Below are 1,153,433 nucleotides of genomic sequence, written 5' to 3'. Positions count from 1 at the left end.
TGCTGTTGTGTTTGGTGGAGTATTCTATAGATGTCATGTTTGTTGATATTGTAAAGGAGGCACAACTTTACTCTGTTAGGGTCTCTGTCCAGGCCTGAGAATTAAATTGATTTCAGATTAACAGGAGAAAAACATACAGAATTTAACATGTACATGGGGGTCCCCATAGGAAAATGAAGGTCTCCAAAACAGATAGGCCCAAATGCTTACATACTAGGTTGAACAAATAGTAGCAAATGTAGAAAAGTGTATGGGAATACTAAAGGAAGTTAAGAATTATCTTAACAAGGTATGTTTATACAGATTTCTCTTGGCCTCTACTTCCAGACTCTAGCGGTAAGAATGTTGTTTTCCTCCTGATGTATGAAGGCCATCTTTTACATAGAAGTTTTATCTTTTACTTTCAGAGAGAAAAGAGGAGGACAGAGTATCCTGCTTGCACTTGCTGTTTTTCAAGTGTCTTTAGCTTAAAATAATTCTTATGCCCAAGTGACTGAGGGTGCCACATTCTACCACTCTTCATTGCTATTTTTCAAATCTATGTTCTTGCTGAATTTCTGTGTAGTTTTTCTATCAATTATTAATAATGAGATATTCAAATATCCAGCTATTGTTGAATCATCTATTTCTTCTTTAAGTTGTATCAGTTTTTGCATCATGTATTTTGGGAGTCATTAAGTGTGTATAAAGTTGTAACTGTTTGTCTTTCTGATAAATTGACCCCTTTTCATTATAAAATGTTTCTCTCTAGTACTATTTCCCTGTTTTAAAATCTATTTTGTCCAATATTAAAATTGCTATTCCAGCTTTCTTTTGGTTGCTGTTTGCGTGGTATACCTTTTACCTCCCTTTACTCTGAAATTTTTCTTGGGTCATTTGAACGTAAAGTATGTTTTTGTGCATTGTATGTTTTTGGGTCTTGTTTTATTTATTCGAACTGGAAAACTCTGTCTTTTGCTAAAAGAAGTCAAGAAGGTTCAGTGGTGGAGAAACTTCAGACAGGAGGGTTTCAGACAGGATATTCAGGGTAAGCCTCTTTGTGAAGGTGATAAATAATTGAGACCTGAAGATTGGAAGGAATCAGAGTGTGAAGAAAGGAGGAGAAAAAGCACTGTGGGTAAGAACAGACCGAGCTGTAAGAGAGCTCGACATTTTGAAGAACTGAAAAAGAAAGCTGGTACATGGGAAGCAAGGGGACTGTGGGAACAGATGAGGTTAGAGGGCTAAAAAAGGCCAAGGTCATGAAGAGTCTTGAAGACTATGATCAGGAGTTTGTATTTTATCCAAAATATTCTAATATCTGAATAAGAGGAGAAATTTTATCCACATTGTGTGTATTAAGGCTGAAACTAAATCTTGGTAAGTAAGAAATGGCATATTTTGAAAATTTTCATTAATTCAAATTAAATATGACTTAGAGTTTCTTTCCTGCTGATCTGTCAGTCACTGTGGGGGGTGGGCCTCTGTACTTTGTAAAGTTTCTGTCCAAATATAGGAGGCTAACAAGGTCCACAGAAAATAGAAGGAAAACTTTTAACTTTGACTTTGTCCTGGTCTTTGCTGATGGTATATGGATATTTGTTCCCATCCACAGTGTTTCCTTAAAAGATGACAGTTTTCTGCTTTTGCACCACATTGTGGTTCAGGAGTCTGTGGAGGCTGAGAATCCTTATACCCTTTGTGGTGTATCATAGAACCATCATTTCTGAGTCCTAATTCCTTCGTAGGGATGGCACATGTAAGTGTAGTACTCAGTTCTCTTAACTAGACTTTTATCTCTTTCCTCTTTACTGGCCTTTATTTCTCTTTTGAGAAATTACTCAGTTTCTCTTATTCTCATTAAAAGCTCTGGGCATGATGTTACTTAGATTTTTACATGACAAGAACAAAAGTTATTTCTGATTATTTTCTTTTATGAAGAAAAGCAAAATAGCCTAAGAGAACAGAGAGGGGTGGAGTCTGGTATTTTGTAGAGATTAAGAGAGTCCTCTCTTAGTAGGTGATTTTTTGAATAGAGTCCTGAATGCCATAAATAAGGAGAGCATTTTAATCAGAAGGAGTAATATGAATTACCTGGAGATGGACAGCAGTCGGTGTTTTTTGAGGAACAGTGAAGGTCAGGCCAGTGTGGCTGGAATGGACAGGCAAGGGTGAGGACGTTTAGCAGATGAAAGAGCCAAATGCCAGAACCGGAGGACCTTGCTGGTTGGGATGAGTACTTCAGGATTTTACTGTGAGTGAGACATAGAGGATCAATCACTTCTGGTTGCTCTATGAAGAAGAGAGCAAGGTAGACGAAAGCCCTGCTTAGACACTACTGATTCATTCAGGAAGGAGGGTATAGTAGCTTGGATGAGAGTGGTTGTAATGAAAGTAATGAGAAATGATTGCGTTTGGTATACACTTTGAAGATAGAGATGACAAGTTATAGTAATGGATCACATGTTTGTAGGAAAGGAAAAAATTAATAAAAGATGACTCCATGGCTTTTTCTTGAGCAATTTGAATGTGTGCCACTTGCTGAAATGGGGATTGAATGAAATGACATTTATAAAGCGTATATTCTGATACCAGGTACAAAGTGCTCAGTAAATCATGAACTTTAATAAACATCTGACCTGTGCTCCATATTCTGAACTCTTTGTTACCTCGATGAGGTAATTATCTTTTCCAAGACTCAATTTCAAGCAGTGGTAACTCTTCGATAAATGTTAGCTATCCACCAGAGAATGGGAACAGGGCTAAGCAGGTGTAGAAAATGTCTTCTGCCATGGAAGGATTGTATGTCATTGGTGTTTGAACCTGTGCCATCAGTATGTTGTAGGATTTTTCTTTGAGTACTGCTCTATCACTGTCAACAGATTTTATAAATACAGTATTTTAAAAGTTGTCATTGCACCTTTGACCATAGGGACCCAACCCTCAGGACCCAATCCACAGGGACAGAAATTCCATTTGCTAGTTCCAACACCCTCCTGGCTTCAGCCTTTTTTAAAAATTTTAGACTAAAGTACTGGATACTAGATTTGGGGATTATCTGCTTAGGTATGTTATTTGAGGTAGCTAAGGCATAGTGGTTAAGAAAATGAACTTTAAAGCCTGAATGCTTGATGTTGACACTTTATTAACTGTGTGACCTTAGGCAGGTTACTTAATCTCCCTATGCTCAATTTCCACATTTATCAAATGGGGAAAATAAGAGTTCCTACCCTCATAGGATTTTTGTGAGGATTTAATGAGTTTACACATGGTTGGTATGAAGAAGAGTGGTAACCACTCAATACATATTTGCTACTATTATTATTAAAAGGATAGAGAAGGAGAAGTAGATGAAGGGCACAATTGGGGCAAACATAGCAACATAAAAAAGCAGACACTTTTTACAGTTTGTATTTATGAAACAATAGTGGTATAGTTATCTTTAATGGAATGATGGCTGTGTGCCAGTCACATTAAATATGTTATTTAATTCTCATTACACTAACCACATGCAGAGTGAAAAACAGAACCTAGAAATTTCTAGGTAAATTAACTTGTCCAAGACATCACAGCTAATAAATGGAAAAATTATCTTACTCAAGAGTTACCACAATATATACCTCTATTGTATTTCTTCTTTAAGGTAGGATTTGATAAATATCATAGACCCTCTTTGGTACTAGAAGTAGCTTTAAAGATCATGATATCCCTGGAGTTCCCATTGTGGCTCAGTGGTAATGAACCCAACTAGTATCCATGAAGATACAAGTTCAATCCCTGGTAACTTCCATATGCTGCAGGTTCAGCCCCCCCCCCCAAAAAAAAGGAAAGGAAAAAATCATGATATACAGACATATCATTGTACTGATGAAGAAATTTGTCCTTTGAAAAGTGAGTAATTGATCTATGTATCCTGAGCCTAAATGTTCAGTTTTTTTGTTACGTGCTCACTTAGGTTTTTGCTTATTTTCTCAATGCAATGTTTAACTTTCTAGGACGTGTTCCTCTCCTTTTGAGCTGTGGACCAAATTTGTATAAAGACAGCTGAATAATCTGTGAAGTCTAGGATTATACCTTGTCTGTTCTAGCTTATTTTTCTTATTGAACTCTGCCATTTGTGAAGGTCATAGACTTTTGGCCAGCTAACAGTTTGAACTTGGCTTTTTAATGAATTTTGTGCTTAGCTTTGATCATTTTATTTCTAGACTGAACTCTTTAGTTTCTAGTATCATAGCATGATTAATTTATAGTTCCAGCAGCTAGCGTAGGTTGATGATCCTGATGTTAAGAAATTCCTTGACCTACATATGGTTTCTTCCCAACTGGCTGCTCCCCTCTAGTGCTTGGTTTCCTGAAGAATGTATAATCAGATGGTTTCCTTTAAGCTTTCACAGTGTTAAGTCAGCTACTTTGATTTGTATTGTGTGTGTTTGCACATGTGCATGCATTTGTATTAGTATCCTCACATTAGTCACTCTTTTTTTCTAACTCTCATGGTCTAACGACTGCTATTAAATGCCTTGTAGATACTGACCTCTGGAATTACAACACTCCAGACATCCGTGCTGGTGATAGGCTTGTTTGATTTTCTGGGCAGCACGTGGGCTGAGATCTTCACATCTGTTGGTATGGGCCAGGGTAAGCAGTATTCTCTAGAAGTGATTCTTAATTCCCAGGTTCTAGTGTGGCCCACTTGTTCTCTATCAGGGTGGAAAAGTCACCTATAACTAGGGGACAGTGAGAAAGGAGTTTCCAGACATTAGTACTTTTCCTTTTGGAGGCCATTAAGGGACTGGACCTCAATAACCCAGAGGTTCCCCCCCCCCGGGAAACAGGTGTTTATGGTATGTATCCTTTTTGAGAGGTTGAGATATTCTTTAGGGCCTTTAGGAATATTCAGATAGTTTTTGTGGAATGTCAGTGATTGTAGGTAGAATACACTATACGGCCTGAGAATCTAGTCTGCCCTTGTCTTCCTCACTTGATGCTTCAGAGTTCATTCCTATGTGTTGAAGCAATTTTATCCCCCAGGGTTTCTGTGCACAATATAAAGTTACCTATGTGGTGAAAGGATGAGATAAAGATCCCTCCTTGATGACAGCGTTCACTGTATGGACAAAGTCTTGAACGTCTCTCTGGGAGTGCCTTTCTTTCTTTTTTTCTTGAAGCCAAAGATCAGAACAATATGATGATCAGACCTCCTTAGACTCCTAGACACAGTGATGGAGAAAGAGCTGACTGTCTCCTGGCTTAGGGGACCAACCTTTCATTGGAGCTTTTATCCCAGTGAATAAAGCCGGAAGCTACCTGTCCAGTTCTGATGGGCCCTTCCTTCTCTTCCCTCATAGGGCACATGACTAGCTTGAATTCTGTGGAAAAGCAATTGGTCCAGGCTCTAAGAGAATATATCATTTTGAATGAAGCCAGACTCTCTGTGATGAAAAGGTGAAGATAATCCTTTATTCCTGCAGTCAGTCTAGGGCCTTGCCCTTCTCTCACTCTCCAGAAGTAGAATTTGACATGAGTATGGTCCTATGAGCATTTATAGCCGATGTAAATGCAGATCTTCTCTGAAGGGACACACTTTAAATCCAGGCCACACAGGCCCTGCTGAACATGAGTTTACAATTCCAAATTCTAAAAGCCATTCACTATAAGTGCCAGCAGCAACAATAGAAAGCAAAATTAAAATTAAACCCCCAAAGGAGTTTCCATCATGGCTCACCGGTAACAAATCCAACTAGTATCCATGAGGACACACAGGTTCAATCTCTGGCCTCACTCAGTGGGTTAAGAATCCAGCATTGCTATGAGCTGTGGTGTAGATCGCAGACAAGGTTTGGATCTGGCGTTGCTGTGGCTGTGGCCTAGGCTGGTAGCTACAGCTCTGATTCGACCTTAGCCTGGGAACTTCTGTGTGCCTTGGGTGTGGCCTTAAAAAGACGAAAAAAAAAAAAAATTAGACCCCCCCCCAAGAACTTGAGATGATAGAGGGTTATAAGAGAAGTATATTTAAAATCATTAAATATATAAAAGATGAAATAGACAACATAAGAAAGAAACATGATTCATCAAAAGGCTATGCAGATTTGGAAAGAACCAAATATGCATTCTAAAAGTTAAAAGCAGTTCTTGAAATCGAAAACAACATTTACTGGTTGTTAAACTATCCAAGCGACATCTTGGATCCAAACTTACTTTTCTGTATTCTGCTTTGGTGCTGGAGATAGACCTTTGCAAACTACATTTCTCCTTTATTTGTTGGCTTCCTGTCAGTTTTTGCCAACTGGAGGGCATTAAAGATAGAGTAAAATGCAGCGGGAAGAAAAAATGACCTGCATTCTTCCTGTTTTGCTTGCTGTTCCTGTGAATATCAATCCCTCGATAGTTGTAAACTTTAGCATTGGTAGATGTTTCCATTTTTTCCCCAGTTTCCTGAAAGCAGCTTCATTGTGTTTGTTCATAGTAGTTTCATCAAGTCACTGCTCTTTCTTCAAAGGCTTGAGTCCCAGACCTTTGGTGCCTGCCTTTCCAGCTCCAGAACAGTCACACACCATCATGTTCTTCAGAAGTCTATGGTATAGCTGTCCCTAGGTTTAAATCATGTTCTACTAAGACCTCTTCCCTTGTTCCTCTAGCTGTAGAGGTCGGAGTTGCTTTCTGCAGTTACTATCAAAGTTTTTTTTTTTTTTTTTAATGTCCCCCTCACTCCCGTTGGTAAGCATAAGTTTGTTTTCTATGTCCATGAGTATTTCTGTTTTTGTAAATAAGTTCATTTGTATCATTTCTTTAGATTCCACCCGTAAGTGATATCACATATTTGTCTTTCTCTGTTTGATATGCTTTACTTAATATGATAATCTCTGGGTCCATCCATGTTGCTGCAGATGGCATTATTTCATTCTTTTTTTATGACTTAGTAATACTTCAGTCTGTGTGTGTATACACACACAAAGACACACACACACAAATACACACATCGTCTTTATCCATTCATCTGCCAGTGGACATTTGGATTGCTTCCATATCTTGGCTTTTGTAAATAGTGCAGTTTTTTGAATTAGACTTTTCTCTAGATGTATGCTCAGGACTTGAATTGTAGGATCACATGGTAACTCTATTTTTATATTTTAAGTTTTTTAAGGACCCTCCATACTGTTCTCCATAGTGGTTTTACCAATTTACATTCCTACCAACAGTGTAGGAAGTTTCCTTTTCCCTCTCCAGCATTTATTATTTATAGACTTTTTGATGATGGCCATTTGCCTTGGTGTGAGATGATACCTCATGTAGTTTTGATTTGTATTTCTCTAATAATTAGCTTTGTTTAGCATCTTTTCATGTGCCTATTGGCCACCTGTATGTCTTTGGAAAAAAACGTCTGTTTAGGTCTTCTGCCCATTTTTTGATTGCCTTGGTTTTGTTGTTGTTTTCGTTGTTGAGTTGTATGAGCTGTTTGTATATTTTGGAGATTAATCCCTTGTTGGTTACATTGTTTGCAAATATTTTCTCTCATTCTGTGAGCTGTCTTTTCATTTTGTATATGGTTTCCTTTGCTGTGTGAAACTTTTAAGCTTACTTAGGTCCCTTATAAAAGTGTTTAGTTTTGCTTTTATTGTTTTACTTGTTTTTGCTTTTATTTTGCTTTTTAAATTTTTTTATTATTTTATTTTGCTCTTACTTGTTTATTTTTCCTTTTATTTCCATTACTTCAGGAGATGGAGCCAAAAAATATTGCTATGATTTTGGTCAATGCTTTCTAGAGTTTTATACTATCTGGTCTTATATTTAAATCATTAATCCATTTTGAGTTTAATTTTCTGCATGGTATTAGAGAATGTTCTGATTTCATTCTTTTACATGTAGTTGTCCACTGGTTCCCATCACTACTTATTGAAGAGACTATCTTTTCTCCATTGTATATTCTTGCCTCATTTGTCATAGATTAATTCATCATAAGTGTGTGGGTTTATTTCTAGCCTCTCTTTCCTTTTCTATTGAGCTGTATGTCTGTTTTCATTGCCAGTACCATACTGTTTTGATCACTGTAGCTTTGTAGTATAGTCTTAAGCTGGGGAACATGATTTCTCCAGCTCCATTCTTCTTTCTCAAGATAGCTTTGGCTCTTTGGGGTCTTTTTTGTTTCCATACAAATTTTAAAATGTTTGGTTCTAGTTCTATGAAAAATGCTGTTGGTAATTTGATAGGGATTGCCTGGAATCTGTAGATTACCTTGGTTAGTATGGTCAAAGCAGATCAAATTGGAGTTACAGGTGCTGGCCATAGCCATAGCAACATGGGATCTGAGCCGCATCTGCAATCTATATCATAGCTTATGGCAATGCTGGATCCTTAACCCACTGAGTGAGGCCAGGATGGAGCCTGCAATCTCATGGGTACTAGTTGGGTTCGTAATCTTCTGAGCCACAACGGAAACTCTGCTCTACTGTTTTTAATAGGCATTTAAAATAATATTGTAGAAATAAATCTGAATACAATAGTAATCACAAGAAATGTAAATGCATTAAACTTAGCAGTTAAAAGAGAAACATTCAGGTAATATTCAACAGTACCCACAGATTGTGTATTTTATGCCAAGCTCTATTGTAAACACTTGGGACATTAGTGAGGAAAGCAGATAAGAATTCCCATTCTTAGGGACTCATGTTCTAGCTGTGGGAAAGAGACAATACAAGATACTGCGTAAGTATGTGATTATAGTATATTAAAATATAATAAGTGCATTTAAAAAAGAAAAGAAGCAATAGTAGAGGAAGTAAGACTGGAGATGCTGGGAAGCTGCAATTTAGCTAGTATATTTTCAGATTCAATAAAAAATTTTAGCTATATTATGTTTATAAAAGAGAAAACCCAAGAATACAGAAAAGTTGAAAGTAAAAGAACTGCAAATTAATGTCAGAATGATCTTTAAGGCAAATAATGATATTAGGGATAAACTTCTTTGGGTGCATTATAATATAGCATAGAAATACTTTAAAAATTTGTAAAATTTCTACGAAGAATTGGTAATTGTTATGAGATACTATAACATACATACATAGCCCTTGATATATCAAGCCAATCAAAACACATGAAAGTAGTAGATGATTTGATTAACACAGTCAATAAGCTTGGTATAATGACTGCATATAGAATATGAAATAAAATTTCTCACAGTAAATCATAAGACAAACTTCACCTTTAAAAATAGGTGTCAGATGGACCATGTTCTCCAATCACCATTATTAGAAAATAACTTTTATAATTAAATAACTTTTAAAAGTTCATGCTTAAAAATTATATATAGATATAAAATGAATAGTATCATCATAGAAATTAGAAAATATTTAGAATAAAATGAATATAAAAATATTTTATATCATATCTTGAGGGATGCATCTAGCTTGCCTTGGAGGGCTATTTATAGCCTTAAATGCCTAAATTACAAAGGGAGAAAGGCTGGAATTAATGAGGTAAAGCTTTGTTAAGCTTTGTTGAGCTTTGTTGAGGTAAGCTTTGTTAAAATCACTGTATTTTAATTTTTTGTGTGTGTGTGTTTTCTAGGGCCGCACCCACTGCATATGGAGGTTCCCAGGCTAGGGGTCTAATCAGAGCTATAGACGCCAGCCTACTCAGAGCCACAGCAATGCTGGATCCGAGCCATGTATGCGATCTACACCACAGCTCATGGCAACGCTGGATCCTTAACCCACTGAGCAAGCAGGGATCGAACCCGCAATCTCATGGTTGCTAGTCAGATTTGTTAACCGCTGAGCCATGACAGGAACTCCTTCACTGTATTTTAAGGCTCAGATGCTGCACTAACTTTATTTTTTAATTGTAAAATTGGTTTTACATGAGGAATGTCTTATCTCCCTGTCTATACTCTGAATCTTAAGAGAATCTTTACAGTTCTCTTAAACAGTTTTGTCGATTAGCACATGAAGACAGTACCTTATTGGGAAGATAACTGGTGTCTGACAAAGAGAGTTTACATCTTTATTGAATATATACCCTTTCTACAGCAATTGTTTTTAAAGTCTTCCTTTCCTCAAGCAAACCTGTATAATCTCAAAGTTATAAATTAAACATACTTTGGAATTATTAAAACAAACATGATTCAGAGACTTGATTACCTGTTGTTACAAAATAAAAAATAAGTATACATATAAGTAAAACTTTGTATGAATAGACATTAAAGATTTGGTAACCTTTTCCTTATCGATCTAACTAGTTATAATTGTCATATGCTTTGTCTTTTCAGAATACGTTAAGAGTCTCTTATGTGTGCAGAGTTCTTTCGGGTTGTTCACTGAGGCTTGCCAACCCCTGACTTTACTACACAAATAGAGTTAGCAACTATGCGGCTTTACAGTTTTCTATTTCCACAGTGTGCAAGTCAAAAAGTTAGAAAAATAACAGAGAAGACCCCCAAAAAAGTAGAAGACAGGAAGCAGTTCAGATAAAGCAAAAATTAGTGAAGCTGAAAAAAAAAGATGGCAGTTTAGAGAATCATCAAGACCAGAAGCTGGTAAAGTCTGTAAATATTAACAAGATAATCAATACTCCAGCTGAGATGGTCAAGAAAAAAGAAAGAAAAAATACAAATAATACTATAAGTAAAAATTAGGACATAAATATACATACATTGAGGTTAAAAATGAATATACAGCATGATTCAAAAATGGGCAAAGGACTTAAATAGACATTTCTCGAAAAAGATCCTCAAATGGCAGAGCTCCTGCTGGTGTACAACAGGATTGCCAACATCTTGGGAGCACTGGGATGCAGTTTCCATCTCTGGCTGGCACAGTGAGTTAAGGATCTGGTGTCACAGTTGCAGCTTAGGTTGAGACTGTAGCTTAGATCTGATCCCTGGTCTGGTAGCTCCATATGCCACATGGCAGCCAAAAATGGAAGAAAAAAAAAAAAAAGATACTCAAATAGCTAATAAGCATCTGAAAATATGCTCAACCCCACAAGTCATTAGGGGAATGTTGATAAAAACATCACACCTGTTAGGATGGTTATTATAAAAAAAACACCACCAGAAAATAACAAGGGTTGGCAAAGGTGAAGAAATTGGAACCCTTGTGCACTATTGATGGGAATGTAAAATGGTGGTGTCCCTGTGGAAAACATCTGGTGATACCTCAAAAAATTTAAACTAGAAATTACCATATGGTCTAGCAGTTCCACTTGTGGTTATACCCAAAAGAATTGAAGGCAGAGTCTCCAGGACTTATTTGTATATCTATGTTCACAGTGGTCAAAAAGTGGAAGAAATCCAGATGTCCATCTACAGATGAATGGATAAGCACGATATGGTATATACATACAATGGAATGTTACTCAGTCTTGAAGAGGAAGGACATCCTGGTATATGCTATAATGTGGATGAACCTTAAGGACAGTGTGCTAAGTGAAGTTCACCAGTCATAAAAAGACTAATAATGTATGATTCCACTAACATGAAGCATTTAGAGTAGTCGAATTCATAGAAACAAAGTGGGATGCTGGTTGATGGAGGTTGCAGGGTGGTGGAAAATGGTGGATTGTTGGTCGATGGGTATAGAGTTTAAGTTTTGCAAGATGTGAGAGATCTGGAGATTGGTAGTACAGCAGCATGTATACATTTAACACTGCTAAACTGTCCACTTAAAAATGGTTAAGATAGTAAATTTTATATTTAGCACAGTTAACATTTTAGTTAATAAATATTAATTAAGAATTATGAACAACTAATAATTTTGAAAAGTTAAATGATGTGGACAGTATCTTAGAAAAATATAAATTATCAAAACTGAAAACATGCATAGATCTGTAATTATTAAAGACAGTAATTCAAAATGTTATTACTGCTCCAAAAAGATAGTAACCGTTTTACTTTGGTTCCCACATTCTTCTCTGGCTGGCCTCAGCCCTTCTCTTATCTGCTAGTGAGAGCAGTGAAGGAAGAATTCATGGGCTGAGCATTTTGGAGCCTATGTCCCTTCTCTCTGTGGTCCCTAACCACTTGGAACTTTAAATCTTGTTGCTTCCCTATCCCTACCCTCTGCTTTCATCAATCTAATTTATTCAGTCTTTCCTCAAACTCTGTTTTGAAACTGTATGGCTTCTGCTTGGAAACCTTCCTTTTATTTATTTTTCCAATTGTTGTCCTTGGGGGTCCATTTAAAATCTCAGCTGATTAAAGGGATTGATAAATTCTAGGAGGCTGTCCCACTAGCCTAGCCCTTGTTGGTTCATGCTCAGAAAGTGTGGATTTCACATGTTTACTTTGAAATTGCTCATTTTGCCCTGTCCTGTTTTGGACTTGCCATTGTCAGCTGTTAGATATGTTCCCCCTAGTATCCTGGGTGGTACCTGAATAGTTAGGGTGTGAGTCCAGGATTGTTGAGGTTGAGGGAGAAGTAGACAGTAACTCTGCTAAGAATGCTCGCCTCTTCACCTAAGCAGCTGGTGACCAGATGCCCCTGCAGGCTCTGTCTACTTATTGCTTCCCTGGGGTTCTGATCACACTCTGGATGCCCAGTTCACAGCACTTTTCCTTTACTGTATACTCAGCTGCTTGACCTACTAAGATATATGGGTAGTTTCTTGGCTATCTTAAGTTTCTCGTTTCTCAGATAAGGTTGATTAAGAAGTATTTTTGGAACAGTGACAGCGATTTCACCATTTATTTGTGTATTCAACATGCAGCGAGTATTTAATGAGTAATTATGTGTCAGACACTGCTTTTTTTGGAGCTAGACTATAGCAGTAAAAAACAAAAAAGCTGAAACTAACACAGCCTTCTAAGTCAACTATGCTCCAATGACATTTATTTTTAAAAAAGTTATGTTTACACTATAGTGTAGTCTATTAAGTGTTCAATGGCATTTTATCTAAAAAATATACATACTTTAATTAAAAAATGCTTTTTGATGAAAAGTGCTAACCATCATGACACTGCAGAGTTGCCAGTCTTCCAGTTTGCAAAAACGCAGTATCTATGAATGCACGAACGCAAAGTACAATAAAACAGGGTATGCCTATATTTTTTTTAACCAAATTTAGTTAAGTTTTAACCAAAATTGGATCATAATATTTACTATAACATGGCTTGCTTTCTAATACCTTTTTGTTAGTAAATATGGATTCCATCATCATTTTAATGGTGCCATATTCTATTTTTTAAAAGTATCATAATTTAATTAATTTCCTCTTATTGAACAGTTTAAGTATTTGAAAAAATGCTTCAGTGGACAGTGTTTGTTATACTTTTATCTTTACACACTTCCTGTTTGTTGTTTTTTTTCTGAAGGTAAAGGCATACAAATGAAATTACTGGATCTTATCTTCAGAAAGATTTTATCTCGTTGACTGTTTTCTTAACCTGTTCAACCAGATATTGCTGATATGTTTGTTGATTTATGAGGCAGTTATAGATTAGTGATTAAAAGCACTGGTTTGGGAGTTACACCTACCTGGCTTATCCTGACTTCATTAATTATTTGTTGTATGACTTTGGGATGTCATATGTTATAACCATATTCTGAGCCGGTTAGCTGTGTAGTTGGGAGGAGGGGGGGGGTGTTTAATACTCAATTTATGGGATAGTTGGGAAGATTAATGGAGATAATTTTTAATTCTTATTCTAGGGCCATTTTAAAATTTGTTAAAATCTCTTAATTTTCATTAATTATTCTTTTTTTTTTTTTTTTTTTTTTTTTTTTGGCTTTTTGGCTTTTCTAGGGCCGCTCCCATGGCATATGGAGACTCCCAGGCTAGGGGTCTAATCAGAGCTGTAGCCACTGGCCTACACCACAGCCACAGCAACGAGGGATCCAAGCTGAGTCTGCAACCTACACCACAGCTCAGGGCAACGCCAGATCCTTAACCCACTGAGCAAGGCCAGAGATCACACCTGCAACCTCATGGTTCCTAGTCGGATTTGTTAACCACTTTGCCACTATGGGAACTCCTCATTAATTGTTCTTATCTTCTCATTCAATAGCTGGGCTGAGAAAAGAGAAGCACTGAACCTTGTAATCCCTGAAGATAAGGAAGACATGAGGAAATTAATGGATGTGTACAAGGTGCCGAAACATCTAAGTGAGGATTGGTCCTTCATGGAGAGCTTTGTCCTTTAGGACCCATCCATTGGTCAGCTGATTTTGTGTGAGGACATGTGCATGTGCACATGTGTACATGAGCTTTCTCTCGCTGAATCTCTTTCTGAGCTTGTGAGGCTACTTGAGAATGTGTTTTGTGAAAACTTGATAGATCTCACAAATACAACTTTTAAAACCTAGGGAATTTTTTAGAGACAGGTATTTTATGCATTTTTTATTTCTTTAATGTTTGTTTGTCTATTTAAGCTTTCTATTTATTCTTGTACCTACTTTTGTCATTTTGTTTTTTCCAGGTTTTAAAATTTATTGGCCTATAGTTGTTCATATTTATTCCTTAATGAATATTATTATTGTTGCATTGTTATTTTTATTATCTCACTATTTTAATTTTATCTTTTATTCTTGACTATTTTGACTATTTAAAAATATTTTTGTTTGCTTGTTTTTTTGTCTTTTTAGAGCTGCACCCACAGCGTATGGAAGTTCCCCAGCCTAGGAGTCGAATTGGAGCTGCAGCTGCTGGCCTACATCACATCCACAGCAACACCAGATACTTAACCCATTGAGCAAGGCCAGGGATCGAACCCACATCCTCATGTATCCTTAAACCCACTGAGACACAATGGGAACTCCCTAAAAAATATTTTTAAAGAATCAGCTCTTTGTTTTATTTTTTCTGTTTTTTAATTTTATTTTGGTGAAATATGCATAACGTAATGTTTTTCACTTTAACCACTTGTGAGTGTACAATTCAGTGGCATTAAACATATTCACAAGATAGTGTTGTAACCATCAGCACCATCTATCCCAATACATTTTCTTTTGTCATCTCCAGCATAAACTATGTAGCCATTAAATAGTAACTCTCCTTTTTCCTCTTCTACTAGCCCCTGGTAACTACTCTTCTACTTTCTACTTCTGTGAATTTGCATGTTCTGGGTACCTCATATAAGTGGAATAATACAGTATTTGACCTTTGTATTTGGTGTATGTCAATAAGCATGTTTTTGAGGTTCATCCATGTTGTGGCATATATCAAAATTTCATTATTGTTTATGCCTGAGTAGTATTTTAGTGTGTGTGTAAGCCATATTTTTTTATCCTTTCATCTATTGATAGACACTTGGGCTGTTGTGAATAATGCTGCTCTGAACATTGGTCTACAGGTATCTGTTTGAGTGAGTCACTTCTTCCAGCTCCTCTGCGTATATACCTAGGAGTTGTATTACTGAGTCATATGGTAGTTATTTGTTTAACTTCTTGAGAAACCAGAAACTGTTTTCCACAGTGACTACACCATTTTACTTGCCCACCAGCAATGTTTGACAGTTTGGGTTTCTCCACATCTTTGCCTACACTTCTTATTTTCCATTTTTTAAAATTATAGCCATCCTATTGTGTGCTTATTTGTGAAGCTTTTGATTTCTCCTTCAAATCTGAATGAGATCCTTGCTGAGTAGAGTAATCATGGTTGGAGTTTTTTTTCCATTCATCACTCTAAGTATATTGTGCCCCTCCCTTCAGACCTGCAGAGTTTCTTCTGAAAAATTAGCTGATAATGTTATCCGGGTTCCCTTGTATGTTATTTGATTATTTTCTCTAGCTGCTTTCAATATTTTCTCTTTGTCTAATTTTTGTCAGTTTGATTAATATGTATCTTGGGGTGTTCCTCCTTGGGTTTGTTTTATATGGTATTCTTTGTGCTTCCTGGGTTTGAGTGAGTGATTCCTTTCACATATTAGGGAAGCTTTTGGATATTATCTCTTCAAATATTTTCTCTGGCCCTTTATCTCTCTCTCTTCTCCTTCTGACACCCTATAATACAGATGTTGGTGCATTTAACATTGTCCCCAGGGTTTTCTTACACTGTCTTCATTTCTTTTCAGTCTTTTTTTCTCTTTTCTGTACCATGTCAGTGATTTCCACCAGTCTGTCTTCCACCTGCTTATCCATTCTGCTTCCTCCTATATTCTGCTGTTGGTTCCTTCTAGTGAATTTTTTATTTCATTTATTGTATTTTGTACCTCTACTTGCTTAATCCTTAAATATTCAATTTCTTTATTCAGTGTTTCTTGTAATTTATCAATCTTTGCCTCCAGTTTGTTTCCAAGATCTTGAATCATCTTTACTGTCATTGAAGTCTTTTCCATGGAGGTTTGTAATCTCTAGACCATTTAGCTGTTTTTCTGGGGTTTTTCCTTGTTCCTTTATCTGAATTGTAATTCTCTGCCTTTTCATTTTGTATAGATATTTTTTGTCTTTTGTCTTTTTAGGACCGCATCTGTGACATATGGAGGTTCCCATGCTAGGGGTCTAATTGGAGCTACAGCTGCCAGCTTACACCACAGCCACAGCCATGCCAGATTCTAGCTGCATCTGTGACCTACACCACAGCTCACAGCAATGCTGGATCCTTAACCCACTGAGTGAGGCCAGGGATCAAACCCACACCCTCATGGTTCCTAGTCAGATTCATTTCTACTGCACCACAGTGGGAACTCCAATTTTGTATAGATTTTTGTGTAATTATTTTTTTGCAGGCAGTAGGGTGATAGCCTCTCTTGTTTTTGTTGTCTGTACCTTTTTGCTGAAGTTGATAGGGCGCTTGCTGCAGGCTTACTGATGGGAGGGACTGGTGCCTGCCCACTGGAAGGTAGAGCTGATTCTTATTCCTTTGGTGGGGGGCTTTGTCTCTGGGTGTGATTAGAGGCTGCTCTGTGCCTGGGAGGTCTTTAGGCAGCCTGTTTGCTGATGGGTGGGGCTGTGTTCCCCCTGTTTATTGTTTGGTCTGGGGCTTCTCAGCCCTGGTGAGTGGGGCCAGATTTTTCCAAAATGGCCCCCTCCTGGGTAGTTCATGCTGATGATTATTCCTGAGAACTTTGCCTCCAATTTCCTTCCCCCACAATGAGCCATAGTCTCCCCTGTTTTCCCAGGAGATCCTCCAAGTCCACAGGCAGGTTTGATCCATATTCCTATGGAATTTCTCTGCTTCGCCCTGGGACCCAGTACACATGGAAGCCTGTATAAACCTTTCAAGAGTGGAGTCTTCATTTCCCCCAGTCCCATGGAGCTCCTGTGCACAAGCCCCACTGGCCTTCAGTGCCAAATACCCCAGGGGCTCCTCCCAATGCCAGACCCCCAGGCATGGGAACCTGATGTTGGCTTGGAACTCTCACTCCCTTGGTTGAGCCTCTACTAGATAGTTACTTTCCAGTGTGTGGGCCACCTACCTGGTGGCTGTGCAGTTGCTTATATGGCATAATTGCCCCTCCTACCTTCTTGATGTGGCCTCCTCTTTGTCTTTTTGTGCAGGATATATCTTTTCATAGTTTCCAGTCTATTTGTTGATGATTGTTCTGTAGTTGGTTGTAATTTTGTTGTTTTCATGAAAGAAGGTGACCTGCAGTCCATCTACCCTGCCATCTTAATCCCCTCCTTTGCCCATTTTTAAAAATATGTTTTTTTTGATATTGTTCTTTCATAAGCTTTTAATTACTGTAGTAGCTTTGCAGTAAATTTTGAAATCAGGAAGTGTGAGTTCTCCAACTTTTTTCTTCTGTTCAAGATTGTTTTGGCTATTTTGGATTCCTTACAGTTCTAGATAAATCTGAAAATCAGCTTTTCTATTTTTGCAAAAAAGGCTGTAGGAATTTTGGAAGGCAGCTATGCTCACCACTATACAACCAACACTGCACAAAGCTGTAGGAATTTTTATGGGGATTGCATTGAACCTATAGCTTGCTTTTGGTAGTATTGACATGAACAATGACTTAAGTCTTGCCATGCTTTCTATTTATTTATGTCTTAAAATTTCTTTCAGTAATTCTTTGTAGTTTTTCATATACAAGTCTTTCACCTCCTTGGTTAGATTTATTCCTAAGTATTTAATTCTTTTAGATGCTGTTATAAAAGGAATTGCTTTCTTTGTTTCTTTTTCTTTTCTTTTCTTTTTTTTGTTTTGTTTTTTTTTGTTTGTTTGTTTTTGGCTCTACCTGTGGCATATGGAAGTTCTTGGGCCAGAGATCAAATTCAAGCCCAGCTGTGACCTGTGCCACAACTGTGACAATTCCAGATCCTTAACTCACTGCACCAGGCCAGGGATTGAACTCCAAGAATTGCTTTCTTAATATTCTTTGCAGATTATTAATTTATGGTGTGTAGAAACATAGTAATTTTTGTGTCTTTATCTTGAATCCAGCAACTTTGGGGTTAGGTTATTAGCATGAGTAGCTTTCTCAGGGATTTTTTGAGATTTTTCTATATATAGGATCATATCATCTGTGAATAGAGATTGATTTACTTCTTCCTTTCCAATACTAATGCCTCTTCTTTTTTTGCTGTCTCTTGGCGCTAGCTAGAACTTCCAGTACAGTATTGAATATTAGTTGTGAAAGTGACCATCTTTGTCTTGTCTTGGATCTTAGGGGGAAAGCTTTTGTCTTTTTCCAGTGAGTATATATTAGCTGTGGGCTTTTCATGAATACCCTTTACTGTGGAGGAATTTTCCCTGTGTTCCTACTGTTATGAGTTTTATCATAAACGGGTGTTGGATTATGTCTAATGAGAATCCTCCATCAATTGAGATGATCATGTGATTTTTTTTCCCCTTTGTTCTATTAATGTGGTATGTTGCATTGATCAACTTGCTTATGTTGAAATACCCTTGAATTCGGGATAAATTCTGCTTAGTCATGGTGAATAATCTTTTAAATATGCTGTTGGATTTTATTTGGTAATATCATGTTGAGATGTTTTTCTTACACCTATATTTATTTATTCATTTTTAAAATTTTATATAGCATATTTATTTGTACCCCCCAAGTAATGAAACATTAAACAAAGACTTAGGATGCAGATAATATGTGATTCCTATTGTATACTGGAATCACTCTGCCTGATTAACATATGCTGATGAAATATCCCTTTCTTATGATATTTTAAAAAAATTTTGGTTCAGCATATTACTTGAGACATGACATCTTTAAAGTTTTTAAAGTTAGTTTGATTTTTTTCCCATTTTTTATTACTCAAATGAATTTATCACATCTGTAGATATATAATGATCATAACAATCCAATTTCACAGGATTTCCATCCCATAACCCAAGCACATACCCCCCACCCCTAAACTGTCTCCTCCAGAGAACATAAGTTTTTCAATGTCTGTGAGTCAGCATCTGTTCTGCAAAGACATTCAGTCTGTCCTTTTTTCAAATTCCACATGTCAGTGAAAGCATTTGATGTTGGTGTCTCATTGTATGGCTGACTTTGCTTAGCATGATACTTTCTAGGTCCATCCATGTTGCTAAAAATGCCAGTATTGCATTCCTTTTAATGGCTGAGTAATAGTGCATTGTGCATATGTACCACATCTTCTTGATCCACTCCTCTGTCGATGGACATTTAGGTTGTTTCCATGTCTTGGCTATTGCAAATAGTGCTGCAATGAACATTGGAGTACCTGTGTCTTTGCGAGTTGTGGTTTTCTCTGGGTAGATGCCCAAGAGTGGGATTGCTGGATCAAATGGTAGTTCTATGTTTAGTTTTCTGAGGAATCTCCATACTGCTTTCCACAGTGGTTGCACCAATTTACAACCCCACCCACAGTGTAGTAGGGTTCCTTTGTCTTCATACCCTCTCCAGCACTTATTGTTTGTAGACTTTTGGATGATGGCCATTCTGGCTGGTGTCAGGTGGTACCTCAGAGTGGTTTTGATGTACATTTCTCTAATAATGAGTGATGTTGAACATCTTTTCATGTGTTTCTTGGCCATCTGTATGTCTTCTTTGGAGAACTGTCTGTTTAGATCTTCTGCCCACTTTTTGATGGGGTTGTTTGTTTTTTTGGTATGGAGCTGCAGAAGGTGTTATAAATTTTGGAGATGAGTCCCTTGTCAGTTGCTTCACTTGCAAATATGTTCTGCCATTCTGTGGGTTGTCTTTTCATTTTGTTTTGTTTAGGGTTTCCTTTGCTGTGCAGAAACTTTTAGGACCACTAAAATCAAACTTTTCAGTTTGATTAGGTCCCATTTGTTTATTTTTGTTTTTATTGTCAGTACCCTAAGAGGTGGATCTGAGAAGATGTTGCTGTCATTTATGTCGGAGAGCGTTTGGCCTATGTTTTCCTCTAAGAGTTTTATTGTGTCTGGTCTTATATCTAGGTCTTTAATCCATTTTTGGTTTATTTTTGTGTACGGTGTTAGGGAGTGTTCTAATTTAATTCTTTTCCATGTGGCTTTCCAATTTTCCCAGCACCACTTATTGAACAAGCTGTCCTTTCTCCATTGTATGTTCTTGCCTCCTTTGTCATAGATGAGTTGGCTGTAGGTGTGTGGGTTGAATTCTGGGCTTTCTGTCCTGTTCCACTGATCTGTATTTCTGTCTTTGGTGCCAGTACCATGCGGTTTTGGTGACTGTTGCTTTGTAGTGTAGTCTGAAGTCCGGGAGCCTGATTCCTCCAGCTCCATTTTTCTTTTTCAGGATGTCTTTGGCTGTCCTGGGTCTTTTGTGCTTTCAAACAAACTTAGAAATATTTTGTTCGAGTTCTGTGAAAAATGTCCTTGGTAATTTGATAGGGGTTGCATTGAATCTGTAGATTGCCTTAGGTAGTATAGTCATTTTGATAATATTAACTCTTCCAATCCAGGAGCATGGTATATCTTTCCATCTATTGGTGTCATCTTTGATTTCTTTCATCAGTGTCTTATAGTTTTCAGAGTACAGGTCTTTTGTCTCTTTAGGTAGGTTTACTCCTAGGTATTTTATTCTTTTGGATGTGATGGTAAACGAATTGCTTCCCTAATTTCCTTTTCTGCTCTTTCATTGTTAGTGTATAGAAATGCTGTCGATTTCTGTGTATTAATTTTGTATGCTGCCACTTTGCCAAATTCATGGATGAGCTCTAACAGTTTTCTGGTAGAGTCTTTAGGGTTCTCTAGGTATAGTATCATGTCATCTGCAAAGAGTGATAGTTTTACTTCTTCCTTTCCAATTTGGATTCCTTTTATTTCTTTTACTTCTCTGATTGCTGTGGCTAGGACTTCCAGAACTATGTTGAAGAGTAGTGGCAAGAGCGGACATCCCTGTTTTGTTCCTGATCTCAGTGGGAATTCTTTCAGCTTTTCACCATTGAGAATAATGTTAGCTGTGGGTTTGTCATATATGGCATTTATTATGTTGAGGTAGGTTCCCTCTATGGCCACTTTCTGAAGGGTTTTTATCAGAAATGGATGTTGGATTTTGTCAAAGGTTTTTTTCTGCATCTATTGAGAGGATCATATGGTTTTTATTCTTCAGTTTGTTAATGTGGTGTATCACACCAATGGATTTGTGGATATTGAAGAACCCTTGCATCCCTGGGATAAATCCCACTTGGTCATGATGTAAAATCCTTTTAATGTATCGTTGGATGAGGTTTGGTAGTATTTTGTTGAGGATTTTTGCATTGATGTTCCTCAGTGAAATTGGCCTGTAGTTTTCTTTTTTGGGGGAATCTTTGTCTGGTTTTGGTACCAGGGCGGTGGTGGCCTCATAGAATGAGTTTGGGAGTATCCTTTCCTCTGCAATTTTTTGAAATAGTTTCAGAAGAATAGGTGTTAGCTCTTTTCTAAATGTTTGATAGAATTCACCTGTGAAGCCATCTGATCCTGGACTTTTGTTTGTTAGAAGTTTTTTAATGACAGTTTCAATTTCAGTTCTTGTGATTGGCCCATTCATCTTTTCTAGTTCATCTTGGTTTTGTCTTGGAAGATTGTACTTTTCTAAGAATTTGTCCATTTCTTCTAAGTTTTCCATTTTATTGGCGTATAGTTGCCTATAGTAGTCTCTTATGATCCTTTGTACTTCTGTGATGTCCGTTGTTACTTCTCCTTTTTCATTTCTAATTTTATTGATTTGAGTCCTCTCTCTTTTTTGCTTGATAAGTCTGGCTAAGGGTTTATCAATTTTGTTGATCTTTTCAAAGAACCAGCTTTTTGTTTGATTGATCTTTTCTATGGTTTGCTTTGTTTCTATTTCATTGATTTCTGCTCTGATCTTTATGATTTCTTTTCTTCTACTAACTTTAGGTCTTATGTGTTCTTCTCTCTTGAGCTGCTTTAGACGTAAAGTTAGCTTGTTTATTTGAGCTTTTTCTTGTTTCCTGAGGTAGGCTTGTATTGCTATAAACTTTCCTCTTAGAACGGCTTTTGCTGCATCTCATAGGTTTTGGAGTGTTGTATGTTCATTGTCATTTGCTTCTAGTTTTTTTAAAATTTCCCCTTTGATTTCTTCAGTGATCCATTGGTTGTTTAGTAGCATGTTGTTTAGTCTCCACGTGTTTGTGTTTTTTTGCAGTTTTTTTCTTGTTGTTGATTTCCAGTCGTATAGTGTTGTGGTCAGAAAAGATGCTTGATATGGTTTCAATTTTCTTAAAGTTACTGAGGTTGAATTTGTAGCCCAGGATATGATCAATCTTAGACCATGTTCCATGTGCACTTGAGAAGAATGTGTATTTTGTTGCTTTTGGATGGAATGTCCTATAAATATCTATTACGTCCATCTGGTTTAATGCATAATTCAGGGCCTGTGTTTCCTTATTGATTTTTCTGTCTGGTTGATCTGTCCATTGTTGTACGTGGGGTGTTAAAGTCCCCCACTATTATTGTGTTACTGTTGATTTGTCCTTTTAAGGTTGTTAGCAGTTGCCTTATATACTGTGGTGAACCTCTGTTGGGTGTGTAGGTATTTAAAATTGTTATATCTTCTTCTTGGATTGATCCTGTGATCATTGTATAATGTCCTTCTTTGTCCTTTAAAATATCCTTCATTTTAAAGTCTATTTTGTCTGATATGACTACTGCTACTCCAGCTTTCTTTTGATCCCCATTTGCATGAAATATTTTCTTCCATCCTCTCACTTTCAATTTGTATGTGTCTGTAGAAGTGAAGTGGGTCTCTTGAAAACAGCATATATATAGGTCTTGTTTTTGTATCCATTCCGCCAGTCTGTGTCTTTTGATTGGGGCGTTTAGTCCATTAACATTTAAGGTAATTATCGATATATATGTTCTTATTGCCATTTTATTAATTACTTTGGATTTGCTTTTGCTGTTCTTTTTTCTTTCCTTCTTCTCCTGTTCTTTTCTGCCTAGAGAAGTTCCTTTAGTATTTGTTGTAAGGCTGGTTTAGTGTTGCTGAATTCTCTTAGCTTTTGCTTATCTGTGAAGGTTTTGCTTTCTTCTTCAAAACTGAATGAGAAACTTGCTGGATAGAGTAATCTTGGTTGAAGGTTTTTTTCCTTTCATCACGTTAAGTATATCATGCCACTCCCTTCTGGCCTGCAGAGTTTCTGCTGAAAAATCTGCTGATAACCTTATTGGGGTTCCCTTGCATGTTATTTATTTCTTTTCCCTAGCTGCTTTCAAGATTTTCTTTTTGTCTTTAATTTTGGTTAGTTTGATTAATATGTGTCTCAGTGTATTCTTCCTTGGGTGTATTTTGTATGGTACTCGTTGTGCTTCCTGGATTTGAATGAGTGGTTCCTTTCTCATGTGAGGGAATTTTTTGGCTGTTATCTCTTGGACTATTTTTTCTGTCCCCTTCTCTCTCTCTTCTCCTTCTGGCATCCCTATAATACGGATGTTGGTGCGTTTCACATTGTCCCAGAATTCTCTGAGACTCTCTTCATTTGTTTTCAATCTTTTTTCTCTTTTCTGTTCTGCATCTGTAATTTCCACTAGCCTGTCCTCCACCTCGCTTATTTGTTCTTCTGCCTCCTGTATTCTGCTGTTGGCTGCTTCTAGGGAATTTTTTATTTCAGTTATTGTATTTTGCATCTCTTCTTGTTTAAGTTTTATATCTCGTATGTCTTTGGTCAGTGTTTCCTGTAAGTTATCCATCTTTGCCTCCAGTTGATTTCCAATGTCTTGCATCATCCTCAGCATCAACAATCTAAATAAAGTCCTTTCCTGGAGGCTGAGAATCTCCTCAGTGCTTAGCTGATTTTCTGGGGTTTTTCCTTTCTCCCTTGTCTGAGTTATAGTTCTCTGTCTTTTCATTTTTATAGGTTTTTGGTGTGGTGACCTTTTTACAGATACTAGAGTTGTAGCCTCTCTTACTTCTGGTGTCTGCCCCCTTGTGGCTGAAGTCAGTATGGGGGCTTGCTGTAGGCTTCCTGATGGGAGGGGCTGATGCCTGCCCACTGGTAGGTGGAGCTGATTCTAATCCCTCTGGTGGGTGGGGCTTAGTCTCTGGATGGGATTAGAGGCATCTGTGTGCCTGAGGGGTCTTTAGGTAGCCTGTCTACTGAGAGGCAGGGCTGTGATCCCACCTGGGTTGTTGTTTGCCCTGGGGCTTCTGAGCTGCTGACTGATGGGTGGGGCCACATTTTCCCAAAATGGCCACCTCCAGAGAAAGGCAGCTGCTGAATATTCCCAAGAGCTTTGCCTTCAATGTCCCTCCCTCACAACAAGCCCCATTCACCCCTGTTTTCCCAGGATGTCCTCCAAGAACTGTAGTCAGGTTTGACCTAGATTCCTATGGAGACCTCACTCTGCCCTGGGATCCAGTGCATGAAAAAGTCCGTGTGTGCCTTTTAAGAATGGGGTCTCCATTTCCCCCAGTCCCGTGGAGCTCCTGTGCACAAGCCCCCCTGGCCTTCAATGCCAGATGCTCCAGGGGCTCTTTCTCCCAGTGCCGGATCCCCACACGCGAGGGTTTGATGTAGGGCTCAGAGCTCTCACTCTTGTAGGTGAGTATCTGAACCAATTAGTTTCCAGTCTGTGGAGCTTCCCACCTGGGAGGTATGGGGTTATTTATATTATGAAATCGCCCCCCCTACCTCTTGATGTGGCCTCCTCTTTTTCTACTGGAGTAGGGTATATCTTTTTTAAGTTTCTGGTCCATTTGGGTGGAGATTGCTCAGCTTTTAGTTGTGAATTTTGTTGTTTTTAGGAGAGAAGTTGAGCTCCAGTCCTTCTGTTCCACCATCTTAATTCCCTCTTCCCAGAAATCATAATTCTGTAGTTTTGACATCAGGCATGGTGTGACTGGCTCCTCTAGTCATCGTATCATGAGGTAGAAATGAAGATGTCAGCTTAGCTGAGTTTTCATCTGGAGACTCATCAGAAAAAGCAAAAGCCCCTGAAATCTGGAAATTGGCCTGTACACACCTATGCCACAGTGTTCTCCTGGTATATTATAGGCTCTCAATGAATAATCTTGAATGAATGAATGAACAAATACTCAGATTTCAGTAGGCATTAGAGATGCAAACATGAATCAGCAAGTCCTCGAAATATTCATAGTGGCGCAGTTTCAACAGTACTGGTTCAGTAAGTTTGCCTCACAAACAGCCACAGGCTACTTCGCATTTTATGGATCCAGATGTAGGGCCAGAGAAGGTGCTCATGGGCCTCACCCCGCCATCGTGCCTGAGCCTCGACAAAGCTTTGAGCAACCCCAAACTGGAGTGTGCTGGTATCTGGCCTCCTCCCTTACACCTATATTTATAAGGGATACTCTTTTTTAATTTTCTTCTTGTAATGCTTTTATCTGCCTTTGGTATCAGGATTACACTGGCTTCATAGAATGAGATAGGAAGTGTTTTCTTCAATTTGGGAGAGGAATTTGAAAAGGATTCATATTAATTCCTCTTTAAATGTTTGTTGAAATTCACCAGGGAAGCTGTCGCCAAAACTTGACCCCTGTTCACCAATGCCAAATAGACGCACAGAGACAGCTTTGGGTGAAGTGCAAAGAGCTTCATTCCTTTGACAAGCAAAGGAGGCCACAACAGGCTAGTGCCCTCAAGACTGTGCCCTCCCTTGAGATAGAGTAGAAAGGGGTCTTCTAGTCTAGGAGTGGAAAACAGGGCCACAGATAAGGATGCAAGTCTTCATTCTTCTTAGGGAAGAATTTCAAAATCATCAAAGTTGGCATCAGATGGTCTTGGGCCTGGTTTTGGTGTTCCTTGGTGGTCCTAGGGAGTGCTTTCTTGGAGAAGTAAACACCAGGTGACATTGTACAATTTTAAAACTACAGTAAAGTTAGTAACTTGCTAATCATTTCTAACTGCAATTAAGCAAGATAGAAAAAGAAAAAAAAAGATGTGAAAGAGTGGCTGAGTGGCCTAAAAACAAAGTTTAACATGTTGGAGCCACTTTCAACTAGTTTCTGCTGTGACGAGTTCCCCACTGCTAATTTGTTCCTTTCATTTCAATGGAAAATAAAAAGTGGGTTAGGTATGGTTTTCATTTGGCTACTTGCAGCGGAACAGGGGTGACAAAAAGGCGTTCTTCTTATGGAAGGAATGAACATTTTTATGTCAGGTAGCAGAAGGTTTGGTAAGGGGTTTGGTGGTTTTTCTATAGATAAAGGATAAAGAACATGTGGAAATTTTGACTAAAACATATGTAATTGTTACTAGGAGTAAGATGGATAGTACAAATTGAGAAATTCCTGACAAAGCAGACTGGATGCCTTGAGGGATTCAGCTCAGTATGTTGGAAAACCAATCAGAAACCCTAGAAGCAGCTTTGGAGACATAAATATCTGAATTATCAACCGTTGGATCCAGGACTGCATGTTGTTGAGGAGTGTGGATATATTTCCTGATTTGTCTGGTATAAGGGTGCAAGACTCAGTACAGATGATGGCCCAAGTTCCCCCTTGTGAGGCAGTCTGGATGTCTAGGGCCATCCAGTTCTGTAATACAGCCTTTCTCATTAGTGTTTAATAATATTAGACTTTGCTAGTTACCATTAACAGCTTGTTTGATAAATTTAGCTAAGGCTTCTTGTTTGGAGGGATATATTTTCAAGGCCTGTTTTTGGAACAAAGACATTAAGCAAATGGCTATGCCCTTTGAAATCCAACGTAGTCAGTGTAGTGTGAAGATAAGAAAGATAAGCTGTTTTCAGTTTTTTTGTACAGTTTTTCAGTGGTGCCTTTGGGCCCAAGGGAGTCCCAGAATGCCTCTGCCAATCTATACAAGCAGGAGCCATGGCCATAGGCTCAATGAGACCCAGTGAGTTCTGTTTGGGGCCCTTCCAGTAAATAACCTGGTCTTCTAACCCAGTCAGTAGCAAACAAGCCACTATTTTTTTTAATATTGTAAGGTTATTGCACTCTTTGATGGGACTCCGTCTCATATATCGAGTTGAATCATTCAGTGATGAAGGGAATGATTTCTTTCTTCCCAACGTAGAGGCTCTCTATCACTCAATTGTCCATATTCTGGGGTCAGCCAGAATAGCCCATTCCAAATTTGATTAAAACTTTCTATTATTAGCTTTGGATTTTGTGTATATATATTTGACTCCACCCATGGCATGTGGAAGTTCCCACGCCAGGGATCAAACCCACACCACAGTAGCAACCCAAGCCATTATGGTGATCCCAGATCCTTAACAAGATCCCAGATCTTGTTACAGTGCTGTGTAACAAGAAAACTCCGAGACCCATTTTTTTTGTTGCCTAATTTTGAGCAGGCATTATGTTTGTTTTTATAGTGACATAAAGGGAAAAGAAAAAATTATGGCCTGGTTGTTGAAGTGTAATTTTTTTTATGGCAACACTCACAGCGTGTGGAAGTTCCTGGGCTAGGGATTGAACCTGCGCCTCCACAGTGGCCCGAGCTGCTGCAGTCAGATTCTTAGCCTGCTGTGCTACATTGGGAACTCGTGAAGTGTATTCTTAATTGGCACTCAGCTGGTTCAAAGGTAGTGACTTCAATGCTAAGGGTTATGGACTCATTTCTACCTTCAAGAATGAATTCAGTCAAGCATTCCCAGTAAATATAAAGATAGAAAAAGTAAGTATTACATTTTTCCTGTTGAAACAGGTACTTAAGGTTTCTTATTGGGTGTGATGTCCACTTTTCAGGGGCCTGCTTGTCAGCCGGGGGCAGCTCCAGTTAGTCATCAGAAGGCCTCTCTATTCTGGTTTGATGTACTCACGGCTTGACTCCATCTAGCTTCAAGGAAGTATGGGTAATAAGAAGGATATCATATGGTCCCTTCCATTTCTCTTCAAGTTATTGTTTGGATCCTTGTTCTTTTCCCACCTTTAGTAACACCTGGTCTCCCACTGGGAAGAATGTAGGGAAGCTTCCAAGTGAGGAGACCTGCAGGACATAAACTCATGCATAGTAGTTAGCAAATGATTAATTTATTGGACATATTGTTTGACCTTAGACTCTTGAGACAATAGCATGTTTTCATCCCCCTCTTTTAGAGCCAGGAATATTCTCCTATAAAGAATTTCAGAAGCGGGGTTCCCGTAGTGGCTCAGTGCAGTTAATGAACCTGACTAGTATCCATGAGGACGTGTGTTCAATCCCTGGCCTCGCTCAGTGGGTTAAGGATCTGGCATCGACATGAGCTGTGGTGTAGGCCACAGATGCAGCTTGGATTGGACCCCTAGCCTGGGAACCTCCATATGCTGCTGGTGTGGCCCTAGAAAGACAAAAAAAAAAAAAAAAAAATCTCAAAATTTCCAAAGGGATTAACCTAAGCCTCTTTCTAGGAGCTATTCTTTTAGAAAGGAGAGCAATTAGCAAAACTTTATCCCATTTTAAATGAGTCTCCAGCATAATTTGGCAAGGGTCTTCTTCAAAGTATGATTCATCTTCTCTGTCTTCTCTATTGATTGAGATCTCCATGCTGAATGAAGTTTCTATTTTTTCCCTAAAGCTTTACTTATGGCTTGAATTACCTCCATAACAAAAGCTGATTCATTGTCTTTTTGGATAGAAGAGGGAAGGCCATCCTGTGAAATTGGATTGTTATGATCATAACATAACTACAGGTGTGATAAATTCATTTGCGTAATAAAAAAATAAAATTAAATTAAAAAAAAGAAGAGAGAAAGCCAAACCTTGGAATAATATCTTTTAAAAGAGTGTTTGTTTCTTCCAGTGCCCTTTCTGTTGTGGTTGGGGAAGCTTCACCCCATTCTGAAAAGGTATCAACAAAAACCAACAAATATTTAATGCAGCCAGTGGTCTTTGGAATCTGTATGATGTCAACCTGCCAGTCAGCACGAGGGTGTTCACCAGCATATTAAGTTCCTTAAGGCAGCCCTCATTTTCCAGGTTTAGGATTATTTTTTACGCCTATAGGACAACTCTGTGTCATCCCCTTAATAGTTTGTTGTAGATTGGGCCCCTGGAGATGAGGTTTGATAAAGTCCTTTAGGGCATCTTGGCTGTAATGGGGGCTGTCATGTAATAGTTTTATTATTGCCCACATGAGGGCAGCAAGTAATAAGACTAGTCCATTTGGATTCATTTTCCATTGCTTAGTTGAATCTAAGGCATTAAAACCCAGTCCTTTGCCCTCTGATCATCCTCAGGTGTATAGTGAAGTTTGTGTTGAGGTAAGCCCAATTGAGGTAGCAGGGCACCAACGAACGATTCATTTAAGGCCACTTGTCAAAATCCTTGTGGCAGTACTGTCCGGCAGTATTAGCTTATGGCCTTAGATCCTGAATCCTGCCATTTGGAAGTAAACAGTAATTGTGACCATTTTTTTTTCCTACTGGTATACAAAAGAAGGCATCCTTTAAATCTAGGACTGTAAGTATCCATAATTTCCAGGTATTGTAGTGAGCAAAGTGTATGGATTTGGAACCTGGGATGGATCTGTACTATTTCATAAATGGCCCATAAGTCTTGAACAAATTGATCAATATTCAGTAGTGTGGGACTCCAGTACAGCAGGATGAGAGTGTTGTAGGGACATCTGCAGGGTCTAATTAGGCTGTATTTTAGGAAGCGATTTAATGACAGCTGGATTCCTTCTGTGGCCTCTCTCTTAGGAGGATATTGTTTTTTTCCTCAGGTATAGAGCCTTTGGATTAAGAACAGTTGAAATTGGGGAGGCAGATATGGCTCATCTGGGTCGCACTCGTGTCATATGGAAATTCTCAGGCTAGGGGTTGAATCAGAGCTATAGCTGCCAGCCTATGCCACAACAACTTGAGATCCAAGCTGCATCTGTGACCCACACCACAGCTTGCAGCAACACTGGGTCCCCGACCCACTGAGTGAGGTCAGAGATCGAATCCACTTCTTCATGGATACTATTCAGAATCATTTCCCCTGAGCCACAACAGGAACTCCCTTTATTCATTTTTTCCTTCAGTCTCTTCTGGAATTGGCTCTGTCTCCTTTTTCGTCAATTCAAGTTACTGGTGAAATCTTAAGGTGTTTTCTGGAGGTACTTCTAAACATAAAAGTTGTCTTCCCAGCAAAAAGATTACTTGAGCATTCATTTTACACAAGAGGGGGACTGGGCAATCAGGCATGCATAGAAAACTGGGTTTCAATTTCTTCTTTCCAGTTTGGCATTCTAGAGGTTGAAGTAAAGGACACTGCCGAGCTTGTCCTGTAATTTCTACCACTGATATTATAGATTTGTTTAATGATGCCAGTTTGTAATTTAAAAATGAGTTGGTTGTGCCAGTATTCACTAAAAAATCTACTAATTGGTTTCACCCTGCTATTTGACCCCGGGGCTCCCATGGGGCCATATTTATTGGAGCCATCAACATGGAGAGAAGCCCTCGGCTTCTTCAGTCACTGTCACTGTACTCTTCAGAACTTCCCTTCTCACAGCCATAACCTCAGCCAGAAATTTTCTTGGTTTTCTTGTTAAGTTTAGGACAATACCTTTTCCAGGGCTCTCCTTCCTTGCGTTAGGCTCATTGGCCCCTTTCTAGCTTAGATTTCTCTCCTTTTCCTTCCTTACCAAGTTTTTGCTTTGTGGGATTGTTCCTAGTTGGGGCCTCATAGAAAATTTTAACCGCCTTAGCTGTGTTCTTCTCTAGCATTATATGCTTTGAAAGCAATCTCTATTAGATGCCCTGAATTCATTGACATTGCTCCATCAATTTTCTTTAGTTTCTTTCGGATGTCTGGAGCACTCTGATTAATGAAAGTCATACTTATCATTTTCATATTTTGGGGGGGGCCTCAGGATTCAAATTGGTGTATTTTTGATAGGCTTGGTAGGTACACTTCAGAAAGGCAGAAAGGTTCTCCTTTAATTTATGCCTGAGCTCTTGTATTTTTAGATTCTTTTGTTTTTGAAATCTTTTTCCAAGTCTGTCCAGTACACACTGGTTAACATAAGTGCATCCTGGGCTCTGTTTGGATCCCAGTTCTGCTCGGACTTGGGAACTGCATCATTGGGAGGGGAAACTTGGTGTGGATTCACATCATGTAGGCTCTGTGATTCCCTTTCTGATTTTGTTTGCCACTGATTGGCATTTATTGCTTGTGAGCTGCATGTTCAATAATGATTGAACATCTCCCCAAGTAGGACGATGGGTGACAAAGATGGAATAGAATAGATCAGCCATCTTTTGGGGATCATCCCTATAAGAGACATTTTGACTTCCATTTCATCAAATCTGAGGTGGATTTGGACTGTAAGCCCAGTAATATTCAGCCAATGACCCCTTTCCATTTGTTCCATTTGATGCAAAAGAAATTGTCCTGCCAGTGCTTTTCTCTTTCTCTAGTAATGGGGTGTCCCTGGCCAAAATGGGTGCCCTGTCAGGTCCTCAAAGGGGAGACCATTCCTGCCTCTGGCTTGTACTCTGAGAATGTCAAAGGGAGGGTCTGTTCCTTCCTCAGTCCTTTCTATCTTTGCTGGTAAAGGGAATAAATTAGCAGAGGTGGCACCCAAGGTGGTAGTGGTGCTGCTGGAGGTGGAGCCTGAGGCACTTGAAAATTAGGGTTAAGTGGACTCATTATACTTAAGATTGTCAAATCATCATCTAACTTCTTATATGGAGTTTTAGAATCCTCTACCACCTTAAAAAGGGAAACAGGTTTCTTCTTTTCCCTCTGTACTGTCAATTTACTACCTGGCTATTCACTGTCTTTATTGTGAAGTTTCATAAATGCCTGAACATAGGAGATCATGCCCATCTTCCCATTCCTATGACCAAAACACTTGTAGCTGCAGGATGGTATAATAATTCAGGCTACCATGCAGTGGTCATCTTTCCTCTCTGTCAAGAATGTACATTGTCCACACAGAATTACAATAGAATACCATCCTTTTCTTAGTCATGGATTGACAACTATAGGTCGACCAGTTTTTCAAAATCTTCTTTAGGGGAACTATCAGCTGAAACCAAAGAAGTGCTTCCCATGTTGAGTCAGATTACACACTCCTATGCAGAGCCAAAGACAAACCAAATCCTTGCCAGCCAAATGGAAACCACAAACCAAACAAAAACCAAACAGCCCAAACACAATTTGGCTTCTAGGTCTCATTAAGCTCATGACTTTAGTCCAAGCAGTGCCTTACAAATGAGAGCTTCTAAACAGAAATCCCCAAATGGGGACAGAAGTTTCCCCAGATGGGCAAGGTCAACGGGCCTCAGAGTGCATGCTAGGGGACTTACCAAAATGTTGGCAGAGGCGTTGTGACATCCCAAACGTTACTTTTCTCCTTCCCCAAAAGATGATTTCTCAGAGTAGGAAGTTTGGGTGGGTGTGAGTAGAAGGGGAGGGGAATGCCCTCAAGGCAAAGATGGCCTTGGGAGCTGCTAGGGCAATCTCTCTCTCCCATCTTCCACTCCTGCCCTGGAGCTCCAGCTACCAAGATAGCAGTCCTGGTATGATTGGGGCAAGGCCCTATCGTAGGAGATACCTGGTAATCTGACCTCTAGAGGATCTAACCTCTAGAGGATCCCATCTTCTGCTTTCCTGAAGGAGTCTAGTGTGGAGAGTAACCTCAGAATGTTCCATCAAGCTGAGGGGTCCCACAGGGCCACCTGCCCAGAAGTCAGTCCCTTGAGTCCCCAAATTTGTTGCCATAATTGGACCTCTGTTCACCAGTGACAAATAGAAACACAGAGACAGAGTTTTGGGTGAAGTTGAAGAGAATAGCTTTATTGTTTTGCCAGGCAGAGGAGGCCATGGCAGGCTAGTGCCCTCAAGACCGTGCTCTTCCTTGAAAGAGAAAGGTGTCCTATAGTCTAGGAGTGGAAAATAGGGCCACAGATAAGGGTGCAACTCTTCATTCTTCTTTACTAGGGGAAAATTTCAAAATCATTAAAGTTGGCGTCAGACAGTCCTGGGACTGGCCTTGGTGGTCCTTGAGGTTATTGCACCATGTCCTTATTTCCAGAATGGAGAATGCTCAAAGAGGAAGGGAGTGGTAGGGATTGCTTTCTTGGAGAAGGAAACACCAGGTGCATTGTACAATTTTAACTAGAAAGTAATCATTTCTAACTGCAATTAAGCAAGAGAGAAAAAGAAAAAATATATATGAGAGAGTGGCTGAGTAGATTAAAATAAAGTTTAACGTGATGGAGACTGTCTCAACTAGTTTCTGTTGCAACAAAGCTATCTGGTCCAGGACCTTAGTTCTTTGGGAGGTTTTCATTACTCCTTCAGTCTTTTGGCTTATTATAGGTTTGTTGAGATTTTCCACTTCTTGAATCAGCTTAGCTAATTTGTGTGTTTCAAGGAATTTGTCCTTTTCTTCTAAGCTATCTAATTTGTTAGTATACAGTTGTTCATAAAATTCTTTTTTGTTCCATTTTATCACCAATGGTTGGTAGTGATGTCGCCACATTCATTTCTGATTTTGGTTATTTGTGTCCTGTCTTTTATTTTCTCAGTCACCTAGTTGCAAATTTCTCATTTATGTTGATCTTTTCAAAGATCTGACTTTGATTTTATTGATTTTTCTCTATTGTTTTTCTGTTCTCTATTTTATCTCTGGTGTATCTTTTTTAGTTCCTTCTTTCTGCTATCTTTGGGTTTAGTTTGTTCTTCTTTTTCTAGTTCATTAAGTAGTAAAGTTAGGTTGTAAGGATTTACAGTTCTAAATTTTCCTCTTCTGCTTTCACTGCATCCTATAGGTTTTGGTATGTTCTGTCTTTGTTTTCATTCATCATTAAGTTTTTTCTAATTTCTCCCTTCACCAATTGGTTGGTTAAGGCTTTGTTGTTAATTTATCCATATTTGTGAATTACCCATTTTTTTTTTTTTTTTTTTTTTTTTTTTTTTTTTTTTTTTTTTTTTTTTTTTTTTTTTTTTTTTTTTTTTTATCCCATTTTGTACATTCTGCCTATTTTATTTCTAACTGTTATTTATTTTCTAACTTATTCTCTTCTAGTCAGAGAAGATGCTTTGTATTATATCTACCTTTTATAATGTACTGTGACTTGTTTTGTGCCTAACATACAAGACAGCTTGGAGAATGTCCAATATATACTTGAGATGAATGTGCACTAAAGAATGTTCTGCTGTTGTTGGGTGGATTATTCTTTATATGTCTCCTAGGTCTAGTTGATTTATTGTGTTGTTCAAGTCCACTGTTTCTTTACTCATACATCATTTCTTATTTTTGTTCTTGTCTTCCTTTAGTTCTTTAAGCAGATTAAAGATAGTTGGAGTCTCATGTATCTGACATCTGGCTTTCCTCAGGTACATTTTCTCTTGATTTATTTTTTCTTTTGAGTGGGCCATAGTTTCCTATTTCTTTGTTCAAAACTGGATATTTGAATTTTATAATTTGATAATTCTGGAAATAGAATTCTCTTCTTTCCTTAAGCTTAGTAGATTTTTGTTGTTAACTACTGTATAGTGTCTCTTGCTGCCAAAGATTAAAGCTTCAGTTCTTCTCGTAGTCTTTTCTGAGCCTACATCCTTACCTGGACATTCACAGTGGATTTCTGAATTCCTTCATGATGTGATTATTTTTGAATATCAAAAAAATAGGTGTGGTTTCTTCAAATCTCCTGGGAGCTGATTTAGCTGGTAGATATTGGAACAATGCCAGCCAGCCTCTGTTCCTCCACAATCAAACAACAATCTTAATCATAATGAGAACCTTGACATTTTGGAGGTTAAGATTTTTATTATCCAATCTGGCTTCAGCCATGCTAGAAATATGAATAGACCAATTACAAGTACTGAAATTAAAACTGTGATTTAAAAAACTTCCAACAAAAAAAAAATCCAGGATCAGATGGCAAATTCTATTAAAAATTTATAGACGAGATAACACCTATCCTTCTGAAACTCTTCCAAAAAGTTGTAGAAGAAGAAACATTTCCAAGATCATTCTCTGAGGCCACCATCACCCTGATACCAAAACCAAATGAAGATACCACTTAAAAAGAAAATTATAGGCCAGTATTGCTGTTGAACATAGCCACAAAAGTCCTTAACAAAATAATAGCAAATTGAATCCAAGTATATGCTAAAAGGATCATACATCATGATCAAGTGGGATTTATCCTTGGAATGCAAGGATTCTTCAGTATCTGCAAGTTGATCAATGTGATACACCACATTAACAAACTGAAGAATAAAAACCAAGTGGTCATCTTAGTAGATGCAGAAAAACTTTTTTTTTTTTTTTGTCTTTTTGCCTTTTCTAGGGCTGCTCTCGCGGCATATGGAGATTCCCAGGCTAGGGGTCCAATCGAGCCATAGCCACTGGCCTATGCCAGAGCCACAGCAATGCAGTATCCAAGCCGTGTCTGCAACCTACACCGCAGCTCACAGCAATGCTGGATCCTCAACCCACTGAGCAAGGCCAGGGATCGAACCCGCAACCTCATGGTTCCTAGTTGGATTTGTTAACCACTGTGCAATGACGGGAACTCCCCAGAAAAACTTTTGACAAAAATCCAACACCCATTTATGATTAAAAAAAACTCCAGAAAGCAGGCATAGAGGAAACCTACCTCAACATAATAAAGGCCATATATGACAAACCCAGAACTAACACCATTTTCAATGGTGAAAAGCTAAAAGCATTTCCTCTAGGATCAGGAACAAGACAAGGATGTCCACTCTCACCACTTTTATTCAACATAGTTTTGGAAGTCCTAGCTACTGTAGTCATGTCCTAGCCACTGTAGTCAGAGAAGAAAAATTGGGCAAAAAGAAGTAAAATTGTCACTGTTTATAGGTGATGTGATACTGTACATAGAAAGTCCTAAATGTGCTACCAGAAAACTACCAGAGCTCATCAGTGAATTTGGGAAAGTTGCAGGATACAAAATTAATACAGAGAAATCTTTGCATCCCTATAAATTAACAGTGAAATCTGAGAAAGGGAAATAAAGGAAATAATCCTATTTACCACTGCATCAAAATGAAGAAGACACCTAGGAATAAACCTACCTGTATAGGGAAAAGACCTGTACTCAGAAAACTATAAGACACTGTTGAAAGAAATTAAGGATGACACAAACAGATGGAAAGATATGCCATGCTTTTGGATTAGAAGAATCAATTTCTCAAAATGGCTGTATGACCCAAAGCAGTCTACAGATTCAGTGAAATCCCTATTAAATTACCAATGGCATTTTTCACAGAACTGGAACAAACATTTTTAAATTTATGTGGAAACACAAAAGACCATAAATAGCTATGGTAGTCCTGAGAAAGAAAAATGGAGTTGGAGGAATCAGGCATTCTGACCTCAAACTATACTACAAAGCTATAGTCACCAAAACAGTATGGTATTTGCACACAAACGGAGATATAGATCAATGGAACAGGATAAGAAGTCCAGAAATAAACCCACATACTTATGGTTAATTAATCTTTTTTTTTTTTTTTGGCTTCTTAGGGCCACACCAGTGGCATATGGAGGTTCCCAGGCTAAGGGGTCTAATCAGAGCTGTAGCTGCCAGCCTACACAACAGCCATAGCAATGAGGGATCTGCGCTGCATCTGCACCCTACACCACAGCTCATGGCAATGCCAGATGCTTTACCCACCGAGCAAGGCCAGGGATCCCAAACTGTGTCCTCATGGATGCTAGTCAGATTTGTTTCCACTTAGCCACAACGGGAACTCCTATTCTTTTTTAAATGGCCACATCTGAGGCATATGGAAGTTCCTGGCCAAGGATTGAAACCAGCCACAGCTGCAAACTGCATCATAGCTGCAGCAATGCTGGATCCTTTTACCTACTGCACCAGGCCTCCTCAGCTACCTGAGCTGCTGTAGTCAGGTTCTTACCCCACTGCACCACAATGGAAACTCCCTATGGTAATCTTTGACAATGAGCCAAAAATATACAATGGAGAAAAGATAATCTCTTCAATAAGTGGTGCTGAGAACACTGGATAGCTATATGTAAAAGAATGAAATTATAATACTAACGCCATACACACAAACTCAAAATGGATTAAAAACTTAAATATAAGACCAGATACTACAAAACTCTTAGAGAAAAACTGGGCAGAACACTCTTTGACATAAATAACAGCAATATATTTTCAGATCCACCTCCTAGAGTAATGGAAATAAAAACAAAAATAAACAAATGGGTCCTAATTAAACTTAAAAGCTTTTGCACAGCAAAGGGAACCTTAAAAAAAAAAAAAGAACACCCACAGAATGGGAGAAAATATTTTCAAATGAAGTGACTGACAAGGGATTAATCTCCAAAATATACAAACAACTCATGAAGCTCAGTATCAGAAAAACAAACAACCCAATCAGAAAATGGATAGAAGATCTCAACAGACATTTCTCCAAAGATATACGGATAACCAAAAAACATATGAAAAGATGCTCAACATTGCTAATTTTCAGAGAAATGCAAATCAGAACTACCATAGGTATCACCTCACACCAATCAGAATGGCCAGCATCAAAAAGTCTACAAACAAAAATACTGGAGAGGGTGTGGAGAAAAGGGAGCCCTCCCACACTGTTGGTGGGAATGTAAATTGATACAGCCACTATGGAAAATAGTATGAATATTCTTTAAAAAACTAAAAATAGAACTATCATATGATCCAGCAATCACACTCCTGGGCATATATCTGGAAAAACCATACTTTGAAAAGATACATGCACCCAGTGTTCATTGCAGCACTATTTACAATAGCCAAGACATGGAAGCAACCTAAATGTCCATCGAGTGATGAATGGATGAATGAGAGGTATTACATATATACTATGGAATACTACTCAGCCATAAAAAGAACAAAGTAATAGCATTTGCAGCAACATGGATGGACCTAGAGATTGTCATATTAAGTGAAATAAGTCAAAGACAAATGTCATACGATATCACTTACATATGAAATCTAAAGAAATGATACAAATGAATTTATTTAGAAAACAGACTCACAGACTTTGAAAACAAACTTACAGTTATCAAAGGGGAAGGGTGGGTGGGACGCATGAGTTGGGCATTTGGGATTGGCAAATGCACTCTTGTATATGGAGTAGATGGTTAATGGGAACCTGCTGTACAGCACAGGGAAATTTAGTCAGTGTTCTGTGATAGCCTATATGGGAATGGATATGTATATGTATAGGTAAATCAGTTTACAGCAGAAATTAACACAACATTGTAAATCAACTATCAATAAAATTAAATAAAAAACAAAAAATAATGTAATCCATTACATCAATAGGCTAGGAAGAAAAATATCAACAGATGCAGAAGAAATATTTGAGAAAATTCAACATTTATGTTTAAAAACTCATGAAACAGGAATATGGAGAAACGTTCTCAATTTGATAAAGAATATCTACAAAAAATCTACACTACAGCTTGGAGTTCCCGTCATGGCGCAGTGGAAATGAATCCGACTAGGAACCATGAGGTTGCAGGTTTGATCCCTGACCTTGCTCTGTGGGTTGGAGATCTGGTGTTGCCATGAGCTGTGGTGTAGGTTGAAGACGCGGCTTGGATCCGGCGTTGCTGTGGCTGGGGTGTAGGCTGGCAGCTGTAGCTCCAACTCAACCCCAGCCTGGGAACCTCCATATGCTGCAGGTGTGGCCCTAAAAAGCAAAAAAAAAAATAATAATAAAAAAAAATATATATACACTACAGGTAATATCATGTTGGTGAGGAAATTAGAGTCTTTCCCCTTAGGACCAGGAATAAGACAAGTATGTCCTGTCAACACTCCTGTTCATCTTTGTATTGGAAGTCCTAGCTAATGCTGTGAGACAAGAAAAGACATTAAGAGTATAAATATTGGGAAGAAATAAAATGTCTATTTTCTGTAGAAAATTCCAAAGAATAAACAAAAATTCCTAAAACTAGTAATTATAGTAAGGCTGCAGGATTTAAGGCTAATATACAAAAGTCAGTTGTCTTCCTGTATACAATCAATGAACAATTGGAATTTGAAATTAAGAAACACAACACTATTTATATGAGCATACACAAAAGAAATACAAAATACACATCTGACAAAAGATGTGCAAAATTATATGAAGAAAACCATTAGACTCTGATGAAAGAAATCATAGAAGATAAAAGTCTCTGGAGAGAAGGTCATGTTCATGGATAAGGAGACTCTTTTTTTTTTTTTTTTTTTTGGTCTTTTTAAGGCCGCACCTGCGGCATATGGAGGTTTCCAGGCTAGGAGTCCATTTGGAGCTGTAGCTGCTGGCCTACGCCAGAGCCACATTTACGCAGGCTACAAGCCGCATCTGCAGCCTACATTACAGCTCGTGGCAATGCCAGATCCTTAACCCACTGAGAGGCAAGGGATTGAACTTGCATCCTCATGGATGCTAGTTGGGTTTGCTAACTGCTGAGCCACAGCAGGAACTCTAAAGACTCAATTTTTTAAGATGTCTGTTATTTCCAAAGTGATCTATAACAGGTCAAACACAATTCATATCTCAGTCTCAGCAAGTTAGTTTATGAATGTTGACAAAATGATTCTAAAGTTTATTTGGGGAGGTAAAACACCCAGAATAGCCAACTCAAAATTGAAGGAGAAAACAAAGTTGAAGACAGTATCTGACTTCAAGATGTGATTAATATAAAGCTACAATATTCAAAGCATTGTGTTACTGGTGAAAGAACAGACAGTGGAACAAAATAGAGAGCTCAGAAATAGAATAAATATAGATAACTGATCTTTGACAAAGGAACAAAGGCAATTCAATAGAGAAAGAATAGTTTTTTCAACAAATGATCAAACAGCTAGATGTCTACATGCCAAAAAAAATGAGTTAAAAGGTCTCTCTTCTGTTATTCAAAATTTGTATAGGATTGAATTATTTCTTCTTAAATATTTGATAAGTTCTATTGTATGCATGTGAAAATTTTAAATTACAAATTAAGTTCTTCAGTAAATATAGGTCTTCTCAGAATTTTCTTTAGTTTACTCAGTTTATATAATTTGCATTCTTCAAGGGATTTGCACATTTTTTCTAAACTCTCCTCTTTCTTGATATAAAGTTGTAATATTTTCATTGTATTTTTTATATAGTGGAATCTATAGTTCTATCTACTCTTACAATTACCTTCTTATGAATCCTCATACTGGCAATTTGTGTCTTCTCTCTTATTTTTGATCAGCCTAGCTAGAAGTTTATTAATTGCATTGATTCTTTTCAAGGAACTATCTTTTAGTTTTATTGCCTTTTTTGTTATTCTTTGTCAGTTTTCTATATTATCAGTTTCTGCTCCCATCTTACCATTCCTTTCCTTATATTTATTCTGGGCTTAGGTTTCTCTTCTTCCTCTAGATTCTAAAGGGGAAGATTACATTATAGATTTTTCCACATTTCTGACTTTTTAATGCAAATGTGAAAAAACTATAAAATTCCCTCTGTGTATTGCTTTAGCTACTTTCCACAAATTCACATAGATTGTTTTATCATTTAGTTCAAAGTATTTTATGATGTTCCTTGTGATTTCTTCTTTAACTCCTGGTTAGTTTAGGAATGTTATATTTTCTAAATTTGGAGGGATAACTTTTTGTTATTATTTTCTAATTTAATTCTGCTGTGATCAAAGAACATTCTCGATATATATGATTTCAATCTGTTGCTACTTATTGTGACTTGTTTTCTGTTTAAGCATATGGTTTATCTTGATTAATGTTTCATTTGCCTGTGAAAATAATTGATTCTATTCTTGTTAGATGGAGTATCTATATCAGTGGGTGAAGCTGCTAGATAGTGTTGCTCAGTTTTCTACTTTCTTAATCCTGTCTACTTATCTGCCGTTACTAAGAGAACATTTCAAAATATCCAACTGTAATTGTGGATTATCTGTTTCTTCTTTTAGTTCTGTCAGTTTGTTCATCAGGATTTGTTTTTTTTTGTTTGTTTATTTTAAAACCATGTTATTTAGTACATACACAGTTAGGATCGGTATAACTTTTGATGAACTGCTGTCTTCATACAGACATATCTCATTTTGTTGGGCTTTGCTTTATCACACTTTGAAGATATTGTTTATTTTTATTTTTTACAAATTGAAGTTTTGTGGTGATCCTGCATTGTCCGATGAGGATTAGTATTTTTAGCAATCAAGTATTTTTGAATTAGGGTATGTACATTTGTTATTTAATAACATTTGTTGTTTTTAGCAATAAAGTATTTTTGAATTAGGGTATGTACATTTATTATATCTTTTTTGTTATTTCATACTAAATACACTATAGTATAGTGTGAACATAAATTTTACTTGAAATGTGAAACCGAAAAAATCATTTGAGTTGTTTTATTTTGATGTTTACTTTATTGCAGTGGTCTGGAACCCAGCCCACAATATCTCTGAGGCATGTCTCTATTTATCCTTGGTGTTATTTCTGTTCTCATCTCTACTTTATTTGGTATTAACACAGCCACTCCAACTTTATTATGATTAGTTTTTGCATGATACATCTTTTTTCTTTTTTCATATTTGTACTTGTCACCTATTGGCATCATATTTACAGTGCTTCTCCAGTAGGACAGATGGGCAGAAAAGTATGGTCATGGCAAATCTGAGACTACCATTCTTAGAAAGGACTGCTTGCAAAGTTGACCTTGACTGGCATCTGGACCTTGGGTTTTAAGAATGTTCTTCCCACTATTCTCTAACTGATAGCAGTGGCTCATTGTGCTCTGTAGTTTTTACCAAATGCCTGCTGTCTTTGTGGGAATCTGGAATTTTTCTATATGCTAGGCAGAGCATGTGAATAACCAGCATCTAGTAAAAAATTGTCATTGAGTCTCTGAAGGAGCTTATTTGGTAGACAGCATTTCATAGTTTTGTCAGTTTATTTCTGAAGAATTAAGTGCTTCCTGTGTGACTCCACTGGGAGAGAACTCGTGGAAATTTGCCCATGGTTTCCTCCAAACTTTGCTGCATGTTCCTTTTTGCTTTGCTGATTCTGCTTTGTATCTTTCACTATAATAAGTCATATCCATGAATACAACTATATATCAAGACATGTGGATCTTCCTAGTGAGTCACTGAACATGTGGATGGTCTTGAGATCTCCAACACAACAATGGAGTTAGTTCTGCTTCTTTAAATCCAGTTTTATTATCTAGGCCAGGTTTTTTTGTTTGTTTGTTTTGTTTTTGGGGGGGGCTTATTTTTGACCTTGTCCAGACCAGAAATCACACCCCAGCCATGGCAACAATAACACAGGATACTTAATAACTAAGCCATCAGGGAACTCTTATCTCTCTTTTTAATTGCAGTGTTTAGACCATTTATATTTATTTAAGTATCTAAATGGTTTGATTTAAATGTGCCATCCTGCTATTCCTTTTCACATCTCTGGATTCATTTTGTCTTTTTGGGTTTACAGAGCATCTTGCCTCGTTTTGGATGTACAGAGTACTTTTATTATTCCATTTTATCCACACTATTGTTTTATTAGCTCTATTTTTTTTGTTTTATATTTGTAATGGTTGCTTTGGGGTTTATAATGTGCATATTTAACTTACTATGTAAAGGCCTTTACGTATTATTTTGCCTCTTTACATAAATGTAACAACTATAACACTCTGTCTCCATTTTCTCTTTATTTTCCGTTTTTTTAATTATAGTAATACATTTTTCTTGGACATATTTTAGGAACCACACAGTACTTTGCTGTTAGTTTCCTTTAAACAGTCAATTGTTTATTTTTTTTAAAGAAATTAAATAATGAGGAAGGATTTTGTTTATATTTATCTGTATAATTACCATTTCTAGTACTCTTTATTCTTCTGTGTATGCACAGATTTCCATCTGATATAATTTTCTTTCAGCCCAAAGAACTTTCATTAATTTTTCTTGTCGTGGAGATCTGATGATGAGTACTTAACTTTGTCTTAAAACTTTTCATTTAATTAAAAAAATTTTTATTATAGTTGATTTATGATGTTCTGTCAATTTCTGCTGGATTGTTTGTTCTACTTCTGTGAAAAATGTCATGGGTAATTTGATAGGGATCGTATTAAATTTCTTGACTGCTTTGGGTAGTATGGCCATTTTAACAGTATTAATTCTTTCAATCCAGGAACATGGGATATCTTTCCATTTCTTTGAATCCTCTTTAATTTCCTTGATTAATGTTTTATAGTTCTCAAAATATGTCTTTCACCTCCTTGGTCAGGTTTATTCCTAGGTATTTAATTTTTTGGGGTGCAATTTGAAAAGTTATTGGTTTTTAATATTGCTTTTCTAATATTTCATTGTCAGTATACAGAAATGCAACTGATTTCTTTTTTTTATTCCTCAGTGAATTTTATTACATTTATAGTTGTACAAAATCATCGCAACCAATTTTACAGTGAAATGCAACTGATTTCTGAATGTTAATCTTGTATCCTCCTCCTTTGCTGAATTTGCTGATCAGTTCAAGTAGTTTTTGTGTGGAGTCCTCAGGGTTTTTTTATATATAATATCATGTCATCTGCATAAAGTGACAGTTTTACCTCTTCTTTTCCAATTTAGATACCTTTTATTTCTTTTTTTGTATGGTTGCTGTGGCTAGGACTTCCAACACTATGTTGAATAAAAGTGGTGAGAGTGGGCATCCTTGTCTTGTTCCAGATTTTAGCAGGAAGGCTTTCAGCTTTTCATAGTTGAGTATTAAATTGGCTGTGTGTTTGTCATAAAAGGCTTTTATTATGTTAAGTATGTTCCCTCTAACCACTTTGGTTAGAGTTTTTATCATGAATGGATGTTGGATTTTGTCAAATGCCTTTTTCTGAATCTATTCAGATGATCATGTGGTTTTTGACTTTTCTTTTGTTAATGTCATGTATGATCTTGATTGATTTGTGTATGTTGAACCATCCTTGTGAATTTGAGATGAATCCCACTTGGTCATGGTGTATGATCTTTTTTATGTGTTGTTAGATTCAGTTAGTTAAAATTTTGTTGAGAATTTTTGCATCTATATTCATGAAAGATATTGGTTATAATTTTCTCTTTTGGTAGTATCTTTGTCTGGATTTGGTATTAGGATGATGGTGGCCTCATAGGATGCCTTTGGGATTATTCCTTCTTGAACCTTTTGGAAGAGTTTAAGAAGGATGGTTTTTTTGTATGTTTTTGGTAGAATTTGCCTGTGAAGCCATCTGGTCCTGGGCTTTTGTTTGTAGAGAGTGTTTTTATTATGTATTCAGTTTCATTTCTAGTGATGGGTTTGTTCAAATGATCTATTTCTTCTTGACTCAGTTTTGGTGGGCTGTATGTCTCTAAAGAATTGTCCATTTCTTCTAGGTTTTCAAATTTGTTGGCATGTATTTTGTATTTATGCAGGATCCATTGAGATTTCTCCTTTTTCATTTCTTATTTTGCTTATTTGGGTCTCTGTCTCTTCTTCTTGCTGAGCCTGACCAGAGATTTTTTCAATTTTGTTTACCCTTTCAAAGAACAAGATCTTGGTTTTACTGATTTTTTTGATTGTTTTTTTTGAATCTCTATTTTATTGAATCCATCTCTGATCTTTATGATTTCCTTCCTTCTGCTGACTTTGTGGGGTTTTTTGTTCTTTTTCTAATTGTTTGAGGTAGTAGATTAAGTTGTTGATTTGAGATTTTACTTCTTTTTTGAGGAAGGCCTCTATTTCTATAAACTCCCCTCTAAGAACTGCTTTTGTGGCATCCTAGATTTTTTTTTATTATCCTCCATCATGTTCCATCACAAGTGACTAGATATAGTTCCCTGTGCCATACGGCAGGATTTCATTGCTTATCCACTCTGAATGAAATAGTTTGTATCTGTTAACCCCCAACTCCCAGTCCATCTCATTCCCTCCCCCTCTCCTTTGGCAACCACAAATCTGTTCTCCAAGTCCATGAGTTTCTTTTCTGTGGAAAGGTTCATTTTTGCTATATTTTAGCTTCCAGATATAAGTGATACGATATGGTATTTGTATTTCTCTTTCTGACTTACTTCACTTAGTATGAGAGTCTCTAGTTCCTTTCATGTTGCTGTAGACGGCATTATTTTGTTATTTTTTATGGCTAAGTAGTATTCCCTTGTGTATATGTACCACATCTTCTTAATTCATTCATCTGTTGATGGAAATTTATGTTGTTTCTATGTCTTGGCTATTGTGAATAATAGTGCTGCTATGAACATAGGGATGCATGTATCTTTTCGAATTGTAGTTTTGTCCAGATGTATGCCCAGGACTGGGATTGCTGGATCATATGGTAGGTATATATTTAGTTTTCTGAGGTACTTCCATACTGTTTTCCATAGTGGTTCTACCAGTTTACATTCCCACCTACAGTGGAAGAGATAAGGGTGTACCCTTATCTCCACACCCTCTCCAGCATTTGTTATTTGTGGACTTGTTAATGATGGCCATTATGACTAGTGTGAAGTGGTACCTCATTGTAGTTTTGATTTGCATGTCTTTCATAATTAGTGATGATGAGCATTTTTTTTATTGGCCCATTGGCCATCTGTATATTTTTTTTGGATAAATGTCTATTCTGGTCTTTTGCCCATTTTTCAATTGGGTTTTTGGTTTCTTTGATGTCGAGTTGTGTAAGTTGTTTGTGTATTTTAGAGATTAAGCCCTTGTCAGTTGTACTATTTTCTCCCATTCTGTAGGTTGTCTTTTTTTTTTTTTTTTTGTCTTTTTGCCTTTTCCAGGGCTGCTCCCGCAGCATATGGAGATTCCCAGGCTAGGAGTCTAATCAGAGCTGTAGCTGCCAGCCTACACCACAGCCACAGCAATGCGGGATCCAAGCCGCATCTGCAGCCTACACCACTGCTCACTGCAATGCCAAATCCTTTAACCCACTGAGCAAGGCCAGGGACTAAACCCGCAATCTCATGGTTCCTAGTCGGATTCATTAACCACTGTGCCACGACAGGAACTCCATGTCTTTTTTTTTTTTTTTAATGGTTTCCTTTGTTGTGCAAAAGCTTGTCAGTTTTGATTAGGTCTTATTGGTTTATTTTTGTTTTTATTTCTGTTGCCTTGGGAGACTGACCTAAGAAAAAAATTGTACAGTCGATGTCATAGGATGTTTTGCCTATGTTCTCTTGTAGGAATTTGATGGTGTCTTGTCTTTTGTTTAATTCTTTAAGCCATTTTGAGTTTATTTTTGTTCATGGTGTGAGGGTGTGTTCCAGTTTCACTGATTTACACGCAGCTGTCCAGTTTTCCCAGCAACATTTGCTGAAGAGACCATCTTTTCACCATTGTATATTCTTACCTCCTTTGATGAACATTAATTGACCATAGTTGTCTGGGTTTATTTCTGGGTTCTCTCTTCTGTTCCATTGATCTGTATGTCTGTTTTGGTTCCAGTACCACACTGTCTTGATTCCTGTAGCTTTGTAATATTGTCTGGAGTTTGGGAGAGTTATGCCTCCTGCTTGTTTTTTTCCTCTTAGGATTGCATTAGCTGTTCTGAGTCTTTTATGATTCCAAATAAAATTTTGGATTATTTGTTCTAGTTCTGTGAAAAATGTCATGAGTAATTTGATAGGGATTGTATTGAATCTGTATATTGCTTTTGGTAGTAGGGCCATTTTTACATTAATTCTTCCAATCTAGGACCATGGGCTATCTTTCCATTTCTTTGAATCCTCTTTGGTTTCCTTGATTAATGTTTTATAGTTTTCAGCATATGTTTTTCACCTCCTTGGTCAGGTTTATGCCTAGGTATTTAAATTTTTTAGTTGCAATTTTATTTTTATATTCCTTTTTTAATATTCCATTGTGTACAGACATGCAACCAATTTCTGAATGTTAATCTTGTATCCTGCTACTTTTCTGTATTCTTCGATCAGTTCAAGTAGTTTTTGTGTGGAGTCCTTACGGTTTTTTATATATATAGCCTCATGTCATCTGCATAGAGTGACAATTTTACCTCTTCTCTTCAAATTTGAATACCTTCTATTTTCTTTGTCTGATTGCTATGGCTAGAACTTCCAAAACTATGTTGAATAAAAATGGTGAGAGTGAGGATCCTTATCTTGCTCCAGATTTTGGTGGGAAGGCTTTCAGCTTTTCTCCATTGAGAATTATATTGGCTGTGGGTTTGTCATAAATGGCTTTTATTATGTTAAGGTGTGTTTCCTCTATACCCACTTTGGTAAGAGTTTTTATCATGACTGGATGTTGGATTTTGTCAAATGATTTTTCTGCCGCTATTAGATGTTTTGACTTTTCTTTGTTAATGTGTGTATAATGTTGATTGATTTGGGTATGTTGAACCATCCTTGTGAATCTGCGATGAATCCCACTTAGTCGTGGTGTATGATTTTTTTTATGTGTTACTGAATTCAGTTGGCTAAACTTTTGTTGGGAATTTTTGTGTCCATATTCATCAAAGATATTGGCCTATGATTTTCTTTTATGGTAGTATCTCTGTCTGGTTTTGGTATTAGGGTGATGGTGGCTTCATAGAATGTCTTTGGGAGTGTTCCTTCTTCTTGAACCTTTTAGAAGAGATTAAGAAGGATGGGTGTAAGTTCTTCTTTGTATGTTTTTGGTAGAATTCACATGTGAAGCCATCTGGTCCTGGACTTTTGTTTGTAGGGAGTGTTTTTAATTGCATATTCAATTTCATTTCCAGTGATTGGTCTGTTCAGTTGATTTCTTTCTTCTTGATTTATTTTTGATGAGTTTTATGTCTCTATATAGTTGTCCATTTCTTTTAGGTTGTCCACCTCATTGGTATATAACTGTTCATAGTATTCTCTTATGGTTTTTTAATTTATGTAGTGTCTGTTGAGATTTCTCCTTTTTCATTTCTTATTTTGTTTATTTGAGTTCTTTCTCTCTTCTTCTTGGTGAGTCTGGCCAGAGGTTTGTCAATTTTGTTTAACCTTTCAAAGAACCAGCTCTTGGTTTTATTGGGGGTTTTTTGTATCTCTGTTTTATTGATTTCCTCTCTGATCTTTATGATTTCCTTCCTTTTGCTGACTTTGGGTTTTGTTTGTTCTTTTTCTAATTCTTTTAGGTAGTAGGTTAAGTTGTAGATTTGAGATTTTTCTTCTTTTCTGAGGAAGGCCTGTATCACTGTGAACTTCCCTCTAAGAACTGCTTTTGCGGCATCCCATAGATTTTGAATTGTTGTGTTTTCGTTATTATTTATCTCGAGGTATTTTTTAATTTCCCTTTTGATTTCCTCATTGACCCATTGTTTTTTTTAGTAGCATGTTGTTTAGTCTCCATGTAATAAGTTTTTTCTCATTTCTTTTCCTGTGGTTGATTTCTAGTTTTATGCCATTGTGGTCAGTGAAGATGCTTGAAATAATTTATATATTCTTAAATTTGTTGAGGTTATTTTTGTGCCCAGTATGTGGTCAATACTTGAGAATGTTCCAAGTGCCCTTGAAAAGAATCTATACTCTGATTTTTTGGATGTAACATCCTGAAAATATTTTCATATCTCCTTTTTGAACTCAGTGTCTGTTAGACTGTAGAGGTCTGTTTCATTGTTTGCTCCTTTAGGGAAATTCTCCTGTTGTTTTAACTGTGAATGGTTCCTATCCTCTTCATTTTGCTTATATTTTTCTTATTGTGTGAGTTTAGAGAAAACAACTCTCTACTCTAGTCTTGGAGGGCTATTTATATGCAGGAATGCCCCTGGATAGCTTGTGGGGGCTTAGGTTTTTTGTTTGTTTGTTTGTTTGTTTGTTGGCATGAGGACTCTTTTTGGTTTGGATGATTGCTGTCTCTTTCCTCAGTATGTTCAGGCTGTTACCCCCTCAATAGGGGGTGTGCTGGTGTACGGCCTTTCCATGCTTCCAAGGAAATGGGGGCAATGGACAGGGCCTGTAGCCAGTGACTGGTTGCTGGGCCCTTGACAGTGGCACAGTCTGCTCCTGATTGCAGGGCCCTGGGATGTGGCAGTGTCTCTCAGAGAGGTGTAGGCCACACCCAGAGCCTTTGGTAGTGGGAATAGCAGGGCTTGTGCATTCCCAGAGGAGTGAGTGCAACAGGTGGCACTTGGTTACAGTTCTCTTCTCTGTGATGACCCCTGGGGTGACTGGGGCTGCAAGTAGTGGACTCATGTGATGGCGGGCCACACCCACCTCTGGAGTCTGAGTTGGCTGTGGCAGTTTGTTCCCAGTGCCCACTGCCCACTCAAGAGGTTCCCTGCTGCCCAAGAGCCCTGGGACAGGCACAGAAAGATATTCCTATGATGATCCTGCCCCTCCTCCTCTCGCCCACCCCACAATGGCACCTGGCTTGTCCTGCAGGCCCAGGTTCCTCTCGCACTCCCTTGGTTGTAGCACTCTGCCCCCCAGCCCGTGGCACACTACTCCCTATCCCCTCAGGTTGTATCCACACAGCCAACTCTAATCTTCTCCCTGGAACCGAGCACTGAAGCCTGAGTCTCATTGCCCAGCCTCTGCCCAAGTATCTCAGGCTGTGGTGTTCCAGACAGGGGTACTGATGGTCTATATGGCTCTGTCTCTTCTTTGCCCCCCTCAGTCTGGCTGCTGTGCTTTTCTCTGAGGCTTTGAGGGTCCCCTTCAGTCCTGACTGATCTCCCCATCAGTTAGGTGACCTCCCACAGTGTGCATTCCTTTATTCTTTCACAGCTCCCTCCCAGGAGTGCTGGTGTTCTGATTTTTCTTCCCCCTCTTCTCTGTCATTCTCTTTTTTTCCCCTTTTGTTCTACCCAGTTATGTGGAGGATTTCTTACCCTTTTGGGGGGCCTAAGGTCTTCTGCTGGAGTTCAGTTGGATGTTTTGTGCCAACCGTTCTACATGTAGATGGTTGCTTTTTTTTTTTTTTAAGTACATTTGTGGGAGAATGTGAGAGCATGTTTACTCCTCCTCCATCTTGATCCTGTTCTCACCTTTTTGTTGTTGTTGTTTTTTGGAAGATATTTTCATCAAGCATGAAATTCTCTATTGGCTTTTTTTCTTTCAACATTTTAAATATGTCATTTCATTTCTTCTGGCTACACTATAGTTTTAGTAAGATATCTGATGTCGTTTTATCTTTGTTCCCCTGGACGTAGTTATTTCATCTTCATGTCTTTTAAAAAAAACAGTTTGATTATGATGTGACTTAGTGTGGTTTTGTTTATGAATGTGTATGTTTATCATACTTGTGTTCCTTAATCTTCTTGAATCTGTCCATTTTTAGTTTTTACCATTTTGAAAAATTTTGGCTTTCAGTTATTTAAATAACTTTTTTCTGGTTCTCTTACTCTTTCCCTTGGGACTGGTGAGCAAACCACTGTCAGATGGATTTTCTCTATTCCAGTTTTTGTTTCTCTCTTGGTTCTAGTTCTGCACAGTGTTCAAATTCCATACAGGATTATTAGAGTAGTTTGAAAAGAAGAATTACAGAGCTTCCCTGAATGATCTCCCTGATTATTAACTGTTTGTTTTCCTTTGTCCATACTCCTCTCATGAGCAAGCCCAGATGAAAATGCCATACTTTGTGAAATTGTTGAAAGAAAAGGGAGTAGAAAAACTTGGAAATAGGATATCAGAGACCAAGCAGAAGACATTGAACAACATCCTTCAGGATGTCTTGGATCATTTACAAACCCTCAAAGTCTATGAGAGACTCTGCCACCAAGAGGGTATCAAACTCGTAAGATGAGAAAGGGAGTCATTGGGTCTGTAAGGGTTGCTTAAGGTCTTTGGGAGCCCTTTAAATCATATGAGTACTGGGACTCTGGGAACATCAGGAATATCAAGATTTGGTTGAGAAGATATTCCAGTCCTTGAACCTGTCCCATGAATGCACCACTAGGTCTTTTTCAGTGTTGTAATTATATTGAACACTTATTTTAACTGATGGCCTAATTAGGAATTAAGACCATTATAAATATTTATTCAATAATTTTTTATTATATGCCTATAGAAAAAAATTAAGCAAAAAAGAATCATTTATGGCCCTGTTATAGAAACTTCCTATTAAAGGAAATTTCCTTCCTATTAAAGAAAAATTTAAAACATAAATAATTTTATTTATTTCTTTTGTTTTTTTTAAATTATAGTTGATTTACAATGTTCTGCCAGTTTCTGCTATACAGCAGTGTCCTAGTCATATATATATATATATATATACATTCTTTTTCTCACATTATCCTCCATCATGTTCCATCACAAGTGATTAAATATATTTCCCTGTGCTATGTAGCAGGATCTCCTTGCTTATCTACTCCAAATGCAATAGTTTGCATCTATTAACCCCAAACTCCCAATCCATCCTACTCTCTCCCTCTCCCCCTTGGAAACCACAAGTCTGTTCTCCAAGTCCATGATTCTTTCTTTTCTATAGGTAGGTTCATTTGTGCTATATATTAGATTCCAAATATAAGCGATATGGGGTTTGTCTTTCTCTTTCTGACTTACTTCACATAGTATGAGAGTTTCTACTTCCATCCGTGTTGCTGCAAATGGCATTATTTTGTTCTCTTTTATGGCCAAGTAGTATTCCATTGTGTATATATGCTACATCTTAATCCATTCTTCTGTGGATTGACATTTAGGTTGTTTCCATGGCTTGGCTATTGTGAATAGTGCTACAATGGCCATAGGGGTGCGTGTATCTTTTTCAAAGATAGTTTTGTCCAGATATATGCCCAGAAGTGGTATTTCTGGGTCGTATGGTAGTTCTATATTTAGTTTTCTAAGGTACCTCCATACTCTTTTCCTTAGTAGTTATTACCAATTTACATTCCCACAAAAATCATTTTAGTACAGTAGTGCTAGGTGAAAGATTTGGTGGCAACACAGAAGAAAAGGTAATTAACTCAAAGACAAAGATAGGGTTTACAAGTAAAGTACTATTCTACTACATTACCATGTGGATGATATAGTAAGAGAAGTTTTAGGCTGAGACCACACCATGAACAAATATACCGTGAGAAAAATTATACCATATTTTGGAAATGGCAAACATTTTTTTGTATTAATGGAGCATAAAATTTGAGAAAAGAAGCTATGGTATTCAGGATTTTAATATAGGCAGGCTCATATTGTGGAGGGCCAGATGGACCATGGTGTAGGTCTTGGACTTTACTTTGTTATGTAGTGTTCCTCAAAATTTAATGTGCATGGGAATCACCGGTTATGTTGTTAAAATGCAGATTCTTATTCAGTAATATTGGGGTAAAGCCTGAGATTCTATATTTCTAACCATCTTGCAACTGATGCTGGTGCTGCTGGTCCATGGACCATGGTATGAGTAGCAAAGCTACAGCAAACAGGAACCACTAAAGTGTTCAATCAGGGGGGTGAGCTGATCACCCCTGAACCTTATAGCAAGTTGGATGGAAGAAAAAACTTTTTTCCAAGCCAATGTAAGGTGTATTGCCATTGTTTTTAAAGTCCATTATAAAATTGGCTTCTCTCAAAGGGCTTGTAGACATGAAAAGTGATGTTCCTGAGAGAGAAGGTGTTGAATACTTTGTATTCCATTTATGCTGAACAGTAAAAGGGCTTTTGTTTCCTTTCCGAGTGGGCAGGTTGGAGGCATTCCTAAGGAGTGCTGCTGGTGTTGTCTCTGGCAGAGTGCCTGGGATTTAACTCAGGGCTTGTTTCTCTCTGCTTTGCAGACACCACAGAAGTGAAAGAGACTTTTCTGTATGACCACCGTGCCACAGCGGGTCATCACCCCCTTCAAAGAGGAGGATGAGTGGGACAGCCTGCACAGTGTCAGGTACTGTGATCTCATGTCTGATGAGGAAATCAGGAATATCAAGGAGATTGCAAAACCCAAAGTAAGTTCTTAGTTGGTCCTGACCACATTTCCCTCTGTAACTCTTGGGACTTACCTTGCTATTGTTATTTGGGAGATACTTAAAGGAAAAGCTGGTAGCAGATTGCCTTTTTTTTTTTAAGATTTTAATTTTTTTAGGTAAGTTTTAGGTTTACAATAAAATTGAGAGGAAGGTGCAGTGATTTCTCATTTACCCCCTGCCCTGACACATACATAGCCTCCTCCATTATCAACATCACTCACGGAATTGTTCATTTTCACTAAGGATGAACCTATATTGACACATCATAATCTCTCAAAGTCCATAGTTTATCTTAGGGTTCACTCTTGATGATGTACTTTCTATGGGTTTGGACGAATATATAGTAACATCCATTCATCATTATAATTTCATACAGGGAAGTTTCACTGTTCTAAAAATCCTCTCTATTCTGACTATACATCTCTCCCTCTGCTCCCCAAGCAACCACTGATGTTTTTATCATTTCCTTAGTTGTGCTTTTTCCAGAATGTAAGATAGTTGGAATCATACATTATGTGGCTATCTCATATTGCCTTCTTTCCCTTACTAATATCCATTTAAGCTTCCTCCATGTATTGTATGGATTGATTTTTAAATGCAGAATATTTAATTTTCTGAACATGTTACAGTTTATTCATTCACCTATTAAAGGACATCTTTGCTTCCACAGTTTGGCAGTTATGAATAAAGATTCTGTGACCATCTAGTATAGGTTTTTGTGTAGATGTTAGTTTTTAGCTCCTTTGGGTAAATACCAAGGAGTATGATTGCTGGATTATATATTAGAGTAAGTTTTGTTTTGTAAAAAAATAGCCACACTGTCTTCAAAAGTATCTATACCATTTTGCTTCCCCACCAGCAATGGATGAGAGTTCCCATTGCTCCACATCCTTGCCAGTATTTGGTGTTGCCAGTGTCTTGGATTTTGGCCATTCTAATAGGTATGTAGCAGTATCTCATTGTTTTAATTTGCAATTCCTGATAACATATGATGTGCAGCATGTTTTTATTTATTTGACATTTATATATTTCTTTGGTGAGGTGTCTGTTAAGATTTTGGTCTTTTTTAATTGGGTTATTTGTTTTTTATTGTTGAGTTTTATGAGTTCATTATATATTTTGGATAGCAGTCCTTTATTAGCTATCTTTTGCAAATATTTTCTCCCAGTTTGCAGCTTGTTTTCTCATTCTCTTTATATAGTTTTTCTCAGAGCAGAGTTTTTAATTTTGATGAAGTCTAACTTACCAAACTATGTCTTTCATGGATTATCTTTGTCGTTTTATCTAAAAAGATATTACCAGAGTTCCTATTGTGGCTCAGTGGTAACAAACCTGACTAGTATCCATGTGGATATGGGTTCAATCCTTGGACTCGCTCAGTGGATTAAGGATCTGGCATTGCTGTGAGCTGTGGTGTAGGTCGCAGATGCTGCTTGATTCCCACATTACTGTGGCTGTGCTGTAAGCCAGCAGCTGTGGCTCTGATTTGACCCCTAGCCCAGGAACTTCCACATACCTCAGGTGCAATGCTGCCCCTGACCCCCAAAAAAGGCAATTAAAATAAAATAAAAAGTTATTTCCAAACGCAAGGTCACCAAGATTTTCTCCTATGTTGTCTTCTAGTTTTACAGTTTCGTGTTTTACATTTTGGTCTGAGATCCATTTAGAGTTACATCGGGTAAAGTGTGTAAGGTCTATGTCTAGATTCTTTTTTTTTTTTTTTTTTGCATGTGGATGTATGCTTGTTTCAACACCAATTTTTGAGAGACTCTCATTGCTCCATTGTATTGCCCTCAGTCTTTTGTCAAATATCAGTGGACTGTGTTTATAGGGGTCTCTTTCTAGGCTGTCTATTCTATTTCATTGATATATTTGTCTGTTCTTTTCACTCATACTACACTGTCTTGATTACTGTGGCTTTATAGTAAGTCTTGGAGTTAGGTACTATAAGTCCTCCAGGCTTGTTCTTATCCTTTGATATTGTGTTGTCTATTCTGAGCCCTTTGCCTTAGAATCATTTGGTTGATATCCACAAAATAATTTGCTAGGATTTTGATTAGGATTACACTGAAACTCTAGATAAATTTGGAAAGAGCTGATATCTTGACAATGCTAAATCTTGTGAACATGGAAACTCTTTTTATTTAGTTCTTTGATATCTCTCATCAGAGTTTTATAATTTTCCTTATATGTATATTTTGTTTATTTTTATGCTTAAGTATTTTAGCAAAATTCTTTATGATCTGGTCTTCCAAGACCTCTCAGAAGAAATATATATTGGTATAATCTTTTAATGTCTCATGATATTTTTTAAAAATCTGTTTAAATTTTATTTACTCATTTGTTAATTTTATTTTAATTTTTTGGGGGGCCACACCCATGTCATACAGACATTCCAGTGCCAGAGATCAAACCTATGCCACAGCAATGACCCAAAGCCACAGCAGTGACAATTCCAGATCCTTAACCTGCTGCTCTACCTGGGAACTTTGAGCCTTATTTTTAAATTAATTATATGTGGCCTTTTTTCATATTTTTAAAATTAAAGTATAGTTGGTTAACAATATTGTGCCAAATATATATATGGCTTTCAAAAGCTTGTTACATGAATGAGTTATGTAATAGATTCCAAATGTTTACCTCATGCAAACTATACTAACTTGTGATGAAACAGAGGAAACCTTTTCTGCTCTTTCCATGGAAATTGTATGTCAGCTTCAGAGATTTCCCAAGAATAAAACTTATCATCTATTCATCCTTAATCAAATCTCTGGTATGTTGGTTTTTTTTTTTTTTTGGCATCTGGGAAATAATTATTTCTTCATATTCTAGATGACTGATGACAGGCTCAGTGGAGGCAGTTTTTCTTTCTAAAACAGTTTTATTAATTTCTATTAGTGCAATTATTGGTTACCTTTTGGTAATTATAATGGATTTTTTTGCTCTTTGTATTCTCATAGGAATATAATCTTTATATTCAGCAGGAGATCTTACTTGTCAATATTTTATTTGATATTTTATCTTTTCTTCATATTGGATAATATTTATTGGTATCCCTCCAACCTCAGTGATTCTGCCCCTGTCATCTCCATTTTCATGTTTAGCCCATCTAGTGAAGTTTTAAATTCAGATATTGTATTTTTTAGTTCTAAAATTTTCAATAGATTCTTTACTCTTACTATCGACTATTTCTTTTCTAAGATTTCTCTCTCTCTTTTTTTTTTTTTTTTTTTTTTTTTTTGGTCTTTTGTCTTTTCAGGGCCACACCCGTGGCAAATGTAGGTTCCCAGGCTAGGGGTCTAATCGGAGCTACAGCTGCTGTCCTACACCAGAGCCACAGCAATGCCAGATCCAAGCCACATCTGCAACCTACACATACCACAGCTCATGGCAACGCCGGATCCTTAACCCACTGAGTGAGGCCAGGGATCGAAACTGCAACCTCATGGTTCCTAGTCAGATTAGTTTCCACTGCACCACAATGGAACTCCATCTTTCTCTCATTAATTGTGTTGTTGTTGTTGTTGTTTCATTGAAATATAATTAACATATAACACTGTATTGGTTTTAGGTGTATAAGATAAGGATTTAATATATGTATACATTGTTAAATGATTACCACAATAAATTTGGTTAACATCCATCCCCTTGAATAGTTACATTTTTTTGCAATGAAAACTTTTAAGATTTATTCTCTTAGCAACTTTAAAATTTATAATACTGTATGGTTAACTGAATTCACATGCCTTATCTACATGCTTAGGACTTATTTTTTTATAACTGGAAGTCTGTGCCTTTTGACTGCCTTCACCTATTTTGCCTACCCCTATTTTCCACCTCTGGCCATCACCAATCTGTTCTTTGTATTTATGAGTTCAGCTGTTTTTTAATTTTAATTAAAATTTTAAAAATTTTATTATTTTTAGATTTCATATGTTGAGATTATATAGTGTTTGTCTTTCTCTTTCTGACTTATTTCATTTAGCATATTGCCTTTAAGATCCATCCATGTTTATACACACGGCAATATTCCCTGCTTTTTCGAGGATGGATAATAGTCCATTGTCTATTTGTATATCACATTTTCTTTATCTGTTCATCTTTCATTGGGTACTTAAGTTGTTTCCATGTCTTGGCTATTGCAAATAATGCTGAAGTGAACATGGGGATGCAGATATATTTTCAAGATCATGATTTCTTTTCTCTCAGATGAGTATGCAGAAATGTAATTGCAGGGCCATATGATAGTTCTATTTTTAGCTTTTTGAGAAAACTCCACATTGTTTTCCATAGTGGATGTGCCAATTTACATTCTCATCAGTAGTGCACAAGTTTTCCCTTTTCTCTGCATCCTTGCCAATACATGTTTTTTTCTTGTTTTAGTAATAGCCATTGTAACAGATGTGAGATGATATTTCGCTGTGGTTTTGATTTGCATTTCCCTGATGATTAATGATGTTCAGCACCTTTTCATGTATCTATTTGCCATTTTTTTGTAATCTTTGGAAAATATTCAGATCCTCTGTTCATTTTTTTTCCCTTTTCTTTTAGGGTTGCATCTGTGGCATGTGGAAGTTCCTGGGCTAGGGATTAATCAGAGCTGCAGCTGCAGGCCTACGTCATGGCCACAGCAACATGGGATCCAAGCTGCATCTGCAACCTGTACCATAGCTTGTGGCAATGCCAGATCCCTAACCCACAGAGCAAGGTCAGGGATTGAACCCACATCCTCAGATTCTTAACCCACTGAGCCACAATGGGAACTCCCCTCTGTTCATTTTATTGTTGTTGTCTTTTTAGGGCCATATCCATGGCATATGGAAGTTCCCAGGCTAGAGGTTAAATCAGAGCTGCAGCTGCTGGCCTTTGCCACAGCAATGTAGGATCCGAACTGCATCTGCAACCCACAGCAAAGCTCACTGCAAGACCAAATCCTTAACCCACTGACAGAGTCCAGGGATTGAACCCACGTCCTCATGGATACTAGTCAGGTTCATTACTACCCAGCCATGCTGGGTACTCCCTGTTCTTCTTCTTCTTCTTTTTTTTTTTTTTGCAAGCAAGCAAGGTCTTTTTTTTTTTTTTTTTTCTTTTTGCCATTTCTTGAGCCGCTTCCATGGCATATGGAGGTTCCCAGGCTAGGGGTTGAATTGGAGCTATAGCCGCCAGCCTACACCAGAGCCACAGCAATGTGGGATCCAAGCTGCATCTGCAACCTACACCCCAGCTCACAGCAACGCCAGATCCTTAACCCACTGAGCAAGGCCAGGGATCAAACCTCATGGTTCCTAGTCAGATTTGTTAACCACTGAGCCACGATGGGAACTCCTGCAAAGTCTTTATTATAGGAAAGCCAACAGCTCCCAGGACAGCTGTGAGGGGGAAGAAGAGTCCCCCGTTCATTTTTTTAGTTGGATTGTTGTTGTTGTTTTTCCTGTTGAGTTGTGTTGAGTTCTTTATATAATTTGGATATTGGCCCCTTAGCACATATGTGATTTCCATTTTTTTCCCCTGTTCTATAGGTTGCCTTTTCATTTTACTAATGTACAGGATCTTCTTAATTGTATATAGTCTCACTATTTTTTTGTTGTTGTTGCTTTCACTTTTGATGTCAAATCCAAAAAATCATTGTGAAAGCCAGTATCAAGGAGTTTACCCTTTTTATTCTTCTAGGAGTTTTATGATTTCAGGTCCTATGTTCAAGTTTAATCCATTCTGAGTTGATTTTTTTTGGTATGGTTTGAGATACTGATCTAGTTTTATTCTTTTGCATGTGGCTGTTCAGTTTTTCCAGTATAATGTATTGAAGATACTATCCTTTATGCATTGCGTAAGTTCAGCTTCATTGTTGTAAATTAGTTGACCACATATGCATAGATTTATTTCTGGGCTCTCTCATATGTTCCATTGACTTGTGCGTATGTTTTTAATGCCAATGCCACACTGTTTTGATAACTAAAGGGTTGTAATATAGTTTGAAATCAGGAAGCATGATGCCTTTAGCTTTGTTCTTTTATCAAAAGATTGTTTTGCCTATTCAAGATCTTTTGTGGTCCATGCAAATTTTAGGATTTTTTTTTCTTCTTTTTCTGTGAAAAAATGCTGTTGGATTAAGCAATCTGTAGATTGCTTTTGGTAGTGTGGGCATTTTAACAATATTACTTCTTCAAATCCATGAGCCTGAAATATCTTTCCATTTATTTGTGTCTTCAGTGTCTTTCTTCTTATAGTTTTCAGCTTGTAGTTCTTTCACTTCTTTTATTAAATTTATTCCCATATATTTTGTTATTTTTGAGGAATTTATAAATGGGATTATTCCCCTAATTTCTCTTGCTGATTGTTTGTTATTAGTGTATAGAAATATAGATGATTTTTGTGTATTGATTTTTGTGTCCTGTAACTACTGAATTTGTTTATTAGTTGACAGTTTTTGGTGGAGTTTTAGTTTTCTGTATAAGATCATGGCGAAAGTAATCCTGAGGAAAAAGAAGAAAGGTGGAGGCATAATCATCCCAGACTTCAGACAGTATCAGAAAGCTATACTAATAAAAACAATATGGTATTGGCCCAGAAACATATAGACAGATCAGTGGAACAGAATAGAGAGCCCAGAAGTAAACCCACACACTTGTAATCAATTAATATTTGACAAAGGAGGCAAGAATATACAGTAGAGAAAATACAGTCTCTTGCACAGCTGGTGTTGGGAGAGCTTGGACAGCCAAATGTAAATCAATAAAGTTAGCACACTCCCTCATAGAATACACAAAATAAATTCCAAATGGCTTAAAGACTTAAATATAAGACATGAAACCATAAAACTCCTAGAAGAGAACATAAGCAAAACATTCTCTGACATAAATCATATCTGTGTTTTTTTGGGTCAGTCTCCCAAGGCAATAGAAGTCAGAACACTGTAAACCAGCTGTAATGGGAAAAAGATAAAAATCATAAAAAAAAGAAATAAGAGCAAAAATAAACAAATGAGACCTAATCAAACTTAGAAGCTTTTGTACAGCAAAGGAAACTATCAATAAAATGAAAAGACAACCTATGGACTGAGAGAAGATATTGCAAATGATGCAATTGACAAGGGATTAATTTCCAAAATATACAAACAGCTTTTACAACTCAATAACAGAAAAACAAACAACCCAATCAAAAAATGGGCACAAGGTCTAAGTGGCCAAAAATATACATGAAAAGATGCTCAACATCAATAAATATTAGAAATGAAAATTAAAACCACAGTGAGGTATCACATTACACCAGACAGAATATCCATCATTACAAAGTCTACAAATAATAATTGCTTGAGAAGATGTGGTGAAAAAGGAACTCTCTTGTACTGTTGGTGGAAATGTAAGCTGGTATAGCCTCTATGGAACACAGTATCGAGGTTCCTCAAAAAACTAAAAGAGTTACCATATGATCCAGCAACCCCATTTCTGGGCCTATATCTAGAAAAGATGAAAACTAATTCAAAAGGTGCACACACCCCCATGTTCATAGCACTGTTTACAATAGCCCAGACATGGAAGCAACCTAAACGGCCATTGACAGATGAATAGGTAAAGATACGTTGTTTATATACAATGGAATGCTACTTAGTCACAAAAAAGAATGAAACAATGCAATTTGCAGCAACATGGATGGCTCTAGAGATTATCATTCTATGTAAATTCAGTCAAAGATCATCTGATATCAATTATATGTAGAATCTAAAATGATATAAATGGTCTTATTTCCAAAACAGAAATAGACTCAAACAGAAAACAAACTTAGGGTTACTGAAGGGGAAGGGCAGTAAATAAACTAGGAGTTTGGGATTAGCAGGTACAAACTATTGTATATAAAATAAGCAATAAGAGGAGTTCCCACTGTGATACAGCAGGTTAAGGGTCTGGTGTTGGCACAGCTGTGGCATAATTTGCAGCTGTGGCTCAGATTCGATCCCTGGTCCAGAAACTTTCCTATGCCATGAATGTGGCCCCCAAAGCCCCAACAGTGTCCTACTAAATTACATGTGGAACTATATTCAATATCTTGTAATAATATATAATGGAAAAGAATATGTTTCTTTTTTTTTCTTTTGTCTATTTAGAGCCGCACCCACAGCATATAGAGGTTCCCAGGCTAGGGATCGAAGCCACGGCCACAACAAAGCAGGATCCAAACCACGTCTGCAACCTACACCACAGCTCACGGCAATGCCACTGAGCAAGGCCAGGGATCAAACCCACATCCTCATGTATGCTAGTTGGGTTCATTAATCACTGAGCCACGGAGGAAGCTCCAATAATGGAAAAGCATATGAAAGAGAATATGTATAACTATGTGTGTGTATATGTATAACTGAGTCACGGTTCTACACCAGAAACTAACCCAGCATTGTAAATTAAGTATACTTCAGTTAAAAAAAAGAGATCATGGCATCTGAAAATTGATAATTTTACTTCTTACTTTCCAATTTGGATGCCTTTCATTTCTTTTCCTTGCCTAATTGCTCTCACTAGGACTTTCAGTGCTATGTTGAGTAAAAGTGGTTGAGTGTGCACCCTTGTCTTATTCCTGATGATAGATAATTTTTTTTTTCAGTTTTTCACCATCGAGTAGGATGTTAGTCGTGGACTTTGCATATGGTCTTTTTTATGTTGAAGTAAACTTCCTGTATCCTCACTTATGGAGAATTCTTGATCATGAATGTTTGTTGAATTTTGTCAAATAATTTTCCATTATCTATTGCAAGGATTATGTGACTTTTTCCTTTCATTTTGTTTATGTGGTATATCACATTGATTGATTTGCAAGTGTTTGATCATCTTTGAATTCCAGGGATAAATCCCACTTGATCATGATATGTGATTTTTCTGATGTATTGTAGAATTTGGTTTATTAATAGTTTGTTGAGGATTTTTGCATCTATGTTCATCAAGACGTTGGCCTGTATTTTTCTTTTACTTTAGTTTTTTTTTGGAGGGGGTCTGATTTTGGTATTAATGTAATGCTGGGCTAATAAAATGAGTTTGTATTCTCCCCTCTTACACTTTTTCAGAGTTTGAAAAGGATTGCTAGTATTTTTCTTTAGTGTGTGGTTGAATTTACCAGTGAGGCCCTGTAGTCCTGGATTTTTTTGTTGGTAGGTTTTAAATTACTGATTCAATCTTCTTACTAATTATTGATCTTTGCAAATGTTCTGTTTCTTCATGAGTCTTTCTTGCTAGGTTATATGTTTCTAGGGACATATCCATTTCTTCCAGGTGTTCCCAATTTGTTGGTGTATAACTGCTCAAAGTATTTTCTCATGGTGTTTGTATTTCTGTGGATCAGTTGAAACACTGCCTCTTTCATTTCTGATTTTATTTGAGTCTTCTCTTTTTCTTGATTAATTTTGTTAAAATATCTGTTTTTTCTCTTTCTAAAAAACCCCCCAGGAGTTCCCGTCATGGCGCAGTGGTTAACGAATCCGACTAGGAACCATGAGGTTGCGGGTTCGGTCCCTGCCCTTGCTCAGTGGGTCAAGGATCTGGCGTTGCCCTGAGCTGTGGTGTAGGTTGCAGATGCGGCTCGGATCCCGTGTTGCTGTGGCTCTGGCGTTGGCTGGCGGCTGCAGCTCCGATTCGACCCCTAGCCTGGGAACCTCCATATGCCGCGGGAGCGGCCCAAGAAATGGCAAAAACAAAAACAAAAACCCAATCTCTTGATCTTATTGACTTTTTCTGTTGCCTTTTTAATCTCAATTTCATTTGCTTCCTGTCTGATCTTTGCTATTTTTTTTCCTTCTAGTGACTTTGGGCTTCATTTGTTCCTTGAGGTGTGTGTAGTGAGGTTGTTTGAGTTCTCTCTTGTTTTTTTTTTTTTTTTTTTTTTTTTTTTTTGCTATTTCTTTGGGGCCGCTCCCACGGCATATAACCCACTGAGCAAGGGCAGGGACCGAACCCGCAGCCTCATGGTTCCTAGTCAGATTCCTTAACCACTGCGCCACGACGGGAGCTCCCTCTCTTGTTTCTTAATGTAGGCATTTATTCCTGTAAGCTTTCCTCTTAGAATTGCTTTTGCTGCATCTCTTAAGTTTTGTTGTGTTGTACTTTAATTTTTATTTCTCTCAAGACCTTTTTTATTTCTCTTGATTTCTTCTTTGACCTGTTGGTTATTCAGTAGAACATTGTTTAGTCTGCACATATTTGTGAATTTTCCAGGTTTTTTGTAATTGATTCCTAGTTTCAAATTGTTGTGGTTGGAAAAAATGCTTGATATTATTTCAGTCTTCTTAAAGAGGCCTAACATATGATGTATACTGGAGAATATTCTGTGTATACTTGAGGAGAATGTATATTCTTCTCCTTTTGAATAGAATGTTCTGTAAATGTGCTGTTAGGTCCATCTGGTCTAATGTGTCACTTAAGTCTGTTGTTTCCTTATTGATTTTCTGTCTGTATGTTCTACCCATTGATGAAATCAGAGTATCAAAGTCTCCTACTACTATTGTATTGCTATCTATTTCTCCCCTTAAATCTGTTAATATTTGCTTTGTATATTTGGGTGCTCCTATGTCGGGTGCTTAAGTATTTACAAATCTTATATCCTCTTATTAAACTGACCACTTTATCTGTTTTTGTCTCTTATTACAGTCTTTGACTTAAAGTCAATTTTATTTGGTATAAGTGTAGTTCTTCCTGCTTTATTTTGGTGTTCACTGCAGGGACTGCCTTTTTATATCCCTTTACTTTCAATCGGTATATATCCTTAAAGTTGAAATGAGTCTCTTGTAGGCAGAATATTTTGGGGACTTGGTTTTTTTCTATTCATCCATTCTGGTCTTTTGATTGGAGAATGTAGTTCATTTACATATAAAGTAATTATATTGATAGGCATGTATTTATTGCCATTTTGTTAATTGTTTTCTGGCTGTTTTGAAATTCTTTATTTTAAATTATTCTCTTGCTCTCTTTTGTAATTTGATGATTTTTGAAAAACGGTGGTATGTTTAAATTTTTTTCTGTTTACTTTTTAGCATATTTACTGCAGGTTTTTGCATTGTGATTACCATTAGGCTTACATAAACCCCATCTTGTATTTAGAACAGTCTGTTTTAAGTTGATAACTTAAGTTTGAATGCATTTTAAAGCTTTGTATTTTTACTCTCCTCTGCCCATTTTTTATCTTTTTGTTGCCACAATTTACATCTTTTTATCTTGTGTATACATTAACAAATTAAGTATATTTATTTTTACGATCTTTGAACCTTTATGCTATGGTTATGCTAATCACTGTGTGGCAGTTAAACACCATTACAACATTAGATTACTTGAATTTACCTATATATTAATTTTTTTCCAGTGAGATTTTTATTTCCGAATATTTTCTTGTTAGTAATTAGGACCTTTTCATTTCAGCTTAAAGAATTCCATTCAACATTTCTTGTAAGGCTGGTTTACCTGTGATGAACTCTTGTCAGCTTTTGCTTTTGAGGATTACTCTTTATCTCTTGTTCAGTTCTGAAAGACAGCCTTGCTGGGTGTAGTGTTCTTGGTTGTCAGTTTTTTCTGTCAGCAGTTTGAATATATTCTGACACTTTCTTCTGACCTGAAAAGTTTCTGCTGAACTTATGGGGGTTTCCTTGTTCATAATTAGTTATTTTTCTTTTATTACTTTTAAGAGTATATCTTTAACTTTGGCAATTTAATTATAATACATCTTGACCCAGGTCTCTGGTTTATCTTATTTGGAACTTTCTGGACTTTCCATATCTGGCTGTTTCCTTCCCCAGTATAAAGAAGTTTTAAGACATTATATCTTCGAATAAGTTTTCTATTCCTTTCTTTCTCTTTCTTCTCCTAGGACTTTTTATACTGCAAATATTGGTCTACTTGATATTGTCCCATAAGTCTCTTAAGCTATCTTCACCATGTTTAATTTATTTTTCTTGTTGCTTCTCTGTTTGGATGAATTGCACTGCCCTGCCTTCTGCTGATCCTTTCTTCTGCTTCATCTAGTCTGCTGTTCCAGCCCTGTGTTGAATTTTCCAGTTTAGTTCAGTTTTGTGTTCTTCACCTCTTTGACTTCTGTTTGGTACTTTGTTATGTTATTTATTTCTTTGTTATAATTCTAATTTTATTCATTCATTGTTTTTCCTGACATCAGTGAGCATCTATGTGACTATTATTTTTAACTCTTTATTACATAAACTACTTACCTCAATTTCATTAAGGTCTCTTTCTGAGGTTTTTTTTTTGTTCTTTCACTTGGAACGTATTCTTCTAGTTCTTCATTTTCCTTGAAACTCTCTGTTGGTTTCTATGCATTATATAATCAGCCCCCTCTTCCAATCTTAAAGGAGGAGTGTGTGTAGGAGATGAAACTTGTCATTAAACCCTGCCCTAGCTCTTGATTTCCTCTCAAACCTTTGTGATTGTTCAAGCAGCCTTATTTGTTCATAGTCATTTTCAGTAGTTGAGGTTATACCAAAACCTGTTAGTGTCCAAAATGAAGGATATCAGACATCATCTAGGTACAGGCTGAGCTAACTGATGCTAACTCTCTGGCATCAGCTTTTTAAAAAAGTGATTTATTGTATGTGTTTTTTCATTTTTAAAAATGTTATTGTAGTATAACTGACTTGTAATATTGTGTTAATTTTGACTGTACAATAAAGTGATTTATTTGTACATATATAAATAGCCATTCTTTTTCAGATTTTCTTATTATAAGTTATCACAGAATATTGGGTAGAGTTCCCTGTGCTATACAGCAGGTCCCCATTGGCTATCCATTCCATATGTAAAAGTGTGCATTTGCCAGTCCAAATGCCCAATCCATCCCTCTTGCCCACGCTTCACCTTTGGTAACTGTAAATTTGTTTTCAAAATCTGTGAGTCTCTTTCTGTTTTGTAAGTTCATTTGTATCCTATCTTTAGATTTCACATCTAAGTGATATCATATTATGCTTTGTTTGACTTACTTCACTTAATATAATTTCTGGGTTCATCCATGTTGCTTCAGATGACATTGTTTCATTTTTTTATGGATGAGTAATATTCCATTGTATGTATGTACCACATCTTCATCTTCTTATATTTTTTTTCGTCTTTTTGCCATTTTTAGGGCCGCTCCGGCAGCATATGGAGGTTCCCAGGCTGGGGGTCTAATCTGAGCTGTAACTGCTGGCCTACACCAGAGCCACAGCAACGTGGGATCCAAGCCATGTCTGGAACCTAGACCACAGCTCATGGCAACGCCGGATCCTTAACCCACTGAGCAAGGCCAGGGATTGAATCTGCAACCTCATGGTTCACAGTTGGATTCGTTAACCACTGCGCCACGGAGGGATCTCCTGTACCACATCTTCTTTACCCATTTATCTGTTGATGGACATTTAGGTTGTTTCTATGTCTTGGCTATTGTAAATAGTGCTGCAGTGAACACTGGGTGCATGTTTCTTTTCGAATTATGGTTTTTGCAGGATATATGCCTGCTGAGACCAGCTCAGCAGGATGGGGCTGAAGAACGGGTGCTATGGAACTGAAGGAAAAAAAGTTAACATAAAACAAGACACAGAGACATTTATCTGAAGTAAAGGTGGGAACTGGGGGACTCAAGGTCTCAGGGACCAAGAGCCCTGCCTCAAGAAACCACACTGCTTTCATTGTGCTCTTGACGATTACGTCAAATGAAAAGGGGGTTGTAGGTGCAGGATATAGGGTTTTTTAAAATTATTTTATAAGTTCTTTTATTATTTTAAAAGTCACTTAGCTGGTAGATGGTTAAACTTTTACTCTAAACTTTAGGCATTTAAGAATCATTAGCATTTGAGTTCCTCATTCAGCTGATCCCGAGAATCACCCATGCCTTTAGGTCTTTGTTTTTAAGCTTAAGTCATTTACCATCACCGTGACTGTTTCTCAAGCAGGAAGACGGGACAAAGTAAGAAAGGACAAGATGGAGTTTTCAGCAAAGAGGCTAAGAAAATATTGTAAAAACGTGTCTCGCAACATATGCCCAGGAGTGGGATTGCTGGATCATATGATAGCTCTGTTTTTAGTTTTTTGAAGAATATCCATACTGTTTTCCATAGTGGTTGTACCAATTTACATTCCCACCAACAGTGTAGGAGGGTTCTCTTTATCCACACCCTCTCCCTAAATTTATTGATTGTAGACTTTTGGTGGTGGCCATTCTGAGTGGTGTGAGGTGATACTTCATGGCCATTTTGATTTGCATTTCTCTAATTAGTGGTGTTGAGCATCTTCTCATGTGTTTTTGGCTATCTCTGTCTTCTTTGGAGAAATGTCTATTTAGATTAATGCTTTATTGGTCATTTCATTTGCAAAGGTTTTCTCCCATTTTGTGGGTTGCCTTTCATTTTGTTTATATTTCCATCTTTTCCCTCTGCACTTTGTCCTTGGGTGACAACCAGTTAAGAATTCTTTTCTTTGTTTTCTCTCCTACTCTTGAAACTATGAACACAGCCCCACTGGCCTCTAAACTAGGTGTTCAAGAGGCATGACCTGGGCTGCACCCACAAGACCTGGGTGCCAGAGGTATGCACAAACTCTTTCAGGAAGATACCAGTGACCTGGAGTGAGGCAGAAAGAGTATGTGAATATAGTGCCCACTGACCTCTCTAGTCTCTGGAAAGTATTAATGTCATCCCCATGATGTGTGTTAAATTAGAATACTGCCCCTGAAGCTGCAGCTTTTAAAATAAGCAAATAGACCTCTTTTACCAAGAGCTCTGTTTTCAGTCTGCTGCCTCTGCTAGGTTCCAGGGGCATTAGGTATGGTGAGTCCATGTGAGCCCTTAAACTATTTTAATTTGTTTTGTAGTCTTGTGGATCTGTCTCATAGATACAAGCACTGTTGGCTTTCGAAGCTAGATATTTTGGGGGCAAGTCTCTCAGGTCAGTGGTTTAAAAGTTTGGGTGCTATATTTGGGGTCCAAACCCATTGCTCCTCAGGGAGAAGCTGGGAGTTGTGAGTTCTCTCCTGGTTGTCTGCCACCTTGCCAGGGTTGAGTTTATGGCCAGATTGTGTGTAAGCCTCTCTTTACCATTTTTTAAATTGAGTTTTAGTTGATTTATTTAAAACATTATGTTAATTTCAGGTGTGCAAAATAGTGATATTATATTTAGTTAATGTTACAGTATTTTGTTATATTTTTCTTCTGTTTCTTGGCTGGGGCTTTGTTGTTTTATTGTGTTTTCAACTCCTGAAAAGTAAATTGATGTAACCACTATAGAAAACAGTATGGAAATACCTCAGAAAACTAAGTATAGAGCTACTCTATGATCCTGCAATCCCATTCTTGGGCATATATCCAGACAAAACTTTCATTGAAAAAGATACATGTACCCGTATGCTCACTGCAGCACTCTTCACAATAGCCAAGACATGAAAATAACCTAAATGTCTATCAACAGGTGAATGGATTAAGATGTGGTGCATATATACAATGAAATACTACTCAGGCATAAAAAAGAATGAGATAATGCCATTTGTAGCAACATGGATGGAACTAAAGACTCTCAAACTGATTAAAGTCATTCAGAAAGAGAAAGACAGATCCCCCTCTTGGGCATATATCCGGACAAAACTTTCCTTTCTGTACTCTTAAATTTGGTCATGTTAGTTTTCTGCCCTAGTATGTTAGACAATCCTAGAGAATGTTCCATGCACAGTTGAGACAAATGTTTTTTTTTTTTTTTTGATGTCATTTAGGATCTCTGTTGCCTTGTTGATTTTTGGTCTGGAGGATCTGTCCATTGATGTGAGTGAGGTGTTAAAAGCCTCCTACTATTGACTTCTCATTAATTTTTCCTTTTATGTCTTTTAGTATTCGCTTTATGTATTTGCATGCCCCTATATTAGGGACATATATATTAATGAGTGTAATATCCTCTTCTTGAATTGATCTTTTTGTCATTAAGAAGTGTCCTTTATCTTTCTTTTATGGTCTTTGTTTTAAGGTCTGTTTTGTCTGATAGGAGTATTGTGATGCCTGCTTTATAGTCATTTCCATTTGTATGGAATATCTTTTTCCACCAGCTCTCTTTCACTTTATATATGTCCTTTGCCCTAGGGTGGATCTCCTGTAGGTAACATATTGTAGGCGCTTGTGTTTTTAATCCAGTCTGCCACCCTGTTTCTTTTGATTGGAGCATTCAGTCCTTTGATATTTAAGGTAATTACTGATACATATGTATTTATTGCCATTTTAAACCTTGTTTTCCAGTTGGTTCTATGTTTCTCCTTTGTTCCTTTCTTTTCCTTTTTGTGGTGTGATGATTTCCTCTTATTTTATGCTCCTGTCCAATTCTTTTTGGTTTTTGTGACCTTATTGTCTGTTTTTGGTTTGTGGTTGCCCTGTTTTTCGAGTATGCTTACGCCTTCTTATATATGCTTGTTTTAGACTGGTAATCAAATAGGCTCAAACACATTCTTAAAAAAGATCTACATGTTCTTTCTCTCCTTCCCCACATTTTATGATTTTTGATGTCCTTTTTTACATTTTCATGTTTATTCTTTTGCTGTTCCTTTTGTTTATTATCACTTTCACAAGTAGTTTTTTTTTTCTTTTTGATCCATATACTGGCTTATTTAAGTGATTACGTTCCTATAGTGATGTCCTCTTAAATATATCATATCTCCTTCCTATTTGATGAGGTCTTTCAATATTTCTTTTTTTTAATTGTTATTTTTTTATTACTCAAATGAATTTATCACATCTGTAGTTGTATAATGATCATAACAATCTGATTTCATAGGATTTCCATCCAATAACCCAAGCACATACCCCCACCACCAAAACTGTCTCCTGTGGAGACCATAAGTTTTTCAATGTCTGTGAGTCAGCATCTGTTCTGCAAAAAAGTTCAGTCTGTCCTTTTTTCAAATTCCACATGTCAGTGAAAGCATTTGATGTTGGTGTCTCCTTGTATGGCTGACTTTGCTTAGCATGATACTTTCTAGGTCCATCCATGTTGCTAAAAATGCCAGTATTGTGTTCTTTTTAATGGCTGAGTAATATTCTATTGTGTATATGTACCACATCTTCTTGATCCACTCCTCTGTCGATGGACATTTAGGTTGTTTCCATGTCTTGGCTATTGCAAATAGTGCTGCAATGAACATTGGAGTACCTGTGTCTTTGCGAGTTGTGGTTTTCTCTGGGTAGATGCCCAAGAGTGGGATTGCTGGATCAAATGGTAGTTCTATGTTTAGTTTTCTGAGGAATCTCCATACTGCTTTCCACAGTGGTTGCACCAATTTACAACCCCACCCACAGTGTAGTAGGGTTCCTTTGTCTTCATACCCTCTCCAGCACTTATTGTTTGTAGACTTTTGGATGATGGCCATTCTGGCTGGTGTCAGGTGGTACCTCAGAGTGGTTTTGATGTACATTTCTCTAATAATGAGTGATGTTGAACATCTTTTCATGTGTTTCTTGGCCATCTGTATGTCTTCTTTGGAGAACTGTCTGTTTAGATCTTCTGCCCACTTTTTGATGGGGTTGTTTGTTTTTTTGGTATGGAGCTGCAGAAGGTGTTATAAATTTTGGAGATGAGTCCCTTGTCAGTTGCTTCACTTGCAAATATGTTCTGCCATTCTGTGGGTTGTCTTTTCATTTTGTTTAGGGTTTCCTTTGCTGTGCAGAAACTTTTAGGACCACTAAAATCAAACTTTTCAGTTTGATTAGGTCCCATTTGTTTATTTTTGTTTTTATTGTCAGTACCCTAAGAGGTGGATCTGAGAAGATGTTGCTGTCATTTATGTCGGAGAGCGTTTGGCCTCTGTTTTCCTCTAAGAGTTTTATTGTGTCTGGTCTTATATCTAGGTCTTTAATCCATTTTTGGTTTATTTTTGTGTACGGTGTTAGGAAGTGTTCTAATTTCATTCTTTTCCATGTGGCTTTCCAATTTTCCCAGCACCACTTATTGAACAAGCTGTCCTTTCTCCATTGTATGTTCTTGCCTCCTTTGTCATAGATGAGTTGGCTGTAGGTGTGTGGGTTGAATTCTGGGCTTTCTGTCCTGTTCCACTGATCTGTATTTCTGTCTTTGGTGCCAGTACCATGCGGTTTTGGTGACTGTTGCTTTGTAGTGTAGTCTGAAGTCCGGGAGCCTGATTCCTCCAGCTCCATTTTTCTTTTTCAGGATGTCTTTGGCTGTCCTGGGTCTTTTGTGCTTTCAAACAAACTTAGAAATATTTTGTTCGAGTTCTGTGAAAAATGTCCTTGGTAATTTGATAGGGGTTGCATTGAATCTGTAGATTGCCTTAGGTAGTATAGTCATTTTGATAATATTAACTCTTCCAATCCAGGAGCATGGTATATCTTTCCATCTATTGGTGTCATCTTTGATTTCTTTCATCAGTGTCTTATAGTTTTCAGAGTACAGGTCTTTTGTCTCTTTAGGTAGGTTTACTCCTAGGTATTTTATTCTTTTGGATGTGATGGTAAACAAATTGCTTCCCTAATTTCCTTTTCTGCTCTTTCATTGTTAGTGTATAGAAATGCCGTTGATTTCTGTGTATTAATTTTGTATGCTGCCACTTTGCCAAATTCATGGATGAGCTCTAACAGTTTTCTGGTAGAGTCTTTAGGGTTCTCTAGGTATAGTATCATGTCATCTGCAAAGAGTGATAGTTTTACTTCTTCCTTTCCAATTTGGATTCCTTTTATTCTTTTATTTCTCTGATTGCTGTGTCTGTTCTGTTTTCTTAAAATTGTCTCAGATAGCTCAATTTTTTTTCCATACAAAGAATAGAACCAGCATGTTAATTTCTATAAACAAAATTATGATGAGATATTTTGTGTGTGTTTAGTAAAATATACGTGACATTTATCATTTTAACCATTTTAAAAGTGTATAAATTCACTGACATTCAGTACTTCATAACATTGGGCATCTGCCACCGTTATCTTATTTCCAGAATATTTTTATCAAGCCAAAGGAAACTCTGTACTCATTAGGCTATTGCTGCTCATTTCCCCTTCGTCCCAGCCCCTGGGAAAGTACTAATCTGCTTTTTGTCTCTATAGATTTGCCTGTTCTAGAAAGTTCACATAAATGGAATCAGTTTTGTACAGTGTGTACATTTTATTTCTGGCTTCTTTCAGTTAGCATGATGTTTTCGGAATTCTTCCATGTTGCAGTGTGTATCAGTACTTCATTCTTTTTTTGATTAATAATATATCACTGTATGATATAGTGGGTTGAATAGTGGCTCCTTAAGAGATATGTCATGTCTGAACCCACAGAATCTATGAATGTGACCTTATTTGGAAAAATGGTCTTTGCAGATATAATTAAACTGAGGGGTCTCAACATGAGATCATCCTGTATTATCCAGTGAGTCGTAAATCCGCTGATAATTGTCCTTATAAAAGCCAGAAGAGAGTAAGACATAGAAAAGGATAAGACCATGTAACGATGGAGGCAGAGATTGGCAAAATGAAGCCAATGAAGCCCAGGGATGTCTAGAGCCACCAAAAGCTGAAAGACGCAAAAAAAGGATTCTCCCTAGAGCCTTTGGAAGTTTTATAGTCTACCAACACCTTAATTTTAGGCATTAGCCTTCCAAGATAGTGAGAGAATAAATTTCTGTTGTTTTAAGCTACCCAATTTGTGATCATTTGTTATGGCATCACTAGGAATGATGCCATCGCTACTAATACATATGGGTATGTCACAGTTTATTTATCTATTCATGAGTTGATGGACACTTGTATTATTCTCACTTTTTTACATTGTGAATAGTACTGTTATGAACATTTGTATGAAAGGTTTTGTATAATCATCTGTTTTCAATTATTTGATTATGTACCTAGGAGTAGAATTGCTGAGTCATATGGTTTATGTTTAACTTTTCAGGAACAACAAACTATTTTTTATAATAGCCGCCCCATTTTACAGTCCAGTTTCTCCACAGTCTTACTAACATCTATCGTTTTCCTTTTTTAAAAAAAATATAGAGTCTTACTAGTGGTTGTACAGTGGTATCTCATTGTGGTTTTGATTTGTATTTTAGTAATGGGTAATGGTGTTGACTTTTTTTTAATCAGTCTTTTAGCCATTTCTGTATCTTTTAGAGATACGTCTTTTCAGGTCCTTTTCCCACTTTTCAGTTGAGTTCTTTCAAGGATTGTTCACAGATTTTGTTACATTTATGCCTGAATACTTCATGTTTTTGTGCTCTTTGAAAAATTTCCATTTCCAGTTGTTCCTTGATAATATATAGAAATACAGTTGATTTTTTATTTTGAATTTTTATCCTGTGACCTTACTTAACTGCTAGTTCATTCTAGTAGCTATGCTAAAATTTCTTTGGAATTGTATATATGGACAAGCATGTCTACAAACAGGGACAATTTTGTTTCTTTATTTCCAATGTGTATGCCTTTTGTTTCATTTTCTTACCTTATTGCACTGGCTACAACATAGAGTATGACAGTGAATAGGAATGGTGAGAGCAAATCTCTTTGTCTCGCTTTTGGTCTTAAGGAGAAGCATTAAAATTTTCACCATTAAATATGATATAAACTGAAGATTTTATGCAAATGATTTTTATCAGGTTATGATTATTTCTCTTCCTAGTTTGTTGAGAATATCATGAATGGAGTTTTAATTTGTTAATATTTTTCTTTAACTACTGACTTAATTGATCATATGAGATTTTTCTTTTTTAGTATTTTGATGTCATGAATTACATTAATTGAGTTTTTTTCCCCTAAAGGTGAACAAATAGATCACCTAGGAGAACTTTGTATATTATAATAAATGTGTATTATAGTTGTAATATTCTAGAGACATCTAGTTCTACAGTTAAGAAGTGTGCTGTTTTACACCATTCTTCCTGTCTGAGATGGAGTTTCTACCTTAAACAAATGCTGTTTATAGCTGTGAATTTAATTAAGGAAATAAGCAAATGGAAGCACATTAATTTTTAAGTGTTGAACTCACTTAGCATTCCTAGGATAAACTCCACTTAGTCATGATGTTGTCCATTTGATGTAATGATAGATTATATTTGCTGATGTTTTGTTGTAGATTTTCATGTCTTAAATTCATGGGGAATGTTGGTCTGCGGTTTTCTTTTCCTCTAATGTTTTTCTCTGGTTTTGTTATCAGAGTAATTCTGACCTTATAAAATAAATTGGATAGCGTCTCTTCTATTTTATTTTCCAGAAGAGGTTATAATTGTTTCCTTTAATGTTTGATAGAATCCACAAATGAACCCATTTGTACCCACAGTTTTATTTGTTGGTATATACTTTAATAAATATAGGGTTATTGAGATTATTTATTTCTTCACAAATGAGCTTTTGATAGCTTTTGTCTTTCAAAGCCTTTTTTCACTTCATCCAAATTAAATTTGTTAATGTTAGTTGAATTTAATTAATGTTAACATTAATGTTATTAATGTTAGAGTGGTTTATAGTGATAGTCTGTCTTTCATCCTTGATATAGGGGTAATTTGTGTCTTCTTTTTTTCAATATCAGTCTGACTATAAGTTTGTTTTAAACCAAAATAATTAACTTTTGGTTTCATGAATTGTCTTTATTGTTTTTGTGTCTAGTTTTGTTGATTTCCACTGCTACCAAATAATTTATTTTCTTCTGCTTGTTTTGCATTAATTTACTCTTCATTTTCTATAATCTTACGATAGAAGATTAGGTTGTTAACGGGAAACTTCTTTTATATCTGATATAAACATTTAATGATAAACATTTCATTGTAAGCATTGCTTTGGCTGTATCATGCAAAATTTTTATTTTATTTTTTTTTATTACTCAAATGAATTTATCACATCTGTAGTTGTATAATGATCATAACAATCTGATTTCACAGGATTTCCGTCCCACAGCCCAGGCACATCCCCCACCCCCAAAACTGTCTCCTCTGGAGACCATAAGTTTTTCATTGTCTGTGAGTCAGCGACTGTTCTGCAAAAAAGTTCAGTCTGTCCTTTTTTCAGATTCCACATGTCAGTGAAAGCATTTGATGCTGGTGTCTCATTGTCATGCAAAAATTTTAATAAGACTTTTTATATTGGGATAATTTTAGACACATAGGAGAGTTGTAAAAATAGTACCCAGAGTTACCATATATATATATATATATTTCACCCATTTTCTCCTAATACTAGCAACTTACACAAGCACAGTATATTTTTCAAAACTAAGAAATTAACATTGGTATATTACTGTTAACTTAAGATCCAGACTTTATTCAGATTTTACAAACTATTCTACTGATATCCTTTTTCTATTCTAGGAACCGATCCGGGGTACCACAGTGCATCTAGTCATCATGGCCCCTTCATTTATTCTTTCTTGTTTTGTTTTGTTTTTATTCTTTGTTTTTTCTTAGTAGCATTTATTAACAGTTTCAAGGTGTACTGATCAAATATTTCATAGAAGGGCCATAAACTTCATTTTGTCTGTTTTCTTATGATTAGCCTAAAATTATAGGTTTGGCCTCTCTTGTTTTGTCATTTTAGAGGCACATGACATCAGCAGTACCTATTATTTGTGACAAATCCCAATCACTTGGTCACGGTCATCACGTAAATTTTGATATGTTGTGTTTTCATTTAAATTCAATTCAAAGTATTTTCTAATTTCCTTTGTGACTTCTACTCTGACTCATGAGTTATTTAGAGCCATATTGCTTAATTACCAAATGTTTGGGGTTTTTCCACATATATTTCTGTTTTTTACTTGTAACTCTATTCTGTCTTGGTCAGGGGACCTATGTTGTATGTTTTGGGTTATAAATTTGTTGAGAGTTGTTTTATGGCAAAGAATTATGGTATACTTGGTGAATGCTTCACATATATTTGAAAAGAATGTGTATTTTGTTGTCGTTAAGCTGAGTGCAATGTAAAAGTCAGCTAGGTTAAGTTGGTTGATAGTATTGTTTAGATCTTCTATATCCTTACTTATTTTTTTGTTTGTTCTATCAATTACTGAGGAGTATTGAAGTATAACTACTATTGTGGATCCTATTTCTACTCAGTTGTCAGTTTTTGCTTTGTGTGTTTTGAAATGCTTTGTTAGTTGTATACACAGTTACGATTGTTTCTTGGTTAATTTACACCTTTATCATCAGATAATATCCCTCTTATACCTGGTAATATTTCTCGTTCTGAAATCTATTTTATCTGATATTAATATATCCACTCCAGCTGTCTTTCAATTTGTGTTTTAATAGTATATAATTCCATATCATTTTATTTTTTAAAAAATTCATAGTTTATTTTTTAGGAAATTTTAGGTTTACAGAAAAACTAAGCAAAAAATATATTCTTCCCATTTACGTCCTTCCTCCTCAAATACACAAGTTCTTACATTATTAACATCTTGCCTTAGTGTAATACATTTGTTACAGTTCATTAGCAAATATTGATCCATTATTATTGACTAATGTCCATAGTTTACAACCAGTTCATTGTCTTATAGTTACATATTTTTCATTTTAAAAAATACGCATGTGATGTATCCATCATTACTGTATCATACTGAATAGTTTAACAGCCCTAACCTAATGTCCTAATGGAGAATAGTTGTTCTCCAACTATTCATTTAGTTCTCCCTACTCTTTGAACTCTTGGCCACCATTGAACTTTTTTACTCTCTCCATAGTTTTGCCTTTTCCAGAATGTCATGTAGTTGGAGTTATACATTATATAGCCTTTTCAGATTGACTTCTTTCACTTAACAAAATACATTTAAGATTTCTCCTTGTCTTTTTATAGCTTGATGGCTCATTTCTTTATATTGATGAACAATATTTTATTGTATAGATTACTATGGCTTGTTTATTCACCTGTGACGTCTTGGTTGCTTCCAGGTTTCAGCAATTATGGATAAAGCTGCTTTAAACATTTACATGAAGTTTTTTGTGTGAACATAAGTGTTCAGCTCATTTGAGGATACTGAGGATCATAATTTCTGGGTAATAAGGGAAAACCGTATTTAGCTTTACAAGAAACAGCCAAACTATCTTTCCAAGTGACTGTTCCATTTTTCATTCCCACCAGCAATAAACGAAGAATTCCTGTTGTTCTGTGTTCTCACTAGCATTTAATGTTGGTAAATTGATTTTTCAGCATTCTAGTGGGTATGTGGTAGTATGTCATTGTCTTATTTTGCAAATACCCAATGATGTGTTGAGCATTTTTTTTTACAGTTACTTGGCCTCCTGTATATCTTCTTTGATGATGTGTCTTTTCAGATACTCTTTTTTAATTGGGTTGTTTCTTTACTTACTGTTGAGTTTTAATGGTTCAGTGTATATTTTGGATAACAGTTCTTTATCACATGCATTTTGCAAATATGTTTTCCCAGTCTGAGATTGTCTTTCATTCTCTTGACATTGTTTTACTTTTAACCTATATTTAATTTTAAAGTAGGTTTATTGTACACAGTATATAATTGTCTTGCTTTTTGATCTGATTTGACAATCTGTATCTTTTAATTTGTGTGTTTAGATAGTTTATGTTTAATATAATCGTTATAGAGTTGCATTAAAATCTACCATTTTTTAGTTGATTCCTATTTATTCTGTCTTCTTTTTGTTCCTTTTTGCCTCTTTTCTGCCTACTTTTGGATTGACTTATTTTTTATCGGTCTCTATTATTGCCATTATTGGCTTATTATTTGTACTACTTTTAACAAATTTTAGTGGTCCTATAGTTTATAATATACTCCTTTATTTAACTAAAATCATTGTTTAAATGATACTATACTACTTCATATATACTTTAAGGATTATTGTAGTATTTCAAGTTTCTTTCTCCAAGTTTTGTGCTATAGTTGTCATATATTTTACTTTATCATATGCTATACTTGGCAATTCTTTTATATTTTTAAAAGTTTTATGGCCACACCCACAGCATATGGAAGTTCCTGGGCCAGGGATTGAATCTGAGCTACAGCTGCAAACTGTACTGTAGCTGTGGCAATGCTGGATCATTTTAACACATTGCACTGGGCTAGGAATTGAACCCACATATCCACAGTGATCCAAACCCCTGCAGTTGGATTCTTAAGCTACTGTGCCACAGTGGGAACTCCAGTGCATTCCCACTTTTATTTCTTTGTGTATATCTGTTTTCATAGGGCAATACTGTGGATAGTAAATTACCAACTTTTTTTTAATCTGAAAAGATATTTCATACTTCTTACTTCCAGTCCAGCATATGAGGAGCTTAGAAGTTGCCATTTCATCCTAACGACAACAACAACAAAGCTGAACACACTAAAAAAATCAACACCTCTACTTAGATCCATCAGAGAAGTGAGATCCCAGGGTAAACCTCTGCTCCATAAATTGGAGAAACATACAGGTATGTAGAATTATAACTTACTAGAGCAGAAATACACCTCCATGAGAATGTGTACTGGGACAAAAAAATCTGAACTGTGATTAACAAATTGCTAGAGGTGTAGTGTGGACAAGCTTGAGAGATTAAAAAAAAAAACAACTCTGGGAGGATCTTAGTCATCAGAAGGCTCTTATATTTCTATGAACTTTACCTCCAGAAGCCCTACTAGGTTTTCACAGTGAAGTTCACAGAAAAATCTTCTCATGCTTCTAGTAAGGTAGAGAAGAAAGAACCATTTTGAATTATGCCAAAGTATTGTTTTCTTCTTAACAAGGGCTGCTATCAAAAGAAACTATTTTACCAGAGATGGGGTTTTATCATAGCCTAACCAGTCTGGGGAAGGGAAATACCTAACTCCAGCTCATTCTAGCCTTCCATGTGGGGGAAGAGAAATACCAACTCCAGCCCCCTCTAGCCATCTTCTCCCACCTGAGGGGGAATAAAACTGAGAACCATTGGTGAAAGTGACAGTCCACAGGCATAGAGTCACCAAAAGACTGAGACCTAATCATGGGATCACAACATGCCTGCCCCCTCTGCACACCTTAATCCACTGCATTACAAAAGGCCTACTCACCACAGCTCTTTATAACCAATACATTATGCCCTCCTTTCAACAGAAGGCTATAAACCAGAGTATAAGGGAAAAAAGTTTGAAGAGACAGAGCAAACATCAAAACCAGATGCAAATATAGCAAAGATGTTGGAATTATTAGATCATAAATTCAAAACCACTATGATTAATATGTGAAGAGCTCTTATGAAAGTAGATATAGAGGGAACATATTTCAACATAATAAAAGCTATCTATGACAAGCCCACAGCCAGTATAATACTCAATGGTGAAAAGCTGAAAACATTCCTGCTTAAATCTGGAACGAGTCAAGGATGTCCACTCTCATATCTTCTATTCAACACAATATTTTAAGTCCTAAACACAATAATCAGACAAGAAAAAGAAAGAGTATTCATATTGATAAGTAAGAGGTAAAATTGTCATTATATGTAGATGACGTGATATAGAAAACACTAAAGACTTCAAAAATACTATGAGTTAATAAATGGATTCAACAAGGTAGCAGGATACAAAATTGACATATAGAAATTAGTTGCATTTCTTTATACTAACAATGAAATATCAGAAAGAAAATGTAAACAAACAATGCTTTTTAAAATTGCATCAAAAAATAAAATATTTAGGAATAAACCTCACTAAGGAGGTGAAAGGACCTCAAAACATTAATAAAGAAAATTAAATATGATTCAAAGAAATGGAAAGATATCCCATGTACTTGGATTGTAAGAATTAATATTGTTAAAATGGCCATCCTACCCGAAGCAACCTGTAGATTTAATGCAATCCCTATCAAATTACCCATGATGTTTTTCACAGAACTAGAGCAAATAACCCTAAAATTTATATGGATCCATAAAAGACCTAGAATTTCCAAAGCAATCCTGAAGAAAATGAACAAAGCAGGGAGTTCCCATCATGGCGCAGTGGTTAACGAATCTGACTAGGAACCATGAGGTTGCAGGTTCGGTCCCTGCCCTTGCTCAGTGGGTTAAGGATCCGGCGTTGCCGTGAGCTGTGGTGTAGGTTGCAGACGCAGCTCGGATCCTGTGTTGCTGTGGCTCTGGCATAGGCTGGTGGCTACGGGTCCGATTGGACCCCTAGCTTGGGAATCTCCATATGCCGTGGGAGCAGCCCAAGAAATAGCAAAAAGGACAAAAAAAAAAAAAAAAAAAAGAAAGAAAATGAACAAAGCAGGATACATAACTGTCCCAGACTTCAGGCAATACCTAAAAGCTACAGTAATCCAAACAGCATGGTATTTGGTGCAAAAGCAGACATATAGATCAATGGAACAGAACAGAGAACCTATAAATAAACCCAGACACTTACAATTGATTAATCTTCAACAGAGAAGGCAAAAATACACAATGGGGAAAAGACAGCCTCTTCAGCAAGTGGTGTTGGGAAAGTTGGACAGCCATATGCAAAACAGTGAAGAACATATCCTCACACAAAAGTAAACTCAAAATGGTTTAAAGACTTAAATGTAAGTCGTGATACCATAAAACTTCTAAAAAGCAACTTAGGCAAAACATTTTCTGACATAAATGGCACCAATGTTTTCTTAGGTCAGTCTCACATGGCAATAGAAATAAAAGCAAAAATAAACAAATGGGACCTAATCAAACTTGGAAGCTTTCTCACAGCAAAGGAAACCATCAACAAGATGAAGAGACAGCCTATGAACTGGGAGAAAATATTGCAAATTATGCAACTGTATAATTTCTAAATTATACAAATAGCTCATACAGTTCAATAACAAAAACCCCCAAACAAGTCAACTGAAAAATGGGCAGAAGACCTAAATAGACATCTCCAAAGAAGACATACAGGTGCCCAATAGGCACATGGAAAGACGCTCAACATCACTAATTATTAGAGAAATGCAAATCAAACTACAGTGAGATATCACCTCACATTGGTCAGAATGGCCATCATCAAAAAGTCTTCAAATAATAAATGCAGAGAGGATGTGGAGAAAAGGGAACCCTCTTGTACTGTTAATGGGAATGTAAATTGGTACAGCTACTGTGGAGAACAATATGGAGGTTCCTCAAAAAACTAAAAATAGAGTTGCTACTATGATCCAGCAGTCCCACTCCTGGATGCATAACCAGACAAAACTACAATTCAAAAATATGCATGCACCCCTCTGTTCATAGTAGCACTGTTAATATCCAAGGCATAGAAACAACCTAAATGCCCATCGACAGATGATAAAGATGTGGTTCAAATATACAATGGAATATTACTCAGCCATAAAAAGAATGAAATAATGTCATTTACAGCAACGTGGATGGACCTTCACTTACCATACCAAGTGAAGTCAGACAGTGAAAGACAAACATCACATAATATCACTTACATGTGGAATCTAAAGAAAGAATACAACAAACTTATTTGCAGAATAGATACAGACTCACAGACTTTGACCACAAACTTATTTACCAAAGGGGACATGTTGGGGGTGGGAGGGATGGACTGGAGGTTTGGATTGGCATATGTGCAGTGAGGTATATGTAATGATTGGCCAACAGGGACCTGCTGTATAGCACAGAGGACTCTACCCAGTTGTCTGTGATAGTTTCTGTGGGAAAATAATTTGAAAGAATGGATATGTGTATATGTATGACTGAATCTCTTTGTTGCACAGCATAAATTTTCCCAACCTTATGAATATACTTCAATAAAACTTCAAAAAACAAAATTAGTGAAATTTTGAGCCAAAAAAAAGATGGAATTCCCTTGTGATGCAGTGGGTTAAGGGTCTGATGTTGTCACTGTAGCAACTCAGGTCGCTCCTGTGGCGTGGGTTCAGTTCCTGGCCCATGAAATTCCATATGCCACAGGTGCAGTCAAAAAGCATGTTACGGAGTTCCCATCATGGTGCAATGGAAACGAATCCGACTAGTAACTATGAGGCTCCAGGTTTGATCTCTGGCCTTGCTTAATGGGTTAAGGATTCAGCATTGTTGTGAGCTGTGGTGTAGGTCGCAGACGTGGCTCAGATCTGGCATTGCTGTGGTGTAAGCTGGCAGCAACAACTCCAATTAGACCCCTAGCCTGGGAACCTACATATGCCGCAGGTGCAGCCCTCAAAAGATTAAAAAAAAAAAAAGTGAAAAAGTGAAGAATAATAAAATCTATTTGGGGGTCAAAAAATGAAACAATGCAATTTGCAGCAACATGGACAGATCTAGAGATTATCATACTAGGTGAAGTAAGTTGGAAAGAGAAAGACAAGTATGACGTGATATCACTTATATATGGAATCCAAAATACCACACAAATGGATATATCTATGAAAGAGAATCAGACTCACAGACATAGAGAACAGACTTGTGTTCACCAAGGGGAAAAGAGGTAGAGGAGGGAGGGATTAGGAGTTTGGGGATAGCAGATGCAAATTTTAAAATTTAGGATGGATAAACAACAAGGTCCTGCTGTATAGCACTAGGAACTATTTGAATATCCTGTGACAAACCGTAATGGAGAAGAATATTCTTCATATGAATCACTTCGCCATAGAGTAGAAATTGACACAACACTGTAAATCAACTAGTACTTCAATAAAGTTTAGAAAAATATATGTGAAGGGGTCTAATGGAAAAAGTGCAAAATTCAAAAGACCAGACAGGTAGTATAAATGGAGAGATGGAAACGCTAGAAGAATTTTAAAAAGTACTATAAATAAAAAATACTGCAAGGAAAATGAAGAATACCTTTGGTAAGCTCATTAGGATATTGGACATAGACAAGGAAAGAAACAGTGAGCTTGAAGATATGTCAGTAGAAATTTCCAAAATGAAAAGTAGAAAGAAAAAAAGACTTGAAAAATAATAGAATATTAAGAACTGTGGGATAAATACAAAAGGTATAAAAGTTCCAAATGAAGAGAGAAAGGAGGACAGAACTGTATGACGCTTTAATGAGTAAAAACATCCTCAAATTAATGTCAGACACCAAAGCACAGATCCAGGAAATTCCGAGAATGATATGCATGATAAATACCAAAAAACCAACACCTGAGCATATCATATTCAAACTGTAGAAAATCAAAGACAAAGAAAGACATCTTGAAAGAAGCCAGAGGAAAAAAAAACTTACCAGGAAGTGATAGAGTTATTTGAAAGTGGGCTTGGGTTAGTTGTAAATATATGTTGCAAACTCTAGGGTAACCACTAAAAAAATTTTTTTAAGTAGTATATCAGTTATACCTCAATAAAGCTGTAAAAAAAAAAGCCTAATTGATATTCTAAGAAAAAGAAATGCAATTGTATAAAATGCTCAATTGAAACTGCAAAAGGCAGAAAAGAGAGGAAAACAAAAACAGGAACAAAGAAAAAGGGCAACAAATGGAAAACTGTAACAAATATAGTAGATATTAATCATACTATGTCAATAATGACTTTATAGCCAGCTTGGGAGACAGTTTGGCAGTTTCTTACACAAATAAACATAGCCTTACCATATTGTATTATCCAGCAGTCACAACTTCTTGGCATTTATCCAAATGTGTTGAAACTTACACCCACACACAGACCTGCTCAGAAACATTTATAGCAGCTATATTCATAACTGCCAAAACTTGGCAGCAACCAAGATGTTCTTCAGTAGGTGAATTGATAAAATATGGCACATGCAGACAATGGCCTATTACTCAAGGTCAGAAAGAAATCAACTATCAAGTCTTGAAAAAACATGGAGGAATCTTTAAATGTATATCACTAAGTGAAGTCAGTTTGAAAAGGCTACCTACTGTATGACTGCAACTATGTACAATTATGGAAAAGTCAAAACTTATGTAGATAGTAAGAAGATCGGTAATCACCAGGGATTGGGGTGAAGGAGAGAGTTGATTAGGCAGAGAACAGTGGAGTTTTGGGGCACTGTTCAGTATGATACTGTAACGGTGGACACCTGTCATTATATATCTATCCGAACCAATAGAATGTACAACATTAAGTGTGAACCCTAATATAAACTATAGGCATTGGGTGATAACGATGTGTCAGTTTAGGTTCATGTTTTTGAACATGTATCACTGTGGTGAAAGATGTCAATGTGAGTTCGTACATGTGTAAGAGCAAGGAATGTCTAAGAACTCTGTACTTTCTGGTCAGTTTTACTGTGAAACTGAAAGTGCCCTTCAAAAAAAGTCTATTTTCTGGAAAGCTGCTTATTTTTCCTTCAGTTCAAAATATTGTCAAAGTATTGTTTCATTGGGTATTGAATTCTGGTTGATAGCTTTTTTCCCAACACTTTAAAGATCTCACTCCATTGTATTCTAGATTACATAGTTTATGAATATGCCTGCTATAATTTTTATCTTTGTTTCTCCAAGTGTAATTTTTCTTTTTTGTCTTGCTCCCTTCAAGATTCTTCTCTTTGTCTTTGGTTTTCAACAGTTTGAATAAGTGCCTAAGTGTGGTTTTTAGGGGGAGTGATAGTTGTCCTATTTGTGATTTCTGAGCTTCTTGTATCTCTAGTTTATATTCATTATTTTCTGAAAATTCTTGGCTAACATATATTTAAATGTTTATTTTATTTATATTTCTTCCTTCTGAGATTCTTTTTTTATTTTTGGCTATGCCCGTGGCATGTAAAAGTTCCAGGGACAGGGATGTAAATAAGGTTTTTTTTCTGGAAATGTGCACAATTTTTTCCCTAAGTCATTAGTGTAGAGAGTTGAATCAATTCAGTTAGTATGTGACCTAGGCTTGACATTATTTTTGGTTATTATATTTGCCTCCGGTGTACCTTCAGCTTAAAAACATTTCACTTAGGAGAAGCTACATTTCCAGAAGTCTTGTGTTATTTTTTAAAATATCCCTGCTTTACCTGCAGCATCTCAGTGGACTTGCACCTCAGATTTTCTTGATGCTCTTACCCCTCCCCAGCCGTAATCTTCTGATTGGTACTGATGCTTGCTAGCCTAGTGGTGGAGACCGGTGGGGATCCTATGTTGTCCTGGTCCATCCTCAATTAATAGACAGTATGCAAATTCTCTTGCCCTATGGAAGGGTCAGGAAATAATCTGGCCCCAGATCTTGAGAAGTGTTCTACCATTGTTGGAGGGGCATTTTACTATCTCCTGCCCAAGACCCACCAAAGATACAAGGAAGACTTTGAATGTCATGGAGAGGAGGGTCAGGGCCACTGAGAAAGCCCCAGGGTCAGGGGTAGTCATTTTTGTGAGTATCAGTCAAGGTCTGTAGAGAAGAGATGTGAGAGATGTGAATTTCCCTTATGTCTATTACTCCCAGGCATCCTGTACTTTCACATAGCTCATACTTTGCCTTTAGCAATTTCTGTATAAGTGTTTGTTTTTTTCTTAGTTTTTTTTTTTTTAGGGCTGCACCCATGGCATAAGGAAGTTCCAAGGCTAGAGGTCAAATAGTAGCTGTAGCTGCTATACCACAGCCGCAGCAATGCCAGATGTGAACTCCATCTGTGACCTACGCCACAGCTCACAGCAACACCAGATCCTTAACCCACTGAGCAAGACCAGAGATCAAAGCTGCATCCTCATGGCTACTTGTCAGATTTCATTACCAATGAGCCATGACGGGAACTCCTATGTAAAACTTTTATGCGAATTCTCTTACCTACTTTTGTAGTGTCCACTTCTTTTGTGTTCTGCCACAGGTGAGTGCTCATGTTCCATCTCTAAGTGTTGGCACCTGTCTTTCCTTAGATATTAGGTTTTTTGATCACCCTGTGGCCTCAGATTCCTGATGAGTTCAGGAAAAGTTACGGTTTTGTAGTTTATCCGGCTATTGTTGTTAGGGTGTGAGCAATACTCTTCCCAGCTTTCTACATCCTGGAATTCTTTGTGTTTTAAGGACTTTTCTTCCCCTAATCCATACCACATATATTTAATATGCATTATTGTAATTATGCATTATGATATTTCCTTTAGTTTGTTTGTAATTTTGTATCCGTCTTTGTCTTTTAGTTATGTAAATAGTGACTAATTTAAAAATTCCAAGGTAGTTGAGATTTGTATTTAACTTTTTGATCTTTATTATTTTAACATTATGGTTGAAGACTATGGGCAATTAAATTTCCACTTTGGTTGAAGTCATTTTTATGACTTTTTGACCAGAATGCATATTCTGCACCTGCAGCATATGGAGTTTCCCAGACTAGGGGTCGAATCGGAGCTACAGCTGCTGGCCTACGCCCCAGCCACAGCAACACAAGATCTGAGCCGCATCTGCGATCTACGCCACAGCCCATGGCAACACCGGATCCCCACCCACTGAGCGAGGCCAGGGATCGAACCCGGATCCCCTTGGACACTAGTTGGGTTCCTTTACACTATGCCACAACTCCATATTAATGATTAGTAATAGCCAAATTCTCTATGTCTTTGTCTGCTTGATCTGTTAAAGCTTGAAAGAAGTATATTAAGGTATCTATTATGATAATGGTGTTACACATTTTTTTGAAATACCTTTCTTTTTTCCTGGCTGTTTTAATTATCCTGTAAGCTGTTTTTCAGCCCAGAAATATTTATGAATGTCTTCATTTTGGAATATCACAGCAAGATAACCCTCTTATTTCATTTAGTTATTTTTTTTTTCTGTTAACAACTGCTGATTACTTCTTGTTTCATGTGTATTTGCCCCTCTCTCTTTTTTTTAATCTACTGCTTGTGTGTATAGCCACTGTGAAAACATAAGTTTCCTATCTTCTCTTCCCTAGACTACTGAAATAGTTTTCTCATTGATCTCCTTGCTTCTACTTTTACCTTATTACAGTCCATTCTCCACTCAACAGCCAGAGTAATCATTTTCCAGTTGAAAGCTCTCCTGTGGCTTCTCTCATACTCAGACTTCTTATCAAGGCTTATTTTATATAATCAACCCCAGCCTACCTCTCTAACTTCTCATCCCACTCTCCCGTTTGCTCCCTGTGCTCTAGCCATACTGGCTTTCTTTTCCTAAAGCCTGCCGTTCTTTTACTTCAAGGTTTTGCTCTAGGTAGTTCCTCTAATTAGAAGGCTTCTTATCATGACTAATGAATGCCTTGTTTTCTTTTAGGACTAAGTGCATTTGTCACCTCAGAGAATTCTTCCCTGACTACTCAATATAAAGTAGACATTCTATCACCAAGGCACTCTATTGTTTTATTTTTCCTTTTAGGTATTTACTAATATCTAAAATATTCCAGATCATTTATTTGTGTACTCGGTATGAATTGTTTTCTTTTGTATCTCTGGCACCTGAAACTCTGTACATCTCAGGGAATTTTTCTTCACCTATTTCTTCAGGTCCTCATCTAATCAGTTTTCTCCTAAAAATTTCTTTCGCAGTCACTTTGTCTGATGTTTTCTTCCACACCTCCTAATTTTCTTATTTTTATGTTTTTCCTTGAATTTTTCAGAAATCTTTTTTAAGTTTGCTCACAAATGCACTGATTATTTTCTGTAGTACGTAGTTCTTCAGTTCACTGCTTCCATTAGGATTTTAAATCTGCAATTCTGTAATCACATTATTTTGTCTCTCTACACTCTTTTTTTCTGCTTATATTGTTCCTCTTGGCACAGTGTCCTTTTGGAATTATGTTGGAAAATTATGTTTGGAATTACTCCTCAGGTTGGGTCACTTTTTTTTTTTTGAACTGCTAATTTTTTTTTTTTTTTGCCTCACATTTTAATTTTTTTGTTTGCTTTTCATTAGGGAGGGAGACTGAGTTTGCCTAGTCCTAGGTGTTGAGGTGACTTGCCATAGATTATACATTATTTTCCTTGAATGCTTCCAGGCTTCTGAGTTGAGAAAGAGTGTTATTGGATGTGAAGTTGTGGTGAACAGAAGGAGTTGGGTCTGTTATGGGGAATAGTCTCTTTCATCAAAGAGAGACTCTCCAGCCTTGGAGAATCAGAGGAACTGGGGAATGATTCAGCTGTATGTGAAGATGGAATAAATGTACTAATAAAATCGAACCAACTCAGTTAGTTATCTGTATCAACTCCAGCAGGAAAAGCTAATACAGTTTCTGGCATGGAGTTTAATATTCAGAGTATGTTTGTTGAAGTGAACCAAAGCACACTGAGTGATTGTGGTATGCCTAGCTCTGTGCTGGGTGCTGTGGGAAATTCAGAGACAATAATCCCTTTCCTGAAGTGGGCTCCCTGGTAGGGAATATTAGCAATTTAAAGAGTTAAATAACACATGAATAAATTTCTCGGTGAATCTGGCTGTGCTAAAAGGAGGAAAAGCTCCCTTTGAACTGGTTAGGTGGATAAGTCTTCCAGAAGGGGACAATGTTAGCTGGGTCTTAAAGAAGTTGGTTGGAAAAAGGAAGGATGTGGTTAGGGTGGACTAGGCTGTGGGAGTAACTTATATAAAGATGATGTAGAGGCTTTAATCAGCATAATGTGTGTGGGAGAAGTAAAACGATCAGTTTGTCAGGAACAGACAAGACATGGGGGATATAGAGGAGGTAAGCCCTGGTCCAGTGAAGCTGAGTCTTGATTGCTAAGCATAGGGTTTTAGCCTTTGCCTTGTGGCTGCAGAAAGGTGTTAGAGGCCTTTGAGCCAGGAAGAAAGAACTAAGGTTAAAACTGTTTGAGGATGCTCCATCAGTACATTTCCATTGGTATGAAATAGTATGTATGACATCTATCTCCTCATTTGTGTTCTTCCTCCTTTCACCCCATTTGTCTCTTCTGTTTCTTCTCTTCCTCCGACCTGGTCAGACTCCTGAGATATCCCCTAGAGTGACTTATGATTCCTGCCATCTTCAAAGCAGTAAAAAAGTCAACAGCACACTCTTTACCTGCTAGTAGCTACTGCAGCCTGGTCCCTGGGTAGTATGACAAATACAGTGAAGCAAGCATTCTCCAAAGGGAAGATCTGCATTCTGGACTCTGACTTGAGAGCATACAAGATGATGTCATATTCTTGTTTCATGCTTTGTGAAAATTGACCTTTAAAAAAAATAAGAAATGGAAGGAAGTTATTTTTACTCCATGCCTTGAGGTTAGATGGAGAAGAGAGAATGTTGGGTTTGCTGACTCTCAAGGCTTGTAAGATTTTTTGCACCTTGCCTTAAGGGCCCAAGAAATCTTCATATATCCTAATGGTCAGAAAGTTGAAGCTTCTCTCAACCCCTTATTCTGCCTCCTGAGTCACTGCCTATGGAAGCCAGGGCAGTGTCCAACCTGGTGCTTCCTTTGGCCATTTTCCAAAGTGGGCTTCTCACTAATGGAAGTGGAGATGAAGATTTCACCCAGATATCATTAGGATTGCACCGTTGTACCATTCTGAGTTTGTCATACTTGTGCCACATCTCCACATTTCACTGATATACCCTCTTTCCTTGGACTTTGATGAAAACATCATTTGGTAAAGGTTTTTGTGTGTGCAGCAGATACTTGAGAAGATTTGAGGTACTGCAGCTGTTCTGTGCTACCATGGCACTTACTCCCAAGTCACCATAAGGGCTTAGTTTCTGTTTTGTGGTGTTTTCTACCACCAACCTCCACTGTGCATACCTTTTGGCAAACTGTGCCCCAAACAAACAGGACAGATTCAACCTAGAACTGTGCTGTCCAGTACGATAGCTACCAGCCAAATATAATTAATTAATTAAAATTTAAAAAATTCTTAGTTGCCTTAACCATATTTCAGATGCTTATGGCTCCTATACTGGACAGTGCAGATAATTCTCATCATCACAGAAAGTTCTTTTGGGATACAGTAACACAGATCTAGAATAATATAGACAAATTCCAGCAGGGATGTCCAGGTAGATGTAGGTACTTCAAGGCAAATTAAAGTTCTTCATTGCCACTATGTGAAGGAGATGTACCTCTTCGTTATTCTCGTTGTCCATCTGGTAACTGTTAGATTAGACATGCTTACAAAGTTGGTCGTTAATTCTTAAAGGCTGGATATTCTAACCCATAAAAAGAGAAGCATTTTCCTAATTGCTCCATAATTTTTCTTACCCATGATGCAGTTATTACCTCATGTTATTGTATGAGAAGTCCTTATTTTTCACAGTGTACCCCTTTGGGCTGGTCATAAAGAAGAAAATAAATCCTTTGCTGAATGTCTCTCCTTTAATGTCAGGTCACTCAGCTCTAAAAGGATGTGAGACAAGCTTTCTTATCCACTCATTTTAAGAACCTGATGAGATGCTTACCTTATCCTCAGTCTCTGCTGAGACTCTGGATGTAGAGACTGGAGTTTCAGCATTGGGAAGGCCTTCTTCGGTGCTGTAGTCTTTGTCATTTCACACCTTAACCTCAGAGGAAGCCCTTTTCCTGGGATGGAGCACTTTAGTTCCCACATCTCTTCTCTGAAGTCACTGTAGAGTGGGTGGAGGGAGGTGAGGGTGATACTTTGGTCTGAACTTTAGGGGTAACTTTAGGAGTGGATCTGCTAAAACCAGAGGGTTTTTTCCTTCACCACACCACCCCCAGGATTCCATTTCCTGTATGTGGGGCATCAGCACCTCTAGCCATCTAGGCCCAGTCCTTTGGACCATGCCTTTGGAGGGCTTTGTCATCTGCCTTGAGCTCCATTTGTACCTCTCTGGTGGAAACAGTGACTTTCTTTGCCCTGACCTGGTGTGAAGGCTCTTTCCTCTCTACTTGGTTAACCAAAGTGGAAATTAGGATTACTACCCCTGTGGACAAAAGGTAGTTTTCTCCATATTGGATAAAGAGGTAGATAGTGGTTTCATCTACCACCACTACCCGTGGATGTGAACAGAACCTCCTCCTGTTACAGACCTCTGCCTTTGCCCCTGGCATTTTCCCAACTCCTGTACTAGTTTGACTTCTATTCACCCCCTTTTCTGACCATGTTGCCATCCCAGACCATTTTTTTTTCTGTCCATTCTCTTTCCCCTGTTCTAGCCATTGTTCTGGAATCAAGGTGAGCAGAGGGGGACAGTTTCTGAAAATCTGGGCAAAGATCCTTGGGAGTAGGATGCTGCTGGGATGCAAGGTGAGAGTATAGGGAGAGGCACACATACTCTGAATATAGTACCTGCCTGTCAGAGCTGGATCTTCCATGGTTTTCTCTCCTTTCTGTCTTTAAACTTCTTTCACAAGAGAAGCCTTTATTGTCTGACCCCCTGGGTATCCACTATTGTATGCCTGCGCCTATTCCCTATCTGGGGATATTCAGCTGTGCTACAGGAGAGAGCCTGGTCCATGCCCCCACCTTCAGGGGCCAAGGAGGTCCATGAGCATGGCATTGAGGCCTAGGTAGAGACATGGTAGATGAGCAGAGACTTCTGGGGTCCAGTCACTCATGGTCCACAGGGCCCTCTGCTGAAGGATCAGGCTCCAAACTAGCTTTTGCTTAGCCAACTGCTAATGATTTTATAAAAAATAGTTTTATCTTTTAATTACCCAAGTGATGCAGGACTACATTCTCTTCTTGTAACATCTTACAAGAGGAGAATAGTCTCTTCCTATGAAAAGAAAGAAGGAAGGAAGCAAAGAAAGAAAGAAAGAAAGGAAATTCAGCTTGACATTTATAAAATCATAAAGCTAAATAAAGTGCCCTTTTGACTGCCTCATCTGATCCTAATCCCTCTCTCAGTCCCCCAAGTAACCAGAATTCTCTGCTAGGTGTATATCCTTCCAGATCTTCTTCTTCTTTTTTTTAATACCTTTACTTACTGACCCTGTATATCTATATATATAAAAAAATAGATAGGGTTCTTTTGTGTTTTTTTGCTTTTTTCCTTCCTTCTCTAGTTTCCTTTCTTTTTTTTCTTTGCTTTCTTTTTCATAGATTGTGTACTATACCTGTCACTCTGCCATTATCAGTTAATGATATCTTAGAGACCTCTCCATGTTGGTGCAAAGAAATCGTGTATATTTTAGAATTGCTGTGCAAAAATTTCTAGCATGAACATTATTTATTCACCTCTGGTTGGGAGAAATTTTGTGTGTCTCCTGAATTTTGCTATTACGCGTGGGCTGCAAGGAATATTCTCACCTATGCTTCATTAAGTACATGAGCAGGCATCTTTCCTGGTAGATACAGCATAAGAAATTACAGACACATTGGGAGTTCCCGTCGTGGCACAGTGGTTAATGAATCTGACTAGGAACCATGAGGTTGCAGGTTCGAACCCTGCCCTTGCTCAGTGGGTTAAGGATCTGGCGTGGCCGTGAGCTGTGGTGTAGGTCGCAGACGCAGCTCGGATCCTGCGTTGCTGTGGCTCTGGCGTAGGCTGGCAGCTACAGTTCTGATTAGACCCCTAGCCTGGGAACCTCCATATGCCGCGGGAGCGGCCCAAGAAATGGCAAAAAGACAAAAATAAATAAATAAATAAATAATAAAAAATAAAGGTTTAAAAAAAAAGAAATTACAGACACATGTGTGTATATGTTTACATTTAATAGAGTCTGTCAGCTTCTTCTCTAGAGAAAAGTTTGATCCACTAACATACATTAACATTACGTACCTGCTAAGAGCCTGCTGAAACCATTGTCTTCATATTATCAAATGTCACATACAGAATTTCTGACCATTGATTTCTGAAAGTTTCTTAGTGGCATTAAACATCTCTTTATGTATTTATTGGTCATTTTTGTTTCTTCTTCTGTTACATGTTCATATACTTTTTCTATTAAGTTGTTAAGATTTTACTTGTTAACTTTTTGATACTCTTTTTATACTCTGGATAGTAATTCTTTGTCATTGTAATGGTTACAAATGTCTCCTCCAAGTGTTTCACTTGTTTTTTATTTTACAGTTTCTTTTATTAAACTTAAGTGTTTAATTTTGATGGAGTGAAATGATCACTTTTTAAATTGACTTGATTTTGTGTTTGGTATTATTTAAAAAGACTTCCTCTCCCGTCAAGATCATAAACATATTATTCAATATTTTACTCCTGTGTTTATATTTAGGGCTTTGATATCTCTGAGTTTTGTGAATGCTGTGAAGAGCAGTCTAGCTTTGTTTTCCCTCAAGTGATAACTTTGTAGAAGCTTTGTTAATTGTCTTCCCAGTACTTATTCTTCCCTCCTCCCTTGCTAACAGCATTCTGAATTTCCCAGATGTGTAGTTTGTGTGGAATTGCTCTCACCCTCACCTCTTAAAGTGGTTCTTACTTGGCTTAAGCCAATTAATACTTCCCATTCCTCTGGCTGTAGGTTTCGGTGGGTAAATGACCCTTTGGGGCCAAGATACATGAAATAATGTCTGTTGTGAGCTTCTGAGAAAGAGGCTTTATTTTTAGAATTGGCTCCATTGACTATCACCTTAGTCCCACAAGGAAAACTAGTTTTAGGATGAACCAGTACAGTAGAAGACAAAAAAGAGAAATCAGGTCTTTGATGGCATCATTGATCTGCTGGACACACAATCTCATTCTGAAATCCAACCTACCTCTGGACATTTCTTTTATATTAGCCAGTGTATTTTCTTTATTATTTAAGCCAATTTTAATTGAACTTACTATAAACCAGAAGTATTTCTAACCCATTTAATCACAATCATCTCAGTATTTTTCATTGAAAAATTATCTATTTCACACTTAAATGAAAGACCACTTGTGGCAGTCTCAGGCTTGCTTACTGAAAGATCCATGAACAGAAAACTTCAAGACTCAATAGCCAAGTGAGGATAGATTGTCTAAAAAAATGGCAACAAGAATTTTCAAGGTCTAGAATATACATATTAGGACTCTGATGTGGCTTATTGGAGAGCAGAAGTATAACTTTATTTGATCGTGTGAGATAGTCCTGGTACTGACATAAGAGAGACTGTAAAAGATGGTTAGTGATCTTCTGAATTCTTCTGACCTGGTGAACACGTCATTCTTTGCAGGCTGCCAAGACCATGAACTTGAGGGATACCTTTGCGAGAAAGCAAGAAACCCTCACATGCATCCTCATCTCACTAATATCATTTATACTCCTAATTATTGACTACTTCAGGAGTAAACCAAAATAAAACTAACCCTAAAAAGCATCCAGGTCAGCATTCTCACTCACCCCTGAATCTAGACTTTATCTTGTCCCCATAAATATGTGAGTCTGTTTCTGGACTCTTCATCCTGAGTTATTGGTGTGTTTATTTGTTTATGTACCATTACTACACAGTCTTAATTCCTGTTGCTTTATAACATATTTTTAAATCATATAGGGTAAATCTTCCACCATAGTTCTTCAAAATGATCTCAAATAGTCTTCCTTATGCATTTTAGAATCAGTCTATTAGGGTACATGAGACTTTCTGTAGGGATTTTAATTTTAATAGAGTTAAGATAGAATTTATAGACTACTTGGAGAACTGACTTTTGCAGTATTTGGGGAAAGCTGCTAATTTTTTGTTTGTTGATTCACATCACTCAGCTCCTGAGCTTATTGTGTAAAGTTTCACATCATGAAGAGGTAACATAGTACAGTGATTACGGGCACAGAGTCTAATTCCAGACTGCCTAGGTTTAAATTTTGAGTCTGCCCTTTACTATTCCAACTACATTAGTATCTCTGTTAAGTTTCCTCACTTGTAAAAATGGGTTTGATATTATTATCTACCTCATAAGGTGGTGGTTAGGATTAAACGATTTAAATGAGATACATAAAACATTTAATACAGTATTGCATAGTAGCATGGGTATCAGGTATTGTTGTCTTGTTCCTCACTTTTATGGAATTTCTTTTAATGTTTTACTATTAAAATATATTTGCTATAGATTTCTAGTATAATCCTTGGTCTTATTAAGGATGCGTCCTGGTCGTCCTGGTATGCCAAGAACTGGTTGAAGCAGTGAGCAAAGGCCAAGCTCTGAGCCCTAGGCCAGTCTTGCTTATAGCCTGTTAAGTACAAAGTACTCAGAGTTACAGGTAAAAAAGAGACAGGGCTGCAGGTGCTCCCAGTGGGCCAGACAGCCACCCTCCTCTGTTGGAGAGTCCCATGCAGAAGGGACATGGTGGAGATGTGCTTGGGCTGTGCCTGTGGCAGCCTATGTGCAGCAGTGGCAAAGGCTATTGTCTGCATGTACAAGGCCATGTGGGGGATATGGATGTGTGTGCATGGGTGCACACGTGTGCTTATGCTGGTTCTGATTCCTGTAGTAGCAGCCTTATGGGCCCTGTTTAGCCATCCTTTCTTTGTGGGGGGAGAGGGGCTCCTGACTATCTCTTTTGGATTGTCATATTTTTCTGTGTGCAGCACCCCTATTTCACCTGCTCCACCCCCTAGGGGCAGTCAGGGTGATGACTGAAGCATCAAACCTGTGGTTTCTGTAACAGGAAGTGATTTAAATGCTGAAAGCTAATTTTAGATGAGTTGATACTGGGTTTTCAAAGAATGTTTGAGGCTTAAGGCTTAGCCCCCAGCTCCTCTCATCTACAAGGGGCTGGCAGTTTCCTACTGTCAGTGTCATTGTTTAGTTGCATGAGCTCATGCCCAGCTGGTCAGCGCTCTCGGGTGGAAAGCCAGGGCTGGTTTTCCCTAGATTCCAGCCTGCCTGAATCATTATTTTTGGCCTTGTGACTCAGCATAGGCTGGCTCTAGGCCAGGCTGACATAGGGCCTCGTATTCCTCGTGAGGTGCCTAGAGGCTCTGAGGGTCTTGTTAGGACAGGACCATCCACCCCCTTCCAGGCTGAGGGATGGACCAGTGGTGAGAGGAGGCTTCTGGGCCAAAAGAAGTGTCATCTTGGATGGCAGGCATTTAGGTAGGGGGATCTTCTGCATGTCAGTCCTTTCCCAAACCTCTTAGAAGGGAAGACAGTCAGACCCATGATGGCTACAGACATTCCATCACTGCTTCAGCCCTGGAGATTGGAACTCTTGCTAGTAGCAGCAGACACAAAAGCAGAGGAATAGGTACAGAGCTTTCAGAGAGTCCTGTCCTCTTAGACCTGAAATCCCACTGATTGGCACCCTCAGAACTGAATGGCTTCTGTCTCTGCCAAGGCCTGAACACAGGAAATGGAAGACAGGGGCTCTATGCTCACCTCCACAAGGGTCTACAAATCCCATTTTGACCTACCATCATGTGCTCTAGGGCTTCCACAGCAAGCCCTGCCACAGAGAATGCTGCCCCCATTCTCAGAGAAGATGGGCCTCACAGTGCTAAGGGAGATCGCTCAGGGTTACACAGTTAGTGTGGGTGGCATCAGAGCCAGGTTGTACCATACTGCAAGGTGATGCCCAACATTCAGGGAAGGAGTTCTGCATGTCTCATCCAGGTGGCAGCCAGCCATTAGCTACTGCCATAAACCTACAGCCTCTTGAAAGCTGAGGAAAGCACAGTTGAAGTCTCTGCCAGTGCCTTATCTATCCCTTGCCCTGCTTTTGTGTGAGCTGTAGCCTGGGAGATACAGCTAGGCCTCTAGGTCTTGGTTGGTACACAGGAGGAGACGTTCTTGCCCCAGAAAAGCTGTAGACAGACTTTCCAGGGCAGAGAGCAGGTAGCCTTCTTTTTGGCCTCTCTACTCCATACCCCTTCAGTCCCCTGAGGAGGAGCAAGGAGGGCAGGACTGATGACCAGCCCAGAGTCAGGGCTGGGTTTAGACCCAGAGAAGAGAGCATTCTTGCAAAAGCTCTGGCGTTTGCAGCCTGCTGACATAGAGTTTGATGGTATGAGCTAAGCTCTGCTTTGAGAGTTCCATAGAAGGTGTCTTTGACCTATTTTCAAGGGCTGTGGTAGCAGGAGGAATTTTTGGCCACATCATAAAGAGTTTTGTGGCCACCTCTGATAGACCCAGCTCAGGAAGTTGTAATTTTCCACGATTAGGTTATTAGTCACGTAGATGATCCCTGCCCCCAGCTCTTGGCTCCTGCCCTGCGGCAGCTGACAGAGGTGGTGCTCCAGGACGGCAGCCCTGCCTCCCCAGGTTAGCCCATGGCAGAGACCGGGAGCCCCAGAGGCCCTGAGCGCGGAAGTTGGGTCCTCTGTGTGTCTGCCTTGTTTGTGAAGTTCACAGCCCCATACTAAGATTTACCAACTTCTTGAGCACTTTGTCTTCTTCAGGAGATTTAGTTTGGGCAAGAACTCTCAATGAAGGGATGTGGGTAGAGAGTAGCTCCCAGAAAATTCACCCAACGGAAGACTCATGTACTCTGTGGTATCAGTAACTTTGAGCGCCCAATGTACGAGCTTTCGGGGGCATTTTCATTTTAAGAGAAGGGAAAGTCTTAAGCCAAAGGAGTACATTAATGGAGCTTTTTCATAAAGCACTTTCAGAAAACCATACAGCATTCAGAACTCCTTGCCCATTAGAAAGATGGAGCTGTGTGGTGATCATACTTGGATCCCCAGGGTGGACTTCACTCAGGGAGGGACAATTAGCTACAGCCTAGCTCTCTGTGGGAGATTTGCTTACTTCTTCCAAACTCCTGGGTTGTCACATCCAGCTGCTGAGTTCCACTAGATGCCTCTGAGGGACATTCCTGCTCCTGGAGTTTGTGGAGCACTGCCAGGCTGAGAGCTGAGGAGAACTGGCCCCCAACCTTCCCCCAGAAGCCACGGGCATAGTCATGCAACTTGATTGCCATCTGGTGGCATTTTCCTCAGTGGAAAGGGCTGGAGTAGGGGTCCCCACTGGCCTCTAGGCAGACTTCTCCCCCAGCTTGCAGCTGGCCTCAGCTTGACCTCTGTGATGATATCTCAGTCGGGGCAGGGCTGTGGTGGACAGGAACAGAGGGAAGCCAGGAGTTGCTGCCTTTGAGGCAGGCATAGTGGGTTGCGACTGGAGGAACTGGGCTTTTCCTGATCTTATTTCTATCAGAAATAGTCTTAATATGGCAAAAGGAATTTGTTTATTGGTTTATTTATTTGTTTGTTTGCTTGTTTAAAAGAAGTCTTCTTTTTCTGAAATCCTGGATGTTGCCTTGTTTCTGAAGGGGCCGAATATTGGCCCAATGTCCCAGATGTTTGGGAACCTCCAAAGGCCCTTTTTATGCCTAGGACGTGTCACAACACACCCACCCAGGTTTCTGGTGCTGATGTGGGTCAGAGGAGGGAACTGAGAAATAACTTAGCCTCCAAGCTTTGGATTGACTACTCAGAGTGTACAGTCTTCTCAGGAGGGAGAATTCGGGAAGAAGATGGCTTGCTACACGTGGAAGTGCAAGCAGCAAAGGAGTAGGCACTGCATTCAGGGCAGGTTGAGGGGGAGGCTTGTCACACGAATGGTGGTTCAAGTACAAACTACAGACAACAAATGGAGAAGACAACTGGGTAGATGTGAGATGGCCCCTCTGCCCTCAGAAAAACAAGAGTCTGAGTTCATAAGGAAGTGACTCTTTCAAATAACACAGGTGGACCAGCCCCAGACATTACTCTGACCTTTCACAGACATCCTTTTCACGGTGTTTCTCACACTTCTCCACCTTAATCAACAGTGCTGACCACAACTGATGCCTTTTCGGGTGACTCAGGGCCACTGCTCAAGGTGGCCATTGTGCATTGAATCTAGGTGAGGGTGTGGGTGCAGCTGTAGAGGGACCCAGCTCTGAATGGGAACCAACCCCTAAAAAAACTCCAGATTTTACCTCCTTTAGGTAAAACTCCCACAGTCAGTTTGCCTTTGGATCCTTTGCCTTCTTTCTGAGACATTTTGCAGAAATAGTCTGATTTTTGGAGTCCAGGACACGTGGCTCCAACTCCTAACCCAGCCACCTACTGGTTGCCAGACCCTAGACAGTTTACTAACATCTAATTTTGCCCCTGTTATTACTCATTCATTCACTCAACATACATTGCTTGAGCATGTTCTGTGTACCAGGTGCTAGTTTAGGTACTTGGGATTCATCAGGAGAGGAAACAGAGACGTATACCTGCCTTCAGAAATGTGTATCCTGGCATGGGAGGCACAAAATGAACAACAAGCTTAATAACATTTTAGAAGGTGATAAGTGCTTCTTAACACCTTCGAAAATAGAGCAGGATAGGGGCGGGTTGGGGTGCTGGGGAGTACTGGTAGAGGAGGCTGCATCTCAAGCAGGGTGGGAAGGGCAGATCTCTTTGAGAAAATAACATCTGAGCAAAGACCTGAAAGTAGCATAGGACTTTGGCTATTCCAGACAGAGGGAAGAAGCAGTGCAAAGGCCCTGAGGCTGTTGTGTTAAGGAACGACATGGGAACCGGCGGGGCTGGAGCAGTATGAGTAAGGGAGGGGAGGGGCACAGGGGAAAAGTCAGAGAGGTAACGGAAAGATGGAGGGGAAAATGACGCTGAGCCTTGTAGCCCTTGTGGGAACTTTGGCTTTTGCTCTGATAAAACACAGAGCCACTGAGGAGTTTTGAAAAGTCTCATAAACTAGATCTAGATTGTCATTGGATCACTCTGGCTCCTGAGTTGAGAATAGACTATAAAGCAGAGCAGAAGTAGAAGCAGGAAAATTAGCTAAGCATCCACTGAGATATATTTCAGGCAGAAGATAATGGTGGCTTGAACCACCCTGGGTGCAGTGGAGGTAATAAGAAATGTTGGGTTCTTGATCTTTTTCGAAAGGAGAGCCATCAGGATTTGCTGATGGATTGGATAGGGAACATAAGAAAGAGAAGAGTCAGTGTTGACTAGAAGGGGTTTGCTCCAGGCAGCTGGAAAGGACTTGCCATTGCCTGAGATAAGGAAGGCTTACAGTGGGGCATGTTTGAAGAGGAAGATCAGGAATTCACTTTTCCATATTTAAAACTGGATAATAATATCCACTTCACAGGGCTGTGGTGAGGATTAAATAATATATGAAAGTTCTTAACACTTGCACATAGTTACCTCTCAGCAAATGTCACTTTCCCTTTTCCTCTTTCATATAGGTGGATGAAGTGTGAGCAATTAGGGGTCCTCTAAAGCCAATTTGACCGATTGCCTTTCTATAGAAATAAGGAGCTAGTCAGATGCCAAAACAGTCTCCTCCCCCAGTGGTTTTCTCACCCTTCAGAAAACTTTCACTGTTGTTAGCAGGGTCTTTCAATTTGTCAAACGTCTCTTGGCAATGCTGACACACTGGCATGATGATGAGTTTCTATATCGTTGGCACCTCAGGGCCCAGGCAGCCAGCCTCTCCTCTGCTCTCACCCTTTCCATGTCAGTCAACTTGCAGGTGTCAGCGGAGCAAGAGCAAGACTTTCAGATTAAGGGAAGGAGTTTCTCCAAAAGCCACACTGCTTATTATTAAATACAGCTAATATAACATTAGGTCACAACTTTCTCTTAGCTCTTTGAATCACTTGTCTGAATGAAGTGACTGGCATGTGGCACAATACAGTTGCTGAATGAACAAAATGAAAAGTTCATAACATACATGGTAAGGCTTTTTTTTTTCACAAAGTGTACAAATACATACTTGACTCTATGAATAAGGAAAGGGAGGTTGAAGGATGCTAGCCAAAGAGCCATCTCAGGATATGGGATGCTTTTTGCTTTACTTGTTTGGATTTTTAACAATAAACTTATGTCATTATTAAGACCATAGAGTAATTTTTAAGAAGTCGGTGAAATGTTCAGGTAAGGTTTGTATGGCATCCATGTGATGGATAGGCTTTCTTGTGGTATGTTTTCAGTTGGGACATTGCTTCACTGAGGGATAGCCTGACTCTCTTAGGCCAAGCAGGGGCATGTGAGATGGTGACAGCTTAGGAAGGAGATAATCTTCCTCGGAAGTGCCCAAACTTCCCTCTTTCACTAAGGTTGGTGACTGCCCAGACTGAGAACTGTGCTCACTCTCACTTAGCCTGCACACTCCTCAAGAGAGCCTTTGCTTCAGGCAGAAATATATGAACAACTATACACTGGTTAGTGGTGTGATGGCTCCAGGTACCCATAGAGCATCTTTGACATCTCCAGGATAATAAAAGCTTTGTGTCCAGGAGTTCTATTTGAGGGCTGCTGATAGGACTGTAATGTATGAGAACAGTGATCTTATCTTTATTCTGGAGATTTGATTTGTGGACAGGTGCTAGTGTGGGCATTAGAAAGTGAATCCCCAATATGCAAGCTTGTTTGGCCTGTCAGATAGTTCAAGAGACAGGCTAAGTTTCCACATGGTTTCTCAAGAAAGCTATCAAATTGTGCAGAAGCAGAGTGAGTACCCGCCTTGGTGCCTTGGGCTCCTCTGATGGGAAGCTTTAGTACTGTCCTGATCCAAAAATGTTTCCCTAGGCTCATACTTAGAGTCCAGAGTAGTCCAGGTCTGGAAAAATGACTCAATTCTCATACTCTCTGACCTCTGGGGTCCTACTGCAGAGTGGCAAAATGGCAAGAGGGAATGTCACTGAACAGGCCTCAGATACCCAGCTTCCCCTCACCCCTGATCCCACCTGCACCACTAAGCCCCTGAAGTGTGCTGATGGGAGTGACTTCAGTGACCACTTTTGCCTCAACACCGAATTCCCCAGTAGGGCCTCTGCCTCATCCCTGATATTGCCATGTATGTTGCAACTGTCCTGGCCTCTGTTTCTGTCCCTTTTATCTCGACACCCCAGCCTCTAGCTTTGGGATTTTGGGGGCTTGGATGCTGAGTAGATAGCATCTCCTTAGTGGTGAGCAGTGGTGTGAGCAGGTGGTTAGCAGCAAGCCTCTGTGGCTGCTGACTATCCCTTCTCTGGCAGCCGTCCTCCCCTGGCCCTGTGTTGCTAAGCTCTGCCTCACACTCCTCTTTGCTTGTCCATGGCCAGAAGGTCAGAAGCTGCTCCAGAGAGGGAGAGTGCCAGTTTGGGCATGTGATGACCAATGTGCTAGAGCTTTAGTGGGGCTCACTTTCTAGGTGTTGGCCTGAATTGTGGTCAGAGTGCTGAGTGGCAGGGAGTCGATGGGCAGCAGCTATGGTAGCCACTCTTCAAAGTTCCAGGAGTTGGAGGTACAGGAGCACTGGGCAGAAGGGTACTTGCTACATCTCAAGTCCAGTTTCTCATATGACCAGAATCACAGTGCCCTGGAAGTGCACTGGATCATGCTCCAGGGTGCTCTCAGTATCTTTCCCCACCTCCTTCTAGATACTTCTGGCTCTGTCCAAGGGCATTAAAAAGAAGACTTCAAGGGTCTAGGCCATTTGAGGAGCAGAGGGTGGGAAAGTTGAGGCAAGGAGTATCCACCTGCCAGGCCATTGAGCACTGCACCCTGCTTTTCTCCTATGGGACATCCTCTGTTCTCTGTTCATGGTGACGCCTTTTCCCCCTTCTTACCCCCAGTGTCCCAATCAAGTCATCATCTCCGACAACCTCCTCACTGATCCCCCTTACGATGCTTTTGGCTAGCACAGTAGCACCAGTAATCCTTTAAAAATGTAAATCCATACAACCACTGTGGAAAACAGTATGGAGGTATGGAGGTTCCTCAGAAAACTAGATGTAGAACTGCCTTATGATCCAGCAATCCCACTCCTGGGCATATAGTCAGACAAAACTATAATTCAAAAATATACATGCACCCCTATGTCCATAGCAGCACTATTCACAATAGCCAAAACATGATAGCAACCTAAATGTCCATCAACAGATGAATAGATTAAGAAGACATGATATGTATACACAATGGAATACTACTCAGCCAGAAAAAAGAACAAAATAATGTCATGTGGAACAACATGGATGCAACTAAGTTAAGTCATTCAGAAAGAGAAAGACAAATACCATATGATATCACTTATATGTAGCACAATATGAACCTATCTACAAAACAGAAACAGACTCACATACCTAGAGAACAAACTTATGGTTGCCAAGGAAGAGGCAGGAGGGAGTGGGAATGACTGGGAGTTTGGGGTTGGTAGATGCAAACTTTTACATTTAGAATGGATAAGCAATGAGGTCCTGCTGTATAGCACAGGGAACTATATCAAGTCTCTTGGGATAGAACATGAGGGAAGATAATATAAGAAAGGGAATGTATATATGTGTATGACTAGCCACATCACTGTGAAGCAGAAATTGACAGAACATTGTAAATCAACTATACTTTAAGAAATTTTTTTAAACTTTAAAAATGTAAATCCAGCTCATCTTTGTCAAGTCTCAGTCACATGTCTCCTCAGAAAGGCTCCATTGCTCACTCCAAAGATTTTATGTCATCATCTGTTTTATTATCTTCTTTGCTCTTATCTCCGACATTATCTGAAGAATTCTTTCACTTACTGCCCTACTATCTATGTCCCCCCCACACTAGAACGTAAGTGCCCAGAGAGCAGAGCACCTGTCTTACTTCCTTCCTGTCCCCAGTGCCCAGGACAGTGCCTGATATGCAGCAAGTAGGTGCTCAATAAGTATTTGTTGAATGAATTAATCAGTTCATTCATCCATCTGTCCACCCTTCAGAAGAGCTCACATTCCAGTCCCAGGGCTGTTTGGTCATCCTTAGAGTTACCTGGGTGCCAAGTGAAGAGGAGAGAGCCTCTCTTTGGTGGTGAGCAGTGCACAAGTCTACATGACCACAGGAGATAGGGCTAGGACCCTATCTTGACACCATGTGTCTCTTTAAAAGCAGCAGGAAGCCAGGCTCTGAGATAAGAAGCGTGACTGCCAGTGCAATAAAGATGGGGATCGGGCCAGAGGGTGGAGAGGTGAGACTCCTCCGTGGGGATGCCCAGGGCTCTGTGGCTGACCGGCCAGCCCCACATACTTCCTGTGGGAGCAAGGAGAGGAGATCCCCTCTGAAGGCCCTGGAGCTGGGGCTGCCCCAGGTGTCTCACCCTTGTCCTCACTGAGGTGGCTGAGACACAGGACTGCTGCCCCTCAAATCTGCCATTGCTGGACATTTAGGGACCTGCCGTTCATGTGTTGTACTCCTGTATCCTCGACTGCACTTGTTTTCTGGGCTCCTTTGTGTTTCAGTCTCTCTGTTGGTATAATGGTTCCACTACACCAGTGGTTGTGAAGGATCTGGGATGTCTGGGAGGAAGGTCTCGGTGGGCACTGGAGGCTAGAGGCTCAAGGAGGAGCGGGGCTGACAAAGGCTGAGATATGAGGTCTGAGTGACAGCCGGGGGTGCTGGGTGAGCAGTGAGACACTTAGAGGGCCCAAGGTCTAGCTGGCATCCTGGTGCTACATAGCCAAAGCCTGCCATCCCTCTCAGTATCTTGTCCTGGCTCATTCATGCTGGGTGGCAGGGAGGGTAATGGAAGAGCACCCAATAGGGAGTCTCAGAGACTAGGATCCAAGACTCATCTCTGCTATTCTTCGGTTTTATAACTTCGGACAAATAATTTCTCTGCTTGCAGCTTCAGTTACACCATCTGTGAAAGGGGAGGGGGTCATGGTCTCACATGACTGGTGAGCATTATAAAGAAATGATGTAAGTCATTCCAGGGACTCTCTGGGCTTCAGCTCCCCACTCCCATAGGGTCATCTTCTGGGGTGCAGATAATAGAGGAATCTGTGGACAGAAAACCGCTGTCCTGACTCAGTGTGTTGCCCCACCCTGGCCTCTGGCCCAGATTCTGGAGGCCTTAGTCAAGGGGTGGGGGCCAGAGTTGGGGTTTCCCTGTAGGTTCCATGGGACGAAGCCCTATAGCTCATTGGAAAGCCCTCAAGATGGCTGGATACAGCCCTACCTGAGGAGAGCTCAGAACTGCCAGAATGGATGGGTGGACCAGTTGGACCCACATGCTGGGGAAACCCAGGCATGAGCTGTCACCTTGGCCTGAGTACAGATCCTGTCCATCCTGCTGTAGCAAGGCTCTTAATACAGCTTACAAAAGGAGAGGGGCTGAGGGCTGTTCTCACCAGAGTCCTGCTCAACATCTAGCCCTTCCAGAGGTCCTAGCCCCTAGTGCTGGAACTGTCCAGGCCTCTTCCGTTCACCATCTTGTTCCCCATCGCCCTCTTATCCCACCTGCTGCAAGGGCCCTGCCAACAGATGCTGCCTTACCCTGCGCTGACCTGCTCTGGCCAAGATCAGGAGAGTTCTCTCTCCTCTTGGTCTTCTCTGCCTCCATGATGCCACCACTCTCAGCTCCCTGGGGGTTTGATCCCTCTCTCTCCTTGGCTACACCAGGTACCTCAAACTTTGGTCTAAGGGCCAAATGAGGGCCTGTACCCTCCAACCACTATCCCATGAACAGCACCTCAGACTCTTGGTATTCCCCAGACATGCTTCTGCATGACCTTCTTTTGGGAGAAAGTCTACCATTTTGGAGACCACCCCAACTGTGAGAATTCTCCTTTCTGACTTCATCCTCCACCCTAGTATCAGCTCATCCCTGCCATGCCACTCACTGGGACTCCTACCATGAATGAAGAGCTCTCTCTTAGGCATCCTGTCACAAGCGTGTTTTCCCTACCCCTTTGCCATGTGGCAAATGACTCCTCCTCCCTCAGAGACTGCCCTGGTACGACTTGCCCAAGGAACTACACCTGACTCCCCTACCTCCTGACCCAGATGGCGCCGAATCTACTCATTGCCTGATGAGTGTTCCTGGTACCTGGTGGCTGCAGCAGAGTGAATGTTCAATATTGGGGAGGGAAGGAGACCCTGAAGTAATTTCTCTTGAGGAGTTGGGTACCTGAGAACAGCAGAATGATGCCCTTTCCTGGGCTTATCTATTTCAATATAGACATATAACCTAAAGCAGTAGAAACTTAACGGGGGACTTCTAAGCATCAGGCTTCTGACCCATTTGCCAGGAGCTGGTTTTGCACATGGCATTTTGAAAGCGGTGTGGTAAATGCTGTGAAATGCAACCTAGATGCCCATTTATGAATGAAGGATTCATTCCACTAGCTGCTGGGATCACTACCAGAAGACAGCCTCAGCTGTCAGCTCTCTTTGGGACTTGGCTCTGCTAAGGAAAATTGCTTGGTGCAAGATCACACTTGCTTCCAGGGGGAGCTCACATCTGGTGACTGACAAACGTGAGGGCATAAAAGCATGGGAAAACTTAGAATGGCCCTCCCAGCAGAGCCCCTGGGCTCAGCTGGTACCTTCATTGGAACAGCAATGCACCTCAACCGCCCTCTGCCTGATCATGATTCTGGCCTACGTTTTCCAAAGATGGTGATCCCAAGTTACAGTCCTGCATTCTTACCTCTGACTCAGAGTCTGCTTCCCACAGCACCTAATTGATGGTATTTGGCTCCAGGAGTGATTAAAAAAAATAAAGGAGGTGGCGAGATGGAATTTTGAAACTGGATCACCTACCATCTGGCTGCCAGTAAGGACCCACCTCTTCACAGTTGATAGGTAAAGCACAGACAGCCTCGGGCACAAGGTAGTAGTGCATGGTTAAAACTTCTACTCTTGTCAGAAGAAAATACATTAGCCGATGCAGTTTATTGACTGTTTGGGAAATATGGGAGAATTAGTTACTCCTAGGACAACAAAATTGGGTTAATATGGCTAAGCCTGATTGATTCTCAGAAAAAGATAATGACAAGCTTAGAGCAAATAATTGGTGATTAAAAACTAAGTGTAGGAGTTCCCGTCGTGGTGCAGTGGTTAACGAATCCGACTAGGAACCATGAGGTTGCGGGTTCGGTCCTGCCCTTGCTCAGTGGATTAACGATCCGGCGTTGCCGTGAGCTGTGGTGTAGGTTGCAGATGCGGCTCGGATCCCGCGTTGCTGTGGCTCTGGCGTAGGCCGGTGGCTGCAGCTCCGATTCAACCCCTAGTCTGGGAACCACCATATGCCGCGGGAGCGGCCCAAGAAACAACAACAACAACAACAACAACAACAAAAAAGACAAAAAGACAAAAAAAAAAAAAAAAAAAAAACTAAGTGTAGGAGTTCCTATTGTGGGTCAGCAGGTTAAGAACCTGACGTAGTGTCCATCATAGAATTCAGGTTTGATCCCTGACCTTGCTCAGTAGGTTAAGGACCCAACGTTGCCATGAGCTGTGGCATAGGAGTCAGATGCGGCTGGGATCTGGCATTGCTGTGGCTGTGGCGTAAGCTGGCAGCTGTAGCTCCGTTTTGACACATAGCCCAGGAACTTCCATATGCTGCAAGTGTGGTCATTAAAAAAAAAATGGAGTTCCCATTGCGGCTCAGTGGTAATTAACCTGACTAGAATCCATGAGGACGAAGGTTCAATCTTTGGCCTCACCCAGTGAGTTAAGGATCTAGCGTTGCTCTGAGCTGTGGTACAGTTCACAGACGTGGCTTGGATCTGGTGTTGCTGTGGCTGTGGTGTAGGCTGGCAGCTGTAGCTCCGATTTGACCCCTGGCCTGGGAACTTCCATGTGCCAAGATCAAGATCAGAGCCCTGAGTGGGAAAGAAAGGGACTCTGACACATGGAATGGGGACATCTGTTGCACCTGAATATCTTAATCCTCTGATTCTCCTGAACCTTCTGAGCTTATATAAGTGGCTCATTCATCCCTATTAAGAGTTACAGACCCTAACTGTTGCCTAACTAAAGATGTTTCAGAAGCCTCTGTCCTGCAAGACATGTTCTCATCCTCCCAAGACCCACTCCCACTCCAGCTTTTGGCCACTAGGCCAATAACTTGGGTTAAGTTACAGTATAACCTTAACTCTTAATAGGGATGGATGAGCCACTTATGTAAGCTCAGATGTGTTGGATCCTTAAGGGAAAAAGGGTCTACACTCAAAGAAAATGTAGGAGCTAGCCAGTAAGAACATGCAGGAGTTGGAAGACTGTATATGAAATGGATTCTGGATCAAGAGAGTAGAACAGATATTTGAGATAAAAGACTTTATGGATTTGAGATTAGTGTCCAAGGATCGAGTATTTAAAACTGTGGCAAGGGCCTTAGATAGTGCAAATACACCATTACAGTGCTATCTAGAAGCATGGAAAAATAAGTGAGATAGATATGCCAGAATTTCTGGGTGTGCGGGAGTGGAGGTACAAAGTAAGGTTGGAAAACCCACCCAAGGCCCCCAGAATACCAAAATAGTAAAGAATGTCCTGGAAAGAAGGGCACCGACATCACTAAGAAGTAAAGCATTGGCTGTCCTCTAGGTCAGGACTGACAGTAGGAGATCCTGTTCCAGAACTGAGCTCATTGAGAACAGTGATGCTTATTCTGTGCAATCAAAAGAAACCAACCACAATATTGTAAATCAACCATATACTTTAACAAAAAGAAAAAGGAATCAGGATGACAAGCCTACCCATGTCATCACAAGTTCCTTGCTAAGTTTCCAGATCGGAACCAGTTTTTGGACTCAGAATACATTGAAGAAGAGGCCAGATCTCCAGAAGGAAGGATCCCATAATACCACAGCAGGTATGCATGATAATGACTTCTCCAGCCCTTCCCCAAGGGAATCTGTGGCCATTTATTTGGGTAACTATAGATTCTGGGAAAAGGAGACTACACAAGCATTTCAAAGACTATTAAACACAGAGTTTGAGTAGAAATTATTCTCTGGTGACCTGAAATTGCACCAAGACCCTCCTGTTAGAGTTGAGGGCATATGCAATCCAGATAATAAGTAGATTCTTGGCCTGAGCAGGCTCTCTAGGTCCACAGACCCACTCGGTGATATAATCAGATAAATACATTTCATAACTAGCATAATCCCCTGTACTGGGTCCCTGGCCTATGTGGTAAGAGCTAGCTAGCATAGTGAGGAAAACCAAGTGGAAGCCTTCAAAACTTCTCTCCATTGTAGACAAAATAGTAAATCAAAAACACTATCACATTCCAGAGGTGATGGCAGAATTTAGTGCCACCATTGATGACCTAAAGGAAGTCTACTGTGTCTTCTTGAATTTACCAGTAAAACCCAGATAAACTCTAAAAGATGATAGTGGGCTGCTACTACCAATTCAACAAGTAGTAGCCGCAGTTGCAGCCACTTTGTCTGCTAGATGTATTATCTTTGTTATGGTAGATTAGCATGGCCTCAGTCACACCGTGGGTGGCCACTGCTGTGGTGACTCCATTCTTTTCCACCCCTATCAGAAATAATCTGTGTTTATTTGGAACAAACCACAGTATAAATTTCCAGGCTAGGTTATCTCTCCTTCCCTCTTTGGTACTATAGTCCTAAAGGGCCTGGATCATCGAGACACCCTGCAGAAGTCACACTGGTCTACTCTATAAATAACGTTATGCCTATCAAACAGGGTGATCAAGGAGTGACTAACATACTGATGGCCCTGACAAGATACATGTATTCCAGAAGATAAGCCCTGTGAAGATTCAGAGCCTGCCAGTCAGTAAAGATTTTAGGGATGCAGTGGTCTAGAGCATGTCAGGAAATTTCCTCTGCAGTATAGGACAAATTACTACATGGTGTACTTCTCACCATGAAGAAGGAAGCACCATGTTTGGTAGGCCTCCTAGGGTGATGGATGCAAACTGTTGCACACCCGGGAATATTACTCTGACCCATATAACTGTCAGAAACACAAAACCTGCCACCTTTGAGTGGGGCCTTGGGCAGGAAAGGGCTCTGATACATTTTCAGGCCATAGTGCAAGTAACCCTGTAATTTGGACCCGATGAATCACCAGATCCTGTGGTTTTTAAAGCTATCAGTAGAGGGCAAATACATGGTGTCCGTAGGGTTCTGGAACAAGGCCATAGCATTTGCCTTGGAGAATTATATACTTTTTGAAAAATGGCTCCCGTTATTGCTACTGAGCCCTGGTGGATCTGGAGCACCTGACTGAAAAGGTCATGTGGGTCTGGCAATAACTGGATAGCAAAGAAAGCTGCACCAACAGGTAAGCCAGAACACCATACATCTGCCTACATGGCCCCAGAGTCTCTCCCCCAGCTCCCACCTGTGGATACACCTGGGGATCCCCAGGGCCAGATGGTGAAGGAAGTAAAAGCCCAAACTTAGTTTGCAAATAGGTCAGATCAGTATATGGGTCATGCCAAAAATGGTTAGTTACTCCACTTATAGCTCCACTCAGGTGACCTTGAAAGACAATAGTGAGGAAAAATCGAATGGACTAGAGTTTCAAGTGGTACACCTGGCCTTTACCTTTATGTAGAGGGCTTCTCTAAAATTAAAATATATATGAATTCAAAGGCAGTGGCAAATGGCTTTTTGGCTGGCTGGTCACGGACATGGAAGGAGAAAGACTAGAAGACCTAGGACAAGGAAGTCTATCAGAGAGGCATGCAGTGGACAAAAGTTAGTGGTGTGAAGAATGAAGAGCTTCGTGTTGCATATTAATGCCCATGAGGAAGCATACCACACTCGAAGAGGTACAATGATGAGGTAAACGTAGTAACTCTCCCAGTGGCTCTCATCCAGCTTCTGTCTTGTGCTGCAATGCTGGCTCAGTGGGTATGTGATGAAGTAGCCATGGGAAGCAGGGATGCAGGCTATGCATATACCCAGTACCGTGAGCTCTTACCACAGTTGAACTACCCACTGCCTCCATCAATGCCTAGCTTCCGGGAACAAAGACCAACCTTGAGCTCCAGATATAGTATGTGAGTCAAGGAAATCAGGGAGCCCCCGCTGTGGCGAAGCAGAAACAAATCCAGCTGGTCTGGATGAGGATGCAGGTTCGATCCCTGGCCTCACTCAGTGGGTAGCGGATTTGGTATTGCTGTGAGCTGTGGTGTGGGTTACAGATGTGGCTTGGATCTGTTGTGGCTGTGACTGCGGCTGTGGTCAGCAACTGTAGCTGTAATGTGACCCCTAGCCTGGGAACTTTCAATTGCCATGACTGTGGCCCTAAAAAGCAGAAAAAGAAGGGAAGGAAGGAAGGAAGAAAAGGAAGGAAGGAAGGAAGGAAGAAAGAAAAAGAAAGGAAAGAGAGAAAAAGAGAAAGAAAGAAAAGGAAGTAAGTAAGGAAGGAAGGAAGGAGGGAGAAAAAAAATCAACAGGCCACTTGGTTGCCAGTTGACTACATTTGCACTTTTACATCTGAAAGGGCCGGTGATTCATTTTGACAAAAATAAATGCACGCTCCAGGACTGGGTTTGCCTTTCCTGTCTACAGGACCTCAGTCAAATTACTATCCAAGAGTTTTCAGAGTTTTTCACCCAACAGGATGGGATCTCATTTAAGATGTCAAATCAAGGGATCTACTTTATAGCAAAGGAGGAGTAAGTCCATGACCATAGGCTCCACTGATCACATCACATTCTGCAGCATTCTAGGAGCTGCTGACCTGATAAAGTGTTGTGCCACAGCTTCTTGGAGGCATAGTTGAGGCTCCAGTTTTGGAGGAGTATTTTACAAGGATAATGAGGCATCCTCCAGGATACAGTTCTCACTGTAAGCCAGAGACTCTTATAAGAAGCCATGTTGCAATAGCCATGTCCTAATACAAAGGTCTGAGAACCAAGAGACAAAAGCAGGAATGGCTCCTTTTACCATCACCCAGTAACCCACTTGGGAAATTTCTGCTTCCCATCCCTGAAGCTCTGGACTCTATGGGTTTAGAGATCCTGGTTCCCCAGGAAGTGACACTTCCACCAGAGACCCATAGCTTAAGTCCTATTAAACTATAAGCCAAGGCTGCTGCCAGGACAGTTGGACCTCCTCGTGTCCAGGGATCAGCAGAAAAGAAGAGTAGTCCCCATATTAGCAGGGGCACCGGAGCCTGGTCATCAGGAGGAGGAAAGGACATTGCTACACAGGGCAACACAGTGGGATCCACTTGAGTGCCTCTCTGGTAGTCCTTCCCCCAATTTCGATCGTAAAGGGACAAGTGCAGCAACCCCAGGCTGAAATCGAATCAGATCAGGGATCGGATTCCCTCAGGGATGCAAGACTGAGTTATGCCACCTGGGAAGCCACTAGGATGAGTATATACTCAATGCTAAGTGAGGGTTAGGAAGAGTGGGATAGATAGAAGGGGGCAGGTGAGTGCCAACAGTGGCTGCTCTGAGAACAGCTGCAACAGCAAGGACCATAATTGGTCTCACTAACCTTCCTCTTTTCAGCTTTTTCCAAGAGCACATCAGAATCATCAGTGTGCTGGAGCTGACTCAGCCTGGCTTGAGAGAGCCCATTGATAAGTTTTTTGCCAGCCAGTCCATTCCAAACTTCAAATCAGCTCTAGTGGGAGTATTTACACCATGGCAGTTTACAAATGTTCAGATCAAGGTTTGGAATTTGTTTCTTTTCCTGAGAGCCATACATTAAACATGTAACAGAACACACTGGAATCCTGAAGGAGCTGCTCCCAGAACCTATGGGAAGTAGTTGTATGAAGAAGTCACCCAAACAGCTCAAGGGCTGGCCTGTGGTGGCCTGTGATGATGTGCTCCCCCCCCCCCCCCGCAAACACCCTTCAGGAGTCGAGGGCCTGTTCCCCCAGCTCAGAAGTGCTGCTGGAAGGCAGCTCTCAGCAAGAATTTCCCCCACCCCCACCCTGCCATGGGGGATTTCCTTGGCTAAAAAATATTGCCACGCCTAAAGTCATGCCTCTTTCTAGGGATAGCCTACATCTAATTTTTGATCAACATCAAGGAGTAAGGCTTAATCTCCTCCTTGCCCCAAATTAGGAAAATTCTGAAAGATCATCCCAGCTCTAGAACTCTCTTTTGGGTGAGCTGAGACTTGTGACTGCATTGAATCCAGCTACTCCCTGTGTTCAATTCTGCTTCCTTCCCTTCCACAGGAAAACTTACAGGCCAGTCTCTTTCTCAGAGTCTTCATCCCAGAGACCTAACCTGAGGCAGGCAGTCTAGTCATGGTTTCAACACAATAGTTCCTTCAAGGTAAGAAAGCCTTACCCCTTCCCAGGGTTCTTGAATTCTCTGGGCACAGAGGTCAGTGTGCCCAAGGCAGCCTCAATCTCTACTTATTACTGGGGCTAATCCTCCTATCCCTGTCTGGCATGGAGTCTCTCCCTTTGGCCAGGACCTTTTAGGCCCTCAGGTCATGGAAATGAAGAAAGAAGTTGGCTAATTGGAACTAAGCATCCTCTGATAACCATGAAAGCAGTGGACGACAGCCTCTACCTGGCACTATCCACTATGCCCACAGAGTTTGGACTCACAGTGATCCCCAAGAAGACGTTTCCCAGAACCAGCAGATCCACTGGCCCCAGGAGGGAGATGGGGGAGCCATTCCTGCCCCACAAGATTGGGAATGGGAGATGGTGATGGGGGTATGAGTTGATTCTTGAGTTTGGCTCCAGGGACATTGAGGGCCCAGTCTGCTCCCTTCCTGAGGATCGTGAGACCTGGGGAGTTGTGGCTCTGGAAAGAGTCCCTCAAAGTCTCTGGTTGCAGTGCTAAGGGGGAGAAATTCCAAGAGCCTCTAGGGCTGAGCTCAGGACAGAACTGCTGCCTCCAACAGCAGTAGCTATGTCTTTGCCCATCCCTGCCAAGGACTTAGCTGTCTTTTTATCTACCTCTGTGTCTGTCAGTCTGTCATTACCACCATCCCCCGCTGGTCTCTCCATCTGTCCCTTCCATGCTTTGGCTGAGTCTGTCAGTGCCAGTGATTCTGTCAATGTCTGTCCATTTCTTACTGTTGGCACCCCAGCCTGTTCCCCTGTCTGTCACTGTAATGGGCCTCTTCTATCTGTCTGTCTGCCTGGGACTCCTGGACATTATGGCTGGCTAACACTAAGGAAAGAGCTCCTTCACCATGGGGCTCATGATAATTAGGGGACCCAGGCCCACAGCTATGCCTGGTGATTTTCTTTGGTCTGGAGCCCAAGACTGTGTCTCTCTGTCCCTGAGTGTCAAAAGCACAGGAGCTTTTGGTGTGACTGTGCCTGAGGACATGGCCTAAGGCTCTTGTAGCTTCCTCTGATTTCTACCTGGGTTCCAAAACTGGTTGATGTGCATTTCCAGGGATTGGACCTGTGAGAGGAGGTGTTGGGTCTAACCGAGTCAGAGGCGTTCTGTGAATCTAGGCCAGCTGTTTCTCTGGCCTTAGGGAGGGCTAAAGTTTCTGTTTTAGCTGAAAATCTGGGAGGGCCTATAGCAACTTCCCTAGAGAGACCTCAGTGGGATAAAGGGCCTAAATGTTGTGGGGGTCAGTCAGGGAGACCTTCCTGGGTGTGGAAGGACCAGGGAGACTGTGAGCTACATAGTTTCTGACTCCAAGCTGGAGCTGGAGCAATCGTTGTTGTTTCCCTGGCCTCCACTCTCAGCACATGAAATGACCCCACCCTTTTCCAGCCCTGTTTGCACAAGAGGCCTGGGCAGGAGCCAGGGCCTCCACCAGGACAACTCGGGGCTGCCCCAGGCTCTGGGCAAGAGGAAGTATGACACATTGCCAGAGAACTGGGCTTCCCTCCCTTCTCCTGCTTCCTTTGACATGGTTTCCAAATCCATTTAGTGGGAGAAGGAGCAGGCAGCTTTGCTGACCTTGGCTTCTCAGCTCCCCTGGCTCCTGGGTGACCCAAGGTCATCCTCTTGGCTCACCTCTCACATGCCGTTGTTGATAAGGATCATGATAACAGCATCTCTAGTTGTGTAGAGTACCTTGTAGCCTGGTGCTGATCTTTGCCCCATGGAGCATTTTCTAAACTTTGGGAAAATCATGCTGCTTTTCCATCCTGAGTTCCATAAAACCTGTGAGTATTTCTATTAATCAGAGTGAGAAGAGGCTCACTTTCATTAAACCCTGGAACACAGCCACTACCAGCACCTATGTAGTGAGTGGTCCTCCCCAGACCTGGAAGATGGAGCTTACTTCAGAGCAGAGACCTCACAGTCTCCTAACAGATGATCATGTACCCCTAAGGCCCAGAGGGTGGCTAGGCAAGCCTCGGGATCATTGTTGAGGAGACGGTCCCAGGAGAGTACATATCAACTTCCCGCTGGACACTAGTCTTTGCTACTGGTAGAAAAATATCCGAGGTGCATTCCAGGCACAGGAACCTTGGAGATGGCAGGAGAGCTGCAGCTGGTTCTTGTTCCTAGGGCCCAGGGCTGCTGTGGGGGAGACAGAGGGCTATGCACAGTGAGGCTGGAGGACTCTCAGGGTTGTGGAGCCAGAATGGCAGAGCAGGGTCGCAGTGAGCTTGGAGCTCACACTGAGCCAGTAGGCAACCCGTATAGGACACAGCCAGACTAATGCACTAAAATGTAAGAATGGAAGCACCTCAAGTGCTGGATTCTTTGCAGAGCCTGGCATAGTTCCTGATATTTCATAGGCCTCAGTAAATATGTACTGAATGAATTAGTAGGCGCATGAATCCATCTGGCTACCTGGGGAGAGAAGCAAGAGGGGTCTGTCTTAGAAACAAGTGCCCATGGGGCAGTCGTGGTGGTCATCTGCCTGGGGACAGGTAGTGTAGGGTGGAAAGAAGTAGAGTTGAAAGGATCCGGGAAGGTGAAAGCACCAGGATGTGCTAGGGGACTGACTAGGGACCCAGACCCCAGGAGGACCTCTGGCCTGTTCTCTCCCCTAGGACAGGGGCACATCACAGCTTCCTCAGGCCTCCCAGAGGCTCTGGGGCCAGAGACTTGTGGACGAGGCCTGCGCTCCACAATGTACTGGCAAGAGACTATTCACATCCAAGTCAGACTGGGCCCTTCTCGGGCTAACTCCTCCAAGGAGACCCTGGAGACACTGGAAGTGGAGGCAGCAGCCCCACAGCCATAACAGCATGGGGAATTGGATTGGGGACTGATAAAGTGGTTGATTTCTGCCCCTCTCAACGTACATGCTTCATTGCAGCTGCCCAAGCCAAGCCCCCCAAGGGCAGGCCTCACGGGCCTGAGCTTGGACCTGGCTTAGTCGGATTTGGGTTTGTTTCCCAACAATTAGCTTGTCAGAATGTTGACAGTTGGGCAAGACTGAGCAATGCAGAGAAGAATTTCCAATAATGACAAGAACGTTTGGGAAACAACTTGAGATCACGTGAAGGGAAAGGAGAGGTCAGGTGTCTAATGGACAAAGCAGTTATCTGCAAAAGGCAGGAAGACCAACAACAATGTTGTTTATAAAAGACTTCCTTGAAAAAAAGTTTGGCAGAACCGACTAAAGCTAAAATATGTCTATCCTGTGACCCAATAATTCTACACTATCCCCAGTATTTCCAATAGAAATGCAGGCATACACTCACCAAAATATGTTTATAAGAATGTTCATAGAGTTCCTGTTACGGCTCAGTAGGTTAAGCATCTGACGTCTCTGTGAGGATGCAGGTTGTATCTCTGGCCTCACTTAGTGGGTTAAGGATCTGGTGTTGCTATAAGCTACAGCAAAGGTTACAGATGTAGCTCAGATCTGGTATTGCTGTGGCTATGGCATAGGCTGCAGTTGCAGCTCCAATTTGATCCCTAGTCCTGGAACTTCCATGTGCTGCAGGTGCAGCTATAAAAAGAAAAATAAAAAGAATGTCCATAGTAGTTTTTTTTTTAAGGCTGTGCCCATGGCATACAGAAGTACCCCAGGCTAGGGATCAAACCTCTGCCACAGCAGTGACCTGAGTCCCAACGGTGATGCTAGATCCTTAACCCACTGAGCCACCAGGGAACTCCATGGTAGTTTTATTAATATTAGCCTGGATTTCCTGTTATGGTTCAGCATGTTAGGGACCCAGTGTTGTCTCTCTGAGGATATGGGTTCAATTCCAGGCCTCGCTCAGTGGGTTAAGGGTCCAGTGTTCTCATAAGTTGGGATGTAGGTTGCAGATGCAGCTCAGATCCAGTGTTGCCATGGCTGTGGTTGTGTCATAGGCCATAGCTGCAGCTCTGATTCAACCCCCGACCTGGGAATTTCCATATACTGTAGGTGTTGCCATAAAAACAAACAAACAACATATTAGCTAGAAAGCAGAAACAAGTGAAATATCCATCAGCTGTAGAATGAAAAAATACATTTGGGGTGCAGTAGAACACTGCACAGAAACAGAAAGGAACAGACGATAGCTACGAAGTTGTAACAACCAGAAAGAATTGCGCAGATATAATCTTTTTTCTTTTTATGTCCACACTGTGGTGTATGGAAGTTCCCTGGCCAGGGATTGAATCCAGACTGCAACTGTGACCTATACCACAGCTGTGGCAATGCCACATCCTTTTACCCACCGTACCAGGTTGAGGATCAAACTCACGCCTCCGCAGTGACTCAAGCTGCTTCAGTCAGATTCTTAATCCACTGAACCACAGCGGGAGCTCAACACAGATACAATATTGATCAAAAGAAGTCAAACGTAGAAGAGAACATAGTGATTCCGCTTAAATGAAGTTCAGAAATGAGCAGATCATCTTAATGGGGATAGAGGTTGGAAAGGTGTCCATACTTAGGGAACTGGATACTGACTAGGAGGGTGACAGTACAGGAAGCCTTTGGGGTGCCGGAAAATCTTCCACACCTTGCTCTGGGTGCTGGTTTTATCAGAATGAACATATCTAAAAATTCACTGAACTGTACATTTAAGTTTTACACAAACTCATTATATAATAACTCATTTTTTAAAAAAATAATTCTTTAAAGATATTTTCCTGCCTCCGGAAGAATTGCAGGATCTTGAAGAAAATGACAACCCTCACCTTAGGTGAGGGCCCAGGAGATGTGTTTGAAGGCAGAACCTTGGGAGTTCGTGCTCCCCTTTCCTTGAAGTTGAGAAAAAGAAAAAGGAGAAAAGTTTTTGATTAATCATCTCTCAGGTTGAAAGAGCAGGTCTGGGCCAGAGATAACATCAGTGGCAGCAACATGAAACTGTTTCACTGTTCTTATCTCAAACCACAGTGAAAAATAACTTGTGAAGCTGCATCTTTACTGGCAGCCATAACTCTGGGTCACCCCACTGGAGGGAAATTGGTCAGTTATTTCCAAGGGCAAGGCCTATGCCCAGCAGCCCTTCTGAGGGCCTGGAAAGAGGACTTCTGAGAGACCAGGTATGAGGATTCCATCTGGCTCACCTCCTGTGTGGTCCTGAGGATGTCCCGGGCCTCTCTGGGCCTGGGCCTGGGGGCAGAGAGCTGCCAGAACTAACAGTAGGTGAGATGGCTATTCTTCCTTCCCAGCTCCTGTCTTACGGGATGGCTCTGCTCGAACCTGCTCTGAAGACCTTGATGCCATGATCGCTCTGGCCTCCCCGCTCCTCAGAGGAAAAGGGCAAGTATCAGGACACTCTCAGCAGACCTTGACCTAGGCTTGGGCGATGGCCCCTGTATCTGTCTAGGCTGACCTGGGGCTGGGGCCTCTCTGTCCCTGCCACAACCCCACTTCACAGAAAAGAAGACTGAGACCCAAGAGTCCTACATGCCATGTCTCTTACTTGTGTAGTCCATGTAACGATGTGGGTGGGTCCAGATAAGGAGCTTCTCAATCTAGAACAATCGGCTTTATGCATTCAACACAAATAGAAGCTTGTTCAAAAGCCCAGGCTGGCACACAGTACAGTATATGCTTGGTCCATGCAGCCCCTGCCCTCTACTTCCAATCGTGCAGACCTTGAATTTCCAAGCTTATATGTGTATAGACAACCAGGAAGTAACCCGGGAGTGAGAGGAGTATGGGCTTGGGCCCGGATTCCAGGGCCAGTCTTGCTCATTTCGGGCTGGGTGGCAGGCCAGATGGGTGGTTCCAATCTGAGACTCCACAGACAGGACAGTTGTGAGGTTCATCGAGAATGCCTGGACAGCACCTTACAACCTCCAGGCCCAAACGGAGCTGCCCTGACTGCCAAGGACAAGCCAACAGGCCTCTTCTACTCCCCAGGCTGCCTCAGAAAGAAGGTACCAGTGCTCTGGGCTTTGCAGTATGCAGTCCCCGTGGGAAGCTAATCACCAGCAGGTTGGATGAATTTGGGGAATCAGTCAATGCCACGTGAGCCACCACCCAGGATCCCATTTAGCTGAGGACACTGAGGATGCACATTTCCTGTAAGCAGAGGCACCACATGATGCCCCCTGATGTGGGGACTCAGCCTCTAGCCTCATCCCCAGCCATGGCCACATTTTCAGTCATCACAGGGTAGAAAACCAAGGAGAAAATTCACCTGCCGTCCCACCACCCAAATCATCATCCCGGTTCCCTTCCAGCTCTTGGCTCATAGGGAGTCATCCCAGCATTGATGCCATTCTGAATCTTTCGAAGGTGGTTTGCCATGTTGCCATCACTTCATATCCATCGTTTCATATCATGGACTGACATACTGGCTATTTGTATGGATGATGCTTCTCTCCTTCTATCCCAGGGGGTGCCCAAGGCCAGGCCCAGTCAGCCAGGAGTCTGAGCTATGCCTCTGTGCCTAGGTGTCCAGCCCAGAGCTCTGACTTTCCATCATGCCAGCCTCTCCTTAGGCCCTCATGTGGAAGTGCTAGTAAGCTCCCAGGGAACTGTGGGCTCAGGCCTGCCTCGGTCTCCAGAGCAGAGTCTACATGGCCCTCTCACCTGGTTCCAGGCCAGCAGCCTCCCCAATACCACTGTGCGCATCCGAGCCTAACTGGAAGGAAAAGTAGAGCACATGGAAAATCTAAATGGCACTTACTGCAGGTCATGACTTCATGGGCCAGGGCTGAAGGCCGTCAGGGGGATGAGAGCAGTTCCTCTTTGTGGTATGGGTGCCTTCCCACCTGTATTTATTTCTAACTTTGTTTCCCAGGAGAGGCACAGGAGCTCCTCTGTCAACCTCAGTTTCCCTAGAGTTGAGCCAGCTGCTCTGAAGTCCCTTGCTTGATAAAGACCCTAAACCGAGGCTGTGGTCTGGCCTGTGGGGACTGGACTGTGCACTTTCTCTGGGCTGAAATGTGCCTCGTCCCCTGGTCTTGAACAAGCTGAACCTGAGTCACCAGGCCACCCTCCATGTTCTGAGATAATTTGGCAACTTCACTCAGTCGTACTTGTTGACTTCCAGCTTAAAGTAACCCTTGTGGTGGAGATGAGCAGGGAGTGGCCTGGGAGTCCTGGGGTGAGGGTTGAAGGTGGGTGGGGCTGTGATGGATCTGCATGCCAGCTCTGGGCACAATCTGAAGCTTTTCAGCTGAACCAGGTCTGTCAGTGTGTAGGTGTTGCAGAGCTATGCAGATCTGGCCTGGGCCTAGTTTTGGTCACAGCTTGACGCCTAATTATAATCCAGAAAAATAAGTCTTTATCTTTTCCTGGTTTGGTGAAGGAGGTCATGGTCTGTGAGGTGCGATTGCAGGAAGCTGTTTGGCTTGTATGGTAATCCCAGTTGCCTCCAACAAACTGTTCAAATAATTAGCGTTAGGGTGAGAATTGAGGGAGCAGTGTCAGAGCTGGGTAGCCCAGTCTGGCAGCACTGGAGGACCTGAGTGACTGGCAGATTCCCTGCATGCAGGGCCTCAAGATTTGGGGGTGTAAAAGAGTTGGTAGTCAGGCAGGGGGCTCTTATGCCAGGGAGACCCCGGAGGGTGTTTTTGAGGGGCAGCCCAGGAGAGGGGCTTTACAGATAGCTCTTTGCTGGCTTAGAAGAAGCTGCGGTTTTAGAAATATCTCTGGGCCCTGTGGGCCCCCCACCTGGCCCAAGTTCCCCACTGTGTCCAGTCCTCTGTGAGTAGCCTGAAATCCCCCAATCCCCTGAGCCATTTACTAGGGCGGACCCCTCTCTGGCCTCACTGAGCCCTTGGGAGATAACAGTCAGGATGCATTAGACTAAGAGCTTTCCAGGAGCTGTAGTAGAAACCAAAGGATGGAGGGCCTTGGGCCTTTGCATAGGGGGTGGGTGGGTCCTGAGTGACGCTGGAAAGGGATTCTGGAAAAGGAACTGCTTTGAGTTCTGAAGGACACAGGGAGTAACAAGCTGCACTGACACTGACGGAGCCCCTACTGTGTGTCCACTGGCACTAGAGGTACAGCAGAGGGGCAGATGAGGAGCAGGTCCCACTTGTCCTCCTGGGCTTTTCTCCCAAGAGACCCCTATCCCTCTCGGTCAGGAGCCCCTGTTGTGGGGCCATCAACCCCAACCCCATGCCCCTTCCAGTCTGTCAAGGCCCCAGAGAGACTGAACTCAGTCACGACTCTTAGCATCATTTCCATACCCCAGCTTTATTGAAGCAACAGCTGCTGATGTATCGGTTACAAAAATATCTGCTCAAGCACCCCCCCCATCCACCCGCAGCCACGTGTGCTTGCCCAGGGCCCTACCCCAGCTGTGGATTGTTTCCGAAGCTCCTCCAATCCCATTTTCTGCGGCTCTAACTGTGGGCCCCAGGATGTGAGAGGTCGAGGTCTCAGAGGATGCCCTTGATCCTTTTACAAGATTTCCATCCTTCTATGGATATGACAACTCTCTGTAAGGCTTCCTTGAACTTTAAGAAATTACTTGTCTCAGTAGTACATTTCTTGTGTGATTTTGTTTCCTAAATAAGAAATACATGTTTAAGTTATCTTCTTAGCAGAAAAAAATGAAAGCAAAGTCTGTTCTCCCAGCCCCAAGGGTCCTGTAAGACTCCCACCCCATAGGAGGTAATAACTTGGGCAGGCCCTCCCCATCTGTCCTAGGAAGGGCACTGGGGACTATCTGGTGATAGTGGAGCCCCAGGTCTGAAGCACCTGGGGAGAGACCCAGCAGAGTGTGGGGCCATCCCACGGCTGCCCAGGACAGGGACATGAGGATAAGCAGGGTGAGAGGACACAGGGGACAAAGAGTGAGATAGATAGAAAGGGGGCACATCCGTCATTTCCCCACATGTCCCCCTAAGCCATAGCCTGTCCCCACCTTGTGGGCTCCCAGTGGAGCTCATTAGCTCAGAAGGGCCCCAAGGGCAGGGCAAGCTAGAGCCAGCTTAACCTGCCTGCTCGACCAGGATTGGCACTAAGCAGTCCTTCCCTCTGCCCAGACTGAGTCCACAGCCAGCCCTGCTCTGACCTGCTCCACATTGATACCCGTGTGTAGGGGCTTTGCAGAAAGCAGCACAGAAACCTGGGGACCCATGAGTCCCCACTCCCCTAAGCCTCAGCCCCTGTCAGTGAGTGGACTTCTTTTTTAGGTCAGAAATGACCTAAAAAATGACCTCACAGGTGGCAAGTGGGGGCTATAAGAACCCTTTGCCCCACTGGGCCTCTGGCTGCAGTGGCAAGAGAAATAACATCTCGGGTTTCCTTAAGAGTAAGCAGCAACTTACATTCAGCTTTGGGCAGATCCTGGTGAGATGGGTCATGTCCTTATAAACCTTTTCTATGTGGCAGTCTTTGTTATAGTTCGTAGAGATGTTCTTCAGGGTGGAGATGAAGTCCTTTATAAACTCCCCATAGCACAGCTCCTGAAACCGGGTTAGGGCCATTGAGTTGGTGCACAGCGGAGCACCCGCAGCCCCAGCCTCACCTCCATGGTTACCGAGGTCGGATGGAGCCCTGGGCTCAAATTCAGGCCCTACCCTGGTTTTCCATGGGTATGTGGTCTTTCCCCAGGCACAGGGCTGCTCTGGAACAGTGATCAGAGAACCTGGCAGAGCCCAGGACCTGGCCATTGAGTCTTCTGCTGGCTGAGCTGGAGACTTCATCTGCAGATTCCCAGCCTTCTCCCCAGATCTCTTGACCCGTCATCTTTTGTTCTTGTCTCTACCCAGGGTGATCCCTTTCAAATACAGTCAGAAATGATCTTGGGGTGACTTCTCCTTACCTCACTGGTGTTCTGGGGCCTTTTGAAGGAACCCTGGAAGCAAGAAAAGCTGGTCAGAAATACAAAAGGCCGTTGAGAGCAAAGTGATGTTTGATGAAGACCCAGACTTACATTGTATGTGATGTCGTCAGCCATGAGTTCTCTCTGAATCTCCGCGCAGACCGCCGTGTGGTTGTCTCGGGAAGCCACCGTGGCTATCTTCATGGGGGCAGAATGGCTCTCCAGACCCCAGAGCACACAAGCCAGGAGCACGTACAGATACATGGTGTGACTTGAGGATGGCTCCAAGCTGATCCGAGCCCTGGGTCTGTGGGGAGAGGTACCCATATATATATGTATGAGTCTAAGGAAATGCTAAATCTCTTATCAGTTATCACTGGTTTACGTGGAAGACAGAGAGGACCTACCTTATCTCTGGGCAAGATGTGTTTCTCATGTAATCTATGACTACAGCACACTAAATGGATTCTTGTCTTTGCTGAAATTCAGGCTTGGTCTGAGAATTTTTATTCATAGTCATATCTCAAGTCATGTCCTTTCTACCTGTGTGTGGAGCAGGTCTTTGGCCAGAATGGGTGCTGTTTGCAGGTGATAGCCAGAGCAGAGAGCAGGCATGGTGAAAAAAGAGCCAGGCGGGAGCTAAAGCTACACCAAATGAGCTTCCCCAGGCCCACCTGTCCAGGAGAAGGCTGGCCCTGCTGCCCACTTGACATCTGGGGACATACCCACTTCCTCTCAGACCCCAGGAGGGACACAGGAGAACAGGTCGGGAACAGGCAAAGCAAGGGGAGGAAGGAGCACTGCTGTTTTCTCAGCCTGAAGGCTATGGGGACAAGTGCCTGATTGCATGCAAAACTTCATGTAAAAATTAAAAAAATAGCTCAGAAAAATGCCACACTGGAGCCATGTACCAACAAATTATGAACTTACATTCTGATTCTCAAAGATTAAGATCACCCATTTGGGGGAAAGTATGGTAAAAATGCTGAGCTCTGACCCCTGTGGTTTGGTTTCTTTTTCCCTGAACAGCTAGTCTATCTGCTGGTTCACCTTGGGAGTAGTTGAAGCCCTGGCTGTGAGGGACAGGGCATGGCCACAGGATCTGGGCCTCGGAGGGGCACAGGTGTCTTGCCCATTCAGCCCGTGAGCAGCCAAGCCCAGGAATGCCCCACCTGCCCAGGAAGGGTGATGCCCCTTTTCTGGAGCAAGACTCCTGCTGTCTGGGTTACTTAGATTTCCAGTGTACCTAGAAACCTCTCTCTGGGGTGTGAGGCTTTGAGCATCCAGGGAAGCATGTGTGGATGTGCAGAATGATATACCCAGGCTTCCCTCACTTCCTCTGGGCGCTGATGGCACGCCTTCTCCAGCTGTGCCTGACTCACTGCAGGCCCCTGTCACCTCCCCTGGCTCCTAGCTTCCTCCTCTGCCTGCCCTGGCGGGGAGGATAACATCTCTAGCATTTGCTCACGGTCAAAAACAAACTGAGAAATGGAACAAATGAGAACAGATTTTAAATAATTTATTATTATGGTAAAACATCTTGAATAAATATGAAGTTCAAGCTTAAATAAATAAATAGATAAATAAATAAATAAATATTAAAATACATAAATAGGTTAATAAATATTGCTAATCCCTGCCGGTATAAAACATCTGCCATTTCCCCTGCCAGGCCTGTATCAGGGTCAACATGGCCCAGGGCAAGTCTGTGCCCCATTACAGCCTTGGCCAGCCAGTGGTCCCTCCACGGTGAAGATCCTGAGTTTGGTTTGGCTCTGTCAGTGGGAGCAATCCGTGCGGCAAGGCTGGCTTCTGGCTGCTGCAGGCTGCTTTACTTTTTGACTGGCCCCCAGCAGTCAAAGGGGATGGTAAAAAGAAATTTGTTCAGACTGTCTTTGAAACTTTTGAAGGTGATAGACTGGGTTTCACAGGAAGTTTCCTTAAAAGAAAGAAAAGAAAAAAGAAAACTTGAGTCGAGGCATGAGTGGGTAACATGGGGAAGGCAGCACCTGGTTTTCACGCTGTCCCTTAGAACTCAAGGGCCAGAAGGCCTATCTGGGGCCCACCTGCTGACTTGGGTCAGGTGATACATTGGTTGCCACCCGTGTGTCACCCAAAGGGTGCACAGCTCTAATTCTGGCAGCCAGGGCTGGGGGCATGATAAGGTGCCAGCCAGAGGCTAGTTGCTGGGCAGCTGGGCCACCACCATTTTGGTCCCTGGTCAGGGTATAGCAGCTGGGCTTGGGCCATCTCCAGGATCCCAGAAAGGGCAGGAGTCAAGGCCACAGACCTGTCTTTCCCCGCAGGAATGTGTGGGGCCATTTTCTATTCCAGGTAAGCCTGCTTCCTTGCTCCCATGCAATCCAGGCATGCTCGGAGGGCCAGGGGAAAGTCCTTTTAGGAGGTGGCACTTAGGCCCTGGAACTTCCTCAGGGCCTTAGGCAGGTCTTGAGTTTCCTTGTATTTGCCTCACCTCTGACCTCATTAATGATTAAGACAATGATAATAAGCAAAGTAGCAACTCCCGCTAGGTAGCACTGTGGGCTCTCAAGCTCCCGGGTGTTAACTCCTAGGGTTGAAAATGGGCTGGGCTGGTCCCTCTCTGAAGGGGCTAATCATTACAAATGTGCTGCCACAGAAACCTTTTGGGGTCCTGAGTACCCACAGCCAAAGGTCTCTCCCTCCCCAGGTCTCTATCTTCCTGGAATGAGAACGTCCCCCTTAGGGACCTGATGTGGACACTCACCTCGGTGAGGGGGCAGTGCTGCTCATAGTGCTTGGCCAACAGAGTCAAGGGGCTCTTGAGCCTAGTGAGGCTGCCCCGCAGGCCCTGCTTGTACAGGTTCAGGCGAGTCTGCACGCATGTCGGCTCCTGTGGGAAATGCCCATTCCTTGGTAAGCAGCGGCCACGTGCACTCTGGTGGGCACACAGCAACCTCCGCATCATTTCTTCCTGTTCTCATCCCTATTTCCCAAGAGCAGAGCTTGGGAGGGGCCCAGGATTATTCCTGACTAATCTCAGGCTGGGCCCAGTCATACGCATTGCCCTGTGCCCCTTCCCACTGCAGGCACAAGTCTGACTTGTCCTCAGCACTCAGCTCAGGCCACCCTCAGCCAGCGCAGCCACATTCCCTTGGCCTGGCATCTCGAGAGGGTCCCAGGAAAGGCAGTTACTCTCCTTCCACTCTTTAAGGAAAAGGGGAGGGTGGCCCTCACCCAGTTCTGCTGTGTGAGCGAGGTTTGTTCCTGAACCCTTCTGTGCCCCTCAGTAGCCAGCACCCTGTGTCCACAGGGCTTGGTGTCGGGACACAGCGAGGGCTCCAAGCCCACATCCCCTGTGTCATGACATAACCCCCGCTTGCTCCTCCATCCCCTGGTGACTCCTGGCCCCTTGAATGCTAGGACTGCCCATGGCTACTCAGCTAATTAAAAAGCTCACGTGACTGCCACAGGGAGCAAGGCCCGTGGCCTTCCGAGCAACCCCCCATGGCAGCCAGGTTACTGGAGAGAAAGTGGACAACCCTGTGAGGTCCATTTAAAATGGAGCCACTCCCAAGGCAGGGGCCTTTGGGAAGGTGTGTCAGAGAAAAGCATCTTACCTGGGGGTCAAACATTTCACAGACGATGTCTACGGTTTCATTCTGTAGAAAAGGAAGATGGTGTGTTACCAAGCTGACGGGCAGGGCAAGTCCAGGCCAGCAAGGTGCACCAGGCGTGGCCTGTGCTCCTTTCCTCACTCACCATCACAGCCGCTGTGTCATTACTGTTGTTTAGAAGGCTCAGGGCTTCTTTGATGGCATCCACATGCTGCCAGGGCCGGGTGACAGGGCTGGGTGGGCGGGTGGGAGCGGAGATGCTGCAGACCACAGTGCCCAGGAGAAGCAGGTTCTGCAGCCACATCCTTCTGAGGACTTTAGCCTTTCTCTCTGAGCACTGGGCTCACTAGCAAAAGAGCTCTTATATACACAGTTAGAGGAAATGATTAATGGTGACCACAAAACGCCAGGAGGCGGGGGAACTACCTGAACTGTGGAATCTCCTGTCCCTTATCAGCTACACATGGAACGGTGAGCCTTTCCCCCAGGTGGTCAGGCTTGGGGGTTTTCATTCGTGAACCCTAATTCCAAGAATTAGCAGCCCACCCGCCTGCCCCCCTGAGTGTTCTCTAGCCCTCCCCAGGCTGTCTGACCTGCTGAGGCTTCCCGCTCCCTCTGAGAGGCCTCCAGGCAGAGCCTGGACTTCCTGGCCTGGAGTGGCCAGGGGCGGGGCCTGGGAGACACGGGATCAAGCTTCCACCCCCGGCCCCTGGCTCTCCATTCTGCCTGTTTAATCCCAAGAGGCCTTTGAGCTGAATGTGCCACCCTGGGACCCATTCTGACCCCAGCCTTCCCCTCTCCTCCTAGAGCCTGCAGCTCTGGCCACAGTGAGAGATTGGAACATGGGGAGGACTCTCACAAGCCTGCTCCACTGTCCAACTTGGCAGACTCTAGCTGAATGGCATAGCCCTGTGACAGCCCACCTCAGCTCCCACCAAGGACCCAGAGCAGTTGGCCAGCTGTGCCCAGCTGGGGACCTCTGCCCCACGGTCCCTGTGAGCAGAAGGAATGACAACCATGTGCTCAGGCAGCCAGTAAGATTCCAGAGCGTTCCTTCATGGTGCGATCTCATCTGACAGCAACAATCCTGGTTTACACAGCCATATTCAGCTTCCCTGCTGCTCAGGTGGGTTGGGGTGCTCAGCTGGGGTGGATCTGGATTCTGATTTCAAATCGTGCCCCCAGCACCACCTTGCTGAGTGACTCTTCCTTCTGCAGGACAGGCTGTTCCCTCTGAAGTGGGTACTGCTCTCCTTCCTACAGTCTCTGGCAGGCACCAGGCACCAGGCACCAGCAGGGTCATGGCTCTATCCACCATTGGTACAGGGGACAGTGGCTTTTCAACCAAGGTCTTCCAGGCTTGACTTCCCATGTGGCCCCTGCCCCAGCCTACTTCCAGCTCCAGAGGCCTCCCTGTGGAACAGGAACTGCTTCTGGAAAAGCCATCGGCTCTTGAGGGGCTGACAAGTGTTTGATTTTCACAATGGAGTTTGGAGAGGACAGCACGAGTTTGCATGTACTTCCGCATGCCCTGAGTTTCATGATCAAAGGGGTGTGGGTGTCTCTGTGCCAGTGTGGTTGATGTCTATACTTACAGGTGTCTCAGGAGGGGAAGGTGTTCTACGTGAGGTACATCTGCGTGAGCCCCCATGCCTCTGCAGGTGTCCCTCTGATATGGGAGAAGCTCCCCACGCTGAATGTGATGTTTCTGGGCCTCAGAGGCTGATTTAACCCAGATATATGGGGAACAGATAGAACTCGTGGTCTGAGGACTGCAGCCCAAGGCTGCAGCCCTGGGAAGTTTCACTGCTTAACAGGAAACTTAAAAACTTCACTGTTGCCCTTGACCAAGAAGCCAGGCCTTAGGCCTCCAGACCTCCATGGGGTCCCTTCCAGGATCTGGGGCACACTGTGAGACCAGCCCTACCCTTCTAAACCTTGTGGAACATTCCTAGGTGGCCAGGCTGGGGGTGAGAATGTGTCATATCCAGGCCCTGGTCCATCCTCTATCTTTTCCATGAGACCTCTGCTCAGCCCTCTTCTGGGAGCTCTTGGGGAGGATCAAGGGTCAAGGACACTAGGTGAAGATGCCACACAGAGTGGAGGTCTCTGTCAGACAGTGTCCTGGAGGCTGGATAGTGGGGAATGAGAGCCCGAGTCTATGGCTAGGCTTGTGGTCAAGGAGGCAGAGAGTTGGTGTGGCCTCTCTGAGATGGAATGTCACTTTCCTCCTGGAAATGAGTCGTCACGGCTCAGACAGTTAGTCAACACACTTTTCCAATCTTCACTAGGCCCTGTACGGGGGAGGAGGTGAATAGGACCCTCCCCTTAGCCCTTATATCTGTCCCTGGAGGCTCTCAGTCTGGTGGGGGAGACAGCACTACGCCCTCCTATTGTGTGGTCCAGGCTGGGTTGGGGGATATTCAGAGCTGAGGAATCCCAAGGAATCACTTCTCTCAGCCTGGTGATCCATGGGGTGATCCAGGAAGACCTTTCCTGGAAGCTGCTGCCTCCCTGGGCAAGTAGAGTCAGGTGGGCAAGTCAGGTTGTGGGAGGGGGCGAGGATAAGATAGGACAGGGGCACAGACAGGCAGGGGGGGTTAGGAATAGGTATGGTAAGAGGAGGCAGGCTGCAAAGTGTGCTGTGGTGGGTACGCAAGAAGAATAGAACCACTGTCCTGTGTCTAAGGTGAGCACCCAGAGGACAAGGGAGCAGAGTCTGCAGGATCTCAGAGCCCATGCGAGGGCTCAATGCTTCAGAGGCTCTGTGCGCAGGAGGCAGGCCTGGGAGCAGTCCATGTCCACATGGCTAAGACCATAGGGCGTTATTCGAGAAGTGCTGAAGGCCAGGACAGCATAGGCCAGGGCATGACAGCTAAGCAAGAGACTGGCCAGGAGAAAAGGAGGCGAAGGGGTCACAAGGAGAAGTCCACACCCACAGGTTGGGCACCGAAGTCGGCACGCGAAGGACAGAAATCTTTGGGTTTGGCAATGAGGTTCGTGGGCAGCCACACATCTTCTGAAGAGATGACATCAGGGCTGAAGCCGTGACATGGGAAGGCATTCCTAGATTGCACCGCGTGGAAAGTGCCAGCGATAACATCAAGCGGGTTCGCTGACTCAGGGCCCCCGACAGAATTGTGGGAGGGTGAGGGCGGGGACGAAGATGGGCAGTATGACTCCTCTTTGGCCCCCTTCCCACAGGGTCAGAGAAAACCCTCTGGAAGGGGTTGCCTCCCAGTGTCCCTCCTACAGACTCTGGGGAAAATGAGAGCTTGTGGCTTCCCTGGATCCTTATCACAGAGAAAGTTGTCACAGGAGAAGGAAACGGGCCTCAGAGCACTGTGCATCCCACAGGAACTTTGCACAGGTGTCTCAGCTGATCTCACCCTCCCTGGGCCTGCCACCCCTTGATGGAGAGCCTTGTCCTCCCTGGGAACCTGAGGCCCAGGAGACAAGTGGCCCACACGGTCCACACAATTAATGATGACAGATTTAAACCCATATCTATTCCTGCTCGCCTGTTGTTGTCTTCTGTCTCAGGTCAGAAAGCCAGGAAATGCTGGTCACCTGGCTAGACCAGCAGAGGACTATTCCCCTCAGGGCTGTAAGGGGAGAGTCCTCCAGGTGTTGGCAGGGAAGCAGAGTGGCCTGTAACTGTCCCTAGGAAGCCCTGGGGGCTCAAGGCAGAATTTTCCTGTGCAGATGTTTCTGTATCTCAGGCTTGGCTACCCCACCACTGATCCCTGGGTAACCCAAGAAAGTTCCTCCTCCCTGAGCCTCCACTCCCTCATCTGTACAGTGGGTTCAGTTATCACTGCCTCAGAGAGGAAACTGTTGCCTGTCCCAGGAAACTTTGAGGGAGAATCCCCCCAGGGAGGAGGCAGTGCTTCGACCTTTCTTCTCCTCCCTCCATGACTTTGGGAGGTTTCAGAACCCCAACTGGGAAAAGGTCTCAGCCTTACTGGAATTTCTGGGGACAGATACCCCTTGCCCAGACCCAAATAGCATCTTTCTGGACAGATACAGTGAGATGGAGATCCAGCCTCCTCTCAGATTTGAGGCTCATGGAGTCGTGCATCACTTTTGGGGGAACCTCAGACCTGGTGGGGGACAGCACCATGCGTGGCTCATTCTTCCCCAAGAAGGTGTCCTGGTCACTCCAGGCCACACCAGACTCAGGAAGCTACCTCTTGGCCTTTGTGGTGGCAGCTCCAGGTAGAGGCCTCCTGTATCTCCAGAGGTGCACCTCAAAAAGGCCAGGCTGTTCAGGAGAGCAGGTCTGGTCCTGCTCTCTGGGTGTCCCTAGGCCCCTGGAACTGGCAAGTCCTGATTGGTCTGGGAGGACCTGAGGGTGGTTAACCCCTAACCATGTGTGTGTAAACTCTGCCTCCATACTGCCCAGCTTCCACGGGGCTGGAGGTATGGCCAGCCTCAGTCCCCTGCCCTCAGGGCTCATGGCTGGTGCTCATGTTGGGTAGGAGGACAAGGCCCAGACTCATAGGCACAGAGTGAAGGGCAGCAACCAAGACGTGCATGGGGAATGAACAGCTAGGAAGCGTCGGCCATGAAATGAGAGTGAAAAGGGTTGAGAAAGCATTGAGGGGACTTGTTAGATGTGTGAGTTTGGGGTTGGAAGTGAGTATGGGACCCCTGACACTCCGGGTTCTGGCTCAGGCAGCTGAAGGACAGAGAGACCCTTTGCTCTGATGGGAGACCCAAGGTATCCAAGAGCTTCGAGGAGTCAGTCCATAGTGGACTGGGTGTGGCAAGTCTGAGAGGCTGGGCAACTTCAGCAAGACTCAGTTATGGCCACATGGGTCCCGAGGTCAGAGAGAGGTCAGGGCCCAGGACAAGTGGTGGAAGTCGTTGGTAAAGAGGAAGTTCCCAGCGCCAGAGGGCTGTACAGAGCGAGCCAGGCCCTGAGGAGTCCCTGAAAATGCCAGCGTGAAAAAGGACACCTCAGGGATAATGAGATGTCTTTTCTCACTTCACTCCTTGGTACTTGGGGCTTCCTTGCTCTTTCCCAGAACCCAGCACCTGTTCGCTCAGGCCACGAGGCCCTATGGCTGGGTGCCCCTCACCTGCCTTCTCCCCACCTATGCTTCCCCTCAGCCCAGAGCACTCCCTCTAGAGAAATGCATCCCCCACTTCTGTGTATCTGTTTCCAAGGCTTGTCCCCAGTTAAGAATGTCATCAGACACTTAGAAGGGGCCACTGCCTCTACCTGCCTCCTTGAGAAAAAACCCACTGGGGGCTGCATTAAAAATCAAAAAGAGGATGGTGTTTCCGTCGTGGTGCAGTGGAAATGAATCGGACTAGGAACTATGAGGTGGCGGGTTCGATCCCTGGCCTCACTCAGTGGGTTAAGGATCCGTTGTTGCCTTGAGCTACAGTGTAGCTCACAGATGCGGCTTGGCTCCAGCATTGCTGTGGCTGTGGTATAGGCCGGTGGCTGTAGCTCCAATTAGACCCCTAGCCTGGGAACCTTCATATGCTTCGGGTCCAGCCCTAAAAAGCAAAAAAAAAAAAAAAAAAAAAGAATTAAAAAGAGGAGAAATCCTTAGACCAGAAGCAGATAAAACTTCTCAAAGTTGCCCTCTGTTTGGGGCTAGAGTCCAGGCCAAGAACCTGGGGATCCTGGCCCTGCTAGCTCACCTGTCCCTCTGGAGCTAGTGGGCCAGAGTCAAAGTTGCAGATGCAAGCGTTCTATTCTGGGCAGTTGGGTCGTTCTGGAATGAGTTTCTTCAGCACTTTTCTGAAATGCCAAAGTGCCCTTGGTTTCTCTCTGGGGCTGTTTGGGCAGGTGTATCTCTTGCTTCCAGGTTAGTTCTTCAGGTCTCAGAGGGCCCTGTTGTTGAGCCCTAAGCTCCCTATTATGGACCTCTGCCACTGGGCATGACCCCCTACCTCCTTCCAGCACCTCCCCCAGAAGCCCCCCAGGCTCTTGCAAGGGTGAGAACCCCCTCCACCGTGAGGCAGATTGAGGGCCTGGCAGGATGAATGATAAAGGGATCAGTCTGTTGTGGGAGGGGGGAAGGAGATGGCCCACAGAGTGTCCCTGGGATGGCTGGAGGGTCCTCGGGCATCTCTCCTCCCAGCCCTAGGGCCACCAGCTCAGTCCCTCTCCCCGAACACACTCATTTCCCAGTCCTTCAGGCCACATCCTATCCAGGGTTGTGCCAAGACTCCTGTGTAGCATTCTGGGTACACAGCAGCTGCCTTTGTGACGAATGCAAGGTTGGAGCTGACAGGCCACATCTTGCTGCATGACCTTGGGCTGTGACTTCCACCTCTGAGCCAAGGTCAGCTTCTTTCCAAAGAGGTGAGGCCCCCTTTGCAGTTGTTAGGGAGTTCTGGGCTACATGGGGGGAATGTTTTCTGTTGGTGCTGTTTGGGTGCCCTCCTTCCCATGTCTGTATCCCTGCTGGAAAGAGGTAGGGATCACTGTTCTGGGCAGGCTCCAGAGGCTTCCCTGATAGGGGTTTTCCCCGTGCAGACCTTTCCCCAGTACCCCAACACCACCCTACAGCCAGCCCCAAGAGGCAGACCCTACCGGCAGCCTGGGTATTCAAGGTCAGCTGACTGGGAAGTGACTCAGTCCCATGGATTTTCCCAGAAAAAGCCACCCGAGTGTGCCGGCACAAGACACTGTCCCTCGTCCTGCCCGCTGTCCTGGGCGGGAGGGGGTAGTCCCAGTCTGCCAGGGCCCAGGGCCCTGTCTTGTAGAAACAGGCAGCCACTGAGTCTGGCCATCAGCCTGGGGAGAGCAGATTCCTATTAATTGGATGCTCACTGATGTGGGGTGGGCCTGGCAAGAATATTCCCCCCACCCTCATTCAAGGCTCAGAGCCCCTCTGAAGAGTGGCTGTCCATTGTTTTGTTTCCATGCTTGAGAGGGCCCTGGTCCTTTTCCCCACAGGAGTCAGGGGAAATAGGAGAAGGAGCCCCCCACCACCTCACCTCTGCACCTGGGCTCACAACTCTGTGCTCACAACTCTGCGCTGGGACTGTGACCGTTGCACCTGGCCACAGCCACAGCCATGCTCTTCTCCCACCCCCTCCAGGGAGGCTCCTGACACAGCTGCCCTCAGAGATCCACGTCCTCAGCATGGCCCATGTGCCCTCCAGGGCAGGCTCAGTGAAGACACTTGCTCAGTGTCTGCAGAAGGAAGTCCCAGGGGCAGCTGGGGTTGAGGGCACCTGTCTGGAGAGGAGGCAAGAAGGCCCCAGACTAGGATTCTGTGGGTCCTGGGAGAAGGGAGGGCTGTGGAGAGGAAAAGGAGGGTGCCCCACACGAGCCAAGGCAGGAGGTGGAAGTTGAGTCTGGCATCCTGGAGAAGCCAGGTGGGAGAGAGGAGACCTTGACTATCAGCCAAGGCAGGGGGTGGCTGTGAGCTCCCTGAGGCATGGGGATGGGGACACGTGTGGATCGAAGCCTAGTGTATGCATACGTGGGGGGCACAGAGTAGGAGAAGGGACAGATGGGCATGCAGAGGATTTTGGTGATAAATGCGTGGTGCTTCTATGAATGGAGGCTGGAACTGAAGCATGCGGCCGTGCTCTGCGCCCCTGGATCTGAAACCAGGAGGCTCTGGAGCCAGTAGGTCCCTCTGGAGGCCTGGGTCCCATCAAGGGGGAGACCTCAGGTGGACCCTGGACCAGACTTAAAGGGCTCCTGGCCAAAGCCCATGGTTAGAACTCGCTCAGCGCTCTCGTCTGGCCCACACAACTTCTGCCTTTCCCCTCTCCTTCCCACCACGGGCTCAGGGATCCCTCTTTGCTTGGCTGGCCCCTTCCCTCGGGCATGGCTCTCCCTCTGCCCTGGCTCCTTCCTGTTGTCATTACATGTAGTGATGTGGCCCATCCTATCCCTCCCGCTCCGTATCCCTCACCTCCTCATTACAGTTGTCTAGTCCTGCAGTCTCCACAGTGGCTAGGTCCACCTGGGCTGGACTGACCAAAGAGAGAGAACAGTGGAGCAGGGACCAGGCCCGAGACCCAGAGATGCCTGGGGCCCAAGGTGGCCAGACTTTGGGGGCAAAGGCAGTGACTGAGTGAGCTCTGGAGGCCCTGTCTCCACCTGGCCACCTGTGACCCTAGCTCACCCTGTATTCTTTCCTTTTTTTTTAGCTGTGCCCATGGCATGCAGAAGTTCCTGGGCCAGGGATCCAGCCTGTTCCACAGCAGTGGCAGTGCCAGATTCTTAACCCCTGGGCCACCAGGGAACTCCCTCACCCTGTACTCTTAGACCTCCACACCCTTGCTTCCCGGCACCATCTGCCTGACATCCTCTCCTGCACCTCTGGCAGCCTGATGAACTCCTACTCCTTTCTCAAGCTCTCTGAGCATCACCTCCTGAGGGAGGCACCTCTGACAGGATCCACACCCACCCATCCATCGCTCAGTGTGTAATAACTCCCACCACACCATACTGGGCCACCTGGACATGGCCAAGAGGCCCCCAGAAGCCTGACGCAGTGTTTTCCCAACCCACTGCCCCAGCTTGGGTAAGCTGTGGAAGGTCTGCAGGGTCTTTGCTGAGCTGAGTCAAATGCAGACTCAGCATTTGACATTTGAGGCCAAGGTGGGAGGAGCTGAGCCTCTTTCTGGAGCAGGAGATTCACACCATTCAGGGAAGTAGGCAGTGCCTCTCTGAGTCCTCTTCTCAGGCATTTGCCTTCCTGGCAGTTTCTCTCTGCTCTATTTTTCTGTATTTCCAAGTTTTTCAGTAAAGAGCATGTATGCTTTCTCATTTTACCTTCCCAGTAAAAAATGAGTAGTTTTTAAAAATTTGAAGTATAGTTGATTTTCGATGTTTCAAGTCTACAGCAAAATGATTTATAGTTTCCTATATATATAATTACATAGATATAATTTCACACATATAATTATATATATAGTTTTTAAGATTCTTATCCATAATATGTTAGAAATTGAAATAGTAAAATTTCTGGTTGGATATCTGGTTTCCTGCTGAAAAGGCACCTTGGATTTGGCCATTGTGGGACTTATAATGGGGCTTTGGTGCCCCCTAGTGGCAACTGGACCCATTGAACTGGCACCAAGAATAGCCTAGGCACGCTCTAAGGAGGAACGGGCTGGAAAGGTGTGAGCACCCCAGGGCTTCCCACTGGGTTATGAAGTCATCAGCCCTCTACCTGCAGGCAGCTGGACATGACATGGAAATACCTGGACTTGACTTGGAACTGAGCACCACTTGGTTCTGGGCCCCAGCCTAGGGCTGTGCTTGCTCCTGGTTGTGCTGGACCCAGGTAAGGTCTGGGGTTTGGGGTCAAGGATGTGCCTGAGTGGGCAGGGCTTATGTCCATCCCACTTCAGCCTGGAGCAGACTGGATAATCTACAAGAAGGGCAATGAAGATCCCCCAGAAAACCCGAAAAAGCCCACCCCTTTTCTCAAGCATGTCACCTCCACCCACCCTCCCCCTTTCCTGCTCTAGGTCCCACCTCTGCTGACCTCCCGCCCCATACCGTCTGATCTTTCTGCATGGAGTCTGGGCTGTGACCTGACCTCTAACCTCCACCTCCCACGGTCATTGGTCACTAACACAGGGCTTGGAACCAAGGAGGAGGAAAGGGAAAAAAACTGAGGGAGGGTGGTGGGCTCTTCTGTGCTCTGAGTGCTATCAGACCATTTCAGTCTCCAGGCACTGGCTGTTGTTCCCTCTCTCCCTCTCTTCCTCCATGATTGCTGCAGGGGTGGGGAAGGAGTTGCGGCTGTCTTGTCATTCAGGTTTCAACCTATATGTCACCTCTGCAGAAAAGCCTTCCCAGACCATTCAGCCTAAAGCATCCTCCCTGGATACCTGCCATCTGTCTAGTCACTGCCATATCCACAGCGTCCAGTAGAGGGCCCGACACAGTGCTCCCTGAATGTCTCATCTACAAGGCACCAAAGGAATGTAGCGCCATCTAGCCTGGAGCGAGAATAGTGCAGCGCCAGGACAAAGGGCCAGGAGCTTCAAAAAGGGACCCTGGAGGGGACAGCCAGGTAAGAGCAAAATGGTGGATGCGGCTACCTCCTTACAGCTCAAGAGAAGAAAGCTCCAGTACCTGACAAACGTTTAACAACAGACTCTCACAGGAAAGAGTCTGATTTCTAGCATTTGCTGATATCAGTAGTTTAAATTCTCTCACCATAGCCAGTTTCAAGTTACAGATGGTTTGATATCTGGCTGGCAACTTTATAAAAATTTTTTTTAGTTTTTGTTAAAGTGTAGTTGATTTACAGTGTTGTATCAGTTTCACCGTTCAGCAAAATGACTCAGTCATGTATATATATATGTACACACACACACGCATTCCCTTTCTTATATTGTCTTCCATCACAATCTATCCCAGAAGACTGGATATGGTTCCCTGTGCTATACAGCAGGACCTTATTGCTTATCCATTCTAAATGTAATAGTTCGCATCTACCAACCCCAAACTCCCAGTCCATCCCACTCCCTCCCCCTCCCCCTTGGCAATCACAAGTCTGTTCTCTATGAATTTTTCTGTTTTGTAGATAGGTTCATCTGTATCATATTTTAGATTCCACATATAAATAATGTCATATGGTATTTGTCTTTTTCTGACTTACTTCACTTAGTATGAGAATCTCTAGTTGCATCCATGTTGCTGCAAATGACATTATTTTGTTCTTTTTTATGGCTGAGTAGTATTCCGTTGTATATATGCACCACATCTTCTTTATCCATTCTCCTGTCAGTGGACATTTAGGTTGCTTGCCTGTCTTAGCTATTGTGAATAGTGCTGCTATGAACATAAGAGGTGCACGTATCTTTTTGAATTGTAGTTTTGTTTGGACATGTTCCCAGGAGTAGGATTGCTAGATCATATGGTACTTCTTTTTTTTTTTTTTTAATTTTTTTTTTTATTATTTTCCCACTGTACAGCAAGGGGGTCAGGTCATCCTTAGATGTATACATTGCAGTTACAGTTTTTTCCCCCACCCTTTCTTCTGTTGCGACATGAGTATCTAGACATAGTTCTCAATGCTATTCAGCAGGATTTCCTTATAAATCTATTCTAGGTTCATATGGTACTTCTTTATTTGGTCTTCTGAAGAGCCTCCATACTGTTTTCCATAGTGGTTGTACAAACTTACATTCCCACCAGCAGTCTAGGAGGGTTCCCTTTTCTCCACACCCTCTCCAGCATTTGTTATTTGTAGACTTAGTAATAATGGACATTCTGACCAGTGTGAGATGGTAGTCTTGATTTGCCTTGTAGTTTTGATTTGCATTTTTCTAATAGTGATGCTGAGCATTTTTTTCATGTGCCATCTGTATGTCTTATTTGGAGAAAAGTCTATTCAGGTTTTCTGCCCATTTTCTGATTGGGTTATTTCGGTTTTTGGCGGTTGAGTTGTATGAGTTATTTGTATATTTTGGAGACTAAGCCCTTGATAGTTCCATGGTTTGCAACTCTTTTCTGCCATTCCATAGGTTGTCTTTTCAGTTTTTTTTATGGTTTCCTTTGCTGTGCAAGAGATTTGATTGTCACGTTTATTTATTTATTTGTTTTATTTTGTCTTTTTGCCTTTTCTAGGGCCTCTCCTGCGGCATATGGAGTTTCCAAGGCTAGGGGTCTAATCAGAGCTGTAGCTGCCAGGCTACTCCAGAGCCACAGCAACGCGGGATCCGAGCTGAGTCTGCAACCTACACCACAGCTCACGGCAACGCCGGATCCTTAACCCACTGAGCAAGGCCAGGCATCGAACCTGAAACCTCCTGGTTCCTAGTCGGATTCGTTAACCACTGAGCCGTAATGGGAAACTTCTATTTATTTTTGTTTTTATTTCTATTTCTGTGGTATATTGACCTAAAAAAACATTTTTTTGGTTTATGTCAAAGAATGTTTTGCCTGTGTCTTTTCCAGGAGTTTTATGGTGTTTTGTCTTATGTTTAAGTTTTTAAGTCATTTTGAGTTTATTTCTGTGCATGATGTGAGGTTGTGTTCTGGTTTCATTGATTTACATGCAGCTGTCCAGTTTAACCAGAACCACTTGCTGAAGAGACTTTTTCCCATTTCCGATTTTACATTCTTGCCTCCTTTTTCTTTCTTTCTTTTTCTTTTTTTTTTCTTTTTTTTTTTTTTTTTTTTGGTCTTTTGTCTTTTGAGGGCTGCACCTGTGGCATATGGAGGTTCCCAGGCAAGGGGTCGAATCAGAGCTGTTGCTGGCGGCCTACCCCAGAGCCACAGCAATGCCAAATTCAAGCCGTGTCTGCAACCTACACCACAGCTCAAGGCAACGCTGGATCCTTAACCCACTGAGTAAGGCCAGAGATCAAACCCACAAGCTCCTGGTCCCTAGTCGGTTTCATTTCCACTGTGCCAAGACAAGAACTCCTTCTTTTTCAAAGATTAATTGACCATAGGTATCTGGGCTTATTTATGGGTTCTCTATTCTGTTCCATTTACCTGTATGTCTATTTTTGTACCAGTATCACACTGTCTTGATTACTGAAGCTTTGTAATATTGTCTGAATTCTGGGAGGGTTATGCCTCCTTCTTTTTTTTCGTTTGTTTTGTTTTACTTTGTTTTCTCTCAGGATTGCTTCTGGGTCTTTTATGGTTCCATATAAATTTTTGGATTATTTGTTCTAGTTCTAACTGCTTCATTGTGTCATCTAGGATATCTGTTGCCTTACTGATTTTCTGTCTAGAAGATCTGTCCGTTGATGCAAGTGGGATGTTTAGGTCTCCTACTGTTAATGTATTCTCATCATTTTCTCCTTTTATGTCTGTAAGTATTTGGATGCTCCTATATTATGGTCATATATATTGACAAGCGTAATACCCTGTTCTTAATCCTTTTAACATTAAACAGTGTCCTTCTCTATCTTTCTTGATGGCCTTTGTTTTAAAGTCTATTTTGTCTGATATGAGCATTGCAACTCCCACTTTCCTGTCACTTCCATTTGTATGAAATATCTTTTTCCATCCCCTCCCTTTCAATTTATATGTGTCCTTTGCCCTAAGGTGGGTCTCTTGTAGGCAGCAGGTTGTAGGCTCTTGTTTTTTTTAATCTAGTCTGCCACTGTATGTCTTTTTGGAGCATTCAGTCCATTGACATTTAAGGTAATTATTGATACATATGTATTTATTTCCCATTTAAAACTTGTTTTCCAGTTGGTTCTTTATTTCTCCTTTGTTTCTTTTTTATTTTTGTGGTTGATTTCCATTTATTTTATGCTTGTGTCCTCTTCTTTTTAGTTTCTGTGATGTATTGTTTGTTTCTGGTTTGTGGTTGCCGTTTTTCAAGAATGTTAGCCCTTCCTATATCTGCTTGCTTTAGATTGGTAGTTATATAGGTTCAAAGGCATTCTTTTAAAAAAAAGAAAGAAAGAAAGAAAGAAAGAGTCTAGATTTTCTTACTCTCCTTCCCCACATTTTATAATTTTGGTGTCCTTTTTTAACATTTTCATGTTTATCCTTTTGCTGTTCTTTGTGTTTATCACCATCCTCACAAATGGGTTGTTTTTTACTTTTTAATCTGTATACTGGCTTATTTAAGTGATTACTCTCCAATTGTGATTTCCTCCAGACCATATCTCCTTTTTTTTTTTTTTTTAATTTTTTGAGTACCCCATGGCATCTGGAGTTCCCAGGCCAAGGATCAGATCTGAGCCTCTGTTTCAACCTACTTCACAGCTGTAGCAATGCTGGATCCTTAACCCACTCTGCCAGGCTGGGATTCAACCTATATCTCAGCACTGCAGATATGCTACCAATCGTGTTGTGCCACAGGGGGGATCTTCCTATATCTTCTTACTTCTTTCCTGTTTAGAGGGGACCTTCCATTATTTCTTTGAAGATAGGTTTAGTATTACTGTATTCTTTTAGATTTGTTTGTCTAAGAAATTCTTTATTCATCCTTCTTTTTTTTTTTTTTTTTTTTTTTTTTTTTTTTTTTTTTTTGTCTTTTTACCATTTCTTGGGCCGCTCCTGCAGCATATGGCGGTTCCCAGGCTAGGGGTTGAATCGGAGCTGTAGCCACCGGCCTATGCCAGAGCCACAGCAACGTGGGATCCGAGCCGCATCTGTGACCTACACCACAGCTCACGGCAACGCCAGATCGTTAACCCACTGAGCAAGGCCATGGATCGAACCCGCAACCTCATGGTTCCTAGCCGGATTCGTTAACCATCTTGCCATGATGGGAACTCCCCATCCTTCTTTTTAAAAGGATAATCTTGCTGGGTTTGGTATTCTAGGTTGCAGATTTTTCCCTTTTAGTACTTTCAATATGTCTTGCCAATCTCTTCCAGTCTGCAGCATTTCTGTAAAGTAATCAGCTGATAGCCTTATTGGGGTTCCCTTATAATTAACCCTTTGTTTTTCTCTTGCTGCCTTTAGAATCCTCTCCTCATCTTTAACTTTTGCCATTTTTATTATAATATGTCTTGGTGTAGGTCTGTTTGGGTTCAACTTGTTTGGTGCCCTCTGTGCTTCCTCTATCTAGACATCTGTTTTATTTTTAGATTTGGAAAGTTTTCAGCTGTAATTTCATTAAATATATTTACAATCCCCTTTTCTTTTTCTTCTCCTTCTGGAATCCCTATTAATGTGTAGATTGGCAGGATTTGTATTATCCCATGGACCTCTTGTATTGCTTTCTTTCTCTCTCTCTTTTTTTTAATTTAGCTTTTTGTCTTCAGTCCTCCTTGGGTGATTTCCATTATTCTGTCTTTGAAGTCACTTTACTCATTCCTCTGCATTATTCATTCTGCTCTTCAATGCCTTCAACTCAGCTTTTGTCTCTGCAAATGAATTTTCCAATTTTTCTTGTCTCATTCTTTTTTTTTTATTTTTTTTATTTTTTTCATTGTTGTTGTTGTTGTTGCTATTTCTTGGGCCGCTCCCTCGGCATATGGAGGTTCCCAGGCCAGGGGTTGGATTGGAGCTGTAGCCACCGGCCTATGCCAGAGCCACAGCAACGCAGGATCCGAGCCGCGTCTGCAACCTACACCACAGCTCACGGCAACGCTGGATCGTTAACCCACTGAGCAAGGGCAGGGACCGAACCTGCAACCTCATGGTTCCTAGTCGGATTCGTTAACCACTGCGCCACAACAGGAACTCCCTCTTGTCTCATTCTTATAGTTTCTAGCTCCTTTCTAAAATAATCTGCATTATTGTTCATATCTGTTCTTAATTCTTTCAGTATTTTCATTACCTCTTTTTTTTTTTTTTAATTCAGTGTCTGTTATACTACATAGATCAGTTTCATTGTTTGCTCCTTCAGGGAAATTCTCCTGTTCTTTTAACTGGGAATGGTTCCTATGCTTCTTCATTTTGTTTGTATTTTTCTGACTCTGTAGGTTTAGGGAAAACAATTGTCTACTGTCATTTTAGAGGGCTATTTATATATGGGAACGTCCCTGAGTAGCTTGTGAGGGCTTCTGTTTTTTTGGTGTGAGGGCTGCTTTTGATTTGGATGTTTGCTGTCTCTTTTGTCAGTTTGTGTAAGCCATTATCTCCTTGATAAGGGGTGTGAAGGTGTATAGCCTGCCTGTGCTGCCAGGGAGGTAAAGGCAATGGGCAGAGCTTGGATGCAGGGCCCTCCACAGCAGCAACCCCTGAGGTGACTGGGGCTGCAAGCGGTGCCTGGGCGTGGGACCCTCAGTGGTGGTGGGCCACACCAACCTCTGGGGTCTGAGATGACTGCGGCAGTTTGCACCAGTCCCTGTAGTCCAGTCCACGCTAGAGGTGCCCCACCACCTGAGAGCCCATGAGTGTTCAGGGACCCTGTACCCCTCCTCCTCTCTCACTCCCCAACAATGGTGCCTTGCTTCTCCAGTGGGCCTAGGCCTCTTCTCACACCCTCATCACGGCACAACACTCCCTAGCCCCCTCAGGCTGTTTCTACACAGCCAACTGTAGCCTTTCCCCGAACTGCTCTTCAAAGCCTGAGTCTCAGTGCCCAGCCCCCACCTGAGTGTCTCAAGGTGCGGTATGTGGGGCAGTGGTATCAGTGGTCTCTGCAGCTCTTTCTGTTTTGCCCTCCTCAGACTGGCTGCTCTGCTTTTCTCTAAGGCTTTGAGGCTCCCCCTCTGTCCCATCAGTTAGGTAGCCTCCCAGGGTGTGAATTCCTTTCCTCTTTCACAGCTCCCTCTCAGGAGTGCTGGTCCTATCCTGATTCCTCTTCTCACTCTCTCTCTCTTCTTTTTGTTTTCCTTTTGTTCTACCCAGTTGTGTGGAGGGTTTCTTGCCCTTTTTAAAAGTCTGAGGTCCTCTGCCAGTGTTCAGTAGATGTTTTGTGCAAATTGTTGTGCACTTAGATTTAAAAAAAAAAAATGGGCTTGCGGGAAAAGATGAACACCACATCCTACTCCTCCTCCATGTCAATCCTGCCTTCAAGGCTGGCACCTTTTCAAAAGACTGAACAACTGGCTCTGTGAGCCAGTATGTGATGGTCCAGCCATCACTGGTGCTGGCCCGCTGAAGAGAAGGTGTGGAAGCATGACCGGAAAGACCAGAGGGCCTGTCTTCTCCCCACCAGGGCAGAGGGTGGCGGGCCTGGCATAGGTGGAATGGTGCTGACCCACTTTCCAGGGAGTGAAGAGGTGACAAGCAATGATTTTTCCTGGGAACTAGGGGGTGGGACATAATGCTTGCCTCAGACCAGGGTGAAAATAGGACTAGCCACCAGGTATAGGTGGGAGGGTGAGTGGGGGGAGGGGAGCAGAAGAGTTGGGAAGCCCAGTCTAGAGTCAAGTCTTCCAGCTCCCAGGGTCCTCCCAGACTCACCTCCGCTCTGGGCCCGGGAGCACTCTAACCTTGTGCCATGCTTCCCCCTTGTGGCTCCTCCAGAAACTGCAGCAGCATCTCCAACTCCTCCCAGGGCCAAACCCACAAATTTTTCCTGAGCACCCACAGTACTTTTAGCATCAGGCTGGAGGCAGGTAGAGCAGGGTGAGAAAAAAATTATTTATGTGGAACATAAAAATTTATTGAGGAATGTGAAAGAAACTATTTCTGAGCTAGTAGCCGATGACTCTTTCCCTTCCTCCTGTCCTATTTAAGCCCCTATCTGGGCTTAACCTCAGGGGATCAGGGTGGAAAACAGAAAAAAAGGAGGGGGTGGCACCTCAGCATCCAGAGTCAGCACCCAAAGCCTTTATGAGACTTGTGAGGAGTCAGAGTGACATTGCTCCTTAGCAGGGGGACAGATAAAAGTTGACTTGGCCCTTCCTCCTCTGAACCTCCAGACCTGAGCATGTGCACCTGGGCAGGGTGCAGAGGAGCCAGAGAGGGAGGCACTCAGGGCTAAAGGGTCAGTGTGACCAAGGGGTCAGGGGGCAGACTGAAGCCACAGTCAGTGATGCCCCAGCCTCCGTCATTCGGGTCAGTCCATGCCACCTCTGGGTCACACTGGCTGTTCTTCCAGTGGGTCCCTGCCTGCCCTGCATTTCAGAGAAGTGCTCTGTCCTCAGGAGTATGGGAAACCCAGAGGCAGGCAACATTGGAGCTGGTCTTTTTTTTTTTTTTTTCTTCTTCATTTATTCATCTTTTCTTTTTGAAACAAGATTCCGAATCCCTCCAGACTTTATAGTAAATCAGAGAGACAGAGAGTAGAAAGAAAGAAAAGAAAAAAGAATCCCTGCATACGTTTTCACACCCTTCATAAGATACATGAGACTGTTTCTTTGTGACTTGGTTTGGTTTTTTTTACGTTATTCCTGGTCTACTTTAATAAGAGAGATTTCAGTCTGATCTAATTCAAAAGCTGCATTGCACCTTCTCTTTCTCTCCCTTCACTTATCACATTAATGACTAGGAGTTAGAAAACATCCTGGGAAAGGGCTCTTTAAATAATTCGGTGTTTCTTGTTACTTCAGGTAGTTAACAGCTTCTTTAAACGAACCCGGGCCTGTTGAGCTGGGATCAGGGCATGTGAGGCTGAGGTAAGAGTGTGGGTAAAAGTTCAGAGGCTCAAAAAAGGTGTGTGGGAGTTCCCGTTGAGGCTCAGTGGTTAATGAATCCAGTTAGCATCCATGAGGACTTGGGTTCGATCCCTGGCCTCACTCAGTGGGTTAAGGATCCGGCATTGCCGTGAGATGTGGTGTAGGTCATGGACACAGCTCGGATCTCACATTGCTGTGGCTGTGGCGTAGGACAGCAGCAACAACTCCAATTCGACCCTAGCCTGGGAACCTCCATATGCCGCCATTGCGGCCCTAAAAAGACAAAAAGGCCAGAGTGGGGGAAAAAAGGTGTGTGGTTCATCTAGGAAGCCACAAAGCTTCTGTTAGCTAGAGCATCAAGGAGGGGGGTAGCTGTGGCAGAAAGGAAATAGAAATGCAGGGTACTTTGAAATAGACCTTCTGTGCTACCCTAAGGATCTGGACAAAAGTCCAGAAGATCCTGAGGACTGGGAAATTAAGTATAAAACACCCTGATCATATTTGCTTTTCCTGAAACTCAATCTGACTCCCCAGTGAACCACAGATCGCCAGAGTGGGGGTTCTAGGATCCATCCAGTAGCAGGGAGGACCTGATAAATCATCAGGCAAGAGAGTCACTAAGACCTGAGTCAAATTGAGACACTAGCAACAAAGCATTTGTTCAGAGAGTGCGGTTTATTTTCACAGATGTGTAGAAACCATTAAAACCTGAGGTACAAATGAATGTGCCTCAAGTCCCTCTATTGAGTCTCATTCAGAAGGAGCAGGACATGGCTTCTCTGTTAAGTAAATACATTTCACATTGCACAAGATAATAAATAAATACATACATAAATAAATAGCCTCAATACAATAAAAATGAGAACCTAATCGCAAAAGGACAAATGGGGCTGCACATTTCAGGGATTAGATAGTTAACAATTCAACAGACTCCACAGGAGAAAACGTCAGTCCTGGGTGGTGTGAGAGACGGTCCACGCATCTTAGGACGATCTGCTGTTCCTGACGTTCCAGGGCTCCAGAGAGAGAGCTGGAGTTCACACTTCAGATTTTAGGGCTCTGTGATCATGGGTTTCAGAGAGTCTCTAAGGACAACCAGATACTCCATCAGTTTCGCCCGGAAATCACCAAGGTCGCCCTCCTCAATAGAGATTGGCTCTTCCTGTGAAGAAACCAAGATGGCGGCATGAGATAAAGGCAGGTTGGAAGGTGGGTGGCAGGCTGGGGGCAGGTCATGGCTGAGGGCATCACCTGCAGGGGCATCTGGGGGGCAGCTTACCGTGGACATAGACGTGGGCAGGATTGGCCGGAATTTCTGTGGGAAGAGACCGAAGCAGACAGTGAGAAACTGGTGTGGAAAAGGAGCAGGACCTGCTACCCTCCCTCCAGAGACAGGGCAGGTTTCCCCAGGCCTGGGGTAGCTTCACATACCTCAAGGTTTTTCTTGATTCCTGAAATATTTTTTAAGTGGTTTTCAGCAAATGTCACGAATGCTTCCAGGTTTGGTCTCAGAAGAGTGTTATTCTGAGGGGACGAGGAGGGCATGTAAGAAGGAAAGATGAGAGAGTGGCCTTCCCACTGCTGGGCTCAAGCCATTCCCATGGTTTTCCAAGCCTGCTTTCAGACACCTCCCTGGACAAGCCCCTTCTAGTCCCCTTCTTGCCTCAGGTGGGTCCCAAAGCTGCCCCTAAGGGCACAGGCCTAGAGGCGAGTACACAGGCTGGCCAGCCTTTCATTACCCACATCCTGAGCCCCTGGCTGCTGTTAACTGCTTAAAGGGCCTGAGTGGATCTTTCTGCACTTGAAGAAAAAAATATTTCCCAAAACAGGCTCTAAAAAGGCAAAGAGATGGCCAAGGGAAATATTTGCTGCTAAGAGGCCTTGACTGAATTAAGGGTTCCTAGCAATCAGGAAGAAAATCACAGAAACCCCAGCATGGAAATGGGTGCAGCATGTGACCTGAGTGTCTAAGAGGGGAAATACGAGTGGCCGATAAACCAGCAGAGAGTCTACCTCTTCTGTGGCCAAGAAATGCCATGCACACAAAAGTTTCTAAGCACTGTAGAAAAAGTGACTATTAATGATAACGACTAGGGCCGGTCAGAGTGGAAAATAGGACTCAATTATTTAGGGAAAAGGAGAAGCAGGTGCAATCCTGGGGCAGAATTTAAGTCTGTCAGTCCACAGGCTGCTCCCCTGGAAACTGAGCTTAAGGCCTTTGATATTACTCACCTAGAACTTCCTTTTCATTTTGTAATTTTTTAAAAAATCATTTCCATTATTACAACCATGGCTGGGGAAATATATTGAGCACCCATTAAACACTAGACACTGGTCTGGGAATTTGACAACACAGGGTGCATTTGATTCTCACAACAACCCCACTGAGAGAGGCCTCTTAACCCTATTTACAGATGAAAACCCTGAGGCTTGTCAAGGTTGAGTGACATGCCCAAGGTCACCCAAGCAGGAGATGGATGGGGACCCACCCAAGGGCACCCACTTGTGGGGCCGAACTCTTACCACCAGGGTTTCGAGCTCATTCAACGTCAAGGATTTCTGTGGGGGTTGAAGGAGAGAGAGCCCATGAGTCCTGTTGGCCTGAGGCACGTGCCAGCCCTTCCCTGCCCCTTGCCACCCCTATCCCAGCTACTCACATTTGAAGTCACAGTTAGGTTCTCTAGGCTTCTTGTAATTTCCTGGATCATGGCAAGGTAGTTTTTAGGTTGGAGTGTTGTGGTAGGCATCCCCTGTGCCTGAGGAGCATGGAGTGTGAGCAGCAGCAGGAGCAGATGCATAAGGGGGAGGCTGCTCATGTTTGGGCCGGTACGATGGATCCTGTCTTGTCTGGGACCTTCGTGGCGTTCTGAAGTATCCGAGACAAGCTCCGTCTTTTATGCAGTATGTGCCCACACCCCAGGCAAGGGGGGCGGGCTTCGGAAGAATCTTTATCTGACATGGAACCTCCATAGCAAACCACAGACTTATTCATCACTTTCTAGTACTCGAGATCAGTGAAACTTGGAAAAAAAATATTACTCAGAGGGTATCTCCTCATCTTGCCAAGAGGGCTCAGACACAGGTGGGCCACTGGGCAGAGTTGGGACAGGTAAGAGGACCACTCTGACAGGCGAGCTTCCTCGAGCCTCCTGCCCAGTGAGACTCAGTTCTGCCATCCCCTGGACAGCCCTGACCCTCTGCTACCCACCCTGCCTGGTTCTCTGTGGGGGGGTCAAGTGAAAGCCCAATGGAACAGGCAAGAGTTTGGCAGCTGGTCACATGGCTGACTGTCCACTGTGGGCTCACCCCTGAGGAGCACATCTCTTGATAACCACCACCCCCCACCCCCCGCCAGCACTGAGTTACTGAGGTTAAAGCCCCTAGTGGTTTTCATTACGGGCTTTGGACAGCTTCTCTTCTCCACTCTCTGTTCCTGCTGGTGGCAGATGGAGCTCAGATGTGACTCTGCCCTGTGGTGTGGGATCTTAGCCCCTGGTGGAGGCCCCACTGCAGGCCCTGGGCAGTTCCTCCAATGCACAGAGGAACTGGGCTTGGGAACCTGGGGAGGAGGGCCCTTAAGGAAGCTGTCATTGGAAAGTAAGAGGAGGGGTCTGGCCTGGGGAGGTTTAGGTGGTGGGATTGGCAATGTCCGAGGGGCACGGGGAAGGAAACGTAGGAGAGGGATTCCTTGATTTCATTCTGGGCCTCTGTTGATGGGGTCTGGTAACTGAAGGAGGGAGTTAAGTTGCAGGGTCTGGTTCTCAGTATGTGCTGGAGTATGATTCGGCAGGTACAGGCCAGCAGTAAGGGCCTGCTGAACAGGACAGAGGGCGAGGAGGGCATCACAAAGGACCAGAGAAGCAGCTGCCAGATCGGAAGCTGGCAAACCAGTAGAGTGGGAGGCTCAGAGGGCAGCGCCTGAAGGAAGAGGTGGACCCCTGTCCCCTGTGGCCTGTGAGGCCCTGACACAGGCCCAGGGTGGGGGGTTTTGGTAAAGGGGTGAGAGTCTCAGGGGGGTGGGGAAGATTTGTTTGAGATGACTGGGCCTAGGGTGGGGGAAGCAGAGAGGCAGGATGGAAAAGCCAGGGGCTGGGGTGCGGTGTGATGTGATCAGTGTGGGGAGATGAAGAATCGGAAGTTATGCTGAGGCAGGGGAATTTGGGTGTTTCGGGCTTATGAGCAGGAGCAGATCTGGTGAAGACAAGGACCAGGATGTGGCCGCCGAGAAGGCAGGTGAAGAGGCTGTGATCCAAGGCAATATCATGAGAATAATGCCCAAGGCATTTTTATATTTTTACATTATACAAATATATTTTATATTATAAATATATGTTTATGTTTATTTACATTTATGTGTTTATATTTATTTACATTTACTATTATAAATTATGACATATTTATATTTTTAAAATAAATATATTTTTATATTATACACATGGCTCCTGGCTCAGCCCTGGGATCTGAGCCCAGAGCACCCTCAAAAAAGCAGGTCGGGTGTCTCAAAGGAATGAGTGAAATGAGGCAACAAAAGCACGTGGGGAGCCTTAGGACTGGGTACCTACTGACACAATCCATTTAGCAAATTTTTATGAAGCACTTACTGTGTACGGGCACTGCGAATAAAGCAGACATGGTCCCTCTCCTTGAGAGACACATCATCTTGTGAGAAGAGACAGATATAAAGCCTTCCTACCCAGCTTGGCCCTCAGACCTTCAGCTTCAGCATCATCTGGGGGCTTGTGTGAAATACAGACCCTCAGGACTCACCCCAGATTTTCTGAATCAAAAATTGCATTTTCACCAGGCCCTCAGACGAATCATATGACATTTAAGAAATTCTGATCTGGAAGCCACCTAAGTGTCTATCAACAGATGAATGGAAAAAAGAGAATGTGGTGTATGTAGATAGATAGATAGATAGATAGATAGATAGATAGATAGATAGATAGATAGATACAAACAATAGAATACTACTCAGCCATAAAAATGAATGAAATTTTGCCTATGCAATAACATGGAGGGATTTGGAGGGCATTATGCTAAGTGAAATGAGTCAGACAAAGACAGTACTGTATATTACTTATACATCGATTCTAAAAAATACAACAAACTAGTGAATATAACAAAAAAGAAGCAGACTCAACATATACAGAAAACTAGTGATTTCTCCTAGGGAAGAGGGGAGGGGCAAGAAGACGTCGGGGATTAAGAGGTGCAGAGTACTAGGTATAAAAGAAGCTACAAGGATATATTATACAACACTAGGAACATAGCCAGTACTTTATAATAACTATAAAGGGAGTATAACCTTTAAAATTTGTGAATCACTATATTGTATGCCTATGGTATTGTGTATTAACTATATTTCATCTAAAAATATGGAAGAAAAATGTGATTTCTTACAGAGAAAAACCTACTCATTTTTTTGTTGTTGTTTTTTGTTTTTGTTTTTTGGCCACAGTTGTGACATGTGGAAGTTCCCAGGCCAAAGACTGAACCTGTGGCACAGCAGTGACCCAAGCCACAAAAGAACTCCCATAAAAACCTCTCTTTTATGTAAATGGGCTTTTTGAGGGAATTTTAAAGCTATGGAGGCTGAACATTTCTGCAAATACTTCTTTAAACGTCCTGACTGCGCTGTAGAAAGATTCAGAGTTCTGCTAACGTAAATCTTGACCTTTGCGGTATTTGTCTCTTGTTTTAAAAAAAGTTATAAAGCTGAGATTTCCCTTCAAGGCTCAGCCGTTAATGAACCCAACTAAGATCTTTGAGGATGCGAGATCTTTGACCTCGCTCAGTGGGTTAAGGATCCGGTGTTGCCGTGGGCTGTGGTGTAGGTTGCAGGCGCAGTTCAGATCCCATGTTTCTGTGGCTGTGGTCTAGGCTGGCAGCTATAGCTCCGATTCAACCCCTTCAGGTTTCAGCCTGAAACCTCCATATGCCGTCGGTGTAGCCCCTAATTTAAAAAAAAAAAAAAAAGTCTACTATAGAAGAAGGAGATTTAGGCTTCATGCTAGGAACACTGGAAGTATTTTGGGGTTTTCAGCCAGGGACAGTGTGGTCCCTGGAAGGTTTAGGTCCCAAGAAGCCTGGTCTAGCTACTGTGGAGGGAATGGCTGGAAAGAAGCAGACCAGCAGGTTGGCCAGTGAGAAGTGGGAAAGTTCTCTGGACCCACAGATGATGGGGCGGTTAGAATAGGTGGCTTCTGCTGGGGATGTAGTAAACCAGATGCAGATGAAGACTTTAAGGGCTAACTTCCACTGAGCGGCACATACTAAATGTCAGGCGCGAAGTTCTTTTTATGGGTTACTTCATTTGCTTCTCATAAGGAGCCTGAAGAAGGGACTCTTCTTATCACCATTTTACAGAAGAGGAAACTGAGGCTTAGAGAGGCTGAGTTCATGTGGCAAGGCCGTAGCATCACCAGGACTGAAGGCCAGCAGGTCTGTCTGACCCCAAAGGCTAAGCACCCACCACAACAGCACTGGAAAGTGACACGTTAGGGGGTGATGCTGGGTGGCAGGAGGGGGGCAACAGGGTAAGGAGAAGATGTGGCTACTGGGATTATTGACATGGAGGCCAATAGAGCCTCTGGGGGAGCAGCTTTAATGTGCAGTGGGGGCAGAAGCCAGTGGCAGTGGCTGAGGAGTGAGTGAGGGTTAGACAGAGAAGGTAGGAGGCACTCCAAAGATTTAGTCTAAAAAAAAAGGGTGAGAGACAGAGTCAGCTAGAGGAGTCAAGGGGTCAGAGAAGTGTCTTTCCGGGTAGGGATCTCAAGTAGCTCTTTCTCTGCTGGAAGTGAGCTGGGCTGGGTGAGAGTGCTGGGTGGCGGGACTTGCAGGGAGGGCCTGAGGGGGATGGTCCCAACATCAGTTCTGACAGGGTCACGGCCTCCTGAGCAGAGAGCTCAGGGGAAGGCTGCCTGGGTGGGGCCAGGAAGGTGCAATGGATTAGGCCCCCAGGTTTGGTGGCAGGAGGGGACAACAGCTTCTATGTTCCCTGGGAAATAGGAGGCAACGTCGGCCCTTGAGGGTTTGGGGAGGTGAGTTAGAGGTGTGGGGGATGTCATGGTTGAGGAATGTGAGCTACCTGCTAGGATTGACCTTGAGGGGCTGGCAGCCAGAGGTCAGAGGGTGAGGAGATTGGGAGAATCCAGGGCTTTGCCGGGCCAGAGTGAGGAAGGGCAAATCCCTGAGGCAGGGTGATGGGGCCATGGGAGGAGACCCTGGTGGGCAGGGAAGGGAGCAAAGATGGCCCATTGTGTGCAAGGAGCGAGGAACAGAGTCACATTCCTCCAAGCAAACGTGTTTCAGAGCGGCTGCCCGGTGGTCCCGGCTGTGGAGGACGGGATGGTACCCTCCACAGAGCTTCTGCAACCTCTTGGGGGAGCCAGGCAGAGCCTGGGCCTCCTCTGAGAGTCCCCTTTGACATTTGCCTTGTCTCTGAAAAAGCCGCTTCAGGTGAAACCACAAGAACCCCCTTAACTCCCCCACGGGCCACAGTCCTGCCCAACTCTTTGGGAGAGGCCTGGCCACCTGTTAGAAAGTGATTCCACCCCAGGCATTTGCGTCAGCTCAGCCCAGGGAAAGCCTCCTCCGCAGGCTGGCTGATTGTGATCACGAAGGGAAATGAGCTGAGGGGGGCCCAACCCTGGGCGGACATGAGGGAGGCCCTGCCAGGGCTGGGGCAGGAGAACCAGCCCAGAACTGCTTCCTGGGGTCTGCAGGAAAGAGGCCTTGTGGGTCTCAGGGTGGGTCCTTGGGCCCCGTCTGACAGACCCCTGAAGGCTTGACTTGGTCCCACAAGTGGCCCAGATACTCTCAGAATTGAGCACAGTGTCCAAAGTCCTGGCCCCAGGGGCCCATTCAACCAGAGGTTCACTCCTGCTCTTTCCTGTCATTCACCCCACAGACCTGGTGGAAATTTCTGGGTGCCCACCACTGGCAGGGACCCAGGCCGCAATCATCATGACAAGCTCCTCTGCCACCCTCTCCATGGCATCATGTGTCAGATTGAGTGTCTCTGTGACCTCAGTTGCACTTCCACTGGTGGCCGTGATTTACCACCTGGTTTTGCCAACACAGAAGGGAGCGTAGGGCTCCTGGCCAGCCAAGCAGTGCCATCAGGTTTCACGTGCCCAGCTGAGCAGAGATCACAGGAAGGAGCCACCAGTGGAGAGGGGAAGGGGCCAAGATGGAAAGGCCTAGCTTCCCAGCCCACCCAGCTCTGTACTCCTTCCCTGGATTTGAACTGTTGTGTAACCTCAACCTGTGCGCCCGCAGCTGTCTCTCCCTTGCTGCAGGGATGCAGCCTCCTTGGGGCACATTTGCACAGAGTGGACCTCCTCCCCAAGCCCATTCCAGTAGAGAAGACAGATGGAGAAGCAAGGTTGAGATGACGGACCTGGTGCGGCCAGCGGTGGGATGGGAATAGGACGGCTGGAAATGGGCAGCCTCTCCCAGCCTGGACTGTGGGCGAGGACTGGAGGAAGGGGCAGCTAAGACCCGAAGGATGGGCTGGAGCCAGGCACGTCACAGAGGAAGTGGTCCCAAGCAGAGCTTCTTTGGGCTTGTAGATGTTCTGCCTGTGGACCTCAAGCCTACCAGCCAGCGCTCCAGTATCCAGCCAGGAACTGGGGTTGCCATGTCCCTCTTGTTATTAATAATTTGTAGGCATTCAGGGCCCCTCACTCTTGTTGCTCACCTGGAACACAAAGATTTGGGACGTGCTTTCCTCTTGTGTTCATCATATTTATTCAAATAAAACCAAGGGCCAGGGGATAAACCCTTGGCCTCACACTCCCCATTCTCAAAGAAACTGCCCCCAAACTATGAGGTGGCAATACTAGGATTTAAATGATAGTAATACAGTGTTCCAGGCTCTTAAAGCCATAGAGTTGACAACATGGATTTGAACTGTGTGGGTCCACTTATATACATAGATTTTTTTTTGATAAATATATTGGAAAATATTTTGGAGATTTGCAACCATTTGAGAAAGCTGACAGATAAGCTATGGAGCCTAGAAGTACTGAAAAATTAAGAAAAAGGTATGTCATGAATGCATAAAATACATGTACATGCTAGACTATCATTATGTAGGCATAAGGTGAGTGATATTTAATATAAAATTATCATGTTTTAGTTTTCTTACTGTTTTCTAACTGCTTTCAAAGAATTATATTATGCTAAAGTATGCCTCTCTCAGATAAGTGGAAAAATTTCCTATCAACCTGTCATCCCAGATGGGTTTTTTTTAATGTAACGGTGTTATAATATTGTATTATGAATATGACTGTAATACTGTATGCCATCCCCATTGTCTTAACAATTCATTCATTGGTGTATAGGTTAGGCTACCATGAAGCTGTCCTGTCGGTTATACTGGGCTACCATAAAGCAATCAGTGCTGCTGCTTCATTATCAAGGCATGAATCATGATACCTGTAAATAAATATGAATTTCTTTTTCATATTATATTTTCACTTTTGATGTCTAGTGTTAGTAATACATCTAACATCTACAGTGTTTAGTATCATATTAGACAAGACTGTTGTAGATACTAACAAACCATCTTATAAACAGACAACCTAAACCTGGTTATCAGTAGATACAGTACAGTACTATAAATTTATTTTCTCTTCCTTATGGTTTTCTTAATAACATTTTTTTCTCTAGGTTACTTTACTGTAAGAATATAGTATATAATACATATAACATACAAAATATTTGTTAATCGACTGTTTATATTATCAGTAAGGCTTCTGGTCAATGATAGGCTATTGGTTGTTGTTTTTGAGGAGTCAAAATTTACATGTGAATTTTAGACCATGTGGGGATTGGTGTCCCCACATCTCTGTGCTGGTCATGGATCAAGTATACTCTTCTCAGTGTTTGAGGCTTCACACAAGTCATTAGCCAAGTAGAGGGTGTTCCCAGGCAAAATCTTGTGTGCTTTTCAGGCAGAGAGCGGGAGGCCAGTGAGGGTGTGTGGCAGAGTCGGAGCTGTCAGAGGGCAGCAGGACCAGATCCCAGCTGGGTAAAGACACACACAGGCCTGACTGAACTCAGAACCGGCTGCTCGCTCACCTGCACCCACTGTGTTGGTGGGCAGTGGCTCTTATCTTCCTTGGTAAGGTGAGCTGAAATTTTACTGATGTTGAGTTCCAGAAAATGATAAGTTGACTTGTTTGTCATGGGGAGGTTCTATATCAGGAAAGGGTATTGGCCTGCGTGGGGCTTCTCCACATGCCTCACCATCACCCCATTTCCCAACCCCCCCTCCCCACCGCCACTAGGCCATTAGGAGAGGCCAGGCCAGTTCAAATCTCCATAGTGTCAGAGAGGAGCATGGTAGCTCCCAGCAGCTCAGAAATGTGCAGATCCCTCTGCCTCCCACTTCCTCATCTTCCTTCCCTTCAGCATCTTAAACTTATGTAACCAGCCTCAGGCCTGTTGCTAATAGCACATCCTCTTTGAAATCCAGTTTAACCTGAGCATCACCTCTGTGAGTAGCCAGGGCCATGCTGGGTGTAGCAGAGAGACAGCCCAATTCAACCTCAGGCCAGGCACTCGGGAGTTCTCTGTTCTCCCCTGCAGGAATCTAAACATTTTACTTATTTGTTTATTCATTCATTTGCTTTTTACGGCCACATGTATGGCATATAGAAGTTCCCAGGCTAGGGGTCAAATCAGAGCTGTAGCTACTGGCCAACACCACAGCCATAGCAACGCGGGATCTGAGACATGTCTGCAACCTACACTACACCATAGCTCACCACAACACCAGATCATTAACCAACTGAGCAAGGCCAGGGATTGAACCCGCATCCTTGTGGTTACTAGTCAGGTTCCTTACTGCTGAGCCACAATGGGAACTCCAGGAATCTAATCAGTGGCATGTGCTGACAGCGAGAGCTGAAGCCAAGAACCCACTTCTTCCCTGCTGGTCACTGCTCTGATCTTGGTTACATTTGGGTCAGGCCCACCTTGATGGTCTCATCAGAGTCTTAACTCTTTCCCTGCCATCTTAATGGGATCTGAATCTTAACTCTTTTCCTGGCATCTTAACGGCATCCATCAGCCTGTTCTTTGCCTCATGTGGGGGAGTGTAGTAGATGTTTTATCCCAGATGTGGGAGTTCTCAGATTTTGTGCTAGCAAAGCTGACCTCCCTCCCTTTGGGTTCTTCTTTGGTAGCTCTTTCCAGAGAGCTCTTCTGGGAGTTCCCGTTGTGGTGCAGCAGAGATAAATCTGACTATTATCTATGAGGACGCACGTTTAATCCCTGGCCTTCTCAGTGGGTCGGGGCTCTGGCGTTGCTGTGAACTGTGGTGTAGGCCACAGACACAGCTCAGATCCCATGTTGCTGTGGCTGTGGCTGGCAACTGTAGCTCTGATCGATGCCTAGCCTAGGAACCTTCATGTGCTGTGGGTGATGCCCTAAAAAGACCAAAAAAAAGAGCTCTCCTTTCACTCAAGCCACTTTCCTAGCCCACCTGGAGCCGGAAGGTGGAATGGGCCCTGCCTTGACTGGGCTTTGCCAGAATGTGCTATGACCACCTCGGGCGTGTGCCCTTAGGGTAACTGGGTTCTTCCTGGGGCTGGGGACAGCTGGGGCTGGTGAGGTGGAGGGCTGGGGGAGATGGTGGAGGGCTCCACTAAAGACCTCTCTAGAAAGGAAGCAGGAGGGATGACAGACACATGCCCTGCCGCCGCAGCCCTACCTCACACACTTTGTCCTTGCAGGGAAAGATCCACCTGAAGTCTAGCCTGGCTGCCCTCCGGAACACCTTAGAGAAGCTTGGCAGTATCTCTAATGCGTCTTTAGCCATCAATAGAAATCTGAAGAAGCTTGAGGTATGTGAGTCTAGGGAGGGTCCCTCTGGCACTGGGGTCCCCAGATGAGCCCACTGCAGGTCGGAGTGCATGACTTTGTCCTTTCCCAAACAGGAGCAGCATTTCCACCCCTATTTCCCATTCCTACCCCCTCTCCTGCCACCAACCCCTCCAGGGCTAGGGGCAGCGCTGCCACCCAGCACCTGCTTAGTCACAGAGGCCCGTGTTGCCTTCCGGGCTCCGCCCAAAGTCTGACTGGGCCTCTCTTGTCTCTGGTCCACAGGAATGCCTGCAAACCTGGACCGTCCCCGTGACCACATCCCAGCTGAGCTGCCAGCCAGGCTGGGACAGCCACAGCCCGTAATGAGCAGAGCACCGACCCTGCACCTTCCACCTTCTCCACAGTTGACCCGAATTTCTGATTTCTTCAAAGGGAGCAGAGCACAGCCTAGGAAGAGAGTTTGAGTTCTCACAGAAGTTGAGTATCTTCCTGAAACCCTAGGGTTCTTACTGAGCTGCCCACACACTCTCATCCTTGTGTGGAGCCCCTGAGTCTAGGCCTTTGCACTCCCAGGGCTCAGAGCTGGGTTCAGGTCCCTGGTCTCAGGCCCCCTCCTTGATATTCTAATTACTACTCTGCTCTGGCATGGATCTCGGCTGTTGAATGTCTGGCTTCTGAGCCAGACCGCTTAAGTTTGGTCTCAGGGTTAGCAACCATCCTGTCTGTTTATATAGCAGTTTATTTTTTTATCCACCCTATTGCAGAGTTATTTGTTTTAATAATGGAGGCCTCTCGGGTGCCTCTGAGCAGAGCTCAGGGTGTGACAACATTTCCATTTGTTTCTCAGATTGCAGAGGGATTCCGTCTCCTCTGGGAAAAATAACCACTTTATGAAGAGGCGCTGTGTGCAGTGTAGCATTTGTAGAGGATTTCTCCATCTGACTTGGGTCTGGGTCATGATTCCCACACTCTGCAGTTAATTTCTTGGAGTTCCCGTCTTGGCTCAGTGGTTAACGAACCCACCCAGCATCCGTGGGTTTGATCCCTGGTCTCGCTCACTGGGTTAAAGATCCGGCATTGCCATGAGCTGTGGTGTAGGCTGCAGACGCAGCTCAGATCCCCACATTGCTGTGGCTGTGGCATAGGCCGGCAGCTACAGCTCCGATTCGACCCCTAGCCCGGGAACCTCCATATGCCACAGGTGCAGCCTTAAAAAGACCAAAAAAAAAAAAAAAAAAAAAAAAAAAAAAAAAAAAAAAACTTTAATGCCATGGTTTTTGATTTCTCTTGGGCTTCTGTCTTTGAGTGTTTCCCTGGCCAGACCTACTCCTTCTCCATGGCTTGGTCACCACCGTCAGCCTTACATTCCCTCTCATCTCTCTCCCTGCTGCCCACATCTGCTTCCTAGCACTGCTTTGCTCTGCCCACTTCTCATCATCCCTAAGGGCACCCACATCCTGACCCAGGCCTGGCTGCCTGTGTTCCCCCACAGCTCCCACCCGAAGCTGTCAGAGTGGCTTTTCTGGACACCTGTCTGCTCATGTCACCCTTGCTATTGTCCCTCCAGTGGTCAGCCTACTTGGACCAGGCTCCAGGAAAAAGAGCCTAGTCTTGCTCCTAAAGAAGTCCCCGTGGGGATCCATAGGACTCCTTCCAGTCCAGAAAACAGTGATCCTTGTTAGTTTGGGATCCTGGTCCCCAAAATTCCCTTCTCCCGTGTTTAAATAGGCCCCAGATTCTCTCTCATCTCTCCTGTCCTTCTCCACCTCCTGGGAGCCATACCCGGGGGACTACGGGGTAAGAAGAGTGTAACCCATACCACACAATATGAAATGTGCTCAGGGAGTTCCTGTCATACCTCAGCGGAAACGAATCCGACCAGAAACCATGAGGTTGCGGGTTCAATCCCTGGCCTCACTCAGTGGGTTAAGGATCCAGCGTTGCCGTGAGCTGTGGTGTAGGTCGCAGATGCAGCTCAGATCCCATGTTGCTGTGGCTGTGGCATAGGCCAGCAACTGCAGCTCTTATTTGAACCCTCGCCTGGGAACTTCCCTATGCCACAGGTGTGGCCCTAAAAAGAGTAAAAAAAGAAAAAGAGAAAGAAAAAAAAAAAAAGAAAACAACTCTAGTGGCCAGACACTAAGCAGCTGCAGTGTGGCCTTCCTAGTTAGCTGTCAATTAGATGCCATTTACTTGTGCTAAACTCTCCCCTCAAGACTGAATGATGGTTTAATAGGGTGCTGGGTAGGATTTGACCTTATTGCCCTGGAAAAGAGGACACGCATCTAACTCTGTACCTCTCTGAGCCAAGAAATTACTGTTGGGACAGTAATTACTGTCTTGACCCTTCTGTCTTCCCACTGTTTGGTAGGGCAAGAATATATGGTTTCTTAGGGCCTAAGTGGAGACTCACAAGTTAGAAGGACTGGAACCCCAGTGAGGAAGGCCACCCGCCGGGCAAGGGGACCTCTGAGGAAGAGGTTGTAGGGTAACCACAGGGACTGGAGCAGGACTCAGAAGAGGTCAAGGAAAGTGTTCTCCGCTGATGAAGAGCTGTGACATAGGGAGGTCTTCCCGTTCCTGGGGGAATCCTGAAGGATGCATGCACATCCCCAGGGGGAACCCACTGGCCACAGAGAGCCTCACATCCAGACAGACCCAGGCTGAAAAGCCCCAGCAGAGAAGAGGATAGCAGCAGTGCCTTCCATGTAAGGGGCCAGGGTCTCATTCCTTCCTCCTCAGCCCAGGACACCCAGCCCTGGGGAGGGGAAGAAATGTGTGTCAGGTTGACTCTAAGCAGCACTGATTTTCTCTTATATCCCAAAGGAGCAGGGAGCCCTCCTCCAGGAAGGTGACCAGCATCAGGAAGGGGCACAGTTGAAGGAGGTGATCAGAAAAAAACACAAGTGGTGTTTTCTGTGCGTGCCCTGCCTTGTGGCGGTCTTTCCATAGCCGCTCGCAGTTACTGAGCATCCTAAGCCCAGCTGCTGAGGCCCCCCCTTCACTCAAAGCCAGTCATTTCCCCACATTCGCCTCCCCCATTCAAGCGCCCCAGCCAAGTCCTTCTGCACAAGAGCTGTTAGAGGTCTGTATGGTTCCACTGCTGCAAACGTGGGAAGTAGTTCACCGCGAGGCTGAGAGAGGAAGGTATGGATACATTTTCACGGCACATTTTCTGTCCCTGATTCACTAGTATCTTCTTCTCTGGCTTTTTGGGAGCTTAAGCTTTTTAGGTCCGTGGACAGTTGCCCTCGCTATGCTGTGCTTGCCTGGTGGGTCCTATACCTCCCCCCTCTGCTCTGTACATAGGACTCTGCATTTGGTTTCTTACCTTTAGGGTGAAACGCTTGCTCAATTCTTATGTCTCCCTTGTGACCTGGGTCTCACAGGTTTGCAGAAGACTTTTTTCAACTTTTTCAAATTTAACTACTGAGTCACATTCCTGTCATTCCACTGAATGTGCCTACCACTCCCTGAGGCTGGCGTGAGTTTAGAAGGCTTCTGGCTGGGAGCACCACACTTCGTTTCTGCCCAGATGGACATGTCAACAGGGCCATGGGGTCAAGGACAACAGGTGGGAAGCAGATCTCTCTGGCCTTGGTGAGTTGTAATTGTACTGGCTTCTCTAACGGTTGTTTTTTTAACTGAAATTGCCTTCAAAACATCTTGTCTTCGTACACCAATGCTCATGCATGTGTCTTAGTCTGTATGGGCTGCTTTAACAAAATACCATAGACAGGGCAGCTAAGAAACAACAGAAATGTATTTTTCACAGTTCTGGAGGCCGGAAAGTCCAAGATCAACATGCTGGCAGATTTGTTGTCTAATGAGGGGCTCTCTCTTGCTTCATAGCTGGCTGTCTTTTCACTCTAACCTCACATGGAAGAAGAGGCAAGGGAGTTCTCCAGGGTCTCTTTTGTAAGCTCACTAATCCCATTCATGTAGTCTATGTCCTCACAACCTAACTACCTCCCAGAGGCTCAGATAGCATCCCTTTGGGGATTAGATTTCAACATAATAATTTTAGAAGGAAAAAAACATTCAGTCTATAGTAGCAGCATTATTCAACATAGCCAAAAGGTGGAAACAACTCAAATGTCTATCAACAGATGAAAGGATATAAACATAATATGATAAATACATACAGTGGAATATTATTCAGCCCTAAACAGGGAGCAAATTCTGACACATGTTACATGAATGAAGCTTGAAGACGTGTGCTAAGTGAAATAAACCAGACACAAAAGGACAAATATTGCAGTCTGCTTATGTGAAGTACTTCAAGTAATGAAATTCACAGAGACAGAATGTAGAATGATGATTGCCAGGGCCTGGAGTGGGTGGAGTATGAGGAGTTATCCTTTAATAGGTACAGAGTTTCAGTTTGGAAAGACGGAAAAAGTTCTGGAGATGGGTGGTGGTGATGGTTGCACAACAATATGAATGCGCCTAGTATCACTGAACTGTACACTTAAAATGGTAAATTTTATGTCATCCATATTTCACTACCTAAAAATCTATCCTGGATGTTTTCTCAATTAACATGGGGCTCTTCTTGAGGTTTCCCATTGCCCAGATCTCTCAGTGTAGTGACAGGGCCCTCAGAGCACCAGTCTCAGGGTTCTGTCCATCCTGATCACTGATGGAGATCAGCCTGGGCATCCTTGATGCCTCACTGCCTGGTGAATGACTCTTCATCTTGACACTTAGTTCATGGTCACCTTTGCATGGCCCTCCAGGCTTCTCACTCACCCAGAGGCAGTTCCTGCCCTCCTATATGGTTTGGTTACACCTGCCGTTTTCTCTGTTTGTGAGAGCTTGTAAACCCGGCCCAGAGGTTTCTGTGGTAAGCCATGTCAGCTTCCTCCCTGTGCCCAGGAGGCCTAGGTGGGGGAGAGGGGACTAGACTTCGAGTTCTGGGAGAATAAACATCCTGGGCTCAGACACCAGGCAGTCAGGGTAGCAAGCAGGTGGAGGCACCACGTGAAGATGGCTCAAGTGATTAGAGACCTATTGCTCTCGGCAGAATCTGCCACACCCCCGGCTACGTGCTTTTGACCTTTTGGGAAGGTCAGCTGAGTACATTTAGATGTGCCATGGAGTTCGCTCAAGGTGGAAGGAAAAGAGGCTGGTGGAAAAGGAAATGAATGGTTCTACCATCTTGCCAAATTCTCTTCATTCTATAAGTTTTTCTAATTCTCTTTGGTTTTCCAGTCTTATAAAAATTTAACCAATCTGATAGACATAAATAATATTTTACTTATTATTTAAATTTGGTTTAAATTTGCCTTGTGCTGGTTACCAATGAAGTTGAGGACTTTTTCATATGTTTAGCAACTATTTGGATTTCCTGTAATGTAAAGCGTCAACCTTTTACTCTGGGATTGTCTGCAACTTTATTTGTGGGATTTCTTCAAACATTCTGTAAACTAGTCCTCTATGGATTATATATGGTGCATATATCTTCTCCCACTCAATTTTGTTATCTTGTCACTCCATGGTATCTTTTGAAGAACCACAGTTCTTCATTTTAATGTAGTCAGATCTTGTCTTTATTAGTAGTGCATTCTGAATCTTATTTAGCAGTTCCTTCCTTCCGTACCTCAAGGCCATTAGGTTTTCTCATAAGCTACATAAAATCTTTATAGTTTTGCTTTTCACATTGATATGTTTAGTTGACCTGAGATTATATGAGGTAGGGCTCTGATTTGTTTCCATACTAATATTCATTTGTCCCAGCGACAGAGTTTGAGAAGGCTGTCCTTTCCCTCTTAAATTGTGTTATTATCACTATTGTATTTCAAGATTCATTTATACGTGGGTTTGGGTCTCTTACTTCGCTCTCTGGTCTATTCCATTGGTCTCTTTATCTCTTTTTGAACCAATATTATACTATCTTAAATTCTATAACTCATCTTTATTATAACATGCAGTACATCTGGTAGAGCAAATTCTCCTACCTTGCCCTTTTTCTTCAAGAATGTCTTGGCTATTTTTTACCCACATCAATTTTAAATCAGCTTGTCAATTTCTCCCCCAACCCACTCCACCTCCTCAAAATGTTGGGAGTTCGGGATTGCATTACTTCTCTAAATCAATTCAAGCAAAATTGTATCCTTTAAAATATTAAAACATAATCCATGAACATAATGAATCCATTATTTATTTATTTATTTTTGTCTTTTTTTTTTAGGGCTGCACCCATGGCATTTGGAGGTTCCCAGGCTAGGGGTCTAATGAAGCTATTGCTGCCGGCCTGTGCCAGAGCCACAGCAACGCCAGATCCGAGCCACATCTGCGACCTACACCACAGCTCACAGCAATGCCAGATCCTTAACCCAATGAGCAAGGCCAGAACCCATAACCTCATGGTTCCTAATCGGATTTGTTTCCGCTGTGCCACAACGGGAACTCCCTTTTTTTATTTTAGTGTCTCAATGAAGTTTAAAATTTTCTCAGTGGAGAACTTTTACATCTTTTCTTAGATTTATTTCTAGGAAGTTGTATTTCAGTGTAATATTAATAATGGTATCTTTTTAAAAAATTCATATTGTTTTCTAGTATGGAGAATTATAATTGATTTTATAGATTGATTTTATATCTAGCAAATTGATAAACTCTGTTATCAATGTTAAAACTTTACTTATAGATCTTTTTGGAATATATATATATATACACACACACACACACAAGTATACCATCTGTGAATAATGACATTTTGCTTCTACTTTTCTTATTTTTATATCTTTTCTTTCCTTTTCTTTCTTTACTATTCAGGCTATGACATCCAGTACAGTGTTTTTTTGTTTGTTTGTTTTTTATTTTATTTTCTCACTGTACAGCAAGGGGATCAAGTTATCCTTACATGTATACATTACAATTACATTTTTTCCCCCACCCTTTCTTCTGTTGCAACATGAGTATCTAGACAAAGTTCTCAATGCTACTCAGCAGGATCTCCTTGTAAATCTATTCTAAGTTGTGTCTGATAACCCCAAGCTCCCAATCCCTCCCACTCCCACCCTCTCCCATCAGGCATCCACAAGTCTTTTCTCTAAATCCATGATTTTCTTTTCTGAGGAGATGTTCATCTGTGCTGGATATTAGATTCCAGTTATAAGTGATATCATATGGTATTTGTCTTTGTCTTTCTGGCTCATTTCACTCAGTATGAGATTCTATAGTTCCATCCATGTTGCTGCACATGGCATTATGTTGTTCTTTTTTATGGCTGAGTAGTATTCCATTGTATATATATACCACATCTTCCTCATCCAATCATCTGTTGATGGACATTTGGGTTGTTTCCATGTCCTGGCTATTGTGAATAGTGCTGCAATGAACATGTGGGTGCATGTGTCTCTTTTAAGTAGAGTTTTGTCCGGATAGATGCCCAAGAGTGGGATTGTGGGGTCATATGGAAGTTCTATGTATAGATTTCTAAGGTATCTCCAAACTGTTCTCCATAGTGGCTGTACCAGTTGACATTCCCACCAACAGTGCAGGAGGGTTCACTTTTCTCCACAGCCCCTCCAGCACTTGTTATTTGTGGATTTATTAATGATGGCCATTCTGACTGGTGTGAGGTCGGTACAGTGTTAAATAGCAATAGCGATATCATGCATCCTTGTCTTGTTACAGATCTCAAATGGAAATATTTAATCGTTTTACGATTAAGTATGTTGTTTCCTCTAAGTATATTGCCCATATCCTTTATCAGATTAAGAAGTGCCCCTCTATTCCTAGGTTTACTGAGAGTTTTTAAAATAATGAGTGGATGTTGATTGTATGCAGATGACATGATACTATACCTAGAGAATCCTAAAGAGTCTATCAGAAAACTGTTAGAGCTCATCAATGAGTTTGGCAAAGTCGCAGGATACAAAATTAATACCCAGAAATCAACTGCATTTCTATATACTAACAATGAAAGAGCAGAAAGAGAAATTAGGGAAGCAATCCCGTTTACCATCACATCAAAACAATAAAATACTTAGCAATAAACCTACCTAAAGAGACAAAAGACCTGTACTCTGAAAACTCTAAGACCCTGATAAAAGAAATCAGAGATGACACAAACAGATGGAAAGACATACTATGCTCTTGGATCGAAAGAGTCAGTATTATCAAAATGACTGTACTATGCAAGGCAATCTACAGATTCAATACAATCCCTATCAAATTACCAAGGACATTTTTCACAGAACTCGAACAAAATATTTTAAAGTTTGTTTGGAGGCACAAAAGACCCACAATAGCCAAAGACATCCTGAAAAAGAAAAATAGAGCTGGAGGAATCAGGCTCCCTGACTTCAGACTACACTAAAAAGCTACAGTCCTCAAAACCATATGGTACTGGCACCAAAGACAGAAATACAGATCAGTGGAACAGGATAGAAAGCCCAGAACTAAACCCATGTACCTACAGTCAACTAATCTGTGACAAAGAAGGCCAGAATATACAATGGAGAAAAGACAGCCTGTTCAATAAGTGGTGCTTGGAAAACTGGACAGCCACATGTAAAAGAATTAAATTAGAACACTCCCTAACACCATACACAAAAATAAACTCAAAATGGATTAAAGACCTAGATATAAGACCAGACACAATAAAGCTCTTAGAGGAAAACATAGGCCAAATGCTCTCCGACATAAACAACAGCAACATCTTCTCAGATCCACCTCTTAGAGTAATAACAATAAAAACAAAAATAAACAAATGGGACTTCATTAAACTTAAAAGTTTCTGCACAGCAAGGGAAACCCTAAACAAAATGAAAAGACAACCCACAGAATGGGAGAACATATTTGCAAGTGAAGCAACTGACAAGGGATTCATCTCCAAAATTTATAAACACCTTCTGTAGCTCACTACCGAAAAAACGACCAACCCCTTCAAAAAATGGGCAGAAGATTCTAAATAGACAATTCTCCAAAGAAGACATACAGATGGCCAAAAAACACATGAAAGAATGTTCAACATCACTCATCATTAGAGAAATGCAAATCAAAACCACTATGGGGTACCACCTTACACCAGCCAGAATGGCCATCATCAAAAAGTCTACAAACAGTTAAGTGCTGGAGAAGGTGGGGAGAAAAGGGAACTCTATTATGCTGTTGGTGGGAGTGTAAATTGGTGCAACCATTGTGGAAAGCAGTATGGAGATTCCTCAGAAAACTAAACATAGAACTACCATTTGATCCACAGTCCCACTGCTGGGCATATATCCAGAGAAAACCATGACTTGAAAAGACACATGTTCTCCATTGTTCATTGTAGCACTATATGCAATAACCAAGACATGGAAACAACCTAAATGCCCATCGACAGAGGAGTGGATCCAGAAGATGTGGTACATATACACAATAGAATATTACTCAGCCATTAAAACGAATGAAATACCAGCACTTTTAGCAACATGGATGGACCTAGAAATTATCATGCCAAGTGAAGTCAGTCAGATGGTGAGACACCAACATCGAATGCTATCCCTTACATGTGGAATCTAAAAAAAGGACACAATGAGCTTCTTCGCAGAACAGATACTGACTCACAGACTTTGAAAAACTTATGGTTTCCAAATGAGACAGGTTGCGGGTGTGGGAGAATGCGCTGAGGGTTTGGGATAGAAATGCTCTAAAATTTGGTTGTGATGATCATTGTACAACAATAAATGTAATAAAATTCACTGAGTAATAAAAAATAATGAATGGATATTGATTGTATCAAATTTTTTCATACATATTGAGATGATCATATGCGTTTTCTTCTTTAATCTCTTAATGTGGTGAATCACATTAATTTATGTTTAGAGTTAAAATAATCTGTATTCCAGATAAACCAAACATGAAGCTACTCTTACTATTTTTATATATTGCTAATTTGTGTGTCCTAATATTTTTAGGATTTTTGCATCTGTGTTTACGAGTGAAATTTAGGAAACGTGTATCCTGATTTGCCTGTGACAACCCCAGTTAACACTTATTATCTAATATCATCATTAATAGCATTTCTTTCACTCTCAAAAGTGCTCTGATTTCAATGATAAAGCATATGATCATTCTAGTGAGAATAGCTGTGATCTTACCATCATACTCTCTGTCGTTTTGATATCACGCAGTGTTTCCTCATTTTATATTTTCTGAAAGAGTTTGTATAAGGTTGGAATTACATCTTCCTTGAATACCTGAAAGAATTCCCTGTTGAGCTCATTTGGGGGGTTAAAATTTTCTTACTGAATCCATCATTTTATAGGATATAGGCTTATTCATGTTTTCTATTTCCCCTTGCGTCAATTTTGAGGTTTTAATTTTATACTAATTTGTTGATTTTTAGATTTTTAACAGATGGCTTTTCAAATTATGCTATCTTTTTAATGTATGCAACGTCAGTAGCACAGGTCCTAAAGTTGGTTATTAATTCTTCTCTCTACTTTTAATATTATTTTACTAGAGGTTTGTTCGTTGTTTCAGACTTAAAAAAAAAAAAACCAGCTTTGAGCTTTTTGAACCTTTCTAGCATATGTTCATTCCTATTTCATTACTGTTCACGCTGTATTTTTTCATTTTATACAGTTTTTTGGGTTTATTTTGCTATTCTTTGTCAAATTTCTTGACATGGATGCTTAATTTGTTACTTTCCACTCTTTTCTCTTTTCTAATATACGTACTTAAGGCTCTAAACCAAATAATTTTTCTGTAAAAGACCAAATAGTAAATATATTTGGCTTGACAGATCCCTCTCAAAACTACTCACTTCTGCCACTGTAGCACAAAATTATCAACAAGCAATAAATAACAAATGGAAGTAATAGGGTTCCAATAAAAAACTTTGTTTACAAAATAAGGCTGTGGCCTGGATTTGTCCTGTGGGCTGGATTTTGCCCACCCCTGTTCTAAACTTTGTTCTAAGTACTACTTAACCAGCATCTCACAAATTTTGATAAGATATTGTTTTGTATTTTGCTATTCAGTTCAGGTATTTTCTCTTGCTCGCTCTCTCTCTCTCTCTCTTTTAAAGGCTGTACCCATGGCATATGGAGATTCCCAGGCTAGGGGTCAAATCAGAGCTGTGGCCACTGGGTACACCACAGCCACAGCAATTTGGGATCCAAGTCTCGTCTGCAATCTATACCACAGCTCACAGCAATGCCGGATCCTTAACCCCCTGAGGGAGGCCAGGGATTGAGCCTGCATTCTCATGGATGCTAGACAGATTCTTTTCTGCTGAGCCATGATGAGAACTCCTTCAAATATTTTCTTATTTCCATTTTGACTTCTTTGGTGTGTGGGCTATTTTTGAAGTACACTTCTTAATATCCAAGCATTTGGGGATTTCTGGTTTTCTTTTTTTTTTCCTACTAATTTTTTCTTAATTATTTTGTGGTCAGAGAATATGCTGTAAATCATTGCTGCTCAATAGAAATGTAATGCAAGCCACATATATAATGGAAAATTATCTTATAGCCACATTAAAAAAAATAAAAAGAGAAGTTCCCGTTGTGGCTCAGTGGTTAACGAATCCCACTAGGAACCATGAGGTTGTGGGTTCAATCCCTGGCCTCACTCAGTGGGTTAAGAATCCGGCATTGCCGTGAGCTGTGGTGTAGGCTGCAGACGTGGCTCAGACCTGGTGTTGCTGTGGCTCTGGCATAGGTGGGGCTACAGCTCCCATTATACCCCTAGCCTGCGAACCTCCATGTGCGACAGGAGCGGCCCTAGAAAAGGCAAAAAGACAAAAAAAAAAAAAAGCAGAAATTAATTTTAATAATGTGTTATATCTAACTTCATATATCCAAAATAGTATCTTTTCAACATGTAGTCAGTATAAAAATAATGCCAGAGTTCCAGTTGTGGTTCAGAGGTAACGAACCCGACTAATATCCATGAGGACGCAGGTTTGATCCCTGGCCTCGCTCAGTGGGTTAAGGATCAGCATTGCCACGAGCTGTGGTGTGGTCACAGACACAGCTCAGATCCGGTGTTGCTGTGGCTGTCACAAAGGCCAGCAGCTGCAGCTTCAATTCAACCCCTAGCCTGGGAACTTCCATATGCCACAAGCACGACCCTAAAAAAGCAAAAAATAAATAAATAAATAAAAGTGTTTATTTTACACATGCAGCACATCATAATTGACTAGCCATATTTCAAGTCCTCAGCATGTGCCTAGTGGTTATCATATTGGATAGTGTAGCTCTAGATGATGTTACCTTTGGAAATCTGTTGACTGACTTTATGATAGTAAATTTTTATATATTTTCCATGTATATTTGAAAAGATTCTGTACTCCTTAGTTATTGGATAAAGTATTTTATACAAAATGCATTCATCAAAATTTGGTCAGGACATTTTCTCACTGTGTTGTTCAAATCTCTGTATCCTTACACAATTTTTGAAATTTTTGTAATGTTATTCTGTCACAGAGTGGTGTGTGAAAATATTCCACTATGATTATGAATTTGTCTAATTATCCTGATAGTTCTGTCGCTTTTTCTTTGTATATTTTGAAGTTATGCATGTAATATTTATTGTATCTTCTTGAATTGCACAGTTCATTGCTATAAAGTGACAATGAATTTTACAGATCCTGTTGTTTCTAAAAGGATGTTTGTCTTATAGTCAATTTTGTCTTACCTCACACTTCACTTTTTCTTTTTTTCGTCTCTCTGTCTTTTTAGGGTCACACCTGCGGCATATGCTAGGTTCCCAGGCTAGGGGTCTAATCAGAGCTTTTGCTGCCGGCCACAGCCACAGCCAAAGCCACGCCATGTTTTGGACAGTTCTGATTTCATACCTTAATATTTTGTGGTGTTGCTTAGAAAATTGCAGAATTTGGGAATCCACAGGTGAAAATTTGTGGGTGATACCCTAAAAATAGTTCATGGGCCCAGGAACTCTGTGGCATTTATATTTAGGAGATAATATGGGCCTGGGATTGAAGAAAGATGCTGGGATGAAAGGCCAAAGAGGGGGAAAACAGATTTCATGGATCATCATCTCAAAAGGAAAAATTTTAGCAGCTACCTACTAGGAAATGCATGGTATATCTTTCTCCAGTCTTTTGCTTTCACCTTCTCTTACACTTTATATTTATTATTTATTCATTTATTTATTTTGTCTTTTTGCCCTTTCTAGGCCAGCTTCCCACGGCATATGGAGGTTCCCAGGCTAGAGGTCTAATCGAAGCTGTAGCCGCCAGCCTACACCAGAGCCACAGCAACTCGGGATCCGAGCCACGTCTGCGACCTATACCACAGCTCACAGCAACAGTGGATCCTTAACCCACTGAGCAAGGCCAGGGATTGAACCCGCAAATTCATGGTTCCTAGTCGAATTTGTTAACCACTGTGCCAGGATGGGAACTCCAATTTATTTATTTATCTTTTTAGGGCCACACCCATGGCATATGGAAGTTCCCAGGCTAGGGGTTGAATTGGAGATGTAGCCTCTGGCCTATGCCACAGCCAACATGGTTTCCAAGCCGCATCTATCACCTAAACCACAGTTCACCACAATGCCAAATCTTTAACCCACTGAGTGAGGCCAGGGATTGAACCTGCATCCTTGTGGATACTCTTCTGTTTCATTAACCTCTGAGCCATGAGGGGAATTCCTCACCTTCTCTTATGTTTTATATATGACTCTCCTTTTGCTTTTTAATCCCATCAAACAGTGTTTAACTTTTACTGGAATGTTTTGTTTTTAATTTGAATGTAATTATCATATTTTGGATGAATTTTATCATCTTATATGTGACTTTCATTTTTCCTGCCTATTCTACTTTATTTTTTTTTCACTTTTGTTCTTTTAGATTAGTCCTTTTTTTAAAAAAAAAATGTTTTTTTCTCTTCTAGTAGTTTGAAGACCTCTAGCCAAACCAAACAAAGGAGTAGGAGTTCCCATCATGGTTCAGTGGTAATGAGCCCAACTAGTATCCATGAGGATGCAGGTTTGATCTCAGGCCCTGCTCAATGGTTAGGGGATCTGGCATTGCCATGAGCTGTGGTGTAGATCAGAAGCATGCCCCCGATCCCACACAGCTATGGCTGTGGCGTAGGCCTGGCAGCTGCAGCTCTGATTCCACCCGTAGCCCGAGAACTTCCATATGCTGTGGGGGCCACCGCAAAAGCAAAAAAAAAAAAAAAAAGAGAGAGAGAGAGAGTACCCTTCTACACTGAGATCCCTTAAACCCCTTTGTCCAAACCTAAGGAGAGGACAGAACATTTGTTCCCTGAACCCCAAACACTCCCTCCCACCAGGCAAGGAAACCTTGGTTGAGTTGGCACTCCCAACTCAGTATTTATTGAGTCACCTCTCCCACCAGGCAAGAGGCCTGGCCCTAAAGCATCTTGCATTTGTTCCCTCTGTCCTGCATCCCTAAAGAGCCTGAGCTTTTACAAGTCAAAAGCCTTTTTTCTATTTCTGAGATAACGTCTCCCATGGAAGTCCTGTGTACTTCATATTCTGCTGTGAGAATTGGAACATTGAAGAAGGCTTGTAAGCCCAGAGAGTTTAACGGGGAACTGCAGCTGGCTTAATATTTCCCATTGTTCTCCTTTTATGTAATTGCCATCAGGTCTTCTTTCCTTGGCTTCTTGGAAAATAAGGAAGTTAATAAGGAAAACAAGGTTCCAGGGACCACAAGTGACAAGGAAGGGGACTGAGGTCTGAGGGACAGTTCTGTTTGCTGCCTAGACTTCTCTCCTTTTTTTCTTCTCCAGTGTCTTCTGTGAGCCCACTCCCCAAGAAAGTTGCCCTAGAAAGGGCATTCCTAAAGGCTGTGTTCCAGGTGAAGAACATAGGCATTCAGTTTTAGGGGGCACCTGCCCCAGGATCTCACTGTTTCAGAATCCTTAGCCTGTTATAGCAGCCACACTGCAGCTCATAACTTCCTAGGGCCAGGCCTCCCTGTTATCTGCCTTACAGCCCCTTGTAGTCTTTATAACATGTACCTCTGCCTCCACCTGCCCCCAAAATAAGCCTTCCTTGGGCTTAGTCTTGAAACTCTACCACTTGGACCAGGACCGCACCATCACCCAGCTCCCTTGGAACAGAGGCCGTCTCCCCTTAGATGCTCCGTAAGGAGATCAAACTCACCCCATTATGAACCAGATCATTGTCTAACAGCTTAGCCTTCTCTTCTCACAGTGTTTCTCATCCCTGTGACTGTCACTACCTTCCACTCAGACACCCAAGCCTGGTGGTCTTCCTCACCTCCACATTGCCCACTCACCTCACCTCTCCCTTCAAGCAGCCCTCAATCCTGAAAGGGAGACTCTTCCCGGCTCTGTCCCCCGTCCCCACCCCCATGGCCTCTCTCCTGATGTCCCCTACAGCCTCTTTTTTTGCCTTTTTTTTTTTTTTTTTTTTTTTTAGGACCACACCTGCGGCATATGGAGGTTCCCAGGCTAGGGATCAAATCGGAGCTGCAGCTGCCAGGCTACACCACAGCCACAGCAACGCAAGATCCGACCTGCATCTGCAACCTACACCACAGCTCACCACAGCAATGGATCCTTAACCCACTGAGCAAGGCCAGGGATCAAACCTGTGTCCTCATGGATACTAGTTGGGTTTATTAACCACCGAGCCACGATGGGAACTTCAAATTTGTTTTCTATGTCTGTGAGTCTATTTCAGTTTTGTAAATAAATTCACTTGTATCATTTTTTAAAATTTTATTTTAGGCCACACCCATGGCATATGGAAGCTCCTGGACCAGGTATGGAATCCAAGCCACAGCTGAAACAATGCTAGATCCTGTAACCCACTGTGCCAGGCCAGGGATCATTCTCATGCCTCCATGGCCACCGGAACTGCTGCAGTCAGATTCTTAGCCTACTGTGCTATGGTGGGAACTCCTGTAGCATTTTTTTAGATTCCACATATAAATGATATCATGTAATGTTTGTCTTTCTCTGACCAACTTATTTCATTTAATATGATAATCTTTCAGTCCATCCATGTTTCTGCAAATGAATGCTTTCCATTTTATTGCTGCATAGTGCTCCATTGTGTTCACAATTTGTTTAATGATTTAGCTAGCAATGAAATGTGAGATGTTTTCAGTTTAGGAGCTACTCCACCTAAAGCTGCTACCGCTGAAGCACAAGCCCTTATACTTTGATTTCTCTTAGGTAAATTCCTTCAGTGATTTTTATTTTTAGAAAATTCTCTCCCATTGAATGAGAAGATATGTATTTTTTCTTCTGGTTTCTTTTTGTTTTATTTTTTAATATTTCATTTTAATCAGCTTTGTTGTGTAGCATGGGGTAGGGATTTTAAATGGCTTTTTTTCCCCCAAAAGTGGCCATTTTCCCCATCACCATTTAATAAAGACTTGGTTCCTTTCTCCTTGATTTATAATGTGTAATTCCCCTTCCCACTGTAGTTCCAGGAATTGGGACAATTGCAGGAAATGCCCTTTTCCCCACACATCCAGGCCCCGACAGTATCCCTCAATTATTTCTGCATATCCCCATAGCATATCCTGTGGTCACATGCAACTCATGCTCACGATGCCCACAAACTTGCTCGGATTGTTAGAATCACTCACACCCAAGTTCAGCTCCCCCCTGATGATTGGCAGCCTATTTGGGCAGTATCTGTTCTATTCATGCAGTGATCTGGACATGACAGAGTGGGCAGACAAGAGTGACCCACAGTGAGGATGGCAAAGTCACCTCATGTGACCTCCCTGTTAGCCCTAACCACTTCCTTCCTGCTCTGCTTTGGCAGAATGAGGCTGGAAAGTATCTTAGTTATAGACAATGGGAGCCTTGAATGCCAGGCCAAGGCTTTTATTTGTTTTTGTCTTTTTGTTTTTACTTTTAAGGGCCTCACCCGTGGCATATGGAGGTTCCCAGGCTAGGGGTCAAACAGGAACTACAGCTGCTGGCCTACACCCCAGCCACAGCAACACCAGATCCGAGCCACATCTGAGACCTACACCACAGCTCATGGCAATGCCAGATCCCCAATACCCTGAGCTAGGCCAGGGATTGAACCTGCATCTTCATGGATGCTAGTTGGATTTGTTCCCCTGCACCACAACGGCAACCCCTGGCCAAGATTTTTAATTTACTGATGTCTACTCTGTGTACAATCCTATGCTGAGTGCTGGGGATATAGAGATTTCTTATCTTTAGGCCTTGCCTTCAAGGAGCTCATGAACAAGTATAAACACTACTATGGTTCATTTTTCTTTTTTTTTTGGTCTTTTTGTCTTTGTTGTTGTTGTTGTTGTTGCTATTTCTTGGGCCGCTCCCGCAGCATATGGAGGTTCCCAGGCTAGGGGTCGAATCGGAGCTGTAGCCACCGGCCTACGCCAGAGCCACAGCAACGAGGGATCCAAGCCGCGTCTGCAACCTACACCACAGCTCACGGCAACGCCGGATCGTTAACCCCTGAGCAAGGGCAGGGACCAAACCCGCAACCTCATGGTTCCTAGTCAGATTCGTTAACCACTGCGCCACGACGGGAACTCCTATGGTTCATTTTTCATTCACTCATTCCACTCATATGGATTGATCACCCTTTAAATGTCAGACACTGTTCTAAGGGCTTAGAATACATAAGTAAACAAAAGAGCCAAAGATCCCTGGGCTTAGGAAGCTTGTCAGGGAGAAAGACAATATAACCATAGGTCCTAATAAAAGTATATGGTATATTAGAAGGTGATAAATGCTTTGGAAAAAGTAGATCAGAGTAAGGGATTTGTAATGGTGAGAATAGGAGGGAAGGATAACCATTTTAAACATGGCGGCCAAGGTGGCCTTTGGGGAGCGTGGTGGCAGCCTCCTGGAGAGCACGGTGTGGTGCTGGGGCTCTGAGAGCAGAGAGAGGTGCCTCCACCCAGCCAGGGGCTTGATGGAGGACTTCTAGGAAGATGGTCCTCTGACCAGACTCTGTGAAGGATAAGATGGGAAGTCGGCCGACAGTAGGGAAGATAGCTGGAAAAAGTGTTCCAAGCAGAGAAAGCAGGCTGGACAGCATCCCAGAAGTGACAGAGAAAGTGGCTCTGTGGAGCATCACAGACCAGTCACTCTGGCTGGAGGGCAGAGGGGTGTGAGGGGAAGGTGTCCATCCCGGGGCCAGTGAGAGCTTGAGTGAAGATCAGAGCCCAGGGATGGCAGATGGGAGGTGGCTTCCCAGTACCTGCCTCTGTGCCTCTTGCTTAGCAGAGCACAGATTTTTTTTTTTTTTCCAGAGCATGGAGCTGGAGTGGCGCAGAGCTCTGCTCCAGCTGTGCTGAGCACAGGTCTGCCCAGCGCTATCTGGCCCCTCAGAGCCAGAGATACGCCTCCCCAAGAAATCAAGCAGGCTTCCATTAAGCATGCCCTGCTCATAGCTCACCCACCTTGGGAAAGGTGGGGGTGGTGGCAGTGTTCCTAGCCCTGGGTCTCTGGCAGGGGAGCCGCTGAGACTGTAACTGTGGCTTCTGATCTCAGAAGGAGGCAGGAAGCTGTGGCCAAGGCCCCATCGACATTTGCACATTGAAAAGGAGAAAGGAAGTGTGTGCCAGGAAACGTGAGCATCAGCCCCTCCCTGGCCTGAGCCTGTGTGGCCTCAGTCCAGCAGAGTCTGGATCTGACCTGAGACCTTGCGATGGCAGCAGTGCCGACTGTGTTCCCGATGTCACTGCCTGCCCTTGGAGCAACGGTGGTCAAAGTGGTCAGTGATGACAGCGACTCTGGGCCCCAGAGGATGTGGAATCTGTGACCAGAGACCTCAGGGTGACAGGAGACCTCCCCCCACACACCCCACCTCAAGGTCTCTCCAGCCTGGGGCTTCCCATGACTGCAGCCGCAAAGGTTTCTCAGGCCCCTTTTCTCTGACGCTTTTTCCATAGAACAGCTAGGAAGTGTGAACCACTGTCTGGAGCCCTGGTCTCTGAAAGCCTCGTAGATTCTCCCTTCACAGGCCTTCTCGTCTGCTACCACACCCCCGCTCTGCCCAGAAGAAGCCTGACAAAGGACCCAGGGCTTCCATTGCACTCGGGTACCGCATCCCACATTAGTAAGACCTCATCCGCCTTCTGCTCCTATGATGGCCACAAGCATTGCAGAAATTCACACCCTCTCTAATGCGGCGAATGTTAGGTCTTAGGATACAACAGTGAACCAGACCAGGCCTGCCGTCATGGAGAGGGAAAGAAACAGACCGAGAAGTGAACACATACAAACAAGGTAATTTCAGACAATGATAAGCATTATTAATAAGATAAAACAAGAGTTCCCATTGTGGCACAGTGGAAACGAATCTGACTAGGAACCATAAGGTTGCGGGTTTGATCTCTGGTTTCGTTCAGTGGGTTAAGGATCTGGCATGGCTGTGGCTGTGGCATAGGCTGGCAGCTACAGCTCTGATTCGACCCCTAGCCTGGGAACCTCCATATGCTGTGGGTACAGCCCTAAAAAGCAAAAAAAATAAAAAATAAGAAAATAAGATAAAACAAGGCAACTCTGATGGAATTTGACTGGGCAAACACCGTGCCATTGGGTCCTCAGGCAAGACCTCCTGAGGAGGGGATATCTGAGTTCAGACCTGAGTGACAAGACAGAACCGGCCATAAGAAGAAGAGGGGTACAGAAGAGCAGAGCCGAGGGCCCCCATGGGAGCGCAGGGAGCCTCTGAGGAGAGGAGACCAGTGTGGTTGGGGAGGGGACCGTGGAAGGGGATGAGTCAGAGACGGAGGCAGGGCCGGATTCTGTGTAGCTTGAAAGGACTGAGTAAGGACTCTTTATTCTCTTCCAAGTTGGAGGATTTAAAAGCAAGCTAGTGGGGAGTTCCTGTTGTGGCTCAGTGGTTAATGAATCCGACAAAGAACGATGAGGTTGTGGGTTCGATCCCTGGCATTGCTCAGTAGGTTAAGGATCCAGCATTGCTGTGAGCTGTGGTGTAGTTTGCAGGTGCGGCTTAGATCCCGTGTTGCTGTGGCTCTGGTGTAGGCCAGCGGCTACAGCTCCGATTCGACCCCTAGCCTGGGAACCTCCATATGCCACGGGAGCGGTCCTAGAAATGGCAAAAAGACAAAAAAATAAAATAAAAAAAAAATAAAAGCAAGCTAGTGGGAGTTTCCTTCTTGGGTCAGTGGTTAACAAACTTGACTAGGACCCATGAGGATTCAGGTTCGATCCCTGGCTTCACTCAGTGGGTTAAGGATCCTGTGTTGCCATGAGTTGTGATGTAAGTCACAGATGTGGCTTGGATCCCATGTTGCAGTGGCTCTGGCATAGGCCTGCAGCTGTAGCTCTGATTCGACCCCTAGCCTGGGAACTTCCATATACCAAGAGTGCGACCCTAAAAAAAGCAAAATAAATAGATAAATAAATAAAAGCAGGCAAATGAGGTGATCTAACTTAGGTTTTTCAAAGATTTGCCTGGCTTCTGTGCAAGAGCAAATAGCAAAAGAAAATGAGCAGGAGAGGATGGACCCTCCCTATGTTTTGAAAGCAGAACAGAAAGAGTTGCTGCTGGGATGTGGGGTGTGAGAGCATGAAAGGAATAAGGGATGAGTCAGAGGCTTTTGGCCAAGCCACTCAATAGACTGGGATGCCATGAGCAGAAATGGGGAAAACCACAGGAAATCTGGTGGACAAGGTAGTAGGAATATTAAAATTCTACCTTTGGTCTCATACGGATCATGATGCTCCCATTGGCAAGGAACAGAAAGTGCAAGGAAAACTGGCCTAAATATCAAAGGAAATGTATTGACTCTGATAACTGAAAAGTCCAGAATTCAGGTATGGTTTGATCCATGGATCCTCAGCCTGGCTTCCCTCAGCCAGGCAGAATGCCTGTATTGTTTCAGTCCCAACACCCACCGGAAGGAGAAGCTTCTACTGCCCACCATTCAACAAAATTTCCAAACTTCTGTTCAATTCAATTGGACCAATTTAGATCACCAGTCACTGTGGCAAATGGGAATAGGGTTAAACTAATTGTCTTCACCAATCAGAGACCATCCCTGGAGCTGTGGGCAGAAGTGTCTGCTCACCAAGAGGGGGAGGAATAGAATGGATGCTGGGAAGGCAGCCCTAAGGTCCACAGAGCATGATTCATTAGAGATGCCACCAGATGTACAATGGGAGATGCCATGGGAGAGCTGCATGTAGCATTCCAAAGCTCAGGAGGGAGGTCAAACTGGGTAGTAAACACTTAGCTGTCGTTGCTATTCTTACAGCACGAGGCTCAGAAGAGGGTGTCCGAGGGGTAAAATGGAGATCCAAGGACTCATTCCTGGGGCATGCCAACATTGCCAGGAAGAACTACTCCTGAAGAGCAGCCAGCAAAGGGGAGAACAAAGGAGTAGCCAGTGAGGTGAAGGAAAGCCTGGAGAGTATGTAGTCATGGACTTAAGAGAGGAAAATGTTTTCTTTCACCTGAGTTGAAAGCTGATGAGCAAAAAAGCAAAATGAGAACAAAGTCATGGCTCCTGGATTTGGTCACATGGTGCTCATCAGTGAACTTGACAAGTGATGCCTTCGTGGACAGATTATGAGATGGGCAAGTGAAAGCGTGAGTACAGATGACTCTTGCAAGGAGTTTGGCTGCCAATGAGGGAGGAAAAAAGTATGACATCTGGAAGGGATATGGAATCAGGTAAACCTTACACCCTTGTGGCTGGATCCAGTGCCTGTGTGATCCACAGTTGTAGTCCAAGGGGAACAGCCAGACCATAGAGTTTTTTCTTTGTTCTGGGGTGAACTTTGACCTGGAGCAGCTCTGGGCTAGGAGCCCATCTTGCCCACTTGGTGCCAGAGCATGCAGCTTACCGTGATGTAACTGCCCGCATCTGCCTCTCCTCAGCAGCCCAGGCGGGCCCAAGGATGAGCAGAGCAGAACAGAGGACTGAACTTCATTTGCTGTGGCACTGGCACAGAGGGAAGGACCTGGGCACTGAAAAAAGAGATAAGGAGTTGGGAGGGCTGCACCGCAGTGGATTTGAGGCTGGACAGGAATGAAAGTGAAGGATGAGGGATAGTAGAGTACCAGCAGCCAGCATGGTGGGAAGAAGAGCATGCGTGCTGGACAGTCGTAAGGCCATGTTTGTGGAGGATGTGAAAGAGTAAGGGCAATGGAAGGGAAGAACCAGGTCACAGAAGTGATTGACTTGAAGCGGAGGGCAGGAACAGGGTCCCAAAGGACCAGGTCATCCTGGAAACTGCCCCAGGATGATGCTGGTACCTGGACTGGGAGAAGCCCTATAAGCTGGTCTGTGCCATCGCATGTGTCATGATAATGTTTTGAAATACTAACCTCCGTCTGAGCTGTGTTGTTTCTTAGCTCATGCTACAAAGAGAAAATCCCAAACTCCAGCCCAAAGCTCTTTCCAGACCCGTGAAAGAAGCCACGTGAGGGATGGTCAACATTCACCGACCATCATGGGCAAGATCTATCCATGGCTGACTCTGGGACCTCTAGCTGGGCTGACTCTTGGGAAAAGAGACTTGGCTTGGATTTGGCTGGACTTATGTCATGGAGGTGGCAGGGGGATGTCTATAACAGCTCAGGGGGTGGAAAGGATCTTGGCCATCCATTCCCTGGACACTAGAAGGGAGCCCCAAAATGACAACACGTGATAAGTAAAAGTGAACGAGTGATCAGCTAATGAGTGATCAATACTGAAACCCAATTTCCAAAAATGCAGCAGCAGAGGTTCGAGGAAAAGAAAAAAAAGAAAGAAAGAAAGCCAGATTAGGAAGGATTGAGTCAAATCAGCGAGTAACCTCTCTATCGCTTCAGGGGAGGCCTGGCCATGAGAGCACCTTGACTCATGGGAAAAACACTGTAATCAGGATCAATATGATTTTGCGGGGGAGGGATTAGAGAAAGACCTATAAGATGTTCCTTTGCCTGGACTTTTCTTTCCTCCCACTGCTCATCCTGTGTTATCTGGATTCACACCCACTTTTGCTCTCATGGCCCTTTCCCAGCGTCCCCTCACCTCCATCCTCAGAGCAGCCAGCCCACCGCTACCCAGCCTGTCTTCATCTACCGCCACCTCCTACGCACGTCCCGCTCCCATTCTTTGAAAAAAGATCACTTTTTTTTTTCATTCTAGCTACAAATGTAATATATGTTCCTTACCAAAAATTTGGAAAAGTACCAAAAAGAATCTAAAAACCATCCTCGGTCTCAAACTCAGAGGCAGTCACCTTCTCTTGACAAATCAGTTTGTGTCCTTTCTGATTCCCTTCCAACCACATCTTTTTTTTTTTTTTTTTTAGTTTGCACCATGCTTACGTCGCAATTTATAAATTTTGTAATGGAATGTAGATTTTTACAAGAATAAGAGTGTTATCTATTTTGTTCACTGTTGTTCAGTAGCATGTGGTAACCACAATAAATATTTGTTGGAAGAATGGATTTTATAACTTGTTTTCACTTAATGAGGTGTAACCATTTTCTTACATTATTATATATTTTCTTATGCCGTTATTTCTATTTTTTGGCTATGCCCACAGCACATGGAAGTTCCTGGACCAGGGATTGAACCCAAGCCGCAGCAGAGACAATGCCAAATCCTTAACTGCTAGGCCACCAGGGAACTCCCTTATGCCATTATTTTTAATGGCTGCATGGTATTTTATCCTATGTGTATACTATATATATATTTTAAATGTATATATATATTTTTTTAGCCCTGCACCTGCGAACATGGAAGATTCCAGGATAGGAATCAAATCAGAGCTGTAGCTGCCAGCCTACACCACAGCCACAGCAACACCAGATCTGAGATGCATCTGCAGCCTACACTGTAGCTTACGGCAGTGTCAGATCCTTAGCCCACTGAGACAGGCCAGGGATTGAACCTGCGTCCCCACAGATACTAGTTGGGTTCGTTACTGCTGAGCCATAACGGCAACTTCTACAATAAATTTTTAATCTAAACCACTATTGTTAGATACTGAGGTTGCCTTGAATTTTTTTATACTGTAGGTAATATTATGTTGAACATCTTTGAATATTCATTTGTAGCTATTTCAGCACATTTTTTCCAGAAAATAAATTCCTAGAAGTGGAATTGCTAGATTGAACGTGCTTACTTAAAATTTATATACATTTGCATGTTTGCCCTCCCACCTCAAAAGACTGATCTAAACCCATGGCCTCAACCCTTTTCAATGGGTTATTATCATGTTTTAAACTTTGTTAATTGATAGAAAACATGTACCTTATTTTTACTGTTTTTCTTTGATTACTTAGAAGATTAGCTAATTTTTATGTTTACAAGTCATTTGTATTTTTTTCTCTTCTGTATTGATTAGTCATCTTCTTGCCCCTTATATCTTTTGGAATGTATTTTTTTCTAATTGATTTGTAGGAGTGCCTCATATAATTAAAATTTTTGAGTTCCAAAATTTAAAGGATTTCAGAGCATATTTTTGTTTAGTGCTTGAGTTTTCTAATCAATTTATGTACTTCTGTGCCATGTATTTATTTCTCCTATTATTCATTATATTTTTTATTGTGGCATTTTAATTTTTAGTATTATTTTACTCTCAAGAATGTCTCTTTGCCAGTATTTAAATTTAAACCCATTTTGTTAAGTTTATAAATAAGACTTCATTAAATATAAATGTGATTTTTGGGAGAATTGACATCTTTGTAATATTTACTATTTTATTTTATTTTTTAGGCTTTACCCGTGGCATACAGAAATTCCTGGCAGGGATAGAACCCACACCACAGCAATGACCCAAGCCGTAACAGTGACAACACTGGATGCTGAACCCACTGAGTCACAGGGAACTTAATATTTAGTATTTTAATCATCTCTTCATTCACCGGAGTCTATAAAATTTTATAGTGTTCTTTATCTACGTCCTGAACATATCTTATTTCTAGTTATTTTCTTTTTTGTTGTTGCTTTTGTGAATGAATTTTTTTTTTTTTTGTCTTTTTAGGGCTGCACCTGTGGCATATGGAGGTTCCCAGGCTAGGGGTCGAATTGGAGCTGTAGCTGTCAGCCTACACCAGAGCCACAGCAACGTGAGATCCAAGCCAAGTCTGCAACCTATACCACAGCTCATGGCAATGCCAGATCCTTAACCCACTGAGCGAGGCCAGGGATCGAACCCACGTCCTCATGGATACTCATCAGGTTTGTTAACTGCTGAGCCACGATGGGAACTCCTAAAATATTTTTCCTGTATGTTTTCTTTTACATTAATTGTCATATTTAGTAAATATTCAACCACCTACAGACACCCTGTTTAGTATAAAAGTTTTTAGTTGCTTTTCTTGGAGTTTCTACCATCCAGGTGCTCACTGGGGTCTTTTCTCTTTCTTCCATCTATGGGCAGAGGCAGAGCTGCATTTGAGTGCAGATCAGCATGGACTCCTGTCCTCAGAGGAATTCGAGTCGTCTTCCCCCACTGGGATTGTTGGTGCTTGTCTTGTGCAGATGAGATGAGTCTGATCTGGATGCCTTGATGTCCAGGGGGAGACAGGAGAATCCTCCCAGCCAGGGAATCACTGAGGAGCAAAAACCAGGTGGAGCAGAGAGCACGTGGAGCGAGCTGTGGTTAGTAATGACTGGAGGTTCCGCAGAACCTGGCCTTGCGCCTTTGGAACTCGCTGGAGGCCCTGAATTCCTGCTCTGGCAGGAGGATCTGCTCTTGAGGAACAAGATGATGGGGCTAGAAGGGCCCAGGGAGGAAGAGGAGCTGCAAGTTTATGTGTTGTGGGGCAGGGTCTGCGGAAGGGGGGCCAGAGGGAGCAGAGGACCTGTCTGAAATGAAGACCTGTCTGTCAAACTGCTTCTTCCTTCAGGTGCCACTGTCTGCCCTCAGGCTAAGGACGTCCTTCCCAGCCTTGCTAAGGGCCTGGTTTAGAGGTCCGTCCTCCCCACACCCAAAAAGCCCATGCTGACTCGGCACAAAGAATGCTGTCCCAGGGGGCAAATTGTTTCCAATGCTCCACCTAAACAGGTTCTGTTGGTTCTTACAACTGCTTCATGATGTCCCTTTCATTCGAAAATCCTCCAGCACCCGTCTTGTATTGATTGTCTCCTGAATGCTGGTGACGGTGACGGAGCACATACACTGTGTCCCTCACGAGTGGAGGAGGTGGTGGGTGTTGCGAGTCTCCTGGATGGAAAGGGCAGCCCTGAGGGTTTCAGTCTGGTGCCCCCCGCCCCCGCCCCCAAATCGCCTCCCTCACATCTTACCCCGCCTTCTCCTGGAATTCACCCTATGAAACGGTCCTCTCTTCACTGTTCATTTGGCCCAGCATGTCCATTCTAGGTGTTTTGGCATTCTATTACCTTTTCCTTGTTTGAGAACATTTATTCTATAGATTAAAAATATTTTCTTGGAGTTCCAGTCATGGCTCAGCAGTTAACCTACCCCACTAGTATCAACGAGGATGTGGGTTCAATCCCTGGCCTCATTCAGTGGGTTAAGGATCTGGCGTTACTATGAGCTGTGGTGTAGTTGCAGACGCAGCTCGGATCTGGTGTTGCTGTGGCCGTGGTATAGGCTCATAGCTGTAGCTCTGATTTGACCCCTAGCCTGGGAACTTCCAATATGCTGCCGGTAGAGCCCTAAAAAGACACACACACAAAAAAAATTTTTTTTTTTATTTTGAGTAGGTTGGAGTTGCACAGCACACATCTGGAGGATGCAGTGGTATTTTGGGTGGATTCCCTGCTATGTGTCATCATTGAGATTCGTGGCTGGCCTGGGTGTTTCCCCTAGGTACAGGGGATATTCTCTTTCCTTCTCTTCAGGGTTTGCCTCCACACAAACCACAGTGAGGCTTTAATAGCTTCAGGGATGACAGTTAAGACCTTCGGTTACTGGGGTTACTGGGTTATACTTCTCACCCCACCTTTTCCCACTAAAAAGTAGATTAGGGAGTTCCTGTCATGGCTCAGTGGTTAACAAACCTGCCTAGTATCCATGAGGACACAGGTTCGATTCCTGGCCTCAATCAGTGGGTCGGTGACCCGGCATTGCCGTGCACTGTGGTATAGGTGGAAGACCCAGCTCAGATCCTGAGTTGCTCTGCCTGTGGCATAAGCTGGCAGCTGTAGCTCCGCTTCAACCCCTAGGCTGGGAACTTCCATGTGCCATGGGTGTGGCCCTAAAAAGCCAAAGCCAAAAAAAAAAAAAAAAAAAAAAAAAAGATTAGTAGGCCTGTCCCTACACTATTTAAGGGGTCTTGTTCTTTGCTGTCCTGGACTTCAGAGATCTTCCTCCTCCTCTGCACTACAGGGTAGAATATGAACTCATCATGTAATTGCACCTGGATGAGGCTCAACAAAATTTTAGGTGCTGCCCTGACTGTTCCATACCAGCCTGGCCCCCTGGAGACAGACTATTTTATTTTAGAGGAAATTGAAGTTACACATTTAGCCATTGGTTAAGATATTATTTAGAATTCTTGTGTCTATATTTACATGGGATATTGGCCTATTTTTAGGTATTTAAAAACCTTGTATCATATCAAGTTTTGGGATTCTGTCTATATTTACCTCATAAATTGAGTTGGATGACAAATAATGTTTATATATGGTTTCAAATACTTTGCATAATACAGGGATTATGTCTTCAAATTTAAAACACAAACTTCTCCTTCAGGGGTAACGGATGCACATTAGACAGGGAATCAGAATGTCCATGTTTTGGTTTGGGCTTGGTTTTCATTTTCTGTGTGACCTCCAGCAAGTCCTTGCCCCTCCATGGGCCTCTCTGGGGTTAGGGAGGATGGGACAGATACGTTGAGCTCCACTTAGCTGGTCTTTCTGGGTAGTCAGCCACTGGCCCTTGGGTTGTTTCTTTTGGCAGGCCTCTTCTGCACCTTTCTGGCACCTTTTAGCAGATTTCTAGCCAGTAGTCCCCCCCTCTGCTCCCCCCTTCAAGTGCTTTGTGTTGGGCTCTTGTTTCTCTCTGGCCCTGAGGGTGCCCTTCCAAAACACTGTTTTTGTTATCTGTGAATCCAAGCTCATGTGAGCAGTATCTTGGGCATTGATTTTTTTTTTTTTTTTTTGATTCCCTGAAATAAGGTCTGAGCCTGGGAAGCAGCCCAATTGCCTCCACGGAATGTTCCATCCTTTTCTGAAAATTTACTTCTCCTTTGACATCCCAGCTTCCCAGCACCAGCCTCTCCCGGAGAGCTCCTCCTCCCATCACCCCTAAAAAGGTCTGCCTCTGCCCTCCTCCTCCTCCTTCTCTGTAACGTCTTCCTGGGCTAATGTGAGCGACTCTTAAGGTTCCTCGTGGCCACCTCCAGCCCTGACCTCTCTCCCCAGTCAGCTCCATGTGGATTCCTACTGGTCGCCAGAGAAGGGGAGGACTGGGCAGATGCCAAGAGACCGTAGGGAAGGAGGTGAGGAGTCCAGTAGCAATGACCCTCTGCTCACACCTTGCAGTTCATGCCATGTGGGAGGTGACATCATCTGATTTCTGCCATGATCTTCCTATGGCATGCTTCTCCCTCTCCAGCACCCCAACCCTTTCTGAACCTACATCACAGCCACAGAGAGAGCTCCGGAAATGCTTCTTCTTAGAATAGATTTTCCTTGTTACAAAAGTGTCTATTCATTGTGGAAAATTTGGAAAATACAGGTAAATTCAAAGAAGGAAAAAAAAAAAACCCACTCAGTGATAACCACTATTAACCATTGTTTCATTTTTTCCATGAATATATAAATGATTTTAAACATAATTGGAATCATACTGAATATACTCTTTTATAAGCTGCATTTTTCAACTGGCCACAAGCCACAGACATCTCTCTGTGTCATTGTGCAGTCTTCTGCATCATCGTTTTTAATGGGCAGTGGAGCATATGCCAGCCTATAGATGTACAAAAATGAATTCTGCTTTATGATTAGACTTTTGAGTAGTTTCCAACCTAGCACTATTGTAAATAATGTTGCAAGATAGTCTCCGTGGACAAATAATTCCTGTTTTCTTTTTTCTTTTTTTCCTTTGTGTTAATTCCTAAGCTAACCCTGCTGGTGGTAGTCAAAGACTGAGAATTTTTTGAGGTGTGTGCTGTGCCTTGCCAAGCTGCCTTTCAAAAGGGGTTTGCAGGAGTCAGACTCTTAGATGACCACACTTTCTGCTGATCTTTATCCTGCTTTTATGGTTGAGATCATCTTGCTTGGCCAATCAGCTAAGCTGTCTAGGTGGGAGGAGCTTCCAGATGAGTTAGGTGGGGCTTATGGAAGGCTGACCCTCTCTCCTCTCAAAGGGATCAGCACCCCAGTGACCTGGCTGGGAGAGGGGACCCCATCTTAGTCTTTGGAAGAAGGAGATAGAAAAACAGGTGGTGACATTTAGGCAGTAGCTTTACATTTCACCTGAGTGGGCAGAGAGGCAGAAAAGTGCAGCATTTCTTTCTGGAATTGCCTGCCTGTGTCCTTTGCTTTTTTGTCTTCTTCTTGATTTAAGTTACATGTCAAACTCTTTTTCTATTGCCTGTGTTATAAATAGTTTTTGCAAGTTTTCTATTTCTCTTTTAGATTTTTTAAATTGTGGTTTTTAACATGCAGACATTTAAAATTTACATGTAGTCAGAACTTGACATCTACCAGTCTTTTTCTTTTGTGGTTTCTTCCTTCTTTGATGTGCTGAAAAAGATTTTCCCTAGATGGTAAAAATGTTCATCTATATTTTCTTCAAAATGTTTTGTTTGCTTCTCTTTCAAAGTCTTAAAAGTATGGTTTGTTTTCCATCAGTCCTGATCTGATGGACACATGCATAGGTGTCTCATCAAAAATCAGTGCTGGTGGGCTTGATCAGCCATGTGAACTCAGGACATATTCCAAGGGCTTCATCTTTGTCTTTCTGGAGCCCTCTTGTTTAAGTGAACTTTTTATTTTTTTTTAATTTTTTTTAAGGCTGCACCCATGGAAGTTCCCAGGCTAGGGCTCAAATTGGAGCTACAACTGCCAACCTACACCACAGACACGGCAATGCCAAATCCTTAACCCACTGATCGTGGCCGGGGATTGAACCCACATCCTCATGGAAACTAGTCAGATTCGTTTCTGCTCAGCCACAGATGAGATCTCCCAGTTGACCTTTTTTTTTTTTTAAGGGCCGCACTTGTGGCATATGGAGGTTCCCAGGCTAGGGGTCAAATCAGAGCTGTAGCCACTGGCCTACATCACAGCCACAGTAAAGCGGGATCCGACCTACACTGCAGCTCATGGCAACGCCAGATCCTTAACCTGCTGAGCGAGGCCAGGAATCAACCCGAGTCCTCATGGATGCTAGTCGGGTTCCTTAACCACTGGAACTCCCCAGTTGACCTTTTTAAGAGAAAAAGAATTTGGTTGCTTTTATCTGTCTGGTTGGTTCATCAGAGAACTGTCAATCAAAAGAAACCTTGACAAGGAAGTTCCCATTGTGGCTCAGTGGTAATGAATCTGACTAGTACCTAAGAGGACGCGGGTTCGATCCCTGACATCATTCAGTGGGTTAAGAATCCAGCTTTGCCATGAGCTGTGGTGTAGTTGGCCGAGGAGGCTCAGATGTGGCATTACTATGATTGTGGTGTAGGTCAGGAGCTGCAGCTCCAATTTGAACCCCAGCCTGGAAACTTCCACATGCTCTAGGTGCAGGCCCTAAAAAGACAAAAAAAGAAAAAAGAAACCTTGCCAAATAAGTGGATTAATTGATATTTGACAGTTTGGTAATGGCACTTCCATAGAGCAAGTGTGGTCCATGTGGGATGGGACTTTTTATTTGTTCACTGCCACATTTCCAGCACCCACACAATGCCTTGTACATAGTGGGGCCTCATCATGTACTTGTTAACTGAATGAATGCATGAATGACTATCATATATCCTTTTTTTTTAATTTAAAGAGGTAATAACATAGGGAAATTACTCACGTGGTCAGGTTTTAAAAAGTAGCATATGGTACCAAATAAATTGCATCCGTAATTCATTCACTTAACGAATATTTACTGAACTGTTTTCTGCGTGGGGAAGAGACAGGGTGATGTAAGGATTAAGTGAGTTAACATATCCTATTAGACTTGCAGCCCTTCCATAACAAAACACCACAGACTGAGTGGCTTAAACAATGAAAACTTAATTTCCCATGGCTCTGTAGGCTGGAAGTCCAAGATCAAGGTGTTGGCAGGGTTGGTTTTTGGTAAGGTATCTTTCCTTGGCTTGCTTTCTTGCTGGCTCCTCACATGACCTTTTCTTTGTGTATACTCCTGAGGTTTCTTCCTTTTTTTTTTTTTTTTTTAAGGCCACCCCTCAGCATATGGAGTTCCCAGGCCAGGGATTAGATCTGAGCTGTAGTTATGATCCAAGCCACAGCTGAAGCAATGCTGGATCCTTAACCCACTGTGTGGGGCTGGGGATGGAACCTGCATCCCAGCTCTCCCAAGACACTGCCGATCCCATTGTGCCACAGTGAGTACTCCCTTCCTTTTCTAATATTTGGACACCAGTTCTATTGGATTAGGATTCTAGCCTTTTAACTTCATTTAACCTTAATTACCCCTTAGGAGACCGTATCTCTAAATACAGTCATATTATAAGGCTTCAACGTATGAATTTTGGAGAGATGCAATTCAATCCATAACCCATATGTGAAATATGTATTAGAAGTGCTTAGAAATATGCTTCAAAATAATACCTGACACATACTAAGCATTATAAAATGTTTGATATTATTATTATTATTATTAAGAAATACACAAAATCGCACTGGTCATTACCCTTGGGGATAATTTTCCAACACTTCTGTTTTGAACAATTTTATTAATCAGGGAGAGAAGCACTGCTATTTAATAAAAACCTGGGTTGCACATGTTTTGCAGCTCTTTAATCATTTCATCGTATATTGAAAACCTCTGCTCTGGATAGGGTTTCAAGTTCTTGGCTCAGCCCGTCAGATTTGTGGTTGTCAGAGTGAAAAGAAAGCAAGGTGTGGCCCAGCTCCACCAGGCCCAGCAGCCAGTGCTTCCGTCTCTAGTGTATGTGATGATAGGCATGCTGTGCCTCATTCTCTGCCTCCTGCTGTGTGCCCAGTCCCATATCCATACTCTCTAGGGGCTGGAAAGACCTTTAACAGTGGGACAGTGAGGAGTTCCCATTGTGGCTCAGTGGTTAACCAATCCGACTAGGAACCATGAGGTTGGGGGTTCGATCCCTGGCCTTGCTCAGTGGGTTAAGGATCCAGCATTGCCATGAGCTGTGGTGTAGGTTGCAGATGCAGCTTGGATCCAGCATTGTTGCTGTGACTCTAGCGTAGGCCAGCGGCTACAGCTCCGATTTGACCCCTAGCCTGGGAACCTCCATATGCTGCAGGAGCAGCTCAAGAAAAGGCAAAAAAAAAAAAAAAAAAATGTGGGACTGTGAGAGGGTCAGTCTGAGTTCTCGGCTACAAACAACAAAATCTGTACTCACTATTTGAAGCAGAAAAAGAGTATATGAATGAATCTTAGGAAACTTACAGTATTGTTGGTAGGGTTCAAGAAAGACAGTTAAATCTCAGCTTCCAGGAACAATTCCCAAGTCCATCCACACTATTCATTGCTTCTGCTATCAGCCTTGTATCAGTAACATGATGGAGCCCAGAGGTAGGACTTTGTCCTGCTCATTGCTGGCTTTTGAATCAGAAGCTCATGAGGGTTCATTTCACTGGTTCGGTCTAAGTCACTTTTTTACCCTTTCCCGCAAGAGAGGCTGGAAAAGAGAGTTTTCTGGTTTCTACCTTAGGAAGGAGGTACTTACAATGGGGGAAGCTATCAAAATACAGGAGAGTGTTCAAAAATGTTGGAGAGTTCAAATAACAGAGGGTCCACCACTGTCAGAGAAGCATGGCCCAGATGTCCTACCTGCAAGAAAACCTGAGCCCAAAGTGGCTGAATCCATCCTTGACTGACTCTTAGAATCACTAGCAGACTGGACATAGGGTAGACACAGGGCCTTACAGAACAGAGGGTGGACACTTGGGATGATAAAGAGGCAGCAGGGTTCTTGCTAGTTATCCCTGATGCCCACAAGCTTCTAGATCTGCCCTTCCTGTACCAGTGAGTATAGAGAGGTGCAGACTTGCTCAGGACTGCTCAGTATGGCAGAATCAGAGCCATGCCTGGCAGTGCTATCTTCTGCCCTACTTTGATGCCTGGCAAGATTTAGAGTCCAAATCAAGTATTTCCTCCCCAGGAGGTCTCCCCTGAGCTGAATGTGTGTTATGGCATTCACCATCCTGGACTGCTATTACTTCTACTTCCTATTGGTTTCTCCTGCCCCTGCAGTGCTCAGCAGGGGCCAAGCACACGCTAGTAAGTGTGAGCTGAATGAATGAACGAATGGGTCTGGAGGCCAGAACTTTTGTGTGACCTGAGGCAGAGGTTTTCATCTCCGGACTTCAGTCTTCTCCTGTTGAATGGCATAATTTTCTCTGCATTCTTTGACTCAGGCCCTTTGCCAAGGCCAAAAACAGGATCAGGATCCTGCCTGCCTGCCCTCTCAGAGATGCTGATCTGGGAGGAGATGCTGTGAACAGAGCTGACCACTACTGTGGCTGACCTTGCTAACAGAGAAGTCCAAGGGTCCTCCAGACTGGCCTAGGAGTTGCTGGGTTCCCTCTTGCTGGGTTCCATAGCTGCCATACCTATGCAGAGTCACAACTGCCCAGGCTCACAGATGGTCTATAAATGGAAACCCACAGAGCAAGAAGATCTCTGAAGTCCAGGACAGAAAAGAAGACCCTTAACTAGTGATAGGAACAGGCCTACCTGATCATCTTTTTTTTTTTTTTGTCTTTTGTCTTTTTAGGGCCACACCCGCTGTACAGGGAGGTTCCCAGGCTAGGGGTCAAATTGGAGCTATAGCCACTGGCCTACACCACAGCCACAGCAACGCCAGATCCGAGCCATATCTGTGACCTACACCATAGCTCACGGCAATGCCAGAGCCTTAACCCAGTGACTGAGGCCAGGAATCAAACCTGTGTCCTCATGGATCCTAGTCAGATTCGTTTTCACTGCACCATGACAGGAACTCCCTACCTGGTCTTATCTTCATTCCTCAGGGAAGAGCAAGCCATGGTCGATGGAAAAAGAAAAATATTCAGTTAAGCTGTAATATGTCACAGCTTCAGCATAAGTTTTTGCATTAAAATATTCACAAGTAGCAGAGATTTTTGTAGAAAGAATAACTGGATGCAACATCTTGCAGGAGACCAGACTAAATGTGTCTCACGGCATCACTCTGGAGGGGAGGCTGCCAGGAGCTGCACAAGGACCAGGACCACAGCTAAATGCCTCAGAGGAGGGCTGGGCCTGTGGCTTGAGGCATGGCTCCTGGGCCCTTTGCTCTGAGAAGGAAGGCTTTGTTGGCTTCCTGGCCTATGGAAAAATTATCTCTGAGGGCAGTCTGGTCTGGGGAGATTCCTTCTTTCTGCCCATCCTTCTGGTTTCCCCTGAGTGTCCTCCTGAGCACCAGCAGATCTTTAATTAATCTGCTTCCAGTGGGAGTGGAGGGAAGGGATCCTGACAGCCACATGACACCTTCTTGGATGATCCCTGCCAAGCCTGGAACATGAGAGATTCCAAAGTCCCTGTTGTAAAATTCCAGATTCTACCACAGGGAAGAAGGCAGAAGTGCCCAGTATAAGCACAGAAAGTGTTTCAGAAGTATAGACCTGCACACTTTGTACACAAACAGGCCTGAGCCCACATACAGTACTATAGACACAAGCCCCTAAACAAACGGACACCCCATCTGCTGAGCTGTGAGTGTGCATGCACACAGGATGGGGGCCTCTGGTAGGTCTGAAGATGCCGCGGGCTCTTCCACCCTCTGTTGCCTGACTTCTGCTCTCTGACTTCCTTCACTTTTCTTCCTGGGTCAGCTAGTGCCTGGCCTGGGATGGCTGCCTTTAGACAGAGTTGGGCTGCCTGAGCGCTGTCCTCGGTGCTGGAGGCCTGGTGGTACAGGCGTGTTTGAGAAAAGCTGGTGTTGGAGGAGGTCACCTTGAAATCCATGTGTAGATGTACACTGGGTCCCACCAGAATAACTACACATATTCGCTCAGAAAAATGTGCAATTGGGCTTCCTCTTTTCAATTCCAGACACTGAATCAGAAGGTGTTCTCCTGAAATCAAATTCCCTTATCAGGTTTGTGATTAATCTCTCCATCCAAAACTTCATTCCTTTTCTTGTTCCCTCTAACCTCAATCTTGTGCTAACTGAACAGTAATCAACCAGAGTCAGACAACTAAAAGTTCCGATGTCCATAACATCATTAATGTACAAAAAACTCTTACAGGTATTATTAATGTACAAACTCAGGTTGTTTCTCCAAGACAAGATAAGCTAACAGACCCCCAAGGCATGGATCATCTGGCCAGAGAATCATAAACCAGAGACCTCCTGACTCTGTCACAAGATAATGATTAATTCCAACTTCTTTGTTCTTCCTCTTAAAACAAAACTCCTAATTCAGAGACCAGGTTGGAATGGACCTGAGGCTTATCTCCCTTGCTTGGCACCTTGCAATAAATGCTGTGCCTTCCTTCACCGTAACCTGGAGTCAGCAGATTGGTTTTGGTGCATGTTGTGGCAAATCAGTAGCAGTTTTGGCAGCCACAAGGGGACCACCATCGTGTGTGGGCATTTCACCCATGGCACATCAGGCCCTGGCCGGTGGTGGCCTTCAGATCCCATCCAGCAGTGCCTGAGCACTTCTGTTTCACGAAAGCCCCAAGAGCTTGCTGCTGACCAGATGTGGTTGGTCCATGGAGCTCTCAATTTTGTGATGAGAGAAACAAGACATTAGCTTGCTGAGATGTCTCTAGCAAGTAGTGGAGGTCATATGTGACAGTAGCAGGGTATTTTTCCCTCTTGCATTTGGCTTTGTCTTTTGCAGGGCATTGGTTGGGGAAGTGTGACCCTGAGAGACCGTTTTGCATTAGTTTGTTGGTTTGCTTGATATATGACAACATTGACCATGAAAAATTAATAATGGAATCAGAGTTCTTTTTCGTCTTGTAGCCCCTTAGGGTGTATTTTGCTGAACTGGGAAATTTCTAGTTATGCACCTATGAAACATTAAAAATTCTATTTTATTGTAACACTGCCTTGACTTCAGTACTCCTTAAAATCAGGAGTACAGTGGCCCTTAATGGCTCTCTAAATTGTAATACTCTCTATCAACTGAACTGTTTCGTAAAAGGGAAGGAAAATGTGATGAAATTCCTTATGTATAGGCTTTTATGCAATTGTGTTGCAGTGAGCCTTTGGAACTGGCTTGGGTTTGGGCCTTTTGAAATTGGTTTGGTTTTTGTCTTGTGTATGTATGTAGTATGTATTCATGTTAAAGAAAGTACACTATTATAATCAGCAGATACAGGCAACAAAAGTTCAGTTCCTAAAAATAGCCCTTTATGATGCATCCTAAAAAAAATTAGACCATCTCTAGTTATGATTCTGTGACTAAAGCCAAAAATACGTACATAATACACACATATATACATATACCCATATTATAAACATATGTGACATTGCATGATCACAATATTCTTCAGACTCTGGAGGAAAATGGCCAAGATTAGGCTCTTTTGACAATCCCAAACTGGTTTTGCTGGTTTGATAAAACATCTTTTCAAAATTTTTACCCTAAGCGAACAAGTTCTTCTAGGAGGAACTTGCTTTTCTATCCCTGTGCCTTTGAGCTGTAAATGTTCTAATGGGGTCTCAGGAACTCATTTCTGTCTCACATAGGCCATCTTCAATTCCTGAAACTGAAGGGAAAAAAAGATCGTTTGAAACTTGACTTATTCCAACTGTTTTTTATTTATAATAAATAAAACTCTTGTAATATCTGATTCGTGACTAAGTTTTTGGTTTTATTTATTTATTTATTTATTTATTTATCTTTTTAGGGCCACATCCATGGCGTATGGAGGTTCCCAGTCTAGAGATCCAATTGGAGCTACAGTTGTTGGGCTACACCACAACCACAGCAACCTCGGGATCCAAGCCTCATCTTCGATCTACACCACAGCTCACGGCAACACCAGATCCTTAACCCACTGAGTGAGGCGAGGGATTGAACCTGCAACCTCATGGTTCCTAGTTGGATTCGTTTCTGCTGTACTGTTGATGGGAATGACTAAGTTTTAAAATGAAGCTTTCAAATCTTTTATCTGTCTATATGTCTATGTGTCAGTTATAAATATATGTCTATATATTTGAATGATCTTCCCAAAATTAATTTCTAAATAAGCTCTATGCAATTGGCTTAAAGAAATTGAGTGCTTATGGAATTCCCACAAATACAAAAATAATTAACCCCAATGAATTTCAGGTTGACATGAACTGGGAAATATTCCGTGTTAACATTTGTATTAAAGTTAAAATATATTGGCTTAATTAATATATACCTATCTTTAGAGCTATCAACATTATAATACTTTCATTGAGAGTTCCCACTGTGGCCTAATAGGATTTGGGCCATCTCTGTAGCACTAGGACACAGGTTTGATCCCTGGCCTGGCACAGTGCAATAAGGGTCTGGTGTTGCCACAGCTACAACTCAGATCTGATACCTGGCTTGGGAACTCCATATGCTGTGGGGTAATCAAAAATGAAAATGACAAACAAACAAAAAAAACTTTTATTGTACCTAGGTTTACTAGGAGTCAAATAAGATCTTATACCAGTTACAAAATTCATCAGCAAGTAAGTAACTTGGTATGATGAAAGTTTTATAAGTAAATTAAATCTAAATGAGATAAAAATTTGGGGTAAACACTCAGGAATAATTATGTTTTAGGAATGTCTACTTAAAAATAATCTCTCTAGGAGTTCCTGTTGTGGCACAGCGGAAACGAATCCGGCTAGGAACCATGAGGTTGTGTGTTTGCTACCTGGCCTTGCTCAGTGGGTTAAGGATCCAGCGTTGCTGTGGCTGTGGTGTAGGCTGGCAGCTGTAGCTCCAATTTGACCTCTAGCCTGGGAACCTCCATATGCCTTGGGTGTGGCCATAAAACAAAACAAAACAAAACAAAACAAGCAAAAAAAATCTCTCCAAGGAGTTCCCATTGTAGCTCAGTGGGTTAAGAACCTGACATAATATCTGTTAGGATGCCAGTTCAGTGCCTGGCCTCCCTCAGTGGGTTTGGGATCCAGCATTGCAGCAAGCTGCAGTGTAGGCCGAAGATGGGGCTTGGATCCAGTGGGCAACTGCAGCTCCAATTCAACCCCTGGCCTGGGAATTTCCTTGTGCTGCAGGTGTGGGCTTAAAAAGAAAACAAACAAAAAATAGTCTCTCCAGATTTTGGTAATTTGAAACTTTATTTATTTAAATTTATCTCTTTATTTTCAGATGTAATTTAAAAAAATTTTTCTTTATAGTTGATTTGCAGTGTTCTGTCAATTTCTGCTGTACAGCAAATTGACCTAGTTATACATACATATATATATACATTTTTCTTCTCACATTGTCTTCCATATGTTCCATCACAAGTGATTAGATATAATTTCCTGTGCTACACAGCAGTTGAAACTTTAAAATTTTGCTAAATTAAGTGATGAAAGTTTTTAAAATATTTAGGTCATTCCCAAATAAAATAAGATGCTGAAACATTAATTGCTGAACATAGGCTTCCTTTCACAGAGACACTAAAGCTATTTAGAACTATTAATAAATATATTTGTGTCACATGAAGAAATTTTGATAAGTAAGCAATGTCTTTAGAAAATACAAATAATATTTATAAATTTACCAATCTACAGAATGCTAAGATAAGACAGTTCATTATTGCTCGCTTTTTAAAATTTTCTCTCATTTTTTTTCTACTGTACACCATGGTGACCCAGTTACACATACATGTATACATTCTTTTTTCTCACATTATCATTTTCCATCATAAGTGACTAGACATAGTTCCTAGCAGGATCTCATTGCTAATCCATTCTGAAGGCAATTGTCTGCATCTATTAACCTCAAGCTCCCAGTCCATCCCCCGCCCCTTGGCAATCACAAGTCTGTTATCCAAGTAAATGATTTTCTTTTCTGTGGAAAGGTTCCTTTGTGCCGTATATTAGATTCCAGATATAAGTGATATCATATGGTATTTGTCTTTCTCTTTCTGACTTACTTCACTCAGTATGAGAGTCTCTAGTTCCATCCATGTTGCTACAAATGGCATTATATCGTTCTTTTTTATGGCTGAGTAGTATTCCATTGTGTATATATAGCACATCTTCCTAATCCAATCATCTGTTGATGGACATTTGGGTTGCTTCCATGTCTTGGCTATTGTGAATAGTGCTGTAATGAACATGCGGGTGCGTGTGTCTTTTTTAAGGAAAGTTTTGTCTGGATATATGACCAAGAATGGGATTGCTTGGTCACATGGTAGTTCTATGTCTAGACTTTTAAGGTCCTTCCATACTGTTCTCCATAGTGGTTGTACCAGCTTACATTCCCACCAACAGTGCAGGTGGATTCCCTTTTCTCCATACCCCCTCCAGCACTTGTTATTTGTGGACTTATTAATGATGGCCATTCTGACTGGTGTGAGGTGGTACCTCATGGTAGTTTTGATTTGCATTTCTCTAACAATCAGTGATGTTGAGCATTTTTTCATGTGCTTGTTGGCCATCTGTACATCTTTCTTGGAAAAATGTCTATTCAGGTCTTTTGCCCATTTTTCAATTGTGTTGTTGGCTTTTTTGCTGTTGAGTTGTGTAAGTTGCTTGCATGTTTTAGAGATTAGGCCCTTATCAGTGCATCATTTGAAAATTTCTCCCATTCTGTAAGTTGTCTTTTTGTTTTGTTTTTGGTTTCCTTTGTTGTGCAAAAGCTTGTCAGTTTGATTAGGTCCCATTGGTTTATATTTCCTTGTATTTCTGTTGTTTTGGGAGATTGACCTGAGAAAACATTTGTAAGGTTGATGTCAGAGAATGTTTTGCCTATGGTCTCTTCCAGGAGTTTGATGATGTCTTGTCTTATATTTAGGTCTTTCAGCCATTTTGAATTTATTTTCGTGCATGGTGCTCACATGGTGTGTTCTAGTTTCACTGATTTGCATGCAGACATCCAGGTTTCCCAGCAATTCTTGCTGAAAAGACTCTTTTTCCCATTTTATGTTCTTGCCTCCTTTGTCAAGGATTAATTGACCATAGGTATCTGGGTTTATTTCTGGGTTCTCTATTCTGTTCCATTTGTCTGTTTTGGTACCAGTACCACACTGTCTTATTTTTAACCAGGAGTTAGGTTTTCTCCATGACTCAAAAAGACACATGTACTCTAATGTTCATTGCAGCACTATATACAATAGCCAAGATACGGAAACAGCCTAAATGCCCATTGACAGAGGAGTGGATAAAGAAGATGTACATACACACAATGGAATATTACTCAGCCATTAAAAGAAAAGAAATAATGGCATGTGCAGCAACATGGATGGACCTAGAAATTATCATGCTAAGTGAGGTCAGTCAGACAATGAGATACCAACATCAAATGCTATCACTTACATGTGAAATATAAAAAAGGACACAATGAACTTCTTTGCAGAATAGATACTAACTCAGACTTTGAAAAATGTATGGTTTCCAAATGAGACAGTTGGGATGTGTGGAGATGCACTGAGGGTTTGGGATGGAAATGCTATAAAATTTGATTGTGATGAACGTTGTTGAACTATAATAGAATTCACTGAGTAATAAAAAGTTAGAGTTTTTAAGAGTTGAGATTTATAATTAATATATGTAATTAAAACTAAAAATTAATAAGGAAAAAATGTATGCAAGGGAAAAAAAGGTATGAGGAGTGGAAATGTATCTTGCTAAGGGAAAATAAAGTAATTTTGTCTGAAAGCTGGTTATTTCTAAATAGAAGCGAAAGTAAGGGACAAATTAATACGAATATAGAAAGTTGTAGAAAGTTTGTGAGCCATAACAAAAGCCTAGACATCAGACATCCCTGGTTTGGTTTAGGGACCCTAGCTTAGGGTATTTTGCTTAGACTTTTGGAATGATGTCTCTCCCCATGGTAGTAAGACAACTCTGGCATTTTCAAGTGGTGTACCCACAAACAACAAATAACAAAAGCAAGAAGAAAGGCTAAATTTTTCTTTCTTTCTTTTTTTTTTGGGGGGGGTGTTCTTTTTGTCTTTTTAGGGCTGCACCTGCAGCGGCATATGGAGGTTCCCAGGCTAGGAGTCAAATCGGAGCTGTAGCTGCTGGCCTACGCCACAGCCAAACCCTTCACCCACTGAGTGAGGCCAGGGATGGAACTTGCATCCTCATAGATACTAGTCAGGTTCATTAACTCCTGAGTCACGACAGGAACTCCAAGGCTAAATTTTTCTTTATGCTGCTCTCCTTTTATACCAAGAACATTTTTTTTTCAATAGTAGGTAGTTGCCCACTCCAGATTCAAGAAGGCTGAGGAAGCAAGGGTCTGTTTTTATAAAGAGAGGAAACTTAGTGCTATAGATTGAACTGTTTCCTAAAGATAAACATTGAGTCTTAACTCTCAATGTACTATGGGGAAATAGCATTGTTACAGATATAATTTGTAGGGTAAGATGAGGTCATACTCAAATAGGGTGAGCTCCTAACCCAATATGACTATTGTCCTTATTTTAAAACACACAAACAAACACCGTATGAAGATTGAACAGAGGTTGCCTCAGTCCAGGGCACAACAGGAGTAGCTAGGAGGAGACCTGAGACAGATCCCTCCTTGCTACCTTGAGAGGGAGAATGTGTAGCCCTCCTCACACCTTGATTTCAGACTTTTGATCTAGAACTCAGACAATAAATACCTGTTTTGTTTTTTTTAAAAAGTTTGTAAGAGAAAAATATCTCTAGAAACTAATTCTATGTGTGGTTACGACTAAGATTAGAGTGAATGTAATTGAGCAAATCAATTTTTCTTTGTCTTTATGCTATTTATTGGGCCGCTCCCAGGGCATATGGAGGTTCCCAGGCTAGGGGTCGAATCAGAGCTGTAGCCACTGGCCTACACCAGAGCCACAGCAACGCGGGATCCGAGCCGCGTCTGCAACCTACACAGCTCACGGCAACGCCGGATCGTTAACCCACTGAGCAAGGGCAGGGACCTCATGGTTCCTAGTCGGATTCATTAACCACTACGCCACGACAGGAACTCCGAGCAAATCAATTTTAATATTAAAGGTAAGATGGTGAAAAACCTGAATTTGGTTTCTCTCTCTGTTAAGAGAACAAATTTCTTTCAAGGAATGTTAAGCTGCTTTTAATAACAGATTGTAAGTTTCTTTACAAGCTTTTAAGAAATTTGTTGTAATTTTTGTTGATATCTTTTACTGTCAGTTTGGTCAACTGAATAACTACTACTTCACAGTGACCTGTGATGCTATTTGACCAGGTATTTTTTATTTTTTGATATTTTTGACAAAGTTACGAAAGATCAAATTCATTTTTTCCTATTTTTTATGAAAGTATAGTTGATTTACAATGTTGGTGCCAATTTCTGTTATACAACAAGGTGTCCCAGTCATACATACATATCCATTCTTCTTCTCATATTTAATCTTTGATCATGGTCTATCCCAAGAGATTGGATATAGTTTCATGTGCTATATAGTAGGAACTTATTGCTTATCATTTCTAAATGTAATAGTTTGCATCTACCAACCCCAAACTCCTCATCCATCCCACCTCCTCCCCCTCCCCCCTGGCAATCACAATCCGTGTCTGTGCGTCTGTTTCTGTTTTGCAGATAGGTTCATTTGTGCCATGTTTTAGATTCCACATAGAAGAGATATAGTAGTTGCCTTTCTCTTTTAGAGTTACTTCACTTAGAATGAGAATCTCAAGTTGCATCCATGTTGCTACAAATGGCATCATTTCATTGCCTGTTATACCTGAGTAGTATTCCATTATATATATGTACCACATTTTCTTAATCCATTCATTAGTTGTTGGACATTTAGGTTGTTTTCACATCTTGGCTATTGTGAATACCGCTGCTGTGACATACAGGTGCATGTATCTTTTTGAATTATAGGTTTGTCCAGATATACGCCCAGGAGTGGGATTGCTGGATCGTATGGTAATTCTATTTTTAGTTTTCTGAGGAATGTCCATGCCGTTTTCCATAGTGGTTGTGCACTTTACATCCCACAAACAGTGTTAGAAGGGCTCTCTTTTCTCCACACCCTCTCCAACATTTGTTATTTGTAGACTTATTTATGATGGCCATTCTGACTAGTGTAACATGGTAGCTCATTGTTGTTTTGACTTGCATTTCTCTAATAATTAGTGACGTTAAGCATCTTTTCTTGTGCCTACTTGCCATCTGTATGTCCTCTTTGGGGAGATGTGTTCTGCCCATTTCTTAATTGGATTTTTTTTTTTTTTTAGTTGTACGAGTTTTTTGTGTATTTTGAAGATTAAGCCCTTGTCAGTTGCATCATTTGCAAAGATTTTCTTCTGTTCTGTGGGTTGCCATTTCATTCTTTTTTAATGGTTTCCTTTGCTGTGCAAAAGCTTTTTGAGTTTAATTAGGTCCCATTGGTTAATTTTGTTTTTATTGTCATTGCTCTAGGAGGTGAATCAAATAAGATATTGCTGTGATTTATGTCAAAGACCATTCTGCCTATGTTTTCCTCTAGGAGTTTTAATAGTATCTGTCCTTATATTTAGGTCTTTAATCCATTTTGAATTTATTTTTTGTATGGTATCAGAGAATGTTCTGATTTTATCCTTTTACAAGTTCCTGTCCAGTTTTCCCAGCATGACTTATTAAAGAGACTGTCTTTCCTCCACTGTATGTTCTTTCTTCTTTTGTCATAGATTAGTTGACCGTAGGTTCTTGGGTTTATTTCTGGGCTTTGTCTCCTGTTGCACTCAAAGATCAAATTCTAACTAAAGTTCATCTGAGCCCTCACTAACGTTGAGTTTTCCAAAGGGCTCCTGAAGCGTCTCAGAGAGAGATATTAAACTAACTAGGATTATTTGGTGTGTTAAATTACATGGGAAGCATTGTCGAATGAGTGATAAACCATCTCAGGTTATAATGTATGCATAAATAGTATTAATATAGATGTTTTAGAAATTATATGGAATTTCTAAAAAAATCTAACATGTCCTGATAAAATGTTATCAGTCAGACATAAAACTGCTAACAGAAAGTTTGGTACATAGGACTTAGTGAACTAGTGATTATGCTTATATTTTTTAATATTTTTTCTGAAATATGACTGAGTTTTAATATGTATTTTCTAGATTTAAGGAAACCTTTCCTCTTAAGCTAATTATGATTATAAGTTCAATTCAATTCAATTTTGAAGCAAAATTTATCTTTCCTTTCTACCTGATCCTCCAGAAATTGTAAACTCCTACGTTTTCAAGCAGTCTTATCTATCAATCTATCTGTCTGTCTATCTATATACACACAAAAGGAGGTTTAGCACTGAAGAACATGATAGATTCAGGCCAGGCAGTATCACTCTGACATCAAGGGACAAATATTTTAATCTATCAAAAGATTTTCAAACAAAAGAGTCAAGGATCAGAGAAATTTTCACATATTGAGATCTGGGGAAATCTCTCTGGCTTATATATGATTTACCTTTAACTGGCACAACCTGTTCTGTGGCTTATTGAACATGCATTGCACATCTGCTTTAACCATTAAGGGAAAAAAATGCATTTAGAAGTCAAAATAAAGTAATTATTGTTCAGGCATCCAAAATAGAGCTGGATGGCTGTTATGGACATGGTTTCAGACCTGAATGACTGAGGACTTGAATTTTCTGTTTTGTATCAGATTCAAGGACACCACCAGCTGTTCTCAAAAGAGTATCTGCTGGCAGCTGGCAGCTGCCAACTGCAACCTTATGATCTCAAGGTAACTATGAAATCTTCCTCTTACTTTAGGAATATTAGTAAAAAATGAGACAGTTCAAGCCATAGCCTCCCAGTAGAAGGCATTAGATTCTTTAGCCAGAATAGCAGTAGACAATAAAATTACTTTAGATTTGATTTTAGCAGAAAATGGAGATATATGTGTAATGGCTAATAACTCTTGTTATGTATAGATTAATACTACATCAGAAGTTAAAACCTACTTACATAAAACTAGGAAACTGGGGAGTTCCCATCATGGCTTATCGGAAATGAATCTGACTAGGATCCATGAGGATGCAGGTTTCGATCCCTGGCCTCACTCAGTAGGTTAAGGATCCAGTGTTGCCGTGAGCTGTGGTGTAGGCCAGCAGCCATAGCTCTCATTCCAGCGCTAGCCTGGGAACCTCCATATGCCACCGGTGTGGCCCTAAAACAAAAACAAAAATGAAAAAAATTAGGAGACTGGCTACCTGGCTACAAGTTGCCGTAGAAGTACTAGGTCCGGGCTGGTTTTCCGGCTTATTCTCCCAAATTTCTCAGAATGAGCTATAATTTCCAAGGTTTATTAAAGGTCAAATTGTCACTCCTCCTTCTCCTTCTAATTGGGTACCTGACTATACAATCTTCTATAAACTATTGCACCAAAACAGTGGAGAAATGGAAATATTTCCAGCTTCGTTGGTAACATTTCCATTCTGCACAACGAGGCAGGATTATGCCCCATTTCAGCAGGAAATAGCCAGAGTGGTCATCGCCCTGTTCCCTCAAAGATTTGGGGGAAAGTTAAAACAGCACTGGGGATTGAAACCAAGTCCCCCTAAAACCAAGTTCCCTTATCCAGTTTATGATTTACTCCTCCATCCAAAACTTAATTCCTTTTCTTGTCCCCTCTGACCTCCGTCTTGTGCTAACTGAACAGTAATCAACCAGAGTCAGATGACTAAAAGTTCTATTGCCGATAACATCATTAATGTACGAAGAGCTCTTACACATATTATTATTAATGTACAAACTCAGGTTGTTTCTCCAGGGCGAGATGAGCTAACAGACCCCGAGCCGTGGGCCACCTGGCCTGACTGTCATAAACTGGAGACATCCTGACACCCGAAACAATGAAGAAATGTTATAGAAATGTCACTAGACATTCATTCCAGCCTGTTTGTTCTTATCCTTAAAAAAAAAAAATTCAGAGACCAAGTTGGAATGGATCTGAGGCTTATCTTCACTCCCTTGCTTGGAGCACCACAAGATAAGTGCTGTATTTTCCTTCACCACAACCTGGTGTCAGTAGATTAGCTTTGCTGTGCCTCAGGAGCGGTGAGTTCAGTTTGTTAACACAACCCCTCAGCTAGCAGTGTGGCCATCTGTGACTGTGGGTGGCTATGTGTCCCTTCACTGTAGCTACGAGGGGCCTCTTCAGACCTCATGTGCCACATATGATAGTGTATGAAGACAAGGATTGCCTGTGTTCTGGTGAAACACCTGTGATTCCATGTGGTTTCCTGTGACCTCCTGTGACCCTAGGTGGCTGCCTGTGACCACATGGAGCCTCCTGTGACCTTGGGTAGCCTCAGATCCCGGTGTCTCAGAGAGAGTGATCTGAGGTCTGGAGTCCCCAGAGAATACGGGCACTCTCTGGCATGGCTGCCCCTCTACCAGATCCGAGCTAGACCTTCACCGCCCTCTCTCCTCTTTGGCCTGCAGACTTGACACCCAGAAGCTTCTGGTGCCTGCAAACTGGGGTCCTAGGGGGCGTTAGCGTCAGCGGGAACTGGCCCACCTGCGCCTGTGCATTCTAGAACAGGTGACAGCGACCCCTCTGCCACCGGAGGCTGCCGCGCCATCAAAGCCAGGGTCGCGCAGGGTAAGGTCGCGCATCCGTGGGGCGCACGAGGCGTCACGCTCCCGCAGTGCGTGCGCCCCCACTCCTGCCCGTTTCCCCAGAACGCCGGGTCCTGACGTTGGGCTGGGGCGAGAGGTCGGTCGGAGCTGCAGCCCGACCCCACCCCCACCCCACCCGGGGCCGGGGCGGTTCCGACGCGGCTCTGAGCGACGCGGGCGTCGGGACCTTGCCCGCGGCGGGGCTGTCAGGGGCTTCAGGCTAGAGCACGCGCAGCGCCCTCCCCCTCCCGCCGAGACTCCGCAGCCGCGGAGGGAGGCGGGGCGCTGCGGAGCCGGGGGGCGGGGGCTAAAAATACCCGGCGGCGGCGCAGCGGCTGCTGGGGCTGCGGGGCTGCGAGGCTGCGGGGCTGCGGGCCGGGGAGGCCGTGTCGGGCCGGGCTGGGCCACGTTGGCCGACATGCTGACCTTCTTCCTCGTGTCGGGGGGCTCCCTCTGGCTCTTCACGGGTAAGTCCCCGCCCTGTCCTCGTCTGTGACCGCCATCTCCCGCATCCTGCGGGGTCTTGATCCTGGGCGGGGGTGAGCTTCCAGCACAGGCTGCCGACCTGTCCTTTCCGGGCTCCTTTGGGCCGCCCAGGTGCTCCCCCCGAAACCGCGCTCCGAATTCCGGCGGGCTCTGGACCGGGTTTGGGAAGCCGCTCTGTCGGTGAAAATGAGGGGCCTTGCTCTCTGCGACCCCACAGCAGCCAGCTCTTTGCGACCCTACAACAACCTCTCTCTCGTTCTGGCACCCCCTCCCATTGTGGGTGAGAACAATCCGCCAAGCAGAGTAGGCCCTGAGCCCACTCATCCCCCAAGGCCAAGGCCAGGGACAGACGGTGCAACCTTGCTCATCTCCAGGGTCCAGAAACTGAGGATGCTGGTCCTGGAGGTCCCACAGCAGGTCAAGGACGTGGCCAGGCCTCGCCTAGGGCTTCCTATTCCGGCGTGAGGGGGTCTCACAAACCCTCCCTGCCCACCCTTCAGCTGGACTACATGGTTTCTGTAAAGCAAGGTTCGTCTGGCTCCTCAGCTATGCCCAGGGTTTGTGTCCCCGCTCTTCCCCTCACAGGCGTCAGCCCCTCCCCCCACATCCTCTCAAGAAGCTTTGAGGACCCCTCTGAATCACCCTGCCCAGCACTTGCCCGTCCTCCCCACACAGAGCCTGGACTCTCACCCAAGACCCATTCATCCACCAGTTTTGCTGCCTCCACCAGCCACTCCCCTCTGTGAGCCTTGGGTTCCTCTAGGCTAAGATACTGCTAAAGGGTCTCCACCCAGCCCCACCGCCTTGGGCATAGTCAGCCTGATAATGTCTGTGAAGTATTGGAACCTGAAACTGGCTTGAAGCTGGACTTAAAATGCTCCAGAGCAAATGCTCTGTAAATATTAGCATTTATTGTTATTTCAGGTTCAGAAAGCCGCATCAGATGAGGTGGTAAGATTCTGAGCGGAAGAAGAGGAAGCTGACCTTTTTGAAATCCTTAACTGAAACTTTGCGTGTGTTACTTAATATTCTCAGCAAATCCTAGGAGGTTGGTGGTGCTGTTTTTTAACTGAGGTTCAGAGGTTAATTGACTTGCCCAATTCCATGGCTCTCTGACAGATTAGGGTTTGATCTGAGGTTTTAATTGATCTGTCACTGCTTAGTGCTTGGTAGTATCAGGCTTGAACCTGTAGGGCTGGTGGGCCAAGTAAATGGCAGGCGTCCCCCACCACCATTGCCTTGAGTCAGGCCACGGGGATCCCTCCCTTGAGCTGGGCAGAGAGTGAGGCCTCCCTAATCCCCTCAGCTCCCTAAGCTCCTTCTGTCTGCTGTGTCCGAGAGGACAAGCCATGCAGGGCCACTGTGGGCCTGATGGGTTCATCCAACAGGCAAGGTCAGGGCTAGAGCTGGAGTAAGGGGCCAAAGTTATCAAAATAATGATGATGATGAGAGTAACAGCCACCATATATTGCCTAGGTGATGATCTCAGAGCCTCTGCCTATGCCAGCACCCCTTTGGAGGCCCCTGCCCGGCCACGGATCCAAGCTCTCAGGAGCGTTGGTCTTCTGTGGTTACAGGGAGGTGTCTGGGAGCATCAGTGGCCTCTGAGAAAAAAAATAAATAAAACTGCTCACACTATGGGATCCTTGTATGGGAGTGGGATTCAGCAGGCACTTACTCAAACTGGTATGTCCTGCTTCTGTGTGGAGTGTTTCCCAAAGCAGTGCTGTGCCTCCCAGAATGGGGAAACTGCCTCACTGAAGGACTGGACTGTACAGGGGCCTCGGAGTAGTTAAGTGGGGTGACTCTTGGTCTCCACCAAAGGACTGTACAGGGGCCTCGGAATGGTCAAGCGGGGTGACCCTTGGTGTCCACTGAAGGGCTGTACAGGATGCAGCTGCTTCCATAGAGGCCAAGCTTCTTCATGGCTATAGGAAATTCCTCGAAGATGTCCACCCTTGGTGTAAGAGTGAGACACTGAGGCTGGTGTGTGGTGCTTACTCCAGACACATGTTGTGGCATTTCAGATCGTGTGTCCCACCCTGCTTGGGACTTTGCCTGGACCCCAGTCTTTCTTTCAGGGAAGAGGGGACACCTAGGCTAAGACCAAGAGCACATTCTGCCTTGTAATCTCCAGGGTCCCGTGGCAGCAGCCAGAATAGGAGAGGACCTCTGAGGTGATATTACTCTTTGTAGAATTATGTGCTCTTTGCCACCCAGTCTGGCCACAGGGAGACAAGGGAAGGTAAAGGGGTGTCACCTGGAGAAGGAACTGACTCTCTGGGGAAGTGACCATGGACTCTGAGTCTTAGGAGAGCGTGGGCTGTAACTGTTCTATTCTTCACTGCGGACATCAACCCTGATTCCTGGGCCAGCCCATACCCCACATGTGTTAAGTAGTAAACAAGGAAACAGATAAAATAGATCCGGTGTGCTGAGTTGGGTGCTGTGCTTGGCCCCGGAAAACATGGTCTCAGTGCTGTGAGCACTCATAGGACTATGGGAGCAATGGACTAGCACCTCTGCCTGCCTAGATGGCACTCTTGTACAAAGTTGAAAGAGGCACCCCTGTTGGTGGATGAATTGCTAGGCTGGCACCCCTACCTCTAGACTGATGCAGCCCTGTGTCCTACAGGGTTCAGTCTGTGCAACCATATACTTGACGTCTGAGTGGGCTTCTGCTGCATACGGGATTGTTTGTCGGAGGCAGGTGGGCTGCATTCCAGGTAGGGAAAGTCAGGCCAGCAAAGGTGTGCAGGAAGAACTATGGTGGGGAAGGGTCTTTAGGGTCTTTAGGGCTTAAAGAGTCTAGGTTGTGGGAGAGAGTGGAGTCTGGATGGCAGGGCATTCTAGAGAAGAGGGTTTTATTTCTCTGCAGTGGCCAGGCTGAGCCAGTAGGAGGAGAGTGGAGGCTAGGGGAGCAGTGGGAGGTTGTTGTGATGTTATAGATGTGGATAACTGTGGCCCAAGCATGGCCCAGATGAGGCTGGGTTCCAGAAAAGGGAAGTTGGGAGGCCCTAGCTGTGATCCTTGAGGGGATGGGGGCTAGCCCCGGTGGCGGAGACTTGTGTGACCACAGTCTGGCTATAGGTGTCCAGGGCAGGCACAGATTTGCACGGCCTGGCTAGTGTAGCCCCATCAGATTCTGTCCCCATCTCACTCCCATTACGGTGGAGAACTAGACCCATTTCAGGGGACTCTAGAAGGCAGCCAGGGCCCTGACGGATGGTGGGGCTCCAGGCAGAACCAATGAGGGCATGCCTCAAAAGAAAGCCCAGATTTGCACATGGTACACCACTGTGTGGGAGAATTCTGGTCACGGGGATTTCTCTCCCCACCTGGCCCATGTAGGATATCGGGGCGCTTCTGGTGAGGGTACACTGACACCAGGGGGTGGCAGAACCTGGCCATTCAGCTCTCTGACTGGTTTTCTGTCCCTTGTGATTCAAGGGCTCTTGGGTTGACCTTCAGAAGGCCAAATTTGGCTCAGCTACAGCCCCAGATGGGACCCAGGCTGTGCCACACACTTAGCATGCAGGTAAGTGAGCACAAGGCTCTGACTTGTTTGCAAAACGAGGCAGAAGTTACAGGCATTTGTATAACAGAAGCTGCCGTGTGTAACAAGCCAGTGCCTGGCTGGCACATAGTAGGCACTCAGATATGCAATGAATGTAGTACTGTGTGTGTATCGGGAAGGCAGTGTTTTCTTGGGGGAGGTATTGTTGCAAACATGCTGACTTGACTGCTGTTTTCCTGAGTACCTGCTGTGCGTCCAGCACCGTGTTCTACAGTCCCCCAAGCTTTCCCAAAACAGTGTGGTGCCGTGATCCCCATTTCATAGATGAGGTGCCAGGATATAAGGAGGCTCAATGGTGAAGCAGCTCCTGAGAGCTGAGTCAGACTGCGTTTTCAGGTTCGGGCCAGCTAAGGGACCTGGAGGATCAGGTAGTGTCTGAGCCCCTCCAGCAGGCTGGTCAGTGGGCCATCCTTGGACCAGGAGGGTTTAAAGAGAAGACAGGTGTAATGAGTGAGGAGCAGGGGCTGACACACAGGAAAGGGCTCCCTTAAGTGTCGGCTGAAGTTATAACAACTTGAATGAGGCCTTCGTCAAAAGAGGTGCAGGCTTCTGACATGCAAACAGGGAGTAGGGAAAGAAAAGTCATTCTAGGCAGAAAGATCCGTTCCAGGCAGAGGGAAAAAAATGGGAGGGTGGATGAATGGGATCTAGGGACAGACTCTACTCAGCCATTGAGGTCTCTAGGGCTGGCCTCTGCAGGCATTGGAAGGCCAGGCCAGGCAGCATGGGCTTCATTCTGTGTGGTAGCTGCATCAAGGACATATGACCAAAACTGGGCATGTGGATGGCCAAGGCGACACTGCCCCTGCAATCCTCGAGCCACATGCATCTCCTGGGGGCACTGAACTTCCACCTAACTACAGCCTTTGGCCTCCTCTGTGCTCTGTGCTCTCCTTAAGGGCAGAGCCTGGTGTCTCCTCTCTGTGCCCCAAGCCAGGGCTGGCACACAGTGTCGATTTCCTAAGTGAATAATATGAAAAATTCCTTGAGAATAATTTACCCTTAATAATGATGCATTTTATAATCTGTTTTCTCACTGCAAGTCCATTGGCTGACAAGAGACCTCGAAGGTGCTCCTCCTGGGTGCCAAGCCAGCTGGGGGTGTCACCGGTAGGGAGAAGCCATAGGGGAAAGCAGGCATGACCTCCTTGTAGGCAGAGACAGATCAGCTTTCACTGGAGGACCTGGAACAGAAGCAGGTGCTCCAGAAGTGTTTGCCGAGTTAATGAATGAGTGACTGGTTTTGTGAAGGATAATCTCTGAGGACACTTAGAGCTCCAAGTTTCACTCTCCTGATGGGCTGGGAGCTCTGGCCAAGCAGAGCCGAAAGGACCCAGTTAGGGTCTGCAGCTCACTGGGTGGTCTGGCGTGATGGCCCTGTACCCCGTGTTGGCCTGGCCAGAGCCCCTGCTAAACACCCATCGGGCCCCAGGAGGGGAGCGCTGTGGGCAGATTGCTACTTTGAACCCTTGGGTTGTCCTTCGTGTCAGGCCCAGGGTGGTCCCACATAATTAATTGCTCAGCTGCTCTGGGAACCCATGTTTGGTGTGGTCCAGGTTCTCAGACCTAGTTACTCTGTGTGGCTCCTGATTCGTGTGAGGCTTGGGCTCTGTAACGGGCAGAAGCAGGAAGATGGGAAATGGGTGGGACAGATTCTGAGCCCAGCTGGGCTGTCTGTTCAGAAGCCCGATCTGTCATCTCAGAGCCTAAAAGATTTCAAATCCCGAGAAGTCCCATCTGTGCCCGTTCACCAGCTCTTCCTGTAGATGTGTTTTTCTCTCTCCACAGCTACTCCCAGGGAGTAGGGGTGCTCGGGGGTGTCCATGAAGAGTTGGGAGTGGCTAGCATCTGATTTGTCATCTGTCCTTTCAGGCCTGCATTCTGAGATAAGTGTCTCCTAGGGCTTTAGGGCAGGAAGCCAGGCCAGGATGGTGCCCGTGAGGAAACCATTGGCATCCTTTGCAGACCCTGGGTAAGCAGATCTGGGTGGGCACCTCTTGGGGCCAGGAGCAGACCTAGGGATGGGAGGCTCTTGGAGGCCTGGAGAGAGAAGACAGGCAGGCCCAGGTTGAATGGGCAGCTCTGGGACAGAGCCCACGAATCAACCCTGGGAGCCCGGCCCCTCTGCCAGCCTTCCAGAGCATGGTCCCAGCACCGGAAGTGGATACTGAGGGACAAAGCAGGACTCAGCTTGCTACAAAGCACTGTGTTCCCGTCTAGTAGGTTTTCCTTGCTCCCCTGATTTCTTTTTTCTTCCAGGTTGTTCTGGGGCTGAAAATCCTCGGTGGGCTTCCTCCTGACCACTAACCCTCTCCCCAACCTTGGCTCTAAACCGTTCTGGGCACTGACAGCAGGTCCTGCCGCACGCACAGGAGGGCTACTGGGAGGGACGGTAAGGTCAACCAGAGAGTAGACAGCAAGGCCAGCTGGAGGCCACACAGCGAGGACAGTCAGAGATGGGGCAGGAAGGTAGAACTGGGACGGAAGGAGCAGCCGGTGGGACTGGACAGGGAGATTGGCCAGAGGCTGGATGGTGAGGCCTAGAGGCCAGTGAGAGGAAAGCAGGTATTAGCATGGAAGAGGGGGCTTCAGGGGGACCCATCCAGGCCTGCAGTGACCCCCTTGACTTTGGAAGGGGCAGTCTTTTGGCCCTTCTGCTGTGTCCCCTAGCAGCACAAAGCCAGCTAGACCCCAGGACCCTGCTTAATGTCTAGAGAATGTAAGTGCTCCTGTGCCAGTACCTGCCAGCAGATGGGTTGGGTGTGCTTTGGGGGACCCCTTGGACTTGCTCACCATCAACCCCCACCCTGCCTGCCAGCTGCCTTTCCCCAGCCTGGCTCTGCGGGGCGTGGTGGGAGACTGGGGTACATGTGTCCCCGATCTCCTTGCCACAGGTCAGACGGCAGGGAGGGCTGTGATCTATGAAGCACCCCCTTTTCCATCTGCCCTGACGTTTCTTTTCTCCTCTGCCTTCTGCTTCTCCCTGGGGCAGCCCCGTGACCTCTCACAGGGACATGCCTGGCCTCTGAGGTTCATGGGCATACTCTGTGGCCCCACCTGATAGTAGGAGGACCCCAGGAGGGAGGCAGCAGTGGACAGTCATTAAAGATGGGCGTTTTCTCTGGGCTGAGAGGCCGACAAGACCTGTTTCCCTTGGATTGCAGGAGGTCTGCGGAGCATCAACAAACCCTTCTTTTGGTTCAGAATCAGCTCCCAGATGGTTTTGTCCTAGATTTCCTCCCAGGCTTAGTGATCATATGTGTGTTTGAAATCTTGCTGTGTCATTGTGTCCTGTTAATGAGAGTCTGAGTTGCATCCATGCTCCATAGGCTGCAGGCTTTGTGCCCAGGGATTAGCCTCGCTTGTGATCGTCCCGTCTCTGCACACGGAGAGTGTGCACGGTTTCGTACCTGCTTTCTTCACTCAGGATCATCCATGGTGCTGTGCGTAATGAGGAAATTTGCAACAAACATTCCAAAAATGTGGAAAATGAAGGCAGTGCCATGAGTTTTTCAAGTTAAATGTGTTTAAGTGATTATTCTTTATTCTGATATAATGTTCTTCTGTCTGTCTTGTGATAAAATGTCCTAGGAGTTTGCCTGGGGTTTGGTTTTGTTTTGTCGTTGATACATTTGTTTAAGATAGGTATGTAGGTAGGTGGGTGTGTAGTCAGATGGATAGGTAGATATTTATGTATTTGTGTGGTGGTTAACAGACAACTCCTGGTCACCAGCATTTCTGGCCTCTGAAAGTCTGAACCGGTTTGGAGTTTGGGGAGTTCCCATCGTGGCTCAGTGGTTAACGAACCAGATTAGGATCCATGAGGACGCTGGTTTGAACCCTGGCCTCGCCAGTGGGTTAAGGATCCAGCGTTGCTGTGAGCTGTGGTATAGGTTGCAGTGTGGCTGTGGTGTAGCCGGCAGCTACAGCTCTCATTTCCTTATGCCTTGGGTGCAGCCCTCAAAAGACAAAAGACAAAAAAAAAAAAAGTTTGACCTTGTCATGGAGCCTCTGGGGAGGGTGGAGTCCAGGCTCTGGAGGGCCGTGGGTTGCAAGCCCCCACCCACAGCCCGAGGGCACTTGTGGTAGCTGCACTGTGGGTAGCCTGTGGCCTCCATTCTTAAAAGTTCTCTCTGGAAGTTTCCTTCCTGGCTCAGCGATTGGCGAACCGACTAGCATCCATGAGGACGTGGGTTCAATCCCTGGCCTTGCTCAGCAGGTTAAGGATCCACCATTGCCGTGAGCTGTGGTGTGGGTCACAGATGGGGCTTGGATCTGGTGTTGCTGTGGCTGTGGTGTAGGCTGGCAGCCACAGCTCTGATTCAACCCCTAGCCTGGGAACCTCCATAGGCCACAGGTGCGGCCCTAAAAAAAACAAAAGACAAAACAACAACAACAAAAAGTTCTCTCTGTCACTGCAGGGGCTCTTATTTACCGTCACGTCCCCCCGTTTTTTTCTGCACATTTACCGCCAACACTGTGAGAGTTCCTGAAGCTCCCTCATACCAAAAAGTTGCTACCTGAGACCAGCCTCTACTATTTCTGAAAAGGACAAAACAACTGAGGAGCCTGAGAAAGAGCCGGTCCGTTTCTTGGTCCCACCCACCCTGACCTGACACAGTGCTTTGCTCAGCGGCTGCAGAGGCCTGCAGCCCCCTCTGGAAAGGTGGTGGTGGGTTCAGGGAGAATCCAAGTGGGTCGACGTGAACAACGGCCAGTGGCCTTCCCGGGCTGGCTGAGGCCTCGTGTTGCTTTGGTCTGAAAGGGATTTTTGTTTTCCGGTGAGAACAGCCCCATCCTGGCTGGATGCCGGAGCCAGCGGCAGGAATACAAACCCTTTCATGTGACAGACCCAGGGTAGAGAGGTGCAGGCCTGCCAGCAGCAGGCCCTCCCCTGCCACTGCTCCTTGGGGAGGCAGTGATTTGCATATTCCTCATTCATCCTGGCCCTGAAAAGGAGGCCTGAGTTCTCAGTGCTCCCTGTCCAGCCTAGGGCCGGGCTGCCTGAGCCTGGCGTTAACTCTGTGGATGCCACTGGTGCGCCCTGGCCAACAATAGGTCTTGGTGGCCGGAGGCTGGTGAAAGGTGGCAGCTGCTGTGTGGCCCTAGCCTCCAGGAAGTGGCAGGGTCCCACTGGCCAGCACAGACTTCTGCTGAACCGAGTGAATTCACATTTGTCTCTTTGTGGCCTTCAGAAGAGGAACTTTGTGAAGTACCAGGAAGGCAGAAAATTAAACTGTTTATCGCATTCCTGGAAAACTTAGCTTTAATCAGAGGCAGAACTCCCTTTTCTCTGCTCACTGTCATTCCTGTGAAATAGCAATGGCCCCTGGAATGGTGGGTAAAGCTGCCTTATGGGCTCCTGGCTGTGGCAGTGGTCCCTTTGGTTGGGATCTGGAGGCACAGCTTGTCTGGGACACTTCAGCATCCTAAAGCCTCAAGGTGCTGGGTCAGGTGAGCTGGTGGGGACCATCCGCTTGTAGCTGTGACTTCAAAAGCACAAAGCTGTGTGTAGCACACCCCGCAATCTGTTTCGTTCTGCACCTGAATGCTATCGTCCCAGCCTCAGCGCAGCCCGGCCGCTGCCTCCTCCCTGGGAGCCCTGGCACATCTTACAGGCTCTTCCTGCCACTCACCAGCCCACTCTGCCCCCTGCTCAGAACCTTCCCACCCTGCTCCCCTTCTCTGACTGAGGAAGGTCCCAGATTCTGTCTTTTGTGACCCCCTTCCCCAGCAGGGTGTCCCCAGATGCTCCTGAGGGAACAAGCGGGCCAGCGAATCCCTCTTTGCTCCTCCCCCGCCTCAGTGACCCCAACCTTATCCTAATGGATCCCTCCTCCTTATGTCTAAGGCACTTCCCCGTTGCTCACGGACGTCACGTCCTGTGCCACCGATGCCCTGGCCACCTGCCCTTGAGCTCTGAGAGCATGGCCCTGCCAGGAGCAGCCCATCTTCTCTTTCTGAGCTTGAACCTGCAGGCTTTGCAGTGTGTCCTCAGTTTAGGCCAGTGATGGAGATGGATCCTTGCTCCTGGAGCCAGGACACTGGCAGCCCTAACCTAGATGGACTGGGAGGGAAGGATCATGTTGCAGCCACAGATTTGGCTTCCTGCACAGTGGGGTCTGGCCAGAGGTGTCCCTCTGCCTGTGTAGTGCTCATGGCCAGGCCCCCACCAGGATCCCTAGGGTTCTGCCTGCCGTCCCAGGGCTTGGCTTAAAGGAAGGAAGGATGATGAGGCCCACCCACACCTTTGGCCCTGGTCTTCGTCCCCTGGAAATATTTCTGATGGGAACCTTGCCATTGTGTTAGCCTCTACTGCCCCTCCTTGTTCTGATTTTGTTGGGCCTGATTCGTGGTAAGGACAGCTTTTATCTCACAGCTCGTGAAGGACACTGTGTTTCTGTTTTGCTTCTCTGCTCTCAAGGCTATTTGTATTTTTAAATCTCTGAAAGTGTTGTTTGAGCCTGGCTTCCCGGCGCTGTCCTCAGGAATGTGGGCCCATGTCCCCTGACCAGGGCTTAGGGTGAGTGACATTCTTCAGAGGTGTTGGCCTGAGGATGGAGGGGCAGAGGGCAGTGGGGGCCGCTTCCCTAACTGAGTGAATTCTGCCTGTTGAGACAGGGGTCCTGTGTGCTGGTCAGGCACAGCCAACTTTAGTTAGGCCTTTCTACATTTAAGAAGCTTAATTAAACTTCAGAGCTAAAATCAGCCTCCTCAGGGAGGTCCGGTGGGTGAGCCACATTGTAACTGAGCAACCCTGAATCCTGGGCCCATCTCTCCTGGGGGACTTGCAGTGGGTCTCACCTGGCACTTCCCAGCACGGGGAGGGCCTTGGCCCCATGTCTGCTGCAGTTGTCTGTGGTTGTATGACTCTAATTAAAACCCAGGAGGAAGGTGCAGAGAAAGCCACCTCTCTCAGCACAGGCACGAGTCCCTGTATGGGCGGGGTGGGTGCCCGGCCGAGTTTGGGCTGCTGCGTTTGTTTCTCTGCAGATCACAGTCACACAGGAGGGATGGTGAGCTGCGTGCTTTTCTTAACCTAGTGCCTGGGTGCCACGTCCTGGGGCAGCACCCATGTGCCATGACTCCATGGGGCTCACATGCTGGGTGGTTTTCCATCAGCCGGGATTTCGGTTGTGTTCACTGGATTTTCTACCTGAGAAGCATTAAGGGAGGCGTTCATCTTAAAGATGCTTGAAAAATATCCAGAGGAAAGCGAGGGCCTTGCCAAGAAGGAAGGAAGAGGGGGCTTTGGAGACTGAGGGTTGGTGCTCAGGCATTGGTACATTTTACAGCTTCCTCCAGGTGGGTTGCTGGAGGCTGGAGCCTGGGGCCCAGACAGGGTTGTGTCCAGTTCCAGGTGAGGGCTGCTGAGGCAGGAAATCCTCCAGGTGACCCTCCCCTGGTGGTGGGGTGAGCAGTGGAAGCCGTATTAGTCCCAGGGAAGGTGTTGCAAGCTCTGGAGTTTCCAGGCAGGTGGTGCCCACAGCTCTCCAGAGCTCAGAGTGCGCAGCCTGGGGCGGTCTTGCTGCAGGGCAGGTGGACGGTGTTTGGGGAGACGTGGCCCTGTCCTGGATGACTCAGAAGCACAGTTGTGAGTAGGGCCGGGGGTTGGCGAACTGGGTCTTGTGGGCGGGACCTGCCTTTTACTCTCCAGCAGTGGCCACCACGTGCCTACTGTGTGCCCAGCCACATGCTGGCCATGGACGCGGGAGTGGAAAAAGGCCATACCTAATCCCCTCCCCCATTCTTCACCCTATGGAGAGACCTTGCAAGAGTGAGGCCCCAGGCGTCCTGGGACCTCAGTGTCCTGGTCTGTCTGCCAGAGGCATTGAGGGAGTTCGGGCCTCAGCTTAGGTCCGACAAGCCAGGAAGTGGATTCTGGCTCCTCCAGGTTGAGCACCTGCCTGCAAGCCAGGCAAGCGTCTCTCAGGACAGCGTTGAAGAGGGGCTGGTATGCTTCCCTGGGGTCTGGTAGGAGAGCTAAGCCATCCTCCTGTAGCTGCTGACCCTAGTGCCACTGCCCTGAGCATCTCTGAGCAGGTGTCTGACCTGGGACTGTGCCTCATTGCCTTCTGCTCCCCAGTTAGAGTGTGGCCTTGTGGGGGTGAAGAGTGGAGTCTGTGGAGAGGGCCTCCCTCAGCACCAGAGATCTGCATCCCCCACCCCCATCTCCACTCCTTCCCACCGCCCTGCTGGTCGCACTGGCTGCATGTCCCCAGCCCGTGGCTGAGGCCCTGGCCCTTAGTCATTGCCACAGATAGATGTGTAAGACTTTGTCCTGAAGTGGCCCTTAGGACAAACTCCCCTCCAGGACTGAAGACAGGGTGGGGAGGGGAGAAGCAGAGGGGTGTGAACTGGGGCTCTGGCAACCTGGCAGGGTAGGGGTTAAGACCCGATCACTTGCCTTTGAGCCGATCTGAGCCAGCACTGCCCCGTGTGCAGATAGAGTGGTGGGGCCAAGCAGCTCCCCATAGAGCTGTTCTGCGCCCGGTCCCTGCCAGACCTGCTGCCACAGCTGCCAGGGAGCCTCCGCCACCACTGCTAGAGCCTCCACCACCGGCTGGCTTCTCAGAACCGGCGTTGGTTGCCATCGGCTGTCCCCAGGAGGGCAGACTTGGGGCAGGGCCTTTGCCGATTTGGTGCTTTGATCAAGATGTGGTAAGCTCTCTCCCTGAGCCCTGTGCACCCTTTATAAAGAGAGGCCGGTACTAGTGGGACCAGCTCAGCCGCCTCCCCAGTGCCAGGAGTCTGCTGGAAAGGTAGGGTGTGAATGTAACTTTGCAGGTTGTCTTGGAGTCCTTTTGGTTGCCGAAGAGACAGAGTAACCGCTTCAGCTAACTTCTATCTACCAAATGTTTCCCTTACTGTGTGCCTGGCACCATCCTCTGTCCATGAGAATTTTGAAATGAAGCCAAAGGGGTGAGGTGACTTGTCCAAGGTCATAGAGCTATCAATAGGGTGAGTCAGGATTTGGACCCCGGTCAGTGCAGCTCCAGAATTCCTCTTTGGGCCCTTTCCCTGGCTTGATTGCCAGGGACCCTTGGCCCTGGGAGGGTTATAATTTCAGTTTAGCGCTCTTCTTTGGGAGTCAAGGAGGTTCTTTACTCATCTGCTGGCTCGCCTTGTGCTTCCTCACTTTTCTGAAGTTTGCGGAGACCGAGAACCCCATCGCAAGGACTCCCATCCCCCTCCAAGCTGATACAGAGGGAAGCTGGTGTCACTCTAAGGGGAGGGAAGGATCTGAGGATCATGGAGAGTCTCGGTCGAGCATCAAGAGTTTGGATTTTTGTCCTAAGGTAGGAGAGAGCCAGATAAGGTTTTTGAGCAATGACATGATATGGTCATGTCAGTATGTCAGGAAAATAACTTTGGCATCCGTGCGAGCACTGCTTAGAGCAAGCAGACCCGTGAGGAGGCTGGTGTGGGCGTCTGGACTCCGCTTGGTGGGTGGCTGGACCAGACCAGGCCCGGGGGCTGGAGAGGGGTGGTCAGGTTTGGGAGATGTCTACGGCGGGTGGGGGGGGGGTCCTCATAGAGCCGTCTTGCCAGGCAGTGAAGGACTAGAGGTCTGGCACTAGGAAGCTCATCAGGTGGTGCCATGAGTGGAGCCATGAGCTCCAGGGCCACCTCCACCGAATATGGGTCCTGGAGCTCTGCTTCAGTCACCTTGAAGTCAAAATGTTTCCCGCCTGGGCCCCTGTCCTCCTGTTCTCTCCCTTCTGGGTTTTGATAGCTATGCCCCTCACTACCCACCTTCCAGGTGCTTTGAGCCAGAAGCCAGGGCGAGGTGGGGAGGCCCCAGTCCCCCAAGCTTGTGCCATCACTTGGTGTTCTCAACCGGTCTGTTCCGGAGGAGAAGGCAAAGGATGTGCCAGGGGAGAGGAGGCTCGCGGGTGCTGAGGGCTGTGTCCTCCTGCCAGGTGAATATTTACAAACACACACAGCCACTCACTTGGCAACCCCTGCACCACTGATTCCCTTGGGTGCTGTCCCCTCCCCGCTCCGTGCTTTATGCTGCTGCAATCAGGAGAGCCTCCTGGGGGCAGGGAAGGTGGCAGCCATGGCTGGGACCCCAGGGACCACAGAGCCCCACCTCAGGCTGACAGAGAGGGGGTGGAAGTCAGCAGAAGCCAAGGCCCTGTGAAATAATGAGATGACCAGACTCCCAGGCCCAGCCTTTGCCCTGCCCCAGGCCAAGGGCTGGGTGGCACAGGCTGGCTCTGATGTCCGTGTCCTCAGAGGACCCAAATTTGCGGCTCTAGCCTGCAGTGGCTCCTAGTCCGAAGGGAATCTCGGGGTAAATGTAGGCAGCCCTGACTGTCTGAGAAGGTTGTGAGCCTGGCAGAATGATGCCCTCTTGTCGTTGCCCAGCCAGGAAGGGGCACAGGCCCAGCCTCAGGGCCAGCGGAGCTGCGGTCACTTCAGACACTGTCTTAGGGGGCACCTAGGTAGGACCCTGGGGAGGGGTGCGTGGCCAAGCCCTTGTCCCATCGCCCTCCAGCATCCAGGCCAGTGGGCTGCCTCGAGGAGAACTCAGCCTCGGGAAGATGGCAAGTCCCTGACGTGAGGCCAGGAGGGGGCCCATCTGTAGCCTGTGTGTGGCGAGGAACGAGTGGCCAGCCTGACTGCTGAACTGCTGATCCCTGCTCACAGGCTCTGGTGGCCCGTGCTGCATGCTCCCCCCCCCTCCCCCCGCCCCTGCAGCCTGAGCCTGGGCTCTTCTGAGCAGATCTGGAGCTTCTTTGCTCTGGGTTCGGCACCCCTGCAGAGAAGAGGTTGTGCGTGGGGATGGTGCAGTGTGGGCTGGGGTCGGAGAAGCGGGGTACAGCCCAAGGCGGTGGTTTGGGAGACCATCGTCTGGGGCTCGAGCCCTGGCTCCCCTGCTCGCTCACTGTGCACCTGTGAACGGCTGGCACCTTCTGGAGTGGAGCCTCTGTGTCCCCACGTTGTCACGGGGCTGCTGTGAGGATTGAGCGGTTTAGTTGGCAGGCACGCGATTTCCAGGCACAAACAGTTCAGAAAGTCAGACATGTTCTGTTCTTCCCTCTCCTGGAGACTGTGACACTTTGGGGCCACTGAAAGCTGGGCACATCTGCGAAACCAGCCTCAGACTTGTGGGGCTGACCCTTGTAGATTTCATTTTCAAGACTTGATTTCCTGAGTAGAATATTCAGTCTGCTAAGGGCTCCATGGTCTCTCTCAGCTTCAGCCTTTGTGTTTTTGCTTCCCTCTGCTGGGGACACCGTTTCTTCTGACTCCTTTAGCCTTGGACTCAGAACCACTTCCGGCCAGAAGCCCACCCTGCCAGTCCATACCTGCGTCAGGTGTCTTCGCTGGCTCCCCTCGCCTAATCGCAGCCCAAATAGCATTCACAGCACTGCCCACTCCCTCCTATGTCTGCCCTTTTAGACTGTGGGCAGGCCCACGTCCGGCTCAGCCCAGTGCCCGGCCCTGCGCTAGATCAGAGCAGGGCTCATGGGTTGGCCTGCTGGGGGCATGGGCAGGTGGATGGATGGCTTGACCGTTCTAGGCTGTGCTCTGTGCAAACCTCGCCTTACAGCCACTGCCTGCTTTCCGCTGCAGCTTAGGGCCTGTGAGCAACGGCCTGGTGGTGATGAGGCCTCCTTCCAAGGTTTTCGCTAAAACTTTTAGGTCTGTATGCTTGCGTCTTGGCCCTGGACAGGGCTTTCTTGGGTCTTGGCTTCCCAGCCCATGAGGTCAATTCAGTCCCGGGAAGGAAACGTCCTTGAGCTCTCAGAGCTCCCTGCAAGAGCTGGTGGCCAGGTCTGGATTTTCCATTCTGTAGTGAGTCATTTATCGGCTGGGCCTGGCTGTGACTTAGTCTCCCATTTGCAGCTCAGGGAAATAAATGTCCCAGGAAAGCCAGCTGGCCTCCTGGCCAGGGCCCTCCCAGAGCAATTTCCTTGGTGAATGCACTGTGGTCCACAGCCCGGCCTCTGCTTTGCTGATGCAGGACCTTAATTGGATCGATATGCCAGGAGTGGCTTGTTCCTGTCCGATGGCCTTAAGACTGCCCCAGCTCAAGAGGGTCAGGGACTCGATGAGAATTGCTTTGGCTGGCTGGAGGCTCCCTTCTTTGCTCCCCAGGGAGGGAGCATCCCGAGCCTGTAGGTGGTTGATAAGTGTTCCCAGGTCTCAGACAATCTGTTGTGCCCTCTCTAGGGCATAAACTCCTGCAGCCATGGTACCTGGATTCAGCTCCTTTTGCCCGGTGTTTATACCCACCTGGGCTCGGCAGCCTCCTTGGTCTGACAGGCATACCCCTGGCCATCTCTCTCTCTCTTTTTTTTTTTTGCTTTTTCTTAGGCCTGCACCACGGCATATGGAGATTCCCAGGCTATGGGTCCAGTCAGAGCCACAGCTGCTGACCTATACCACAGCCACAACAACGTGGGATCCTTAACCCACTGAGCGAGGCCAGGAATTGAACCCACAACCTCATGGCTCCTAGTGGGATTCGTTTCCGCTGCACCACGATGGGAACTCCGCCTTGGCCATCTGTTAATCCCAGCATGCCTATAACATGCCAGATGCCGGATGAGGAGTGTACATGCCTGGGTGATACCGTCCCTGTTTTGAATACGTGGAAGCAGAGGTCCGAAGAGGTGGGGTGTGCGCCACCTCACAGGGCTAATAAGTGAAGAAGGGGCTTGAGCAGAGGAGCTTTGCTCACCCTCTCTGCAGTGACGTTGCACGTCCCTGACCTTGTCTCTGATGTGTGATGTTAGAGTTTAGCACAAATACCATTTATTGGGATTTCAGCTGATCTCTCCTCTCAGGGGTCAAGCAGTTGCCATTTGGCTCATATCCTGTGGCTGCAGAGTGGCCGTGGTTGGGCTTCTCATGGTTTCCCAGCCCTGCCTCTAGAGGTGGGGGTAGAGGGCCAGTGTGTGGCCTCCTGGAGCCCATGCAGCCTCACTGAGCTGGCAGACCTGTGGGTGTCACACAGCCCCCTTCAGGCCCCACTGGACAGGGACACTGAGGAGGCCCCGGGGGAGATAAAAGCATCCAGTGCCTGGTGCACCATTGCTCCTGTTTTCAGTCCTGGGCGAAGTGCAGACCCTGAGCCCAGCAGGCTGTATGTTAGTCCTGCCAGTGCTGCTTCACTTAGCAGGAGGATGTGGTAGCACTTGGAAACATCCCTCTTTGAACCACCATGAGTCCCCAGTGCTTCTCATGGGAAAGCACCCACTGCCCAGCACAGGGTACCCCCCCCCACGTGTCCCTGATAGGCCCACTGTGTCCACTCAGGTGGCAGTGGGTGGGCCTGGCACCCTGACTGCTAGATTCAGTGTCAGGAGGCCTGCTGATTCCCCTGGGAGTGCACACAGCACTTGCTGAGCCCTTTCTCGCTGGGCCTCCATTCCTTTCCCTTCCCACTGGTTTAATCCCTGCTTCCCTCTGGCAGTCCTTTATCCTCTGGACTTGAGCAGACGGGAATCCCGGGGGAACAGCCCAGGACCCAGATCTTCTGCTCGGGGCTTGGTCTGTGGTGGTGCAGAGCTGCAGAGCACAGTGACCCCACAATCTGGGGCACAGCAGTGCCAGGACCTCCCCCTGCCTGCCCTTGGGAGCACTGCCGTTCCTCAGAAGTTGCTGCAGCATCACCTCTGGCCCTGGCAGCCCTTTGGCTGCAACCTTTCTTTTCTTTCTTTTTTTTTTTTTTTTTTTTTGTCTTTTGTCTTTTTATGACCATGCCTGCCGCATATGGAGGTTCCCAGGCTAGGGGTTTAACTGGAGCCGTAGCTGCTGGCCTACACCATAGCCATGGCAACATAGGATCTGATCTGCATCTGCAACCTACGCCACAGCTCATGGCAATGCTGAATCCTTAACCCACTGAACAGGGCCAGGATTGAAACCCCATCCTCATGGATGCTAGTTAACTTCATTAACCACTGAGCCACGACCAGCACTCCTGGCTACAACTTTTCTTCAAGGAGACCCCATGGTGCCCCATGGTGGCTCTGAGGGGACTCTGCTGTGTGTCTTTCACTGGATCCTCATCCGATCGTTGCTGTCATATCTTGAAGGCCAGAAGTGACTGTCAGGGCTGGTCTGTGGGCTGTGCCACCTTGCCTACTCTGTGCCCCTCGGGGCCAGGGCCAGGGCCTGGCAGGGGAGCTTTGAGGGAGAGTGGAAAAGGTTCGCTCCCAGTCAGCCTGGGCACTGTGCTGGGCCCACCCGCTGCCCGTCTGTCCAGTCCGCACTCAGGAGCCAGGCTAAGATGCTCCGACCGCATAGGAGAGGCGTGCACCCCCACCCCTAGGGCTCTGGAGGCAGTAACTCCAGAGCCCCAGAGCACACCCTGCGCCTGGAAGATGTGGAAGCACTTGTCAGTGTGGCCCAGTGTCCGAGCATATGGTTCTCAGGAAAACTGGGCTGGCCAGCTGTGACTGCTCAGGCCTCTCTGGCCTGTCGCCAGGGAAGACCCTCCCAGGCACCCAGCTTCCAGGATACGCATGTTGCACCAGGAGGCTGTACACGTCACCTAGCTTAAGGCCTGGCGAAGATCAGCGGGTTGCTTGTGACTCAAGACAGGTGGGAGGACAGGCCCGAGACCCCTCACTTGTCTCCACTTGGGTCTCCTCCTCACCTGCCTCTCGTTTCTTGCAGAGTTCGTCCTCTCGCTTCTGGAGAAGATGCAGACTCAGGAGATCCTGAGGATGCTGCGGCTGCCTGAGCTGGGGGACTTGGGCCAGTTTTTCCGCAGCCTCTCAGCCACCACCCTCGTGAGTATGGGTGCGCTGGCCGCCATCCTCGCCTACTGGTTCACCCACCGGCCTAAGGCCTTGCAGCCGCCGTGCGATCTCCTGATGCAGTCAGAGGAAGTGGAGGTGAGCAGGGTGTGAGCTGGGCTGTGGGAAGAAGCCACAGGGGACAGGCATCTTGAAGGTAGAAGCCAAACTTGTGGCTTATGTGACCTCCCATGGCCAGAGAGTCTTGGTCCCCCCAGCAGCCAGCTAGGAAGCCCCAGAGTGGCCCTGGACAGGGTCTCCTGCCAGATGCTCCTGCCTCTCCCAGGAATAGAAGCCTGGGCAGAGCCAGCCCTTCCATGGCCTTGCCCTCGGCCTCTGGTTTGCCTGCTTTTGTTGGGGGCCTTGGCTCATGGTTCCCACAGCAGGAGCCTTTGGTGTGTTTTCAAGGGACTGCCAGATAAATTCCCTCCCAGACTCTGCCTGTGCCCAGCCTTTGTCTGGGGCGGGACCCAGAGCCGAGCCCACCCCAGGGCCCTGCCCTCCGAAGGCACACAGACATGAAGGCAGAGCCACTGAGGGAAGAAGGGATCGTGGCCCAGCCTGGACAATGGTGTTCTAGTCTCAGTCTAGAAGAACCAGTAAGATTTATTTTAGACTTTAGGGAACAGGGAGTTCCCGTCGTGGCTCAGCTGAAGCAAATCTGACTAGTATCCGTGATGATGAAGGTTTGATCCCTGGCCTCTCTCAGTGGGTCAGGGATCCAGCATTGCCATGAGCTGTGGTGTAGGTTGCAGACACAGCTCAGAACCCACGTTGCTGTAGCTGTGGCTGTCATAGGCCGGCAGCTGTAGCTCCGATTTGACCCTTAGCCTGGAGGGCCATATGCCATGAGTACAGCCCTAAAAACCAAAAAAAGAAAAAAGAAAAAGTATGGAATTTATTTTGCCTTTTTAGAAATTGCCTTTTTTCTAAACGTTAACTTTATTCCTTTTTTTTTTTTTTTTTTTTTTGTCCACGCCCATGGCATGCAGAAGTTCTTGTGCCAGGGATCAAAACCAAGCCACAACAGTGACAACACTAGCTCCCTTAACCACTAGGCCACCAGGGAACTCTTAGTTCTATTCATTTTAAATATATTCACGCAGTTCAGAAGCAACAAAAGGACACAGCCTGAAAGGCTGCCACCTTCTTCCCCTTGCCTCCCAGGTCTCCTCCCCTGAGAATGGTGTTAGCAGTTGTCCACAAGCAAAGGCATAGCTGTCTGCCCCCCTTTTAGGATGAGATTACACCATATACACTGTACAGCACCTTGCTTTTTGCCCCTGATGGCGCATCTTGCAGGTCCTGGCCATAAGCCTCCTTTACCTGGTGGGAGAGGGTACAGGGAGAAGGTAAGGCTGGAACCTTTGGGGCACTTCAGGGCATTTTTCCAGCAGGAGGAGTGATGTGCACAGAGGTGCCAGTGTGCGATAACACACCTGGTGGCTTTGAGAAATGGTGCTGCATGTGGTGTGGCTGGGAGGTGGAGAGGGGCTGTGGACGGACGCCTCGCCTCAGTGGCCCTGGGTTTGCAGGCTGGCCGTGGTCCTTGGCAATTTCTTAACTCTCTGAGCCTCAAGTTTCCTCATCTGTCACATGTGCGATAAAAAGTACCTGCTTCCTAAGGTTATTGTCAGGATTTGGCGAGGTGACCAGGGATCAGGCTCTCATGACTTCTCTTGGGTAATCTTATTATTCCAGCTCACCTGGAGAGGCCAGCAAGGACAAAGCCCCATGCATTGGGCAGGGGCCCTTGGGATGGCCAGCCTGGATTTATTTGGGGTTTTCAGTAGGAGAAGACACAGGACCAGTCTGTGCTGTGGCCTTGCCAGGGGCAGGCAGGAGAAGGCAGCTGGGGCGCCTGGGCTGGAGGCAGCAGTGGTGTGGAAAGGGTCAGCAGGGGCGCCGCAGACTGAGTCGCCTCACGGGTCTGGCTGGGAGCACCGGGCAGGAGGCACAGCTAGGGGCTCTGTTCCCCTGGGGATGGAGCCCCGCCTTGCCTCATCCCCCAGGCAAGCAGGAATCCAGAGCAGCTGTGGTTGAGGAGGCAAAGGAGAGAGTGGTGGGGAGTGAGATGGGAGCGGTCTGGGGGGCACAGATCATGTAGGGCCCTCGGAGCATTTACTCTGCATGCTACACAGTAGGAAATTATTCGGATCATGTCACTCACTCTGACTTGAAATCCTTCCCTGTTCCCCGCTGCCCTCAACCGAAAGCCCAGGCTCCTCGCCTCCCTGCAGCCTCTCTGGCTTCCTTCACTTCGCACTCGAAGCCCCATATCCCGCATGTGCCTTCTGCCCCTGCACTTGCTGTCACCTCTGCTGAGTCTGCCGACTCTTGTTCCTCATCCTGCCTCGTAAACCCCGTCGCATCCTTTAAAACCCAGCTCGGTGGCCACTCTTAGATGTACCTGCCCACTTCAGCCCCTTCTGTCCCTGGTACACAGTCTCTTGCTTTATCGTTTCTACACCCCCCCACCCCCCCCACCCCCGCTAACCAGGTCTGATTGAATCTGTCCCCAGTTTCCGGCTTGGGGCTTCATGGGCCTGGTGCTCAGGAAGCACTGGTCAAACAGAAAACTTTCCACTACAAAACAGCTGAGGGCCGCCTGTGGTTTGGAGTTTGGCTAGTCATTTGTGGCTGGCACATTTGTCTTCAGACCTGATGTTTCATGAGGTAGTGGACCATGGGCCAACCCATTGCAGCCGAAATAGTGCTCAGGGAAGAGGTGGAGCCATGGTGCCCCAGAGTTCCGGCTTTGGGGAGCCTGAGAAGGGGGGCATGTGGCCAAAGAGGCAGAAGAAGCCCAGGGCCTTTGCCCAGCCCCCCGCACAGTCGGCATTTGCTGCCTTCCTGCTCTGGATCCACACCTCTGAGGGCCCTGGCATTCCCTGCCCTGTTTTCTCTCTGGCTTTCTAGGCCTCTTTTCCTGGGAAGGTACCTTAAGCCAGTCCTCAAACTAATTCACAGTGTTAGGTGAATGATGGATGGCTGTCTTCTTAAAGACTGCCCCCGCCATGGTTCCAACCCTGGCATGTTGATCCCGATGCCAGGGGGGCAGCCTGATTCCACCCGGCACTGCCCACTCCATTATATGAGTGAACCATGGCTGTGTATGAACAGTGATGATTCTGGGCATTTTGTATGTGCTCACCTGGCCTGTGGGAGACCAGTGTCTACTGGGCCCGTGGGCATGAGCTGTGCTTGGGGCTGCGTACAGGAGGCGTGTGTGCAAAGCACGTGTAAATGACTGTATGTGGAGGTTGTGTGTGTCCAGCCCAGCTGTGTGCCGGCCATGTGTGAGGGGTCACACAGAGCATTGCAGCTCCAACTCCACAGCCCGGGTGTGCGTCCATGCCGAGTACAGCTTGGTGCGTGCTCGTGCCCTCTCCTGACCGCAGCCAGCTTCTCTGGCCTGTGCTTGGCTTGTAGGACAGTGGTGGGGCCCGGCGATCCGTGATCGGGGATGGCCCTCAGCTGCTCACCCACTACTATGATGATGCCAGGACCATGTACGAGGTGTTCCGTCGTGGGCTTAGCATCTCAGGTGAGGGGGTCTGGGGGTGTGGAGGGATTGACAGGGGTTGAGCGAGGGCAAGGTAGGGGCAAGCAGCCTGTGCCGGGGGCGTGGCAGGTGAGTCATGCTCAGATTCAGAGGAGAGAAGCCGTTCTTGGCCCTCCTGCCACCTAGTCAGACAAGTAGCTACGTCATGAGGCCAAAGAGCTGACCTCAGCTTTGTTCCAGCCCTTAGGACTTCTGATCTTAAGCCGTCTCTGAGTTCATGCTCTCTATCTCCCATTGGCGGCCTCTGGTGACCCTTGAACTACCAGGCTGCTGGCTGGCATGGTTCTGAACCCGAGCCTCTGAGATGACCCAGGGTACGGGGCAAAGTGAGTGGTCACAGAGAGACAACCTGCCACCTCTTCCCAGTGGCCCCCAGCTCTCCGTGTCCTCTTGGGGCCGCATCACACAGGGCATGGTGGCAACTGGCACTTTGTCGGTTCCCATTCCTGGGCCTCCCTCATCCTTGGGGAGACGCCGTGTTGCATAATTAAGGCCTTTTTGGCCTCTGCAGTAGGTCAGACAGGAAGCAGTTCACTTGGCCCAGGGACCCCCCCCACCCCCACCCCTGCCCTTCTCCCTGGCATAAGACCTGCTTATCTCTGTATAGGGAATGGACCCTGTCTTGGCTTCAGGAAGCCCAAGAAGCTTTATCAGTGGCTGTCCTACCAGGAGGTGAGTAATAGAGGCCCTAGCCTGTCCACCCACGCAGACCTGGCACTTGGGCGGGGGGCTTGTGGACACCCGGAGGGGCCCAGAGCGTCATTTTTTCCTTGCCTGACCTGTCTGCCAAAGTCCTGGCAGCACCCTCTCAGGACTTGCAGACACCCGGGTGGGGTTGGGGAGGTCCCTAAGATCGTAGAAATCCCACCTGAGGATCCCCCTCCCCACCGAAGAGTCCTGGCTCTCCTGTCCCCACCCCCGTGTCTGTCTGCAGGTGGCCGACAGGGCTGAATTTCTAGGGTCTGGACTTCTCCAGCACAATTGTAAACCATGTACAGATCAGTTTATTGGTGTTTTTGCACAAAATCGACCGGAGGTGAGCATTTGCCCTAACTGATTTTAGAGGTAGCTGAGGAGTAAAGGGCTGGGTGCAATAGAATAGCCCCGCTCCCCTATCTCCAGGGCCTGGGACAAGAGGAAAAATGGAGATTCTTGGTCCCTGCCATCCCCTGCTCCCTTGGCTTTGTCCCTACTTGAGGGTGGGCATTCCAGCCAAGCTGTATCCACCTCCCCACCCCAACCATACCAGCTGGCTCCCTGAGCCATGGGGAGGGAGGGCCTGGGGAAGAAGCCCCTGCAAACCCTCGAAGTGGGCTTGGGGTGGTTTGGTGTCCCATGTTTCTCTGGGACAAGCGTGGTCTAGAAGGCTGTGGGGAGCAGGCCTAAACAGCCAGCCAGCCTCATGGAGCCCTTGTCTTGGGCAGAGGGCCGGACTAGAGCTCTCAGCCCAGGACCCTGAGCAAAGACCCAGTTGCCTGGGCCTAAGGGCAGTGCAGCCCTATTGCGTCGTGCTCCCCCTCCCCTAACCTGCGTGTCTCCTCAGTGGATCATCGCAGAGCTGGCTTGCTACACATACTCTATGGTGGTGGTCCCTCTCTATGACACCCTGGGCCCTGGGGCAATCCGCTACATCATCAACACAGGTGAGCCCACCTGTCCCCTCCTGCCACTGCTGGCTGGCCCCCAACCCCACTGCAGCCTCTCAGGTTATGCTGATTGTCTGATGCTCATAAGTACTTTGCTTCTGCTCTCAGAGAAGGAGGCGCTGGGGGCTTCCGCTTTGGCCCTTGAGCTGGCTTTCTGAACCCTTTTGGCCCCAGGTGGACTTCACCTAAAGGCTTCTTCCACAGGGCGGGGGGAATGGGGGCTGCTGCCAAGAAGGAGCCTCTGCCCCAGCCCCGTGTGGGCTGCCCACCCTCTGAGCTCACTTCAGCTTAAGGCAGATGCTGCTGATGGAAAATATCACAAGCGGACCTGGGATGTCAGGGACTGAGCCTGGGGGAAAGAAATGCTTGGGTGGGATCCACCCCAGGAGATTTTCTGGCCTTCTGCCCTTGGCTCCATCCAGGCGCCATGCACTTTCCCTTGCACATAATTCATGGTTCACAGGCCTGTCGAACGTATTTATTTACAAGCTTCTCATGTGGCAAACACAGCCCCTGGTTCTACTGCCTGGCATGGGCTGCCCACAGTCACAGCTGGTGCCCGCACAGCCTCACTCTCTGTGATGTCCCTGCAGCCGACATCAGCACCGTGATTGTGGATAAACCTCAGAAGGCCGCGCTTCTGCTGGAGCATGTGGAGAGGAAGGAGACGCCAGGGCTCAAGCTGATCATCCTCATGGAACCATTCGAGGAAGCTCTGAAAGACAGAGGGCAGGAGTGCGGGGTGGTGGTTAAGTCCATGCAGGCCGTGGAGGTGAGAGTCTGCTTCAGGGTGGGCGGTCTCCTCGGCCGCAGCAAGTTGGCCACTGAGCCAGAGCTGCTGCATATCTGCCCGTTTTATGGCTCAGGATGGATGTCTTGGGCCATCAGGGTGTGTCAGGGTTGAGACAGGGCAGGCTTAACGAGGGCTGGTGGTGGGTGGTGGAGTTGGTACCCACAGGCACCCTCTGAGACAGGCCCCCTTGGTTGGCACGGTTAATGACACAGACACCAACAGGTGGCTGGTGATGTCAGTCAGCCCCAGAGCTCCTCCCATGGCCTCTGGGGCGCCCCACTTCCAGTCAGCCATCAGCCTGTCTGAGCCCCAGGACTGTAGACCTAGGGTCTGGGAGTCTAGGAGAGGTTCTTGCAGATGTGTCTGACCCCCATCAGCCAGGAGAACTGGTTTTTCTTTGTTTGCCCTCCCCAGAGACATCAGGTTGGTGGCAGCTTGTGGCCTGCTGGAGTGACACAGACCTCCTGGCCTCTGGGGCCTCAGGCCTTGCTCCGTGGCAGCTGGCCCCCACTGTGTCCTACCAAATGTAGGCCCCGGGGCCCTCCATTCTCTTTCTGCCTCCCTCCCTGCCTGCTCTTTTTCGCTTTTTAGGGCTGCTCCCGCGGCACATGGAAGTTCCCAGGCTAGGGGTCCAATCAGAGCTACAGCTGCTGGCCTAGCCACAGCCACAGCAACACCAGATCCAAGCCGCATCTGTGACCTACACCACAGCTCGTGGCAACACCGGATCCTTGACCCACTGAGCGGGGCCAGGGATCGAATGTGCAACCTCATGGTTCCTAGTCCGATTTGTTTCTGCTGCGCCACGATGGGAACTCCCACTCCCTGTCTGCTCTTATGTATACCCACAAGCCTGTGCCCCTTCACAGCTTTAGGGGACACACCTATGCTGGCAGCCCCCATCAGCCCCTCCGGCCCTGACCACTTACCGGGTGGCCCAAGCCACCCAGCCACTCTGTGTTGAGCATGTGTCTAGACCTACTGTGGGCCCCTCAAGCTGGCTCCCCATTGCACATGTGCACAGCATCTGGGCTCTCCCTGGGTCGCAGGCCATTGAGGTGGTGTCTTCACATGGGCCACAGAGGGGCAGGGAGCTTGCCCTCTGGGCTTGGTGCAGGAGCAAAGCATACTGTACTGAGTAGATTTAGGAGTTTTTTTTTTTTTTGATAGATTGGAACTTTTGAGCATTTAAAAACAATGTTTTCCTCTTACAGGACTGTGGCCAGCGGAATCACCACGTCCCTGTGGTAAGCGCGTCTGCCAGCAGGTCTCTGCGGAGCAAAATGGTGTCCAGGGCCCCTCCTCACAGACCCCAGCATTCTGCACAAGGGCTTGGTAGAGAGGCAGACCAGCACCCCCCCTGTGTTATAAACCCCTCAACAAATGTCCCCTCCGGGTACTGAGGACCTCTGTGAGTGTGGGTCCAGAGGGGGACCTGGAATAGGAGTCAGACATTGGAGTGGGAAGGAAAAAAGGACAGCCGGTCCAGGCCACCCTTGGATCTCCAGTAAGTGTTTCTCTGAAAGGATTTGCATTTCACACCAGCGGACAGGATGGGCAGAGCAGGGACAGAGCCGGAAGGGGACGCCTTGTGGCATCTGCTGTCCTTGTTCGTCTTTGTGAACTTTTCTGTGGGTCACCCCCTGGGCGAGCCTCCCTAGGCGCTAGTCCCCCGTGGGGGTTGCTGCCCCCTGCCCCTGGGTCGGGCCCTGTGGGGCCTTCAGCCTTCTCACCAGGCGTCTTGCCTCCAGCTGTCCCTGCCTCTCAGCCCTTCCCATTCCCTTCACCACCCTGTGAGCTTCCTCACACGCAGTCTCAGCGGGTCACATCCCTGCTTCCCAGGGCCCTTCACGGGTATCCCCTGGGGTGCGCCCACCTCCCACACACCGTGCCCCAGCCTCGGAGCACTGCTCTCCCGCCGTGTCCTGTGCCCCTGCCTGTGCCCAGGCTGCTTCCTCTCCCAGAAGGCACACCCTTGCTTCATCTGGAGGCGTCTCACTTGTTCTTCCGTCTATCTCATGTCACCTCCTCCAGGAAGCTGTCCTCTACATGCACATGGTCCTGGGGGGGCTCCTCCCAGTGACCCCAGGACTGTATGGGCAGTGCCAGGGCAAGGGCCCAATGCAGAGCAGTCTTAGGGACAGAGTGGGCAGCTCAGATGCTGGGCTACAGGTTCTGTTTCCAGACATTTGAGAGGAAGTGGGTCCCATCCCCTAGAGAGATGAGATCTTTGGGAGAGGCCTGCATGTGGCCCCTGCAGCCCAGTGCCCTGAGAATTCAGCTCAAGCAGGGAGGCAGCAGGACGAGGTGTGAGCTTAGTGGGACAGCAGCGTCCATGCCCAGGTGGGTTTCCTTGGCTTTCCTTCCCCTTTGCTGGGGACTTGCTGGCCCACCTGTCCAACGACAGCCTGCAGGGCCATGAACGCGTGCCGATGCACGGCTGCACCCGCAGATAGCATATGTGCCCAGGGAAGGGCACAGAGGGGCTGGCTGGTGGAGGGGCCTGGGGATCTTGGGCCCCGGTTGGCCACGCTTGGTATCTTTAACACACTCCTCTTCTCACTTCTGCAGCCCCCAAAACCCAGTGACCTTTCCATTGTGTGTTTCACAAGCGGCACGACAGGTAAGCAGAGGCTCCTAGCTCACCAGCCAGGGCTACCTGCGCCCTTCCCTGGCAGCCTCGGCAGCGTGGCCGACTGCAGGAGTCTCTGGTGCCCTCTCTGGGATGGGCTGAGCTTCAGACGCTGGGTCCTTCCTGCTGCTCCCAGGGGCCAGTGCTACAAACACATCATTGCTCAGAAGGGCTTCTCACCCTCTGCAGCCTCTGTGTCAGGGATTGAGGAAGGAGTGTGCAGTTTGGTGTCTGAGAACCTAGTTTTGAGTCCCACCTCCACCACTTGCTGGGGGCTACGAGCCACTCCCCTTAACCTCTATGCCACCACTGTCGCCAGCTTCTCACCTTTGATGAGGGTGGTTAAAGGTGCCCAGTAGGAGATGGGAGGGTGTGTGAAAGGGCAGCTGCTCTGGGGCTGGCATGCCGTGGGCGAGGCTCTCAGGAAGAGGACCAGCAGGAATGACGCCCTCCATGTCCGGTGCTGACAGAGGAGCGCATGCGCCAGCATCAGTGGGAACAGCCCAGGAGGGCTTCCTGGGGAAGGCAGACTGCCCCAGAGGAACACGGCCATAGGCACAGCCCTTTACAGTCTACGGTGGCCTGTTCACCCGATCACTGCACCCCTGGGCTTCAGCACAGCCTGTGAGGTAGGCAGGGGTGGGGACTGTCCCAGGGGACACCGGCCTGTGGAGGCAGAGGGCCTATGCCCTGTTTTCCTACCTCCAAGCCCAGTGCTCTTCATCTGTGAGGCGCTCTCGAGATGCCGCTCCATCTGTCTCATCCTGTGACACAGGAAGTCACTTGCCCTTGTCCTGAATGGGCAAGAAGTTTCCAGACCCAGAACTGGCCTGTCTGGAGGACAGCTCTTGATGGGCAGTGAACTGGGACTCCCATGCCTTTCTCAGACGAAGCCTCTAAGGCATTTGGCAGATCCTTGCTCAGCTCCACAGGCAGGACTATCCTTGTGAGCGGATCGTGACACACAGGATTTTACTGAATCGAAATGGATTTTTGCCATTAATTTAAGAATTTGAGAATTTCCAGCATACCACTAAGCCTTGTCAAAAGAGAATAACACAGTCCTTGCTCTCCAGGAGCTGACATCTGGAGCCATCCCGGGATTCAGAAATGCCCTTCAGGTTTATGTTGCTTTTTGTCAAGAGTTTCACAGCGTGAAATTTTGGTGATGTGTCCCCCCACCCTGGGTTTGGGAGCAGGTCACTCTAAGCTTTTAGCTTTGGACACTTGCTGTTCAAGAGTGCCCTCTGGCTTATAACGAGTCCCTAAGTCACAGATGCAGCCTCTGTATCTGGGAGAGAGCTTGATGATGCAGTGGTGCTGTTGCCTACCTGGAGGGGGCCGGCCTCATGAGGTCCAGTACTTTTTCAGACCGTGGAATCACAATTAGAAGCTGAGCATCCTGTCTGAGCTCTATGTGGTGGAAATAGGTGGTAATGAGCCTGGAAAACAGGTCATGGTTTGGTCCTCAGACCTTTCCATCCAGAGATATGGCTGGTGCCAGGGCACAGCTGGAGGAGTGAGCAGGCGTCTTGGCCGTGCACTTGGGTTTCCTCTGGCATTCGCCTAAGCCTGTGCCTCTGGTTGCATAGGCATCATCCCCTTGTCCAATACCTCACAGCCGAGAATGCAGCTCCCTTCTGCCCTAAGTGTCCTGGCTTCAGCCTCTTCAAGAGTTACATTGTTCTTTCAATGGGGAAAGTTGGGAGGTATGATCTGAACTGACATTTGAATTATGATTCTGGTGGAACCCTTCTGGAAAGGTTTTCCTCTTGGTGTGTGATGGAAACGTTTATGAAGAGTCCCGGAATAAGCCAATGCTTTGGAGCCACTAGTCAGGCCAAGAAGGCCCTGGATGAGGTGGGAGCTTGGGATGTACTATACTCAGGGATGGCTGATGGGTGCTTCATTTCTTAGCAACTATTAGCTGGTCTGAAATCTTAACCACTCTCTCCAAATAAAAGATAATGTGGGTAGTAACAGAGCCCAGTTTGGGAAAGTGGGCCTCATGAATGGTAGTTCAGATGTATCCTTATGAGTTCATGTACCCTCTCTTCCAAGAGAAGAAAATACAGTCTTGTAAAAACATATCCTTCTTAGTAGGAGTTCCCTGGTGGCTCAGTGGGTTAAGGATCAGGCATTGTCACTGCTGTAGCTGTAGTGACTGCTGTGGCGTGGGTTTGATCCCTGGCCTGGAAACTTCCGCATGCTATAAGTGTGGCCAAAGAAGAATTTTACAAAACACAGTAAAGGAGTCTCTGCGTTTATGGAGTTCCGGTTGTGGCTCAGTGGTAACGAACCCAACTGTTATCTCTCAGGATGCGGGTTCAATCCCTGGTCTCCCTCAGTGGCTTAAGCATCTGGTGTTGCTGTGATTCGACTCCTAGCCTAAGAACCTCTGTATGATGTGGGTGCAGCCCCACAAAGAAAGAGGAGAAAGGAGCCTCCGCTTTTAGAAGTCAGGATGTTGGTTGCCCTTCCAGGATAACCATGCCCTGGAATGCTGATAATGTTTTGGTTCTTTCTTTTTTTTTTTTTTTTTTTTTTTTTTTTTTTTCTGTCTATTCTAGGGCCGCACCTGCAGCATGTGGAGGTTCCCAGGTTAGGGGTTTAATCGGAGCTGTAGCCGCCAGCCTACCCCACAGCGACAGCAACGCGGGATCTGAGCTGCATCTGTGACCTACACCACGGTCACGGCAACCCCGGATCCTTAACCCATTGAGCAAGGCCAGGGACCGAACCTGCAACCTCATGGTTCCTAGTCGGATTTGTTAACTGCTGAGCCACGATGGGAACTCCTAATGTTCTGTTTCTTGATCTGGGTGTTAGTCGCCCAGGTAAGTTCACTTTGAAAAAAATCTTTTGAGCTACACACTTATTTGGGCACTTTTCCATATGTTTGTTACACTGTAAGAGTTTATTTTAAAAAAGAAAAAGATTAGCTGTGAAGAGATGATGGAGAACAAGAGTGGCAGCTGAGGAGTTCCCGTCGTGGCGCAGTGGTTAACGAATCCGACTAGGAACCATGAGGTTGCGGGTTTGATCCCTGCCCTTGCTCAGTGGGTTAAGGATCTGGCGTTGCCGTGAGCTGTGGTGTAGGTCGCAAATGGGGCTTGGATCCCGCATTGCTGTGGCTCTGACATAGGCTGGCAGCTACAACTCCGATTAGACCCCTAGCCTGGGAAACTCCATATGCCATGGGAGCAGCCCAAGAAATGGCAAAAAAAAAAAAAGAGTGGCAGCTGATGGGGGACCATGGGGTTGAGGGAGGGTGGCGTTTTTGTTATTTTCCTAGAAATATCTGAAAGGGTCGAGAGAGAGCCACTGGAGATAGAGGACTGGGGACTTCAGCTCACCAAGCAAAGCCGTCACAGCTTTGGTTCAGGTCGGGTGAGAGAGGAGGCTTCCAAGGACCCTTAAGAGATGTAGCCCCCAGCTGGGGGGAGAAGGGAGGAAGGAAGGACTCTGGGAGGCCGGGAAGATGGGGGATCCCCTCCATGGAGTAGGGGTCAGGGTCTGGGCCTGAGGGTGAGAGGTGTCATGAATGGACCAGAGTCTAAGGGGCGCCATGTGACAGTTGCTGTGACGAGAACCCTTCTGGGGTCTCATTGTGGGAGGAGAGGAAAAGGTGGGCGGCTGGATTGATTTGGGGGGGGTTATCAGAGTGGGGCGCTCCAGAGGAGGCCTGGGAGCTGAGGCGCTTGGCAGGAGAGTGGCCACAGTGAGGGACACAGGAGTCCAGCTTGAGAGGGAGGGTAGGTGAGAGGGTCCTGTGTCTGGGGTCATAGGAAAGGGCCTCAGCGTGGAGGAGCTGGCGGGGTCCCTTCTCAGTGGTGGCAGTGGGGCCGGGAGGCAGAGGAGGAGGTGGCAGCCCCTGGAACTGAAGCATCTCTTCTGTTCCATTGAGGATGCCCAGGGAAGCCCAGTGCTCGAGCTGAGCGTGGAAATGCCCATCAGCTCGACAACTGTGGCTGCTCAAAGGGCATCTCTCTGGGAAAATGCTCACCTTGACCTGTGTGTTTTGTACCAGTCCATTCAAGACCTGTGTGAGCACATGCGTAAAATTACATCGTGGCAGAGTTCCCGTCGTGGCTCAGTGGTTAACGAATCCCACTAGGAACCATGAGGTTGTAGGTTCAGTCCCTGGCCTTGCTCAGTGGGTTAAGGATCCGGCGTTGCCATGAGCTGTGGTGTAGGTTGCAGACGTGGCTCGGATCCTGCGTTGCTGTGGCTCTGGTGTAGGTTGGCAGCGGTAGCTCCAATTCACCCCTTGGCCTGGGAAACCTCCATATGCCGAGGGTGCAGCCCTAGAAAAGACAAACAAACAAACAAACAGTGCTACATTGTGGCACTCTTACTATGCAGCTTTAGGGGAAACATTTTAACATCTCTTAAGCCTTAATTTATTTGGATATTAAATGAATACATCCAATACCAGTAGCATAGGGTTGTTTAAAGAGATAACATATGAAATGCCTGGCACAGTGCCCATATTAATGTTTGGTAATTGGCTGCTATTATGGTTATTATATGTATTCCTGCTAGTCCTCAAGTCTGATTTTTTACCTTCCATTTTTTAATAATGATTTTTATTTTTTTCCATTATAGCTGGTTTATAGTGTTCTGTCAATTTTCTACTGTACAGCATGGTGACCCAGTCACACATACACACATATGTTCCTTTTTCTCACATTATCAGCATCCATCATAAGTGACTGGATATAGTTTCCAGTGCTCTATAGCTGGATCTCGCTGCTTATCCACCCCAAAGGCAATAGTTTGTATCTATTAACCCCCAATTCCCAGTCCGTCCCACTCCCTCCCCCTCCCCCTTGGCAACCACAAGTCTGATCTCCATGCCCATGTGTTTCTTTTCTGTGGAAAAGTTCATTTGTGCTGTATATTTGATTCCAGATATAAGTGATATCACATGGTATTTAGTCTTTCTCTTTCAGACTTACAGCACTTAGTATAAGAGTCTCTAGTTCCATCCATGTTGCTGCAAATCTGATTTTTTAAGAAATTGGTGGATAAGGGGGTCGATGGAAGTAAGCCTCAACTGTAAAAAAAGGAGGAACTGGTAGCAGGGAAATGAACTCTCTATCTGCACTGTACAACTTTCAGAGCGTTTCTGTCACCAAAAACCCACCTTTGTGTGAAAGCAGCAACAAGCAGCCAGAGGAGCCCCTGGCTGGAGGGCCCAGCACTGCTCCCAGCCCCCCTCCCGCCCACTCCTGCAAGAGAGACCTTGGGCTCAGCATCAGCCCACAGCTGCTCCTACTTGGAGCCAACATCCAACCAGGGCAGATCTTCACCCAGTGAAATGCCCTCTGTGTATCAGCCATGGGTGGCCCACCCAGGAACACTGGCTGAAACCAAAATGCTGTTTGCAGAATCTGAAACTAGGGGAGGTTTTTTTGTTTTTTGTTTTTTTTTTTTCTTTTAGTAGCTAGAGAGAAAATGAAGTGCAGTGCTGCTAACTTGTGAATACAAGGTGGGAAATGGACCATAGGCCTCATACTGCTGAAGCGTCGAGGCCTGGGTAGCAGGGCCTCCTATTGACGTCGCCTTAGAAAAGGAGAGAACCAGAGGTCATGGCGATTCTGCAGCTTTGATTGCCCGTCGGTCTAGCTAGTAGTGCTTAGACCTGTCCTCCATGTGAGCAACTTGGGAACATTTCCACCTCATGTTTAAAACAAGTGCTGCCAGAAGTCTGTTGTCGTCCTGAATCAGAGAAGAAAGCAGAGGCTTTCCAAAGGCTCACCTCTCACCTCCCAGTCCCCCTTTGAGACTGGGCCTCAAAGTCTTCTCCCAGAATTTGTTGTCAACTTCTCCTTTATCCTTTGGGACCACTTCTAGCGATGACTTGAGATAATAATCATCTTGTCTTTTTAGGCCTGCACCTGCAGCATATGTAAGTTCCCGGGCCAGGGTCGAATCAGAGCTGTAGCTGCCAGCCTACACCATAGCCATGCAACACCAGATCCGAGCCATATCTGCCACCTACACCACACAGTTCATGGCGACACCGGATCCTTAACCCACTGAGCAAGGACTAGTTGGGTTTGTTACCACTGAGCAATGATGCGAACGCCTAAGAAAATAATTTTAATATTTTGTGGAATATTTAAAAATTCTGTAACTCAGTAGAAGTTTATAACATGTCATTTATATCCACAAGAAAACATTGGTTTCTAAAAGGCGTAAGATTTTCTCATCATGTTGGAGAGGAAAAGGACTTGTCTAATTAAGCAGAATTGAATAACTACTACCATTGTGTGTGTTCTGGCCTGAATTGAATGGAGGCTTTAGAAATTTTTCATCCATGAAGACAAGTTTCTCTTGAGATTCTCAAACCATCCACCCTGGGGTTATACTAGGCGTGAGCATATCAGCCAGCCTAGCAGATCTAAAGCTGTATAGCATAGGACCATATTTTGGACAGTTCTGATTTCATACCTAGTATTTTGGCAGTGTTGCTTAGAAAATTCCAAAATTTGAGAATCCACAGATGAAAATTTTGGGTGATACTCTAAAAATAGTTCATGGGCCTAGGAACTCTGTGGCATTTATATTTAGGAGATAATATGGGCCTGGGATTGAAGAAAGATGCTGGGATGAAAGGCCAAAGAGGGGGAAAACAGATTTCATGGATCGTCATCTGAAAAGGAAAAATTTTAACAGCTACTTATTAGGAAACGTAATTTTTATTTACTTTTATTTTTATTATTTTTGTTTGTTTGTTTTTTTAGGGCCTCACCAGCAGCCTATGGAGGTTCCCAGGCTAGGGTTCTAATCGGAGCTACAGCTGCCAGCCTACGCTACAGCTACAACAACAAGGGATCCGAGCCGTATCTGCGACCTACACCACAGCTCACGGCAACACCAGGTCCTTAACCCACTGAGCGAAGCCAGGGATTGAACCCGCAACCTCATGGTTCCTAGTCAGATTCGTTTCTGTGGCGCCGTGATGGAAACTCCCACAGTCACAGTCTTCATTCAGAATTACGGTCGGTCCAGAATATGAACCTGTCTGCTTCCTTGTACCTCCCTTCCCAGCAGGGACTGGGTGCAGGCTTGGCTGGGGAGGCCTGGTCTTCCTTCCTTGCTGGCCTCTGGTGTTCTTCCTCCTCCCGGTCCTCAGCTCTCAGCTGGCTAGTGAGGATTTCTCCCCCGCCCACCAGATGCAAGTGGGGAAGGAGACCAAGTGGGAGAGGAAAGCGGGGAAGCAGTTTGGGCACACGTGTACTCCTGGCTCTGTTTTCAGGAGTTCTCCTGCGGCAGCAGGACCCTCCTTTGGGTGTCTGCTCCCCACTCCACTCTGGCTTCTCTCCCTGGTAGACTCTGGATTGCTACGCCCTGCTTTTGGCGGGGAAACCAGCTCATGGACAAGACTCCTTTTTAACACACCCTCCCCAGCACCACCTGATGTTCCTTCTGCAGACTCCATATCCAGCTTCTGGGGCTGATTGATTTACTGTAGCTGCAGCCTCCGTCAGCATTCTTATTGGGACTCCTGGTTGTAGGGAACATGATTGGGCTCTAATCAATCCCATTAGGGCTGAGTTAGCTTAGGTTTCAGGTTGGAGTTGCGAGGGGATCCTCACTCCTGCCTTTGTGATGGACTATAGAACTCAGCGTGGGAGTTCCCATTGGGGCGCAGCTGAAACGAATTCGACTAGGAACCATGAAGTGCAGGTTCAATCCCTGGCCTCGCTTAGTGGGTTAAGGATCTGGCATTGCCATGAGCTGTGGTGCAGGTCGCAGACGTGGCTCAGATCTGGTGTGGCGTAGGCTGTGGCGTAGGCTGGCAGAAACATCTCTGATTAGACCCCCTAACTTGGGAACCTCCATGTGTTGTGGGTGTGGCCCTAAAGGACAAAAGACAAAAAAAAAAAAAAAAAAGAACTCAGTGTGGATCTCAAGCCAAGAAATCCTTCTCACAAATTCTCCCTCATTCTTTTCATCTCTTTCTGTGTCTTTCTTATTGTGGTGAAATTCATAGTGCATAACATTAACCATTTTTTTAAAGCAAACAATTTGGTGGCATTTACTACAAACCTCTCTTGATCTCCAGCTCAGCCCTTTTATTCCATCTTTCTGGGTGAGGGTTGCAAAGTTAACATATTGGTTTATTTGCCAGTTCTTGGCTAAGTTCTGCACATGGTCTGGGTCTGGCCCCTCATTTGGGGAGTTTCACAGCTCTTGTATCTGCTGCCTCAGTGGAATGTTCTCGTTTAATATCTCCTGTACATGGCTTAGGTCCTTAGGGCTTCAGAAGCCCTATGAGGTGAGTGTCATTGTCCCAATTTTACAGATGAGGAAGCTGAGAGAGAAGAAATGTGTTTCCTGTGTTAGGCTGGCAGTGAGAGACAAGGCCAGAATTTGAGCCCAGCAGCAGTGCCAGTGTGGTGTCCATCTGGCATGAAATGTGGCTAAGCAGCCTTCCTTCCCAGCCTGCTGTGCCCTCAGTCCCCACCTGGCCTCTGTCCCCTGAGCCACCGTAGCAGCCGGGGCTTCCTCATAAGCGTTAGTGAAAGGTTGTATCAAGACAAAGCAAGAATGTCCACATCCCGTCTCTGCTGATGAGCAGGTGGGAGAGCTGCCCGGTGCTCTGGAAGGGCTGGGCTGAGCTGGGGTCTTCACAGGTGCCTGGTGCAGCAAGGAAGTCCTCTCCCAGCACAGTTGACCCCTGGATTCTGCAGACTAGACCTGCTCAGGTCCAGAGGATAGCATAGGTTACAGGTGTGTTTAAGGAGACGGGACCAAGAACCTGTGCTCCCTGAAGGTGGCAGAAAGGAAGGCACAGGCCACAAATAGCTAATTCTTCAGGCCTGGGGGCACCCCCGCCTGGGCGGCTGTGTCACCTGCCTTCTGGTCTCAAGCAGCTGGGAGCCTCCAAGTGGGATTCAAGTGTCTATAGGCTTGAACACAGCACTCATCTGCCTGAGACTGAGGATGGCTGTTGCCGGAGGCCACAGCCTTGGGTGGACAGTACTGGGTGTCTGAGACTGCTGGCTCTGGCACTATTCCCAAAGGGTGATGACCCTTGAGCTGCCAGCTAATTCTTCTTCTTGCTCTCTCCTTTCAGGGAACCCAAAAGGTGCGATGCTCACCCATGGGAACGTGGTGGCTGATTTCTCAGGCTTTCTGAAAGTGACAGAGGTGAATAACGTAGACTCTTTAATGCGGGTGTCTCTGGAGGCCACCCTCAAGCCTTGGAGGACCTCTTTTCTTTTTTTTCCCCCCGATATAACCTGAGCTGCCTTTCACAGGCAGGAGTCACTGTTCTCATTAGAACAACCTCACTTTGGCAGACACTTTGAACCCCAAGCAGTGAAATGATCCATAACCTGATAAATACGCAGTGGTTTTCTCAGAGTGCTCAGATAGCAGAAAGAAAAATGTGGAAACCTCTTTTGCATTTTTAACTTCAAAAACTGAGATGCCTATGGTTTTCGGTGTACCTTTACTTAGAGAGGAATCCTTAATAACTTGTTTTTCCAAGTAGGTCAGGGTTTAATTCAGTCATTTTGTGTTTAAGGACTACTAGAGTCTGAGAAACAACGGCAACTGCCAATTTATAAAGCTGTACTTAAAAAAAGGTAAACCTAAAAAAAGCTGGATGTGTTGGTCTGACAAAAGCATGTTAGCATTTTTAACCAACTAAGAAAGAAGGACCTTTTCCCACAAGTGGTGAGTATCTGAGTGTCCTACCGTCTCCTTAAGGAGAAAGGAATGTACCTTTTCATACAAGTTAAGCATGGTCTCTACTCTGGAGAAAATCACTACCCACATTTATGGGTGTGTCAGGTGGCATTATGAAGCCTATGCCAAATAATTACATATTTTTGTAGCAATCGCTGAGAGATTCTCGGTAGCTGAGCCCCAGCCGGGAGCCGGGAGCACAGTTCCCAGGGCTCATCCAACCTCCTCCAGAAGCCAGCCCGGGGGCGTGAAGACCTCTGAAAAAGGGCGGCGAGCAGGGAAGTCAACTGGGGAGAGCTTGTCCCTGAGGAGCAGGGCTCCGTGACCGGAACAGCCTGGTCCCTGAAGCCAGTCCCATCCCAGGGAGTGGGGTCCGTCCGGTCCATGTCTTTTAAGCCCCGTTCACAGGTCATGGCCTGGGGGCCTGGTCCCAACCACCATGCCTCTGTATGGGGCATGTACTCCAGCCCCAGTGGGCATAGGTCTAGGGTCCCCTGTGCCCCTTCCTCTGGAAGCAGAACTAGAAGTTGCCGACAAGCTGAGACCCTCCACATCCCTGGCCGAGTGGCCCCGGGGCAGGTGGTGAAATGGGGCCTGAGGCAGACCCTGCAGGCGTGGGGAGGGCGGCGCGAGTGCCAAGGACTGTGAGCGAGGAGCAGGCCTCCCCGAGCTTCCCTGCGGAGCTGACTCTGCTGGTTTATGTGTGCTTCAACTGGCTCTTTGCTTCTGCAGATAACTAGACCCACTGGCGCTTCGACCTAACACTCCGCTTCCTACGCTGCCCTGTCTCTCTTCTCTCTGCGCCTTCCCTCTTCCTCTCTCTCCTTCCCTCTCTCATTTCCCCCCCCTCTGTGCCCCCTCCCCTCCTGACTGCCCTCCCCCTCTTCCTGTTTGCCCATCCAGGTCATTTTCTCTTTATTGTTTTATGACTCTCTTGTCGTCTTCCTGTCAGTGTTTCTTTCCTTTCTGTCTCCCATGCCCGGCACCTGCAGAAAGTGATCTTTCCGAGACAGGACGATGTGCTCATCTCCTTCCTGCCTCTGGCTCACATGTTTGAGAGAGTCATCCAGGTAAGACGCCCGCCTGACTGACCGGGCCTTGCCTGGGCTCCTTCTGTTTTCTTACAGAGTCAGTGGGCTCCCACTTGTGCGGATGTGCACATTTCCTATTTGCCTTTAGCACACATGTTTGAGCGAATGGTGCAGGTAAGGCCCTGGCTCCAGGGAGGCGCAGTCTGTGCCTAGAACCCAGAACCCTAGCAGGGTGTCACTTGTCACTGGCAGCGCCTTGTCCTTGGAAGGTGTCAGAGGGGTCACCTGACCTGTCCTTCCTGGGAGCACGGCTCCAGGGAAGACCCAGGCCTGCTTTGTCTTACCTGTGGACACACCCTGGCCGAGAAAGGCCTCGGCTGATGCCATCAGATCAGAGGGCTTTTCAGCTCTGGTCATTAAGTCTCCATTTAAGGCCAGAACACCTATATCCTATAACTTCTATCACTCACAAACTCCTAAAAAAAGGAAACCAGACCGAAAAGTTGGAGAATCAGACTATCAGGGCCTTTTGGGCTGTAGATGGAGCTGGCGTTATGATTGGCCACGGGGCAGGCCTTGTGGAAATGCACAGGGAATGAGTTGTCCACCTGGGGTTTTGGGGACAAACGTTATCCACGTGTGTCACGCGGGACTAACCTGCGCATCACCTATTTCCTAAGCCTCCCCGGCTTTGCCTAGGGAGAGCTGGTATCCTGGGGCATGCTTTCCAGCTTTCCAGACCTGGGCTTGAATGCCAGCAATTGCTGTGAACTAGTTTCGTAGCTCTGGGCCGATCCCTTTACCTCTCTGACCCTTGGATTCCACTCTGTAAAATGAGGATTAGAAATTCCGGAGTTCCCTTGTGGCGCAGTAGGTTAAGTATCCAGCATTTTCCCTGCCATGGCCTGGGTCGCTGCTGTGACGTGGGTTTAATCCCTGGTCTGGGGAAGTTCCATGTGCCACAGGTGTGGCCAAAAGAAAAAAAGAAAGAAATTCTGTCTCCTTCATAGGCTTACCATGAGCATTAAAGAAAGGAGCCTGTCTTAGGCCCCTGGCATACTCCTACTCTCATTAGCAACCAGCCAGGCTCCCTCTTGGCCTCCCACAGCCAACATTAGCAGTATCTCCAGGACTCCCAGAGTTGCCAGGATGTCCCTGGGGAAGTCCCCAGGGCTACCCCTGTCCAGGGCTCGGGGATAAGCATGAAGGGGCAGGCTCCAGTGACATTGGTCTAGCATCTCCCACAGGCTCGGAATCCCACCCTTTCTCTGGCTTCTTCCATGTCTGAGTGGGACTTAGTGGGGAGGTGTGGCGGGGGGTGTGGTCCCCTCAGATGGCTTCCTCCAGAGCTGGGTTAGGGGGTCGTGGGTGCCCTCCTCGTTGGGCAGAGCTTTGGATAGCTCTGGACTGCCACCAGGAGTGACACCCTGAGGGACCCTTCCTGTGCTCTTCCTCCAGTCTGTCGTCTACTGCCACGGGGGGCGCGTGGGCTTCTTCCAGGGAGACATCCGCCTCCTGTCGGATGACATGAAGGCTCTGTGCCCCACCATCTTCCCTGTGGTCCCACGGCTGCTGAACCGGATGTATGACAAGGTGAGCCCCGCGGGCTGAGCGGCTGCAGATCTGCTTGTTGGGACAGAGGCCAGAGCCCCAGGCAGGCTTTCTACACCTCCACCCTGTGTCCTGGAACTCATCTCCTCTGTCCTTTCCTACCTTTCACCCCTCCTCCTCTTTTCTTCCTATTCTCCAGCACCCTGGTTGGGAGATTTTGGGGGGAAGCACCTTTCCCCACAGTGTGCCTGAACCTTGGTAGTGTTAAGCTTTAACTGGATGTCACATGTTCGCTGACTTCCTGCAGAGGCAAAAATAAAGTGTGGCTTCTCTCCTGGCCAGTCGGGGCCTTCTTCTGGCAGTGGGACATACATACAGACTCGACAGCTCTCTCTAACTTGTGTTCCTTAGATTTTCAGCCAGGCAAACACGCCATTAAAGCGCTGGCTCCTGGAATTCGCAGCAAAACGTAAACAGGCAGAGGTCCGGAGTGGAATCATCAGGAATGATAGTATTTGGGATGAACTCTTCTTTAACAAAATTCAGGTAAGAGGGAGTTCCTGTTGTGGTTCAGTGGTTAACGAATCCGACTAGGAACCGCGAGGTTGCAGGTTCGCTCCCTGGCCTTGCTCAGTGGGTAAAGGATCCGGTGTTGCCCTGAGCTGTGGTGTAGGTTGCAGACATGGCTCGGATCCCACGTTGCTGTGGCTCTGGTGTAGGCCAGCGGCTACAGCCCTGATTGGACCCCTAGCCTGGGAACCTCCATATGCCGCAGGTGTGGCCCTAGAAAAGACCAAAAAAAAAAAAAAAAGACAGGTAAGAAAATCAGCATGGGATGATAGTGTGACACCCAAGTGTCCACAGGGTGACCTCACAGAAGAATTAGAGAAGTTCATCCCAGTGACCTGTAATCTTATAGTAACTTATTTACTGATAAAGTCAAAGCTGAAGCAACCTTTGAAATTTTAACGGACTCATTTTTGTTCTTTGGAGATGTGTTATATTTGCCAAAGGCAGTCAGCAAGAAGGACTTCTGGAAATTAAGTTGCTTGATCTCTAAAAGCATTAGAGCAACTTAGGCAGGATTACCAAGGAGCTCCTGGGGCCTGAAGGTTCTGTTGCCCTTCCCTGTAGCCTTGACCCTGGTGGCTTTCTGGCAACACAAGGTTCTGGTCAGATGGCCAAAAATCTTCCTTTCCCTCCATTTCCCATCCCTTTAACCTCTTCCAAACCAAGCCCTTTATGAATTGCTCATTTCTATATCCCCACTAGAGTTTTGGGGGTTTTTTTGGTCTTTTTTTTTTTTCTTTTTAGGGCCACACCCATGGCACATGGAAGTTCCCAGGCTAGGGATCCAGTCGGAGCTGTAGTTACCAGCCTATGCCACAGTAACACCAGATCTGATCCAGCATCTGCAACCTACACCACAGCTCACCCACAGCTCACGGCAACGCCAGACCCTTAACCCACTGAGTGAGAAATTGCCCTAAGTAGTTGTTTTGGATGCTTGCAAATGATGAGCGAGTGAGGGAACAACTGTGTAGTTTAAGAAAGAGAAAATCAAAGTTATACCATGCTCCACAGATCAATGGCCCTCATCTCAAAAGACATCAAAGAGTTGGCCTTTTGTGGGCTGGATTGCAAAGCTGTTTGGGTTGATTGATTTGGAAGGAGAAGGGACTTCTCATGTGTGGTACAGCCTCAGGCCATCTCTCTATCCCAACCCTAGGATCCTGATAGGGTACAATGGTTGAATGTTGACTTTGGGTGAGGCACGGATGAGCTACCTGCCACCCACAGCAGCACAAGCTCTGGCAGGTTCTTCTCTCTTTCCCACAGGCCAGTCTCGGTGGGTGTGTGCGGATGATTGTCACCGGAGCAGCCCCCGCATCACCAACAGTCCTGGGATTCCTCCGGGCAGCTCTGGGGTGCCAGGTATTGCCTTTATGTGGTCTTCTCTGGAGGCAGTGGGGTGCATGTTAGGACAGGGCAGGAGACCCATTATGCCTTCTACTCTCCAGAGAAAGATCCTGGGGGCAAGATTTTTGTAGGATAAAAGCTCCCTCCTCTGAAGATATAAAAAGCCCAGTGTCACTGAGAGCCAGGATAGCCTGGTGACATTCTGGAAAGCCCAGGTGCGTGTCCACCCTGGAATCATGAGGGTAGGTCCCATGCCTGTGCCAGCACCTGTGCATTCTCCCGCCTGCAGACCATCTCCCAACCCAGAGAAGGGGCATGAGGGAAGGGGAGGGAAGTTCATTTCTGTGTTTTAATTGGACACTGTAAGTTTTGTTATTGCTAAAAAAAATTCATTCCTTCATATAGCCATTCAATTCATATTTATTACGTTCCTACATCTGCAGAGTATAGTTGTAACTAGTGGGCTTTAAGCAAAGTAGGCACATCTATTTCTTACATGTATGTGCCTCAATTATGCTTTAGGAGCCGTGGGCTTCTTACACTGATCTCTGTTTTATACCAACATGACCTGCCACTCCTGCAGGCAGGCTCTCCCACCCGGTCTGCACATGGGACTCTGAGGGGGGATATCTTACAGGGATAAAATAAAACCTTTAGAAGATTTTAAAAGGTTCAGTACACATTCAAAGGAAAAGCAATCAGTGGTTGAAAATAGCGCAGAAACCTTTCGCCCAAACCACGTCACCTTACCTACTAAGTATCTGTGGTTAAAAACAAACAAAAAAAACATTTCTTCCAAACAAAGTAGCTGTTGTCCGGGTTCAGCTTCACCTGGAGTTACCTACTTCCACAGCGCCTCCTCTCCCACTGTCCCCAGCATGGAGCAGCCAGATGCTCAGTGGGAGGTTAACTGGCTGAGAAGGACAGCCAGTCAGCCTCTGGAGGGTGTATGCCTACAGTGTGTGTAGTTTCCATGATTTTTTTTTTTTTTTTTTTTTTTTGCTTTTTTTAGGGCTGCACCTTGGCATGTGGAGGTTCCCAGGCTAGGGGTCCAATCGGAGCTATAGCTGCTGGCCTACACCACAGCCACAGCAACATGAGATCCAAGCCATGTCTGAGACCTATACCACAGCTCATGGCAACGCCAGATCCTTAACCCCCTGAGAGAGGCCAGGGATCGAACCTGTGTCCGTCCTCATGGTTACTAGTTGGGTTCGTTAACCACTGAGCCATGAGGGGAACTCCTAGTCTCCGTGTTTTGCTTGAAGGTTTATGAAGGTTACGGCCAAACCGAGTGCACAGCTGGATGTACCTTCACTACACCTGGGGACTGGACCTCAGGTAGGATGGGCTGGAGATGTGGGAGTGAGTTAGAACAGCAGGCTCTAAGGCTTCCTCTCGGCAAGTATATTTACATAGGCACTTAGGACTTAGCAAAAGAAACAGAGGAAACGTAATGATGCTGTTTATAAGTGTTATGGCATTATGGATCTGTTGTTTTGTTATATGTTTTTGTATTTTCTACCATTTTTTATTTTGCATTTTCCTGTTTCTTTTAAGGTAAATAGGAGTCACATAAAAAAAAGGTAATAGATCACAAAATACAGCTCAGGAGGAATATGTTTATAATATCAGCATATTGGATTTTATAGTTTCTAACATCCCACCGTCTTGCTTACAGTCATTTTAGAATGAATTGGATATGATTCGGAAAGGAGAGGCAAGTTCGTAGCGGCCAATGTGCTGTTTCTCAAAGAGCCATGTCACAGGCTCTTTGGAACTATGGTCTCCTGTGTCAGCAGTATCTAAAAGGCAGTGACATTCTCAGAAAGGGGCAGCTCCTATCCACACCCTCATCCTGAGGAGATTTCTCGTTCAGGACAAGGAGGAAGCAGTAGACAGCTCTTGTATTGTTCATCACCAAATTTAGACAAATTGCTGGAAGAGTCTGGAGAACATTCAGGAAAAGAACCCTTCAGGATACCAGCTTCCTTTGTGAGCCTGAGGCCACTCTTCACTGAGCTGAGCTTAAGTTTGCTCAACTACAAACTAGAAAACTTGGAACCATGTGCTCAGAAAAGAGATATCCTCAGTGATGCAATACTATTTTCAGAGCACCTTGAGGTAGTCAGCAGAAGCATGACAGGGGGATTCTAAATTGAAATCACATTTGGCCAGGTCAGGCACAGTTTTCTCTCTTTAAACTCTACCTGAATAAAGCCTTTCCTTTACATGAAGCTGTTGGCAACTCTGCCCCTGGCAAATTTACTACAAGGACTGTCTTCTGAGGTCCTGGCTCGTTCACTTTTTTCTGGTCGCTGCCATCATATGTACTCATTACTTAGAGGAATACCCTTCCTGTCAGACACTTTCTTCCCTCTTTTGAGATCCTCTACATTTTCCTATGTGAGATGTTTGAGGTTTTAAATTTTCTATGCACCCTTGCTATAAAAACTTGCAATAGTTTTGAGAGGATAGTTTTCATCATAAAATATTGTAAAAGATTTTGACAGTCTTTCATTTAAAAGAGACAAGTGTCGCAGCCTCCTTTTTGTCTACGTGACTCACTATTTCAGGACCTTGGCCAGTACCTGCTTAAAAATCCTCTGCCTCGCCAGTGAATTGTGGCAGTCCAATCTGACGGAGTAACGGCTTGAGCCAAAGCCAGTTCCTACCAGTGCATTGTGTAACAACCACAAACAGTGACTAGAAAATGACTTAGATGTAATTTTGTGGCTGGAGTATGTCAGACCAAGAAAATTTGAAGTCTTATTTTTGGTGAGGGTTGAGTTACCTCATCCTTGTTTTCTATTCCTTTGTTACTCAAAATGTAACGTGTGGACCAGAGTCAGATGTAAAACCTCTGAGGCTGGCCTCTCCTTTCCCCAGAAATTTGTTTTACCGTCAGTGCTTGCCTGTCACAATGCCTATCTAAAGATGTCTTGCTCTCCATCCCTAATTCCGCTCTTGGGCCACTGGAGGGGTTTTACGTGGCACGAAGCATCTTTGGTGCTGAAGTTCACCTTAGCACTGACATGTGCCATGTTGTTCTGGTGTTCTAGGTCACGTCGGGGCCCCTCTACCCTGCAATCATATCAAGCTTGTTGACGTCGAGGAGCTGAATTATTGGGCCAGCCAAGGAGAAGGAGAGGTAAACTAGAGCAGTAAGGCATTCATGTCTGTGCATATTGTACATGTAGTGAGTAAAAGAAAAAAAATGGAAATGTTTTCTTTTCACCCTATATGTAAAGTCATTTTATATAACTGATGAATTTGACCCAAATGAATTGGGCATTTTCTCTCTTGTTCATGAAGTAACAAACCCCCAAATCTGGAACTGAACTGGTCAAAAACAAGATTTGGGATTCCCAAGCTTTTTTTTTTTTTTTTTTTAGGGCCACACCTGCAGCATATGGAAGCTCTCGAGCTAGGGGTTGAACCGGAGCTGCAGCTGCCTGCCTACGCCACAGCCACAGCAATGCAGGATCTGAGCCACATCTGCAACCTATGCTGCAGCTTGCAGCAATGCCAGATCTTGTACCCACTGAGCAAGGCCAGGGATCGAACCCGCATTCTCATGGACACTATGTGGGGTTCTTAACTGAGCCGCAACAGGAACTCCTCCTACGCTTTTTTAAAAATCCATTTTTCGTCTTAACTGGCATGGCTTGCTGCTGTGTATCTGTCCAAGCAGAAACATGAGCATTTGCAGATAGGCCATAGGGTCGATAGAGCTGGCCTGTGCTTGTTCATTCCGTGGAAGGAGATGGGAAGGCCGAGAGCCTGTTCATGAAGCAGTGGCTCAGGAGTCTCTGGTGGAATCAGCCAGCCAAACTGGGTGTTTGTCCCTACAGATATGTGTGAGAGGACCAAATGTGTTCAAAGGTTACTTGAAAGATCCGGAGAGGACAAAGGAGGCCCTGGACAGCGAGGGCTGGCTTCACACTGGTGACATTGGGAAGTGGCTGCCGGTGCGTATGCTTGGAACCATGGCGCTCCGCGCATGGTGCTGATGGGAGGTGTGTGGTCTGATTCACTCCTGAGGCAGGACTCTCCTTCATCTCTGCCCTGACCATCAGTCATTCCAGAATTCTTCCAGGAACTGGGAGGTTCTTCTTTACCCCACCCGCAAGCCACCTCCTCCACCCTCCTGATGAAGGTGACGGGGATCTTTTGGGGAGAGTAGAGCTGGGGTTTGAGGCCCCATCCTACCTTGAAATGGCATCCAGAAAGAGATCTGACAGCGCTCTGGAATCCAGTGGGTCAAATACAAGGAGCAGGGGGTTCGTAGTTCTGGGAGATCTGAGCAAGGTGGGGCCTGGGAGCCCATGGACACTGACCACCAGCTGAGAAAAGCTTGGAGCTGGGCAGAAGGGGGCTGAGGTTCTTTTGTCTCTGCCAGCAGCTGCTCTCATGACCTTGAGCAAAGTGTCAGCCCTTTCTGGGGCTCCATATTGCCTCACCTGTAGAAAAGAAAGCAAACCTCCATGGCATTCTTTGACTGTGGCCCCCAACTTTTAGCCAAAACCAGTAAATGGTACTTCATTCTGTCATTTGTAAGATAGGGGGTGATACCATGGCTTACCTCTGTGGTTATGAGGAATAAGTGAGATTATACCTATAAAGCCATTATTAGCACAATACCTGGCACATAGGAGATGCTGAGATGAAAGCTATGACCAGAAAAAAGTTCTCACTGAAACCGAGAGCCCCCTGCCTGCTGTAGTCTATCCCAGGAAACCTTTCCTGTGTCTCTCAGAAATTGCTAAGGTTTCGAGTGGGCTTTCTGAGATGTTGAGTTTATCAGACATGTGAGTGATGTTGGTCCCTTTAGGGGCTCTCTGGGCTGGTGAGCAGATGTGCCCCTGCTTGAAACCCTCATTCCCGCAGCAGACAGGAATGTGTCCCCAGTGTGTGCCCTGAGCCAGGCACTCTGCTCGGGGGGGTGTGGGGGGCACATTAAGCCAATTCCCAACCCCATGGGATGGGCATGAGATGAGGACCACGTTCCCCTGGGGGAGAAGCAGAGCAGGACAGCGCTTACTAGGATGTGAGTCCTGTTCCAAGGGGAGAGGAGACAGCGGGAAGGACAGTCAGGCAGGAGTGATACAGCACGTGCTAAGTAGAGAGACACTGGAGGTGTGAGGCAAGCAGTTCTTTTTTTTTTTTTTTTTTTTTTTTCTTTCTTCCTTCTTTTATCTTTTTAGGGCTGTACTCGTGGCATATGGAAGTTCCCAAGCTAGGGATCCAGTTGGAGCTGTAGCCACCGGCTTATACCACAGCCACAGCAACACGGGATCTGAGCTGCAACTGCAACCTACACCGCAATGCTGGATCCTTAACCCACTGAGCAAGGCCAGGGATCGAACCCATGTCCTCATGGATGCTAGTTGGGTTCGTTAACCTCTGAGCCATGATGGGAACTCCAAGGCAAGCAGTTCTGAGGGCCCACAGTGTGGAGGAGGGAGGCTGGAGAAGCAATGGGGCTCTGGACACTGGCAGAGGCTAGACTGTCCCATCAGCTGACGAAGCCTGGGCTTCAGCCCACCCCTTCATAGGCCCCTTTTAAGGCTCTGTGCTTCCTTTTATATTATATTTTAAGGGGGTGGAACCCTCAAAATTGGAAAAAACCTGGATCTGCTGCTTATGCCCAATAACTTGGATGAAACCACCCAGTTTGCAGGGTGTTATGAGAAGCAAATAAAGTAATTCATGTGAAACAGCTAGTGTTGTGCTTGCACTCAGCGTCTAAGGCAGCAGGCAGGCAGTCTGTGGGAGCCATCTTTTAAAAAATTATTATTATTTTGAAATAGATCAAGGAAAAGGTATAAGTTCCTGATCCAGAAAGACCTGATTCAAATCCTGGATCTCTCACCCCTTGGCCGTGCGGCTCTGGAGGCGTTAACTGGCCTCTCTAATCCTCACCTTCACTGTTTGTGAAACACAGGTGATGACACCCAGATGATGAGGTGCCACGAAGACCAAAGAGGCCAGTGCAGGGAGAGTGCCCGATTATCCAGCCTGGATTTTGAGCAAAACAGGGCCTGCTCGCTTTCCTGTTCTAGCAGGATTACTCTGGTTCTGGTGACTAAACAGATGGAGCAGACCCAGAGTGTGTGCACAAGTCTGATCCGGAAGTGGTTTTGATGGAAGGAGGAGGGAGCTGCAAGAAGGGTTTAACTAAGTGAGGACGGATGAGCCTGACTGCTGACCGTGCCAAGAGAGGCCGGGGGCAAGGCCGTCTCCCCGTGTGGGGTTTGGGGACTCGGACAGGCTCGAGGAGGAGGATGTTGACCTTCCTTTGGGGGAGGTAACATCAACCAGGACAAATGGCCTGGTGTCTGTAGCGTTCTGAGAATAGTGAGGTTCTGAGTCTGGAACGTAGTGACGAGCTCTGCCTGGAAGCTCAGGCAGACACGGGAGTAGCCACTGAAGAGAGGAATGGTGGTCGCTGTCAGTGGAGGTGAGGAAATTGCAATATTCGAGGGCTGAGCCAAAGGAGAGAGACCCTCTCTTCACGTGGAAAGTGATAAAGGTCATAAGGAGTCAGGGGGGTGGGTGGGGGTCCTGCAGGCCAGGGTCACAAACACTCACTGCCCAAGTGGCTGCCACCTGCTGCAGAGGCCCTGGTGGGAGAGGGCTCCCGATGCCATCTGGGCGCCGCTGCCAGAGCTGTGTTGTGGGTGGAGGATGGTAAGGCTGCCCTCGGGGAGTGGAGGCTCATGCATGGCTCACGGGAGCAAATCTGAAGATGCTGCTGAGAAAAGGGACAGATCACTTGGAGCGAGGGCCTGGGTGAGAGGAGCCCTGATGGGAAGGAGGCTCAGAAGGTGGGCTTTCTGAGAAGGGGGACACCCATTGCTGGGCACTGGGTGGCAGGGGTGGGAGGGGGACTGGGGAGAATGCTGAGGGGGAGCTCAGGGGGGCCATCACAGCCCCACAGAGCGTGGGAGCCACCCGCTGGCGGCAGTGTCCCTCTCCATCCACACTGTGGCTCCAGGAGAGCAGAGGCGTGCCGTCAGGAGCCGGTCTGGAGGGGCTTGCAGGGTGGGACAGGACAGGGGCGAGGGGCTCTGGCTTTGGAATGCCATCTTTTTATGAAGCTGTTTGTCCAACTCCGCAGGCAGGAACTCTTAAAATTATTGATCGGAAGAAGCACATATTTAAACTCGCTCAGGGAGAGTACATTGCGCCTGAGAAGATCGAGAACATCTACATCCGGAGCGAGCCTGTGGCGCAAGTCTACGTGCACGGGGACAGCCTAAAGGTGCGTCTCCCCGCCTCAGCCCTCCCACACGTGTGGGCCTGCTGAAAAACTGGGGAATAGTTTCCTGGGTCTCTGGTATTCAATTACATTGATGAACATCGATTTCCAATCAAACATGGGTATTTTCCTGCCTCTCAGATCATGAGGGAAAATGCCTTTCTAAAGGAGCCGTCTTAATTGCTTATACTTTGATAAGTTGCAGTGAGGTCAATAAGTTACATCAAGTGGCAATAATAAACATTCCCACTCATTTTAACATTTCTCTGCGTACCCCCAAGAGGAATTTTGCGGTAAGATGCTAAAGCAAGAGTCAGGCTTTCTGCTATTTGGGTTTTGAAATATGTAAACGAAGGTTATGGATAAATAGACACAGTATTGCAAATAATGGTACTGATAATATAACTTAATATATTAAGTCAATATGCTGATACAGTTTAGGATTAAATTATTTAGAGAAGACTTATATTCTGCTTTTAATAGAAAGATCATAAAGAATATATTCCGTGCTATCATTGGATTTATATAATTAAATACTATTAAATTATTTTCCAAGAAAATGCTTTAAAAATTAAAACGGTATTCTCATGAGTTCCTTGGCTCAGCGCATTAAGGATCTGGCATCGTCACCGCTGTGGCTCTAGTTACAGCTGTGGTGTGTGTTCAGTCCCTGGCCCGGGAACTTTCATATATTGCAGGGACAGCCAAAAAAAAAAAAAAAAAAATGGTGTTCTTAATGAATGCAGATCATATTAATGAAGCAATTTCAAAATGGCCTGGAAATCCTGAGAAATACGTGTTTTGGTTCATAGAGCTGGTTGACTAGTATCCTAAAGACGTACTCATTTAAGACTGGCATGCGACATTCCTGTCGTGGCACAGCAGAAATGAATCGACTAGGAACCACGAGGTTTCGGGTTTGATCCCTGACCTCGCTCAGTGGGTTAAGGAGCCAGTGTTGCCGTGAGCTGTGGTGTAGGTTGCAGACACTGTTCAGATCTGGCATGGCTGTGGCTCTGGCGTAGGCCAGCGCCTACAGATCCAGTTAGACCCCTAGCCTGGGAACCTCCATATGTCGTGGGTGCAGCCCTAAAAAGCAAAAAAAAAGATTGGCATGAGAATCACAGGCACATATAGAACTGACCTTACTGATTCTTAATCTCCTTATCCTTTATTAATTTTCCACAAAGTTAAATATTCAAGAACTATTTAAGAATATCAGAAATATTCAAGGATATTTTTGTCAAGAATGTGTGATGCATTTGTGGAAATGTTTGGTAACATAAACATACTTATTTTTAGAAAAGAGTGGAGTCTGAGAATGCCACAAATAACCACTTTAAAAGCCTTTGTCATAACTGTGTTTTTCCTCTGGTGGGACCGCAGGCCTTTTTGGTGGGCATTGTCGTACCCGACCCGGAAGTCATGCCCTCTTGGGCCCAGAAGAGAGGAATTGAAGGGACGTACGCAGAGCTCTGCGCAAATAAGGTCTGTACCTGGGGCCCGTTCCCTGAAAGGCTGCCGGCCCTTCTGTGATAGCGCATAATGAGAGGATAGAAAGCAAGTGGCATTTGAATATGGCGGGAGATTTCTAACTTTATTTTACAAATGGTGGGAATCCTAAAGCAGAGGTTGGTCGTTTTTGTTATGGCAGAAGGAGCTCATACTTCTTAGAATGTCTGCTAAACTGTTTGATTTTCTGGCCGGGAGACAGTACAGAAAGCTTGCCTAGCCCTGTTGTTTTGCACCTTGCAGGAGGAGCCAGAGAGGGAGGTGGTTTGCCCAAGGCCACACAGCTGCTTAGCAGCAGTGTCAGATGTGAGCGGAGGCCTTCTGACTCACTGGCCCTGCTCTCACCTAATGTGAGGTAGATTTTGTATCTCCTGGGCTTAGGTAGACAATTACGGAATTGAAAACGTAACACATGGTGTTCCCGTCATGGCTCAGCTGTGAACGAACCTGACTAGCATCCATGAGGATGCCGGTTTGATCCCTGGCCTCGCTCAGTGGGTTCAGGATGCGGCATTGCCGTGAGCTGCGGTGTAGGTCACAGACACGGTTCGGATCCTGCGTTGCTGTGGCTGTGGTGGAGGCTGGTGGCTGCAGCTTCAGTTGGATCCCTGGCCTGGGAACCTCCGTATGTCACGGGTATGGCCCTGAAAAGATAAAAAGACAAAAAAGAAAAAGAAAAGGTAGCACAGGTCACCCTGCTGAGAGCATTAGCCCGTGGTGCCTTTCTTTTCACGGCACATAGAAGGTCCTGTGGAAGAGGACCTCTGGGCCCTGGCTCAGCATCGGCCCCTTGATCACATGGTCTATTTCTTAGCAACGGCCATGAGCTCCCACTGGACCCTGGGCTTTTCTGGGGGTGGCAGGGCCCTTGGGACTCACCATGTTGACCAGAGGACCACTTTAAAAAAAGACCTTCAGCCTCCACAGAGTCACCCCCTAGGCTGCCCAGCGCTTACTGGCCTGATGAGAGGTGGCAACTGGCATGCTGACCACCAGTTGGAGGTGTGAAGGGTGCGGGGAACGTTGGTACGACTGCCAGTTGCACCTTCGCTCAAAACTCATTGATGCCTCTATTTCCATTTTGAACTATGTTTTTGCCTTGTAATTTTACCTGTATGGTTCAATTCAGGAGCTGAAGAAAGCCATTTTGGAAGATATGGTGAGGTTAGGAAAAGAAAGCGGACTCCATTCTTTTGAACAGGTAACTGTTACCTTCTCCATCCTTGTTCCTGCCCTTTAGGCAGGGATGAAAATTAAAGAACCCACGATGACCCTGACCTAGATTCCCCACCCTCCTCGTTGTGGCCCGCCGGCAGGCTGTGTCCCAACAGCCCCCTGAAGGCCTCTTCCAAGCTGACTTGCGTCCTAACTGAAAATAGGTCATATGTCGGGCGAGACTGTGCTCATTGTTCTCATAATCCCAAACGTTCACCAAGCTGAAATATTTCTGTAGCTGCTGCTGGTAGAGCATGTGTTACACGGTGTGTCCCCAGGCTGCCTGCAGTCCTCAAGACCTGAGCCCTGTCTTGTTATTTTTATGGGGACTGTCTTCTTGGCTGCAGCAGGCAAATGTACTTGCTGGGACGTTGGAAAGATCGCGCCCCTGGGGCCCATGCTCAGCCAGCCCAGCCTGCCCTCTACAAAGAGGAGGAAACTGCGCTGAGAGAGGACACAGCAGATCTCTAAGATTTTTTTTGTCTGCAAGGGTGGGGTTCTTTTTGTAACTTCGCTCATACGCACACTTGGTCCTGCTTATACACATCATTTACAATCCTCTAGTCAAAACGTCAAAAGGAAAAATTCTTCAAACAAAAGTATTAAATATACCGATTTTTTAAAAATTCCCTTGTATGGATTTAATACCATTGTTTTTCATAAAATGTTTCTCCAACAGGGTCCCCAGATATAGCACTAAGAATCTGCAAGGTTTCTGAGCATTTAAAATTTTGTGTGTTCATGTTGATGATAACCTAAAAACAGTTTTAAACCAGTTTCAAATATAAAACTCTCCCAGAAATTATTTGCAATTAGAAAACCTTTCCACAGTTTAAGACATTAGTTTCTTAGGTTTCGAACTGAGGAACTCTAAACATAGACTCAGGGTTTGAGAGAATGTTTTTCTTTTTAAATAGGTCTTCACATTAATCTAACTTGAGAAACACTGCTTTACCCTCATCTGTCAGCATGTTTTAGGGCACCTAAGGCCTGGATGAATAAATCCCCATGTAAAAAATTATAAAATCTGGGGCATTCAGGCAAGTTATGTTTATCTTTCTGAATGCAAGGTCCATTCTGGCAGAATAATTATTTAGATTTCTAAATTTGCTAGAACTGACTTCATCGCTCTTCCGTTAAGGGGAGCCAGGAGACTGGATCGGACTGGTCTTGTAGAGCACGGGCTGCAGATGAGTTGTCAGAGACCTAGTTGGTCTGGGCCTCTAAGGTCACTGGGGACCCACTGGAGATCCTGCTGGTACCTTGTGATTCCCAAGGCTTGCACGCCCCCTGCTGGATATGGGCTGCATGGCTGCCTCAGGGCATGGGGAGAATTTTAACAGCTAGATTCCTCCTCTAAAAACTACTACTACTACTACTACTACTACTACTCTTTAGATTATGCTTAAGGAAATCTCTAGTTATGTTTCCATTGTTAACCGTTACTCATGTTAGAGCTTTTACTGAGACGAGACTTATTCTCGATTTTCCATATGCCTTATGCTGAGTTTCTGCTCTAATAATCTGCCCTCACCATGGTAACCTCAAATACAGAGAAGACGTGGTCATGTGGCATCCCACAGGCCTGAGTTACATTGCCAAGGCCGTTAGCTCCTCGTTTTCTCTGTTCTCATTCACCGCTTTGTTGGTCTCTTGCACCCTCCCCACCAGTTTGTGCCCTCAACTGACCACAGGCGAGTGGAAACTAGGCCTCATGCCTGAGAAGGGTGTGCTCCCGATTGTGTTCCAAAGTGTGACAAAAAAATTTTTGAGTTAGGAGTTCCTGCTATAGCACAGTGGGTTAAGAATCCTGTGGCAGCAGCTCAGGTTGCTGCAGAGGCACAGGTTTGATCGCTGGGCACAGTGGGTTAAAGGATCTGGCATTGACACATTTGTGGCGTAGGTTGCACCTATGGTTTGGATTCAATCCTTGGCCCAGGAACTTCCTGCAAATGTGGCCGGGGGGCGAGGGGGGGGGGAACCCACCAATCAAGGAGTTCTCTTCGTGGCTTAGCAGCATCCATAAGGATGTGGGTTCAGTCCCTGGCCTTTCTCAGTAGGTTAAGGATCCAGTGTTGCCGTGATCAGTGGTGTAGGTCACAGACGCGGCTCAGATCCCACGTTGCTGTTACTGTGGTGTAGGGCAGCGGCTTCAGCTCCAAATGGACCCCTAGCCTGGGAACCTCCATATGCTACCAGTGTGGCCCTAAAAAGACAAAAAAAAAAAAAAAAAAAAGACCCAGGAGTTCCCATCGTGGCGCAGTGGTTAACGAATCCGACAGAACCATGAGGTTGCGGGTTCGGTCTCTGCCTTGCTCAGTGGGTTAACGATCTGGCGTGCCGTGAGCTGTGGTGTAGGTTGCAGACGCGGCTTGGATCCGCGTTGCTGGGCTCTGCGTAGGCCGGTGGCTACAGCTCCGATTCGACCCTAGCCTGGAACCTCCATATGCCGCGGGAGCGGCCCAAAAATAGCAACAACAACAACAAAAAGACAAAAGACAAAAAAAAAAAAAAAAAAAAAAAAAAACTTAAAAAAAAAAAAAAAAAAAAAGACCCAAAAGAAAAAAAAAGGATCGATTAAGATTTAATGCTAATTTTTTAATCCCTGCCACCCCCCACAGAGATATCTAAGTGCAAGACTTATTCAGTGGGAGCTTTAAGAGTTTAGGGTTAATCTGAATTAAACTTTGAATGAAATGAAAAATTAATGCAATTTAATTTCCAGCAACAGTTCCTAGAACTAAGCCAACCATTATTAATTTATCTATGGAGATCTTTGGAAGATATTTTCCAATGAGTAGAGAGGAAGCTTTAAAATAACTGTATCAATAATTAAAATATGGAGGTATCTGAGAAATGTTTGAGCACACTTAACTATGACGTAACCATTTTATTGACATTTATATGCCTTATTAGTTTTCAAGGCATATAAATACAAAAGTGAACTTCGAAACTTGATAGAGTTTTCAAATTCTGACTGTGAAGCCCTGGCTAAATATGTCTCACTGTATTTCCTGTCATTGAAATGAATCCTTACCTATTCAATTTGTCTTTAAATCAGAAATGAATCAAGCATTTCTGTAATTAATTTAAAATTTAAAATTTCTCTTGTCCAAAATTAGTCACCCGGTGTATATTACCTATAGGAAATATTGTATGTTAAATTGTTTCACTGGGTAATACCATCGAAAGATTTTAAATACTGTTTTTTCAGAATTACAAAATGTTCTGTGCTTCAGTGTGTTGGCATGAATTGACCCTTTTGAGGCCTTCGACTCCAGTATAATATGTTACAGTATTTTTAAATTAAAAAACAAGAGCTCTAGGAGTTCCCGTCATGGCTCAGCAGTTGATGAACCCAACTAGCATCCAAGAGGACATGGGTTTGCTCCCTGGCCTCGCTCAGTGGTTTAAGGATCCAGTGTTGCCGTGAGCAGTGGTGTAGGACGCAGATGCAGCTCAGATCCAGCATTGCTGTGGCTGTGGTGTAGGCCAGTGGCTACAGCTCCGATTGGATCCCTGGCCTGGGAACTTCCATATGCCGCATGTGCAGCCTAAAAAGACAAAATAAAAACAAAAACAAAAAGAAGATCACTTTTTAGTAACAAGAGTGTAGTTTCAGAAAAGGAGCTGATATTAAGTATCTCCCTCCTAATTTCCTCAGTGAAAACTTTGCTTTTTGCAAACTGAAAGACAAGTTGTATGTTGTGTTAGACATAAAAATTCTTATTCCCCCTCCCTCACAATTCTACAGTTTGGTTTTATTAGAAAATGTGTAATTATTTATAAAAAAATTGAAAATTGACTTTATCATTGGTTTACTTCTGAAAAAAAAATATAGGCTTGGAGCCCACAGTTAAGTTCAGTAAAAAGAATCAACTAAAGAATTGACTGACCCATTTTTTTTTCTCACCTACTGACTAGACTTTCAGTCACTGGAGCAATTTGCATAGGTATTTTCATGGAAGCATTAAATAGAGCCAGGGCTGTAAGTCAGACTGGAGCAGGGACTGGCAGCAGTACCACTCTGATCTGCTCACTAAATGGCCGAAAGATGAGCTGAGTGCCATATTGCTTGGCTTCCCGAAAGGCTGTATTGAATTGTATTTCCACTCCTTGGGCAAACATTATGTTGTAGAGAGCCACATTGAACTGCATGTGCCCTGTCTATGGCCATATACCCTGAGTGCGCCCGATCTCGTCTGAACTGCAGGTGCCCTAGGCAGCCTTTTAGGCTTGCTCCAGGTAGCTGGTTTGACAGATACTCAAAAATCTACCAGCTGATGCAGTCCTTTCTTCCTGTAATCATAGCGTTTTCTTTTACATTCTTCTTATCATCTAAATAGCATATGTAAGTCGCCCTGAGAGGTTCATCTTCCTTGTACTGTATTGTTTCAAGCTTCTGCCTGTCACTCTTGGATTTTCAGAGGTGTTCACCCAACTTCCTGTACTGGACATACACTCTTGTCTCACATGCAGTTAGGAACACAGAGGCTCCAAGGATACTATAAAATTCTATCTTGGCATGTGCATCTCCTTTTAAAATTAAATTGTAATTTCTTGTACAGAAGTAGGTGGATAGATTGTTTGCACTTGCCAGAAGCCTTTATGTGATACTGTTTCAGGAAAGAACGTTAAAACATTAAGGATGTGGAGTTCCATGGTGGCGCAGTGGTTAACGAATCTGACTGGGAACCATGAGGTTGCAGGTTCGATCCCTGCCCTTGCTCAGTGGGTTAACGATCTGGCGTTGCCGTGAGCTGTGGTGTAGGTCGCACGCAGATGTGGCTCGGATCCCGCGCTGCTGTGGCTCTGGTGTAGGCCAGCGGCTATAGCTGCGATTCGACCCCTAGCCTGGGAACCTCCATATGCCGTAGGAGCGGCCCAAGAAATGGCAAAAAGACAAAAAATAAATAAATAAAATTAAAAAAAAAAGAGTTTGGTTTAAAAAAAAAAAAGTTAAGGATGTGAGCACTGTCAGTTGTTCAGGTTTTCATCTTAGGAGAGTAAACATGGGTTACTAGGTAACTCACTGAACCTAAGATTAAGTTGATTTAGATTTTGTTCATATTCTTCAAGCTAACTAGTTTTGTTTTCAAACACTGATTTCCACACTGAAGTCACAGAACTTAGAGGACATGGTGCCAGTTGAGCATGTTCAAAAAACATAAGAGCTGTGCTACTCTGGTGGGTTTGGGGCTTGAGCCAAGGCTTCCCATCCACCCTCCTTCAAGCCAGCCATCTCACTCATCCCTTGCTCACCTGCCTTCATGCACCTGTGCCTCTCCTCCACCTCATCCCACCCTTACCTATTCCACATCCCACCTTCACGCCCATCTCCTCTTCTACCCGCCCCCCGCCCAGCAGTGGCCACTGCGGAACCCCTCATCCTTAGGGCATGATGGTCTGCAGACGACTCCTTTGGGACTTGTTTCCAGTGAATCTTGGGTCCCTTAGGAAGATTTATTTGGGTGTTCTTTTGCTTTTTGCTTTCTAGGGCCGCGCCTGTGGCATATGGAAGTTCCCAGGCTAGGGGTTATATTGGAACTACGGCAGCCAGCCTACACCACAGCCATAGCCACTCCAGATCCAAGCCATGTCTGCAACCTACACTGCAGCTCATGGCAATGCTGGATCCTTAACCCACTGATCAAGGCCGGGGATCGAACCCACATCCTCATGGTTCCTAGTCAGATTCATTTCCACTGTGCCACAAGAGGAACTCAGTTTATGTTTCATAAAAACAAATTAAGGAAAAAGTATGTTGCTGAGAGTACCAAAAACAGGCCCTATTCCTTATCAAATCCATGCTGCTTTGAATATCAAGAACACCAAGAGAGTTTTCAAACAACACTTTTGCAAAAACTGTAACAAATTTTGAAACATTCGATTCAATATCATGCCCCTTTTAGCCAAGACCGTCAGATTTCCACCTATTTATATTGGATCTCCAAATAGAAATCTTTTCAATATATGAAGTCAAGTTGAGGCAGCTATCTCTAGTTTAAACCTCCTTCATGCCCTTCCTGCCACAACATGAATCCCTTAAAATGCTGGGGGGGGCGGGTAGTAGCAAAAGTGAGTCCTTCATTTGAATACATTTCAAAGAGACAAAGATGAATCTGATTTATTAATCACGTACTCATTTGAAAGTTGTCACATTTAAAATATTACAAGCTTGTGTTTTAAAAAGAGCCAATAAATGTTAGAATTTTTCTTAAAAGCTTTTAAAAAGTTGGAAGTATAGCTGTTTTAGGGTCTTCTTTGTATATTGAGTCTTTGATCTAAAAAAATCGGTGAATGTAATGGAAGCTTTTCTAAGCAAGGAATTCTTTGTCATCTCAAAATACCCACCTGCCAAGAAACTAGGCTGTTAGCCTCAGAGATTTGGAAAACAATCTTTGACATGTGGAATTTTTGCAACTATTCGCATACATTAATTTTTTTCTGAAATCTTTATTATGGTTAAATACGCGTAACGTAAAATTTAGCATTTTAACTGTTTTTAAGTGTGCAGCTCCGTGGCACTAGTACTTTCATCATGCTGTGTAACCATCACCACCATCCACCTCTATAATCGATAACTCTCTTCATCTTGTAGAATGAAACTCAGTAGGCATTAAACAGTAATTCCCCACCTCCCCGGCCTCTGTAAACCACCATTTTACTTTCTATCTCTATAAGTTTGACTAAGTACTTCATATAAGTAGAATCATTCAATTTCTGTCTTTTTGTGACTGGCTTATTTCACTTATAACGTCCTCAGAGTTCATCTGTGTTGTAGTATGTGTCAGAATTTCCTTCCTTTATCAAGTAAGTACTATTTCATTGTATGTCCGTGTCACATTTTGCTTATCCATTCATCTGTTGATGGACATTTGGGTTGCTTCCCCATTTTAGCTGTTGGGAATGATGCTGCTAGGAACGTGGATATATAGGGAGTTCCCTTCGTGGCGCAGAGGAAACAATCCAGCTAGTTTCCATGAGGATGCAGGTTCGATCCCTGGCCTTCCTCAGTGGGTTAAGGATCCAGTGTTGCTGTGAGCTGTGATGTAGGTCACAGACGTGGCTCGGATCTGGCAGTGCTGAGGCTGTGGCTGTGGCCAGCAGTGGCTCCAAATCGACCCCTAGCCCAGGAACTTCCAAATGCCATGGATGTGGCTGTAAAAAGCAAAAAAAAAAAGCAAAAAAAAAAAAAAAAGAATGTACAAATATCTCTTTGAGATCCTGCTTTCAATTCCTTGGGGGTATATGGGTATATATATACTCAGAAGTGGAATTGCTGGATCATGTGGTAGTTCTATTTTTAATTTCTGGAGGCACTGCCATACTGTTTTCCACAGCAGCTGTACTGTTTTACATTCTCACCAACAGGGCACAAGTGTTGCCAGTTCTCCGTGTCCTCCCCACTGCTTGCTATTGTCTGCTTCTTGGATAATAGTCCTCCTGATGGGTGTGAGGTAGTACATACATTGATTTTTGAAATAAGTCATTTCCCAATTGTATCCATTGATTTTAATTAGCAGTTCTTCTGTAACAGTAGCATCTGACGCAGTGACCTGTCACTCTAGTTCTCTTGACTTTTGTAACCCACACTCCAGTTGCCTTCTACTCCTCAAGACATTCCTCTGTCTCAAGCTCAGGCTGAAGCTCTGTCCTACATACTAATACTAATACATCCAGTGCCCAGCCCATACCCCCTTGGATGTCTAGAAGCATTTCACACTTAACCAAATACTTGATCTTCCCACCTCCAAAGAATCTTTCTGCCCTCCTATAGTTTTTTTGCCCAAACCAAAACCTAGAGCCATTCTCATTATCTTTCTCTGTCTCTCTCTCTCTCTGTTTTTTTTTTTTGTTTGTTTTTTTGTTTTTTTTTTGGTCTTTGTCTTTTTAGGGCTGGACCCATGGCACATGGAGGTTCCCAGGCTAGTGGTCAAATCAGAGCTATAGCTGCCGCCCTACCACCACAGCCACAGCAACACAGGATCTGAGCCGCATCTGTGACCTACACAGCTCATGGCAACACCAGATCTTTAACCCACCGAGAAAGGCCAGGGCTCAAACCCAAGTCCTCATGAATGCTAGTCGGGTACATTAACCACTGAGCCACAACGGAAACTCCTCTCTCTTTTTTTTTAACCACTTACCCAAACCAATCATAAGTCCTCTCCTTTCCACCCCCCAAATCTCCTTGCATCTCCACAGCCATCTTTATAGCCCAGATCACCATCAGTCTTGTCTCTTGGCTGCTTTTCCAGCTTCCAGGTTTACCTCATATCAGCCCCCCCCCCTCTTTTTTTTCCTTTTTGGCTTCACCCACGACATGCTGAAGTTCCTGGGCCAGTGACCGAACCCACGCCACTGCAGTGACCTGAGCCACAGCAGTGATAATGCTGGATCCCCAACCCGCTGAGCCACATAGGAATTCCTCACATCAATCCACTTGCGATCGACTATCCTTTCCAAAGAGGCGTTCTAGCACTGGCTCTCAATGATTAAAAATCGTTTAAAGAATTATGTCCAAAATATCTCCCTTGGCATATTGACCCTTTTTAGTTTCGCCCCAGCCTGTCTCTCCAGCCCCATCTCTTTCTTCTTTATTTATACTCCAGGCTTCAGTGGATCCTCGTATTCCCCCGTGTGTCTTGGCCTGTGTTGCCTCTGCCTAGAGCACTCTCCTCTCTCCAGGCCATTTAACAGCTGCTCTCCCTTCCCCTTGCTATCTTGTCTGACCAAAGCCTAGTTGCCCCTCAGAGTTCGGTTTAGGGATCCCTTTTCAATGCGTCTTGCCCCAGACTGGGTTGGGTACTCTCAGAAAGGTGTTCGGCTCTGACAGAGCTGCATGTCTTAATCACATAGGGTGGGGTGTGTGCGTGTGCATGTGCACGCGCCCCAGTGTTTTCTCACATAAAAAGTCCAGAGACAGGCATCCAAGGCAGGTACAGGTCCTCAGGCTTTACCTGTCTTTCTATTCCCCCTTCTTAGTGTGTTGGTTTATCACCTCTGGTCCCAAGGTGGCTGCTGCAGCTTTGAACATTGTCCCTATTCAGGGAAGGAACAAAAGGAGAATGGGTAGAAATAGGTATGTCTAAACCTTTTATTAGGAAAGCCAAGTCTTGTCTTTCCTCCCTAGCCAAAGCTGGATCTCATGACTACTCCTTAGCCACAACGGAGGCTGAGAAATCGGGAATAGGGTTGTAATAGTTTACCTAGACTATTTTGGCCCCCAACAGAGTCTGGGTTTGATTAGCACAGAAAAAGCAGGGAGTGGATGCTGGGAAAGCAACTGACAGCTGCTTGTCCCTATAGTGGCAGTGTCTTACTGCAGCATCTCTAATTAGATTGTGAGCTCTGTGTGGGCAGAGATTGTGTCTTCTTCTTTGTGTCCCTGGTACCTTAACATTATACCTGACACTTTGTAAGTTAAGCAAAACAACAAATGAAAGTATATGTGTAGGCGTTCCTGTTGTGGCTCAGCAGGTCAGGAGCCCGACATAATATCCGTGAGGATGCAGGTTCAATCCCTGGCCTTGCTTAGTGGGTTAAGGATCCAGTGTTGCTGCAAGCCGTGGTGTAGGTTGCAGATGTGGCTCAGATCCCATGTTGCAGTAGCTATAGTTCCGATTAGACCCCTAACCCGGGAACTTCCATGTGCCACAGGGGTGGCACAAAAAAGAAAAAGAAAGAATGTGTGTATGTAGCACATATATTTTGGGTTTTTTTTAATTACTCAATGAATTTTACTACATTTATAGTTGTACAGTGATCATCACAACCAAATTTTAGAGCATTTCCATCCTAAACCCCCAGCACCTCCCCCCACCCCCCAACCTGTCTCATTTGGAAACCACAAGTTTTTCAAAGTCTGTGAGTCAGTATCTGTTCTGCAAAGAAGTTCATTTGTGTCCTTTTTTTAGATTCCACATGTAAGTGATAATAGCATTTGGTGTTGGTGTCTCACCGTCTGACTGACCTCACTTGGCATGATAATTTCTAGGTCCATCCATGTTGCTGCAAACGCCGTTGTTTCTTTCCTTTTAATGGCTGAGTAATATTCCATTGTGTATATGTACCACATCTTATGATCCACTTCTCTGTCGATGGGCATTTAGGTTGTTTCCATGTCTTGGCTATTGTATATAGTGTTGCATGAGCATTGTAGTACATGTATCTTTTGGAGTCATGGTTTTCTCTGGATAGATGCCCAGGAGTGGATTGCTGGATCAAATGGTAATTCTATTTTTAGTTTTCTAAGGAACCTCCGTACTGTTTTCCACAGTGTTTGTACCAATTTACACTCCCACCAACAGTGTAATAGGATTCCCTTTTCTCCCCACCTTCTCCAGCATTTATTGTTTGTAGACTTTTTGATGATGGCCATTCTGGCCGGTGTAAGGTGTTACCTCATAGTGGTTTTGAGTAACACATATATTTTGAATTAATTTTTAAAGTCTGTATATAGCAATTCATTAGCTATTTAACTGTATGGATTGTGTGGATCTCTTATAACAACAAAATCATTGACTTTAGCCCAGCTGTCAGTCAGCATACAATTTCTTGAGACACTGTCACTCCAGGATTCAGCTTAAGCCCAGATCATGAAATTCTCATTGAGAAGTTTTCTCTGTGGCTCAGCGAAATGAATCTGACTAGCATCCATGAGGACGCAGGTTTGATCCCTGGCCTTGCTCCGTGGGTTAAGGATCCGGCATTGCCATGAGCTATGGTGTAGGTCGCAGACGCAGCTCGGATCCTGCGGTGCTGTGGTTGTGGTGTAGGCTGGCAGCTTACAGTTCCAATTCGACCCCCTAGCCTGGGAACCTCCATATGCTGCGGGTGCAGCCCTAAAAAGACAAACAAACAAATAAATAAAAGTCTCATTGAACTCATAGTGACCCTTTCAGCTGGAATCCCACGTGGGAGGAGCCTGCCCAGGCCTTCCCAGATTATTTCATCTATCTATCCTCTCCCCCATTCAGCCTTGCAAAGAGACTTTGCATGAGGAGGCCTGGGATCTGCCTCATGGAAATAGGCGATGTGCACACTAAATCTGATCCCACCATTCCTCCTTCCAATAAAATTCTCTGGCAGAACTTTTTTGTTTGTTTGCTCTTTAGGGCCACACCCACGGCATATGGAAGTTCCCAGGCTAGGAATGGAATCAGAGCTTCAGCTGCTGGTCTGTGCCACAGCCACAGCGATGCCAGATCCGAGCCACATCTGTGACCCACACCAGGCTCCTGGCAACGCTGGATCCACGACACACTGAGCAGGGCCAGGGATAGAACCTCCGTCGTCATGGAAACGAGTTGGGTTTGTTTCTGCTGCGCCACACCGGAAACTCCGAACTTTTTATCTTTTTAACGTAGACACATCATGTCCCTCCTAGACTTTATATTCCTCCCGTGAATGGCACCACTACCCATGCGGCCCTCCGAGTCAGAAACCGGGGAGCCGGCCATGCTGCCTCCTCCTTTACTATGTCCGGCCCCTTTGTCTCTGAATTGCCCTTAGAACTGCCCAGTTTCTCTGACTCCAGGCTCTCAGTGCAGGCCCTTATCCTCTTCTCTCCCATGGATGGGTCACGTCCTTCTCACTGGTTTCCCTGTTTCCAGCCCTCACGTTCTTAAAACCCATTTTCACATTTCTCCTGAAGAGGTCTGTAGGAAACGTGTACTCAGCCCTGTCATTGCCCTGCCTGCAAGAGCTTCAGTGCCTTCCGCCTCACTCCTCTGTAGACCCTCCCACCTCCCCCTTCAGCTTCCCCTCTCACCCTCTGGGCCTCCTGCCTTAGGGACCTGCACCGGAAACCACTTGGATCTCCTTTTTCACACCCGGCCATCTATCCCCTCCTGGACTTTTGTTCTTGGGTGGCCTCTGCCTAGGGTACCCTTCTCCCTCCTTTGCTGGCTAATTCTTATGCGTTCTCTAACACTCACCTGATTGCAGAAGGCTTCCTTGACTGCCCCTCCCTCTCCCGTGCTGTCACCGAGTCACACGCCCTTCATCCTGTGTGTACCGTGTGACCTGATAATTTGCCTGGTGGGTCCGCCCCACTGGATGGCAGTGTGACCTCCCGGAGAGCAGAGGCCTGATGGTGCCTCCTTGTGTCCTCAGCGTAAACACCCAAGTCACTTCCGTGGACGGGCCAAATGGAGGAGTCGGAAAAGGGTGACTTCCAGACATGCCAGCTAGGCTGAACTGTGATTAAGATAACTCTGACTTTCAAATAGGCACAGTGTTTTGATGTCGGTGTTTCTGTTCCCTTCTGCCTGTCTGCTTTTATCATGTATGCTACGAATGCCGTGTTATATTCCTGATAAAAGATGTGTTCTGCATTTGGTTTTTAGGTTAAAGCCATTTACATCCACTCTGACATGTTCTCAGTTCAAAATGGCTTGCTGACACCAACACTAAAGGCTAAGAGACCTGAGCTGAGAGAGTACTTCAAAAAACAAATAGAAGAGCTTTATTCAATCTCCATGTGACCTTCAAGAAAAGTTCTTTTCAGTATAATGGACAATGTAGCAATATTATAGCTATTCTTGAAAGTAATGAGTTCAGAATGACCGGGCAGAAAATGAAAAGCACGTGACCTTATGACTGAGCCTTTTCCTGTCCCAAGAGATCTTTAACCATATTTTCTCTCTCATCACCGAGTACACTTTATTTTTATTACAATGATATTGTAGCAAGCTGCTAAAAATATCACAAATGGCATTGTAAAAATCAAGACTTTTCTCAAGAACTGTGTACCACTAAAAGTAATATATTCTCAATGTTCACAGAACTTCTATTAAACATAAAGGAGAAACATAACTGATATATTGTACTTAATTATTTGTGGACTAGTAACCAGATACAGCAAATATCTAGGCAATGTGGACTACCTCATTCAGTAACTGATGGTCAAAAATCACAATTAAATCAGACTTAAAAAATTAAAACGAATACAGGAGCATGCTGAAACAAACCATAACTCACATTCTGCCTAACTCCAGATTCTTTAAACATAACAGTCCTTATTGATGTGAAGATTTTTTTCGCCAGTTTTACTTTTATTTATGAAGAATGCAAATTCAAATATTCTTAAATCGTGTTATATTTGCATAACATTTTACAAAGATCTTTCAATACATTTTCTTGTTTATTAAGCTTATTAAAATATTAAGAAACTACCTAGAAAATTTTAATGTACAATGACTTCAAGGATGTGTGTATTCATGGATGTCTTACCACATGAATTATAAAAGATGTCTGTTGACTCCACAGTGAATGGATCTTTGGGGAAGACTTGGGAGAAGAAACCCAGAATTATTTCTCAGGGTGGGCAGTAAGTACCTATGTTCCTTGCTGGGTTCTTCCAGTCTTCCCTTCTCAGCATGTCCATGCCAGGGCTGGGAAACCCAATATGCCAGTAATTCTGAACAGTTTCACTTTCTTCCAGTAAGACTGTCCAGGCAGGATGTAAAGAAGAGGGGTATTATTTCCAAATAAAATTTTCTAGCAACCTAAGTTTGAAGAACCTCTTCAAAATACTGGAAAACTTAAGTCCATCATAGACAGGTATCTCCTTAGGGAACGATTCCATTCAAAGCACCTCTAAATACCGCTAAGCTTTCCCATGAAAACCTCCTCTCTTGCGTTATATGTTGCATTTTGCACCTGGGTGCCTACAGCGACATGTCATTAAAGCCCAGCATGGACAGCAGTTAGGTTCCAAGCTATGGACTGTGCATCTGCAGAAGAAACTATCCCTAGGAAGGCAAGAGAGACAGGACTCTGAAAGCAGAGACGGGGGCAGTATTCACAGTCTAGACGCTCCTTTGCCCTAGTGCAAATCCAAACTGTAAATAATTGCTGTCAGAAACCACACAGTCTCACTAGATGAATCTGCAGCGGTGATTATCCATTTATCTTTCAGTTTTCGCAAAAGTGCGGCACAGCTTCATTTGATGTATTTATGTAATCTTTCACGTTTGCTGCATTCTCTCTGCCCTACTACTTGCACTTACAGATTTGACTTTTAGCAAATGACCTAATTCGACACATATTAAATTTTAAAGGCATTTCTAAATAAATACTAAAGTGTCCAAGGCCATATCTGTATACCATTGAATTTTATATTTAATATACATTTGACTAATTAGAAGAGAAAATCATCACCTAAATTGGATATTCATCTATTTTAAAGGCAAGTAGCTTCACATCTTGAAGAAAGTGAAGCTTTGCAAGGACAATCTTCCCATTGTCCTTCCACTCAACTAAATTTCATATTTTCTTTGTTTCCAAAGGATTTTAGACAATGTAATGGAAGCAAGTAATTTAAAGTTTATTTTGATTCTATTTTACCTCAAAATAGTTAGAGATAACTGATTATGGATTACATAAGCTTTCTTCTTTTTCTCACTTTAAAGTTGTTATGTTTCTCCTTAGCCTTCCTGATCTGCGTGAAAATTATCGCACTTGGGCATATAAAAATAGATTCCTGCTGAGAAAAGCAGCGGACCCTAAATATATTGCATGTGTGTTTTCCTCTGTTTAACTCCACCGAATTTTTTTAATAAAGGAAAAATGAAACTATGTGTTAACAGTAAAATCCTTCTTGCTTCAGATTTCCCAACTTTGAGGGGAAAAAGTTTGTATTTCTCTTTAACCAATAGCGAAAAAGTCTAAGTACTTAAGACACTTGGCATTCATAGTGGACATCAGATTGATTTAAGTTAGGAGGTATAACAGATCAGTTACTTAAGCATAAACATGTTCTTAAATGTTTGGCATTTTATCTTTCTCTTTCAGATGTGTTACTGGTTCTCACATTTTACAGACTAATCATGTTGTGTATAAAGATATAAAATAGAATATACACCATTTTTTTTTTCTTTTTGCCATAAAGGACATCTTTGTATTGCATTGCAGTTCTCCTCCAGGGGAGAGCAGAGATTGACCAGGTGTGGTGTGTAGGCCTAGCTTCATATCTTAGAAACTCAGGAACTCCGGAGTCTAAGGAATAAATATACCCACTCTCCCTCACGTGAACCAGTTAACCTTTCATTCTAAATTTAAGTAAAACTGCAAGCATGAGAAAAAATAGAATTTTTCACTGCAGTTTTTATAGTCAGGTAATGTGTTAGCAGCTGGAAGTTAACACATAATTTGGTTGTATTACCCATCAAAGAACTTTTCATCTTTTATTTTTTCTGCAGTAAGGGAAACAAATTATTCTCTATTTTCCAAATGTATAAAGCACAAACATGATATTGTTACTTAGAATACAAGATACTATGAAATGAATGTGAAGAATGGAAAAATGTATTTTTGCATGAAAACAGACCACTTATAAACTTGCTTCATATCTCAGGAAAAAAGGAGAATGATATATAAAATTGATAAACTATATGTCGAGTTAAGTTGCTGTATTTTCCTGCCTGTCTTTATTTTAAGGAAGCATATACATGAAAAGAAAAAAAGATCTTCATAGTTCCTGAATTTTCTCTCAAGTATGCTGCACAGTCCTTTCTGTGAATCTACAGTTAACCCCAGTAAGAATGGAATTAGCATTCCAGTGAGGACAAGCCCTAATGAGAAACTTTTCAGTTAAAGCACATGAATGGTTATAACCCAGAGGCAATAGATAAATACTACCTGGAACACAAGCATTTCTAAACTTGGTCCCAAACAAAAGGTTTTCATGAGGCGACCATGGCTTTTAAACATTCATTTGACTGATTATTTTTATTTTCCTTGTTAAATCATTGCAACAGTTGCATGGGGGGAAATGGATATTTTTGGAAGAATTTGCTTATTCTATTTTCAATTTTTAAAAATTGAGATTAAAAAATTACCTTTTAAATATGCATTAAAGTATATTAGCTATAATTATATTTTAGTTGCTTTGTTATAATAGCATGCATATCAAATACAAAATGCACTTATGAAAAATTTTGTAAAAAATAAAGATTTTTTTGTTTCTCAAAGTTGCTTATAATTACTATTTTATATATTTATTTAGCATAATCCCCTGATGTTAGTGTATTTGGCAATCATCAATCATGGTACTGTAGTAAATAAATATGGTATAAAGCTGTGTCACTAGTTAGCATACTCTGCATCAGGGTCCCCAAAGACGTGTGAACCCCCCAGAGAAGCTATCCTTTGCTTTACATATTTGCTGTTACCAACTGTGTCCTGGATTTAAATGTGTCCTAGATTTAATTCGTTTTTATGTTTTTAAAAGTGCAAATAACTATTCAGATTTTCCCTCATGATGGCCCTTAAACAGTATTTGCATGATGCCTTTGATTCATACACATTTAACGGGTACACTTTCTTAAAATGGCACATTCTGCCGTAAGTTATGCAGATTCTGCCTTCTCCATATATCTGCTGCCATCTGCTTCTTTCTATTTTCACAGCTTTTGGTGTAGTTGGGGCCACTCTCATCTCTTGTCTGGAATATTACAGTGCTTTTTAAATTTGTCTTCCTGTTTCCAGCCTAGCTTTCCAGTTTCACCATCCACATTTCAGTCAGGGGGATCTTTCGAAATTGAAAATCTGGTCACGCCACTCTCCTGCTTAATATTCCTTTGCTGACATCCCATAGTTTCCAGGATAAAGTTCAGACTCCCTGGTTCAGCATACAAGGCCCAGCATCTCTTTTCTGGCTCTTCTTCCGAAGAGCCTTGACTCCAGTCATACCAGCTGCTTTTTGGAGTGACCTAAAAGCACCATGCTCCAATGTGCTTCCACGCAGCATGTACAGTCAGTCCCCTGCTCCTTTAGCACCCTTTCCTCTAATCTCCCTAATTCCTGCACATGGTCACATGGTTGATTGTCCCTCTGCCTCACTCCCACTCAGACTGTGAGTTGCTTGAGGTTGTAGCCCCAGTGCAGAAAGTCTGGCCCGTAACAGGTGCTCAAGAAATGTCCATGGAGTGAATGAAAGACCATTGGCCCTTCTTCATATGTTGCACAGCATTAAGACTGCAATACCCAAAGATACTTTAATCTATCACTTTTTTCCAAGCTGATTTTTCAGTCGGACCCCAAAGCCTGTGGATGGTACCACAAATGAAGCTGCTTGGGGCTGGGGAGGGGTGGGTCACTGGATGAGAAAATAGCATTCAGAAAAATTTCCTCTGGGCTCCAGGGAATCCTAAACCCACGAACTGGCTGTTTCCCCAAAAGCTTTCTTTGGAAATCTATTTAAAATTTGGAGTTTATTTTCCCATGCAAGTTAGCATCTCCACAACTGTTCCAAATCTAGTCAAACCCATCACATGACTGAACTGAAACACAGAAAGCAGAATTCCAAGTGTAGATATGGAAGCAGTACAACAGGGAAATGGAAGATGTTCAATTCAACTCTCATGGCTGAATGCACTGGCATTTATGTATTTGGGGACAGAGTGGGAGGAAGATAGACAAATGAGTTGAGATATCTCTGCCCCACCTCACCCTTATGTAGGGGATGCATTTCCTTCCTGTTTTATAGGATGGCTAGGTGAAGCTTTAAATCAACCAAGTCTGTTTATAGTTCCTTTCCCTCCCTTTGCTATTTAAGGCTTCAAGCTTTTTTCTTTCCTCCCCCTATGCCTTTCCCAGCCATGTGTTAGGAGGAATGGGAACATGGCAAGCACGTTAACCTAATGCAGGAGATCCATTGCACCCACCTATGCCAACTACCTGTCATAGGCCTCCTGGGCTTATTAATCTCTAAGGACCTTTTTGGCTCAAGAAATCAAACCAAAGGTTATTTCCAGGTTTGAAACTCTAGACCTTCACTCCCATAAACTTTTACTCGATGGCACTTCAGTGAATGTGATTCAGTATAGAGAGACAGAGTTCTAAGGAACAGGGCCACCAAAGGGCAGATGAACTTTTGCTCTAAGCTCTTACCCTTTTCCAAGCTTCTTCCATTTCTAGGCCTAGAGCATTCCAGGACCCATACCTCTCAAAGGTTATTTAAGAATTCCAAGGGTTTTTTCACAACACTCCCCAAAGGGAGAGAGGGAGCCTGGAGACCTGGCTTGTAAATTAGGGACTGGTCAGGTCAGCATATTATGGATGTGACTAGAGAAAAGATGTTGAAATATGATTATTGCTTTGTACAGCAACAAAACTGTGAGATCCTTGACTGCAGAAATATTTCTAATTCACCTCTGTATCCCCAGGACCTACCACAATGCCTAACACAGAATAAGGTGCTCAGTAAGTATTGATTCAGTGACTCAGAGCACTATATCTAATCAGGTAAGAATGCCTATCCTCTGTTCTTTAAAAAGTTAAGTTTTAATGATTAATTAATAAGTGACTTTATATGAGTAGATTTTGAATTTAAAAACTTGTGATTTTATTAGAATATTGCAGCTATACATGTGCTTATATTTACACACAATATTGGAGCATTATGGGAAAATTCCAAGTTTTTCTGATTTCATCTCTACAAACAGCATTTTTTAAAATGTGAAATGTCTTTTTTTTTTTTTTTGGTCTTTTTAGGGCCGCACTTGTGGCATATGGAGGTTCCCAGGCTAGGGGTCAAATTGGAGCTGTAGCTGCCAACCTAAGTCACAGCCACAGGCAATGTGGGATCAGAGCCACGTGTGTGACCTACACCACAGCTCACGGGCAACACCAGATCCTTAACCCACTGAGCAAGGCCAGGGATCGAACCTGCATCCTCACGGATACTAGTCGGGTTAGTTAACCACTGAGCCACTATGGGAACTCCTGAAATGTCATTTTTAAAATAAACAGATGGTTATTACATGCACAATATGTTTATCATATGCAGCCTGATGATTCAACATGAGTGTATGGAGAGAGAGCGTGGTCATTTCCATGTCCTCCATTTGGCCAGAGCAAAGGAGCAGAGCCCCGGGAGGGGGCCTCTGTGGAACTCTCTACCTTTTAACCACAGAGCTGTGCAGAGATGTCCAGGAGGTCACTCCTGGGCAGTGGCCAAGGGATTCTGCTTGTCCCTCAGAAGAAACCTCCTGGAACCTAAGTTCTTCTAAAGCTTGGTTAGACTCTCAAGTACCATGGCCTCTAGTAAGTCAGTGGCCAGGGGTCATGAAGCTAATTGCTCAGGAGGACATTCACAGCTGAATGCACTGCCATTTGTGTATTTGGGGACAGAGCGGGGGGAAGAGAGATTAACTGAGTTGAGATATGAGTGATTTCTACGCTGAATGAGGCTGACTGCCAGCTAGTCTCCACATACTTGGAGACCTAAAACTCCATTGCCAAGGCCTTCCTGGTAACTGCTAAGGAGAGTGGCCCAAAGCATCATTAGCCGGTGTTGGGCCCATCAGACTAATTAGACAATGAAAAGCAAAGGAACAGCCTCCTGGGCTAGGAAAAGGCTTTTTACCATAATTTTGCCTTCAGCACAAGGCATGGGAGCCCACACCTGGAGCCCAGGGTCCACACCAGCCACTATCAACTTCCCCGACACGGTGCCTCCAAGGGGCGGGGCTCCGCCGTATTACTCCGTCTTCCCAGAAACCTCTGCGCGACCCCCGCCAAGATAAAAAGGCGGGAGCGAGGCGGCCGCTCCAAGCCAGTGCCTGGGTCGGCGTAGCGTTTCAGTTTTGTTTTTTTTTTTTCCCTTGCCTCTTTCCTCCCTTTTCTTATCTGTACGCCGCGCTTGGACCCAGGTTCCCTCCAGCTGTAGCTCAGCTCTCAGGAAGGCGACGAGATAGGCTGTTGAGGGCCAAGAGGCCCCAGAGGCCTGGGGGGTGGGGTGGCAATGTGGCCACGAAGGGTCTATACCCGCAAGAAACGGGCAGGCCGGGGGCTCAATCTAACGCCGACGCCAGATCTAGAAGCCCCGGCAAAGGCGGGGGCCTCCTCAGGTCTCGGCCGAAGGCTCCCTGACCACTGTAAGCCCACCAGGCTGGCGAGTGTAGAGGGCGGGGTGGCTGGGCCTGGGCCCCTGGGCTCCCGAGGCCTTGGCCCAGAAACCTGCCACCCTCTCATAGGCCCAAAGAGAAAAGGCAAGACGCATGGTTTGCAGAAAATCCCGGAGAAGGCAGAGCGGAGTGGGCAGGGGAGTAGCAGCTCTGGGCAGCCGAGGTGCGTATCCACTAGTAACAGCCCCATGCTTTGTGGCCAACCCTAAAACTTCAATCCGGATTTTCTGCTAATAGCCTCTCATTTTACAAGACAGTGAAGAAAACAATGTGTTCTAATTTCGCTCTTCTCAGAACACAGACCCAGGAATTTGACTTTGGAAAAAGGGATACTTTAAAAAAAAAAATAGATGAAGCTAGTTTGGTAATTTGCCAAGTTACCTAGAAGCAAGTGAGGTAAAATCCCTAGGAAAGCATTGGTGTCATCAGTTGGGTATTGATCCAGTTCACCCCCTGTGTTCCTCACTTGTTGTTAATGATGTCCTCAGAGTCTTTCAGATTCTAAACCATGTGAACAGTGACCAGGCGCTTGGAGAGCCAAGGCCAGACAGTGCAAACTAATTGTGTTGTTTGTTTGTTAGCACTCAGTTAAGAGGTACAGGAGAGAAAAGCCTCCAAGAAAATAGCCCTCGTGAAGAGGCCTCGGATGAGAAGATTGCACCATTGAGTGTATGTATGTTTCACGTATGGTCCTTAGATATGCTTAGTGTGGAGACCAGTGGTACCTGATGTACCTCCTGACGAATGTATAATATGGTTTTGTTTAATAGAGACTACATACCTTTCTAGCGTCTTTATAAATGTTGATGATGTGTTGTTTTTTTTTATTTTATTTTTTTGTCTTTTTGCCTTTTCTAGGGCTGCTCCCATGGCTCATGGAGGTTCCTAGGCTAGGGGTCTAATCGGAGCCTACGCCAGAGCCACAGCAACGCAGGATCCGAGCCGTGTCTACAACCACACTATTGCTCATGGCAACGCCGGATCCTTAGCCCCACTGAGCAAGGCCAGGGATCGAACCCGAAACCTCATGGTTTCTAGTTGGGTTCGTTAACCACTGGGCCACGACGGGAACTCCGATGATGTGTTTTTAGATAGGGCCTTGAATGAGGTTAGACTCAGAGCCATGCATTTTTTATTTTTCTTTACTTTAACAACAAGGCAGGAGTGAGGTGGGCCACTCCAAGCCAGCCAGTTTGAAAGATATTATTACTGGCTAGTTTTCTGTGTGTCAGATATAAAGTATTTCTTAGTAATTCTCTTATGCTTGGTAGCACTGAAGTATTTCAAGGCCATTTTCATGTTTCTCATTTGGCTTTGCATTAACAACTGAAAACAGAGGATTCTTTATCATTAGAGTATTATATAACTTCCTGATCTATTTAATATGGATTCTGTACAGTGTTTTGAAGATAGCAGTAGTTTGGAGAAACTCAGATATAAAAAATTGCTTGTGGAGTCCCAGTCGTGGCTCAGCGGAAAGAATCTGACTAGTAGCCATGAGGACGCAGGTTTGATCCCTGGCCTCGCTCAGTGCAGTAAGTATCCGGCATTGCTGTGAGCTGTGGTGTAGGTTGCAGATGCAGCTCGGATCCTGCTTTGCTGTGGCTCTGGCGTAGGTCAGCAGCTATGGCTCTTATTTGACCCCTAGCCTGGGAACCTCCATATACCATGGATGCGGCCCTAAAAAGACATAAATAAATAAATAAAAATAAAAATTGTTTGTGACTCATCTAAATTAGAATTAAATTTGATCGTCGTCTAGCATTTTAGCTTGCGTATTTCTTTATGACTTGTTTTTTGGGGGAGGGCAGTTTTCGCAGAAGACATCTTTTAAAAAAGGCTTTCACCCCAGATTTTAACCGTGTTGAGTGCTCCTAATAGATGATTCAGACTGTGCAAAAAAAAGTGTTTAAACATTTTCTTTTAGTTTTTGTATATTTCTTTCAACTCCTTTTGTTCTGTGCCTTTAAAAAACTTTATAAATTATCTTATTGTATGAATTTCTCTAACACTAAATAATCTTCAAAAATACAATTATTAGTGTCAGTATATTGCTTTGTTTTATAGATAGGTAAACTATAATTAACTGTGGTTTTTTTTTTTTTTTTTTTTGGTTGAGGATTATTTCCAAGGTTTTGCTCTTTTAGACATCAGTGGATATCCTACAACAGAAAATTTTTTATGTGCCTTAAGTTATTATCCTAAGACAAATACTTTGCAGTGGGTCAAGGGTTGAATTATGAAAGTTTTTGATTCATGTTGGCCAGTTAGCACCATTCTATCTGAAATATATATATATATTTGATAAATGAACAGTAGCATGTTGTCTTACTTTCCAGTTCTTTGAATGCTAGTAAAGTTGATACTTTTTTCTCATTTTACTGCCCATTTGTGTGGGGTCTTTTTTGAAATACCTCTTCACCGTATATTGAAGATAGTTATACTCTTACATATATAATAAATATTTCCACATTTGTTTGCCTTTAATTTTGTTTCTGGTATTTAGATTTACATATCAATCTTTTGATTTATTTTGCTTTTACATTTAAAGGGAAAAAAGCCCTTCCTACCTAGGGGGTCAGAAAAATATTCATCTTTGTCTTCTAGCTGCTGGTTTATCCCGCCGTAGGTAATTGACTCGTATATCGTTGACTTCCTAGCTATGTCCACAATATCATATTTTAAGATTTAACAGTAAAATAAGACTGTAGATGTATCATTAAGCTGAAAGTAGGTTACATATGAAACTGATATACAAACTCCACATTAGTTTTACGTTTTCAGAATAACCAAATCAATGTGTTATAATACAAAAATTTTCAATCTCATAATCTGTGCTATATCTTTAATTCTTATTTCATATAGGAGTCAGTGACAGAAGGCCTCCAGGTTGACAGTAGTTCATCAAACAGTGAAATAGTATCAGGTAAGATTATCACTGTGAATTCCCTCAGCTTGCTTTCTTACACACATAAGCATCCTTTTGTATATCTGCCTCATTTTCCCATCACAGTGGCAGAGATGTCTTTCTCCTTGTCCAGTTTGAATCCTTCCGTTTGTGCTCTGGACTTTATCCTCAAAGCCTTTAAACACACACCAGTAAATTATAATTGCCATCAGTGCTACAGAAGTGAAGTTGACTTAAGACTTAAGTATAACTGAATTTAGTTGGAGAGATTAGGGAAGGCTTCCATGAGGGAATGGCAGTTTAATTTATATCTGAAGAAAAATACAACTTAACTTTACAGAGAGATGAAGAGAGAAACCAGGCAGAAGGAACAGCATGTGCAAAGACTCTAATGTGGGACTGAACATTCTGTGTTCAGTGAACTGAAAGAAAGCCAGTGTGGCTAAAGTGGAGAGGAGGAAATGTGATAAGAAGACAAGATTGGACAAACCGAGGCCTTGCATAGCCATGTCAAAGATAACTGATGTTTAGGAGTTCCTATCATGGCACAGCACAAATGAATCCAACTAAGAACCATGAGGTTGCAGGTTCGATCCCTGGCCTCACTCAGTGGGTTAACAATCCTGCATTGCTGTGAGCTGTGGTGTAGGTCGCAGATGCATCTCATATCTGGCATGGCTGTGGCTGTGGCCGGCAGCTGTAGCTCTGATTATATCCCTAGCCTGGAAATTTCTATATGCCTCAGGAGCGGCCCTAAAAGAAAAAAACATAATAAAGAGAGAGATACTGATGTTTATCTTTGGAGCAGCAGGAAGCTGCCAAAGTCTTTTAAACAGGGACTAATATGATCGTGTTAGCTACAGTGTGGAAAGAAGCAGGAATGGATGCAAATAGACCATTAGGGTGCTGTTGCAGTGGTTTAGGGGAGGAATGATAGCACTTTGTAGTAAAGAATGACGTTGGAAATGGAAAGAAGTGGGCATGTCTTATGGCTATTGTGGGAAGAATTTGGCGAAAGAAGAAAGAAGAAGTAGAGGTATCTAAGATGACAAGTGTGGAGTTCCCATCATGGCTCAGTGGCTCAGGTTTGATTCCTGGCCTTGCTCAGTGGGTTAAAGATCTGGTGTTGCCGTGAGCTGTGGTGTAGGTTGCAGACTTGGCTCCGATCCTGCGTTTCTGTGCCTGTGGCAAAGGCTGGCAGCTGCAGCTCCAGTTTAACCCCTAGCCTGGGAACTTCTGTATGACATAGATGCGGCCCTAAATCTGACCAAAAAATATATGTATATGACAAGTATTTCTGGCTTGCATAACTGGGTATAGATTGGTGCCATTCACCGAAAAAAAAATCTTATTTGAGAGAAAGGTAACAAATTCTCTCTTTCATGTACTAAGTTATGAGTGCCTTTAAGATGACTAAGTAGCAATATCAAATAGGAAGTTGGATGTGGAGGGCTAGTGATAGAAATGTGTGAGCCATCTATATATTGATGTTATTGAAGTTATTTTTGAAAACAAGAAAGGATGCCAGTACCACACCAGAAATACTGAGAAATTCTTAAACACAGATGAGCTCAGACTGATGAATATTTGAAGAGCAGAGGAAAACCACTGCAGAGGTAGGAATAACTCTGGATATACGCTTAACTCAAAACACTTGGTTAATAAATGCAAAACACTGTAGTAGAAAAGACCCTGAAGGAAATGTCGAGGTAATGGATTAAGCACTACTTTCTGGCACTATACGACCTGGCCCCTTTCTCATCCCCTTCTTAAATTAGAAACACTGGCAGCAACCAGTGCCTGCTGACAGGATGAAACCCTGGTTCAAACAAAGTGAACCAAGGGTTTGGCTCCTAAGGAGCAATTCTGGAGCTGGAGTGAGAAGCAGAGAAGAGTCGGATTACCACAAGGATAGCAGAGGGGTGAAAAAGTGGAAAATGTAGATTACGCATATGCTTGTTAACCCCAGGAAAAGATAAATGATGGTGCTCCGAAGTGGGAATTGTGACGTAGGAGACGTCTAGTGTAGATACTACCCAGACAGTTAGGGCAGTGCCCCTTATAACCTACAATACCCACAAAACATAGGAGAGCATCCCTCCCAGAAAGTAAGTTCCCAGATTGTCTTATCACTTTTCTAAAATCTCCAGAGCTGGACTGTTGTTTCGGCATTTATCTCTGTGCCATACAAAACAGATTCTCAAATAGAGATATGAACAGTCAGGAACACTGAAACCTTTGAAGAAAATCAGTGTCATAGAAGAAAGGCCATAAATACTACAAACAGAAGAATTAATACCAGAGGGAATGGGAGAAAACTTTCACTATCTTTTTAGAGAAAAGAGGCCATTGAATCCATGATATAACAGGCTGCTATAACAAAAATTATAGCCTCTGGACACTAAAAATATCATCAAAATTTAAAACTCGATAAATGAACGTAATATTAGGATGTATTCAGCTGAAAATCAAATTAGCCTGCTAGAAAATAAAATAGAGGAGTTTTCTTAAAACATATTGCATATGACCCTCCATATGCCAGGGGTGCGGCTCTAAAAAGAAAAAATAGGTATATGAAATCAGAAATAAAACATTTTATGAAGGTTTGGGTGATGAATTTAAGGAAATATTCCAAAAGTTGGAAGACATTAAAGAGAAGATAAAAGATAGAAATACTGTAACACAAGTCTGTGAATGTACTAAAACCACCCAATTGGGCACTTTAAAATTTTTAGAGGATGGTGGAGTTCCCATTGTGGCTCAGCAGGTTAAGCACCCGACGTACTGTTCATGAGGATGCAGGTTTGATCGCTGGCCTTGCTCAGTGTGTTAAGGAACTGGCACCGCTGCAAGCTGCGGCATAGATCACAGATAAGGCTCGGGTCCAGTGTTGCCATGGCTGTGGCATAAGCCTGCAGCTCCGATTCCTCCCTAGCCAGGAACTTCCATATGTTGCAGGTACAAGCTTAAAAAGAAAAAAATTTAAAGATTGCTATCTATGGAATATAAAATTTTACATATATATATAAAAATTTTATAAATGTGTGTATGTGTATTTGCTTTTTAGCACCACATCTGCGGCATATGGAAATTCCTAGGCCAGGGGTCGAATCAGAGCTGCAGCTGTCAGCCTAGGCCACAGCCACAGCAACACAGAATCTGAGCTGCATCTGCAACTCACACCACAGCTTAGGGCAACACCAGGTCCTTTCACCCACTGAGCAAGGCCAGAGATCGAACCCGCATCCTCACTACTAGTCAGGTTCATAACCTGCTGAGCCCCAGCAGGAACTCCATGAATTATGTTTCAATAAAGCTGCTATTTTAAAAAGGAAAATAATTAGAAGCTGAGCCCAGGCATTCTCACATCTGAAAAATAGTAGTTCTAAACATTATAAAATAAACAGAAAATAAATTATTTTTTAAATAAATTTTTTTGGAGTATAAGTGACTTAAAATGTTGTTAGTTTTAGATGTACAGTGATGTGAAGCAGTCATACACGTACATATATAGCCATTCTTTTTCAGATTATTTCTCCATGTAGGCTCCACAGAGTACTGAGTAGATTTCCCCGAGCTATGGGTCCTTGTTACCAATCTGTTTTGCATATAGTAGTATGTATATGCCAGTCCCAACCTCCCAATTCATCCCTCCCCCCAGGTGTTTCCCTTTTGATAACCGTAAGTTTAATTTTAAATTTTTGAGTCTTTTTGCTTTTGTGAATCAAGTTCTTTTGTGTCATTTTTATTATATTCTACATACTAATGACCTCATATGATATTTGTCCTTGTCTGACTTACTTTACTTAGTATGATAATCTCTAGGTCCATCCATGTTGCTACAAATGGCAATATTTTATTCTTTTCATATAGCTCAGTAATATTCCATTGTATATATGGACCACATCTTCTTTATCTAGTTCTCTTTTGATGGACATTTAGGTTGCTTCCATCTCTTGGCTATTGTAAATACTGCTGCAGTGAACATTGGAGTGCATGTATCTTTTCAAATTGTAGTGTTCTTCAGATAGATGCCCAGGAGTAGGACTGCTGAATCATGCGGTAGCTCTGTTTAATTTTTTTTAGGTAACCTCCACACTGCTGTCCATAGTAGTTGTACCAACCTACATTCCCATCAGCAGTGCAGGAGTTCCAGAAAGGAAATTATTGAACACATAAAACTAGAAATTTTTTCTAGAATTAAAAATGGTCAAGAAGAGTTCCCATCATGGCGCAGTGGTTAATGAATCCGACTAGGAAGCATGAGGTTGCAGGTTTGATCCCTGGCCTTGCTCAGTGGGTTCAGGATCTCACGTTGCTGTGAGCTGTGGTGTGGGTCGCAGACATGGCTCGCATCCCGAGTTGCTATGGCTCTCATGTAGGCCGGTGGCTACAGCTCCGATTAGATCCCTAGCCTGGGAACCTCCACATGCTGTGGGAGCGGCTCAAGAAAAAGCAAAAAGACCAAATAAATAAATAAAAATAAAAATTGTCATGAGAGTACATACTGAAAGAACTCACCTTCTGCCCATCATAATTAATGAAAAAGATCCATGCCAAGGTACATGATGTAATTTAAAAAATCCTCTCCTAACCTATGCCAGAGGGAGGTCTCTGCCCCCTTCCCCTGTTCCTGGGCCACTTGGGCCCTGCTCCTCAGGTCACTCCCCCACCCCTGGCCCTGGGAAGGAGGCTGCCCATCATCCCTGAGTCATCCCACTCCCAGGGTGTACCATTCCCATGCTCTCCTCTCAGCTGCAATTGAAGGCTTTAACTTTGCACACTTTGAGGTCACAGTTGCATCATTGTATGTAAAATAATCTGAATAAATCAAGAGGTTTTAACGCCAAAAAAAAAAAAAAATCCTCAAGATAGGAGTTCCCTTGTGGCATACCAGGTTAAGGATCCAGCATTGTTATTGCACCCCGGGTTCCTGCCGTGGCACAGGTTTGATCCCTGGCCCAGGAACTTCCATGTTCTGCAGGCATGGTGAAAAAAAACAAAAACCCTTAAATCCTCAAGAAAAAGAACTCCTTTACTCTTCCAGAGCAAAAATTATTGATGGCAAATAAGCAATCATGAATATGAATGGCATTAGACTTCTAGAGCAATTCCAAAAGTTAAAACATGGTAGAAAGATGCATTTTTTTCTGATTTCAGATTTTGCACAGACAGGATAGATCCCCACCCAAAATTTGTTTCAAATTTCAAGGTTAACGATGCTACCCACATACCAAGAGTGTATGGAAAGTTTTATTACTGATATATTGAGGTCTTCTGGAGAGGAAGGTATCTCCTGAGCAGGACTGAAAGTATCTTGGGAAGCAGGGAAAGGAGAGTAGGTTGGGGTTTATAGGTGGTTAGAGAGGGCGGGCCCAGGATAAGTTTTCTTATGAATGGTTTTAACTTGCCAAAAGATGGAGCACCAGAGCTTATCGGCTTGCACAGATATCAGGCATAAGGGCAACATGGAGCAGTAAGGTTTAAATCTGTCAGACACCAAAAAATGCAATCAATGTTTTAAATACTGATCTAGAATGCTTTTTTTTTTTTTTTTTTTTTGTCTTTTTGCTATTTCTTTGGGCTGCTCCTGCGGCATATGGAGGTTCCCAGGCTAGGGGTCGAATCGGAGCTGTAGCTGCCAGCCTACGCTGGAGCCACAGCAACGCGGGATCTGAGCCGCATCTGCAACCTACACCACAGCTCACGGCAACGCCGGATCGTTAACCCACTGAGCAAGGGCAGGGACCGAACCCGCAACCTCATGGTTCCTAGTCGGATTCGTTAACCACTGCGCCACGACGGGAACTCCTGATCTAGAGTGCTTTTTTAAATTATTTTTTTTTTCTCCGTCATAGCTGGTTTACAATATTCTGTCAATTTTCTACTGTACAGCAAGGTGATCCAGTCACACACACACACACACACATACACACACACACACACACACACACACACACACATTCTTTTTCTCACATTATCATCCATCATGCTCCATCATAAGTGACTAGACAGTTTCCAGTGCTATACAGCAGGATCTCATTGCTTATCCATTCCAAAGGCAATAGTTATGCATCTGTTAACCCCAAATTCCCAATCCATCCCATTCCCTTCCCCTCCTCCTTGGCAACCACAAGTCTGTTCTCCAAGTCCATGATTTTCTTTTCTACGGAAAAGTTGATTTGGGCTGCATATTATATTACATATATAAGTGATATCATATGGCGTTTGTCTTTCTCTTTCTGACTTACTTCACTTAGTATGAGAGTCTCTAGTTCCATCCATGTTGCTGCAAATGGCATTATTTTGTTCTTTATTATGGCTGAGTAGTATTCCATTGTGTATATATACCACATCTTCTTTTGTTTGAGTTTTAGAAGGGAAGAATATTTTAATAGCCTTTTCAGATAATCTTTGATAGTAGCAGATCTCAACAAGTGTTTTGTTAAAGGTTAGTTGCCATGTGAAGTCCGAAGTTATATCACTACATTTTTCTTATTCTGGTACGTTAAAGTTTATTGGTCTGTCTTAAAATTTGGATGGATCATTTTCTCATGCATAATTTTGTAACATCATGCTCGTGGTCATTTGGGAAATATAAGTTCACTTAGTTATGCACAAATATTGATAGATTTATTATATGATACCAAAAACCATATTTGTTGAAATCAACACCAATATAATCAGAAAAGTCTCTTTAAGTAATGGGATGCTGTCAAGCTCAAGACGGTAGATATATGTTTGCCAAATTACCAATTCTTCTTGAAAAGTTGAATCTGATCATTGGCAACCAATGCTGTCATTTGTTTTCCCAGGCTCACTGGGTTCAGTTTTGAGGAAATGTCTGCCAGATACCTAAATTCGGATCAGTATAATTTGTCTAGAAATTGTTCTTTCAAGTAAAATTGGTGTTCCATGAAAGTAGTGCCTAAAATCAGCAGGCACCTCAATCACTAAGTGTTTTTATTTTACTTTGATTTGCAGCAGATATATTTATTATTTTCTCATTTTGTCACACAGAATATTTAACCGACGTGGAGAATTTAATAAATCAGTCATTTTATTGCTTCATCAGGGACATTCTTAAGTGAAAATGACTTTTCTATTTTTAACTGGTAGTCTGTTTTTTTTGTTTTTTACTTTTTGTCTTTTTGTCCTTTTAGGGCCACACCTGAGGCATATGGGGTTTCCCAGGCTAGGGGTCTAATCAGAGCTGTAGCCACCGGCCTATTCCTGAGCCACAGCAATGCCAGATCCGAGCCGTGTCTGCAGCCTACACCACAGCTCCCGGCAATGCTGGGTCCTGAACCCACTAAGCAAGGCCAGAGATCGAACCTGCAACCTCATGGTTCCTAGTGGGATTCGTTTCGGCTGAGCCAGGATAGGAACTCCTGTTTGTTTGTTTGTTTGTTTTATCACATCTTCTTAATCCATTCATCTGTCGATGGACATTTAGGTTGTTTCCATGCCTTGGCTATTGTGAATAGTGCTGCAATGAATACGGGTGCATGTATCTTTTTCAAGGGAAGTTTTGTCTGGATATATGCCCAAGAGTGGGATTGCTGGGTCATATGATAGTTCTACATTTAGTTTTCTAAGGTACCTCCATATTGTTTTCCACAGTGGTTGTACCAGTTTACATTCCCACCAACAGTGCAGGAGGGTTCCCTTTTCTCCACACCCTCTCCAGCATTTGTTATTTGTGGGCTTATTAATGATGGCCATTCTGACTGGTGTGAAGTGGTACCTCATGGTAGTTTTGATTTTCATTTCTCTAATAATTAGTGATGTTGAGCATTTTTTCATGTGCATGTTGGCCGTCTGTATATCTTCCTTGGAGAACAGTCTATTCAGATCTTTTCCCCATTTTTCCATTGGGTTGTTGGCTTTTTGCTGTTGAGTTGTATAAGTTGCTTGTATATTTTAGAGATTAAGCCCTTGTCAGTTGCATCATTTGACACTATTTTCTCCCATTCTGTAAGTTGTCTTTTTGGTTTCGTTTGTTGTGCAAAAGTTTGTCAGTTTGATTAGGTCCCATTGGTTTACTTTTGCTCTTATTTCTGTTGCTTTGGGAGATTGAGCTGAGAAAACATTTGTAAGGTTGATGTCAGAGAATGTTTTACTTATGTTCTCTTCCAGGAGTTTGATCAGCCACACTGAATCTTTAACCCACTTAGCAAGCCAGGAATTGAAACTGCATCTTCATGAACACTATGTTGGGTTCTTAATCCACTGAGCCACAATAGAAACTCCTAGAAAACTAATTTAAAATTAAGTAATCAATAACTCAAATGAAAAACAAAAACTTGCAGCAAAAAGGTGATATAATAGAGCTCATAGAACATGGATCAATTGTAAATATATTTATCTTTACATGGATCAATTTGTAAATATAAATAGAATAACAATAGAATAAATAAGATCAGTGAATACATTTAATTTATAAATATAAATCTAGATATTAAAAGAAACAGTAGAGTTAATAGAGTTGAAAATAATTGTCTCTAAGAGGGACATTATGATAGGACATTATAAGAGGAGAGGTTGCACTTTTTGGTAAAAGTCTTGTCAAACTATTTGACTTGTTAAAATGTTGATGATATGTATATATATTTTTCTTTTTTGTCTGCCCTGTGGCATATGGAGTTCCTGGGCCACGGATCAGATCTGAGCTGCAGTTGCCACAGCTGTGGCAACACCAGATTCTTAACCTGCTGTGCTGGGCTGGGGATCAAACCTGCATATCAGCACTCCCAAGACAGTGCCAATCCTGTTGCACCACAGCGGGATCTCCTGTTTACTGTAATTTGATATAAATATAATTTTAAATGCATTTCTAATTTGTGACACCAGGAACACCTTTCTTTTGATACAGTCAGGAACATTTGTTTTTTTTTTTTTTTTTTTTTTTTTTGTCTTTTTGCTATTTCTTGGTCCGCTCCCACAGCATATGGAGGTTCCCAGGCTAGGGGTCGAATCGGAGCTGTAGCCACCAGCCTACGCCAGAGCCACAGCAACGCGGGATCTGAGCCGCGTCTGCAACCTACACCACAGTTCACGGCAACGCCGGATCGTTAACCCACTGATCAAGGGCAGAGACCGAACCCGCAACCTCATGGTTCCTAGTCGGATTCGTTAACCACTGTGCCACGACGGGAACTCCAGGAACATTTGTTTATTGTTTTCTCTACCCAACTGCCCAGATGGTAATTCTGGAGCTTTCCTAATTTCTGAGCCTGGCTTGAGTTCTGGGGTTTGATGGAAGGGAATTTTGAGAGGCGGTAGGCAGGAGAGATTTAACAACTTGGGTGAAAAGGATGACAATGAAGTGAGAAAAGTAAAAAGCAGCAAGGACAAGGAAGGACGCTCTTGGGCCTTTGAAGTAGAGGAAGCATAAGATACTCAGAGGGATATCCTGCCTCTGACTTCTGAGGAGGTTAAGGATGGTGGATTGAGTCAGTCAATTTAAGTGTGGCACTGGTGGCTAAAAGAGGTGGCCAGGTAGGAAACAATTGTCAACTTTTTTTTTTTTTGCTTTTTAAGGCCCCACCCATGGCATATGGAGGTTCCCAGGCTAGGTGTCAAATCGGAGCTACAGTTGCTGGCTTACACCAGCCACATCTGTGAACTACACCACAACTCACAGCAACGCCGGATCCTTAACCCACTGAGCCTCCGTCCTCATGAATGCTAGTTGGGTTTGCTACCAGTGAGCCACAGCAGGAACTCCCAACAATTGTCAACTTTAAGGAGGGAGTTAGAGTAGAAGAGAAGAGGTATGGTGAGGTCAGAGTAGGAAGGACAAAAAGTTATTGTCTCAGGTAGATAATGGATGAGCAGAGATAGGTATGTCAACTCCAGGATGGAAGATAATGGATTTTCAGAGCAGTGCTCTCCTTTCATCCCTTACCCTCCACCTTGCCAGTTTCTATTAGCGTTCACCTATGTTTTGTTTGATAAATGCTGAATGACTATAGCAGGGTGTATCCCCCCTCCCCGGTTTTAAATGATTTTTATTTTTTTCCTTTATAGTTGATTTGCACCCCCCCACCCTTTTTAACTCAACCTTGTGGTTCTTTAAGTACTAATTTCTATCCCCGTCATTTATTGGAAAGGTCTTCATTCTAGGCTGCTGTCACAGGGATGACTTTAAGACCTCCAAGTCTGGGTCCTGTCATGGTGCAACAGAAACGAATCCAACTAGGAACCATGAGGTTGTGAGTTCGATCCCTGGCCTCGCTCGGCGGGTTAAGGATCCGGTGTTGCCATGATCAGTGGTGTAGGTTGCAGATGGGGCTCGGTTGCTGTGGCTGTGGCGTAGGCAGGCAGCTATAGCTCCAATTTGACCCCTAGCCTGGGAACCTCCATATGCCCAGGGTGTGGCCCTAAAAAGACAAAAGACAAAACAAACAAACAAACAAAACCTCTCCAAGTCTGGAAGATTTTCTGTTCAGATATTTTCCCCCATTTCCTATTAGATTGAGTTTTCAGAGTTCTTTATATTTTGGATTCCAGTCCATTTACAAATGTTTTCTCTTAGTCTATGGCTTGTTTTTTCACCTTAACTGTCTCTTTTGAATAAAAGTGTTAAAATTTGAAGTCCATTTTATCACTGCTATTGCTTTATGAATCATCCTTTTAGTTATATCTAAGAAATCTTTGCCTAATTCAATGTCATGAAGATTTTTCTCCTCTGTGTTTACTTCTAGAAGTTTTTATTTACGTTTAAAACTATGGTGCATTTATAGTTAATTTTTTATGTGATGGAAGAGAGGAGTGTTTTGCTTTTGCATGTGGATATACAGTTGTTGCAGAGTAATTTGTTTAAAAGAATATCCTTTCTCCATTGAATTACCTTTGAGTCTTAGTCAAAAATCAGTTGCTCATATATGTCTGGGCTGTCTGTCCAGTTCCTTTGAGCTATGTTCCTTTGAGTCTATGTTTTTGTTCATTGTTTTTAAAATGGAATAACTAGGAGTTCCCTTCGTGGCGCAGTGGTTAACGAATCCGACTAGGAACCATGAGGTTGCGGGTTTGATCCCTGCCCTTGCTCAGTGGGTTAACGATCTGGCGTTGCCGTGGGCTGTGGTGTAGGTTGCAGACACGGCTCGGATCCCGTGTTGCTGTGGCTCTGGTGTAGGCTGGTGGCTACAGCTCTGATTAGACCCCCTAGCCTGGGAACCTCCCTATGCCGTGGGAGCAGCCCTAGAAATGGCAAAAAAGACAAAAAATAAATATATAAATAAAATAAAATGGAATAACTAGAATCACTCTTTCTTCTCCTCAGCAAGTTAGCTTACAGTTAGTGGGTTACTTATATATAAAAATTGCATTTTTAGTCAAGAATTAAAACTGAACCAAAATATGGATGGAATAAGTTATAAAACTTTGAAAAACAACAAAGGTTTATAAAGCATTTTCTCCATATCAAAAGCAGAATTCTTTTCTTTTTTTTTTTTTTTTTTTAACCTTTTTAGGCCCTCACCACGGTATATGGAGGTTCCATATGGAACTGGAGCTATAGCTGCTGGCCTATACCACAGCCACAGCAACACAGGATCCAAGCCTATCTGCAACCTATACCACAGCTCATGGCAACGCTGGATCCTGAACCCACTGAGCGAGGCCAAGGACCAAACCCGCAGCCTCATGGCTCTTAGTCGGATTCGTTAACCACTGCGCCACGACGGGAACTCCCGATCGTGGAGTTCAGCCTATACCACAGCCACAGCAACACAGGATCTGAGTTGTATCTGCAACCTACACCACAGCTCATGGCAACGCTGGATCCTGAACCCACTGAGCAAGGCCTTGGATCAAACCTGCACCCTCATGGACGTTAGTCAGATTCATTTCCACTGAGCCATGATGGAAACTCCCAGAATTATTTTCTAAGGTTAAAATTAAAGCTGTGTACAATAGTATGCCTTTTCATTTGTATATGTCATTTTACATTATTTGTATATAACTGCATTACATTTCTATACATTTGAGTTTTTAGGATTTCGAATCTGTTTATTATTGAACCATTTTACCCTTTTTTTATTATTCCATAGGACTAAGTTTGCAGCATGATGTTTCTAGCTCTCTTCTGAGTTATTCAGTCACAGACTCTTATACGGAATACAAGAGTTCTGAAGAGAGTTTAAGTAGCTTCCCATCACCTGAACTCTTCAGAGGATCAGATTATTTAGGTGAGATGATAATTTTAAGTTGCTTCATTGTTTCTCTGTCCACAAACTCTGCAGTGAATAATACTCCTTTTGAGAAAGTGTACTTATCTTCCTCACTAAAACCTTCTTCTGCCCACTATCCATGGTGTTTCATGCCTAGTCACATAGGACTGTAGATCAGAAGACCTCAGATCAGGGAGTTCTTTGTGGCTCAGCAGATTAAGGATTCAGTGTTGTCACTGCTGTGGCTCTGGTTACAGCTGTGGCATAGATTTGATCCCTGGTCCAGGAACTTTCTCATGCCATAGGCATAGCCCAAAAAAACCCCACAAAAAAACAAACAAAAAACCCCTCAGAGCAAGGAGGAAGGAAAAAGGAATCAGCATTTACATGTAACACATATCCAGCTATTAAGCAGTTTGCATGTAACGTATGTATACTTGTAACTTTGAACTATGGACTATCTTTTTTTCCTACACTTCTCTTACTTTTCAGAAAATAACTCAAATGTTGACTAGAGCATCTCCCTGCTTGAATTTTTTCTACGAATTAACAGTTATTTGTGTGTACTATATATACTATAATTAAGAGCCTATGGTTAATGATGCAGATTGAACGCATGCCTTCCTCCACAATTTTTTACAGTGTCTTTTTTTTTAAGGCATAAATACATAAGATTAAAGAGAATTGGAAAGAATAAAGCATAAAGTCTGGAAAGCTAGAGAGAAAATGGTCTAATAAAGTAGACTTGAAAAGCTGAATCCTAAATCAACAATGAGAATTCCCGAGAAATAAGCCATTCTGTACCATGGTATCCCAGAAAAACTTCCAACCTGGCTTGTAAAATACTTGTAAAAAGATAGGTCCAAAGCATGAAAGATATGGCATGTTCTCCTTTCCTTCTCAAGTAGAGCCTAGAGATTTATTCTTTGGGATGTTTTGAAGCAGAGGGACTCTGGACTGGAGGATACTAGGCACTAATAATAGCAAGGATACCATGGCATTTTGAAATATTGGTCTCATTTACTCATTCCCCTGCCGGTAGTATTATATAGCCACACCCTTGTCATAGCCTCAGGGTGGGTAAAGTGTACTTTCTCACTATTTGGCTTTGGGATTGGCCTTGTGACTTACTTTCAGCAATAGGATACCAGTTAGTGAAACGTAAGTAAAACTTTAAAATATGCATGCATGGTTGGCCTTGTCCATATACCCTTTGCCATTCTGAGAAGAATACAGATCTTCCACTTAGGATGGAAAAAATTGTAAGTTAAACCATTCTAAGTCAGGGACTATATATGTGTATGTATGTGTGTGTGTGTGTGTGTGTGTGTGTGTGTGTGTGTGTACCTCCTAATTAGCTTCTACTCTACCTGGGACTCCAGAAGGAGAGATATAGAGCAGGATAGTCCCAGGCAGACTACACACTTCACAGAGCTGTCCTATCTGATCAGCAGACCCTGTGATCTAAAACAGAGCTGCTTGAGCTAAACAGTAGACATGGGTATAAAAAATAAATGCTTTCATATTATGCCACTGAGATTTCAGGGTTACTTATTAGATAGAAAAATCTAACTGCTTCAGATACTGTAGTGAATGCAGAAAGGGGTAATTAAACAAAAGTATATATTCCAAATTGTGTGACCTGTTCACCCAATGAATGCCTAGTCTCATCCTCACCCAGCAGCCCATTTCTCTGCTCAGCTTCCAGAATACTAGCAACCACTCTTGAACCTTCCAGTCAGCAGAAATGGAAGTATTCTCTCAGAAATCGGATCAACTTCTAAGAAAGTATCTAAAGATACTGGACTCAGTAGTCCTTCAATGAAACTAATAAGAACCCTACAGTGAACCTGCCTATGTAACAAACCCCAACTGAACCATAGAGATACCACTTAGCCTTTTAGGGCCCCCTCTCAAATATGAACAGAGAGCCAAGGACTACCAGACCTCCAAGGAAACTCTAACATAAGATATAAAGATCAATGAAGCTAAATATGGTAGCAAGTCAGTAAGATATTGAAATAGGAAGCCCTAGACTCACCTTTGCCTATGGAACCCGCCAATTCAACAACAATGCATGAACTAATTTCCTTTGTGAGAAATCTCAAAACTAATTGAGGGGCTCCTGCACCCTAAGAAAGCTTGAGACCAGTCACATCAAAGCCAGTAGGAAAATGCAAGACACCCTTTCACTGTAATTCATACCCCTAGCACAGTGCCATACAATTGGCAGGAAATCTTCAGCTTCCAGCTTCTCCCTAGGAAGAAAGGAAAAGAGCTGAACCATGTATCTTGGCAGGAAATCTTCAGCTTCCAGCTTCTCCCTAGGGAGAAAGGAAAAGAGCTGAACCATGTATCAGTCATTGTAAATTTTCTGTGAATGGCCAAAGAATTGGTTCCTGTCTTGTCTGCCTCAGGCTACTGATGGGACCTGACATACTCTAAAAGTATGATGGGTGCTAAAACAAAGCTTGCAGTTTGTTCTAGCATGAAAATATTCACTGGTCGAAGATTCTGTCTGGGAAGGGAAAGAGTTGGACTGTGCATATCATTCCAAGATTTCCAGTGCCTGCCCAAGGGAATAGCTTTTGTCTCACATGTCCTGTAGCACTCATGAGATTTGCTGTATTCTAGATGCCTCATGGCCGCTAAGATCCAAAGACCATGATTTGAATTAGAAAGATGTTTTGAGAGAGCAGACTGGTGAAGGTTTTTTCCTGTACAAGGCCTGTCTGTGAAGACTTAGAGAGGTGGCTGTATTTTCTAATGTGCAGACGCCAACACAAATACTTAAAGAAAAAGAAGAAGTTGGGTAATGAGGACCTGCTGTTCAACACAGAAAAAGCTACTCAGTACTTTTGTAATAACCTGTATTGGAAAAAAAGACGATATATTTGTGTGTATGACTGAATCACTTTGCTATTCCCCCGAAACTAATACAACATTGTAAGTCAGTTATACGCCAATCAAATTAAAAATTTTTTTAAAGAAGAAGAAACAAGGAAACATGGTCTAAAACATGAAATAACATAAAGCTTCAGAAACTGACCCTAATTAAATGGAGATATATGAGCTACCTGACAGAGAATTCAAAACAATTGTCATAAGTATGTTCAGTAAATGTTCATAAAGAGCCCAGAAGAACAGTACATGGAAAAAGCAAGAATTTTAAGAAAGCAGGAAAAAAAGAATGAAACAGAATCTTAGAGCTGAGGAAAACAATAAATGAACTTAAAAATCCAATAAAAGGGATTGGACTAGCAAACTCACAGATAAGTCATTTGAAATGATCTAGTCAGAGGAGCAAAAGAAAAAGAATATAAAAGAGTGAGGGAAGTTTGAGACTTAAGGAGCACAATAGAACAGATAAATATATGCATTGCAGGAGTCCCATAGGAGGAAAGGAGGTGAGGAGGGAGAGAGGGAAAGAGAAAGAGCCAGAAGGCTTTTTCATAGAAATAGTGGCTGAAATCTTCCCGAATCTGAAAAAGGAAATGTACATCCAGAGCCCAACTAAACCTCAAAGAGGATGAATCAAAGAAATTCACACAGGCCTCATATAATCACATTGTCATAAGACGAAGACAAAGAATTTTGAAGTCATCAATTAAAAAGTGACTTAATATGTATAAGGGGACCCTGTTAGACTATCAATGAATTTCTCAGCAGAAATCTTGCAGTCTAGAAGGGAGTGGAATGATACAGTCAGAATGCTAAGAAGAAAAAATACTATAATAAGTAAAACTGTCCTAAAGAAGTGAGGCTAAGATAAAGAATTTTCCAGACAAACAAACGCTGAAGGATTTAATCATCATTAGACTTACCTTATAAGAAATGCTAAAGGGAGTTCTTCAGGTTGAAACAGAGGACTCTAAACAGCAACATAAAAGCATGTGAAAGTGTAAAACTTGCTGGTAAGTATATAGACGAAAAACACACTACTACTAGAATAGTGATATATAAATCTCTTTTAATTCTAGTATAAAAGTTAAATGACAGAAATATCAAGTATTGCTATAGCTATAAACATATGCTAAAGGCTATACTATATAAAAAGATGTAAATTATAACATCAGTATTAACGAAGTGTGTTTGAGGTGTGAAGTAAAGGTGTAGAGTTTTTGTTGTTATCTACTTAAAGTAGAGTTAAAACTGTGGTTTTTTTTTTGTTTTGTTCTGTTTTTTGTCTTTTTAGGGCTGCCCCTCGGCATATGGAGGTTCCATATGCTAGGGGTCACATCGAATCTACAGCTGCCAGCCTATGCCACAGCCATAGCAATGGGTGATCCGAGCCACGTCTGTGACCTATACCACAACTCGCTGCAACGCCAGATCCTTAATCCACTGAGCAAGGACAAGGATTGAACCTGCATCCTCATGGATTCTAGTTGGGTTCATTAACTGCTGAGCCATGAAGGGAACTTCCTAAAGCTGTTTTATGTAATTCCCATAGTAACCCCCCAAAAATACCTATAGAAGATACATAAGAGCAAATTGGAAAGAAATCAAAACATATCGATATAAATCAATGAAAGACAAAGGAACATGGCAAGGGAGGAAAGAGGGGCAAAAAAACTACAAAACAGAAAACAAAATTGTAACAGTAAATTCTTCTCTATCAATAATACCTGTAAATAATTAATAGATTAAGCATAAATAGATTAAACCCAATCAGAAGACACAAAGCATGACTGAGTAGATTGAAAAAAATCCATCTGTATACCATCTATAAAGGATTCACTTTAGATTTAATTGCACACATAGACTGAAAGCACATAGATGGGAAAAGATACTCCATGCAAATGGTGACCAAAGGAGAACAAGAGTGGCTATACTTATATCAGATAAAATAGACTTTATTTTATTTTTTTATTTTTTTATTTTTTTTTTTGTTGTTGTTGTTATTGTTGCTATTTCTTGGGCCGCTCCCACGGCATATGGAGGTTCCCGGGCTAGGGGTTGAATCGGAGCTGTAGCAACCAGCCTACGCCAGAGCCAGAGCAACACGGGATCCGAGCCGCGTCTGCAACCTACACCACAGCTCACGGCAACGCCGGATCGTTAACCCACTGAGCAAGGGCAGGGATCGAACCCGCAACCTCATGGTTCCTAGTCGGATTCGTTAACCGCTGCACCACGATGGGAACTCCAAAATAGACTTTAAATAAGAAACTATTATAAGAGAAAAGAAGGACATTATATACTTTTAAAAGTGTCAATTAGAAACATGTAACAATTTTAAATAAATATTTACCCAACATCAGAGCACCTATTACATAAAGCAGACACTGACAGAACTGAAGGAAAGAATAGGCAGCAATACAATAGGAGACTTCAGTAACCCTACTTTTAATAATAGATAGAATATCCAGACAGAAAATTAACCCTTACTGATTTCAAGATAGATTGCAAAGCTACAGTAAATATAACAGTATAGTACTGACATAAAGACAGGCATATAGAACAGTAGGACAGAATAGCGAGCCCAGAACTAAATCCATGTCGATCTTTGACATCGCTGCCAAGAACACATGTAGTATGAGAGTCTCTTCGACAAATGATGTTGGCAGAATTGGATATTCACATACAAAATAATTAAATTGGACCTTTATATCATACACAAATCAAGCGTTAAGACTTCAACATGAGACCTGAAACTAAAACTCCTATAAGAAAACACAGGGGGAAAGCTTCATCAAAATTGTTCTTGCTAATGATTTCTTGAATGTGGTGAAAAAAGCAAAATTAGACAAGTGGGCCTAGGTAAAACTAAGAAGCTTTTGCACAGCAAAAGAAACAATCAGTAGAGTATAAAGGCAACCTATAAAAAGGGATAAAATATTGAACATCACATATCTGATAAGGGATTAATATGAAAAATATATAGGAAACTCTCACAACTCAATAGTAAAAAGAAATCCAAATTACCTGATTAAAAATTGGCACGAGTTCCCTATGTGGATCAGTGGTTAGCGAATCTGACTAGGATCCATGAGGATGTGGATTCGAACCCTGGCCTCGCTCTCTGGGTTAAGGATCTGGTGTTGTTGTGAGCTGTGGTGTAGGTTGCAGACATGGCTTGGATCCAACGTTGCTGTGGCTATAGTGTATGTAGCCCAGCAGCTGCATCTTCGATTCAACCCCTAGCCTGGTAAACTGCCATATGCTGCAGGTATTAAAAAAAAAAAAAAAAAAAAAAAAGGCAAAGGGGAGTTCCTATTGTGGCACAGTGGAAAGTAATCCAACCAGGATTCATGAGGATGCAGGTTCGGTCCCTAGCCTCACTCAGTGAGTTGGGGATCTGGCATTGCTGTGAGGTGTGGTGTAGGTCGCAGATGTGACTCAGATCCCTTGTTGCTGTGGCTGTGGCATACGCTGACAGCTGTAACTTCAATTTGACCCCTAGCCTGGGAAGTTCCTGTGCTGCAGATGCTCCCCTTAAAAAAAAAAAAAGAGACTTGAATGGACATTTCTGCCAAAGAAGACATTCTTATGGCCAACAGGTATATGCAGGGAAATGTAAGTCAAGATCGCAGTGAGGTATCACCTCACCACTGTTAGAATTGTTATTATATAAAAAAGGCTAAGTGTTGGTAAGGATGTGAGAAATTGGAATCCTCGTACACTGTTGATGGGACTATAAAATGGTGAAGTTGTATTGGAAAGCAGTATGGAAAGTTACTTGAAAAATTAAAAATATAGGGCGTTCTTGTTGTGGCTTAGTGGTTAACAAATCTGTTTAGGAACCATGAGGTTGTGGGTTTGATCCCTGGCCTCGCTCTCTGGGTTAAGGATCCGGCATTGCCGTGAGCTGTCATGTAGGTCGCAGACGCTGCTCGGATCCCGAGTTGCTGTGGCTGTGGTGTAGGCCAGCAGCTACAGCTCTGATTAGTCACTTGGCCTGGGAACCTCCATATGCCACGAGTGCAGCCCTAGAAAAAAAAATTAAAAAATAAAAATAATGGAGGAATGGATAAAGAAAATATAGTGTATACATACAATGGAATATTATTCAGCCTTAAAAAGGAAGGAAATCCTGCCATATGCAATAGCATGGATGAACTCTGAGGACATTACCCTAAGTGAAATAAGCCAGTCATAAGAAGAGAAAATGATTCCACTTTAAGTAGTCAAATTCATAGAAGTAGAGTAGAATGTTGGTTGCCAGGGCCTAGGAAGGGGGGATGTGAGGAGCTGCCATTCAACAAGCTATAGTTTCGTTTATGCAAGATGAATAGGTTCTAGTGATTTAGTGCACAACACTGTGCCTATAGTTAACAACACTATATTGTACTCTTACAAATTTGAGGATGTCTCAATGTTAAGTGTTCTAACCCCCATAAAATTAAAAAAAAAAATTACCCAAACAGAAATAGAAACAAAAGGAGAGGAAAATATGGGGAAAAAAGTCTTCATTGAGATATGTATGTATTGAATGGGAGTAAGATGCTGTAAAAAGGAATACCCAGAGAACAAATTAGATGCAGTTGCAGAATGGAAAACTCAATAAAAGGATTAGAAGATATGTTGAGACTTCCCATGGGAAAAAAGGAAGAGTGAAAAAAATCAAAAGTATAGAAAAAAAGGTAGAGAAGCAGTATATGAAATCTAATATCAAATAGGAGTTCCAGAAAAAAATAGGAAGAAAATTATCGTAGGTATTCAAGAACATTTTCTAGAGCTAAAGAATATGATTTCTGCATTTAAAGGGCTATACTCTGCCTGGTAGTAGATGAAAAACACCAACAAAGAGCATTATGGAATTTCAGAATATCGAAGGATGAAATATATGGAATGGATTTATACAATTTAATAGAGTTTATAACTAAAGAGATGAAAATACAGAGAAAAACTAAACAAAGAAAACTTTTATTGGCTCCAGGTAAAACAAAAGGTGGTCATGGTATACCACACGAGTAAATAGCATTTTATGGCAACTTATATAATCTTAATGTCTACATGGAATATTATTCTAACTACACATATGATATAATAACATGAGGATAATGGGAAGTGTGGGAAAAAGGAAATATAAGAGAGGATAGCCTCATACTTCCATAGTGGGAAGTAATGGAAAACTTAGAACTGACATCAAGTAATAGCAGTTTGTTATTGAGTAATATGATAGTTAATGGTACATAGGTATAACTTTTATGTATAAATTATACATAAAATAAGAAAGGCAAACCCCATGTGCGATACCTCTACCTTAGATCAATAATCTTTATAAGGCAAAAATCTGTGAAAGAAAGCGGGTTAGAGCACTGCAATAGCCCAGATGTCCTGATGCCATTAAGGTTTGTCATTTTTTTTTTTTTTTTTCTGTCTCACCCAAGACGTTCTTCAGTTACCATAGCTTGGTATTGGCTGGCGACCTGAGTTGGGGAGAAAAAGGTATCCTACCACATGGGTGCTGTTATTCAAAATTTTGTGCCATTTCTCCTTGCCTTTTTATTTTATTTTATTCTTTTTAGGGCCACACCTGTGGCATATGAAGTTCCCAGGCTAGGGGTTGAATCACAGCTATAGCCGCTGGCCTGCATCACAGCCACAGCCACTCCAGATCTGAGCCAAGTCTGTGACCTAAACCATAGCTCACGACAACAATGGATCCTTAACCCATTGACCCTGGCCAGGGATAGAACCCACATCCTCCTAGGTGGGTTTGTTACTGCTGAGCCACAACAAGAACTCCAAATCCTTGTCTTTTCAGATTGGGAGTGTCCCATGTTGGAAGAAAATGTAATATGTAAGAATTCTACTCTTTTGGACACCAGTAAAGCAGTAGCAATAGAGAAGGCACCTCAATTTTCAAATCTCTCAGCAATTTTAGGTAAGTTTCACATTCTTTTTCCTCATGTCTCGGGGGGAAACCCTTGTCTATATTGAAAAATCAAACTGTTTTTTCTTTTGAATGATTTCTAAGTTAAATTAATCAGTTAGGATTACCTGTGGCTACACATAATATCTAACAGTAAGTAGCTTAAGCACATATAGGTTTACTTTTTAAAAACATTTATTTTGAACTGTAGACTTGCAGAAAAACTACAGAAGTAATACAGAGGGTTCCCACATACCTCCCACCCAGCTTTCCATAATGTTATCTTTAACCCTGGTGCAATGATCAGAATCAGGAAATTAACGTTGGTGTTAAAACTATTAAGTAAACTATAGACCTTATTCATGTTTTCACCAGTTTTTCCACTAATGTCTTTTCTTCTATTTAGGATCCTATCTAGAATGCTACATTGCATTAGATTATTATTTTTCTCTTAGTCTACTGCATTCTGTGACAGATCCTTTGTCTTTCTTTGTTTTTCATAATCTTGATACTTTTGAAGACTACTGATCAGTTATCTTTATAATGTCCTTCAATTTGAATTTGTCTAGTGTTTTCTCATTATTAGAATTAGATTATGCAATTTTAATAAGAAAAATATATTTTAAAAATATATACATATAAACACTTTGTATCTGTTAATCCCATACTGCTTATTTGTCCCTCCCTGCCTCTTTTCTCTTTGGTTACTGTAATTTTGTTTTCTCTGTCTGTGAGTCTGTTTCTTATATAGATTAATTTATATTATTTTTTAGATTCCACATATAAGTGATTTCATATAATATTTGCCTTTCTCTGCTGACTTACTTCACTAAATATAATATCCTTTAGGTTTGTCCATGTTACTGCAAATGGCAATATTCCATTCTTTTTTATGACTGAATAGTATTCCATTATATATATATGATTTATATATATATATATATCACATTTTTTTTCACAGTATGGAAGCACTTATTTAAATTAAAATTTTTTGCCACAATTCAAAATATTATTTATGTAAACATCCACATACAAAATCATGCATGGATGCAGCTCAGATCTGGTGTGGCTGTGGCTGTGGTGTAGGCCAGCAGCTGTAGCTCTGATTCGACCCCTAGCCTGGGAACCTACCTACGCCATGGGTGTGGCCCTAAAAAGAAAAAAAAAATCAGTGAGGGCTTGAAATGACTTATCTAAAGAAACCATGGCTTGGTGTGGATAAGCAATGAGATCCTGCTGTAGAGCAGAGGGAATTATTTCTGGTCACTTGTGATGGAACGTGATGGAGGATAATGTGAGAAAAAGAATGTATATACATATATATGTATGATTGGGTCACTTTGCTGTACAGCAGAAACTTTGCAAATCAATTATAAATTTAAAAAAATCATGCATGAAAAACTACCTATCAATTTCTAGATATTAGCTATCCCTTTGGAGGATGGGGGAAAGGTGAGGTCATATTGTATTTATTTATTTATTTATTTATTTATTTTTTTGTCTTTTTGTTGTTGTTGTTGCTATTTCTTGGGCCGCTCCCGCGGCATATGGAGGTTCCCAGGCTAGGGGTTGAATCGGAGCTGTAGCCACCGGCCTACACCAGAGCCACAGCAACGCGGGATCCGAGCCGCGTCTGCAACCTACACCACAGCTCATGGCAACGCCGGATCGTTAACCCACTGAGCAAGGGCAGGGACCGAACCCGCAACCTCATGGTTCCTAGTCGGATTCGTTAACCACTGCGCCATGACGGGAACTCCCATATTGTATTTATTTCTTAAAAGATAATTGAAACAAATATGTCACAATGATAGCCCCTGTTTAATCTTGAGGAAAGTACCCGGGTGTCTGTTTATTGTCTGTTCCCTCTCTTGCTTGATGAGACAAAGAAGCTGTTTGGAGGAACAGTGCTGAGGAACAGTTCACACTCAGGAACAGTGTGAAGCACAGAGATGAAGAAAATTCTCAGTTTAAAAAAAAATTTAGGAGTTCCCATCATGGCTCAGAGGAAATAAATCTGACTAGTATCCATGAGGATGCAGGTTCAATCCCTGGCCTCACTCAGTGGGTTAAGGATATGGCATTGCCATGAGCTGTGGTGTAGGTCACAGAGGTGGCTCGGATCTGATGTTGCTGTGGCTGTGGCGTAGGGTGGCGGCTACAGCTCTGATTCAACCCCTTGCCTGGGAACCCCCATATGCTGCAGGTGCAGCCCTAAAAAGACAAAATAAAATAAGAAAATAAAAAAAAATTATTAGAGTATTGTCGATTTACAATGTTATGTTTCAGGTGTATAGCAAAGTGATTCGGTAATATATATACACATATACATATATCCATTCTTTTTCAGATGATTTTCCTATATAGGTTATTACAGAATACTGAGTATAGTTCCTTGTGCTAAATAGTAGATCTTGGTTGGTTATCTATTTTATATATAGTAGTGTGTTTATGTTAATCCCAAACTCCTAATTTATCCCTTTCCACCATATTTCCCCTTTGGTAACCATAAGTTTGTTTTAAGAATCTTTATGTTTTGTAAATCAATTCATTTTGTCATTTTTTTTAAATTCCACATATAAATGATATCATATGATATTTCTCTGTCTCCCTTTTTATTTATTTATTTATTTATTTGCCACACTCATGGCACATGGAAGTTCCCAGGCCAGGGATCAAACCTGCACCCCAGCAGCAACGCAAGCCACTGATGGGACAACACTGGATCCTTAACCTTCTGCAACAAAAGGGAACTCCTGATAATGTTTTTCTCTGTTCGACTTACTTCATTTGTGTGATAATCTCCAGGTCCATCCATGTTGTTGCAGATGGCGTTATTTTATGGCCGAATAATATTCCATTGTGTATGTGGGGGGGTTGGGGTTAGGGTTAGGGGTTAGGGTTAGGATTAGGTTAATATATATATATTACATCTTCTTTATTCTTGTCGTTAGACATTTAGGTTGCTTCCATGTCTTGGCTATTGTACATAGTGCTTCAGTGAACATCAGGGTGCATGTATCTTTTTGAAGTAGAGTTTTCATCTTTTCTGAATGTATACCCAGGAGTGGGATTGCAGGATTGAATGGTATCTCGATTTTAAGTTTTTACAGTTTTCTGTAGTAGCTGTACCAGTTTACATTCCTACCAACAGTATAGCAGGTTTCCTTTTCTCCACACCATCTCCAGCATTTTTGGTAGACTTTTTCATGATACCCACTCTGACAAATGTGAAGTAATATCTCACTGTGTTTTTGATTTGTATTTCTCTAATAATTTGTGATGTTGAGCATCTTTTCATGTGCTTGTTGGCCATGTGTCTTCTTTGTAAAAATGTCTATTTAGGTCTTCTGCCCATTCTTTAATTTTATTTATTTTTTTGTCTTTTTCTAGTGCCGCACTCATGGCATATGGAGGGTCCCAGGTTAGGGGTCTAATCGGAGCTGTAGTAGCCGGCCTACGCCAGAGCCACAACAACGCAGGATCCAAGCCGAGTCTGCAATCTATACCACAGCTCATGGCAATGCCAGATCCTTAACCCACTGAGTGAGGCCAGGGATGGAACCCGCAAGCTCATGGTTCCCAGTCGGATTCATTAACCTCTGAGTCACTACGAGAACTCCCTTTCTGCCCATTTTTTGATTTGAGTTTGTTTTTTGATATTAGTTCCATGACCTGTGTGTGTTTATTGGATATTAAGCTCTTGTTAGTCATGTCATTTGCAAATATTTCCCCCATTCTGTGGTTGTCTTTTCATTTTGTTTATGGTTTCCTTTGATGTTCAAAAGCTTTAAGTTTAATTAGGCTCAATTTGTTTGTTTTTGTTTTGATTTCTTTTGCCTTAGGCATCTAATCTTAGAAGATATTGCTGTGATTAATGTCCAAGAATGTTTTGCCTATGTTCTCTTCTAGGAGTTTTAATGTTGTTATGTTTTATATTTATGTCTTTAAACCATTTTGAGTTTATTTTTGTATATGGTGTGAGGAAGCGTTCTATTTACATGTAGCTATCCAGCTTTACCAGCACCACTGTTGAAGAGACTCTTTTCTTCATTACGTATTCTTGCCTCCTTTATTGTAGATTAATTGACCATGGGTGTGTGAATTTATTTCTCAGTTTTCTATTCTGTTCCATTGATCTATATGTCTCTTTTTGTGCCAGTACCAAGCTGTTTTGATTACTGTAGCTTTGTAGTATTGTCTGAAGTCTGAAAGGGTTAAGCCTCCTGCTTTGTTCTTTTTTATCAGGTTTGCTTTGGCAGTATTGGTCTTGTGGTTCCATATGAATTTTTGGATTATTTGTTCTTGTTCTGTGAAAAATGTCATGGGCATTTTGATAGGGGTTGCATTAAATCTGTAGATGGCCTTGGGTTGTATGGATATTTTAACAATATGAATTCTTCCAGTGCAAGAACATGAGGTATCTTTTCATTTTGTAAATTCATCTTCACTTTCCTTAATCAGTGTTTTATAGTTTTTAGCATATAGGTCTTTCACCTTCTCGGCTAAATTTATTCTTAGGTGTTTTTTTGATGTGATTTTTAATAAGACTTTTTACTTTCTCTTACAGGTATTTCATTACTAGTGTAAAGAAATGCAGTATATTATTATATATTAATCCTGTACCCTGCTACCTTGCTGAATTAATTAGTTCTAATAGTTTTTGTGTGGAGACTTTTGAGTTGTTTATACAGAGTATTATGTCATCTGTAGTTTTACCTCTTCCCTTCTACTTAGATACCTTTTATTTATTTTTCTTATCTGATTGATGTGCCTAGAAATTCCAATACTATGTTGAATAGAAATGCTGAGAGTGGGCACCCTTGTCTTCTTCCTGAATTTAGTGGGAAGGCATGCAGGTTTTCACTGTTCAGTATTATGTTGGCTGTGGGTTTGTCATAGATAGCTTTTATTAGGTTGGGATATGTTCCATCCATGCCCACTTGAATGAGAGGGGTTTTGTTTTTTGTTTTTTGTTTGTTCGTTTGTTTTGAATGAGAGTTTTTTAAATCATGAACGGATGTTGAATTTTGTAAAATGCCTTTTCTTTGTCTATTGAGGTGATCATGTGGTTTTTGTCTTCTCTTTTGTTAATGTGGTATATGATGTTGGTTGATTTGTATATATGGAACCATCCTTACAACCCTGGATTGAATCCAGTTTGATTGTGATGTATGATCCTTTTTTTTTTTTTTTTTTTTTTGTATTGCTGGACTTGGTTTACTAATATTTTGTTGAGTGTTTTTGCCTCCTTTATTTTTTTCTGCTTCTTAGGACTACAGGTATGGCATATGGAAGTTCCCAGGTTAGGGGTCGAATTGGAGCTGCAGCTGCTGGCCACAGCCAGAGCCACAGCAAGGCAGGATCTGAGCCATGTCTATGACCTATGCCACAGCTCACAGCAATGCCAGATTCTTAACCCACTGAGTGAGGTCAGGGATCGAACTTGCATCCTTATGGATGCTAGTTGGGTTAGTAACCTGCTGAGCCACAACAGGAACTCCCAATTTTTGGCTCTTTATTCATCAAAAATATTGGCCTATAATTTTCTTTTTTTTTTTGTAGTATCTTTATCTGGTTTTGTTATCAGGGTGATGATGGCCTCACAGCATTAATTTAGAAGTATTCCCTTCTCTTCACTTTTTTGGAATAGTTTGAGAAGGATAGATATTAGTTTTTTGTATATTTGTATAATTTGAATAATTCCTCAGGGAAGCTGTTTTGTTCTGGACTTTTTTTTTTTTTTTTTTTGTCTTTTTGTCTTTTTAGGGCTGCACCCATGGCACATGGAGTTTCCCAGGCCAGGGGTCCAATCGGAGCTGTAGCTGCTGGCCTATAGCACAGCCACAGCAACACAGAATCCAAGCCGCATCTGCAACCCACACCACAGCTCACGGCAACGCAAGATCCTTAACCTACTGAGCAATGCCAGGGATCGAATCCGTGTCCTCATGGATGCCAGTTGGGTTTGCTAACTGCTGAGCCACTACAGAAACTCCTCAATGAGTTTTTTAAATTATAGGTTCTGTCTCATTTCTAGTGATCAGTTTTTTTAAAAATATCTGTTTCTTCTTAACTCAGTTTTGGCAGGCTGTATGTTTCTAAAAACTTGTCCATTTCTCCTCAGTTGCCCAGTTTTTTGGCTTATAACTGGTCATAGTATGTTTTTATTATTTTTTGTATTTCTGTGATATCAGTTACTTTAGGTTCTCTTTTCTTTGTAAGCCTGGCTAGATATTTGTTGATTTTGTTTATCTTTTCAAAAAACCAGCTCTTGTGTTTAATTCATCTTTTCTATTATTTTTTGATCTCTATTTTACTTATTTCCTCTCTGATCTTTATAATTTCCTATCTTCTGCTGACATTGGGTTTTGTTTGTTCTTCTTCTTCTTTAATTCTTTTAAGTAGTAAGTTAGGGTGTTAACTGATATTTTTCTTGTTTCTTGAGGAAGCCTGTATGACTGTGAACCTCCTCTTTTTTTCACTTTTTTTTTTTTTGTTACCCTGGGCCAGGGATCAGTTCTGAGCCACAGTTGCAACTCATGGTGCAGCTGCGGCAGTGCTGGATTCCCCAATCCACTGTGGTTGGCCTGGGCCTGGACCCTTGTCCTGGTGCTGCAGAGACGCTGCTGATCCAATTGCACCACAGCAGGAACTCCTGAACTTCCCTCTTAGAACTGCTTTTGCTGTATATATCATAGATTTTATATGGTTATGTTTTCATTTTCATTTGTCTTGAAGTATTTTCTGATTTCTTCTTTGATTTCATCATTGACCCATTGGTTTTTTAGGGCATATTGTTTAGTCTTTGTGTGTTTTTTCTTTTCCCATTTTTCTTTCTGTGGTTGATTTCTAGTTTAATACCATTGTGGTCAGAAAAGATGCTTGAAATAATTTCTGACTTCTTAAGTTTGTTGGGGCTTGTTTTCTGACCTAATATGTGTAGTCTATACTGGAGAACATTCTATACATGCTTGAGAAGAGTGTATATTATGGTTTCTTTGGCTGTAGAGTTCTGTAGATGTCATTTAGGAAGTCTGTTGGCTCATTAATTTTCCATCTGAGTGATCTGTCCATTGATGACAGTGGGGGGCTAAAGTCTCCTACTAATATTGTATTATTATCCATTTCTCCCTTTGTGTCTGTTAGTATTTGTAATATATATTTAGGTATGCCTATATTGGGTGCATGTATGTTAATGAGTATAATTTCTTCTTCTTGTATTGATCCCTTCGTCATGACATAATGCTCTTCTTTGTCTTTCTTCATGAATTTTGTTTTAAAGTCTATTTTGTCTAAGTATTGCTGTCCCAGCTTTCTTGTCATTTGTGTTTGCATGAAGTATCTTTTTCCATTCCCTCACTTTCAGTCTGTGTGAGTATCTTTCACTCTGAAGTGAAACTCTGGTAGACAGCATATTGTAGGTTCTTGTTTTTTGTCGGTATGCCACTCTATGTCTTTTTTTTTTTTTTTTTGGTCTTTTTGCCTCCTCCAGGGCTTCTCCCGTGGCATACAGAGATTCCCATGCTAGGGGTCTAATCGGAGCTGTAGCCACCGGCCTACACCACAGCCACAGCAACACCAGATCCGAACTGCGTCTGTGACCTACACCACAGCTCACGGCAACGCCGGATCCTTAACCCACTGAGCGAGGCCAGGGATCGAACCCACAACCTCATGGTTCCTAGTCAGATTCGTTAACCACTGTGCCACGACGGGAACTCCTGCCACTCTATGTCTTTTAACAGGAACATTTAGTACATTAATGTTTAAAGTAATTATTGATAGGTGTATATTATTGCCATTTTAATTCTTGTTTTATAGTTGTTCTTGTAGTTCTTCTTTGTTCATTTTTCTTTCTCTTTTTCCTTTTGTGGTTTGATGATTTTCTTTTGCAGCATTCCTGAGTATCTTATTTTCTTGATGTTTGTGTATTATTTGTATGTTTTTGATTTGTGATTACCATGGATTACAAGTATGTTTACCCACAATTATTTCTACTTGCTTTAAACTGTCCTACAAGTTCAAACACATTCTAAAATATCTACTTTTTGTACTCCCCTCCCTTACATTGTGTGATTTTAATGTTCTATTTTGCATCTTCATGCTTATCCTTTTGTTGTTAATTGTAGTTATAATCAATTTTACACAATTTTGTATTTTTTTTACTCTATGTACTGACTTATTTAAGTGATCATCAATCTTTTTATATATTTGCCTTTCCTAGTGTGATTTTTCCCATCCCTATAGGTTCTTGATTTTTTGATATTTAGAAAAGACCTTTCAATATTTCTTTTAGACTAGGTTCAGTTGTTGAATTCTTTTATTTACTGCTTGTCTGAGAAATTCTTTCTCTCTCCTATTCTAAATGTTACTCTTGTTGGGTAGAGTATCTTAGGTTGCAGATTTTTCCCTCTCAGGACTTTGAATATAGTATCCCACCTTCTTTTGGCCTGCAGCGCTTCTGCAGATAAATCAGCTGATAGTTTATGGGGGTTCCTTTGTAACTGACTCTTTGTTTTTCTTTTGCTACCTTGAGAATCCTCTTTTTCATTAACTTTTGCCATTTTGATTATGATATGTCTTGGTGTGGGTCTCTTTGGGTCCATTTTGTTTGAACCCCTCAGTGCTTCCCGTAGCTGAATATCTGTTTTCTTCTTTAGGTTTAGGAAATTTTCAGCTGTAATGTCTTCAAATGTATTTCCAATCCACCTCTCTCTCTCTGTTCCTTCTAGAACCTCTATTATGTATAAATTGGTACATTTTATATTATCCCATGGATCCCATATGTGCTTCCTTTTTTTTTTTTTTTAATCTTTTTAGGGCTGCACCTGCAGCATATGGAAGTTCCCAGGCCAGGAGTCTAATCAGAGCTGCAGCTGCCGGCCTATACCACAGCCACAGCAATGCCAGATCCAAGCTGCATCTGCAACTTATGTCACAGCTTGTGACAATGAGGAATCCTTAACCTACTGAGCGAGGCCAAAGATTAAACCCACATCCTCATGGATACTAGTCGGATTCTTAATCCAATGAGCCACAACAGGAACTCTGCTTTCAATTTTTTCATTTGCCTTTCTGTCTGCTGTTCTGATTGGGTGATTTTCTATTATTCTCTTTTCCAGATTACTTATTTGTCCTTTTATGTCGTTAGCCTGCTATTCATTGTGTATATATTGGTTTTTATCTTGGCAATTGAATTGTCTATTTTCACTTGATTTGTTTTTTATAATTTCTAGTTCCTTGTTACAATTATTTGCATTTCTATCGATAATTTTTCTCAATTCCATTAGCCTTTTTATTACCACTTTTTAAAATGTAGGGTCCAGTAAACTGGTGAGTTCTGTTTCATTGTTTTTTCTTATAGGGTCATTCTCTGTTCTTTAAATTGGAAGAAGTTCCTATGCCTTTTCATTTTTACTTCACTTTCTCTGTCTCTGTGAATTTAAGAGAAATAGTTATCTACTGTGGTCTTTTTAAAAATAATTCAATAAATTTTATTATATTTATTGTTGTACAACCATCATCACAACCTAATTTACTGCAGTCTTGAATGCTGTTTTTATGTGGGAGCATCCTGGTCCAGACTGGGTATGTCCAGTCTTTTTGATGCAAGGGTTGGTTTTGTACCAGCCATGTCCTTCTTCAGGTGGTGCTGGCTGTTATTCCCTTAAGACAGGTTTTGGTTCTGGGGTATCTAGAGCTTATGCAGAATGCAAGATGGAACTTCCTCTCTGCTCATTGGCTGTCACCATCCTGTTGGAGTCAGGGTCTGCGTCCTAGTTTTTGGATTATAAGCTCTGAGGGTTGCGTTTTGATCAGGCCCTTGAGTGCATGCCCTGCCCCAAAGGAGATATTGCTGAACAAGTGAGGCCCATTGGGTCACAGAGAACCTGTGCACTGCCTATGTAGTTTTGCTCAGAAGAAGCTCACAATCACATCCCTTTCTCTCTTGTGTTTATCCCAGATTTAGTGCAAGACCATGGTGTGATGTAGGCTGGGCCTGGGAGTCAGGGTATTGTGACCACAGGAACTAGGAGACTTTGTTGCCACCTGATGCCTGGACTGCCTTTGTGGCAGACCTTTCCACGGACCTGTCTGCCTGGATCTGCCACAGAGGTGTGGTTTGGGGTAGATGGAGCTGGGAGAGGAAGTGCTGCCTGTTCCTGAGTGCTGATAGTGGCCTCCACGGTTCCACCTGGATTGTACCCCAGGCCTTTTGGGTTGTCTCTGCTTAGCCAGATTGAGCCTTTTCCTGGGGCCTCTGTGATCAGGGGTCAGCACGTAGCCACTGCACGCTATTTTGACCCCACCTCGTGCACTCACTAACAGTGCCCACCTCAGCTCCACCCAGATCACACCCCAGACACCCTAGTCTGTCCCTAGGTAGCTAGACCACGTCTTTGCCCAGAACTTCTGTCAGTCTGGGGCCAGAGTGCCTTCCCCTTTGGGTTGGGAAGTGTCATGAGGCTCTCTCTACCCTGATTATTGGCATGGCAGCATGTGAGTACTCCTCATAAGTAGTCTTGGCTTTTCCAACTCTTCTGTCTCTCTCAATGGATTTCCTTGCAAACAAGAGGGCTTTTCTCCTCTGCACAGGACCCCGAGACTGTGATGCCCAGGTTGTAGCTTGACCTGCTCACTCCCCAGGGTGAGGGTCCACCCAGTGTGAACCTTTTCTTCCTTACAGATCCCTCCCAAGGACATAGGTCCCAACTCAGTGCCTTTTTTTCCATCCACACTGGTTATGTGGAGATCTTTCTGGCAGCTTTGTTTATATAGGAATTTTTTCTGCCAGTTTAGAGTTAGGTTCCCATGAGAATTTTTCCATACGTAGATGTATTTTTTTTTTTGTCTTTTTGTCTTTTTGTCTTTTGTTGTTGTTGTTGTTGTTGTTGCTATTTCTTGGGCCGCTCCCGTGGCATATGGAGGTTCCCAGGCTAGGGGTTGAATCGGAGCTGTAGTCACCGGCCTACGCCAGAGGCACAGCAATGCAGGATCCGAGCCGCGTCTGCAACCTACACCACAGCTCACGGCAACGCCGGATCGTTAACCCACTGAGCAAGGGCAGGGACCGAACCCGCAACCTCATGGTTCCTAGTCGGATTCGTTAACCACTGCGCCACGACGGGAACTCCCGTAGATGTATTTTTGATATGTTTGCTAAGGGAGGGGAGCTCCATGTTCTCCTACAATCTTGATACCTCCTCCCCTGACATGTATTTCTAATAGATTTTTTTTTCCTTTCCTAGGTACCTCTTCAGAAGACTATCAAAAATGCCATAGAAATATGTAAGAACTAACATTTTTATAACATTGTTCTGCTTTTAAAAACCTTTGTGTTCTAATAGTAATGTAGCAAGTATGATTGTGAACCCACAAATTCATTTACTTTTTTACTTGGTATTGTTGAGGACTCACTGCATGCCATAACTGTTCTGATGGCTGGAGATATATTTACCTCTCTAGTTGCTGTAATGAACAAAATTGATTAAAAACAAAATCTCTGCCTTCATTGAGACCACATTCTTATTGGAGAAGATGGACAATAAATACATAAGCGAGTAAATTTATACTATGCTATATGGTAGTGAATGCTGTGGACAAAAATAAAGCAAGATAAGGAAGATAAGATAAGGAATATTGGGATAGAGGTTTGTTCTTTTAAGTAGTGTGGTTATTGAGTCACCACTGAAAAAGTAGCATTTGAGCAGAGACCTAAAGGAAGAGAGGAAGCTATGTAACTCATTGGCAAAAAGAGCATTCTTGGAGTTCCCCGGGGGCCCAGCAGTTAAGGACTTGGCATTGTCACTACAGTGGATCAGGTTACTGCTGTGGCTCAGGTTTGATCCCTGGCCTGGGAAGTTCTGCATACTGCAGATATGGCTAAAAAAAAGAGAGAGAGAGAACATTCTAAGAGTGAATAGCTGGAGCCATGCCCTGAGCCAAGAAGGCCTGGGTTCCTGGTGTGAGGTGAGAGAGGAATAAGTTAGGAGATGAAGTGGAAGAAACAAGAGGCCAGATCATACAAAGCATTTCAGGTAAATATAAGAGAACTGAAAGGCCTTTGAAGGGTTTAAAAGGATGATATGGTATGATATGATTTATGTTTTGAAAGAGTCACCCTATCTGCTCTCTTGAGAACAGACATGAAGGGGCAAGGAATTAAAGAGGTTATAGTTAGGAGAGTGCTACCCTAATGTGGGCAAGAGATACTTAAGTATGGACCAGAGTGGCAAGAGGAGAGATAGTTAGAAGTCAGATTTTGGATATTTGGGGGTGGGGGGTAGAGGAGAAAAAAATAGCTTTATTACTTTGCCAGGCAAAGAGCAACACAGTGGGATAATGTCTCCAAAAATTGTGTGTCCCCTGGATATATTTGGAAAACAGAACTAACAGGATCCATTAAAGGGCTGAGTAGTGAAGTATAAAAGTAGTCAAGGCTAACCTGACAGTTTTGGCTTAGGCATCAGGAAGGATGGAGTTGCCGTTTATGAAGATGGGAAGACTGGAGTTCCCTGGTGGCTCAATGGGTTAAGGATCCATTGTTGTTGCTGCTGCCACTCGGGTTGCTGCTGTGGCATGGGTTTGATCCCTGGCCCAGGAATTTTTGTAGGTTGCAGGTACAGCCTTAAAAAAAAAAAAAAAAAAAAAAAAAAAAAAAAAAAAAAAGATGGGGAAGACTGAGGATAAACGTATTACTTGGGGAAAATAAGTTTGGTTCAGGGCAAGTAGACTGAAGGGTAGGATATATGAGGGAGACATTCAAGGAGGTGGTTATATTCTGGATCATAAATGGTTTTAAAGGCTGGTATTTTTATTTTTTCCTGAATGTCATGAGAGCCTTTGAAAGATTTTTTGTAGGACTGTAAAATACAATGAATTCCTTTTAACACCTACTCTTTAAAGTTTAAAAGAACTTATGCAAAATTAATGTAAATTTAAAAGCAAAATCAAAAGACACCATCAAGAAAGTGAAAATACAATATACAGAATAGGAGAAAATATTTACACATCATGTATTTGATAAGGGATTTATTTCCATAATATATAAAGAACTCTTAGAATTCAAAATAAAAGGACAAAAAAAACAATTTAAAAATGGTCAAAGTATTTATTTTTTAAAATGGATACTTTCTTTGTTTATTTACTTATTTTCCTTTTTTTAGAACCATACCTGTGGCATTTAGAAGTTCCCAGGCTAAGGGTTGAATTGAGCTGCAGCTGCTGGCCTATACCACAGCCACACAGTATCCAGGCTGCATCTGCAACCTACACCATAGCTCACAGCAACGTGGGATCCTTAACCCATTGAGTGTGGCCAGGGTTTGAACCTGCATCCTCATGGATACTAGTCAGGTTTGTTACTGCTAAGCCACAATGGGAACTCCTAATTTTTAATAGGAGCTATAGATTGAAAATGGAATAGAGCAAAAATAAATAGGCTATAACAGTTGAGTCAGATGATTTAATTGAGCCATACTTTGTCTCTAAGCTTCTTGAGAAACAAGGAAAATGTCTATAACTATTTGATAAATTTTGTGTCCTTCAAATAATCATATGCAACTCTTGCTGTCTTATAACCAGATTTTTTTAACCAGAATTAAATGCTAGACAGTACAATGCTGTCTTCTTTGGTGGGGACCTATAGAATAGGTAGGTATTTTGTGCTAAGTGTGTGGGGGTTAGGATTAATATACTTTTGAGAGAAAATTTCTGTAAAACTTTTAATTACCCAACCAAAATTCTTGCCTATAATCCTACCTTTGCAGATGTATGCATTATCATATTTCTGTCTTAAAGTGATCACTCTTGCAGCAAAAAGAAGATGGATAAAGAGTGATTAGATTGAATGGATGGCTATCATGGCATGCCAAGTGAGGCATGATTAGGATCTGAAGTTTAGCAGCAAGAATAGCATAGAAGGAAAATTTGAGAACAGTTCAGGAGGGATAATCAACTTTTTAAAATCATTGATTGGTTAAGGGAGGAAGATAGAGTCCAAGTTGACCCCCAGCTCTCTGACTTAAGAAGCTGGATGATGACCCATTCACTAGCTGAAGGAACACAAATGAAAAAACAAGAGTGAGTTGTGGTAACAGGTTTGGAAAACACTGAAATACCTACAGCACTTTGAGGTGAAATATCCAGCAGGTATTCAGATATCGCAGCCTAGAAAATAAGGGAAAGAGTCTGGACTGAAAGCACAGTTGTCCCTCTGGGAAGATGTGTAGAATCAAAAAAGAATAGCATTAGGGTGACAGCCTTTTAAAAGTTATGCTTGTAGCTAAATGATGATTAATTCTTGAAGAAAAGAATATCTATTACTGTTATTCTTGGGGGAATTGGTCTTCTTTGGTGAACAACAGTGAAAATTCTAAGGATAAATTATTAAGAAAATACAGCTTTATTTACTTAGGCTGTGCCTGTTGCACACAACAGTTCCCACGCCAGGGATGATCCTCTACCACAGCAGTAACCAGAGCCACAGCACTGACAGAGCTGGATCCTTAACCTGCTGAGCCACCAGGGAACTCCTGATTTATTTTTTTAAATAACTACTCTAAACTTCTCAAGGGCTTTGATCATCTTTCTCTACCCTATTTAGCAGGGAAATGATGAGTTAAACTTTCAATGCCCTCCAGTTACTTCGAGGTAAAAGTTACTTTGGGGTAAATGTTGAGTCTTTCAGATTTTCTCCCATTCCATATTCCTGAGGATGGCATATAGATAGGTGTTCATACCTCTTGATTTGCCTGGGACAGTCCCAGTAGGTACCTGTCATTCTGACATAATCTTTAACAGAATTCTCTTCTCCTTTCAGAAAGGTTCCAGTTTGGATGAATAGTCACCCTAAATATAGATGTATAAGCATAGGGGCAGGCCAGACATGGCAGGGGGAGAGATGAAGCTGAGCTTGAGGGTGTCTGGGATCTATACATTGTCTCTGGATTTTTAATTTATGCTACAGATTTCAAGACTGGTTATATATCTGGGGTGGATTCTACTGTTTTTTTATACTTCTTTTTTATTATTATTATTTTTAATAGTTATTTCCCCAATTCAGCTTTTTTCCTACTGTACAACATGGTGACCCAGTTACACATGCATTTACACATTCTATTTTCGCACATGATCATGCTCCATCATAAGTGACTAGACATAGTTCCCAGTGCTACACAGTAGGATCTCATTGCTAATCCATTCCAAAGGCAATAGTTTGTATCTATTAACCCCAAGCTCCCCAACCACCCCACTCCTTCCCCCTCCGCTCCCCCTTGCCAACCACAAGTCTATTCTCCAAGTCTATGATTTTCTCTTCTGTGGAAAAGTTCATTTGTGCCTTACATTAGATTCCAGATATAAGTGATATCATGTGGTATTTGTCTTTCTCTTTCTGACTTACTTCACTCAGTATGAGAGTCTCTAGTTCCATCCATGTTGCTGCAAGTGGTATTATTTCATTCTTTTTTTGGCTGAGTAGTATTCCATTGTGTATATATAGCACATCTTCCTAATCCAGTCATCTGTCAATGGACATTTAGGTTGTTTCCATGTCTTGGCTATTGTGAATAGAGCTGCAGTGAACATGAGAGTGCATGTGTCTTTTTTTAAGTAGAGTTTTGTCCAGATAGATGCCCAAGCGTGGGATTGCTGGGTCATATGGTAGTTCTATGTATAGTTTCTAAGATATCTCCATACTGATCTCCATGTTGGTTATACCAGCTTATATTCCCACCAACAGTGCAGGAGGTTTCCCTTTTCTCCACACCCCCTCCAGCATTTGTTATTTGTGGACTTATTAATGATGGCCATTCTGACTGGTGTGAGGTGGTACCTCATGGTAGTTTTGATTTGCATTTCTCTAACAATCAGTGATGTTGAGCATTTTTTCATGTGTGTGTTGGCCATCTGTATATCTTCCTTGGAAAAATGTCTGTTCAGGTCTTTTGCCCATTTTTCCATTGGGTTGTTGGCTTTTTTGCTGTTGAGTTGTATAAGTTACTTGTATATTTTAGAGATTAAGCCCTTGTCAGTTGCATCATTTGACACTATTTTCTCCCATTCTGTAAGCTGTCTTTTTGTTTTCTTTTTGGTTTCGTTTGTTGTGCAAAAGTTTGTCAGTTTGATTAGGTCCCATTGGTTTACTTTTGCTCTTATTTCTGTTGCTTTGGGAGATTGACCTGAGAAAACATTTGTAAGGTTGATATTAGAGAATATTTTGCCTATGTTCTCTTCCAGGAGTTTGATGGTATCTTATCTTATATTTAGTCTTTGAGCCATTTTGAGTTTATTTTCATGCACGGTGTGAGGGTATGTTCTAGTTTCATTGATTTACTTGCAGCTGTCCAGGTTTCCCAGCAATTCTTGCTGAAAAGACTGTCTTTCCCATTTTATGCTCTTGTCTCCTTTGTCAAAGATTAATTGACCATAGGTATCTGGGTTTATTTCTGCGTTCTCTATTCTTTTCCATTGGTCTATATGTCTGTTTTAGTACCAGTACCACACTGTCTTGATGATTGTGACTTTGTAATATTGCCTAAAGTCTGGGAGAGTTATGCCTCCTGCTTGGTTTTTGTTTCTCAGGATTGTTCTGGCAATTCTGGGTCTTTTGTGGTTCCATATAAATTTTTGGATTGTTTGTTCTAGTTCTGTGAAAAATGTCATGGGTAATTTGATAGAGATTGCATTGAATCTGTAGATTGCTTTGGGTAATATAGCCATTTTTACAATATTAATTTTTCTAACCCAGGAGCATGGAATATGATTCTACTGTTATTGAGGAACTTATTTTAAGGCCTGAAGTCCTCCACTGAAGACTTTTTATCACTCTAGCTTTCATTCCCCCCCCCCCCCCCTCAAGCCTGTAGAATGTCATTGAAGTCCTCCATCCACTTGGACTCTCTTGCCTTTCTGCAACCCTTGTGGTAAAGTCACCTAGCCACAACTACCCTCTGCCAGGTATTTTGATTCTGAATTTGACCACCTTCTCTGCATTGCCTTTGGTATGTGGAAACTTGAGAACTCGTTTACAATATACAGGAATCAAGGGATTCTCAGGAGGGCTAAAAGAGACCTCTTCTCTGCCTGAGTATCCCAAGCTCCTGTTTTTAGGTTAAGTTTCCACCTTGTATAGATGTAATCTCCTGGAATTCTACATAGAGGGGTTGAAACATGCCTCCTCTACTTTGGGCTTTTTCTTTCCCTCTTTTAATGCCATCTTCCCACCTATTACCCACCCCTCCAGTTTTGGGGCTTGAGGGAGAGAATTCAGCCCCCATTGTCTTATTGCTTGTTTCCTAAGCCTCTGTCCCTTTTATCTTTCCAGTAACCCTTTATGCTTCAAGGTGTAGAGGAGGGAATCTATCTTAGGTCACATGCCAAGTTCTTTGGCTAGTAGTAAAACTCTGTGGTTCTGTCCATCAAGCCTTAATCTGCATGTGTTAATAGGAACTTGAGGAATGTAGCAGGATGTAAATGTGCTTTCATGTAGTCTTTTAGTTTGGGCAGTGACCTCAGTAGATGAGAACAAAATTAAAATGACAGTTACCCCACCCCTGTGCTGTGTAGAACCATCCATGTAGAATTTGTAAAAGATTAGTTCAAAACATAATTCTTTCAGCATTAATTCAATACCAGTCTCCAAGATATTGAAGAGATTAAGAGCACACTGAGAGGATAGAATGATCAAAAATATTTATTTCTTTGATAAGAGTTGTTGGTAACCTATAGTGAGTCATCACTTCATACCAGACATAATGGCCATCATTAAAAATCTACAAATAACAAATTCTGGAGAGAGTGTGGAGAAAAGCAAACCCTTCTATACTGTTGATGGGAATGTAAACTAGTGCAGCCATTATAGAAAACACTATGAAGTTTTCTGGGAAAAAAAAACTAAAAATACAATTGCTATAGCAATCCCATTCCTGGGCATGTATCCAGACAAAACTGTAATTCGAAAAGATACATGCACCCCTGTGTTCATAGCAACACCATTTGTAATAGCCAAGACATGGAAGCAACCTAAATGTCAATTGACAGATGAATGGATAAAGAAGATAGACACACACACACACACACACACACACACACACACACTGGAATATTACTCAGCCATAAAAAGAATAAAATAATACCATTTGCAGCAATGCGATGGGGCTGGATATTATTATATTAAGTGAAGTAAGTCAGAAAGAGAAAGATAGATACCATATGATCTAACTTATATGTGGAATCAAAAGTACAACACAAATGAACTGATCTGTGAAATAGAAACAGACTCATAGACATAAAGAACAGACTTGTGGTTGCCAAGGAGAAGAATGAGGAGGGAAGGATTGGGATTTGGGAGTAGAAGATGCACACTAGTATATATAGGATGGATAAGCAACAGAGTCTTATTATATAGCACAAGGAACTATAGTCAATATCCTGTAATAAACCATAATGGAAAAGAATGTGAAAAATAGTATGTATGTATAACTATCATTTTGCTATACAGCAGAAATTAACACATTATAAATCAACTATAATAAAACTTAAAACAAAAAACAAAATTAGCAACAGCAACAAAATAGTTGTTGGTGTCATATGCAAGGAATGGAGAAGACTTTTTCACCTCAAAACAAGAGAGGAAGCTTCAGGAGAACTATTTGGAAAGTTCAACATATGTCTCCTGGAAGTTGTTTTCTGACTCACATCTGAAAAGGCTAAAAGCAAGGTCTGTTAGATGCTTTGGAATGGCCCATAAAGAGGACACTAGATGTACTTTCAGAGTTCAGCACAGCAGAGAGTTGTGCATAATCCCCGTAGGTCAGACATAGATCTAACAGAAGGGTCATCTTAAAAGGGATCCTGCCCAGTATGACTTCCTGGAAAGGACAAAGTAAGCTCAACTGAAAGAAGCTTTAAGTTCCGTCATCAGTTGCAAAATCTGAGGACGTCATGAACAGCATCAAATGTTCAAGCACTAGGGTTAGGAACCCTTGAAAAAACTTCAGATTTGAAAGTCAGCATTTGGTTATCTGTCACACCAAAAGGGCACCAAGGTTAGGATAATAGTATCATTCAAGACCAGGAAAGACGTTTCCTAAAATTTCTTTCTGCTACTCCAATGCCAGAGGATCTTAAAAAGTAGTTCACAAATGGAGGAGAAAAAAGAACAAGAAATAGAGGAAAAAAACATGGTTGCTTTCCTCACTGCAGATTATGAGTCTAAGTAAGACCTAAGTTGTGAAAAGGAAGACATTTAAATTGGATAATAAGTGTTTAGTGCTGTGATAATATATTGGGCTTTTTATTACTTAAAAATGGCTGTTTCCAGAGAATACTATAAAAGCAATGGAATATGCCTGAAAATTCATTCAGGGGCAAGAAAGTACTATCTTGATAGGGTGAATTTAAAGGGGAAATATGAAGGAATAATCTTCTTTTTGCTCACTGAGTTTAATTAGTCAATAATCCAGAAATAGGAATTTTTAAAAAATCATCTTCTCACATTTAGTTTTTAACTCCATTGTCTTTTTTTTTTTTTTTTTTTTTTTTTTTTTTTGTCTTTTTAGGGCTGCACCTGGAACATGGTGGTTCTCACTCTAGGGATCTAATCAGAGCTGTTGCTGCTGGCCTATGCCAGAGCCACAGCAATGCCAGATCCGAGCCGTGTCTGTGACCTACACCACAGCTTACGGCAACACTGAATCCTTAACTCACTCAGCGAGGCCGGGGATCGAAACCTCATGGTTCCTAGTCGAATTCGTTTTCACTGCATCATGATGGGACCTCCTTAACTCCATTGTCTTGCTGGGGACTAAGAAATCCCATTTTGGTGGTCACAGGCTGGGCTTTGTAGCCTTTTGTCTTCCTCTTATAATAGCTAATCTTTTACACATTTGTGTGGAACTGGGGCAGTCTCATTTGTCAAAGTGTAAAAGAGAAAAGGATGTTAATTTTTTAAGTATTATTTCTCACGTTACTTAGGATACCTACCACAAGAATCCTGGGAAACGAGATTGCTATTCCTTTTGCATAAATGAGATAGTCAAGACTCAAGATAGGTTAAGTAGTTTTCCAAAGGCCATTCAAGTGTAGGTAGCAGAACTGAGCTTTAAACTGAGTTCTGTCTGATTCTAAACACTATCCCATTGTCCTCTACATTTACTGTCTCACACTGATAAGTTTATAAATATATTGCCTTTTATTAGTTTTTAACTCAAACTGGTTTTTTTTAATTTTTAAAAGTTTTTAAATTCAATGAATTTCATTATATTTATAGTTGTACAACCATCCTCACAACCTAACTTTAGAACATTTCTATCCTACATCCCCAGCCTGTCTCCTTTGGTAACCATAAGTTTTTCAAAGTCTGTGATTCTGTTTCTGTTCTGCAAATAAATTCACCGTATCCTTTTTTTAAGTTCCACATATGAGTGATAGCATATGATGTTTGTGTCTCACTGTCTAGCTTCACTTAGCATGATAATCTCTAGGTTGATCCATGTTGCTGCAAATGCCATTATTTCATTCTTCTTTATGGCTGAGTAATATTCCATTGATTATATATGTACTACATCATCTTTATCCACTCCTCTATCAGTGGACATTTATGTTGCTTCCTTGTCCTGGATATTATATATAGTGTTGCAGTGAACATTGGGGTACATGTATGTTTTCAAATCATGGTTTTCTTTGGACAGATGCCCAGGAGTGGGAATGCTGTATAATATGGTAATTCTATTTTGAGTTTTTTGAGTAATCCCCACACTGTTCTTCATAGTGGTTGCACTAATTCACATTCCCACCAATAGTGTAAGAGGGTTCCCTTTTCTCCACACCCTCTCCAGCATTTTTTTCGTAGACTTTTGATGATGGCCATTCTGGCTGCTGTAAGGTGATACCTCATATTAGTTTTGATTTGCATTTTTCTAATAATTTGCATTTCTCTAATAATGTTGGACCTCTTTTCATGTATTTTTTGGCTATCTGTATGTCTTCTTTGGTGAATTGTCTGTTTAGACCTTCTGCCCATTTTTTGATGGGGTTGTTTTTTTTATATTGAGATGCAGAAGGTGTTTATATATTATGGAGATTAATCCCTTGTTGGTGGCTTCAGTTGCAAATATTTTCTCCCATTCTGTGAGTTGTTTTTGTTTTGTTTAGAGTTTCCTTTGCTGTGCAAAAACTTTTAAGTTTAATTAGGTCCCATTTCTTTATTTTTGTTTTATTGTCATTACTCTAGGAGGTGGATCTGAGAAGATATTGCTGTGGTTTATATCAGAGAGAGTTTGGCCTATGTTTTCCTCTAAGAGTTTTATAATATCTGGTCTTATACTTATGTCTTTAATCTATTTCAAGTTTATTTTTGTGTATGGTGTTAGGGAGTGTTCTAATTTCATTCTTTTCCATGTGTCTGTCCAGTTTTCCCAGCACCACTTATTGAAGGGACTATCTCTTTTCCATTGTATTGTCTTGTCTCCTTTGTCATAGATTAATTGACCATGCTGCTTGGCTTTCTCTCCTGCTCCACTGATCCCCTATTTCTGTTTTTGTGCCAGTACCATACTTTTTTAATAACTGAAGCTTTGTAGTAGAGTCTGAAATCAGGGAGCCTGATTCCTCCAGTTCCATTTTTCCTTTTCAGTATTATATAGGCTATTTGGGTCTTTTTTGTTTCCAAGCAAATTTTAAAATATTTTGTTCTAGTTCTGTGAAAAATGCCATTGGTAATTTTATAGGGATTGCGTTGAATCTGTAGATTGCCCTGGGTAGTGTAGTCATTTTGACAATATTAATTCATCCAATCCAAGAGCTTGGTATATCTTTCCATCTGTTTGTGTCATCTTTGATTTCTTTCATCAGCATCTTATAGTTTCCAGAGTATAGGTCTTTTGTCTCTTAAGGTAGGTTTATTACTAGGTATTTTTTATGTGATTATAAATGGGATTGTTTCCCTAATTTGTCTTTCTGATCTTTCATTGTTAGTACATAGAAATTAAGTTGATTTCTGTGTGTTAATTTCATATCCTACAACTTTACCAAATTCATTGATGAGCTCTAACAGTTTTCTGATAGCACGCTTAGGATTTTCTAGGTATAGTATCATGTATCTGCAAACAGTGATAGCTTTACTTCTTCCTTTCCATTTTGGATTCTTTTTATTTCTTTTTCTTGTCTGGTTGCCATGGCTAGGACTTCCAAAACTATGTTGAATAGAAGTGGTGAGAGCAGACATCTTTGTCTTGTTCATGATCTTAGTGGGAGTTCTTTCAGTTTTTCACCATTGAGGATGATGTTCTCTGTGGATGTGTCATTTATGACCTTTATTATGTTGAAGTAGGTTCCCTCTATGCCCAGTTTCTGGAGGGTTTTTATCAGAAATGGGTGTTGAATTTTGTCAAAAGATTTTTTTCCAATGTCTTTTGAGAGGATCATATCATTTTCATTCTTCAGTTTGTTAATGTGGTATATCACAGTGATGATTTCAAGGATGTTCAAAAATCCTTGCATACCTGGGATGAATCCTTCTTGATCAGAGTGTACGATCCTTTCAATATATTGCTATATTCAGTTTGCTAGTATTTTGTTGAGAATTTTCACCACTGGTATTGGCCTGTAATTTTCTATTTTTGTGGTATCTTTGGTTTTGATATCAGGGTGGTGGTGGTGGCTTCATAGAATGAGTTTGGGAGTGTTCCTTTCTCTGCAATTTTTGGAATAGTTTCAGAAGTGTTAACTCTTCTTTAAATTTTTGATAGAATTCACACGTGAAGCCCTCTGGCCCTGGAATTGTATTTGTTGGAAGTTTTTAAATCACAGTTTCAATTTCAGTACTTGTGATTGGTCCATTTGTCTTTTCTGTTTCTTCTTGGTTTAGTCTTAGAAGATTGTAATTTTCTAAGAATTTGTCCATGTCTTCTAGGTTATCCATTTTATTGGCATATAGTTTCTTATAGTGGTTGCTGCTGATCCTTTGTATTTCTGTGATACCCGTTGTAACTTCTCCTTTTTCATTTTTAATTTTATCGATTTGAGTCATCTCTCTTTTTTACTTGATGAGTCTGGCTAAGGGTTTATCAATTTTGTTGATCTTTTCAAAGGATGAATTTTTAGTTTCATTTGTATGATTTTCTTTGTTTCTATTTCATTTGTTTCTGCTCTGATCTTTCTGATTTCTTTCCTTCTGCTAACTCTGGGTTTTATCTGTTCTGCTTTCTCTAGGTTGCTTTAGGTGTAAATTTAGGTTGTTTATTTGAGCTTTTCTTGTTTCCTGAGGTAGACTTCCCTCTTAGATCTGATTTTGCTGCATCCCATAAGTTTTGGGTTGTTGTGTCTTTGTTGTCATTTGTCTCTGGGTATTTTTTAATTTCCTCTTTGATTTATTCAGTGATCCATTGGTTGTTTAGTAGCACGTTGTTTAGTTCTACATGTTTTGGGTTTTTTTGAAGTTTTTTTATTGTTGATTTCTAGTCTCATGGCAAGGTGTTGGAAAAGATGCTTGGTATTTCAGTTTTCTGAAATTTACCAAGCTTTGATTTGTGACCCAGAATGTGATCTATCCTAGAGAATGTTCCATGGACACTTGAGAAGAATGTGTATTCTGCTCCTTTTGGATGGAATGTTCTATAAATATCTGTTAAGTCCATCTAGTATAATGCATAATTTAAGGTCTGTTTCCTTGTTGATTTTCTGTCGGGATCATATGTCCATTGCTGTAACTGGGTGTTAACCCCCCACACACTATTACTGTGTAATTGTTAATTTCTCCTTTTAAGGCTGTTAACAATTTCCTTATATATTGAGGTGAAATTATGTTGGGTGCATATATATTTCCAGTTGTTGTATCACCCTCTTGGATTGATCCGTTGATCATTATGTAATGTCCTTCTCTGTTTCTTATAACATTCTTTATTTTAAAGTCTATTTAGTCTGATATGAGTATTGCTACTCCAGCTTTCTTTTGATTTCTGTTTGCATGGGAAAATTTCTTCCATCCTCTCACTTTCAGTTTACATGTATCCCTAGAGCTGAAGTGAGTCTTTTGAAGATAGCATATGTATGGGTCTTACTTTTGTACCCATTCAGCCAGTCTGTGTCTTTTGGTTGGGGTATTTAGTCTGTTTACATTTAAGGTAATTATTGATATGTATGCCCTTATTGTCATTTTATTAATTGTTTTGGATTTTTTTTTTTTGTCTTTTGTCTTTTTGTTGTTGTTGTTGCTATTTCTTGGGCCGCTCCCGCGGCATATGGAGGTTCCCAGGCTAGGGGTTGAATCAGAGCTGTAGCCACCGGCCTACGCCAGAGCCACAGCAACGCGGGATCCGAGCCGCATCTGCAACCTACACCACAGCTCACGGCAACGCCAGATCGTTAACCCACTGAGCAAGGGCAGGGACCGAACCCGCAACCTCATGGTTCCTAGTCGGATTCGTTAACCACTGCGCCATGACGGGAACTCCCTGGATTTGTTTTTGTTGGTCTTTTTTCTTCCTTTCTTCTCATTCTCTTGTGGTTGGATGAATATCTTTAGCGTTATGTTTGGTTTGCTTTTTCTTATTTGTGTGTGTATCTAGTGTAGATTTTTGGTTTGCAGACACCATGAAGTTTTGATATATATCTATCAAAAGATTGTTTTGAGTTGCTGGTCTCTTGATTGTAAATCCATCTCAAGTATTCTGCATTTTTACCCTCCTCTTATCATTTCTTGTTTTGGTAGCTTGTTTGTGGATGATTTCCTGCCTTCACTATATGTATCCCTTTACTGGTGAGCCTTATCATTTGTAGTATTTTTGTTTCTAGTTGTGGCCTTTTCCTTTCCAGCTGGAGAATTTCCTCTAGTATTTGTTGTAAAGCTGGTTTAATGTTGCTGAATTCTCTTAGCTTTTGCTTGTCTGTAAAGCTTTTTATTTCTCCAAATCAGAATGAAAGCCTTGCTAGGTAGAGTAATCTTGATTGCAGGTTTATTCTGCCACTCCCTTCTGGCCTGCAGAGTTTCTGGTGAAAAGCCAGCTGATAACCTTGTTTGGGTTCCCTTGTATGTTGTTTCATTTCCCTAACTACTTTTGATATTTTATCTTTGTCTTTAATTTTGTTCAGTTTGATTAATATGTGTCTTGGGGTGTTCCTCCTCAAGTTTATTTTTTATGGTATTCATTGTGCTTCTGTTTTTGAGTGAGTGATTCCTTTCCCATGTTAGGGAAGTTTTTGGCTGTTGACTCTTCAGATATTTTCTCTGGCCCTTTCTCTCTCTCTTCTCCTTATGGCACCTCTATAATGTGGATTTTGGCACATTTAAAATTGTCCCAGGTTTCTCTTTGACTGTCTTAATTTCTTTTCAGTCTTTTTTCTCATTTCTGTCCTGCATCAGTGATTTCCACCAGTCTGTCTTTCACCTCACTTATTCGTTCCACTGGCTCCTGTATTCTCCTGTTGATTCCGCCTAGTAAATTTTTTTATTTCACTAATTTTTTTTTTGCATCTCTACTTGCTTAATTTTTAAATCTTCTATTTCTTTGTTCAGTGTTTCTGGTAATCTATCAATCTTTGCCTCCAATTTATTTCCAAGATCTTGAATCATCTTTACTATCATTAGTCTAAAGTCTTTTTCATGGAGGTTGGTAATCTCCAGATCACTTAGCTGTTTTTCTGTTTGTTTTTTTTTTTTTTTGTCTTTTTTGTCTTTTTTGTCTTTTTGTTGTTGTTGTTTTGTTGCTATTTCTTGGGCCGCTCCCGCGGCATATGGAGGTTCCCAGGCTAGGGGTTGAATCGGAGCTGTAGCCACCGGCCTACGCCAGAGCCACAGCAACGCGGGATCCGAGCCGCATCTGCAACCTACACCACAGCTCACGGCAACGCCGGATCGTTAACCCACTGAGCAAGGGCAGGGACCGAACCCGCAACCTCATGGTTCCTAGTCAGATTCGTCAACCACTGCGCCACGACGAGAATTCCTGTTTTTTTTTTTTTTTTTCTTCTTGTTCCTTTATCTGGGTCATAATTCTCTGCCTTTTCATTTTGTATAAATTTTTGGTGTGGTCTCATTTTTGCAGGCAATAGGGTTATAGCCTCTCTTGCTTCTGATATCTTCCCCCTTGTGGCTTAAGTTGGTACAGTCACTTGTTATAGGCTTCCTGACAGTATAGGAGATACTGGTTCCTGCCCACTGATAGGTGGAGCTGATTCTTATCCCTCTGGTTGCTGGGGCTTTGTCTCTGGATGTGATTAGAGGGTGTGTGCCTAAGAAATATTTAGGCAGCCTATTTGCTGATGGGTGGGACTGTGTTTCCAGGCTGTTTGTTGTTTGGCTTGGGGCTCTTCAGCCCTAATGGGTGGAGCCAGATTTTTCCAAAGTGGCCACCTCCAGGGGAGTTCACAGTAATGATTATTCCCAAGATCTTTGCCTCCAATGTCTCTCACCAACAAAGAGCCACAGCTGACCTTGTTTTCTCAGGAGATCCTCCAAAATCTGCAGGTACTTCTATCACAGATTCTTACGATGTCTTTGTTTTGTTCTGGGACCCAGTGTACATGAAAGCCTGTGTTCAACCTTCAGAATGGAGTCTCTGTTTCCCCCAGTCCTGTGGAGCTCCTGTGCACAATCCCTCTGGTCTTCAGTGCCCATTACTCTGGAATACTCTGGGGGCTCCTCCTTGCAATGTTAGGTTCCCAGGCATGGGAACCTGATGTGGGGCTTGGAACTCTCACTCCTGTGGGTGAGACTTTCCAGTCTTTGGATTGCCCACCTGGCAGGTATGAGGTTGCCTATATCACATAAGCACCCCTCCTACCATCTCGATGTGGTTTCTTCTTTGTGTTTTATGTAAGATATCTTTTTGGTAGTTTCTAGTCTACTTTGTTGATGGCTTTTCAGCAGTTGGTTGTAATTTTCTTGTTTTCATGAGAGAAGGTGATCTCCAGTCCTTCTACTCCACCATCTTAATCCCATCTCTTGCCTTTTATTATTAAACTATTTTTGCACATACATATGTTAACATTTTTTTCTAACCAGTTGTATTTTCTCTACAGGAAAATTGATTACATAGACATGTACTTATTTGAAGTATTATTTGAGGAATCTCAAAAGTTACTGAGAGGAGTTCCCTTCATGCCCCAGTGGTTAATGAACCCAACTGGATCCATGAGGATGCAGGTTCAATCCCTGGCTTCGCTCAGTGGGTTAAGGATCTTCCATTGACATGAACTGTGGTATAGGTCACAGACGTGGCTCAGATCCTGTATTGCTGTGGCTGTGGCATAGGCCCATGGCTGCAGTTCTGATTCAATCCCTAGCCTGGGAACCTCCATATGCTGTGGGTGCAGCCCTAAAAAGTAAAAAAACTAAAAACAAAAAAATGTTACTGAGAGACTAAGAAAATACCATCAATTTGTTCTTATTCTAGTGTGATGATAGCAGATCAAAATATTTCTCCAAAACCAAAGAGTACTTCAAATTCAAAATCAGGTAATTAATAGTGATACTAATAATTTTTATAATTCTTTTTTAATTTTTGTCACAGTGCAATATATATATATTCAGGAAACTGAGTGCTTTTTAGTATGGTTTTATTTAAGAAATGAGTATATGTGAGGTTGGAAAGTGGGTCTTAACTATCCCCACAGCATTAATTAATTTAATAAACATTTTCCGCATATGTTTTCTGTACTAGGAGTTGCTGTATATACCAATGAGGAATGATATATTTTCCCTGCCGTTGTAAATTTCAGTCATAGGAGAGGAAGATAATCAGTAAACAGATACATTGGAGTTATGTGTGATGATTGAAGCACAAAAAATCAACAAAGTTCCTTCTGTTATAGGCCCTCTGTTATTTGCTTTATCATTAGAATAAACTTAGCAAGACATTTACAACCTTATTAATCTCTGATGTATTTCAAATTTCTATTTTCTTTATTTCCTGCAACAAGTTTTATAGCATCTATTTGGGAGTAAATTTAAACAATTGCTTTTTTTGTTTCTGATGGATATAAGTTTTTGTATGAACTGAAAAAAGAGGGGTTTTTTTTGTGTGTTATCTTCACTTTAAGAAGTTGTCTTAATGAGCGTTTACAAAATGCCAGGTATTGTGTTAGGAAGTATAGATATAAAAATCATTAGGATGGTTTCCGTTTTAAGGGAAATGAATCTAGTGATAAAACCTAAACTTGTGGAGTTCCCATCGTGGCGCAGTGGTTAACGAATCCGACTAGGAACCATGAGGTTGTGGGTTCAATCCATGGCCTTGCTCAGTGGGTTAAGGATCCGGCGTTGCCGTGAGCTGTGGTGTAGGTTGCAGACGCGGCTTGGATCCCGTGTTGCTGTGGCTCTCGCATAGGCCAGCAGCTACAGCTCTTGATTCGACCCCTAGCCTGGGAACCTCCATGTGCCACAGGAGCGGTCCAAGAAATAGCAAAAAGACAAAAAAAAAAAACAAAAAAAACCAAATACCTAAACTTGTAAAAGCACACAACCTTGGAAGGAGTAGCACCTACTGCCTAGACAGTAAACATTAGAAGGAAGATTTATAGATCAAAGATGAGGGAAGTTGTGAACAAGTGAAGAAAAGTATAAAAGGGAAAGTGGTCAGGGTACCAGAAACCATCATGATTTTATCTGGGTTTTGCCCAAGAAAAAAGTTTTGATTTGACTGTGGAAAATATTCTTTATAAAGCCTGGTAGTGAGGCAGATAGTGATTCTGGATTTATGAGTGCTTTTATATTCTTGTTTTGTTGTGGTTGATTGACTGAAATTTTAAAATTAGATAAATCATCTTGCTCTAGAGGTATTTTTTTTACACATTCCTTAATTCAGCAAATCCAGCTGTGTTCTAGTTGTTTGTAAGGCTCTTTACTAAGTGTTAGAAAACCAAGAAATGGCTATATTTCTGCCCTTGAGCATTCAATAGTTTAGTAATAGAAACAAACAAATAAATAAGAAATTACTTCTCAGGCAGTTCCTACTCAGTCTTCTTTGCAATCTTATCTACTACTATTAGCTATTAAATGTGGGAATTCTTTAGGGATAATTCCTAGATTTTAATCTGTTTTCAGTCTATCCCCTAACATATATAGATGTCCTATAAAAGGCAGGGCTTCCAAATTTTCCATTCCAGACTCTGCTCTGAGATTAAGACCCTTATATGCAGCTGCCTGCCGGACATCTCCTCTTAGGTGTTTCAGAGACACATCCTCACATCATTCATTAATTCCAGTCATTCAACAAATATTTATTAAGCACCTACAGTGTAACACAAACTCTTTTGGTTGCTAGGGAACATGACAAATTCCTTGCCGTAACTGAGTTTATATGATAGTGGATAAAGAAAGATAATAAGCAGATTAACAAATAAATATATAACAATGTCAGAAATAAGAGTAATGAGGGAAAATAAAGCAGGATAAAAATGGAGACTGTTCTTAGGGATGTTATTTTAGACAGGTTAATCAGGACAGGTCTCTCTGGGGAGGTGACATTTGCATAGAGCTTAAATGAAGTGAGACAGCAGGCCATCTGAAAATCTGGGGGCAGAACATGCCAGGCAAAGGGACCAACAAGAGAAAAGGCATGTGTTTAGTGTGTTTGAAAAAAAGGAAAGAAGTTAGGGTGACTGGAGCAAGGTGATTAAATAAAATGCATGGTTGAAATTGTGGTCAGAGAGCAAATCAAATGTTATAATGTAGAATTTCATATGCCATCACAAGAAATAGAGATTTTTTTCTCCTAAATGTGTTGACAAGTGCATCTTAATGCAGATGTCTAACATGATCAGATACATATTTTAGAATTATCACTCTGGCTACTCTGGAGAATAGACTAAGGGGGCAAGAGTGGAAGTAAGGAAACTCTGTCAAATAAACTATTGCAGTGGTCAGATAATGCTGTATGAGACTAAAGTGGTCTGATTGGAATGTATTTTAAAGGCAGATGGGCAAGGATTTTCTGATTAAGCTGGATGTTTGATAAGAGAAAAGTAAAAGTCAAGAATGACTTTTAAATTATAGGTTTGAGCCACGTGATGATTGGTAGTATCATTTCTTGAGATAGGAACAATTGTAAGGCCGAGTAGGGTAGGAAAATGATTAAGATACTTTAGTTTGCACACATTAAATTTGATCTGTCAGCTCATGTACATGATGTTGCATGAAAGAATACAGACTTAAGCATGTGTATATTCATTTATTCCATTTATATGAAATTCAAGAACAGGCAAGAGTCTTCTGGATGACAGAAGTCAGAATAGTGGTAATCTTAGGAAAGGGGGTGCTGACTGATAAAAAAACATAGGAAACTTCTGGAGTGCTGGAAATATTTTATGTCTTGATCTGATGATAATTATATGGATAGTACATATACATATAAGATTTATTCCCATTACTGTATAAATGGAATACCTTAGTAAAATAGTAAAACATTAAGAGGCATATTAGCCATCAACTGGAGAGAAAAGCAGTTTGTGGCACCGGATTCTGGAGTGTGGGGCAGAGACTAGGGCTGTAGATAACTATTTAGAGTAAGATGCAGATGTTTTGAAACCATAGAGTAGACAAGTCGCTTAGGAAGAGAGAAGAAATAGAAGAGAGACATATAAAAAGAACGTAAATGGAACATTTCAACGTATAATAGCACCTATAACAAAAGCTTCCAATAAATAAATAAAACAAGGATTGTTGACTGAGAATTCTCACAACCAAGACTTAACCTGGTCCTCCTCCTCCTCTGGCCTCCATCTCAGCAAAGGCAGCTTAGTAAACGGAAAAGTGGGGCTCATCCTCAGCACCTTCCCATTTGTCATTCCGATCTCTAATCTCTTACCAAGTCTTGGTACTAATTCTGTTTTTTACAGAACTCTCAAACTTCTCTCTACATTGGGAAACAAAGATGAGAGGAGTGGTTAGCCTCAAAGGTTGCTAGATTTAGCATATGCAGATACACAATGCTTGGCAAAATTTGAATTCAGATAATTAGTAATATAATTAGGTCACAAACATTGCATAGTCTTGTACTATTACATGGAAAACACTAAAAAAATTTGTTGTTCATCTGAAATTCAGATTTAAGTGGGCATTCTGTATTTTATCTAGCTAATAAGCCTCTGCCATGAGGCTGGAAATATGTAAGTAATACAGGGTTTATAAAAACAAGAATTTGTATATCAAGGTAGGAAGCTTGAGTTTTAATTTGAGGGCAGTGGAAAGCCTTTGAAGGGTTTTAAGCAGATGATATTAGATTTGTTTTTTAGGTATACTGTGTGGACAGTGGACCCTTAAGGGGCAGATTGAAAAGCTGCTGGAAGCTATGTAGCAGGAAGGAGAATGGGGTACAGATAAATTTTCTTGTGAGATTAAAAGAGGCCTGAGTATGTTTTAAAAGTGCTGGTAGAAAACTTGCAGTAGAAAGGGAGAGAATGAAAATATAGGACAGTGGAAATGAAAGGACAATTAATGAAGAATTCTAATCACATGAATCTTTCTCTACTAAATGAAAAGTAGATTTTTTATATATAGTTGATTTACTTTTATGAAACCTGGAGCTCTTGAGATATTTTTAAGAATCCATTCTTCTTTCTGTAGCAAGTCAAATTACTCAACACATATTTTCTTCTAAAACTATTACAAAATCACAGTTATTAAAATCAGGGTTTTTTTTCAAATTTGAGTTTGCTTTTCTGTACTTAGAGTTAACAATAGGTTAAATAATGAAAACACTAAAATATATTTTAATTATAGATAATGCATCTTGTGAAGTTTTACTTGCTGAGAAAACTTATCCTTCATCCTCTGAAAAAATGAAGAAAAAAGCAAGTATTGAAGCAGAATAACCTCATAACCATAAGTTTCATTAATATAGGACATACTTTTTATAGGAATTATTTTTCAGCTATTTAAGCCAATATTGAAAACATTTTTGGAGTTTAATACTTAGATTATATTATTGTTATATGAATATATATATAAATTTAATGAAAGAAGATTAAAATTTACAGTTTTTTCCAGTTTCTTTTTGGATGATTGGATGTCTTTTAATAATTAATTTAAAGTGAAAATAACACATTTGCTTGGTAGCCAGAGCAGTGGTTTATGCTAAGGAATATTTGTAAATCAGTACATTAGGCCTAGAATCCAAAAGTCTTTGGGGAGGAATTCAGACTTTATTTTGTATATAGCACGAGCTATATTTGAGTGGCTATTCAATGTAAAGCATTATTCTAAGGACTTTTCATTAATTATATTTTTTATAGTGTTCCAGTCAGGTAAGTTTTTAATTTGTTTGTTTTATAGCTATTTCATACCTGAAAAAAATGAGGTTTACATGTTAACCAGTATGCTTAAGGAATTGTAGCAGGTCTTTCTGGATCTAAAACTTATACTTTTTCCACTATACCATACTATCGTTATATACATTGGGGAGCACATTGAAAGAGATCAAGAATGTCAGCAGGAAGATTCATTAATATGAAGTTGCGAAGATTTTTGGTGGGAGATTGTGGTGGCTTTAACTAGGATGTTTTGTAGGAGAGACAGGAAAATATGCATGGATTCAAGATAATTTTGCCTGTACAGTTTATGGATTTGAATATAGAGGATTAGAGAGTGAGAAGTATCAAGAAAGACTTCTAGGTTTGTGTCTTAAGCAGCTTTAGTGGTAAAGGTGCTGTGTAATATGATAGAAAATACAGGAGTTCTGAAGGCACGTGAAATGAAAATGTGGGAAGGGCCATTGCCATAAGACTGGAGGTCAAGAAAACATAAGAGGAGTGTACAGTATTACAGCTATGTTAAAATTCATGGTAAGGGGTTAAATCATGAAGAAAAGAGAATCTATAGAGTAAAGAAGAGAAGACGGTCCAGGATCAATTCTTGGAAAACTATACAATCAGTAGAAAAGGAAGAGTTGAGAGTAGGGTGGTAGCGGGGGTTGGGGGGGGGGGAATAAACAGAATATGGTATCATAGAAGCTAAGGGAAGAGAGCTTTTACTCCTAAAAGAGAGAATGATCAATTATGCTGAATGGTACTTGGAGATCCAGTGTTATAAAGAATTTTGAAAAACTTGAAGACTTCCAGTTTCTGGTCCAGCATGCTAGGGATTTAGAAGTCACTCCTCTGTCCTAATAATGAGTAAAACAAATTGAACAAACTGAAAAATCTCAACTCTTTATAGATCTGTCACAGAAGTAAGTAAGGTCACTTGGTTATCTGTACACCAAAGCATGAACAGACAAGACAGGCGATTATAGAGAATAATATCTTAACCACAGCAGAAACACATAAACAGAAACCTTCCTGACAATCAGTGCTGAGGTGGAAAAACCAAAGTGTGATTGAAGAGTTGCTGGAGGCTCTAATGAACAACTCTGAAAGTTAAAAATTCAAGAGTGACCAATCATCAGAGGGACCTCCATACTTTGGTCAATTTTACTTCCAGAAACTCTACTACATGCCTACAGTGAATATCAGAGAAAAATCCCCTCATGCTTTTAGTAATGAGATGAGAAAGGAACCATTTTGAGATATATCAGAGTATTCTGTTCTTCTTAACAAAGCCTGTACTCAAGAGGAAGTATTTTATGAGAGCCTAATTTTCTGGGGTTTTATCAGAGCCTGACTACCTGGTGAGGGGAAATACCTGATTCCAGCCAGCTCTCCCCTTCCAAGTGGAGAAAGGAAATTAGTCAACTGAAGTTCCTTCTAGCCTTCCTTGTGGAGGGATAGAAGTACCCAGTGACCACATCATGTCTCAACTCAGGGGGAGAAACAGCTGAGAAGAGCTGGTGATGTTCACAGTCTAGGAGCACAGGCTCAACATAAGACTAAGACCTAATTATAGGACGATAGAATCCTTCCCCTATCCCCATGACTTACCACCGCATTCCTTAAGAATGTTTAACACAGTTGCTATTACACCGGACATCATGTCCACCTTTTAGCTTTGGATTACAAGGCATATTAACAAGCAGAAATCACTGTTTGAAGAGACTGAATAAGTGGCAAAACCAGAGTCAGACATGGCAACAGTTTTAGAATTATTAGGCCAGCAATGTAAAATAAATACGACTAATATGCTAAGGAAATTATCAGAAAAAGTAGACAACATGCAAGAAAAGATGGATAGGGCATTCCCATTGGGGCTTAGTAGGTTAAGAATCCCACTAGTATCCATGAGGATGCGGGTTCGATTCCTGGCCTTGCTCAGTGGGTTAAAGGATCCATTGTTGCCATGAGTTATGGTTTAGGTTGCAGACGTGGCTCACATCCCGCATTGCTGTGGCTGTGGTATAAGCTGGTAGCTGCAGCTCTGATTTGACCCCTGATCTGGGAACTTCCATGTGCTATGGGTGCAACCCTAAAAAGAAAAAAAAAATGGAAAAGATGAATAATATAAGAGATGGAAGTTATTTTAAAAAATAACAATGAAGAAATGCTAGAGATCAAAAACACTATGGAAGGAATGAAGACTTATTAGTAGGACTCATTAGTAGACTAGGCACAGCTGAGGAAAGAATATCTTGAGTTTGAGGACATGACAATATAAACTTCTCAAACTGAAGAGCAAAGAGAAAAAGAAGACTGAAAAAAAAAGTATTCAAGAACTGTGGGACAACTACAAAAGGTATGACATATACAAAGTTGGAATTCTAGAATGAGAAGAAACAGAGAAAGAAATAGAAGCAACATTTTTAGCAATAATAACTAAGAATTTCTCCAAATTAATGTCAGAAATCAAAGCATAGTTCCAGTAATCCAAGAGAATACCATCCAGGATAAATGCTGAAAAATCTACCTATAGGGAGTTCCCGTTGTGGTGCAGCAGGATTGGTGGCATCTCTGCAATGCCAGGAGATAGGTTTAATCCCTGGCCCAGCATGGTGAGCTAAATGATCTGGCGGTGCCACAGATGTGGTGTGGGTCACAACTGTGGCTTTGATGTGCTCCCTGGCCCAGAAACCAAGAAAAATAGAGATGACTCAAATTAATAAAATTATAAATGAAAGATGAGACATTATAACTGATACCATAGACATACAAGGGATCATAACAGACTTCTATGAATAATTACACATAGCAAATTAGATAACTTAGATGATGATGGATAAATTCCTAGAAACGTACAATTTACCAAGACTGAATCACAAAGTAATAGGAAATCTGAACAGATATTTGCCAAGGAGATTAAATCAGTAATTTAAAATCTCCCAGCAAATAAAGGGGACCAGGAGTTTCCACTGTGGTGCAAAGGGATCAGCGGTGTCTTGGGAGCACTGGGACACAGGTTGGATCCCTGGACCAGCACAGGGGGTTAAGGATCTGGCATTGCTGCAGCTGCAGGTCAGATCTTATTCCTGGCCCAGGAACTGCATATTTGCTACAGGGCAGCCAAAAAAAGGGGGGAGGGACCAGATGGCTTCACTGGTGAATTCTACCAAATATTTAAAGAAGAACTAGTACTAGTCCTTCTCAAACTCTTCTAAAAAGTTGAAGAAGAACACTTCCAAATTCATTTTGTGAAGCCAGTGTTATCATAATAATAAATCCAGATTAGGACTTTGAACAAAAAGAAAATTACAGGCCAATATCCCTAATGAACATGGATGTAAAAATCCTCGACAAAATACTAAGCAGGAGTTCCCATCATGGCGCAGTGGTTAACGAATCCAACTAGGAGCCATGAGGTTGTGGGTTTGATCCCTGCCCTTGCTCAGTGGGTTAATGATCCAGCGTTGCTGTGGCATGAGCTGGCAGCTACAGCTCCGATTAGACCCCTAGCCTGGGAAATTCCATATGCTGCAGTAGCAGCCCAAGAAATGGCAAAAAAACAAACAAACAAAAAAAAAAAAACAAAAAAAAAAAACTAAGCAAATTCAAGGACTCATTAAAATGGAACTCAAGAAATCAGGCTCCCTGATTTCAGGCTAAACTACAAAGATACAGTAAAATTAACCATTGTGGCTCAGTGGTAACAAGCCCAACTAGTATCCCTGAGGATGCAGGTTCAATCCCTGGCCTTACACAGTGGGTTAAGGATCCAATGTTGTGGCGAGCTGTGGTATAGGATGCAGACATGGCTCGGATCCTGTATTGCTGTGCCCTGTGGCGTAGGCTGACAGCTGTGGCTCCAATTCGAGCCCTCTAGCCATGGAACGTCCATATGCCTCATGTGTGGCACTATAAACCAAAAAAAAGAAAAGCTACAGTAATCAAAACAGTATGGTACTGGCACAAAAACAGAAATATTGATCAGTGGAACGTAATAGAATTAAACCTAAGAACTAATGGTCAATTAATCTATGACAAAGGAGGCAAAAATATACAATGGAGGAGAGACAGTCTCTTCAATACGTGGAGCTGGGAAAACTAGACAGCTACATGTGAAAGAATGAAATCAGAGCATTCTCTAACGCCTTACACAAAAATAAGTTCAGAATGGATAAATGACCTAAATGTAAGACTAGATACTATAAAACTCCTAGAAGAAAACATAAACAGAACTCTTTGACACAAATCACAGTAACATCTTTTTTTATCCACCTACTAGGGTAATGAAAATAAAAACAAAAGTAAAAGAATAGTACCTAATTAAACTTAAAATTTTTTTGCACAAAGGAAACTTAAAAAAATGAAGAAACAACCCACTCAGTGGGAGAAGAATCTTTGCAAACAAGCAACTGATGAGGGATTAATCTCCAAATATACAAACATCTCATAGTTCCTGTCGTGACTCAGGGGTAATGAACCTGAATAATATCTATGGGGGATGTGGGTTCAATCCCTGCCCTCGATCAGTGATTTAAGGATCTGGTATTGCTGTGAGCTATGGTGTAGGTCGTAGATGAGGCTCAGATCTGGCATTTCTACGGCTGTGGTGTAGGCCAGCAGCTGTAACTCTGATTGGACTAGCCTGGGAACTTCCATATGCCATGGGTGCAGCCCTGAAAAAAAATATACACATATTTTTGATGTTTGTACATATATATATATATATGTATATGTGTGTGTGTGTATATATGCATACACACACACACACGCAAATATCTCATGCAGCCTTTTTTATGTAAAAAAAAAATCCAATCAAAAATTGGGCAGACAAAAAAAAAAAAAAAAAAAAGGAGTTCCCGTCGTGGCGCAGTGGTTAACGAATCCGACTAGGAACCATGAGGTTGTGGGTTCGGTCCCTGCCCTTGCTCAGTGGGTTAAGGATCCGGCGTTGCTGTGAGCTGTGGTGTAGGTCGCAGACGTGGCTCGGATCCCACGTTGCTGTGGCTCTGGCGTAGACCGGTGGCTACAGCTCCGATTCAACCCCTAGCCTGGGAACCTCCATATGCCGCGGGTGTGGCCCAAAGAAATAGCAAAAAGACAAAAAAAAAAAAAAAAAAAAAAACAGTTCACTGTCAAGGAGGAAAAACTCAAAAAAAAAAAAAAAAAATGGGCAGAAGATCTAAATAGACATTTCTCCAAAGAAGATATACAGATGGCCAACATACACACACACACACACACACACACACACACACACACACACGAAAATATGCTCAACATCACTAATTATTAGAGAAATGCAAATCAAAACTACCACGAGGTATCAGCTTACACCAGTCAGAATGGCTGTCATCAAAAAGTCTACAAACAGGGAGTTCCCATTATGGCTCAGCAGTAACAAAGCTGACTAGTATCCCTGAGGATGTGGGTTCGATTGCTGGCCTCGTGGAGTGGGTTAAAGGATCGGGTGTTGCTGTGAGCTATGGTGTAGGATGAAGACATGGCTTGGATCTGGGGTTGCTGTGGCTGTGGTGTCGGCTGACAGCTGCAGCTCGGACTCAACCCCTAGCCTGGGAACATCCATATGTAGCCCTAAAAAAAAAAAAAAAAAAAAAAAAAAAAAGTCTACAAACAATAAATGCAGGAGAGGGTGTGGAGAAAAGGGAACCTTCCCACACTGTTAGCGGGAATGTAAATTGGTGCGATTACTATGGAGAAAAGTATGGAAGTTCCTTTAAAAACTAAATACAGGAGTTCTTCATGCAGTTCAGTGGGTTAAAAACTGGACCTGGTGTCCATAAGGATGTGGGTTTGATCCCTGGCCTCACTCAGTGGGTGAAGGGTCTGGTGTTGCAGATTAACAGATTATCATACCACTATATTATTATAATGTTGGTGATGATATAGAAAAATGGGAACCTTCAAACATCCTGGTGAGTATAGCTGATTTGTAAAACAATTTGGCTGTTCTTCAAAATTTTATAAACATGGAATTACCACAGGACTCAGCAGTTCTCCTCTTGGGTTTATACCCAAGAGAAATAAAAGCATACATCTTCATGAAAACTTAATACATAAATGTTCTTGGCAGCATTTATTTTTTTTAAAAAATTTAATTGAAATATAGTTGATTTACAGTGTTGTGTAAATTTCTGCTGTACAGCAAAGTAATTCAGTTATACATATGTATACATTTTTAAATATTTTTTCTATTATGGTTTATCAAAGGATATTGAATGTAGTGCACTGTGCTCTACAGTAGACCTTGTTGTTTATCATATAATTGTTTGTGTCTGCTAACCCCAAACTCCCAGTCTACTTCACTCCCCACCTCCCCCTTGGCAACCACAATTATGCTCTTTATGTCTGTGACTCTGTTTCTGTTTCACAGATCGGTTTATTTGTGCTATATTTTAGATTCCACATGTAAATGAAATCATATGGTATTTGTCTTTCTTTTTCTTTTTGCTTTTTAGGGGCCACACCTGCAGCACATGGAAGTTCCCAGGCTAGGGGTCGAATCTGAGCTGCAGCTGCTGGCCTATGCCACAGCCACAGAAATGCAGGATTTGAGCCAGGTTTTTAACCTGCACCACAGCTCATGGCAATGCCAGATCCTAAACCCACTGAGCAAGGCCAGGGATCAAACCCATGTCCTCATGGATCCTAGTTGGGTTCGTTATGGGTGAGCCATGACAGGAACTCATGTCTTTCTTTTTCTGATTTACTTCACTTAGTATGATAATCTCTAGGTCCACCCATATTGCTGCAAATGGCATTATTTCATTCTTTTTTATAGCTGAGGAGTATTCCATTGTACATGCTTACCACATCTTCTTTATCCATTCATCTGTCCATGGAAATTTAGGTTGTTTCCAGGTCTTGGCTATGGTGAATATTGCTGTTATGAGCATAGGGTACATGTGTATTGTTGAATTATGGTTTTGTCCAGATGTATGTCCAGAACTAGAATTGCCGGATCGTAGGGTAATTCTATTTTTAGTTTTTTGAGGAACCTCCAACTAAGTTGCTGTACCAACTTACATTCCCACCAACAGTGTAGGAGGGTTCTCTTTTCTCCCCATCCTCTCCAGCGTTTGTTTTTGGGGGCTGTTTAATGATGGCCGTTCTGACTGGTGTGAGGTGATAGGAACCTCATTGTAGTTTTGATTTGCACTTTTGTAATAACTAGTGACTTTGAGCACCTTTTCATGTGCCTGTTGACCATCTGTATTTCTTCTTTGGAGAAATGTCTATTCAGGTCTTTGCAGAATTTTCTCTTAATAGCCAAAGATGGAAACAGCCTCAATGTCCATTTCCTGATGCATGGATAAGTATAATGCAGTATATCCATACGATAGAATACTATTGGCATTAAAAACCAATGAAGCACCGATACATGCTAGAACTTGGTTGAACCTTGAAAAATATTATGCAGTGCAAAGGAAGCCAGTCACAAAAAACCAATTATTATATGGTTCCATGATTCGTAAGAAATATTCAGGCTAGGCAAATATATAGACAGACATATATTAGTGGTTACTTAAGACTAGTGGGGACAGAATGGAAGTTGACTGCTTATGGTTTTGAGGTTTCTTTTAGGAGGGATAGAATGTTCTAAAATGGGCCACTTAGGAGGAGAAAGGGATAAGAAAGTAAGTATAATGATGGATGGTGATACATAAGGAAGGAATAATACAGGAGAAAGATCCTGGATGAAGATAGCATGAAAAAAAGATTAACATGGTAGGATTAGAAAGTTTGAGATTTCAATGATGAAGAAGTTTATTTCATGAAGGTAACTGAGCAGGGGTTGGAAGGATATCAGAAGCTATTTGAATGGCGATTCTGTACTTTCTGTTGATGGCAAGGGCTAAGTTTGATCATAGTGTGACTGAAATGGCGTTAGGGGAAAAGGTTATTGGAAATGCAGAGGTCAAGCAACTGAGAGGCCTGTTGATTGGCTGATTATCCACTTGGATGATAAAATTGCTGGGGATGACAGGAGTGAGAGAAAAGGCTGTATGCAAGGTGTGAAATTATCAGTGGAAGAAAGGAGTCAGTAGACTTCTTTGTACCTCACTCTTTGCTTCATACCATTGTTCTTTCCTTTCCTTGGAATATACCTTACTGCTTCCTTCGTCTCCCCTTTCTCTGTCATCCTTCTAATCCGCTTACCCCCAACTCAAAATCTTGTCTTTCTTTCAGGACTCAACTTGCAGATTGAATCTCATCAGTTAGGTTGATTGATTTAAACTTGGAATATTATTATAAACACATCTTGAAAGCATAAGAAAAGTCATATAACTTAGGACAAGCAGTCACTGAACAGTCTGCAGCTTTCAGTGCAGGGACTAGTTGGTAAAGCAATACACTTTTTTGTAGTTGCAGCTCCCTAATGTCTTAGAAAGGACCTTTTCTTTCTTAAATGAAGATTATTGCACAACAAAAACACCTATATAAATATATTTAATATTTTCTCTAAAATTTAGTTTTAGTTTTAAAAAGTGTTAAATAAATAGATGTTATCATTTGTTTTCTTTTCACACAACACTGGGAGATGTTACCTTGAATGCGGTAGGGCAATTTTTTGAGCTGAGTATATTTCAAACTATTTTGTCTTTTTTTTTTTTTTTGTCTTTTTTGTCTTTTTAGGACTGCACCCGAAGCATATGGAGGTTCCCAGGCCAGGGGTCTAATTGGAGCTGTAGCCACTGGCCTACGCCACAGCCACAGCAACGCCAGATCCGAGCCACGTCGGTGACCTACACCACAGCTCATGGCAACGCTGGATCCTTAACCCAATGAGTGAGGCCAGGGATTGAACCCACCATCATATGGTTCCTAGTCGGTTTCGTTTCTGCTGCACCATGATGGAAACTCCTATTTTGTCTTTTTTAAAAAATGTTTATTATAGTTGGTTTATAATGTTCTGTCAATTTCTGCTGTACAGAAAAGTGACCCAGTTATACATATATATACATAATTTTTTTTCACATCATCCTCCATCGTGTTCCATCACAAGTGATCAGATATAGTTCCCTGGGCTGTACAGCAGAATCACAATGCTTATCCATTCCAAATGCAATAGTTTGCATCTACTAACCCCAAACTCCAAGTCCATCCCAATCCCTCTTCCCTCCCTTTTGGCAACTACAGGTCTGTTCTCCATGTCCATGAGTTTATTTCTTTCCTATAGATAAATTCATTTGTGCCACATATTAGATTCCAAATGTAAGTGATATCATACGGTATTTGTCTTTCTCCTTCTGACTCTTCACTTAGTATGAGAATCTCTAATTCCATCCATGTTGCTGCAAATAGCGTTATTTTTTATGGCTGAGTAATATTCCATTGTGTATATGCACCACATCTTCTTAATCCATTCATCTGTCCTTGGACATTTAGGTTGTTTCCATGTTTTGGCTACTGTGAATAGTGCTGCAATGAACATAGGGGTGCATGTATCTTTTTTAATGAAAGCTTTGAGTATATGCTCAGGAATGGGGTTGTTGGATCATATGGTAGTTCTATATTTAGTTTTCTGAGGTACCTCCATATTGTTTTCCATAGTGGTTGTACCAATTCACATTCCCACCAACAGTCATTTTGTCTTTTAACAGAGTTTTTCCTTAAATATGTAGAAAATCTTACATTTTTAAGAATAATTTTTAGCTTTTAAGTTTAAAACTTTATTTCAAGTTGAGGGAATAATAGAAATATATATATATTCCACTTAAATTATAACAATTATAATACACATACATATTACAATATAAATAGGACATCTGAGAGGTGCTACAAATGTCTTTATAGCACTGTGAAATGTGTTTTATGATTGTAAATTTGTTTTAGCCTGAAAAAGATCCTAAAGCTAGAGATAAAAATTTTCAAACAAAGTTAAGTTCTTGTCATCTAAACATCAAGCCTCCATCATCTTTCCAGTGGAAAGATGTTGTGGAAAACAGTGCAGTTAAATCAGGTGCCAAAGTTTTGCTGCCTCAGCCCCTCAAACTTGTATTGGTAAGCACTAGCATTTTATTAACTAATTCTTGAAAAGACTATAAAAAGAAAATGTACTTACTGGAAAAATACACATAATTTCTTAACAAATCTAGGAAAAAATACAGAGAAGCTATATACTTACAGCTATATACAGGCAGGTGTTTTTTGTTTTGTATTTTTGTTTTTTGTTTTTTTGTTTTTGGCTGCCCTCATGTCCTGTGGAAGTTTCCAGACCAGAGATTGAACTTGTGCCACAGCAGTGACCTGAGCTACTGCAGTGGCAATGCCAGCTCCTTAATCCACTGTGCCACAAGAGCAGTCCCAGGCAAGAGTTTTTCAAATGGAGTGACAATTGACAGTTTTGTCATTGGGACCACTGGTAGGAGGATATTCAAGCAGAATTAAGTCAAGTGGCATATTGGAGGGGGTAATACTTGAGAAAGGAAAGCAGGAAGGAAGCGGGATTGGGCTGGAATAGCTCAACCTTCAATGCAGATCTGACAGAAGCTCTCCCAGTGGGGAGATCTGGAGCAAAGATTGTTCAGTAAAGGAATACTGTTGGGATGCTATGCTGAGATGTTGGCTGAATCTTGCCCGAGAAGATGATGGCCTCAACTTGTAGGGTGAAGCATATTATAAAAATGTTTCGGCTGGGAGCTACTTGCAGTGAAATAACATGTTTTTTGTTCAAGGACATCTGAGCAGAGCACCTCTGTGCTTGCCACAATGGTAATTATAGCTGTCATTGGGCATCTCCTACCTCCTGGCATCCTAGGTTCTCTTTACAAGTACTATTTGTAACCTTTGCCTGGAAATCCCTAGGATAGAATAACCCCCATTTTCCAGATGAAGAAATTAAAAGAGTATGTACCCTGGAGTTCCAGTTGTGGCTCAGCGGGTTAAGAACCTGACTGGTATCCATGAGGATGTGAGTTTGATCCCCGGCCTCGCTCACTGGGTTAACGATCCCATGTTGCTGTAAGCTGCAGGGCAAGTCGTAAATGTGGCTGGGATCTGGTGTTGCTGTGGCAGTGATGTAGTCCAGCAGCTACATTTCCAATTCAACCCCTAGCCTGGGAACTTTCATATGCATGGGAGCAGCCCTAAAACGACAAAAAAAAATTTTTTAAAGCTTATATACCTAATAAATAAGAGAACTAACATATTTAGTGTACTAGATAAATATATCCATAAAATTTTTTGAACAAAATTTTCCTAATGAATATTCCAGCATATATCTTGAACAAGTAGTTTAAGAAAGTTTATCCAGAAAGAAAAGAAAGCGTGCAAGAAAGAAAAGAGGAGAGAAAGAAAAAAGAACTATAACACAACTTCCCGATGATGTTCTAGTTTTGAGTTTGGGTTCCAGACTTGGCAGCATATAATGACACCATTCGAAGCGATTTATTAGTTATACCACATAGAGTTATCTTGGAAGTTGTTTGACCTAGCTCAAGGCAGAAAATTCTTTAGTTACCTGTCTAGTAGTTTAAAATTTAATTAACAGATTAAAACTTTATTACTGTTAAACATTATGATCTAGTATGCTATTTTAAATTTTTTGTTTTTACTGCATTAAAGTAATTTATATTTTCTGTATTCAATCCCCTATTTCACAAAATATACTGAAAGAATACAAATTCCAGTACTTCTGATAAGAAAAGCAGAGGCCTGTTAACAAGTACTCCATCTTCCCAAACAGCTGGTTTAGCGGTAAGTATCATCAGCATTTGGCACGTGTCGTGTCTATTTTTTGGCTCCCCGCTCTCCTCATTATTCTGTTTCTGTAAGACCAGGGGAATATGCACATAGACTATAATGTCTTTATTTTCTGTTGCATAAATATACTTTCACCTGAAGTACTCTCTATGCTGCTATATATGAAAGAGATTATAATACTACACTACCAACTAAACATGTTAGTTCTCTAAATCATTAGGTATGCAATCTTTTTTATTTTACTTTAAAAAATTTTTATACTACAGTCTAACTTAAGAACATTGTTCATAATCCCATTAGCAGTCACTTATCATTCTTCCCATCTCATCCTCCAGGTCTGGGAAATTACTAATCTACTCTCTGTCTCTTTTCATGTTTGTGGTCAGTTCATATAAGTGGTATCAGATAATATGTGCCCTTTTGTTTCTGGCTGCTTTCACTTCTAATATTTTGAAAGATTCATCCATGTTAGAGTGTCTGTCAGTACTTTGTTCCCTATTTATGGCCGAATAATACCCTGTTGTAAGGATAGACCACATTCTGTTTACTAATTCATCAGTTCATGGGCATTTGGATGAACAATAGTGCTATGAATGTTCATTTACAAGTCTTTTTGGATGTGTTCTCAGTTTTCTTGGGTATATACATAGAAGTGGAAGTAGACGTAATGGGTTACATGGTAACTGTATGTTTAACACTTTTGGTAATGGACTTTAAAAAAACTTTATTGAGGTACAATTCACCTATTTAGGGAATAAAACTCAGTGGTTTTTAGTATATTCACAAATGTGTGCCATCATCACCCGAGTCAATTTTAGAACATTTTTATGACCTTAAAAAGAAACCACATACCCTTTAACCATTACTATTATCCCCTTATTCCCACTGACTGGCCACAAGCAACCACTAATCTACATTCTGTCTCTATAGATTTCCTGGACATTTTAAATAAATAAAATCATGTAATACATAGTCTTTTGTGACTAACTTCTTTTACCTACCATAATATTTTCAAAGTTAATCCATATTTGAGAATGTATGACTACTTCTTTCCTTTTCATGGCCAAATAATCTTCTGTTATGTTTGTGGTCATTTGGGATATTTCTGCCTTTGGGCTATTATGAATAATGCTGTTTTAAACAGCATTTTGTGTGGATATATATTTTAATTTCTCTTGAGTATATACATAGCAGTAAAATTGCAAGGTTATATGGTAACTGTATGTTAATCATTAGAGAAATTGCTAGACTGTTTTCCAAAGTGGTTGAACAATTTTACATTCCTAGCAGCAGTGTGTGAATGTTCTGCTTTGTCTATATCCTCACCAACACTTAACCATCATCCATCTTTTTGGATGTGAAGTATTATCTCATTGTGATTTTGCACTTGAGCTTCTTGACCCTTTCTGTATCCTCTTTGGAGAAATGATTGCTCAGATCCTTTTTCCATTTAAAAATTAGCTTTTTATTGAGTTGTAAGTGTTCTTTATATGTTCTAGACACTAAATCCTTATCAGATAAATTATTTATTTTCTCTCATCCTGTGGCTGAATGCCAGTGTCTTTTAATAAATAAACATACTTTTGAGAACACTTAATGCTTTGACACTTTAAAGTCTATGTTTTGTTAGCAAATGAGTCTGAGACTAATTGCCCCTTGGTTCATTCTACAGCTTGCTGCCACCAAATGAGGCATATAGATTCCCCTCAATTTCAAGCTCTCTTTTCTTGACTGACGTGGCTGAAATGAGGCCAGTTGACTCAAGGACTTTGGGAGATTTTCATTTTTCCAGAGTCTTATTTTAATATGTACTTTCCTAACAGTGGTTCAAGATACACATGGTTAGGCCAGAAGTTGTTCTGTCCTCCTGTAAGGAAGAAGAGCTAGGCAAGGGCAGATACGTCCCACTCCCCACCCAGGACAGCTGATAATTCATTCTGAGCAGACATGTGTGTGTGTAGCCTAGGTTCAGGCCACATGACTCTAGTCAGATCTAGTTGTTCAGCATGACAAAGCTTGTTGGAGTCCCAACCTAAAGAGTATGAATCATGACTTCATTTTTAAGTATTTTGAATTTAATGTAGAAATATGTGGTAATTAAAGTAACTTGATAATGATATGGACATGGTGCTCAGGAAAGAGAGAGAGATTTTTAAATCTCTGGTGTTCAGTTGGTAGGCACAAAGAAAGCAAGGGCGAAACCAAAGCAGAGGCACTGGGAAAGGCCGACAGTTAAGGGAAGAGCAGGAGAAAACGTTCCATGAAGTGTAGTTGCTGCATAGATGAATTTCATTTAGTAGGCAGTTAATATATGTAAATTACATGATATTTTAACAAACAAAAATTCCTGTTTAAAAAATAATTTTAAGGTTACAGTCTTGAATTCTTCTTTATAGATACATTTGTTCCCAGTTAAACATACATCTTTTGAAGAAGATTTCTAAATATCAGTAATTGTCTTTATTCTGATAAAATTTTTCTTGTGACAAGTTCACAAGAAAATCCTTCTGTTGAGAAAGTAATTCACCTTTCTTTTAATTACTTAAAAGTAATTACTTTTGCAACATTTAACTTTTACAAAAGAGTAATATATTCTCTTATAGATTGATTTATCCTCAGTACAAAAACCATCTTTTGAAGAACTGTTTCCAAATGTCAGCAATTATGTTAATTCAAATGAAATTGTGCCTGTGTCAAGTTTGCAAGAAAATTCTTCAAATGAGGTAGTGTTTTCAAATTTTCCTTCAATTACTAAAAGAAATGATTACTATTATATTGGCTACCTTGTATATGAGGTACTTTAAGAAATCTGTAGCTTAGTTGAGGCTGATATCATCGACTTTTGGAGTCAGATACAGTTATAATTCCAAATAAAGGATACTAGGCTGACACACCCAAAACGCTTTGCATCCTCAGAACCTGGGGATATTACACAACTAGAAGAAACAGTAGTATTCTACTTTGATCCAAAACTCAGTTTTTTGTCTGTTCATATGGATCGTGGTCATCAACCTTGTTGTGTTGGAATTAATATATGGAAGGACTTTGCTCCACTAGTAAAGAACACACAAAACTCATGATTCTAAGAGGGAGGGATGGGAGTAGAGAGAGAGGATGACTGGAAAAAGAGAGAACAGAAAGAGAGAAGGAGGGGCAGGATCAAGATGGCAGAGGGGTAAAACGCAGCACTCACCTTCACCCACAAACACATTAAAAAAAACACATCTGCATGTAGAACAGTTCACACAGAACATCTACTGAACACTGGCAGAAGATCTTAAACCTCTAAAAAAGGCAAGAAACCCTCTACATAATTGGATAGAACAAAAGGGAAAAAAAAGAGAAGAAAAAAAAAAAACTAATACGGACAGAACCAGCACTCCAGAGACAGAGCTGTGAAAGAGGAAAGGAGGGAGGCCCACTAACTGATGGGGAGATCAGCCAGGACTGAGGAGGAACCCCAAAGCCTCAGAGAAAAACCACAGTAGCCCGACTGAGGAGGGCAAAGCAGAGAGAGCAGAATAGACCGTCAGTACCACAGCCCAGAACACCAGAGTCTGAGACACTTGAGCAGGGTCCAGACTCTAAGACTCAGGCTTTGGAGGTAAATTCTGGGGAGAGGGGACTAGAATTGGCTGTGTGGAGACAACTTGAGGGCTAGGGGGTGGCGGGGAGTGGAGCACCACCGCTGAGGAAGCATGGGAGGAGGCATGGGTCTGCAGGAGGAGCAAGGTGCCATTGTTGGGGAGGGTGAGAGGAGGAGGGATAGGAACACCTTAGGAATATCTTTCTGTGCCCACACTAGGGCTCTCAGGTGGCAGGGCACTTCTTACGCAGACAATGAACAGCAAGGGCAAACAGCTGTAGCCATCTCAGATTCCAGAGATGGGTGTGGCCGGCTATCACTAGGGGTCTGTGGACAGTCACCACCTGTGGCCTTGGTCACCTCAGGGTTTGCCACAACAGAGGGCACTGCAGTCGAGCACCACCCATTGCCCTCACTACCCTGGGAATTCACTCACCCCGCTGTTCCCACTGCCAAAGGCTCTGGGTGCCACCTATACCTCCTTGAGGGTTACTGCCACTTCTCAGGGCCCTGCAACCTGGCACTGGCTACAGGCCCTGCCCATTGCCTCCATCTCCCTGGAAACAAGCACAGGATGTACACTGGCATACCCCCTTTTAAGGGGATAACAGCCTGCACACCCTGAAGAAAGAGACAGCAAGCATCCAAACCAAAAGCAGCTCTCATGCCACAAAGAATAGTGAGCCCTCACAAGCTACCCAGGGGTTTTTTATGCAAGAGCATATAAATAGTCCTCTAAGACTACAGCAGATAGTTGTCTTCCCTAAATTCACTGAATAAGAAAAATATAAGCAAAATGAAGATGCTCAGGAGCCAATCCCAGTTGAAACGACAGGAGAATTCCCTTGAAGGAGCAAACAATGAAACAGACTTTTGCAGTCTAACAGACAGAGTTCAAAATGGAGGTAGTGAAAATACTGAAGGAATTCAGAGCAGATTTCTTTCCCATTTCTTCCTGGCTTAGTCTTTCTTGGAAGATTGTATCTTCTCAGAATTTGTCTATTTCTTCTAGGTTGTCCTCTTTTTTTTTTGGCTTTTTAGGGCCACACTAGTGGCATGTTGAGGTTCCCACGGTAGGGGTCTAGTCGGAGGTGATGCTGCCAGCCTACACCACAGCCACAGCAATGCCAGATCCGAGCCGCATCTGTGAACTACACCACAGCTCATGGCAATGCCGGATCCTTAATCCACTGAGTGAGGCCAGGGATCAAATCCAGAACCTCATCATTCCTAGGTTGTCCATTTTATTGGCATATAGTTGCTTGTAGTAGTCTCTTATATTCCTTTGTATTTCTGTGATGTCTGTTGTAACTTCCCTTTTTCATTTCTAATTTTATTTTATTTTTGTTTTTTAGGGCCCTCCCATGGCACATGAGAGTTCCAGGCCAGGGGTCGAATCAGAGCTGCTGCTGCTGGCCTACACCACAGCTGTAGCAATGCCAGATATGAGCCATGTTTGTGACCTACAGCACAGCTCATGGCAACAATAGATCCTTAACACACTGAGTAGGGCCAGGAATTGAACACGCATCCTCATGGATACTAGTTGGGTTCATTACTGCTGAACCACAATGGGAACTCCTTAATTTCTAATTTTATTGATTTGATTCCTGTCTCTTTTTTTTTTCTTGATCAATCTATCTTAAGGTTTATCAATTTTGTTGATCTTTTCATAGAACCAGCTCTTAGTTTCATTGATCATTTCTATTGATTTCTTCTTTTCTATTTCATTATTTCAGCTATGATCTTTATGAGTTCTTTCATTCAGTTCACTTCAGGTTTTGTTTGTTCTTCTTGTTTTAGGTGTACGTTTAAGTTTTTTATTTGAGATTTTTCTTGTTTCCTGAGGTAAGCTTGTATTGCTATAAACTTCCCTTTTAGAACTACTTTTGATGCATCCCATAGGTTTTGGATTGTGTGTTTTCATTGTCATTTGTCTCTAGGTATTTTTAATTGCCTCTTTGATTTCTTCAGTGATCCAGTGGTAGTGTAGTAGCATATTGTTTAGTCTCCACGTGTTTGTGTTTTTAGCAGTTTTTTTTTAATCATTGATTCCTAGTTTTATAGAGTTGTGTTCAGAAAAGAAGCTTGATATGATTTTAGTTTTCTAAATTTACTGAGGGTTGATTTGTGGTCCAGAATGTGATCAGTCCTGGAGAATGTTCCATGTGTGCTTGAAAAGAATGTGTATTCTGCTACTTTTCAATGGAATATTCTTTAAATATCTATTCCATCCATCTGGCCTAATGGATCATTTAAGACCTGTGTTTCCTTGTTGATTTTCTGTCTTAATCATCTGTTCCTTGATGTAACTGGGGTGCTAAAGTTCCCTGCTATTATTGTGTTATTGTCTATTTCTCTTTTTAAGTCTGTTAGCAATTACCTTGTCTATTAAGATGCTCCTATGTTGGGTGCATATATGTTTACAATTGTTATATACTTCTTGGATTGATCCTTTGATAATTATGTAATGTCCTTTATCTCTCATAACATTCTTGATTTAAGGTCTATTTTATCTAAAATACTGCTACTCCAGCTTTTTTTTTTTTTTTTTTGTCTTTTTGCCTTTTCTAGGGCCACTCCTGCAGCATATGGAGGTTCCCAGGCTAGGGGTCTAATTGGAGCTGTAGCTGCTGGCCTGCACCAAAGCCATAGCAATGCAGGATCCGAGCCATGTCTGTGACCTACATCACAGCTCACAGCAACGCTGGATCCTTAACCCACTGAGCAAGGCCAGGGATCGAACCTGCAACCTCATGGTTCCTAGTTAGATTTGTAAACCACTGAGCCACGACAGGAACTCTGTCCAACTTTTTTTGATTTCTGTTTGCTGCTCCAGCTTTCTTTTGATTTTTGTTTGCATGGAATATCTTCTTCCATCCTCTATCAGTTTGTATGTGTCCCTCAAACTGATATGGGTCTCTTGAAGACATCATATATATGGGTCTTGTTTTTGTATCCATTCAGCCAGTTTATGTCTTTTAGTTGGAACATTTAGTCCGTTTACATTAATGGTAATTATTAATGTGAATGTTCCTATTGCCATTTTGTTAATTGTTTGGGTTTTTTTTTTTTTTTTGGTCTTTTTTCTTCTTTTATTCTCTTGTGGTTTGATGAGTGTCTTTAATATTGTGTTTGGATTGCTTTTTCTTATTTGTGTGTGTGTCCAGTGTAGATTTTTGGTTTGCAGTTACCATGTGGTTTTGATATAGGAGTGTTTTAGATTGTTTTACATCGCTAGTCACTTAATTTGAAATACATTTCCAGTATGCTGCATTTTTACTCTGCTCCTCTCACGATTTTTAGTTTCAGTATCATATTTATTTGTGGATGATTTTTTGCCTGTATGTTTGCCTTTACCAGGGAGCCTTCTCCTTTGTAATTTTCTTGTTTCTAGTTGTGGGCTTTTCTTTCCCACCCGGAGTATTTTTTGTAAAGCTGGTTTAGTGTAGCTGAATTCTCTTAGCTTTTGCTTATCTGAAAAGCTTTTGATTTCTCCTTCAAGTCTGAATGAGAGCCTTTCTGGGTAGAGGATTCTTGGTTGGAGTTTTCTTCCTTTCATCACTTTAATTATAGCATGCCACTCCCTTCTGGCCTGTAGCTACTGCTGAAAAATTAGCTGATAACCTTATTGGGGTTAGCTTGTATGTTATTTATTACTTTTCCCTAGCTGCTTTCAGCATTTTATCTTTGACTTTAATTTTGGTCAGTTTGATTAATATTAGTCTTAGGTGTTCTTCAGGTTCCTTTTATATGGTATTCATTGAACTTCCTGGATTTGAGTGACCACTTCCTTTCAAATATTAGAGAAGTTTTCAGCTATTATCTCTTCAAATATTTTCTTCACTCCTTTCTCTCTCTCTTCTCCTTCTAGCACTCTTATAATGTGAATGTTGGTGTTTTTAAAGTTGTCCCAGAGTGCTCTTAAACTGTCCTCATTTCTTTTCATTCTTTTTTCTTTGTACTGTTCTGTGTTATTGTTTTCCATCAGTCTGTCTTCTGCCTTGCTTATTTGTTCTTCTGTCTCTTGTATTCTGCTATTGGCTCCTTCTAGTGAATTTTTTATTTTGGCTATTGTAATTTGAATCTCTGCTTGTTTAATCTTTAAATCTTCTATTACTTTGTTCAGAATTTCTTATAATTTATCAATCTTTGCCTCAGTTTTTTTTCCGAGATCTTAGATCATCTTTTCGATCATTACTCTAAAGTCACTGTCATGGAGGTTGTTAATCTCCAGTTCACTTAGCTGTTTCTCCGGAGTTTTGCCTTATTTCTTCACTTCACTCATATTTCCTTCTGTGTTTTCATTCTGTATGGCTTTTTGTGGGGTTTCCTTTTTGCAGGCTAGAGGGTTGTAGCCTCTTTTGCTTCTGGTATCTGCTTCCTTCTGGGTTAAGCTGATATAGGATCTTGTGGCAGGCTTCCTGATGGGAGGGACTCGTGTCTGCCCACTGGTAGGTAGAGCTGAGTCTTGTAGCTCTGATGGGCGAGGTTCAGTCTCTGGGTATGACTAGAGATGGATGTGTGCCTAGAAGGACTTTAAGCAGTCTCTTTGCTGATGGGTTGGGGCTGTGTTCCCTCACTATTGGCCTGGGGCTTCTCAGTCCTGATTGGTGGGGCTAGATTTTTTCCAAAATGGCAGCCTCCAGGGGAGTTCACACTGATCATTTTCCTGGGATGTCTGCCTCCAATGTCCTGCCCCCACAGTGAGCCACAGCTGCCACCTGCTTTCCCAGATCTTTCAAGACCCACAGGGAGGTCTCACATAGATTCTTACAGAGTTCTTGCTTTGCCCTGGGACCCAATGCATTTGAAACCTTGTGTGCACTTGCCCAGAGTGGAGTCTGTTTCCCCAGTCCTGTGGAACTCCTGCATACAAGCCCTGCTGGTCTTCAACATCACATGCTCCTGGGACTCCTCCCACTTCTAGACCCCCAGACTGGGGAACCTGATGTGGGGGTTGGATCTCTAACTCCTTTGGGAGAGCTTCTGCATTATAGTTATTTTCCAGTCTGTGGGTTACCCCCTTGGCGGATATGATTTGCTTATATTATGAGAGCTCCCTTTCTACCATCTCACTGTGGCTTCTTTGCCTTTTGTGTAGAATATCTTTTTTGGTAGTTTTCAGTCTATTTTTTTGATAGTTGTTCAGCAGTTGCTTGTAATTTTGGTGTTTTTGTGAGAGAAGTTGAGCTTAAGTCCTTCTACTCCCGCATTTTGTCCCAGTCTTGAGGAAATCCCTTTCTCCTTTAGATGACCATGTGGTGAAAGAGTTTGCTCCAGGTGACATACCCTTCCTCTGTCATATTAATTACTTACCTGTGTATTCATATTTAAGATTGTGAATCTAAAAAACTGATTGGACACTCTGGTTCCTGGGTAGAGCTTACCAACTGTGAAATTCACTGTACGATAATTTGGCCAAGCCTATTACTTGTATCAGTGACATTCGCTCTTTCCTTTTGGATGGCAGAAAGCAACATCTTTCAGTGTCTTTCCTGGAGGGTAAATGCTTCTTAGGATTGAGAGTCTCAGCATCACTTATATTTAGTACAACACCTCCCCCTTCAACTTCTGGAAATTCCTCAGAGAGGAAACCATCTGTTATACCATTTTTGTAGAAAAATCCTCTAGTCTTTTGCTTGAGTTGGGGGAAAGCAGTTACAGGAAATAAGAGAGTAGATCTGGGAATCTGGCTTCTTTCTCTTTATATAAATATAGCGTTTATAAAAAGAGAGTACACATAGTTTAAGGAAAAAAATTAATGAACACCCTTGTGCCTACTCACCATGTAGACAGTAAAATAGAACATAACAAATACTCAAATACTGTCCCCCCCAAAACCAAGGAGTCTCACTATGATTCCATTAACCCTCTCCCATAAGTAATAATTATCCTGAGGTTTATCATTCATTCCTCTTTTATAATATTTTTTTTAATTTTATTGACATATACTTGACTTACAATATTGTGTTAATTTCTCCTCTACATCAAAGTGACTCAGTTATACATATGTATTCTTTTTTAAATTCTTTTCCATTGTGATTTATCCCAGGATATTGAATATAGTTCCTTATGCTGTACAGTAGGACCCTGTTGTTTGTCCATCCTGTATGTAATAGTTTGTCTCTGCTAATCCCAAACTCCCAGTCTTTTCCTCCCCTACCCCCCACCTTGGTAACCACCATGTTCTCTATATTTGTGCATCTGTTTCTGTTTCATAAATATGTTGATTTGTGTTGTATTTTTGATTCCACATACAAGTGATATCATATGGTATTTCTTTCTCTGACTGACTTCACTTAGTATGATAATCTCTAGATCTATCTGTCTTACTGCAAATGGCATTTTTCAGTTGTTTTCGATGGTTGAGTAATATTACAACACTACATCTTCATCCATTCATCTGTTGATGGATATTTAGGTTGTTTCCATGTCGTGACTATTGTAAATAGTGCTGCTATGAATGTAGGGGAGCATGTATTTTTTTGAATTATAGTTTTTCATATGCCAAGGAGTGGGATTGCTGGGTCATGTGGAAACTCATCTATTTTTAGTTTTTTGAGGAACCTCCCTTTTGTTGTCCATAGTGGCTGCACCAATTTACATTCCCACCAATCAGGTAGGGGGGTTCTCTTTTCTCCAAATCCTCTCCAGCATTTGTTATTTGTAGGCTTTTTAATGATGGCCATGCTGACCAGTTCAAGGTGATACCTCATTATAGTTTGGATTTACATTTTTCTGATAATTAGCAGTGATTAGCATCTTTTCCTGTGCCCCTTTGGCCATCTGTATCCACTTTGGAGAAATGTTTATTTAGGTCTTCTGCCCATTTTTTGATTGGGTTGTTTATTTTTTTGTTACTGAATTGTAGGAACTGTTTGTAGATTTTGGAAGTTAAGCCTTTGTTGATCATATCATTTGCAAATACTTTCTTCCAGTCCATAGGTTGCCTTTTCATTTTGTTTATGATTTCCTTTGCTGTGCAAAAGTGTCTAAGTTCTATTAGATCCCTTCTTAAAAGTTTTGGTCTTACTTCTATTGCCTTGAGCGACTAACTTAAGAAGACATTGGTGTGATTTATGTCAGAGAATGTTTTGCCTGTGTTCTCTTCTAAGGGTTTTACAGTTGTTGTGTGGTGTAAGGGTGTGTTCTAACTTCATTGATTTACATGTGGTTGTCCAACTTTCCCAAGACCACTTGCTGAAGAGACTGTGTTTCCCCCACTGTATATTCTTGCCCTTTGTCAGAGATTAATTGTCCATAGATTTGTAGTTTCTTTTTCTTTTTAAAACCAGTATCTTTACTAAATCTTTCATTCCATGAGCATCATATATTTCCTGATTTATTTAGGTGCTCTTTAATATTTTTCAATAAACTTTTTATTTTAAGGAGAATGACTTTGCAGTTTTTTGTTAGACATATTCCTAGGTACCTTGTATTATTTGATGCTACTGTGAATTATGTATTTTTATAATTATATTTTCTAACTTTTTGTTTATGGAGTACATAAATAGAAATGATATGTATATATTTGTGCATAACCAAAACCCTGCTAAATCCTATTAATGCTAATATATGTTTGTGGATTCTTTTGGATTTTCTGTGTAGACAGTCATATCATCTGTGAATAATAATAGTTTTGATTTTTCCATGTGAATTGCCCTATATTGTTCCATATAGCTGATAAGACCTCCAGAACAATGTATTTCTTATTTGAGATCATAGGGGAAATTGTTTTAAAAGTTTCACTGTTAAGATTAAAGATTGTGCAACTGTGTTGTAGATAACTTGTACTAAGCAATATAACTTGTGGTAAGATGCAACTCAAAAAATTTTAGTAGCTAAAACAACAGAGGTTCATTTCTTGCTCATGCCGCATCTCCATTCACTTGACTTAAGGTTCTGCTCATTGTAGCTGATAGAGAAGCCTCCATCTTGAATATTGGTAGAAAGTATGCCAGTGGGCTCTGGAAAGTCTTCTCACATTGGTAATTAAATATTCTGATACTTCTGCTCAAAACTCATTGGCCACAAATAGTCACATGGCCTTCCTGAACCAGAAGAGGGCCAGGAATTTAATTTTCTCCAAGAAAAAACAAAAATCATTGAGAAACAATACTTGAAATCACTACATCTTTTACTAGGTTGAGAAATTTCCAGTATTTATAGTTTTCTAAGATGCATGAGTTTTATTAAATTTTTTCTGCATCTTTTGGGTATATGCTTGTGTGTTTTTCTCTCTGCCCATTGATGCTATCATTCCACTGCCTTCTCACTTACATGTTGCTGTTGAGACTCTTCTACTAGCCTAATTGTCATTTCCTTGTAAATTATATGTATGCAGAAAAGGGTTAAATTGGCAGGCCTGCACATTCCAAGACCTATCCTGTGATGAGGCTCCTGGCAGATGACCTCTGAGCCCTTGGAGTATCCTGCTCAATAAGAGTGTTTTTTTATGTCCTGAACTAGGCCGCATAGTTTATGCTAACAATGTGATTTATGGTAAACACCTGTTTTTGTTGCCTGAGGCTTTGGGACAACTTGTATTAGTTGACCTCTGGGGTACTGGGGTCTGAGTAGCTGAGATCAGTCATGCAGGCACTGCATGCTTATGTGACTACTCCAAATAGAAACCATGATGCCAAGGCTCACTGAGCTTCCCTGGTTGGCAGTACTTTGCACATGGGAAAATTGAATACTGTCCATGTGACTTCAACTAGGGGTAGACAACTGCAAGCCTGTCCTCCTGAATTTAGCCCTGTATGCTTTTTCTTCTGAACTCTACCCAATGTGCCTTTTCCTTTTCCTGATTTTAATATTTTAAAATTAATTTTTTTTGGTATTGAAGTAGAGTTGATTGGCCATATTATATTATTTCCTGTTGTATAGTGATTTAGTATTTTTGCAGATTGTACTCCATTATAAGTTATTGTAAGATAATGGCTAAAATTCTTGTGCTGTATAGGATATCCTTATTGCTAATCTATTTTATACGTGGTAATTTTTATCTATTAATCTAATCCCCCTAATTTGTCCCTCTCTTCTTCCCTCTTCTTTTTGATAGCCACAAGTTTGTTTTCTATACCTGTAAGTCTGTTTCTCTTTTGCAAAATATATTTATTTGTATTATGTTTTTAGATTCCACATATAAATGATATTATACACTATTTATGTTTCTCTGATGTATTTCATGAAGCATAATATACTCAAGGTCTATCCACATTGCTGCAAATGGCAGAATTTTATTCATCTGTATATATCGTCTTCTTTATCCATCCATCTATTTTGATGAGCCCTTGGCTTGCTTCCACGTCTGGCTATTGTAAATAGTGCTGTTGTGAACACTGGGGTGCATTTATCTTTTCAAATTAGTGTTTTTGTTTTTTTCTAAATCTATACCCAGGAGTGGGTTAAAATGGTAGTTCAATTCTTAGTGGTTTGAGGAACTTCCATATTGTAAATAGTGGCTTCACTAATTTACATTCCACCAACATTGTATAAGGATTCCCTTTTCTCTAGATCCCCTCCAACTTTTGTTTTTTGCAGACTTTTTGATGATAGCCATTCTGACAAGTGTGAGGTGATATCTTATTGTTTTGATTTACAGTTCTCTAATAATTAGTGATGTTGAGCATCTTTTCATGTGTCTAATAGCCATCTCTATGTCTTCTTTAGAAAAATTTCTATTCACATCTTCAGTCCATTTTTTTATTGGGTTGTTTTGGGTTTTTTTGATACTGAGTTATATGAACTCTTTTCATATTTCAGATGTTAACCCCTTTTGGTCTCATCATTTGCAAATATATTCTCCCGTTCTGTAGATTGTTTTTTTCATTTTGTTGATAGTTTCCTTTGCTGTTCAAAAGCTTTAAAGTTTAAGTAGGTCACATTTGCTTATTTTGGGTTTTATTTCCATTACTCTAGGAGATAGATCCAAAAAAATATTGCTACTATTATGTCACAGAGTGTTCTGCTTATGTTTTCCTCTAGGATTTTTATGGTTTCAAATCTTTTTTATTTTTTATTTTTTTGTCTTTTGTCTTTTTAGGGCCACACGCACAGCATATGGTGGTTCCCAGGCTAGGGGTCAAATAGGAGCTGTAACTGCCGGCCTACACCACAGCCACGGCAACACGGGCTCCCGAGCCATGTCTGCAACCTATACCATACTCAAGGCAATGTCAGATCCTTAACCCACTGAGCAAGTCCAGGGATTTAACCCACATCCTCAAGGATGCTAGTTGGGTTCATTAACCATTGAGCCACAATGGGAGCTCCCCCAAATTGTATACTTAGGTCTTTAATCTATTTTCGGTTTATTTTTGTAAATAGTTTTAGAAAATGTTCTAATTTCATTATTTTACATGTAGCTGTTCAGTTTTCTCTAGAACTGCTTGTTGAAGAGGTTGTCTTTTCTCCACTATACGTTCTTGCATCCTTTGTCATAGATTAATTGTTATAGATATGTGGATATATTTCTGGGCTCTTTCCATTGATCTTTGTGTCTGTTTTTGTGCCAAATTAATTAATTAATTAATCAAAACAGATAACTTTTTTGAGTACTGTAGCCTTTTCTGATGTCTGGAGGGGTTATACCTCCAGCTTTATTCTTTTTTTCTCAAGGTTGTTTTGGCAAGTTGGGATCTTTTGTGATTCCATATAAATTTTAGCACTATGTTTTCTAGTTATATAAAAAATGTCATGTTTATTTTTATAGGAATTGTATTTAACCTGTAGATTGCTTTGGGTGGTATGGACATTTTAATAATATCAATTCTTCTAATCCAAGAGCATGGGATATATCTCCATTTCTTTGTATCACTATTAGTGTATAGAGATGCAACAAATTTCTGTATATTAATCTTGTGTCATGCAACTTTACTAAATCCATTTATTTCCAGTAATTTGGGGGTAGAGGCTTTAGGGTTCTATACAAAGTATCTTACTATCACAAATAGCGACAGTTTTACTTCTTCAATTCCAATTTGGATACTTTTTGTTTATTTTTCTTATATTATTGCTATACCTAAGACTGCCAGGACTGTATTGAACAGAATTGGTGAGAGTGTGCATTCTTGTCTTGTTTCTAACTTTAAAGGAAAAAGCTTCCACCTTTTCACTATTGAGTATATTAGTGTGGGTTTGTCATAGATGGCTTTCATCATGTTGAATTATGTTCCCTCTATTTCCACTTTGTTGAGAGTTTTTATCATGAATGGATGTTGAATTTTGTCACATGCTTTTTCTGTGTCTGTTGAGATGGTCTTGTGATTTTTTAGCCTTCCTTCTGTTAATATGATGTATCAAATGATTGATTCACAAATGTTGAACTGCCCTTGTGACCTTGGAATAAATCCAACTTGATCATACATATGATCTTTTTTATATATTATTGGATTCAATTTTCTAATATATATTTTTTTTCTTTTGGCTATACCCATGGCACATAGAAGTTCTTGGGCCAGGAATCAATTCTGAGCCACAGCTGCCACCTACACCACAGCTGCAGCAACACTGGATCCTTAACCCACTGTGCTGGGCCAGGGATTGAATCTCTGCCACCACAGTGATACCATATCATTAACCTACTGCACCACAATGGGAACTCTAGTTTGCTAATATTTTATTGAGGTTTTTTGCATCTATATTCATCAAAGATACTGGCCTGTAATTTTCCCTTTTTATAGTATTTTGGTATCAGGTCAGTGGTGACCTTGTAGAATGAATGAATTTGGGATAATCCAATTTGGGAGTGTTTACTCTTCTTCAGTTTTCTTGGAATTATTTGAGGAGAATAGGTGTTTGTTCTTCATATGTTTCATAGAATTCCTGTTAAGCTGTCTGGTTCTGAACTTCTATTTGCAAGGAGTTTTTTATTTTTTTATTTTTTGCTTTTTTAGGGCCAAACCAGCGACATATGGAAGTTCCTGGGCCAGGGACTGAAACGAAGCTGCCTCTGCAGGCCTGCATCACAGCCACAGCAATTTGGGATTCAAGCAGTGTCTGTGACCTACACCACAGCGCTCAATAATGGCGGATCCTTAACCTACTAAGTGAGACCAGGGATTGAACCCACATCCTCATGGATACTAGTTGGGTTTGTAACCCACCGAGCCACAGTGGGAACTCCTGCAAGTTTTTTAAATTATATATTCTGGGAGTTCCTGTAATGATGTGGTGAAAACAAATCCAATGAGGAATCATGAGGCTGCAGGTCCGATCCCTGGCCTTGCTCAGTGGGTTAGGATCCAGTGTTGCCATGAGCTGTGGTGTAGCTCGAAGACATGGCTGGGAACCTGCATTGCTGTGGCTGTGCTGCAGGCCGGGAGCTGTAGATCTGATTAGACCCCTTGCCTGGGAACCTCCATATGCCGTGGGTGTGGCCTTAAAAAACAAATAAATATATATATATATTCTGTTTCACTTCTAATGCTGAATATGTTTAAATTGTCTTGTTACTTTTTGATTCAGTATTGGCAGTTTTGTATGCTTCTGTAAATTTGTCTATTACTTTTAGGTTGTTCAGTTTGTTGGCACATAACTGTTCATGGTATTAGGATTTTTTGTATTTCTGTGGAACAGTTGTTATTTCTCCTCTTTCATTACTTATTTTGTTTATCTGAGTCCTCTCTTTTTTCTTCTGGGTAAAGTTTTATCAGTTTTATCTTTTTATAAACCAGCTTTTGTTTTTATTGATCTTTTCTATTGTTTTTTTTAATCTCTATTTTTACTTATTTCCTCTCTGATACTTATTATTTCCTACCTCCTGCTGACTTTGGTCTGTGTTTGTTCTTTTTTCTAATACTTTTAGGTGGTAGAGTAGGTTGTTTATTGGAGAATTTTCTTGTTTCTTGAGGAAGGACTGTATCAGTATAAATTTCTCTCTCAGAACTATTTTTGTTGCATCTCATAGATTTTGGAAACTTTTGTTTCCATTTCATTTATCTCAAGATACTTTTTGGTTTACTCTTTGATTTTATCATTGAACTGTTGGTGTTTATTGGTATGTTGTTTGGTCTCCACATGTTTTGTTCTTTTCTCTTTTTCCCGTAGTTGATTCCTATTTACATACCATTGTGGTTGGAAGAAATATTTAATATAATTTCTGTCCTTTTAAGATTGTTTAGGCTTATTTGGTGGCCTGATATGTGGTTTATCCTAGAGAACATTTTATGTGCACTTGGAAAGAATGTGTATTCTTCTGCTTTTGGATTTAATGTCCTATCGATATCTATGAAGTATAACTGGTCTGTTGTTTCACTTAAGACCATTGTTTCCTTGTTCATTTGCTGTCTGGCTGACCTTTCCATTGATGTCAGTGCAGTGTTCAAGTCCCCTACTATTATTGTATTATTGCCAATTTCTTCTTTTATGACCGTTAGTATTTGCTTTGTATATTAAGCACTCCTTTATTGGGTGTGGATATGTTAAAGAGTTTAATGTCCTTTTCTGGTAGTGATTCCTTTATCATTATGTAATTGTTTTCTTTGTCTTTTGTTATAACTTCTGTTTTAAAGTCTATTTTGTCTGATATGAGTATTGCTACCCCCTCTTTTTTGTTGTTTTTGTTTGCATGTAATATATTTTTATCTCCCCTCACTTTCATCTGTGTGTGTCTTAGGCCCCAAAGTGAGCCTCTTCTAGGCAGCATGTTGAAGGGTCTTTTAATCTAATCATCCTCCCTATGTCTTTTGATTGCAACATTTAATCCATTAACACATAAAGTAGTTATTGATAGGTATGTACTTACTGCCATTTTATTGCTTTCTTCCAGATGTTTTTGTAGTTTTTTTTGTGTTCTTTACATTTTTTCCCCTACCATTGTGGTTTGATGAGTTTCTTTAATAATATGCTTTTGTAAATTTCTTTTTGGTTTCTGTTTATCTCTTGTAGGTTTTTTGTTTGTTTTTTTGATCAAACCATGCCACAGCAGTTGACAACATGAGATACCTAAGCCACTAGTCCACCAAGAAACTCCTATTGTAGTGTTTTGATTTGTGGTTACCATAGATATAATATTGACCCATAATTATATCTACTTGTTTAAAACTTGTAGTCATTTAAGTTCAAACATTTCTAAAAGACCTACATTTTTTGCTTTTTGCCCTCACATTTTCTGTTTGTGTCATGTTTTATATCTTCATGCTTATCCCTTAACTGTTTATTGTAATTATAGTTGCTTTTATAATTTTTTGCCTCTTAATCTGCATACTGGCTTATTTAAGTAATCTTTAATTTTTACTATGTATCTTCTTTTCCTAGTGGAACTTTCTCTTTCCTCTAGATTCTTTTCCGTTTAGAGAATGTCAGCATTTCTTTTAGGGTGTCTTTAATATTGATGAATTACTTGTAGTTTTTGCTTGAGAAACTTTTAATTTCTCTTTCTTTTCTAAATGATAATCTTGCTAGGTAAAGTATCCTCAGTTGCAGTGTTTTCTTTTCTTTTTTTTTTTTCTTTTGCTTTTGAGGGCCACACCTTTGGCATATAGAAGTTCCCAGGCTAGGGGTGAATTGAAGCTGCAGCTACTGGCCACACCCACAGCAGTGTCAGATCTGAGTCATGTCTGCAGCCTACACCACAGCTCCAAGCAACGCTGGATACTTAACTCTCTGAGCAAGGCCAGGGATCAAACCTGCTTCCTCATGGTTACTAGTCAGGTTTGTCACTGCTGAGCCACAATGGGAACTTTGGTTGCAAATTTTTCAGTTTCAGGACTTTGAATATTTCATGCTACTCTCCTCTGGCCTGCAAAGTTTCTGCACATAAATCAGCTGGTGGTTGTATGAGGATTCTCTTAAACATGGCTCTTTTTTTCCTCTTGCTGCTTTTAGAATTCTCTCTTTATCTTTGACTTTTGCCATTTTGCTTGTGATATGTCTTGGTGTGGATTTGTTTGGGTTCATCTTGTTTGGGACCCCTTGTGCTTTCTCTACCTGAATATGTGTTTTCTTCTTTAGGTTTGTGAAGTTTAATTTTTTAAACTTAATTTCTTAATTCTTTAAGCCTTAATTTCTTTAAATACAGTTTCAGTTTCCTTCTCTCTCTATTCTCCTTCTGGAACTCCTAAAATGTGAACTATTGTCACAATTAGTGTTATCCCAAAGATCTCATAGATTTCTTTTGTTTTTTTTTAAAATTAGTCTTTCTTTCTGCTGTTCTGATTAGATGATTCCCATTATTTTATCTTCCAAATCACTTATACATTCTTCTGTATCACTTGGTCTGCTATTCATTCCTTCTAATGTATTTTTTATTTCAACTATGGAATTCTTCATTTCTGATGAGGTCTTTTTTGTATATTTTATTTCCTGGTTAAAATGATCAGTTTTTAGATCAGTTGTTTTTCTTAATTCATTTAACTTTTTTATTACCAATGTTTTGAATTCTTATCTGGTAAATTCCTTATTTCTGTTTCATTATTTTTTTTCAGAGGTTTTTTCTCTTGCTCTTTTAATTGAGGGTAGTTCCTTGGCCTTTTCATTTTACTTAACTTTCACTACCTTTGTGAATTTAAGTGAAACCGTTACCAATTATGATCTTGAAGGGATGTTCTTATGTGAAAATTTCTCATTGTAAACTGTATGTGCTTGATGCCTTTGATAGCAGTGATGGATTTGACGTGGATGCCTGTCATGTCTTTTTTGGGTGTGTGCTGACAGCTATCACCTTGAAAGTCACTGGGGCTGGAGACGGAGGAGTTAAAACTTGTATAGGCTGTGAGGAAGGACTTCCTCTCTGCTGAGTGGCTGTCACCAGCCTTTCATGGGTGGGCTCTGATCTAAAGTTGCTGGAATAGAAGCAATAACGATTGAGCTCACACTGGCTCTGTTCCCTTTAACTGTGTTTTTCCTTCTCCCTGCACTAGCACCTTTGCCCTGAAGGAAGGGAGGGCTGAAGTGAGTGGGGCTTGTGTAACTACTGTGGTCCAGTGCTCTGCCTGTGTAGTTCACATCTTTTCCCTGCTCATGACTACCCCAGATCTAGTGTCATGGCATGGCATGGCATGAGGTGAGCGGGGCTGGAGTGTTCACTCATCTTGGGCTGGGGTATACAATGAGGCAATTGAGGGCAAATCCAGTAGTTGTGCTGCTGTCAAAAGTCTGGGCTGCTTCTGGGGGGTCTTTTGAGTAAGCACCAGCAATGGCCATCACTGCTCCACCTGCATTCTGCCCCAGGACTGGATTACCTTTGCATCACAAGATTGAGTCTTTTTCTCCGTCCTGGCTGCCCTAGATTCAGTGCTGCACTGTGGTGTGGAGTGAGCTGGGCCAGAGCATTCACTTAACTCAGGCTAGGGAATACAGCAAGGTGGTTGTGGGAAACCCAACAGCCATTAGGGAAGACCTCTGCCCTTCCCTGACTAGGGACAAGCCAGCACCTGTGTACTTGTCAAATGTGTGGAGTCCAGGTTTCTCCAACATTTATGTATCTCCCAGTGGTTCTCCATCCAGACAAAGGGGCTTGTTTCCTATGTGTAGAACTCCAGTACCAGGATAGCCAGTCTGCAGCTAAACCTGCTTACTCCCCAAAGTGGTGTCTACCTATAAAATCTCCTTTTTCCTGAGTCCATTCAGAGGGGCACATGTCCTGAACTGATGGCTTTTCTTTTCATCCTATTCAATTATGTGTATAATTTTCTTTCTTTCTTTCTTTCTTTTTTTTTTTTTTTTTTTTTTTTTTTTTGTCTTTTTGCCTTTTTCTAGGACCACTCCCAAGGCGTATGGAGGTTCCCAGACTAGGGGTTTAATCAGAGCTGTAGCCACCAGTGCTAGAACCACAGCAATGCGGGATCCGAGCCACATCTGTGACCTACACCACAGCTCACGGCAACGCCAGATCTTTAACTCACTGAGCAAGGCCAGGGATTGAACCCGCAACCTCATGGTTCCTAGTTGGATTCATTTACCATTGCTCCACAACGGGAACTCCAGATATGTGTATATCTTTCTTAAAGCCTTGGTTGTACAGGAGTCCTTCTGCCAATTTTCATTTGGTTTTCAGTGAGAATTTTTCCACACGTAAGTATATTTTTGATATGTTCGTGGAGGGAAGTGAGTTCCATGTACTTTCACTCCACCATCTAGACCTCTGTCTCTGATTTTAATCTATATCTTTTTCCTGTAATAAATCATAATTGTTAAGTATAACAGCTTTTCTGAATCCTATGAGTCCTTCCAGCAGATCAGTGAGCCTAAGTGTGACCTTGGAAATTGATATATCTTTTATTTCTGGCTTCTTTTAAGTTCCACTTATCTTGGGTATGCTATAATTTCATGAGAATATGTACATAAATGGATCAATATTTTTGTTTGCTGTTCTTTTAAAATTCTAATTTCACTTGGAATATGAGGCTTCCTGAATCTGTGAACTCATGTCTCTCATCAATTTGGGAAATTTCTTAGATATTATCTTCTATTCTGTCTGGAATGGCAATTAGTGTAGGCCTCCAGTAGTATATGTTTCCATCTTCAATACCTTTCAACCTCTCTTTAATATTTTTCATTTATTTACTGTATTCTGGGTAGTTAATTTTTCAGTAATTTTTTCTTTAGCTGCTATTCTGCTTAAGCCCTTCATTGCATTTTTTATCTTAAACAATTTTATTTTTCATTTTAAGAAGTTAAAATTGTTTCTTTTTCAAATTTGCTTTCATTCCGGATAGTTTCTTGCTGCTTGGTCATCTGTGAGATTTCAGTTGTTAATTTGTAAACCATTTCATACACTGTTATTTTATTATGATTTGGAAATTCTAATATCTGGTGTTTTGGGCACTTCAATCCATTATTTGATATTCCTGTACAGTTTTTCATATGGCAGCTTGGTTTCTCATAAGTTCGATACTTACTATATTGTTGTTATAATAAAATTATAGAAAGATACGAAATGTGTTTTGTCCATCATTTCTGCTTGGACTATTCTGAGCCGAATCTTGAAGAACAACTCTGATGCTGACCTTGACCCTGATCATTTATTTTGTTGCTCTTATTAGATGAGACTTCTTTGGGCCTAAATTGGGGATCGCATCCTACTAAGAGGATTTGTTTCTGTTTATCCTTCATCAAGTGTAGCTAGGATTGAGTATCAATCTGGGACCACTTTGGCCCCCTTTAATGGTTCTGGTTTTGTGCCAGAATCGTAAGTTCAGCATTCTCGTCTTCCTGTTGGCCCATTTACAGTTTCCTTGTCTGAGCCAGGCACTATACCCAAGGCATGGAATACATTGCTTGTCTAGGCTAAATCTTGTGGCCATGTTGGTGCTCAGAAGTGTTAGTGCTATCAGCCCCTTCCAATCTGTAAGGAGTAGTGTGCAAGCTAATTGAATGAGTAGCCTCTCCCAACCAGAAGGATAGAAGATGAATGCTGGGCAGGAAAACTGTACGTGTCTACCTCAGAGAATGTTATGAATTTTACATTAGAAGAGGTGTCGGTAATAATTTTATTTAAAATAGGAAGGTCCCTTCATAAGTATATATTTCTACTTCTGAGTTCTTAGAAACAAGATATGTCACGTCTGAAAGATATGGCATTTCTTTATTCTAGAGACAGTCTGGTTGGTGGGATATTATCAAAATTAACTCAGTTGGGAAATCAAGTTAATCTAGTGTTTGACTCTGCATTAAATTCACATTTATGTTTTAATTCAGTGAATTCTGTAAACTTTCTGTCCCCACTTCAGAATGCTTGAATCTCAACTCTGTCATTACTTTGTCTTTGTTGTTGTTTTTTTTTGTTTTTGTTTTTGTTTTTGTCTTTTTGCTATTTCTTTGGGCCGCTCCCGTGGCATATGGAGGTTCCCACGCTAGGGGTTGAATCAGAGCTGTAGCCACCGGCCTACGCCAGAGCACAGCAATGCAGCATCCAAGCCGCATCTGCAACCTACACCACAGCTCACGGCAACGCCGGATCGTTAACCCACTGAGCAAGGGCAGGGACCGAACCTGCAACCTCATGGTTCCTAGTCGGATTTGTTAACCACTGCGCCACGACGGGAACTCCTGTCTTTGTTTTTAAACAGTTATATGCAACCTCTCTGAACCTAAGTTTCCTTGTTTTACAACTGGGGATAATATAATCTGCTCTGCCTGGATCTTGTGAATATTAAATAAGCAGATGTTTTAAAACCAGTCACTTAGTGTCTAGAGTGGTATCTGTGAAATACACAGATATTGAAATTATTTGCCTTTGAAATAAAACAACATACAGATATAGTACCTGGAAAAATTATGCAAAATTTAATTTTTTCTTTTTTAGGTTCCTTCAAATACATCAGAAATGTGTTGTATTATTAAAGCATCACCAGGAACTAGACAAGTAGAAAGTAAAGGTATTATTTTAAAGAAGAAGAAATATTCTCTTCCTAAAGATACTCCTCAAGGTAGTGTAGTATGAATGCATAGCATACATTTTGGAATATATAAAACATTTTTTTCATTGTAAATTCCTTAGTACACAGGAAGTTCAGTTATAAATTGTATTCTGAGAGTTCTTGCACAAAGTGGAAATGTTAAAAGTATAAAAAATCTTGGTCAGTTTTCAGAACCTGAGTAAAATAATTTTTTTAAAGTCTTACACTTCATTTTTTGAAAAATTAACATATGTCATTGATTTAAAGTGTATTTATTTAGTATTCCTCCTCATAACTATTTGAAATTTAGTGTTGTTGGGTTTCTTATTTAACAGATATTTCATTTTTAAAACTAGGGAGATATTTTTGTATTTACTTATCATTGGTTGAGAACTTTCTCTGTGGAAGGCACCTAATTGTATCTTCTTTATTTCTCACTAACACTTTATGATGATGGCTATATATGCAATTCTCATTTTATATATTAAGAATCTGAGGCTTATGGAGATATAAAGATTTTGTTCAAGATCATACTGCTGCCAAGTGGTGAAGAGGAATTCCATTTTTTTTTCAAGGCTTCTGAATTCCAAGTTTAGATTCTTCTGTACTTTCCTTACTGAATATAAGTCAGAATGTGTAATAACTTGATGGAGCTGGAGAAGCTTTTACAAGTAAGCAGATAGTAAAGCAGTTGAAACTTAATAGGTTATGTATAACTTCAGTCCAGCTAAGTTGCTTACTCTTGCCGCACCTGTGACATATGGAAGTTCCTGGGCTAGGGGTCCAATCTGGGCTGCCACAGCCACAGCCAAACAGGATCTGAACTGTGTCTGCAACCTATACCACAGCTCGCCCTTTACCCATTGAATGAGGCCAGGGATCGAACCTGCATCCTCATGGATACTAGTCGTGTTCATTTCTCCTGAGCCACAACAGGAACTCCTGCTGCCTACTCTTGTTCCTTGTCCCCATTTCTTCCACAGAGCCTGCCCTGAGCACTCCCTAAGTCCACAGAGACCTTTTTCTTATTTCTAAGTTATTTTTTTCTAAGTTTTCTTTTTTCTGAGAGCCTTGACTACTTAATTAAATGACACTTGATAATATACTACTGCCTGACATAATTTACAAGGCTGTCTTTTCATATTATTTAGATTATATTTTAAGGGAGAGAAACAACATAATAGATTTCTTTCTATCTCTGTTTCTGATAGTTTCAGCACAGTGGTAGGGAATAGTAGATGATCTGTCAGTCAGGGTTCCACCAAAGAAACAGAACAAGTGGAATATGTGTATAGACACATATATCTATACATATGTAAAGATATTTATTTCAAGGAACTGACTTACGCAGTTGTAGGTCTGGCTGAAAACTGTAGAGCAGGCTGGAAACTCTTGGGCAAGAGCTAATGACACAGTCCTCGGAGGAATTTTTCTTCTTTAGAGAAAAATCTCAGTTTTGCTCTTAAGGTCTTTCATTTGATTGGATGAGGACTACTCACATTATTAAGGATAATCTCCTTTACTTAAAGTTAGTTATCATAGGAGTTCCTGTTGTGGCTCAGCTGTTAAAGAACCCAACTAGTATTCATGAGGATGTGGGTTTGATCCCTGGCCTCGCTCAGTGGGTTAAGGATCCAGTGTTGCTTCGAGCTGTGGTGTAGGACACAGATGAGGCTTGGATCCCTGTTGCTGTGGCTGTGGTGTAGGCTGGCTGTTGTAGCTCCAATTTGACTCCTAGCCTGGGAATTTTCATATGCTGCAGGTGTGGCCCTAATAGGGCCAAATTTAATTTCAGGGTCCCCCCCCCTCTTGTATTCTTCCCACTTATTAAATGCATGGACTCAGATTAAAAAGAAAACCAAACATAGTTCCCGTCGTGGCTCAGTGGTTAACAAACCTGACGAGTATCCATGAGGTTGCAGGTTTGATCCCTGGCCTCGCTCAGTGGGTTAAGGATCTGGCATTGCTGTGAGCTGTGGTGTAGGTCCCAGACACAGCTTGGATCTGGCATTGCTGCGACTGTGGCAAAGGCCGGCAGCTATAGCTCCCGTTGGACCCCTAGCCTGAGAACTTCCGTATGCCGTGGGTGCTGCTGTGAAAAGAAAAAAAAAGTTAGTTATAGATATTAGCTATATCCGCAAAAAAAAACTTTGCAGCAACACCAAGATTAGTATTTAATTTAGTTGGATAATGTTACCTAGCCAAGTTGACACATGCAATTAACCATCACAGTCCACTCCGTGTCAACTATGCATTCATGCACATCTCCTTAAACCATATTTAATCTCTAAATGAAGACAATAATGAAATTATTCTTATGCTTAACATAATAACACCGTCCCTATGTGAAACTGAACATGTGCTAACTCCTTTCCCAGAAGAGGATGCAGTCCTGGGTGATGTTTGTTCTTCTCCTTGATATATTGTAGCTTAAGCACTGTGATATAGTTAACTGTTATTAGTACAACTTAGGTACAACTTAAGTTAGACGATAGGGACATGAGAGCGGGAAGAAAACAAAGATATTTGCTTAACCAGTTGTGTGGTCATAGCAGGTATTTATAACTACCTTCCTTCATTGCCCATTCCATATTCTCTCTGCCCTCAGCAAGCACCTCGGTTGTGGTTCTTTGATCACGTGGCACGACTGTCATTTCTGAAGGGTCTCTGCCATTAAAAGTCCTGCTTAGATTGGGTTATTATAGTTTTTCACAGACCGTAATCACTGAGCATGGTAATGCTAACACTCTAAATGATCCACTGTATTCCAGACATACTCCTCCTTGCCTCCACTATGGTGCAGTAGTCTGGTTTCTCCTTGGTGGTCAGGATCAGTCACCTTAGCCAGTGCAGTGCAAAGTTCCTTCTTTGTCTGTTGACTCAGAGGCATGAGAAGCCCCAAATGGCCAGGTGGCAGTCTTGATTTCTAGTTCAGTGGAATCATTGTTGTGACTCCTAATAGAAGCATTCCTCCCTTTGAACCTAAGACCTCTAGACCTACAAGCATAAAGTCATGGCAACAGGAGGCAGAAATTTTGCCAGTGGGTCATCAGGGGTAGTAGTAAACAGAATTTCATTTCTACTGCTTGATTCTTGGGCCTGTGAATCCTGGCCATGAGAGAAACAATGCCAAATTTGGATGCTAATTCAGATCATGTACAACCTTCTGGAGAACCTTGCCTCAGCCCTGCAAGCTATTGCCATTTAGTTGGTGCTGTAACTGCATCTTCCAAAGGCTATTCCACCATTCTATCAAGCCAGCTGCTTCAGAATGGTGGGAAACATGGTAAGAGAGGGAATGCCATGAGCTTGGGCCTATTGCCAGAATACTTTTGCTATGAAGTGAATTCCATGATCAGAAACAATGTCGTGGTTTCCTGCCTTGGTGGATAAGGCATTCTCTAAGTCCTTGGATGGTGATTTTTTATCAAAAACATTATGTTCAGGGAAGGCAAATCCATATCCAGATGAAGCGTCTTTTTCAGTGAGAATAAAATGCTGCCCCAGTCATGATGGAAGTGGTCAGTGTAATCAACCTGTTGCCACTAGGTAAGCTGGCAGAGTGCTCCAGGGAATGGTGCAGTTTGGGAAACTAGGTGTTGGTCTCTGCTGCTAACAAATTCCATCCTCAGCAGTGGCTGTAACCAGACTGACTTTGGTGAAAGGAAGTCTGTTTTGCTGAGATCATACACAACCTCCATCCCTGCCACAATGGCCACTTTGTTCATTGGCTTATTGGGTGATGCTGGGGGTGGCTGGGGAAAGAAACTAACTGGTATTCACAGAACAGGTCATCTTATCCACTTGATTATTAAAGTTCTCCTCTGGTTAGATCACTGTTTGGTGACCATTCACATGGTACACAGATATTGTCATGTTTTTTCCCATTCAGAGAGTTCTGCCCACCTGCCTCTTCCCTTATTTTCTTGTTATTAATTTTCAAATAATGTTCCTTCCAAGTCTCTAGCTATCTGGCTCAACTGTTGGTCACAGCCCATGAATCAGTATATAATCACACATCCTGGCTATTTCTCCTTCCAGCAAAGTGAACAACCAGGTGCCTTGCTTGAAGTTCTGCCCACTTGAAGGATATCCCTTTACCAGTTTCCTTAAGGGATGTCCGAGAAAGAAGCTGTAGGTGCTATAGCTGTCTCCTTTCAGGTGGTGCTTGCATATCATCCAGATCCATCTGTAAACCAAGCCTGAGCTTTCTTTTCCTCAGTCGCCTTATCATAGAGAACTCCTCATGATGCTGTTAATTCAGGCAGGGAGAGAGAGGGTAATGTAGCCGGAGTCAGGACTATGGGCATCTGGGCCACTTCTTCGTGTAACTTACTTGTGCCTTAAGGGCTTGCTTGAGTCCAACCTCATATATACTGTTTCCATTTGATAACAGAATGCTGCTCTTCACAGCAAACTTTACGGCTTGGTGCATCAGACAACACACAATTCATGATGGGTAACTCATCTCTCATTATAACTTGGTGGCCAAGGTTACGTATTCAGTCTCTACTGAGACCCAGTATCAGACCAAAAGTTATTTCTCAAAAAGAGAGCAGTTACAGAGAATGGCTGTGCTTTTTTCCAAAATCCTAAGGGCCCTTACTGTGATTATTGATCTACAAGTTCCAAATAGCATGTCTTTCTGACACTGACACTTCAGGCACCATTGGATTTGCTGGCTCACATGCTACCAGTGGCAGAATATCTTGCACAGTAGTCTGTGCCTTTTGTAGAGTCTTCTCTTTGTTATGAGACCCCCTCAAAACCAGCAGCTTTTTAAAGTCGCTTAGTAAAAGGACCGGAGTATACACTCAACCGAGCAATATGTTGACTCAAAAGTCTAAAATGGCCCACTGGGAGTTCCCACAGTGGCTCAGCAGAAACAAATCTGACTGGTAACCATGAGGTTTCAGGTTCATTCCCTGGCCTTGCTCACTGGGTTGGGGATCCGGCATTGTCGTGAGCTATGGTGTAGGTCACAGACACAGCTCGGATCTGGTGTTACTGTGGTTGTGAAGTAGGCCAGCAGCTGTAGCTCCAGTTTGACCCCTAGCCTGGGAACTTCCATATGCTGCAGGTGCAACCCTAAAAAAGCAAAAAAATAAAAAATAAAATGCCCCACGAAGTATTGTGCCTCTTTTTTGGTTGTAGGAGTAGCCAGATGCAACAACTTATCCTTTATCTTACGATGCATGTCTCTCATATCACTGGATCCCTAGACATTTCACTAAGATGAAAAGAGACCCAGCAATTCCATTTCCCTGGACCCTAGAGACCCAGCAATTCCACTTCTAGGAATATATCTACTGTAATATGTACATATGTTCGTTGTAAGACATATACTAGAAGGTTCATAGCAGTACTGTTGATGATAGCTTCAAGCTGGATGATACCCATATGCTCGTCAGCAATAGAACAGATAAATAAACTGTGATATATTCATTCATGAGAGTGCTGTATGGCAGTGAGAATCTATAGTATACAGATATATGCAACAATATTGATGAGCCCCCTATAAGGAACCAAACACAGTAGAGTACATTTATTATTACTTATATTTAGTACAAAACTAGGCGAAACTTAACTACAACAGAAATCACCATAGTGGATGTCCTTGTTGGAGAGGGAGCATTAACTTGAAAGGGTTATAAGAGGGAATCCTGGGGTCCTGGTAGTGTTCCATTTCATTATCTGGATGCTGTTTACTTGTGGATGTTAAGTTTCTGAAGACCCAGCAAACCGTATGGTACACATATGTGTGCTTTTCTGCATGTATGTTATACTTCAGAAAAAAAGATAAAAATAGGACTTCCCATCATGGCTCAGTGGTTAACGAATCCAACTAGGAACCATGAGGTTGCAGGTTTGATCCCTGGCCTTGCTCAGTGGGTTAAGGATCTGGCGTTGCCGTGAGCTGTGGTGTAGGTCGCAGATGTGGCTCGGATCCTGCATTCCTGTGGCTCTGGCATAGGCTGGCAGCTGTAGCTCGATTAGACCCCTAACCTGGGAACCTCCATATGCTGTGGGAGCAGCCCTAAAAAAGGCAAAAAGACAAATAAATTAATAAATACATAAAAATAAAGAACCTTCTCTTAATTTGATCTTTTTGGCCTGTCATACTAATTTATGACATCAAGTAATGTCTGGGTTTAATTATGAAACAAATCAAAACTCATTTGTGTCTAGGAAGTTCTTTTGAGTGTTCAGACCAAAATTTTTAGTTTAATTCACAGAGAGACCCCACCACTGCCACCATGCGTGTTGAACCAATTGTGCCACCTCCTGGCTTCCTTCTAGGCTCTCACTTCATATAGCAGACTCCTCATTTAAGTAATTCACTTTAAACTTGTGGGCACTTGTCTCTGTCTTTCCTTTAGTAAAAATAGCAAAGCCTCAAGCTAACTGTGAGCCTGTTATTTTAAACACGCAGCAGCCTATTTTTAGTCCTGGCATTTAACAGTTTAGCTAGTTTGGCAGTAATCTAATCAGGACTACAGGGTGAAGCTCACTTTTGATGGTCTAGGACCCCTGTTCAGTATGCTGCTTGTTCGTTAATAGTGGACAAGTGACCCCTGGCACTATGCTGATTAAAGGGAAAAAATTGGTGAAAGTAAACCACTAGAGGAGTCCAAAGGAAATATGATAGAGGAGGTGGTGTGGGTAAGTAGAGATCTGAGAATGGTGACAGAGAGATAGAAGAGGGCTTCGAAAACATCCAGTATAAGGTTTCTTATTGTGTTGTCCTCTAACCACTTGTACCAGAATCACTGCAGACCTGGTAAATTAAAATCTCTAGAGGTAAATGGCACAAGAATCAACAATTTGATGAGCTTTCAAAGTGATCCCAGTGCACTAAAATTTGAGAACCATATAATAATCTAGTTTATTTTGTTCATTTTACATATAACAGAAATGCCCTGGCCATACTCATAAGTGACTTGCCCAAGTTCACACAGCCAATTACTGGCAGAATCAGAACTAGAACTTAGCTTTCTTGGTTTTCACTGAGTTTGACTGCCTAGCTCTCAAATAGGGAATGTGGAGTAGAGTAGATAGGGCTCTGAGTTTCCCAGCCCATCCAGACAGAGCAGTTTTACCTCTCTTCACTTTACACATTGGACTTTTCTATTTTATTTAAACAGAGACTTCAAGTATTTTTTTCCTCAAGAAGAGGCTTGGACAATCATTGCTTTGTGCTTCTTACAGTTATAGCAGTGGATGTCTAATTTATTAGTACTTCAATTCAGCCAACAATCATGCCTTAAGCACTGCATTATTAGCTTGGGTTATGAGTACAGCCTTTATCCTCTGGGGCTTACAGATTAGTGATAAGGTAGACCTCACAATCTTCTCTGTAAGTTGATAAATTAGAAGTGGAGCAAAGCACTCTAGGAGCCCCAAAGAGAATGCTTTTAACTTTGAAGTGTCAGGCAAGACTTCCAAACTAACAGTACTTTTTGGAAAATCAGACAAAACCTGTAGCTATCCTTATAGTACGATTTTGAGATTTCTTTTTTCTTTTTTCTTTATTATTATTATTATTATTTGTCTTATTAGGGCCATACCTGAGGCATATGGAGGTTCCTAGGCTAGGGGTCCAATTGGAGCTGTCGCTGCCAGCCTACACCACAGCCACAGCAACACCAGATCCGAGCTGCATCTGCGACCTACACCACAGCTCACAGCAACGCTGGATCCTTAACCCACTGAGCGAGGCCAGGGATCGAACCCGCAACCTCATGGTTCCTAGTCGGATTCGTTTCCGCTGCACCATGACGGGAACTCCGATTATGAGATTTCTGTTTTGTTTTCATCTCCAAAAGAGATGATAGTAGTGTGTTATAAGTTCACATCTCAAATTAGTAGAATAACAGCCTTTACCTGGATACAGATATACCTTTAGTGAGAGTTTGAGTTTTAGATACTGATAGCAGGTAGAAGTATCACACAGAAATGTCCCAAATGAGATGTAAAAAGATTTGAGTATCAAAGGAATGGGAATGGAAATCATGTAAGAGTAGAATATCACTAAGTTCATATCCTGTCTCTCTTAACATGAGTAACTTCCTTAAATCCTCCGAATTTCCCCCTTCTATCTGTAAAATTGGTGTAATACTAGTTCTTCACAGAGTTGTTTTAAGGGTTAGAGATAGTATATGTAAAGTATCTGACATATAATAATTACTCATTATGCAATAATTTTTACTTGCCTCTATAAGTTAATTCCTCAAGTCTAGCTCACTAGATCTTCCTTTTTTATCTTTGAAAACTGCCCCTTTGTTTTTACTAAATTGCAAAAAGCCTAGAATATATTGTGTGATTATTGTACTTAACGATAAATTTGGTTATGTCATTTCATGTACAGAAGATATGAAGTAAGTGTGTGTAGTCTTTGACACAGGTACATTGAACCAGCACAATTACAGTGATGAAGTATGCCAGCCAGTTCTTTGGGGGGAAAAGAAATCAAACTATTTTGACATAACCATAGACTTTTAAGTCTATTGGTTTGGTATTATGTAGCTATAGAATAAGAAGATGAAGTTCTGCAGTTGACTGGTTCACTCATTTGGAGTCTGACTGTCATATGCTACATGCAGTTGGTTGCTGGTAATAGTGAGATAGATAGATAGCTGTCTTTATGAAGTTAGTTATCTTATAGAGGAAGTCAGATATGTAAAACAAGTCCAGTGGAGGCATAGGCACTTTCTTTTTTTTTTTTTTTTTTTTGGTCTTTTGTCTTTTTGTTGTTGTTGTTGTTGCTATTTCTTGGGCCGCTCCCGCGGCATATGGAGGTTCCCAGGCTAGGGGTTGAATCGGAGCTGTAGCCACCAGCCTACGCCAGAGCCACAGCAACGTGGGATCCGAGCCGCGTCTGCAACCTACACCACAGCTCACGGCAACGCCGGATCGTTAACCCACTGAGCAAGGGCAGGGATCGAACCCGCAACCTCATGGTTCCTAGTCGGATTCGTTAACCACTGCGCCACGACGGGAACTCCGGCACTTTCATAGAACTAGATGTAGGATCCTGTTGGGGTGTATAGGGATGGCAGGAAATGCTCTGAAGAATAATCTGAAGCCTTGACTATAAGCCTTCTTGGCAGAGGGGCCAGAGTAAATAAAGGCACAGAAGCTTAAAGCTTCCTTGGGTAGTTGAGGAACCAAAAGTAGTTATATTCTGCTGGAGTGGAGATTGGACTCTGAAATTGATTAATGATTAGTAGTCAGGGGTCAGATCATGGAAATCCTCCTATACCAAACTGACTTTTGACTTTATCCTGGTCAAATTGCTTTTCAGTTAGATAATTCTACCTAGAAGTATGGACATGATTTGGAAAAGTTGAGCCTGGAAGCAGAAAGATCAGATGGGAGTTGTGAAAAGTTCCGATGAACAAAGCTGAGAAAATAAGGATCTCAGCTACTATATCTCAGAATGTGGTGCTCATGCTGCCTGTCTCTGGGAATTTATAAATAATGCACATTCCAGAGTCATTTCTTCAGCAATTTGATTCAGGATTTCTGGGGCTTGAAAACCAGTATAACCTTAAAATGTTTATTGGTTTAATTTCCAGGGCTTGGTACTATATAGATATTGGTATAGGATAGTGAGAGAGAAGGAGAGTAAGAGGATGACTCCTAGGTCTCTAGTGTTGCAAAGATTTTAAAATGATGCATTCTAGATATGTCAGAGGAAAATATAGAGCATGGCCCTGAATGTATATATAACAGCTGAAGAGGTGTAGGTGAAACTACAGAGTTGGATGGGTCGATTGCGTTTTGGAAAGTTGGTATGGGAGTTCCTATTGTGGCTCAATGGTAAGGAACCCAACCTTAGTATCTCTGAGGATGTAGGTTCGATCTCTGGCCCTACTCAGTGGGTTAAGGATCTGGCATTTCCACAAGCTGTGGTGTAGGTCATAGACATGGCTCGGATCTGGCATTGCTGTGGCTGAGGCAGCAGCTGCAGCTTTGATTCAACCCCTAGCCTGGGAACTTCCATATGTCACAGGTGCAGTCCTAAAAAGACAAAAAAAAAAAAAAAAAAAAAAAAAAGAAACAAAAAGATGTTGGTATGGAGAGGATGACTGTGGCACAGTTTCTGAGGTCTTTAATAAATAAGCAGACAGTCTCAGGTCATTGAAGAAATCAATAAGGAATAGAGGGTAGAATAGCCAGTACATCCCAAATTTTAATTTACTTATGAGTTGTTTAAAATGGAGATTTTGATCATGTGGAGGTTCCCAGGCCAGGGGTTGAATTAGAGCTGTAGCTGCCAGCCTACACCACAGCCACAGCCACGTGGGATCCAAGCTGCATCTGCAACACAGCCAATGCCGGATCCTTAACCCACTGAGCAAGGCCCTGTATGGAACCTGAGTCCGCATGGATGCTAGTCAGATTCCTTTCTCCTGAGCCGTGACGGGTACTCCTCTACATTTCTAATCACCTCCTAGGTGACACTGAAGTTACTAATCCATGGACCATACTTTGAATAGCAAAGATACAGGTCTTTGGTGTTCAGACGGCTGCACATCAGATCTTTAACCCACTATGGCAGGCTGGGGATCACACCCATGCTTCCACAGTGACCCAAGCTTCTGGAGTTGAATTCTTAACCCACTGTGCCACAGCAGGAGCTGCATAAGGGGCAAAAAAGTTTGAGTACCATTGACGTAGGCTAATTAAGCCAGGGGGTAAGGTATATCATAGTATGAAAGCCAGCTCCACTCTATATCTCCTGGTGTGAGATATTGGGAGGAAAAGCCCCAGAATCTTGTGCGAAAGTTCAGCTACTACGAAGTGTAGGAGAATACAAAGGAGAGATGGATAGAAAAATGTGAGGAGATTCTGCCTAGGTGGTGGCTGAGGAGGACGGGGTTGAGAAACACAACTAGATTGGTTCCACAAGGTTACAAGGCTGGAATGAGCACCCTTTGTGATGGCCACTGAGAGCCATATTTGCTGCATTTTCCACTGGAATGTTACTGAGCAGATCTCCTTGTGTCTCCAAAGAAAAGTATTATCGGCATGTCCAGGAAGGAGTGAGCCAGCTCTTCCTTTTTTTTTTCTTTTTTTTCTTTTAAATGATCTCTGGATTTGTTTCCTAAGGCTTGATGGAATGAAACTAGAGGAGTTGCCTGGATATCAAGAGTTCTCTCCTCCAGGGACTGGTTATTAATAACTATTATAAACCTGCTTGTGATGTATATGAAATAATCTGTTGTTATTTTTTCTCCAGATATTATAATAAAAACAAGTGGCAGGATGTAGCAGCTGTGGCTGAGTTTTCACTACTTTGAAGACTTGAATGTCATGAAGCAGAATATCTGCATGAAATTGCATGAAATTCAAAAATCAAATTTCTCTAATTATTTGTAATATATCCTGGTGTTGAAATTCTTTTTTGAGATTCTTATAAATTACTTTTAATGAGCTGATAAAGAATCATTCTTCTGTCTGTTTCTTAAATATGTGTATTTGTATTATAAAATAACAGCTAGCTTATATTATTAAGACTGCACACTAAGTAGGTAATTTCAGCTGCTTATAAAGACCCAACCCCAGGATAAGAGTTGACTTCTTTTGATTTTTTTTTCCCAAGTTTATCCTTTGTATGGATTAAAAGTAGTAAAATTGTTGATACTTACTTATATTACAAGCTATTTTTAACAGAACTTAATTGAAACCACATGAGTGAGAGACCTAATTCCAGGTCTGACTGAAAGAAACTCTATACTCAAGGTTTGCTGAAGTAGGGAATGTATAATAAGTACAATCAATCACACACTAATTATTTAATATATTACCTCATTCCCAAACAATCTTATTTAGCTCATACTATGTATCTGTAAGGTTTTTGTTTGTTTTTTTGTAATATACCTTGTTGTGGCATCTTGAAAATGCCCTTCCTAAAATTCAGCAGTCCTGTTGTCACTGAACACAGTACAATATGTAACTCTTAGTGATATTTTAACTCTGATGGATGGTTTTACTAATGTTATCATACATAAAAGTAAATGATGCAAATTTTCAAAGTTGCTTCAATATGAAAGAAAATTATAAAATCAAGGAATTAACTTGAGGTTACATAACTCATACAGTATTCAGTTTTAAATAGGTGTCCCATGAAGATATTCTTGTAAATGATTTGACAAGGCCTTAAGTCACTAACAAAGCTACTTGTGATTTTGGTTTCACATTTTAATCTGAAAGTGAAATATGGGGAAGTTGTGAGGAAATATAAAAGAGATCCTTAATGATGGAGGCTAGAACCAAATTTAGACCTGAATTCTAAATCAGTACTCAACTAAGTCAGCAAGTCTTGTGGTAGTTTTAAAAGCAGAAATTTGATAAGCAGTGGGGGAAGAAGAAATGACATAGAAGGCCTATTCCCTGCCCTCAAGGAGTTTATAATCCAAGGGGGAGGAGCGAGAATGAGAACAAGGTACTCATAATTTCTAATCAGGTAGTAGGATCCTGTGATAAAGAATATTTGGTTTTTTTTTCTTATCTCCCCAACACAATTTTTTTCCACTGTACAGCATGGTGACTCAGTTACACATACATGTATACATTCTTTTTTCTCCCATTATCATGGTCCATCATAGGTAACAAGACATAGTTCCCAGAGCTACACAGCAGGATCTCATTGCTAATCCACTCCAAAAGCAATAGTTTGCATCCCTTAACCCCAGGCTCCCAGTCCCTCCCGCTCCCTCCCCCTCCCGCCAGGCAGCAACAAGTCTATTCTCCAAGTCCATGATTTTCTTTTCTACAGAAAGGTTCCTTTGTGCTGTATATTAGATTCCAGATACAGGTGATATCATAAGGAATTTGTCTTTCTCTCTCTGACTTACTTCACTCATTGTGAGAGTCTCTCGTTCCATCCATGTTGCTGCAAATGGTATTATTGGGTCTGGTGTGGCTAGAGGAATTAAATATTTGATAGTTTCGTATTGCTTGTAGGAAAAAATAGAGCTCTCAGATTAAATACTTGGTTAGGATGATGTAATTTAGAAAGTGACAGAGCCAGGATTTGAAGTTAGGACTATGTGAGTCCAATTTTTTTTTTTTTTTGGCTATTTCTTGGGCCGCTCCCATGGCATATGGAGGTTCCCAGGCTAGGGGTCGAATCAGAGCTGTAGCCGCCAGCCTACACAACGCAGGATCCGAGCCGCATCTGCAACCTACACCACAGCTCACGGCAACGCCGGATCATTAACCCACTGAGCAAGGGCAGGGACCGAACCCGCAACCTCATGGTTCCTAGTCGGATTCGTTAACCACTGCGCCACGACGGGAAGTCCTGAGTCCAATATTTTTAACAGCTGGAGCACAGGGAGTGGTGGGAGGGAGGAAGGAGCTGCAGTTGGTATTCAAGGCTTAGTGGTGAAGGACGTAACTTCAGTTACGATTAAGAGGAACGGAAGTAGAATAAGCCTGCTTGCTATAGCACAGACCTGAGAAGTTCAGAAAGGATTTCTGTTGGTAAACCCTAGGAGAAGGCTACACTCTTAACCTTAGGTCTGTGAGTAGGCCTCAGACATAAGACCATCAAATAAGGAGATCATCTCTTTCTGGGGAGAGGGGCTCCATAGTTTTCATCGAATTTTCAGAGTGGTCTGAGGTCTAAAAAAATTTAACAATGGGACTGGACCCCTTTACTTTTTTTCTTTTCTTTTGGCCACCCTGCGGCATATAGAATTCCCAGGCCTGAGATTTATTCAGAGCCACAGCTGCAGCAACACTGGATCCTCTTTATCCCACTGGTGATTGAACCTGCATCCTGGAGCTGCAAAGATGCTGCCTATCCTATTGTGCCATAGCAGGAACTCCTGGACCACTTTACTCGAACATGTAAGTAATTACTCTTCACTTTTAAGCATTTAAAATATTTTCAAATTATACTTTGTAGAAAAAAAAAATCTCGTAAGGTCGTAAGTACCCAGAAAATCCAGTTTAAAAATTCGTGAAAGACCAGGTGTCATGTCATTTCCATTAAAAAAAATTTAACTGCAGTTTTTTTCTACCTCTTCAAGGTGTAATTCATCACAGTTTGTTCAGTCATGAATGTCCTCTTTATCTCATATTGTGTATATAGCATATGTATTTTTATGAAGGATGTGATGCCCAGACTTTCCAGATAGACGTTATCTTCAACTTCTCCTGCTCTACCATTGCTTTCTAACCTGCATTTTAAAATGTTGTTATCTTATATCTTAAATGTTCCCTTGATTGCTTCTGCTCTTCTACCTACCCTAATGATTCTTCATCTTGTTTATATCCCTATTTCCTAAAAAGATACTTTCTGTTTTCTCACTGATCCCTCTTCACTCCTCAACCCTTTCTCAAACTCTTCCTCCTCCTCCCCTCAACACACGTAGAATCTGGGTTCAACTCTGATTATTCACTGACATTGGTCTCCTCAAGGCTACCAGCACCTTCTTTGGTGCTAGTCTCAGGAGTATTTTTCAGTTCTCATCTTACCCACCTTCTCCCAGCTAATGATGCTGCAGACGATTATTCTTCTCCTGAAAACCTCCAATAAGGAATGAGCACTCTGAAACATCACTATCCAGGTTTTCATCTCATTTCGAGCTCTTTCTCTTCCATTTCTCTTGAAGGCTCATTTTCCTCTGTCTAATCTTTAAATGGTATCATTTCTTGGGATTCTATATTCAAGGGTTGCTTCTTAGGTTTTCACATCCTCTTTGGGTGGTCTCATCTACCACTACTCTCAGTTACTGTCTCTGTTCAGTTGACCCCAAATCTTTGTCTCTAACTGCCATGGATATTGGCAGTGGACATGTGTGGTTACTGGCCCTGCATTTATCACCCCCCCCCAAATTTACTGTCTTTCCTTATAGTCCTACCGAATCCTTTTTCTCCCTTAGACTATAAGCTTCTTTTTTTATTTTATTTTATTTTTTTGCTTTTTAGGGCATATGGAAGTTCCCAGGCTAGAGATCTAATTGGAGCTACAGCTGTAGGCCTATGCCACAGCCACAGCAAGGCCAGATCCGAGCTGGTCTGTGACCTATACTGCAGCTCACAGCACCAGATCCTTAATCCACTGAGCGAGGCCAGGGATCGGAACCCACAACCTCATGGTTCCTCATTGGATTCATTTTCACTGTGCCATGACTGGAATCCCAGACTAAGCTTCTTGAATGCAGAACTACATCTATTCACTACTGTGTTTCTGTTCCCCTCTATCTCCATCATAATTGGATTTTGAGTTCCTAAGTCACATGGTATAAGTGGGATTGATCCCACCCTTAGTTCCAGGGAGGGGCCTTTAATGGCTTAAATCAATTAACATGTCCCTCCTAATTCAGCCTCAATGGATTGATTCAGGAATGGGTGCAAGGCCTAAAATAATCCTATTGGATTAAATCTCAGAACTTTTTCTGGGAATGCTGGATACAGACATTTTCCTTTTCCTCTTGGATTTTTATCTGAAAGAATTTTACCTAAAAGAAAGCTGCTAGCATCCATCTTATGTCCACAGATGGAGGTCCTGCTTGGGAATGGAGTTCACACAAACAAATTAGAGCTAGGATGGACAATCTGGATTCTTGATATACATACAATCTGTGGATACAGCTGTGCCTGAATTGTCCTCTACTTTAGCTCCAATTAAGCAAGCTGATCACTTTCTTTTTTTGCTTAGGTTAGTTTAATTTGTGGTACCATGTACAACACAGAACATCCTGACTGATGGACTCACCTAAGACCTTTCTAGAGTTCTAGGTCTGTGTAGCCAAATGCTTGTCATCATTACAGCGATCCTCATGATGTCTCATACTCAGCATATCCCAAAGGGAGCTTGCCTCCCCCTGAAGAGTTAGGTATCATCTGTTTCAGAGTTAGGTATCTTCATCTATCCAAGTTACTTGAGCCAGAAATTTGCTGTCACCCATAACGACTCCTTTTCTCTTTTTTTCTCATGGGCAGCCATTCATAAAGTCCTGTTGATTTTAAATCCTAAATAGCCCCCATTCCTGTGGCTGTTCTCTGAGTTCATGCCAGTGCTTTCTTGCCTGGCTTAGAGTAAAAGCCTCTTCACTGATTTCTCAGTCATTACTCTTGTACCTCGTAGTCACTTTTCCACAGTGCATCCAGAAGGCACTTTCTAAAATGGTCATCTGGGAGTTCCCCTGTGGCACAGTGATTTTAGGGATCCAGTGTTACCACTGCAGTGGGTAGGGTCTGTCACAGCAGTGGGTAAGGTCGCTGATGTGGTGTAGGTTCGATCCTTTGCTGGGGAACTTGCACATGCTGTGGGCGTGGCTCATCTGATCATTTTGTTTTCTGCTTAAAATCTCTTAATAGCTCCCCAGTGTCCTCTGGATGAAGTCTGATCTTGTAAATTTCTTTTGCACAGTTTTCTTAATCCAGTTCAATTTTACCACTAGATTATACTGTAGGTCACTGAATTTTTATGTTTTCTCTTGCCTCCAAGCCCTGCATGTGCTGCTCCACCTGTCTGAAACACACTTTGCCTGCCCACATCCTCTTTTCTTTAGCCTATCCAATTTTTATTTTTAGTCCCTATTTATTTCATCCTTCAGAAAACTCTTTATTTTCCCAAAATGTTAGTTGTTTTTCCACAGCATCCTTCACTTGCCCACATCATAGCATTTGTCACAATGAATCATGATATAATTGCCTGTCAGATTCTGTTTTTTCTCTCTAGACTGTAAGCTTCTTGAGTGTATGAACTACTTCTTGTCCATCCTTGTATTTCCAGGTTCTAGCACAACTCTCAGACACATAGTAAACATATTGTTTAAAAAATATTTATTGAAAGAATGTTTGTCATAGAAATGTGCCCTTACATAAATGACCTTTTTTGGATACTTCTAATAGAATTCAAGGTGAGAATTTCTTTTTTTCTTTTTAGGGCCGCACTTGCAGCATATGGAAGTTCACGGGCCAGGAGTTTTATCAGAGCTGCAGCTGGGGCCTGCACCACAGCAACACCAGATCTGAGCCACATCTGCAACCTATGCTGCAGCTTAGAGGATTGCCAGATCCTTAATCCACTAAGCCAAGCCAGGGACTGAACTGACATCCTCACAGAGACAAGGTGGGTCCTTAACCTGCTAAGTCACAAGGGGAACTCCTTAAGCCAGTTTTATATTGAAGATAAAAGTTTGATTCCTTAATATTACTTACCACAATCTATAATAACGTGTTTACTTGTTGGTTTCTTAAAAGCGAGGGCTTTTATTTGTCTTGTACATTGTTGTATTCTTGGCTCCTGAAACATAGCAGGTGCATCATTTCACCATCTCTATTAGATTATTTCTCTTTGCATATTAAATTCTCTAATATCTTCCATCTCAAAGAAAAAGGAGGAAGACAGTTTTCCCTCTTCCCATCTCCTCTCAATACTTTTTTGTTGCTCCCTGCCTCAGCAAAACAGAATAGTGGCCCATTCTTGCTTCACCTTTCCCTCCCTACTCTTTCTTTTTTGAGTCCACTCAAAAAACTCCTCCTTTTGGAGTTATTTTCTTCTCTTGTCTCACTACTAATGTTTCTTCCCAGCCTTCTTTGCTGGATCCTTCTCTTCAAGATTTCTTTTTTTAAGTGATTTTTAATTTTTCTGTTATAGTTGGTTTATAGTGTTCTGTCAATTTTCTCCTGTACAGCAAAGTCACATGACTTCTAAGCGTTGTCCTCTTTGAGTATTAGTCCTGGACTCTCTTCTGTATATAACATTCCTTCTGGGTAAGCTCATTCATTCCATTACTTTAAATGCTGTGTATGAGCTGATGCCTACCGAATTTCTCTCTAATCCTGGCTTTCCCCCATATATCCTACTCTGAATGTCCACATGGATGTTTAATAGCCAGTTTAAACTTAATATATCTAAACTTAATACACTTGATTTTCCTCTTCAAACCTGTACTTTCTCTGGTCTTTCCATCAGGAAATGACTTCCATTTGGTTGCTCAAGGCAGACACCCAGGAGTCAGTCCTTGGTTTTTCTTTCTTTCACTTTTCTTTCAAATCCTATTAGTTTTATCTTCAAAATAGCCAACATCAGCTCTTGCCTAAAATACACAGTCAACTTCCATAGGGTTTTCTCTGCTTCCATTCTTTTGTCTTTTTGTCTTTTTAGGGCTGCACCCGCAGCATACAGAGGTTCCCAGGTTAGAGGTCTAATCGGAGCTATCACTGCTGGCCTATGCCAGAGCCATAGCAACGCCAGATCCGAGCTGCATCTGCGACCTACACCACAGCTCACGGCAATGCCAGATCCTTAACCCACTGAGCGAGGCCAGGGATCGAACCCACAACCTCATGGTTCCTAGTCGGATTCATTTCCGCTTGCCATCGTGGGAATGCCTCTGCTTCCATTCTTAATCTTTTATAATCTTTTCTCCACAGAGCAAACAGAATAATCTTCTAAAATCATAAACTTGATCATTTCCCTCTCCTGTTTTAAACTCCTGCAGTAGTTCCCATCACACTTAATCTTGCCGCCTTCTGTGATTTACGAGATTCTACAGACTTTGGCTCCCTGTATCTTTCTAACCACATCAAACATCTTCCCCCTCCCAGAGTGTACTCAGCTGTTTTGCCTCCTTTTTTTTTCTTTAAACAGGTGGAACCCTTCCCTTTTACTTTTTCTTCTCTACTTGAGTGTTCTTCATCACTATCTTCCCATGGCTGGTCCTTTTCATTCTTTTCATTCTCAGTTCAAATCTCATATCTTTGGAGAAGAGTTTCCTAACCACTCTATCTAAAATTTGGCTTCCTCCAGCTGTTTGCTTTTTTTTTTTTTTTTTCCTTTTTATGGCCGCACCTGTGGCATATGGAAGTTTCCAGGCCAGGAGTCCAATCGGGGCTGCAGCTACCAGCCTATACCACAACCACAGCAGTGCCAGATCCTTAACCCACTGAGTGAGGCCAGAGCTCGAACCCACATCCTCATGGATACTAGTCAAGTTCTTACCTCCTGAGCCATAATAGGAACCCCCCTGTTGTTTACTATTAATAATTTTCTTTCTTAGCTTTTAGCATGACTTGCAAACATCTTGTTTACTTTTCTTCTTTCCACTAAGGACTAGGTTCCTGAGACTAGGGGTAGACTGGCTGAACAGAGTTTGAGAGCTTCCAGGAACTCAAGAAATATTTTTTTAATAAATGCATATTTGTTTTCTGTTGCTTCAAACCACTGCCATTCCCTTATTATATAGCAGTAAATCATTGGTTAGCTTAAAAGTTTTTATTTGTTTATTTCTTGCTTTTTAGGGCCACACATGTGTGGCATATGGAGGTTCCCAGGCTACGAGTCCAATCAGAGCTACAGCTGCCAGCTTACACCACAGTCATAACAATGCCAGATCTGAGCCATGTCTGTGACCTATACCATAGCTCATGGCAACACCAGATCCTCAACCCACTGAGTGAGACCAGGGATCAAACTCACAACCTCATGGTTCCTAGTCGGATTCATTTCCGCTGCACCACAAAGAGAACTCCTTAAAGTTTTTAAAACTGAGGTACCCTCAGTCCATCTCAGTATCATTTGGAAAGTTTAACTTGATCATCTTGACTCTGACTGTCCTGAGAAGTTATTAATGAACATTTATTTCAGGAAAAAGTAGCATAATTGAGGTCGGGCTTATTAGCATGGTGTTTTAGGGAGAGAGATTGCAGGATTTTTTTTTTCTTTTTCTAAAATTTAATCTTATTGCCGTATAGTTGATTCACAATGTTGTATTAGTTCCAGGTGTACAGTGAAATGAATCAGTCATACATGAGTATATCCATTCTTTTTTCTCACATACAAAATGGGAATACAACACAAACAATTGAGTAGATTTTCCTGTGCTATACAGCAGGTTCTCATTTATCATCTATATATTTTACTGCCACCTTTTACTATATCTGATAACTGGGAAATGTCTATATGAGGAGTGTCCCTGTCTTTTATGTAATTGGAATCAGGTGGACAGAGACCCATAGGCTATTTCGGGGAGGCTGAATCTTCTACTCCTGAGGGAAAGTGTAGGACGCATGTCTAATTTTCTAACCCAAGAGTTCCACATTCCTATGACATTAATGAATAATTATATTCTTTCTAACATTTCCTCTTTGCTCTTAAACTTAAAAGAGGCTACTTTAAGACACCTCAGCTTCTCTGTGGGAAGAGGTGGTATTAAGTAACAGGGGGAAAAATAATATATTCTGTTATTGAACCAGAAGATATTTTCGGTTTTATCTGCAAAGGTAGGTATAGTTATATATCTTCTTTTATGACAAACTTGTATCATTTTGGTGCTGAGTCTATAATTTGAGTATTACACTGCAATATAAAGGACATGTGATGGATGATAGCAAGTGAATGTTGTTTTTTTTCCTGTACTTTTCAAGTAGATCAAATGAGATCACTGAATTGAAGCTGCTACATGATTAGAGAATACTAAAACAAAGTATCTGTTACGTAAGAAGTAATGTTCTTTCCCTTACTATTAATATCTATAATTATCCATGAACTAACTTTTTCCCAAGATGAAAGCACACAAGGTTATTGTATTTAGAACTTCCTTCTGAGGCGATGTGAACTATTCTCCTCAGGCTCTTTGGTCTTGTATAGATAGACCTGAGCCTGTTTCCACTTGTACTCATTTAATGAAACTTGGTAGTATAAAAACAAAACAAAACTTCCCCAAATGATTGCTTCATTGACTGTAAGTCCATTTTCTCACTTAAAAACTTGCATTAATTTGCATTTTTGTTAACAAAAATTTCATTCTGTATTCGCATTTTGGAAGGAAAATATACATGGCTTTTTTTTTTGCCTCATTAGAAATCTTAAGTATCTGGGCCCTGAGAATTATCTTAAGTTTATAGGAGGCACAGTCTTGCTATTTTCAACTTCAGTTACTCAGTAATTCTGGAGCTTGGGCAATATAAGGAGTTACTTTGAATCCATCTTAACTTGAGCACCTCAAATGTCACCTCCTCAGAGAGACCTTTTCCACTCATTTCATTTTTTAATTCTCATTCATAACACTAACAGTTTGAGATTATCATTTCCTTATTTACTGTCTCCTTATATGGAATGTTTGCTCCACCTTTTTTGTTTACTTTGGATCCCAGTGTCAAGACCAGGGTCACGTAAACATTTTAGAATGAATAAATTATATTGCTAGTCTTTTTAGGGCTGTACCTGCAGCATATAGAAGTTCTCTGGCTAGGGTTGCAATTGGAGCTGCAGCAGCCAGCCTACACCACAGCCACAGCAATGCCAGATCTGAGGCACATCTGCCACCTATGTTGCAGCTTGCCCCTGCCGGGATCCTTAACCCACTGAGTGAGGCCAGGGATGGAACCCAAATCCTCATGGATACTAGTCGGATTCTTAACATGCTGAGCCACAATGGCAACTCCCTTTTTTGGGGTGGGGTGGGGTGGAGAATGTGGGCATCCATCAAAATTAATTTCTTAATCACTTATAAATAGTGCTTTTAAAATTCTTGTAACATTGAAACAGCATGTTATGTTATATGACCACTGAAATTCTTTGAGATGTTCTGCCTATTATTTTCTTCATTCTATATAAGATCACCTATTTTATAGAATAAACTATAGCTGCAAATCAGTGCGAGTTAGTAGCCACTTGAAGAGACAATTTGATTTGTATGCCTAAAATGAAATTCTCAACTATTTTAAGCTAACCTTCCAAACCACATAGCAGTAGTTTCCTGACATCCCTGTCAGAGAATTGCCACCCCGCGGTACAAAATTCCTTATCCTGGAGGGGCAGCAGGTGAATGAATAGTGGTGTTGAAAACATCTAAGAGCAATATGACCCAAACCCTGATAAATTTTGGATTAACCTACTTATTAGATTGTAAGATCATCTATGAGCAATGTTTTTCTTTTGAAAGGGTTCCTCCTATTAAACTCATTTGTTCAAATTCCACAGTTGCACTCTCTCTCCATACCTAGATATTAAGATTGAGCCTAAATCCTGAGCCTCTATGGCCAGCTCTTCCAAGAGGCTAATTCCTGGTACATCAGCGTTCGAGAAGCTATTGGAAACACGGAGGGCCGATGCGGGCAGTTTCTTGCCCAGGCCGTTTCTGCGGGGAGTACTGGCTTTGGCGAGTGTCTTAGCAGGGTCCTCAAGTGGACTGCATAAGCCAGCCCGGCGCTATCGAGCTCTGAGCTCATACCTCTCGCGGCCCAGCACGGTAGGGCCTACGGCCCTGGGTTTAAAGTCCAGGCCGTGCGGGGGTGGGGGCCAAGGGTACGCTCTCGCGCCTTGTCTGCTCCGGGGGCCGCGGTACTCTGCCAGGAGCAGATGGAGGTGTGAAGCCGCAAAGGCCAAGGAGGAGATGGCGGGGGAGGGTCGAGTACTCGTGGTGCCCTAAATCTCTCTTTGTCGTGGGTGCGGAGAACCTCTGCGCTCCAAAATGCCTGGCGTCGTCCCGGCGACACCCTGCCGTAGCCTCAGGTAGCAACCGAGAGCTTCACTGAGTAGAACCGGGACCCGCGCACACACCTCCTTCACTTCCCCAACCACCCGTCCGTTCCCCGCCCCTCCCCTCCGCGCACGCCCCGCTCCACGCACGCCCCGCCTCTTGAGCTGCCACGGGAGGCTATTCGGACGCCAGCCTATGGACGCCAGCCCCGCCCCGCGCCCCCGCCTTGCACCCTGCTCTGCGCGCCGCCACGTGATGCGGCTCACTGCCAGCCAATGGGCGCAGGCCTTGCCTCTCGCCCCGCCCCGCGCGCCGTGGCCGTTTGAAGTGACTAATTTCTGTCATATGACTGAGGCGCCTATGGGGGTGGCGGGGCAGCTCTAGGAGCAGGGGCCTGGCGAGAGCCTTGAGGAGCGACCCTGGCCTGGCCGTGGCCACCATGGCTCCTACGCTGTTCCAGAAGCTCTTCAGCAAGAGGAACGGCCTGGGGGCGTCTGGTCGGGATGCAAGAGACCCGGATTGTGCGTTCAGGTAGGCACTGCAGGGCGAGGGGCGCGAGGCCGATGGCCTGGTGGCCTCGGCTTCCAGAGGTGCTGGGGCTTTCGGTGTTCACGCTCGCGCGGTAGCGCCGCGCCAGGACCGGGATCTGAGCCGGCGGTCGGGAGGGGCCGAGCAGCTTTGTGCTGGAGTGTTCGAGCGAGCTCCTTTCTCCCCAACCCCCCAACCCCATGGCTGCCCCTTCCTCTTCGTCCGGGTGGGTTTGTTTACGCCTTGCTCGTCAGCCGCTCGCGGGTCTGCCCCACAGGACCGAGCATCGCGGCTGAGCTTAGGGTCCACACGCCTTCCTGGAGGCGCGTAGAGTTGGGCGCGGGCTGGATTGGACCTCAGCCGCCGTCCTCCGGGCGGAGTAGTTCTCCCCTCCTCCCCGTGCCCAGTCGTCCTCTGGGTGCTCCATTCCAGTTTGGTTGCTGTCGTGGAGAGAGCGGCACGTTTTGGCCAACCTTCCGAGTTTAGAGTAGGCTGTTTCAGTAGACAAGCTGCCATTCTTTCGCATTTCTTGTAAACCTAAATTGAAGGTGTGTAGATACCGGACCTAGTGGCCCTAATGTTACCGAAGGAGGGAGATACGTGAAACCTCAGAGGTTGTGGTTATTACTGACCAGAATGAGGCTGCGCTAAATCAAATGAAGCACAGCCATAGAATTGACCATCCTCTTGAGACTGTTACTAAAAATGAGTCTTTAAAGATTGAGACTGATAGCGACATATTTTGTGGTATTACAGGCTTTGTTAATTTTTGGTTGCAGTACCTGTTGCTGATAGGAAAACTTTAAAATTGTAAGACTTAATAATAAGCCTGAATTCCAGGTAAAATTTAGTTTCGAAACTTCTTTTGAAGATGAGATTATGTCTTCCAAACAGCCTTCATACTTGTTGCCGTGTGAAAGCTTGTGAATGTAACTAGGCTAAATGTCAAATATCACTCAATCTTGGTAGGGTAGCAAAGAGCCCAGTTGTACAGTAGTAGTAGGAAAAAATGAACATCTGTTAAATTTTGCAACACCCACAGTCTAAAATGACTGCACCACACTGGTTTAAAAGGTTTTGATAATCCTAAAATTATTCACTCTCGGTAATACAGGTCCCATTAATACATATTCAGTAAAGTAAAATTGAGGTATTAAATGGAAAGAAGTTTGACTTTTAGAGGAAGAAAAATGTAAATGGTGAACATCTTGGAACGGTGCTTCGAAAAGACAGTTATCTAGCTTTCGGTCCTTTCTACTGGGAAATAAATGTCTTGCCCTGTTCATCTAATGACTTTCTTTAAAGATTTCTTTGGTATTTTTATTTTGAAAAATGAAAGTGCAGTGTAGATCATACTACATTGAGCCATCTAGTAAGCCAAGGGTCAGTAGAAAGTAAGTTCAGGAGGGATATTAAAATATTTGAAGAGGCATTCTATTTCTGAGCAAAGATTCACTTTGGGGTACCCAAGTTTCCAAGCATCTCAAGTCATTGTTTTGAAAACAAAACAAAACTGTTTTTTGAAAATGTAAGTATTCTGTATGGTTGTGTAATACTACTTCAGAGTTGCTCAAGTGCTTTCTCATCGGTTATCTCATGTGATGTTTCACAACAACCTTGTGAGATAGGGCAAGTAGCAGTGTAGATAAATACATGATACTTCTTCCAGTGAAATTAAGAATTATGTGTAAGCACAATAACTGCAGAATAGTATGGAAGTTATTACTTTAAAAAATGTGTGGAAGTGTACATTTGAGAAGATGAAAACTAGTAACAACACACACCTAATAACTTGCAAATTTAATCAACCCAAGTTTTTTTTTAACATCTTCATTGAGCTGTAATTTACATGCAGTGAAATTGAGCCATTTTAAGTGTATAGTTATATGAATTTTGCTATATGTATTCAGTTGTGTACCCCTCACTTCAGTGAGGTTTTAGAACATTGCAACACCCCTAGAACCCCTCATGCCCCTTTTCTGTCGTTCCTTAACCCCTCCTGCCCAGGGCAATCACTGATCCGCTTTTTGTGTAATTACAAAGGTTTTGACTTTTCTAGAATCTTTTGTGTCTGGCTTATTTTAATTCTTGATGATTTTGACATTCATCCATGTTTTGCATTTATCAGTAGTTCCTCCCATTTTATTGCTGAATAGTTTTCCATTGTATAGGTACACCACAATTTATTTATCCATTCCCTGGTTGGGAAACATTTGGGTTGTTTTCAGATTTGGGCTATAAGGAACAATGCTGCTGTGAACATTTGTGAACAATCCTTACCCAGAAATAGGTTTTCATTTCTCTAGGAGTGGGATTGCTGGGTCATATGCAAAGTATATGCTTAACTTTTTAAAAAAATTGCCAAGCTTTCCCAAAATAGTTGTACCATTTGTATTCCCACTGGCAGTGTGTGAAGGTTACAGTTGTTCCAGATCCTCTGCAATAACTGATATTGTTAGTCTGATTTTTTTTATAAGCTTTTTTTTACGTTGTAAAAAATACCTGACAAAATGTACTGTTAACCATTTTAGAGTTTTGATTATATACATTCTAATGGGCATAGAAAATCTTGTGATTTTAATTTGCATTTCCCAAACAATAAATGATGTTTAGCATCTTTTTATGTAATCAGGTTTTGGAGTAAAGTAAAATTTAAAATTTAGTGTTCCTTGCAGTATACCATGCTTTCCTTTCTAGAATCCTTTTTTGGTTTTGTTTTTAGTCAGCTTTAAGTTATTAAATTAGGCTTGGACACGGTTAGCCATTGGCAACTAACTGTAGCTCAGCCTGTAAGATTTCGTTCCTAGAATAAGCAGTATGCAAGGCCCAGTGGTGATAAGCCACAATAGGGTTCTAGGATAGAAAAGACTTTTGATAGAGAAGCCTTTCAGTGTTGTCTTTCATAGTTATCTCATTGAGAAAGTTGGTCAGGGATTACCCTCTTCCCTTCAGTCTTAAGTCCCTTAGCTTAGAGGTTTCTGGTGCTTGTCCTTTCTAAGCTTCTTGAGCTGGAGATGAGTGTGTAGGTTATCGGGGGAATATTATTTCAGTCACTTACAGAACTAAAACAGTAATTGTTTTCATATTTTAAAGATTTTGGGAAAGACTGCTTTCAAGGGGAAGATACTGCTTTATGCTTTCTTCATCAGGTCACTTTCCTGTGTAAGTAAGAATTACATGCAACTCCAGTGACTGCAGTAGATATAAAATGACTGCTTTAAAAATCTAAATACATACATTTTTTCTTAGGGCCCCACCTGCAGTATATGGAAGTTCCCAGGCTAGGGGTCGAGTTGGAGCTTTGGCTGCCAGCCTATTCCACAGCTGCAGCAACTGGGCATCCTAGCTGCATCTGCCACTTATACCACAGCTCAGGGCAACACCAGGTCCTTAACCCACTGAGTGAGGCCAGGAATCAAACCTGCATCCGAATGGATACTAGTCGAGTTCTTAACTTGTTAAGCCACAATGGGAACTCTAAAAATAAAATTCTTTAAAGAAGTCTAATTTGATGAAGAAGATTGTTTTAAATATCTGTGGAGCATAATTCATGTTTTCCTTATAAGCCAGTTTCTGTATTTTTATTTCTAATGCATGAATGTTTGCTCTTACTGTCCATAGCAGGAGTAATAACTTCTTAATTGGTCTTTCTGTTATCACTCTTGCCTTTCTCCAAACTATTCTCAACACTTCATCCTTTCAAAAAAAATACTCATTCTGGAGTTCCTTTCGTGGCTCAGTGGAAATGAATCTGACTAGGAACCATGAGGTGGCGGGTTCCATCCCTGGCCTTGCTCCGTGGGTTAAGGATCCGGCATTGCCATGAGCTGTGGTGTAGGTTGCAGACACGGCTCAGATCTGGCATTGCTGTGGGTCTAGTGTAGGCTGGAGGCTACAGCTCTGGTTAGACCCTCTAGCCTGGGAACCTCCATATCCTGCAGGTGCAGCCTTAAGAGGTCAAAAGCCAAAAAAACAAAACAAAAAAAACCACCCTCATTTTAATCATGATCAGTAGGCAAAATGGTATAGAATTTAAAATCTCCAACAGTTATTTTAAGAATTTAAAGAGATTAGTCTTGTTGAGGCTTAACACAGTGCTTAGCACATGCCTGTCACAACCAGAAGTTATTACTGTGATGATCTCATGCTTATGTATAAAACCATTCAGTTTAGGACCAGACTTCTTAATGTGGACCGTGATGGTGTGGCTTTTGTGAAGTCACTAGCTTTGACTTTTTAAATTTGTTTAATAACATCATTTAAAGAGATGATTGGATTAGGAAGATGTGGTATATATACACAATGGAATACTACTCAGCCATAAAAAAGAACAACATAGTGCCATTTCAGCAACATGGATGGAACTAGAAACTCTGTACTAAGTAAAATAAGTCAGAAAGAGAAAGACAAATACCATATGATGTCACATTATAACTGGAATCTAATATCCAGCACAAATGAACCTTTCCACAGAAAAGAAAATCATGGACTTGGAGAATAGACTTGTGGCTGCCCCGGGGGTGGGGGAGAGAGGGAGTGGGAGGGATCGGGAGCTTGGAGTTAAGGGAGGGAGCTTGGAGTTAAGGGATGCAAACTATTGCTCTTGGAATGGATTTACAATGAGATCCTGCTGTGTAGCACTGAGAACTATGTCTAGATACTTATATTGTAACACGAAAGTGAGAGTAAAAATTATGTATACATGTATGTGTAACTTGGTTCCCATGCCGTACAGTGGAAAAAAATTTTAAAAAGAATAATAAAAAGACATTCTAAAGTTCCCGTAGTGGCTCAGCAGTTAACGAACCCGACTAGCATCCATGAGGACATGGGTGCGATCCCTGGCCTCACTCAGTGGGTTAAGGATACGGCATTGCTATGAGCTGTGGTGGTGTAGGTCGCAGACACAGCTGTGAGCTGTGGTGGTGTAGGCTGCAGATGCAGCTCAGCTCCCGCATCTCCCGCATCACTATGGCTATGGTGTAGGCTGAGGCTACAGCTCCAGTTGGACCCCTAGCCTTGGAACCTCCATATTGCCATGGGTACTGCCCTAAAAAGACAATCAATCAATCAATTAGACATTCTGTTATTATACTTAACAGAGTTAAATTCCTCAATATAATCTATTTTTAGTCTATATTCAAATTTTCTCAGTTGTCTCAGGTCCCTTTATGGTAGGTTTGTTTGAATCATTTTGCATATTGAATTTGCAATTTGTTTAAGTAATTTTTATTCTGTAACAGCCCCCCTCTTTTTAAATGATTCATTGGTTGAAACTGGGTCTTTGTTTTCTAATGGTTTCTGTTAATACACTAGTTTCTAGCAATATTTGCTTTTTGTTTTGCCTACACCTGCAGCATATGGAAGTTCCCGGCCAGGGATCAAATCTGAATCACAGCTGCAGCAATGCCAGATCCTCAATCCCGTGCACCACAGTGGGAACTCCAGTGGCAATATCTGTTTTAACAAGGTGATTCCAATGCTCAGGTTTGAGAACAACCGGTATAACTTATTCTCTTGCCTGAAAACAGTTAGATTCTTTGTTATGCTTGGGTTCAATTTTTCTTCAATAAAAATATTCCACAGATTTGCAGATGCTCATAACCATACTTAATGTCTGGTTGTGCACTTTTAATGGTGCTAAGATTGATGAGTGGTTTCAGGTGTTATCAGCCTTATTCTTCCATTATAAAAATCTCTTTTCAAAGGTTTTAGCGTATTTTATTAATTATTGCCTGAATCCATTATCTTGTTAGGAAATACAAAATGGTAATATTCTGATTCTTTAATTCTTTCTGCACTTATTTCCTGGAAGAACTTTCTCTTACCACTTACTTGGTTATTCTTTGCTGTAGGAAAGGTGGCATAAAAATTTGTCATTTTTCAGAATAATTAATGAGTTCAGTGAAGGTTTTCATCTTAATTGTCATTTTTAAGTACCATCATTACCTCCTGGATTTTTATAATGTGTTTTAATCCATTGCAGTGAAATTGTCACATATTTGGCCAGTGGAAGACTTTTCAAATTGACTTTTTTGACAAGATATGATCTCATTAACCTTTGATTATTGTTGCTTTCTTCTGGCCTTGTCTTAATCTAACTCCCTCATTTCTTTGATTATATCACCTTGGATTTGTTTTAGGTTGTAGGATGTGCCTTGCTGAGCTGTTTTTTGTTTTGGGTGTAACCTTTTTCTTTTTAGGGCCTTCGCACCTGTGGCCTATGGAGGTTCCCAGGCTAGGAGTCGAATTGGAGCTACAGCTGTCAGCCTGTGCCACAGCCACAGCAATGCAGGATCCAAGGCTCGTCTGCCACCTACACCACAGCTTATGGCAACACCAGATCCCCAACCCACTGAGCAAGGCCAGGAATTGAACCCACATCCTCATGGATACTAGTCAGATTCATTTTCACTGTGCCACAGCAGGAAATCCCTGGTGTAATCTTCTGTACCTTTTTGTTTAGCTTTTTGTAGTGTTTATCTAGGCTTATCCTAATTATCTTTCCTCTAGGAAGCCTTTTCTGATTTCTCCCTGAGTTACGTTTCACTGTAATTTTTCTGCATAACTTTCTGCATTTCCTTCTCTGACTTTTATCACAGCTGTCATTGCCTGTCCACATCTCTCTTCTTTGCTTGTTTGAGAGCACTCTTCCTCTTCAAGGTGTCTTTTGAAGTTAGAACCTTGTAGAGCTATGTGATGTGTTGTTTGTGGGAAACAGATGCATAGGTTTCTGTCTAGAGCAGCTAGATAGATGCTGTTTTTTGAAGAAGAGAATATATCACTGTGGAAGCCTGTCTTGAACACCTCTTCAAAAGTAACAGCCCTTTTCCCTATTCTCTATGAAAGCACAGTGTTGTTTTTTGTTGTTGTTGTTACTTTGTTTTCTTTTTAGGGATGCACCTGCAGCATATGAAGTTCCTGCCCTAGTGGTGAAATCGGAAGTTGCATCTGTTGCTACACCACAGCCACAGGAACGTGGCTGCGACCACATTGTCTGCGACCTACACCACAGTTCACGGCAATGCCAGATCCTTGGCCCAATGACTGAGGCCAGGGATCAAACCAGCATCCTCATGGATACTGAGCCAGATGGGAACTCCCAGATCACACTGTTTTTATCTTTCATAGTTCTTTTTACAACTTACCTCTCTCCCCTCAAGTGCACATTGTTGTGCCAGTGTATACAGCACAGTGCCTGAGCATATATGCTCAATATGTATTTGTAGATTGAATATATTAAATAATGTTAAGGGCAGAAAGCATCAAAAGTTCTGTTTTGGACATTTGGTCTAGTTTTATTTGCTAATGAGATAACCTGTTTGACAGCTTAATAAAGTAAATGTGGAGTTCACAGTAGAACTTGAGGCTGGAGATGATGTACTTGGGCTTATGGTCAATGGTCAGTATTAAAACTAGGGGAATGGATGATATCATCTAGGAAAAGGCTGTATGTAGATAGAGAATTGGAAAGAATAGGGTTTTTTGTTCAGAGGAAATCTGAAATGTACACATGTGGGAGAGGAAAGTCTACTAGAACCGGCAGAGAAATAGTGTGGCATTAGGAGAGCTCAGAAAGAAAAGTGTTTAAAAAATGTTGGACTTTTTTATGCTGGTTGCTGATGGGTCTTGTGAGATGAGAAATAGAGAAGTATCTGTTGGATTTGTCAAGGTGGAGGTAACTGGTGACCTTATTTTTCTAATTTTTAAATTTAAAAAAAAATTTTATTACTCAGTGAATTTTATTGCATTTATAGTTGTACAACGATCATCACAACCAAATTTTAGAGCAGTTCCATTCCAAACCGTCAGTGCATCCCCCTTACCCTCCAGCCTGTCTGATTTGGAAACCGTAAGTTTTTCAAAGTCTGTGAGTCAGTATCTGTTCTGCAAAGAAGTTCATTGTGTCCTTTTTTTAGATTCCACATGTAAGTGATAGCATTTGATGTTGGTGTCTTACCATTTGACTTCACTTAGCATGATAGTTTCTGAGTCCATCCATGTTGTTTCAGATGTCATTATTTCTTTCCTTTTAATGGCTAATATTCCATTGTGTATATGTACCACATCTTCTTGATCCACTCTTCTGTTGATGGATATTTAGGTTGTTTCCATGTCTTGGCTATTGCAAATAGTGCTGCAGTGAACATTGATTGGAGAACATGTATCTTTTGGAGTCATGGTTTTCTCTGGATAGATGCCCAGGAGTGGGATTGCTGGATCAAATGGTAATTCTATTTTTACTTTTCTGAGGAATCTCCATACTGTTTTCTACAGTGGTTGCACCAATTTACATTCCCCTGGTGACCTTATTTTTGTCTTTCTTTTTTTTTTTTTTGACAGGGGATGTATTTGAGGGAGAATGTGAGATGTGTAATAAGTGAAAGGGGAAGAAATGGCTTTACTGCTAAAGCTTTATTTTTGTAGGGAAACAATGTGGTACTGCATTATCTTTCCATTTACAGTATTTTGATTTTTATGTCACATTTTGAGCTTCTGAAGTTCTTAAAAGTTAGCTTCTTAATGTGATTAATGTTTGGTAAGATTCATATTTTAGAGGTTTTGTGTTTTTCAGTGTAATTTTTAAAGACTTGTGTCTTCACAAGGTTTTTATTATTTAAAAAAAATGCTCTTCCATAAATTGTACCTTTTAATCTTATATTAGAAATAGAAAGTTACAGTGTTCTTTACATAAATTCCTATGGCATCATGTATTTATTAAAGTGAGAAGCTGAGAACTTTAAGTTAATTACATGTTAATGCTCTGTGGTATCAATATTTGGTTCTAAGAATTTAATTTTGCAAAAATAAATGCAAATATTTTATTGGTCTTTTGATTTGCTTTTCCGTCTCTAAGTAGTGGTTTTAGAACTGTTTTTTAGAACCATGTTTATTGAAAGAAAATAGGTTAGTTAAAAATATAATATTCAACTTATAAAACGTGGACCTCATTTCTTCCTAATATTATAATTTCAAAAACCTTGCCGAGTTTAAATTATCTTTAAGGAAAGACTTGTTAAAAAAAAAAAAACTCCCCATGTAAAACATAACAGAATCTCCTTTATTTAAAGGAGTCCTAAACTATTGTCACACAAACTTATTTCTGTTCCTGACACTACCATTCTCTTAGTCTACCAAGTTGAAAATCAGAGAATTATCTTTTACTCTTTCCTCTCTATGGTTGCCACATGTGGCCATTTTTTAAGCCCTGTTCTAATTCTGCAATGTTTTAATTCTTTTCCATTTTCCAATGCCATCATTTCATTTAGACTTTTAATGCTTTTCATAAAAATTTGCCATAACTTTCCCACTTCCTGTCTGTCCCCCTCTACACCATTCTGCTAAATTGATTTTTCCTAAGCCATAATTCTGATCAATTCGCTCAAAAATCTCCTTTAATTTCCTATTGCTCAGTAGAGGATTGCCCTGTACCAAACACTGCTTGGAGGATTTAACATATTAATTCATTTAATTCTCATGATAGCTTCATAAAGTAGGTCTGATTATCCCTGTTTCATAAATGAAGGAATAGGGGCATAGAGAAGTTAAAGACCTTGTCTCAGGTCACACAGTTAGTAAGTGATGTAACTAAGATACAAACTCAGACATTTGAGTTCCAGAGCCTTTGTTTTTAACAATATCCAAACTCCTCAGCTTGTCGTTTCACCCTCCTCTAGAGTTGTAGCTGAGTATAATGGGCCTGAATTTCGATACCTACCCCAGTGGTTCCTGTATGCCTTAATGACCTTGGGAAGGAGTATCATGTTGTCTTTAAAGGTGGGGTGTGTGTATGCATGTCAGTAGGGGAGTGAATGCTGGAGAGATAGTCTCAGAATCTGTTGTACCTAACATCTTAGAGTTGTTTTGAGGATTAAATGGCACGGTAGTCATTGAAATGTTAGAATTCCTTCCCACACTCCCTCACCCCGCAGTTTATTCGTTCCAATTTTCCTTTTCATTTTCCATTTATTTCTTCTAGCTGTGGGCTCTGAATCAGACTAATTGATGTTTCTTGAGAATATGTTGGTTTGCGTGCTTGTACAGAACATGGGATTACATGGTTACAACACATTTCTTTTTGTAAAAAAATTTATGAAAGTATAGTTAATTTACAGTATTCCTTCAATTTCTGCTATATAGCAAAGTGACCCAGCCATCCATACACACCTTTTTTTTTTTTTTTTTTTTTTTTTTTCATTTTCCATCGGGTTCTTACCCAAGAGACTAGATACAGTTCCCTGTGCTGTACAGCAGGACCCCATCACCCATCCCTTCTAACCAAAACAGTCTACATCTGCCAACCTCTAACTCCCCGTCAGCCCCCTCTTCACTCTCCCCTGGTAAACACAAGTCTGCTCTTGTCTGTGATCTGTCTCTGATTTGTAGATAGGTCATTTTTGCCATATTTTAGACTCCACATTTAAGTGATATCATGTGGTTGTCCTTCCCTTTCTGACCTACTTCACTTAGTATGAGAGTCTCTAGTTTCATCTTTGTTGCTGCAGGTGACATTATTTTGTCCTTTTTTATGACTCAATACTATTCCATTGTATTTATGTACCCTCATCTTTTTTTTTTTTTTTTTTTTTTTTGTCTTTGTTGTTGTTGTTGTTGCTATTTCTTGGGCCGCTCCCGCGGCATATGGAGGTTCCCAGGCTAGGAGTTGAATCGGAGCTGTAGCCACTGGCCTACGCCAGAGCCACAGCAACGCAGGATCCGAGCCATGTCTGCAACCTACACCACAGCTCACGGCAACGCCGGATCGTTAACCCACTGAGCAAGGGCAGGGACTGAACCCGCAACCTCATGGTTCCTAGTCGGATTCGTTAACCACTGCGCCACGACGGGAACTCCTGAGTTTATTTTTGTGTGTGGTGTTAGAGAATGTTCTAATTTCATTCTTTTACATGTGGCAGTTCAGTTTTCCCAGCACTATTTATTGAAGAGACTGTCTTTCCTCCATTGTACATTCTTCTCCCCTTTGTCATAAATTAGTTGACCATGGGTGCTTGGGTTTATTTCTGGGCTTTCCATCCCATTCCATTGATCTGTATTTCTGTTTTTGTGCCCATAACACACTGTTTTGATGATTGTAGCTTTGTAGTATAGTCTGAAGTCAGGGACCCTGATTCTCCAGTTCTGTTTTCTTTTTTTTTTTTTTTGATTTTTAATACTGCTTTGGCTCTTTGAGGTCTTTTGTGTTTCCATATAAATTTTAAAATATTTCTCTAGTTACATTGATTGTAGATTGCCTCAGGTAGTATAGTCATTTTGACAGTATTGATTCTTCCAATCCAAGAGCGTGGTATATCTTTCCATCTGTTTGTGTCTTCTTTGATTTCTTTTTTTTTTTTTTTTTTGTCTTTTTTTTATTTCTTTGGGCCACTCCCACAGCATATGGAGGTTCCCAGGCTAGGGGTCGAATTGGAGCTGTAGCCACCGGCCTACGCCAGAGCACAGCAATGCAGCATCCGAGCCGTGTCTGCAACCTACACCACAGCTCACGGCAACGCCGGATCGTTAACCCACTGAGCAAGGGCAGGGACCGAACCCACAACCTCATGGTTCCTAGTTGGATTCGTTAACCACTGTGCCATGACGGGAACTCCTCATCTTTGATTTCTTCCGTCAGTGTCTTATAGTTCTCAGAGTATTATAGGTCTTTTGTCTCTTTAGATAGGTATATTGCTAGGTATTTTATTCTTTTTTGATGTGATGGTAAATTGGTATGGTTTCCCTAATGTCTCTTTCTGCTCTTTTGTTGTTAGTATATAGAAATGCAGTGGATTTCTGTGTATTGATTTTGTATCCTGCAGCTTTACTGGATTCATTGATGAGCTCTAACAGGTTTCTGGTAGTCTCTTTAGGATTTTCTAGATATAGTATCATGTCATCTGCAAACAGTGATAGTTTTACTACTTCTTTTCCAATTTGGATTCCTTTTATTTCTTTTTCTTCTCTGATTGCCATGGCTAGGACTTCCAAAATATGTTGAATAGCATTGGTAAAAGTGGATATCCTTGTCTTGTTCCTGGTCTTAGTGGAAATACTTTCATTTTTTCACTATTAAGAATCATGTTAGCTCTGACAACACATATTTCTTTAAAGTGCCAATAGAATCCACATTTTTTCATGTTTTCCCATAATGACATTTATTTTCATGAGTTGTAAATGCTTGTTTTATTTTTTATCTTTTTATTTTTCTTTTTAATGGCCACACCTGCAGCACACAGAAGTTTCTAGACTGTGGGTCAAATCAGAGGTGCAACTGCTGGCCTGTGTCACAGCAACACCAGATCCAAGCTGTACCTGCAACCTAGGCCACAGCTTGCAGTCATGATGGATCTTTAACCCACTGAGCAGGGCCATGGACCAAACTCACATCCTCATGGATACTAGTTGGGTTTGTAACCCACTGAGCCACAACTGGAACTCTATAATTGCTTGTTCTTGTATCTCTATCCTTCACTAGACTAAAAGTTCCATAAGGGCGCAACTTTGGTCTGACATGTTTAGTGCCGTATACCTGGTGTTTGATTCACATAGGCATTCGATAAATACTTGATGAGCAAGTGAAAGAGTAAAAATAGTCACTGAATTGTGAATTTTTTGCGGGGGCGGGGGTCTTTTTGTCCTTTTAGGGTTGCACCCACGGCATATGGAAGTTCCCAGGCTAGGGGTCCAATCGGAGCTGTAGCCGCTGACCTACGCCAGAGCCACAGCAATGTGGGATACGAGCCGCGTCTGCAACCTACACCACAGCTCACGGCAACGCCAGATCCTTAACCTACTGAGCAAGGCCAGGGACCGAACCCGCAACCTCATGGTTCCTAGTCGGATTCGTTAACCACTGAGCCACGACTGAATTTTAAAAATTTTAATTCCTTTTAATTCCTTTTGAAAATGTTTTTAATTCTTTGACAAAGATGTTTCTGTTTGGGTTTTTTTGCCTAAAGTGATTGTTTACTCCGTGAGTAATTTAAACATGGTTTTTATCTGATATCAGTGTTTACCAGTTTAAAGGAAAATCTCATTGTTACTTTGCTCTTTTAAAGATGACGAATAATGGTCTAATTTTCCAGAAATAGGTTAGATTCTCCTTGTATATCCCTGACAACACCTCATCATACTTTTCCTTCCTACAATTTTTATTTATTTATTTATTTATTTATTTATTTTTGTCTTTTTGCCGTTTCTTGGGCCGCTCCCGCGGCATATGGAGGTTCCCAGGCTAGGGGTCCAGTCAGAGCTGTAGCCCCCAGCCTATGCCAGAGCCACAGCAACGCGGGATCCGAGCCGCGTCTGCAACCTACACCACAGCTCACGGCAACGCCAGATCCTTAACCCACTGAGCAAGGGCAGGGATCGAACCCGCAACCTCATGGTTCCTAGTCGGATTCGTTAACCACTGCGCCATGATGGGAACTCCCTCTACAATTTTTCAAATTCAGAGAGTGTGTGCATGTATGCACAGGGTCTTCTCTGACATACTTAGTATATGCTGAGTGGATAAAAGCATGAATAAGTGAACTAATTTACTCTTTTCGGTAGCGGGAGTTTATTTCAGGAGCACAAGAGGTTTTGAGGTACCGTGGAATATCTCCCATTTAAGTATTCTAGGTCCTTAGATCATCTAATTGTTAAGCAGACCTTAATGGGGAACTGGAACAGCAGTTTAACCTAGCTCTTTGGCGATACAGCCAGAGAGCTCTAGGGATCTGCTTCCTGTACTCATATCGCCCAATATATAGTAAAGCTTGACTCAACAGCATTTTATCCCAAGTCACCCAAGAGTAGGTTCACTGCTTTCATATGCTTTTACTTCTCCCTAGTGCAGTCCTAATAGAGTGGCAGAGTTGGTTTTAAGAGAATGTGGGCTCACCAGTGATTTCAGTTTATACTGTTACAATCCCATTTGTAGGATGCATCTCCAGGCTCTTTGCAGCTTTTTGATTTTTTTAGGGTTTTTTTTTGGTTTTTTTGATGATTTTTATTTTTACCATTATAGTTGGTGTACAGTGTCCTGTCAGTTTCTACTGTACAGCAAAGTGATCCAGTCATACGTATATATACATTCTTTTTCCCACATTATCCTTCTTCATGTTCTATCATAACTGACTCGATATAGTTCCCTCTGCTATATAGCAGGGTCTCATTGCCTCTTCACTCCAAATACAATAGTTTGCATCTCTTTGCAGCTTTTTGGCCTACTTTCCCGCCCGGTAGTGGTCTGTTGTATAATTTTTAATGTTTTCCGTTTATATCAAAAAACTATGGATTGTGAGATGGTGAATAAAATGGAGTTGTGATACGACTCCCACAAATAGGAATTTTATGTTAAGTTTTGTATTAACTTCTGTTTCTAGTTACTTTAGAGTATAAAACATATACATGATGTATTTGTAGAATATGAAATATAATAAAAATTATTTGTGAATAATTTAAATATTTTAAATTTTTACCAGGGAAATCACAGAAAATAGTTTAAACTTGAGAGAGTAAAACCCCATGTTAATGCATCTGCTGTGACATGAATGGCGCCTGGACCCTTGGAACTCCTATTGGCTAAGCTCTTCATTTGTGATGAAACTGACTCTAAATCGACATGTTTAATTTTTTACTCCCAGCCCAACAACATTATGGCAGGAATTTAGTTAGAGTAAATCCCTCCAACCCAGTGCTGCTCCTAGAGGCAGTTGCTTTTTCAATTGTTGTGTTATTTCTTTGAGTATTTACTTTTACATTTGTAAATAATATGAATGTACTATTTAAACAATTTAATTCATCTTAGACATTAATTTCCTGTATTGGTAAAGATTTAGACCTCAAACATGTGTGCATACACACACTCGTGCATACCCTTCCCTTTCTCCTTCATTCTTCTAGTATTACAGTTTTTGGTTAAATAATCAAGTTTAACGCTATTATTGTATAGTAAATGTTCATTGCTGAGCTAAATATATTTTATGTTGTCTTATACATTTTTTACCTTTCTCTTGGAGTTAATTGCCTTTTTATTCTTTTTTTGGTTCACTTTGTTTTCTTCGAAATTTTTAGTATTTCTGTATCCTTTAACAGTTCCATAAAATACTTCTCAAAACAACTTATCTCTTATAGTTAAACTTACTATTTAATTGATTAGTTAATTTTTTTCCCTCTGGATATGTCATTCTTGGAGCCCTCTGCCATCTCTGGCTAAGTTGGACTGCTTGCACTGTAGGTCTGCTTACAGAATCATTATGAGGCTGCCTTTGCCTTCCTCCTGGGAATTCCTTTAACTGTTTAAAGTTAAGATTTCTGTGGAGCGGCCATAACTTCTTCCTTTTTGGTTTGTTCCCTTGTTTTGGTGGCACATATCCCTCTAGGAGCTTCCTGAGAATGATTACCTGAGATAGGTTTTTCGAGACTTTACAAGTCTGAACATTTGTTTATTCTAATTTGGGCTTGGTGGGCAGTCTAGTAGATATGGAATTCTAAGTTGAGAATCATTTTACTCAGTAATTTGAGGACATTGTTTCCTTGTTTTCTAGGTTTCAATATTGCTCCTGAGAAGGCCAGAGCCATAACTCTCAACTCCCAGGATGCTTTTGAAATTTTGTTTTTTATTCTCTGAAATTTCACAGTGGAGTACCTGTAGCTTAGTTGTGTTTTTTTGTTTTTTTTGTTTGTTTGTTTTTGTATGTTTTGTTTTGTGTTTTTTAATTTATGTGTCGATACTTGGTGAACCTTTTAATCTGGAGAGACCTTGAGGCAGGTGCAACTTTCACAAGTTTCCCAAGAAAATCTTAAACAGAAATCTATATAAGGGATGAGTTAAGAGAGAGGATGGAGAAGGCCAGCTTCCCATCCCATGGAGGATATGCTTTTTGTTTCTGTGCCTCTGCTCTATCTTCCAAAGGCCTTGTGTTTCCAAAGCCTTTGCTTGTCAGGGTCTCTGAGGAGATGAATGCATTGGTTGCTCCTTGACACTGTCGTTTATTGACATTTAGGTTGTGGCTGCTTATGTTTTGGAAAGCTAGTTACTACTTTTCATCTTTCAAATCTTTTTGGAAGTCCCTTTATCCTTGAAAAATTTTCTATCACATTCTCACTTTAAATATATATGTGTGTATGTGTGTGTGTGTCTCTGTGTGTATGCGTGTATGTATACACACACACACATATTTAATTTACTATCGGTTAATGGGATTTGAATGTATCAGTGCACCAGTGATTAATTTGGATTCCCTTCCCACCACCAAATTTTAAACTTATAAAAAAATTCTTTGTTTTTTCTTTATTATTTTAAGATAATTTTTTAATTAAAAAATTAAACTTTTTGGCCATGCCCACAACATGCAGAAGAACTTCTTGGTACAGGGATGGAACCCATGCCACAGCAATGACAACGCTCGATCCTTAACCTGCTGGGCTACAAGTGTACTTTCTTACAAAAAAATTTCAAACAGAAAAGAGAATATAACAATATCCAGCTTTAACAGGTATCAACATTTTTTTTTTGTTTCATTCTTTATTCCCCAACTTATTTTAAATATTAATTCTATCATTTGTTGTTGCTGTTGGAATATTTTAAACTGCAAACATCCTGTCATTTCACTCATAAATACTTTATAATGAATGTCTAAAAGATTACTATCATCCCTGAAAATGAACAATGATTCCTTAATATTTAACATTCAGTCCAGGTTCAGTTTCTCCTTATTGTCGCAGGAAGGTCTTTTTAGAGTTTGAAGTAGGATTCTAATAAGGTTCATGTATTCATTTGACTGAAGAATATTCCATATTTTCAATTTGTATCTCATTTCATTTTTGCTTTGTCCTTTACCTTGTTCCTCTTTCCATCTTTTTTTTCTTTAAATTGGTAGTTAGACAGTATAAAATTGACAGAACACTGTAAACCAGCTGTAATGGAAAAAATAAAAATCATTATTAAAAAAATTTAAAAAATGCATTGGTAGTTAAATCTAGAGACTTGATTGGATTCAGTTGCAGGTTTGGTTTTTTTTTTTTTTTTCGCTTTTTGTTTATATTATGTTGTTTCCTAAGACTACTTTATTGGTGTGCTATGTAATTCTTATCACATTTTATCAGGAAGTGCATAACATCTGATTGTCCCACTTGAAGTGGTGTTAAGATTGGTCAGTGGGTTCAGGTGGTGTGAGCCTGTTTGCTCCATTTTAAAGTTGCCCATCAGTTGTTCACCTAATGGTTTTAGGATCTGTTTATGTTGATTATTAGATTATTTCAGTGATTCTCAATCACTTAAGCATGCATCACCTTCACTTGGATGGGCAGTGAAAATGTAGACTGCTGGCCTTCATTCCCAAGGATTTATATTTCTTTTTTGTTGTTGTTGTTTTGTTTTGTCTTTTTCTAGGGCAGCACCGATGGCATGTGGAGGTTCCCAGGCTAGGGGTCCAATCGGAGCAGCTGCCAGCCTATGCCAGAGCCACAGCAACTCAGGATCCGAGCCTCGTCTGCCACCTACACCATAGTTCATGGCAACGCTGGATCCTTATACTCACTGAGCGAGGCCAGGGATCAAACCCGAAACTTCATGGTTCCTATTTGGATTCATTAACCACTCTGCCATGATGGGAACTCCAAGAATTTATGTTTCTTTTTTCTTTTCTTTTTTTTTTTTTTTTTTGCCTTTTTTAGGGCCACTCCCGAGGCATATGGAGGTTCCCAGGCTAGGGGTCTAATCGGAGCTGTAGCCACCGGCCTACACCATAGCCACAGCAACGCCAGATCCAAGGCACGTCTGCGACCTAAACACAGCTCATGGCAACACTGCATCTTTAACCCACTGAGCGAGGCCAGGGATTGAACCTGAAACCTCATGGTTCCTAGTCGGATTCATTAGCCACTGCACCATGACGGGAACTCCAAGAATTTATATTTCTGACAAATTTCTAGTTGGTGATGACCTGGGGAATCATACTTTGAGAACCATTGTATTATTTTGTCATTACAAAATGATGATTTTCTAATTATCATTTCTACTGAAATTAGTTTGAAATTAGGAAAGGCAATATAAATGTTTATTTACCACTTTTCAAAATAATGCTTTGATGTTCTGCCAGCCTTCAGAGGTGACCAATGAGGTTTTTTTGGTTAATGTTTGTTTTTGTAGTTGTTTTTTTAATATTTGATTCAGTCTATTGCAGTCGTTACATTTTTTGGTGAGCCATCTTTGGCTAATGGGATCCCTTTTACATTGGCTCCTGTGTCCTGTTGACATGACCTTAGTTTTTTCTGGCAAAACAATAAACTATTATGGGCATATTTCTGCCACAGACCTAGAATCAGCCATTTTTCCTAAGGATCCCAGTTCCTTTTGGTAGGAATGGTATTTAGGGACCTCTCTGTATCCTAGTGGTCTTTATTGTCACTGATTGTCCTTATTTATAGGTCTTTTCAGAGGAAAAACCAAGAGATAATGACTTAATTACTTAAGTGGTTAATTTTACCTCACATATAATAGTTTCTAATTAACACTACCAATATTATTACTTCTAATTAACACTACCAATATTATGCAGTTCAAGGCTTCTTTGAGGTGCTTTTTGTGTTTAGGTTATATGTTAATGTTATAAATTCTCTTGGAATAATAATAATAATAATTCTTACCTAAGTAGTTGTGCCATAAAGTGGGTATAAATAAGATACATGTCTTTTTTAGATTTATGACTGCTTTTTTTTTTTTGCTTTAGCTTTTAAAACACTATGTAAAATATATATGATTCTAAAGTCAAAACGGTAAAACACAGTAATCCACATAATTCAGGACTCCATTCCTATTTGCTGTCTTCCATTTTCTTCCTTATTTTTAGTTTTTATTTTCGTTCATATTTGGAAATGTTAATAAGTATATACTTATACGTATAACCGTATCTTTCCTTGTTTTATGAAAAAGGTAATGTACTATTACACATTTCACACCTTTTTCTTTTTTTCTTTTTATTTTTTTTAGGGCTGCATCACAGCATATGGAGGCTCCCAGGCAAGGGGTCAAATCGGAGCTGTAGCTGCTGGCCTACCCCACAGCCACAGCAACTGGTGATCTGAGCTGTGTCTGCAACCTACACCACAGCTCATGCAACACCCTATCCTTAACTCATTGATCAGTGATCGAGGCCAGGAATTGAACCTGCATCCTCATGGATGCTAGTCATATTCGTTTCCACCGAGCCACAGCGGGAACTCCTCACACCTTTTTCTTTTACTGTATTATGGAGATAACATTATATTGGTATTATAGATATCTTCTTCATTCTTTTTAACAGCCGCAAAGTAATCTATTCTTGGGTATAACATTATTTACCCAGTCTCCTACTTATGACTGGCTTGTTTCCCATCCTTAACTGTTACAAGTAATACTGCAGTAACTGATCATTCACTGTTTTTCCCTCCTAAATATTTCTCCACTATTTTACACATAATTTAATGGTACTTTATGGTAGCAGTGTATACCTTTTGATAATTTATAGAATTATACTTGGTCTTTACTGTGCATTTACTTTATGACACTTAAGCTAACATAATGTAATCTGCACAACATCATAAAAAGTATTAGAAGTGCTTTGCTTTGATGTGCAGCTACAGGGTCTTTTAGGCATAGGAAGAATTCAGATGGGATATGATTAGTTGGATTCAGCTGACACTTAAGAGAAACATCAGGAGATGCTAAACATTAACATTTGAGTTTTTCTTTATTTTATCCCAATACTCTGTCATCTCATTCCTCCAATGTATTTATTTTTTTCCTTTTTTGGCTGCACCTGTGGCATGTGGAAGTTCCCAGCCCAGGGACTGAATCCCAGCCAGAGCTGTGACCTACACCACAGCTGCAGCAATGCTTGATCCTTAACTCACCATGCAGGGCCGGAATTCAGCTGGTACTTCCACACAAACTTCATTCCTCCACTTTTAAAAGTACAAATTATTGAAGTATAACTTGTATATAGAAAAGTTTTCAGATTATAAAATGTAAAATTCAGCAGTTTTGTCAAAGTGAAATCACTTATATAACTAGCACCCAGATGTAGAAACAGAGTGTTGCCAGTATCCTAGAAGCCTATCTCATTCCCTCGTCTCACCTCCTCTCTCTTCCTTCCAGGGTAATTGCTTTCCTGACTTCCAATACCATAGATTAGTCTGTTTAACTTTGTGTAAATACGGTCATACTGTAATCACATACTTTTGTGTCTGACTTGTTTTGTTCAATATATTTCAGATTTATTTATCCCTTTTGTTGCATGTAGCTGTAGTCAGTGTTAAGTAGTATTTAAGTGTGTGAATATGCACACTTATTTGTCCAATCTCATTAATGGAGAATTATTTCCAACCAAAGTGTCATTTATAATTTTTGACTATTAGGGATCATAATTCTATGAATATATTTTTTTTAATTTTTATTTTTTGTCTTTTGTCTTTTTAGGACTGCACTCGTGACATATGGAGGTTCCCAGGCTAGGGCTCCAATTGGAGCTGTAGCCGTTGGCCTATGCCACAACCATAGCAACACGGGATCTGAGCTGTGTCTGCAACCTACACCACAGCTCACAGCCATGCCGGATCCTTGACCCACTGAGCGAGGCCAAGAACCAAACCTGCGTCCTCATGGATGCTAATCAGATTCATCTCTGCTGACCACGACAGGCACTCCCATGAATATTCTTATAGTTGTCTTTTGGTGGACTTCAAATGATAATTTCTCTTCAGCATTTCCATGTTTGCAGTATACTTACATGAAAGTTTCCAGGTTAAATAGATTATATTCTTTATTTATTTATTTTTTGATCCTGTGGCGTGTGGAAGTTTCTGGGCCAGGGATCAAACTTGTGTCACAACAGTGATCTGAGTCATTGCAGTAAAATGCCTGGTCCTTAACCTGATGCACTACCAGGAAACTCCCAGATTGAATTCTTGAATATGTTACATAACACTGGTTGCACATGTGTTAGCATTGCATATATAACCCCAATGTAATTATGCAATATATTTGTCCTCTTAACATGTAGAGATTGTACATGAAACCAGGCCTTTCCATGTAAAATATTCAAAAATACACTAGTTATGTCAGTTTTGCTGCATTTGCGCTAAATACTATTATACAGATGTACTATTTTGAGAGCATTTTGTCAAACCTTATGGATACAAAGATGAATAAGACAACTGCCAAGAAACTCACAGCCTAATGTGGGGTACACTGTGAACACAACTTACTTTACATTGTGCTGCTGTCATTAAGTGCCATAAAGAATGTATGAGGGGCGTTCCCATTGTTGCTCAGCAGAAGTGAACCCAACCAATATCCATGAGGATGCAGGTTCAATCCCTGGCCTCACTCAGTGGGTTAAGGATCCAGCGTTGCTGTATGCCATGGTGTAGGTCACAGCTATACAGCTGGAATCCTGAATTGCTGTGGCAGCGGCTGGCTGCTGCAGCTCCAATTTGACCCCTAGCCTGGGAACTTCCATGTGTCACAGGTATGGCCCTAAAAAGCAAAAAACAAACAAACAAAAACAAACTAGAAGCAGGATAGATTTTCTTTAGTTAAAGGGAGGATGGTTGGGATAGTTTAGACAGATACAGACAGGGAAGGAATTCCAGGTAGTGGGAACAACATGAGCAGAGTTTCAAAGGTGGAAGATCACAAGTCTATTCAAGGAACTTTGAGAAGTACAGGTTACTTGACTGTAGGTTTTTGAAAAGTAAGTTAGGTCCAGATAATAGAGACTTCAGTATCAAGAAATTTTTGTGGGGAGTTCTCTTTTTTTAATTAATTAATTTATTTATTTTATTTTTTTTTAATTTTCCCACCGTACAGCAAGGGGGTCAGGTTATCCTTACATGTATACATTACAATTACATTTTTTCCCCCATCCTTTCTTCTGTGCAACATGAGTATCTAGACAAAGTTCTCAATGCTATTCAGCAGGATCTCCTTGTAAATCTATTCTAAGTTGTGTCTGATAAGCCCCAGTTCCCGATCCCTCCCACTCCCTCCCCCTCCCATCAGGCAGCCACAAGTCTCTTCTCCAAGTCCATGATTTTCTTTTCTGTGGAAAGGTTCATTTGTGCTGGATATTAGATTCCAGTTATAAGTGATATCATATGGTATTTGTCTTTGTCTTTCTGGCTCATTTCACTCAGTATGAGATTCTCTAGTTCCATCCATGTTGCTGCAAATGGCATTATGTCATTCCTTTTTATGGCTGGGGAGTTCTCTTTTGCAGCAGGTTAAGGACTTGGATCATTGCTGTGGCGTGGGTTTTATCCTGGCCCAGGAACTTCCATATGTGGTGGGCACAGCTAAGGAAAAAAAATTTTTTTTTGTGAAGGGTAGATGGCCCCTGGAAATTTGAGGAGTCATAATGAGTGCTAGAAGGAATCTGTGTACCACAACTGTAGCTATGATCTTTAATTTTAGAAACTTTTAATAGAACTAGTGAATATAGGCTATATCACCCTTTTTATTATGCTTGCATTCAGTAATTGTGCCTCTTTTTAAAAAATATAATTTATGTATAATTCACCTGCTTAAAATGTGTAATTTAGGTTTTTTTGGTTTTTTTTTTTTTTTTTTTTTTTTAGTTTATTCACAAAGTTGTGCCATCATTACCATAGTCAGTATTAGAACTTTTTTTCTTTTTATGGCCGCACGTGTGGCATATGGCAGTTCCTTTGCTAGGGGTTAAATCGGAGCTGCAGCCACAGCCACACCAGATCCACTTACACAGCTTGTCGCAACACCTGATCCCAACCCACTGAGCAAGACCAGGGATCGAACCCGTGTCCTCATGGATACTGGTTGGGTTCGTTACCGCTGACCCATGTTGGGAACTCCTGTAGAACATTTTTGATCACCCGAAAAGAAACCTTATTCCCAATTGCAGTAATTCTCAGTTACTCTACCCATTATGACCCACCTTCCCTCAGCCTTAAACAGTCACTAATCTACTTTCTGTCTCTGTATATTTGCTTGTTCTGGACAATTCATATAAATGGAGTCTGGTCTTTTGTGAATGGCTTGTTTTACTTAACTTTTTTGGAGTCCTTTTAGGGTTGTATCCACAGCATACAGAATTCCCAGGCTAGGGGTCCAATCGGAGTCCACAGCCTGCAGCCACAGCCACAGCAACTAGGGATCCGAGCCGCATCTGCAACCTATACCACACACAGCTCAAAGGAACGCCAGATCCTTAACGCACTGAGGGAGGCCAGGGATCGAACCCATAACCTCATGGTTCCTAGTCTGATTTTTTTCTGCTGCTCTACGACAGGAACTCCCTTCATTCCTTTTTATTGATGAAGTTCTCATTGTGCTAATATATAACATTTTATTTATCCATTTATCAGTTAATAGATATTTAGGTTGTTTTTACATTTTGACTGGCTATTATGAATAATTCTGCTGTAAACTTCAGTGTACTTTTTCGTGAATGTGATTTCATTTCTCTTGAGCACATATTGGGGATGAAATTGTTGGGTTATATGGTAACTTCATGTGTAAACTTTGCAAGAACTGCCATACTTTTTTCCAAAGAATCCACTGACATAACTTTGTGATGCTGAAGTAAAATATCAACCTAGAATTGATATCTAGCGAAGCTTGTTTGAAAGTGGAGTGTATATATATATTTTATATGAATTAGACAAAAGATGAAGGAATATCACTAAAAGAAAAATGTTTGCCATGCAAGTAAATGCTAAGGAAAAAGAAATGGACAGCAACATAAAATGTGCATAAATCTACACAGATATTGGTGTTATGAAAACAACATATATGTCAACCAGAAACTAAGTACTGGAAAGTAATACCTGTGAGGGTGTAGGCAGTTGAGGAGAGAATGAAGTAGAGTTAAAACATTCTGACGTTCCCATTGTGATGCAGTGAAAATCAATCCGACTAATATCCATGAGGATGCGAGCCAATCCCTGGCCTCACTCAATGGGTCAAGGATCTGGCATTGCTGTGAGTTATGGTGTAGGTCACAGACACAGCTCAGATCCTCTGTTCCTATGGCTGTGGCTGGCAACTTTAGCTCCAATTTGACTCCTAGCCTGGAAACTGCGATATGCCACACATGCAGCCCTAAAAAACAAACAGACAAAACATTCTGTGGTTTTTTTATCTTTTAAGGATGAAGATTATAAACAGTTAAAATTTCAGGTTACATGGTAAATGAGTAGAAGTATATATATAATTTCTAAATTAATAGAAGAAATGGATTATTGAAAAATGATTTAAAAGAATGTAAGAAGGGGTACGAAAATAAACAAGTCACAGAACAAGTAGAAAGTGAATATTGTGCCAGCAGAACTGATTTCCAAGATATTTATAAAGGTCACATTAAGTGAAAGCAGACTAAATAATGCAGATAAGATAACATTTTGTTAGGCTGGAAAACAATCAGATTACATCCTGCTTTATGCTACTGTTCAAAACATACTTACCCAAGATACACTAATACAGAGAGATTGAAAATAAAAATGTAGAAAAAGATACCTAGACAACCAAAAGACAGAATAGACTTCAAGACAGAAATTATTAACAGTAAGTATATTAATAAGAGGTTAATTTACCAGGAAGTTTTGCTGTATCTTAAAAATATATAAAGCAGAAGTTCTCAAGAAGAAGTGTACATATTTACTGTAGTCAGTGAGTTTTAACGTACTAGTTATTGTAAGCTAAGTAGAAAAAATTAATAAGAATAAAAAAGATTTTAAAAACGTAACACTTGATTTAATGGACAGGTAGAAGTTTTCAGCTGGAAGTTAGAGGTAGCACATTCTTTTCTAACATTCATAGAGCAGTTATGGAAACTGTCTATGAGTCAAAGGAGAAGAACTCCTAAATGGAGTTTTAAGATAATTAGAACTGAATTATAATAAACACCATATTATAAACCTTGGGTTGTAGCTAAAACCTTACTAGCAGTAAATTCATAATTTTTATGTAACTTGCATAAGAGGAGAGTCAATGAGTTGAATGTTCTACTTAAGGAATTAGAAATGAGAAAACAGAATAACCCCCCCGCAAAATAGAAGGAAAGAAATATTAAAGTTAAGAGCCTCAGTTAATAAAATAGTAAGCAAATGTACAATGAGAAAATAAAAAACTGAAATGCCAATTCTTTGAAATAGGCAAACCTGATAAAAAGTAATGAGGCATAGATAAATAGTACTAAGAATAAAAAAATGACACCTGTGGATAAGTGAAGAAGAAAAAGATAAGAGAATGTTACGAATTTTTTATAGCAAAATATTTTTGCGGTGCTTATGGTGTGCCAGGCACTGTTTTAAGGACTTGAGGTGTATTCATTTAATTATCGAAACACCTCTACAATGTAGGTATTATTCCTGTCTTATAGATGAGGAAGTTGAAGCACAAAGAGATTAGATAACTTGTCCAAAGCCTAGCAGGTAGATGGAACAGTAAGAACCCAGACCCTGCAACCTGATCGGTCTTAAATGCCAGCTTTGTCGTTTTTGGTGGGACTTGGGTCAAGTAATTAAGTCTCTGTTCCTTAGTTTCCATATCTGTTAAATGTAAATAATACTTCACTGGTTCATTGGAAGTGAGTCATTGGAAGCACTTTCAACGTTGTTGCATATTGAACTGTTCATGTTAACTATTTTTATTTTTTATTAAGGAGAAAAACTACATGATTAATCTGCAGATGGAGATTTATTTGATAAAATTTAGCATTCACTTAGGACAAAAACTGAGAATGGAAGGGGATTTCCTTAATCTGAGTAATGTTTGGCAGATATAGGGTGCCTACCAAAACCCACAGGCAACACATTTGTGCAAAGAGCAGTGCAAGCAGATTCACATTCGTTTGGCAAAGGCCAAAAAGTTGGACATTACCAAATATTAGCAAGAATGTGGAACATTCTTATATATTCCCACAGGGTTGTTTAAATGGTAAAATGACTTTGGAACGCAGTATGGCATTATTTAGTAAAATAGAAAATACTCTTACCTTATGACCTAGCAGTTCCATTCGATGGAATATTTATTTCTCATAAAATTTTGATATAGCCTTCCACATTTCACAGCTCTTGTAGTCAGACAGTGTGCCATGTGACTTTTGTGGCCAGTTTGCTGCAAATCCCATTTACATTTTAAAAATTATTCTTTTTTAAATTGGAGTTCCCGTTGTGGCTCAGTGGTTAATGAATCCCACTGGGAACGATGGAGTTGTGGGTTTGATCCCTGGCCTTGCTCAGTGGGTTAAGGATCCGGCGTTGCCATGAGCTGTGGTGTAGGTCGCAGACGTGGCTCGGATCCTGTGTTTCTGTGGCTCTGGCGTAGGCCAGTGGCTACAGCTCCGATTAGACCCCTAGCCTGGGAACCTCCATATGCTGCAGGAGCAGCCCTAGAAAAGGCAAAATAATAATAATAAATTAATTAATTATAGTCAATTTCCCATTTACTTTTGTCATTTCTGGGCTGAAGCTCAGAAGTGTGCGTTCTTCATACTGACATTTCCTGGTAAGGAAGCCTATATCCTTGACTCTGTTGGAAGGAAGCTACTGTAGAGGGCAGCTGAGCTTACAGTAGACCTTAAGCCAGGAAGAAGCTTATTTATATGTTCAACTTTGCCAAGTGTGGGTTCTTTCCTCTCCTTTCCTTACTTTTCGTCTCCTGTTCTTCCCCTCCTATCTCTCACTCTTCTCATCTGTCTTAGTCTATCCCAATATATATACTCCATTGTATGTATTTAGGTAGAAAAGGTCTTGTAAAGGATTCCTCAAGAAATGTGCCTTTCATGTGCAAACCAACCAATCCACCTTTGTTTGTACCACCCAGATACATTCTTTATAGAGCTCTTAGACTCTTGGGCCTCTATCTCCCTGCTCTCATCACCCCAGGGCCAGTTACCTGCCAATTTGGAAGCAATTTCTACACTGTGGAGACCCGCTGAAGTTATTCCAACTAGCTAATCCTAATCCTGTTTATTTTATTTGCACTGCCATTCTTTCCCATGAAAACCACAGTAAAGGTTGTTGACACATTTTCCTCCCTTTCTATCTGCCTCTTGAGCTACTCTGGTGCTTTCCCATGTGACCCAGTGTGGTATGGCATTCTTCCTAATTCTAGGGAAGTCAAATATAAACTTATTCCCTCATGACAGTCATTTCTGTGTCTGTGTCTTACCATACCTTGTTAAAACAAATCCTAGGAGTTCCCTTTGGGGCTCAGTGGTTAATGAATCCAACTAGGGACCATGAGGTTGCAGGTTCAATCCCTGGCCTCGCTCAGTGGGTTAAGGATCCAATGTTGCCGTGAGCTGTGGTGTAGGTCACAGACGAGGTTTGGATCTGGCGTGGCTGTGGCTGTGGCGTAGGCCGTCAGCTACAGCTCCGCTTAGATTCATAGCCTGGAAACCTCCATATGCTGCAGGTGCGGCCCTAGAAAGACAAAAAAAAAAAAAAAGAAAATTCTGGATTCATTTTTTTTTTCTTTTTTTCTTTTTTCAAGGGCTGCACGTGTGGCATGTGGAAGTTCCAATGCTAGGGGTTGAATTGGGGCTGCACTGCCGGCCTCTGCCACAGCCACAGCCATGCAAGATCCAAGCAACGTCTGTGACCTATACTACAGGTCATGGCAATGCTGGATCCTTAACCCACTGAGCAGGGCCAGGGATTGAACCCACATCCTCATGGACAGTAGTCGGCTTTGTTACTGCTGAGCCACCACGGGAACTCCCCCAATGAATCTTAATAATAAATACCATCCATCATATACTTGGAAGTAGTGTGGAATAAGATTATGTATGTTTTTGAGATGTAGAAAGAGAAATTACGAGATTTTATTCTAATAATCAGCCAAAGCACAGAGCCCTTTTATATAATATGCTTAGTAAATAAAAATGTTTGCTTTGGGACTTCTAGCTGCATATAAAAACTGGAATTTTTTTTTTTTTTTTAGTCTTTTGTCCTTTTAGGGCCACACCCGTGGCATATGGAGGTTCCCAGGCTAGCGGTCGAATTGGAGCTGTAGCTGTCAGCCTACAGCCACAGGCACAGCAACGCCAGATCCAAGCCATGTCTGCAACCTACACCACAGCTCACAGCAACGCCCAGATCCTTAACCCACTGAGCAAGACCATGGATTGAACCCAAAACCTCATGGTTCCTAGTTGGATACGTTTCTGCTGTGGCACAACGGGAGCTCCAAAACTGAAAATATTTTTATCCAGCTCATCTTAGCAGTCTAGGAAGTAAAAGGCAGTAAGAACTGATTTTGGTAGAATTTCCAACCCCTAGAAATGTAGAATCCAGTGGCAGAGATTGTATAGTTTAAAAAGATACCACATATTTGGTAATATACGAGAAAGGAAATGGCCTTTATTTTATTTGCCAGTGCTTCTCAACCTGGATGTGCATCAGAAACACTCGTGGACTTCTTTAAAAGTTCTTTAGATTGCCCTCTCTGGAATTGCTTCTCAGTCTTCCAGGGTAGAATTTTGGGCAGGTGATTTTTTAGGCTTTTTTTTGAAGCCCTGCAACATGATTTTGATGTACAGCCCAAGTTACCAATCACTGATTATGCTCTTTTCTCATTTGACCTCTCAGTCATCCTATGAGACAAATAGTGTTAACTCAGTTTGACACATGAGGAAGATGAAATTTAATGTGATTAAATGCCTGCCTTCACAAATGACATGAAGAAGAAAATTCACAGAAGACATTTTAAAAGTGACCTTTAAACATTTTGAGTTATATTTAACCTCGGTAATTAAAAAATACAAATCAAGTTATCATGTCTGTAATTTACTAACCTGTCAGTCTTAAAATGATTGAAAAGAATAATATGTTATTATGGCAAAAGAGTGATGAAGCAAGCCCTAATTTATGATTATGACAGTGTATGTGGGTACAACTATTTTGGAGAGTAACAGTTGTGCAAAAAGTGATTGTATAAGCACATTCTGATTGGTGTTCATTGAAGCATTATTTGAAGTTGTTTACACTTTAGGTTGTTAACTGTGACCATAAATAATTAGGAGATTGATTAAATAAGTTATGGTATATACATTTGAACATTGTGTAGCTATTAAATAGAATATGGTAGCTCTGTATTCCCTGGTAGAGCTTGCCACATATATTAGGTTTAAAAAAGTTATAAGGTAGTATGCAGTGTGGTTTTGCTTTTATAAATGTACGTATGCACATTTAACTCTGTCAGTGTTTATTTGTACATATATAGGAAAAAGTCTAGAAGGAAACCCGAAAGTGTTGAAAGTGCTTAAGTCTGAGGAGAAGGATTTGTAGGATGTGTTTTTCATATTTTACATTTGTTGTTTGTATTCACTTGACAATAAGGTCTATGACTCTGTAATTTTAGAAGGATACAAATACGAAAAATATAGTTTCATCAGGATCAGCACACTGAAAAGTGGCATACCTAGGATTTGGAATTACCAGACTCCAAGAGAGAAATTGTTCAAAGAAATAGTAACCAGTGTGATGATGAATTTTAACTAATTTGCATTGGAAAAGCATGTAAATTTTTTTTCTTTTTTTTAAATTTAGATACAATAAAATTCTCTTTTGTGGTGTGAAGTCCTATGATTTTTTTTTAGAAAGTAGACTTTTTGTTGAAGAATAACATACTTAAGAAAAGTGTACACATTTTAGCTATTCATCAGTGTTGGGTAACTGGTACCCAGTTGAAGAAATACATCCTTGCTTGTGTTTTTGAATTCCTCCTCATGACCCTTTTGACCCCTACTATCCTGACTTCAAATACCAAGGATTAATTTACCTGATATTGAGCTTTATATGAATATGCTCTCCTCTTTGCTGGCTTTTTTTTTTTTTTTCCTCAGTATTTTGTTTGCACTTATCCATATCGTGTGTGTTGCCTGGTTCATTCTCATTGCTGTAGGCTAGAATTTGTCAAATGCCCCTTGACATTTTGAGTGGGATAATTCTTTGTTAAGGTGTAGTGGGTCTTCTGTGCATTGAAGGATTACCAGCATCCTTAACTTATGTCAGCATAAGTTACCAGCATCCTTAACTTAACTAGATGTCAGTAGGCCCCCCGCCCCGTTATGACAACTTAAAATGTTTTCAAATGTTTGAATGTCTCCAGGGATGGAGGGTGCAGACAGAACCTGATTGGGAACTACTGCAGTATAGTATTCCTTTGTGTGAGTATCCCACAATTTCTTTACCCAGGCTGCTGTGTTGATGGGTATCTGGATCATTTCCAGTTTGAGGTTGTAAAGAATAATAACACTTTTGTATGAGTTTTTTTTGGGATTATATGTACACATTTCTGTTGAATATGTACATTGGGTTAAATTTATAGATCATAAGATATGAATATATTCAACTTTATTAGCTTTTGCCATATTATTTTTCAAAGTGTCTGTACCAGTTTTAAGTCTACTAGTTGTATGTGAGAATTCCACTTCTCCACATTGTTATGAGGCTTGAATTTGAATTACAATATTTTGAAGTTTAAGGCCTGAGTTTTATTCTTTTTAGTGTACCTACTAGTTGGCACAATAAGTGACACACAGAAGATGCCAGTTGCTAAGTGAATAAAGACATGAGTTCTGGCCCTCTGCTTTTTTTTTTTTTTTTTTGGTCTTTTTGCCATTTCTTGAACCGCTCCTGCGGCATATGGAGGTTCCCGGGCTATGGGTCGAATTGGAGCTGTAGCTGCCAGCCTACGCCAGAGCCACAGCAACGCAGGATCCGAGCCGCGTCTGCGACCTACACCACAGCTCACGGCAACGCCGCAACCTTGACCCACTGAGCAAGCGCAGGGACCGAACCCTCAACCTCATGGTTCCTAGTCGGATTCGTTAACCACTGCGCCACAACGGGAACTCCTGGCCCTCTGCTTTGATGTCCTGTGATGTTGATGACGTATGGCTCAGCTCAGGTATTTGGAAAGCAGTTAGTTATTGTCAAAGTTGCTCTTTCCTGTGCTGATGAGATGGTCTCCCTCCCCAGCATAAACAACAGCTTGTCTCTGGACAACGCCATGTTTTATTTATTTATTTATTTATTTTTGCTTTTTTTGCTTTTTAGGACCGCACCTATGACACTTGGAGGTTCCCAGGCTAGGAGTCAAATCCAAGCTACAGCTGCCAGCCTAAGCCACAGCCGCAGTAACGCCAGATATGAGCCACATCTGTGACCTACACCACAGCTCATGGCATCACTGGATCCTTAATCCACTGAGCGAGGCCAGGAATCGAACCTGCCACCTCATAGTCCCTAGATGGATTCATTTCCGCTGCGCCACAATGGGATCGCCTGTATCTTTTTTTTTTTTTTTTTTTTTCTTTATGTGGTTGCACCCGCAGCATTTGGAAGTTTCCAGGTTAGAGGTCGAATTGGAGCAGCAGCTGCTGGACTGTACTCACAGCCACAGCAACCTACGTGTCTGCAACCTACACCATAGCTTGTGGCAATGCTGGATCCTTAACCCACGGAGTGGGACCGAGGATCAAACCCTTGTCCTCATGAATACTAGTCAGGTTTGTTACATCTGAGCCACAATGGGAACTCCCTTCGGTCTCTTTTTAAATACTTCCAAAACATTTCCACAGCTCCAAAGCAAACCCTTATCCATCAGGCAGTTTCTTCTTCCCTTCCCCCTTAGCCCCTGGCAACCACCAATCTTTAGTCTGTCTCTGTGGATTTGTTTATTTTGGATATTTCATATCAGTAGAATCATAGAGTATGACTTTTAATGTCTGGCATCTTTCACTTAGCATAATGTATTCACAGTTCATCTATGTTATAGCATGTTTCTGTATTTCATTACTTTTTATGGCTGAATAATACTCCATTGTATGTGTATACTGCAGTTTGTATATCCAGTCACTTGTTTATGGACATTTAGGCTCTACCTCTTGGCTCTTGTGAATAATGCTGCTAAGAATATAAACTTGTACTTATTTTCATTCCTGATATACCACTAGATCATTACAACCACCACTGATACTGAATAGTTCCATTGCCCCAAAGAATTCCCTTGTGCCGCTCCTCTGCAGTCTTAGCCTTTTTCCCATCAAACTACTGGCAGCCACTGGTGGTGGTTTCATAGCAGTATGAAATTTTTTTTCCCACATGACTCTTTTTTTAATTATTATTTAAAATTTTTGTTACTGTTGACTTGCAATGTTCTTTCAATTTCTGCTGTACAGCAAAGTGACCCAGTTATGCATGTATATATACATTCTTTCTTTCATATTATCTTCTATCATGTTCTATCAAAAGTGACTGAAGTTCCCTGTGCTATACAGCAGGATCTCATTGCTTATCCATTCCAAATGCAGTAGTTTGCATCTACTAACTGCAAACTCCTGGTCCATTGCAGTCCCTCCCCCTCCAACTTGGCAACCACAAGTCTACAGCTGTAAGAAATTAAAGAAATTATGTAGTCTGTCTTTCCTTAAGTATGTAATGGATTCCTCAGGAGTTAAATTTTTAGAATTAGAGACAATGTTTTAGAAACCAGAGATTATAAATACTTTTTTGTATTTACTAAAGTCAGTTTCTCCAGCTTGTTACTTATGATAAGAAGGATTAAATTAAAATTAGTAGCATAAAATTCTGTACTTAGCAGAGCTAATTATCAAGAATTCTATCTTAAAATATTTTATAAATTTAACATGAAATTATTTGATCGGTATTGTTTTAATTAACTGTTTCTTATTCTTACTGGTTTGTTTAGTGCACAAAAGAGTTTTGGAATTTTACATTTTCTTCCTGCCAGATTCTTCAGTTAAATATATACTGATATGTTTTACATGTTAATTTTTAAAGCTCAGAGCAAAGATTATTCAGCTTTCTGAAAACAGCATGTACAATAAAATAACTGTTTGCCAGGGGGAAAAAAAAAGCCCTGTTGTCTTCTAGTACCAGTTGGTATTACGTAGGTTTGTTTGGTGTCTCATATCTTATTTATAGTAGTTTGGAGCTGGAAACTAGATACTAAACAAACAGCAATGTTCCTCTGTAGCCTAACTATGCATTAGAATCTTTCTTTGATCATAATTATTTTTCCTTGGGCATATACTTCTATGAAACCAGGAACTTCTGAGAAACTGGCAACTTGGTTGCGTCTACTTCATTTCTATATATCTTAATACAGAAACAATATGTAGCACATTTAAATGTATTCATTTGCTTAGATGTCATTCATAAACGTTTTGTAATTTTATTAATAAATTATGAATTAATAGAAAATATTTAATGATCCTCAGTAGTTAATTTGAGAGAGATCATGAGAGGGCATTTATCAGTATTATTTATCTGATTGTAGAAGTTTTCCAAGAAGAGAGCTTTTGTTGAGAGGAATTGCAAATTCGATGACTGTATTTCTTAAAATATTTCAGATGTATACCACATATTCTAGAGCTCTAAGAACTTGGAACTGTTTAAAAAATCATAACACTAGGTAATTTTAATTGTGCGTTTATTCCTTAATTGGTATTTATTTGCTTTCTAACTTTCCTTATATCCTTCAACATGCAGACCCATGCTTTGGGATGACTTTGTTTTATACTGAGAATGATCTTTGTTAGTTGACCTCATTATTCCTTCATAGTAAAAATGAGTGTTTGCGAATGAATTTTCCAAAATCTTTTATAACATAAAAGTATGAAATTAAAAAATAGATATCAAGTGTGTGGCTTTCTAAGTTGATATTGAAATTAGAGCTCTTAAAAATCTATCACCCAAGACTTGTTCAGTGTTAACTTTTTTTAATAGGTAAAATATGATGTATCTGATAAACTGCCTTTACACTATTTATAAAATAAGGACTGTTTCGACTTTCTTTTAAAAATGAGGAGCTAAATAAATTGACCTCAACTGTGTATTAGTTCATTCGTTTGATAAGTACATTTTGTCCACTATTCTGTTCTGTTCCTTTCTTTCTTTTTCTTTTTCTTTTTTTTTTTTTTTTTTTTCCTTTTCTTTTCTTTGTCATTGTTGTTGTTGAAATGCCAGACACTGTGCTGGGCCTATGGAAAATAATAGGATTCTCTAGGGCAGGGATTCTTAATGATTTTTCTAGCCAAGTATCCCTTTGGCAGCCTGGAATAGCTTATAGACCTCTTTTTAGAAAGATGTTTATAACACATAAAACAAAATACATAGGATTATAAGGGAAACTCATTATATTGAAGTATTTGTCAAAATGTTAAGTTTGTGATATAGCAGCATGTTCTACATGTTAACCTAGTAAATACTGAGAGCTATTAGTGGATCTAATAACTATTGTAATTTTGAAGTAATGAGCATAAACGATTTTTTCCTAAGATGTCTGCTTCAACTGTAGTGTGATGAAATACTATCTTTGATTCCTGTTGATAATCAAAATTAAAGGAACTGCTTTTAATCATTGAGGTTTGTTGTCTACATTTTAATTGAAGGAGTTGCTAAGTTGTGGTTAGAGTTAATGAAAGTACATACATCACTTTTTCCTCTACCCAAGTTTATTTTGCACACTGAACCACAGATCCCTTTTAGGTCATTGACATTAAGGACCTCTTTCTTCAGTAACTCTTAGCTTAGGCTGTGAGACTGATACATGAATAGGTAGCTATAGCTGAAATCTGAGCAGGAATTCTGTCTCATTCGTCTTTGCATTTTCATAATTCCACAGTACCCAGTAAGTCTTAATAAAGCAGATGACTGTAATATGTTATAATAAAGCTATATAAATAGTTTCAAGGGTGTATAAGGGACATTACTTTCTGTTTGTTGGTTACTTCTGTTTTTGTTAGAGGAAGTGGCATTGAGCTGCATCCTCAATTTAAGATACCCCAGATTTTCAGGTTGAATGAAGAGAGGGAGAGGTACTTATGTTTGAGGCATGCTCATAGGCATAGCCTAAGGAAAGGCTATGGCAAATTTAGTGTTTATTGAGTTTCAGGATATGCATATAAGGGAATAGCAAGAAAGGAGAAGTTGGTATAATGCTGAAACTTGGAGTATAGCAGAGTTTTATGTATACTAGGCAGCTGGGAGTGAGTGGTGGTACGATGTGATCATCTTTGTGTTTTAGGACATTATCTCAGATGGCATTGTGACAAACAGATGGGACAGAGTGGGGAAAGATGGGAAGCCAATGCCAATGAAGGCAGTCTTATATTTGTTGTTACAGGTTAGAGAGGGTAGATCATGACAGTAGCAGAAGGATGGGAAAAGGATTATATCTGGGAGAAAAAGTTTTAGTGTTTGAATATGGAATGTGAGGGAGGAGGAGTTGTGGCTGGATCTACTCTGTTGAGAGACTGGGCATGAGTAGTGGTAGTGCCATCACCCAAGGTAAGGTATACAAGAGGGAAGAACAGGAATGGTGGAGAATATAAGGAAATTTAGTTGTATTTAATAAATTGGAGCTACTTTGAGATTCAGGTAGAGGTTTCTCAGTAGACAGGGCTGGAGATAGAGATTTTGAAATCTTTAGATCAGTGCATTACAGTCATCTGCAGAGTTTTATTTTTTAAGGTTCATTTTATTGAGAAATAATTTACATGCATTAAAATTCTCTTTTTTAGGTTTGCAGTTTTTTTAGGTTTGACAAATGTACAGTCGTATAATTACCACTGCAACATTTCTATCACATCAAAAAGTTCCCTTGTACCCCTTTTGTAGTGATTCTCTCCTCCTCCACATCCTGTTCCTGACAACCCAGCATTCTTCTGATTTTTGTCCTTAGGGTCTTTTCTTTCTCAGAATGTTGTGTAAGTGAAACCATACGTAATGTAGCTTTTGTATCAGGTCCTTGCACTTAATGTAAATGCTCTTGTGATTCATTCATGTTATTACATGTATTAGTTGCTTGTTTTCCTTGCTAAGTAGTATTCCGTTATGTGCATGAAGATTTTTCAAAACACATATACTTGTGCTCCACATACTATATCTCAATTCAGAAAGATAGCTAAGAAAATTAATAAAGTGTTGGAAACTGAATGAGGTATCAGGGAATAGAGTCCAAAGTGGTGACATTATCAAATGTTGTACACAGGTTGAATGGGGGATTAAGAGGCTGTGCTTAGATCACTTTTTCATCATTGGTTTGGAAGGGAAGGAAATATGGAAGTAATGTAATAGGGAGGTTTTTCTAGATAAATGAGTGGAAGAAACAAACTAGAGTTATATAAGAAGCAGGCAAGATTGAACAGGAGACCAGAAGGGATGAAATCAACTCTGTAGACTTGGAGAGGAAGAGGAACATCTTTCCTTTTAAGGTAAAAAGGGAAGATGATAGGATTGGGCTCTGTTAAATCTAAGGGTAATAGAGGAATGGGTATCAGAAAATTTGTGAACATTAATGTGAAAGGAAATAGTCACTAATAGTTTTGTAATAATGGGATGGTCTGATGAATCATATTCCTAGAAGGTGAGTCTAGAATGAGATGGAACAGGAGAGCCTAAAGTTGAAAAAATGGACATATCTACTATGACATCTTGAGGGCCTGGACTTTTAGGGTTGTCATTAGAAATGAAAGTGATTCTTTGCTGTACAGCAGAAATTAGCACAACATTGTAAATCAACTATAGCTTTACATTTTTTTTTTTTTGGTCTTTCTGTCTTTTTTAGGGCCACACCGGCAGCATATGGAGGTTCCCAGGCTAGGGGTCTAATCAGAGCTGTAGCCGCCAGCCTACACCACAGCTGCAGCAACTCAGGATCTGAGCCGTGTCTGTGACCTACACCACATCTTACGGCAACTCCGAATCCTTAACCCACTGAGGGAGGCCAGGGATCGAACCCACAACCTCATGGTTCCTAGTTGGATTTGTTAACCACTGCGCCACAACAGGAACGCCTAAAAAAATTTTTTTAAGAGAAAATCATAAAAAAGAAAGAAAAGCGATAGATACTAGAGATATTTAAATTTGTGTGGTTTTAGAGGTTATTTTGAGAATTATTAACACTTTAAGCTACTAGCTAAAAAATTATTTGTAGGAAGATTGAATAATCTAATAGGATTGGTGTCACTGAGATGATGCTTAATTTTCCAAGCTTTTGCTTTCGTTATATGTGCCTCTAGAATCACTATGGTGATTCTAAATTATTTTAGTTCTTATTTGTGAACTCTGAGTAATCCATAGCACAGAGGCTCCTCAAAAACCTACTTCTGTATTTTAGACAACATCTCAATTTTCAGGTACTAACTTTAGTTTGATAATGACAAAATGAATCCTTCTAATTTTTCCCTTTTGGGAATTTAGAATGCTTTAAGATGATGATTGATGTTTGCTTGCTTTCACATAAACTTTCAATTATCATAAGTCTGGGACCATTTTGTGAATTAAAAGACCATTCAAAACCATGGCCTTCAGGTTGATTATTAAATGTATAAAATACTAGACGCATGGTTTTAAAACTTCTGTTTCTTATGTAACTTAGAAGTTAAACTTATTGGCAGGCTACTAGCTAAAAAAAAGGTTGCTACTAAGTTTATCTGTGTGTTTTCTTCCGGTTTTCATGTATTCAAAATGCTGAGATTTTCTCAAACCTAAAAATAGGTAAAAACTTATTAATGGTCTTTTTTTTTTTTGGTCTTTTTACGGCTGTATCCATGGCATATGGAGGTTCCCAGGCTATGGGTCAAATCGGAGCTGTAGCTACTGGCCACAGCCACACTAGATCCTTAACCCGCTGAGCGAGGGCAGGGATTGAACCTATGTCCTCATGGATGCTAGTCATATTTGTTTCCGCTGAGCCACAACGGTAACTCCTTAATGGTCATTTTAGAAGTGAAGAGACAAAGAGAAAGAAAAACTATTTAACTGTAGAAGCTGTCAGTTCTCTGCTGTTGATTTTCAAAGTTACATCTCTGTCAGACTTGCCAGCAGAAATTTGTCCAGATACACATTTTAGCTTCCTTTAGGACATCTTCATTTTGACATCCCTCTACCCTAAGGATAATTACAAGATTGTTTAGGCCTCTTATTTCTACTACTGGGTTATTTTGAGGAATAGTTAACACTTGTCCTAGTATCACATTTAATTATTCACTAAATATTTTGATTCTTGCTCTCTGAAAAACCCTTTTTTGGTCGTTGCCATTAACATCATCCTAGGAAGTTCCCCAGTCAGGAGTCAAAGCCCTACCCTAGCAGTGACCAAAGCCACTTCAGTGACAATGCTGGATCCTTAACCCACTGTGCCATAAGAGAACTCCTCTTTACTTTTTAACCAGCACTTATCTTGCTAAAGATTATGTGATGTTCCTGGTTTTTTTTTTTGGTTTTTGTTTTTTAAAGTTTTAGAATTCCTGTATTGAGAATTTCGTTGGGTGAATTTTACCTTTCATTCTTTTTTTTTTTTTTTTTTGTGGTATTTTTCTTTAGGGCCGCACCACACCCTTGGCATATGGAGGTTCCCAGGCTAGGGGTTGAATTGGAGCTATAGCCGCTGGCCTACGCCAGAGCCACAGCAACACAGGACCTGAGCCACATCTGCGACCTACACCACAGCTCACAGCAACTCCGGATACTTAACCCGCTGAGCAAGGCCAGGGATTGAACCCACATCCTCACGGATCCTAATCGAGTTAATTAACCACTGAGCCATGAAGGGAACTCCTTACCTTTCATTCTTATTTTCCAAATCTGTACATAACCTTTGGGTTTAATAAGCCAGCATATCTGCTGCTTATATTTTATTATTATCCTCTAAGTCCTAGTCAGTGCTTTGTCTGCCTCCTCCTTATCACAGCACACCCTTAAGTATAGAAATTTCTAAACAACTTAAGTATATTGTAACACTTCATCAGATAATGATATTTTAGTACATACCCTGTCTTTTTGTAGTAAGTAGGCTTCTCCAGGACTGGGATAGACATTTTTACCTCTACAAAAGCCAGTTGACTCTTATGTATAATAATAGTAAAGAAAGATACCTGCAATGTTGATATTTCTGGAAGCATAGAATAAATATATGTATTTTTAATATCTTCTCTTAAGCTTATTGTTGTGCCTGGCACAAAATAGGTCTCTAGTGTTTAGGTATGTTCAATGAGTAAAATGCAATTAATCAGTTAATAATAGTTTTTACTGTATATTTATAGTATGACAGGCATTGTGCTAAATGCTTCATGCATGTTAAGCTTCTTTAAATCCTTACAACAGCTGCATGAAATAAATATTATTATTTTCATCAATAGTTGTAATATTTCCCAGCACAGCTAATAAATGATGGAACTTGTATCTTGGGCTCTCTATTGTTGTTTTTTTTTAATTTTTTTTATTGTTATTTCCCCAATACATTTTTTTTTCTACTGTATAGCATGGTGACCCAGTTACACATACATGTATACATTCTTAGCTCTCTGTTTTTAAAACCACTTAATTACTGTGTTATACTCCCTCCCATAAAGTGTGTTTATATGAATTTATGCGTTTAAGAATTCTCAATTTATGTTAGGCATCCTAAGACACTTTCATATTTAAGTGCATGGTCATAAATATGAAGCTTATTCTGTAGATTTTACACTCCTAAAATAGAGCATAATGGTCTATCCTGTACACTGTACTGTTAGTAAAAAGTCTGATTTGACAAAAATCAGAGGGCAGCGTATACCAGTCATAACTTGAGAATTGGAGGTGATCTTCTAGGGATTCTGACCCTGGAAAGAAAAAACAGCTTGCCTGAGAAGTGAGACTCAAACCCAAACTGTATAACTGTGTATATGGGTATATGCTGAGATTTATAACAGAGACTGCAAGATGCAGTAAAATAAGATAAAATGATTTCTTTCTTACATAATGATAATAATAAAGTAGGTAGGTAATTCTTAACAGTAGGTAGGTAGATAGTGCATTTGCGAGAATTCATCTAGTGATCCAAACTGGTAGGTCTGTAGGACAGCTCTGCCTTCTTTATTATGTGACTTCCCTTTCTGACTCCAAGGAGGCTGCACTAATTATTGCAGTTTCCCAGCTATCAGGAAGGGGTAAGGAGAGAGCAAGGAATAGCAGTTTGTACTTAGGAAGATGGTGTAGAGGTTTCACAGACCAGTTCTTGTAGTCAGTTAATTTGAATTTATTAATATGTCCATGCTTAGGATGCAGGATAGCTGGGGACTGTAGTCTCTAGCTAAGTAGCCATGTGTCTCTGAAAACTCTAGTAGTTCTATTATTAAATTTTATTTATTTATTTATTTTTGCTTTTTAGGACTGCACCCGCGGCACATGGAGGTTCCCAGGCTTGGGGTTGAATCAGAGCTGTAGCTGCCAGCCTGCGCTACAGCCACAGCAACGTGGGACCTGAGCTGCATCTGTGACCTACATTACACACCACAGCTCACGGCAACGCCGGATCCTTAACCCACTGAGCGAGGCCACGGATTGAACCTGCAAACTTATGGTTCCTAGTCGGATTTGTTAACCACTGCGCCACGATGGGAACTCCCCACTGGAAAGACTTTTTAGCTGAAAAAGCAAGATTATGGTGGGGGGATGTGGTGGGAGTAGGGATTCAGAATTGGAAAAGTGGACAGGAGAATATCTAGAAGGCTTTTTAGGTGAAAAAGCAAGATTATGGTTGGCGGATATGGCAGGGATAGGGATTCAAGATTGAAAAGTGACTACGAGGATATCTAGAAGGTATGGGATCTGGGTAGGTGTAGGTGGTGATAAAAGGAGCAGTGTCCGGCTGCAGAGAGTTTATAGCTCAGCTGTAATGCATCTGCACTAGAATGAATGAGTAACTGGAGTGACAGGGTAGGATAGAAACATTTCTTTTATAACTGAACAGAAAGATTTTTTTCTGCCTTTTTTAAAAAATTAGTGTCTTTTTATTGAAGTATAGTTGATTTATAATATAATTTTAGTTTTTTGGGTAGAACATAGTGATTCAATATTTTTATAGATTACATACACTCCATTTAAAGTTGATACATAATAATTGCTGTATTTCTTTGTGTTGTATAGTATATCCACATTACTTATTTATTTTAAGCAACATCAGTAGTAGTTGGTATCTCTTATTCTCTTACCCCATCATGCCCTTACTCCCCTTCCCTCTTTCCACTTGTAACCACCAGTTTGTTCTCTATATCTGTGAGTCTGTTTCTGTTTTGTTAGATATATATATATATTTTTATGGTTGCACCTGCGGCATATGGAAATTCCCGGGCCAGGTGTTGAATCTGAGCTGCACCTGAGACTTAACACTGCAGTTGCTGCAACGCCGGATCCTTTAACCCACAGCACCAGGCCAGGGATTGAACCTGTGCCTCAGCAGTGACTGAGCTGCCAAAGTTGGATTCTTAACCCACTGAGCCACAGCAGGAACTTCATATCTCCTTTTTGAGGATGTAAAGTTAGGAGGGAATACCGAATGCAATACCCTCTGAAATGACTGTACCTCAGAGTAAGTATGAACAAGTAGATACTGAGATATTTTTATTTCATTCTCATTAAAAAAAAACACTAAATTCCTGTTTCATATTTTGTGTCTGATCTTGAGATAAAAAAAATTTCAGGAGTTCCCGTCGTGGCGCAGTGGTTAACGAATCCGACTAGGAACCATGAGGTTGCGGGTTCGGTCCCTGCCCTTGCTCAGTGGGTTAACGATCCGGCGTTGCTGTGAGCTGTGGTGTAGGTTGCAGATGCGGCTCGGATCCCGCGTTGCTGTAGCTCTGGCATAGGCCGGTGGCTACAGCTCCGATTCAACCCCTAGCCTGGGAACCTCCATATGCCGCGGGAGCGGCCCAAGAAATAGCAACAACAACAAAAGACAAAAAGACAAAAGACAAAAAAAAAAAAAAATTTCACCAGAGTTCATTCAAAATTAGTTTTTAATTTTGACCTATTGACAGGCTACTAAATGTCAACCATGGTGCTAGACCCTAAAATATAGCTATGCACAAGAGAAGTGTGGTCCCATCCTCACCGAGCTTATAGTCCATTAGAAATGGAGACAGATAGGCAGTTAGAGCAGTAGTTTGTTAAGTGCTGGAAAGGAGGATGTACAAGGTGTCAGTTTAGAGCTGGATGCTATGGAGGCGCATGGGAAGGGAACCTATTCCAGATTTAGTGTGTGGGATTAGAGCAGTGAGGAAGGCTTCTTGTGGGAAGTAACATGTAAGCTAAGATGTGACAAATGAACAAGGGTAATAGGAAGAGGACAGAAAAAAGTGTTCGAGAACAAAGAAAACTAGTGAAGAAGGTTGAATTGAAAAGTTTGCATTTGGGAGTTCCTGTCGTGGCTCAATGGTTAATGAATCTGACTAGGAACCTTGGGGTTTCAGGTTTTGATCCCTGGCCTCGCTCACTGGGTTAAGGATCCGGCATTGCCGTGAGCTGTGGTGTGTGGTGTAAGTCTCAGACAGGCTTGGATCCCAGGTTGCTGTCAGAAGTATTAAGTAGGTGAGTGACATGTCGAGATTTTTCCCACTTTGGGTATACTGTGGAGAATAAATTGGAGGAAAGCAGAAGAGGCTGGGTGACTAATTTAAGCAGTGAGATATTATGATAGCTCAGACTTGAATGTTGGCAGTGTGGTAGTGGTGGTGATCTATCTTAAGACATTTAGGAGATAGAATAAACAGGACTTGGATTTTTTGATGAGCATCTAGATGAATAGAGACTTTTGTAGGTTGATATTAGAGGAATGAAAAAAACTTTTTATTAATTTAAATACTGGCTTTCCTTTTGTTGTTCTCCTGTTTTGGAACACTTCCTTTTTCTTCCATTGTTTTGTAGTTTTAGAGCATTTTGCTGGTTTTTGAGCTAGTGGACATCAAACTTTTCTCTGGCTGTTTGTTTTCTGTCTTCCAACTTTTCAGGGGAAAAACAGTTCATGTTCTGCCACAAGATTACGAAGGTTCTCGAGCTGCTTCATATTCCTTGGAGGAAAGGGTATCCAAAGTTGGTGAATGAAAGAAATGCTTTTTGAAATGAATGTGAAGTTTTGGAACGAGGCTAGAAATGTAGAAGAGCACAATGTGAAAGTAAAGTCTTTCTTCCTTTCTCCAGTTCCCAGTTTTATTTCCTAGGGGTCATTTCTTTTAACAGTTAATTTTGTGTTTTTGTCTTGTTTCTTATTTTTCTTGAAAATGTTTAATGCATGTACAAGCATAATGATATTTTTTTCCTCCACTCTGATGGTATGCATACTGTTTTGAATCTCATTTTCTTCTTGTAATAATTACTTTGGAATTGTTTTTGTTTTTTGTTTGTTTGTTTGTTTTTGTTTTTGTTTGGTCTGTTCAGGGCTGCACCGGTGGCATATGAAGGTTCCCAGGCTAGGGGTCTAATCAGAGCTACAGCTGCTGGCCTACACCACAGCTCACGGCAACGCTGGATCCTTAACCCACTGAGTAAGTCCAGGGATCGAACCCGCAACCTCATGGTTCCCAGTCGGATTCGTTAACCCCTGTGCCACGATGGGAACTCCTTGGAGATTGTTATATACAGCTCTGTCTTATCTTTTTAAAGGCTTACACCACTAAATGAAAGTACTGCAGTATATTTATCAAGTTTTCTATTGATGGGCATTTTAGTTGTTTTTGATTTTTTTCAAACTCTTTTAATACATGTAATGCTGCAGCAAACATACTTATTTCTGCTTATATTAAACCCAGGTTTGTATCACAAGTCTGTCATGAATGAACCCTGAAACTTTAGATCTGTGAAGTTATTCAGTTTTATGTATGTATGCAGGCTCCTAACTTAATCAAAGACAGATTTTTAAAAATAGACAAGTTCCTGGACCAGGAATTGAACCCACACCACAGCAGCAATAGTGGTGACAGCACTGGATCATTAATCCACTGAAGCAACCAGGAAACTCAGAAACTTACAGTTACCTAAGAGGAAAAGGATTGGGAGAGGGGTAAATTAAGAGCATGGAATTAAAAGATATACACTACTGTAAAATAGATAAGCCACAGTTCCCATCATGGCTCAGCAGTAATGAACCCAACTAGTATCAATGAGATAGCAGGTTCGGTCCCTGGGCCTCACTCAGTGGGTTAAGGATCCTGTGTTGCTGTGGCTGTGACTGTGGCCAGCAGCTGCAGCTCTGATTTGACCCCTAGCCTGGGAACTTCAGTTGCAGCCCTAAAAAGCAAAAATAAGATAAAATAAAATAGATAAGCAACAAGCATTTACTGTATAGCACAGGGAGCTATATTAAATATCTTGTAATAATCTATAATGGAAAATAATCTGAAATATATAAGTATAAAATTTAACCTTTTTTGTTGTTGTTTGCTTTTTGCTTTTTAAGGCCACACCTGCGACATATGGAAGTTCTCAGGCTAGGAGTCAAATCTTAGGCACAGCTGCCGGCCTATCCCATAGTCTCAGCAATGCAGGATCCGAGCTGCATCTGCGACCTACAGCACAGGTTATGGCAGTGCCAGATCCTTAACCCACTGAGTGAGGCCAGGGATCAAACCTACATCCTCATGGATACTGGTTGGGTGTTGGAAGGTACAGGGATTTCCTATATCCTGTGCCTGCCACACGTGAAGAGGATTTTAGAAGTTTCTGCCTAATGAATTGTGGAGAAACTCTTGAACCATTGTGCAGATATTTATATATCTCAAATAAATACCAGGATTATTAGAGTTAATTATAAAGTATTACAATTAAAGTTATAGCTTTTATAACTAGAGCAAGAAGGCGTTGTACTTGGAAGAGACACCTAGAGTAAAATGTCCATGATTCACCAAATGTTTATTAAAATCGTGATATGTGGAGTTCCCATCATGGCACAGCATAAAATAATCCGACTAGGAACCATGAGGTTACGCATTTGACCCCTGCCCTTGCGAAGTGAGTTAAGGATCCGACGTTGCCATGAGCTGTGGTATGTGGTATAGTTCACAGACGAAGCTTGGATCCCGAGTTGCTGTAGCTGCGGCATAGGCCGGCAGCTATAGCTCTGATTGGACCCCTAGCCTGGGGACCTCCATATGCCATGGGTGCGGCCCTAAAAAGCAAAAAACAAAACAAAAAAATAAAATATTTGGACTGTGATATGTGTGATACAGTTTTTTAAGTGTTGAGATAAAACACTATCTCGGAGTTCCCGTCGTGGCGCAGTGGTTAACGAATCCGACTAGGAACCCTGAGGTTGCGGGTTCGGTCCCTGCCCTTGCTCAGTGGGTTAACGATCCGGCGTTGCCGTGAGCTGTGGTGTAGGTTGCAGACGCGGCTCGGATCCCGCGTTGCTGTGGCTCTGGCGTAGGCCGGCGGCTACAGCTCCGATTCAACCCCTAGCCTGGGAACCTCCATATGCCGCGGGAGCGGCCCAAGATATAGCAACAACAACAACAAAAAAGACAAAAAGACAAAAAAAAAAAAAAAATTAAAAAAAAAACAAAACACTATCTCTATACTAATCCTGCCTTACAGGTGAGGAATCTGAGCACTAGAGAAGTTAAGGCCCTTTTCTAAGATCACAGTCAGCATGTGGCAAAATTGGGATTAAAAAGTGCAAAAACCGGGAGTTCCCATCATGGCACAGTAGAAATGAATCCCATTAGGAACCATGAGGTTTTGGGTTCAATCCATGGCCTTGCTCAGTGGGTGAAGGATCTGGCGTTGCTGTGAGCTATGGTGTGGGTTGCAAATGCGGCTCGCATCTGGCATTGCTGTGGCTGTGGTTTAGGCCGGCCGCTGTAGCTCCAGTTAGACCCCTAGCCTGGGAACCTCCATATGCCATGGGTGCAGCCCTAAAAAGCAAAATAAATAAATAAAATAAAATAAAGTACAAAAACCCGGTAAAGGGAGTTCCCTTCGTGGCGCAGTGGTTAACGAATCCGACTAGGAACCATGAGGTTGCGGGTTAGATCCCTGCCCTTGCTCAGTGGGTTAACGATCCGGCGTTGCCATGAGCTGTGGTGTAGGTTGCAGACGCGACTCGGATCCCGCGTTGCTGTGGCTCTGGCGTAGGCCGGTGGCTATGGCTCCGATTTGACCCCTAGCCTGGGAACCTCCATATGCCGCAGGGGCGGCCCAAGAAATAGCAAAAAGACAAAAAAAACCAAAAACAAACAAAAAAAAAAAACCCGGTAAAGACAGTGTTTTTAAAGCAAGCTGAAATGTCTCTATTTCAAACTGACTAAGCAATGTAACTTGGTAGTTTCATTGAAGTTTATAAATTCACATGTGGTATTTTGTGTTACACTTGTCTGTCTGAATTCAACATAAAGTTCAGATTTGTGAGCCAGTTTTCATATTGATCTTTCTGAGTACTGTGATCTTTAGGACCTCTTTTTAGTTGCTTGTCATTTGGGTATAACCAAAGCTTATTGTGGCTTTTAAGATTGTATGTGTACTTGTTTGAAATGGCAGAGTTGGGACACAGGGAAGTTGAGAAAGGAGCTGTTCTATTTTATTGTTTTTTAGATGAGCCTGAGTTCCTTATAGATGGGGATTGTTGAAGATTTGGGTTTTAGCTAATTTTGCCTGAGTATTATGCCTAGGACCTGCCCTTCTTAAAAGAACCCTTTGAAAAAAGTGGACATTCCTAGTCTGCACCAGCTGCCAGGACAGCACTTGGTTTATAGTATAATTAGGTTGATTTTCTTTAATTATTTGTTTTTAGTAAAAGAGATAAAGGAATTGAAAAGTAGTCATAACGTGCTTCTGTAAAAATCCCAGACTGGTGAAACAAAAGAACGGGATGTCACATGTTAAATATTAGGACTGGGTAGATGGAACCTTTTGCTAAAATAGATTTTGTCATGGGCCATAGATTTCTTAAATGGTCCTGTTGCCAGGATTAAAACTTTTTGCTTTGCAGCATGGAGAGGCTTTTATTTGAGTTAAATTGAGACTTCTTGGTATGTCACCTGACAGTCTTGTGGTGTCAAATGAGTATGGTTTGTTGCTATTATTAACCTGGGTTGGCAGTTGTGCATAACTGGAGTTTTTAGGGATTTTGAAAAGTAGAATTGCTTAAGAGAAGTAGAGGTACTACTAATGGACAGCTTAAATTGGTATTTTCCAATGTTGGTAACATCAGAATCAGCCCAAATCTAGGTATAAATTTAGTGATGTAACAATTTTAATGCTGAGATTTTTAGGTATACTTATTTTATGCAAAGTTGGTTAGAATTATGGTGATAAATTTAATTGTGGACTTCTTGAGAATGTTGTGAGCAAGTGGTAATCATTAGTTTAAAATCTAATTTATAAATATTACATACTGGTCCTTGGTCTGTGTGTGTCTTAATTTTCTTTCTTCATTTACTGTTCTTTCTCATGTTTACATAGGAACACTCACCACAGCTTTTTGAAGAGCAATGTGCTTTTTTTGTAAGTGTATCTCACATGCATTATTTATAAGTAAAATTTAAATTAAAAAGCTGGACATTTTATTAGCTTATTGATCATAGTCGAACTGCTGAATAGTTGATGTTATTCTTTTTTTTTTTTTTTTTGCTTTTTTTAGGGCCATACCTGTGGCATATGGAGGTTCCCAGGCTAGGGGTCTAATCGGTGCTACAGCTGCTGGCCTACACCACAGCAATGCTGGATCTGAGCCGCATCTGCAACCTACATCACAACTCACGGCAATGCCACATCCCTAACCCACTGAGCATGGCTGGGGATTGAATGCTCAACCTCAAGGTTCCTAATCAGATTCGTTTCTGCTGCGCCATGACAGGAATTCCTGATGTTATTCTTCACTTTTACTGATATGAACCTAAATTTATTTGGTAATATTTTTGATGCTCTTGTAAACTTCTTAACTATGTGTCCCAACTTGAATTAAATAATTGGAATTAGCAGTGAATTTAGACTTAGGTACATTGTTTTTGTATTTTTAATAAAACTTGGAGTTCCCATCATGGCTCAAAGGTTAACGAATCCGACTGGGAACCATGAGGTTGTGGGTTCGATCCCTGGCCTCGCTCAGTGAGTTAAGGATCTGGTGTTGCCATGAGCTGTGGTGTAGGTCATAGACGTGGCTTGGATCTGGCATTGCTGTGGCTCTGGTGTAGGCCAGCGGCTACAGCTCCGATTAGACTCCTAGCCTGGGAATCTCCATGTGCCTAGGAAGCGGCCCTAGAAAAGGCAAAAAAAACCGAAAAACAAAAAACAATCTTACTATGAAAGTTTAAAAATGTTTTTCGATATATGCAGTCCAGTTGAAGAACTTGGCGCTTTCCATTGTTTTAGCTCATTTAACCTTCCAGTGTTTTCACTGCAGTTTAGTAAGTTCTCGGGTATCTGGAATTAATGTCAGAAAGTTAAAAACTAGGGAGTTCCAGTTGTGGCTCATCTGGTTAAGAATCTGACTAGTATCCATAAGGATGTGGGTTTGATCCCTGGCTTGCTCGGTGGGTTAAGATCTGAGGTTGCTGTGAGCTGCAGTGTGGGCTATAGATGCAGCTCAGATCTGGTGTTGCTGTGGCTCTGGCATAAGCCGGCAGTTGTAGCTCTGATTCCGCTAGCCTGGGAACTTCGATATGCTGTAGGTATGGCCCTAAAAAGAAAAAAAAAAAAGTTAAAAACCATATGCATAAGTCAGGTGTATTTCAATTAGGTGTATGTGCTGCTGAAAAATACTAAAGTTATGATAGCAGATATGATATTTGGTATCTTCTTCTGGTATAGATATTTGCTATTGCTGAGGTTAAATTTCACAAAGAATTCATGTTATAGATTGTCAGTTTTCCTTCTCTGAAATACTTTATGTAAAACTTTGTGCATATAATTTCATACATATTAGATTATGGGTAAGTATAAAATGGAATTGGGAATCTTAACTAATGCTTGTAATAATTTATATTTTTATCTTACTGTATTTTGTATTACCTACTTTGATTAAATGATGGTAGTAATCCTGTAGCCAAGTAACTGATTGTACTCGTCATTGAAATATAAATGACAGTCATTAGGACTTCATTACTATTCTGGGTGTAACTGAATTTAGTATGACTGAAAGTAAACATATTAAAGATTAACTAGTCTTAATATAATGTTTAGTTTATTAAAAAGTAGTTGGACAAAAATAATTTTATTTTTTTTAAATAAGAAAAAGGCCTAAATTGGTTAAGTTCTTTGGAACTAAGAGTAACAAGTAAATCGTGGGATTATTTTTCTGTCCGATTAGAGAATTATAATTCCTTAGGTAGAGAAATAATCACTCTGCATAAAGCCTATACATGTAGGCTTCCAGCATTGAAATGGCACCTCCTGAAATAGCCATTCATTAATGTATTTGTTCAGCAAATTAATTGAAGTTCTATTATATTCCTTATCTCTTCCATCTTCTCACTACCATATTCAAGGAGATACTGAAACATGAAAAGCCAAAACAAATAGCTAAACTAAAATTTGTGATTAACAAGTTGTCAGTCTGGGGGGAATATCTACTATTGACAAAACTAGTGAAATATTGAAAATAAAATTGGTACAGTAACAATACCTTGTCACTCATTGATGATCCTATCTGCTTAATAAAATTAATTCTTTTAAGCCCTTCTGTTGTTTAATACCACAGATATACTATATGTATATATAGTATATATATATATATTTGTGTATATATGTACTGTTGCCCTTTGGAGGCCCATCGTGATAGCTAAGTTTATTTTTGGTTTCTTTCCCCTCAAAGAACCAGATTTGCCTCTTTGGAAGCCATCTTGCTCTTAAGGAGAATGCATGCCATAGCCCTAATTTCGTAGCCATTAACATGTATTATAGAAATTGATACAGAATTGTGAGTTGCTGTGTCACTGTGTTGCTTTGTCAGTGTGTAAAGGGAGATGTCTAGGAGTTCCCGTCGTGGCACAGTGGTTAACGAATCCGACTAGGAACCATGAGGTTGCAGGTTCGATCCCTGGCCTTGTTCAGTGGGTTAAGGATCCGACGTTGCCGTGAGCTGTGGTATAGGTTGCAGACGTGGCTCAGATCCCGAGTTGCCATGGCTCTGGCGAAGGCCGGCAGCTACAGCTCCGAATGGACCCCTAGCCTGGAAACCTCCGTATGCCGCAGGAGTGGCCCTAGAAAAGGCAAAAAGACCAAAAAAAAAAAAAAAAAAAAAGCGAGATATCTATTCTGGCATGTTTATTTTCTATCAACAGTCTTTGAAGGTGTCAGATATAAAAAAAATTACAGAGCAGATAAGCTGACATAAACTATAAATAACATTTGTGTAGAGTCTTAAAATTGTGGTTCACCTCTTAGTGGTTTTCTTACTCATGTTTAAATTAATACCATGCTGAGCACAATAGCTTAATTCCGAGGAAGTTTTTTTCTGTTACATAGACAATTTTTGTGAATGGTGATAGTGTGCTTGCCCCACTGTTAATGATTCGGCATAGTTAAGTCTTCAGTTAAATTTTGATAAAAAGAAGCAAGACGGGGACATCCTGTTATGGCCTAGTGGTTAATAAATCCAACTAGCATCCATGAGGACACGGGTTCGAACCCTGGCCTTGCTCAGTAGGTTAAGGATCCAACATTGCTGTGAGCTGTGGTTTAGGTTGCGGAAGTGGCCAGGATCCCGCGTTGCTGTGGCTGTGGCTGTGGCTGTGGCGTGGGCCAGCAGCTACAGCTCTGATTCGACCCTTAGCCTGGGAACCTCCATATGCCATGGGTGCGGCACTAAAAAGACAAAAAATCAAACAAAAAAAAGAAGCAAGACGATGAAGCAGAAAATATGGTGGATTAGATATCAGAAGATTTAAGTTCTAGTATAATAAGGGATCATTCTGAAGCCTTTGACTTTCCATGTCTTAGCTATTCTAAATAGAGCTGCTGTGAACATTGGAGTGCATGTGTCTTTTCAAATTAGAGTTTTTGAGGGCTTTTTTCCTTGGATATATACCCAGGAATGGGATTGTTGGGTCATATGGTTGCTCTGTTTTTAGCTTTTTAAAGAACCTCTGTCATGTTTTCCATAGTGACTGTACCAGTTGACATTGCCACCAGCAGTATACAAGAGTTCCCTTTTCTCCACTTTTCCACACCCTCTCCAGAATTTATTTTTGTAGACTTTTTTTTTTTTTTTTTTTTTTTTTTTGAGGCACCTTTAGCATATGGAAGTTCTCTGGCTAGGAAATGAACCCATACCACAGCAGTAACAACATCGGCTCCTTAATCCATTGTGCTGCGTGGGAATTTCCTTTGTAGGGCTTTTGATGATAGATATTCTGACTGGTGTTAGGCGATACCTCACCACATCATTGTGGTGATGGTTGCACAACTCTGTGAAAGCGAAGCCAGGGGTCGAACCTGTATTCTCATGGATACTAGTTGGATTCGTTACCACTGAGCCACGATGGAACGTCCTTACCTCCTCTTTCTTTTGAAAAATAAGTAAATGTAGGGTGATTATTATCATTCAAGATTATTTGCTTATTACAGTTCCCACTGTGGTGCAGTGGGATCAGTGGCATCTCTGCAGCACCAGGATGCAGGTTCGATCCCTGGCACAGTGGGTTAAAGAATCTGGTGTTGCTGCAGTTGTGTCTTAGGTTGCAACTGTGGTTCAGATCTGATCCCTGGCCAGGGAACTCCATATGCTGTGGGGTAGCCAAAAAAAAAAAAAAAGAAAAAGAAATTATTTGCCTAATAAAGGAGTCACTTTGGAGTTACTTTGTGATGTTTAATGTCATGGTCTTCTAGTTAATTTCAAATAGAATTAATTTGTCAGGCAACTTTTTCATAATAAATCTATTTATTTGGTAATAGATCTTTGCATTCTGTAGTTCATTAGCATTGCCTAAGATGCTGTGCCCTAACTTGTTTGGGATCTTAATCTAGCATTTCTTTCTGGTTACTTTTAGATTCTCTCTGATTCCTTCTAATCAGTTTGGAAATATATACCCCTAAATATATGTTTTTTCCTTTAGATAGATAGATACACACACACACACACACACACACACACACACACACACAGTAACATACATACTATATATATATGTAAAACACATGTGCATGTGTCTTTTCAAATTTTTTTCCTTTAAGAAACAGCCTTTTTGCAGCCTTCTACTTATCTGGAATGACCATAGATCTTGGTTGCCCAAGATAATCTGTTTTCTTTTGTGTGTTTAGGGCCTACTTTTAGTTTCAAGAATTCTCAGCTTAGATGGTCATTTTTATGGTCACATTATTTCTGACCTATAAAGGGGAAACCTTTCCAAATGGTGTATATTTATCATCTTACTTACTCAGCTTGCCCGCTTCAATCAGTTGCTGTTGCTGCATAACTCCCCCCGCCCCTATCTCGCTATTGAAATGGTTCTTGGAAGAGTACCAAAGGCCACCACATTCTAAGTTCCATGGACATTTAGAGTCTTTATAAAATTTTTGGCTTTTCTGCAGCCTTTGGTACTGTGCACTGTTCTTTGCTTCATCATCTTCCTTGACTTTTGAAATACTTTACCACGGGTTTTCTTTTTTCTCTCTGGTGATCTGTCTTTACTGATTTTTCCTGACTTCTCTACTCTCTGTCTTTAAAATATTGCTTTGTCTTAAAATTCTAGTTTATTGATCCTTCACTTTCTTTTCTCTTTTTGCTTTTTAGGGCCATATCGGTGGCATATGGAGGTTCCCAGGCCAGGGATCGAACCTGCAACCTCATGGTTCCTAGTGGGATTCGTTTCCACTGCACAATGTTGGGAACTCCTCTTTTCTGTTTTCGATTAATGTGTTCTGCCTGAATAATTTCACTACCAACTATATGTCAGTAACTCCTTTGTCTCAAACTCTAGTCTAAGCCTCTCTCCTGAACTCCAGAGCATTTTTTCATAAGATTATCAGAGATCTTTTTGCAGCTGTTTCGCAGGCCCCTTGAACTTAATCAATATAAACACCCCTATTCCAAACTTACTTTCCTCCTGTGTTTTCTACCTCTCTGTTTTCATCAAATCTGAAGCCTTAGTTAGGCATCCTCCTCCCTCATTCTCCCTGTCCAGTTTCCCGGTCCTTTCTCTGTCTCCTAAAGAACTTCTAGCTCTATCCCTTTCTCCCTTCAGCACTGTTCTTATTTCAGGTTAGAACATTATTCTTAGCTCCATACCTCTCTCTCTAGTCACTTCTCTAAGTTTCTGTCAGTGTGACTGTCTAAATACACAGATGATCTTATTATCCATCATTTAACACCCCTGTTTACTCATTGCCTAAATAATTAAGTTCTTAGGTGTTTGTGTGAAATGGTTCTGAGCGTTCATCTGGCATCAGCCTGTTTTTATAGCTCTTGTTTCACAGTACACTGCAGAGCTAGGGTCACTAAGAATTATATAGCACATGCAGTTTTCCTCTTTCATGGAAGAGGGTGCCCTTCTTGCTAAATTGAAGCCAGTACAAGCTTTAAGTACTTAACCAGTAGTACAGAGCAGTGGTTGTGATCCTGAACTCCAAAGACACACTGTTTGGAATCTAAACCCGAATTTACCATTTACCATGTATTTAGCTACGTTATTTTAGGCTGGTTGTTTATCTCTCTATGCCTTAATTTTCTTACCTGTAAATTAGGAATAGAGTTGTTGTGAAAATGAATTGATGTTACGAAGAGTCAATGAATTAACATGTGTAATGCCCTTGGAACAGTACCTGACACACAGTAAATAATATGTTAGCTATTATTTATTATTCATTGTGTATCATTTATTATTTTTCCTCAGCGATTCATACCTTACCTCCCTATGCAGACCTCTTACCTACATTATAAGTTTGTCTCAGTCATAGACTGTATCACAGTGGTAAAATTATTTATCTATCTTCCTGTTAGACTGTGAGCCTTTTCATGGTGTAGTCATAATTTGATTAATTTTGAGAAAATGTATACACCTATTTAACTACAACCCCAATAAATGTATAGAACATTTCAGTCACTCCACAGAGTTCCTTCATACCTTTCTAGTCCATTCCCTTTGTCACCATGATTAGTTTTACCTGGTCTAGAACTCCACATAAATAGAATGACCAATATGTATGCTTTTATATCTGGATTTTTTTCACTCAGCATCATTTCAGAGTTCATCTGTGTTAAGACTAGTAATTCATTCCTTGTTATTTCTCGATAGTATTTCATTGGAAGAATGTATCATAGCTTGTTTATTCAGTCTCCCATTGATGGTCATTTGGGGGTGTTCCTAATTTTTTGCTATTAGGAATAAAGCTATGAAAGTTTTCTTGGGGGCATGCACCTCGCAGCATGCAGAAGTTCCTGGGCCAGGGGATGGAACCTGTCCTGCAGCAGCAGCCTTTGCCACAGCTTTGGCAATGCCAGGTCCTTAACTTGCTGCACCACAGGGGAACTTTCTCTGTGAAAGCCTTTAAACATGTATTTTCATTTCTGCTGGGTGAGTATCTATGAAAAAACTGCTGGGTCATAGCTGCCAAGTAATTTTCACTCTTACCAATAATGTATAAGAGTTCTGGAGTTCCCGTAGTGGCGCAGTAGTTAACGAATCTGACTAGGAACCCTGAGGTTGCGAGTTCGGTCCCTGCCCTTGCTCAGTGGGTTAACGATCCGGCGTTGCCGTGAGCTGTGGTGTAGGTTGCAGATGCAGCTCGGATCCCGCATTGCTGTGGCTCTGACGTAGGCCGGTGGCTACAGCTCTGATTAGACCCCTAGCCTGAGAACCTCCATATGCCGAGGGAGCAGCCCAATAAATAGCAAAAAAAGACCAAAAAAAAAAGTTCTAAGTGTTTTGTAGTTTTACCAACAATTAGTGTTATTAGTCCTTTTAATTTAGACATTTTAATGGTGTGGAAGAGTTTTAATTTGCATTTCTCTGATGATTATTACTGTTAGCATCTCTTGTATGTGCTTTCATTCATTCATCATTCATAGATCTTATGTTTCAGTATCCACATCTTTCACCCATTTTCAAAACTGGATAAGTTTTTCATCTTGTTGCTTTATAGGAGCTCCCTATATGGGCTGTTTACAAGTCCTTTGTTGTTTATATACATCGCAGATATTTCCTTCCAGATTATGACTGGCTTTTTTTTTAAAAAATTGGTTTTTTATGTGCTAGTTTTAAATTTTGATGAAGTCCAATTTATCATTTTTTCCTTTATGCTCAGTAACTTGTGTGTATTAAGAAATCTTTGTGCCCAACAATTATATAGATAACTCTATGTTTCTTTCTAGAAGCTTTATAATTTTAGCTTTTACGTATAGTCTTATTTTGAGTTAACAGAGAATACTTTACAAATATTTAGATAAGTTCAGGAGAAAAGCATTCTTTTTTTTTTTTTTTTTTTTTTGCCATTTCTAGGGCCGCTTCCATGGCATGTGGAGGTTCCCAGGCTACGGTTCTAATCGGAAGTGTAGCTGCTGGCCTGCACCACAGCCACAGCAACTCGGGATCTGAGCCGAGTCTGCAACCTACACCATAGCTCACAGCAACGCCGGATCCTTAACCCACTGAGCAAGGCCAGGGATCAAACCCACAACCTCATGGTTCCTAGTCGGATACGTTAACCACTGAGCCACGACGGGAACTCCCCGGGGAGAAAAGTATTCTAACTTGTTAGTTATTGAGATAAATTTCACATTCCATAAAATTTACCTGTTCACAGTGGGGTTATTTTTAGTATAGTCACCAAGTTATGGGACCATCACTACTATCTAATTCCAGAACATTTACCATCCCAGATGTTTATGAAGTAAGTCAAAGAAAGACAAATACTGAATGATATCACTTTTATATATGAAATCTAAAAAATAAAGCATAATAGTGAATCTAACAAAAAAGAAACAAACTCACAGATGCAGAGAACAAACTAGTGGTTTCCAGTGGGGAAAAGGAAAGGAGAAGGGGCAAGGTAGGTCGTGGGTGACTATTTTCTCTAACTAGCTTAGATTCCACTGTCTGTCATTCCAGCTATACTCCTGTCAGTCTTCTCACCTGTGTCCATGGCCATTTGTCCCATCTACCCATCAAAATCGTTACCTTGGTTCAGTCTGATCCAAATCCAACTGTGTAGATTGTGGCTGGTATTTATTCATAGCCTTTAACCGCATGTAGACTAACAGAATTTCCAAGAAACTTTGTTTCCTAGCCAGCATATTTTCTTATCCCAAGATCACTGCTCTCTTTTTACTCTCTATACTGGTCCCACATTTTACAACCTATCCTTTATTTTCTTTCACCTTCTTTACAAAGAAAATAGAGCTCTTCGGTAAGAATCCCCTCATTCTTACCTTCACATCTATGAATCTTTCTGTGCCCATGTCTGTCTTTGCTTCCTTTCTTTTTATCAAAGTACAGGGGTTATCTTTTCTTCTGAGGCTGACTCTTTTGTTGTACTCTATTTTCTTTCCTCATCCATTTTCTTAGAGACCTTACTTGACCAGTCACTATCTCCCTTCCCCTTCCCGTTCTTTTTCATCAGTTGTAAACCTGTTCAGGTGTTTGAATAACAACATAGCTGTCACACTTCTTTATGATTCCCTTTTCTTTTTCCTTGACAGTTGTCTTAAACTCACTGTGTTCTTTATTCCCATTCACCCTTAATCTGCTATCTGACCCCTATACTCTGTTCTTATAAGTGTCCTTGCCATGGTCACCAATGACTTCTTTGTATCTAAAGCTAGGGAATACTTTTTAGTAACAGCCATGGTATTTCTTCTTCCTCTCTAAAGTGCTTCTCCTTCTTGGTGTCCATAAGACCTCCTTCCTGATTTTCCTTCTCTGTCAGTCTGTATCGTATAGTTTCTTTTGCATAACATCAGAATACAATTTAGTAAAAGGAGTGCAGTGGAATGCAAATCATTGTATCTAAGGATGAATCTGGTTTAGCCTGAATCTCTGGGGTAAGTCTTTTATTAATTTGTAGGCGTTTGCTGAGGATTAGATAGAAGAAAACTAAAAATGTATTTTATGTTAAGAATATGGGGAAAAAAAAGAATTTGAGATGAAGATGTTTCATGTTGCCAGATTTTTTTTTTAAACATGCATTGGCAGGGTTATGGTTAAGGTTCTCTTAAGGAAATGAAGGTAGGCAATCAAGAGCTGTGACTGATGATTTGTGAGAAATTGACCATTCAGCCTAACTGATGACAAACAGTTCCTGGGATGACAGTTCTCCTCTTTCTTGGCAGCTATCCCATAAGTTGTATTGTGTTCAGTTCACCAGGTTAGTATCTCTATCATACAATTCATTGTTTTCGCTCTTTCTTTCTCTTCCTCATCTCACTTATTACTCCCTTAATGTTTTTAATTGAAATATAGTATATGTATAAAATTACATAAAACAAACCCAGTGGCTTCTTTCTTTCTTTCTTTCTTTCTTTCTTTCTTTTGTACTGCAAAGTGAGTATCTGTGTAAGCATTATCTAGTCAAAAAAGAGAACTTAGTACCCTAATCCTCCTGGGAAGTCTGTTCCTGGTTAATCCCCTACCATCCCTCACCTATCTCTCAGAGATAACCACTCTCAAAACTCTTTTTTTCTGTTTTGAGTTGTTTTGTTTCATTTTATTTTGTCTATTTATTTTTCTTTTGGTCAGTTTTTTTTTTCTTTTATGACCACACCTGTGGCATATGGAAGTTCCCAGACTAGGGTTCACATTTTAGCTGCAGCTGTAGGCCTATACCACAGTCACAGCAACATCAGATCCAAGTCACATCTGTGACCTGTGGTGTAGCTTGTGGCAACATTGGATCCTTAACCTGCTGAGCAAGGCCACCAATTGAACCTATATCCTCATGGACACTAGGTTGGGTTCTTAACCCATTGAGCCTCAACGGGAATTCCTCTCCAGACTTTTGAAGCCATCATTTCCTTCGTTTTCCTTATAGTTTTTAAAACTAAGTATGCATCCCTTGATAAAACTTGCTTTACCAGATTTAAACCTTTCTATAAATGGCAAAATATAGTAACTGTTTGTATATCATTGTCTGATTTCTTTTGCTCAGTGTCCATCTGTGGTTTTGCCTGTAGCTGAAGTTCATTTATTATATTTGTTGTGTAGTGTTTCATAGGGTGAATATACTGTATTTACCCATTTTGTTGGTAAATATGTGAATTGTTTCCAGTTTTCAACTACCATAAACTATGCTGCTATAAACATTCTTGTATAATGGCATACTTTTCTGGATTGGAATGCACTGGGTCAACTTCATTATTACTAGATTTTATCTAATTATAGTGTATATATTTAAAAACCCATTTTCCGGAGTTCCCGTCGTGGCGCAGTGGTTAACGAATCCGACTAGGAACCATGAGGTTGCGGTTCGGTCCCTGCCCTTGCTCAGTGGGTTAACGATCCGGCGTTGCCGTGAGCTGTGGTGTAGGTTGCAGACGCGGCTCGGATCCCGCGTAGCTGTGGCTCTGGCGTAGACTGGTGGCTACAGCTCCGATTCAACCCCTAGCCTGGGAACCTCCATATGCCGCGGGAGCGGCCCAAGAAATAGCAACAAAAGGCAAAAAAAAACAAAAAACCAAAAAAAAAAACATTTTCCACAAAAAATCCCATTCTCTAAAGAGATTATGCCAGTTTTTACTCACACCAACTATGTGTTAGGAATTTCTATCCTATTTGGTCATTCATTACTTTTTTTACTTGTTTTTATTTTATATTAATTAGCTACTGTTATTTTAAACTGAAAACTTTTTGTTTACATTTTCATATTAAAGAAACAGTAACAAAACTATTTAAAAATTGGGTTAACCTTATTCCATCTGGGTCCAAGCCATGAAATTAGTATGTATTTTTATTATATTAAATGTACTTACATATTTCTATTAGATATTTTTAGATTCATGAATATGAATATAAACGTATTTTGTGCACATTGAATGATACTTGTCACAACTTTTATTCTTCTTTATGTAAAATGTCATAGCTATGTAAATTTTCAGCCCTGAACTAAATGGTGGTATTTTATATAAAGGTCTGTGTAATCTTGAGTGGTAATACAACTCTGAGTTTTATTGTATAAGTTTTATTTCTGGGAGTTTATGTGGAATGTTTAAGTAATTCTCATGAATCTTTATTTTTCTTTAAAGTTGGCCTTTGCCAGAGTTTGATCCAAGCCAAATTCGACTGATTGTATATCAAGACTGTGAAAGACGAGGGAGAAATGTCTTGTTTGACTCCAGTGTTAAGAGAAAAAATGAGGACATATCAGTATCGGTGAGCATCATTATTGATTTGGTTCAAATTTAATATTGAATATTTTAATTTAAGAAATGAGTAAGATTTCAGTTATGGTACTTTTATTTTTTAGTATAAAACATCTTTACCATGTTTTTAAAATGTAGATCATTGATTTTGAGGACTTTTAATGGAAAAAATACTTGCCTTATTTGCATCCGGTGTAGTAACTGAGAATATTGTAGTTTGACATTTATTTGCTTATATAAGTGTATTATGAGATATGATTAGAGGTATAGGGATTTTTTTTTTTTACATTTCTGGTCTTATTGAAATTTGTTTATTTATTTCTTGCCTTTTTTTTTTTTTTTTTTTTAAAGGGCTGCATGTATAGCATATAGAAGTTTTCAGGCTAACGGTTGAATTGGAACTGCAGCTGCAGGCCTGTGCCACAGCCACACCAAATCTGAGCCGGGTCTGTGACTTACACCACAGCTCATGGCAATGGTGGATCCTTAACCCACTGAGGGAGGCCAGGGATCAAACCTGTGTTCTCACGGATGCTAGTCAGATTCGTTTCTGCTGAGCCACAATAGGACCTCTGCTACAGGGATTCTTAAAGAGGATCTGATACAAATCTCTCATCTTATAATTGTGGAAAGTGTGACCTAGAGAGGGAAATTATTTGTCTCAAGGTACAAAGCAAATTAAATTGCCAGCCCTTAGTCCATTGTGTTTTCCCCCCTACTATACAGCAGAAGCAAGAGCATCTATTTTGTTGACTTTAACAGCATGCTTTGAAATATTTTTTGGCTAATTTAACAGTAGTACAGGGCCTTTAACTTGTCCAAGAAAACCAAAGTAATTGCTGTTGTCTTTGCTGCTGCTACTTCTGTTACACTTTCAGGCCTAAATATTCTCACTCCCCTCCATCTATAATTTGGAGATGGAAGCCTGGAATTATGTTTGGCTCAGTGGCTTAAGAACCCAGCTAGGCCCTGGGAGGATGTGGGTTCAATCCCTGGCCTTGCTCAGTGGGTTGAGGGTCTTGCATTGCTGCAAGCTGTGGTGCAGGTCCCCGATATGGCTCGGATTCCACGTTGCTATGGCTGTGGCATAGGTCTTTCGCTGCAGCTCCTATTTGACCCCTAGCCTGGGAACTTCCATATGCCACAGGTGCTTCTTCAAAAATAAAAAAATAGAAAATTGATATATTGGACGTGGTCTGTTGTCTTATTTACACTAGCATCCTCATCAACTACTATAGTGTCATATAATAAGTATTTGTCTAATTTTTTAACTAATTTGATTGTCAGCTTTTATGATGTTCTTCTGATTGGTAACACATTTCTTAGTTTTTTGGAGATTGTGGCTTGTTTATAGGTTTCTTAGCCATTCTCTGGACACTTTTTTCAACCTGACAAGAAAAACATTTGCAAAATTTTCCTAACGCATTATTTATTTGTGCAAATAATTAAGTATCTATACAGCACTAGGCATTTGGAGATTCATCAGTCTCTGCCCTCTTGGTGCCTGCGGTTAGGTATTCATGGGGAGGTAGATGTTAAGCAAATAAATAAAGAATACCAGATTGTGATTGGGTACTATGAAAGAAACACAGTGTTATGAGATTTCACAGGAAGGAACTTATTTTTCAGCATTTTGGGTGAAGGGGTGTTAAGGATGTTCTCACTGAGGAAGTGATATTTCAAACTGAAATCTGCAGAAACTGAAGTATGATATGGGGATGAATTTTCCTCTTAGTAGCACTAGAAAATGCAATCTAATCTGCAGAGTGACTTTTAGGAGCTTAGTGAATTGAAGAATTTGAAAGAAGGCCAGTCTGGCTAGAATGATAGTAAGGTAGTATGTAGAGCAGCTTGAGATGAAATTGGAGAAAGAGCAGGAGGCAGATTATTTAGGGCTTTATAGGTATCTGGGTTAGAAATTTAGATTATATTCTAAATGCAAAGGGAAGCTGTTGAAGGCATCTCGTTAACATTTCAAAAAATCATGTTGATGGAGAGTCCAGAAATAAACTCACATAGGATAGGACAGTCTCTTCAATAAATGATACAGGAAAAACTGGGCAGTTACATGTAAAAGAACTGGACCACTCTTTAACATCATACACAAAAACTAACTAAAAATGGATTAAAGATTTCAGTGTAATACCTGTAACCATAAAAATCCTGGAAGAAAACAGTCAGCTCCTTGACATTGGTCTTAGCAGTGATTTTTTGGATTTGAGATCAAAACCAAAAAGCAACAAAAGCAAAAATCAACAAGTGAGACTACATCAAACTTGAAGCTTCTGTACAGCGAAAGAAACCATCAACAAAGTGAAAAGGCAGCCTACCAAATGGGAAAAAATGTGTGCAAATTGTGTATCTGATAAAGGATTAGTAGCCAAAATACATGTAAGAATAACTCATACCAATCAATAGCAAAACAAAACAAAACATTCTAATTGAAAAGTATGTAGAGGATCTGAATGGACGTTTTCCCAAGAAAACATGTAGATAGCCAACGGATACATTAAAAGATGTTCAGCAGTTCCTGCCGTACGTGGTGCACTGGGTTAAGAATCCGACTACAGTAGCTCAGGTTGCTGTGGAGGTGTGGGTTTGATCCCTAGCCCTGCACAGTGGGTTAAAGGATCCAGTGTTGTTACACCTGTGACATAGTTCTCATATGCAGCTCAGATTCAGTCCCTGGCTTGGGAACTTTAATATGTTGAGGGTGTGGGTGTTAAAGAAAGAGAGAGAGAGAGATGTTGATACTCATAAATAGAACAGATAGGTGCTTGCCAGAGGTGGGATGTGGAGAGTGGGAACGATGGGTAAAGGGGGTCAAAAGGAATAAACATTCAGTTATAAAATAAGTAAGTCATGGGATGTAATGTACATCATAATCAATATAGTTAATTTTACCGTATTGTATATTTGAAGGTTGCTGAGAAAATAGATCTGAAAAGGTCTCATAAGAAGAAAAGTTTTAAGTGTGTGTAGTGATGGATGATTGACGTACTGTGGACATCATTGTACACAAATACCAAATTATTTTGTTTTACATCTGAAACTAATATAATGCAGTATGTCAGTTACCTGTCACTTTTTTAGAATATAGTGAAAAAATTATTTTGAGTGTTACATAAAGAATGGTTGGAAATGAGGGGCTGAGGGAGGGAGAAGGAAGTGTTGGATGAATTCCTTGTTTTGGTTTGAATAGCTGAGTAGTGAAAATGCTTAAGAGTCATAGAATTATAGATGGTTAGGCAGACATGTGAAATCTCAGGCTAGCTGCATATTGTCTCAGTAGAGCTTGGCTTAGACCGACAGGTTGCTGATTATTGATTAAGCAGTGCTCTCTTGATTCCCCCCCCCCCTGCTTTTTAGGGCTGTACTGGCAGCATATGGAAGTTCCCAGGCTAGGGGTTGAATCCAAGCTGCCCGCCACAGCCACAGTAATGCCAGATCCTTAACCCACTGAGTGGGTCTAGGGATCAAACCCCTTGATTATTTTTTAGCAAATATTTAAAGAAGTTTTTTGTGCTTGATAATATTCCATTGAATTGCAATATATGACCTCTCCATTACTATTTGTCTTGATTAATCCTTTTCATTGTGTGTTTCTTTAGCATTCTTCCCTTTTGTCTTAGAGTCCTGTGAGTCTCGACTCATTCTTTCTTAAACTCTCACTGCCTACCTTCTCTGAATTGATGCTTCATTAGTCTTCTTTCCTTCTTATGTTTCCCTCTTCCTTCTCAGTTAGTTCTTTCCTTTGACTGCAAATCGGTTAGCTTTTTTTCCTTTGCCTGCAAAGGCTTCATGAAGCCTCTTTATCCAACACCAACAAAATAATTGTCCTTTTACTTTCTCCTCTATGCGTATGTCCTTCTGTTTTTTTTCTGTATGTCTCTTTTTTGTCCTCAGTTTTCTTTCTTAGTGTTTGTTGGTGTCTCTTAGTCTCTCTGCTTCACTACTCTCAGGCTTTACTCAGTGTCTCATCTCAATCTCTTCTTTCTATCTTTTGGTCTCTCCTCAATGTCTCCTCTTTGTTCTTTGTTTCTCTTAGTCTCATCTCTGTGCCCCTGTGTCTCAGTAGTAAACTGTATGCTGGCTCTGATCTCATACTATCCACTCATTCCTCAGTCTTCTGAAAGTTTTCTGTAAACCTGCTACTTTTTCAGACTCTTCTCAAGACTCTTCATTGACTAGAAATCAAACAGCCTTCCAGTTTCACTTCTTTTATGTGTCCTCATCTTTTCCCTAAATGAAGAGTTACCGTCTTTTAAGGCTTCTTTTATAACAACTTTATGAATCCTTTCTGATTTCTACTTTCCTAAAGTAGTTTAAAATCATGGGGGTTTTGTATAGGCAAAAAAGGACCGTGTGATGTAACTGATAAATTTAAACTTCTTATGTGATGTTTTCGGTCCACACAGAATGATGAGATAGTTAAGGCATTAGCAGTTTCCTGAATATTGTCTTATAGAGCTGAAATAAAATTATACTAATCGACGGATAGCTTCCTCAGAACATACATTTTCCAGGTCTAGTATATTCTGGGAAAAAATGACTTATTTATTAACTTTCAGTGATTTTAATCAAGAAATTTCTTTTAAAAGTTTATTTATTTTTTTACATTTGATATTCATACCTTATTCATTGTTTAGGTGAAATGTAAAAATTATTGAGATGTAGTTTCTCTGAACCCTAATATAGCCACATGGATCAAGTGTGATTTGTTCATATGATACTGTCTCTATCCTGGACATTGTTTTTGTGTCAGCAATAATCCAGTGCTTTGTTATGTGTTCCCAGTGAAAACACATTGTCATTCACCTGTTTCAGCCTTCATTGACTATAATACAGGGAAAAGTTGTATTTTAGCAGATTCACATAACTTTGGAAGGTGAATATAAATTTTAATATGTCAGAGTCTTGTACACTCTGAAGCATTGTACATGTGCCAGTAGTTGAATCTTTGTGTATGTGTGTGTGTGTTTGCTTTTCAGGGCCGTAGTTGTGGCATATGGAGGTTCCCAGGCTAGGGGTCCATTCAGAGCTACAGCTGCCAGCCTATAGCATAGCCACAGCAACATCACATCTGAGCCACGTCTGCAACCTACACCCCAGCTCATGGTGAGTGAGTGAGGCCAAGGATCGAACCCCCAATCTCATGGTTCCTAGTTGGATTCATTTCCACTGCACCTTGATGGGAACTCCTAGTAGTGGAATCTTAATTATGGTATCAAAATTAGAACAGGGTTTGGTTAGGTAATTAAATCTATATGAAAGTTAACATACAAAAATCAGTAAGTAAGCTCAATATTATACAGATAACTTACAGTTAAAAGTTGTGAAGGAAGCTAAGGCTCCATGTAAAATCAATTTAAAAAGTACCTGTTCAGAGGATTGGGATCAAGATAGCAGAGGAGTAGGACATGGCACTCATCTTCTTCCACAACACATCAGAAAAAACCCATCTGCATGTACCATGATTCACACAGAAGATCCACTGAATGCTGTCAGAAGACCCCAGACCTCCAAAAAGAGCAAGAAACCCTCCATATAACTGGGTAGAATGAAAGGAAAAAAGAGAAGAGAATAAAAGCAATCAGTATGGGACCAGTACTTCTGAGAGGAAGCTATGAAGGAGGAAAGGAATCTGCACCCTACAGTTTCCTTGTGGTGTTCTTCTCTGTCTTTGGAATCAGGGTGATACTGACCTTTTTAAAATGAGTTTTGGGAGTTCCCACTTTGTCACAATGGATTCAGAATAGACTATAGTGGCCCAGGTTGCTGAGGAGGTGGGGGTTTGATCCCTGGCCTGGCTTAGTGAGTTAAGGATCTGGTGTAGCTTCACCTGTGGCTTGGGTTGCAGCTCAGGCTCAGCTTCAGTCTCTGGCCTGGGAACGTCCATATAATGCAGATATGGCAAAAAGGAATTCCTAGAAATTAAGACAGGAGAACCACTCAGTAGAAAATTGGCTGCAGGATAGGAACAGAGTTCACAAACAAATGCTTTTGCACATTCTTCTCTGATTCATAATAAAGGAAATGAAAATTAAAACTATTTTGTGATTTTCAGTTCTTTCCTTTTAGATTGCCAAATACACAAATGTTGAATGACAGTACTTTGCTGTAAGGGTGAGTGAGTGAAATGATATCCATGGAGGGTAATCTGCCAGTATCTACCAAAATTATATGTATTTTCATTTTGACCCAGCAGTTCCACCAGCTAAGTCATTAACAGATGACTGACTAAATAAGCTGTAGTATATTTACACACTGGAATACTATACAGCTATATTTTAAAAAAAGAAAAAAGGAAGATTCCTAAGGATATATGAAAAGATTTGCTATGATATTAGTGGAAAATAATGCAAGGGCAGAAGTGAATCACTTTTTCTGTAAGAGAAGAGGAAAAGAAATATGCTTATATTTGTGAGGAGAAATAATGAAAGAATAATAGTAAACCAATAAAAATGATTTTACATATTGGGATTGTGTGGAGTGGGGAAAAGAGTAGTTAAAGAAGAGTGGGACCTAGATTTCTTGTGTTAATGGAAATTCAATTAATAATCAGGCTAGGAAGAAATAAAGAGAATTTTATTTGAGTCAAATTGAGGCTTATAAACTGGAAGACACATTCTTAGAAGCTCTGAGAACTGTTGTACTGGTCAGGAGCTGCAGATGCAATTTTATACATTTTTGAGCCAAAGAACATGTAGTATGTTGACAGGTTAAAATTATAAAGTTCATCTGAGATTTTTTTTAAAGGCTCATCTCGTACAGAATGAGCCTTTCGTCAGTGAGACCCCCTGTACAGGATGAGAAAGAAATATTAATCTTAAAAATTGCAATGCTGACATCAGAAGAAAGAGATCACTTCCTCAAAGATTAATCACAACTTCCTAGCTTTATGTGATCTGATTAATGTAGGCTGCATATACACATTAAACATTGGGAAAGGCGTCTTATGTGTGTTTCAGTTCTGACTTTGATTGTTCTGCTGTAGAAAAATTTTAGATCTGTAAGACTTTGTGCATAGATGTGTACATAAAAGTTCTCTCGCTCTCTCTCTCACACACACACACACACACACACACACACACACACACACGCACACTCTTATACCCAACACCCCTTCCTCCCACCAGCGCCCCAGCTGTACAGTGTCTTTTCTTTTTCCCATTCTGAAGTCATGGCTTTTTTGAAACCGAACAGCAGCAACTTCATTGGTAGATGGTCTAGTGAGGGGCCATGGCACAGCACATGAGCAGAAATTATGCTTCAATCCCGGAACTGATGTATGTTTGTTATTTTCTACCCTCTAGCAAATTGCTCCTTGATTTAGAAATTGGACCTATAGTTACCTCATTCTGGGATGTCTACTTTTTTTTCTTTTTTCTTTTCTCTCTTTTCTCTTTTTTTAGAGCTGCACCCGTGGCATATGGAGGTTCCCAGGCGAGGGATCGAATTGGAGCTACAGCTGCCAGCCTACACCACAGTTCATGGCAACGCCACTGAGTGAGGCCAGGGACCAAACCTGCAACCTCATGATTGGTTCCTAGTCAGATTTGTTGCCACTGCACCACAACGGGAACTGCCCTGGAATGTCTTCTAGCCTTCCCATCTTCTTTCACCTCAATTCCTGTGCGTTTTTGTAGTCCCAGATTAAATGTCCCTTCCTTGATCTGCCTAGACTAAGTCAGGTGCTTTCTTGGGCAGTTCACTTAAACATCATTGCTCCTTAACCTCTTCATCTGTAAAATGAGGATCATAATAGTAACCACTTCACAGAACTGTTGTGAGGAATAAAAGAGTAAATGTATGTAAAACAGAATAGTACCTGACCATATACCACATGCTGTGTGAGTTAACAGCTAACTCACATAACATGTAGTATTTACCTTTATTACGTTTGTTAGCCATATTGGCAGTGTGTGCTTAATTATACGCACTTGTCTGTTTGTTTTGTTTTGTTTTTGTCTTTTTAGGGCTGCACCCATGGCATGTGGCGGTTCCTAGGCCAGGGGTCAAGTCGGAGCTATAGCCGCCAGCCTACTCCACAGCCACAGCATCACCAGATCCGAGCCGCGTCTGCGGCCATCGCCACAGCTCAAGGCAACATCAGATCCTTAACCCACTGGGCAAGGCCAGGGGTCAAACCTGCATGCTCATGGATGCTAGTCAGATTCCTTTCCACTGAGCCACAATGGGAACTCCTGCCAATTTGTTAAGTCTCTTTTCTCTTGTTAGATTCTTAGTTCCACAAGGAAAAGACCTTTTTTTTTTCTTCTGTCTTTTTTTTCCCCTTTTTGGCTGCCCCAGGGCATATGGAGTTCCCAGACCAGGGATCAGATCTGAGCCGCCGTTTTGACCACGGTTATGACAGCGCTGGATCCTTTAACCTACCTACTGTCCTGGGCCAGAGATCAAACCTACAGCCTGGCGCTGCAGAGACAATGCTGCTGATCCTATTGCACCACAACGGGAACTCCAGGAAAAGAACTTTTATTTACTTCTGTTCTCTCATACGTGGTATACATAGTATTCAGTTACTTTTGTTGACTGATAAAATGATGATCGATCCCATTGTGCCACAATGGGAACTCCAGGAAAAGAACTTTTATTCACTTCTATTCTCCCATACTTGGTACACATAGTATTCATTTACTTTTGTTGACTGATAAAATGATGGTTTGCAGTAGAAGTTAAGTCAGGCCAACTGGGTTTTGACTCTAAGTATATTATAGACTTAATAGCTCTTGTAATCTTTGTGAAGTTACCTAACCTCTCTGGGTTTCACGTTTGTCATCAGTAAAATTGAGCTATAATATCTACCATTTTACTTATTTATATTTATAGAAAACATACTAAAAGTATTTATAAAAAACATACTTAAGGCCTAGCATTTTGTTAATGATCAGTAAGTAGTGAAGTTACTAAACATGGCCAAGAATATTGATCCTAAAAATACCAAAATTTTAGTATTTAAATGAAATAATATAAATGGAAATATCTAGTGAGAAGTTCCTGATTCCAGAGTAGGCATTTAATTATGTTGGCCCCCTACTTTAACTTTTTTCAGATATTTATAACTACAAATCAGTAAGCATATGGTAGTTGTCGACACTGTCTAGAGCACTTTTAAAATGCATTAATATGTAAATATATAATGAGAGACATACATACATACTTCTTAAGTATCTCAAATAACCTACCTATTTGGTAGGGTTCATTTTCCCTATTAACACAGGTTAGAGAGGTCAAGTAACTTGCCCAAGGAGCCAGGATTTAAATTCAGATCTATTTAGTTTTAAAGCCCTTTTCTTTTTACTTCTTCATGTCTTATCTTTATGTTTTTGGTTAGAAATAATTTTGGAATTATCAGATGTTCTCTTTTACAATGCCTTTGGTAATAGTGGCAACTATAAACAATATTCAGGAGTTCCCATCGTGGCGTGTCAGAAACAAATCTGACCAAGAACCATGAGGTTGTGGGTTTGATCCCTGGCCTCGCTCAGTGGGTTAAGGATCTGGCAGTGGTGTGCGTAGGTCGCAGACGTGGCTTGGATCTGGCTGTGGTGTGCGTAGGTCGCAGACGTGGCTTGGATCTGGCGTTGCTGTGGCTGTGGTGTAGGTCGGCGGCTGTAGCTCCGATTAGACTCCTAGCCTGGGAACCTCCATGCGCCGCAAGTGCTGCCCTAAAAAGCAAAATAAAAAATGAATTTTTTAAATTAAAAATAAAAATAAAACAGTTAATATTCAAACACTTGTGATTTCATTCATATTCTTTTCATCAGAAAACTTTCTTGAGGTTTATTAGATGGAAGAAAGAACGTACTCGTAACTCTGATAAAGCATTGCAATGCTTTTAGGAGTATCGAAGACCTTGGTGGAGTGCAGCTTTGGTAGTTGTCAGCAGTGAACACTCTAGAACCTGTTGGGGAAGGAGAGGAGAAAAAGAGGAATAAAGAAAAAAATAGATTCTTCTTCCATACTAGACAGTACAACCTTCTGGTTCTAAGTTCAGCTCTTACTAAAAATGTAACTGTTAAATATATGGATACATTCTCATTTTAAAAGATTAAATTTATACAGTGAAGTATATGTCTCATTTGCATTTCTTCTCCTATTCCTACATCTTTCCTCAGTTGTTTTCCAGAAAAAAATGTTTCTTATGTTAGCTTGTCATGGATGTAAATAAATTAGTAAATATTTTAAAATTTCTCCTTTTTAATTTCTAATATGTGAAAATATTGATACATGTAACTCACATAAACTAAAGGACTTTGGTGTCCTAAATGATTTTTAAGAGCATAAAGAAATTTTGAGATCAGATAATTTGAAAACTGCTGCAGTGTATTATTCACTCCCTGACAATGGACATTGTATAGATCATTGTAATACAGAAAAATTCCCATAATTTAATAATTTCAGTGATAGAAGTATAGTAAAAAAAAATCTCCCCACAAATATTACTGTAATTATGAGACAAGGAATAGAAAACAGTATTGGAGAAAATAGAAGAATGCAAATAGTCGTTATATTAAGGTTATATTATTTCAAATTATTTCATCCTTAGTTTTTCCAAAAATTTTTATGCTATAATTTATATGTGATGAAGCATCTGTTAAAGTGTGAATGGGAATAAATCTCTCTTTCAGAAACTCTGCAGTGATGCTCAAGTTAAAGTCTTTGGGAAATGTTGCCAACTGAAACCTGGAGGAGACAGTTCTTCCTCTTTAGATAGTTCCATGACTTCATCTTCTGATGCAAAAGACCAGTGTCCTAAGTACCAGGTAAGATCATTGATGTTATTTAATTATTCATTTGCAAGTTTGAGTACCTACAGTAGGTTATGTCCCACCTTAGAGACCGGCGATATAACAGGGACTAGCCGTTACCCTTCTGGGCCTTATAGTGTAGCTGGGGAGACAGATAATTAAACAAGTAAGTTTATGAACTTCAATAAATCTAAGAATAGGGGAAGTACAGAGAGCTTTGGGGCCAGGTAGCAGGGGTATTTTCTCTTCTTCATTGGCTACCAGAATAAATTCTTATTTTATATACTTGTAAAATATTGAAATATGAAGATAAATATAAAATAATACTCTTCAGCTGTAGTATAAAATTAAAATGTGGCTAAAGCATATGTTATCAGAAATATAATATTAACTTTTTTCAAAACTACTATGGATCTTTAAAATATAGAATTCATTGCTGCAAGCTGTGGCATAGGTTCCAGATGCGGCTTGGACCTGGAGTTGGCTGTGGCTGTGGTGTAGGCCGGCAGCTGCAGCTCTGATTCGACCCCTAGCTGGGGAACTTTCTCATGCCTAAAAATACAAAAATAAATTAAATTAAATAAAAAATTAAGCAAATCAGTAACTACATAAGAACTTCTCTGTAAACGTGTTACATTTTACATAGGATTAGTACTTGGTTTCATACTAAGCAAATGTCGCCTGATGTGAATTTGTGTAATTCATACTTGCATAATTGAATCACAGTATTTTATATTTAGCAGTACCAAAATAGAATCCAGGTCTTTTAATTTATTTATAATAAGGTAATTGTGTTTGGCTATAAGCTGACCCTTATACCGTTTCAGTGTGACAGTCTATGTGAAAGAGCTCTGAAGTTAAATGAATCCTGATATTTGGAGGTCCTGGGTCATTCCCCTCACCCTCCTCTATTTCTCATCTGTCTGAGGCATGAAGCCCTAATAAGTTCCTGATAGTACTGTCCTATGTAACATCATCATGCTTAACGCCAATTTGGAAGTTTTCTAATTCAATCAGTTGTACAAAATTGTCTTCTTAATGTTATGTGGTTAAATATGAGTATTAGCAAATGGATCCAGACTGTAGAAACCCTGAAGCAGTGAGTGATTATAACTCTCATTTTGGTTAAAATCCCTAAAGGTTTTTTAGCAAATACATATTCCTAGGTCATATATCCAGATACTCTAATAGTAGGTTAATTATGGTTTTAGAAATACTCTTTTTTAGCAAGAAGGCATTGAATTATTATAGTATATAGTTCGCTATGCTTTATAAAATGTTATTTCAGGTAACTATAACAGTATCTTTGATTTATCCAGTATTATGGATTATTGCTTCTAGCAATGAGAACTTTCAAAAAATTGACCTTTTAAATAAGGTCCTTGTAAAAAAAAAAAAAAAGGCATTAAAAATAATAGCACTTTCTTTTTTTCTTTTTTTTTTTTTCTTTTTTTTGCCATTTCTTGGGCCGCTCCGGCAGCATATGGAGGTTCCCAGGCTAGGGGTCGAATCGGAGCTGTAGCCGTCGGCCTATGCCAGAGCCACAGCAACACGGGATCCGAGCCGCGTCTGCGACCTACACCACAGCTTACGGCAACACCGGACCCTAAACCAACTGAGCAAGGCCAGGGATTGAACCCGCAGCCTCATGGTTCCTAGTCGGATTCGTTAACCACTGTGCCACGATGGGAACTCCGCACTTTCTTAATTATACCCTTCAGTATAGATTATGTCACATTAGAATATGTAACATGTCAGTGACATTCATGATAACTCTCTGGTGTTAACATATCTATTTGTAGTATTAAAATGTGTAAATGTCTTGACATTCAAGTTTGTATAGTTTGCCTAATATAATAAATAATATTTTTAGTTAAAATAAGAATGTAATTAGACACATTGTAACAAAAAGAGCCTGTAAGCAAAGATTCTCATTTCTGTCGTTATCCAGAAGCAATTTAGATTGCCAAGTAAAATTTGTATTATTGGTCATAAAAGGAAAACAAACTACTTTATGATTTAAAAATTATTCTGCTCTGGAGTTCCCGTCTGGCACAGTGGTTAACGAACCCGACTAGGAACCATGAGGTTGTGGATTCGGTCCCTACCCTTGCTCAGTGGGATAAGGATCCGGTGTTGCCGTGAGCTGTGATGTAGGTCGTAGACATGGCTGGGATCCTGAGTTTCTGTGTCTCTCGCATAGGCCAGTGGCTACAGCTCTGATTCGACCCCTAGCCTGAGAACCTCCATATGCCACGTGAGCAGCCCAAAAATAGCAAAAAGACAAAAAAAAAAAAAAAAAAAAAAATTATTCTGCTCTGTTTCTAAAATGTTTTTAATACCTGAACTTATCTGCCTAGAAATAAAAATTGTGTTTTAACCAAATTCCAAGAATAGATGAATGCTTCCTTTAGTAATCTGGGTATATGAGAAGTGATTATTTTTCTTAAAAGATAACATTGTGCCTTTATTAAAACAAAACTAAGACTACAGCACCAAGGAAGGAAAAATAATATGTAAATGAATATATAAAAAACTAATATAAAAGAGTTATGTATAATGAAAGGGATTGTTTTCTTCATATGATAAGCCTAGAGGTAGGCCATCTGGGGATGATATACATGGGTCTCAGAGATCAAAGCTTCCTTATCTTTCTACTTGGCTAGAGTTAATATGAATGTACTTGTTGCATTGTGGTCCTCATGTGGCATCTCCATCTCCAGTGACCTCCCTTTATATTCCATTAGGTCTGTGTTGAATGTGTGTAAATGGGTAGTTCTGAAAGCCGCCACTCCAACCATTGGTTTAACTGTTTGAGTATAGAGATCAACTCTAAATCTCAAGTCTGCAAGGGCATCTCTGAAATGCAGTTTTTTTTTGTTTTTTTTTTCACTTGGGCGCATTGTTTCCCTAAAACAGATTGAACTTCAAAAGATCAAGAATAAGATATTTGGTAGATTACTAATAGTATTTGCTGCAGTATATAAATAGTAACCAAGGGAGTTCCTGTGGTGGCGCAGTGGTTAACGAATCTGACTGGGAACCATGAGGTTGCAGGTTCGATCCCTGCCCTTGCTCAGTGGGTTAACGATCCAGCGTTGCCGTGAGCTGTGGTGTAGGTTGCAGACGCGGCTCGGATCCTGTGCTGCTGTGGCTCAGGTGTAGACCAGTGGCTATAGCTGCGATTCGACCCCTAGTCTGGGAACCTCCATATGCCGCAGGAGCGGCCCAAGAAAAGGCAAAAAAAGACAAAAAAAAAAAAAAAGTAACCAAGTAGATGAGTCAATTTTTAAATTTTTTGACTCCTCTGAGGACAATTACAGCATAATGGAAAGGAGTAAGTTTTAATCAGAGTTCTTTGCAAACAAGGCATTCTAATATTTAAAATAAGTTCTTTAAAAGAAAATGGTCAAGTTACTCTTTTTGCACAATAGGAGTTGTAAAATCTGTTTTGCACATTCAGTGAATTCTCTTTATTGTTATCTGCCCTGGAGAAACATTGCATATGCCTAAGATATGGTTTAGAATTTTCACTTGATGGAGTTCCTGTCGTGGCGCAGTGGTTAACGAATCCGACTAGGAACCATGAGGTTGTGGGTTCGGTCCCTGCCCTTGCTCAGTGGGTTAACGATCCGGCGTTGCCGTGAGCTGTGGTGTAGGTTGCAGACGCGGCTCGGATCCCGCGTTGCTGTGGCTCTGGTGTAGGCCGATGGCTACAGCTCCGACTGGACCCCTAGCCTGGGAATCTCCATATGCTGCGGGAGTGGCCCAAGAAATAGCAAAAAGAAAAAAAAAAAAAAAAAAAAAAAGAATGTTCACTTGAGCATTATTTGTAATAGCAAAAAAACAGGAGGTGACTTAAATGCCTGTCAGCAAGGGGAACCTGCCTTAATAAACGGTGGTATTTTCATATAGTAGAATACTACGCATCTCTTAGAAGGAATCTATATATAATAGTATGGTTAAGTCTATAAGACATCGTGAAATAAAGAAAATTAAGCTGCAGGGCAGTGTGTACAACATAGAATCTTAATAATAACTGTTATGTGGGAGAACCAAGCTAACTGGAGGACATGGCCACTTCTCGCTTATCCCCAGTGACGCTAACGCTAAAACAGTTCATGAGAAGGCAGCAAGTTCTCCTCCTCTACAGAAGGATTTTGCAAGCAATTCGGGAAGTTCCAAATGATTCTGATCGCAGATACCTGAAGGACTGGGCAAGGGAAGAATTCAAAAGAAACAAAAATGCCACCGAAGAGTATACAATCCGAATGATGATTACTCAAGGCAATATGCAGCTCAAGGAGTTAGAAAAAACACTTGCCTTAGCCAGAGCTTAACTACAACATTATTCTGAAAGATTTTGCAAGTTTCCATGTATTTAGTTGAGCTGAAGTTCAACAATGGGCAGCCCCAAACCAAGTGAAACCCGTATGTAAAGCCTCTCGGCAGGATCTCAGAACATGGAGAATGGCAGTTCACAGAGAGAGCCAAGAAAAGTACATCAGAGCAATTGCCTCAGCACTGGAAAACTTACTGTGTTTTGAAAATGGTTTTGGATGGGTCAGCAGTTTTTGTAAGAAGCAAAAATCAGTCTGATGGATGGTCAGCACATAAAAAGATGTTCAGCAGCATTAATCATCAGGGAAATGCAAATAAAAACCACCCAGAGATACTATTCACATCCATTGGAATGGCTGTAATTAAAAAGGGAAATAATTGGAAATGTTGGTGAAGAACCTGGAACCCTTACACACTGCTGCTGGGACTATAAAATTGTGCAGCCACTTTGGAAAACAGACTGAGTTGCCCAAAAGAGTAAATAGCATTATTCATGAGAGCCAAAAAGTAGACAGTCCAAGTGCTCGTCAGTTGATTTAATGGTTAAGTAAAACCTGGTATACCCATACAATAGATTATTATTTAGCAAACAAAAAGGAATGAAGTATTGATACATGCTGCACCTGGATAAATCTTGAAAACATTATTAAGAGGCCAGTCACAAAAGATCATATATTATGATTCCATTTATGTGAATGTACAACTCTGAGAATACAAAACTGACTGAATTATACATTTTACATGTATGATATATGAATTATATCTCAATAAAACTGTTTTTCCCCTGAAAATAAAAATAACTGTTATGTAGAATAACTACAGCAAAGGAATTTTTACTAAAAATCAATATTTGAAATTGATTTTAAATTCTAAAGTTTTATTAATGTTATACTTATTGTTTAGAGTTCTCGGTGCTCTTCTGATGCCAGTATGCTTGGAGAGATGATGTTTGGATCAGTAGCAATGAGCTACAAAGGATCCACCTTAAAAATTCATCAGATCCGGTAAGGATTTTCTGATTTTTCTTAACGAATCCATTTTAAAATATATAGTTTCTTAAAGATGGGAGAATTTCATGTAGTCTTCACTCAGATTGAGCATGTCAGATACTCAGTTTATGAATTTTTATGGATTTAATGCTACTTCATGCCTTATAACCATGCTGTGACATCTCTGTGACTTATAAATTTTTATCTGTAATAAATTGAAAAGGTCCTTGTGTTTTAGTTTAGCTTTTAAAATTTTTTTTATTAAACTGTAGTTGAGGAGTTCCCGTCATGGCTCAGTGGTTAACAAATCCAACTAGGAACCATGAGGTTGCGGGTTTGATCCCTGTCCTTGCTCAGTGGGCTAAGGATCCGGTGTTGCCGTGAGCTGTGGTGTAGGTCACAGACGCGGCTCGTGTTCCGCGTTGCTGTGGCTCTTGCGTAGGCCGGCAGCTACAGCTCTTGATTCAACCCCTAGCCTGGGAACCTCCATATGCCGTGGGAGAGGCCCAAGAAATGGCAAAAAAAAAAAAAAAAAAAAAAAAAAGACAAAAAAATAAATAGAAAATAAACAGTAGTTGATTTACAGCGTGCTAATTTCTGTTGTAAAGCAGAGTGATTCATTTGTATATAATATACATTTTTTAAAATATTCTTTTCCTTTGTACTTGGGTTTTGTTTTTTTTTTTTTTGGTCTTTTTGTCTTTTTTTTTTTTTTTTTTTTTAAGGGCTGCACCTGTGGCATATGGAGGTTCCCAGGCTAGGGGTCCAATTGGAGCTGTAGCTGCTGGCCTGCACCACAGCTCACGGCAACACCAAAACCCACTGAGCAAGGTCAGGGATCGAACCCCCATCCTCATGGATACTAGTTTGGTTCACTAACCGCTGAGGCATGACAGGAACTCCCCTTTGTATTTGGTTTTGATCTCTCTCTGTCTCTCTCTTTTTCTTCATAGTTCCCCTCCACAGCTTATGCTCAGCAAAGTTTTTACTGCACGGACTGGCAGCAGCATCTGTGGAAGTCTCAATACGTAAGTAGTTATAGATGGAGGGAGAAATGAATTATTTATTTAAGATTTGCAAAGGATGAAACTAACAGGCTGCTCTCAAGATTGCAGCATAAATTGGGATTTTCTACTGTCTCTTAAATTTGAAGTGTATGGAGGCCAGGTTCCACACAGCCCCCTCCCCCCGCTTTATTGAGATATGATTGACATTCACCATTGTGTGAGTTTAAAGTGTACAAAATGTTAATTTGATACATTTATATATTGCAAAATGATTACCACCATAGCTTTAGCTAACACTGCCACCCTTTCACATAATTACCATTTGTTTTTTTGTGGTGATAATTTTTAAGATTTACTGTCTTAGCAACCTTCCAGTGTATAATGCAGTATTATTACCTATAATTAGCTTGTTGTACATTAGATACCCAGAACTTGTTAATCTTTTTTTTTTTGTTTTTGTCTTTTTTTGTTGTTGTTGTTGTTGTTGCTATTTCTTGGGCCGCTCCCGGGGCATATGGAGGTTCCCAGGCTAGGGGTCAAATCGGAGCCATAGCCACCGGCCTACGCCAGAGCCACAGCAACGCGGGATCCGAGCCGCGTCTGCAACCTACACCACAGCTCACGGCAACGCCGGATCGTTAACCCACTGAGCAAGGGCAGGGACCGAACCCACAACCTCATGGTTCCTAGTCGGATTCGTTAACCACTGCGCCACGACGGGAACTCCAGAACTTGTTAATCTTAAAATGAGTTCGTACCCTTTGACCATTATGCCCCTATTTTTCTCATTCCTAGTCCCTGGTAACCATCACTCTGCTGTTTCTCTGAGTCTGGCTTCTTTAGTTTCTATGTATTAGTGATAGCATACATTTATCTTTCTTTCTCTGACTTATTTCACTTAGCATAATGCCCTGAAGGTTCATCCTTGTGGTTACAGGATAGGTGGATTTCTGGGTTTTTTTCCCCTATGGCTGAATAATACTCCATTGTCTATGTATACCGTCATTTTTATCCATTCATCTGTTGACACTTGAGTATGGCTACATTCCAGTAAAACCTTTATTTACAAAAAAAGCAGATAGTAGTCTGAATTTCTCCCTCAAGCTGTAGTTCACCACCCCCTGATTTAAACGATTAGTTGGCTTATAGTACTAATAGAGAAACTTTACACTTAAAAATAGAATGTTTTGACTTAAATTTTTATTGAATTATACAAAGAATTACAATTAAGTGCATAAAATGAACTTGTAATTTGTTTTTTTTCATTTCCCCCTTAGGCTGCAAGATAGTCTTGAATTCATCAATCAGGAAAACAGTACATTAAAGGCTGATAACAACACAGTTATTAATGGACTGCTTGGCAATATAGGTAAAATTTTTTTTAAGTTTTAAAAATGTTCTTAATAATAAGGATCTGTTAGAAGACTAAATAATTTCAAGTAGTAGAAGTGGAAAAGAGGTTTAAGTTGCAAGCATGTGTAATAATTTGTATTATTTTTAAAATATAATTTTCATATATTTGAACTTTTTTGTTTGTTTTCAGAAAAAATAATGTTACTACTTGAGGTGTTGACGTCTTTCTCTGATATCTCATGAATTTTTTGCCTGCAAACTCTTCAGTCATTTCTTCGTATGACAGTGATTTTATAATATTCTCTATTGAGTTTCCTTCTCATTCTTGATGATTAAAGTTTATTATTTTATGCATATTTTTTCAGATTTACATTTTAAAAATTACTAGAGAATAGTTGATTTACAATGTTGTGTTAATTTCAGGTGTATAGCATTGTGATTCATTTATACATACAAGCTTTCATTTTCTGATTTCTTTCCCATATAGGTTATTATGGAATACTGAGTAGAATTCCCTGTTCATACATTTATTATGTATCTGATAAAAGAAAACTGCTGAAGAAATATCTAATTTGTTTTTTGTTTTTAATTTTCATGCGTCTTTGAAGATCACTTTCATAATATAAAAAGCCCTTACTCTTTCTTCTGAATATTTCAGCTGAGGGAGAACAGTATTATGCTTTTTCCCTTCTCTCTTCTCTAACCATAAGAGTATTTTTAAATGGGAGTTCCCGTTGGGGTGCGGCAGAAATGAATCTGACTAGGAAACATGAGGTGTGGGTTCAATCCTTGGCCTCCCTCAGTGGGTTAGGGATCCAACGTTGCTGAGAGCTGTGGTGTAGGTCGCAGATGTGGCACAGATCTGGTGTTGCTGTGGCTGTGGCGTAGCCCGGTGGCTGTAGCTTCAGTTCAGCCCCTAGCCTGGGAACCTCCATATGCCGTGGGTACGGGGCTAAAAAGCAAAAAAAAAAAAAGCATTTTTCATATGGTGCTCATTTTTGTGACCTATAATTCAAATGAACAAATAATCAAATTTGATGTTCCTTAAAAGGTTTATTAAAATAACAACTTTTTTATAATTTGGTTAGTATATTGTTTTGTTATTTAAATTCAACATTTTTTTCTTTTTTTTTTTTTTAATTTTAGGGCTGCACCCATGGAACGGATATTCCCAAGCCAGGGGTTGTCAAAGCTGCAGCTGACAGACTATGCCACAGCCACAGCAATACAGATGCAAGCTGCATCTGTGACCTACACCACAGCTTATGGCAAAGCCAGATCCTTAACCCACTGAGCAGGGCCAGGGATTGAACCCGCATCCTCATGGATACTGGTTGGGTTCATTTCCACTGAACCACAATGGGAATTCCTGTGTTAAAGTAACAAATTTCACTCTTTCTAAAATGTCTGGTCCTTTGTTTTATCTTAAAAAGATCAACTAAATTACTGTTGACCATATTTCCAGTACATAAAGAACTGTAGTGTGTCAGAGAGTAGCTAGCAGCAGTTAGAATGGTATGACTATTTTGCGCATTCTCTGTTTAGTGAAAAATTTTATCTGTAATTTTAATAAGTAAATATCAGTTATATAAATTAGTAGAAAACAATTTTTTTCTTTCTGCTTTACAGTAAAGCATTCTATTATTTTTTAAATTCATGATTATTCAAATAGCAAGCATTTATTAAGTACCTGCTATGGCCTAGTTACAGTGTCAGGCATGTATTTTATACAAAAATAGAAGTTGTACTTTTTCTTAATTTGATTGGACAGGACTTGGTAATTAGAAGAGGTGAGGGGAAAGGAGGAATCAAGGGCAGCACTTAGGTATCTCGTTGTGTAATTGCATGGATATTGGTTCCATTCATGGAAGGAACATAAGAAATTGGCAATAAATGATTTTAGGTTAGGCATGTTCAATTGGAAGTATTGGTAGGATCTCCAAGTGAAGATAACCATTATAGTTGGTTGGAGAGAGAGATGTATTTTGGTGGTAGCTGCTATATAACATTAAAAGTAATGAATGTATGATGATTTTAAAAAGCAGTAGAGCTTTTTTATCACTCATATAAAGTCCAAAAGGGTATTACTTATTGATAAGCAATTTTTTTTTTCAAAGCAGTGCTTTTAAGGTTCAGTCTCCTTCCTTCTTGAAGTTCTACCTTTTCACCATGTACGCTCCAGCGTTATGCTCAGCTACACCAAGCCAGTGGAAAGGGCTTGAGTATGGAGAAGGCACCTTCCTCTCAGAACCCACCGCTACTTAAAACCAATATACAACTTTTGTTCACATTCCACTGGTAGTCATACAACTTTACCTCTATATGTAAAGAGATTTGGAAATTTGGTCCCTAACTGAGCAACTGCTTCCCACAGTCTACTTTATATTATAAAAGGAAGAACACAATTCTTTTTTAGAGTATTAGCTATTCCTACCATAGATTTGAGAATTATTAGCATATAAATGATAATTCAATGCATAAGAATGAATGAAAAGGAAATATTATTGAGGATGGACCCCTGGGGAATGCTGGCTTAAAGAAGGAATAGGGAGGAGAAGCCCATAAAGGGAACTAAGGCGGGGGCTGAGGGGGGGGACTGCTTAGAGCATGTTATCATAACTGAGGGGAAGAAGTTCAAGGTGTAATATCGTCAGCATCAAATATGGCATGAGGTAATGTAAAATAGTATGGAGTGCATTAAGCAACAGGAAGGCTTTTGGAGGCCTATGCGAGCAGTTTCAGTAGGAAGAATAGAAGCCATTGTTGAGAAAATACTCAAAGGTTAGTCTTTTTTTCCAAGATGTAAGCAGTGGTCCACAAACTTTTTGGTCTCAGGACCCCATACACACATAGAAATTATTGACCATAAAGAGCTTTTGTGTATGTAGGTTATGTTTATTGGTATATACTGTATTAGAAATTAAAATTCAGAGTATTTTTAAAAATATTTAGTAATTCATTAAAAATAACATTAATAACCCTTTTTATGTTAATATTAAAAAACATGTGTTTTGAAATAACTACTTTCCAGGACAAAAAATCTTAGAAGAGTGGCATTGTTTTACATTTTTGCATATCTTTTTATTGTCTGGCTTAATAGAAAACAGCTGGATTCTCATATCTGCTTCTGCATTCAGTCTCTTGTAATATGTTGTTTTGGTTGAAGTGTGCTAAGAAAATCAACTCTCACATAGATGTATATTCAGAAAAGGAATGTCTTCACGGACCTGCTGAGAGGGTTACAGGACCCTTCATGGGTTCTTGGACCACGCTTTAAGAGCTACTGAACCAATTATATATAGGATTATATATGTATGAGGAGAAGGTAGAAGAGTTTTGACTGTATTTAAATGTTGATGGAAAAGGAGGTTATAAAAAGGATAAGGTTAGAGATAGAGGTGATACTGGTAAAGTAAGATTTTTGAAAGACAAAAACCTTAGAAAAATTAATTTGGGGGGGGTAATTTTTCACTAAGTCCCTGCACATAGAAATGCTTGAATAATGTTACCTCTTTTTAGTGCTCAGGCAAGAAGAAGACAGGGATAGGTAAGAATTGATTCAGCCTGGCGATAGCATGGTAGGAAGAGGAGAGTTCCCGTAGTGATTCTTTGTGTGTGCACACATATACATATGCATACGGTGGGAGACAGAGTCATATACTGAGAATCAGGAAGAGGTGATAGGGAAGGAGTTGAAAGAGAGCAGGTAAGTTTTGAGGTAACTAGGAAAAAATTGAAGAAAGAGCTGAACAATGAAACACGGAAGGATTGCTCTACATGCACTATAATTACAGAAACTCTTACAGTAGAAAACTATTTCTTCACAATTTGGAAAATAAATTTGCCACGTTTTAAAACAGAAAAGCCCTCTGTTCTATCCTAGATAAACCTCCTAGATAGCTATTTAGGCCATCTTAACTAAGCATAACTAACAAGTGACTCAGGTGCTTGCTTCCAGGCTGTAATAGTATCCTCTCTGGGTCTTCAGACTCATCTTTTCTCAGTCAGGGATGTGGCAGCAACTTATCTGGGACAGCTGGGAGACTGGCCCTGACAAGCAAGCTACATTGGCTTTCCAGCTTCCATGGTGGCTGATCCCTGGTCTAGGAACTTTGGTTCTTTACATTACTTTGTAATTCATTACTACTTTAGAAAAACCAATTTCATACTTATTTGTCAGTAGAGCCCTTTTCTTTATTTGCTCTTTGTTTTATGTTGTATTCTGTTTCTTCAGCTAAGCGTTTAGGTGGTTTTCTTATTACGGTTGCACAATACTGTAATCTTAAAACTGTCTTTTTAGAAAATAAATTTATTTGGCAAATGTCAAATTATATGGATAACATTACTGTGTTTTTCTGAATCTTTAAAAACGTTGGAAATTAGAAAGGATTGAACATTTAGAATAATTTTTGCCTTGTATAGTGGAAGCTTATTTTTATTATTATATATGGACTTATCAGTTAATAGGCATGAAATTGTTATGTTTGACATAAGCCATGACCAGAGGGAAACCATCCTGTACCAAAAATGGGAAGCCAGCTTGAATTGTTCTTACTTACTTTAAAGGTTTCCATCCTTGTCTGTTGGTCTGCTTTTGTGCTGCCTTAGCTTGCCTGCCTTTTATTCCTGATGCATTGTGGCTTCTCTAACAGGCCTCTTTCATATGTATTTTACGTTTTTGCCATGTAGGTCTTTCACAGTTCTGCAGCCCCAGGCGGGCATTCTCTGAACAGGGTCCGCTCCGCCTGATCAGGAGCGCCTCTTTCTTTGCAGGTTTGCCATGTGCTGTGTGGGTAGACTAGTTGGTGTGCCCCAGCGGCTAAATCTATAGTTAAGCTGTGGAAACAAGAGAGTAGAGAAATGCAGTTGGGAAAGTTATAGTTAAGAGAACAGCGCTTAAGAAGTATGTGAACTTAATATCTTTCTACTGAATATGTTCTTAAAATTTCCAGAAATAAGTTATCAGTGGAATTGACATTTTCATGAAATTTCGGTTTGTCATTTCTTATCTATGTAATAGTAATTTTAACTTTAGAATCCTAAGCCGAAATATAGTATGAACATTATTTCTTACAAAACCAGTTGAATGTCTAAGCTGGCACTATCTTGTTTCCATGGCTGAGTAGATTTTGTATCATAGTTCATCAATTGCAGAAAATAGCCTCCTTATTATTATTGTTAAATTTCTGATCTACACTATTCCATAAGAATGATTTCTCTTGGAGCTAAGATTTAGATGAACAAGCACCATTTTATATTCTATAAAAGGCATATAGGAGTATGTTTATTTATATCATTAAATAAATGATTGTAGAGTTTGTTCATGCTTCTGCATCCAGGCAGTTGTTTCTAATTAATATTTCTTTTCCTTATAAATATAAGATACAGACAATTCATATGTATTATAGAAAATTTGGAAAATATGAAAAATAGACAAAATATGTATGTTAGCCATCTTGTCAGCCGGAAATAATCTCCTTGTTTTATTTTGTTTTTCAAGGCAAAATTGGAATCATACTGTTCAAAGTTTTCTTAAAATTTGTATTACAGAGAAATTTTAAACTACATTTATATACGCTCAATAATATATAACCGTCACATATTGGTCACTTAGCCCTGGCAACCATCATTCCATTGGTCAGTAGTTTCGTTTTGTTTTTTTTTTTCATTTAGTAGGATGTTATGAATATCTTCCTATATCATGGAACATGCTTATACAATACTTATTGTAGTTACCCCTGCTTCATTAGGTATTATAACCTAGAGTATTTTCATATTATATTTAAAACCTTCAGGTAGAAGTCAAAGCTTGTTCAACTGAATAATAGCTCTTGGTGTTGGGTTTGTGCCATGCAATTGAAAAAAATAAAGGAATGCAATGAGATGAGCATGATTTAGTTTGCCATTTAAAAGGAACATCTACCTGATAGCACTGTATTTTATAAGTCACAGTTTTGTCTTGATTCACAGTTCACAGCAACCCAATGGACATGCCTGGAAGAGAGCTGAATGAGGACAGAGACAGTGGCATAGCACGCTCTGGTAATGATAGTTTCATGTATTAACTCAGTCTTTGATGAGATCATTATTAGCTGACATTGGTTTTCTTTTTTATCTTTGCCTTTCTCATCCAGTTTTATGTGCACAGTTTATTAGTATTGATATTAACCATAAAAGAGAATTGTAGAAACAGCACAGAGATAAATACTTTAGATTTAAAATTTTTCATGTTTAATATTACATGTGCCTGGTGGACCATGGCCTGGATGAAGCCACACTGGCTTAGGCTTAGCGAATATAAGAAAAATAGTATTGCTCAACAGACTGCTTTGCTAGCATAGTGAAAAAAAACACATTTAAATCTTAGCTAGGGTTTAAAGGTGTCAGGCTTCCTCTTGCCCAGGAAAGCTTAGGCATTCTGAACCAGTGTTATATATATTTCTTTGAAATATGTACTCTTCCAGAATTCATCTAACAGGGTTTTATTGAATCACATTGAGGATTAAAAAAATTAAAAGCCCAGATTCTATCCTTAAAGGGCACAGATTCTACTGAGAGAATAGCCAGGAAAATCATGTGTCATGGTTCACTGTGAGATGTGTTCTGTGATAGGCCTGTGCAAAGAGGTTTGGAAAAAAGGACACCTAACTTAGCCTGGGCAAGGAGCAGGGTGTCAGTAATGCTTTACAGAGCGTTGATACTTTAATTGTGTCTTAAGCAATAAATAGGAGTTCCCCCAGGCAAGGGGGTGGAGGAACAGCCTTTCAGTTAGAAGGAAAAGTGTTCAGGCTCCAAGATCAGTGTAAGAGAAGGATAGAGTAATCTTAAATTTGAATTATTTATAGGTATGAGAATCTTCATCTACTGTGATTGTCTTTATATGTTGTCACATTGCATAGCTCTGCTATCTAAATTGTTTACGAGTCAGTTTTGACTATAAATGGGAACTCCAAATTTATATATATTGTAATCCTTAAGTATGCATGAGAAATTTCCAGAAAAATTTTTGGATACCTGGACTTTACCCTTGAAGATGCTTGATTTACCCTTGAGAAAGGCTTAGGCATCTATGTTTGAGGAGCAAAAAATGAAAAACTCAACATCTGATTCTAATGGATGATTAGAGTTAAGAACCCACTAATATGAAAAGTCTGCATTTTTTAGATACTCTCACCCTTCTTTTCTAATTGAGTTTGTTGGTTTTGTTCCTGAGAACTAGAGTATATTTCTCTTAATACCCTTTGCATCCATACAGTCTCTTCTGTGGCAGAAATTTAGTTCTCATTATTTTATCCAGGATTTTCAGAAATGATAAATTAATGATTCTGTACTTCATTTTCTTTGTCTGTAAACTGCAGGCCCTGGCTTGATTGATTTATAAGGCTTCTTTAAGCCATTGAATTCATATATGCTGTTTAAGTTAACTGTGTATTTTCTTCTTTTTTCTGATTGGGTTATTTTTAATACCAGAATTTAGTTAAACAAAGCTTTTCCAAGTTTAGAGTAGCATTTGATTTTTCTCAGAAGCCTTACCCCAAGTAAATTATACATACCTAATCTTAGGCTACAGAGTTTTATAATACTAATTGGCAAAATGTAGTCTTTTCAAGAAAGTAGTCTAGAATCAGTTCATTGCTGGTCCAGATGTTTGCCTGGCACATAAAGCTGTCCTTTTATCATTGAATTTGTCAGAGAGAATTCAATTAAACGTATTTTCATAATGATAATTTCTTAGTTTTCAGTCCTGGTGTCCAAAAAAATATATCGTCTAGCATGTATCTTTTATAGACTGTAACAATCCCCTTTTGATTACTTTACAAATTTTCAGTATGTGTTTTTAATGATGAAAATGGGAATCTAAAATACTTCCAAACAAAAGCAAGTCCTTGATGTCATTTTCTCTCTAAGTGGGGAGAAGGAGAGGATCCCTAGCCCAATGAAAAATAAAGGATTGTAACTTTTGATACCCCACACAGGAAACAGAGCTTTTGGATTACACAGAAGGGTTTTGGGAAGAGAATAATTTCCATAATTAGGGAATTGCAGCATTATAGTCACTATTGGGGTGTGTCTGTCACCCCTTTGAATGTTCCACAGAGCATCTGTAGGATTTGCTCTTTTTTGGAGCTGGGTAGGTATAGTCATGACTCTTATTTAAAAGTGTCCAAGCATTCAGAGGTGAGTGCCTATGCACAAATGACCCAGGAGTCCCTCTGAATGACATCTTTAAATGGCATTCAAATACTTATTTTCAAATATAGCTTTTTTTCCCCTTAAATCCAACTGCTGCATTAAAATTTAATTGCAGGAGTTCCCCTCGTGGCTCAGTGGTTAACGAATGCGACAGGGAACCCATGAGGTTGCGGATTCAATCCCTGGCCTCGATCAGTGGGTTGGGGGGTGAGGTGTTGCTGTGAGCTGTGGCGTAGGTCCAAGACATGGCTTGGATCCCAAGTTGCTGTGGCTCTGATTTGACCCCTAGCCTGGAAACATCTGTATGCCTCAGGTGCGGCCCTAGAGAAAGACCAAAAAACAAAAATAAAATAAAATTGAATTGCAGCGTATTTCCTTTCATTTAAGGACTAAGGGTTCACCTAAGTTAGGAGAAGACAGTGTTATGGCCAAAAGGATAATGCTTTATTTCAGAGTTGCATTTTCTTCTGGAGGTTGGGTTGGGAGGGTAAAAATGTCAGAAGGGAATTGCGTCAGGGTTTTCTTCCCAGCTATTTTTTTTCTTTTTTAGTTTTTGGGTTTTGGGGGGAGGTTTTGGCTGTACTGGTGGCATGTGGAAGTTCCAAGGCCAGGGATAGAACCTGTGCCACAGCAGTGACCCAAGACTAAGCAGTGACAATACTGGATCCTTAACTCACTGGAGTGCCACCATGGAACTCCACCAGCACATTTTTAGTATGTGGTTTTTTTCTGGGACCTTGTTCCAGCAATGATGTATTTTTTTTTAATGGATATTTTAAAGCCTCATAAAGCAAAATGGAAAATTTGAGTTACTACTCTTAAACTTGTTATGAAGAAATTTGTCTTTGTGTTCACTTATTATTAATTTATACATTATACTTATTCTGACTTGACAGCATCTCTCAGCAGTTTGCTTATTACACCATTTCCTTCTCCAAACTCCTCACTTACCCGAAGTTGTGCCAGCAGCTACCAGCGACGCTGGCGACGTAGCCAAACAACAAGTTTGGAGAATGGGGTATTTCCTAGATGGTAAGTTGGAAGTTTTAATTTACCCCAAGATTTAATAGTTCCTTAAACACATTTTTGTATATTAAGAGCTTGAACTTCTATTTTGTGTTTTTTAAGTCTGGTATAGGAAACTTTTAAAATGTATTAAGTTTTTTAAAAATTGTGTTAAGCTATGCGTAACATACAATTTACCATTTTAACCATCATCAATTCTACAGTTCAGTGGCAGTAAGTACCTTCACATTGTTGTGTAGCCATAGTCATTCATACCAGAACTTTTTCATCTCCCAAACTGAACCTCTATCCAGGTTAAACAATAGTTTCCCTTTCCTCCCTTCCATTAGCCCCTGGCTACTACTATTCTATTTCAAGGTTCATCCATGTTGTAGCATGTATCAGAATTTCTTTTTTATTTTTCCTTTGGCCTCCCCATGGCATATAGAGTTCCTAGGCCAAGGATCAGATCCAAGTCACAGCTGTGACCCACACTGCAACAGGGACAGCGCTGGATCCTCAGCCCACTGCGCCAGGCCGGGGATTGAATCTGCATTCTAGTACTCCAGAGACACTGTGATCCTTTTATGCCACAGTGGGAACTTCTCTCTCTCTCTTTTTTTTTAATGAGTAACATCCATTGTCTATACGTACCATGTTTTGTTTATTCATCTGTCCATGGACGTTTAGCTTCCTTCCACTTTTTGGCTATTGTGAATAATGCTGATATGAACATGGATCCTTACCTTTAGTTCTTTTGAGTATATGCCCGGAAATGGAATTTCTGGATCGTACCATAATTCTGTGTTGAAGTTTTTGAGGAACTGCCATACTATTCTCCACAGTAGCTGCATCATTTTACTTAACATTTCCCACCAGAAATGGACATAAGTTCTAATTTGTCCACATCCTCATGAATAGTTATTTTCTGATTTTTTTTTGGAGGGGGGCTGCACAGCACACAAAAGTTCCTAGGTAAGGGATCAAACCTGCATCACAGCAGTAGTGACCCGTGCCACAGTAGTTACAGTGTCAGATCCTTAACCACTGAGCCACCAGAGAACTCCCCTGATTTGTTTTTTTAATAACCATCCTTATGGGTGTTATCTTTTTTTGGTTTTGATTTGCATTTTCCTAAAGGCTATTGATGTTGAGCATATTTTCATGTGCCTTTTAGCCGTACATATATCTTCTTTGGAGAAATGTCCAAGTGTTTTGCCCATTTTTTTAATCAGGTAGTTTGTTTTTTTGTTGTGGAATTGTAGGAGTTCTTTATATATTTCTGGATGTCAGAATTTTAAAATTCTTAATGTAGCCTAGTTTATCTGTTTTTTTTTCTTTTGGTCTGTACTTTTGGTGTCATATCCAAGAAGTCATTGCCAAATCCAGTGTCATGAAGTTTACCCTATGTTTTCTTTCTTTTTTTTTTCTTTTTTTTTTTAATTACTCAATGAGTTTATTGCATTTATAGTTGTACAGTGATCATCACAATCCAGTTTTATATGATTTCCATCCACAACCCCAGTGCATCCCCCCACCTCCCAAACTATCTCCTTTGGAAACCATAAGTTTTTCAAAGTCTGTGAGTCAGTATCTGTTCTGCAAAGAAGTTCCGTCTGTCCTTTTTTCAGATTCCACATGTCAGTGAAAGCATTTGACGTTGGTGTCTCATTGTATGACTGACTTCACTCAGCATGATAATTTCTAGGTCCATCCATGTTGGTGCAGATACTGTTATTTCTTTCCTTTTAATGACTGAGTAATATTCCATCATGTGTATATACCACATCTTCTTGATCCCCTCTGTCGATGGACATTTAGGTTGTTTCCATGTCTTGACTTTTGTACATAGCTGCAGTGAACATTGAAGTACGTGTGTCTTTTGGTTTTCTCTGGATAGATGCCCAGGAGTGGGATTGCTGGATCAAATGGTAGTTCTATTTTTAATTTTCTGAGGACTCTCCATACTGCTTTCCACAGTGGTTGCACCAATTTACAACCCCACCAACAGTGTACTAGGGTTCCTTTTTCTCCACACTCTCTCCAGCACTTATTGTTGGTAGACTTTTTGATGGTGGCCATTCTGGCTGGTACCTCAGAGTGGTTTTGATTTTCATTTCTCCAATAATGAGTGATGTTGAACATCTTTTCTTGTGTTTTTTGGCCATGTGTATGTCTTCTTTGGAGAATTGTCTGTTTAGATCTTCTGCCCATTTTTGGATGGGGTTGTTTGTTTTTTTTGGTTTGGAGTGGTAGGAGGTGTTTATAAATGTTGGAGATTAATCCCTTGTCAGTTGATTCGTTTGCAAATATGTTCTGCCATTCTGTGGGTTGTCTTTTCGTTTTGTTTAGGTTTTCCTTTGCTGTGCAGAAACTTTGAAGTTTAATTAGGTCCCATTTGTTTATTTTTGTTTTTATTGTCAATACTCTGATAGGTGGATCTGAGAAGATGTTGCTGTCATTTATGTCGGAGAGTGTTTGGCCTATGATTTCCTCTAAGAGTTTTATTGTGTCTGGACTTACATTTAGGTCTTTAATCCATTTTGAGTTTATTTTTGTGTATGGTGTTAGTGAGTAATTTTATTCTTTTCCATGTAGCTGTCCAGTTTTCCCAGTACCACTTATTGAACAGGCTGTCTTTTCTACGTTGTATATTCTTGCCTCCTTTGTCATAGATTAGTTGGCTGTAGGTGCGAGGGTTGAATTCTGGGCTTCCTATCCTGTTCCACTGATCTGTATTTCTGTCTACCCTATGTTTTCTTCTAAGGGTTTTATAGTTTTGACTCCTCTTTTGATCTTTGATCCATGAACTACATGTTTTGAATTTCAGTTTTTCATGTTTTTGTTTTGGCAGTTTAATTCGTTCTTGAAAGTTCTCTTTTTTAAAGTATGTGTTAAGCACAACTAAAGATGATGAAGCTTCTTGTTTCTTTTTTACTCACTCCCTTTATTCTTTAATCTTTGATTGTATTCATGGAGTCAAAAGAAGAGATAAGTAGATTCTAGAACAGTGAAGAAAATTGTATCAGACTTATCTATAAACCTTAAAATTCAGGTTTTTAGATTAGTTATGTATTGGGATTATCTACTTTTTCAGTGACTTCTTATTTAGGAAAAATGTTGCCAGTCTGATTCTCTATTAAAATTTCTTACAAAAATGTGAGCATTGTGTTGTGTTCCCGTTGTGGCTCAGGGGTAACAAACCCAACTAGTATCCATGAGGATGCAGAATCAATCCTGGCCTCATTCAGTGCGTTAAGGATCCCACATTGCCATGACCTGTGGTGTAGGTCGCAGACACAGCTCAGATCCCGCGTTGCTGTGGCTGTGGCTGTGGCTGGCACCTGCAGCTCTGTTTCAACCCTAGCCTGTCACCTTTTATATGCCTTAGGTGAGGCCCTAAAAAGCAAAAAAAAAAGAAAAGAAAAATGAACATAAAGTAATAGCCAGCATATTTCTGAAAGAAATAACAATTGATATGAATTTTTAGATTTACTTAGAAGACCTTTATCTTGCCTACATTTAATTAGCAAGGAGATTAAATTGTGAGTTTAATTATTTTTGTATATTTATGTTTTTTAATATAGTTTTAAAATTAAAAAAACATTTATTTTTAAGGTCTATAGAAGAAAGCTTTAATCTGTCAGATGAAAGCTGTGGCCCTAACCCAGGAATTGTGAGGAAAAAGAAGATTGCAATTGGGGTGATCTTTTCATTATCCAAAGATGAAGATGAAAGTAATAAATTTAATGAATTCTTTTTTTCACATTTTCCTCTGTTTGAAAGCCACATGAACAAATTAAAGAGTGCAATAGAACAGGTAAGCATAGTCATGTTTATGGTTTGTTTATATTTTTTATTTTCCTTTGACTCTCACTCTCTTAAGCACTGTTTATTCATTTGGCAAAAAAATTAACAGCCGTGTGCATGTATCCAACAAAGTGATCTAGGTAGGCACTATTCTAGCAACTAGATGGTATTAAGTGCTAAGGAGAGAAATAAAACAGAAAGGTTTTTAAAGAAAGCTGGGTGAAGAGATTGCTAATTTTTTACAGGATAGTCAGGAAAACTCCTGAGAAAATGACATATGGTCCAGAGATACAGAGGAAGTTAGCTATAACCATCTGAGAGAAGAATGTTCCAGGCAAAGGCAAAGGAGTACACCTGATGTTTGAGAAACAGTAAGGAGCCCGCAGTGGCTGGGTTAGAAGTAGAACCAGATCATGTAGGACTTTATAGGCTATTATTCTAAGAGCATTAGCATTTTACTCTTAACAAAGATGGGAAACTTTTGAGGGGTTTGAGTAGAGGAATGACATAATTTATGAGAATCACTCTTACTTCTTCTGGAGAATGCATTTCTAAGGGCAAAGGTGGATGCTCTGGGGGCAGTTTGGAAGCTGTTGAAATAATTTAGGTGAGAGATGGTGGGGACTTAAACAACTTCCATGGTGGAACTGGTGAGAAGTGGTTGGATTCTGGTTATATTGTGGAAATAGTGCTAACGAGGTTAGCTGATAGACTAAATTGGGGGTAAGAGAAAGAACAGTAGAAGTTGACTGGGGATTTTTCATTTGAGCGGTAAGAAGGATGGAATTGCCAGTACTAAAACAGGAAAACTAGAGATGAAACCAGTTTGGTGGGGGAGGATCAGGAGTTTGTTTGAGATACTTCCTGGACATCCAAGTTGTGAGTCTAGAATTTAGGGTCCAGGCTGGAGAATCACCAGTGTGTAGGTGGTATTTTAAAGAAAGAAACAGAGAAAAGAGAGGAGATCCTAGGCCTGATTTGTGAAGCATTTCAGCAGATAAAATTTGAGGAATTGAGAACCAGCAGAGGAAACTGAGGATTAGTCATTCAGCTGGAAGGAGAGTACTTTTTGGAGTGAAGCCAGGTGAAGATGTTTTAAAAAAGTAGGAGTGATCAGTTGTGTCAGATGCTGCTGATAGTGCATGCAATAAACAGATGTAAGTTAAGAAAATTGTGAATTTGATAGAACTTAAAGATAACCAAAAAGAAAAAAAAAGTTTTTTTAGGAGTTTGTAGGAAAGAAAAATGATTTCTTATGGGACGATGTTTCATTTGGATTGCATATTAAAGGATGCATAGGATTTTTTAAATATAAAGCTTTGAAAATTGAATATGGCAGAATAACAAGAAAAATTGTTATTTTTCTTGCCACCCCCAAAATAACATATTAACATTAATATTTTGCTGAAAGTCTTAGGCCTTTTCTCTGCATATTGTATTTTTACTTGATGGGGATTGTGCTCTGTCCATGCTGTTTTAATTACTGTGTCTATTTTGAAAAATTCATTTGTAACATATACATTTCCCATTAATAAAAGGTTCTTAAATATATTTCAGTGGCTTTCCTTCATTTAAATTATCTTTCTGTTAGGCCATTTCTGCTTTTTCACAGTTATAGCTATTCTACGTATAACATCTTGGTGAATTTTCCAAAAGATATTTTATAAGAGATTCCTAGAAATTGAACTAATGAGTCAGTGGGTATAAATAAAGTTCCTAATCTTTTAATCCCTCTGAAAGTATGCAAAAGGGAAAAGATACAAAGAGGAGTAGTGGGTGGTATGGCTAACAGAGTTAATGGGGAAAACGTCCCAAAAGTTTAAAATGCTTGCCAGAAGTTTTGACTTTATTTGTTAGACTATATCCAAATTGTGCTTTAGGAAGCTTAATTTGGCAGTGTGTTTAAAAGAGAATAGTAAAAGAGACTAGAGATGCAAGACCAATTAGAATGGGACTAATTTCATTTAGTAACTCATTAATACCTAAGGATCCTTTGCCTGTAGAAAAGACACTGTATTAGTTATTCACGTTAAATCTATCCAAAGACAAGTAGATCCATAGCCAATACTTTTTTAATGAGCAGATGAGTAAAGTCCGTTTTCTCTTACTTTTTCGGAAGTTTAACACTGGTGACATTTTCAGTTTGCTGCTTTTTTGTGGTTTGCTGTTGCCAAAGTCAGTACATGTAATATTTAGCTGTGGCTGAACTGTCATTTCAGTTACTGGAAGAAGTGTTTAAACTTTGTATAAAACTTAAAATATTTGGACACTACAGAACTCATTAAAGATTTAATTTTTTAATGTTTTAATGCTTTGTTCATTTTACAACCTGAAGTACACATTGCAGTACTTAAAGTTGTGTGGTAGAGATTTGTTCAGGTTTAACATCTCATTTCTTATTAAAGCTGAGTAAATACTTATATGTAAATGAATAGAATTTAATTTAAAACGTTCTACAGTTGTTAATCATTGAATATAGTAAACACTGAACCATCTAAATAAGTTGTCTTCTAGGGTCAGTTTTCAAACGATTTTTTTTTTTAATGAAAAGCTATGGGTTTTGTTTCTGAGTGCTGTGGGAATTTTTTTGAAGTCTGCTGCTTTTTGAGACCTATAATGTAACTTAGAAATTTTATTGGTAAAATTAAGGAAAAATAGTGCTTGACTGTAGCTAAAGAATTTTACTTCTTTATAAATTGAAGGTCTGTTTCAGTGGTTTATAAAAATATGAAGTGTCACTTTTACCGTGTGAAACTTTTGGGTGTACATGAGCTTGATTCTGGTAGCCTAACCTTCTCTTAAATACATGTTTAAACATTTTAAAAATCCATTTGATATTACATAAGTGATGCACAATTACATTTTCTTTGAAAAATTTTAAAAATTACAAGATTTTTTCTGATATCCATATCCTAATCCTGATCCCCTTTTTTCCTACCTAAAGCAGGGTTTCTCAACCTTGGCTAGATCTTTTCTTTTAATAAAGCAAATGTTATCAATAACTTAAGATATCTTTTAATAGAATCTTTATGTTTTAGATTTTAAAAAAGAATTTACTTAACAGAACCTTTATCTGTGAAATATTAGCAAAGACCAGAAACTGCTATTGAGTTGTCATTTAATGTTGTTCTGTTTGGGGAAAAAACAAGTTTTGTGTAACCCAGACACTGTCAACATCAGTTTCTTTGTGTGTTGACATTCTGTGGTTTGACAGTTACGGTAAGAGGCTTAACATTTGAAATTTTTTAATTGTGTTATGCTCACTAATGACCAAAGGTGCCAAAAAAAGACACTATAAATACATATGCCTTCTTTATATCTGTCTATATAAGAAGGGTGGGTAGAATGTTGTGGAAATATATGACTTTGTCTTTTACTTTTTCCCCCATATTTTGCCCATGATCATTATAAGAATTAACTATTTGATTGCTTTCAAGGCTATGAAAATGAGCCGGAGATCAGCTGATGCCAGTCAGAGGAGTTTGGCATATAATCGAATAGTTGATGCCCTAAATGAATTCAGGTACATATTCTCCAGCTTTTCATAATAAAGAATTGTTTCACAGTGTACACAGGAAGATTTATTTATTCTCTTTAACTTAGTCCAATAGAATTTAATTCTTTATATTTCTCTGTCCCATAGTCAGATGAGGGTGTAATTCACTAGGCCACTGGCTCCTTTGTTATTAAATATCAAAAGTGCTTGGAATTCAAGCATACTTGGGAGGAGTCAGTGGTATAGTTTATAGCACTGGACCATTAGACAAGCAGATATGACCAGAAGAGACCCTTGTTTTAGCAGAAATATGCTTTGTTCTTTGTTGGGCTCCTAGATTGAGGGACTGGTTAAGTGTTATTTAACCAGTGATGGGTAATCACATATTCTTAGATACGTGGAATACAAAGATACATGGATATAGAGAATATGAACTTGATGTTCCATATAACTCTCTTGCTTAATCCTTTCTCTAGCACTGTTTTCTGGCACAACAAACCTTGAAGCTTGAAGCTCCAGCAAGTGCTGTAACTGCTGTCTAGTTATGGCAAGGAAACATACTGTGTATGAACTTATGTTGGGAATCACACTAAGTGATGTGTGTCTCTCTTAGATTTGTTTCAGATTTACTTCATCCTTTTATCATCTCAGTCCTTCCTCCTTTAGACTGAGAAATAATATAGCACACAGGGCAAGAACTCAGAATTTACAGACTAACAGGCCTGTATGATCCTTAGTTTTCTAATATGAAATCTGTAAATTCTATTTAGTTATAATCTAATAGACTCTTATAAAGATGGGATGAGATAATGTATTTGAAGCACTTAGCAGAATGTCTGACATTAATGACACCACTATTTTCTTGACAAGTATAGCTTATAGCAGTGCTTCTCAGAAATCATTCACAGGCCACCTTCACCAAATTATGAAATCTGTACGTCCTCTAGCTATGCCATTTCTTGATGTATTTATTTATTTATTTAAATTATAGTTCATTTAAAATGTGCCAATTTTTGCTATACAGCAGAGTCTGTCAGTTATACACATATATATATTATTTTTTATATTTTTTTCTGTCAATATATCCCAGGCAATTGGATATAGTTTCCTGTGCTGTACAGTAGGACCTTGTTGTTCATCCATTCTGAATGTAACAGTTTGCATCTATTAGCTTCAAACTCTAAGTCCATCCCCCTGCCTCCCTGCTTTCCCTTGGCAACCACCAGTCTGTTCTCTGTGCCACTTTAATTTAATGTTTCTCTTTAAACTGACCCTCTTTTATACCTAAAAAGATGTATTTCAAAATGAAACTTTATGTATCATTACCCTACATGGGGAATTCAGCATTCTTTGCTGTAAGCAAGCTATGAAACTGAATGCATACTAATTAAAATTTAAAATATGTATCTGTGTACCACCTAAGGTTAATGGCAGTAGTCCATGCATCCAGAATATCCTGAAGTATCTGTTTTGTTCATTGACTCCTGTAGTGGTCCCTTATTGGTTCATGGATCTTCTGGATTGTTTGTTTAAATATGAACTAATACATTCTGAAGTTTTTAGCTTGAAATATTGCAGGATTGCTATTGTGAAACTCTAGGCATATTATATATATATATATATATATATATATATATATAATGGAGATGACTAAGGAGTGATGTATATAGTCTATTTGACAATAAGAGAAAATTTATGTTTATTTTCACCTTCTCTGCTTCATTTTTCTCTCTTTCTGTTGAAGTAAACCACAGTGAATGTAAACCTATTGCCCTTTTTTATTTGTTTTTCTGTTTTTGGGCACAGCACAGCTGCAGCGTATCCTGGGCCAGGGATCAAATCTGAGCTAGAGCTGTGGCCTGTGTCACAGCTGCAGCAAGGCCAGATCCTTAAGTCACTGCTTGGGGCTGAGGATTGTACTAGTGCCTCCACAGAGACAAGCTAGAGCATTAACCACAGCTGGAATTCCTTTTGTCTTTTTTTAAACTTCTCTCCAAAAGAGAGATTTTGTTGCCTCAGCAACATTCTAGAAACTTTGAATTTATGATAAAATAACTTATTTTCCTAAATAAGAGCTATGTGCTATAGAAATGTCCTGTTTAACTTTTGAGGTGGAATTACAGATAACCATTAAATAGAAATTATATGATAAAAATAACAGAAGCTAATATGGAATATTTTAACATGTTTTTAATATGTTTTCATTGAAAAGTTTGTGGCTATTATGTAATAATTATCTGCTGGATTCAGTTATTGAGGAGACAAATTTCTAATCATCTTTTATTTGCTGTAATTTTTATGATAAAAGACATTAAATGTGAATTTATTAAATCTTATCTTTTTGTAGAGTAAACCCAGTGGTTATAGGAAATACAGAGAAAAACACATTAGAGAATTAAATTTCAACCTATATTATGTTTTTTTAGTCTTGGAAGGAAATAATTTGTATGGATTAAAAATTATATTAAAGCTGATATTTGTCATTATATTTTTGTTAACATATTCATTTTAGGCCTTTTCACAGTTATCGAGTGAAGCATGCTAACCAATAATACAGTATTTTTTTAAAAGTTTTTTATTATGGTAAAAGAAAAACAGCATTAACATTTAAACATTCTTGTTTTATTATATTTTATTATTTTATTTTATTTTTTGCTTTTTAGGGCTGCACCTTTGGCATATGGAGGTTCCCAGTGTAGGGATCGAATTGGAGCTATAGCTGCCAACCTGTGCCATAACCACAGCAATTTGGGATTCAGACTGCATCTGCTACCTGCACCACAGCTCCTTGCAGCACTGGATGGTTAACTCACTGAGCAAGTTCAGGAATCGAACCCACATTTTCATGGATGCTAGTTGGTTTTGTAAGCTGTTTAGCCACGACAGGAGCTCCCCATATACACATTTTTAAGTGTATAGTTCAGTGTAGTTCACATTATGTAACAAATCTCTATTACATTTTAATCTTGCAACATTAAAACCATATATACTGAACTAATTTAAAAATATAATATCTTTAATCTGTTCCTTTAGTTCATTGACATTTTCACTCATTATATATGAATTTTGTACAAAGTTATTGATAATTTCATTTGTTCATAACTATACCATAACAGTTCAGGTTATTACATTTCAATTGCCACCCATGATTAAGTCAAGTTTTGTATGCATGAATGTTTCTTATAGATGAAGTATAGGGGAAATAAAGTATATTCCATATTTCTAGAGGAAATTTCAAACAATTTTAATGAGTTTGGCTATCTACATTATCTTCTTAGACCTCTTTGTGTGTTTCTAAAAGCTTTTATGTGAAAGCTCAAAATACGATAGTTTTATAAACATGAAATGATGTAAATAATTTTAATGTCAGGATATTTGCTTAAGATGAGGTTTTTTTTGTTTTTTTGTTTTTGGTTTTTTTGTCTTTTCTAGGGCTGCACTTGCAGCACATGGAGGTTCCCAGGCTAGGGGTCTAATCAGAGTTGTGGCCACCGGCCTACACCCCAGCCACAGCAACAAAGGATCCGAGCCACGTCTGCGACCTACTCCATAGCTCATGGCAATGCCAGATCCTTAATCCACTGAGCGTGGCCAGGGATTGAACCCACATCCTCATGGATGCTAGTTAGGTACATTAACCGCTGAGCCAGTTGGGAACTCCAGACGTATATTTTTAAAAATTAATTAAGATACTTTATGATTCAAGAGGTAAATTATGCTAATAAGTTGCTTAAACCAAATGTTGGTGATTTAGGTTGCATTAGATAAATGACTTACCAGTAGATTTGGTATTTCAGTAAGTATTCTTACTGGTAAGAGGGGCACATTAGACTCTTCATTTAATAAGTGCTTTTCTGTTTGTACAGTGTTGAAGAAAGTTACTGAGACCAGCTTAATTGTTAGATGACAGAACTCTAGTCAGCACACATTTTATTTGGCCTCTTTGGTTTTTTTTTACAAGTATTTGAAACTTTAGTCCTTTAGGCCAAACTTTCCTTAGTGTTTTGTAAGCTGTATCTCTCTCAGTTCCACCCATATATTATACAGTTTTGTGTCTTGGCCCCTGATGATTATTAAAGTTTAGACTTCTACTTTAGGGGTTAGTGATTTATACCCATGACTCTAGACTTCATTCTCCTTTAGTCTGTAAATTCAGTCTGATTCTCTTGCATTTTCTGAAACTATCTATATTTTTATTTCTGGAATGAGCCCCACTCAAAATAATGAATAACATTTCTCTTTTCTTCTGGAGTATTGGGAATGGGAGTGAAAGACAAAACTACCAACAAAATGGTAAATTCCAGGACATGACTATCTATTACATCCTCATCTATCTATTGCATTTTTCACCAATCTGTTATTAATTAAGAGTGTAAATAGCTTAATTTTACACATGTGTGTGTATATATACATGTGTGTCTATATGTACGTATATATATACACATTTTCTTAATATTCTAACAAGGTGCCAGACAAATTGAGCTAACAGTTCAGAGTATTTGCGTATAGCCCCGTCCTTGCTACCCATACTGCATTAGTGTGTATATTTGTTGCAATTAATGAACCAATATTGATACGTTATGATTAATGAAAATAATATTACATTGAGTTGTACATTGAGGTCTATTCTTTGTGTTGTATGGTTTTATGGGCTTTGACAAATGCATAATCTCATGTATCTACCATGTCAGACAATATAGTTTCACTACCTTAAAAATCTCCCATGCTTTACCTATCCATTCTGTGTTACTTTTTACCAAACCCCTGGCAACTGTTGGCCACTGATCTCTGTCTCTAATTTTGCCTATTTCAGAATATCATATGCTTGGAATCATATAGTGTGTAGCTTTTTTAGACTGATTCCTTCACTTAGCAATATGCAATTAAGATTCTCGTATGTATTTTTATGGATTAATGGCTCATTTAAATTCACTGTATAATATTCCATGGTCTGGATATACCTCAGTATGTCTGTTCACCTATTGAAGGACATCTTAATTGCTTACACTTTTTGGTGATTATGAACAAAGCGTCTCTAAACATTCAAGTATGGGGTTTTGTGTGGATTGAAATTTTCAGTTCAAGTGAGTAAATACCTAGTTGACAGAAGAGTGTGCTTGGATTTGCAAGAAACTGCCAAACTGTCTTCTCAAGTGAGTGGATCATTTTGCACTCCCAGTAGCAGTTAGAGTTCCTGTTGTTCCATATCCTTATCAGCATTTGATATTGTCAGTTTTTTCCCCTCATTTTAGCCATTCTAATAGATGTGTAATGGTATCTCGTTTTAATTATCAGTTTCCTAATAATATATGATGTTGAGCATCTTTTCAAATACTTATTTGTCATCTGTATATTTTTTGGAGGTGAAGTATCTGTTTAGTCTTTTGCCTATTTTTAAAATGCCTTGGTTTTCTTATTGTTCAGTTTTGAGATTTTTGTATATTTTTGAACATCAATCCTCTATCAGATAAGTGTTCTGCAAATATTTTCTCCTAGTTTGTGGCTTGTCTTTTCATTCTCTTAGTATTTTCACAGAGCAGAATTTTAATTTTTAGTAATGTCCGATTTCAGAATTGTTTTTCTTTCCTGAATAGTGCCTTCAATGTTATATCTAAAAACTCACTACCAAACATAAGATCATTAACATTTCTCCCATGTTATACTCCAGAAGTTTATGATTTTATATTTGCATTTAGGTCTGTGATCCGTTTTGAATTGTGTGTGTGTGTTAAAGTTGTATGGTCTTTGTCTAGGTGCATATTTTTGCAAATGGATTCCACTTGTTCCAATATCATCTCTTTGTTGAAGAGACTGTCTTGATTATTGTATTTTTTCTTCTTTTTATGGCCACACCTGCAGCACCTGGAAGTTCCCAGGCTAGGTGTCAAATCAGAGCTGTAAATGCTGGTCTACACCATAGCCACAGCAGTGTCAGTTCCAAGCTGTGTCTGCCACCTACACCACAGCTCGCGGCAATGCCTGATCCTTATCCACTGAGCAAGGCCAGGGAACGAACCCACATCCTATGGATACTAGTCGGGTTCATTTCCGCTGAGCCACAATGAGAACTTCTCTCCATTGTATTTTTTTCTCCTTTGTCAAATATCAGTTTGAGTGCATTTGTGGGGTTCTATTTATGGGCTCTCCGAATTTTTGTTTCATTGATGTATTTGTCTGTTATTTAACCATTCCCACACTGTCTTGATTACCGTAGCTCTGTAATAAGTCTTAAAGTCAGATAATGTGAGTCTTCCAACTTGGTTCTTTTCTTTCAGTATTGTGTTGGCTATTCAGGATCATTTGCCTCTGCAAATTTAGAATCAGTTTGTTGATATCCAGAAAATAACTTGATGGGATTTTGATTGAGAGATTGCACTGAATCTGTATTAAATAGGAAAAATTGACTTAACAATAGGGAGGCATTTGCAGTCCATGAATATGGAATAGTTACTTATTTATAACTATTCTTGTAGTCCATGAATATGGTATAGTTATTTATTTATACCTTCTTTGATTTCTTTCTTCAGAGTTTTGTGATTTTCCTCCTATAGATCTTGTACATTTTAAAAAGTTTATTCTTAACTGTTTCGGAGTGGTTTTTTTGGTTATTGAGATTGTGTTTATAATTTGAAAGTTCAGCTGTCCCTTAATGATACATGAGAAAGCAATTGACTTTTGTTTATTAAACTTTATTCTTTAACCTTGTGGTAACTACTTATTAATTCCAGCAGTTTTTTTGTTATTTCTTTCAGATTCTGTACATAAGCAATCATGTCTTCTGCCAATAAAGACAGATGTATTATTCTTTCCCATTCAGTATACCTTTTATTTCTTTCTCTTGCCTTATTGCATTAGCATGACTTCTAGTATGTAGAAAGGCAATAGTAAGAGGCAGTGTCCTTGTATCAGATTTTAGAGGGAAAGTTTCAAGTTCCTCATTATTAAATGTATGAAGATAAGTTTCTTACAGATACTCTATCAAGTTGAAGAAGTTCCCCCTTTATTCCTGGTTTGCTCAGAGTTATTAATTACTGATTCGGGTGTGGGGTTTTTTGTCTTTTTTTTTTTTTTTTTGTCTTTTTACGGCTGCACCCACGGCATATGGAGGTTCCCAGGCTAGAGGTCCAATTGGAGCTGTAGCTGCTGGCCTGTGCCACAGCAGCTCAGGTTCCAGCCTATGTCTGTGACCTACACCACAGCTCACAGCAATGCCAGGTCCAACTGAGCAAGGCCAGGGAATTGAACCCACATCCTCATGGATGCTAGTCAGGTTCTTTAACTGCTGAACCGCAACAGGAACTCCTGATTGAGTTTTAAGATAGATATAGGACTGTTCAGGTTATCTGTTTCTTCTCTTGTGAGTTTTGGTGGTTTATCTCTTTTGAGGAATTGGTCTGGTTCATCTAAATCATCAAATTTGCAAACATAGAGTTGTTCATATTATTTCTTCATTACCTTTTTTCTGTCCATAGATTAGTTAAGGTGGACCCCTCTTATTTCTGATATTAGTAACCTGTGTGTCATTTCTCTTTTTTACTTGAAGATTGATAGAAGTTTATTAATGTTATTGATCTTTTCAAAGAACCAGATTTTTTTGTTGTTGATTTTTTTTTTTTTTTTTTTTGGCCCTGCCTGTGGAATGTGGAAGTTCTTGGCCCAGGGATTGATCTCATGCCACAGCAGTGACCCAAGTGGAAATCAACCCAACTAGTATCTGTTAGGATGCAGGTTCAGTCTGTGTGCCGCAAAAGAACTCCCTTGTTTTATTGATTTTTAATCTGTTGATTTTGTCTTTAATTTCAGTGATTCTTTTAATGTAATTTGTATTATTTCTTTCCTCCTACTTGCTTTAATTTTATGTTGTTTGTCTTTCTCTTGATTCCTAAAATCAAATCTTAGATTATTGCTTTCAGATCTTTCTTTTTCCCCAATGTGTGCATTTAGGGCTATAAATTTCCCTCTAAACCCTCCTTTTGCTGCATCCCACAAAGTTTGTTAAGTTGAATTTTCATTTATTTCAAAATATTTAAAGAGTTCTCATTGTGGCATGGTGGTAACAAATCTGATTAGTATCCATGAGGATGCAGGTTCAATCCATGGCTTGCTTAGTAGGTTAAGGATTTGGCATTGTCATGAGCTGTGGTGTGGGCAGATGTGGCTTAGATCCCTGTTGCTGTAGCTGTGGTGTAGGCCAGCAGCTACAGCTCTACAGCTCCAATTTGACCCCTAGCCTGGGAACTTCCATATGCCATGGGTTGTGCAGTCCTAAAATTTCTTGAGATTTCTTTTTTGACCCCTCTTAGGTAGAAGTGTGTTGTGGGTCTTTTTCACCTGTCTTTCTTTTGTTGATTTCTGATTTCATTCCATTGTGATCTGAGATCATATATTATATGACTGCTATAAATTTATTTTAAATTTGTTACATTGTAGTTTTTTTGTCCAGAATATGGTTTATTTTGGTGAGTGTTCCATGTATGCTGGAGAAGAATGTGTATTCTAATGATGTTGGATGAAGTGTTTTCTAAATGTCAGTTAGATTCAATTGATTGTTGGTACTGTTCACCTCAACTGTATCCTTACTAAAAAGCATTAACTTCCAGTATCAAGGTAAATAAGTTCTGGGGATGTAATATATAGTATGGTGATTATAGTTAACAATATTATATATTTAAAAGTTGTTAAGATTGTAGATCTTAAAAGTTTTTAATCACAAGAAAAAAATTTCTTTGTTACTCTATGCTGTGATAAATGTTAACTTATGGGAATCATTTCAAAATATATGTGTGTCAAATCATTGTGTTGTATAGCTTATTTCATATGTCAATTATATCTCAGTAAAGTTGGGAAAAAAATCCAACTGTATCTTACTACTGATTTTCTTCCTGCTGGATATGTCATTTACTGATGGAGGAGTGTTTAAGTTTCTAACTGTATTAGTGTATTTGTCGTTTTTCTTTTCTAGTGTATAGAGATATAGTTGATGTATAGCACTGTATGTTTAAGGTGTACAGCATAATGATTTGACCTAAATACATCATGAAATGATTATCACAGTAAATTTAGTGGACATCTCATTTAGATACAAAAATTAATGAAATTTTAAGAAATTATTTTTCTTGTAATGAGAATTTAGGATTTACTCTCAAACAACTTTCATATATAACATACAGCTGTGTTGATTATATTTGTCCTGTATGTTAGATTTGTCTTGTACTTATTCGTCTTATAACTAGAAATTTGTAGTATCTCTTCACTGCTTTCATTTAATTCCCTCTCCTTCCCTATGCCTTTCAGTTTTTGCCTTACACATGTCAATGCTCTCTTGAAAAGGACATACCTGTTAGCAGTTGTTATCTTTAATTATTGCCAAGATGGATGTCAAGGAGTTTATCCCTTTTGTTTTCTTTTAGAAGGTTTATGGTTTTGGTCCTTGTGTTCAAGTCATTAACTCATTTTGAGTTGATTTTGTGTATGGAGTAAAATGGGGTCTCGTCATTCTTTTACATTTGGCTCTTCATTTGTCCCAAAAGCATGTATTGAAGAGGCTGTCTTATCTCCATTGTGTATTTTTAGCTCCTTTGTTACAAATTAACTGACCATATATGCGTGGGTTTATTTCTGGTCTCTCTATTCTGTTCCCTTAGTTTGTGTGTCTGTTTTTGTGCCAATACTGTACTATTTTGATTACTATAGCCTTGTAATATAGTTTGAAATCAGAGACCATGATGCCTTCAACTTTGTTCTTGTTACCCAAGATTGCTTTGGCTAGTCACGATTTTATGTGGTTCCATGCAGATTTTAGGATTGTTTGTTCTATTTTTGTGAAAAATGCCATTGGAATTTTGTTAGGGAATCTATAGACTCCTTTGGATAATATGAACATGGTTTTTGTTGCTGTTGTTTTTTGTTTTAAATATGGAATGCATCATGAGTTTGCATGTCATCCTTGAGCAGGGGCCATGCTAACCTTCTCTGTGTTGTTCCAATTTTAGTATATGTGTTGCCAAATAAGCACAAACATGGCTTTATTTAAGTTGTTTAGTTGACTTTGGACTAGAATTATTATAAATACATGTTTTGAACCATTGTTTTGCTTATTTGCCTAAAAGAATCCTACAGTATATTTTTGAGTTTCACATTTGGCAGTATTACAAGGTAGTAAGTGTTTGTCCTTGCACTTTGACTTGTATCTTATACTATTGGATTACAGTTTCTTTGCTGGAGTTACAGGCTTTGTGGCAGAAGGCCAAGGATCTGTTTGAACTCTGAGGAAACAACTGTCTATATAGATTCAGCCGAGATTACCAGAATAATAAATATTGTCATGAGACTCATTCCTGGTTGAAAAATCTTGCTCTTAAATCATACCTGATGTTTTTAATTATACTTTTTTTGAGTTAAATACTGTCAGATAATTGCTGTGATGTAGGGTAGTATCAGTGGCCCAGCCTTAAATTTTTAATATTGGCTTAAATTTGCAACATGAATGAGTTACAGAATCATTGTAAATGTATGTCCTGATGATATACCTTTCTTTTTTATTGCTTTATTTTACTTCAGTCATTGTGCAGACCTTAAAGTCTATATTGATCAGTAAGCATTCTTACAATATTTTAAAAACACTTTGTAAACTCTTATAGTTTTTATTAAGAGGTTTATCTTTAGATGCGCTTTAATATGTTCAGTTGATCCTCATTGTTTATACATTCTGTATGTGTCAACTCACTTGCTTGCTAAAATTATAACCCCAAAATATATGCAGTGCTTTTATCGTCATTTGTGGGCATGTGCAGAGCAGGAAAATTTTGAGTGCTGTGACACTTAGATGAGGTGGGACAAGACAGTGCTGTGCCTTCTTGTTCAGCTCTCATGCTATAAACAAGTGTCCTTGTCATTTATTTAGTGCTACTTTTTAAAAAAGCATTTTGTGCTTTTTCTTGGTCATTTTGCTATTAAAAATGCTGCTCAAGACATTTCTCCAAAGATACACAGACGGCCAATAGACACGTAATGGTGTTCAACATTGCTACTTATTAGAGAAATGTAAATCAAAACTCCAGTGAGATACCATCTCGCACCAGTCAGACTGGCCATTATTTTAAAAAATCTACAAATGAAATGCTGGAGAGCATGTGGAAAAATGGGGGACCCCTCCTTCACTGTTGGTGGGAATGTAAATTGGTGCAGCCATTATGGAAAATAGTATGGCAGTTCCTCAGAAAACTAAAAACAGAGTTGCCATTTGATCCAGCAATCCCATTCCCGGGCATATATCCAGAGAAAACTACAATTCAAAAAGATACATACACCACAATGTTCATAGCAGTACCATTTACAGTAGCTGAATGTGCAACCAACCTCAATGTCCAGTGACAGATGAACAGATAAAGAAGATGTGGAGTGTATCTACACACACACACACACTGTCTCTCTCTCTCTCTCTCTGGAATACTACTCAGCCATAAAAAATAATGAAATAATGCCATTTGCAGTAACATGGATGGACCTAGAGATTATTATATACTAGGAGAAGTAAGTTAAAGACAAATACCATATGATACCACTTATATGTGGAGTCTAAGATATGACACAAATAAACTTATTTATGAAACAGAAACAGACTCACAGACATAGAAAACAAATTTACAGTTACCAAAGAGGGTGGAGAGGGATAAATTAAGGGTCTGAAATTAGCAGATACAAACCGCTGTATATAAACAAGGTCTTACTGTGTAGCACAGGGAACTATATTCAATGTCCTGTGATAAACTATAATGGGAAAGGATCTGAAAATATATATATATATATATAAATATTTATATATATATATGTATATATATTTATATGAATATGTGTATATGTATGTATAACTGAATAATTTTCCTGTACACGAGAAACTAACACAACTTGTAAATCACTTATATTTCAACTTTTTAGAAAATGTTCCCCCAAGCACAGTGCTGAAATGTTGTCTCACATTCCTAAGTGCAGGAAGGTTATGAGAAAATACAGTTTTAGGGAACCTTTGTTAAGGCATGAGTCAGGGTGCTGTTGAGTGTGAATTCATTGTTAATGAATCAATATTAAATAAGATGTCTGAGAAACATAAAACAAGATTACATATTGATGGACTGACAAAAATAGAATTACCAGAGGCTCATGGGAATCCCACCCTGAATTTCCCCAAGGAATAGTGATTAATTATTCAATAATTTAGTGTTTATAGAATATTTCTGCAAAGAATAATAATCTATCATATTAAATTTTAAAATTAAATGACTACTTAAAATTAGCAGTTAATTTTAAAAGTATGTGATTATTTGAAACTAGATGATTAATGAGTTTTGGGTAGTTGAGAAGAAGGAATTGATTCATAGTTATAGAGAAGTTTTGAAACCTAGGGAGGTAGAAAGTATGTTGAGTTAGCATTGCTGCCTGGCAGAGATGAAGTCCTTGGGTTTTTACTTAGACTTGGTACATATCAGTGAAAACTAAATCATGTCACAGTTCCCTTCAATCTGAAGGAGTCTTTCATTCTTCTAGGGACAGACCAAGAAAAATAAAAAGTCAGATGTCTAGACATACTTGCTTTTCTTACCATTGAAAAATAGGGCAGAATCATCAAAGGGGGAAGAAAGCGCTATTACTTCAAGGTTGTTAATGACAACAGAGTTATATATAGTGAGAATCATTATTGCATAGTTAATTTTTTTGCCAACTTTGCACTTGATAGACTCCAAGGTTATGGAATGTATCCTTAAACAGCAAAACATTAAAGCTAATGTCCTCCATGGCCCACTGTACTAATGTGGTGTTGTGGTTCTGGCCCATGACACATGGACTTGTAATAGACACTAGTATGCTAAAGAAGCTCATGGAAAATGAATTGATCAGTACATTCACTCATTTAATCAAAAAGTGTCTTTTATGGGTTTTAAAAAAGTACATTTACATGGTTAAGAAACAATAAAGAAATATGTGTATATATATTCTTACATTCTTCCATCCCCATTCTTACATCCCAGAATATTCTTTTAACTCTTAAATATTTCTTTTGTTATTTAGCTCCATATTATTAAACAGTATACTTAATGCAGCTATTTCTTGATGTATCAGTTGTAGAGTATATTTAACTCCTGCCATGAATTCATGCCTACTCCTTGGTCCTTAGACTTTTCAGTATAGTTCTAGCACTGCACTATCTTTCAGCTTTGATAAATTGTCTACTTTCTTGGATAATTTATTCTCTTCTGTTTTCTCTCTAATCTGTTTTGTTAGAAACTGACACTCCTGGATTGATGTCTCTCTCTCTACTTTTGTGTTTTTCTTCTCCTTTTTTGAACATATTTTTTATCTCCTCTGGAGTCATTTTGTGTGTGTTTCTGTCCTTCTGTTTATGTCCCTCTTTTCTTGGAGGCTTTCCTTATACATCAGTATTTTGGTTGCCCATTTAGAGTTGAGAGTAAGGCACCAAAATATAGATCAGGAGTGCAGACTGAAAAACCTTACTTTAGAGCAGTGTTTCAAAGGAACAACTTTTTTTCATTTTCATTGTCTGAAGGAGCATATTTAAATATTTTTCCCCCACTTGCTGCCTCTGCCATAAAGTTTTAATACCAGAAGATTTACTGTATATTGTATACTTTACTATATTTAATCTTAACTGTGAAAGCTTCAAATTTCGGGGAGGGTTTGGGATGTCATTTCTCTGGGCTGGTCAGTTGCTATCTGCTTTCCTATCTTTAGTTATACTTTGGGAAAAATGGGGAGTAGGAGTCACCAATTATTTATGGACCTTAAGTTAGTCTCTCAGATCATAGTCCTTTATAACTCCCACTCTCCATTTTGCTAGGCACTTGTTGAGTCCTGAGAGTCTTCTTATTTCACTGGGGCAAATTAGCTTCTCTTTGTACGTGTCCCTCTATATCAGCACCATAACCCATTATCTTCCTCTACTCTACCTCTTCAGTTAACATTCGTCTCTGTGTTTTGTGTTCCGGAATTTTATTCTATCTGTAACTTTAATTTTCACTAAAGTGCCTTTTCAGTTCTATTTGTTGTGGTGACTCCTTTGTTTTCAAATCATGAAGCAGTATTCAGTTAGGGCATCAAAACTGAAAAGGGATAGGCATTTGTGTTCATTTTTCCATCCTATCTGGACATCCTAAATAGTCTTTAAAAATAAACATTTTCACATATACCTAGTTTATATTCTAATCGTATTTTTCTCTGTAAAATATTCAGCAATTATTTTATGCCCTACCAAGAACTCATTAATGTGGCCTGAGTTTGTCACTTTTATTTATTGTAATATATTATAGTCATATTGAGTTGAGATTGTACAAGCAACAGAATCCTTTTTTTTTTTTTTTTTTTGAATTTTAGGTGTTAGAAAATTATACTGAGGTAGGTATCAGAGCTTTGTGGAGATCTCAGAGAATGTCATAGAGCTGTGCTCTAGCTATAGTAGCCATTAGCCACTTGTGGCTATCTAAATTCATCTGATTAAATAAAATTTAAAATCCAGTTCCTCAGTCACAATGGCCATATTTCAAGTATTCAGTATCTGCATATGGTTAGTGGCTACCATGTTGGACAGCATAGATGTAGAACATTCCCGTCATTACCAAAAGTTCTATTAGATAACAGTTCTAGAGAGTAGGAAGTAGGAGACCATTCTGTAACTTCTAAAGGATTGACTAGTTTCTTAAACCCCAATGTTGCAGGAGTTGTTTACTCTGGTGAGTGTGTAGGACTTCGTGGAACAGATACTAATGTAAAAGGAAAATCATTGACATCTTAAAATTGTCCTTGAATGCCTTTAGTAAAGAGTGCAAGTTGCATGTCTAGCTTTTACCTAAGTAAATGCAAGGAGACAGCCAGAAAAGCACTATCATAATTGTGCAGTAATCCTCTTTTGTGTTGATTCAAGGGAAAACTTCAGATAGTTGAGAGAGTCATAAAATATAACTTGCATATATAGTGCCCTCATCATCCTTCAACTTGACTCAGAAGTCTCAGCATAGGCAACAAAACGACGCTGATAAACTTGATAAAGTATTGTTTTGATTGGGCATATGGGTAAGCTCTTACCCCATTTAAAACATTTTTCTATAGTGTTGATATTTGCAATATGTTTAAGTATTTAGAAACAGAGCTGAAAGTAGCTCTAGAAGTTATCTAGTCCTGTCCTTTATTTTACAGGTAAGGGAAACTGATGCTTAAAGTAGGAAAATAATTTACCCCAAAGCACATAGTCTTTGAGGGCAGAGCCAGCACCAAAACCAACAAATTTGAATTTCATGTACAAAACATTTCTATTGGTACTCTGCTAATAACAAAGAAGGAAAGAGTTGATTCATTGACTCGTCTCAAAAGTTTTAATAATCTAGATGTGAGACTCAACAAAAGCTGGCAACATAAACTTTATTATAAGAGTGTAATTCTGGAAACTCTGAATTTTATAATGGGTTTTCCTCTTTTTAGAACAACAATTTGTAATCTTTACACCATGCCACGAATTGGAGAGCCTGTCTGGCTTACAATGATGTCGGGGACTCCAGGAAAAAGCCAGCTCTGCCATCGTTTCATGAAGGAGTTCACTTTTCTAATGGAAAATGCTTCCAAAAATCAGTATGGCTTTATCTATTTATCTTTCTTTCTGTCTTTGTATATATCTAAGCTATCATAATTGTCTCCGCTGTTATTTACTATTACTAGTTATCTATATTGATCAAGTTCATTTACAAAAGTAAAAGAAATAATTATCTTTAGAATCATTTCATATTGTAATGAGTAAAACAATTATAAAAAACAATTAAAAGGTTATAGAAGAAGGCCAAAAGACATTATGAATGAGAAATAGTAAAATGCCTTTATGTGTTAAGTTAAAATTCTTGCCATCTTACAGAACTCTATGAGGCTTTCCTTTTTTTTTTTTTTTTTTGGTGAATTATATCTACATATGTAGTTTCATTCTATAAAAAAGAAGTTTAAAATGTATGTAAGGAAATGCCAGGACTTCAATAATACATTTTTAGTGTGGTACTTTATCATATTGTTTCTTCTAATCATTCATCAGATTCTCAGAATCCAGATGAGTAATTTAAATGTTTTATTCTCTTTGATGGTAAACAAAGTGTTCTTTTTTCTTTTAAGGATTTTTCTTTTAACTCCTATCCAAAAAATCTCTGTGAATTTTTTTTTTTCATCTTGGTGATCATCTTCTCCCTTCTCCTTTTTTATGGTATCTGGCCATGTACTCTCACCGCTTTATTCTATTCACTGCATTTTGCCTGGGGTTTTATAAAACAGTTTAGAATCTGATAGAATGCATTTTATTTTCAGATTCTTGCCAGCACTCATTACTGCAGTTCTGACCAATCATCTTGCCTGGGTTCCAACAGTCATGCCAAATGGACAGCCCCCTATAAAAATATTTTTAGAAAAACATTCCTCTCAGAGTGTGGACATGTTAGCAAAGACTCATCCATATAACCCACTTTGGGCACAACTGGGTATGTATTCGTAAAACCTTTACATTTTGTATTATACTTAGACTTTTGTGTAACTGTCAGAAATTATTTTATGGCAGAAATAAATATAGAAAAATCAAGTGCTCCCTCTTCCCTCCTCCTTTCTAAAGTACCTCTTCCTTACTTGTCCACTAAGTTGCTTTTTCCCCATCTTAAGCCTAATAACATTCTTTATAGATAAAGAACTGCAGCTGGAACAAAAGGAGCAGAATGATGGCTGATTGACTGGTAACTTGAGCGTCTTCAGGGTGTTTTGTGCTAGGTACTTAGCCTAGAAAGAATGAATCAGCAAAGGCACCTGTGACAGCTTGAATAAATCTGGTTAACTGAGAAGTCATCATTGAGGTTTCTATTGTTCCACTTTGTTGAGTAATTTTTGAAAATGTTTCCCTTAGTGATAGGCACCCCACTAAATAGATGAGTAGCAGAGGAGAGGGGGGTTAAGATGATGAATTGAGTGTCATTAGTAAGGCAGTGTAGTATGGTGCTTAACTTCAAGAATGGGCTGCAGAATCAGGCAGATGGTGTTTGAATTACAGTTTCCTCATCCATAAAATGGGGCTAATAATAAATATTTCATACTTCACAGTATGAAAATAAAATGAGAATAATATATGTATAGTGCCTATAACTACATCTAAATGTAGTTGCTGATGCCTCTGCTCTTACTCTATTGCTATCTGGTGACAGGGGAGAAGTATGGTGAAAACATTTTGGTGACGTGGTAGAAACTTAATCTTCCCTTAGGTTCTTATAGTGAGTGAGCTTGCCACATAGATTGTCATGCAGCTTATTCATTCAACTAACCAACTTCCCTCCCTCATTTCCACCCTTTCTATTTTCTCCCCTCCTCCCTTCTTTTTTTTTTTTTTTTTTTTTTTTTTTTTTTTTTTTGTCATTTTGCTATTTCTTTGGGCCGCTCCCTCGGCATATGGAGGTTCCCAGGCTAGGAGTTGAATCGGAGCTGTAGCCACTGGCCTACGCCAGAGCCACAGCAACGCGGGATCCGAGCCATGTCTGCAACCTACACAACAGCTCACAGCAGTGCCGGATCCTTGACCCACTGAGCAAGGGCAGGGACCGAACCTGCAACCTCATGGTTCCTAGTCAGATTCGTTAACCACTGCGCCACGACGGGAACTCCCTCTTTTTTTCCTTCTATATAGCTGCAGAATAATTGACGTATTGCAAACACATATTTAAAGTATACACTTTTGTAAGTTTCAGTATATGTTGTCAAAATATATATACCTCTGAAACTATCACCAAAATCAAGATAGTGAACATATTTATCACCGCAGGAGTTTCCTCATGACCTTTTGTAATCCCTCCCTACTCTGCCTCTACAGTTTCCCTTACACTCAGGCAACCATGGTCTGCTTGCTGTCACTGTAGACTAGTTTGCATTTTCTAGAATTTCATGTGGGTGGAGTCATAATATATGCTTTTTTTTTTTGGTCTGAATTCTTTCACTCATTGTAATTATTTGAGATTTACCTATGTTGTATGTATTAATAGTTCATTCCTTTTTTTTTTTTTTTTTTTTTGGCCACGCCCATGACATTCTAAAAGTTCCTGAACCAGGTATCAAACCCACATCATAGCAGCAGACCAGGCTGCAGTAGTGACAATGCTGGATCTTTAACCACCTGCCCCAAGAGAGAACTTCTTTTTCATTCCTTTTTAATGCTAAGTAGTATTTCATTGTATGAATATTAACTTACCTTTTTAAAAAATCAGGTAATTTAGTAGTTTTTTTTTTTTAATTTGAACATTTCAAATCTGTTTTCAGTTCTACAATCATTTATTGAATGCACAATATATTTCAAGCTCTATACAGCAAGTACTGGATGGTATAAAGATGAATGATATATGATTCTTTAAGAAGTGATAATCTTGGAGTTCCCATCGTGGCGCAGTGGTTAACGAATCTGACTAGGAACCATGAGGTTGCGGGTTTGGTCCCTGCCCTTGCTCAGTGGGTTAACGATCCGGCGTTGCCATGAGCTGTGGTGTAGGTTGCAGACGCGGCTCGGATCCCGCGTTGCTGTGGCTCTGGCGTAGGCTGGTGGCTCCAGCTCCAATTCAACCCCTAGCCTGGGAACCTCCATATGCTGCGGGAGCGGCCCAAGAAATAGCAGCAACAACAACAACAAAAGACAAAAAGACAAACACACACACACAAAAAAAAGAAGTGATAATCTTATACTGTGGGTAAAATATATGTGGACAATAATGATAATTTGAAGAGGAACCATGAGAGAAATGAAAAGTTCAGTGGGACTTCAATTAAGGAAGCTTACTTTTATACACGGGAGGATGCTTGGGTAGGAAGTTTTGGACCGGCAGAAATACAGAGGAAAAGGAAAATACATAGCATAAGTAAAAGGGTCTAGGTACTAATAGTGCTAGGTATATTCAGGGATCCAATTTAAGGAGTCCTTTTTTTTTTTTTTTTTTCTTTTTATCTTTTTAGAGCCGTACCCACAGCATATGGAGGTTCCCAGGCTAGGGATCCGTTCAGAGCTACAGCTGCTGGTCTACACCAGAGCCACAGCAACACCAGATCTGAGCCACATCAGCGACCTGTACCACAGCTCATGGCAACACCAGATCCTTAACCCACTGAGCGAGGCCAAGGATCAAACCCTCCACCTCATGGTTCCCAGCTGGATTCGTCTCCACTCCTCGATGACGGGAACTCCAGGAGTAGTTTTAAATAGTGGCAGGATGGTACTACAGCCAGTGTCTTAGCCAGAGGAGAAAATTATCGTAATACAGTCTATAGCATATTATGAAACTTGTTTATGTTTATTCATTTAAAAAGTGTAGGATTTTTGTAAAGTAAAAACTGGTTTTTAAATGTCTATACTGCCAACTTGCAAAACTTGAATTCAATCCCCCTCTCCCCCTTCTTAAAATGTAATGGCTGTTCATGTCTAGTACAGTTGCAGAAGCGAAAATGAGTTGTTTTTTTGTTTTGTTTTTGTTTTTGTTTTTTTTTCTTTCCTGAGGACTCAACCCTGTAGGGAATGAAATAGAAAAGGAAAATGGGCTTTTAAAAACATGCAAAATAGGTGGGGTCCTGTGAGGGCAGCAACAGTTCAGGAATATGATTTAAAGCGAGGAGGAGTTATTTGGTGGTGCAGCAAGTTAAGGATCCAGCATTGTCACTGCAGTGGCTTGGGATGCTGCTGTGGCATGGATCCAGTCCCTGGCCGAGGAACCTCCATATGCCATGGGCGTGGCACACAAAAAAAAAGGCAAAGAGGGTTAAGTGTCTGATGTGACTCCTTCAGCTCTGCTCCATTCCACTCTTCCTCCTTTCCTCTCCTTGGTCCTCAGCAGCTGTTGTGCTTTTACACATAGTATTTCAGTCAGTACTTCTCCACCCAGATGAAGTGCTTTGGCACAGTGCATGTTTTTGATAAATATGACTTTCATAGCTGACTTTATGCTTTAGAACCACAGCAGCTGCTTAAGGAGGAAGCTAGAAAGCCTCTCCATTCATCTTTCTCTGACTAATACCATTCATCTCATCCTGTTCTCCTGAGTAATCACCTATTATTAAGGAAATAAGAATCAAATCTGAACTACTCCTCATATAATAAGAGTAGGTTTCTGATCATTGAAAATAAGCTGCTTAGCTCTATGAGTAGAGAATGTATTTGTTAACTTATTATTTTTCCTTTCAGGAGACTTGTATGGCGCTATTGGCTCTCCTGTACGGTTAGCAAGGACTGTGGTAGTTGGCAAACGACAAGACATGGTCCAGAGGCTGCTTTATTTTCTTACTTATTTTATAAGATGCTCTGAACTTCAAGAAACCCATCTTTTAGAAAATGGAGAAGATGAAGCCATTGTTATGCCAGGCACAGTAATTACTACCACTTTAGAAAAAGGTGAAATTGAAGAATCTGAGTATGTGCTTATCACAATGCACAGAAACAAAAGCAGTTTGCTCTTTAAAGAGTCAGAAGAAACAAGGACTGCTAACTGTAACTGTAAATATTGCAGTCGTCCACTCCTTGGACAAAATATAGAGAATGTTTCACAGCAGAATAGAGAAGATATTCAAAGCAGCTCAAAGGAGCTTCTAGGAATTTCAGACGAGTGCCGAATGACTGCTCCTTCTGACTGCCAAGAAGAAAATGCTGTTGATGTTAAACAGTACAGAGATAAATTAAGAACTTGCCTTGACACCAAGTTAGAAACAGTTGTTTGCACAGGATCTGCTCCAGTAGAAAGATGTGCCTTGTCAAAGTCAGGCTTAGAGCCAGCAGAGGAAACATGGCAGAGTGAGGAATTGTTAGATTCAGGTAATCAAACAAGTAAAGTGTTGAGATCCACAGGAATGGTTGTGGAAAAAAAACCTCCAGATAAGCTTGTGACGGCTGCATTTTCTTGTGAGGCAACCCAGACAAAGGTCACTTTCTTGATTGGGGATTCTATGTCACCTGACTCAGATACTGAACTCCGGAGTCAGGCAGTAGTGGATCAGATTACCAGGCATCACACCAAGTCACCGAAGGAAGAAAGAGGGGCTATTGATCAGCATCAAGAAACTAAACAAACAGCTAAATCTGGAGAGCCTGGTATACCAAACATGGTTTCTGGAGAGCCCTGTGAACTTCCCTGCTGGAATCATTCAGACCCAGAAAGCATGAGCTTATTTGATGAATATTTTAATGATGATACAATTGAAACCAGGACTATTGATGATATTCCAGTTAAAACAAGTACAGACGGTAAAGAACACTGCTGTATGTTAGGGCTTTCGAAACGATCATGTACAAAAAATAGCAAACAAAACAATGAATTTTGTAAATGTGTAGAAACAGTTCACCAAGATTCATGTAAAACCTGCTTTCCTCAGCAAGACCAAAGAGATGCACTCTCCATTCTTGTCCCCCATGGGGATAAAGAGAGTTCAGAGAAAAAAATTGCTGTGGGAGCTGAATGGGACATTCCAAGAAATGAAAGTTCAGATAGTGCCCTTGGGGATAGTGAAAGTGAAGATACAGGTCATGACGTGACTAGACAAGTCAGCAGTTATTACGGAGGAGAGCAAGAAGATTGGACAGAAGAAGATGAGATACCTTTTCCTGGGTGAGTGAGAAGTTTTAACCTGTTGTAGAATATATATAAATGTTTACCATTCTTTTGTTTGGCTGGTTTCTGAAAGTTAGTAGTAACTAATATAAAAGAAGAGATCATTGTCCTGGATAAATTATCTTTTATTATTATGTGCTCTTACTTGTAAGAAGGATTAAAGGTTAAGCCCCATAGACACCCTAGATAAGTGTTGTGAGGGCATTAGAAAAAAGTTTTGTTGGTGGGTGTTAAGATTCCTTACTGCCGAGGAGTTTTCAAGCCATTTAGTAGTGAATTAGGCTTTCTAGAAAGGACTTGTCCTGAACCTGGCAACTAGGAAGAGGTAATCACTGAGACAAGATAGGAAATAGCTGTTAGAATTAGTTTGGAGGGAGTTCCTGTCGTGGCTCAGAGGAAACGAATCTGACTAGTACCCATGAGGACATAGGTTCTATCCCTGGCCTTGCTCAGTGAGTTAAGGATCCTCTATTGCCATGAGCTGTGGTGTAGGTTGCAGACGTGGCTCGGATCCCAGTTGCTGTGTCTGTGGCATAGGCCGGCAGTTACAGCTCTGATTGGACCTCTAGCCTGGGAAGCTCCAAATGCCGTGGGTGCGGCCCTAAAAAGACAAAAAAAAAGAAGTAAGTTTGGAATAGAGGAATGCATAGACCATATACTCCAGTCAAAAATTCAAGAAGATTCATACATGATAAATGTTATGTACCAAGCTTTGTTTTGGATGATGGTTTCTATAATTTGATTGTATTAAAATGTGTTACATACACAAGGGACAGCATTTCCAAAGTATGTTATGAAAGATTTTTGCTCATCTCATGACAGAGCTGTTCTTCAGAACTTTTTTGGATAGGAAATATTTTGTGGTCTAATTGAGCCCTTAAACCAGTTTTTATGTAAGGATGATTTTACTCTTCATGTATTTTGTAGAGAATGATGGTGCTAGAGGTATGAACTAGTAGATTTCAAATTTTATGTCATTGGTGGAATATATTTCTTACTAATTAGGTATGTCTTCTTTTGAAACTTTTCTTCTAGGTCAAAGTTAGTTGAAGTTAGCGCTGTTCAGCCCAACATCGCCAACTTTGGGAGGTCCTTGCTGGGTGGCTACTGCTCATCTTACGTGCCTGACTTTGTTCTTCAAGGAATTGGGAATGATGAGAGACTACGGCAGTGTCTACTGTCAGATTTGTCTCACGCTGTTCAGGTACGTGACCCTCACTGCTCTTAAATTTGTTTAGGACAAACTGTTAACCAGTAGAACTCAGAATGGCTTATATTTTTGGTCACACTTCACTGTGTGACTGTGACACAATCATTGTTCTCTAAATCCGTCACTTTATGTATAATCATCTACATGCTTGTACCTGACGGAAAATCTGAAGATACAGAAAATACTGTATGTATTCATAGATATTCATCATTAGATTATTTATTATCAAAAATTGCAAATGTGTAAGCGTGAATGGAATTAATTTTCATTGTTGGTACATAGGAGTATAACTGATTTCTGTACATTCTCTTATATCCTGCCACTTTGCCTAAGCTCTTTTATTAGTTTACATACTTTCTTACGGATTCCTTAGGATTTTCTATATACAGGCCCATGTTATCAATTATTAGACAGTTTTACATCTTCCTTTCCTGGAAATCTGGGTGTCTTCTTTTTCCTTTTCTTGCCTTATGGTACCGACTAGAACCCTTGGGTACAGTAGTGTATGGAAGTGTTGATAGTGGACATCCTTGTCTTGTTCCTGTTCTGAGGGGGAAAACATCAAGTCTTTAATTAAGTATGATGTTAGCTGTAGGATTCTTACAGATGCTGTTTATCAGGTGGATAAATTTCCCTTCTATTCCTACCCTTTTGAGTTTTCCATTCTGCGCTCCCTTAAATCATGAATGAGTGTGGGCATCTGTCAAACACTTTTTCAGTATCTGTTGAAATGATCATGTGGATTTTCCTTTTTTAAAGAAAAATGAATATGAATATGATAGATTCATAGTGAATATGATAGATTACAAGTGATTGATTTTTAGATGTTAAGCCAATCCTTGTGTTTCTAGCAGGGGGGACAATCCCTCTTGGTCATTATGTGTAATACTCATGTAGTTCTCATATGAGTTGATTTTTGTGTATGGTCTAAGACAGTGGTCCAGTTTCATTCCTTTGCAGTGTGGATGTTCAGTTTTCCCAGCACTATTTATTGAAGAAACTGTCCTTTCTCCATTGTATATTCTTGTGTCCTTTATCATAAATTAATTAAACATATATACATGACCTTATTTCTGTGCTCTCTATTCTTTGTTGTTCAGCTTTTAAAACAATTTTTCTTTTATTGTTATAAATAATACTGATACTATGGCTGTTTTATTTAAGATTATTTCTTTTAGCTTGATTCCCAGAAATTTCCAAGTTTTAACATTAGAACTATTTTCATGTTCTTGTTGCATGTTTGGTAGTTTCTTTAAAAGGCAATACTAATTTGATGGAGTTCCCGTTGTGGTGCAGCGGAAACGAATGGGATTAGTAAACATGAGGTTGCAGGTTGGATCCTTGGCCTTGCTCAGTGGATCGGTGGCCCAGTGTTGCCGTGAGCTATAGTGTAGGTTGCAGACTCAGCTCCAATTTGACCTCTGGCCTGGGAACCTCCATATGCTGCTGGGGCAGCCCTAAAATAAATAAATAAATAAATAAATAGAAAAGGGCAATACTGGTTTGAACAGCAGTTTGTAGTGCCCCAAGACCACTTCCTTTTGCAACACTGGGGTTCACTTTTTATTTTTTCTTAAGAGATAATTGAAGAAAACTGGCAGGTTTGCGGAAAGTGCACTGAAGTTGTTTTAGTATGTTTTTTTGAGTTTAAAAGTGCAATTTGCAAGGCAGTGTTTGCAGGCAACAGAAAAATCAGGTTTTGTAACATGGCGGAGATACAGGAGTCTCTGTTAGAAGATACTTAAAGCTTTTGGAATTTATTGAAACTTTGGAAATACCTGGGAGAGTAAAGGGCTGGTAAGATTGTGGGAACATTTGTGTTGTGGAACTTCTGAAACTCAAAGGAAAAGGTTTAAAGAAAAAAAAAGCTTTTTAGATTCACTGCTTCATTCTCCTATTCATATATACTTCCTGTTTTGTGACTGGAATTATTTGAGGCTGAATAGAAACTTTTCTTTGTGGAGGAGGCTACTCTAATATCTCAGTTAAAAACACGCTACCATTGACTGTAGGCTGTTTTGTCCATAGTGAAGGAAAGGACTAAGATTGATTAAGTTGAAATTTTATCAAATTAGAACATTGCTTATGATAATTTACTGAGTGAAAACAAGCATTTGTGGAAAGAATGACTGGCACTGCCCCCTTGTTTCCTTTAACAGCTCCTGATGTGAGTTTGATCTGGATTATTTTTAATCTCACATTTGAGATTTAGACCCTTCTTTCTTGGGTAACTACTGATGTGAGCTTATTTTCCTTTTTCTTTACCGGGGGGCGGGGGGAGGGAAAGCTTTTAAAGTCTTAGCCTTTTGACTTTTGAATGAGGAGCTATAAAGTTAATTTCTAAACTGATTTGTAACCCTTTAAAAAAATTATCTTTCATAGCACTTTCCCCAGGATCTGTTTAGGCATTTCCTTATGAGGACAATGAATAGACTTCCATCATAATTCTCATCTCCTAAAGATGTCCTCTGCCTTTTTTTTACTTTTGGAAGTAAAATGTAGTTGATTCACACTGCCGTGCCAATTTTTGCTGTACCACAAAGTTGCCCAGTCATACATATATATACTTTGTTTTTCTCATGTTATCGTCCATCAGGTTCTATCCCAAGAGATTGATATAGTTGCCTGTGCTTTACAGTAGGACGTCATTGCTTATCCATTCTAAATGTAATAGTTTGCGTCAACTAACCCAAACTCCCAGTCCATCCCCCTCCCTTCCCCCTCCCCGTGGCAACCACAAGTCTGTTCTCTATGTCTGTTGTATCTGTTTCCGTTCCGTAAATAGGTTTATTTGTGCCATATTTTAGATTCCACATATAAGTTATATGTGGGGGAGTTCCTGTCATGGCGCAGCGGAAATGAATCTGACTAGGAACCATGAGGTTTCGGGTTCGATCCCTGGCCTCACTCAGTGGGTTAAGGATCTGTTGTTGCCATGAGCTGTGGTGTAGGTCGAAGAAACAGCTCGGATCTGGCATTGCTGTGGCTCTGGCTTTGGCCGGCGGCAGCAGCTCCAATTAGACCCCTAGCCTGGGAATCTCCATATGCTGAGGGTGCGGCCCTAAGAAGACAAAAGACAAAACAAACAAAAAAAAAGTGATATATGGTATTTATCTTTCTGACTTCACTTAGTATGAGAATCTCTAGTTGCATCTGTGACACTGCAAATAGCATTATTTCATTATTTTTTATGGCTAAGTAGTATTCCATTGTAAGTATGTGCCACATCTTCTTAATCTGTTCATCTGTCATTGGACATTTATGTTGTTTCCATCCCTTGGCTATTGTGAATAGTGGTGCTGTGAACATACAGGTGCATGTATCTTTTTGAATTATAGGTTTGTCCGGTATACCCAGGAGAGGAATTGCTGGATGGTATGATAGTTCTCTTTTTAGTTTTCTCAGGAACCTCCATACTGTCTTCCACAGTGGTTGCCAGCAACAATGTAGGAGGGTTCTCTTTTCTTCATACTCTGTCTAGCAATTGTTATTTGTAGACTTATTAATGACGGCCATTCTGATTGGTGGGGTAGTAACTCACTGTAGTTTTGGATTTCTCTAATAATTAGTGATTTTGAGCATTTTTTTATGTGCCTACTGGCCATTCATATGTCTGCTTTGAAAAAATATCTTTTTAGGTCTTCTGCCCATTTTTTGTTTGAGTTGTTTGTTTTTTTGTTGTTGAGTTGTATGAGTTGTTTGTATATTTTGGCGATTAAGCCCTTGGTGGTTACATCATTTGCAGCAATTTTCTCCCATTCTGTAGGTTGTCTTTTTGTTTTCTTTATGGTTTCCTTTGCTGTGCAAAAGCTTGTAAGTTTGATTAGATCCCATTAGTTTGTTTTTGTTTCTATTGCCTTGGTGAACTGACCTAAGAAAACATCTGTATGGCTTGTCAGAGAATATTTTGCCTGTGTTCTCTTCTGAGAGTTTTATGGTGTCATGTCTGTCCTCTGCTTTTGAGAATGGTATCTTCTTTTAACAGTTTTCCATTTTTGTTACTTGATCCTATCTTATTTTTCTTTTATAACCACATAGTAACCTAGTCACCTTCAACTCTGTGACTCCCAGTCACACAGAACCCACTGTTGCCCTCCTTTGGTACTCCAGCACTTGGTTACTGTCTGGTTATGTTAAATACATGTTCACTATGTGAGATAGACCTTACATCTTTAGATGTATACACCATTTCCAAGATTTATTTCAGTAATGAAGCTAATGAATAGAAAAATATTATATCCTTGGTAAGAGTTGAATAAGAAGTATTTGAGTACTATTTTATGGAAACAAATATAAAGTTTAGAGTTCCTGGAGTTCCTGTTGTGACACAGCAGAAGCGAATCCGACTAGGAACCATGAGGTTGTGGGTTCCATCCCGGACCTCTCTTAGTGGGTTAAGGATCCGGTGTTGCTGTGAGCTGTTGTGTAGGTTGCAGATGAGTCTTGGATGTGGTGTTGCTGTGGCTCTGCTGTATGCCCGCAGCAACAGCTCCGATTACACCCCTAGCCTGGGAGCCTCTATATGCTGTGGATGCGGCCCTAAAAAAGACAAAAGCCAAAAAATAATAATAATAATAAAAATAAATAAAGTTTAGAGTTCCATGGAAAGTCTTCACAATGTATCTTTCCAGGCTTTTTGTTTGCTATTCTCTTCTTTTCCTACTTCTCAATATCATTCTTCACAAATTTAGTTATGTACCTCTACCTCTATTTCTGAGTCTTCTCATGATATTCCCTCTTACAGAATTATCTATATTCCTCTCGCATTTTTCACCAGGAATCCTATTCATACTTAAGTGTCATATTGCTGTCCCTCCCACTCTGTGATTCCCAGTAACACAGAACCCACTATTGCCCTCCTCTGGTACTCCAGCACTTGGTTACTGTTTTGTCTATTACACAAGTCTTTTTATAGCTTGGTATATTTATTTTTGTCTCCCTCACAAAATTGTGAGCTTCCTTTTCTTCCTTTACTTATCATTGAGCAAAAAGCCATATTCAAAATGATTATTCGTTAACTGGGCAAAGAGATATTCTTTGGGGGTGCCAAACATAGGTTTATCCAGGAGTAAACTTGCATTCTTGCTATGAAATTGTGGTAACAGTAAAAGTTAGAAAGGAAAAAGGCCATTAGGTTCAAGTGTTTCAGATTATAGTTGATATATCAGTCTTTTTTTTTTTTTTTAGGGCTGCACCCAAGGCACATGGAAGTTCCCAGGCTAAGAGTCAAATTGGAGCTGCAGCTGCCGACCTACACTTACTGCCACAGCAATTTGGGATCCGAACCACTTTGGCAGCCTACATCACAACTCATGGCAACACCAGATCCTTAACCCATTGAATGAGGCCAATGATCGAACCCGCGTCCTCATGGATGCTAGTCGGGTTCAATGCTGCTGAGCCACGATGGGCACTCCTTTATTTCAGTCTTATTACTGATAATTCATATGACCAGTGGTGAAGAAATCCTTACCTTTGCAAATACAGAAAGATGTTGAAGAAACCAAGTATCTCTTTCTCATAGTGGTGACAGGTACTAAATTGTCATTTTTGGTCTTATTGTGTAAACCATGGTAAACCAAAGGCATAGCCATATGCGTGAATTCCTTTTATCAGTGAATGTCTGTTAAGGTATAGTGGAAAACTATTTTTAAATTTTCTAATTATAAAAGTATCATTTAGGAGTTTGCTGGTGGGTCAGCAGGTTAAGAGTTCGACGTTGTCACTGATGTGGCCTGGATCAGCGCTGTGGTGCAGACTCAATCCCTGGCCCCAGAACTTACACATGCCAAAGCCATGGCCAAAAAAGGTGTCATTTAGGCGAATGCTTATGATAGAAATTTAAACAATATAAAGTAGAAATCCTTCTATATACTTTTAATATTCTACATAATTCTTCACAAGGATCTTGATGATAAAGAATTTAAGTATTTTCATTCTTTTTTCTGTACCTTTTAATTTAGATATAGTTCTGAAAATTGTTTATTTGTTTTTTTGGGTTTTTGTATTTTGTTGTTTTTTGGTCTTTTTTAGGGCCACACCCGACGAGGAGGGTGGACGTTCCCAGGCTAGGGGTCAAATTGGAACTGCAACCACTGGCCCACACCACAGCCTCAGCAACACGGAATCTGAGCCATGATCATGACCTATGCCACAGCTCATGGCAATGCTGGATCCTTAATCCACTGAGCGAACCCAGGGATCGAACCGTCATCCTCATAGACACTAGTCGGGGTCGTGAATGCTGAGCCACAATGAGGACTCTTAGATCTGAAATGTTAAAAATGTTAACTGGGATGTAATGGGGGTGTGTGTGTGTGTATGACATTTTCCCCCCATGATAGTACCCTTTGATTTGCCTCCTTTTAAGTTGCTACGTCCATACTCTGGTTATACATCATAGTAGAATGTAAAAATATAGTACATGCAGCCTGGAAGGGATAATCAAAGATTGCCTTTGTGGTGCTCAAGCAAATCAGTGCCTGACACTTTGGGGTAGTTAGCACAGAACTTTATTGTTGACTTGTTCATGTGAATTTCTTTCCTACGTATTTGTAAAACGTTTAACTCTTTCAAGGTAAAAACAATTTTTTGTCCAGTTGCCTGACACATTGTTGGCATTTAGTAAATTCAGTGAATGAATAAATGAGTGAATGACAAAAAGACTGGTTAAAATTATGTTATGGATTAAAAATAAAAAGTTCTGGTAGTGATTCTCTGCCTATAGTGATTTCTGTAAGATATCTCATAGAGTATTGTTATTGAATTACTGTACTATTTCATTCTCCACCATCAGGGATTCTTTGGCAGTAGCTCTCAAATTTCATATTCTTTTATTTTGTTTTTGTCTAGTGTCTCTTCCTTGTCTCATTCCGTTACTGTTATCTTTGAAAATTTTGTCGTTAAGATGAATTCTTTTTTCTCCCTCAGCATCCAGTATTGGATGAACCAATAGCAGAAGCTGTCTGTATTATAGCAGATATGGATAAATGGACCGTTCAAGTGGCCAGTAGCCAGAGACGAGTGACTGACAATAAACTGGGAAAGGAAGTATTGGTTTCCAGTCTTGTTTCTAATCTTCTTCAGTCTACTCTTCAGCTTTATAAACATAACTTGTCTCCAAATTTTGTAAGTATGTCTCAGGCTTGAATTACCGTGAACATTTATTTTCTTTTCCTTTTTTTTGTTTTTTTTGTTTGTTTGTTTGTTTTTTTCAGGCCGCACCTGTGGCATATGGAGGTTCCTAGGCTAGGGGTTGCATCGGAGTTGTAGCCATAAGCATAAGCCACAGCCACAGCCACAGCCACAGTCACGCTAGATGTGAGCTGCATCTGCAACCTACACCGCAGCTCACAGTATCACCAGCTCCTTGACCCACTGAGGGAGGCCAGGGATTGAACCTACATCCTCCTGGATACTAGTCAGAATTGTTTCTTCTGAGCCACGATGGGAACTCCCTGTGAACATTTCTGATAGCTAATTTAACTCTGTTGTAATCCTATGTTAGCTTCATCATTGTTTGCTGAAAGAGATTGTTATGGACTGAATATTTTTCTTCCCCTAAAATTCTAATGTTGAAGCCATAAGTCCTCAGTGTGATGGTATTTAGAAATGGGCCTTTGGCAAGTAATTAGGATTAGATTAGACTGTGAGAGTGGAACCTTCATTACAGTATTAGTGGCCTTATAAGAAGAGAAAGAGGGAGTTCCCGTCGTGGCGCAGTGGTTAACGAATCCGACGAGGAACCATGAGGTTGCGGGTTTGGTCCCTGCCCTTGCTCAGTGGGTTAATGATCGGTGTTGCCTTGAGCTGTGGTGTAGGTTGCAGATGCGGCTCGGATCCAGCGTTGCTGTGGCTCTGGCATAGGCTGGTGGCTACAGCTCCGATTCAACTCCTAGCCTGGGAACCTCCATATGCCGAGGGAGCGGCCCAAAGAAGTAGCAAAAAAAAAAAAAAAAAAGAGAGAGAGAAAGAGAAAAATTGTGTTCTCTGCACCATGTTGCCATGTTGGGACACAGGTAGAAGGTGGCCATCTACCAGCCTCAAAGTTCATTCTCATTAAAACTCGGCTATACAGGTACCTTGATCTCAGACTTCCAGCCTCCAGAACTGTGAGAAAGTAATTTTCTTTTATTTAAGCCATCAAGTCTGTGTTACTTTGTTATGGTAGCCCAAGCTGTCTAAGAAAGGGATATGCCATGTCTGCCTAATCTGTGATTTCAGCAGCCAGAACTTAGTGCCTGACAGTATCATCTGAGATACAGACCTACAACATCCCCAAGCTCTGTGCAGAATACCAGTGCATTCTATATCCTTATTAGTCATGTCAGGACTTTGAATGAGCCCTCTATGTAACGCTGATAACCGCTTACTGAAGACACCATTTCCAGCTTTCTAGATCCTTTCCTTTTCTTGTTAGGAGAACTGTAATATGGCATAATTAAAAACCTTTGTAGGTCAACATTGTAAAGGCCACATGTGACAAACCCACAGATGACATTATACTGATTGGTGAAAGATTTGAACATTTTACCCCTAAAAACAGAGACAAAACATGGATCCTCACTTTTACCACTTTTATTCAACATACCTTAGAAAGTCCTAACCAGAACATTTAGACAGAGAAAAGACACAAAAGGCATCCAAAATGGAAAAGAAGAAGTAAAATAAATTTTTTTAGGGCTGCTCCTTCATCTAAGGAAGTAGGCTACATAGCAACTCCAGATCCACGCTGCATCTGTCATCTACACCACAGTGTTTGGTAACACCAGACCCCTAACCCACTGAGCAAGGCCAGGGAAAGACCCCGTGTCCTCATGGATACTAGTCAAGTTCGTTATTACTTAGTCATGGCAGTTACTCACTCCCTAGAAAAAGTAAAATTTATCTCTGCTTGCAGATGTGATCTTATATGTAGAAAACTTAAAGATTGAACTCCAAAAAACTTGATAGAGCTAATAAATGAATTCAGCAAAGATGCAGGACAAATGAGCACACAAAGATATTTGCATTTTATGAATGAACAGTCAGAAAAGGAAATTAACACACTTGCAGGAGTTCCCACTCTGGCACATTGGGTTAAGGATCCAGCTTGTCTCTGTGGCATTGCCAGTTCAATCACCCGCTCAGCACAGCAGATTAAGGATCTGGCATTGCCACAGCTGTGGCTTAGGTTGCAGATGCGGCTCAGATTCTATCCCTGGCCCAGGAACTTCCATATGCTGTGGGCGTGGCTGAAAAAGGGGGGGAAAACACTTAAAGTAGCATAAAAAGAATAATTACTTAGGAATAAATTTAACTATGGAGGCAAAAGACTTTTACCCTGAAAACTACAAAACATCTCTGAAAGAAATTAAAGACAGAAATAAATGAAAAGTCATCTCATGGATTGGCAAACACTATTACTAATAAGATGATAACACCAGGAGCAAAGTTGGAAGACTCAGACCACCCAATTTTAAAACTTATTCCAAAGTGACAGTAATCAAAACAGTGTAGTAGTAGCATAAGGACAGACTTACAGATCAATAGACTGTAGTATTCCCTAAATAAATCCTCAACCATATCATCAATTTTTTTTTTTTTTTTTTTTTTTTTTTTTTTTTTTTTTTTGCTTCACCTATGGCACATGGAAGTTCCTGGGCAGGGCTGAGCCACTGCAGTGACAGTGCTGAATCCTTAACCTGCTGCACCACAAGGGAACTCTCATGGTGAAATAATTTTTGATAAGGATGCCACCACTATTCAAAGGGGAAAGGAGTCTTTTCAGCAAATAATGCTGAGAAAACTGGATATCCATATACAAAAGATTAAAGTTGAACTCTTTACACCACATACAAAAATGAACTCAAATTTATGTAAATTTAAACCTAAACTTAAGTGCTAAGACTATAACACTCTTTAAAGAAAACATAGGGGATAATCTTCATGATACTCCGTTTAGCAGTTATTCTTCAGAATTGACATCAAAAGCACAGGCAGTAAGGGAAAAATTGAGGCTTCGTCCCCCTAAAAACTTTTGTGTATCAAAGGACACTATCAACAGAGTGAAAAGACAACAGGAGGAACAGGAGAAAAATACTTGGTAATCAAATATCTGAAAAGAGATTTATTACCCAGAATACACAAAGAACTCCTCCAACTCCACAACAGCAAAGAAACAACTGAAAAAGTAAGCAAAGGACTTGAGTAGGCATTTCTTTTTTCTTTTTTTTTTTTTTTTTTTTTTGGTCTTTTTGCCTTTTCTAGGGCCGCTCCCGCAGCATATGGAAGTTCCCAGGCTAGGGATCTAATCCAAGCTATAGCTGCCTGCCTGAGCCAGAGCCACAGCCACAGCAACGTGGGATCCGAGCTGGGATCCGAGCCGCATCTCCGGCCCACACCACAGCTCACCGCAACACCAGAGCCTTAACCCACTGAGCAAGGCCAGGGATCGAACTTGCAACCTCATGGTTCCTAGTCGGATTCGTTAACCACTGAGCCATGACGGGAACTCCAAGTAGGCATTTCTTTAAAGAGGATATACAAATGGCCAGTAAGCACATATGAACATATTTAACATCTTTTTGTCATTAGGAAGATGCAAATTGAAACCACAGTGAGATATTCCTTCATAGCTGGAAGGATAGAAATGATCCAACAAAACCTGTGTATCGCAAATATTGGCGAGGATGTGGAGAAATTGGAACCCTTGAACATTGCTGGTGGGAATGTAAAATGGCAGCCCACAGCTGCTGTGGAAAACAGTTTGGCAGTTCCTCAAAAAGTTTAACATTGTGTTGTCATGTGATCCAGCAAGCCTGCTTCTAGATTTACACTCAAAACTATTGACTGCAGGGAACTGAAACAGTAGTTTCCTAATGTTCAAAGCAGGATTATTCGCAATAGCCAAAATTGGAAACAACTTGTGTCCATCAACAAATGAAGTGTAATACATAGATTGAATATTTCAGCCATAAAGAGGAATGAAATTCTAATACATGATGTAATTTGCATGGACCCTTATGCTAAGTGAAATAAGCAAAATACGAAAGGACAAACATTGTGTGGTCCCACTCACGTGAGTTATTTAAAATAGGCACATTCATAGAAACAGAAAGTAGATAAAGATTACCAGAGGTGCGGTGAAGGAGGGAATGAAGTTATTGTATACTGGGCACAAAGTTTCTGTTTGGCATAATGAAAAAAAGTTCTGGAAATGAATTGTGATGATGCACATATTGTGAATGTACTTAATGCCATTGAATTGTATACCTAAAACGGGGTAATATGATAACTTGTATTTTTACATAGTGTAGATATATATAAATTTTTTAATAGACATATATTTTATAAATATTTTCCTTTTCACTTAAGGCATTTTCAGCCTGCATGAGCATTAGACTAAAAACATACACTACAAAATAATATATGTGAATAAATCCACTCAGTTATGTTTTTTTGAGAAGAAAATATGTTTTTATTGAAGATTTAACAGGTGATCTTCATTACATTAGAAAAGGAATACTCTGCAAGAATTCAGTGTTTTAACAGCTGCACCTCCATGCTTTTTTCTCAAACATATAGGAAGCATCAATTTGCATGAAGAATCACTTATTTCAATAAATTGAGCAAGTTGATTGACAATAAATATTAGTTTTTAATGTTCTAGTTTAGAAACATTTCTCTAAACTTTATAGATAGTTCTTTTTAAGGACTGCTTTCTGTAGGAGAATGCAGCCTTTCTCTTGTAAATACATTTGTAATGTATTGATTTATAAGTGTTATACTTAGCAAATTTGGAATAAAAATATATATTTTAAAGTTGTGGATATAGATAGTGGTGATAGTTGCACGACAATTCATGCTTAATGCCTCTCAGCTGTACACTTAAAATGGTTAAAATGGTAACTTATATTTAAAATGGTACTATTTTATGTATTTTTAAAAAACCTCTGTACACTCTAAACTTTTGATGTGAGCTAGAGAAGGTTTACACTTCTTCAGCTAAAATTACATGTTTAAAAATATGCTCTACGGAGTTCCCGTCGTGGCGCAGTGGTTAACGAATCCGACTAGGAACCATGAGGTTGCGGGTTCGGTCCCTGCCCTTGCTCAGTGGGTTAACGATCCTGAGTTGCCGTGAGCTGTGGTGTAGGTTGCAGGCGCGGCTCGGATCCCAAGTTGCTGTGGCTCTGGCGTAGGCCGGTGGCTACATCTCCGATTCAACCCCTAGCCTGGGAACCTCCATATGCCTCGGGAGCGGCCCAAGAAATAGCAACAACAACAACAACAAAAAAGACAAAAAAAAAAAAAAAAAAAAAAAAATATGCTCTAGGAGTGCCTGCCCTGGCACATTGGGTTAAGAATCCGACTGCAACAGCTCGGGTCGCTGTGGAGGTGCATATTCAATCCCTGGCCTAATGCAGTGGCCTAAAGGATCTGGCATTGCTGCAGCTTCGTGTAGGTTGCAGCTGTGGCTGGAATTCAATCCCTGGCCTGGGAACTTTCGTATTCCATGGGTATAGCCATAAAAATTTTTAAAAACTCCAAATTTTAGTTTACGTTGGAATAACTAAATAGAATTGTCTAAACATTATGCTTTGGAATTTACCAGTACATTTTCTGAATTGGTTCTTGGTTTCCTCCTCACTGCAGTGTGTAATGCATCTTGAAGACCGATTGCAAGAGCTATACTTCAAGAGCAAAATGCTATCTGAGTACCTAAGGGGGCAGATGCGTGTTCATGTCAAGGAACTGGGAGTGGTTCTAGGGTATGTTCCTGATTTCTTTTCTGACTTTGCTTTCTCATTGCACTGTCTTTATTTAGGCAAGGAATAGTCCTCTGAATTGCCTTTTTTTTTAAGTGTTTTGTAAGAAGTTGTATACTCTTTTTTGCTCTGTACAATGTAAAAGCAGATCGCTGTCCTAATTAATCTAAAAGACATGGTCCCTTGTGCAGTTACAGTAAGTTGAGAATATAGTTGATAAAAATGAATTAAAATCTTAATTTTTGCACTAGAAAAAAATAACTATTCATTTTTATTTATTAAATATGTTATAAACTCATCATTCCCAGCATCTGTTCTCCCATCTACATAAGCTGAATGAAGTAATGGCAGTTTATGGTTGATATAATACATTATCAACGTATTACTCCTTCCCCATTATCTACATATTGTCTTTATACTCTGCAGTTATGCCTGGGAAGAAGCTAGTTTATCTGAAATGCTAACTGAAGGATGAATAGGAAATTGATGAGAGGCATACTATAGCCCCTTTCATTGTGTTCTGTGGCCACCTTTTTGGGTGTGTGTGTGTGTGTGTGTGTGTGTGTGTGTGTGTGTAAGAGAAAGGAAATTATTTCTTGAAATGCTGGTTGAATAACTAAAACAAGATACAGGGTTTGTCTAATTGAGTTTTTATAAAGGGAAAAAGCCAACATCAGTGAGTTGGTACTGTGTGTCTGAAACCAAATTAAATTCTTTGATTAATGTTATTCCTCACTATCCAGATTGGAAATAGATGATTCTCTGTGTGTAATGCCTTAATTTTTAAAAAATGTAAATTGACTTTTTAAAGTTTATATATATAATATATATATAATTAATATAATCAAAGTTTACTGTGCATTTTGGCATTAAGTGAAAAGTAGGTCGTCAACTTCCATTCCTCATCCAAACACGGTTAATGGATTGTTTTTTAATAGAATTTTTAAAAGTATAGGATAGGAGTTCCCGTCGTGGCGCAGTGGTTAACGAATCCGACTAGGAACCATGAGGTTGCGGGTTCGGTCCCTGCCCTTGCTAAGTGGGTTAACGATCCGGCGTTGCCGTGAGCTGTGGTGTAGGTTGCAGACGCGGCTCGGATCCCGCGTTGCTGTGGCCCTGGTGTAGGCTGATGGCTACAGCTCCGATTCAACCCCTAGCCTGGGAACCTCCATATGCCGTGGGAGCGGCCCAAGAAATAGCAGCAACAACAACAACCAAAAGACAAAAGACAAAAAAAAAAAAAAAAAGTATAGGATAAAAAATTGGTTTATACTCTGTATATCATGTGCAACCTGCCTTTCAGTATATCTTGAATGGTTTTTCATTTAAGCACATACCACACATACTGATCTTTTTTTTTTTTTGTCTTTTGTCTTTTAGGGCTGCACCCTAGGCATATGGAGGTTCCCAGGATAGGAGCTGAATTGGAGCTATTGCTGCCGGCCTACGCCAGAGCCTCAGCAATGCCAAATCTGAGCCATGTCTGCGACCCACACCACAGCTCATGGCAACACCAGATCCTTAACCCGCTGAGCGAGGCCAGAGATCAAACCCGCAACCTCCTGGTTCCTAGTTGGATTGTTTCCGCTATGCGAATACGGGAACTCCCTGATCTATATAATTTTTAATAGCTGTTTTGCATTCCACAGTATGGTAGAATTTAGATTATTTTCAGTTTTTTGCTATTATAAATCATGTTGAAATAAATATAAACATTTGAAGTTTGTAGGATAAATTCTTTGAAGTAAAATTTTTGAATTAAAGGGCATGTGTATTAAATTGTTGATAGATTTTTTTTTTTTTTAGGTCCGTACCCATGGCATAAGGAAGTTCCCAGGCTAGATGTCCAATTGAAGCTACAGCTGCCAGACTACAGCCATAGCAGTGCAGAATCCGATCCACGTCTGCAGCCTACACCACAATGGCAGTGCCGGATCCTTAGCCCACTGAGTGCAGCCAGGGATCGAACCCACCTCCTTATGGATATTAGTCTGGTTCGTTAACCACTGAGCCATGATGGGAACTCCAAATTGTTGATAGATATTGATAATTTATTTTGACTGGTAATGGTAAATACTATTCAGAAAGTATGATTGTAAATTATCACAAACAGTAGAAAGCACACTCCTCCTATTACTGTTTATTACCAAACTGTTTAATCTTGTCCAAGCTACTAGTTGAAAAACAGAATCTGAATTTTTTGATTTATTATCCAACCTTGAGTGAGTCTGCGTAACTTTTTAAATATTTTTTGGACATTTTTCTTTTCCTATAAATTATTTGTGGTAGGACGTATTTTTAAGAAGCTTCCATTACTTTTTCCCATTACATCTTATAGAAACATTTGTATCCAAAACAACATGGATGCACACTATTCTGTTAATATACTATACAGTATTTCTTAGATATTGTCCCTTTCCCTGTTGCATGGGCCATCAGCAGATCCGCATTGGGTTTCAGAGTTCTTCTTTTTTAAAGATCTTTGGTTATTGTTTTTACTTACTGACATCAGCTCTCTTGCTCTTTTCCTAATGGCCCAAATAGCCTAGCTCCTTGACTGTTAATGTATAGTAACTTTACAGGTGGCAGTCCTTGCCTGTAGGACTCATGTACTAGGTACAGAAAACCTAACTGAAAATTTTTTTTTCTCTTAATTTCAGGATTGAATCCAGTGATCTTCCTCTTCTGGCCGCTGTAGCAAGCACTCACTCTCCATATGTTGCTCAGATACTACTTTAACATCAAAGCTGTTAGAAATTAATTTTGGTGGAAGATTGAGTATAATAAACCAAGGAAGCAATCACAACATGCATTTATAGCAATTTTTTTTCTGTTAGACTTCCATCTGAATGAGTCAGGCACCTGGGTTTTCTGCATGGCAGTGCATATTGTGTGATCATTGGATGGCTTTTTCCTTCTGATTGGACTTTTGGGTGGTGGTAGATTTTTAACCACGTGAAACTAAGAACAGCACAAATAATTTGGGGGAAAAGCATTTGAAGAAGCCAAAGTGTAACTTCTAAGTTTCTACTACGTTAATAACAGTGAGAAATTTCCTCATGATCACTACAGTGTTGCCGCAGCTCATAAGTAGCAACAGATATTTCATGATTAAAATGGCTCAGAAATAGTCATTTCCTTTGTTTTAATCCTTTATTTCTAAGGTACAGAGATCTATAAAACCTTGATTTTATTTGTTTTTCAGTTCACAATAGCTAATTTCTAGGTATTTCTCCAAGTATTTTAAACAGCTTGTTAATTATAATAAACTTGGAATATTGCATTTGAATCTATGTTATGTTATTCACCAAGTGTACATATGTATCTATTTTTTAAAAAAAGCAGAGGTAGAAATACAAGATTGGTAAACATGCCTTTTTAAAAAATGTATTTTCAACTAGTATTAATTGTATATAATGTTGAAATGTTACTTTCTGGTGATTTTTCTGTTTCACACACCCTAAAATATAAGTAAAGCCAATCTTTTTTTAAGGCCGAGGAATGTAGATTCCCAAAATAAGAATACTACTTTATACCACTTGTTTTGTTTGTAAGTATAAGCTAATTCTTATAAATGTTAATATTTACATATTTGCATCTAATTTAATAAATTAAAATTAGGATTAAAAATTGCACCAAAGCATTGGCGAAAGTAATACTATAATCTTTAAAAGTGCTCAGGTAACCGAGGCCCTTGCTTTCGGTATCAGCCCTTCTTGAACCCATAGGAACTGAATATTTGTTTTACTGCTTCATAATGTTCAATTTACACTAATAAAACTTACTAACTCTTAAAATTACTCTTTCTCTACTAGCCTCTCCCTTTCGAAAATTTCAACTTTTCAGTTAATTGTTTTTGTATATACTCTAGAGTGTTGTGAGAAAGGCTACTATGGAACCAAACTCTTGTAAGTAATGTAAATAGAAAGATGGGTAGGTAAAGTTTTCAGTATGCTCTACTACCTCAGTTTACTTGAAAATACTACATTATAGCTTAGCCTTTACTTATCTGGTCTCTGATGCTTTTAATACTAGAAGTGAATCTGGCTTCTGCTTTCATGAACTATTTTTATCATAATTAATTGATTAGCTTAAAAAGAGAAAACCACTTGCTGATTCTGTACTAAGTACATTTAGTTTATAATGCATCCATCCTTGCTATTTCAGTTTTCAGTAATTAAGGAAGATTTCTGTGGTTTGTTTAGTCTTTGACCTTCAGTTTATAGCATTGGGTCACGTTTTGCCTTGTTCTTTTCATACTCAAGAAATCTCCAACCAGACTAAGAAGAAATGGTTATTTTAATGGAATGTAAATCTGAAATTGGTGTACTTTGCAATCAGTTTGGCCTCTGTGTCCTAGCAGCTGGTCCTAGTTAGTATCTGAGTCTCCCATGGATGACTTGCTGTCAAAGAGTGTTTATGGATATATTTTCTTTGGCTTAATTTTTTTATTCTATTCATTAACAAAATTCTTCTCTCATCTATTGTTTGGAATTCCATGAATCATTTTGCTTGGCAGAAATCAGAATATAGAAAAGATCATATTTGGGTCACTGTATTTTTTTTTTCTTTTCTTTTTGTATTTCAGGATATGTAGCAGGTGGGCCATGTCATGTTATTTTTTAAATCAATCATTAAACTATTCGCAGTCCCATCTATTTGAAATCTGTAATAAATTATCATTTAGAAATTCTAGTCTGCAATAAATGGATGGCTCATTCTACTGTTATTCTTAAAACTAAGCTTTGCTTGGAAGGAAAAGGCCTGGAGTTTCTTATAGAATCGTCAATTCTTCCAGAATCTCTGAGTCTTCTAATTTGCAGTCCTTTTGTAATCTCTGCTCCGTTCCATCAGCGTCATTCTTTCGTTATACAAAGCCCCAGGGATGAACTGCTACTTCTTTAAAGTGTAGTCATTATAATGAGTGTGAAAAGAGTTTTGGCCTGTTCAAAAAATAGTGTTTTCAACTTCTTATGGTACAGACAGGTATGTGTTACATATATTAAAAGCCTGTTTGTTTTAACAGGAAATGAAAAAGGGATCTTCTGTGTTATAGATTTAAAACTAATTTTTCCTGTGTATAAACTAATTGGTTTGATTTTAAATATTCCTGGCTTTTATTAATATGTCTTAATTTTGAGTTTGAAAGTGCAATAAACATACTGGCACAGATTTCATTTTGTTGCAGTTGGCATACACTGGGGATGATCACTTAAAAAAAAAGATTTTACACAATGCTTACATCTGGTAGATGTCTTATGAGATTGTTCTGCTTCTTCTAAGTTATTTAGTTGGTGGGAGATGTAAAATGTAAATACTTGTTCCTTGTTCTGTATACATTTCTCAAATGTACGCCTGTATTATAATACCCTCCCAATTCTAGGGGATATTTGTGCAATAAATTCACTTGTCAATTTGATGGATGATTTTGGTCTTTTTTTTCCACATGTTATATAAGGTATATGTAACATCATGGACTGTGGTGCCCGCCCATCTAGATTCTTTTCCCAGGTGTGATACTTCTAGGCATGTGACCTTGTTCATAACATCCTTCTCTAATCCTAAATTTCTGTACTGGTAATTTAGTAGAATCTACTTTATGAGGTTGTTGTAAGAATCAAGTGAAATAATGAACCTCAAGAATTTATCTTGTCTCAATGCTTGGAACATCCAAAAGCTCAGTAATTGGGGGATGGGGCTACTATTAACAGATAATCTGTCCAGCTTCTCTTCTACAGGCCCTATATATGTTTTACTATGGGAAAAATTTAGTGTATATTCTTTTGAGTAAAATACAGTGACAAAAAGTATATGGTGTATTCTAACATTTGGTGTATCTTCATGATAACAAAATGAGAATTTCTTTAAATACGTTTATGAAAAACAAACTGAAAAGCAGTCACTTAAAACCCAGAAGCCATGTAAACCTGTTAAGAAAAGAACTTTGTATATAATAAAAAATTGCTACTCTCTTCACAATTTAAAAACCGCCATCTAATCCTGTTCTGTTCATGGATTTGCATGTTGCTCTGAGGAAGTCTGTCTTTTTCATCTGCATTGTAGGGAAGTCAACTCTCCATCAATCCTTTGCGTTTACTCTGCAGTAGAGATTCAACCTTGAGTAGGCTGTTGGGGAATTGCCTTACTCACTTTAGGTAGATTTGGGCAGAGTTATGCCAGCAGGCAGGATTAGGCCAGGGGTTTTTCTCAGTGCCTGTTTTTATGTCATTTTACATTTATCTCTCTCAATAGTGAGACTAAGTGCAATATTTTAAGGCAGAGAGGACGTCTTAAGTATTTGGGAAGCATTTATCAGGTATTTGAGAGGTTTATAATTACCTGTGTTTACATGTGTGCTATTTTCTGATAAAAATTTAGAGAAATTTTGCAGTATTTCTAAAAGTCATAGATTTTTCTAATCAGAAACTGAAATACAGAGAATTTTTTTTTCTCTTTTTTAGGGCTTCCTGTGGCATATGGAAGTTTCCAGGCTAGGGGCCAAATTGGAGCTGCAACTGTAGGCCTATGCCATAGTCACAGCAGTTTGGGATCCAAGCCACGACTGCAACCTGCACCACAGCTCACAGCAACAGTGGATCTCTGACCCCCTTAGCAAGGCCAGGGATCAAACCTGCATCCTCATGGATACTAGTCAGATTTGTTTCCATTGCACCACAACGGGAACTCCCACCCTTTTTTTTCTTTTTCTTTTTTTTAGGGCCACACTGACAGCATATGGAAGTTTCCAGGCTAGGGCCATATCCCACAGCAACACGGGATCCAAACCACATCTGTTACCTATGCTGCAGCTTGTGGCAACGCCAGCTCCTTAACTCCCTGAGCGAGGCCAGGGATCAAACCCACAGCTTCATAGATGGTAGTCTGACTGACACTCTTTATTTTGGGGGGGGTCTTTTTTAGGGCCCTACCTGCAGCATATAGGAATTGGAGCTGTAGCCACTGGCCTACAGCACAGCCACAGCAGCACAGGATCTGAGCTGTATCTGTGACCTACACTACAGCTCACGGCAGTGCTGGATCCTTAACCCACTGAGCGAGGTCAAGAATCGAACCTGTGTCCTCATGGATGCTATTCAGATTTGTCTCCACTGAGGCACAACAGGAACTTTGGAAATACAGAGAATTTAATCTGAGGTCCTGCAGTCTTTTCTGTCCCACAAGGATGTTTCCAACTGGGATGCAGTGACAAACATAAAAACACTTGAGATTTTTTCATCTTTGCCATTGTAGTAAGTAGGGGTGGGATGACAAGTGGGACTAAATATGACCTGAAGGTGCACTCGGGGCTGAGAAATTGAAACTCTGAGTGAGAAGGACCTAGGCAGATAGAAAAGGGGGAGGTTGGAGCGTGTAGTGCTTCCTGTCCTTGCTTTGTAGTGCGGGCTGTTGCCTTGGCCTTGTTTGGCCCAGATTTAAGATTTGAGACTTCCTAAAGAAAGGAAAATAGCAGCAGTCCAAAAGAGGTTTTTAAAGAATCTGTGAAATTCCCACCCCATTATTTTGTTAGGAGAACTTTGGTGGGGCTATTGGTCTAAAGCATGTGCTCAGGTCAGAGGCTTTCTTGCCCACACCCCAATATTTGGTCCATTTATAATATTTCCTTTAAAAGAGATTCTCCTTCTGGTAAAAGTATGAGTCTAGACCAGTCCCTTCAACAGGTTGCAGACAGCCGTCTGCCCAAGTTGACACTATATGATTAGATCTCCAATAGATATACCTGTATTTACTCTAAGGGGAATATTAAATTGAAGAGATTTAAGAGTCCTTCTTTCCAAGTGATTTTTCCCCACCTTTTAGGGCTGTACCCATGGCACATGGAAGTTCCCAGGCTAGGGGTTAAATCGGAGCTACAGCTGCCAGCCTACACCACAGCCACAGCAACTCAGGATCAGAAACAGCAGAGCTCCTGGCAACACTGGATCCTTAACCCACTGAGCAAGGCCAGGGATCAAACCGAGCTCACAACCTCATGGATCCTAATTGGGTTTGTTACTGCTGAGCCATGACAGGAACTCCCCCAAGTGATTATTTTAACACAGACAACCCAAAAACATGTCTTCATATTCACCTCAGCACTCAAAGTAGGATTATTGATAAAAGCAGTGTTGCCTAAATTGTCTCAAGGGGAATGACGTTGTTGAGGTATAAACATAAGGAAGATATTATTTCCTTAAGAAACTTGTGATGCCACTCTCATGTCACACATTTGGCCCAGCATTCACAAGTCGGATGCTTCACCATGTCACGGGTCTAGAATTAAGATGGGTCAGATGGGAGTTCTCATTGTGGCTTACTGAATTAAGAACCTGATTAGGGAGTTCCCATCGTGGCGCAGTGGTTAACGAATCCGATTAGGAACCATGAGGTTTCGGGTTCAACCCCTGGCCTTGCTCAGTGGGTTAACAATCCAGCGTTGCCGTGAGCTGTGGTGTAGGTTGCAGACGGCTCGGATCCCGTGTTGCTGTGTCTCTGGCATAGGCCGGCAGGTACAGCTCCAATTAGACCCCTAGCCTGGGAACCTCCATATGCCGCAGGAGCGGCCCAAGAAATGGCAAAAAGACAAAAAAAAAAAAAAAAAAAAAAAAAAAAAAAAAAAAAAAACCCTATTAGTATCCATAAGGATGCGGTTTTAATCCCTGGCCTTGCTCAGTGGGTTAAGGATCAGGCATTGCCATGCGCTGTGGCATAGGTCTCAGATGAAGCTCAGATCCTGTGTTGCTGTGGCTGTGGTGTAGCCAGCAGCTATAACTACCCCTAGCCTGGGAGCTTCCATATGCTGCACACGTGGCCCTAAAAAGCAAAAAAAAAAAAGACCAATCCAGAACCTGACATAGTTTAAAGTGGTTTTCAAACATAGTAAATCAACTGTACTTCAATAAAACTTAAGAAAAGAGTGCTCTTAACTTCTGTCTTTTTGTTGGCTTGCTGTTCTGCAAAGATGGCCATATGATTATGTCTGCCTGATGAGCATTCAGTTTTGCATGATAGTTGCCTAGCCAGATATCTTTCTTTGCCATTGGAGAGCAATCTAGTGGCTGTCTTTCTAATAGCAAAATCCCCTCTTCATCAGTTAGTCCTTAGGTATTTCTTTTTGTTCATTCAGCAAATATTGATTGAGCCCAGGAATAAGTCAGTAAATAGCAGATGTTCTCAAAGATTTAACTGTTTTTATTTTCCTAGAACTTAATAAATTACTTGCATTCAGCACTTTTTCCTTTTAGACACAAGAAAATACTGTTGAATCCTGTCTTGGAGGTTGGCTTTTTTCTGAAAATGGCCATTAGAGTTTTCACTATCTCCTCACTTTTTTCATATACTAAAGCATAAATACAGGATGATAATGGACAAGGTAGATTTTGAAAATATGCTTAAATTTAGATTTGTATAATTATTATCGGTATTAATATACTATTGTTATCATTGCTATTTTATGATAAAGCCTTTATTTGGAAGTTATTTTTGTAGACAATTCATTTTTCCTTGTTAAATATTATATAATATACACTAATATAACCATCTCTTGGTTCAAAACAAGAATCATTTTCAGTAACCCAGAAGTCCCCCTCCTCTGGGGAATTATGTGCCTTATTCTGATCATAATAACTCTCCCTTCTCGTTTTTGTAACTACTAACCTGACTTCTGTGAACATTTCCTTGCTTTCTTGTTATAGTTTTACTTCTGTGTATGCATCCTTAAGTGGTATACTTTCATTTTGCTCTTATTTGAATTTTGTGTAATTATACTTCATGCTTTGTTTTGCTTTTTTTCTATCAACATTATCCTGGAGGTAGTTCCCGTTGTGGCACAGCAGAAACGAAGCCGACTAGTAACCATGAGGTTGTGGGTTCGATCCCTGGCCTTGCTCAGTGGGTTAGGATCCTGGGTTGCCATGAGCTGTGGTGTAGGTTGCAGACGTGGCTCAGATCTCAAGTTGTTGTGCTTGTGGTGAGGAGGTCAGCTGTAACTCTGATTGGACCCCTAGCCTGGGAATCTCCATATGCTGTGGGTGCGGCCTTAGAAAGCCAAAAAAAAAAATTATTTTGGAGATTCATTCATGTGCTGTTTAGCTGTATTCCATGAATACACAACGTTTTACCTATTCTGTAATTGATGTACATTTGGGTTATTTCCATTTTTGTGCTAATATGAAAATTGACCACTTTTGCTCATCTTTTCTGGGTATTCTTTAGGATTACATCAAGGAGTGGGCTTGCTGTCAGAAGGTTTAAGTTTCAGCTTTACTAGGTAACTTTTTTTTCTGTGTGGTTTCCCAATATACAGTTAACCAGCGGTTTGTGCGAGTTCCTGTTGCTCCACATCTTCATGAACACTTAAATGGTTTTCTAATGGGGAAAAAAATGGCATTAAAAAAATGCCAGACAAACCTATCCTATTCTTCACATTTGGTCACCATGCCTTTTTTTTTTTTTTTTTTTTTTTTTTTTTTGGCTTTTTAGGGACGCATGTGCAGCATATGGAAGTTTCCAGGCTAGGGGTCTAATCGCCACAGCAACGCAGGATCTGAGCCTCTTCTGAGACCTACAGCACAGCTCATGGCAAGGCAGGATCCTCAACGACTGAGCGAGGCCAGGGATCAAATTCACGGCCTCATGGATAGTAGTTGGGTTTGTTAACAGTTGAGCCACGATGGGAACTCCTGCTCATCATGCTTTAATTCCATTACCCTCTTTTCAAAACATTGATGTGGCTCTAGAAACATTCTTGGAAGAATGGAAGGGATAACCTTTGTGATGGTACACAGACCTTTGAGAAGCTGTTTATACCCACAAAAATGATGAAAATGGGTCATTGCAATTATTTGTGATTAGTTTCTTTCCAGAGTGGCTGAGCCATAAGTTCACTGGTATGGTTTTTGTGCTATATTCAAAAAAGAAAGGTGCTATTATGTTGTAAACTTCAAGTTTGAGCAAGCCGAATGAGCAGTGGAAAACAAAACCCCTTTTAACGTCAGCCATCATTACTAGGTCCCTGAAATGGTGAATGCTGCAGGCTGAATGCTCCTTTTCCCTTTTGTTGCTCTAAAATATAATTTTCTTACCATGTCATTTAAAAATTAATGTGAATAACGTCATAATCGTAAATCACTTTGAGTTATTCAGTGAACCATGCCAATTGTTGTGAGAAATACTAAGGAATACCTAGGTACAAGCTGAGGGAGCTTAAAATTAATTGGAAAGGACATGCCTATGTGGCTCCAAAGTAGGTAATTGCGTTACTACTGCGGCCCATCTGTACAGTAACGAGATGGGAGAGAAATGGACTATTTTAGAACGATGGAAGCACTCTGCAGGTGCCTGACTGCTCCGGAGAGTGGCCTAGACGTTCTTCTTACCAACGGACTAATAAATGGAAATTTGCTTTATTTGGTGTGTGGGGAAACCGACTATTATGTTAAAAGCAGTGGGAAAGCGGTCACTCCTGAGTCAGGCAACCCTAGGCCCACTGCTTGAGAAAGGGTTTTGGCGAGGAAAGAGGGCTGTCCTTGGCATTGGTTAAACGAACGCAGCGCAGACTGGCTTCGCGAACGAGCAGTAACTCTAAGCGGGCTCCCCACCCCTGCTCAAAGCCGCGAAGCTTCGATTCCTCTACTCTCATGTCAGGGCGTCCGTCTTAGACACGCAGGGACTTCTCAGTGGGTCCCTTCCACAAGAGTCATTTTATTAGAACACACATAGGTAAGAGCGTTATGAACTTCGTTGTTTACAACGGCAGCTTCCACTTCCGCACATCCTCCAAGGCAGAGGTCTCGGAGCGGCAGGGTAAGAGCTCTGCCCTTTGGCCACGCCTCGAACTTCCGGCTTTTGGCACAGAAAGAACTCCCGGCCCAGCTACCCCAAGGTTCCGCCCCCAACTCGCTATTTTCGCTTAGTCCCTCATAGCGCGTTTCCGGTCCCTCCACCGGAAGCTGGAGCAGCCGAAACCGCAACTCTGAGACGGACCCCGTGACCTGCTTCAGTGAGCTCTCGCGACGTGTTTTCAAATCTCACGAAGAAGGGTTGGAAGAAGCTAAACTGCCCCGCCCCAGTTTTTACGTCATCGCGGAGTCACGCCCTTAGGCGCTCGTTTGCGCGCTCGCGCGTGCTGCGCGTGCGCACTCTTCTGCCCTCCGCCCCCGCGCGGGCTTCCCTCTGACCAGTCGCGCGTGGGCTGAGGCCCTGGGCGGGCGTTGCGAAGGCTTGTTTGCCAAAGCGCAGTCGCCGCCGCAGTCTGAAGTTTCCTTCTTTGGGGGAAGCGGGGGAGGGTGTAGACCCCCCCACTAGGGTGAATGGGCTGTCGCGTGGGCTGCTAAGGGCAGCCTGGGGAGCACGGTGCCGGGGCCGTGACCATGAACTCGCCCGTGGACCCCGGCGCTAGGCAGGCGCTGAAGAAGAAGCCGCCCGAGCGGACGCCCGAGGTAAGGCCAGTCGACCCGGCGCGCTTCCCGCTGTCCGAGGAACAGCATCCCTCTGTCGGTCCGAGACCTGTGGCGACTGTCCCCTTGGCAGAGCCTCGCACCTGCTACCCTGGTATCTGTTCTCTGGGTCCCCGGACCTGGTCCGGGCCCTTCTCGCGGGCGGGGAAACCACCGTCTTTCCTGCTCGCCGTGCCGCCTTCCCCGCACAGCCGTCCTTGCCGGTGACTTCCTAGTGTTTTCGACAAGAAAGCAGCATTACTAAATCGTATTTTCTCAGGTTTTAATATGAGTCTCCGAGTGAGATTGTTCCGTAGACTGTGAAAAAGCGAGGTGGAAATTGTAGGTGAACTGTAACAGCCATGTTATTAAGAAACAACTTCTCAAAGGTCCTTGAAATACTATTCACTTGCCTAAAGAACGATAAAGTTTTCAAGGTCAGCTTAAAACTTTACATCCAGTCAGAGGCTGAATTCTGGTGGAGAATTATGCCTATTTAAAGATTAGTTGAGGTGGTTTTTCAAATTATGTCATTGGGAAATTTTACAGTATTTTGTGCTTGTATGCGAAACTTCTGTATTGGGTTAGCAGTAATGGCATTAAGCTTAAATGATTTTCATTTGACCTGAAGGCTAGTTTTCAGGTACATAACTAAAACCTGTTAACCTTGCCCATCCCTGTATAGAGTGCTTAGATTTTGTGGGAAGGTTCTCCTTGATGTGGAGAAGTTTCCATAATAAGCGGTATGTTTCCTAAACCCCCAAACAAAAAAACAACAATGTGAATGAATTGTTGGATTGTCTTGTGTGTAATTGCAATACATGAAATGAAGTGCTTTGGTTAGTTTTTCCTAAGTCACCTTTGAGTTTTTTTAGATTTAAATGGTTTGCATAGTATGTCTCAGTAATTTTGGCTCACCTTTTGCGACATGACTTATTCAACTTATTCAAGCTGTAATTATGGGAGCTCTTGAACTTTGCAAAGAAACAAAGCAAATTCTATCACTTTCTACAGTCTTTTTTTTTTTTTTTTTTTTTTGGTCTTTTTAGGCCCGCACCCGCAGCATATAGAGGTTCCCAGGTTAGGGGTTGAATTGGAGCTGTAGTTGTCGGCCTACAACCACAGCCACAGCAACGCCAGATCCAAGCCACATCCGTGACCTACACCACAGCTCATGACAACACCGGATCCTTAACCCACTGAGTGAGGCCGGGGATCTAACCCTCAACCTCATGGTTCCTAGTTGGATTCTTTTCCCCTGCTCCATGATGGGAACTCCCACAGTCCTATTTTTGAGACTTTCATTTATAATCCCAGGTGTCTTAATTTACCTATGGTAATTCTTGACGTCATTGTGGGTTAAGTGAAAGCACTCACTTTGAACAGGTGAATCTGCCTTCGTTCTTATATCATTAGAAAGTATCTTACAAGGCTTACAGTATAAAATGGAGATCTTGCTTATAGATGTTACTTATGATAAATTCATATTTAAAAATTTTTTTTTATTTTTATTTTTTTGGCTTTTTAGGGCTGCACCCGTGGCGTAGGGAAATTCCCAGGCTAGGGGTCGATTTGGAGTTACATCTCCCAGCCTACGACACAGCCACAGCAACGCAGGATCCTTAACCCATTGAGCAAGGCCAGGGATCGAATCCGTATCCTCGTGGATACTAATCAGGTTTATTACTGCTGAGCCAGGACAGGAACTCCGATAAATTTGCATTTTAATGGGAAAATCCTACTTCTCTTTAATAACAGAGTTACTTTGTTTGAAAGTGCCTATTTTCATGCTTAGAAAATTTTCTAAACTGTTCGCAAAGCTATGTTGGCCAGTGTGTGCTGTATTGAGTACTTTATCTTGTTTTACTGGAACAGCAGCATTGTTTAAGGCAATACTAAACAACTGCCCACAGCACACAGACTAGAACTCTGACATCTAGCAGTATAAAGTGTTAACTGCTTGCTTCTTTGGCAGTGCTTTTGAATGAGTGTAGACTTTGAGGTATAGAAATGTGAATATAGAAGTGGTTACTTGAATTGTAGTGATAATTTATTTGTGGTAACTTGATTAAATTCTCACAGGGTTGTTTCTGCTTTCAGAAGATTCTTATTTTAGTAGACTCTTAAGGGTCTGTTATAAATATCTTCATTGAACATTTATTTATTGAAAGCCTATCAGTTCAAGACCCTATTTTGTTCACTAGGAGGTATCAGTGAACAAAATAGGCCTACCCTATTGGTGTTTACATTCTAGTATAAAGGGGAGGGGAGAAAGTAGATAAATACAGTAAAAAAGTATGTTACATAATGTTAGCTGATAATTGCAAATTTTTTTTGGCTTTTTAGGGCCGTAGCTGCGGCATATGAAAGTTCCCAAGCTACAGCCATGCCAGATCCGACCTACCCCATAGCTCACAGCAGTGCCAGATCCTTAACCCACTGAGCAAGGCCAGGAATCAAACCAGCATCCTCAGGATGCCAGTTCAGTTCTTTACTGCTGAGCCACAACAAGAACTTTGATAATTGATAATTTCAAAAAAGCAGGAAAAAGAATTGGAAACAAGGGGCAAAGGAGGGGTGCAGTTTAAGATAGTGTACTGATTGAGGTGAATTTTGATTGAAGTCTTGATTCATGTGATAGAATTAGCCATGGGGATATATAGGGTAATAGCTTTCCAAGTAAAATAATCACTGCAAAGATCCTAAGATGAGAGCATATCTGGTGCCTTCAGGAATAGCAAAGAGCCCTGAGTGACTGGAGAAGAGTAGTAAGATATGAAGTCATAGGTGATAGGGGTATTGTAGGATGGACCCTATCATGCAGGACTTTCTGAATCATAAGTTGTTTGACTTTTATTTTGAGTAAAAGAAGGTTTTGTTTTCCACCAAAATGTTTTCAGGCAAAGGAGTGATATTATCCTGCTTTTAAAGAATTCCCTCACTGCTTGATGGGCTGAGAATAGACTATGTGGGAGCAGGGGTAGAAAGAAATGAAAACATCAGTTAGATGTTATCACATTAAAGCAGAGAAGAGATGATCGTAACTCAAACTAAAGTGATGGTAGTGCTGGTGATGAGCAGTCATCACTTGCGGAAGTAGTTTGAAGATTTAGCCAATAGGATTTGCCAGTAGATTAGATTTGTGCTTTAAGGGAAAGAGAAAAATCCAGCATGATTTTAAGGTTTTTGGCCTGAATAACTGGAGTGTTGGAGTTGCCATCAAAGAGACAGGGAAAGCTTCAGGAGGAGTGGTTTTAGGGAGAGGAGTGAATCGGAAATTCACTTTTGAACATTGTCAGCTTTGAAATGTCTGTTAGAAATGTCGAGTAAGGAGTTGCATGTACAATTTATAATTATTTCTAGATAGATGGCTGGGCTGGAGATAGAAATTTTATAGTTACAAGCTTATAGATAATTTTTTTTTTTTTTGGTCTTTTTGCCATTTCTTGGGCTGCTCCCACGGCATATGGAGGTTTCTAGGCTAGGGGTTGAATCGGAGCCATAGCCACAGCAACATGGGATCCGAGCCGCGTCTGCAGCCTACACCACAGCTCATGGCAGCGCCGGATCCTTAACCCACTGAGCGAGGCCAGGGATCGAACCCACCACCTCGTGGTTCCTAGTCGGATTCGTTAACCATTGCGCCACAACGGGAACTCCTAGCTCAACTCCTAGATAATGTTTTATGTCATAAGACTAGATGAAATTACCAAGGTAGTGTAGTGAGTGTACATGGGAACGGAGGAGGACCAAAGACAGTGCCTTGGGCACTTGGTCAGAGGAGAAGAGCAGAAACCAGCAAAGGATAATGCGTTGGAGTGAACACTGCAGAGGACACATCAGGGTAGAGTGGTGGTGCCTTGGAATCTGAGCTGATGAAGTGTATATAAGGGGGTTATAAAACATTCATTCAGCTTATTTTTCCTTGAATACCTACTGGGTACAAAGCATTATGAAAAAATATACAAATAGATAAGAATCAGTGTCTTGTAATCTTGTAATCAGATGTTTGCATCGTATAATTAATGAATAAAGAACTCTTCTGTTTGTTTCTGGGACAAAATTAATGGTTTCTTTATTTTGAACCATCTGTTGTCCTTACATGAAACTGTCAACTGAAGCATAATCTTAGGAGACAGACACTGAGGATGGAGGTTTTGTAAAGTATGCCTTTTAGAACTGTGGTCTAACATAGTTTTTACTTTTGTGACCATTTCTCCTACTTTGTAGATTCAGCTTCCACAGCACATTGTCTTTCCTTAGCTAGTTCTCTGATTTCCTTTTCCACTTTACAAAGATTTTTTTAGTGGAAAATTTTAGACTTAAGTACTCTGTGGGAAGCTCAGTGCTCTAAAGCAACAAAAACTGTTAAGGTACTCATTTTGAGTCATTATACCAGAATTAAAGACACTGTAGTCAGAAATTGAGACTTTGTTTTGTCTTTTTCTCAGTTCAGTCCATTTTCAATGCCATTCTTGGCTGTAATCTTTTTTACCTCAGAGTGAGCACCTTATTTCTTTTATATTTCCTGAAGTACTTAAAACCATGCTTTGCATATATTAAATGGTAAATAAATACGTTAAACAGACAAAATTTAGAATTTTGTAAAGTCCTCATGTTAAAAAGAATACTTTCGGTTCATTAGAACTGGTGATTTTGTACATCTTTGGTGGTCTCATTCAGCAACTCTGGCTTCAGTTAATTTTTATAGGCTGACACCTAGTTCTGTATATTCCATCTTACCCCCTTTCAGATGCTTAGGATCCATCTATCTCACCACCGAATTGTCCTCCGAACTAGTCTTCAATGACTGGTCCCAAATTGAAGCCAGCATCATTCCTCCTCTTAATTTTTTTTGGTTTATGGAGGTTCCCAGGCTAGGGGTCCAGTCGGAGCCGTGGCTGCTGGCCCACACCACAGCAACACTGGATCCGAGCCGTGTCTGCGACCTACACCACAGCTCATGGCAATGCCAGATCCTTAACCCACTGAGCGAAGCCAGGGATGGAACCCGTAACCTCATGGCTCCTAGTCAGATTCATTTCCACTGTGCCAGGATAGGAACTCCATTCTTCCTCTTTAATAGTCTACTAGTGGCTGCCTCAGATGCTCAATCCAGAAATTTGTATTTCTACTCTTAATTCCCCCTGCATCTTCTTCTCCATGTCTAATTGGTTACTAGACATTGTTTGATTTTACATCTTGAATATCTCCACCTCTTCTCTGGCTTTCTTACTCTCATTGATACTTTTAGCATTTCACCCCGGCGTTTTTTCCTTGTCATTTTATTTATTGTCATACTACTGCTAGAGTGATCTTTCTAGTACTTGGATCTGATCATGTTCTATTCTTTCTCAGTTTAATTATTTTTACTGCTTAAGTTAGCTATATGTTATCATCCAAATCACTTTTGAGAATTAAACGAGGTACTATTAATATTTATTTCAGGCTAACAGAACTGTCTCAAGCAAACTGAGGTGATAACATTATCATCAAGCAAACTAAGATGATAACATTAATTTATCCATTCAATTAACAGGTGATACGTTAGACACAATACTAAAAGCCAGGGTTGTAGAGAGAAATTGGACATAGTTCCTATTCTTTATTGACTGAGGAGAGAGATACGAAAACATTAGTAACATGTTAAAGTTATTAGTGACAAAGGTCTGGGTAGGGGCCTTCGCAGCTGCAAGTGGGGCAAAGAAAAGCATCTTGGAGGAGCCTTCAGATAAATCTTAAATATTATGAATAGCTATCTAGATGATATCTAGTAGTGAGATCTTTCCAGGCAGAGAGCAGCAAGAGCAAAGGCACTAATGGTGACAAGCCAGGCACAGTTGTAGAACAAGAAGCCAATCTGTAAGTCTAAAGCAGGCATTCCCAGTGGGAATGATATCCTCTCCAGCAGGACAAAAATTGGATTTTTGGTGGTAGTGGAAAAAAATCTTCCTTGCCTGACAGAGTGTTACTCCTTAATATTTGATGACAGATGGGGTGGCAATTATGAAAAACTCTCTTTGGGGTGATGTGATAATGAAAAAAAGTAGCAAAACACTGGGCTAGTGTATGGGGTGTTCGTGTGTGTGTGAGAGAGGGTGGTACATGGTGCTGGGTGTTAAATGTTGAAGCTGGGTATAATAGTGGGGTTTGATCATTTCAGAGATATGGACCAGCAGTTATAAATAAAGGAGAACCATTGGGGGGTTTAAAGCCTACAAATAAGATCAAATTTACAAAGATTCCTCGGTGGGCATTGTTGAAGATATAGGGAAGGCAGGGAGTGGGTGGTTTACATTTTGTCCAAACTGGAATATTTCTCTGTGTGAAAGGCAAGACTTTTAATGATTATATCAAGGTAACAGGGAAATCAGGAGATAGAGTCCTGCTTAGAGGAAGCAGATGCACTAGTTTGGGAGTTAGATAAAGCAGCAGAACATATGATAGTGAAATAGTAAGGCAGTAGAATTGGCCCAGTATGGTCACTAATTGGAATGGAAGTTTGTATCTCCACACCCCACTTTTTTTTTAACTTTGAAATTGACTGTAATACGCACACACTAAAGTCTGCATTCTATTAAAGAGATAGCCCGTTTAATTTTCACAAGTATATTTAGCTACCACCCAAATCATGATATAGTATATCACAGCAGCACCTCAGAAACTCCCACTTTGCCCCTCCCAATCAGTACCCTTTCCCAAAGGAAACTGTTTTTACATCTTTTTTTTTTTTTTTGTCTTTTTTCTAGGGCCGCTCCTGCAGCATATGGAGGTTCCCAGGCTAGGGGTTGAATTGGAGCTGGAGCCACTGGCCTACGCCAGAGCTATAGCAACTCGGGATCCAAGCCGCGCCTGCAACCTACACCACAGCTCATGGCAACGCCAGATCCTTAACCCACTGAGAAAGACCAGGGATGGAACCCGCAACCTCATGGTTCCTAGTCGGATTCGTTAACCACTGCGCCATGACGGGAACTCCTGTTTTTACACCTTTCACCATAAATTTGTTCTGCCTGTTTTTGAATTTCATTTGAGTGGAGTCATACAGTGTGTATTCTTTCCAGCAACCAAGAGGACTATGAAACTATCTTGGTTCTTTGCATTTTATCTCTGGGTTGGACTTTGAGCCTCCTCTCTTGGCTTTCCATGATCTTTACCTGCTTATCCTTTATAACTTTGACTCACCTGCCCTTTCAGATTGTCCATCTCATTCTGTCCAGCCCTACTCTTAGGGAAACTTTCTCAATCCTAGATGCTGCAGTTCAGGCCAAGATACACTATGTTCGTCTCAAGTGCCTGAATAATGCTGGGGCAAGTTTGGCAAACCTTATCTATCTTTGGCTTGTTGGAAACAGGTTTTGGGTGTAAGAGCAAAGCAGAAGTTGAGGTAATTTCTGAATTTCTCATTTGGGTAACTAAGTTCATTATTAAAGAACAGAATTAGCGTAGGAAGAGAATTCAGTTTTGGAAAGGGTTTGAGACTCCCTACAGGGGACGCAGATAAAGATGTTCAGTAAGCATTTGGAGCTTCAGATAAAATCAGGTTATAGGTCTGAGTTTGTCTGACAGTCTCCAGCATATGGATCATAGGTGAAGTCTTGGGATTGGTAGGAATGCTCAGGGTGAAAAACAGAGAAGGGCAGACTTTTTAGGTGCTGTAATATTAAAGGGGTGGGGGAAAGAAAATAAAACTGCCAAAGAGAATGAAAAGAAGTTGTAGAGGTGGGAGAACAGAAGAAGGCTGTTACAGGAAGATATTTCAGGAAGAAATCCCTAATCATTAATGTCAAATACTGTAGAGAGTTCACAAAGGTAAGGACTGATAAATTCTTTGGGCTGCTTCCATCAGAGTGATTTCACTGGACTGAATATAAGAGCCTGATTGCAGTGGATTAAAGAGAGAATAAAACCCAAGAAAGTGAAGCAGCAAGTTTGTGAGTTTGACTCTGATGGAAAGGGGATAAGTCCTCCATGATCTTCTGCCTAGTAGTCTAGCCTTATCATCCCCTACCCCTAAGCACGTGCATTTTTAACTACTTATCAATATTCTAACACAGTACTTTTCAACTTGGGCTGTATATGTTTCTCAACCTAGAAAAAAAAAATTTTTTTTTTAATGCCGAGGCCCACCCTCCATTTCTTTAATTAGAACCTTCTGGAATGAAGTGTCAAGCATAGAAAGCTCCTTAAGTAATTCTGATGTATATACAAAGATTAGCAGCATTGGCCATTGTCCCATATTCTCCTATCTCTATGCTTTATATAGAATGGAAAAATGTTTACAGCCCTGGAATTCTGTATTTGGTTAAGCCTACTTCAAATCTGAGCTCTAGGACTGAGAATTTGAGTGACCCTAAGAAAGTTAGCTAATTTCTGTAAGATTGACTGTCTTCAGGGGATTGTCATGTGGGCTAAATGAGATAATATATTAAAGTATTTAGCAAAGTGCCAATCATAATGAACACTCAATAAATGGTAACCATACATATTAGCTTGTTGTTTCCTTTAACTGAAGGCCATCCTCTCACTTGACAAATGCAGACTCCTCACTGAAATTGCCTCTCCCATTCCTTTTTTGTGATCCCAGATTACTTTGCACCTTCCTCCACCATAGCAATTATTGTACTGCGTTATGATTCTAACATGTTTGTCTCCCTGCCTGGACTGTAAGTTCCTCGAGGACAGTGACTTTATTCTTATCTCCTCATTCACATCATGCAATACTTATTATATAAGAGGTAGCTAAATACTTGTAAATGACTTTAGAAAGGAATGTGACAAATACTGTTTTTCTCTTTTCTAGTGTGATTTCTATTAGTCTAATATATGAAGTGCTGGGGTAAAAAGATTGATGAAGTTTGGCACAATGACAAAATTTGCTATTCATATTCTCTTATTAAATATTAATAATGTACAATTACTAGAAAGAAACTATGTGTTTTATCTGGCAGTTCCTCAGAGACAATTTGGAGAGAGGAACTTTAGTCATACTTTGAAATAGGAACTCCTTTTTTTATGGCTTTGAAACACGTTTGCAGTTTTAACTGCAGTGCCAGTTTTACTTTTCATATGTTTTTAACCAGGTTTAAAACTTTGGCTGGACAAATATTTCATGCTGAGCTAGGTGTTACTGTAATTGCCTATTTACAATCTAAAAAGTTTTTTTTTTTTTTAAAGCTTATTTTTTTAAACCCAAAGTTAAAGAGGACTGAAAGAATGTAAAATTTAATATTCTTATAATTATCTATTAACCTCTTTCAGAATTTAGAATAACGATGTTTAAATGTACCACTTGTAGAAGTTCTTTCTGAATTGGCAAAAGAGCACCATTGTACTTGGAGTCATTTTTAAGTGAGTCACTGTGCATCTCTGAGGGTGGCAGAACAAAGATTCTGTTGTGCTCATCTACAGCAGATGCACATTCAGAGGGTTCCTTGGAAAGTAGAAGAACTTATTTTTGCTTCTGGGGCCCTCTGACCTTCATTTGTAAACTCAGCTGTAGAGAGGGAATACTAGATCTGGCTGGGGCCTTTATTAGGTAATTTCTCTTCCAAGACACCTCATTTTAAATGTATTGGATATTTATTGAGGAAAAACCTGCGGCCATTCAGGAGTTTCAACACCATAAGATTTTGTTTTTGAGAGATGAGGAGCTTTCCTTAGAATTCTGCAAAGAGGAAGAGCAGCCAGCAGTGGACAACGGCTTGACTGTATGAGTCTTGTTCTTTGACAGGGATGTACACTTGTGAGCTGTATAACCTTGTAGTTGCCATTTGGCTTTACTTTGAACTAGCCTGTGTAAACTTAGGTCTGGCTGTAGGTAAAAACTGTATGAGCCACTTTATTAAGAACTTGAGGTTATAGAAGCATAAGCAGCCCCTGTTTGATGTTCTCCACTACTAGACTTTCTCCAGTACTTTGCTATTCATGAAGCTGTGGGAGCTGTAGGGCTTCAAGCTTTGACACGTAGCAGAGACTGTGGGACTCATGGCCTAGGACACTTAGTACACAGCGGAAATAGCACCACCACATAGCATGTAATTGTGAGCATATATAGCTTCCCCAAAAATACTTTAGCTAATGGGGTCAAGAGCTAGTCAAATAGGCTGCATACAGATAAAGAAGTAAAATGTCTTGGTTAAGGTCACATGATTCATCAGTCAGTTCCTTAGACCACTGCTTTCTCTTTATCCCTGAACTTTAGGTTACATTGTAAGCTTTGAGCTTTTATTTCTTTACTGACATCTATATAGAGGTCTAATGTTTTCCTAAATAAATGCTTCTTGTTTAATCTTGCCTGTACTGCACGAAGTTCTTTAAAGTGACTGTGTTGATTTAATGGAAGTTTATAATTATCAAGTTTCATGTGGAATGAAAACAGGTTTGCTTGATAATGTGATTTTTTTATACCATTCTGTTTTATAACTTGTTTTCAGAGGATGTTAGCCTATTCTAGTTTGATTTCTTAAAAACATTTGACTAATATGAGATAGCTTCATCATAGTAGATTTTTTAGAAAAGAGTTTAGTGTCACAAGTGCCTCATAAGTGTCTCAAGTGCCCCCTGAAGTTTGAATTGTTCATGAATTCCTTAAATGACTTTCTAAGGCAGAGTTGAAGTTTTGTGTATGTGTGTGTCTGTGGAAGATTGCCTGATGGATATTTATGTGGTAAATATTTTTAAAACCCTATTTTTAAGTGCCAGGGACAAAAGGTTCAAGTTCTGCTGGGAGGAGATAGACAGGTACACAGACAATTAAAACACAGTCAGGTTAAGTACTGCGATAATTGCAAATACCAAGTGCTCAGGAGTTTGTGGGAAGGCTGTTGGGAGAGAGGAGTAAGGGGGTAGGCAGGTGTCATTCACGTTTTAGAAGAGGGAACTCTGATTTGAGTGTGGACTAGAATATATAAAAGTTATGTGAAGAAGGAGCAATATGTGTTTTCTGAAAAGGAAACAGTATTTGCCAAGACCACAAGGTGAGCTTGGCACAAACATGCAATTCACCTGGGTAGCTGGAACTTTGGGACAAAAATGAGTAGGAAAATAGATGAGGCTGGAGGTATGGTCAGGATCCAGACATCAAGGACTGTGTTCTCCTTGTTAAGGAGTCTGTATTTTCTTTTTACAAAGATCACTCTGGCAGCACTCTGAAGAATGGATTACAGGGGGGGCAGACTACAGGCAAGAAGGCTGTTTTCTGTTATCCAGTAAGAAATACTAAATCCCTGAATTGCTTCATTTGAAATGGGGAACAAAGATGTTTAGAAAGTAGAATTGAGAGATTCTCACCAGAACTGTCAAAGGTGAGTACTGTCACCTAAATGAAGGAACCTAGGAGCAAGACACAGCTAGGGGTATAGATGATCACTTTGTTTTTGGATTTGTTGCGCTTGAGAAGCTGATGGGTCACCCACCTGAAAGTGTGAAGTAGAAAGTGTAGTTATTTATTCCTTCTACATTTATTAGCTGGTATTCTGTACAGAACTTTCCGCACTTTCCCCTCTCCTCCTCCTTAAAAAGAACAACAACAAAAAACTGAATTCAGGGATTATTTTTGTATTTTTATTATTGTCATTATTCTTTCTCACTATTAGGTTGCCCCAAATTTAGCCAGCGGGAATCCTTTCTAAGTTCTTATGTCCTTTTGGCATGACCCCATTAGTCTTTAAGTAATACCGTTCTTTCTGGCCCAAAAAAATGTTCCAGGCTTGGGGGTTTCCATGTGACACAATGGTTTAAGGATCAGATGTTGTCACTGCACCTGCTCCAATGGCTGCTGTGGTGTGGGTTTGATCTCCCCCTCCCCACAACCTGGGGGTATAGGTACAGCCAAAAAAAAAGTTCCAGGCTTGTACTTGCTTTGCCCTTCTGCTAAAATCAGCCTTTTATCTAGGGAACCTTGGTTCCTTTTAGTAGGAAATGGTATTTAGAATCCATCGTCCCTGGCACCCGCTGTAATAATTGTTACATATAGATCTTTCTTGGCATTTTGCTGAATAAATTTATACCTTCATGAATGAGAAAACGAGTGGAATGGAATTTTGTGTTTAATATATGGGCTTAACTTGGAGTAGTTGTTGAAAATCATCTTCAAAATAGTTTTAATAGTCTGTTGATAATTAAACTTTGTTTTGTAACTTTATAATGCAAACATATAAAACATATACCAAGATTTATTAACTTTTACTGTGTGTTAGTATCTGTACCGCATATTTAATAGGCATTATTTTATGTTCAAAAGGAAGTAGTTTATCATTCCTGTGGTGCAAAAAATAAATGTTAATCACATTATCCAAGTTTACATGGATAACTGATAGAGGCAGAGTTGGAACCTACAACTGTCTCCAGTGTCGAAGATTTTATTATTTTTATTTTTAAAAATTTTTTAAAAATGATTTTTATTTTTTTCCATTGTAGCTGGTTTAGTGGTTCTGTCAATTTTATACTGTACAGCAAGGTCACCCAGTCACATATACACTTCTTTTTTCTCATGTTATCATGCTCCATCATAAGTGACTAGATATATAGTTCCCAGTGGTGTACAGCAGGGTCTCATTACTTATCCATTCCAAAGGCAGTAGTTTACCAAGATTTTAACCACATTGTTAGGCTGAAGGCAGCCTACTGATGATTTGGTGAAGTTTTTTTTTTTAAGTTTTATTGAAGTAGAGTTGATTTACAGGGTTGTGATAATTTCTGCCTACAACAAATTGATTCAATCATACATACACACATATCCATTCTCTTTCGTATTCTTTCCCCACATAGATTATCACAGAACATTGGGTAGAGTTCTCTGTATTATACAGCATGTCACCATTGGCCAATTTCCATATACCTCAGTGTGCACATGCCAATCCCAAACCCCCACATTTGGAGAAGGTTCTTCAGCATAAATTTTGATTATAGCTTCAGAATATGTATATCTTGGGACTGAATCTATACTGACTGTAGAGAGCCATCCTGAGAGATTTTTTTTATTGTTAAAATTCCCAGGATAATGAGTAAAATATCTTCGTTAATGAGTGTTTTAGATAATTGATGTACTGAAAGCTGTGTATGATGACTTAAGCATATCATGGATAAGAAATTCACCAATTTTAGACTTTGAGAAAAAGAAAAATTCAGAATTGCTCTAAGAATGCTAGTTTTGGTATTAGCGCCATGCTGCAGTGGGTTAAGAATCCAACTACAGTGGCTCTGGTTGCTGTGAAGGTGCAGGTTCTGTCCCCGGCTTGGCACAGTAGATTAAAGGATCTGATGTTAACTGCAGCAGCTCAGATTCAGTCCCTGACCTGGGAATTTCCATGTGTTGCACATGCACCCATAAAATATAAAAACAAAAAACCCAGTTTAAATTTTCCAAGTTTTAATTGGTTTTATAAGCCTGCTTATAACAGCAGTCTGCAGAATTGAGAGAGAGAGAGAGTTGCTCTGAGAGCAGCACATTGCTTAGTACAACATTGACGAAGGGTATGGAAATCCCAGTCTGCTTAATTAGAAATGTATATGTAACTGACTCATTAATTCCTTGTACATACAGAGCTACAAAGAAGAATTTAATATTTCATTTAACAGTAAAATTGAGAAGTCATAGAATAGAATGCATTGGGTATGGGGTGTTGGAAAGGCAGTTTGTAGGATGGCTGTGGTCTCACCACCTCAGCTTGCCCACCTTCACTCACATAACTGGCTGAGAAGGTATGGCTTCTCTTGTATAAAGTGCTGAATCAGCACCACTTCCTCACCTTTTTGCACAAGTGGAACCTGTTATTTTATTCCTGAATCCTGCGTTTGTATTTGTTCTTTTAATACCCCTGAATAATTTGTATTTTGTGGTAGTTACAGAACCAGTGACTGATTTAGGTGTTAAAGATCTAGAATGTCGTAAGTTCCTAGTTTTTCCATTTTCTTCATGACTTGCCTCTTTCAAGTTCAGTAGAACAGCTTTTAGATGTGCACTGTAAATAATTATAATGCTGCATGGAATATAGCATTAAAGTTTTTGCTACCAAGAAATATCTGCATGACAGATATTTTCAGTCTGCCTATGTCAGGGTTGTTTGTTTTGGCTTTCTATAATAGTTTTGATTGAGGGTTGCTTGGTGGCTTAGTGGTTAAGGATCCAGCATTGTCACCTGTGGCTTGGGTCACTACTGTGGCATGGGTTCAGTCCCTGCCCTAGGATCTTCCGTATGCTGTGGGTATGGCTAAATAAAAAAATAAATAAAACATGTATAAGCCTGTAACACACCAAGAGCCTACTAGATAGGGTAGTACTTTAAGCCTGTTTCAGAGATAATTGGTACAGAAACCACAAGAAACCCCTTTATAAGACCAGCATTGCACATCAGCAACTACCTGCTGTCCAATGTAAACCAAAACCTTTAACCACCCATATCATATGAGAGAATTAATCAGTTTGCTCCTCCAACCATCCTTTGTTCTGGGAGATTATTTTCTGTCCTTTCATAAATACACAGCCTCTTGTGACCCTCTGAACATGCACTGGAGGGACCAGGATTTACTAAACACCTCAGTGCTCAGTGTCGCTCTCTCCTTAATAGGTGATTAGTCAAGTAACACAGAATGATATAGATCTTACCTATAAACCAATCATACTAAACTTTAATGTGCATCAGAACCATCTGTAGGGCTCATTAAACCACAGACAACTAGGCCCTGCCTCCAGAGATTCTAATTCACTAGGTCTGGGGATAGAGTCTGAGAATTTGCATTTTTCCAAGTTCCAGGTGATGCTAATGGTCTCTCAAGGTTGTTACTTATGTTCAACAGAAGCCAATTCTGGCCAATTTATAGAAAAGGAATTTATTGAAAGGGGAATGCTGGAGAAGTAGACTTGAGGCTAGGCAACCATGATTCGTATTCTCTATCACATGTTTGGTAAAGAAAATACTGCTGTTAGCACTGAGCACAGTGGATACCACAACTTGGACCTCCGACCACCTATACTGTACACTGCAAGTGTTGACAGACCCTGCTGCTACCACTAGCTGCTAAAGTGGACTCTGTATAGTTCTTAATTCTTGATATTACTAGATTGGAAGTTTGGGATGGATGCATCTGATTGGTAGTGCCTGGATTATTAACCCATGCGCTAGTTTTATGGAAGGTTGGAAAAATGAAAATCTGGTGTTTTCAGTTTGCACCACAACTCGTAAGTTGAGCTGTTCTCCAAAGAGGTGTTTATTGATGTTTTGACTTCCTTGGTACGTATTTTTGACCACATGCATTTAGGAGTTGATAAAGTATTGCCTGGGGGCCACATTAGCCTACCGCTATTTTATAAATAAAATTCATTTACCTGTTTATTTTATTTAATTAATTTATTTATTTTTTACCATTTTCATGCTACAAAAGCGAGTTAGTACTTGTGACAAAAACCATATGGTGCAGAAAACCTAAAATATTTACTATATGACCCTTTATTAAAAAGGAAGAAAGTTTGCCAGTCCCTGATAGAAGTAATCCATTTGGTCACCATTATAGATGCTATTGGAAATCTGCATGTAAAATGGCCAAGTTGTCCCTCTGTAGTAAGATTGGAGGCAAATAACAGGACAAACTTTTAGATATTTGAAGATGGGCTTTTAGATTCTTAAGTTTATGAACTTTGTCAGCCTCTCTTGAGGTAGAGAGTGGGAGAACCACATGTATGTTATGTATGTTTGAAAACTTGAGAATTACATTCTCACCTAGACTTTAAAATTGAAAAGTGAATTTCTGGTTCTTTGTCAGCTACTCCTGGCATTATCAGTGATGTACTAAATGTGTCGTCTGACTTGAAAACAGAGGAAATTATAATTCAGTCAAGAATCTCAGAAAATTCTGGGACTCGTTGACTCTAGCCTACACTCATCTGGTGGGTCAGGACTTAATTATTTTTGCCTTTACATATCCTTTCTGTGTTACGGTTTTCAGAACTTGTTTGCCACTGAAAGTTGCCTTGGTGTAAAAAATAACAAGCACATTTCTATGGGATAGGCATTTTGTGGGTGTCTGGCCAGGTTATGATGACTCTTAAAGGGTGGGGCCCAGCAGCTGTGTTTGTAGTATGTGACCACACCTACTCCAGCCATTGTTTTGGAAGTCTTATTAGCTCATGCATTAAAGCCTGAAAAAGAAAAAAGGATAGGTACATACATGGGAGAGGAAGAAATAAGACTATTTTTCATAGGCCATATTACTATGTATGTAAAAAATCCAAAAGGATCTACCAGCTGTGAGATTTATGACAGTTTATAAACTCATCACATCTTAACATATAGCATCTTAAACTCATCACAGTCAGCCTTCAAGTGATTTTATGCTATTTCATATATAGTATAAGAACCTTTCAATATCATATTTCCTATTTTTACCTCCTGGGCTTTTTGTGCTGTCAGTTGTGCTGCATTTTACTTGTACACATAAATAAACCTCATAATATATTGTTGTCCTTGCTTTTGCTTTAAACAGTCAAGTGTCTTTAATTAGAAAAGAGATTTGTATTTACCCATGTAGTTACCATTTCCAGTTTTCTTCATTCCTTTATGTGGATCCAGACTTCCATCTGGTACTGCTTTCCTCTTGTATGAAGGACTTCTAACATTTTTTTGTGGAGCAGGTCTGCTGGTGATTAAATGATTCAATGTAAAATGAACAATAGTGACAGTTTTTTCTTTTGTGGCTTTAGAGGTGTTGGTAAGTGTTGTCTGGATTGCATTGTTTCTGATTGGAAGTGTGTTGTAATTCTAATTATTGTTCTCAGTGTGTAATTATCTTCTTTCTCTAGCTGCTTTTACAATTTATCATTTTTAAGCAATTTTATTATGGTGTGCTTTGCTGCTGCTGTTGTTGTTGTTGTTTTCCTATTTCTCGTGCTTGCATTTTGCTGAGCTTCTTGGATGTGCCAGTTTATAGTTTTTTGTCAAATATTTTGAGTTCTCTTGTGGCTCAGCAGGTTAAGGATCCAGCATTGGCTTGGGTTACTGCTGTAGCATGGGTTCGATCGCTGACCCAGGAACTTCCACATGCCATGACTGTGGCCAAAAATAGAAAAGCAAAGAGAAAATATGGAAGATTTTCCATCATTTTTCAAATTATTTTTTGTTCTTTGTCTTCCCCAGAGTGACACCAATCATGCTTTTGTTAGTCAGCTTGAAGTTGTTCCTTTATCTCACTGGCTCTGTTTAGAATTTTTTCTGTTTTCTCTCTTTTATTTGTCTTTACTTTTTAAAATTGAAATATTTCCTGCATTGTTAGTTTCATGTGTACAACATAGCGATTCCGTATTTTTGTAGATTATACTCCATTTAAAGTTATTATAAAATGTTGGCTACATTTCCTGCACTGTAAATTACATCTTATTATTATTATTGTTTTATACTTGAGAGTTTGTACCTCTTAGTTCCCTACCTCTGTCTTGCCCCTCTTGCCACTGGTAACCACTGGTTTGTTCTTTATATCTGTCAGTCTGTTTCTGTTTTATTATATGCATTCATTTGTTTAATTTTTTAGATTCTACGTGTAAGTTATAACATAGAATATTTGTCTTTCTGATTTATTTCACTGGGTATAATACCCCAAAGCTCCATCTGTGTTGCTGCTGGTGGCAAAATTTCATTCTTTTTTATGGCTGAGCAGTGTCCCTGTGTGTGCGTGTGTGTGTGTGTGTACACACATACATATGGATACCACATCTTTATCCATTCAGCTTTGGGTCACTTAGTTTGCCTCCATTTCGTGGCTATTGTAGGTAATGCTGCTATGAACATTGGGTGCATGTATCTCTTTGAATTGGTGTTTTCATTTCTTTGGATGTATACCTAGGAATGGAGCTAGCTGATGGATCTTACAGTAGTTCTATTTTTAGTTTTTTTCGAGGACCCTTCATATTGTTTTCCATAATGGCTGCAATTTACATTCCTTTTCTTACTAGGGCTCCCTTTTCTCCACATCCTTGCCAGCATATGTTATTTGTGATCTTTTTGCTGATAGCCATTTTGACAGGAGTGAGATGGTATATATTTGTGGTTTTGGTTTGCATATTTCTGATGATTGACAATGTTGAGCATCTTTTCATATGTTTGTTAAACATCTGTTTGTCTTCTTTGGAAATAAGTTTTTCATGTCTTTGGCCCATTTTCCAATTGGGTTATTTCTTTGATACTGAATTGTATAAGCTGTTTATATATTTTGGGTATTAACTCCTTGTTGGTATTATCATTTGCAAATATGTTCTTCTATTCAGTAGTAGATGGTCTTCATTTTGTTGATGGTTTCCTTTGCTGTTCAAAGCTTCTATGTTTAATTAGATTCCATTTGTTTATTTTTGCTTTTGTTCTGTTGCCTTAGCAAATAGGCTGAAAACAATTATTGCTTATGATTTATGTCAGAGTGTTCTGCTTATGCTCTCTTCTTGGAGTTTATGGTTTCAGGTCTTATATTTTAGGTCTTTAATCCATTTTGAATTTACTTTTGTATATGGTATGAGGAATTGTTCTAATCTCATTCTTTTAAATGTAGCTGTCAGTTTTCCCAGCATGACTTATTGAGATTATCTTTTCCCCATTGTATATTCTTGCCTCCTTTGACATAGGTAAATTGACCATGGTATGTGGATTTTATTTCTGGGCCTTCTATTGCATTTCATTGATCTATGTGTCTTTTTTTTTTTTTTTTTTTTTGAGCCAGTTTAATACGGCTTTGATTACTGTTGCTTTGTAGTGTGGTCTAGAAGGAAAGCCAGAAAGCATGATACCTCAGGCTTTGTTCTTTTTTCTCAAATTGCTTTGGCTCTTCGGGTTCTTTTGTGGTTCCATATAAATTTTAGGATTTTTTTGTTCTAGTTCTGTGAAAAATATCATGGGTATTTTAATAGGGATTGCATTAAATCTGTCAATTGGATAATATGAACATTTTATTTAACAGTATCCTTCCAGTCCATGATATCTTTCCATTTCTTTGTATCATCTGCAGTTTCCTTTATCGTTGTTATATACTTTTCAGCATATGGGTCTTTTACTTCTTTGCTTAAGTTTTTTCTTAGATATTTTATTCTTTTCATGCACTTTCAAATGCCATTGTTTTCTTTTTTTCCTCTTTCTCATAGTTCATTATTAGGGTATAGAAAAGCAAGAGATTTCTGTATGTTAATATTGTATCCTGCGGCTTTACTGATTTCATTTACTGTAATAGTTTTTTGGTGGCGACTTTAGGGTTTCTATATGAAGTATTGTGTCATCTGCAGACAGTGACTGTTTTACTTCTTCCTTTCCAATTTAAGTGCCTTTTATTTCTTTTTTGTTGTTTAGTCACTGTGGCTAAGACTTGCAATACTTGTTAGATAGAAGTGGCAATATGTGCTGGAGCATAGCCGTGAGGACTTCGCCGCTCCTGACCTTGGCATCTTCATCCCACAGGGGAGTAGAGCTGGAGCATGAGGGACCAGAGTGGGCACCCAGTGTAGGTCGAGGTACACATTGGATGGCCTAGCACTCCAGAGTTCCAGACCAATGTTGTCTGATCTGCCGTCTCCATCAGTGCCAATAATGGTTGCCTTCACCCTGTCTAGATGCAGTGTTGGGTCTGAGCCCGCTCTGTCTGCCACAACTGCATACTCTCCCTGGCCGTGGTAGCCTTTGCTCTCATGGGAAGCTGTGCGGTGGAGCAAGAGGGGCTGAAGCAGCACTCAGCATGGGTAAGGGTGCACGCAGGGCAGGTGCAAGAAGCCAGCTAGAGTCCTTGGTATCTTCAGTTGCTTTCTCCACCTTGTTTTGTCTATTTTTAGGGCTGCACCCAGGGCATATGGAAATTCCCAGGCTAGGGGTCAAATCAGAGCTATAGCTGCCGGCCTATGCTGCAACCACAGCAACGTCAGATCCAAGCTGTGTCTGGCTTATGGCAACGCCAGATCCTCAACCCACTGAGTGAGGCCAGGGTTCAAACCTGCGTCCTCATGGATTCTAGTCAGATTCGTTTCTGCCAAGCCGTGATGGGAACTCTCCTCCACCTTGTTTTTAGATCAAACAAGCATGTGCTTGCTCATCAATGGCGGAATATAAGGTTTCAAAACTGCTTTTCTAGTCCCACTTATCTTTACACCAGCCAAGAGGACGTTTCGTCCTGGTGGTAGACTGCAGTGCTAGATTTCTCATTATGTGGTTCAAATCCCTCACTCGTTGGGGAGGATCTCTGAGCCCATGCACTCGCCCTCTTAGGTTGTCCCTTCCTAGGGGTGCAGGTCGTGACCTCATTGCTTTTCTTCCGTTCTTACCTGACTTCATGTGGATCTTTGTTTACAGTTTTGGTTATATAAGAGTCTTTCTGCTAGTTTCCAGTTTGATTTCAGTGAGAATTGCTCCACCTATAGATGTATTTTCTGAGGTGTTTGTGGGGGAGGTGAGCTCAGTATACTCCTACTTAGCCATCTTGATCTTCTTCCCTGATGTGTTTTATGTTTTCATTTCTATTTTTGTGTCTTAAGTTTTTTTTTTTTTTTTTTTTTGGTCTTTTTGCTATTTCTTAGGCTACTCCCACGGCATATGGAGGTTCCCAGGCTAGGGGTCGAATCGGAGCTGTAACCACCGGCTTACACCAGAGCCACAGCAACATGGGATCCGAGCCGCGTCTGCAACCTACACCACAGCTCACGGCAACGCCGGATCGTTAACCCACTGAGCAAGGGCAGGGACCGAACCCGCAACCTCATGGTTCCTAGTCGGATTCGTTAACCACTGTGCCACGACGGGAACTCCCTGTGTCTTAAGTTTTTAAATCTTTTCTTCCACAGTGATCTAATATGCCATTTATCCCATCCAATGTATTTTACATACCAGATATTGTTATTTTCTTATCTGGATTTTTTTTTAATGTCTCTTCTTAAATGGTTAATCTTTTCTCTGTTTTCTTGAACATAAGAAATATAATTGGAGTAAGTTTTTAAGTATATATTTTTTAAAACTATGTTCTCTGACAATTACCAAGTTGGTTTTGATTGATTTTTTTCCCCTCATTATGGGTCATTTTGCTTGCTGGGTAACTTTTGATCGAACACCAGAAATTAACCTTTTTACCTACTGGATATTTTTAAATTTCCTGTAAGTATTCCTCTGAGACACAAGTAATTTGGGAATCATTTGATCCTTTAGGGGGCTGTTTTTTTGAGCTATGCTATTAATGTAGCACCCAAGTAGCATTTAGTGTAGTGTTAATTTTGTCCCAATATTGAATCCAAAGCCTTCTGAGTACTCTACTAAGTGCATTCTGAATTTTGAGATATCCCATTCTCCCTGGTGGGAATAGTAACTCTTCTGTGGCTGTGTGAGTTTTGGGTATTGTTCCCTCTAATCCAGAAAGTTTAAACCTCAGAACTGTTGACGTTTTGGCACAGAGAATCCTTTGTTTTGGGGCCTTGTCCTGTGAATCACAGGATGTTTAACAGCATCTCTGATTTATAGTCACTTGATGCTAGTAGTACCCCGTTGCCCTTCCAAGAATTTTGACAACCCCAAATGTCTCCAGACATCACTGTGTCACCCCGGGGGCAAAATCAGTCTTGATTCAGGACCACTGCTCTAATCCTTTTAGATGGCTCTTTCCCTGACTTCAGGTTATTTCTTCATGTGCATGGAATCATCAGTACGCAACCTAAGTTTCAAGCGAGGCTCTCTGTAAGTTTTCAGAACATTGTTTCTTTGTAGTATGTATCGTTTCTATTCTTCGCAAACTTGAGCTACCTTCTCCTCAGGTAGCCAGCTACTTTTCCTTAAGATGCCACTAGACAGCAAGATGTGATAATTACATGAATCACCTCATTTGTGTCCTTTTTGTCAAGTGTCACTACCTTTTTTTCTGATGTGTTACCTCTTTAAAAATGTTGTTTCACATATTTATTATGATTTTTAGCTGTTTTAGGTAGAAGATAAATCCAGTCCCTCTTATTCCATCTTGAATGAAAGCCGAAGTCTCAACAATTTGTCTTTTACTTTGGAGAGGATGTCTTGCAATGCTTCTGGTCACTACAACCTTAAGAACATTAAAGTGGCAGATCTTTGAACCTTCAATAGAGTTTATTTCTCACTTTCTGGGTTATGCGTGGGTTACCAGGGACTCCAGGGTACCAGTCACCTCTTGCTCATTCTTGTGTTCATTCTTTCCAGTCAGCAGGATACGTATGTAATGTGTCAGGTTGTCTAGATGTCTTAAGATTATATTATGACTGAGACTGGGAGAGTTAAAATGGCCCTTAATTAAAACTGTAAGTTAATATTGTCCTACACAGTTGCGAACTGTTTATGTACTTTTTACTTTAGTAATTGGAGTGGAAAATAATAAATTCACCGAATCAGTACTTGAGGCTTTATTTTTATTTTTTTATTTTTTTGTCTTTTGTTGTTGTTGCTATTTCTTGGGCCGCTCCCACGGCATATGGAGGTTCCCAGGCTAGGGGTCGAATCGGAGCTGTAGCCACCGGCCTACGCCAGAGCCACAGCAACATGGGATCCGAGCCGCGTCTGCAACCTACACCACAGCTCACAGCAACGCCGGATCGTTAACCCACTGAGCAAGGGCAGGGACCGAACCCGCAACCTCATGGTTCCTCGTCGGATTCGTTAACCACTGCGCCACGACGGGAACTCCTTGAGGCTTTATTAATTAGTTTCAGCAACATTATGTCTGGGACTGAAGCTACTATACCCAAGGCTAAAATCTGGTTAAGTGTGTGGCAGTCTGTGGTCATTTTTTAGTATCCATGTTCTTTCTGCAGATGATACATGAGGACTGTCACCCCTGCATATTTTAAGTCTTTACTGACAGCACCAGGCCTTTGCCTCTTTGGAAAAGCAATATTGTCTTTCATTTACCGTCTTGTTCTGGGGAATTGAGCAGTTTCAGAGGTTTCCACTTGGCTTTTTCTACTGTGACACGTTTTTATCACATAGATCATGGATCCTTTGTAGGGATTATTCTTACTGCCAAGTATATAAATTCTATCTCTAAACTTGGGTGGTGGAGCTCTCTCTTAGGTGAGTCTGTAGGCTCTTTTGCCAGAGCTCTATTTACTACCTCAGTTCAGAAGGTTTTGGCTAGGAGGTGGTTTCTTCTGCCCCCCAGAACCTCAACTTGGATCATTCTCGTAGTTCCATTCAGTTGATAGCTGGCCTGGTCTAAGACAGAATCACTTATCTGGTGCCTGGGTGCTCTTCCATGTGGGCTTTCTGTCTCAATGAGGCTATTTTGGGCTTGATCACAGCATTGGTGATCTCAATGTATTTGAATCTTAAAAGGTACACAACCTCACATGTGCCACATTCTTTGGGTCAGAACAAATTCAGGACCAGTCGAGATCTAGATTGCAGTTATTGATGAGGGAGTGACAAATCCCACTGCAAAAAGGTATATGAGATAAGAAATACCATTGTAGGAGTTCCCTGGTGGCTCAGAAGGTTAGGGACCTGGTGTTGTCACTGCTGTAGCTCTGGTTCTCTGCTGTGGTGTGGGTTTGATCCCTGGCCTGAGCCATCAGGGAGCTCCTACAATGATATTTCTTATCTCATATACTTACTCCTCTTTTAGCAGAGGTGTGTGTGGTCATTGAATCTATCGTAGTTAATTGCAGTTATAATCTTTAGAATCAGAGATTATTGTTGTTTTTCTTAGAGTTTCTTTCTTAGCATATTAGGAAACAAGTTATCTTACGTGTCTTTTCTTTTTCTTCTATCTGCCTTTTAAAAAGTTGCACTGAGAGGATAGTGTTTGGGAAAAGTCTTGCCTGGTATAAAGGCATTATTCCTTATAGGACCAAAGAGGTACATTTTATGTTGCGAATTAATTTTTTATTTTTTATTTTTCTGCTTTTTAGGGCCGCACCTGCAGCACATGGAAGTTCCCAGGCTAGGGCTTGAAATGGAGCTTCAGCTGCCGGCCTGTGTCACAGCCACAGCATTGTGGGATCTGAGCTGTGTTTGTGACTTAAACACACAGCTCAAGGCAGTACCAGATCCTTAACCCATGGAGGCCAGGAATCGAACCCACATCCTCATGGATCCTAGTTGGTTTTGTTAGCAGTGAGCCATGACAGGAATTCCCTGTATTGGGAATTTAAGCTGCATTGTAATCACTATGCACCACCATTCTGTGGTAAAATAAAATACTCTTTTCATTCAGCAATGTTCTCTGCTCCCACATTCTCCTCTTGCTTTGTCATTGCTTTTAGCTTAGGTTTTATTATATTACTATACTATGCTAACATTATTTTTGAATACCTGGATGAGGGCTGGAGAAAGGTTCCCCAGCTCTTTTACAGAATGAACATCTATTTTGTTTAGTGGTGTATTAGTATCACCTTGAATCTCTAAAAATATTTTTTTTTTTTTCTTTTTACTGGCATGTGGAAGTTCCCAGGCTAGGGGTTAAATCTGAGCTGCAGCTGAGGCCTATATCACACCCATAGCAACCTTGAATTCCAGCCATATCAGTGATGTATGGCATAGCTTTTGGCAGCATCAGATTCGAAACCCACTAAATGAGGCTAGAAATGGAACACACATCCTCGTGGAGACTACACTGTGTTCTTAACCCCCTAGCCATGATAGGAAGTCTGGAGAAGAAATTTTTCTACTTTTTAAAAATTTTTAATAAAGTATAGTGGGTTGAAGTTCCTGTCATGGCTCAGCAGCTAACAAACCCAACTAGCATCCATTAGGACAAGAGTTTGATCCCTGACCTGGCTCAGTGGGTTGAGGATCCAGTGTTGCTGTGAGCTCTGGGGTAGGTTGCAGACGCGGCTTGAATCCCGAGTTGCTGGGGCTCTGGCATAGGGCAGTGGCTGCAGCTCTGATTGGATCCGTAGCCTAGGAACCTGTATATGCTGCGAGTGCAGCCCTAAAGAGACAAAAAAAGATAAAACTATAGTGAATTTACAGTGTTGTGCCAATTGCAGCTGTACCGCAGTGACTCAGTCATGCATATATGTCTGTGTATGCCTATATGTATTATATATGACATATATGTATATACACACATGTTCATTTTTAAAATATTATTTTCCAGGAGTTGCCGTCGTGGCTCAGTGGTTAACGAATCCGACTAGGGAACATGAGGTTGCCGGTTCAATCCCTGGCCTTGCTCAGTGGGTTAAGGGTCCGGCGTTGCCGTGAGCTATGGTATAGGTTGCAGATGCTGCTCGGATTCCACATTGCTGTGGCTCTGGTGTAGACCGGTGGCTCTAGCTCCGTTTTGACTCCTAGCCTGGGAACCTCCATATGCCGCAGGAGCGGCCAAAGCAAGAAATGGCAAAAAGACAAATATTATTTTCTGTCATGTTGTATTCCAGGAGATTGGATATAATAGTTCCCTGTGTTATACAGTAAGATGTTATTGCCTATCCATTCTAAAAGTAATAGTTCGCATCTACTAATCCCAAATTCACAGTCCATCCCACTCCTTTCCTCCTCCCCCTTGGCAACCACAAATCTATTCTCCATGTCTGTGAGTCTGTTTCTGTTCTGTAGATAGGTTCCTTTGTGACATATTTTAGATTCCACATGTAAGTCATCAATCATATGGTATTCGTCTTTCTCTTTCTGATTTATACCACTTAGTATGGGAGTCTTTGGTTCCATCCATGTTGCTGCACATGGCATTGTTTTTTCTTTTTATGGCTGAGTAGTATTCCATTTTATATATGCAGCACATCTTCTTAATCAGTTCATCTGTTGATGGACATTTAGGTTGTTTCCATGTCTTGGCTATTGTGAATTGTGCTGCAGTGAAAAAAGGGGGCATGGGGTACCTATCTTTTCAAATGAAAGGTTTTTCTGGATATATGCCCAGGATTGGGATTGCTGGGTCATGTGGTAGTTCTACATTTAGTTTTCTGAGGAATCTCCATGCTATTTTCCATGGTGGTTGTACCACTTCACATTCCCACCAATAGTGAAGGAGGGCTCCCCTTTTTCTATACCCTCTCCAGCATTTGTTATTTGTAGACTTATTAGTGATGCCCATTTTAACAGATGTGAGGTGGTACCTCATTGTAGTTTTGATTTCACTTCTCTAATAATTGGTGATTTGAGCATTTTTTCGTGTGCCTACTGGCCATCCCTATTTCTACCTTGGGGAAATGTCTATTTAGGTCTTCTGCCCATTTTTTGATTGGATTGTTTGTTTTTTGTTGTTGTTGAGTTGTATGAGTTGTTTGTATATTTTGGAGATTAAGCCCTTGTCAGTTGCATCGTTTTCAACTATTTTCTCCCATTCTGTAGGTTGTCTTTTCATTTTGTTTATGGTTTCCTTTGCTGTTCAAAGTTTTGTGAGTTTGATTAGGTTCCATTTGTTATTTTTGTTTTCATTTCTATTGCCTGGGAAGACTGACCTAAGAAAACATTTGTATGGTTGACGTTAGAGAATGTTTTTTTTTTTTTTTGTTTTTTTGCTATTTCTTGGGCCGCTCCCGCGGCATATGGAGTTTCCCAGGCTAGGGGTCTAATCGGAGCTGTAGCTACTGGCCTACGCCAGAGCCACAGCAACGTGGGATCCAAGCCGCGTCTGCAACCTACACCACAGCTCACGGCAATGCCGGATCGTCAACCCACTGAGCAAGGGCAGGGACCGAACCCGCAACCTCATGGTTCTCGTCGGATTCGTTAACCACTGCGCCACGATGGGAACTCCGAGAATGTTTTTTTATCTATGTTCTCTTGTGGGAGTTTAATGGTGTCTTATCTTTTTTTTTTTTTTTTTTTTTTTGGTCTTTCTTAGGGCTGCACCTGAGGCACATGGAGGTTCCCAGGCTTGGGGTCAAATCGGAGCTGTAGCCACCAGCCTATGCCACAGCCACATGGGATCTGAGCCTCGTCTGCAGCCTCCACCACAGCTCATGGCAATGCGGATCCTTAACCCACTGAGCGAGGCCAGGGATTGAACCTGGAACATCATGGTTCCTAGTTGGATTCATTAACCACTGAACCATGACGGGAACTCCAGTGTCTTGTTTTATATTGAAGTCTAGGCAATTTTGAGTTTATTTTTGTGCATGGTCTGAGGATGTGTTCTAGTTTCATTGATTTACATGCAGCTGTCCAGTTTTGCCAGCACCACTTGCTGAAGAGACTGTCTTTTTCCCACTTTATATTCTTGCCTCCTTTGTTGAAGATTAATTGACCATAGGTGTCTGGGTTTTTTCCTGGGGTCTCTCTTCTATTCCATTGATCTGTATGACTGTTTTTGAACCAATACCACACTTTCTTGATTTCTGTAGCTTTGTAATATTGTCTGAAGTCTGAGAGAGTTATGCTTCCTGCTATGGTTTTTTTCTTTCAGGATTGCTTTGGTAATTCTGGCTGTTTTATGGTTGGATATAAATATTTAGATTATTTTTAATTCTGTGAAAAACATCATGGGTAATTTGATAGGGATGGCATCAAATATGTAGATTGTTATGGGTATTATGGTAGTATGTTTTGGGTAGTATTTAGTAGTAATATTTTAAAAATATTCATCCAGTTCAGGAGCATGGAATATTTTCCCATTTCTTTGAATTGTTTTTAATTTCCTTGATTAATGTTTTATAGTTCTCATTGTATAAGTCTTTCACCTCCTTGTTCAGGTTTATTCCTGGGGGTTTTGTTTGTTTATTTTTGTGAGATATTAAAGTTTGTTTTTTTTTTTTTTTTTTTTTTTACATTCCTTTTCTGATACTTAATTGTTCCTAATCAGAAATGCAACTGATTTTTGAATGTTAATCTTGTATCCGGCTGCTTTGCTGAATTTGTTGATGAGATCCAGTAGTTTTTGTGTGGAGTCCTTATTAGAGTTTTCTATATATAGTATCATGCATCTGCATAGAGTAATAATTTTACAATTTTTTTCTGCGTCTGTTGAGATGATCATTTGGTTTTTGACTTTGTTAGTGTAGTGTATTATGTTGATTGATTTGCGTATGTTGAACCATCCTTGTAAACGTGGGATGGCTCCCTCTTGGTCATGGTGTATGATCTTTTTTATGTGTTGTTGGTTTGGTTTGCTAAAATGTTGAGAATTTAAAACAGATTTTTTAAAAAGTTATGTTTTAGGAGGAATATTGAACTGAGGTCAGCTAGGATGCTTAAAGGTCTGGAACCTGCAAATATTAAGACTGTTAGCTGGAGATAAAAGGAAGACTTAAAAGATACGAAACTGTTTTCAAATACTTTGGAAGTCACTGAAGAAGAAAGATAGCATCTGTTTAGAAATGAAATAGATTTTCACGTGAAGTAATGAGTTTTTGATTCCTGGAATTGTTTGAGTAGAGATTGTCAGCAGTGCTGAGGAGAAATTCCTGCTTCTCAGGAATTTCAGATATGTTCTAATTCATAGATTTTGTGATCTTTATAGTTAACATTTGTGACATAAATCCTTGTTTGCTTAAAATCAGAGTTATTGGATGTCATATTTTTTAAAGTATATTTGAAAATTAATTGGAAATATTTTCTATCCTACAGGACTTAAATATTATTTATTCCTATCTTCATGGAATGGAAATATTATCAAATCTCAGGGAACATCAGCTTAGGTAAGTGTGATGCTGTGTTTAAGAGAATGCGGAGGAGTTATTCAAATGAGCTTAGACAGACAGTTGCAGGGACCAGATCATTTAGGGGCTTTTTGTAGGATAAGCAGAGAAATTGGCCTTCCTCATCCCAGGCTTTCTTAGCAGTGGAACCTTGAGCAAGTCTTACATCCAAGTTGTGATTTTATCTTCCATAAAATACAGATAATAAGATTACTTTTGATACAGCCTTTGGAGGATTCAATGAGAATATTTAAACCGAAGCAAAGTGCTCACTGTGTGCCAGCCAATGAAAACAACTTTTCTGGGATTCCCATTGTGGCTCAGCAGAAATGAACCTGAGTAGTATCCATAAGTATGCGGGTTCAGTCCCTGGTCCCACTGAGTGGATTAAGGATCCAGCATTGCCATGAGCTGTGCTGTAGGTGGCTCGGATCTGGCTTTGCTGTGGCTGTGGCATAGGCCAGCAGCTGCAGCTCTGATTTGATCCCTAGCATCAGTAATTCCATTATGCCACAGTTCATGAAGTCCTAAAAAGCAAAAAAAAAAAAAAAAAAAAATATTAATTTTTATATTAAATTTATATTAATATTTATTATGCCAGAAGCTTAAGATGGGTATGGTGTGATGTAGTTTCATATAACGTGGAAGAAGCAGGACTCTTCTGGTATAGGCTTCCATGGACAGTATCCATCATAAACTTTCTGAACCTCATTTTTCTATTCTGTTAAGTGAATTTTGTTTCCTGCTACCTTACTCATTGTGTTATATTTGTAAAAACACTTTGGAGTGCTATAAAGCACTAACTGTTAAAACTTTGCATAATGTTTTAATTAAAATGTGTTTTTCTTCCATGACCAGCTTAACCATCACTTTTTCTGGCTGTCCTTTAAGTTTCTGGCTATGGAACAGATTGTTTTGGCTTTATTATTTTCTGTTTTCTGTGTAACATAATTCAGATGTTAATATATGTAAAAGAAGTATATGCCAAGAAGAAAGAAAAATTACTGAAAACTATAGAGTGTTAATAAAAGTATTTTTGTTTTTTTTTCTTTTAGGGGCTCAGCTGCAGCATATGGAAGTTCTCAGTCAAGGGGTTGAATTGGAACTGCAGCTGCTGGCCTATGCCACAGCAACATGGGATCCAAGCCTTATCTTTGACCACATCTCATAGCAAAGCTGGATCCTTAACTCACTGAGCTAGGCCAGGAATCGAACCCACATTTTCACGGATACTAGTTGGGTTCATTTCTGCTGAGCCACAAAGGGAGCTCCCATGATAAAAATATTTTTAAATGCAAGCACATTTATATTCAGCAGATTGTGCCTGCGTGCATGTGTGCACATGTGTATGCCTTTGCCATCAGTAACTGTTCTTTACCATTCAGTAGAAAATCAGACAGATTATATTTTTTCACAGTAAAAAAGAACATTATTGGAGTTCCATCTTAGGCATAGCAGCTTAAGGATCTGGCCTTGTCTCTGGTTGCATGGGTTTGATCCATGGCTCGGCACAGTGGATTAAGGATCTGCCCTTGTTGCAGCAGTGGTGTAGGTTGCAGCTGTGGCTCAGATTCTTTTGCTGGCCCAGGAATCGATATGTTGCAGGTGTGACCATTAAAAAAAAAATTAAAAAATAAAAAGAGCATTATTTACTTTTAGCTCATAGGTTATATAATGTACGTAGGAGTATTACATTTATTGGCCTTTAAAATTAGCTATTATTATTTTTGAAAATGTTAGCTGTTACTGTTTTTGAAAATATTTATTGGAGTTCCGGTCATGGCGCAGTGGTTAATGAATCTGACTAGGGACCATGAGGTTGCGGGTTTGATCCCTGGCCTTGCTCAGCGGATTAAGGATCCAGCGTTGCCGTGAGCTGTGGTGTAGGTTGCAGATGCGGCTTGGATCTGGCATTGATGTGGCTCTGGTGTAGGCTGGTGGCTACAGCTCCAATTACACCCCTAGCCTGGGAATGTCCATGTGCCATGGGAGTAGCCCTGGAAAAGGCAAAAAGGAAAAAAAAAAAGGAAAGAAAATATTTATTGCCTTTAATGTATGTATTTTTAAACTCTAGTGAAAATTTGTTTATTTGTCTTTTTGCTATTTCTTGGCCGCTCCCATGGCATATGGAGGTTCCCAGGCTAGGGGTCAAATCGGAGCTGTAGCTGCCGGCCTCTGCCAGAGCCACAGCAACGCAGGATCCAAGCCACGTCTGTGACTTACACCACAGCTCACGGCAACGCCGGATCGTTAACCCACTGAGCAAGGGCAGGGACCGAACCCGCAACCTCATGGTTCCTAGTCGGATTCGCTAACCACTGAGCCATGACAGGAACTCCTCTAGTGAAAATTTAGCGGTAGATCTGATCATTTACTGTTACATTATTATAGCAATTTTTGGAAGAATTTAAGGTAGAATAATTTTTACTGTTTTTTACTTTTAAAAATAATAGATTAATGTCTGCAAGAGCACGCTATGAGAGATACAGTGGCAATCAAGTTCTTTTTTGGTAAGTATTTCCATGATTAGCTTAAATTGTTTAAAGTTTGGCCTTTGTAGCATTTGATTCTGGAACAGTTTCTGTAGAGGAGAGTGAAAGATATTCATAAACTGTGAAATCTGCTTTGAGCTTACAGAAGGTTTGTAGTGCAATGAAGTTTAGTAAATGTTTGCACCTGTGTAATGGCTATACAGTGAATATTTGAAACATATCTGCTTTTCAGAAGGCTCTAGTCGGCTCTCTTGAAAAGGTAATTTAGTTTTGATGTCTGTCACCATGGATTAATTTTGTTTCTTTTGGCATTTTACATAGATAAAAGATTTTCGGTCATCCTTCCCCCCCACACACACATATGTCTGAGTTTTTTTATGTTTTTTGCATTCATTCTTTTTCACTGCTTTACAGTATACAATTATGTGAAAATAACAACTTGTTTATCCTTTACACCATTAATAGATATTTGATTGTTTAATAGTAAGTTTCTGTGAATATTTTATTCATGTCTAATTTGTGCAGTCCTCTTGGGAATATTCTTAGGAGTAAAAGTATTGGAAATGCATGTGCTCAAATTTAGGAGATTCTAACATTAGAATCTAAAATATGTATTTCATTTTATCTAATTATGATTTCATTTTGTTTTTTCTTATGATTTTAATGTTTTTATAAGCAATTTGGATTGCTCTTTTATGAGATCATGATTCAAGTTTTTGACCATTTTAAAATTAAACTGTTTGTCTTAGTTCTTTTGATTTGTAGAATTTTTTTTATGAATTCTCTATGCATGTCTTTTGTTGGATACATGATTTGCAAATTTCTTCCACTGTGTAGCTTGCTTTTTGCTCTGTTAACGGCATGTTTTTGAAGAAGAGAAATTCCTAACTTGCTCAGTTTTTTTCCCTTGTGATTAGTGCTTCTCATGTCGTGTTTGAAAAAGCAAAACCTTTCCCTCCCTCAAGATTATGAAGATTGTCTTCTCTGCTTTTATTCCAGAAATTTTGGCGGCAGTGACTTCTTTTATTATATAGATAGAACCGGTATAGAAGAATGGTGTTAATTTCAATTGTTTTATTGGACATTGCATTTATCACTATTTCTATAGTATTAACTGGATTCATAGGGATTTTAATGGCTTTGTTCATTTGTTGATTCATTCACTTATTATTAAATCTTTGCTATATGTTATGCTTAGCCTGGCATAGAATGGTGGGAAGACATAGGATTTGTCCTTGTGAGTGTATTTTGTCGTGGAAAGAAAGTTAATTAAAATTGCTATGCACATTTAAGTTCTGTCAAGGAAAAATATAGATCAGTGGAACAGAATTGAAAACTCGGAAATAAACCTCTATGTTTATAAACAGTTTCTGGGTTTTTAAAAATGGCCTTGTAGCTATGTAACTAAGATAGGGCCACCATGTGGGTATAACACAACTGAGTATTAAAAAGGAACCACCAGTGGACAGTTTATCTTTGAGGAAGGTTTAAAGCCTTTCAATGGAGAAAGCATAGTTTTGTCAACAAGTGTTGCTGGGTTAATTAGAGCATTTATGTGCAAAAAGTTTAATTTAGATCTTTATCTTACACAATACAGCAAAATTACTGAGGTATCACTTTATACTCATTAGGACAGCTCTTGTAGGAGTGAGAAATAGGTAGAAAGGATCAACTGTATGGCGATGGATGGAAACTAAATTTTTAATGGGGAGTATGCTATAGAGTATACAGAAGTAGAAATGTACACATGAAAGCTATAATGTTATCAACCGATGTTGCTTTAATTAAAAAATAAATTGAGAAAGCTACAGTCAAAAAGGTAGACAGTAACAGGTGTTAGGATATGGTGACATCTGGAATTCTCATGTATTTGTGCTGAAGATGTTAAACAACATACGTAGCCACTTTAGGAAACAATTTGACAGTTCCTTTAAATTTTATTGTATGACCCAGTAATTCCACTTTTACATGTTTACCCGAAAGAAATGAAAACATGTGCGTACAGAGACTATATACAAATGTTCTTAGTAGCATACTATTCCTACCAGCTTAAAACCAGGAATGGTTAAAATATCCAGTGAATGGATAGATAAAATGCCCTTTATCGGTACAGTGGAATACTTTTTGGCAGTACAAGGAAAAAGGTACTGATAACACAATACAACATGGATTCAACTAAATAAAATACATTATATTAAGTATACTAAGTGGAAGGAACAAGAAAGACACATCACATATCATATGGTTCTGTTTATATGACCTATCCAAGACAAACCTATAGAGATTGAGCAATTTATTGTTTACTTGGAGCAGGGATTGACTGTTAAATAAGGCAGAAGAGATTTCTTTGTGGTAGTTTGCATAGTTCTTTTAAATTTCATGAAAATCATTGAATTGTGCATTTAAAATGGGCTGATTTGTAGTATGTAGAGTACCACTTAGTTAATAAGAATTTTAAAGATTGTTATTAAGAGTAGGAGATAAGATTGTGTAGAAGGACTTGAGCTCACCTCCTTTCATAAAAATGCCAAAATCACTACAAATTGCTGAATAACCATTGACAAAAAAGTCTGGAATCTACCAAGAGAGATATTCTACACCCAACGACAAAGAAAGCACAAGAGGGTAGGAGGGCTGCTTTTTCGATATAATCAAATCTTGTACCTGCAGGGTAGGTGATCTGCAAACGGGGAAATAATTTTATCATAGAAGTTCTCTCATAGGATTAAGTATTCCGAGCCCCATGTCAGGCTCCCCAACCCAGGATTCTGACATTAGGTGGAGGAACCTCCAGAGCCTTTGGCTTTGAAGGTTGATGGTGGTTGAGTGCAAAAGTACCACAGGACTAGAGGAAAGAGAGACTCAGTCTTGAAGGGCACTTAAGATGTCACATGCATTAGGACCCAGGGCAAAGCAGTGACTCCATAGCATCCTGGGCTAGACCTACCTATAGGACTTGGTGTGTCTCTTGGAGAGGCAGGAGTTGACTGTGGTTTACTCTGGGGGAAGGGAATATTGATTGGCTTGATCTCTCCCTGAGGTTACCATTTTGGCTCCAAGACCTGCCGTCACCCAGCAGCCTCCAGGCTCCAGTGGTAGGAAGCCTCATGCCAAAGAACCAACAGCAGAAAGGCTGCCTAAAGTTGTCCTGAGCCCACAGCCACCTCTAAACACACCCTCTACCCACCAGAAGGATAAGACACGCCCCACCCATCAGTGAGCAGGCATCAGTCCCTCTTCTAGGAAGTCAACACAAGCCCTGGACCAACCACAGCCACCAGGGACACACACTTAGAGGCAAGAGGGACTACAATCCTCCACCCTGCTGAATGTGCTTAGTGACCTCATACACAGAAAGAGAAAATGACACTACAGAGAAGTATGTCCCAGACAAAGGAACAAAATAAAAACCTCAGAACAACTAAGTGAATTGGTGATAGGCAGTCTATGTGAAAAAGAATACAGAGTGGTGATAGTAAAACTGATACAAGATAACAGAAAAAGAATGGAGGCAAAGATTGAGAAGATACAATAAATGTTTCAAAAAGAGCTAGAAGATTTAAAAAACAGATGAACAATGCAATAACTGAAATGAAAAATGTGCCAGAAGGAATCACTAGCAACACATGTGAGACAGAGGAACAAATAAGCAGAAAGACACATTGGTGGAAATCACCACCATGGAACAGAATAAAAAAAAAAATAATTAAATGAAGGTAGTCTAGCGACCTCTCAGACATTAAACCCAAGAATATTCACATTATATGGGTCCCAGAAGGTGAAGAGAGAGAAAGGTCCTGTGAAGAGATAATAACCAGAAATTTCTCTAACATGTGAAAGGAAATGTTCACTCAAGTCCAGGAAGCACAGAGTCCTATAGAGCTTAATCCCAAGGGGGAACTGAGACATATTAATCAAATTGACCCAAATTAAAGACAAAGAGAAAAACATTAAAACAGCAAGGGAAAAGCAGCAAATAACATACCAGGGATTACCCATAAGTTAATCAGCTGATTTTTCAGCAGAAACTCTGCAGGTCAGAAGGGAGTGACATGATATTTTTAAATTGATGAAAGGGAAAAATCTACAGCCAACAGTACTCTACTCAGCAAGGCTCTTGTTCAGACTTGGTGGAGAAATCAAACGTTTTACAGACAAGCAGAAGCTAGTAGAGTTCAACAGCACCAAACCAGCTTTACAGAAAATGCTAAAGGAGCTTTTTAGCACACAACTAGAAACAAAAAAAAAAAATACAAATGGGGAAGCTCACTGGTAAAGGCAAAAACGTACAGTAAAGGTGGGAAATCATCCACATACAAATTTGATATCAAAACCAGCAGTCCTGAGAAGAGGACGGTACAGATGCAGGATATTGGAAATGCATTTGAAGTTGAAACCAGCATCTTTTTTTTTTTTTTTTTTAGGGATACACTCGTGTCATATGGACGTTCCCAGACTAGGGGTCAAATTGGAGCTGTAGCTGCTGGCCTATGTCAGAGCCACACAACGCAGGATCCAAGCTGTGCCTTTGACCTACATCACAGCTCACAGCAACGCTGGATCCCAACCCACTGAACAAGGCCAGGGATTGAGCCCACGTCCTCATGGATCCTAGTCAGGTTCGTTAACTGCTGAACCATGATGGGAACTCCATGACTAGCATCTCAGTTTTTTTTTTTTTTTAAGGTTTTGCATCTTTTTCTCTTTATTTTAATTTTTTTAACTTTATCTTGTTTTTATTGCTCAAATGAATTTGTCACATCTGTAGTTGTATAATGATCATAACAATCTGATTTCACAGGATTTCCATCCCAAGCACATCCCCCCCCCCCAAACTGTCTCCTCCAGAGACCATAAGTTTTTCAGTGTCTGTGAGTCAGCATCTGTTCTGTAAAGAAGTTCCGTCTGTCCTTTTTTCAGATTCCACATGTCAGTGAAAGCATTTGATGTTGGTGTCTCATTGTATGGCTGACTTCACTTAGCATGATAATTTCTAGGTCTATTCATGTTGCTAAGAATGCCGGTATTTCATTCTTTTTAATGGCTGAGTAACATTCCATTGTGTATATGTACCACATCTTCTGGATCCACTCCTCTGTCGATGGACATTTAGGTTGTTTCCCTGTCTTGGCTATTGTAAATAGTGCTGCAGTGAACATCGGAGTACCTGTGTCTTTGCGAGTCGTGGTTTTCTCTGGATAGATGCCCAGGAGTGGGATTGTCGGATCAAATGGTAGTTCTATGTTTAGTTTTCTGAGGACTCTCCATACTGCTTTCCACAGTGGTTGCACCAATTTACAACCCCACCAACGGTGTACTAGGGTTCCTTTTTCTCCACACCCTCTCCAGCACTTATTGTTTGTAGACTTTTAGATGATGGCCATTCTGGCTGGTGTAGGGTGGTACCTCAGAGTGGTTTTGATGTGTTGAACATCTTTTCATGTGTTTCTCGGCCGTTTGTATGTCTTTGGAGAACTGTCTGTTTAGATCTCCTGCCCATTTTTTGATGGGGCTGTTTGTTTGTTTTTTTTTTTTTTTTTTTTTTTTTTTTTGGTATGGAGCTGCAGAAGACGTTTATAAATTTTGGAGATGAATCCCTTGTCAGTTGCTTCACTTGCAAATATGTTCTCCCATTCTGTGGGTTGTCTTTTTGTTTTGTTTAGGGTTTCCTTTGCTGTCAAACTTCAAATCAAACTTTGAAGTTTGATTCGGTCCCATTTATTTTTGTTTTTATTGTCAGTACTATAAGAGGTGTACTCATTACTCATTTTTGATTTAAAAAAACAAACAACCAAACAAAAACAAAAAACCCCAACTCTCCAGATAGTGGGAATACAGGAAGCCTACCTCAACAGTATAAAGACCACTTACGACGAACCCACAGCCAACAGCCAATGGGGAAAACACGAAGGCATTTCCTCTAAGATCAGGAGCAAGATAAGGATTCCACTCTCACGACATTTATTCAATCTAGTTTTGGGAATTCTAGCCATGGCAATCAGAGAAGAAAAAGAGAGATCCAGAGAAGATGGAGGAGTAGTAGGCTGTTAGGCTCAGCTACTCCCACAAATATATTGAGACTTCCTGTACACAGGGAATGATTTATACAGAAAATCTGTTGAATGCTGGCCAAAGACCTCAGGATCCTTACAGAGCAAGAAAATCTTCACAAAACTGGGTAGGACAAAAGAAAGAAGAAAAGGGAAAAAATGAGAAAGGAAGCAGGGTGGGACCTGCACTTGGAACAAGCTGGAAGGAGGAAAAGCCCTTGAAACCTTGTAAGTACCCCCTCACCTTGCACCCAGTGAGGTGATCAGCCAGGACAGACAAGAAACTATAGAGAACGCAGCAATCTGATTGAAGCAGTTAAAACGGAAACAGTCTTCCATGAACTGTCAGTACAACTCCCCTGCACTTCCCAACTGTATGCTGGTATGATCAGAGCCAGAACTGAAACTCTGGCTTTGGAGAGCAGACTCAGAGATCTGGGGCTGGCCACATGGGGGAAAAACTCGGGTTGGCCATGCGGAAACAGCATAGAAGAACTAGAGTCCAGGGCAGTCACATTTGAGGGTGTAAAGTGAGGAAACCTGGAGAGGCTTGGAGACCAGGTGCTATTGTTTGGGGGTGCTAGAGGGCAGGGGCAGGATCTTACCACTGCAGCCTTGTTCCCTTTGCATGCTGTCCAGCTGCAGGACACTGCCAGTTTCAGCTCCAGGAGCCACCTGGGAGAAGCCCCTGCCCTTAGAGATACAGAGAAGGTGGAGCTGGTGGAGTGACCACAGGAACAGCGCAAGCAGTACACATTCCTCGGCCAGCCACAGGAGCGGGGAGCAGCTCAGTGGGCAGGCTGAGTGACTGTGGGAACATCGCAAGCTTCACTACTGCAGAGAGCATTCAAACCAGCAGCCCAGCAGGGGACTGAAGAAGTGGCTCAATTCCCATGACCAGCAGCAGGTACAGAACAATCAGCGCATATAACCTGGCTGGCCATGAGAGCCCCAAGTAGCCCAGTGGGTGGGCAGATTGAGCTTGGGAATAGTGCCAATGGTGCCTCCTTCCATGGCTACAGAGAGCAGTCCTGAGAGCACCCACAGCAAAGGGAGGGACTGTAGGAGCAGCTTCTGACATTGCCAGCTACAGGATACAGTCCTGAGAGCTTCCTGGTAGTGAGAGGGGTTACAGGAGCCCTTGCTGCCCCCCACCCAAGAGCAGTCCTGTGAACTGTGAATCGCTGCCACCTCCCTCATGGACCCTATCCTACCTGGCTCCAGGAGAGGTAGCATGATACTGCTGCTCCTATCGACATGGCTCTGGATACACATGAACCATTACTATCCCTGAGAACTCTAGAACTGGGCAGCAACTGCTGCACCTACGTATGTGCTGTCAAGAGGATCTTAAACATAGAAAGTTAGACAATATGAAATGACAAAAAAAAAATAGCTTTCTGACAAAGGAACAAGAAAAAAACACGCAAAAATAACTAAATGAAGAGGAGATAGACAATTTACCTGAAAAAGAATTCAGAGTGATAAATTCAGAAAGGTGATCCAGGATATCTGAAAAAGAATGCAGACAGAGATTAAGAAATTACAAAAATTGTTGAAGAGCTAGAAGATTTCAGAACAAGCAAACTAAGATGAATAGCACAATGTTTGCAATGAAAAATGCACTGGAAGGAATCAGTAGCAGAATAACAGAAGAATGAATAAGTGAAGTGGAAAACACAGTGGTGGAAATCCCTGGCAAACAAAAGAATAAAGAAAAAAGAATGAAAAGAACTGAGGAGAGTCTAAGCAACCTCTGTGACAATCTTAACTGTACATTCACATCATATGGGTTCCAGGAGGAGAAGAGAGAAAATATATGGAGAGATTATAACTGAATACTTCCCTAATATGGGAAAAGAAACACTCAGGTTGAGAAAGCACAGAGAATCCCATACCCAAGGAGAAACACAGACACATACTAATCAAACTGACAAAAATTCAGTGCAAAGAAGAAAATACTAAAAACCACAAGGGAAAAGCAACAAATAATGTACAAGGGAACCCTCATAAGGATAACACCTGATTTTTCAGCAGAAACTGCAAGCTAGAAGGGAGTGGCGAGATATATTTAAGGTGATGATGGGGAGAAACCTAGAACCAAGAATACTCTATCCAACAAAACTCATTTATATTTGACAGAGAGCGATCAAGAGCATTTCAAACAAAAGCTAAGAAAATTCAGCATCTCCAAACCAGCTCTACAAATACAAAGTGACTTATCTAGACACAAAAGAAAAGACCACAATTATAAACAAGAAAAGTACAAATGAGGGAGTTCCTATTGTGGCACAGTAGGATTGGCAGCATCTTGGGATCAGTAGGACATAGGTTTGATTCCTGGCCCTGCACAGTGGTTTAAGGATCTAGCGTTGCCACAGCTGTTGGCTTTGGTCGCAGCTATGGCTTGGATTGGATCCCTGGCCTGGGAATGCCATATGCCACAGGCCAGCCAAAAGTGAAAAAAAAAAAAATTACAAATGAGAAAGCTCACTGGTAAAGGCAGAGATAATATAAAAATAGGAAATCACCCATTGATATATATATCAAAACTTGGTAAGCATGCAAGTGGAGTGGACAAATGCAGAACATTGAAAATGCTTTTGGGAGTTCCCATCATGGCACAGTGGAAATGAATCCAACTAGGAACCGTGAGGTTGCGGGTTCAATCCCTGGCCTCACTTAGTGGGTTAAGGATCTGGTGGTGTTGTGAGCTGTGGTGTAGGTCACAGAAGTGTCTCAGATCTGATGTGGCTGTGGCTTAGACCAGCAGCTGTAGCTCCGATTGGACCCCTTTCTTGGGAACTTCCGTATGCTGTGGGTGTGGCCCTAAAAAGCAAAAAAAAAAAAAACAAAAAAAACAAAAAAAACAAATTAAGAAACCAGGAACCAAAACAATTCTGTACATATGTACATGGTTATATCAAAATTTAATGGGAACCACAGAACAAAACATTACAGTGGACAGACACATAGAAAAAGAAGCAAACTAAATATAGCACTAAAGATAGCAAATCACAAGAGAATAAAACAATAGTGGAAGGGGGAAAAAAAGACCTAAAGCAATTAAGAAAATGGCAGTAAGTACATATTTATCCACAATTACATCAAATGTCAGTGGATTAAATGCTCCAACCAAAAGACACAGTTTGGCTGAATGGATACAAAACCAAGACTCTTATGTATGTTGTTTATAAAATACCCATTTCAGACCTAAGGACACATACAGATTGAAAGTAAGGGGATAGAGGAAGGTATTATATGCAGATGGATATCAGAGTAAAGCTGGAGTAGCAATACCTGAAGAGACAAAGACCTTTACTCTGAAAACTATAAGAAACTGATGAAAGAAATCTAAGATGACACAAACAGGTGGAAAGATATCCCATGTTCTTGGATTGGAAGAATCAATATTGTCAAAATGACTGTACCACCCATGGCAGTTTACAGATTCAGTGCAATCCTATCAAATTACCAATACCATTTTTCACAGAACTAGAACAAAATATTTTAAAATTTATATGGAAACTCAAAAGACCCCGAATAGCCAAAGCAGTATTGAAAAAGAAAAAGGGAACCAGAGGACTCAGGCTACCTGACATCAGATTATTACTAATAGGCACATGAAAAAAATGCCCAACATCACTAATTATTGGAGAAATGCAAATCAGAACTACAGATACCACCTCACACTGGTCAGAATGGCAATCATTAACAAGTCTACCAAAAACAAATGCTGGTGACAGTGTGGAAAAAAAGAGAACCCTCTTTCACTGTTGGTGGGAATGTAAATTGTTACATCCACTATGGAAAGCAAAATGGAGGTTCCTTAAAAAACTAAATATACAACTACCATATTATCCCGCAGTCCCACTCCTGGGCATATATCTGGACAAAACTGTAATTCAAAAAGATACATGCACCACTATGTTCATGGAAACAACTTCAATTTCCATTGACAGGTGAATAGATTAAGACCGATGTGGTCCTTAGAAAGAACAAAATGTTGACATTTGCAGCCACATGGGTGCAACTAGAGATTCTCATACTAAGCGAAGTAGGTCAAAAAGAGAAGGACACATAACATATGATATCACTTACTTGTGAAATCTAAAATGTGGCACAAATGAACCTATCTACAGAACAGAAACAGACTCACAGACATGGAGAACAGGCTATGGTTATCGAGGAGAAGGGATTGGGATGGACTGTGAGTTTGGGGTTAGTAAATGCAAACTTACATTTGCAGTAGATAAGCAGTAAGGTCCTACTGTATAGCACAGGACACTATATCCTATCTCTTGTGATAGAACATGATGGAATATAATAGAAAAAGAATGTGTATATGTTATGACTGGCTCAGTATGCTGTGCAGCAGAAATTGACACAATGCTAAATCACCTATACTTTCATAAAAATAAAATTTAAAATAAGAGAAAATGAAGAAGATTCTATCAGGAAACTGTTAGATTTCATGAATGAGTTTGGTAAGGTTGCAGGATACAAAATCTGCTGCATTTCTGTATACTAACAATGAAGATCAGAAAAAGGAATTAAGAGAACAATCCCATTTTTTACCATTCCATTGAAAAGAATTAAATACTTAGGGATAAAGCTACCTAAGGAGGCAAAAGACCCTTAATCTGAAAACTAAGACGCCGATGAAAAAAATTGAAGATTACACAAACAGATATACTGTGTTCTTGGATTGGAGGAATCAGTACTGTCGAAATGACTACTAACCAGGGCAATCTGCAGATTCAGTGCAGTACCTATCAAATTACCAATGGCATTTTTCGCAGAACTAGTACAAAAAATTGTTTAAATTTGGAAACACAAATTACTTTGAGTTGTGGAAGCAATCTTGAGAGAGAAAGATGGAGCTAGAGTAGAGTAACTGGGCTCTCTGACTTCAGGCTGTACTACAAAGCTATAGTAATCACCACAGTATGATACACAAAAAATGGAAATACAGATCAGTGGAACAGGGTAGCAAAGCCCAGAAAGAAACCCAGATCCCTATGGTCAATTAGTCTATAGCAGAGGATTCAAGAATATACAATGGAGAAAAGACGATCTCTTCAATAAGTGGTGCTGGGAAAACTGTACAGCAACATGCATAAGAATGAAATTAGAACATTTTCTAACACCGTACACATAGTTAAAATCCATTAAAGACCTCAGTGTAAGCCTGGATGCTATAAATAACTCTTAGAGAAAAACTTGGCTAGGAAGTTCCCATCGTGGTGCAGCATTTGATCCCTGGCCTTGCAGTGGGTTAAAGATCTGGCATTGCTGTGAGCTGTGGTGTGGGTCACAGATGCAGCTCAGATCTGGCGCTGCTTTGGCTGTGGTGTAGGCTGGCAGCTACAGCTCTGATTCAATCCCTAGCCTGGGAATCTCCATATTGCCGCAAGTGCAGCCCTTTAAAAAAAATTTTTTTTGAAAAAGAATGGATATATGTATATAACAATCACTTTGCTGTACATCTGAAATCAACACAATATTGTAAGTCAACTTTAAAGTAAAATTTATATTTTATAAAATCAGTATTAAGAGTTATACAAATGTTCTTCAGCAAATGTTGGGAAAACTGGACAGCTGCATGTAATTCAGTGAATCTAGAACACATCCTCACACCATGTACAAAAATAAACTCAAAATGGCTTAAAGACTTAAATATAAGAACCATAAAACTCCTAGAAGAGAACATAGGCAAAACATTCTGACATCAAGTCTACAAATGTTTTCATAAGTCAGTGTCCCAAGGCAATAGAAATGAAAACAAAAATAAACCAATGTGACTTAATCAAACTTCCAAGCTCTTGCACAGTGGAGGAAACCGTAAAAAAAAAAATCCCCAAAGATAACCTATGAAATAGTAGAAAATAGTTGCAAACATAGAACTAACTGGGCTTAATCTCCAAAATATACAAACAACCCAATTGAAAAATGTGCAGAGGACGTGGATAGATATTTCTCCAAGGTAGACATAGGGATGGCCAACAGACACATCAGAAAATACTCAACATCATTAATTATTAGAGAAATGCAAGTCAAAACTACAATGAGGTGCCACCTCACACCAGTCAGAATTGCTGTCATTAACAAGCCAACAAATAACAGCTATGTCTAATCACTTGTGATGGAATATGATGAAAGATAATATGAGAAAAAGAATGTGTATATATATAAAACTGGGTAACTTTGCTGTACAACGGAAATTCACAGAACATTGTGAATCAAGTATAATAAATTCTGGAGAGCCTGGTAGAAGTCACCTTAAGAGGTTTTGATCGTTATTTTAGAAGCTTGTGAAGCCTTTGAAGGAGTAAGATCTGACAAGATTAGTTTACCACTTCTCTCTAGACTAGATTATTCTTAGGTTAATTTTTTTTGCAAAGAGAAAAGAGCATGGACCCAAGTTAAAAACTTTGACTTTCCTTGTGTTTACTAGTTAGATGCATTGCCAAACTGGTCTGAGTGTGGAATTCTCTACAAGGTCTGAACAGTTTCTGATTCATGAGCTGGTATGGCTCTCTTGTTGGTAGGAGTGAACTTCGGATTTTTCCTGCTTGTATAGTAGATTTACTGACAACTTTACTTCAGCCAAGTGAGATAAAAATTGGAGGCTTGTGGTAGCATCCAACCATAACTTTGTTCTGTCTTAATTTGTGCAAAATTTTCTTTTACTGGTTTTATTCCTTCTTGATTTTACAAAACTTGTATTTTAAAAGAGTTAGAAAGTTGGAATTTCCAAACAAAGACCCTTAAGTAGGAAATTTGCTGCCATCTATATCTTCCTTCAGTGAAGATTGAAGGGGTGGATAAAAAGAACTTTAAAGTATGTACCTGAAAGTTGATAATTTTTCCTTCAGAAGTTTTATCCTGGGTGCTGTGGAATGATTTGGAGACTTGGATTTCTGGACAGAGGATGCTACTGTTCATTGTGAACAAAGGATAGTAGGAAAAGTCAAGTTTGAAAGTAATGATAGGTAGATTTTGAACATGTTGAGATTTACACAAGCTGACATGTCAAGTAGATAGCCAGAAAGATTTATAGTTCTCCAGTATAGAAGAAACATTTGTTTTCTTAATTTAGAATTGTCTACATATTGGAATTAATTGAAGTTTTTGATAACAGTAAATAAAAATATTTGAGAGGGGCAAGGGGTGACATAAAAGATTAAATTATAAACTAACATTTGGCAAGATTCTGGTTTTCCATTGGCGATTTAACTGAACTGAAAATGATGAACTTAAGTCATCTGATTGTCTTATCTTTCAAAGACGTAAAATGAAAGATGGTTTAGACATTTTATTTCTGTCAGAATAAAATTTAAGAAAAATAATCATCAAGATTCAAATTATAGTTGAACGTGAACATAGATCATCGATAAACTTGTGAATTCTAAACAGTATATAAGTATTATTAGAAATTGAATTTTTGATATGCATATGTTGTACAATACTTAAATTAATCTTTATCAAACGTGGTGTTCCAGTACACAGAAAATGAGGATTGTAAATTTAATGATAATTTAGTAAGATTATAAATAAGATTGTAAATTAATAAGATGTATTTCTGAAGCCTATATCTTACTTTAGTGATTGTGTAAGATGTGAAAGTGGTCTGTGAAACCTTAGGCAACAAAGTTTCCAGGGATCGTTAATTTAATGATAGATGATAGTATTAGAATATTTTTCATATTTTGTATTGAGTCCATATACTTGTGAATGTGTGTATTTATTTACTCATCTATTCATTTCAACAGTTCAGAAACTATTGCCAGATGTTGGTATATCCTGCTTTCTGGATCTGTGCTTATGAAAGACTCCATGGTCTTGCCTCCTTGCAGGTACGTTTACCTTTGTTGCTAAGTGTATGTGATAGGAAAAGTTAACATTACAACTGTTTATTTCTCATATTGAATTGTTTTATGTGGGTTTGTATTTTCTCTTAGTAGGTGATATATCTTATAAATGTCTTTGCTTTTTGGTACTGTTGGAAATACTTGACAGGAATCAAGTGATATTTTGCATTTCTGGGGGTATAATCTTTAGTTTACCTCATGGCATTATTGTACGGTTATTTGATCTTTAGTTTATGTAGATTTGAACTCATATATCTCATTATTTTTTGATTCATTGGTATTAGTTATAGGGAGGCAGTGTATTTTAATAGTTAAGAAATTAGTTTGTAGAATAATGCAAACCAGGCTAGTATTTTGATTTTGTCCCTTACTAGTTTTATGACTTTGGACAATTTTTAATCTTCTTGAGTGCAAAATGAGGATAATTGTACCTACTACAGTGTCTTAAGAGTATAAGACACTGTTCAGCCTTCTTGATAGAATTCTGTAATAGGTGACACTTTAGAGGCAGACTGTTTGAGTTCATGTCTTTACTACTTTTAGGGCAAATTACTTAATTCCCTTGTGTCTCAGTTTTTTCATTTGTAAAATAAGGACAATAATAGAACCTATTTCATATACCAGTTTGGAGAAATAAATGAGTTAATATACATAACAGATCTTAGGACAGTGCCTGGGTATTATAATTGTTAATTATCACCACCAGAATTATTAAGTGAAAGAAGAATGGTTGGAAAGATGATCAGGTTTGGTGTTCTTAGAGAATTTGATCTCTTAGCAATTCCTAAGATTTTGGGGCTTCAAATTATATATAATTTGGTGACATAAAAAATGCTATTTTTGTTGAGTTTTTCCCAGTAATGTTGAGAAGAGATTTTTAGACTTAAGACTTCTAATTGCAGCTAAATTAATATAGTTGTAAAATTATTAAATTTAAGAATCAAGATACAGTCTACTTGATAGATAGTATGAGACATCTCAGTTTTGATGCCATTTTTAAAGCCATGTCTTTAGTCTTAACACTCTACATCATCAGGTTAAATGGATTCTGTGCTTCTTGACTAGCAGTCTAAAAATACTGTTGACTGTTTTTACAAATAAAATGCATAATAATTCTTTGTTATTGAAGCCTTTAGATTGTTGTTTCTTTCTTGTTTTTCTTTTTTTTTAACCCCCTGTGTTTCTGAAAGTCACTTTAATGATTTATAATCAGTTAGCTCCTGAGACAGAATAAGCTGAGTTGGTACTGACTACAGTTGTATTTTCAGTTATTGGTATTGCTCTTTTGGATATTTCCTCTTTTCTCCTATTGTGAATGGTCAAGAATTTGTTGTAAGGATTTATGTAACCATTAATCAGCCAAAATAATTTATCATTAGTTTTTTTTTTTTGTCTTTTTGTCTTTTGTTGTTGTTGTTGTTGTTGTTGCTATTTCTTGGGCCGCTCCCGCGGCATATGGAGGTTCCCAGGCTAGGGGTTGAATCGGAGCTGTAGCCACCGGCCTACACCAGAGCCACAGCAACGCGGGATCCGAGCCGCGCCTGCAACCTACACCACAGCTCACGGCAACGCCGGATCGTTAACCCACTGAGCAAGGGCAGGGACCAAACCCGCAACCTCATGGTTCCTAGTCAGATTCGTTAACCACTGCGCCACGACGGGAACTCCTTTTATTTCTTTTTTTTTTTTTTTTTGTCTTTTGTCTTTTTTGTTGTACGTGTGATTTTTAAATAAAGTTTAGTTTGCGTTTTTATTAAAACATTGGTTTAGCAGTAAATAAAGACTGTTATCTCCTTGTAAGACACTGACACTGACTGACTTACCTTAGATTGGGATGAATGCTGTCTTTAAAAAAGGCCCTTGTGGAGTTCCCGTCGTGGCGCAGTGGTTAACGAATCTGACTAGGAACCATGAGGTTGCGGGTTCGATCCCTGCCCTTGCTCAGTGGGTTAAACGATCCGGCGTTGCCGTGAGCTGTGGTGTAGGTTGCAGACGCGGCTCGGATCCCAAGTTGCTGTGGCTCTGGCGTAGGCCGGTGGCTACAGCTCGATTCAACCCCTAGCCTGGGACCTCCATATGCCTCGGGAGCGGCCCAAGAAATAGCAACAACAACAACAAAACAACAACAACAAAAAAAAGACAAAAGACAAAAAAAAATAAAAATAAAAAAAAATAAAAAATAAAAAAGGCCCTTGTGTGACATGGAAAAAAAACTTTATTGGTGAGGCAATTGTGGAAATGGATTCTGCAGAGAAGCAATATTAGGTAGGCAAAGAAGGAGGGAACAGGCATTTTAGTCAGAATATCTCAAGCACCAGGACATTAATTCATTTAGAAAACATTTTTGGAGTTTCTGCATGTGTCAGGCACACTCCTAGTTGGGAAAGGTTGTCACCTTTCACTAGCACTGAAAATAGCATTGTTCTTTTGCTAAAGACTTAATTTTTAGATTTTTTTTTTTACAAAGTAATATATTTATACTCTTCACAACTCCAAATAGTTTATAACAAGTTGTACTTTAAGAAGTATTATTTCTCCTTTTTTTTTTTTCTTTTTTTTTCTTTTTTTTTCTTTTAATGCTTTTTAGGGCCACACCTGTGGCATATGGAAGTTCCCAGGCTAGGAGTCAAATCAGGGCTTCAGCTGCCAGCCTACACCACAGCCACAGAGACTTGGGTTCTGAGCCACATCTGCAACGTACACAGCAGCTCAGCTCACGGTAGTGCCAGATCCTTAACCCAGGATCTGGGATTAACCTAAGGCCAGGGAATCTAACCTGCATCCTCATGGATACAAGCAGGTTCATGTCTGCTGAGTCACAGTGGGAACTCCTCTTTCCACTCATTATTATCCACACCATTGAACCCATCTGTATAGAAAGCTAACCAATTTTATTAATGTCTTGCATATCTTTCTAGTGTTTTTTAATAGATGTATAGACAAAAGCTTTTTAGGACCACACTTGTGGCATATACAAGTTCCCTGCAAGGGGTTGAATGGGAGCTGTAGCTCCTGGCCTGTACCACAGCGGGAACTCCCCAAAACATAGCGCTTTTCCTGTTTCTGATCTAAATCGGAACACCAGATCATTAATCCACTGAGCAAGGCCAGGGATCGAACCTGCAACCTCACGGTTCCTAGTTGGATTCGTTAACCTCTGAGTCACAATGGGAACTCCAAGTTTTGTTTACTTTTGAACTTAATATGAATGTTATCTTCCATTCTTTTGTATATGCTTTCTTTGGCCTAATACTATGTTTATGAGGTTCATCTATGTTGTTGCATGGAATTAGTTCATTCTCATGCATGAGTATTTCATTGTTGAAATACTTTCACAAAGCTTCAGTGAACATCCTTATACATTAGATGCACATGTTAAATTTCTCTTGGTATACCTAGCAGAAAATTATTGGCTGATAGGATGTGCTTGTGTTCAACTTTAATTGTTCATTGCAAGTTTATTCCAAAGTGGAATTAGCAATTTACACCTCCACCAACACTGCCTGAGAATTCCTGTTGTTCCACGTTCTTACCAACACTTAATATTACATTCTTTTGGTTTTTATTTTTTTGTCTTTTTGCGTTTTCTAGGGCTGCTCTCGCGGCATATGGAGGTTCCCAGGCTAGGGGTCAAATCGGAGCTGTAGCCAACAGCCTGTGCCAGAGCCACAGCAACGTGGGATCCGAGCCACATCTGCAACGTACACCACAGCTCACGGCAACGCCGGATCCTTAACCTACTGAGCAAGGCCAGGGATCGAACCCGTAACCTCATGGTTCCTAGTCGGATTCGTTGACCACTGTGCCATGATGGTTTTTATTTTTATTTTATTGTTTTTGTCTTTTGTCATTTTAGGGCTGCACCTGAGGCACATGGAGGTTCCCAGGCCAGGGGTCCAATTGGAGCTGTAGCTGTTGGCCTACACCATAGCCACAGCCATGCCAGATCTGAGCCGTGTCTGTGACCTACACCACAGCTCACAGATCCTTAACTGTGGGTTAATGCTGGATCCTTAACCCACTGATCAAGGCCAGGGATTGAACCGACAACCTCATGGTTCCTATTTGGATTCGTTAGTGCCATGCCGCAATGGGTACTCCTATTTTTATTTTTATTTTTTTACTTCTTAATTTCATTCTATTAAGTATATATTTTATTTTAGTTTTGATTTGCATATTATACTGCTTGCTAATGAGTTGAATATATTTTCATTTAAATAACCTTTTGTAAAGTGTTTCTTTAAGTTCCTCATTTTTCTAATGCACTGTGTTTTTGTTATTGAGATGTGGAACTTTGTATATTCTGTATAAGAATTCTTCCTTGGTTATTTTCGTCACTAATGTTGTTTCCCTCATTGTGTGTCTTGTACTATTTATTCTCTTAGTAATATCTTTGGATGAGCACAGTTCTTAACTAATGGAGAACCATTCAGTCTTTTCCTTTTTGTTTTCTTTGCTTAAAAAATATTTCTGGGAGTTCCTGTCGTGGCGCAGTGGTTAACGAATCTGACTAGGAACCATGAGGTTGCAGGTTCGGTCCCTGCCCTTGCTCAGTGGGTTAACGATCCGGCGTTGCCGTGAGCTGTGGTATAGGTTGCAGGCGCGGCTCGGATCCCGCGTTGCTGTGGCTCTGGCGTAGGCCGGTGGCTACAGTTCCGATTAACCCCTAGCCTGGGAACCTCCATATGCTGCGGGAGCGGCCCAAAGAAATAGCAGAAAGACAAAAAAAAAAAAAAAAAAAAAATTTCTGTAGCTGAGGTCTTAAGGTATTTACCTGGTTAGTTGGTAGAACTTTTCTTGTTTTCCTCTCTTTTAGACCTATAGTCTACTTAGAATTAATTTTTGAGTGTAGTATAGTGTTGCATGATTTTCCATATGGATTCTTGTATGCTCTTCTCTGACTCTCATTCACTGCCAGCTTTTTCATAAATCAAATATTCACATATGTGCACCTGTTTCTGAAATCCTAATCTTTTCCATTAGATTTTTACTGTCCTACTCGAATACTACAGTGTTGTAATTGTAGTGTTATAGTGTGTCTTGAAGTGTAATAGAGAAGCTATGAGGAACTGCTGAACTATATTTCATGGTCGTTGTACCATTTTAGATTCCCACCAGCAAGGCATTAAAGTTCAGTTCCTAGGATTTTCTGCTGTGCTGCAGCAGGTTAAGAATCCAGCGTTGTGTCTCTGCTGGCACAGGTACAATTCCCAACTCTATACAGTGGGTTAATCATTGAGCATCGCTGCAGCTATACCATAGGTCGCAGCTACAGCTTGGATTTGACCCCTGGCCTAGGATCTTCCATATGCTGCAGGTGTGGCTGAAAAAGGAAAACAAAATTTTGGTTCTTATTTTTATGTATTCACCAACATGTGGTGTCCTCAGTCTCGGTTTAGCTCTTCTAGTTACTGTTAACTGGTTTTAATTGTCATTTTCCTGCTGAGTAATGACATTGAGCATTTTTTCCTTGTGCTCATTATTGGCCTTTGCTTTCCGTATATTCTTCTATGAAATATCTTTAAGTGAGTATATATGTGTGTGTGCGTGTGTCTTTATTATTATTTTGTAGAAATTTTGAATACATTTGTGATGCAAGCCTACATATTGCACACATTTTATCTCATTTGATTTGCATTTTTGGTTTCTTTAAGTCTTTTTAACAACTTTAGGTATAATTGACATGAACTAAACTTCACATGAAGTTTGTAATTTGATAAATTTGACATATGTATACATCCATAACACTTTGAATAAAGATAGCATATCCATCACTTCCCTTCCCCTGCAGAATTTCCTCAAGCCTCTTCGTAAACCTCTTTCATCCTTACTTGCTTTCTGCCTTGATCCCCAGGGAGATTTTTTTTTTTTGTCACTATAAATTAGTATACATTCTCTAAAATTTTCTATAAGGTGATGCATACAATATATACTCTTGTCTGATACCTTATACTTAGTAAGATTATGTTGAGGTTTATCCATGTTATGCATATCAGTATGTAACTTTTATTTCAGTATCCTTTTGTTTGGATGTACCACTATTTTGCATTCAACTACTGATGGACATTTAGATGTTTTCCTATTTTTGGCTAGTGGTGTATGAACATTTGTGTAGAAGACTTTATATGAACACATGCTTTCATTTCTCTTGAGTAAATATGGAAGAATGGAATAGCTGGGTTGGAAATCTTCATGCGGACACGTATTTTCATTTATTTTAAATATGTACCTAGCAATGGCTATATTAATATAGTTAGTAGATGTTTAACCTTATAAGAAAGTGCTATACTCTGCCAGAGTGTTCATTTTATACCCCCACCATCAGTGTGGGAGACTTTCATTTGTTCCACAACACACTTGGTAAGGTCAGTAATTAATTGTAGGTTAACATATCCTAATTGGTATGTGGCTAAATCTGTTTGTGGTTCATTTTAGTTTTTGTTTTTGTTTTTTTAGTCTTCCTTTTTTAGGCCGCACCAGCATATGGAAGTTCCAGGTTAGGTGTCCACTTGGAGCTATAGCTGCTGGCCTGTGCCACAGCCACAGCAACACCAGATCCAAGCAATGTTGCCACCTACACCACAGCTCATGGCAACACTGGACCCTTGAACCGTGAGTGAGGCCAAGGATAGAACCCACAGCCTCATGGTTCCTAGTTGGATTTGTTTCTGCTGCGCCACAATGGGAACTCCATCACAGGTTTTTTGTTTTTGTTTTTTTTGTCTTTTTTGCCATTTCTTGGGCCACTCCCGAGGCATATGGAGGTTCCCAGGCTAGGAGTCCAATTGGAGCTGTAGCCGCTGGCCTATGCCAGAGCCACAGCAGCATGGGATCCGAGCCGCGTCCGCAACCTACACCACAGCTCATGGCAACACGGATCCTTAACCCCCGAGCAAGGCCAGGGATTGAACCCACAACCTCATGGTTCCTAGTTGGATTCATTAACCATTGAGCCACGACGGGAACTCCGATTACACTTATTTTTAATTAAAGTATTGTTGGTATACAGTATTGTGCCAATATATTATAGGTTTTATAATGTCAAATTTTATCTGATCATTTATAGTCTTACGGTAATATTTTTATAATGAATTAACATTTTAATTAATTTTTTTTTTTTTTTCTTTTTAGGGCCAAACTTGCAGCATATGGAGGTTCCCAGGCTAGGGGTCAAATTGGAACTGCAACTGCTGGCCTACACTACAGCCACAGCCACGTGGGATGCAAGCCACGTCTGCAGTCTACACTACAGCTCACAGCAGTGCCGGAACTTTAACCTAGTGAACAAGGCTAGGGATCGATCTACATCTCATGGGTACTGGTCAAGTTCGTTACTGCTGAGCCATGGTGGAAACTCCCTGATTGTTTTTTAACTTTACATTTTCCTAAAGATTAATAACAATGAGCATCTTTTTGCCTACTTAGTATGATCAGTTTAAGTCTGTGATGAAATTTGAGCTAGTTTTTTTTTCCTCACATGGTATGATAAATGGGTCTAACTTCCGTTTTTTACCTGTGCATATTCAATTATTCCAGTGGTGTTTGTTGACAAAACTATCTCTGAATTACCTTTGCATATTCGTTTAAGTTTAATTAGTTTATTTTTCTACCTGTTCCAGTACACATTATCCTGATGACAGTAACTTTATGATCAATTATAAAGTGAGAGCATGGGTCCTCCAACTTTGCCTGGTTCATTTGGTTATTATAGGTTCTTTATAATTTCATATGAATTTTGGGACCAGTTTATTAATTTGAAAATAAAGCCTTGGATTTTGATTGGGAATACACTGACTCTTTAGACCAATTTAGGGAGTATTAACATTTTAACAGTTGCCTCTTGAACCATGAACAAAGTGCAGCACTCTATTTAGGTCTTCTTAAATTTCTCACAGCAAAGTTTTGTAATGTTTAGGTGTCATATATGTTGATCTTGTATTTGAATCCTTATTGAATTCACATATTCCAGTAGCTGTTTTATAGGTTCTTTAGGATTTTCTAAATAAATGGTTTTGTCATTTGTGAATAGACATAGTTTGCTTTTCTGCCCCCCCCCCCCCCAATGTGAATCCCCACTCTCCCCTCCCCTTTTTTTTCCTGCTTTAATACCCTGGGAAGAAACAAAAGTAACAAGGTTGAAGAGACATAGAAAGAGTAGGCATCTTTTACTTGTTTTCGGTTCTAAAGGAAAGTTGGTGATGGGAAGGTGCAAGCTTTCAGTTTTTCACTAAGTACAATCATAACTCTAAATTTTTCCTAGATGCCCTTTATCTCATCTGTTTGTAATCTCTGACTTCCTGAGCCCTTCTCATCAGGCAACCATTGTTCTGCTTTCTGGTATACAGATCAGTTTACATTTCCTCTATTTTATATAAATGGAGTAATACATTGTATAGTTTTTTATAGCTAAGATTTTTTACTTAGCATAATGTTTTGGAGATTCCTTCATGCTACCATGTATAACAGCAAATCGTTTTTGTAAATTTGCTCAGAAGTATTCCATTCCATGGCTTTGCCTCAGTGTATTTGTCCGTTCATCTATTGAAAGAAAGTAAGTTGTTTTCTCATTTTTGGCTTTAAAAATCATTTATGAACATTTATGTACAAGTCTTTGTATGAACACATGTTTTTGTTTTTCTTAAGTAAATAGCTAGAAGTGGAGTGGCTGAGTTGTATGGTAGTTAGGTTTAACATTTTTTAAAAAGTGCCAAAATATTTTGTTGAGAGGTTTGACCATTTGCATTTCTACCACCAGTTTATGAGAATTCCATTAAGCTCAGCATCCTCTTAAACGCTTGATATGGTTGGTCTTTTCATTTTAGCTATGCTAGTGTGTATGTAATAGTATTATCACTATGGTATTAATTTTCATTTCTTTACCTAATCATATTTATCATTTTTGCATGTAGTTTTTGACTATTCATCTATCTTTTGTTCAAAGCTGACTCAGTTTTTTTGAGGTTGTGTTTTTATTTTTGAGTCACGTTAGTTATTGATATATCATCCATAAAAGTTCTTTGTGAGATGTATGTATTGCAGGTATTTTCCCAGACTGTGTTTTGCCTTTTTATTTATTTAAGTGTGGTAAAGTCTGAAGGGTGATTTTTTTTCCCCTTTTATTTGAAGTGCTTACATGTTTTCACTAATTTTGCCTACTTTAAGTTTGTAAAGATTCTCTTCTGTGTATTCTTAGACAGTTTTCTTAAAATAGATTTTACTGGTACATACTTTTCATACTGTAAAATTCACCCATCATAAGTTTACACTTTAATGATTTGTAAGAAATGTTTACATTGGCATACCACAGTTTTAGAAGACTTCCGTTACTTGAAAAAGTTTTCTGCCATTAATCTGATACACTTAGTCTCAATATCTGCTTTCTACAAATATTTAAAAGCAGTCTTTTGTCTTGGTTTTTTCCACTTATTTCATCCTTTTTTTTTTTTTTTGTGACAATATCCGTTTTATTACATTCTTGACTGCCATAAGCAGTATAATTTAAGGAGCCCATAGTTATTGTATGTAGAGAATAGTATGTCATTGTCATATATGTTTTATTCCTCTTCAATCAAAATGAAAGTATCAATATTGATTTTTCATTATTGGTTCTGAAAGTATATACGTATTTTTTAATTTTTTAAACTTTTTTTTCACTATTCTTTTTTTTTACTACTCAAATGAATTTATCACATCTGTAGTTGTATAATGATCATAACAATCTGATTTCACAGGATTTCCATCCCACAGCCCAAGCACATCCCCCCCCCCAAACTGTCTCCCCAGAGACCATAAGTTTTTCAGTGTCTGTGAGTCAGCATCTGTTCTGCAAAGAAGTTCCGTCTGTCCTTTTTTCAGATTCCACATGTCAGTGAAAGCATTTGATGTTGGTGTCTCATTGTATGGCTGACTTCACTTAGCATGATAATTTCTAGGTCTATTCATGTTGCTAAGAATGCCGGTATTTCGTTCTTTTTAATGGCTGAGTAACATTCCATTGTGTATATGTACCACATCTTCTGGATCCACTCCTCTGTCGATGGACATTTAGGTTGTTTCCCTGTCTTGGCTATTGTAAATAGTGCTGCAGTGAACATCGGAGTACCTGTGTCTTTGCGAGTTGTGGTTTTCTCTGGATAGATGCCCAGGAGTGGGATTGTCGGATCAAATGGTAGTTCTATGTTTAGTTTTCTGAGGACTCTCCGTACTGCTTTCCACAGTGGTTGCACCAATTTACAACCCCACCAATGGTGTACTAGGGTTCCTTTTTCTCCACACCCTCTCCAGCACTTATTGTTTGTAGACTTTTGGATGATGGCCATTCTGGCTGGTGTAAGGTGGTACGTCAGAGTGGTTTTGATGTGTTGAACATCTTTTCATGTGTTTCTTGGCCGTTTGTATGTCTTTGGAGAACTGTCTGTTTAGATCTCCTGCCCATTTTTTGATGGGGCTGTTTTTTTTTTTTTTTTTTTTTTTTTTTTGGTATGGAGCTGCAGAAGACGTTTATAAATTTTGGAGATGAATCCCTTGTCAGTTGCTTCACTTGGAAATAGGTTCTCCCATTCTGTGGGTTGTCTTTTCGTTTTGTTTAGGGTTTCCTTTGCTGTGCAGAAACTTTCAAGTTTGATTCGGTCCCATTTGTTTATTTTTGTTTTTATTGTCAATACTCTTAAGAGGTGGATCTGAGAAGATGTTGCTGTCATTTGTATTAGAGAGTGTTTGACCTATGTTTTCCTCTAAGAGTTTTATAGTGTCTGGTCTTATATCTAGGTTTTTATCCATTTGGATTTTATTTTTGTGTATGGTGTTAGTGAGTGTTTTAATTTCATTCTTTTCCATGTGGCTGTCCACTTTTCTCAGCACCACTTACTAAACAAGCTGTCCTTTCTCCATTGTATGTTCTTGCCTCCTTTGTCATAGATGAGTTGGCTGTAGGTGCGTGGGTTGAATTCTGGGCTTTCTATCCTGTTCCACTGATCTATATTTCTGTCTTTGTGCCAGTACCATATGGTTTTGATGATTGTTGCTTTGTAGTATAGTCTGAAGTCCAGGAGCCTGATTCCTCCAGCTCCATTTTTCTTTTTCAGGATGTCTTTGGCTGTTCTGGGTGTGTTGTGCTTCCAAACAAACTTTAAAATATTTTGTTTGAGTTCTGTGAAAAATGTCCTTGGTAATTTGATAGGGATTGCATTGAATCTGTAGATTGCCTTAGGTAGTGTAGTCATTTTGGTAATATTAACTCTTTCAATCCACGAGCATTGTATATCTTTCCATCTATTTGTGTCATCTTTGATTTCTTTCATCAGTGTCTTATAGTTTTCAGAGTACAGGTCTTTTGTCTCTTTAGGTAGGTTTATTCCTAGGTATTTTATTCTTTTGGATGAAATGGTAAATGGGATTGCTTCCCTAATTTCTTTTTCTTCTCTTTCATTGTTAGTGTATAGAAATGCCGTCGATTTCTATGTATTAATTTTGTATCCTGTGACTTTGCCAAATTCGTGGATGAGCTCTAACAGTTTTCAGGTAGAGTCTTTAGGATTCTCTAGGTATGTATCATGTCATCTGCAAATAGGGATAGTTTTACTTCTTCCTTTCCAATTTGGATTCCTTTTATGTCTTTTACTTCTCTGATTGCTGTGGCAAGGACTTCGAGAACCATATTGAAGAGTAATGGCGAGAGCAGACATCCTTGTCTTGTTCCTGATCTCAGAAAGAATTCTTTCAGCTTTTCACCATTGAGAATGATGTTTGCTGTGGGTTTGTCATATATGGCCTTTATCTTGTTGAGGTAGGTTCCCATTATGCCCACTTTCTGAAGGGTTTTTATCAGAAATGGGTGTTGGATTTTGTGAAAGGTTTTTTCTGCGTCTATTGAGAGGATCATATGGTTTGTTTGTTTTTGTTTGTTTGTTTGGTTTTTTGTCTTTTTGCCATTTCTTGGGCTGCTCCCGCGGTGTATGGAGATTCCCAGCCTAGGGGTCGAATCGGAGCCGTAGCCGCCAGCCTACGCCAGAGCCACAGCAACGCGGGATCCGAGCCACTTCTGCAACCTACACCACAGCTCACGACAACGCTGGATCGTTAATCCACTGAGCAAGGGCAGGGACCAAACCCACAACCTCATGGTTCCTAGTCGGATTCGTTAACCACTGCGCCACGATGGGAACTCCATCATATGGTTTTTATGCTTCAGTTTGTTAACGGGTTGTATCACACCAAGGGATTTGCGGATATTGAAGAACCCTTGCATCCCTGGGATAAATCCCACTTGATCATGATGTACAGTCCTTTTAATGTGTTGTTGGATGCAGTTTGCTAGTATTGTGTTGAGGATTTTTGTATCAATGTTCATCAATGAAATTGGCCTGTAGTTTTCTTTTTTTGTGGTATCTTTGTCTGGTTTTGGTATCAGGGTGATGGTGGCCTCATAGAATGAGTTTGGGAGAATCCCTTCCTCTGCAGTTTTTTGAAATAGTTTCAGAAGGAGAGGTGCTCTTATCTAAATGTTTGATAAAATTCACCTCTGAAGCCATCTGGTCCTGGACTTTTGTTTGTTGAAGTTTTTTAATCACAGTTGCAGTTTCAGTTCTTGTGATGGGTCCATTCATCTTTTCTAGTTCATCTTGGTTTAGTCTTGGAAGATTGTACTTTGCTAAGAATTTGTCCATTTCTTCTAAGTTTTCCGTTTCATTGGCATATAGTTGCATATGATCCTTATGATCCTTTCTATTTCTGTGATGTCCGTTGTTACTTCTTTTTCATTTCTAATTTTATTGATTTGAGTCCTCTCTCTTTTTTGCTTAATAAGTCTGGCTAAGGGTTTATCAGTTTTGTTGATCTTTGCAAAGAACCAGCTTTTTTTTCCATTGATGTTTTCTATGGTTTTCCTTGTTTCTATTTCATTGATTTCTACTCTGATCTTTATGATTTCTTTCCTTCTACTAACTTTAGGTCTTGTGTGTTCTTCTCTCTCAAGCTGCTTGAGATGTAAAGTTAGCATGTTTATTTGAGCTTTTTCTTGTTTCCTGAGGTGGGCTTTTATTGTTATAAACTTTCCTCTTAGATTGGCTTTTGCTGCATCCATAGGTTTTGCAGTGTCGTATTTTCGTTGTCATTTGCTTCTAGGTATTTCTTAATTTCCTATTTGATTTCTTTAGTAATCCATTGGTTATTTAGTAGCATGTTGTTGAGTCTCCATGTGTTTGTGTTTTTTGCAGTTTTTTTTTCTTGTTGATTTCCAGTCGTATAGCATTGTGGTTGGAAAAGATGCTTGATATGATTTCAATTTTCTTTAAGGTACTGAGGTTGGATTTGTAGCCCAGGATATGATCAATCTTAGAGCATGTTCCATGTGCACTTGAGAAGAATGTGTATTCTGTTGCTTTTGGATGGAATGTCCTATAAATATCTATTACATCCATCTGGTTTAATGCATAATTCAGGGCCTGTGTTTCCTTATTGATTTTCTGTCTGGTTGATCTGTCCGTTGTTGTAAGTGGGGTGTTAACGTCCCCCACTATTATTGTGTTATTGTTGATTTGTCCTTTTAAGGTTGTAAGCAGTTGTCTTATATATTGTGGTGAACCTATGTTCGGCGTGTCGATATTTAAGATTGTTATATCTTCTTGGGTTGATCCTGTGATCGTTATGTAATGTCCTTCTTTGTCCTTTAAAATATTCTTCATTTTAAAGTCTATTTTGCCTAACATAAGTATTGCTACTCCAGCTTTCTTTTGATCCCCGTTTGTATGAAATATTTTCTTCTGTCCTCTCACTTTCAATTTGTATGTGTCCGTAGAAGTGAAGTGGGTCTCTTGAAGACAGCATATATATGGGTCTTGTTTTTGTATCCATTCAGCCAGTCTATTCTTTTGGCTGGGGCGTTTAGTCCATTAACATTTAAGGTAATTATTGATATGTATGTTCTTATTGCCCTTGTAGTAATTGCTTTGGATTTGCTTTTGCTGCTCTTTTTTCTTTCCTTCTTCTCTTGTTCTTTTCTGCCTAGAGAAGTTCCTTTAGTATTTGTTGTAAGATTGGTTTAGTGTTGCTGAAATCTCTTAGCTTTTGCTTATCTGTGAAGGTTTTGCTTTCTCCTTCAAATCTGAATGAGAGCCTTGCTGGGTAGAGTAATCTTGGTTGGAGGTTTTTTCCTTTCATCACGGTAAGTGTATCATGCCACTCCCTTCTGGCCTGCAGAGTTTCTGCTGAAAAATCTGCCAATAACCTTATTGGGGTTCCCTTGCATGTTATTTATTTCTTTTCCCTAGCTGCTTTCAAGATTTTCTCTTTGTCTTAATTTTGGTCAGTTTGATTAGTATATGTCTCGGGGTGTTCCTCCTTGGGTTTATTTTACATGGTACTCATTGTGCTTCCTGGATTTGAGTGAGTGGTTCCTTCCCCCAAGTTAGGGAAGATTTCGGCTATTATCTCTTGGAATATTTTTTCTGTTTCCTTCTCTCTCTCTTCTCCTTCTGGCACCCCTATAATACGGAAGTTGGTGCATTTCACGTTGTCCCAGAGTTCTCTGAGACTCTCTTCTTTCCTTTTCGATCTTTTTTCTCTCTTCCGTTCCACATCCATAATTTCCACTAGCCTGTCCTCCACCTCGCTTATTCGTTCTTCTGCCTCCTGTATTCTGATGTTAGCTGCTTCAAGGGAATTTTTTATTTCAGTTATTGTATTTTGCATCTCTTCTTATTTAAGTTTTATATCTTGTATCTCTTTGGTCAGTGTTTCCTGTAAGTTATCCATCTTTGCCTCCAGTTTATTTCCAATGTCTTGCATCATCTTCAGCATCGACAGTCTAAAGTCTTTTTCCTGGAGGCTGAGAATCTTCTCATGGCTTAGCTGATTTTCTGGGGTTTTTCCTTTCTCCCTCATCTGAGTTATAGTTCTCTGTTTTTTCATTTTTATAGGTTTTTGGTGTGGTGACCTTTTTACAGAGAGTAGAATTGTAGCCTCCCTTTCTTCTGATGTCTGCCCCCCTGTGGCTGAAGTTGGTATGGGGGGGCTTGCTGTAGGCTTCCTGATGGGAGGGGCTGAAGCCTCCCCAGTGGTATGTGGGGCCGATTCTCACCCCTCTGGTGGGTGGGGCTTTGTTTCTGGTTGGAATTAGAGGCAGTTGTGTGCCTGAGGGGTCTTTAGGCAGCCTGTTTCCTGAGGGGTGGGGCTGTGATCCACCTGGATGGTTGTTTGCCCTGGGGCTTGTCAGCACTGACTGATGGGTGGGGCCATATTTTCCCAAAATGGCCACCTCCAGAGAAAGGCAGCTGCTGAATATTCCCGAGAGCTTTGCTTTCAATGTCCTTCCCTCACAACAAGCCACGTTTATCCCTGTTTTCCCAGGATGTCCTCCAAGTACTGCAGTCAGGTTTGACTCAGATTCCCATGGAGACTTTGCTTTGCCCTGGAACATAGTGCACGTGAAAGTCTGTGTGTGCCTTTTAAGAATGGGGTCTCCATTTCCCCCAGTCCCGTGGAGCTCCTGCGCCCAAACCCCACTGGCCTTCAATGCCAGATGCTCCGGGGCTCTTTCTCCCTGTGCCAGATTCCCACACATGAGAGCTTGATTTGGGGCTCAGAACTCTCACTCCTGTAGGAGAGTCTCTGTGAACTAGTTAATTTCCAGTCTATGGGGCTTCCCACCCAGGAGGTATGGGGTTGTTTATATTGCGAGATCACCCCTTCTACCTCTTGATGTGGCCTCCTCTTTTTCTTCTGGAGTAGGGTATCTTTTTTAAGGTTTCCAGTTCATTTGGGTGAAGAGTACTCAGTCTTTAGTTGTGAATTTTGTTTTTAGGAGAGAAGTTGAGCTCCAGTCCTTCTATCCCTCCATCTTAATCTCGTCTCTGGCCCATCCTTATTTTATTTTTTTGTCTTTTTGTCTTTTCTAGGGCCGCTCCCATGTGGCACATGCAGGTTCTCAGGCTAGGGGTCGAATCGGAGCTGTAGCTGCTGGCTTACACCAGAGCCACAGCAACATGAGATCCAAGCCATGTCTGTGCCTTACACCACAGCTCATGGCAACGCCGGAACCTTAACCCACTGAGCAAAGTCAGGGATCAAACCTGAAACCTCATGGTTCCTAGTCGGATTCGTTAACCACTGAGCCATGACAGGGGCTCCCATCCCTAGTTTAGACTGTAACATTTGTAACATGTCTTTTTTTAAAAAATTGTTAAATTGCATCTAATTCCATGAATATACCACATTTTGTGTAGCCATTCATGAGAAGATGAGAATTTTGACAGTTTTCTTTAGGGGCTTATTTGAGTAATGGAGCTATCAGGATTCACCTCCTAGTCTTTATATGAGCTGTATATTTTTATTTCTTTCCATATATACTCAAGTGGATTTGCTATGTCATGTAAGTGTATATTTAATTTTTCAGGAAAGGGTCGGGTATTTTAATTGACCATTACTATTTTACTTTCTTGTGAGGAACATATATAATGTATCTTTTTTCCACATCCTCTCCATCACTTGGTATTGACAGTCTTTTGATTGTTTAGTGTGTGTTTAACAGTAGTATCTCAGTGACTTTGCAGTAGTGACTAGTACCTTGAGGATCTTTTCATGTGCTTCTTAGGCATTCCTATACCTTCTTCATTGAAATGTTTATTCAAAGCTTTCTTCATTTTTTATTTATATTATTTGTTTTCTTATCAAGTTGTAAGAATTTTTGTATGTTCTAGATACAAATTTTTTTAAAGATATATGATTTTTAATTGTGTTTTTTTGTCTTATCAAGTTTTGAAAACTATATTTTGGATTCAAGTTCCCTATTAGATATGGCTTGCATATTTTTTCCCCCCTGTGGCTTGTCTTTTACTTTGTAGCATCTTTTGAAGCACAGTGTTTTAAAATTTCATGAAATTCACTTTAAGCTTTTTTGGAGTTCCCATTATGGTTCAGCAAGTTAAGAACCCATTCATGAGGATGTGGGTTTGATCCCTGGCCTTGCTCAGTGGGTTAAGGATCTGGTGTTACACAAGCTGCCCTGTAGGTTGCAGATGAAGCTTGGATCCAAAATTGCTATGGCTGTGGTGCATAAGGATATTTTGTTTAACCTAACCTCACAGTTATTTACTTTCATTATTATTTTCTAGAAGGTTTTCAGCTTTAGCTGTTATATTTTGGCCTGTGTCCATTATGACTTAATTTTTGTTTTTGTTTTCATTTCTTTTTGTTTTTGCTTAAGGATAGCTATTTGGCCCAATGCCATTTGATGAAAAGGCATTAAATTGTCATAGTACTTTGGTTGAAAATGAGTTGACCGTATGTATGATGTTTGTTTATTCTGAACTAATGTTTATTCTGTTTCATTACATAGTTTTCTATCTTTGTACCAATAATGCTGTCTTAATTATTATCACTTTTTTTTTAACCACTTATTGTAATTTTTCAAATCAGTATTGTAAGTCTCTCAACTTTTTCAATTTTAGAATGGTTTTGTTTGTTTTAGGTCCTTTATTTCTCTTTATAAGTGTAAGGATCTGCTTGTTGATTTATAAATAAAACCTGAGGGGATTTTCATAAGAAATGATTTATTGTTTATGTCAACATAGATTGTATTTATTACAGCAATTTTAGGTTTAGAGCATAGAGCAAAAAAAGATACAGAGTTTTTCATATCCTCTCTGCCTCTACCCTTGCATAGCCTTCCCCATTATGGTACCGAAGTGGTACATTTGTTTGTTGATGAACCTGCATTATCACCCAAAATACCAAGTTTAGTTAGGGTTCACTCTTAGTGTTGTATATTCTGTGTGTTTGGACAAATATATAAAGATATATATCCACCGTTATAATATCATACAGAATAGTTTCTCAGCCCTGAAATTCCCCAAAGTTTTGCCTATTCATTCCTCCTTTCCCCCAACCCTTGGCATCCACTGCTTTTTATTGTCTTAACAGTTTTGCATTTTCCAGTGTCACACAGTCAGAATCATACTGTATTTCTCTTTGGTGTGCAGGTTTGTTAGGCTCTGATGGAATAGTTTCTCCAAAGGATGAGTGGTCTTAAGAATGCTGTGACATGTTTCAAAATAGTTCCTTTTCCATTCTCCTGCCAAGAGCATAAGGGGCTTTTTCTCTGTTACTAACTGTGAGAACCTGGTAGAGATCTCTGATGTAAAACTCAATAAATTGTGGCAGTCCTATCAATGAATCTCTCTTCCTGGAGTTTTTATCTCTCAGAGTAGCCTACCCTGAGCTTCCAGTTTGTTCACCAGTTGTAGCTCAATTTTTCCTATCCTGGCAGTAGTTTCCTCAGAGATTTCTGCTGTTTACGTTTTGATTTTCTGTATTTGTCAATTTCTCCAATTTGGGGACAGCAGTTGCCTTACTACTTTACTTCCCGTGCACATCTGAGAAGACTTAGTGATTTTTCACTTTGTTCAACTTTCTATTTGTAATCAGGACAGAGTGGGGATTTCCAGGATTCTTACATGCCCAAGTGGAAACTGGAAGTCCAGGAATATTTGAATCTGTAGAATAATTTGGGAAGATTGTAATATTAACAAAATTGTATCTTTCATGTGTGACCCTGGATTATTTCTTCATGTATTCGCATCTCTTTAATCTCGCTTAGTAATATTTTGCAAGTTTCAGTGTATCTTAACTTTTTTTAAATTACTCCTTAATATTTTTTATTTTTGATGCTATTCTGAATGGCTTTGTTTTCTTAATTTCAGTTTTATTCATTGCTAATATACAGAAAAACATTTGGTTTTTTTATATTGATTTTATATCCTGTGACCTTGATATGCTCTTAAGGGCTGGTAGTTAAGTCGTAGGTCCTTAGAGTTATCTACATACAGAATCAGTCTTTGGTGAAGGTAGTTTTATTTCTTCCTTCCCATTCTATGTGCCTTTAAATTCTTTTCTTGTCTTATTACATGGCCAGAATCTGCAGTACAGTGTTGGTCGAAAGTGGTGAGATTAGACAGCCTCACTTCATTCGTGATACATGTTGTAATTCCTAGACGAACCATAAAGAATATTACCCCAACAAATCAAAGGAATTTAAATAGTACACTAAAAATATTCACTAACAGAAATGATGGCAGTAAAGGAGAGACAGGAACCAGATAAATGATGCATTTACAAAATAAATAGGAAAATAGAAGTCATAATCCAACCACGTTAATAGTTTCATTGCATTTGCATGATTTCGACACCCCAGTCAAAAGATAGAGTTTATCAGATTCTGTAACAAAGATCCAGTTATATGTTGTCTTCAGGAAGTGTTTTAGCTTCCAAGTGCTAATACATTGAAAGGAAAGTACAGAAGGTGATATCCAGTGCAAATTTTACTTATAAGCAAACAGAAGCGGATGTGTCAATATCAGTCAAAATAGAGTGTAAAAGAGGAACTATTACTAGAGATGAGCAAAATTTCATAGCACTATAAGGATCAATACATTAAGAACACAACAATTTTATTGCATGTGCATTTAAATTCAGAGTTCTAAAATAACAAGAAGTAAAAGCTAACAGACTAGAAATATTGATAGACGTTCAATAGTTATGGCTGAGCATTTCAGAACTACAGTCAAAGACTGATAGAATTGCAAGCATAAAAATTTAATAAAGATAAAGCTTAAAAAGTACTGTCAACCACTTTGATATGATATGTAATTGCCATCATTCTTCAAGATAGAACATAGTCTAGGCCAGAAAACAAGTTTCAGTAAATTAAAAAGAATTGAAATCATAAAATTTGTCCTCTAAGTATATTGGTATTGATTTATAATCAATACCAGAGCAAAATGTAGGAATATAAACAACACTTCTGTAAATGATCCATAGGTCAAGGTAGAGTTGAAGGCAGAAATTAGAAAATACTTTGAAATCAATGAAAATGAACACAAATCATAACTGATGGGGTGGATTCAACTGAAGTCCCTTAGAGGAAAATATGTAGTACTTTTTTTTGTCTGTCTTTTTTAGGGCCACACCCTTGGCATATGGAGGTTCCCAAGCTAGGAGTCGAATCAGAGCCATGTCTGTGATCTACACCACAGCTCATGCCGCCACCAGATCCTTAACCCACTGAGCGAGGCCAGGGATTGAACCCACATCGTCATGGATGCCAGTCAGGTTCATTTCTGCTGAGCCATGATGGGAACTCCTGTAGTACTTTTATGAGAAAAGAATTTGAGAATTTTTAGGAGTACTCACTTCAGTCATCTTTAAGTAGGTTTTTAGCTTAAGAATAAGAATAACAAAGTAAACTCAAAGTGAACAGAAGTAAAGTTTGAAGATAAATGAAGTGAGGAGTTGCTGTTGGGGCGCAGTAGAAATGAATCAGACTAGTGACCATGAGGTTGCGGGTTCGATCCCTGGCCTTGCTCAGTGGGCTAAGGATCCAGTGTTGCCGTGAGCTGTGGTGTAGGCTGCAGACGTGGCTTGGATCTGGTGCTGCTGTGGCTGGGGCTTAGGCCAGTAGCTGAAGCTTTGATTTGACCTCTAGCCTGGGAACTTCCATATCCTGTGGGTTTGGCCCTTAAAAAAAAAAAAAAAAAGAAAGAAAGAAATGAAATGAAATGTTGGTTCTTTAGTGTGCACTGAAGTGGAAATTTGGGGTTAGTATATGCAGACTATTACATTTAGAATGAATAAGCAATGAGATCCTACTGTATAGCACAGGGAACTAATACATCCAATCTCTTCACATAGATCATCTTGAAAGATAATATAAGAAAAGGAATGGATATATATGTGTGACTCAGTCACATTGCTATACAGCAGAAATTGGCTCAACATTGTAAATCAACTATAATTTATAAAAAAAAAAGACACATAAAAATCTACAAAAATTATTAAACCTAGAGTTGGATTGACCATTTAAAAAGACACACATAACCAAAATCAGGCATGAAAGAGGGGATATTACTTTCCTACAAAGTAATTAAAAATATTGTTAGGGAATTTTATGAGCCACTTAATACCAGAAAATTGGGCAAATCGTAAAAAGACATACATTACCATAAATACACTCAAAAAGAAATAGAAACTTTGAGTATATTTATAGAAGGTAAATAAATTAGGAGTTTCTTGTGGCACAGAGGGTTGGGGGTCTGGTGTTGTCACTGCAGCAGCTTGACATGTTGCTGTGGTGCAGGTTTGATCCCTGACCTAGGAACTTCCACATGCCGTGGGCATGGCCAAAACAAAAGGTAAATAAATAAATTAGTATTTACATATATTACTATAGACCCAGACCCAGATGGCTTTACTGCTTAGTGTTGGGTTTTTAAAAAAAAAATTATCGAAACAATTTTATATATCCTTTGCAAACTCTTGTAGGAAATAGGGGAAGAAAGAACATTTTCAACCTCTTTGCGTATAGTATTATGCTGATTATATAGTATTACCCATACAAAAATATCAAAAGAAATGCTACAAATGGTTATCTCTCATGAATGTACATGCTGAAGTCATTAACAAAGTAACAGAAAACTAAATGCAGCTGTGAATGCATCTTGGCTTTATCCTAGGAATGCAAGGAGGTTTAATATCCGTAATTAACATGACATCAACTAATAGAGTAACTCTATTAGTAAAGGAATGGACAAAAACCACATGATCTTTTCAGTAAACACAGAAAATAAATGTTTGACAAAATCTAAAAACTGGTTCATGACAAAACATTTTAGATACTATTTAAATACTAGATATGTGGAAGGAAACTTCCTTACCCTTATCTCAGATGTTTACAAAAATTCTGTTTTGGGAGTTCCCCTCGTGGCGCAGTGGTTAACGAATCCGACTAGGAACCATGAGGTTGCAGGTTCGGTCCCTGCCCTTGCTCAGTGGGTTAACGATCCGGCGTTGCCGTGAGCTGTGGTGTAGGTTGCAGACGCGGCTTGGATCCTGCGTTGCTGTGGCTCTGGTGTAGACCACCTGCTACAGCTCCGATTCGACCCCTAGCCTAGGAATCTCCATGTGCCGCGGGAGCGGCCTAAGAAATAGCAAAAAGACCAAAAAAAAAAAAAAAAAAAAAAAAAAAAATTTCTGTTTCGGTGAGAATTATAATTTTTTTCATTTTCTCTAATGGTGTTAAGATCTTGCTTTGTGTGTGTGTGTGTGCGTGTGCGCGTGTTGATATCCAGTTGTTTTATCACCATTATTAGATAAGAATACATCTTTACTTCCATTGAATTTCCATGGCACTTTTGTAAAAAATCAGTTGAACATGTACGTATGGATCTGATTTTTTTGTTCTCTCCGTCTTGTTTCACTCATCTAAAAGTTAATCCGATGCTGTACAGTCTTGAGGAATTTCCATCATGGCTCAGTGGTTAACGAATCCGACTAGGAACCATGGGGTTGAGGGTTCGATCCCTGGCTTCGCTCAGTGGGTTAAGGATCCGCCATTGCCGTGAGCTGTGGTGTAGGTTGCAGATGCGCCTTGGATCTGGCATTGCTGTGGCTCTGGTGTAGGCTGGTGGCTATGGCTCTGATTCGACCCCTAGCCTGGGAACCTCCATATACCGTGGGAGCAGCCCTAGAAAAGGCAAAAAGATGAAAACAAACAAAAAGTCTTGAGTATTCTAGCTTTATAAAAATATGTCTTGCAATATAAAATAAATATTCTAGCTTTGTTGTTTTTCAAAATTGTTTAAGCTGTTTTAGGTCTTTTACATTTTTACGTAAATTTTAGACTCATGTCAGTTTCTCTAAGGCAACTTGTTGATTGTATTGAATTCATAGAACAGTTCACTCCATAAGCAGGATAATATCTCGTTTCGTTTGGGACATTTTTAATTTATCTTTGCAGTGTTTTAATTTTTTTACTTGACATTTCTTTGGAGGTCTTGCACATGTTTTAATGAATTTATCCCACGTATTCTGTGCTTTTATTCAGCTTTTAATGGGATTAGAAGATTTTTTCACATTGTTTACTGCAATGTACAATAAAACAGTTGGTTTTTAGTTTATTTATGTATTTGTCTTTTTTTTTTTTTTCTAGGGCCGCACCCGCGGCATATGGAGGTTCCCAGGCTAGGGGTCTAATCAGAGCCGTAGCCACCGGCCTACGCCAGAGCCACAGCAACACCAGATCCGAGCCACGTCTGCGACCTACACCACAGCTCACGGCAATGCCGGATCCTTAACCCACTGAGCAAGGCCAGGGATTGAATCCACAACCTCATGGTTCTTAGTTGGATTCGTTAACCACTGAGCCACCATGGGAACTCCAGTTTTTAGTATATTTATATATTTATAATTTTATATTTAAAATATATTTATATTTTTATATTTAATTCATTTATTTCCAGTGTTTCTTTTAAAAACAGAGTTATTGGATTTACTTAATATACAATAATGTAATCCTCATTGCAGCTTTTCTCTCATGCCTTGTGTAAATTATTATTTCGGGAACACAAGTAGTTGATGAGGAAGTATCTTTATATCAGTGCTCTGACTGATAAATTCAGTAGAATTATAAAATGCCTTTTTCATTAGCCCCCAAATAGCACTTTAGGTGTTCTTAGTGATCAAAAGTGGATGTTCAAACTTATAGATGGAAAATTGAGAGGAAACTTTATAGTGGACCTATCAAGTTGATGTTGCATGAAGCACTCAGTAATTTTGTAGCACTACTAAAAAATGTGACAACCAGTAATTATATGTCTACATGTGTGATGTGGTAGAACATTACACTAGGTCGTTTTTATATATGTCATGTTTCCTTCTTTATTGTGTTCCATGTTTGTTTATATTTCTTGAACAGATGGAGCATACCTAGAAGCAGCTGTTTAACTATTCTTGTCTGTTGATCTCTTACTGCTAACAGTTCTGGTTCTTTTTTTTTTTTTAATTGTTGATTTACAGTGTTCTGTCAATTTCTGCTGTACAGCAAAGTGACCAAGGTACATGTATATATACATTCTTTTTCTCATATTATCTTCCATCATATTATATCAGAAGTAATTGGATATAGTTCCCTGTGCTATACAGCAGGACCTCATTGCTTATCCACTCCAAATGCAATAGTTAGCATCTACTAACCCCAAACTCCCAGTCCATCCCACTCCCTCCCCCTCCCTCTTGGCAACCACATGTCTGTTCCTCATGTCCATGAGTTTGTTTTCTTTTCTGTAGATAGGTTAATTTGTGCCATATATTAGATTCCAGATATAAATGATATCATATGGTGTTTCTCTTTCTCTTTCTGACTTACTTCACTCAGTATGAGAGTCTCTAGTTCATCCATGTTAAGGCAGATGGCATTATTTTCTTTTTTGTGATTGAGTAGCATTCCACTGTGTATGTGTACCACATCTTAATCCAGTCATCTGTTGATGGACATTTAGGTTGTTTCCATGTCTTGGCTATTGTGAATAGTGCTGCAGTGAACATAGGGGTGCATGTATCTTCTTGGAAAAAAGGTTTAGCTGGATATATGCCCAGGAGTGGGATTGCTGGATTACCTGATAGTTCTGTATTTAGTTTCTCAGGTACCTCCATATTGTTTTCCATAGTGATTGTACTAGTTTACATTCCCACCAGCAGTGGAGGAGGGTATCCTTTTCTCCACACCCTGTCCAGCATTTATTATTTGTTGGCTTGTTAGTGATGGCCATTCTGACTGGTGTGAGGTGGTACCTCATTGTAGTTTTTATTTGCATTTCTCTAATAATTAGTGATGTTGAGCTTGGGTCTGTTTTTATTGATTTTTTTTTCCTTTGGTTATGGATCATATATTTCTGTTTGATAACTTTGTTTTGTTTTACTGGACAGTGGACATTGTAGCTTCTGTGTTGCTAGGTTCCAGCTTTTGTTGTATTTCTTTAGTGTGGTATTAGACTTTCTGACATGCAGTTTAGCTAATTGGAATCCATTTTGAGTCTTTAAGATTTGCTTAAGTGAATCCCACACTTCTTTAGTGTAGGACTGATTTATCACATTACAAAGGAAATAGACTTCTGAAGATCCTACCCGGCGCTCCTTGTATTATGTGATTTTTCCACGCTGGCTTGTAATTGTTTTTTTCTCACATATTCATAGTACTTACACAGAGATTTAAGGGAATCTTTCTAAGGATCACCAGAGCATACATAGGTGCACTCCCACATACTCTCCTATGCACATTCTGGTACTCTCTGTCTCTTCCTCTCCCTTTCTGATGCTCCCTTGTTTCCTGTTCCTTGCCTTATAAATGTTAAAGATCTTTCCCCCGTTACCCACTGCACCCGGAACTTACATGTACATAGTAACATTGGTATATTTTAAGGGTCATCCTGGTTTTTAACTTGTGTTCTCAGGGATCACAACTCTGGCCTGCCTGCTTTCCAATTTCTTGAAACTGTTGTTTAATATGTTTTGTCTATTTTCCAGTGTTTTCAGGTAGGAGAGTAAATCTAGTCTGTTGTTCCATCTTAAATGAAAGCAAACTTTTTAAAAATTTGCTTTTAATTTTTTATGTATTAGATGAGTTAAGAGTTTTGGGGTGGGGAATACAAATGAAAAACACAAGTCGTTGCTTAATAAAAAACAAGTGATTTTTTTTGTTCAAAATTAATTTCTTTTGATTTTGATTAGGATTTTGCTCTAAACTAATATTTGTATGTAACCTTATACTTTGTGGAGAATTGACATTTTTATAATATTGAGCTTCTTTGTAAAAGTATATGCCATAATCACTTCTTTTAGTAAGCCCTCTTTTCTTTGTTTTTGTTTGTTCGTTTGTTTTTGTCTTTTTGGGGCTGCTCCTGTGTCATTTGGAGGGTCCCAGGCTAAGGATTGAGTCAGAGCTGTAGTCGCTGGCCTACGCCACAGCCACGTCAACATCAGATCTGAGCCACATCTGTGAACTATACCACAGCTTATGGCAACACTGGATCCTTAACCCACTGAGCGAGGCTGGGAATCGAACCTGCATCCTCATGGGTACTAGTCAGATTTGTTTCCTCTGAGCCACAAAGGGAACTCCATAAGCCCTGTTTTCAATCCATCAACAAAATTGTGGGTTTTTTTTTTTAATGTGATTTCTGTATTTCTCTACAAAGTCTGTTTTTTGTTAGTTTGCTTTCATTACTAGTACAGTTTTTAAAGTATTTTTGTAATATTTAAATATTTAATTGGCCATGGTATATAATTTTCATTATTACTGTTTTAGATTGTCTTTATAATTTCTTTTATATTCACTCTCATTAAGTATGTTATGTTAACCTTTTGCGTCTCATATCTTTCTATTATCCATCTTTTAAAAGATTCAGTTTATCTTTTAAATGAAACCATTGATTTTTTTAAAATTTATGATCTTTCTTGATTTACTTAGAAATCTTTCTCCCAAATAGGGAGCATATAAATGTATGAATTATCTTTTAGTACTATTGCAGTTTTAATTTCTTCTAAAGAACCAGCCAGTGGCTCCAATACTTTCATCTTTAAAAATTAATCACTTCTGTATCTTACTACATTTTTAATATGTTCAAATGTAAATACTTCTAAAGTTTTTGATATCTGTTATCTAATATCACTCTCAAAAAATTACTTTTATACTCCATAAGTGTTTCTTCACTCTCTTGTAGTATGATTTTACTTTAATTCAAATATTGATAGGTGTTCAGAATTTGAAATTAGGCAGATAGCTTTCACTTAATCAGTTTTAGAGACTAGTTATTAAAGGAAGGATTTTTGAAGTAATAACAAATGCTGTGTATTAAGACCACTTATATCTGGGCAGTAAAAGGCAAGTTTTTGTTTTCATTTTGTTTTTGAAAGAAAATGTTGCTTGTGCAAGTGGTAGAAATATAATTTCTTGGTTAACATCTAGTTTTTGGGAGGGTTCACTTTTTTTCTATATTGATGTATTTTATTTATAACCTCTGCTAAAGAAATTATTTTTTTGTTTTTATAGTTTTGGTAAGCAGTTTGGAGGAAAAAGAGGATGTGATTGTCTTGTATTAGAACCTTCAGAAATGATTGTGGTAAGAACTTTAAAGAACGTGAATTATTTTTTTGATATGCTTCAGTTTCAACTTTAAATGTAGTAGGATTTTACTAAAGTTTTCATATATTTTAAATATTAAATAGCATCAGGTCATATTCCATGTTTGATACATTTTCTTCTACTTAAATTTTTTTCTGATCCTTGAGAGAATTTGAAATATCATATAATTGTATATAAAGTGTTACAAATTTGCCTCAGCTGGTTAAGAACCCAGTGTTGTCTCTGTGAGGATACAGGTTCAATCCCTGGCCTCACTCAGTGGGTTAAGGATCTGGCGTTGCTATAAGCTGTGGTGTAGGTCACTGAGGTGGTTCAGATCCAGTGTTGCTGTGGTGTAGGCCCCAGCTGCACTCCAGTTTGACCCCTGGCTTGGAACTTCCATATGCTGCAGGTATGGCCATAAAAGGAAAAAAAAAAAAATGTTGCAAGCTTGGTAATTTCTTTTACGCAAAAACCAGAAATTTAATTAATTTTTAATTGATAAGGGCTCTGGAAGGGGACCCTAATCTTCCTGATTCAATTTAGTTATAATGTGAACATCCATGTTCTCTGCCCTGGACTTGAGGTGAAAAAAGAGACACAATTATATCCAAGTAAGAAATGGTTTAGATCTTAGTATTTTCACTTTAATAGTGTATTTAAGGAGTACTCCTTTACTTTTTCCTAAGACAGGTAGGTAGTTGATGTAATTTTAGAAAGTAAGACTTTTTTACTATATAGCGCAGGGAATTATATCTTAATAAGTTATACATGGATATATAATTGGATCACTTTGCTGTAGACTTGAACACATTGCAAATTAACTGTACTTCAATTAAAAACAAAAACCAAAATAATACATTTTTTTCCTTGCCATTAGAAGAATTCAGAACACAGCTCCATTTTACCTTGTTCTGATATAACCGTACAAGAAAATAGCTAATACTGAATGGACTCTTTGTCCTCTTAGCATCTCTTGTAGATGATTATGTCATCTAATTTGATTTGAGAAATTAGGTTGACTTCTTAATGAAGCATTTTAATATCAGGCCTCAAAACTAAACCGCTTTTCCTTTTCATGGTGTTAGAGTCAGATTGGCATCTTCAAGTAGGTTTTGTTTTCTCCAAACTTCATCGTTTACATAAAATCATTGAGCTCAGTGTCCTGAATTTCACATGAACAACTGGATTTTAAGCTCCTGAAAGGCAGAGATTATTTCTCATTCTGTTGTGTCTTCCATAGTATTGCAGAGTGCCAGCTTCATAGTAAGTATTCAGTAAATGTTACTTGCCTTCAAGTTTTTTCAGGGCTTGGACTATGTATTGTTTTATGTTTATTTTCTTTAAGTGTTGTTATACATGATGTGTCTATCAAGGCCTCAGAACTCTCTCTTATTGAAGTTAATCTTTTTTTTTTTTTTTGGTCTTTAGGGCCACACCCATGGCATATGGAGGCTCCCAGGCTAGGGGTCTAATCAGAGCTGTAGCTGCTGGCCTTTGCCAGAGCCACAGCAACACGGGATCCAAGCCTCGACTGCGACCTACACCACAGCTCATGGCAATGCCAGATCCTTAACCCAAGCAAGGCCAGGAATTGAACCTGCAACCTCATGGTTCCTAGTTGGATTCGCTAACCACTGAGCCACGACGGGAACTCCTGTTGAAGTTAATTTATACTGTTGTGTTACTTCAGGTGTACAGCAGAGTGATTCAGTTATATATCCATATATATCTACATTTTTCATGTTCTTTTCCCTTCTAAGTTATTATAAAATATTGAGTATAGTTCCCTGTGCCATGCATTAGGTCCTTGTTATCTACTTTATATATGGTAGTGGTGTTATGTATGTTAATCCCAGGTTCCTAATTTTATCTCTCCCCTTTCCTTCATCTTTGGTAACCATAGTTTGTTTTTTATGTCTTGTTGGGTCTATTTATGTTTTGTATATAAGTTCAATTGTGTCATTTTTTTTTAGATTCCACACATAACATGTGTCATTTGTCTTTGTTTTACCTAGTGTGATAATCTCTAGTGCTATCCATGTTGCTGCAAATGGCATTTTTTCACTCTTTTCAGTGCCTAATATTCCATTGTATACCACATCTTTATCCATTCTTCTGTCCATAGACATTGAAGTTGCTTCCATGTCTTGGCTATTGAAAATAGTGCTGCAGTGAATGTTGGGATGCATATCTTTTTGAATTATGGTCTTCTCCAGATATATGCCCAGGAGTAGGATTGCAACATCATATGGTAGCTCTATTTTTAGTTTTTTAAGGAGCCTTCATATCGTTTTCCACAGTGGTTATACCAGTTTCAATTCCCACCAACGGTGTAGGAGGGTTCCTTTTTCTTCCATGCCCTCTCCAGCATTTATTATTTGTAGACTTATTGATGATGGCCATTCTGACCAGTTTGAGGTCAGAATTCTCTCATTTAAATAAATATATTGAGGGACATGGCAAGAAAATTGCCTCATACAGTATTACTTTCTCATTTATTTGTCAATTGATTATATTTCTCATACTTGATGGGAAAAGAATAGCACTTGTGCTGCAGTGTTCTCATACACAGTTGACCCTTGAAAAACAGGTTTGAATTGCTCAGTCCACATATATATGGATGTTTTTTGATAGTAAATACTAAAGTAATACTCGGTCTTTGGTTGATTAAATCCACCAATTCAGAGGGTGGATTATAAATTACATGTGGATTAATCCCTGCCTTGTTCTAAGGTCAACTGCACATTTTTTTGTTTTGTTTTATTGTGATAAAATACACTTAACATGAAAGTTACCATCTAGCCATTTCAAGTGTATATTTCAGTGCCTTTAGTTAATTATAAACTTATTAAATTAATTTTCCTTTAAATTAAAGGGAAAAGTTGTACTTTTCTTGCCCCAAACCTGGAGTTAGGCTTTTCTATAAGGAGACCTGCTTGCTTTTAGTGGGAACAGTATTTAGATACCAAGATCTGATGGCCAGTTGTTTTCATTGCTTCAGGTGCCTCATTGTTTGTAGGGCCTTTCAGTGAATAGTACGTATATACAGTCTGAAAATACGTATATATAGTCACACACAAACACACGTTGATATGCACATCTGTATTTCTTTATATATGTGTTTAAAACCTAGGGTTTATTCTGGTTTTCCCTTTTTGCTTGTTTATACCTCCTTTCTTTAACAATAGAAACTTGGTTTTCATTTTCATCAAAATATTTACTTACACATAAGTCAGTTTTAAAATTGTTGGCCCATAACAATGTAGAAAGCACTACTAGCTAGGGTACTAACATACACGTATACACATATTTTAAGTGTATAATTAATGATATTTTACACTTGTATGCCCCTTATATCCTACCTCACTATCAAAATGTAAAGTATTTCTGTCATCTACCTTACAAAGTAAGGAAATATTCAGAAAATTAGACCTGGCAAAAGGACAGAGGATCCAGATCGAAGGGACTCCCACTGGTTAAGTCTGGGACAATTTTGAGAGTCCAAATAAAAATGTATAGTAATTGATGGTACCCTCCTCTATAATGAAGAATTTTTAGGAGTTCCCGTTGTGGCGCAGTGGTTAACGAATCCGACTAGGAACCATGAGGTTGCGGGTTCGATCCCTGCCCTTGCTCAGTGGGTTAACGATCCGGCGTTGCCCTGAGCTGTGGTGTAGGTTGCAGACGCGGCTCGGATCCTGCGTTGCTGTGGCTCCGGCGTAGGCTGGCAGCTACAGCTCCGATTGGACCCCTAGCCTGGGAACCTCCATATGCCGCAGGAGCGGCCCAAAGAAATAGCAAAAAGACCAAAAAAAAAAAAAAAAAAAAAAAAAGAATTTTTAGGTTTTAATGGTATGAGTGAATGAAAAGGTAAAATTCTTCCTGACAGTCAAATGCCAGCTAATAAGTCTGTCAGTAATGATTTAGAAAATCATTAATGAATGCTAAAACTTGTAACTAATGTTTGTTGAGAAACAGTACTTACATAGTTTCATCACATCTTTCCACAATTACCATATTTCTGATGGTGTAACATGGAGAATACCACTGTAACAAAAATGATAGCTACCACCATGAACATAGGCATAAACTGACATACTTCTCCCTATACGATGCACTGAGAAGGATAGAACATCATGTCTTTGGAATTAAACATTCCTGCCAGCAGCACATGCCTGGAACTAATGATTAGGAAATATCAGACAAAGCAAATGGAAGACATTCTCCAAATTGCTGGCTTATACTCTTTAAATATCCCAGTGTCAAGAAATGTCACAGAAAGACTGAGGAACTCTTCCATATTGAAGAAGAAAAATAAATTTAACTAAATACAATGCTTGATCTTGTATTAAATCTTGGATACTGGAGAGGGGTGTAGCTATAAATAATGTTAGCACAGTTGATGAAATTTGAACACAATATGGATTCGATATATATCCTGATTTTGATAATTATACTGTGTTTATGTAAGACAAAGTCTTTGTTTTTAGGAAATACAAGTTGACATATTTTAGGGTCCAGAATCACTGTCTTCAGTTTATACCCAAATGTTTCAGGAAAAAAAAAAAACTGTATATAAGATTTTATAAATTGCCAAAAAAATTACATTACGTATATATTTATGATTGGTAATTTTTAAAATTCCAAAACCATTTTATTGACCATCACCATAATTAAAAATGCTTTATGAATTATAGGAAAAAATAATCCAAAGTAATTTTAAGCTTTTTATTTTTGAAGGACCTTTTTTTTTTTTTTTTTTTGTCTTTTGTCTTTGTCTTTTTTGTTGTTGTTGTTGCTATTTCTTGGGCCGCTCCCGAGGCATATGGAGGTTCCCAGGCTAGGGGTTGAATCGGAGCTGTAGCCACCGGCCTAAGCCAGAGCCACAGCAACGCGGATCCGAGCCGAGTCTGCAACCTACACCACAGCTCACGGCAACGCCGATCGTTAACCCACTGAGCAAGGGCAGGGATCGAACCCGCAACCTCACGGTTCCTAGTCGGATTCGTTAACCACTGCGCCACGACGGGAACTCCTGAAGGACTTTCTTTTCAGTCCACCATATTGAGCAATCTTGTTTTCATTTTTTTTGTCTGTTTTTGTTTTTTGGTTTTTGTTTTTTTGTTTTTTTTTTGTATTTTATTTTGTATTTCAAAGGATGTCTTTGAAATACAAAATTGTACTGAAGATTTTGTACCAGTACAAATCTGTGATACCTCAGTGTATTTTTTAGGTGAAATTATTTAAAATTAATAAAAATGCTTGGTCTAAAAATACATATGTTTATATAAGTGACATGTACTATTTTGATAAGTTCTACTAAATGGCTTTATTGTGTATGTATTTCTACAAATTTGAGTAACTCCACTGGTGATTGGGAATGCTTGTTTCTAAACACCTCACCAGATAGGTTAGTTTCCTTAATCTGATGCATTGTAAGGAATAATCTTATTTTAACTTACTTGTACATATTCTCAGATGCTTTGTGAGAGATTTATTTTTCTTACTGTCATTCATTTCTCTTGCTCACTTGTCTATTTGGATTATTCCTTATTCATGAGAACATTGTATTATTATGTAAACGAGACTTGTTTATAAGAAGTTGTTTATCATTTTGTTTTAATCTAAAGTGAATTTTGTTTCAGTTTTTTTTTTTTTTAACTTAGTTTTTTTCCCCTTAGGATTTTTTTAGTTTAGGGTAATACTTATTGGAAAAACTTTCCTATGACAAGATTATTGAACTTTTAAAGCCTGTATTGCATTATAGAATTTTATTAGTTCATTGGTTTTTTATTTGTTAGTTTGGGTTTTTTGCCCGGGGTGGGGGCACGGGGGTGCACCTGTGGCATATGGAGGTTCCCAGGTGAGGGGTCAAATTGGAGCTGTAAGCCGCAAGCCTACGCCACAGCAGCACGGGATCCGAGCTGCGTTTGTGACCTATACCATAGCTCTCAGCAACTCCAGATCCTTAACCCACTGAGCAAGGCCAGGGATCAACCCACAACCTCATGGTTACTAGTCGGGTTCCTTAAAGACTGAGTCATGATGGGATTCCCATTGTTTTAATTAAACTTTTAAATCTTACTTCTTCTGGGTAGCTTGGAGACAGTGTAACCACTTAGTCACCTGACTCCCAATATTTCAGGAAACAAGGCAGGAGTGCAATAAGGGTGTAAGAAATCTACACACAAACCACGCTCACAACATAACTTCAAGATGCTCAAACTTGAAAAAATTGTATATAAAAAGAGAAACCACCAGTTTCCAGTATTTTCTTTCTCACACCCATCTCTGTTTCCAACCCTCAGAAAGGCTTTGTGATAAGCAAAGGCCACCAAACCAGATCTATAGAAAACACTGAAAATGGAAGCTACCAAATGGACCTAAGGTTGATTTGCACTGCCAGGAAGACTAATTCCATAGTAGGCTTAAAAGTAAATATGTGTGTGTATGACAGAATAGGGACTGTAGTGAAGTTATTTCAAATTATGAATAATTTTTAGAGTAGTTATTTAAGTGTGTAGCTTTGGGTTAACAAAAAAGGTAAACAGAAAACAAGCTCCCTTTGGCATTTAAGTGCCAAAGAAGTACATTCGTAAGTTTTAGGTTCCTCAAGCCAAAGTGAACACAAGATCAGGGTCTTAGAATCTCTCCTTCCACTAGCAAAAGAAAAAAAAAATGTTTTCTAAAATTTATGTGCTTTAAAGTATTTGACAAAAGAAGTGCTTTTTTAAAAAGTTGTTTAAGATGTTATTTTTTCTTTTATTTATTTTTTTTTTCAATTTTTTTTTTTTTTTTTTTGGCTTTTGTCTTTTTTGTTGTTGTTGTTGCTATTTCTTGGGCCACTCCCGCGGCATATGGAGGTTCCCAGGCTAGGGGTTGAATCGGAGCTGTAGCCACCGGCCTACGCCAGAGCCACAGCAACGCGGGATCCGAGCCTCGTCTGCAGCCTACACCACAGCTCAGGGCAACGCCGGATCGTTAACCCACTGAGCAAGGGCAGGGACCGAACCTGCAACCTCATGGTTCCTAGTCGGATTCATTAACCACTGCGCCACGACGGGAACTCCAAGATGTTATTTTTTCTATTGCAGTTGATTTACAATGTTATGTCAGTTTCTGCTGTACAGCAAAGTGACCCAGTCATACAAAATATATATACATTCTTTTTGTCATATTATCTTCCATCATGTTCCATCACAAGCAATTGGTTATAGTGCCCTGTGCTATACAGCAGGATCTCCTTGCTTATCTACTCCAGATGCAATAGTTGGCATCTACTAACCCCAAACTCCCAGTCCATCCTACTCCCTCCTCTTCCCCTTGGCAACCATAAGCCTGTTTTCTATGTCCATGAGTTTGTTTCTTTTCTAAAGTTAGGTTCATTTGTGTTGTATATTAGATTCCAGATATAATTGATATCATATAGCATTTGACTTTCTGATTTATTACTTCACTTGGTACGGGAATCTCTAGTTCGATCCATGTTGCTACAGATGACATTCTTTTGTTCACTTTATAGCTGAGTAGTATACCATTGTGTATATATATATATACCATATCTTCTTAACCCATCTGATGATGGACATTTAGGTTGTTTCCATGTCTTTGCTATTGTGAATAGTGCCGCAGTGAACATACGGGTGCATGTGTCTTTTTCAAGGAAAGTTTTGTCTGGATATATGCCCAAGAGTGGGATTTCTGGGTCATATGGTAGTTCTACATTTAGTTTTCTGAGGTACCTCCATATTGTTTTCCACAGTGGTTGTACCAGTTTACATTCCCACCAACAGTGCAGGGAATGCACTTTTGTGCATTCTCCACACCTCGTCTTTTATTTGTTGGCTTGTTAATGATGGCCATTCTGGTGTGAGGTGGTATCTAATTGTAGTTTTTATTTGCATTTCTTTAATAGTTAGTGATGTTAAGTATTTTTTGATGTGCCTTTTGGCCATCCCTCTGTCGTCTTTGGAGAAATGTCTTCAGTTCTTCTGCTTATTTTTCCATTGGGTTGATGCTTTTTTTTTTTCTGTTGAGTTGTATAAGTTGTTTGTACATTTTAGAGATTAAGCCCTTGTTAGTTGCATCGTTGAAACTATTTTCTCCCATTTGGTAGGTTGTCTTTTTGTTTTATGTTTCCTTTGCTGTGCAAAAGCTTGTCAGTTTGATTAGGTCCTGTTGGTTCATTTTCGTTTTTATTTCTGTTGCCTTGAAAGACCAAAGAAAATATTTGTATGGTTGATGTCAGAGAATGTTTTGCCTGTGTTCTCTTCTAGGAGTTTTGATGCTGTCTTCTCTTATGTTTAAGACTTTAAGCCATTTTGAGTTTATTTTTGTGCACAGTGTGAGGGTGTGTTCCAGTTTCATTGATTTACATGCATCTGTCCAGTTTTCCCAACACCACTTGCTGAAGAGACCATCCTTTTCCCATTTTATATTCTTGCCTCCTTTGTCAAAGATTAATTGACCATAGGTGTCTGGGTTTATTTTTGGGTTCTCTATTTTGTTCCATTGGTCTGTATGTCTGTTTCTGTACCGGCACCATACTGTCTTGATTACTGTAGATTTGTAATATTGCCTGAAGTCTGGGAGAGTTATGCCTCCTGCTTGGTGTTTTTTTTGTTTGTTTGTTTTTTTTTTTTTTTTTTTTTTTTTTGGTGCGTGTGTGTGTGTGTGTGTGTGTGTGTGTGTGTTTTGTCTTTTTAGAAGGCTGCACTTGAAGCATGTGGAAGTTCCCAGGTTAGGAGTCCAATCAGAGATGTAGCCGCTGGCCTATGCCATAGCCAGAGCAATGAGGGATCTACACCATGTCTGCAACCTACAGCACAGCTCATGGCAACACCAGGTCCTTAACTCACTGTACAAGACCAGGGATCAAACCCGCATCCTCATGGATGCTAGTCGGGTTTAGTTAACCACTGAGCCACGATGGGAACTCCTCCTGCTTGGTTTTTTGTCCTCAGGATTGCTTCGGCAATTCTGGGTCTTTTATGGTTCTATATAAATTTTTGGATTGTTTGTTCTAATAGTTCTGTGAAAGAATGTCATGAGCAGTTTGATGCAATGGCATTGAATCTGTAGATTGCTTTGGGCAATATAGCCATTTTATTTATTTATTTACTTATTTTGTCTTTTTGCTATTTCTTGGGCCGCTCCTGTGACATATGGAGATTCCCAGGCTAGGGGTCAAATCGGAGCTGTAGCCAACAGCCTACGCCAGAGCCACAGCAACGTGGGATCCAAGCCGAGTCTGCGACCTACACCACAGCTCACGGCAACGCCGGATCGTTAACCCACTGAGCAAGGGCAGGGATCGAACCCGCGACCTCATGGTTCCTAGTCGGATTCGTTAACCACTGCGCCACGACGGGAACTCCTAATATAGCCATTTTAACAGTATTAATTCTTCCAGTCCAGGAGCATGGATATCTTTCCATTTCTTTGTATCCTCTTTAATTTCCTTGATTAATGTTTTATAGTTCTCAGCATATAAATCTTTCACCTTCTTACTTAGGTTTATTCCTAGGTATTTTAATTTTTTGGGTTGCAATTTTAAAAGGTATTTTTATATTCTTTTTCTAATATTTTGTTTTTAGTATACAGAAATACCACTGATTTCTGAATGTTAATCTTGTATCTGCTTCTTTGCTGAATTCATTGATCAGTTGGAGTAGTTTTTGTGTGGAGTCCTTAGATTTTCTTTTTTTTTTTTTTTGTCTTTTGTCTTTTGTCTTTTTTGTCTGTTGTTGTTGTTGTTGCTGTTGTTGCTATTTCTTGGGCCGCTCCCGCGGCATATGGAGGTTCCCAGGCTAGGGGTTGAATCGGAGCTGTAGCCAACAGCCTACGCCAGAGCCACAGCAACGCGGGATCCGAGCCGCGTCTGCAACCTACACCACAGCTCAGGGCAACGCCGGATCGTTAACCCACTGAGCAAGGGCAGGGACCAAACCCGCAACCTCATGGTTCCTAGTCGGATTCGTTAACCACTGCGCCACGACGGGAACTCCCCTAGATTTTCTATGTATAGTATCATGTCATCTGCATAGAGTGACAGTTTTACCTCTTCTCTTCCAATTTGGATACTTTTACTTCTTTTGTTTGGTTGCTGTGGCTAGGACTTTCAATACTGTGTTGAATAAAAATGGTGAGAGTGGGCATCCTTGTCCTGTTCCACATCTTAGCAGGAAGGCTTTCAGCTATTCCCCATTGAGTGTTATATTGGCTGTGGGTTTGTCATAAATGGCTTTTATTATGTTAAAGTGTTCCCTCTGCCCACTTTGGTAAGTTTTTATCCTGAATGGATGTTGGATTTTTGTCAAATGTTTTTTTCTGCATCTGTTGAGATGATCATGTGGTTTTTGACTTTTCTTTTGTTAATGTGGTGTATGACATTGATTTGCGTATGTTGAACCATGGTTGTGAACTTGGGATAAATCCTACTTGGTCATGCTGTATGATCTTTTTTATGTGTTGTTGCGTTCGGGTGGCTAAAATTTTGTTGAGAATTTTTGTGTCTACATTCATCAAAGATTTTGGCCTATAATTTTCTTTTTTAGGGTAGTATCTTTGGTTTTACAATTAGGGTGATGGTGGCTTCATAGAATGTCTTTAGGGGAGTGTTCCTTCAACCTTTTAGAAAAGTTTAAGGATGGGTATAAGTTTTTCTTTGTGTGTTTGGTAGAATTTGCCTGTGAAGCCATCTTGTCCTGGACTTTTGTTTGTAGGGAGTGTTTTTATTACATACTCAATTTGATTTCTAGTGATCAGTCTGTTCGATTGATCTATTTTTTCTTGATTCAGTTTTGCCAGGCTGTAAGTCTCTAGAAAGTCGTTAATTTTTTGTAGATTGTCACATGTGTTGGTGTATAATTTTTCATAGTATTCTCTTAAGGTTTTTTGAATTGCTTCAGTATCCATTGAGATTTCTCCTTTTTCATTTCTTGTTTTGCTTGAATTCTTCCTCTCCTTTTCTTGGTGAGTCTGGCCAGAAGTTTATCAATTTTGTTTACCCTTTCAAAGATCCAGCTCTGGATTTTTTCTCTATTGTTTTTTGAATCTCCACTTTATAGATTTCCTCTCTGAGCTTTATGATTTCCTTCCTTCTGCGTATTTAAGGTTTTGTTTGTTCTTTTTCTAATTCTTTTAGGTGTTGGGTTGTCGATTTGAGATTTGTCTTTCCTTAGAAAGGCCTGTATTGCTGTGAACTTCCCTCTAAGCACTGCTTTTGCAGCATCCCATAGATTTTGTTTTTTGTTTGTCTTTTTGCCTTTTCTAGGGCTGCTCCTACATAGGTTTTGAATGGTTGTGTTTTCAACATCACTTGTCTGGAGGTTTTTTGTTTTTTTTTTTTGGAGGTTTTTTTTTAACTTCCCTTTGGACTTCCTTGTGGACCCATTTGGTTTTTTGTAGTAGCATGTTGTTTAGTCTCCACGTAGTCAGTTTTTTCTCATTTCTTTTCTTGTGGTTGATTTCTAGTTTTATGCCATTGTGGTCAGAGAAGATACTGGAAATGATTTCTATACTCTTAAATTTATTGAGGTTAGTTTTGTGCCCCAGTATGTTGGTCAGTCCTTGAGAATGTGCCATGTGCACTTGAAAAGAACATATATTCTGATTTTTTGAGTGTAATGTCCTGAAAATATCAATTAAGTATAACTTTTCTGTTGTGTTATTTATGATTTCTGTTGCCTCATTCATTTTCTGTCTAGAGGATCTGCCCATTGATGTGCGTGGGGTATTAAAGTCTCCCACTATTATTGTATTCCCATCAATTTCTCCTTTTATGTCTGTTAGTGTTTGTTGCATGTATCTTGGTGGTCCTATATTAGGGGCATAGATATTGACAATTATAATAACTTCCTCTAGAGTGGATCCTTTTATCATTAAATAGTGTCCTTCGTCTTTTTTTTTTTTTTTTTTTTTTTGTCTTTTTAGGGCCACACTAGTGGCATATGGAGGTTCCCAGGCTAGGGATTGAATTGGAGCTGTAGCCACTGGCCTATGCCACAGCCACAGCCACACTAGATCCAAGCCATCTCTGTGACCTACACAACTAGATCCTTAACCCACTGAGCAAGGCCAGAGATCAAACCTGCATCCTCATGGATCCTACTCAGATTCTCTTCCACTGAGCCACAGTGGAAACTCCTTCATTGTCTGTCTTTATGGCCTTTGTTTTAAAGTATATTTTTTCTGATAGGAGTATTGCAATTCCTGCTTTCCTGGCTCTTCCCTTTGCATGAAATATCTTTTTCCATGCCCTCACTTTCAATTTATATGAGTATTTTGTCCTAAGGTGAGTCTCTTGTAGACAGCATATTGTAGGCTCTTGTTTTTTTCTCCAATCTGCCACTCTGTGTCTGTTGCATTCAGTCCATTGATATTTAAGTTAATTATTGATAAATATGCATTTCTTGCCATTTTAAACCTTGTTTTGCCATTAATCTGTGTTTCTCTTTTGTTTCTTTTCTTTTTTTTTTTTTTTTTTTGGATGATTTACTTTTACAGTTATGTCCACTTCTTTTTAGTTTTTGTGGATGTAATGTTTGGTTTTGATTTGTGGTTGCTGTTTTCAAGTATGTTAACCCCTTCCTATATCTCCTTGCTTTAGCCTGATTGTCATAGAGACTCAAACACATTTTTTTAAAAAAAAGTCTAGATTTTCTTAATTTTCTTCCCCACATTTTATGATTTTGAAGTCCTTTTTTAACATCTGAATGTTTGTCTTTTTGCTGTTCCTTATGTCTACTGTTGGTTTTACAGAAGGTTTTTTTTTTGTTGTTGTTGTTTTTGCCTTTTAGATCTGTATACTGGCTTATTTAAGTGATTGCTTTCTCATTGTGATTTCCTCCATCCTATTTCTTCTTACTTCTTTTTTGTTTAGAGAAGGTCTTTCAGTATTTCTTTTAGAATGGGTTTAGTATTGCTGTACTCTTAGTTTTTGTTTGTCGGAGAAAATCTTTATTACTCCTATTTTAAATGATATTCTTACTGGGTAGAATATTCTAGGTTGCAAATTTTTCCCTTTTAGAACTTTGAATATATCTTGGCACTGTCTTCTGGCCTGTAGTATTTCTGTAGAGAAATCAGCCAATAGCCTTATGGGGGTTCCCTTATAATTAACTGTTTTTCTCTTGCTGCCTTTAGAATCTTCTCTTTAGCTTTAACTTTGGCCTTTTTTTTTTTTTTTTTTCTTGTCTTTTATGGCCACACTCATGGCATATGGAGGTTCCCAGGCTAAGGGTCAAATTGGAGCTGCACTTGCCAGCCTACGCCACAGCCCCTGCAACTCCAGATCCCCAACCCACTGAGTGAGGTCAGGGATCAAACACATGTCCTCATGGTTACCAGTCGGATTTGTTTCCATTGAGCCATGTTGGGAACTCCTAACTTTAGCCATTTTTATGATGATATGTGTTTGTGTGGGCCTATTTAGGTTCAACTTGTTTGGGGCCCTCTGTGCTTCCTGTATCTTGATATGTTTCCTTTAGATTTGGAAAGTTTTCAGCCATAATTTCTTCAAATATATTTTCATTCCCCTTTTCATTTTCTTCTCCTTCTGGAATCTCTGTTATGCATAAATTGGCCTGCTTTATATTATCCCATAAATCTTTTATGTTGTTTTCATGTTTTTTCATTTGATTTTCTGTCTGCTGTCCTGATTGGGTCATTTCCATTATTCTGTATTCCAAGTCACTTATTCATTTCTCTGCCTTATTCATTCTGCCCTTGAGTGCCTTTAACTCAGCTTGCGTCTCTGCAAATGCATTCTTTTCTCTTATTTTCTTTTTCCTTTTTGTACTTTTAGGGCCTCACCCACAACATATGGAAGTTCCCAGGATAGGGGTTGAATCAGAGCTAAAACTGCTGGCCAATGCCATATAGCTGGATTGTAGCTGCCTCTATGACCTAAACCACAGCTCATGGCAACTCTGGATCTTAACCCACTGATCAAGGCCAGGGGATTGAACCCACATCCTCATGGATACTAGTTGGGTTTGTTAACCTTTGAGCCATGATGGGAACTCCTGCAAATGAATTTTCTAATTTTTCTTGGCTCCTTCTTATATTTTCTAGTTCCTTTCTCAAGTATTCTACATTACTGTGCGTATCTGCTCTTAATTCCTTCATATTTGCTCTTAATTCCTTCGGTATTTTTACTATCTCCTTTTTGAACTTAGACTGCATAGGTCCGTTTCATTGTTTGCTCCTTGAAGTGAATTCTCCTGTTCTTTTAACAGGAGAATTGGTTGCTGAGCGTCTTCATTTTGCTTATATATTTCTTACTCTATGAGTTTAAGGAAAACAACTACTGTAGTCTTGGAGGGCAGTTTATATGTGAGAGCACCCCTGGGTCTTTTGTGAGAGCTTACTTTTTAGGGTGCTACGGATGCTTCCAGGGAGATGGAGGCAGTGGGCAGGGCTAGTAGCTAGTGCCTGGTTGTTGGGCCCTTAACAGTGGGAAGGACCCATGAGAAGATGGTGAAGACAGCTCCTAGTTGCAGGGCCCTGGGAAGTGACAGTGGTCAGGCAGGAGTAGATTTTGCCCAGAGTGTTTGGAAGTGGCAGCAGCATGGCAGATGTATCCTAAAAGGGGAGTGAGATCAAAAAGGAGTGGTGCTCGGTTGCAATGCCCTCTTCTTTGTCAACCTCTGAGGTGCCTGGGGCCAGTTTTCAGACCCCTAGTGGTGGCAGGCTACACCTCCCTCTGGTGTCTGAGATGATTGCTGTGGTTTGCCCCTGCTGCCTGTAGACCACACAAGAGACACCATGCTGCACTCAGCCCTCCACTGTCCTTAGCCCACAGAAGAATTGCCCCGCCACCTGTAGTCCATGCAAGTGGTGCCTTATTCCCTGCAGCCTGCACCAGAGTCCCCCCACCCTCTGAGAGTCCATGCGTGTGCAAGGAAAGATATTCCTATGGCAGTCTCCACCCAGTGCCTCCTCTTGCCCTCCCCAGTTATGGCACTTTGCTTCTCCTGCAGGTGCAGACCTCCTCCAAGTTTCCCTGGGCTATGGCGCTCGGCTCCCCAGCTTGTGGCGCCCTGCTGTGTAGCCCCTCAGTCTGTCTCCTCACAGCCAACACTAGTCCTCTCCCTGGAACTGACTCCAGAGCCTGAGTCTCAGTGCCCAGCCCCAAACCCGGTGTCTGGGGGCAGTGGAGCAGATGATATTTGTGGCTCTCACCCTCCTCAGTCCATCTGCTGAGCTATTCTCCAAAACTTTGATCCCCTGTTGGTTAGGTGGTTTCCCACGGTGTGGTTCTTTTCCACTTTAACTGATCCCTCTAAGGAGTTCCGGTCTTGTCCTGATTCGTTTTTTTTCTCTCTTTCTTTTCTCACTTTTTTTTTTTCCTGTTGTCCTTCCCAGTTGTGTGGAGTGTTTGTTGCCATTTATGGAGGTCTAAGATCCGCCAGCATTCAGTAGATGTTCTGTGTGAATCGTTCTGCATGTAGATGGGTTTCTTTTTTTCTTTTATGTATTTGTGGGAGAAGGTGAGTGGCATGTCTTATTCCTCCACTCTCTTGATCCTTGCTCAAGAAGTGCTTTTAAAGTAGGAATTTTTTAAAACCTTCTAACACCACAAAAGGATAAAAAAGGAAGATTGATAAACCTCTATATAGGCATTATAAAAATAAAATGAGGAGTTCCCCTTGTGGATCAGTGGTTAATGAACCCAGTTAGTATCCATGAGGATGCAGGTTCGATCCCCAGCCTTGCTTAGTGGGTTAAGGATCCGGAGTTGCCATGAGGTGTGGTGTAGGTCACAGATGTGGCTTGGATCTGGTGTTGCTATGATTGTGGCATAGGCCGGCAGCTATAAGTTCCAATTAAACCCCTAGCCTGGGAATTTCTGTATGCTGCAGGTATGGCCCTAAAAAGGAGGGGGGCGGGGAAGAGTTACTTCTACAAAAATAAAATAAAATGAGAATTATTACATATCAACTGAGAAAATTTCCTCTCTACCTTAGAAAAACAGTCATGAAAATTGAAACTGTGGCCACACTCTAGACAGTTTAATGTATTCAATCAACCAGTCAAAGATATTTTTTTAAATGTAGAATCAGAAATTTAAAAACCAAGAAAAGAAAATGGGCAGAAAAAAGTGGAGTAAAAGGAGTATAAACTTAATAAAGAAATGGAATACAAAGGAAAAAAAATCTTAGAAACCAGTAAATTACAAAACGCCTCAGGGAGAATAGACCCAAATGAAAATTTAATGTTACATTGAAGAAAGGCAGAAAAAGAACCAAATGAATGAAAATGACACAAAGAATGAAGTAAAAGTGTAAGAAATACTTTGTTGTATAAAGAATGAAGTAAAAGTGTAAGAAATACTTTGTTGTATATTTGAAAGTTGCTAAGATTACAGATCTTAAACCTTCTCACTACAATATTGAAATGGTGATTATGTGACCTATTAGACCTAAAGCTGCGGTGGTAATGATTTCTAATATGTAAGTGTATCAACATTGTTGTGTACCTTAAGCTTAGGCCTTTACACAGTGTTTATATCACTCTCAAAGTTGGAGAAAGTGTTAGAGAAAATAGTGGAAATTAAAGACAGGGCAATGGAGGGATAACTTTTGTAGTTTTAGAGTCCCAGGAAAGAAAAATCAGTGAAAAAGAACTAATATTTAAAGTTATGTGCAAAGGAAATTCTCCAGAAGTTGAAAAGGATTCACATCTGCACATTGAAAATGTTCACAGGTGCCGGAGGCCAGCTCCGGCGGCCAGGGAGCGTGCACTTCCCTATTGGAGAGGGATACAGCGTCGGCGAATGTACAACATGGAGACAGCCTCTTTGTCCCTTCTTTGAGGGCGCTGGACTGCTCAAACTTTATTGGCAACAGTGGTTGATTATATAGACAGTTTTTCACTATAGATTACATTACAGTGTTAAAAGTACATTGGTTAACTATTACATGGTATAGCAGCTATGCATCCTGTTTTAAGATCTCTGTCTTAACTAAACTTAGTGAGTATTTTGAAGAGGCCATAAAACACAAGAATTTAGCATTTGCAAACTTTGTAGACTGGTGCTTATCTTCAAAGCGTTATGGCGGGGAGACAGTGTAAGTAAATATAAACCAACTTAATTAAACTAGCTATCACTATAAAGCTTTCAAAATCAAAGACAAAACTCAAAGCTAGGTTTTTTGGATAAGATATGGCTAACATCTGTGGACCTCATTAAAATCCTAACTCTAAAGTTTACTGTATAACTAGTTAATAGATAAACACTATGTTTTAACTAAGTTGGATTTAAATAGGGGAAAGTCCTTCAGGATGAAATTCTTGTTATATTATTGTTGTAACTTTGTTAAATCACAAATCACCACAGGAAAATAAGAATGGGAAATAAGAATAATAAATAATCAGGAAAGACTGAGGAAAACTGAATGACAAATAAAACAACAGGAAAGACTAGGTCACCCGAGAAACAATCCATGTTCTCCAGTGCAAACATGGAAAGTTTTCCCAGGAAAGCCCCAATTCTTCATCAAAATGAGAGCTGTGTAACCTGAGGCCTGCCCTCAGCCTGTACCATGCAGTCAGGCTTTTTATCCTGACCAGAAGCCCACCTTCGGCATGCACCGTTCAGGTGAGCTTTTTTCCCTGACCAAAAGCCCACCTTCGGCTTGTACCATTCAGGTGAGCTCCCTTTCTTGGTTAAGGAACCTGCCTTCAGGTTTTTTTGCCATCAGGCAAGGTCCTTGTTTTGAGTCTCTGCATTTTCTCGGCTCCCCGCACACAGGATACTGGGGAAATTAACCCAGAATGATCAGAGGTCTGAGATGTTTTCTAGAAAAAAAACTATTAGGATTTCAAAGATAAAAAAATCTTCATGCTTCCAAGCAAAAACATTACATAATTTTTAAAGACAAAAATACTGCACTGATTCAGACATTGTCAAATTCGCTGAAGCAAACAATGCAAGGCAACAGTGGAAGAGCATTTGAAATAAAGGCAAACCCACAGCTAACATCATTCTCCGTAGGGAAAAGCTGAAAGCCTCTTGGTGCCATATTTTATTATTATATGTGTTATCGTGATCAGTGATCTTTTTTTTTTTTTTTTTCTTTTTAAGGTTGTACCTGCGACATATGGAAGTTCCCAGGCTAGGATTCGAATCTCAGCTGCAGCTGCCAGCCTATGCCACAGCCACGGCAAGCTGGGATCTAAGTTGCATTTGTGACCTGTACTACAGCTCGTGGCAGTGCTGGATCCTTAACCCACTGAGGGGGGCCAGGGGTTGAACCCTCATGGATACTAATTGGATTCAACCCGCTGAGCCACAATGGGAACTCCCAGTGATCAGTGATCTTTGATGTTACTATTGTAATTATTTTGGGACACCATGAACCACACCCATAAAAGATGGCCCTTAAATGTTGTGTGTGTTGTGATTGCTCCACTGACCAACTGTGCCCCCATCTCTTTCTATCCCGTCTTGCCTATTCCGAGACACAGTAGTATTGAAACTGTGCCAATTAATAACAGTACAGTGGCCTCTAAGTGCAAAGGAAGAGCTGCCCATCTCTCGCTTTAAATCAAAAGCTTAGTAAGACATGTTGAAAGCTGAGATAGGCCAAAAGTTAGCCTTTTGATGCCAAACACTTAGCTAAGTTGTGAATACAAAGGAAAAGTTTTGAAGGAAAGCCCAGTGAAAACATGAGTAGTAAGAAAGGGAAATAGCCTTACAATTTAGGGTGAATGTTTTAATGGTCTGGATAGAATATCAAACTGCCGCAAGCTTCCCTTAAACCAAAACCTAATCAAGAGCAGAGTCCTAACTGTCCTCAATTCTGTGAAAGTTGAAGTGAGAAAGGTGCAGCAAGTAAGTTTGAAGCTAGCAGAGGTTCATGAGGTTTAAGAAGAAACTGTCTTCATAATATCAGTGAAAGGTGAAGTAGCAAGTGCTTATGTAAAAGCTACAGCAGGTTATCCAGAAGATCTAGCCAAGATAATGAATGTGGTTACATTAAATAACAAATTTTCAGTGCAGACAGAACAGTCCTCTATTAAAAGAAGATGCTATCTGTGACTTCCATACCTGGAGGGAAGTCACTGCCTGGCTATAAAGCTTCAATGGAAAAGCTGACTGTCTTGCTAGGGACTAATGTATCTGTTAACTTTTACATTGATGCCAGTGCTCACTTACTGTTCTAAAAATCTTAGAACCCTTAAGAATTATGCTCAGTCTACTCTGTTCATGCTCTGTAAATAGAACAGCAAAGCCTGGGTGACATCACATCTGTTTATAGTATGGTTTACTGAATATTTTAAGCCCACTGTTAAGACCTGCCACTTAGGAAAAAAACATGATTCTTTTCGAAATACTACTTTTCTTTGACCATGTAACTGGCACCTCAGAGCTCTGATAGAGATGTAGAGATGAACATGAGATTCATGTTGTTGTCATTCCTGCTAACACAGCATCCATTCTATGGCCCAGGGATCAAGGAGTCATTTTGATTTTCAAGTCTTTACATGAGAAATGTATGTAGGAAACACATTTATGTAAGTAATACATTTCAGGAGGTCCCATTGTGACTAAGCAGAAATGAACCCTACCAGTATCCATAAGAATTTGGGTTTGATCCCTGGCCTCACTCAGTGGATTAAGCATCTGGCATTGCTGTGAGCTGTGGTGTAGGTTGCAGACGCGGCTCAGATCTCATGTTGCTGTGGCTGTGGTGTACGTCTTTTAGCAATAGTTTTTTGTTTTGTTTTTGCATTTTTATGGCTGTACCTTTGGCATATGGAAAGTTCCTAAGCTAGGGGTCGAATTGGAGCTGTAGCTGCTGACCTACACCACAGACACAGCAACACAGGATCTGAGCTGCATCCTCGACCCAACACCATGCCAGATCCTTAACCCACTGAGCGAGGCCACAGATTGAACGTCCTCATGGATACTAGTTGTGTTCGTTACTGCTGAGGTACAATGAAAACTCCTCAATAAAGAATTTTTAAATTAGGGTGTATATGTATTTTTAAGACATAAGTGTGTGTAAGACACAATAATAGACTACAGTATAGTGTAAACAACTTTTAAATGCTCTTGAAAGCCAAAAAATTAGTGTGATTTACTTTATTATGACGTTTGGATTATTCTACTAGTCTGTACTGAGCTTTCAGCATCTTTGAAATATGATTATATATAAACTAATAGTAAAAAAGTTTTTTGCACTTTAAAATATGTGTAGAATGTAAACAAATAACAAAATTAAGAAAGGGAGAAATGGATTGGAGTTCCCGTTGTGGCTTAGTGGAAATGCATCTGACTAGTATCCTTGAGGATACAGGTTTGATCCCTGGCCTCACTCAGTGGATTAAGGATCTGGCGTTGCTGTGAGCTCTTTATGGTGTAGGTCACAGACGTGGTTCGGATCTGGCTTTCCTCTCGCTGTGGCATAGGCCAGTGGCTACAGCTCCAATTTGACCCCTAGCCTAGGAACCTCCGTGTGCCGTGTGTACAGCCCTAAAAAGACAAAAAAAGAAAAAAGAAATGAACTGAAAAATTACTAAGGTCTTTGCATTTTCTGGTGAGTAGTAAATATACTATTTAACAATATATTTTAGGAGTTCCCGTCGTGGCGCAGCGGTTAACGAATCCGACTAGGAACCATGAGGTTGCGGGTTCGATCCCTGCCCCTGCTCAGTGGGTTAACGATCCGGCGTTGCCGTGAGCTGTGGTGTAGGTTGCAGACGCGGCTCGGATCCCGCGTTGCTGTGGCTCTGGCATAGGCCAGCGGCTACAGCTCCGATTCGACCCCTAGCCTAGGAACCTCCATATGCCACGGAAGTGGCCCAAAAAAATAGCAAAAAGACAAAAAAAAAAACCCAATATATTTTAGTAAGTCAAGGATGTCATAATCTAAATGAGCTTATAGTTCATAGAGGGAAACAGTGTAAAATAGGAGGAACCAAGAATATAAGATAGATTTTGTTCCAAATCTATCAGAATTACAATAAGTATAAATTAACTACTCATTAGAAAGAAAATACCATCTTAAATTTTTTAAAACGAAATATGTGCCACTTCAGAAACAGCAGTGTTTTTGAGATTTGAGAAGGATTAAAAGTAGAAGAGGTGGAGTTTCTGTTGTGGCACAGTGGGTTAAGGATCCCAAGTGGTTGCAGCTGTAGCGTCGGTTGCATCTTCCGCACAGATTCCATCCATAGCCCAGGAACTTCATGTGTCGTGTGTGCAGCCATTAAAAAAAAAAAAAAAAAAAAAAAAGGCGGAACAAAATACGTTTTTTGAAATTCAGGAATATACTTTAACTTGTTAAAGAAGAATCACTATGAAAATGAGAAAACATTTTGAACCAAATGAAGATGACATGTCAAAACATGTGAAATTCAGCTTATGGCTTTTTTGCCGACAAATTTAAGACTTAATGTTAGACTAAAAGACTGGCACTCACCAAGTTAAATATTTACATCAGGAAATTAGGAGCAAACTATATTAACAGATATTTGAAGCCAGAAAATAAATGTAAGAATCAATGATATTTAACGCAAACTTGGGAAGAATCAACAAAGGCAAAAGGAACTTTGAGAAAAGAATGATAGAATTGACAAATGCCTGTCAAAGATAAGAACAAGAGAGATACAACCAATGTTAGGAGTGGGAAAGAATATTTATAGTATTAGGGGTCTAACCAAGTTTATTAAAATAATAAAAGAGAATATTATAAAAAATTTAAAGCCAGTAAGTTTGAAATTTGAGAGTCAAATTGAAATACACAGCTTACCAAAACTGGCATACATCCAAATAGAAAATTACATAATACAGTAACTGGACGGTGAACCTGTAATCACAAACCTTTCCATTCAGGAATTCAGACCCACATGGTTTTGATGGAGATTTTTTCCAAACATTTAAGGAAGAAGTAATACATAAAGTCTAACAGGAAACAGAAGATAGAATACTTTCCCTTAATGAGCCCAGTTTAATTTTTTTTTATTGAGATACAAGTGACATATAACATCATGTAAGAGCCCAGTTTAATTTTGATAGCAAAACCTGACAAAGATACTACACAAAAGCAATATTAATGGTCAGCTTTATTTAAATGAAAATAGATTTTTAAATCTTCAAATATTAGGGAATCAAATACCAGTGACATGTAAAGAGAATGCTAAAATATCATGACAAAGTTGAATTTATTTCCAGATTTGAAAATCAGTGATTCATTATATTAATATAATTAGGGGGAAAAGTCAGCTGATCATCTGAGTAACATCATAAACATTTAAATTGCTCAGCAAAAAAGGCTTAAGATGAATTTCACATGTTTTAATATGTTCCTTCAGAATTAACAAAAGAACCATTTGGTAATACTCAAAACCCATTCATGATTTTTAAAACTTTTAGCAAGCTAGGGAAAGTAGGAAATTTCCACACCTTTTTTAACAGTATCTTCACAGACCCTACAATAAACATGGAAAACCTACTGGCATTTGGGAGTATGTCAAGAAAGCTCACCAATTCCAAAACCACTGGCTGAAAAATCCTATGAAGTGCATTTAGGCAAGTGGAAAAAGATAGGTTGGAAAAGGAAATATAAAAGTCATTCACAGGTGGTATGATGTGCATGTATAAAATACACGAATATGTACATGGGAACTTTAGAATTAATAAATCATTTCGGCAAGGTCACTTGATGCTTGTTAATATACTGAAATCAATTGTATTTATACTTATGAGCAACGCAGTATTAGAAGAATGGAATTTAATAAGCAAACCATTTATAAATGGCAAAAATATCTGTATACATCAGAATAAATGTAACAGAAGTTATAGGAGACTTCTACACAGAAGACCAGAAAAAAAAAATTTTACCTCTTCCATAGCTCTGACTTGAGAGAATATTTTAAAGATAGAAATTATCTCCAAATTGATGTAAAATTCAGTGCAATCGCCATAAAAATCCCAGCAGATTTTTTAATGGAAATCAAGAAATTGACCTTTGACAGAAATGTCATATGAGAAGAGTACATTTATAATAATTGCATAAAACATTTTAGCATAAACTTAAGGAATTTGCAAAGACATTGTTTTTAATTTTTATTTTTTTAATTGAAGTATAGTTGATTTACAGGGTCGTATTTCAGATGTATGGCACAGTGATTCAGTTTTATATGTGTGTGTATATATATGTACATACACATACTTTTTCAGATTCCTTTTTCTTACAGGTTATTAAAAATACTGAACATAGTTGCCTGTGCTATATAGTAGGTCCTTGTTACTTATCTATAGTAGTGTGTATATGTTAATTCCAACCTCCCCCACTTCCTATGTCTAGGAGACTGTTTCTGTTTTGTGTATAGATTTGTTTTTATTATATTAGATTCCACATGTAAGTGATAAAATGTAGTATTTGTCTTTCCCTGACTGACTTAATTCACTTAATATGCTGTGTAAATCTCACCTTGTTGCCGCACATGGCATTATTTGATTATGTTTTTATGGCTGAGTAATATTCAGTTATGTAAATATGCCATATCTTCTTTATCGGTTCATCCGTTGATAGACATTTAGGTTGCCTCCATGTCTTAGCTATTGTAAGTAGTGCTACAGTGAACATTGAGGTGCATGTATGTTTTTGAATTAGAGCTTTGTCTGGATATATACCCAGGAATGAGACTGCAATATCATATGGTACCTCTGTTTTCAGTTTTTTAAGGAACTTCTGCACTGTTTTCCACAGTGGCTTTATCCATTTACACTCCTACCAACAGTGTAGGAGGCTTCCATTTTCTCCATATCCTCTTCAACATTTATTATTTGTAGACTTTTTGATGATGGCCATTCTGACTGGTATGAAGTGATAGCTCATTGTAGTTTTGATTTGCATCTTTCTAATAATTAGTGATGTTGAGCATCTTTTCATGTGTTGGCTCTCTGTATGTTTTCTATCAAGAAATGTCTGTTAGGGCAAATACATTGTTTTTAAATACTCCCCCAAACAAAAAATTCAATTTGAACAGAAGATGAGATATTGTGTGCTCAAATAAGGAGTTATTATCATAAAGGTATTAATTTTCCTTAGGTTATTTTGTAAATTTAATGATGTCTCAATGAAAAATAATCATCAGAATGGTAGTTGTTATGTGGAACAATAAAAAAGTGGAGCTAGAAAAAAATCCTGAGAAAGATAAGCTTCTTAGTGGAGACATGTGAATTTTTAAAACACTTAAAATAATTCAAAAAGAAAAAAAATCTCTTTTAAAAAAGTGAAAAAATTTTTTTTCTTTTTAGGGCCATACCTAGAGCATATGGAAATTCCCAGGCTGTGGGGGTTCAATCAGAGCTACAGCTGCCATCCTATATTGGCCACATGTGTGACCTACACCACACCTTAGGTTAACTCCAGATCTTTAACAGCAGATCTTCTTCAGACCAGGGATCTAACCCGCATCCTCATGGATACTAGTCAGGTTTCAACCTGCTGAGGCACAGCGGGAGCTACAGATAAACTGGTCTGTCTACACTCCACCCCCCATTTTTGGCCATCCCGCAGCATATGGAGTTCCCAAGCTGGGGATCAGGCCCCAGCCACAGTCACGACCTAAGCCACAGCTGTGGCAACACCAGATCCTTAACCCAACTGTGCCAGACTCGAGATTGAACCTGTGTCCCATTGCACTTAAGATATTGCTGATCACTGTGAGCTATGGCTGGAACTCTAAACAAGTGAATTTAATATATATAAATTGTTTAATTCTACCAGTAAATTTCATTTTGTCTATGCATTTCTAATGGGATAGCTCTAAGGGTGGAAAGATTCAGTTTCCTTTTTAGTAGTAATGGTTGTGTGTGTGTGTGTGTGTGTGTGTGTGTGTATGTATGTATATATTTCTTTTCTTTTCTTTTTTTTTTTTCCATTTGAGGGCCGAACCTGTGGCATATGGAAGTTCCCAGGCTAGGGGTTGAATGGGAGCTATAGGTGCCCAGCCTATGCCACAGCCACAGTAACACTGGATCCGAGCCATGTCTATGACTTACACTGTAGTTTGTGGCAACGCTGGATCCTTTAACCCATTGAGCGAGGCCTGGGAACGAACCCATATCCTCGTGGATACTAGTTGGCTTCGTTTCTGCTGAGCCACAACGGGAACTCCCAGTAATGGCAGTATTTTTAAAGTTTTATATATTTGTGTGAATATAGGTACATTATATATAATTACATATATGTAACATAATCATAATATATTCATAAATATATAAATTTTATATACATAAATCATTAGGAACAAAGATTATGTAGTACCTGGTTGGTGGTAATGACAATACTTTTTAAATTATTATGTATGTATAAGTAACATACATTTGTATAGATAACCTAAGTGAATATTACTAAGAAATTATTTGTTACTAAGATATAGTTAATTAATATTTAATTAACATTTATAATTAACATTTAATTAATATTTAATTAACATTTATAACTGTAACTCTAAAAGGAAAGAATTGGAAAGTTCCCGTGTGGGCAGCCGGTTAAGGATCTCTGGCATTGCCTCAGATGTGGCACAGGTTGCAACTGTGGCATGGGTTTGATCCCTGGCCAGAGAACTTCCAGAGGTTCTCCACAGGTGCGGGCCCCCCCCCCCAAAAAAAAAGAAGAAGGAAAAGTTTTACAAAATACAAGATAAGTAAAACTCCAGTCTCAAATTTAAATAGGAGATGTTAGCATTTATCATAAAAATATTTCCCAAGTTGCTTTACTTTATTTTAAAAATGTGTTTCCTGGAGCTGTTCATTGTAAAAGCTTTTAAGTGGTGACAGTGAAGTAGTTTCAGCCGTTCCTAGTAGTTGTATGATCCCAGATTATGAGTAAATACTGTTTCCTAACTAAAAGGATATAAGCCTCCATTAAGTAATGGCTTACATCACATGTGCAGCAAGAAATGTATTAGAATGCATTTTTTTTGTGTGTCAGAAAGCAAAGAAATTTCAATAAAACTATTTGGACTCTATCTAAAGCTCATGACTTCTAAGGGTATATTGAGTATTACAAAATATTGCTAAAATTTTTTAATCAGGAAGGAATACTGAAATTGATCAGTGTTGGAGGTCCCATTGTGGTGCAGCAGGTTGAGAGTCTGACTAGGGTCCATGAAGATGCGGGTTCAATCCCTGGCCTTCCTCAGTGTTACTGAGCAAAGGAGCAAAGGATTCATCGTTGTCATGAGCTGCATTGTAGGTTACGTATGTGGCTTGGAGCTGGTGTTGCTGTGGTGTTGGCTGTCAGCTGTAGCTCTCATTCGACCCCTAGCCTGGAAGCTTCCATCTGCCGCAGATGCGGCCCTCAAAAGGCAAAAAAAAGGATTTGATCACAATCTATTTTTCTGCGTTTGTTACAGTGATCTGTGCTTTTTTCTCCTTTGATCTCCTAATATGATTTGTATTAATATATTTTTATAATATTAATTACTGTTATATTCTCAGTCTGTTACTTTTTTTTCCCTGCATTCCTAGGCTTTGTGTATAGCATTCTTGTATTCATTATTTCTTAATTAGATGTTAGCCTCTAATTTAGTACTCTGTTGTCATCTTTTAATCCAGATTCTATGCTTAGTATTAGGAGGCTGTGGCTCCTTTTCTGCATTTGGTGTAAGATTTTTTTAACCAGAAAAACTTTTTTATTTTCATTCATTGTGATGGTGATAGGTTCAGATTTACTTTTACCACATTATGTGCTTTGTACATATTCTACTCTTTTTTCCCCCTCTTGTTACTTTTGTTCTGTGTATAATATAGTAAGTTCTTTTTTTCCACTCTGAACTCCCTCCCCCAATACTCAGTTAGATACTGTGTGTGTTCTGTTCCTTTCCTGCTAATTCCAGCTATATTTAATATGTCTGCTTAAAAATAACTGAAGTTAATAAGTAGCAAAGCTTATAAAAATTTAATGGTGGTGATTATATCCAAATGTAATTGCTTTTGTCCAGTTTTTTAGTTCTACTTACTTATTCCACAAATGTTGTCTTATTGTTTTATGCAGTCATTATATCCTTCGATTCAGCCATGTATCTATAGCATTTCTTTGCTTTTAATTCTTTCTTGTATTTGAGACCTTACTCAAGGGACCATTTGTGTTACATCTGAGGCAGAACCTTTAAAATTTTCTTTAGTAAAGGGCTTTTGTTGGTGAACATCTCAGCTGGGTTATTTTTTCTTTTTCTACCTGAAAATAATTTTATTTTCTATTATTCTTGAGGATTGTTTTGCTGTGAATACACTTTCAGTACAAAAAAAAAATTTCGGAGTTCCCGTCGTGGCGCAGTGGTTAACGAATCCAACTAGGAACCATGAGGTTGCGGGTTCGATCCCTGCCCTTGCTCAGTGGGTTAAGGATCCGGCGTTGCCGTGAGCTGTGGTGTAGGTCGCAGACGCAGCTTGGATCCCGCGTTGCTGTGGCTCTGGCGTAGGCTGTTGGCTACAGCTCCAATTGGACCCCTAGCCTGGGAATCTCCATATGCCATGGGAGAGGCCCAAGAAACAGCAAAAAGACAAAAAAATAAACAAATAAAATAAATAAATAAATAAATAAATAATAAAAGCAAAAAAAAATTTCTCACCGGTCAGTAAATTCTGTTTTCTGGTATCCATTGTTTTTTGAGAATTCAGTTAATTTAATTCCCCTTCCCTTATAGCTAATCTACGTTTTTCTCCTGGCTGCATTGAAAGTTTTCCATGTATCATTCATGTGTGGATTTGCAGTTGTATTGTAGTTTTTAATTATCCTACTTTGGATTTTGGGGCTCTTTGGGCTTTTTTTTTCCCTTTTTTGGTAGAAAATCTCAGTCATTTTCTCTTTGGACATTGTCTTCATTCCTCTGTTATCATCTTCTTGAACTTTGTTCAGATATATGTTAAATATTTTCAACTTGCTGTTCGTATTTAAGATTTCTTTATTATTTTTCATCTCATCCTGACTTTGTACTGTATGCTATGTTATTTTTTGGCTCTGTCTTTCCAATTTGCTAATTCACTTTTTAGTTACATCTTAATATACTGTTCAGTTCTTACATTTTTCTTGTTTCTCCCTATCTCTCCTCCCCACTCCTCTGTCTTTTCCTGTATCCTCCTTCCCTCCCTGTCTTGCCCCTCTTATCCCTCTTACTCTGGGTACTTTCTGTTGACCTGTGTTTTAAGTTTAGTTGCATCAGGTCTCCTGATGAACTTATCAAACCATTCTTCATCATTAGTACCGTGATTTTTGTTTCTGACATTTTACTCTAATATTTATGTCTACTGAAACTCTACATCTGTCTATTCATATAGTCTACCTCTTTTGCTGAACCTTTACCATATTAATTATAGTTATTTTTGTGTTTCCTGTCTAATATTTCTACCATCTGTGTTATTTCCTAATTTTCAGAGGTTGCCGTATTGATTGCTTTGTGTCTTGGCAGTGGATTGGATTTTTTTAAAACCCTTTTTATTTTTTTATTTTATTTTTTTTGTCTTTTTGCTATTTCTTGGGCCACGCCAGCGACATATGGAGGTTCCCAGGCTAGGGGTCCAATTGGAGCTGTAGCCATCAACCTACACCAGAGCCACAGCAACTCGGGATCCGAGCCGCGTCTGCAACCTATACCACAGCTCACGGCAACGCCGGATCGTTAACCCACTGAGCAAGGGCAGGGACCGAACCCACAACCTCATGGTTCCTAGTCGGATTTGTTAACCATTGCGCCACGACAGGAACTCCCCCTTTTTATTTTTATGTAAGTAATTATTTGTATTTATTACTAGGTGTTGTGTAGGGCAGTAAAGACAGAGCGTAGATTGTATTTAGGCCTGGAGATAACACACCTGCTGGAGTTGAGCTGGGTTTGGATTTTTTGTTTTTACGGTTACCTTCCGTGTGCCACTGTTTCAAATTCTTGTAGTGTTACTTTGTGCTTAGGGGTGGAAGTGGGCTTTTTGGAAGATTTTTATATTTCTGTTTTTATTTTTTTGCTTTTTTTAGGGTCACACCTGCAGCATATGGAAGTTCCCAGGCTAGGGTCAAATCACAGCTGCACCTGCCAGCCTACGCCACAGCCACAGCAACATGGGATCCAAGCTATGTCTGCGACCTGCTCCACAGCTCATGCAACGCCGGATCCTTAACCCACTAAGCAAAGCCAAGCATTGAACCCACATCCTTATGGATGCTAGTCAGATTCTTAACCTGCTGAGCCCCAGTGGGAACTCCTGGAAGATTTTTCTAAGTGTTCCTATTCCACTCTTAGTTTTAGGCCTCCTTTGTGCTCTTGTGTTTCAGATATGGTGTATCTCCATGTTCTTATCCCTCTTACAAATGTAGAGGGTGTTTCTTGTCACTCTCTGCTAGCCTTGCAGTGGGCAGGGAGAGCACTTTGGGAGGATATTGTTTTTGTCCTGGCCATTCCTTACTTATTTGGTTGCTCCATGTAATCTCTGGCTCATTTTCTGCAAGTTTCTTTTGGTTTAATTTTTTTATTACAGCATTTTACTTTCTGATACTTCCAGTATATTGGTATATTTGCAAGTGTGATTCTGCTACCTTTTTCTAGCCATTATTGCTCATTATGTCTTATTTGCCCTCGTGATTGGGTTTTGTGTTAGTTGGGGGTTTGGGGTTTGGAATTTTTTTTTCTTGTGCATGAGTTCATATGTCTTGAACTCTAGGTGTGGGAATTACTTGAGGTTTGGGTTAAAGTTGCATTCTTGCAAAGAGGTTTTAGATTTGCTTTTGCTAGTTGCATGTCTTACTGGTTTTAGTCCTGAAATCTTTAAGTTTACTTATGCATTTAAGATATTATGAGTTTAAACTACAGACCTGCATGGAGGATGGCTTTTATTTTGAATACCCCCCACTCCTACCCCCAGAAGTCCTTCTCTCAGTTCTCGCTCTCCTTTCTCCATTATGTGCTTAGACCTCGCAGTGAGGGCCTAGCTCTTTGGGATGAGTACGTGTCCTATGGCTTTTCAATCTTAAGTGGCTTCTCTATTTTATTTGTTATCTCTCATTCCCTACAGCCATCAGAGTGGAAGTTGAGAAATGATCTGATAGATTAGGGACTTTGTTGCTATACTACTTCCTGGTATTCTTGTTTTCACTTCATTCTTTGCTTTTGGATTCCTTACTTTTGTGCCACTTCAATGTGTGTTTACAAGGTTTCTTTCTTTTTTAAAGCCCACATTTCAGTTGTGTTCAAAGGGAGCTTTAAGGGCACTTAATCCTTTATCTGTTGTTTGACTTTTATTTTCATTTGGTATTTTTTCCCCAAGTTTTTGAGGCTTGGAAACTCCTTTTATAAATCTCATTTAGGAGTTCCCATCATGACTGAGCTGTTAGTGAACCTGACTAGCGTCCATGAGGACGTGGGTTCGATCCCTAGCTTCGCTCAGTGGGTTAGGAATCCGGCGTTGCCTTGAGCAGTGGTGTAGCTCGCAGGTGCAGCTTGGATCGAACGTTGCTGTGGCTGTGGCGTAGGCCAGCAGCTACAGCTCCAATTGGATCCCTGGCCTGGGAACCTCTGTATGTCATGGGTGTGACCCTAAAAAGACACAAAGACCAAAATAAATAAATAAATAAATAAATCTCATTAACTACGATTTCTACCTTGTAAATCCTTTATTGTTTAAATTTCTGCTTTTGCTCAATAAGTGGTAGATAGTAAAATATCTAAGAATTATGATATGGGAATTTTACCTAAAGTAGATAATCTGGTTCATCCTATTGGATAGGAGAGTATGAAGGAGATGAACTTTTTAGTCACACTTGGGTTTTAAATCACAGCTCACTCACTTGTGTGAAATACTACGTTTTGTGAGACTTGTACCAACCAGTAATATAGAAAGAGTAGCTTTGTAGTGAGCTTTAAAGGACATAACTTACAGTTTCTGGTACATGGCCTAGTATAGTGATTTCATAAATAAGATGATTCTCCCATCATTTTTTAGACAAGGAAATTGAATCCCAAGGAAGTGATGTGTATTTTTCTACCTACACAAAATTCTGTTGTTATTGAGCTGGAAATCAAGCCCCTGTCTCTTCTGGATTTTAGCATTTAGAATTATAATATTCAGTAACTTCCTCTGCCTGCCTTTGTGTATCTTGAGTTCCTTATGTGTATTGCCAAGGGCTTAACATATTTAGGGTGAAAGAAAGAATTTAATGTAATGCCCATTTTGGCAAACTTTTTGAATATGTGAACAACAATGAATATAAATGCAATGCTGTTACTGTACTAAGGAACTTGTAGTGAGGTAGACTTATCTAATGATTATGGCCAGTATGTTTAGTACTATAGAAGGAGTAGCACCTTCCTGGGATAGAGGTGGGCTTGTTTGAACTGGGTCACAGGATAGCAAAGGAGGAGTGAGCTTTTAGGCACAAGTAACACAGGTGTATGCAAAGGCCTGAAGGCAATCCTATTTATGAGATAAGTCTAGGTTGTGTTCACATAGTAAGCCAGTCACAAGGAATGTCTCTTTCAGTTATTGAAGAGATGGCAATTGATATATGTCTTAAATGATTTGTAGTGTTTCAGCATGTGAAGATAGAATGGATAGGATAACAAATTGAGGAAATAAGTAGTCACTTAGCTGAGTCTAAGTTATTTATGTGTAAGGACCCAGGTCATGCTGTCTTGGCTGCTACATTTAATTTCTCACACCTCAAACAGGACAGTTGAGACAGCAACTGTGAGAAATTATCAGAAAGTTTTTGCATATCTCATCAGAGCTTTTATATGATAGAGTTTTCTGTGGGGAGGAGACTAAGCGAGCAGTTTTTCCAGGCTTCTATGTATAAGCTAAAGTGATAAATATTTTGAGGCTTGGAACATGTGTGGCTTTGGATATCAAATGTAATAGTTTAGTATTTATTTGGTAACCATTGGTGTGTCCATAGTAGCATTTTGAACAGGAGACTTGACATAATGATGATTTATCTAGGTGATTTATCTGACTGTGCAGGATGGAATTGTAGAGGGACATGCCTGAAGCAGCAAGTTCAGGACTGAAGTAATTAAGACTTGAATAAGGAATGATGGGCATGGAAAGGAAAGAAAGGGCATTGTGAGAGGGATTTCTAAAAAATGATTAAAGATAAGATTTGGAAGACAAGCCATGGGAGTTGGAAATACTGAAGTTTCATGCCTGGATGACTAGGAATTTTTTTTTAATATTAGCAAGGAACATGTCATTAACAGGAGAAGTAGTTGTGGAGGAAAAGCTGAAATTATTATTGTTATTTTATTGGATGTGAAATTAATTATAAAGTGTACTTTAGAACATGTCAGTGTTCCTTCATAAAAGTAATTTTTAAAAATTTATTGTCTAATCTGTAATTAGATAGGCAAGGTAGGCTTTTTTTCTTAGTTTTATTGAGATAATTTACATGCAACACTGTATAAATTTAAGGCATAATGATTTGACTGAACTATATCATGAAGTGATTAATCACAGTAGGTTTAGTGAATATCCATATCTCATATAAATATAAAATTAAAGAAAAGAAAAAATTTTCTTAAATAATATGCAGCATTGTTATATCATGCCGACATAATGTTCCTAGCACTCATCTATCTAAAAACTGCAAGTTTGTACCTTAGGACTGCCTTCATTTAATTCCCACTCCTCCCAACTCCTGCCTTTGGGAACCACAAATCTAATCTCTTTTTTCTATGAGTTTGTTTTTGAAGTATAATTGACCTACAATGCTATGTTAATTCCTCTTACCCAAAATACTGATTCGGTATATCTATACATTTCAAAATGATCACCACAATAAGTCTAGTTACCATCTGTCACCTTGCAGAGAGACTGCATAGTTATTGACTATATGCCCCACACTGTACATTTCATATCCATGACTCATTTATTTCGCAGGTGGAAATTTGTACGTTTTAATCTCCCTCACCTATTTCTTTACTCCCTCTCCCCCATCCCCTGGCAGAGTAGTTGTATATCAATAAAGTATCACTGTTGTGAGACTGGGAAGTCACTTAAATAACTGATTACAAGGCTGCTGTGTAAACTAAATAAACATATATACATTTTAAGCCTTATAAATGTTAATTTTCCCTTCTTAGAAGATGCCAGCCTTATTTATTCTTGGCCATTTTCACACATTAAGATGGACAGCAAAGAATAATGCATAAAGCATTTTTGTTTCACTTTTGAGCAGCTCAACTGAAATCATAACCTTGATTGTTTTCTAAATAAAATATGTGCTTAATTAGGCAGTTTGTAGTTAGACTAACTCCGAAGTTGTAATTATTGAGTGTGTAGGTGTAGTTAACAGCCTTCATTTCTTGTAAGTGACTTTACTTAGAGGGTATATGTTTATGTGAGCAAGAGAGACTATTTCCTGGAAGGAAACTGTGGTCTCCAGATCTTTATAATAATATCACCTTTAATCTTTTTGAAGTCATGAGCATTGTCCCATACAGACTGTTTTCTTGAGGCAGGTTTTTGCAAGAAGTAAATGAAGCCTCCTTATGAGCCTGTTAAGACTCCATAGACTATCAGTAGTATGGAAAAATTGGATGTTTAATCAGGAATATGAACATGTGTTTCAGGTAGAGAATTCCAAGGATAACGAAGATCGCATTCTACAAAGGGAAATTCCTGCCAGACAGTCTCGACGAAGATTTCGGAAAATTAATTATAAAGGAGAACGCCAGACTATTACTGATGATGTGGACATTAACAGCTATCTTTCTGTGAGTATATTTAGGAACATTTCATGGATCTTCCTTAATGCGCATTTACAGTGTGTTTAATGTACGTATATTTCTGGTAATATCAACACAGGGCTCTACACATCAAAGTTCGGGGCACGTAAAAATGTCTTACAATTTTTTTTTTTAAGTGCTTCTGCTGTATTGATTTGGGTTACCAGTGGGGGGTCTCTCTTTTTTTTTTATTTAAATGATATAAAAGGGTTTTTCTTAAAGTATCTTTTTAGGCATACTTCTGGATTTTCTTGCCTGTTTGTTGTCTGACTGGTATACAGATTAGAGTCCTGAGAACTCAGGAAATAAGACTCACTTGGAGCTTTGTTGTTGTTGTTATACAGTAAGGAATACAAAAGAAATAAAAATATGTCAGTTCTTTTCTTGAGGTGTGAGACAGTTATACTTAGTATGTGCTAGTGCAGAAATATACGTAGGTGTTAAAGGTATGTATTCAGATGCAAATACTGAAAAAAGAAGCAGCAGATAAATAATACCAAAGGAAATGTAAGCTTTTTCTTCAGAAGTCTTAAATTTTATGATGGTGGAAGCTGCTTTTTAGATTGAAATGTAGTTGAATCAAGAAGTACAGATAGTCTAAGAAAGAATAAATTCATGTATATATTATAAGTTTTCAAAGGAGTCATGATTCCCCAAAGTACAAAAACAGTCTAAAGATTGATGGCAGCAAAATTCACAAAGTATGTTTAGTTCTTTTGGTTGTCAGAAAGACAAATTCATTCATTTCATGTTAGGAATAAGGATTATCTAGGGAATTGTTTGTTATTGGAGTAAGTGTTAAATTTAAGTAGCTCTAAGAATTTAGTCACCTTTACCTAAGTTCATTGATCAAGCACATTGCATTTCTGACAACAAACATAAACATTTGAAATAGCCTTCAAATTTTTTAATGTGTTCATTTCCTGTTCTTATTATTTAATAATTTCTTGGTTTCTTTAGAAAAATTTCTAAGAAGTAGAATTGCTTAATTAAATTATCTTTATTTGTATTGTTTGGTTCTCCTTGTTAGGAGGTAGAATGCATAGTTTGTATGTTTTGATTGTTGCTTATTCTTTTTTTTTTTTATATATAATTTTTTTTATTTTCCCACTGTACAGCAAGGGGGTCAGGTTATCCTTACAGATAGTTGCTTATTCTAATCTCAGTTATGGTGTATTCTTTTCCCAAATCTTTTTACAGTCATATAAACTCTTAAGTAGATTCTCATATTTTCTCTTGGTAGCTGTGGCTTGTGCCCATGAGTCATTTACCTTTTAGCCCTCATGTGTGCTAAGAGTTGTCCTTTTCAGGATATGCTGGTTTACTGACTGCACCAGAAAACAATAGTCACACTGCTTGGAATTCTATCCATTCAATGAGTCGAAATGGGATATTTTCACATGTAAAGGCTTGTTTAGTTTTAGGTGGTTATCTTACTAGGTACTGTCAGGGATTGGGTAGTTCATCGGAGAGGGAGGATTATGTTGGTTCACCTTGAGTAAAACATTTATTAGCCATGATTCTACATTAGAAAATGATAATTTGGTCATGTTACCTGCATGTGCTATTTTTTAAATAAGATTTTTTGTTTTTCCTAAAAGGGGCATAGTTCAGACAACTTAGAAAATGCAGCATTAATAGGTTTTAGTTACCTTTTAAATGAAACAAATATATCTGGCCAAATTCCTACATATTGATAGTTGATCTTGTTAAGGTTGCTATGTAGCAAAAAATCTTTTATTTTTTATACTGTGTTGGTTTCAGGTGCACAACAAAGTGATTCAGTTATTCTTTTTCAAATTATATTCCATTATAGGTTATTACAAGATACTGACTATAATTCCCTGTACTATACAGTAAATCCTTGTTACTTATCTATTTTAGATATAATAAGTTTATCTGTTACTCATAATTTGTCCCTCCCCCTGCCCCTTTGGTAAACTTAAGTGTGTTTTCTATGCCTATGAGTCTTTGTGTTTTACGTATAGATTTCATTTGCTTTATTTTTAGATTCCACATCTAAGTGATACATATTTTTCTTTTTCTATCTGACTAAATAAATTCACTTAGTATAATGTTCTGTAGGTCCACCCATGTTGCTGAAAACGGCAATATTTCATTCCTTTTTATGGCTGAGTTATACTCCATTGTGTGTGTGTGTTGTGTATACATACCACATTTTTTAAACAAATTTTATTGGGGTATAGGTGACTTAGAATGTTAGATTCAGGTGTACAACAGAGTGAATCAGCCATACTTATATATAGATATCCATTCTTTTTCAGATTCTTTCCCCATAAAGGCTATCACAGAGCCTTAAATACATATCTCTAAGCTATGTAGTAAATTCTTATTACCAGTCAGTTTTGTATATAGTAGTGTGTATATGTCAATCCCAACCCAACCTCCCAATCCATCCCTCCCTCACACATTTCCCCTGTGGTAACTATAAGTTGAGTCTGTTTGTGTTTGTGAATAAGTTTTTTTTTTTTTTTCCCCTTTTTTTATGGCTACATATGGAAGTTCCTGGGCTAGGGGTCCCAAATTGGAGATGGAGCTGCAGGCCTCCATAGCAACTTGCGGCAACACTGGATCCTTAACCCACTGAGCAAAGCCAGGGATCAAACCTGCATTCTCATGTACACTATGTCAGTTTCTTAACCTGCTCAGCCATAACAGCTCTGTGAATAATTTTTTTTGTATAATTTTGATTAGATTCCACATATTAGTGATACATGATATTCATCTTTCTCTGTCTTACTTCACTTAGTATGATAATCACTAGGCTGATTATTGCTGCAAATGCCATTATTTCACTCATTTTTATGGCTGGGTAATATTCCGTTGCATATATGTACTGTACCTTCTTTGTCCAGTTCTCTGTTGATGAACATTTAGGTTGGTTCCATGTCTTGGGTATTGTAAATAATAGAGCAGTGAACATTGGGGTGCATGTATCGTTTTGAATTCTGGTTTTCCCTGGGTATATGTTCAGGAGTGGAATTGCTAGATCATATGGTATTTCTATATTTAGGTTTTTAAGGAATCTTCACACTGCAGTCCACAGTGATTACTACATTTCCACCAGCAGTGAGGGAGATTTCCTTTTCCTCCATATCCTCTCCAGCATTTGTTTATTTATTTATTTTTGTTTTTTAGGGCTGCACCCACAACATAGGGAGATTCCCAGACTAGGGGTCGAATTGAAGGTGCAGCTGCTGGCCTACACCACAGCCACAGCAATGCAGGATCTGAGACATGTCTGCAATCTGTACCACAGCTCACAGTAACGCTGGATCCTTAATCAACTGAGCGAGGCCAGGGATCGAACCCACATCCTCATGGATCCTGGTTGGGTTCATTAACCACTGAACCACTAAGGGACCTCCTCAACAGCATTTACTGTTTATAGACTTTTTGGTGATGGCTGTTCTGACTGGTGTGAGGTGATACATCATTGTAGTTTGGATTTGCATTTCTCTAATAATTAGTGATGTTAAGCATCCTTTCATGTGTTTTATGGCTATCTGTGTAGGCTTTGGAGAAATATCTCTTTAGATCTTCTGAACATTTTTTGATTGGGTTATTTTTTTGTGTAAAGCTGTATGAGATATCTGTGTATTTTTGGAAATTAATCCCTTATTGGTCAATGCGTTTGCAGAGATTTTCTCCCACCTTGTTGTCTTTTCATTTTGTTAATGGTTTCCTTTGCTGTGCAAATGCTTTTAAGTTTAATTAGGTCCCATTTGTTTATTTTTGTTATCATTTTCATTGCTCTGGGAGGTGGATCCAGAAAGGTACTGCTGCAATTTGTGTCAAAGACTGTTTCTGCCTATGTTTTACTCTAAGAATTTTATAGTATCTGACCTTACATTTAGGTTTTTAATCCACTTTGAATTTCTTTGTGCATGGTGTAAGAGAATGTTCTAATTTCATTCTTTTTTTTTTTTTTTTTTGTCTTTGTTTCTTAGGGCCGCACCCATGGCATATGGAAGTTCCCAGGCTAGGGGTTGAATTAGAGCTGTAGCTGCTGGCCTACACCACAGCCACAAAAACACCAGACTGAGCCACGTTTGCAACCTGCATCACAGCTCACAGCAATGCCGGATCCTTAACCCACTGAGTGAGGCCAGGGATTGAACCTGAGTCCTAATGGATGCTAGTCATATTCGTTTTGTTTCCACTGAACCATGGTAGGAACTCCCTAATTTCATTCTTTTACGCATAGCTGGCCCGTTTTCTCAGCAACACTTATTGAAGAGGCTCTCTCTTCTCCATGTATATTCTTGCCTTCTTTCATGTATATTAATTGACCATAGGTGCATGGGTTTATTTCTGGGCTTTCTATCCTGTTCTGTTGATCTGTATTTCTTTTTTTGTGCCAGTAACATATTGTTTTGATGAGTGCACCTTTGTAGTAAAATCTGAAGTCAGGGAGCCAAATTCCTCCAGCCGCCTTTTTTTTTTCCTCAAGATGCTTTGGCTATTCAGGGTCTTTTGGGTTTTCTTACAGATTTTAAAATTCTTTGCTTCAGTTCTGTGAAAAATACTACTTTTTGTTTGATTGGCATTGCATTGAATCTGTAGATTGCCTTGGGTAGTATAGTCATTTTGACAGTATTGATTCTTCCAATCCAAGAACATGGCATCTCTGTTGTGTCATCTTCAATTTCCTTCATCAACGTTTTCTACTTTTCAGAGTTCAGGTCTTTTGCCTCTTTTTGTAGGTTTATTCCTAGGTTATTCTCTTTGATGTGATATAATTGGGATTGTTTCCTTAATTTCTCTTTCTGATTTTTCATTGTTAGTATATAGGAATGCAAGAGATTTCTGTGTATTATTTTTGTATCCTGCAACTTTACCAAATTCATTGGTTAGGTCTAGTAGTTTTCTGGTACTATCTTTAGGATTTTCTTTGTATAGTATCATGTCATCTGCAGTCAGTGACGGTTTTTAATCTGGATTTCTTTTTATTTCTTTTTCTTTGATTGCTCTGATTGGCTGGGACTTCCAAAACTATGTTGAATAAAAGTGTTGAAGTGGACATCCTTGTCTTGTTCCTGATCTCAGTGGAAATGCTTTCCACTTTTCACCATTGAGAATGTTAGCTCTGGGTTTGTCATATATAGTCTTATGTTGAGATAGTTTCCCTCTGTACCCACTTTCTGTGGAGTTTTTATCAGAAATGGGTGTTAAATTTTGTCAAAAGCTTTTTCTGCATCTACTGAGATGATCAAATGGTTTTTATTCTTCAGTTTGTTAATGTGGTGTTATCACATTGTTGGTTTTATATATATTGAGGAATCTTTGTATCCCTGGGATAAATCCCACTTACCCATGATGTATGATCTTTTTAATGTATTGTTGGATTTGGTTTGCTAGTATTTTGTTGAGAATTTTTGCATCTATGTTCATCAGTGATATTGGCTTGTAATTTTCTTTTTTTCTTTTTTTTTTTTTTTTTTTGTGGTGTCCTTGGTTTTGGTATCAGGGTGATGGTGGCCTCATAGAATGAACTTGAGACTGTTCCTTCCTCTGCATTTTTTTGGAAGAGTTTCGAAAGAATGGGTGTTAACTCTTTTCTGAAGTTTTGATAGAATTCACACTTAATTCCATACGGTCCTGGACTTTGATTTTTTTTTTTTTTTTTTGAAAGTTTTTATTATTTATTTATTTATTTTTTGCCTTTTTGCCATTTCTTGGGCTGCTCCCGCGGCATATCAGCATATGGAGGTTCCCAGGCTAGGGGTCTAATTGGAGCTGTAGCTGCCAGCCTACGCCAGAGCCAGAGCAACCCAGGATCCGAGTCGCATCTGCGACCTACACCACAGCTCACGGCAACGCTGGATCATTAACCCACTGAGCAAGGCCAGGGACTGAACCCGCAACCTCATGGTTCCTAGTTGGATTCGTTAACCGCTGTGCCGCGACGGGAACTCCTTGAAAGTTTTTAAATCACAGTTTCAAAGCTCGTGATTTGTCTACTCATATTTTCTATTTCTTCCTTGTTTGGGCTTGGAAGGTTGTAACTCTTGAGAATTTGTGTGTTTCTTCTAGGTTGTCCATTTTAATGACATTTAGTTGCTTATAGTACTCTCTTAAGATCCATGGTATTTCTGTGTTGTCAGTTGTAATTTCTCCTTTTTCATTTCTAATTTTAATGATTTGAGTCCTCTACTTCTTTTCTTGATGGATCTAGCTTAGGGTTTGTCAATTTTGTTTATCTTCTCAAAGAACCAGCTTTTAGTTCCATTAGTCTTTTGTCTTGTATTCTTCATCTCTATCTTATTTATTTCTACTCTGATCTTTATGGTTTCTTTCCTTCTACTAACTTTAGGTTTTGTTTGTTGTTCTTTTTCTAGTTGCTTACATACCACATGTTATGCCATTTGTTTATGGGCCCAGGGGTTGTTTCTGTGTCTGGGCTATTGTAAATAGTGCTGCTTTGAACATTAGGGTGCATGTATCTTTTCAAGTTAGAGTTTTTGTCTTTTCTAGATCTATGCACAGAAGTGGGATTGCTGGATCATATATGGTCATTATATTTTTAGTTTTTTATCGAACCTCCATACCATTCTCCATAGTGGCTGTATCAGTTTATATTACCACTAACAGCATATGGGGTTCCCTTTTCTTTATACCCTCTCTGGCATTTATTATTTGTATACTTTTTGATAGTAGCCATTCTGACTGGTGTGAGGTGCTATGCCATTGTGGTTTTGATTTGAATTTCTCTAATAATTGGTATGTATAAGCATCTTTTCATGTGCCCCTTGACCATCTGTATCTCCTTTTTGGAGAAATGTCTGTTTACGTCTTTTGCCCATTTTTTGATTGGATTTTTTGTTTCCTTTTTGTTTTTAATAATTGAGTTGTATGAGTTGTTTCTGTATATTTGAAATTAACCCCGTGGCAGTCACAACTGTCTTTTTGTTTTGTTGATTGCTTCCTTTTGTTATGCAAAAGCTTTTAAGTTTGATTAGGATCTATTTGTGTTTTTTTGCTTTTATTTTTTTTTGCCTAGGGAGAGCTAACAGAATATTGCTGTGATTATGTTAGAGAATGTTCGGCCTGTGTTCTCGTCCAGAAGTTTTATGGTATGTTTAATCAGGTCTTTAATATATTTTGAGTTCATTTTTATGTATGATGTGAGGGAGTGTTCTAATTTAACTTATTTTCTAGCACTACTTGTAAAGGAGACTGTCTTTTCTCCTTTGTATATTCTTGCCTCCTTTTTCATAGATTAATTGACTATAGGTGCATGGGTTAATTTTGGGGTTCTCAATTCTGTTAATTCGTCTATATATCTGTTTTTATGCCAGTACCATGCTGTTTTGATTACTACAGCTTTGTAATATAGCCTGAAGTCTGGAAAGGTTACACCTCTAGCTTTGTTCTTTTTCCTCAGGATTGCTTTGACATTCTGGATCATTTGTGGTTCCACATAAATTTTAAGTTTATTTGGTCTAGTTTTGTGAAATATGTCTTAGGTGTTTTGATAGGGATTGCATTAAATCTGTGAATTGCTTTGGGCAATATGACCATTTTAACAGTGTTCGTTATTCCCATCCAGTAGCATTGAATATCTTTCCATTTCTTTGTATCATCTTCAGTTTCCTTTATTAGTGTTTTATAGTTTTCAGTGTATAGGTCATTTACCTCCTTGGTTAAGTTTATTTCTAGATACTTCATATTTTTTGATGCAATCTTTTTTTTTTTTTTTTTTGGACTGTGCAAGTTCCCAGGGTAAGGATTGAACCTGAGCCACAGCAGCAACCCGAGCCACTGCAGTAATGCTGGTTCTTTAATCTGCTGCACCACAGGAAAACTCCTGACACAATTTTAAACAGAACTTTTACTTACTTTTTCTTTCTGATATTTTATTGTTAGTGTAAAGAAATACAACATTTTTCTGGATATTAATCTTCTTGTATCCTGCTACCTTACTGAATTCATTTAATTCTTTTAGTTTGTATGGAGCTTTTAGGTTTCTTAAGGAAAAAAAAAAAAAAAAAAAAAGAGTTCCCGTCGTGGCGCAGCAGTTAACGAATCCAAGAACCATGAAGTTGCGGGTTCAGTCCCTGGCCTTGCTCAGTGAGTTAACGATCCGGCATTGCCGTGAGCTGTGGTGTAGGTTGCAGACGCGGCTCGGATCTCGCGTTGCTGTGGCTCTGGCGTAGGCCGGTGGCTACAAGCTCCGATTTGACCCCTAGCCTGGCAACCTCCATATGCAGCGGGAGCGGCCCAAGAAATAGCAGAAAGATGAAAAAAAAAAAAAGCCACATCTGCAGCATATGGAAGTTCCCAGGCTAGGAGTTCAATCAGAACTGCATCTTCTGCCCACAGCCACGCCAGTGCAGGATCTGAGCCACATCTGCAACATATACCACAGCTCATGGCAATGCCAGATACTTAACCCACTGAGTGAGGCCAGGGATCAAACCCACATCTTCATGGATGCTGTATCAGGTTTGTAACCCACTGAGCCACATTGGGAACTTCTCCCTAGAGTTCTTTATATTATGTGACATGTCATCTGCCAGTAATGAACCTTTACCTCTTCTTTTTTTTTCTTTCTTTTTTTTTTTTTTTATAGTTGTAAAAAATGCAATTTTTTTATGTGAATTTAAGCATAGTCACAAAGGTTTCTTTTTCTTCTGGTTTTTTTGTTTGTTTGTTTGTTTTTTAAATTTCTACAGATGCCTTCGATTTCTTTTTTTTTTATAATTTTTTTTTTATTTTCCCACTGTACAGCAAGGGGATCAGGTTATCCTTACATGTATACATTACAATTACATTTTTCCCCCACCCTTTCTTCTGTTGCAACATGAGTATCTAGATCCTCTTCTCTTCTGATTTGAATACCCTTTATTTCTTTTTCTTGCTGTGGCTAAGACTTCCAGTAATAAGTTGAACAGAAGTGTTGAGTGGGCATCCTTGTCTTGCTCCTGAATTTAGTGGAAAGGCTTTCAGCCTTTCACCATAGAGTATGATGTTTGTTGGCTTTGAGTTTGTCAGTAAATGACTTTCTTATGTTGAGATATGTTCCCTCTATACCCACTTTGGTGGGTTTTTTAAATGAATGAATTGTGAATTTTGTCAAATGCTTTTTCTGTGTCAGTTGAGGTCATCGTGTCATATTTGTCTCTTTTTGTTAATGTGTGTTAATTTGCCTGTGTTGAACTCTCCTTGAAACACTGGAATGAATCCAACTTGATCACGGTATATGATCCTTTATATGTTTTGTTGAATTTGATTTGCTGATATTTTATAGAGGACTTTTACATCTGTACTCATCAAAGACACTTGCCTATAATTTTCTTCTTTTGTGGTGTCCGTCTAATGTTGGTATCAGCATAATGGTGGCTTAATAGAATGAATTTGGGAGTATTCCTTCCACTTGAGTTTTAAAATAGAAAATGATGGGTGTAAGTTCTAGTAGCAAAAGTCTTAATTAGTATTTGTGAAAGCCAGCAGTAAGTAATTGGTTTTATGACTGCTATAAAGACCTTTATTTTTTTCTTCTGTAAGCAGTTCAGAGAGGTAGATGAGGAAGAATCATTTCTTTAGATTGCAGTGGAAAATTAGACATTACTTTTTTCATTTGCAGACCATCATCAACTTTTCTTGGTAGTTTGCCTAAGGTCAGAAATTCTTTAAATTATACAGAATATTGTATTACTGTTGTCTTCTTTATCTTAATTATTATTATTCCAAACCTGCACATGAAGATTTTGTGAACATTAAAGATTTTGCGTGTGTTTCAAAGTTATTTTCTAAGTGAATGCTTAGAACAAGTGGGGAAAAAATGATTTCTCTTATGAAATATATTCAGAGTTTTGCCGTATACATTACTTTATATAAAGATGAGAACCACAATCTTAATATGGGGGGAAAAAACCTTTAAATGTTAAAAAGACCATGTCTATAACAGGAGTAACACTTTTGAAACTCCTTTGGGTATTGCACTCAGAGCTGGCAAAAATTCAGATGTCTTCAAATATTCTCAGTAATTTCAGAACTTCTGTCTTTGAGGAGGGTGTATTTGATATTTAGAAATAGGATAAAGGTGATTAGGAGCAATATTCAGTAAATAGGATGAGTAATTAAGCCAAGTTAAAACAGTATTTAGATGAGCCATCTGTCCTTGAGTCTTTCCTTCACTTACTATATGATTGGGCTATTTCATCTGAACTCTTAGTGTTTTCCAGTTGAAGATGGTAATATTGGGTCAGCCTGTCTTATGTGATGCTTGCTGACATACTTGGAACATGTGTGCATACTCAAGAACTAATCAGTTAATGATACCTATAGATTCTTCCTCCCAAATGTTTGTGCCTTCCTCTCAATTTCCCCATGTCACATTGACCTAATGTTCACTACTGTTTTTTCTAAAAATGTTGTAATAGCACTTTCCATCCTCCCCTAGTCAACTTTTACTATAAAAGTGATTTTTTTAAGAGCTTTGGAAAAATTTTTTTAATTGAAAAGTGATATTTTGTCTTTACATTTAAAGATACCTGCTTAATCATTTTGTTGATTTGATTTTAGGATAATTTTTCTCTTCTCTCTGATGTTTCTACTCCTATCCCTTCTCATTACATTTTCCCCTATCCTCTGCCACCAACTAGTCCATTCATTTTACTTCTGTCAGTCTTAAAGTCATCTTTTGACAATGTTAAAGCTTTTAATTTTTTTTTTTTTTTCTATTTTAGGGCCACACCCGAGGCATATGGAGGTTCCCAGGCTAGGGGTTGAATTGATGCTACAGCTGCCAGCTTATGCCACAGCCACAGCAACGCAGGATCCAGGCCATATCTGTGACCTACACCATGGTTCACAGCAACACCGGATCTTTAACCCACTGAGTGAGGCCATGGATTGAACCTATGTCCTTGTAGATGCTACTCAGATTCTTTAACCACTGAGCCACAAAGCGAACTCCTAAATTTTTTTTTTTTTTTTTACTTTTTAAATTATTTAATCAGATTTATGACATTAATGCTGCTAAATCCTAAATTTAAGAGCTTCAAGACCATACTTGAATGGCCCATATGAATGCAGTAGTGTGAAATATATTAGTTACTTTTAATCCAAGTGCAATTTTCAGGCAAATATGTATATTAAGATAGCCTTTCAGAGAGTGCCTCCACCTTGGCCAAACACAATCACTGTTGTAATAACTTGTGCACTCTGATGTCATACAAGTATTTAAATGAAACATTACTGTCTCACATTATTAACTTACTTGATTGTAGAAGAGGAATAAGGTAGCCAAATTTGTATCTCTCTGTATGCCGTAAAATTGGATTTATGTCTATATATCCCATAGAATTAGAACTGGAGAATGGTCTAAATAACTTTTTTTTAATACTTTATACCTACAGAGGAGTGATATTTGCTTGATCCTTTGAGGTGGCTGGAGTGGATTTAAAGAAACTTAGCTTTTTTTTTTTTTTTTTGAAGGGCATGCTTCAAGTTGTCACTGGAAATAGCTGACCTCCTAACTCATGCAAACTCTTAATACTAAGGTATTTTCTAATAAGATAGAGTTCATAAATAGTTTGACTGTGGGTCTTGGCTTCCCAAATCAGGCTTGTTAACACCTGTTGTTCCACCATAGTTATTAGTAATTATTTCAGCCTCTCAGATTTGGGTGAAAAATTATTTACTCCCCTTATCCGTAAACAATACAACTTGAATAAAATTGGAATTTGGTTCTATAGTTCAGCACTTCAAAAAATGTAATTGCTTTGTATCAAAAATGTACCTTTGCTCATGTAAAACTTTGGTAAGAGAATAACTTGTTTCAACGTCGTCTTTTTTTTTCTTGGCCATTTATTTCATGCATTTAAGTGCTTTTAAATTGTTAAATCTTTTCATGACCTACCTATCAGAAATTCCAGTGTTTTAGCATATAAGGATCTAGCATATAGTCTAAAACAGTTCTTAAAAAGAACTTTCTGCAGTGGTGGAAATATTTTGTATTTGCAGCTTCCAAATTGATACTAACTATCCACACATGGCTATTGAGCACTTAAAATGTGGCTGGTGTGACTAGGGATTTTACTTCAAAATTTTAATTTAATTAGTTTACATCATTTCATGGCAGGACTCCATGATTTTTTATCTTGAGAGGGTTGTGTACCTATCTCTGCATTCCTGTAATATTCCATGTATATACCTATGACTATTCATTACACATTATAATTATTTATTCAAATGTCTGTCTCTGCCGTCAGACTCTGTACATACCTTGAAAATGTGAACCATATCCTCGAGCATGTTGCCTGTCAAGGAAAACAGAGTATCAGCTTGTTTAGGTTCTTGTGTAACTTTGGGCAAGTTGTGTAATCTTTCTTTTTTGACATATAACCTATAGACTTGTGGAAACGTTATGTGAAAGAGTGTGTGTGTGTATGTATGGCTTTGCTCAGTGGTGCTCTTAAAAACATGCACTGATGTCAGCAGTTTCTATTCCTGTTGGGATTGAAAATACTCAAAAATGTTTTAGTTTCTATTGCTAACTAAATAATTTTATTATTTATTCCTGGATATAAAAATATTTACTCAAATATGTATACTAAGGTAATTGAAGAAAGTAAACTAAAGAGTCAGACAAAGGGAGAATAAAGATAGGAAAAGCAAAATGAAGCAGACCTAAAGTTAAAACAATCAATCAGCCAACTATGCCCTTCTCAATTTTCTTATAGCCTATACTCACAATGCCTCACTTTAAACAAAGTAATTTCTTTGTTTAACCTTGTAAGAAGTGGTTAGAAAATGTATATGAAAGTCACTAAATGAATTGCTTTACTATATATAAATGACTGGAAGCCAGTTTAATGATGGCAGGAGATGGCTGCCAGAAACTGAAGATTGGTTTTGAAATTTTTTTTTTTTTTTTTTTTTTTTGTCTTTTTGCTATTTCTTAAGCCGCTCCCGCGGCATATGGAGATTCCCAGGCTAGGGGTTGAATCGGAGCCGTAGCCACCGGCCTACGCCAGAGCCACAGCAACGCTGGATCCGAGCTGAGTCTGCAACCTACACCACAGCTCACGGCAACGTCGGATCGTTAACCCACTGAGCAAGGGCAGGGACCGAACCCGCAACCTCATGGTTCCTAGTCGGATTCGTTAACCACTGCGCCACGACGGGAACTCGGTGGTTTTGAAGTTATTAACTCGAAGACGTTCTTACTTTTAGTTGTTAGTAAAGTCAGTAGTTTAGCCCAAGTGTCTTAAAATATAGTTTGTAAAACACTATAGGACATGATAAGAAAACAGAGTTTATATGTACTGTTGTCCTTAAGTTTCTGTGAATTTTTGTGTATATTTCATAACGAACACAGAATACTTTTGCTGGTAGTACATGTATTAATTTATAAATAAATCACATAGGTTAGAAATATAGTTCAGAAATATTTAAAGTATTGAGATTTTATGATATCTAAATCCCTTCCTCATTTGGCCCTGTGTCCCCTTTTAGCCTTCTGGCCCCATTATTTTGTTGTTCCTCCTTTGGTCCTCCCCTCTCCCTGGAAAGTTCTTATAGGCTTCTTTACCTAATCTAATTCTGTCCGCTGATGATTCTGAGCTTGAATCTGAACTTGCTATTTGCTCTTTTTATCGAGAATCACCTCCTACCATGTCCTCCCGACAAGGTCCTTCTCAGCTCCGAAGGCTCCATTCATCCATGAACTCTGGAGAAGCCTTCCCCCACACTCCCTTTTCATAGAGTTTACTTCTCGTTGGTCCCATAGGATGTTACACACACTTACATTCAGTGTGCTTATATAATTATGCTCTGCCTGAAGATAACAGAAAACAAAACGAACAACTTAAGAATTTCTTAAATGTCTATTTTTTATGTAAAGTTGATTACTCTGTTTTAAATAGCCTACCACTGGTGAACATTTTTTATATGTAGTGAGCTGAATTTTGAATATTGGTATATATGTAATGTTAAATGGTAGAACTAAGCCAGACCAATAGAAGAAACAAAAGATTTGTACAGTGCAAAGAGAAACATGAGTAGAGAGGAAGGATACTGGTTTCACCAAGATCAGGTTCCAAGTATGCCTTTATTTAACTTGAAATGAATCTCTAGATTATCAGACAGTATTTATGCTGGGCCATTTTTATAGAAACATTATTGATCCAAGTATGAATCTGGACATTCTTCAAAGGTTTTTAAAAATCTTGGTGTTTATGTATTTCAGCTATGAAATTATAGTTCTTATTGATTTCTCCTTTGGTGGTATTGGTGTTGGATATGCCAGCATCTTCTTTTAACTAGATCCCATGTTTCTCAGTAGACTAAATCATAATTTTTTTCTTTCTTGTTGCCTATGGTGCTTTTCACATTCCCAAGCACGGGATTATCTATTGCTGTTCTTTTTATCCATGTATTACCTGCATAGAAGTGGGGTAACCCACCTCTTCCCAAAGGGACATGTAGAAAGCAGGATGTCCATGGAAGCATCATGGGTCATAATTTTAAGTTTGGAGGACTTCTTTTGCTGTACATATTCATCTGTACATATTTTCTTCCTACCCAGTTCATTGTTCTAGGATAGTATGACACGTGGTAGGCATAGTATGACACTCTATAATCTTCTGTTTCATTTTAGGCTTACAAATTATAATTGCAACAATCATCTCTTTCTCTTTGCTACTTGTGTAATCCTACCTTGTATTCCCTGCTCTTCTGCAGTGCTCCATGTTTTGTTTGGATTTAGAACACTTATAAAGAGATTAAGACATGTTTGTCAGTGGAGCTAAATAAGATTCCAAGCATGATTGCCTGATTGCCGAGATCACCTCATGGAGCCTGTCGTAGTCCATTCATGCTGCTATAGCAAAGTACCACAAACTGAGTGGCTTACAAACAGTAGAAATTTACTTTTCCCAACTTGAAGACCACAAGTCCACATCTTGGTGCCAGCAGCCAGCATGTTCAGCTTCTGATAAAGGCCCTCTTCTGGATTGTACACTGCTTACCTCTTGCTGTCTCCTCACGTGGTGGAAAGGGCTAGGGAGCTCTTTGGGGCCACTTTTAATTTTTGGCCATTCCTGCAAGGTGCAGAGTTTCCTGGGCCAGGCAGATCAGACCCAAGCCACAGCAATGAGAACACAGAGTCTTTAACCACTAGCCCACCAAGGAACTCTTTTTTTTTTTTTTTTCTTTTTGGCCACAGCATGTGGAAGTTCCCAGATCAGGGATGAAATCCATGCCACAGAAGTGAAAATGTTGGATCCTTAACCACTAGGCCATCAGGGAACTCCTAGGCGCTTCCTTAAAAGGAAACTAATCCCAGTCATGAGGGCTCCTTCCTCATGACCTTATCACCTTCCAGGGGCCCCACCTCCTTATACCATCACCTTGGGGATTAAAATTTCAACATATGAATTTTGTATGGTGCAGGGACCTTCAATCAATAGCATCCTAACATTTGCCTCAGGAGCACCCATTTGGACTTCCAAAGAAACTAGGTAAAATAAGTTAAATCCATGATATGGGCAGGTTTATAAGAGCCAATCATTTAGTTTGCTGTAATGGAATAGACATTAAACTAGGAATCAGATGATACAGAGTTTTTTCTATCTCAAGCACTAATTTGCAGTGTTAAGGAATATTTAAGACCCTCAATCCCTGCATCATGTGTGGGAATTGAACTAGAAACTATATCCCTTATAACTCCGGACTGCCAACTTCTTGCTGTGTCCGTATTGTAGAACCAGGGTTGGAAGCTCTCTGAGGCATCTTTTATAAAGGCACTAATCCCAGTCTCAGAGCCCTCATAACCTAATCACCTCCCAAAGGCCCCACCTCCTAATACCATCATTTTGGAAATCAGATTTCAACATAGGAATATGGAGTAGGAAGGGTACATAAACATTCAGACCATAGCAGAGCAGCACTGAGCAAATAATTTAAACATTTATTCATGTCAAAATGGGGGAGGATTAAACATTCTTGTTGCAGATAGTATCAGAATTCCAAGTTTAGACTGCTAAAGTCATAGTCTCTGATTGATAAAGAAACTGTCAACAATGTGAACTTGATGGATCCTGATTGTTGGGTTTTTTCGTTTGTTTGTTTTTGCCATACACTCAGCATGTGGGAGTTCCTGGGCCAGGGATTGAACCTGCACTGCAGTTGCAGCCTGTGCAACAGGTGCAGTAATTCCAGGTGCTTAACCCCTTGAGCCACAAGGGAACTTCCCTGATTGTTTGTAATTGTATTTTGCGTTTGGTAAATACTTGTAGAATGAAAGAATGAGTGAATAAAAAATCTTCTATCAGAATCACTTCTAAAGTAAAGAAGATTGTGTCTCTGGAGCCTTTGTCAGTGTTATTTATGTATAAGACAGTGAGTGTTGATCATACTGCTGCTGAGAAATTTGGAACCTAAACCTCTGAGAATCATCAGCTTCTAGGTATTGCTTGTCCTCTCACCACATTCATAAAGCAATGTGCTCTGGACTGATATGTTCTTCATGGTGCTTTATACCTTAAAAACAGAAAATTTTTCTCTTTTTATTCATGGGTGTCTAGTGTCGCTTAGGAGAATTTTCTTTTATCTTCTGGGATGTAATGTAGAATTCTCAATAGAAGGTTCTTGTACTTAGATACAGAGTCATGAGTCTACAGATGGACAGAGAAAAAGCAAAGACATGTTATTGTAGTCATAAGTAGGACAAATACCTGCCAGAGCATATTTAAACAAAATTTTTTTTTGTGGAAAAAAAAATACTCATGGTAGAAATGTAGAAAAATACAGGAAAATATTAAGGAAATAAATTTTCAGTAATCCTCAAAACCAGAAATAGTGTGGCCGTGATTTTTAAATGTGTGTATCTTGATTAAATCATTGGAATCTTTTTAACTAATTTAGATAGTGCTGGATATTTGTTTATCCTGCCTTTCTACTTCTCATGCAATTAAAATTTCCCTTGAACATTATTTTATTTTATTTTTTTTGGCTTTTTGCTATTTCTTTGGCCCGCTCCCACGGCATATGGAGGTTCCCAGGCCAGGGGTCGAATCGGAGCTGTAGCCATCGGCCTACGCCAGAGCCACAGCAACTCGGGATCCGAGCTGCGTCTGCAACCTACACCACAGCTCACGGCAACGCCTGATCGTTAACCCACTGAGCAAGGGCAGGGACCGAACCTGCAACCTCATGGTTCCTAGTCGGATTCGTCAACCACTGCGCCACGACGGGAACTCCTGAACATTATTTTTTTGTGAGAGAAGCATACTGTTTTTTATTAAAGTATAGTTGATTTACAGAGTTTTTTCACTGTCCGTTTTACAGCACAGTGACCCAATCACACAGTTCCCTGTGCTGTACAGTTCCTTTTAATATTAATATTATAGCAAAGTATTCTCATAGCGTCCAATTTTTCTATTACAATTTGTATGAATAAACACTTTTTTTCATTAGGATTGATTCATAGGGTATATGAAACTTATTTTTAAATAAGTATTGCTGACTTCTAAGTACTCATTTTAAAAAATTGTCTTTATCATTCACTCTGTATAAGCTTCAGGAGTGTTGGGAGGAGAGCAGGGGCATGCCCCTCTGCTTGTCTGGGGCAATTCTCCCTCCCTTAAAGGTGATGTTGATTCCTATGAATCTGCCCAGGGATCCTGAAACACTTTACAGGATAATTGATAAAGAAAGCTCTTTTGAAGATTGTTTGAAGCAACTCTGATGCTAATGTATAGGTCAGTGGTCTAAGATGATTTTCTAGAGCATTCCTGTAGGAAAGGGAATAACTACTCAGACATTGCAAACAGATGAATGCTGATTGTTACTGCTTTTTAGCTTGGTTTGTTACCTCTTCAATAACTACACTGGCGTTTAGCTTTTAGAGTACTAGGAAATGGCAGTATTTAAAATTAGAGAGTATAAAGGCAATCTCTAATATAATCCAGATGGAGAAAATATTCTTAATAGTTTAATTTTTTAGTGAGATTTCTTTTTCTAGTCATGTTTTGTATATAGATGGCAGGTATCTATTTTAATTACTGTAAAGATCTTGGTTCTTATAAAAATGTAGTACATAATATTAAAACTTTACATTAACTTTACATATCATATGTAACATACTTTACTGATTACTGTATATGCAAAGTGTATTTTTGTGTGTGTGAGTGAAAAATGCTTGATAAATCCACACAGTCTAGTGGAAAGTAGAAGCATGGTGGTGGCTTTTTATTGTTCCTTCGGTTTCACTGATTCTAATTATAGAAGCTTACATCACCTTGGTTGATGATGAAGACTTCCCTCTCCCTCTCTGCTTTTTCTTTTCCATCACTCCCTAAGGAAGGGTCGTATTTCATAGTGCCTATGTGTCCTACTGATTGCTCTGACAGGGTTTTCAACAGTGTAGTGCTGATCATTTAGTGGACATAGATGATAGTTTGCTATAGTGCACTGTTTCTTACAGAATAGGAGGAGAGTGTTGGTGTGGCTCTCCTTTCCTCAGAAAGGCCGAGAAATACATAGGATGCAGTTTAAAAGCAGGAATTCCTGAGGGGCACCAGTAATTAGAGTTAACCATGTCTGTTAACTACTAAGATTCATTTCAGATGTTCGAGTTAAATGGGGGTGGGGTAGGCATGGGGGATAGGAAAGCTTACTATGATCCTTTAAAAGGACTTGTATGTTACCTCTGACATTACAGTACAGTATCATATATTCATTCATTTTCCACGAGGATTAAAGATTTTTGTTATATATATCTACATTTTAACAGTTTATATTTTAAAGACCAAATGCTTACAACTAAAGTACGGAAATGAATGGCCTGTTTTATTTTATAAAACTACGTAACTTTTCTTTTGTTCCTCACATCCTTTTAAGTTTGACTTCTCTAAATTGGGATTACAGTATTTCATTGTGCACTTGGGGAGTAAACTGTATGACTGTGCCTGAGATTACTATAAACCTGTTTTGTTACATAATATCTAGAATGTAAATCCTCTGATAGCTTACTTTATGATGATCTTTTTCCCCCTCCTTTTCAGTGTTGTTACCTATTGAAATAAAAGTTATATTTATAGTTCAGTAGCTATTAGAACCTCATGTGTGACTTTATATACAATATGCTTTCAAATATTCTGCTTTGTATATTTGTTGAGAAATAGTTTATACAAGTTAGTATATTTTATATTAGTTTATACAGTTCATATAATTTATAAATACATAAATAATTACTACATAGCATTTACATCTTTATAAAACTATTTTATAATGATTTGAAGCTTTGCAAAGCCAGCATATGTGATTGCTTTACTTGGTAGTAGTTTGAAAGACCTTTTTAAAACGAAAGATTTCATCAGTGTGGCTTGACATGATGTCATTTCATATGCAGGGGAAATGTATTCTTAAATGGCTATCCTGTGGTGATGATTCCTAGACAATGCATAGATCAGGACATTCTCCTTTGCTGCAGTTACTTCATTTACATGGTGAGGTAATGGAATGAGATCATAATACAATTTTAAAAGTAATAGAAGTAAAAAATCATTTATTCACCTAATTATATATTTTAGTTAATTGATAAATTGTTGACTTTTCAGAAGATGTTCATATTTTCGGTGATTAAGAGAGTAAGTCACTATTTCTGAAGAAACAGCGTGGAATAGTATATGTCATCAGAGTGGTGAGGGGTTCACGTGAATGTAGAATTTGGTCTGTTTGTTTCCTTCATGGTATTGTTGCAGAGGGAGATCTGGCATGGTGGGCTCACCATACAGATTCCCTAGAATGGCAGTTTCTGTGAGATAACTGGTAGAACAAGGGAAAAATGATGTCATTGTCATTTCCAGGCCAAACTAAAGGAAAAGAGGGTTGTTCCTTTATTGAGCTGGTGTTTACCACAGTAGTTCTAACATATGTGGATTACATTTCATACACAGGGCAGAGTGTTTTTTTGTAGCAGCTAAGAGATGGCTGTCTCCCTTGCTCAGCTTGAAGTCCTTCTTTGTGTGCTATCAGCATGATTTATAAAAAGGGGGAAAGGTGCCCTTTAGGATTTTGCTTTTTGATTTGGTTGTAATTTATCCTGTTGGAACTAGACATGAATATAATTATTGTATTGAAGCTGAAATGTTCCTCAGTCATTTTAATGTTTGAATAAAATGCTTTGTCTTTTAGAAATTTATCTTTAGAAATGTTTGGTTTCATTTACGTACTAGGTGACTACTATCATTTTTCTGTTTTTAATAATGGTGTTAAAATTAGATTTTAGTTGATTTATTCTTGAATGCTTAACATTTTGTTGAATTTCCAACCTATTGGAAAAAACACATTGGTGCTTGAAAATTAACCTGTGCATATTTTCCGTATTTTAGGTTTAGAAAACTAGAGTAATGTTTATTTGTTAGATTTAATTTTATATTCAAATATATTTTGTATATTATTTTGATTTTTTTTCAGAAAACAAGTAATTCTTAAGTTTTATGGAAACCCAGTTTTATAAATGATCACTCATTGTGGAAGTATGACTTGTCTTTGTTCAGTATAATGCTTAGTTTATTGAAGTTAATTCTGGTCTTACAAGTAGCAGCATAATTCAGATTGGTGGCATAGTTTGTTCAGAAAGTGCCTATACTTTGCCCAAGGGTATTGAAGAACTCTGTTTGCTTATTTGTTTGTTTTTGGCCAATAATAAAACGTTTATCTCCTTGATAGTAGAGTCTTTCATAATAACACTTATCTCTCAGGTGATTTTCTCCTCTTATTGTACACCTCTTCCCCTCAGAATGGTGGTAGGTGAAAAAAGCAAGATAGTTCTATTACTTTGATTTATTCATTGATGTTATTCTCCTAATTTTGCTGCCTGGAGGGCTATTCTGTATTTTACCATTGAAAGCTATGTCTTACTTTGGCCATTGGGAGGCACCATTACAACTTATAATTTATTGCAGACTCTTTATGGGTGTATCTGCCTTAGATGCCTTGTGGCAGAATCTTGAAGAATAAGGGTGGGTACCCAGAGGAATTGCTTTTTCAGGTTGGAGAGGGTGTGGCAGGAATTTTTTTTTTTTCCCTAAAATTTTTATAGAAAAATGACATTTCCTTTTAGTCCAAGTTCAATTTGAAAGCAGGTTGAATCATTTTATTTTCTCATTCTAAGTTTTACTTGCTTCCCGTCTCTTTCTAGGAATTTAGCACTGGGCTGTAGGAAAGTACCATATTGTATAGATTATTCATCCTCAGGAGAGTTGGTACATGCTGCTAGCTAGCTGTTCTGCCTGTAATTTTTTTTCATTTTTCCTTTGCAAAATGAAATTCTGTTGTTTCCATTTAAATTTACTGTTTAATACAAATCTTAGTACCAGTTTTGATATTTTTAATGTTAATTTAGAGTGGTCTTGAAGGTTATACCTTTCAGAATAGTTGTTTATCAATAGGAAGTTTCTCAAGCAGAAATCCCTGAGTTATTAGTGTTAGGAGTACGTATGTGATATCTGAGAACTAGGCTGCCTGCTGCAATGAAAGAGTGTCTTACCAGAGCTAATTATTTTCCTTAGGGAGGACAATACTGTGTTAAATTTGAATATTAATATTAGGGAATATGGCTTCCCAAATAAAGCTGTGTATCAGTACACAGAACTAAAAATGAAATTGGATTTTTAAAACTGAAATAGATGCTCGAGCCAATTTTTTTTTCTTAGAGAATTTAGCTTAATGATATGTCTCATGGAAGGGTGTGTGTGTGTGTGTGTGTGTGTTTTCAATAAATTGCTCTTTGGGCTACATCTGCAGATACAGTAGCCAATTGATCTAATGCAGTTTCTGAAGGCTTTCTATACAGGTGATGTCATCCTTTTAGCTCTATTCTCCTCCCACTCTCTTTCCTTCTTATTAGATATTTCATCTTACTGCAGAGCATAGAATCAATAGGAGCTTCTCCTTAGGGAGCTTCTGTGAAACAGGCAAGGACAGTAGGAATTAAGACACTAACACTTCTTGCTTTTAGCAGAAGATGTAGTGTTTTTGTACCATATCATATATAAATTTTCAACCAGAAAAGCCAGACTCAGATCAACAGTACTGTCTTACTGATGCATTAGAGCAAGAAGCAGTGCTGCAGAGCTGTAAATAGTGCATGTGAAAAGAAAAAAATCTAATTTTGGAGATCCTCAGGCATTCTACAGGACAAACCTGTTAGAGCATATATCTTCTAACTACCATTTGCTCAATGGTTGATTTTTTTTTTTTTTTTTTTTTTAAACCTGTGGTGGTTAACAATACAAAGAAGAAACTTTCGTCTTAAGGATACAGTGCTCTGGTTTGCTTCCGATGCAGAAGAATTACTGCAGTGCTTGCTCTACAGAATGAAATTAAGTTGAAGAAAAGACAAAGCTGTATTACAAAGAGGAAAGGTTTCTCAGATTCAAGGAAAACAGATTTGGTGCATGTTGCCTTATTTGCCTTGATTGATACAGTATTAACTCTTGTGCTCCCACTGCATGTCTGTGCCAGTTGCCTGAGGAAGCATGTGTATGTCTCTCTGTTCTGAGCCAGAAATGTAAACATCTTGATTTACTGTGATTTGCTTGTTAAAAGTGAACATTCTGATGAAAACTGTTCCAGTTATTTAGAAGCTAAATTCTAAGCTACTGAAAGCTCCTGATTTCAGTTTGAAAGGGATTTGGAGAAGCTGTCTTTACACTGCAATTTACACTGCAAATGGTGTATGATTTGTAAAAAAGAAACTTAACAGAATTTTGTTAGCATACTCATCGGTGTGGTTCTGGTTTGAAAAGGAAGCTAGCCTTTCCAGCTCAGGAAATGGCTTTTCTTGTTCGCTGTTATGCCAATTGTCTTCAGCCATGGGCCTCCAAAGTAAGTAATAGTTATTATTTTCTTTGAGATTGATGTAATCAAGCCATTACCTATTTTAAACTGTAAATGAGCTTTGTTGTACTATTTCGTAAAATGTAAAAATGGGAACTACAGAGCAATCTGAAAAGATCAATCTTATGGCCATTTTGTTTTTCAGTTTGAAGGAATCTATAAAATATTATAATGTACCTCTAAGAGGATATGAAAAATACTTAAATCTATAGACTTAAAATGCGGTACATTTGTAGTGTACTGTTTTCAGACTGAATCATTTGTGCCTATTTCTGTACCTTTCTGTGATCATACTCTAACTTGAATGTATTGTGTTTCTTCATTTTCTTAAATGGTTGAAGTTTTTGGATATGCTAGTCTAATCTATAGTATGTTATACAATACTTTTCACTGATGCGGTGCTATCAAATTATTGAATTATATTATTTTATAGAGGCTGGGTAATAATTCTTAAGCAGTGAAGTAATATGAAGAAAATATTCATTATGAAAAGTAATTTTATGAAAATATTTAGTAATGTTCTTAATTATTTTCAAAATAGTACTAAGTGAACCTTTAGTATCTTGAGATTGTTCAAGATAATCTCTTGTCATTTTAAAGCAAAATATGTTAACTGACAAAGCAAAATGCTACACAGCAGAATGTGCTAGGTTTTAGGAAAGTGTACAGTGTAAATTGTATTGTCGAGAGTGGTTATTTATATAGATCTGGAAATTTTATGCCCATCAGGTTATCTTTCCTGTTTTGTAATTTTCAAAACAAAACCAGAAAAGTATGAATTTTTGGTTTTACTTTATAAAACTAAGTGTCTTAGTAAACACTTTAACTGTAGCATTGACAATGTTAAGATTTCTGTTGAATAGAGACAGGCATGATAGAAGCATTTCTTAGGATGATTTGAAACCATGTCTTTGTTTAAAGGTTGTCCTGTTGATGGTGACTAAGGAAGAAATACTATGATAGCATCATGGTGTACTGTTTTCTCTGAAAGATAGCTCATTGGATATCTTTCTTAAAGACAGCTTCTAGAAGGACATTTAAATTTATTGTCCATTTGGCCAACAGCTGATTGAATTGTAAAAAAATGAAAAGAAGCCCAGGTACACCCTTCATTTGTCTTATTATCTGGTAAGGCATGGATGATCATCCATGTCTTTCGTGCAGATGCCACCTGTGGGGTCCATGCATTGCTGATGCTTGGCAGTAAGATTTAAAACAACATGTAGAAGGGAAATGGATGAAACCAGGTGAAAAAGATTCAGACAAAAGAATGAGGTATAGTTGTTCTTTAGAGTACCACCCCCAAAAATAGCCTTTGGGGGTATTGATAACCAAATTTCTATTTGAGATTCAACAAGTATAGAAGAGCCAAGAGGATTTTAAAGATCAGATTGTAAATTTTCATTAAATGACAGCAAATATTATCTGAACAGGGTTTTATGCTTGCTATTTTACTCTGTAAATTAAGTATTTATGATAGAGAACATGTCTCCTCCTCCTCTCCCCAACTCTTATGTTACTGTGGATAGAATTTTAACTCTGGATTGTGATTGAACACATTAAACTTGTAATTAGTTTTTACACTTGACTACTTTTGGTTTTATAGTACATTTTATTGGTTTTATTTATTAATTTATGTATTTTGCCCATTCTTCTACTTGGATTCATAACTTCTGAGTTGATTTGTTTTCACTGATAAAATAATTAGTTCTAATAGTATGTTCAAAATGCTTTCCTTTGTATTTACCCTTCAAATAATTGTTTAGTTGTATATAAAATAACAAAGCAATTCTTTTTCCCTTTAGCATTTTGAAAAGTGCTGGATGTCTTCTGGCATCCAGCAATGGCGGTGAGAAGTCTGGGATCCTTGAAACTCTTACTCCTTTAAGTCATCTGCTTTTCTTCTTATTGGTTGTTGTGTTTTTTCTTTGTTTTGTTTTATTCTTATCCTTGATGATGTAAGTTTTTACCATGGATTACCTAATTTTTTGTTTTGTTTCCTCTTTTTGGTACTTGGAAGTCTTTCTCAAGCTAAAGATTCCCATTTGTCTTCAGTTGTGGAAAATTTCTAATTTTTTGAAATCTACCAGTTCTTTTTCTCTTGTTACTCCAGATGTTGGATCTCTGGATCTGTCTATAATGTCTCTCAGCACTTATTTCATACTTTTTTCTCACTCTGTGCATTCCCGGTTTGATATTCTGCCTCATTAACTCATTTTCCCTTTGTGACCAATTGCTGTCCTGCTCTTTATCTTTTAAATATGTAAACTTAATTATTATGTTATTCATTTATAAAATCTCTTAAGTTGATGCTTTTTCCTAACCACACTTGTTTAATAACTTGTTTTCATTCTATGGATGCCGTTCTTTTTCCTGATTATCTTATTAGCTCTTTCTTCAAGTTTAGCTTTTTCTCTTAGTTGAGGTTTTTTTGTTGTTGTTTTCTTTCAGCAGATTGACTTTTCCTGATTGATTCTTCGTTGAGAGCTCACCTTCCTGGTCTGTTAAAGTTGCTTGGCCCAGGTGACTTTTACTAGAGAGAGGCATTACTCCTTTGGCATCCATTCTGTTTTTCTGGTGCTCCTGCAGTCAGTGGTCTAGGAAGTGCTTTCATTCTCACTTTTACACTCAGCTAAATCTGTAGGTCGTTTCCTGACCCTTTCCTTACTTTACAAATCTGCAGCATTTGACACAATTGATCACTACCTCCTCCTTGAGATCTTCCTTCAGCGTAAAAGTCAACCAGGACTTGCCAGACAGTGTGTGATCTCACCTCTTCCCCTACACGCCTCCTTGTTTACTCCACTACTTGGGTTTCCTTGCATGTCCTCATACTTGCCAGGCGCTCTTAAACTGATCTATTTTCTCAACAGTTCATTTGCATTTTTAATAAATCCATTGTTAAGTGTAAATATTGATTGAACACTGCTCTGTGGTTTAAAAAACATTAAAGTAGTGAGAAATATGTGTCTTAGAGTTGAAAATCTATTTATTGAGTTATTTTAAAATGTCCCCCGAATCCTCATCTTTCAATAAAAATGAGTTAGGAATGCATGTTTCTCCTATAATTTCAGGCATCGTACTGGCGTATGTGCCCAAGGCTGTTATGATTAGATATAGTTAGTTCCTTTAGGGCTTTTGAGAAATTTAGACCATCTCCATAAAGCAGGCTCCAGACTACTTTTGAAGCCTGAGGATGTATTTTTTAGCTCTCTCTTTCACTGCCAGCTGACGCTTTTTTGTTATGTTACTCTGTCTAGTCCTATAAGCTACTTTATAATTGTGGTGGCTTGTTCTTAATTTCAGAAGTCCTCCATCTTGTATCTTAGCTAATGTTTCCTGTCTCTCATATGTTTGATTTTCTTCCCATTTCATCCTCTGTGTTTCCAGAGTAATGTGTTTTATTTTATTTTGATTTTTTAGGTCTGCACCCATGGCATATGGAGGTTCCCAGGCTAGGGATCTAATCAGAGCTGTAGCCGCCAGCCTGCTCCAGAGCCACAGCAACGCCAGATCGGAGCCGCATCTGCGACCTACACCATAGCTCATGGCAGCGCCAGATCCTTAACCCGCTGAGCGAGGCCAGGGATTGAACCCGCAACCTCATGGTTCCTAGTTGGACTCATTTCCACTGTGCCATGACGGGAACTCCCAGAATAATGTGTTTTTAAAACATATTTTTCTTTTTTCTTTCTTTCTTTTTTTTTTTTTTTTTTTTGTTGGGGTGGCAGGGGGGCGGGGTGCAGTCAGGACACATAGAAGTTGCTGGGCCAGGGATTGAACCCACACCACAACTGCACCTTGAGCCACTTCAGTGACAGTGCCAGGTCCTTAACCCACTGTATCACCAGGGAGCTCCCTTCTAGTCATTTTTCTGCTTAAAACTTTGCAGTAGCTCTTTTCTAGTATGGGAAATCTGAGCAACCCAAAATGCTTTCTCTGGCCCTTCATCTCTTACCTATTCCTATATACATTCCTACTTGAGCTAAACTGGTTTGCTTACTGTTTCCTGAATGCATTATGCTTATTCAAGTCTCTGGCCTAATATTGTTCAACAGAAATATAATGTGAATTACATATGCAATTGTAATAATGTGTACAGTACGCTTTTTTAATATGAAGTAAAAATAATGTAATTGTTAATGAGATACTTACCTTTTTTTTCTGAATCCAAAGTTGTGTTTTATACTTAGAGCATGTCTCAATTTGACTGGCCATACTTAAAGTGTTCAGTAGCCATGTGTGGTTAGGGTTGCCAGGTTGGACATTGCAGTTCTGGGTCTTGTTCAGGATCTTTAGTACATTTAGTACATTCTCACTCTCTACCCCCAGTGAGAATGAGATCTTTCTAAGTTGTTTTCTTCTTTTAATCTTGCCAAACTCGTGATTTTTATCACTGCTATGACTAGTGTCAGGTGTATATTAGATGTTCTTCATTCAGTGAGTGGAAAATAGACCTACCACCAAGTTTGTTAGAAATTTATTTATATTTACAATAAATGAGTATATAGTTTTGAAGTGTCTTCCTGTAAGTATCACACAGGAACTTAGAGACTTTTTGATGTGCTCAAGAATCATCTTTATTCCTTGACAGTTTTGAGGTTAATGGATACCTGATTTCTAGATAGTCATAGTTCTTTTGTATCAGGTAGCCATGCTTTAAAAAGAAAGTTCTGACAGTGCAGTTTGGAATTTAATAGTGATCTTTTGAAGAATTCTGTTCTGTTGGGGAATTGCGTAGTTTTTAAATATCATTTTTAGGGGTAATAGTAAATATTACTTCATACTCATAAAGCCATGTAAATGCCCTTCTTTTAAATGAAATAATGCTTGGGTGTCAACTGTGAGGGGCAAAAAATTTCTTTATATTAAAGGGTGCATTTCCTTACTGTCATTCCTGGTTATAGCAGGTTATTCTTTTTTTGTTTTTTTGTTTTTTTTTTTGTTTGTTTGTTTGTTTTTTAGGGCCGCACCTGCGGCACATAGAGGTTCCCAGGCTATGGGTCTAATTGGAGCTGTAGCCACCAGCCTATGCCACAGCAATGCCAGATCCGAGCCGTATCTGCAACCCACACCACAGCTCATGGCAACTCCAGATCCTTAACCCACTGAGTGAAGCCAGGGATCAAACCTGCAACCTCATGGTTCCTAGTCGGATTTGTTTCCACTGAGCCACGATGGGAACTCCATAGCAGGTTATTCTTTTTTTTTTTTTTTTTTGGTCTTTTTGCCATTTCTTGGGCCGCTCCCGCGACATATAGAGGTTCCCAGGCTAGGGGTCTAATTGGAGCTGTAGCTGCCAGCCTATGCCAGAGTCAAAACAACTCGGGATCCAAGCCGCGTCTGCGACCTACACTACAGCTCACGGCAACGCCGGATCCTTAGCTCACTGAGCAAGGGCAGGAATCGAACCCGCAACCTCATGGTTCCTAGTTGGATTTGTTAACCACTCCTCCACAATGGGAACTCCGATAGCAGGTTATTCTTGAAGGCTAAGTTTTTAATTATGAAGTAGAATCTTGAACATTTGTGTAATATTACACTTAGGCACTATATGCCTGCAGTCATGCCAGTCTAGATTCAAATGAGTCTCTGCCACTGCTCCCTCAAAACTAATTGCCCTATTTCTTGGATAGATGGATGGGATTGTCCCAAAGCATTATTTCTTATGTCAACAAGATGTTAATAAGAGTAGTGGGAAAAAAATAAAGTTTTTAGAATGCTGGATGCAATAGATTTCTTTATTGTGGGACTTCTTGGATCCTCCATAAATATGCTTATGTTTGCTGTAAGAGCTAAGGGGGTATATAGGATAATACCATTTGTTCACTAATTCAGCCCCTGAACCCTTTTTTTCCCCCTCAATATATCCATGAGTTTTACTCCAGAAATATATTCCAGTGTATATACAGTGTAGGAAGTGCTACTCATCCTGAAATACTGAATGTGTCTGTGCTAAAGCTTCATCTGTTCACATATCCATGGAAACCTCTGAACAGCAGTGACAGTATTCATAAGTCAAATATTCACTCAATTACTCTGTAAATACTTGATGATCAGGTATTATATATATGGGGTAGACATCCCTATGCTAGGCCTTCTTAGGTAGTAAAAGTGAAATACAAATATTTAACTATTTATGTACACTGTATGTATTTGGTTTTTTTTTGTCTTTTTGTCTTTTTTTTTTATTGTTGTTGTTGTTGCTATTTCTTGGGCCGCTCCCGCGACATATAGAGGTTCCCAGGCTAGGGGTTGAATCGGAGCTGTAGCCACTGGCCTACGCCAGAGCCACAGCAACGCGGGATCTAAGCCGCGTCTGCAACCTACACCACAGCTCACGGCAACGCCGGATCCTTAACCCACTGAGTAAGGGCAGGGACCGAACCCGCAACCTCATGGTTTCTAGTCGGATTCATTAACCACTGCGCCACGATGGGAACTCCCACTGTATGTATTTGTAATAGGAATGTGAAGAGTGTGAGTGCTGCATTCAATGGAGTGGAATGAAAACGTAGAAGTACTTCACTTCCCATTCATTTCTCAGCCTTCCACACTGGTCCTTATCTTGGGAGCTTTCGTTATTTTCTAACTTATACTACTTTCTACTCTGTGGAGTTTCCACCATGGCACAGTAGATAAAGAATCTGACTACAGTGGCTTGGGTTGCTGCAGAGGTGCAGGTTTCGGACATTGCCACAGCTGTGGCTCAGATTCAGTCCTGGGCCCTGGAACTTCCATATGCTGTGGGAGTGCCATTAAAAATTTTTTTTTAAATTTATTCTCAGCCTACTTTATTTATCGAGTATATCAATATTTGTCATGTTCTCCCAAGGTACTCTAATAACTCATCCTTTGATCTTAATATCTTCATCATTATAAAAAGAATGTATACTGTGTATATAGCAACCTTATAGTTGCCAAGGGTTACAGAATCTCAGCACATTCCAGTGTTTGTGGCCACTCAAATGGTAAGGTAGGAGAAAACTGCTCTCTCATTGATGTATTTGCTTTCAGTTTTGAAAATTTTCAAATAGTTTATTTTTTGAAATAATAGAGGAATTATTTCTCTACCCAAAAGTATAACATTTCAGGTAAATATTGCAAATAAACTAAAATTCCTTTAGGACCACCAGCCCCAATCTTTCACCTTTGCTGTAGAGTGCTGCTATTGATTATCTAGTATGTATTCCTCCAAATTTCCCTTCCCAAACCTAGATAAGTATATATTGTGAAAATACATAATTATTTTTTTTTTTTGGTCTTTTTTGGCATTTCTAGGGCCGCTTTTGCGACATATGGAGGTTCCCAGGCTAGGGGTCCAATCAGAGCTGTAGCCGCCGGCCTACACCACAGCCACAGCAATGAGGGATCTGAGCCACGTCTGCAGCCTACACCACAGCTCACGGCAACGCCGGATCCTTAACCCACTGAGCAAGGGCAGGGATCGAACCCACAACCTCATGGTTCCCAGTCGGATTCGTTAACCACTGAGCCACGATGGGAACTCCAATATATAATATTTTTAAGCTTTGAAAAATGAGTCAAGAGTTCCCGTTGTCACTAAGTGGTAACAAACCCGACTAATATCCATGAAGATGTGGGTTCCACCCCTGGCCTTGCTCAGTGGGTTAAGGATCCGGCATTGCCATGAGCTGTTTTGTAGGTCTCAGATGCAGCTTGGATTCCATGTTGCTGTGGCTGTGGTGTGTAGGCCAGCAGCTGTAGGTCTGATTCAACCCCAGCCTGGGAATTTGCATATGCTGCAGGTGAAGCCCTAAAAATTTTTTTAAAAAGGCAAAAAAAAAAAATGTATCTTTTGTATTTATCATGGAACTTGCTTTTTCAGTCAGTACATCTGGGAGAGCTACGCAGGTTTGAAATACTCATCTATCTCGTACCTTGAACTATTACGTTCTATTCCATAACGAGTTGTATGACAATTTGGCTTTTCTTCCTGCAATTTTTATCTTTAGTACAAATGCTCTTTGTAATGAATGTCTTTGTCCATTCCTCCTTGTACACCTGTATGCTTCTTTAGGGTTGGTACCCAAAGAGGAACTGTTGAATCATAAGGTTATAACATTTTCTCCCTCAAAGTGACTACTTCCCAAATGACTCTCCAGAGTGGCTATATCAATTCATAACTCACATTAACAATTTATAAGAATATTGTTTTCCTCTATTGCCTTGCCCATATTTTGTATTATCAAATTTTCTTTTTGCCAGTCTGATGGGGAAAATTATTTGCATTAATCTTTATTTCCCTGGTTGCTGGCGATGTTTTGCAGTCTCTTCCAGCTGTTTCTTCTATGGCTGTTACTTAAGTGACCCCATGTTAAGATGGCAGAGTCAGGAGACCAAAGCAGCCTGGATATCTGAGTCTCTGCACATGAGACAGTTGCCCCAAAGAGTTGTCTGAAACTACGAAGAACTTTGAGCCAGCAAAATAGACACTTTTCTAGTTTAAGCCCGTCTAAGACATACAGTGTAAATCTTTTGTCACTGCCCTTCCCAGAAACCTATAGTAGTTTTCTGTGGCCTATTGGAGTCAATTTCAGAACACCTAACTACATTTTTTATTATATTCTACCTCTGGCCTCTCTTAAATACATCTCTTTCCCTCATATATGTACACATAGTCTTTACCCAGCTTTGTATTTTTATAATCTTTGTCTTTCTCTATTCAGGCTGTTAGGTAAGGAATCTTCCTAGCCTCCAAAGAAAACTTTGACACTAGTCTTCATGGACTGATGAGCTCTCGCAGAGCTCAGAAGTTCAGGTATAGGAAATGCGTGTGGAAAATAGGCAATTTCGTCAGACCTGGTGCTCTGGAAGATGGTGGTGTAAGTGAATTGAGGTTGCTAATGAAAGGTCATCTACTAAGTCTTGGCTAAGGTCAGCCAAAGAAAAAGGAGATAACCTGAGAGACAGTGGAGAAGGTTTAAGAAATCAAGTATTCCTATCAGAGGAAAACTTTTTCCGTTTTGTTTTCTTTGTTATAAAGAGAACAGTAACTGCTGGGTTACTATTAGGAAGCAACTTAGTAGGAAAGAACAGCAGACATATAGTCCAGCAGGCAGAGTTGCAGATTTTGGAAGCCCCTGCCTCCTAGCTATGTAACCATGGGCAACCTTTATAACTTCCCTGGGTGCTGGTTTCCTAATCTATAAATAGTGTCTACCTGTTCATTTATTTTTGTCTTTTTAGGGCCGCACTGTGGCATATGGGAGTTCCCAGGCTAGGGGTCAAATTGGAGCTGCAGCCTTCCTTCTGTGCCACAGCCACAGCAACGTCAGATCCAAGCTGCATCTGCGACCTACACCACAGCTCACCACAACACTGGATCCTTAACCCACTGAGTGAGGCCAGGGATCAAACCTGCGTCCTTGTCGTTGCTAGTCAGATTTGTTTCCTCTGAGCCACGATGGGAACTCCCTCTAATAATTTATTTAATTAGAGAAGCAGCTCTAGCACTGATAAGCATTAGTCCTACCTCAGCCTTCATGACATCTGTCGTTCTTATTTAACTCACTAGTCTTGAATTTGTGGTATCCCTTATTCAAATTAGATCATCTATGCAAAAAGCATGTAGAACGATATATTTGCTATAATTCATGTACTTGGTAAATGTAATGAGCACAAATGTTAGCGTCAATCAGCATCATCATTATTCCCATCAGATAAAGAGGTTGAAGGATTTCCTATGTGAAGATCTAAGTTTTTTTCATGACTTAGAACACATCTCTATATACTTATTAATTTGTGTCTACTACCCACTATTAGATTGACCTCCTTGAAGGAGTAACCCGTCTGCTTTCATCTTTATGTTACCAGCAGAGTTCCTGACATAATGTAGAATATAGTAGTGATTATTAGAATTAGACCTGGGTTCGAATTCCAACTGCACTGCTTACCTGAGTGTGAGATCTGGGGCAAGTTGCTTAATCTGATTGCCTCATTTCCTCATCAGTAAGGTAGGGATGATAATAATGCTTGCCAATTAGGGTCTAATAAGGATGAAGATCACTCAGTACATAAATGTCATTACCAAGCCAATTTGTTGCCTTGCTCTTCTGGCTTTGGTTCAGTGTGTTACTTTTTTTTGTTTTTCCCCCCGTTTTTACTGCTGCTCCTGTGGCATATGGAAGTTCCCAGGCTAGGGGTTGAATCAGAGCTCCAGCTACCAGCCTACACCATAGCCACTGCAATGTGGGATCTGAGCCGCATTTGTGACCTATGCCGCAGCTTGCAGCAGCACCAGATTCTTAACCCACTGAGCGAGGCCAGGGAAAACCTGCATCCTCATGGATACTATATCGGGTTCCTAACCTCTGAGCCACAGTGGGAACTCCAATGTGTTGCTTTTATGGATGTCCTTGTTATCTTTGGTCTTACCACTGTAGGAATCTTGGAATATAGAATATCTTCACCATCCCAACACCCCAAGCAGACATTTGTCATTTTAAAACTATATTCAGTCTTTGCCTTTTTATCTACTTCATTCCTAGATGAGGTATTTTTCTTTATAGCTGAACAATGGAAACCAAGTGGGAGGAAGGTCTTTGAGCTGAAACATAGTCCTATCTCCTGTACTAAGGAAACTGGTTATTGATAGCTCTGATTTTCTCCTGCCCTTTTTAGCACTCATAATAGAGCTATAAAATGGCTTCTAAGTGTGGGTTTACTTATTCTACAGTTTCTGATATATAGCATTTTAGTTTTTATTTTGGTTAGATATTTTCTCATTTCCAGTGTGATTTCTTTGACCTCTGCGCTTGTTTTATAATTTTCCATTACATAATAATTTTCTTGTTAGTTTTTTGTTAACTAACTTTTACCTTTTTTGCACCATGATCATAAGGTAGTCTCTGTATAATTTCAACCTTTTGAATTTTGTTGAGGCCTACCTTATTTTCACTTTTATAAATGTTTATGTAGGCACCCTAAAAGAATATATGTAGTTTTTGGTTAGCAGTGTTCTGTGTATATACACTTTAGGTTACGTTTGTTAATTATGTGCATATCTTCTGGGTCTTATTTTTTTTATTGTCCTTGTTCTGTCACTGAGAGATCTGTGGTAACAATTTTTGTGGCATAATTATAGATTGATCTAGTTCTTTTATTGTTGCTTTTTTTTTTTTTTTTTTTTTTTTTTGCCTGCCTAATACATTTTGAAGCTGTGCTATTAGGTGCATATCTATTTACTGTTGAACTTACTATGAAATATCCCATTTTGTTTCTGTTAATGCTCTTAGATCAAAGTCTACTGTATCTGGCATTAATATAACTAAGCCTTTGTATTTTAGTTTGTGTTACTATTTGATATATCAATATTCATGTTAGTTTAGCCATATCTTTCCAATTTTCATTGGTGTTCCTTCATTCCTACATCTAAAAGTTTTCATTTCAAATGATTTTAGAATCCATGTCTTTCAAATAACTCCATTATTTTAAAGTTTTTCTTTACTGTTTTCTTTTAGAGTTTATTATTTCTCTTAATTTTCATGAATGCCATCTTGTCTCCTGATGTGCATCGTTTTGAGTAATGAATATGGTGTATACAAAATTTTTTTTAAAAAATTTGAGGCCTAGGATGATTTTTTCCCCCCCCTGTGGTGAAGTTTTGTGTTTGCTTCCAGTAGCTGATAGGAATCACTAGTAATTCTGTATAACTGTAAATCCATCATCAGGGATTGAGATGATTCTAAAATGAGCATCAGTTTATTTACTAGAGTATAATGTACTTTCTAGGGTCCAAATCCAAAGCATATCCCTTCCATACTAAGCTTTGGAATATAACTTTTGTGTCTAACCAGGGACTATCAGAAGTGCTTCTTGGCGTTCCCGTCGTGGCTCAGCGGTTAGTGAACCCAACTAACATCCATGAGGACCGGGTTCAATCCCTGGCCTCGCTCATTGGGTTAAGGATCTGGCATTACCATGAGCTGTGGTGTAGGTCACAGACTCGGCTCGGATCCCGTGTTGCTGTGGCTATGGTGTAGGCCGCTGCTGCATCTCTGATTAGACCCCTATCCTGGGAACCTCCATGTGCTGCAGGTGCGCCCCTAAAAAGGCAGAAAAAAAGTGCTTCTCAACCTGTTAACCTCCTCTTTAGGAATCAGAAAATACTCTTAAGGAAAAAAAAAGAAACTTCAAAGGCCAGATTGTGTGTGTGGGTGTGTTACAGTTTTTCTATTTATCTTTGAGTTACAGGGCTCATCTCAGTTGCCTATCCCACCATTATCCGCAGAGGAAGTTTGTGATATAGTTTTTTCATGTGTAATTTTTATAATTACCGTAACTTCTCTTGAGATAATAGAATTCAGGCCTGGACATTTCCTCCTTAAGAGTAAATTTAGTTTCCCGTATTGTGTGTTCCTTTAACATTTTCCTATGAGGCATTGAGAAACCCTGATCTAAAAAGTAAATAGCTTTCTCTCAATATCCTGAATAGCAAGTTGCAGAGAAATTATTTGGGAAATGTATCATTGTATCACATGTATAACTTTCTCTCACTACTTTGGAGCACAGTGGTTTGTATCTTGTCTCAAGTTTTATTTTGTAAAAAATTTTAAAGTTGTATCATGTGAATTGTGTTGTACAATCTTTATCCCTGATAAAAGTGTGACCATATTAAAGATGTGGGAGTGGGATCATTTTCTTCTCTGTCTCTTGTTCACCTAGCACAGGCATTCATTAAATTGATTTGATTATTAACAGTTTTTTTAGGGGCTAACTATAAGCTAGTACAGTATTAAATGAAAAAAGTGTACTTTTTTTTTTTTTTTTTTTGTCTTTCTTTTAGGGCCACACCTGCGGCATATTGAGGTTCCCAAGCTAGGGGTCGAATCGGAGCTGTAGCTGCTGGCCTACACCACAGCCACAGGAATGCCAGATCCAAGCCGTGTTTGTGACGTACACCACAGCTCATGGCAACGCTGGATCCTTAACCCACTGAATGTGGCCAGGGATCGAACCTGCAACCTCATGGGTTCCTAGTTGAATTTGTTTCTGCTGAGCCACAACGGGAATTTCACTAAATTTTTGAGATATTGAATGCAGCCAGTTGTTGGGCCAGATGCCGTACTTTCTTCCAAAATAGTGCTGTTTTATTAGCAACCATTTTGTATTAGTGAGGAGTGTGTGTTGTGTGTGTGTGTGCTTTAACCTCATTACTATCCTTTACAGGGAAAAGGAAAAGCCAGGTTTCTCCTCTGAAACACCATTACCCTTGTGGAAACTGGTCAGTGGGCTTCCACTTTGGCTTGGCTAATAGTAAGATGCTAATTTGGTTCTTCTCATTTCCCAAGATTTTTTTCTAAGAATGGAGAATTTAGATCAGAAATGAGGTTACACAGAAATGTATGTAAAACAAAAATTTGTTACAGAAGTTACAGTTGAGAACTCTTTAAAGATAATATTTGATATTTAGATTATCTTAAACTGTTTTTCTTCTTTAGCTTCCAGCCGATCTTACCAAGATGCACATCGCAGACAACCCTCATCCACAGGTGACTCATGTGTCTTCTAGTCAGTCTGGTTGTAGCATCGCCAGTGACTCTGGGAGCAGCAGTTTATCTGATATTTATCAGGTAATGCCTTAGGAGTTTGTATGCTGTGCATGTGGTGTTTTTATTCTGCCAAATATCTTATGCATATGCCTAAGTGGTCATGTATCATTTAATTACGTAATATGCTTTACTTACTATTTCAGATTTACAAGCCTAATGAAAGATCAGATGATGTGACTTTTGAAAGTGATAAAATATGGTCCAGCAGTATATAAATATAATGTTCTTTTTACTTTGTTTAATCCAAGTGAATCTCTGTTAATGTGTAATCTTTGCTGTCATTAAGAAATGGTTCTCAAAACAGTTGAACTTTATAAAAACACTGATTTTTGTTACAGTTGATTATTTAATTCTTCTCTAAGTAAAGTCTTGAAGAAAATTAAAATTGCCTTTGTATTATAAAGACTTAAATTTTCTAATAGCCACATTTAAAAATTAAAAGGAAACATAAAATTAATTTTACTAATATATTTTTATTTAGCACACTGCATTCAGGTATTATCATTTCAACATGTAATCAGTGTTTAAAAATTATGTGATTTACTTTATCTTTTCATTCTGTCTTCAAAAGCCAGAGTTTAATATAAACTTATAGCACATCTCACTTCATAGAGCCCCATTTCAAGTACCACATGTGACTAGTGGCTACCATGTAGTACTGTTCTATTGAAACAGAGCCATTGTTGTCTAAGGAAGACATTTTAGACTGTGGTTCTTTTGAGTTACATAGATTTAGCTGTTGTATGAAGAAAATCTTTCCTCTGTAGGCAATGCAAAATGGAAAAAAGCCTCCATTTTTGGTTTCTGTGAAGCTTTTCTCTACAAAGACTATCGCTGTGAATGTGCCATCTACATCTCCCCATTGGGCATTTTATAGTAGGCAGAACAGGGAATTGTTTTTTTTTATAGTAACCATTTTTATAGAAGATAGAACAGGGGATTTTTAAAAAGTAAAGTTAAAAACAATGCCCTGGTTCTGGGACCACTTACTGTGTTCTGGGAGTTGTCGGGCTTCATGCATTCCACTCCTCCCCAGAAAAAGTATTTTATGGAAGAAAGTAGAGTTGTTGCTCACCTGAAGGTCAGAGTAGAGCTGTGCTTCTCTGGACTCTGTTTTTCCTGGAGAAGAACCCGAAGGAAGATTGTCCCTGGATTAATGCAGTTCAGGGATGTAGCTGTAGATTTCTCTCAAGATTAGTGAGAATGTCTGGACCTTGCAAAGGGAGACGGTAAAGCAGAGATGTGGTGTTGGTGAATTTTAGATACCTGGTCTCACTGGTGCATCCATCTCTAAGCCAGATGTGGTGACCTTTTTGAAGCAAGAAGCAGAGCCCTTCCCTTGATGGTTGTGAGAAAAGGGAGAAAAAAAAAAAGATAGTGCATGGATTGGAAAAGCCAGTGCTTTACTCTGAAGTAAAAGATGGGCTGTACACAGTGGTATCCTGTATCTTTGTCAGGATCCTGGAGGACCTTCTGAAGAATTGCGCTTATATTAACATCTACAGGATGTTCCTCTACAAGGTGACCCACCTGAGGCTAGGGCTAGAGCATACCTGCTGGTGTGGTTGGAGGGCTGCTCTAGGACTCTGGTCATGTATGTGGCTGCTCTGCTCCGACCTTTTATCTCTTTTCCTCCCTCAGTGGCAGTCTCATCAGTTCCTTCTGCCTTCAAGGAAATTCATATTACGATTGCATAAAATATGGAAAAGTATCCTTGCCAGCTTTCTTGCATGTCACAGAAGTGCCTTCATTACAAAGTGAAGAAGTTACCTTTTCATACCCTAGAAACCTGAAAGTTAACATTGGCTTTCTAACCTTAATCATCATAATTCAACAATAAGTCATATAAATTCTGCTGCTTATGTCATTCTGTTTGTGTGTATATGTTTGATGCTAACTGAAATGTAATTTACAAATAATAAAATTTACCCTGTTTAGTATAGCCTGCTCAGTGAAGACATAGGATATTTCCCTTGCTTGAAAAAGTGCCTTTTGTTCCTCTTTTTAGTCAGTCCTTCTGATCCTAGTCACTGAAAGCCATCAGTCTGTTTTCTGTCCTTATAGTTTCACATTTTTCAGGGGGTCGTATAAATGAAATCACATAGTTAAAAGATGATGCAGTAAAATGTATAAAGTAGCCATAAGATAAAATAAGTTGTATTGAATTTAGGGAGAGTACACATGTAAAAGGAGCAAAAATAATGAAAGTTTGGGAACCAAAACAAATTTGGAAAATTAAAGGAAAAAACTGTTGTAATACTAAAGTCAAATATGCAAAAATATAAGTATGGCCGAAGAAGGTACAAATCTACAAACTTTAGTTAAGCTTAGGACAGTAGACGATAGAAACAGCATAAAAGTTAAAACTACAAAGATAAAAACAGAAGGAAAAGAAAATCAGAATCTTAAAATGATTGGATAAATACATATTTGTTTTATACTATATTCATGAAATATAAATATGAATTCAAGAGGTGTGTTACCAAATTCTAACAGTACTTTTTACTGATAGTAAGTTTATGGGTAGTTTTTGTTAGGTTCCTTCAGGTTTCTTGTGTTTTTCTCAAAAGATACTATATTACTATTTTTACTTTTTTTTTTTTTTTTTTTTGGTTTTTAGGGGTACACCTGTGGCATATGAAGGTTTCCGGGCTAGGGGTTGAATCATTGCTACAGCTACCGGTCTACACCACAGCCACACCAGATCTGAACTGCATCTGTGACCCATACCACAGCTCACAGCAATACTGGATTCTTAGCCCACTGAGGATTGAGCCCGCATCCTCGTGGATGTTAGTTGGGTTCATTACTGCTGAGCCACAATAGGAACTCCTAAAAAAAGTTTTAAAAGGACATAGAGTGTACAGTTATTAATGACATTTGAATAAAATTGGAAAAGATTAAGGAATAAATACCGGAGGGTAAAAGGAATAAGAACAAAATAACAATAGATTGATAAACTATATCTCCCGAAAGGTAGAATTTCTAGACCTACAATTTAAGAAAATTTTTTAAAAACCCAAAAAGCATGGATAAGGTATATAACACCAACAAATTATATGTCTATATCTAATAAGATCCTTAGGACTAAAACAAAAGCGTGCTTAGAATTAAATCAGTAGTGGACCCTTATTCTCTCCCTTGACCTCAGGCCTCCTTTTAGTACTTGTTAAAGCTATAAATACACCCTTTGAGTAACAGCCATTTGGTCCATGCCAAAAGGTCCTTGGTATTTGATCCTGTCCCAGACCATTTGGCATGGACCAAACATGCTTATGGACGTTCTGGATAGGACTAAACATCCTGCAAGGCACTTTTTAGTTACACATGTGCATTGCCAGTGTATATCTTGCCAGGAACGTTTGAAGTAGTGTGTGTAGTTATCCAAATCTCAGCACTTTTCAAGTGAATACCTAACCCAGTCATGGCTTGTAACAGTAAGCAGAGACTTGTGAAATAATGCAAGTACATTTGACCCTTGAACAAATTGGATTTGAGCTACACCAGTCTACTTATATGTGTATTTTTTTTTTCAGTAAATACATACCTTATCCACTTACAGAACTGTGGATAAAGGGGACTAACTAGAGTTATGTGTGGATTTTCAGCTTTGGAGAGAGAGACTGATGACGGTACTAACAGCAACATTCAAGACTTAACTGTATTTTCAGTTTGGAGGTTTGGGGGAAATGAAAAGAGAGACATCCTACCAGTATTTCTTAAAAGGAATGTTGTTAATGCCATTTTATATGGCTACATGTGTGACTGTGCTCCTGTGCATTTCTTTCTTGGAAGTTTTTAATGTGTTGTGGTTTAGAAATAAAAGCCTTTGGTCCTCAGAGTTCAAAGAGGTCAGGAGACCGCAATCCAGGCTGAAGTCACAAATGCAATGTCGTCAGAGACTCTGAGCAAGAATTGCTCAGCTAAGCAGCTTCCAAACTCCTGATCCACAGAAACTTTGACATAATAAATGTTTGTCGTCTTCAAACAGACAAACAAAAAAATCGTCAGTGTTTCACCATTATCTCATTTACACTTTTCAGATTTATATTCAAATTCCAAGTCTTTGATTTCTAACCACAATCTGCATATATAGTTCTATATTCCCCTATTTCCCACTTACACATTTTAGATTCTGGTCCATGACAGATACATTTGTCATTCCTAGCCCTATTTTGGTAATGCTGTTGTGCCTGCAGCTTCACCCAGGTGACATTTTCATATTGCCTCTCACATGTTGGAACCCACAGCATTTTTTTCTGTGAGTCATGTTGCTTTTTTCACTCTGCTTTTTAGTTTAGTTACTTGTAAACATGACCTTTTTCATCATCATAGTAAAATTGTGGTATGCAGAGTCTCTGTCTTTCTTTTTCTTTTCTTTCTTTTCTTTTTTTTTAATCTCATGCTGAGATAACCACAGCATTGGCTCTTGGTTATCTCAATCTAGACCTTTTTTAGTTCAATTACATTTGAAAGGAGAAACCAATATTGTTTCCAGGGAAGATGCAGAAGATCACTACTAACTGACTATTCAGAACAAAGGAGGTCTTTTTTTGCCCACCTGCCCTACTGTAGAGATAATAGAATGGGCCAGCCTGGACAGCGTTCTTGTGAAGGGTTAATTTCATGGCCAGGGTTCCTGCCCTGACTAGAAAGTACAGAGTGGAAACATAAGGACTAAGTGATCTATGAAACAGGTTGCATGAAATATTAAAAATGGGAATTCAGAGAAGATAAGGATTCAAAGTCTAAGGTTCTGGCCTGATTATTTGCTCTAAATTTTAAAATGCGGTTTTTGTAAGTTTGTGTAACTTCTCATTCTAACCTGTAGTTCCTCGCATTGCAGCTTTGTGTTTATGTAGCTGCAAATAGGAGAAGAATATCCTCTGGTGGTTTGTTTGGAGAAGGCCAGGTCAACAGAAAATCATCTTGCACTATCTACCTCACCAAATTACATTTCTACATATACACAGAGACACATCCATACTGTGGGAAAGGAAAAACACAAGAAGTTTAATACTTGTCTTGTTAGCCCTTTTCACCAATATCCTTTTTTTTCTGGACTTAATTCATTTATAATACTCTCTCTGAGGGTCTCTATTCCAAGTGCTGGAATAAAATAGTTAAAGGCCAGGGCTCCAGTCTTCTTTGTACCCTACCTGAATGACTGTGGCATATCTTTTGACCTACTTTTTTTTTATAACAACTTTGATATTATTATATGAGTCTCTGAGGCTCTGTTAAATTTTCTTTTTGGCGTTTTTCTCTCTTTGCTTCAGGTTGAGTTTTTGTTTTGTTTTGTTTTGTTTTTTGCTTTTTAGGGTCACACTCGCGGCATATGGAGGTTCCCATGCTAGGGGTTGAATCGGAGCTGCAGCTGCTGGCCTATGCCACAGGTGCAGCAACTCCAGATCCATGCTGTGTCTGCGACCTACACCACAGCTCACAGCAACGCCAGATCCTTAACCCACCCAGGGATTGAACACGCATTTTCATGGATCCTAGTTGGGTTCGTTAACCACTGAGCCACGATGCGAACTCCAGTTTGAGTAATTTTTAATGCCTTTCTTCAGGTTTATTCTTCTTACAGTTTACATTTTTTTATTGGGATTTCCCATTTTCCCCTTAATTATGTTTCTGTTTTCTTCTAAATCCTTGACATTATTTATAATAAATGTCAAAAATTTATATCTCCTAATTTAATCATCCCTGTCATTCCTGGGTCTCTTTATATTGGTTGAGTTTTCTCCTGGCTATGAGTCACATTTTCTTGATCTGTCTAGTAAATTTTTATTGTATCCTGGATATTTAAATTTTTTGTCTTTTGTCTTTTTAGGGCCACACCCGTGACATATGGCGGTTCCCAGGCTAGGGGTCAAACTGGAGCTACAGCTGCTGGCCTACGCCACAGCCACAGCAACACAGAATCTGAGACATATCTTCAACCTACACCACAGCTCATGGCAACACTGGATCCTTAACCCACTGAGTGAGGCCAGGGATCCAGCCTAGTCTGGTTTGTTTCCACTGCGCCATGACGGGAACTCCGAGGACAGTATATTTTTTTTAAAAAACGTATCTACTTAACTAAAGAAGCTTTCTGCCCAGGATCCGCAGAAGCATCATGCAGTGACTTCTGGTCCTGGTAGTCATCATATCTACCTTTACCTTAAGAACCTGGCTTGCCTTTCTTAGTCAGGGACCTAGACCTTGGACCTGATGTAGCACATTTTATTTACTTATTTTTTAATTAAAAAATCCTTTTTCATTTTCTAGCATGTTTCTGACCACTCTTTTTTTGTTTTTAATTCTTCTTTTATTGCCTTATTCCTCTCTAGACTCATTTTAGAAATTCTCTTAACTAATTTTATTCATCCTTTTTATTTTATACTACTTTGAAAAAAGTACACGTCTAAGAAGACAATGGCAAAAAATAATAGAGTATGTTCTTTTCTTTGCACAAGTCCTTAAAATGTTCCTGAAAGGGTTCTTTAGTAACCTAGCTGTGATTTCATTCTCCCTAGAGCTATTCTCTTAAATATCTTTTATCTACATGACTAAATTTCATCTTGCCTATTTGTATTGTGTGTCATCTATCTTTTTATCATACATAATCTAAAAGATAAGGATGAGGCTAGGTTGAAATAGAATGTGTCAGGGGGTGAAAATCTGAGATTGAGACATGAAGACAGGGTGGTTTGAGAACTCAAATTTATAAGGTAGGTTGTCTTTACATTTTGATATAATGGAAAAAGGCTACTATTCCACAGCTGAGTTTCTATATTCTGAAAAATTAAATTAACTTTTATAGAAAATACTGCTTCAGTGTTTTTTTTTTTTTTACTTGTTTCTTAGATTAAAATCAGTGTTTGTAAATTAGATTTGGAAAAGTCATTTTAGTATGTAAACATATTTAACTTAAAACTACTTATCTTTGGAAAGAGATTGTAATTTTGGTTACTGCTAGCAAGTTTTTGGTTCCAAAGATATATTATTCAGAAATGCACTCCACTTAAACTCTGATGTTTCATTGCCAAAAAAATAACTCAGGAGAGAGAGCATGCTAGTCGTTAGATAGCATTGTCCCAATATGAACCTTAAGGGCCAGCTTATCTGATCTTAAAGATTTCAGGTTGGGTATTTAACCTGGTTTGTTAACTGCTGATTAAGGGTTTTATTGAAAGCTGTGCAGAAGTCTAAAAGAAGTATAGGACATGGTCTTAACAAAACAAATCAGGACTCTTTTCCTTGTAGGTATCAGAGCTTTAGCTTGAATTAACAAAAGCCAGAAAGGATCATTTATTGACTCCCAGAGAAAGCAGACAGCTCTGGATGCTTGCAAGTGTGTCTGTCCATGTTTGCCTGTCTCCCTACTCCTTTGACTCCCTGTAATTTGACTGCACCTCCTCCCCTTCTTTCTGCGCGTGCTGTTCTCTTTCCATCTCTGCCTTCATGATACGAGGTTTTTTGTTTTTGTTTTTTTTGCCTTGTTGTTTTTCTGTCTGTATCTCTTTCTGTGTCTGCTCTCTTCGTTAGTTCCCTTTTCTCCCCTTTTCCCTGAGCCTTTCTCTGTCCCTTCCATTTTCTCCCACCACAGATGGGCATTCCCGGGTGGCTGAAGGCTTCTCTACGTCACATTGTTCCAGTTCAGCATCCAGAGAAGAAAGGATACTTTGCTCCCAGCTCTACTTATAAAAGCCCAGGGAGAAGGACTTTCTCCCTTAGCTTATCTAGACAGGAATATGGCATTATTTGCCTCTGGAATCTCTGAGTTAAGTTGGAGAGGAACATCAGCACCTAAAGAAGTTCCCAGGCTAGGGGTCTAATCAGAGCTACAGCTTCCGGCCTGCACCAGAGCCACAGCAACACCAGATCCAAGCCTTGTCTGTGACCTACACCACAGCTCACGGCAACACAGGGTCCTTGACCCACTGATTGAGGCCAGGGATCCAACTAGCAACCTCATGGTTCCTAGTTGGATTCGTTTCTGCTGTGCCACGATGGGAACTCCTCACTTATAATATGAACCAACTGAGGGTAATGGTTACAACTTTTGCCTGATAATCCACTTCAGGACAATTTTATTTTCTAAAATTTTAGTTATTTTCTATGAATGGCATTTAAAGTCACTGTTTTTAGTAGTCTGCTAGTTTATTTACAAGTATCTGAGACCAGTATGTTTACCAAGTGCTGGCTGTATAAGTTTATTTTTTTAAGATTGCTTAGAGTAATCTCAGCTGTTCTTCAATCATTATTAGGTTTAATAATAAGGAGTTGGAAAGAGAGTATTCAATCCTTCACAGCTGTTCCATGTTAGCATTTTTCAGTAGTACTCTTTACCTATTTTATACTTAATTTACGTGATCAACTACTGTATTAGACTCTAAACCTTGTGATGAAACCTTGTTTACATATGATACCTTATTTTCAACACCCAGCGTAGGCTAACAGCGTACTAACAAAGTACTCCAAAACTGATTATTGGTAAACTTTTTCTTGCACTTCATGTTTTAGGGAATGTTGAACTTTTAAGAAATAGAAGTACTTGTTAGAAAATGGGTATTAATATGTTCAGTTGTGTTTGAGTCTGCTGACCATTTTATTTATTTATTTATTTTTTGTCTTTTTGCCATTTCTTGGGCCGCTCCTGCGGCATGTGGAGGGTCTCAGGCTGGGGGTCGAATCAGAGCTGTTGCCACCAGCCTACACCAGAGCCACAGCAATGCCGGATCCGAGCTGCGTCTGCAAACTACACCACAGCTCACTGCAACGCCGGATCCCCGCAAGGCCAGGGATCGAACCTGCAACCTCATGGTTTCTAGTCGGATTCGTTAACCACTGAGCCACAATGGGAACTCCTGCTGACCATTTTATTCTTACTGGCTTAGATTTGTCAACTAGATGTTACACTGTGAAAAAAATAACCTGTATTTTGGGCAGAGAGAAATCTTTTATAAATAAGTATCATTATGTTTTTGATACAGCATACAGTGTTGTCTAATTCTTTATATTTGGTAGGGAGGGGTATTTCTGTTTAATTCAAACTGTGACATAATTTTTATAACATGAAAGTATAAGTGATCAAGATTTATTTCTGTAGGCTACAGAAAGTGAGGTAGGAGATGTAGATTTAACACGTCTTCCAGAAGGACCTGTTGATTCTGAAGATGAAGAAGAGGAAGATGAAGAGATTGATCGAACAGATCCATTGCAGGGGCGAGATCTTGTTCGAGAATGTCTTGAGAAAGAACCTGCAGATAAAACTGATGATGACATTGGTAAGAAATACATCTCTTCACATTAAGAATTTTATAGTTCAATTTATATGTAGTTCCCTATTGGTAACTGTATATAAACTATGTATAGAGTAACAGATTACTCCAAAAAAAGTGTTTGTGGGTCCAGAATTCAGGAGCAGCCTAGCTAAGTGGTTTGGCTCATTGTTTCTCAGGAGGTTATAGTCAAAATGAGGCAGGGATTACAGTTATCTGAGGCTTCGCTGAGCTGAGCTAGAGGATCTCCTTCCAGTGTGGCTACTTACATGGCTTTTGGCAGGGAACCTCAGTTCCTCTCCACATGGACCTCTCTAGAGGTTGCTAAAATGTCCTCACAACATGACAGTTGGTTTCCACTAAAACAAGTAATCCAAGGGAGAGTAAGACAGATGTCACAGATGTCTTTTAAGACCTGACCTCAGGAGTCACACATCCTGGCGGCTTCCCAATTCTCTTGGTCACACAGAGCAACCCTCTTATGGTATAGGAGGAGACTGTGTGAAGATATGAATATCAAAAGGCAGGAATCATTTAAGACCATCTTTGAGGCTAGCTGCCCCAGATTGAGAATTTGTTTGGAGGTTCTAGCAGGAACACAGCTACTCATATACTGTTGACCACAAAACAGTCCTTCTCTGTCAGTGAAGGTTCTCCTCTATGGAAGAGGCCTTCCTCTTTGACCAAGTGCACAGCTTTAAGGAGAGTGTGTGTGAGGAGCAGTGAGGAAGGAAGGGAGGGGACACCTGCCTGGACAGCCACATTAGCTGAATCAACCCTGGTGGTCATTGGGCTGGATATTGCAGCCAAATAATCTTCACATCTGGGCTGCTCTAATTTATAAAACAAAAGCTTTGATTGCGTTAATATGATTCGCCCTTTCATGTCATTAAGATATTTAAAACACAGTACATCAGTGTTTAAGTCTATGAATTAGCTTTTTCAAAATTTTTTCAAATATCAAAAATCATATTTTGCCTTTCTAGCTCGAAAAAATGTATGTATAATAATTTTGCTTTAAATTTTATGAATTTCCGTTAAGTTTCTTGCAGAACTACTCACTGTACTTTGAAGGTTGAATAACACTAATGATGCTAATATTTGTTTTTGTTGTTGCTATTGTTTTAATTTTTCTTTTTTTGTCTTCTTAGGGCTGCACCTGCGGCATACGGAGGTTCCCAGGCCAGGAGTCCAATCAGAGCTGTAGCCACCAGCCCACACCACAGCCACAGCAACGCTAGATCCAAGCTGTGTCTGCAACCTACACCACAGCTCACGGCAATGCCAGATCCTTAGCCCATTGAGCTAGGCTTGAACCCTCATCCTTATGGATGCTAGTCAGGTTCGTTAATCGCTGAGCCACAATGGGCACTCCAGTTATTGTTGGTTTAATGGCTGCACCTGTGGCATGTGGCAGTTCCCAGGGCCAGGGATTGAATCCAAGGTGCAGCTGTGACCTATGCTGCAGCTGTGACAGTGCTGATATTTTAACACCTTGTGCTGGGCTGGAGATTGAACCTGCACTTCTGCAGCTACCTCAGCTGCTGCAGTAGTGCTCTTAACTCATAGTGCCACAGTGGAAACTCCCTGATGTTATTTTTAAGGACAAAGATTACTTAATGTACTTATCCTAAATTTCTCTTTTGTAAGAGTCATATTGCTTTGATTCAGATTAGAAGATTTTGCTACTAATAATTATAATCTGTAAGATTAATATTTTGAACATTCCTTGCCATGCTAATAATATATATTGTAGTTAAGTAACCTACAGTTTAGTCTCATGCTGTGAACTCTATCTGAACAGAAATTTTAAGTGCATTTTTTTTTTTTTTTTTTTTTAGGGTTGCAGGTGTGGCACATGGAAGTTCCCAGGCTAAGGATCAAATCAGAGCTACACCTGCCGGCCTATGCCACAACCATAGTAACACCAGATCCAGGCCGCATAGGCGACCTACACCACATCTTATGGCAACGCTGGATCCTTAACCCACTGAGCAAGGCCAGGAATTGAACCTACCGTCCTCTTGAATGCTGGTTGGGTTTGTTATCACTGAGCCACGATGGGAACTCCCTTCAGTGTGATTTTAATAAGAATTGTTACACTGTGCTCTTTTCACAAGGCTTTTTTAAAGATTGAAAAATAATTAACTCCCAATTATCTGAAGGTAGGTAGCACCTTATAGTTTCTTCCATTTCATCCTGACTGCTTAAATGTGTTTGTCCTTTATTATTTACCTTCCTTGCTCATATATATCTACACCAGGGAGTCACCTGAGGCAGGCACTTACAAGATTTTGTTGGTTAAATTAAAGAGTTAGCTTTTAGATGCTTTGACATATCTTAAACTACCATTCATGTGTGTTATTCCCAATTTTATTATTGACATTTATTAATATCTTTTTTAAAAAACTCGGAGTTTCTGTCGTGGCGCAGCAGAAACGAATCTTACTAGCATCCATGAGGATGCAGATTTGATACCTGGCCTTGCTCAGTGGGTCAGAGATCCAGCGTTGCTGTGAGCTGTGGTGTAGCTCGCAGATGCTGCTTGGGTCTGGCATGGCTTCGGCTGTGGCATAGTCCGATGGCTCCAACTCCGATTAGACCCCTAGCCTAGGAACCTCCATATGCCGTGGGTGCGGCCCTAAAAAGACAAAAATAAATAAATAAACTGTAGCCCAATAAGAACGAGACAAGAGGCTTGTTTTTTCACTAATCGGTTAGATCAAAGGTCATCACTAAACTTAACCACCACGGAGTGGCATCTCGTGCTAGGAAAATTAGCTAAGCTCTCCAGCCTCATCTGAATCTGTGTAGTTTCCTAGGTCTCTCAGGAGGTTGTGGGAGTTCTGGTGTCTTGCATTATGCCCATATTTTCATGTGAGTCTGAATATATCTGTTAACCAGATAACTGAAATTTTTTATGAACAGCCATTTTGTGTCTTGGTTTTTCTAGTTCAACAGCATAAATTCCTGAGTTGATTAGGAAATTCGGTATTGAATTCTGGGTTTTATTGTATCTTTAAACTGTAGTCCTCAGTGGTCTCTATATTAGAATTTTTTTTTTAACAGAACAATTATTGGAGTTTATGCACCAGCTTCCTGCTTTCGCAAACATGACCATGTCTGTAAGGAGAGAACTCTGCTCAGTGATGATTTTTGAAGTAGTAGAGCAGGCTGGAGCTATTATTCTTGAAGATGGGCAAGAGGTAGGTTAGCAAATGTTACACCTGGCATGGCAGCTAATTTTTATAATAATTTACTTTGCATAAACACGTAAATCTTGACTTAAAATTTGTACTGTTTTTAAAATGAACACTGAGTTTGGGGTAGTTATAATTGCTAAAGAGATTTGTTGCTTTACTTTTTAATTTTGATTTCCTGGCACTGGACCTTGCACCAAATAGATGTTCAATTAAAAATATTTATTGAACCAAATTTGTTTTTATTTCTCAAATTAAGTTGTAAAACTTTAAAATTTCTTAATGATTGTTCTCTTAATATGTTTATGACGTTATTACTGTTTAAAATGTTTACCAAGTATTTGCTCTCCTTATCCCTTTTTTATATTATACAAAATACATTAAATGAAGGAAATGTTTTATATTATACAAAATACATTAAATGAAGGAAATGTATTGGTACTTGTGCCTCCTATGGACTGCTATCAGTTGAAATATTTCTGTGGCAGTTTTATTTTCAAAAATGCTCAGATGGCAGCTTGTGGATGGGTGGAGGGAGGATTCAGAGGAATTGAAAGATATTACTGCTATTGATTATTTGGCTGACATTCTTATCAAAGTGATAAAAATTAATGCCGAGGTGACAGCGAAGGTTGTCATATACTGCTAGTAGGACTGTAAATGGTATTTCTGGGAAATCATTTAGAAATTTTTAACTTGGGCCTCAGAGTATTAACATTCTTTAACCTATTATTCCCCTTCTGTGAATATCTCTCCTCCAGGCTCAATATAAAACTCAAAGAGTTACGCCACGCTGTATTCATTCAGCATATACATAATAGTTAAAATTGGAAAATGACCAAAATAGATTTCAGAAACAAGCAATGGTTAACTAAGTTATTCCAGCCACAGGTGATAATATTATGGAGATTTTCAACATATTTTGAAATTTGATGGAAATCTTTGAGAGCAGAGGCCTTAGCTGTAGGGTTGTTTACATGCTTTCTCTCCATATCCTAGAAAACATCTGGCACATAGGGTTTTTTCTTTTTAAGTTTGAACAAATGAACAAAGTATTAAGTTTTTTTAAAAGGACAATATTTTGACAGTATGAAATAATATAGACATGAGAGAAAAATCTTATATTTAACACCTTGTGAACAGTGGGAATTTTTTTATTAGAAATAACCCAAAAAAAAGCACACCTTTGAAAAAATAGTTCCTTGCTGGTGATTTTCCTTCAGAACTGATAGTTCTGGTTTCCCTTAAATACATTAAAACTGTTGAAAGTTTAGGCTAATAAAAGTGATACTGAGAACAAGTGGTCTTTCATTGATACCCTGTAGACCTTCGAATATGGTTCCTTATGGCACTAAATACCTCTGTACAAATTGAAAGCAGTATTTTCTTAACATGAGAAATTGTGACTATTTTGTTAGATATGCCTCAAAATTCAGGCTTTTAGTAGTCTGTTTTTTTGTTTGTTTTGTTTTGTTTTTTTGGCCAGGGATTGAATCCATGCCACAGCAGTAAATAGAGCCACTACTGTGACAATGTCAGGTCATTAACACATTATGCCACAAGGGGACTCCTTAGTAGTCTTTCTGAATTGATCACTAGCTACCTTTTTATTTTATTTTATTTTATTTTTTAAGAGTTTCTAGAGGTTTTTTTTAAATTACTTAATGAATTTTATTACATTTTAAGGTGTATGGTTTTTTTTTTTCCTTTTAAATGTTTGCTGTGTGCCAGGGAATATTTTAATCATTTGGTGTGTGTTAACTCATTTTTAATTAACACAAAAGTCCTCTGATAGGTATTGTTATAATGCCCATTTTAGCAGTAGAGAAACTGAAGCAGAGAGAGATTAAATAACTTGCCCAAAGTTATGCAGCCAGTCAATGGCAGATTCTGGATTCAAATTCTGAGAGCTGTGATCTTAACCATAGCATTATTTTGTTTCATAGATTTGGTCAGTTGTCAGAGTCCCTGATTTCATTTGGTGTCTAAAAGGAAGAAAGAGTGAAACAAACTTGAATGATTTGCTTTACAGGAATAGGGTATTGCTGATAGAGTATTTAATAATATAATCAGATTTTCTGTTTTCTTTTTTAAATTATGGAGTTCTATATATTGATTGATTATTTTTCACAGTAACATAAAACTGTTTTTTGAAAGATTCTTAAAACCTGTCTTTTTCTCTGTAGCTTGACTCATGGTATGTTATTTTAAACGGCACTGTAGAAATTAGTCATCCCGATGGAAAAGTTGAAAATCTCTTTATGGGAAATAGTTTTGGAGTTACTCCCACTTTGGATAAGCAGTATATGCATGGAGTTGTAAGGACTAAAGTCGATGATTGTCAGGTAAGCTTATCTCTGGTCATATACTTTTGTTTCATTATTTTATCTTAATTGTTTATGGGGGGGCACACTTTCGGCATATGGAAGTTCCCAGGCCAGGGGTCAGATCTCAGCTAGAGCCAGCCTATGCCACAGCAACACAGGATCTGGGCCAGGTCTGCGACCTACACCACAGCTCAGGGCAGTGCTGGATCCTTAACACACTGAGCGAGGCCAGGTATCAAACCCGTATCCTCATGGATATTAGTTGAGTTCATTACCTCTAAGCCACAGCAGGGACTCCATGCTTTTGTTTTTTAATAGAGGAAAGAAATAGGAACTTCCGAGTTGTTGTTTCTAACTTACTCCTGCTTCATGTTTTCTTTGCATAGTGTCAGTTTTGGCAGAAGTACATGCTCACTTCTCTTTTTAGAGCAGAATCCGAATAGCTTTTACTTCTTTGGTCTCTTTGTGCACGGATTATTTATTTCACCTTGACTTTTGTTAAGGATTAAAGAGATTAAATAAAAAAGAACTGATGCCACTTGAGTTCTTACCTTTGTGTTCTGCCTTGGTGCATAGTGATATATTTATGTATTATAGGTTCATTAATTGTCCCCATGTTGTTCTCGGACAGTTTGTCTGCATAGCCCAGCAGGATTATTGGAGAATTTTAAATCATGTGGAAAAAAATACCCACAAAGTTGAGGAAGAAGGAGAAATTGTTATGGTACATGAGCACCGTGAACTAGATCGAAGCGGAACCAGGAAAGGACACATTGTAATCAAGGTGGGTGGTTTTTTACTTACTATTCTGGTTCCTGATAGAATAAAACTTTAATCTTGTTTAAAAACTGAAACATTTTTTGAGGCGTGCAATATAATTCACTAACTTTGGGATCTAGTGTAAATAAATGTATTTGTTCTTTTGACTTTTTCTGTTTGTTTTGTTTTTGTTTTTGTTTTGTTTGTTTGTTTGTTTGTCCTTTTGCCATTTCTTGGGCCGCTCCCGCGGCATATGGAAGGTTCCCAGGCTAGGGGTCTAATCGGAGCTGTAGCTGCCAGCCTACACCAGAGCCACAGCAACGCTGGATCCGAGCCGCGTATGTGACCTACACCACAGCTCACGGCAACGCCGGATCATTAACCCACTGAGCAAGGGCAGGGATTGAACCCGCAACCTCATGGTTCTTAGTCAGATTCATTAACTACTGCGCCACGACGGGAACTCCCCACTTTTTCTGTTTTTATGTATTTTATTTATGAAGAGTGACATTGCCGTTTGATATCAGTCTGGAAGGATATTATTTAGAATACACCTGTCATAGTTTTCCTTCTCAAATTTATTTTATGATCCGTTGATAATGGAGGTTAATTTCATCAAAGACAGCAATATTTAGAAACAAAACAGAAATGGAAAGAACCAGTCATTAATGCAGAAAGACTCCTAATGAAGATGCATAGTGTTTACTGGATCTCTGTGGCATGGAAATGGACATTAACTTCTCTGACCCTCAATTTTCTTATCTAAAATTGGGGACGATAAGGGTTTATTAGGGTAAATGTAACCCTTCGCATGTTGTAGAGTCTGAGTATTAATACCCATACTGTTTTCCCGTCTCTGATTCCCTCTCTCTTGCCTTCTACTCCCCCCATCCTCCTGTCTCTTAAACAACTTCTAGATATAAAATAGAGCAGTTATATTTGAAAGAGAAGTAAATTCATAACCTTTTTTTCTTTTCAAACCTTGGTTGTAAAGTGAGTAAGTGTGTTATTTTTCATTACAAATGGAGCACCTTATTTAAATAAGAGGAACTGGTGTCAGATCAGATATTCCTCAACACTGTCTTTTTATTTTCTTAAACCATTAAGTGTAAGCTTTCTGTGTAGAAAAGTTGAACATGTGTGGACTGCCATAGGCTATCATCTTATGAAGGGTCATGTCGAGCCTTATTTTCTATAATTTTAAACTTACAGAAAAGTTGCAAGAACAGCACTCTGACTCCCATCCCCCAACTCTTTGTATTTCACTGAACTTTATCTATCATCATCACTCTTTTTGAACTTTTGAGGGCAATCTTGAAATGTGATGCCTCATCATTCCTAATACTCCATTGGGTATTTCCTGAAAACAAGAACACTCTCCCATATATACACCATAGAACCCTTCAAGTTAGGAAATGGACAGTGATATAAAACCATTCAGGCCACAGACCCTATTTAGATTTTTACCAACTATCCCAACAATAGCTTTTTTTCTCTTTTGGTGCAGAATCTCATCCAGGACATGGTTGCATTTAGTTGTCATGTCACTTAAGTCTACTCTAGGAACAGTCTTTCCTGTTCACATTCTCAGCAGTTTTAAAGAATACAGACCTTACAGTCTGTGGTATGACCCTCATCCTGGATCTGTACGGTGTTTCCTGGTGCCCAGACCAAAGTCATGCTTTCCTGGCAGGAATTCTGCAGAAGTAATGTTGTGTTCTCAGTGCGTGGTCTCAAGGAGCATGTGCCCATCTATCCCAGCCACTACTGAAGTTAACCTTCGTCTGGTCATGTTAGTGTCTGTCAGTTTTCTTCACTGTAAAGCACCTTTGTAATTAATGAGCATTTGGAACAGAAATGTTTTGGGGTAGTGTCACTATGTCCTACAAACCACCATCCACCACTCTTCATTTCAGTTGACTACTCCTGCCTCAGTTCTGTTATTTTTTCTGCATTTTTTGTAATTCTCTAAGAATGAGCACTCTCCCCCCCGCCCTTAATGGTACTGTTAAGGGCTTGCGTATTGTATTCCCTTACCGTCAGTGTTGTTCTGATCATCAAATTGTCTAGAGTTGGCCAGTGGGACCCTCTTAGGCTCACTCCTGTATCCCTTTGACATGTCCCAGTCATTTGTTAAGAGCTTCCTTATTCACTGGCAAAACAGGATATTCCAGGCTTATCTTTTACTTTTCCTGCTCCTACTTTGGAATCAGACATTTCTCCAAAGAGCTCTGCATTTAAAATCCAAGATCTAGGAGTTCCTGTTGTGGCTTGGCAGCTAACGAATCTGACTGGCATCCATGAGGATTCAGGTTCGATCCCCAGCCTTGCTCATTGGGTTAAGGATCTGACATTGCCATGAGCTGTGGTGTAGGTCACAGATGTGGCTCGTATCCTGTGTTGCTATGGCTGTGGTGTAGGCTGGCAGCTCTAGCTCCGATTTGACCCCTAGCCTGGGAACCTCCATATGCTGTGGGAGCGGCCCTAAAAATCAAAGCAAAACAAAACAAAACAAAAACAACATTTGGGCTGCAAACTATTATATATAGAATGGATAAACAACAAGGCCCTATTGTATAGCACAGGGAACTATATTCAGTATCCTTGATAAACTCTAGTGGGAAAGAATATGAAAAAGAATGTATAACTGGACACTTTCTGTATACCAGAAATTAACACAACTTTGTAAATCAACTATACGTAAATAAAATTTTGTGGAAAAGAAAATAGGAGTTCCTGTAGTGGCTTAGTGGTTCACAAACCTGACTAGTATACATGAGGAAATGGGTTTGATCCCTGGCCTCACTCAGTGGGTGAGGATCCAGCATGCTGTGAGCTGTGGTATAGGTCACAGAAACTCCGCCCGGATCTCGAGTTGCTGTGGCTGTGCCATAGGCCAGCATCTAGAACTCCCTAACATGGGAGCTCTCATATGCTGCAGTCACAGCCCTAAAAAGCAGAAAACAAAACAAAAAACAAAAACAAAAACCGCGTTGATCAGTTCCACCCCTGACTTAGCTATATACACGATCTAAGAATAGGAATGACCCGTGGTTGTCTTGTCCCTTAAATAGGTGATTTAAAGAGCATTTCCTCTGACTTTTTTCTGGAACAATGATTTCCAATCTTTTTTTTTTGTCTTTTTGCCTTTTCTAGGGCCGCACCTGTGGCATATGGAGGTTCCCAGGCTAGGGGTCTAATTGGAGCTGTAGCCACCAGCCTACACCAGAGCCACAGCAATGCGGGATCCGAGCCGCATCTTCAACCTACACCACAGCTCATAGCAACATCGGATCTTTAACCCACTGAGCAAGGGCAGGGATCGAACCTGCAACCTCATGGTTCCTAGTCGGATTCGTTAACCACTGAGCCATGACGGGAACTCCTAATCTTACTGTCAGTTTGTACACTTTTTTATTTAAGAAATTCTTAAATAAAAACATTGTTAGCATTTTTCTTTTTGGCCACACTCACGGCCTGTGAAGTTTGAACCCACACTACAGCAGCAACTCAAGCCACTGTATTCTTTTTTTTTTTTAATTTCTATTTTTATTTATTTATTATTGTTATTTCCCCAATACAGTTTTTTTTCTACTGTACAGCATGGTCACCCAGTTACACATACATGTATACATTCTTTTTTCTCACATTATCATGCTCCATCATAAGCGACTAGACATGGTTCCCAATGCTACACAGCAGGATCTCATTGCTAATCCCTTCCAAAAGCAATAGTTTGCATCTGTTAACCCCAAGCTACCAGTCCATCCCACTCCCTCTCCCTCCTCCTTGGCAACCACAAGTCTATTCTCCAAGTCCATGATTTTCTTTTCTGTGGAAAGGTTCATTTGTGCTGTATATTAGATTCCAGATATAAGTGATATCATATGGTATTTGTCTTTCTCTTTCTGACTTACTTCACTCAATATGAGTCTCTAGTTGCATGCGTGTTGCTACAAATGGCATTGTTTTTGTTCTTTTTATGTCTGAGTAGTATTCCATTGTGTATATATACTACATCTTCTTAATCCAGTCGTCTGTCAGTGGACATTTGGGTTGTTTCCATGTCTTGGCTATTGTGAATACTGCTGCAGTGAACATGCGAGTGCATGTGACTTTTTTAAGTAGAGTTTTGTCCGGATATATGCCCCAGAGTGGGGTTGCTAGGTCATATGGTAGTTCTGTGTATAGTTTTCTAAGGTACCTCCCCACTGTTCTCCATACTGGTTGTGCCAGCTTACGTTCCCACTAACAGGGCAGGAGGGTTCCTTTTTCTCCACACCCCCTCCAGCGTTTAGACTGGTGTGAGCTGGTACCTCATGGTAGTTTTGATTTACATTTCTCTAATAATCAGGGATGTTGAGCATTTTTTCATGTGCTTGTTGGCCATCTGTGTATCTTCCTTGGAGAAGTGTCTATTCAGGTCTTTTGGCCATTTTTTCCATTGAGTTCTTGGCTCTTTTGCTGTTGAATTGTGTAAGTTACTTGTATATTTTAGAGATTAAGCCCTTGTCAGTTGCATCATTTGAAAGTATTTTCTCCCATTCTGTAAGTTGTCTTTCTGTTTTCTTTTCGGTTTCCAAGCCACTGTGTTCACAACACCAGATTCTTAACCTGCTGCACCACAAGAAAATTCCAAGAACATTGTTAGTATCAATTTATGTTCACCATGCAGTGATTCTGACAAATGGAATTGTTTCGGTGAATGCAACAACTGAAATTTGAGGTTATGGGCGACGATTGGATTTTGTATTTGGCTTAACATATTGTTTATGTACCCACTTTTTTTTTTTTGTGGTCTTTTTACAACTGCACCCAGGACACACGGAGATTCCCAGGCTAGGGGTTGAATTGGAGCAGCAGCTGCCAGCCCACACCACACCTCAGCAATGCGGCATCCAAGCCACGTCTCCTACCTATGCCACAGCTCATGCCAGATCCTTAACCCACTGAGTGAGGCCAGGGATTGAACCCGTGTCCTCATGGATACTAGTCGGGGTTGTTAACCACTGAGCCACAAGGGGAACTCCTGTGTACCCACTTTTGAAAAGGCTGCAGAGGTAGTAAATTTTAACACTGATTCAGAAGCTCAAGGAGAGCAGTCGGTAAGTGTTGCTTGCATTTCTTTTTATAAATTAGGAATCAGGCATGCAGTTAATGTAAAAACTATCTTTAGAACTTCTGGTTCCTCTGGTGAAGTAGAATAGAGAAACCATAGAAGAGGAAACTTCTATTCTAGGAAGTAACAACCGTTATAAAACAAGCTATCTTGAACTGCTACATTGCTTCTGTAGTCTGGGACAGAAGAGAATCTGAGGATGATTAAATTTTAAGGAAAGCTTTATTTATTTACATCATACTTATTTAATACTCACCTCTTCCTTCTCTTGACTTGAGACAGCTGTTGCATTATCCCCCAATGCAGTGATAAAAATGCTGATAAACGTAGCTACAGCTGAGTAAGTGCTGATGTGCATTGTATTCCTCGGCTGCCTCTCTCTCTAAACCTCTGCGTGCTGGTGGTCTACAACCTGGAAAGACTATCTGCTCCCATGCTGAGGGTTTTAAGTGATACCCCCCTTTGAGGACTTCTGTAATAGAATGGCTGCAAAGGGAAGTCATCAGTAGGAGTTCTTTGGTTCCTGAGTTACTTGTTTACTTTTTAATTCTTCCCATCTTTTGGTTTTTAGGCAACACCTGAGCGTCTCATCATGCATTTAATAGAAGAGCATTCCATTGTGGACCCAACTTATATAGAAGATTTCCTATTAACTTATAGAACATTTCTTGAGAGTCCTTTGGATGTTGGGATCAAACTCTTGGAGTGGTTTAAAATTGACAGCCTAAGGGATAAGGTTAGTTTTATAAATATAAACGGCATGAAAGTGATTTTAACCTTTAAATTTTATCACCCCCAAACCTTTGCAGTTGGTAAGTGTTTGTTTTGATAAGGTTTAATTCACCTAAAAAGTTATTGAGTCATTATAGACATATCTCTGCTTAGTTACTTTTTTGACAAAATAGTGTGTTAAAAGTGGGTATTTTGCCTTTTAAACAGCAAAAACTGAAGGGCTGTGCTATAACTGTAAATTCAGAAAACATGATACATGATAGTATTTCTGTACTTACCAAAATTCTTGGTTGTTTCTGAGATCAGTAAAATGGTTAAAAGTTGTTTAATAGTGTAGAAAGTATATTCACCATGTTAATTTTTTTCAAGAGAGCTTAGATTGTTTGTGAGCTCCCAAATAGAAATACATTGATTTTTCTGAGTTAACAACTTTATGATCATTTAAAACAGTTTGTCTTTTTAATCTTAATTGATCACTGCTGTAACTTATTTAAATCTAGCTCTGAGTATTTCGTGTGTGTGTGCGCGCCTTAAATATTTTTGCTCTTATAAATAGATTATCTGACCTTATTTTTGAGATGTTTGTACTTTTCATGGAAAGACTAGTAATAACTCAACTACTGGTAGATTATTACCAGTAACTACTTCAGTACCTGATAAGAAGCTAGTTATTTTAAGAAAAATAAAATTTGGGGCATAATTGCCTGAAATGAGTTATACTTTAAAGACAATAAATTACATGTAGCTGAACTATGGAATTCTATTGTTTGGGAAACTGAAGTGCCCAAAACTACAGGCTTGCCTTCCCCCTGCCTTCGGAATCGTATATAGTTCCTTAGGTTGTTGAGGAAATGAAGGCGTAGTGGAGAGTGAACAAAAATACGATTTAGGGACAACTAGATAGTCACATGTAAAAGAATGAAGTTTGGTCTTTACCTTACCCCATACTCCATATTAACTCAAAATGGATCAGATACCTAATATAAGAGCTAAAACTCTAATAATCTTCAAAGAAAAGAAGGGGTTAAAAAGTCATGACCTTGGATTAGGCAGTAGTTTCTTAGGTATGATATTCAAAGCACAAGCTTGAACAATGGAAAAAATAGATGTATTAACCTTCATCAGAATTAAGACCTTTTCTACATTTAAAGGAACTATCAAGAAAAACAAGACAACACATGGAATGGTAGAATATATTTGTAAATCGTATGGGTCTGATAATGGTCTAGTGTCCAGAATGTATAAAGAACTCATACAACTCAACAGCAGAAAGACAATACAATTTAAAAATGGACAAAGGGGAGTTCCCGTCGTGGTGCAGTGGTTAACGAATCCGACTAGGAACCATGAGGTTGAGGGTTCGGTCCCTGCCCTTGCTCAGTGGGTTAACGATCCGGCGTTGCCGTGAGCTGTGGTGTAGGTTGCAGACGCGGCTCGGATCCCGCATTGCTGTGGCTCTGGTGTAGGATGGTGGCTACAGCTCCGATTCAACCCCTAGCCTGGGAACCTCCATATGCCGCGGGAGCGACCCAAAGAAATAGCAAAAAGACCAAAAAAAAAAAAAAAATGGACAAAGGACTTGAATAGACGTTTCTCCCAAGAACGTATGTAAATAACCAGCAATCACACGAAAATGATGTTCAGCGTTATTAGCACAGAGTAACGCAAATCAAAACCACAATGAGACTCTGCTTTACACCTACTAAGATGACTTTAAAAAGGAAAGGAAGGAGTTCCCATCGTGGCACAGTGGAAACGAGTCCAACTAGGAAGTGTGAGGTTGCGGGTTCGATTCCTCGCCTCACTCAGTGGGTTAAGGATCCAGTGTTGCCATGAGCTCGGATCTGGTGTTGCAGTGGCTGTGGTGTAGGCCAGCGGCTACAGCTCTGATTAGACTCCTAGCCTGGAAACCTCCATATGCCACGGGTGCAGCCCTAAAAAAAGACAAAAAAAAAAAAAAAAAAAAAAAAAAGAAAGGAAATTACAAGCGCTTCAAGAATGGTGATGTGGAGGAAACGAAGTTCCTATATACTGCTTGTAGTAATGTAAAATGGTGTGGCTGCTGTGTACAGCAGTTTGTTTTCCCCTTTCTATAGTTGCACCTGCCATTCATGGAAGTTCCCAGGCCAGGGGTCTAATCAGAGCTGCAGCTGGGGCCTACACCGTAACAACACTGGATCCTAGCTGCTTCTGCAGCCTACATCACAGCTCGTGGCAACGCCGGATCCTTAGCCCACTGAACGAGGCCAGGGATCAAACCCACATCCTCACGGAGACTGTGTCTGTCAGGTTCTTAACCCTCTGAGTCACAATGGGAGCACCTCTTCAAAAAATTAGACATGAAATTGTCGTGAAACCCAGTAGTTCTACTCCCGAAATATAAACAAGTATTTTATAGCAGCAGTATTGACAATGGCCAAAAAGTGGAAACAACCAAAATATCCATCAACTGAAGAATGGTTGACAAAATATGGTATAGCCGTATAATTAAATATTATTCAGCCGTAAAAAGAAATGAGATAACTGATAGGTGCTGTTACATGCATAAACCTTGAAAACATTATGCTAAGTCAAAGAAGCCAGTCAGAAAAGGTCACATATTATATGAAATATCCAAGTAGACAAATCATGGAAAAAGAAAAGCAATTTTATGGCTGTTAGAGGCTGGAAGGAGGGCAGAATGGGAGGCAACTGCTTATTGGGAAAAGAGTTTTCTTTTGGAATGATGAAAATGTTCTGACACTCTGTAGTGGGTGTGTTTGTACACCATTGTGAATGTACTGAATCCCATTGAATTGTACACTTTAAAGTGCTTATTAATATGTTGGATTTTTTGTGTATTTTACCACAACTTTAAGAATACACAAATTACTTAGATTGTTAGGCACATTATTCAGTTCAGCCTCCATCTGTTAGTTTGTAGCTTTTCTGTTAATCTGTGGCACAAAGTAATAAATTAGTTCACAGTCTTGAAAATTCACAGTATTTATGAAGGGAGTTTTAAAGTTTTGTTACAGTTTTGATAAAATGTGTACTCAGCTAAAGAAACACTTTTGACCTTTGCCTGAGCTTAGAAGCTTGCATTTTTAAGTTACTGTCTGAAATACACATTCCATGTACTTGCACCCGAAGCGTGTGGAAGTTCTCGGGCCAGAAATCAAACCTGGAAGGCAGCTGAGACCTGTGCCACAGCTGTAGTGGCATGCTTCCTTAACTCACTGTGCCACACAGGAACTTCCCCGTGTACTTCTTACATGTTAGTATACAGGCTTGTGTTTTGTCAGTGAGGAAGCAGAGTCTTGGCTCTTTCAGGAATCAGAAGCTCAAAACCATGCCTCTCTATTAAAATAAGCCTTTTATGTGTGACAAGAGGGCAAAGGGGTTTGCTCTAAAGCTCACATCCCCCTGTTTTGAACATGCTTTTGGAACCTATTTTTGCATAAGGAATGCCTCTTGTGTAATTGTATGCTCCCTCTCCCCATGTTTCTACAGGTAACACGGATTGTGTTATTATGGGTAAATAATCATTTTAATGATTTTGAAGGTGATCCTGCTATGACTCGATTTCTGGAGGAATTTGAAAAAAATCTGGAAGATACAGTAAGGCTCATAAGAATTTTTTGTTCTTTAGAATTTAAGAATTCTTAACCACCCACCTACCCTCAAAGAATAGCAACTCAGAACAGCTTTCATTTTTTCGTTTTGAATGTCTGTTCTGAGAACTTCCAAATCTGTATTCTAGACTTCTGCTCATCCTCTGCCACTCCAACCCAAACAAAAATTGGGCTTCTTCCAAAGTCTTCACTGATTTAGGGGTACATAATGGATCTACGTTAGACTTTCTAAGTCTCCCTTCTATGTGTAATATCAGTTGTTCTAAACATACACTTAAGATAATACCCTCAAGGTCTTTTTAACTTTCACAGTAGCTATTGATAAATACGTTTTATTCTCCCTATTAGATGTAAAACTTTGAACTGCAGTTGGGTTGTCTGCTCCAGGCAACTTGAAATTTTAGAAAGTAAATAATAATGCAGCTCAGGAGTCAGATTGCCTGAATTATTCGCACTTTACCACCTGGTGGTTATGTGAACTTGGACAAGGTTGTCCAGCCTTACTTGCCTCTGTAGTCTTATTTTATAGATAGTAGTCTCTAGATTATTAGGATTGTTGTGAGGTATAATGAGCTAATGGAAATAAGAATCTGAGCAAAATCTGGCACATAGGAAGTTTTCAAGAATGATTGTAGTTACTCATAGAGTAGAAGTGGATTAAGTTGAATAAAGATGGGGAAATTGGGGGACTTTTTGTCCCTTTCCTTATGTCTTGGTTTCTTGTAGCCTTTGTAGTAGCCCATCTGCTCTATGCAAAATGGGGAGAATGAACAGGGAATTTGATTAAGAGGCCCTGGAAGCTCACCATCATCATTTGGCCCTTCCATTGCTAACTATGTAAATGTTCCACGGGTTTATGAAAAACAGAAACTGCCTTACCATCAAGGGATTTTTTTTTTCATAGTAATTGAGTTAGTTATCAACTATTTATTGAATTCTGCTTTATATTCCAAGCTATTATATAGGATTAGAACAAGTATAAGATTTGGTTCCTACCATGAAAAAAAAAAAAGTAGCTTCTTGTTAAGGACATGAGATGTACACTTAACACACAATTCGATAATAGTTAAAATAATTAAGCTGGTATTAGAACTTGGAAATTAGAATATTACTAAGTTTAAAGAAGATCTGAAATAAAATAGCAATAGTATTTCTGGAAGAGATGAAGACTTGAATGTGTCTTTGAATATTAGACAGTGTTTAGAAAGGTGATTCAAGTCCTTTTAAAGTTTCAAATAAAGTTTTCAAAAGATTCTAGTTTTATGTAACACCCAGGAGAAAAGCAGGGTAGTAATGGGATATGTATTAGGAAGATTCAGAAAGTGAAGAAATAATTTTTTTATCATCTCTCTCTCAATAAGACATCATCTTGGAATCTTTTCTAGCCTGTCATTGTCTAGACATTTTTAAAAACCGTATTAAGAGATCTTTAGAGAGCTCAAGGGGTAGAAGGTTTCTCTCCCTCACTTTTATTTACCCCTGCTCAATGTGTTCTTTATTTACTCTGTATTTCAAATATAGCTCGACTTCTAATAAAGTTAGATGGTTTTTAAAAAGCCTGTAGAAATAGATACATAACATTTATATATCTCTTACCTTTTCTACTTTCTAGAAAATGAATGGTCATCTCCGGTTATTGAATATTGCTTGTGCTGCAAAAGCTAAGTGGAGACAGGTTGTGCTGCAGAAGGCTTCCCGGGAGTCCCCTCTGCATTTCAGCCTTAATGGAGGGACTGAGAAAGGATTTGGTATTTTTGTTGAAGGTGTAGAACCTAGTAGCAAAGCTGCTGATGCTGGACTGAAACGTGGTGATCAGGTAAGTAAATAACCAGTGACTTAAAAATTAAGACTTCTTATAATTAATGTCTCCTACTTTTTTTCTCATCTGATAGTTCTTCAAGTAAGCATGATCAATATAAGGAAATATTTTTTCAAGCCTCTTTTTAGAGGCAGTATCTTTAAATGGTTCACTTTAAAAACGTAATTGCCATTCATACCTTACTGTTAATGGAAAATTTGATATAGTATATCTGGAAACAGCCTAATAGTCCCTGTCCGTCCTCCAAAAATTAGGAAACTCTATCTGCCAGCAGTTGCACAATATTGCAGAAAGACTGGTATGTGAGTTGGCACACTTGCTTGCTTTGAAAGAGTAAGTACTTCTGTCCATACCACTCTAAAATTAAGTGGCCAAAGATTACTGTAAATGATGGTTTCAGTTTAAGTAATGTTCATATGGTAACGGAACTATATACATAAGCCGAGTGAGCCAGGTGAGGTCTAGGCAAAGAAATGAGATGCTGGGAGGAAATTGATAGGGATTTATTCTCACCATATAGGTAGCAGTTAACTGTTGAATGGTGTGCTTCACAGTGAGGTTCGTGACAACCTTCGTACTAAAAAACAAATTCCTAGACCCTCTTCAGTCTTAATAATCTTATTACATTTTCTAGAGATGAGGACTAGAAATCTGATTTGCACAAAGCTCTCTAAATGGTTCTCGCACATACCAGCACATCAGGCTGAATGATTCTGGAAGCTTAATATTTTCCATTTAAAATTTGTTGTTCATTCATTCAGACCCTGAATTTATTTTACTTTTAACCAAATCATGCTGTAATTTCTAAAAATTATAAGGGCATGGAGTTCTCGTCATGGCTCATTGGTTAACGAATCTGACTAGGAACCATGAAGTTGCGGGTTTAATCCCTGGCCTTGCTCAGTGGGTTAAGGATCCGGCGTTGCCGTGAGCTATGGTATAGGTTGCAGATGCCGCTCGGATTCCACGTTGCTGTGGCTCTGGCGTAGGCTGGCAGCTACAGCTCCGATTTGACCCCGCACTCCATGTGCCTCGGGTGCGGCCCTAGAAAAAGACAAAAATAAAATAAAATAAAATTATAAGGGCATTCACATAATGAAAAGTTCTGTGTACTTCAGAACAGAACAGTGGCTTTCAACCAGTGATGATTTTGTCATCCAGGAGACATTTGGCAATGTCTGGAGTTATTTTTGATTTTCATGATAGGGGAATTACTGCTGGCATCAGTGGATAGAGGCCAGGGATACTGCTAACTAGGCTATAACACCCCAGAACAAAGCAGCCACACAAAAGAGTGATCCAACCCAGGTATCAATTGTGCAAGGAATTAAGAAACTTTTTTTTTTGTCTTTTTAGGGCTGCCCTCTTGGCATATGGAGGTTCCTAGGCTAGGGGTTCGAAATGGAGCTGAAGCCACTGGCCTACGCCACAGCCCAAAGCAACGTGGGATCCAAGCTGTGTCTGCCACCTACACCACAGCTCACGGCAACGCCGGATCCTTAACCCACTGAGCGAGGCTGGGGATCGAACCTGCATCCTCGTGGATGCTAGTCAGATTCGTTTTTTGCTGAGCCACGATGGGAACTCCAAGAAACTCTTATATAATAAGTAAAACTTATATTATAATAAAGTATTTTAAAATTTAAAAATAAGTGATTTAATTTTTTTAAAAAAGGCTCTTACATGAAGTTTTAATGATATCCTTCTTCCCCAAGGAAGCTTTTTAAAATAGTGATTTCTAGGCCTTACCCCAGACTACTCATCTATTAGTTAGGCACCTGGAATCATTATATTTATTGTTCCAGTATTTTTTTATAAACATACTTAAGAAATTCATTCTTCGCAGAAAAAAAGAAATCTTGCGGTTTCATTCCTGAGAGAGCAGAAAAATAATCATGCTTTACTTCTCTCAGTCTTCCCAGGTATTATTGAAATTATCTAAGATTTTGGATATAGTTTACAAAATTATTTTAACACTATGGATCTTCTCTTTTAAGAGCACTTTGACATTTGCATGAAGTATCATAAACTTATTACTAACAATCATTCAGACATTTGCACCTGCCGTACTGAGTTCACTGATGACCTCCACTTCATCTGTGCCCATATGTCCCCATTATTTTGATTCTTCTCACAATTGTCTTCTCGTACTTCTAGAACATTTTCTAGTACTTTTTTCAGAAAGGGCAATTGGGTACTTTAATTTTGTGCATCCTTACGCATCTGATGATGCTTTTGTTCAGTGGCATATAAAAATCTTTAATCACAGTCATTTTCCCCCTCAGAACGTTGAAGTCAGAGGAAAGTACCACATCCTCTTAGTATGGCCCAAAAGAAGTCCAAACTATCCTTTCTTTAATTTTCTTTTCTAGGTATCTTTGGTTCCTTCCCCCCACCCCCAACTTTTGCCCCACGGACCTCCACAGTGATGCTTATAGATTCTTTAAGTCCTTGGAATTAAAGGTTTTCTTGAGATGTATTTAAAAAAAAAAAAAAAAAAAAGATCTCTGCTTTCTTTTCATGTTACTGAATGATCCATTTCCAGTATATAGACTAAAGACTGTCTTGAACTCTGGGAATTCTACTTCTGTGATTTCTTTTTCCTTTTCCTAATATTTTGTTTCTTACTCCTTTTTGTTCTTTTGAAAACTTTGTGTCATTCCTTGCCACCTGTCCTTTGTGCTGCCTTTTTTTTTTCTTCTCATTATGTTTATTTCTTTGTCCTTTTCCATGGAATTAGTACTTTTGGAATAAGCTTCACGAAGATTCTGAGGTACAGCCAAGTTTGGGAAGCCCTGATCTGAAGGATCAGCAGTATCAATGGAACAAGATTCCATCACAGTTGTACTTGTTGCTTTTTGATTGCCTAATTCAGTCAGTGGGGAAAAATACTTAGTTGTATTTAGAGTACCACTTTTAAGTGAATTTATCTCTTTTAAAAGTAGTAAATTTGCATTTAGAATACGTAACTAGAATTTATTTATACACACACAGGTGATAATTTTTATGAGCTGATCTAACATGATTAAAATTGTTCCTTAATATGTAAAACATATGTTTAAACAAATGTTTTTTCCATATGATCCCAGAGGGAATGAACTTGAGGGAAAAAAAAAAAGTTTGTGGTAGATATTTGGGAAAATACAAAAATGTAGAGAAATTATTAGTAATTTTACCTCTCACAGAGGTAACGGTTCACATGAGTGCATTTTATTTGTATTTAGTTTTTTTTACCATTAAAACTTAAGGTTGCAGAAGTAATTAATACTGTTGCTGTCTTAACTTGTATTTTTCAAACTTTTCTCAAGATAATGGAAGTAAATGGACAAAACTTTGAGAATATAACATTTGCGAAGGCCCTTGAAATTTTGAGGAATAATACTCATCTTGCACTTACTGTAAAGACCAACATTTTTGGTGAGTTTTGTTGTAAAAAAACTATCTGAGAATTTCTTTGGCCAGGGGAGTGGGTAATAGAAAAGAAAAAAAGTCACTACAATGAAAAGGAAGATGGTAAATACTGAAAACATGTTTCTGTCTATGCTATTTGAACATTTTTAGGATCTTTAGTGCTGAGATAAGTATTCTGTATTCTAGAATCTTTATTTTTTACTTGCGTTTAATTATTTTGAAATCTTAGTTTTAAAATAGGTGTACAGCTACAGTCAGTCAATTATGAAATGTCTACTGAGTATCTACTATGTACTGTACTTTGCACGGAGATACTAAATAACTTAACAGTCATAGGGTTTTTTCCCCCTGATAATGTGCAAGTCAGTCTACTTCTGATGTTTTAGCTTTCTGAAATAATAAAATGAATGCTAGATTAGCTGTATCATAGAAATAAATTGATTTAAGACATTGAATTAATTAGTGAATTGCCAATTTTTAATAACAGTGTACTTCACCTTTCTGTGTAAAAAAGTGGATTACTGTGCTTGTCGTGTTTTGATCATGTTAATATTGAATGAAGCTAGGATGAAGCTTGTACTTTTAACTTAATCTACTGTTTTGATTTTTTTTTTTTAACTTTTAGGAAAAACTGAGTTTCATTAGGTATCATAAAATAAGGGTGACAGGAAAAACAGTTTAACAATTGAAAACTATTAAAGAAACTTTAAGAGTCCTTATGAAGTAGGGAAGAAAAAAAAAATTCTCTACATCCTTCAGGTTGAAATTTGAGGAATAAGAGTTGAACTTAAAAACCATGCCTTTGTAAAAGGAAGTGTGTGTATCTGTATCTGTCTCTGTGTCTTTCTCTCTTTCTCTTTGTCTATCTCCCAACTTTGGCTCCTCCTTATACTGAACTTACTCATAATGAAAAGTGAAACATTTGGTGTTTTTCCTCTTTTCGCTTGGGTGCCTTTTACTGAATTACATCATGCTAAATCTGGCATGTAGCAATCTATTGGCAATTTCCAAATATTATATAAGTTTAGCATAGAATAAGTAAGTAAACCTTAACAGTTTTTAGATTTCCTAGCTTTTGACTAGTATCTAGAAACACCAACTTTTGGATTAAACTAAAAGGACTCTGATTTTGAAAAATATGAAAGCAAAGATTGCTCTGACCCCCAAAACAAGTTATTTAGTCTCTCTAAACTTCAGTTTCTCCATTTCTGTTTTATAGGGTTTTTGTAAGCATCAGTACCTTTCAACTTTTTGTGCCTGGCACATAATAATTACTAACTGGTATCAAATATGGTTGTGTGTAAGAAATAATGACAGTATAATGTAGTGATTAATAACATGAACCCAGAAGACAAAGTTCATCTGAAAGATGCAAGAGGAAGAGAAACCACAACCTCAGAACTCTTTGATGAGAAACGATAGCCCTGCAGAACCCTAGATTGACTATTGCAGAGGGTAGGAGTTAGAGGTGGTGCTTCAGAAGGGAATCCATACCCTCAAGACTTCTTACCTCAGGCAAAGTGTAGTCAGCCAACCTTCTCCCCATGCAAAACACCAAAGAGTACCTCAAAGGAATATTAGTAGAACATTTGTTGAAATGGAGTATTTTAGTCTGGATGTGGTAGCTAGAATAAAGTTCCAGTAACTCTGGCATTACCATGACGCAGAACTGAGCAGTTAGGTCATCCTACGTGGAACTTAGAGTCAGAACATCTACAGAAAGAAAAGCTGTGACGAGAAAACAGATTTGTTTAGATGATACTAGATTCTTGGTCATTTTGTGTATGAATTAGAATTGACAGCAAGGAATCACCAGGCGTAGAGAACCAGAATTATTGCAGGGGTGAGGTGAAGAACCTAGTAAGTGAGTTTCTTCTGGAGAGAAAAAGAAGAAAATCATTTCTAGAATTCTTCTCAGGAAAAAAGACAGCCGAGAAAAATAAGTCTTAGATAGTGACTTCAAGTATGTGGAGACATATTTTAGTAGCAAAGGCAGAAACATTCAGTAGAAGGAATAGTTAAGTTGAAGAAATCAATTTTATTTATTTATTTATTTATTTATTTTATTATTATTATTATTATTTTTATTAGTCATTTTAAGGCTGCTCCAATGAAATATGGAAGTTCCTAGGCTAGGGCGTCTAATCAGAGCTTTTGCTCCTGTCGTACGCCGCAGCCACGGCAATGGGGGATCCGAGCCACGTCTGTCACCTACACCACAGCTCATGGCATCGCCAGATCATTAACCCACCGAGCAAGGGATTGAACCTGTGTCCTCGTGGATATTAGTCCAGTTCGTTATCTCTGAACCATGACAGAAACTCCCAAGTTGAAGTTTTTTTTTTTGTTTTTGTTTTTGTTTTTGTTTTTTTTTGTCTTTTTGCCATTTCTTGGGCCGTTCCCGCGGCATATGGAGGTTCCCAGGCTAGGGGTCCAGTCGGAGCTGTGGCCACCAGCCTACACCACAGCCACAGCAACGCAGGATCCGAGCCACGTCTGCGACCTACACCACAGCTCACAGCAACGCTGGATCCTTAACCCACTGGCGAGGCTAGGGATTGAACCCGCAACCTCATGGTTCCTAGTCGGATTCATTAATCACAGAGCCACGAGGGGAACTCCAATATATCATTTTTATAAAGAAAAAAAAAGATAAAATGAAATTAAAGTGCTATTCCAAGAGATCTGAAAGAAAATGTGAAGAAGAAAGTATTTAGGAAACAATGGGAGACGCCATTCTAGAATGGAAGAAGAGTGCGACTCCCAATTCAAAGGAGTACCTATAATCGAAGCAAAATTAGTTTAAAAAAACATGTCAACTTTCTATTTCAAGTATTGACTAGTTACACCTAAAAGAGATAGACTACTAAAAAGCTACCTGCCATTGAACAGAAAGGAAGTTAGACCTTAAATACGTGAACTTGAACCATATCTGTCCTGGGACATTTGCCAGTACACAAAAGGCAACTGAGAGACTGAGTCTCTTTTGGCAATAGACTCCCAAGAAAAGGTGGAAGAGTTGGAATCCTGCCATTGCTAAGAGCACAGACCCTGGGTGTGTCAAATCCTTCACCCCTAGTCCTGAGACTGTACCCCCAGAGGATGTTTCTTTTTTCCCCATGGCTGTTTTCTCATCAATAGAAATAGAAACTCAGGGAGTTCCTGTTGTGGCTCAGTGGTTAACGAATCCGACTAGGAACCATGAGGTTGTGGGTTCGATCCCTGGCCTCCCTCAGTGGGTTAAGGATCCGGCATTGCTGTGAGCTGTGGTGTAGGTCGCAGACATGGCTTGGATCCCATGTTGCTGTGGCTGTGGTGTAGGCCAGCGGCTACAGCTCCAATTAGACCCCTAGCCTGGGAACCTCCATATGCCGTGGGAGCGGCCCTAGACATGGCATAAAGACAAAAAAGAAATTCACAGGTTTATAGTGTAGAGCCCACTAAAGGCCAGAACAGTCTACCAAAGGCCAGAGCGCTCTAGCATAACAACATTTGTTCAGGATTGGGAACTCGAATATCTGACTCTGAGGAGTACGTGGACTGTACTCTAGGCAACTCAAAAAAACCTCACATTTTGGCCTGGCCCTGTCTCTTGGGTACTTGGCCAAAGAAAACAAAAATGCTTTTTTGAGCATTTTAGTAGCAGCCTATTATTTGTGGAAGTATTTTTTTAAATATAAAGTCAAACAAATAATCAAAGATGGTGAGGCTCTTTTAAAAATCATTGTAAGCCGAAACCAACAGAAACAGAACCACAGAATCTGCAAAGTATCAAACATATGTGACTTTAAGGTACTGTTTTTGATGTGTCCTTATTTCCATGAAGGTAAAAAGCAAATTAAGAATTCTGGTTCTGGGTAAGATGGAGCAAACACGTGCTACCTTTCATCTCCCTCTGAATTCAACAGTAAAGCCTGGACAGAATCATGACCCATCTATTTGAGAACTCATAGAATTCAAAGTATTACCACCAGCAGTGAATTTATCATTTTTTCACTCCAGTATCCCCTGGACTGGACTCAAGGCAGCATGAAACCTGGATGTGAATATTATGGTGCAGACCTAGAAAGATTCAGGAGTAACCGGTTTAAGGAGTAGGAAAGGAAACTCATAAAGCTCAGGCAGAGTTACGGAATTCCCATAGTTTTGTTTTTGTTCGTTTGTTTCCACTCTTTTTTCCCTGTATTACTATCTCGGGCTCCAGCCTCCAAACAGTCTTGTGGCATTGACTGATGATATGTTCCTCACCCTTTAGTGGAGCTCTGGCCCCAAGAAGGCTAATGTCATTGCTTCCCCTCCCCATCCCCCACCCCCCACCTCCCAGTCTCTTTCTCCTCTAGTTGGCCTCTAAGGCACTGCGGTGGACAGTTTCCCTCTAGAGGACCAAAAAAGAGGACATAGGAAATGGAAAGTATCAGGTTGATAATTGAGATGGAGGAAACCACCCCATAAAATTGTTGATGAAATCCTGGGTTTACCCCCATCCTGTGGGTGCATGAGTCTAAACCTATTTGGCATAGCATAGACTTTGAGAACTGGCACGAATAGACCTCTGCTCATGGCCTAGACTGACCACTAGGTGGTACAAGGTGGACAGATCCACATAACACTGCAAAGACTTTGAAAATTAAACACTAGAACCACAACCCACAGAAGGCTAAACAAAAATAACAACATTTTCTAAAGGATGCAACTAGGACTCAGAGCAATTTTAATTTTACAGATTCTCTATTACAGTTTTCTTTGTATTTGTTTTGTATACAGTTTGCTCAGTGTTTGAATTTGTGCCTTGATGTCACTCATCAATTTTAGAAATTTCATGGCCGTTATTACTACAGATATTTCCTTTGCCCCTCTTTCTTTCCCTTCCTGGTGGGAAATTCTGTATTAAAAGATTTGTGTCCCATCTGTCTCTTACTTTCTGTCCTATTCTTTCCATTTTTTCTTTCATTATGTTTGAGTTTGGATATTTTGTAATAATCTGTGTTTAAGAAAGTTATTCTATTTTCTGCTGTATCCAGTCTCCTGATAAGTGAATGCATTGAATTTAGTTTTAGATAGTTTTCACTTTTAGAATATCGACTTGAATCTCTTATAAAATCCACTGCTCTTTTGTACTTTTTTTCGTCCATTTAATTTCTTTTCCTCCATGTTATTTAATATATTTATAGTGGTTATTATAAAATCCTTGTGTGTTAACCCTAACATTTGGATTATCATTTATACTTTCTTTTCTTTTTTTTTTTTTTTTTGTCTTTTTGCTATTTCTTGGGCCGCTCCCGAGGCATATGGAGGTTCCCAGGCTAGGGGTCCAATCAGAGCTGTAGCCACTGGCCTACGCCAGAGCCACAGCAACGCGGGATCCGAGCTGCGTCTGCAACCTACATCACAGCTCCCGGCAATGCCGGATCGTTAACCCACTGAACAAGGGCAGGGACCGAACCCGCAACCTCATGGTTCCTAGTCGGATTCGTTAACCACTGCGCCACGACGGGAACTCCTATACTTTATTTTCTTACTTTCTATGTCTTTTTTTTATTATTATTACTATTTTCCCTATTTTTATGGCCACATTTGCAGCATATGGAAGTTCCCAGACCAGGGGTCAAATCATCTATGGCCTCCTCCATAGCCAGGGCAACACTGGCTCCAGGCCGCATCCACCTATCAGCCACGGCTGTGGCAGTGCTGGATCCTTAACCCGCTGATGGAGGCCAGGAGTTGAACCTGTATCCTCACAGAGACAACGTCAGGTTCTTAATGTGCTGAGCTACAGTGGCAACTCCCACTTTGTGTGTCTTAAAATTTTTTATTGTGTGCTTTACTTTGTATATAAAGGAACCTTGGTAGTAAAATTAATTTTTTCTCACAGATATGATTTGCCATTTCCTCTGTTTAATCACATAAGGTAAGCGAAATTGAGCCAGGCCACACTGGGTTGCAGAATTAGTTAGACCGTGTCCATTGGTTTCAGGTTGAGAGCAAGCCTTGTCATGTGCTTGATATAGGCCCCTCTTCTAGTGGAGCTTTGTCTCTAAGCATTGAGAGATGCTGGGAAATTTCACTCTGTTTTTTCAGCCTTGTTCCCCTACCCCTTCCCCCACCTCCAGTTTCTTGATTTAGAGTCTGGTAGCTTTCTGTCCCCTTTTTTAAAATAAGTTCTGCCCTTCAGAGATTTTGCACTTAGCCTCCCACACCAAGCAGATAAATCTGTTGTTGAAAGTCTCTCCCTGTTTTGTGACTGTCTCCTGAGTACTGTGAGACTCTAAGAAATTTCCAGCCTTGTGCCTTGTCTTGCTAATAGAGATGTCCCAAGAAGAAAAGTGACATTGCTTAGGGGCTTCTTCGTAGTCCAGTGTCTCTGCCAGTACTCACAGCCATCCAAACTTCCCTTTCCCCTTTTACCTGATCCTTACCTCCTGCTTATGTTTAGACTCAGCATATTCCCCCAGAGAAGAAAAGAGCTGGCAATCTCAGTTTACCCTCTTTCTGCTCTGGAGTGTTCATTCATTTATTCCTCTTGCCTTTCACAGCTTTATAATATCTTTAAAAGTCTCGCCACTCAGATAATTACTAATTTTAATTTTTAATGAAAGTAATATATGCATGTTTTACATATTAAAATACTAAAGGACCCAGTGGGACCATACTGTGTACAGTATTCTTTATGTTTCCATAGTCGTTCATACAGGTGTACTTCTTACGTAATTGATATTGCATAGAATTCCATTGCACTTTTAGCATAATCTATTATCTGATGTCATATTAATAGATATTTAGGTTGTTTACAGATTTTGCTGTTTACGGTGGTGTAATAACAATCTTTTATACTTTTATGCTTTTTTTAGGAGCTATAAGATAAATTTGTCAGAGTGAAATTATATTTATAGTTACTGCAGTTTTACTTCCTAGAAGTTTCTTCAGTCTACATACACTTCATGCATCAGTGTATAAGAAGACCTCTTCAGTGCATATGCATAGCATCAACTTTATTATTTCTGACAAACAGTCTTTAATAATGAGGGAAGCTGAGCACCTTCTTTATATACTAACATTTCTTTTCATTTTTCTGTTTTCATGTTGAGTTACTCGTCTCTTACTGGTTTGTTTGGATGTCTTAAATAAAAGACAGTATCTTTTTGTCCTGTGGGTTGCACGTATTTTCCCCAAGTTATTTGTCTTTTGACTTTACTTGTTCATTTGTTTTGCTTTGTGTGTATAAATACACCTTACGTAGATGAGGTGAGTGAGAAATTTTTGTGTAGTTAAATTTATTAAATATTTCTTTTATTCTTGGGCACCTTCATTTCTGGTTCATGTGTTATATCTGATACTGATGTTTAATGGTATTGTAATTGCATTTGCTTACCATCCATTAATTTATCCTTAACTAATTTTCTTAAATTTAGCACAATCATTTCTCTTCTTTATCTGTAAATCACAAGCTCTGCAGATTTTTACTTATAATTATATATACAGGTCCAGTGAATATAGAAACTACTTTGTCGATTCTTGAGTTGGTTTACATACACTGCAGCCGGGGATATCGCTGCCCAAAGATTTCCTGTTGCTCTTAACAGAAAAGTCAAACACCTCAGCACAGCATTATCAGGCCCTTTCTTTACCTTGTTCTCTAGTTATCTTGATTATCTTGAACTTTCCTTCTGCCACAACTACTTTAAACTTGAGTTTTCCTCTGCCTCCTCCTCCTTTTGCCTAGTTGAAATCAATTCACTTTACTGATCTCTTCTTACACAGTAACTTAGTTAAGGAAGATTTTCCCTTTCTTACTGTCTTAACTAGTTCCTCTTATGTTGTCTCTTTACCATGTGTCGTTGACTGACTGTATATTCCACAGCAGGAAGAATCTGCAAATATCTAGCTTAATGCTAGCAAAATCTAGCTTAATGCTTGACATGTTGATGGGTCAGTAAATATTTTTTGAATGAAAGTCTGGATTTGAGCTCAGAAAAGCATTTTTATCTTTATCATGTGGCTTAAAGTGAAAAGAAAATTCTTTTAATTTCTTTTTTTCGGTGAAAAATTTTTAAGAAATTAAAATGAATTTATTTTGAAAGTAAATCCTTGAAAGGTGAGTCCTAAAAATTTCCATTATCTTGAAGACAGAAAATGTGGGGTTTTTTTCTAAGCTTGCAATGTCCTTTGATAAGGTGATAGCATCCTGGTTGAAACTTTCCAAAATGATCAAAATTTACAACTAAATGCTAAGCTGTTTATGTTGTAACATGTCATTTCTTGTTGCTTGTAAGTCCTTTGATGTTGTGGGAAACTCTAGGTTTATCCCATAATGACAGGAAAGATCACAATTCTTTGTGGCTTAAGTTTCAATGGGCACGTTTATACAATTTATAGCTTTTCTTTTATATAGATACAGAGTACTACTGCTTATAGCTATACCTCCTGTGTAAGCTGAGGTTCTACCTCTTATGTGGCTGAAGACCTGCATTCAAGAATAGGCAGCCACCACTTTTCTTTCATTCATACTCCTTCCAGGTACCATCAGTTTTTAGGAGTGTTGTCTTCTACTTTAGCATTTTTCCTCTAGCAGTTGATCTTTCTTCTTGGAGAACCTATTTAAAACAAGAACAACTAAAAAGAAAAAAAAAAAACTTTATAATGACATTACTTAAAAACAGGTGACACAGATTTTCTTAACTGGAAAATGAGACATCAGTAGCTTCTAGATATATAGCTTTATACAGATTTATCTTTCTTTTGCCTTATCCCAGGAAGTACAGCCCCTCTTGAGAGGTGAAAAACTAGATCTAGGCAAAGAGATTGCTCGAAAGGCAAGTCCCCTCCTTAAGGATGAATTGTAACTCACCAGACTTAGGGTTGACAGAAAGTTAGGTACAAATAATTTTTTTTTTTTTTTCATTTCAGACCACTGCAGTGAAAGCTTATTAGCTGCTTTCACTTTTACTGAGTGACTTAAGTCATAGATGTTACCTTAAGGAAATTGTCGTATAGTACAAAATTTAGTACTATTTATTTATGATAAAAAAAAAAGGTCCTACAGAGAACTTTTTTTTAATGGCTAAATTTTACAAAACAGGGGCTGACTTATAGTACTTAGATCTCATCTCAAAAGATAGATATGATGATGAGGCATAACATATAAATGATAGAACCTAAATATCTGTTTTTAGGAGTTCCCACAGTGGTGCGATCGGATCAGTGGCATCTTGGGAGCAGGTTCGATCCCTGGCCTGGCACAGTGGGTGAAGGATCCAGTGTTGCCACAATTGTGGCTTAGGCAGCAATTACGGCTGAGATCCTGGCCCAGGAACTCATGTGCCATGGGGTGGCCAAAAAAAAAAAATCTGTTTCTATAAAATCTGGGTTGATTAGTAATTATAGTGTTGATTCCCTGAATAGGAACCCTTGGGCTTTTGAAACATGCTAACAATCAGCCCACTTCATTTCCATTTTCTCCAGTGACTTTATTTTATCACTATTGGACAACATCAGAAGTACAGTCAGGTATAAAAACTGAAAAGATGATAAATAAAGGGTGGGTATAAATTTCAACATGAAATGGGTTTTAATTAATGAGGATGTCATAGAAAGCGACCATGTTTATCCTTAAAATTTTTGGTTGGTGTAAAAACTTTCTTATGAGAAGAAGAGAAATGACAAATTTATTTATTTGTTCCCACAGTGTTCAAAGAATTACTTAGTAGGACTGAGCAAGAGAAATCGGGTATTCCTCATATTCCAAAAATTGCTGAAAAAAAAAGTAATCGCCATTCAATCCAGGATGTACCAGGAGATATTGAACAGACTTCACAGGAGAAAGGAAATAAGAAAATAAAAGCAAATACTGTTTCAGGTGGAAGAAACAAAATCAGGAAAATTTTGGACAAAACACGATTTAGTATATTGCCTCCAAAACTATTTAGGTAGGTAATGACCATCTCAGTCATGTAGGCATTTTCCTCTTGACTGTAATTTTTTTATGGGAGAAGGGAAGTTTGGGTCAGTTCTGTTTTTATAGAACTAATGCATCGTAAAATCTGCAAGCAATTTATATATAAGTAAGAAATTCTGAAAGTCTCATTATCACTTCCATGAAATCAACGTTGTTAGCTTATGTATTCATCTTGTTTTAAATGTTAGAAAAGACTGCTCATTTTATTTTAGGAATTTTTTGTATATTTTTGGTCCAGTTTCTGTCCCTTGATCTGCAGTATGGATACTTTAAAACTTGGGACATATTCACTAATACTATTTTTTGGTCTTTCAAATCTTCTTTCTCTTTATTACACTGTTTGTTCATTCCTGAATTCTGAAGCTGATCTTTTTAGTCAAATCTGTTTCTGTTTTCAAAATGAAATGTCACCTGATCTGAGTAAAACTTCAGAATGATCAAGTGATCCCAGTGTCATGACTAGGAATTACTCTAATATATATTATATCTCTGCATATTTTATATTATCTACTTTCTAAAGTAATTACAAAAGTTCTAATCGAATACAGTACCTAGCGCATAATAGTCATTTATTTAATGAATAAGTTAAGACAATGAATCAGTGAAAGAAAGAAAACATATTCAAAGAAAATACTTAATTCAGCTCCTGATAGTTCCTCGCACTGTGCCAAAAATTATAAAGCTGGAGAGAAATAGTCCCTGCCTATAAGGAATTCATATAAGGAATGCTTTATTCTTCACACATTTATTATAAACCAGGCACAATGTCCAGAGTTAGAAATATTTAAAGTAGAACAGTTTTCTTGCCCTCCAAGAGCTGATCACCTAAAAGGAAAAACAGGTAAGTGGTCCATTACAGAGTGATAAATATTTTAATATGTACAAAGGCAGGAACAAGCTTGGTAGGTTTGAATAGAGTGTGTTTCTCAGTCCATATCTAAAGATGAAGCACGGCAGGTAGGTAAGTGAAGGACTTAGACCCCTATGCTAATGATAGAGACTTCACTCTGTTGTAATAGGGACCCAGAGAAGGTGTATAATGTGGCAAGATTTGCTCTTTTAGGAAGATCTTTCCTTTAGCTGTGTTAGTGGTTTGGGTTTGAGGGGGGAGCACAACGTAGCAGTAGTAGCATGGAGACAATTAGGAGGCAGTTTGGAACTAGGTGAATGTCAGCTCTGTCTTTTACTTAAAGGTCTGAAGGATTTCCCGATCAGAAAATGCTCTTCACAAGTTTTTACTTCTAGTTCAGTTTAACACATTTGTTTTTCCTTTAATTTGGGTCTCACAGAGGATTGAAACATTCTGAATTTTGTTCTTAACGTCCCTCATTTCTAGAAGTTTATTAATCATTCCTTTCTGAGTGATTATTCTCCTTGAGGTTTATAAAAAGACATAACTTTAAAATAACAAAATTCTTTTAATATTGAGCATAGTGTAGCATGATAGCAGCATGGCAAACACTGTAAGAATAGACTCTTCTCACAAATGAAAATAGGGTAAGGAAAATATTAGAAGCGCCAGCCCATACTCAAGAGATTGGGGATGGTTTTAGATGACTAGAAGTCTGCATGAAGGCACTGAGGAAATGGGAAGGGGATGAGGACCAGCGGCAGAAGAGTTCACAAGAGGAGTTCCTCAGGCACTAAAGCCCTGCGTCCCATTTCCAGAAAGCCTGGTGGGTTTCATCTGGAATATATAAATGTCCTTTAACAGGGTCTCGTTTTGAACACACTGTGGCACAGTTGTGACACGTGTCATCGAAAGCCAGAGAAAACTGTGATTGCAACTGACTTTAGTTTGTTAGTGTCACCTTTCTCTGTTATTTTCAAGTGTCAGGCATTGAAATCGACATCTCATCTCCACAGTGTTTCCTTCAGGGGGTGGGGATTGGTTACTCCACGTGGATTCTCTTTGCTTACAGCAGGTGGAGGCATGGAGCAATCATTTGAGTATTTTCAAGCATTATTTCTTTATATTAGGACCCCCTAAAATGAAAGATCTAGTAAAAATGGCTTCACTTAAAGTCAAAGGGATTTTATTTCATTATTTTATTAGTCAACAAGCGCTTATTGAGTCGCTTCTTTTATGCCAACGGGAGGCTGTTGGCTATGAGTGCAAACATGAATAAAATGCTGCCCTTCATGAGTTCATAGTAAACTGGCTCTCTCTTCTCAGCATGTTTCAGTGAAGTAAAAAATAATTTCAGCCATATAAATACCAAAAAGTAGATTATTTCAGTAGAAAACATAAAGGTTTTCTACTGGAGCCTATTTTTGCAGAGAGAACTGATTTCTCACTTTACCTTTCGGACTAGCTGCTTTGCATTTTTGAGAATATATGTCGTATTTCTTGGCACTTATTACATATGGGTTCAGACAACTGTTTTTGCTACACACACACACACAAACACACACACTTCACTAGAAGGTCAGTAGAAAAATACCCAGTGAATGTGAATCAGATGTTCTGCATCAATAGTAATCAAGGATACACAGTTTAAAATGGAGTATTGTTTGTTTTACCACAGCTTGTTAAAGAAAATAGGGTGCCAGAATTGATAGCATAAGAGAGTTACTAAGAATAAGCTCAGATTGCTGTAGTAATATAACATGATATATAACTTTTCTCTAAGGCATTTGGGCATTTTTTTTAGTAAGAGCTCTAAAAATGTTCATAGCTTTGATTCAGTAATTTCATTTCTGATAATAATTAGATGAAGATTTATATACTGATGTTCTTGGTAATATTCTCCATAATTAAACAAAATTGGGAAACCTTAAATGTCCAGCTGCAAGGTACTGATCAAATAAATTGTGCTTTTTAACCACAAAATGACTGGAAGGAAGAAGGTTGATGGTGGTTTTATGTAAGTGGTTTTTTTTTTTTTTTTAAGAAAATTTTCCATTTCTTGGTTGTTTTTTTGTATTGTAGAAATTTTAAAAAAATTAACTTTGCATATTTATTTTTTAAATGAGAAAAAATGTTTTGAGTTTAATGTTAAAATTCCTGAACATCTCCTTCCTCTTCAGAAGGGGTGCTTGGCTTTGCCTTTTGCAGGGTCCACTTTTTTAAGAGTAGGGAATGATTTGTCCTAGAAATACTGTAAGAATGTCTACATCTGTGAGAGGAGTAAAGAAAATGAATATAAGGAAGGAACAAATAATTGAGATAAGAATAGGTAGTTCCTAAAATCACAAATCACCACATAATTTTAAAGTAAAGGAATGTTTCTGAAAATTAGAAGTTAAAAAAAGTTAATTTTGAATAATATCTGTAAATTAAGGCATAGCAATGTGTGGATATTTTTGACCTGAATATATTTACAGTTCAGGAAATCTGATTTTTTTTTTTAAATCATAGCTTTTATTTTGTTTTTTTTTAGTCGTGGATTGCCTAAGTAACATCTTTATGTAATTCATTATAACAGTTGCAGAAGTAGACTGCCTTATTTGCTTATTAGAAATTACTTTTTCTCTACATTTCTTGTCAACATACTCTGTTTGCTTTTAATATTGGGATTATTTTTTATTTGCATATTTATATTTATGCAGCCTTTTAAAGTTTCATGAGATACTAAAATATACTTTTATTCTAAGTAAATTCAATGTCAGGTATTATTGAGGAATTTTTCAAAACTATCTTGTTTTTGTTACTGCATCACCCTCTCAGGAGAATGTTTGGGTAAGAAATGACATAATTCTTTGCAAATAGGTTTTATCAGTTCAGCTTCCAAACAAGCATGGATATTTTGCTAATTAAATACTTGTTTTATTCATGTCATAGCATGGGTTGTACATAACATTAGTATATTTTTTCATTTATATATACTCTCACCTTAATTACCATGAATTCGTAACCAGCTTTACCTTATTATAACTGCGTAGTGTCATTTCTATTGCTTATTTAAAATCAGAAGTAATATTAAATAATATCAATAAAAGAGATAAAGACTTAATATTTCACATACTTCCAAGTCTCTGCAGTGGATTCCACTTTATTACAACTGACACTGCCAATTCCCTTCAATAGAAGATTGTACGGTTTTAACATTGTTAAAGTTTCTTCTACTTTGATTATTTATAGGACCAGCTAATCTTTGCTAGTTTGCTACTTTGGATTTAGTTACCCAAATTTCTGTGTCTAAAAACTGGCAGGTTTGTTTTCAGAAACCAAAGAAAGACCTGCATTTTTTTAAATCTTGATTTTTTTATGTAATGTGTATTGTTGCCAGAATACATAACAAAATTACAAATAAAATATGTGTGAAAGCCCCCGTCCTTTTTTTGTCTTACCTAAGCCTTAAAACATTTAGTGCTAATCTTTAGGAATACACACCTACTTATAAGTAACCACCTTCACATAAATGAAAATTATTCATCAAATAAAATACGCCCTTTGCCTTATCTGTAAGATTAGAAGGCAGTCTCTCCCGGGAAAACAATTCCTTTTCCTGTAGTGCCTTTACTGTTGTTACCCATCCTCCCTCCCTCTGTATTTCAGTGTGAATTGCATGAGGTCCTTTCTAAGTATGTGTTGTTCTATTTTCATTTTGGTAAAAAGTACTTCATTATGTTCTTAAAAATAGGAATTCTGTTTTCCTCTGTGTCACAATGTTTACCTACCTTACCCAGTTTTAATCTATGCTGCAATATTATTCACAGTTTTGAATTAGGTAACCAAAGTCCAGAAAGAAATTTCCCTTGGGTCATATAGCTAATAATCCAGTTCATTCTGCCATAGCTTGCTCTTGAAACACTTATCATTGCTTTCTTCCATGTCTTCACGCTTCTCCCTGACTTCTCTCTCTGTCTTGTCCTGGCTCTCTTCCTTGTCTGGCTACTAACAGTCCTTTAGCAGTTTATTTAACAGTCTCTGTACATCTTGCATTGTTTCCCAATCTGCCAAAGTCCTCTTTTTAACTCCTGACATATTCTAGAAGTATCCTATTTCATTCAAACCTTAATCCATCCAATTCATCCCGTGATAATAGGTAAGTATTCTGTGACAACTTGTTTGTATGTGGGACAAATACTGAGTGGAATGCTGTGTTGAAAAAAATATAGGCCTTCCCATTGTGGCTCAACAGATTAAGAATCCGACTAGTATCCATGAGGATACGGGTTCAATCTCTGTCTGCCTTTGCTCAGTGGGTTATGGATCTGATGTTGCCACAAGCAGTGGTATAGGTCACAGATGCAGCTTGGATTCCACATGGCTGTGGCTGTGGCTGTGGCCGTGGCCGTGGCCGGCACTTGCAGTTCCAATTAAGCTCCTAGCCTGAGAACTTCCACATGCAGCAGGTACAGCCCTAAAAAGAGATACAGATAGAGAGAGAGAGAGATAAGTATTAATATTAACCTAAAGCATTGGTTTTAACATAGCCAGAAATAAGTGGTATTCTGGTTATTGATGCTCATGGAAATCTTCTTTTCAGTGCTTTCCTCTGTGTAGGACTGTTTTGTTCTGTGTTTTATAGGATTTGAGGAAGTAACTAAACCTCAAGTGACAGAGTTGTGTATTTGTTTCTATTTTTTTCTCTTAGGTGGATTTAGAATCGCCTATTTAATACTTCTAAAATATTTTAAAGGAAGAGTTTTATTTGCTTAAATATGGCTATTTAGTTGATACTTATTTTTGAATCTTTAAAGGGAATTAACTTTAGATGACTTGCTTTCTGCTTTGGTTTTAATGTTCTCATTGAGGAAACAGCCGAATCATGAGATTTGAAAGATCACGCAAGAAATAATGTGCCCTTAGAGTAAACTAGAGATGTAAAATTCTTTTTCTTCTGTTTTCATTTTAGATCCTCTTTTTCCTTCTCCTTTCTATTCGTCACATATTGCCATTGATGTTTTGTTATTCTCTGTGTCATCTTCCTGTTTTCTGTTCTCTGTACTTGGCGGTTTGAGCAGTTCCCAGGTTATTCCTATGTTTAAAGACCTCTTTTATTTTGTCACTTAAACCTGGCCCCATTGTTTGCTACAACCTGATATGTTTTTGACTTGGGTTCAGACCCAAGTCCATCCTTTGCCTAGAAGATTGCCAAGCTCTTCTGTCAAGAGAGAAAACCTTGCTGCAGTATGGCTGTGCATTGTTGGATACATTACTAGCATCTAATGAAACTGGCAGATCTCAAGGACTCCTCACTCAGGTTCATTTTCTCTACCAAAACCAGAGGAAACTAAATGTGAAATGTAAATATTTCTCTCTGACGTACATTTCACCTTTGAACAACACAGTGGTTACTTCGTGTATAGCTTGTCGTTGGCCCTACATATCTGTGGTTCCTCCACATCTGTTGATTTGACCAACCACAGACCATGTACTGCTGTAGTATTCACTACTGTTGAGCAATATCTGTGCATAAGTAGACCGGCTTAGTTCAAACCTACTTTGTTCAAGGGTCAGCTATAGTAGAATTACCTAGATGTGTAAGTTAAGTTTTATTTGAGTATAATTGTTAAAAAACATTTTGTCTTCATTATTACAGTTGTCCTATCTTTTTAATTGCTATACTATTTTAAAATCACCACTGTGAAATGTTTCTGTTGTGCCTTGGTGCACAGAGAACAGAAATGTTTACTATTAAGACTGCTTACATACCTTTGAAGTAATACTTGGCGTTTGTTTTGAAGTGATGGAGGCCTGAGCCAATCACAAGACGACAGTATTGTGGGAACAAGACACTGTAGGCACAGTCTGGCTATAATGCCTATCCCTGGAACACTCTCATCCAGCAGTCCTGACCTCCTGCAGCCTACCACCAGCATGTTGGATTTTTCTAATCCTTCAGGTAATTTTTGCTTATTTTATATAGCCCTTTTGATAACTAATAGATATATAGGTCATTTGAGCCTTGTGCAACAAATACTAGATTTGCTTGCAGCCCTCTTTTCTCACCGGCTTTGACTTAATGAAAATTATGTATTTTTGTCTAAACTGGAGTGACAGTACTTCTTCCAACATGAAAGAGAAGTACACATTTTTTGGTAACCCTAATCTGAGCAGTGGAATGAAAGCTGAGGTAGGAGTTCCTGTTGTGGCCCAGCAGTAACGAACCCAACTGGTATCCATGAGGATGTGGGTTTGATCCTTGGCTACATTCAGTGGGTTAAGGATCCAGCATTGCCATGAGCTGCAGTATAAGTCATGGATGTGGCTCGGATCCCATGTGGCTGTGGCATATGCTGTGGCTATAGCTCCAGTTGGACCCGTAGCTTGGGAACTTCCATATGCTGCAAGTGGGACCCTAAAAACAAAAAAAAAACCAAAACGTAGATACTTCTTCTCAGCCAAGAAACATGTTATGAAGGGTGTAGAAAAGGAATAAGGCAGTTTATTTTACTCTTAGGCTGTCTTACTTCCTGCTGTGATGTACAGAAGTATATTAGTAGATTTCTAAAAATAATGATTTTTTTCCTCCAGTGCCTGAAGCTAAAGTTATTTTTGTCATATACAGTATTGTTAATTAAAGTACTATAGCATCTTTTTCATTGGTATTCAAACTTTCATGTGGTACATCAAGTTAATTTTTTCAGCATCTGTTCATGCTCAGAGGCAGAAAGTGTTATTTAACTATATAATGTAAAATTTCATTACAAGGAATAAACACTTTGAAGAATTATTTATATATTTGTCACTTGAATGGATTCGAGATGGCTTTCAATAAAGGACACATAACAATCAAAAACTGAAATATATTCTTGGGGCCAAGGAAAGGAGGGAAAAAACACCTCTGCAAAGATTAGCATAGTAATTCAGCTTCAGTTTTTACACTAAAGCTCTAGCACGAATGTAAAAAGGGAAGAACTCAATTATGTAAATCTCAGTATTAGGTAGGAGGAAGTATAAATGTACGAGTAAAGTTTATGTTTTTTGTTTTTATGTTTTTAGGGCTGCACCCGCAGCATATGGAGGTTCCCAGAGTAGGGGTCAAATAGGAGCTGTAGCCACTGACCTATGCCACAGCAATGTGGGATCCGAGCCACATCTGCCACCTATACCGTAGCTCTTGGCAACCAACACCAGATCCTTAACCCACTAATTGAGGCCAGGGATCTAACCTGCGTCTTCATGGATACTAGTCAGATTGATTTCCACTGAGCCATGATGGGAACTCCAGTTTATGTTTTCTTATAGCAACGTAAATAAAAAATATAGGACATAACGTAGAAACACAGTTGAAAATCATTTTTACACATTGTTTTTCCTTTTTTTATTTCAGTTACTTCTTAACCTCTTTAGAGAGATTCCTAAACCCAATAATCTGTCTTTGATACATCCTACTCTGTACATGACTACCGCTGTTCTTTCTTAAAGTGAAAGTTTTATCAAGTTGTTACTTGGTTTAAAATTTTCTAGTGATTTCTGTCAAGGTTTAGTCAGGAGGTTAAAAACTCCTCCAAATATTTGGTCAGGAGTTAGTGTCAGAAATTGTTACCAGGAGTTCTTGTTGTGGCTCAGTGGGTTAAGAACCTGATACAGTGTCCATGAGGATGCAGGTTTGATCCCTGGCTTTGTTCAGTGGGTTAAGGATCCAGTGTTGGCACAAGCTACAGTGTAGGTCATAGATGCAGCTCAGATCCAGTATTGCTGTGGTTATGGTATAGGCCAGTAGCCTCAGCTCTGATTCGATCCCTAGCCTGGGAACGTCCATGTGGTACAGGTGTGGCTCTTAAAAAAAAAAGAAAAGAAAAGAAAAGAAAAATTGTTACAAAGGTACAGACTTTACCTAAAAGGGTAAACAAGCATGCGCTACAGTATCACAGTTAGGAACTACAAACTGGATTCAGCTTCTGGCACATGAAGGAAATGCCACTACGACGGTAAAAGAGTGTTGCTTGAGTGTTAACAAGAGCCAAACACTGACTGAGAAAGAATATAAAGCAGAAAATTTCTTCTTTCTCCAACCTTGCTGTTTACCTCTGTTGCTCCTTTTTGGCAGAACCTCAGAGGAAGGCAGTTGACGAAGAAGAAATGTGCTTTGCAGAGTCCCAGCCACATGGTAGCAGGGCAGCATAGATTTGAAGCCTAAAGACAGTAACTTAATAACTGTTGGTGTCCAGTTTTTATAGCATAATTATAAATCCCCTTTTTAACCTCATGTTTTGCCGTTTTCTGCACAGTTACCTCTTCTGTCTTTCCTGAGTGTGTAATGTACCTTCAGAACTCTTGTGTGCCACCTCTGGTGTTTTCTCCCTGCATATCCCATGAAATGTTTCTCATTCCTCAAGGCTGAGTTCAAATTTTACCTCATCTGGGAATCCCACGTCTCTGTTGCAGAGTCAGTCCCCACTTTTCCAAAAATATCTAGCACATTTTCACTTTCTGCTGCTTATTGGTAGCTGGGAAGTTATTTCTTTGTCTATGTGCATGTGTTTTTACATTGGTAGCCTGGGAATTTGTTTCTGTGTCTTGTGCATGTGTTCCACAGCAGAAGTTCTTACACTACATTTACAAATAAAATATTTAAATACTACTGAAGCACAAACTAAATAAACATCTGTACTTTCATGAGACAAGTATTTATGGACATAATGATTTATAGATTGAACATTTTTTTTATGGCTCTGTTTTTGCCAGTGATATATTTAGAAGTGGGGCTGATAGGAGGTAAGGGATGGGAATCAGGGAGCAAATAGAGAAGTTGGGGATTTATCTGGGGGATCAAAAGGAAGAGGTATGAATTATTAAAATTAGAAGCTGTAAGTCCCATGGCACGGAAATTCAGAACTGTGAAGAGGATATGTTACTCAACTTAGTTTCAGACTCATTGCATGTGATTGAAAACATATCAAAAGGGCTAAAGATGCCCTTTTAGAATCTCTTCAGAGAAGGTCAGTCTGCAAAGCTCAGTCTGCAGCCTCTGTCCATATCAGCAATATAAATTGAACACATATGAAATAGGAATTTAACTTAGACATTTTAAACCCAGAATGTGCAGCTTTATGAAAGGCCTCTGCAATGCTAATTGTATTTATGTTGAATAAAATACTCACAATCAGTTAATTTAAATTCAGCTCCGTAAATCATATATGATAGCACTAGATTATCTGTGTACATCACTTATGTACATGTTTTAGTACAAGCGTGACATAGGCCAAATTTAATTTTTATCAGTCTTCATTTTAGTTTTGTTTATACTACATGTTCTAAATTGTTACTGGAAAGTAAGGACAAAGCTACAGAACTGTTTAAAAGTTTGCTTTTGATTGCTGACTTTTTTATGGTTTTGCTTTGTTTTTGCTGCCTACAGCTGTTGGTTTTTACTGTATCTTGAAGACTATATAGTATTATGTTACTTATGTTTGTATGTAGTGTTTTTTTTTTAAGTCCAGGATACAGAATTCAATGAAGTAGGAAGCAGAACTTTTTTATCCACTTACAAGGTTGCCAGTGTAAAGTGGCATGTATTCTTTTAGTCATTTTCTTTGGATATATATGATTTACTATACTCATGGAATCAGAGTATATATGCTATTATGTAACTTGAGAAGAGTTTTTCAGTTTTTGGATCTAATGTGAGATGAGGCTTAAAAGAATTCAGAATGCAGCTAAAAGGATTTTGAAGCTGAACTTTTTTTGAGTCTGAGTATAGAACTTTTTGCTTATTACTCTTTATCATTTAACAGCATAAATCTTTTCTCCAGTGTTTAGTAAACATCAATTTCTTGTTCCATTGCAAGTCTGAGTTACTTTAATTGTAAAACAACATACAATTAGAGGGGGTTTTTTGGGCAGAGAACGGATAAAAGTCTCTGCTTTCCAGACTTAACAGTTGTTCATTTACTCCTTTATCCTTCCGGAAATTTCAGTGCATATAAAACGTATGTACCATTCTCTTCACCTCAAATGATAAAGCTGTATTTTTTTCCCACTTAGCCCTGCAATATATCTTCAATACCTTTCTGTATCAGGATATATTTTTTGCCAAAATTTTTTGAATATCTGATAGTATTCCATTTACTCAGTCCCCTTTTATTGGATATTTGCAGTGTTGCCTCAACCTCTGTGTTTTTTCATATCTTCATATGTTGTAGGTTTACATTATAACTATATTTTTTAATTTACTGCTTCTTCTCTTGAATTATTATAAGCAAATCTCTGAGAGCAGAGACTTGGTATGTCTCATTTATTACTATTTTGTCACCTAGACCCCTGTTGACATGTAACAGGCACTCCATAAATATTTGTTCATTGATTAACATAATGAAGAGGTAGTCTTTTTTTTTTTATGATCATCTAAATACCTGAAAAATTTTTACATTTTTAGTGCAATCTCAGGCTCAATACATGTATCCTTCAGTTATCTTATTTCTTAAATATTACTTATGCAAGATTATAGTTGGCACAGTAGAAAATTTGCCTTTTGGGAGTTCCCATCATGGCGCAGTGGTTAATGAATCCTACTAGGAATCATGAGGTTGCGGGTTCGATCCCTGCCCTTGCTCAGTGGGTTAACAATCCGGCGTTGCCATGAGCTGTGGTGTAGGTTGCAGACGCGGCTCGGATCCCGCGTTGCTGTGGCTCTGGCGTAGGCTGGTGGCTACAGCTCCGATTGGACCCCTAGCCTGGAAACCTCCATATGCCGCAGGAGCGGCCCAAGAAATAGCAAAAGGACAAAAAAAAAAAAAAAAAGAAAGAAAGAAAAAGAAAATTTGCCTTTGGTTGAAAGTCCCAAGTAGCTGAATTTCAGGTCTTGAATTCAATTACCCGTAATGTAAGAACTGTATTAATTAAATATGAATTATAAGACTAATAAATGGAAGTTTCCACATGGCACAGTGGGTTAATGATCTGGCTTGTCTCTTAAGAAGGCACCAGTTCAATCCCCAGCCCAGTGCAGTGGGTTAAGGATTCAGCATTGCTGCAGCTGTGACATGGGTCACAACTTTGGCCCAGATTCAGTGCCTGGCCCGAGAACTTCCATATTCATTGGGTACAGCCGAAAAAGAAAAAAGACTGATAAATGAATGCTGTGCTTCTCCAACATTCTTTTTAAGTGTCTGTTTTGCTTATGGGATTATGTTTTTATGTGCATTCTAGCTTTGTACCTAAAATTTGAAATGATTAGATCGTTCTTAATTCAGCTTTATTCTAACCTCATATTTACCATTCATCTAATTAACATTTTAGTGTCTTTATTATATGCCATTCATGATGTTCTCCCACTAACAAACGTATTTGTAAAGAATATGTGTGTACTCTACAGGAAATAATTCTAAAATGGAAAAAGATTTTCTCTGACTCTGATAACAGTGCAGAGAATTTTTTTTCCTATTATGTCTCTGAAAAGGTTTTCCAAGTTGACATTTAGTATCCTGGCGAACTGACCAGGATTTGGGTTATGGAGTACTCTTTGGATAATTCCGTTTGTGGATATATTCTAGAGTTACCCATTTATGATGCCTGACCCTCTTATATGACTATATAACAGTTTTTTCTTTGCATGAAAAAGATAGGGTTTTAAACAGAGTGTGACTTTTTTACACTACAGCAGGATACACAAAATACACATATCTTTTCCTTCCTAGATATTATAGTATGTTAGTAGCAAGAGAAGAAAACATGAAATGGGTGCAAATTTCCAACCTGTCTTTGTGAATAAACTTTTCTCAAAAAATTAATATTCCCTCAAGGTCAGCCAGCTCCTCTGGCTAAGGCTTCACCCCCAAAGACCTAGTAAATAATGCAACTCTAGAGCCCTGGACAATGCGACCTATTTTTGTGAAGAGTATAGGAACAATACACGTATTAATAGTAGTTGGTTGACCCCTTTTCTAGAGTTAAAAGGGATAATGAGTAGTTCCCGTTGTGGCTCAGAGGCAGTGAATCTGACCATTATCCTTGAGGATACAGGTTTCATCCCCAGCCTTGCTCAATGGGTTAGCATCTGGCGTTGCTGTGGCTATGGGGCAGGCTGGCAGCTCCTGCTCCAATGCAGCCCCTCGCCTGGGAACTTCATTTTTTTTTTGCTTTTTAGGGCTGCACCCACAAAGTATGGAGGTTCCCAGGCTAGAGGTTGAATCAGAGCTACAGCCACCGCAACATGGATCCAAGCTGCGTCAGTGACCTACACCACAGCTCATGGCAACTCCGGATCCTTAACCCACTGATCAAGGCCAGGGATCAAACCCGCAACCTCATGGTTCCTAGTCGGGTTCGTTTCCGCTGTGCCACAATGGGAACTCCGTAGCCTGGGAACTTTTATATGCCAGAGGTGTGGCCCGAAGAAAGCAAAAAAAAAAAAAAAGGGTGGGTGGATACTGAAACACTTTTGTCCAGTACCTTTCTCTTAGCAAAGTATAATTTCCAACTGCCTGCATTTTCCAGCGCAGAGTAGAAAAACATTTCATTAGACTGTCTTAAGACCCTACTTATGCCTTGAAGACTTAGAAACCGGAGTTCCCGTTGTGGCGCAGTGGTTAACGAATCCGACTAGGAACCATGAGGTTGCGGGTTCGGTCCCTGCCCTTGCTCAGTGGGTTAAACGATCCGGCGTTGCCGTGAGCTGTGGTGTAGGTTGCAGACGCGGCTCGGATCCCGCGTTGCTGTGGCTCTGGCGTAGGCAGGTGGCTACAGCTCCGATTCAACCCCTAGCCTGGGAACCTCCATATGCCGTGGGAGCGGCCCAAGAAATAGCAACAACAACAAAATAAAAATTAAAAAAAAAATTAAAAAAAAAAAAAGACTTAGAAACCTTATAATGTCAGCAAAACCCTGAGGATTGACTCATTTGCAAAGAAATATGAACAAGAGGCATGTGGTGACTCAGATTTTTGCGTACTTCAAGAAAAGGAAATTTGGTGCATACACTTTACAAAAAGGACTTGAGTAGGTGAAGCATTCTGCTTCCAATTTGATATTAGACCTAGGACGTTCAGCATCTTTAAGAATCCTTCCTAGAATTGTATTCACAGGTATTCAGTTCACTTTTTCAGTCCTAGGAGTCAGTCTCTCTCTTTTTGTAGCCTCAGCCTCACTGCATACTTTCTGAGAAATTATTTTTTTGCCACATCTATTTCATTACTCTTCTCTTTTCTTTAACTAGAATTATGCTTAAGATGGTTTTGAGATACATTTGTATTTTTATTTTCCTCTTAAAGTTAACAGTGTATACAATGCAAAGAAAGTAGTACTTGACAAATGAAATACAATTACTTGAGCCACCAAAATCTCTCCAGCCCACCCCACTATGCACATCACCATAAAACCCCTAATTTAGGAGAAGTTTTTGTAACAGTTTATTATCGTAGATAATGATTTAGCATCTGTTCATGTTGTTAAATCACTTTTCACTTATATTTAATTATTTAAAAATTAGCCTGCTATCATCATATTGAACGTTGTTCAAGAGTATTAGCCAATGCCATTATGACAAGAAAAAGAATAAGAGTAAGAAGGGAGAACACTATGTGTATGTACATATTGTATAAACATTTATCTTGAGTTAAGATTTCTTATAATAGCAGAAGCCACAAAAGCAAAGACTTAGATATAACTACATGAATATTTTAAATTTTTGTTGGTTTTTTGTTTTGTTGTATTTTTGTCTTTTTCTAGGGCTACACCTGCGGCACATGGAGATTCCTGGGCTAGGGGTCTAATCAAAGCTGTTGCCGCCAGCCTACGCCAGGGCCACAGCAATGTGGGATCCAAGCCACTTCTGCTACCTACACCACAACTCACGGCAAGGCCGGATCGTTAACCTGCTGAGCGAGGCCAGGGATCGAACCCACAACCTCATCGTTCCTAGTCAGATTCATTGACCACTGAACCACAACGGGAACTCCTATTTTTAATTTTTGTGTTAAAATATATAATTGTAGAATCTGAGAAGAGCATTTGCCACCCGATAGTAGGCTATGTTAGTGTTTAGTGTAATTCAATAGGAAAAAGCATAAAGAATTCCAAAGGTATTTTTAAAAAGAAATACTAATGGCTTATTATACCAGTGAGTATCACCAGCAACCAAAGAAGTGAAATACATAATTATGACATATTTTTGGAGGAAGAGAAGCATAGGGCCTTCAAAATGGGGGAAAAAAAGTTTTAATAAACAGTTGTGATAAGTGTGACTAAAATTGCTCTCTTTACACCCTAGGTTGATAAAATATTATAACTATCATTGAGGACAGTTCAGAAATATATTTCAAAAACCTAAACAGTAATGTTAACTTAAAGGAAAATGGTATGCAACCTAATGTCTGTGATCAGTTCTAAAATATACATTATGGAGTCCTCTGCCTCCGTTAAAAGTGTTTTGTTGAAGAATATTTAATGATGTCATAATGCTTATAAATAAACAAAAAGTGTTGTCTCTTCCAAATCATGTGATGACTCTGATTTTTCTCTTTTTTCTTTGAACATACATGAGTGTTTTGTTACCTGAAATGATATATTTGTTTATTAATAAATGTAACAGTGATTTCTGTTAACTTTCTGAAATAGAAATATGTATTTTACTGTTTAGATGAATCATTGTCTTCCAGGTTGCTTTTTGCAGAGTTTAAAAATCATTTTCTTGAAAATAACAGGGTATATTTTGTGTTTATACAGATATTCCTGATCAAGTTATAAGAGTTTTCAAAGCAGATCAACAAAGTTGCTACATTATCATCAGTAAAGACACTACAGCTAAAGAAGTTGTTTGTCAAGCTGTTCATGAATTTGGTTTAACTGGTGCATCCGACACATATTCTCTCTGTGAAGTTTCTGTTACCCCTGAGGGTGTCATAAAGCAGAGACGACTTCCAGACCAGTTCTCCAAATTAGCTGATAGAATTCAGCTCAATGGAAGGTGAATGTGCTTACTAATGAGTATTTCTACGTGTGTTTTTAGAGATTCCAGGTTTAAAACATATTTTAAGGAGGAACATATTTTAGGGCCATTGAGCTCTCTCTGAAATTACCATAGGCTTTCTCTTTTTTCAGCTTCCTTTGTCTCCTTATTATGTAAATAGAATCAGGAGAGTGTTAGCATTTGGTAAGTGCTCCCTGAAAGTGGGGGAGAAGAAAGGGAGGATGGTGTTGTGAACTATTGTGGCCCTCCTGCTAAAACAGCTGGTGTAGCCCAGCCCCTGTTTTTACAGAGGAGGAAACTGTGTGATACATGTTTTTATATGTATCTGAGTGTACATAGGTAAATTTATAGATTTGTTTTTTAAATTACCAGTATGTACTTTGGGCAAAAGAAGCCATAATTTTCATAATTGTCTTAAGTAGTTTTCCTTCTATGACTATACAGGGATTTTTTTTTTTCTTTTAATTTATTCTGAAAATTATTTGAGCAACTAGAAAATGGTTTCAGTAGTACATTTGTTATTTGCTCTGGTCATTTTCTCTGGCAAGAATGCAGTCTTTTTAGTGATCCCAGAGTCATATGTAGGATAAGATCCTTAGAAACCTTAAAATGACTGTTCATCGTGATCACGCTTAAGAGAGTGGATTAACTCTGCTTTGCTGGCTGTACATAGTGATTAAAAACATGGACCCTGGAGCCATACTGCCCAGATTCAAATACCTGGTCTGAGTGAGTGACCTTTATAGCAAGTTGTTTAGTTTCTCTTTGACTGAATATTCTCATCAATAAAATGGAATGATAATAATAGAACCTACTTTATAGGAATGGTATGAGAATTAAATGGGTTAATAAACATACTTTATAAATGTTAGATATAATTCCCTATAATATGAATTTCAGCACTTATTTATGGAACTCTCTTAGGTATGTGAATTTATAAAGGCAGAAGTATATAGTTCTTTGACAATAAGAAATAGGTGGACACAAACTTAGGCAGAGACCAAGATGTATAATTAGAAAAGAATGAAGTAAAAGCTACACGTGATACAATAGATAGCCTCTTATGCAGCAACTGCCCTTTATAAGATATTTCCCAATTGTGCATTCTTTTCTTAACCTGTCTCGTAGCTTTTAAGTGCCATAGAAATGTTCACCTGAAAAGATGAAATGCAAATGAAGATCTTTTTTATGGTTGCTGATCACTGCCCTCTGTTGGAATGAGGTTTTGTATTTATCAAGGGAGGAATCATTAGTAGAAGAGTTTTCCCTCCTTCATGGGTTTTATCCTTCTTTGCTTCTCCTGGAAATTTAAAAGAAAAAAAAAAAAAACAAAATGAGTGCAGCAGCAATGTCTGAATAGAGATGTTTACAGTCTTGATTGAGGAGTTTATTCATGCTGACTGTGCACAGCTGCTTGTATAGTACCTGGTATGTGTCATATACTCTCATAGAGCTTCTGTTTTCAAGAATATACATAAGATTGATGGCACATCATCTTATGTATTTAGTTTCCTAAAATGATAAAGTTCGCAGGGTAATCCACATTATTATTATTTTTTTTTTACTCTTTAAAATAAGAGGTGTCAGGGATTCCTGCCGTGGTGCACTGGGTTGAGAATCTGACTACAGTGGCTCAGGTCACTGCAGAGGTGCGGGTTTGATCTCCAGCCCTGTGCAGTGGATTAAAAAGATCTGACATTGCCATAGCTACAGCATAGGTCTCGGCTGAGGCTCAGATTTAATTCCTGGCTCAGGAACTTCCATGTGCTAATGGGTGCAGCCATCACAAAAATTAATAAATAAAAATGTGATGTCAAAAGATGGAATGGAAGGACAGTGTCTCTAAAATCTTATTTAAAATGTCAGTGTTCCATTTTTATCCTTAATATTCTGCTGACATTTCTTGCAAAAAGTTGTAACAGTGTGATGATATTTTGACAACAGTGATAAAGAGGAAAAGTGCTCTTTAAAATGTGAAATCACTTATAAAAACAATTTTCTTCTTTTAGGTATTATTTAAAAAATAACATGGAAACAGAAACCCTATGTTCAGATGAAGATGCTCAAGAACTAGTTAAGGAAAGCCAGCTATCCATGCTGCAACTCAGTACTATTGAGGTGGCCACTCAGCTGTCAATGAGGGATTTTGATTTATTTCGTAATATCGAGCCTACTGAATATATTGATGACCTTTTTAAGTTAGATTCCAAAACAGGAAATACTCACTTGAAAGAATTTGAGGATATTGTAAACCAAGAGACATTCTGGGTTGCCTCGGAGATTTTAACTGAATCAAATCAGCTCAAACGAATGAAGATCATTAAACATTTTATTAAAATTGCACTTCATTGTCGAGAATGTAAGAACTTCAACTCCATGTTTGCAATAATAAGGTAAATTTGTACAAATATTTACATGGTTTTTTTTCATGATACTATACATGAAGCTGATTTTCTGCTTCGATATTAAATGGCTAGGAGAAGAAAATTTCCATTAATAGTTTCCATTGGGGTGATACTGACTTTTTCTCCTTTTGTTTCTTCCATCTTTGAGTCACTTAAACCTTTTCTTTCCCTGGTAAATATAGGTGATTGCCTTTTCAATTTTTTTTCCTTTCTCCCCCTTTGAGGGATCATACCCTCCTGGATATATGCCCAATAGCTGGTGTTCATCATCAGACTTGTGTACTGTGTAGAAGCCATTACCTGCCTCACTGTGATTCGGCACTGAAAAATCAGTGTGGTATCAGCTTAGAGTGGAGGTATCAGCTTAAACAGTTGCTGTTTTAAAGACCCCTTCCTGTTTCCTACAGACTGTATGAGGTATCAGTTAATGTGTTGCCACTCAAACAAGCTGGGCCATTAGAGTTATAAAAATCCTTCAGAGTTTATGAGCCCAGGAAGTGTGGATGGTTAATGAGCTCCTGGGAATCTTCTTTCTTCTGCTCACTTACTATGAGAAGCTAGGTGTAGTAATTTATTTTCTCACCCTCATCTAGCACAATACTGATCAACAGAAGGATTCCTTCTCAAAGTAAGTGTAGTTTTAAAGGTGAAGAGTAGTTGTGATTTGTTCTATTTATAATTCCTATAAGCATAATAACCACCTTAACCAGTCCTATCTCTGCACACCCTCCAAAATATTATTATTTGTTCTTAGTGCTCATATGAGATAAAATTAGAATCTTTATAAGAATTTTTTAATCATTAATATGTCCTGGTAATATAAAATTCATTTATGAAATTAACTAGTGGATGTGATTAAATAGACTCTGTGAAAGGAGTGTTGAATAGAGATGAACAGAGTGACCTTTGGAGTCAGCAACTCCTGTGTTTGAATTTTACCTCTTCTGTGTAGTAGCAGTGGGTCAGTGGAAAATTGAAGACTAGAATCTCATCTGTGAAATTCAGGAATTACAATACCTACCCCACAGTTTTTAACAGCTTATCTAAAACAGGAACAAAGGTGCCATTGATAAACACTTAGAAGGCGAGAAATTGAAACTATTTGTAGAGATTTGAGAGTTACGGGCTCAGTTTTGGAGTACTCAATTTAAAAAAAAAAAAAATTTGACCCCAAAAAGAGATCTCTGTGTAAAAAGAATGTCCAAAGAAAATGGTAGAGGGCTAAAAATCATGCCTTAATGTCCATCTTCAGGGCGGGGTTAAAGAAGAGAGTCCAGCCAGAGAGATAGAAGATCAATACAAGAAATAGGACAGCACGGTTATGATGGTGTCATTAAAGCCAAGGAAAGAGAATGATTTGAGAAGAGGTGGTGGACAATAGCCGCAAGATGGATATAAGAAAGGCCTGGGATTTGGTTAGGAGGCTTTGCTTTGGTTAGGTTTGTTTTGTTACAAAGAACGTTTTATTAAATGTATTTTATAGTTCATGTAAAGTTTATTGCTTTGTATTCTTATATTTTATATTAAAATACATTAAAGAATGTAAAGGACATTAACTTTTCAGCAGAGATGATATAGCTCAATCAATCACTTATAGCTGGAATTAAATAGCATATTTTATTACTTGAGTTCTCTTTTTCTGTCTCACCAAGGTTTTGTCAGTTTTGCCTGCCATCTCACGAAACCTGTTCTTAATTTCATTGATTTCTCTATTGTTTTTCTGGTCTCTTACTTCATTTATTTCTGCTCAGATCTTTGTTATTTCCCGAAGGGCTTAGTATCTTTTTTTTTTTTTTAGTGTCTAGTTTCATATCTAAACTTGGGTAATTTATTTGAGATCTTTCTTAATATAGGCATTCATCACTATGAATTTCTGTCTTTGGAGCTTCTCTTGAAGCATCCCTCAGATTTTGATATGTTGTATATCCATTTTCCTTTGTTTAGGGGTGTTTTTAATTTCCCCTTTGATTTCTTTGACCCATTGGTTGTTTAAGGATGTTCTGTTTAATTTCCACATGTTTGTGGATTTTCCATTTTTCCTCTTGTTGTAATAACTAGTTTTACACCATTATGGTCAGAAAAGATACTTGGTATGATTTCAGTCTTCATAAATTTGCTAGGACTTGTTTTGTGGCTTATATGACCTATCCTGGAGGATGTTTGGTACATGCTTGAGAAGAATGTGTATCTGTATCATTGGATAGAATGTCCTGTGTATATCTATTAGGTCCATTGACCTAAAGTATGGTTCAAGTTCCCTGTTGATTTTTTTTTTTTTGGTCTGAATGATAGTTCCATTGCTGAAAGTGTGCTATTGAAATCCCCTGTTGTTATTTTTGTCCCTTATGGTGTTATCCTTTTCTACCTTCAGATTTGTTGGCATTTGGTTAAATCTGTTTAGGTGTTGAGTGTGTACATATTTATAGTTGTGAGGTCTTCTTGCTGAGTTGACTCCTTGGTCTTTTATATAAAGACCTTCTTAACATTTTTGGCTTCAAGACTATTTTGTCTGATACAAGTAACCCTACTCTTGGCTTCCACTGGCATCGAATGTTTTTCTGTCCCTTCACTTTGAGCTTATGTTTCCTTTAAGCTAAATTGAGTCTCCTGTAGGCAGTATATGGTTGGATTTTGTTTTTTTATTCACGTGTCACTTTGTGCTCTTCGATTGGAAAATTCAGTCCATTTACCCTAATTATTGCCATCTAATTGTTTGGATGTTTTTTAATTCTTCTGCTAATTTTTACTCTATTGCTGTTTTCCTTTGTGAATTGGTGCTTTTTTATGGTGGTATGTACTGATTCCCTTTTCTTTATCTTTTATGAGTCCATTGTAGATTTTTGCTTTGTGGTTACCATGAGACTTGTATGAAACATCTTAGAGATCTAACAGTCGTATTTGATGTTGATAAAATTTCAGGGACTTGTAAAGCTCTACTCCCTCTTTTATGTTTTTAATTTCAACAATTTGCCTTTTTATATTGTGTATTCATTCACAAATTGTAGTAGCTAGAGTTATTTTTATTCTCTTGTTCTTTAACCCTTATAGTCTCGTCATAATACAATGTTGAGAATTTTTTAAAATAAAGCTATATACTTAGCTTATTCAGAGGGTCATATATTTTCATATGTCTTCTTTTTTTTTTTTTTTTTTTTTTTTTTTTGTCTTTTTGTTGTTGCTGTTGTTGCTATTTCTAGGGCCGCTCCCGCGGCAGAGGTTCCCAGGCTAGGGGTTGAATCGGAGCTGTAGCCACCGGCCTACACAGAGCCACAGCAATGCAGGATCCGAGCCGCAACCTACACCACAGCTCACGGCAACGCTGGATCGTTAACCCACTGAGCAAGGGCAGGGACCAAACCCGCAACCTCATGGTTCCTAGTCGGATTCGTTAACCACTGCGCCACGACGGGAACTCCCATATGTCTTCATATTAGTCTTAGCATTATTTCATTTTCAGTGTGAATAAGTTCTTTTAGCATTTCTTGTAAGACATATCTGGTGGTGATGAATTTCTCAGCTCTCATTTTTTTGGGGAAGTCCTTTGTTTCCCTAGGATAACTTTGGGAGAGTACTCTATATTGAAATTTGGGTTTTTTTGGCACTTTGAGTATCAGTCTACTCTCTCCTGGCCTATAAGGGTTCTACTGAGAAATCTGCTGACAACCTAATGGGGTTTTCTTTGTAAGCTGCGGTCTTTTTTATTCTTGGTGCCTTTAGAACTCCGTCTTTGATTTTTGACAGTTTTATTTTAATGTCTTGGAGAAATTTGTTTTTGATTGAAATAATGGTTTAACTAGCTTCATGAACTTAAATGTCTAGATCTCTTCTAATTTTTATGAACTGCCTTCAGGATATAAAAACCTTGTGTCATTCTTGCTATAGATTCTGAGCCTTTCTTTGTGTGGATACACCTGCTCCATGCTTCTTGCTCCCTCTTGTGGCAGAATTTGAAGCTTATATGTCTTCTCTGTATTGTAGGTTGTTGTATCATGTCAACTGCTTTCAGCTTTGTGGTTTCTTTGCTCACAGACTCCAGCCTATTTTTTGTGCATGTTTGCTATGTACCAGAGCTTTCTCTCAGGACCTTGCACAGGGATCCAGTAGTAGACTACAGGGAGGTATAAGTTTGTATATGGTGAGCTGCAAGGATCTTGAGTACATTTGGGAGGGGGGGGATTTTTTTTTTCTCTTTTTCTTTTTGGCTGCATCTATGGTGTGTGGAATTTCCCAGGCCAGGGATCAAACCCACGCCACAGCAGCAGCCTGCGCTGCTGCAGTGACAACACCAGATCCTTAACCTGCTGCAACACAGGAGAACTCTTGTTGGAAGGATTTACTGGTGAAGTTTTTCCATGTGGCTTATGGACGGGTTTCCTTTTGGAATCCAGAACAGTTATCAGGAACTGCATTCCTTTAATACCCTCCTGAAAACTTGCATGCCACTCTTCTGATCTGCTCTCTCCTCCCAGTCATGATACTCCACTTGAGTGCTGCAAGAGAGAGTGAGTGTCTTCGGCAGCATCCCACACATCGAGGGGAGTCAGGCATTCACTCACTGGCTCTTCTTTCTCCTGGGGAAAATCATGGGCTGTCTGGTGCAGCCTTGGGGGAGGAGTGATGCCAGCAAAGTCAAGCTGTTCCTGCCCCAGTGCATCCAGACTCTATTGTTCTTTTCTGTTGTTGTACTAACAAGAGAGTGCTTGAATTTTTCTGGAAACCTGAATCTCACAAATGCTCTTTTCTTTGTGGGTGACCATCCAAGTAAGTGTTCTCCAGGTGTTCCCAGACTAGCCGAGAGGGGTCAGAACCATCTCATAGGACCTTGTAGAATGCACAGGCAGTACCCAAGTCTTGCCTGCCTATTACCAGTACACCAGTGGATGAGGCTCCTCTCAGGTCCCTTGACCTGTGGTTCTGGGTCTGACAACTCCCACAGAGGCACTTCTCTTCATAGATAGATTACAAATTTTTGTGTTTTAGGGAGGGGGTAAAATGAGGGAAGTCTTAAAGACACTATGATGCTACCATCCCACCATCTCTTGCTTGAAGTTTGTTTTCTACTCATTTCTTGAACAAAGGCTAATGGGAATTAAATTCCCTGAGCATATTGAGTGTTTTTCTGTTGCCTTTGAAGTTCATTATAAGTTTATTTGGCTTTAAATTCCAGTCTCACATATTATTTCATGGCAACCACAATGATAATGGCTCTATAACTAACATTTTATAGAGCTGTTCAAGTTTCTGAGTTTACTCCCCTTATTTGCTCTATTTATTGGTTGTTAGGGCCGTACCCTCGGCATATGGAGGTTCCCATGCTAGGGCTCCAGTTGGAGCTACAGCTTCCGGCCTATGCCACAGCCACAACGTCAGATCCAAGCCGCATCTGCTACCTGCACCACAGCTCACAGCAATGCCTGATCCTTAACCCACTGAGCAAGGCCAGGGATCGAACCCTCAACATCATGGTTCCTGGTCAGATTCGTTTCCACTGTGCCACGATGGGAACTCCCTATTTGTTTATCTTTAAAGTCTCTTACCTTTACATCAATTTGAGGTTCTACAGAACTGTAGTAGCTGTTGATTCTATAGATTCAGCTCTTCTTTTGTTTCTGGAAAGTTTTCATAAATTGTACTTTTGAATATTTTTCAGTTATTTTTGTTTCTTCATGGCTACCAATTATGTAAATTTGAGATGTCCTTTGGCTTCCATGTCCATTATCTTTTCTCTAGTTCTTTTCAACTCTGTCCATTTCCTTTGATTGCTTTTGTCATTCCTTGCCTTAAAGTCACTTGCCCAAAGTTTCAGCAAAGTCTCTTTTTTTTCTTTTTGTAGGTTCCAATGTTGCCTTCATTTCTGTGTTATTTTTTCTTCCGTTTCTTTTCTGAGCTTGTTAATTTTTTTTAATCAGCTTATAATTTTTTCCCAAACTCTTATATTATTGTATTACTCTTTATTAAGTCATATGAAATCATGGCTAAGTCAGTCCTAGCTTTTATTTTATTGTTGAAACATTCTTCTGCTTTATGGTGTTTAAGTTTTTGTTGGTCCTAGTAGCAGCATGTCACGGCTTCTGTGTTTGTTCCTTCTATTTGAACAATAGGAGTTTGGCTTCACTGTCTACCTGCAGATTTACGTGGAAGAGGAGCCAGGGCAGTGTTCCAGGCTAGATGGAATAGAACTTATATGTGTATTGTTTTACCCTTTACTTCTCTCCAGCAAATGGAGCTTAGCATCTTTAGGGCAACTTATAACTCAGTTTCTGCCGTCTATCCTGTGTCACTGTTAAATTATTTTTCACCAAGATGTTAAATCACTGTGTGTACTGTTTTTTTGTTGGGTTTTTTTGTTTGTTTGTTTGTTTTCTTTTTTGACCACCCCATGGCGTATGGAGTTCCCAAACCAGGGATCAGACCTGAGCCACAGTCACAACCTGTACCACAGCTGTTGTAGTGCTGGATCCTTTAATGCACTGTGCCAGGCTGAGGAGCAAACCTGCATCCTGGCACTGCAGAGATGCCACTGTGCCACTGCAGGAACTCCTGCGTGTACTCTTAATCTTACTTTCGCAAAGACTATCTGGTAAAGGACAGAGTTCATCCCCCTCCTAAATCTACCAGCCTGTGGACTCTCTTGTTTTGTTGCATGTACAGGAGATTGCGGGTTTTGCCTTCGGAGTGAGTTACCTGCTGTGGAGATCTGTGCTTTACCACCTTTGATCAAGTTCTTCAGCTGCAGGCTTCCTTTTTTAGCAATTTGCCTACTCACATTTAACCTTGCCTATTTTTTGGCAGCCTTTCTAATGTGTTTAGGAGTTACAGATATCTCTAAGTGATATGAAGGTGAAATTTGCATTTCTGTTATTCATCCTTGGGGTTCTTCCGAATGATTTCTGAGAAGCAGAGGGAACAAAGATATCTTAACTCTACACTAAAATCAGAAGTCAAGAGAATATTTTAAATACAGTGGTATAGGTAAAAGACAGGTGGCTAAGAATAAAAGAGGCATTAACTGGTGAGAAAATTGAGCTGCTGTATATGCTTTATTCATTTGGCAGCCTACCTGCGAAATGGTAGTATAGAGGTAAGGCATGGGGGGGGGGAGTTGTAGCCTAACTGGCATGAATTATTTTTAAATTTAGGGCTAACTTTGTTTAAAATTCTGTAGAAAGGAGACTTTGGATATAAGGAGGATTGGGGACAACATGGTTAGGGCGTGGGATATGAAAGTATTGGAATCAGGGACATGATTGGCCAAAACCTCAAAGAAAGAAGGTTCTCAGCCTCAGAATTTATGTATTCAGCGTTACTTACACCACTTTCGAATAGATACTGTCTCCATAAAGTTATTTCTAAAGAAAACAAAAGCATCGTGGTACTTGAAGTTTATTTTTAAATTAATTGTCTACTTTATGAAATTACTTTGTCATTTCCCCGCAGACTACAAAATAAAGGCTATAGGTATACGACCACAGACAAGTAATGTAGTTTCTTTGAAAAAAGTTTTCCTTGTTTTAGTATTGGTTTATTTATTTGTGGTTGTACTGTTTATTTCAGCACAGTGAAATATGTCTCTGCTTATTTTAGCTTAATTAGAGAAAACTGGTGTATACACTTTCCTGACCCTCTCCCTTAAGTCCCTCTTTAATGTTTTTGTTCCCATATTCGACAGTGGCTTGAATCTGGCATCTGTTGCACGACTCAGAGGTACTTGGGAAAAGTTACCAAGCAAGTATGAGAAACATCTCCAAGATCTCCAAGACCTTTTTGATCCATCTAGAAACATGGCAAAATACAGAAATATTCTTAGTAGTCAAAGTATGCAGCCTCCAATTATTCCTCTCTTCCCTGTTGTCAAGAAAGATATGACATTTCTACATGAAGGTATTTAAAAATTATTTGAAAATTACCATGTTTAGCGTCAGCTAATTCTACAGAATTGTGATGTATTCTGTATTAAATGTATTTTCCAGCCTATTGGTTACAAGTCACTAAAGCTTTACCCAGTTAAATGCTGTAAATCTTAGGAACAAAAACCCACATTATTGACAAGAACAGATACAGGTGTTTACTGAATGCACTCAAACATAAAGTTGATTTATAATCAAGATTAGACTGTTTGATCATACTTACTGTTTGGTAATATTTTTCTTTACATCTTTTTAAATTACTCAATACATACAGAAAAGTACCCAAAATGAATGAATAACTTAATGAATTATGACAAGGCAGACACTGCTGTAACCAACATCCAGTCCAAAAAAAAATTTATCTGCCTCCCAGTGCCCTTACTCAGACCCCTTCCTAGTTACTACCTTTATCCTCTTCCCCAAAGATAACTAGTGTCTTGACTTCTAAAAATGTAGTTTAGTTTTATATATCCTTGAACTTTATGCAATTACAGAGTATCTTTGTTTCCTTTTGTTTTAGCTTGATTTCTGGATTATCTTCTTCAGCATTAGACTAGTGAGATGAGATTTTTCCACGTTTTTGAGTGTAACTGCACTTCATTTTCAAAACTCTTTAACATTGCATTACATAAATGCAATACAATAAATTTATCCCATCAATTGATGAGCAATTGATGGTTTCCACTGTTTGCCTAGTATGAATAATGCTGCTCTGAATGTCTTTCACATATCTTGTGATGCACGTGCATGTTTGTTCAGTATAGTTCACAGTGAAACTTATGGGTCCTGATACTCGTATAATCACTTTGGAAAGCAGTTTGGTGTTAATCTACACTTGTGAACACTGGCAGTATTGTTAGTGTTCTTATTGTTCCTCATTCCCACCACCATCTCGTAAATCATTCTTTTTATTTTTACCCATTCCAGTCGATTTGTAATTGTATCTTGATGTGTTTTCATTTGCACTTCTCTTATTATTAGTGAAGCTGAACACCCTTTCTATATGTTAATTTGTCCTCTTTTGTCAGTCATCAGTTTAGGTTCTTGCCTATTTTTTAATAAGGTTATCTGTTTAATGTATTTTTAAGGATTTTTTTTAAGTCTAGATATAGTATGACTTGCCTTTTGACTCTCTTAAGATCATCTTTTTTTTTTTTTTTTTGGGTCTTTTCTAGGGCCACACCCGCAGCTTATGGACATTCCCAGCCTAGAGGTCTAATCGGAGCTATAGCCACCGGCTTACGCCACAGCTCATGGTAATGCCAGATCCCCAACCCACTGAGCAAGGCCAGAGATCAAACCCGCAACCTCATGGTTCCTACTTGGATTTGTTAACCACTGAGCCATGACAGGAACTCTCAAAATCATCTGTTGATGAACAGCAAGTTTTTAGTTTTCAAAACCTAATTTGTTAATCTTTTTCCATATGGTTTATCTCTATTGATTTGGGGGCGGGGGGAGCTTTTTAGGGCAGCACCTGCAGCTTATGGAAGTTCCCAGGCTAGGGGTCCCAGAGCTGTAGCTGCTGGCCTACACCACAGCCACAGAAACGCAGAATCTCAGCCACATCTGCAATCTGTGCCACAGCTTGTAGCAACACTAGATCCTTAACCCACTAAGCGAAGCCAGGGATCGAAGCATCCTCATGGATACTAGTCAGGTTCTTAAACCCACTGACTCTCAATAGGAACTCCCCCCTTAATTGATTTTTGTGAGTGGTATTTGTCCTCCATAATTTGCTAACTATATACTCTTTTACTAATTTTCTAGTGTTACACTTGACATTATAATATTTACACTTTTAGATATTAGAGTAATATTCATTAGTACTTTTCTGTGTATTAGACAATGCAAGAACTTAGACCATTTATATTCCATTTACTCGTGTCCTGATTTATATACAGTTGTTGCCATGCCTTTAAATCAAGATGATATTATTGTTTAGTGAGTCAGTATTTATTTAGCTTTACCTGTGTCGTGATATTGTCACTGTTTTTTTCCTTCCATCATTTCAGAGTTTTATTATTGTTTTTTTTCCCCCTATTGAACACTGACAGTTATTCCTTTATGTGCAAATCTACTGGTGATGAAATCTCTGAGTTTTTGTTTATGTGGAAAATGTCTTTAATTAATACTCATTTTTAGGAGTTCCTGTGACACAGTGGGTTAAGGATCTGGCTATGCCACAGGTGCAACCAAAAAAGAAAAAAAAAAATTCATTCTTAAGGCATAATTTTGGTTGGTGCCATTTATCTTTCAGCATTTTGAGTTAAAATTGTCTCCTAGCTTCCGTTGTTTTGTTTTGGTCTTTTTGTCTTTTTATTTTGGGGGCCACACCCATGGCACATGGAGGTTCCCAGGCTAGGGGTCAAATTGGAGCTGTAGCTGCCGGCCTATGCCAGAGCCACAGCAACGCAGGATCCGAGCCACGTCTGCAACCTGCACCACAGCTCACGGCAACACTGAATCCTTAACCCGCTGAGTGAGGCCAGGGATCGAACCCGCATCTTCATGGATGCTAGTCAGGTTCACTGACCGTCAGTATTATTTGCTTTTCCTTTAGTAATAATCTGCCCTTTTTCTCTAGTTCAGCTATGCTGTGACTAGGTGCACCATTTGGGGTTTTGTTTATATGCTTTAACTCTGATTTGTTTATAGGATATCTTGAAATTTTCATATTTTTCATCAGTTTTGGGAAATAGTCATTCTGTCTTAAGACTTTCTATTTGCTCTCCTTTCACCTCTCCTTTAGGGATTTTCATTTCACTTCTGATCATCCTGTCCCTGTTGTGTCACAAACTGTTTTGTATTTTTCATCTTTTTGTCTCACCTGGCTATTGTCTTTCATTCTGGAATTTTCTCCCAACCTAATGTCCATCTTTTTAAATTATTTCTTTGACTGTATCTCATTTACTGTTAAATGTATCAGTAAAGTTCTGTTTCAGTTATGGGGCTTTTTTTTTTTTTTTTAATTTTACAATTTAAATTTTTTCTTCATCTCCATGTTCTCTGCCAGAGTTCTTAGGGTTGTTATTTATAACCATGTATATATTCAGCAGTTACTTTAATGTCTGTTAATAACTCCCTAATCCAGATCCTTTATGAGCCTCTTTCTGTCACCCTTTTTTCTCTTGCGTTTCAATCATGTTATATTTTCTCCTAATGTACCTAGTTATTTTTTGACCAAATGGATGTTCTGTGTAAAAAATTACAGAAATAATCTAATGGGATATTGTCTGAATATCCCATTACACGATATCCCATTCCTCCAAAGAGAATTAAAGCTTGCTTCCATCAGGCAGTCAGAAATGCTAGAATCCAAAAACCACTTTAAACCTTTTTCACTTTTTGAGATAATTGAACATGGAACTTTTATCCCAGGCTACATTTAGTTTAGTCCCAGAATACGGCCCTTTGGGATCCCAACCCAAAGCATTGGAGATTCACCTAGGCAATTCTCTAACCTCAAATTCAGGGTGGCACTACTTGGTTTTTCCACTCATCATCCCCTTTTCTGAAATCAGCAGATGCCCCTAAGGTCAAACACTGTAAAATGCTTAATTTGCCCCATATCTTTATTCTTTCTCCAAATCTTCACTGCCTTGATAGTTTTTTGATGACTAAAACATTTTTTTCCTATATTCGTCCAACTTTGGTAACTGTTCTCAGCAGTAGCATTATTCTCATTGCCTACACTTACTGTCCACACTGCCATTATCACTTTTTTTTTTTTCAGAAGGAAATACTATTATAGGGTTCAAATATATTTTTCTGATACGCTCCCTGAAAACATATTTTGGGGCTTAAAAGTATTTTTGGTTATTGCATGTATCCAACTCATATTGGGATGTTGAATGATTTATGTGTCCAGGGGCCAGGTGCCATTTACTACAAAAGGGAAACCTCTGTGTTCCAGATCCATGAGGTTCCCAAACTTTACTTCAGGGACTTTGAGTTCCACAGAGACACCTCAGGGGCTACCATGGGAAATAAATAGGGTTACACCAACTGTTAAAGACACTTGTGAAAAAAAGACAGATAACCCTTTGAACATATAATTTTTGCCTTGTGGTTTGAACTGGGTAAGTCAACATCTGGTCTCATTCTTGCTCTTATCAAAGAGTAGTAGACCATTAAAAAAGTTGTGTGGTTTTTTTCTCAGAACTACTTAACAAAACAGAAAAATTATGGAGGTTATGAACAAGCAGATTTGTGTTAATAATTAAAGCCATGATTGTAAATTCAAATTCTGGGGAAGGGAAAATATATTGCAGACTAGAAGGTATTTGCCCTTATGAACCAGCGCCTCTTAATTTTAACTAATTATTACCACTAGGAAAATAGACCTACTATTATTTAATCCCTCACCTCCCTGCTTCCCTCTTTTTTTTTTTCCAGAGAAGTTAGAAATTCTTTTTTTTTTAATGGGATATCTTCCACTTCTTAAGTGTTGACAACTCATTTTACAACCTTTTAAAGTATTGTAAACCGGAGTTCCCGTTGTGGCGCAGTGGTTAACAAATCCGACTAGGAACCATGAGGTTGCGGGTTCGGTCCCTGCTCTTGCTCAGTGGGTTAAGGATCCGGCGTTGCCGTGAGCTGTGGCGTAGGTTGCAGATGCGGCTTGGATCCCGCGTTGCTGTGGCTCTGGTGTAGGCCAGTGGCTACAGCTCCGATTCAACCCCTAGCCTGGGAACCTCCATATGCCGCTCAAAAAAAAAAAAAAATAAATAAAGTATTGTAAACCATAGAAACCTTCCTGGATTAGTTAAAACCAAAGATCCCCTTTTGTGATCTCTAGCTAAAACCTAAGTTTTCAAGTGCTGTACTCTGCTGCCCCCCTCCCTCCCCCAAAAATAGGCAGGTAACTTCCTAAGAGTGGGTTGAGCATCATCTGGAGAGTTAGATTTGAGGAGCTGCACTTTATATTAGGTGTGCCTAGAACATAATGCAATGAGTTTTAGAAGTTATATACAATTTATGACTTTCCAGTATTCATAATCATTACTTGCATAGGAATAGAATTCTTCCCATTCACCCATTCCCTAGGATCTGAGTTCAACCGTCTATGGGTTTATCAATTCTTAAAGACAAAACTGGCATTTTGATAAAGTTCTGATTTGTGCCCCCAAGAATAATAACTTGACTTCTGCTCCCTTTATAGATATTTTAATTTTGGGAGTTAAAACTTTACTTTCGTTCTATAGGAAATGATTCCAAAGTAGATGGTTTAGTAAATTTTGAGAAGCTCAGAATGATTGCCAAGGAAATTCGTCAAGTTGTTCGAATGACTTCTGCTAACATGGACCCAGCTATGATGTTCCGTCAGAGGTATGGCATTGAAGTGTGCAAGTGTCATAGGGTGATGTTGAGAGTGTTATAATACCTTTCATTTATTGAGCATCTGCCATGTGTTATACACTGTACTAAGTGCATTGTAGATGTCAGTCTGAAGTAATCATTTATCACCTTTAAAAACTTTTAAAGGTTGGTAGTATTGGCCTGCCTTTCATATATGAAGAAACTAAAGCTCAGAGCAGTTAGGGAGTATGTCCAGGACTACATGAATGACTGAGATTTGAACCCTAGTTGTCTCACTCTTTTGAATACATGGATAGTTCTGTATTATTTTTAAAATGTCATCTAATTTAAATGTAAGTAAATTTCTGATCTCTACCAAAGTTATCATAGAGGACAGATGGTTCCATCTGATTTCTAACCAAATGTGTGAAGTATTAGCCTGTATATATCTTTTATTTTTACAGACTATTTTTAAAGTTCTAAGTTCTACTTCATTCTTCTAAAATGTATTCCTTTGTCTTGGAGTTCCTGTCCTGCCTTAGCACAAACAAAGCTGTCTAGCATCCATGGGGACGCAGGTTCAATACCTGGCCTCACCCAATGGGTTAAGGATCCGGCGTTGCTGTGAGCTGTAGTGTAGGTCGCAGATATGGCTCGGATCCCACCTTGCTGTGGCTGTGGCGTAGGCCAGCAGCTACAGCTCCATTTCGACCCCTAGCCTGGGAACTTCCATATGCCATGATTGCAGCCCTAGAAGAGACAAAAATAAATAAATAAGATATATTCCTTTGTCTCAAGTCGTGGTACTCCTGTTTATTTATATGTAAATTCTTTAACAATTCAAAAAGTCCAAATTTAAGGATGTTCCATCTTTAATAAAAATGAAAAGTATTATTTACATTCAGTATTAACCTGATTTTTTGAGAATGCTTTTTAAAATGCATCTTTATTTAATGTAATAACAAATACTCTCAAATTATATAAAATTTAAAGTATGTTGTCAATCTGTTCCCAGAATTTTATAATTTTTTTGGTTAAAAAGATGTTAGGGTTTTAATTTTTGGTGTGAATTTTTTCTAGGCCTAAGAGCTTTAAAAATGAAATAGCAGGGCAGACACAATTCTTACGGCTTAAAAGAAATATAGTCTACCTAGGAAACAAAAATACTAGGTTTTTTAAAAATTAGAGATGGAGTTTTTGTAACCAAACAGTATCAGTGTGTGAGGATTGGGTTTTTTGTTTGTTTGTTTTGTTTTGTTTAAATCACTGTTCAGAAGTCTTTGTAAGTAGTTTATTTGCTCTGGTTGGAAAAATTCTCAAGTATGAAGAAAGAGGTGTGTCACCTCTCCTCTTCCCTACGCATCCCACTTCTGCTTCTGAGAATCACTGCATGTAATGAGAGATGTCGTTGCTCAGCAGTGTAGAGGCAGAAAACAGTAAGAACTGGAGACAAAGGAAACCTGGAGGAGGATTTGTTTGTTTGTTTCTAAGTTTTTGTTTTTGTTGTATGTCTCTGTACAGTGACGCCCACCACCCCCTGTTATTTTCCATGGACATGCATCTAATTTATTTTAGCACCCTGGTTCTTGAAGACAGAATGAATTTGTGAGCCTGTCAAAGCAGTTGACAATATTCTAAGTTGCAGCCATATCTCAGAAATGAGCGAACAGGGAAGAAACTGAGTAGGAAATAAACAAACTTGGATGGCAATGGCCTAGGCTAGTATAGGAGAAAATATAACATCATTTATGATTAGATTGTACTGAACTTTTCCTGAATCAAGTTTGTCAGCTAGTACAAAACTGTATTAGTTTTCTTTTTTTAATTTATTTATTTTTTTTAATTTTTAGGCTGCACCTGTGGCATATGGAGGTTCCCAGGCTAGGGGTCTAAGCTGTGCTACAGCTGCCAACCTATACCACAGCCAGATCCAAGCCACATCTGCAGCCTACACCACACAGCTCATGGCAACCCCAGATTCCGGACCCACTGAGCAAGGCCAGGGGTGGAATCTGTATCCTCATGGATACTTGTCAGATTTGTTTCCACCATGCCACAATGGGATCTCCCTGTACTAGCTTTCTTTAAGAAAGTAATTGTCCAATTTGGCGGTGTGTATTATTTAGCATAGACAAAGTATCCCCTTTTGTTTAACAGTAGTTAATTTGCCATGTGAAAAACGAAATTTTGGGCTGACCACAGCTGAAAATGAGTGCAAGCCTAGGACATGCTGAGACCAATCAGAATGGGAGAGAAGGGGGAAAAAAGAAAAAGAAAAAAAAAAGAGAAAAAAATGTTAAAGAATCTTGATTGAGCCCACTTATAGTACAAGGAAATACATATCATAAAGATTTTGATGATATATTTATACTTCAATTTTAAGTTAGATTTGCTTGTCAGAATTTCTTATAAAATACATTGTCAGAGAAATTTCTGCAGTTAAAAATGAGATTATAAATCTTTATGTTCTTTGTAATTTCATTCTCTCTTAAATGAGTGGTTTAAAAATCCTTTTGAAAAAATGTTCAACAGTTCTATTCCTTAATTTAAGATTTCCTTCCCTGAAAACTTTGAATTCAAAATTCATAGTTGGTAAATGTTTTCCCTCAATATTTTTATTCACATTAGTCTCTAAACAAATTAGGTTATTGGAGTTATAACTGGTCTAAAAACATATCTTTAAATGTGGTGAAGTTTTTTTGGCTTTCAGTACATATCATAATTCATTTATCCCATTTAAGTCATTTTAATGTTAAGCTACCATTTTTTCTAGTAAAATTTTTCTCTTCTGTCTGTCTCCATAGTTTCTCTGACTCTCAACTGTTGTCTTTTTTTCTGTGCTTTCCTATTCAAACACACGCTTCAATGTTTGTGGCTCTTGCTTACAGGAAGAAGAGGTGGCGGAGTCTGGGGTAAGTGTAGAGATGAATGCAACTGGAATGAAGGTTGTGCAACTCTTAACATATACTGCATCCTTTTCATTAATGCACGCACGTAAAATAGCATGTGTTCTATTAACCCTGTCAACCTACATTCCTGACAAATGCCTTTTGCTAACAAGGTGAAAATAGTGATACAACTAGCTTTTTTGTCTTTACTTTTCCATTATTGATATCCCATAAGTCCTTTTTAGATTTTAACTTAGCAGGTTCAGTTAGATGATGGTGATGATGATAGCATATATTTGTTGTGTGCTTCCTATATGCTATAAAATGCTCTGCGCATTTAATATGAATTATTTAATTTTCCAACCACTCTGTGAAATAAATAGTGTTATCCCCGTGATATAGACGGGGAAGATGGAGTTGTCCAAATTCTTAGAGCTCACTAATGGTAGATTCTGATTCACTAATGATGATAGTCTGATTCCAGAGTCCATACCATTTTATTTTATTCACCTGCCATATTTTATAAAAATAAATATTTAGGTATATTAAAATAGGTAAGAGGTGTGTTTATAAAAGACATTTTCTATAAGTTTTCCAGAAGGGGGCAGCCTTTGTCCAAAGTAACCTATAAAATTGAGTTAGTAAATAATTGATAGAGAAGGTGATTTTAAGTTGTTCAGATCCACTAATACTGTGAGACATACAACACTGATTGAATTTTAGTTTAAATTCCTACTGTATTTTAATTAAAAACTCTTTTAATTAAAAACTCCCTTATCTTAAAACTGAAACAGTATCAGAAAACACCTTTTTTTCAAATAGGTTCAGATCTGTGCTAACACAAAGCTAGGTATCTATTTAGAATCAGACTGTTTAAGATCTTAGAAGTCACCTATATAGTTTTTTCATTTTTAGTTAAAGAAAATGATGGTTTTGTGGATGAAGGGATTAAATGAGAATTTTCTGGTTTTAAGATTGTAGTGAGTCATGAAGTTAGATGCATATAAGACTTTTTGTGAGCCACTTACTTTGAGTCTTGTCTTATTTGTGGTCCTTTGTTTTCTGTTGAAGCTTGGTGAACTTGAATTTCCTTTTACTTTCTTCCTCCCTTTTCTGTATGTTTCTCATGTGTTTTCTTCTATACTGTACATTTATGTCTTGGTCTTCTCTGTTTTTTCTCATTGAAAACAGATTGGTTCCTAACATTACTATTAATGAAGAAGAATACTTGGACAATACGTCTTAGTGGGGATTTGGAGGTGTTCGAATGACTCACGTAACATAGTCATGGTTTATTTAGCTTTTGCGTTGCACTGTAGGATGTTTGCAAACAGTAGATGACTTTGGTTTTACATCAGCATTTTGGAAATATTGAAAGATATTTTATTGTCATTTATCACAGTATATTCATTTATTAAGGTTTCGTATGTATTCTAGATTTCTGGACTCCTTTTCTATATCAACTTAGATAAAATAATTAAACATTTGTGTTAAAATTTGTTCCTAAATATTGGGACTTGATTTTACTGCCTTTCTTTGAATCTAAGACATCATCAATTCTTGGGACCACTCTTGTTTTATGTACCACTCAAAAAAATGACTACAGTACCTTTTTAACACTGAGAATTTTTTACTTTATACTTACTAGAAGAGCTCTTACCTAAACTTAAATATGTATTTTCTTACATAACACCTTTTGCACTGATAAAAAGGGAAATATAAGCAAATTAAATTGGTTTAGTAAGGTTTTGAAACTTCTTCATATTCAGAATATGAACCTTCTGAATCACTTTTAAAGTTACTAGTTTCTGGGTTTGTTTTTTTTTTTTTCCCCTACACTGTATTGCCTTTTGAGCCATCACATGTTTTGGTAATGCCACGTTTAAAACAAGCCATGAAGAAACAAAAAGCTACTGGTACTGGGCTCTTAGGCTGACTTTACAAATATTTAGGGCTATTTGACACCTGCTTAGGGAACGTTGTTGAACTAGTCATATTCACCGCCTCCTTAAAAACCATTTGGTTCCCGGAGGTTAAAGGAGTAATTCATTCATGGCACTGGATTTTCTTCTAAACCATTCTATAAGTTTTGAAGTTTCTGCATGTGTAAGTAGCAACAACCATGTCACATTTTTCTGCCTGCCCAATAACAATTGAAAATTGCCATCAAATATAAGACACACTCTATTATCTTTTTTTTTTTTTTTTTTTTTTTTTTTAGGGCTGCATCCACAGCATATGGAGGTTCCCAGGCTATGGGTCACATTGAAGCTGTAGCCACTGGTCTATGCCAGCCACAGCAACACCAGATCTGAGCCACATCTACACCATAGCTCACAGCAATGCCAGATCCTTAACCCACTGAGCAAGGCCAGGGATCGAAGCTGTGTCATCATGGATACTAGTCAGTTTCATTTCCACTGAGCCATAACGGGAACTCCAATACACACTCCTTTAAAGAGCTTAAAATCATGAAAGAAAAAAATAATTTTTACAACTTTATTTCACTTAATTTACATTGAAAACATTAGGATTTTAGTGTCTGTTTTGTCTCTTTTAAATTGGGTATTTGAGAATGGAAAAACAAAATTATACGATGATGGTCTATGTTTAGAGTATATTTGGGTAAATAGACTGACTGAGAAAACTTACAAACATCTTTATTATTTTAGAATAAAGATCGCCTAAAAACCTTGTGCCTTAAAAATAAAAATCACCTAAAAACCTTGTGTTTGCTATCTTTGTTTAAAAGGAAAAATAGCATTGCAACTCCTGTTCGCCAGTGGTTCTAGATGTAGTTATTGTAGAAGGAAGTTTGCCAGATAGAATTGGGTGTGAAGCTATAGTTTGAATTGAGTTCCATCACATTTAAAGGCATTGCAGAAGAAAGGTCCCATATCCCCAGTCCTAGAATTCACATGTTGCCTAACATTTCATATGTGAGTGAAAGCATTGAGTAGGGTTTTTTTTTTTTTAATTGCAATTCTGATCTCTGACTGTATTGAATTGTGTATAAATGGTGTTATTTTTCTTACTGGTTGTTCTCTTTGAATGTTGGCCAAAATGGTTATTGATAAAATTGGTGTGAGCATGTTCAGAGCAGTACATACAAGCAAAGCTGCTCTGGAAACTCCCCTGTTGAAGAACCGTGGTGCAGAAATCTGGCCCAGGATGGGCTTGTCCTGACCCAGGCTCTTGCCGTATCTGCAGAGTGTGGATGGCCACAGGGCCAAAGGAATGCTTTTTACATGTCACAGTTGTGCCATGGGTTGCAGAGGCATCAAACACACATCTGATGGAATTTGTTGCTTTCGGGAGAATTGTTAACTTATTCTTTTGAATTCTGTACTTTGCTGAATCTTAAAACTCAGAATATTGCCATGTGTGCCACATTACTTTGCCTTAATGCTCTTCATCTTTTAACTCATTTGCATCAGCATGCAATTGCATTAACAGAACAGAATTCTTTTAATCTTCAGTCTACCATATTTAATTCTCATCTTTGCAGCAGCTTATTGTGATCTCCATCTTCTTACAGGTCGCTGAGTCAGGGCAGCACAAATTCAAACATGCTAGATGTTCAGGGAGGTGCTCACAAAAAACGGGCGCGTCGAAGCTCTCTGCTTAATGCCAAGAAGCTATACGAGGATGCCCAAATGGCGAGGAAAGTGAAGCAGTATCTTTCCAGCCTGGATGTAGAGACAGATGAGGAGAAGTTCCAGATGATGTCATTGCAGTGGGAGCCTGCATATGGTACTTGTAAGTACAAATTCTCCCTTAAGTGACACTAAATAGAACAGAATTGAAATTTCTCTAGATTTCTGAAGTCCCAGGAAAAATTAACTTGTATTCACAGCAGGTTATTGAAATACCTCAAGTATCATGTGATGCTGTTAATCAGGTACTGAATTCTCGTCCATTGCTAATGAATACTCTGTGCAAGAAATGGAGGGATAAGTGCAGCTCTTGAAAAAGCATTAAACAGTCTTATAAAAACTGGAACATTATAGATGAGCCCTTATGTTTGAAAACATTCTAACCTTCATCTCTAGATGAAATTTTTTCCCTTATAAAAAAATTTTCACAGATATAATTTAGCAACTGAAAATACAATAAATCAAATTAAAATACTGTTAGAGATAATAGATATAGGCATCAGTAAATAAGGTAAAACAAGAAAATTCAGGCATATTCTTATACTATTTATAAATAGAAAATATGATGAAAATAGATCCTATCCTTAATACTAGTTTTGTTTTTTTTTTAATACAAACAACAGAATGCTTATGTCTCTGGGTCAAGGAAATCATGAGCTGTAAAAGCAGAAGTCAGTTGGTAAAATGTACTGTGTTCTACACACACAGATGATTGTACTTGTGTTTTCCATATATATGTATATACATATAAACACCCATATACAGACAGACATATATTGTAATAGATGATTAAGTGTTGACAATATGAGGGGTACCCTGTTCCTAATTAATGGGAAATTGTAGTCATCATTGACCCTGAGATCGATAAAAGGTATAGCATTCACATAGTAATAGAAAAAGTGTCAGTAGAATAGAAAAGATAAAGTGGAAATACAACCAAGTATTGATGTAATAATTCAGATATCACAGTGACTTTTAAAATAGAGGATAATGCTGGAACTAGAGATTCTCATACTAAGTGAAGACAGAAAGAAATGCAAATACCATATGATAGCACTTACGTGGAATCTAAAATATGGCACAGATGAACCTATCTGCAGAACAGAAACAGACTCATGGACATGGAGAGCAGACTTGTGGTTGCCAAGTGGGAGGGAGAGGAGTGGGATGGACTGGGAGTTTGGGGTTAGTAAATGCAAACTATTACATATAGCATGGATAAGCAGTGAGGTCCTGCTGTATGGCACAGGGAACTATATCCAGTCACTTGTGATGGAACATGATAGAAGATAATAGAAAAAGAATGTGTGTATATACACACACACATATATATATGTATACCTGGGTCACTTTGTGGTACAGCAGAAATTGACAACACTGTAAATCGATCATAATATAAAATTTTTTTTAATTGGGTAATGAACCGTTCAGTTAATGTTGTTAAAAAAAACAGTGTCTTGGAGTTCCCATCATGGCGCAGCAGAAACGAATCTGATTAGGAACCATGAGGTTGTAGGTTTGATCCTGGGCCTCATTCAGTGGGTTAAGGTTCTGGCGTTGCCGTGAGCTGTGGTAGGTTGCAGACAGGGCTTGGATCTGACGTGGCTGTGGTGTAGGCCAGCAGCTGTAGCTCTGATTTCCCCCCATCCTGGGAACCTCCATATGCCATGGGTACAGCCCTAAAAAAGCAAAAAAAAAAAAACAAAAAAAAAAAACCCCGCAAAAAAAATAACAGTATCTTGAACATTTCTACCAATAGGAAAAGAAATGAGGTGTGATGGAAAGAACACCTACTAAAGGATGGAAGCAGAATTTGAGTCTCATTTTTACCATTAAAACATCCTAGGTGTGGTTCTCTTCCTTGTGGATCTCTTTTATTTTCCCCTTATATAAACCTTAAGCAAAGATTGATACTGTGTTTTGTCTCATATTCTTTCTGCATCACACCTATTAAATAAGGAGAAAGAAAGAAAAGTAACAGTTGTTGAGCACTCTCTCTATGCCAGCAACCGTGCTAAAGCACTATTATGCATATTGCCGTTTATCCCATGTAGCAATCTGTAAGGTTCCATTTTTGGGGTTGTATGCTAGTGAGATGTGGGATTTAGAAACGTGAATACAGGTGTTCCCGCTGTGGCTTGGCCTAAAGAGTCAAAAAAAAAAAAAAAAAAGAAAAGAAAAGAAAGGATCTCTTAAGGGGCTGGACCAAAAGTTCCTGAGGATGAGTAAACATTAGCTGTGCCAAGAGACAAAAACAAGAAGTGCCTAAAGAAGAAGCAGGCCAGAGTTCCCATTGTGGCTCAGCTGGTTAAGGACCAGACATAGTGTCCATGAGGATGTGGGTTCAATCCCTGGCCCCACTTAGTGAGTTAAGGATCTGGCATTGCTGCAAGCTGCAGCATAGGTGGCAGAGGCAGCTCAATCCGGTGTTCCTGTGGTTGCAGCATAGGCCTGCAGCTGCATCTTGATTCAGCCCTTTGCCTGGGAACTTCTACATGCTGCAAATATGGCCCAATAAAAAAGTAAAAGAAAAAAGAAGACACAGGCCAACACCACCAAAGCCATGAGTGCACATGCTGAGACTGTAGGCTCTCACGAGAGACCTTTGGTATCTGGAGGTCAAGCCCAGATTCCAAAGGGCAGCAGCTGCAAGTTCAATTGACTTAGGGAAATGTGCTCATTCCTGCATCAACAAGGGACTCAGATTCTGCTGGCTAAAGGCCAGAGCTCAGCTCAAATCAAGGCACAGGCTGTAGCTGCCATTCTCTCTCTGGCTCCCAGAGATGGCCTAAGCACCCATGAAGGATTCCTCCGTCTGCTTATGTGAAGACAACAGGACTGGTGTGACCCTTGGGATGTTGCCCATATGGGGCTGGTATCATCCTGTGTTATTTGTACAAATAAGCCTGTGGCAGGATCTGTCTCACACACATACACGCAAAAATGCTCTAGATGAGATGTTGGCCTTTAGGTTCAGATGGAGCTAATTAAACCCATTTATCTAAATTTAAGGAGTAAAATAAACTAAATTCTACAAAATTTTTAAAGGTAACACTTTATAATACTAACATGAAATTATTGTTAGGAAAATTAATCTTTTTGTGTTAAAAAATAAGTGGTTATGGAGTTCCCGTGATGGCTCAGCAGGTTAAGAACCCAACATAGTGTCTTTGAGGATACAGGTTCAATTCCTGGCCTCTCTCAGTGGGTTAAGGATCTGACCTTGCCACAAGCTGCAGAGTAGGTTGCAGATGCGGCTCGGATCCATCATTGCCATGGCTATGGCATAGGCTGGCAGCTGCAGCTCTGATTCAGTCCCTGGCCTGGGAACTTCCATATGCCATGGGAGTGACCGTAAAAAGGAAAAAATAATAATAGGTGGTTTTAATGAACTGTGTATTATTGTCAGTGCTCAGTAATAATCTTGCCTTTAATAAGTGCAGAATTATGTATTTCTTACTACTCTCTTCTATTAGTGACCAAGAATTTAAATGAGAAAAGATATGTCAAATCATCAGAAATGTCTCCAGTGCCTATGAGGTCAGCTGGCCAAACAGCTAGAGCCCATTTGCATCAGCCTCACAGAGTAAGCCAGGTGCTTCAGGTGCCAGCTGTTAATTTGCACCCCATCAGGAAGAAGGGACAAGCAAAAGATTCTGCTATGTTGAGTGAGTATTCACAATTAATATTTCATTCATTTATCTGAAATTTCTGGGGGAGTTAGATTGGAAAATAAGTACAAATGTAAATACTTTGGAGTTCAGCTGTTGTAGTTTATGTAATCATCACTCATGAATCAAAAAATGTTTCATTTTGCCTATAGGTATTTTGATGACAGCATATGTATTTTAAATGTCGACGCTGGAATTCCTATAATCATGTTAACTAGAAACTTAACAGCAGTATTTTAGGTACTCAGAGTTTACTTCATTCAGTGGTGCATTTACTCAGTTATCTAATGGAAATGCCACCTATGACAATGGAGTTACTTAAATTTCTAAAAACAACTGTGTGTTGGTTTTTCTTAAATGACCACTTCTGAAAACCTAGTTAGGAAACAGGCAATGAGTATAAAGTCTAAAAGATGTAAACCATGCTTTTTTTCCTCTGTTGGGCCATGTAAACATTATCCCAGTTACTTTTACTCATTTTAACAGCATCACTATTTTAGCTTTCAGATGGGAAGCCAGTTTAGATGTGCTTCCTAGCGTTGTTATTTAGCCTATGCATCACACATATATATTCAGTAGAACCTTGGAACTTTGATTTTGTTTTGAGATCCAAAGTTGAATAATAAATGTCCCTTCTTTTGGCAGCTTTTCAGTGATACATGCACTCACATAAACTTCGATACATACTGACATATACTGTTCACTATTATGCCAGGAGTATGTATGGAACATATAAAAGAACAAAAGAGAGGGAGAGCTTTTAGAATAGTCAGGTAAGGTGGTGCTTTAGAAAAGACTTTTTGAAGATAATACCCAAGCAGAAGCTTAAAGGTTGATGAGGAAGGAGGTAATTAGGCAGAAATTCCCAAGAAGTTGCTTTAGGCAGAGGAAGAATTTAATATCTGCAAGGAGCTGTAGGCAGTTTGCTGCCTCTGCATACAAAGCTACAGGTAGAGTGTTGAGAGACATAGCATAGTGTTTAAAGTTAACACTTAGCACTTACTGAATGAATGCTGGACATAGTTATTACATGCTTTGCTATACACACACATACCTATATATTCCATTTAATCTTGAAATAACCCTACAAGATAGATAGTACTGTCATTCTACAGAGGAGCCATAGAAAGTCTGTGTAACTTAATACCAGGGGGAGAGTTGAGCCCAGGTTAACTGGCTCAAAATCTTTTTTTTTTTTTTTTTTTTTTTTTTTTTTTTAAATGGCTGCACCCACAGCATATGGAAGTTCCCAGGCCAGGGATTGACTCCGATCCACAGATGTAACAACACTTTATCCTTTAACCCACTGTGCTGGGCAGGGGGTTGAATCTGCACTTCTGCAGCGATCCAAGCCACTGCAGTTGGATTCTTAACCCACTGCGCCAAGGCAGGAACTCCTCAGAATCCTTACTTTTAACAGTGTATTAAGCCTCCTGGGATGAAGAGACATGAAGTCATAGATATGCCAAAATTATAATATGACTGGCTGGAGGAAAGTTGTTCATAGCTAGCTATCCAAGCAATTTGAGCAAGGCAAGGTTATGGTCCAGTTTATGTTGGAAGAGGTCTGTAGGAGGAAGGACCGCGAGACTGGAGATAGGGAGCCCGAGTGGAAAGCCAATGGAGCAACAAGAGGTTTCCCCAGAGCCTGATCTGGTTTGGTGACTGGAGATGAAGAGTGAATTGGATGCAAAATGGGTGTATTTGATAAATTTGGTGGTAGGAGTGAAAAACAGGACAGGTCTAGCTCTGGTTTCTTACTTGGATGTCATCACTTGAGAGGCAGTTTGTACCAGGTAGCCCTTGTCCCTCCTGCTGTAATATGACTGTTATTTATGTGAGAGATACATATATAAATTGCACTTAACTAAGAGTAGTATGAGTATACTGTGATTGAAATTATTTTCAGTGTCAAAAGGCTGCTTGTTACTATGTTAAATACTCATCAAAGTTGGGCTTACTTTGCTGGTTGAAAACAGTGTCAATACCTCTTGGACATTTCTTAGGGAAGATGTATATAAAAATAGCAGTGTATTTGAAACCATTGCTAAGTTTGACCTGTGCTAAAAAGGGGCCAGCTGTTGGACAAGCATGATGATAGAACTTTGCAGGAATGTTTCCAGTGGGCTCCATACTATTTTTCTATAAATTCATGATTCTTTCTGTTGTCTACTTCTCTCCTGTAGTGTGAATTTAGTGCTCTTGAAAAGGGCTGGAGTGGCAGCCCTGCAGCCTCTTCTGTATACCCACAGCACAGATGCACCACAGGTAGTGACAGTGCCAACATCCCTACACTGCCCCTGCCACATGCCTCGCCCTGACTTGGAGAGGCCACCTCTAGAGGGGAGGGAAGAGTTTGAATCCATGCCTTCTCTGTTTTAAGACTTCCAACAAGTGTGTCAATTGTGGGGGATGGGACACTATACTCAGACTGTTTAATCAATATCCCTTATGCCACAAAACAAACAAGAAAGAGCTATTATAATCTGGTCTGTGCTGAGCGGTTGAATTTGAACGAATAACCTAGAGGTGAGAATCTCTGTATGCCATCACCCAGTCATCTAGTCCCTGTTTGTCATTTACACATTTCAGTTGACTACACTAGCCATTATGCATCATGGCTTTAGTTATGTAGTAATTGAGGAAACTACAGACATTTTAATTGTGAAGTGATGCTTATTTGCTTCTTTGATTTTATTTTTAGGTACAGGTTTACCTCAGAAAGTTCTGGTAACAACCGAAGAAATAAATGGTAAGAAACATACAGAAGATACTATTTCTGTGGCATCATCCTTACATTCTAGTCCTCCCGCGTCTCCTCAAGGTTCCCCTCGCAAAGGTAAGAAAAATAGTTTAAGCTAGTTCTTTTTATACCATACAGTACTCTGTTGGACATATTTTGCCTTATGATAATAACAGAAAGTGTGAAGAAAAGTGTAACTCCTAATACTTTTTGAATTTTCATGTTTTAGACTTGAGTTATTGGGATGGTTTCCAGGTATTATGCATTATGGAGCTTAAACTACTGCAGAGTGTGGTCCTTCTTTGATAGAGGGCAGGTATAGATACAGATGAAGGCAGAAGTCACAGTTGTTTCAGTCTATGCAGATTCTTGATGTTGTTATTCAAAGTATCGATTAATTTAAACAATTCTATAGAGTATTTGAAAATAAGAATTTCTATAAGGATTTTTTTTTAGAAGTTCCCAATTCTGGCTCGACAGAAACGAATCCGGTAAGTATCCATGAGAATGTGGAGTTTGATCCCTGGCCTTGTTTATTGGGTCAGGGATCCAGCATTGCCATGAGCTGTGATGTAGGTTGCAGACTCGGCTTGGATCTCATGTTACTATGGCTGTGGTGTAGGCTGGCAGCTGTAACTCCAATTCAACCCCAAGTTTGGAAACTTCCGTATGCCTGGGTGCAGCCCTTAAAAGCAGAAAAAAAAAAAAAAAAGAAAAAATGAAACTTTTTAACTACAAGATTTAGGAAACAAAACAAATATTTAGGATGATATGTTCCTGTCTTTAATAATGGAGTATTACCTTTTTATTAATTAGGATTTAAAACAACCTTTATCCCATTGTGGATTTTTACATTTATACTTACATAGAGCCTGTTGAGTTAAAAAAATATATATATGAAATTTCTCTTGCTTATTTACATACATTTTCATAATTCAGACTGAAGTTTTTCCTTTTATGACTACGTAGGTGGTGTGTGAAAGAGGTCATTTCATGTCAGCTCCAAATGTAGCATTCTCAGTGATGTGTGTTTCTTCCCTTGGCCACCTCAAGTTCTTTGTGTACCGTGGTGAAAAAGGCTACTTAGTCTTGTCATTGTCTTCACAGATGTAAAAAAAAAATTATTTATCTGTAAATAATCACAGTACAGAATGGTATGTGGTCAGGGAAGACAAGCCTATGAATTCTTGCAGGAAAGAGGAACTTCCACAGCTTTCCTCGGCTCCTGTATTCTAAGTTTCATCTCACTTTTGAGGGTTCTTTTTTCTTTTTTTTTCTCACCACCAGTGTGGTACAGTGATGTCAGACCTTAGCTTGAGTCCTTACTCTGTCCCCCGTGATAGTTGTATTACCACAAACAACTGATTCTTAAGGTTAGGTTTCCTATCTGTACGTTGGGAAAGAGACCACTTATCTTAGGGGCCTTATTACTTCAGGATTAAATGAAATAATATCTATAACTCCTCTAATACCTGGTGAGTGTTCAGTAAATTGGAGTTTCTCCTCTTTTTGCCTGTTGCCATTTCAGAGCAGTATAGCTCCATCCCTGACCCCCTTCACATAGCAGAGACTAGCTTGAATTTTCATTCAAATTTTACCAAGAAAAGCTTTGTAAAAATCAAATAGGACATATGAACAGTATACTTAATAGATTGTTTATGAAACACAGGTTTCGGTTCCTGTTGTATATATATAGTTTATGTATGACCTGGGAGGGCACGCAGATCTCCTCCTCTTTACTGTGTGTGTATCCTGTCCAGAGTATCTCTGATCAGATCCCGAGGGATGGTGCTGAGAACACTGCAGATTCACGAAGACGGTCCAGGTCAGCACTGCCCATGTGCTCTTAATGCTCTTTCAGGAACACTTATACCCTCCACTCCTTTTAGAGGCTGTTCAGAGGCCCTGTTATAGACAGTTCTTTAACCAGGAAGCTAATTGATTTGGATTTGTTGTTTTATGCCTGAATGTGAATTGTGGGAAATGGTATTAGGAACAGGAATTTCCCCTATGCTCTTATTCCCAACAGAAATCCATTTTAACCACTGGAACAAAGAAGCCTGCTCTCTGTTGTGTCTTTCAGTGTGGGGTCACAAAGTGACCTGATGTTTATAAATTTGTGAGCCTGTCACAGTCATGGTTAGAATCCTTAGAAATCTGAAGAAATTCTTTTCTTCAAAACTAAGTCCAGTTATGTCCATAGACAGTTTTTTACCAGTGATCTGTGATTGAACAAAAATGTCATTAGAGTTCCCACTGTGGCATAGTAGATTAAGGATCGACAGTGTCACGGTTGCAGAATAGGTTGTAGGTGCAGCTCAGATTTGATCCCTGAGCTCATGCCTCAGGCATGGTAAAAGAAAAGAAGGAAGAAGAAGAAACCTGTGTTTATGTTTTTTAAAAGAATTTAAACAAGGAGTTCCCCGTTGTGGCGCAGTAGTTAACACATCTGATTAGGAACATGAGGTTACAGGTTCGATCCCTGGTCTTGCTCAGTGGATTAAGGATCTGGCGTTGCCGTGAGCTGTGGTGTAGGTTGCAGACGCAGCTCAGATCCCACTTTGCTGTGGCTCTGGCGTAGGCCAGCGGCTATGGCTCCGATTCAACCCCTAGCCTGGGAACATCCATATGCCGCAGGAGCGGCCCAAGAAATGGCAAAAAGACAAAAAAAAAAAAAAAAAAAAAAAAAAATTTAAGCAAGAAAGAACTTGAAAAGTAAAACGTCAACAGGCCTTAACCTTGGAGAGGAAATAGGATTAGAATTATGCTTTATAAATACATCTATAGTGTATACTATTTATATGTCCTGTCTGATTTTTGCTAAGTTTTTTCTTAGTAGAACCTGCCTGAAAATTCTAGACGTAGTTACTTTTGAGAAATAATTCTGGTTATCTGATACTCTTTTCATATTTTGGCTTATGATAGTACCAGGTTGACTTACTTTCAGCAATTTTTTGTAACTAGTTTATACCAATCAAGGTAACCTTTCTCCTGTGTTCTGTCTTATTTATGCGGTATAGTAGAGTCTCCATGCATTTAAAAATGTTGCTAGATTTCAATTTTTAAGATAATTGTCAAGATGCTAGAATTTTTTAATAGTAAAATGTTATATAAACCAGGCTAATTGTGATTAATTGGAAAAAATTGACTGTGACAGGGTTTTTGCATCTCTCCCTCCAGTTGGCAGTATCATATCTGATCACAGCATCCTGCTGCACCTCTCAGGGTCTTCCTCATCCCCTCCCCGTGAGTCCAGCACCAAGATCAGTGGCCAGAGCTGCCCCGGAATAGGTGGGGTTTACTTGCAAAAGAAAATCCTTCAGATTACCAGGAGCACAGCCAAAAGAACAGACAGGACCGAGAAGGCCACTGAGGAGAATAGAGACAGGACAAGTTGTGAGAACACAGCCAGAAAAAGAATGACATCCCCGTTTAGAAGATTTAGGGAAAGAACTCTTTCAAGGGAGAGACTAGCCAACAGCAAAAAAGAGGACGCAGATCACAATCAAGCTACAGAAAGCTGTGAGAAAGTGAAGGATGTTGGAAGCAACATCAAAGATGAGAAAGGGAGTGACATCTTCAATTCAAATAGCCGAGGCAACAGTAACACTTTAAACTGCTTCTTTACGCGATTCAAGTCTAAAAGAAGGAAGACACTTTGATGAAGTTCCTTATTTAATTTTAGTGTTAAATTTGTTTTCACTTATTAATGTAAATGTAGCTTAAATTAAGTTCTTTGTCAAATAAGGCTTAGGCAGACAACTTACTAAAATACTATTTATGAACATTTTATGATGAGTATTACAGGTCCTCCAGCAACAAAGTGCATATTTCATTTAAAGTGCCTTATTTGTACGTGTGTTATTTTGCTAATGTTAGTAAACATTATACTCTTGTTTTCTGTAGTTGGCTTTATTTCCTACTGGTAGCAGTTGGGTCTGTGAGTATAACATGGAGAGGAGGCTTTTTAGGAACCAGTGTTTACTTTTACATTAAAACCCTCAGTAACCATCTGATTAGAATTTTTGCCTGAGATAATTGTGTTGCTCTCTTATTCCTTCAGCTGCTCTACAAGCTAGAGGGGAAAAAAAGTGTTTGGAAGGCAAGAAATTGTATCTCGTCCACATATACTTTTTTTATCATCTACTGTATACTCTGGTCTGAGAAGGAGGAGATAGTCTAACATAGCAGGTTGAGAAACATCTGGGAAACCCGTTAAAAAATACGGTTACTGGAGTTCCCATTGTGGCTCAGCGGTTAATGAACCCAACTAGCATCCATGAGGACACGGGTTCAATCCCTGGCCTTGCTCAGTGGGTTGGGGATCTGGCATTGCCATGAGCTGTGGTGTAGATCACAGATGCAGCTTGGATCCTTGGTTGCTGTAGCTGTGGTGTAAGCCAGCAGCTACAGCTCCGTTTCCACCCCAGCCTGGGAACCTCCATATGCCACAGGTGCAGCCCTAAAAAAAAGACCAAAAAAAAGAAAGAAAGAAAAAAGGTTACTGTGTCCCACTGAAGACCTTGTAAATTTGATTTGCTAAGAATATATGTTTTAATAAGCATTCCAGGTGATTCTTGGCAGTAATTATACTTGAAAAATAACCGATCTAACAGACAAAGAGTTGAAACAGTCTTTTAAAAGAGTAAAGCAAGTCTATCCCCTAAGATAAAGAAACAATGACTTTTTCATTTGAGGAAGATTTTCTTTTTTTAGTTTACTTACCACATCCATTTTCTTGATCCTCTTGAAAATTGACCAATCAGTGCATGAAGGGCACTGAGAAATAACAGTAATCCCAAGATCAGAGAACTAAGGAGTCAAGAAACTGGTATGTCTTGACTTGTCCTGTGCTTGGCACAAAAGCCAAATACAGGTAACAGAATTTCTGAGTTTTAATTTTTCTTTTTGAAATAGTTAATGAAACGTTCCTGTTCTTTTTTTTTTTTTTTTTTTTTTCTTTAACGACTTGAGTCATATGCAAGTATAAAGTCTGTAGTTCTTCTTGGGATTTCTAGGGCTGGAAGATAATTTTGCTTCTTTGAACCTACTTCTTGCTGGGATTACTGCAGCACTTTCTTTTATTTCTAAACAAAAGAAGTTTGGTTACTTTTCTAACAGTTGCTAAAGCAGACAGTCGTGTACATTTAACCATCATGCTGCAGACATGTATTTTTGGATCCTTCCACTTTATTCCAGCTCTACCCCTTCATTCCAGGGAATGCTGAAGAAAATCTCTCTAGCTATATCTGCTCTGCAGTAAATCGTGGAACAATTTCAAATGAATAGATGCTGGGGTTTTTTTTCATGACATATTCTTGTAAATCTGTCAGTTCAACTGTTTAATATTCTGCTATATGGGTGAGGGAAAACGAAACTAGGTAAAAGAGTAAGTCCAAATCTAAAACAATTTATTTTTAAAAAGTATTAGAACAGCAGCTTTCACCTTGGGTCAAAGCAACTCTTCTTAGGTGACATAAGCAGAATATCTGGGGTAAGTATATGTAGTTTGAAAATATAAAATATGGTTCTTTCCCTTGAGTCCTGACCCCACCCCCCTTACCTGCCCCCCTACCTCAAGGTAGTATTTTGGATCCTCAGGTCAGGCCATGAAATAGTTAATCAAAGGGGTGGTGACGTAGGGTTAAAAGGAAGTTGAGAAGTTCCAGATGTCTACTTTTTCATGTTTTGTATATACTTCATGACTTCTTGTTTTATTAAATGCTTATAGCTATGTGAGAGCCTTAAGCAGATTTATATTTGAACTAGTTTTCTCAGTCAAAATGGCTTTTGACATTCCATTTCTTGAATTTGGAATTTGATTGGTGCAGTTCGGGTAGGTAGGTGAATGGATATGTAAGGGAACTTGTATAGAAAATTGTCATCATTGCATCTACGTAGAAGGATGTTTACAGTGATACTCAGCTTGTGTTTTGTTCTTTTTCTATTTTTCTCTGTTCTCTCCCTAACCACATACCCCCTCCCCACTCCTGTTCCCTTGTTTTGTAGTTTGATCAGTTGTCTTCTCTCATTCAGGTTATACACTCATTCCATCAGCTAAATCTGACAACTTGTCTGACTCCAGCCATAGTGAGATTTCGTCACGGTCCAGCATTGTGAGCAACTGTTCTGTCGACTCCATGTCTGCAGCCCTACAGGATGAACGGTGTTCCTCCCAGGCTGTTGCAGCCCCTGCCCCCAGCGGAGCTTCGGAAAAGGCAGAGCACTCCTCAGGGAGAGGAGACCATAGCCAGCTTGGCCCTGGGTAAGCATACTTGCCTCTGTTCACATCACAAAACCCAAGCTGAGTGACTGCTGCACATAGTTCTCCCTGATTGGACTTTAGGCTGACCCAGCCCCCACATGGGGTAATGAAAGAGCATGGGAACCAAGCATGTATTCTCTATACTGAATATGCAGATAAGTATTGTTTGGAAAGATGTATGAGTGCTCTTTTTGTAAGTGTTACTGAATTCAAAACTTCTAGCGTCATCAGTGTGAGCTGCTCTTAGTCGTAGTTCTTGGATTCTGGCTGTAAGGTTAAGAGATTCCTCAGAAGGAGTGTGTCCTGGGAAGTATCCTCAGTGTTATACACATTGCAGACAGATTGGAAGAGGAGGACTAGTCCTGGATCCTTCCTCTTTCAAACTGTGGTTTTGGGAGTAAGAATTATCAGATAGCAAAAGTCAGTTTTTTAAAAAAAATGTTAATTCTAAATTTCTATTTAGAATCAAACCAAATGGAAGTCTTCAGAAAGCTCTGACAAGGTTGATTCTAAACTGATATTGTTAAAACTGGTATACTTGAATGTGAAAATTTTAAGAAATCATAAGAGTATTATCATCATATTTGTAAAGGTTCTTAACTATGATTCAGCAGAACAAGAGTCGGCAGACTTTTCTAGTGTTAAGTAAGTATTCAGGCGATAAGGTCCCTGTTGCAACTGTTCACCCCTGCTGCTGTGGCACCAAAATAGCTTTAGCCAATTTGTAAAGAAAAATGGGCATGTTGTTTCCTAATAATACTACAAAAACAGAGGGCTTGAATTGGAATTGCCCTTGAGCCCTAGTTTGTTGATTCCTGCTCTCTCGTCTGTACTGTGAAACAAAGATTCACATATGGACCCAGCTAGTATCCATGAGAATGTGGGTCCGATCCCTGGCCTTGCTCAGTGCGTTAAGAACACAGCGTTGCCGTCAGCCGTGGTGTAGGTGGCAGACGCAGCTTGTATCCTATGTTGGCTGTGGCTGTGGCATAAGCAGGCAGCTGTAGCTCCACTTCGACCTCTAGCCTGGGAACTTATATATGCTGCAGGTGCCGCCCTACAAAGCAAAAAAAGATTCACAACCCTTTGGTAAGGGTGCGCAGGAAAAGGCCCTTAAATTTAAAGGAGTAAATACTGAAATTCTTGCTGTGGTACAGTAAGGATCATGGTGACTCTGCAGAGCTGGGACATAGGTTCAATCCCCAGCCCAGCACAGTGGGTTAAAGCATGTGGCATTGCCACAACTGTGGTGTAGGCAGGTCGCACTTGGGGCTTGGATCTGATCCCTGACCCAGGGATCTCCATGTGGCAGGGCAGCCAAAGTGGGGGAGGGGGAGAGTAATTGCTTTAGACTTTGCAGGCTGTATGTGATCTCTGTCTCAAAATCTTTGGAATATTTTGTTCCATTTTGTTTGAACCCTTTAAAATGTAAAAACTATGTTTTGCTTGGGGCCGTATAAAAATAAACTGATGGGTGGATTTGGCACATGAACCTAAGTGTGAGAACCCCTGCTAAAATTCATATAGTTCATTTAGCAGTAGGTGATTGGGGAAGCCGCTATTTACTTGATACCATACAAGGCTAATCTTGGAAACACACTGAAAAATAAAACATGGGCCTGTAATCGAGAACTCTTAATTCTGTATGCATAGAGAGAAGCTAGCAATCATGTTGACCAGGAATTAAAATGTACACTTAATTTTATTTCAGACCTCATCTTTCATAACAATTCAAGAAAACTTCTGAGGAAAGCTTGCTGATTATTTGAGGTTTTTATTGTATGCTTCTAGCTAAGTATTAACTTTAATGCCAGTAGAAGTTCAGTGATGATTGATAATAGTGTCCTTTTTTTTCACAAGGTTTTGTGGGCACTAACACTCATTGTGGTGCACATTCTATAGTCTCTTGTGGTCATTGATACTTGGAGTGCATAGAAGAAAGTTTTCCATCAAATGACTTCTAATTGTGTATCTCCAATTTTAGGTGGACACTCTCAAAGCCATCTCTAATCAAGAGCTTAGCTGTCTCATCTTCTATGAGCAATGAAGAGATTTCTCATGAGCATATCATTATAGAAGCAGCCGATAGTGGTCGTGGAAGTTGGACTTCCTGTTCAAGCAGCTCCCATGATAATTTCCAAAGCCTTCCAAACCCAAAAGGCTGGGATTTTTTGAACTCTTATCGACACACCCATTTGGATGGTCCCATAGCCGAAGTTGAACCCACTGACTTTGAGCCCTATTCCTGTCCTAAAGGCTGCTCTCGAACTTGTGGTCAGTGTAAAGGAAGCCCAGAGACTAATCAGATGAGACAGAGTTGGGCTTCCTCTAGCTCTCTGTCTGACACATACGAGCCAAATTATGGGACAGTTAAACGGAGAGTATTGGAAAACACTCCAGCTGAGTCGTCTGAGGGCTTGGACCACAAGGATGCCGTTGACCCAGTTTATAAAACTGTTACTTCAAGTACAGAAAAGGGCTTGATTGGTAAGTTGTATGTTCCTTGTCATATCTGTGTCATTTAGAATTTAAGTGATTAAAAATGGTGTTGGGATACCTTGGCCCAGAATTTTATTCTTGAAAAAAAATCCCTTCTCCAATCTCTTTCCTCCCTCCACAAACAAATTACTTTCAAGTTAATGATTTCTCAAGGGGTTTGGGGTAGATATTCAAGCCTATTAAAACAAAAAGCCCGGAGCTCCCATCGTGGCTCAGCAGGTTATGAACCTGATGGTATCCATGGGGTTGCGGGTTTGATCCCTGGCCTTGCTCAGTGGATTAAGGATCCGGCATTATCGTGAGCTGTGGTATAAGTTGAAGACACGGCTCAGATTCCAGCGTTGCTGTCGTGTAGACCGGCAGCTGCAGCTCTGATTTGACTCTTAGCCTGGGAACTTCCATGTGCTGCAGGTTCGGCCCTAAAAAGCCAAAAAAAAAAGAAAAAGAAAAAAACAGAAAACGAAAAGGCTGTCATGAATGTAATTTAATTGGGGAGTAAGGTTTATATGTCCTGTTTTTTGAGGTCTTTTTATTTTCATTGAGGAAATACTCCATTGCTATGCAATAATAATAAAGGGGTTATGATGTTTCCCACCTCATAAATTGTTTGGATCCCACTTGCTGTGTATATATGGTAGAAACTTTACATCTGATACTTCTTTTAGGTGTAATACAAGTGAGAAAAAAATGTGGTAAGGAAGTCCAAAACATTTTATTATACACTCTTGGTGCACAGCATGGGTGTACCAGCTCTGTTTCTGGATTCCGTTCTAACCATGCACAACTTTCTTGGTGTATTCTTTTTGTATTTGGCTATCAAATAGGTTTTTTTTTCCCTTTCTTTCTTGAGTTATATAAGTGCTTAGGTGGAATGACTGTATTTTGGATTAGTATTATCATATCAGCTCTTAATTCTATGCCATATTCATGAAGTCAATTTAGATTACGAAAATGTGAAAATGTGAAAGATGTGCTTTCTATAGTGCATTTTTTACTTGTCAAATTTCATTATAGATCAGGGTTTTTAGTTCATTCTTTTCCAAGGTTTTTTATTAAAGCCTTTTAGGTAAACACTGTAAGATATCTATAAGTGTGTGTGTGCGCACATGCACACACAATATAAATATCCATTAGAGAAAACAGATTTAAAATTTCTCTGTTCATTTCTAGATGACTCTTGGGAAAAAAAAATCACTTAATTTTTTTTTGGCCACAAAGCATGTAGAAGTTCCTGGGCCAAGGGCTGAACCTAAGCCACAGCAGTGACAGCACTGTATCCTTAATCTGCTGAGCCACCAGGGAACTCCGCATTCTTCATTCTTGTCTTATTTCTCTTGACAACCTTTCCATCCTCTCCCACTCCATTCTCCTCAGATAGGAATGGAAATCCTTTCTAACCTTGATACTACATGATGCAAATTTTACTGAAAGAGCTGTAGAAATTTCAAAATAAACAAACTTGATTCTCTAAAGGGAGAACTTAATGACCTTTTTAAATTTCTTCTTTTCATCTTGAATATAGATAGTGTTTGTGTTTTAAAAGTTACTTACAGGAGTTCCCGTCGTGGCGCAGTGGTTAATGAATCTGACTAGGAACCGTGAGGTTGCGAGTTCAATCCCTGGCCTTTCTCAGTGGGTTAAGGATGCAGCGTTGCCGTGAGCTGTGGTCACTGACAAGGCTCGGATTCCGTATTGCTGTGGTTTTGGCGTCGGCCAGTGGCTATAGCTCTGATTAGACCCCTAGCCTGGGAACCTCCATATGCCACGGGAGCAGCTCTAAAAAAAAAAAAAAAAAAAGTTACTTACATGATCAAGACATTTGTCCTGTGAACCTATGGCTTGGTCTTAATTTCATGGTACTTCCTCTTTAACCTGTTTACGTTGCCTTTTGAAGCTGTGCCTTAGAGCCACTGCTTACAAACATATGGAAAAGGATAGTCAGTCACCATTATTTTTAATGTCCATGGAAAATCAGAGAAACTTAAGTTGTATTTCCTAAGAGTATGTTTTTCTTCTTCACTTAATCACAGAAGTAAAGTTAGAAATAAGTTCCGTGAAGGAATTAGTTCCTTTCTAAAGTTTTATGCCAGCACTAACAACTTAGCTCCCGAGGAGTGTCATGAGACAGTGGTTCATGTCTCAGAGAGAGGGTAAGACAGGCCTTAACTAGAGGGCCTCCACAACAATTCTGTGAAAATCCTCCCATTTAATAGAGGATAGATGTTCAGGGTGAATCCTTAAATGTTTCTCAGTCACTCACTTTTGTGGCTGGTACTCTTTGAGGACTTTGTCACACACTCCTGTCCTGTGAGGGCTGACCTGTGAAAGGAAACTCGTCATCAGTGTGTCATCTTCAACTGCCTCATTCTGTTTAATGTTCATAAAACCTAGTGTGATTTATATATTTTTAAAACATGTTTAAGTGTCAAGTTTATTAAGCTTATTTAAAACGTCTTTAACATGCTGTCATCATGTTCAAATATATTCATTTTGTCGGTTTTTAAGTTCTGTTTGGTCATTGTAATGTGTTGGTATGGGGTTTTTTTTGTTTTGTTTTTTTTTGTTTGTTTTTTTCATTTCTCATGTTTCTCATTAACATTTCCGTTGCTTGTTTTTCATGCCAGTGTACTGTGTCACCTCACCCAAGAAGGAGGATAGGTATAGGGAGCCTCCTCCGACTCCTCCGGGATACATGGGGATTTCTTTAGCGGACCTAAAGGAAGGACCCCACCTACACCTAAAACCTCCAGATTATAGCGTGGCAGTGCAGAGGTCAAAGATGATGCATCACAGCCTCTCTAGACTGCCACCAGCTTCTCTCAGTAGCATCCCGGTGGCCTGTGTTCCATCGAAGATTGTAACTCAGCCTCAAAGGCATAATATGCAGCCGTCTCATCCTAAACTAGCAGATGTGACTGACGCAGATAGCGAAGCAGATGGTATGTTGACAGACTACTTAATGGCTCTTAAATGAATTGCTGAACACGTTGAATGGTCCTTACCCTGGTATTTTATGTAATCGAGAATGTCTTCTTTAAATGCCTCAGAACTGTTAATAGAAAGGGATTCCCAAATATGGTGGTCTGTTTTTTTGAATAAAGAGGGCAGGCTGAGCCCAGAACCCTTCTTTTGGCTCAAATGGAGTGTCCTTGTATTTGGTAGATAGTTGAGTGTACTGGGATAATCTTGAGAGGAGGCACTTGACTTTAGTGGAGTTGTGTTTTACCTTAACACATGGACACTTGAAACTCCAAGTGTCAAAATGCCAAATTTTCTGAAATTGTGCAGTTTGATAGAGTTCCTCTTATTAGCAAAACTCTTGACTGCCTTTGCAGCTTTGGCACTAAATGAGTTTTATCCTCTTAAACAGTCTCGTAATAAAGTGGTTAGAAATCACTTCTGAAATTCCAGTTTATTGTCAACCTTCAATGTGATCGGAACTCAGAAATGTCATTACAGTAAAATCAGTACCTTGATGGGATGTTTGAGAGGATTTCTTTGTTAACATCAGCTGATTTTCTAAATAGATGACTAGATTATTAGTTGATTTTTCATGAATATGCTGACCTCCCACATGTGTTTTTATTATTTGCAGAAAATGAACAGGTGTCAGCAGTCTAGCCTTTGAGTGACCCACTTGAAGTCTACTGAAAGTCACAGAGGAAGAAGTGGGCAGGAACCATCTCGTGATTCCGCAGCCCGCCAACAAACAAACAGCTCTGTTGCTGCTGCTGCTGCTGCTGCTGCTGCTGCTGCTGCTACTGCTGCTAACCCAGAGGTTTCGTTCCCTGCGCTCTGGGCAGTGAGATAGCCCTGAGTCATGCTTCCTTTCATTTAATCCCTGCAGATGCATAGTTTGCTCAGCTGTGGATTTCGTGCCTGGATACCAGTCTTTGGTTTGTACACCAGACCTGCCTTGGGACCACAGTTACTGGAACAAATTCAAACTCGAGTCCTCACCATATATATCACTATAGATTTTCCTTTAACACATTATTTTTAAGATAATAGTAGTAGTGGTATTTTCAAGCCATAGCTTGGGTTAACAGACAAATTCAGAATGTCTGCCAATACCAAGGATATTTTTACGTATTTGAAAACTAACTTATTATTTGAAGTTTTGTGGTATTGTTTATATTTGGGAACTCTTGTTAACTAATGTTCATGTTTGAGGCCATAAAACTGTCTCTTATCTGACCAAACAGAAGTCATCTTTACAGGATGATGTTTGGGATGTAACAGTCTGTAGCGCCAGTGAAAAATGTAGGGTCTCAGTTTGAGTGGAACAGGACTCCCTTTGCTGTTGAGGTGTTAGGAAGGAAAATACTGCCATCTGCTGGTCCAGATTTGGAAAGCCAAGTGAAACTGCCACAGGGTATCTTACCAGTTCTTCAGGAAAGGGAAGGGGTATGATGGGGTAAGTAGCAACCCTAAATTCCAAACAATGAAACTTTTATCTTACATAACATTTGTGCCAGTTCTTTCTAAAGTCAAAGTCATGCTGTTATGTAACTGTAAGTATAAACCCAGTAAATAGAGAATGAGTTCTAGATAGTTCTACTCTGTAGAAACCCATAACTAAAATTTTTCACAACTCAAATACAGAGTTCTTTTTTTAAAGTGTTAGCATTAGTGGTATAATCAGGAAGATCAGTTTCACTTTATGCAGTGTTATGCAACTTCCCACCCCACCCCTACCACCATTTCCCAGCACAAGCCTGTTTTCAGTCTTGATAAACCCTGTAGCTCCAGGTTACCTTCAGGTAAAGTTCACTAGCCCACCGGAGTATATCACTGGTTGAAAATTTTGTGGGTGAAAGAGGAACTAGAATTATGGAAACGATTATCTCTTGGTTCTCACTTTAGCCTTTGAGAGAAAGGAAATAAATATTCAGTTGGGCATGGCATTCTTTTTAAGTATTTAATTAAAATCTCAGTGATTGTTTACTGGGTGAGGTAGACTTTCCATGTTTAAAAAAAAAAAAAAAATGAAGTATAGGAGCTCTCTGGGGGCCTAGCAGGTTCAGGATCCAGTGTTGTCCTTTGCTGTGGCTCTGGTTACTGCTGTGGTGCAGGTTCTGTCCCTGGCCTGGGAACTTCATGCCACAAGCATGCTACTACCGTTCTCCCGCCCCCCGCAAAAAAATAAAAATAAAATAAGTATAATGGGTTTTCTATATCTCAAGTTTAAATATTTTCTTTTTTTTAATATAAAGGCAAGTGAAAGTTTAATAAACTTCTGTAACTACCAAAAAAAAAAGCCAAAGCCATTAATGTGCACTACCCAGATCAACTTGGAGCCAAAATTAGAGCCAAAATGGGTTTACTTCTGAGTGGTTGTCCATATATGAATTTGTAGGATTAGTTGGCTTATGACTTCCTTTTGTAGAGTTTGTTTGCATTTTTTCCTGTTTCTTCCCTCTGTTACCCTCCTGTTCCCTTTATTTCAGAATCATAAATCAGTTACATGTGATATGACAGTACTCCATCTTTTCTGGCAAAGTGACTTATTCATTTTAGGAAAAATAGCATATCTGAAAAATTCCTATGGGCAAAAAAATAAATAAATCTGAAACTTCAGCCTTAGAGGTTAATAAGCCCAGGTGTTTTTGAATGAGGCTAGTTGGCTCCATAGCTTTCTTGGACCATTGGAATGGAAAGTAACCTGGATCAAAAGTCCTGGTTTGAGTTCTCTCATGGCACAGTGGGTTAAGGATCCGGTGTCACTGCAGTGGCTTGGGTCACTGCTGTGGTGAAGGTTCACTCCCTGGCCTGGGAACTTCCACAGGCTGAGGGTATGGCCCAAAAATTCCTGCTTTGAAAGTCACACTGTGATGGGTGACCTATAAACAGTGGTCCTTTGATCATAAACTTTTCTTTCACAGATTTACACAATATTATTTTCATGTCCAGAATAAAACAAAGACAGTGAAAGATATTTTTGCTATAACCATCTTTTTATCAGGTTTGAGTATTTATTCTCACCATTTTATATCCATTACCCTCAGAAAAATGTGCTGTTTGCACGATGTCTTTTTTTAGAGGTCTTTCAAATCTGATGGGCACCTTCCCCATCGTCGTCCTTGATATTATCGATAATATCTTGCACAAAGAGTCAGAGGCTTGTGGTTTTGGACTTGCATCTTGTAACTGCCTTTGTTTCCTCTAGCTTGAACTGTGAGCGTTTGGATCAGCTGATCACATTGATCAGGAACTAAAAGCCAAATGCTTTGTGTGTATCTCTTAAACATCGTGGAGTTTTGATTTTATATTTTAATTTAGGGTACATTCCTGCCTTTCTCTTAGTTTGTCACGTGACTGGGACAAGAGAAGCCTTAGCCTGTACTTGCTCCAATTCTAAATCCCCATTTGTTTTTGTTTTTATTTTGTAAATTTATAACTGTAATTAAGAGAGTAATGCCCTCATTCGCACCACAACTCTGAATCTGCCAGAACTATTGAAGCAGTAAATCCTCACTGCAAACTTTTGCCAAATGATAAGTTTCAACGAAACAATCTCTTCATAATGAAAGATTTGGAGAATTAGTGAGTCCAGTATATACTTCCATAAAAGTTTATTGTAATTAATAAATTCTTACTTTCTCTGATTACTTTCAGTATGATGTTTGGGGAGAAAAAGCCTTTAAATGGATTTTCATGAAGGTGATAAGCCGCTTTGTCATTATCTGCATAACCACCGTGTGAGTCTCTCCCAGGCTGGAACTGTGACAGTAATCAAGGGGAGTTACCAGAACAAACCTAATTTTGATAGCGTGGTTCTCTCCCCTTCAAAAGAAGAGGAGAAACAGTTTCCTTGTATATTTAAAACTGTAATTGTCATCCTGATATACTCTAAGTTTCTAAAAAAAACGTGATATTAAAGTAGATGTATTCCTTTCACATCACCGTAAAGGCTGGAGCAAAGGGATAAATCTTCAAAAATGTGTCACAATACTTTTTCAAATTTAAACTTGAACCCCAGTTCATCTCTCATTTCTGTTGTGCTTATTAAAGGTTTCTTTACTTTTGATACACAGTATGCAGTTGTACTTGATCTTTTAAAATTGAAACGTGAGCTTATCAGCAAAAGACAAAAACAAAACTGCACAGTCATCATAATCAAATAGCAATTATACTGCACAATTCAGTGATTGTAAAGCATCCTGTAACAAGTAATGTTTGTCTCCTATTTTTTGATACCTCTTAAACTTATGTCTTTTAGAAAGACAGTGCCTCTGTATGCTTTTTGTATTTTTATTGAGTGTAAATATTTGTTATATTTTTGGTTAAGAGAATGTAAAAGTACCATTTATTATCATATATACTACTACATTGGTGGAATCAATAAAGAGTCTAATTAACCTTCTCTGCACTTTATTGATAATGTGTGGGAGCAGATAAAGTAATTACACCCAGTTACTCAAGAGGGCCTGTCTGGGACCTGCGTTGGCATGAAGGCATTTTTTTAAAAGTCTCCAGAGAAAGTGAAATTGTCAGTTATGGTCGATGTTATGGTATGTGTGAAACACCCAGCTATTCAGTTTCTTGAAAGCGTGTTTGATTGCAAACCAAGAATCAGCGGCTTAAACCCCATTGGAGCTCTTTTTTATAACAAAAGTCTGCTGGCAGACTCTAGGACTAGTACAGGGATTCTGATATTTATGCCTCGGAGCATCACCACAGTGTTTCAAGAAGGAAGAGTTTGAGGGTAAAGGCGCAAATGTGTATCCTTTTTATTAGCAGAACAACAGCTTTTCTAGAACTCCACTTGCGTAATTCTGCTTACCTCCCACTAGTCGAAACTGTCATGTGGTCAGTGACTGCAAAGAAACCTGGGAAATGAACTTTTTTTTTTTTTTTTTTTGCTTTTTAGGGCCGCAGCCACGGCATCGCCAGATTCTGAACCCACTGAGTGAGGCCAGGGATCAAACCTGCAACCTCATGGTTCCTAGTCAGATTCGTTTTTGCCATGCCACAACAGGAACTCCTGGGAAATGAACTTTTATAGCTAAAACAACTGATAGCCTCAAATAAAAGTGGGATTATTTTATTTCTTTTTTAGGTCTGCAGCATATGGAAATTCCCAAGGTAGAGACTGCAGCCGCCCACCTGGATGCCACAGCTGCAGCCACGCTGGATCCGACCCACACCTTCAAGCTACACCACCACAGCTCATGGCAATACTGGATCCTTAACCCACTGAATGAGGCCAGGGATCGAACCAGTATCCTTGTAGAAAGTGTCGTGACTGCTGAGCCACAACGGGAACTCCAAAAGTGGGATTCTTTTTAGTGAAGAAGGAAGGAATGGGTATTAAATGGGCACTGGCTGGGTCTATCACAGGAAGCCTGTTGCCCATTCCTTTAGGAAATACATTGTATGTAAATGGGGCAGCTTCTTTCCTGGGTTCAGGATTTCCTAGGACACTGGCAAAGAAGGAGGGAATTCTGTTTTAGTATTCCTTTGTAAAATCTCCCCATCACTCCTCTGCACCCAGAGAATGTTACTAGCCTGATATAAGGCTTCTGCCTTCTCCCAGTCCACCACCCCCCCTACACACACACGTGCACACATACACACGGATCCTGCAGGGGCCATGCCTTCCCCTGACCGTCCCTCCACCATTACTAGTTTATGCCTTTATTTTGAAAATAGTAAACACAAGTCTAGTAAGCTGAATAATAGGTACCCAAAAATAGCAATCTCTAATTCCTGGAGCTTTAAAGATTACCATACAGGAGAAAAGGGTCTTTGAGGATGTAATTAAGTTAAACATTCTGAGATGAGGTGATTCCTTTGACCTGTCTGGTTAGGACTACACACATCACAAGTGTCCTTGAAGAGACAGAAGATAACACACGGGAGAAAACAGTGGGAAGCCGATAGGGAATTAAAGCCGCCGGTGAAAGCATGCCAGCAGCCACTACAGACGAGGATACAGACAAGATTCTTCCTTCAAGCCTGCCGAGGAAGTGCCACTCACCAACACCTTGATTTTGGTCTTCTGGCTCCGCAGTTCCTGGCAGTGTGTTAACGGGAGTCCTGGGAAACGAATGCGTTTTTTGCCTGACTGTGGAGACCCAGAAGCTGCAATTAAATGCTGTAGTGGTCTGTACTACACCATAGGAGCCACCCCCCTCACTGCATCCAAAAAGCATTTGATAAAGATAAGAGTCGGTGGCCATTCCAGAGGCCGCCTCTGCAGAAGCCTGGTCAGCCTGTTCCAAGTGTTCACAGGACATTCCTCTGATCCTTGCCAAACTTGTTTTTCATTGTTCTCATTTTAGGCATTCTGGTGAGTATGTACTGGTGTCTTACTGTGGTTTTAATTTTAATTTTCATAACAACGAATAATGCTCAGCATGTTTTCAAATACTGGCCATTTGGATACTCTCTTTGTGAAGAATCTTTCTAGGTCTTTTGTTTTTTATTGTGAGAATATTGAAAAAAACTTGTTTTATCATGGCTTGTCTATCACAATCTTGCTCAATTCACTAATTCTAAGTTTTTAGATTCTTTTGCATAGTCTACTTTCTGGAATTTTTAGACAGTGAGCTGAGGTCATAGGGCTCACTTCTTATGTTCTCGAGGATTCCTGTCCTTCAGTATCAGTATCCAGGGTCATAAGTGGCATTGTTTATATATATCGTCTGCTTTTTTAGTTGCTTTAGGCAGGAAGGTAAAGTGCTAGTTGCTCCATCTTGAGCAGAAGCGTAAGTTCACATATAGAATTTTAATACAACTCTTGTAAGTAAATGAGAGCAAACACAACACTCTACGCCCTCCCCACCCCAGTAGTCAGTAAGGACATAGAAGATTGCAACAACACAACTAACACACTTAATCTCATGGACCTGTATAAAACACTGAATTAGCAACAACTGCAAAATATACATTACTTCTGGGCGATCCTGGAGCATTTATCCAAGTTGACTATATGTTAGGCCATAAAGGAACTATTAACAAATTTCAAAGAATTGAACTCATATAGACAAGGCTCTCTGCAGCAGATTTAAATGAAAAATTGGTAACAAAAATTTAAAAATTTGTAAGTTAAAGAATTCCTACCAGAGTTCCCACTGTGGCTCAGCAATAACTAAACCGAATAGTATATGTGAGGATCCGGGTTTAATCCCTGCCCTTGCTCAGCAGGTTAAGGATCCGGTGTTGCTGTGAGCTGTGGTGTAGGTTGCAGATGTGGTTTAGACCCGCTGTGGCTGTGGCTGGCAGCTCTGATTAGATCCCTAACCTGGGAAGTTACATGTGCGGCCCTAAAATGCAAAAAAAAAAAAAAAAAAAAAAAAAAATTCCAGTAACCCAGTGGAAAGCAGAAATTATTTTGAACTGAATGAAAATGTAGATAAGAATGTCGGAACCTTTTGGTTGTTTATTAAAGTTGTACTTGACGGGAAATTGTATAGCCTTAAGTGCATGTGTTAGAAAAGTAGAAAGGATAAGCTATGAGATCCTGCTGTGTAGCACTGGGAACTGTATCTGGTCACTTATGATGGAACATGATAATGTGAGAAAAAGAATGTATGTATGTTCATGTGACTGGGTCCCCTTTCTGTACAGTAGAAAATTGACATAACACTGTAAACCAGCTATAATGGGAAAAAAATAAAAATCACTAAAAAGCAGAAAGGCTGAAAATGAGTTAGCTAAACATTCTTCTCAAGAAACCAGAATAATAAATAGCAAAATAAATTTAAATACATGGAATTAAAAAGGGAGGGCTGCCTAACAAAGCAGTAAGTTCTCTTGAAAGACTAATAAGGAGTTCCTGCTGTGACACAACAGGATTGGCGGCATCTCTGCAGCTCCAGGTCATGGGTTCCGTCCCCAGACGAGCACAGTGATTTGAAGAAGCCAGTGTTGCTACAGCTGCAGTGTGGGTCACGCCTGCAGCTCAGATCTGATCCCTGGCCCAGCTCAGATCTGATCCCTGGCCCAGGAACTCCTTGTGCCACAGGATGGCCAAAAAAGAAAAAAAAAAATGTTGAGTCTGTCATTTGAAAGCCTTTCCACAAAGAAAACTTAAGTCCTGGATGGCTCTATCTGCAAGTTATACCAGACACTTAACAGAAAAATAACACTGATGCTACATAACAAAATCTCAGAATGGTAGGGATTTCTTAAATAATACCCTCAAAGAAAACACAAATAATGAAGGAAATGATTGGTTTATTTGACTTAAAAACATGTTCATCAGGAAACACCATTTCAAAGAATAAAAGGCCATGGAGTTGAAACATGTAATACATATCCCCCTGTAAGGACAGGTAACCAGAATATATAAAGTACTTCTTTAATATTTCTTTATTGCATAGTTGATTTACAAGGTTAATTTCTGTTGTACAACAGAGTGATTCAGTTATATAATATATTATATATATATACACACACACATACACATTCTTTTTCACATTATTTTCCATTGTGGTTTATCACAGGTTATTGATATAGTTCCCTGTGCTATACAGTAGGATCTTGTTATTTTTCTAAGAAGCTAAAGTATATCAGAAAAAAGAAAAATAGCACCCAGTAGAAAAGTGAGTAAAAGAATTACGCACTTCATAAGAGGGGAAATTGTCCAATAACCATGGAAAGGTGCTTAATCCCATTATGTAAATCCAATTATGAAATAAATTTGTAATTGATGATAAGGTGTTAGCTATGCTGCCTTCTCTTTGGAGTGTGGGTGACACTTGATCTTGGGCCAAAAGCTATCCTTTGGATAAAGCAAGAATAGGGCTAAGTGGGGAAGTTGTAGTAAAAAATGCACTGGGGCCGCCAGGTGGCGCCATGCTGCAATGAGACTCCTTGTGGAATCCTTTAAAAAGGTGAGAACAAAACAATGTTTTATATATAAATTTACTAATTTTTAATTTTAAATGTATTTTAGGTTGTGACTTGTTAAATTTAGCAATGTGAGTTAAGGTTTATAATGTGATAATTTGATATACTTAACACATTGTGAAGCGATTACCACAGTCAAGGCATATATCATCGCATTAGTTATCTTTCTTTATAGTGAGAACACTTAAGATCTGCTCTATTAAGACATTTCAAGTTTATAATATTGGAAAATAGTTCCTCAAGAAATTGAAAGCAGAACTACTATATGATCCAGCAGTCCCACTTCTTGGTATATATCCGAAGGAAATGAAATCATCCTTTCAAAGAGATACCTGCCCTCCTGTGTTCATTGCAGCCTTATTCACAGTAGCAGGATATGCAAACTAAATGTCCATTGATAGAGGAATGGATAAAGAAAATGTGTGTGAATATGTAAACAGTGTTTTCATTTCTTTTGCAAGCTTACCTTCCTCAAAATTCTTGCTAAATAATGTAGTTCCTCAAAAACAAAGAAGAGCAAAGTAGTTTCTTAACCATCTTAACAGATATGTCTGCAGCCCACAGTGAAATATCTCAGAAGACTTTCTCACAGAGGTAATGAAAAGGAAGCATTTCCAGGAGTTCCCACCATGGCGTGGTGGGATTGGTGGCATTTCTGGAGCGTTGGGACATAGGTTCCATCAATCCCCGGCCCAGAGCAGTGAGTTAAGGATCCAGCATTACCTCAGCTGCGGGATAGGTTGCAACTGCAGCTCAGATCTGGGAAATCCATATGCCAGGAGTGGCCATAAAAAAGAAAATAAGTTAGTTTTAAAAAAGGAAGCCTTTCCAGTTAGAAAAGATATAATTTTAGACATTCTGTTTGCGTGATCTTCAGAGATAAAGGTTAGTATGGATACACCTATTTCCTAATACAGTGTTTTTGCATTTGGACATTAGATTTGCAATTTTAATGAATGGGTCTTTTGCAGGGCTCCCGAGGGAAATCTAGAAAACACAAATGGCCCAACTCTGAACAGGATTGAAAAGCAGGTAATATATCTAAGAGCTAATTAAATGGTCTGTACTGAACAACACGCTCCAAAGACTCCTAGCAGCTGCTCATTTGTTCTACCTGGTGTTATTGGCCTTTTTAAATTTGATCATTTTCGCGGGTATGTAACGGTATTGTGGTTTTAGTTTTCATTTGCCTTATTGTTCATGGAGTTTGTCTCCTTTTCATATTTGTATCAGCCATTTGGTTTGCACTAATATGAAATGCTTTCTGAGTCTATTTTCTTCTTCTGGATTATCGATATTTATATTTTCTGGATATGACTCCTTCATCTGTTATGTCTGTGCTAGAGATCTCTCTCACCCTTTGGCTTTCATAGCCTTAATGCTGTCTGTTGGCGAAAACAACTTCTTAATTTTGAACTAGAAAAACCTATGCTTTCCCTTTTTGGTTAGTGCTTTGTTTGTGATCTGTTTAAGAAGTCTTTTTCTACTCCAGCGTATTTGTGTTATCTTTTAAATTTTTTTTTAATTTCGCTCTGAGGTATGTCTGGAATGTGTAGTGCGAGGTAGAAGTCAGGTTTTATTCTCATATCTGCAGATTGTTCCTGTACCCTTTATTGAAAAGATAAGTCTGTGTTCTCTTTTATCAGCCTGTTAGTTCTTCCATTCCCCAATACCTCCTTGTCTTAATTATTCTAGAACCATAATACGTACTGATATCTGATAAAGAAAGTTTTTTTCTGACACTGTTCTTTTTTTCAATAATACATAAGCTATTCTTGTATCATTGCATTTCCAAATGAATTTTACAACCAGTTTATCAACTTATACGCACACGTGCACACACAAACAATTGCAATTTTGAATGGGATTTTCTTGAAATTACATACCAATTTAAAGGAAATTAACATCCTCTTAAATTTTAGTTTTCCTATCTATGAAGCCAGTATATGTCTCCATTTATTTAGATTTTCTTTTGCTTTCACTGCTTTATTATTTTGGTTTAAGGGCTTTCCTATTTTTCATCTAAGATTTATTTTTAGGTGTTTGATGTGGGTTTTTTGTTATTTTTTTCTCCTGCTTTATGGAGGTGTATTTGACAAATCAAAAGTATATATGTTTTAGATGTATGTCTTAGTCCATTTGGGCTAATGTAACAAAATGCCATAGACTGGATGGCTTATAAACAACAAAAATTTCTTTGTCACAGTTCTAAAGACTGCGAAGTCCAAGATCAGGATGCTGGCAGAATTGGTGTCCAGTAGGAGCTTGTTTCCTGGTTCATAGATGGTGTGTCCTCATGGAACAGAAGGGACAAGGGATCTCTCTGGGGCTGCTTTTATGAGGGCTCCTTATCATTTCATTTCACTTCATTCATGAGGGCTCCACCTCATGACCTAATTACCCCCAAAGGCCCTACTTTCTAGTATGGGCTTCAGAGATTAGGATTTCAAGATATGAAATTGGGGCGGAGGGGGTCACAGACATTCATTGTGTAGCAGTGTACAATGTCATGATTTGATACATACATACACTGTGAAATGATCACTAGAATTAATGCTAATTAACATCCGTCACATCGCATAGTTGGTGTGTGTGGTGAGAACACTTAAGGTCAGATTTCTAGCAGATTTCATGTGTATAATACAATATAACTATAGTGACCACAGAATATAATACCACTCCAGAACTTACTCGTCCCACACAGCTGAATCTTTGTACTTTTTGATCAATATCTTCCTGTTTCCACCCAACCCTCAACCCCAGGCAACTACCAGATTCCACATGAAGGTGAGATCATGCATTGTTTTTCTGTACTTGGCTTATTTCACTCCACAGAATATTCTCTGGGTTCTTGCATGTTGTTACAAATAGAATTTTTTCTTTCTTTTTTTTTTTTTTTTTTTTTTTTTTTTTGGCTTTTTGCCATTTTTTGGGCCGCTCCCGCGGCATATGGAGGTTCCCAGGCTAGGGGTTGAATCGGAGCTGTAGCCACTGGCCTACGCCAGAGCCACAGCAACGCGGGATCTGAGCCGCATCTGCAACCTACACCACAGCTCACAGCAACGCCGGGTCCTTAACCCACTGAGCAAGGGCAAGGATCGAACCCGCAACCTCATGGTTCCTAGTCGGATTCGTTAACCACTGCACCACAACGGGAACTCCGAATTTTTTCTTTTTTAAGGCTGAGTGATACCACTGTGTGTGTGTGTGCACGCACACATGTGCAAGAAAGTATGTGCACATGTACAAGCCCATTCATCTGTTAATGGACATGTAGGTTGTTTCTAAATCTCGGCATTTTTGTCAGCAGTGTTGCATCGAACATAGAGGTTACAGAGATAGCTCTTATTTAACAGTTGGCAAGAAGCTAGAGCTCACACTTTTGCAAGGAAATGAATTCTGCCACCAACCTGAGTGGCTTCTTCCCTCGTTAAGCCTCCAGATTCAAGCACAGCCCAGCTGAAACCTTGACCACAGCTGTGTGCAACCCTTAGCAGAAGACCCAGCCAAGCTGACTTACTGAGTTCCAGACTCCTGATGCACTGATATTGCGCTATTTGAAGCTGCTGAGTTAGTGGTAATTTACAGCAGTAGGTAACTAATATCTTGCTTGTTAGCGGCATGACCTTAGGGAAGCTGTGCATATTTCCCGTGCCTTAGTTCTCTCATCTTCAAATCAGGCTAGCAGTAATCACCTATCTCATAGGCTCTGAAGGTGGCACGACTTAATGTGTGTATGATCCTTTGGCCACACCCAGCCCCCTGGAAAGTTGCTCAGTCATTGTAGCTGTGTTATCACTGCCTTTGTCTCTCTCTCTCCCTCCCTCCCTCTTCAGACTCAATAGTTTTTCACCCCGATTCTTCCATCTCATCTCCTTTTTTAGAATTTCATTTCTTTGCCCAGTGTAGCCTTGGCTGGTCAACACCTCTTACCTAACAGTCACTTATCTGACAGCCTTGACTATTCTAAGATAATCAGGATGCTCCAAAACCAAATTGATTCCATGTAGAAAATACATTAAAGCTATATTCTTGACCTGTTATCAGAACTTAAAACTGAGTGAGAAAAATTGAGGGAAGCATATTCATAGAAATAAGAATGTAATTAAGATAATCTGAGATGGAAGGAACCTGAAAACTAAAAGGCAGAAAACTCACAAAGCAGAGAAAGGCTGCACTTCAGGGATATCTGAAAGTTTTCAGTGAACAAACATTGTCTTATTGGACAAGTCACTTTTTGCTTTTTAAGGCCATACTCAGGGCATATGGAGGTTCCCAAGTTAGGAGTCGGTGTTGTAGCCCCAGCCTATGCCACAGCAACACAGGATCTGAGCTGTGTCTGCAACCTACACCACAGCTCAGCAATGCTGGATCCTTAACCCACTGAGCAAGGCCAGGGATGGAACCTGTGTCTTCATGGATACAGTCAAATTCATTTCTGCTGAGCCACGAAGGAAACTCCAAGACACCGTTCTAATTTCAATTTCCAGATTTGTTTAAATAACAATATTGTCATCGAGAGGGCCTGAAAGTCCATTCTACACTAATTAGGGTAACAGTGTATATATTTTATATTATCATAGTACGATATAATATTAGAAATGCATAATACTTTAAAAGATTAGTTTTAAATTATCAAATAATTTTTCACAGAACTAGAATGAATAATCCAAAAGTATATGTGAGCCATAAAGACCCAGAATTGTCAAAGCAATCCTGAGGGGGAAAAAAGCAGGAGGCATAACTCTTCCAGACCTCAGACAATATTACAAAGCTATAGTAATCACAACAGTGTGGTATTGGTACAAAAAGACATGTGGATCAGTGGAACAGGACAGAGATCCTAGAAATAAACCCAGACATCTATGGTCAGTTAATCTTTGACAAAGGAGGCAAGAATAAAATGAGGGAAAGAGTCTCTTCAGCAAGTAGTGCTGGGAACCCTGGACAGCTGCATGTAAATCCGGGAAACTGGAACACACCCTCACATCATGCACAGAAATAAACGCAAAGTAGGTTAAAGACTTAAACGTAAGACAGGACACCATCAAACTCATAGAAGAGAACACAGGCAAAACGTTCTCTGATATAAACCATACAAATGTTTTCTTAGGCTAGTGTCCCAATGCGATAGAAGTAAAAACAGAAATAATCCGCTGGGACCTAAGAGCAAAGGAAACCATAAAAAAAAAAAGAAGAAGAACCCTGAAAAGACAACTGACAGAATGGGAGAAAATAGTTGCAAATGATGGAACCAACAAGGACACGATCACCAAATTACACAAATAGCTTCTAGAACTCAACAACAATAAAATAACCCAACTGAAAAATGGGCAGAAGACCAAAGAGAAATTTCTCCAAAGAAGACATATGGATGGCCAGCAAACACGTGAAAAGATCTTGAACATCACTTTTAGAGAAATGCAAATCAAAACTACAACGAGGTACCACTTCATACCAGTCAGAATGGCCATCGTTAATAAGTCGATCAATAACAAATGCAAAAGAGGGTGCTGAGAAAAGGGAATGCTGTTGGTGGGAATATAAATTGGCACAACCACTGTGGAAAAGAATACGTAGCTTCCTCAGAAAACTAAATGTAGAACTACTGGTCCCACTCCTGGGCATATTTCTGGACAAAACTGTAATTCAGAAAGATCTGTGCACCCCTATAGTTCATAGCAGCACTATTTGCAATAGCTAAGACATGGAAAACAGCCTAAGTGCCCATCCACAGATGAATGGATTAAGAAGATCTGGTACATAGTACAATGGAATACTACTCAGCCATAAAAAGAATGAAATAATACCATTTGCAGCAATATGTATGTACCTAGAGATTTTCATACTAAGTGAAGTTGTCAGAGAAAGGTAAATGCCATATATCACTTAAATGTGAAATCTAAAATATAGCACAAATGAACCTATCTGCAAAACAGACATAAAGAATAGATTTATGGTTGCCAAGGGGGAGGAGGGAGGGAGTGGGATGGACGTTTGCAGTTAATCCATACAACCTACTAAGCATCTCCTATTCAACCCCTAGCCTGGGAAATTCCATATGCCACAGGTACAGCCCTAAAAAGCAAAAAAACAAAAAAAAAAAAACAAAAAAAAAAACCCCACAAAAACGAACTTGTACACTTAGAATGGAGGAGCAGTGAGGTCTTACTGCATAAGGAACTATATCCAATCCTCCTGGGATAGACCATGATGGAAAATAATATTTTTAAAAAAGAATATGTATATGTGTATGACTGAGTCACTTGGCTGTACAGCAGAAATTGGCACAACATTGTGAACCAACTCTAATTTAAAACTTTTAATAAAATTGTTAAAGATCTCTAGTTCAACAACAATATAAAAAAAAACCCCATAATTTTAAAATGGGCAAAGGACCTGAATAGGTATTTTTCAAGGAAGATAGACAAATGGCTAGTAAGCAAATGAAAAGATATTAAACTTCACAAGTCTGAAGGAAATTCGAAAAACTACAGTATTACCTCACATCCATGAAGATGGCTGTGCTAAAAAAAAAAAATTACAAGTGTTGAGAAGAAAGTGGAGAAACTGAACCCTGTGCACTGTTGGTGGAAAGGTAAAATGGTTCCAACCGCGATGGCAAACAGTGTGAAAGTTCCTCAAAAGATTAAAAACAATACTACCATTTGAATCAGTAGGTCCCACGTCTAGGTATATAATCCAAAATAATTGAGAGCAGAGTCTCAGAGATTTGTACACTCATGCATGTGTTATTCGCAATACCCAGGAGGTGAAAGCAATCAAAATGCCCATCAATGGATACATAAAATGTGGTATGTGTGTAACTGGAGTATTATTCACCCTTCAAAAGGAAGGAGGAGTTCCCGTCGTGGCGAAACAGAAAAGACTCTGACTAGGCACCATGACTAGCGATCCCTGGCCTTGCTCAGTGGGTTAAGGATCCGGCGTTGCTGTGAGCTGTGGTGTAGGTTGCAGATACAGCTCAGATCCTGCACTGCTGTGGCTGTGGTGCCCTATTGGGAACCTCCATATGTGTGGGCGTGGCCCTTAAAAAAAGAAAAAAAAAAGGAAAAAGAAGGAAATTCTGACATATGCTATAACGTGGATGATTTAACTCCATCCTGCATTCTGCCTCTTGCTATTGTCTTATAATAACTCATTCCTTTTTTTTTTTTTTTTAATCCTGAAAGTTTCATTTTTTAGTTGCTTATTTTTGGCCATGCCCACAGTATGTGTAAGTTCCCCGGACCAGGGATGGAACTGGTGCCACAGCAGCAACACAAGCCACATCAATGATAACACCGGACCCTTAACCTACTGAGCCACCAGGGAACTATCCCTCTCTCATCTCCCCCTTTTTTTCTTTTTCCACTGCCTTCTGGCACATGAAAGTTCTCAGGCCAGAGATCAAAGGCGAGTCAGAGCACGACCTACGCCACAATGACAACAACATTGGTTTCTCAACCTACTGTGCCACAGAGGGAACTACCCCCATTCCCTTTTTTTAAATTTTTTTTTCCCCCTCAATTCATGGGATTTTGGTGGGACTGCACATCATAGTAACCCACCCCTATACATACGTGTGTATGTGTGTATACGACCACACAGGCCAGTATGAGGTGTTCCTTGGAATTCCTATCTTGTAGGTCAAGGTCAGCTCCTGTCCCATGACATTTGTCATAAGCTATAAGACTACAATGTCCAGTTATTTGGATGGTCGTGTGTCGGAGCCAAGCCCATTGCTAGCAGGTGACTGGTTACTGAGAGCCTGTTACCCTCTCCCTCCAGTGACCCTGCAGCCAAGCACTCCCTCAGAGCTGCCCTCTACCTCCCCTGTGAGGCCAGGCCTGTGCCTTTGGAAGTCTGGAACTAAAGCCTACTGAATAAACCAGTCATTGAATCTATATTAGAGGTCCTGCCTTCAGTATTTCTTAAAATTGGAAAGAAAATCAATAACATATTGTAGCTTATTTATCACCAATTTCATCAGAAGCCTGTGATGCTGCTTTTTTCCTACTAAGCCCTTCATTTTGTGAACGAACAGGTGTCGTTGAGCTAGACTGATGCACTTGCTGTTCGCTGCAGAGGTGACTTGGAGGCAGAAGACAGCTCTCTACGGCAGTCACCTGCTACCAAGCAGAGAAAGGAGGGAGCTAACTTCCAGGAAGAGAAAGAGCGGCCTGCATTCAAAAATCCAAGTTGAGAAGGTCTGTCTATTCTTAGAACGCGTTGTATTTGCTACTCACTGATTTCCTGGAACAACTGGCTGGGGTCTCTCCTTCACGCCGGCGCACTAGGAAACCCCACATCCGTTTGGTGTTTTTCCACAGAGGATGCTATGTCAATATCCACGCCTGACCCTGTGTGTGGTTTCTGAGGCTTTCATAGCAAACATCAAATGGTTTTTCCACCGACAATCATGATGCGTTTATCCCTTAAGTCCCTACTATGCGCCAGGCACAGTAGGATGCGCTGTGTAAAGCATTGTGCCAGACCTTGTGTATTGTGGCTTTTACAGCCTGGGTGGAGCTCCTGCTGCTGGAGGAACGAACACACCTTAGATCCTACACACCTTAGATCAAACACACCTTAGATCCTACACTCCTAGTTGGGCAATTGGTGACTAACCGGAGCTTCCAACAGGGCCTCTTTTGGGATCTTTGGTTCTTGTTCCCATGAACCTTTTAAATAAGACCTCAATCCTGAAAGCATCATTTCTGCTGGCACAGGGTATTGAGCACAAGCGGGCGTGATTAGTTTATCCCAAGTATGCACCTCGGAGGAACAGAGAAAAGGATGCCAGGGGATGGAGTGATTGGCATTTCTCAGCTGTAGGTCCCAGTCCCCTGAGGCACTTCTCAGTGGACACTTGATCAGATTGTGAATGTCCTACTTAATGTTTCCCTTCTCTTTTTTCACTCTGCTGTTGCCTTGGAAGAGGTTCACCAAATCTGTCCTTGGACTTTCTAAGAACTTGACTTCCCAAGATACCTCACATAGTGGGGTTGTTACCAACCTTTGGACTCTTTGATTAATAGAAATCGATGAGAGGCCAGGCGAGAATTTCAGGCAGGCTTTCCAGGGGCTCCTGCTGCAGCAAAAGGGAGCCAAGGCAAGAAACCGGAATCCTTGCTGCTCCCTGTGAGGAGCTGCTCGGGTCCTTAAATGGGTAACAGTGGGGGCAGGTCCATGGCCTGGGCAGGGAGGTGGAGCTTAGGTGGTCTTTCCATCCCCTTGGTGGTGCTGGGAGCGGGGACCAGGTACTGTACCCTGCTTTTGCTCTTGGCACCCGCCCCCCAACCCCCAAACGGTGGACTTGCTCACTACATCTCCCCAGGAAGGTCGTATAGCAGTCAGATTTGCCAACTTCTCATATGTGCCATGTTTCAATCACTTGCGTTTTGTGGCTTTTTTAAAGCACCCTGTTGCTCACAATTGCCCCAAGGGTGCATCCATGCAGTTGTTTTTAGTTAGAGCTTCTTTGTATCCTATTTCTCAAAGAGATGTTTGTCCAGTAGAGGATCCCAGGTCCTAGCCTACCTCAGGATAGGCAGTTTCTATCTTTCTGTGACTGGCTGTTTCATGTAGCATAATGTCTATCTTCCAGGTTCATCCACATTATAGGAGGTGTCCCGATTTCTTTTTGAAGAATGAATAATATTCTGTTGTGAGTATATACTAAATTTTCTTTTTTTTAAAATTCTTTTTCTTTTGATTTTTAGGCCCACACCCGCGGCATATGGAGGTTCCCAGGCTAGGGGTCCAATCACAGCTACAGCCACAGGTCTACAGCAACTCAGGATCCAAGCTGCACCTGCAACCTACACTCCAGCTCATGGCAACACCGGATCATTAACCCACCGAGCAAGGCCATCAAACATGCAACCTCAGGGTTCCTAGTTGGATTCACTTCCGCTGCACCACAACATGAACTCCTAAATTTTATTTTTCTATTCAGCCGTTGAGACTTGGCTTACTTCTACTTCTTGGCTCTTGTGAATATTGCTGCTGTGATCATGAGTTTACAAATACCTCTTTTGAGACATCTGCTCTCGATGCTTTGGACTACATACCCAGAAGTGAAATCGTATGGTAGTATTTTCACCTTTTTCAGGACCCTGCATATTGTTTTCCATGGCGATGGCACCGTTTTACTTTCCCACCAGCATCACAGGGTTCCAGTTTCTCTGTATTGTCACTAACACTTACTATATATTTTTTTAACCAAAGTCATCTTAGTGGGTGTGAGTTGTCCTCTCATTGCGACTTTGGTTTGCATTTCCCTCGTGATTAGTGCGGTCGAGCACCTTTTTATGTTCTTACTGTCATTGCTCTGTCTTCTTTGGAGAAGTGTCCATTCAAGTGCCATGCCCACTTTGTAATTGTGCTGCTTATTTTTGTTATGGAGTTGTAGGAGTTTTTATTGGTATGTGCTGGATATAACTCTTTATCAGATGCATGATTTGCACATAACATGCTCCCATTCTATAGGTTGCCTAGTCATTCTACTGACTTTTTTTTTTTTGGATGCACAGACGTTTTTAATTTTGAAGAAGTCTAGTTTTTCTGTGTTTCCTTTTGTTGCTTGTGCTTTTGATGTCTTATCCAAACTAATTCTCAAATTCACTGTCATGATTTTTCCCCAACTTTATTTCTTCTTAGAGTTTTATAATTTTAGATCTTATGTGTATATCTTTGATCAACACTTTATGTATCGGGTAAGGTGATGGTCTGCTAGTCTGAATGTTTACATCCCTCAAAATTGATAGGTTGAAATCTTTATTTAGCCTTTTATTTTATTTTTTTTTAGGGCCACACCCGCGGCATATGGAACTTCCCAGGGTAGAGGTCGAGTTGGAGCTGCAGCTGCCGGCCTACAGCAAAGCCACAGCAACGCCGGATGAGAGCCACGTCTGCAACCTAAGCTGCAGCTCATTGGCAGTGCCAGATCCCCCAGCCCACTGAGCAAGACAGAGAGTGAACCAGCATCCTCAAGGATACTAGTTGGATTCATTTTCCCTGCACCATGGTGGGAACTCCTGAAATCTTTATTTTGTTTTATTTATTTATATTTTGGCCACGCCACAACATAAGGTTTCCAGGCCAGGGATCCGATCTGAGACACAGTTGCAACCTCTGCTGCAGCTGTGACAATGCAGGATCTTTTTACTACTGTGCCAGATGGGTATCCAGCCTTTATCCTGATATTACAGAGACTCAACCAATCCCATTGTGTCATAGCGGGAACACCAATAGGTCAAAATCTTAATGCCTTATTTGATGGTATTAGTAGGTGAATCCTTGGAAAGTGCATGGGGGCTCTGCTCTGAAAGGAACTGGTGCTGTTATTAAAGAAGCTCCGGAGAGGTCCCTTGCCTCCCCTGCCATGTAAAGACACAGCAGGAAGGCACCTGCTATGAGCTAGGAAGAAGGGCTCTCACCAGAAGGCAACCATGCTGGCGCCTTGATTTTGGACTGGAATTGTAAGAACCAAATTTCTGTTGTTCATAAGATACCTAGTCTGTGGTATTATGTTATAGTAGCCTAAACAGACTATGACATGGTTTGTTTATTTTTCGTATGTGGATTTGCAATTTTCCTAGCCCCATTTATTGAAAACACGGCCTTAATCTGTTGAGTGGTCTTGGCCTCCTTGTTGAAAGTCATCTGACAAAGGAAAGTGTATTTCTAGTCTTCCTATTCTTCTGGTCTGTACGTCTCCTTACAACAGTACTACATTGTTTTAATTAATGTGAATTTGAGGTAAGTTTTGAGGTCATGTGTGATACCTCCTCCAACTGTGTTCTTTTTTAAGATTATTTTGGCTCTTCAGGGTCCCTTGAGATTCCATAGGAATGTTAGGATGGATTTTTCTATTTCTGAAAAAATGCCACTGGGATTCTTGATAGAGTGTGCATTAAATCCAGAGATCATCTTGGGTAGTATTGACATTTTAAGAGTATTAAGTCTTTCAATCCATAAACACAGGATGTCTTTCCATTTATTTGTGTCTTCAGTTTCTTTCAGCATGCAAGGCTTTTGCCTCCTTGGTTAAATTTATTCCTAACTATTGTATTCTTTCTGAGTCTGTTGTAAGTAGAATTGTTTTAATTTCCTTTTTGGATTGTTCACCATTAATGTACAAAAATATAACTGTTTTTAATATGTTGATCTTGTATCTTGACACTTGGCTAATTTATTTGTTCTAATAGGTCTGTCTGTGTTTAATCTTTAAGGCTTTCTACATATCAGATCATGATGTGTGTAGGAAGAGATAACTTGCCTCTTTCCAATTTGGATGCCTTTTAATTATTTTTGTCTAACTGCTCTGGCTAGGAGCTCCAGCATTTTGTTTCACCAAGACAAGACATACATGTCTTGTTCCTTATGTTAAAGAAAAGCTTTCAGTCTTTCATCATTTAGGTGAATGATATCACCTGTGGGCTTTTTTTTTTTTTTTAAAGATTTTTATTTTTTCCATTATAGTTGGTTTACAGTGTTCTGTCAATTTCTACTATACAGCAAAGTGACCCAGTTACACATATATATACATTCTTTTTCTCACATTATCCTCCATCATGTTTCATTACGAGTGACTAGATATAGTTCCCTGTGCTATTCAGCAGGATTTTACTGCTTATCTACTCCAAATGCAATAGTTCTGTATCTATTAACCCCAGACTCCCAGCCCATCCCACCCCCCCCTCCCCCTTGGAAACCGCAAGTCTGTTCTCAAAGTCCATGAGGTTTTGTTTTTGTGTGTGTGCGGAAAGGTTCATTTGTGCTGTATATTAGATTCCAGATATAAGTGATATCATATGGTATTTGTCTTTCTCTTTCTGACTTACTTCACTTAGTATGAGAGTCTCTAGTTCCATCTGTGTTGTTGTACATAGCATTATTTTGTTCTTTTTTTGTGGCTGAGTATATTCCATTGTGAATATATACCACATCTTAATCCATTCATCTGTCAATGGATATTTAGATTGTTTCCATGTCTTGGCTACTGTGAATAGTGCTGCAACGAACATACAGGTGCATGTATTTTTTCAAGAAAAGTTTTGTCTGGATATATGCCCAAGAGTGGAATTGTTGGGTCATGTGGTAGTTCTATATTTAGTTGTCTGTATTTAGTTTCTCCATACCATTCCCCATAGCGGTTGTATCAGCTTATTCCCACGAACAGTGTAGGAGTGTTCCCTTTTCTCTACACCCTCTCCAGCATTTATTTGTTGAGTTGTTAATGATGGCCATTCTGACAGGTGTGATGTGGTACCTCATAATAGTTTTGATTTGCATTTCTTTAATAATTAGTGATGTTGAGCATTTTTTCATGTGCCTGTTGGCCATCTGTAAATCTTCTTTGGAAAAAGGTCTATTCAGGTCTTTTGCCCATTTTTCAACTGGGTGGTGTTTTGCTTTTGTTTTTGTTTTTGCTGTTGAGTTGTATAAATTGCTTATATATATTAGAGATTAAGCCCTTGTTAGTTGCTTCATTTGAAACTATTTTCTCCCATTCTGTAGGTTGTCTTTCTGGGTTTTTTATGGTTTCCTTTGCTGTGGGACTTTTCCTACACAGTCTTCATTTTGTTGGAGTAGTCCGTCTATTCCTAGGTTGTTGAGGTTTTATTGTAAAAGGGTTTTGAGTTTTGTCAGACTGAGATGACCTATTCAAATAGGGTTTTTTTTCCCTGTCACTCTGCAAATGTGGTATATTACACTGATTTAAAAAAAAAGACATTGTTGGAGTATAGTTGACTTACAATGTTGTATTAGTTTCAGGTGTACAGCAACGTGAAGAAGTTACAAATATACACATATCCATTCCTTTTCAGATTCTTTTCCCGTGTAGGTATTACAGTATTGAGTAGCTTTCCCTGTGATACACAGCAGGTCCTTGTTAGCTGTTTTACATATAGTGGTGTGTATATGTCAATCCCAACCCCCTAATGTATCCCCTCCCCAACCACAGTTCTTCTTCGGGAGCCATAAGTTTGGTTTCAAAATCTCTGAGTCTGTTTCTGTTTTGTAAGATCTTTTGTATCATTTTTATTAGATTCCACAAATTAGTGATCTCATGTGATACTTGCCTTTCTCCCTCTGTCTTCACTTAGTATGATAATTTCTGGGTTCATCTATGTTGCCGTAAATGGCATTGTTTCATTCTTTTTTTAGGACTTTGCAAAGAGAGTAATTTTCCATTTTATATATATGTACCACGTCTTCTTTATCCAATCCTGTGATGACAGACATTTAGGGTTCTCCCTTGTCTTGGCTATTACAAATCATGCTGTATCTTTTAGGTGTGCATGTATCTTTTTCACTTGTCGTTTTGTCCAGATATATGCCCAGGAGTGGGATTGCTGGATCAGTAGTAGTTCTATAGTTTTTTAAGGAACTTTCATATGGTTCTCATAGTGGTTGCACCAGCATATATTCCTGACAACACTGACTTTCTTATATTGAGCTATTCTTGCATTCCTGGAATAAATCTTACTTGGCCATCATGTGCAATCCTTTTGTCATCATGTATCACTCTTTTAACATGCTGTTGAATTCTGTTTGCTATTATTTTGCTGAGGATTTTTGCACTGCTTTCCTATTGCTGCTTTTAAGATTCTGTCTTTGATATTTGACAGCTTGATTAAATCTTGGCGTGGGCCTCTTTGGATGTATTCTACTTGGGGAGTTTTTTGAGCATATTGTGTTTTTTCTTTCTTTGTTTTTGCTTCTCAGGGCCTTACCCGTGGCATCTGGAAGTTCCCAGGCTAGGGGTCGAACTGGAGCTGCGGCTGCCAACCTACACCACAGCCATAGCAAAACCAGACCTGAGCCACGTCTTCGACCTACACTGCACCTTGCGGCAGTGCCAGGTCCTTAACCCACAGAGTGAGGCCAAGGATTGAAACCACATCCTCATGGATACGAGTCGGGTTTGTTTCCACTGAGCCACAAGAGGTACGCTGAGCCTATCATGTTTCTATTTCCATTTTTTGCCTCAAATTTAGGACGTTTACAGCCATTATTATTTTTAAGTACGCTATCCATCCCTTTCTCTTTCCGGTACTCTCGTCATACATATACATCCATCCACTTGATGGTGCCTCATAAATCTCTAAGGCTCCATTCATTTTTCTTTGTTGAACCTCTCCAATGAACTTTGCAATTTGGTTATTTTATCTTTAAGCTCAGAATTTGGTTCATTTTTATAATTTCTATCTCTGTTGATTTTTTTTTGTCAATCACTTTGCTGATTGTGGTCGATGTTCTTGTTTAGCTTACTGAGCATATTTAAGGTAGTTTTTTTAGATTCTTCATCAAATCAGAGGTCCTTTTTTTTTTTTTTTTTTTTACGAATCGTTTCCATAGATTTTGTTCCTTTGAATCATGTTTTATTTTTTTCTTTTCTTGTCAATATTTGAGATTTGAAAAAAAAAGCCACCTCTCCCAGTCTTTACTGACTAGCTTCAAGCAGGAAAGACCTTCCGTTATCATCTCCAGTTAAGGGCTTTTGGTTCTCCCAAAACTTTTCTCAGGATGCAGGTTTCCTGGGGGCTTGTGTGCATGCTTTTATGCCAGTTCTGCATATATTCAGCTGCTTTGAAGAATCTTTATTTCTGTCTGAGTCTCATTCCTGCTTGTTCACAGAAGCCTTAAATTCCGTGGTATTCCTCTGCCTATAACCTCTTAGCTCCCAGCTTCTAGAGCTCAGCAAACCAACTGCAATTCTAACATGCTGCTGTACCCACTTGGGTTTAGCAGCCTCCTGTTTTCTAAGCTGCGCCACCATTCCTATCGGGCAAGACAAACCAGTCCCTCAAGCAGCCACCAGGCAAGCCAGACAGGTACAGGCAGTTTCATCCTTTCCTTTCTGTCCTGAGGAAGTAACTAGGAACTAGGCAGTTTCTTTCCAACTGAGCTGTACTGTGCCAGGAAGAGGGTGCTGCAAGGACAAGCAAAATGCCACAGATTTCCTACCATTACAGCCTGAGACATGGGCTTCGTTGTTGCAGCTCCTTAACTAGTTTCCATGAACCTCTTTTGGCTTGTATATTGTTTAGTGTTTCTGTGGGGCGGGGGGGAGCACCTGGAGCTTCCTAGTCTGCGACCTTTTTAACACTTCTTGGTTAAGACGTAATGTTTTTCATCTTCTAATAGAGGTAGTACTATTACTTACTAATAGTATTACCATTATTCCTTAGCATAAAGAAAATGAAATCCAAGCAGGATAGACTGGCATTAAATGAAAAATGAGTCTCCGTATTTACTTCTCCCGCTCCATTCCTACTTCCAGGATACATACTTACACCTATTTGCATTTTGAATTCTTCTGAGGATTTTCTCATTCTCAATACTGTAGGCAGGAGTTCCCATCGTGGCTCAGTGGTTAATGAATCCGACTAGGAACCATGAGGTTGCGGGTTCGATCCCTGGCCTTGCTCAGTGGGTTAACGATCTGGTGTTGTCGTGAGCTGTGGTGTAAGTCGCTGAAGTGGCTTGGATCCTGCGTTGCTGTGGCTCTGGCGTAGGCCAGCGGCTACAGCTCCGATTAGACGCCTAGCCTGGGAACCTCCATATGCCACAGGTGCAGCCCTAAAAGACCAAAAAATAAATTGAAACTCCTCTCCTTTATCCCCAGCAGTTTGTCCAGAGCACTTAATAATCGTGTATTTTGCCTTATTTTCTCTCTGTGCCCCCCTCTAGAATGAAAGCTCCTGGAGGGCAAACGAACTTGTTTTGTTCACTGCTGTACCACCAGTGCCTGGGCACATAATTCTCAACCTGTAATTGGTGACCATATGAATCATCCTATTAAATGGCATCCACTTAATTATGCTTCCTAATGGACCAGTTTTCCTGAAATTTTGTTTTAATTTGGATAGATTGCTTTGTAGATCTGTCTCAGACATAAAAATCCTGAGACTTATTTTTTTTTTTTTTTGGTCTTTTGCCATTTGTTGGGCCGCTGCTGCGGCATATGGAGGTTCCCAGGCTAGGGGTCTAATCGGAGCTGTTGACACCAGCCTACGCCAGAGCCACTGCAACGCGTGATCCGAGCCGCGTCTGCGACCTACACCACAGCTCACGGCAACGCCGGAACCTTGACCCACTGAGCAAGGGCAGGGATCGAACCCGCAACCTCATGGTTCCTAGTCGGATTCGTTAACCACTGCGCCACGACGGGAACTCCCTGAGACTTATTTTAACGATACTACCAGAACTGTTCTACTTGTTCTTCAGAGCATACTCTCAAGTAAGTGCTTTCAGGACTGCTGGCTAATCCGATCATCGTTATTCTGCCATCTCCCTTCATTGGAAGGTGGGTTGCAAACAGAATACTAGTTGAAAATAATGTTCTCTCAGAAGTTGGGAGGCGTGCTCCATTATATTCTAGACCTCACTGTTGCTGCTGAGAAACCTGGTAAACCCTAGCATGAATAATCACAGAGCTGAGTAACTGCCCATAGCTGGACGCATGGGTCTTCAGAATACAAGGTTGATTGAGGACTCTGTGAAATGCGAATGTATAAATGCAAAAACATCTTTTCTTTACATTTCAAAATACAAGGAAGGAGGTGACCATTCTCTTTTGATCATTTTTTTTCTCTCCAGAGCATTTACCTGGCTTGGTTTCAGCAAAACTCCTATTAATCCTTTGAATCCTTGAACTTCTCATCCGTCCCCGTCCTATGACTTAGCACAGTGACTTTCCCCACAGTGTCTACCTCTCCAGCTAGATTCCTTCAGGAATGTCAAACTGCAAAGAGAGGCAGGGAGACAGGTCTTGTTTCCGTGTCTGAGCTGTAGTAGCTGTCCTCCATGGCCTTGGCTCCGCTGTGCACAGGCTGTTGTGGCTGCATTTGGGGAGGGACGGTCCCGTCACTCACTCCCTGTACCTTTGTGCTATGAGCTGAATGGGGGTGTCCCCTGGAGTTGATGATGACCCTTTTTGTTTTTGAGCCACCCAAATCAGGGTTGTTACAGCAAAGTATTCCAGATGGACTAACGTTCTTGGCAGTGTTTCTGAAAAGTGAAATACTGTGTTTAAAGGAAACCCATGTGCTGACAGCACCTGAACATGCTGCACCCTACACAGGATCCATGCACTTCAGCACCGTGGACGGGCCCTGGGAGCTCATGGAACAGAGCTACTGTCTCAGGTAAGGATTCAGTCAGTGACGACTGTTTGTTTAGATGGCTTCAATTAGGAACATGGAGAAAAAGGTAACTAGGTCAAACTCTGAAGATTTTCAAAGAAGTAGCATCTTACTTGCTGCTCCTATAAAGGAGCAAAAACAAAAACCTGTGCCTAGGAATTCTTCCTGGGCCCCCACGGCGGATGACGGGAGTATTCATCTGCTTAGAGCTGGTGAACACGAGGTCTGGTGAGGTGTAAGAGCCTTAGTGAAGTCTGGAGCAGTACTGTCGCTACTCACCAGCTCTTGCCTTTCCATGTCATTAAATGCATCCTTTCTTCAATATCTCAATCCCTACTCTTTTAGCAACTGTCTGTAAGGTTCCAGATCAAACATGCGGATCTTCTTCTTTAGGAAGAATCTTTTTTTCTGAAAAACTATGAAGATGAAATTATGGAATTGCCATTGTGGCTTAGGGGGTTAAGAACCCAGCCAGTATCCATGAGGCTGTGGGTTCAATCCGTGGCCTTGGTCAGTGGGTTAAGGATCTGGTCTTGCTGCCAGCTACAGTGTAGACTCAGGACATACCTTGGATCCAGCATCGTGGTGGCTGTGGCGTAGGTGGGCAGCTGCAACTCCGATTTGACCCCTAGCCTGGTTACATCCATATGCCTCAAGTGCAGCCCTAAAAAAAAAAAAAAAATGATGCAATTAGGAGGCTGTGTGCTCATAAAATAAGCCCAGAAGCTGCTTAAATCTGGTAAAAGCATTAAAAAAATAACCAAAAACCATAATAAAACAAACCAAAAAATGCCCCCTCACCTCAGAAACATCCTAAAAATTGAAAGTTTAGGTGCCACAAAATAAAAAGTCAGTTTACTGTTTATTTAATGGTTTATTCTCTTACTGGACCAGTCTGGATGGAGCAAGCTGAAGAGGGGGAAGGTAAAATTTCTTACCAGTCTGCTGAAGAACGTTTTAAGCGGAGGGTGTATATCAATTTTGTAGATTTTCTGCATTTTCACCATTTTAGCAAATTCCTGCCTCTGACACTATTTTTATAGCTTTGTCCTACTTGTGGTGCACATTTTATGCACAGCCTTTGAAAGCAGGCACTCAAAATAGAGCGCCTAACGTCCCAACACGAGTTGCTTCGGATACATTTGATCTTATCCCAGTTTCGTTTAGAGTCCTTGGCCATGAGATGAGGACACGGATCATTAAAACTTTCTGAGATACTGTTTCCTAATACCCTGCACATTGATTGTCCCATTTTTAGGCACCGTGTGGCAATTCTCATGATACAGCCAAACCTGACTGCCTTATTCTCAGTACCTGACCAACATGCGAAAGAGTCTCCAGCAGGATCGGGTGAGTACGAAGTCAGTGTCGCCGGGCTAGGGCTCTCTGACAGCGCGGCTACATACGTGTCTGTCACGGGGACTGGCCTGTGCACCACAAGTATTTAGCAACCTCCCCAGCTTCTACCCCCACCGGATGTCAACAGCACTTTCCTTTCTCACCCAAACTATCTCCAGACCTTTTTCGAATATTCCTTGGGGAAACTAAAGTGCCCCTGATGGGAACCACCGTCCTATTTTAGGAGTAGACTTTCAATTTGCATACACAGTCTATGATGATGGACATATTCTATAGTTGTTTAATATGACAGCACAACGGAGGGACAGAATTCTTAGTTTTATTTACTAAAGAAATTAAATATCTTCTTGAAAGAAAGGAACGACCCAACCAGGATTGAAAAACATTTATTGAATCAAAATCAATACTTTCTTTATTATCTACAAGCCAACACTGAACTCACTTTATTTAAGAATGAACACAATGTACAAAAAAAGTATGCTTATATTATAAAAATATGTCAATTTTATCTCCTGGGTGCTGAGCAGAAGTCATTTTAAACAAAATCAAGGCTAACTTGCGCTCTATAATAAAACTGCTATAATTTAATAACCAAAGTGAAAGCTCCTACATCTTTCAAGGCCCCACTGCTAGATGCTGCTGCACTGGAAATGCTGAACCCAGTCATCGTGGTTCCCATTCCCGCTCTACGCTCAGCGGCACCACTCCACGCCTAACTCAGGGAAAGCACCTCGGGCAAAGGACAGAACGCATGTCATTGGTTAGCAGTTGTGAGCATGTATTTCAGCAAAGTATTAACAGTCAATCCTGTATTAGCTTCAATTTTCAAAATGAGACACATTGTTTGTTATGGGAAGCAAACGGCCTCCTGAGATTTAAAAACCCACACCTATCAATGTGGGGATGAAGACTCCCTAAGAATCTGTCTCTAGGGTTACTATCTTAGAATTAACGGTTGGTCGTCATCTTATTTTTTGAATCACTATTGGCACCTTCCTTGGCATATGGTCTTGCCTACAGTGTGGCTACTTGCACCTGTGAAGTCAGTGGTGGCTGCAGAACAGTTAGAGGCTAAAGAGTGCAGCCTTTGGCTCACCAGAGATAGGCTCCAGTGCTCACTGGGATATTTGGTCCTTGGAGAATCAGAAAAGCGAGCGATTGGAAAAAAACAAAATCACATCGTGAGTTGGGGAAAAGGGACCGTGGCTCCCTGTATCGTTCTAGGAGTTAACAAGTATAGAATCAAACCAGACTACACAACATCAGCACTGACAATGCCAAAAAAACCTGTCCCTTAAAGAACTTGCAGAATGGGACTGCCTGTTGTGGCTCAGCGGCAACGAACCCAACCAGGGTCAGTGAGGACACAGGTCTGACCCCTGGCCTCACTCAGTGGGTTAAGGAGCCAGCCTTGCCATGAGCTGTGGTGGAGGTCACAGGTGAGGCTTGGATCCCACATTGCATGGGCTGGTGGCTGCAGATGCAATTCAAGCCTTAGTTTGGAAACATCCATAAGCCATGGGTGCAGCCTTAAAAAGACAAAAAAAATCAAAAACAACAGAACCCACGGACTTTCACACAGCAGTGTCCCTGGCAGGCCCCTGACTCTGTTTGGGCAGAGTGGCACGCGGGGATATCCCCGAATGCAGTAGCCACACAGTGAAGTAATGACATCAGATGAATTCAAGTTTCAAAGTTATTAACTGCACAATGCCTACTTTGATTACTAAGCATACACGTTTGTCCCTGACAGATTCTGCTGGGGATTGACACTATGAAGACCTGCAGAAATAAGGACGGAGTAATCTAGTCCCCCCGGTACAGGTAAATTCCAAAGAACTGGGGGGGGGGGGGTGCTTTCATATTTTGCCTATATAAACCTAATATTTATTCAGTTATCTCTTAAACAAGAACTCCTAAGGTGAAGAGAAAGGGATTGAAGAAGAGAAAATGATCCCTCTTTATGCAACTACCTAATTACAGCTTTCTAGGTCAGTTTTCCATGAGGCCCAGGTCCTGCATGAAGTACGAGTCTGACCAGATATAACTGTTAGGGCTGAAATGGACATAGGATTTACCGTTTTCATGAAAAAACATACTACTAACTGGCTTAGCACTACACCCTCATGTGGAAGGAAAAGCATCTACAGAAGGACAATTGGTGAAATAATCATTTTGGAACCTGAGCCAAAGGTTTCTCACCAACACCTGAAGTCACCGAATAGGCAACAACACAGCCAGGTCAACTGTAGCTCTTGGCAACTTCCATTACGAAGAGGCCCAATGACTCTGGAGTCCACAGTTTGGAGTCCAGGCCAGAAGTTCAACAAACTGCTACTGGAAACAACTGGATACCATAATACTAAACATAAACAAGTGAAAACGAAATGAGTACACCAAGAAATGAGCCACTTCTAAGACCGTGATGCTCAGAGTCCGATCGGATGAGGGTATTACACACACTCAGATACACAACCACACACCTGTTCACAATCCCAGGTCCTCACTCTCAAATAAATACATTGAACATTTACAACAGAATGAATGCCTTATGAATGCAAGCTTTTCTGTTACTGTAATTCTAACTGAATAAAAATCACACTTCTAAAATAAGCTACAAGTTGCCTTTTTTGTGAAACTGATGTGACTTGGTGCCACAGCCCGCCTCTCTCTAATAGCAGCAGTATCAACAACCCATGGGAGCCAAGCAGTATCAACAACCCATGAAAGTTCGTTCCTTTCCAGCATCCCACGGGTTCCCACACAAGCAACTTCATAAAGCATGCAGATATTTACTCTGCTGGAGTTTCAAATGAAGAGCAGTGATCACTGTGCTTATACCTTCCAAAATATACATAAACGGTGACAAATGAACATGTAATAGCACGTCTTTGCTTACCAACGAAATCATAAGGCAGAGGGGGTGGCGGTGGAAAGAGAAACGTTAAAAATGGGGAGAAAATGCAAAACAGTGCTAGTAGCATTCACAAAAAAGATCATGCTAAAATCAGATCCATATTGATAAAAATTAATAATTAAGCCACAATCCAAAGAACTCTGTCCATGAGTCCAAAGGCATGCACGCCAGCTGAAGGAAAAGCAGGATTCTTCTGACAACAGTTTCTTCAGAGCAGAACAGTAACTTGTCACTGGAGTAATCACAGCAGGGTGAACAGGGTGCCAGCACACAGTTCTTTTTTGTAATTGAAGAGGAAAGAAAAGCAATCACGACAAAAAAAAAAATTAAACAACAGTGGAAACAACACAGAAATTCACAATGACCTATAAAACCGAAAGGAAAATCCAAATTATTCTCATACCTTTTTCTAAGTTAGCTTTTTACTGAAAGGGGTATAATGACAGATTTAGCCATGATCGTGTTTAATATAAAATGACTACACATGGGATTTCCTGCAGTATCAATGCTCAATAATTTCACTCATGTTTAAAGGACACATAAGAAACATCTTGTCACCAGAATCTCAAAGGCTCCCCACCACAAGAGGTCTCAAAGTACTTAAGTTTCTCATAAGCAAAAGAATAACCTGAAACTAATTATTCCAAAGGCAGTAACTTCCGATGACCATCGTGAAGCCAATTAGAATATTTCTGCCTTTTAAATAGTACATTTACAATTTTTTTTTTTTTACAAATGAGAGCAAGATGTTTTTTAACCCTGAGGCTGAACTAAGCCTCTCTCGGGGAGGTTCCGGCCTGAGCTGAGGTACTCACCGGAGGAGGATCCGGGGCTATCCTGCCTTCGTGTCCACAAGCTGCATCTGCACATTGGCAGCCATGCCGCCCCCGTAGCCTCCTTTAGACTGCATCTGGTTCTGGATGGAGCTGACCTGAAACAGGACAAAAACAGAACCAAAGTCAGGGGCTGACTGCAACTAAGCAATTCTTGTCTAACATTGTGCCTGGGCTGCTTTTTCCAGAAGGGTATTTACTTTTTATAGGAAAAAAAATTTCTTTTATAGACTTACAAGTGTTCTCATTATAAGGAGAAATGGTGAGGCTATTGATGGAAGCATTTCTCTTTTTTTGGTACAACGCCCTTTCCCTGCTACTTTCTCCACTTCCCAATTTCAAAAAACTGGGAAAGATCAATTCAATGTTCTGTTCCTCAGCCACCCTAATTTACAAACACCTCACACAGAGGATCACGCAATTACATGGATTAGAATCAGATAAAAAAAAAAACGATGGGAGCCCCCCGGTGGCTCAGCAGGTTAAGGATCTGGTGTTGTCATTGCATTGGCTTCAGCTGCTCCTGTGGCATGGGTTCGATCCCTGGCCATGGCTGAAAAAGAAAAACAAAAAAATAATTTGGAGCTCAAACAAATTCCCTGCCTCAAGTACCCAGGATGGCACTAAGAGCCTTTGCAACATAAGTAAATTCTCATTTAAAAAAAGCAGTAACAAATATGAATGAAATTAGACTAATGAAAGCTAATTTTTAAAAGTCCATGTGGTAAAATTTACAACTTTAATACAGTTTTGTCTAATTAAGCGAAAAATAGCTTAAGAACCCACAGACTTGGATTGTGGCCCAGACTGATTTATTACTGTTTTCACTCCGGGTGAACTATTCATCCTCTGTGAACATCAGGCTTCTTATCCATAAAACGGGTTAATGATGATACTCTCTCTTAACCACCTTACAGGGCTATTTTCTAAGAGATTGAGAGGCATATGAATGCTGGGGTATTCTGTGCTTTGGCTGCAACGAACTTACTTGCAAACTGTGAAGTGCACTTAGTGTATCATATCTTAGTTTATACTAATTAGAAGAATGTGGAAGCAGAGAATAAGAGAATCAAGCTAGACGACAAAGGAGCAACGGGAAGTTGGAGGTGATGGTCTAATGGTCATGCGTCAGGGCACAGGTCTAATCACAGAGACTTCTGGAGATGAAAGGGGGTGGGAATATATCCACTCATTACTCAGCAAATACTTCTTGAGCGCTTCATGTCAGAAAAACCTGACATATGAGGTGTCCTTTCATTGGTGAGCTTGAGTCAATTTGTTAAAAGTAATAAGGCATGTCCAGGTTATTTTTGGAGTAAGACAGGCTTAAATATATTCTGATTGAAGAGAATAACAAAATATAAAATGTGTGGCTTATTTAGATCCAACATGGTTTAAGTTAGAATCTGTGACCGGCTCTTAGATGGGTAAATTTTCACTCATTTGCTGAAAAATTCATTTATATGGAACTCACTCCAGTGACAACACGTTACTGTACTGTCTATATTCACGTTATGCAAATAACTACTTAAGTAAGGGCATTAAAAAAAGAAGCTGGAGTTCCCATCGTGGCGCAGTGGTTAACAAATCCGACTAGGAACCATGAGGTTGTGGTTTGATCCCTGGCCTTGCTCAGTGGGTTAAGGACCCGGCGTTGCCGTGAGCTGTGGTGTAGGTTGCAGATGCGGCTCGGATCCCGCGTTGCTGTGGCTCTGGCGTAGGCTGGCGGCTACAGCTCGGATTAGACCCCTAGCCTGGGAACCTCCATATGCCGCAGGAGCGGCCCAAGAAATAGCAAAAAACACCAAAGAAAAAAAAAAAAAGCAGCTAAAAATCTCCAGGCCTATGTAAACTTGTTCAGGTTGAGGGGCTATGACCAGAGGCTTGCAATTCACATTCATTTTCTGCTCCTTTCTAGTGACACTATGTTTTGATGATGAAAGGACTTCACCCTTGTAACAAGTAATTATCCACCTAATGTAACATACTAACTTTTATAGGTATTTTAGGCCTATTTAAAAAAAAAAAATCTTTATATTTTTACATGGCATTCATAATGCCATGCATGCCATGCAGCTTCTAAGAAAAATCTGTTTTCTTTCCAAAAATCAATTTTTCAATTTCAAATGAAAGGATTTGGATTTTATAGTAAGTAACCTGTCAGCAGAGGTGAAATGTATTATTTTGACTGTGGATACACATTATTTTAACATAATAAAGTTATATTAATAAAAGAGTCACAGAAACCTTTTCTAGCAAGAAGTCAGTGTGAAAGGCAGTCTTGGGAAGAACAGTCTATTTAGGGGAAAAAAGAAACCAGTCATCTGACCAATCAGTAATGCATGTGGCCTGGCTGTTCCGTAGCATCAAGCCCTGTTCCTAATCCTGCTGTTCAGTTCCTATGACAAACTTAAGAGACACTATTCCTTTTTTTTTTTTTTTTTCTCCATTTCTAGGGCTGCTCCCACAGCATATGGAGGTTCCCGATTAGGGGTCTAATCGGAGCTGTAGTTGCAGGCCTACGCCAGAGCCACAGCAACACGGGATCTGAGCCACGTCTGTGACCTGCACCACAACTCACAGCAACGCCGGATCCTCAACCCACTGAGCAAGCCCAGGGATCGAACCCGCAACCTCATGGTTCCTAGTCAGATTCGTTAACCACTGAGCCACGACAAGAACTCCAAGAGACACTATTTCTTCAGATAAACAGCCTATTTATGGTTTTGTCTCATTTGCATTATTATTGCATAGAAGTCTCATTGGATCAGGCTTATTATACAAGTTCAAACTACTAAAGATACTTCCAGGAAATAGGGATTGAATAATAGCTACCTTGCTAACAGAACTGCCTAAAGAAATCACTGCTCAGGGGTTTCCTGGTGGCTCAGTGGGTTAACATCCGGATTTGTCACTGCTGTGGCGCAGGTTCCATCCCTGGCCTGGTAACTTCCATATGCCTCGAGTGTAGCCAAAAAAATAAACCCCTCACTGCTGTATTAGGGTTGGGGACAACATATCACTGTAGAGACAACACTCTAAAAGGCAATGAGTACAAACAGCCTTTAGAAGATGCGTTTGGCTCTGAAGAGCTAAACCGCCTCAGAAGAAATTGGCTTCAGTAACCAAAGAGGGCAGCCTGCAGAACCCAACAGTTGAGGGCCTGTCTTGACGCTGCATTTTGATCGGCCCTGCAGGTACAGTCCTCAAGCTCCACCTAACTCTATGGCAAGAGAGTCATACACATCAATGACAGGCTTTTCACAGAGAGAGAGAATACCAGGCTGGAATCTTAAAGGAAATTCCAAAATGTGATAACTGTGATTTTAAAATGTAAGTACTACAAACTAAATACTTAATTTGTGCTATATAGTTAAATTCCACCCCACCCCCCTTTTTGGCCACCCTGCGGCATATGGAGTTCCCAGGCCAGGGATCAGATCTGAGCTGCAGTTGTGACCTACGCCTCGGCTGTGGCAATGACGGATCCTTAACCTGCTGGGCCGGGCTAGGGATCGAACCTGTGTCCCAGTGCTGCAGAGATGCCACCAATACTGTTCTGCCACAGTGGGAACTCCTAGAGTTAAAATTTTAAATAAAGAAGTGGGGAAGAAGATGTGTTGATGAGAAAGAAATTAAAACTCATCACACATAATAAATTTGAAACCATTCATTCTATTTCTACATATATCACAATGACCTTAACACTAACAAAACTTAAGAGGGTCCTGTTTGGTTTCTTCCCTCCACAGATCCAGGAAACAAAGCTACTGAATTGTATTTTTTTTTTTTTTTTTTTGCCTTTTTGCTATTTCTTTGGGCCACTCCCGCGGCATATGGAGGTTCCCAGGCTAGGGGTCGAATCGGAGCTGTAGCCACCGGCCTACACCAGAGCCACAGCAACGCGTCTGCAACCTACACCACAGCTCACGGCAACGCCGGATCATTAACCCACTGAGCAAGGCCAGGGACCGAACCCGCAACTTCATGGTTCCTAGTCGGATTCGTTAACCACTGCGCCACGACGGGAACTCCAAAGCTACTGAATTGTATTTTAACAGAAACCTGACACCCCTTACACTTCCACAAAAGCACTCCAGTGTACTTTTCCTACGCATTTAAAACAAACAAGCTGTTTCCTTTCCAGGAAGCTACAAATGTCATCCCTTTCCCTACCTAGTAACTGCAGTGACAAACTTGTTTGCTGTATCCAGGATACTCATCTACCTACTTTACAAGTCTCTGTTCTCTTGTCAAGTCTTTTGTTAATGCTGTCCAGTAAGCCACCATAATTGTGTGTTTATAGAAAGCCTTACTGACTCTCAGGTTCTAAACACTTGAGGGATCATTTAGACATATCTGTGTACTTTAGATTTGGGGGAAAGAGGCTCTGGATACATAGTGGCTTGCTTCATGGCAAAAATGAGGCCGAGCCCTGATAAAAACCCTGTACTGGTTTCTATTCTCCTGCTCTCTACTTTCTCAGATGAAAATTAAGAGTTCAGCTGAGTTAATCTAAAGTCTATTCTAAAATTTACTGAAACCTCTATAAAACCCAGCAAATATGTACAAATTCTTTTTTTTTTTTTTTTTTTTTTTTTTTAAGGGCTGCATCTGCAGCATATGGAGGTTCCCAGGCTAGGGATCTAATCGGAGCTACGGCTGCCAGCCTACACCACAGTCACAGCCATGCAGGATCCAAGCCACATCTGCAACCGACACCATAGCTCACAGCAACACCAGATCCTTAATCTGCTGAGTGAGGCCAGGGATTGAACCCGCAACCTCACGGTTCCTAGTCAGATTCATTTCTGCTGCGCCACAACGGGAACTCCCAAAATATGTACAAATTCTAATCCTCTGCTAAATGTATGAGAACTTATGTTACAGTAATAAATAAATCACAAACATTCTAGTATCAGGTAAAGGCTAACATTTTATAACGTAAGTGCAAGAAACATGTCTGCAAATGACAACTAAAGGCATTTGGAATAGAGATTAAATATCACTAAAAAACTGATCTCCAAGTGGCTTTCATGGGGGGCATGAGAATCAACAGGATATTAACTTCCTGTCTGAACTCAAATCCTTTAATAAACGTTTTAAAGTACTGATTCAGAGGAAAGGTAGCTACAAACAGCTTAGTACAAACAGAAAGAAACACATGGCTTGGCAAACCAGATACGATTCATTTTTCCTTACTCATTTTCTCCTCTTTGATGCTCACACTAAGTATATATAGTCGCTGTCTATAATTCACTGCACCTAATGCAGTCATTAAGAACATGTAGCTGTCACACGGGGACACGTGACCACACCCTAAGGCCTCGTCTGCATGTCCCACCCACATACTTACCGAATTCATTCCGCTGAATAGGTCTCCTGACCCGACGTGAGCCGTGTGCACAAAGTTTGTGGGCTCTCCAATCATACTTCGGTCAATCCGCCGGCGCCTTTTCTAAAATATGAGGAATAACGTGTTGAGAAAATGATCTTGTTAACAAAAAACTTATTCTAATGGATTTCTATATTTCTATATTATTAAACAAATGACTTTATTTAATAATAAATTTACCCAGGACATAAAAAATACCTAAATCTTCGTATCACCATAGTCACTTCTTACGATGAGGTCCCGAAGAGAAATACATGCACAAAAAAATGACTGGTAAAGCAAAATAATGGGTTATTATTTAGAACTTAAAGTAGATTATTTGGTCGAACTTTGGCCATCCACAAATTTGTATAATAACCATTTAAATCTTATTTTTCAAAAAAGAGACAGAAGGGAGTTCCTGTCACGGCTCAGGGGAAATGAATCTGACTTGATCCCTGGCCTCGCTCAGCGGGTTAAGGATCTGGCGTTGCTGTGAGCTGTGGTGTAGGTCGAAGACGTGGCTCGGATCCCACGTTTCTGTGGCTGTGGTGTAGGCCGGTAGCTGTAGGTCCAATTTGACCTCTAGCCTGGGAACCTCCATATGCCGCGGGTGTGGCCCTAAAAAGACAAAAAAAAAAAAAAAAAAAAAAAAGAGAGAGAAAGAAAGAGATACAGAAGTTCCTGTTGTGGCTCAGCAGGTTAAGGCCCCGATGATGTCTCCATGAGGGTTCAGGTTTGATTTCTGGCTTCCCTCAGTGGGTTAAGAATCTGGTGTGGCTGTGGCTGTGGCATAGGCCTGCAGCTGCAGTTCTGGTTTGACCCCTGGCCTGGGAACTTCCATATGCTGCAGGTGCAGCCCTGAAAAGACAAAAAAATAAAAATAAAAATAGAAAAGTTAATCTGATCCTTAGACACTATGATTGAGGGGGGCCAGTGGCGGAGAGGCTCAGTGTCCTAATACCAGCTCTATGTCTCCCCATTTCCCTCCCCTTCAGTAGCATGCTTCTCCTGAAACTGCCATTTGCCTCAAAACTAAGTAAGGCAAGTTATGAGTTTCCTGGATTAGGTTAGGATGCCTTTTTTTGTTGTTTTTTTTTTTTTTTTTTTTTTGTCTTTTTGTCTTGGGCCGCTCCTGTGGCATATGGAGGTTCCCAGGCTAGGGCTGCAATCGGAGCTGCAGCCTCCAGACTACATCAGAGCCACAGCAACGCAGTATCCGAGCCATGTCTACGGCCTACACCACAACTCACAGCAACACCAGATCCTTAACCCACTGAGCAAGGCCAGGGATCAAACCCGCAACCTCATGGTTCCTAATTGGATTCATTAACCACTGAGCCAATGGGAACTCCAGGTTAGGATGCCTTTGAACACAGTGTTTTTATGTCTCCATCTATGAAATGCTGCTCCTGATAAATCCTAAAAACTTATTCAAACCCAGGTGACAGCTCCTTAGGATTACAACATGGTTTTCTAGAAAGCCACAAAACCGGAGAGCTCAGACACTGCTTTCAGAAGCTAGCATATGCTTTCTGCTGTCCTAACAGTCCTTTAGCTTTTATTGCCACAGATCATAATTCCAAAAGAAGCATGTTGCTTTTCCTCTGAAGTATTTCTGTTCATTCTCAGAGTTCAGCAGTGACACTGGTCTATCTCCAAGCTTGCTGGCTTTCCCCTCCCGTGTTCTGAATGGCACGTGCAGTCCCCTCACGATCTGAACACAGGTTTTACTGTGTCCAGCCTGGAAAGGGTTTCTTCTGTTATTTCTCTGACATTGGTGCTCGCGTTCTTTTTTGCTATTTCTGGAGCTCCTGTTATGCAGCATCTGAACGTAAAGGGGGTGGGGGTGACGAGGGAGGGATGGTCTCTGTATGTGTGTAATCTTCCAGTGTCTTCTATTTTCATTATTTATTTTCTCTTTACGGTTTCACTGTATTATAAAATAACTTCACTTGATCCTCTTTGGGGGTCCACAAATGTTTTCTTACAGGCCAGAGAGTAAGAATTTTTTCTTTTTTTTGCCTTTTTGCCATTTCTTGGGTCACTCCTGGGACATATGGAGGTTCCCAAGCTAGGGGTCCATTCGGAGCTGTAGCCACCGGCCTCCGCCAGAGCCACAGCAATGCCAGAACCGAGCCGCATCTGCGACCTACACCACAGCTCACAGCAACCCCGGATCCTTAACCCACTGAGCAAGGCCAGGGATTGAACCTGCAACCTCATGGATCCTAGTTGGATTCGTTAACCACTGAGCCACGACGGGAACTCCAGAGAGTAAGAATTTTAAACCTGCAGGTCATACAGTCTCTGTCAAAGCTTTGACTCTACTCTGTCATCACAGTAGGGAGGCAACTACAGACAATAGGAGAATAGCTGTGATCCAGTAAACATTTATGCATATAAAAGGGTGGCAGGCTACATCATGGCTGCAAGTTCTAGTTTGCTGACCCCAGCTCTAGATCAGTAATTTTTTCAGTGGTAGATACATTATTACTTTGTCCAATTATGGTCATTTTTTGGAAGCTCTTTGCTCTGCAATCACATTACTGCAATACTTTTTAATCTGAGAAGCTGTATTACAAGTTTTCACATTTTCCTCTCAAAAATGCTTTGCTGCATGAATTATAATCCATAACACCAGGGAGTGAGTGAAACACTTGTTCCTTTACTTCCTCAAATTTAGTTGCTTCAAGAGCCTTTTTGAAGGGTTAAGAAACTCAGTCCATCCTTTGGGGCCCTGCTCTGGCGAGCTGTATACAAACTTCAGGTTAAAATGATGTCAGGAAGCCAAGGAAGGGTCTAGATCCTTTGTCTACATTCTTCAGTTTTCTATTTCTTAGCACAACGCGCTGACTTCCTGCACTGCTACGTAAGGAGCCTCACACAGATGCCCAGTTCCTAACCACAGGCTCGACACCCTCGCCATCCTCTCGTGTGGGGGGCCAAGTGCCACCACCATGGGATAGTCTCTTCCACCCTGTTTCCCATTTCCCCCTAGATTCTGAGTGTGTCTATTTCTACCCACTCCATTCATACCATTTTCATCTGGGATGATACGGCTCAAGTCCCTACATGAGCCTTGAGAAGCAATGCTACCTTCCCTTTTCTGGGATTAAGGTAGGGAAAAGACAATGCCAACAGTAGGTTTGTGCCTGTTATCTTCTTGGTAAAACACTGTTATATTAAATTTGTCTTTTTAGAAACGTATGTGTTTTGGGTCCATCCAAATGTATCTTCAGCAGACACCTGGGTTGGACAAATTGTTGGGGCTTCTTCCCCAGGATGCCTCTTGACAGACAGGTAGAAAGGGAGGCTTTTGGGTTCCTGGTACATTCCAGACATGTAGAGCAAAGGGCAGAGGTCTACAGATGGACAGGGGTTATGTTCCATGGGCTCGTGGCATGTGCAGGGCTGCAGACTCTCCCCAAGGCCTTGTGTGACCAGCTTGCAGAGGCAAGAGCTTCTCAAGGACAGAGGGTGCTGCCTGGCTCAGCAACGGGCCCTCTCCAGCACATCTCAGTCAGTAAGATCTACTTCCAGGCCCCTGAAGTCCTGATCACCTCTGCCCTATGAACACACGGAAGCAACGTCTAACAGTTCTGAATCTGCATCATTTCCTCCGGAAGGGTGTGTTTGGGACTTGGCAGAAGGCTACTCTTGGCCCACAAATCTACATTAAGTGATTTACTCTAACAGGTGAATTCCTGCAGGAAGATGTTGGGAGAAAAGAATCACCATGGTGCACTCAGCCCACCACCCATCTCACCCAGAGATGTTTCTTCAAAGACGAATGAATAGATGTGCTTGCAGAATGAGAGGCTTCTGAAAGAGGGGTATTAATACACACTCATAAATAATAATACAGCCAACATCCTGCATAATAAGGGACGGAGGATGTTCAAAATGAGAAAACTGAAGGACAGGAAGACATAACTTTCTTCTATCGCACCAGTTACGTTAGGTAACTAATTCATAATCTGAAAATGACTCCTTTTCAACTTGACCTTAACTCATTTGGGAAGCAGACTTTTCCTTTAGTCCTGGAAAGGTTCTTCATGCCATCTACTCTGACCTTGATTTTAGAGGATAAAAGTGCAGGTTTTCTCTTCTTCCTTTATTAAGGTTAGAAGGAACCTCACTTTTAAAGCAGGAGAAAGACATGATCACAATGGCTTTAAAAGGCTACTCCGGGGAGTTCCCGTTGTGGTGCAGCAGAAAGGAATCTGACTAGTATCCATGAGGATGCCCCCTGGCCTTGCTGTGAGCTGTGGTCTAGGTCACAGACGCAGCTTGGATCCCACATGGCTGCGACGTAGGCTGGCAGCTGTAGCTCCAATTTGTTTCCCTAGCCTGGGAACTTCCATATGCTGTGGGTGCAGCCCTTAAAAAAATAAATAAATAAATAAAAGGCTACTCCATGACTGCTTCAGCTGGAAAGCAGATTGGAGAAGGCTAGAAGAAAAGTTGTTGTAGGAGTTCCCATGGTAGTTTAGCTGTAACGAACCCAACTAGTATCCATGAGGACGGAAGTCTGATCCCTGGCCTCGCTCAATGGGTTAAGGACCTGGCACTGCCGTGAGCTGTGGTGTAGGGCACAGATGTGGCTTGGATCTGGCATTGCTGTGGCGGTGGCATAGGTTAGCAGCTGCAGCTCCCGGTCAATCCCTAGCCTGGGAACTTCCATATGCTATGGGTGTGGCCCTAAAAAGACAAAAAAAAAAGTTGCTGTAGTAATGCTGATGAAAGGAAATTACTTGAATTCAACTAACAGCAGCAGAAGTGGAAAGGGTATAGATTCAAGCTGTGTTCAGTGGGTAAAATCAAAAGTACTTGGTTGTTGACTGGATTGGAGAATTGAAAGAGAAATGTCAAGATGCACAGATTTCAGGTCTGAGTAGAGAGCACATGATTCACTGGGTTAGACAATACTGGAAGAGGGCCAGTCTTTAGGAAGGAGACGGAAGATTAAGAACACAATCTGAGATATCTCTAAGACATTCAAGTGAGATGAGGTTTTCAAGAAGGCAAGTTGAATACATGGATACAGAATTCTGAAAAGAGCTAAACTAGAGATAGGAAATTAAGAGACACCAGAATAAAGCTGTGCAGGTTAATGAGACCCCCTAGGAACACAAGGGTACAAAGGAACTCTTCAGTTTGGGTGGAGGAATAGAAGCCATTAAAGGAGGCCATGAAAGAACAGCTTAAAAGTGAGAAGCAAAGTCAGGCATAACTGCTTCAAAATGTTAAGGATTAGGCAACACTGAAAACTGGTGGGAGCCCAGCTGAAGAGAAACCTCTTTCCTGGATTCAGCAACATGAAGTGACCGTGGTGAGCGCTGTACCAGGGCTGAGATGGGCTCAGGACATCAGGGGGATGGAGGAACCAGGAAGAGGGGGAAATGGAGAACAGAGACAGCTGTGGCTCAGGGGAAAAGAAGAAGCGAGGTCAGACTGAATTGTTTCCCCTTTAGGAAAAGAAAGACTGGATGATGCTTCATTACTGATGAGAAAGAACAGAAAAAAAGAGATGGAAGATAAAAATAAAGGATTATCAACAGTATAAGGTTCCAGAGAAGGTAGGAAGGATGGGATCCAGATATAGGCTGAGGTTCTTTAGACTTCTGTTTTAACTTTCTTAATCAAAAACTTTGATTCTAAGTATAATTACATTTCTGGGAGGCTGAGCGCACAAAAGTTCCCAGACCAGGGATGGAACCTGGGCCACTGCAGTAACCCGAGCCAAAACAGTGACAACACCAAGTCCGTAACTACCAGGCCACCAGGGAACTCATAAATATTTTAAAATGCAAAAATGTAGTAGTCTTCAGGCATATGCAGACATTTAAAGAATAGCCCACTTTTTTGGGTGCAGTATTGAGAGTACAGGTTAGAGACGATATAAACTGTGGGCAAACAAGGGGAATTCCAGAGTCTGGCCTCTGCAAAGAAAAACAGGAAACGGCGTACTCCGCTCTGGTACGTATGAACTGCTGTCAGTGGCAGAGTCACGGTTTTTCCTGGAAACATGCTTTATTCTTCTTTATAGGGAACTTTACTAAAACTGTCAACCATCTGAGTAATTCTTGCTACCCTTAAAATATTAACTATTATTCTGTGTAAGGTCAAGGACCAGAGGTACACAAAAATGAGTAGTTTTATTATACGGTGAAGGGAAATAAAAGGTCTCTTCCCATTAAATGTATGTCAGTTATGCCTCATTAAAGCTGTGAAATCTTACAGAGATCCATATTACCAATTTTTTCAATGAAATGTGATGTCCTGAATTTGCTTTTAATTTCCCAGTGGTGGGGTAGGGGTTACTAAGTCAAGCAAGAGGGGCCTCCCATCAAGACCTACGGAGCCTGAGTATGACATACACGGGCGAGGTGGGGGGTGGTCTCTTCTTTTCCTAAATAACATTTAAAAAATAAGTTTTAAAAAAGATATGCTCATTTAGTTTCCTCCGAGTCTTACACCTTTACAGAAAAACTTATGCACTATGTATTGGTAAAAATGGTGTGACACAAATATGAATAATAAACACTTACTTTCATGTCTGATTTCCATCAGAACTTAATCTTGTCCTCATTCTTTCTGATGCCTTACACTTCTAAAATCATGCCCTACCCACCTCCTGTTTTCCTCCCCAAACTAAAGATACACGTTAGGCTTTTCAAAAATACAGTGCAGAGCTACCGCATTAACTAAGACTGTACAGGGAACTTCTAAATATTAAACTCCACCTAGTTTAACACTGTTATTCCCACGCACCATTTATACCCTCGTATCACATAAAAATTATGAGGCAAACATGTATGAATGCGAAGTTTAGAGAAAGGATTATCCTGAGATTATTCTTCCGAACGATACCTCTTTTCTCTGGTTTCCTGCTCATCTGGCTACTGCCTCCATCCCTCTGCTTCTGGGAATCTTCTCCAGGATATCCTAGGTCCCCCCTTTCTTTCCTCTCCCCTGTCTTCACCGTATTAACTAACTCTACACTGATGACTAGCAAGTCTATTTTTTCTGGGCATCACACTATACACATGACTGCTTACTGGACACGTCCACAGGAATGTCCAGAGGATACTCAAATACGCCGGGTCCACGACCGAACACAGAATCTTATTTCCGTAACCTACTCTTCGTCTTCCTTCCCCATTCGGTGAACAATACTTCTAACCAGTACTTCAAGCCAGACCTGAGGGCTATTCCTCACACCACCGGAGCAGCACGTCCTGTGGATTCTACCCCCCTCTGCTCTCTCCATCCCCATGTCCCCGCCACAGCCTTAATTCCACCCCTACTCCAACATCACTGCAGCAGCCTCCTAACTTACTGCTTTGAGCTTTCCAACCTTCTCTACCTTCTCAATATTCTTTACCCTGTCTCTAGACATAGCTTTCTCAAGTACAAAACTGACCTCAGTCACCACTGTAAAGTCAATCAATAGCTTTCCAAAACTGGCAGGCTGAATTCAAAACTCTGCAGCCTACGAAGTTACTGTTTCTCACTCCAGCCTCGTCTTTTACTACTTCCTTTCATTCTAAGCTTTCATCTGCTACTTGAAATTCCCTCAATGTGCTGTGCTCTCTCACGTCTCCGTCCTCTATCTGGAAGGATCCTTCCCACTGCGCCTTAATTCGGGCCTCACTTCTTTATACCCTCTGCTCTGAGGTCACATGCTCCTCCTCTCTGTTCCCAGAGCACCTTGTGTTCACCTCCACCCAACTGTCCACTGATGGCACATGTGCTCCTACAAGGAGACGGCCCATCAAAGGGGCCTGCGGGCCAGCACCACACAAAGCACAAAGCAATTCATCAACACTTGCTTTTTGCATACATTTATGAATACCTAAACATCGCAATCACATGGTTTTTAAGGCTTAATTTTTAAAACATTTTTGTAGCAATATAAACATTCCGCCTCCCTCACATTTCTACCATCTTGATCAAGGACAGCGTCTAGAAAAACAGTGATTACTTAGTGTCGCTGAAAAGGCGACGCTTCCTCCAAGACTATTCTCTAGGCAGCTTTCTGTACAAACACACGCCACTGAGGAGCAATTTAAGGCCAGGTCCCAGAGGTTAACAGGAGTCCTAAGGTAGGAGCAGTCTCAGATCCTTCTAGAAATGGACACTGATATGAAGAGAGAATGAAAGGGCCTGCCATTGGCGGCAGTGAAAAGGCTGATGCTTTCAGGATATAAGACTGCGATCACTTACGCCAATGTGGCCTAAGGATTTGAAAGGCTGAAAGAGGAAGATAAGCTACTGACGTAACTTTGCGACCTGCAGAGAGAAGGCAGAAGTGAATCCCCTACCTGTGAACATATCAAATAAGCCCATGATTCCCAGATTGCGTAGAGCAACCAGCAAATATCCAGGAGCCCACAAGACACTTTCAGTTTGAGGAAACACAATGATTCTCAACCGTGTGACCTTCTAACTCAAGGCAATTCAAAATTTCGATCTTAAAAGCACACACTCTTTGCAGCAACACAGCTCTTTCCAAAGCACATTTTTCAGTGGCTGCAGAGTAAACTGCCCAGGTATTGCGCAAAGGTCAGTATGGAACTGGAGAAGAGACTGGGGTGTTCAGTCTGACCCCACAGTTGGAGGAGCTGTGTGATGCCCAACAGGCGAAAGCATCCCTTAAATAATCACGGTTATTTGGGAATTAAATAAAATTTTATTTTTTCTATGTATGTATATTATCTTTCTTTCTTTCTTTCTTTTTTTTTTTTTTTGTCTCTTTAGAGCTGTACCCTCGGCATATGGAAGTTCCCAGGCTAAGGGTTGAATCAGAGCTGCAGCTGCCAACCTACACCACCACGACAGCTCACGGCAACACTTAACCCACTGAGTGAGGCTAGGGATTGAACCCGTGTCCTCATGGATACTAGTCAGATTCTTTACTGCTGAGCCATGACAGGAACTCCCTGTATATTATTTTTTCAAATGGTGACTTGGCTTTTAGAACATAAACACTGACTTATTTAGACCAAACCAGTTAATAAATAAGTCTGTAAAGTATTTCTTGTGGCCTTAGGAACACCATGAAAAAATTACTGAAGGGTTAAGAAAAACAAAAACAAGTTTGGGGAGCCTCTGAAATAAACTAAAGTTAATTTTTTGAACTACTGACAGTGTGACTAGGCACTGGGTATTTCTAAAACAAACTAGTTTTTTTCCCTATGGTGCCAGTAACAGTGGTTCCCTAAGTAGATGAGCTGCTTTCAAACTGCCTATTATCCATCCAGTTCATATGACAGGGAAGAAAATGACTTAACGCGCTATAATAATATAAAAATGGATTTTTCCTAGTGGGTCTTCACTTAAACAAAAAATGAAAACGGAAGTCAGGGTAGTCATGTCAGCAAGCTACAGGCAATGCCTTCACCCGAACCCCTGGCCATCTGGCACTGCCTTTTCATTCCTTAAGACCCGGCTCAAGCTTCACCTCCTGAACTGAGGCTGCTGAGCAGTCCTTGGTCTAAGCATTCGGAGCACGAGGATCCTTATGTCAATTGTAACACCTGAAATACTGTGTTGTCGTGTACCTGCTTACAGTCCGATTTTCCTCCCATGCTAAGGGTTCTTCTATGACCACAGCTGTGTCTGACACATTGGACAATAAAAGGCTGCTGAATGAATAAAAGGATTTTAAAGAAACAATGACAGCTCAGTTCTCTAGAAACTGTTTGTGTTATCCAGTAGTATGACCAAATACTTCTCAAGGACCTATTACATACGGAAGATGGAAAAAACGTGATGCCAATTATTTTATATTTATGCACAAAAAGTTATTTATGTGTTTTGTTTTTTCTGCTTCAAAGTAATGCTATCTGCCACAGAGTATTTCAGTTGTCATCGCTGTTCCCTAGCGTTTATACTGGATGACACCTCGAAAGCAAACTTTACATCAGGATCACTGCGGGTGAGGAGGTGCTGTTTGAACACAGGCCGCTGACCTTTCTTTGCAAAATTTCAGATCCACCAGGTTTAAAGCAGGTCTAGGAATGCACATGGCTAACGGAGGTGATACTGATCGCTCAGTGGATTACAAACATTGGCTCTGAAGATTTAGAGGTGAGCATTTTAAAACAATTTGTAATTCTTAAGAGTCTTACTACATAGGCGTATTGTCAAGCACTTTATTGTTGCTGTTCTTGCCCCCGCCCCCAGCCACAGCATTGGGAAATTCCCAGGCCAGGGATGGAACCTGTGCCACAACGGTAACCAGAGCCAAAGCAGCGACAACACCAGATCCTTAACCTGCAGAGCCACCACGGAACTCCTCTAAGTAATTTAGATACAGGAATTCATGTGATAATATTTCAAAAAGAAGTATGTGATGTTTTAATATTCCCTTCAAATCTGAGAGCCTCTGGCAATCGCTGACTTGGGATCTCTAGACCATTGCTCAAGTCCCTACCTTATATTCACACTTGTTAACCGCTTGCAATCCCTGAATAATATTTTACAATTTGTGCGTGTGTTTTTAAATTATATGGAGAGACATCAGGCTGAACAGTTATCATTAAAAACAACCTCTGTAACGACCAAGCCACCAAAGAATGTTTTTTCAATCAATAGTTTTTCATCAAAAAGAGGAGGCCATTCACTGTAGCCAACAAAGAAACAGTTCTTAACGAGCTATCACCCCAGGGCTCAGTGTACAGGGAGCAGTCAGGCATGCCCATATATCTCGGTCTTTCCCTGCAAGAGGCCTATGTGCACACTTGAAAAGCTGTTACCTGAGGCTCAAGCTTCTAATTTGGCACACATACAGAGAAAGAAGAAGACAGTGCCCAGAGTAAGATACTGTACCACCTCCACATTTTCCCTCTGCCTGTTCCAGGTCACCCCGTGTCTTCCTGGAACGAGCTCACACATACATGTGGTGCACTGCTTTTACAGATGCCTCCCAGAGCACAGAGCTTTTGATGGCCTGGCTTTGACAGCCAGCAGAGCGTGAGGTCACATGTCCCAAACCATGGGAAAAAAAACCAATCAACTAGTTCTTAATTAGCTCTCACTCTCATGGTTCAGTGCAGAGGGAAGAGACAGAAAACACTTAGCTCCCAATCTTTCTGTGAGAGGAGTCTACCTGCATAGTTTCAGAGATGCTGCCTGTGTCTAGGTGCTGACTGAGATCCTCCCCTTTGGGACACTGAAAGGCTTTGGCACATGCTCAATGGCAAAGAAGGTAGCTCTGGACAATCACAAGGCTGAGAGACAACCAAGAACCTGGACCAGGCTGAATAATAAGGTTCAACTGCTACATGTGACCAATACATCACACCTGGGAGAGGTGGCTATTTTATACAATGAAAAGAAACCAACACTGGGACTACAGGAAAAGGAAGACATAGAGGAACATACTCCAAACAAAATAACAAACAAAACTCCAAAAAGAGACTCTAATAAAATGGAGGTTAGTGATTCATTCAACTGATAAAAGAGTTCAAAATTAAGGCCATAAATATCTGAGGTCAGAGGACAACACATGAAGAAAGTAAGAATTTCAACAGTGAAGTAGAAAATATAAATAAAACAGAGAATTTCAAAAGTAAGAATAAAACCTATAAATAAGTACCAAAAAGAAGTAATACAGAGCTGAAGATCACAATTACTAAACTGAAAAATGCAACAGAGGGGTTCCACAAAAAACTAACTTGTGTAGAACAAAGGGCAGTGGAATGTATCCAATCAAAGGAGGCAAAGAAATAATGAAAAAGAGTGAAGATAGCTTTAAAGGACTTAAGAGACAATATTAAGCAGACCAATGTTCACATTATAGTGGCACCACAAGACAGAGAGACCAGAGCAGAAAGCTTATCTGAAAAAACACTGGCTGAAAAATTCCCAACCTTAGTCAAAGAGACAGATATCCCGATGCAGGAAGTCAAGAGTATCCAAATGAAATGAATACAAAGAGCTGCACACTGAGACACAGTATAATTAAATTGTCAAAGATCAAAGACAGAAAACCCACAACAATTTGTTACATACAATCTGTTACATAAAACCTAACCTCCCCCATCTCCTTACCCCCTCAAAGACTCCTTACCCCCTCAGATTTTGAGGCAGAAACATTACAGAAAGAAAGGAGTGGGAAGATATATTCTAGGGGCTAAAAGAAAAAAACCCTGTCACCCAAGAACACTCTACCAGCAAAGCTGTCATTCAGAAGTGGAAGAGAGAGAAAGTTTTCCAGACAAGCAAAAACTGTAGAAATTCATCACTAGACCAGCCAAAAGAAACATTTCATGTTCAGTTCTCAAGCTGAAATGTAAGGATGATAATTAGTAACAGGAAAGCATATAAATGTATAAATTTCACTCTTAAAGGTAAATATATAATTAAATGGTGGTGAGGAAACCAAGAGCTTTATACTTATAAACCTAATATAAATATTAAAAGATTAAAAGATTAAATTAGTAAAAATAACAACTACAATAATTTTTTAATAGTTATGAAAAAGATATAAAGATATAAATTTTAACATTAAAAACTTAAAATGTGGAGTTCCCACTGTGGCTCACAGCAACAAACCCGACTAGTATCCGTGAGGATGTGGATCCGATCCCAGGCCTCGCTGAGTGGGTTAAGGATTCAGCATTGCCATGAGCTATGTGGTGTAGGTCACAGATGCTGCTCAAATCTGGCACTGCTATGGCTGTGGTGTAGGCCAGAAGCTGCAGCTCCAATTTGACCCCTAGGCTGGCAACTTCCATATGCCTCGGGTGTGGCCCTGAAAAGGCCAAAAAAAAAAAAATCATAAAATGTTGTAGAATAAAAATATAATACTTTAGGATGCCTTCAAAAGTTGTCACCAACTTAAAACAGACTATTAAAAGGTCTTTCTATAAACCTCACGGTAACCACAAAGGAAAAACCGTTAACAGACACACAAAAAAATAGAAAGGAATCTAAGCATACTACTATAGAAACTTGTCAAATCACAAAGAGAAGAACAAAGGAAAAAAGGAGTTATAAAACGTCCATCAAATAACAAAATGATAATAGTAATTTCATGCCTTATTAGTAATTACTCTAAATGTAAATGAACTAAATCCCCCAGTCAAAAGACATGTAATAGCTGAATAAATCAGAAACAACAAGACTCAACCATATGCTAACTATAAGAGCATTTCAACTTTAAGCACAAACTTTGATGTTAAAATTTATATCTTTGTACCTTTCATAACTATTAAAAAATTACTGTAGTTGTGGTTATTTTTACTAATTTAACCTTTTAATATTTATATTGGGTTTATAAGTATAAATCTCTTGGTTTTCTTACCACCATTTAATTATATATTTACCTTTAAGAGTGAGATTTATACATTTATATGCTTTCCTGTTACTCAGGAAAATAACAAGTGAAGGGACGTAAGAAAATATTCTGTGCAAATGAAAACTAAAAGAAAGCAGGGGTAGCTATGTTTACAACAAACAAAACAGACAAGACTGTACTGAGACAAATGTCATTATAAAAGGGTCAATCCAATAAAAGGATACAATTCTTGTAAACATTTATGTGCCCAACATAGAAGCACCTAAATATATATGAAGCAAGTTAATGAACAAACCGTAAGGGAGAAACAGACAGCAATACAATAGTAGTAGGGGACTATAATTACCCACATTCAAAATAGATGGGAATATTCTGGCAGAAAACCGATAGGGAAATACTGGGTTTAAATGACACTTTCAGCTCAGATGGATTTCACAGACATTAACAGACACTTCATACAACAGCAGCATGATACAGATTCTCCTCAAGCACACATGAAACATTTTCCAGGACAGATCACATGTTAAGCCACAGATTAAGTCTTAATAAATTTTAAAACACTGAGGTCCTATCAAACATCTTTTCTGACTACAATGGTATGAAATGAGAAATCAATTACAAGGAAAAAAGTGGAAAATTCACAAATACGTGGAAATTAAACAACATGATACTGAGTAACCAACAGGTCACATTAGAAATTAAAATGGAAATCAAAAAACATTGAGACATAAAAATGGATATATTACACACCAAACTTATGGCATGCTTCAAAAGCAGTACTAAGAAGAAAGTTCAAAAAAATAAACACATACATTAACAAAAAAAGAAAGAGCTCAAAGAACATAACTTTCTAACTCAAGGAATGAGAAAAAGAACAAACTAAGTTCAAAGTTAGTAGAAGAAAATAACAAAGATCAGAGTGGAAATAAATGAAAAAGAAACTAAAAAGACCACAGAAAAGTCCAACAGAACAATAAAGAGCCTTTTTTTTGGGGGGGGGGGGGTGGCCCATGGCACATAGAAGTTCTGGGTCAGAGGTCAAACCTGCAATATTGGCCTTAGTTCAGTGATCTGGAACTGAACTCACAGTATCTCCAAAGTATGCCTGTATATGACAAGTCCATGGCTAATATTATACTCAATGGAGATAAGCTGAAAGCTTTTCCTCTAAGATCAAAAACAAGATATAGATGTCCACCTCTTACCACTTTTATTCAACACAGTACTGAAACTCCTAGCTAAAGCAGTTAGGTAACAAAAAAAAAAAAAAAAAAAAGGGCATCCAAACTATAGAAGAAAAAGTAAAACTTTTGCATCATCTATTTGCAGATGATGTGATATTATACATAGAAAACCCTAGACTCCTCCGCAAAAAAACTGTTAAAGTAAGTTGAAATCAAAGAATAAACGTCAATGGGGAAAGTGAACAAAGGAAAAGATAAGTCTCTTCAATAAATGGTGTTGGGAAACTGGACAGCCACATGAAAAAGAAAGCAACTGGACCAGTATCTCACACCGTGCCCTAAAATCAATTCAAAATGGATTAACGATTTGAATGCAAGACCCAAAGCTACCAAAGTCTACAGGAAAACACAGGGGTAAGCTCCTTGACATTACTCTTGACAATGATTTTTCTGGATTTGAAACCAAAAGCAAAGGCAAAGCAAAAATCAAGCTGGACTATATGAGGCTAAAAATTTTTGCACAGCAAAGGAAACTATCACCACAATAAAAAGGCCACCTACAGAACAAGAGAAAATTTGCAACAATATATCTGATAAGGGATTAATACCCAAAATATATAAAGAACTTACACAATAGCTAAAAAAGAAAAATTTTAAAATGGACAGAAGAGGAGTTCCTGCTGTGGTTCTATGGGAAACACGGTGTCCCTCCAGCTCCAGGACGAAGGTCATAGTGGGTCAAAGGATCCGGCGTTGCCGCAGCTGCAGCACAGATCACAACTACCGCCCAGAGCTGATCCCTGGCCTGGGAACTCCATGTGCCACAGGGGCACATCAAAAAAAGTGGGCACAGAAGAACTGAAAAGACATTTTCCCAAAGATGACATACAAATGACCAACAGGTACATGAAAAGGTGTTCAACATCATTAGCAGAGAAATGCAAACAAAACCAAAATAAGGTATCACCTCATACCTGTTAGAATGCCTATTATCAAAGAGACAAGAGATAGCAAATGCTGGCAGGAACGTGGAGAAAAGGAATCTTTGTGCACTGTTGGTGGGAATGTAAAATGGTACAGTTGTTATGAAAAACAGCATACAGCATCCTCAAAAAATTAAAAACAGAACTACCATGCTTCAGCGATTCCTCTTCTGGGTATATATTTGGGGGAAATAAAATCACTATCTTGAAGAAATATTCATCCTCATGCTCTTGTGCCACATTTATAATAAGTAGGCAAGACATGAAAACCACCTAAGTATTCACAGACGGCTGAACAGATCACGTAAACGTGACATGCATATATAGAGATACATATGTACCTATCAGTGCAGACAGATATGTGTGTATGTATATAGACAGATACACAAACAACAGAGTTTTATTTAGCCATAAAAAGAAGGAAATATTGCCATTCACAACAACAGGATGAACCTGGAGACATTATGCAAGTGAAATGTTAGAAAGGAGAAGATAAACATGGTACCCCACTACAGTTTTATATGAAATCTGAAAAAACCTAACTCAGATACAAAGAACAGACTGGTGGGAGCCAGAGGTGGGGGGCGGGGGCGGAGACTGAAGGTGGTAGAAAAGAGTGACAGGGGTCAAAAGGTACAAAATTCTACAGACAAATTCTGGGGACATAATGCACAGCACAGTGAATGCAGTGAGCAATACTGTACTGCATGTATGATTACTAAGGGAGTAAATCTCTCTCTCTTTTTTTTTTTTTTTTTTTTTTGGTCATTTTAGGCCCACACCCACAGTACATGGAAATTCCCAAGCCCAGGGTCAAATCCGAGCTACAGCTGCCGGCCGGCCGACACCAGAGCCACAGCCAACACGGGATCCGAGCCACGTCTGCGACCTACACCACAGCTCATGGAAATGCCGGATCCTTAACCCACTGAGTGAGGCCAGAGATCGAACCTGCATCCTCATGGATACTAGTTGGATTCATTACCACTGAGCCATGATGGGAACTCCTAAAGGAGCAAATCTTAAATGTTCTCATGAGAATAAAAAATAATTTTAACTACATGAGGTGTGGAGTGTTAACTTACTGTGGTAATCATTTCACAAGACAGTCATACATCAAACCGTTATGTTATACATCTTAAACTAATATGTAGTACGTTAACCACATGTCAATAAAACTGGGGTGGGGGTGAAGAGCCTATTCATACTTAAAGGCAGTGAAATAAAGCTCTGCTCCATCATTCCCTCATATGACCTACACCTCACCGTTTTCATTCCTCCCCTCTGGGCCCTACCAAGACTTCTACAACACACCACAGGGTGAGTCATGGTTTTATTTCAATAACGACTGGATAAATCCTAAGCATACCAGGATGATTACACAGAAGTCATACATATCTACTTACAGGTATCAGTGATCATTTGAGCTACCAAATCCACTAACTCCTATCTGTGTCCATAATCTCCTTTAACTGCTGAGTCTGACACTATCTCATACTCTACAAACAGCAAACAAAATGTTACAATAGAGCAAGAAGTTTAAAAAAAAAACCCAGTAGACCTGAAAAAGTAACCTTGGGAAAAAGGTACTATTACCATGGCTTTTAAACATACAAAAACAAATGATTTTATTACCTACAGATATTTAGTAACTTACAAGATAGTGCTCAAAATGATATACAGCACTCAGCATTTTAGGGGGAGGATGAAAACTATATGAATAAATTGAATACAGGAGGCCTTTACCTTGTGCTCATTATCTTTATATCAAGTTGATTTAATACGGCACAAAGACAAAAGCTAACTAAAGCCATGAAGTTCCTATTGTGGTGCAGTAGGCTAAGAAACCGACTACAGGAGTTCCCATCATGGCACAGCAGAAACGAATCCGACTAGGAACCATAAGGTTGCAGGTTTGACCCCTGGCCTTGCTCAGTGGGTTAAGGATCCAGTGTTGCCGTGAGCTATGGTGTAGGCTGAAGATGCGGCTCCGATCCTGCATGGCTTTGGCTGTGGCGTAGGCTAGCAGCTATATAGCTCCAATTAGGCCCCTAGCCTGAGAACTTCCACATGCTGCAGGTGAGGCCCTAAAAAGCAAAACAAACAAATACACAAACAAAAGAAACAAAACCAAATGCAGCAGCTCAGGTTCCTGAGGAAGTACTGGTTTGATCCCTGGCCAGGGGCAGTGGATTAAAGGATCCACTGGAATACTGAAGGTATGTAACTAGTATTAAGTCTTCAGCCTTATTTTACTTTTTCACTTTGGTTATTCTATCAATGTTTATTTCAGCATTTGCTAAAGAGATTCAAGTTTTTTGTATTTTTTCTGTTTTTGTTGTTTGTCAGTTTTGGCCACGCCAACTGCATGCAGAAATTTCCGGGTCAGGGATGGAACCCACCTGACAAGCAGCAAACCATGCAATAGCAGCAGCTGAGCCACAGCAGTTGACAACGCTGGAGCCCTAACCCACTAGGCCACCAGCAAACTCCCCGATTCAAGTTTTTGATATCCAAAACTATCATGTTCCAAACGGTAAAGCTGTTTGTGTAATTTACATATCCTTAGTTTTAATTTATTTTACTGATTTGGATTAACTTTTTGGTTTTTTTACACCTAAATAGTAGCCTAGGCTATTCGAGACCTACAACGAGTAACCATTTATTTATTGTTCTTAAAGGATTTGAAGCAGCTTTATAATATTTTTATCAGGGTAGTTAATAGATACTCAGACTGATCAAGTGATATTTTATTTGTATCCTTTGCAAAAAAAGGCATAAATCTTTACTGTGGACATATGCCATTTCCTTCTGCATAGTTGTTCTGGAGGTAGCAATGTCCTCCCTTTCCTTTGGGGAAATCACCCCTTCCTGATCTCAAACATATGATTTTGATAGGTTGCCAACCACAGTAGTCCATAACCCGGACCAAGAGGCATGCACATGACACAGTCTGGGCCAGAATCCTTCTCCTTTCTTCTTCATGGTTGTTAAACTGAGACAATGAACCTGGAGCTGAGGGTAACCATGGAAAACATCCACCTCTAGTCAGAAAGTAACGAAGCAACGTGCAAAAAATCAAGGAAGTGACAGAGCTGAAAATCTTAACAGGTCCTGAATAAAGATGTTAGGAAGCCAGGTCCAGCCTTCGCATGGGTAGTAATATGAGCTGATAAAACAACCTATGGAAGCCCGGTTTCTAAGATTATAACCAAAAATCTCTGATTAATATGTAAAGAGACAAATGGAAGAGAAACAAGGACTTAGACTGCTAAGACTGAAAGAAAAAAAAAAATCTGCTCTATGCCTAATTTGGATTCCAAATTCTCATACTTAGGGCAAAACTTCAGAAAATCATAAACCTTTTCATTATGCCAACTTATACGGTATCTCCTACTCCAGGAACAATAAATGATAATTCTACCTCTCTGGTTTCTGGAACTTGGTACCCTCACTAGAATGCCAGCAGTGGCCCTTAGGTGTATAAGGAGCCAATTCTATAAAAGATGAGAGCCACATCATAGATCAACACAGACAAATCTATACACACAACTAAAGTTACAGGGAGGGACTCATATCTAAGTCAAAATACAGAAAGGCAAATTATGTCATGCTGGAAAATTTATAAACAGGTGGTTTGCTGGTAAAGTACTTAAAATTCAACCCTAAGCACAGTGCTGTCCTTATTTTGCCCTTTAGAGTTTAGCAAATAAGTAGTCTTTTTCCATTTGGTATAAATTTCAAATTGGTAGCAGATGAGAAGTATGCAGGAGGACCCAAAATTTGTTTTCTGAAAGAAAGCCCTGGAGTTCCCACTGTGGCTCAATGGATTGAGAACCTGACTAGTATCCATGAGGATGCAGGTTTCATCCACAGTCTCTCGGTGGGTTTAGGGTCTGGAGTGCAGATGCAGCTTGGATACGGTGCTGCTGTGGCTGCGGTGTACACCAGCTGCTTCGGCTTCAATTTGACCCCTATCCTGGGAACTTCCATAGGTGCAGCCCTAAAAAAGAGGGGGAAAAAAAGAGGAATCTCTAAACAAGTTTATAGTAACCTTTTCAAGGGCAAATTTGCTAAATGTAAAACCAAAGGAACTAGCTGTTCTCATCGCTCAGTGAGAAACCTGAAGTGAACACAGAAATTTCTTTTTTCTTTTGTCTTTTTTAGGGCCGCACCCATGGCATATGGAGGTTCCCAGGGTAGGAGTCCAATCAGAGCTGCTGCTGCCAGCCTGAGCCACATCAACGCCAGATCTGACCCCTGTCTGCAACCTACACCATAGCTCACAGCAACGCCGGATCCTTAACCCACTGAACAAGGTCAGGGATCGAATCCACAACCTCATTGTTCCTAGCTGGATTGGTTTCCACTGCACCACAACGAGAACTCCAGGATTTCTAATTAAAGTTAACACCTGGTTTAAATCACCTATTGCCAAGTATGAAAACTGAAATACAAAATAGGCTTAAAAACTAATCTGAAATAGCTTTTCTAAGTACTAATGATCTATTTTTTTAATGCTTTTTTGAGTGGTAAAGCCTTTACTACAGGTCTGAGACTGTTTCCATACCTAGTATATATATGCATGCTTATGTGTGTTATAGGAGAGCCAACTTTAGTAAATGACAGTATAGTGAACAAACAAAATGCAGTGTAACACAATGATCTACACTGAATTCAGTGCAGTGAGACCGAAACTGGACTTCTCATCTCTGGAACTAGAGATAATAAATCTGAGCTGTTTTAAGCCACTAAGCTTGTGATCATCTGTTACTGGTAGCCACAGGATACAAGGTACCTCAGGGAGAGGCTATTACCTGCCAAGGTCCCACAGCTAATTAAAGCAGGTCTGGGAGTCTCCTTGTCCACTGTTGTCTCCTTGACACTACCATACTGACAGTTATTTGAAAACAAACACCTTTGCACTTCAAAAAAAAAAAAAAAAAAGTCATATCATTCCCCTCCTACATGTAATATATAAAACTGAAAAAGAAAAATCAAATGTTTATATTAACTTTTTGTAAATATTGTTCAGCCAAGCCAATCCGTATTCTATAATCACTTTCTTGTATTATGTTTTGTATTGAACTGCTTATTTTTGTTTGCTTAACTGCCTATGAAACTAACATTAAGTGTTCTAAAACCATCCATAAATTTGCTGTAGTACAACTGGTTAAACAGCTAATCCATATAGTCTGAAACAGCACTAGGGTGCGGTTATTTTTCATTCAACTGGCCTTCAACCAAAATGTTACACTTTTTTCTAGCTCAGGGAATGTTCCCATGTTCCTACTTATTTTCCTCCAATGCCTGTTTTCTACTTTGTAAAACTAATTAGGCAGATTTTGAACCTTCATGACTATCTAATTTTTTAACTTTTACCTTCTATTTTCCATCTTTATTTCTTTTCTTTTTTACTTTTTAGGGCCACAACCTGTGGCATATGGAGATTCCCAGGCTAGGGATCTAATTGGAGCTACAGCTGCCAGCCTATACACAGCCACAGCAACGGCAGATCCAAGCCCCATCTGCGACCTACACCAGAGCTCATGGCAACACCAGATCCTTAACCCACTGAGCAAGGCCAGGGATCAAACCTGCAACCTCATGGTTCCTTGTTGGATTCATTTCCGACGGGCCACGAGGGGAACTCCTCCATCCCTATTTCTTTGTTTTACTTTTTGGAAGATTTATCTTCCAGCCTTTCTATCATATCATTTCCAAACTTTATTTTAACTATTATATCATCTTCAAGCATGATTTTTTTTTTCTCAATTTGTTCTCTCTCTCTATTCCTTTGTAGGCACATGGTTACTGTTTAATGGGCCAGTCAGTTCTCTAGAGAATGATCTGATGCAGGCCAGCCTGAGCAGTTCAAGCTCAGTTGCAGGGTTCAAGAGCAAGACAGTTAAAAGACTCTATCTAGCTTGCTTCCAGTCAGTATCCCCCTCTGCAGGCAAATGGGTGTGGCTGTGTTCTGCAAATTCCTGTTCTATCGTCTGTGTTTTATTATCTCTCACCCATGCTTAGGTTTTCTCTGCATTCTTTTCCTTTATGGGTTTTATCCTTTTCTGTTTTAATGTCATGCAGAGTGGGGTTTCAGAAGGGAGGAGATTCTACGAGTGTTCAGTGCAACATCCTTTCTGTTACACACCTGGACCTCTCTTCCTTACGGTAACTGAACACTAAACCAAATCATATCAAAATGCTTGTGGTAAGAGAACAATTCTTCAAGCTTTGAAGCTCTCATTCATTTCAAATGAATGTGCTTGAAAATAACCAATGGAGATTTAACACGTAACAAAACAAAATAAAGCCATTATTTAAAATGAAAAGAAAGTGGAATTTATACACTCAACATTCGCAGTAAGAGAGCACTTACTGCAGGCCAGGCACTATGCTAAGCACATAACCTAATTATCTTATTTAATACACCTTATTATCTACTTTAATATATTGAATCCTGTAAGATAGGTGTCATTATTTCTATGTGCAGGTTTAATTAATCTGTTCAAGGTCAAAGAGTAAATAAGCATTAGGACTGGAATTCAAACCATTCTTAGAGCAACTCTAAAGCTCACAGAAAACTCTCATATGACGAGGGTTGAGAAAAAAGGGAAAGCTTGTTTTTTCACAACTACCTTTAACTTTAGGGTTCATAAAAATGAGATCAATTTCCCGTAACTGACCCCGATCAAAGCACATTTGTCTTATGTTCCTTATTAACTTTATCTGTTCTTAAGATAGATAAGAAATGACATCCAGTAATTTCTTTGTTTAATGTACAAAGGAGCTTGGGAGTTCCCAATGTGGTGCAACAGGATCAGTGGCGTTGTGGGAAGATTCAGATGCAGGTTTGATCCCCGCCTGGCACAGTGGGTTAAGGATCCGGCACTGGCGCACCAGTGTCTTCGATCAGACAGCTGCAGCTTGGATCTGATCCCTGGTCCAGGAATTCCATTTGCCATAGGGCGGCAAAAACACAAAAGTACAGAGGATTATTTAATTATCCTATATTCAGGACTGACAGCTAACACTATTTCCAGTATCTTAATGGCTTTTGAATTAACACATATGTACATAACAAAGACATGCAGAAGGATATGGGCATCTTAAGATTCCAATGAGAACATTACCCAATTACTACTAAACACTCCAAGAATAAAACCAAAACCAAACCACATAAAGAGTAAAAGGGGAAAAGGGAAAAGAGAGAATTAGAATGACAGGTATTTATATCATTAAGTTGATGTATAAGAAAGCATTTGCCACTGTGGTGTAGCAAGTTAAAGATCTTTTGAGTGTTGCTGCAACTGTGGCTTAGTTTGCGGCTGAAGTTTGGATTTGATCCCTAGCCTGGCAACTTCCATATGTCACAGGTGCAGCCAAAAAAGAAAAAAAAAAAAAAGCATTTGAACTAAGAAGGTATATAAAAATGACAGATAATGAACACTTGCTGGCAGGAAACTTAAAAATGCTGAAACACCGGTAGTTTCACTGTAAAACTTATCTAAACCAGTGATGTGTATTTGCATAGTCTTATAATACAATTTCATATCCAGTGTGTATACATTTCCATTTGGGTAAAATTTATTAAAACACGTACTAGAAAGAAAACTAGTCTTAAAATGCCAAGGCTTTGCTATTAATTCAACAGCCTTAACTTTGTTTACTAGTTAATTGTTTCCACATTTGTGTGTGTGATGCATCTGACTATATGTCTGCTTAGATGCCTTTGAGACTTACAGCTTTGATTGTATCAAATTTATCTTTAATTCACAAGTGAAAACAAGTAACAAATCACAAACTAATGATGTCTCACCTGCTAAAACAGAGGAATACAAACCTAACAGCCCTTCAAGGAACTAAAAGAGAGGGTAGCCTACAAAAGTGAATGGACCATGAGCATTAGAAATATCTAGGAGTTCCCGTCCTGGCTCAGTGGTAACAAACCCGACTAGTATCCCTGAGGACACAGGTTTGATTCTTGGCCTTGCTCGGTGAGTCGGGCGTTGCTATGGCTGTGGTGTAGGCTGTCAGCTACAGCTCCAACTTGACCTCTAGACTGGGAACTTTCATATGCCATGGGTGTAGCCCTAAAAAGACAAAAAAAAAAAAAAAAAAAAACAACAACAAAAAAAAAACTTATCTAAAAAATCAGAAGAATTTTTACTATGTACAAAGGTGATAAGAGGTAAGACCAACCTTTAGAATACTCAATACCTAAAGGAGATAGAGCTGAGGTCTTAGAATTCATCTTACATGAGAGCTGCTAGCAAAACTGATCTGTAATATTTTCTACTCACTATAAAATTAAGGCAAAGAAAGATGAAAAACAGATTGGTTTTATCATGTGTTTCTATCATAGATTCTTGAGTGCTTCTAAAAATGTTCATTTTATTATACATGTAATTATCAGTCCCAAATAATTATTAAAATGCCATTATTAGGTCCCAGAAATTATTTAAATTCTAATGCCTCTTTAATCACAGATTACATAAAGTTTGCACAAACATTTTATTCTTCAACAATCATGAATACTTTATTACCTAGACTTTAGCTGCCTGATATTGCTTTCTTTTTTTTTCCTTCTGATTTTTTTTTTTTTTTGTCTTTTTGCTATTTCTTGGGCCACTCCCGCAATGCGGGATCCGAGCCGCGTCTGTGACCTACACCACAGCTCACGGCAACGCCAGATCCTTAACCCACTGAGCAACGCCAGGGACCGAACCCGCAACCTCATGGTTCCTAGTCGGATTCGTTAACCCCTGCGCCTCGATGGGAACTCCTCCTTCTGACTTTTAAAATAATAAAATTTGAGGGTTTAAGTTTTTTTCCTATTTGTAAATACCAAAGAAGGACATGTAGCCTTGAGGACACAATCTCCACGAACTCTGGACAAATAAAGGTTTAATCTTTATTGTTGTTTCTAGGTGCATAAAACCCAAGAGTCAGTTAAAAAAAAAAAAAAAAAAGATATGAAGTTTCATAATCTTGGTGTTTCAGAAACATTAATTTTTAGCCATTTTAAGAATTCACGCCTTATGAAAAAAACAGACTTTTTTATTTTGTTTTTTACTTTTTAGGGCCCCACTTGTGGCATATGGGGGTTCCCAGGCTAGGGGTCAAATCAGAGCTACAGCTGCCGGCCGACACCAGAGCCACAGCAACACCAGATCCAAGCCACATCTGCAACCTACACCACAGCTCACGGCAACGCCGGATCCAAGCGAGGCCAGGGATCAAACCTGCAACCCCATGGTCCCTAGTTGGACTCATTTCCACTGCGCCACGACGGGAACTCCATATATATACATATATTTTTAAAAAATTACCTGACCCCCAATTCTCCCCCTCTTGTTCAGCAAAAAAAACTTTCCCGGAGTTTCTTTCCTTTGTAATTATTTTTATTGCAATAAAGATAATCTTTTTTTTTTTTTTTTAACTCCAGGGTTCTGTGCTTTGACTTGTCCTGCATTCAATGGTCTGTGATGTGGGGTATGCCTCACCTGAGGGGTGTTCAAAACCATCCACTGGAATGTAAGGAAAATACCACAACTTCTATTTTCATTTTTTATCTGTGTTAACATTAGGTTTAACTAATATTTTGTCTATAGGTTGGTGTAGATGCCTCATGGTTCCTGACTGCATTTATTCCTACAATCAATTGCTAGAAACAGTAAATAGAAAGCAGTGGATTAGATTACTGCTTAAATCATACCTGAAAATAGATACAAGAATCAAAGACATTAAAGGATAATCTCTTACTCTGCTTCAGTTTATCTAAATGTGTCTTTTTCTGTACTTTGAAAGAAATGATTTTCTGCTATAATACAAATGGAATATGCTGGTGAACAAAAGTGGGGAAGAGCTTAATTGGAGAATTTTATTTCAAGAAATCACTGATTTGTGTATAATCATGAAACTCACAACCTAGTGGTTAAAAAAATAAAAATCAGGTTACTTTTCACTCTCCTTATATTAAAATGCAAGATAATGCAAGGTTAAACCTTTCCTCTCAGACTGATAGAAAGTGCAAGTCTGGGAGTTCCTGCTGTGGCTCAGCAGGTTAATAACCCAGCATAATGCCCCTGAGGATGCAGGCTCGATCCTGGGCCTTGCTCAGTGGGTTAAGGATCTGGTGTTGCCATGGCTGTGGTGTAGGCCAAGAGCTGCAGCTCCAATTCGACCCCCAGCCTGGGAACTTCCATATGCCGCAGGTGGGGCCTTAATAAGAAAAAATAAACAAATAAAACCTTCAGGTCTGAAAATATCATGCATTGCTAAGACTGTGGAACAATGGCTGGCATGCTCAAACTGCTGGTGAGAAGGCACACTGTGAACACTAAATTTGAAAGTTTGGTCTTGCATGATAAAAATGTACATCCTTACACTTTAGAGCCAGTAATTTCACTCCTAGATATATATCCTAGAGAAACTCAAGCATGCATTTGTGCACCAGGCAACACATACACAAAGACACAAAAGAACACTGTTCATAATAGTCTTACACTGGTAACAAACCAGATTTTCCAAAGGACTAACAAACACCAATGATTATATCCAGTAGAACTCCACTCATTTAAAGTTACTACAGGTAAACTATACTGTTGAGGCATACACATTCAGATGGTAAAATCATAAAACCCAACAAGGAAATGATTATTATAAAAAGCAGGGCAGCAGCTCCTCCAGGTATAAGAAGAGGGATGTAAATGAAAAGAATGCTAGGGAGTTCCCATTGTAGCTCAGTGCAAACAAATCTGACTAGCATTCATGAGGATGCAGGTTCAATCCCAGGCCACACTCAGTGGGTTGAGGATCCGGCGTTGCTGTGAGCTGTGGTGTAAGTCACAGATGCAGCTTGGATCCAGCGTTGCTGTGGTTGCGGCATAGGCCAGGTGCTACAGCTCTGATTCGACCCCTAGCCTGGGAACCTCCATATGCCACGAGTGTGGCCCTAAAGAAAAAAGTAAAGAAAAAAGAATGCTAGGAGGCTTCTGGGGTGTTGGCAATGCTCCGCTTCTTAACTTGGGTAATATTTGCTTCATAATATAATTGTTTCATAATTATTTATTAAAGCATATACTTTATATGTAGAACAAACTTTTAAATTATTTTTGTTATGCTAATGGTATTACAGTTATATTAAATTAGAGTCGATATCTTAGAGACAAATATCGCTACATCTATGGATAAAATGAAATAACGCTTAGGATTTGCCTTCAAAATAATAGAAGAAACAGCAAAGTAGATTCAATGAGATGAACAAGATCAGGTAAACTGATACTGTTGAAGCTGAGAGCTGGGTATGTGAGGTTCAGTATACTACTGCCTACTTTTGAAATTGTTTTTTGCTCATGACCACACCCACAGAATATGGAAGTTCTCGGGTCAGGGAATGAATCTGAGCCACAGCTGTGTCAACACTGGATCCTTTAACCCACGGCACCAGGTCTGGGCCTCTGCAGCAACCCAAGCTGCTGCAGTCGGATTCTTAACCTACTGCGCCACAGCGGGATCTCCCCAAGGTCACTTTTTACGTAACTATAAGTGAGTGGCAGCAACCACATGGCTTGCTATGAAACAGCTTGCTTTACTTTGATGTATATGTTTTTAAAAGCTCCAATCTAACCTGAATAAAGATAATAAAAGCATTTAAAAAAAAATCTTCTCTGACATTACAAACTTATAAAAGCATTCTAGTTCCTGAAGATAAATGGCTTTCCTCTACCATCTTACCTCCTTCTCCAGCTTCAACACACAGCAAATGCTATGGACACTAACCTACCTGTATTTCCTGACCTCGCTATGGGCAAAAACAGGGTAGGGACACCAACATCCTTATGCCAAGAGCCTTTCTAGTTCTCTTTGAGCTCATGTATGCAAATTCACACTTTGCGTACAAGTGTATTAAAGCACACACAGAAGATCCCACCCTCCACACCCCAAAGCAGCTCGCTGTCTCTGTGAGGACATCCAGCAGCCATTCCTGAGGCGCAACAAGCAGTCCCAGTGTTTATGATAATCACCGCAATTTCTAGGTTTAGCAGGACAGTTCGGACATTTGAAACAGTCCTCTGCACTGTCTTTCTGCAAAGGAGAGAGAGTTTTCATTCCTCAACTGATAAGGATGATTTTCTTTTTCTTTTTTTTTTAGCATAAATTCATCTGTGAAGTATTTGGGGATGACTCAAGGTATATCGTGATTTTCTATGAAATTAAACAAACCAAGAGCATGAACATTTATGTTTTCAGAAAAAGAAAAAAATGAAGACATATATCTATTATACTCACATCCAAGATGTGTGGAAATGTGATTCCTGAAAAAGGAAGTTCTAAATGAATCTATGCCATCAATATAGTGTAGTACCAATGGAAATGCACCACACCCAAGTAAATCTTGTTTTACATAAAAATCATCCAAAATTACAGAAGGCCCTCACCTAGAGTTTCTGCTAGCCACCTTTCACAGAAGTGATGGTTCATCTTTCCAGGCTGCAGAATGGCTTTCATGCTTTTCATGTGTAAGGTCTAAGGCATTCTTGCAATCCCTGTCTAGTGACCCCTCCCACCCCTGTCTCCAATTCCTCACCCATTTCTCCCGAAGAAACCCTAAACCCTCCAAACTAGAGAGCACAATGCTCTTCCTTTGTTTTGTTACAGCAGTTACAGCACCACTGCTTACACATACACCACCTCCTACTACAATGGATTAAAACTGCACATCAGAACAACAACAATGGCAGAAAGAAAAGGCACTGCAGGAAATAATCTTACTACTGAACACACACACACACAACTGCAGAGTGCTGAGGACGACTCACTGGCTGAGAGGGCAGGAAGGAGAGGGTAACCCACTGGCCTGCAGGAGGCTCCTCATCAGCCAGTGCTGACTCTCAGTATGGGCACACAAGCCACAGGGAAAAGGAAAAGGGAATCAGGCAATGACTTCCCATTTGACAAAGCATAAAACCCAGTCTTTCCATGGCCTGGAAGGACATCTATGACCTGGGCCTTAGCGGTCTCTCTGACCTCACTTCCCACCACGGTGGCCTTGGCTCACAGTCGCTCTGCCCTCTTTGATGTCCTCCAACCCACTCAAGCCTTGCACTTCCAGGCGTCTTGTACTCTCTCAAGACGCCCTAACGAAAACGCTCTTCCTTGGGTACCTGTGTGCCTTACTTCCTTCAACGGTGGTTTAAATGCCACTTCAACAAAGAGGCTTTCCCTGTATGCCCTTCATAAACCCCATTTCTCCTTCTCTACCTTCTATTCCTGTTTTCTTTTTCCACAGAGCAGGTTCCGGCGTCACCTGACATCACCCTTATTTTTCCATTAAATATCTCCCCCATGAGATGAGAGCCACGAAGACAGAAACAGTTTCTGTTTTGCTCACTGTTATTTCATCAGTACCTGGCTCACTGTACAAAGACCAGGTGTTATCACATGCACTAATACACGATAACTGGGCCTATGCGTCTAATTAAAATGGCACATTTCACAGGCAAACAGCATTACAAAACATCAGTACTACAGGGGGAAACATCATACGGGGCAAACAGGTAACATGAACAGGGAAGAGGGGAGGTTATGAATCAATACTCATTGTTTTTGAGGATAACTTAGAAGTTTATTACCTTGATTGTGGTGATGGTAACGAGTGTATACGTATGTCTAAACTCATCAAATTAAACGCATTACTTATGTGCAGTTTTGTGTATACCTATCATAACTTAATAAAACTGGGGGAAAAAAAAAGAAGTCCACCAGCATTCCAATGCACAAAAATAAGTAGGTAAAGAATTCACTTCAGTCCTGTAAACAGCTGTCAACTCTTTCCATTAAAAAAAAAAAAAAAAATTAAGTTGCAAGACAGCAACCATCCAGTTTAAAAATTCAGCCTTCACTCTATCTAGCAACAACTACTGTAGGTAGCATTTACACCACAGTCAATTTGAAAGGTTTAGATTACCATGGCTCAAAAATGTGGGACTCTACTACACTCTGTATTGTACTGTACTAAAACAAAAGAGTAGGAAGAAAAAGTGTGATTCTTATATTATTAGTCAGAAAAATGCATACTAAGTTCTTCGCAATATTGAGCCATTCCTTTTCGACACATGGAATGTGCAAGAGCAGGGGGTGGTGAAGAATGAGTGGGAGAACTGGCACGCAGCACTTAATCTTGCCACATACTTGAGAAAACTTTAGAGATGACCAAGCAGCTCTCAAATAAGGCATTCTTGGTACTGTCTAATAGAAGCTGCAAGGATATGTTTCTATAGACTGTAAACATACATAAAATTATTAATGCATCCTTTAAATATTTTTTCCTGATGCCAACAAGCAAGTTATTCTTCATAGTACTATAGTAACCACACGGCCCGGGTAAGTTTGGTATCATTTTTCTTAGCAAGTCACAAAGCTTAATATATCAGATGCCCATGAAATTCTTCTGGAATAGTTCATGAAAATATGCATTATTTTTTTTTTTCTTTTCATGGTTGCACCTCCAGCAGTTGGAACTTCCTCAGCCAGGAGTCGAATTGTAACTACAACTGCAGGTCTATACCATAGCCACTACCACACCAGATCTGAGCCGCATCTGTGACCTACAATGCAGCTCATAGCAATGCTGGATCCTTAACCAAGGATTGAGTGAGGCCAAGGATTGAACCTGCATCCTCACAGAAACAACGTCCAGTACTTAATCCGCTGAAGCACAATGGGAATTTCCAAATATGTTTTACTAAACAGTAACACAGTACTGACATGTTATATATGTGCACAAAAAAATCAAACTGCAAATCCTTTCTGTAGCAGAAAATCTACTTTTTTTCCTTTTTTTGGCCAGACCCACCACAAATGGAAGTTCCCAGGCCAGGGATCAAATCTGAGCCACATCTGCAACCTGCGCCACAGCTTTGGCGATGCCAGATCCATAACCCACTGCACCACAACTGGAACTCCAGAAAATGTATTTCTAATGTCTCATAATTTTAAAGTTCCTGCTCTTTAAATTCCTAATCTGTGTCTTTCTAGTTTGAGTATTCCTATACCACATACTACAGCAGGATTCGCTTCATTGTATACATTATGAATACTGTCAATAAAAAATCAATCTTACAAAAATACGCCAATATAACTTCTGGTTTCCTGTCTGGCACATAAGGAGTTTAGAACATGTCATGCCCAACTACACAAGTAAAAAGCTGAATAAAATGAAAACCAACTACTCTTCCTGGATCCTTTAGAGAACTGAGATCACAGAGTAAATCACTGCCTCCAGGACTGGAGACAGAGTCCAATACAGAAAATCACAACGTACAGAGCAGAAACCTATAGATGATGCAGGACCAGAGTAGGAAAACCTAACGGGTAACTGACAAATTGCTGGAGGATGAGTGTAGACAGGTGGAGAGCTTAAAAACTCCAGGGGTACCCAGTCTTAGAACGGCCCCCACACTTCTGTAAGTTTTAAGTCCAAGGAACTCTACCATGTTCTTAAAATGAAGATCAAAGAAAAATCTCCTTCTGCTTCAGCAAAGAGGAAGGAAAGGTAGCCACTTTAAAATCAGCCAGAACACTATACACTGGCTTCAGTACATTTGGTTCTAAAGTGATCTAAACAGAGAAATATTTTCCCTGTCTCCTCTAAAAAGGTATTTGTCTACCAGCAGAGTCCTCTAAGGTAGGGGCCACAGACAAAGAGAAAATTCAACACCTTTTCACAGTCTAACTCTTTTGGATAAGATGGTTTTCCTATTTGATTGTCTTTTTCTTGTTGGTTTAACTCCAGCTGAAGAATATGTCACAGCCATTCAGGCACCTGGCTGAGAGTTTCTGAAGCTGGGGCTGGAAGCGAGCCCCTTTCTGGGGGAGGGAGGGGGAGTGTTCACCGAGCCTGAGTGCTGGCGGAGCCTTGGAGAGAATGTGTGGTAGGCAGCCTGTGACACAGGTCCCAAGGATCCTGTCTCCTGGCACTCGTGCCCTGTGTACTCTCCTCCCTTGCACGTGAGCTCCATTTAGTGAGTCAGTGCTAAAGAACAGAATACAACAGAAGTGATCAGATGTCACAAAGACGCTGACTTCTGTCTTGCTTGCCCTTTGCTCACGCTATGTGAAGGCCAGTTGTCATGTTATGAGCTGTCTTGTGGAGCAAGAAACTGAGGGAGGCCTCTAGCCAAAAAGTAACGGAGACTCTTATTTCAACTGAGACTCTTGTTCGGATTCAGAGAAGTGAACCCTGCCAACAACCACCTTAGTGAGCTAGAAAGCAGATTCTCTCCACACTGAACCCCAGGATGACTGCAGCCCCAGCTGACACCTTTCTCAACTGTAACCTCAAACAGATCCTAAGGTAGAGGACTTGGCTACACAATGCCTGGAATTCTGACCACAGAATCTGTGAGACAATAAAAGTTTGGTTTTGGTGCAACTAAAGATTATCATACTAAGTGAGGTGAGTCAGAAAGAGAAAAACAAGTACTGTATGATATCACTTATATGTGGAATCTAAAATATGGCACAAATGAACCTATCTAGGAAACACAAACAGATTCATGGACATAGAGAATAGACTTGTGGTTGCTGGGGAGTGGGGATTGGGAGTATGGGGTTACTAGATGCAAACTATTACATTTATAAAGGATAAGCAACAAGGAACTACTGTATAACATAAGGAACTATATCCAATCTCCTGGATAGAACATGATGGAAAAGAATACAAAAAAGAATGTGTGTGTGTGTACATATATAAACACAGTCAGTAGAAACTGACACATGGTAAATCAACTATGTTTTCATGAAAAATTTTTTTGAGATTTGTTTTCTTAAGCCGCTCAGGTTTAGGATTATTTGTGTCATCTTAGGTAACTAATACTTTATCCAATCCAAACTCTGTATTCTCAGTGAGCTGATGGAGATCAGGAGAGGTTTGATGCTTTCCCTGAATTCACAGAGTCAGACCAGACTGGAAGCTAGGTCCACAAATGGGGTTCTCTCAGCAATTTACAATTTACCCTTTGGAACCTGGAACTATGGAAATCTGCCTGGCCTGTTCTTCTTTTTTTTTTTTTTTTTTTTTGTCTCGCGGCATATGGAGGTTCCCAGGCTAGGGGTCAAATCGGAGCTGTAGCCACCGGCCTACGCCAGAGCCACAGCAACGCGGGATCCGAGCCGCGTCTGCAACCTACACCACAGCTCACGGCAACGCCGGATCGTTAACCCACTGAGCAAGGGCAGGGATCGAACCCGCAACCTCATGGTTCCTAGTCGGATTCGTTAACCACTGTGCCACGACGGGAACTCCTGGCCTGTTCTTCTTAACAAAGGCTACCCTTATTGAAACTGTTTAACCAGAGCCTATATGACTAGGGTTTTACCAGAAACTAAGCAACTTTGGGGAAGGGAAGTATCCAACTCCAGCATCCTCTAGCCTTTTTGCCTCCACCGAGGAGTAAACAAAACAAAACAAAACTAAGAAGTACTTGTGTAGGTCACAGCCCAGCGGAACAAGCTCATGAAAAGACTCAAACCTAACCACAGCGGAATATAAGGCTTCCCGTCCCCAGCAGCTTAACTCCACATCAAGAGGGCTCCTGTGTAACAGGGACACGTAACTACAAAAACTGGACATCTCAGACCTGACTTAAGTATCTAGGGAAAACAGACAACAGGGTACAAAAACAAGGACACTAAAGGAAATTTTATCCTGTGACACCTATAACCACGACAAACAGTCAACAAAGCCTAACCCCCATCCGGATAAACATAAAAATTCATACTACAGGCCTATTTACCTCAGTTCCTTTTACCCAGAGTATTACATCTGATTTCCAACAAAAATTACAAGGCACAGTAAAAACAATATGGCAATAGGATTCAAGTATTCTACAAACTACTGAAAATATAATCACTGGTAACATATGCCATAAATAAATTACACACGCTAACTTAAATGTATAGGTAAATATGGTCACCAAAATAAACATTCATTTTATGCTTAAGTAAATTTGGACCTTTTCCATTAAAGTCTGGAGAGGATGTTCAGACATTACTGACACTATTCAACATGATGCTGGAGGTCAATGCAGTAAGATACCAACATGGAGAAAAGTTTATATATCAGAATAAGACTGAAAAAATCATTACTATACGGAGAAATTTAGAAAATACAAAGGGTGTAGCATGGTGTCTGGATTAAAAAAAATAGTGTATAAAAATTATTAATTGCTTATACACTAGTTTTAAATAAAACCCACTTAGAAAGGTAACAGAGAAACAGAATTTCACTCAAAGTAGTAATAAAAATCCATAAAAAAATCTAGAACAATCCTAGCAAAAAAATGTGCAAAACTTAAAAATTTTTAGGTTTACGCAAAGAATATGAAAAAGTCTATATGAATGAACACGTACACCATGTTTCTCAATGGGATTACTCAAAATTTTAAAGAGGTCAAGTTTTACTCAAATACACTCTAAATTCCTAGATGCAATTCTAAAGTAAACACCTGCAGGGTTAAAAATATGCATTATAGGAGTTCTCTTGAGGTACAGCAGGTGAAAGATCCAGCACTGTCACTACAGTGGCTTAGGTCGCTTCTGAGGGGTTCAATCCCTAGGCTGGGAACTTCCACATGTCCCAGGCACAGCCAAAAAAAAGGGAAAAAAAGAAAAAAAGACTGGTTATTTAGCTAATTAACACAAATGAATAGTTAGACCCCTCACCTATGCCACACAAAGCAAACTTCCATACTCCATGCATCAGAGAGCTACATGTAAAACACAGTATCATAAAAGTAGTAAAAAGGAACATGGTGGGGTAGGTAGCACCAGAAATCTGCATCCCTGCCACAGCAGCTGTACAAGCAGAATCTGTCTAATGTATTTATTCTTGAATTCTGGAGTCTCTTCAAGGCTTGCAACTTCCAGGGGAAATTTTGGAAGGTAAAATGCAGCGAATTTCAGTCAGTGTCAGCTCTTAGCACAGCAGCAGGTACCCATCCCCCACCCACAGCTGTGTTCTTGCATCCTGCACACAGCCTGTGGGAGCCAGGGTGTGCAAAAATGACCCAGTCCTCCAAATACCTCTGCTTCTGATCACAGAGGAACAGACAAAGAGGTGAGCAGTCAGGTGTTGCACCTCCCCCACTGCTGCGAGCCCCAATTTTCCCGAGCCTGACATTAAAGACTAGGACAGCTGCAGGTGCGACCCTAAATAATTAATTAATTAATTAAAGTGAAAGATTACATAAGAATTACAAAAGAAAAAAAAAAGACTATGACATTCAGGAGTTTCTGCTGTGGCACAATGGGTTAAAGGATCTGGTACTGCTGCAGCTGTGATGTAGGTCACAGTTGTAGCTGGGATTCAATCCCAGGCCAGGAAACTTCCATATGTCATGGGTGTGTCGATTAAAAAAAAAAAAAAAAAAAAAAAACTAGGACATTCAAAAACAATTGTAGGAGTTCCCATTGTGGCTCAGCAGTAATGAACTCAACTAGCATCCATGAGAATGTGGATTGGATTCCTGGCCTTACTCAGTGGGTTAAGGATCTGGGGTTGAGCTGTGGTGTAGGTCACAGATGTAGCTTGGATTCTGAGTTGCTGTGGCTATGAAGTAGGCCGGCAGATGCAGCTCCAACTGGACCCCTAGCCTGGGAATTTCCATATGTTGCAGGTGTGGCCCTTTAAAAAAAAAAAAAAATGCATATACAAGGAAAATTACAAAATGACTGTGTTTGACCATGCAAAGGTTCACAAAAGATCTTTGGAAACCTTAAGATTTTATCTCATTCTTCCTTTTATGTTGTTACAAATGTAAGCAAAACCAAATAAAATAGAAATTCACTTATTCAGCCAGTCAGCCAACAAACCAGCTAGCATGTATAGATACACTCTCCGAAGTATTAGATTTGATCCTGAAAGTACAAAGTAAATATGGTCAAGGCCCCTAAAGAATTCAGAAACCATGGCGGGACAAAACTATAGTAGTTATTTACTATGCAAGAAATGCCATTCTACCATAGAACAATGAACTAAAAGGACTGGTGGAAAAACAGATAAGGAATTAGCTAAGTCTGGGAAAAGCTGGGGAAGATTTCATAAACTTGACATTTGATCTAGGCATCTTAAAAGATGAAGACAAAATTGGAATGGGGAGAGCAGAATTTTGGGAGAGAGAACAAAATATGCATAGGTTAGATGGCACACAAGCGGAGCAGGTACCAAGAAGTCATCAGCCAAGACTACGTACTGTCCCTAGGACTTGGGGCCAAAATGTGAACCTATTTCAATTGAAAAACAGAGATAATGGTATCTTTCTCAGAGAGTTGCTGTCAGGAAAATTAGATGGTATGGTAACTTGAGAAGGATGTGAAGCAACCTGGCTATGACACTTTCCACCCACTGATTTCCAAAGCTGACCTGGCTGTTCCACCTCAGTCTGTTGTCTCCCTCTTCTCTCGCGGTACCTCCAGAAGCCAGTCTTCTTGACAGAAGAGCGCAACCTTCTCAATCATATACAATGGTCTAGCACAATCCTTCATACATGGTACTTACTAAAAAAAATTTACTTGTTTTTTTTTTTAATTCTTTTTTTCCAATCAGATGTTTAGAATTCCACTGACACTCCTTAATTCAATGCTGGGGTCTTGACTCTCAACTTGAGAAACAGCAGTATGTTTAATAAGCACCCCACCCAACCTTTATAGATATTACTTCATACTTACAGGCTGAGGCTGTTCGGCAATACAGCAGTTGAAACATAACCAGAATTCACTCATGCTTATAGTCCAAGTTACAAATGAGCACCAATGAAGTTTCCAAATCACAACTCAGAAGCTTCACAAAGCACGCTTGTCAATGTGATGAATGTCCAGTGATGCCAAAGTAATAATTTTATTACTTCTCTGTGTTATTGCTCCTGGAGAGATCTTATATAGTCAATCTAATAAAGAAAAGATCAGATTGTTTCCTTTCTTTGCTTCTGTTTCTACAGTGAACCACCAGGAAAGGTATAAAACTCGTCTTGATTCAGGGTCTGTAACAGGTGGTCTAGGAAAAAAAACAAACAAAAAAACCAAGTTACTTTACTTATCCTTAGCAGCTTTTACTTCTTGAATCTGTGCTGAATTAAGACTATAAAAGCTTTCCCCCAAAGCCATGACACAAAACCTAGTAAGAAATAAATGAGTTACTTTTATATTTGTAGAGATCTTTAGCGAAGATTAATGCGTATATGCCCAATGTCACAAAGGCAGGTAGTAACAAAGCATGAATTTGGGACCTTAAATCTACACAGTCCAGAGGACACGTGCTCTTAACATACTACAGTAAAATAAATAACTGCAGTAAAATAAGATTTAACGTATGTTCAAGGGGAAAAATCAGAAGGAAGAAAATGTATATCACTGCCCTAGTTAAAATTCAGAAACTGGAATGCCTATTTTCAAGAAGGGATAAACATTCATCTCACCCTAACTGCAAAACAAATAAGTAAAAAAAGTCTTGTAATTGGCTCTGTCCAATGAAGTGAGTAAATACTACGAAGGCTTATAAGCGCAAATAAATAGTATGTTTATCTTCTTCTTAGCAAGAATATAAGAGTAAAGACTTAAATTCACAACATCATGAACTCTGTGTGCTGCTATTTCATTAACAAGCTTAATTCCACCTGAATCGGACCTTGGCCATTAAAAAAAAAAAATCATTGTGAAGTGAAATTTCTTTTAACCAATTCTATGAAAACAAATATGCTCTTGTTTGAAACTCAAAATTCTTAACGCTTATCATTGCTACTTCAGCACATCCAAACACTGGGCTACTCTGATGTTTGAAATCCACTGGATTTGAAATCTGAGGTTTTAAAATCTATTATCTGATTCATTACCTTATAGTATTTTCTCATCTACATACACAGCTAGGCAGTTTCCTTTATATTTATAAATTAGATATGCCAGGAACCATCTTCAAATACTAATTGTACTTTGGGAGGTATTTTTCTTTTAACTGAATCAATATGCCTTCTGTTTAATACTTAAAATTAACAAGTGGCTTTTGTATTAACAATCTATTATCTTCCCAAATTTAATTTCTCTTTCCATTTAAAGTTAGTCTGTATTTTGTGAATTTCAAAATATATTTTTCCCATTCCCACATACTACTTTGAAAATGACATTCACAGTATTTCCTCTTTCTTAATGTTTAGTTGAAGAAAGACTGTTTAAAGTACAATAATTTGTGCTATTTTTGGAGATAAGACAAAAGGATACTTAAGTATATCCACCTAGATAACAGATCTGATTAAATGTATTTTCCAACCAAGGGGGATACTTGCAACTCCACAGGGTTTCTATTTGTTAAGTAAACATATAAATCTAAAAATGTTTCAACATATCTTGGAATATCACACCAATATACTTTTTCCGTCTTGCTTTCCTAAACAAAATTCCTTTTTAGAATTTTTTTCAAAAGTGTATATCCTTAAAACAGTTTTATACATAAACACCTTTAGAGAAGTACTGAATTTGTCACAAAAAATTTCAATACTGCCACCACTAATAAATGCACTTCTGGAGCTGAAATTTGCTTAAGCCATGTCCATTTTGAAAACCTTACTTTTTTTTTTTAATCTCAAGATAACAAAAGAAGTGTCACTTTGCAACAACATCAACAACTAAACTCAGGCTGAAACACAACTCAGCACATTCCACACATAAATAAGGGGTCAAATTGGACTACAGCACCAGAGAGTATTTCACAAACTCACAGTTTCACAAGACATAAGATTTTAGAAAAGCTGAAGTGAACTGTCTAGGCCACTTAGTGACTGACAGAGCTTCCTTGCATTAAAAGCTCAGTCTCTTGTCTTTTAAAGAGACTGACATGAATAAAAAAAAGTGTAGTAGTAGCATTTTCTGGTTAAAAATATATATCCTCCTCTGCCTCCTCTCCTCTTCATTTTCCATGCCTAAATCAAATGGTGCAGATGTAAGCTTTATACATGTATGAACAGTTTCGCTGCTGACAATTTAAACTTGTTCCAAAATCCTACCCACAAGATAATAAAATTATTTTCTACGTCAACTTTCAAAGAAAAAAATAATAAAGCCATGATTTGAAAAACAAGACAATGAGGCATACTGTTAGCCAAATAATTTTTTTTTTTTAACGTGGAATACTTTAACTCAGTTGAGGTACTAAGCCTGTTCAGTGTGTGAAACAGAATTGGACATTTATCATTTAGACTTTGAAATAAAAGGTGTAGTGGTTCTTAGTACTATACTAATTTTCGGAAATGTTATTTAGCATAGGCAAGTGACAAGCTTTGTCAATAGTTATAAAAATGGAATGCTGCACTGCCAATGTCACAGGTCTGAAATTAGGACATACATAAGGGCACTGCATATGCTGCGAAGAGCTATACTAATATAAGATGCTCTTTTTTTTTGGCTTTTGTCTTTTTAGGGTCACACCCACAGCATATGGAGGTTCCCAGGCTAGGGGTTGAATGGAAGCTACAGCTGCCAGCCTACACCACAGCTCACAGCAATGCTGGATCTTTAACCCACCGAGCGAGGCCAGGGATCAAATCCGCAACCTCATGGTTCACAGATTTATTTCTGCTGCGCCACGCCACGCCACGACGGTAACTCCTAAGGTGGTCTTAATTGTTATTAAAATTAAAATAGCAAACAGCAGAATGAAGTAGCACAAATGATTCGTAATAGCTGTGGATTTTTAGGCAACAACCTCCACGTCTATCCAAAAAAAGATGAATTAAATTTAAAAAAATGAATTGTACTCCATTCATACAAGAAAATACTACACAAAATGAAAATGAATGGTAGCTTCCTTTATCCAACACATTGGACAATTCTCACTGCCATGTTATTGAGGGAAAGAGGCAAGACACAAAACAACATACGTGGATTTATTTCATTTGTATGAATTTCAAAAACAGGGAATTTCAATGGAAATAAATCCAACTAGGAATCATGAGGTTGTGGGTTTGACCCCTGGCCTCACTCAGTGGGTTAAGGATCTGACATTGCTGGTAAGCTATGGTGTAGGTCGTAGACATGGCTCAGATCTGGTGCTGCCTTGGCTCTGACATAGGCTGGCAGCTACGGCTCCAATTAGACCCCTAGCCTGGGAACCTCCATATGCCACGGGTGCAGCCCTAAAAGCCCCCTCGCCAAAAAAATCAAAAACATGTTAGACTCAACTATTTTGTTTAGAGATGCATAAAAAGGTATAAAGGTAAAGCAAGAAGATTATAATAAAAGCCAGGAAAGTGGTTACCTCTAGGGCTGAGGCCAAGGATTAAGAACAGGAAGAGATGCATGAGAGCTCCCAGACTGCTGACAACATTCTACCTCTCGACCTGGGCGGTAGTTACACAAGTAATTGCTATATAATTTTGTATTAAATAGTACTCTTTCTACATGTTATGTCTTAATAACAAACAAAATATAAGTAAAAGAAGGTAATACTAACAATTTCAAATGGGTCATAGTAGAGTGCTATCAGGGCTAGAAATGCAACGACTACCTTTGATAGAGACTTTAAAGGACTTGGTCAAAGTTTGGAGGTCTGGTGGGAAGGGGGGTGATGAGGTTTGCAGTTATACTAGATGCCAACAAAGTTTCCACCCAAAACCACTACTCAGTGACCAAGTCTGAACTCTCAGTAAAGCATATTCATAGCTATGCCAGCACTAAATCTCTCCCAATCTAGTTAAAATAATTTTTCGATAGTGACTTGGGGTACAAGATCCTTTCAGAAAAAAAAATCTTTAAAAAAAAAAAAAGCTTTCCAACTATGTACTTACCACAGAACTACTTTTCTGTGGCTAATCAAAGTTCAGTCAAACCACTGTTCCCTGAACTCAAGTAATAAACGGCACCTGTAACGACTGAAATAAGAGGGTTAGGTTTTTTTCCTTACAGTGACTTCTTAAAGGTTAGTCTTTCCCATAGTTTCATGTAACTGCAATCACATAGTACTCTTAAAAAGATCTGGGTTTTTTCAAACAACATGTTTTTGAGGTTTACCATGATGCCTCTCTATTAGTTAATTTATATAGATTTCCACTGTACAGACACAGCAGAATTTACTCGTTGGTTGATACTGCCAGTATTTTGGCTATTAAAAAAATAATGCTATGAATTAGTGTATACAAATGTTCAAGTAAACACAAATTTTCATTTGAGGAAATACTGAGAAAGAAATCAATCCTGTTAATTTTAGTCTTTCCATGCATATGAAGTACTATCTCACTGCCGTTTTAATCTGCACTTTCTGGATAACTAATGGTATTTAGTCTTTTCTAAAGACTAGCCATTCATAGCCATTCATATTATCTTCTTTGGCTAGATATACTCAGATCTTTTGCCCAATTTTTTTTTTTTTTGGCCACACCTGTGTTATGCAAAATTCCCAGGCCAGGGATAGAATCATGCGACAACAGTGACCTGAGCCACCACTGCGACAACTTCAAATCCTTAACCTGTTGAGCCAAGAAATGCAACCCTTTTTTAATTTAGTTGTCTTATTTTCAAGATGAAGTCCTTTGTCTGAAAATGTATATTGAGAATTATTTTCCCTAGTCTTTTCATTAAAAAAATTAGCATCTTTAAAAGTATAATTTTTAAATAAAATGCAGTTTATCTGTCATCTTTTATCATTTGTGTTTTTATGTTCTAAGAAATTTTTGCGTATTACCAAAACACAACTGTTTTTCTTCTAGAACTATTAGTTTTTACTTTTTAGTCTATAGTCCAATTTTAGTTATTTTTGGTGGTATGAAGTAAAGGTCAAATTCTTTTTTTGACATGGCTATCTCTTTGCCTGTTGATTTGATTTGGTACTTTTTACTGAAAATCAAATAACTGTTTAAGTTAGGGTTCATTTCTGGCTTGATAATGACACTGGTCTTTTGCTGATTCTATGCCTATTCCAGTACCATACGCCTTAACTGATAAGTTTTATAACAAAGTTTTATAATTAATATAGTATAAGACTATTCTAAGAAGTCTTTCAAATTATTCTTTTCCAAGACTGCTTTGGACTGTCTGGATGTTTTGCATTTTCATATACACTTGAGAATCAGTTTGCCAATTTCTACAAAAAAAGACTCCTCCGAATCTGATTGAGATTGCATTTATCCTACAATTATTTCGAGGACATCTGTATTTTAACAATATTGAGTGTCTAATCCATTAACATGGTATACCCAATAGTCTGTAGTTTTCAGTGTACAGGTTTTCCATATATTTTATTACATCATTTTTGTTTAACTTTATTTACAGCTTTAATATGGAAGCTTTAGAGTCTTACACAGTCAAATATTGATTTTCATCACAGATTAGGGGTTTACCTTATTTCAGACAAATTTCCATCATGGAAAGAAATTCATCATTAGGGAGTTACCTATCCCGGGATTATAAATCTATCCTCCCACATGGCTTACTTTTATAAATTCACTTGAACATGAATATTTTATGGGTATAGTGAAGTAGTATCTGTCTATTAAGTCTTTTTTTTTTTTTTTTTTTACTTCTTACTTGTCCCCTTCATTAAAAGTCAAGTATTTTAACACCAAACACATATATACCATTATGATAGAGGGGAGATTGTTATATTGGCTCAAATCTGAAAGAGTCTGCAGTACACAGAGCAAAGTAACACATTAGAAAACGACTATTTAGCTACATTCTTGTCTTGTGCAAGAATGACTGCCACGTTCACCTTCCCTGTCTTTAACAATACTCCTCCTTTTCCTTTCCTGTGACTTCACTTTTTTTTTCCCTTTTTTCTTTTTTCTAGGTGGGCTGCACCACCATTCAAATATTTACTATTATTCCAAAAATAATACAAGCACGAAGATTTCTAAAGATCAGGAAGTAATAAAAAGTTATTTCAAATGGCAAATCTGACCTATCCCTCTCCATCTGTTACTGGTGGCTAACTTACCAAGGTGTTTCTTCAGTTATTTATGAGTAAAACATCTATTGCTATTTTTTGTTATCGATTTGTAGATAAAATTTAAACTGATTTTTTGTTAAAAATAGGATATGTCTTTTTAATGTATTACCCCCACCCTCCAACTCCATTCACTATCATCATCGACATACAATTAATAATTTTTGGTTGATCAATAGTTAATGTTTATGTTCTTATAACTGCCTCTACTTAAACAAGTAATTTACTAAGATTAGCCATCTTCTCCTGAATAATTTTTTGTTTCCCCGAGGTTAATAAAGCCTGAGCTCTTTTATTTGCTTAGTTTTTCTATGAACCTATGCTAGAACTATAAAACACTTGAATTAGATCTGTAAAAGACCTGTAATTTCCAAATACCTGAGCACATGCATACATGTACTGACTCAAATTTTCCTTTGGTTTCTTTGCAGAACTACCTTAGCCGATTGCTACAATCTAGTTGCTTTGAACACCCATACCCTCAATTCCTTTCCCAGGTTGATGCCCCCATTTCTGAGAACAACATCTTCCTTCTTTCATCCACCTCAACTTATTTTGTAAAATCACACACAGCAGCTTCTTAAGAAACAGTACGTGGAAGAAAAATGTTTTAAACACTTGCATTTGACGGCTGATTGACCACTTGGTTGAATACGCAACACCAAGTTAAAGATCTCTCCCTCAGGATTTTACAGACATTATTTCACTTCAAGAGTTACTGCTGTGAAGTCTGGTGACATTTTAATATCGGTTCCTCTCTAGTGATGTATTTCTCCCTTCTCTGGAAAGGTTTAAAGATTTTTGTTTTACTTTTGGAATTTTCAAACTTCACAGAGATTTAACTTGCTTTGATTCTTTTATTATGCTGGGGATTAGATGAGCTCTTTTGAACTAAAGGAAAATATTAGTACCTTAATCATATGGCTGTGAAAATCACACAAGTACACCTGAGTACATTTAAGTCTAAATACTGTTGATGACTACTACATTTACTTAGCCACATTTACTAATTTCTTTGATCACCACTGTTTCTTGCCCGGCAAGTCTTCAACAGTCAACTTTCTTCTTCATAAAGTACATACTTCGAGAGTTTTTAAAAAAGTATATGCTTTCTAATATTTAGCTACAAATGGTAAACTCCTCAGTTGTTTTTCTAAAACTGTTCTTTCAAAAAATTTTAATTTTGAAATAATTTATTTATAGAAGAGTTGCTCAAGCCAAAGTCTCTTATGTACCCTTCAGTCAGAAACACTGTTAATAAAAGGTCTGTATTTTGCCCTTAGTTTTGCATGACAGTTTAGCTAAGTAAGAATTCTTGGTTGACACTGCTTTTCCTTCAGTCCTTTACAGATGTTATTCAGACTACTATTGCTGCTGCAGAGAAGTCAACTGCCACTCTAATCTCTTGAATGTCAAATTTGTATTTTCTCTATGGATGCTTTGAATATTGTCTTTGTATTTGGCTCTAATTTCATTGATTCTCTAGCTTTAGATTCACTTCTATTTATGTGTGATTCTTTCACCTGTTTGCACTATTATTTAACTTGTGCTATTTATATTCTCCTCCAACTAATGCCTTTTATTTCAATAGACAATTTTCATTTTAATTAATTCAGTTGGGTTCTTTTGCAAATTCACTTACTTCAGTGTCTTACTCTTTCATTTAGGCATTTAAAAAGACTTCCTTTATAATGTTTTTCTAATTATTCTGTTAAACCAATTCCTAGGCTTCTAACTAGCCTTACTGGGTTGTCAGATGCTAACTCTTAGGTTGGGCCATTTTCTTGTGATTATCTTACAAATTCACCTTGACTGGGAGGTCATTTTTCCTGTGAAAGCTCAGTGGTCCCTGGCTAAGGAACAATCTTTGAAGAGTATGCACTTACCAATGCTTACAAACATACAAGGTGAAGTTTACAAATTCAAGTATAAGTTTGAATGTAATTTCTTGGCTCGGGATTCTCATATCACATGGACAGTACACTTTTACATTACACACAGTCGTCTAGAGGCAAGGTTGCAGAGATAATATAATGTAGTGACATAGAACTTAAGAGTCTGAAACTAGACAGCCTAAGTTCGAATCCTGACTTACTCCACAGATGATTTGGGGCAGGTTACCTAATCTCTGTTTATCTTGGTTTACAATTACATAAAATGGAGTTTATAACTGTATCTATCTCATTGGTGTTTGTGCGGATCAGTAAACTTAAATTCCTAGAATACTGCTTGGCACACAGTAAGTTTAAATACACAAACCCAGAGGACTGAGCAACGACAAGCTTCCTTGATGCTTACTTAGACGGGTGGGCAAAGATTTTTCTACTCATTTTTCCTTTCTTAGAGTAGCATGCATATAAAAACACCTACATCTGTTTACTGTAATTTATACTGAAAAGGGCAGGTGAAGCAGGAGCAGTGTTACAGTGGTCTATGGCACACAATTAAGATTAACAGTACAGGGAGTTCCCACTGTGGCACAGTGGAAACAAATTTGACTAATATCTATGAGGATGGAGCTTCAATCCCTGGCCTCACTCAGTGGGTTGGGGAATCCGGCGTTACCATGAGCTTGTGTGTAGTTCGCAGATGTGGCTCAGATCCTGCTTTGCTGTGGATGTGGCATAGGCTGGCACCTCAGCTCCGAATTAACCCCTAGCCTGGGAATTTCCATATGCTGCAGATTCAGCCCTTAAAAAAGCCAAAAAAAAAAAAAAAAAAAAAAAAAGGTTAACAATACATGGTTTTCAGTAGATAGTTGAGTAAGTACTTCAAACTTAGTTCATCTGTCACTTATTAATTGTTAAAAAAAATACATTCATATAATCAGCTATTTAGTCAGGTTTTCTTATTAAGTATAAAAGGCCTTAGATATCAGAGGATTAAACTTTTCCAAGGGAATGCTTGTTCAATCCCCACTTACTGCCTGAACTGGCTGCCTAGACTGTTTTTGCATAAGGAGGAGGAGAGGTAACTAAGGCTTAAGGAATGAGAAGTATGTTTAATCCATGCTTCCTGGTCCAGGCATGGAATCGCCATCTGTCCCCTGGGGATGTGAAAGTTGATTAGGCACAAAGTATGAATATTTATCTGGATGTGGAACAAGGTGAGGTGCAGACCTGGCTTTGATACTCTGTTCCAGATTCATCCCTAGAGAGGAAAAAGATCACTGTGGTTTACATTTGATTGCTACTTGCTTTAGGACTATTGCCATAGGACTTTCTGTTAATTTGATATTTTCCCCAAATAACATGATGTATTTTCAGCTGCCAATGATTTTTTTTTGGCTGGGAGAAACTTTTACAATGTTAATTTACTATGACAACATCAAAGTTCCCGTCGTGGCACAGGGGAAATGAATCCAACTTGAAACCATGAGGTTGTGGGTTCGATCCCTGGCCTCACTCAGTAGGTTAAGGATCTGGCATTGCCATGAGCTGTGGTACACGTTGCAGACGCGGCTCAGATCCTGCATTGCTGTGGCATATGCCAGCAGCAACAGCTCCGATTAGACCCCTAGCCTGGGAACTTCATGTGCCACAGGTGCAGCCCAAGAGCAAAAAAAAAAAAAAAATTTACTATGACAACAAAACTATACCATGCTAAAGAATTCTCTTAGTTGCTTCAAGTTTCTCCACCTCCATACAGCCACAAAAATTAACATTAAACTGTGCTATCAGAGTTCCCACTTTGGCACAACAGGATCAGTGTTGTCTCTGCAGCACTAGGACACAAGTTCGACCCCTCACCCAATACAGTGGGTTAAAGAATCCAGGGTTGCTGCAGCTGAGGAGTAGATCACCACTGCTGCTTGGATCTGATTCGTGGCCTGGGAACTCTGTAAGCCATGGGGCAGCCAGAAAATGACAAAAAAAAACCCACAAAAAATCCCCGTATTATCAGAGTTTTTCTTTTGGAAAAATATGTATTCATTTTAAGGACAGCATACATTTCCTTAGAACACAGGTCAGAATACCATGTACCTATTTGCAGTTTATGGCATTGATTTAATTTTGTTCTCATTTCACCTGGAAAATTCCTAAGGAGTTTCAGTATGATATTTTTTAGAATTGGAAAAAAAAAAAAATCTGTGGTAAGAGTTCTATACATCTGTAAGGTTTGTTTTTGGTTTTTTTTCTTTCTTTTTGCCTTTTCTAGGGCCGCTCTTGAGGCATATGGAGGTTCCCAGGCTAGGGGTTGAATCGGAGCTGTAGCCTCCAGCCTTTGCCAGAGCCACAGCACCGCTGGGTCCATAACCCACTGAGCAAGGCCAGGGATCGAACCCTCAACCTCATGGTTCCTGGTCGGATTCGTTAACCACTGAGCCACGAGGGGAACTCCCTTTTGGTTGTTTTTTTGATTTGTTTTCCTTTTGTGCCTGTATCTGCAGCATGTGGAGGTTCCCAGGCTAGGGATCAAACCCGTGCCATAGCAGCAGCCCCGTCTGCTGAGATGACAATACTAGATCCTTCACCCACTGTGCCACAGGAAACTTCTGTAGATTTACTTTTTAAACCTTTTTGGGCTCTTTTTTTGTTGAAAGCATAAAATGCAAATTTTATCTTAGTACCAGAAGCACAGTCCAGTTAACATTTATTTTCTAAGGGTTCCAGTGGTTTATATTTGTACTAAATTTGATTTATTTTGATAGGTTTTATTTGTAGTAAAGTGAATGGCAGTGTATTTGTTGAAATCGTTCAGAATTTTTCCCACTTGTCCCTCCACTGTGATATAATTTTTAATAGGGCTTATTTTTTTCTGCTTCACTTTCCCTTTCCTTATACTGTCTACCCTAATACTAGGAAAACTTACTTAGACTTAAGGGCAAACATATTGTGGGAGACCTAAGCAACTGTGGGGGAAAAAAACAACTTTGTTAAGTTTGAGAGCTCCAAAGCTGAACATAAATTGTATAGTCTTTAGCAGGGAACATACATTTGCCACAGATATTGTCATTGTTTTTCTTTAACTTACTAATGCTAAGAAATTTATGATAAGTATAATGCACTGTGGTTTTGCTAGATGTTTGGCTTGTGAAAAAACTTGATGACACAGTAACCTAAGTCACCTCTCGTACAGTTATGAGCTGTGCAGTAGGTCTTGAATGAGGCTTGGATCCTCCATTGCTGTGGCCCTGGCATAGGCTGGCAGCTACAGTTCCAATTGGACCCCTGGCCTGGGAACCTCCATATGCAGCTAGTATGGCCCTAAAAAGACCGGAAGAAAAACAAACAAAAAAAAACAAACAAAAAACACAAAAAGATGTGCTCATCATTAGTTATTAGAGAAATACCAATCAAAACTACACTCAGGTACCACCTCGTGTTGATCAGAATGGTCATCATTACAAAGTCGATGATGGGTTAGGGTGGAATGCTGGAGAGAGTGCTGAGAAAAAGGAGCCCTCCTACACTGTCAGTGGGAATTCAAATTGGTACAACCACTACGGAAAACAGTACAGAGGTTTATCAAAAAACTAAATATTGAACTACTATATGATGCGGCAATCCCACTCCTGGACATATATCCAGTCAAAACTGTAATTCAAAAAGATACATTCACCCCTATGTTCATAGCAGCACTATTCACAATAGCCAAGATATGGAAACAACCTAAATGTTCACTGATAGATGAATGGATAAAGATGTGGTACATCTATACAATGGAATACTACTCAGCCATGAAAAAGAATGAACCGCCAGTTGCGGCAACATAGATGGACTGTGATATTAACGTACTAAGTGAAGAGAGACAAATACCATATGATATCACTTACATGTGCAATCTAAAATATGACACAAATGAATCTATCTACAAAACAGAAATAGACTCACAAACATAGAAAACTGTAATTGCCAAGGGTGCACAGGGACAGGGAGGGATCAAGTGGGCATTTGGGGTTATCAGATGTAAACTATTATATATAGAATGGATAAACAACAAGGTCCTTCTGTACAGCACAGGAAAATACATTCAATATCCTGTGATAAACCATAATAAAGAGAATGTTAAAAACATATACATATGTATAACTGAATCACTTTGCTGTAAAGCAGAAATTAACACATATTGTAAATCAACTGTAAATTCACTAAAAAAACTTTTTGAGAATAAGATGTATTTTTTACTGAAATTTAAAAAAATTTAACTTGGAATTTAAAGGAAATGGTAAAGTTCTGTTCCGCATTATAGACCAACACAGAGTGCCCAGACTATATAAAAAAGACTTCAAAGGCCTTGAAAACATTCATAGATTTGAACATGGACCAGTAAGGATGGTAAAGGACTGTGACACTGTTAAAGTTAAAAAGCGATCTATGTGGGTTTCCAGTTGGTAGCTACCAGAAATTACCTATCATCTTTTATCTTCCTGCCCCAGAATGGAATTTAATATGTTTCTATAAATAGTCTTGACCCAGTTTACAAATAAACATAAAAACAGGACTGATGTTTTAAAATAGGTTATCTTCTAGTACACTAATCTCAGAGATAATAGTCAAATGAGCACAATTTGGGGACAACACAGAACATCTAAAGACAAAGGAAATATGTACTTGTCATATTACCTATTAAAAAAAAGATCCTTCCATTGCTGTATTAAAGTGCAGTATATCAATGAGAAAAAAAAATTACTATTATTTTTTTTGTCTTCTTAGGGTCACATCCGTGGCATATGGAAGTTCCCAGCCTAGTGGTTAAATCACAGCTACAGCTGCCAGCCTATACCACAGCCACAGCAATGCCACATCCGAGCCGTGTCTGTGACCTATGCCACAGCTCACAGCAACGCCAGATGCTTAACCCAATGAGTGAGGCCAAGGATCGAACCCACAACCTCATGGATACTAGTCGGGATCTTTTAACCCACTGAGCCACAACAGGACCTCCTCAACGGAAACGTAAAAGTACATGTACATTTAGCTTCCTTTTTTGGTATTTCTTTCTTCAAATTAAATCAGGTCATCAATAATCCTTTCTAATACCACTTAACTGGATAACAGAAACAAACTTCAGCACATATTCTGAACAGAGGATTTCACCATACATGGATACATGTATTGTGTACAGTGACTCGTGAACAATGCAGGGAGTTGATACCCTCCACAGAGCAGAAGATCTCCATAAACACAGTTCCTCACCTATGGATTCAACCAACTGTGGCCTGTGTAGGATGTATTTATTAGAGGAAAAAAACAAATCTGCACATAAGTGACCCAAGCAGCTCAAACTTGTGTTGTTCAAGAGTCGGCTGTATACATGCATGCGTGTGAGATACTGCTGAGCAACTACCATGTACTAGGGTGATCAACAGACCGTGATTCAAATAGAACTGAACACTTTAAAAAACACATTACTCTCTAACTAGGCTAAATATAAATGTGTAGTAAGCATCAAACTGACAGGGTCACCTCCTACCGCAAGAGGTAATTCACTTTTGGGTTTCATTCAGTTAAGTCCCACAACTCTGACAAGAAGAGTTAGGCATCCAAGCAGTCCACAGCTGGGGCATATTCATTACGGCACTGATGGAGACATCTTACTATTTGCATCTGTTTCAGGACTGGATGGAGTTAGGTAAGGCAAAAAATATCAATTATATGGATGACAACCGTCGGTTGCTCAAGGTTCAGTGAGAAGGCTAAGCCTTATTTAAGGTGAAAAGTGAATCGCCAAAATGTCTGCATATGTGGTGATGAAAGTGAACAGACTGCTACTGAACACAGGAGCAATTCACCAAAAGTTAATGTTCTTATGCTGTATCATACACCAGGTTTTCAAGAACTCGTTTCTTGCAGAGAAGAATGCAGTGACAAAAATCTCCTATGCTGAGGGAATGGTTCTTTCAGCAACTATGGAAGTCTTCACTACTCCAAGGTCCAAAAGGATGGGGCTCTGCCTTCTATCACACAGTCCAGAGGCTCTTTAATGAATCACCAGCACTGTGCTGGTCAGGCCATTCTGTTCCAAAATTTGGACTGCCGCTGAAACAGAAGCTACTCAAATTCAAAGCTCTACCACCACACCACTTCTAGCAGGGATTTATAAAAAGAAAATTAGAGCTGAGACCACATATTCCTTATAGACCTGAGGAATGGAGAGTCTTCAACAGGGCTGCCATTTCAGACATCAGAGATCATGGGGTACCTCCAAAAGCCCTGAGATGACTCAGACCATGAGAGAGCCACGTTACACAGGAGGTATTACTGAGCATTACAGAAAGAACTATGGCTGTTCCTTTACAATTTGGACTGCTTGGCCAACTTAGTATAAATGTGACAACTTGTTTATGTATAATGTAGGTATTAAATAAGAAATTTAAAAGTTCAAATCTTTTTGAATCGTCTTATAGAAAACCCTAAATAATAATGGGAGAAAAAGTTTTTAAGTTCGGTTTAAAACAGGATCTTCATTTTCATATTCAAAGGAAAGCCTCTAATAATGGAAAACTGATAATGACGTTATGATGATGAAGAGGATTTCAGAAACAGAAAATACTAACCATTCATCAAAGAACATGGACTAGATAAATAAGGATGTACTGTATAGCACAGGAAAATATAGCCATTATTTTGTAATACTTTAAGTGGAATATAAACGATAAAAAAAGGAATCATTTTGTACACGTGAAACTAACATAATACTGCTAATCAACTATACCTCAATTTTTTTTAGAAAATAAAAGAACATGGACTATTTCTGATACTCAACTTAAATCTTATCAGATGACATGAGAAAGTCAGTATTTTTGGATTCTAAGTCTATCTGTGTGATGATAATTTTAAAGAAAAGGTTACATAAATAAAAAGTACATTTAGGGGAAAAAATCCCAAGAAAAGGTTCAACCAAATTGTAAAGGCTTGCTAAGGAAAAAAAAAAAATGTGAGCACCAGTCACACATTACTCTGGGTACTCTGACAAATACTATGTAATTTCTATAATCCTAAGAGATAAGTATTATTCTTACTTTAGAAATAAAGAAACTACGGCTCAGACACATTAAATAACTTGACAGCAGACAATTTTCCCTATATTTTTTTTTGGCCACACCCATAGCATGTGGAAGTTCTCCGGGCCAGGCAGCTGCAGCCCACACCACAGCTACAGCAATGCCAGGTCCTTAACTGCTGCATCACAAAGGAACTTTCTATTTTTTTTACTTTTTTAAGGGCTAGCTCAATGCTATCTTAAATTATAATGATTTATGACATATCGATTCTTGCAAGCTCCATCAAGGCAGACCCCAAATTACTTTATCTCTTACAGCACTTAACATGGTAACTTGTTCCAGTATTTGTTGAGAGAGAGACAAAGGGAGGGAGGAAGGGAAAGAAAAAAAGAAAAGGAAAGAGGGAAGGAGGAAGGGAGGAGTGAACAAAGGAAACAATGAATTAAAACTAGATTCCTCTTGGAGTTCCCGTTGTGGCTCAGAGGAAACCAATCTGACTAGCATCCATGAGGATGAGGGTTCAATCCCTGGCCTCATTCAGTGGGTTAAGGATCGGCGATGCCATGAGCTGTGGTATAGGTCACAGACGTGGCTTGGATCCTGCGATGCTGTGGTGTAGGGTGGCAGCTACAGCTCCTGATTCGACCCCTAGCCTATGAACTTCCACATGCCACAGGTATGGCCCTAAAAAGACAAATAATAATAAAATAAATCTAAAAAACTAACAAAAAACTAGATTTCTCTTATTCGCTAAGTGGCATTCACTTATAACCTCCCTGAACTGAAGTTTTCTCTTAATAAGTATTATATCAACATGGCAGAGTTGGTCTCTCTACCTCGCTATCATTTTTTTTTTTTTTGCTTTTTGCCAAAACCTGCCCAAATTCCTGACTCAAAATTGAAAGATTTAATAGTTGTCTTTTAAGCCACTAAGGTTTTAGGTAGTTTGTCTTCATATTATTTGTACATATTTTGTATACATATACTTCTCAATTAAAGATTTTCATGTGTTTTACGAATCTGACTAACATCGATGAGGATGCAGGTTCAATCCCTGGCCTCACTCAGTGGCATAGGTCACAGACACGGCTCAGATGTGACGTTGCTGTGGCTGTGGTGTAGGCCAGCAGTACAGCTCCTAATTCGACCCCTAGCCTGGGAACCTCCATATGCCTCATATGCAGCACTTAAAAAAAAAAGATCTTCATGTGTTTTAACGAAAATCTTTGCATAATTATCTTTACTGGCTCAAATGACGTCATCCATCAAGATGATAAATTATGTGGGCATCTGGTCCTATTCTCCAAAATAAAGCCCTGAGGGGAAAAAAAGAAGTTAACTTTGGAATCCAGGAACAACAGAACAACAAAAGGAGACAAACAAAAACTGGCCGGGATAAAAACAACTGTACTGAATCTCTGTGGTGGACACAAGCAAAGGGTGGCAGGAGTTAAAAGCCAGCTTCCAAAAGCTTTTTTTAGAGTCTGCCCTCATCTTTCCCTTGATTGCCCCCTCACTAGAAATTAGCTGAGAGGCCCAGATCTTTGTCAGCAGGATAAAATCAGGACACAAAAAGCCCTGGGAGGGGCAAGTTCATGAAAACAGGTACAGACTAACTGTCCTGTTGTCACTCACTGTTCCTAGTCCTTCTCCCACTCCAAAACCCTACAGAGCAGGTGGTGAATTACAGTACAAGAACACTACTTCTCAGATTAATATTATTTCTACGAGTTTAAAAAACAAACCCTGGGAGTTCCCATCGTGACGCAGTGAAAACAAATCCGACTAGGAACCATGAGATTGCAGGTTGGATCCCTGGCCTTACTCAGTGGGTTAAAGATCTGGCATTGCCATGAGCTGTGGTATAGGTTGCACACACTGCTCAGATCTGGTGTTGCTGTTGCTGTGGTCCAGGCTGGCAGCTGTAGCTCAGATTAAATCCCCAGCCTGGAAACCTCCATTTGACTTGGGTGCGGCCCTAAAAAATAAAAAAGTAAGTAACTAAAATAAATAACAAACTCTGATCAGAAGTTGCCTAATGCAGGAGCAGCCAACAGAAGAAGGTTAACAGCAATTCAGTGCCAGATGGCTGTTTGACCTGAGACTCAAGACCTCTCTCTTAAACTCACCTAGACTGACACAAACTAACATCTGGCTGCTGTCCATTCCCTAGCACACATTTTTAGACTAAATGGAAAATAACCCTTCTCAAAGAATCATTAGCTCACTAGCCAGAAAAACAAAACAAAACAACAACAAAAAGACACCTGGTGCATAAAACTACTGTAAAAGAAAGATAACACAATTAGACGATCCAAGAACGGACACCTGGGGACCAAGGCGAGATACTAGTACTATGAAGTCACAATAAGAAACTATGAAAAAGAATCAAGTAGAAATGCTGGGGATCAAGATAACAGGAGTTCCAGGAGGGAAAAAAAAAAAAAAAAAAAAAAAATCAAGAAAAAATAAATATACCTCTCAAAAATTTAAATGTATAAATACATATAGGAAATAATGAGAATAAATTTCCCCGAATTAAAGACAAAGGATTTAAGTGGCCTATGATTTAAACAAGATTTAAGAAAAAACCTCATTCCTAGAAAAATTAAGAATACTGTGCAAATCATCAGTACTTTTAGAAGGTATTCAAAACTTTTACATGTAATGCAATAGTACCACTTTTAGAAATCCAAAGTAATCCTGAGTAATTCAGAAGAAAGCAAAACATCTCTATGCACAAAAATGTTTTATTGCAATATTTTTTATCATAAGAGAAAATCCCAAACACAACCTAATAATGACAGGTAATAATGAACGGTCTAATGATATATTATATGTAGCCATTGTCATAGCGTTGAAAATAGAGTATATTTAACAAAATTTATGGATTGAGGAGATCCTAAAAATCTAACCAATATGAGAAATTTACATTAAAACTACTATGAGCATTTAATTTTGTAATTATGAAAACTTAAAAACTTGTTTTCAAAAATCTGACAAACTTGGTTTTGAAAGTGTCTAGACTTCATCAAGAACAGAACAACTACATTTCATAAAATTTACAGAAACATTACCTTTCAAGAGCATTTACTGTATTTTCATACTAAAGGAGAATAAAATATAACTATTCTTATTGAATGAGCAGCTTAGGTCAGCTTTTGGATTTTATAAATAATAAAATACGGTGTGGAAAATTCAATATTCACTATGCCAAAGAAAGTACTGGTCTTATTTCTACTAAGTGCTTTACATTTTTATCATTTTCATTAGCTCAGCTCCACATGAGACCACTGCCTGCCTGGATTTCTGGAAGGCTGCCCCAATTCTTCTCCCAGGCCTTGTTGCCAGGGCTGCAGCTGCACAACCAATTCTTATTAAAATGCAAGTCTTTGAAATGCAGGTCTATGGAAAGGGACATAAAGGATTCCATTATCTTTTCTCAAAACTCACAGAGAGGATTACACCCCCACCCCTCCCAGGCCACACCCCCACCCTTCTCCATCAACTCACACACTAAACACAGCAGTTCAGTCTTTTTCTTTTTTTTTTTTTTTTCCCCTCTTCTTAGGGCCGCACCCTTGGCATATGGAGGTTCCTAGGCTAGGGGTCAAATGGAAGCTGCAGCTGCTGGCCCACAGCAACACCAGATCTGAGATGCGTCTGTACCTAACACCACTGCTTATGGCAATGCTGGATCCTTAACTGACTGAGCGTGGGCAGGGATTGAACCTGCATCCTCATAGATACTAGTGTGATTCGTTACCACTGAGCCATGACGGGAACTCCAGCAGCTCAATCTTAAACATTCAAACACAAAGTCACAAAGGAGGAAACTGCACAATAATGAACCTTAAAGTTTAGCAAAAATTATTTTTAAATGACTTCTAATACATATGGTATAATGAGAATTATAACTGGATACTCATACAATATGAGTAATAATACTTCTGAACACTACTACTAAGTACTTCTAGAGTAAACATCTGCAAAACAGAAAGACACTTCTATGATCATTTTCAGAAAAAAATTCCAAGTAATTTATTCAAAATGTAAAATATTTCGTGAGCTTTTCTGTTGTAGAACTATTTATGCCTCTAAAATTTTTTTTGTACAAGAAAAAAAAAACGAAGGACAATTTACACTTCTCCATTTTCTACTAGACTCTCATATACTTCCATTTTCTGGATAAAGTCTTTAAATTGTTGCCTGACTGTACTCTTTTTTTTGCTTGTGAGAAAGCTCAGCACAAGTTGTCAAGATTATAAAGATAAAAGGTGTCAAGATCATGATTTTCACTTAAAAGTGAACAGCGGACAAATACCTGAATAATCTGCTGCAAGGTAAAAAATGACATTGTTTTTCTTTTTTAATTAAAATACAGTATTGGGTTGTTCCCATCGTGGCCCAGCAGAAACGAATCTGACTAGGAACCGTGAGGTTCTGGGTTCGATCCCTAGCCTCACTCAAAGGGTCAAGAATTAGGCGTTGCCGTGAGCTGTAGTGTAAGGCGTTGCAGATGAGGCTCGGATCTGGTACTGCTGTGGTGTAGGCCAGCGGCTATAGCTCCGATTAGACCCCTAGCCTGGGAAACCTCCATGTGACTTGGGTGAGGCCCTAAAAGACAAAAAATAAAATAAAAAAATAAAATATAGAATTGTTATTTTTTTAACTCCTTTTTTTTAGGGCTGCACCTGTGGCATATGAAGTTTCCCAGCTAGGGGTTAAATCAGAGCTGCAGGTGCTGGCCTACACCACAGCCACAGCAATGCGATACCCAGCTACACCTGTGAACTACTGATCACTTAACCCACTGATCAAGACCAGGGATTGAACCCACATCCTCACGGATACTAGCCGGGTTCTCAACCCACTGGGCCACAAGGGGAATTCCTATTTTTTCTTTTTTTTCCAAGTACAGTTGATTTACAATGGTGTGTCAATTTGTTTGCTTGCTTGCTTGCTTTTTTAGGGCTGCACATTCAGCATACGGAGGTTCCTAGGCTAGTGGTCGAATCAGGAGCTGTAGCCGCTCGTTTACCTCACGACCACAACAATGTGGGATTCAAGCCGCAGCTCACGGCAACACCAGATCCTTAACTCACTGAGTGAGGCAGGGATCAAACCTGCGTCCTCATGGATGCTAGCCAAATTTGTTTCCTCTGAGCCACAACAGGAATTTCCTGATGAGCCAATTTGTATCAGTTTTTTTGCCACTTTTACGGCATGTGGAAGTTCCCAGGCCGGGATTGAACCCAGGCTACAAAATCAACCCAAGTTACTACAGTGACAACGCCAGATCCTTAACCCGCTGCGACACAAGGGAAATCCTAAAATATAGTATTGTTAATGCTGGTACATCACTGGAATTCTTGTAAAGTGCAAAACCTTCAAATTTTAACTATGTTAGAGAAAATTAAAATTAGCAAAATTCAGTGGGGTTAAGCATAGCCTAGTCTGTTCCCTGGGTAGAGTCTTTTCTTCTATTCATGGTTAAAATGGGGAAAAAAAAAAAATAGAGAAAGAAAAGTGAAGGATACTACCCCTTGAGGATCTCATTACACAACACACACCTGAAGTTATAGCAACAAAGCATACTGATAAACACTTCTAAAAGTGACTAACTGGAGTTCCCTGGTGGCTGAGTAGTTAAAAGGACCCAGCATTGTCACTGCTGCAGCATGGATTTGATGCCTGGCCCAGGAATTTCTATGGGTATGGCCCAAAAAAAAAAAAAAAAAAAAAAAAGACTGCTTGCACTCTGATTGAACTGTAATAATTAAGGTTAAATGTACCAGATAAACTTTTTAAAGTATACAAGAAATATGTGCAGTTCCCATCGTGGCACAGCAGAAACAAATCCAACTGGGAACCAAGAGGCTGCGGGTTCGATCCCTGGTCTGGCTCAGTGGGTTAACGATCCAGTGTTGCTGTGAGCTATGGTATAGGTGGCAGACGTGGCTCGGATCTGGTGTGGCTGTGGCTGTGGTATAGGCTGGCAGCTGTAGCTCCAATTGGACCCCTAGCCTGAGAACCTCCATATGCCTCGGTACAGCCCTAAAAAGAAAAAAAAAAGTGATTATAACGTTTGCTAAAAATGTAGTAGACGGAGATCACCTCATATCCATTATTATGGCTACTATTCAAAAAATACAACAGACAGCAACAAGGCTGATGAGGATGTGAAGAAACTGGAAACCTGCGCACTCCTGGTAAAACCGTACAGCAGTGCAACTCCTGTAGTAGACAATACGGAGCTTCCTCTGTTTCACGTGATCCAGCACTCTCACTCCTGGCCACATATCCAAAGGAACTGAAGGCAAGGTCTGGAAGAGCATTCATACACCCATGCTGCTAGCAGCACTACTCACATAAGCCAAGAGGTAGAATCAAATCATACACCCCCACCATCCAATAACAGATAAGGTAAATGTGATACACCCGTACAATGGAATATCACTGTAATACACACATATGACGGGGTCTTAAAAAAGGAAGGAAATCACATCACATGCTACAACATGGATGACCCTTGAGGACATTATGCTAGGTCAACTCAACCAGTCACAAAAAGACAAACACGGTATGATTCCACTTTTGTGAGGTGCCTAGTCAAATGCATAGGAAACCAAGTAGAATGGTGGTTACCAGCGGCTGGCAAGAGGAGGAAAAAGTGACTTGTATAACGGGACAATATAATGTAGAGTTTTGGTATTTCGAGAGAAAAAAGTTAGGGAGACTTGTTCCTCAACAATGTGGATATATGCTTAACACTCCTGAACCACATAAAACCTGGTTAAAATGGGAGATTTTGCGGTGTTTTTCAGCACAATAAAAACACAATTTTAAAATGTAATTAAAAATCTCTCACCCTTGGAGTTCTCGTTGTGGCACAGAGGAAGGGAATCCGACTAGGAACCATGAGGTTGCAGGTTCAATCCCTGGCCTCTCTCAGTGGGTTAAGGATCCCGAGTTGCTGTTAGCTGTGTGGTGTGTGCAGGGTGCAGATGCGGCTCGGATCTGACGTTGCTGTGGCTGTGGTGTAGACCAGCAGCTATACCTCCGATTAGAGCCCTAGCCTGGGAACCTCCACATGCCACGGGTGTGGCCCTAAAACGCAAAAAAAACCAAAAAACTAAAAATGAAAAACCTCTCACCCTTAAGAGATTTCAGCAATTGATAAAAAGTAGGATAAATGTGTTGTGTGTTTTTTTTTTTTAAAAAAAGCTATGTAACATATTAATTTGAGTTTTTGTTTGGTTAGGGTTTTTTTTGGTCAGAGAGTTACCATATCACCATGCTGTAAAAGTCAAAAGATGCAAGAGTAAATAATGAAAAACACATCTTCTCAACATTATCCCTAGCCATCCAGCTCTCCTAGAAAGACAAAGCCACCAATATTAGCTTCTTGTGTAGTTTCACAGATATTCTAATAACACACAAGAAGAATATATTTCTTCTTTTTAAAACTATTTTCACATGACCACATGCATTATTTGTCACCTTGCTTTTTCACTTAACACTTTATCTTGGAAATCAGGCAGTATCAAGAACTTTTGTTTGTTCTGGCTAAGCTCTTAGCATGTTCACATTCCTGGGCCAGGGATTGAACCCATGCCACAGCAACAACCTGAGCCACTGCAGTGATAATACATCACAAGGGAACTTCAGGATCAGTAACTTTAAAAAAAGCTGCCTCCCTCACTTTTGAAAGGCTGTATTTTGTCATGAGTATAACTTGTCCACAATAGATGGATTGCTTCTAATCTTTTACTCCTATAAACATGCTGCAAAGAATAACGTGTAAACTCACTCAAATGGACTATGATGAACTAGGATTTTCTGTAGGATAAATGCCAAGAAGTGAAATCGATGGATTAAAGGGTTTATACATTTTAACTGGGGTAGACATTTTAAGTTCTGACACATTTTCCAAATCATCTAAGAAAGTACACCGATCTACACTCCCATTAACGATGCATTACACTGTCTTTATTACCAATCTTAAACGGCTTCCCTAACTGCAGTAATTTAAAGGGAAAAAATTTCTCCCTCTGAAGCATTAAAAATCATCACCATTTCAGGTAAATATACTGAGTTGCATCAAGTTGAAACCTACATGTCTGAGTTAAGTCTCAGCTGAAAGGAATGCATTAAGGGACAGGTAGACCTGTAGCCTAAGAAGCACTCATGCCTGCAATGGCCAGCTAGTCTGGGCAGGTGCCTCAGATCCCTAGGCCTCTATGAGTCTCAAATTTCTCTGCCCAGGAATTTGTTTTAATTCTACAGTTTTTGATCTAAATAGCTTTACCCCCATCAGCATCACAGTTAAGATTTTTTTAAGCAAATTACCTTAGCCAGCCAAGGACAGTAATTGTGTCCATTTGGGTGAATAAATCTCTAAATCTTCAATATAGAAAATTTGAAGTGAACCAAAACCTAAAGTATTAATACTTATGTGCTATTAAATATAATATTATTATTATGGTACTTTATGCTCTATATACTAAGATATTTGAAAAACAGTAAAATTTGATAAGCTGAATTTATAATCAAGTTTAATTTATTAAACTTCTAAGAATTATTTAAGTTTTAGGAAGATTTCTTTGCTCTACTGGTAAATCTGACTTGTTAACTGCTTGAAATATTTAAGGAAATCAGAGAAAAGTAGCTAAGTTTAGAATATGTAAGGATATAAGTAGTTATGCATGAAACTGTCAGTCAGTACTTAAGTAATATTCAATTCACTCTTTGCTATCTGACATTAAAATCCAATGACAATACAGATAGCACTGAACTTTTTTGGTGAGCTTTATAGGTCAATCATTTTTAAAGACAAGTACAAAAAAGGGCTAACCACAGGAACATGGTCTTGGATGGAAAATTTCTTTATCTACCTTAAGATCAACACATTTAATTTCATATCACTCCCTATAAGCATTTTTTTTCAGCCAATACGTGTATTAAAAGCTTTCACAAATATTAACTGATGGTAATAATAAATGAAAATAGTTACCCTTTTCAAAGAAATGCCTTCTTTTATAAAGGATGTCTTCTGTTCATAAAGCACAAAACAACACAGCATTTTCTCATGCTGCCAGAAAACACTCCTTAATCAAAACCAAAGACGGGCTGCTTTTATGATTTCCTCATGGAAATCAAGGCCTTTATACTAAGAACAGAGAGCAGCAGCTACAATACATTCCAGCTGCTGTGGCAAGGCTTATGATACTATACTCGCTGCTAAATGGCCCAATATTAAGGTCACCAATTCTATTTACATAAGCACAGCATTGCCCCTCATATGGCAATTATTTCTAGATCCTTCCACCCTGGACCACTAACCAATAAAATTGGAGATTTAATATTAATTTGCATTCCCTTAAACTAAAAGAATTAATCAGGCTTTCAAAAACATCTTCTAGTATACACAGAGACATATTTGGATCCTACTGACAAAATTACTCTAATCCCTCAAAAATCACTCAAACTCTTTTTTTTTTTTAACTGAACTATTGTTGATTTACAGTGTTTTGTCCAGATACATAGACAGGTCTTTCTCAGACTCTTTTCTACCATAGGTTATTACAAGATACTGAGTACAGTTTCTGGGCTATACAGTAGGTCCTTGTTGTTTATCTATTTTATATACCGTGGTGTGTATATGTTAATCCAAAACTCCTAGTTTTTCTTTTCCTACCTTCTCTTCCCCCTCTGGTAACCTAAGTTTGCTTCCTATGTCTATGAGTCTATTTCTGGTTTGTGAATAAATTCATTTGTATCATTGTTTTAGATTCCACATGTAAGTGATATCACATGATATTTGTCTTTCTCTGACTGCTTTCACTTAGTATGATAATCTCTAGGTCCATCCATGTTGCTACAAATGGCATTAGTGCATTCCTTTTTATGGCTGAGTAATGTGTGTGTGTGTGGGGGGGTAATACAACACTCTAAGTCAACTATACTCCAATAAAATTAAACAACAAAAAAACCCCACTTAACCTTGCATGATTGTTGAAAGATTAAATCAGAGAATGAATAAAGGATCTGGAACATTGCAGGTGTTTAAGGAGTAACTATTATTACTTATTGGAATACTGATGTTCTCCTTATAAGATTCAGTTTTTTTTTTTTTTTTCCTTTTCTTTTTATAGCCACACCTGCCACATACGGAAGTTCCTGGGCTAGGGGTCAAATCAGAGCTGGAGCTGCAGGCCTACGCCACAGACACAGGATCCAAGTTGCATCTTCTACCTACAATGCAGCAACCTCAGATTCTTAACCCACTTAGCAAGGCCAATGATCAAATTCACTTCCTCACAGGTACTGTGTTGGGTTCTTAACCTGCTGAGCCACAATAGCAACTCCTCAGTTCTTTACATTTAATCCTAAATCCTATTTAATGGAAATAACTCCCTCAACATGTTGCTCTTCTATTTTGTATTTTAAAACGGGGGGAAAAAAAAAAAGTTAGCCACATGAACCAAATAACCAGGAAATTACAACTTTTAATACTTTCTGGATTTTTTTCCATCTGTAAAATTGATATAACATTTTCCTATCACTAGGAGTTCCCATTGTGGCTCAGTGGTTAACAAATCCAACTAGGAACCATGAGGTTGCAGGTTCGATCCCTGGCCTTGCTCAGTGGGTTAAGGATCTGGCGTTGCCGTGAGCTGTGGTGTAGGTCGCAGAGGTGGCTCAGATGCCACGTTGCTGTGGCTGTGGTGTAGGCCGGAAGCTACAGCCTCAATTTGACCCCTAGCCTGGGAACCTCCATATGCCGCGGGAGCAGCCCAAGAAATGGCAAAAAGACAAAAAAACGAAAACAAAACAAAACAAAAAAAAACATTTTCCTATCACTAGTCAGAACATATGCTATCAAGATGCCTCCTTAATCAGATAGTCATAAAAATTAGCTTATTCAACATATATCCCTTGACCTCTTATTATATGCTAGACCTAATAAACATTTTTAAAGTAATAAATATAAATGTTAGCCAATAATAAAGTATAAAAATATTTTTATTTTTATATTCTTTTTTAAAATTTATTATAGCTGATTTACAATATTCTGTCAATTTCTACTGTACAAAGTGACCCAGTTATACATATATATATATATATATATAAAACTTCTTTTTCTCATAGTATCTTCCATCATGTTTGATCACAAGTGACTGGATATAGTTCCCTATGCTATAGAGCAGGACCTCATTGCTTACGCATTCCAAATGCAATAGTTTGCATCTACTAACCTCCAATTCCCAGTCCATTCCACTCCTTCCCCTTCCCCTACCTTGGCAACCACAAGTCTGTTATCTATGTCTATGAGTTTGTTTCTGTTCTGCAGATAGGTTCATTTCTGCCATGTTTTAGATTCCACATATAAGTGATATCATAAAGTATTCTGTCTCTCTGATTTACTTAGTATGAGAATCTCTAGCTTCATTTAAGTTGCTGCAAACGGCATTATTTTGTTCTTTTTCGTGGCTGAGTAGTATTCAATTGTGTATATGTACCATATCTTATCAATCCATTCATCTGTTGATGGATATTTAGGCTGTTTCTGTGTCTTAGCTATTGTGAATAGTGCTGCAATGAACACAAGGGTGCATCTATCTTTTTGAATGAAAGTTCTGTCCAGATACATGCCCAGGAATGGGATTCCTGGCATATGGCTGTATCTCCAAAATATACAAACAATTCATCATTCAACTCAACAGCAAAAAATTATCCAACTGAAAAATGGGCAGACGACCTCAACAGACATCTCTCCAAAGAAGACATGCACATGAAAGCCAACAGGCATATGAAAAAAATGCTCAACATCACTAATTACTAGAGAAATGCAAATCAAAACTACAATGAGGTACTACCTCACACCAGTCAAAATGGCCATCATTAGTAAGTCTACAAATAATAAATGCTGATGAGGGTGTGGAGAAAAGGGAACCCTCCGACACTATTGGTGGGAATGTAAATAGGTACAATCGCTACAGAAAACAGTATGGACGTACTTCAGAAAAGTAAACAGATTTTTAAATGCATAAAGATGAATTCACCAAAGATGTTAAGAAGTATAAAGACCAGCAGAGATTAAAATTGAAGTACAGTATAAGTAGATAGAAATAAGTGAACAATTTTTAATTGGAATTAATGATGACATGGCAACAAGTAATACTTAAAATTTTTGAGTAAAACAGAAGTAAACTGACCTCTTTTACATTTTGCTTATAAGGGATACCGAAAAGCTGACATCACACTCAGTGATCAAACATCATAAACATTCCAATTAATGCAAGCATTTCGTGAAACATTAGCGGCATTAAATTAATAAACAAGACAAGATGCTCACTGGAATCACAATGTTCTACAAGTTCCAGCCAAGGCAGTGGTAAGTGAACCAACGCAAGACACCAAACCAGAAAGGATAAAGCACAATTATGTTTAGTTACAAGTAAGGACTGCAAACCCAGGGAAGCTGAGTGAACTGAAGGGTAGACTATCAGAAATAGTAACTGAATTTAATTCATTTGGCTCACTAAACAAAGAGTACTAATCTTACGTTAGCAATAAACGAGTTCAGGAGGGAAGAGGCACTAGGGTAGTGGTAAAGGGTACAGACCTCAGAGTCAACAGATACAGCTTGGAATTTCAACTCTACCTCTAGCTACATAAACTTTGATAAAGTCACCTACTGTCTCAATTTTTCTCAAGGGAAAAAAATGAATGTAATTTATTAAACAGTTAATTAAGATAATGCTGAAAAATACACAGAGCCTGGCATTTAGTAGTTGAACCTGGGTGAGCTGTTACTATTTGTATTATTAATAACAGAAAGCCACTTGTCCTTTTCGTAAGTAAAATGAGGCATTATGTTAAGCATGTATATATACACATACCATGTAAATCCTTCTGAAAGCCAGAGAACTGTGAAAGCCCGTAATATATCTGGCTCCAAGATTTGGAATAAGGGATTGTGACCTGTACGTTTCAAACGCCTTCTTAGCAAAAAATAATAAATCACGTAACTTTTTTTTTTTTTTTTTTTTTTTTTTTTTTTTACAGAAACCAGAATCCAGGTTCTGCACAACAATCTGTTTCACAGTTCTAAAGGCACCAAGGGTTCAGTAGGAGTCTCCACCAGAGCTCAGTCAGCATAGATGTTGGATACTTCTTTTCCTCCAAAACCTAACCTCAGTTAATAAGAAGCTATTCTTTAGGAGGGCTGTCCATGTTCTGTCGACCTCTTCCCATCAACATTAAGCTCCACGAGCAATGGTACAGACTATGTATTAACTCTCATACCTTATACTTAAATTCTTGAATAAATCAATGAAAGCACATTACCTACCGCCTCAACCTGTATCCAAGACCTACTAGCATAATTCACACGTCAAGTTTTACTAAGTCCCTCAAGTTATCATTGTGATGTAGAATGAGTGGTGCTCAGGATGTATCAGTTATGACATTCTGGAATTTATGGGCTCATGGGACTACAAAGTCCAGGCATACTATTTTTAGGGAACACCTGATCCAGCATCCCAAGGATGGATGAGGTAACCAGGGTGTGTTTTTGCTCTGCTCTACTCCTTTGCTGTTGGCTTCTTACTCAACTGGCTTTCCTTTTATGGTCTGGAGATAGCTGCCAGGTTGAAAGTCATCAGAAAAAAAAAAAAAAAAAAAAAAAAAGTACTTTTATCTCTACATTTCAAGCAAATGTCCTAAGATCATTCTGACTGATACGGCATACATCACATCTGCCATGAATGGCTTAGGTTAAGACAGGTGTTTCATTCTTACAAACTCTTCATAATATACACAAAGTTAAAGTACATTAAAGCTGACCTTGGTGATCTGAACTTCTTATATTACTAAATAATGGCATTACTGAGTTAAAATTGATGGGTCAAGCATTTTCCCTACCTTCTTAAAAATGTATTACTATTTATTTATTTTGGCCATGTCTGTATTGTATGAAGTCCCCCGGCCAGGAGTCAAACCCATGTCACAGCAAGGACCCAGGCTGCTACAGTGATAACACCAGATCCTTAACCCATCGTGTCAAAGGGAACTCTTCTTCCCCCATTTTAATCACAACCCATCAAAAAATAAAAAATAAAAAAGTAAATTTTTCCCTGAATGTAAATCATTTTGAAGGATTCAGAATGTATTAAAATACGATATTCCTTCTCAACAAAACTGAAAGCAACATTATAGATTTTCAGGAAGAAAGAGAGGTTCTTATCTCTCTTTCTCAAGATTATAATAGCAGAATCTGAAGAAGAGATAAACAAGGACATGGATGTATTACTGAGGTGGGGCTTGGGGAAGGTGTTTTTTTGTGTTTTTTTTTGTCTTTTTTTTTTTTTTTTTTTTGTCTTTTTGCTATTTCTTTGGGCCGCTCCCGCGGCATATGGAGGTTCCCAGGCTAGGGGTCTAATTGGAGCTGTAGCCACCGGCCTACACCAGAGCCACAGCAACGCGGGATCCGAGCCGAGTCTGCAACCTACACCACAGCTCACGGCAACGCCGGATCGTTAACCCACTGGGCAAGGGCAGGGACCGAACCCGCAACCTCATGGTTCCTAGTCGGATTTGTTAACCACTGCGCCATGACGAGAACTCCCCAGGAAGGTGGTTTTATTGAACTCTGAGATAGAGTCAACTAAATAATCCATCCTGTGATTCAAAACTTCTCCAAGATACTAGATTCACCCCCAACCCTTCCACTGTCATCCGTACACAAAACTAGGTCCTAAAAACAGAACAGAGATGTGCACATTAGGGAGTCTTTTTGTCAGTATGTATTCCAAAGCCAATACAAACTATTCCTCAATTCTTACTATTCATGTCCTTCATTCCTATTAGCTCAGAAAATAGAAGGTAAAGAGTTCCACTTTCGTAACAGAGAAGACAGCAAAATCTATGAGATTAGAAGCCAGTACTTGGAGTTTCCATTGTGACACAGTGGAAACAAATCCGACTAGGAACTATGAGGTTGTGGGTTCGATCCCTGGCCTTGCTCAGTGGGTTAAGGAGTCGGTGCTGCCGTGAACTGTGGTGTAGGTCACAGATGCAGCTCCGATCTGGTGTTTCGGTGGTTCTGCTGTAGGCTGGCAGCAACAGCTCCGATTAGACCCCTAGCCTGGGAACCTCCATATGCTGCAGTGCAGCCCTAAAAAGACAAAAGACCAAAAAAAAAAGGATCCAGTGTTGCCATGAGCTGTGGTGTAGGCTGCAGACACAGCTCAGATCTGGTGTGGCTGTGGCATAGGGCAGCAGCTGTAGCTCTGATTAGACCCCTACCCTGGGAATCTCCATATGCCGAGGGTGCGGCCCTAACAAAAGCAAATAAATACATACATAAAAGCCAACACTCAAATATATAGGAGAGGAGCTAATTTTTATAGTAAAGTTGAATAAAAACAAAATGCAAATCGAGTAGAACTAAACACCTGTAAATGTATTACACAAGAGTCACCTGAAATCAAAAACCAAACTTCATTCATAATCCTAGAGGAATGTGGTAAAAAAAAGAAATGTATAGGAGTTCCCATTGTGGCTCAGCAGTAACAACCCTAACTAGTAACTGTGAGAATGCAGGTTCGATCCCTGGCCTCACTTAGTGGGTTAAGGATCTGGCGTTGCCCTGAGCTGCAGTATAGGTGTCAGATGCAGCTCAGATCCCACATTGCTGTGGCTCTAGTGTAGGCTGGCAGCTGCAGTTCCAATTTGACCCTAGCCTAGGAACTTCCATATGCCACAAATGTGGCCCCGGAAAAAGGCAAAGCAAAAAAAAAGCAAAGCAAGAAAAGAAATGTGTATAAAAAGACTCTCCATAATTGTTCAATTCTGTAGACTGATTTTTCAAATTCTCTAGTGCTCAAATAACTTAGTAAATGTGCAATTGATGGCTTTTAAGAAGACAGAACTCGTGTTAGATACAGTAGGGATATAAACAGAGCCTTGACATCAAAAATTTTATAAAGTGCAACAGAGATAAACATTACTGGAAAGCACAGAACATAAAGAAGTAGAAATGCATGAGACACTAACATACAGTGGGCAATTAGAAAGGAGAGAATCAAATGAATTGGGATAATTTCCAGTGCAAATAACAAAAATCTAAAGGCAAAACTGCTTGAACAACAAGGAAATGTATTACCTCACATCATAAGGAACCCAGTGAGGGTAGTTCTAGGCATAGTGAATGGAGCTCTAGTTTACTTCTCTCCAATACTCCTGCTTCCACCCTCATTTAGGTAAGGGAATCACCTCCGGGCTGGTAGCAAGTTAGCTGCAGCAGTTCCCCATGTCACATCCAGATAAAACAAGCTCTATGGGAGGGACCATCTCTTTTCTTCTTTTTCAAAAGAAAACCTTTCGCAAGAGGCTTCTGCAGACTTATATTTCCCATTGGCCAAAACTGGAACTTATGCCCATTCCTAAAACAGTCACTTCCAAAGACAGTAAGACCTACCATAACCAAGATCAGAATGGATGGTGGTAACCACCATGACCGTCACTTGAGGGTGGCTGGGCATAGTTAAGGAGACAAGGCTTGGAGAATGGTATGATTGGGACTGGAGGAAAAATATAAAAGATAAAAATACACAGGCAAAGGAAGGGATGTGTCTAACTGAAGAAGAAAGTCAAACTGCAATCATACATTAAACACACTATTAGGCATCAAGAATTCTCTTAAACTGTGCTATTTTCATCTTCTGTAATACAAAAATTAACTTCTTGGAGTTTCCGTTATGGCTCAACAGAAACACATCTGACTAGGTGTGAGGACAAAGGTTCGATTGCTGACCTTGCTCAGTGGGTTAAGGATCCGGCGTTGCTGTGAGCTGTGGCAGAGGTCGAAGACGCTGCTCAGGTGCCATGTTGCTGTGGCTGTGGCACAGGCCAGCAGCGGTAGCTCCAATTCAACCCCTAGCCTGGAAACTTCCGTATACCCTGGGTGCAGCCCTAAAAAGACCAAAAAAAAAAAAAAAAAGAATTAACTTACTGTTCAACAGTTAATAAATGCTAAGCATGCAGGTGGAGCAGCCTTCTCTTCAGGGGAAAGATTCAGGTTAACTACCAGGGGGAGAGTCAGACTCACCACTCCTTGTCAACTGAGCTATCTCTGGGTTGAGAACATTCCATATTAGGCATACAGATGACTGCAGACTCACTGTTCAGTAGAAGCTGTTCCTTGCAGGTTTCTTCTCATTTGGGTTCAAAGTTTTACTCAAAAATCCACACTCACAACTGGCCCTATCTGCAAAGAAAAGCATGCAATTAGGAGGCAGAAAGCTGCAGAGAGCAATTCCTCCCTCCCCCACCCACCTATAATTAAATGATCCTCATGAAAACTGATCTTAAAACACCAGATTGACTAAACACCATGTTCAAACTAAGCAACCTGCATTCCAAAAGACTGTAATGTGCTTATTATGACCATTACCCATCATATACATTTATATACCAGGTGCAACACTTACCCGCCTGGAAGAACCCAAAAGACATGTACGTTTGGTGGCAGGACATAGGGCTAGCCCACAGAGCACGCTGAAGTTGCCCACATTTATAAATCAGAATACTTAACATAAAAATCAAAATGCCTGACCTCTCTCAAAAAAAATCAGATCCAGCAACGCTGGGCTCACTTTCCCACCTGGTAACAATGTGTTGGAGCTAATCAGCAGCTAATCTTTCATATGGAACATGGGCTCTGCAGTTCTCCATAAGTCTCATCACTGTCTTATATTATAACTTGGCTCAGAGTTAGCTGTCTGGAGCCTGCTGGCCTGTGAGTTGCAAACTCTGCTATATATTTATAAAACCTCACAGGGAACGTTTATTATGTCAAAGCCAAGCCTGTTTTTCTGCCTTGTGGATACAATACAATACAGGAATAAAGACATTGGCTTTGGAGTCAGAGGGCCCCAGGTTTGAGATCTAATTCTGCAAATAACTAGTTGTGTGATCTCAGGCCTTTTTTTTTTTTTTTTTTTTTTTTTTTTTGCCGCCCTACAGCATATGCAATTCTTGCACCAGGGATCAGATTCAGGCCACAGTTGCTACCTAAGCTTTAGCTGTGGTAATGCGGAATCCTTAAACCACTGTGCCAATCCAGGAATCGAACCTGTGTCCCAGTGCTCCCAAGGCCCTGCCAATCCCACTGAACCACAGTGGGAACTACATCTCAGGCCTGTTTTTAACCCTAACATAGTTTTTCATTTACAGTCCTTCAAATAAACACACAAATACTTAACACAGTCAACAAATAGGCCTAAAATCTAACATGTTCAGGCTGAACTGATAATCCCAAATCTTTCTCAGTCTTCATTTCAGTAATTGCACTGATTCATGCAGCTTGTGCTCAAGCCTCAAACCTCAGAGTCTTTATCATATACTTTCCTCATCCTCCCAAATCCATCGCCAAAGTGGTTGATTTTGTAAAATATGTAATTTGAACAGTTTCTTAGAATCGTATAAAAACCATAAAAACAAACAGTAATTCCTCCCTCAGAGAATCAATTTCCTGAAACTGCCTATAAATTCAACTGTTTAAATAATGATAGCCTGAAATTTCAACGTTCCATTATGAGAACACTAGTAATTCAGAAAAAGAAAAGTGAAGACAAAATACTGGGGATGCCACACAGCAAAGTGATATATTACTTTTTATAAGCTAACACATTTCCTCAAATTTAAGCTGACAATGTTCTAGGATGTTACAATGAATCGGAAATGAAATTAAAAAGAGACATCCAGAACTAACGGTTTAAGAAGGTTGTAGGATACACAAATCAATACTCAAATATCAATTCTTTTTCTATAGAACAATTGTTCATCCACCATATAACCCAGCCACTCCATTCCTAATATTTACCTAAGAAAAACGAAAGTGTACGTCCACGAAAGCAGTTTTATTTCTAAGAGCCAAAAACTGGAAACAACTCAACTGTCCACCAACAGATGAATGCATTACCAAAATGTGGTAAATCCAGTCGATGTATAATTACTTACAATAAAACAACAAATGAAATACACTCATCAATATGGATGACTCTCAAAATAATTATGCTAAGAAGCCACAGCAAGAGTATACAATGTAGAACCATTTATATAAAATCCTAGAATCTTGCTGATAGCAAGCAGTTTAGCTGATTGCCTGGGAACAAGGGTGAGTGGCCAAGAGAAGAGGAAGAGCCTACAAGTCAATGAAAGAAATTTCTGAGAGTGACGGATATTTTCATTATGTTGACTATAGTGATAGTTTCACAGATACATATGTCACAATTTATCAAAACTTCACACTTTCTTTTTCTTTTTTTTTTTTTTTTTTTTTGTCTTTTGTCTTTTCAGGGCCGCACTTGCAGCATACGGAGGTTCTCATGCTAGGGGTCCAATCAGAGCTACAGCGGCTGGCCTACGCCAGAGCCACAGCAACACCAGATGTGAGCCACGTCTTCGACCTACACCACAGCTCAAGGCAACGCCGGATCTTAAACCCACCGAGCGAGGCCAGGGATCAAACCCACAACCTCATGGTTCCTAGTCGGATTCATTTTCGCTGCCCATGACGGGAACTCCCCAAACTTCACACTTTCAATATGTGCGGTTAATTTAAATTTAAAGCAAAGTAATTCACTGCCTATTAATAACTGGTAGCAAGAATGATTAATGTAAAAAGCAGAACCCCTTCAACATATTAAGTTTGAAAACCATGGCCACAATCTTTTTCTTCAGAAAATAAGTTTCAAAAGTATGTCATGTCAATGTTAAAGATCAAAAACGTAACTACGGATCATGAAGAAACCACGTGCCAAAAACGGCACTCTAACCAACCTAGCATAATTTGGTATGAACAAAAAGGAAATGTGGATTTCAATACTGTTCATTCAGCTGTAGTCCACAAAGTACGTCAGTATTTCATCACATTTGGAAGGAATCAGATCTAAAATATCAAGCCATTCCACTGTCAGTCCAAAAGACATTTTAATGTCATTTGATACACTGGTATTCATCTGGTTATCACTACTAAAGTGTACTTCAGATTCTGCTTAGAATTAATGAAGTCATGAAATGAGATTCAATTTAAGTATTAAATGCTGGCATGGCTTGCTGCTTTTTGTACCACGTTAAATGCCACCCCCTCATCATCTGCCCATTAGTTATACTGAAGAGACAGAGCAAACTGCATTACTTCCTTAGCAGAATTTAACCATTATATTTTATTTTTTATTGTCATTTTTTGCCTTTTCTAAGGCCGCTCCAGTGGCATATGGAGGTTCCCAGGCTAGGGATCCAATTGGAGCTGTAGTCGCTGGCCTACACCAGAGCCACAGCAATGTGGGATCCGAGCCACGTCTGCAACCTACACCACAGCTCACGGCAATGCCGGATCCTTAACCCACTGAGCAAGGCCAGGGATCGAACCTGCAACCTCATGGTTCCTAGTCAGATTCGTTAACCACTGAGCCACAATGGGAACTCCTAACCATTATATTTTAGACAGTATCAAAAGTGCAAACGCCCCTCTCTACCCAGAGATTTATATTCTTCCAACTTAACCAGTCTCATTTCCACTGCTATGGAAAGGGGCGGGGGGAGCTGCTTAAGTAAATGAGTTAACAGTGGTATCTTTCAATACTTTTTAGGACTATCACAGAGAAAAATCCATGGTCCCAGATGGCAGGACTAGAGTTAATGAGTAGAGGCTGTACGTTCCACGTCTTAGAACATCCTTCTGAGTCACTGCTGCCTAAAGGTGTCCTGCCTTGGGATACCTAACATCAGTGGATGGGATATTAAGATAGCGATTCACAAGTTCCACAGACAGTTACTTTCGTTCAACTTTATGATTTCTTTCATTCCTAAGATCCTCTTATGAATTAAAAAATATAATCTATTCTTAAATGCCCAAATCCACTTCAAGTCTTCAGTTTAAGCTGATCAAACAAGAAGCTCAAGTCCTAAGTCTTACAGTAACATTTTTGTTTGGTTTCCACTTTTCCCCAATGGATAGTGGCTTACATCATCATGCCTTGACCCTATTAAATTACTCTGATGTTGAATGAAAAATATGGGCTAAATACATGTCCCATTTCCTTGCTCACTTAATGTCAAATGCCAACTCCTTTTTCTTTCCAAAGAAATAGAGATCTAGCAGGGATAAAGATCTCTAAGAAATCCAGTTCAATTTCCTCATTTATAATCTCAGAAAGGTAAAAACATTTGCTCCAAATCTCATAACTAATCAGTATAATGCCTATTAGCACTGCAATAAATTCTGCCATTTACTTCCTCTGTAAGTACACTGTAAAGAATTGCATATAACCATTCACTCAGGTTAAGTGAAAAGTTGCCTGGGCAATAATGTCTTAGCCACTGGTGACACTATTAAAGACTCAAGGAATTTGGGTTTACCTCTTGCTATTGTTTTACTGATGCTGTTAACATTCCTAGACCCTAAACACAGCGGGTGTAGGATGGTTATAGAAATGGATACCGGTGAGGAGGTATATGTGGATAGCTGTGAAAGAGACATCATTTTTATACAAGGGGATAGAATATATTTCTAACTGCTGGAATTCCATAATCTGATGGAATACATACATATACATACATATATACATGGAATACATACATACATGTACATATATATATGGAATACATATGTGTGTGTGTATATATAAGGAATACATATATGTGTGTGTGTATATATATATATATAATGTGAACATATATTATGTTTTTTTTTTGTTTTTTTTTTTTTTGCTTTTTAGGGTCACACCCATGGCATATGAAGGTTCCCAGGCTAAGCTGCAGCTGCAGGCCCACGCCACAGCCACAGCAATGCAGGACCCAAACCGAGTCTGCAACCTACACCACAGCTAACAGCAACGCATGACCCTTAACCCACTGAGCGAGGCTATTTAATAGCGAACCCGAGTCCTCATGGATACTAGTCGGGTTCATTAACCACTGAGCCACGATAGGAACTCTGTGGCAGTTTTCTTTTAAAGGTATATACATACTCACAAGGCAACCAAACAAACTCACATGCAAGAAAAACTAAAACCTATATCCACACTAATAATATGGGCTAGAGCAGGCAGTACAAGACAGTAGTTAAAACAGATCCTGTGGCATTCCTGCTGTGATGCGATGGGATCCCTGCGCGCTGGAACGCAGGTTCAATCTCCAGCATGGCACAGTGGGCTAGGGATCTGGCGTTGCCACAGCAACATGGGTCGCAACTGCAGCTCAGATCTGATCCTTGGCCTGGGAACTCTACATGCTGGGAGGCGGCCAAAATAGAGGGAAAATTGGAGAAGGAAGGAAGGAAGGAAGGAAGGAAGAAAAAGGCAGGCAGGCCCTGGAGCCAAAGTGTCAAGTCTGAATTCAGGTTCTGCCACTTTTTAGATGTGCTGACTGCTTTAGGCAAGTTATTCACCATGCCACTCTTTCCTAAACTGTAAAATGGCTATTCCGTGGCTTAAATTAGGTTAATAACATGTAAAATGCTTGAAACATGTCTGGCGCAAAGTAAGCCCTCAGGAGTATGGATATCAGAAGGGGAATGGGGCTTAATATATGAAATCAATTTTAAATATGCTAGCAATTTTCTTAATAAGTCAGGGGGTATTTTTAAATATATATATACACACGCACAACAACTGCAGTACAATGTAGTGTTTCAAGAGTTTACTTGTATTTTGTTTATGGTCAATGTTAAGCCATTTCATTATTTCCAATTCTGATCACCATGGAGAACTGCAGGCAAGATATTCTACTTTCTTAAGATTTGCTTTCATCGCTTATAAATGAAGACAGGGAGTTCCCATCATGGCTCAGTGGTTAACGAATCCGCCTAGGAACCATGAGGTTGCAGGTTCGATCCCTGGCCTTGCTCAGTGGGTTAAGGATCCACTGCTGCTGTAAGCTATAGTGTAGGTGGAAGACACGGCTTGGCTCTGGCGTTGCTGTGGCTATGGCTGTGGTGGAGGCCAGCAGCTGTAGCTCTGATTCCACCCCTAGCCTGGGAACCTTCATATGCTGCTAGTGTGGCCCTAAAAGGACAAAATACCAAAAAAAAAAAGACAATGCCACTTACCTCAGAGAATTATTTTAAGAATATCGTACAAAATGTTATATATGCATAGGTATAAAGTGGTATAAAGCCACCTTGCTTGTCACACGGTAGCTAAAAACTGATGTAACACTATTATTGCATATGAGTACATACATATGTAATATGCATATGTTATATAAGTACATTACAACTAGAGCAACCATTCTTCTCTGCAAAATGTAATTAAAAACCGCCATTCCCAGAATTCCAACTGTTGCACAGTGGGTTAAGGATCTAGTGTTGCCACAGCTGTGGCGTAGGCTGCAGCCGTGGCTTGGATTCAATTCCTGGCCCAGAAACTTCCATATGCCATGGGTGTGGCAAAAAAAAAATACCCTTTCTATCTCAGTATGTCTGAGTTTAGATGATAAATCACCTCAATATGTTCCAGTTGAGATGATGAATTATATGGTCATCCTAATATATAACTAAAATTCTTCCAAGATTTTTCCCTCTATCTAGTTCCTCATCCTCTTACTGTTCTCTTCTTCCTTTCTTAAGGGCGTTACCTCTTTACTATTCAACTCACCACCCTCCTTTCCAAACACACACACAATCTGGTTTTCCGCATCTTCTTATCCAGGTGACTGGTGACCTGAATGCTTCAAGACCAGGTCCCTCTGAGATCTTAAACTCCTCAGCAACATTCTATTTCCCAAATTAATCTTTCTGAAATCCCTATCTGTCCCTCCAATCTGAATTAAAATGTAGGGAACTATATTTAATACCATGTGATAAATCATAATGGAAAAGAGAATGAAAAAGTATATATATATATGTAAATAGAAAAAGTATATATATGTGTATATATATATATGTATATATATATATGTATAACTGAATCACTGTGCTAAACAGCAGAAATTAACACAACACTGTTAATCAACTATAATGGGAGTTCCCATCGTGATTCAGCAGGGAACAAACCTGACTGGCATCCATGAGGATGCAGATTCCATCCCTGGCCCTGCTCAGTGGGTTAAGGATCCAGCGTTGCCGTCAGCTGTGGTGTAGGTCGCAGACACAGCTTGGATCCTGCGTTGCTGTGGCTGTGGCTGGCACCTACAGCTCCGATTCGATCCCCAGCCTGGGAACCTCCATATGCTGCAGGTTCAGCCCTAAAAAGCAAAAAAAAAAAAAATCTACAATGGATTAAAACTTAGGCTCTCCTTAGGGATATCTATATTTTAACAGGTAACTAGAAACACCTTAATCCTAAGTAGAGAATCTTTAATAACATGAATTTCAGATACCATGACAGCTGAGTAGGGGAGATCATTTTCTCTCCACCAAACATTTTAGAGGGGTTTCTACTAAATAATTATATCATCACAACCTTGATTTCCTTCTCTTTTGCTGGTTTCCAAACAGTCAAAAACCCTCAAATATTAGGTAACAGTTCTTAAGGGTTTTGTTCGGCGCTCCCCTGGGTTATTCTGATCACTCCCCTTAATTCAACTACCATATAGATACTGATGAAAGTCCTATCTCCTGCCCAAAGTTCTTCAGCGCAGGTGTCTGTCAGCTTAACCTCACATACTCGATTACACTTGGCACATCTCCACCTGGTGGTCCTACCTCTGCCTCAAGCTTCACTGAAGTCTACTTCTTCCCCACCACTCCTCTACTCTAGTCCCATTCGGCTTAAGCCAAAACCAGGAGCATTATCCTTGCCATCTACCTTTCAATCTCCTTCCCCACAGCCAGTAACAAATTCTCCCAACTATTTTTCTAATCTGTTTCTTCCCAACTTCAGAACCACCAGTCAAGGTCTGAGCACCACCACCATGTCTAAAGAGTACCATAATAGTTGCCAACTGATCTCCTGATTACCAATCTCGGACCCTGCAATTCATTCTCATTTGGGCTAGAATGATTCTTCTAAAATCAATGTCTGATCATGTTCCCTCCACCCCAGCTGAAAACTTCCTTTAATGACTATTATCTTCAAAAACAGTTCTTTAGTATGACTTCCAAAGACCTTTATGACTTAGTCCCCATCTCATTCTCCAACTTCATATACTGCCTCTTTCACTCATTAACTGTGCACCCAACCATTCCCATTTCTTCCCATTCCTCGTAAACACCAGACTCAGTCTCTCTTGCTTCCAGAGCACAATACTTGCTGATCACCTCTGCAGGGTCCAGCCTTTCAGAACTTGATATGTCCATCAGTTTCTTAAGGAAGCCTTCCCAAACCCTCCAAATCTATTGCTAAGAACTCTTCTGATAGATCGTGTGCGTTTCCTTCAGGGCACTTATAACTGCAGAAGTTACTGACTGTGGCCGCACCTCCAAACTGTGGGGGGAACTTAGGCCCATAATTTCAGAGGTGGAAGTGCAGGAATATGGCATGTGTTTTAGGTGCTGTATCTTAAGAGACATTAAAAAACTACAGTGTATCAGAGAAGAGAAAGCAAGATGGTGAAGAGGCTGAAAATTATGTCACATAAGCAAGAATTAAGGAAAGGGAAAGATTTAGCCTAGCAAGAAGCACAGTGGGAAGAAATGACAGCTTTCAAGTAAGTGTAGGCCTTAGTATACAGCATGTGAAAGAGGAAACAGACAAGTGTGGGCTGGAAGCCATTAGGTACAAGTTTCAGAAAGGCCTCCCAAAAGATGGTGGGTGTAGAAGCAATGAGTTTACAGTCACTAGAGGTTTTATAGACCAGGAACACTAAAAAGATTCCTATATTTTGGAGAATGTCAGACTAGACACTATCTACAGACCAAATCAATCCTCAAGATTCTAAGACACCTAAGTCCATAAAACATTTTAAACATGACTGGGCAGCAGTGAAATGAAAGCACATTACCAGAGCCTACCTTACCAGGAAGCATTAACTTCCTAAGACGTGCGATTTAACTGTTTAACAGAGAAGTTAGAGGAATTACTAATTATGAAAATACCTGAATACATCAGTTTTCTATATTAATGAACTTTTTAAAGAAAAAAATGAGATATTTTCAATAGACCAGAAGAACAGTCTCTCCTACTTTTCTGGATGGCTGTGTGTGAAAAATCAGAAAGACAATTAAATGCCAATTTGTCCATTTATTCAGCTAGAGGGCTTATTTCTCAAAGGGTAAAAAGATATCAAAAAGGCTTATTTAGGACATAATAACTTTTAAAAAGACTTCCTAATGTTTCATACAACTGTAATGGCCATGAGTACAAGAGGATAAACTACTGAGAGGAATAGGGTGGAAAAAAGACTTTGTCCCCTCTGCCGTACCTTAAGCTTAAACTGATCTGGAAAGGAACCCATTTTTTGCATGACTGAGAATGAAAATGCAAAAAAAAAAAAAAAAAAAAAAAATAAGGTATTTATCCTCATGGCCCAAATTTTTTTAAAAATCACTTAAAAAGTCTAAGTAACTGTCGTCTTTAACTCACTACGTACAATCTCCATATTTTTAACTTTCAACACTTAGAGAAAAAAATTGTTTTCATTAAAACATCAGCTTTAATAAAATAAGCTGCACTCTTAAATATGATTTTATTCAGGGAGGTGGGATGGTATAGATTTTATCTACTTTATACAACTTTCTACACCACTTTACACACATGGAAGGCTATAATAGGAAAGCAAATAAATCAAAATGGAAAGCCTGTTATGGGTTGAATTATGTCCCACTCCCAACAAAGCTATGTCCCCAATTCCCGGGACCTCGGAATGTGACCTTATTTGGAAAGAGGGTTGTTACCAATATAATTAGTTAAAATGAGGTCATACTAGAGTAGGGTGGGCCCCTAAATCCAATATGATCAGTGTCGTTATAAGACGATGGCCATGTGAAGACAGAGAGACAAACAGGGAGAAAAATCACATGACCAGTCAAGAGAATGGAATTTTGTGTCTGCAAGCCTAGGAAGGCCAAGGATCGCTGGAAGCTAGGGACAAGTAAGGAAGGATTCCCCAAGAGGTGGTCAAGGGACATGGCCCTGCTAACACACTGATTTTTGGACATCCAGCCTCCAGAACTGTGAGACAACAAATTTCTGTTTGTGGAACTTCATTGTGGAAGCCCTAGGCAATGAATACAGCTTCTACTTGATTAGAAGAGTAAAAAAAAGGTCAAATAAATCTAAATGTTACAATTATGATCACAACAATCCATAACTCAATCAAAAGAGGATTTTTGGCCTTGCTTTGGAAGAGTCAGTCAACAAGGTCTCCAGCTCATCAGAAGTGAGTCTACACTTCTATTAGCTATCCCATTTATTCACTATCTAGGCTAGACAGCTATCTAGGCCACTAGGTTCTGTAGATGTGTGTGTTTTTCCATGATTTTCTAATTAGACAATCTTCACTTTTTTTACACCTTTTTTTCACTAATACAAATAATACATAGTAAAATGGAATAGAAAGTATTTCACCCTCACTCACCACAAATTATCCTGTTCTTCACTCCAAAAACAACTACTATTTTTATGTCTCTTTCCACTGAGATTCCATGCATTTAGAAAAATACTCATACATCATGCATGTGATAGACACCAATGGTAACATATTCGGTATATTATTTTGCACCCTATTTTTATCACTTATCTTGAGAGATCATTCTGTAATGTAGGGCTTATTTACTGTACAGCATTCCACTATATAGAAACACTGTAACATACTTAACCAATCTCAGAGATGGACATATAGGTTGCTGCCAATACTTATCATTATCATAAATAATGCTGTAATGGCTACCTTTTTTTTATGGTCTTTTCATTGAATCCTTTCTTTGCCATCCTATTTATAACTTCACTTCCCTGTTCCCTAATGTGGTAGTCCCCATACTGCTCACACGCTTCACTTTTCCTTCCAACACTTCAATTGCTCTGTACTATATACATACACATGTACATAGACATATATATAATTCATTTACTGCCTTTCTCCACCAACCAGAATGCAGAGTCTTCTGAAAACACAGACTTCTGTTTTAGTTTGCAGCTGAATGCCAAATACCTGAGTGCCTAGCACACAGCTAGAACAGTTAAGTATTTAGTGACTTAGTGAATGTTTTTATTTAATCCCACAAAAGAAAAAAACATACATGGTAACTAAAAAGTACAACACATCTTCCTTTCAAGGCAAAATAAATCATAGTTCCCAAAATAATGAGTAATTTGTCCTCTTTATCTCGTATTAATTTTCTGTATTGTGTCAAATGAGATTACTACATTTTGATTAGATCCAAATTTGATATACTCTGTGAACCCTGGAATATCTTGAATTTAGCCTATTTGACCAAGGATAATGTTTCCTAGTCCTTCAGAACATTAACCCAAGTAATAGGTACTGAGTATTGGCATCCTTGTATCCAGTGGTCCTCCTTCACTGACAATATCATTAACGTGCAATTTCTTCCACCAGCTGTACTTTCTCAGTCACCAGAAAAATGACTCACTATATTATTTCTGGTAAATCTAGAGGGGGCTGAAAAAATTTCAACTTACCTTGATAAAGTCAATACTTGTTTACTTTGTCCCAACGGCCTTCACAAGGAATTAAGACAGTAAATCACATTCTTTCTCTTGCAAAGAAATCAGTCTGCATTTCAATCAGGCCCTGGCACACTAGGGCCTAAAAGTAAAATAGACACTGACACAGTATTTCACTGGGGATGGGAAGGGGGAAATACTTTAAAGGAAAATAAAAACAAAAGGAAAATGAGTTCTTACTCATTTTTAGATTATTAAAATCTGACATGTCTGCACCTTGTACTATAAAAATAGCAGTATATTCAACTGTTCAACATTCAAATTACTAATTATATATATATACTATTATTCAGTATAAAGACCCCCTTTTATTTTTATTTTTTCCATCTTTTTAGGGCCGCACCAGCAGCATATGGGCAATTCCCAGGCTAGGGGTCAAATCAGAGCTGTAGATGCTGAGCCACACCACAGCCACAGCAACATCAGATCAGACCCACTTCTGCAACCTACACCACAGCTCAAGGCAACGCCAGATCCTTAACCTACTGAGTGAGGCCAGGGATCAAATCCACATTCTCATGGATACTAGTCTGATTCAGTACTGCTAAGCCACGATGGGAACTCCCAAGATCTCCGTTTCAAAGAAGCTTAGTAATCAATAGTTTACTCCAAGAGAAAACAACACCATGGTTCCCTAACAACTTTAAATCCACCCACTGCTGCACAAGTACAACCAACAGTGCCTGGGATCAAGAGGCAAATAATTCCTAAACTTAGCAAATGAATCATTAGGAAGGTCTGTGGCTACAGAGTTACGTTTATCACGAAAGCATTTTGAAGGGTTCTTTGTGCTTAAGAGAAAAGATGACATATGAAAGTGCAAGATAACTTAGATGTAAATGACATTCTTGATCTTAACATGAATTTTGAAAACTGGATTTCTGACAAGAGAAGAATTTATCTATTATTTATTTATTTATTTTGTCTTTTTAGCACCGCACCCACAGCATATGGAGATTCCCAGGCTAGGGGTCAAACCGGAACTACAGCTGCCAGCCTACATCACAGCCACAGCAACACCAGAACCATAACCCACTGCGCGAGGCCAGGGATGGAGCCTGCGTCCTCATAGATGCTAGTCAGATTTGTTTCCACTGAGCCACGACAGGAACTCCCGTGTATTTTTAAAACAGTTATGACCATATAACAATAATTTAGAGATTTTTTTAATGGTCCCACCTGTGGCATATGAAGTTCCCCGGGGGCAGGTGTTGAATCTCAGCCACAGGTGCAACCTACACTACAGCTGTGGCAATGCCGGATCCTTTAACCCACTGTGCCAGGCCAGGGATTAAGCCCTCACCTCCACAACAACCTGAGCTGCTGCAGTCAGATTCTTAACCCACTGTGCCACAGCGGAAACTCCTGGAGACTAATTTTTTAATGAGAAAAAGGAGGGTGCTGAACTGCTTATAAAGGCTTTCCTCACATCCAAGTTTTATTTATAATGACCCATGTTTCCTTCAAATATTTTTAAGATTTTCCTTTTTATATTTAACTCTGGAAATTCAGGAACTTATTTTGGTATCAAGTGTGAGGTAGAGATCCAGATTCTTTTTTTTCCCTTCTAATTTGTGTATTTTGGCAAACACCTCCATGATATTCCGATTACTATGTTCATTGGTCCAGAACTACCTACTGTAAAGAACACTGTCTCATCATCAAGGTCAGTTATACAACTTGTCAAAGCTTTCAAGACAAAATGATATGAGACAATTAACTTAAAAGGCTAAGTGCTTAATATCACATAAGGTAGAACGTAAGCTGTTCCCCTCATTCAAGGATCTTCAACCAAGTGTAAGGTTTGGATACTTTCTGGAAGTACGTGGGTCTGGACAGCTTTAAGGCAAGTCATTTCCAGATCTCCAACTTCCTTCTGCACTCTTTTTTTTTTTTTTTTTTTTTTTGTCTTTTGTCTTTTTTGTTGTTGTTTTGTTGTTGTTGTTGTTGCTATTTCTTGGGCCGCTCCCGCGGCATATGGAGGTTCCCAGGCTAGGGGTTGAATCGGAGCTGTAGCCACCGGCCTACGCCAGAGACACAGCAACGCGAGATCCAAGCCGCATCTGCAACCTACACCACAGCTCACGGCAACGCCGGATCGTTAACCCACTGAGCAAGGGCAGGGACCGAACCCGCAACCTCATGGTTCCTAGTCGGATTCGCTAACCACTGTGCCACGACGGGAACTCCAATTTAACTCATTTCTGACACTACCGGAGGTAGCATGACTTCATGCAGTCCTACAAGCTACTTCCTTACCCATTCAGAAGCCAATTCCAGGTTGATACCTGAGCTTCTGAGAGTCCCACAACAGGCCTTCCAGGTTCTACTAATTTGCTAGATCATCTCAAAGAATTCTGAGAAACTTACCACTTATCAGATTACCTGCTACTGATTATTATTAAAGTTGAGCACTTTTCCCCTATTCACTATAAAAGGATTTAATTCACAGTCAGGAGAAAGGGATGCATAGGGCAAGTAATGGGGAGGGGCACAGGGTTTCCATGCTCCGAACACTCCACTCTCCCAGCACCTCCCCAAGTTCACCAACCCAGAAGCTCTCCACACTCCACCCCTTTAGATTTTTATGGAGGCTGCACAGCGTGGGAATGATTGATTAAATCATGGTCAAGGTGATTCAAACTTCAGCCCCTCCTTCCTCTCCAGGTCAGAAGGGTGGGACTAAAGTTCCAACCCCTTGACTGCTTGTTTCATTTCCCTGGCAAAAAAAGTCACCTCATTAACAAAAAAAGACAGCTTTATGGCTCTCTACATTTATGCAAGCCCAACAGTTTGGGGAGCTCTGTGCCAGAAACAGACTAAGATCAAATATATATTTCTTATTACAAATCACAATATCTCCATAAAGCTGTTACAAAAAAAGAAAATAACATCCTCCCTCAAAAAAAGTGTGTGTGTGTGGGGGGGTGTAAATTACTTCCTTAGGGCTTATTCGTAGAGGCAGAAATATCAGTCTTTGATATATACCAAACTGCTTTCACGAAGGGTTCTACAGATTTATGCCTGTGTCACTGCAATCAGGTGAAAGAGACAATTTCTTAAATCTGCTAAGAAAAATCTGCTATTGATTATTATTAAAGCTGAACACTTTTCCCCTATTTTAGTCATACTTTTCTTTCTCAAAGGGTCAGCTGCCAGTTGTTAGCTTTTAAAATAGACATCTTTATGCACACAATTGTTATATACTATACACACATACCTCTACTTCTCATTAAACAGAGAAATTAGTTACTTTCTTACCATTTTGACCAGCAATAATCGACTCATCCTGAGTTCTACTTCTGCTTTTAACTTTTAAGGCTTTCCTTGAGGTCAAAATATCTTTTCAAAAAGTCACAATACCACCCTCCTATTCAAATAGGCAGATTAAAAGGACACTACAATGAGTCCACAGGGGTTACATATTTTTCCAGTTTCCTGACTGCAACTCACTTTCAAGCAAAATGTCTTAAGTGACTTGCAGAGGTATTTTCAAACAATATGAAGTAGTAAAAAGGAAATGAAGTATCTATCAACACTTCCACAAGCCAAGTACTTAGTGTGTACTTCATTTAATCCTAACAAATCATACCCTCACTTAATCTAAAAAGAAAACAAATCACCCAGGGTAAGATCTTGCCATACAGCAAACATGTGGCAAAATTAGGGATCGCACTGAACTGCACCCGAATCTAAAGTCCACATTCTTTCTGTTACTTTACAGGCTTCCCAAACTCAATGACTCCAAGGCAGACATGACTTTCAATACTAGTGCTGTCAATTACGATGTGACCAATTTTTAAGCTTTTTCAATGTATATATGCACCATTTATACAAAAACAAAGTCATTAGTCAAAAATAAATATGAAAAAGGGAGGGTAAAAATTTCACTGTAAAACGACAGTTTTAAAAATATACCAATTTTTAAAATAGCAAAATGTATGGAATAATCCTAAGCACTTTTCTTGAATTTACATCAAGATTCACTACACCTGCCAACAAGGAGAGATTCTTGCAAAGCCATTTACAAACATGATCACTTTGCGAAGAACGTCTTTAGGGACTGACTACCAGTCTCCACTTTAGCCAACAAATGCATCATTTCTCAGTAGAAAAAGCCACATCAACTACCTTGCTTTTTATTCTTCTTTACCACGTGGGAAATGTTTTCAGCAATATATGCACCGTCCAGGAAGTAGCACTGTAGGGTAACAGAAATGGCTACTTTAGCGATCTAACACATAAGGACAGCAGGAGAACGCAAGCAAAGAGTAACACAACACACAACAGGACAAGGTCAAGAAGAACAAAAACAAAAACAAAAACAAAACAAAAAAATCCATTACCTTTAGGTAATGGATTCCACTGTGGTTAAAAGAAAGGCATTTAAATTATACAACTCTTAAAGAACCCTCAGCTTTAAAAACTGCTACTTTAAGACCAAACAGCTACCTGAGAAGATTCTGGTTGATTTCCAAAGGATGCAGCACATCAGTAACAATTCCACAAGAATTTTCACATTCATGAAACAAAAATCAACTCAAACATTAAGAATTCTTATTCTAAAATTTTCTTTTGGAGTTCCTATCGTGGCTTAGTGGTTAACGAATCCGACTAGGAACTATGACGTTGCAGGTTCGAGTCCTGGCCTTGCTCAGTGGGTTAAGGATCCGGCATTGCCATGAGCTGTGGTGGAGGTTGCAGGCGCGGCTCGGATCCTGCGTTGCTGTGGCTCTGGCGTAGGCTCGCAGCTACAGCTCTGATTGAACCTGTAGCCTGGGAACCTCCATATGCCACGGGTGCGGCCCTAAAAAGAGAAAAAAATAAAAAATAAAATTTTCTTTTTCCAAGAACCCCCTCACTCTCCAGTCTGACAGGGAAAAAGGGTAGCAATATCTAATAAAATTGTCATAATTTGGGTAGGTGGAGGTCTTCAATAAAACATGATTTTCTTCCAAAACAATTTTAATGTTAAAGCATCAATAAGCCTTGGGACAAACCAAAAAGCAGGAACGTATCTACAGCCCCCTACTTTTCCCTAGGGCTATTATTAAAATAATTCTACTGTACATAGAATCATCTGTTTTCCTTAGCTGGTATCATACAATCAGGCTATTGTGCAATGGTAAGAGGGCCCTTAAGAAAAAAATCACTGCTGAAGTAATTCTTGTCTCGAGGTAACTTACCACATTCTACTCTCCATAAACATCATTGTTCTTAATCACAACTTTACTTACAGCTTTACCCTATATCAAACATCTACTTTGTAAAATCCTTTCAGACTGAAATAAAAAAAAAGTAACGCTTTTATGATCACAATATTTGGTAAAGTAAGATGTTATACAACAGTATGTGTACTAAGATCTTACTTTTGTAGAAAAACATTCACTCACTGGTCTGAAAGGACAGTCATCAAAACGTGAGTAGGGGTAATTTTAGGCTGATAAGGTTTATAGATATGCTTTTTTCTTTAACTTATATGTGTATTCTGATTTTCCAAGGTAAACGCAGGGTTTTTTTTTTTTTTTAAGAACAACTTGAGTCAAAAAAATCTATGTGCTATATTTTATTCAATACCACCAATTCAAATCCATATATTCAGAGTTAACACAATGCAAATGCTGCCAAAGAAATGTTAGTGAAATGCCCAAAGCTAACAGGATTCTATTTTTAAACAATAAATTCCCTCAGACAGGAAAATGGTGGCTGTAACAAGGAAGTAACTTCATGTCTGTTTTTACAACTAGGAGGTAAGCCTAGGACACGGCTTGGAATACCCAGGTGATCACGGATGGGGAAGGCTACCAATACCTGAAAAACAAGACAATCATTTCACTGATTTAGAGACACGGATTCACAGACGAAATCAGAGAGCATAAAGTAAATAATGAGAGACAGTAAGTAAGCTCTTAAAAGATAGTAATGGGTAAAAGGGGAACAATGCACATGTATTTATGTAAGTTGTTCTGAAAAGCAGATGAAAAACAGTTATCTAGTAATTGATAATTCAAACTGAATCAGCTTTGGTTTCTTCACCAGAAAAAGAAGACCTTTTAATGGGCTTAGCACTCAGTAGCAGAGATGGCACCCTCAGAGCCATCTCAAGATCTTTTGTGCCTGCTTTAGAACAAACTAGTTAAAAACCAGGTATACTCCAAGCATTTTTTAATCTATACAAACAGCAATTTCAGGTGCTCCCACTCAGTGGTCTGGTGATCAACAGTTAACCTCTCTGGAAAAAAGGCCCTGGTTTGTAGCTTTTGCCAATTCCCACACTGTAAACAGCCCCACGGTAGCCAGTTTCAAACTGTCAGCATGTCGTCAATCAAATTGGACTTAGAAGGAGGCACACAACCAAATTGGCAGCTCGAACACACCACTGGTTCCACCTAACTTCTGATCTAAGGGTCATCAGAGCAGTTCCCAAATTCTCTCATCCTTTTTTAAAACAGGATTTTGCCTGAATTACCCAGTTTTCTACTTATACTATGAAGTCAACAGCGGCAGGGGACTGACTCGATTTTAAACTGAGCAGTGAGGAAATCGATATTTAAGCTGAGATCTTAAAGATAAGAGGCAACCTTGCTAAGATCTGGGGAAGACCATTTAAGACCCAGGAAGCAACGAGGGTAAAAGCCTTAATAAGGCGAGAACAAGCATGGTGTGTTCCAGAAAATGAGTACTAATGTAGCTAGAAAGCAGTGAGCAGAAGTAAAAAGTACTAGGAGGCTGTCAGGGCCATCATCATAGACACAGAGTGTGAGTATGTACTTTCTGGATGAATGTCATTTTTATTTTACTCTGAGTGGATTGGAAGCAAGTTAACATAGGGGTCTGATAAATGTGCTGAATAAATCCATACTTTTCTAAGGCATTTAGAAATTTTTAATTTTTAGTTAATTTTACTAACTAACTTTTCTCAGTATCATCATTCTGGTTACTTCACAATCTAGGTAGAACACTATCAAGTTAAAGTAGTGTAAGCATGACAGGAGAGACCTCGAACTATCCTGAAAATAAACGTACGTCGGAGTTCAGAAATAGCGATCTCATTAATCCAAAACAGTTATCTCCTGCGTGAAATGCTAACATACACATTCAGGTAAGTCAATGTTAAATTCTAATGAAGATGACCTAATTAGTGTACAGAGTAGTGAACAATGAATTCAATACTGTAGGAAAACACTACCGTGTTATTTAAAATGACTTTACATAGTAAGTAAACTTCTAACAAATTATAATAGTCATATGTTTTAATATTAAAATTTTTATATTTTAATTTCACATTTTAATGTGAAAGAAAAATAAAATATCAAGCTGATTTACAGATTTACTGCTTAGGAGTTAAAGTAAAATATCAAGCATATGTAAGTTAAATGATTTCTGTATTTAAATTAATAAATTAATGGAGTTACCATCGTGGCTCAGCAGTAACAAACCCGAAGTATCCATGAGGATGCAAGTTCGATCCCTGGCCTCACTCAGGAGGTTAAAGATCTGGTGTTGGGGAGTTCCCGTCATGACATAGTGGTTAGCGAATGCGACTAGGAACCATGACGTTGCCGGTTCGATCCCTGCCCTTGCTCAGTGGGTTAAGGAGCTGGTGTTGCTGTGAGCTGTGGGGTAGGTTGCAGATTGGCTCAAATCCCGCTTTGCTGTGGCTTTGGCGAAGGCTTGCGGCTACAGCTCCAATTCAACCCCTAGCCTAGGAACCTCCATATGCCACAGGAGCGGCCCAAGAAATGGCAAAAAGGCAAAAAAAAAGAAAGATCCGTCCTTGCTGTGAGCTATGGTGTAGGTTGCAGGCAAGGCTCGGATCCAGCGTTACTGTGGCTGTGGTGTAGGCCAGCATCTACAGCTCCAATTCTACTCCTAGACTGGGAACTTCCACATGCCACAGGTTCGGCCATAAAAAGACAAGACAAAAAAAAAAAAAAGAATAAAACCTGCATATGCAAAAAAACCGTAAAGATACAAATACATACTAGTCCATACCGCTATGATCATGAAAATTAAATTCACATTATGGTCACATAAAAGTCCATTAGAGAAGGGAGTTCCTGTCTTGGCACCCTGCAAATGAATCCGACTAAGAACCATGAGGTTGCGTGTTCGATCCCTGGCCTCGCTCACTGGATTAAGGATCTGGTGTTGCCGTGGGCTGTGGTGTAGGTTGTGGATGCAGCTCAGATTCTGTGTTGCTGTGGCTGTGGTGTAGCCCAGAGGCTGTAGTTCTGATTGGCCACTGGCCTGGTCACCTCCATGCGCCGAAGGTGAGGCCCTAAAGAGCGGGAAAAAAAAAAAAGTCCGTCAGACAAGACAATAAAGACATAAATTATTGCATATTACACAAAAACAGAGAGATGTTTATGGACTGGTTTATGGAGAATAATTTACGCTCGCATGTAAAAAATTACTCATTCAGGAACTTCTAAGCCACTATTTCAACAGTTTAAAGGATTTCTTTCCACCAAAAGGAAATGAGACCTATAACTCAGAAAAAAAAATTTAAACTTTGTCTCAGCAGAATGAAATACTTCAAATTTGCATATTATTAATTTCTCCTACACTCATTTCCTACCTAAACAAGTTCAAGTATAAATCCTATTCAGTGTTTTTCATTTAAGAGCACAAATATATCTATCATTACTCAACACACCTGTCTGTGTACATTAATGTAGCTACCTGCTAGTTTACTAAAGAACTACAATCGTCATTAAAGATAGGCCTCCCTCTTTTTTTAATTTTTTTGCTTTTTAGGGCCACACCCGCAGCATATGGATGTTTCCAGGCTAGGGGTCGAATCGCAGATGTAGACGCCAGCTTACGCCACAGCCACACCGGATCTGAGCTGAGTCTGTGACCTACACCACAGCTCACGGCAATGCCGGATCCTTAACCCACTGAGCGAGACCAGGGATGCGACCCGTGTCCTCATGGATATTAGTCGATCCTGTTTCCATTGAGCAACAACAGGAACTCTAGGCCTCCCTCTTTTTTTGAGGCAGTGCAGTAGAGAGGACAAAGCACACTAACAAATTTCTGTACCCTTAACACTTTTCTCTCAAACGATGAGACTTCTGTTTCAGTGTTCTCAAAAAAAATAAATAAATAAACAAATAAGCAAACAAAAAACAAACAAACAAACAAAAAAAAAACACACCAAGAAATGCTAAGAATATCATCAGGTAAACCACAATCCTAACTGCTTTTCTTTAATGAAAGGAATCTGGCAATAGAAAAGCAATTAAGTTTTGCCTCCCAATCTCACTTGAGCCCATAGCCCTGATAAAAGAAAGGTACAGGGCAGCCCAAGTTGCAGTGTTCATGTCTCTGTAAGTCAACAAGACTCAGAAGTTAAGAAACAAAGCCTAGAGAGGAATATGAGGCAAGTCAAAAATAGGTTGTTTTTTTTTTTTTTTTTTTTTTGAAGTGTCACCCTACTTCTAAATGAGGTTTTCCTTTTCTTCTTTTGTGTTTTTTTGGCCACACCCCAGGGCATGTGCAAGTTCCCCCACACCCCAGGGCATGTGCAAGTTCCCTGGCCTGGGATAAGGGACTGAATTGAAGCCACGGCTGCACCCTACACCACAGCTGCAGCAATGCCCAGGAACATTGTGCAATAGCGGGAACTCCTAAATTTGTTTTTACTTAATACTTTTAATTAAAATATTTTTAGTTAGAGAAACACATATATAAGCTGTTATCAAAGACATGAGTAACAAGCAGCCTGATTCATTTAGCAAATGTGAGAGCCCACCAGGTGTAGAATCCTGGGGATTCTGAAGTGACTACAACAAAGCTTTCCCTGAGAACGTTGAAGCAAGACTTCTCTTGGCAGGTACAGGGAAACCTAGATGCCTGGTGTGGAATAAGCTAAGGAGAAACTAGTAGGACATGTCCTCAGAGAGGCCAGCTGCACAAATGATGGAGGCCTGATGGGCACTGCTGTATTTTGGCATTTACTCTAAATGGTATGGAAAACCACCAGAGGGTTTTGAATACAGGAGTAAAATAATCGGACTTTCATCTCAAAAGGACTGCCTCCGTTGAGAACAGAGAAGAGCAGAAGCAGCAGGGAGACCAGAAAAGAGATGACTAAAATAACGCAGGCTAGAGACGATGGCTGCGTGAGGAGGCGGCGGCAGTTGAAGGCAGCATGCCGTGGTTATATTTATTCTTAAAGTCGATTTTAAGGTAAATAAAGGACATGCTTGCAATGACACATTCTTTTGAATTAGGTATGAGAGTATAAGAAAGAGGAGTCAAGAAATTTCGTGGTGACCTAGTGGTTAAGGATCCGGCACTGTCACTGCTGCAGCACGGGTTCAATCCCTGGCCCAGGAACTTCTGCATGCCATGCCACGAGTGCAGCATGCCACCCCCACCCCCCAACACACACACACAAAATTAAGAGGAGTCAGGAATGTTTTCAAGGTTAGAATCAGAGACACAATGATGGAGTTGACATTTAATAAAATGAGAAAACCTGGAAGAGGAACAATCACTGGGGCTGGAAGAGAGGACTGAGGGTGAGGGGTTCATTCTGGACAGGTTAAAGTTGGAATGTCTAATGGGAAACGCTGAGTAGGCAGCTGCGTACAGAAGTCTGAAGCTTAGGGAAGAGAACTAGATAACATTTTCAGTTTAAAATATATGATAATTCTAGCTAGAGGATAGGATGAGATCATAGGAGACTACACATAAATATAGAAGAGCTCTAAACATAGAGCTCTGGGACACTGTCTTATTTTTCAGAAGTTGGGGCAACAAAAAGGAACCAGCAAAAGAAACTGAAAATAACCATCAGTGTCCCAGCAACAAAGAAAGGCTTCAAGGAAGAAAAAATTATCAACCACTTCAAAGGCTTCTGCTGCTACCGCCAGTGAGATTAGGAATGAAAAGTGACTAGGGAATTTATCACCAAGGAAGTCATGAGTCAGTAATCTCAGCAAGAGCTGTTAAGGTTGCATGGGAGAGACAAAAAAGAAAAACCAAATGAGCGGAACCTAGACACACAGAGAGCTCTGGTGACCAGGAACAACTCTTCTGAAGAGCAGTAGCTGAAGAAAGATGTGGTACTGGGGGAGACGTCTGCTTTTTTGTTTTTTAGATGGGAGATATTTCAACCTATCTATATGCTGACAGGAATAATCCAGGACAAAAGGGAAGCACTGATAAGGCAACTCACTGGCAGGCAGGGAGAACGGGATGAATCCTGAGGCAACACAACGCCCCTGACAGACGGGCAACAGAACCAAGGGCAAGAGTGGAGGTGGCGGTCATAGGTAGGAAATACAGGGAGTATGGGTACAGAAGTGAGGAGATATGCAAAAGTTTTCTCTTGATGGCTTTCGTTTTTAATATACAGGAAACAAGGTCATCAGCTGAAGATGAAAAGACGCAACAGAGGTTTGAGGAAAGAAGTGTAAAAAAGTCATTCAGAGAAGGGGAAGAGTGATTCAGCCAGGGGTTAACTGATACTATGATTAAAGGACTGTGGACAGCACAAAGTACCCTCCTTGGCCAACATGAAGGGACAACAGATAAGCCTGGATACGTCTTCCAGGACTCAGGCTCCATTGTCAGCTACTGGCTGGACCAGATGGAGAACTGGAATGGGGGTGAGAGGGTGGGGAGAGGGCAGTTACCTGGTAAGATTATGAAGCACTAAAAGAGAACTGAGGCTGTCTAAGAGGAAGAAATTTCAACGTGGCCTGTGGATTCACAGCAGGGTAAATCCTCAAGTAAGGATATGTTGGAAGGAGGGCTTGGGACAGTAAAAAGGGGTTAGAAGCAAGGGATTGTAGGTGTCAGACAAAGAAGTACAGTTCAAGTGTGGGTCCTTGACTGAAGGACCTGGAAAGATAGGAAGTTAAGGCCCTGGTGGAATGTTTCAAACTGTATCCTACAAAATAAAGTACAGGCAGGTCTGGTTAAAATGTAACCAAACTACCTTAAAGACTAGAGCAAAACCTCTCCCTGGGCAATGTGAGCCTGCAGATGAGGGAAACTAGAATACTAAGGGACCACAACAGAAGAATTATATAACAGGAATTGTAGCTGGAGGTTCCCAGGCATGAAATCTTCAAGAAAACCATTCCCAACACTCCTGGAGAGTCAGCTTTGAACAATCTGTCCATTTCCGAGGCATAGTTGCCAGATCACAATAGAATGAGGCATATTAAAACAGTATCTTGGAGGCATTCTCTTGTGGCACAGAGTTAAGGACTGTCACTGCAGCAGGTTGCGGCAGTGCTGTGGCACAGGTTCAATACCTGGCCCAGGAACTTCCACATGTCACAGGCACAGACCTCCCCCACTGCCACCACACAGTGTGTATGAACATATGTGTGTGTATGTGTGTGTACACACACACATATATATCCCCCGCCCCCCAAGCCCCTTTCACCAACGAGCTGTACTCTGGACAGGTGAATCCAAAAGTATACTAAAGAGGAGCTGCCAAAGTAAAAAGAGAAGCCTATCAGGACTCTTTCTTCTAAAGCAGGCTTCTTGTTCTGAAGCAGTTCTGAGCTACAAAAATTCTAAACTGTGTGAAAGTTTGAACACTGATTATTATTCCAAACTGTACCTTCTAATGACTAAAATAAGACTCTGAATGTTCAATGAGCAAAACGCTTTTTACCACCTAAAAGTAACTGGAAAAGCTAACTGACCTTCCTAAGAGCTGGAGAAGCAGGGCAAAAAAAAAAAAAAAAAAAAAAAAAATCTATAGGGAGACTTTGAAGGTACATTGCAAGAAAGAGAGCTGTTTTCTGCTTAAACCTTATCCATTCCCATCCAATGAACACATCAGTTCCACAAATAGCCATGGGTTCCCACCATGTATTAGGTACAAAATATATACGATGTTCAATACACAAAAAAATTCACCTTTGCTATACTCAGCAAAAAAGTGAAAGTATATTAAGTCAAATGAAACAAAATTATTGTGTTTTAGTAGGAGATGTTTACAAAATTTAATTGCAAAGGTTTAATAAGAAATATTATGGTACTCCCTGGTGGCTCAGTGGGATAAGGATTTGACTTTGTCACAGCTATGCCTTAGACCACTGCTGTGGCACAGGTCCCATCTCTGGCCTGGTAACTTCCGCAAGCCTTGGGAACGGCCTAACAAATAAATAAATGAACAACAACAAAAAGAAATCTTAGCATGAATTTCTAAGTGGGTAAGCCACAAAATGCAAACAGTGCTCATCATTCAATCATTTTCAAGCACACCTAAATTTTAACAGAGAGTTCTCAAATGCTCTCTAGGAAAAAGAGGGAGTTTTACTATAATCCGTTTTGACTAGAATACATTTGCAGGTATTTTATAGCATCATGATAAAGACAACTCATTATCAAATTTCTTGGCTTTCAGTTCAGAAACTCCCTTTGGATGGGGTCCTAGAGCAGTTTCAGCTTAATCTTGCTCTGTTCACTATTTGCTAGTACTATAAAAAGGTTCCAGTATACTTTTTGTTTTTTTGTTGTTTGTTTTTTTAATCTTTTTAGGGCCGCACCTGCAGCTTATGGAAGTTCCCAGGCCAGGGGTTGAATAGAAGCTGCAACCCCTGGCCTACACCGCAGCCACAGCAACTCCGCATCTGCGTCGAGTCTGCGACCTACACCACAGCTCACGGCAACGAGAGGCCCAGCGATCGGACCCAAATCCTCATGGATCCTAGCTGGAATCATTAACTGCTGAGCCACTAAGGGAACTCCATTTTTTTGTTTTGTTTTTAGTATACTTATGCTTTGAACTGAGGTAGAAGAATGTAAAAGTTAATAATTAATAAGCTAAATTCCAAGTTTTTCCAGGTAGCATGAAAAAAATCAGGATAAATGCCCTCACTTAGCTATTAGGTACTAAGGATAAGCACATGTTTCACTCAGTTCCTCTCAGGAATGCAGAGGGAACCCATAATGACCCCCTCTGAAACAGATCTAAAACATTACTAACATTTTTTTCTTTTCCTTTTTAAAAATTTTATTGAAGTACAGATGATTTACAATGTGTTAATTTCTGCTGTACAGAAAAGTGACTCGTGTTTCCATATATACACATTCTTTTTCATATTCTTTTCATTATGGTTTATCACAGGATATTGACTGTAGTTCCCTGGGTCATATAGTAGAACCTCGTTGTTTATCCACCCTATATACACTAGCTTGACTCTCAACATTTAACCTTCAATAAAATGTTCAAATACTGCTTTCATGAGAACTGAGATTAAGAGAACTGTAACAGATGAAAACCTATGTGTTTTTGCAATTGTGAGACAAATCTTATGAAGCCTTAACAAAATATCCAGACATTTAAAGCAGATGAGAAATCTAAACACTTTCACGATAAGGGAGACGACATGATAAGGGGACATAAAAATATACTAGCAACCTACCCTACCAAATAAATGAGAGCAATGAGTTTAAAGCACTTTACAAATGTTAACTGAGAGTCTCTCACAATCTATACTGACAATATGGGCACAGCTGCAGAACTCCATAATAGCCTCATTCTTAATCACTTTATTAATTACATCTGATAGAGGCCATGCTTTCTAAATCATTCTAAAGGGTCTTACATAAACAAAAAAGACACACAAACCCTCAACACACACATACCTGATGAAGAAAGCATCGACACATCTCAAATATTCCAACAATTATAAAATGGAATGATCCTCGAGTTTATTTAGCCTCAAAATATTTTCAATTACTCCTTGAAAACTTGAAAAATTTTTTAAGGTACAAAAAAAGTCATTATGGATTCTCACTTCTTGGAAAAATTAGTTTAATACTTCTCAGTGCTGTTGACGTTCAACAACTATGAAGCTCTTATCCAAACAAAAATGGTTCAGCATATCACAGCTTGCTTACATTATTCTTATCATCACTATTATCATTACTGTTAGGTTTCTTATCAACACCAAATTATCAGGAGTACTGTCAAGTAACTCTCCCTACAAGAAATATATGTTTAAAGAAAAACTATCACAAACTCTCTACCACTAAAATTGAAGGAATTACCTTCCTTATAATTCATAGGAACAACCATAAAAAGCTGTTAGCCAGAATTCCAGTTGTGGGGGCAGCAAAAATGAATCCAATAGGAACCATGAGGTTTCAGGTTAAGGATCCGGCGTTGCCGTGAGCTGTGGTGTAAGGTCTCAGGTGCAGCTCAGATCTGGCGTGGCTGTGGCTGTGGTGGAGGCCAGCAGCCAGGCTCCGATTTGACCCCTAGCCTGGGAACCTCCATACGCAGGGTGCGCCCCTAAAAAGCAAAAAAAAAAAAAAAAAAAAAAGCTATTAGCCAATAAGGCTAATCTGAAAGTGCTATTTGAATGTATACATTATCTTCAACAATATGAGTTACCAAGTCAGAAAGGTCCATCTAAATTCAAAAGCTATCTGTAAAAAAAAAAAAAAAAAAAAAAAAAAATTTACCTTTTTGGTAATGTTCAAGACTGACTTTGGAGCACATTAATTTGGACTTCAGAAGAAGCCAAATAAAATTAAATAAGTATTTATCATATGAAAATAAGATAAAAATTGACAACACAATCTTATGTTCAGAATTATTAAATGTACTACTACAAATATCATCCTCTTTTTACTTTTATCACAGTTATACTAGAGGGAAAGTTCAAACATGGAACCACAAATCACTACTAGCGATCCTTCACTTCTCAGTACTATCAAGGGAATACTACATTAAAGTGCACATGGTGAATAAAAAAACTCTGAAAAGGGAGTTCCTGCTATGGCGCAGTGGGTTAAGAATCTGACTGCAGCGGCTCCAGTTGCTGGGTCAATCTCAGGCCCAGCACAGTGGGTTTAAGGATCTCATGTTGCCTTTTCCACATAGGTCACAGCTCCGGCTTGGATTCACATCCTGGCCCAGGCAACTTCCAAGTGCCATGGGTGCGACCATTAAAAAAAAAATCTGAAAAGGTGTTTTATTTTAAAACTTTTCTTAACAAAAAGGAATCCACTCTTCTTCCTTGGAGATTTTTTAAAACATAACATGTTGTATAGCAAAGATTATTTACAGAAAATGGGAGTTCCTGTCATGGCTCAGTGGAAACAAAACTGACTAGCATCCATGAGGACTCAGGTTTGATCCCTGGCCCTGCTCAGTGGGTTAAGGATCCGACATTGCTGTTGAGCTGTGATGTAGGCCGGCAGCTACAGCTCCAATTCAACCCTAGCCTGGGAACTTCCATATGCCTTGGGTGCAACCCTAAAAAGACAAAAAAAAAAAAAAAATTACCAAAGTACATTACTTTTCAATAAATACACCGTACCAAAAACATCTAATAGGGGAATGGGAGAGAATACCAGTTTATTAAACTTACATTCAATCAAAAAATAATTATTTTAATTACCTCCTCCGTTTATTAAGAAAATACAGATTTTTATCAAACTCACAATATGAAAATGTAACCCAATAATCTTAGCCCTATAAAGTTACTTATTAACCTTTAAATAGACTGTCATGGATCTACACGGACATTCACCTGCCATCTTTCCCAACTTTAAGTAGGCACTAGGGGCCTAAGACAGTCTATCCTTGCAACATCAATAATGAGGAAAGAACTTCACACTCAGGTTAGGAAAAAAGTTAAGTGTGGGTTTTGTCCGCCCCTAGGAAATCAGCACCTAACACAGGTGCCAGCATGTAATAAGTGCTTAATGAATATCTGCTGAATAAATGGTGAGATTTAATTATATCAGTGCAAGTCTTTTTTTCCCTTAAAGTTCTCCCTTGCTTGAAAAAACAACTCAAGGCCATGCCAGAGTCCCTCAAAACACATAAACTTCTTTATTCATAACGAAATGGAAAGCTGGGTTTCAAAGGAACCAAATAGAACATAAGCACCTCTTTACCTTCCCCACACTTTTATAAGAAAATTAGATCCATAAGGCTTACTTTTAAGAAACATCAAAATGTCTACCAACTTTCCTCAAAATGAAAAATTTCACATTTCGAACACTGTCTATGTTAATATTGAAAATAATAACTGATTATTCAACGGTAGGTATATGTGGGGTGAAAACAAAAACCACGTTTGCCAATTTTTTCCCTTAATTTGAATCGAGTATGTGCCTAAATTTTACGAGATGTGAGGTCAGCTTTGTCTGTCAAGACTCATTCTTTCATTCAAATATTCTATTGAGCATCTACTCCACGTCAGGCCCTTTAACAAAATGTTGATTTTGTAAACTGGACATTAGCACCAGATTTCCCTACAAAAGCTTATCACTGAAAACTACTGGCAGCTAAAGGGGAATCTCAGTGGTGTTTGTACACATGAGGTCGGCCCATCAAGGTTCCTTCTCAGCGGTGAATGCGGCATCCCCGAGCCGCTACCTACCACACCCGTCACCAAAAAAAATCGCAACTAAAGCAGCAAGCGCAGGATAAAACAACCTGTAAGAGTAGCCAGAGCTCCTCCGAGGAGGTGGTCAGGGCTTTCTCGCCGGGGCCCAAAAGGTACCGGAACGCGCCGAGCGCCCCAGGCGAGAGTCCGGCTCCCCAGCCAGGGGTCCCCGCCTCTCCGAAACTCTCACCTGGAGGACCCAGGCCCTCTCGGCTCGCCCCCCGCGCCACCTCCCGACTTCCAGACCTGCAAAGTTGGGACGCGGGGAGGGGGGGGTCTACACTTCCATTTTACATCTGCGGGGTGGTTGGCTCTCTCAGCCGCCCGCCTGTCTTGAACCTGGAACAGAGTGTGAAACCATTTCCCAGAAGGAACAGAAGAAAAACCTAAGGCAGGGTCCGCATGAGGACCTCGCCCAGACCTGAAAATGGAGCCGCAGGCTCAGCCCAAAGCCCGCAGCGCGCGGCGGGCAGGGCCGGGCCGCACTCGCCCCGGAGCCCTAGGCGGCGGGGGTTCAGGGTTTCGGGCTCCAGCCCAAGGGGCCGCGAAGCGGAGGTGGGGGACCCGGCGCGCGACCAGAGCCGTAGCTGCACTCACCGTCGCCTTTGTCTCGGCCGCTCACTCCGGCCGCAGCCGCTCTCGGCGCCGGCTCCGCGGCTCCTGTCGCCCCCACGCCCGCAGCTGCGCTCCCCGGCGCGCTCGCCGCTTCCTGGCCCCTCCCTCCACGCCCAAGCTCGCGCGCAGGCGGGGCGGGAGGCGGGGCGCGCTCCGGGGCGGCAGGAGCGCCGCGCCGCCGCACTGCTGCCGCCGCGCCGGCCCCGCCCCCTGCCCCGCCTGCGGGGACGGAGTCCGCCCCGGCGCTCAGGGAAGCGCAACGCCCTGGGCTCTGCGGACTGAACGGCGGTTCCCAGGCGAGCCGAGGCCCGAGAGCCGGGACTCGGGGGAAAGCACGCGCGGAAGATGGCGACCAGCGCTAAGTGGGAGCGTTCGGGAGCCCCTCCCCGCTCCCAGCCGTTCGGTTTTCGCACCCCAGACTGCGCCGAGGGGCGGTGCCTGCGCTGGAAGTGGGGACGCTTCCTGGAGGGCGAGGGTCATCGTTGAGCCGTCTGACCGGCTGTCTCGCAGTAAGCAGTTGCGAGATCGATGTCCTGAAGTCACCACCACACACACACGCCCTTTAAAAAATGGAAACATGAGAATTGTTGAATCCGTCATTACCTGGCTTAAAGCCAGGAACATCCACTGGCATATGAAATGTGTGAAATTACTCATCTGCTGGCTCTCTGAGCCTCGTTTGGCTGTATATTTTATATATCCCAGAAATCAGAAACACTTAAGAGTGCCCCTATCTAGCAGTCGTCACGCCACCAAAACGCCTACAATGCTTGGAATATAATGTAGTACGTCTTCCCCATCTTCATTGATTATATCAGGACATTAGATTTCTTTGTGCCCTAAGTTTAGAGTTAGTTCTCCCTTGCTCAAAAAGCAAGTCAAAACCATGCCACAGTCCTTCTAGTTAGTCACTTAGGTCAAAATCTTTGGAGTCATCCTTGGCTCCTTTCATTCTCTCCTTTTCACTTCCAATCTGTCAAGCCAGTCTGTTGGTTATGCCTTCAAAATAAATCAGAATCAGAGAGTTCCCTGGTTGCACAGCAGAAACGAATCCGACTAGGAACCATGAGGTTGTGAGTTCGATCTCTGGCCTCCCTCAGTAGGTTAAGGATCCAGCGTTGCCGTGAGGCTGTCGTGTAGGCTTGTGGTGTAGGTCACAGACGCAGCTCGGATCCTGCGTTGCTGTGGCTGTGGTGTAGGCCGGCAGCTGTAGCTCCGATTAGACCCCTAACCTGGGAACATCCATATGCCTCTAATGCAGCCCTAAAAAGCCAAAAAGCAAAAATAAAAATAAAAAAAAAAATCAAAATCATACCACTTCCCACCAGCATCACTTCCATCTTCTCTAGCCTCGACTATAGTTTGGTGGTCTCCTAAACCGTCTCCTTGCCCACCATTAACTCTATCTATTGTCAAAACAAATCCCAGAACAGCCTCTTCCAAGAAAACTCAGCTCCTCTCTCATCTGGTCCAATTCCTCCAGTGCCTCCTATTTCCTTCATTGTAAAAGCTGAGGTCTCTACAGAGACCTACAAAGCCCTTGAATCTGCCTTTTCCTTTAATCTCTCTAGTTCCAGCCACTCCTTGTGGCTTGCATCCTCCAGACTGGGCTTTTGTGAGAGCTGTTCCTTCTGACAGTAACATTCTTCCCCAAGGTCCACCTCCACCTCTTTGAACTCCTTGCTCAAATCGTACCTTCACAAAGATGCTTAGCCTGACCATGCTATTTAAAATTGTAACCACCCAACCCCAACTCTCAATGCTTCCAATCTTTTTCTTTTCTTCCCATGACACTTCAGACCTTGTAATATATGTATGTTTATCTTTTAATGTCTGCCCCAACAGAAGATGGGATTTTTGTCTGCTTTATTCAAAAGATGTCATCTCAAATGCCTAGAGTAAATGGAAGCAATTGTAAACCCCCTAATGAAAAGGGCAAAGCAACCAAAAATGGCCAATTTTTTATTTTAAATTTCCTCTTGGCTCCAATTTTTAGCAGTTAACCATAAGATCCTTATGCACATCATCACAGAAACATTTGGATTTTCTAGTTATTCTGAGTACAGTGATAACTTGACATTTAAAGGAGTTTTTCTAACCACTGATATCTTGGTATCCTATTTCACTGAAGAGGACTAACATGATAAATTAGAGGAAATCTTCTGGTGTAAAACTCAAAGATATACTAATGTAAAAATTTTCCTATGACCAAAAAACAAAACAAAACAAAACACAGAAAACTCCCCAACTTGATATATAAAAATATATATATATATATATATATATATATATATATATATGTCTGTAATCCATCAGTGGAATTACAAGTGCAGTCATCATCTTCAGTGCTCTCAGAAATAACACTCTCTACCATTCAGTTGAAAAGGTTAATATTCATTTTAATATGCATTATGTAAACATTGATTTTTAGATTTTTTTATATTTTGTTTACAACACATCACATGTGATTGAGTATATTGATAATACCTAATTTCTTTTCTTCTTTTTTTTTTTTTTTTGTCCTTTGAGGGCGGCATCCGTGGCAAATGTAGGTTCTCAGGCTAGGGGTCTGATTGGAGCCGTAGCCGCCAGCCTATGGCAGAGCCACAACAACTCAGGGATCTGAGCCGCATCTGCGACCTACACCACAGCTCACGGCAATGCCGAATCCTTAACCCACCTAGTGAGGCCAGGGTTTGAACCTGCGTCCTCATGGATGCTAGTTGGGTTCGTTAACCACTGAGCCACAATGGGAACTCCATAATATCTAATTTCAACTGCTATAGCTATTCAAACACTCTTTTTATCAGTGGAAAAAAGTCAATGAAAAAGACAATTCCATTCAATCAAAGGATATTATTTTGTATAAAAATCTGTGCATATATTTGCTCAACATTATATTTATAGCATATGCCTCTTTACATGCTTAATTTATACTTTCTGATTTAAAAGTATTTCAGGCTACAGATGATCCCTTATAATTTGGATTTTTATTTGGATTTTTTTTTTTTTTCCTTTTTATGGCCACACCTGTGGCGTATGGAAGTTCCCCAGCAAGGGGTCAAATCGAAGCTGCAGCTACAGTCTCACTGAGTGAGGCCAGGGATTCAACCCACATCCTCACAGAGACAATGCCGGGCCCTTAACTTGCTGAGCCATAGGAGAATTCCTAATTTGGATTCTTTCTTAATAAAATTCAATACTGCTTTTACTTAGGAAAAAGCCATTGATGATATATATTTTTTAATGTCAATATATGGTTTGTAGTTACAATAATAGCGAATAATAATTTTTTTGGAGTTAATTTTTTTTTTCCATTCCCATGGCATGTGGAAGTTCCCAGGCCAGAGACAGAATCTGTGCCACAGCAGTGACCCAAGCCACTGTAGTGGCAATGCCAGGTCCTTAACCTACTGCACCACAGGGGAACTCCCTCTGGAGTCAATATTATGATGCATCTATACTGTCCTTAAAATTGTCACCAAGCAAAATTTTCTTTATAAACCCACACACCTATGGACAATTAATATTCAAAAAAAGAAGGCAAGAATATACAAATGAGGAAAAGACAAGTCTCTTAAGCAAGTAGTGTTGGGAAAGTTCAACAGCGGCCTATAAATCAATGAATTTAGAACACACCTTCACACCATAAGCAAAATGGTTCAAAGACTTGAATATAAGACAAGGCACCATACAAATCCTAGAAGAGAACATAAGCAAAATATTCTCTGACATAAATCATACCAATGTTTTCTTAGGTCAGTCTCCCAAGACAATAGAAATAAAAGTGAAAATAAACAAACGGGATTTAATCAAACTTGTATGTTTTTGCACAGCAGAGGAAAGCATAATCAAAACTAAACGACAACCTGCAGACTGGGAGAAAGTATCTGCAAATGATGTGACCAACACGGCTAAATTTCCAAAGTATATAAATAGCTCATACAACTCAATAACAAAAAAACAAACAATCCAACTGAAAAATGGGCAGAAGACCTAAACAGACATTTTTCCAAAGAAGACATAGAGATGGCCAATAAGCACATGAAAACATTCTCATCATTGTTAATTATTATTATTTTTTTTAATTTTTTTTTTTTTTTAGGGCCACACCTGTGGCATGTGGAGGTCCCCAGGCTAGGGGTTGAATTGGAGCTATAGTTTCCAGCCTATGCCACAGCCACAGCCACAGCAATACCAAATCTGAGCCACGTCTGCGACCTACACCACAGCTCACGGCAACACCAGATTCTTAACCCATTGAGCAAGGCCCGGGATTGAACCTGCAACCTCATGGTTCTTAGTCGGATTCATTTCCACTGTGCCACTATGGGACCCCCTTTTTTTTAGGGCCACACCCATGGCATACATCATTAATTATTAGAGAAATGCAAAATCAAAACTACAGTGAGGCACCACCTCACAACAGACAGAATGGCCATCATTTAAAAGTCTGAAATAATAAATGCTATGGAGGGCGTGGGGAAAAAGGAACCTTCTTACACTGTTGGTAGGAATGTAAATTGGTGCAACCATTATGGATAACAGTATGGAGTTTCCTCAACAAACTAAAAGCAGGAAGTTCCCGTTGTGGCTCAGCAGTAAGGAGCCCAACTAGTGTCCATGAGGATTCGGGTTTGATCCCTGGCCTTGCTCAGCAGGTTAGGGATCCGGCACTGCCATGAACTGTGGTGTAGGTTGCAGAGGTGGCTCAGATCCTGTGTTGCTGTGGCTCTGGTGTAGGCTGGCAGCTCTAGCTCCAATTCGACCCCTACGCAGGGAACTTCCATGTGCTGCAAGTGCAGTCCTTAAAAGAAAAAAAAAAAAAAAAACAAAAACCTAAAAGCAGAGTTGCCATATGATCCAACAATCCCACTCCTGGGCATATACCCAGACAAAACTATAATTTGAAAAGATAAAGGTAACCCCTATGTTCATAGCAGCACAACAGCAGTGGAAACAATCAAAATGTTCATTGACAGAGGAATGAAGAGGATGCAGTATACATATATAATGGAATATTACTCAGCCATTAAAAAGGATGAAACAATTCCATTTGCAGCAATAGGGATGGACCTAGAGATTACCATACTAAGAAAAGTAAGTTGGAAAGAGAACGACAAATACTGCATGATATCACTTATGTGTGGCATCTAAAATATAGCACAAATTAATATATGAAACAAAAACAGACTAACACATACAGAGAACTGATTGGTGGTTGCCAAGGCGGAGGGGGCTGAGAGAGGGAAGGACTGGGAGTTTGGGATTGGGAGAAGCAAACTATTAAATATGGGATGGGTAAACAACAAGGTCCTACTGTATAGCACCGGGAACTATGTTCAACAGCCTGGGATAAACTAGGATGGAAAAGATTATGAAGAAGGATACATATATGATTTGCTTTGCTAAACAGCAGAAATGAAACAACACTGTAAATCAACTATACTTGAATAAAATTTGTTGAACACTTTAAAAAACTTCTTTCAAAAGGACAGAGTAGAAAATAGACACTGTTCAGGAACAGACTGCTAAAGTGAAATGCAACTGTTGCATTCCGAAAGAAACTGTTTTGCACACTTGATAGTCCATAAACAAACAAACAGAAATGATCTCAATATAATTAACAGGGTATGGTTGTGCTTTACAAAAAAGAAACATTAACACCAGAGACAACAGCAAGCAATGTGTTGGTCTAACCAGCTGCTATCAGTACTCAAGAGCTCCTACAGCTGCCATACTGCCCTGATTATGCAATTGTCTTATTTACAGCAAATGGATTTTCCTAAAAGTATACTATATTTTTTGACTACTTTCCAAAATTTGATCCTAGCTATTTATCACATATGGGGGAAATGGTGTATTGACTTATAGAGTCTAGAGTTCAAATTCTGATGCATAATTAGCTGGGTGACCCTGACCAAGGTTCTTAATCTTTCTAAACCTGTCTTTTCCTTTCTTCTCATTTAATGGGACCATAGTAGTATTTACCTCCAAGAGTTGTTGCAAGAAGTCAATGAGAGAACTCAAGCAAAGTTCTTAGCCATGGGCCTGGCACATGCTCAGGGCTGGTAAATGCTAGCTATTATCATTACACAAGCATATAATTAAGCTCGTTGCCCTATATTTATAATACTGAGAAAATGGCTCATAATAGGCCCTAAAAGGGATTTTTTTTTAACCTCCACATCAAGATAGTATTATATACAATTAAATGAACATTTTAAAAACAGCACTAACATTTCTTCTACCACCACTATATGCCAGACACAGTTCTAGGCAACAAAGGAATCTAAGAGAAATAAAGCCTTAGGCCTTAAATGAAAATAGGCACGCAGTTAGCAAATAACTATTCCAAAAGTAGTATGACCATGTGTCCTTGCCTATCAGGGACACCTCTTGTGCTGGCTTAATAGTTATTTGTGCCCACCTTTCCTTCTCAATATATCCAGGTTTGGACAACAAATTATATGTAAATTACTTGGGGCTGCAAAGAAGGAACCATAACCTCTGTGTAAAGCGAAAGAGATTTAAATTGCTCCTTGACTGGAACATCTCAATTGGCCAAGTGGACCAAAACAGGGAGGAAAGGCAGAGGGAAGATTTCATTTTTACTACTCTGAGTCAAAACGACAAAGCTTCAACATACTTGTTAACAAACTTAGTAAATCCCCTTGACCAATGTCATATGACTTAGTTTGGGATTTCATATTTTTTCCTGAAGTTAAAACAGGGACATGCCAAGATACAAACAATACAACATGTATTCATTTATTTATATAACCAATATCTTTTGAGCATCTACTACCTCTCCAGGGTCTATCTTCTTTGTGATAGAGGACACAGAAAGTTTTACAAGACAGAGTCAAGCAACATAAAATCTAGTAGCAAACACCAAATACTACCTTAGCTAATCAGGCAACAACACAATGAGACACACAGGACACAAAGTGTGATTTAGGGAGACTGAGAAAAATGAGGAAACACATGGAATTTATTGAGAAAGGAGAAAATGACTCAGAGTCCATGGCCCTTCTGTGACTGAAGCAGCCTTAGGTAGGAGTGGAGCCTCAGTCAAACTCCACCTTACACTCTTCCCCAAAGCTGACCTTGCTGCTCATCAAACCACAAATATTCATTGAATGCCTTCTGTTGCCAGGTAGCACGCCAAATGCTGTGGGAAAACTTCGTATAAAGCATGGTCTTTGTCTTTAACGAAATGTCACATGGCAACATCTGAATAATTAGACACAGGAGCCTTATGAATGCAGTTGAGGGAATCAATAAAGTCCATACTGGCTTCTTAGAGGAAGAGGAATTTGAGGTGGGTCTCGGGGAAGAAGAAAGCCAGGTCTGTGTTTTCTGAACTGTGGCCTGCACATCTTTGGTGGTGTGGGAGATAACTGCAGGTAACACTTTTAAGAGGGGCAGGGGATGGGAAGGAAGGGGAGAGGCAGTTTGCAGTACCCGAAGCTCACTTAGCTTCAACACATAGCCTATGATACAAGTGCATTGTAGCCCCTTAGCTCAAAATGAAACACAACCAACCCAGTAAAACAAAAACAAACAGAAAAGGAGTTAGGAATTGTAATAAAAATGCCCCTGGGAACCAGAGGAAAAGAAAGGAGTCTTTTTCGAATCACTCTGCTATGTCAGGGTAGAGACCAGAAGAGAGGAAGAGTTTTCTTTCCCTTTTTAAAAAAAAATACAGTTGGAGTTCCCATCGTGGCTCAGTGGTTAGCGAATCCGACTAGGAACCATGAGGTTGCGTGTTCAATCCCTGGGCCTCGCTCAGTGGGTTAAGGACCCGGCATTGCTGTGAGCTGTGGTGTAGGTCACAGATGGGGATTGGATCTGGCATTGCTGTGGCTGTGGCATAGGCCGGCAGCAGCAGCTCTGATTAGACCCTCTGATTAGACAGCTATATATGGCAGGTGATTCTGATTTTCCACATATGATAGTGACACAAGTTTCTTCTATATATTTGTTAAAGTTAAAAATATGAATCAGCCGAAAGAAAACTCTCCAGTAAACAACAGAGGCAATAAAGAGAAAGGGAATGTGGCACTTTACGGAACACAAAGCTTATCAAGCAAAGGGCCAGCAATTGGCACGTTAAAGGTGTGTTCTCAGAAAGAGTGAGAGCCACAGTGGATTTGTGTGTGTGTGTGTGTGTGTGTGTGTGTGTGTGTGTGTGTGTGTGTGTGTGTCTTTCTGCCATTTCTTAGGCCGCTCCCGGGGCATATGGAGGTTCCCAGGCTTGGGGTCTAATTGGAGCTGTAGCCACCGGCCTACACCAGAACCACAACAACGCGGGATCTGAGCCACGTCTGTGACCCACACCACAGCTCACGGCAATGCCGGATCCTTAACCCACTGAGCAAGGCCAGGGATCAAACCCGCAACTTCATCGTTTCTAGTCAGATTCGTTAACCACTGAGCCACGACGGGAACTTCAGAGGATTTTGAGCTGAGTACTGGCAGACTGGAATACAAGAGCAGAGAAAGAAAGAGTCTAAAGGGCAGATAATTGGAATTCCTGCTGTGGCGCAGTGGTTTAAGAATCTGACGGTAGCAGCTTGGGTCAACATGGATGTACGAGTTTGATCCCCAGCCTGGCACAGTGGATTAAGAATCTGGCGTTGCAGCCGTTGTGATGTTGGTCACAGCTGCGGCTCAGATTCAGTCTCTGGCTGGAGAATTTCCATATGCCAAGAGAGCGGCTATTTAAAAAAAAAAAAGGCAGGTAACCAAGAGGGAGCGAAGCCTCCCACAGGCAATGGAAGGTGCTTCTTATTGCACCTGAGGAAGCTCCTTAGCCCAGAGGAACCAGCAGAACTGGCCCCAGGACCTGTTAGAAGCCATTCAGCAGGGACAAGTGGGACTCCCATCTTTACGGTTTATGAGGGCTGTAGCGAGATACAGAGGCTCCAACATGCCTCAAAGTGCCCGGACATTGCTGACCATAAAACAGGTAGGATAGGAGTTCCCGTCATGGCACAGTGGTTAACGAATCCGACTAGGAACCATGCGGTTGCGGGTTCGATCCCTGGCCTTGCTCAGTGGGTTAGGGATCCGGCGTTGCCGTGAGCTGTGGTGTAGGTTGCAGACGCGGCTCGGATCCCGTGTTGCTGTGGCTCTGGCGTAGGCCAGTGGCTACAGCTCCAATTCGACCCCTAGCCTGGGAACCTCCATATGCCGAGGGAGCAGACCAAGAAATGGCAAAAAGACAAAAAAAAAAAAAAAAAAAAAAATAAATAAAAAAACAAACCCAAGCAGGTGGGACAGACATGTTACAGCTCCTCCTGGCACCGAGATCTACAAGTGGCGTTCACGAAGAAAGCGTATGATGAATAAAATTTGTGGTACAGTTGAAAGAAAGGGAAGGTGGCAAGTCAGGAACGTTCCCACCCTATCCTCCACTCCTCCAGTAAGGGTTACTGCCTGGTCATGATTCAGCTCTTGCTTCTGTGCCTATGACGAGCTAAGCTAAGCAGCTGGGAGGACGCTGACACCTTGCTTTCTGCCACTGCCTTTGTGGTGGTGTATACGCTCTAGAGAGTCTCCAGGACTACAGAGGGAGACTGCTGTAAATGCACCACCGATTCCCCCCCCACCCCACTTATCCTATGCCCTATTCCCTGGAACCTGTAAACAGAATGAAATACCATTCCCACAATGATGTTATGTCACAGCTGACCTTAAAATAAGATTATCTGGAGAGGCCTGATTACCTGAGTCCTTAAAAGCAGAGAGTTTTCTATGGAGTTCTGCTGTGACACAACAGGTTAGGGATCACAGCAGTGGCTTGGATAGCTGCTGTGGTATGGGTTTGATCCCTAGCCCGGGGCTTCCACATGCTTCAGGTGTGGCAAAAAAAAAAAAAAAAAAAAAAAGCAAAGCAGAGAGTTTTCTTTGGCGGGGGCGGAAAGAGGTCAGTGAGATTCAAAGGTACGAAACATTCACTTTGCCATTGCTGGCTTGAAGATGGGAAATGGGTACATGACAAGGAATTCAGCAGGCTTCCAGAAGCAGAGAGTGGCCTCTGGCTGACAGCCAGCAAGCAAACGGGTTCCTAAGTCCTATACCCACAAAGAACTGAATTTTGCCAACAACAAAAATGTGCTTGGGAGCAGAATTTTTGCCCCAGGGTCTCCAGATGAGAATTCAGACTTGCAGGCACCTTGATTTCAGCCATGTGACACTGTGAGCAGAGAATTCAGCAAAACCATGTTGGACTTCTGACCTACAGATAATATGAGCTAATGAATGGGTGGTGTTGTAAGCCACTGATGGTACCGGTTACATCGCAATAGAAAACTAACACAACCCCTGTCACTGAATTAACCCTTCTCAGAGTGTATCTGAGTTTCCCACTCTATTGTCAGTCTACAGAAAAATGGATCAATTCTCAGGCTTTAGTAAATAAGCCTGGGTCATCCATGATATGAAGAGGGGAATCATGAGAAAAGACTGAAATTCCTGATAATTTGCCTTGTGAGGGACATGTATGTTATTTTAATTTGGGTAAAAAATTGAACTATGTCTTTATTTTGAAGTAACAGGCTGGTGAGAACTCACAATTATGGATGTTATTAGAATTTCAGGTAGCATAAGGGAAAGGAAAGACAGAGGAAAGGTGACATTTTCTAGAATAAAGAGAATGATCTCTAGGGACAAGTGGGTATGGGTATGTTTTGCAGATTGCTAGCTGTCTCATCACAGACTTGTAGGAAATTTTCTTTCTTCCTTTCTCCCCTTCCTTCCTTTCTTCATTTTTTTTCCTTTTTCAGGGCCGCACTTGCAGCATATGGAAGTTCCCAGGCCAGGGGTTGAATCAGAACTACAGCTGCCGGCCTTCGCCACAGCCACAGTAACATGGGATCCAAGCCACGTCTGCAACCTACACCACAGCTCACTGCAATGCTGGATCTTTCACCCACTGAGCGAGGCCAGGGATTGAACCAGCACTCTCATGGATCCTAGTTGAGTTTGTTAAATCCTGAGCCAGGAAGGGAACTCTGTAGGAAATTTTCTTAACCTCTTTGAGTTCCAGACTACTTTTTTTTTTTTTCTTTTCCCTTTTTAGGGCCGCATCCACGGCTTATGGACGTTCCCAGGCTAGGGGTCGAATGAGAGCTGCTGCTGCCAGCCTCACCACAGCTCACAGTAACACTGAATGAGGCCAGGGAGAGAACCTGCATCCTCATGGATACTAGTTGGGTGTGTTACCACTAAGCCACAATGGGAACCCCCTGGACTACTTATCTTAAGATAGTTAGGAAAAATAACTATCTAATAAGATTTTTGGAAGAATTAAATGAAATAATTCATGTAAAATCTCAGTTCCTGCAGCATAGTAGGCAGTCAACAGTTTATCTCCATGACCAGAATGGATTTTTTTTATAACTTCTTTGCAAAGTTTCCATAGTAAAAGTAACTAAATTATAGCATATATAGGAGCAATGCTATCCTACAGAAATATAATGCATGCCACACTTGTAGCCACATGAAAAAAAGTAAAAATAAGCGTATGAAACTAATTTCAATAATATATTTTAACCTGATATACAAAAATACTGTCATTTCATCAATATAAAAATATATTAATATTTTACTTTTTTTCCCCTAAACCTACAAAATTTAGTTTAAACTTTTTACGCTCAGTACAGCCATGTTTCCAGGGCTCAGTAGCAACATGTAACTAGTGGCTTGAGTATTGGACAGCTCAGTACTAGACTTCTAAATGAATATTTTAATAAATTCTCCTTACTCATTATTAATTCTAAAATAAACACGAAGAAGTGGAAAATAGATAATTATGGATGTATGAGAACACACATGCACACATACCACAGAACACTCTGGCACATACCAAACCCAGATGATTTGGGGGTTTTTTGTTGTTTTTCTTTTTTAACCATCAGTTCTCAGTTACAATGAGTCACACTTCAATCAGAGGATCAGGTGTTAGTGGTACATGGGTTTCTAATTTCAAATTCCAAAACACACCACAAATCAGAGCTACATAGCCAAATTAAAGTAATACAGGCAACTGTGATAGCTAGGTTAAAACAAAAGCCTATTTTTAACCAAAGAATACATGTTGATTTTTAAAGTAACTTTAGTAAAATATTCTATGTTTATTTCCTTTGCTTGTTCCTTGAAGATACTGGAATAGACTTTTGGATTTGACATAAGGCTGTTTTTTTTTTTGTTTTTTCTTTTTTCTTTCCAAGTCATTATCTCCATTAGGTGAGAATGAAGACTAAAGCAATCAGAACTGGTAGAAAGTAGGAGCAATGCACAGCAGCCACCTCAAGACTCACATAAAATCTGTGACACTTCTACTAGGATCTTCAAAGATGATTCAGACAGTGATCTTGCCTCTAGGGTGGATACACTCAGAAAAAAAAAAAAATAGGACACATCTAAACGTGTAAGATGAAGCAGAACACAGAAAGAGAATGAAAAATACCAAAAACACCCCACAAGTACTTGTAAGAATGGGATCCTTTTCAGTGGATATTAGGGAAGGTTTCTTAGAAAAGCAACCTTTGTGAGAGGTTTTAAAGAATGGTCTTTAAAGGTTGGCTCATAAGGCTCAATTCAACAGGTACTGGTTGCCTACCTACTGGGCTGCAGGCCCTGTTGTAGGCAGAAGGGAGTCAGTGATGGAAATCTGTGCTAAGCTTTGGGATGGGGGTGAAGAATGGTGAAAGACAAGTAAAACCAGCAATGCAGCACTGCTCTGGATTCCAGCCACTCTCTCCACCTCACGCTACCTCTGACATCCCTCTGCTTCGGATGTCCTCCTGGGCTCTGCCCCTTGTACCCACAAACAACTTCTTATCTCTTCCCCGTTTCTGACCTTTCATCTAGAAGATGAGTCTTGGTCTTACCTCATTCTCCTATCAGCCTGGCTGTGGGGTCAGGGCTTCATTCTCCGACCCCTACCCTGCAGCCACGCACGTGTAGATTCTGCCCACCCCCTGCTCCGGCTCAAGGTCTAGTCAGGAAGCTGCAGCATCAAGAAGCTGCCACCACAACTTCCGGCTCCAGCCTGACGCTGGTGTGAAGAGGAAGTTGGGCACAGTTCACTAAGTATTATCACAGAGAGAGTTCTAGTGGAGGACCTTTGACTTGGCCTGTGAAGATGCAGAAAGGATTCCGAAAAGAGCAGACGCTTGAGAGGCATTATCCAAGCATTAAAAGAAGGAGGACATTTGGGGGGCAGAGAAGAACATGCATGAAACCGGGGAGAGATGAGAATGTGATGCTCTTAGGGAACTGGAGAATGAGTGCAGGGTCAGAGAAGGGTTCCTGTGGGCACAGACAGGAAATGATTCTGGACCAGCAGAAAGAGACTAGCTTACGCTAAGGAGTTTGGATTTATTTAGGAGATGATAAAAAGTAAAGCAGAAAGACACATGTATTAATGACGCTGCTTTAAAAAAATAAAGGGACATATTTATAGGGACATATTAATGTATCACGCATAGACTTTGAACTCAACCTATTCTCATTTAGATAACTTCTTTGATAAGCTCCGTGTCACCTTCAATCATAAAGGGTAGTATGTGAAAACCTGAGATGGAATTATAGTCCCTACGTGATTATTTCATGCTTATCTGTTTGCTTTTTCTTTCTATCTTTTTTTTTTTTTTTTAATGGCTGCACCTGAGGCATACGGAAGTTCCCGGGCCAGGGACTGAATCCCGGCTGCAGCAGTGGCAGTGCAGGATCCTTTAACCCACTGAGCCCTCTCCGCAGTGACCCAAGCTGCTACGGTCAGGTTCTTAACCCATGGCACAACAGTGGGAACTCCTTATCTGTTTGCTTTTAATAAATCATCAGTATTATAGAGGCTGATTTCTTCCGGGCTAATTTTCCATTAATCTGAACAGCTTTTTTTTTTTAATTAAATAAGGTTATCTCCTTATGAACAATAATTGGACACACAGAGATTCAGTGGTCAATGTTAATCCCACGAGTTATTCTGCTATTCATGTATTACCTCTTAGACTTTTTTTTTTCATTTTTGTCTTCTATCACAATATAGAATTGCATAGTCTACTAAGAAAATAGGTTAAAAATCATGAATATATCCTAAAAAAGAAAGGAAAGTGACCTATTTGGGTGGGGGACTAACACCTTGGCAATTTGACAAATTATGGAAATTTCTTAAATGGAGAAAAAAATAAAAGGTTTTTTATAAAATAGCTACTTTAGGAGTTCCCCTGTGGTACAGTGGGTTAAGGATCTGGGATTGTCACTGCAGTAGCTCAGGTTGCTGCTGTAGTGCAGCTTTGATCCCTGGCCCAGTATATTCCACATGCCCACAGGTGTGGCAAAAAAAAAAAAAAAAAAAAAAAAAAAAACAACCAAAAAACCTAGTTTAATAAAAAGAGTAATTGCTACAGTGATCTCTTGGTTTAGAAAATTGAGACTCAAAGGGGTTTATTATAGCTTCCTGTTCCAGCAAGACCTGACTAACATATTCTTTTGTCAGTCAAAAATTACTCAGTTCTATTTTTATATTCCATTAACACATAAATTTCAAATCAATAATATGTACAAAATAATAAGTTCTCAATTTGCTAAGAATTCTGATAAGCAGCTATAATGTTGTTCATTATTTTTCACTTTGTTTTTATATAGTTTTATGCATCTCTATTTTTTTTTTTTTGTCTTTTTGCCTTTTCTAGGTCTGCTTCCACAGCATATGGAGGTTCCCAGACTAGGGGTCTAATCGGAGCTGTAGCCACAGGCCTACGCCACAGCCACAGCAACACGGGATCTGAGCCGTGTCTGCAACCTACACCACAGCTCACGGCAATGCCGGATCCCTAACCCACGGAGCGAGGCCAGGGATTGAACCCGAAACCACATGGTTCCTAGTCGGATTCAATAACCACTGAGCCACGATGGGAACTCCATGCATCTCTATTCTTTAAAAGTGCTTTTCTAAAATTAACACACTTTTTTTTCATAGTTTTACATTTACAGAAAAACTGACTGAAAAGTACAGAGTTTCCTATAGCCCTCATCTTCCCACCCCAGACTTTCCCTAGTTTTAACATCTTGCATTAGTGTGGTATATTTTGTTATGAATATTTTTTCAACAAAGCTTTAAACAGTCCTCTCAAGAGTTCCTGAACATCTTCTGTTAGATTCATTTCTAGACACTTGATATTCTCCAATATTACTATAAAGCGTTTCTTTTCTTTACGTTTCTAGTTGTTTGCTGCTAATAGTATATAGGAATGCAACTTGCTTTTGTCTTATATTGGACTTTTAAAAAATTTAGAATTATTTTGGGTTGTCTATGTAAACAATTTTATCAACTGCAAACAGTGACTATTTTATTTCCTCCTTGCCAATCCTTATGCCTCCACACTGCTTAGGACCACCAATGTAAGTTTAATACAGAAAAGTGATAATCTTTGTCTCATTCCTGTTTTAAAAAGGAATGCTTCTAATATTTTCCCACTTAGAATGATGTTTGTTTTAGGTTATCTATAGTACTCTTAAGCATGTTAAGGAAGATGAGAAACTAGATCCAACATATATATGTGTGTATATGTATATTTGGTATTTTCAAAGATACGAACCCTTCCCTGGGGGTGGGGGTGAGGGAAGATCATCCTAAGTATTTAAAGACATAAAAAAAAAAAAAAAAACACCTTTTCTCCAGGAGTTCCCATCGTGGCTCTATAGATTAAGGACCTGATGTCGTCTCTGTGAGGATGTGGGCTTGATCCCTGGCTTCACTCAGTGGGTTAAGGATCTGGTGTTGCTGCAGGCTGTGGCATAGGTTGCAGATGTGGTTTGCATCCAGTGTTGCCATGGCTGTGGCATAGTCTCTGATTTGACCCCTAGCCTGGTAACTTCCATATGCTGCTGGTGCAGCTACAAAAAGGGGGGGAAAAAACACCTTTCTCCAGATAAAAGGTAATTTGACTATTATGAATCAAACAATGTAGACAGTCTAGCAAAAAAGTTCTTGAGAATCAAAGATAAAGAAAGAAAACTTTGGTTTCACAGACAAAAGTTTAAGGCACAATAACTGTGTCTCAGGTTTCTCCATACCCCTGATTATTAGTAAAACAATGTCCTCAAAGAACTCAAAGTCCTCATGGAAAGAAAGTACGACTCAAGAACGTTACGCCCAGTAAATTGCTTTTCAGGTATAAAAGCAATAGAAGTACAATTCTGAATATGGAAGAATTCAGAGACTATAATCCCCATGTTCTTGAATAAACTACTTGAGGATTTACTTTTAGTTACCTGTGAAATAAACAAAACCATGGCAAAAGGAAAAGTGCAGTATTGGGTTCATTTAACTGTGAGAACAGAACAAAATAAAAGTCAGGTTTGTGGTTAAAGATCAACACATAAATGTCATAGTTTCTGATGTTTAAAGAATATTACTTTTTTTGGTTTGTTTTTGGCCAAGCCAGCAGCATGTAGCAGTTCCTAACCAGGGCTCAAATCCATGTCACATTAGCAACCTGAGCAGGTGCAGGGACAACACCGGATCCCTAACCCACTGCACCACAAAAGAACTCCAAAGGAATATTTCTATTAACAAAAGTTGGGACAGGAAGAAAAAATGTAAAGTCGCAAATAATATATTTAAGAAAATTAATCTGACATTGGGGTTTTAAAAAATGCGTCTTTTATTATTATTATTTTTTTTGTCTTTTCTAAGGCCGCTCCGGCAGCATATGGAGATTCCCAGGCTGGGGGTTGAATTGGAGCCATAGCCACCGGCCTAAGCCAGAGCCACAGCAACGCGGGATCCGAGCCACCTCTGCGACCTACACCACAGCTCATGGCAACGCCGGATCCTTAACCCACTGAGCAAGGCCAGGGATCGAACCCACAACCTTATGGTTCCTAGTTGGATTCTTTAACCACTGCGCCATGACGGGAACTCCTAAAAAATGCATCTTTGTGATTCAAATATGCAGCTAAACTATGAGACTAATAATAGTTATTTTTAAGCCTCAGTTGTCCATGGTGAGCACACGAACCACTTTTGGTTTCTACTGGTCTCAGGACTGTTGACCAAGGAGAGAGCAATCTATATATTAAATCTTGTATGAGGAAACTAAGTAATTTCTTTCCTTCTTGGTAGGAGACATTATTTTAGTGTGCAGTCTTGGCAAGAACAGGCTGTTCTTGACTATGAATCTGGCCAATTGTTAGAGAAGTCACCAACAACAGTTACAATGAATAAATCCAATCAGTATGTTCTGTACCTGGAACACCACATCAATCGTGGAGATTGACAAAAGAACTGTAAGCAGAGTAAGGACCAAAAAATTAATAAACTAGAAAGCAAACAAAAACCCAGAGGTAACCACCTGTAAGCTCTGGTATCCAACGAATTTAAAAATGTTTTTGGAGTCTCCTTGGAAGAAGAGGAGATGGGGACTAAATTATTCCTCGTCCTTTCTTTCCTGTTCCCGTGATTTTCTTTCTTTTTTTTAAGTGATTTTTATTTTTTCCATTATAGCTGGTTTACAGTGTTCTGTCAATTTTCTACTGTACAGCAAAGTGACCCAGTCATATATACATGCACACATTCTTTTTCTCACATTATCCTCCATCATAAGGGACTATATAATGTTCCTAGTGCTACACAGCAGGATCTCATTGCTTATCCACTCCAAAGGCTCCCATGATTTTCTTACTGTGTTCTGGGTTTTCTCATCAGCCTATATGCTTGTCTGTGGTTTTGCTCCACAAAAGCAGAAAAATCCATTCCAGAAATTTATATCAGCTTATCAGGCTGGCTGCCATTTGGAGCCATTAGTAGCCAATTTCTTTTCCATTTTCTTTGTGTCCTATAGGAACAGCCCTGTAGTCCTCCTCATGTCATGATCCATTGCACACCCCCAACCCTAGCCCAGAAGGATGAATCCAAGCTTTAGTCATGAAGAATATACATGCACACGTTTATTTGTTTTTCTGATAGTAAAACTACCTAGATTTCCCTTTTTGCAGTGACTCCTCCTCTCTTTAGAGTGCTTTGCCTATTTTCAGGTTTGGGGGACTAGTAGATCTTATTGCTATGATGTAACCCATAAAGGTTTGAAGCAGATTTCTCAATAGCCCATATTGCTCCTAGAATCATGGAAATATGTGGTCACTCCACTCACTCCTGGGTTAGCAGACACCATGTCCTCTGCACCCTCTGAGTGCATTTTCAATGATTAAAAATGTTCTTTGCTTGAAATGCATGAATTTTCTGCATTTGAATCCAGTATTCTCCATAGGTCCATTAAGACTGCTTGTTAATGGTATTCCTGTCGTGGTGCAGCAGAAATTAATCTGACTAAGAACCACGAAGTTGCGGGTTAGATCCCTGGCCTCGCTCAGTGGGTTAAGGATCCGGCGTTGCCGTGAGCTGTGGTGTAGGTCGCAGATGTGGCTCGGATCTGGCGTTGCTGTTATATACTGCAGATATGAACTTGGGCCGCAGACAATTCAGAAAAACTGTTTCTAGGTCAAAAGAGTTCCCTTCTGGTGCAGCAGGTTAAGGATTCAACTGTTGATGGATAGTTAGGTTGTTTCTATATTCATGCTGCCATGAATACAGGGGTACATGTATCTTACTGAATTAATGTTTTTGTTTTTTTCAGACATTTACCGAGGAGTTTAAATGAAGGGTCATATGGCAGTCCTATTTTTAGTTTTTTGAGAAGCTTCCGTAGTGGCTGCACCAATATACATTCCCACCAATAGCGCATGAGGATTTTCTTTTCTCCATCAACAGTGTGCGAGGGTTCCTTTTTCTCTGTGTCCTTGCCAACATTTGTTATTTGTGTCCTTTCTGAGGATAGCCTTTCCGACAGGTGTAAGGTGATAGCTCATTGTGATTCTGATTTGCATTTCTCTGATGACTAATGATGTTGAGCATCTATTCATGTGCCTGTTGGTCATCTGCCTGTCTTCTTTAAAAAAAAATCTGTTCAGATCTTCTGCCTATTTTTATTAAAGTTGCTTGGTTTTTTGATGCAGAGTTGTATGAGCTGGTTATTTATTTTGGATATTAACCCCTTATCATCAGTGATAACCATTTGCAAATATTTTCTCCCATTCTGTAGACTGTCTTTTCATGTTATTGACGGCTTCCTTTCCTATGCAAAAGCTAGTAAGTTTAATTAGGTCCCATCGATTTACCTTTATTTATTTATTTAGTCTTTTGTCCTCTTAGGGCCACACCCACAGCATATGGAGTTTCCCAAGCTAGGGGTCTAATCGGAGCTGTAGCTGCTGGCCTACGCCAGAGCCACAGCAACGCTATATCTGGGCCATGTCTGCGACCTACACCACTCACAAAACGCTGGATCCTTAACCCACTAAACAAGGCCAGGGATACAACCCTCAACCTCATGGTTCCTAGTCGGATTCGTTTCCACTGTGCCATGACAGGAACTCCTCATTGCTTTATTTTTGCTTTTAGAAACAGATCAAAAGAAATACTGCTACATACAATTTATGTCAGAGTGTTCTGCCTATGTTTTCTTCTAGTTTTATGTTATAAATTATTAAGTTTTGATATCAAAATTGGCTACGTAATTTGTGCAGCCCTATGCAAAGTGAGATGCAGGAATTTTTGTTTAAAAATTATTAAGAATATTAATAATATTCACTGTCAGACAATGACAGCAGAACATTAAACCAAGTTCAGGGTCCTTCTGAACACAGAGTCTGTGTGACTGCTCAGGTTGCCCACCCATGAAACTGGCCCTGTGTGAGAAAGACTCTGCTTGCTGAGCTGATCCATTACTTTTCTGCACATATGGAGCCGTTTGTTCCATTAAGATTGCAGTGCGATTCAAAGAAGAAAGGTGACATAAGAAATGAGTCCTTAGGAATTCCTGCTGTAGAGCAATGGGATTGGTGGTGTCTAGGGAGCACTGGGTTGCAGGTTTGATCCCCAGCTTGGTACAGTGGATTAAGGATCCAGCATTGCTGCAGCTGCAGCTGCAACGTGGGTTGCAGCTGTGGCTTGGATCTGATCCCAGTCCCGGGAACTACATTTACTAAACTACTACCACCTAGTAGAAGGTAACAGTGAGGCTAAAGGAAAAAATATTCTAGAATTCAATTCTGTTTCTAAACATTTTCCTATAGCTACCAACCATCCTTTAGATTTCACTGTAGAAACAACTTAGATGAAAACAAGTACATACAAGTGAGTTAGTATTAGCTGTGTGATACACACATGGAAGGATATCAAGCTAAATTACAACTCGGATATCTAATAAGATATCATGCTTTCATTAGAATGGACAAAGGAACAGCAATAATATTATTCATTCATTCAACAATTGCTTACTGAGTTCCCACCATATGCCAAGTAGCAGATAGTAAAAAAATAAGACTGTGTGTGTGTGTGTGTGTATGTATTCTACATACATATATATACAGTATAATGTATACACACATGTATAGATATAGTTATATAAATGTAATAAAAAAAAGTGGGCAGAAGGAATAGGAAGTGAAGAGGGGTTGAAATTTTAAGGGGTGATGGCCAAGGTAGATTTCAGAGAAAATGACACTTGATGCCTGAAGTAGATGTAGATATTATGAGAATTTCGAATGTTTGTGGGTACAAACAGACTGAAGATAAAGGAGAAGAGATCCATGATGAAAGGTGGTCTGGGAGGTGATAAAGGGGTAGGATCAAGGGACATAGGTTAAGGGATTGGCCCGCTAAAGGGAAATGACAATTCATTTTCTGGGATCAGAGAAAGTGACTTAAAAATGAGTGTAAGGGGGAGAGGACAAGATGGCGGAGGAGTAGGAAGACACGCTCGCCCTCTCCCACAAACACAACAAAAAAAGCACATCTACAGAATAAATGACTCGCACAGAACAGCAACCAATCGCTGGCAGAGGAACCTAAACTCCAATAACGGCAAGAAATTTGTGACATTATTGGGCAGAACAGGAGAAAAGAGGAGAGTGAGAGAAGGCGAATCCGAGCGGGACGGGGGCTCCCAAAAGGGAACTGCGGAGGAGAAAGGGATCCCGCACCCTGGAAAGTCACCTACCGGGCGAAAGATCAAACGAACCGGAGGAATCTCCAGATGCAGAGAAGAGTGTAGCAGTAAGTTGGAGTACGGAAAAGCCGATCAAGAACCCAACGGACCATCTGAACTACGGGCAGAGTCACCAAAAATTGAGACGCCTGGGTGGGGGCTGGGCACTGAGACCTTGCCTCTGAAGGTTAGTCCCCGAGAGGGGGCTGGGGGACGCCGGGTGGGGGCTGGGCACCGAGACCTCGCCGCCGAAGGTTAGTCCCGAGAGGGGGCCGGGGGACGCCGGGTGGGGGCTGGGTACCGAGACCTCGCCGCCGAAGGTTAGTCCCCGAGAGGGAGCCGGGGGACGCCTGGGTGGGGCTGAACACCGAGACCTCGCCTCCGAAGGTTAATCCCTGAGAAAGGGCCGGGGGACGCCTGGGAGGGGGGCTGGGCACCGAGACCTCGCCGCAGAAGGTTAGTCCCTGAGAAAGGGCCGGGGGGCGCCGCCTGGGTGGGGGCTGGGCACCGAGACCTCGGCTCCAGAGATTAGTCCCCGGGCTAGGGGGGCGGGGCAGAGCGGAAACTGCTTGGGAGGTCTAGAAACCAGTTGACGGGGCAGAGACTGCCTGGGAGACTAGAAAACAAAGCTGTCGCAGAGGAAGGGAGCAATACTCCAGGAGTGGGGAAGGGGAAAGCCACATCAGAGGGAACCTGGGAGAAGAGCCTGGTCTGTGCCCGTGCGGGGGAGGGGAGAGAAGAAGGGGTGGGTCCCCATAGAATACCCCCCACGCCACAGCAAGCTTACAGGCCCGCTAGCTAGCTGAAAACTCCGCTTCCCAGTGCATCCCCTCCCCCCACCCCCGCCACGCCCTACGCTCTCACGGACCTGGGGCTGCCTGCCATCCAGGAGGGCTGGCCTCAACAATTGCCTGAAGCCTACCACCGCAGGGGCTGTCCCTGCACAGGCCTGCTTGCCCTTTGGAGGGGCTACACTCCCGCAGAGCAGCACCAAACAGCACCAGCCCCCGAGAAAAGGCCTGCAGCCTAGAAAAGCTAGAACAAGCTTAGCCAGGCTGTGAATAGATCGGCCTAATTCTCGGACGGTTTTTCTGAGTCGGGTTGCCCCGGGGAGGAGCCTCTTCGGTTTCCAAGGGCCCTGCTACCCGCCCAAGCCCCCAGGGGATGCTCTAGTGGACCAGCTGCATAGGACTGCCAGCTCCAGGCAGGACCCCCTGCAGCCCAGAAAAGCTGCAACAAGCTCAGCCAGACTGAAAAGATCCGCCTACATTCTCAGGCTGTCCTTCTGAGTTGGGCTGCCCTAGGGAAGAGCCTCTCAGGTTCTCAGTGCCCCAGATAGCTGCTCCAGCCCCCAGGGGGTGATGCACCCCTAAAAAGCAGCTGCCCAACACCGCCAACCCCCTGCAAGAACCCCACAGCCTAAAAACACCAGAGCAAGCTCTGCATGGCCAAGTGAAATCTGCTACCATAGCGGTGTGGACCTCTCAGTCCTGTCTGCCCTCAGGAAGTCCTCCTTTGCTTCAAAGAAACACTGTTAGCCCCATCAACACTCCAGAAAAGCCACACTGCCTCAAAAAAGACTGACCAACAACGCCAGCCCTCAGGAAATATTCCACGGCAGTGACAAGGCAAACACTGCCCGATCACGATCACGGAGAGTACAACTCCCTCAGGAGAAAGAAAACAACAAGCAAGATGAAGAAGCTGAGAAACCACTCCCAGTCAAACCAACAGGAGAACTCACCTAAAACAGTCAACAATGAAACAGATCTCGGCAGTCTGACAGACCTGGAGTTCAAAAGAGAAATAGTGAAAATACTGAAGGAATTAAGAGAAGATATGAACAGTAATGCAGATACCCTCAGAAAGGAACTAGAAAATATAAGGAGAAGCCAAGAAAAACTAGAACATTCATTTGCAGAGATGCAAACTGAACTAGGGGCAGTAAAAACCAGAATGAATAATGCAGAAGAACGAATCAGTGATATGGAAGATAGAATAATGGAAATCACTCAATCTGGTCAACAGACAGAAAACCGAATCAAAAAACTGGAAAGCAATATAAGAGACCTATGGGATAATATAAAGCGGGCCAATCTACGCATAATAGGAATTCCAGAAGGAGTAGAAAAAGATAAGGGAATGGAAAATATATTTGAAGAAATTATTGCTGGAAACTTCCCAAATCTAAAGGATACTGGATTCAAGATACAAGAAGCACAGAGGGCCCCAAACAAACTGAACCCAAACAGACCCACACCAAGACACATCATAATAAAAATGGCAAAAGTTAGTGATAAAGAGAGGATCCTCAAGGCAGCAAGAGAAAAACAGAATGTTACCTACAAGGGAACCCCCATAAGAATATCAGCTGATTTCTCTACAGAAACACTACAGGCCAGGAGGGAATGGCAAGAGATATTTAAAGTGCTAAAAGGAAAAAATATGCAACCTAGAATACTCTATCCAGCAAGAATATCATTTAAAATAGAAGGGGAAATAAAAATTTTTCCCAACAAACAAAAACTTAAAGAATACAGCAACACAAAACCCAGGTTAAAGGAAATATTGAAAGGGCTTCTCTAAACCAAAAAGAAAGGAAGGAAAGGGAAGAAAAAAAAAAAAAAAAGAAGAAGAAGAAGAGGAAGAACTAGGACTGAGGAAACTGCAATCAGAGAGAAGTCACTCAAATAAGCCAGCATACAGATTTAATCATGAACATGCTTCAAACAAAATAAAATTAAAAAGAAAAAAATAAAAAAGAGTCATCAAAACCATAAAATGTGGGCAAGGGATGTCAGGAGGTAAATAACCCTTTTTGTTTATATGTATGTCTCTCTTCTTAATTTTAATATAGTAATAAAGTGTTTGAACTTACAGGACCATCAGGCTAAAACACACATTTATGGGAAGGGGTTAGCATACTTAAAAAACAGGGCAATCACAAGCCAAAACCAAATATTGCATTTGCAAAAAATGAAAAAAAAAACCACTCAAGCAGATAATAACAGGAGACCATCCAACCAAAAAAAAAAAAAAAAAAAGAATGGAGAACCATAGAATCAACTGGAACACGAGGATCAAATGGCAATAAATAATCATCTATCAATTATCACCTTAAATGTCAATGGACTGAATGCCCCAATCAAAAGACACAGAGTGGCTGAGTGGATAAAAAGGCAAAAACCTTCAATATGCTGCCTACAAGAAACTCACCTTAGGACAAAAGATACATATAGACTGAAAGTGAAAGGGTGGAGAAAAATATTTCACGCCAATAGACAAGACAAAAAAGCAGGAGTCGCAACACTCACATCAGACAAAATAGACTTTAAAACAAAAGACATAAAGAAAGACAAAGAAGGACACTATTTAATGATTAAGGGATCCATCCAAGGAGAGGATGTTACTATTGTCAACATATATGCCCCAAATACAGGAGCACCCAGATACACACAACAAATATTAACAGACATAAAGGGAGATATTGATGAGAATACAATCATAGTAGGAGACCTAAATACCCCCCTCACATCAATGGACAGATCCTCTAGACAGAAAACCAATAAAGCAACAGAGATCCTAAAGGAAACAATAGAAAAGTTAGACTTCATTGATATCTTCAGGACACTACATCCAAAAAAAGCAGAATACACATTCTTCTCAAATGCTCATGGAACATTCTCAAGAATCGACCGCATATTGGGACACAAAGCGAATCTCAATAAATTTAGGAGCGTAGAAATTATCTCAAGTATCTTCTCTGACCACAATGCCATGAAATTAGAAATCAACCATGGGAAAAGCAAAGAGAAAAAACCTACTCCATGGAGACTAAACAACATGCTACTAAAAAACCAATGGGTCAATGAGGAAATCAAGAAGGAAATTAAAAACTACCTTGAAACAAATGATAATGAAGACACAACCTCTCAAAATCTATGGGATGCTGCGAAAGCAGTGCTCAGAGGGAAATTTATAGCAATCCAGGCCTTTCTCAAAAAAGAAGAAAGATCCCAAATGGACAACTTAACCCTCCACCTAAACGAATTAGAAAAAGAAGAACAAAAAAGTCCTAAAGTCAGCAGAAGGAAGGAAATTATAAAGATCAAAGAAGAAATCAATAAAATAGAGACTCAAAAAACAATAGAGAAAATTAATAAAACCAAGAGCTGGTTCTTTGAAAAGGTGAACAAAATTGACAAACCCCTGGCCAGACTCACTAAAAAGAGGAGAGAAAGAACCCAAATCACCAAAATTATAAATGAAAAAGGAGAAATCACAACGGATACAGCAGAAATACAAAAAACCATAAGAGAATACTATGAACAACTGTATGGCAACAAGTTTGACAATCTGGAAGAAATGGACAATTTTCTAGAATCTTACAGCTTGCCAAAACTGAATCAAGCAGAAACAGACCAACTGAACAGACCGATCACTAGAAATGAAATTGAAGAGGTCATAAAATCACTCCCTACAAATAAAAGTCCAGGACCAGATGGCTTCACAGGTGAATTTTATCAAACATATAAAGAGGAATTGGTGCCCATCCTCCTGAAACTCTTTCAAAAGGTTGAAGAAGAAGGAATACTCCCAAAGACATTCTATGAGGCCACCATCACCCTCATTCCAAAACCAGACAGAGATACCACCAAAAAAGAAAACTATCGCCCAATATCATTGATGAATATAGATGCAAAAATTCTCAACAAAATCTTAGCCAACCGAATCCAACAACATATCAAAAAAATTATACACCATGACCAGGTTGGGTTCATCCCAGGTTCACAAGGATGGTTCAACATATGCAAATCAATCAGCATCATACACCACATTAACAAAAAAAAGGTCAAAAATCATATGATCATCTCAATAGACGCAGAAAAAGCATTTGACAAAGTTCAACATCCATTCATGATCAAGACCCTCGCCAAAGTGGGTATAGAGGGAACATTCCTGAATATAATCAAAGCCATTTATGATAAACCCACAGCAAATATAATCCTCAATGGGGAAAAACTGAAAGCCTTCTCCCTCAAATCTGGAACAAGACAGGGATGCCCACTCTCACCACTGCTCTTCAACATAGTTTTGGAAGTCTTAGCCACAGCAATTAGACAAACAAAAGAAATAAAAGGCATCCATATAGGAAGAGAAGAGATCAAACTGTCACTGTATGCAGATGATATGATACTATACCTAGAAAACCCTAAGGACTCAACCCCAAAACTCCTTGAACTGATTAATAAATTCAGCAAAGTGGCAGGATATAAGATTAACATTCAGAAGTCAGTTGCATTTCTGTATACCAGCAATGAAACATTAGAAAAGGAATACAAAAAAATGATACCTTTTAAAATTGTACCTCACAAAATCAAATACCTCGGAATACACCTGACCAAAGAGGTAAAGGACCTATATGCCGAGAACTATAAAACCTTAATCAAAGAAATCAAAGAAGATGTAAAGAAATGGAAAGATATTCCATGTTCCTGGATTGGAAAAATCAATATTGTGAAAATGGCCATCCTACCCAAAGCAATCTACAGATTCAATGCAATCCCTATCAGATTACCCATGACATTGTTCACAGAACTAGAACAAACAATCCAAACATTTATATGGAACCACAAAAAACCCAGAATCGCCAAAGCAATCCTGAGAAACAAAAACCAAGCAGGAGGCATAACTCTCCCAGACTTCAAGAAATACTACAAAGCCACAGTCATCAAAACAGTGTGGTACTGGTATCAAAACAGACAGACAGACCAATGGAACAGAATAGAGAATCCGGAAATAAACCCTGACACCTATGGTCAATTAATCTTTGACAAGGGAGGCAAGAACATCAAATGGGAAAAGGAAAGTCTATTCAGCAAGCATTGCTGGGAAACCTGGACAGCTGCATGCAAAGCAATGAAACTAGAACACACCCTCACACCATGCACAAAAATAAACTCCAAATGGCTGAAAGACTTAAATATACGACAGGACACCATCAAACTCCTAGAAGAAAACATAGGCAAAACACTCTCTGACATCAACATCATGAATATTTTCTCAGGTCAGTCTCCCAAAGCAATAGAAATTAAAGCAAAAATAAACCCATGGGACCTCATCAAACTGAAAAGCTTTTGCACAGCAAAGGAAACCAAAAAGAAAACAAAAAGACAACTTACAGAATGGGAGAAAATAGTTTCAAATGATGCAACTGACAAGGGCTTAATCTCTAGAATATACAAGCAACTTATACAACTCAACAGCAAAAAAGCCAATCAATCAATGGAAAAATGGGCAAAAGACCTGAATAGACATTTCTCCAAGGAAGATATACAGATGGCCAACAAACACATGAAAAAATGCTCAACATCGCCGATTATAAGAGAAATGCAAATCAAAACTACCATGAGAGAACACCTCACACCAGTCAGAATGGCCATCATTAATAAATCCACAAATAACAAGTGCTAGAGGGGCTGTGGAGAAAAGGGAACCCTCCTGCACTGCTGGTGGGAATGTAAACTGGTACAGCCACTATGGAGAACAGTTTGGAGATACCTTAGAAATCTATACATAGAACTTCCATATGACCCTGCAATCCCACTCTTGGGCATCTATCCGGACAAAGCTCTACTTAAAAGAGACACATGCACCCGCATGTTCATTGCAGCCCTATTCACAATAGCCAGGACATGGAAACAATCCAAATGTCCATCGACAGATGATTGGATTCGGAAGATGTGGTATATATACACAATGGAATACTACTCAGCCATAAAAAAGGATGACATAATGCCATTTGCAGCAACATGGATGGAACTAGAGAATCTCATACTGAGTGAAATGAGCCAGAAAGACAAAGACAAATACCATATGATATCACTTATAACTGGAATCTAATATCCAGCACAAATGAACATCTCCTCAGAAAAGAAAATCATGGACTTGGAGAAGAGACTTGTGGTTGCCTGATGGGAGGGGGAGGGAATGGGAGGGATCGGGAGCTTGGGCTTATCAGACACAACCTAGAATAGATTTATAAGGAGATCCTGCTGAATAGCATTGAGAACTATGTCTAGATACTCATGTCGCAACAGAAGAAAGGGTGGGGGAAAAAACTGTAACTGCAAGGTATACATCTAAGGATGACCTGACCCCCTTGCTGTACAGTGGGAAAATAATAAAAAAAAAAAAAAGAAAAAAAAATAGTTAAAGAACAAAAAAAAAAAATGAGTGTAAGGGAACTGTAAATTACTGACTTTAGTATAAAGTTAAGGTGATGTTATCAACCTTAATCCTATATGGCATAAAACCAAGTCTAAAGAAATAGTGGTGGTATTAAAAGAGAAAAGAAAGTAGAATCAATCATACTTCAAAAAACTTTTTTAAAAACAAAATTAGAGTCAAGTGTACACTGAAGACTAAAACCAAAGTGCACAGGATAGAAAGGTAAGAATACATAATTTGAGAGCTGAAGTATAGAATAAGGAAAAATGGGCTCATTTAGAAAAATAAAGGCAAAGACATTGTTTAATGAATTAGAGCACAGCTCATGAAGGAAGCACCATACAAAATAAGACCATAATTTTATAATCTTAAGAAAAACGTAAAATATATGAAGGAAATTCGGGGGTAGACATTATCTAGCATGCACTAGAAATTTATTTATTGTCAATAAACACTGGTTTGGGTTCCATGTTCCTTTGCAATGAAGGCAAAAATGACTCCCATAATGGCACGAGCTATTCACCTTCTAATACAAGAATGTATACAAAATTATTGATATGAAAACTTTTTTTCAGAACTAACTGTAGGACAAATTTACCATAAGCCTTGATGCTTAAGGTGAATTGGTTAACGTAATAGATAATATTTTTACCATGATTTTATTAAGATCGGGTAACTGATACTCAAAATTTTATAAACCAGAGAGCATAACATCACATCACAGGTAAACAAGGGTCTAGGTCACATATTTTACGATCATCTCATAATACAGGGATGTTTACTCTTAGAGAATCTTGCTTAAATTCTAAATAAAATCTGCCTGGAGTTCATAGCAAAAGTGTAAGAGTTATGCTTGATTGCCTCTCAATAAATAAATGCACTTTCCTGATAGCTTTTACAAAGTCCTGAAATATAAGATCAGTAGAAATCAGATTGTACAGTTTGAGAGGAAACCAGGCAAAAAACAGACTTACAAAAAATTGTTAAAGAGTAGAGTATCCAACCCTTCTGTGGTTATGAATGAAAGAGCAAAAAAATAGCTTGGATTCTAAGAACACGATAAAAACCATAACATGAATTTTGGAATTCAGAAAAAAATGTCGTATAAAACATAGAGAAATGTTTAAAATCTGTACCTGAGCCTATAAAACAGAAAAATTCCCAGGTGCCAGCAATGAAAGCTAACTCATATATAAAGTGGGAAGCGTATGAACTGTTACCAAGGCAGATTACTGGATAAAAATGTTGACTCTAATAGCCAGAGACAGGGGTTTCATAATTATAATGCAACAACCACAAAAAAAGGCCTTAGCCCTTTCAAAGCAGAAATATGGAACTGTTATGTCCTATAAAAAGCAGTGACCCATGGAAGGACTTCCCCTTTGAAATAACTGTCAAATCAGAGAGGAGCCAAGGAAGTTTACTCTGAGCAGGACTCTGGGATAGAGATCCCACTCCCCCACTGAGAAAACAAAACAAAACAAAAGCTAAGTCTCTCTCTTTCTCCTTCTCTCTTGGATATGAAATTTGAATTTATTCTACCCCCACGGTGAGGGAACTCCCCACTGAGACATTAACATTGACACTGGAGCTGGATCTGAATGAAAAATACCTAGGGTGCTTGGCAGCAGCAAATCCCACAACACTGTACTGGGACGCCTCTGCAACAATGGTCACAGGAATTCTGCACTCAACGTTCACAATAAAAAATGATAAAACACATGAGATTAGATCATAGTTCACAGAAACATAAGAGGATTAACAATCTCAGGAACTTAGTTATAGAAAAATATTGCCACAGAGTTATCTTTCCAAGTATTTTTAAAATTAAATAAAAAATTTTAAAGCATTCATAGCCATAATAAAGAATTCATAAAGAAAATAAAGAAAAATCAGAAACCAAAATTATAGGATCATACGTATGAGAGAGGGTAATTTTGATTTTTTAAAAAACATATATCATTTCTAGAAATGAAAGAGAGTCATTTGAATTGAAAAAGTCAATAAAGTTACTATTATTGATGTTACTAAATTACAGATTACACATAGCTGAGACAAAATAGCAAAATGTATGATAGAGCAGAGAAAATTACTCAAAATATATTATGCAGTGATGAAAGGATGGAAAATAAACATGTCAGATTAAGAGTCACAAAGGATAGACTGAAAGGCCCAATACAGCCTGAAAAGTGTTTTAGCGAGAGCAGAATACAGGAGAGGCTATATCTGAAAACATAATGGCTAAGATTTTCCAGAAACGATGAAATAAATTTCCAAATCAGAGGAGACTGGTGAAGAATAAATAAAGGTAAATCCATATCCAGACACATAAAAGTGATGCTATAAAATACATAATTTAAAAGGAAACTCTTCTGGCTACCTTGAAAATAAAATAGATATTGCAAACATCTCAAATAAGAAGAAAAATCTGAAAGGCTATGGAAGAACACTATCACTGACAAAAGACACATCAAGAACAATTATAGACCAGATAACAACAACACTTTCAAAATTTTGAAGATAAAGAATTATCAGAATAGAACTGTATCATCAAGTGAAACTATTATTCACAAGTGAAGGAGAAGACATTTTAGACAAGTCAGTTAAGGGAGGGGGCCTCTCACAGACTCCCACAAAAAGAACTTTCTCAACCAAAAGAAAATTGAGAAAGTTCCCATGTGATGCAGTGGGTTAAGGATCTGGTATTGCCACAGCTGTGGTACAGGCCACGACTGTGGCATGGGTTTTATCTCTGGCCTGGGAACTTCCACATGCCACAGTTGCAGCCAAAAAAAGAAGAAAAGAAAAGAAAATTGAACTAATGAAGAATAAGACGCAAGACACAATGGTGATCAAAGGACTGGAAAATGCTGACCTAAGAAAAAAACAAAATGACTAATGTGGGTGTTTAAAATAAGGTGATTCTCTTTCCCTCCCTGCAAAAAACTGGTGTTATTTCTTTAAGAACTAGATGAACTTATTTGAAAGTTTATATCGAAAAATAAGCCCCCCAAAACCAGACTCACTGACATGGAAAACAGATTTGTGGTTACTAAGGGGAAGAGGGGAAGGCCATGAGGCAGACGGGGAGTTGGAGTTGGTAGATGCAAACTATTACATTTAGAGTGGATAAGCAATGAGGTCCTACTGTATAGCACAGGGAACCATATCCAGATTCTTGAGATAGACCATGGTGGAAGATAGTGTGAGAAAAAGAGTACACACACACATACACACACACACGTATGACTGAGTCACTATGCAATACAACAGACATTGGCACAACACTGTAAATCAACTATAATAAAAATGAAAAATAAGCCAAAATAATTGGTAGGATTATGATATAGAGAGTAACAAGTGGGAATTTGCTCTATAAGACATTCAAATATTTTTATAAAAATAATAAAATAACGTGATACTAGAACATGAATACATAAACGAGTGGAATAGAATAAAAAGCACAGGAGTTCCTATTGTGGCTCGGCTGTAACAAACCCAACTAGTATCCGTGAGACCATGGGTTTGATCCCTGGCCTTGCTCAGTGGGGTAAGGATCCCGCATTGCTGTGAGCTGTGGTGTAGGTTGCAGACAAGGCTCCGATCTGGCATTGCTGTGGCTATGGTGTAGGCCGGTGGCTACAGCTCCGATTCGATCCCTTGCCTGGGATCTTCCACATGCCATGGGTGCAGCCCTAAAAAGACCAACCCCCCCCAAAAAAAACCCCCAAAAATCACATATGCCTTTTGATGCATGCCCTTTGAGGAATTTATTCTGTGTATATATAATACAAATATGTGTAAAATGAGGAGTTCCTGCTGTGACTCATTGGGTTAAAAACCCAACATAGTGATCACTGAGGATGCAGAGTCAATCTCTGGCATTGCTAAGTGGGTTAAAAATCTGGTGTTGCTGCAAGCTGCTGCCTTGATCACAGATGCAGGTCATGTGGTCTTGCTGTGGCTGTGGCATAGGCCTCAGCAGCAGCTCAGATTCAAACTCTAGCCTGGAAACGTCCCTGTGCTGCAGGTGTGGCTATTTAAAAAAAAAAAAAAAAAAAAAAAAGGGCAAAATGAGGTCTATACAAGTGTACTCACTACAATATTTCTAGTAGCAAAAACACAGAACTACCTAAATATTCGAAGGAGGTGATTGGTTAGATATATTATGATACATGTATATAATGGCTATTATAAGATTACAAAGCATCATACTACTATATATTTATATATGTAATATAAAATACATTTATGTTGTTATAAATAATTATATAAATTATTACAGGAATGAGGAGGCTCTATATATACTGATTTTAAATAATTTCAAAGAAATATTTGTATATTTTATTTTTTTAACTTAAAAAATTTGGGGGAGTCACATCTCTGGCATATGGAAGTTCCTAGGCCAGGAATTGAGACCTAGCCTTTAAGCCACTGCATTGGCCAGGGGATCAAACCTGGGCCTCTGCAGTGACCCAAGCTGCTGCAGCTGGACTCTGAACCCATTGTACCACAGCTGGAACTATGAAAGAAATATTTTTAGATAGAAAAAAAACATGTAGAACAGTATGGGAATATGATACCATTTACCTAAGAAAGCAAAAAAATAGGTACATACCTTATATGCTTATATATGCACATACTGCCTCTGTATGGATATATAAAAACTGATATTAATGGTTGCTCTGCTGGTGGGGTGGGGGGGGAAGGGCTTGAAGGCAAGGGACAGAGATAGGAATAAACCTTATACTGTACAACTTTTATAGCTTTCAAATTTTTTTTCCCACGAGGTACAGCCTAGTCAAAACGTAAAATACTTAAAAATATATCAAAATACCAGAGAACAATAATATGAAAGGTGACGGGAGTTAAAAACAGAAAGGCAGTTAAGATGATGAATCAGGAAGAGGGCAGATACCTTCTGAAACTTGAGATTTTTTTTTTTTTCTTTTTACAGCCACACCTATAGCACATGGTAGTTCCCAGGCCATGGGCCAACCTAGAGCTGCAGCTGAGGGCCATGCCGCAGCTATGGCAACACCGGATCCGAAACCCACTGAGAGAGGCCAGGGATCCAGTCTGTATCCTGACAGAGACAACATTGGGTCCTTAATCCGCTGAGCCACAACGGGAATTTCTTAAGAATTTTATGCTATTCAAATTTGAAAACCTTTAAAAAAAGACAATTTTTGGAAGAAGATCAATTCTAGGAACAAATTCAAAAAGAAAGTGAAATTACGAACAAAGAAACAGATTCAAAAAGAAAGTGAAACTATGAACAAAAATAAACCAGTCATCTAAAATCCACTCTCTTTAAAGCACTATGTTTAGGAGTTATCTTGTAGCATAGCAAGTTAAGGCTTGGGTTGCTGCTGTGGCTTGGATTCAGTCCCTGGCTTGGGAACTTCCACATGCTGTGGGTGCAGCCAAAAACAACAACAGCAATATAAAATAAAACAGGTTTAGAGTTGATATTAGATTTTTATCAAACCAAACTTCATTAACAGTTAATTTCCAGAGAATTTAAAAGTAGGGAAAAGACAAAAACTGGTATAACTGGTATAATTTTGCTATAAAATTACATAAGAAGAGTATGGAGAACGAAAAATGGAAGGTCAATCCTGCTGATAAACATGGATGAAAACGTCCTTAACGAAAGTCCCAGCAAATAAAATCGAGCACATATATGTGTATATATGTTTATAAATCTATCGTGACAAAGTAGATTTTGTACCAGGAAAAGCAGTTCCTACAATGAGGAAATTTTTAACATGATTAATTCATTATTGTTCTCATTAAAAGATTCAAGAAAAGAAAAGCCTTTTTTATCATCTTTTTAGGTGCAGAAAAAGAAAACTCTTAGAAGACCATAAATGGACAAAAACTTTCCTTATCTGAATCCGGATATTGTGTAGCTTTCTGGACCTGAAGCTGTCAGCTTCATTCCTGCTCGCCTTTTCTCTAATCACAAAGGACTGGAACCCTGACAACTGTATTTCCTATGCTCCCTTGCTGGGGTTTGGTTAGAATCTGCCAATGGGAGACAGAGGTGAGGATTTAAAAGCTGGCAAAGGGTAACAAGTCCTCTGGTTCCTTCTTCTGCTTCTGGTTCTAGCATCAGGAGCTGCTGTCACAGATGTGGCCCAGCCGCCCAGAAGCATATCATTCCTGGGCTCTGAGTTAACAGCACTTTCATCTTTTTTGCTCCTTAACCTTTCCCACAATGTTGTAATTAGTTCCCTGTGTTAACTTCCCTCTGACTTAGCTAACTGCTTTCTGTTTTTCCACCGATTAGTAACTGGTATAGGTATCCACTAGACTCTGTAACAAGCATCATCATTAGTGATGATTATGGGGAGGGAGAGGGAGGAGGGAGCATGAATGCTCCCTGTTGTCTCTCCCTCTCAGGCAAACAGCTGACAGGATCAGGCCCTTCTCACCTCATTCAACCTCAATTACTTCCTCAGAGAGCCCTCTCTAAATAAAGCCATACCAGGAGTTAGGGCCTCAATATGAATTTGAGGGGGGACAAAAACATTCAGTCCATAATGAGAATATATGCCTGAAAGAGGCAAGGAGCTAGGCTGCTTGTGTTTGCACTCTTGAAAAAGTGAGGTATTCTTGATTACCTCAGAGCCAAGTGTCCTTTATGTCAGCGAAGAGAGCCCTCAAATCAATTCAGATAAAGGATGTAAGCCTCACAGAAACCAAAGACCAAAGCCAAAATCCCAATGGATTCATGGGAACTAGAAAGCCACCAGGGCCCAAGGCTGCTCTATGTTTATAGTCAACGGGGCAGATTCTTTATATGATGCTGTAGGTTGGGAAGATGGTAAGACATGTCTACTAGAGTTATCAACCGCGAAGTTAGTTATGTACCTCTAACAAATATTCCACTCATCCATCCACTTACTAAAATATTAGTGAAACAGTGTTTGCCATTGCTAGTTCTAAAATTTCCTTTTTAAAACTTCTTTGGGAGTTCCCGTCGTGGCTCAGTGGTTAATGAATCCAAATAGGAACCATGAGGTTGTGGGTTCAATTCCTGGCCTTGCTCAATGGGTTAAGGATCCGGCATTGCCGTGAGCTGTGGTGTAGGTTGCCGACTCGGCTCGGATCCTGTGTTGCTGTGGCTGTGGCATAGGCTGGTGGCTATGGCTCCAATTTGACCCCTAGCCTGAGAACCTCCATATGCCCTGGGCGTGGCCCTAAAAAGACAAAAGACAAAATAAAAACAAAAACCAAATTCTATAAATTAACGTGCAATTTTAGTTTTTATAAGACAACTGTATTCAATCTGACAATAAGTCATGACTTACCAAACATAGAAGTTAAATTTCATAACTCTAAGTTCTTCTTTATAAGACCATTTCTTATAAAGTGATCGTCTTGAAAAATACCATGAATATTACTGATGATAATGGTGTCTCTTTTGATTGGCCAGCTTCTGAAAGGACCAATATTCTCTCTAAGTAGCCAGAATAATATTAGTACCCCAGTTAAGCTTTAAAGTGGTCTGAGTAATTGTATCAGTCAGGGTTTGATCAGACAAGCAAACCGGTAAGAGTATTTGGTAAGAAGTAAGTTTGTGGACTTCCATTTGGCCTTTCCTACTGCAGTAGAAAACAGCAGAGTAAGGCAGCAAATGTGGGGCTTCTGCTAGCTGCTGGGTATGTCTGTTGCATCCGTGCATACCAGAACTGGAGATCTGACCACGGGGTGAAATCAGGAGCCAGCCGAGCTTGCAGTGAAGCAGACTGGAGCCAAAATTCCAATAAACACATGACCTTCATAAGCCCCTTCGTCCTCTGACTAGTGGACCACGGTGGTGCTCCGGTTCTCTGGGAATTCGTGCCAGTTGAGAGCCAATGTCCCATGACCTTCTCAAAGTTTGGTTATTCCACCCTCCTGAATGCACATCGCTCCAGTAAATGACCTCTGGTCCCTCTGGGTAAGTTTACGAGCAAGATTTATTTATTTATTTACTTACTTTTTTTTTTTTTTTTTTTTTTTTTGTCTTTTCTAGGGCCACACCCTCAGCATATGGAGGTTCCCAGGCTAGGGGTCTAATCAGAGCTGGAGCCACAGGCCTACGCCGGAGCCACAACAACGAGGGATCCGAGCCACGTCTAAGGCCTACACCACAGCTCACAGCAATGCTGGATCCTTAACCCACTGCATGAGGCCAGGGATTGAACCTGCCACCTCATGGTTCCTAGGAGCAAGATTCGTTAACCACTGAGCCAGGATGGGAACTCCCAGGAGTAAGATTTATAGTATACATTTTGGGCTGTGTAACCTGGTTGTTTCTCAGGGAAACCTGGTCTCCCCTTTATTGAAGGGGTTCTGGGTCCATGAATTGGCTGAAGTCTGGGAATTGCTTTAGGAGCCAAGACTCTGTATTGTGACTTGAGTCAGACTTGGGCTTATGGGTCCTCAGTTTCCTGCTTATTCAAATCCTACTAAATACAAATGCGGAGTTCCCGTCGTGGCGCAGTGGTTAACGAATCCGACTAGGAACCATGAGGTTGCGGGTTCGGTCCCTGCCCTTGCTCAGTGGGTTAACGATCCGGCGTTGCCGTGAGCTGTGGTGTAGGTTGCAGACACGGCTCGGATCCCCCGTTGCTGTGCCTCTGGCGTAGGCTGGTGGCTACAGCTCCGATTGGACCCCTAGCCTGGGAACCTCCATATGCCGCGGGAGCGGCCCAAGAAATAGCAACAACAACAAAAGACAAAAAGACAAAAGACAAAAAAAAAAAAAAAAAAAAATACAAATGCCACTAACTTACTCTACTAAAGTAAGACTTCAGTATATTGCCCATGTAATTCGGACCTAGGGACGCCATGAGCAATTAGCTAACACCAAAGAAAGATCTGTATGGGTCAACTCGTTCTGATTACTGCTTTGGCTTTGCTGTCCATTACATTAACCACAGCCACCTTATCTTAAATTAAGCACTGCCATTTTGTCCTTGTCATCACAGGAGCCTATCACCCTTTGGTTCCAGGTTTTAGTAAACAACCAAGACAACTGCTAAAGCCACACTTAGTTTCCTGACCTAACATATTGGATCCAGAACTGGATCCAGAATTTCTGCCTGGTGCGCCCAAATCAATCAATTTGGCCTGATGCTGCGTTACATTCTTTCCACCCTGATCCAACACTCTTAGGATCCCAAACATATTCCACATGTTTTAATCAGTCAAATTTGGCAAAACCTCACTATTCAGTTGGTTCTTTCTCATTGGTCATATTGCAATCGACTTCCTGAGGTCTGCCAGGATTTAAGTGTAGTTCTAGGTGAAGAAACAATGGGAGATGGTGGGGACAGATCCCGAGGAAGCTCTGCCTCCTGCAAAGCCACTCTCTCATGGTCTTTAGGCAAGGGGAGACTGACCTTCTCCTGTAGGGAGAAGGGCTACTTCTATTGGAATAGAAGGCTTGGCAGAACTTAAAGGTCAGGGAGCAAGCTTCATTCAAATCTGCCCAGAAAGTCATCACATTAATTTTCAAAGTCCCTCTTCCTCCCAGTCAATGCCAGAACTTAAACAAAAAAGAACCTGTGGACTGGGTCACTAGGGTCACCCTAACCCCAACAAGAGAAATGGACATAACAGTGTAAATCAACTATACTTTAATAGGACAATAAAAATGAAAAGCAAAACCAAAAAGACCCTGTAGAGTGCTAAAATCAATTTGTCTTGTAATTCAATCACCCACAGGATTAGCCATTTGTTTATTTTTCAGAAATTTTTCAAAAACTTTGCTACTGGATGAGATAGCATTTCTGTTAGGAGAGTCACACACAAGTTTGTACTTGTGAATGTCCCTAAATTCTCTGGCTTGTGGATACAAATAAAGTCACCTTAACATTGAAGACTGAATTCCATTAATTTGAAGGCTCTCACATACATACTTGTAAAACCTCGGCCCTCTTTTGAGGTTCTCTCTCTCACAGAGAGAGAGTTGTGGGCAGTTGTCACATAACATCACAAAGTGTGCATGGCCACTGTGTGTGGCACTGTTTTCACTTTGCCCCAGGGGTCCTCGTGACTCTGGGCCACTGCTGCAGACTCCCAGCCAGCTGCTGCTGCTGCAGCTGCCACCACAGCCCTACTCTGAGCTGCCACTGTGTGCTCCACCTAAGCCCCCACTGACACAAAGCCACTACTTTGCACTCTAAGCCTGCCATGAGTGTCATAGCTGCTTCACCTGGAGCCCCATTCCCTCTTCCTCAGGCTGCTCTATATGCCGCTGCTGCTGCCCAGGCCTCTCCACATGGGCTGCTGCTGGCCCGGCTGCTGTCACTCTACCTGGATGCTACGTCTATGTGCCTTGCTGCTCTGTCCTACTCCACTGTTAGACCTTCTGCTTTGGTTCCTGCTTCTGCTGCAGTCACCCTATCCTTTGCATCCAGTCAACACCCTTCACTGTCACCACCAATCTGCCTTAGGCTGGTAGTGCTCACCTCTTTTCTAAAGCAGGTAGAGAGGAGTTCCCGTTGTGGTGCAGTGGTTAATGAATCCGGCTAGGAACCATGATGTTGTGGGTTCAATCCCTGGCCTTGCTCAGTGGGTTAAGGATCCAGCATTGCATTGTAGGCTGCAGCTGTGGCTCTGGTGTAGGCTGGTGGCTATAGCTCCAATTTGACCCCTAGCCTGGGAACCTCCATATGCCACGGGAGCAGCCCTAGAAAAGGTAAAAAGACAAAAAAATAAAAATTAAAAAAAAAAATTAAAGTGCGTGGAGAAACAGTGTCCTTCTCCCTGTGTTCTCTCCTCTTACAGAATCCCACCTTGGAGCTGCTTGGGGCCTGAAGTGTTACAGAGTCGATGGAGTCTTCGTTATTATCCACACACTTTCCTGTCCTCATGCATTCATGGTGGAGATAGGACAGCAACGGAGCTTGTGGGGAGGTTGAGTCAGAAGCACTGCACTACACCCAGAAATCCTCTAGAAATCACAGGCCTTAGTACTGAGTTTAGTTTATTGTTTGAGGCTCCTTTCCTTTGAGATTGCGCCAGATTTTTGCCAGGAGCTGCATAATCTACTTCCCCTTTTCCCAGTTTTTAACTCAGTTTGAAGTCCTATCATGAACAAAGTTCAAAAGCTTCTCCTAGAAGATGCCAGTGAATACAGACAGATCCAGGGGTGTGTGAGGGCCTCACTCCACACTAGAATACAGAGGATAGTCACTCCACTAAGGGATTGAAAAACTCCTGTTGGGCTTTAGCAGATGGAAATAACTCCTCATTTTACATATGTATAGGTGTGTATGTGCGTTTGTGTGTGTATGTATCAACAACTATTTGTCAAAAACATATATTGTGACAGAGGCTCCAAGTACATCTATGAGCAAAAAAAAAATCTTTGTCTTCAAAGAGCTTACATTTTGGTGGGGAGAGAGAGAGAGAGAGACAATGAATAAAGTATGTACTAGCAGGTGATGATTGCAGAAAAAAGTCACAGTGGAACAGGGTAAGGATAATCAGAAGTGCCAGTGGTATGTGTGTGTGTGTGTGTGTGTGTGTGTGTGTGTGTGTACATGTGTGAGTGTGGGCAGCTGTAGTAATTACCTAAATGGTGAGGGCGAATGTCACCAAGACGTTTCTTCGCCGAGAGAAGACAAAAAGGCAAAGAGGAAGTCAGCTAAGGAGAAGACTGTTTCAGGCAGAGGGCAAAGCCGGGGCAAAGTCCTTACACAAGAGCGTGCATTGGGTAATGGACTAAGAGCAAGCAAGCCACTCAGTGAAAGAGAAAGTGGAAGGAGACAAAGTCAGAGAGATAATGGGATGCCAGGTTAAGGTGGCCCTTGAACCTGCTGCAAAGGTCTTCACTTTTTCTCTAACTAAAATGGGAAACGATTGGAGGCTTTGAGCAGACAAATGATATGATCTGTCCTACACACGGAAAGCTCTGGCTCCTAACTATGAGGTTTAGGTAAAATCGAGAGGGTGATAAGTAGGCAGATTCTGGTGACATTTGAAGGGAGAGTCAAATAGGATTTCCTGACAAATTGGATGTGAGAGAGAAGAGTCAAAACTAACTCTGAGATTTTTTTACCTGCGCAGATGGAAGGAAGGAACGTCATGAAATCCCAAGATGCCAAGATGGGGAAGGCTGCACTTGGGCCAAGTTTAAAGAGGAAGACCTGGAGTTCCGTCAGCAATCTGTTAAGTATGAGATGCCTGCTAGGTATTCAAGCAGATGTTGCAAAGGCAGTTGGGCATGTAACTCAGGATTCAAGAGGGGGGGACTGGGCTAGAGAGAGACACTTGGGAGTCATCAGATTAAAGGGGCTTTTACAGCCCAGAGAACAGATGAGATCATCAAGGTAGTGAGGTTGGATAGAGACGAAGAAAGGGCCCAAGGCTGAGCCTGGGGCACTTCAACACTAAAAGATTGGAGAGAAGGGACCAGGTCAGCCAGAAATGAGAAGCTAGGGAGGTAGGAGAGAAACTAAGAGAGTGTGGTAGCCTGGGAGTCAAAAGGAGTACATCAAGGAGGAGTGAGTGATCGGTCAGTTAAGATGACGACTGAAACTTGACCGCTGGAATGATCAGTATGAGGTCCCTTGATGGTCTTGACAAGAACAGTTTTGATGGAGTAGGGTAGGCAAAAGCTTCACTGAAGTTGGTTCAATAGAGGGTAGGAAGGGAAAAATTGGAAACTATTTACAAATGGCTAATAAGGAGTTTAATTGTGAAGAAATTGGGCAACAGGTAGAGGGAAAATCAGATCAAAAGGAGTTTTCTGGGAGTTCCCATTGTGGCTTAGCAGGTTAAGAACCCAACTAGTATTCATGAGGATGCAGATTCCATCCCTGGCCTTGCTCAGTGGGTTAAGGATGTGGTGTTGCCACAAGCTGCAGTGTAGGTCACAGACGAGGCTCGGATCCGGCGTTGCTGTGGCTGTGGCAGTGGCAGGCAACTATACCTCTGATTCGACCCCTAGCCTGGGAACTTTCTTATGCTGCAGGTGTGGCCTTAAAAAATAACAACAACAAGAATACAAAAATAAAAAATAAAAAAGAGTTTTCTGTTCATGCTATGAAAGTTGGGGAAAAAATAATAGCATTCTTGTTGGCTGATGGAAATGATTCAGAGGAGAGATTTTATGTAGAAAACTCCATTTTTGGATTTGATTCATAATATTGGACATAAGAAAGCAGAGTGTTTATCCGATCAATGGAAAGTCAGCATTCCAAGCTGGCAGCTGGGCCCCTACGCATTCTCGCCCAGTATTCATCCTGCACACACACACCCAATCCCAAGACGGGGTTCCATGCCCCATGCATATTTAGGGAATGTGAAAGAAAGGGTGTTTTTTTTTGTTGTTTTTTTTGTTTTTTTGCCTTTTCTAGGGCTGTACCCATGGCATATGGAGGTTCCCAGGCTAAGGGTCTAATCGGAGCTAAAGCTGCCAGCCTACACCTGGGCCACAGAAATGCCAGATCCAAGCCGCATCTGTGACCCACACCACAGCTCACAGCAACGCCAGATCCTTAACCCACTGAGCGAGGACAGGGATCCAACCCTTCCTCCAATCCATCATGGTTCCAATCCATCATGGTTCCTAGTCGGTTCATTTCCGCTGCGCCACGACGGGAACTCTGAAAGGGGTCTTTATGGTGGTCACTGATGTTAAATTCTGGTTTGAAGATGCTCCCGACTTGATTAAAATATCAGGTAGGACTAGAGAAAAGAAACACTTTGGTTTTACAGTTGACTGGGTTCTATTTAGGACTAGAAAGGAAGAAGAAAGAAACAATTTTCTATTTTAAGTAAATGCATAGGGTGGTGATGAGTCAATAAATGAGCTAAGAAACAGTGCTAGGAAGGAGAGAAAATAATCCGCTATTTTAAGAAAATGGATGGGGTGAGAATGATTTCATTACATTTGCTAAGAAAACCGTGCTTATTGTTCCTTTCAGGTAGAGAGGCCTGAAGACTTGAATCTTTGACAAATCTAAAAGCTTGGCATCGGGCAGAGTAAAAAGCCAAGAGTGGATAAGTGGTAGGCTGAGGGTAGAAAATGACACTGCAGTCTGTATTTATCTTTCTGAGGGAATCCCTGAGAATGAGAAGTGAAGGGTGCCATGTCCCATACTCATGTCCTCCTCTGTGTCCAGACTAGTCATTTGTCACGCTCTTAAAGAACCCTGCTGAAGTACAAAATCTGGACAGGAAGCAGATAGTGTGTCATCTGAGACCAAAACAGGATTGCAGGGTACTTGTCTGCAACAGTCAAATAGCAGAAATGCAAATACAAGTGCAGTGATGTGTGAGAATCTTCGCCTGCATTCATTTTGTTAAAAATCTCATTTAGCAATAGCTCTGTTTTCTTTTTTTTTTTTTTGCTTTTTTAGGGCCGCACCCTTGGCATGTGGACTTCCCGGGCTAAGGGTCAAATCAGAGCTACAGCTGCCGCCCTACACCACAGCCACAGCAACTCGGGATCCTTGACCCACTGAGCGAGGCCAGGGATCGAACCCGCATCCTCACGGATCCTAGTCGGGTTCGTTAACCGCTAAGCCACGAAGGGAATTCCTGTTTTCTTTAATTCAGTGTCATTATCAAACAGGGCAAATAATAGCTAATATATTAAGAACTTACAATGTTCCAGGCCCTATTCTAAGTGGTTAAAATGTATTTAATTAATTTCAAGTAGGGACTGCTAGTCTCCCTTTGCACAAGAGGAAGCAGAGGCACAGAGAAGTCAGATGACCTGATCCTTCACACAAAGCTAGTGGGTAAGACAGAAGTCTGCCCACTACCCAGTTTAGTGGCAAAAGCCAATGTCCCTGCCTGCTCTGGGATACTCTGTCTCAGGACTCTGGGACTTCTGAATTGCTAAGAACTTTTTATTGACTTTGAGTGTTTGTGAAAAATCTGTTTTATCTTTGCATTATGAGATTGTTTCAATACTGAAATTTGACTGAGTGGAAATTTCTTGTCTTCACAGAGTTATTAAAGTAGAAAAACTTACCTACACTTTCTTATGAATCCAAACAATTTCTGGGAGCATTCATCCATGTGAGCTGAGTATGAGTCAGAGCTGTCTGAAAGGTTTGGGGAGTAATATATTATTTGTATTGCTAATTATCTTATCACACTAAAATGATAACTTATACAATGTTTATTATGAATATCATCAGGTGCAGTTTAGTTATTCAAACTATTTCTGAATTTATGTACACATATGAATCAATGTTAACTTGCTAAATTTTCTTTTCAATACCAGTGTTTAACAATTAATAAATTACTGAATTCAGGAGTTCTCGCTGTGGCACAGTGGGTTAAGGATGAGCATTGCTGCAGCTGTGGCATACGTTGCAGCTGTCGCTTGGATTCAGTCCCTGGCCTGGGAACTTCCATATGCCACAGGTACAGCCAAACATTTTTTTAGAAGTTTAAATTTACACAATTCACCCATGGCAAGAGGGAAAAAAGAAAGCTACAAATGGAGGGAAAAAAAGGAGAAAAAATAGTTCATTTTTGCAAGCAAGTAAAAACATTTTCCTCTCTCTTTTATAAACTAGAGTGTTGGAGCAATGAAGGAAAGAAGTCAGATATTCTGTGAGGAATGAAGCTCCTCCCCCCCGTACCCGAAGTAGGTTCATCCTCTGGAGAAAGAGTAGGTACTCTGGGATTGCTCGTTTCTGCTTTTGTTCCCACAGATAGTGTGCTCACACAAGAGCGTATTACATGTGAACGCTGCCGGGAGAGTGAGTCACTCTCACTTCCCGTAAGTTCTGCAAAGTATCTGGTGCTGTGCTTTGCATGGTGGAGGGTGTTGTTCATACTGATTTGGCTGCATGTGATGATTAACTGTATACAGAAACCTGATTGGCTACAGGATGCCCAGATAGCTGATAAGACCTTACTTCTGGGTGTGCCTATGATGGTGCCTCCAGAAGAGATTAGCACTGGGATCAGCAGACTAAGTAAAGAATATCTTCCTTACCAATGTGGTGGGCAACAAACAGCCCACCGAAACCTTGAGCAGAGCAAAAGCTGGAGGAAGGGCAAAGTTGCCCTCTCGGTGGGAGACCTCCATCTTCCACCCTCAGACATGGGCGCACCTGATCCTTAGGCTTTCAGACTCCGACTAGGACCAAGACCACACGGCTCTCCCACTCTCACCCCCATTCTTTGGCCTTTGGACTGGGACTGAATCCACATCGCCAGCTTTTCTGGTTCTCTAGCTTGGAGATGGCAGACGGTGGGACCTGGCCTCCATAACTGGCATGAGCCAATTTCTATAATACTATATATATTCTGTTTCTTTGGAAAACTCTAATTTACACTGGGTGACAGAATGGAGGAGCAGAACATTAGTCTCAGGTGAGGCACTCCTGGACACATTTTGGCCTTGGAGACACACAAGCAAATATGTATAACTTGGAGATTAAAATCAAATACACAAAGGCACCAATAATGCAGAGCTGTGCTCCAGTAATCAGGCATAGCACACAGTCCACAGAAATACCACTTGGAGAATGGCTTGTCCTGAGAAAAATACCAACCACAGTTCTGCCCTGATTTACTCTGTGATCTAAATAATTTATTATCTTCTGTCATTCTACCTCATTTTCCACATCTAGAATAGGATGTTCTATCAAGGTGCCATAAAGTCACCTGAGCTAAATGCACTATTGCAGATGGAAATAAGTGTTATGGGCTGCTTGCTTGGAAATATTTGCTGAGAAAAAAAGTCAAAAGTACTTTGTAAATAGGGTTATTCCTGCAATAAATGACATAATTAAGTTCAAGTGTGTGACCAGAGCATTATGTGCTGACAGATGACATTAACAGAGATTTAACACTTCTAAGTAATTCCTGTAACAACCATTACCCAGCCATATTGATATAAAATATAGAGGAATCAGAATGATCATAAACAGAATTAAACAAGACTTTATTCCAGGAGATACCTGCATCACAGTTACTGTGGCCACCCACCACTTTGCTTTTCCTGCATTGTGTGTGTATGAAAGCCACATGATATTTTTACAAATGATGTTTATAGCAGCCTAAGTTCTGAATACAATAGTTAATGACCCATCTCACTGAATTCTATTTTTCAGTCATACTTGTTCACTATGGTGGAAGGAAGTAATAAAGCTCTACAGTCCTTGGAAAAAATGGCCAGACTTTATTTTTAGTAGAAAGGGGCAGACTTTCTTTTCTTTCTTACTTTTTTTTTTTTTTTTTTTGGTCTTTTTTTAGGGCTGCACCACCCATGGCATATGGAAGTTCTCAGGCTAGGGGTCAAATCAGAGCTATAGCTATGCCACAACCACAGCAAAAAGTGATCTGATCCACTTCTGCAGCCTTCACCACAGCTCGAGGCAATGCCAGATCCTCAAGCCACTGAGCAAGGCCAGGGACTGATCTTGTGTCTTCATGGATTCTAGTTGGGTTCGTTAACCACTGCACCATGATGGGAACTCCAGAATTTCATTCTTTGGAAAGGGATACTGAGGTGCATTCAAAATAAGCAAAAAAATGTGGGCTCATATATAAGCTGCTGTTAATCAGGGAGGTTCCTGGTGCCAGGGATCAAACCCGAGTCACACCTGGTAACGGATTATTTTAAAATCTTGAAATATAAGAGGATTATGAGTTTACCCCTTACTGGTATAATGTACACCATTATCAACAACAAAAATTTATTTCGTTGTTTCAGATGTGTGTTGTGTTCAAGTCACTATGCCAAGATCACAAGAGCTAGTAAGGTAACATAAATTGTACTTTCCCCCCCTTTTTCAGCCACACTCATGGCATATAGAGGTTCCAGGACCAGGGATCAAACCCGAGTCACACCTGCAGCCTGCGCCATACCTGCAGCAACACCAGATCCTTAACCCACTGCGCTGGGCTGGGGATTGAACCAGCAATGCCATAGAGATAGGCTGGATCATTAACCCCCTCACCATAGTACATTCCTATACTTTTTTTTTTTAATAAAAACTTTTATTGGCCAAGATGATGGAGTAGGAAGACCCTGAGCTCACCTCCTCTCATAGACATGCCATAATCACAACTATTTACAGAGCAACTATTGATAAGAAAGACTGGAATCTAGTAGAAAATATTTTCTACAATTAAAACTATAAAGACAACCACAATGAGATGGTTAGGAGGGCCAGAGATGCAGTTCAGTCGAGACCCATTCCCTGAGTGGGCAACCCACAGATGGGGGGATAATTACAATTGTAGAGGTTCCCCCTCTACAAGGAGTGAAAGGTGTAAGCCCTACACTGAGCTCCCTAGCCCCGAGGTCCTGTACCTGCTTGGCTTTGAAGGCCAGCAGGGCTTACATTCAGGAGAACCAGAGGGCTGTGTAAAACAGAGACTTGCTCTTAAAGGGTGCACATAAAATTTCACATGCTCCAGATTCAGGGCAGAAGCAGTAATTTGAAATGAGCTTGGGTCAGACTCACCTGCTGATGTTGGAGAGTCTCCCGGAGAGAAGGAGGCAACTGGAGGTCATCCTGGGGTCACAGACACTGGTGGCAGGCATTGTGGGGAGCTTGTCCTACCTTGTGGACACTAGTGCTGGCAAGCACCATTATAAAAATCTTCCCTCTAGTTAATTAGAATCAGGATCTGGCCCTGCCCACCAGCCTGTGGGCACCAGAATGGGAAGATCTCAGGCCAAACAACTAGCCAGGGAGGAACACAGCCCCACCCACCAGCAGGCAGGCTGCTACCCCCTCCATCCCACGTCCTGAGTCCACGACAGCACTTTTAGACACAGCCTTGTCCACCAGAGGGCCCAGTACCTGGTTCCCACACACCAGTGGACAGGCACTAGCCCCAGGAGCCCTAAGGCCCTATACCCAGAGATCTTGGAGCCCAACTCTACCCACTGTTAGCAGATACCAGCCCCAGGATCTTCTGGGCTCAGGCCCACCCACTAGCAGGCGGACACCAGCCCCAAGACCACTGCTGTCCCACAGGCTTCTATGGCAGGACCTACCCTTCAAATGGCCAACACCAGTTCTGAGACACCTTGGGCTCTTCAGCCAGTTGCTCTAGGATCTAGTGTCATTAACCAGAGGGCTGAAAATTTCCCTAACATGGGAAAGGAATCACTCACTCAAACCCAGGAAGAACAACGAGTACCATATAAAATAAACCCAAGGAGGAATACACCGAGACACATATTAATCAAACTAACCAAAATTAAAGACAAAGAGAAAATCTTGAAAGCAGCTACGGAAAAGAAACAAGTAACATACAAGGGAACCCCAGTAAGTTTATTGGCAGATTTTTCAACAGAAACTCTGCAGGCCAGAAGGGAGTGGCATGATATACTTAATGTGTTGAAAGGAAAAAACCTCTAACCAAGATTGCTCTACCCAGCAAGGCTCTCATTCAGATTTGAAGGAGAAATAAAAACCTTCTCAGATAAGCAAAAGCTGAGAAAATTCAGGAACACTAAACCAGCCTTATAGCAAATACTAAAGGAACTTCTCTAGGCAGAAAAGAAAAGACAGCAACAAAGAACTTCTCTAGGAGAAATCAAAAGCTTCACAGAGAAGCAAAAGCTGAGAGAATTCAGCAACACTAAACCAGCCTCACAACAAATACTAAAGGAACTTCTCTAGGCAGAAAAGAAAAGACAGCAACAGGAAACAAAAATTCCACAAATGACAAGGCTCACCAGTAAAGGTATATATACAGTAAAGATACCAAATCATCCATGCATAGTTATACCACCAAAATCAGAAATCATGAGAAGAGGTGGGTACAAATGCGGGACACTGGAGATGAACTTGCAATTAAGAGAACAACAACTTAAAACAATCTCATATACATATAGACTCTTACATCAAAACTTCAGAATAACTGCAAACCAAAAATCTACAATTGATACGCAAACAAGGAATCTCTGGAGAAGAAATATATCTCATAGTAAATAAGTGCATAATCCACCATGAAGGGGGTCATTTGACATCATTCTTGGAATGCTGAAGTCTTCTTAGATCTGATTCTGATTTCCTCTCCATCAAAGAATTTATGATAATTATAATTAAATAATGCCACTGTACAATTAAATAATACAGTTCTACAATTGTATTATTAATAACCATTTCTCTCCATGGTACAATGTAAGGTCTATATTGTCTTATTTATCACATAACCTAGAATGGTGTAATGCCTATATTGAAGAATCAATAAGATGTAACAAATTGTGAGGACATATTTATACAGTTACATTGTTTTTTAACCAATTTATGCGTTTTATATTTTACTTATTTTCAGAGGGTGTATTATTTTTGTTATTCTTACCAGTTAAGTTATTCTTTTTACTATGCTATATAAAATATTTAATGGTATATGAGGCTTTCTTCTTTATACATTTTAGTTGCATAATATAACAATTTTAATATAATGCTAATTTTTTAAAAAAATTGAAATGTAATAGATAAAACTAAGTAGTAAAGATGAAAGCCATACAAATGAGATAAAGCATAGAATAAATTTCCTATTTGTTTCAGCATATTTTCCATTCCACTTCTCCAGTGGGAGTCACTTAATCTGTTTCTTAAGATCCATGATATAATAATCTGTGTGAATGTAATGTATTTATATGTATATATTTTATTCTGTAAAAAATAAAAATAAAATTTCAAAAAAATAAAAAATAAAAAAAATTTGGTATGAGAGTAGACTGAAAAAAAAAAAAAAGATGGGGGAACAACCAAATAAAGTGAAGGAGAGAGGTGGGGAAGGAACAATTCTAAAGAACAAAGAAGTAAAACCAAATAAAATACATTAAAAAAAAAAGTAGTACAGGGAAAACTGGACAACATGTAGAATAATGAAATTAGGACATTTTCTTATACCTCATACAAAAATAAACTAAAAATGGATCAAAGACCTATGTGTAAGATCCAAACCCATAAAACTTCTAGAAGAAAACAAATGTGGAACACTGACATAAAATGCAGCAATATTTTTCTGACTCTGTCTCCTAAGGCAAAAAAAATAAAAGCAGAAATAAACAAATTGGTCCTAATTAAATTTAAAAGCATTTGCGCAGCAAAGGAAACCACTGACAAAATGAAAAGACAGCCTACCTAACAGCAGGCAATATTTGCAGATGTTATGACTGATAAGGGGTTATTATCCAAGTATATAAACAGCTCACACAACTCGATATTAAAACAAAACAAAACAAAACAAAACCAATCTCCAAAAAACTAGAATAAAAAATAGGCAGAAGATGGAGGTTCCCACTGTGGCGCAGTGGAAACAAATCCGACTAGTATCCATGAGGATGTGGGTTTGATCCCTGGCCTTGCTCAGTGGCTTAAGGACCTGTATTGCCATGAGCTGTGTTGCAGGTCACAGACTTGGCTGGGATCCTCTGTTGCTGTGGCTATGGCATAGGCCAGCAGATGTAGCTCCGATCTGACCCCCAACTTGGGAACTTCCATGTGCCTTGGGTGCGGACTTAAAAAGCAAAAAAAAAAAAAAAAAAAAAAAAAAAAGCAGAAGATCTGAATAGATTTTTTTCAAAGAAGACATGCAGATGGTCAACAGGTACATGAAAAGATGCTCAACATCATTAATCATCAGAGAAATGCAAATGAAGAACACAATGAGATATCACCTCACACCTATCAGAATGGCTAACATCATTAGCCATCAAATAACAAATGTTGGCAAGGATGTGGAGAAAAGAAAAGCCTTTTACACTGTTGGTAGGTTGTAAATTGTTTCAGGAATTATGAAAAACAATACAGAAAGTCCTCCAAACACTAAAAGTAGACCTATTATATGACCCAGCAATTCCACTTCTGGGTATACACTCAAAGAAAACAACAATTTGAAAGATACATGCACCCCAAAGTATCCCCGACAGCATTATTTACAATAATGCAGCCCAACAACATTATTTATAATAGCCAAGATGTGGAAGCAACCTAAGTGTCTACTGACAGATGAATGGATAAAGAAGCTGTTGTGTATAAAACACACACACCATGGAATACTGCTCAGCCACCAAAAGAATGAAATTTTGCTACTTACAACAACATGGATGGACTTGGAGGGTATTATGCTTAGTAAAATAAGTGAAATTAAGTCAGACAGAGAAAGAAAATAGTGTATGTTACCGCTTATACATAGAATCTAAAAAATAAAACAAACTAGTGAATATAACAAAACAGAAACAGTCACGTGGATATAAAGAACAGCTGCCAATGGGGAAAGCAAAAGGGGGGAAGGGCAAGATAGGAATGGAGGATTAAGAGGTACAAACTACAATTTATAAAATTCATAAGCTAGGAAGTTCCTGTTGTGGCTCACTTGTGACAAACCTGCCTAGTACCCATGAGGAGGCGGGTTTGATGCCTGGTCCCGCTCAGTGGGTTAAGGATCTGGTATTGCTGTGAGCTGCAGTGTAGGTCATAGACATGGCTTAGATCTGGTGTTGCTGTTGCTGTGGTGTAGACCAGCAGCTACAGCTCCGATTTAACCCCTAGCCTGGGAACCTACATATGCCTTGAATGTGGCCCCAAAAAAGGAAAAAAAAATAAGCTAAAAGGATATATTATGCAGCACAAGGAATATATGCAATATTTTATAATAAATTTAAATAGAGTAAAATCTATAAAAATTTTGAATCGGTATGTTCTACACCTAATATTGGTAAATCAATTATACTTCAATTTTAAAAAACTTTATTGTAGCATAATACACATACACACAAAAAAGCATGCAAAATTCAAGTGTGCAAGCTCAATGAATTTTCACAAAGCAAACACTGTGCAACCTCCACTTAGATTACAATATAGAACATTACCAACATCCTAGTAGCTTGTTTCCAGTTTGGACTAATATAAATAGGAAAGTTGTGACCATTTTTGCCCTTATCTTTTGATAAACACAGTTCCATACCTCAGAGTGCATAATGCTCAGTCTCAGGATATGTATATGTCCAACTTTAGTAGACACTGACAAACAGGTTTCCAAAACTGTACCAACCTACATTCAAGTCAGCAACATATGAAAGTTTCAGAGGCTATACATCCTTTCCAACTCTTGGTATTAGCTGCCATTTATACTTCATTCATTCAGGTGGGCATGAAATGATACTGCCCTACAGTAGTTTCCATTTCCATGGTGAGTAATATCATTGAGGACATTTTTCATAGCTTTATTGACTACTTAAGATATCACTTTTGGGAAAAAAAAAAAAAGATAGCCCTCTTGGAGATGACTACACAAGTTTTAAGTCTAGGTTTCTTTTTTTTTTGTCTTTTTTTTTTTTTTTTTTTTTTTTTTGTCTTTTTGCTATTTCTTGGGCTGCTCCCACGGCATATGGAGGTTCCCAGGCTAGGGGTCGAATCGCAGCTGTAGCCACCGGCCTATGCCAGAGCCACAGCAACGCGGGATCCGAGCCGCGTCTGCAACCTACACCACAGATCACCGCAACGCCGGATCGTTAACCCACTGAGCAAGGCCAGGGATCAAACCTGCAACCTCATGGTTCCTAGTCGGATTCGTTAACCACTGAGCCACGACGGGAACTCCTAAGTCTAGTTTTCTAATGTGTGTGCTTGTGTATAGATTGAGGAGTTTTTTACATATTTTGGATATTAATCAGATATATGTATTACAAATACCTTCTTCCACTCTGCCTATTCATTTTCTTAATGTCTTCAACAGAAGTTCTTAAGTTTAATGAAGCCCAATTTATCCATTTTTTTCCTATTAATTTTTTTATGTCTTAGTTAAGACACTTTTGCCTATACCAAAGTCATTAATATAGTCTCTTATGCTTTCCTTCAAAGACTTTATGGTTTTCTCTTCTAACGTTAGATCTCCAGGACATTTGGAGTGGATTTTTCAGTATGCTGTAAGATGTCGTCCAAGATTGTTTTTCACATTGATATCCTATTCATCCACTATCATTTACTGAAAAGAACTTTTTTTTTTTCTAAGTCATGCTTCTGAGACAAGTCTATATGAGAGGGCACATTCAGAAAGTACATCTTATGAAAGTAAAAACAAAAATAAACAAATGGGACCTAATCAAACTTAAAAGTTTCTGCACAGCAAAGGAAACCCTAAACGAAACGAAAAGACAACCCATAGAATGGGAGAAAATCTTTGCAAGTGAATCGACTGACAAGGGATAAATCTCCAAAATTTATAAACGCCTTCTGCAGCTCAATACCAAAAAAAAAAAACAAAACAAACAACCCCATCCAAAAATGGGCAGGAGAGCTACAACAGACAGTTCTCCAAAGAAGACATACAGATGGCCAAAAAACACATGAAAAGATGTTCAACATCACTCATTATTAGAGAAATGCACATCAAAACCACTCTGAGGTACCACCTTACACCAGCCAGAATGGCCATCATCAAAAAGTCTACAAACAATAAGTGCTAGAGAGGTTGTGAAGAAAATGGAACCCTATTATGCTATTGGTGGGATTGTAAATTGGTGCAACCACTGTGGAAAACAGTATGGAGAGTCCTCAGAAAACTAAAAATAGAACTACCATTTGATCCAACAATCCTGCTCCTGGGCATCTATCCAGAGAAAAATATGACTTGCAAAGACACATGTACTCTGATGTTCATTGCAGCAATAGTCAAGACATGGAAACAACCTAAATGTCCATCAAGAGAGGAGTGGATCAAGAAGATGTGGTACATATACACAATGGAATATTACTCAGCCATTAAAAGGAACGAAATACCGGCATTCTTAGCAACATGAATGGACCTAGAAATTATCATGCTAAGTGAAGTCAGCTGTACAATGAGACACCAACATCAAATGCTTTCACTGATATGTGGAATCTGAAAAAAGGACAGAATGAACTTCTTTGCAGAACAAATACTGACTCACAGACTTTGAAAAATTTATGGTCTCTAAAGGAGACAGTTTGGGGGTTGGGGGGAAGCGCAGGGGTTGTAGGATAGAAATCCTATAAAATTGGATTGTGATGATCATTGTACAACTACAAATGTAGTAAATTCATTGAGTAATATAAAAAAGAAAGAAAGTACATCTTAAAAGTAGAACTAGGAGTTCCTGATGTGGCTCAGTGGTTAACGAATCTGACCAGGAACGATGAGGTTTCACGTTCGATCCCTGGCCTTGCTCAGTGGGTTAAGGATCCGGCGTTGCCCTGAGTTGTGGTGTAGACTGCAGATGTGGCTAGAATCCTGCGTTGCTGTTTCTGTGGCATAGGCCGGCAGCTGCAGCTTTGATAGGAACCCTAGCCTGGGAACTTCCATATGCTGCAGGTGTGGCCCTAAAAAGCAAAAACAAAACAAAACAAAGTTGAATAAAACAGATTCCAAAAGAGTAAAAAATTATTATCTTTAATATCTTTAAATAATGAAAGAACAGCAGAGAACAAATCACTGTGAAAAATACTGTACTTGATATAGAAAGCAAATACAATGCCCAGAAATGAAAAAATAAAGTCACTAATTTTAAACAGAAATACAGGGAGTGGGTACACAGCAAAGACACACCTGAAAAGAGCAGCAGTGGATCAGAATAGGTATCAAATCAGTGTAATGAGCAAAGTAACCAGAATGAACCCAATGTGAGATACCTAATAGAAGCTCCTGTCAGGAAAAATCGAGAGGATGTTTGTGAGGTAATATCTGAATATACAACAGATGAGAAATTTGCATAATTGATACACAATATGAATCCTCAGAAAGATGAAATACACTAAGTGGTTAGTAGAATAAATAAAAATAGTATTGTTACCTACAATATCAAAGACAAGGCAAAAATCTTAGAAACAGTCATAAAGGACAGATTAGTCAAAAAGAACTACAATTAGATTACCAATAGACTTCTCAGTGATACAATGAGAGTTTAGAAGACAATACAACAGTATCTGTGAAATGCTAAGAGAAATAATGCTGATATAGTAGAATTCTATAACTAACAAAAGTATTATTCAAGAGAAAAGGTGAAGGTACCCCACTGTTCACTGCAGCACTATTTACAACAGCCCCAAGACATGGAAGCAACCTACATGTCCATCGGCAGATAAATGGATAAAGAAGATGTGGTATATATACCTAACGGAGTATTATTCAGCCATAAAAAGAATGAAATAATGCCATTTATGCCAACTTCTATGGACGGACCTAGAGAGTATCATACTAAGTAAAGTATGCCAAAGGCAAACATCATATGATATCACTTATATGTGGAATCTAAAAGAAAAAAAAGATACAAAACAGAAACAGACCCACAGACATGAAAAACAAACCCATGGTTACCTAAGGGGAAAGAGGGGGATACAAGAAGAAATTGGGACTAACATGTATACACTACTAGATATAAAACAGACAATCAACAAGGACCTACTACTGTATAGCACAGGGAACTATATTCAATATCTTGTAATGACATGTAAGGGAAAATAATCTGAAAAAAACGTATTACTGAATCACTTTGCTGTACACCTGAAACTGATACGACACTGTAAACAAACTTCAATTAAAAAAATAAATATCCTTAAGTCCATACTGTAGAATAAATAAATAAGTAAATAAATGGAGAAGAGACAAATGAGAGACAGATCTCCCATAAAGAAGAATTCCAAGTGATTTACATAGATGCCTGTCAAGGAGGTGGACTGTAACTTGCCCAGTCTGTTTGGCTGTAACCTAATGACCTGCTTCCAAAGAAAGCCATATGCAGTGCGGAGAGGGAGAGAAATAACTTCACAATGGAGAAACATGGAAAATATTAGATTACCAGGTGATCAAGGGTGATATCAATGAGAAGGTTGATATCATGTTAGTAGCACATACCCTCAATATTATATGCTGAAAATGGCTCTTCCTTCTGTGGGTTCATTCTTATAACCCATAAACGCAATCTTTCCACAAGAAAATCTTGAATGAGGGACATTCTACAAAAATACCTAACCACTACCTGTCAAAACTTTCGAGGTTATCAAAAACAAGGGAAGCATGAGAAACCTGTAGCCTAGAAGAGTCTGATACACAATGGCAAAAGGTAATGGAATAGCCTTGATGAAATACTGGAAAAAGAACAAAGGACGTTGGGAAAAATTAAGGAAATACTCATAAATTATTGAGTTTAGTTAACAATAATGTATCAATATATTTACAACTTCTCTGTAAATCTAAAATGATTTTAAAAGTTTAAATATCTAAAACAAACAAAAGAAAATTATTAAATGTATAGCTGCAGCTATCCATAGTTATTTACTATACATTTTTATTAATTTTTGGCCTTGAAATGTCTCCTGGCAAATATACTAGTATCAGAGTAGTTGTCCAGCACAAAACTATAGCCAGGCAGGAATTTTGTTCAAGTGTGGAGGCATGCAGAAAATAACTTACTCCATGCAATTTTATCTCAAATAAATGTTGAGTTTTACATTTGGAGAAAAGAAAAATACAGGGAGTTCATAACTATGCTAGTACTTCCAAAAAGAGAGAGAAAAAAGGTGAAAAATATTTTCACAGACTCACTGAAAGAACTATTAAGAATGTACAGAATACAGAATGTATATATACAGAATATATGGGTCTACCCCTGAGGTCTCTCTTCTCATCAACTGCTTTTCTTCAGCTTTGACCAACACTACACTTCAAAAAATCATTTATGGCTTTGTAGTGCTTTTTTAAAAAAAGCTTTATTATGTTTGGAATACAGTAAACCGTATAAACACATTAAAATTTACATATGTACTTTGTAACATTTTGACATATTCATACACCCATGTAACCATTACCATATTCATCATCCTTTAAAATTTCCTTGTGCATCTTTTTTCTTTTTTTTTTTTTTTTTGGCTGCACCTGGGGTATGTGAAACTTCCCAGCCAGGGATTGCACCTGTGACACAGCAGCGACCCAAGCTGCTGCACTGATGATGCAGGATCTTTAAGCTTCTGCACCACAAAGGAACTCCTCCTCATGCATCTTTTAAATCCCTCCCTTCACCCATCTCCCTGCTCTCATCCCCTGCCAATCACTGATCTGCTTTCAGTCATTATGAATTAACCTGCATTTTCTAGAATTTTATATAGCCCAAATCATAAAATATGTACTTGACTTTGCCTGGTTTCTTTCACTCAGGGTATTTAGAGATTCATCCATGTTGCTGTTTGCAGCAATAGTTCATTTCTTTTTATTCCTGAGAAGCGTTCCACTATACAGACATATCAATTTGTTTATCCCTTCATCTGCTGATGGATATTTGGGTTGTTTCAGTTTGGGGCCATTGCAAATAAAGCTGCTACAAATAAGTCTTTTAAAAAACTGAAACAATTGATATAAAACATTACATTAATATCAGATACACATGATTTGATGTTTGTACATATTGCAAAATGATCACATTAAGTTTAGTTAACGTCAATCACCACACACAGCTGCAAATATATTTTCTTGTGATGAGAACTTTCAAGATCTACTCTCTTAGCAACTTTCAAATATACAAAACAGTATTACTAACTATAGTCACCATGCTGTGTATTACAACCCCATGGTTTATTTATTTTACAACTGAAAGTTTGTACCTTTTGATTCCCTTCACCCATTTCCTCCAACCCCCAAACTTTACCTTTGGCAAATACCCGATTACTAAGAGCTTAGGTTTTTTGTTTGCTTTGTTTTCTTCTTAAATTCCACTCATCAGTGAGGTCATCAGGTAGTGTTCTGACTTTGTCTGACTTAGCATAATGCTGGATGACAAAACAGGCCTATTTTTTAACAATTATATTAAGTGTCAGGTATACAGCATCATACTTCAACATCTGTATATACTACAAAGTAATCACCACACAAATTTAGTTATCATCCGTAACCATGTAGTGGGCCCCCTTCCTCTGTGATAACCACTAATCTGATCTCTGTAGCTATGAGTTTTTGTTTTACTTTGTTTTTGTAAGATTCCACATATGACTGAAATCATAATGTATTTGTCTTTCTCTATTTGTCTTATTTCACTCAGCATAATACCATCAAGGTCCATCCATACTGCTGCAAGTGGCACAATATCATTCATTTTTATGGCTGCATAGTATTCCATTGTGTATACATGTCACATCTTTATCCATTCACCCACTGATGGACACTTGTTTCCATATCTTGGCTACTACAAATAATGCAGTGAACACAGGGGTGCATGTATCTTTTTGAATTAGTGTTTTTATGTTGTTATGATAAACACGTATAAGTGGAATAGATGAGTCATACAGTTGTACTATTTTAATTTTTTAAGGATCCTCCATATGTTTCCCACAGTGGCTGCACAAATTTCCACTCCTACCGACAGTACCTTTTCTCCATATCCTTGTTGACACTTGCTATTTTTTGCCTTTTTTTTTTTTTTTTTTTTTTTTTGCCTTTTTAATAAGACCCAGTCTAACAGGTGTGAGATAGCTCATTGCGGTTTTTTTTTTTTTTTTTTTTTTTTTTTTTTTGTCTTTTTAGGGCCGCACTGGTGGCATATGGAGGTTCCCAGGATAGGGGTTGAATTAGAGCTGTAGCTGCTGGCCTATATATCACAGCCACAGCAACGCAGGATCTGAGCCTCGTCTGTGACCTTCACCACAGCTCACGGCAACGCCGGATCCCTGACCTGCTGAGCAAGGCCAGGGATCAAACCCACAACCTCATGATTCCTAGTTGGATTCGTTTCCACTGCACCAAGACGGGAACTCCTCATTGTGGTTTTGATTTGAATTACCCTGATGATTACTGATGTTGAGCATCTTTTCATGTACCCATGGGCCATATTTTGTCTTCTTTGGAAAAATGTCTATTCAGATCCTCTGAAAAGGATCCACTTGAAAGATTAGTTTGTTTTGTTGATATTGACTTGTATGAGTTCTTTATATCAGATATATTATTTGCAAATATCTTCTCCCATTCTGGAGGCCGCCTTTTCATTTTGTTGATGGATTCCTTTGTTGTATAATATAAACATGTTAAGTCTTGTATAGATAAATGTTTTTATTTATTTTAGGTAAATACCTAGGATTGAAAAGTCTGGATTATAAAGGAAGTGCATGTTTAACTTCATAAGAAATTGCTGATTAGCTTTGTAAAGTATACTCCTTTAGAAATGTGTGAGAACTTCAGTTCCTCTACATTCTTGCCACAGCTTGATAATTTTAAGTTATCTTTAATAACTTAAAATTCTAATTCTAGCTATTTTAATAGGCATGTATAAGTATCTCACTATGATTTTAATTTTTTTTTTTTTTTAGGGCCGCATCTGCAGCATATGGAGATTCCAAGGCAAGGGGTCCAATCAGAGCTACAGCTGCCAGCCACAGCCACAGACACAGCAATGCCCAGATTTGAGCTGTGTCTGTGACCTACACCACAGCTCATTGCAACCCTGTGAGAGGCCAGCAATCGAACCGTGCAACCTCATGGTTCCTAGTTGGATTCGTTTCCACTGCACCACAACGGGAACTTCATACAATTTTACTTTGTAATGACTAATAATGAGATCTTTTTATGTGCTTATTTTTCATTTGTACATTTTTAATAAAGTATCCAAATACTGTCTATTTAAAAATTGGGTTATTTTTGTCCTCATGATTAAAAATTGTCTTTTCTAGATAAAAGGGTTTTTTTTTTAATCAGTTTATGATTCGTAAATATCTTCTCCCAGGCCATGGCTTATCTTTTCATTCTCTCATCTTTTGCAGAGCAATGATTTTTAATTCTGACGAAGTTAATTTTCTTTTATGGTATTATGCTTTTGATGTCATCTTAGAAATCTTTGTCTAACCCAAGGTCACAAAATTTTTCTCCTGTTACTTGAAGAGGTTTTATAGTTTTAGGTTTTACGCTTAGATCTATAATTGATTTTGAGATAATTTTTGTACATGGTGTCAAGCATCGACCAAAATTCCATTTTTTGGCATATGGATATCCAATTTCACTCTTTTGTCATAGCTGATTTAGGTATTTATGGACCTTTATTATTTCTCATAAAAATTTTTTTTTTCTATTTTGGCCACCCTGTAGCATATAGACTTCTCAAGCCAAGGATCAGTTGTGACCTACCCTATACCTGTGGCAATACCGGATCCTTTAACCCACTGTGCTGGGCTGGGCACAGAACCTGAGTCTGGTATTGCAGAGATGCCATTGATCCCACTGCACCATAGTGGGAACTCCTATTATTCCTCATAAATTTGTAAGTAAGTTTCACCAGTTCCTTACAAAAACCCTACTGCAATTTTAACTGTGATTACAATAAATTTAGAGATAAATTTGGAAAGAATCAATAAGAATTTGTTTCTCCAATTATTTCACTGAAACTATTTGTCTAAAGTCACCAAAGTCAGCTCCATGTTGCCCTTCCTAGAGGAATTTCAATTTTAATCCCAATACAACCATTCCCTCTCAACAAAACACATTTTTGATCTGGCTTCCAAGACCCTACACACCAGGGGTCAACAAACTTTCTGTAAGGGGGCCAGATAGCAATTTTGGGCTTTGTGGATCATACGGTTTTTGCTGAAATTACTCAACTACGCCACTGTAGTATGAAAACAGCCCCAGAATGTGTAAATGAATAAGTACGGTCGTGTCCCAATAAATGTTCACCTCCAAAAAAGGGTAAGTGGGTCAGATTTGGCCCTGTAAGCCATAGTCTGCCAACCTTTGTTCTACATCCTTGTTTTCATCTTACCTTACTCGAAACTTCTTTTCTGTCTCTTGTGCCTGATGTTTCTTATCTCTTTATATATCATCTACCATATATATCATATATATTTTAATAGCCACACCTGTGGCATATGGGAGTTTCTGGGCCAGGGGTTGAATTGGAGCTGCAGCTTCCAGCCTATGCCACAGCAACCCAGGATCTGAGCCACATCTGTGACCTACACTGCAGCTTGAGGCAATGTTGGATTCTTAACCCACTGAGCAAGGCCAGGAATTGGACCCGCGTTCTCAGAGAAAACCTTGGGTCCTTCATCTGCTGAGCCACAACGGGAACTTCTTTATCTTTTTAACACTGTAGTGCTCCAAAAGACTCACTCATTGACTTTTCTTCTCTCTACAGAATCAGTTTCTTGGTGATTTCATCCAACGTCGTGATTTAAGTATTTTATCTACATTAATGGCCCCCAAATTTTTATCTTGAGCTCAGACCACTTCCTGAACTACAGATGTTTAATCCAATGTCTTGTTAACATCTCCACTTGGCTATCTTCTAGACATTCAATTAATACATGCGACAAACTAAACTCCTTATCTTTCCTTTACAAATCTAATCTGTTTTCACCATCACAAATGATGGCAACAATATCCTTGGGAATCATCTCTTACTCCTTCCTTTTTGTCACACCTCATATTCAATCCCTCAGGAAACCAGGAGCTCTATCAAAATAAGCCCAGAATCTTGCCACTTCTCACCATATCACTGCTGCCACTCTGGTATAAGCTTCTATCAACACTTACCCAGAGCAATGCAAGAGACCTCTAGAGTTGGTACCCTTGCATTCATCCTCACCCCCATGGCCTATTCTCAGCGCAACAGCCAGAATGGTGTCTTTAAAATTTAAAATCAGATCATACTGCCCCTCTTCCCCAAACCATCTAATGGCTCTGCATTTTATCAAGAGAAAAAAACCACAGTCCTTATAATAGCCTATATAACCTGGCATCTACTCCTTCTCTACGGTATCATTACTATGACTTTGTCTCCTATTCTCCCCCTAAAATCACTTTGCACCTGTTACTTGGTTCTCTTCAAATACAGCAGACAGGAAGCTAACTCAGGAACTTAGCATTAGCTGTTTGCTCTGCTTGGGAAGCTCTTCTCTTAGATATCTGCACGACTACATCCCTCCCCTCCCTAGTCTTTGCTCAGCCATCACTTCCTTAGTGAGATCTTCCCTGATCACAGGATTTAAAATTGCAATGCCCTGTTCTTCCTAGCTTTCCCATCGAACTCCCTTTTCTGCTCCATCTTTCTCCATATCACTTATCACCTTCTTCTTCTGCTATTTTAAAAGTGTGTGGCTGCACACACAGCACATGGAAGTTCCCAGGCCAGGGAATGAACAGGGCCACAGCGACCTACACTGCAGCTGCAGCAACTCTGGATCCTTTAACCTATTGTGCTGGCCTGAGGACTGGAGCCGTTGTAGTTGGATTCATAACCCACTGTGCCACAGCAGAAAATCCAATTATCACTTTCTAACTTACTTTTTGATTGTGTTCATTATTTGTCTCACCTACAGAAAGTGAGGTTCCCCTAGGGCAGTGAATTAATGAGAATCCCAAAAGGAAATAGATGAAGTACTTAGAACACATGACTGAGGAAGATTTATAAAAGTGTGAGTGTAAAGGGATTCACATGGAGAGTAGCAGAGATGCTGCTACCTCAGGTCTGAAGAGGGGAGGGAAGCTCTCACCCAAACTGGCAGGAAAGAACTGCACAGAGGTCACCTTGAGAGAAACTTTGAGGGACAGAGCCAGGAAAATAAGTATCTGCCTTTACTCTCTTCCCTCCTTCTGATCTCTGGCCAGGGTCCCCCACTGCATCAACCAAAAGTCAGAGAGCATAGGAGCCACTTGAGCTGATTCATAAAGGTCAATCTTCCCAGAGAAGGCTGAGACCAGCATCAAGAAGGGCTGAGAGTGTATCTAAAACCACAATAGAAGATAAGGCAGGCATTCTTGCTACTTTAGTTTCATGGCTGTATCCTACTTGTAGCAGGTTTACAATAAACTTATGTCTAGGTCTCTGTTCAAAAAAGAGGGAATGATCAATTATGCCAACTGCTACTGAGAGGATACTTAAAATAAGAACTGAGAACTGATCATTGGACTTACTAAGCAGAGGTCAATAACTGGGACAAGAGGGTTTTAGCGGAATGGTTGGGATTAAATCTCGATTGGGGTCTGTATAAGGAAGAATGGGCAAACAAGTGGAAACAGTAAGTAGAGAAAACTCTTAGAACAAAGAGTAGCAGACAAATGGTGCTAAAGCTTAAGGGGTGGGTTGGAGGGTGATTTTAACAAAGTTTTTTTTTTTTTTTTTTTTTAAGATAGGAAATATTTCAAAATGTTGAATGCTGTTGAGAACAATCTAGAGGAGAGGTGAAAAAAAATATTTGTCAGAGGAGGGGGACCACTGTAGGGGCAAAGTCCTCGAACAGCTAAGAAGATTACACTGATTCTAACATATAGTAACTTGAGATACAATCAAAGTAGCTTTAGGTGTTATCAGGAAAAGGATGGGCTAGTCAATACATGATGGTGAAGCAAATTGTTCTCTCATAAAAAAGATAAAATGAGACCCTTCTCTCATATCATAAACAGAAATAAGTTCTAGATGATATAAAGGCCTGAATATAAAAAATAGAAACTTCAATGTTCAGAGGATAATGTACTGGAACATCTTTATGATTTTGGAGAAGAAAAGAATTTCTTAAAAAGCTATAAAAACAAAATTAATGAAGAAAAATATTTTTTATGCATATCAATGGAACATAATAGAGAGCCCAGAAATAAACCCAGACACCTATGGTCAATTCTTCTTTGACAAAGGAGGCGAGAATATAAAATGGGAAGAAGGCAGTCTCTTCAGCAAGTGGTGCTGGGAAAACCAGACAGCTGCATGTAAATCAATGAAACTAGAACACACCCTCACACCATGCACAAAAATAAACTCACAATGGCTTAAGGACTTAAAATATAAGACATGACACCATAAAACTAGAAAAAAACATAGAAAAAACATTCTGATATAAACCATACAAGTGTTTTCTTAGTGTCCCATGGCAAGAGAAATAAAAACAAAATAAACCAATGGCCATAAAAAAGGACAAAATAATGCCATTTGCAGCAACATGGATTGAACTATAGACTGTCATACTGAGTGAAGTAAGTCAGAAAGAGAAAGACATCATATGATACCACTTATATATGGGGTTTAAAATATGGTGCAAATAATCTATCTACAAAACAGAAAAGATCATGGATATGGAGGACAAACTCATGTTTGCTGAGGAGAAGGGGAGGGAGTGGGATGAACTGGGAGTCTGGGGTTAGTAGATGAAAACTCTTGCACTTGGAGTGGATGAGCAATGAGATCCTGCTGTATAGCACAGGGAACTACATATCTAATCACTTGTGATGGAACATGATGGAGGATAATGTGAGAAAAAGAATGTATATACATGTATGACTGGGACACTTTACAGCAGAAATTGACAGAACACTGTAAATCAATCATAATAAAAAATTTAAAAAATAAAAACAAAAAGAAAGCATTTGACCTATTCAAACTGATAAGCTTTTTCACAGGAAAGGAAACCATAAAAAAATCAAAAGACAGTCTACGGAATGGAAGAAAATAGTTGCAAATAATGCAATCAACAAGGGCTTAATCTCCAAAATACACAAAGAACTCATTCAAATCAACAACAACAACAAAAACAACCCAATCAAAAAATGGGCGGAAGACCTGAATAGACATTTCTCCAAAGTGGACATATGGGTGGCCAGTAGGCACATGAAAGTATACTCAACATCACTGATTATTAGAGAAATGCAAATCAAAACTACGATGAGGTACACCACCCCACACCAACCAGAATGACTATCATGAATAATTCTATAGATAACAAATTCTGTAGAGTGTGTGAGAAAGGGAACCCTCCTACACTGTTGGTGGGAATGGAAATTGGTAAAACACTCTGGAAAACAATGTGGAGGTTCCTCAAAAAAGGGACTACAGAACTACCATATGATCTAGCAATCCTACTCCAGGGCATATATCCAGAGAAAACTATAGTTCAGTAAAATACACAATTCACCCTCATGTTCATAGCACCGCTATTCACAGTATCTAAGACATGGAAGTGACCTAATGTTCATTAAAAGATGAATTAATTTATGTGTTACATATATATAATGGAACACTACTCAGCCATAAAAAAGGATGAAACAATGCCATTTGTAGCAACAGATGCATCTGCATGCAGCTGCAACTGCATGCAATGGATGCAACTAGAGATTCTCATACTAGGTGAAGTAAGTCAGAAAGAGAAAGACAAATACCATATGATATCATTATATGTGAAATCTAAAATATGGACAAATGAATCTATCTACAAAGCAGAAACAGACTCACAGACATAGAGAACAGATTTGTGATTGGGGGAGGAGGGAGGGAGTGGGATGGATTGGAGTTTGAAGTTAGCAGAGGCAACTATTACATTTAAATATTTAAGCAGCAAGGTCCTACTCTATTGCACAGGGAACTATATCCAGTCTCTTGGGATAGACACTATGATGGAAGACAATATAAGAAAGGGAATGTATATACATATACATATATACACATATCTATACATATATATATATATATATATATATGACTGGGTCACTTTGCTGTATAGCAGAAATTGGCCTAACACTGCAAAGCAACTATACTTAGATATAAGATATGACACTTACCTTAATAACAAAGATTTTAAAAAATGAATACACTAAAATAAAGTCCTATACTATAGGTTTATCCTAAATAGAACTGAAACACAAACCACGTATTAGAAAAAGACACTTGCATCAAAGATAACCAACACAGGATTAAATTCAAGAGTATATAAAGGGTCAGTAAGAAACGACAATCCAAAAGAAAAAAGTGAACAAAGGACATGGACACTTATTCATCATGGAAAACCACAATGATCATAAACATGACAAGATGATCTACCTCACCAGTAATCCAGAAACGCAAATTAAAGCAATGTGATACCTTTTCATACCCATCAGTTTGACAAAAATGAGAAAAGTCAGACATAACGATAACAGTAAGGATATGGAGAAAAGGGACCTCTCACACAGGGTTAACTGAAGTGTAAACTGGTACAGTTAAAGAACAAACCAATTCCTGCAAGAGTGGAATATGTACATACCCAATGCTTCAAAAGTTGTGATTCTTGGTATATATCCAGATGCACTTTTACATGAGTTCAAGAATTCACCTGCTTGTTTGCAGTATCAGTAAAATTAAACAATACTATTGTTGATCAAGAGACATGGATAAGAGTTCCCATTGTTGATCAGGGGGTTAAGAACACGACCTAGTGTCTGTGAAGATGCAGGTTGATGACTGACCTCACTCAGTGGGTTAAGGATCTGGCATTGCTGTGAGCTGTGGTGCAGGTCGAAGATGAGGCTCAGATATAATGTTGCTGTGGCTGGGGTGTGGGCTGCCATCTGCAGCTCTGATTTGATTACTGGCCCAGGAAGTTTCCTATGTTGCAAGTGTGGCCATAAAAGAAAGTGATAGAGAGAGAGACATGGATAAGCTAGCTTGTTCTTACAAAAGAATAAGACATAAATGTGAAAGACCTAGATATTATCCAACACTACAGATAAATGTCAGAACCTAATGTGTGATGAAAAGTAAGATGCAGAGTATATGGAGCATATCACCATTCACTCGCATTTAAAAACCACAGAACAATACTATATATTGTTTTGAATATATTCACATTTGATAAAAGTATTAAAAACAAGCATGGGAGGAGTTCCCTTCATGGCTCAGCAGTTAATGAACCCGACTAGGATCCATGAGGATGCAGGTTCAATTCCTGGCCTTGATAGATTACGTTTTAAAGAACTATTGGAGTTCCAGTTGTGGCTCAGTGGTAAGGAACCCAACTTGACACCAAGAGGATGCGGGTTTGATCCTTGGCCTTGCTCAGTGGGTTAAGGATCCACCACTACTGTGAGCTGTGGTGTAGGTCACAGACACAGATGAGGTCTGGCATTGCTGTGGCTGTAGTATACGTTGGCAGCTACAGCTCTGATTCAACTCCCAGCCTGGAAACTTCCATATGCCGCGGGTGAGGTCGTAAAAAGACCTCACCCGCAAACAAACCCCAAAAAACCGCAAACCCCAAAAAACTCATCTATTTAAAAAAAAAAAAAGAGAAGAAATGTCATCTCCAAAATTTTCAACTTCCCCATCTAAGAACACAGAATGTTTTTCATTTTTAAGTTTTAACAATTCTTTCTTTTTTGTTAAGTCTCTCCCTATTTTGTAGTTTCGTCTGCCATTATAAACAGGATCTTTTTTCCATTTCGTTTCTGACTGGTTATTCTTGACATATAGTATAGTTACATTAATTTTGTATTTATCACCTTCACTTTAGAAAATTTTGCCTAAGAACTGGAATTTTCACTTCTTTGTTGACCTATGGCTTTGTGTTTACAGTTAAGTGATTGGTTTTGTCAATAAGTATAGAAATTCTACCTATTATTATTATTATTGTGTGCTTTGTGAACATTGTATTGATGTTAAAAGATGCAACTGGAGGCAAAAGGAGGACCAATTTAAACACAATTTGACTCAAATCTTAATTTCAATGTTCTGAATTAGATGTTATATGCAAGTCTCATATTTCCCTTAGCTTCAAACCATTAGTGAAGGATTCTTCCCCACACATGCTTGCTGTATTTGATTCTCCTGCCACACACCCTTTCTAACTTCTGCCAAAAGATTGTTTTACAAAGTCCTGCTGGGCCTCTGTACCTAGATATCTGCAAGGAGAATTTGTACCACCTGCTTTCACTAGATTTCAAGAGTCAAAGTGAAATGTCAGATAGTGTTTCCTTTGGAAACATGAAAAGCTTTTTTAAACTAAATAACTTGAAAAGATTTAGTTAAATTTGACATTGTACCATAGAGAGGTCAGGTACTTAGAGAATCTTCACGCTCAAAATTTTATAAATGGTTTACAAAATAAACCGTATAGAGATGTCCTTTACTCTCTAGAATAATGACAATCTTTTTTTTTTTCCACAACGAGCTGAGAACCCATAAATTGTTTTAAGTGATTTAATGAAACTATTAAATAATGCTAAAATTCATTTAAAATAATAAATATATGCTATTCTTTCTGGCCACACCTGTGGTACATGGAAGTTCCCAGGCCAGGGATTGAACCCACACCACAGAAACGATCCAAGCTGCTGCAGTAAAAACACCAGATCCTTAACCCAGTGCACCACAAAGACCTCTTAAATATATGCTATTTAAGGATAGAGTGCCAAATCTTTCAAAAATTTATGACATCGTTTTATGATATCTATTGTTGATATGCTGGTATATTACACAGGAATTTTATTGCACAGTCTTAAGCTATCAAAGCACTATATATACATATATATATATTTTGCACATTACCAATGGGGCAGACTTATTTAAAACGCTAGTGGTTCAAATCCTATTGCTCAAATAGCTCTATACATATATATACATATATATGATATATACATACAACATATAGATTAAAATGTCTAAGCTACTAGCTTTAATAATTATTTTTTATTCTATGTAACATGTAGATTATTACTCTACATTGCTCCTAATAATACCTAGTTTGTTAAAAAAAACCCTATTTTTTGATTAGATATTTTTAAATTAACATGAGCGAGGAATGGAACAAGAGAATTCAGGTTAAAGAAAAAAGCTAGGAACTTTTAAAAATGTTAAACAATCCTGAGACAACTAAAGTATATATTAAATTTAAATTATGTCAGCCCAACTTTCCTCAAAATATATAATAAAGACATTTACTGTCGAAACAGTAGTAAGCCAGGGAATTTACCAGTGATTTTGATGTTCACCATTTTCTTATAAGGGCAAATTTCAAATTTGAAGCAACTTTTATTTTGATGTAGCTATGATTTCCATACACACAATAAGAAATATATATGGGAGATTAAAAAATTACGTAGCAAATCTTTTGACCTATGTAATCCATCTCCCAGACGACTAACCAATCTCCAAAGCAATGGGAGGCATTAAAGGTAGCCTCTGGTTTAATACTAACTGTACTATGTCTCAGTAATTTTGATGATAATTTTTTGATCTACTAAAATTAAGTTATTTTTAAATACGACATTTTATATCCAGTATGGCTATACCAATGTGTTTTGCCAACAAATACAGCTTGCACTGAGAATCCTATAAAGATTAGAAAACGCTGTGTCATCATCAAACGGGAGAGCTGGCCAGGGAAGGGAAGAGAACACAGTGTTCCTCGAGAAAACAGAATGATAAAGATGCATAGATACAAGAGAAACAAGAAGAAGACTGAACACCATTTTGTAGTTCCTACCATTGGATGGGAGAATGCCAAGCTGTTTTGTGATAACTGCCAATCTTGTTAGGGATGAAACATGTGTTAGAAAAAGAGCCATTTAGGTCTTACTGATTAAAATGAAGAAGATGCAGCCATACATTACATTTTCACAATACAATCTAGCTGGGGTCTAAGTACAGCTAATTCTACTCAGGCTATATTACACAGTTTGATCAAGGGCCTCTGTTTTCTTTAAAAATTAAGAGTGCTTTATTTGGGTTATCCTACATGATTTTATTCACCTATCTTTAGAAGACTGATTAAAAATTTTCTTTATAGGAACACAGAGATATGCTTTATCTCTAAAAGGAAACTATATAATTATTTGTTAGTTACTGAAATAATTTCAGTGCTTTAGGAAACAAAGGCTACCTTTTGTTGAGAGTTGGCACACATTATGTTTTTTGGACAATCTTCTGGGGACTAAGTATTAATGTAATCTAATAGTTTTAATCTAATAGTCATTTCACTTGGGAAGAAAACCCATCAACCTGTCAAAACACTTCATTCTCAAATAGCTATGATAAAACCAAAATATTCACCAAGGTCAAAAAAAAAGTGAGTATGATATACCTCCCTAAGCATTTATTTCCCTTTATACAGTTTCATTTTCAGTAAAAATGAAATTCTTCTTATCTAATGTTCTTTAGAAATACTTAAATATGTTCTCTAGTTTTTAGCAATGTCCTTTTAACATGAAAATAATCATGAAACTGTATTTTAATTCACTCATTTTCAATATGCCAGTTCAGAGAAATATGTCTGCATTTCTATGACTTGAGCCAGTTACATATTTTAAAATTAAAAACGACAAAGATGTGATTTTACTCTAGAAAAATTCATTGCTTCTGAGTTGGTGCATCACAATATGGCACATTTTCTATAAGAAGGTCTTTCCTAGGGACCAATTCTGAAAGAAAAACAGAAAGAATATTTAATGTCACTAAAATTAAAATTAAATGCAAATGTACTCATTTCTCCCCAAAATTTCTAACGGTAAAATATCTAGTTTTAAAGTAAATCTAGAGTAGAGTAAAATTCAGCTAAAGCACACTGTCAGTATCAGATTACACATTAATGATAATTGAAACCATTAATTATTTATACTATCCACTATATAAAAAGCAAGACTGCTTTCCCAATTTAAAAGATTGCAAATTTTACACAACAATGGTTCTCCGAGTTTGCTGTGGCACAATGGGTTAAGAATCAGACTGCAACAGCTCAGGTCATTACAGAGGTGCAAGTTCAATGCCCCAGTGCAGTGAGCTAAAGGATCTGGCGTTGCCACATGTGTGGCACAGGTCACAGCTGTGGCTTGGATTCAATCTCTGGACCAGGAACATCTACAGGCTTCTGGTGCAGCCACTGGGGAAAAAAAAGTGGCTCTCAATGGGAGGTGTTCTGGGTGGTCAACCAACTGAAGAACGCTACTGGAATTTCATGAGCAGGAGCCAGGAATGTGTGGGACAGTCTGTGCCCCATTGAGGGCACCACTGAGAAACACTGTTCAATAACGACAACAAATGTTGACTCCTAGGTAAGACTTCCTGCTCTACACCACAGCCATAGCAACACCAGAGCCAAGCCGTGTCTGTGACCTACACCACAGCTCACCGCAACGCCGGATCCTTAACCCAGTGAGAGAGGTCAGGGATCGAACCTGCAACCTCATGGTTCCCAGTTAGATTCATTTCTGCTGTGCCACCATGTGAACTCCTAACAGACACTTCTTAATTCCATAAAAAAACTATAGGCACCAGTGAGTAAATGCATCCTATATCTGATCTTTGTCTGGCAAATGAGAAAGGCTTGGGGGTACTGACCTTATTCCATATTAGAGCTCAGAACCCTCTTGCTTTTACTGGGTAGTTTTAGTGGCTAGGAGCAGCTGGAATTTTTAAGCCTACAAAGGTTCTAAATTATAGGGCTCTCAATCAATTAAGACTTCAGGATGTAGCAAGAAGTGTCCCTTAGCAAAGGAGTACTTCTTTTCATCTTTGCTTTGCAGACTGACTAGTTTAATCTGCATTAATCCTCTTTGTCAATATTTTGCTGAAAGCAGGAAGAAAGAACCGGTGTACATGGAAACCCTGGTTATGGTCTTTATTGCTGTAGCAGTACTCCCAAGAAACAGTAAGAGGCACTGACCTGATGTCCACCACTACACAACAAGGCCCACCAGCTTAAGGCCTGTCGGGTCAGGTCCATGTTAATAATACTCTCCTCTATCCCTGCCTTCCATTCTACTAATTTCACATTTTAGGTTATATAATTTTCAATATCTCACCCCTGGCAACAACTTCTATTATTCTTAGCTATAAGTAACAAACACCAACTCTGGCTAATTAGGCAGAAAAGGCATTTATTAACAGTTTATTGGTAGAGAGGAAATCAACAAAATAGAGATTCAAAAAACAATAGAAAAAAATCAATAAAACCAAGAGCTGGCTCTTTGAAAAGGTAAGCAAAATTGACAAACCTCTGGCCAGACTCACAAGAAAAGGAGAGAAAAAAACCCAAATAAACAAAATAAGAAATGAAAAAGGAGAAATCACAATGGATACTGCAGAAATACAAAAAACCATGAGAACACTATGAACAATTATATGCCAACAAATCTGACAACCTAGAAGAAATGAACAACTTTCTAGAGACTCACAGCCTGCCAAAACTGAACCAAGAAGAAACAGATCAACTGAACAGACCAACGACTAGAAATGAAATTGAATATGTCATAAAAACACTCCCTACAAATAAAAGTCCAGGACCAGATGGCCTCACAGGTGAATTCTGCCAAACATACAAAGAGGAACTTAGACCCATCCTCCTTAAACTTTCCAAAAGGTTGAAGAAGTAACACTCCCAAAGACATTCAATGACATCACCGTGACCCTAATACCAAAACCAGACAAAGATACTACCAAAAAAGAAAATTAAAGGCCAATATCTTCAACGAATATAGGCGCAAAAATTCTCAACAAAATTTTAGAATTTTAGCCAATTGAATCCAACAACGTATGAAGAAGATTATATGCAACAGTTTATTGGTTTAGCACATGGAATTATTGTGAGGGTTTAAAAATCAGGCAGTGTTGAGGCTAAGTTTCCAGGAATAATATCCAAAGCCATACCACAGAACTGGCCTGATGCTGAAAACTGCTGCTGCCTCTGGGGCACTAGAAAAAACGACCACAATTTCTACCCTCATGAAGCACAACATACTATACTTCAGATGTTGCCAGAAACTCAGCTTTACTACATCTGCTCCTGCTACCACACCAATGACACTTCTGGATCAATAACTTGACTCTACAACCACTAAGGCTAACTCTTGCAAGCAAAAGAGAGTCTACGTCAAGCCTCTTAAGTTCATTTCTGAATATGAGTGGTCTCTTGCACCCATGTTAAATATCTGCACCTAAGCTGCAAAAGAAACTGAGGAAAGGAATATTCTAGATTTTATCTTGGGGTTTTAGAACTCATAGAGCTGGAAATTCCTGAAACAAAATGAGGACATCCAACAAGTGGTAAATAACCAGAAAAGCTGTTAAAAATTCATTATTTCCATCCCTTCACACAATTTACCTTATGAGGTAATCTTTGGAATCAAAAGGCAGCCTACAAATGAGTTTTTCTGTATTCATTAATTGCTAACACTTTAATCAGGCCAACCACAGGTGTGTGTGTGTGTGTGTGTGTGTGTGTGTGTGTGTGTGTGTGTGTTTAATTTAATGGCTGCACCCGATGCATACAGAAGTTCTTGGGCCAGGGATTGAATCTAAGCCAAAGCTGTGACCTATGCTGCAGCTGCAGCAACTGCAGATCCTTTAACCTGCTGTGGTGGGCCAGGGATTGAACCTGTACCTCCACAGAGACCTGAGACACTGCAGTCAGATTCTTAGCCCACTACGCCATGGTGGGAACTCCCACAGGTCTACTTATACACAGTGTACTATTTTTCATTATGATTGTTTTATTGATTTTAAAATCTCTAAGTCTGTTCTCTATATTAGATATCAAAGTACAATAACAACATTAGTTTGGGAAGTTATCAGATCACAACAAGGAACTACAGAGATCATGATTTATTTCTGGTATTTTAGGCCCCTGAGAAACCTTATCTACCATGGCCATATTAAATATATCATTTAGAAAGTAATTTGTTATGCAAAATTTAAAACTATAGTGAGGTACCACCGCACATCAGTCAGAATGGCCATCATTAAAAAGCCTGCAAATAATAAATGCTGTGGTAACAGTGGAGAAAAGTGAACCCTGCTACACTTTTGTTGGAAATGTGAATTAGTGCAGCTACTATGGAAAAAAGTATGAAGGCTCCTCAAAAAAACTAAAAATAGAGTTGCCATATGATCCAGCAATCTCACGCCTGGGCATATACCATACAAAACTATAATTCAAAAAGATACATGCACCTATGTTCATAGCAGCATTATTTATAATAGCCAAGACATGGAAACAATCTAAGTGTCCAATGAAAAATAACTGAATAAAGAAGATTTTGTACAATACATACAATAGATTATTATTATTCAGCCATTAAAAAACAGGAAATAATGTCATTTGTGGCAACATGGACAGACCTAGAGATTATCCTACTAAGTGAAGTTAAGTCAGAAAGAGAAAGACAAATACCATATGGTATCACTTATATGTGGACACAAATCAACATATCTACAAAACAAAACCAGACTCATAAATATAGAGAAAAGACTTGTGGTTACCAAGGGGGAGGGGGGATGGGAGAGAAGAATTGGGAGTTTGGGATTAGCAGAGGCAAACTATTATATACAGGATGGATAAACAACAAGGCCCTACTGTTGCATAACACAGGGAACTACTGTGTGTATAGCACAGGGAACTATATTCAATATCCTGTCCTATATTCAATATCCTGTCATGAAAAAGAGTACAAAAAAGAATATACATATGTAGAACTAAGTCGCTTTGCTGTGTGGCAGAAACGAATACAACATTGTAAATCAACTATACTTTAATAAAACACTTATTTATTTACTTACATATTGCCACACCCATGGCATGCAGAAATTCTCATGCCAGGGATCAAACCCAAACCACAGAGCCACAGCAGTGACAATGCCAGATCCTTAACCTGCTGAGCCAAGAAGGAACTCCAAAAAAATTTTTTTTAAATTGGTAATTTCTTGAAATAAAAATGCTTTAATTCAATTATGGCCCCAAATCAAAACTGAAGACCTAAATAAATAAATAAATAAGTAAAACAGAAGAGAAGGGAACACATCCAAACTCATTTTATGAGGGCAGTATTACCCTAACACTAAAACAAGCACGCTATAGAAAAAAAAAATTACAGGCCGTTACCCCTGATGAATACAGATGCAAAAACCCTGAGCAAAGTGGTAGCAAACTGAATTAAACAATACATTAAAAGGATCAGACACCATGATTTAAGTGGAATTTATTCCACAGATGCAAAGATTTTTGAAGATCTGCAAATCAATGTGATACACCACATCAATAAAATGAAGGATAAAAACCATATGATCATCTTAGTAGATGCCAAAAAAGCATTTGACAAAATCCAACATTGTTTATAATAAAAACCCCTCAACAAAGTGAGTAAAGAGGGAATATATCTCAACATAATAAAGGCCATATATGACAAGCCCACAGCTAACATCATACTCAATGGTGAAAAGCTGAAAGCTTTCCTTACAAGATCAAGAACAAGACAAGGACGCCTACTCACCACTTTTATTCAACATAGTTTTGCAAGCCCTAGCTGGAGCAACTAGGCAAGGAAAAGAAATAAAGGCATTCACGTTGGAAAGAAGTAAAGTTGTCACTATTTGAAGATGACATGACATTATATGGAGAAAACTCTTAAGATTCTACCAAAAAAACTGTTAGAATAAATGAATTCAGCAAAGTTGCAGGATACAAAAGCAACATAAAAAAAGTTCCATTTCTATACACTAATAACGAACTGAATAAGTATCAGAAAGATAAATTAAGGGAAAAGAACCCTATTTACAATTGCATTCAAATGAATAAAATACTTGGGAATAAATTTAACCAGGGAGGTGAAAGACTGGTACCCTGAAAACAATAAAAAACATGGATGAAACAACTGAAAACACAAAGAAATGGAAAGATATTGTGGAGGGATTAATAGTGTTATTAAAATGTTCATACTAATGAAAGCAATCTACACATTCAATGGAATCCTTATGAAAATTTCAATGGTTTTTTTTCTAAGAAGTAGAATAAACTATTCTAAAATTTGTGACACGAAACACCCTGCATAGCCAAGGCAATTTTGAGAAAGAAGAAAAAAGCTAGCAATACCATGCTTCCTCATTTCAAACTATACCACAGATCTATAACAATCAAAACAGTATGGTAGTGGCATAAAAAACAGACATACAGATCAATGGAAACAGAACAGAGGGACTAGCAATAACCCCCGCCCCCCCAACACACACACATGGTCAGTTAATTGACAACAAAGGAGTAAAGCATATGCATGGGAAAAGGACAGTCTCTTCAGTAAATAGGACTAGGAAAATTTGATAGTCACATGTAGAAGCATGAAACCAGACTTCTATCCCATACCATACACAAAAAATTAACTCAAATGGATTAAATATTTGAATATAAGACCTGAAATTATAAAACTCCTACAAGAAAGCATAGGGGAGTAAATTACTTAACATCAGTTTTGGTCATAACTTTTTGAACTTAATACCACAAGGAAACATAAGTAAGTAGTACAAAACGAAATTAAAAGCTTCTGCATAGCAAAAGAAATCATTAAAAATGAAAAGGAAAAACCATCAACAAAATGAAAAATCATCGATAAAACCTACAAAATGGGAGAAAATATCTACAAATCATTCATCTGACAAAAGCCTAATATCCAAAATATATAAAGAACGCTCATATCCTTATAGAAAAACCACAACAATCTGATTCAAATACACACAGATGATTGGAATAGACACTTTTTCAAAGAAGACAAAAAGATGGCCAACAGGTACATGAAAAGGTACTCAACTACACTAATCATTAGGGAAATGCAAATCAAAACCATTATGAAATATTACCTCATACCTGTTAGAATAGCTATTATCAAAAGAAATATTGGATCTGGTGTTGCTATGACTGTGGCATAGGCCTTGGCTTTGGGGGTAGGCCTCAGCTGCAGCTTTGATTGGACTCCTAGCCCGGAAACTTGTATGTGCCACCGGTACAGTCATAAACGAAAAAAAAAAAATAATAAGCGTTGGCAAGGATATAGAAAAAAGGGAAGCCTTGCGCACTGTTGGTGGGAATGCAAATTTGTACAGGGGGTTCCTATTGTGACTCAGTGGAAACAAATCTGACTAGTATCCATGAGGATGCAAGTTTGATCCCTGGCCTTACTCAGTGGGTTAAGGATCCAGCATTGCCATGAGCTGTGGTGTGGACTGCAGACGTGGCTTGGATATTGCTGTGGCTGTGGTGTGGGCCAGTGGCTATATCTCCAATTTAACCCCTAGCCTGGGAACCTCCACAGGGCTCAGGTGTGGCCCTAAAAAGACAAAAAAAAAAAAAAAAAGAAGAAGAAGAAGAAGAAAATTTGTATAGGCACTATGGAAAACAGTATGGACGGTCTTCAAAAAATTAAAAAATAGAACTACCATATGATCCAGCAATTCCACTTCTGGGTATTTATTTAAAGAAAATGAAATTGCTATCTCGGAAAGATATCTGCACTCCAATGTTCACAATAGCCAACACATGGAAATAAACTAAGTATCTAATGATGGATGAATGGATTAAAAAAAAATGTGTATATACACATAGCCAATGGAATATTATTCGGCCTTAAAAAGGAGAAGGAAATCCTGCCATTAGTGACAATATGGAGGGATCTTCAGGCTTTATACTAAGTGAAGTAAGTCAGACAAATACTATATAATCTCATTTATATATGGTCTCTCAACAACAACAACTGGAACTCACAGACACAGAGAACAGATTGATGGTTGGCAGAGTCAGAGATGGGAGCGTGTGGGTGAAACAGGTGAAATTGGTCAAAAGGTACAAACTTCTAGTTATAAGATATATAAGCCCTGGGGATGTAACTGTAGTCACAGCATGGTGACTACAGTTAAAAATATTCTGTTGTATATTTGAAAGACGCTGAGAGTAAACCCTAAAAGTTTTCATCACATGAAAAAAATTTATTACTATGTGTGGTCATGGATGTTAACTAAAAACTTATTGTGGTCATCATTTCACTATGCATACACAGTTCTATCACTACAGTCATTTCACTATATATACAACCATTAGGCTGAATACCTAAAACTAATACAATGTTGTATGTCAATTACATGCCAATTAAAAATAAATCTTTCAATGGCATGGTTTATAACAGTGTGGCAATCATAGAGGCATACAGGATGTACATAACTTAGAGGACATAAAAATATTTAACTCTGCAGTTACAGAAAGTCACTAAATATATAAAGCATACAAATTCAAGTGAACTTGCACACAAAATTGTTTTCTTTAAGAACCTCTTCCTGGGAGTTCTCTTGTAGAGCAGTGGGTTAAAGATCTAGCAATGTCATTATAGTAGCTGGGGTTGCTGCTCTGGCACAGGTTCAATCCTGGCCCAAGAACTTTCACAAGCCATGAGTGTGGCCAAAACAAAACAAAACAAACACCTCTTCCTTACCCACCTGACTCACCAAATTTGAGATTTGGAGCTCTGCCTATGTGCCTCAATAGCACCCCTACTCTCTTGTCAAGGGACCCAAAGGACAGTGATTGAACACTGTATTCTCTGTCTCCTACACAGGGATCTAAATTCCCTAAGGACTGACCACTGTTGTATTCTCAGCGCCTAGCATAAGAGGTAGTGAATAAAAGTTTGTTGAGTCAAATTAACTTGCCTTAGAATACAAACTATAAGACAGGTTAAAGCAAAGACAAACAAACTTTTATCTGGAATCTAATACATGGCACGAATAACTGTACCTACAGAAATGAAACTCATGGACATGGAGAACAGACTTGTGGTTGCAGGGGAGAGGGAGTGGGATGGATGCGGGGTATGGGGTTAGTAGAAGCAAACTATTGCATTTGGAGTGGATAAGCACGGAGATCCTGCTGTATAGCACAGGGAACTATAGCCAATCACTTGTGATGGAACATGATGGAGGATAATGTGAGAAGCTGAAGGTGTGTGTGTGTATATATATATATAAGTGGCTCACTATGCTGTACAGCAGAAATTGACAGAACATTATAAATCAAGTATAATTTTAAAAATTCTAAAAATAAAATAAATCTGCTCTAGGACTGAGCACAGAAAAAAAAAAAATTAGCTTCCTGGGGGTTTTTCCCTTCTCTTAGTACTGTTCTTTATTATTTTCAAATTAAAACAAAAAACACCTTATTGACACAACATTGTACATCAACTATAACTTTCAAAAATGGAAAAAATAAAATAAAAACAACATTAATTTACCATCACATAGCTAACATAAAGCAAACAAAGAATATATTTAACCATTTTTTCCTTCAGCAATATCTGCTCTGTGAAGTATGGAGAAGAATCATGACATAGGCCTCTGAATTTAAAGAGCTCAAATTCTGGGGAGCCTGTTAAATATGCAGATATCCTCTGATTTTCTGCACAAACAAGCTGGCCAGAAATGCCTTCTGACCTAGAAGCATGCATCTTAAAAAACTTCTTCCACCCACAGGAAGGTTATGTTTATCCATCATCTTCCATCTTCCCTAGTGCCTCGCCATTCATCTCACCCATGATGGTTTTATTTCTCACCAACATAACACTGCTCTCTGGTGATTTGAGATCCTTTGCTGGTGGCATGAATGCTACAATGGCTGCATTATGGTACATCAAATCCATGACATGAGATTATTTATCAATTTAAAACGAACAAAAAGCACCATGCTATGTGTTCTCTAAATCTTATCTAGATGGGCTGCTGCATGAAATCTTCTAAAAGGATAAAAAGAAAAGGAAGAAAAGAATTGCCCAAAGGTCCTAAGTATTTTGAACCACGGGGGAAAAAAATAATAAAGGTAAACTCTGGATCAGAAAAGGTACTTTTTTCTACAATTAACATTCATTTTGTGCAATTAACATAGTCAATACGCATGAATAACTAGAGATAAAACAAGTCAGTGATCAGTGAGATAGTCCCTGCCCTCACGGAGTCTGGTATCTAGCATCAGAGAGAGAAATAAAGCACATATACACATCACAAAGATAATGGCAAGTTGAGTAAATACTGTGAAGGAAGATTACAAGGTGCCATGAGAGCATGTGCTTTTATTTTTTTTTAATGGATTTTATACATTCAGAGGCATGTTCCTATCTTGTCATACATATATGCCGGAGAGGAAGTTAAAAAAACATGGATAATGTTACTCAGAAACTGAGTACTATTAACACATAGCCCTCAATTCCTGAGTTTTCTTGGTACCATCTACAATCATACATTTGATTACTGTCTACAGACTATATCTTTGATAAAGGCCAACACTGAAACCAGTCGACCAATGTCTATATTAGAAAAAGGGCTTTGACAAATGTTAGTAATCAATAAGTACAGAACAACGAATTTCAATGTTTCTCTAAGTCACAGTTAGTTATTACTTTTCTAGGGAATACCTATTTCCATTTTGTATAATCTCGCTTCTAAATTAAAATAACTCTAACCATAGGATAACAGATAAAGAAACAGACTTAGTTTAGGTAGGTGACTAATTTTTTTTTGGCTGTGCCCATGGTATATGGAAGTTCCTAGGCCAGGGATCAAACCTGCACCACAGTAGTGCCCAGAGTCACAGCAGTGATAATGCTGGATTCTTAACCCACTGAGCCACCAGGGAACTCCATAAGTAGGTGAAAAATTATACTAGAAAAATTGAGAATGTCAGATATATATTTCATTTTATTTCATTTTTTGTCTTTTCTCTTTTTTAGGGCCACACCAGTGGCATATGGAGGTTTTCCATATGCTAGGGGTCGAATCGGAGCTGTCGCTGTTGGCCTAAGCCACAGCCACAGCAATGTGGGATCCGAGCGGTGTTTGTGACCTATACCACAGCTCCCAGCAACGCCAGATCCTTAACCCACTGAGCGAGGCCAGGGATCGAACTCACAACCTCATTGTTCCTAGTCAGATTCATTTCTACTGCGCCACCATGGGAACTCCAGATAAATATTTTAAAAATAGCCATATAGGCAATCCTCTGCAATACTACAGATTTGGTTCCAGATCACTAAAACAAAGTACCTCAATAAAGAAAGTCACACGAATTTTTTGGTTTCCCAAAGCATATAAATTATGTTTATACTATACTACAACCTACTAAATGTTACAGCATTATATCTTACAAAAATGTATAACCTTATTTTAAAAAAATACTTTATTGGAGTTCCTGTTGTAGCTCAGCAGTAACAAACACAACTAGTATCCATAAGGACATGGGTTTGATCCCTGGTCTCTCTCAGTGGGTTGAGGATCTGGCGTTGCCATTAGCTGTTGTGTAGGTGGCAGATGTGGCTCGGATCTGGCATTGCTGTAGCTGTGGCATAGGCTGGTGGCTGCAGCACCAATTTAACACCTAGCCTGGGAATTTCCATAGGCTTCAGGAGTAGCCCTGAAAAGACAGGGGAAAAAAAAAAACAAAAAAAAAAAGGCGTTCCCATTGTGGCTCAGTGGTTAACGAATCCGACTTGGGTTGCGGGTTCAATCCCTGGCCTCCCTCAGTGGGTTAAGGATCCTGCATTGATGTGAGCTGTAATGTAGGTCGCAGATGTGGCTCGAATCTGGCGTTGCTCTGGCTGTGGTGTAGGCCAGCAGCTGTGGCTCCAATTAGACCCCTAGCCTGGGAACCTCCATGTGCCTCGGGTGCGGCCCTAGAAAAGGCACAAAGACAAAAAACAAAAAAGATACAAAAACAACCTTTATTGCTAAAATACGCTAACCATTATCTGAGCGTTCAGCAAGTCACAGCAGCAACATCAAAGATCACTTATCACAGATCACTATAACAAGTATAATAATAATGAAAAAATTTGAAATACTGCAAGAATTACAAAAATGTTCTATACCGAGACACAAAGTGAGCAAATACTATTGGAAAAATGGTTCAAATAGTCTTGCTTTTTGCAGGGTTGCCACAAACTTTGTTTGTAGAAAATACATTATTTGCAAAATGCTATGTAATGAGGTATGCCACGACTAATTGTAGTTCTGCAATATAACTGGTGGTTAAGAATAAAAAGAAAAAATAAGTTACTAAGAGAAAAAATAAGTTACTAAGAGAAAAAAACAACAAAGTTTCATAATTCAGCATTTTAAAATATGGCTTTCCAAATGTGTACAATATATGTGCCCCAATGTCTGGCAAAGTCAAGCTGTTTCACTAATCAGCATTAAAAGCACTATAATTGCTCAATATTTTAAAATACATTGTAAGCAACATTTTTCTTTCATTTTACTTACTCAGCGTATTGTGGTCTGTGTGAATACCTTGTATAACAGATGTTCTAAGTATCAATTCAACATCAGAACCTATTTTTATTAGCTGTTAAGAGAACAAAAAAAATAACAGATTAAATCCTCTGGGTATTTTTTTCAGCGGTTCACATGAATGCACTGTCTGTGGAAACTATGGGTTTACTACAATGTCTGTAGGTGACACTTGCTTTTAACTTTTTGTAACCACTCCATGTATACAGAAAGTTCAGACACGTCTATATTTTTACCTTTACCTATCCATTTCATATTTTGTTCCAAAACAGATTTAGAGTATTTTTTGTTATAATATATATTTTACAATGCCTTTAAAATGTGCAGCTTTTTTTTTTTTTTTTTTTTTGAGAGGGGTTGAATCTTTCTTTGGCTACAAAGTTTGATGTTCTAAACACTAAAAAGAGTATTGGATTAGAGGCAGAATACATGGATTCTAAGTGTGGCTCTGTCACTAAGTGTATGGTCTTGGGTTAATACCTACTCTCTTTGAGCGTCAGACTTCATCATTGCAAAATGAACTGGACGAAAACAGTGACTCTCAGAGCTGTCAACCCCTGAGGGACCTTGAGACCTTTTTAGGGGATCTATAAAGTCAAAATTATTTTCATGGTATGAGAGCCGTCTACATTGTTTGAGTTTTAAGAAGAAGCAGAGCTTTCTCTCTGGACTACCGTTTTTTACTTGAATGAACCACTGACGGACAAACTGTGATTATTCAAATTAGGTATTTGGCAGACATTTTCTTGAAGATGGGTAAAATGAATATGTCACTTTAAGTCAGAATTCTGGAGAACCTGTATCGGTCACTGTAAGCTTGCCACCTTCCCAATACTTAAAAGATTTTTTCTGATGAGATGGATATTAAACAAATGTAATTTAAAAATACTACATATTGAACTATGTCAACGTTTGGAAGATCTGCCTTACTTGGTGAACCTATACTTTCAAATCATGAGTGCATGAAGCCACAAACTCATGCATGGGTAAAAGATTCATTTTCAAAGGGAAAGAAAGATAGTCTATTGGTCTACTAAATGACGACATGAGGACACACGGGAGAAGACCATCCTAGGACGAAGTAATAGCATAAATGCCCCGGGACAGCAAAGTTCCTGGTAAATTCAAGCATCAACAGGCAGGCACCGAGTTTGGAAGAGTGAGATGTGGTGAGCTGAGGCTGGAAGTTAACAGGGTCAGATGACACAGTGTTACAGATCTAGGTAGGTAGGGACTTTAGATTTTACTTTGAATGGGCTGAAGAGCCATTGCAGTTGTGAGTAGAGGAGTGATCAGATATGCCTTTTTTTTTTAAGGCTCACTCTGCCTTTAAAGGTACTGAGAATAGGCTACAGAGAGTTTGGGCTGAAGCAAAGAGACCCACTAGGAGGCAGTTTTAAGAATCCAGTGAGAGATAATGAGGGCTTAAACCAGGAGATAATAATGGAAAGATTAATAAGCGGTCGAATTCTGGGTATATCTTGAAGGTTAAACAAATAGGATTTGTTGCGGATTGGATATAAATGTTAGAGAAGGAAGAGTCAAAAAAGAAAGCACCAGGGCTTTTCGTCTGAGCATCAAAAGGAGATGCAGAAAGCTCTAATAGAGTAAAGCCTCAGCATGGACCTGAGAAGGGGCTTAGCAGGGTAGAGAAAGAAAAAAAAAAAAAAAAGGGCTCCTCACCCACTGGAGGTGCATAAACTGAGCTGAGTCTTAGGTCTAAGGCTGGAAAAGAGGCTAGATGAGAGAAAAGGGCTTAGGGGAAATCAGAGGGGAATCCTGGAGCGCTTCCCCCCTCCAAAAAAGGATAAATATTCACATATCCACACATCCATTGGTTTAACAGATAACAGAGTTCCACAAAGCAATTAACCTTGAAAGAAATTTACCACTTGTAGTATCAAAAATATACACAATTATTTGAAAAGTCTAATACATACTCCTACCCTCTTCCAACTACCTATCTGTATAAGGCTGAATTTTCTTCATATAATTCTATCTAAAAAACATGTTGTGCCAGACTGAATGACAATGCAGGTATAAGAATTTAACTCATTCCTATTAAGCCAGACATTAAAGAGGTATGCGAAAGTGTAAAACAATGATAGTCTTCTCACCAAATTTTTTGATATTAGTTATTTTTCATAAATGCTGTGCTTATTAACATGTAATAAGCTTATTATTTAAAAATTATTTAATTAGGAGTTCCTGTCGTGGCGCAGTGGAAATGAATCCAACTAGGAACCATGAAGTTGCAGGTTCGATCCCTGCCATTGCTCAATGGATTAAAGATTCAGTGTTGTCATGAGCTATGGTGTAGGTCGCAGACGCTTCTCGGATCTGGTGTTGCTGTGGCTGTGACATAGGCCGGCAGCTGTAGCTCTGATTAGACCCCTAGTGTGGGAACCTCTATATGCTGTGGGTGCGACACTAAAAAAAAAAAACAGAAAAAAAAAAAAAGCAAACTGCGACACTAAAAAAAAAAAAAAAAAAAAAAAAAAACAGAAAAAAAAAAAGCAAACAAAAACCAACCAAATAAAAAAACCTTAAAATTATTTAACCAGTAAATATTTTAAAATTTCTCAGTTTTAAATTCTAATATGGTAACTACTGATAAGTATAACACATAAGCAGCACTTTTTGGGGTGTTTGGTTTTTCTGAAAGTAAAGTGGTCTTGAGAACAAAAAGTTTGAGAACTGCTGGTCAAGAGAAAACTTAAGATTCCTCTTGTTGCAAGACTTCATGACCCTCTAATACATAACAATGTAATTATCTAAAAAATACTAGAGTATTTAATATATGCAGAGTTAGAGAAAGTACAAAATATACACTTGTATCTAAAAAATATCTAATTTCAAGACTGCTTAAGGTTAGTGCTCTACAAATGAAATTAATTTGGGAGACCGTGGTTCATTTTTCCAGTATAGTTGATATAAACAATTAAAACTTTTCAAAATTATGACTTCGAAATTGAAAAATAGTTATAGGCATACCTCGGAGATATTGTGGGTTCAGTTCCAGACTACCACAATAAAGCGAGTATCACAATAAAGTCACATGAATTTTTTGGTTTCCAACTGCATGTAAAAGTTATGTTTATAGTATAAAGTAGTCTGTTAAGCGTACAATAGCGTTATGTCTAAAAAAAAATCAATATACATAACTTAATTAAAAATACTTTATAGGTGTTCCTGCTGTGGCACAATGAGATCGGTAGTCTCTCAGGAGTGCTGGGACATAGGTTTGATCCCCAACCCAGCAGAGTGGGTTAAGGATCTGGCATTGCTGCGGCTGCAGCATTTTGCAACTGCAGCTTGGATATGATCCTTGGCCTGGGAACTCCATGGACCATGGGGCGGCCAAAAAAGAAGAAACAAAATCCAAAAAACTTTATAGCTAAAAAACGCTAACCATCATCTGACAACACAGGGTTGCAATAAACCTTCGATTTGTAAAAAAAAAACACAGTGAACTGCAATAAAGTGAAGCACAATAAAATGAGGTATACCTGACCTGTATCATATTGCTAATAGTCTAATGAAGAGCAAAATAGTACAAACTTCCTTATACACTTTTGAACTTCTCAGGGCATGACTTGATTATAATGTCATTTTAACTTCTGCCATGAATAAAAATTACATAGTCCCTGTTTGTCCTCTCATATGCATAAGTGAAATCCTTCCCTTTTTTCTTTTTATTACAGGGATAGAAATACTTAGGCTATCTCATTTTGTCTCAGTTTGACTATTACAGATATTTACTACTTTTCTCTAAGTATAAATGTATTTTGTATCAAAAACTTTTTCAACATGTGGAAATTCTACTAAACATACAGGAATTTCTCTAATTTGTAACTTCCTCTTTACCAAACCAATTCTTGGAACCTTAATTACCTCTGCAAATAATTTTTCATTTTTCAGTTTCTTCCTAAGGGTCCTACACGTATATGAAGTTAGATACAGGAACACTTAGGAAGCAGTGTTCCTTCCTAAGGAGTCAATGTATATACGGCATATGATTTTATACAGGAAAAGAATCATCATGCTTTTTTTCAATGAACAAGTTCTGGGAGTACCAGGAAGATCGCAGCCTAGTGTTAGCATACTGTCTTTAACTACGGCAAGTGACTAAAATGACATTGCAGAAGCTAAAGCAATGACATTTCATAAACTCAAGCTGGTTAACTTCCACTGTCAAGATAGGAATTAAAAAAAAGGAGTTCCCGTTGTGGCGCAGTGGTTAACGAATCCGACTAGAACCATGAGGTTGCGGGTTCGGTCCCTGCCCTTGCTCAGTGGGTTAACGATCCGGCGTTGCCGTGAGCTGTGGTGTAGGTTGCAGACGCGCTCGGATCCCACGTTGCTGTGGCTCTGGCGTAGGCCAGTGGCTACAGCTCCAATTCGACCCCTAGCCTGGGAACCTCCATATGCCGTGGAAGCGGCCCAAAGAAATAGCAAAAAGACAAAAAAAAAAAAAAAAAAAAAAAAGTTCTAAAGTTCCCACTGTGGCTCAGCTGGTTAAAGCCTGATATAGTGTCCAAGAGGAAATGAGTTTGATCTCTGGCCTCACTCAGTGGGTTAAGGATCTGGCATTACTGTAAGCTGTGGTGTAGGATGCAGATGCAGCTTAGATCTGGTGTTGCTATGGCTGCGCTGTAGGCCTGTAACTGCAGCTCTGATTCAATCCCTAGCCTGGGAACTTTCATATGCAGCAGGTGCAGCTGTAAAAAAGAAAAATTGCCTAGCTGAACTAAATGAGAGGTTTCATCTGTGTAATTCTGAGTGAGTGAGTTACTGCTTAGTTTTAGTCACTTGCCTTAGATGAAGACAGCATTTTTGTGGGTTTTTAGGTTGGCTCAGCTGCATTGCTTTGATCATGGCTACTTTCATATTGTTTTCACCAGGCAACTTGCTGGATCATGGGTGTAGGCAGACAACTCTGAGGAGGTGAGCCATACCAAACAAGTGAAAGTTACCTAATTGTGATGCCTTTAGCTATCAAGTAATGGTCTTTATTTCATATAACTCCTCTACTTTTATCATTTCTTCTAGTTGCTGAAAAAAATTATGAGTTTTATTGTAATTAAAAAACTTAAACTACTGTACCTCTTCTATTTTCTTAGGAGAAGTTTCACTTTTATTACATTTGAATTCTTCATTTATCTTTATTCTGGCTGCTAGAAAAAGAAGAAAATGTATACATATATTATTTGCTTTTCTAATTTATAATTCCTGTCCTAACAATTCATATATCATTCATTATATTATACTATATGCTATATACTTAAATCTACTACTTCTCTAGCATAGAAAATATTTTTGCTTCATGTAAAACAAAGTATAAAAATAAGAAATTTATTAAAGAAGTCTCTTGGAGAGCTTCTGATAGGCATGTAAAGCTGTAATGAAACCTACTGTATACTGTCAGCACTCTAATACTTTTGTTTTCCGCTTTTTATTTCCAATGTCATTTGTGAATCTCTAGCTATGAGATTATAATAAATTCAATTTAATACTTTGTTTCTATATATCTAAGGATTTAAATTAAAATGGCTTTTTTTAAGATGGCAAGACTCAGTTCATACAAGCATGTTAAAACCACACACACGCACACACACATACTTAAAATGAAGATACTGCAGCAAAGAGGATATCTGAATATTTCTGAGTGCTTTGGCTGACAAGAAAAGTTAGTGATAAATAAAACTTTTGTTCGTATAAACCACTGAAGATTTGCATAATTACAGCAGCATAATTTAGTGTAAGTGACAAACTGCCTGTATTGCTGCTGTGAACACTTAATGGAACAATTCTTGTGAAGTGCTTACTAAATATACACTGTTAGCTATTCGTATTTCACTTGAAAACATTTAAAGCAACGAAAATATGCTATGTTGATGGAGAATAGCCATAAAACCTTCCTTCTATGCTCAATACACTTTAATATGTGAGGTGGTTAAGAGTTTGGGCTTTGGAACAGAGTATTAGGCTAAATTCTAGCTCTACCTCTTACTAAGTATGATGTGGAGCAAATTCTTCCACATTTTGTCAGCTTTTCAGCTGAAAAAACAGAAATTATAATAGTAGCTATCTCACACGGCTATTATAAGAATTAAATAGGTATATATATAAAGTACATACAAATATGAGACATATACTTTAATACTCAAGAAATTATTTTTGGTGAATTAGTCTTGAAGTCCTAGGGACAGTGGGGCACTTTACCTAGGTGGCTCTTAAAGAGATTTAGAAGCTCTGAGTTCCAGATAGGTCAGAAACTACTTTGAACAGTGAAATGCTGAAATTGCAATCATTTGTGATAGATTCTCTTTCATTGTCACTTCTAGAATGACACAAAGCTTTAACAATATGGTAGTATCTGGTCCTAGAGAATGTGCAAATTTGATGATATAATAGAGAAATGAATTTCATGGCTTGAATATAAGGTAAGCAATAGAGCATAAGGAAATTTTGATCCTTTTTTCCCGATTCTTTACAAAAACTTGATCTTTAAAAATTTTCTGTTATATCCAGTGTTTTGTGATAGACCATGATGGAAGATAATATGAGAAAAATGATAGTGGATAATGTGAGAAAAAGAATATATATACATGTATGACTGGGTCACTTTGCTGTATAGTAGAAATTGACACAACATTTTAAATCAACTCTAATAAATTTTCTGTAAGTAGATACTTCTCAGATAAGTGTCATGTAAACTAACCTTTATAAACAAAACATTCAGGGATATATAGTGAAGGTCATCCCCAAGATGGGTCTTGACCACACAGGGTCTCTCTTTTTTTAATTAATTTATTTGTTTTGCTTTTTAGGGCCAATTATGGAGGCTCCCAGGCTAGGGGTCTAATCAGGATCTTTGCCACATCTGCGACCCACACCACAGCTCACAGCAACACCACATCCTTAACCCACCAAGCGAGGCCAGGGATCGAACCCGGTCAGATTTGGTGAAGTTGCGGGTTTGATCCCTGGCCTCGCTCAGTCGGTTAAGGATCTGGCATTGCCGTGAGCTGCAGCGTAGGTTGCAGATGTAGCTTGATAGCCACCAGAAGAGCGGACTTGCTCCAAAAGGGCAAAAAGCAAACTTACCTTCTAATGCCCTGGCATCATTTTTAAAAACTTGTTGTCTGGTCCTGTGCAATGTTTTAAAGAGCCGTAAAACCTATAAAGAAAATTAGAATTCAGATCTCAAAAGAAAAATTTCACATTTTACATAATTACAAGGATTAAACTGTATTTCTTTTCTGTTTAAACAAACAGAAACAAATAGTTTCTTCAACTATTTTTCAAAATAGCTAGTGAGAACCAGGGCAGGCCAAATAACTTTCTCATTATAATTTATCTTTAAATTTAAAAAAGGAGCTTTGTGTATTTACACTAGTAATATAAAATTCTTTAAAACAACATGAGGATGGTTAAAAAGTTAATGATCCCCCCTGCCAAAACCAGATTGCTAAAGTAACCAACTTTACCAGTCTAGTAAGAATTTGTTCTAATTTTTCTTAACATATTAAGACCTTCATCTGCTCTTAAAGTCACACACACATACTCATGAATATATTACATCTTAAAAGAGCAGAACGAAGATGTTTCAGACAACTTAGGCAAGTTTAATGTGATACCTCAAAAAGGGAAGTGGAATGTTGAGACTTTTGAATATTCTAAGACTGCTCCACAAAAAAAAAAAAAAAGAAAAGAACCTGGCATTTTGGTAGAAGACATATTGTGAAGAGCCTTTAGTGACAGGCTAACGCCACCTCACACTTATTTAAGTCCAAAAAGGTCAATACTGTTCCTCCAATATTGCTCTTTATCCTGTCTTAATTTTAATTATGGAAAACAATGAGTTTCCCAACTCAGAAATATTTAGCTCACTCTTTAAACCTACCTTACTCTTCATGTAGAAACTGGAGGACTATTTCTCTAATCTGTATATTCTCCATCACCCAAAACAACTTAAATTTAGGCCTCTCCCTATCTCTTGCTTAGACTACTTATAATGATTTGTTACTCTCTCATCATTGCCTCCTTTCCCCCAGTCCATTAACCAGATAACAATATCTGAACTTAACAGAGTGTATTCTGTGTACCAGGCATTGTTTTGAGTATAAATACAACATATATATAAAATATATAAAACATAATTTTTTATATTTTTATAAAAATAAAAAGATGTATTTTACATATTTTAGAAAAACTTTAACACCAAAGGCAGACACCAAAACAGAAACAGGAAATAGGGAACAGAAAACAAAAATAAAACAAAAGAAAAACTGACCACAATGAACTACCTCAGAAACGGAAGTTATTGCAGACATGCAATAACAAGAAAAAAGAAGTTACAGTAAATTTAAAAAGGAAAATTCAGAAAACGCTCCAAATCTTGTGGAGATTAAATGAGTGGGAGCAGATTAAGTTGAGGGAGTTCCCTGGTAGCCTAGTGGTTAAGGATCTGGCGTTGTCACTGCTGTGGTGCAGGTTTGATCCCTGGCCCAGGAACTTCTGTATGCAGCAGGTGCAGCCAAAAAAAAAAAAAACAAAAACAAAAACAAACAAACAAACAAACAAACAAAAAAGTTTAATTTGGGAAAAATTGCCCAGAGAGTAGAATAAAAATTCATAGATACAAATTGAAGGGAGAACAGATGAGAAAATTCAGAGAGTAGCCCAGATGGCCCAAAAGGGACCCCACTGGATCTCCGAGAAGACAGAGTCTGTGAAGTGCCCAGCACAACACCCGTGCCACAGCACATTATGATGTAAATCCAGCACATTGCTAACAGAAGGAAAAAAATCTTGGGAGTGAAAAAACAGTTCATGTATAAAGGACAGAAAATCTGAATGGCAATACTGTGAGAAGACAATGGTATGAACTCTTGAAGTTTTGAAAAAAATATCCAGCTTAGAACACCACATACAGTCCAACCATACCTAACTACAAGGGCAATCAGAATTTTCAGAAACTCTTATCTGCCGTACATCCTTTCTTAGAAAGCTCAAGAAGATTACTGTGCTCCACCAAAACAAGGGGATGAACCACAAAAGAAAAAAAATGGACCAAGGGAGACAGGTAATCCAACACAGGAGAGGCAGAGATGATGGTGAAGGACAAACACAGGTCAGCATTTGCGCAGCCGGATAGAAAGCAATTAGTCTGGACTATAGCAAAAAGTCAAACTGCTCCGGAAAAGATGATACTAGGAAAAAAATGAAACCAGGCGACCTCAGTTTTGTTTAGAGTTTGGAAATATATATAGGAAAATGATAATAGAAATAAGCCAGTTATCAACTTCAAGAATAACTAAGACTTAGAAAGAAGGGCAATGTAGTCATATTTATATTAGAAGGTTCAGCTGTGGATAAGTTTTCTATAGTGATAATATCACACCTGAAAATCGATTCACCAAAATTTGTATACTGAGAAGAATATTGCATAAGGGGAAGTTTAGTCCTCAACTTTCATAGTTAAAAGTCAATAAATATCTCCAAAGAGACAAAAAAAAAAAAAGTAGTTTAAACATGTTATTTAAAAACATGGAGGTAAATATCAGAAGTAGCTAAAATGATTAAAAGTGCTTATACCTTGGAAGCTGGGAATATATAGATGGAATTAGGTACCTACTGGTTTCTGCATAACACTATTTGACTTCTTAAATTTTACACATTTATCACCTTTATAAAAACAAAAAAAATTAAATTAATTAATTTATTTAATTTTATGGCCACATTGTGGCATACGGAAATTCAGGGGCCAGTACTGAATCCAAACCATAGCTGTGGCTACACTGGGTCCTTAACCCATTGTACCAGGCCAGGGATGGAACCTGCACCTCTGCAGGGACCTGAGCTGCTACAGTCAGATTCTTAACCCACTGTGTCATAGTGAGAACTCCTATTTATTTTAAAAAGAGAAAGGCAGGGAGTTCATGTTGTGGCACAATGCAACGGGTCCGATTAGGAACCATGAGGTTGTGGAAACGAATCCGATTAGGAACCATGAGGTTGTGGGTTTGATCCCTGGTCTTGCTCAGTGGGTTGAGGATCCAGCGTTGCTGTGAGCTGTGGTTTAGGTCGCGGATGCGGCTTGGATCTGATGTTGCTGTGGCTGTGGCGCACACAGGCTGGCGGTACAGCTACAGCTCCGATTAGACCCCTAGCCTGAGACCTCCATATGCTTCGGGTGCAGCCCTAAATGACAAAAAGACAATAAATAAATAAATAAAATAAAAAGGGAAAGTACACTATCAAAAAAGAGAAAAGGCAATTCACAGAAGAATTATAAATCATATATCTTATATGGGACCAGTATCAAGAATATACAGAGAATATTTACAAATAAAAAAACTAATTTAAAAATAGGCAAAGGGAGTTCCTGTTGTGGCGCAGTGGAAACGAATCTAACTAGGAACCATAAGGTTGTGGGTTCGATCCCTGGTCTTGCCCAGTGGGTTAAGGATCCGGTGTTGTCCTGAGCTGTGGTGTAGGTCGCAGACACAGTTCAGATACTGTGTTGCTGTGGCTATGATGCAGGCCAGCAGCAACAGCTCTGATTCCACCTCTAGCTGGGAATCTCCATATGCCATGGGTGCAACCCTAAAAAAGGGACACACACAAAAAATTAAAAATTAAAAAATTTAAAAACAAAAATAGGCAAAGGATTTGAAGAGATATTTCTGCAAAGAAGATAACGAATGGCTATTAAGGCCATGAAAAGACACTCAACACAATTTACCATCTGGGAAATACAAATCTAAATCTCCATGAGATACCACTTCACCCCAGTAGGATGGCTCCAGTCAAAAAAGATAGTCAATAACATCTGTTGGCAAGGGTGTGGAAAAACTGGAATCCTTACCATTGCTGGTGGGAATGTAAAATGGTGCAGCTGCTTTGGCAATAGTTTGGCAGTTGTTCAAAACTTTAAGCACTGAGTTATCATGGGACCCAGCAATTCTACGTCCAAGTATATAACCAAGAGAAATGAAAACACGTGTTCACACAAAAACTTGTACATGAATATTCATAGTACCATTATAAATAATAGTCAAAAAGTAGAAATAACCCAGATCATAAATGGATAAATAAAATATAGTATATTCACAATGTTATGGCTTGAATTACAGAAGACATGTCCAAGTCTTCACCCCAATACATGTAAACGTGACCTTATTTTGGAAATAGGGTCCTTGGAGATATAAACAAGTTAAGATGAATCATTAGAGTAGGCCCTAATCCAAAATGACTGGTATTCTTTTTGTTTGTTTTTTTTTTTTGTCTTTTTAGGGCTGCAGATGTGGCATAGACCCCTAGACCCCAGGCTAGGGGTCGAACTGGAGATGCAGATGCCAGCCTACACCGCAGCCACAGCAATGCAGATCCAAGCCGATCTATGCCTACAATGCAGCCTGCCAGATCCTTAACTCATTGAGCAGGGCCAGGGATTGAACCTACATCCTCACGGATACTGGTTGTGGTCATAACTGATGAGCCACAATGGAAACTCCATGGTATTCTTTTTTTTTTTTTTTTTCCCTTTTTAGCACCACACCTATGGCATATGGAAGTTCCCTCGCCAGGGTCGAATTGGAGCTGCAGCTGCCATCCTACACCACAGCAGCACTGAATCTGAGCTACATCTGTGACCTACACCACAGCTTTCGGCAACGTTGGATCCTTAATCCACTGAGTGAGGCCAGGGATTGAACCCTCATCCTCATGGGCTCTAGTTGGGTTCTTAACCCACTGAGCCACAACAGAATAAGACTGGTATTCTTAAAAAAGGAAAATAACATGTGAACAAAGACACAAGAGGAAGGCCACCATGTGAAGCTGGAGGCAGAGGCTGCAGTTATGCCACAGTAAGACAAGGAACACTAAGGACTGATGGCCACATCAGAAGCTGGGAAGAAGTGAAGAGTCTACCCAGAGTTTCAAAGGGAGCATGGCTGTAATATCACATGGACTTCAGACTTCTGCCTCCAGAACTATGAAACAATAAATTTCTATTGTTTTAAGCCACTCAATTTGTGGTAAATTGTTAAACCATTCATAGGCAACCACTGATGATTTTACTACTGGAAAGTGGGGTGCAACCGCAACAAATACCTAAAAATGTGGAAGTGGCTTGGGAATTGAGTAATACATAGAGACTGGGAAAATTTTCAAGTGTTTGACAGTAAAAGCTGAGACTGTCTTGAAAAGATTGTTGGTAAAATAGGGACATTAAAGACAGCACAACATTATAGAAACCCAGGGAGTTTAATATTCCAAGAGCAGTGCAAGACAGGTTGCCTAGGACTAAGTGAGAAGTAAGTAAACCTAATCAATTTACTTGCTATTTAGGGGGAAAAAAAAAAGTGACTTCATCAGTTCAACAACCAATATCCCTACTTTAAGAACTAGTGTAAGAAAAGGAAATATAAGACTGGACACTACAAAACACTTAGAGGAAAATATAGGCAGAACACTCTTTGACATAGATTGTAGCAATATCTTTTTGGATCCACCTCCTAGAGTAGTGAAAATAAAAATAAGAATAAACAAATGGTGACTAATTAAACTTATAAGCTTTGCACAGCAAAAGAAACCATTAAAAAGACAAAGATAACCCAATTAATGTGAGAAAATCTCTGCATATGAAACAACCAACAAAGGATTAATCTCCAAAATACACAAACAGCTCATGCAGCTTTCTACCAAAAACAAAACAAAGCAACCCCCCCAAACACCCAACAACCTGATCAAAAAATATGCAGAAGATCTAAATAGACATTTCTCCAAAGACAGATGGCCAAAAAGCACATGAAAAGATGCTCAACATCACTGATTATTAGATAAATGCAAATCAAAACCACAATGAGGCGTTCCCGTCGTGGCGCAGTGGTTAACGAATCCGACTAGGAACCATGAGGTTGCGGGTTCGGTCCCTGGCCTTGCTCAGTGGGTTAACGATCCGGCGTTGCCGTGAGCTGTGGTGTAGGTTGCAGACTCGGCTCGGATCCCGCGTTGCTGTGGCTCTGGCGTAGGCCGGTGGCTGCAGCTCCGATTCGACCCCTAGCCTGGGAACCTCCATATGCCGCGGGAGCGGCCCAAAGAAATAGCAAAAAGACAAAAAAAAAAAAAAATTTATTTTAAAAAAGAGGAGTTCCCATCATGGCACAGTGGAAATGAATTCAACTAGGAACCATGAGATTGTGGGTTCGATCCCTGGCCTCGCTCAGTGGGTTAAGGATCCAGCATTGTCGTGAGCTGTGGTGTAGGTCACAGGCACGGCTCAGATCTGGTTTTGCTGTGGCTCTGGCATAGGTCCACAGCTACAGCTCCAATTAGACCCGTAGCCTGGGAACCTCCATCTGCCAGGAATGAGGCCCTCAAAAAAGACAAAAGACCAAAAAAACAAATAGAGAAGAAAATGTTATTATTGTGTTGGGGCTAATAACACCTTAAAATTTATAAACTTTTATTAAAATACATAAAGTATAAAGTTAGGTCACAGACTGTCTTCTCTTTCTCATTTACTTGTATCGACTGGACAAATTCAGGCAGTGTAAACAGAAAGTCAATTCCTTTTTTTGTTTTTTTGCTTTGTTTTGTTTTTTGTTTTTTAGGGCTGTACCCGTGGCATATTGAAGTTCCAAGACTAGGGGTTGAATCAGAGCTACAGCTGCTGGCCTACTCCACAGCCACGTGGGATTCAAGCCCTGTCTGTGACCTACACCACAGCTGATAGCAATGCCAGATCCCCGACTCACTGAGTGAGACCAAGGATGGAACCCCCACACTCATGGATACTGATGGATTTGTTTCAGATGTGTCACAACGGGAACTCCAGAAAGTCGATTCTTTTTTTTTTGTCTTTTTGCCATTTCTTGGGCCACTCCCGCGGCATATGGAGGTTCCCAGGCTAGGGGTTGAATCGGAGCTGTAGCTGCCAGCCTACGCCAGAGCCACAGCAATGCGGGATTCGAGCCGCCTCTGCGACCTACACCACAGCTCACGGCAATGCCGGATCGTTAACCCACTGAGCAAAGGCAGAGATCGAACCCGCAACCTCATGGTTCCTAGTCAGATTTGTTAACCACTGTGCCATGATGGGAACTCCAAGAAGGTCAATTCTTTATAGTCAGATCAGTTTGATTCTAACATTACTACTATTCTAAGCTTAGACAAATTTCTCAGTATTTTTTCCTCTTTTTTTTTTTTTTTTTTTTTTTTGCATAATGAGCTGATTTTAAGGGTGAGTGATATAATTTCTGTACTAGGTTTCTCTTTAGCTGGTTATTACTTACCTCTCTCTTCTAAGTCTGGGTTATATGCCCCTCCTGAGTACATGCACAGCACTGGCAGTTACTACACTGTAGAGTGATTAAATGCTGTTATCCCTTTACTTCCTCAAAGGCTGCTCAGTCACCTTTGTAGCTTTCACAGTTAGCACAAGTGTTTTCTACACATGGTAGTTCTCGCTAAAAGTGTTTTTGGAATGAATCCTATTTAATTTCATTTACATTCAGGTTTTACAACTTTCCACTTCCAGTACCGTTTATATACTTCATTTTCCCCGGCAGGGATGGATCCTGTGTCCCAGCAGCGACCCAAGCAGCTGCAGTGACAACGCCAGATATTAACCCTGGATAGTTAACTGGTGTGTTACAAAGGAACGCCTGCATTTTCAATCGAAAGCACTCACCACACTTGTAATTAAGTAACTGTTTCAAACCTCTCTACCTGCTAGACTTCTGCATGAAGGCAAAGGTGGTCTGTTTTTTTGTTGCATCGGCTATGCCTAGATATTGCAGACTAAATGCTGGCTGTTACGTGCTACTAACGGCTAGTATGGACATTCAACAATTTTTTTTGAATAAAAAACCCTTTACAATTATTTCTGTTGGTGCTGAAAGGCTTATTAAAAAGTGCTAAGAACACTGAGTTCGATAGTAGAGGAGGTACTGTTTGGTGACTCCCTACTACTCACCAATCATAAGCATTGCTTTTCCTCACTATATTGGAACAGGCCATAGCTTTTCTTCCATTCCTATATTTCAACCAGCGACAGTGACAGGTCTTAGGTGGCCATGCTTATAATATTTAAGGTTAGGGATGGCTGGTCCCAGAGAACTGTACACCGGCCAGGAATGCGCATCAGCTTGACAATAAATGAACCTGAGATCAGGTCTTCAGGGATGTAACCCCTACCCTGCAGGTGCCATCACTTCCCAAGCTCGTTCAGAGCACCCAGGAATCGCAGGTCTCTGCTCTATCTCGCTTAAAGATTCTGGGCAGGAATTTTGCGGGGATTCGGTTTACCTGGTTCCTAAACGACTCTGCACCTTCTGGTTATCTGACGGAACCTTTCACCTCATAGGGTGGATACGGCGCAGAACTGCCTTTGGGGTCTTGTACATTTCCCAAGGATGGAAAATGAGTCCCAGGCACAAACACTCGCCGTGGACATGGAACCGGGGCAGAACTCAAGTTGAGGGCTTGCACCACGGATAAACATTCAGCACCCCAGTAGACTATGAAGTAGGACTACCAGCACCGCACTCCCTCCTCCACACCTGCAAAATTTCTCGACTATCCTTCAGGGTTGGTCATGGGCTCCTCAGGTATGACGGCCACATCCTCCGTGGAAGGTCCTGAACCCCTGCTACAGAGACTCCCGACTACGTTCACAAGGCCGCGCTCTTACCCTCCCCGTCGGCATCACACCCAACCCCTCCCGGGTCCCTGTCACCTTGGCGGCCTGACCCATGGCTCTCCTCACCGCCGCGGCTGCTTCTCCAGCAGTCGAGTAGCCCCGCCTCTTGGCAACCAATCAACGCCTGGCGTGGACTGTCCAACCCCAAGACTCTCCACCGTAGCCACGTTCCTAACGCGCCACAGCCAATCACCACGCAGCCTCTCCTCTGTAGCCCCGCCCCTTGGAAAACCACCAGAACCCGGCGAGCTCAATTACAGGAGGGAGAACGGAAATCACCTGGACGCCATGTCAGTTAGGGGCAGAGTCACTTCCGGCCAGTTTTTGAAGCCACCTTTGGCGGCGGAGGGTGGATTGGCATTTCATCCATGGCTTCGTCACCTTTATATTCTTGCTTCCTGTTTGAGGATTGGAGTTATCTATTAAGGAAGCTTTTTTTTTTTTTTCTTCCTCTGTCTTTCTTTTTTGGCCGCCCTGCAGCATATGGAGTTCCTGGGCCAGGTATCAGATCCGATCCTCCTTTGCAACTTGCAGCAACAGGGGATTCTTAATCCGCTGTACCTTGTGAGGATGAAACCGGTGTCCCAGGAGCTCCAGAGACTCCGATGATCCCCTCGCGACATAGCAGGAACTCCGAACTTAAAAAAAAAAAAAAAAAAAAAAGTAAACACAAACAAAAAAAGTTGAAACTGTCCCCTTGCAAAAGTACATACTAAGAGCTAACCTCCAGCAACTACCGGCAGGCACTGATTGGAAGAATGACTCCAGAAAACGAAAACAGTGTCCCATTTTATTCCTCTAGAAGTTGAGGTTGATTTACTTAAGATCATACTGCTAGCAAATGGAGGTCTGGGATAATAAATCACTATGACTGACTTGAAACTTGGTCTTACCCTCTACACATCGTGCCTACTCAACTTGCCTTACTCCTTGGTTTTGCTGGTCAAGAGATTGGGAAATGGATAGTTTATTGGCAGTATCACACTTATTAAACAATCATAAAGCATTTAAGTACATTTATGACCTTGCAAGCATCAAGAAAAATTTCTATCTTGTTTCCACTGCATAATCATTGTGTGCCTTCCCTACCTCAACAGGTTAACTTTTAGGTAAAACTGACTTTTTATTAGGAATGAAAGATTTGGACCAAGGGATCGCCAAGACCCTTTTCTTTCTCTGTGATTTAGGTCCTTTTAAAGAATATTTCAAGTCATCCTGAGAATAGTAATAGTGGACTTTTAAAAATTAAAATGCATTAGATTTGCAAAAGAGTGTTTAACATAAGCAATTAAATCAAATATACTGGACACTGTCTGTTACCTAGAAATAGATTGCTAATGAATGATTCAAAGATGCTCTTTTGCATTTTCATTGTGGAATCAGCCTAATTTCCTGAACATTCACATTTTATTGTTATAATTTCTGGCAAACTAGGGTCTGGGTCATTAACCAAAACCACTTAAATGCCAATATTTGAAAATATAGTTTCCATAGTGCCCAAATCAGTTCAGTCCTGAGGCTTTTCCTCTCTAAGCAAATTTATGTGGTTCCCTGAGCTATTCCGTAAATGAAGTGACTATTCTGGTTGTTCTGGGAATATGTCCTGGTTTGCTGGCATCTCAAAATATGAGATCCAGAACTGAACAGGAAATTCCAACATGGGTACCATGTAAGGTCATGAAGCTATGTGGTAGGAAGAATAATGGCCTCCAAAATTTGTCCCTATTTAAATCCTATTTGAATTTACTAAATACTACTACTACTAACAATAATAAATTTGCATATATTATTACCATATATGACAAAAGAAGCTTTTTTTTTTTTTTGTCTTTTTGTTGTTGTTGTTGTTGCTGCTATTTCTTGGGCCGCTCCCGCGGCATATGGAGGTTCCCAGGCTAGGGGTTGAATCGGAGCTGTAGCCGCCGGCCTACGCCAGAGCCACAGCAACGCGGGATCCGAGCCGCGTCTGCAACCTACACCACAGCTCACGGCAACGCCGGATCGTTAACCCACTGAGCAAGGGCAGGGATCGAACCCGCAACCTCATGGTTCCTAGTCGGATTCGTTAACCACTGCGCCACGACGGGAACTCCAAAAGAAGCTTTGAAGATGTGATTAAGGATTTTAAGATGGGAAGATTATCCTGGGTTGTCTGATGATCCCAAAGTAATCACAAGAATCCTTGTAAATGGAAGACGGAAGCAGAGTTCAAAGTTTTTAGATATTCGGCTGTGGGCTTTGAAAATGGAGAAAGGGGCCACAGCTCAGGGATGCAGGTTACCTCTAGAAGTCAGAAAAGGGAAGGGAATCATTCTCCCCTAGATCCTCTGGAAGGAATGCATCCCTGCCAACACCATGATTTTAGCCAGGTGAAATGCAATTTAAACTTCTGACCTCCAGAACGCCACCTGCAAGTGGCCCCTTCCGTCTTCAAAGCCAACAGTGGAGCATCTTCAATTTTTGACTTTCACTTCTGCTTCCATCATATCTCTTTGTCTGGGTCTCACTCTGCTGTATTCCTCTTTCACTTAAAGGGGCTTCTGTAATTACATCGGGCCCACCAGGATAACTGAGGAATCTCCCCATCTGAAGTCCCTTAACTTAATCATACCTGCCCATCCCTTTACCATGTAAAGTAACATATTCACAGGTTCCAGAGATTAGGACCTGGGAATCTTCTGCCTTCCATACCCAGCTTGGGTGAAGCTGGTCAATAAGGATGAAATGGAAGGAAATGCAGCCATGGAACTGAACATTCATGAGCCCTAAAAGCCATGGCAAGGATTTTACATTGAATTCTGTGATAAAATCCCTACCAGCATGAGTGAAATTATGATTTGTACTTTATAAAAATAATTTTGGGTGCTGTATGGCAAACTGACTATAGTGGAAGCAGATAAGCAAACTGGGAGGCTTTTGAAGTACACTAGGTGAGATATGATAGTGACTTGGATTAGGGTGGTATGAGTAGAGGAGGTGAAAAGGGATTAGATTCATATGTGCTAAAAATCCACGAAAAGAGGTAAGGATGATTTCAAGGCTTTTGCCTTGGCAATTTGGTGCATAGTATTATAGTTGATGTTGTATGCTGCAGGAAGAGGCTGATTGTTGTGGAAGAAGTAAAAATAAATTTGAAGTGCCTGGTAGATATCCCACTGAAGGTAGTAAGTAGGCAGAAACATGTATCATACACCAATCTGGAATTAAGGGGAGAGGCAGGTTGGGAGATAAATACTGGAGAGTCCTCGATCTGCAGATGATAAAGCCTCTGACTTAGCGAAAAATGACCATATTATTTATTGCCCAAACCGATACATATTCTTTTCAATTTTTAATTTTGACAATTTCAGGCTTACAGAAAAGTTGCAAGAATAACTGAATTTGCATACACCGTTCACTCAGTTTCCCCTAATGTTAAAATTTTTATTACAGTTGCTTTATCCTTTTTTACTGCTCTGCTTTTTTCTATGTTGACATTTTGGGGGGGAATCTCTTCACTGTGTGAAAGTGAATTGCAGATATGATACTTCTCTACTCATATATTATTCAGTGGGTTTATTCCTACAAAAATGACAATCCTTTTACATCAGTGGTTCTCAAAGCACAGTTCCTGGGCTAGCAGCAGCTGTATCACCTGGAAACTGTTAGAGACCTAAAATATAGGGCCTCACCCTAGATCAACTGATTTTGATAATTTTCCTGTGGGTATATTGGGGAAGTTAACATCTTTCGAAACTATTTCCCAATTTGTAAGCATTATTTATATTTCACCAATTGCCCTGGTGAATGTCTTTGATACAAAAAGTACCAAATGGGACACAGTTTTGTGATTAAAGGGGGCCTCTATGAAGAAAAAGTGGTGAAAGTATACTTTTTCATAATAAGGACACTTGGGGATTAACTGTTAGAGAGCCAAGAATGGAATTCATTAGGAGCTCTGGAATAGAAGGCTCACTCTGAAGGAGAAACAGCATCCAGAGAGGAAGGAGAGTGAAGGACTACTGCTGAAAAGAGGGAATGGTCAACAGTAATAAATGCTACCAAGAGGCTGAGTGGAATCGCCTAAAGAATTTTGTAAGTGAAGGTCTTTAGTGACATTGACAAGAGACAAATGGCTTCAAAAAAGGAAGATAAAGTGGACACAATATACAAAAATTATTTTTAAAAGAAGCAAAGCTACGGAGGGGGATATAGGGTTAAAGATTTTGTTCCTTTTAGGTGGGGCCTCTTACATTATGTCGATTACTGGTGGGAAATATTCTTTGCAGAACAGTCAAGGACGTTTACTAACAATGCCTGGGGCTCACCCCCAGAGTCTGATTTAACTGATCTGGGGTGTGGCCAAGTTCAGGTGATTTTTTTTTTTTTTACTTGATTCCCAAATGATGTGGACATGCAGTCAAGGCTGTGAACCACGGCTAGAGGAAAAAAAAAAAAAAAAAAAAAATTGACGCGGGAGGGCGTACCTCCTAGTCAAGACCTATGCACCTGAGGAATGAAGTATCATGGTGTCCCCGCCAGCAAAAACGGCCAGCACTGCTTGAGTTATCAAATCTTTTCAGTTACACTACCCAATTTTTCCTACAAGCGTCCATACGGCAAGTGCAGAGCTTACAGCAGTAACTCCACTCTCCGAGAGACAAGAAAGGAAGGAGGAAAAACGGCCTCGCCGCGGCCCCCGGGAGCCTTGGCTACGGAACCTCCCCGTCGCCGCCTCGCCCCACGGTGGCCCTAAGGCTCCGGCACCGCCGCCGCACCCCAGCGCGGGTCAGCAGTGCGCACGCGCAGGAGGTGCTGGGGCGTTTGCTCTCCCGCCCTCTGCGGGAACCGCCGGCTCCTCCCTCCTCGGACCTTCTCCCCGACCGGCAGCGCGGGAGGGAGGCCGAGATGGCAGATGAGATCGCCAAGGCTCAGGCCGCCCGGCCTGGTGGCGATACGATCTTCGGGAAGATCATTCGCAAGGAAATCCCAGCCAAAATCATTTATGAGGATGACCAGGTAGGCACCCGGCGCTGCCTTGCTCGTGGGCTGAGGCGAGACAGGCGCCCGTGGACACGCGGGTTTCCTCCGAGGGAAAAGAAGGGAAGGGTCGGGGGCGCCACGGAGAAGGGAAGGCACCCGGCTGCCTCGCGCGGCCTGGGCCGCGGGCCCCCAGCCAGCGGGCAGGGCCCGGTGGCTCCTAGGCGGCCGGCCGGCGCGTGCCGGCGCTCCGGTTACGCGTTATCAGCCCCGGGCGCGGGCCGGGCCGCCGGCACCCGCGGGCCCACATGGCGGGGTCTGGGCGCGTGCGGGGGGCGCGCGCGGGGTCCTCCGCGTGGGCGCCAGCCAGCTCCCCCTGGGCCTCGGACCTCGCCTGTGTCAGGAATCTGACAATCTCGCCCGCGCTCTGCCTGACAGGGAGAAACCCGATCGCTCCTTGACTCGGGCCCAATCTCCGCGATCTCCCGCGCACAGCCGGCCTGCCCAGCTCTCCCGGGCGCCGCTCCGCGGCTCTGCGCTAGGCGGCCTGGGCGCCAGGCCTGGGGGCTGCGGAGGGCGCGGACGAGCTGGGCCTGGGCGAGGGCTGGCCAGCGCCCTCCCACCCCCGACCCGCCGCGGACTCCGGAGGCGACAGTGGGCCTGCAACTGGGATTTGCTTTCCTTTGGCCCCTCCCTGGAAGAATGGCTCCTTTTATGGTTTACAGGAAGCGGTTTTATGCCAAGAGATTGAAGATAGAGTTTTTGTTGACCTGGCTGTAGGTGAAATTGTTTTAGAAAGGACGAGTTGATTTGACCTGGAGACATCTTGTATAAAATTTTTAGTGAGCGATAATAACGGGTTTGAATCTCAGATAAAGCAGGACAGGAGGTAGGCTGATTTAGATAGAAGTTTTGTAAACTATTTAATACATTTATGAAATATGGAATATAAGGAAACATGTTACTAGCAGTGTCCTTAGAGTCAGAACATCTAAGATTTAATGCCTCGAGGTAAATTTACTCAAATACCTTTATTTGTCAGGAAAATTCTATTTTAGAAAATGTGTATTTCTTTTAAAGTATTTTCAGCTGCTTTTAGTAAATGATTGTTGAAATATTGACTTTTGAACGATGAAGTCCCAACAGTATAACAGCATGAAGCCATCTAAATGATACAGCATTTTGTACGGAGTACCAGGTAGAATGACTCCTGAGACAGTTAAGCAAAGATAGCAGCTTCCACCTTCACTAGATTTAAAACCATTCAAGTGGTATGTAATTTGTCTAAATGTTACTTATCTTCTTCATTTCTACAAAAGAAAATATCTCTTAAATAGCTGAGTAAAGTGGGAAGAAGTCAGTGTTAGTCTAATATCAGGCACATTTGTAATTACGAAACTTATCACTGCCATAAAGAAAAAAAAAAGGAAATCGAATAACCAGGGCCCTGACCTGCATCTGATTTCCTTTAGGAGTTGCCTGGTGGTGCAGTGGGTTGGGCATCTGGCATTGTCACTGCTATGGCTCAGGTTGCAGCTATGGCACGGGTTCCATCCCTCACCCTAAGCACGGCAAAAAAAAAAAAAAAAAACCCAACCAAACAACACAAGATTTCCTTTAGAAATGTTATATATATACTGGCAGTTGAGTGAATAGTGTAGACAATAGTTAGGGTTGGGAGGAAAGAGCATCCTGGCAATGGAGGGAAAAGCAAATGTAAAAGCCCTGACATTGGAGAGAGGTGGGCAGTGTGATTTGAGTGGGAAGAGTTGCTTGCGATCAGACTGGAAAGGTAGAGAAGGATTAGCATGCCTAATTTCTGCCCATCCTTTGGATCTTGGTTTAAATGTAGCTACTGCAGAATAGGTGTCCTTGACTACCCAATCTAAACCCCTTTTTCTGTGATAGTCTTTTGTTGCATGCTCTCCTTTCCTTTGTAACATGTAGGATCATTGTTAATTATACTTTTATTTGTTTAAAGTCAGTCTTTCCATTAGGCTGTAAGTTCCAAGGACCAGAGGAGCATATGTATTGTGTACACTTCTGATTTCCGAGCATTTACTACAGTGTTTTCCACAGGGTTAGTGTGAAAGAGTAAGTTTAGCCTGTAAGATTTCGTATGAAAACCTTGAATTTTTTCTCTTTCCCCCTTTTTTCCTCCAGTGTCTTGCTTTCCATGACATTTCCCCTCAAGCACCAACACATTTTCTGGTGATACCCAAGAAACATATATCTCAGATTTCTGCAGCAGAAGATGATGATGAAAGCGTAAGTGTGTTTACTCACACCATTTATTTTTATTTTCTGTTTAAATTGAAAGGCAACATTTTAACCTTAAAGTGATGCCACATTCTCATTTTCCTAAGGGCATTACTGAGGAAAAACAGAAATCATTAAGGCTTCAATGCAATGCATAAATAGTTTGATTTGATTTTATTTTTTTGGCTGCCCAGTAGCTTATGGAGATCCCTGGCCAGCAATCAGATCCGAGCCACAGCTGCAGCCTACACCAGATCCTTTAAGCCACTGTACGCGGCCAGGGATTGAAACTACATCATTGCAGAGATGCCACTGATCCCATTGCACCACAGTGGGAACTCCTAGTTTTTGTTTTTGTTTTCCCAGTGAGACTTAATTGACATGAAACATTATATTAGATTTAGGTATACAACATAGTGATTAATATATGTATATATTATGAAATGATCATTACAGTAAGTTAACATCCATCACCACAAATGCTTAAACAGAAAGGGTTTTAAGAAAGAATTAGTTGTAAGACTCATGTTTCTTCAAATAAAAAACAGTGTTTCATACAGGAGAAGGTTCACTGGCTCTTCTTCTGTTAATGCTGTTAAAGTTAAGTAAATATTTGATTTTGCCAGGAGGTACAGGCCTCAATGAAATTTTTCCTAGTGTTCTTTGTAGTAGATTGTACAACTGTTCATTAATAACTCACCATTCTGTTTAGGGTTGCATTATAGTTGGAGCCTCACTGATGTGGGGCCTGGTCATATGACTTAATTTGGCCAATGAGTACAAGCAGAAATGATACATGTCTTTTGAATAGAAACTAAGAGCCAGCACCTGGCTTGCTATGTTCTCTCTTCCCTCTGTCACCTGATCATATAGAGACTGTTTCATGAGCCTGGGTTTCAAAATGAAAAGTGTGTAGACTATAGAGCTGGTCAACTTGTGATGAACATATAGTGAACACAAGAAATGTTATCTTTTTTGTAAACGAGATTTTGGGTGGTTTGTTACCACAGCATAACCAAACCTATCCTGACTGACACACTTTCTCATAACAAGAAAGCAAGGTGTTTTGCTTTATTAAAAACTTGAGGAGTTCCTGCTGTGGTGTAGTGGGTTAATGACTCAGCTCATGTCTGTGGTGTTTGCTGGTTCAATCCCCAGGCCTGCCCAGGCATTGCAGCAGCTGTGCCACAGGTACAGCTGAAAAAATCCCTAGCAACTCTCCCCCTCAAAAAACAAATACCAGTTGGAATAGTATTTAAAAATTGTTTTAATTGAGCAGATTTATGTCTCTAATTTGTTTATTGAAATGAGTGTAAATACCTAATCTTCCAGAGTTTTAAAAATTATAGATTATAAATTATATTAGAAGTGTTTCTAAGTATTTGTCCAAAATCTGTTTCAGTTGGGCATTGGTCTTTTTAGGGCCACACCATGGCACGTGGAAGTTCCCAGGCTAGGGGGTCGAATCACAGCTGGAGCTACCATCCTATGCCACAGCCACAGCAACATGGGATCCAGGCCCCACCTGTGACCTATGCCACAGCTCTTGGCAACGCTAGATCCTTAACCCACTGTGCAGGGCCAGGGATTGAACCCACATCCTCATGGATACTAGTTGGGTTCATTATGGGTGAGCCACAGTGGGAACTTCTCAGTTTGGCACTTTAATATTTCAACATGGTTGTTTGTTATATGATGCCAAAGAAGCTATAAATTACCAGTGCTTAAGAGACTTTTTTTTTTTTCCAGCTTCTTGGACATTTAATGATTGTTGGCAAGAAATGTGCTGCTGATCTGGGCCTGAAGAAGGGTTATCGAATGGTGGTGAACGAAGGTTCAGATGGGGGACAGTCTGTCTACCATGTTCATCTCCATGTTCTTGGAGGTCGGCAGATGAACTGGCCTCCTGGTTAAGTGTGGTGCAGGGAGAATTTTCCCTCTCTAGGCAGCGATCAGGTCTGCAAGTTCCAATATGCTAAAAGTACACTTTTTGCCTGTGTATGAAGAAAATGCAGAAATAATTTTAAAAACCTATACATAATAAAAGACATTGATGCATGGTTTGAATTCTGTATTTGACTTATTTCAAAAAACTGATTTGTTGGACTGATTGAAAGTGGAGTTCATAATTTGGGAGGTTTTTTGATTTTTTTTTTCTCCCTAAGGAGAGAAGTGTGACTGGCCTTTGAAGACAAATTTTAAAATTTCATAAAGTTAGCTTTAGTTTTGAAATACCCTTTTATGGTAAAATATTAGTTCAGAAGATTTTCTCATCTAGTTCTCTTATTTTTTCTAAGAACAGACGAGTATGTTATGTGATTGATCCAGAAAGTGACATTTTGGAGTCTAGAAAAAATGCTTTTTTTTGGACTCTTGGGGTAATTTGTAAAGGAGGAAGGTAGATACGTCACAGAATCTTTGATGCCCATATGAAGGCATACAGTGATATTTCCTGGTTACCTAAACTTTGAGTATTTATTATAAAGACTTGAAAACATAATCTTTAGAATTAACTTTCCAAATTGAAAACTCAGTGTTTTGAATGTGTATGTCCACATGAGCAAAAATATTTTAAATTGTGCATGAACTGGCTATGTCAAATTGAAGGAGGGGATCTCGAGGTCTGCGTTCATAGACTGACAACAAAACTGAATTTTTTTGGTCTTGCCATATACCCTAACTAACCTTTCTAAGGTTGTACAGGGCAAACAGTTTTGCTTGTTTGCGCTCCTTCATGTGGGTAATTGCCAGCTTCTAAAACACAAGTCATACTTTTGGTCTGTTCTTTCGTTCTCTTTGTGCTTATGGATTCCATTCATTTTTAATTTCTAAGACCATTTTAGTAGATTCTGACACATTGCAAATTGTATTTTTAATTTTAATTTTTAACTTTGTTAGTGACTGAAAAGTTTCAGGGGCAGGGGTGGTGAAGGGAAACTGGCTGTGTATGTCTTACAAGTAATTTTTTCCAACTGTCATTTTTTTACTTTGTTTACGGTGTTTAAAATATTTGTATAATTCATATATCAATTTTTATTTAGTTCATATTTTAAAAAGCCTTTCCCACTCCAGGTGGATTTATAATAATTTTTCCCCTAATACTTTATGGCTTTATGTATTTTTATGAATTTTCTTATGGGGGAATGTCTGGGGAGGCATTTTGGAGGTATTTGTGCCACTGTAAAGAATGTAGTAATGAGAGAAGCATTTGTATTATATATATGAGTGTTGAGTCTACTTTCATTAGGCATATTAACTTTCTGATTGATTTTGTCAAACTAGTGCTAATAAATCATGTAGACAACCACTAAGTTGTCTTGCAGGTTGTGTCTTATCTGCCTAAAATGGTTCTTATAGTCAGTTTCCAATGTGTTTAGGGAGGGAGTTTCCCACATAGCACAGGTAATTCTCCAGATACCAGCTTGGTATCCTACAGTTAAACTCGAGTGTCAGCATCGAGGTTTAAGGTTCCGTCCAAGAAGACTCCCATCCCTCATCCCTCCAACTTCAGGTGCCAGTCAAAAGCTTGGGTTTTAAGCTGTGCTTCTGACCAACTGGCTATAAATCATAGGTTCCTAATGATTACTTCGCTTACTTTCTAGTGGCTCACAGAACCATAGAAATATTTTACTTACTGGATCACTGATTTATTATAAAAGGATTTAACCCAGCAAAAACCAGCTGGAAGAGATAACATAAGGCAATATATGGGAAAGGGCGAGGAACTTCCATGCTTTGAGTACACTACTCTCCCCAAATCTCCAGATTCAACCCAGAATCTCTGAAAAATGTTCTTTTGGATTTTTATGCAGGTTTTATTACATAAGCATGACTGATTACATCATTGGCCACTGGTAAGGGATTCAACCTCCAGTCCTTTCTCCTTCCTGAGGTGGTGGGGTGGGGCTGAAAGTTATCATCAGGTTGATTCCCCCCATCCTTAGGTTATGGGGCGGGTATGTCTAGAAGTCAACTCACTAACATAACAAAAGGCACATTTATCCCTCTTAGCACTTAGGGTAATTACAGAGGTTTTCAGAGCTCTGCCATAAATGGGAGTGGGGGGGGCAAAGAACAAATATATATTCCTTATAAGTCATAATATCGAACTACCTTAAATAGACTGGGGTCAGATATTCACCAAGCCTCATATGGCAGCCAGTATCCAAGAGAGCCCACAGACATCCTTCCCTATGGTATCCATACCCTTGTGTAGTCTCCTCATTGAATCAGAGCTGATCAGTGTGACTAAAAGTGTGACAGAAGACAGGACATAATTAGAAATATGAAAATTACAAAAGGAAAAACCTCATTGGTAAAAGTAAATATTTAGTAAAGATAGCAAATCAATAATGTATAAAGCTTTAGGAAGGTAAAGAGATAAAAGCAGTAAAGTCATATATATCCGTAAGAAGTAGTCAAGGGATACATGAAACAAAAAGATGTAAAATATGATGTCAAAAACTGAAAATAGGAAGAGTAAAAATGTAGGGTTGTTAAAATGTGTTCATACTTAGCGATCAGCAGCTTAAATAGCCAGCCACACAGACACAAACACACAGACACTGCTATATATGTCTCACAGTAAGCACAAACCAAATATCTCTATAGATATATATACAAAAAAGAGAAGGGATTCCAAATAAAACACTAAAGACAGTCATTAAATCACAAGGGGAAACAGCAAAAGAAGAAGAAAGAAACAAAGTAGAAAAATAACAATGTAGCAAGAAGTACATACCTATCAATTATTATTTTAAATGTAAAGGAACTAAGTGCTCCAACTGAAAGATACACAGTGGTCAAATGATAAAAAAACAAGATATATATATATATATGTGTGTGTGTATATATATATATATATATATGTGTGTGTGTATATATATATATATGTGTGTGTGTATATATATATATATATATATATATATATATATATATATACAGCTTACAAAAGACTCATTCTAGATGTACAAATACACAAAGTCTGTAATGCAAATGAAATGAAACAAAAGCTGAGGGTGTAGTGATATTTATGTCAGACAAAATAGACTTCATTTATTTACTTAAGCTGCACCCATGGTATGTGGAAGTTTCCAGGCCAGGGATGAAACTGCACCACAGCAGCAACCATAGCCACAGCAGTAACAACACTAGATCCTTAATCTGCTGTACTGTAAGGGAACTCCAAAATAGACTTTAAAATAAAGACTGTAGCAAGAGCAAAGAAGGACACTACATAATGATCAAGGGTTGATCCAAACAGAAACTTTAACAATTGTAAATATGTGTGCTCCCAACAGGAACACCTAAATATGTAATGCAAATAATAACATACAAAAAGGATAAATTGACAGTCACACAATAATAGTAGGGCACTTTAACACTACTCTTACATCAATGGACAGATCATTCAGAGAGAAAATCAATAAGGAAATAACAGCCTTAAACTTAATAGATATGTATATAGAACATTCTGTCCAAAGCAGCAGCATACACATTCTTTTACTGTTCACACATACTATTCTCCAGGATAGATCACATGCTAGCACAAAACAGATCTCAATAATTTTAAGAAGACTGAAATCATATCAGGCATCTTTTCCAACCACAGTGCAACTACAACAAAGAAACTGCAAAAACTGGAGTTCCTGCTGTGGTGCAATGGGAGTGGTGGCTGCTATGGAGCACTGGGATGCAGGTTTGACTCCTGGCCAAGCACAGTGGGTTAAGCATCTGGTGTTGCTGCAGCTGTGATGTGGGTCAAAACTGTGGCTCATATCTAATGCATGGCCTGGGAACTCCAAATGCTGCACGGTGGCCAAAAAGTAAAGCAAAACAAAACAAACACACCCAAAATCCAAACAAACCAAAACCCCCAGTAACTTGTAGAGGCTAAACAATATGCTACTAAACGACCAAAGCATTACAAAAAAAACCACAAAACAACAACAACAACAACAAAAAAAACCCGAAAAAATTAAAGAAGAAATAAAAAAAAAATACCTGGAGATGAATAAAATGAAAACACAATGATTCAAACCTATGGCATACAGCAAAAGCAGTCCTAAGAATGAAGTTTATAGTCATAAAAATCTACCTCAGGAAACAGAGAAAAACCACAAATAAACAACCTAAGCTTACATTTAAAGGAACTAGAAAAAGAAGGACAAACAAAACCCAAAGTTAGTAGAAGGAAAGAAATCATAAATAAAATAGAGACTAAAATCATAAATGAAAAAGAGACTAAAAACACCCAAGAAAATGTCAATGAAACTAAGAAGTGACCCTTTGAAAAAATAAACAAAATTGATTAACATTTAGCCATACTTATCAAGAAAAAAAGAGAGAGGACCCAATCAATAGAATCAGAAATGAAAAAGGAAAAGTTACAACTGACACCACAGAAATACAAAAGGTCATGAGAGATTAGTATGAACAACTGTGTACCAATAAAATGGAAAACCTAGGAGAAATGGACAAATTCCTAGAAATATACAATCTTGCAAGGAATGAGGCAGGAAGAAATAGAAAATATGTACAGACCAATTACTAGTAATCAAATTGAATCAGTAATAAAAATACTCCCAACAGAGGAACTCCCTACAACCAAATGGGGCTTCATAGGTGAATTCTACTGAGTATTTTGAAAAGAGTTAACACTTATCCTTCTCAAAATATTCCAAAAAACTGCAAAGGAAGGAATGCTTCTGAATGCATTCTATGAGGCCAGCATAACCGTGAAACAAATACCAGGGAAAGATGTCACAGAAAAGGGAAAATTACAGGCCAATATCACTGGTGAATGTAGTTGCAAAAATCCTTAACAAAATAACTGGAGACCAAATTCAGCAATATATTAAAAGGATAGATCATAAACCATGATCAAGTGGTATTTTTCAAGGGATGCAAGGATAATGCAATATCCATAAATCAATCAATGTGAGAGACCACATTAACAAATTCAAGAATGAAAGTCATTTAATCATCTCAAAAGATGTAGAAAAAACTTTTTGACAAATTTCCAGATCTATTTACAATAAAAACTCTCAACAAAGTGGTTTTGGAGGGAATTTTCCTCAACATAATAGAGGCCATATGTGATAAACCCATAGCTTAAAAAAAAAAAAAATCAAGCTCAAAAACTTTCCTCTAAGATTAGGAACAAGACAAGGATGTCCACTCTTACCACTTTTACAACATATTACTGGAAGTACTAACCATAGCAATCATACAAGAAAAAGAAACAAAAGGGAAAGGAAAAAGTAAAAGTGCCATTTTTTTGCAGATGACATGATATTATACACAGGAAATCCTAAAGATGCTACCAAAATACTACTACAACTTACGAACGAACTTGGTAATGGTGCAGGATACAAAATTAATATACAGAAATCTGTTGTATATACTAACAATGAACTATCAAAAAAATTTAAGAAAACCATCTTACTGCATCAAAATAATGAACTACCTAGGGAAAAAAAATCTAACTAAAGAGGCAAAAGATCTATACTTGGAAAATTATAAGGCACTAATGAAATAAATTGCAGATGCAATAAATGAATAAAAGATACACTGTGTTCATATATTGGAAGAATTAGTGTCATCAAAATGACCATACTACTCAAGGCAATCTACAGATTCAATGCAATCTCAATCAAAGTACCAATGACATTTTTTACAAAACTAGAAAAAATGATTCTAAATTTTGGAAATAGAAAAGACCTTGAATAGCCGAAACAGTTTTGAGAAAGAGCAAAACTGGAGGTATCATGCATCTTGAGCTCAAACTATATTACAGAGCCACAGTCATCAAAACAGTATGGCACTGGCACAAAAACACATACAGTTCAATGGAACAGGACAGAGGGCCCAGAAATGAATCCACACTTATGTGGGCAACTAATCTGTGACAAAGGAGGCAAGAATACACAATTGGGAAAAAGTAGCCTCTTCAATAAAAGGTGTTGGAAAAACTGGACAGCTCCACACCAAAGAATCAAACTAGATTTCTCTCTTACACTATAACCCAAAATAAATTCAAAATGGATTAAAGATTTAAAGACCTGAAACCACAAAACTTCTAGAACAAAAAATAGGCAGTAAGCTCAATGACACTGGTTTTAGTAATGTTTTTTTTCGATCTCTTTCATCAGGCAAGGGAAACAAAAGCAAAAACAAACAAATGCAACTACATCAAACTAAATATATTTTGCACAGTGAAGGAAACTATTCAATAAAAATGAAAAGGTCGCTTGCTGACTGGGGAAGATATTTGCAAGCCATATATTCGACAAAGGGTTAATATCCAAAACATACCAAAAAAACCCCTCATAAAATTCAACAGGAAACCAACAAATTACATGATTAAAAAATGCGCAGAGGACACAAGTAGACATTTTCCCAAAAAGATGTAGCAATACCCAATAGGCACATGAAAAGAACTAAACATCACTAATGATTTAGAGACATGCAAATCAAATCTACAATGTAATATCACCTCACACCTGTCAGAATAGCTATGATCAAAAATAGAACAAATAATAAGTGTTGGTGAGGATGTAGAGAAAAGAGAACCATGGTACACTGATGGTGGAAATGCAGACTGGTGCATCCACTGTGGAAAACAGTACAGCGATTCCTCAAAAAATTAAAAGTAGAACTACCATATGATCCACGACTTGGCAATTCTACTCTTGGGTATGTATCTGAAAAAAACAAAACTACTAATACAAAAAGATAGAGGCACCCCTATATTCAATGCAGTATTAATCTATAATGGACAAGATATGGAAACAACCTCAGTGCCCACTGATAAATGAATGGATAGAGAAAATATGGTGTGTGTATGTATGTGTGTGTATACCCATATGACAGAATATTATTCAGCCATAAAAAGAATAAAAACGTGCCATTTGTGACAACATGGATGGGCTGAGAGTATATTAAGTGAAATAAGTTAAAGACAAATAATGTCTGATTTATATGTGAAATCTTTTTTTAAAAAACAAATGTACAAACATAAAGAAACAAAACATTCAGGTGGTTGCCAGAGGGGAGGGGCTTAGAAGGAGGAAAGAAATAGGTAAGGGAGATTAAGAGGTACAAACTTCCACTTGTAAAATAAGTGAGTCAGGGGTATGAAATGTACAAGGTGGGGAATATAGTCAATAACCATGTAATATCTTTCTGTGGTGATGGATTATAATTGGACATTTTGAAATGTACAGATGTATCAAATCATTCCGTGGTGTAACAAGAACTAATACAGTGTCGTAGATCAATTATACTTCAAAAACAAACCCATAGAAAAAGAGACCTCATTTGTGGTTAGCAGAGGTGGAAGGTAGTGGGGAGGAAACTGGATGAAGGCAGTAAAGCTACAAACTTCTAGTTATAAGATAAATAAGTCCTAGGGATGGGATGTACAAGATGATAAACATAACTAACACTGCTGTATGTTTTATATGAAAGCTGTTCAGAGTGTAAATCATAAGCTTTGTTATCCCAAGAAAAAATTTTTTTCTCTTTAATTTTGTGTCTATATAGGATGATGGATGTTCACTAAACTTGTGGTAATTATTTCATGATGTATGTAAGTCAAATCATTATGCTATATACCCTTTAAACTTACGCAGTGCATATGTCAATTATACTTCAATAAAATTGGAAGAAAAAAAGAGAGAACAAAAACTGTTTATGCTGTTTTCAAATATGTACTGCAAGTATGCCAAGAGCTGCTATCAGTCCTCTGCACGCCAATCCCTTCATTCATCTCTATAGCAAACTATGGGAGAGCACCAGCTGACGGTAGTAACTGCTTCCCTGAATTGCCTTCTATGATATACAGGATCATTTAATACAGAGATTTTTGCCTCTAATAGCTCATTAAGTTTTCTCCTTGAGCATGTTTATTATAATTATATCCAGTTCCATAAGCGTCTCTGAAATAGTGTGACGTGTACATGCATTTGTTTATTTACATTAAATTCTGATGTTTTTATAGCCTGGTTTCTTCTCTTTGCTCCATAGCAAAGATTATTTTGCACTTGTTGTAGAAAAATGCAGTAGGTTTAACATTGTACTTGGTTTGAATATGACCTGAAAGCTTGGATGGCTTCATGTTACTTTTTAAAAGTCAAGGTTATTGATTTATAATTTAAAGACAATAAAATCTACTCCTTTAAAATGTGCATCTTGATGACTTTTGACAAATGTACACGGTCATGTATCCATTACCACAATAAAATATAGGCTATTTTCATCACTCCGAAAAGACTTGTTAGGACATCATTTTATAATCCATTCAAGAGATAACTGTAGCTTAGACCAGTATGGTAGTGACAGAGCTGATGAGAAGTGACTAGATTCAGCATGTATTTTGAAGGTAAAGCTGGCAGGATTTGCCAATGGGTAAAATATGGGCAGAAGAAAGAGAAATCAAGATTTATTATTGCTCAATATTCTATGGACTGACTTTGGCAGTCAGCTGCTTTTTGCCTGAGCTTAGTCATGTTGCTGTGCTTGTTTTAAGGTTAGAAAGTAGCAGGTAACCCCACTCAGATGCCTCACAGTTGGTACTGGCAGTCAGCTGGGGTCCTTTGAATCTCCTCAGTATGGCCCCTTATTCTTCTGTAGGCTTTCCCAGCTTACATGGTGGTCACAGGGTAACAAACAGTCCTAAACTTAGTTTAAAACAAGTACAACTGATTATTTCTCATGATTTTGTGTGTTTGTTGGGCACCACTGCTTATCCTATCTGGACACACTCATGGATTCAGTCCTTTTGCCATGCGATTGTCTTTCACCCCAAGTTTCTTCACAGCATCAGGTTCTCAGGGCAGCATTTCAAGAGGGCAAAAGAGATGCTGCAAGACTCCTTTAGGCCTAGGCTTCAGAACTTAAGTAAGACACCTTACACCACACCCTGTTGGCCAAAATAAGTTAAAAATGCCAGCCTAGATCCAAGGATTTGGAGAAACAGACCTGACTTATACAAGGGAGAGGGAGAAAAGTCGCATTGCAAAGAGGGGGTGCAAACTAGGATGGAAGGAAGATATAGCCGTTAATCAGATTACCCCACTGCCATTATGTTGACTCAGCTACTTTCTCTCATCCTGCCATTAAGATTAATTGCTTTTGTATTTCTTTGTGACTTGAGTTCATACTTGCTAAAAGAAGATGAGGACTCCCCAAGTATAAACTTGGGGCCTTATCTCCTCACAAGCTGCAGAAGAGCCTATAAATGGCTCATCGGTTTTCACTGCGGTGAGTCAATCCAGTACTCAATGTAGTCAGTGTGTGAAGAATTCAAATATTCTTTTCTCCCCCCACCCCAGAAGATTTTTCCCCAAAGGGACAGTGATTGTGGCAGGTCTCCTGAAGCTTTCCTGAGGGGGTCGTACAGGCACCTTACTTGGCTGGTATGGAGCACCTGGAATAATAAGGTGTAGTGTGTACAATGTCAGTCTTTAGTTAAGTACACAAAAATCTACCTCCTCTGGATTTTCCTTAACAACTTTTTTTCCTCTTATGAGTCTCTGATCCATCAGTGAAAAATCTGTGTTCTTTTTAGTAGGTTTAGAGTTTCCTTCTCCCATCCTTTGGTCACATCTAATTTCTAGAGGGTGTTATACAGTGTCATGGCATCAGGAGGGGCCATATAAGTGTCTCTGTCATCGGTTACTACAGTGTACCCGAGACTTTCATTATCTCATTTGGTCCTTTATTCTTTGATCCCTGTAGGCTGATGTTTTGTAGTAATGATGGCCATGATTATGACAGTAATGATGATAGTTTTATGATACTGTTAATAGCAATCACTACCTAACGCCTGCTATGAGAGAGGCACTACACTGTATGTATTAACTATACTATGGATAAAATCCAAACAACTTTGTACACACCTATTACATTCTGCAGCATTTACTCAGAACATTACATGTGTAACAGACACTTGTAATTACTCATGTCCAGCATTTAAACTCCCCTTGAATTTAAGCGATTCCTTGCCACCCAAAAGAGAAGTTGACATGAACAGACACCTAGTGTTTCAGCTCCTCTGCCAGCTGGGATGAGGCCCTTGACTTAGGTTCTGCCAATCAGATGGACTCATCTGTGATTCTGAATTTGAAACTAATGACAAAAAGAAACAAAGACAGTGGAGATTTCTTTCAGTGGTAGCAGCAGCATCCAGTTGGCAGGCACCAGAGTGTCTGTGCTGCCAACTGTTGTATCCAGGATTGAATTCCGGGGAGGACAACGGTGCAAGCTGCAGCACCTGTGTTCAGTGGCAGCAGGAGCAGTGCCCTAGTAGACTAGCTTTCTGGGTCTATTTCTGGCTGTGGTGTTATCTGCATTGCTTCTCTTGATTCTTGCCTGCTTTCCTAGTTAATTTGTGAGCTAGCCATTAAATACTGTTTCAGGAAATTGAATCCTGGAGATTTTGTCTGTTTGTTTGTTTTACCAGGAATGGTTGTAGGCACTTTTCCTCAGGGAAAGGTGAGGGGGGGCGGTGAGGTAGTGGAGCTGAGATTGGTTATTTGGCCTTGTTTGAGATGAAAATGAGAAGATTCCAGCTAAAATTAAGGAACTGGATTTTCACAGCCCACCCCTTATATCATCCTAAGGCAGTAGCACATGGAAGTGATCCATAGAATGACTTAATTAGCCATTTTGTTTGGATCACTTGTACTAAATATGTCAACAGAAGGCAAGACTTTGGACTTCCAAGTGCTACTGCCTTAGGATGATATGAGGGGTGAGTGGAATTCGAAGACTGTGGAGGTATTGTGATTGCTTCTGATACCACTGAACAACTTTGCAAGAAAGAATGACAAGCTAAGATTTCTAAATTGTGAGTTCAAGCTATCAATAGAAAGCCAAGGGCTTTCTATGACTATATTATACAAATCTAAGACTTTTTTCCAGACCAACTGTTGCAGGTAAAGAAGTGAAATAATTATAAGCCAAATGAAACATCTGATCTTCAAGGTTGTCCAATTTATTAATTCATAGTCTTGTCTAGTCTCTTATGACAAAGTTAGGATACTGATCAGGAAAGAGCATTATATGAATATTAGAATGAGATATACTGGAGAATTTGGCTGACTCAGACCACAAATTCCCAATATACTGATTCTCTTTTGCCAGTTGAAGCAGCCTCTCCACTTGTGTGGAAGCTATTCTTGGTTGCTTGAAGACTCTCTCTCAATTACTTCTTTATACACTGCATATTCCTGTGCCTCATTCTTTAAAAAGAAAAGGGACCCCTCTCATGCCTAATGCTTTCCCTTCCATGCAACTTGTGCATTTCTTTCTCTGCAGTTATATATCAAAAGATCCAAGAGATTCTAAATAATACCTTGGGACCATCCTCAGAAGTATAGAAAGATAAGGACGTCCACTCTTGCCATTTTATTCAACATAGTTTTGGAAGTCCTAGCCATGGAAATCAGAGAAGAAAAAGAAATAAAAGGAAATAGAAAACTGGAGAAGCAGCATAACTGTCAATTGTCTATAGATGAAATGATACTATACATAGAAAATCCCAAAGACGCTATTAGAAAACTATTAGCAAAACCAATAGCAAACTATTAGAGCTCATCAATGAATTTGGTAATGCTGCAGGATGCAAAATCATACACAGAAATCTCTTGCTTTCTATAAAATAAAATTGAAGGATCAGAAAGAGAAACTAAAGAATCAACCCCTTTACCACTGCATCAAAAAGAATAAACACTAAAACATAAACCTACCTAAGGTGAAGGAAACAATCCCTTTATCACTGCATCAAAAATAATAAAATGCTAAGGAATAAACCTACTCTGAAAAGTATAAGTCACTGATTAAAGAAATTGAAGATGACACAAATACATAGAAAGATATACCTTGTTCTTGGAGTGGATTTATCAATATTGTCAAAATGACTATACTATCCAAGGCAAGCTACATATTCAGTGCAATCCCTATCAAATTACTAATGACATTTTTCACAGAAATAGAACCAAAAAACTTTAAAAATTTTATGGAAACAAAAAAGACCCAGAAGAGCCAAAGCAATCCTGAGAAAGAAAAATGGAGCTTGTGGAATCAGGCTCCCTTACTTCAGAATAAACTACAAAGCTACAGTCATAAAACAGTATGATACTGGCACAAAAACAGCAATACAGATCAATGGAACAGGAAAGAAATCCTAGGGATAAACCCTCACATCTATGGTCAATTAATCTTTGACAAAGGAGGCAAGAATATACAATGAAGAAAAGACAGTCTCTTCAATAAGTGGCTCTGGGAAACCTGGACAGCTACAGGTAAAAGAATAGAGTTAGAACATCTCTAACACCACACACGAAAATAAACTCAAAATGGATTAAAGACCTAAATGTAAGGCTGGATACTATAAAACTCTTAGAGGAAAACATAGGCAGAACACTCTCTGGCATAAATTACAGCAATATCTTTTTTGATTTACGTCTGACAGTAATGAAAATAAAAATGAAAATAAGCCAATAGGACCTAATTAAACGTACAAGCTTTTGCACAGCAAAGGAAATCTTGGACAAAACTAAAAATTAACCCACGGGGAGTTCCTGTTGTGGCACAGTGGTTAACGAATCCGACTAGGAACCATGAGGTTGCACGTTCGATCCCTGCCCTTGCTCAGTGGGTTAACGATCCGGCGTTGCCGTGAGCTGTGGTGTAGGTCGCAGACGCGGCTCAGATCCTGCGTTGCTGTGGCTCTGGCATAGGCTGGCAGCTACAGCTCTGATTAGACACCTAGACTGGGAACCTCCATGTGCCACGGGAGTGGCCCAAGAAATGGCAAAAAGACAAATAAATAAATAAATAAATAAATAAATAAAAATTAACCCACGGAAAGGAAGAAAATCTTTGCAAATGAAACAACCAACAAGGGATTAATCTCCAAAATATACCAACAGCTCATGCAGCTTTCCATCAAAAAAACAAAAACCCCATCAAAAAATGGGCAGAAGACCTAAATAGACATTTCTACAAAGAAGACAGATGGCTAAAAAGCACACGAAAAGATGCTCTGCATCCCTAATTATTAGATAAAGTCAAGTCAAAACCACAATTTGGTATCACCTCACAGTGGTTAGAATGGCCATCATCAAAAAGTTTACAAATAAATGGTGTGGAGAAAAGGAAACCCTCCTACAACTGTTGGTGGGAATGTAAGGTGGTGCAGCCACTATAGAAAACAGTATGGAGAGTCCTCAATAAACTAAATATAGAACTATCATATGATGCAGCAATCCCACTCTGGGCATATATCCAGGCAAATCCATAATTCAAAAAGATACATGCACCCCTGTGTTCACTTCTGCACAATTTACAATAGCCAAGACATGGAAGCAGCCCTAATGTCCACCGACAGATGAAATGGATAAAGAAGATCTGGTACATATATACAATGGACTATTACTTAGCCATAAAAAGAATTCAATTGTGCCATTTGCAACAACATGGAGGGACCTGGAGATTACCAGACTGAGTGATATAAGTCAGACAGAGACAAATATCATCTGATATCACTTATATGTGGAGTCTAAAAGAAGTAACACAAAAGAACTTATTTACAAAACAGCAATGCACCCACAGACATACAACAAACTTATGGTTACCAACGCAGAAACATCGGGGGAGAGGAACAAACTAGGAGTTTGGGATTAACGTATACACGCTACTATATATAAAAGAGATAACCAACAAGGACCTACTACATAGCACAGAGAACTCTACCCACTATTCTGTAATAACCTATATGGGAAAAGAATCTGAAAAAGAATGACCATATGTATATGTATAACTGATTTACTTTGCTGTACAACTGAAACTAACATAACTTTGTAAATCAAGTGTACTTCAATAAAATAAAATAAAAACATTAATTTCTCAAGATTTCTCCTTGGACCCATGCACCCATATGAATTTTTGAATTAGTTTGTCAATTTTTGCCAGGAGGCTAGTTAGAATTCCTATTCTTCAATAAGAATATATGACTTCAAACAACAAGACGTACTTTGGAACCAGTGTACTGGCAGATAGGGTCTATGATATTTTCCTCCTTTATCTTCATTCTTGCTTGGATATGCTATTTCAAAGCAGGAATAATTGCGAAATGATTCATAATTCCTCACCATATTTAAATTTTTTTAAAAATTAAAAATTTTATTTTTTATTTTTTATCTTTTTAGGGCCATACTGGCAGCATATGGAGGTTCCTGGGCTAGGGGTCAAACTGGAGGTACAGCTGCTGGCCTACACCACAGCCACAGCAATGTGGGATCCGAGCTGCCTCTGCGACCTACACCACAGCTCATGGCAACACCCCATCCTTAACCCATTGGGCGAGGCCAGGGATCAAACTTCGTCCTCATGGATACTAGTCAGATTCATTTCTGCTGAACCACAGCGGAAACTCCTTTCTAAAAAATTTTTTATGGCCACACCTGCAACATATGGAAGTTCATGGGTTAGGGGTCAAATCAGAGCTGTAGCTGTTGGCCTATGCCATAGCTTGAGGCAATATCAGATCCTTAACCCACAGAGCGAAGCCAGGGACTGAACCTGCATCCTTGGGGAGACAGCATTGGGTTCTTAACCCACTAAGCCACAGTAGGAACTCCCCTCCTCCATGTTTTTTAAAGTGATGCTTAGTCTCCCTATTTTTTAAATTTTCTGGCCACATGCATAGCATGTGGAGGTTCCCAGGCTAGGAATCAAATCAAAGCCACAGCAGAGACAACTTCTTATCCTTAACCTGCTGAGCCACCAGGACACTCCCCTGCCTGGGGAGTATATATTTGATATATATATTTGATATATTTGATAATATATTACAAAAACATTGTCACTATGCTTTCTCTTACTTCCTCCTTAAATGTTGTATCTGTCCTGCTGTAAACAGCATTGGCAGCTCCTAAAAATAAAATAGTTCAAAGACCATCATCAGCTATGAGATTGGTAAGAATCTTACTCTTGGGAACAACAGTTTATCTTTTTTTTTTTTTTGCCATTTCTTCGGCTGCTCCTGCGGCATATGGAGGTTCCCAGGCTAGGGGTCTAATCGGAGCTGTAGCTGCCAGCCTACGCCAGGGCCACAGCAATGCGGGATCGAAGATGCGTCTACAACCTACACCACAGCTCACGGCAACACCGGGATCATTAACCCACTGAGCAAGGGCAGGGACCGAACCCACAACCTCATGGTTCCTAGTTGGATTCGTTAACCACCGCGCCAAGACGGGAACTCCAACAGTTTATCTTTTTAAATTGTATTTTGTCACACCACATTATATCTGGCCACATAGTACAGGTTGGATTCAGGACAGCATTAGGCTTTTGGTAGACAGCATATTGTCATTTAATAAATTCTTTATGGAACACATTTTGGTTATTAAAGAAAATCAATATGTTCCAAATCAAAAGGTTTTTCTTGATATTTTTGTTAAAGCTGTGAAGTAGAAAAAAAAATTTGCTATATTTAAAAGGAATTTTATTGATTTTCTTTTCTAAAGTTCAGGAAATGTCTCACTCAACTGTTTGTTTGCTATTAACTACAGTTAGGAGATGATAACGGAATGAATTACTTTCCTACTGGAAACAGTTAAGCAAGTTTTGGATACAGTATGTATCTTGCAGTTTCTATTACATTTATTCTGTTGAAAATGGTTATAAATGATTCAGGGAAAGAAGATGGATATCAGAGACAGCTCATGCTTGCTAACTGGAAGATATAATCTCTCTTAAGATCGAGATATTATACGTCAAGATTCAGCTATTTGTAGCATTTTGGATTTTATAATAGCTTTTGTTATTTACTCTTTCGAAGCCCTGATGAACAGCATTTCTCTTTGAAAAATATGAAATACTCATATTGGTATTTTCAAGAGGACCCCAAATAAAAAGCAGCCCTCTTCCTTGCCTGAGGTTTGGATAAAGTGAGAAAATGAAACAGAGAGTAAATACATAGGACATAATTTTGATCACCTCTTCATTACTGTTAGAGGTGAGGTTGGAGGATGTGGCTCTAGGTCTGTAACCTTGTGTTCTTGCTAATACTTAACCCACAATTAAGTAGATTTAGGAGTTCCCGTCATGGCTGAGTGGTTAACGAACCCAACTGGGAACCATGAGGTTGTGGGTTCAATCCCTGGCCTCACTCGGTGGGTTGGGGAGCCGGCATTGCCGTGAGCTGTGGGGTAGGTCGAAGATGCGGCTCGGCTCCTATGTTGCTGTGACTCCAGCATAGGCCAGCAGCTACGGCTCTGATTGCACCGCTAGCCTGGGAAGCTCCATATGCCGTGGGTACAGCCCTAGAAAAGGAAAAAAAAAAAAGTGGATTTAACCCAGGAGGGGTGAAGGGACTGGGTGGGTTGGCAGGGGATGTGAACTTCTTGAGGGCTGTTGGCTTTTAAAAGGAAGGACAGAGCTGAGAATGTGAATTAGTGGTTTTTTTTCTTCACAGATTTACCAATCAGAAAAATCACTCCAATTACCTTGGGATGGAGTGAAAAAATGAGAAGAGCATGCTTAGGGAAAAGGCCTCCTCATGGAAGCCAGTTACAGAAGAAAGGAATTCTGTTCCTACTTCCTCAGCTTTAGTTATTAAGCCTACAGGTCGACCATAGGCTGTTCTTGGTTTAGCACCCCCTTCCTAAATCTGCTCCTCTCAAACCATCCACTTCTCTTTTAGGTGCCATTCTGGGCTTGTTGGTGGGAATGTAGATTTTGACTCCCAGGAGGCTAGGAAATAGGTAAGAAAATACACAAACAAGTCAACACCAAAGATGCTCCATTTCAAAGGCTGAAAATTAGTTTCTTATTTGCCATGCCCAACTATGTCCAATTACTTCGCCCAAAATGGCATATCAGAGGTTCTGCATAAGACTCAACAAAAATATTAAGGTACTCTAATAATAAAAACTCCAACAATATGGAACTACATCTACTGTGGAAATAAATCTCTTCTCACTATCAAAATCCCAGAGAGAAATGAAAATCTAAGGATGAAATTTGTTTTGTATATTTAAGTCCAAAGACAAGTAGGTACAAAGGAATTAAAATCCCAAATCAGAATTGCTTGTTCTTGTGACTTAAAAGTTTAAAGTCTAAAATCCTTCAAGTCCAAAATCCATTCTCTCAAGTTTCTTTTCCTACTTGGTTTGGTGAAGAACTCGATGCTTGAGTGGGACTGGGGTTCCTTCGAGAGCTATGGTTTCAGCTGGCGCTCATGGAAGGAGTACGCTTTTTTCAGAATTTTAGAAACAATACCTGTTCAGAGCCAAATTTCTCCTGAATCTCCTATTTTAAAAACTTCAAAGTGTCTGCAGTCCCTCTCATAGCCAAAATTTAGGAAAAAAGGTGTGTCCACCCCAAGAGCAGGAAATAGGGGAAAACCAGACACTACTAAGAATTTGAGAGATGGGGACTGGATGAGCCCTAGGGTAGACAGCTCCTAGCAAGAAAAAAACCCGCTTCAAGGAAACCCACCATCAGTCACCCCCTCACCTCTCAAAACGACCCTGCAGGTCAGCAATTTCTCCTTTGCCTCTGTATTAATCAGAGTTCTCCAGAGAAACAGCGCATATAGAACAGATGTACATAGATAGATAAGAGGAGATTTATTAAAGCAATTGGCTCACCGTGCTCACGAGGCTGGGGAGTCCCATGATCTGCCATCTGCAAGCTGGAGACCCAGGAAAGCAGGCTGTATGCTTCAGTTTGAAGGCAAAGGCCTGACTGTAAACCTCACTGGGCAGCTGTCGTCAATCTCAGTGTTGAAGGCTGGAGAACCAGGAGCTCCGGTATCCTAATACCCCAAGGCGGGAAAAGGCAGTTTCAGCTCTAGTGAAAGAAGAGAGGGGAGTGGGGAGGAAAAGGGAGGGGAGGAGAGAGGGAGGGACAGAGGGAGGGAGAGAATACTTCTTTTACCTTTTTGTTCTGTTCAGGACCTGGAAAAAAAAAAAAAAAAAATAAGGCCTGGCTGATAGCTGCTCACATTCCTGAGCAAGGCTCTTCTTTCCTAAGTCCATCGATTCAAATGCCAATCTCTCCTGCAAACACCTTCACAGATGTGCTTGAAATAATGTTCTGCCAGCTCACGGGGCATCCCTTAGCTCAGTCTACCTGACACACAGAATCGACTATCACAGCCTTCTTGGGAAAAACAGCATAGGAGGACACTCCCTGGTTGTAATTCCCCAACTCTGAAGTTTCAAAGCAACTGCTTGAGGACAGTTAGTCCCCTCTTATTCATCTCATCTTCTCGCGAGCACAGGACTTCACTGCTAAGCTAGTTTTAATACTGAGGACACCTGGACCACAGGCTGCTGGCAAAGGCTTAACAATGGGCCAGGGGTTGTTAAGGGGAAGCCCTGATGAGCAGGGTTTGATGGTTTTCAAAGTGTAAATACTCCCACCAGAGCTGATTTCAAGCTACCAGCTGAAAAGAGAGTTGAGAGAAGATGTGCAGTAGCACAAAATTATAGAGCGTTTCCACCATACGACAGATATAAATATCTCAAGAATATAGATAATTGCAAATTGTAGTATGATAATTACAAAGTGACGGCTCTTGAGTATTTATTGTTTTAAAAAGCCCTTTTATTTTGAAATAATTACAGACTCCTAACAACTTGCAAAATTGTTCAGGGAGGTTTCTTGGTACCCATCACCCATTTCCCCCAATGTTAATATCTTACATAATTATCAAATATTATGAAAGCCAGGAAATTGAGATTGTATTGCCTTTGCTTTTAAAAAAATCAATTTTTAAACTTTCAATTGTGGTAAGATATAACATAAAGCTTACTATTTGGACCATTTTTAAGTGTATAGTGCAGTAACAAATTTATTCACACTGTTGTACAATCAACCTCCACATTTTTTTTTTGTTGCAAAACTAAAACTCTATATCTACTAAACAACTCCCCACTCCTCTAACCCCAAGGCCCCTGGGAACCATTATTCTACTTTATGTCTATTAATTTGACTGCTCTATGTACCTCATTTATTTATTTTGTTTTTTGTCTCTTTTTTTAAGGCCACATCTATGACAAATGGAAGTTCCCAGTCTAAGGGTCGAATTGCAGCTGCTGCTGCCAGCCTACACCACAGCCACAGCAGTGCCATATCTGAGCTGTATCTGTGACCTACACCATGGTACATGGCAACAGTGGATCCTTGAGCCCCACCAAGGCCAGGGATCGAACCCATGTCCTCATGGATGCTAGTCAGGTACATTACCACTGAGCCACAATGGGAACTCCTCTATGTACCTCATTTAAAGAGAATCATATAGTATTTGTCATTTTGTATATGGCTTATTTCACTTGGCATAATGTCCTCAAGGTTCATTCAAGTTGTAGCTTTTGTCAGAATTTCCTTCCTTTTTAAGGTTGAATAATATTTCATGGTATGTATATACCACATTTTATTTATCCATAATCTGTTGATGGACACTTGTGTTGCTTTTATTGTTTGGCTATTGTAAGTACTGCCGCTATGAACATGAATGTTGCCTTTTTTTTTTAACTTTAAAAATATTATAGTTGATTTATAATGTTGTGCCATGTTTTTAATCTAACTTAGTTCACTGTATGTTTATATAATTTAATTTTTAATTAACAGCTGTATTTAAAACCTGGCTTGCAAAGTTCCTGACCATTTAACATTTGGTTGCTATTTTTTTTTTGGCCGCATCCATGGCATGTAGAAGTTCCCTGAGCCACAAGAGAACTCCAACAGCTGGTTATTGAGGGCCACGATACCAGCTCCAGCACACCGGTGGATCTGAATCACGTCAGGCATGGGAAAGGGTGCTATTTTTTCCAAGACAGCAGCGGAGGAGAAACAGAAACCAGAGCTCCAATATTTCCCCTTTTGGGCTGCCTTGTGTTTTAGGCTCAAGCCATCATACCCTGCATACACCAGTTCTCCATCAAGGTTTTCTCAGAGTTTTCCTTCTCTGCAAGCTTGGGGCTGATCTTGGGAGAGGGAGCCAGTGTTCCTGACAGTTTAGCATCTTGTCCTTTTACGTTTTCTCTTCCTTTTGCGAGGATGTTTTTGACAGTGACCACCAGAATGCCTGTCTTCTTTCTTTTTCTTTTTCTTTTTTTTTTTTTTTTTTTTTTTGTCTTTTTGCTATTTCTTTGGGCCACTCCTGCGGCATATGGAGGTTCCCAGGCTAGGGGTCGAATCGGAGCTGTAGCCAACAGCCTACGCCAGAGCCACAGCAACGCGGGATCCAAGCCGCGTCTGCAACCTACACCACAGCTCACCGCAACGCCGGATCCTTAACCCACTGAGCAAGGGCAAGGACCGAACCCTTAACCTCATGGTTCCTAGTCGGATTCGTTAACCACTGCGCCACGACGGGAACTCCCTGTCTTCTTTCAATGCCTGACTTGCTAATGTTGTGCTCTGTGCTTACTGCAGCCCTTATCTTGGAGGAGACGGTCTGTCCATGTCTTGAGAGTACATCTTTCTTGTTATATCAATGGTTACATCCAGGGGATAAGATGTTTTTTCACTGTCGACAGCATTTTTTCCCTTCTAGACTACTGCTAGTCTCTAGTCGGAGGGTATCATCTCCAGAGGCTTTGTGAGTGGCTTTAGTTTCCATGAATGCCTAATGAGGTTAGAGAATTTCTGCTTTCCTTGCAAACTCACGGGGCCTTTGCAAGTAATAAAGATAAAATTCAAGTAGAACAAAGAAGGCCTTATTTTATTCATGGTTTGTAGCAGAGTGTTAATTTTCCAGAAGTATATATATATATATATATATATTTTTCTTTTTCTTTTTTTTTTCAAGGGCAGCAAACAGAAGCTCTGGTAGCCCATTTATATGGAGCAATTATACTTTTGGTGAGTGCTGTTCATAAACATTAGTCATGTACTTTGGAGACTCATTACATTTCATTTAGATGACACATTAAACATTCATGGATCTGATGGGGAGCTGTAATTAATCTCTATTTTTCTTCAGGGAAGAAGCTGAGAAATGGAGCACCTTATGGGGTACAAGTGAGAGACGAACTAGACGGGAAAAATCTCATGAAGGCAGTGCGCAGGACCAGCTGGCCAGCCTGGATGACCCGCAACGTTGGGGAGACAAGCAGCACGTCCAGGCGGTGGAGCTCACAGGGGGCAGCGCAGCCAGCCAGTTGGGCACCTCTGCTTTCTTCCCTCTCTTCTTAGGGACTATGTGGCAGATGTGGGACAAGAGGACTTCTCTCTCCCCCCCGGGTGTTGCTTACGACTTGGTACTTTACCCAATCATTTTAGTGAGCTTACAAGTATGTGTGTCCTGTGCGTCTTTTGCTGATGACACAACACATACCCCCAGCGACATCTGACCATGTGGGTGGTCTTTTCATTAGGGAGGTGTGATCGCTAGGGAAGATGTTCTTTCTACATTCTGGAAACAAGTCTCTTGTCAGATCCATGGTTTGCACGGTTGTGAGGTATTTTCACGCTGACATTACATTTCATCAATCTTTTAATTATTATCAATGTGACAGGCAGAAAGAGTGTCTCACTGACTTATTTGCATTGCCCTTTCCCCAAGTTGAAAACATCTTTATAAACTTCTTAGCGATTATTAGTGCATCAAAGGCATACTGCCTGGTTCTGTATTTTGCTAAGATTTGCTCCTTTTGTTTAAATTTATTTATTTTTTCACTTTTTTTCTTTCTTTTCTTTTTTTTTTTGCTTTTTAGGGCTGCACCCTCAGCATATGGAAGTTCCCAGGCTAGGGGGCTGAATTGGAGCTACAGCTGCCACTCCAGGCCACAGCCACAGCAATGCAGGATCCAAGCCGCGTCTGCGACTTACACCACAGCTCATGGAAATGTCAGATCCTTAACCCCCTGAGCAAGGCCAGGGATCGAACCTGCAACCTCATGGTTCCTAGTTGGATTCGTTACCACTGTGCCATAATGGGAACTCCAAAATTTATTTATTTATTTATTTGCTTTTTAGGGCTGCTCCTGTGCCATATGGAATTTCCCAGGCAAGAGTAGAACCAGAGTTGGAGCTGCCGGCCTATTCCATAGCCACAGCGACGTGGGATCTGAGCCGCACCTGCGACCTACACCACAGCTCATGGGCAACGCCGGGATCCCTGACCCGCTGAGCGAGGCCAGGGATCAAATCCACATCTTCATGGATACTAAAAAAAATCTAGCTAATAAACATTTGGATAAAATATTCTGTTCTGGCCTCTTTCCTGGCTGATATACCTTTGTACGGCCCCGGAAGGCCACGTTCAATTTCCTAGAATGTGGCACTGCAGGGAGAGCGGGTCCCTAAACCAGCTCTAGGTCTGTGGGCCACCCATTTCTTTCCCTTTCCCCCCCGAAGGCAATGCACAGGGTGCCCACACCCTGGCTCTCACAACCACACTCCTTCCATCTCTCTACAAAGGACCATTCCCCCTACCAACCCCAGCCTGCCCTGCTCCAGTGAACTGGGAACCTGGGTACCAGTAGAAGGTGGCAGACTCTGGGTAGGCACATCCTTGTGGTCCTGTGGACTCCCTGCTCCATGGCCCAGGCAGAGAGGCGAGCCAAGTGAAGGTTCAGAGCTCACATGGGGGCCTTTCTTGCAGGGAACTAATCGTTACTAATTCTGCAACAAAAAATGCCATGCTAAAAACAAATGCTTTTCCTATTAAGTTTTAGATGGGAAAACCCATCACAATTTCCATATAATTAACTTGCAAGTAAATTTTTGTAACCCAGTTATAAGTTTGGAACCCTGTTCTGTCAAGGCCATGTTAATTGGATCTTAGCTCTTGCATTTGTTAATTTCTGGCTGTAGATGTAAGCTGTCACAGGAGCACAGGCAGTCTGAAAATACACAAAATATCTTGATTTTGTGAAGCTTGCTGGGGGAAATCAAGCCAAATTTATTCATTGTTTTTTATTTTTTCTGTCTTTTTAGAGCTGCACCTGTGGCATATGGAGGTTCCCAGGCTGGGGGTCGAATGCCAGCTGCAGCTGCTGGCCTATACCAGCAATGCCAGATCTGAGACGCCTCTAGACCTACACCACAGCTCATGGCAATGCTGATGGGATGGTAATGGGATTCTTAACCCACTAAGTGAGGCCAGGGATCAAACCTGCGTCCTCAAGGATGCTAGTAAGATGCATTTCTGCTGTGCCATGGAGGGAACTCCAAGCCAAATTTAGAATATAGTTTTCAAATACAATTTTCCACAGGACTGAAGGTTACAAATCGGAATAATTGTGGTTGTTCACCCTAAAGCAACAAAAAACCAAAACAAGAAAACAAAAACAAACAAAATCAAAATCCAACACAAATCAGGCTCGGGGTGGATAGCTGGTTAGGACCAAGCTGTATTAGCCCCTTGGGAAGTCTTACATCTAGATTTTAGAAACTGGATTTAAGTAAGTGGGTCAGATCAATGGGGGAAAAAACTTTGGGACAGTTCAGTTCATGTTTGGCTTTTATGTGAGACTTAATGCTAACCTGAAACCAAGCCTGCTTAGAATATAGCAATAAATAATTGTGAAAACAGTAAGTTTTCATAATTTAGTCAGCATTTTTCTTCCAAGGTTAAACATTAAAAATACTATAGAGAAGGGAGTTCCCCATGTGGCTTAATGGGTTAAGAACCCAACACAGTGTCTGTGAGAATGTGGGTTTGATCCCTGGCCTCACTCAGAGGGTTAAGGATCTGGCATTGCTGAAAGCTGTGGTGTAGGTCATAGATGTGGCTTGGATCCAATGTTGCCATGGCTTTGGCGTAGGCCTGCAGCTGCCAATACAGCCCCTAGCGCAGAACTTCTATATGTGTCATAGGTGTGGCCATAAAAAGAAAAAAAGAAAAAGACAGTACAGAGAAAAAAGGTAATTGTTCAATGAAGTCATAATACTTTTTGTTTATTCAGTTTTGACAGGTGTTTCTTAATCAAGATTAATCTGGTAAATGGTTTTTCTCTAGGGCTGTAACCCACGCATCTTTGTGTAAATGAAATAAGCTGCCCTGGGAGCTAGGATATTCGGACGTGGATTCCAAATCTCACAGTAGGTCTGGGTCCTACCTACTCATGTCAAGGTCGTTGAGACGTCTCTTGTCCCATGATGTTCCTGTCTCCCCTGGAGCACTGTGTAAGGAGCAACAGAAGACACTTACAGGAAAGCCTCTGAAACTCTATGGAGCTGGTACTCACCTCATGGGTTTGTTGTGAAGATTAAATACATATTTGCCTAGTGCCTGATATACTGTAATTGCCCAAGTAATGTTACTATTATCCCGCCTTTTATATTTAAACCCATACCATATTTTGTACACCACCAAACAACATTTCACCTTGGGAAAATTAGAAGCATATAAGAACATTAAATTCAACTTTATAAGTGAATGAAATAAAAAATGCCTGATATTTGCAAATCACTTTTCCCAAGTCATTTACATTTTTTTTTTTGTATCCAGTAACACTCTGCTCAGAAAATATGAATATTCAGTGTGGATTTCTTATTAAAAGAGAAGCCTCTGTTTTTTAATTTGTGCTCTGCCTGCTTCTGTGACTAAAGGCATTTATTTTTGGCTGATTACGAGTTCTGAGCACCGTCTCCTCATGCACTTCTCAGCATTCCCACAGCAGGGCAGGGCAGCACCATGAAATGAGCACTAGTCAGCCTGAGCTACTGGAATGCCATGACTGCCAGCCTTCCCCTTACTGGATTCTGCAGTCTGAGACCCTGCGAATGCTTTGTTTGAGGTCGTGCTTCTTAAATTTCTAGGTCCTTCTGAAGAATTTTCATGCCTCTGAGCATTTTGTGTGTGTATATGTTCAATATAATCAGAAGACTACTTAACGTTTTACTCTGTAAAACTGCCTGCCTTTCCTTTTGTTTGATGCATTCCTCCACAGAAGGTAGCAGAAACCTAGCCTCATGCTTGGGACAGCCACTGGTTTCACTGTTGCGACTGAGAGTCCCCCTCTGAGAAACCATCAACTTCCAGAGAAATCTGTAGGTAGGTCTCTGTGCAGACATCGGTAAATTAAAAAATAAAAAATAAACACCATAAATCAGCATAATACAAGCAACATTTTCTCATATCAAGTAATCATTTACTATTAATTTTTCTTTTTTTTTTTTTTTTTTTTCATGGCCATACCTGTGGCATATGGAAATTTCCAGGCCAGGGGTCCAACCAGAGCTGCAGCTGCCAGCCTACACCACAGCCACGCACAGCAATGCTGGGTCTAAGTCATGTCTGCGACCCACACCACAGCTCACAGCAACGCCAGATCCTTAACCCACTGAGCATGGCCAGGGACTGAACCCATGTCCTCATTGATACTAGTCAGGTTTTTAACCCACTGAACCACAACAGGGACTCCTAATTTTTTTCTTTTCTATCTAGGCAGTGCTTTCAGTAAAGTTCCCATGAAAGACAGCATTTGCTTTGCCACCATGTTCTCCATAAAGCCTAGGACTTTCACTGACAGCATCCGTGTTTTACTACAGTTTAATTAATACCCACCCCTAAAGACTTTCTAAACCCTATTTTGAGCAAGTTATAGTGTGTATATTGCATATGTGTGTGTGTGTGTGTGTGTTTATATGCTTAGGGATTGTCTGGCAGACACACATACAACTCAACCTATGTTTGTTAAATACCTTATATTGAACACACTAACACAGGAGGCGTCAAACAGATAAAGAACGCCGCAGACTTTACAAATGTCCAGTTGGGATTGAGAGGTAAGACACAGGGGATAAGACTTGCAGATGTTAAGCACCCCTTAGCATTCTAACTTTTTACCATTCAAAGCAGATAAGCCCTAAGATTTTTCCAGTTCTAAAATTTTCACTCTATGGTTTAGAGGACAAAGAAAAAGAATATATCAGAAGATCCTAAATTTTATGGCATGGCACTAGTGTTGCCTTGGAAGACTAAAAATAACAATAGTGATTCAAGGTTGATTTTTTTTTTTGGTTCCCCAAACTCTTACTGATGGTGAATTAAAGTATAAAAGGAAGAAGTCTCATGTTGTTCATTCCTTTTGGGAAAAAAAAAAAACCCCATAACCAGAGTTTTCAACTTCTGTAGGCTTTTTACTTCTCAACAAAAAGTACTTAAGATAAAAACTAAATATTTTAAACCTGTCCCAATGTCCTTTTAAGGCATATTAATGATCTTAAAAGTTACCTTTTGGAGTTCCTGTTGTGACTCAGTGGAAATGAATCTGACTGGCCTCCATGAGGACACAGGTTCGATCCCTAGCCTTGCTCAGTGGGTTAAGGATCCGGCATTGCCGTGAGCTGTGGTGTGGGACACAGACGTGGCTCTGATCTGGTGTTACTGGGGCTGTAGCGTAGGCCAATGGCTATAGCTCTGAAATGACTCCTAGCCTGAGAACCTCCTTATGCCGTGGGTGCAACCCTAAAAAGACAAAAACAAAAAAGATTTTTTATCTTAATCAGAAAGTTTTGGGAGAGTCACATACTGTGTGTAAGGCACAGGGAATGCAAAAACAAATATGAATAGGCCTTATTGTTCTATCTTACATGTATTACTGTATCATATTTGTTGTAATTTCTAAGGAAAAGTAGTCATTGTGGAATATACTCTGCTTACTCTTCTCTCTCTTGGGGTAACAAAAAAATGGGGAATAATTTTCTTGCATGTCCACATAAGAGAGCCATAATATCTGTGGCTTCTCAGAAGTTAGTGGTTATTCTTAGACAATAGTTTGAAGACTGGCAGAGTCCTCTACACAAATGACTTCCAAATGAACATCCCTAGCTTTGAACACTTCTGAATTCCAGTCATAAAATCCAACCACTTGGAAATGCATTTGGATGTCCTGATCACCTCAGCTGAACTTAACTCTAAGGATTATCATCATCTACCCTCAACCTTACCCCTCAGCAGACTTCTCTGATGGCAAGTACCCCCACAGTCGTGTTCACCTAGGGTTGAAACTTTGGAGTTACCTTAGATTCCCTCTTCCTTAAACATCATGATCTGTCACTAAAGACTGTCCATTCTTACTTCATAACTTCTCTCATATTAGACTTCTTCTTTTGACTCAGGTCGTCATTCTAAGTGTAAGCCCTTGTCACCTGTCTCTTACCTTCTCACTTCCAGGCTCTCTGTCTTCTAATCCAGCCAGACAACATTTTCATATTAATCTTCTGAGAGCACTACCTAGATTTCTAAAGGTATTTCCAGTTCAAAGATACTATAATTCCATTGCTCAAGAATATTTAGAACTTCTTTGTTATTTAGATTAAGCCCAAACTGGCATTTGAGGATTTCTAGTCTAGTTCCCATACTTATTTGCAATGAAGTTTTCCATTATGCCCACATCTGGAACCTCTGCAGCAGGTGCGGCATGCATTCATGCCTTAGCACTCTTCCATACTTTATCTGTTATTTCCTTCTGTATTCACATGTTAATCACCTGTCCAAGCAGAGCCCTGATATCATGTTTTTTTCAGTTGAATCTTCCTTTACTACTCTATTTGCAGTGATCTCTACATTGGCTAAATCAACAGTAGTCTGTGCTCATTTATGGGTTCATTGTCCATATGATATATGTAATGTTCTGATTTAAATAGAGGCTGTCCATTATTCTTTATGTCCTTGATTGGAGTTAAAGAAACCCTCAGCACGTATTTGCTTGTTGTTTCTTTTGTGACCATGTCTACAGCATGCGGAAGTTCCTGGGCCAAGGAGTGAACCTGTGCCACAGCAGCAACCAAGCCACTCTCATGACAATGCTGGATCCTTCACCTGCTGCACCAGAAGAGAAATCCCTTTCAGCATGTATTGGTTGATCAGCCAACTGAATGATTTAGAAAATGATGAATGAATGAAGAATGAGGCCAAACTGACTTGACCTCAGTCTTGCCTATGATTTTGACCACTTAAAACTTGAAGAATGGCATTATGTTCTTCCCAAATGCTTTGACTGGACTGTAATCAAGTCAGGAAGAAGGTATCATCTGTTCTTCTGATACAAATGATAAGTTTGGGAAGTCAGGAAATTTCTGCTGGAGTACCCAAAGGGCACTGGTAATCATACATCCTCTCTGTGTACCTCAAGTCTCTGAATATTCAATGAAGAATAGAGGACATTCACAGAGAAATAAGAGTTCAAGATTTACCTTTGTCCTGCCCAGAATAAACTGAAAACCAAAAGTTAATACCCCCAGTCTTCTTACCAAGCTTCTGGGAAATGCTTCTACCATGAAGGCACCAAACATCTCTCCGCACTGGGTGAAGAGGTTTTGACAAATATCTGCTGATCTGTGCTGGATATTCATCATTAGAGCTGTCAGTTTCGGTATGGAACATCCCGTCTTCAGAAGTGTCCAAGGGCATGGAAGGATCAAAATTACCTTAGGATTCAAAGTTAAAAGTTTATTGCCTAGATTAGCACACATTTAAATCCATAGAGTACATAATAGGGTCTACCAAATAACTTCCTAAGGCTAATAGGATTGAGAGAAAAACTGATTGACTCATTCTGTATCCTCTTTACTGACATGATGCTGCATCATTTAGGCTTGTACATTTGTATTGAGTAACCATAATGAAATATTAAAAAGTTACTTTATTCTGTTTTCTTTCAAGACTGTTTTATTGTGCTGTGGTTCCACAAGTGAAATGAAGAATTTGACTGAAGACCATCATTCTATTACTAATTAGTCACCTACATACATGATTAAGATATATCTCCTTGGTCCACTTTCCATGAGCAGCACTGGATCTTTGACCTGCTGCACCAGAAGAGAAAGTAAGCTCTCCCTCTTCTCATCCTCTGAGGTTGCTGACCAAATGAGTTGACTTATGGGAGTTCTAACTATGCCAACTTTCTATGATTGGTTTCCTACACAGCAGGAGAAAGGGGACTTCTCCTTTCCTCCTTCCTCCTTTCACATGCTTGTTGTTTGGGAAGGAAAGGAGGTCTTCATTGACTTTGATAAAGCTTCAGTGTGAAGTCTGGCTTTCAAAATAATCAAATAATACATGCATGATTTCCATGTTCTCAGTGGCAGGTATTCTGATTCTGCAAATTTTCCTTGACTTTTCCTTTTTTTTTAGGATATTCACTGAAGATCACAGCCTCTGCTCTTGCTGCTTTTTAAAAACCCAATTAAAAGCATTGCATTTGCTCAGACAGTCTCCTCCTCCAAAGAAACTCCCCAAAGAACTGTACTACATTTCCCAGTCTAGGAGGATTTCTAGGGCACTGTGATTTCTGGTAAGTCTTTGCCACTTTCAAACAGATGACCAAATATCAGCACCACATGACAGAAGCACATGGAGAAATTAGTAATTATTAATAAATAATCACATACTAAGGGATTCTGAAGGTTATTATTAATTTTTTTTGGAAAAGGAACCACTTGTTCATTCAACAAATAATTACTTAGCACGTACCTACTTTGTGTCAAGCACCATTCTAGTAATTGGGGATACAAAGGGTGAACAAAGTAAGAGAATTCCTCATCTTCATGGATTTTGTGTTGTAGTATGCAAGGCAAGATTATAGGCAAGCAAACACATGAATAAATAACATAACTGCACACTGTTTTGCGTGTTATTACAGAAATATTTCAGTATTGCAACTGAATGGTTATGGAAGACTTCTCTTGAGGTGACATTTATGCTGAGCCTTGATAGCTGTAAAGAAGGCAGACACATGAAAAACCAAGGAAGAGATTCCTGAAAAGCTGTAACAGTAAGTTTAAAACTTTAAGGGAAACTGTAAAACTAGATAAGCTGGAGAGTGGGTAGGATTGAAATTATGTATATAGACCCTTGAAGGACAAGGTATGGAGATGGTTCATTATCGAACTCAAAGTAAAACGGGAAGATGTAAAGGGTTTTAATCAGGGTTATGGTAGGAAGTGAATTTTATTTTGAAAGATCATTCTGGTTGCTGTGAAGAGGTGGGAATGGGGGAAGGTCAGAAGCAGACCAGTTAGGACATATACGTGCCGAATGTCTTCTGTTTGCTCCTACAGATCTACCATACAATCTGGATCCTTTCCTGCAAGGTCTATGTTCCTCAAGTTCTTGTTCTTGTAGTTGGCCTACTCTTTATGATTCTTTCCCTTTGGGTTCTAGTAAGTTCTCCCTCTCCTCATCCTCTGAAAACAACTGTGACGTTGCTAGTCTGTGCTTCTACAATCCTTTGTCTCCTTAAAGGTTGAAGATAAACCTTGAAGCACTAGATCACCAGGATTAGATAAATTCTTTCAGGCTAAACCACTCCTTGGGATTCCTTCTTGCACTTTGTTTTTGGCTTTTGTAGATTCCTTACTTCTTTGCCATCTCAACAATGTGTTTAACATGGTGACTCTTATGCATTATCTAGCTTTCGTAGTCGTTTCACTACGAAAGTCCTTAGGATACCTAATCAAAAAGCTTGCCCTCTATATGTCCTTGTAACAGACCCAGGATATCCTGATCATGGGATGGACACATGACACAGGCTGAGGTAATCTTAGTCCCTAATGTCTCTGGGCCTATGATTAGTCCAGGCTAAGCATGTACCCCAAGAGAAGACAATCAAAGACCTTTCCCAGAAGTCTTCTAACGCAAGACAAGGGGAAGGGGATTTTTTCCTCTCCTGGGTTTTGAGCTGTGAAGATGTGATGCCAGAATTTATGGCACTCATTTTTTAAAAAAAATTTTTATTAGAGCGTAGTTGATTTACAATGTTGTACCAATTTCTGCTGTATAGCACTGTGACCCAGTCATACATATATATACATACCCTTTCTTATAGTATTCCCACCATGGTCAATCTTAAGAGACTGGATATAGTTCCTTGTGCTATACAGTAAGACCTCAGTGCTTCACAATTCTCAATGTAATAGTTTGCATCTACCAACCCCAAACTCCCAGTCCATCCCGCTTCCTCCCCTCTTGCCCTTGCCAATCACAAGTCTATTCTCTATGTCTGTGAGTCAGTTTCTATTTTGTAGAGAGGTTCATTTATGCGATATTTTAGACTCCACATATAAGTGGTATATTATGGTATTTGTCTTTCTCTTTCTGACTTACTTCATTTAACATGAGAGTCTCTAGTTCCATCCATGTTGCTGCAGATGGCATTATTTTGTTCTTTTTTATGACTGAGTAGTATTCCATTGCATATATGTACCACACCTTATTAATCCATTCATCTTGTGATGGACATTTAGGTTGCTTCCATGTCTTGGCTATTTATTGTGAAGAGTGCTGCTATGAACATGTGGGTGCATGTATCTTTTTGAATTATGGTTCTGTATGGATATATACCCGGGAGTGGGATTGCTGGATCAATGGTAGTTCTATATTTAGTTTTCTGAGGTACCGCCATATTGTTTTCCATAGTGGTTGTACCAGTTTACATTCCCATCAACAGTGTCTAGTAGGCTTCCCTTTTGTCCACACCCTCTCCAGCATGTTATTTATAGACTTATTAATGATGGCAATTCTGACTGTTGTGAGGTGGTACCTCATTGTAGTGCCTATTGGCCATCAGTATGTCATCTTTGGAGAAAAGTCTAGCTCTTCTGCCCATTTTTTGATTGGGTTGTTTTTTGTTGTTGTTGAGTTATATGGAGTTCTTTGTATATTTTGCGGATTAAGCCCTTGTCAGTTGCATCATTTGCAACTATTTTCTCCCATTCCATAGGTTTTTCTTTTCTTTTCTTTTTTTTATGGTTTCCTTTGCTGTGCAAAGCTTCTAAGTTTGATTAGGTTCCATTTGTTTATTTTTGTTTTTATTTCTATTGCCTTGGGAGACTGACCTAAGATAACATTTGTATGGGTTATGTCAGAGACTAAGTTTTGACTAAGTTCTCTTCTACATATTTTATGGTATCATGTCTTAGGTTTTAGTCTTTAAGCCATTTTGAGTTTATTTTTGTGCATGGTGTGAGGGTGTGCTCTAATTTTACACATTCACATGAAGCTATTCAGTTTTCTCACTGGTACTAATTTTTCAGCCCTCTGCCATGGGGCAAATCTTACCTACTCTGGGAGAGGCTGAAGCCAAGCAGATGAGCAAAAATGAGAAATCAGTTGAGAAAGGGTGATAGAGGAAAAAAGAGCACATTTAGAAATTACCAGTTCCAATTGCTGAGATTCTCAGAGCTTCATGAGCTCCAGCAGCTCTTCCTATGATTCTGTGACAAATCTCAATATCCTTCCAATGAATTGCTTAAGTCAGTACGGTGGGTATTCTAAGGGACCTCCGGGCCCCAGCACTGTGGGATCCTCAGGGCACAGCCCTTGGGGCACATTTTTACCAGGATGACTCTGCTTCAGACAGGCAATTTGTGGAAAAAAAAAAAAAAAACCCAAAAAACAAAAAAACCCTGGGTTATCCCTTCTAATCTCAAAGGAAGACTATCCAACAGCAAAGCTCTCAAGCTAAGGATTGAGGATCAGAGAGATTAGGTATGAGCTCTGCACAGCGCTACCAACTCAGAAGCCAGGTCAAAAATAGCTGAGGTAAGTGTTTTTATCATGTTTTCAAAGAAAAAAATTTAAAGCTGCAGGCCCTAAGTCTGTTCATCCAGAGCCTTCACTAGTACTTTGAGAAAGCAGCTTTTTTGTTTTCTGTTGCATTTCCAGTTGTTGCCAAAATTTTGGCAGGTATCTTGATGCATGACTGAACATTTAACGTTTTTTAGAAAGTGAAAATGAAGAATTAATTTCGCAATTAATTTCATTTTTTTTTTTTTAGAAATAAATAACAACAGATTTTACAAAACTGGAGTTCTCATTGTGGCTCGGTGGAAACGAATCTGACTAGGAACCATGACGTTACAGGTTTGATCCCTGGCCTTGCTCAGTGGGTTAAGGATCTGACATTTCCATGAGCTGTGGTGTAGGTTGCAGACTTGGCTTAGATCTGGGGTTGCTATGGTTGTGGCATAGGCCGGCAGCTATAGCCCTGGTTTGACCTCTAGCCTGGGAATCTTCATATGCCACCAATGAGGCCCTAAAAAGCAAAAAACAAACAAAAACACTCCACCAAACCCCAAAACCTTTTAAGTTTTCTCAAAAAGAAATGAGAAGCACATACATCAGTAATCATGCTCTTTCCACTTTTTCTTTCTGGCCATGTTCATGGCATGTGGAAGTTCCCAGGCCAGGGATCAAACCCATGCCACACACAGCAGTGACAGTGCTCAATCTTTAACCTGCCACACTTTCAGGCAACTCCTTCTTCTACTTTTAAAACTTGTCAGATTTGAGGTTTTAAACAGTTGATAAGCAAAACTGAGTGACAGGTAAAGGTAATCAGGTTACCTCCCTGACTCCCTCTTCACGTCAAAGGGTTTCTCTTATGCAGGTAACTTCACTGGCGATGGAGTCAACAGGAGGAGATGGAGGTTTGCAGCTCTTCACTGTTGATTAACAAACTCAGTCTCCCAACATCTTCCCAAGAGACTCAGTAAACCCTCAAGACGGGTAGAAATTCTCCACCATTAGTGGAGCTCTCAACTCTAAGGAGGCAAAGCACATCAGATGATCTACAAACCTATGAGGGAGGTACTTCTCTCAGCCACTCTTCCAAAGATCAGCAGGATCAAGTGAAATGACAAAGCCAGCTCTCAGCCTGGGACATCATCAAGGGCCCTAGATATGCAAGCAGTAAGCACCCCTCTCTTTCTTTCTCTTCCTCCTTTCTTCGCTCTCCCCCCTACTATCAGTCCCCATTTGTATTAATTTCCTATACAAATTATCACAAATTTAGTGGCTTAATACGAATGTATTATCTTACGGGTCAGAAGTCAAAAATGGGTCTTGCGGGACTAAAACCAACATGTTGGCAAGGCTGAATTCCCCTAGCTGCTCTAGGGGTGAATATCTTTCCTTGTCTTTTTCAGCTTCTACAGGTCACCTGCATTCCTTGGCTCCATGGGACTTTCTGTTGCTTACTTTGGGATGCCATCTTCAAACCAGCAACTACAACATTCTGACCTCGCTTCTGTCATCACATCTCCTTCTTTGACTTTGACAAAGACTTTTTTGATTCTTTTTTTTTTAAATCAAAATTTTTTTAATTGAAGTAAAAATTTTAGGAGTTCCCATCATGGCTCAGTGGTTAACGCACTTGACTAGCATCCATGAGAATGCAGGTTCGATCCCTGGCCTTGCTCAGTGGGTTAAGAATCCGGCATTGCCATGAGCTGTGGTGTAGGTCGCAGTCACGGCTCGGATCCCGCCTTGCTGTGCTACAGCTCTGATTTGACCTTACCCTGGAACCTCCATACGCTGCGGGTGTGGCCCTAAAAAGCAAAAAAACCCACTCAAAACCAAAAAAAAATCCACAAATTTTTATCTCATTGTGATAAAATGGGGTGTATTGGTGTTTCAAGGATGTTCTAGATAACTGAGGCTTTCAGCCCCAGACCAACCTCAGCCATACTTTAGCAGAACTTCTTATTGGGCTCTACATAATTTGGAGTGATCCCCAAGCAACTGAAATATACACTTGGAATTGTCCTAGGAAGGTATATGCAGATGTCTGAATGACACATGCTAGTAAATATTTTGAAGGAAACAGAGACAATTAGGAATCAGCTGCAGCTGCATCCCAAAGTAAGCAACTGAAAGTCCCATAGAGCCAGGGAGAATCTTGGGTTGGTTTCGATGACACTAAATCATGAGGAATTGAAAAGAAGAAAGGAGCTTCAGGAGGCTTCTATCAGAGACCATAGGCTTAAATCACATAGAATCAACTAGCAAGCCTCATTCCACATGGCAACAGAGCCTCAGGAGAGATAGGAATATGATGCAAGGATCCTAGGCCACAGGGATAATCACTATGGACCAGGGGTTTGCAAGACCTCTCTCTGCTACACGCCTGAAAAACCAACCTATAAAATATATGTGAATGTTTGCAGCAAGTGTTCCCAGCTACTCTTCTCAAGCATCAGCTTGGTTAGAAGGGACAAGGTTTTGGAAACATGGAGTGTGGTGATGGAGAGGGTACCATGTCAGTTAATATGGAAAACTGAACCCCTGAACTGTCATGCATGTTGGGGTGTATACTACAATAAAACAACTAACTAGTTACCCTGGCTGTCTCCTTTAGCTCTCTGTTCACCTTAGGGGAAATTCAAAACTTACGTTGATAAAAATGGTATTTGTATCTATTTAAAAGTACTTTTTATTCACTCTGAAAAGTGCCTTTACTCTTTAGGAAATCTGATAACATTTACTAATCCTTCCATACTGCTGTCATAAAAGACAAACCTGAGATAGACTTTTTTTTTTTTTTTTTGCTTTGAGTTTACATTTGAAAGAATATGATGCTAGTAGAGAGATTTTAAGAATTTACAATGAACTCACTGAGTTATTTACTGCCTAACGTTTTCTTCATTCTCACCAAGGGAGCCCAGTTATTACATTTTCTCCCTCTGTGCATTTATATTTCTGAGAAATTCCCAGAAATGGAAGGAAATAGGGAAATGGTGAACTTATTTTGCAGCCAGGGAGACTCTTCATTTTTTAATAGCTCATAATACCACTGGGACAGTTGAATCAAATATAGTTTTTGGCTAGAGATTTTGTCGGTCTAGCGTGATTTTTCAAACTGTGATCAATCCATTTCCACATTGCTCCTACAGCTGGATGTAGTTTATATTTCAAAGTCTCTGAAAACATAGGTTACAAATTTTCTAGTTTTAGATGGGGTGGGAAAACGCTTTGATGTTTTTGAGGTGAAAATTACCCATCAAAGAAGTGGAGTTAAGCCTGTGTGCCAGGAAAAAAAATTATATCCTAGTTCTATAGTTGGAATGAAAAGAAGAAAAACAAAACCCAAAGCCCCTGTAATTGAATGAATACATTTTATTAATTTCAGGCTTCCGAAGTAATTTTATCCCAATGTCTCATGGGGCCTAGGAAACATTCAGACAATCAAACCAAAATTATCAGTAGGTTTATCATCCAAGCCCTAACTTCTCCACAACAAATTAGGAAACCTCAAATTGCTACTGCATGTGGAATTTTTGCACAATTTCGCCCCCCCCACCACTCTCTCTCTCTCTCTCACACACACACACACACACACACACACACACACACACACACACAATATCAACTGGTTAGTCTTATGAACTATAACAAAGCTTAATGCAGTAAAATCCTATTATGGGATACGCTGTTCTCCCACACATTTGGACAGCATGAAATATATAGCTCATTTCTTTTCCAAGCCTAAGTAGTTGGGTACCAACCTAGAGTGAATGACATTTGGGGGTTCTTGTTTAGGATCATCAACTGTACTGCTCCTCTTGCTTTCTCGACATGAATTGGAAGAGCAGGCTTGTAGTAGTTTATGTAAAATAAGGACATTCACAAAACGTATTCCTCATTCAAAGGCAAATTCGCAAGGCAAATACCTTCTGGATTGATGACCAAATTGCTTTACTCACAAATTGTTCAGTAGTCCTTTTGTTTTTTCCACCTTTTCCATCCTGACGCTCAAACAAGCATTTCTCCCGATGGTGCCCATTGAAAACCCTGGGCACCTCTTGCAAGTAACACCTCCTATTATTTCTTGGCCTTGCTTGCCTTACTGTGTGGGATTTCCAGTCCCTTTAAGTTGAGCAATATTCGCATTTTCTTGGTAGATACTTTTTCAGTAAAAGGCCTTTAGGCATATATTATGTCACAGTTTAGAGTTTTACCTTGGTTGGCTGGGGGCTTGAAAAAAAACCCGTGTTTTTTTCATCCTGGACACACACCCACACATCCTGAGATTGTAAAACGTTTTTAGTCTTCAAGAATCCTGAACTTTAAAAAATTTAAATTATTCTTTTCTTTTTCCCCTCAATTTTATTGAGATATAATTAACATATAACACTGTATGCATGTAAGGTATATACAATATAGGATTTGCCATATGTATATATTGCCACATGATTACCATAAGAGGTTTAATTAACATCCATCCCTTCACATATGAACTTTCTTTTAATGAGAACTTTAAAGACCTACTCTCATCAACTCTTTTTTGAAATGCTTACCACAATGAATTTAGTTAACATCCATTATCTCATATACATATTAAAAAAAAGGAAAGAAAGAAAAATATGCTTTTTTCCTTATGATTAGAACTCTTTCCATTGCCTAATTGTTATGGTTAGGCTTTCCAGTGCTATGCTGAATAAAAGTGGTAAGAATGTGTATTCTTGTCTCATTCCTGATCACCGTTGAGTATGATGTTAGATGTGGGCTTGTCATATACGGCCTTTATTATGTTAAGGTGTGTTCCCTCTATACCCAACTTGTTGAGAATTTTTATCATAAGTTGATGGTGAATTTTATCAAATGCTTTTTCTGCATCTATTGAGATGGTCATATGACCTTTATTTATCCTTTGTTTTATTGATGTGTGTATCATATTGACTGATTTCAGATATTGAACCGTCCTTGTATCTCTGGAATAAATTGTACTGATCATGGTGCAAGAGCCTTTTAATGTATTATTGAATTTAGTTAGTTACCATTTTGTTGAGGGTTTTTGCATCTATGTTCATCAGGGATATTGTCCTATAATCTTTTTTTTCTTGGGGGGTTCTTATCTGGTTTGGTATCCAGTAATGCTGGCCTTATAAATGACTTTGGAAGTGTTCTCTCCTCTTCCATTTCTTCAGAAAGTTTGAGAAGGATTGGTATTCACTCTTCTTTGAATGTTTGGTAGAATTTACCAGTGAATCCATCTGTCCTGGACTTCAATTTATCAAGAAGTTTTGATGATTGATTCAATCTCCTTACTAACAACTGGTCTGTTCAAATTTTCTATTTCTTCATGATTCAGTATTGGTAGGATGCATATTTCTAGGCTGTCCAATTTGTTGGCCTATAATTATTCATAGTAGTCTCTTAAAATCCTTTATACATCTGTGGTTTCAGCTGTCATATCTTTTCTTTCTTTTTTTTTTTCAAATACTTGCAATTTATACTAGTACTGAATTTGAATTACCCTATAAAGGATTTTTGGTTTTCTCTCTTTCATCAGAATGGTGAATTTAATTCCACTTTATTACATCTAATCAGAACTACTTTTAACAATCAGCACATCAGGAGTTCCTGTTGCAGCTCAGTGGTAATGAAACTGACTAGTATCCATGAGGACTCAGGTTTGATCCCTGGCCTCGCTCAGTGGGTTAAAGGATCTGGCATTTCCATTTGTCTGTGGTGTAGGTCACAGACACAGCTCGGATTTGGCATTGCTATGGCTGTGGCGTAGGCTGGTGGCTATAGCTCTGACTGGATCCCTAGCCTGGGAACATCTATATGCCAAGGGTATGGCCCTAAAAAGACAAAACCAAAACAAAACGAAAACAAAAACAAAAACAAACAATCAGTACATCATTAAGGACCTGGATTTTCTGAATGCATACTTGCACTGGACTGTGGAGTCGAGTTGCTGAAACACCACGGAGAATGGAAAAGGGAAGCAGGAAATGATCCAGCTGGTGCTACAGAAGAACTGAGGTTCAGAAATACGCTGTCTGCCCAGCATTGTCTGGACACCATGGACCTGGAGGTCTGAATATCAGCATTAGATGGGAAGACAGGGAATATCTGAAATGTGCTCCTTCCTTGGGTACTCTGCCAGAGACCAAGGGATAGGATCTCTTCCTTATATCTGCTATTGCTTTATTTTTAAAGTTCTCTCAAGCCCTTAGGAACAGTCAATCCCCTGTTACTCCAATCTCCTGTTAGAACTTAATAATTCTATTAAATTTTCCTATTTAATTACTGTGTAGTCTCTGTCTACCGACTACACCCTGAGTGATATAAACGCCATAATCATTTGGTTTTATAAGAACTCTGCCATGCCATTATTTTGGTGTCAAAAAGCAAGGTGTCAGTATTTACCAGGATGAACCATCACATCTTCTCCTCCTTCAAAAGGTGGTCACAGTCCCATGCTGTAATGCTACAGTAGTGTGGCCAGTAAGAACTCCATTTGAGAGAGATAGTGGTTTTCAGAAGAAAAGTGGGGATCCTTGGTCTTAATGAAAACACTGAGTGTTTAAAATATCACACATAATAATGATATTGAAAATAGCATGAAAATTAGGGTGAATCCTGTAGATAAGGATATTCTTCTAAACAGAAGAGTAGACAAACCAGTAGACCCTTAGAATTAACTGGGATGTAAAATGAGGCACCCCAGTTAATATAAGAGATTATGTTAAATCTCTTTAACATAAGCGATTATATTAAACTTTGCTAAGAAAAATCATTTTGAAAAATAAAATAAAATAAAATATCACATATATTCTGAGTAAAAAAGGAAGAACTATATTAGAATGAGTTGGTTAAAAGTGTTAAAAGCCAATTTATACTAAGTTAAGCGTAAGGAAGGAATTTATAGGAAGGACATTTGGTTTTGTCACAGTCTCAGAGGAAGGGCTGCAGGAACTCACGAAGTGTCAAGGATCTCAGCAATTAGAACTGGAAACCTAATACCTCCAAAGTGTTCTTGTTTCCTCTATTGCTCTTTCTCAGCCCATCTCTCGTCTTTGCTGTCTCTGTTGGGCTTCAACCTCTCCCGGAGCAAAGAGCTTTTGTCTCAAGGTAAGGGAAAGAAAAATGGGTAGCTAAAATTCTGGGATCACATTCTCACAGCTCAAAACCAAGGAGAGGAAAAAAATCCCTTTCCCCTTGGCTGGGGTTAGAAGATTCCTGGGGAAGGTCTCTGATTGGCTACACTTGGGCATATGCTCAGCCTGGACCAATCAAGGGTCCAGAGAGATTGGAGACTAAGTCTCAGCGTGTGTCCTGTGTCCATCCCATGATGAGGATACTCTGGCTCTGTCACAAGGACAATGGAGGGGGAGGTTGTTGCTTGGCTCTCCGAAGGACTTTCCCAATGAAACAACTACAAAAGCTAAATATTACATAACGGTTATCATGTTACGTGAGTTGCTGAGATGACAAGAAAGTAAAGAATTTACAGAAGCCAAAAAACAAAGTGAAAGAAGGAATCCTAGGGAGTGGATTAGCCTGAAAGGGTCTGTTCAACCCTGTTGATTGAGAACTTCTATTTTGATTGCTACAGTAGGTAGAAGAGACAAGGTATGCTTTTATTATGTTTTCCCTCAAAAAAAGGGTAATGTGAAAATTTGAGCAAGGAGCAAGAGGCCATAAAAATGATCTAATAGGCTTGAATGAGAGCCAAACAGAACTTCATGTCAGAGACCATCTGTTTCGATTTTGTTCCTTAAAGATATAAGGATAACCTTAAGCCATTACTCTGATGTGCCACTGATCCCTGGGGCCTCTGCACTGACGCTTTGGGCCTGTGATAAGATGGCCTTTCTGTGTTCTAAGTGATCCCTCTTCTGCTTTCCTTATTCACACCTTCTACAAATATACAATTTCTGCCCTTACGGAGGTCATAGTGCCAAAAGATCTTGGGGTCACAATCAGATAATGATAATACTGGGTAACAAGTGCTATAGCAGAAGAGTGGATCAGGGCTGAGAGGAGTTCAGGAAGAAATTACTAGCCTACCAGAGTAACCAGGGGGGCAGTTTTCAGGTGTGACCTGCAGGCAACCAATTGAAGTTGGGCATCTCGGGCAGTGGGAAGAGCATGTGCAATAGCACAGAGCTTACGAAGGAGCAGGGTGTGTTGGAGAATTTTCAGAGGTTGAGCACTCGTAGAGGGAGTGTGCATAAGGAGAGGGAGGAGACGTTACAGGGATATCCAATAGGAACCAGGCCCAAAGGCCCTGTCCACTATGCTTAAGAGCTGAGATTTACCCTGTAGGGTCAGGGAAGGCATTAAAGGATTTAAATGTGTGCAGTGGCATGACTGAGACTGCAGGAAGGAGCACTCAGTAATGGAGTGACAGTATTCAGACCAGAGGTGATGACAGCCTAAACCAAGGCAATGGTAGCAGAGGGATAAAGCTGAGACACTTAGGAGGTAATAGTCTCATGACTGAATAAGTCTAGGGAAAGAGACAGGCAAGGCAAGGATGACCCTTTGGTTTCCAGCTTGTGAGACTGGGTGTAGATTAAAGTGTGAATAAAAGTTGACTTATGAAAGAGAAAGAAAAATGTGGGCTAGAAGAATATAATTTTAAAACTACAGGGGACTTGGACAAAAAAATCCCAAGGAGGCAGAAAATGGCCTAAATTGGTCATGTGAGCACAAAGAAATGTGAGTGAGCAAAAGTGGAAAGGGCTGGCTATCAGAAAAGGCCCAGAGCCGGTAAAATGAGCCAAAGCAAGGAGGAAGACGATTATCTTAGTTTCCTGGTGCCATTAAAAGCAAGTGCATTGGATGCCCAGGATCCTATTTTAGCAGGTTTAGCCTCCACTAGAGTCAGAACTTTTGCTTCCTCTTAATTCTTCAATGAATTTTTGGTATTTTATAGAGGGTTAGTTATTTCTTCAAAGGAAGGACAAAATCTGAGTTCATCCTGACAGGCTTACAAAGGCTCTAGTTAAAACACATCAGGGCAGCCAAATACACATAGGTTAGTCTCACACTTGTTCCACTCTCCATCCTTCTAGATGGCTTTGCTTCTTGCCAAGCCTAGAGTGTTCCAAGAACATATATACTCAAACATGTGGTCTTCTAAACAGAAGGTGGGAAAAAGAACAGCATCTGATTGTTGCTAGGCCTGTTTCCCTGTTACACTCCCATTTCTTTCTCTGTGTCTGGCTGCTTGAACCATGAACCATGAAGCTGAGTTGTCTCACCCATCTTTGCTTCTGCTACTGCTCATGCTTGCAAACCTGACTTGCCCTTCTTGACCCTCCCTGTCAATCCTTTCTGCTCATCAATACAGACCTTTCCTCTGTATTTCTCTTGTAACTTGAGTGAATCCACAGGTTCCATGTTGCCTACCTAGCACACTGCCACATCGAGGAATTGATCAATCAGAAGTAATTAAAACTGAGAGGTAGGATTAAGATGGAGGAATAGAAGGACTGGAGTTCAACTTCTCTCCTAAAAACAACAAAATTCACAACTAAAGGCTGAGCAATCTTCAACCAAATGACTGGAAACCCTAAAAAAGATATCCTACTCCAGAAGACAAAGAGGAGGCCACATCAAGAGGTAGGAGGGGCAATTACTTGATATAAGCAACCCCATGCCTCCCGGGTAGCAAGCCCCATAGACTGGAAACTAACTGGTTCACAGAGACTCACCTACAGGAGTGAGAGTTCTGAGCCCCACATCAAACTCCCACATGTGGGGATCTGGCACTGGGAGAAAGAGCCCCTGGAGCAACTGGCATTGAAGGCGAGTGGGGCTTGTGTGCAGGAGCTCCATGGGACTGGGGGAAATGGAGACCCTATTCTTAAAAGGTGCACACAAACTTTCATGTGCACTGGGTCCCAGAGCAAAGCAAAGTCTCCATAGGAACATGGGTCAAACCTGACTGCAGTTCCTGGAGGACCTCCTGGGAAAACAGGGGTTAATGTGGCTTGTTGTGAGGGAAGGACATTGGAAGCAAAGCTCCCAGGAATATTCAGCAGTGTGCCTTTCTCTGGAGGTGGCCATTTTGGGAAAATCTGGACATAGCTGTCAGCGCTGAGAAGCCCCAGGGCAAACAACAATCCAGATGGGATCACAGCCCTGCCCCTCAGTAAACAGGCTGTCTAAAGACCCCCCCCCCCGGCCCCCCCAGGCACACAGATGCCTCTAATCCCATCCAGAGACTAAGCCCCACCCACCAGAGGGATTAGAATCAGCTCCACCTACCAGTGGGCAGGAATCAGCCCCTCCCATCAGGAAGCCTACAGCAAGCCCCCCCATACTGACTTCAGCCACAAGGGAGGCAGACACCAGAAGTAAGAGAGGCTACAGCTCTATTATCTGTAAAAAGATCACCACACCAAAAACCTATAAAAATGAAAAGACAGAGAACTATAACTCAGATGAGGGAGAAAGGAAAAACCCCAGAAAATCAGCTAAGTGATCAGGAGATTCTCAGCCTCCAGGAAAAAGACTTTAGACTGTTGATGCTGAAGATGATGCAAGACATTGGAAATCAACTGGAGGCAAAGATGGATAATTTACAGGAAACACTGAGCAAAGAGATACAAGATATAGAAGTACTTAAAACTAATTTGAATCTTCATTTCTGTTTCTTGAAGAACATTAAAGGAGACTCAGTTCAAAATTCACAGGACTCCTTTGTAAACTAGCCACTTTTCTATTCTTCTCAATTTCTGTCTCCCTCACAGCTCCACTGATACTTCCATGGATCAGGTGCCTGCCAGATTCCTTAGTTTCCTGCCTTCACTTATGACTTGTTTCTGCCTGGTGGGGCTGGGATGGCAGGGAGGGAAGGCACATGGCAGAAGTGCCTTAGGGGGCCGGGGTGGGAGATTCTATTGATTTGGTTACAATGCCCTGGAACTTTTTAATACTCTATTGGAATTCTTTATATGCTTGTCTCCATCACCTAGGTCAGCATATGATCCATAGAAGTATCATAGCCCACTAATGTGTTGGATGCGGCTGGAGGAACAGCTTGAGTAATAATTATTTTTCAGGGAATTATACTTAACTCCTGGCCGTGCCAAAATCTGGAGTGAGTGACCATAAAAAATCTGGACATACTGCAATGGTAAAATACCACTATACTCATTTCTATTCTTTAGCTGTAAAAGGACGGAATAAATGTAATTTCATCATGTAGACTGGGATTTATTTTAATGTCTTAAGCTCCAGCAGTTGTAATATAAGTCTTAATCACAGGTTAGTTGCTTTCAACTTGAATTATTAACATAAATTTTATGATTCACATATTCTTGAAAGGAATAAATGGGGGAATAAGAGAGAAGGCAAAGACCAATTCTAAACTTAACGGATGGATGCAGATTTTGGGGACTTCTCTTTTTTTTTTCTCCTGGGAAAAAAAATGTTTCACATTATGTGTCCAGATCTCATGATGCAGGATGTGCTTGAAATTCAGCCTGATATTTGCAGGTAGAATTTTCATATAAATTTTGTAATGATTCTGTACTAAAAGATACAGAAAATTGGTTTTAGGCAAATAGTGAATATGTGCTGGACCAATTTCTTTTTTTTAACTTTGCCTTGTTATGTATTATTGCAAACCTCCTTGTGCTTACATGCTTGTATGATTTTGCTCTTCTGGATGGAATTCCATCTGATTTACCACACCTGTGAAGCTGTCTCTTTGGTGTAGGGGAAGATAGGAGATGTAGTTTGGGTACCAGAATATGAAAAATCTGTTTATGCTAATATGCTTATCAAGTCAGTAAATTATATTACATACATATTACTATATACATATCTTATATATATATGCTTACACACACACACACACATAATAGATAGATATGGGGGGAGAAGGGGGGAGGAAGATAATTTTTCTCTAAATTCCAGCCCTTTTTCCCTAAGATCTTTATTCATACACCCAAGTGTCTAAAAAACATCCTAAATATAATTCAGGTACAGCAGATTCTTAATTTATTCCCTTCTCAGGTTATCTTTTCCCAATCTGTTGCATCCTAATAAATGGCAGCACCAAACACTCAACTGTAAGAACCAAAAGCTAGGAGTCATCTTTGTATCCTCTCTCTCTCCTTTTTTAAACGGCTGCACCTGCGACATATGCAAGTTCCTGGGCTATGAGTAGAACTGGAGCTGTAGCTGCCAACCTACACCATAGCCACAGCAACGCCAGATCCGAGCCACCTTTGCGAACTCTGCTGCTGCTCGTGGTAATGCTGGATCACCAACCCAGTGAGCCAGGCCAGGGATCGAACCCTCATTCTCATGGATGCTAGCTGGGTTCTTAACCCACTGAGCCACAATGGGAACTCCTTGTATACTCTCTTTTATCATCCTCTACACCATCAGCAAATACTCTGGGGTCTACCTCTAAAAGACCTCTTGAATTTGTCTACTTCTCTCTCTGCCCAAACTACCTCTGTAATTCATGCTATATTGTCTCTTATCTAGACCTCTATAATAGCCACCTAACAGGTCTTCCTGATTTTACTTCCATCCTCCACTCCACCCTTGATATAATCTGTTCTCCACACAAAAACTGATCTTTTATTTTTCAAACGTTAGACGTTTTCCCTTAAAACACTTTCAACATGCTCCATTATATTTAAAATAAATTCCAGATTCCATACCTTGGTGTGAATAGCCCTGTGTTCTGGATTCTGTCTATCTCTGTGACCTCAACTCATACCACTGTAACCCTCACTCATCATGCTGCAGCCATCACAAGCTCATTCCCATCTCGGAGCCTTTATATTCACTCTTAGTTCTAATGCTGCTTTTCTCCCTTACTCATGGAACAGTGGTTCACCTTTTGTCAGACATCAGATTTCCTGGGAAGCTGACTGTGTGATGCAGAATATGCACACTAAGTATATTGGGAGTAGAGGGTCAATACCTATGAGAAGAGTGAAAGCAGCAGGATTAGGCAGAGGGAAAAGTTAAACTGCAGTGCAGTTGCAACGAAGGACTCAGCCAACCCGAAAAAGGATTCTGGAACTTTGATGATGCCAAATTGAGGCAAGGGGGCTGAACCTCTATACTTCTCAAGCAACCAGTCATTAGCTGAGAGCTACCTTGGGAAAAGCGTGTAATTTTAGGGGAGACAGTCCTTTTCAGCTGTGGACATTCCTTAGAGAGGGACTCTGCGGAGGGCTGTCAGCAAGTAAGACTCCCAGAGTTGGGGCATGAGTGCTTCAGTTCTGATAAAAGGGGGGATCTAGGTGATGCTCCACAGCAACGCTGACACCGCTCAAGGCTTTCTTCCGTTTTCAGAAAGGCTGCCCACGTCTTTTCCTTACCTATTTGTTCAGTACATACTTTCTAACTATGCCAACAGTAAAACAGGGACCTTGGTTATCTCAATCATTGCCATTGTCACAGTACCCAGAAAAGCAGCTGGTACACAGATCATTGGTATGAATAGATTTTCTCTTGAGTAAGTTCAGTTTCAGATAGGCAAGAGTTTTTATACACTATACACATCCTTTCCCTTAGAAATGGAAACCTAAAATTATGTGCATAACACTCTCATGGGACTGATTTAGAGGAGATGATTTTGGTGTGAGGAAAAAAAATTCCTGAACTGAAAGACAGAAAAGTTAAGGCTTCTTGCTACTGAGGAAATAAACATTTAATCTGGCTTAAATTACTCCACCTGTTCAAACCTCTATGTTATCATTTGTTAAAAGAGCTCCTAAAATGCTGATATTTGATAATTCTAAGCAGAAGTCATAGGGAATAGAGACAGAGAACTGTTGATTAAAGGTGAGCGTCCTCTGGTTATGTAAATATAATAACATCAATTTTGTATTAAAAACAAAAATAAATTGCCTTGTTAAATGAGACAATATCACCACTGGACAATGACAGTTCAATATGCTCAAATGATAAACATATACTTATTAGGTGCAAATATTGTAAATAATAAGAATTTGATCAATTGCTTATTTACTTCAAAACCGATGCATTTTTAATACTGGTGAAACTTAAGTGACCTCTGAAATGATTTATTATGTAATCCCAAATGATGCTAATACATAAATAAAACTAAAAAGTAAATGTTGGGCAAAAATGACAGTCTGTGTGGGGAGTGTGTGTGTGTGCAGCAGTGCTAAGGGAAATTAAAGATCTAACTTCATCATATATCTAAAATTTTAGAAAAGGTCAGAAATGCTTCCCTTTAACTAGAATAAGGGTGATTATAATATGGATATTTAACTTTCTTTTTATAAGAACATAGATAAATCCCACTCCTAGGCATATATCCAGACAACACATTTATTCAAAAAGATACATGTACCCTTATGTTCATTGCAGCACTATTCACAATAGCCAAGACATGGAATAACCTAAATATCCAACAAGAGATGAATGGATTAAAAAGCTCTGGTACATATACACAATGGAATACTACTCAGCCATCAAAAGGACAAAATAATGCCATTTGTAGCAACATGGATGGAACTAGAGACTCTCATACTAAGTGAAGTAAGTCAGTATGTGAAGTAAGTCAGAAAGAAAAAGACAAATACCATATGATATGACATATCTGGAATCTAACACATGGCACAAATGAAGTTATCTATAGAAAATAAACAAACTCATGGACATGGAGAACAGACTTGTGGTTGCCAAGGGAAAGGGGGAGAGGGTGGGATGGACTGGGAGTTTGGGGTTAGTGGTTGAAAACTATTGCATTTGGAGTGGATAAGCAATGAGATACTGCTGCAGGGCACAGGGAACTATATCTAATCACTTGCGATGGAACATGATGGAAGATAATGTGCGGAAAAAAAAATATAACTGAGTCACTTTGCTGAACAGCAGAAATTGATAGAATAGTGTAGATCACTATAATAAATTTAGGTTAAAATAATTTCATGTTATAGGAAAAAAGAAAATCTAAGACATTTTTCTATTTAAGTTATTTACAATAGCCTTTCCTCACCTCAAGGTTACTAATTCTGACTTTCCAATCAACAGAATGGAAAGAAAAAGGATAAATGTCAGTGTGTATGTTCAAAATCACTCCTAATTCATTTGTTTTAAAACACTGCATTATCAAAAAAAAAAAAAAAGAACATAGCTAATTTAAACATCTATGTAAGCATGATGGTGATATAACTAGAGTGTTAAATACATCTCAGTTAAGCAGCCTTAGGAACATTCTTGAAAATGGAAATGCTACATTCCAAATTAAGGTGGCTAACTGAACAAAGGTATCAAATTTCACTGCTTCCCAAATACAACTAAAGATACAGTAAGGGTTTAAAATTTTTCTTACTATGTTTTTAAACAGCAAGGGATCTTAAAAAGGGGTTTAAGAAATAAACCCAGAAGGACAGTGAGAACAGAAAAAGACACAATATATACAAAAATCTGGAAGCTGAAAAAGAGACAGATACATGGTATGCAACTTAGCAGAGTACAGAGCTGAATACTAAGCCAATAAGAGCAAAAACTGAGAAACAATCTGATTTTCATTGCAGAATATTCAAAGACTTGGAAACTGGCAGTACAAAATACCTCTGAAATGGAGCTCAAAGGGAATGCTAAATAATACTGATTTGATAAAAATTGAATGAAAAAGATATTTCTGAACTTACTCACTGTCATATGTTTCTGGGCAACTGATTCCACTCTACCCATGATAATTCAGGACCAGAGAGAGCAAAATACAGGAAATCCAGCCTGGGGAACATACGGCAAAGTTAAGAGCACTGGTGCAGTAAGAAAAATAGGCAGGTTATGATGAAAAGTATATAAGAAAGGGCATGTGTGTGTGTGTGTGTGTGTGTGACTGAATCACTTTTCTGTACAGCAGAAATTGGCACAGCATCATAAATCAACTATACTCTAATAGAAACAGGAGTTCCCACTGTGGCTCAGTGGGTTAAGAACCAGACTAGTATCCATGAGAATGCAGGTTCAATCCCTGGCCTTGCTCAGTGTGTTAAAGGAGCCAGCATTGCTGCGAGCTGTGGTATAGGTCACACACATGGTTCAGATCGAGCATTGTTGTGACTTTTGCTTAGGCCATCAGTGGCAGCTCCAATTTGAACCCTAGCCTGGGAACTTCCATATGCTGCAGGATCAGCCCTAAAAATAAAAAACAAACAAAAAATAGGTAGACGAAATGACCTTTGCAGATTGTTTACTGAGCTCTTCAATTTCCCACGCTCTCTAGAACTATGGTAGACAGTATTTTGTCCTCCGACGAGAAGATAAAGCCTTATATTTAGGAAAACTAATGAGGCCAACAGAAAATATCTAAAAATACTGTACATATCAGAGTTTCTCACAAACAACCTATCTGATCACTCTACCAGAGAAGGTTAAAGTCAACTGGTCAACTCATTTATTACAGGCTTTCGATCAGCTTTTAAAATGCTCAGTGGAAGGACATATAAAAAAGTCAACAAAAAGGAAAATAAAGGTAGATTTTAGAGACAGATGCTATTTGTCTCTAAAACAAAAATGAAAACAAAAACAAAAACCTAAAAAGACTTAGATATCAGGTGGGTCAACTGCAAGATTAAATAAAGAAAAATATATAAATTCAGTATAATCTCAACCCCAAATCCAAGCAGGATGTAGGATGTTCTTTAGGTAGAAAGTAACAAGCTCATTCTAAAATGTATATGGCAACTGCAAAGGGCCAAAAATAACAAAGATAACCCAGAAGGAGAATAAAACTTGAAATATTATACTTCTAGATATCAGGACTTATTGCAAAGATACAGTCACAGTCACATTCACTGTAAATATGACAGTGTGATATTAAACAATGATCACTAAATCATCACTGCAATGGAATAAGGAGCTAAATAAAAAACTGAGATAGTTCATTGCAGCACTATTCACAAGAGCCAAGACATGGAAACAACCCAAATGTCCATCAACAGATGACTGGATTAAGAAGATGTGGTATGTATACACAATGGAATACTACTCAGCCATAAAAAACCAAAATAATGCATTTGCAGCAACATGGATGTAACTAGAGACTCTCATACTAAGTGAAGGAAGTCAGAAAGAGAAAGACAAATACCATATGGTATCACTTATGTCTGGAATCTAATATATGGCATAAATGAATCTTTCCACAGAAAAGAAAATCATGGACATGGAGAATAGACTTGTGGTTGCTAAGGGGGAGGGGGAAAGGGAGAGAGTTGGGATGGACTGGGAATTTGGGGTTAACAGATGCAAACTATTGCCTTTGGAATGGATAAGCAATGAGATCCTGCTGTATAGCACTGGTAACTATGTCTAGTCACTTATGATGGAGCATGATAATGTGAGAAAAAACAATGTATACATGTACGTGTGACTGGGTCACCTTGCAGTACAATAGAAAATTGACACAACACTGTAATCCAGCTATCATGGAAAAAATAAAAATCATTATAAACGAAAAAAGAAAAGAAACACAAAGTTATTCTACATGTAATGTCATTTCAATGAAGTGAGAAAAGAATGGTGTTTTGACCAATTTCAGATATATAATTGATAAACCAATGAAAAAATAATGAACCTAGACCTTTCTAATCCATATCATTTCTGTTTCAGGAGTGTCTTCTTTGGCAAGTCAGAGTAAGCTCCTCACAACCAACCTCACAAAAATTTCAGTAATGGCACAAATGCCACTATGACCAGGCAACAAGAAATCTAGAGTTACCCATGCCAACATGGGAGTTGGAGTCCATTTAAGGAAGAGGTGGTATCATATCACTTCTGCCACAGTCAGTGACAAGTTTCTTTCAGTCTTTTCTATTTGTCAGATGCTCATCACTAGGAACACTACTCTGACTGAACCAACACCGAGTCAGTAATTTTTCCAGGGAGAGTGTCTGAAACACCAGGGGTAGCCATGTTTTGGAGCTCATGCCTAAGTTGGCATTTCCATCCTTGGTGATCTGTGGAATCAGATCATTCCTAAAACACATGAGGTGTTCGTCTAGGACAAATTGGACCAGACCTTCTAGCAGTAGGGGCATAAGAAAAAAGGAGTTGTTCAAAATATGAGATCAGAACCAGAGGGCCTTGCATTAGCTTGGTTACACATTTGGCTCTCTATTAGTCTGTTCGAAGGGACAGTTTACCCCCTCCCCAACATTCAATGAAGGTTGTTGAATTCAGATTTAAAATAATCTCTAACTCATCAATTGTAATAATTGTTTTTTTTTTTTTTTTTTTCTGAGAAGGGAGTAACCATCAAAGTCATAGGTAGGTTTTTAAGGTCATTTGCTTATGTAGGTGCAAGTGGAAATGCTACTGGCTATAATTCCCTGTGGTCTTGTTTGACGAGACTAGAATTGCCAGAGGTCTTTTTTTTTTTATCATGGAGATCTGGTGACCATGGCATATCCAATAGTAAGATTAAGCTACTGTTTGGGATAATCTAAGAATGGCATTAGAGAAAGTTTGTTCTGACCTAACAATTATTAGAAAGAGGAAAGAAAAGAGAAACTGCGTAATGATGAATGGACAACAGCAGTCATCTGTCACTGAGAAGGCAAAGGTATATCCAGAGCAAACACACTTGACTATGAATGGAACAGTCTTGAAACTTCCAGAAATAGCCCCTTCACGGTGCATTTAATGTTACAATTTCATTTGTAAAGCAAGCCTTTCGCTATTGGAGGACTGCTGTCACAAAGCAGAAAGAAATATTTTTCAGTCATTGCCCAAAGACTGGAAAAATGGGAAAGTCTGTGGGTTATTTAAAATATCCACCACCTGTGTGACATGTTTACTCCAGTTAAGAGACTGAGCAGAGATGACAGGATCTGATATAGAAAGAGCGGTGCTGGCATTTACCAGGAATTGATGAAGTTGACAATTGATATTTATAGTTAATTTACCTTAAGTGTTCAAGGTGAAGCAGTATATTGGGTGTTTTTGCCTTTCTCAGAGCATTCTCATTGATCTGAATTGAGGGATTTTTCTCTGTCTCAGTGTCCTTTTGAAGGACGGATCAATGCTTATTATTTAGTGGTCTTTTTACTTATAATATCTACAACCGTCCCATGAACAGGTGGTTTATTAGGAAGTAGGTCACTCACCTTTTTGATGTGTAAAGCCATTAGCTTACTCGAAGCCTGTCTTGCTTGTTTCTAGAGCCCTTTCAAAACATCATGCCAGCTGTTGCAGGACTAGTTTCCATTCCAACTGTTTTTCTAATTAGGCCTCAGATTTAATTTCATAGACAAAAATGAGAAGAAAGGTCTGCTGTTATAGTGATGCCTTCTTTCGCCACCAAATGTTGCCAGAGATATTTTCCAGTCTAGGCCACAAAAACTGCTAGAGTTGCATATTCTATCTTCCTCCTGGAAAATCACAAAGCAGTTAATGAAATCAAATCTCTGATAGGTCTTTCAACAAAAAATTCTTTTATTACAAATAAAAGAAATATTTTGAAAAATGTTATATAAAACATTACTGCAAACTAGAAGAATATATAATTAATTATGATTACTAAATCATTTTCTAAATTGAGGTCTCAAGAGTTTGGTCATATGACTCATTTTCACAGAGCATGAGTATAACTGATAAAATTGAACAAGGGAGCAGGCATAACTGAAGATCCAATTTTGAATCCTTAATTACCCAGGACAGACACCCTGAAAATTCAACCATTGTTGCAGAAAACATGCAATGCATGTTTCTCTCTTTACTCTCTCTGCTATAATGCTGTCACATGGCATATACTTTTGAACATAAATCATACATTTTTGACAACAAAATTTTAACAAAAAAACAATGCCTGAAGTCATTCTATTCTTTGACTGTTTCCAGAAGTGTTCTTTAGAATGCGATAACTGTAGGGCATAAATAGGAGAGGAAGGCAGGAGAGATTGAGATCAAACATGTTTAGGAAAAAGCAATGTGCTAATCAATGAAAAATCATTTCATTTTGCTTTTTCCTTTAAATATTTCTCAAAACACATCCATTACTTCAAGATGAAAACATGTAGTTTTACTTTTTCTTTTTTTAATACATAAGCCATGGAAAGTCATTGAAATGCACTGGCTATTGAAATTATCAGACAAAGCAATAGTTAATGAAGGAAATGGCTGCAAAGAAGCAATGAATAATTGCTTCAGTAGTTTGTGCAGTTTAAGAAATAAAGCCACAAGGAAAACAAAGCTATACCTCTCAGGATTCTCTCTCTGCAAGTGTTGAATTCTGCAAACATTTCCAGCCTCAGAGGAATGAATCATTGCAGCTGCCTTTTTGTCTTATTAGAATGGTATTTGCAGACTGATTATGCTGGAATTTCTTCATAAAGGATTGATCATGTGGTCTTTCCTCTGAAAAAAATGTGGAAAAATGAAATTGAAATTTATACTAGATAACATTTAAGAAAAATGCATTTAAAATTTTAGGATTCAATTAATCTAACTAAAAACAGTGAAAAAAAATTGTACTCAGAAGATGGAGTAGAGCAAATAAAACATTTAAGAGGGTTTAAGTTAGGGCAGAAAATCAAGCATTAAAGAACAGCATAAAACACACTAAGAACAGACAATGAATGTTATTATTACAAAAGTTTTAGAAATAGCTCCTCATGGAAAATTCTTCAAATATTATTCATGATGTATTCTACACAATCAAGCCTTCACCCCTAAGGAAAAGAGATTATGCCTGGGTGTTAAAGGAAGAGTGGCAATGGACTGAGCTGAAGCAGATACTCTTCTTTAGTGTATACATTCCCCCGCTGCTCTTTCTTGCATGATTCGTCCTACCTTCCTTATCTTTTATACTTTACAGGTATTAAACCATGAAGCTGATTTCATGAGTCTGCCTCCAGGTTAACCTTTAAAACTAAGAGTGAAAGAAAATAATTAGACCTAAATAGATGCTATTACAACTAGCCAAGGTAGGAGTCCAGGTATATATGGTCAAATCTCTAGCTTTAGTAAGACTTTCGGGGACCCAGGGGGGTGCTGATGCTTTTGAGGGTGCAGCATTCAGGGTTTTAGAAATCCCAACTCCATCAGCTCAGGAAAAAAAAGTAAGTACAAATATTTTTGACCAAATCACAAAGCATCCTGCTTGGATTGAAAAAGAGCAATCCATCTGATAATATGGAACCACAGGTAAACAAAAAAAATTTTTGCCTGTATTTTGAGTCGTAACCTTTATTTGAATTAAAAATGTTTATTGCCTGGAGTTGGCTAGATTTTAAACTCTAGACTTCTGGGTCCAGAATAATTTATATGTTTGCTATAACAGCTAAGGACACCCGAGGACAACCAAAATGTCTTGTGAATTTCATTCTGTCAAAGCATAAGGAGACAAAGTTAAACAGGCGAGGAAACTTTATTACCAATGTGGAAGGGAAACAAAAGCGGTCTGAACTCAACTCTACTGAAACAAAGGGCAGGAGGGTTTTAAAATGCTGGGGTGAGCAGGCGAGCACAGCCCATCTGTGTCTGCTAATTGATTTAAAGGGAAAAAAAAACAAAACCTTCTCACATCTCTGTGACAGAAAGTAGTTTTATAACTTGTATCAAAGCAATCACTGAAGGTAGGCTCCAATCTTCCCAAAGAAACTGAAAGGCAGAGTCACTACCTTCGTTGGTGATTGCATTGCAAAGGGATGGCTCCCAGGTCCTCAAGAAAGCCAGTGCCCGATTGTCAAATTGACAAGAGTCTTCCAAAAAATATTTGCTACTTAAAGGAACAGAAAGGAATTAAAAATGCCAAGCTGGCTGCAGTAAATCATCTAAGGAAAGAGAGGTCAGGGACCAGGAGGCAGAAAGAACCCTGTCTAAAGACTGGCCAAGCTGAGGAGAAGGCTGGGATCATTTTGGTCAGTCCCCTCTTCCGAACAAGGGAGACCGCGTTTACCAGGGAACAACTGAGGCGAGCTAGTTCATGGAGTTCATTTCAGCTGGTGAAGGCCTAGTTGAACCATCTGCTGATACTAGGCACTAGAGAATATCTGTTGGATGGTGAAATGACTGAGGCTTCTAATGGGAATTCCTACAGAAGGACAAAGAGAAACAAAGATTCGTGGTTGAAGCAGATGTTAAACCCAGTTACAGACATCAGTGCTCAGGTCGTTGAAAAGATGCCTAGACATTGTGCTTGAAGCATTGTGCTTGACGGCAGACGGAGGGCAGCAGAAGCAATTCAGTGCATTTGCACCCCGAATGTTTTCAGTGATGAGATAAACATCAGAGAAGTTTTGGTAGGATTGTCCACAGTTGCGGTTATTTTCTACAGCAGAGAATGGAGGATGGCAACAGTTCCTGTGAACTTCCTGAGGGACCAACACATTAGCAGCTTCAGGCACAAAGTTTGCCCGAACATGACCTGCTCTGGTATAAACCTCAAGTCAACCAGCTTCAGTTCACAGAGCAAATTCTGATCCTGGAGGACCAGGCCAGCTATGAAGCAGGGTGGAATCCCAATAAAGATCTGGGCAGATTTAAGTCCTTGTTGATGTTAAGTTAGGAGAGTGGAAGAAAAATAGGAAACATTAGTTTGCAGACCTGTAGTCAGATATTGAAGGAAAGTGCAAAAATGTTAACTTTGGTAAGAACAGACAATTTGTGCAAAATGACAGGATTTTATGTAATGTACAGGTAGGTAATAAAACTATGTTGCCTATAGAGAGGTGAATAATACGATCAAAGACAATGAACAGGGCTTGAATCTAATAACTCACAAGGGTAAGCTATAGTTTTCTACTGATATATAAAATTTGGAGTTCCTGTCGTGCCGCAGTGGTTAACGAATCCGACTAGGAACCATGAGGTTGCGGGTTCGATCCCTGGCCTGGCTCAGTGGGGTAAGGATCTGGTGTTGCCATGAGCTGTGGTGTAGGTTGCAGATGCGGCTTGGATCCCGCGTTGCTGTGGCTCTGGCGTAGGCCAGTGGCTACAGCTCCAATTAGACCCCTAGCCTGGGAACCTCCATATGCTGCGGGAGTGGCCCAAGAAATAGCAAAAAAAGACAAAAATAAAATAAAATAAAATAAAATTTATCTCTTCAGCCTAGGCTTTTCCATTTTTTTTTTTTTTTTTTTTTTTTTGGCTACACCTGCAGTATGTAGAAATTCCTGGGCCAGGGATTAAACTTGTGCCACAGTGGTGACCCAAGCCACTGCAGTAACAATGCTAGATCCTTAACTTGCTGTGCCATAAGAGAACTCCTGGTCCAGGTTTTTTTCAATCAAAGCTTATCAAAGTAAGATTATCATCAATCACAAAATAAGTCTGGTCTCATTATATTGGATTTGATTATTTGTATAGGCATAAGAATGATAATTTACTCCATAGGCTATTTATTTATTTATTTATTTTTGGTCTTTTTAGGGCGGCACCTGTGACATATGGAGGTTCCCAGGGTACCAGTCTAATCAAAGCTGTAGCTGCTGGCCTATGCCACAGCCACAGCAATGAAGATCTGAGCAGTGTCTGCGACCTACACCATAGCTCATGGCAATGCCGGATCCTTAACCCACTGAGTGGAGGCCAGGGATCAAACCTGTGTCCTCACAGATGCTAGTCAGATTCGTTTCCTCTGAGCCATGACGGGAACTCCCTGCACAGGCCTTTTACGTATTTATTTTTAAGTTTTTAATTATAGTTGATTTACAATGTTGTGTCAATTTCTGCTATACAGCAAAGTGACCCAGTCATACATATATACACATTCTTTTTCTATTATCTTCCATCGTTCTATCACAAGAGACTGGATATAGGTCCCTGTGCTATTCAGTAGGACCTCAGTGTTAATCCATTCTAAATGTAATAGTTTGCATCTACTAAACCCAAACTCCCAGTCCATCCCATTCCTTTCTCCCTCTCCCCATGGCAACCACAAGTCTGTTCTCCATGTCTGAGTCTGTTTCTGTTCTGTAGCTGGGTTCATTTGTGCCACATTTTTGATTCCAGAAATGAGTGACATCGTATGGTATTAGTCTTTCTCTTTCTGACTTACTTCACTTAGTATGAGAATCTCTAATTGCATCCATGTTGCTAAAAATGTCATTGTTTTGTTCTTTTTAATGGCTGAGTGGTATTCCATTGTATATATGTACCAGATTGTCGTTATCCATTCATTGCTGAATATGCAGGTTGTTTACATGTCTTTGCTATTGAAAATTATGCTGCCATGAACATGGAAGTGCATGTATCTTTCTGAATTATAGTTTTGGATATGTGCCCAGGAGTGGAATTTCTGGATCATATGGTAGTTCTATGTTTAGTTTTCTGAGGAACCTCCATACTGTTTTCTATAGTGGTTGTACCAATATACCTGCCCACCAACAGTGTAGGAGGGTTCCCTTTTTTTCCACACCATCTCTAGCATTTGTTATTTGTAGACTTATTAATGATAGCCATTCTGACCAGTGTGAGGTGGTACCTCATTGTAATTTAAAAACTTTTTTTTGAAGTTTTACTGAAGTATAGTTGATTTACAAGGTTGTAATAATTTCTATGGTACAACAAAGAGATTCAGTCATACATATACACATATCCATTCCCTTTCAGATTCTTTCCCCACATAGATTATCACAGAATACTGGGTAGAGTTCTCTGTGCTATACAGTAGGTCCTCATTGGCCAATCATTTCATGTGCCACAGTGCCTCACTGTAGTTTTGATTTACATCTCTATAATAATTAGCAATGTTGAACATTTTTTCATATGCCTGCTGGCCATCTGAATGTCTTCTTTAGAGAAACATCTAATCAGATATTCTGCCCATTTTTTGATTGGGTTTTTTGTTTTTTTGTTGTTGAGTTGCATGAGTTGTTAGTATATTTTGGAGATTAAGCCCTTGTCAGTTGCATCGTTTGCAAGTATTTTCTTACATTCTGTAGGTTGTCTTTTCATTTTGCTTATGGTTTCCTTTGCTGTGCAAAAGCTTCTAAGTTTGACTAGGTTCCATTTGTTTATTTTTGTTTTTATTTTTATTGCCTTGAGAGACTTACATAAGAAAACATTTGTATGGTTGACGTCAAGAGAATGTTTTGCCTATGTTCTCTTCTAGGAGTTTTATGATGTCTTATGTTTAAATCTTTAAGCCATTTCGAGTTTATTTTTGTGCATGATGTGAGGGTATGTTCTAGTTTCACTGATGCATAGGCCTTTTAAAATGTGCTTCCCTGGAACTTTTCAGATGGAATCCCAGATTGGTCTCTTAAAATCATTGAGGCTAGAAAGCTAAGCAAAGAAATAACCCTCAGACTTCACCAAGGATTTGGGTGGCTTCCTCTCTTCCTGAGGTCCTCCAAATACACTAAGATTCCCATGCCTGCCAGGAAATAATTTTCCTTACTCACCTATAAGTCTGGGAACCCTCTAAGCCAGATACCAGGCAAATTTTCCCAAGAGAGTTTTGTAAGCATTGACTCAACAAAGTAAATCCTGGTCTCATAAATGTCACTACTCATATCTGATTCTATATACATCATTCTCAAATTTGACATTCCAACAGAAGCCTTGGTTATATAACCAATGTTTCCAGTTTTGTCCTGTTACAAGGATGACAGATTCTTATTGAACCTATAGCAAAAATGATATTGCAATGAAAATAAGTAATGTCAACAAGAGTTTCTGAATTCTGGAAGAATCAGCCAGGGGAAAAAAAATGAATGTTTCATTTCTGTTTACAAAAGCATACTCCCCTAAGATGTTATAAGTTATAGGCAGCGTAAGAGAAAAAAGAAAGGAGCTCCTTATATCCAGAAAAGAGAACAATAAAATACCAGCAATATTCTAAACAAAACCCACAATCATCCTTCATCTGTGCATTCAGTACTATATAATTAATTCTTGTCCTGCTTGATCATAGGTTAGCAGTCTCATGAACTCATCAGTATCTCCACTGTAGTTACAGAAATTCTGACTCAGTCCAGTGGCATGGCTTCAAAGTTATTTAAGCAATGTAATCAGAAGTTTGTATCTCAGAATACCTGGCAGAGTCCTTTCTATGGGTCTCATAAAGAGTTTCTTTTTGTCAAAGACAGAGCATATTGAATTACTGCTAATTGCAAAAGAAGTTTAAAAAAAAAAAACGGTGGAGGACAAAAGATTTAAAATAGCTGTGGTTAAAGATCTGATGAGAGGAGTTCCCATCGTGGCACAGTGCAAATGAATCCGACTAGGAACTATGAGGTGTGGGTTTGATCCCTGGCCTTGCTCAGTGGGTTAAGGATCCGGCGTTGCCATGAGCTGTGGTGTAGGTCACAGATGTGGCTCGAATCATTTGTTGCTGTGGCACAGGCTGGCAGCGGTAGCTCTGATTCAACCCCTAGCCTGGGAACCTCCACATGCCTCAGGTGCAGCCCTAAAAAGCAAAATCTGATGAGAGTTCATTAGAAAAATAATACAATTGGCAAGGTAATTTGGGTAATTTGGTTGGTAAGAATATAAACTGATGGAACCACTAGGGAAAACAGTATGGAGATTCTTCAAAAAATTAAAAATAGGAGTTCCTGTCATGGTGCAGTGGAAACGAATCCGACTAGGAACCATGAGGTGGTGTGTTCAATCCCTGGCCTCACTCAGTGGGTTAAGGATCTGGTGTTGCTGTGAGCTGTAGTGTAGGTCACAGATGTGGCTCAGATCCCATGTTGCTATGGCTGTGGCACAGGCTAGCAGCTGCACCTCCAATTTGACCCCTAACTTCCACATGCCCCAACTATGACCCTAAACAGACCAAGGAAAAAAAAATTAAAAATGGAACTGCCATATGATCCAGCATTCCCACTTCTGGATATATATCCAAAGGAATAAAAATCAGGTTCTCAAAGAGATATCTACACTCTCATGTTCATCGCAGTAATATACTTACAACGGAGTATTATTCAGCCATTAAAAAGAAATGCTGCCACCTGCAAAAAAATAAAAGTAGAGGACATTATGCTAAGTGAAATAAACCATACACAGAAGGACAAATATTACATGATACCACTTATATGGGGAATCTAAAATAGTCAAATGCAGAGTTCTGGCTGTGGCACAGCAGGTTAGTGATCTGGCTTGTCCCTGTGGTGGCTGCTGGTTTGATCCCCGTTTCAGTGCAGTGGGTTAAGGATTCGGTGTTGCTGCAGCTGCAGTTGCAGCTCGGATTCAATCCTTCGCCTGGTAACTTCCATATGCCAAGGGTGCAACCAAAAAAGAAAAAAAAGGGTCAAACTCAAAGAAGCAGAGAGTAGAATGGTGGCTGCCAGAATTGGGGGAGGGAGGATAAAGTTACAGTTGTATGGAATGAATCAATACCAGAGACCTATGATACAAAATAGTGCCTATAGTTAATAATACTATATTATATATTTAAAAATTTGTGAGGAAGGTAGATGTAAGAGTTTTAATAATAATAGCAATAATAATAATAAAAATAATAATAAAGAGAATGGGAGGAAGCTTTTGGGGGTTATGGATATGTTTATGGCACAGATTGTAGTGATGGTTTCACAAATGTATACTTGTCTCCAAAGTCATTAAGTTGTATATATTAAATACATACAGCTTTCTGTATGTCAATTGTACCTCAATAAAACTGGGTTTAAAAAAGAAAGGAAGAAAAGTTCATTTAGGACTCTATTTTGTGAAGAAAAAAATATCAAAACTTTTCAAGTTTGAACACTTGCTTAAATAGGATCATGAGTCATGATAAAGACTCGTGAGAAACAATATTTACCTCCTTATTTAATCCAAGTGACAATAAAATATTTAAAAAGTAAATATAAGTGATAACATAATTGTAAAAAAACCTTTATTTAACTCTTTCGAAAATGAGAAGACTTTGGTTCTTTTATATAATCAACACTATGATGTCAACATAAAGCAGAGGACAAAGAATTCTAAGACACAGATTCTTTTGTGCCTTGTAAGTGAAGCGCTCAAAAGGAAAAGGAAAATCTTTAACAGCCTCTTATTAGGAGCAGATCAATAATCCAAGAACATTTTGTCATTTTCAAAATAAGAGAAAGTCAAACTCTAGTTTTTGCATCAGTATGCTCTTGATACTAAAGCTCATTTTTTAAAAAACATAAATAAATCCATCAAGTCTGTGCTGGTAAATATTTTAATCAGGTTCAACTATTCATCTAGGCATGTCACAAGCATACTATAATGTTCAGGCTCCATATAAAAAAATGGAATTCACAGAGTTGAAGATAGGCATTTCCATTCAAAAACAAAGAAGAAAGCAGATAATAATTTCTTCCAATTATAGTTGGAATCAGATGTCATTCCATTTGCTAAATAAGAATTCTCATTTTTTTTGTGTGTGTGACCAAAGCAATGATATTCCAAGAAGTTTTAACTTCTGAGTTAGATGAGTAAAATGCTATGATCAAAGGATACCTACTTCTCTTTCCATCTCTGCTTTTGGGAAATGGAGTAACTTGTTAGCACTAATTGAGCTTGCCATATGCCACAACATATGACACTGTTAATCAGTCCTTTCCTCAAGAAAGGTCCCCCCCCCTTTTCTCCTGGAAAGCTTGAGTCATTTGGGACACCTCCCTCTCCCTTATGCATATTTTGTTTATGTTACTTCTCTAATTCTCTTTCTGATGCTCTGATATGTCCTCTAGGGCGGAGTACGTAAGAGTTGCGACTTGAACTCAGAAAACAAAAATCTAAATCACTGTTTTTGTTTGTTTTGTTTTGTTTTAGGGCCACACACAAGGCATATGGAAGTTCCCAGGCCAGGAATCAATTTGGAGCTGCAGCTGCCAGCCTACGCCACAGCCACAGCCAGATCCGAGTTGCATCTGTAACTTACACTACAGCCTATGGCAATGGTGGGTCCTCAACCCACTGAATGGGGCTAGGTATTGAAACTGTGTCCTCTTGGATATTAGTCAGGTTCATTACCCTGAGCCACTCTGTAGCTTCACTGGTGTTTTGTTTTGTTTTTGTTTTTTTGCTTTTTAGGGCCACACCCACGGCATATGGAGGTTCCCAGGTTATGGGTCTAATCAGAGCTGTTGCTGCCGGCCTATGCCACAGCCACAGCAACGCCAGATACAAGCCAAGTCTGCGACCTACACCACACCTCACAGCAACGCCAGATCTTTAGTTCACTGGGTGAGGCCAGGGATCGAACCCTCATGGTTCCTAATCATATTCATTTCCACTGCGCCATGATGGGAACGCCACTGTTATTTAAAAAATTGTTTTCATTACATCCAGACTCACTGTTTATTAACTATGTGATCCTGGGAAATAATGATAATAACTAAAATAAGAATACAAATGAAAATAAGGCTATGTGCAAGGCACTATTCTAAATCCTCTACACATATCAACTCAATAATTATGACAATTTAAGAGATAGGTCCTATTACTAATCTAATTTCATAGATAAGAAAACTGAAAAATAGAGGTTAAATAACGCATGGAAGGTTACTTAAATTATAAGTGTTCAGCCAGAATTCAAATCCAGTCTGACAGAAGAGCTCATGCTTTTAACCATTTCATTTTTTGCTTTTGGATTTCAGTTTGATACCTATACGTAGTAAATGATAAATCAGCATTCTTATTAATACAAGTACATGACTTTTATCAAGCTCTCATCATTTCTTAGTTGTGCTCTGCATTCATCTTTGCACTAGTCTCCTTGAATGTCCCCAGGTGAGTCATTCTGACAATGATATCTTTAAAAAAACAGAATACTTACCTGTTGAAAAACTTTTAATGATTTCTATTTACCAAATAATATTCAAACACAGCAGGGTGTTGAAGGGCCTTAATGGTTTTGCCCCAAATTAATTAATTTTCTTGCCTCATATTTTATCTTTTCTCTTTCCTTATTCATTCCACATTTGCCTAACCCCAGCTACAACAAAAGTTTACTGGTCCACATGGATTTAAGGGATTTGCACATCTTGGTGTAAGCTCAGCACCATCAGCTTGCTCTGTTGAACTGACAGTATCACCTGGCCTATGGGTTTCGGTTGATAAGTATGGGGTAAGAAGACCTATGGGTAAAATCTCTTATTAGTGTGGACGCCAGGAAAAAGATAAGGAAGTCAGTAGGGATCCTGGTCCCTGGTACAAGGTCTGATTCTCACAAAGATGGCAATAAGTAAAAGATGAAGGGGGTTTTCCACAACACACTCAGCGTCCAACCCCTGCTGCTCTGGAACTCTGGAGATCGAGCTTAACACCAAATTGAGGGCAGGTACTATTCCATTTCTAAATCAAATGCAAAGCAGCTCCAGGGCAGAAGGCAGGCAATAGGATAGCACATTATTCACCTGGGGATTGGAGGCATTGACAGAAAGTTCCTTGGCAGATAGAGGGGTAGTCATTGAGAGGAATGCATGAGGCTGCTGGTTTTGAGCATCTGTGAGGTATTCCAGAGACCCTAGGAAGAGGAGAGAAGATATTGTGGCTGTTCGGTAGCTGAGTTACAGAGATAAATATTCTGCAGTCAGGCTTAGAGGTGGAATATGAAAATGCAGCACACACCAGTGAAATATGAATAATAACATACCCCTTGCACCCATATGTGGGATTAATGAGAAATGTAAGTATGCTAGCCATAAGTTATCTTCTGATATACTCTACAACTGGTCTAGTAGTAATGTTAGAAATACTGGCAAGGCTAGTATTTCTAACATTATATTTAAGAATTATGATCTCCCAAATTTGCTGCTACCCTCCTGGAAGAATTTCAAGAATTCCCAGATTGCCCCTGCATTTTCCATAAGTGGATAAAAGAGGGGACCTAGGACCCAGGGGAAGACTGAGTTTAAATCCTGTGTGCTGGAGTGTGGGTCTCAGGATTGAAAATTGATGGCTAAAGGTAATCTCAATTTATGGTAGACTGCAGCAGGGCACCATGAATGCTAAAAGATACCAACATCTGCAGCGGTCAAATTCCAGGTCTCAAAATTAGGACTTCTGTGATCTGTTGTTCCCTTTCTAAGACACGCATGGATGATTCACGCACTTACTCCTTCCTCCAAATGGTCCCTCAGTCACTCATCATCTGGAGGTGACTCATTCTGCTCCTGTTTATACTTGAGCACTTCAGACAGAAGCTATCTTCATACATGTCCTGATTTCCTTGAGTGACATATGCTTCCACCGTGATGCTGGAACGCACACATACACCTGGGCAGAACTTCTCAAATGTGTGAAGTTACCTACGGCACTAGTCCAGGGCCTGGCATTTGAGCTTGGAGTGTATCTCCAGGTATCAGAATCCTTAACATGGATTGTAAATAATCTTCTATAATTTCCTTTATGTTTCTGCTCAGTAGTAAAGAAAAATTAACATTTAGTGGATGTGGATTGTTAGCAGTGTGCAGTGTAGGAGAAGGACCAGTAAGTAGGTATTAAAAAATTCCAATCAGGAGTTCGCGTCGTGGTGCAGTGGTTAACGAATCCGACTAGGAACCATGAGGTTGCGGGTTCGGTCCCTGCCCTTGCTCAGTGGGTTAACGATCCGGTGTTGCCGTGAGCTGTGGTGTAGGTTGCAGACGCGGCTCGGATCCTGCGTTGCTGTGGCTCTGGCGTAGGCCGGTGGCTACAGCTCCGATTGGACCCCTAGCCTGGGAACCTCCATATGCCGCGGGAGCGGCCCAAGAAATAGCAACAACAACAACAAAAAAAGACAAAAGACAAAAAAAAAAAAAAAAATTTCCAATCAGCCTGTTTCTTTAATCTAGTCCTAAGCACCTCTGGCATACAATCCACTCCTCCCCCTGGACCCGACCTCAATGCATTTGATTTTATTTAATTACCACTGAAAAAGTAGATACTTTATTCTTTGTTATCTCCCTGATGTCTCATGACATTTAATCTGGTATCACATAATGTTCAAAGTATCACTAATATAGAATTCGTTATCACTGTAATGCCCTATCTGACAATATTCTATTTCCCTGAACTATCACCAAAGATGTATGTTAATACAAATTTTGCCACACTTTTTGATGCAAGCCACAGATACGTATGCCTATTCTTTGAGGAGACTTGAGTGTATGATATGTGTTCCAAAAAGTATAGCAAAGGAGAGAGTTCCTGCTGTGGCGCAATGGGATTGGTGGCATCTCTGGAGAAGCAGGACGCAGGTTCCATCCTGGCCTGGCACAGTGGGTTAGGGATCCAGTGTTGCTGCTGCTGTGGCATAGGCCTCAACTGTGGCTTGGATCTGATCCCTGAACTGGGAATTCCATATGCCAAGGGGCAGCCAAAAAAAGACAAAAAGAATAGAAGCAGCAAGTTAAGGATCTGCCGTTGTCACTGCAGTAGCAGCAGCTGGGGTGTCTGCTGTCTGTTGTGGAGCAAGTTCAATCCCTGGCCTGGGAACTTTTACATACTACAGGTACAGTTCAAAAAAAAAAAAAAAAAAAAAAAAGAAAAAAAGAAAAGGAAACTAGCAAAGATGACATCTACCAGGCCAAAATCCTTTGGTTAAAAAGGAAAAACAGGAGTTCCCTCTTGTGGTGAAGTGTGTTAAGGATCCGACTGCAGTGGCTTGGGTCACTGCAGAGGCAAGGGTTAGATTCCTGGCCCTGCACAGCGGTTTAAGGATCCAGTGTTGCTCCAGCTGTGGTCAGGTGCAGATGTGACTCGGATTTGATCCTGGGCTAGTAAATAGAAACCACAGAGGCAAATTAAAAGGTTCTGGCATCCTAGCATTTGAGTCACAGTTGACTTGAAAAATAAACTTTTCAATAGTTTCTGACAAGATGTAATATGCATGGAGGGAAAAATTCTGTATGTATATACATGTATATCAATTTTCTAAGCGGTAAAATGGAGATGAAAATATGTATCCCTAGATGTTATTTCCTAGTGACTTCATGTGAACAGATTTAAAAATGCAAGAGATTCCATTGGCTTGGAAAATAAATAGTGTTTTTAGCAAAGAAAGCAATCTTTTCTTTTACATAATAACCAATCTGATCTCACTGATGGGCTTAACCCACCATGAAATCACTGCTCTGTGGGGCCAAGCAGGATCCTCAAAATGTTCAGGAGCCAGTGAACATAATTATAATCATAAATAGCTGATTACCGCTCCATGAAATTAAACAGTACCTAAAGTATCTAAGTTATATCCTCAAGTATACTGGTATGTATTTAGGAGGGACAATATGGTCTACAAATGGCGATAGGAAAAAAATTTTTACACTTCATCAGGGAAAAAAGGAAAGGAATGACAGGAATCTGACTTGGGAAGGAGGGACTGTATTGGGTTGGGCTGAAGGGGAAAGCCAGAGAGGGCTTGGAATTGAGTCCCTCTGGGAACCTATAGCCATGCACCTCCACCCTCATCCCAGCAGCGGCTGTCTGTGGTCCACGGCCTCTCCAGCAAAGGAGAAGGACCCTTCATCCGGGCCTAGGTGAGGCAGAAAGACAAAGGCCTCAACTAACCTAGGCTAAATCTTCTGGCTGCTGAGTCCAAGCACAAGGGCTGATGTGGCCACAGTAAACCATGGCAGGTACAAAAATGATGAGAATGTGACTCCATAAAGGAAGGGGCTTAGGGCATTTTTGGTTCACTGTTGAATTTCTACATTCTAGAATAGTGCCTGACACAGAACAGGTGTTCAATAAATACATGATGAATGAATCTCTACTTCCTACATAATAACCAGTCTGTCCACACTGGTAGGCACTATACAATGTCTGCTTTATAAACAGGGCATTTGATCTGTATACACTACATGTCTGGAACATGATGATGGCCCTGCAATTTCGGACACACAGCTATATTTGGTGTGTGTGTGTGTGTGTGTGTGTGTGTATATATATATATATGTTTTTTTTTTTTCTTTCCTTTTTTTGGCTGCCCCAAAGCATATGGAGTTCTTGGGCCAGGGGTCAAAATCAAGCTGCCATTGAGACCTATGCTGCACCTGTTGGCAACACTGGATTCTTTAACCCACTGTGCTGGGCTGGGGATCGAACCTGTGTCCTGGTGCTGAGATACCACTGATCTCATTGTACCACAGCGGGAACTCTGGGAATATATTTCTTTCATTAATTATAATACAATAGGGAAATACATTTCTTTAATTAATCATAATATGATAAGTGGTTTTGGGAAAACTGGGATAGCCACATGCAAAAGAACGAAAATGGACCACTAACTTGAACCATACACAAAAATTAACTAAAAATGGTTTAAAACCCTTAAACTTCTAAAGGAAAATATAGGCGGTAAGCTCCTTGACATGAGTCTTAGTGACATATTTTTTGGATTTGACACCAAAAGCAAAGACCAAAAATAAACAAGTTGTGACCTTTATCAAACTAAAAACGTTCTGTACAGTAAAGGGAACCATCAACAAAATGAAAAGGCAACCTTTTCAGTGAAAGAAATATTTTAAAAATCACCTATCTGATAAGGCACTAATATACAGAATATATGAAGACTACATAAGGCTCAATTGAAAAAAACAAACAAACAAACAGTCTGATTAAAAAAATGGGAGAAGGATCTGGATAGGTATTTTTTTCAAAGAACAAATACACATGGAAATAGGAACATGAAAAAATGTTCAACATTACTACGCATCAGGGAAATGCAAGTCAAAACCACAATGAGGGAGTTCCATTGTGGCTAGCAGGTTAAGAACCTGATATAGTCTCTGTGAGGATGTGGGTTCGATCCTTGGCCTCACTCAGTGGGTTAATGATCCTGCATTGCTGCAAGCTGTGGTGTGGGTCGCAGATGTGGCTTGGATCTGGCATTGCTGTGGCTGTGGTGTAGGCCAGCAGCTGCAGCTCTGATTTGACCCCTAACCTGGGAACTTCCATATGCCACAGGTGTGGCTATAAAAAACAAACACAAACAAAAACACCTCATAATTAGATATCGCCTCACACCTGTTAATTGCTCAAATCAAAAAGACAAGATGTAACAAATGTCGGTGAGGATGTGGAGTAAAAGGGAACCTTTGTGTACTGCTGGTGGGAATGTAAATTGCTGCAGCCTTAATGGAAAACAGTACGGAGATTCCTCAAAAAATCAGAAATAGGAATACTATACAATCTATCAATTTCATTAGTTTTTAGTGGAAACACTAAATTCAAAAAGATATATGTATCCCCATGTTCACTGCAGCATTATTTGCAAGCGCCAAAATATGGAAACAACCTCAGTGTCCTTCAATAGATGATTCAATAACGAAGATGTGGAATACATGTACACACACACACACAGAGGAATATTATTCAGCCGTAAGAAATGAAATATTGCCATTTATGACAACATGGATGGAATGTGAGGGCATTATGCTAAATGAAATAAGTCAAACAGAGAAAGACAAATACTGTATTTTACTTATATGTGGACTCTTGTATAAACAAACAAACCATCCAGCTCATAGATACAGAGAAGAGATTGATGGCTGGTAGAGGTGGGGTGAGGCAAATGGGTGATGGGAGTTAAAGGCTGCAAAGTCCCAGTTATCCAATAAATGTGTCATGGGGGTGTAATGTAGAGCGTGATAAATATTGTTAGTAATATTGTACTACATATTTGAAAGTTGCTTCGCGAGTGATCTTAAAAGTTCTTATCAGAAGAAAAAAATTCTGTAACTACGTATGGCAATGGATACTAACCAGACTTACTGTGGGATCATTTCATGACATATACAAAATGCTGTATACCTGAGACTAATATATCTCAGTTAGACCTCATTACAAAATAAAAATTTAATAAAAAGAAATTAACCTTAGAATTTCTACAATGCATAATGTAGTAGTTTCATCTATGATGAGCCTCAGCTACTACATGAAAGTGTTGATAATGCTTAATGCACCTTTTAAAAGAATTGCGGCAAGAACACTTAACATGAAATATACCCTCTCAACAAAATTTTAAGTGTACAATACAGTCTATTGGCAGATCTCTAGAACTTAAGCATCTTACATAAATGAAACTTCACACTTGTTAAATAGCAACTCCCCACTTCCCCTTCCCCCAGCCCATGGCAACCACAATTCTATTCGCTGCTTCTATGAGTATGGCTACTTTAGACACCTCATATAAGTGGAATCATGCAGTATCTGTCCTGTCACTGGCTTATTTCACTTAGCATAATGTCCTCTAGTTTCACCCATGTGGCTGCATATGGCAGGATTTCTCTTTTTACAAGCAACTTTAAGTCTTGATAGAACCTCTTCATATCTTTTGAAGTCTGTATCTTGCCCTAAGAAACTGTTCATTCAAGGGAGGCAAGAACATAAAATGGGGAAAAGAAAGTCTATTCAGCAAGCATTGCTGGGAAACCTGGACAGGTGCATGCAAAGCAATGAAACTAGAACACACCCTCACACCATGCACAAAAATAAACTCAAAATGGCTGAAAGACTTAAATATACGACAGGACACCATCAAACTCCTAGAAGAAAACATAGGCAAAACACTCTCTGACATCAACATCTTGAATATTTATTTTCTCAGGTCAGTCTCCCAAAGCAATAGAAATCAGAGCAAAAATAAACCCATGGGACCTCATCAAACTGAAAAGCTTTTGCACAGCAAAGGAAACCAAAAAGAAAACAAAAAGACAACTTACAGAATGGGAGAAAATAGTTTCAAATGATGCAACCGACAAGGGCTTAATCTCTAGAATATATAAACAACTTATAGAACCCAACAGCAAAAAAGCCAATCAATCAATGGAAAAATGGGCAAAAGACCTGAAGAGACATTTCTCCAAAGAAGATATACAGATGGCCAACAAACACATGAAAAAATGCTCAACATCACTGATTATAAGAGAAATGCAAATCAAAACTACCATGAGATACCACCTCACACCAGTCAGAATGGCCATCATTAATAAGTCCACAAATAACAAGTGCTGGAGGGGCTGTGGAGAAAAGGGAACCTTCCTGCACTGTTGGTGGGAACGTCAACTGGTACAGCCACTATGGAGAACAGTTTGGAGATATCTTAGAAATCTATACATAGAACTTCCATATGACCCCGCAATCCCACTCTTGGGCATCTATCTGGACCAAACTCTACTTAAAAGAGACACATGTACCCGCATGTTCATTGCAGCACTATTCACAATAGCCAGGACATGGAAACAAGCCAAATGTCCATCGACAGAGGATTGGATTCGGAAGAAGTGGTATATATACACAATGGAATACTACTCAGCCATAAAAAAGAAGGACATAATGCCATTTGCAGCAACATGGATGGAACTAGAGAATCTCATACTGAGTGAAATGAGCCAGAAAGACAAAGACAAATACCATATGATATCACCTATAACTGGAATCTAATATCCAGCACAAATGAACATCTCCTCAGAAAAGAAAATCATGGACTTGGAGAAAAGACTTGTGGCTGCCTGATGGGAGGGGGAGGGAGTGGGAGGGATCGGGAGCTTGGACCTATCAGACACAACTTAGAATAGATTTACAAGGAGATCCTGCTGAATAGCATTGAGAACTTTGTCTAGATACTCATGTTGCAACAGAACAAAGGGTGGGGGAAAAATAATGTAATTGTAATGTATACATGTAAGGATAACCTGATCCCCTTGCTGTACAGTGGGAAAATAAAAAAAAAAAAAAAAAAGAAACTGTTCATTGATTTCTCAAAAGTATATTCAGTAGACTTAAATGTTTTCTTTTAATTAGATTTATAATTAAGTGTAATAATAGATATGTTAAAATTTTATAATGAACTCCTATATTCTGCTAGAATGGCACATAATACATGGGATATAGCTCAAATAATAATCATAGACACCATTCACTTAGTGGTAATTCATACCAGTTCTCGGGTCAAAAGCTATACACACATTAACATTTTTTAATCCTTATGAAAATGCTGAAGAGAAAATACAGTTATCCTAAATTTATAAAGAAACCAATGCTTAAAAAATTACACATTCAAGAATGTAAAATTCATACACTGCATTATACAAAATATATGTGATGTGTTCACACTCTAACGCACTCATCTGGTAAGACCAGTGCTGCTCAAGCAGCAGTTGAGAACCATTTGTTATGGATCCAATATGAGATAAGTTTGTGCTGGTATGTAAGTCAAATAAATCACAATTCATTTGTCCATTAATAATTCAGAAATGTCAACTAGAGGGCGTCTGTTACCTCATTATAAAAGCAGAATTTCTATCTCAATGTTTTTCAGTGTGTCATTGCTTTCTTCACTGAGAAAGTCTTGTTTTTTGAAAAAACGAACTCTGCAGTGTGCTTAGTGACACAGCCTATTTACATTCTAATGCAGATCCTTCTCTGGGCAGGGACCCCTGGCAAACAGTTCATGCCCTAGCAGGGGTCTGTGGGTCACTCTTTGAGAGGCATTGTACCTATGGGGTTTAAGTAAATACCTAACACGTTAGCCTAAGAAGCCATCAAGCTAGACTCAAGGTTTGTCTGAAACAGGCTGAGTATTTTTACCTCCTTCTTGCAATCAATCAAAGAATGTGTATCTAATCGGTATACAAAATGAACAGGCACTACAATAGAAGGTGGGGAAGATTTTAAAAGTCAGGAGTCTTGCTCCCTTTAGGAAGTTTTCCATCTGAATGGAGAGAAAAACTAATGCCAACAAGACTAATGATACTTAGGCATTAATGATAAAGGCCAAATAAGTGATGTATATAGACACAGAGCTGATACATACAGCTGGGGGAGGGTGCTCTGGGATGACGTGCCAAAACTTCTTGGTAGAGGGAAAATATAACCAGGTCCTTTAATGAAACACTCCATATGGGCTGAGAAAAATGCAGAGGCAGAAAAAAATCAGCACATTCCCCAGAAAATGAGGGAAAGTAATCAAGAGGAGCCAAGAATTTGAAGCAGGAGGGAGGAGTAGACTAAGAAGGTAAACTTTCCCTCAGGGACAGGAAGTATAGATGCTTAATAAGCATCTTGAGTTTCCTGAAGAAAACTTTTTATTGCTGAAGGCTGACTGTCTTAATAAGTGAGCAGGGACTACGGGAGGGACAGTGTTTTCCATTTTTAGCATGCAAGGGTGCACTCTTTTGCATAATTCTGACTTTGCACGAATTGTCATGAATACCCTGAAGATTTAGTTCCACTTCAGGTTTGTGTATTAAGGACGGGACATTTTATGTACAAACAACTTCTAAAAAGTCCTACCCCGGTTAATAACCCGTATATTTATAGACTTTAGAAGCATCTGATCCAGAGGTTAGGCTTAAATCAAAATGGATTTTCCAAGGAAAAGTTTAGTAAGTAATATCCTGGGATATATTCCAGAAATAATCAGTTTCCACGATATTCTCCAATTTTTATGTGGTGAGTTTAAATTGAGAAAGCTTCCTAAAATATATACATTTGCTACAGAAAAGAGCTAACTTACTAGCAGCAAATATTTCTTTGATTTAACCTCTCTGTTAAGCTCTTTCCTCAAACTTTTATTTTTACAAAATTCTAAACATAGGAATTGACAAATTCAAACTAGTGAAAAACAATGGTTGAATGTAATGTTTGTTCCTCTCCATTCCAAGTTCAAATGCTATTGTTATCCTAATTCGTAAAGGAGCCATTAAGGGACTATCTAAACTGCAATTATACCTGTATCTCCATGTGATTCGTGTAGTGTAAGAAAAGCTCTAATTATCCATATATAAACCTGTGTGAGTGACTCAATCAATTACTGAAAGATTTAGTGGCCCAAGTTATTTCACGGAAGCAGTGAAATATCTGCCAGAAAAATCCATTAACACACTGACAATTTCACAAAGTTTTAGTAAGTGGTTAAGGTGAAATCAAGACAGGATATATTTCTGTTTCAGCTTAGAATAATAAACTGACATTTACCTAACATTTCCAAGTGAATCTGCACATCTTTCCTATAAGCATTTATTTTCATATTAGTTGCTTCTCATTCCCAGACAAACCCTTGTGTAATTAGGGTTAATATCAAATGAAGCCTGAAGAATCTGCTCAAGAGAGCTGGAGATACCACAGGAGAAGAGGAAGCCCCCAGTGGATATAATGACATGCGTAGCTGGGTTGAGACACCTGGACAGAGGCACAGGTTCCTTAATGAAGAATCTGAGTGGATGAGCTTAAGTCAGGGGCAGAGAAGATTTTGAAGAGAAAACAAAGAAAGGGGAGAAGACAGAACAGGATGACAAATTACAATTCAGGAATCTGAGCACAGAAAGGAGAGAAGGTGTGCCAGAGTTCACCAAATATCAGGGGCTGGTGGGAAAGAGTCAGGATTTTTTCAGATTTTTTTTTTTTTTTTTTTTTTTTGTGGTCAATGAGATGAGTTTGCTCCTTGGAACGACCTGACCTTAGAGTGGGTCCTGATAGCCAGAATTTCTCACAATGGCACTCAAATAAATCTTTGTGTGCTGTTAAAGGTGTATTTGCCTCCATAAGGTTTTCTGTTTGCTTGTGTATGCATGTGTATATTCTCTCCTAAAGAAAGGACTTACTAAATTTCTACCTTTTTAAAAATCACCTTTCCATAAGTGACATTCAGACACAAAAATAGGAATTCAATATGTTCCATGGGGTGAAAGTGTGGAAGAAAAGATTTTCTAATCTAGAGTTTTGAGTAAAAGCTTCCGTAAGGCTTATGTCATTGACTCCTTTATATCTTTTTGCTGTCAATTATGAATTTCACTTCGCCTGCAGAGAAATTTTTTCATAAGCAATTGCTTTCCTATAGGATGGAATTATACATTTGACAGCATTCTTGGTGCCCTATCATTAATCTGTTTTATTCACTGCACTTGCAAAGGTTAAAACCAACTCCCCAATGCATCTGTAGACACTCAAAGAAGTCAATTTGAATCCAGCATTAATTAATGTGCCATTAAGCATGTTCTCCACTTTTTCATGTGACTGTATGATATTAAATCCTTTTAAATGTTTAGTTGTGCTTAGTAATTTACACTGTTTGAAAATAATATGCAGTGACATAGCAAGCAGAAGTCAATCTACAGCTGTTTTTAACTCAATGTCCTCCAAATTACAATTCATTTTCCCATAAATATATCAGTTATCAACTAGAAGGTGTCTGTTATCCTTATTATAGTAACAGAATTTATATTATACCATTTGTCACAAAATTTCATAGAAAATACTTCTGATGTGCTTAAGTCTCTTTCCTTATCATTTGCTTTTTTTAGGGCCACACCCGCAGCATATGGAGGTTCCCAGGCTAGGGTCAAATTGGAGCTGTAGTTGTCGGCTTACATCATAGCCACAGCAACAAGGGATCTGAGCCAGGTCTGCAACCTACACCATAGCCCACGGCTACACTGAATCCTTAACCCACTGAGAGAGGCCAGGGATTGAACCTGCAACCTCATGCTTCCTAGTCGGATTCATTTCTGCTGCACCATGACGGGAACTCCTAAGTCTCATTCCTTATGAGAGAGTTCTTGCCACATGTGGAAGTAAAATTCGATACCCTAGAGATCCTATTCTATACAAGAATATGGAATAAGAACATGATACTAAATTACTTGTCCTTAGGAAGGCAAAGAATAAATAGAATTGATAAATGACTTTCTAATGATTAACCAGAGTCTAGTCTTTCTGCGCTACTATAAATCATCTGATCTTTAAATTCAGAGCACCTGTGTCAGGCATTTATTCACAAAGGTTTTTCATGAAAGTTGATTCTGAATCACTATGGCACGTGTTTATGCTTTTGCCTAGGAAATCAGTAAAGGAGACAAGACATTTTATCTTTCTATTTTGTGAAAAGCAGTACTTGGCTAGGTGATATTGGCTTTTATATTCAAAGAATACATGCATGCCCGCACCTGAGTTAGAGAGCTGGCAGAATAATGGTGGCAGCATAATACCAACAGCACCTACTCAGGCAGATTTTTCTTCTTTTCTTTTTTTTTTTTTTTTTTTTTTTTGGTCTTTTTAGGGCCACACCTGCAGCATATGGATGTTTCCAGGCTAGGGGTGGTATTTGAGCTGCAGCTGCTGGCCTATGCCACAGCAACATCAGAGGTGAGCTGTGTCTGTGACCTACACCACAGCTCATGGCAATGCCAGATCCCCAATCCATTGAGCGAGGCGAGGGATCGAACTTGTGTCCTCATGGATCCTAGCCAGATTCGTTTCCACTGAGCCATGATGGGAACTCCATCAGGCAGCTTCTTTTTTATTCACTCAGAAAAAGAAGTCCTATGAAAACATTTTGTCTGTTCTTAGAGCAAATCATCTTTCTTTTTAAAATGAACTTCCACTTAACAGGACCACAGAACCATAACTGTCACAGCTGAAAGTTATTGAACATTTTAAATGTAATGTCAAACATGCTACAGGCAAGGCAGTCAGTGAGCCAGGTAAGGCTGATGAAGGTATGTCAGGCAACCTATAACCCCTTCTCCAACAAAGAAATGCAGCAGGCAGAAAGGAACTGTTACTCAAATCAGTTCGCCTGAGCTGCCTGTACTAAATATAAATTACCATATCAAAGATCTTTATAATTATTAATCAAATGAGTACATGAATGTATGTCATGAAAAACACAACTGGCAACATAATTCCTCTAAGATAACACACAAGTCCGATGATTAAAATTTTGACATAGAGACATATACTCTTCCATTACTAAATACAATTTATAGGAGAAGACTCTACAGAAATGCCTAATTCTTATACTTGGGCATTGTTAAGTTTAAAATAGGAGACATCTCTGTAGAACTTCCAAGACTGATTGCTAAAAGACTGAGTGAATAAATATCCTGAATTGTACTCATGTCTCAAGCCAAATACTTCTTGCCAGAGTCCTATAAGCAGCAACCTTTACACAAGAGAAAAGAAAAACAGGCATTGTTTTTACATGATTCCTAGAAGCTTTTGCATTCAGAGCCTAGAGTTAAGAAGAGAGAATCACATTTCTTTAGAACTATGAGAAGAGAAAAGTTGGCCTGCTGGAAATTTTGATCAATCTCAGACTCATCTTCTCTAACATCGGTGCCATCAAATCCAGTGAGATGGTCTGGAATGAAGGGTATGCTCAGGGGAATGCCTGGTGTGAATTACTGGGTCAGGCCTATCGGGCATCTAGACTGGTTAGTGCAGATGATGTAGAAACATTCAGTGAGGTACTGTGTCTGTACTGACACTGTCCTCATCATTAGCGGGAACAGGCTCTGTTTTTCAGGTTTTTAATATGATGCTCTGATAGCCACTGACTAAGGTTTTACCTGCAAATCACAACCAGCAAATTCTTGAAGGAAAGTCTCTAAACTTAAAATATTTACAGATAATTGTGAAGGTAAATATATAAATGTAAATACATAACATGATAGCATTCCTCAGTAGAGCACAGGCCTGAATGTCTGACTCTGCACATAAGAGATGTCTAAGTTTAATGCACCATATATCTAAACAAAAACCATAATTATTTTGAATCCAGATGAAGAAAGAAGAAGGGAGCAGCAGCAGTTTAATCCCTCAGACACTGATGCTTGCCAGGGTTTCCCTTACTTGCGGGGTGCCCACCAATGTAAGTTTTTCAGTCACTGGATGAAAGATCCCAGTGCCACAGACAAACCTGCCTTGTCTTTGTCCTCAAGAAAGACGCCTTTCTTCCTGAAACATGCAAAGGAATCTATGCCTTCAGCAAGAGTTGCCATTACATTTCCAAGACATGGGTGGGGTGGGGTGGGGTGAAAGGTGTTTCTATCTCTTCTGGGGTTTGGTGATGGGTCCATTAGACAGTTAGTGCAATCTTCATGTGGTGGTGGAATTCATGGTTCCAAGGAGCAAAGATAATAATCATTTATAGGTCAGACAATATCACAATTGGTGGAGGAACGATCACATACATTGCCTCGTTTTAAATGTGTCCAGGCACTCAGCTACACAAACTATTCCTCTTTGCTTGGTCCTAAATGACAAATTGACTGGGGAAAATACAAGAGAGCACTAAAGAAATTTATCTCAAATTACTGCAGGGAATTGAATTTGTGGCTCAACTGAAATAGGTAACCACTTCTATTTAACAGGCTATACAGAGATATCAGATGGCATTGTGATGTATGTTCTTTACAAGGACCTCTGGCAGGCTACAGTGGGTCCTGAGGCATTTGAGGCTGGGATTAATGGTACTGCTTTCTTGTGAATTTTCCTGTTAACATTCTCTATGAATCAAAGAAGTCAAGAGCTTAGTTTCTCATCTAACAGATTTTTTCGTGCACTTATTTTACCTATTGCAGAAGGATCATCAACGGAACAATGATTTTGGGGGGGAAAGAAGGGAGGGAGCTATATGAATGCCAAAATTCATCAGCTAGGTAGTAGGTAGGTATCAGCTATGATACCTGTCATTTTGTATTTAGGTATGTAATGTGGACATATTTAAACCAATTTCAATTAACATACATGAGAAAAATTTTTTACTTACCAAGTAGTTCTTTGATCTTACTTTATTGCAAAATTGCAATACACATTAATGCAAAGAGAACTAGGAAAAAACCTGTTCTTGAGTTTAATAATATTTAACAGATAATTATAAATTTTCCAGAGTAATAGTTATGTGTTGAATTATTAAATTAAAGTTATTAAAGGTGCTTCCTATATCTTTCTTCAGATTTTTCAAAGCTATCATGATAGAGATTAAAATGTCTCAAACTTCTGAAATTAAATGTGTCATGTCAATAGAGAACACCTTTCTTGATCCACAATCGGCAGTACTAAAATCAGCGGTACTCATTTTTAATGCTTCCAAGTTTCCATGAGGTTATCTGAATTATGTATATTATAACCATGCTCATTTTAGTTATCCTTTACACGAGTTTTACTATTTTGCAAAACAACACCAAGATACTGGAAGCTAAAATTTTACTCACATTCAAATTGAAAGGAGGAAGAAGAAAAAGGTAGAGGTTGTGTCATGTTATTCTAGAAAATAAAAAGCAACAGACAAAATCATTTTAAGATAGCCACTATTCCAGATTTCATGATATTATTCCACCATGTGGAAACATTAAAGAAAAAAATGGATAAGAGAATCCTACAGAGAACAGAAAGGAAATTAAAGCTCTTAGATGAAGAACAAAATGAAAATTAAAAAGGAATAGGAAAGTAAATGATGGAGCTAGATGAAAAGGAAGAGAAAAGCAGGCTATTTGCATAAGAAAAGCACTTGTGAAACATTGTTACTAGGATACTTCTCACTTTCCTGACTTGTTACCTGGTTTCAAACTCAGTAACCACGGAAGAGGACTACTGCTTATCTGTATATTGTGCAGTGGAAAGGGAACAATTAGAAAATGAACAATCAGTTCAAAGTAATGGTTTCCAAAATGGAAAATTTAATAGAAAACAGAATAACTACAAGGACAATACTTCTCAGCACGTGAAGGAAAAAATGAAACAAAGCAAACTACTGAGAAGCGAAGCATCATGAGAGAGAGAATATAACTTCATCACTGACTATTAGGAAGTCTAAAAGAAAGAAGTGAGAAATAGAGGGGAGAAAATCACAAACAAGTAATAGAACAAAGAAAACCTCCGAGTCACAGTATTTATCTGGAAAGGGCCCACTATGGAATGTCATCAACAAAGCAATCAGTATCAGATTAGCATAAATACCTAAAATATAGTAGGTAAACAATGTGGATCTGTTAGGAGGAACAGCAACAATGGATGCTAAAAAATGAGGAAGTGAAAAGTTCCTGTTGTGGTGCAGCAGAAACAAATCTGACTACGAACCATGAGGTTGCGGGTTCAATCCCTGGCCTTGCTCAGAGGGTTAAGGATCCAGTGTTGCCGTGAGCTGTGGTCTAAGTTGCAGACTTGGGTTGTATCCAGCATTGCTGTGGCTGTGGTGTAGGCTAGCAGCTGTAGCTCCGATTAGAACCCTGGCCTGGGAACCTCTATATGCCGCAGGTGCAGCCCAAAAAAGACAAAGGACCAAACAAACAAACAAAAAAAAGTGATATCTTCAGAGTTTGAAAAAAAAGATTCTATGCTCTTCCCAACTATCAATTAAGTCTGACCATTTAATAAATTTATTTTCAGAAATGCAAGGATTCAGATTTTGTCATCTCTACATATTTTAATGAAGAAAAGACCTCAAGTGTACTCTATGAAAATAAAAGGAAAATCAGAAGTAGTGAAATGAAACAGTGGCACTAACTTAACCTAGGAGGCAAAAAAGAGAAAAATAGTTTTAATAGTTCATTATTAATTCTTAACTTTATCAGAATATCAAGACAATTCACTAACAATTTTCTGCAAGGATTACAATTAGCAAAGCATAAAATTCTTTAGAGTATAAAGATGAATGATTAGCCTAAGCCACAGAGCACACTGTAAAGAATGCTATACTGCCTACCTGGGCTAAGTGGCAGGTAGCTTCTCAGATATTGCTGTGATAGAAGGAAGGCCCATGCACAAAGGTCATTGCAACATCCTCAGACAGCACTGGAATTAATGCATTTATATGCATACTTATGTTACTAATTGATTTCACCATTTGTTAAAGACAGTATTAAAATATTTTGCTCCTGGGAGTTCCCTTTGTGGCTCAGTGGTAAAGAGTATCCATGAGGATGTGGGTTTGATCCCTGGCCTCGCTCAGTTGGTTAAGGATCCAGCACTGCTGTGAGCTGTGGTGTAGGTCGCAGCGATGGTTCATATCCCACATTGCTGTGGCTGTGGTGTAGGCTGGCAGCAGTAACTCTGATTTGACCCCTAGCCTGGGGCTACCATATGCTGCAGGTGTGGCCCTAAATATATATATATATATATTTTTTTTTTGCTTCTGACATACCAATATATCATTGTTTTAAAAATGGGTACAGTTGTACTAGAATGTACTGGTTGAATATAAGCCTTAAATGGGTCCAATTTAGAACAGAGAGTGAAGCTCCTAAAAGAATAGTTCCAAGAAGAATAAAATGGAGTCAAACAGTTGGTAATCCCCCAGAAAAGCTGGAAGATATTTGAAAAACGATAAACTTAGCTCTCTCAACAAGAAAATACAAATGCAAGAAACTCAAGGTCCAAAAATGAAATAAGCTGCAAAGGTGGACTTTAAATTAAAAAAAAATCTATTTAACTCTGATGCTAGGAACATGCTCCTTTGAGGAGCACAAGGATGCTGATATTAGAACCCAGAAAAGGGAATGTAACTAGAGCATATTACCAACATAAAAAATAAGACAGTAATATAAATACTGTTCATCTCTCTCCTTTAAAATCGATCTCTGCCTATGATTTTTCCATAAATAAGTAACTATGGTAACAGAGGAGAATGTGAATTGCATCAACCATGATCACATATATGCCAGGCGGAGCTGACAGAGCTGAAGATGCGATTAGGAAGGAGTGGTGAGACGGAATGATAGGGTACAAGGAATAAGTCTGGCTGTGCCTAAAACTGGTGGAACAATAAGGAGAGCTATAAACATGTTATTTAATGTTAGAAGTAGTACGGATCAAAAATAACTATTAAATATTGGGAAGAAAAGAAAAAATGTTGTTCAATTTGAGATAACCCTCATTTTTCAGTAAGATCCATCTCAAATTGATATACCAAGAAACAGTGGTATGTTTATATTACTTAGGAAACAAAAGTAAGTGAGCACCCACAAATGCAAAAACTAAGAACAGAAAAATCTGAGAGTGGTTACCTCCAGAGTGCTAGAGCTCAGAAGTGCAGAGCAGAATATTTTAAGCATAAGGTACACAGAACAATTATTTTATTAAAAAATCTTTTAAATTAAACACTTGAAGACAAAGGACAGCTATTATAGGAGAGCCAGAAGAGTTGCATGGCCAAATCTTTGCTGGGGAACAAGGCTGTATGAAAAAGGGAGAATAGAAATGGACATGGATTGGTACAAAACTTGAAAGGAAGGTTAACAGGGCTGATTTCACCCCAAATTTCTCTATAACAAAAACTGGGATTGAGAGGGTTTAAGTGGTTACCCAAAGATCTACTGACAGCAAATAGGGAATATGGAAGTAGAAACTGATGTCTTAAATTCTATTAACTTTATGTCTTTCGAGATTCACTCTTATCCCTTAATATATTCATATAGAAGTTAGAGGAACATGTATCAAATCCTTTAAAAAAATTTTTTTTGGTGCTTATTTTCCCGCAAAATGAAAACTTAACATTCACCCTGCCCTTAAAGTGACTCAATTAAAACCAACTACATAACATCTATCTAGGGATAGAAACAGTACAGTGTGGTAAGATAAATATGTGTTCTTTCTACTGCATGTAATTGATAATCCCCTGACTCCTGTAATACCTTACACTCAATTGCCTTAAGATAAAATAATACTTAGATGTCTATTTAATAAAACATAGAACTTTTACCGAACAAAACCCAACTCTATGTTATATGCAAGAGATGCTACCTCTAATAAGGTAATACCTAAAGTCTGAAAATAAAGGGATGAGCAAAGGAATAAAAGGTAAATGAAAATAATGAGAAAAGAAGTGTTATTTCCTGTTACCAAACAGACTAAACTTCAGACCAAAAGGCACTGGATGTTTAAAAAAAAGAGTTTGTAATATTTGTTTGAATAAAATGAAAATCAGGCTAGAAGATCCCTCAAGCAGACAAATCTAGTTTAGCCACATATGCAAAACTCAATCTAGTTTATGTATGTGAAACTTACATAGGTTATTGGAAGTGAATGGAAGTGAAACCGATTACTGCTTGTAAACACCTCCAGTAATCACAATGGAAACTTAGGAAATATTCCTAAAATGATAGAAGAAAATCACTTTTAACCAATCCCTCGCTGTCTGGAAACCGCCACGGTAATAACCAATCACTGTGAGATTAAACAGTTTAACTCATTCTCACTTTATAAGCCATCCTGTAACAACAAGCCTCTGAACTTCATAGTACTTTCTGGTCTGGAGTCTTCCTATTTGTGAACAATTTGTTTCTTGCTCAATAAAATAGTCACATCAAGTAAAGCTCTCTGAATTTCCTTTTGACAAACTAAAAGCCGTAACTCACAAAGAAGATACAACATTCATGAAAATCTATGTACACAGCAATCGCTTTCATAAACCACAAATTAAAAAGAAGTAAAGGGGAAATAGAGAAAAACCCACTAAAAAGAGGAGACACTGTCATAACTCTTGAGTCTAAAATAAATCAAGCAAATAGGCAAGGATATACAAGCCCTATACAGCAATAACAATATGCTAGGTATTACAATATATATTGCACTTTATAAGCCCAAATAGAGAATATTCCTTTCTTCAACATAAATGGAACATCCACAACTATTTATCAAATACCAAGTCATAACTATAACTTCAGTAAGTTTCATAAAATAAAAATAATAGAAAAAACATTCTTGGATGACAATGAAGTAAAAAAAAATTAATAACAAATCAGAAAATTCCTTAATATATATAAAAAGAAACACTATGTGAAATAATTCTTGAGTAAAAGGAGAAATATAAACTGAAATTCCAGTGATCCTTAAAGAGTAATGATAATATAAACATAGTGTACCAAAATCTATTGGATGAATTTAAGCCATGAAACAGAAGAAATTAAAATAATCAAAACAGATTACACAATTTATGCAAAAATTATCTACATAAAATAATCAATTATTTAGGAAAACAAAATTTACTAAAATTGATTCCAATCAAGATAGAAAGCTTAAGCAAACTATTTTCCTTAGCAGAAGTAATGGTATCAAATTTCTACTCCACACAAAAAGCACAAGGCCTATATATTTCACAGGGAACTATCACCTAGTTTTTTTTTTTTGTCTTTTTGTCTTTTGTCTTTTGTTGTTGTTGTTGCTATTTCTTGGGCCGCTCCCGCGGCACGTGGAGGTTCCCAGGCTAGGGGTTGAATCGGAGCTGTAGCCACCGGCCTACGCCAGAGCCACAGCAACGCGGGATCCGAGCCGCGTCTGCAACTTACACCACAGCTCAGGGCAACGCCGGATCGTTAACCCACTGAGCAAGGGCAGGGACCGAACCTGCAACCTCATGGTTCCTAGTCGGATTCGTTAACCACTGCGCCACGATGGGAACTCCCACCTAGTTTTTAAAAAACTAATATTTTAAAGACTCTTTGAGGGCAGAAAATGAAGAACACCCAAGTTTCTTTTATGCAACAGGTTTAACATTACCACCTAAACTTGAATCTCATATACACACACATACACACAAAGTAAGAGCAAATACCATTCTACAGCTGATAAGTAATAATGCACAACAAACACATGGGACTTATTTCAACAATGCAAAAATGGTTCAATAGTAGAAATCCACAAGTACAATAAGTTATATTAAGAAATTTAAGGTAAAAAGTGACATAATTATCTTGATAGAATTAAAGACCTTTGAAAAACTTCAGCGTCTATTACTTATGGAAAAAGGAAAAGGAATTGATACTTCTTTGTCATATAAAAAAAGAAAAAATACATAATGAGCCTGTACTATATTCTTTTTTTTTTTTACTGGACACTCTATGGAAGGAAAACAATAACCCAGTTCAATCACCTTGCAAACAAGCTGACCTCCTACAAACACATTAGTGGTATTTTCTAGAAGAAAGACCATGAAGAGTCATTACCTCCAAAATACTTTTACTAAGATAGGTCTTTTAGTAGAATAATAGCTCATTTTAGATTAACTCTAGTATGTAGTATGCATTTAAAAGGCATGATTTATTGGAAAATGTCACATAAGCTGCATTTCTAAAGGGGCACAAAATGGCTATGTTTCGAAATGGCTCTCTGTCAAGTAATGTTGCATACACATTGCTTAAAATGGCATGCTAAATCCAAACCAGCAGATAGCCTAGAAAGGGAGAGAAAGGACATTTGGGGAATTGTGTTGATGGTATCAGACCATTCTAAAAAAAGAACCTGCATTTTGTTATTGCCTACATTATTTTAGTTATCAATAATTTTAGTAATCTATAAGTTTTATACTTTATATTGAGCATGATTTTCCAATCCTACTCTGGATGTTATACCTCAATTTATGTATTTACTTCTTTTTTTTTGTCTTTCGTCTTTTTAGGGCCACACCCGTGGCATATGGAGGTTCCCAGGCTAGGGGCCTAATCAGACCTGTAGCTGCTGGCCTATGCCACAGCCACAGCCACAGTAATGCCAGATATAAGCCGTGTCTGGGACCTACACCACAGCTCACAGCAATGCTGGATCCTTAACCCACTGAGCAAGGCCAGGGATGGAACCTGCAACCTCATGGTTCCTAGTTTGATTCATTTCTGCTAAGCCATGACAGAATTCCTATCCCTCCATTTAGAAGGAAGATGATGATAACAGTATCAACCGGGATAGAGACAGGTATAGGAATAGAAGTGGAGGTGGAAATGGACATGCAGCTAGAGCAAGAGACCTTAGATTTAATGCCAGTACCTTTTTAGTGGGGAAACAACAGTCATACTTACTGAACAAAGGAAGAAAGGCAGTAAGGAACAAAGCAGGCATACGCACTACCGCCATCTCTATTTAACAAAGTCTTTGGGGCACTGACTCATGAAATTGAATGAGAAAAAAAAATACAATTACAGGGAAAAAGATTGGAAATAAAGAAGTCAACTGATTTCTTTGAAGACTGTATGACATTACAACAGAACTCTAAGAATCAATGGCAAACATTACTCAATAAATTCATTAAATTAGAAATATACACTATTATTATACAAAATTAAAAGCCTTAACTTATACAACAATAATCAGAAGTTACAATAGAAGAAAAATAATCCCATTTATAATATCAAGAAAAAATTTTAGGAAGAAACTTAACAAGAAATATGTTAACACTTAATCAAGAAGCCAGAAAACACTTCTGAAAGATACAAAAAATACATTCCTTGGTCTTGGGCAGAAAAATTCAGCATCATAAAAATATCAATTACGTATAAATTTACATATGAGTTTAATGTGATATAAATAAAAATGCCATTTTTTTCTTGGATCTGGATAGATTTATTGAGATTTCATGTGCAAAAATAAACATGTGAGAATAGGTAGACAAACTTTAGGACTAGTGTTATATTAAAACACACTAGAAATAATATGTAATGAAAACAGTGTAACATTCATACATGTATAGACTGACAAATGAAAAATCCAGAAATGATTCTAAAACAACTAGAAATTTAACATATGAAAAAGACCTTATTTAATCTACTCTTGAAGAAAAAATAGACTTAATAAATGATATGGGAAATACCGGACAGCCACTTGGAAAAAGATAAAACTGGATGTATACTTCACATTAAACATGATAATAAATTTCAACTGGATCAGAGATCCAAGAGTAAAAAACTGAAAATATGTCTTGGAAGGATATACATATGATTTCACTTTTATAACATATATGTGAGAAACCCAGATGTAGTTTTAAAAGATTGATGAATGAAACGTTTGTATGAAAAAAATTATAGGGAAAGTCAAAACAGAATTGCCAAACTAGAAGAAATATTTAAAATATACTACCTATAAAAGACTAACATCTCTAATACATACAGAACTCTTGGACTTCCTGCGTGGCTTGCAGCAAAACTACACGGCGTTGCTTCTAATACATACAGAACTCTTAAAATAGAGAAAAAAAGACAAAACCTTGATGGAAAATTGGAGAAAGAGATTAATAGTTAATTATAAACACACACAAATATACCTTAGATATATGAAAAATGCTACATTTTGTCCATAATAAAAGAAATGCATATCTGAACCATACTGATACCATTTTTCACTTATCCAATCAGCAAAAATTTCAAACACCTGACTACACATTTTGTTGGTTAGATTGTGGGAAAAAAAAAAAGCACTCTATTACTAGAGGGAGTACAAAATTGTGCAATTCCTATCAAAGGTGAACCACATTGATACCATGTTTCACTTATCTAATCAGTAAAAATTCAAACACCTGACTACACATTTTGTTCATTAGGTTGTGAAAAAAAAAAAACGCACTCTCTTGTATTGCTAGAGGGAGTACGAAATTGTGCAATTTGCATCAAAGGTGAACCATATTGATACCATTTTTCACTTATCCAATAAGCAAAAATTCAAATATCTGACTACACATTTTGCTGGTTAGATTGTGGAAAAAAAAAAAGCACTCTCATATTACTAGAGGGAGTACAAAATTGTGCCATTCCTATCAAAGGTGAACTTGGAACCATCTAACAAACTAGGTATGTATTATTTATTGACCCAGAAATCACACTATCATGACTTTACTGTGATATGTAACTTTAGTAATATAAAAATACTTACGTGTACATTTACTAGTTTTGGTGTTATTTATAATAGAACAATACTGGAAACAACCTAAAAGCCCAAACATAGTAGAAAAATTATGGTACATAGGATACTATTCAGCTATACATAAGAATAAGAAAGATCTCTAAGAAAGACAAGAAGCATTTGCTGGGATCTTTCTTTTTTTTTTTTTTTTTGGTCTTTTTGCCATTTCTTGGGTCACTCCCGTGGCATATGGAGGTTCCCAGGATAGGGGTCGAATCCGAGCTATAACCTCCGGCCTATGCCAAAGCCATAGCAAGGGGGGATCCAAGCTGCATCTGTGACCTACACCACAGCTCAGGGCAACGCTGGATCATTAACCCACTGAGCAAGGGCTGGGATCGAACCTGCAACCTCATGGTTCCCAGTCGGATTCGTTAACCACTGTGCTACGATGGAAACTCCTGCTGAGATCTATTTTTAAGCAAAATATGTAAGACAAAAATATTAGATTTTTAAAATTCTACCTCCTCTGTAAGAAAGATGCGAAAAAAAAATATAGAATTCTAAAAACAATTCCTCACTAAAAGGAATCAGGATGCTTTGGACCTAATACCAGATAAGAGATAAGAAATATTCAAGTAAGCCTGAAATAATATATTATAAAGAAGCTAAGGACGTGCCGAAAAAACTGATCAAGATATGTCAAAAGGACAAAGGAACTCAAGCTCTTACTAGATAATTTGAATATTTAAAAAAAATGAAGATTAATAAAAGATTATGACTCACTGATTAAAAAAGAATTTATAGGTGTTCCCGTTGTGACTCAGTGGTTAATGAATCTGACTAGGAACCATGAGTTTGCAGGTTCGATCCTGGGCCTCACTCAGTGGGTTAAGGATCCGGTATTGCCGTGAGCTGTGGTGTAGGTCACAGATGCAGCTTGGATCCCACATTGCTGTGGCCCTGGCATAGGCTGGTGGCTACAGCTCTGATTCGACCCCTATCCTGGGAACCTCCATATGCCATGGGTGTGGCCCTAGAAAAGATAAAAAAAAAAAAGGATTTATGATTCCCTCCTATAAGAAGGGAAAGTTCTTCTTTAAAGAAGAATATAAACTAATAAATTCATAAGAAATGACAGATTATAAAATCACAGTTTTGTAATTACCAATATGATAACTGATTCAGGAAAGCATCATTAAAGAATGCTAAAACCATTGAATGGAAATTTGTTGAGCAACAGGTATTTATACAGCCTCAAATTACCACTGTAAAGAGAGTGGCCAAGAGGGTCAAGTAGAAACACCCTGAGCTCACCTCCTCTTATAAGCCCACCAAAATCACAATCATCTGCAGAATAACCACCATGAAAAAGACCAGCACCTACCAGAAAAGATTTTCTACAACTAAAATCAAAAAGAACGAACCACAATGAGACAGGTAGGAGGGGTGGACTTATGATATAATCAAATCCTTTATCCTCTGGATGGGCCAAGCACAAACTGGAGAATAATTATATTGCAGAGGTTCTTCCACAGGGGTGAGAGTTCTGAGCCCCACATCAGGCTCCCCAGTCTGGGGGTCCTGCACTGGGAAGGAAGACAAGCCCCCAGAGCACCTGGCCTTGAAGGGCAACAGGGCTTAACTTGGGAAGCAACACAGGACAAGAGAAAAGAAAGATTTCACACTTAAAAGGCATGGACAAAATCTCACATTCACTGGGACCTAGGGCAAAAGTAGTGATTTTATAGATGCCTGATAGTTCAAAAACTTGACAATGATAAAAGAAATTGAGGATGACACAAACAGACGGAAAGCTATTCTGTGTTTAGACTAGAAGAAGCAATATTGTTAAAATGACCATACTACCAAGGTACTCTAGAGATTCGGGGCAATCCCTGTTAAAATAGCAGTGGCATTTTTCACAGAACTAGAACAAATAATTAAAAAATTTGTATGGAAACATAAAAGCCACTGAATAAATGAAACAATCTCGAGAAAGATCAGAGTGGGAGGAATCATGCTCCCTGACTTCAGACTATACTACAAAGCTCCATTAATCCAAACAGTATGGTACTGGCAAAAACACAGACACATCGATCAGTGGAAAAGGATAGAGGGCCCGGAAGGCAGATCTATACAATGAAGAAAAAAAAATCTTTTCAGTAAAGGGCTCTGGGAAATCTGGAGAGCTACATAATCAAATTAGAACATTTCCTAGCACTATATACAAAAATAAACTAAAAATGGATTAAAGACCTAAATATAAGACTAGATATTCCTCTAAAATGCCTAGAGGAAAACATAGGCAGGACACATTTTGACATAAATTGCATTAATATCTTTTTGGATCTACCCTCCTAGAGTAACGGAAAAAAACCCCAAAATAAACAAATTGTACCTAATTAAAGTTAAAAACTTTTGCATAGCAAAGGAAACCATAAACAAAACAAAAAGCCAACCTACAAATGGGAGAAAATATTTGCAAATGATATGACCAGTAAGGAATTAATGTCCAATGTATATAAACAGCTCAAACAACACAACTTCAGTAAAACAAACAGCACAATTAAAAAATGAGCAGAAAAACTGAATAGACATATTTTCCAAAGAGTAAATGCAGTTGGCCAGTAAGCACATGAAAAGATGCTCCACACTGCTAATAATCACTAATCACAATGAGATATTCCCTCACACCTATCAGAACGGCTATCATCAAAAAGAACACAGATAACAAATGTTGGTAAGGATGTGGAGCTAAAGAAACCCTTGTATGCTGTTGGTAGGAATATAAGTTGGTGTAGCCATTATGGAAAACAGTATGGAGGTTTCTCAAAAAACTAAAAAAAAAAAAAAAAAAAAACCCAAAAAAACCCTACAAAATGACCCAGCAAATCCACTTCGGGGTATATATCTGGAGAAAACAAAAACACTAATTTAGAAAGATATATGCACCTGATGTTCATAGGAGCATTATTAGCAATTTTCAAGGTATGGAAACAACCTGTCCATCAACACATGAATGAATAAAGATGTTGTATATACATATATACACTCTATCTATCTATATCTATACACACACATACATATATACAATATACATATTTACACATACATACATATATTTATATAAAGCACACACACACAAATAAAAACATACTACTACTCAGCCATGAAAATGAATGAAACTGTCTGGGGCAGCAACATGGATGGATGTGGAGGTTATTACGATAAGTGAAACAAGTCAGACAGAGAAAGACAAATACTATATGATATAACTTATACGTGGAATCTAAAAAAATACATCAAACTAGTGAATATAACAAAAAAAGGCAGACTCACACATTTAGGGAACAAACAAGTGGTTACCAGTGGATGGGGAGGAGTAATAAAGGGGTGTGGGAGTGGGAGGCACACTTAACAATGAGGTACACCATACTGAGGGTAAGGTAGACTCAATGATGTGTTGTACAGCATAGGGATACAACTAATATTTTTTAATAGCTGTAAGTGGAAAGTAACCTTTCATAATTGTATACAAATAAAAAAATAAAATAAATGTTAAAAGACTGACATATTTTATATTAAAGAGTATCACAGTACAACAAAGTATTTATACATTAGGAAAGTAACCTCTAAAAAGCTCATGGACTGTGAAGGATATAATAGCCTATATTTGATATTCCCTCCAATTTTTCACCTGACTCTAATTATAGGGAAACAATGAGATAAATCCAAATTATTAGAAGTTAAAAAAGGGCACTAATCTGGTGTCTTTACAACAGTCAGAGTTATAAAAACAAACAAAAGCAGGCGAACCACCCAGATTAATTTTAATCTAAACTATATGTTATTAATAGATACTATTGTATCAATGTTTAATTTAGTAAATGTACTTTGATTATATAAGAAAACATCTTATTTTTAGAAAGCATTTAGGAGTGAAATGTCATTATGTGTACAATATAATTTCAATCATTTCAGTAGATATATATATATATGTAAATAGAGAAAAAGAAAGCAAATACGACAAGCTTTAACAACCAGTGACTGGTATGTAGGCTTTTTTGGTACTATTCCTTCAACTTTCCTATAGGTTTGAAATTATTCAAGATAAAATGTTGGAAGACATAGAATTTTCCAATGCTTTAATATTTTGGACCCTCATAACCTAACTAATGATTTTAAGGTTCCCCGTCTCTTTTTTTGGGGAAACATACGACTTCATTCACATGAAACTAACTGAAAATATGTATGAGATATTGCTATTAAATGTAAGTAGCAACCCAGTGCATTGGAAAGAACACTGACTGGGAAAGAGAATCTAATTCAAGCTCTGCTGAATATATTTTATGAGTTTAGACAAATTACTTCCCACCTCTGAGACTCTATGGCTTTATCTGCAGGCTGCATAGAGTTTCCTAAGACGTATTCTTAAGTATTTTTCAAACCAAGTCTTACTGTAATACAGGATTTTCAAGTTCTGATATCACTCTTCTATTTTGCAGAAAATTAGCTCACATGCATTCTCTCTCTATAAAGGGGTTGGTTAATGAGCAGCATTTTGTTCATGTAATGCTGGCTTCTAAAAATTGTTAAGTGAACAATGTAAAGGGAGAAGCGTTTTAAGTATCAGAGTGAACACAGAATATACTGGTTTATGATTCTTATTTAATTTGAAGTACACCTGTCTGGACTACTTACTCTACTATCAATTTAAGTTATTGCAAAACCTGGAGTTGTTCTTCAAGGCAGAAAATTCTGAGAGGAAAAATTGTTCATATTTAGGCACTTTCATAAAGTCATCATATATTTCCTTGGTGTTCTATCAGGAAATCCAAACAACACCTCAGTATGTTTCCATGGGAGGGTAGGGTAGAAACTTCCAGGTAACGTCAAGAAGGCAGCCCATCCCCCGCCCTTAGATTACGCCTCCATATTTTTACTGAGATCTGAAATGCCACAACAAGAGAAGCATTCCCTTGGTTTCACTTTTTTTCTCTTTACTCTTTGTTAGAATGCTAACGTTATGAGAAAGTAGAGTAGGACTCATCGGTTTACTCATTAGTGACATTAATTTAACAGGTCATTTCTTAAGAAACCCAGGGTTGAAGATGTAGGAAGAGTCTGAAGACATGTGGGGGTGTTGAGACAAATGAGAGAAGGGAAAGAAAGCCTGAACAGGACACGCAGAGAAGCAGTGTCTATAAACCAGTCACTCACAGCTCTGCTGTCTCAAGGCCCTTCCAATGAATAAAGGTGAATAAAAACCTTAAGAGATGCCTGAGGGAAAAGCCACATTGCACAAGAAACAAAGTGAGGTTCCTTAACCCTGGACAAAGAAGAGAAGACTGCCATGGTGAAAGGCACCGGCTGTCTTTCTTTTGCTTTCCAGATGGTGCCAGCCGGGGATTCGTCAAAACTGTTCTAAAATTGTTGGAAATAGACTCTACCTGTCATGAATAACCTTGGAGCACTTAAAAGCTCAAAATACTATGGTAGATCTGGGCTAAAAATATCTCCAAGTGTCTCTGTGCTCTAAATGTTCTAAACATCCCACCCAAATGTATGGGTTTTCTGAGGGGAAACTGTCCTTTTGAAGTATCTTTATCTCCCTTCAGTGGCCAAGAGGGAGATTTTCTGAAAAAACACTCAACATAGGAATGAGGGACTGACAGGACAAAGAATGGACCTAGCGGTCCTGACGCATGACCACGTGAATCATTCACGTAACTTTAAGAAGAGTTTCATTATGACGAACCACACTTCTCTGATGTTTCGCAAGCCTGGAATGAAACTACAAATGGATCTCACGTTTGGTTTCTCTATGCAGAGACATGTTCTCGGAGCCCACTTCATACATGCCAACAGCTAACACCCTGCAGATGTCAGGCGCCCCACCAGCTTTCCCGTTAGAAGTGATCTCATTCTGTGTGGGATAGTATGCTTGCAAAGCAGAATCTAGTTCCTTCATTCTCCCTCTCTGCTCTGGCAGATGTGACTGATCCTCGGAGAGGCATCTCAGAAGCAAGAAGGCAGTGGGATAAAGCCACTGTCAGAGCTGACGAGTAGTTGGACAGTTGATTATATTGGATCTGAGTGATTACAGTTACAGCCTTTCTACCTCTCAGGGTTTTTAAGGGTTTCAGCAAGTCAGATAATTTTGAAAGCCAGGAAACCTCTCACTGGAAAGCTGCAAGGGGATATGGAAAGTTTATGTCCATTGGTCAGTGATTCAGTGAACTCGACATGGAATTTAAAGAAGAGAAGCACTTTGGAGCTAATATTAACACAGATACAAAATTTAGACATAAATTTAGACATATGTAATAAAAGAAAAAGATCAGGCTCTTTCATATGGGTATGTACAGGCCAATTAGTAAAGAACAGAGAAAGAATTCTCAATATCTTGAGACCTTACTATAATTTTTGTCACCTGCAGAGGTACTACTGCTTGAGAACAAATCCATTTTCTGAGTTTTGATTCATCCATTTGATTAACTTCTTTTATATAATTTTTATGTGAGTGAGTTTCTGTATTTGGCCAGGATACTGTAAGCCTTTTAGTTTCATTTTTTATCCCAGGTACACGCTTGGCACACGTTTCTGTCCTTTTAAATAAATGGAATACTAAACAGTAGATTCTGAAAGCTACTGGAGATTCATTAAGACTTTGTCATCCACATTCATAGCATTCTTCGTGTCCTAAATCCCCTGAATAAGAGAATATAACTATTTCTTAATACTCTCTATCAGCTTTCATAATAAAACTACTTTCTTTTTCAGAGAAAAAAGTATGTAAGGGAATGTAAGTCATTTTAAACTTTCTCTGTGAGTCTAAGAGAAAATTAAATGATTGATAAAAGCAATCACCAGGGTTCCAGGTTAAAACGGTAGATGGAAAACATACATCAAAATTCTCTTCTTCCTGAGGTAGAACCAAACAGGATCTTAAAAACAAAACAAAATTCCAAAATACAAACAAAAACATACTCGCTCAAAGATGTGAAGAAAACGGTTACTAATTTTTAAAACTAAAACTCAGATACATGTGTGGCCACTGATTAAGTAGGCCTAATACAGCCAAACTCTTAACTCTGCAGTAGAGAATAGCTGGAAACAATCTGACTTACACTAAAGGTCCACACAAAGCTCAGAAGCTTCTGGTATTTCTGGAAATGAGAGTGAAAGGAACACCGAGAGGGTGAAAGAATAAAATAAAAATATGGTAAACATTCTTTGACTATCTTTGAAAACCCTAAATGCCCTCCTGGACTCCACTTCATAGAGTGAATGAACCTCCCCCATTCCAACAGAAATAGGAAAGACAATTTCTCAGAAAAGTGTTAGAAGGAGAGTCTCTTGGACTAAGCCTATTTAGCACAGCTGTGGGCCTGGGAAACTTAATAAAAACAGGGGCACTAGGTAAAGTGCGCATAGTGACTGTTGGATGTTGGAAGCACCAGCCCTGCCCCGTTCCTTCCTCACCTCCCAGAACTCTGGCAGCTAATTCTCTAACCTAGGCTGAGGACTAGGAGACCCTTCTCTGTGACACATGATCAGCCCCAAACTCAATATATAAAGATACTGACATCTGGAGCTTGGCATCTAATGATCTGTCAAGACTACTGACTGTGAAACTATAAATCTGCAAGCCCCATTCCCCTATTCAGAGCATTCAATCACCTTTCAAATCCTCATTCTCTAAGAAGACAAAAAGGATTTACAACAGCTAAGGAAACCTATTAGGAAGACAGCAATCAAAACAAATAACAAATAACCATAATCAATAAGGACCAAAAAAAAAAAAAAAAAGCTACTTGGAGGACAGGAACTGCATGGGAGATGGGGGTGGGGAGAACAACTATTATTGATATCTTCCCAAATATAGGGATAGCATCCATGATTAGGTCATGGGGTAATGAGACAGGAACAATATTCAAAAAACTGAAAAACAGATCTTGGAAAGTGAAAACTTGATGGTAGAAAATGAAAAACATCAACAGATGGGTTGGAAGGTTAATTTGAAGCCGTCTCATAGAAAATAGAGCAAAATGCAAAGAGGTAAAAAGGAATGGGGGGAAGTTAAGAAAAGAGCAGCAGGTTAAGAGTTTCAACATTCAAAAAACTGTTAAGAAGGAAAGAACTGAGAAAACAGGACAAAAGTATCCATCAAGTAATTCAAGGCAATTTCCTAGGATTAAAGGGCATATTGAAAGGGTCTGCTGAATGCCAAACAAATGGATGAAAACAGATCTACACTAAAACACGACACAGAAATGTCAGACTTGTACTGGAATTACAGAAGACCTTAAAATTCTTAATAAAGAGAGAAAAATTAATAAATTAAAATGAGCTTTTTCTAGAATCATAAAGAGAATGGCAATAACTTCAAAACTCTGAATGGAAATTATTTTCCAGCTAGAATCCCAGGCCTAATCAAACAATCTATCCACTGGAAGGGTCAAATAAAGACATTTTCAAACATACACAAACAAAAACAATGAAATTATTTTGTACTCTATGAAAATGAGACAGGATATTAAGAAAGAAGTTTACATGGGACACAGTAGAAGACAAAGGAATGCTAGGTGGTATGCTGAGAACCAGGCATAGGTCTGAATTATTGAAGGTATAGGATGATCTCTGTAACACTGCTCTCCCAAATGCAATGGCTTAACGAAGGCAGCGTTCCCGTTGTGGCTCAGTGGAAATGAACCCAACCAGAATCTATGAGGATGCAGGTTTGATTCCTGGCCTCACTCAGTGGGTTGGGTATCCAGAGCTGCCATGAGCTGTGGTGTAGGTCACAGATGCAGCTCAGATCTGGCGTTGCTGTGGCTGTGGCTGTGGCTGCATCCAACGGCTGTAGCTCTGATTTGACCCTTAGCATGGGATGGTTCATATGCCCTGGGTGCATATGCCGTGGGTGCAGCCCTAAAAAGTAAAGGCAGAAATTTCTCTCCCATGTAACACCCCAAGTTGAGCAGTGAAGCTTGTTGGGACATCTGTGTTTCACACAATCATTCAGAGACCCAAGTTTCTTCTGCTTTGTTGCTCATCCAGATTGTTGGATTATTCTGCCTTTTCAAAGCTTGAACACATATTTATGTGCTAGCTTTTGGAGAAAGGATGAGCATAAATCCAGAGTAAACAATTAAAGCTGTGGTTTGCATACCTCATCTCTACTCTTAGATGAGAAGTGATAACTCAGTCACAAGATCACACCTACTGAAAGAAAGCTTAAGAAATATAGTTCCTAACTATGCAATCATGTTTCCAGTTTAAATTCACTGATTATGCAAGAAAAGCAGATTATGTGGTATTGTGCTGTCTCTGCCACAGAGAACAATCTAGCTTGGATAACATTTTTAAAACTTGTGGACAAGAGCAATATAGCTTCCTATATCCATGGCCATCCTTCCCTTCAGGATGAAGAGACAGATGTACTGAAAATCCATAGAAACACAACTTTTAAAATAGAATCTTCAATAATATGATGTATGTCAGACACTGAATGATGAAACAAAATAGAAATATACTCCTAACATGAATGGTAATAGAAGATCCTGAGTATTTCTCTCTCAACCCGTGTCTTAATAAGACCCTTTGGGTTCTCATAAATACAATGCAGAATAAAACATAAATATTCCCAAATAAGAGGAATTTCCTAATTCCTAATATACATACACATTTGTATTTGCATAGATTATCTCTGTAAGGATATTAAGGAGCTGGTAACAGTGGTTGCTTATAAAATGAAGAACTGGTAGTATTTTTACTGTTTATCTCTTTGGTTTTCCTGTTGAATTTTATATACTATGTATTAACATCCCAAGAATAAAAGAAAAATTTATATCCTAATAAATTCCTTAAAAAAAATACAAACACATACATCCAATGAAACAGCAATTCCAGTTTTAGGAATTTATCCTACAGATATACCAGTATAGTATTATTTATATTTAAAACAAAAGAAAACAATCTAAATATTCAATAACAGTAGACTGATGGAATTAATTAGCACATCTATCTCAAAAGAGAATGAAATATAGCCTCAAATGAAAATGAAAGCTGACCAAAACCAAAGGAAAATTTCTGGTCAATAAAGGCATAAATGACTAAATGAACATAGTCTGGCTATAATTACAACTTAATTTCAAAAATATCTAAAATAACATCACCTGCAATAAGACAGTGACATTGTATAACCCCTGATATGGTACATGAGCAGGTAGAACATCACTGCTGTTGTATTCTTGCTAAATATATATAACTTCAATCTAATAATGAGGAAACATTTGATAGATCTAGATAGTCTATAAAATAACTGGCCAATACGCTTCTCAAGTATCCAAATAATAGATAACCAACAAGGCCCTACTGTATAGCTCAGGGAACTCTACTCAATATTCTGTAATAACCTGTACGGGAAACGAATCTGAAAAAGAATGGATATATGTATAATTCAATCACTTTGCTGTACACCTGAAACTAACGCAACATTGTAAAGCAGCTGTACTCCAATAAAATTAAAAAAAAAGAACTAAAATATTACCTTGAAGATGAAAAAGACAGAATGTAGCAATGAACATGCAAGGCATGACATTAAACTTAAATGACATATGAATGCGTAATTGTTTGCCTTTATGTGTGAATCAAAATCAGCTCAAAATCACAGTTTTTTTTGGGGCGGGGGGCAGGAAGTTTCCGAGCCAGGGGATGGAACCCGTGCCATAGCAGCGACCACAGCCACTGGAGTGACAATGCCAGATCCTTAACCTACTCTTCCACAGAGGAACTCCTCAAAATCACACTTTTGTTTAAAATAGGTAATGAGGGAGTTCCCGTCGTGGCGCAGTGGTTAACGAATCCGACTAGGAACCATGAGGTTGTGGGTTCCGTCCCTGTCCTTGCTCAGTGGGTTAAGGATCTGGTGTTGCCGTGAGCTGTGGTGTAGGTTGCAGACGCGGCTCGGATCCTGCGTTGCTGTGGCTCTGGCGTAGGCCAGTGGCTACAGCTCTGATTAGACCCCTAGCCTGGGAACCTCCATATGCCGCGGAAGCGGCCCAAAGAAATATCAAAAAAAAAAGACAAAATAAATAAATATCCTGTGAACAGTAAAGCAGCCCAAAGAAATAGCAAAAAAAACCCAAAAAAACAAAAAAACAAACAAACAAAAAAAAAAAAAAACAATAAAATAGGTAATGAGGATCATATTGCTGACTTGGAAAAGTATTATGAGAAATCAGCCAAAACACCAGATTTGGTGTTTATGACTTGGGTGGGTACTCAGCTCTTTCCCTTCATCATTTTGTAGCCAATGCTGTAACAGACACAAAAGGTCCTAAACTAGTGCTCACTGAGGCTGGGCTGGGGAGCAGGAGGAGAGAGGTGCAGCACCACAATCCATGGGAGCAATGGATTAAATTATCAAGGAAATTCAGTGTGGGGAGAAATAACAGAGATAAAAATTGGAGTTTAGGGTCAGAAAATATGTCTGATGATTCTGCCAGGGACTGACTCTCTGGGACCTGGTACTTTCAATAGGCTCTCTGGGCATAGGCAGCCTAGCTCTATTTCGGCAAGATGTCTCGAAGGCACTGGTTGGTGTTCATATGATCTTAGAAGAGGCAAAGGACCTCAATTTCCTTATCTGTGTTCTGTAAATACACAACCTGAAATAATGTGTATGAAAGGACTCTTAAAATTATAAAATAGTATTAATTTATTTACTACTGCTGTTTAAGGCAACTATGTTGATCTAGAACAAGAGTCACATTTTTGTTAGTAGGCCTCAGCCCATCTCCATGTGCAGTGAACAAATATGAAATCCAGCCTATGACTGATTTCAGCCTTTTACTGTGGTATCTTCTTTCCTTAGGCTGGGCTTTATGGTGTCCTGAAACCTTTCCTAACCCTGTCTTGTGTTCCCAGTTCCCTAGAGCTTCTTCCTGCAATAATTTCACTGCTTGTAACTTGACTTTTCTGTCCCAAGCCATTAACTTCAAAAGACTAACCCAGAGAATGTGTGACAGTTGTAACATCTTAGGATTCTCTTGCAGAAGAGCCTGTGCAATTAGGTGTTAAAAAATGGTTCTTTAGAACTGTGGTAGCTCCAACTGTAAAATTGTTCCATAACTTAGAAAATCAACAGTTCATTGTCTTAGGCTCTGCTTGCATTATACCAGTGTACATAGTAGCCTTTAGCATTCATAATGCCTGTTTATGAAATGATCATAGGTCATCTCTTTTTGCTCCTAACAGTATACAGATGATCTTAAATGAAATCACATAGTCAAACGTCTGCAGTGTGCTACAAACAGACTTCTAAAATCCTAAACCTAAACGACCTTTTTTTTTTTTCTTCTTTTTCTTTTTACAGCTGCACCTGTGGCATATGAAGTCCCTGGCTAGGGACTGAATTGGAGCTTCAGCTGTAGGCCTACACCACAGCCACAGCAACAATGGATCCAAACTGCATCTGTGACCTACGCCAGAGCTTGTGGCAGTGCTGGATCTTTAATCCATTAAGCAGGGTCAAGGATCAAGCTTGCATCCTCACAGACACTGTGTTGAGTTCTTAACCCGCTGAGCCACAACGGGAACCCCCTAAATGACAGTTTTGATCAGGCATCAGATCAGATTGCAGATGTGGCTCAGATCCAGTGTTACTGTGGCTGGGAGTAGGGCTGCAGCTGCAGCTGAAATTGGACTCCTAGCCTGGGAACTTCCACATGCTCCAGCTGTGGCTGTTTAAATAGAAAGTGTATAGAGGAGTTCCTGCTGTGACACAGCAGGCTAAAGATCTGGCATTGTCTCTGCTGAGGCTCAGGTTTGATCCCTAGCCCAGAGTAGTGGGTTAAGGAACTGGTGTTGCAAGAGTTGTGGCCTAGTTCTCAGCTGTGGTTTGGATTCATTCCCTTGCCCAGGAACTTCCATATGCCACGGGTGCAGCCATAAAATTTAGGGAAAAAAAAAAAAAAGAAAAAAGAAAAAAAGAAAGCATATAGAATTAGAAAAGGGGTCAGAAGCAAGGTTCAGAAAACTATCTTCTGCCAATCCTGATCTGAGATCTCATTACAGACTCCAAAGTGCTTTTGCTCATCTTGGTTCCCCAAATCTTAGTTCAGGTCTGCCTTGGGCTCTATCCTGTAGGTATTTTCCTCTCCACCCCCCTCTAGTCCCAAACCTCCTAATTCTTGCTTCAGGACTCCTGTGGTTCAAAAAGATACAAACTTGCTATGCAATGATACCAAGTAATGGAGTTGGACTGTCCCTAAATAATGATATGGCTTCATTTCATAAAACTGTATATTTAAGTCATAAAATCTAGATCAATATATCACCAAATTTAAGGCCCTGGTCTTTAGGTGTCAAAGATCACTATCTTTGATGTTCCCGTTGTGGTGCAGTGTAAACAAATCCAACTAGTAACCATGAGGTTGAGCGTTTGATCCCTGGCCTTGCTCAGTGGGTTAAGGATCTGGCATTTCCATGAGCTGTGGTATAGGTTGCAGACACAGCTTGGATCTGGTGTTGCTGTGGCTGTGTTGTGGCCCAGCAGCTGTACCTATGATTCGATCCTTAGCCTGGGAACCTCCATATGCCACGGGCATGGCCTTAAAGAGCAAAAGAAGAAAAAAAAAGTATTACTATCTTCAATTTTACAAGTGACGCATAGAAGGATTAAAGTTCTTATCAAAGATCACTCTACTTATTTTCCAAGAGATGACCAGAACCCAGGTCTCCTATCTGCTAAAAGGTCCTCTTTTTTCATACTTTACGGAAGAGGGTCACTGGAAGCATCTACCAAAAGAAAAAACACACTGCAGACCTTTCTTCAATGTTGCTTATCAGCTAGTGTAGTCCTGGGTGTATCAGTTATATATTGCCACAAGAATGTTAAATAACAATTACCTTAAATCAGTGGCTTAAAATAAGTCATTTGTTCTCAGAGTTGTGTTGGTCAGTTGGAATGGCTCTTATTGTCCCAGGACCAGTGAACTAACTAAAGAATGTCCATCTCATGGTGAGGCACGAAAGGACAGGTAGAAACACAGGCCTTTTTAATGCTTCCATGGGCCGAAACAAGTTACAAGGTCAATCTCAACATCACTAAGATAAGAAATACACTCCAACCATAGTGTGAGGGGTCACTGCAAAGTAATGTGGCAAAGGATGAGGAGATATAGTCCTCTTGGGAACTGGCAGCAGCAGGAGCAGGGATATGGGGATAAGTGAAGATCTGGAATAATCATCCAGTCTACCATACCATACTGTATTGGGATAAATTAGAGTTTTTATAAAGGTATGTTATTTGCAGTCAAATGCCTACCAGGGATGAAGCTCACAACAAACTGTTTCATACTCTTTAAAATTCCTTTAAATGATTACATTTCCTAGAGAAGCCAAATGTAATCCAAAACATTTTTTTTTGGTGGGGGAAAGAACTGATAAAAAAGACAAAAGACTTGATTGATGAAAATTGACTGCCTGCAGTGTTTTTAAAAAGATTTCATTTAGACAAGCAGATAAAATGTTTACAACTTTTAAAAAAAGATGAAATGGGTAAAGCTGGATGAATACTAAAGAGTTTTAATAAAGTAGAACTTCAATTAATAAAATATGTTCATCACTAAGCCCTGTGTGTGTGTTAAAAATGGATATTTTCCATGCCATGCCACTGACTTATTAATAAATTTGTTCTAACTCTTTACCAAATAATGATTATAAGATACCATTCATTAAAACTATTCCTTCATGATACTTTAGGAAGTCAATTCAACAGGGAAAAGGCACAGAGGTTTTCTTTTTCCTTTTTGTATTTATTTTTTGTCAGTATTGTTGGTGAGATCAAAGGGACACTTCAATCACGAGACTTACATTTTATTTCCAAATAAACTATTCTGTCTTGGAACACTTTAAACTTCATAAAGTCAAGACTGTTTTCTAAATAATATCTGATTTAGGCGTTCCCGTAGTGGCGCAGTGGTTAACGAATCCAACTAGGAACCATGAGGTTGTGGGTTCAATCCCTGCCCTTGCTCAGTGGGTTAAGGATCCGGCATTGCCGTGAGCTGTGGTGTAGGCTGCAGACATGGCTCAGATCCCATGTTGCTGTGGCTCTGGCATAGGCCAGCGGCTACAGCTCCGATTCGACCCCTAGCCTGGGAACCTCCATATGCTGCAGGAGCGGCCCTAGAAAAGGCAAAAAGACAAAAAAAAAAAATATGATTTAAATTGACAAGTAGCATAACTTCTTGTACAATCACAGCTGCATGATGTACTTTTGCTAAGTAAATGTATTTATCATCAAACTGTCAAAAATCTGAATTTCATTTATTGTTCTATCTTGCTGGGGAAAAAAATCTGTGGTTCTCTTCTGCAGTCTGAACAAGTGGTTATTAATGAACCAGCACTTCATTTATAACCACTTGTTCGGAATACGTTAATACCAGAAAAAAATTGTCAGGCATGTTTACATCATTTGATAAAACATTTCTTTTAAAAATGAAAAGTCAGGACTGCTCTCTTTTTCATTGCTAGATGAAGTGATACATGTTAATGAAATGAATGTTAAATTGTTCATTTTTTAGCTAAGAAATGGAAGCAACCTAAGTGTCAATTGACAGATGAATAAAGATGTGAGGGTGGGATCAAGATAGTGGAGGAGTCAGATGTGGTACTCACCTTCTCCCACAAACATATCGAAGAAAAGCATCTACATGTAGAATGAGAAGCACAGAAAATCTACTGAATGATGGCAGGAGACAGTAAACCTCCAAAAAGCACAAGAAACCTTCAACATAACTGGGTAGAACAAAAGGGAAAAAGAGAGACAGAGAGAGAAAAGAGGAAAAAAAAAAAAAAAAAAAAAAAAAAAAGGAAACCAGGACAAGACCAGCACTCTTGAAAGGGAGCTGAGAAAGAGGAAAGGAACCCATACCTTGGGAAGCCACCTAGCTGACAGATATATCAGCTGAAATGGAGGGACTTTGAAGCCTTGGAGAAAAGTGCAGCAGCCAGACTGAGAGGAGCAAAGCAGAAAGAGAGTCACACAAACCATCAGTACTACCATCCCTGGACACCACAGTCTGAAATGCTTGTGTAGGGACTGGGCGCTGAGGCTCAGGCTCTGGAGGTTGGTTCTGGGGAGAACAAGGCTCGGCTGTGTGAAGAAAGCTTGAGGGGCTAGGGAGTGGTGAGCAATGAGCTGGGGAGCAGAGAACCACAGACACAGGAACCCATGAGGAGGCATGGGCCTGCAAGAGAAGCAAGGACCCATTGTCAGGGAGAGTGAGAGGAAGCAGGGAGGACTACCACAGGAATATTTTTCTCTGAACATGCATGGGCTCTTGGGTGGCAGGGGCACCTCTTACACAGACTACGGGCAGTAGAGCACCTCTTGCATGGGCTAAGGGTGGAGGGGTGACTCTTGCATGGGCTCCAGGTGGCAGCGACACCTGGACTCATTTTTTTAGAATGTGTTTGAGCCTATATAACTATCAGGCTAAGGCAAGCAAATACAGGAAGGGGTTAACATACTTGAAAAACAGGGCAACCACAATTCAAAACCAAAGAAAACATTTACAAAAACTAAAAGAAGAGATGCAAACATGAAATAAAAGGAAATCATCCAATCCCTCCCCCTCAAAAAAGGAAGAAAGGCAAAACATAGAATCAACTGGAAAACCAGGTTTAAAATGGCAATAAATACAACTTTATCAATAATTACCTTACATGTCAATGGACTGAATGATCCAATCAAAAGACATAGAGTGGCAGACTGGATGGAAAAACAAGAGCCTACAATATGCTGCCTATAAGAGACACACCCTAGGGCAAAGGACACATATAAATTGAAAATGAGTGGGTGGAAAAGATATTTCATGGAAAGGACAGGAAAATGGAAGTTGCAATACTCTTATGAGACAAAAGAGACTTTAGAACAAAGGCCACAAGGAAAGACAGAAAAGGATACTATTTAATGATAAAAGGATCCACTCAAGAAGAGGATATTACACTTGTCAATATATATGCCCCTAATATAGGAGTACCCAAATACATAAAACAAATACTAACAGACATAAAAGGAGAAATTGATAGGAATACAATAATAGTAGGAGACATTAACATCTCACTTATATCAACGGACAGATCCTCTAGACAGAAAATCAATAAGGCAAAAGAGATCCTAAATGACACAGAAGAACTTACACTTAATTGACATTTTCAGGAAATTACATCCAAAAAAATCAGAATACAGATTATTCTCAAGCACACATAGAATATTCTCAAGGACTGACCACATACTGGGGGCACCAAACTAACTTCAACAAATTTAAGAGTAAAGAAATTGTTTTAGGCGTCTTCTCTGACCATGATGGCATGAAACTAGAAATCAACCACAGGAAAAGAAATGAGAGAAAACTGACTACATGGAGACTAAACAACATGCTACTAAAAAACCAGTGGGTCAATGAGGAAATCAAAAGGGGTATTAAAAAATACCTTGAGAGAAATGATAATGAAAACACAGCCATTCAAAATCTATGGGATGCCACAAAAGCAGTTCTTAGAGGGAAGTTCATAGTGATACATGTCTTCTTCAAAAAAGAACAAAAGTCTCAAATAGACAACTTAACCCACTGCTAAAAGAATTAGAAAAAGACAAACAAAACCTAAAATCAGGAGAAGGAAGGAAATCACAAAGATCAGAAGGGGAACTGATAGTCAAAAACAACAGAAAAAAATCAATAAAATCAAGAGCTGGTTCTTTGAAAGGATAAACAAAATTGACAAACATCTGGCCAGAATTACTAAAAAGAAGAGAGAAAGAATTCAAACAAAATAAGAAATGAAAAAGGAGAAATCCTGAACAGATACTGCAGAAATACAAAAAATCATAAGAGCATAAGAGAACACTATGAATAACTGTACATAAACAAATCTGAAAATCTAGAATAAATGGACAACTTTCTAGAAACATTAGGCCCATCAAAACTAAATCAAGAAGAAAGAGATCAACTGAACAGCCCAATGACTAGAAATGAAATTGAATATGTAATACACTCCCTACAAACAAAAGTCCAGGACCAGATGGCTTCAATGGCAAATTCTACCAACCATACAGAGAAGAATTTATGGCCATTCTTCTTAAACTTTTCCAAAAGTTTGAAGAAGAAGGAATAATCCTAAAGACATTCTATGAAGCCACTATTGACCGAATACCAAAACCAGACAAATATATTACCACAGAAGAAAATTATAGGCCAACATCTTTGATGAATAAAGGCACAAAAATTCTCAAGAAAATTTTAGTCAACTGAATCTAAGGACATGGAAAAAAGATCATACACCATGACCAAATGGGATTCGTCTCCAGTTCACAAAGGTGGTTCGACATCCACAAATCAATGTCATACACCACATTAACAGAAGAAAAATCAAAAACCACAGGATCATTTCAATAGATGCCGAAAAAGAATTTGACAAAGTTCAAGATCCATTCATGACAGAAACTCTTACCAAAGTGGGTATAGAGGGAACATATCTTAACATAATAAAAGCCATTTATGACAAACCCACAGCTAATATCATATTCAATGGAGAAAAGCTGAAAGCCTTCCCACTAAAATCTGGAACAAGAAAAGGATGCCCACTCTCACCACTTTTATTCAACATAGTATTGGAAGTCCTCGCCATAGCAGTCAGACAAACAGAAAAAATAAAAGGTATCCTATTTGGAAGAGAAGAGATAAAATTGTCATTCTACACAGATGACCTGATACTATATGTAGAATACCCTGAGGTCTCCACACGAAAACTACTCAAATGATCAAAGAATTTAGTTAAGTAGCAGGATATGAAATTAACATTCACAAATCAGTTGTATTTCTGTACATCAACAATGAAATATTAGAAAAGGAATATAGAAATAAAATACCTTCTAAAATCACGTCCTCATAAATTACTTAGGAAAAAAACCTGACCAAGGAGGTGAAAGAATTATATGCTAAGAACTACAAAACATTAATCAAGGAAATTAAAAAGGATTCAAAGAAATGGAAAGATATTCCATGCTCCTGTATTGGAAGAATTAACATTGTTGAAATGGCCATACTACCCAAAGCGATCTACAGATTTAATGCAATCCATATCAAATTAACCATGACATTTTTCAAAGAACTATAACAAACCAAAAATTTATATGGAACCATAAAGGACCTAGAATTGCCAAAGCAGCTCTGAGGAACAAAAACCAAGCAAGAGGCATAACTCTCTCAGACTTTAGACAATATTTGAAAGCTACAGTAATCAAGACAGTGTGGTACTGCTACAAAAAAAGACACACAGACCAGTGGCTTGGATCCTGTGTTGCTGTGGCTGTGGCATAGGCTGGCAGTTGCAGCTCCAACTGGACCCCTAGCTTGGGAACTTCCATATGCCACAGGTGTAGCCCTAAAAAGCCAAAAAGAAAAAAAAATGGCAGAAATGAACCTATCTGTAGAAAGTAACAAACTCATGGACATGGAGAATAGACTTATGGTTGCCAAGGGTGGAGGGAGTGGGATGGACAGGGAGTTTGGGGTTGGTATGTACAAATTATTGCATTTGGAGTAGATAAACAATGAGATCCTGCTGTACAGCACAGGGAACTATAACCAATTGCTTGTGATGGATCATAATGGAGGACAGTGTGAGAAAAAGAATGTGTATATATATATATACATATATATATATATATATATGTATAACCGTGTCATTTTGTTCTACAGCAGTAATTGGCAGAACACTGTAAATCAAGTATAATAAAAATTAATAAAAATTTAAAAATTAAAAAAATAAAAAAGATGTGGTACATAGATGCAACGGAGCACTACTCAGCCATAAAAAAGGAACAAATAATGCCATTTGCAGCAACATGGATGGAACTAGAGATCATCACACTCAGAAGGATAAATACCATAAGATAACACTTATATGTGGACTCTGCAAAACTGATAGCAATAAACTTATTTACAAAATACAAATGGACTCAAAGACACAGAAATCAAATTTATGGTTACTAAAGGGGATGGCAGGGGGATGGGGGAGAGATAAATCAGGAATTTGGGATTAATATATGCAAACTACTATGTATAAAATAAACAACAAGGACCTACTGTATAGTAAACAGAACTACGTTCAGTTTCTTATAATAACTTATAATGGAAAATAATCTTTAGAAGAATAACTGAATTTGATATATACCTGAAACTAAGACACTGTAAATTAACTATACTTTAATAAAAACGGTTAAAAATTGGTTTTGATGCCCCAATTATATAAATTTTTTAGTGCTTTTCATTGTAGTGAAGATAATATTTGTAGTCATTCAGGTTTTTCTCAATTTTAAGAATGGACTCACTGAGAAATTACTACTCTTTCAGATTTGATTTATGGAGGAACTCATATAGTTTAAAAAGATCACAATTAAAGTCACTTACAAACTGTAACATGTCAGAGTTTTCTTTTTCAGCAGCCAGTTCATTACCATCATAAGCATTCTCTCTGAAGCCCAATTTGTGGACATTGAAACCATTGCCTTTGAGTAAAGCAACCAAAACTACCTCTCTGGTGGCCTCCATGATACCCTGGTGGCTTTCATTAGTAATTTTTTGTTCTCATAAAGTAAGAACACTCTTAAACATTTTCGAGGAATAATTAAATATGATTATGGAAATTATTAGGAATATTTACATTTGGCACATTAATTTGAAAGAATTCCAAAATAGGTAGACCATTTCTTTTTGTATCTTGTTATATTACAGGTACCTAATAATCCCTGGAATATCATATGTGTTTTATGTACCAGCTTATCTCAAATTTTAAAATAATATTTAAACACTCAGGGAATTATCTGATGGCCTAGCGGGTTGAGGCTCCTGCATTCTCACCATTGTGGCTCTGGTTGCTGCTGTGTGGCAGAGGTTCGATCCCTGGCCCGGGAATTCTCACATACTGCTTGTGAGGCAAAAAAATACAGAAATACAAAACAAAAAAGAAAACAAAGAAAAAAATGAGAGAACCTGAAATAAAGGTTGCAACTCTCATTAAAAAAAAATATATATATATATATATATTTACACCCTCACAGAGAATATGGATTTCTCCTAAGTGGTCTTAATGTTGGTATAATATAAGTGAAAAGTGTAACCTGTGACCTGCAATATCAATTATGAGACCTTTTCTCTAATGGCAGTCAAATGGGCAATGAAAATTCTCAATTCATTTTCATTAATTTCTCATACATCATTCTATCCAAATCAAAGGAAAATTATTAAAGTAGCTTGAATGTTCAACAATGCACCTGTTTTTTATTGTTGTTCACAAAATCAACATCTCAACATGCTTATTTCATGGAGAACCTAGAGTGGAAAACACAGACTTCATGACCACTAACTGCTCCAGTGACCACCTACTCTGGGATTTATTTTAACTGTTATTCTCTTTATTTATGACTTTGCTACAACTGCTTCTAATCTTTTATCTATAAATATATTTATGGAATAGATATAATGTTGTGCACACAAGTGAGCTATCACTGCTTTTGAAATTTGAGTTTAAAACACAAATATTCTCTGGTTATTAAAGACTTTTGGAAATCATATTTTAATAGTACATAAATGTCAATTAGATATATTTACTAAATCCTATATTTCCACTTCCTAATTATTAAATTTTTTAGGCTACTTTCATTTTAAGTCATTATATATATAAAACACTGTGATGTACATATGTACATATATTATGGTTTTAGGCATTTCGGATTATTTTCTTTGGCTATATTCCAAAGTGAAATTATTGGGCCAAATAACATGGAAATTTAGAAAGTGGATATATAGGATTTAGTAAATATATCTAATTGGCTATTATGCATTATTAAAATATGACTTCCCAAAGTCTTTAATAATAGGAGAATAATTCTATTTTAAGTTTAAATTTCAAAAGCAATGATCTCCTTTTGAGGTAGTTAAATTCCTCAGGTAGAAAGGAGGAGTCACAACTGCAATGGTTAGTGTGCCAGCTTGGCTAGGCCATGGTACCCATATTTGCTCAAACATTATTCTAGAGGCTTCTGCGAATGTAATTTTTAGATGAGATGAACATTTAAATGAGTGGACTTTGAATAAAGTACACCATAATATGGGTGGACCTCATCTAATCAGTTGAAAGCCTTCTTATAAAAAAACTGACTTCCCTGTAGGAAGATGGAATTCTGTCAGCAGATAAGCTTTGAACTCGAACTGCAACATCGATTCTTCCCTAGGTCTCTGTGCTACTCTGCAGATTATGAATTTGGTAGGTTCCACTATTAAATGAGCCAATTCCTTACAACAAATCCATCCCCCTTCCATCTCCCTTCCCTTGCCTTCCATCTCTTCCCTTCCTCTCCATACACACTTATCTCCTATTGACTTTCTCTGGAGAGCCCTATCCCCCTAATAAAGCTTGAGAGTCATGGATTCTCACCAGCAAATGGTCATATATTTTTGTACATGTGCAAAAGTAAGATACTTACATGCAATCAGTTAAGACTGCTGTCTCTTTCCTCTGTTTCTATTTCCATTCCAAGATATGATTCACTGTAACTCATGAATATAGTTATTACTAGCTACATCTGTGTAAAAATAGCTTCTGGAAATGACTCCTTTAGAGCGCTGTACCAACTAGCCTGCATCATGACATGAAGAAGTTCATGTTGCAATATAAAAACGTTCTTTAGTGTCCAGCACCCAGAATATGAAGTGGTTTGAAATGCACAAAGCTAGTAAATAAAATGTAAAAAAAAAAATGATTCCAACCATCAGATACACAAAATTCTAAGAGAATTTTTTTTCTCAATGACCCCTGGTCAAAATGGAAGTTTTCTGCTTTTAGAAATACACTCGAAAATTCAAAATACATAATTTCAAATGCAACATACAATTTTTCTTTCTTGATATGAATTATACAGAATAGGATTGGTTAGATGTCCTGTGATTATAAAGCACAAAATGATAGCACTATTGAAAACATGTCAATGTGTGAAGCTGTATGTTTTATGCATCCAGCTATCAATAAGAAAAGTAGCTTTGGAATAGCTGTATTATAGGAAAGGATAAAATATATTTCTGGTTTTAAATTGTAATTATCTTTGACAGAAATAACTGTTGACAGATAAAGAATTGAACAAAGAGAATAAAGAAAAGAAAAGGAAAATATTTTTAAAGGGAAAGTCACCTGGCTAATTAATAGAAGTACTTTTTACAGATGTAGTGATGTTTCTGTTATCTGTCAGTGTTTAAATTGTGTATTTTATTGCATTGTGTCACCTAAGTAAATTTTCACACTTGATTTTGTATTTGTAATTTTGCTTCTCTTTCTTGTAAGATACCCCAAATTATATTATTTTCAGGCCTTGTAATCTTGGACCCGCCCTTCTCAGAGATCTCATTCTCTACCAGATTCCCAGGAGTTGAGCCCCACAGACTCTCCTGTAATCCCCATGGTACAAGACCTGACTAGGGGTTCCCACAAACAGACCGACCAGTGCTGGGGGACTGGCTGTCCCCCTGGAGACCCCTGAGGCTAAGGGGTGAGCTCTCAGTGCTGTGTGGCACCAGCCTGCTGAAGAGGTGGTCTGGGCAGGCAGCCCGCAGCCGCTTTTCTTACCCTTAGAATACAGCCCGTCTAGGTCTCCATGGCGCAAGAGATGCTTCAGCCTCAGCCCCACCTTCTAGGATCCCCTCAGTGGTGTCTTGCTCATGAATAGCTGTCTGCTGTTCTTCTCGTGATGGGGTCCAACTCAGGAACCACTTATGTCGCCATCCTGGGGTCACTTTCCAGGGGTCTCATTCTTGTGTCTGTTGAATCCACGCCTTCCTAGGGCATCAGCTATTCTGCCTAGTTAATGGAGAATGGCACAAGACTAAACACTGAGTCCATCAGTCCAGGTGAGCTGGGGATACGGAGGTGAATCCCCACTGCAGACTACCCCAAGCTCTATTGAATCCCTGGTGACCTCTTGCTAACCCTCCAGCAGGCAGCTGCTCCAATCAGGGTTTTCTTAAAGCCATAGGTGAATTAACAGAGGTAGGTTCAGTCTCCTCTCCACGCTGACAACTGAAGAGTTTAATGGGGAAATAAATGCTGGAGAACAGTGGGTCAGTCTACACCCATATCAGTTACTTCTTGTTGGGGTGGGGCTTTTTTGCGTTGCTCTATTACTCCCCAAACTGGCAACAACACTGATCCTCTGAGCTGCTGGGGAAAGGCAGGTATTTGCAGTAAAGCTTGCAGGTCATAATGGTCTGGAAGCAAAGCTAGAGAAAGGCAAGTGAGACTTAAAAAAACCTTTCTCTTTTTCAGTTTAGCATGTATCATATTACCTGCACAGCTTGTTTAACCATAGATAGCTGGACCCTAACCTAAGTTTCTGATTCAGTAGGTCTGGGATTAGCCAGTAATTTGCATTTTTATAAGTGTGAGTCGGCACTGATGCTCCTGGCCTGCATAGCACACTGGAGAGTAACTCATCTATCCTGTTCTCCCATTTTCTGCCCCTGCCTTTCCTCTGCCCTAGGCTTCTACCACCCAATTATGCTGTGCAAACTAGTTCTCAGATGGCCTTCCTTTTGGGAGTTGGGGGGTGGCGGGTTGCTTCTCCTCTGTTACTTCCTTAAATTCATAGTTCTCTTTTGCTTCTATAATTTTTCCAGCATTCATTTTGGAGGACAGAGCCTGAAATTTGTGTTATTTCCTCATCTTGGCAAAACCAGAACCCACACCTCCTTCAACCTCTTCCTGTCTCCTTAGTTTAATATTTACCTAAAACCTCAGTGATGAGTCATCCTGGTTTTGCCAGATAAAAATAAAATAATATAGAAAATGCCTCATTAAACTGAGTATTCTTGTTCAATTAAGTAACATAAAATACACTAATACTCCGAAGGTGTCTTCTGAAATCGTGTCCAACAATAGATTGCCGTTATTACAGCAAGTTCCCTCTGGAAAACCCATTAAAATAAAAGGTCAGCTTGACAAAGAAGGAAGTGGTAAAAGATTGTGAAAAGAAAGCAGAGCAGGGCAAAAAGTTTCTAAAACCAGAGATTATGAGCCCAAAGGCATAGTTATAGGAATTTTAGACCAAGAATTTTCCAACTGTTCAATGTTGCCCTCATGTTGGAAAAAAATGTCTTCAGAAACTTGATTATGCAGCAATGCTTTAATTATATACGTAGGTTAAAAAAAAATCCATAGCCGTTTCAGTAACAGGCATAGTAACTCATAATAAAATAAATAGTTTAGAGCCAATGACTCATTGTAAAGGGGCATACTGAACATTTTTTTTAAATAAAGAAAAACAAGAGGAATAACAGAAGAAAGAAAAACTATGTGTTACGTAAACTCTATGGTGAAAAGGCAGCTTGTCAGAGGCAAAGGATCACACACACACATACAAATAACGCATTTCTTGTCTATAAATGTCTATATGTACAAGCTCTGCTTTCAGGTGGAGTCCTTTGATGGCCCTAAGCAAAAAGACTAAACTGTAGATGTGTACCTAAAGCAAGAGACAGTAAAGAAAGCAGTGATTGAAATTACTAGAAAAAGTTATGCACGCGTTTACAGAGTATACATGGAATTTCTCACGGAATTATTCTCCTGGGACCCTCTCTCTTCCTACCCTCCTCCTCTACCACACAGAGGAACACTTAGAAAAACCCCGCGATGTAAAAGATCTCACACCAATAACCGTGCCGATTTTAAAGGAGGCTTTTTCTCTTTAAATCGTGAAGAGTTGGAGATAATTTCCCATCTCCTCAGAGGGAGCTGTCAAGGGAGCCACAAACACAGAGCTCAGTGCCTCGGCCTTGCTGCCTCAACCCAGGCGACTCCAAAGGAGGCCGAGGCCCCTTGTCCGTGGCCCTGTTCTCCCTGAAGAATGGCTAGGCAAGGTGACGGCCAAATTACAGCAATTTAGACCTTTTAACAATTTTCTGGTAGCAGACAATAATTAACATTTGTCTGGGGCGTGAAGTGACATTAATGATTCAATCACATTCTTATTATGAAGGAATCTTACCCTGCTGAAATCTGCCCAGAAAAGAGTCAATATGCATTGTGTTTTTGCTTTTTGTTTTGCTTTTTTTTCAGTGCTGTGAGCAGGCGTAGTTCCTGAGGAAAGCATTGTTTAAGCTAGTCCTTTGCTTACCGTGTAAATTATTCTACCTCAGTGGTTCAAGAAGAATAAACATGGGATGCTAAACTGCAAATTCCTTGATGCAGATTTAGTAAAGCAAAACCTTCTCCTCCCAGCCCTGTAGTCTTGACTGCAAGTTTCCTTCGTGCATGTTAGAATCGTTTGTCAAGACATATTGTTGATCAGGAAATGCCTTTGCCTGTTCAAAAAGTCTAATGATAGAGCCTCAGATCCACAGCTAGCAGTTCGCCTGACAGTACTAGTTTTTATTAGATATATGGCTGCAATCCTCAGCCACAACAGAAAAAAAAAAAAAGACAACTTTTGGAGGTGCAAGAAAGTTTGGAAAGTGTGAGGGTGGCAGAGAAAAATCACTGGACAATGTCACTTGCTTCACAATCTTCTGTGCCCACCTTCAACTTACAGGGTTCTGTGTCCTCGGAGGGAAGTCTTCTTTGTGGACTCAATTCAAAGAGTTTTCTCTGAACATGAATGCGCCAGCTCTCAATGGTGTCATGAAGCAAGAATGAATAGCTATCCTTTCAGCAACAAATAGCACAATGCCTGCACCTAAGATGCTACCAGTCTCTAAAGTATGATGTTCTGAATGCTCAAGAAAATTTTGTAACAAACAACCTGCTCACTGAGAGGGCAACTACAGATGAACACACACACACACACACACACACACACACACACACATTTTTTTTTTTTTCCTTGAGGCAGGAAATCTGCGACTGGAGTGGATAGAATAGACCCGAAATGAACTCTTCTGTCTCTCTCTCTCCTGGAAAATAAAGAAGCAGCCTCTGATGGAACTACAAACCCAGAGAAAAACAGTGACTATTGTGTGATTCCCTCAGGGCAATGAATCTATGTGTTAGCTGAGGATTTCTGAATACAAGTACCTTTGTTGGAAAGAATTCTCAGTGTTGGACTTTCTAGTGTTGTGAGAAATCACTGGGGAAGGTAATTTGTGGAAAGGAACAGAAAACAGGATTTAAAAGAGTCAAACTTTTGTCATCAGAGTGATTTGGGGTTTTAATTCTGTGAAGACAGAAAGCTTTCATGGGTTAATTCTTTCTAAAAAAAAAAGTAATTTTTTTTTGTTTGTCTTTTTGCCATTGCTTGGGCCGCTCCCACGGCATATGGAGATTCCCAGGCTAGGGGTCTAATCAGAGCCGTAGCCACCGGCCTACGCCAGAGCCACAGCAACGCGGGATCCGAGCCGCGTCTGCAACCTACACCACAGCTCACGGCAACGCCGGATCGTGAACCCACTGGGCAAGGGCAGGGATTGAACCTGCAACCTCATGGTTCCTAGTTGGATTCATTAACCACTGCGCCACGACAGGAACTCCAATTCTTTCTATTCTCTTAGAATGATCTTCCTTGTCTATGAAATGAGGACTGGTAAAATTTTTTCAAAAGTGTGAATATGGCGTCTGAGGAATCTTCCTGTACAAAGGCATAAAAACATCACTGAGGGGGTTCCATCATGGCTCAGTGGTAACAAGTGGGACTAGCAACCATGAGGATGGGGGTTCGATCCCAGGCCTCACTCAGTGGGTTAAGGATCCAGCATTTCTGTGAGCTGTGGTGTAGGTCGCAGACATGGCTTGGATCTGGTACTGCTGTGCCTATGGTGTAGGCCAGCCACTGCAGCTCCTATTTGCTCCCTAGACTGGGAACCTCCATATGCAGCAGGTGCAGCCCTAAAAAGAAAAGAAAAAAAAATCACCGAAATTGTACATGATGCCATTCTCTTTTCTACATTTGGTTTAAGGTTGAGGCAACATTTTGATTAAAAGATCAAACCTGAGTCAGGCACACTTGTGTTTCAAAGTTGGTACTTCAACCTACCAGCTCCATGGTCTTGGGAAAGCTGTCAAATGGGTCTAAGCCTCAGTTTCAACACCTCAAAAATGGGGAGGAAAACAATCTGCTTTATAGGGGTGGTTGTGGGAATTAAAAGAGTTAATTCAGGTTTATGACTTGCCAAGTAACATGAACATGTGAATGTCTCTACAGAACATCCAAGAAAAGTGTAGGGTTTTGTTTTTGTTTTTCAAATCACACTTTAGGCGGAGAAATGCATTTACTCTTAGGAAGACCAAAGACAGTGGCCCAGGATTTTCACCTTTGGCTCTCAGCATTGATCCACATCCTTTAAGATCCTTCCAGAAGCCTATAACCACTTCAGTTTACACGATTGTTAGCCATATTAATCAGTTCTGGTCCATGAACTCTTTTCTTGCTACTGTTGCTTTAGGTCTTTGCTGTTGTCACCTTCACATTGAAATGGCATGGAGAATACTTACTGACTTGACTCTCTGAAACCAGAGAGATCTGTGCTTTTATCAGGCATCCTTCATTTTAAAAATAAATATTATTCAGCAAAATTTTATTCTTTTTTTTCAGGTTTTCAAGATCCTTCATATGCTGCCCCCCCTTTTTTTTTATTGAGAAGAAAGAGGAGAAATATTTCTATAAAAATTGTTTCTTCACCAAGGAAAAGAGTAGTACAAAAATGTTGGAGAAATGGTGAGGGAAAGATTAAGGCCATGAGCAAGATGTATGTCTAGTGTGTCTGTGTGTGTAAAGGAGAAAATTGGAAGGAGAATTATAGGCAAAGAGAAGGACACAGATTGAGAAATCAATTTTAAGTAGAATCAACTAAACGGAAGTGGGAGGTTTAAAAAAAAATAAGAGAGTGGCACCAAAAAGGACAAAGTCTGGTGGAGAGGGAAGGCTTCTACAAACTTAGAGCCATACATGTATATGACAAATTCAACGCACATTTGAATAGAAAAACCAAAAGAAACACCAGAGAAGGATCTAACGAAAGGGTCTCATCACTGGAGATTCTTTTCCTTAACCTTTATTTAATTTTCCCTTGTTGAAGTGCTTTTACTCTCAAATTTCTAAGACCTACTGCCCTTCTGTACCATTTCTCATTGCTTTTATGATTATTACCAAAGTTAAATAATTTATTGAAATATACGTTCTATTCCTAAGTATTTTTCCCCCCTCCATCTCAAGAAGGTAGTTAGACCACTATTCAGATCATCTGCAGGAACTATCTGAAGTAGTATGAAAATGTGCTTAGGGATAAACAAAGTCCTCCTACTGTATAGCGCAGGGGAATATATTCAATATCCTGAGATAAACTGAGTCTCTTTGCTGTACAGCAGAAATGGACACACATTGTAAATCAACTATGCTTCAATTAAATTTAAAAAAGATGTGCTTAGTCCTCTGTATTTATCAGTATGACATTCTAGATAGCCCAGATAGCATACCCACCGGAAACAAGGAAAAGTCATGGAAAATCAATATTAATCCATGTAAATTCTTCCCTGATCTAGCAAGCAACTAAGAAATACGGGTGTTCAATGTCTGTGAAGCTGGGAAGATCCCCACCAGGCTGAGGACCTAAGATCTCACTGTCCTTTCAGGCTTTCCACCCTTTCCCAAGTCCCCTTAATGAAATGGTTTGATCCCTCTGCTATCCCTTGCAAAAGAAAAGAAGTAGTCTGGGGCCAAAAATGAAGTCAGAGGGAATCCACAGAGATAAGTATGTGCTCACCAAATGGGTTTCACCTGGAGGTGACTGCTGACCCATGGTGATGCTGAGCTTGTTTTGGTGTTATTGTGGGAATAGTGGACCAAAGGCTAATCTTAGTTCCTGCAAGATGGGAACTGAAGAGGAAATTCGACATGAAGCTGGGACTTCAGAGAGCTATATCCTAAGGATGAGGGTGAACTAAACACAAAAGTTCATTGCAGAGCAAATCTGCCTGTCTTGATGGACAGAAAGAACACAAAGAAACCCTCTTTGATAATGCTGAGGTCAAGCTAGGGTCCTAGCCTCTTTAATCAACAGAATTTGATAAGGGGCCAAACAAGAAACTCAGGCAAGGCTTTACTTGAGGAGGAGCACGATGGAGTCAAAATGGAAACAAAATGAGCCCTTGCTTGCTCTCAAGGAGGGTTGAGCTGGTTCCTTAAATGGGGTGAAGAAGGGCCAGATCAGTGGGTAGGGCCAGAGGGGTGGCTTAAGTGGTCCGCCCATCCCATTGGTGGTGCCAAGTGCAGGGATCATGCACCGTACCTTGCTTCTGCTCTCGGCACCTCAAAAGTGACAGTTGGCTTTTTGGCCTTTTTGTATTTTATTGTTCATAATTTGCCCCAACTGTTGTATGCATGCCATTATTTTTAGAGACCCTTTTAGTCTCCTATATCTGTTGCTTGAGGAGATGTTTGTCCAGATTTAAGCACTCCAGTAAAGGATCTCAGGCCCCAGGTTGCAGCCTATCTCAATGTGAGCAGCAAACAAAACAAAACAAAAAAAAACCCCTGACCCTCAGAATAGCTTAGAGCACAAGTGCTAAAGGGGACATCAGTAATGAACTGTTACTATGAGGTGTTACTTAAAAAAGTTCATTATCTTGCAAAGTAATGGGAGCTATATCAAGATTATAGAGAAGGCAGTAATACTGAAAGAAAATGTATTTCTGTTATTGAAACTGGAAGAGATTTAATTCAACAACAGGGTCATTACTGCTTGTACTCATGTGTGGCTAACACAAAAGGAGATAGGCAGGAAACGTACATTTTTGGAGGCACTAAAACTAATTTTTTTCTTTTAAGGGCTGCACCCGTGGCATAAGGAAGTCCCCAGGGTAGGGGTCAAATAGGAGCTACAGCTGCTGGCCTACATCGCAACCACAGCAATGCCAGATCCAAGCTGTGTCTGCGACCTACACCACAGCTCACGGCAATGCCAGATCCTTAACCCACTGAGCGAGGCCAGGGATGGAACCCATATCCTCATGAATCCTAGTGGCGTTGGTTAACTGCTGAGGCACAAAGGGAACTCCCAAAACTAATTTAATTAACAGTCTCACAAAGATAGAGATTTCAGGTTCTTACATAAGGCCCAACAGAAGCAAGAATCACTGAAGAGGCAGCCCATTCAATTCTGGGAGAAAAAAAAAATCATTCTTTCATAGTCTTTTCATGCGACGCATAGCTCCGAGTGCCACAGAGTCTTCATCCTCTCCTATTCTAACCTCCCTAAATCTGATACTCAACAGCAAAAAAAAAGGCACCTTGGTAATGACACGTTTACAGAATGTCTCAGAGTTCCTGTTGTGGCGCAGTGGAAACAAATCTGACTAGGAACCATGAGGTTGCGGGTTCGATCCCTGGCCTTGCCCAGTGGGTTAGGGATCTGGCGTTGCCATAAGCTGTGGTGTAGGTCGAAGACATGGTTCGGATCCTGCATTGCTGTGGCTGTGGTGTAGGCCGGAAGCTACAGCTCCGATTAGACCCCTAGCCTGGGAACCTCCATATGCCGAGGGTGTGGCCCCGATAAAAAAAAAAAAAAAAAAAGAACGTCTCTGGAGTATCTGCTCTGAAGCTGGTCCTGAGATAAGCAAAGAGAGCGCAGAAATGAATGAGACATGCTCTGAGCCCTGGAAGAGCTCAGTGTGGGAGGAAGAATGGAAACAGAAGCTTTAATACCTAACAGGGGAAATGACAAGAAGCAGATAGTGGAATGGCAAAGCATAGGGGGGAAAATAGGAGGCAGAATAATTAGCTTGGATGGAGAGCACCAGTGATTGTCAGATGACTCAGAGGAAGGAGGCCACAAGAACAAGAGCAGAAGAGTTTTTCCAGTGAGTAAGAAGAGAATGGTGTTCTGGACAGGAGATGTGGCATATGGGAAAAGGCACAAAGCCATGAAAGGATTTTGTGTGTTTGTGTACAGATAAAGTGTGTTACAGAGGAAACCACCAACCAGGTAATATTAAGAGCAGATACTTTCCCAAACAAGAGGCAGCTGGGCCCCGGGTACTGGACACATCTGGTCTTGAGTGGTGTGGTCAGATTCTCTTTCACTGCAAGAGGTGAGACTGACCATAGCGGATTCAGGAATGCCAGTAAATGTTTGGGGATTCCTAGACATATCTGCCTGCAGAAATTGTATTATCTGTTAATTTGGGAAGATCAGAAGTGCTACTTAGGCTGCAATGCAGAGATGCTGAGAAATTCACTTGCTGAAAACAAACGTAAGTTTTGTCATCCTTAGGACAAATGATACATGATGTCATTCTTATGATGGGAGCTACTTATTTACATGTGTATACAAACAAGTTTTTTACATCTCAAGAAATCTGCTAAAGGCTCCAGAGTAATAACCCATAATATTCTTACAATTTAGTTTTCATCCGATTCATTCAACCAATATTTTTAATCCCTTTCTATCAAGACATGGGAGTGAAGAGGACAAGATCACTGCTCATGTGTTTCTTTTATTCTACTGGAAGAACCCCAAACATACAAATCTTGATATAATGACTTGCAAAAGTTAGATATGGTCCAAAAAAGTTCCAAACATGATGTACATCAAGGTAACCTGAAGATTTTTTTTAATATACGGAGACCCAGGCTGTAGTCACTAAATATCCTGTGATTTTAAGTAGTCTCCCTGGAGACCCCTGATATAAAGTCAGGTTTTAGAAAGGATAAGGAAGACCCTTATTCTAGGAACTACAGAAATTAACTAAGGGAACAGTCATCAACCTAGCAAATGAGCTGAACTCATGGTGGTAAAAAAAATAATTTAGATATATGTACAAAATACATATCTATCATATGTGCAGATAATACATACCTGGGTATGTGTATACCTGTGCTTGTGCACTTGCATATCTTTTTCTGTGTACTGTACTGGGGACTAATTATTGATTCTACATAACCTCACCTACATTGTACCCTTTTGGCAGTATTCTATATAGACAGTGAAGGATGGGATATGGAAACATAATTTAGAGTTGATCTGTATAAGACCTTTTAAATTTATTTATTTTAGCTTAGTAATATATGTCTTGCCTAAAGGGCTGTTCACCTCAAAAATCCCTTTATAAGTCATTTGGAGTTAAGTAAACATCTCAGTGGCTTATGTGATGTATTTCATTAGTTTAGTCAGCAAGTACTTTCAATATTCATTCTGTTTAAAATAAGAAAGTATAAGTCATTCAACTGCAGTAGAAGGTCATGTTTAAGACCTAGTGAGAGGTGGGGTGAGCGCTGATCACTTTCTCTCCTCTTCCTTTCCCAAACTTGACTCATTCTTTCTAAAAAGTCAACGCAAGGTGTAAAAGCAGCTGTATTTTTCTTCCTTTAGGTTACTTGATGAAAATCCCCAAAGTATCTTTTTATAAATTTAAAACTTTTATTTATTGATTAAATTCAAACCTCACAGAGAATATTCCAAATTGAGAAATTAGGTAAGAAAGACAAGCTTAACTCCCTTAGAAAATAAATGACTTTGTATTTACTTTTTTAGTTTTCCATTTACTTTATTCAGAGACTGAAGTTTATCCAAGTCAATAGGATTTTTATCTGAATTGTATGATACTGGAATGCAAATAGACTATAGCCTAAATATTTTTTTTCTTGGCTTTAGGAAGATGTTCATTCCAGAAACTTTTAATTACTTTAATTGGTAAATAATTTATGAAATAATACTCATAGGGTTTAACATTCTTAGCATAACATAACAGAAAATACTCATTGCCTGTCTCAGTGATAATATTTCAGAAGCCATTGTGGGATACTGATGTCAAGAAATTGGAGGTATATATTTCCTATAGAAGTAGTGGTGGTTTGGGGAAATAAAGAATGTATTAACATATCAGTAAAGGCATGGGTTAGCAATAATGTAAGCACTGCCTATAGGATGGGATCAGAAGTTGGAGACAAAAGTATGGCAGAGAAATGCAAGCAATACACAAAATCAAGGAAAATCTATGTTCTTCATTGCCTGCCTGTTTCTTTCTCTGTGTGAAAAATAGTGGAAAAATAACTTTTATCTAAAAGATTAAAAATAACCTAAAGAGTCACTTTCAGCAGATTTCCAGCTGAGGTAGAAGGCCTTACCTGCCTTTTGCTGCTTTATGAATCAGTGATTTTTTTCATAAGCATTTTTTTTTGGTAACTAACGGTCAAACAACTTGATCAACTGTATGTCAGAAGGAACCTTCTGGAGTTCCCGTCATGGCTCAGTGGTTAGCGAATCCGACTAGGAACCATGAGGTTGCGGGTTCGATCCCTGGCCTTGCTCAGTGGGTTAGGAATCTGGCGTTGCCGTGAGCTGTGGTGTAGGTTGCCGATGCAGCTTGGATCCTGCGTTGCTGTGGCTGTGGGGTAGGCCGGCGGCTACAGCTTCGATTCGACCCCTAGCCTGGGAACCTCCATATGCCATGGGAGCAGCCCAAGAAATGGCAAAAAACAAAAAACAAAAAACAAAAAAAAAAAGAAGGAACCTTCTTATCTTCATACCTTCATTATAAAGCTGTTCTGTTATACACCTGCATTGCGTCATTACTTTAAAAAGACTGGATTTTCACTTGTTCTCTTCCTATTATGAATGTCTCATGGGTGGAGATTCATTTCTGAAAGCAGTAAAGAATTCATTTGGTTCATAAAGGACGAACTGGTTGTGAATTACATCACCAAAGCTGTTCTTGATATGCTTGTCCATTAAAATAAAACAGAATAGTTGAGGAATTCCTATTAAATCATTAAAGGATTTTTTTTAAAGTTACTATTTTAAAGGACTGATTTTATTATAGTGTTATTCAATATGACTAAGCAATAGGTTCATTCTTCTAAATCCTAAATAAATAACCCATTAAAAGACCATGGCAAAGTGGTTTTAAACTAGAAAGGGTAGCTACTAAGCAGTATCAAATCCAAGTGAATGCATCAAGAGCTTAAATTTTAAAATTTAAAAACACTGAACAAAACATCTCACAATTTCTTTTACAACATAAGCAGAAAAACTTCTCTAATGTCCCTCCACATGTCACAGCAAGTATTATTTCAAACAAAAGGTGTCAAGAGAAGTATAATTCAACTATATAACATATATTGATTTAGGGATTATTTACTTACAAAATTATAAATTATTTCAGTTCTAAATGGAATCTTTAATATGGAACTTTATTTAATGAATCAGACGAACTAAGAGTAGAAACTCCAAATTTTTACCCGAGAAGGGTTTAGGGGTTAACAATATGACTGCCAAAGGGTCCTTGAATCTTGCCAAGCACTCTGTGCTCCATCAAGAATTTGTAACTTGTATCCCATGACTTAAAAAGATACATGTACTCCAATGTTCATTACGGCACTATATTACAATAACCCAGATATGGAAACAACCTAAATGTCCATTGACCTGGGAGTGGATAAAGAAGATGTGGTACATATACACAATGGAATATTACTTAGTCATTAAAAGGAAGGAAATAATGGCATTTGCAGCAACATGGATGGACCTAGAAATGCTATCACTTACATGTGGCATCTAAAAATAGGATACAATGAACTTCTTTGCAGAACAGATACTGACTCACAGACTTTGAAAAACTTATGGTTTCCAAATGAGACAGGTTGAGGGGTGGGGAACTGAACTGAGAGTTCGAGATGGAAATGCTATAAAATTTGGTTGTGATGATCGCTGTACAACTATAAATGTAATGAAATCCATTGAGTAATTAAAAAAAAAAAGAGAGAAGAAAGAATTTTTAACTTGTCCAGGTTAAGGAAGAAGAAATGGATGATGGAAAGTTGGGGGTTGGGGTGAAGGGGTGTTAAAGACACAGGTTCCTCTAGTACCTGAGCTCAGGAGAGTGGAGGTGATGTAGAAGGAGTGAAAACCAGGAAGGAATATGAAGCAATCATGGTCTCTACACACTATGGTTTTGGTCCCACACAAACTATGTGGAGATATCCGCTCAGCTTTAATCATTCAGGAGAAACGGATTCAGGCAGCAGGGGTCTTTATAAATAATAAATTAATAAATTCCTTATTAAATTTCTTAGCCATTATTGCCTCTCACCTAAAGAGAGGAAATCCTCAGGGGTCATCTGAAAGAATTATCCTGGGTATGAACTGTTTCTCCTCTTATTACCTGCGCAAATTTGAGCAAGTTACTTGGCCTTTCTCAGATTCTTTTCTCCTCATTTTGAATTTAGAGATTTTAATATTCAATCCTTAAAATGGTGCATGGTACATAATGGGCACACAATAAATGTGGATGAATGGATGACTGAGTGACTCTCCCTCTCTTATGTAAAACCAAAATAAGAGTGTATATAAAATGCCTGACAGCTAGTAAGAATGCAACAAGGGTTGATTCTTTTTCCCCATTTACATGGCCCATTACCCACCACTGCCACCTTTCTCCTATTCTTTAATGGATCAATGTAGAGGAAGCCGATTGTTTAAGGCAAATCTCTACTTATCCCAGTTCCCAGAGAAGAGGCAATTAAGGGAGATGGGAAGAGAAGACACAGTGAAAGAAAATCAGGAGATTCCTTCCTTTCTCTCCCTAAGTATCTACCCATGTGGAAGTAGCAAGTAGAGACATCAACAGAGCTGCTGTCTGAACATTCCTCAGAGCCCAGCCCATCCCAAACTCAAGTAGTGATCTCTCTTGGCAAACACTGATGAGAAGTTTGGATCCAGGATTCAGTCACACTTAGGCAGGCACAGTGATCAGTGATGAGGGTATGACTTTGCTGGCAGCATCAGGAAATAAGCTAGCACCAGTCAACTTGGTCTCTAGTCTTCCCTTCTCCAGGGTGATGGAAACTGAACAGAAGCTGGAAGTCCCACCCCCACTCAAGTAAAAGGTCCCTCCCTGTCCACTGCCCCTTGTTTGTAGAAAAGCTGAAATCTTCCAGGCTTCTGAGTCACAAGAGAGCAGGCTCAAGCAGTTAATTATTAGGATAACAAGAGTCACAGAATCTTTCAGTGTCTGATGCAGATTCCTGTGGTGTTTTATAGATACTTTAATTGCCACCAGAGAGAAAAAGCTGACTGTATGATGATCAGACTGTAGCCATGACATAAGCTGCTCCACCTTGAGCAGTACTGAATCCATGGCTAGCACAACTTCAAGAACTGGTCTCAAGTGAATGGGATTAACACTAGTGCTCATAATAATCTGTATCTTTGTGGGCATCAAACAAACAAACAAACAAAACCCTCAAAAAACCCCAAAGTCTAGCCTTGCTCTGCCTGTATGTAAGCAGGCAACTGGAATTGTCAGCAAAGAAATGCTATAGACCCGTACTGACATCTTTCACTCTTAGAACAGGGCGCCCTGTATCAGTATGGAGAAGTTACAGAAGATGGACCTTCACCCATAATACAGAAATAGAATGACGTCTGACAAGCGGGGATTTGCAAGCATCTTTCTGCAGAAAAGTGGCTCTGCGCAGGAAAGACCTCTCTGCTGGAGATCCTTTTGTTTTGTCATTTCAGAAAAGCTATATTTTAACTAACCTCTGGCCCAAATACACCTTCCAGATTTTTTTCATCACACAAGACTTTGCCTAACTTGTTGATTCTTTCCTTAGATGGAAGAAGTAGAAATGAATAATAAGTAACTAACAGATGACCAGATCTCCCCCCCGCCCGCCCCTCCCCCACTTCCCCTTCAGTAATCTCAAGAAGAAACTGTGTCAACAAGAATTGCAACTAAAGAAAGCTCACAGGAGTTCCCTTCCCGGCTCAGCGGTTAAGGATGCTAACTAGGACCCATGAGGATGCGGGTTCAACTTCTGGCCCCATTCAGTGGATTTAGTCATCTGGTGTTGCTGTGAGCTGTGGCCATAGGCTGGCAGTTGTAGCTCTAATTCGACCACTAGCCTGGAAACTTCCATATGCCACATGTGTGGCTCCAAAAAGCAAAAAAAAAGCAAAAAAAGAAAGTTCACAAGGAGGTGACAAGTCTACATGCAACGGGAGATGGCAAAGACTCTGACCCCCTATCTTAAGGGTTAACTGAGATCACTTCCCCTTTTTTCCCTTTAAAACTTCCTTAGAGTTGGTTCTGGGGTACCTTCTTCCCAGCTTGTCAGCTTTCTGATTAAAGCAACTCTTCCATTTCCTGTCTTTCGAGTATTGACTTTGGAGTGGTGAGCAGATGGACTTGAGTTCCATAACAACCCTGCAGGATGCTCAAGCCCTAAAAAGTACATTCAGAAATGACTCATGCCTTTCCACAACACTTACAAATCACAGGAATATTCTGGCCCCAGGTGACCATTATAGTCTGCTGGGAATGCAAAGTGGCACCCACCAGGATTCCATAGTCTCCTGATGTATATTTTGGGCTTGCTCAAGTCCCGGGAAAAACCTGGTTTGAAATACATAATTAAAACACAAAATGATGGGGTATTTCGGCATCATCACCAATTTTGTCTTTTTTACTGCAGGAGAGTTATGCAAACCAAGAATAAAGACTATTTTAACTGGTAACTCATACTCTCCTTAACAATAAAAGGTATTAAACTCCAGTAATCAGACCCATAATGCTTTTATCAAAGATAGTGTCACCTAAAGATGTCACAGAGCAAAAGTGACAAAAGGCATGCTTTCTTTCTTTTCATGGAAATTGATAACAAAACAGTCTAACCCTTCTCTTCACCCTTATTAAATTTACCTCCTATGAAAGTTACATTTTAGTGTTAGTTCCTCATCTTGGATCAGAGATTCTTGTGTCTGTTCTGTTTGTTCGTTTGTTTGTTTGGCTGAACCCAGGGCGTGCAGAAGCTCCAGAGCCCAGGATCAAATCTGTGCCAGAGCAGTGACAACACCAGATCCTTAACCCACTGAGCCACCAAGGAACCCTTCTTTGGTCTTTGTAATATCCATGAGCAGTATATGCTATCATACTGGCTGCAAACCTATTCGAAGCATACATCAAAATCATACAAATAGAAGAAAACACTATTGGAATGGGGAGTGAGCAAGGTCTGTGGAGAGAAAAATAACTCTCAATATTTGAGTTGGCAATGAATGGTATGAAACTGTAGAAAATGAAAACAAAACCCAACCAAACAAAAATGTATCTCATCCATTCTAAATGTAATAGCACAATTAGGGCTTTTTGAGCAAACTTTACTTGAAGTTGGCCCTGGCTAAAAGCAACCTTTGGAGGTCAATGTGTGACTGACTTACATAGCGAGAGGACTCAAGAGAGAGACTGGAGACATCCTTGTGCTGTAAAGCTGGAGACCCTACTCTTATCTTTTCGCTGGAGAGATTTGTTTATATTCTAAATGTTTAGAGTAAGAACTCAAGGATCCTTCTGATTATGTTTCCAGGGAGACTCTATCAGCAGGGGAGGGGGATAACATACATAAGAATTCATTTTCATTTTTTCAGGATTTCTTGTTTAAAATACACTCTTTTTTTTGTCTTTTTATGGCTGCACACAGTGCATATGGAGGCTCCCAGGCTAGGCGTCCAATCGGAGCTGTAGCTGCTGGCCTATACCATAGCCACAGCAATGCAGGATCCGAGCCACGTCTGTGACCTACACCACTGCTCACTGCAATGCCAGATCCCTAACCCACTGAGCGAGACCAGGGATTGAACCTGCTACCTCATGGATACTAGTCGGTTCATTACCACTGAGCCATGACAAACTCTGAAATACACTCTTTATGTACAGAGTTTTAATCTATCTGGTTCTCATCACATCACCTCAAGTGTAAGAAATAGAGAAAGGTGAACCACAGGGTTGTTGTTTGCTGTAAATAAATAGTAATATGTTCTGCTCCAGAAACGTCATGTATGTATTCAGGATGATATTAATAAATATGGGTTTTTTAAAAAATTTTCACAAAATATAAATTATCTAGAAGACTACCTGACAAATAGTTAGCAGATACTTAAAAGAGGGTCAGTATTTTTTCAAATTGACTTAAAAATCTTTTTTCAAGTACACAAACTCATCTGAAATGTGTGCGTTTTTTCTAGTCAAGTTTTCAATATTAGATGTATAGATAAGTTTCATATTAATAAAATCGACAGTCATAAAGCCATGGCGGAAGCGCAGATAAATGAAGACTAATTATTCATATTACAAATAGAGTTTTTCCTTCCTAACAGAAGCTTGGCATGAGTGAGGGTCATTCTTAGAAGTTAATACAATTTCAGTTTTGATTTAAAATGTCCAACATTAAAATAAACCCTTCCTGACATCCTGATTTGGATGCAACGTATTTGGAGATTACTAGCCATAAAAGCTCCAAGAAACAAAGAAACTATATGGACTACATGTAACTTTAGTTACACTAGCAGTGATAGCAGTGTAATAATCAAGTACTACTACTAATAATTATAGAAAACAATCAATAATTAACATTTATTAATTAACCCAATATATGTCACACACTGCCAGTCTGTATGTTTTCTTTCATGTAGAGGTCACAACAAGCTTTTGAGTTACATGTCTTCTATTTTGCAAATGAGGCAAATGAATTTTAATGAGGCTAAGTAATCTGTCTAAGATGATTTAGACATGAAGCAACAGAGAATTTTTTCTTTTTTTTGGTCTTTTTAGGACTATACCCACAGCATATGGAAATTCCCAGGCTAGGGGAAGAACTGGAGCTGCAGCTGCCAGGCTATGCCACAGCCACAGCAACACCACATCTGAGCCGCATCTGTGATCTACACCACAGCTCACGGCAACGGTGGATCCTTAACCCACTGCGCAAGGTCAGGGATTGAACCCGCAACCTCATGGATACCAATCAGGTTCATTGCCACTGAGCCACGATGGGAACTCTGAAGCAGAAGAGATTTTTAACACAGAGCTCTCTGAGGCACAGACTACACTCATTCCTGCTTGTGTGGCCTCCCAAGGACATAATCCAGACAGAAAGTTTGGTAGTATTGAGGTAAAAGAGACTGCTAGACAGAAGTGCAGTTGGCACAGGACTCTGGCTTCCTGACGTCATCTTTAACACTAAACAACCACAGAAAGACTTGTAATTACTCTAAGTTACCAGAAGGAGAAAGGAATTACTTAGAATCAAAGATAGTTTTCTGAGATAAAAACAAACTCTCCAGATAACAGGTTAGTTAAATGGGTACATGCACATGCTGAGACATATACACACACACATGCACCTAGCTTCAGACACTTTTACACACAGGTACACACATGCACACACGTACATACAAGTACACACATGAATACCGCAAACACTCAGTTACTTCATATCTGGATTTACAAGAGAAAAAACTTTTTTGCCCATAAATAAAAGCAGAACCTACCTCAGAGTCTCCCAGGATCTTCATTTAGTTTTTAAATTTCCCTTTATAATTCTTCGTAATTCCCTTTATAATTTATAATCTTCCTTTATAATTCTAAGCATCTGGCCTAGGAACACCCACCCTCAGCTCTGGTATTTGTGATCTGTGTGAATAATTTCAGTTGCTGCGTGGAAACTTCTGGTTTCAAGTGATCATCCAGCTTGCTCCATGCTTTCAGATGATGAAGAGGATGAGCTAGATGTGGGGCCAGCCTGAAGCAGTAGATGAGGGTCTGACAGATATTAACTCCTTTCAAGAAAGAATCACTCTAAGCCAAAATAACTATATCCCAAATTACAAATAAATGAGAATAAATCTTTTATTTTTTACTTTTATTTTTGTCTTTTGTCTTTTTATGGCTGCACCAGTGGCAAATGGAGGTTTCCAGGCTAGGGGACCAATCTGAGCTGCCCCTGTCAGCCTATGCCATAGCAACGCCAGATCCGAACCATGCCTGTGACCTACCCCCCAGCTCACGGCAATGCAGGATCCTTAACCCACTAAGCGAGGCCAGGGATCAAATCTGTGTCCTCATGGATGCTACTCAGGTTCATTAACTGCTGAGCCACGATGGGAACTCTGAGAATACTACTCAGGTTCATTAACTGCTGAGCCACGATGGGAACTCTGAGAATAAATCTTTTAAAGAATTGTATTCTAAAAAAGGAGCTATGTGAAGTTCAAAAGTTGGAAGGATAGAAAGAAAAGGCAAGATGTTGAAAAAAATTGGAAATTAGCCTACCTATCTTATCTAGAGCCATCCTTTTCAAATCCTGCCATATTAATCTCAGTATACTAAATTGGAGATAGCAGAAAAATAGTCAAAAAGGAGCTAAGGACCATTTCATTATACCCAAACCAATGCTTTGATAGTGTCAACTTCAGTCAGTAAGATACCATGAAAAAACCCTGCTTTTGTGCAAATTTGTTTTTGCATGAGTGGTAAAGATTTATAATCCAACAAATGATACAAAAAGCAATCTGAACATCTGCCTATGAATGTAAAAATCTGTCTGTGAAGATAATATTCTCACCAAAACATGGAGGAACTAACTCTTCCCCAATTCCAGCTCAACAGGGAAAAATCCAGTTCTTTAGGCAAACTTGATAACTGCTCATTTGTCTTATATTTAATTTTCTCCTCATGTACATACCTTTGATCTTTGGAAAAACATAAATACTAACTGGAAAGAACCATTCGAGTTCATCTCCAAGGCACGGCTAATCTGAGAACCATTAGCTTGATCCAGGGGAGCAGAGCATGCTCCTTCCTCAGCATATTTTCACAAGACCTGTTACATGATGCTAGCTACTAATCATGAAACACCCAGTGTGGCTGGAGATGTCACACAGATGCCTTCTAACCCTTGCCACAACCCAAGGAGATAGGTTTATGATCGCTCATCACAGGGAGGAAACTGAGACCGTGTTCTTTGCCCACAGTTGTTCATCTGAGTGGGAGAACTCCTATTTGATACCAACACGCTTCGTTCCCTTCATTCCCCTTGGAATCCTGTCATTTTAAACATGACAAAAATGTTCATCTAAGTAGTAAACAGCACCAAGAAGCCTCCTAGGTTTCCTCCAATGGGCTTCTTTTCAGAACAGAAAACCCCAGGTACCTGAGAAAGAAAAACTTTCCAAAATAACCTCTAGGGCTTGATGCTTATTTAAATAGCAATATGCTTCAGTATAAAAAAAGGTGATGCTGCCAAGAGGAGTCACAATTTCTCCAAAGTTTCATGGTGAAGACAAAATAAAGCTCTCAGTAGCATTACAGATAATGAAAATCATCAACAATTTCCTGCCTCCACTGTCTCTTGTTAATACTTTTGTTGTGCAGATTGTTCTAATTTGATTGCAGGATTTTTTTTTTTTTCTGTTGTTTGCCAAGAACTATAAACACAATGGGATATAATAAAGTAGTGTCCTGGGTCTTTTATTGTCATTATTATTCTCATTTAGTTTTGAAAATTAGATTTGACTTTACTGGCTAAGAGCAGAACTCTTCATCTTTTCACATAAAGTGGCCAGTCAGAAATCCCCTGCCATGTCACCTCCTATTCACCAGTTTTGCAAAGGTTCCCTGGAGAAAGAACCATGGCAAACAGAGAAACACCTGCAAAATGCTTTAAAAACTCTTCTGAGAATGATGTTTCCCTGGTACTGCGCCACATTTAATAGGTGACAAACACCCCCTTCTGTGCATTCATTTTATGGGTAAAGTATGCTTGATTGCTAATATTCTCTCACAAACTCTCACAAACTCTAACCTTCTCTGCCACATTTTTAAAATTTTAAGCAGACAATGTCAGAATTAGCTGAATGGTCCTTGTTCTAAAGAAAGAGCCAAATGCTGGGTACTTGAAAAACAGTAAGGTATCCCTAAGAGATATATAAACTGCTTTAGACCCAGGCATCTTAACCTGAATTTGTGCTCTGTCCTGAATTAGCTAAATATTTTATGTAAGTTACTAAGCTTAATTCTCTCCTATCAAATAGAGCTTATGATACCTCATAGGGTGATTCTAAGTATAAAATGAGATAATGTGTTTAAAGTATTTCATATAATGGTTGTTACTTAGGGAGAATTTAAAAAGTGGGTGGTTGGTGAGTATATATTTATGTATGTATATAAAATTCGGAAACATTGGCAAAATGAAAAAGGATGCCTTTGCCATCAAAGCTAAGAGTTTTATGGCCAGGTAAGTTTAAAAAAGAAATAGGTTTAAACAAAGTGAAACAGACTTAACAGAAGATTTCCCCAAAATTGTATTATAGTAATATGCATTGGGAACTCACTAGAGAAAGGTATAATTAAAAACAAAAAAAGAGTTTCTCAGTTGCCAACCAGTCAGCTGAAAAGTGACACCCAAATGTTAAATCAGCACTCAGAAAAATTATCACAAGATGGTTTTAAGGGAGGTCAAGCCAATTTCTACCTCAGTCTGAAAGAAAAAAGGACCAAAGTCAAGCAGAACACACTCATGAGAAAGAGGACAACAAATATTTAGAGAAAAAGTGTCCTAGAGTAAATTACCTGCACTGAAGTTGTCACCTAGTCCTGCACACTTCCCCAATCCCTTTGGAAACAGCTAGTAGAGATGTATGGCTGAAAAGCCAAGGTTGAGAAGTGTCTGGAATATGTTACTGGACACTTGGTTCTCATTTTTCTCACTGAGGAAACAAACTTTCCAAATCTACTGGTGATGCTGCTATGAGGTTTAAATAAGACTGAATCTTTTTAAGAAATACCAAACTATTACACATCATTATATTGACTATACACTGGGACCACTTAGTCAGGAATAGGTGAAAATAAATTCAGGATTTACTACAAAATCTACCAAAATAGTAGAATGGGACCTTGCTACTCAAAGTGTGGTTTGTGGACCAGAAGTATCAGTATTATCTGGGAACTTGCTAGAAATGTATCTAGACTTACCAAACATAGTCGGCATTAAAAAAAGAGGTCCAGGTGATTTGGATACACATTAAACTGTCAGAAGTATTGGCACAGTAGATTTATAAGAGGAAAATGAAAACTTGGCAGAAGCTGACCATAAGGAAATAAAGCTAAAAATAAAACAAAACATGGTGTTAAAAAGAAATAACAGGCTGCAAATGGAGTCACTAGTGCTAAGTCCCATATGAACAAACCAAGACTCAATACCTAACCTAATTGCAGTTTCAGGCCATCCCAGGAATGTAACCTTTAACCAGTCAACTTGGAATTATCTGGTCAGCACTAGTGAGGTAATCTACCCATTAGAATCCTTCCATTCCCCTTAGGTGAGCTTGCTTGAAATAACACATTCTTTGCTAATAATTTCCTTTTTACACCCCCTTTCTGCCTTTAAAAACCTTTCTTTTCCTACAGCTTGGTGAAAAAGTCCTTTCTATTTGCTAGATGAGATGCTGCCCCATTCAAGAATCATCTAAAAAAGTCAATTTGATCTTTAAATTTAATCCATTGAAAATCTGTTGTTAACAGATTTGGCAGCAGTGAAGGGATCCAAAGTGAACCTTTGAAGGTACCCAGGGACAGTGAGAAACACAAGTATGGTAGCTTTTTGAGTTCACTGCCTTTCTTCCTATTTTCAAGAGCCATGAGTAAGTTTCTCTGGATTCCAAGCTCTACTTTGTTGTGTTGAGCTCCTGATATAATTGTCCTTCAGTTGGTTCAGGGCTTAGTGGGTCAGTTTGAGATGGCAGACAGTTTTATCCAGAAGGTGACTCCCTTGGCTTTGATTTAATCAGACTGGAACTTCCTCAGTTCCAATCTTCAGTTCTATTCCACAGTCCCCATTTACTGCAATCTGCTAGTTTAGTCCATGGTGGAAAATGCTGGTGGTGTGCACAGACTTCTCTTGTCCACAATCTGCAGTAACAACTCTTTTGGTTACTGCTGGTATGTTAAAGTGCCCATTTTGGTTTGTCTTTTCTTTTCTTTTTTTTTTTTTTTGGTCTTTTTAGGGCTGTACCCACGACATATGGAGGGTCCCAGGCTAGGGGTCAAATCAGAGCTGTAGCTGCCAGCCTACACCACAGCCATAGCAACTTGGGATCTGAGTCATGTCTTATGACTCTCTACACCACAGCTCACCACAACGCCAGATCCTTAACCCACTGAGCAAGGCCAGGGGTCAAACCCACATCCTCATTTATACTAGTTGGGTTTGTTAACTGCTGAGCCATGATGGGAACTCCTGGTTTGTCTTGATTTGTGTAGATAAAGGTTATGGTTAATGGAAATCCTGGAAGGAAAAAAAAAGCCGCATTTTATGGTTATTAGAACAATTACTACCTAACTCAAAGACTCCTGAGTTAGAATAACTTGGTCATGAAACCGGTTATATTGATGCGAGGTCACTTCCCCACCTCAAGAAAATTTTTAAGCAAGGTAAACTATAAAAACATCACACAATTCTCAACTCTGTGGCACTTTCCTTTTAGGTATTTACTAGTTTGGCTCTGAGACCCAAAAGCTTAGCTAAAAATAATTGTAATAATAAAAAATATTAAAATGGGATTCTTGAAATCCAAAATGTTAAGCTTGTTATCTTCTGACACACCTGCTTATTTTATGTCTAAGAACTGCAGTCCTGAAACCTACAAATATCTACAAAAATGGTAAAGTCTTACTAAAGACAACTTAGAAACAATGGCCATTATGGAGAACATTCCAAACAGACAAGATCATTTACATGAGAAGTGCACTTGAAAGTATGGGTTTTCATATCAAACAAATGGAATGGGATGTCCATTTTAAATGATATGTAGAAACTTTCAGAAAGATTTCCAAATAGTTTAATTAAAATTTTCTGTTGCATGGAGTTGCCTTGGGGCCCAGTGGGTTAAGGATCCAGTGTTGTCACTGCAGCGGCTCAGGTTGATGCTGTGTTGTGTGTTCAATGCCTGGTCTAGGAGTTTCCACATGTCAAGGACATGGCTAAAAAATTTGTTGCATAAGGCTGATGAAAATTTAAAATAAAACATTATAAACAAAAGTGCACCAAACCATTAGCTTTACACTACAGAAGCTCTAAGGCCAGACATCTAATATAACACCTGGGCTCCCCACATTGCACTCTCCTAGGGGTTCATCATTAAAATGCTGGCCCAGAGATCAATGTCTCAGTTATTATCAGCTGGAACACAGGAAAAGTTATTGTCCTCAAAGGGCTCATGCAAATTCTTTTTAACATCAAACTTAAATGCTCTCAGATCTACCCTCGAAGGAAAGCTCTCCTCTGGGCCCCTCTCAGAGGTGACGAAACTCTTAGGGATTTTCTGGTAAATTGCTACATGATTCCCTTGAAGAGCTAAAGTGAACAAAAAAATTAATGAAGAACCTTGTCAAATTATGCACAATGGAGATACACCCCCCCTACTTAACCTCACTCAGAGCCTGCAGATAGGATTCTAGGAAGACTGGCAGAAGCCAGCCAGCTAAAAGTTAGACTTCTTACCAGAGTCGGCTCTCTCGGATCTCTGTCTATAGGACCTAGGAGAAAAAAGAAAAGAAAATATTTTTTGCACCTTCTCTGGAAATATCTCTTGAGTCCAAGGGGTTGTTCAATACTGCCAGAAATATTTACTGTTTATCCCAGCTAAAAAACTACCAAGTAGCTCCGTGGTCAGAAATTGGCCAAATTGCAAAGTCTGACAGAAACATTTTTAAAGTCTTCTATCTTAAACTAAAATAAAACTACATACCCAGGGGGAAAGAGAAACCTTTTAAAGCCCTTGTAAAAATTTATGGGTGGATCAACCCATGAAATCATTTAAGTTGCAAGCCAATTCTCTGAGGAATTGAGAGCAATAGTCCTTAAAAAATCTTTGCAAAGCTAGAAATGCAGCTCTAGAGGCAATTCCAAGACCACCTATTCCTTTTTTTACCAATCCCCAAACCTCCTCTACTTATAAAAGAGTTGTTACTTGCATTCTTTCTCTGGGCCTTTGGAGTTGTAAATGTTAAAGTACAAACTTCAAGGAAGTAATTCTTATTAGTAAAAGAAAAGGGGGTGGGTGGGGGAGGTCATTGGGAACTTGGGCAAAGGAGAAATTTTAAGTGTACTGAAGCTAAGAGATCCTGCATGCATCTATCTATATGTTCACATGTCTCGATATATGTACTACACATGTGTGATATTTTCTACCTCTACATGGTACTGCCAAAGTTAAACTGTGCAGTATTTAACTGGCGCCAAAAGTAAATGCTTGTATGAATTAAATATTCATAAAATTCTTTAATATATAATAAAAACATACCCTAAAACTTTTTAGGAACACATGATCTGAGATAAGTATTAGTAAATAAAAGCTAGTTTTGATTCAATTAAATAGGTCCATTAGGTTTGCTAAGAACTCGCAAGGACAAGTTGGGAAATCAAGAGAGATATAACTACGGCATCCAAAGTGGACGGGCTTGAGCTCAAGATGGCACAGTGCTGACTATGAGGAAATTGGGCTTATAAAGGATCTGTGGCAGGAATCTGTGGCGGGAATAGTGAAGGAGGAAGGGAAGGTCAGGGGAAGGGGAGGGGGTCGAGTCCCATGGGCAGTTAATGTTTGTAGGTGGTTAATCAATGCAGGCAATTGTTTTCTGCAGGCCATTGCTTCTAGCTGCCCAACTTGAGCATCCACATTCCAAGGGTGTAAATTGTGCACTGGGCCATAGCCAAGTCCACAGCAGGTCTCCAAGGTGAACAGCCACTAGGGGGGTTGGGGGGATGGTCTGGCACCATCCTCCTCGGAACCTATCAACGTCTTTAGAGTTACCAACATTAGAAACAATTCAGACATGCACGGGTGCCACTTTAATATCTCATGAAGTGTTTATGGGTAATCTAAATATAAATGTTACAAACAAATTAACTGAATAATAGATATAAGAGGATAAACAAGTTTTAGGTGAACTTTTCAAATAGTTTCCTCAAAATTTTTTTTTGTTAACCCAGTACTTTAAAGTTATGCAAAAGAGACTGAATGATGGATAGACATTAAATGTATAGAGCATTTCCAAATGAGACATTAATTATTGAACACAGGTTTATCTACTTTTGGTTTCCTTTTACAGAGAAGAATGAAAGATGTTTGGATCGATTAGTAAATATTTTGTGGCACCCTGAAAAATTTGTATGAGAAAGGACGCATTTCCAGAAATTATAAAAAGTATTTATAAGACTGCCAATCCACAAAGTGCTAGTGTAAGAGATAGTCCACCCTTTTTAAAAGTGGTAGAGGCGGAGTTCCCATCATGGCGCGGTGGAAACAAATCTGACTAGGAACTGTGAGGTTGCAGGTTTGATCCCTGGCCTTGCTCAGTGGGTTAAGGATCCAGCGTTACCATGAGATATGGTGTCAGTTCTGGTATTGCTGTGGCTGTGGTGTAGGCAGGAGGCTATGGCTCCGATTAGACTCCTAGCCTGGGAACCTTCATATGGCATGGGTGTGGCCCTAAAAACACACAAACACACAAAAAAAGTTGTAGAGGTTTGTGGAAAATGAATTTTTGGAAGAAAAATTTTAATGTGTGATCACATGAAAGCTGGCTAATCTGGCTACGATTAGAATAAATTTAATTAATTTAAATGAATTTAACATCAAAAATAAGATGGTACAAAATTAGTATTCGATTTTCTGCTGAAATTGTCTTCAACTATTGGTCTGCTCTTGATAAGAGACTGTAAAAAGGTTTTTCTTTATCTTTCAAGTAAACTGCCTAGGAAGCAAGGATTTTGTTTCTTGTCAGAATAGTTTCCTGTTTCTTTCTCCTTCAACTCCCCTTCAAGGAAATTAAGCTCAAAAGCCATGTCTCATGGCCATGCTCCTTCCCCAACCTTGACCACCTGGGCTGCTCACTTCCTGCTAGAGCAGGAATGCTCTCTGCGCCTCACCCCACCACCATATAACCTGTTCCCCTTGCAAATAAGGCATCCTGCCAGAGACCAATCAGAAGATCAAACTAGGTCTTCACCCAGGTCGCATTGTATAGAGACTGCCGCGGAGGGAACCACGCCCTCTTTTTTAATCTGCACGCACTTGAGTTCTCTCATTCCCTCTCTGAAAATGTACTTTCACTCTAATAAGTTTGTAAAATGTCCATTTCAACGCTTTGTTACAGTGAGACAGGGACCAAAGAAACTATTATCTTTATCATCAGCTCTTTGGTTATTTAAGAGAAAACGCAGTCTTCTTTATTAAAAGAGCTAAGGTGTTTTTTGTTTTTGTTTTTGTCTTTTGTCTTTTTTGTTGTTGTTGTTGCTATTTCTTGGGCCGCTCCCACGGCATATGGAGGTTCCCAGGCTAGGGGTTGAATCGGAGCTGTAGCCACCGGCCTACACCAGGGCCACAGCAACGCAGGATCCAAGCCGCGTCTGCAACCTACACCACAGCTCACGGCAACGCCGGATCGTTAACCCACTGAGCAAGGGCAGGGACCGAACCCGCAACCTCATGGTTCCCAGTCGGATTCGTTAACCACTGTGCCACGACGGGAACTCCTAAGGTGTTTTTTTTTGAACAACAATTTGCTTTTAAAGTCTTTGTCTCTATGGCTAAATGGATAACTAAGTATTGTTTTACAGTGACGCATGATCCTATTTGACCAAGTGTTTTAAAACCTTTTAATGTTTTTTGACAAACTTTCCAAAAATCAAATTCTAAATAAAGTCTTTTTGACCTTATATTGACTTTGAGATTTTTCAGAGGGCCCCTGGAACATCTCAAAAGACTTTTTTTTTTCCTTATAAAAAGGGAGATGGTAAACTAATTTGGCTTATTTAATATGTTAAATAATATGGGAAGTACTGTCATATAAGAAATCAGAAAAAGTCTTTTTTATTGTGTCTTGGTATAGTTTTATGTTATATGTGTCCTAGAAATTACATAAAATTCCTAAAGTCTGATAGACACTGGTATAACGTTGGCAGCATAATTTCAGTTATCATTTAAAAATGTGTGTCACACAAATAACTAAATTTCCTGATCAATTTCATTAAAATTAACTATCATGAAATCTGGAACAATGGGCATTTTGAAAAGTCTTTTGTCCTTTACAGACAGTTACGGTTTTACTCTGCTGCTTTTATAAAAGCATTCTTGCAAAAGTACTTCATCTTCAACGAGATTCAAGGCAAGGACTTTTCGACATGTACAAGTACAGGTTTCTGATAACTTTAAGATAATAGAACTAAGTTAGAATTTCCAGGACTAATGGAAAAACTGAATTAAAAAAAATATTGATTACAGGGGACTGAATAAAATGAGGAAGATGATTATAATTTTTTACAACTTTTTTTCTGAAACATTGTTGGTTCTTTAGTAATTTGTTTTTCTACAATTAAGATACCCCTTTATCTTAAGCTATCTATGACATGCAGTAATTTGGTAAAATTTACCTTAGTAAACAAAGATAAAATACTTTTTCTCTCTACCTGATCCCTCCCAAATTTGGAAACTCTAGAGTATTATTTTCATGACAATACATTTAATTTTTTACCTAGGTTCAATAAGAATATGTTCTCCTTAGAAAAACTGACTTGATAACCGTGCTTACAAGGTTCTAGCAAAACAGTCTTAAAAAGTGTTGATAAAGATTCCCGCTGTGCCTCAGTGGAAACGAATCTGACTAGTATCCATGAGGACTCAGGTTTGATCCCTGGCCTCACTCAGAGGGTTAAGGATCCAACATTGCTGTGACCTGTGGGTAATCTAAATATAAATGTTAAGAATATGCAATGCCACAGCCACAGCAATGCCATTTGGATCTGGCATTGCTGTGCCTGTTGTGTAGGACAGTGGCTATAGCTCAGATTTCCACCCCTAACCTGGGAACCTCCATATGCTGCTAGTGGTGCCATAAAAAGACAAAAAAAAAAAAAAAAAAAAAAGTGTTGATAAGGTCAATTACTGTTCCTGCTGCCCTTAAGTTACTAAAAGGCCAAGTTTAATACAAACAAATTAGTTTTATTGTGATGATCTTTGGTAAAAATGGGGGTGATTATACAGAGAGAAGTTATGTTTGCCCCTCTGTCTATGTTAAATTCTCATCCTGTTAATCTGACTTTGAGATTTTGTTACATAACTATAAACTGAACTGGATCCTGAATTCCTCTAGTTTCCGTAAATATCTGGCTACAACTCTCTAAACTTTTACAGATTTCTCCCATTTTTTGGATTTGGAATCACCAAGAACAAAGACTGCCCTTGAATCTTCTTGGAAGGGGCTATAACAGGTCCTCCTCACTAGCCAGATGACACCCAAACTTCAGGGACTTGAACCCTGGATACACACCTTACAACTACAGATAGCTCTACCTGATATCTGGTCCTGTAAAAATGCTGGACATCTCCAAATCAAATTGACTAGGAAAACAAATAGCTGAAATGGAGGCATTCTGTCCCCTCCCAAGATACACTGGATTAAGACTGCATACTTCTACTAAATGTGAAACCCTTACTTCTTTTCTTTCTTTCCTTTTCTCTGACATTGACCAGAAAAGATAACACCATCACTTGTATCTCCCAGACCACTACTAAGGGGGAAGTCAATCTTTCAGACTGCTGGATTTGTCATTTAAAAAAACCCCTGGGAGTTCCCATCGTGGCGCAGTGGTTAACGAATCCGACTAGGAACCATGAGGTTGCAGGTTCGGTCCCTGCCCTTGCTCAGTGGGTTAACGATCCGGCGTTGCCGTGAGCTGTGGTGTAGGTTGCAGACGCGGCTCGGATCCCGCGTTGCTGTGGCTCTGGCGTAGGCCGGTGGCTACAGCTCCGATTCAACCCCTAGACTGGGAACCTCCATATGCCGCGGGAGCGGCCCAAGAAATAGCAACAACAACAACAAAAAAGACAAAAAAATAAAAAATAAAAAATAAAAAAAACCCTGATCTATCTTTTATTCCAGAGACCCTCTGATCCATTTCTCTATCTCTGGTAAACAACCTGGAACTTGGCAAACTTTGTGTTTAGGGTCTACACAAAGAAAAGGACACAAGGTAAAGGTAATCAGAATAAAAGTGCTTGTATGGTCTAAAGACCCTTCATATTTTATGAACTTCATGGTTGTCCTCAGCCACAGAATTTTTTTTTTTTTTTTTTTAGGGCTGTACCCATGGCATATGGAGGTCCCCAGGCTAGTGGTTAAATCACAGCTACAGCTGGCAGCCTATCCCACAGCCACAGCAATGCAGGATCTGAGCCGTGTCTGCAACCTACACCACAGCTCATGGCAACGCCAGAACCTTAACCCACTGAGTGAGGCCAGGGATCGAACCTGCAACCTTGTGGTTCCTAGTTGGATTCACTTTCACTGTGCCATGATGGGAACTCCTTTTTTTTTTTTTTTTTTTCCCTGAGTCATAGATTTAAATGGGAATTATCAGGAGGCATTCATGATTCAAAACTTGGTTCCTTCAACAGGACTTACTTCCCTGAATTGGAGTAAATGTAAATGAGACTACAGTCAGGAATGCTTCTTTAACTCTTAAAGTATTGCAGAATGCACTGTTGAGCAATTAATGACAAAAAAAAAAAAAAAATCCTTAGAGTTCCTGGCCCAAGTTGTTCTTGATAATATGACAGACCTGATTAACTTTACCTGAACAAGAAGGTGTATGCGCTGTGGCCGACACCATCTGCTGTACCTGGGTTAACACTACTGCATAAGTTAAAGCTCAGTGATGTAAGATCACTAAGCAAGACAAGAAGATTTAAAAAGGCGACTCTTCTTCAACAGGTTCTTTCTTTGACTTGTTTGATTTTGCTTGGTTTGGGTCTTGGGGATCATAGCTCCAAAATGAATCGAGGCATTGGGAATTACTCTGTTTATAATAATCACTGTAACTTCCTTGGTATGTTATAGGCTCTTAAAGGCTTTTAATGCATGTTTGCAGTCCCGGGCCACTAAGCAAATGATCTCCCTGAGACTGGAACATCAGAATAGGAACAAAGAGAATGACCAACCTAAAAACTGTGACCCTGAAGACATGGTCTGTCATTATCATAGAGATTAAGCAAAACATCATGATCTGTGAATAACATATATAAAGATGAACAAAAGTTTTGAGAACCATGGAACAGTAGCTGAGAGTGGTGCCAATGCCTTATATTCTGATCAAATCTCTCAGTGAAGCTGAGGGTCTATTCCTATTGTTAAAAGGAAATAATAGGCCCAAAGTGGAGTCACTTTTGCTAACCACTACATGACCAAACCAAGACTAAATATCTGACTTCACTTCAGCTTTCGCCTCTCCCAGTAAAGTAACGTTTAAACAGCCAACCTGGGATTGCCTGGCCAGCACTAGTGAGATAATCTACCTGGTAAACTACTTCTCTTTCTCTTAGATGGGTGACCTTGACTGAAACAATGCATTTTTTTTTTTTTTTTTTTTTGCTAATAATGTCCTTTTTCCATTCCCTTTCTGCCTTTCAACTCCTTTCCTTTTCTATAGCTTATTGGAGTTCCTTTCTCTTTGCTAGATGGAATTTTTTCCAACTCATGAATCATGTCATAAAGCCAATTTGATCTTTAAACTAAGTCAGTTGAATTTCTGTTAACAATGAACAAATATCAAAACCCATCCCTGTATAATTTGTAAAACTCTATGTTAAATTACTTTCTTGTCAAAGAGAAAATACAAATATATTTAAAAAATGATTACGCGCCATGCAGTGATATCCTCTAAAATACAGATAAAGTGCTCAAAGGAAAATTCAATATGTTTAAAATCTATAAATTTGGAAAAATAAAACCAGGCATTTACCTCATGTCTGTAGAAAAATTCTAGGTGGGATTCAGATTTTATTCAGTTAAAAAACTATAACTGGGAATTCCCGTCATGGCTCAGCAGTTAACGAACCCAACTAGCATCCATGAGGACACAGGTTCAATCCCTAGCTTTGCTCGTTGGGTTAGGACACGATGTTGCCATGAGCTGTGGTGTAGGTCGCAGATAGGGCTCAGATCTGGCATTTTTGTGGCTGTGGCATAGGGCGGTGACTACAGCTCCGACTTGACCCCTAGCCTGAGAACCTCCATATGCCACAGGTGTGGCGCTAACAAAAGACAAAAAAACAAAAACAAACAAACAAACAAAAAACTGCCCCAAACCAAAAAAACCCTGTAATTTTAGGGAAAGAAAATATTTTTTCAAGCTGGAACTATAATGGGTGAATCTGCCCCACAAGGCTATATCTTTTGTAAAATGTTGAATGAAAAATAACTCTATCCTAAGAACAAGAAAAAAAATTTCTTCTATCAACTTTGACAATGGATGAAACAACAAAAAAATAACGTGAAGCAAAGTAGAAAGAACTCAAAGTATATCAGTAATCACAAAGTCTGTATAAAATGAAAAGACTGTTAGATTAGATTTTTAAAAATAAATATCAAAATACATGCTTGCATTTTAAGACTTCTATGACTAAAACATTAAGACTACAAAACAAATATCTTAATGATAGGAGGTAATTTTACAATTCCCACCTTCCTACAGAGATTAGGAAATAGGTTGATTGTCTTCCTTAATGACTACATTTCAAGGGGCTGGTTTTCACATCTCTGAGAAAGACAATCTTGGGTTGTAAAACTGGCAAGAAGCTTAAAAAAATTACATCTCAAAGGGACAGAGGAAAAAAAAAAACTATAATTACAAGTTTTCTAAAATAAATGCTCCAGGCACAGGGGAGTAAGGAGCCTGGAATCAGGAAGAATCCTGGCTAAAGTTTAGCCACTTTGAGGGGAATATTAAGGCCACTTTGGTCAATGCTATGAAAGTGAGAGCTGGAGCAATCAAAAGTAGTAATTAAAAACAGTATTTTTAAGTGATAGAATGAACAAGTTTAATTTAATGGACCAATTAGAGAATAAACCTCTTCAAACTCTCTCAACACAATAATAAAATTTGATTTTTTCCCCCCTCAGGCCATAAAGCAAGTTTCCAAGTATATCGAAGAAACAGTAAAACAGTAAACAATTCTCTGGCTGCATGTAATCCACTTAGATATCAATAATTAAATGACAACTAGAAAACCCCAAAGATTAAAATATTTTAAAATATACTTCTAAATTACCTGTAAGTGAAAAATAAGTCATATCATCACATAAAAAGTGTTTTAAGACTGAATGATAATGAATTTTAAATTGTAAGAAAGAGCTAAACAATACTTAGAGGAAATGTGTCCTTAAGTGTTTACATTATTAAAGAATAAAGGCTCAAAACTAATAAAATCATTATGTAATTCAAGAAATTAGAGACAGAGAAAAATAAACCAAATAAAGTAGAAGGACAAAGTTAATAAAGTAAAACACAAACTTAACACAACAAAACACAGAAGATAAAGGATAAAGGTAGCTTTTTATAAAAGGCAAATAAAATACATAAAAATCTAGCCAGATTGATAATTTAAAAAAAGGGAAAAAGAGCAAACAATTTAATTATGAAAAGGGGACACAGATACTACAAAGGTTAGGCAGATGTTAAGAGATATTATGACAAACAGCTACACTTCACACAAAACAAATTGTCAAAAATTAAAATTTTGGACAACTTTAAGTGTATTCAAAGATGAAGCAATAGAAACTTGTAATCCCTGTGGAAATATAAAATTTTTCATCCACTTTGCCAAATAGTTTAGTATGAAGCACATAAAGACTGAGCACGTAAAATGGGCCACAATTCCATCGCTGGGTATGAAACAAACAAGAATCAAAACTGAAAACTCTTGGACTTGTGTAAAGGGACATAGCCAAAGAGGCCCATAAGAGCATTATTCTCAATAGCAAAAAAATGGGAATTTAACCCAAATGTTTATGCACGGTAGTATGGATATATCTGGTATATTTGTCAAAAGAATGAATGAAATCTTGCTCATTAGGAATGCTCTTCCTGATAGCTACAAAGGGGAAAGAATCTGATTCTTCATCCACAGTTGAATGAATATACTCTATATACTTATGTCTTGGAAAATACATGGCTGTGAAATCAAATGAACCTCAACATGATAACACTAAGCAAAAGGAGCGAATCTCTGAAAAAGACAGCCTGAATATGTTTACATCACTTGTAAAAGCAGGTAAAATTGAACATGATATTGCTTAAGGATAAATATATAGAGAGTAAAACTATCATGCAAAGCTAGAGAAGAAATAACATAAACTAGGATTATCGTTAACGTTGGGGAAGGGAAGGAGAATAAAATCAGAGAGGTGTATTCCGTGCATTTCTAAGGTATTAGTAAAATTCTATTTCTTAACCTCTTAGAAAACCTATTAGAAACCTATTAGAAATTCTATTTCTTAACCTCTTAGTAAAATTCTATTTCTTAATTCTATTTCTTAATTCTATTTCTTCCTTAAAATTTACATGTACATTTTTATATTTCTATGCATATATGTTCAATATACTAAGAGAAAAAATATTTTTATATACAAAGAAAAGAATAAAGCTCTCCAGGGACTGAACCCACACCACAGCAGTGACCCAGGCTGCTTCAATGTCAATGCCAGGTCCTAAACCCATTGTGTCACAAGGGAATTACAAGAACAGACATATGAATCTTTTTATTTTTACAGAAAAAGCTATGAATCTTGAGAATAATGACAACAATTGAAAATGTTTAGAAAGAATTAAAATAATGGGCTTTATAATAATTAAAATATAATTATCTACTCCAGATGCAAAAGATCAAGTACATAATTTTTTTTTTAGGGCTGCACCTGAGGCATATGGAAGTTCAAGGCCAGGAGTCAAATTGGAACTGCAGCTGCTGGCCTACACCAGAGCCACAGCAACACCAGATCTGAGCCATGTCTGCGACTACACTATAGCTCACAGCATCACCAGGTACTTAACTCCT

General features: G+C 39.9%; 10 protein-coding genes, 4 long non-coding RNA genes and 1 pseudogene across 53 annotated transcripts; 10 read left to right on the top strand and 5 right to left on the bottom strand.

Moving 5' to 3' along the window:
* LOC110259780 lies at nt 13,952-53,930 on the top strand. Its single transcript, XR_002342119.1, has 3 exons — nt 13,952-14,060; nt 52,830-52,994; nt 53,875-53,930. It is a non-coding gene; the product is annotated as an uncharacterized LOC110259780 (long non-coding RNA).
* On the top strand, nt 78,216-119,581 carry LOC102167059. The gene is made up of 4 exons (XR_002341899.1): nt 78,216-78,366; nt 108,027-108,115; nt 112,432-112,531; nt 117,752-119,581. It is a non-coding gene; the product is annotated as an uncharacterized LOC102167059 (long non-coding RNA).
* Nucleotides 119,811-123,330, bottom strand: LOC110259478. The gene is made up of 4 exons (XM_021084745.1): nt 122,425-123,330; nt 122,314-122,346; nt 121,817-121,954; nt 119,811-121,051 (listed from the first exon to the last, which is right to left on the bottom strand). Exons 1-4 carry the CDS (start codon nt 122,638-122,640, stop codon nt 120,923-120,925), a joined length of 516 nt encoding a protein of 171 aa, XP_020940404.1. The 5' UTR covers nt 122,641-123,330; the 3' UTR covers nt 119,811-120,922.
* Nucleotides 123,817-126,248, bottom strand: CSF2 (colony stimulating factor 2). Its single transcript, NM_214118.2, is given in 4 exon segments — nt 123,817-124,252; nt 125,060-125,185; nt 125,913-125,954; nt 126,055-126,248. Coding segments are annotated over 4 exon segments (435 nt in total). The 5' UTR covers nt 126,214-126,248; the 3' UTR covers nt 123,817-124,144.
* Nucleotides 157,733-181,999, top strand: LOC110259477. Of its 2 annotated transcripts, none has more exons than XR_002341897.1 (4): nt 157,733-158,831; nt 159,074-159,284; nt 174,609-174,874; nt 180,998-181,999. It is a non-coding gene; the product is annotated as an uncharacterized LOC110259477 (long non-coding RNA). The 2 variants fall into 2 exon arrangements; XR_002341898.1 differs by lacking the exon at nt 180,998-181,999 and adding an exon at nt 176,872-179,040.
* On the top strand, nt 202,112-270,057 carry ACSL6 (acyl-CoA synthetase long-chain family member 6). Of its 9 annotated transcripts, XM_013995102.2 has the most exons (22): nt 202,768-202,882; nt 208,738-208,870; nt 221,119-221,339; nt 224,673-224,787; nt 225,413-225,477; nt 225,740-225,841; nt 226,349-226,448; nt 227,045-227,223; nt 228,459-228,491; nt 229,816-229,867; nt 238,968-239,041; nt 240,712-240,789; nt 242,074-242,208; nt 242,578-242,712; nt 244,006-244,101; nt 245,355-245,427; nt 247,149-247,237; nt 247,941-248,057; nt 251,210-251,353; nt 252,737-252,838; nt 253,992-254,063; nt 266,431-268,673. In XM_013995102.2, the coding sequence occupies exons 3-22, from the start codon at nt 221,145-221,147 to the stop codon at nt 266,566-266,568; spliced, it is 2,094 nt and encodes a 697-aa protein (XP_013850556.1). In that variant the 5' UTR covers nt 202,768-202,882; nt 208,738-208,870; nt 221,119-221,144; the 3' UTR covers nt 266,569-268,673. The 9 variants fall into 9 exon arrangements, with proteins under 9 accessions (XP_020940402.1, XP_013850557.1, XP_005661690.1 ...); XM_021084743.1 differs by lacking the exons at nt 202,768-202,882; nt 208,738-208,870; nt 240,712-240,789 and adding exons at nt 202,112-202,398; nt 240,577-240,654 and having other exon boundaries at nt 266,431-270,057; XM_013995103.2 differs by lacking the exons at nt 202,768-202,882; nt 208,738-208,870 and adding an exon at nt 202,170-202,398.
* MEIKIN (meiotic kinetochore factor) lies at nt 272,722-377,404 on the top strand. The gene is made up of 12 exons (XM_021084744.1): nt 272,722-274,159; nt 274,578-274,665; nt 276,862-276,922; nt 288,961-289,098; nt 297,794-297,913; nt 309,154-309,193; nt 325,300-325,361; nt 329,625-329,695; nt 341,789-341,869; nt 344,479-344,598; nt 364,717-364,840; nt 376,056-377,404. The coding sequence occupies exons 1-12, from the start codon at nt 273,834-273,836 to the stop codon at nt 376,085-376,087; spliced, it is 1,263 nt and encodes a 420-aa protein (XP_020940403.1). The 5' UTR covers nt 272,722-273,833; the 3' UTR covers nt 376,088-377,404.
* FNIP1 (folliculin interacting protein 1) lies at nt 387,564-522,860 on the top strand. Of its 3 annotated transcripts, none has more exons than XM_021085414.1 (18): nt 387,564-387,795; nt 446,753-446,879; nt 457,522-457,656; nt 462,886-462,986; nt 463,925-463,999; nt 465,256-465,347; nt 470,021-470,104; nt 471,302-471,373; nt 474,421-474,556; nt 478,148-478,349; nt 481,777-481,862; nt 497,322-497,468; nt 498,183-498,352; nt 502,066-503,479; nt 504,518-504,686; nt 511,623-511,820; nt 517,329-517,444; nt 520,102-522,860. In XM_021085414.1, exons 1-18 carry the CDS (start codon nt 387,704-387,706, stop codon nt 520,178-520,180), a joined length of 3,495 nt encoding a protein of 1,164 aa, XP_020941073.1. In that variant the 5' UTR covers nt 387,564-387,703; the 3' UTR covers nt 520,181-522,860. The 3 variants fall into 3 exon arrangements, with proteins under 3 accessions (XP_020941073.1, XP_020941075.1, XP_020941074.1); XM_021085415.1 differs by lacking the exon at nt 387,564-387,795 and adding an exon at nt 443,471-444,879 and having other exon boundaries at nt 520,102-522,855; XM_021085416.1 differs by lacking the exon at nt 470,021-470,104 and having other exon boundaries at nt 387,589-387,795; nt 520,102-522,857.
* Nucleotides 461,416-462,879, top strand: LOC100519891 (annotated as a pseudogene).
* Nucleotides 529,539-772,707, top strand: RAPGEF6 (Rap guanine nucleotide exchange factor 6). 11 transcript variants are annotated; one of them, XM_021085403.1, is made up of 30 exons: nt 529,553-529,878; nt 558,366-558,436; nt 560,890-560,946; nt 574,754-574,837; nt 601,728-601,797; nt 635,388-635,531; nt 671,888-672,019; nt 681,099-681,276; nt 684,340-684,476; nt 686,657-686,815; nt 687,429-687,581; nt 693,247-693,411; nt 696,900-697,007; nt 698,634-698,837; nt 702,149-702,257; nt 711,934-712,174; nt 715,874-715,885; nt 718,840-718,997; nt 727,763-728,003; nt 730,016-730,399; nt 738,081-738,292; nt 743,526-743,649; nt 746,508-746,531; nt 750,046-750,266; nt 753,640-753,831; nt 756,539-756,673; nt 762,614-762,842; nt 764,827-765,329; nt 767,966-768,280; nt 768,937-772,707. In XM_021085403.1, the coding sequence occupies exons 1-30, from the start codon at nt 529,810-529,812 to the stop codon at nt 768,960-768,962; spliced, it is 4,857 nt and encodes a 1,618-aa protein (XP_020941062.1). In that variant the 5' UTR covers nt 529,553-529,809; the 3' UTR covers nt 768,963-772,707. The 11 variants fall into 11 exon arrangements, with proteins under 11 accessions (XP_020941064.1, XP_020941062.1, XP_005661686.2 ...); XM_005661629.3 differs by lacking the exon at nt 715,874-715,885 and having other exon boundaries at nt 529,564-529,878; XM_021085404.1 differs by lacking the exon at nt 746,508-746,531 and having other exon boundaries at nt 529,564-529,878.
* On the top strand, nt 776,757-799,190 carry LOC110259698. 6 transcript variants are annotated; one of them, XR_002342086.1, is made up of 6 exons: nt 776,757-778,085; nt 778,172-778,232; nt 785,289-785,410; nt 786,811-786,870; nt 795,255-795,364; nt 796,620-799,190. XR_002342086.1 is itself a non-coding variant. In XM_021085417.1 (4 exons), exons 2-4 carry the CDS (start codon nt 785,267-785,269, stop codon nt 796,807-796,809), a joined length of 444 nt encoding a protein of 147 aa, XP_020941076.1. In that variant the 5' UTR covers nt 776,757-778,232; nt 785,248-785,266; the 3' UTR covers nt 796,810-799,190. The 6 variants fall into 6 exon arrangements, 1 of the variants encoding a protein (XP_020941076.1); XR_002342084.1 differs by having other exon boundaries at nt 785,248-785,410; XR_002342083.1 differs by having other exon boundaries at nt 778,172-779,486; nt 785,248-785,410.
* CDC42SE2 (CDC42 small effector 2) lies at nt 797,091-916,957 on the bottom strand. Of its 5 annotated transcripts, XM_005661627.3 has the most exons (7): nt 903,893-904,026; nt 874,382-874,540; nt 846,163-846,246; nt 842,060-842,384; nt 805,827-805,928; nt 800,453-800,568; nt 797,091-799,913 (listed from the first exon to the last, which is right to left on the bottom strand). In XM_005661627.3, exons 4-6 carry the CDS (start codon nt 842,111-842,113, stop codon nt 800,470-800,472), a joined length of 255 nt encoding a protein of 84 aa, XP_005661684.1. In that variant the 5' UTR covers nt 842,114-842,384; nt 846,163-846,246; nt 874,382-874,540; nt 903,893-904,026; the 3' UTR covers nt 797,091-799,913; nt 800,453-800,469. The 5 variants fall into 5 exon arrangements, with proteins under 5 accessions (XP_005661684.1, XP_005661682.1, XP_013850546.1 ...); XM_005661625.3 differs by lacking the exons at nt 846,163-846,246; nt 903,893-904,026 and adding an exon at nt 916,813-916,957; XM_013995092.2 differs by lacking the exon at nt 846,163-846,246 and having other exon boundaries at nt 797,091-800,002; nt 903,893-904,027.
* Nucleotides 797,091-1,000,889, bottom strand: LYRM7 (LYR motif containing 7). 10 transcript variants are annotated; one of them, XR_002342088.1, is made up of 10 exons: nt 1,000,719-1,000,864; nt 992,075-992,147; nt 990,071-990,141; nt 984,938-985,019; nt 874,382-874,540; nt 846,163-846,246; nt 842,060-842,384; nt 805,827-805,928; nt 800,453-800,568; nt 797,091-799,913 (listed from the first exon to the last, which is right to left on the bottom strand). XR_002342088.1 is itself a non-coding variant. In XM_021085420.1 (6 exons), the coding sequence occupies exons 1-5, from the start codon at nt 1,000,734-1,000,736 to the stop codon at nt 874,458-874,460; spliced, it is 327 nt and encodes a 108-aa protein (XP_020941079.1). In that variant the 5' UTR covers nt 1,000,737-1,000,864; the 3' UTR covers nt 805,837-805,928; nt 874,455-874,457. The 10 variants fall into 10 exon arrangements, 4 of the variants coding, with proteins under 4 accessions (XP_020941079.1, XP_020941078.1, XP_020941077.1 ...); XR_002342090.1 differs by having other exon boundaries at nt 874,455-874,540; XR_002342089.1 differs by lacking the exon at nt 846,163-846,246 and having other exon boundaries at nt 874,455-874,540.
* On the top strand, nt 1,005,159-1,011,207 carry HINT1 (histidine triad nucleotide binding protein 1). The gene is made up of 3 exons (XM_005661623.3): nt 1,005,159-1,005,680; nt 1,007,805-1,007,909; nt 1,009,650-1,011,207. The coding sequence occupies exons 1-3, from the start codon at nt 1,005,570-1,005,572 to the stop codon at nt 1,009,812-1,009,814; spliced, it is 381 nt and encodes a 126-aa protein (XP_005661680.1). The 5' UTR covers nt 1,005,159-1,005,569; the 3' UTR covers nt 1,009,815-1,011,207.
* Nucleotides 1,058,063-1,062,768, bottom strand: LOC110259779. Its single transcript, XR_002342118.1, has 3 exons — nt 1,062,617-1,062,768; nt 1,061,526-1,061,789; nt 1,058,063-1,058,148 (listed from the first exon to the last, which is right to left on the bottom strand). It is a non-coding gene; the product is annotated as an uncharacterized LOC110259779 (long non-coding RNA).

Source organism: Sus scrofa, chromosome 2, assembly GCF_000003025.6.
Source record: "Sus scrofa isolate TJ Tabasco breed Duroc chromosome 2, Sscrofa11.1, whole genome shotgun sequence".
Taxonomy (NCBI): Eukaryota; Metazoa; Chordata; class Mammalia; order Artiodactyla; family Suidae; genus Sus; species Sus scrofa.
Note: the sequence above shows the minus strand (reverse complement) of the source record. Positions and strands in the feature narration are given on the sequence as shown.

Excerpts from the sequence above, each read along its gene's own strand:
- LOC110259698 (XM_021085417.1), top strand. The coding sequence starts at position 785,267 with ATGCACTTGCTGTTCGCTGCAGAGGTGACTTGGAGGCAGAAGACAGCT. Across the intron at positions 785,411-795,254 it reads CAAAAATCCAAGTTGAGAAG|GAAACCCATGTGCTGACAGC; the intron begins GTCTGTCTATTC and ends CTGTGTTTAAAG. Across the intron at positions 795,365-796,619 it reads GAACAGAGCTACTGTCTCAG|GCACCGTGTGGCAATTCTCA; the intron begins GTAAGGATTCAG and ends TCCCATTTTTAG.
- LYRM7 (XM_021085418.1), bottom strand. Across the intron at positions 985,020-990,070 it reads CTCCTAAGAAAATAGAAGAG|CTAATAAAAATAGGTTCTGA; the intron begins GTACAGTAGTTT and ends TTCTCTTAACAG. Across the intron at positions 939,653-947,194 it reads GGATTCATAAGAAAGTGTAG|AAGCTGGCCAATCAAAAGAG; the intron begins GTAAGTTTTTCT and ends TGGTCCTTTCAG.
- LOC110259478 (XM_021084745.1), bottom strand. The coding sequence starts at position 122,640 with ATGGGTACCTCTCCCCACAGACCCAGGGCTCGGATCAGCTTGGAGCCA. Across the intron at positions 122,347-122,424 it reads CTGACGACATCACATACAAT|GGTTCCTTCAAAAGGCCCCA; the intron begins GTAAGTCTGGGT and ends TCTTGCTTCCAG. Across the intron at positions 121,052-121,816 it reads GGATCTGCCCAAAGCTGAAT|GAAACAAAATCACACAAGAA; the intron begins GTAAGTTGCTGC and ends TTTCTTATTTAG.
- HINT1 (XM_005661623.3), top strand. The coding sequence starts at position 1,005,570 with ATGGCAGATGAGATCGCCAAGGCTCAGGCCGCCCGGCCTGGTGGCGAT. Across the intron at positions 1,005,681-1,007,804 it reads TCATTTATGAGGATGACCAG|TGTCTTGCTTTCCATGACAT; the intron begins GTAGGCACCCGG and ends TTTTTCCTCCAG. Across the intron at positions 1,007,910-1,009,649 it reads CAGAAGATGATGATGAAAGC|CTTCTTGGACATTTAATGAT; the intron begins GTAAGTGTGTTT and ends TTTTTTTTCCAG.
- ACSL6 (XM_005661633.3), top strand. The coding sequence starts at position 202,834 with ATGCTGACCTTCTTCCTCGTGTCGGGGGGCTCCCTCTGGCTCTTCACG. Across the intron at positions 202,883-221,118 it reads CTCCCTCTGGCTCTTCACGG|AGTTCGTCCTCTCGCTTCTG; the intron begins GTAAGTCCCCGC and ends CGTTTCTTGCAG. Across the intron at positions 244,102-245,354 it reads GGGCAGCTCTGGGGTGCCAG|GTTTATGAAGGTTACGGCCA; the intron begins GTATTGCCTTTA and ends TTTTGCTTGAAG.
- FNIP1 (XM_021085414.1), top strand. The coding sequence starts at position 387,704 with ATGGCTCCTACGCTGTTCCAGAAGCTCTTCAGCAAGAGGAACGGCCTG. Across the intron at positions 470,105-471,301 it reads GAGCGCCTCTTTCTTTGCAG|TTCACAGCAACCCAATGGAC; the intron begins GTTTGCCATGTG and ends CTTGATTCACAG. Across the intron at positions 503,480-504,517 it reads GATGAGATACCTTTTCCTGG|GTCAAAGTTAGTTGAAGTTA; the intron begins GTGAGTGAGAAG and ends CTTTTCTTCTAG.
- CDC42SE2 (XM_005661625.3), bottom strand. The coding sequence starts at position 842,113 with ATGAGTGAATTCTGGTTATGTTTCAACTGCTGTATTGCCGAACAGCCT. Across the intron at positions 805,929-842,059 it reads TTGCCGAACAGCCTCAGCCT|AAAAGGCGCCGGCGGATTGA; the intron begins GTAAGTATGAAG and ends CTCATATTTTAG. Across the intron at positions 800,569-805,826 it reads TATTCAGCGGAATGAATTCG|GTCAGCTCCATCCAGAACCA; the intron begins GTAAGTATGTGG and ends GTCCTGTTTCAG.
- MEIKIN (XM_021084744.1), top strand. The coding sequence starts at position 273,834 with ATGTGGCCACGAAGGGTCTATACCCGCAAGAAACGGGCAGGCCGGGGG. Across the intron at positions 297,914-309,153 it reads AAATCTCTCAGCAATTTTAG|GTACCTCTTCAGAAGACTAT; the intron begins GTAAGTTTCACA and ends TTCCTTTCCTAG. Across the intron at positions 325,362-329,624 it reads TACTTCAAATTCAAAATCAG|ATAATGCATCTTGTGAAGTT; the intron begins GTAATTAATAGT and ends TTTTAATTATAG.
- RAPGEF6 (XM_021085403.1), top strand. The coding sequence starts at position 529,810 with ATGAACTCGCCCGTGGACCCCGGCGCTAGGCAGGCGCTGAAGAAGAAG. Across the intron at positions 681,277-684,339 it reads TAAAACTGATGATGACATTG|AACAATTATTGGAGTTTATG; the intron begins GTAAGAAATACA and ends TTTTTTTAACAG. Across the intron at positions 718,998-727,762 it reads GGATTTTTCTAATCCTTCAG|ATATTCCTGATCAAGTTATA; the intron begins GTAATTTTTGCT and ends GTGTTTATACAG.